At 37.9% G+C, this 1,153,433-nt stretch overlaps 5 protein-coding genes, 1 long non-coding RNA gene and 2 pseudogenes across 11 annotated transcripts; 7 read left to right on the forward strand and 1 right to left on the reverse strand.

The window, feature by feature from the left end:
- Window positions 1–1,483: 1,483 nt before the first annotated feature.
- GRM1 (glutamate metabotropic receptor 1) lies at window positions 1,484–168,130 on the forward strand. Its single transcript, XM_089921679.1, has 8 exons — window positions 1,484–1,535; window positions 4,815–5,061; window positions 9,467–9,635; window positions 20,492–20,618; window positions 31,440–32,370; window positions 67,591–68,514; window positions 68,832–69,147; window positions 167,645–168,130. Exons 1-8 carry the CDS (start codon window positions 1,484–1,486, stop codon window positions 168,128–168,130), a joined length of 3,252 nt encoding a protein of 1,083 aa, XP_089777805.1.
- On the forward strand, window positions 167,868–203,855 carry RAB32 (RAB32, member RAS oncogene family). 2 transcript variants are annotated; one of them, XM_089922104.1, is made up of 3 exons: window positions 167,868–168,397; window positions 182,796–183,073; window positions 201,928–203,855. In XM_089922104.1, exons 1-3 carry the CDS (start codon window positions 168,148–168,150, stop codon window positions 202,042–202,044), a joined length of 645 nt encoding a protein of 214 aa, XP_089778230.1. In that variant the 5' UTR covers window positions 167,868–168,147; the 3' UTR covers window positions 202,045–203,855. The 2 variants fall into 2 exon arrangements, with proteins under 2 accessions (XP_089778230.1, XP_022414366.1); XM_022558658.3 differs by lacking the exon at window positions 201,928–203,855 and adding an exon at window positions 187,210–187,722 and having other exon boundaries at window positions 167,889–168,397.
- Window positions 203,856–203,875: 20 nt separating this feature from the next.
- ADGB (androglobin) lies at window positions 203,876–397,658 on the forward strand. The gene is made up of 36 exons (XM_089922105.1): window positions 203,876–219,686; window positions 252,788–252,944; window positions 257,588–257,680; window positions 261,259–261,330; window positions 263,283–263,492; window positions 274,270–274,409; window positions 277,276–277,362; window positions 288,822–289,069; window positions 293,111–293,245; window positions 297,044–297,138; window positions 303,872–304,046; window positions 306,952–307,042; window positions 311,716–311,845; window positions 318,510–318,543; window positions 319,415–319,598; window positions 320,793–320,856; window positions 324,537–324,639; window positions 327,062–327,203; window positions 328,543–328,657; window positions 330,749–330,916; window positions 337,958–338,093; window positions 338,720–338,857; window positions 340,586–340,679; window positions 345,218–345,352; window positions 345,902–346,055; window positions 351,879–352,066; window positions 358,384–358,568; window positions 369,426–369,622; window positions 371,702–371,813; window positions 380,635–380,807; window positions 385,300–385,476; window positions 386,207–386,309; window positions 388,301–388,513; window positions 393,961–394,051; window positions 394,739–394,922; window positions 395,805–397,658. The coding sequence occupies exons 1-36, from the start codon at window positions 219,613–219,615 to the stop codon at window positions 395,988–395,990; spliced, it is 4,983 nt and encodes a 1,660-aa protein (XP_089778231.1). The 5' UTR covers window positions 203,876–219,612; the 3' UTR covers window positions 395,991–397,658.
- Window positions 237,433–252,770, forward strand: LOC149747904 (copine-4-like; annotated as a pseudogene).
- LOC115802050 (uncharacterized) lies at window positions 325,943–782,898 on the reverse strand. The gene is made up of 9 exons (XR_016395247.1): window positions 782,810–782,898; window positions 757,016–757,134; window positions 751,160–751,213; window positions 706,551–706,613; window positions 598,603–598,689; window positions 566,497–566,599; window positions 455,031–455,159; window positions 435,707–435,810; window positions 325,943–333,874 (listed from the first exon to the last, which is right to left on the reverse strand). It is a non-coding gene; the product is annotated as an uncharacterized LOC115802050 (long non-coding RNA).
- On the forward strand, window positions 380,814–385,293 carry LOC111166716 (calcium-independent phospholipase A2-gamma pseudogene; annotated as a pseudogene).
- On the forward strand, window positions 782,729–948,718 carry STXBP5 (syntaxin binding protein 5). 5 transcript variants are annotated; one of them, XR_016395246.1, is made up of 28 exons: window positions 782,729–783,001; window positions 784,211–784,308; window positions 809,572–809,653; window positions 812,811–812,911; window positions 831,476–831,610; window positions 833,379–833,442; window positions 837,456–837,539; window positions 845,158–845,281; window positions 855,081–855,159; window positions 871,103–871,257; window positions 872,467–872,539; window positions 873,871–874,018; window positions 874,222–874,289; window positions 874,553–874,593; window positions 875,435–875,655; window positions 876,145–876,323; window positions 881,331–881,456; window positions 883,812–883,963; window positions 893,664–893,729; window positions 898,407–898,466; window positions 898,569–898,616; window positions 914,991–915,041; window positions 920,375–920,614; window positions 923,526–923,895; window positions 924,203–924,368; window positions 935,252–935,363; window positions 937,859–937,954; window positions 943,322–943,387. XR_016395246.1 is itself a non-coding variant. In XM_022558713.2 (28 exons), the coding sequence occupies exons 1-28, from the start codon at window positions 782,846–782,848 to the stop codon at window positions 945,347–945,349; spliced, it is 3,462 nt and encodes a 1,153-aa protein (XP_022414421.1). In that variant the 5' UTR covers window positions 782,729–782,845; the 3' UTR covers window positions 945,350–948,718. The 5 variants fall into 5 exon arrangements, 4 of the variants coding, with proteins under 4 accessions (XP_022414421.1, XP_022414430.1, XP_089778229.1 ...); XM_022558713.2 differs by lacking the exon at window positions 937,859–937,954 and adding an exon at window positions 945,308–948,718 and having other exon boundaries at window positions 943,322–943,542; XM_022558722.2 differs by lacking the exons at window positions 898,569–898,616; window positions 937,859–937,954 and adding an exon at window positions 945,308–948,718 and having other exon boundaries at window positions 943,322–943,542.
- Window positions 948,719–1,009,513: 60,795 nt separating this feature from the next.
- On the forward strand, window positions 1,009,514–1,010,498 carry SAMD5 (sterile alpha motif domain containing 5). The gene has a single exon (XM_022558851.2). It carries the CDS (start codon window positions 1,009,582–1,009,584, stop codon window positions 1,010,263–1,010,265), a length of 684 nt encoding a protein of 227 aa, XP_022414559.2. The 5' UTR covers window positions 1,009,514–1,009,581; the 3' UTR covers window positions 1,010,266–1,010,498.
- The last annotated feature ends 142,935 nt before the right edge of the window (window positions 1,010,499–1,153,433 follow it).

Raw genomic sequence — 1,153,433 nt, forward strand, 5'->3', positions numbered from 1 at the left:
ATATAAGGGAAAGGGAAAGGAAAACATTTCTCCCCAATCATGATTTCAATTATCTGTGCTTTAATCTTCTCATTTGTAAAATGGTGATAATAGAACAAAACTCCTACAGTTTTGTAAGAATTAAAAAAAGATAGTATATGTAAAGGACTTTGCTAAGTACCAATAAGTGTGGAATTGGAGAAGCAAAGCATAGGAACTTTAGAGGGGGAAAGACATCTTCAGAAAGATAATCTGATCTACTTGTGATATCTTTTAGATTAGGAAACTGAGACTCAAGGAGATCTAGACCCTTGTCCAAGTTCCATGGCTAGTTGGATATGTATTGTTGATATATTATAGCAGAACTGCCTCTAGTGTTACTGACTGCAAGTTCATGTTCCCAATGCACAGTGAGGCCAAACAAACTGAAAAGTCAGTTTGGAGCTGAGAAAGGTTTATTGCAGGACCAAGCAAGGAGAACAGGTGGCTCATGCTCAAGAAAAACCAGAACTCCCCAATGGTTTGGTGGCGAGAAGTTTTTATAGGCAAAATTTGGGGTGAGGGCTACAGGGTGTGTGACTTTCTTCTGATTGGCTGGTGGTGAGGTTACAGGGCAGTGTTCCAGGAATCTTGTTCTCAGCCTGAAGTTACCATCCTCCACCTGGGTGAGGGTCTGCCTGCAGAAGAACTGGAAGATATTGTTATGTATTTCCCTTAAGGAGGAACCAGGACCCTGCCCCGTGGCTGCACTATTGTTTCTTTTTTTTTTTAATTAAAAAAAATTTTATTGGAGTATAGTTGCTTTACAATATTGTGTTAGTTTATACTGTACAGCAAGTGAATCAGCTATACGTATACACATATCCCCTCTTTTTTGGATTTCCTTCTCATCTAGGTCACCACAGAGCACTGAGTAGAGTTCCCTGTGTTATACAGTAGGTTCTCATTAGTTATCTATTTTATGTATAGTATCAATAGTGTATATATGTCAATCCCAATCTCCCAATTCATCCCACGCCCCCCCCCTTGCCCCTTGGTATCCATACGTTTGATCTCTACGTCTGTGTCTCTATTTCTGCTTTGTAAATTTTGTAGAGACATGGATGGACCTAGAGACTGTCAAACAGAGTGAAGTAAGTCAGAAAGAGAAAGACAAATATTGTATATTAACGCATATATGTGGAATCTGAAAAAATTGGTACAGACGATCTTATTTATTTGCACTAATGTTTCTTGACTGCTCCTCCTTTGTTTTTGCATTCCCTCCCTTCTCCGATAAGCAACTGTTTGAGTCTGCACTTTGGAACTCAGGGAAGGTCAAGGAGGCTGAATGAAGCCTATTTCTTTCAAACAAGAAACGCGGGACATGGAAAGAATTCCTAGCCAGGGGAGCCCCACAGGGTCCTGCTCCATTTCACTAGGTCCCAGGTGTTTAAGTGCCTAGTCCCGAGCTCTTTCTTTCTGCTATACCACTCTGCTGAATAGCCATCGTAAATGGCAGCAGATGGAATTGCCAGCCCTTCTCCCCACCACCGTGGATTTCCTGTTTTCAGAAGGTACACAGCCTGTTTCTACCCTCATGGAGGCTCTGTGTGCTGCCATACACAGGCAGCAACTTACAGCCCTTGTGTTGTGCAATAAGAACAAGATTACTGTTTAGAATCAAGGTAGCTATTTTCACAATCTGCTGTGAAGTAGTTAGGCAGGTATTCTTTTGAAGGTAAATAAACACAGTCAACTACAATCATTTGATTCCATTTAGTAGATTAGAAAATGTAGTAGTTTAATGATACCCTAGTGGCCTGTAATGGTTAATGCACCGCAGAAAATGAATCATAAAATCCCCTTCTTACTAATAACTCTGAGACTAGTGTTATTAAAAAGGCACTAAACCCCAGGGAATCAGAGTGTTTTCACCTTCCCACCAAGTGACAATAATATTAGCTTGGATTCTCTATTCTCTGGTCATGAAAATATAGGATCTTTGGGCAGAAGGAAAACCTGTATCATATTCTATTTGTTTGATGATAAATTCTTGCAGCATCATCTGTCACTGTTGCTATGGCAAAGAAAATGGTCCTGTAAAAGCCAGGTGATTTTCTAACTCTGTCACACCTTCCCAAATGCTAGTTCATCGTGAACTGGCGTAGTAGCTGAAGAGAGACTTCTTACTGATGGGAAGTAGCATCCCCTTCATGTGCAGACCCAGGGGACTGGCAGGGTAGGGAAGTGCATGTGTCACTTTAGATTTACACAAACACACAAGCTGTTTGTGTTTATTTGGAAAAGGGTTTGAGTTACAAATATTCCCTGAAAACATGTGCCTAGCCTCCTGGTTTTCTGTATGATAAATACTGACAGGATGAGCTTCTTTGTCTTAATTTGCAGTTAATAGATTGAGTGCTAGTACTTCTAGTCAGAGAGACAGCTGTGCACATTTGGAACAATCCCAGGGAGAAGACCTCAAAAAGCTTGAAAATGATACTGGTGCACAGAAGGATGCCCTGTCCTCAGTCGCCAGAAAAGTGTCTCCTCTGTAGACTTCTATATCTACACCCATGTTTCTGCCAACAGAAAGAACAAGTATCAAGGGGGCATTTTCATACCATTGCTCTTTCCTCACTTATAAACAGTGCGATTCATGTCCCTTTGGCAGGATTATCATGATATCATTATTTGAGTATTGTATATAATAAACACAAAAAATAATAGCCAGTATTACTATTAATGTGTATATTTCCCATTAAGACAAATGTAAAATTAGTTTAAATTAAGAAGAATATTCCACTAATTGTTTATTGTGTATATGTATCAATAAATATACATATGTATACATGAATGTATATATATTTACATGTGTTATTTTATATATTTTTCATATATATATACATATATACACACATATCTTACTCATAACATCAGTAAATAGATACAGTTGGAAGTCAGCATGGCTCAAGAAACACGTCACCATTTGACCAGTTTGCCTTAATTACACCGGTGTTTCTGGGATAATTATTACTCACGTCACTCACAAAAGTAACCCAGTTTGGACACTAAGTTATATGATAGTCCTAAATAAGGATCAAAGGAAAACATTGATCTCGAAGAAATCCAAGACCAGTTACAGTCCCAATGCTGATGAATAAGGCATCCACTAGACAAGACAGTTTAAGAAATTTGTACTGGGGACACCAAAATAATTTTTAAAATATATAATACATCTTTAGTAGCGTTTATCAAAACAAAAACAAAACAACAGACTCAGTGGTCGTAAGGTTTGTCCCTAACAGAGAAAAGAACGCACATTTTTTGACAGTTTGCTCCTAGGGTTGACTTTAATAGCTGCCACTTCAAGTAGATGGTTTTAGTAGAACCGTTTAAGTAGCTGCCAGAACCCTTTCAGTTACTGCTGCATTGAAGGTTATTTTGCCATCCAATTTTTGTCTATTTTTTTTCTTCCTTAACTCCTGGTAATTTCTCTAATTCTAACAGCTTTAACATTTAGCTCCAGCACTTGGGAGTTTCGGGCTGTATTTAAAGGCTCATTTAAAACTTATCAGACCGATGGCATTAATTTATCTCTTTTATATCCCAATATAAAAAAAAGCGAAAGCAAACTAACATTTAAGACCCAGGGGTTCTGGGTGGCAGACATAAATTACCTTATTTCAATGACTTTGCAGTTTTTTCAAGGAGGATGTTTGCTTTCTGCTTTACATGACTTCTAGACTTATTCTGTGCAGTTTGATTTTAAAATGCCCCTTCTGCCTCTCTTACTCCTATTTCGTCTTGGGAAGTGTTCTTTCTATTAGGAAAATATTACTCTAGCAAATCACACTTTTAACAAGTTCTTATTAAGCAACACTGGAAGATGAGTTAAAATGGAATTTGTCCCCCCTTCAACCTGACCTGGGTATTTTGTATCTCATTCTTAGAGTAGATGCACATGTACCTTTTTTACATTTTCAACTATACCTAAACAGATTAGCCTTAAATAGAACTCTTTGTAAATGTCTTATTCCATCTCAAGCTCAATGTCAAAGTCAAAACTCTTTACCATTTCTTCTAAGTACTTCAAGCTCTCTAAGTTCCTAAGATACTCTGTTATTCTCCAGCCCAGACACCTTGGGGTTCAGTGACCTATTCAGGCTGTCACCTGTGACATAGGTGGAAATGATCAGAGTATCTGAAATTCACACATAAAGCTAAAGGTTTAGATTAAATGTGTAGTATGACTCTTCCATCAAGAAACATTTTACCTGAGTTTCTAATAATTAGCAAATCTTATTCAAATATTTCTGTACCACCAACCATATAGAAGAAGAAATTCATACTACCTAGTTCTTCTTTTTACTCTAGGTTTTTTTGGTTCTAGAGATGATAAAATTAGTGGAATCATCAAGAGAAAATATTGGGGTTTAGATAATGCACAAATTGATTTACAATGGATTGTGGATTGTCACAAAGGATATAAAAAATGCTTTTCCAGGACTGTGATATAGGGAGACTTTTAATATAAGTCTCTGTGAACCCAGAGGAAATAAGAGCTATTTTCATTGCTCCTTAAGGATTTCCTTGCAGTATGTGAAAGTTCTTTATTTTCACCTCTGTGGCGTTTGTTTTATATGTTATAAAGCTGTTATTGAATTCAGAAAATAAAATTGAATAAACTATTTTCAGATAGAGTACAGCAGAGATAGTCACAAATACAAAGCTTGAACAGGTAGGTTTGGCTTTCCCTTCTTCTGAGAGCCCTGAAAAGCATTTGGGAATTAAACATGCAGGTTTAGACTTCATTACTGCAACCTTGGTAGTGATCTGTTTTTATGTTACAGGCAATGAAAGCTTAGAAGAAAACTATGTCCAGGACAGTAAGATGGGGTTTGTCATCAACGCCATCTATGCCATGGCACATGGGCTACAGAACATGCACCATGCCCTCTGCCCTGGCCATGTGGGCCTCTGTGATGCCATGAAGCCCATCGATGGCAGCAAACTCCTGGACTTCCTCATCAAGTCCACGTTCATCGGTGTGTCTGGAGAGGAGGTGTGGTTTGATGAGAAAGGGGATGCTCCTGGAAGGTAAAGCAGTCTTTTCCATAATGGATCTAAATAACCCTGTGATCCTCTTCAAGCCAGACAGATGGATACTCTGGCTCCCTTTGGTTCCATGGTTTCTGGGTGCCACGACGATAGACACAAACGAGGATAGACGCAAACGAGGATAGATGCAACGAGATAGCTAGAAAGAAAGGGCTAATGTTAGATGGAAATTACATTATAAAACATTGAAGAACTTCTTATTGGTAAATACCCACAATCCTGCATCCTACCAGTGCCACCCCTCTACCTCCCCACACACACATACAGCTATCATCCCTGGTCTTCCCTTAGAATGCCTGGGACCTCCCTGCAAGCCCAAGACACTAAGGAGATTACACCTGACCAGCAGGATTCTCCCTGGCACTGCCAACATCAGGTCAGCCTCCTTCTAACTGATTAGTCCCAATACTATACTGGTTGTGGAATATTTTAATATTATTCCTGCTTAAAGAACTTAATATATGACGAGAACCAAGTCTTCATATGTATCCCTTTTTTTCAAGTTAACTTATGTTCCTGCTAACATGTTTCTTAGAACAAGAAAGAAAAGAATTTTCTGTCTGGTATTGAGTCTCTATGGCTTCCAAAGAATTAATCAAGAAGCAAAGGAAAATTAAATCTAACTAACTATATATATTTTTCCCAAGTCATTTTATATACAGTCTCTTCTGCCACACTTGCTTTTATAGCACCAGTTAGCTCATATGTAACTGGTATGCAGAGAATGATATCAGTATAAACAGTAGTTGTGTTCTTTCACAGGAATCTTCTTAGGCAAGGGATGATCAGGACAGTGGGATAAAACTTAAAACCTGCAACAGGAAAGAAAAAAGGCCCTCAGTCTGGCTACTGCACAGTGTGCCCACAGTCTTTTTTTTTTTTTCCTCCTAAGCCCTGTTATCTTTCAGTACATAATTTTGCAAAGTGAGAGATTTTAGAAAAGCATATGTGGTGATAAAACAGATCATCAAATCATTTAATCCTCATCGCTATAGGCATATCATCATCTTCTTTTACAGATGATAAAACTGAGTGTCAGAGAAATGAAGAAACTCACCTAAAGTCACGCAGAGAGTAGCTGGTAGAGGCCGTGCAGTCTGAATTGACACTTGTCATATTTTTGCCGCATCGTGCTGCCTTTTAGCTAATCCTAAAATTAGGCAGAGTTGCTGGCAACCTTCTTAATGTCATTTCAAATGTACTGTAAGAGACTATTTGACCCTAAATAATTCTTCATATATCTCTTCCTTTCATGTAAGCTTAAAGTTCTACGTTTAGAGAGTGCCTTGCGGGGCCTAAGTGCATTCTCCCTGTCAAAATCCAACAGCTCCAGGAAGGATAAATGCTATAAGTAATACTCAGCAATTAAAGCGATGAATTTATCAGATTCCTTCCAAGCTGCCAGTGAGGTGGGAGCAGCTTTAGATGAAAATGAGAGTGGGAAGAATGGAATGATGCAGGGCCTGGGCGTGTGGAAAGCTTCCAGGAGCTGAGCACCTTAAGAAATGGTACCAGAGGAAAAAGTGATTCAGAGCACTGACCGCCCCCACCCCGCCCCCCTTTAAACCCGTGGTTGTAATCCTGGGTTCTACTGGAAACCAGGTTCTATCAAGGATTGGATTTGGAATGGAAACCTTCCTTCATGATTCTATAACATACACAATGTGCCTAGGACAGGGCCAGATGCATTTCTCACACAGCGTGGACGTGAGTTTCCTCCTCCTCTCTCTATTTGTAAACTATCCAAAATATAGGCCCACAATTTTAGCTTGTTTCTCCTTCATCTTTAATTACGTATTTAAATCAAGAGTTTTCCCCTGGGTCCCTTTTCAAGGATCATTTCCACAGGCTTGAAATTGGTCAGCTTCATCTGTATTCAATTTCTATTTCAACCACTTCCCTCTGTTTCTATCTCCTGTCACACCGTCATTCATGCTTTTGGTCCCTCTTGTAATTATCTTAGTTAATCATCATGCAACATAGATTGAATGCATTGAAAGGATGCTGTAAAGTTGTAATTCACAGCGTGAGGATATTCCAAATAACCACCAACGTGCTAGAAGGGACTCTGGGGTCAAGAGAAAAGAGCAGTGTTCCTTAACACACACAGCACTGGGGAAGGCCTCTTTTTTTTAAGTCAGTATTTTTCCCTTGGTATCTTCAAGCATTTTTTTTTCTCCAGCTTTTGGAACTTTTCAAAAGTATGTTTTCATACCAAAATATTGTGAATTTTTCAGTTCCTAAATGCTAATTAAGCGTGAACTGATTTCTCCTATTGAAATGAGGAAGTTGAAATAAAAGTCTTAGGAAACTGGTTTATAGGAAAAAGATATTCTAAAGCTCGCATTACACCTAAGCCTGCATTGAAAGTATGTAAGAAGATTTCACAATGTAATATGGAGTAAAACATAAAGATTAAAGGAAATGAAAAAGGGAATTACTCATACCAAACACAGCAGGCTCTGTAACCATAAGGACCTTACAATGGGAAAATATTGCAGGTGTAGATTAGTGTCCTTGATCAGCAAGATGAATGCAAGCCGCCCACAGTTAATACCCACGTGGCTATCACTCAGACAGCTACTCTGAGAACATTCTGGTTTGTCTCAGCAACCAGAGGAATGAGACCCCTCTATTAACCAAAAATCAGCAAGCAGAGAGGTGAATAACGCGCTCCAGTTGCACCATTCTCTCTTCTCACTCCACCTAAGTTTTGTTCACCTGGAAAAGTAGGGGAAAGACTTCCTTTATGCGCCGAGAGTCCCCTTTCCCTTTAGGGAGCTGCTACTTATAGAAATTGCCAGAATCTGATTGTGGAGAAGCCACTAGCCATCCTGTGGGTGACAGGATGCGTTTGCACATTAAGAACAGGCAGCAAAGCTATTAAAAGATATTAGCTGTCTAGATAAAGAACTAGGCCAGATATGGCCAATAGGTTTCAGATGCCAGCTAAGGTTGATTGCTAGTAGCTTCCTGGAGTGCTGGGCTGAGGAGGATTCTGAGTCTGTATCAGGGTTAGAGGCAAAGAATTCCGAGATGGGTTAGGTAGGGATATTAGGGAGGGGAGGAAGAGAGCTGAGGAAGAGGAATATGTGTTAGTTAATTGCCAGCTATTTCTTTGGGTCACGCACAAAGAGTAAGAGATATTGTCCCATATTCTAGTGCAGGAGAGTGAAGAATGCACAGGTACTGTAGGAAAGAACCCCACTTTGCAGAGCCACTGAGGGAGAGTCAGGCATCCATTTTTGGGCAACTGCCACTTGAGTTATAGTTTCCTTGGAGTAAATAGCAACATGGAAAGAAGATTGAAGAATACCAGAGAACTGTCAATAACCGAGAGAGAAATGACTATGACAACACAAAGATGTTCTCATTTTCTTATAGTACGGAAATAACCAGAGTGTTTTAGCACATTAATAGTGCTACTAATGTGAATGATATAGTGATATTGCCTTACATATGTATTTCTCCCAATTGCGAACAGCCTTATGTTAGTAAATTCCCACAAGAACCCCGTGAGCCTTACAGAGTTTAGTGACATTCCTAAGTAGTATAATCTACTATTAAAACATTAGGAAAGAGATTCCAGCTTATACATACTAATGTCAAATGCTGTGTTTTTTCCACCAAATTGGAAAATGCTCTCCACTGCCCACACTGGGAAATGATGTATCTGATCCCCAGAACACACTCTGGCTACAGTGAAGATTTCTAAATGTAGACTTAACCATTGTGCAGCATTGCAGCATTTGAAATAACTGAAATAAATGACACCAATTACTTGGATTCAGAAATGTTTGTCCTGATCAAGGAAGAGACCAGTTTAAATGTCAATGCTCAAGATGTTAAATCCCAAACATCCTTGCTAATTAAAGGTGCATTTCTCAGATTTCGTGCTCTATTAGCACCTAAAATAAGTTCCAGACTTGGTAAAACTCACCTCTTTTAATCCAGTGTAATTAAAATGGCAACTGAATGTGAAAAAGGGATTTTGAATAAAAATACTTAAGCTAAAAATTAGTGTTCTGAAGAATTGTTACTTGATCAAAGAATAATCTAGTGAATAATGATTTGAAGGATATGGTGATCGACTCAGCACATATAGATTTTTTTGAGAATAAGCAGAGAGAAAAGTACAAGAATAATATCTTCTTTAATGAATATGGATGATACACAAACAGAGACTGAAGAATGGAATATACATTTTGGAAAATCAGAGGATACATAACTAAATAAACTAAAATATTGACAGTAGCTGGCATTAGGACATGGGATGATTCTAACTTTTCTCTTTCTTCTCTCTATTATTACCTATTTACTAAATTCCTTTGGTTTCTACATCATGTCCATCTTCTCCAAGACACACATGTTGTTTTCTTTGTAGGTATGATATCATGAATCTGCAGTACACTGAAGCTAATCGCTATGACTATGTACATGTTGGAACTTGGCATGAAGGGGTGTTGAACATTGATGATTACAAAATCCAAATGAACAAGAGTGGAATGGTACGGTCTGTGTGCAGTGAGCCTTGCTTAAAGGGTCAAATTAAGGTAAGCCAGCCGCACATGCATTCTTGGACGGTGTCCATGAGGAGACCTCCTGCCTGGGCATAAGCAAAGAAAAACACAGACATTTTTCTTTGACCAGACTGTCCAGAAAGGGTGCACCAGGCGTACTGTTTCTGTCCTTGTGTTTAGCAAAAATGAGGAAGACAAAGAAAGATTGGGCAATGGAATAGGCAAACCACTGGGATATTTAGAATAGTCTTTATTTGAATCGTAATGATGAGCTGCAATCTTAAATACAATATAGAAAGCAAGGGGATTAATAATCAAATTAAAAATTAAGACAGAAGTAAACGCGGAAACCAAAGCCAATGATACTGCTTACTCATAGTTCTAGCTATTGTCAAAGAAAGCAGAAGCTGAACGATGCCAAATAAATGTATAACTAAAATAAAAGAAGCTGAAATGAGGTAACACAAAAGCATTGCTTACCACTTCTCTTTTCTCTACCAAGTTCTTTGAATTTTCCTGAAACTGGTATTTTCCAGCCAAGAGAGAGTCTTCACTTCTAATTATTCCCAGAAGTTTTTTTGTTTTGTTTTGTTTTGTTCCAGGTTGGGGCAAGTGAGTGATCATGATATTACTGTATATTTAAAACTAGAGTAAATAAACCTCATATACTGGACATTTGGCTGAATGGAGTAGAGAGAATTCTTGGTGAAGAAGACGTGGAAAGAGCACTCTCTGAATCCCATGCTATTTAGAAACCAGACTGGCTGAGGCACTAGGAAATGGAGCGTAGGGGAGTGATTGTGAACTGGCAGGAGTGTGGATTAAACGACCTAATAGGTCTTTCCCATCTCTAATTTTCTGTGACTCTTCTCTGGGAGCAGACAAGCCGTCAAGTAAATGTCACAAGGCACAGCTGGGGCTGGAATGTATACGGTGTGAGGCTTCTGCTCTCTCGCCACGTGGCCACGCTGCCACGCCATTCGCAGGAGCCGTGGAACCAGCCATGCGAGGGAGAGGCCCTGAGAAGTATACTTAGGGGCCTTTAGGGCAAGAGTCTAGTAGTGCTGGTACAGCAGCTGGAAAAGCTTTATCACTGCTGATCAAAGAATGTGGAGGATCTGGAACCTGCAACATCATTTAGCAGCTGAGAAGAGCTGTCTGGGTGGACTCAAGCTCTCAGTAGAATCCGTCACTTTGAGTGTGAAAAAAACTTCTGAGGCAACTCACCCTAGTTGCAAATGTCACTGCCTTCTCTGCAGATGTGATATTAAAAATATTTAATAATTGTCATGATAACCAACCAATCAGAATGAACTCCATTTTAGTGCTATGACAGGGTGCTGGAGGCCTCCTGCTATGCCTGCGGTTAATCCTTGAGTTGTTGTATCATGGGAAGATTTAGGTGAGGAATCTTACATGGATAGGGTAGTATGGGGCAATCAGGGGGCTTGGAGAGACACCATTAGTTTCCAACCAGTACAGAAGCATTTCAGTAGTGTAAAAACGACTCCAGGCAAACCATTGTGTACGGGCCATACGTCAGTGCTGCTTCTCCCCAAGAATCCATTTCTGATTCTTATCCAGATGGAATTTTTCACATGGGGCTGTCTGGTGGTATTAGGAATATATCCTCTGAAATTGAGAGGCCTAAAACTTCTCCTTGACTCTTACCACAGGATGCCAGACCAGTGGATTCTGGGTTGGTTATCTTCTCTGGATGGTAGGGAAAACCAGGGAGACCTGAAGTCATATGATTGGGACAGCCCAGAAGCCCTGGGCTTTATGCTCTCCTGTGACCCAAAGGGTGTCACATGTTAATCTCAGACCTCCTCCCCAGCATGGGTGGCAGCATTGAATCTTTAGTGCAGACAACTGCTGTGAAAAAGTTTATGAAACTACACAGTTTGGTTATTCAGAGTATAAGAAAAACAAATAAACAAACAAACAAATACAACCCTGGCAAGAGAAAACAAATCAATCTAAAGATACTCTGCACCCCAGCTCCCTTTCAGACTTCCCTCCTGTTACTCTGACTGCTGGCAGGCCATGAATGGGAGCTCACATGCCATGTGTAGTCCCATTTGTATACTCCAGAAGATAGACTTTCCCCCCACCCCCAAGTTCAGAGGAAAGGCTGTCTGCATGCATCTTTAAGCTAGACACTGAAGTATTTCTGGCATCACATTTGCATTACACCCATGCAGTGTTATCGAAGGAGATCCCAGAAATCTTTGCTGAGCCATTACAGAGCACTTGCTATAAATGCAAATCTCTTGGGGTCCAATTTTCATAGTACTGTGTACCCTGCAGGATAAAAGTTATGCCCATTCTCAATAACACCTGGAGTGGGGGTGAGGGGGGATGTTTGTTTGTTTCCCATAAGCACCACGGGAGGTATGGAAACAAATGAAATCTGAATCCCATTTACCAAATAATAGCATTTATATTCTTACATCGTCAATTTGCCATCTACCAGGTTCAGGATGCAGAGCCAGGTCTCTCAGTAGCCACTACAGAGACTGGAGGGAAGCAACTTAAAAGGTGATTGTAGGACTTGCACTTGTATTAACTGAGAAACATAGCCTTTAGGAAAGGATTATTCACTTTAAATGTCAAATGCCACTTAAAATGTTGAAATAACCATTTGACTTCTTTTGTGATAACCCATAAAACTTTCTTATGGTAATTTCCTTTGAAGTAGTTAAAAGTCCAGTTTTCTTATGTTATTGATTTTAGAAATATAAATATAATATCTTATAATATTTTATGGAGGAGAAATTGATTTCAGTCATACCACAAACAGTGGTAAATAAAATCAAACTTTTATTGTTGTGTCTTATATTAGTCAGGTTTCAGTCAGGAAAGAAAGAACCCATGCCAGGTGGTTCAACAGAGGAAATTTAAGGTAAAAAACTGGTTATAAAAGTAAAAGGGGGGCTTCCCTGGTGGCGCAGTGGTTGAGAGTCCGCCTGCCGATGCAGGGGACAAGGGTTCGTGCCCCGGTCCGGGAAGATCCCACATGCCGCGGAGCGGCTGGGCCCGTGAGCCATGGCCTCTGAGCCTGCGCGTCCGGAGCCTGTGCTCCACAATGGGAGAGGCCACAGCAGTGAGAGTCCCGCGTACCACAAAAAAAAAAAAAAAAAAAAGTAAAAAGGGGCAATGAGGCAACTCAGAGATGAGCAGCAGTAGGAATCATTCCCACCTCTGGGCTAGAGGGACACAGGGAAGGTCACAGATACTACCTGAGACACCTCCTGAGGTGGGAGGGGAGGATACCTTGATACGAGGCTTCTCCTCTCTCCGGCTCTTAGTCTCCCATTAGGTCCTTCCATTCTGCCAACTGTATGGAGAAGACGCTGGAAAGAGAGCCTGAGCAATGTAGTGCGCAGCTACTTAGCTCAGGTTACCTTGAACCCTGAAAGCTAAGCAAGGTTAAGTGCTAATGCATTACTGGGAGATACAATCCCAGGGAAGCAAGAGTGAGAGGAAAAGGGAAGGGAGGCGTAGAAGCATGGCGGAACACCTCTACCACTAAGGTGAAGCATCACTGGGCAGGATGCTGCCTCACTGAGCACAGCTCAGCCTCACGGAGGTCTCTGGACAGGCTGCTCGGACTGCCTGTTGGAGCAAGGAAGGGAGAAAAATGTATGCACTCCTGCCATTCTATTTTCTGCTTCCTGTGGTCAGTGTTTGCTCACAGGAAGTGACATCATCTGACCCCTTTAGGCAGCTGCTGGGGAAGCCAGTGTCCATGTCCTGCTATGTGGACCTTCTTTGAATTTGGAAGCAGCAGGGGGAGAAGTCTCTGTGGGTCTTACACAGTCTGGTCTGGGCTCCTGCTGTGCCAAGGAGGCAGTTCTAGAACCCAGTGCCTCCTCCGGGGGAGAGAGAGTCACCCGGAGATGCCAGAAGATGACACAGTAGTGGTAGGCTCTGAGGTAGGAGTTGCAGAAGCATCCAGAACCGTCAAGAGCCAGGGGCCAAGGGCCTAAGAGACAGGTCAGGCAAAAAGAATTTGAGGCAGCACGTAAACTATGGACAATGGATCTGCAAGCAAACAGCAAGGGCCTGGCACTAGTATTGGTCTCCCATACCAAGCCTGCTGCTATTTTCCTTGGTGTGGGGAGGGCAGGAAAGAGGTAAGAAGGGGTGGGAAGGCAAGGGGGAGAAAGTGAAAGAAAGGAGAAGGGAGGCAATAGAGATCGGGAACTAACATTCATCAGGCATATTCTCGTCCAAGTACAAGAATGGATGACATCGTTTCAATTATTCCTTAAAACAACACTTTTAAAGCAGATATTATCACCCCATTTTATGGATGAGAAGTCAGAGGCCCAGAGGGCTTGAATCACTTGCCCCAAGCTTTCTCAGCTAGTGGTTAAGAAATGCCGAGCTGAGCTTGGAGCCAGTCCAAAGCTCTTATCAACCCACAGCCACATGTTGTTCAACCATCTTTCATTATGTGAACTGGCATATTTCCTGCAAATGCAAGTTTCAGTTGCTAAAGCTGATTTTCTTAATAGTTTACAACGAAATTAAAAATAGAGATCCACTTTAAAATTGCTGAGGGAACAGAATCTAGAACTAAGCAGGCAATAAATATTAGTGAAGGTGGTCGGGAGGGTCTGACAGAGATGGGGAAACCGGCAGAGAATCCCAGGGAAAGGGTCCTGGGGATTGCTTTCATTCGCCTCCTATTCTTTCTTTTCCCCTCTCTTCTCTTCTAGTTTTCTCTTCTGTTTAGTTCGTTTTTGGATTCTTTACTCCAAGATGATGGTTTGAGTCTGGGACTTTAGGCATGGAAAGTAGAAATCACTACTTCCCCCCTTCTCACCTGGCCTATCAAGATAGAATTATGGAGACCATATTATAAATGGCTCTTCATTACACATGCCATATTGTCGTATAGTAAAATACACCCTAGATATGTGGAGAAAAGCCCAGATACACATATTTTTACAAACTATATATTTCAGAATTGAGTTAACTATTTTTTCCCTGAACCATCTGAACTGAGGTGCAGATATCATGAAACTTCATACCTCAGCTTTTGTCTTCTAAGCATAAGGGCAATTCTCACATGGCCAGAAGACCAGCTAAGAAAGTTAGCAATAACATCACCAACCACAGCTGTCCTGTTCACCTCAACTTCCCCTTTTTGTGAATCAAAACGAACTACCCATTGAACTTGTTCATAGTTAATGCAACCATTTTGGCAACCAGTGAAACAATGACATAGTTCCTTCATTATGTAATATTTTCTAAATTCCACTGCAGGATGGCAGGTTCTCAACAAAAATTGTCCACAGGAATATCAAAATTCCTTATCTGAGAAGCTTATGATTATATAATGATGATGTGATCTGCCCCAGCTACTAAAAACATACGGGCTACAATTTTGAAAAAAGTTAAAGACAAAATACTGGGCTCCTTTTTGTATTTTATTATGTATGTGAAAGCATGAAATTATTATAGTGTCTCTGGATGAGATAAAACTTTGCAAGCACTGGTCATAATGAGAAATTCTATGGAATCATCATTAATTTATTCACAGCCACTCTGAGTAATACCTACACCTTCACCTCTCATGCTTTGACCAGTGTTTAAGATGGTCTCCTGGTTACTGAACTTTTTGGTGATCACCTTAGCCTCAGATCTAGCTTGTCTGCCACTTCTGGGGACAGGTGCTGATAGGACCTGCTGCTGAATCACAATGACACCGGGCAGAGAAGGAACGCAGCAGAGCTGTTTTGTCTTGCAGGTGGCAGTGGCCAAAGCAGGGCTCATTTTCTGTTTTAAGTAAATATTTATTGAAGTATAACACACATACAGGAAAGTAGAGAAGGAAGGCAATAGCATGAGTACACATTGGACTCTTACTTCTGGGTCTTTTCTTTAGCTGATCCCAATGCCTGGAACTCTCTTCCACCAGATATATTCAGGACTTACTCCCTTTCCCTCTCTCAAGTCTTTACTCAAATGGCATATCTTTGTGAAGCCTTACCTGACCACCATATGCAAAATTGCAATCCCCAATTCCACGTGCCTCCCTATCAAGACTGGGACTGAGATGAGGCAAGTGAAGAACTTAGGGCACAGACCCTAAAGTGGCCCCCCATCAACATCCTGCAAGTGCAGGGTGGGTATGTACACAACGCTGAGGGTTTTAAGGGCCTCTTTAAGTCTGGTCCCTAGGCACTAGGCTTGCCTCACCTTGGTCCCTGCCCTGAACCCTATTCCTCTTTCTTGCTGTAGTTTTCTCAAAGCCCTTTTCTAGGATGGCGCTCCTCAAAGATGGGGATATGATCTGTTTTATTCACTGATTGTGAATGCATAATGTGAATGAATGAATGGATGAATGATTGCATGCATATGCCCTGCATAAGCATTTCATTCCTCCTTCTAGCAGTGTACGTATTACATTATGTCAGATTTTGAGCTTCTTAACCTCAGTGATCATCAGGTCTTTTCATTTATTTGTCCGCATGCATAGCACCATGTTTGGCACACTGGGCCACTAAATAAATGTTGGTTAAGTAAATATATATCTGCCAACTTCTGAGATATAATTTTGGTTCTCAGCATAACATGCCATCATTCTGACAGCTGTTTTTACACAAGGAAGAGCTTAGTTCTTGAAAATAACTGGTGATAATGTGCCTGAGGTTTGCACAAGTTACTGATCCCCTCTGCAGCTGTTTCTTCATCTGCAAAATGTAAATAATTAACTTCACACCATGGAGTCGTTGTGAGGTTTAGTGTAATTCTGTACAGAGGGCCTTGCACATGGTCTTGTTCAATGTATGCCCATTTTTGTGATCATATTCTATTCCTATATGATTTTTGTTACATTTCCCCTGTAATAAATTACTATGTAGGGATTTTCCTAAACTGATCTTTTTCTATAATTCTTTCAAGGCTCTCTTCAATTTCCTTCTATTTTTTATTCTCTTTGAATTCTTCATTTTCATTTCTTTTGCTTATGTAATATTCCATATTATTTCCCTCTTTTCTTTCACATACATTATTGAGTAATTATTGAAAAATTAATATGTACCAATAACTATGCTAGCACTGTGAAAGCAAAAGAAACTTAAACATGGCCCCTTCCTTTGAGGAACTCATGGTGTAGCTGGAAAAAATTGTATCAGCAATTAGAGTCCATTGTTGCCCAAGCTCTCATGCTGGGTGCCATGGGGACACAGGAGGGTAGGACTAGCCCTTCTCTCCCTCAGCTGATTTTCCTACAGTCCTAATTAGGTAGGACCAGTGTCTTTATTCTGTTTAGTCCTCCAGGCATTTCCCTTCTGAAGCAAATTTCTCTGTTTCCTTTGATTTATCATTACTTTTCCTTCATTATATTTTCTCGATGCTGTTTTCTTTCTTTTGTCCTTTTTCTAAACAAAGCCTAAATTTAAAAAATCCATTTCAAGTTACTTCAGAAACGTAGTTGTAAAGTTAACACTTGATTTCCTATGTCATAAATACTTTAAGACTCCTACAGTGTATATGGAATTGAATCATAACCTTGTGTGAAGCAGCAGGTCATCTAGTCTTACTAACAATAAACAGAGCACCATGTACACAGGATGTAAAAGGAATCAAAACAGTCCCTGTGTCTTGGGAAGTCTTGGTCTTTCAAGCGCAATTTCAGAGAAATATCAAATCTCTTATCATGACTCAGAGCTGTCATAAAAAGTGTTTTATGGTGACAAAAATGAGACAATACATTATTCAGTTATTGAGTGTATACTCCATGCAAAAGAAATATCAGTTAGTATAAAAATAATTTAAAATATCAATACCTGTGATATGGGGGCGATTAAAACGTAGAGACAATAATTTAAGAATTTTTTAAAAAGTATCTGAATGAAACATATCTACCATATACATGTGAAACAACTAGAGGACAAAAGCTAACTAACTTGTGGTAATAAACTACCAAGTATATTTTAATTATAGAGAATTCCAAATAAGGTAGTGTTTCAAAGGGCTCACTGCACCAGAAGTACTTCCTGGAGCATGTGTCAGGACTCGAAAGTAGTGACATAGATGGGCTGATGGAGGAAAGATGATATTCTAAATGGAAAGGAATATCCTTTCTTTTATTAAAATATATTTATTTATTTATTGTTGCATGTGAAAACCATGGATTAAGCAACACACACACACTCTCTCTTTTGTCCTTCTTAAAATCTATTCTCTAAACAGCAGCCATAATAATCCTTGTAGAAAGCAAGTCAGATGGAAAGCAAATTAGATGATGTATCTGCCCTACTTGAAACCTCTCTCCAAAACAAACAATTATGTGGACATTAATGAGGATGTAAGCAGGGGATGGCACAGAGGCTGCCTTCCTTGTTTGGTGGACTTATGTAAGAGATTATTAACAGTCAAACTTAGGTGCAGAAACAAGGACCGGGGACTAAGTGAATCACTGACCAAAGAGCTTATATTTCAAAGGTATTAGAAAAGGGAGACACTGACATTCCTTGAGTGGCCGAATTACATTTTTAAAAAAGATTCAACTCAACACTCGTTCATTGGCCAGCTACTGTGTGTTCTTGGTACATTTATTGATGACTATGATCTGAAAACAATGAAAGTATGGCATGATTCCCTTCTCTTGAGGAGCCCACAGGCCATCAAGATGATCTTGGCAGCTGTGTGCATGTAACTCTGGAGTGAGAAGTAATTAGAGGCACGTTATATGACTAGGAGACAGGGACCAGAATTCAGCTTTCTGAGTCTAGAGGGGTGGCTGAGAGATAGAAAAGACAAATCCCATATTTTAGACATTGTATGGCAAAAGTGCACATATTTGGTGGCTGAATAAGAAGTAATAAAAAAAAACTCCATTTGAGCAGTTCCTTTTTCATTATTTATTAGAGGTATAAGCCAATCACTTATTCATTCATTTATTCAGTCATTTAAAGGCTAATTTTAAATACTTTCCATGTGCCAGTTACTCATAGGATCTACCTTTCACCAGTCATTCTGCATAAATAAATTGTTTAGCATTATTATCTTTTGAAATTGTCTCATTCATAGTATTCATTTTATAGTTAGGAAAAAGATAAAGCTGACTGAAGAGATATACACTATTTTGTACTTCTTATACTCATTAAAGTAAAAAGCAGTACTCATTTATTCAATTTTTCTCATGGCACTTAGAAAAATTTATAATTTGGAATATCGATTTCTCATGCTTATTCTGAGGATAAGTGTGAATTTTTCAAAAAGACTTAATCTGAGTCTACTTTCTAAAGTTATTTGAAAGTAAAAGAAGAAAAAGGAAACCTTTTACAGTTTCTGAAAATATAATGTCATTTGATATTTTTCATGTAATTCTAAAATAGTGGTATAAATTTCGACCGGATTTGCAAGAAGATAATTTTATTTTCACAAAGGATAGAGTTTGTATGATTTTAAGGTATGGCAATATCTACAGTTTAATTTCTGACTTTACATATGAGAACATTTGATTATGTCGAATGTGTTAGGGAGGGACCTCTGTTTCTAGCCATGAGGGAGTAACAGAGTACAGACTTTGTCTTCTGCTGTAAACAACCAGAAAACTTGACACAATATATGAAATAACTGTGTTCAGACATTGGAAAACAGTGCATGACCTTGAATTCAAGGAATTGAAAGGAAACAAACAAGGTGAACCCTAAAATCACTCTGGCTTTCTGCCTGGAGGCAATTTCCTAGCTGTTGTTTAGGGAGAAAGAACACAAACAGAGCTTGGCTATCTTGATAATTTAAGAAGACAGAAATCAGAGTTTAAGAAGGCCAAGGCAGCCAGAATTTGTAGTGCAGAGGAAGGAAGAGGATGGATCTATGCAGAAAAAGGGTCCCAGAAGTTGGCATATGAGTTTTCATGAGTGTTTGACTGAATCTGTATGAGCAGGGTAGAATTCAGAATGTCCAGGTAAAGAACAATTAGTGGGAAGCTGGATTCCCAGAGGTCACACAAGGCCAAGAATTGTCCCAGTTTCTACAAGCCCTAGTGGAGATGCTTTGCTGAATACACAAAGAGTTAAGTAGAGATCCCAGCAGGGTCATAGTTTATAATGAGGCTAAACTATTCCTAGAGTAGAGACTATTCTAGACTTGCCCTAATAAATGAAAAACAAGACTCAAGCCTGAGCCACAGGTGACTTAGCTGCCTGCTAGAACAAAGGCCAATACTACTTCAAGAGAAAAATCCAGCACTCTACACCTTATGTCCAGCATCTGGTTAAAAAATTTTAGACATGTGACAAAGCGAGAAAATGTGACACATTACCTGAAGGAAAAGCAAGCAATAGAAACAGTCCCAGATAGTATATTGATGATGGAATTAGAAGTCAAATTAAAATACCTACTGTAAATACATATGAAAGGATTTAAAAGAAAACGTGCATATCGCGAGAAGACACATGGAAATATAAGAACGTAAAATAGAATTTATATAATGAAAACCAAAGTATACTAGAAATAATTTTTTAATGGATGGGATTAACAGCATATTAGACATTATGAAAGTACAAATCAAGGAACTTACAACAACATAAAAAGAAAAATGTATTTTTACTTTTCTAAGAATTATTAATACATATTAATATACATGATGATATGATTCAGCTGTTTAGTTCCTTTTATAAAAGAAATTATTATTGAAAAGCTTCCAAATCCAGCATGGAATGAACTGAAATTCACATCTGAACTCTGGTACAATAAGGTATATCCCAATCCATGTATTTAAAGTTCCTCGACATATACGATTTTTTGAAAAGTTACTTTTCTAAAAAAATCATAGTTTGAAAGCAAGTCCTCATCTGAAAAAAAAAATGTCTTTCTGGAGAAGCGATCTGTAAGGCATATGAAATATTGCTATGTTGTAGGTCATACGGAAAGGAGAAGTCAGCTGCTGCTGGATTTGCACTGCCTGCAAAGAGAATGAATATGTGCAAGATGAATTCACCTGCAAAGCTTGTGACTTGGGATGGTGGCCCAATGCAGATCTAACAGGTAGGAGCTGCCTCACTTGTAAGCCCTGTCCCTGACTGTTTACCTTTCCAATGTGCCTGTTATTTAAAATGATAGTGATTATCTCATGTCTTTTTCAATGTTTATTTACATTGTTACTGCTCATGTCAAAGTGTACACATAAACCTCTTATACAATTTCCGTAATCTATATTAAAAGTTCATTTAAATATAAAAGTGTATTCAAAGGTTATTCTTATATACCAGTTGTTCCTGTTTTTCTTTTTAAAAATTTTATCTGAAGATATTTCTAGTCACCTGAATTTATATTTGCAAATATTTCTTGAACATCTATATATGAGGCACTATTGCAGGGCGTAAAGGTACAAAAATAAGTGAAACACAGCCCCAGCTTTATTTACTTAAAATATATCAGGGAAGAAACATGTAAAAGTATAAAATAAAATAGTTATTACTACAATAGAGATATTTATAAACTACTGTAAAGTTTGTTAGGCAGATAAGGAGATGAAAGAAATTCCAGACGGAAAGCAGAACATGGGAAACATGAAAGCATGTAATACATTTGGAGAAAACCATGGAACAAGTATATGGGGTTGTTTGGTAAATGCAAGGCCTAGTAGATACGTGGTCAGAAATGAGACTGGATGAGTACCCTGGCAGCAAATGGTAAGGAGCTTCTGTAGGACCTTTTTATAAATGTTTGGATTTGGGCTTTAAGCACAGGAGAACCGCTGAAGAATTTAAAGTGGTGAATAACATCATGATATCTGTGTCTCAGAAAGATGACCCTGGAGGTAGTATGGAGGAGAGTAGTGAGCCTAGACTAAAAATAGAGAGAAGTTAGGAAGCTATTATGTTGGTCCAAGTGAGTAAATTCAAAGGGTGTGAACTAGGGCAGCTGCTACAGCAATGGAGAGGAATAAATGAATGCAAGAGATGATTGACTCATAAAATCAATGGGACTCCTGTGGATGGATTACATGAGTTTATAAGCTTCCCAAGAGCAATGTTCAGGTATGAGTTTTGATTTCCAAAGACCCTGGTATGAGTTCACAGATGAGAGGTGTTTCACAGTTACTTTTCAAAATTTTTAAAAGTGATAAAGCTATAGAAACTTTGTCTTTGAGTTCATGGAGACCTTGTCATCTGAGTAATGCAATCCCTCATTTTAGAACGACAAAGCTGAGGCCTAGAGAGGTGTACTTGTGTGCCCAAGGTCACGCAACTAGTTAGAAGCAGGTCGTAGTTCATTGACTGCTGATCCTATGCCTCCCTGTGTGCTGCTGATAATCGTTAGGGTAACATTCATGATTGCTGTTTACTTTTTGACTTGTTCTCAAATAAGAATACGAAACTAAGAAATTGTGTGGCTTATTCAACGGGCATCAAAAATGGCTGGCTGAGTAGAATCAGGTCACATAATTAAAATTATACTTTGTAAGTGAGAGACCTTGTAAAATGTTAACCCTGTTAGAAAATAGACTATCAGAAAGCTTTTAGAAATCACCTGGTACAAAGGCCATTTTTAAATGAAAAGAAATTAGATCAGAATATTTTTGAAGGTACAAACTATACCTCACCTGTTTCTTTATTCTCTAGCTGAAAACTGGTTTTCAACTTCAATGTGCCTAAAAATTACCTGGGAATTACCCATCTACAGAGATTCCCATTCACTATTTCTGAGACAAGACCCAGCAGATTCTGAAGCACTTAGTCCCTGTTCCATCCCTTGAGAAACATTACTCTCTGGCTCATAGCCTGATGCCTTGAACATAATTGCTGCCTGATAAATATTTGTTCTATTGAGAGAATTAGAAAGAAGAAGGGACTCACCCAAGTTCATCTACATCAATACAGATCCTCAGTAGGAGAAGCCACCACTAGAATCTAGGGGTTTTTGTCCCTGGGTCTAATGCCCTTTCACTATGCATTTATCTCATGGTTGCATGCAATGGACTGACTTGGAAAAGCTTTTCCAACCTCATTCTGGACACAGGCCTCCTTTCCCACTTGTACTGTGTCTCTTTTCACAACTTTACCCTCCTTTGTAGTGTGTGCTTCCTGCCGGTCCTTTTCATCTTGAGAAAGCCGTCCCCTTAGATCACCATTGTGCTTGAGAACTGGGCTTGACTTCAGAGTCAGCCCTCAGCTATTTGACTGAGACCACAACTGACCAGGAAGAGGCTCAAAGACAAAACCATCACCTTTCTAAGGTTAATCTTAAACGTCAGAAGTCCTGGCTTTGAGGTACAGGAGTTTTCCTCTTGTCTACACTTTTGGGGCTTCCTCCAACTTTTCCTACTGCTTCATCTTCCCTTTAAATGGGGGCTTATCTCATACATGATACAGAACTTCTATCCAACTTTAAAACATTAAAATACAAAAAAAAATTAAAGATCTAATATGTTATAATAATGGAACTCAAAGTCATATGTTTTATTCCCTAGAGATCTTTCACTGTGGATATATTGTCTGCCCACTGCCAAATTATCACCGTCATTGATTAAGCCTCTTTGACTTAGTAAACTATTAAAAAAATCCTCCTTGATTATAAATAGGTGAATTTTAATGCAGTTATCGTTCTAGAGAATTTAATCTACTATCATCCATCATATGTGTAAAAATCACTTTAACATTCAAATGAGTTGAGCAAAGTAACAGCTCAGACCGCCTTTATCTGATAACAACAGGCAAGTGGCTACTTTCGGATCATGTATCCAAATTATGTTGTAAGTCTTATACTTAAGGTCTTTCAGAATATGCATCTCTCGTACTCATTTATACTTTTTTTTTAACGTCTTTATTGGAGTATAATTGCTTTACACTGTTGTGTTTGTTGCTGCTATATAACAAAGTGAATCAGCTATACGTATACATATATCCCCATATCCTCTCCCTCTTGCATCTCCCTCCCACCCTCCCTATCCCACCCCTCTAGGTGGTCACAAAACACTGAGCTGATCTCCCTGTGCTATGCAGCTGCTTCTCACCAGCTATTTTACATTTGGTAGTGTATGTATGTCCGTGCCACTCTCTCACTTCATCCCAGCTTACCCTTCCCCCTCCCCGTGTCCTCAAGTCCATTCTCTACGTCTGAGTCTTTATTCCTGTCCTGCCCCTAGGTTCTTCATAACCGTGTTTTTTTTTTAGATTCCATATATATGTGTTAGCATACGGAAATGGATAAAGAAGATGTGGTACATATATACAATGGAATATTATTCAGCTATACTTAGTTTTAATGACACCTACTGTTTCTGCATCCCTTCCAGTCTTACACATGAATGGAAAATGAGATCTAATTTGCCACTTACTTGGTGCCATGTCAGGCTCAGAGCAAGGGCGCAGTACATGGCAATGTGTTTTTGATTGTTGCCATAGTAGCAATAGTTGTGAAAAGAGAAAACTCACAGAGAGAGAATACAAAAAAATCAGTAAAAATATTCAGAGGAGTATATGCATTGCCTTTAAGTAGGTATTTTATTTTCATGGGTAGATTTTTTTGACTGAATTTTAGTTAAAATGAGAAATCATTCTCTTTGGAAAATAGTGTTTTTTACTGAAGGTGAAGTTTGTTTAAAATATGCTTAAAATCATTTTATGTGATAGCTACTTTTCTTATATGCTTCAAAGACTCTGATATTAATGAATAAAAACATGTTAGTGAGTTTTTGTTTTCATTAGAATATGTTATTTTTTGGCTATGAAGAAAAATATTGTATATTTCTTAGAGGAAGTGACTTCTGAAGCTGTTTTAATAAATTTTTCATATTTTCTTCTTGGGAATATGCACATTTTAATTCAGCATTTAAATTTCACACTTTACTTTTTATGATGCATAAACAGGGATGTCTTCTGCCATGATATACAACTTGACAGTAGTTTAACAATCTATGGGCCAATTATATGTAATCCAATGCTACTTACTCCTTTTAAAAAGTCAAACAGTATAAAATAATTCCTCAGAAAGTCAGACTACACTAAATCTCATCAATAAAAAATAGAAAATACTGTTATAGAGATTAACTTTTTAGCTATTTTTCCCCATCCCACAGTTACTGCCACCTCTCATATTATCTACTCATTTATTCACTTTTATATTATACACTACCACCTACTTCATGCCAGGTATTTTTTTTTTTTTTGAGAAACTGGGACATGTGGGTGAATGAAACAAGGTTTATATCCTGGAAGAGAAGCTTCATATGAAACCAGACATGTAAACAGGTAATTATAAGCCTTGCAACAGGAGTATGTACAAAATTTTTTGTAAGTACAGAGAAAAAAAGCAATCATTTTTCCCTGGGAAGAGAAAAATCTTCACAGAGGAAGGGACATTGAGTTAAACATTAAATTATTAATTTCACCTTGTAGGTAATTTATATTAATGTAATAATGTTAAAGAAAGCATTTCAATGAAGCCTTATGCAATCATGAAGTACTATTGTAAATGTTATTAAATGCCCCAACACACTTTAGGTAGAATAATTGTGGCCTATCTTTATTTCTTGGTTCATATTAAATTTGTCTTTACCTAATTGGAAAGAAGTCAGATATTAAATTTTAGCCTCCTCCAATGCTTTTGGATCTTACTAGTGAGCCAATGTTTGTTTCAAAAATTAGGAGTGACCCATTGCCCTCAGATCAGAGTTATTACCACTTCTCTTTTTGCTCAGTAGTTTGTAGTCTGCTTGGAGGAAACAGACTTGTCCAATGGTTCTGGATTGTGTAGGGTAACTCTAACGATAGACACTGCCAGGTCCTTAAGTTCTCTGTGCTTTAGATATAGTATGCACAACTCCCATTAAAGTCTTCTCCTTTTGGGTGCTGGGGGTCAGGTAGGCTCAGGACACTCACTCTTTACCACTGGTTGAACTTAACCGCCATCCCTTCTAGTCTTGGAATACCCAAACACACTTGGGGGTGGGGCAACTCTTCTCTTTAAACCTCAAAACAGGACAAATAAGTACATTACATCACATATATGAACAATATGGATATTTTGTCTAATTCTCACAAGATAGCAAAGCTAGCACTTCTCAAATTTAGGGTGTCTTAAAAAATAAAAGGAAAGGAAAGGAAAGAATAAAAAACAACTTTTAAGAAGCTTATTCAAAATGTAAGTGATCAGTCCCAATCCCCAGGTGATTCTGTTTTGGATGGTACTGGATTGGCCTTGAAAACTTTGGTTTCCACATGGGGAAAATAATCTAGGATCTTCACACGAGATAAAGTAATCCTAGTGGTGATGTAGGTATATTGCTTTGGGGTGTTGTTATGACAAACTGCTACTGTTACAACACAAGAATATTTATACTTCTATCATAAGGATGTTTTTCTTCATTTGTCTATAGTACACTGCATAGGATAGGCTTAATTTAAAACTAGACTTGGAAGACTCTATGATTATCTGTTGAGATGGCTGAGTATCAGTCTTTGGTTTCTGGCTACATTAAGGGCACTGGGATTTATGATATACAGTTTAAAGTTTAAAACTCCACTGATGACAACCAAAGTCAGTTCATTTACTGATGGATTTCCCCTGGCATATTTTATTAGACAGGTTGTCTTGGCTCTATGACTTGAGGGTCATAAAAGACTTCACTGAGAACTTCTATCTTGAGCTGTCTCAAAACCAGTGTTCATTGTGCAGATTTTGGTAGCTCAATCCACAGATGAAGTATGTCCGTGTAGGAATAAGGGTCCTAGAGAGCTTGCACCTGGATACCTCTTGATCCCTGGCTGCTAAACTGAACTTTCTCTTACTGTACTTTACTTTTTGCCTTTAAATGAAAACATTACATAAGCATGTTCTGTGAGTCTTCTGAATTCTTTCAAATATTTGAACTTGTGAAATATTTGCATATACAAAGCTTATTGTTATAACATACTTAACAATAGCTTGATATAATTGAATTACTGAGTTAGAGTAATGAATGTCTCTAACAAAACCCAGGTTTAGGCAAGTCCTTATTACTAGTGTGGAGAACATTAAAGACAAACTCAGGTTTGTATAGCTTTTATCAATAAAGTAGAAAAGTATGAATAAGCAAGAACATTCAAAGGAGAGTGTGATATATATAAGAATCTTAAGATAATCTTGCACAGAAGACCACTGGGTAGTCATCAGCTTGCTTCAAGTTCCTTGGGTTAACAGTTAACTTTCATGAGCCTTCAGCTTCTGGAGGCTCTCTGCAAACCTCAGTTTAAACTCACTAAGGGATGTTACCTTCAGCAGTATTAAGGTTCCCTTCTACTTGTCCAGAGGTTTGGGAATGAAGACAGCCTTATATAATTTAAATTCATGAATAAATGTTCTGATGAAAAGTTCCCATATCACTAGATTGGTAAGTTGGAACATGCTTGCTAAGACTACACATCTGATCATATTTTTGCCATTATAAGTATTGTGGCTTTTCAATAGGAGAATGCTTCCACCCATTCAGAAGATAAATACACTATTTAAACTAGTATATATCTATAAACCATAGAAGGAGACAACTGTATGCAATGCATGTGGAGTTACTCAAAGGATTCTTTTGCAATTGTATCAGTCAGTGCCCCCGACCTTTACAGTTTTTCCAGATTAATTTAATTACAAATGAAGCATGAACTGGCCACATCTGCTATCCTGGGAATGTTTTCCCACTAGTGTTTAATTTTGTGGCCAATTTGTTTCTACTGAAATGAGTTCTTTCACTTTTTCCATCAGAATTTTATCTAGTGTATGTTGGATATTTCATCTGGTGCTACGAGATAGCCATCTGGTTTTGCCAGAATTATCCTTATGCATCTTACAACACAATCATTCTGGTATTTCTTTTAAGAATCTCTTTTCTGGCTAGAGTTTGTGTACCTACAATTGAATTCTTGAACTTCTCCATGGATTTGTTATTATTGATAAGTTATTTGTTGTTCTATATGAGACTCTGTAAGGACTCTTAGAGCAGTCTGTTTAGCATGATTGTCTCTAAACTATTTCCGTTATCTTTCACAGTGCTAGAACGGTATTAGCTTTTATAGTACCTGCAGGTCTCATCCTTTATGGCAGCAATTATTTTATATACCACCAACACATCAAGAAATTACTTATCCTTAGGCAAGGAGACTAAGCATTGGCTATAGAACTAAGAGGTTGGGTAAATTTGCTTTTAATGGGTAAATTTGTTATATATTGCTGTGTAACAAATTACCCCTAAACAAATTACCCCCAAACTTAGTAGCTTACAGTGACACACATTTATTATCTCACAGTTTCTGTGGGTCAGAAACGCACAGTATAGCTGAGTTCTCTGCTTCATGATCTTTCACAAAGCTAAAATCAAACTGTCAGCTAGGGATGGGGTCTAGTCTGAAGCCTTGATTGTGGAAGGGTGCACTTCCAAACTCACTTAGTTATTGGCAGGATATAATCCTCAAAAGATTGTTGAATTGAGGGCTTCAGCTTTCTTTTTATTTTTTTAGCTGATTATTGCATGGGGACTGTTCTCGGTCCCTTGCCATGTGGACCTTAGCAGCATAGGAGGTTGCTTCATCAGAGCCAGCAAGAGAGTCTGAGTTTGCTACTAAGATGGAAATTATCTTATGTAACCCAATCACAGGAGGGGCATCGCATCAACTTTGCTATATTCTATAAAAAATAAACAAGTTATAGGCCTAGTTCATACTCAAGGAGAGAGTATTATACAAGGACGTGAATCCCAGGATGTGGGGATTATTCGGAACCATTTTGGAAGATGCCTACCACAATGAACAATGGTTTTTTGACATTGCTATGCTGTTAATACATATAGATCATGGTGTAGCATTTTCACATTTATACAAAAAAGAAAGATTTGTGATGATCTAGGTATCTATGATAATCTGTATACTTATGTGCTCTGTTTCAATCCATCTTCCTATTTCTGTGGAGTCTTTCATCCATAAGAATTCTGAAACAAAAACTGTTACTTGGATAATGTCTTAAATTATACATAGTATAGGTATTTTCATGACTAAATCAGATATAATTTGATCAGGTGTAAGAATTATAGCACATCTTGTCTGGCAGTAAATCCTGTGTGTTAAAATTGTGTGTGTCACCAAGAATAATGTATTCTTATAATAATAGTCTCAAAGTCCCAGTTATATGTTGGAGCATAGGATTATCAAAGATTTTCGCTATTTGAGTGGTTTTATTAAACCAAGGTATTTGATGTTCTATTAATAGTGAGACGATTAGTAGACATAAAGGCATCTATATCAATAAGGAAGAGATATTGCTTCCCCTGGGAGTTCAGAGAACAGACAGGGAGTTCTTGGATGCCAATGTCTCCCCTGGAGTTAAGTCATTAGACAGATTTTAGGTAGTTATCCTGAGTTTTACTAATATGGGGTAATGGTTCTTTAAATTACACTTTTATTTGTGATAGCTATAGGTTTTCTTATCTATAGGTTCCCAAATCACAGAGAGTAGAGGCCCTTTTAGACGTCTTACCTAAAGATCCATGATTATATTGATTTCTTGTTTATTTACTATATAACTCTACCTGGAAATGTCTAGTCACATATTAGATATTTTCTAACTTGGTAATTTTAAATTTTAACATTTATTTTTCTGTTTGATGGCCCTAATTCAGGTCTGAGCCCGTTTGTAGAGAGGCTATAGTCCTTGTTATGTCAGTTATTGAGTCTACCCCAGAATTGTTTGAAGGTTTCCTAAAATCTATCTTCCATCCTTAATTTGAATCTTTATTGAAAAAAAAACGTCTGAAATTGCTTTATGTAATGCATTTTCTATTTTTATTTTTTAAATGTTACACCACTGGTTTATTTAAATCTTCCCTTTTGTAATGTGCTGCTTTTTAAATATTTTCCTACATGAGGCTAACAATTAATTGATTTAGTTGGTACATATCTGTAGTGCAGTACAATAAGTATCTAATAAAAATCCTGAATTCTGCAGAAAATATTTTGCCTGTGTCCCTGAAGTTTACGAAAATCATTAATTATAGCTCTCAATTTGGCTCTAGACCAGGGTTTTAATTCAAATTCAATAGATCTGACTTGTGTTCTAGAAATTTAAAATGCAGTATTCTTTTCTAATAAAAGCTCCGAAGACAGAATAGCTCATTTACAAAACCAGGTTGCATAGAAAAAGAGAAATGCAAAGAGGGTAGCTTTCAGAAGGTTACAAAGGCCTTGACAAAGACTCCATTGGAATTTGAATTTTATTTAGCAGCCTCAGTATGCCAATTAATTAAAGGAGCTGTATATTGACTCTTAAGTATTTTATCTCCAAATGGGTCTATAGCTGTTCTTAAATATTTTAATTTATTGATTGTGTTACATCAAAAGTTCCCCATAATGGTCATTGTTATTCTAACTATGTATCTATCTAATCATCTTTCTAAACTGTATCAAGGAAATGGAAAGATTTAGAATTAAAATGTGACCTTTTTTGGAAGCAGAAGTTCTTCCAGGAAGAGGCTGAGTCTCTGACACAGACAAACCCCCGACACACAAAAGAGAGAGGCCAGGGCTTCCCTGGTGGCTCAGTGGTTGAGAGTCCGCCTGCCGATGCAGGGGACACGGGTTCGTGCCCCGGTCTGGGAAGATCCCACATGCCGCGGAGCGGCTGGGCCCGTGAGCCATGGCCACTGGGCCTGCGCGTCCGGAGCCTGTGCTCCGCAACGGGAGAGGCCGCAACAGTGAGAGGCCCGTGTACTGCAAAAAAAAAAAAATAGGCCACTATGATCAGTCAGAGGCATGTGCTTCTGAGTGGTTTGCACTCATATATTAAATGTGAGTCTGATCCGAGCTGGGTGATTATCAGAAGCCAGGGCTGACACTGGTTAACATGCAAAAACTGTGTTCGCTGACGGGAGCTTGTTGAATGACTGAACAGGTTTAAAACAGGTTCTGGTGTTTCCTCGCTCTCATGGCTACAGAACAATGAGTCTCTTCCTAAATTTATGGAAATACATATTTTTATTCTCACAATTTGGGAAATATGGCCCAGACCAATCACAAAATTCTGTGAAGGGGTTGTTGCCAGGACTTGACAAATGTTTTTCTCTCTGTAAAATACAAAAGAGACTTTATTCTGGAAGGAAAAAATAAGCCAGGCATTTAGGAACACAGCACTGTCTCTCCTTTCAAGAGATGGGAGAGGGGAGATTTCATTCTTCTTTAGTATGTCTATTAGAGGTTGATAACTCAAAGGCCCTCAGATGCCACATTCATAACTAAAGAGGTGAGACTTAGAGTAATATAATATGTGCTAAATAGGAGAATGCAGATTCTTCTAAAGAATTCAAATGAAATTTATGTTTAAAAAGTTTGCTGGCTGGCCAAAAAAAAAAAGAGAAAGAAAGAAAGAATAGAAAAGAAAAGAAAGAAAATGCTTGTCTATGATCTGGACTTGCCTCTGGTCAAATAGCTGCATAAAAATAAAAATTTTGTTAGTTTATTTCTTACTAACTTATTCTATTACACTGTGACCATTTAACCTTCAATGGAAACACAGTTTAGTTTCCTTCTTTTTCTTTCATTTTCTGAAAGTGTAGAACCAAGTTCCATCCACGGAGCAGCATCCATTTATAACACTGGAAGCGAAGACTATATTTATAGGCTCAAGTATGTCACATTAGGCTTGTGATGAGATTAGGTTTGGGAACATGACTGTCCAGAGAAGGCAATGGTGTATGCCTATTTGTGTGATAGAGAGGCATTTTTTAAAAAATTAAAGTAGCTTAAATCATGGAAGATGCAAATATAGCTATGCCTCTGGTAACTAGTAAGCACTATTATCGATCAGCAAAATCTTAGACTCATTTTAAAACTATTTTTCTCATCACAGGCTGTGAACCCATTCCTGTCCGCTATCTGGAGTGGAGCAACATAGAATCCATCATAGCCATTGCCTTTTCCTGCCTGGGCATCCTTGTTACCTTGTTTGTTACCCTTATCTTCGTGCTGTACCGGGATACACCAGTGGTCAAATCCTCCAGTCGGGAGCTCTGCTACATTATCCTAGCTGGAATCTTCCTCGGTTACGTGTGCCCTTTCACCCTCATTGCCAAACCTACTACCACATCCTGCTACCTCCAGCGCCTCCTGGTCGGCCTCTCCTCTGCCATGTGCTACTCTGCTTTAGTGACCAAAACCAATCGCATTGCACGCATCCTGGCTGGCAGCAAGAAGAAGATCTGCACCCGCAAGCCCAGGTTTATGAGCGCCTGGGCCCAGGTGATCATTGCCTCAATTCTGATTGGTGTGCAGCTGACTCTGGTGGTAACCCTGATCATCATGGAGCCCCCCATGCCCATTCTGTCCTACCCAAGCATCAAAGAAGTCTACCTTATCTGCAATACCAGCAACTTGGGTGTGGTGGCCCCTTTGGGCTACAATGGACTCCTCATCATGAGCTGTACCTACTATGCCTTCAAGACCCGCAATGTGCCCGCCAACTTCAATGAGGCCAAATATATCGCCTTCACCATGTACACCACCTGCATCATTTGGCTGGCTTTTGTGCCCATTTACTTTGGGAGCAACTACAAGATCATTACTACCTGCTTTGCAGTGAGCCTCAGTGTAACGGTGGCCCTGGGGTGCATGTTCACTCCCAAGATGTACATCATCATTGCCAAGCCCGAGAGGAACGTACGCAGTGCCTTCACCACCTCGGATGTAGTCCGCATGCATGTTGGCGATGGCAAGCTGCCCTGCCGCTCCAACACTTTCCTCAACATTTTCCGAAGAAAGAAACCAGGGTCAGGGAATGCCAAGTGAGTTATCTGACCTGGGTTTGCCTCCCGCTTCTCTCTCTCTCTCTCTCTCTCTCTCTCTCTCTCTCTCTCTCTTCTATTTTCTTCTATTTGACTAAATCATGTTCTTCCATTTCCCCAGTGTTTTTCCTGTCCTTTCTTAATCTTTTCTTTTTTCCAAATCTCACATTCTGTTGCAGTAGGAATGTAGTACTAAAGGTCTTCGTTGTTTTCATTTCTTTGAAAGAGCATGGAATGTGAAGCAACAAGCAGCTGGGCATATATTTATTCTTACCTGCAATCTGCAGATTCTGTTGTGTCCCTGATGTTTTCCTTTTGCGTGGGTCCTCCTTCTGTGGGGTCTGGTCAGAGATGCAATCTCTAGTTCTAATTTCTAGTTTAGATCATGGTTGAGATAGTTTCTGATTTATTTTTATTACTTTGGAGCTATACCATTACTCGTCTGGGATGGAGAGGAAGGAAATTAGGCACCTGGGGAAGTTTGACTATTTCAAAATTTGAGTGCAGCTGAGCACCAAGTATGTCCTGAAATAAGTTCCCTTGAGCAACTGTCTTACCGTGCCCCTCTTATTTATTGAACTTTAATGTGTACTGTAAACTTCCATAATGCTACACATGAATTGACCTATCTCTACTACAAGGTTATAACCAGAATGGTTTCCTAGCCATAAAGTACCAAATGAAATAAGGAACCAGATAAAGGTGAAGAGCCCCAAACTTGGGAGTCGGCATTAACATCAAAGTCCAGATTATTTCTATTTTGGTAATTCTTCTGAGTAGTTTATGTAATACACACGTTCCTATCTTTTTCCTGACTCTATTTTGCAAAGAAGCATATGCTAAAATTTGCATGTGTCGTCTCTTTCTGAGACCCATGAAAACAGATTTCATGTCACATTTACAACTTTTAAAATAACGTGGATGCTTGAAGTTCTAGTGGTAGTTGAATTATCCAAAAATTAAACGATTTTCCCCATTAGCAGTATTAATTTCACTTTTTGAAACAACCCTTTGAAAGTGAAGAATTTTAATAGTAATAATTATAACATATACATTGTTTTAGAACTATTCTGTGCACCTGAACATATCAGCAAGGTAAGGGGAGGGGAATGGGTGTTGTTTTCCCCAATTTTGTAGGTGAGGACACCAAGCCACTGTGAATTTGTGTGACTCTTAAGTAAATTCCACTTAGTTAGCCATTCTTTGCCTAAGTCTAAACTGGCATGAAATTTCTCATTTTCACATATGTCAAAAAACCTACATGCCTTAAACTTCTGGGTTTTTTATCTTTACTGGTCAAGCAGCACCATGCACATCTTTTACAAAAATCAATAATTGGCTTAAGGATCAGATGAGGGAGTCTACGGGAAAATATATTTTTGAAGTCCATCAAGTTTTGTTATCATTTCAAATAAAGACATCCTTAAATTTTTTCAGTGTTAAGGATGAAGCCAATAATTTACACCTACTTCTTGCAGTATCAATTTCAAGTTCTTCATGAGATGCTGATTATAAAAGTTGCTTAGCCGTTTTTTTTCCCTTTGCCCTGATTTTTCATTCCTGCCTCTAAGTTCTAGTGAGCATGAAAGCAAAACAACAGTGCCATGAAATGAGGAAAAAAATTAGACCATAGCCACAGAGTCCAGATGTACAATGGCATCATGACAATTACCATTAAGAGGGAAGGAATGAGAGGAAACAAAATGAAAAGAAGGGAGAAAACACTCTTTAAACTGGAATGTTTGTAGAGACTAAGATTTCCTTTATCACTTCCCATATGGCTTTATGAGGGTTCCATTCCACCATCCACCATTACCCAGAGCCATGTTTTCTAACTGCCTTTATTATGGTTCTTCAGAAACTTTCATATGATTTTTGGTCATGAGTCATTTCTGAAAGCTGTTATTATAACCATTTAATGGAAAGAGAGAATCTATGTGATCAAGATATCTTTTGGTACTCAGGATTATGCGTTTTTGAAAGCTCTCTCCGGGATTCTATGTACAGACAGATACGGGCACCTGTCCAAGAGTGAGGTGACTAATCATTAGTACACATTGCTTGGCTGCTGGGATAAAATGAAGTCAGCTTACCACGTCTATAGTAGCCAGGCACTGTGTTTATTCTGACTACCTTCTCACACCTGGAGCTGCTTTCCTTAGAGGTTGAGAATATTCCCTTAATTATTATGAATTTAGAAATTAATTTCATTTAGAATCACGCTATTGAGAGGAAAATCGTCTTGGTCTAAACTGGATTGGTTGTCTAGGAAGCGCTGCTTTCACCAGTTAATGCGTTGCTCAACTGTTAGCTGTAGTTTATCAAGCACTATCAGATTATTACAGTAAGGAATAATACTTCTAATTAGTAATTCTAACATGCAGCTTTCTTTGTACAATTGGTAGCTTCTCCAAAGTGTATACCATACAGCTGAGCTGATCCACAGAGGGTATTTGAGGCTAAAGTTCTATGGAAAACAACCATTTATTTACTCATTTTTCTCCCTTACTCTGCCATTGCTTCTCTTGTAACTCTCTATGAGATTGTACTTTTGAAATATAAAAATAATCCCAGTGCCTCTGTCTTTACCTTTCTATTGCTGTTTTATGACTTCCTGACCTGTCTCCAAAGTTACAAAAACCACAAAAAATCTAATATTTTCTACAGCAACAAAAATCCAGCAGAGTTTTGCCAACTGAAACAAGGGGCTGAAAACTCTGGGGAACATATCACCCAATGAGTTTATTACCATTCTGGATGTGTAATCCCTACATTTATGGTGCACTGTGGGTGTTCGGCAGTCTGCATATGTAGCTATAAACACAGAACAGATGCTGTAATGAAGAGCTTCCAACTGATCTGTTTGATATTATTCTGAGGAGTTGCAAGTCCAACTATATTCTCATACCAGGCTGTTTCTGAGATATAGGAGAGGGATGATGTTGTGTGTCTGCTTTTGCAAAGTTTACTTCAATTTGTTATTTTGTTCACAGCCAGATATCTGACACAACCAAAGGCTTGGGCGCTTGCATTTATATTTTCTAAATATAATTTAGGAGGATTTTAATCAATAAATTGGGTATTTGGATTACTTGAATTACTTATAGTTAGAAATCCTATTAGGCATAATCCTGCCCTGGAAGATCAACTGAATTACAAAATTACAATACCTTTGACATTGCTAATATCTTTAGCTGTTAATGTATTTGCATGGGAAACTATTCAGACCTAAATTAATATAAAGATAGTGGTAAACTTCTCTTTCTTGGCAGTAGAAGAAACATAGAAATCCATAGACATTCATAAGTAAGCAAGTTATTTTGATCCAAGTTACTTATCACTTACTTTTAAAGCAAAATGAGTTAACATTATGTAACTAAAAACTTAAGACATTATGTAAATGACATACTTTCTTTTAAAAAAAAAACGTTATACCAATGGCTAAAAGTCAAGCTAACACTTCTAGTCATTTTTTTGATAAATAACTCAACGAGTGCCAAACAATGTGAGGGCGCATGGAGCTGAAATGTGACAGTACACGCCTGTGACTTTTTGGGTGCATAATTGCAGGCAAAACTAAAAACAATTACAATCACCAAAAAAAGGCATTAAATTGATGCAAGGAAGTAATTTTAAAATATAGGTTTCTAAGTAAATAGTGTATGAGTATGTTCTTGTTTCTTAAGCATTTGTATGTATGTTTTTTTTTCTTTTAACATCTTTATTGGAGTATAATTGCTTTACAGTGATGTGTTCGTTTCTGCTTTATATCAAAGTGAATCAGCTATACATATACATATATCCCCTTATCTCCTCCCTCTTGCGGCTCCCTCCCACCCTCCCTATCCCACCCCTCTAGGTGGTCACAAAGCACCAAGCTGATCTCCATGTGCTATGCGGCTGCTTCCCACTAGGTATCTGTTTTACATTTGGTAGTGTATTTATGTCCATTCCACTCTCTCACTTCATCCCAGCTTACCCTTCCCCCTCCCCATGTCCTCAAGTCCATTCTCTATGTCTGCATCTTTATTCCTATCCTGCCCCTAGGTCCTTCAGAACCTTTTTTTTTTTTTCGATTGCATGTATATGTGTTAGCTGGTATTTATTTTTCTGTTTCTGACTTACTTCACTCTGTATGACAGACTCTAGGTCTATCCACCTCACTACAAATAACACAATTTCGTTTCTTTTTATGGCTGAGTAATATTCCATTGTATATATGTGCCACATCCCCTTTGTCCATTCATCTGTTGATGGACATTTAGGTTGCTTCCATGTCCTGGCTATTGTAAACAGAGCTGCAATGAACATTGTGGTACATGACTCTTTTTGAATTAAGGTTTTCTCATGGTATATGCCCAGTAGTGGGGTTGCTAGATCATATGGCAGTTCTATTTTTAGGTTTTTGAGGAACCTCCATATTGTTCTCCATAGTGGCTGTATCAATTTACATTCCCACCAACAGGGCAAGAGGGTTCCCTTTTCTCCACATCCTCTCCAGCATTTATTGTTTGTAGATTTTTGATGATGGCCATTCTAACCGGTGTGAAGTGATACCTCATTGTAGTTTTGATTTGCAATTCTCTAATGATTAGTGATGTTGAGCATCCTTTCATGTGTTTGTTGGCAATCTGTATATCTTCTTTGGAGAAATGTCTATTTAGGTCTTCTGCCCATTTTTGGATTGGGTTGTTTGTTTTTTTGATATTGAGCTACATGAACTGCTTGTAAATTTTAGAGGTTAATCCTTTGTCAATTGCTTTGTTTGCAAATATTTTCTCCCATTCTGAGGGTTGTCTTTTGGTCTTGTTTATGGTTTCCTTTGCTGTGCAAAAGCTTTTGTTTCATTAAGTCCCATTTGTTTATTTTTGTTTTTATTTCCATTTCTCTAGGAGGTGGGTCAAAAATGATCTTGCTGTGATTAATGTCAAGGAGTGTTCTTCCTTTGTTTTCCTCTAAGAGTTTTATAGTGTCCAGTCTTACATTTAGTTTGAGTTTATTTTTGGCTGTGGTGTTAGGGAGTGTTCTTATTTCATTCTTTTACATGTAGCTGTCCAGTTTTCCCAGAACCACTTATTGAAGAGACTGTCTTTTCTCCATTGTAGATCCTTGCCTCCTTTGTCATATATTAGTTGACCATAGGTGTGTGGGTTTATCTCTGGGCTTTCTATACTGTTCCATTGATCTATATTTCTGTTTTTGTGCCAGTACCATATTGTCTTGATTACTGTAGCTTTGTATTATAGTATGAAGACAAGGGAGTCTGATTCCTCCAGCTCCATTTTTTTCCCTCAAGACTGCTTTGGCTATTTGGGGTCTTTTGTGCTTCCATACAAATTTTAAGATTTTTTGTTTTAGTTCTGTAACAAAAGCCTTTGATAATTTGATAGGGATTGAATTGAATCTGTAAATTGCTTTGGGTAGTAGGGTCATTTTCACAATATTGATCCTTCCAATCCAAGAACGTGGTATATCTCTCCATCTGTTGGTATCACCTTTAATTTCTTTCATCAGTGTCTTATAGTTTTCTACATACAGGTCTTTTGTCTCCCTAGGTAGGTTTATTCCTAGGTATTTTATTCTTTTTGTTTCAATGGTAAATGGGAGTGTTTCCTTAATTTCTCTTTCAGATTTTTCATCATTAGTGTATAGGAATGCAAGAGATTTCTGTGCATTAATTTTGTATCCTGCAACTTCACCAAATACATTGATTAGCTCTAGTAGTTTTCTGGTGACATCTTTAGGATTCTCTATGTATAGTATCATGTCATCTGCAAACAGTGACAGTTTTAATTCTTCTTTTCCAATTTTTATTTCTTTTTCTTCTCTGATTGCCATGGCTAGGACTTCCAAAACTATGTTGAATAATAGTGGTGAGAGTGGACATCCTTGTCTTGTTCCTGATCTTAGAGGAAATGCTTTCAGGTTTTCACCATTGAGAATGATGATTGCTGTGGGTTTGTCATATATGGCCTTTATTATGTTGAGGTAGGTTCCCTCTATGCCCACTTTCTGGAGGGTTTTTATCATAAATGGGTGTTGAATTTTGTCATAAGCTTTTTATGCATCTATTGAGAAGATCATATGGTTTTTATTCTTCAATTTGTTAGTATGGTGTATCACTTTGATTGATTTGCATATATTGAAGAATCCTTGCATCCCTGGGATAAATCCCACTTGATCATTGTGTATGATCCTTTTAATGTGTTGTTGGATTCTGTTTGCTAGTATTTTGTTGAGGATTTTTGCATCTATATTCATCAGTGATATTGGTCTATAATTTTCTTTTTTTGTAGTATCTTTGTCTGGTTTTGGTATCAGGATGATGGTGGCCTCATAGAATGAGTGTGGGAGTGTTCCTTCCTCTGCAATTTTCTGGAAGAGTTTGAGAAGGATGGCTGTTAGCTCTTCTCTAAATGTTTGATAGAATTCACCTGTGAAGCCATCTGGTCCTGGACTTTTTTTGTTGGAAGAGTTTTAATCATAGTTTCAATTTCTTTACTTGTGATTGGTGTGTTCATATTTTCTATTTCTTCCTGGTTCAGTATTGGAAGGTTATACCTTTCTAAGAATGTGTCCATTTCTTCCAGGCTGTCCATTTTATTGGCATAGAGTTGCTTGGAATAGTCTTTTAGGATGCTTTTTATTTCTGTGGTGTTGTAACTTCTTTTTCATTTCTAATTTTTTGATTTGAGTCCTCTCCCTCTTTTTATTGATGAGTCTGGCTAACGGCTTGTCAATTGTATTTATCTTCTCAAGGAACCAGCTTTTAGTTTTATTGATATTTGCTATTGTTTTCTTTGTTTCTATTTCATTTATTTCTGCTCTGATCTTTATGATTTCTTTCCTTCTACTAACTTTGGGTTTCGTCTGTTCTTCGTTCTCTAGTTCCTTTAGGTGTAATGTAGGTTGTTTGAGATTTTTCTTGTTTCTTGAGGTAGACCTGTATTGCTATAACCTTCCCACTTAGAATTGCTTCTGCTGCATCCCATAGGTTTTGGATCATCGTGTTGTCGTTGTCATTTGTCTCTAGATATTTTTTGTTTTCCTCTTTGATTTCTTCAGTGACCTCTTCGTTATTTAGTAACGTATTGTTTAGCCTCCATGTGTTTGTGTTTTTTACGTTATTTCCCTCTCATAACGTTGTGGTCAGAAAAGATGCTTGATATGATTTCAATTTTCTTAAATTTACTGAGGCTTGATTTGTGACCCAAGATATGATCTATCCTGGAGAATGTTCCATGAGCACTTGAGAAGAAAGTGTAATCTGCTGTTTTTGGGTGGAATGTCCTATAAATCTATCTGGTCTATTGTGTCATTTAAAGGTTGTGTTTCCTTCTTAATTTTCTGTTTGGATGATCTGTCCATTGGTGTAAGTGACGTGTTAAATTCCCCCACTATTATTATGTTACTGTCGATTTCCTCTTTTATAGCTGTTAACAGTTGCCTTATGCATTGAGGTGCTCCTATGTTCAGTGCATATATATTTATAATTGTTATATCTTCTTCTTGGATTGATCCCTTGATCATTATGTAGTGTCCTTCCTTGTCTCTTGTAACATTCTTTATTTTAAAGTCTGTTTTATCTGATATGAGTATTGCTACTCCAGCTTTCTTTTGATTTCCATTTGCGTGGAATATCTTTTTCCATCCCCTCACTTTCAGTCTATGTGTCCCTAGGTCTGAAGTGGGTCTCTTGTAGACTGCATATATATGGGTCTTGTTTTTGTATCCATTCAGTGAGCCTGTGTCTTTTGGTTAGAGCATTAATCCATTTATGTTTAATGTAATTATCAATATTTATGTTCCTGTTACATTTTCTTAATGGTTATGGGTTTGGTTTTGTAGGTCCTTTTCTTCTCTTGCGTTTCCCACTTAGAGAAGTTCCTTTATCATTTGTTGTAGAGTTGGTTTGGTGGTGCTGAATTCTCCTACCATTGTTTGTCTGTAAAGCTTTTGATTTCTCCATCGAATCTAAATGAGATCCTTGTCAGGTAGAGTAATCTTAGTTGTAGGCTTTTCCCTTTCATCACTTTAAATATATCATGCCACTCCCATCTGCCTTGTAGAGTTTCTGCTGAGAACTCAGCTGTTAACCTTATGGGAGTTCCCTTGTATGTTATTTGTTGTTTTTCCCTGTTGCTTTCAATTATTTTTATTTGTATTTAATTTTTGTTAAATACATTATTTTGTTAAAAGCGTTATTCTGAATGCTTTTTCTGGAAGGTTGTCTATCTCCACTTCATTTAATTGTTTTTCTGGGGTTTTATCTTCTTCCTTCATTTGGTAAATAGCACTCTGCCTTTTCATCTTGTCTCTCTTTCTGTGAATGTGGTTTTTGTTCCACAGGCTGCAGGATTGTAGGTCTTCTTGCTTCTGTATATATGTTTTTAATGAGGGCAAAAGCTAAGTGAAATACTAAATGAAATGATGCTCTGAGGATGTTTTCCTCTGGATCTGCCAGAAACTTTTTTTTTTTTTGTCTACAGAAAAGGTAAATAAGCCTACAGCACTCTTGTTTATGCCCTGGGTAAGCCTCTTCATTTGTCTTTCCTCCCTTGATTAGGAAAGGAAATATGACAGTGAGCCAACAGACATCACAATCAAATAGAGATAACATGTTCTCTTTCATACAAAGAATTCATTCATTCTTCTAGCTTGTAAATGAGAAAATCTGTCATTTTGAAATTATTTTCCTTTAATCATACAATAAAAGGCTTTAAAAGTTATTGTAATTCTTCACTTGATTTTATAGTAAATATCAGAAGATTTTATTGAATTACTTGTCGTAGAATTTCACACCTGAGAGTAACATTTATGGTGGATCTACTGTTTATTCATTCACTTCTTTAATCAATGACTGTTTCAACAGTAACATATGCTTCGTAAAAGCATGTACGTACTTGATATGGTGCTAGATAATATTTAGGATATAAAATATATAAGAGGTAGTCACAGAATGCACCAATCTTGCAAAATAGTAAGGGAGACACTCAAAAATAGAACTAAATATACTGGGTTAACTGCCATAATAGAGGAGCAATATAGCATTTTATGTGTCCAGGGAAGAAAGAGATTCAGTCCATCTAAATGGAGTGGTATCTGTTGAAGGATGGGGAAAGACTTGTTAATAAAATTATAAAAGTGGCATTTAAACTTAACCTTATGTTTTTCAACACGAGAAACTGTGCTATGGTGAGACCATTTCACATGTAGAAAATAACATAAATGAAGATTCAGAATTGTTAATGCACTTTTGGGCTGAAAAGTGGAATCTCTTATGGGTGAAGTACATGGAGAGGTGTAGTGGTGGGTAAATTTTAAATGCAGAAAGAGGATAGATTATAGATAATGATCAATGTTCTAAGAAGAAATTTGGATACTTTTCATATAAACCTCAAGATGCATTAATGACTTTTGTGAAGTTTTATGATCATGTGTAAGCTTTATGGGAAGAGATTGACTATAGAAAGACTAGTTAATAAAGTGCTATAAAAATCCAAATGACAGGTTGAAAATAAAAGGCTTAAACCTGAGCAGTGAAATAAAAGTCAAATCCCAGGCATGCATAGGAAAACATTTTCTGAGCTTGATTCATTAGAACTGGAATATTGATTTTGGGGGGAAGAAAGAAATGAACAATAGAATACAACTCTCGTGATTTGAGCCTGGGTAACTGGAAAAATACAACTACCATAAAAACTGATAGGGAATACTCCTGTATTCTCCTGTCAGAATAGGACTGGGGAAATGTTGATAAGTTGGGTTTCAGACTTATCAACTGAAAATCCAGTAAAGGCATTCAAATAGAGGCATCCATAAAGTATTGAAAAATTAAGTCAGAAGCTTAAGAGAAAGGTGTGAACCAGAGCTCTAGATTTGAGACTTAATTGTCAGAATGTTTACAGTGGCCAAAAGAGTGATTAAGACATGAGAAAAGAAGAAAGTAGGAGGAAGAACATTAGGGAACATTTACATTTAAGAGATAAGATAAATAAGGAAAACCTGAAAGCAATAAACAACACAGAATAAAAAAGGGGAGAAAGAGGGATCACAGTGTCAAGGAAACCAAGGAGACTGATTCAGTCAGCTCTGTTGCCATAGTAAAATCCCACAGACTGGGGGCTTAAAAGACAGACATTTATCTTCTCACAGTTCTGGAGGCTGGAAGTCCAAGATTAGGGTGCCAGCATGGTTGAGTCTTGGTAAGACGTCTCCCATTGGGTTGCAGACAGCTGCCTTCTAGCTGTGTGCTCACATAACCAATTTTCTGTACAAGCGTGGGGGCAGAAAGAGAGAGAGAAGGGGAGAGGAGGGAGAGTGAGCTGTGGGGTGTCTCTTCTTATAAGAGTAATAATGAGGATCCCATTCTCATGACTTCATCTAACCCTAAATACCTCCCAAAGGCCCCACCTCCTAATACCATCACGTTGGGGAGTTAAGATGTCAACATATGAATTTGAGGGGACACAACCATTCAGTCTATAACAGACTGTTTCAAGAAAAAAGAACTTGGGATCCTTGGGATCCCCAAGGATGGAGACTCTATGGTTATCCTTGAGTCATTTAAGTGGTTTGATGTGAGTAGAATTTTTATAGCTGTAAGTTGAGGAGTTTGTCATTAAAAGAATTAAGAAGTTTAGATAGTACCTAAGGAAGCCAAGGAGAGAGGGAGAAGTGGTATAATAGAGGAGAAATTTAAGCTTGTTTGTAGTATCTGAGAAAGGAGCTGACAGAGAAACAGAAATTGAAAATATAAACTAGAGATCATACGGGTTATGCTGGGCAGCCTGACCCAGAGCTGTGCCATTGCAATAGAGCCATTGGACATCGATTGACAAGTGTCATAACGAAGCACCAATTTTGAAGGATATGTTGGTTGTGGTTGATGCTGGTTCTCACTTCACTACATGTGTGTTGCTTGTCATTAAAAAAAAAAAAAAGATGGAAAAATTAAGCTAGAAACTTAGATGAATTTTAAGTAAAATCCTAAAATACAACTCTTACTACTGATTTTATCAGACTCTGGGCTTACAAACATTGATTGTAAGATTTGAAATGGGACAAATGAGGGAAAGCTGGGAAGTAAGGTATGCTGTCCTGGCATTATGGGTGGAGTTGGAGGAGTCACAGCTCCTAAGTACAGGTTGTTTGTAGAAGAAGGGTGTTGTGTATTCAGAGCCAGACTCAGTTGAGAATGAAACAGTTACCTTCATTCAGCTGTGATTAGAAGGGGCTAGAAATCCAAATCCTTGACTCTCTTCCTGACAGCCAGTCATAATGCCTGAGGCTGCCAGTGTGAGGGTATTTTGTTTGGGGTAAAGCCTTATGCCCCCTGAAAAAACAAGATGAAATGCCTTTACTCTCTGAAATATGTAACACGATGACCTAAAAGCACATTAGCCATAATTTAGAATGAAAACAGATAAGTAAATAAGTTGTGTGTTGAGGAGTTGCCGTGGTGAGAGACCACCTTCAGAAGGCATGGACTTAAGTACAGAGGGAGAGATGAATGACATGAGGATAGGGGGGTGGGGACACAAATTTGCAGTCACCATTGGTTCCTTGTTTTTTTCCCTCCTGTGAATAATATACTCATTCGACAAATAACACAGAGATAGCTACTTTAAATACTCATATTTTATGTTTTCAAGTTCTACACTGAGACCATGGGGCACAGATTTTGCTACAGCTTCAAAGAGAACATATTCCTTTTGAATATAGGCCACCTTTTATATTTCTTTCAAATTCAAATGAACTTGCATGACATACATATTCAAGTTCTCACACTTAATGTTTTATTCTCCTATATTTATAATGTGTAGCTTCTGAACTGAATTCAAAAATATTCCAGGTGAATATCCATAATGACCCAAAGTAGGTACACATAACACCATTGTGTAAATAAAGAAACTAAGGCTTGGAAAGTTCAAGGCCATTTTTATAAGAGGAAGAAATGGGACTAAAATCATTGTTTTCTGGATAAAATCATTTGTTTTTATCACTTTAATTAAAATATAATTTTCATCACCTTTATGTCTGTTACCTCAATAATGTATTCATTCATTCATGTATTCAATAAAATGAATAAGACATGGAGTCTGCCCTTAAGAAGGTCATAGTTTATTGGTATAACACATCATTACAATAAAATCCAGTGAGTGAAATAATAGAAAATGGTATAATGTGGTGATTCAGGTGGGTGGGTAAATTTAGAGTCAGAAGTTTATTGAGTCTGGGTTTGTTATTTTTGCAAGGTCCCACTCTACGTAACAGATACTCTTTTTATCCTGGTCCTACTGTATGTAACAGTCACCTGTTAGATGAAAGAAACTATCAGAGGAGACACTGGAGGCCTGCAGACTAAACATGACCATGGATGTCCTTAGATCATAAGAACAAAGCTTATACGTTCGTTAATTAAAACTCTCTGGCTTTAAGTTATAGAAGCCAACCTAAGCTAGCCTAAGCATATTTATTTTCCCTTTGTGTAAGTAAATGGGAAAATTTATAGAGTACAGTGCAGTGCCTAGCGTATAGTAAAATTTCACTAGCTGTTAGCTAGTGACATTAAAATTATGAAAATAGGGGAGGAGGTGTGAACGTTCATATACTAGCATAAAACTCTGCATTACACCTTCATGTAATGACAGTTGTAAAAACTGGGTATATGCATCGTTACTCTCAACTTGTGATATCCACGCTATGTAGAATGGTGGAGCTGTGTGTCTGCAGAAAGCCCAGGCACGCTGGCATTACTCAGTGTGAGAGGTGTGAGAAGAAGCACACCCTGTTTGACATGACTTGGCAGCCTGTCCATGCTTGGCCACAGCTAAAGAAAGATGAGATCGTTTGCATGCCATCTGTTAGCCTTAGAGTCCAGTGTAAAGTGCTACCTACTCAAAAGGGAAGCAGGCCATGTGAGCAACACGTTCATAAAGCAGGTTCAAGAGCAAAAATATTAGCAGCCTGCACAATAAAGAAACAGAAGAAAGTACCAGTGGATTTGGAAGCTTCATATCAATGAGAACGGTGCCTATAGGCTCATTAATTCGAACTCTTTCGCTGCAAGTTATAAAAGCCAGATGAAGCTAGCCTAAGCAAAAGGCGGTGGGATATTTAATAGAAAAAATATAAGGAATAATTTCAGATATAGTAACAAGATTTGGAACGTTTCTGGGCCACAAGGGGGACCAGACTTCTGAGGAAAAATGTTCCAGGCATCTACGTCATCTCCTGGCTCCCTGCACACCTCCTTCTTCTCCTCATACATCTGCTTTCTCCATTTCTTGGGCCCTCATGGTCAGTCCAAGGACAACCATTGCAGTGCTCCTGAGTTTACATGCTATCGGTCCAGTTACCAAAGAGACAGCTTCGATTCCCTCAACCCACGTGGTTCTACATAACACAGACAGACACTGATTACCTCAGCCTGACTCAGGTGTCTATCCCAGGTCAAGGAGATGACGGACAAAGATGATGTGAAGTCACGGAGTATAAAATGACCTTCCAGGGGCCCATCACTCCCATCTTCCATGGGTAAGATCAGGGAGGCAGTTCGCAGAGAAGGGGTATGACTGTGACGTGAGCAGAAGCCCTGCAAGTGTCTCCACCAGAGTGATTCCGTCTCCAACTATCACCCATCCTTTCTTCTTTGGCATCTGAATAAGTAACTTCTAAGCACCAGCATTTTGTATTTAGAAAGTTTGATGAAAAGAAACTTCAAAACCTGCAGGTGGTAACCAGCCAGCCAAGTGATCACCTGTCTATGCAAAATGTGAGTGACTGCTACAAACTCCAGCAGATATACCAATGGAGGGGCGAGAAAATGCATCATGCTGACACGGCGTTTGTTATGAAGGTGTGAGGTGTAGAGTCAAACACATTTAAAAACTGAGCCTTGTCTTTGCTACTTTATAGAGAATCCTGGCTGTAAAATACTTCTAAGTCGCCTCAAGATGAACAAAGAGGAGGGAAAAAGGTGTTTTGTTTTTGAAGAAATATGGATTGTTAGGACATTGTCTTCTGAATGAATTAAAATACATCATAAATTACAGGCCAACAATAAAATATTACTTATTTTTAACATTGGTCAATAGAATAGAAGAGGAAAATCAGCAAATATTTAATCCAGTTAACCCAAAAATGTGTCTATAATTTTATTTTATTTCGGAGGGGTAAGGGAAATCTATAACTGAAGGCCACTTAACAATACCCTCTATGCAGATTATCTTCCAGATGAATGAAGAGTCTGCTGCTAATGAAATTAGGCAAAGTCCCTGGTGATGCTGCTAAAGATATTGAAAAACAACTTCTTAGGAGAAATCAATAATGATAGAAAATACTTTCCTTTCCCTGATTTTTCAGTTATAAAAATATATACTGTTAGCTTGTTTCTAGTAAATGCTCTCAAACACTCTGGAAATTAATGTCATTTTCCACATGATTAAACTTTGCACTGCTTATGTTATTTGGCTTAGGTGGATGTAGGATGGGGAGTAGGAAAAGTGTTAACAAAGAAAAAGGAATGAAGACTTACATGATCAAAGTAGAATAAAAGAAGTTACAACAATGGGGCAGCTAGGGGAGGGGTGAGGGATTGGAAGGATGGCTGTAGATCCGGCACCAGGCAGCTCTGTGACTTTAGCCACTGATTCTGTCAGTGTCTTATTGTAAGAGATAGAATTGCAAGCAATTTTAGTAAGGTTTTGTTTAGCTCTAACTGTTTAAAATCAAAAGTTATTCTAGGGCCGATCCTAGTATAAAATCTCTTTTGCTCTGATGGTTAGAATGAGCTCAAGGCCTGATGCACCCCTTTTTACAGTGGGAAGAGAAGCACTGATGACTAATTGATTCAAGCACCTACTTGTGCTGGCCATTGAGACATGGGCAGGGAATACAGTGGTGAACAAAACAGATCCAGCCCCTGCCTTTGTGGAAAATGGGATTCTAGCCAGGAGACCAAACATTGAACATGTAATTACAAGTGTAGTGAATGTTTGTAAGGATAAGTACAAGGTGTTACAGGAGTGTTATTAAGAGGACCTAACCAGCCCCAGTGTGTGGAGGCTGGAAATGTTCCCAGGACTAAGAATTATTTAGACTGACTTCTGAAGGAGAAAAGGGGTTAGCTAGGAAAGGAAGGGAGCTAAAGGGGTAGACCAGTGAAACAATCACAGTGTAAAGGCTCTGAGCAAAAAAACCCACTGCTGGCTGAAGGACAGGAAGCAATTCCAGGATGCCTGGAAGTGAGAATAAAGGAAAGTGTGATAAGTAGACAAGAAGGGCAGGCTAAGACCAGATCACACAGGGCCTCCTTATAGACCTCAAGAGCGTGGATCTCATCCTCTGAACAATGGAAGTCACCACAGTCACAAAGCAGGGGTGCACTGTGATTAGTGAGAAACGTGTTTTAGAGCTAATACTCCACCCTCAGTGTGGAGGACACAGGAGAGCAAGATGGGAGGTGGGGCACTCTGGGAGGAGGCTGTAGCAGGGTCCAGGTGAGAGATTAGAGTGGCCTGACCTAGGGCTCTGACAACTGGGGAAGAAGATAGTGAACAGAAAGAAATGCTTAAAAGGTAAAAAGAGGGCTTCCCTGGTGGCGCAGTGGTTGAGCGTCCGCCTGCCGATGCAGGGGACACGGGTTCGTGCCCCGGTCCGGGAGGATCCCACATGCCGCGGAGCGGCTGGGCCCGTGAGCCATGGCCGCTGAGCCTGCGCGTCCGGAGCCTGTGCTCCGCAACGGGAGAGGCCACAGCAGTGAGAGGCCAGCGTACCGCAAAAAAAAAAAAAAAAAAAAAAAAAGGTAAAAAGAAAAGTAAAAGTAAGATTGCTCACAAAATTCAGAGTAAATAGAGGTGTGCAGTCACCTCAGGGTAGTTTAGCTCCAAAGCCTATAACATATGAGCTATTACCAGATTAAATGGACCATCACATCTAAAATGTGGTTGATTTATAAGAGAGGGAGACTGATCAGACACAAAAGCAGAGAAAAGCAAACAAACAAACATTGGAAACGGCCATAGACCTCTCTGATGCTGAGATGAGTGAAGGGGATGGCGAGTCACGGGCTCTGAAAATTTAGGTACAAATGACAAGGTGATCCCTAAGACTAAAAGGATGAAGTAAGCTATATTGGCTTAATGCTACCGAATGTTTAAGTATTGACGTTTGCCACACTCCACCCCTTCTTCTGATTCCCGGTGAGCAAGTAACTATTAATTATTGGCTTCCCCTATTTATATACATTTTGGTATTCTAAATCCTGTACCTTATTTCCTACTGCAAATGAAATTGAAATTCTGTTATATAACAACCTCACTATATGAGCTTGTTTAATATAAGTCTCACCCTGGATGATATATTATCCTTATTGGGCAGACAAAATAAGTTGTGCTATGATATTTACCTGGGTGGTGAGTGATGGGAAGAATGACTGCAAGTCTGAGAACCAGATCCTCATCGGTCCCTGGGAAGACGCTTCCTTAGGAATGTGCACTCTGTGTGGTCCATACGATCACACTATGTTTCTCACATTTACCTTTCTACAGACTTCCGTTGCTTTATCTCTAACAGTGGAGATGACAATACTCACGTTCTATTTACCATATTCTGCCAGTGAATAGTATAGTTGGTAGGTCTTAAGAAGTAGCTTAAAATAAGTGTTCCATAGACTCCCTACTATGTCTGTTCTCAGCTTTTCTGATCCAGAAATTCATGGACAGCTCATGTATTATCATGTACTACATATATATTACATTTATGCCATAATAAGAATCCTAGTTCCCAAGGAAACAGATGGTAGAATCAGAATATATCATAAGTATATGTTTATGTTATTCCACAGTAGCCATAGAAATGTCTAACAATGAATACTACCACTATGAAGAGTTAAAACAAATTGTTTACACATGCTCTCTTGATCTCCCCACTTTAAAATAGTTTCACTGCATATACATTATGAGCCATCCTTTCACACAGCATGAGACTCATCCTTGCTCCCGCATGTATCAATAGTTTATTCTCTTTAATTGCTGAGTAGTGTTACCTTGTATGAATATACTAAAATTTATTTAATCTATTTCGTTGATGGACATTTGGGCAATTTCCAGCTCTCAGTATTACAAATAAAGCTACAATCAACATACACGTACATCTTTATGGACATAAATTTTCATTTCTTGTGGGTATATGCCTAGCAGTGGAATTACTGGATGATAAGGCAGGTGTATGTTTAACTTATTAGAAACTGCCAAAGAGATCTCCACAGTGATTTTGTCATTTCACACTCCTACCAAGAATGTGTGAGATCCATTTTCTGTTGATGGTCTTTTACATGATAGCCATTCTAATGGGTGTGTAGTAGTACTTAATTATAGTTTTAATTTGCATTTTCCTGATGATGATGATCTTGAGGTCAGGGATTTTAAGATCCTGAATCCTCACCGTTTACTTCATTTCTTCATTCTTTAAATATCTTTAACTCCTATTTTGATTCCTCATTGCTATGAGACTACCTAAAACTGCACTGATTTTCAGCAGCTTTCTGCTTAGCTTTGTATCCTGTGCTCTGTGCAGCCTAAAGTTTGCAAAAATTTCTAAAGGAAACCCACCAAGTGGTGGTGTCACTTTTCTTGACCTCCTTCTCTTCAGGGTCTTGGCTCCTCAAGTCCTGGCTACCTCGGAAGACTTGAACTCAAATTTTTGTGTCTGTAGCCCTGTAAATATTTGTTTTTCTTGCTTCTTTACCTCTTACTTAAGGCCCTCTGCCTGGACTCTCAATCTGCTCTTCTGTATTCAAGAATCATCAAATGTCCCAATGAGAAAAATAGCTTGAAGATTATCTGCTTACCTCTCTGAAGTTCTCTTGTTTCTGACTTATTGGTCCCTTGGATTCTGGCTGCCGTGACAGCATCCCAATGCCTTTAAATGGTTTTTTAAAATATTTTGTCTGTTTTTTTCTAGTTGTTCTCAGTGGGAGAGCTGGTTTACCCCAAGGAATTACATCTTAGCTGGACACAGAAGTCCTCTTATACCAGTTTTAATATCTCCCCTTCCTCTTTCTCAATAGGTTATGATACGACCAAGATTTCTTTTACGGCTGTGGTGACTGTACTTCTAATACTGTGAAAGAAATTCTATGATAATTGCCTATCAGTTTCTCTTCAGGTTTGCTGGGTGGTGACATGGGGATATTAATGCCTCTGCTTAAACAGAAGTGGTGGCATAAAATAAATTTTAGTGAAAACATATATCTAATATTAGTGCTTTAGCCAAGAATATTAAAAGCCTCACAAAGTTCTCAAGTGATCTAAGTCCTTTTTTGTTATCATGAATTTTAAGCTTCTTACCAAAGGGATAATTTTTTTTAAAAAATTTTAATTTATATACTTTCATGATTATAGGTCAATAAGGAATCCACTTTTCAGATGTTATTTCATTATAGAATATATTTGATAAAGATACATACAAACAGAATCATCCTTAATACATATTGTTTACTGGTGCCCGGCATTTCCGCAGCAGGCTGGAGATGTAATAAAAAATGCTTCCCAATGTTCAGCTTCATCGGCCACTCTAAATCTTTTTGCAGAACATCCTGAGGTGAAGACTTTAGTTTTTGGCAAGTTGTTTTCATAATCTCTTTCTCTCCCCCTCTGTGATAAATCAGAGCAAAATAATAAAAAGACTCACTTTGGCAGTTTGGCACCTAAAGTTTATCTGGAAACATAGCAGGGTATTTTTTTTTTCCTTTTATGTAACTTAAGTTGTATTTTTTTTTCTAATTTTGAGCTTTTACTTTCTCATTAATAAAGATGCTTATATGTGAGAATGAACATTGAAAATATACATACAGTAAAACGTTTATTTACAGTATAAAGACTAAATATACTACAAAATTTTGAATTAAGACTTCAGTACATATAAAATATTAGTATAATTTCCCAAATTCTGTAATTTATATTTGATATTTCTCCTTAGTAGCTCCTCATATATTTTAATATATATTTAGAATTTTTACTTTAATTTTTTTTCAGCAAAAAAAAAATATATTCACAACTCCCATATAATACCTTAGTTTATTGGGGTAAAGCTAAAAGGAGAGGGAATTTTACCTCTGAATTATATATTATAAATTTCTTTTTGTAATAACAGTTACTGCTTATTTTTCATATTTTAAAAAATGATAAATATTAATTGTGGGGAATTTGGAAAAAATAGGGAAACACAAAACAGCTAATAAAAATTATCTACAATTCTACCAATACACAGAGAAAAACCATTAACATATTTATGTATAGTCTAGTTTTTTCACACACAAATACATATACACATTATTTTTACTATATTTTTTCATGTAAATTTTGCTGGAGATTTTATGACGGTCAATATTGAGTATGAGAATTAATTTAGGAATTAGTAACAAAAATAATAAGTGCTTTTGATATTCCTGCAATTACCAAAGTGATAAAGAAGCTCAGGGCTATTTCTGTATTATTTTCATATTAGGAATATTTCTTCATTCTGTTTTGTTTATTCAGTCACTTGTTCAACATTTACTGTAAATAGATGACCACATGTCTCTTTGTATGCCCAGGAAAGTCCCAGTTTATGGCTTTTGTCATGACATAATTTTTAAGAGCACTTCCTTCACTCTTAAAAGTAATCAGTTTGCATGAGAAATTACATGGTTTCCTTTTATTTCCAAGAACTGGGGTAGGTAAAAGGGGGATAAACTAGCAAGCAATGGTAAATCATCCATGGATCCTGCCCTCCAGAAACTATGGCTTGCCTACTGTTGAAGATAAGAATTAACTTATATAATAAGAAGTGAAAAGGATCACAGGAGAGAGGCAAAGATATAATGTACATTGCAGTGTGGTCAAGAACTTGATAAACATTTTAGAATTCCTGAAGGAAATGTGTGCAGAATGTTGTGAAGAATAAGAATACTTTAGGTTTAGAAAACAGGTATGAAAGACAAAAGCTATCTTTTTTTTAGCATCAGGGAGCTGCTGAAGTGACAGGGATTAGTGAGAACTAAAATATCAGAAATGGGAGAACTGAGAAGTGAGCAGATGATCTGCACATGCTTCTCCCTGGAGGCATTTGCCAACTCCAGGCTCTGGCAAAAGGACGAGTATCCAGACTTGGCCCAAGCAGAGTGTCAGTGGAGTGAGGAGAGAAGACAGAAGAGATCTTGTAGTCACTGGAGGCTGAAGTGATAAAATAAAAGGCATGAGAGGCTTCAATACATGTCCAGCTTCTCCCTCAAAACATCTGCCGAGGGGCTTCCCTGGTGGCGCAGTGGTTGAGAGTCCGCCTGCCGATGCAGGGGACACGGGTTCGTGCCCCGGTCTGGGAAGATCCCACATGCCGCGGAGCGGCTAGGCCCCTGAGCCATGGCAGCTGAGCCTGCGCGTCCGAAGCCCGTGCTCCGCAGCGGGAGAGGCCACAACAGTGAGAGGCCTGCGTACCTCAAAAAAAAAAAAAAAAAACCATCTGCTGATGTTTGCAGTTGGCTGGATCAGAAAGGTTAAAAGATAAGCCAAACACCTCTGACATGGAGAGTCCATTTTCATGGAGCCTTTCAATTGCTGAGGAGACAGGCTAGAAAACACTTTTAGCAATCACCTGAATCTGCACTGACAAGATTGGAGACTCAAAGTTCTCAAACACCTGATACAGGTTCCCTGTTAAGACACATGGCTAATTCTGAAGTTGTGTGTGGTGGCAGACCAAAAATCTAAACTAAAAATCTTCGAAAAGCCAGCCAGAATATCCCACAGCCTCTCAATGCTGAGGAGATAAAGACCCACCAAGTGAGGTGTACTAGTGCACAGCCAGATGCTCTGTTAAAAGTCTTGAAGCGATATACCCTTCTCCCTACAGTAGACTGACTCCTATACAAACTGCAAAACAACTTTGCTCAGCTCAGTTTCTGACTGGACTGAGTTGATCTTTCCCATTCTACTTAGCAGAAAAAGTGGCAAAGTAACTCTGGTAGAGATAACCTAGAACCTCTAGAACCTCTACAGAATCTTATTTTATATATTTATAATGTCTTATCTGATATAAAATGTGTTTAGGCATGGAAGAGTTAGAACCATATAACAACAACAACAAAAAGAAAAGGGAAACAGACAATAGAAACAGTCCCACAGGTGGTACACTGATCACTGTTGCTAGATGTTAGAAAACTGAATCATCATTCTGAGCATTGACAAAGAAAAGACTCATCCATTGGGCTTGTGTTTTCTGTTTGAACTTTATCTCAGAGGAATTAAATAGTTGACAAGAATAAGTTCTTCTTTTAAAAAGAAATCTAGTCGACAAATACAGAAGGGATGATAGAATGATAATAACATCATTTATTAGTTTTGTAATAAAATAATTGATCTATATAATGTCATCAATTACTGCTAAAACCATTAGATGAAAGATTGATGGGGAGTTTTATAATGTGTACATCAGGCTGACAACATCTAAACCCACTGATCAATCTTAATATGACTAATAGAAAACACAATTTATGTGCTTCTCTGTGTGGTATAACAGAAAGAAAACTCTGCCTCCAACAAACTATTCTTCCCATACAATTAATCATGAAGCTGATCAAGACTTCAGATCTAACTATCAAATCATAGGCAACATAAGTAACAGAGAAACATGTTAAATGACACTACAGGGACTCAATCTGTAAAATCTATAATCTGCATGTTTCTTCAACAAATAAATAGCAAGCAAAAAGGAGGAGGGAACATCTACAGATTAAGAAAGACTTATAAGACTCATCAACAAAATACAATGTGCAGCTCTTATTGGGATGATGTGAAAATCAAGAGTAAAATAAATATACATGAGACAATCAGGGAAATTCAAATATCATCTATTTAATACCAAATATTTAATATCAAATATTAAGGAATCACTATTAATGTATTTTAAGTGTGACAATATTTTTTCCTTTTATTATAAAAATGTGTACCTATATTGTAGAAAAATTCTTTATGGATGGATGGAATGACTTAATGTTTTAAAATAAATAAATGGCAGGTATAGATGAAATAAGATTCACAAATATATTGATTATTATTGAAGCTGGGTAATAGGGATATGGGGGTTCATTTTAGCATTGTTTCCATGTTTATATATTTAAAATAATTTTCATAATAGTTTTAAAGATGTCTGAAAAATGAACTGAATTGGAAAGAATAGTAGGAATTCTCACATACCAGTGTAAATTCTGCAAGCATTTTGTAGAGCAATTTGGCAATACATAAGAAAGACAAATGTGCATTCACCACAATCCATCAATTCTGCTTCTTGGTCCACCCCATAGAAAAGCTCTCTCATATGTGTGCAAAGAGATATAACCAAGCATGTTTACTGCAGTATTGCTTAAAATAGCAGTATGTAGGAAACAACCTAAATGGCCATCAGTAGGCAAATTGATTATATTATTGATAGTGTGGTATTTATTCAATTTAGTTTAAGTGAATGAACTAGAGCTATATCTATTAACATAATACTATGCAAAAGGGCAAACTGCTGAATGGAAATATAGTGTGATGCTATGGATATGAAATCTAATAACATGCTAAACACTACCACATTATTTATTAACACATATGACTACACATGTGAAAGTATTAGCATATGCCAACTGATGATATATACCAAATTTTCTCTTGAAAAGGAGAGGATTAGTATTAAGAATAATATACAGAGGGCTTCAAACATATCCCTAATGTTTTCTGAAGGAAAGGAAACTTAATAAGACAAAATGTTAATATTTGACAAATCTGTGATGGTAATTGAATTGAATTTTATTAAATTGTCTCTATAGCATCTCACTTAGAAATCCTTACAATTAAGGATTTTAAAATAGAGAAATATTTCATACTGCATTGTGTTTATATAAAGAGCCTTACTGTACTATGTTAGATGTGCATGTATTAAAAGGAAGAGTGGAACAATTACCATTTACAGCGGGCCTATATATACAGTCAGAGCTCCATTTTCCACTCTGATGAATGAATGTTGAGAAATTAATATTTAAATTCAGATAATAGAAAGAATGGATTTGGCTTTGGAAAGCAATCAGAGGCACAAATTATCCTATTTATTTATAACAACAGGAAAGATAGATATCTTCTGCTAAAACGGTCTTGAGTGGTTGCCATCAATCTTTATGATTACTTTGGACAGCTGCCACATTATTTCCATGGTGACGATCTGGAATTGTATAGACCATTTTATCTCTGCCAAAAGTCTCACCTCCAGACCTGTCATAGACATGCAACTTCAGATACAGACAGCTAACCTGACTGTACCTAGTTTTACCGGCTCCTGACATATCCACTCAATGTCTCTAATGTTGCTGGCAAAAAAAAAAAAAAATTGCAGGAGAGAAAACTATTTTCTAATTTCTTAGTTTTCTTAGAAAACTATTTTCTTAGTTTCTAGTAGAAAATATTTTTCTCCTAGAAGCTATTGAAATTCTTGAATAAGGAAGTGGTTAAAATCCATAAGTAAAATGAAGTGAAGTTGGAGATACTATGAATTAGTCTAACCTAAATACACACTGAGATTTAAAACATCAGTCTTTTGTCTGTGCCTTTGCTCCTCCAATAGAGTTGTCTTAAGCTGGGATAGCATTTTGCTATTTGGAAGCATTTTTACATGTACTATTTCATCAATCCTTCTTTATGGATGAAAAACTGAGTCTGAAAGAGGCAAATACTCAGTTGGAGAGTAGCTGGTCTCCTGAATCCTTGTCCTGTGAGCTTATTGCTACACTATAAGGAGTAAAACTCGTCTGTAACAACTTCTCAAGTTCACATAAAGAATCATTCTTAGCATAGAAACCAATGTAGGGGTGACTAGCTGTAAAGCAAATAACACACAAAAGCAAAGTCATATGGCACCAAGTACACTCAAAGACAGATAGTCTCTTATACAAAGAAAGGTTATTTGGACAATGGGAATAGATGGGAGAAGGTATGCATACACCAAGAAGGGATTTGAAAGAAAGAAAGAAAGAAAGGGAGGGAGGGAGGGAGGGAGGAAGAAAGGAAGAAAGAAAGGGAAAGAGAGAGAGAGAGAGAGGGAGGAAGGGAGGAAAGAAGGGAGGGAGGGAGGAAAAAGGAAGGAAGGAAGGGGGAAAGAGAAGAAAGAAAAGGAAAAAAAAGCTTTGCATTTTCAGAAGAAATTGAAGATGAATCTTTCTAACTAAACTTCTGGGGTTTCATTAAATCCACAGTTTCTGCCAAAAGATTCAGCACAGATTTGGGACTTATATTTGACAAGCCCACATATGCTGCATTTTCCCTCCAAGCTTTTACTCTGGCTTGCGGACTCTGGGGTTGGTTGAATATATGGTTCTACGGTTGTTAAAAATACCCCAAAGTCCAGCTCCTTCTCTCAGATTTAATGCAGTTGATAAAATGGCCACTCTGGAATCAGATTTTTCAGGTCTTGACCTGTAACCTTTAATAATCCTCTTCTTTCATAAAAGTAAGATCTGTATGCATAGGTCATTTGCATTTCACTTCAACACAAAGTCAGAGACTAAAGAAATGGAACCATGAAGGAGATGCTGTAATTTTTTCAACTATTTCAATCAATAGTTAAAGGTGGCTCTGGGATTGCTTGGAGTTACTATGTGAAATTTGGCTGTCAATATGGTTGAAACCCCCAAAGCAACCACAGAACTGTCCATAACTGCAAGAGTATTTCCAAGTCAGCTACAGAGGCCACAGAGCTTCCTGCCCCAGTGCCCAGGAGACACAAATGCTGAGCTGTCCCTCATGCCACACTGTGTGCACCTATGCTAATGTCAGCAGAACAAGTCTCTGAGCTGTCAAGACATTTCCCCATGGTTTTTATCATCCATCATCTGTACATTCCAGCAGACAGGACCAGCTGTATCAATTGCACGGCCCAGTGCAAAATGAAAACCCATAGCCCCTGGTTGAAAACATAGAGGGAAAAATGTTAAAGGCACTAAAATATAAAGCCCTTTCCTTTCTTCTACCGTCTCTCTGTAGACCTGTCATTTTGGTTTCTTATTTGCCATGGAACGCTGTACTCCCTTGCGGGGGATATTTGACGAGCAAGCACAGACCCTGCCAGGCGCGGCAGCTAGCCACTCAGTGACTCCGCACACACGCTCAGGCTGCCAGGTTCCCCTCCAGCCAGTCACTGGGTAGATGCCACGGAGAAACTGAACCAGGCATCTCCCCTTTCCAGGTGCCTCCTGCCCCAGCCCATGGTAGACCGGCAACCCTCAAGGGTATCGCAACAACAGTACAGGGACGGGCAAGGTACATGCACGGAGGATGAGCGAGAGGCTCACCCCTGCCGTGTTCCTCACCAAATGCACAGTGGACCTGCCAGTTCAAGGAGGAGTTGGCCACGGCCATCAGCTGCCTTGAGATGTTATTGGGCATGTGCACCTGATCCTGATCTGATCTTCCCACACCTGTTCCCACAGACCCCTGGCAGGGGAGGAGGGTGACAGTGATCATTGGGCAGGGGTGGGCAGTAGGAGGCTGGATGGGCTCTGGTCCCCAAGGGGGGTGGGGGTGGGGTGCAAGGAACAAGAAACTGAAAACCTGTCCAGCAAGGCAGTATCATGCTTGAGGTGAGGCTCTAAACCCCCAGTGCATGCTCCGTTTCCACATGGAACATCACTTACAAAACACAAATTAAGTGATAAAATGATTACAAGTATCAAAAGGATGACCACAGAGCACTAAACCCTGAATACAGGGCCCTTCTGATAAGGGACCCACCATGTGTCTGTATTGGTCATGGGGACAGGAAGCCAGCCCTGCCAGGGTCCTGGCTTCCCAGCACCACTGGACCAGGCCACATACAGACATTATCTAAAGGAGAATTAATTGGAGGATTCAAGGGGATGCAGGCAGTTTAGCAAGGCAAAGCCAAGTGCTTTGAGTGTATTTTCTGCCTTCTTTCATGAGAAATGAAGTTGCTTTAACATTAGTTTACAGGTGAAATGCCCTTTTCTACCAGTAACTTCATTATATATTCAAACATCATATTTTTATTCCTGGGCATCTACTACTAATGTTTTCATTGTTTTCATGATCTTTGTAATTTCAGGTGGGCATATTAAATGTCATGTTACTTTGCCTCATTCAGTAACAAACATTATCTCTTTGTCTAATTTTCTTAAGTAAATTGATTATTGTAGTGGTACTAAAATTATACCAAGGTGTTTCAAGTTCTTAACTCTGGATGAGGACTTCAGATTGTTCTGGGTAGATCATGTACTTTCAAATGGTTTACTGAATGGTCCAAACTTGATGGAAATATACATATTGATCAATTTTATTTTTTCTCCTTCACCTTCAACTGTGCTATGAAAAATCTTTTTTCTCACCTTCTGCATTCATACTAGATTCCTTGCTTTCAGGTATTAAAAAGATATTCCACTGTATTCTTGTTTCAAACCTCAAACTCACATCTCTCCTTCCCAGAACAATGTCAGGCTTCAACCTGAAAGACTTGGACTAGGAAGGGACATGGTCCGCTCCTGAAATATCTCTGCCTCTTCCCTCTTCTGAATTTCCCTTTTTCTGCTTGCTTTGATGGGAAAAAGAGATAGGAGAGTTGGCAAAGGTCTTTGACTTGCCTGGAGCTGTTGTGGTCCTCTTCTGATTAACACTGGGTAATTGTCACCAGGATCTTGGGGTAGGTGGCCCAAGGATGATTGACAGAACATTTGTGAGTTTCTAGAAAGCCCTATAGGGGCTTCATGACTGTGACCTTATCCACACCACTCACAGCACCTGCTGACGGTTCATCTTTAGCATCTTGTTCCTCAAATTCTCTTCTATGATTGGCTGCCCTCTTATGTGGAGTGTCACTAAGATGACTTTATCCCACCACCTAATAAAGTGGGAAACTCATGTGTCCTTAACTTTTGTGAAACCCACGTATCCTCACTCCAACAGATGCTGGAAAGGCCACCTGCACATGGCCACCTGCACATGGCCGCCCCATCATCCTGGTCATGTCAAGTCAGGGCTCTTCTCCCCTTACCACACACACACTCTGTGCTGTACAAGGAGACATCCAACCAGGGAATGAGATGACGTTCTCCCCTGGTGGGAGGCTTGCCCAATCTCTTGCCACTTCCCTTCTTTCCACCACAACATACATTCCGTCTTATGAGGGCCAAGAGATACATGTGACTTTATGCTAAGTGACAGCACTGCTTTTATGATAACATAATATAGAGTAAAATTAGCACTACAAGTCACAGTGTAAGACATAAACCCATGAGCATCCCTTAAGAGGGATGGTGAGTGGGAAGATTTAGGTGGAGTCCGCTGCCTCCAAGAATAAAGGAGAGTGTCAAGAGTGGAGGGAAGAGAGCCAGTTTGGGATAGACACAAACACAGCTGAGAAAGCATCTGCCGCTTGGGAAGAGACAGTCCCACAAGGTAGAAGAAAGAATGCACTCCACTGACGTGACTTTCAGAATTGGGCCTGGCAGTAAGAAACAGCTGGGCAACACAAGGAAGATCCAGGATGTGCAGGTGCAGGTTACGTGGAGAAAGGCTCAGGAGCCAAGCTAGGCCCTACCCCAGCCCTGGCACCGCCCAAGTGGTGTGATCGCCATCTCTAGTTACATGTATAACCGCTCACTCACTGGGTATCTTTTTCTTTTCCATCTTCAGGAAGAGGCAGCCAGAATTCTCGCCCACCAGACAGTGTCCGTCGGCACATGTGCAGCTTTGAAAACCCACACACTGCAGTGAATGTGTAAGAGAAGCTGCATGGAAAAAATAGTGGTTTGCCCCTTGCTTTCTCTCTCCTGGGTTTTCCTACTTTCTAACCTGGAAACAGATGTGGTGCATGCCATCAAGAACGAGGAACCATTTACGTGCCATGGTTTGCACGACTGCCTTAATTTGATCGTCCATTGTTCTTAAAAGGACACTGTCAAGCTGTTAGTCTTTTTGCTTTTTTATGTTTTGATGCAAGAGGCAACATTTTTTTCCCATTCTAGAGATTCACTTTTGTTTGTGACTCCCACTCACAAACTTGAAAGTGAATTTTCCCCCTTCACAAATTTGTTAGATTCTCCTTGGCAAACAGAGCTCTTTCTTTTGTTTTCTTTCTTTGCCTTTTTTTTTTTGCTGCTACACAAATATTTGATATGATCCTGTCTGCATTAAGGTAAAAGCCATGATTTGAACTTATGGAAGGATTCCATAATGTCAGTTTGACGAGGTGAACACCAGCCTTTGCTGGGTGCCTCCTATGCCCTGGGGAGCACAAAGCAAAAGTTCTGTGAGTCCCACAAAAAGTGAGTTTTGCAAAAACAAACAAACAAACAAACAAAAAGGAAAGTAGCTATTTCCCCAGAACTTTAGTGCTTTTATCAGATTTTCTCCATCTGATAAAACCGATGCATGTTTGGTCCAATTTTTGACCTTTAGATCTTGACAGTGTCTCTTTAAGTCAACAAAAGAACATAGACCATGTTCAATTCATTGTGCACGGAGTCTGTGGTCATTTTCAGCTGTTCCTTTACAGCCCTTCAAACTCCTGGGAGAGTCAAAGGTACACATTCCTGCAGCAGGAGGGAGCTCACTGATGAGGTGTCTGTGGCTTGAATAGCTCTTCAGATGAGAAGAGCCCAATTTGTTCCAATGTTTGCTACTGAACCTGGCTGTGGAGCCTGGTGAATGGGGCCCTAGCGTCTCTTCTCTTCACTCAGTGGAGTGCATTGGGAAGTCGTGTTCTGACATTCCCTGGAAAGGCCCCAATAGAAAGTGTGTGGTCTTGGTCAAATCGTACTGACTCTTGGAGGGAAAAGTAAGTGGTGGCTGGGAGGACTCTGCACATCTAGATCAGAGCCACTCTAGTCTGCTCGGATGCATTCTCTGTAATTCTCCCGAGTCAAAAAGCATTGTTTCTTGCACCAAGGGTTGAGTCTGACCAAGAACACAGGAAGGACATCCTGATTATGACAGCTGCTGGCTGCCTGTCAAAAGGGATTGATGGGACTAGTAGATGTGCTTGTCGTGTCATGACAGCAGGGCCAGAGAGAGAAGAGAGTCACTTAACATTTCATGACTTAAAGGTGAGTGCCTAAAAGCAAAAACAAAGGCTGAATGTGGGTCCATCATTGGTAGGTGACAAAAAAATAATGCAACAGTCAGCAAAGCTAACAGGTTGGTTGTAAAGAACTTTTGAAATAAGATCTACACAAGCTTTCTGGAGATAGTAAAGGATCAGGAGAAGATTGGTAGCTTCCAAGCTGTGCACCATAGACTGAGACTGACAATTTTTAGCCTTGGTTGTTCCTGTGGGGGGAAAAAAAAAAGATATGTTCTTTTTGTGACCTTCGGTTTCCGCAGCTTTTGTGAACAAGCAAGGCAAAGGGACTAGTGATAGAAATAAAGCGGCCTACTGGATCATTATGGTCTGCCTAGATCTCTCCTGCCTCTGAGGAGTAATCCCTGCAGGGCGATGCAACTGCCCTATACTTCCAGGGAAAATGTGAGGACTCAAGTATTGCTGAAGAGCATCCAAAGACTTGCTATTAAAATTATAGGTCTGGGGACTTCCCTGGTGGTGCAGTGGTTGAGAGTCTGCCTGCCGATGCAGGGGACATGGGTTCATGCCCAGGTCCGGGAAGATCCCACATGCCGCGGAGCGGCTGGGTCCGTGAGCCATGGCCGCTGAGCCTGCGCGTCCGGAGCCTGTGCTCCGCAACGGGAGAGGCCACAACAGTGAGAGGCCCGCATACTGCAAAAAAAAAAAAAAAAAATTATAGGTCTGGAAGCATGGAGCATAGAAAAAAATGATAATGCTTGACCTGAACTTTCTTCAAAAGGAACATAATTAGGTTCATCTATACCTCCTGGAGGAATATAATTACACCTGGTATACCTCTGCTAAAACAATGCTGCTGTACCAACATGATGTCATAAATAAACTGTGGCACCAGAAGTTCTTTCCTCAGCCAGCAATCATCATTAGGTTGCGCCGAAGGCCATTCAAAATGTACTTAGAAAGCGTTTAGTAACCATCAGGATTCTACGCTTTAGTTTGAAATAGATTTGTCAATTTTCTCAAGATAGTAGACCCTACACGCGGACACAGCCTATGGGCTCTTACATACTTTATTGATGAGGTAATTTCATTTGTGGATGTCTTTTTCTTTATTAATTCATTGGAGAAAGCACAAGGCTTAATAAAGGCAAACTGATTTTCTTTATGTTGTCTTTTATCCTGAATCATATAACTTTAGGATATTCAATGTGATTGATCTAAAGATTCTAAAGGAGGGCTGTATATTTAGCCTTTGTGATATTGTATATTTCAGCAAGCCAAATGGTTTTCTGATTAGCTTATGATGAGGTTAGAATCAAAGAGGAGAGGGATAAAATTCACAATATGCCGTTTAAGATTTAGTATCATCAGAAGCTACCATGTTCTCATGATATCGAAAAGCGTTTGTCTTCACCAACACATTCAGAGATTCTCTACCTTACAAGACGTGGTGATTCAATAAGGTGAGAAATTTTAAATATGTTCAGATAAGCTTCCAAAGATATATAGATATATATATATACTGAATATATATACACAGAATAGATACTAAATATGCATATTTTTTCTGGAAAGCTTTCAAGAAGGGAAACTGGAGTCAGTGGGAGTTCTTTGTGTTGAAGACTAACTTGGGGTTGCCTGGGAAAACAGGAGTCTGACTCAAATGGTTTCAAATCGTCCTATGCCTGATGTGCTACAAGAATCACTGTTCAAACTGCACTGCATTCTGGTACCAGCTTTGCTGAAGCAGGTGGAGGTGAGATACCTGGACAGGGCAGCTCTGGCATCTCTTCTGAAGTGTCTCAGGGCAACACCACCTCCTCCTTGAAAGGCCAGATGTCCCAGTCGTAGCTGTAGGGCCACAGCAGAACTGTCTGCAAGCCTGTGGCTGTAGCTTGTTTACTTGGTGAGCCATTCTCTCCACGCTGTGACCCAGTGGCATTTCCTATTTTCATTTTCAAAGAAAACAAATGCTACCCTCCTCAGATTCCAAGGAGCGAGACTTCCCTCCTCTTGGGAAGGTCTTGCCTTGTCTGGGCTCTCTGGATGCCATCCTTACGTCTGTTGTGCAGCTGTTAAGCCTAGTGGCAAAGACTTGCATTGGACATAATGGAGAGCGGTGTTGTGCAAGCTTCCCCCTCAGGCAGCTCGTGCAGGATGCGTCCCTCCTGATCTCAGACATCCACCCACTGTTATTCCCATTTTAGACATCTCTGGAGCAGAGAGCAGTGTACTTTGCAGATGTAACTAGGACTTACCGAAACAGATAAAACAGACAGGATCTCTCTGAATGCCAAAGGTAAACTAATCTGGAAAAAAAAAAGATACGCTAATCTGTTTACACCACCCACTTCCAACTCTTCTCTAAAGTGCTGTAAATATTGGGTTTTCTGTTTCGGGGGGATTGTGATACTTATCTAAGGAAAGAAAAACCAAAGCAAGATCCCAAGCCTGCTGGAGCTGGAGCTGGAGCCGCTGCCCTCTCCCCACTTAGCTCTACAGGACTCTCAGCGCGCATCATCCTCCATGTCTCTAGCCCCTCCTAGGCCTCACAGCGATTTCCTCCAATCACTGCAATATCAGCAGATATATTTAGCCCCTCGAGGTATTTACTCCAAACACTACTGCATTTGATCTTCAAATATAAGATTGTTCAGTCTGATGTCTGTCTTTTGAAGTCAGAGCGAGAAAGGTCGGGTGCTTTGTGACAATTCTGTGGTGTTTCTAAACCAGGTTGCTTTTCCTAAGATTAGGGAACCAAGTAAACTTAAATAATAGAATGAAGAAGCTGATGGCTGGAACACAATGTATTAAAGTTATCCAGGTTTCAATAAAAGTCTTGTTTCATAATAATATTGCATCTTTATAACACATTTATTCCTTTTTGCTGCCCCATATTTTATAAATTTTTCTCTTCTTAATATCACAGCAATGGGTTCTCCACCTTTTCAAATAGGATAATCACTTTCACACGAAAATGGTTATTAAACCTTCACCTGAATCTGTGACAGTAATTGTACCTTTATTAGTGGCCACCTGAACACAAAACATGAAAAAAGGCTTCTCAGAACTTAGTTACACTTGTATCTAGAAGTACCATTTATCGTAACAGCATTTTGCATTTAAAAATAGCAGCCCATAATCTACAAAAACATAATATTGATTCAGCCTAAAAACAATGCTCTAATATACATGTAGATTCATGGACCATTCCAGCTGTCTGTGAACCATAGGTTAAAAATAACTAATCTAGAAAGACCAAAGTTTATACCCTGGGATGCAGTTTCTATGAGATGGTGCCTTTCCTCCACTCTGGTTTTTAGGAAGCAATTTATTTTGTCCTTGAAAAAAAAAGGTTAATCTAATTTTCTTAATCTGATAAATTCCCTAGGGCATTATAACTGTTTCCTAATTAAACAGCACTTTACAGAAAATCTAGAGCAAGACTCTGAGGGGAATGAAAGCTGCTAATTTTGACAGCCAGGGTGAAAATCTTCCATCACAAGAATAAAATTGCTATTGGATTAAATAGAGCTAAATTGTGATCATATCTGTCTGCAAGATGATTAATAATGCCTTTTACATGATTGAAAAAGAGGCTCATATAGGACCCCTGGACAAGGTGGAAAACTACCCATGTGAGGGAGCCAGAGAGTGAACTAAGTCCCAGCAATACAAGGTTACCTTTTTTGCTGGCATATATGGAGACTGGGCAATGTTTCATTTGGATATCTAAGCCTACTGGTTGAATTAGGTCAAACTAGCTCTCAAGGGAATTGGTTTTTAAAACACACACACACACACACACACACACACACACACACCCCTAAATGACACAAGCAGCCTTTTAGTTTAGTGATTTTCTTAATGAGCATGGAGAGGCAAGCATCTGGAGAAGGAAAAAGTGTTTCCATCGCAATTGAAAGGGATGCAAAGCATTGCGGTTGGAAATTACACTAAAGCATATTTATGCAAGGCGAGAGGCAACTGGGCAGCCTTATACTTTCTGGAAGAGGCATATTAAATGCATAAGGAGAGAAAAAGTTTGAGTAGAGTGAGAGATGGAGGAAACTGAGAAAGGTGAAAGTGGGAGGCGAGCTTGCCTAGAATTTCAAACTCAGAAGAGGAGCTGTGGGTTCTGGTCTTGCCTTTGGCTGGTTGACGCTCTTGCCAGAACACCACCGGCTCATTCTTTAGTTTGCTCGCCTCAGGAGAGAGTCAGCTATTCTAACAAGAGAGTGTAGAGGTTGATAAGTCAGTAATTTCACATTTAGAAGCAGATATACATTCTTAGAGATTATATTAAGCATACGTTTGAGTGAAATATTAATTTTGATATAGTATTTTGGAGATGAGATTTTTCTTGGACTATTAAAAATACAGCATAGATTATCAGATATATGGAGGAACTGCCTTCTTCCCGAATAATGAGAAAATTTTACCTGTTATATCTATTTTAAAACTTTTATATCCAGAATTTTCTATAATTGATATCAGACTTTCAACACAAATCTGTATTTATTTGACTCACTTCACTTTCAGGATTATAAAATTTGAAATGTCAAAACACTACCTTCATCATAAATGTGGAACTCACATATAATTTTTGAAGTAGTCATTCTTGTATTTTCAAAATGATTAAATAAACCATTATGCTAACTATTGATCATTTCCTACATTTTTCCAAACAAAAGAATCTGATATGAAATAGTCTATTTCACATATCCACCTAAGAAACAAATACTCATTTTCCCTCTTCCTTTTAATGTCAAAAATGTGTCATTATTGTGCTACTTTCTCTGTTGTTTTCATGGACACAAAGAAAAAGCAAACTCCTGAAAAAAAATAAAAGAAGAAAAAAATGATTTCCCTATTTAAGTATTAACACTATTGTTATTGATAGTATGCTATGTTAAAGTACCACCATCTGCTAAAAATTATACAGAAAATAAACCGAGTCCGAAAGTAAGACCAGAATTATTAGAACAGACAGAATAGAATTTGTAGTATATGCACCCAGTACATCTCATTTTTTTTTTTCCTTCAGAGATATATTCTATTTGGTTGGTTTTATGGGGATCCCATGAAAATGAAAATTGGTAAGTGTGGAGGATTGCTGCTGCCCTAAGACTTTTCTTCACCAATGCTCAATGAGGAAAAGGCCCCAGAGAAGTCTGGTCTCAGTAACTTCTGCTTTGTCTGAATCTTAATTTTGTCACATTGGCATCAAACTATGCGAGAAGACTAAAGCAGGATATAGGTATTTGTATTTTTCTGGGCCTTCCAGTTCTGTCTCTTTCAAACACACCTCATTAAATCCTGCCAGTGTGAAAATCCCAAACTAGCTGCTGTGTGAATTGTGATCCACTGTCTGTGTCAGGAATAATACTTTGAAATAAAAAGAAAGCCGAAAGTTAGGAAACTCTTAAGTGAAGCATGGGTCTGGGTTTTTCTGTCATCTCCTTTTTTTCTCTTCTGTACAGATGCCATGTGCATAATCATGCCACCCCTGTTAACACAGGAAATACCTGCATATCAGAATGGGCAACTGAGAGGATGTATTTTATAACTTCACAGGACAATGAGAGTAGCCTTATCCCTGTGTTTTAATTTGTTCCAGGGACTAAGAAAGGGAGGCAATAGCTATGGTCATTATGCTCTGTTGTTCATGTGTAACTAAGATTTTACTTTTAATTTGTTTCCTCCATCAATTTTGGAATCTTTCAAAGGCTTGTACTGAGCAACAATTTTATCATTGCCTTAGAGTGTGTGTGTATGTGTGTGTGTGTAATAGCTGTGAAATCATAGACCTAAATGAAAAGAGCTGCTTCTACAACAAGCTGGCTCTTCTCCCCTACAACTTTTCTCAAGGTCAAAATGTCCTACCTTGTCTTGAGGTGGATGGAATCCCAGGTTGCTTCAGAGGCAACCTGTGGTCACTGCAGATTTTGGTGTTGGATGTATAATAAGGAGAGGGTAGGGGTGTGGAGGACAAGCATACATACCGTCGAGGGGGGAGTCAAATTGCTTTGAGCTGGGCTAACAAATGTTTTATATGTATGTCACCCTGTGTGCATGATATATCTGCAAATAAACCCATCTCTATTTTATTCATAGTTTTAATGGCAAGTCTGTGTCATGGTCTGAACCAGGTGGAAGACAGGTGCCCAAGGGACAGCACATGTGGCACCGCCTCTCTGTGCACGTGAAGACCAACGAGACGGCCTGCAACCAAACAGCCGTCATCAAACCCCTCACTAAAAGTTACCAAGGCTCCGGCAAGAGCCTGACCTTTTCCGATACCAGCACCAAGACCCTTTACAGCGTGGAGGAGGAGGGTGCCCGGCCGATCGGCTTCAGCCCGCCCAGCAGTCCTTCTATGGTGGTGCACCGACGCGTGCCGACCGCGGTGGTGAGCACCCCGCCTCTGCCGCCCCGCCTGACCGCTGAGGAGACCCCCCTCTTCCTGGCCGACCCGGCTGTCCCCAGGGGCTTGCCCCCTCCCCTCCAGCAGCCGCCGCCGCCGCCGCCGCCAGCGCAGAAATCCCTCTTGGACCAGCTGCAGGGAGTGGTCAACAATTTCAGCACCGGGATCCCGGATTTCAACTCGGTGCTCGCAGTCCCCGGGGCTCCGGGGAACGGGGTGCGGCCCCTCTTCCCGCCCCCGGCGCCGCCGCAGCACCTGCAGATGCTGCCGCTGCAGCTGAGCACCTTCGGGGAGGAGCCCGTCTCGCCGTCGGCCGAGGACGACGACGAGGACGACAGCGAGAGGTTCAGGCTCCTGCAGGAGTACTTGTACGAGCGGGAAGGGAACACGGAGGAAGACGACCTGGGGGAGGAGGGAGAGGAGCTGCGGGCGGCCAGCAAACCAACTCCGGAGGACTCGCCGGCCCTGACACCTCCGTCACCCTTCCGCGACTCGGCGGCCTCGGGCAGCTCGGCGCCCAGCTCCCCCGTGTCCGAGTCGGTGCTCTGCACCCCTCCCAACGCGACCTACGCCTCTGTCATCCTGAGGGACTATAAGCAAAGCTCTTCCACCCTGTAGGGAGGGGGTGTCCACAGGGGAAATCAGGAGGGGTCAGGGGGCACCAGCACCTCCGGAGACTTGCGGAGGCTGGAGGTGAAGTCAGGGGCAGGGAAGAGATCGCGGCTGCCGTCTTAGCAAGGCCAGCGCGAGAGATGCGGGACTCTGCCAGCAAAAAGCGATCCAGGCGAAGATTCTGATTCTTGAATTACTCAAAAGCCTTCTCTGGGAAGAAAGGGAATTCTGACAAAGCACAATCCCATATAGTATGTAACTTTAATCACAAGAATGAACAAAATCAATCAACATAATCTCTTCGGACCATTGTGCATAGATATACATGCCCACACCCTTGGCCCGTGTGGAAGGGGACAGCCCGGGAGGACCACCCAGTTGAATCATTAGCTCGTCGTCATGGTATTCCCAGCGAGCATGGTGGAGTCAGACAGAGCAGGTGGGTGAAGGAGGGGCAGGCGTGGAACCGCCCGGAGAACAGTGATGGTCAGCAGCTCATTTCTCTCAAGCCCTTCTCCCTACTGGGCCCACAGACCCCTGGTCTTCGGGACACTCGGGAACTGGCCCCAAAAGGGGCCTCTGCTCTCCGACTGCACCCCATCCAGTGCCAGCCTTGCTGTCACACTTGGAGAAAGGTGTGTGGATACCTTGCTGCTTTGTGATTTCTCTCTATTTAGAAAATAGGAATAAGAGCAAAATTATCACCAAAAAGCGTTTCATCAGGAGTGCTAAGGGAGGGCGGAATGAGAAGCAAGACAGTGCATAAGCTTGGGGCTTTGAACAAAATCAGTCAGCAAAAATCAGCTTCCCATATCTGATGCTCGCTTACTGGTGATTTCAGAAGTCCAGACAAGAGATTGTTTTGAGAGTGGCAGAAGACTTTCTGTGGATTTACTTGTGTGCCAAGGGGGCTCTCCTTTGCCCTTACGTTAAAGAGAACAAACCATGTGGCAAAATTGTTACCTTCCATTTACTGTAGCAAATAATACTTACCAGTTGAACTTCTAAGATGCAGTATGTGTATTTGGTGCCATTGTTTCTATGTGCTACAGAAACAAATCCATCTTTGAACTCAATGGTGTACTCATAGCAACTATTATTGGTTTAAATGACAAATAATTCTTTCTATTTGTCACTGAAGTCCCTGTAACTAGCAAGTGAATGTGTTCTTGTGTCCTTATATACCTGTGATAATGAAATTTGTGCAAAGTAATGTCAACCTAACTGCAACGAGAAGATTGTCTTCCGATATAGTGTAGATATATTTATGTTCCAAATAACATTTTATATACCATTGCCATCGGTATTTACAGGAGCTCTTTGAAGGTTTGACTGCTTTGGTCCAATGTTTTTCATATGCTGCTCAGATGGTCCCTCTTCTTCTAAGAGGGAACTTATTTTTCAGATATTTTATGATGTGGAAATATGTTATTAATGAAGAGGTTTGAAAATTTGTTATACTAAAAGTTCGCAGAAACTGTGGGTAACAATAAAAAGGTACATTTTATAAACTTGCACACATCATTATTAAAACATAAGATTGGAATGGCAGTATTTACATTATTTCAGGTTTCTTTAGGGTTTGTTTTTTTAATTTTCCACAGCTTCTTAAGCTTTATGTGCTTAAAGCATATACTAACTTCTAAGTCTGGTCATGATTTCCCAAATTATTTATTCATCACTTTTTGATCTCTTTTAATTTTGATTTCCACATTCTTTTATTCCTATATTTTCACTCATAACGTGTCTTTTTATTTTTGTTATTTGCGGTGTATACTATCCACATACATGTAATCCAGTTGTTTCGTTTTTGCTCCCCCTTTTTCTCCCCAATAAAAGAGATTTTTCTTGCTGTTTTGATTTCTTGTATTACTTGGGAATGAATCTTATCCCCTTAAGTATCTTTGTTTATGCTTTATGTTCAGTCGTGTTTAATATGCTTCCTTCATGTTGAAGCTGATTTCTCAGCCAAAATGTATCTTAGACTCTTTAAATACTCACTGCATCATTTGTTCAGAATTTAACATCCACTCCAATGTTTGAGGCTCATATTTCTTATGTCTTCCCATATTCTACTGCCAAGTTTAGTCAGTTTTATATCAAGAATAGACTGCCTTTCCTTTTAAAAAATTACTTTATTACACCTTTGGTAGAAAGACCTCATGACTGAAACATGGATTTCAGTTCCATATTTTCACTGTCATGAAGCAGAATGAGGAAAATGGATGGTTCCAATGCTTAATATATGGTCTACTAACTGGCAAAATAGCAAGGGAAAGTATACTATCTATTATTAGTGAAACAGGTTTTTTATCTTAATGCCACTGACATATGTTCTTAAGATCAGGACTTGTGCATTCAGATACTTTTAAAGTAAGACTAGATCAGGAAAACTGCTTCTACTATTCAAATACTATGTCAGTTTGTCCTGAGGTTTTAGTCTGAGACATTTGGTGAACACATTCAACACCAGTCACATTATTACTCTGAATGCCTACTATTATCATGATTAAAAGTTTTCCTGAATACAATAGAGTACTAGCTCTTAAATTATCATTGTTCAAAATTGGAAATATATACATACATACCCTATAAGAAAAGGACAGAAACTTTCCACCTTAATGTATGTGCTTATACAAATTGTATAGCTCTTGTAAAAGTGTTTTCCTTTGGCTTGTTACTGTCTGTTGTCAAATATCTTGATACTGCTGTATAATAAATATTTTCTATTTATTAAATGTGTATGTTCCCTCTCTCTACTTTGTAAGAGTGACAATAATAGAAACAGACTGACTGGTATAAGAAATAATTTCAATGGTTTTGTTTGCTCAGCACGTGTCTTCTAGGTGAAAGCTGGAGATGACCACACAAAGTCTACCGACCAGGTAGGTGACAAAGTAGAGGATAATTTGATCATGAGCAAGGCTGTATCTCTAACTCTAACGTTTAAAATGAAATCCAGAATTTAACTTTTCAGTGTTGTGGCAGACATTGTCATCTACCTTTTATGATAGAATACGTGAGGCTTGACAAACTCCTGCATCTCCAGCAGAGATTTAGAGACAGAGGCATCTGAAGGCTCCATCTTTGTTTCATTTGTGCCCCGCACAGACTTTCTTCCCTTGGTTCACACTCTAGGGGCACCTGGTTTCTTACCTTGTTGATATCCTCCTGCTTATCCCAAGTTCCATTCCCTTATATTTCAATGGAGACATCACTGGTCCCCAGAACAAGGGAGCGTCTTTTATTCACATCTCTAGATAAGATGCCTACAAAGTAAGGCATCTACCAAGTGTCATTCAAAGAGAAAACTTGGTGGTACCAGGGCCACATCCATGAGAGTGTGGTGCATTTAGATGGAAAGAGCAGCCTTTATCCAGGAAGGCTGATGTTGAAGAAATTACCAGAATCAGGAGCTGAGACACCAGGGGTTTCTTCATTGTGCCCAGAAAATAGAATGAGAAGTTATGAAATGGGGCCTTGGTCTCATGAAGAAAACCCATGAGAGAGAAAATGAGAAACAAAGAACAGGAGAAAAAAAGAAACAAGAAAAAAAAGGAAAATATTTCAGGTGTGCTGTCCAAAGAAACACCCATATACCGTGGTGGGTCATAAGGGCCTCCACTTGGAAAGTCCGGAAGCTGCATCACAATGGAGACATTTGGAAAAGTTGAAATTGGGATCCAGATACCACGAACATTGTATGAGGAACTGCCCCAATAATTCCTATCCTGAGAAGCAATCAAAGAGAATGGAAACAACATTTTTTAACCTACTCTGTGCCAGAAATTTTGCAGGTCTTTTGCTTTCTTTCTCCTTTAATCTTCCCAGTACTACTGCCACAAGGAATACCTTAAGAGAACTGAAATAACGTGCCCAAAGTCTCTTAGCTAGTAAGTGGCTCAACGGGGAATTGACCCCCATCCTAAGCCAGCACAGAGCCTATGAACTCGTGTTCTTCTCCAGAGCCCAGGATACTATGTAGGAGTTTGTGTCTGTTGTGACTGTTCCCCATTTTGTATTCCCATAGTATTTTGTACACATCCCAGATTACATTATAACTTACATGTCTCTTTCCCTGAATAGATTTTTAGCTCCTTTTTGCTTTCTAATACCTGATTTCTGAGGCTTCAAGGCAAATCAGACACTCAGTAAATGCCTGTTGAGAAAGTAAATGAGTATTGTAACACCATATAGTTCTCCCAGCCCAGTTCTCTGAAGATTTGCTCCAAGATCCTTACGGGGTCCAGAGCCCTGTATTTCTCCCTACCGGTCCTAAATCTGCCAACAGGAACAACACATGTTTTCATCATGAAAAACAAGCTCTACTTGTGTGGCATGAGAGAGAGCTGTCCCACTGGGCAGCAGGTCTGCTTTGCCTGCAGAAGAGGGTGGCAATACTCAGTATCCACTGAGCCCAGCCAGAGGTCTGGCAAGGCAGTGCTCGGTGTGGGAAACAGCGTCCTCTGCAGGAGAATTGCAGGTAAGACACAGACTGCTGAAGAAGGCACCAGTTAAAGTGAGGACAAATAAGTCATCCATGGGGAAAGCATGGGCTGGGGTTCCTTCCTTACAGAAGTACATCCCTTTAGACAAAGTAAAAGGCTAACCCGGTCACCAAGGCTTGGGAGAACATGGGAGAAAAGGAGAGCTTAGGTAGGGAGTTGAAGTAGTGATGCTATTAAACTGGAAACTGGCTTGATTTTCCCAGGGTAGCTGGAGAAGCAATGCTTATAGATTAATAGACAAGGAAAAAAAGCTTAAGAATGAGGATAACAAAAAGTGACAAGAAAAATAATCATAGAAGTATAGAGCTGGAAGTAAATTTAGAAAGAAGTCACTTAAGCTCTCACCTCAGTGAGGATTCTATTCCCTTGTGTCCTGCTCTTCTTCCCGTGTCAGGCAGGGACCAAGTGAGAAGCCATCGCTATCTGGGGTAGGACAGCAGGAGGGACTGGGGGTAACAAGGCCAACTGCCAGCAGTTATGCAAAGAGAGAGAGCAGGTGGCCCTGGATCCTGGAAAAGCAAGTCCGAAACTATGTTGTTAAAACCCAAAGCTGGCCGGGAAACAGACCTACGGTGCAAATCCAGAATGAAGGTCTCTAGGGAACCAGAAAAACTACGAGGTAGGACCAGCAAGGTATGCAACAGGATGGCAGTCTGATGGAATTGCAGAGACAAAATGCTATTGACCGAAATGAGCTTTTGGTGAGAATCACAGAGGCTTGTGTGACCTGTTTTATTTTAAGGGATGGAATGGCTTTAGATGACTTTTGCCCTCTGCCTAAGTATTTCCAGGGACTAGGATCTTGCATTAGTTAAGGAAACGCTCTAATTGTTAGAAAATTCTTCATTTTCCAGGGTCAAAATTTCCTTTTCTCTAACTTTTGTCCAATCAGAGTTCTGCCTTCTGGAGAAAGAGGAAACACATTTAGTCCACTGTGCACAGGACTTCCCTTCAGCCACCTGAGTACAGTGACTATGCCGTTAGTTAGTGGTTTATTCTCCGAGCCAAACTGCTTTACTTTCCTTAACTGTTAGCTTTGTCATTAGGTTCCTAAACTACTAATCAGGTTACGGTCATTTTCCAATTTTGGAATTTTTTTTTTAAATGTTGCATCCAGGGGCTTCCCTGGTGGCGCAGTGGTTTAGAGTCCGCCTTCCGATGCAGGGGACACGGGTTCGTGCCCCGGTCCGGGAGGATCCCGCGTGCCGCAGAGCGGCTGGGCCCATGAGCCATGGCCGCTGAGCCTGCGCGTCCGGAGCCTGTGCTCCGCAACGGGAGAGGCCACAACAGTGAGAGGCCCGCGTACCACAAAAAAAAAAAAAAAAAAAAAAAAATGTTGCATCCAGAACAGGACAGATACATTGACTCTTTTGAACCATTATTCTAGTATTGCTACCTAGTATAGTGTTCACTTTGTTAGCAGTCCTGCCACATTTTGAGCTCACACTTAGCTCTGAGACAGCTGTAACGCTTAAGCCATTTTCATGTGAACTGCAGGAAATAGATATGAATGAAGATATGTTTTTAGGTTGCATTTTCCCTGGAACAGACCCTGACAGGAGGATTTGAATGCAAATGTGTACTGGGGAAGTGATCCCTGGAAGAACATGTAGGAGAGTGGGGAAATGAGGCAGCCAATATGGCTGCATTGCTGGACTCAGTCCTGCTGGAGTCTCTGGGAGACAGTAGAGAACATGACTCAACTGTCTCCATTCCCCAAAGAACAAGGGAGTTGGGAGCATTGAATCACCAATTCCTGTCATGGTTAAGGACTGCTGGGGAGGGAGGTGCATGTCGATTCCAAGTGCCTCCAGTGTGTCTCACGTGCAGGCTCCTATCTCCAGAGATAGCCTTCAGGCAAAGAATCGCAGATGCTAGCCGTTGGAAACCTAAGAGTTGGCCTATGTGGGGAAGGTGAGTGTCAAGACTGGGCAGGGCACCAACAGTACCTGCTATAGATATGATATGGAGATGATGATGGATAGATAGATAGACAGGTAGATAGATAGGCAGATAGATAGATAGGAAGCAAGCAGATAACATACATGCCCACAAATACAGACACTGGTACAGATAAGAATATGAGAACAAGAACTGCAGAAGGCAAGGCAAAGGTGTACTGAAGGACTTGAAGTGAGAACAAATGCTTCTAGAATCAGCCAGAATACTGTTTTTTTTATAGCAAAGGAAAATCACAAAAGAAAGTTTAAGTGCGACTGTCCTTTAAATAAATTTGTTCCCAGCCCCTGGGTTATTTCTTTGCAATGATTTCTTAAATTGTGTCATTTTTTCTATTAAAAAATAAATTGCATGGTAGAAACTTAGAGAATTAAAGAAAGAAAATAAGCTATAGTCACATCAGCCAAATATTAACATTACAGATATTTTGATTTTACCTTCTAGTGATTCTCACGCAAGTAAATTTGTTCTTAACAGAGTTAGGATCATCTTTCATTTATATCTTTTTTTTCTCTGCTTTTTTTATTTAGCAATATGACTTAAGCAAGGATTTCCACTTGATCCGAGCTAAGGAATCACCTGCTCACGGAGTTGGGCAAAGTTCCCAATCCCCATGGACCTGAATCCAGGAAACTTCTGGGTTCCCATCTGAGGTTCACATATACAGCGAATTCCAATATACAGCAGCATAGCTGATAGGGCAGGTTACGGAGAGGCACAATAGATGACCTGAAAGAGAAAACAAAGGCATGAGGAAGGCAAATGGAACCTGGGCAAGAATCAGCCACAGGGCTGGAGCAGACAGGGGCAGTGATTATGCCCATCAGAACCTAGCGCACTTGGCAATGGAAAGGGCTCTGTGGCTCAATGGTAAGAATGGATCTCTAGGGGCTAACGAGTCTTCCAGCCCCCTCCCCCAACCCCTACATATAAGAGTTAGAAGAAGCCACAAGAAGGGGCAGGGATCTCCTTGTAAGCCAGCAGGAAAGATAAGTGATGGAGATCATGAGGGTCAGAGCCCCAGTTTTGGGACAGCCGAGCAGAGGGCTGGCCAGCCTGTGGCAGTTTAGTGAAACGGTACAAGGGACATCAGTAACAAATCAGGAGCAGGCAGTACTGAGCTTTTAGCAACAGCAAGGAAGAGAGCCTCAAAAGATGTTAGAGGTCAAAGCTGGGGCAGGGCCACTATGTGGGCAGTCCGACCCAGGAAAAGATGTGGATAAATGGCTGTGGAGAGGTGCAGGGAACAGCAACAGGGGCGAGTAAAGTAACTGCAGGCAGCAGCCAAAACAGATGACAAAGCAGCAGCTGAAACAGAGGAAGGCAGAGGTGCAGGCAGTGCACAAATTAGAGTCAATGCTCTCCCTTCAACGACCCAACAGAATTTAGAAATGCCATGGTATTTGCCATGTAGCAGGCAGGGATTTAGGATAAATCATTAAAGTGACCTACTTAGTATTCACAAGCAGCTCATAAAACATTTCTTACTGACATTGACAAAGATACTCTATAGACTTTATTATATGTGCACCTTGCAATTTATTTAACCATTCTCCTATTAGATACTTAGATTGTTTATAACTTGTTGAGCCCTGCAAATAATACAAGGAATTATTTCACACCAAAGACTTTTTCTATATATAATATTCCTTTAGGCTGGTTTCCAATAATGTATTATCAGTTATTTGATTATAATTATTATTTCTTCCCTCCCAAACAATATGCATTTTACATCACATTTAACTTTGTAACATCCTTTGAGGTAGGGTGTATTCTCATTTTGTAAATGAGAAAACTACAGCTCAAAAAAGATGAAGTAACTTGCTTAAAATTGCAAAGCTAGTGGGATATCCATAGAGATGGCAGTACATTTCCTGGGTTCCAAAGCTCACACTCTGAACCACCATACTATGCTGAAAACACTACACCGAAAACTGTTTTGAAAATTCTTGATACAAGTAAGCACACTTAGTTTGAATAGCAAAATGATGGAAAACTTATATTGCTTACTCTAAAGTTGGGAACTGGGTGTGAATTATCTCCCAAAGGGCTTCATGTTTCCTTGGAGCTGGGGAATTTTGCTCAACTCCACCAGCAGAATTACCACACATTGACTTACAATGGAAATCTACCAACAGAAAAAAGATCTAACTCAAAACTGCTGTCTAATTATAGTAACTTATAAAGGTATTAGAAAAATACTTAAAGTAAAAAAGTATAATAATTATTGTATTCTATGGTTCTGCAAGTTAATAAATGATATGCCATTCTAATTTCAAGTAAATGTACTGGGAATTTTTTAAAGGGTCACTCTGTTTTTCAGATAGGTAATTATTATTTCCAGAATGTTTACTAAGAGAATTTAGAGTAAAAAAAAAAGAGAGGGAATTTAGAGTAAAAAAAAAAAAAAAATTTCATGAGATTTGAAGATAATTAGCTAAATTTCAAATAGGTGCCACGTGACAATTATAAGACTGAGATCAACATTGTCCAGATATCACTGAAGCTTCAACGTACTAGCTACCTTCTTTAAATAAATTCAGCTTAACAGCGTTAAAGCATCTAAATGTTTCTTTCACTGAAGGGGTACATCTGGTTTAGGGGAAGATTGCAATATATTTGAAAGAACCCCAGATTGGAAATCTTTAGCTATATATACCCCAAATTAGCTGTTTCCTTGTGGTTAAATCACTTAACTCCTTTAAGCCTCAGCAGTTTTAATCTCTAAAATGATGAGTTTGGATTATATAAAATAATAATACATGTATTAAAGACTTATTATGTGTCCCTATGTCCCCAGCATTGTATCCTTGACATTGTTTAATCCATATACCTGTGTGAAGTAGGTGTGACGTCTGTATTAATCAGGATATGCTACACTATGCTACAGTATCAGGAAAGAAGGAAGGGAGGGAGGGAGGGAGGAAAGGAGGAAGTGAGGGGGAGAGGAGGGAGAAAAGAGAGAGGAAAGGAGAAGGGAAGAATGGGAGGGAGGACTGAAATCTCAGTGCCTCAATAAAACAGCATTTACTTCATGTTCACGTAAAATCACATGCAGGATGGGCCACCCTCCTTCATCCTGGTAGCAACTCTAGCTGGAACATGGTCTCTAAGTTACTGCAGTAAAGGAAATGCCGGAGCTGGAGGTTCGTCCCCCGAAATCTAACTGCAAGGGAGGCTGGAAAATGCGTTCATCCTAATGCCTGAGGCCAATGGTGAACAGGTTTCATCGTCTGTGCCACAGTCATTATCCTCAATCTACAGGTAAGCAAACTGGGGCTTAGATATACTAAGAAGCTTGCCTAGAGACACAAGGCGAATAAGTGATAATGACTAAATTCACAGGCTCGCCAGAATCCAGGGCCTCTCACTGTTGTGGCCTCTCCCGTTGCGGAGCACAGGCTCCAGACGCGCAGGCTCAGCGGCCATGGCTCACGGGCCCAGCCGCTCCGCGGCATGTGGGATCTTCCCCGACCGGGGCACGAACCCGTGTCCCCTGCATCGGCAGGTGGACTCCCAACTACTGCGCCACCAGGGTAGCCCAGTGCAGATTCTTTTGTTATCCTTTTTCAGGTTTTCACTACAATGCATGATCTGCTTTCATGTAGCCACATAGACTAACACGTGGCAGAAATTTTTAGCACAGATTTCCATGAACAATCCTTACCATTTATCAAAACCCAGTCTGATGGTGAAGAGTGCCTCCAGGACCTCAGGGAATGTTCTGCCACCTCAAGTAACTAGATGTGACTTAAAATAACCTTCATCCTTCTGTAATGGGATACTTAATTTACCATAAGCAGTGGTGAGGCAAGGGTAGCATTTTTAAGTGGTTGAGAACATCATTAAACTTCCTTTTTTATAATTTTTAACTAAATGAAAATTAACTCCTCTTCTTACTGCCTTTTGTTAAATAACTGGTTAAAACATTATGGGATGAGAAGATGTGAAATTCATACATTTACAAAATTATTGTAGAACCCTAGTGATAGAATAAAATACATTTCTAGGAGAGAGGACTTTTAATCAGTGAGCAGTTTCTGCTCACTCAGGCTGGTAATATCTGACTTGACAAAATACAATCTATTTCTCCTGTAGAAGTAGGTATCATTTATTCCTTGATTAGATATGTTTTATTTCTACTTAGCGGAGACAGTGGCTGCAGCCTCCCCAGCAAAAGACAGCCTCAGAGGCACAGTATCTGAGACTCAGAGAGATGGAAGCTATAAAGGGCCTCTGACCTTTGACCCGCATTCACAAGGCACCTAGTGAGCCCTGTGGGTTGACATGACTGTTCCCAAGATACAAAGAAGGTGTAATTTATGGCATTATTTACACTCACTTTTCTGATCAGGGTCTCTGCTGCACAGATTTTCAGAGAATTCCTTCTCATTCTAATAGGTAGCAAAATACTACTCAAATGGTGTATTGTTTCAGCCTGTTCTACCTACACAAAGACTCTAGATCCTCATTGCTTCTTGGTTGCCATGACTCTCCAGGTTTGATTCTCCTGATCTGAGTTCTGAAACCCCAGAGACGGTAGATACTATTCACCTTCCCTTTCACGTTCCACCATTCTAAATTTGCCTAAATACAAAGGCTACGCTAAAGGGAAAAAGTGCACTCATGAAAGATTTAGTTTTCCCTGATTATCATCTCTCTTGTTTACCATTTCTGTTGGAATAAGCAGATAAAATTGAATGACAAATTTCATTTTTGTCTGGTGCCTGTGTATGAAAAATAATAATACTGCAGGTCATTATGTATAATGTATAAAGCAGGTTTCACTTCAAATCAAAAGTATCTATATTCCTCTTCCTTACAACCAACGTGAACGGGTTTTAATTTTATGTCCAAAAATGTTTATCAAAAGCTTAACAAACACCATCTTCGTATACTTAAAATTTAAAAAACAAAAACGAAAACATTCTTTTCAAGCTGATTCTCTTTAAGCTACTGTCTAGAAACGGTCCAGAACCACTGCTGAATATTTTTTGAAAACTTCACCTCCACTGCCAAAGTGAAAGGAAGGAGAGGAAAATCTTTTTCACATTTTGGAAATCATAGGATCCCTCAAGACACTGGAAATTCAGCCTAAAATATCAGTGAATTTAATTCCTTATCAAATGCCATTTTCTTTATATTAAAAATAAAGTTAGAAAAGTTATTTATGAGTATACCACTGCTCGATTTGACCATATAGCTGCTCAGAGAGTTGCTGCAGTTTCTTTCAAAGATTTTAAATAAAATGTCAATACTTTGTTGTGTCACCTGGCCAAAGGCAGGATTGAGGTTCTTTTCTTTCTTGAATTCTTTATGGTATAAAGGAGTATCACAGTATTTTACACATTTAGTAGTTTGTTGCTGAGAATCAGGGGTCAGGATGAGAACCTCACAATCTAATGATGTTCAAGTGTGCTTCTTCCAATGGAAGTAAACCCACATTGCTGGAAACACAAAAAATCAGCATCGTAGGGATATTTCAAGCCTCCAGGTTTTAGGTAAATCAGTTAACAATAACAAATGTTACTCTAAGGCAGTGGTCCTGAACATGGGCTGCACTTTAGAAGCACCCAGAGAGCTTAAAAATAAATAAAACATACCTGGGCCTCATGTCCCAGTGTTTCTACTGTGCATCCAGGCTTGAGAATCATTGTCTTAAGTGTACAAGTATAGACACTGGATTAAAAAAAGAAAACAAAAAAGCAATCCTCAAGAGTTGTAGAAAAGTCTATTTAAAAAAATCCTGCTCCTGCCTATAACCCTGTCTCACATTTTGTATAACAAACCGATAGCTCAGCCCTTGTGGCTCAGCAGGCCCCCATAGAATCCTCTGCATGAAGAAAAGCTACATTAAACACTAAACAACAATTCTTAAGGAAAGGAAGAGCTTTCTTCTCTCATCTTCATTAACTCCTCATCTTCCAACTGGAACCAGCATCCTCCAATATGAAAGAGCCAGATTTAGACTGAATACCAAATGAGGAGGGTGGGAATCTGAGAGGCGATTTTGGAAGACGAACCCTATGTGCCCCCAACAACAACAAAATCACCAGCTTTATTCTTTATATTTCCCTTTATACATATATTTATATTCCCTTTATATTTCCCTGCAGACGTGGATAATCTGTGTTCCATCAGCCTCCCTAAGGTTCCTGTATTATCTGTGAAGAATCCCAATTTGTGATTCATTAAGGAGCTGGTTACAAAGAACTGAAAGCCAGGCATTGTGCTCGGTGCTAAGAATTCACAGGAAATTAAAAAGCCAGACACGTATACAAAATGTCCAGGAACACAAGAGTGGGAGTGACCAGTTCTGGGGCAGTTCGGAGTCTTCCCTCTGCTCAGCAGGCATGGCCACCTCTGCCTGGGTCTGCTCCATTGTCACCCACCAGGCTGTCCGGAGGGAAGAGAGCTGTGCGGCAAGAGGCACTGCAGTCAGGCCATAATTAAGCCATATAATCAATCAACAAATAACAAATGTTGAATTGCAAAGGGAGATTGTCATCAATAGTTTCTTCATATTCTATAACCATTAGTAATAGAAAAAATGCAGAGGAGATTATCACCTTAGGTGACATTTAATGTTTCTGACCTATGATTTGTGAAATTTTATCACTATTTTGAAAGAAGATATATAGCTAGGATCATGGCTTATGGATGTTTTGCTGTGTGTGTGTGTGTGTAATAAAAATTGTCCTAGGTACTCCTGAGGCTACAAAGATGAAAAAGAAAGAAGCCCACAGCATCGGGAACTATAATTGACACATTACATAAATGATGTCATTCAATTTATTATTACTTATTTTATTTATTATTTATTATCTCATTTGACTTAATCCTTCACAACAACCTCATGAGTTTTTATATTACTTTTTCTTGATTTGTAACCAGATATTACCCATAGGCCCATTCTCTTTTGTATACCAGGATTACCTCACCCTCAAATTTGTGTATAAAAGCAGAATATCAAGAGTATTTTATGTTCAAATAATTTTGGAAACTCCTAGTTAAATAAAGATCCCTCTTTACCGTAGAACATCTTAGCACTTTTATATCCAGCATTCCCTGGAACTCTCTAAGACAGTGAGTGATATTTACACAATGTGGGCTCAACTGGTTCAACCACAGAAACTCTTGTTAACATGACTTCTTTTGGCAACGCTATCTAGGGAGAAACCTTTTGTGTATACTGCTTTATACTGTCTGCCCTCAGAAGCTACAGTCTCCAAAGAGTGTTGAGTGAAGGCACAAATACCCATCTTTTTTTGTTTTTTTTGTTTGTTTGTTTGTTTTTTGCGGTACGCGGGCCTCTCACTGTTGTGGCCTCTCCCGTTGCGGAGCACAGGCTCCGGACGCGTAGGCTCAGCGGCCATGGCTCACGGGCTCAGCCGCTCCGCTGCATGTGGGATCTTCCCGGACCGGGGCACGAACCTGTGTCCCCTGCATCGGCAGACGGACTCTCAACCACTGCACCACCAGGGAAGCCCACAAATACCCATCTTAAAGGCAGAATGTGATCAGTGCTCTCAGAGAGGTAGAGATAGAAGCCAGGGCAGTTCAAAGTAAAAAGAAAAATACCTCCAACTGCTAGAACAGGCTGCCCAGGAAATGTGACATTTGGTCTTTATCAACAGTGGCATCAATTTCCTACCAAGATCCCACTCTCTTCTGGATACCGAAACCCAGTGATTAGCAATGTTAGCTGCAATTTGGAATCCCTGGGAGGCTTTAACAAACGCTAATCTCTGGGTTTTACTCCCAGAGAGTCTGATTTATCTGATATGGGGTGTGGTCTAGACATCAGGATTTTTAAATCTGTCCAAGTGATATAATGAGCAGTCAAGGCTGAGACCTTGGCATAGTCTATGACTTGGCTTATCCAGAATAAAAAACGGATGCTTTCTCTGCAAAAATTCTCATGCCATACCTCTCAGCTGTTCCCACAGTCAAAAACCACAATCCAGGTATAGGTTTGAACCTTATTTATATCTGGGCCAGTATCACGGATGCTTCCAGATTTGCCTCCTTCTTCTTTCAGATTTTCTCCCTTGAGGTATGCCTATCATTTAAAATGAAGCCTATGGAATCATACCAGTATCAGGATAATAGAGTTGTTAAGAGCACAGGCTCAGTGTCAGACTGCCAGAATTCAAATATATTTACTAGGTTTCTAAACTTAGGTAAGATACCTAAGACTTTTTAAGCCTCAGTTTGTAAAACAATGTTAATAATAATACCAACCCTTATAGGATTGTTCAGAGGATTTTAACGAGTTAACCCTGGAAACACCCTGTGCAGTGCCCGGCACATTTTTTTTTTTTTGCGGTATGAGGGCCTCTCACTGTTGTGGCCTCTCCCGTTGCGGAGCACAGGCTCCGGACACGCAGGCTCAGCGGCCATGGCTCACGGGACCAGCCACTCTGCAGCATGTGGGATCTTCCCAGACTGGGGCACGAGCCCGTGTACCCTGCATCGGCAGGCAGACTCTCAACCACTGCACCACCAGGGAAGCCCCCGGCACGTATTTGATATTCATTAAATGTTAGCTACCTTCCTCCTCCGCTCCTTCTCCTCCTCCTCGCTCTTCTTCTTCATCATCATCATTATCGTCTTCATCATTTTATTACATTTCGATTAACTCACACAATAGCCCAGAAGTTAGAGGAAGCTTGTTAAGACCCTGTTAGGCGCTGGAAGTTTCTTAGGGATGCAGAATCTCAGGCTCTACCCCAGATCTGCATTTTCAAGGTGAATTATATGCACATTTAAGTTGGAGAGGCACTGCTTCAGTTCAGTGATTCTCAGCTTTGCTCAGATCAGAATCACCTGGAAAGAGCTTTTAAAAAATTGATCCCAGACAATAAAATCAGAATTGTGGGGATGCGACCCAGGCATCAGGATTTTTAGAGTGTCACAGGCAATTCCAGAGTGCAGCTAAAGTCGAAAAAACTGTGATTTAGGTCTAGAGATTACCAATAACCTCCAAGCTGCTTACTCTAGGCCAGCCTCACTTTTTCTCTCCCTCTCTCTTCTTGTATCCCTCTCTCTTTCTCCCTCCCCCTCTTCTTACTGCAGCCAGATTCTATTTTCCTTTCCAAATTTATATGCTTATTCTTCCCTCAAACTTGCTTATGTTCAGATTCTGAACACTAACTTGAGCATTGATAACTCTCTCATTAGAAAGAGGCTAAACTGGTATTCCAAACTCAACCCTTCGTCGCTTCCTAGATACGCTCCCATACCTGTGATCTCCTTAATTCCACATACAGCCTGATCCACACCACCTTCATTTTATGTCCTTTACACTCACATCTGCTAAAATGAAGGGTCTTTTAATTCCTAGTAGGTGAACATTTCTGCACATAAAAAAATAAAAACTTTTTTGAAAAAATGTTTGTCTAAAACATTACCTAGAAGATGGATTGTGATTCCTTATTTTTATAGCTTTCAGACTTCTTTTACTTTCACGAGCACATGTGAATCTTACAACAGCCCTTTAAAGTATTCTAAACCCCATTTTGCCCTTATATGTAGTGCGGAGGAGTTAAATTACTTGAGGGAAGAGACCTGCAAATAATAGAAAAACAAAACGAACAAATAAGAAGTAGGGAACTGCACCACTTACCTCTTAAGAGCTTTGAATTAAATGACAAAGCACCTCTGAAAAAGCAACAAAACATTTCCACTCAAACAACAATGTTCATGGCATTTTTCATTTCATTCATTATATTATTTCTTTAGCTCCAGAATTTCTGTATACTTAAAATTTACTAAGAGGGTAGATCTTAATATCCTCACCACACAAAACAAAAACAACAACAAAGGTAATTATGGGAGGTGGCATATATGTTAATTACCATGATTGTGGGGATCATTTCACAATGCATATATGTATCAAAACATGAAGTCATACATCTTAAATATATACAATTTTTATTTATCAAAAAATTAAATGTAGAACGTGTCTATATTCATTTTCAGTAAAACTAAAATTTTATGGTCACATACCCATATATGTACATGCTATTTGCATAAAATGACAGCTGCCCTGGAACACAGAATTGGAGTTATTTATTTTGACCTTTCCTCTTTAAAGAAAAATTGACTATCAAAAATGGAGGGATAGACTAGAAGTTTCTCATCAGTCTGTCATGCTTTAAATAAAGACTATTCTTAATACTTTTAGAAATGCTCTTAACTTTGTGAATGTCATTTTGAACACAACTCAAATCCAGCTTTTTAAGACATATGCACAAAACACATAGCAGTTACTTCAAGCATTTTATTGCAGCCAAATGAGAGTTTTAATGAAAGGAAAGGCCCAGAGCCTTTAGTTAGAAATTATCTCAGTCACCCTTTATATCAATAGTATCTCATCTGTTTCTCTATTCTTGCGCAGCTTGTTCGAGAACAATATGGGTGTGTTTGTCCCAACCAACAGACTAAGATATCAGGAGAGCAGGTGATATGTCTAACACTTCTCTATATCAGAGCAAAGCCTTGTTCAGTGCCTTGTATATTACATATGCACATATTAAATGCTGAATACTTTTAACTAACTTGAAAATACATTTAAATGATTGTACAGATTTGTTGTCTCTATCCCAATGCCTAGAATAGTGCTTGGCATCAAGTGGGCATTCAATCATTATTAATGAATGAATAAACATTTGCTAAGTGAATAAATAAATGATTTTTTTTTTTAAAGTAACTGTGCTGGGCTTCCCTGGTGACGCAGTGGTTGAGAGTCCGCCTGCCGATGCAGGGGACGCGGGTTCGTGCCCCGGTCCGGGAAGACCCCACATGCCGCAGAGCGGCTGGGCCCGTGAGCCATGGCCGCTGAGCCTGCGCGTCCGGAGCCTGTGCTCCGCAACGGGAGAGGCCACAACAGTGAGAGGCCCGCGTACCGCAAAACAAAACAAAACAAAACAAAACAAAAAAAGTAACTGTGCTTACCAAAGAACCTAATTTATTTAGCAAGTTCTTGGGAATTGAAGGAATTAAGGTTTGCAAAGTGAAAGAGGAGCCATGAATAAGTGAATAAGTTTTAGTCTTGTTATCCTGGATATTTTCTTGGAGTTTCTTGCTGTATCTCAACTACCCAAGTTTGATATCTATTGGACAAGGAATTTTCAGGCCTTCAAGTCCCCCTATGACAATGATCAATAATGAATGCTTTTCAGCTGGTAGTACCCGAAATTTCCAAAGCTTTACGTTTATTCATGAGCAACTTCCTGCAGTATGAAGTATCATGGAGCATTTTGTAAATGCTAAGCATTTGAGTTTGCATCTAGCAGAGCCAGGGCCTTTAATAAATCCAAAAAATATTTTTTGTTGAAATAACATTCTTAAAATACCATTTAGTTTTTGCATAAGCAGCTAACATACCTGAATCTCATTGAGTCTTAGCCAGTTTTCAGGAATTATGTGGGGCGGGGCGGGGGGGGGAGTGGATAGAGGAACAAATTAAATGACACTATGAAGAAGCAAACAGATACATCCACACTGTGAGACAGGAAATTGACTTAGTTACTTTAACAAATTAAGGGCATGAAAACCAGAAAGACAGAAGCTATTGCTTTAGGTTAAGAGGTCTTAATGGATTTAATGTTACTTACGTCATTAAACTGAAAGAAATATGTAAACTTTTTAAAAGAGTTTTTAAAAGATAAATGAAGACATTTGAAAATGGCCTGGATAGTGCATGATTTCAAAAGTTATTGTTGACTTCTGTCCAGCTCTGCATACAAGGAACTTGGAAGTTGTCGATCCACCCTAACAACAAGTAAAACAAGTAAAAAGTTGACAGACTGAAAAATCAACAACTCTTCTGAGATCCATACGAAAGATAAGGCCACAGGTCAAGCCACAGTCCTCAAGATAGGAGAAGAAACTGGACAGGCAAATACAGAGAATAACAATTTACCAGAGCAGAGACTCATGAGTGGAAACTACTCTGGGAACCAGTGCTTGGGCAGAAAAACTTGAATGTATTTGATCAATTGCTGGAGACTCTGTGTGGACAAGTCTGATAGTTAAAAGCTCCAATGAGACCCAATCATAGTGAAGTCTGTCCCCGTCCCCTGCCAGTTTTGTAAGATTTAATTCCAGGAGCTCATGCTTCCATTAGAGGGAGGAGAAAAGCAAGAACTTTGAAATATGCCAGAGCATTCTGTTCTTAAGAAGACTCACCTCAGAAGAAACTAGTTAAACAGAGCCTAAACTGCCGGGGTATTTTCAGAACTTAACTGATGGGGAAAGTGAAATAACTAACCATCCCAGCCTAACTATCCCCTTCTACCTAAGAGGGGGGGGAGTGTGGTGGTGAAAAATATGAAAAATACTAGTGAAAATCACAGTCCAGAAGCATAGTCTCACTAAAAGACTGAGACAAAATCACAGGACTATAGAATGCTTCCCCTCCCCCAACACCTCACCACTGCATAGCTAAAGTCCTATTTACAGCAGTTTTTTTTAACCCTGTATATCATGTCCAGCTATCAAGAAAAATTTACAAGGCATATAAAAAGGCAAAAGATCACAATTTGAAGAGACAGAGCAAGCATCAGAACCAAATATCGCAGAGAAATTGGAATTATCAGAGTGGGGTTTTAATGTAACTATGATTAATATACTAGGCACTCTAATGGATAAAGTAGACAGCATGTAAGAACAATTGGACAATATAAGCAGAGAGATGTAAATCTTAAGAACCAAAACACTAGAGATGCTCGAGATCCAAAACACTGTAATAGACATGAAACATCCTTTTGATGAACTTAATAGTAGTCTGGACACAGCTGAAGAAAATGTCTCTGAGCTTGAGGATATCTCCATAGAAACCTTCAAAACTGAAAAGTGAAGAGAACAAAACAGAACAGAATATCCAAGGACTGTGAGACAACTACAAAAGATGTGAGTTGCATAATGTGAATACCAGAATGAGAAGAAAAAGAGTAACAAATAGAAGAAATATTTGAGACAATAATGGCTGACAACTGCCCCAAATTAATGTCAGACACAAAACCACAAATCTGGGATCCAGGAAGGTCACAGAAAACCAGGATACATACCAAAAAAGCAGGATACATACCAAAAAAAACCCCAAACAAACAAAAAAATTAAAAAACCAAACCAAAACAAAACAAAAACTACACACTACACCTAAGCATATCATTTTAAATTATAGAAAACCAAAGATAACTTTAACACTCCTGAAAGAAGACAGAGGGAAAAAATATCTTACCTATAGAGAAACAAAGATAAGAATTAAATACAACTTCTCTTCAGATACTCTGCAAATAATAACAGAGTGAAATATTTAAAGTGTTGGGAGTTTGTTGCTAGTAAACCTGCCTTGCAAGAACTGTTAAAAGAAGTCCTTTAGAAAAAATGAAAAGAACATAGGTCATAAACTTAGATCTACATAAGGAAAGGAAGATCATCAAAGAACGATTATGTAAAGGTAAAATAAAAACTTTTATTTTTGTTATTCTTAATTGACCTAACAGATAACAGACTGTTCAAAATAATAAAAGCAGCAATGTATTCTATCATATATATGTTATATATATGATATATGTATCATATATATAAGTATGCTTATATATAAATGAAATAAATGACAGCCACAATACAAGGGACAAGAGGGAAGAATTAGGATTATTTAGTTTTTATAAGTTACACTATGTGTGAAGTGATACAGTTTTATTTGGAAATGGACTTGGATTAGTTGTAAAAGCATATTGCAAACTCTTGGGCAACCACTAAAAAATGTTTTAAAAAAGAAGTGCTTGGGGCTTCCCTGGTGGCGCAGTGGTTGAGAGTCCGCCTGCTGATGCAGGGGACACGGGTTCGTGCCCCGGTCCGGGAGGATCCCACATGCCGCGGAGTGGCTGGGTCCATGAGCCATGGCCGCTGAGCCTGCACATCCGGAGCCTGTGCTCTGCAATGGGAGAGGCCACAACAGTGAGAGGCCCGCGTACCGCAAAAAAAAAAAAAAAAAAAAAAAAAAAAGAAGTGCATCTGATATTCTAGGAAAGGAGATAAAATGGAATCATATAAAATACTCAAAAGACAAAAGGCAGAAAAAGAGTAGAGGACAAAAATAAAAGCAAAGAACAAGAGCAACAAATAGAAAACTGTAACAAATATGGTAGATATTAATCCAACTATATTAATAACCACTTTGAATGTCAGTCGTCTAAATGCACCAATTAAAAGAGAGATTGTCAGCATGGATCAAGAAACATGACCCAACTGTAACCGAAAGTGGGGTCTGGCTGCTTACCGCTCAAAAGCCAGTAAAGAGGCAAAGTTGGTGCAAAGGAAAGTTTGCTTTGCTTTGGATGCTGGCAACCAGTAGTACTACTCCTCCCACCACCCCAACAATCAGGGGGCAAGAGCTTTTACAGACCGAGGGAGGGGGCTACATACAGAAACAGCACAGTCAGCTCTGACAGTCATCTTGAAATTGGTCATCTTGATTGTTTTAAGTACATTTAATCTTCAGTTCCAGGGTTGGTTTGTTCCCATTTATTTAAGGCCAATTCTCGGAATTGTGGCAGCTTATGTGATGGCTACAGTCTGGTCATCATATAGTTAACTTCTTCCACCTGGCGGGGGTTTCAGTATTTACAAAACAGCTCACAGGATATGGCTCAGAATATTACCTATAGCTTAATCTCCAAAATATACAAGCAGCTCATGCAGCTCAATATCAAAAAAACAAACAACCCAATCCAAAAATGGGCAGAAGACCTGAATAGACATTTCTCCAAAGAAGATATACAGATTGCAGACAAACACATGAAAGGCTGTTCAGCATCACTTATTATTAGAGAAATGCAAATCAAAACTACAATGAGGTATCACCTCACACTGGTCAGAATGGCCATCACCAAAAAGTCTACAAACAATAAATGCTGGAGAGAATGTGGAGAAAAGGGAACCCTCTTGCACTGTTGGTGGGAATGTAAATTGATAAAGCCACTATGGAGAACAGTATGGAGGTTCCTTAAAAAACTAAAAATAGAACTACCATACGACCCAGCAATCCCACTACTGGGCATATGCCCTGAGAAAACCATAACTCAAAAAGAGTCATGTACCACAATGTTCATTGCAGCTCTATTTACAATAGCCAGGACACGGAAGCAACATAAATGTCCATCGACAGATGAATGGATAAAGAAGATGTGGCACATATATACAATGGAATATTACTCAGCCATAAAAAGAAATGAAATTGAGTTATTTGTAGCCAGGTGGATGGACCTAGAGACTGTCATACAGAGTGAAGTAAGTCAGAAAAAGAAAAACAAATACCGTATGCTAACACATATATATGGAATCTAAAAAAAAAAGGTTCTGAAGTACCTAGGGGCTCAGGACAGGAATAAAGATGCAGATGTAGAGAATGGACTTGAGGACATGGGGAGGGGGAAGGGTAAGCTGGGACGAAGTGAGAGAGTGGCATGGACATATATACACTACCAAATGTAAAATAGATAGCTAGTGGGAAGCAGCTGCATAGCACAGGGAGATCAGCTCGGTGCTTTGTGACCACCTAGAGGGGTGGGATAGGGAGGGTGGGAGGGGACGCAAGAGGGAGGAGATATGGGGATATATGTATATGTATAGCTGATTCACTTTGTTATACAGCAGAAACTAACACACCATTGTAAAGCAATTATACTCCAATAAAGATGTTAAAACAAAAAGAAAAAATATTATCTATAGCCCTTGAGAAGGAGCTAAAGGTCCTTGACTATGTTTAATGACTAAACTATTAATATTTGGTCTCCTTTGAATGTTTTCCTTTGTTTCTGCATTTTCTTACTTCTCTGATTAAACTTACCGTTTGGCTAAAGTTTGTCCACAGACAAAAGGCAGGCAGAGGACATGGAAGACAAGGACCATAGGATCCTGCTCCATTTCACAACTGTACGTTATCTATAAGAAACCTACTTTAAATATAAAGACACACGTAGATTAAAAGTAGATGGATGGAGAAAAATATACCACGCTTGAACAGTAACCAAAGGAAATCAGGAGTAGCTATATTAATTTCAGACAGAGCAGACCTCAAGGGCAGGAGAGTTGTCAGGGTTAAAAAAGGGCATTATATAATTGTAAGAAGGTCAGTTATCCAAGAACACATGACAATCTTTAATGTGGATGCACCTAACAACAGATCATCACACTACATGAAGAAAAAACTGATAAAACTTTAAAGAGAAACAGATGAATCCATTATCATAGTTGGAGACTTCAATACCCATCTATCAGAAATGGACAGATCCGGTAGGCAGAAAATCATTAAGAACTTAATGAATTCAACAACACCATCAATCAACTGGATATAATTGACATCTATAGACAACCTCATCCAACAAAAGCAGAATACACATTCTTTACCAGCTCACATAGAACATTCATCAAGATGGACCAAATTCTGAGCCATAAAGCATACCTTAAATTTTTTAAAAGAATAGAAACCATACAACTCCTGCTGTCAGACCACAATGGAATTAAACTAGAAATCAACAGAAAAATAACTGGGAAAATACCAAAACATATGGAAGTTAAACAACACATTTCTAAATAACACACAGGTCAAAGGAGAAATCTCAAGAGAAATTAAAAATATTTTGAACTATATGAAAATGAAAGCAACAAATTACCAAAGTGTGTGGGATGAAGAAAAACCGTCCTTAGAGGGAAATTTATAGCACTGAATGCATATATCAGAAAAGAAGAAAGATCCAAAATCCCCCTTAGGAAGCTAAAAATACGAAGAGCAAATAAATCCCAAAGTAAGCAGAAGAAAATAAATAATAAGAATTAGAGCAGAAATCAATGAAATAAAACAGAAAATCAACAGAGAAAATCAGCAAAACCAAAAGCTTGTTCTTTAAAAAGATCAATCAAATTGATAAGCCTCTACTCAGGCCAACTAAGAAAAAAAAAAAGAGAGAGGAAACAAATTACAAATATCATAAATAAAAGAGGGGACATCATTACAGATCACACGGAAATTAAAGACTAATAACAGAATTCTATGAACAACTCTATGCCCACAAACTCGGAAATTTAGGTGAAACGGACCAATTCCTTCAAAGGCACAATCTACCAAAACTCACACAGGAAGGAATAGATAACATACTCTCAGTGAAATCAGAATAGAGGGAAACTTTCTTAACTTGATTTTTAAAAAATCTACAAAAATTCTACAGCTCATATACTTAATAGTGGGAAACTTGAAGTTTTGCCACTAAAATCAGGTACAGGGCAAGGAGATCTTTTCTCATCAATCCTTTTCAACAATGTACTGGAAATCCTTGCTAATACAATATGGCAAGAACAGGAAATGAAAGGTATACAAATTGGTAAGGAAGATACAAAACTGTCTTTGCAGGTGAAGTGATCAGTGGTTTCTGGGTCACAGAGGAAGGATGAACAGGTGGAGCACAGAGGATTTTTCAGGAGAGTGGAAGTGCTCTGTGTCATAATATAATGATGGATATATGTCATTATACATTTGTCCAAACCCAAAGAATGTAAATATAACAACAAGAGTGAACACTAAGGTAAACTACGAGTTTTAGGTCATTATATGTTGATGTAGGTTGTAACAAATGTCCCAGTCTGGTGAGGATATTGGTAACGGGGGAGGCCGTGCATGGGTGGCGGCAGGGAGTATGTGGGAAATCTCTGTACTTTCATCTCAATTTTGCTGTGAACCTAAAACTGCTCTAAAAACTCAAATCTTAAGAAAAAGTTATTGTTAATTGTGTAAGGAGAGATAATGGTATTGTGAATACGAAAGTTAAAAATATCTGTATTAGAGATGTACATTGAAATACCGATGAAATGACATGATATTTAGAACATACATTTAAAATAATTCAAAAATAAAATAGAAAAAAGAAATGATAAGATGCAAGTACAGAAAATTCTGATAACTATTGAATATGAATGATGAGTAATGGGCGATTATTATACCACTCTCTATACTTCCATGTTACATTTTATCTAATGTTACATTTTTAACAACAAGATAATGGTACACAATAAAAACAGAGCCCAGAGCTACAGATCTCCCTGAAGGTTACCAATTTCATCCAGATCTATTTATCTTTTAAGAATTATTCCACATATCAATTATACTGATATATTACTATATATTCTACGTATGAGACCATGCCATCTACCCTGTTTTGTACTCTGCTTTTTCAGCTATCTTGGGAACTTGCTTAACATTACATATAGAGCTATATCATGCTTCTTAATGTCTGCCTATGATTTTATCTCACAATTTTAAGGAATGTTGTTTTATCCATTCATATGCATAATAGAGAAAATGACTTCGGGGTTAAAAAAAAATCAGTGGAAACATTTTATTCCCACTCTCTCATGGTACATGCCTGACCGAGACAGCAGAAAAGAGGGCTTTTAGCCAGAAGGGCATCACTAATGGGAAAGCTGGCACATTTTCATCCCTTCCTGGTCTTTGCTCACCCATACAGAACATCGAATGCCACATGTATATGGGTATGCCTGGGTATCTGATAAAACATGTTTTTTCTTCTAAAAATGAATGAAATAACATTACCCAGTAAGAAGATGGGAAAAATATTTTCAGAGGAGAAAATATGTTTTTTCTGAGGTGAAAAGGATATAACTCTAAATTAAAGATTAATTTAAAAGAATTTGTATTATTCAGAAAATTGTAGATACAAAATAACTTTCAGAATGAAATGCAAATTTTTCAGAGTTTTGAAGCCAAAATAAGAAAGATAAAGCTATTATTCTAGTTTAACTTCCTCTTTCCTTCTATGTTCTTCTAAGGTAACAATAATAATTGCTTAAATATTTTTGAATACTAAATTATGAAATATGAAACATTGTAATTGTTAAGATTATTTTCTAGAAAGAAGGCTAAACATTTAACTGTAAGGGCAATTTGTATTCTATAGTTTGAATATATTTACATTCAAATAGTTTGAATATATTTACATTCAATGAGGAAAATGATTAAATGACACCCAGGAATTCAACCAGAAATAATACATTATGAAAAATTTTGTTTTACTATTTCCTAGCAGACTGTTATATGGGGTAATAAAATTGACCTCACTATAAAGCAAAGAAAAGGAAATTTTACTTTTTCTATTAAGAGCCATATATAATGTTCCTTGTGATCCCATACCCACACACATAAAAATCAGAAAAAAATTCTATATATCTCGTATTTTTCTACTATTTACACAGCAATTTAACAAGAATTATGTGAAGTAGAAAAATATAAAAATTTAATATTTGTATAACTCTTAACCATTTTCTCTTCCCAATAAATCTCACTCCCCCAAAGAATAAAAAGTGCTTTGTGATCTTTATAGTGACATAATAATCACAGCTGAATCCATAATAGAATTTAACATTAGTATTGCCTTTTTAAAAATAATTTAAATACTTCCTGACTTGCTTCTGGAAGCCCTTGCCACTCCAGGGCACAGGTCCTTAGGGCATTATTTCTGTTTTTGTTTATTGTCTCTATCTGATTTTATTACTCAAACACCTAAAATAGAATAATGAAATTGTTTAGACAGGAGGCACCTCAAGATGTCCAAAATAAACTCTTTCGTCATGGTACTACTACTAATTACCATTTATTGAACAACTATTTAGTACCAGGCACTGTGCTGAGAACTTTTCCTATATTGCATCATTTAATGTGATAGATACACTGTAATTATCTCCAATTAATGGTAAGGAGAGAGTGGTTCATAAATGTTAATTATTTTGTTTAAGCTCACTGTAGGAACTAGTTAATTCTGTCTGCTCAGTATCCATTTGCATTTCTTCTCATACCTCAGTTTTCCTTTAGGGAACCTACATGTCATCTGTCATCCCTGCTCTCAGTCAATGTAATTGAATTGAGGCTGACTCTGACCCCTGCCTCCAGGGACAGAAATCTGCCCAAGGCTAGGCAAACTAGAAAGATTTATTGATTCAAGAGTTGACTCCTGTCCTAAATTGGACCGGTTGAGTAAATCCCAGGGCCCATGATGGTGCTTTGGGAAAAGAGGTGCCCTCATTCTGGGGAGGTTGCTGAACTAGTAAGGTGTAAACCTGGAGCTCATGGTGACCCTCTTGCCACAATACAGGGAAAAGTCAAAAGTAGTAAGACAAATTCCTAATGAGATGGATCATGCCTGAAGTCTGAGCTACTCCTGGATTTGGGGTTATATAGATGAACAAATTCTACCCTCAGAATGGGAGAAAATATTTGCAAATGAAGCAACAGATAAGGGATTAATCCCCAAAATATACAAACAGCTCATGCAGCTCAATACCAAAAAAACAAACAACTCAATCAAAAAATAGGCAGAACACCTAAACAGACATTTCTCCAAAGAAGATATACAGATGGCCAACAAACACATGAAAGGATGCTCAACATCACTAATCATTAGAGAGATGCAAATCAAAACTACAATGAGGTATCACTTCACACCGGTTAGAATGGCCATTATCAAAAATCTACAAACAATAAATGCTGGAGAGGATGTGGAGAAAAGGGAACCCTCTTGCACTGTTGGTGGGAATGTAAACTGATACAGCCACTATGGAGAATAGTATGGAGGTTCCTTAAGAAACTAAAAACAGAATTACCATATGATCTAGCAAACCCACTACTGGGCATATGCCCTGAGAAAACCATAATTCAAAAAGATACATGCACCCCAATGTTCACTGCAGCACTGTTTACAATAGCCAGATCATGGAAGCAACCTAAATGTCCATAGACAGATGAATGGATGAAGAAGATGTGGTACATATATACAATGGAATATTACTCAGCCATAAAAAGGCATGAAATTGGGTCATTTGTAGAGACATGGATGGACGTAGAGACTGTCATACAGAGTGAAGTAAGTCAGAAAGAGAAAAACAAACCTCGTACATTAACGCATATATGTGGAATCTAGAAAAAATGGTACAGATGAACCAGTTTACAAGGCAGAAATAGAGACACAGATGTAGAGAACAAACATATGGACACCAAGTGGGGGCAGTGAGTAGAACTGGGAGATTGGGGCTGACATATATACACTACTATGTATAAAATAGGTAACTAATGAGAACCTACTGTATAGCACTGGGAACTCTACTCAGTGCTCTATAGTGACCTAAATGGGAAGGAAATCCAAAAATGAGGGGATATATGTATACATATAGCTGATTCACTTCACTGTACAGCAGAAACTAACACAACATTTTAGAGCAACTATACCCCAATAAAAAATAATAATAAAAAATTAATGAACACATTTTTTTTTAAGTGTGTTTGTGTGGTTCTGTCTTTTGGAATTAGTGATGAATGATTCAATCACTAAGCTGATACACGGCAGAGCCAGAAATTAAACCCAGGTTTCCCATTCTAAACCCTTTACAACACAATACTGGGATTTGATTTAATCTGTCATTACCTCTGAAGAACTGGAACAAATTGGAATGTGATTTAGCCACAGAAGGTGACCTAGAATCAGACCTGAAGTCAAAGATTTATACGGAATTAATTTAGTAAGGACATGCCACCAAGGGAAACTAATAAGGGAAGGGGACGCCAGGGCAGAAAAGGAGAAGAAGCCAAGAAAGGGTGAAGTTTCTGGCAAAGCCCCAGCCTCAATCTGATTTCTGAGAGGCTCTGAAGTGTAAATTACACTGTGTTTTGTCCTACCTTGGGCAGGGGACTGGGCTTCTGGATTAGGTTCCAGTCAGCCACTGACAAATAGGTTACCCTGGGTGGAGGGAACACACATTCCCAGGTACTTCCCCTCTCTGCACATATTGGAGACAGAGCTCCAGGAACCCAAGGGCCATTCTCTGAAGGACTACTATAGGAAGTAAATCCGAATTAGAGGACTCTTTCCTGGTTCTCTGCAATGATCAGCTTCTCTGGAGTAGGATCCTAGTTAAGTCAAAACTACAGGAAGGTCTCAGTAAGGCAGTGTGAAATTGAGGTACGACTTGTTTCCTTGTCTTCTTATAACATTCCCTAATCCATGGACAGAAACTTCTCCAAGTCTATGACTTTCTCATATTTATTTTGGTGCCAGAGACCACTTCCTCATCCACAAAGCTGCAACCCCACCAAATATCCTTAACTTTACTCAGCATGAATTTTCTCACATTTACAGTGGGGAAAACAATAGAGCCCATAACAATAAATTGCATTAAAATTACATGATGAAATGCATTGTTACAAAACCTAGTACTGAGTTATTTGCATGTTGTAGAAAATACAGGCTGAATTGAGTCCTTGCAAAATTCCTATGTAGAAGCCCTAATCCCCAGCATCTCAGAATGTGACTTTACTTGGAGATAGAACTTTTAAAGAGGTAATTTAGTTAAAATGAAGCCCTTAAGGTGAGCCTTAATCGAATCCAACTGGTGTCCTTATAAGAGAGGAAATTTGGACACAAAAAAAGACACCAGAAATGCTGGTGCACAGAAGAAAGACCATGTGAGGACACAGTACAAAGGCAGCCATCTGCAAGCCAAGAAGAGAGACCTCAGAAGAAACCAAACCTGCCAACACCCTGATCTTGGACTTCTAGCTTCCAATAAGGTGAGAAAATAAATTTCTGTTGTTTAAGCCATCCAGTCTATGCTATTTTCTTATGGAAGCCCTGGCAAACTAATATACATGCATATAAAGACTGTCCCTTCCTTAGTTTCTCATTCCAGTAATCCATCATTCCTGTGTATGCATGAGTAGAAGGCGGTATCAGGAAAAAAAAGTGTGTCCTCCTCACAGTGTTTGGGCCTACCAAGTTGAGCATTTCAAAAACAAACCCTAGAAGAGAATGGAATAGGTTTTCCAGAAAGAAATATTAAATAGACTCATATTCCATATTCTTTGACACTGTAATATCAGCATGAAGGAAATTATTCTCAAGGCTACAGCCCAGAGATCACAGTAATGTAAGCATGAGGATCAGATGGAATAAAACCAGGGCCCAACAGGGAGGTCAGCTCGGTGACCACCTAGAGGGGTGGGATAGGGAGGGTGGGAGGGAGACGCCAAGGGAGGAGATATGGGGATATATGTATATGTATAGCTGATTCACTTTGTTATAAAGCAGAAACTAACACACCATTGTAAAGCAATTATACTCCAATAAAGATGTTAAAAAAAGAAACAAAAAAACCAGGGCCCAGAGTCCAAGTGCATTTATGTTTTCAGAGCCTTAGTAAATGATGGGATGGAGTAAAGGTGAGATCTCCCTTTGGTCTCTTGGGTCTAATTTTGGTTCACCAGCTCTACAAAAGCAACTCAGGAACACTAGGTACTTAATAGAAGCTAAACAATCTCTCCACATCTTGTCTATGATTCTGAAAAATGAATCTAGAAAATCAAAGCCATAAATCTCTTTATAGCTGCCTTCCAAAGGAAACAATTTCTGAAATGATTTTGATTGGAATAGTAAGTCCAACAAATAAATCCAGAGATGCAATAAAGCCTTTCAAGATGGAAATAAAAAATGAGTTAAAATACTAGAGCAGAAGAAGCAGAAATATACGCCCCTCTTTTTGAAATCCTACTCAATGTTCCTGCAGTGAAGAGAATGCCTGGTAGTATACAAAAAGCCTCTTTATATACATGATCCCATTTGAACCTCACAGTAACACAGGATAAATTGAAAAAATAACTTAAGATCAGAGAACTCACCAAGTATTTTGCCTGAGATCAAAACAAAAAGTGAAGAGGAAAAAAATCAATTTTATAGAATTTCTTATATTTAGGAATTTGATGCAACATTTAGAAAGATAACGGTAAATTAGGTTCAGGTCAATAAAGAAGACTTGATTTAATGCACTCTTCTATCAAAAATATTGTCATTGTTCAATGGAACTTTAAGTTATATTCTTCATAATTCATGGACAATAATTAAATACAAGAAGCCAAAAGCAGGAATGGAATCAGGTTTCCTAAATATTGGTCACTGTATATAATATTCCAAGATAAAGAGCTGGAGCCAGTGTTTCAGATCCACAAGTGATCTAGTTTTGTACTCTCTTAGGAGACATAGAAAGATAAGTTCTCCCAGCAGTTCTTTCTTGCCATCGTTCAGCCAGGAAAATCCAGCTATCTACACGTAGATGAGGGTCTATGTGAGTTGGAGACTAGTGAGGAGACAGAAGCCATATCAACTGTGAGGTCTTTGGCTGTGTCAACTTGGCTGGGCTACAATCACCAGTTATTCAATCAAATACTAACCTAGGTGTGGCTGTGAATATATTTTGGAGATGTGATTAAAGTCTATAATCAGTTGACTTTGAGTAACAGAGAATAAATCTGGGTAGACCTGTTTCAATATGTTGAAAGGCTTTAAGAGCAGAGCTGAGGCTTCCTTGGCAAAGAAGAAATCCTGCCTGTGGATAGCACTTTCAGCCCATGGACAAGTGTTCCTGCCTGCCATTCCTGACAACATGCCCTGTGGATTTCAAATTTGCCCAGTCAGCATGCACCAATTCCTTGTTTTATATATATATAGTATCTCCTACTATTTCTTTTTTGGTTGAACCTTGAGTCATATACCAGTTATTTAAACAGTAAAAAGTTAAAACAGATAATTAACTAGGTTAAAAGTTATTAACTAGGAAACTGAAAGGGTAAAAAGAGAACTCTGAAATATGAACTTGCAAACGAAGGAAGCAGTTACCACCTCTAGTGCTCAGGGCACAAAGGACAGAGAGATGCTGGAATTATGACACTTTAGCAACTTAGAGGAGAGAGTTTGTGGCCTGGCTCTGAGGAGGTGAGGCTACCTGACGTGCTTGTGTCTTTGAGTAGACACGGTAAGGCGGGTCCGGAGAATGGAGGAAAACTACACTGGTACAGCTGCTCCTTTAGGACGGCACTGCTAGTGGCAGAATGAACAATCAAGGTGAGGGTGATGCTCAGGGGAAGCACCTGCAGACAAGTAGGAAGCAAGCGGGAAGGGTGCGTCTGTACTTTCTCCTGCAGCTTTCCAGGCTCATTCAAGTGCCTTCTATCGTTGGAAACTAACAAGGATTGAGTTGGCAAAGCAAATTTGTGGTTTGCAGCTAATGCAAACTTTCAGAAAGATAAAGATGAATTAGATTCAGGTTGTTTACAGTCCTATCAATCAAGAAGACCTGATTTAATACACTGCTCTGTCCCAGAGGGAGGTCTGGCACTGAGAGAAAATGGCTTAATAACTGGAACAGGGTTTTCATATTGCTCAGAATATATACATATATGAAAAGATGTATTCTCCCAAAGAAGAACTAAAAAAGCATATGGGTGGGCATACCTGTAGCATACCACTTTTTAAGTCTTCTATTCTATCAAATACAGCTAAATCGAAATTAACTTGTTGAGAAGGGGAATATTCCCCCCCTACTCTTCTTGAGTTCTTGTGACTGGAAATAAAATCAACACAAGACATTAACAGGAGAAAAAGAAACAAATTTTAATTCATACACACAGAGGCCTCATAGAAATGGGACCTAAAAAGCAGCCAAAGGAGTCAGCTTTTATACTTTTTAGACAAAGAAACAGTACATTTGTAAGAAATTGACAGGATAAAGAAACATAGGCTTTGGGTGCTTAACTAGTGAAAAAACTGAACAGAGTTTGGGCTTGGGGTAGTAAATTAAAGAAGTAGTAAGTTTTAATTCTAAATCTTCTTCACCCCAAATTCCCTATTTCTGGCAAAAAGGATGTCCTTCTACCTCTAGATGCAGGGAGTGTACCTTTCATATAGGAGATTTATTTCCTGCTTTCAGAGAGACAGAGGGGAAGGTCAAAATGTCCCTCTCACATTGGCCATTTATAAGTACCTTTAAATTCAAAACAATCCATATGCCATTGAGGCATACTTTGTGGCGGCCTGCCCTGGGCCCCAACAATCTACTGCCATATTTCATTCTTTAAAAAAACAGCCATTTAAATCATGTTCTACTTAAGACCTCACTTCATATACAAGACTTGGTAAACTGATTTTCACCCCTATCAGACCACTTAAAAGTCAACAATAATCACACTGATTGCCAGAACACTTTTAAAAATACTCAACCAAACTAATTATACTTTTTAAATTAGGTCAGAAGTGGGGACAGAGTAGGAGTAAAAACTATCTTCTTACGAATTATGCAAAATCCCTACTGTGAGTAAAAAAGTGCTAGTAGGAATTGAAAGTAACACAATAAAGTGGTGGATATTAGAAAGTAAGAAATGATAAGACTTGGAGACCAGCTCGCATAGAGAACGAGGTAAAGAGGAAAATCTGGATCACCCTGATGTTGTTTTGTTTTGTTTTGAGCAAAACTAGGCAAAAAGCAATAACAAAAAATCAACAGGTCATTGAGTCTGGTTCACAGATGATGCCTGCAGAAAAGCTCCCACATGCCTTCTGCTCTCACCTTAGAAAACAGCCTGATTTCTTGAAAATGCTTCATTGTTTCATGTTCCTGTGACTTTTCACAAGTTCTGACTTCTTTCTAGAATGCCTTTCTTTCCTTATCTTTCCATGAACAACTTATTTAAACTTCCAGTCTTATTCAAACTTCTCCTCAGTAACATCTCCTCTGTCTCAGGGCTGCAACACTGCACAGCTCCAGGGAGATAATTCACAAGTGCTTCATATAAATAATGTCCCTTGGAGTTGTGTAAATTGACAGCCTTCCTCTGACATTCCCAGGCAAAGTCTGGGTAGGACATGCTGCCTGTCTCTCTATCTATCTATCATCTAATCTATCTATCTATCTATCTATTGATATCTATCTTCTATCTATCATTATTAGTTCCCTAGGGCTGCTATAACAAAATACCACAAACTGAGTGACCTAAACAACAGAAATTTATTTTCTCACAGTCTTGGAGGTTAGAAGACAAAGATCAAGGTCCTGTCAGGGTTGGTTTCTAGTGAGACCTCTCTTCCTAGCTAGTAGATGGCCACCTTCTTCCTCTATTCTCACAAGCCCTCTTTTCTGTGCACTCATGGGGAGAGAGAGAGATCTCTGGTGTTCCCTCCTCTTCTTATAAGAACACAAGCCCTATTGGATTAGGTCTCTGCCCTTGTGACCTCATTGAACCTTAATTGTCTCCCTGAAGAAACTATCTCCAAATACAGAAACATCAGAAGTTGGGGCTTCAATATATGGATTTTGGAGGAACACCAATCATTTCATAACGCTATCTATATTGGAGCCCTTACTACTTCACATTTATATTCTCATGTCTGTATGTCTTATGTCTCATTCTCATACCCACTGAGCCTGATTTCCTTAAGGTAAAAGATCATATCCTATATATCCTTGTTGTCCATTAAAAATGGTCACAAATACTTTGACATTTCTATTGGGAGATGGGATTTATTTTCCCTCCTTTTGAATTCTGACGGGATCTGCAACTATTTGGACCAATATGTTAGAGAAGAAGTAGCACTGTTTCAGTTTCCAGATCTAGGCCTTAAGAAACTAGCAGCTTCCACTTCCTATCTTTTATAACAATTGCTTTTAGATCCAAGCCCCCATAATGCGAGGAATCCCAATAGCACCACGAAGGAAACTACATGGTGAGAAATCAAGGCTGACTATGCTCTCAGCTGACAGCCAGCACCAACTTGCCAACCATGTAAGTGCATCAACTTGGAAGTGACTCCTCCAGCTCTGCTGATACTATGTAGAAGAGGCACATATTGCCCCTAGAAAATCCTGGTCAAATTACACATTTGTTAGTAAAATATATGATCACCGTTTTAAGCCACTAAGTTTCTGGCTGGCTTGCTACCAATAGATTACCCTCTGCCCTTTGTGCTCCTATTCTCTGTGCTTAGCACAGGGTCAGAAGCATTCTGAAATTAACATTTAATATATAAAGAAATAATGGAGGGCTTCCCTGGTGGCGCAGTGGTTAAGAATCCTCCTGCCGGGCTTCCGGGAAGATGGCGGAAGAGTAAGACGTGGAGATCACCTTCCTCCCCACAGATACACCAGAAATACATCTACACGTGGAACAACTCCTACAGAACACCTACTGAACGGTGGCAGAAGACCTCAGACCTCCCAAAAGGTAAGAAATCCCCCACGTACCTGGGTAGGGCAAAAGAAAAAAGGAAAAACAGACACAAAAGAATAGGGATGGGACCTGCACCAGTGGGACGGAGCTGTGAAGGAGGAAAGGTGTCCACACACTAGGAAGGCCTTTCGCGGGTGGAGACTGTGGGAGGCGGAGGGGGAAAGCTTCGGAGCCGCGGAGGAGTGCACAGCAACAGGGGTGCGGAGGGCAAAGCGGGGAGATTCCCGCACAGAGAATCAGGGCCGACCGGCACTCACCAGCTCGAGAGGCTTGTCTGCTCACCCGCCGGGGCGGGCGGGGCGTGAACACAGCCTGAAGGGGTTAGTGCACCACGGCTAGCCGGGAGGGAGTGTGGGGAAAAGTCTGGACCTGCCGAAGAGACAAGAGACTTTTTCTTCCCTCTTTGTTTCCTGGTGCGCGAGGAGAGGGGATTAAGAGCGCTGCTTAAAGAAGCTCCAGAGACGGGCGCGAGCCGTGGCTAAAAGCGCAGACCCCAGAGACGGGCATAAGACGCTAAGGCTGCTGCTGCCGCCACCAAGAAGCCTGTGTGCGAGCACAGGTCACTATCCACACCCCCCTTCCGGGGAGCCTGTGCAGCCCGCCACTGCTAGGGTCCCGGGATCCGGGGACAACTCACCCGGGAGAACGCACGGCGTGCCTCAGGCTGGTGCAACGTCAGGCCGGCCTCTGCCGCCGCAGGCCCGCCCCGAATCCGTGCCCCTCCCTCCCCCCCGGCCTGAGTGAGCCAGAGACCCCGAAGCAGCTGCTCCTTTAACCCCGTCCTGTCTGAGTGAAGAACAGACGCCCTCCAGCGACCTACACGCAGAGGCGGGGCCAAATCCAAAGCTGAGCCCCGGGAGCTGTGAGAACAAAGAAGAAAAAGGGAAATCTCTCCAGCAGCCTCAGAAGCAGCGGATTAAAGCTCCACAGTCAACTTGATGTACCTGCATCTGTGGAATACCTGAATAGACAACCAATCATCCCAAATTGAGGAGGTGGGCTTTGAGAGCAAGATTTATGATTTTTTCCCCTTTTCCTCTTTTTGTGAGTGTGTATGTGTATGCTTCTGTGTGAGATTTTGTCTGTATAGCTTTGCTTCCACCATTTGTCCTAGGGCTCTACCCGTCCGTTTTCTTTTTTTTTTTAATTTTTTTTGCTTTTTTTCTCTTAATAATTACTTTTTTATTTTAATAACTTTATTATATTTTATCTTACTTTATCTTACTTTATCTTCTTTCCTTTTTTCCTTCCTTACTCCCTCCCTCCCTCCCTCCTTCCTTTCTTTCTTTCTTTATTTCTTTCTACTTCTAGTAATTCTTTCTTTCTACTTTTTCTCCCTTTTATTCTGAGCCATGTGGATGAAAGGCTCTTGGTGCTGCAGCCAGGAGTCAGTGCTGTGCCTCTGAGGTGGGAGAGCCAACTTCAGGACACTTGTCCACAAGAGACCTCCCAGCTCCACATAATATCAAATGGCAGAAATCTCCCAGAGATCTCCATCTCAACACCAGCACCCAGCTTCACTCAACGACCAGCAAGGTACAGTGCTGGACATCCTATGCCAAACAACTAGCAAGACAGGAACACAACCCCACCCATTAGCAGAGAGGCTGCCTAAAATCATAATAAGTCCACAGAAACCCCAAAACACACCACCAGACGTGGACCTGCCCACCAGAAAGACAAGATCCAGCCTCATCCACCAGAACACAGGCACTAGTCCCCTCCACCAGGAAGCCTACACAACCCACTGAACCAACCTTAGCCACTGGGGACAGACACCAAAAACAACGGACACTACGAACCTGTGGCCTGCAAAAAGGAGACCCCAAACACAGTAAGATAAGCAAAATGAGAAGACAGAAAAACACACAGCAGATGAAGGAGCAAGATAAAAACCCACCAGACCTAACAAATGAAGAGGAAATAGGCAGTCTACCTGAAAAAGAATTCAGAATAATGATAGTAAAGATGATCCAAAATCTTGGAAATAGAATAGACAAAATGCAAGAAACATTTAACAAGGACCTGGAAGAACTAAAGATGAAACAAACAATGATGGACAACACAATAAATGAAATTAAAAATACTCTAGATGGGATCAATAGCAGAGTAACAGACGCAGAAGAACGGATAAGTGACCTGGAAGATAAACTAGTGGAAATAACTACTGCAGAGCAGAATAAAGAAAAAAGAATGAAAAGAACTTAGGACAGTCTCAGAGACCTCTGGGACAACATTAAACACACCAACATTCGAATTATAGGGGTCCCAGAAGAAGAAGAGAAAAAGAAAGGGACTGAGAAAATATTTGAAGAGATTATAGTTGAAAACTTCCCTAATATGGGAAAGGAAATAGTTAATCAAGTCCAGGAAGCACAGAGAGTCCCATACAGGATAAATCCAAGGAGAAACACGCCAAGACACATATTAATCAAACTGTCAAAAATTAAATACAAAGAAAACATATTAAAAGCAGCAAGGGAAAAACAACAAATAACACACAAGGGAATCCCCATAAGGTTAACCGCTGATCTTTCAGCAGAAACTCTGCAAGCCAGAAGGGACTGGCAGGACATATTTAAAGTGATGCAGGAGAAAAACCTACAACCAACAACCAAGATTACACTACCCAGCAAAGATCTCATTCAGATTTGATGGAGAAATTAAAACCTTTACACACAAGCAAAAGCTGAGAGAGTTCAGCACCACCAAACCAGCTTTACAACAACTGCTAAAGGAACTTCTCTAGGCAAGAAACACAAGAGAAGGAAAAGACCTACAATAATGAACCCAAAACAATTAAGAAAATGGGAATAGGAACATACATATCGATAATTACCTTAAATGTAAATGGACTAAATGCTCCCACCAAAAGACACAGATTGGCTGAATGGGTACAAAAACAAGACACATATATTTGCTGTCTACAAGAGACCCACATCAGAACTAGAGACACATACAGACTGAAAGTAAGGGGAAGGAAACAGATATTTCATGCAAATGGAAACCAAAAGAAAGCTGGAGTAGCAATTCTCATATCAGACAAAATAGACTTTAAAATAAAGACTATTAGAAGAGACAAAGAAGGACACTACATACTGATCAAGGGATCGATCCAAGAAGAAGATATAACAATTGTAAATATTTATGCACCCAACATAGGAGCACCTCAATACATAAGGCAAATACTAACAGCCATAAAAGGGGAAATCGACAGTAACACATTCATAGTAGGGGACGTTAACACCCCACTTTCACCCATGGACAGATCATCCAAAATGAAAATAAATAAGGAAACACAAGCTTTAAATGATACATTAAACAAGATGGACTTAATTGATATTTATAGGACATTCCATCCAGAAACAACAGAATACACATTTTTCTCAAGTGCTCATGGAACATTCTCCAGGATAGATCATATCTTGGATCACAAATCAAGCCTTGGTAAATTTAAGGAAATTGAAATTGTATCAAGTATCTTTTCCGACCACAACACTATGAGACTAGATATCAATTACAAGAAAATATCTGTAAAAAATACAAACACATGGAGGCTAAACAATACACTACTTAATAACGAAGTGATCACTGAAGAAATCAAAGAGGAAATAAAAAAATACCTAGATAAATGACAATGGAGACACAATGACCCAAAATCTATGGGATGCAGCACAAGCAGTTCTAAGAGGGAAGTTTATAGCAATACAATCCTACCTTAAGAAACAGGAAACATCTCGAATAAACAACCTAACCTTGCACCTAAAGCAATTAGAAAAAGAAGAACAAAAGAACCCCAAAGTTAGCAGAAGGAAAGAAATCATAAGAATCAGATCAGAAATAAATGAAAAAGAAATGAAGGAAACGATAGCAAAGATCAATAAAACTAAAAGCTGGTTCTTTGAGAAGATAAACAAAATTGATAAACCATTAGCCAGACTCATCAAGAAAAAAAGGGAGAAGACTCAATTCAATAGGATTAGAAATGAAAAAGGAGAAGTAACAAGTGACACTGCAGAAATACAAAAGATCATGAGAGATTACTACAAGCACCTCTATGCCAATAAAATGTACAACCTGGAAGAAATGGACAAATTCTTAGAAATGCACAATCTTCTGAGACTGAATCAGGAAGAAATAGAAAATATGAACAGACCAATCACAAGCACTGAAATTTAAACTGTGATTAAAAATCTTCCAACAAACAAAAGCCCAGGACCAAATGGCTTCACAGGCGAATTCTGTCAAACATTTAGAGAAGAGCTAATACCTGTCCTTCTCAAACTCTTCCAAAATATAGCAGAGGGAGGAACACTCCCAAATTCATTCTACGAGGCCACCATCACCCGATACCAAAACCAGACAAGGATGTCACAAAGAAAGAAAACTACAGGCCAATATCACTGATGAACATAGATGCAAAAATCCTCAACAAAATACTAGCAAACAGAATCCAACAGCACATTAAATGGATCATACACCATGATCAAGTGGGGTTTATTCAGGAATGCAAGAATTCTTCAATATATGCAAATCAATCAACGTGATACACCATAGTAACAAATTGAAAGAGAAAAACCATATGATCATCTGAATACATGCAGAAAAAGCTTTCAACAAAATTCAACACCCATTTATTATAAAAACCCTCCAGAAAGTAGGCATAGAGTGAACTTTCCTCAACATAATAAAGGCCATATATGACAAACATCATCCTCAATGCTAAAAAACTGAAAGCATTTCCACTAAGATCAGGAACAAGACAAGGTTGCCCACTCTCACCACTCTTATTCAACATAGTTTTGGAAGTTTTAGCCACAGCAATCAGAGAAGAAAAGGAAATAAAAGGAATCCAAATCAGAAAAGAAGAAGTAAAGCTGTCACTGTTTGCAGATGACATGATACTATACATAGAGAATCCAAAAGATGCTACCAGAAAACTACTAGAGCTAATCAATGAATTTGGTAAAGTAGCAGGATACAAAATTAATGCACAGAAATCTCTGGGATTCCTATACACTAATGATGAAAAATCTGAAAGTGAAATCAAGAAAACACTCCCATTTACCATTGCAACAAAAAGGATAAAATATCTAGGAATAAACCTACCTAATAAGACAAAAGACCTGTATGCAGAAAATTATAAGACACTGATGAAAGAAATTAAAGATGATATAAATAGATGGAAAGATATACCATGTTCTTGGATTGGAAGAATCAACATTGTGAAAATGACTATACTACCCAAAGCAATCTACAGATTCAATACAATCCCTATCAAACTACCACTGGCATTTTTCACAGAACTAGAACAAAAAATTTCACAATTTGTATGGAAACACAGAAGACCCCGAATAGCCAAAGCAATCTTGAGAACTAAAAACGGAGCTGGAGGAATCAGGCTCCCTGACTTCAGACTATACTGCAAAGCTACAGTAATCAAGACAGTATGGTACTGGCACAAAAACAGAAAGATCAATGGAACAGGTTAGAAAGCCCAGAGATAAACGCACGCACATATGGTCACCTTATCTTTGATAAAGGACGCAGGAATGTACAGTGGAGAAAGGACAGCCTCTTCAATAAGTGGTGCTGGGAAAACTGGACAGCTACATGTAAAAGTATGAGATTAAATCACTCCCTAACACCATACACAAAAATAAGCTCAAAATGGATTAAAGACCTAAATGTAAGGCCAGACACTATCAAACTCTTAGAGGAAAACATAGGCAGAACACTCTATGACATAAATCACAGCAAGATCCTTTTAGACCCACCTCCTAGAGAAATGGAAATAAAAACAAAAATAAACAAATGGGACCTAATGAAACTTAAAAGCTTTTGCACAGCAAAGGAAACCATAAACAAGACTAAAAGACAACCCTCAGAATGGGAGAAAATATTTGCAAATGAAGCAACTGACAAAGGATTAATCTCCAAAATTTATAAGCAGCTCATGCAGCTCAATAACAAAAAAACAAACAACCCAATCCAAAAATGGGCAGAAGACCTAAATAGACATTTCTCCAAAGAAGATATACATACTGCCAACAAACACATGAAAGAATGCTCAACATCATTAATCATTAGAGAAATGCAAATCAAAACTACAATGAGATATCATCTCACACCTGTCAGAATGGCCATCATCAAAAAATCTAGAAGCGATAAATGCTGGAGAGGCTGTGGAGAAAAGGGAACCCTCTTGCACTGTTGGTGGGAATGTAAATTGATACAGCCACTGTGGAGAACAGTATGGAGGTTCCTTAAAAAACTACAAATAGAACTACCATATGACCCAGCAATCCCACTACTGGGCATATACCCTGAGAAAACCATAACTCAAAAAGAGTCATGTACCAAAATGTTCATTGCAGCTCTATTTACAATAGCCCAGAGATAGAAACAACCTAAGTGTCCATCATCGGATGAATGGATAAAGAAGATGTGGCACATATATACAATGGAATACTACTCAGCCATAAAAATAAACGAAATTGAGTTATTTGAAGTGAGGTGGATGGACCTAGAGTCTGCCATACAGAGTGAAGTAAGTCAGAAAGAGAAAGACAAATACTGTATGCTAACACATATATATGGAATCTAAGAAAAAAATATGTCATGAAGAACCTAGGGGCAAGACAGGAATAAAGACACAGACCTACTAGAGAATGGACTTGAGGATATGGGGAGGGGGAAGGGTGAGCTGTGACAAAGCGAGAGAGAGGCATGGAAATATATACACTACCAAACGTAAGGTAGATAGCTAGTGGGAAGCAGCCGCATAGCACAGGGAGATCAGCTCGGTGCTTTGTGACCACCGGGAGGGGTGGGATAGGGTGGGTGGGAGAGAGGGAGATGCAAGAGGGAAGAGACATGGGAACATATGTATATGTATAACTGATTCACTTTGTTATAAAGCAATAACTAACACACCATTTTAAAGCAATTATACTCCAATAAAGATGTAAAAAAATAGAATCCTTCTGCCAATGCAGGAGACAGGGGTTCGAACCCTGTTCCGGGAAGATCCCACATGCCATGGAGCACCTAAGCCCATGTGCCACAACTACTGAGCCTGCACTCTAGAGCCCTCAAGCCACTACTACTGAGCTGGTGTGCCACATCTATTGAAGCCTGTGCGCCTAGAGCCCGTGCTCCACAACAAGAGAAGCCACCACAGTGAGGAGCCTGTGCACTGCAACAAAGAGTAGCCACCGCTCACCGCAACTAGAGAAAGCCCACGCACAGCAACGAAGACGCAACGCAGCCAGAAGTAGAAATAAATAAAATAAATAAATTTAAAAAAAGAAAATGAAAGAATGGATATGCAGGGTCCCAGGCAAGATGAAATGAATGTTAAAGACATGCTTGATGTATAGTTTTGCAGGCCTGAACTTCTTGCCAGGTGGGAAATAAGACACATATATCATTACACATAGATAAGAACAAGTGACACAAAAATTAAACCAACAAAGTGTCACAGTGTACTAAAAAAGAAAAACAAGGTGTTTGAGAAGTGTATACTTTAGGAATCTTTATTTTGCAAGCAATAGAATACCTGACTCAAACTAGCTCAAATGATATAGAAAATTTATTGAATAATATTGATGTAAAATCATGGAAAAGGGTAGGCTTCTAGTCGGTCATGGTCTAGTGGCTCAACAATGTCACTCAAGACCTAGTTTCTCCCCAAGTTTCCCTTGACTTCTTCTGGTGTGTCTGTTTAAGCCTAAGTCTGCATTCCTTGTAGTTATAAAATGGCAGCATCAGAATGTGGAGGAATTATATGCTTTCTTTCTATTTTCCAAGAGAAAAAGAGATCTCTACCAAAGAGTAATGAAGCTACTTTCCCAGAAACCCCCATCAAGCATCTGCTAGCATCTCAGACATATACCTATTCATCAGTCAATCTCTATGGCCAAGGGGATTGAGTGTGCTAGTTGGTTTCAGTCAGTCAGGAGGCACTCCTGGCGGAGGACTATGAACTCCGTGAGGAAGGAGTGAGTATTTCAGCAAAATAAGGATACTATTGCCAGTATAAGAGAGGATGGATGCTGGATAGTCAGAATCCCCAAGTACCTATTTATGGATGTGATATTTGAGACAGACTTTGAAGAATAGGTGTGTATGCAGGAGGGGGTTTGCTGGTGAGGGGGCAACATAACCAGAGCTCAGTATCAGGAAGATACAATGAATATGAAGGAAACGTCAAATGGTCTAGATTTATAGGAAGAACAAAGGGACGTTTAACTTGGGCAGCATGACTCATAGGAGGTTTATTTGCAGCTGTTTTAGATATCCTTGAGCTCCTTACAATGATGTAAAAAATACTGGGTTTATAGATACATGGGTATCCTCCTGGGAAAAAGTTCACAGATTGTTAAAGGTGTTAGTAACAAAGAACAAAACAAAACAAAACAAAAAGCAGCAGGGACTAGATTTTACCAATTTTTATTGGTAAAAAAATTTGGGGTGCTAATGTTGAAGTTCTTAATTGCCTGGCAGGGTACAATGTTTATACTTAATTGAAAGGCTAGCACAGGTCCTTTAGAAAGCAGATTAGGAGAATACACTGATTTGGATGGAAGATAATGAATTCAACATTAGGTATATTGATTTCAAGATAATGGTAGGACAGTGTCTAAACAGGAAATTGGAATGTGGAACTGAAGCCCAGGATAACCATTGAGGTTGAAGACACACTTGTGGAGCTTTAGAAACACAAGCCAACATAACCATTGGCATGTAGCTACTATCAAAACAACAGATTCCACCACATTCTTTTATTGTAGCTCATGTTATTTTTCCAGTGTGCAATTCTTGAGCTCTCGGCTAAACTTAAGTTCTTTCATCTAATGAGGGCAGTGTGCAGAGAAATGAAATTGGCTTAGCAGAATTCATTTTGCATTAGCAGTGTTTCCTTCATAAAAATTCAAGTTTAATTCCATACTGCTTTAAAAAATGATACAGTGTCAGTGAGGCAATATTTCTCCCATGGGATTCTTAGCTCCCCAACATGCAAACTGTGTCCTGATAATACCTAGTAATTTTATGAGATGTATGGTTTAGTAAATGCCTTTTTAAACCTATTAGGAAAAAGTAGATTTTATTTTGGGAAAAACCCCCTGCAGATTTGGCATTCCGTGTTTTCTTTCTAATTTGTGGTTAAATAAGATTTAAATTCTATTCAATCATTGCTAAGTAGTTTTGTGCAGTAATAAATCCTTCAACTGGATAGGCCATGATGCAGAGAAACCACTAGCACAGGTTAGAGTTGGAGGAAAAAGGAGTAGTATCATATACTATTTGGTGATATTTAATTGCAGTCATTCAGGTGAAACTGGATATAATTGGTAGGTAATAAGCAGACTTGTTATTAGATATTTAGGATTTGTCTTTCAATAGTAATGAGCCTAAGTAAGTAATTTCAGAGTATTTCACTAATGAATACTTATGTATTATTGAGTATTTGCAGAATGACATATGACTTGGAAGGAAAAGGAGAAGTAGCAGTGTACTGAATAAATAAAATACACTAAATAGAACAAATAAAAAACAAAAATTGTAAAAGTTATCTTCATTAAGCACTATTTGAATATTATCCCAATGCCCAAATTTCATCAGCCCCATTCTTCACTTCTATATATCCTTATAATATTATATTTTATCCTTACAATAGAAAAAGGACTTAAAAAGCTGTGGTGCATATAAGATATTATAATCCTAATATGCATTGCCTTGCAGGAATGTCTGTGAAACCTCATTTACTTTTTTGCAGAGTCCAGATTAGCTCCCATTCTGTTGATTATTCTAAATTATAGTATTTAAGATTCATCTTTACCTTAACTAGCATCTACCTTCTAATGAAAATCTTTTTATAGAAGGATTCTTTAGTGGTTTTATAAAGCTATTATCTCTCAATTCTTTCTTTCTCTCATTTTGTTTTTCATTTAGACAGTCATAGAAGGGCAGCAGTGCTTTGAACCATGGCTTGCAATATGTGTCTTTTGTATAGCAATCTTACAACAAGAAGACTATAGCAAGCAAAATGACATCAAGAACATTTATCAAATTGCGGTATTATTCACTTGGACTTAGGGAGACAGCTGCCCAAATAAGTATAGTAGAATATTTAGGGTGTTGTATGAGGCTGTGGCTAGCCTCGTAAGAATTGACTGCATCTTACGCAAGAGATTCTGTGTCTCCAAGAAAGCTATTAATTTAGAGCACACTTGGCTTCAGTCAATATTGGTTTAAACACTGGTTTTTTGCATCTCTAGACACAGCCACAAATGTGGAAGCTAGCTTAAGCTGCATTTCTAGAGTTTTAGAAGACCAAGTCTACCACTATTAGCCACAGATGGCATGTGCCAAGATCAGATAATGACAAAAGAAAGAGGTTTTATACAGAATAAATAAACAGACTTTCAAAAATCCGTTTATAACTAAGCTTAAAAACTACTGGCAGGGATTTCCATCAGTAAGCTAGCTTTTGTTTTGTGATGTGTAGGTTCCTTAGAATAATGATTTCTAAATGTCTACATACAGACCCATTTTTTTTCCCACAACGTTTCCATTAGTCTGTAGTAAAATAAATCAAATACAGGCAGTGCGATATCTTTATTACATAATTAAATTTATTTCATTCAAAAGAAAGTTCTTCTCCTTCAAATGTAGGTCTTCCAAAAGTTTTTAGTATCAAAATGGTTTTGTATTATGAAATACCAATAAAGATGTAGGGGTTTTTGTTTATGTTTTTTATCATGTTTTTTAATGACAAAAATTGGCAACCAGACACTTAATCCTCTTCTATTTTATTTGAAATTGTACATTTTTTTTGAAATTATATCCTCTTCTATTTTATTATAGAATCTTAGTGTCTGGAACCTGCTTAGTGTAGAGATCCCTACTAAGGCTTTTTTTTCTTTTGGCTGCGCCATGTGGCTTGTGGGATCTTAGTTCCCCGACCAAGGATCAGAACCCGTGCCCCTGCAGTGGAAGCATGGAGTCTTAACCACAGGACCGCCAGGGAAGTCCCGCTGCCAAGCCTTTTGAGATCAGCTGGTCTCCTTGCTCCTTGCTGAAGGGCAGCCCCTTTTCAGAGTGTGTTCTCATGCAAACACCCTGTGATCTTACAGAATCTTGCAAACAATGGGAGCGACCCTCCCTCTAGGCATTACACCTGAAATTCTAGCATGGGCCATCAGAAGGGTGGCTTGACATCTAGGGTAGCAGACTAAAGTGGAAGTTAACCTTGGCCAGAAAGAGGGGTAAGAGAAGAAATCTACCTCTGTCCTCACGCAAGGACAAAATTATCTTCTTATTACTTAATCCTTACATCCCATTTACAGAAAAACATAATAATAAGATTCAGAAGGCTCCTGTGGTTTGTTTATGGTCGCATAGCTAGTGGCAGACCCGGAATTCACAAATCAAAAATCTCTGACTTTTCTGAGTTCCAAATGACTTCAGTTTTTAAGAAAAGGAACTGTTTGGGGAAGATTTGGGGTTTATCTGCCAAGGCATACAGATTGCAAAGAATTCAAGTGTATTTTATGGGGATTACAAGGACAAGGTACCTGACAATATAAATATTACTTGTGAAATATGATCCTAACATGTAATTTCATGAAACGATCCTTGGTTTACCTACGCCCTGAAATGTTTTGCATTTATTTGCAGCTTGTTATTCTGCTAGAGATAAACACAATCTAGTTTCTCTACTTAGTTCCACATGATTAACTGACTCCTCCACTTCACAGCCATTTTTTAATTAAAGGATATGCCTGCTCCCTTTTGGCTATGCTTCTCAACACTGAGAAAAGTCGTCTAAGTGAATCAAGGCCAGATTATACTGCATAACCAAGAGCTTTGCGATAGCACATTTTTCTAAGGATATTGTGTTTGGCAATTTTGTAGCCAACAAACCTGTGCTGACTTTTCTAAAAGAGAGGATGCAGACAGCTTGTAAATTTATATGAAAAAGAAAACAGTTGGGAACACAGGGATTAGGTGGAATATCTTAAAGACATCCCTTCACCCTTCAAAATAACATCAGTGCCGTGAAACAGAGTATTGTGTGAACCATACCTGTCAAGAGGCTTAAACCTGAAAACTGATTTAGAATAAGATTTTGATCTATTCATTTGATTTCCCATTGCTTTCTTCAATACCTTTGGCTTTCTTTCTCTTGCAAAACATTCCAGGCGTTATTAATTCGTGTTTTTAAGGTCTCTAGATTGTTATTACACTGTGGGCCATTACACCTCAAATCCGAATAGGCCTTTGCAGACACCATTGTTATTCTCAACAAAACTTGTCTGTCTAGATTTTATATTGGCTGCAGATATCTACAAAGATTAGCCTTAAGAATAAGCCCTTTTATTTAGATGTATACCTCTGTCTTGTGCACTTCTTTTATTTCATCTTCCCTAGGAGAACTTTTAAAGAGGAACAAGTACAATATATATGCTACTGAGCTCCGGTGAGTTCACCCACCCGGAGATTGTAGATTTGACGTTTTGTTTTGATTTTGAATCTGGAAGCTAGAAAGAGGGTAGTCATGTGGATGGTGTGGGAAACAGCGTGGGGAAGTGGCTGTTATAGGGGCCAATGCTGACCTCAGTTAGGATTAGTTCATTTATCTCAATGGAAAAACGTTGAATATTTGGAGTAATAAGAACCTTGAATACAGAGCTCTTAATACTGTCTAACTGTACAAATTATTCTTTCTGGGGATAAAAAAAAAATGACACATTCTAAGGAGAGTTGATGATTGTGATGCAAAATCCTAAATAACCAAAATGCTCTACAGTTTCATTGCTATGTCCCCAGAGGGTCCTAAGAGCACAAGGACTTCAGAAGGACCAAGCGGAAAAAGAGCTGTATATTTGAGGAAAATTGGGGATCCCAGCTGCCCTCACTTGGGAAGTAAATATTGTAATAAGATAACTATAAGCTATTTTGTGATTCAGGCTCAGCTACCCTGGTCCCTGCTTTCCACAGCTCCTTGCATCTAGACCCAGCCTCAGGCCTCCTGATTCCTGGGCCAGTCCTAGAAGAGGAAGGGCATGAGCAAGACTTCCCATGTTCCCTGTTTACTGGGATGAGAAATTGAGTCAGTCTTCAATGTTGAGCTCTGAGGTCCTGACACAATTGTTGAAGTCCCATGTCTTCCTGAGTTTCTATGGCTGCCTCTCAATCAAAAAAAGATCTGGACTCCTGGGAAGAATGCAGTGTTCCTGTCTTCGCATGTGGTCCAGGGTCTGGGTCTATTGCCTTGAGGTCTACTCTGTACACTGCCCAGCTATCCTGCCTGATGATCTAGTGTCTCTGGCATTAATAAATATTTTGTATGGAGATACTTTGGGCCATGGAAATATCTCATCCTTCAGCCCGAATTAGCATTTAGCCCACAATAGATTCCATATTTATTGAATTAATTATTACTATAATAGGTACAAGTGGTGGTTTTTCAAGTTATATCCCCTTTTTCTATATTTATTATTTGGTATTCCTTTGTAAAGAATACTTTTTCTTATCCCTATTTATGTATATATTCATTTACATTCATTCAACAGTTTATTACCCATCAATATGGTTATTTATTTTGATGCTCAAATTTTCCCAAATTTGGACAATGGGAGCTCCTTCAGGAATACATGAGACCAATCTAAGGAAGCTGGTGTTAGGTATTGTCATTTTTTTTCTTTTACAAGTGAGTTTCTACCATTGATTATTTCGGGGCAAGGTTCAGGAGTCTATACTTTTAACAAGAGTCCTAAGTGATTTTATTCAGGTCACACTTTAAGAAAAACTGATATATGTTTCCATGTCCTTGATTTCAAGTTTAAAGAGAGAATTTCATTCTCCAATGTCACTGTTAGAGTACTTTTTTGAGCGTTAGAAACACTAAATGAATTATGTGTTTTAAAAGGAGCTGAGATGCAATCTTAATTACCTATTCACCTTCCTGGGATGCAAATTAACACAGCATTATTTTTTTTGTACTCTATAATGTATGCCACTTAAATACTTTTTTACATTCTCCCAGAGAGCACTTTATTGTCTGTGCACTTCGCATCTGAATCTAAAATGAAAATTCCTGTCTCTAAGAAATATGAACATACTGATACTCTTGATTTATAAGAAGTAATAGGCAACCTTCTAGGACTGCAGGATTGTTAAAGCCTGACCACAAATCCAATGGGCTCTACAAGTATTGATACCTAGAAAACAATTATAAATAACCTATGCTCATATGCTATGTACAGGACTAGAAAAATGGCAAACATGTTCTTGCTATAATGGCACATTTTTCTCTTCCAAGTACTCAGTCATATGAATAGATTATATTCTTTTCTGCACAGCTGGATTTCTTTATATCCTCTGTAACTGAATAATCCTATGAAGAAAGTAAAGAATTCTTTCCATTTCTCCGATCATTTGTTGAATTAAAAACTGACAGAATTGTGAAGGTTACATATAAATTCCATATTCTTTTTGTCCATGAAGATATACAGTGGTTGCACCTGAAGAGAAATAATAAGAAAACAAAATGACCTGTTTATTGTCTGTGATCTCTACAAGTATGAGCACATCAGCTGAGATGATGAATCTGAGCTCCGTCCCGGGGAGGAGGGGCGGGGGGTGCCTTCACTTTGGATAGAGAGTAGGGTCTTCAGTCACGTGGTCCACCCTGGGCCTGATCAGCCAGGCACTCATATTATTGCCATGCTACTTAAGTGGCTGACGTAAGTGAGGTCAAGGGTTTAACCCACGACTTTAAAACCCAATTTCTCTCCTTCACACATAGCCAGACTCACTGAATCCATCACATTTCTTTCACATCTGATGCCAGCGGTTGTCTGCTCTACTTAACTTCTAGGCCTTTGTATCTTGTCATTATATTTAACATCCTCTAGTCTTTTCTCGAGCCTCCTCTCTCCTGCATTCTGGCATTTGCACATTGAAGTTTATAACAGAACCCCACCAGGGCTCTGAATAAATGGGCCATACTTTTAAAGTATGATGCGCATTTGGTAGGAGGAGTCTGAACCACACTTCTCCTACACTGACTTACAAAAGTGAAAGAAAGGACATTGTCACAGATGAAATCTGTGAATCAATCTCTCTCTCTCCCTCCTACTTAGAAAGAAAAAAAGGGGGGTGGGGTGAGGGAGACCAATATAGTGAGAGGAAGAATTTTTCTTAAGTATATCACAATAGAAAAAGTGGAAATGAACCATTTATACCCCAGTAACAGCTGCTCCAAAAGAGTTGGTATATCTATATCATTTCCCGAATAATAACAAAAATATTGACTACTTGCACAATATTGATAGGATCTTTTTTTTTTTTTTGTAGTACGCGGGCCTCTCACCATTGTGGCCTCTCCCTTTGCGGAGCACAGGCTCCAGACGCGTAGGCTCAGCGGCCATGGCTCACGGGCCCAGCCGCTCCGCAGCACGTGGGATCTTCGCGGACCGGGGCACGAACCCGCGTCCCCTGCATCGGCAGGCGGACTCTCAACCACTGCGCCACCAGGGAAGCCCTTGATAGGATTTTTAATGTCAAGCAACACCAGTGCAGAGTGAAATCCAGAGGTAAGCAGCTATTAGTCAACCAAGATTACCCTCTGGATGGTCCATTCTCCCAAAGACTCCTCTTCATTAGCAGATATGGTTTCAGAGTCCAATTATTCCTGAAATTCTCTGCCTGTGCAAATACATGTTTATCCTCAACCATAGGTTTATTCAGTAAAGTGTTGTATATGTTGCTGAAACTCGGCCTCTGTTCACCGGTGCTAAATAGAAATGCGGAGATAGAGTTTTGGGTAAAGTAGCGAAGAGAAGCTTTTATTGCTCAGGCAAAGGGGGCCACAGTGGGCTAATACCCTCAAGACTGTGTGACCCACGCTGGAAGGGGGAAGTGAAGAGTCTTATAGTGTTCAAGGAGCAGCGCATGATCAGCTCGTGGACATTCTTCTGATTGGTTGGTTGTGAGGTGATTGGGAGTCAGCATCACCAACCTTCTGGTTCCAACCGGTCTGGGGTCTACATGCTTGTGGGCAGCATGCAGTTAACTTCTTCCGCCTAGAGGAGGTTTCAGGATCTGCAGAACAGCTCAAAGGACATGGCTCAGAATATTATCTACAGTCCTTGAGGAAGAACTAAAAGTCCTTGACTTTGTTTAATGACTAAAGTAGTATTACTTTGTCTTGCTTGACTGTTTTCCTCTCTTTCTGCATGTTCTCACTTCTCTGATAAAATTTATTCTTTGACTACAGCTTTTCTAGAGATGAAAGGCAGGTGGAGGACATGGGTGGAGGTCTATTCTGGGAAGGCCTTATAGGGTCCTGCTCGGTCACATGTACACATGATTACTGTGTTTAATCAATGTTCACAAAAGTAGCAGAATTTGGCTCCAAGTAGCAGTATTGTTCTCAAGAGAGGAATGTGCTCTTAAGACAGTTCATTAAGAACGATGCAGTCCAAGTACTCTTTCAGACTTGAGTCCACCTATTCAACCATGACAACCAGCTAAGCTGGTAGTCAAGGAAGAAAAGAGAAAGAGTCTAGGCTATAAGAGTCTGAACTCTGCTAACTTGTTTTTCACAGCCTGGGCTATGCCACTGGCATTCCTCAGAGGAATTAGCAATGTAATTGCCACTTAATTACAGGGCTCTATCATAGATCAATTTTTACTTTAGAGAATTATGCTGGGAAATGTGCCTTTGGAGTCTTATTTCACTCTACACATCTAGGAAGTTTCTCTCTGCTACCTTAAAGTAGATACTTCATAGGAAAGATAGACTCAGGCTGTTTGACAACATCAAAAAAGCCAGAGCTGTCTAGATGCCCTTAAAATGATGTCTCTAGAAATGGAAACATTCACAGAGCAATGGGGCTGGGAGAAATTTATAGGAAGCTGCTCACCATGAAAGGGAGGAGAGGAAAGTCTTAATGCCCGAATTCTATGAACAAGGAAGGAAAGACAGGCATGTTTTCTTGGGGAAAGGGAGGAGAGGTGTCAGTTCCTTACCTCCTCCCACTTCAGATCCCAGATTGTACTATTATCCAGAATGCATCTGAATCAACTCAGGGACAATGTCTCATAGTAGATTTGGACAAGATTTCCTTAATGAAAGGAAGTGTAGTTAAAGCCAGCCTCACCACATACTTGTTCTGTAACCTTGGGCAAATTTCATAACATTCCTCATCTGTAGAATGGGAATAATACTAGTATTCAGTTACAACATAAAAGTTTGTTGTGAGAATGAAAGGAAAGAATGTGCATGAAGCTTAGAGTCTCCCTCAGGCTCTTACTTTTTTGGCTGATATTGTTTAGTAGAAATAAACATAAATTAACTTGTCTTAATGACCTGTTTTGGCTTAGTATTATAACTATCAATTATATTACTGAACTATAATTGTCATTCTTTTGCTCCTTTTCAACAGTAATTTCTGCTAGCAGTTTGACTTTTTTTTAATTAGTCCTCTTTCTGCTGATTTGTTTAGGAAATCAGAATTGTGAATTGATAAAATTTGACTTTAACTTGACAATTCACCTTACAGAGAAAAGCCAGGCTTCTGGTACATGTGTGGAAGGACAACTGAGGAAATTAACATTTATTGAATGCCCTCAACAACCACTACATGTCTACATGGTAGATGGTAAAATTTTCATTCATAGAGAAAAAATCGTAGACTCAGGGAGGAAAGATACCATTTTTAATATATTGATAATTGTCTAAACTTTTCAAAGATATAAAAATGTCACAGATCACCTCATAAAAATAGTCGTAAGTATTGTATTTGTTGACTGAGAAAATAACTGAGAATAAATGCGTAGCATATAAATTACAATTGGAACAAAATTAAAATGAAAGTAGGTTGTTTATTTTTATTCAGCTTATAAATTATCATATGTAGATTAGTCCACATCTTGGCTTCTTGCAGCAACTCTACGGACGGACCTCTAGGATTTCTTAACCAACAGTTTAAAGAACCACACACTGTATAATCCCTTTTCATTGATTATGTAATATGCTGCACAGCAGTTTTGCAGGCACAAGACCTCGGGCTTCCCAAAAGGCAAGAAACCCCCCTCGTACATGGATAAAGCAAAAGAAAAACCAGAGACAAAAGAATAGGGACGAGACCTGCACCTCTGGGAGGAATCTGGAGGAAAAGTTTCCACACACTAGGAGGACACTTCACTGGCGGAGAAACGGGGAGGGGGAGGGAAGCTTCGGAGCCGTGGAGGAGAGCACAGCAACAGGGGTGCAGAGGGCAAAGCGGAGAGACTCCCGCACAGAGGATCGGTGCCAACCAGCACTCACCAGCCCGAGAGGCTTGTCTGCTCACCCGCCGGGGCGGGCGGGGCTGGGAGCTGAGGCTCGGGCTTCGGAGGTCAGATCCCAGGGAGAGGACTGGGGTTGGCTGCGTGAGCACAACCTGAAAGGGGCTAGTGCGCCACAGCTAGCCAGGAGGGAGTCTGGAAAAAAGTCTGGACCTGCCAAAGAGGCAAGAGACCATTGTTTCGGGGTGCACGAGGAGAGGCGATTCAGAGCGCCGCCTAAACGAGCTCCACAGACAGGCGTGAGCCGTGGCTATCAGCGTGGACCCCAGAGACGGGCATGAGACGCTAAGGCCGCTGCTGCCGCCACCAAGAAGCCTGTGTGCGAGCACATGTCACTATCCACTCCTCCCCTCCCGGGAGCCTGTGCAGCCCGCCACTGCCAGGGTCCCGGGATCCAGAGACAACTTCCCCGGGAGAACGCACGGCTCGCCTCAGGCTGGTGCAACGTCATGCCGGCCTCTGCCGCCACAGGCTCGCCCCGCATCCGTACCCCTCCCTCCCCTCAGCCTGAGTGAGCCAGAGCCTCCGAAGCAGCTGCTCCTTTAACCCCGTCCTGTCTGAGCGAAGAACAGACGCCCTCCAGCGACCTACACGCAGAGGTGGGGCCAAATCCAAAGCTGAACCCTGGGACCTGTGCGAACAAAGAAGAGAAAGGGAAATCTCTCCCAGCAGCCTCAGGAGCAGCGGATTAAATCTCCACAATCAACTTGATGTACCCTGCATCTGCGGAATACATGAATAGACAATGAATCATCCCAAAATCGAGGGGGTGGACTTTGGGAGCAACTGTAGACTTGGGAGTGGATTTCTGTAACTAATTTGTTTCTGCTTTTTTGTTTATCTTAGTTTAGTATTTAGAGTTTATTATCATTGGTAGATTTGTTTATTGATTTGGTTGCTCTCTTCCTCCTTTTTTTTTATATATAGATATATTTTTTTTTCCTTTTTCTCTTTTTGTGAGTGTGTATGTGTATGCTTCTTTGTGTGATTTTGTCTGTATAGCTTTGCTTTTACCATTTGTCCTAGGGTTATGTCTGTCCGTTTTTTGTTTTCTGTTTTTTTTTAAAGTATAGTTTCTAGCGCTTGTTATCATTGGTGGATTTGTTTTTTGGTTTGGTTGCACCCTTCTTTCTTTCTTTCTCTTATTATTACTTTTTAATTTTTTATTTTAATAATTTTTTTATTTTTTATTTTAATAACTTTTATATATTTATTTTCTTTCTTTCTTTCTTTCTTTCTTTCTTTCCTTCCTTCTTTCTTTCTTTCTTTCTTTCTTTCTTTCCTCCCTTTTCTTCTGAGCTGTGTGGCTGACAGCGTCTTGGTGCTCCAGCTGACTGTGAGGCCTGTGCCTCTGAGGTGGGGGAGCCAAGTTCAGGACATGGGTCCACCAGAGACCTCCCAGCTCCACATACTATCAAATGGCAAAAGCTCTCCTAGAGACCTCCACCTCACTGCTAAAACCAAGTTCTACTCAACGACCAGCAAGCTACAGAGCTGGACACCCTATGCCAAACAACTAACAAGACAGGAACACAACCCCACCCATTAGCAGAGAGGCTACCTAAAATCATAATAAAGCCACAGACACCCCAAAACATGCCACCAGACACAGTCCTGCCCACCAGAAAGACAAGATCCAGCCTCGTCCACCAGAACACAGACACTATTCCCCTCTACCAGGAAGCTACACAACCCACTGAAGCAACCCTAGCTACTGGGGACAGACACCAAAAACAACGGGAACTATGAACCTGCAGCCAGTGAAAAAGAGACCCTCAAACACAGTAAGTTAAGCAAAATGAGAAGACACAGAAACACACAGCAGATGAAGGAGCAAGGTAAAAACCCACCAGACCAAAGAAATGAAGAAGGAATAGGCAGTCTAGCTGAAAAAGAATCAGAGTAATGGTAGTAAAGATGATCCAAAATCCTGGAAATAGAATGGACAAAATATAAGAAATGTTTAACAAAGACTTAGAAGAACTAAAGAGCAAACAAACAATGATGAACAACACAATAAATGAAATTAAAAATTCTCTACAAGGAATCAATAGCAGAATAACTGAGGCAGAAGAACAGATAAGTGACCTGGAAGATAAAATAGTGGAAATAACTACTGCAGAGCAGAATAAAGAAAAAAGAATGAAAAGAACTGAGGACAGTCTCAGAGACCTCTGGGACAACATTAACCACACCAACATTTGAGCTGTTGGGGTTCCAGAAGAAGAAGAGAAAAAGAAAGGGACTGAGAAAATATTTGAAGAGATTATAGTTGAAAACTTCCCTAATGTGGGAAAGGAAATAGTTAACCAAGTCCAGGAAGCACAGAAAGTCCCATACAGGATAAATCCAAGGAGAAACATGCCAAGACACATATTAATCAAACTGTCAAAAATTAAATGCAAAGAAAAAATATTAAAAGCAGCAAGAGAAAAACAACAAATGACATACAAGGGAATCCGCACAAGGTTAACATCTGATGTTTCAGCAGAAACTCTGCAAGCCAGAAGGGAGTGGCAGGACATATTTAAAGTGATGAAAAAGAAAAACCTACAACCAAGATTACTCTGCCCAGCAAGGACCTCATTCAGATTCAACAGAGAAATTTAAAACTTTACAGACAAGCAAAAGCTAAGAGAATTCAGGACCACCAAACCAGCTTTACAACAAATGCTAAAGGAACTTCTCTAGGCAGGAAATACAAGGGAAGGAAAATACCTACAATAACAAACCCAAAACAATTAAGACAAAGGTAATAGGAACACACATATCGATAACTACCCTAACTGTAAATGGATTAAATGCTACAACCAAAAGACACAGACTGGCTGAATGGATACAAAAACAAGACCACTATATGTGCTGTCTACAAAAGACCCACTTCAGACTTACAGACACATACAGACTGAAAGTGAGAGGATGGAAAAAGATATTCCATACAAATGGAAACCAAAAGAAAGCTGGAGTAACAATACTCATATCAGACAAAATGGACTTTAAAATAAAGACTATTACAAGAGACAAAGAAGGACACTACATAATGATCAAGGGATCAATCCAAGAAGAAGATATAACAATCGTAAATATTTATGCACCCAACATAGGAGCACCTCAATATATAAGCCAATGCGAACAGCCATAAAAGGGAAAATTGACAGTAACACAATCACAGTAGGGAACTTTAACACCCCACTTTCACCAATGGACACATCAACAAAAACGAAAATACATAGGAAACACAAGCTTTAAATGATACATTAAACAAGATGGACTTAATTAATATTTATAAGACATTCCGTCCAAAAACAACACAATACACTTTCTTCTCAAGTGTTCATGGAACATTCTCCAGGATAGATCATACCTTGGGTCACAAATCAAGCCTTGGTAAATTTAAGAAAATTGAAATCATATCAAGTATCTTTTCCACCTGCAATGCTATGAGACTAGGTATGAAATATAGGAAAAAATCTGTAAAAAATACAAACACATGGAGGGTAAACAATACACTACTTAATAACCAAGAGATCACTGAAGAAATCAAAGAGGGAATAAAAAAATACCTAGAAAGAAAGGACAATGAAAACACGATGAACCAAAACCTATGGGATTCAGCGAAAGAAGTTCTAAGAGGGAAGTTTATAGCAATACAATCCTACCTCAGGAAACAAGAAACATCTCAAATAAACAACCTAACCTTACACCTAAAGCAATTAGGGAAAGAAGAACAAAAACACCCCAAAGTTAGCAGAAGGAAAGTAATCATAAAGATCAAATCAGAAATAAATGAAAAAGAAATGAAGGATATGATAGCAAAGATCAATAAAGCTAAAAGCTGGTTCTTTGAGAAGATAACTAAAATTGATAAACCATTAGCCAGACTCATCAAGAAAAAAAAGAAGACTCAAATCAATAGAATTAGAAATGAAAAAGGAGTAGTAACAATTGACACCACAGAAATACAAAGGATCATGAGAGATTACTACAAGCAACTATATGCCAATAAAATGGGACAACCTGGAAGAAATGGACAAATTCTTAGAAAAGCACAAACTTTCGAGACTGAACCAGGAAGAAATAGAAAATATGAACAGACCAATCACAAGCACTGAAATTGATACTAATTAAAAATCTTCCAATAAACAAAAGCCCAGGACCAGAGGGCTTCACAGGCGAATTCTATCAAACATTTAGAGAAGAGCTAACACTTATCCTTTTCAAACTCTTCCAAAATATAGCAGAGGGAGGAACACTCCCAAACTCATTCTATGAGGCTACCATCACCCGGACACCAAAACCAGACAAAGATGTCACAAAGAAAGAAAACTATAGGCCAATATCACTGATGAACATAGACACAAAAATCTTCAACAAAATGCTAGCAAACAGAATCCAGCAGCACATTAAAAGGATTGTACACCATGATCAAGTGGGGTTTATCCCAGGAATGCAAGGAGTCTTCAATATATGCAAATCAATCATTGTGATACACCATATTAACAAATTGAAGGAGAAAAACCATATGATCATTTCAATAGATTCAGAGAAAGCTTCAGACAAAATTCAACACCCATTTATGATAAAAACCCTCCAGAAAGTAGGCATAGAGGGAACTTATCTCAACATAGTAAAGACCATATATGACAAACCCACAGCCAGCATCATCCTCAGTGGTGAAAAACTGAAACCATTTCCACTAAGATCAGGAATAAGACAAGGTTGCCTACTTTCACCACTATTATTCAACATAGTTTTGGAAGATTTAGCCACAGCAATCAGAGAAGAAAAGGAAATAAAAGGAATCCAAGTCGGAAAAGAAGAAGTAAAACTGTCACTGTTTGAAGATGACATGATAAAATACATAGAGAATCTTAAAGATGCTACCAGAAAACTACTAGAGCTAATCAGTGCATTTGGTAAAGTAGCAGGATACAAAATTAATGCACAGAAATCTCTGGCATTCCTATACACTAATGATGAAAAATCTGAAAGAGAAATTAAGGAAACACTCCCATTTACCATTGCAACAAAAAGAATATAATACCTAGGAATTAACCTACCTAAGGAGACAAAAGACCTGTATGCAGAAAACTATAAGACACTGATGAAAGAAATTAAAGATGATACAAACAGATGGAGAGATATACCATGTTCTTGGATTGAAAGAATCAACATTGTGAAAATGACTATACTACCCAAAGCAATCAACAGATTCAATGCAATCCCTATCAAACTACCAATGGCATTTTTCACAGAAATAGAACAAAAAATTTCACAATTTGCATGGAAACACAAAAGACTCTGAATAGCCAGAGCAATCTTGAGAAAGAAAAATGGAGCTGGAGGAATCAGGCTCCTGGACTTCAGACTATACTACAAATCTCCAGTAATCAAGGCAGTATGGTACTGGCACAAAAACAGAAATATAGATCAATGGAACAGGAGAGAAAGCCCAGAGATAAGCCCATGCACATATTACCTTTTCTTTGATAAAGGAGGCAAGAATATACAATGGAGAAAAGACAGCCCGTTCAATAAGTGGTGCTGGGAAAACTGGACAGCTACATGTAAAAGAATGAAGTTAGAGCACTCTCTAACACCATACACAAAAATAAACTCAAAATGGATTAAAGACCTAAATGTAAAGCCAGACACTATAAAACTCTTAGAGGAAAACATAGGCAGAATAGTCTATGATATAAATCGCAGCAAGATCCTTTTTGGCCTACCTCCTAGAGTACTGGAAATAAAAACAAAAATAAACAAATGGGACCTAATGAAGCTTCAAAGCTTTTGCACAGCAAAGGAAACCATAAGCAAGACGAAAAGACAACCCTCAGAATGGGAGAAAATATTTGCAAATGTAGCAACTGACAAAGGATTAATCTCCAAAATTTACAATCAGTACATGCAGCTCAATAACAAAAAAACAAACAACCCAATCCAAAAATGGGCAGAAGACCTAAACAGACATTTCTCTAAAGAAGGCATACATATTGCCAACACACACATGAAAGGATGCTCAACGTCACTAATCATTAGAGAAATGTAAGTCAAAACTGTAATGAGGTATCACCTCACACCAGTAAGAATGGTCATCATCAAAAATTCTAGAAACAATAAATGCTGGAGAGGGTGTGGAGAAAAGGGAACCCTCTTGCCCTGTTGGTGGGAATGTAAATTGATACAGCCACTATGGAGAACAGCATGGAGTTTCCTTAAAAAACTAAAAATAGAAGTAACATACGACACAGCAATCCCACTACTGGGCATATACCCTGAGAAAACCATAATTCAAAGAGTCATGTACCACAATGTTCATTGCAGTTCTATTTACAATAGCCAGGACATGGAAGCAACCTAAGTGTCCATCAACAGATGAATGGATATAGAAGATGTGGCACTTATATATAATGGAATATTACTCAGCCATAAGAAGAAATGAAATTGAGTTATCTGTAGTGAGGTGGATGGACATAGATTCTGTCATACAGAGTGAAATAAGTCAGAAAGAGAAAAACAAATACCGTATGCTAACATATATATATGGAATCTAAAAAAAAAAAAAAGGTTCTGAAAAACCTAGGGGAACGACAGGAATAAAAACGTAGATGTAGAGAATGGACTTGAGGACACAGGGAGGGGGAAGGGTAAGCTGGGATGAAGTGAGAGACTTATATACACTACCAAATGTACAGTAGATAGCTAGTGAGAAGCAGCTGCATAGCACAGGGAGATCAGCTCGGTGCTTTGTGACCATGTGGAGGATTGGGATGAGGGGAGTGGGAGGGAGATGCAAGAGGGAGGAGATATAGGGATATATGTATATGTATAGCTGATTCACTTTGTTATAAAGCAGAAACTAACACACCATTGTAAAGCAATTATACTCCAATAAAGATGTTAAAAAAAATAGACTATTTTTAGAACAGTTTTAGACTTGCTGAAAAATTGGGAAGATTGTACACAAAGTTCTCATGTACCTCATACCCAGTTTTCTCTATTTTTAACATCTTACATTTGTATGGAACATTTATTACAATTAATGAACAAATATTCACACATAATTATTAACTAAAGTCCGTACTTTATTCAGATTTCCTTATTTTTTACCTAATGTCCTTTTTCTGTTCCAGGATACTACGTTACCTTTAGTCATCCTGTCGCTACTTAATTTTTTTAATACACAGAATATATTTGTAGTAATTTATTTTAGTGTCCTTGTCTGCTAATTCTATCATATGCTTCAGCTCTTGGTAGATTTTTATTAACTTGTTAAATGCATGCATTACCCTATGAAACAGGTTACTATTATTATTCCCATAGGCATAGGGACATCAAGTAACTTGCCCAAAGGCATACCACGATAATTGATGGAGCCATGACATGAACCCAGGCAGTCTGGCTCCATAGAAGTGAATACAGACCAAAAATCTGTTAGTTCAAATCTTCTTAAATTTCTTAATGAGTCTCTGAGATTTCAGTTCTCATCATTCAGAGCTTCAGAATTCTTGGGCCTCTATAAAGAAATGGAGAAAAATGAGCCCTTGGCCATGGTATCTGACATTTAAAGCAGTCTGGGGTCTTGTATGAGCCTGACATTCTGCTGTGTGATTTCTGCCTCTGGTCTTACCTGTCAAGTGAGAGGAATGGACTAGTTTGTGAAAAATGTCACATCCAGCTATAACCTTTGGTAGCCAATGATAAGATGAAATGCATAAGATGAAATGCAATTCTCTTGTTTTGGGCACTTTCAGGCAAGATCAGCTCAGGCTACTTAGAGACTTGTGTTGGTCTTTGTCCCTAAAGAATTTTGAACAAATTGTTGAATTTATCTTAGCTCAGTTTGTTTGTTTATAACATGAGGTAACCATAGGACCTACTTTACTTGGTTGCTGTAAGAATGAAAGCAAATACAGATAAAATGGCTAACATGCTAGTTTCCTTTTGTCCATCATCTTTATACATGGAGTAGTCAAAAGACAGACCTCTTCTAATCCTCCACATCCTATGACTTCATCAAAACAAGATCCAAACTGGTAGAAATTTCTCTAAAAAAATGTGTCATAATAAAACCATAGGAAGTTCAATGCTGCAGTCTTCAGGAACCACAGGTCTACAAGTGGCTCATTAATTTATACGCCAAGGACCTTCTACAGTATCCAGAGTCAAAATAAAGTACTAACAGAAATATCCCATTTAAATACATTAGTCTCCTTGGCCTTCATTCTGTTTATTGGAAATCCCTTCAGGTGTGCTTCCTTCCAGGGCTATCCCTGAAAACTCCTTTAGGTTATAGGAGCTACCCTATAACTATGGTGCAAACGGTCCTAGGCAAGGTTAAATTTTTGATTAGTTACATATTAGTACAACCGTGTCAATATATTACTACCCACCATAGGGAAGTGGTTTTGACAGATGCAGGAAGTAGAGGAGGGAGAGAATTTAGGGCATTTGAGGACACCAGCAGAGGTCAGGCTCCTCAGTCTCTGGGGACCCCAGATGTTACATCCCCAAAGTCCTCCCCACATCTTTATTATAGGTGTGGGAGGAGTCTGCATCTTTGGAAATTTCTTCAGAATTCTTGACCATGAATTCTGAAGGTTGCTGCCTTGATACATCTGCTTCATATGAAAAACATGGATTCGGTTATAACTTAAGTTATCTGATATTCATCATTTGAAGTAAAACTATTGCTTTTGTTTTAATATCTGGCTGATAGAGGTGGGATTTTCTTCAACGGCTTGTAACAAAAGAAAAGATCTTTTTGACTTTGCCCTGATGCTGAGATGGCAGCCCTACCCCCATCTTCTCTGGAAACTGATTTGAACGCATACAGATGAGTTGGCTGAGCACTACAGAAAGTTAGGTCATACCTGATACATTTCTTTCCCTCTGGGATGTCAAAAGAAAGGAATTTCAAAAGATGAATCCGTTGTAAACAAACCTACTCCCCAAGACTTTGAGAGAAGAAAAATCTTGCTTTTTACTAGCAAAGAATGCTGATGTTACTTTAAGAACATATATGTGAACTTACTGTACAAAGGTTAGTGATTGTAATTTTGCAGTATAAATTTTTTAATTTTGTTCAATAATCAGGATTAGGAGAGGAGAAAAAGAAGAATGTGGGGACCAAGGGAAGTCCATATAATGAAACTAGGTATTCACTTCCATTCAGAATCAAAATTGTTAAAGTTACTACTGTGTCATTTCTTCACCCTACATAAAGCAGCAATAGAATAGCCCATCTTCTTGAAATAATCAGGCTCTGCATGCATTAGTACATATAGATTTCAAATAGCAATCAGATTTATTGAAGTTATAATTATGTTCCAGCAGCGATTGTATAACATTTGAAGAAGAGCTACTGGTTTAAATGACAGGCAGAATGTGGAAGGGAAAGAATCAATCTAACACTGGAATTTTGCACCTAATTCATCAGAAGTAACATTTTCATAAGAAAAGGTAATGAAAATTGTAGCAGAGAAAATGGGTAGCATGAAACATTATCATTTTAAAGCCTTTTCACGGTTGCACATAAAAAAAGAAAAAGAAAAAAATTGGGGGGCAGAGCAGATGGCTTGATGCACACTACCAATGATTTGTGTACACACAGTTTAAAATGACAGTCTTTATTGTCCCCTGAACATTGCTTCTGATGACAGAAGCAAAGTCAGCAGGCTTAAAAATATGCAGACGTGTTAATATAATTTTATAAATGGAGATTGCACTTCATCTGTTAGAAAAAACTCAAGGTCATTCCTTACCATATGTCATAAAGATACTGGCTTTACTGATAGATGAAAAATACAATCTGGAAAGAGCTATGAGACATCAGCCACCGACTTCTAAAATAGATGTATAAAAGAAGGAAGTACTGAGGGACATTTATCTTTAAAAAAAATATTCTGGCTACCATTAGAATGAATCAGCCCCAGCAAACTCCTTTCAATTTGGAATGACAAAAACAGAAAAATAAAATAAAATACAGTTTAAAAACTTAGAAAACAAAACCAAAAAAGCATATAGCACAAGATAGCTTGCAGAGTAAGTGCCTGATTTCTTTAAAGAAATAATTCAATAGAAGATTTTGAGAGTATTTAGAGGGAAATCCAGGTATAAAACTGAAGTAAGAACTTTTTTTAAATTAATAAGACTGAAACTATGCTGAAAAAAAGTTAATCCAAGTCTGCCTATAAATTGGAAGCACTCTTTTGGCAGGGGTGTTGAGTGGGGAAGAGGGGTCAAAGTGAAGGATATAAAGGTGTGAGTATGTAAAATTCCAAATAGGGAATATAAAACGTATTCAGTAAAGATATGAGTAACCCCAAATTACATTTTTCTTTCATATTGTGTTCAGTTAAAAGAAAGAACCAGAGAATTCTAGAATAAAAGGGAAAAAGAGAAAAGAAAGCTGGGGAGAGAAAGAAAAACAGGGAAGAGAAAAGACAGTAGATTTTCACATGTGGATGAATAGTGGACTGTTGGACACCGAAGAAGCTGCAGTCATATCATAGATGGTGCTGGAATATCAAAACACAGTATGTCCTTTGCCTGGTTACCAAATGGGGCAATTGGAAAATAAATGACAGAACTTTTTCACACCTTGCCTATTCTCATTCCCATCCAGTATATGTCCACAGCTAACAAGAGCACCTAGGTGTTTTAAGTGTAAGAGCTAAGAACTCCTGGGGCTGCGCTGCAACCTGCAAAGCTGGAATGGATTTAGGCTCGGGGCCCCAGAACCCAAGCGAAAAATAATGCATATGCAATCTGGATGTCTCCCTCCTTCAGATAATGCTGCAGAGATAGAGTCAGGGATGGGCTCTGGGAATCCATGAGCCTCTTAAAATTGCATGTAAATTTTTGCTTTGCATTCTTCATATGCATTTTTCTAAAAAGGGAGAGCATGCTTGCATCAGTTTTTCACAAAGCTCAATCAAAACAAAAATGTTAAGAACCACTGTGGTGTAAAACAAACTGAACTTTGTACACAGAGCAGGGGAGAAGGTAAGACAATGGCTGTGCACAGACTATAATGCTAAATTTATTAACTGCCTACCTATGTCAGGTGCTGTTACAATCCTATATTTATTCCTCAATTTGTAAATGATAAAAGTGAGGTGTGAGATAAATAAAAAGAAGGAAAAAAAAAGAAAAAAAAAAGCTATGTCAAGTGTCACACAACTGGTTGATTCTCCAGATTCTCAATTTAGCCTCCATTGTAATTGTTGATGTCCCACAGGGCTTTTCCCTAAAGCCTGTCTTATTTCCCAACTTCTTTGAGCATTCTCTTCCTCCAGTTGCTATGGGTATGTTGATACTTACCAAATCTATATGTTGAGGATACAACTTCCTCTGAAGCTCCAGGCCAGAAAATACAACTGCATATGAGACTTCTTCTCTTGTCAGAGAACCTCAAAGTCTGTCTGCTTTTCATTCATAATGAGATCATTTTCCTCTAATCTTCCCTTTCAAAGCATCTGGAATCATCATTATCAACTATCTAATGGCACAGACAGAAAAATTTTAAATAGAACTAAAAAATAGAACTATTAAAATTAGAACTACCTTTGATTCCTTATTGTATCTTAACACACAATCCATACACTTATCCTGTTTCTTTGGCTTCCTATATGTTTTTCTAGTTCTGTAAAAGTGCCATTGGAATCTTGATAGAGATTACATTGAAACTATAGATGGCTTTGGGTAGTATGGACATTTTAACAATATTAATTTTTCTGATCCATGAACAGAGTATTTCTTTTCACTTATTTGTGTCTTCTTTAACTTCTTTCATTAATTTCTTATAGTTTTCAGCATACAGTTCTTTCACCTCCTTGGTTAAATTTATTGCTAAGTATTTTATTGTTTTTGATGCTATCATAAATGGGGTCATTATTTCTTTTCCAGATAGTTCTTTGTTAGTGTATAGAAACACTACTAATTTTTGTATATTGATTTTTGTATCCTGCAACTTTACTGAACTAGTTGATTAGATCCAACAGTGTTTTGGTGGAGTCTTTTGGGGTTTCTATATATAAGATCACGTCATCTGAAAATAGAGACAGAATGCCTTTACTTTTTTTCTTACCTAATTGCTCTGACTAGAATTTCCACTACTATGTTGAGTAGGACTGGGGAGGGTATGCCCCCTTGTCTTGTTTCTGATCTGAAAGAAAATCTTTCAGCCTTTCACCACCGAGTACGATGTTAGCTGTGTGTTGTCATATATGGCCTTAATTACGTTGAAGTACGTCCCTTCTTATATCCAATTTGTTGACAATATGTATCATGAATGATGTTGAATTTCGTCAAATGCCATTTCTGCATCTATTGAGGTGATAATAAGATTTTTATCTCTCATTCTAGTAATGTGATATATCACATTTATTGATTTGCTTATGTCAAAACATCATTGAATCCCAGGGATAAATCCCACTTGATCATGATGTAAGATCCTTTTAATGTGCTGTTTAATTTGGTTTACTAGTATTTTGTTGAGAATTTTTGCATCTATATTCTTCAGGGATATTGACCTATAGCTTTCTTTCCTTGTAGTGCTTTTTTTGTGGCTTTCGTATCAGGATAATGCTGGCCTTGTAAAATGTATTTGGGGGGTGTTTCCTCTTCTTTAATATTTGGAAGAGTTTGAGAAAGAAAGGCATTAATTAATCTTTAAATGTTTGGTAAAATTCATCAGTGAAACCATTTGGTCCTGGGTTTTCCTTTGTTGGGAACTTTCGATTACTCATTAAATCTTCTTATTCATTATTAGTCTGTTCAGACGTTCTACTCCTTCATGATTCTGTCTTGGTAGGCTGTGTGTTTCTAGTTATTTACCCATTTTTTTCTAGGTTTTCCAATTTGTTGTTGTATAATTCTTCATAGTAGTCTCTTCTAATCCTTCAAATTTCTGTGGTATCAGTTATAATGTCTCTTCTTTCATTTAAAATTACATTTATTTAGGTTCTTTCCCTTTTTTTTTTCTTGGTGAGTCTAGCTAAAGGTTTGTCATTTTTGTGTTTGGGCTATGCAGCTCCCTGGGTGCTCTGGTTAGGCTACCTCATTGAGCTGGACTAGTGGCTGTGCTCAACAGTAGACAAGACTTCAAATTTGCTTCCCTGCCAAGCACAGAGCCAAAGAACAGGCTCTACAAGTCAGTACAGCTCAGAATCAGGCAGAACTACCCACTGGACTCCTTGGTCAGACAGGGCCACAAGCTTGGCTCTGCAGAGCCACTGGCTGGGACCTCTACTAGGTCACAGCTGAGAGGAGGAATGTAGCCTGCCAAGATCTGAGTGTTGGTTGCTGTAACTCACTCCCCCACTTCTCCAGCTGAATCTAATCACCAGTGGTCAAGTCCCACCAATTCCTCCTGTGATCCCTGTGAGACAAGACTCCAGTGGACCTCCCATGTAGTGTTCCTCAATACTGGGGGATCTGGATGTACACCTTGGGCTCTCATTTTCCCACTAGAGAAACCTTAGGCCCAAGGAGGCCCTCTTGGTACAGCTCTTGCTGGCCTGGAGGGAGCGGCAATCTGGTTAGAGCGTAGCCATTCCTCTTACCCTTCTAATGCAGTCCTTCTAAGTCTCTGTGATCCAGGGGGTTGCTTCAGCCACACTCCCATGTTCTGGGATTTTTACATGGTGTCTTGCTCTATGAATAGTTGCTAGTTGGTCTTCTTGTGAAAGGGAAGTGAAGTCAGACGTGCCTATGTCACCATTCTAATGACCGACTTATATCTCTTATTCAAATTTGATCACATGATCTCCTCCATATGTATCCTTGGCCTGATGAGCCTTCTGGAGATTACCATTTCCCATAGGATAGCATCCAAATTTTCTGTTTCCAAGGTCCTTCGTAATCTAGTTCTTGCTCCAGACTTATCTTATGTAACTCTCCAAATTGCAATTTAAATTCCAGTCTCAGTGAAGTATTTGCATTTTCTTGAATGATCCATGCTCAATCTCATACTTTTGCTGTTTCCTCCACCAGTAACACTTACACTGCTCTTTCCTCTGACTATCTTCTACAAATGCTTCAGATATGGGCTTTAGTCATACGTTCAAGGAAGATTTTCTGGCCCCTCTGGAATGAGTTGGATGTTTCTATTGTGTGCTCACATAATACCCTGTGCTTCCTCCATCATAGCACTTATATAATGGTCTTATTCTCCCACTAGGCAGTAACATCATTGAGCAGCAAAGCTATGTCTGTCTTGGTCATTCTTGTATTCTCAATGCTAACATAGTATCTGGCAAATATTAGGTACCCCATTGATCCTGTTGAATGAATAAATCTAAACTGACCCTGCAAATGGATCCCCTTTACACCATCCTGACTGATGCTAATCTGGTTAGGGTTGCCAGATAAAATACAGTTTACCCAGTTAACATTGAATTTCAGATAAACAATAAAAAAAACTTTAGTATAAATGTGTCCTATGCAATATTTGGGACATGCTTATACTAAAAAATATTTGGTGTTTTATTTGAAATTCAAAGTTAACTGGGTTACCAGTACTTATATTTGCTAAATATGGCTACCCCATTAACTTTGGCATCTGTCTGGTCCTTTGTTAGGGACTTTGAAGGCCTTTTTATTTCATACTAATAAGGCATTTCTTACAGGCTTCAAAGGTACCTGTGTTTGTCAATAAACTTCATCATGAACTTCCTGTACTACTGAGGTTCTTCCCCTGACTCATCTTTACCTTTATTACTGACCCAACTTCTGGGTTTCCTCTTAGCTCACAGGACCCACTTGCTTTTCCACTACTGGCCATGGCCTAATGTCTGCACCCTGATGATGTTTGGTCATTCACTTGTGTCTAGTATTAAACAGTTAGTAAGTCCATTGTCCTAGACTCTGCTTCTACTATACCCATCCTGGAGAATTATGGCTAAACATAGAGATGAGAGCTCACAGAACTCCTTGTTACATTTGTGGGTAGTTCTAATTGTTAGGGAATCAGTCTTTGTGTTGAACTGAAACTGTCTTCCTTGAAGCTTTCACCTATTTGAGTTTCAGTAGAAGTTTGCTTCTTGAGTGTAGAAAATGTCTTATTCACTTTGGTATCTCCAGCATCTATGACAGTGACTGGCACATAGAAGTTTCTCATAAATGCTGAATAGAAATGAATATTATTGCTTTTGGAGCTACACTGTGTAAAGTGAATCCCTTATCTACAGTCAGTTTTTCAAATATGTGAACAATGTTATAGAGGTCTACATCAATCTTGTCTGTTATAGACTAGGCAATCCCAGTTTCTTAAATCATTTTTCATTTGAGAAGCAGTGTACCTGGCATAGAAAAAGCACATGATTGTCTATTAAGAATTTATCCATATTTAATATACAAGGGCAAATACTGATGATATGAGAATTTAATGTTAGATATAGCTTTACATGACATAAACAATACTATTGGGTTTACATTTAAAAACTAATGGTCAAAGTGATCATTGTATCCCCTAAAAATGAATACTATGCCAACCTTTCAGTGAAAAGGAGACTTAACAGAATATATATTGCCTAGATCTTTTGAAAATGTATGTGTGTGTACATATGGCCAAGTACACACATAATTTGAGATTTTTAAATTTTGAAATACCGTACTCTTAATTTTTGTGCTGTATTTTGTAAAAACCTTTAACAATTCTCCAATCTTATTACTTGTCAATTCCTATGCTTACATAAATTGTCTAAATATAATTGGCATCAACTTTTAATATGTTATAGGATAGAGTAATCCAGAATTTTTTCAACGAAACACATTTTTCCATTTTTATTGCAATAATTAGCAAAGGGAATGATTGTTCCATCCACTGCAAAGCGATCTATAGAGAACAAAATAGAGGAGGAGAAACCAATGACTCAATCTAGAAGAAAAATCATACTAGAAAATGGTAAGGGACATATCTAGGTGCTAGTTACACCTTAATTATGTTATTAAAAGGGGGTAATTTTCAACGTTTCTTCAAAGTTGTATATCGTCCTTCAGCTCACCTACTAAACTGAAAGCTACATTTGATCATTTTAAGCAAGGAGAAAAACTAAGATTTTTTTTTATTATTAAAAAAATATTTTTAAAATCAGAACTATTGCAACTTGTGCACAAATACGTGCAACTTAACCTGCCTTTCATTTAGACCATGCACTAGTTTCTAAGATGGCATTTTGACTCTACTTTCTCTATTTACATTTGAATTAGGTTGTGTAATAGCCTGTCATCTCTATGGTCTAAGCACTATGAGTGGAGTAGGAGTTGGAAGAATCTTACTCTACATTAAAATTTGCACGTGGCCACACTTCCAAATCATGGGTAGATTAGTTGCTGCAGAAAGTTTGCACATAATTAAATGGATGGGAAATAAAGGGGATTCCTCTCAGCAAGATTCTCTAAAGGAAGTGTGTCTTAAACATTAAAACAGGGAAAAGTGATAAAGAAAGTCGGTTGCATCTTGTCCTTAATCAAGGGGTTCTCCATTAAAAACAAGAGCTTCTGAGTCTTGTTTCAGAAAGTATATATACGTGTGTGTGTGTGTGTGTGTGTGTGTGTGTGTGTGTATTTATACAGAAAGAGAGAAGGAGAGGGAGGTTTTGTAAGCCACCATGTTGGTTTCAACCCATATGATAGCTCAGAGTAACACTGAGATTCTGCAGTACATAAAATTGTTTTTGTTTTTGTCTGTCCAGGCTGCTATAACAAAGTGCCATAGACTGGGTGGCTTATAAACAACAGAAATCTATTTCTCACAGTTTAGTTCTGGAGGCTGGGAAGTCCAAGACCAAGGGGTTGGCCGATTCAGTGTCTGTTGAGATCCTTCTTCCTGGTTCTGAGATGTCCGTCTTTTCCACGTGTCCTCACACAGTAGACATGGATGAGAGAGCTCTCTGGGGTCTCTTTTATGAGGGCACTAATTCCATCTGTGGAGGTTCTGCCCTCATGACCTAATCGCTTCCCAAAGCCCTCTCCTTCCAATACATCACATTGGGGGCAAGGATTTCAATATATGAATTGTGGTGAGGGGCACAAATATTCAGCTCATAACAGTTTTATCCCCAACAAACACCACGACAGCCACTGTGTGTCAGAATGTTGGGATTCCCTGTGTTCTAACTGCAGATCACGTGTTTATCTTCCCTAAGGAAGTAAGCAGTGGTCTTCCCCTCTCCATCACCCTCACATCACCTCTTCTCCACTTGCTATCCATTTTCCTAAATAGCAGATTTGAAGGGAATCCCTGGAGTAGGTTAAAATACGTTGCCAGAGGAAATAATGCTTCTATTTTAAAAGAAAAAGCAAGAAAAGGAAGATTCTGCTGGCTCCATGATACGCCTTCCTCCAAGCTGCTGTTTAGAAGACAAATCTATTGCCACCTCCAAGCTTTTCTGGGAGACTGCTGTGGAAGAAAACCCTCTGTACTGAAGCTTTTTCTCTTCTAGAGATACATCATGTGAAGAGTGGTCACTCTCCCATAAGACAAAAAAGATGAGGGCCCACACCAGAACACTCATGAGGAGAGACATTCAGAGGCCAGTAAGAATGAAGTCCTGTGCCATTTGTCACAAATGATGGTGAGATTTAAATTGCCTTCCTTCTTACCTGCCTCTCTGCTGTCAGAAGCCAGGGAGCCTGAAATACTTGGGGTTTTCTTTATTTGAATTGTAGCATTTGTTCAAACTGTATCCCTAAACCCCTGACCGAGCTACTAAAAATAACGACTCCTGAGACAAATAATGAGTAATACTCTGAACAGAGCTATGGGAGAGGAAGGAGAACGTTTGCAGCTGAGATCTGAAGAAGAATCAGTGAGGGTTAGAGAGCACAAACGACTTCAGAGCCGATGTAAGAAACACTCTGCTGTCCAACTGTCTCCCATTTTGTCTGTTCCCACCGACAAAATGAACAAGCTTCAGAAACATTTGAAGATATTGAAGAGATTCTCTGAGAGTTGCCCTTGGATGGCTTAAAATTAAGAAAGAGTCATGTGAAATGATTCTTAAAATAGAAGAATAATATCCAGGGGAATTGTACAAGACCACATAGATTAAACCACAGTTGATCTTGTAAACAGGAAAAACATGTTAATTGCAAAAGGTTTAGTTCCCATTTGAACAGTTTGATGACGTCAGTACCTTAACAAACAAAGAAAAAAGTTTGCCCTGGGACTTCGTTTCACACCTTCTGAGAAGCAGGAGCCGTCTAAATATTCCCCAGCCTAGGTTCTTCCGAGTACAAAGCCGTGAAACAAAGCCCTCAGCTTTTCATCACATTGGGACAGTTGAAAAACTATCGCATCTCCCTTATGTTCCTTGTGGGTAATTCTAAATTAAACTCTAAACAAAGAACTCTCACCATCACTAATCAGGCATAACCCAAATCAATTAAAATAGACGGGATTATTTTGGCAGTTGGCATGATTTATTAAGAGCCTGAAGCTGGAGGTGCTTTGGTGTCAACTGGTAAAATCTAGGGGAACTAATTCAGATGATACTGTATTAAATGATTTTTGGAGTTAATGTACTTCAGATGATTTTGCAAATTAAACTCATAAAGTTAATTCTCATAAAGCTAATTTAATTTTGATAGTTCAGGAAAAAAACAGCCATTTTCATCAAAGTGAATAACATTTACTTTGAGGGCAGTTGTCTTTGGATTTTAAAACAGAAAAATACCTCCAGCCCTCACTCCATAAATCCATTGAGGTCTATCCTTAACACCTTCCAACAAAAAATCTACTCCAATGATTGTGGCAGCCATCCCAGAACATCCCGCAAGGATTTATTATTTATCTTTAAATTTTATTAAGATTTAAATTTGATAAAATTGTAGGAACTTTTCTCTGCCCTCCACTTCAAATGATACTACATGAAAAACCTGTCCAACATTGTTGTTATTACTATTTTTAGACAGGGAGAGACCCAGATTTCCCCAAACACTAAAGATTGATTTTTAAATCAATGATCTACTGGTAAGGGATGGATGGGATGCTCTTTTCTCAAAAAATCAAGTGAGGATTTCAAAGAACATCACAGAATAATAAATCACTGACAGAATTTGATAACCTCATCCAAGTCTAGTCACCTTTACAGCCTCATTTCAACAGTAGAATTAGGGTCACAAATAGGTTCAGGAAGCATTATGTAAAAAGTTAAGTTTGGGGAAATGACTATTTTCTACCCAGCCCACGTTGACCTTCTCAGGAATTCTGGTAAATAGAGAGGGGAGGGGTTAACTCTGACCCCATCTAGTACACTTGTCCAAAGCAATGATATTAAATCCTGTTTAATGGTGAATCAGTGAGAATTCCCCCCCCCCCAAAATAAGCCAGCTCTCCCTAGATTATAGCCCATGAGGTAAAAGTTGTCTTGTTTCACCCAATCTCCAGACCACATTGAGATTTAGAGTCTGGCTCCAAACAGAGTTAGATCTGTGGTGGGAGACAAGGACAAAGTTAAAAGGTCGAGTTTATCAAAATATATCCAGATATTCTGGCAAGAAAATGCGGATCTCCAGGGCAGATCTCAGGGAGTAGGAACCCTGACATGCCATTGGCTTCTTAGAGAACTGGATCTTCAGGGGCAAGAATAGGTTAGTTTTTTACAAATCACAATAAAGTCAGAACCTATGATCCATTGTGCCAAAAAAAAAAATCAGGTGGAGAGAAATGGAAATTCCAGTCTCTAATTTCAGCAGCTCTTTAGAAGTGGCTAACAAATTTATTTTACTTAACAAACATCTTTAAGCACCTGAGTTGTGTACTGTGGTAAAATCAGTTCTACAGTTAGGCAGAGAAGCAGAGGGAGAGAGGGCATGAAATAATAATTTAATTCTATCAATATGTATCAAGTGCCTTCTTAGGGAGATGCTAGGATAAATACTCTACTTGTGACCTGAGCCCCCTGGGTATGAAATGATTTCCCTTCTCATAGGAACACAGGAAGTTAACAGGTCCTGTCCTTGTGTCCTTCCTATCAGCAGTGAGGGAAGAAAAAGGAGTGTCTGCAAAGCTGTAGAAAGACTTTTTGTTGAGAAATCATGCTTGCTGGTGTTTTATACTTCTACAGATATGAGGGAAAAGCTTGTCCCTTTGTAGCTCAAATAAGGCAATCGGAAATTATAATTGGATGCTACCATGGAAGCCCAGATCCTACCGCGGGGGCTATAAATAGAAGTGACGAGAACACCCTCTCCCTGCTGGAACTACTAGTGGGCTTCCCTGTGAGGTTTGGCTACAGACTGGGAACATAGCAACAGCTTTATCCAAGGCAGCTCCACCCACCCTGAGGTGTCGAAGCACATGTGAGCTTTGAAGAATCTCCCCCGTGGCAGGGGGCTGACAGCATTGCCAGGGCCTGCTGTGGAGTATTTAGCATCGTAGTTAGTGGGAAATAAAGAGAATGTATAGGTCTTTGGTTTTTCTTTTAATGTCCTGCCATTCCTGTCTCATCGAGATCCTAAAGAACCTAAGAACGTCTCACACAGGCAGCTTACAAGATTGAAGCACCTTCTAGGATTAGAGGTTTACAAAAAATGAACGACAGTCCTTGTCCTTAAAGCACTCTCTGCTGGGACAAGAGTCATAAACGTCTAAAAATGAGGCCAGGTACACATGTAAGAGTTGAAAAGCTAGTGATAATAATAATAATACAAAGCCAAATCTGGTCATTGTTGCAAAAACAAAAAAGGAAAAAAGAAAAAGAAACCCACTATTTGGAAAAAGAGAGAAGGGAGAGATTACTTCTAAAACATTCAAGGAACAATTAATGATCACTGTTTTGAAATTAAAAGTTTCTTCAATATCCAGATATTACCAAGAGATGCACAAAAACTAGGGATGAAGTTCTAAGAGGGAAATAAAAGCAAGTAAAATAGATAGGTAATTATAGCATACCGAATAACTGAGTAAGCCATTCTACCAGTCAATGCTTTAGTTCTATCATCTATAAACCCAACATAAGATGAAAATCAATCTGGGAATAATCGCTTCCTTCCTATTTAATGGAGAATCTTATGAGGATGACTGAAGTGATCCCAATATGATGTTTTATGCTCTTCAACAGAAAAAGCAATGAAAAGGCATTATATTATTGTAAACAGGTGCTTACCAACATAAAAAATTATGGTCTACTACCTAGTCTGTGTTTCTGAGATAGGAAAAGAGGTTATTTTGATGTATCATGTTTCATATGAACAGGTTTGCATTATGTGATATTCTAGGATCTTTAGACATTTAAAACACACTTTATAGAAGACATCATATTTAAGGCTATTTTCTTAATTTCAACAAAGTTATGAGAAGATATTTCACTATCAGAGGACATTAGGTTGGGTGCTGGAGGCACAACAATAATGAAAGTATTTCTTATCCTCAAGAAGCCAACAGAGATGAGGTAAAGTCACAAGCCAGTTAATGCACTGAGTTTCTGTAATAGACACACGTACAAATGAATATGATGACAGAGGAGAAAAAGCAACTACATGGCTCATAGGATTCAGAAAAGAGTTTACCAAGAAGACTGTCTTGGAACTGGATCTTACAGACAGAGTTTGGGATAGACAGGTTATGGGGCAAGGGCAGACCAAACGTATAAAAGTACATGTAAAAGTTCAGAGCTATCAAAGAAGACACAGAAAGGTAAAACAGTCCATGTGGCTGGTGCTTAGGTGGAGGTCAGTCGGGTAGTAGTGGCTAAATAAGAGACCAGTGGTCTAAAGGTGGAACATTTGACAGGACAAATGGCCCTGGCTTTTCAATACATCAGGGTCAAGAAAAGAAAGGACTGGCCTGCATTTAAAAAAAAAATCAAGGGACAAAACACCAGATCTTGGAATGGATTTGGCTTTGAAAAAACAATTGTATAAACTCTTGAAGGACAATTGAGCAAATCTGATTATGAACTGGGTATTAGATGCAAAGAATCTACTTTTGGTTCTGTTTAAAGATATTCTTTTTTTTTTTTAAAGATTTATACTGAAATATTTGGGGGTGGAACATCATGCTATCTGTAATTCACTTGAAAATACTTAAGCATGTAAAAATAAAGTAAAAAGTAACATGTCAAAAAAAAAGAAGATACCAGTGGCCTGATTGCATGAATACTCTTTTTATTTAAATTAGTCCTTTCAGGGCACCCAGGTTATTTATTTATTTATTTATTTTCTGAGAGTATCTGCATATGGAGCCTTTTTATCCAGGATTTCTCAACTGCTCTTGCCTTTATGATAGACTGAAATGGTCCTACATATTTCACTCTCTAAGAATCAAAGTGCACACATTTATCCCCCTTGTACGTAGTTCACCTGCCTGCATAGTGTATCCACATGCCTAATTTCGAGGTGATTAATTTAAGTCAAGGGTTATAAATCACTGACTGCTAATTACCTGTACCACTTCCCAGGGACTTTGTAACTCATATTCACAACAGGCTCTTTGTTTAACCGTTTAGCTTATATGAGAAACTAGCCACAACAAAGAGATGGGATACTTCATCTTTAGATTTGAAAGTTTACACTTAATTTTGATAGAACAGAATGTTACTGAGGTCACAGGGCATCTGAGTCTCTCTGCTCCTGAGCTGTCAATGGCACACTTATCTGGTATTCGCTGGCTTGCAAATGCAGTCCCCAAAGGGACTTTATGTCAACATACTTGTAAATTAACAAATTATAGAATTCCAGGACTGAAGATAATTTGGTAAATATTTATTGAGTGCACACTATTTTCCAGGCATTGCTCTGGGAGATGCAGTTACAGCAGTGAGCCAAACAAAGTCCTAGCTTTCAAAGGCTCACATTCTAGATAGAAGAGGCTGCCAAGATGTACATACAGACAGACATAAAACCGGAGGGGGAATACCCAGTGATGAAGGTATGAGTGCTCTTTTGTATTAAAGATAAGGGAAGGCCTGCTCAGTACGATGATGCTTTAGGGACCATCTAAAGTGTGGCAATATGCCGAGCAGCAAGAACTAAGGTCATGTGCTATGGGTTGTTTAAAGGCTTGAGAGGAAGAGCAAGGAGGCTAACTTGACTGGAGCAACATCAGAGAGGGGGCGGGTGCTGGAGGGGATATCGGAGCTACAGCAGGACCCAGGTCATAGAGAGCCTTGTGGGTTTCGTTAAGGACTTTGGATTTTGCACTAAGTGAGACGAGGGGCCACTGGAGAGTCATGAGCAGAGAAAAGGCATGATCTGATTTATGTTTCCTAATGATCACCCTGGCTAGTATGGTAAGTAAAGACTATGGGGCTGCTGCACTATTTAAGGGACATTTGGGTGGCTTTGTCTAGGGTGGTTGTATTGGTGATGTGAAGGAGATGAAAGATGGCTGGATCGTGGATCTTTATTAAAGTCACCAGAACTTGAAGGCAGGGCTCTCGTCTGCTTTATTCTCTTCTGTATCTGCAGCTTCCAGAACAGTAACAGATACATGGCAGGTAAATGTTAGTAAATATTTTTAAAATACTGAGTGAAGGTAATGACTGGAGGATTATATGCGGGGAGTGAGAGAGGAACGGAGTCGAGGATGGCTCCAGGATTTGGGGCCTGAACAACAGGAAAATGGAGATGACACTTGCTGAGATGGTCAAACATTTGGGAAGAACAAATTGTGGTGGGAATTGAGAGTTTGGTTTAGGCCATGGCAGGTAGGTGGGTGGATATAAAAGAGTGAAGTTCAGAGCACATGTCAGGTGTGAACATTTGAGAGTCAACAAAATACAGACAATATATAAAACCATAAGACTGGATGATGTTACCTAGGGGATTGTGTAGGTAAAGAAGAAAACCAGGATCCCTGAGGAACACCACCATATCATGGTTATTGAGGGTGATGGAGAATCATAAAAGTCTGAGAGAATGACTGAAGAGCGAGGAGGGGAACCAGAGAGAGATGGCCCAGTAGGAAGAGATGAGAGTGTGTCAGTGAGGAAAGCTCCTTTGCTGTGCAAATGCAGAGAGAGGGCCAATGAGATGAGAACCCAGAGCTTCCCAGTAGACTAATTACGGGAAGATCACTGTTATCCTTACAACAGAGAATAAGAGAAGTACAAGTGGAAGAACTAAGGATAGACTGCTTTTGTAATTTTTTTTCTATAAATGGGGGAACAAAAGGAAAGAAAGAAGGTGGTAACTGGAGGAGGGTGTGGGGTGGAAGGAATGGTCCAGTAGTGAGGAAAAACCTGATGATCGAAGGACACGCTAGATAAAATTCAAGGTCAGCTAAGGTAATATTTCATGAGTAATACAAATTAAACATTGAAGTAATAACCTTTTGAATCTCATAATCTTTTTCTACTTACTTATATTCTTACTCAACAAAATTGACTTCAAATACATTTGAGGATTTGTTACCTCCAGCAATACCCCTAATTCGAAAGTGTGTTCTTTATTCCTGTCCTGTCCCTAGAGAATGGACTTGAGGACACGGGGAGGGGAAAGCTGGGACAAAGTGAGAGAGTGGCATGGACATATATATACTACTAAACGTAAAATAGATAGCTAGTGGGAAGCAGCAACATAGCACAGGGAGATCAGCTCAGTGCTTTGTGACCACCTAGAGGGGTGGGATAGGGAGGGTGGGAGGGAGACGTAAGAGGGAGGGGATATGGGGATATATGTATATGTGTAGCTGATTCACTTTGTTATACAGCAGCAACTAGCACACCATTGTAAAGCAATTATACTCCAATAAAGATGTGAAAAGAACAGTGTGTTCTTGCCTGTGTGACATAAAACAAACAGCATTATCATGTCCTTCTTCTCCTTCTTCTCTCTCTTTCCTCCCTCTTCCTCTTCATTCATAGGTAGGGCAGGTCAAAAGTGAGTAATCCAGCTGAGTTCATTTGATGAGCATATTGCTCACCAATCTTTTGCTCATTCCTGTTTCAGCACTTGTGCATTTCTGGATATGCTGCCCCCTTGGCTGGGGAAATGACCTCTTCTCTTGACCTCCGCCTCCCGGTCCTTTCACTCCAAGAGGCAGAGGAGGCTCTCCTTTGTTACTACTCCTTGACAGGAAGAAACCTCATAATTATCAGCCAGAATCGAAAGCTGGGGTGGTGTCTAAACTGTTACAGAGTTTTACAGAAGTTAGTATGAAGGATGAATTATTTAAAGCCAAGTAAATTGCTAGAAAAATTTTAAAATTCATGCTATTATTATTTATGAAACATGGTCAGCAGAGATACCTAAGCATATTAATTGGGATGGCTCTATAAAATAATCTTATCATGCAAAAAAGGCAATAAACCTTAGCATATTTGGGAAATTAAAATCTAATGAGAAAGCATCTTCAATTTAATTCATTTAATTGAACTTTACTTTGCACAAGACACCATGAGGGGTTGTGTGAAATATATAATTGAATAAGAAATAGTTCCCACAATTGAAAAAGAATAAAAAAAACAAAAGAAGTATATAATTATTTACAGCAACCTGCAACACACACACACACAGACACAAACGGACCACAAATTAGTTATTCTCTTAAACGTATCAAGCGTTTTCATATCTAGTATTTCTGCACAGTCATCACAACTCCCTAGTCACCCTTTCTGCAACTCTCTGTCTTTGGAACGCTACTCATCCTTCCAAACTCAGCTTCCTGGAGACCTTTGGATCTCTACATTAAGAATTAACCTTTTCTCCCCCCTTTTTGCAACTGTTTATCATTTTCCTGCTAATAAGTACATGTCTGTTCACCCCATCAGACTGTGAATACCTTGAAGACAGTCATGATGTTTTATTCTTCTGTGATTCCCCTCAGTGTCTAGCCCAGGGCCTTGCTCATAATTAGAATGCAATATATTTTGGTGAACTAAATTATTTCATTGATCATCAGCCTGAGAAAGCTTAATCAAGACAAGAAGCCTAAATAATTGCTGGAGTCCTGATAACATTGGCTAGAATTTATTAGACTTAGTCTATACCAGCAACTATGTTAAGAGCTACATATACAGTATGTCTAATCCTTACTTTAATCCTTTTAAGACCCCTTGGAGATGTATTTTATTAAGCTTCTTCTAAAGATGGGAAAAATGAGGGTAGTAAAAGTTACCTAACATGATCAAGATCTCACATATGCAAGGGGAAGATCTGAATATGGCCTAGGTCTAAATCAATCTGGACTTGAATCTAGTTTTATCTGACTCAAAGTCTGTGCTTTACCCATGATTCAAGTTGCCTGTCATTGTGAGAGACAGCAGGAGCTCATCATCTACTGATCACCTACAGTGTGTCAGGCATTGAGCAATGGCTCAATCTCTTTTACTTCATTAGATGTTCACAAAACTTCTAGAGGATAAACTCAAAGAAGTTTAAAGAGTGTAAGTAAAGTGTTCAAGATTGCTAGAAGTGGCAGAGCTGAGGTTTCTATCCTAGGCTAACTAGGGCACTTTAATAATAAACCTTTAGACATTAAGGCTGAGGCCTTTCCCACCTCCCTTCCCATAATAGCTCAAGGCTTCCCTTCTCTGGATGTGAAACAGGAGGAATGGGGGCAGGGCACAACCTTTAAAAGAATGACATAGCTATAGAACCTGACAAAAACTTGTTAGAACCAACTTGGTCCAAGATAGCAGAAGATTCGACTTCCAGTGGACCTTGAGCCTCATCTTATGCTCATTGTAATACATTAGCATATGCTAAACGACACACCCACCAGCGCCATGACAGCTCTGAGGCCAACCACAAAAGGTCAAAAAGTGGGCAGTGGCCCAGTTCCTGGAAATCCCCCCACTTCCCAAAATAGTTGGAATAATCCTCTCACTCACTGGCCTGTGAAGTTACCCAGCCCATAAAAACTAACCACCCCATATCTCAGGGCCTCTTGTCTTCTGAGATGGCCCACACTCTGTCTGTGGAATGTGTTTCTCTCTAAATAAATCCACTTCTTGCCTATCACTTTGTCTCTCACTGAACTCTGTGAGGAGATATCAAGAACCTGAGCTTCATCAAATCCTGAGACCAGGTGTGTGATCTCAATTAAAAGACCATGGGTTCAAGTCCCAATCTGCGTTGCACAGTTTCAGATGCAGGGGAAGAAAGGGTTTTGGTCAATAACAATGTGTTTTGGAGGGTTTTCCCCTCATGACGAATCAATTTTCTGACACCAGCTGGGTGCCCTATAATTTAACTCAATCCTGACACTATCCACCAGGAGATAGCATCAAATCCCACAGGTTAAGGGCTCAGTCCCACAGGACTGCCCCAAAACCCAACTTCAGATGCCAATCAAAAACCCAGATTGTCACCTGGGCTTCTGACTGATTGTCTAGTTCCAACAACTCCCTCCTCGAGTTCAATTAATTTGTGAGAGCAACTCACAGAACCCAGCGAAACATTTTACCTATTAGATTACTGGTTTATTATAAAAAGATACAACTCGGGAACAGCCAGATGGAAGAGATGCATAGGGCAAGGCATGGGGAAAAAGGCAGGTCTTCTGTGCTCTCTCTGGGCTCAACACTCTCCCCAAGTGTCCACATGTTCACCAACCCCGAAGGTCTCCCAACCCTGTGCTTTTGGGTATTTATGGAGGCTTCATTACATAGACATAATTGATTAAATCATTGGCCATTGGTGATTGAGCTCAGTCTCCAGCATCTCTCCCTCCCAAGAGGTCAGGGCTGGAACGGAAAGTTCCAACCCTCTAATCCCCTGGTTGGCTCCCCTGGCAACCAGCCTTCAACCTTAGGCTTTTTTTTTTTTTTTTTTTGCGGTACGCGGGCCTGTCACTGTTGTGGCCTCTCCCGTTGCGGAGCACAGGCTCCGGACGCGCAAGCTCAGCGGCCATGGCTCACGGACCCCGCCGCTCCATGGCATGTGGGATCCTCCCGACCGGGGCACGAACCCGCGTCCCCGGCATCGGCAGGCGGACTCTCAACCACTGCGCCAGCAGGGAAGCCCAACCTTAGGCATTTTTAAAAGCCACCTCATTAATATAACAATAGACACTTTTACTGCTCTTCTCACTTAAGAAATTCCAAACGTTTTGGGATCTCTGTGCCAGAAACTGGGGAGAAGACCAAATGTACATTTCTTATTATAAATCTCAATATCACAGGAAGCCTGTCTCCTGGGGACTTCCAGGCACTCAGTGGGGGAGCTTTTGGTGAATTCAACCTAGAGGATGTTTTCCCTCTTGAGTTACACAACTCTACTTCCTCCCTACCCCAAGTCATAAAGAAACTGAAACTTTCTCCCCTCTGTTCTTTCCTCAAAATTTCCACCTCTCTCTAAACTGCTCTCCTGCTCATAGATATTTTTGCTGGTTTTTCAAATTGTACTCTTGCAAGATTTTTCCAGTCAAGTTTCCAGATTCTGCCCTACCCATTGTATGTTTTTCTTTACAGGGGACAAGTGGGGAAGCTGGCGTGGGGAGGGGGGTGAGTCAGAGTGAGGAATCATTGCCTTCAATCGACACAGGGAATGCTGTAATTTCCAATAGTGACCCTAAGAGTAGAATGTGGGGACTGATTTTGACGCCTCAGGTCAGGAAAAGTTGCATGGAGGAGTAAAAATTTGATCAGGACAACAAAAAAGGAGTGTGATTTCAAACTGGGTGACAGGCAGAACATGCCTAAAGGGTAGAGTGAGCCTGCAGTGGTGAGATTATACAGGGAGAGGAATAGGGATGAGTCACTATTTGCTAGTTGTGAAGGCTGATGGCAGAAGGAACAGCATGATATGACTAAAGGCTAAGAGAGAAGTGAGCTGATTGATATTGAAGAGGAAAGAGCACTGAGAGCCTAAATGCTCCTGTTTGAGAAGATAATATTTGCACCCTCTCTGCTTTCCAAACAAGGAATTAAACACGTGTTTCGCTCAATAACAATCCCTAGCATCACAAGTGGGTGTTTAAAGAACATGAACACTTTATGTAGCTTATAGTCATTTACTGGGCCAAATTACGAAGTCATACATTGACAGAGAATCACACTCAGGCTAAGGAAGCTCCACATTTTAAAAATAATTCTTAAGCTGAAAAATAATTGAGATATTTAAATATTAAGACACAGTCAAATCAGAAGTTTAGAACAAGTTCATTCCAGGAGTCCACAGCTCAAACCTTGAGTAAATGAGCTGCCCAGTGACCTTCCAGCTGGCTACATTTTCAGAAATCCTATTGCTTGTCATTTATATGAAAGATGCCCTTCTTTAAACCTATTCTTTATCATTCACTTTGTTTCTGCTTCAGAAACAGTTTGCGCTTATTTCTTTTTTAATTTTTAATGATTTTCTGTAGTAGGATTTCTTCTTTGAGTTCGATAGGATTGACTTGAATCAACATTGCAGAAAACCCATAAAGTGAGGGTGTTTCTGTATCTTGCAACCATTCAGACAACACTTGTCTGCATGTTGAAGGCTTAGCAGCATTTTTCACAAGTTTTGCCTCACACAAAGAATATTATCTTTTCTTTCCTCTTGATCTGCTCTGTAGTTCTCTATATTTTAGTTCATTTTTTTTCCCGTGGTGACTCAGAAATAATATTCGGCACTCTCTGTTCCATGGCTTCCTATCATTCCTTCCTTTCTATTGCAGGATTTCTATCACTTTTCTGATAGTTCTGTGGGTGAAGTACCTCCCTCTGAAGAACTACAAGCCCTTCTATCAGAGTACTTGGTTTAATTACCTCCTATGTAATTTTATATTGAAATGTCTCTTTGATTCACTAGGCTGTGAGTCTCCTGAGAGCAGGAACTGATCTTTTATTTTTATGTCCTCTAGAACAATGGCTGTCACATAAGAGGTGTTCAATAAACACTAATTAATATTCATGAATCTGGAGTGAAAGGACTTCGATTGAGTTGTCTCCCTGACATTTACTCCCCTTGTGATATGGACGAAGCGTTTCCCTTTTTCAACTTGTTTCCTCACAGTCTCTTGTAGTTATTTTAATTGAGTTGAAGCCATGTAAAGTGCTTTACATAACTGTAAAGTATGGATGCATGCATGTCACTGTGTTAACTCTAGGTTTAGTACTGAAATAGTACAGGGAATAGTGCAAACCAGTGGTTCTCAACCCAGGGTGAATTTGCCTTCATGGGGACACTTGGCAACATCTGGAGGGATATTTGGTTCTCACATCTGGGTGAGGGAGGGGTATTGCCTACTGGCATCTAGTGATTAGGGACCAGGGTTGCTGCTAAATATCATATAATGCACTGAAAAGCCCCACAATAAAGAATTATCAGGTATAAATTGTCAATAGGGCCAAATTTGAGAAACCCTGGTTCAAACTTGAAAACATATCATAGGTAAAACACTTTTCTTAATATATCTGTCGCTAGATAATTGCCTGAGTTTTAGCTTTTGTATACATAAATAGGGCTCATCAAATTAATGTATTTATAACTATTGGTATAACTCCCTATCTTTTATAATACAAATGTGTTTGCTTACTCTCTGTTTAGTCTTCTAGAAATAGTAATCTACACATGGGAGAAACTTCTGATTTCCTCTTTTTTTAGGCACACAGTGGGCTTATACTTTCCTAACCCCCTTATATGTAGACAGGCCTTCCTGACTAGTTTTAAACAAAGCCTTGTGAATAGAAGTTACATGTGTCCCTTCAGAGCCGAAGCATTTAATAGCTGATGCAAGACTACCCTGTTCTCTTCTGCTCTGATTTGATGAAGATGGAAGCAGCCTGGATTCCAGAGCCTCACATGGTAGACAGCTGCCTAGAAACTCACCCAGATCCATACCAGATTTTATATGAGCAAAAATAAACCTTTTCTATGTTAAGCCACCATCATTTGAGGCTTGTTTGTTAAAGAAATTTAACTTAGAGTCACTTGACCACTACACTAATGAAAATGAGAACAATGTTGGTTGCATCGAGCACTTTATACTCAACTGGAACAATTACTGGTATAGAACTTGACCTCAGTAAATATTTTAATGCATAATTGTTGCAAGAAAGGAAAAGAAAATCATTGACCCAGTATCTTGCTTTTCAGAGTACCTTTGTCCAATTATGACAACTGTGCTGGTTCTGGACTCATGGTTTTGTTTTCAAAGGTCAGAGTCTAGAAATTTTGACTAAGGTATTTTGTGATATGTAATCCTTCAACCACTAACACATATTTGAATAATGTGTAGCAAATCTTGAAAGCCCCTTGATATCCTCACTGACTCAAAATGCCATAAATGCAGACACTGGACAACACGCTGCTGAGACGTCATGGTCTTTTGCTACAAGGAAACTCCTAGGTTAATTAGTTATGAGTGCCAGGACGGTTTTCTGTCACTGTTCAGCCGGACTGAATTTGCAAAGCTTGCCCTCTTGCGGCCAAGCAGTTCCAATTGTTATGGATGACAGAGGATTGTTTACTTGCCCCTTTAAGCTGCTAACTGATGAGGGCAGGAGTCTGCAGTACTGCATAGTGAGGAGTAGGGGCTCTGGAATCAGATGTCTGGGACCTACCACCCCTTACCTGTGTCGTTTAGGGCCCATACTCTCATCTGTAAAATGTGGACAGTAAAAGTACCAATATTACAGAGCTATCCAGCTCAACAGGTGTTACAGGTTTTAAAATAATATTTGCCAGAGAACAAATGTTCAAGTAAAGTGAACTTACGTTATCTACAGTGACTTTGAACTAGTATTTGCAGTTTCCTCAAAGTGCTATGTACATTAACTAGACAAGCAATTGCTACCTAGTGCAATTGCAAAGGGGCACCGTGCTTTACCAACTGAATATTTCAAAAGGTATTCGAAACAGATAAAATAGTTTACAAACATGACATAATCTGTGTTGAAATGTGCCTTTCAAGCCATATCTTTGTTATAAAATTCTCTGTCAAACCATGAAGACATTCCCATGAAGACATGAGAATGCAAGATTTGTATATTCACATCTTCTCAAATGAATTGTTCAGAGAAAAGAGGCATTTGTTAAATTTTTTTTCTCCTATCTTTTCCATTTCCTTTTAAAATTTCCAGGCAATTGAATAAACATTGGAATGACTAATTTGGACATGAAAATCATATTGCAGATTAAAAAAGCAGATAAATTGGTTCAAAAATGGCCTTTGGTGGATTCCAAGAGGATATTCAATTCAATATAAGAATCAGTCATAAAGTTGATGACTGTGCATTTCCTGGCGATCATGTCAACTAACTTTCTGAAGAAATAGTTAAAAGTGCATCCTGGCCCCAAAGAACTGTAGGGCTCTCAAAGAGTCTGGAATATAAAATACCATCTCCTACAAACTGAGAAGAGATTATAATTGCATTTGGCTCTATGATCTCATGAATATTAGATTATCCTGCACGATGTAGAAACAGAAGGCAATAAAGAGAATTGTCCAAACTGGCTAGAATTTCATTTATATTTTGCCAAGCTGTTCTACGTTAGCCATTGAAAATTATATGAAATGAACATGGAATTAAAATTATAATTATTACATAGTAATACATAACTTATGGAAAAATATTGCAAAATTTGATTGCCTGATACACCTAAAATATTTAACACATTTATAATTACTTAAAATTATATTAATAATAAGGGCACTTTGTGCTTTTGTTCTTAATCATATTATATTACTATAGACATTTAAGAAAAATGAGAGGTTGCTAATCTAAACAGAAGTGCACACAAAAAACACACTTACACATGCAAAGCAAAGAACTTGGCAAGCAGGGAACACAGTACTAGGTATTCAATAGCTTCTTAAAGTAAGATTTATTTTTAGTATACTTTGTACATTTATAAAATGTACTGCATATTTATGAATATTATCTATATATCACTTTGTGCAGAAAGCAGGACATATATTTTTAACTCCATTTAAAGCTGAGAAAATGGAGACTTAGAGGTTGTGATCTTTTGAGATCACATAAGAAATGGTGGAGCCAGGAATTCCTCTAAATCCTATGCTCTTTATTTATTAAAAGATCACAAATTTTGTCAATGGATAAAGCTAGAATGTGAGCCCAGGTCTTGGAATAGGGTCTGCTGGTCATTCAATATTCACTCATCAAATTTTTTTTATTGAAGTATAGTTGATTTACAATGTTCTGTTTCTTGTGTACAGCAAATATATCCAGTTATATAAATATATTCCTGTTCATAGTCTTTTCCATTATGGTTTGTCACAGGATATTGAATACAGTTCCCCGTGCTGTACAGTGGGACCTTGTGGTTTATCTATTTTATATATAGTAGTTTGATTCTGTTAATTCCAAACTCTTCATTTATCCCTCCTCTACCCCCTTTCCCCTTTGGAAAGCATAACTTTGTTCTCTATGTTTGTGAGTCTGTTTCTGCTTTGTAAATAAGTTCATTTGTACCATATTTTAGATTCCACATATAACTGATATCATATGGTGCTTGTCTTTCTCTTTCTGACTTAATTCACTTAGTATGATAATCTCAGGGTCCATCCATGTTGCTGCAAATGGCATTATTTCATTCTTTTTTATGGCTGAGTAGTATTCCATTGTGTATATATATATATATATATATATATTATATATATATCACATCTTGTTTATCCATTCATCTGTCAATGGACATTTAGGTTGCTTCCATGTCTTGGCTATTGTAAATTGTGCTGCTATGAACATTGGGGTGCATGTATCTTTTCAAATTAGAGTTTTCTCCAGATTTATGCGCAGGAGAGGGATTGATGAATCATATGGCAACTCTATGTTTAGTTGCTTAAGGAACTGTTTTCCATAGTGGCTGGACCAATTTACATTCCCACCAACAGTGCAGGAGGGTTCCCTTTCCTCCACACCCTCTCCAGTGTTTATTATTTGTAGGCTTTTTGATGATGGCCATTCTGACTGGTGTGAGGTGATACCTCATTGTAGTTTTGATCTGCATTTCTCTCATAATTATCGATATTGAACATCTTTTCATGTGCCTATTGGCCATCTGTATGTCTTCTTTGGAGAAATGTCCATTTAGGTATTCTGCCCATTTCTTGATTGTATTGTTTTTGTTGTTGTTATTTTATTTATTTATTTTTTTGCGGTACGCGGGCCTCTCACTGTTGTGACCTCTCCTGTTGCGGAGCACAGGCTCCGGAAGCGCAGGCTCAGCGGCCATGGCTCACGGGCCTAGCCGCTCCGTGGCATGTGGGATCTTCCCGGACCAGGGCATGAACCCGTGTCCCCTGTATCAGCAGGCGGACTCTGAACCACTGCGCCACCAGGGAAGCCCCTGTTGTTGTTATTATTGAGTTGTATGAGCTGTTTGTATATGTTGGAAATTAAGCCCTTGTGGGTCACATCATTTGCAAATATTTTCTCCCATTCCGTAGGTCGTCTTTTCGTTTTGCTTGTGGTTTCCTTTACTGTGCAAAATCTTGCAAGTTGGATTAGGTCCTATTTATTTATTTTTGCCTTTATTTCTATTGCCTTGGGAGATGGACCCAAAGAAAACATTTCTATGATTTATGTCAGAGAATGTTTGCTTACATTTTCTTCTAGGAGTTTTATCTTATGTCTTATATTTAACTCTTTAAGCCTGTTTTGAGTTTATTTTTGTGTATGATGTGAGGGAGTGTTCTAACTTCATTGATTTACATGTGGCTGTTCAGCTTTCCCAACAACACTTGCAGAAGAGACTTTTTCTCTATTGTATATTCCTGCCTCCTTTATTGAAGATTAATTGACCATAGGTGTGTGGGTTTATTTCTGGGCACTCTATTCTGTCCCATTGACCCATATCACTCATCAATTTTTTAATGAGTACCTGCTACATAGATACTGAGTGTTGATGCTCTTATAGTGAAGAAGACCAAGACCCTGCTTAGCCTTCATAATGCAGAGTGAGACACAGAGTTCTTAATGTACATGTAATGCAGACTAGCATAGTACAGGGTGCTATAGCAAGGAAAAAATGGGCATCCATCCTAAGAAGTAGAAAGAGCAGATGATAAGCTGAGAACTGAAGACTTTTAGGTGCTAGAAAAGGAATAGAGGGGAAAGGGGAAATTCAGAGCAAATGCCCCAAGATAAAAGAAAGCATGGCATCGTAGGAAACAGAATGAATTTCAGTAATGAGTGATAGTGATAGTATGAGTGGGAGTAGGGTTGTTGACAAGCAAGAAGTGCCATCTTACAAAGTTTATACTTCAAATTGAGTTTTATGTGGAGCCATTGATGGTTTTTAAACAGGGTTGAGATATGACTGACTTGATTTGAATTTTAGAAGTATCATTCTGTTCTGATTAAACATGGCAAATTAAAACACATGTGTTTCTCTCTATTTGCTCCTAAAATTCCAGTAACATGACAACAGATGAATTTTAAAAGCTTAAAAACCCAAAAGATCAAATAGATGGAGAAAGGACACAACAGGAAATGAGAAATGACTACAAAGATTTCGGAGGTGGAAAGCATACAAAGAGTGGTAACTGACATAACACAGATGAGAATACAGAAATCTAGGCACTTGCAAGGGAAGGGCCTATAAGGAACAACATAATTCATAGTGCAAACCTGGAAAAACTCAGGAACTGGAGATAAAGATTCCCTTGAGGACAATGGTAGAACTCTAAGGTAGACTCTGAACAGTTAAAGTTAGCTTAATGTCACTTAAGTTCAATTCTTTAGTACAGGATGCTATTTCTCTAATAGCTCCTTTAATGGGATGATCTCTGCAATCCTGTACAGCAGATTATTACCCATCCCCATGCCTATAGAATGCATAAGGCTTATAATCAGGAGAAATTATACTGGAAAGGATACCATGCATGATGTAATAAATGAGGGGTGTCATCCTGAAAAGAGGGAGAGTGGGTGCATATCTCCAGGCTGAACATGGAGACTTCCATTCTCTCTAACTAGCAACCAGGCTTATATTTCCCAGAAAGGAGACTGGAAAATTAACCTCTGGAAAGCTTGAGCACACAAAGAGAGAGGCTCTACAGATACTGACATGGAAAGAGGCAATAAGATAGCTGGGCCTCCCATCAAATAATCCTACAGTGAACCCCACCAGTCAATAATCCCTACCCATGTTCACAGAATTCCATTTAATGACAGTGTCTCACTCTTAAATCAATGAAGTATTATTAGACATTTAAATATTGCCTCCAATATGTAAGACAGAGACATAATAAAGAGGAAAAAGAACTCCAAAAGAAATTTAGAAAGCAGAACAAAAATTTTTAAAAGAGAGGGAGAGAAAGAGAAAGAAAAAAAGCCAGTCAACATGTATGCATACGTGTTGCTGATTCACTTTGCTATACAGTAGAAACTAACACAATACTGTAAAGCGACTATACTCCAATAAAAATTGTTTTAAAAAGCCAATCGATTTTTCAGGTAGTTATGAGAATTTTTTCTGTTTGTTTAAAAAGAAAATAGTACTTTTATAAAATGGAACAAAAAGCAAAGAAGAGTTCTTGGAAATAAAATATATGATTGCAAAAATAAGAGAAATCAAGAGAAAATCATTCAGAAAGAAGAGCCTTCCCCAAAAATGAAATATAGTGTAAGTGTGATAAATTAGATTATATTTTCAGAAAATATTTCTTCCTTTTCCCCCATAGAGTAGAGCATATTTTCCCACTCCATTGATGTTGGGCTAGGACTACAAGACCAAAAGAGTGTGTATAGAAGTGAGTGTGTTGTTTCCAAACCACAGTCTTAAGAGGCACATGAGTTTCTATTTGCTTTATTGAACATCTGTCATTTGAGAAGTCACTGGTCTAAGGAAGATAAGAAGTACATGGAGCAGATGACCCTGATCTGCCAAGTCCAGCTGACTCTGGTCAAACCTTATGGAGCCCCAGCCAACTATGGACTAATGAACAAGAAAATGAATGCTTGTTTTTGCATAACACTGAGCTCTAGAGAAGTTTGTTATGCAACATTATTGTAGTAATAGCTAATGTGAAATAAAAATCAAAAGAAACAAAAAACATTCCATCCCAGATTTTAAATGACCAGATAATAGAAGTTTCACAATGAGAGAAAAAAGAAGTTAAAGAGGGAGAATTTAGAAAAGAAATAATACAAGAAAATTTCCCAGAACTGAGTGACAAAAATTTGCATATTGAAAGGGTCCAATGATTACAAAAGGATCTACCCCAAGGCAAATCTTATGAAATTTCAGAATATCGAGAATAAAGAGGAGAATAAAACCTTCCATACAAAATAAATAGGTTACATATGAAAACATGTTGATCAGAATGGCATTGGACTTGATAAAGCAATGCCGAAATTAAGAATTCAATAAACAAATGCCTTTGAAATTAAAATTGAGAGAGTAAAAATTCTAATATAGAATCATATAACTATTCAAACATTAAATCAAATGTAAGGGTAGAGTAATAGCATTTTTAGGCATGTAAGGACTTAAATATTTATTTTCAAAGCAACTTTTCTCAGAAAGTTATTAAAGAATATGCTCCAGTTAAGATGAGGTAGACTTGGGATCCAAGATGTCAGAGCTCCAACATATAGGAGAAATGAAGAAAAAAATCCAGAATAACAGCAAAGGGAAGTTCCAGAACAGCTGTGCAGCCAGTCTAAAAACTCTCAGTCCAAATTAGAGTAAAGCTCCAGGATGAATATCTTCATGGAAAATCATGGAGCCAATAGTTGACCTGATACTATTGTATGAGAGATTTTACGGGTCTTTTTGAGAGTTTGGAGGAGATATCAAAATAAGGACATAGAACATAAAGAAAAAAAATTAAATGAGACATTATAAGTCACAGGAAGAAACCAAGATCCTTTTGAAAGGACTGGGGGGGTTTCCTTGAGTATATTTGCACACATATTTTTTACTTCATATTTGAATTATGCATAACACATGACTTAGTTTGAATTTCTTCAAAGCTAATTTAAAGATAATGTTTCAAGTGTGAGTAGTTTATTCGGAAAGTAAAGGAGACACTGGCAAGGGAAAGGGGAGGTGAGAGGAAAGGAAAGAAGCTCACAAAACAAGGGAAACCAAAAAGTAACTGCAAACTGTCTTCTGTACCCCATAAGGCTTCATACCATCAAAATAACTTTAAAACTTACTTTTTTCACTCAACATTATACTTTTGAAGAATTCTCCATATATTCATGTTTCATTTATTTTATCTCTTGTGAGTTATCCCACTATGTAAATACATGAATCATAGCTTATTTATGTATTCTTTTTGTTGTTTCTATTTTTTCCATATTACAATGATGCATTGTACATGACTTCTTGTGAACATTTATAAAAGGTTGAGTTTTGTTTTGTTTTCCGTTTTTGTTTTTAGCATAGATATTGGATTATTAGGTGTGATGGTTAATTTTATGAGTCAACTTGCCTAGGCTACAGTACCCAGATATTTGTCAAACATGTCTGGATGCTGCTTTGAAGGTATTTTTTAGATGAGATAAGCATTTAAATCAGTAGCCTTTGAGTAAAGCAGGTTACCCTCCATAATGTAGTTGGGCCTCATTTAAACCGTTAAAAGCCTTAAGAAAAAGGCTGACCTCCCCTGAGGAAGAGGGAATTCCATCAGTAGACTGCCTTCAGACTTAAGCTGCAGCGTCACCTCTTCCCTAGGTCTCCATCCTGCCAGACTTCCTTACACATTTTGGACTTGCCAACCTCTATAAACGTGAAGTAAGGCAATTTCTTAAAATTAAAAAATCCCTCTCTCTCTCTCTTTATATTTATAGTGTATATGAGCCATAATTGCTCCACATCTTTGCCAACAATTGGTATTGTAAGCACTTTTTAATTTTAGTCAATCTAGAAAGTGTGAAAAGATTTCACATTGATTTATGGTTTAAATTATCATTTCCCTGGTGACTAATGAGGCTGGTCATATTTGCATATGTTTGTTGGCTATTTGAATCCTCTTTTGTGAAATATCTTTTCAAGTCTTTTTCTCTTTTTCCTCTGTTTTGTCATATGTGTTTTCACACATATGAAATATAAATTTTTGTTTTATAAATTATGTTTATAATTATAAATATTTTATAAAGTTTTATAAATTATATGTTTCAAAATTGAGCTTTTTAAAATTTTATAGCACATATATTTCCCTATTCTGTTAACTTACCTTGTACTCTCCTATTGGCTTTTTTAAAAAATAAATTTATTTATTTATTTTTATTTCTGGCTGCATTGGGTCTTTTTTGCTGCACGCAGGCTTTTCCCTAGTTGCAGTGAGCAGGGGCTGCTCTTTGTTGCGGTGCATGGGCTTCTCATTGGGTGGCTTCTCTTGTTGCAGAGCACGGGCTCTAGGCATGCAGGCTTCAGTAGTTGTGGCACGCAGGCTCAGTAGTTGTGGGTTGCGGGCTCTAGAGCGCAGGCTTAGCAGTTGCGGCCCACGGGCTTAGTTGCTCCGCGACATGTGGGATCTTCCCAGACCAGGGCTCAAACCCTTGTCCCCTGCATTGGCAGGCGAATTCTTAACCACTGTGCCACCAGGGAAGCCCTCCTATTGGCTTTTTTAAGGACAATTTTCTAAGTTTTATGTAGTTTTAGCATATTTTCCTTTGTCATGACAGTTTTTGTGACTGCTTTAAAAATCCTAACTTATTCTAAAATCATAAAGATATTTTCCTATGTCATGTTCTATAACAGTGCTGTCTGAAATAGAACTTCCATATGATCCAGAAATCCCACTTCTGGGTATATTTCCAAAGGAAATGAAAACAGGATATCACAGAGGTACCTGCATTCCCATATTTAGCGCAGTGCTATTCAAATAGCCACAATGTGAAAACAACCTAAGTGTCCATCAGGGGATGAATGGATAAAGAAGATGTGGCATATATATACAACAGAATATTATTCAGCCATGAGAAAGAAGGAAATCCTATCATTTGTGACAACATGGATGGACCTTGAGGGCATTATGCTAAGTGAAATGAGTCAGAGACCAAGAAAGACTGCGTGGTGTTACCTATATGTGGAATCTAAAAAGGCCAAACTCATAAAAACAGAATATAATGATGCTTGCCAGGGGCTGAGGGTGGAGGAAATGGGAGATGTCAAGATGGACAAGTTCTGGGGATCTAATTGTAAGGTCGGATCTTAACAAACGGCACCGCGAAACAGAGGAAAGCTTCAAGTGAGCTTTATTAGGGAGCGCTCCCGGGCGAGGTTCACTGGTCCGAGAGAAAGGGGGCAGAGAAGTCGCACCCGGGCGAGGGTTGGGCAAGATTTTATAGGGGAAGAAGGGAAAGGGTGTGGTGAGTCTGGGAGGGCGCAGGGTATTCCTTATTTGGTGGTCTTTTCGGGTATCCTGGGGGACCGTTGGCCCCGCCCCTCGAAAGGCGGGAAGGCTGGGCCGGGTTCAAAGTCCCCAGGTCAGTTCCTGGAACTGGGTGGTCCGGAATGTCTCCAGGGCAGTTTCTGGAACTGGGTGGTCTGGAGAATTTCGGTCTGATGCAACCTGTGAATCTGATTGTGTTCCCCTGCCTCGGGCCAGTTGGCCTTACACTAATGTACAGCATGGTGACTATAATTAACAATACTGTATTATATATTTGAAAGTTGCTGAGAGTAAATCAGATGTTCTCACCACAAAAAAGAAATGGTAATTAAGGGATGTGGTGGAGGTGTTAGTTAAGGCAATGGTGGTAATCATTATGCAGTGTATATAAGGGTATCAAATCAGCTCAGTATACACCTTAAACTTACACAATGTTATATGTCAATTTTATCTCAATAAAGCTGGAAGAAAATAAAGAAATTTCTGCAATGATAGAATGTGTGTTAACCAATACAGTAGCCACTAGGCCACATGTGGCTATTAAGCACTTAAAATATAGCTGGTGAGACTAAGGAAATACTTGTAATTTTTTATTTAATTTTAATTAATTTAAATAGAAATTTACATGTGGCCAGTGGCTGCCATACTGGATAGAAATCATTCAGTTACGTTCTCAGACTATAATAGGATTAAACTAGAAATCAGTAACAGAAAAATTGTTGGGAAATCCCAAAATATTTGGAAATTAATATACTTCTAAATAATACATGGGTCAAAGAAGAAATATCAAGATACATTTTTAAATATTTTGAACTAAATAAAAGAAAACACAATTTATCAAACTGTAGGATGCAGTGAAAGCAGTGCTTAGAGGTAAATGTACAGGATTAAATTCATATGTTTGAATAGAAGGAAGATCTAAAACCTAATCTACCTTAGCAAACTAGATACAGTAAATTAAGCCTAAAGCTAGAAGAAAAATAATAAAAACTAGAGCAGAAATCAATGAAATTAAAAATAGGAAGTCAATAGAGAAAAATGAATAAAACCAAAAGCTAGTTCCTTGGGGAAAAAAATCAGCAAAATCCATACATCTATCCTCACTAACCAAGGAAAAAATAAACAAATGACTGATACAATAAGTGAAAAAGGAATCATTGCGACAGAACCCATAAAAAGAAAAATAAAGGAATACTATGAACAATTCTATGGCCACGGATTTGATAATTTAGGTGAAATGTTCCTTAACAGACCCAAACTAGCAAAACTCACATAAGGTGAATTAGATAACCTGACTATCCACGTATCTATTAGGGAAATGAATCGATAGTTAATAAAATTCCAAAAGGTAAAGCACTAGATCCATAGTTTCACTGGTAAATTCTACTAAATATTTAAGGAAGAAATAATACCAAGCCTCCACAATCTCTTACAGAAAATAGAAGCAGAGGGATAGTTTCTATCCCATTCTATAAGTCCAGAATTATCCTAATATCCATTCCTGATAAACTGATATAAATAATTGAACAGATAAATAAATGGGAGAAAAGACAAATCTACCATGCAGAAGAATTCCAAATAATTTATGTCGTGATTCTGCCCTCAGGGAGGTGGAGCACATCTCCCCACTCCTTAAGTGCTGGTTATTCACAGCAATTTCATTCCAAAGAGAACAATATGGAAAGGGAGGTGAGTGGCTGGGGGCAAGCCTTTGCAGGGAAGAAAGCTGAAAAACATGACCTCAGCCAAGTGATCAAGATTAACATCAACAGTGGTAAGTCATGATACAATGTACCCTTGATTTATGAGATTGGCACTGGACCTTTGTGGTCTTCCTATCCCCAAAACACATAACTCAAAATTTAGTCATGAAGAACACATCAGACAGTGCCAATTAAGGGACATTCTACAAAATATAGCTGACACTTAACATCAGTGGGGGGGGAGCCGCCAACCCTCCTCACAGTGGAAAGTCCAAGTATAACGTATGGTCGGCCTTCTGCATCCACCATTCCAATTAACTGCAAACCATGTAGTGCTGCAGTATTTACCACTGAAAAAAAATCTGCGTGTAAGTGGAACTTCACAGTTCAAACCCCTGTTGTTCGAAGGTCAACTGTACCTAGCCAGTTCTCCTCAAAATCGTTAAGGCCGTCAGAAACACGGAAAGTCTAAGAAGCTGTCACAGCCAAAAGGAGCCTAAGGAGACATGTTCACTAAATGTAATGTGGTATCCTGAATGAGATCCTGGAACAGAAAAAGGCATTAAGTCAAAACGAAGGGTATCTGAATAAAATATAGACTTTAGTTAATTGTATCAATATCAGTTCATTAATTGTGACAAATGTACCATAATAATGTAAGATATTAGCAACAGGGGAAAGCAGATGAGGTATACAGGAAGTCTCTGTACTGTCTTTGAACTTTTCTATAAATCTAATACTATTCTGAAATGAAAAGTTTATTAAAAAAAACTTAATGGGGGGACTTCCCTGGTGGCGCAGTGGTTAAGAATCCTCCTGCCAATGAAGGGGATAAGGGTTCCATCCCTGGTCTGGGAAGATCCCACATGCTGCAGAGCAACTAAGCATGTGCGCCACAACTACTGAGCCCATGTGCTGCAACTACTGAAGCCCAAGCACCTAGAGCCCATGCTCCACAAGAGAAGCCACTGCAATGAGAAGCCTGCGCACTGCAACGAAGACCCAACGCAGCAAACACACACACACACAAAAAACTTAATGCGGATATGTTGAGAACTTCCTCTCAAAAGCTGGGTTGCCTACTCTCTCCAATTTTATTCAAAATTTTATTGGCAGTCCTAGCCAGTGAAATAAAATACGAAAAACAAGATGTATAAGGGTTGAAAAGTAAGAAAAAAAAATATGTTTCTACACATAGAAAATGCAATTCTATAAAATTTTAGAATTATCAGGGTCATTGAATCTAAACTCATTCTACACAAATCAACTTTATTTTTATTTTTATAAACCAACTACACACAATTCAAGACCTCTTCATATGATGGAAAGGTGTTAAGACTTACATAAATGATAGATATACCATGTCAATATTTTTGAAGGCTCGATGTTTTCAATTTTCCTCAAATTAATCTACAGACTCAATGCAACTCCAACACAAGTACCAGCAGGTGTGTTTGTGAACATTGAGATGCTGATTCTAAGATGTATATGGAAATGCAAAGAAACAAGAATGGCTATAACAAACTTGAAAAAGAATTACAGAATGAGAGGTTTGATTTGCCAGAAAAGAGGGCTTATAATAAAGCTACAGTAATTAAGGCAGTTAAGAATTGGTGAAAGCACAGACACATAGACTAATGGAAGAGAAGAGAGTGTAGAAACAAACCCAATCTTATATAAGCGCTCAAATTAAGACTAAGGTGGCACTGCAGAGGAATGAGAAAGGGTGGTCTTTTCAATAAACAGTCCTGGGACCATTGGTTATCCACATGGTAAACAAATGCAACTTGGCACCTACTTTCAGTATTTCCTTTAGGGTAGGCCTGCTGATTGGTGTAGCTTTTATTCTTCATTCAATGATTACTCACTAAATGACATTTTCCTATTTTACTCATAAAATTTATAACTATCTGAAATTATTTTATTTATTTAATTGCTCTTTAATTACCTATCTTGTTTCCAGTATAGTATAAGGCCCTTGAGAGGAAGAATCTTCTCTATTCTGCTCATATCGTTGTACTTGGAGTATCTAGAACATTTCCCAGCACCATCAGAAGCTTTTTAATGAATAAATGAATGTGTAAGTCTGCCAGGGAAATTCAGTGAAAAGAGCAGGTAATCCCTTGATCCAGCACTTGAATGAAGAGGAGTTTAGTTGGGAGAGCCTGGGGCGGGGTCAAGGGTTGGAATATATTCCAGATGGAGAGTATAGCATGCACAGAATGTGAATAAATGTGAGAGGGTATCACAGGGTGACTTTCTAAATGGGCCATCCCTATAGGCAGTAAATGGACATATTTGTTTAGAACAGTTTTATTTATTCAGTCACAAGTCTCAGATTACTTGTATTATTTTCCCTTCATTTTATGTATGAAAAACAACTTGTTTCCCCACGAAAATAGCTCAGGATCCTAAGACTTATTCATTCTACCCACCCAACCCTCAACTTTTTCCAATCTAGGGCTGCACAAGCAGACGCTGTTCTGCTTACTTACATTACTTGGCATTATTTAAATCAGTAGTTCTTTAAGTCAAGTGTGTGTGCCATGCTCACCTAGGTTTTTTGTATTTTTGTTTTTGTTTTTTGTCGTTGTTGTCTAATACAGCTTTCTGGGCTCTCCTTTTGATAAAAGATTAAAAGAGAATGTCTGGGTAGGTTAGATAGCTAGCTCCCCAGGTGTCTTAGCTCTGGCTGATATAACAAAGTACCATCAGCTGAGCGGCTTAAACAACAATTTATTTCTCACTGTTCTGAAATTGGAGAAGTCCAAGATCAAGCAGCCAGCTTCAGTGTCTGGTGAGACCCACTTCCTGGTTCATAGGCCACTGTCTTCTTGCTGTGTCCTCTTTTCCAAGGGCACTAATCTCATTCATGAGAGCTCTTCCTTCATGACCTCTGAAAGGCCCACTTCTTAATCCTGTCATATTGGGGGCTGGGATTTAAACATTCAAATTTGGGGGACAGAAACATTCAGTCCATAACATCAAGTGAGTCAGATACAAAGCAAATGTGGGAACTACTGAATTCTAATCTAAACCCTTACTGATCAAAGTGTGGTCCACTCACAGCATTCACATCACCTGGGAATTTATCTGAAATTCTAAATCTCAGCCTCCAGGCCCCATACACTTAATCTGCACATTTACAAGATCCTAGATGATTCATATGAACTTTTAAGTTTGAGAAGTAAGTACTGATCCAAACCACTGTGCACCTAAAGATGCAGCATTAGCATCACCTAGGAACTTGTTTGAAATGCAAATTATCTGGCTCCACCACAGATCTACTGAATCAGAACCTCTCTGGATATGGGCCTACTGTGCAATCTGTTGTAACAGACCCTTAACACTCAAGTTTGAGAACCACCAGATCCAAGCCGTTATCCTTCCTTTAGCTGGGACAATTTCTACTTTTAAATCATTTACCACATGTGATTTTTAGCACCACAATTCTATTTTTAATGCCAGTGGAAACCTAGGAGGGTTAAAGAAAAAAAATAAAAGCCATAAAAATTTATGGTAATACGTATGTATGGGACAATATGCTGCACTTCTGGCAGTAATTGGAAGATTTCCTCTTTCCCCAAGCTGGAGATGTACTGGATGGGCTCTAGCTGAGTGAGCATAAAAGCCATAAGCTATTTGGCCATAAAACATCCTTAGAGACATATCCATGATTTTTCAGTAGCTATTCTACTGAAGGTTTTACTCCCACCTTGACTTCTAAATTTTAAAACTTCTTCACTTCTGAAAAAACATTTTTCAATGATTGTCAGAGTGAGGACAGGGTGAGCAGCCACTTTAGTTTATTTAAGGAAGCTACCAGAGGCTATCAACTCCAGGTGTTTCTAAACCTTATGCAGGGCAGCCCTCCATTTTATAAACACGGCAGGAAACGTAAGCCTTCCTATCTTTCTTCTTTTAAATAAAAGTCCTCAATACTGTATTTCAGTCCATTCCTAGGATCTGTCTCAGAGTCTCTACCACCGGAACACTTAAAAAGGCTTTTGTGGTTTGCTGAGGAAGTAAAACAAGATCGTTTTGGAGACCTTGTGTCTTCTTCCTCAGACTCACTCGTTAGTTTATACAAAAGCGTTTTCAGTCCTTTGTCGAGTTCAGAGTCATCCGTCCACTCTTTTTACTTCTAAAGTGGGCCGCTGGAGATCAAAGACAATGATCTCCAGGTGTTAAACTCCCTCATGGCCGAGCCAGGGAAGGAAGGTGATTCCCAGGCCCGCGCCTTCCAGGCTGGGGTCGGCCCCCAGGACAACCACCTAGCACCCCTCCGCGCTCTGCCCCGGGGGCGTTCACCGCTGGCCTCGGAGGCCTGACCTTGAACCGCCTGGGCTCACCGCGGCTCTGGGAACGCTAGCCGTCTGCCCCGGGTTCTCGGCTACCCTGCGGCCAGCAGGGGGCGGCCGAGCTCAGCGCCGCCCCGAGGAGGGGACGCCCGGGGAGAGGAAGTGCCCCGAGTTCTGGGCTGGCCCGCCGGGAGCGCAGGCAGCAGCGTGCAGAGGCCTCCTCACCCAGGTCTCCCTAGCCACGCCAGCCCCCAGCCCTTCCCCCGCCCCGCGCGGGCTGCGAGCGGCGGCGGGTTCCGGGTCCTGTGACCGGTCAGGCGCTGCGGCAGCGCGGCGGGGAGAGCAGCCGGCCTCGGGGAAGTTTCGACGGCCGGCGGGGGCTCCCAGGGCGTCCGGGGAGCGCGAGGCCAGGCGGGGGCCCCGGCGCGTAGCCCGAGCTTGCCGAGAGCGGCTGGCCGGCTGAGCGAGACCGGGGCGCTCATGGCGGGCGGCGGAGCCGGGGACCCGGGCCGGGGGGCGGCCGCCGCCACGGTGCCTGAGACCCGCGAGCACCTCTTCAAGGTGCTGGTAATCGGCGAACTTGGCGTGGGCAAGACCAGCATCATCAAGCGCTACGTCCACCAGCTCTTCTCCCAGCACTACCGGGCCACCATCGGGGTGGACTTCGCTCTCAAGGTCCTCAACTGGGACAGCAGGACGCTGGTGCGCCTGCAGCTGTGGGACATCGCGGGTAAGTGTGTGGCCCGAGCCGCGGATGCGCGGGGACCCCACGGCGGGCAAGAGGCGCCCTCCGGGTTTCCAGCCGTCGGGAGCCAGGGGCCGCTAGGCTGCTTTCGGTCTCCTTTCTTCTTTCTCTGTCCTCTGCCCGAACTCGCCTGCCCGTGTCAGTTTAGAAGAAAGGGACTAAACTACTTAGAAAGATGCAAAGGGATGTGGTCGCGTGGACTCCAGGGGAATCAGGACAGTGGAACAGGCAGTAGTAGTCGAATAATTTAAAAGCAGGACAAGGTAAATAAATGCATAAATGAGTAACCCTGGTTAGATGCCTCAGCTCAGTGTGTGGAGAGCTGTCTTATTTTTAAGAGATGGAGGGGAGGCCCTGTGCTCTGGCGCTCTCACCTGACCAAAGGTGAGAAAGCCATGGGGGCTTTTCCCGAAGTTTTAACTCTGAATCTTTTTCTTTTTCAAGTTTATTTATTTTATTTTTTAACATCTTTATTGGAGTATAATTGCTTTACAATGGTGTGTTAGTTGCTGCTGTATAACAAAGTGAATCAGCTATACATATACATATGTCCCCATATCTCTTCCCTCTTGCGTCTCCCTCCCACCCTCCCTATCCCACCCCTCTAGGTGGTCACAAAGCACCGAGCTGATCTCCCTGTGCTATGCGGCTGCTTCCCACTAGCTATCTATTTTACGTTTGGTAGTGTATATATGTCCACGCCACTCTATCACTTCGTCCCAGCTTACCCTTCCCCCTCCCCGTGTCCTCAAGTCCATTCTCTAGTAGGTCTGTGTCTTTATTCCCATCTTATCCCCAGGTTTAACTCTGAATGTTGACAAGGAAGAGCGAAGGGAGGGGGCTGGCTCCTCTCATTTGCTTTAACATTTCACAGGTGAGAACTGAGGTTCAGAGTGGTTGAACGACTTACCCAAAGTGATGCTCCTGGTTAGTGACACAACCAAGACTAGAAACCAGGTTCCTTTTCGGAAGGCTTTTCATCACCCACCTTGGCTCTGAGACACTTCCTTGTGAGCAAAACCCCATTCTTCATATAACGTGCTCTCATCCCTGGGGCAGGCCACCCAGGCGAAGATTTGGGAAAGTTTCTCTTGAAAGCTTATGTTCCTCTTCCCTCCCTAAACCAGCACCTAGCCCCACGCCTGCCTCCCCAACCGCAATATATTATTTCCCTGGCATTTGCTCTCAGTTGTCATTTGGGAGCGTAATATCCCTGCTTGAAGGGTACATACCCTCCTTGCTCTAATGTATGAAAACTTGAACTCTGACTGGTGTGGTGGGTGGGATGTGCACATTGAAAAAGACGTTAACTTTGGGAAAATTTAAATATGGAAGTGGTACCAAGAGTTACCCTGTTCAGTCATCATCCATGTTCAGGTCAGTCTGCATTAGAGCAGTCAGAGGGGAGCATATGTTCAGGGTTGGAGAGACCGTCCTTCATCCTCCGCTTGCATAACAGAAGCCTGTAGGTGTGGGCACCCAACTGGTAGCAGAGTCAGGGACACAGGTCTGTCTGCTGGGTAGTGCTCTTGTCATCAACAGCTTATTACATACGAGAAGGTATTGAAGAATTATAACTTACATACTCATTTATTTAAGAACAGGCTTCTCTACTTCGGATATGAGAATAAATAGATGTATGTCACCTCAGAGAAAGGGGGATAATCAGCCTTGGGCTCAGCTCTTTGTTGTTATTTTTGTTGGTTACAGAAAACCAAAAGTTCGTTTGAAAAGTCATCTTTTGAAGCCAGAGGCTTCTTTCGAAACACTTCCTGCTTTTTCATAGAGCACTTATGAATAATAGTATTGCTTCTCGGCAAAGTCACGGATTCTAAAGGTTGCCTTACCATGTGATAGTCATTCTGCAGGAATCTTCACTGTAGCCGTGAATTTCCGTGAAGATGGTTTTAAATCCCTGCCTCGGAGGATTGTTGACTTTGCCTTATTCTTCATGTAAAATAATGTGGTATTTAGCGATTAAATTATGCTTGGGTCCTACTGCAGGTAAATAAAAGATTTTTACGGCACAGCTGTGTTTTTAAGCTTCAAGGAAAAAAGCTTATATTTGGAGACTTGGGAAAGCAAAAGCATGAGTAGGAGTTTTCTTCCTGGGTATCGCCTCTTTTTTCATCCTTCTTGAAGAGATCTATTTTGCCAGTAAGGGGACATAGTCAGTCTTTACCAGACTCTGGTATATAGAGGCCTAGATGGAATATCCTTGCACGTTTGCCTAAATCCAAAGCTTGAGCTTTTCCAGGAAGGAAAGCAGACCTTTAAGATCTCCAAAAGGGATTCCATCCAGCAAGTACACACCAGCAATTATCAAGATTAGAGGTAAACTTATGAGATAATTGGAAATTATTAGGCTCATCTTTTAAATAAGGTTTTCAGTGTTAATATGTAAGGAAACTAAGAGCAAAAATATTGTGGCTTTAACTTAAGGTTTAGGGAGGTACATCATTAACTAGGTTTGGTTTGAATATTTGAGCTACTAGTGAATCCTAGCTCATACCATTTGAATTAAGTAGTAATGGTGTAATGAAGGCAAATTGAAGGTCACTCCAAAAAGTTCCCCATGGCTAAACATATTTGCCTTATGTAGTAACAAAGTTGAATCATGTTTAATTCTCAAAGGAGGGAAATAGTCCTTGATGGCAAAATAGTAGGTGGAGCTGGCCACTTGATATGACTAACTTAAGGTGTGGTGTTATTACTATGTAGCTTTTTTGCTGTTGCTTTAGAGATGGGAAAGGTGCTAAAGAAATTATGTCAAGTCTCTGTACTTGAAAGCTTTGGCAAGTGTGAGAGGCAGGAGTTATCCAAATGTTTTCTGTAAATGTGGCCAGGCAGTTTAAGCTAAACTCTTCAAATTGAGAACCGTAGTGACTCTTGGGTACAGGGCTTACAAATCCTTATTACATCAAATGAATGTAGCTTTAAAATATAGATGCAGTTTAATATAAGTTTTGTGTTAGGCAATTGCTGTCTTTTACTTCATATCTGCTTTAAGACTGCTGCTCAATACATACTGAAATATACTAAAATAGTGAAGTCTTTGATAAGATTTTAAAGAGAGGTTACCTAATGCATACTGAATTAGGATGCAGCATCTGACCTTCCTTTTAACATGTATTATAGATGAATTAGTATTTGGCCCACTACTTATTATAAGCCTGTTAGCAACTGTAGAATTTTCCAGGTAGGTTGAATGGCTGGTCTAGGCTAAATCTCTCTTTTTTCTTAAATTTGTCCATTCAGATCTAATCTAATATAATTCACTCTTCATGTATTCACTGTTTTTGTAGAGGAGGCAGAATTTTATCTCTGCCCTCCTAGAGCTTTCAGCTGGGCCTGAGAATTAATGTAAGACAGATTAATAGCAGAAATTTATTTAATATAAGCTTTACGTGACACAGGAGCCTTTATAAGGAAAGGAAGACCCCAAAAAGTTCAACCTAGTATAAATGCTTTTATACTAGGTTGAACAAAGAGAGGCAATTGTAGAAAAATAACCAAACTCTATGGGAGGCTAAAGGAAGATAAGAGTTATTTTAACAAGATCTGTTTTTATAGAATTCTCTCAGCTTGACTCCCCATCTCTGGTGATGAGAATGTTTCCTTCCTTCCTTCCGGTATAGGGAGGACATCTTTCACGTGGGAGTTTTATCTCCCCATTTAAGGAAGAAGAAGGGGAGATTAGAGCACCCTTCGTGCACTTGCTGTTTTTCAAGTGCCTTTAGTTCAAATAATTCTTATGCCAAAGTGGCATTTTGGGGGGTGGGCTCTTCTGCTACCCTTCACTTTTAAGGATCAAAATTTCTTTATAAATATCTGAGTAATACACCTTTGGGCCAATGAACAAATCAGGAACAACGTATTCTGAATTCATGTAAATATTGTTCACCAAAGCATAAAATGCATGCTTGGAAGACGTTATAAATCATATAAACCATAGTTAGATTCACTTTTGTTTTTTGATTCACATCTGAAAATAGAATGTTGATCGTGTCTTTCTTGTTCTCTCTTGCATATTGCCAATTACTATATCTAGTGATCTCTTCTTGTCTTCTTTGATAACCCTCCAACTCTTCATGAGCAAGAGTCTGGAATATTATCTCTGATGCTTTCTTGACCTTCAGAGTATCTGTCAGTCAGGGAGTATTAATATTCAAGTTTTTTTTTCTAAATATGAAGAAGTGGTGCTTTGAGGAATTAGTCTCTGTTATTTGTAGTGTCTGTCTTATTACTACAGTAACTGTCTTAGGGCTTATTGGGGGCCGATTGCTTAATAACTCATTTAAAGGAATTAAAGAAAATCCTTATTACATCTGACCCGTACAATCTTGCCATCTTCAGCCTTATTCTGGCTCAATTTCTGTGCTGAATTACAAGCAAAGCCTACTGTCCCATTTTACATCTTCAAATCTTCCTCAGTTCGTGAGTCCTGACACACCTTTGGGTGCCCCAGTGTGGACTGTGCTTTCACAATTGCCCAGGCAACAGGAGTTTCAACATAACAACATATTTGTGTTATCGCACATGAAAATTCCCCTGATAATGATATGCCTGTTGCCTTTCCTCCTTTTGAGTATGTTACCATTCTTAGTTGCCTCAATTAGTCCAAGTAAGCTAAAAGGTGCTGAGGTTAGAGGTAGAGACAGCCAAGTGCTGATAAGAAGTACTTGGTTGCCAGCCATCTGCCTAATCATTCTATTGTTTGAGCTGGATTATAGGCTTTCAGAGACCCCATGGTGTAAATACAGGGAGGTTTGGTAAATTGAACAAGAAAACACAGGTAATCCACGGCACGGCACCTTACAGAGACAGGACTCATGTCTCTGTCAAATAGCACAGTGGATTTTTGGTTCACTGGATTCAAAACAGTAGCATTAACTGTTCTCTAAATTTGCAAATGTTCTGGTCATCCCTGTTTTAGAGCATATGACTCATATTTGAATCATTACCATCTCTTTATGTCATCAATCCAGAATTTCCAGTTCTTATACTTAATTGTGAAGCATACTGCTTCCAAAGCAGACACTTTTTGATTGGCTGCATCACTTTTTTTTGTACATTTTGAAAGACTGTTTCCAAACTGTGGACTTCTCTGAAGTTAACAAAGCTCTTTTATTGGTATATGGTTGCAGAGCACACCCTGGAAAAGCAAGGTAACAATTACAGATATTTGTCAGGTCTACTCTGATCTCATGGATTGAGCCTGAATGCCATGCGTTATTCCAGGGCTGCAATGTTATTTTCAGATATATTTTAGGAGAAATTTGATCGGTCATGTATATGTTATCCTGACCTTCCAACTTTCTTAAGCTTTTGATATATAAATTTTAATGATTCTTATTCCCTTTTAAATTGTACTCAAGATTTTGTTTTTATTCAAGTGTGATGAGACCAACACATCAGGAGACAATTGCCATTGAAAGAAATAGTTTGTTACTCATAGTTCCCAAGAGGAGGGACCATGCCACACCATGCAGGACCGTGTAGGGAAGCACCAGGGTCATTCAGGAGGCAGAAGGAGCTCGGAGAAAGCAAAGCAAGGGCTGAGCCTTTACTGTGGTTTTTGCAGGAAGGAAAGGACAAGGCAGTGTAGGCAGGCTGAGCAAGCTTAGGATTGGATAGTTTGAGAGACTGAGTTTGTTCTGGGCTATAGGGGTGGTCCCTAGTTGTCTAGTACCTGGCCATGGGGTGATTCAGGGCAGGAGGATAATGTCCTGGACTGCAGGAGCCTGGAAAAAGAAAGCGGGTAGAGGATAAGGACTCAGGATTGGTTGGTTTGCATATCGAAGACATGCTCTCAGCAAGTTGTTTGCTCTCTCTAAGAACTAGCTAACCCTAAGAGGGGCAGTCCCTCCCCTGGTCCGCAAGGCCCCAAGATGTCAAAGCATCCTAAAATATAGAAAATAAAAAACCTGATTAATACATATTTCTAAGCACTTATTAAAATAGATTGAGAGATGAGAGAAAGTACTCTTCCAAAGAAGAAAACTTTGAAGGCCTTTGACTTGGAGGCCAAGAATAGCGTATCCTCAAAATAGTGAGGATTTCACATTTAATCAACACTTAAGTAATAGAGAGTGGGCTAAGTTGACAAGTTTAAGTTGTATTATGGTTGTAGAGATCTTCTCTTGGATGGTGAAAAAAGTGCTGACATATGTGGGGAGATTTCTGAAGGGTGAGACAAACGATCAAGAAAAAGTTGCTTTAGAATTCTACTCAATTATATTTTCAAAAGAGCTTTTTGCACTTTTTGCAATCGATGCCAGAAACATATGATTTCTTCACTCTTATTTTGAGAGAGACAAACCGCATAAAAATAAATGGATAGCAGGACTTTAGTTTAAGGCTCTCTGTTGGTCTTTCCAATTGACAGATGATCTTACATTCTCTTCTTCCGCATTCTTTTCACTCACTTCTACCCAGATATTTTCCTTAAGCATCTCCCGTAGTGATTTTTGATTGCTTTGAAGTTAAGCTGAATATATTGGGGTTTTTAGTGTGATTAGATGGTACCTCCTCTGTCAGACTCATCTGAGGTGCCTAAAATGCAGATGCCTTAGCGTCAGCTCTAAGCAGAATTGGCTTCGTCTGTCAGACATCCCCAAACATCATGGTTTAACAAGAGAGAAGTCTCTCACCTACTAAGTCTGTAGTTGAGCAGTCCATGGCTGGTGAACAGAACCATTCATTCTTCCTGGACCAAAGCTGACATTTCACCACTCAGCTGTTCCCTGGCCATATTCTTTGTCTTTGTGGTCCAGTCAGACACACATGCCTTGCTGCAAGGGCAGCTAGAAAACCAGGGCTTTTTCTGTTTGATTTTAAATTGGACACATTGCTTTCCCAAATAAAATTCTGTGAAGGGATATTGGAGAGGCAACTAGCAATCCTCCATGCTTACCAAATCAGAATTCCTAGAGGTAGGGCCTGGAAATGTGTAATTTGCCAAGCACCATGGGTAGTCTGATTTACACTGAAGTTGTGAACAGTTGTTCTGTCTTGGCTCTGCTGCATGCTGCCAACAGACTTGCCCTCCCACTGCGCTCCACGGAGCAAGCCTGCTGTTCCCCGGGCTCCTTCACACTCACCTTCCCTGACCCTTAAGTTCCTGTCTGTTTCATATCACCTGCTCCTCAAGAGGTGATGTAAGGAGACGAGAAATTACAGGACAGAGGTGGTACATGTCTTGCTCTCATTTAATGCTTAAGAAAGGAAAAAGCCAATACCTCAAACTTCTAAAACTATTATGACTTTGGACACAAACCAAAAAGATATTTTGATTTTTTTTCCTTCCTTTAAATTGATTAAAGTCAGGTGTTATTTTCATAGTCACCACAGAAGATGTAAATAGTTGAATAAAAACAGACCTTACACTGTGACCTAAATACCACAGAAGGCTGCTCATTTCAAATTAGCAAAAAGAAAAATCCAGACTCTGAACTGGCGTGTATTTGGGAATAGGTAATTTTGAAGACTACTTAGTGATACTGCTACCATCTCAAAAGGAGTTTGTGTTCCTTTTAGTTTAGGTATTTAAAATTTTTTTCTTTATTCAGTTTTGTTACTCTTTTGCTTGACAGAATGTGGTATGAGCAAAAATGGTGCTTTGTACATGATTTAAATGGCAGCTTTGCCTCTTCCCCTGTAAAGCTTATTTTTCCAAGTGGAAATATATTTCCAAATGTAAGGATAGAATCCCAGAGTTAGGAAATTTTGGTATTTGACCCTCTCACATAATAACAGTTAACATTTATTAAAAGCTGTTTTATAGTCACTGTCATTCGGTTTACTTTTATTCTCATTTATACTTATGATAATCTGGAGAAATGAGAATGATTCTCAGTTTACAGTTGAGTAAACTGAGACTCAGGAAGATTAAGGGATTTTCCTGAGGTCTGTACACCTGTAACTTGCGGAGTTAGGGCATGGATCCAGATATTTTTCATTCCAAAGATTTCATTGTCATGTTATATTATCTCCCTCTCATCTACACATGATAAAAAGGAAAACCAGACGAATGAATGGTATTGTGTAAAATCATGTGACTCCCTTTACCTTCTTCATGGTACAATATTAAAATATGAAATTCAGTACATATCAAATCCAAACTCATATGGTGCTAATTTGATGCATTAGCTTTTAGACTTGTTTTGTCTGTGGAGAATACAGCCACTTGTTGTATGGAAAATTGCATAAGCCAGTGGGGGGGAAATGGGCAACTAGCAATATGGTCTCTTTTTAGTTACATTGTTTTATTGGTCAGTATTATGGTAGTTCTTTAATGTAAGAAAGCGTTTTTTTCTTCTAACAATACCTATAGTTTTAGCATGTTAAATATTTAAGTGTAATGCTGGGGCACGTTTATAAGGGCTTTATAAATTAGTAGTATAATAAGTCATTAACTAGAACTAGATGCCCTAAAAAATAACAAAAACCTATGTGACTACAAATTGTAACCTCTTACATATAAAACCCAAGACCCATTATGACATGACATTATTACCTGTATCAAGCTGTAAAAATTTTTAGTGGATAGATAATTATCCTTCTAGAACCAGTGACTGGACTTAAATTAAATTTTGACTGGGTCTTGATCTATTACCCACCACCCACACAAGCTTGTTAGAAGCGCTTCACCTCTGAAATGCACACTGAATTTTAAGGATTTGTTTTTAAAGGACTTTATATGCACTGACTAGAAACTACACATTTTCTCCCAATCACCTTGAGCAAGAATATGTAGCTCAATAATTCTTAGTAGGTGGGAAAACATAAGCATTTGTACTTGAAAAGCTAAGCACTAATTGTCCTGTTGCTCAGATTTATTTTTCATTGTGTAATTTATATTTTGAGTTTCAAATAACATTAAGAGACATTTAGATTATTTATCAAATGGGGGCATGAGACAAACGTTTTGAGACAAACGTTTAAAAAAATAAAACCAGGGATTAAAATCATAAGAGAAAGCATCTCTGGCATGTGTTTCTGATAGCAGTTCAAAATGCAGTACTTTTCTTTTCAAATCAGAGAGGAAATACTTCCCTTTTGAAAATTTGCATGCGCTATAAAGAGATAAGGTACACTGTTTTGTGGGTTTTTTTTCCTTGATTGGAATATGTATTCCTGGAAATGTATTAAATTATCTCAACTCCTTTTCAAAGCCATTAGTGTTGGATACTCCAAATACTAGATAAGCATTTTAATCCTTTTGCCAGCATATATACCTTACAGGTCATCCATTTCAGTATGTACAAAGTCGTGCATTTTTAAATGTCTTCGAGCCTAGATGACTAGCACTGTGCTCTTTTTTTCCCTTTCTCATTGCCAAGATATCTAGCTATAATCAGGGTTCCTTCTTCTAGAGAAGGAAGTAACACATCCTTTTAAAGGATAACGCATTTCAGAGCCATTTGGAATATTCAGGCAATGTGTCCACAGCAGTATGGATAAAAAACCCTGTCCCTAGAATCAGCATAACTAATGCAGTCAGCAGTGGGGCACTTCCTTATCTGCTGTGGTAAAGCACTAGGGGACATAGAGCAAGGCTGTAACTTTTGTAGCAGGGCTGTGCTGTCCTTACGGAAGGTCACTCCCAGGCTCATCGTACCTTGAATCTATTTGGAAACACAGGGCCATGTGGAGCAATATATACTCCAGAAAATACTTGGGTAACAGATCAGACAGTACATTTGATAACAAGTCAACCTAAGAAATTTGAGTAATGTCATCTCCCTGGGATTTTATTTTCTCATCTATAAAATAAGAGAGGTTGGACGAGATGATCTGGAGTGTCATCTTCCAGTTACAATATTGTCCGTTACAGTGTTTTGTCGGGAAAGCGTAAAGTGGTCCCTCCCGTTCCTGTAAGAGAAGATTACAGCTCTGGTCACAGAAGGTGGTGTTGCTTAGCATTCTCCCCACCCTGTCTGAACTACTTCTGCAGACCTAGTGAGAGGGAGGTCTCCCAGGTTCTGCTGAGTTTCCATATTGCTATACGCTTTAACTCTATACACACACGCCATGAAACAAAACACGTGCAGCTGTCTTTACATTTAATAACTCTAGACTTCCCCTTCTACCCAGTCCGCTCCTGTCACAGGGCACAATCCAGGAGCATTCAGCATGGCAGAAATCTCCTGCTTTTATATATGTATTTCCGGAAAGTAGAATCCTAGAATAATAAAGATTTCTCAGGCTAAACTTAAAATGGTTGATTGGCTGCCCCCTCAGAGTATTTTTTATTTTCTTTTCTAAAATTAAAAAAAAAATCTAAGAGTTTATGGAATTCTAATGCAATTCTAGTTTGGATGTGAAAGTCTTTCCCATTAGTTTGATCCTTAGCCCTTCTTTGAACCTAGGAAGGGCTGACTTCTGATGTGCTGTGAAAGGGGGAGTAGGAGAATTCGCGTTTCTCCTGGGGATGACTCAGAGCTACTGGGAAACTGCCTCGAGCAGTTAACATGGCTTTGACTAGGCTGGCCATCCCCATGGGCGTGCAACCTGAAAGTCACAGCATGGAAATAAAGTTTATGAAGATACTGTATTTCCATGATGAGTTAGCATTTGAATGGCATTTCTTGATAATGTATCTTTCAAGAAAGACTCACTTACCTCAATGAATAACATCCCCTTGTTTGATACCATAATATGCTCTTTGTATCCCTGATTATACCCAACACATCATAGTATCATTTTGTCTGTTTCCTCAAATAGACTGTGAGATCCTGAAGGTCATATTCACTGTTTCATTATTTTCATCAGTGTCTAGCACAGTGCCTGGTATATAGGAGGAACCTAATACATATTTTTTAGTTGAGATCAGATCTAGATAGAAGAGAGAAAAATATATTTGCGAGTTGTACCAGCCAAGATAGACTAGGTTATGTTGGGGGGTCAACAACATTAAAATGATGATTTCTCGTGCTTTTTACTTGTCCACAGTGGGGAACAGAGGTGGGAGGGATGGTGAGGAACGTGAGGAGGATTTTTCATTGGAGCCACTTGAAGACCCAGGCTAACAGAGGCCCTACCATCGCAAAATTGGGGTTCAGCCTTGCTGCTGCAGGACAAGGGACACTTCTGTTCACATTTCATCGGCCAGGACTAGTCCACGGACACAACTGATCTAGTGGGGGCAGAACAGTGTGCTCCTCCGTGTGTTTAGAAGTGGAGGAGGATGGAATATTCATGAACATCAGTTTTGTTTTCCACTGGAATCCTTTGTTTTAGACAATAATAAAGGAATAGCTAAAATTACCCAAAGATACAGGATGCAACTCATACTCTAGTAGCAAAGTTTACTTTACTTTCCAGTTTAACAACTGAAAGAGCTTAGCAAGTCTGTGCATTTAAACCTTTAAAACAGCATAGTTAAATCTAGGTTTCACCTTGTTAGGTTTCTGGAGAAAAACCTTTAATTTTATGTTAAGATTATTATTTTAAATGAATTCATCTTATCTTCTCCACTCCCTACTTAATTTTTTACTTGTTTCTACCAGTTCGAGAATATCTCTGAAGCATTAATGGATTACTGTTGAATTTTAAAAAAGAGATTATGAACTCAGTAGAATAGGAAATATATTTTATTATTCTTTTGGAGAATAAGCTAAGTGCATGGACTTGGCCTTGTGGTGCTACGTCATGATCCGCATTGCTTTCTAGATTTGGTGATTGCAGAATCTTTAGAAAATCATTTTAGCATTAAATTTATAATATAGAAACCTAAAACATCAGAAGTGAGAGCTGGGTGGGACTTTGATGACCCCTAAAGATCTCTAAAGACAATTGGCTGATTTAGGCAGAGAAAGTTATTTCCTGGGGTAACTTGACTGTTGGGCGCTTGCTATTCGATTCTCCAGTACAGTTGTGCTTTCCTCAAGTTCATTTTCCTCTGCAAGCTCTTTTCACCACTACAAGGCACAACACGTAACTAGCTAACAGTTTAAGGCTTTGCCGTGTGTTATCAGCACGATTTACAAAAGGATACTCAGGCTTTCATCGTGCAGTACATTTAGTGAGCACTTAATGATAATCCTTAGCTAATAGTTATTCAGTGTTTACTATGACGTGGCTTTTTACACTCTGAACTTGAAGTATAACCTACATGCAGAGACCTTTAAGTGTAAACCTTCATGAATTTTTATATACCACTTCCAGTTCAAGGTATAACTGTTCCTAACCCCCTAGAACAGAAATCATTAAATTTTTTCTGTAAACTTCCTGATAGCAATTATTCTAGGTTTTGTGAGCCATTTACACTCTGTTGCAACTATGCAACTCTGCCATTATAGAGTGAAAACAGGCATGTAATACATGAATGGATGAGGATGGCTATTCTCTAGAATTTTATTTAGCTGGATTTGGCCATGAGCTATAGTTTGCCTAAATATATCCAGGCAGGCAGTTTACATTTAACCCTTCCTGTAACCATATGAGGTAGGTATTATTTTTTATAACTTTATTGTTGTATAGTTAACATACAATACACTGTACAATTTTATAAGTTTTGACATATGTATACCCTTTTGAAACATCACTGTAATCAAGATTGCAAATATTTTCATCACCTGAAAGCTATTTGCTCTAACAGCTCTTTTGTAATCCATCCTCCTGCCTTGCCCAAGGCAATCATTGATCTGCTTTCTCTTACTGCATCACTATAGTTTCTGATTTTTTAGAATTTGATATAAAGGGACTCATAGTATTACCTATTCTCTCCTTGGTCTGGCTTTTTTGACTCAGCATAATTATTTTGAGATTCATCCATGCTGTTACTTGTATCCATAGTTCCTTTCCTTTCTATTGTTGAGTTGTATTCCATTGTATGGATATACCATAGTCTATTCATTAGTATGTAAATAGACATTTGGGTTGCTTCCAGTTTGGGGCTATTAAAAATAAAGCTGCTGTGAGCATTCATGAACATGCCTTTTTATAGACGTGTGTTTTTTCATTTTGTTTGCAAATACCTAGGAATGGAATGGGTTTGTTGTATGGTAGGTATATGTTTACATTTTTAAGAAAGTATCAAATTGTTTCCCAACGTGGTTGTACTATTTTAACGTATTATTCTTACCAGCAGTATATGAGAGCTCCAGTTGTTCCACATCTTCATCAACACTTGGTATAGTCAGACTTTTTAATTATAGCCATTGTTGTGGGAATAAAGGATCAGCTCATTGTGGTTTAAATTTGCGTTTCCCCAATGGTTAATAATTTTGAGCATAATTTCTTATGCTTATTTATCATCATATAAATTCTTCGGTAAACTGTTCCAATCTTTTGCTTACTTTATTAAATTTTTTTAATCTTACTTTGGAGTTTTGAGAGCTCTTTATATTCTGAGTACGAATTTTTTAAATCAGATATAGGATCTGTATTTTTTTTTCTCCCAGTTTGTGCCTTTACTTTTCATTTGCTTAACAGTGTAATTGGCACTGTTTTGATTTGTCACATATGGTGATGTTAGAAAGCACACGCTCTGCTGCTGAGGGAGCTTCGAATCCTGGCTCTGAAACCTAAGGAAATGGGATATTCTAAGCCACAAGGTCCTCCTCAAAAATGCCTTGCCACATACATTTCTGGTTTTCTTATGTTTTAACAAGAAAGTTAATATGAATACAGACTTGAATATGCTTTACCATGGTTGGTAAAAAGAAATATTTGAAGGGATTTATAGGTGATTCTATGAACAAAACAAAAGCCACTAGAGCTTAATAGCTCTTTATAACTTCTGGATTTCTGTACGTTTACTAGTTTGGCACCCCACCCTCTATTCTAAATTAAAGGGGAAAACCATAAAATAGTGGGTTTGCGTGTCTGCTTTCTTAGAGGAGAGCAGTCTTGCATTTTGAATCGAAAGCGGGTTTGGCTGGAGATGTGAAGGAGAGAGGAGTTAAGAACATGAGTTCCTTTATCTCATGTTCAGTCCTAATCTTTTTGACTAGCATTTTACCCACCACACTTTATCTCCTTCCTGCAAGTCTTATTTTCTTCTATTCTTGTCTCTTCCCCCCACTCCCAACTTTCTTTTTTCCTTTAGTACCTCTCTTCTCTTAGACCAAGAAGAGTGGAGGGGGAAATGATGGACTCTGTAGCTTTACGAACTGTCATCTCGGTGTTTATGGCGAATGTGGGGTACATGCACAGAACATAAAACTGGGTAACTGTGTACTCGGACCACATGATCAGCCGCTTCTGCTTTGTGGTTCGTGGTTCTGTGTGTATGTCCTCAATCCTACCAGTTTATGGTGCTATGGAATGACAGATATGTGTTTATAGCATTATTCTTAGGGTCAAAAGGATTATAACTAAATATCGCTTCTGTCCGAAGTATAAGTTTTTAATCTCTTATTATACTTATTTCTAGGACAGGAACGGTTTGGCAACATGACCCGAGTATATTACAAAGAAGCTGTTGGTGCTTTCATTGTCTTTGATATATCGAGAGGTTCCACGTTTGAAGCCGTTTTAAAATGGAAAAATGATCTGGATAGTAAAGTCCATCTTCCAAACGGCAACCCTATTCCTGCTGTCCTCTTAGCTAACAAATGTGACCAGAAAAAAGACAGTGGCCAGAATACTCCCCAGATGGACCAGTTTTGCAAAGAACATGGCTTCACTGGATGGTTTGAAACCTCTGCAAAGGTGAGGTCTGCTGTGCATTTGTTATCTGCTCTGCTGTTAATTCGTAAATCTGACCTGTAACTTTCAAGTATTTAGATGGATTTACCTGAGTGGTTTTTGGAAACCTAGTAAAAGGTGAAGTGTAGCATGGATATGTTATAGCTTCTTTCACTCAGCAGCAGGAATGCTTTCAGAATTGGCTAGTGGAGAGGTGAATAGAAGGGCAGATTTTACATTAAAATAAAAATGACTATTATTAGAGCAAAGAACAAATGACATTTTCTATGAGTTTGAGTCCTTAAATGAAGTACTTTTCATGTACCTGGAATTTGTGGGGTATGAGGTATATTGTCAAGCACAACTATTTTTGAGTTTTATAGAAGGCTTAGTAAAACTTAGGGACATAGTTGTCCCTAGTGAAGATGTAAGTCATGTGCAGGACTAACAGACATTGAAAAGGTCAGAGAGAAGATGTATTCAGATGATGTTTGAAGAGTTTTAGATCAAATGTGTAGGAAAATTTGAACAAGAGGAAATTATCAACATTTGTGACATACTTCTTCATGAATAGTAGAGTGAGAATTTTTTCTTTCAGCCATTATGGGAAGCTGGATAAAATGTTTTTTGAAGAAAAACAAAAACACGTTGGCTGTTGAAAATCTTAACAGTCTAAATATACACGAAAGCAAAGGTGACAATACCAAGCACAAAATATTGTGCTGGAGCGGGCTTATGTGCACTGGAAGTTTCACTTTAGAGGTCCAATAACAATCAGACATGAGAAGGTGATGAATTATTAGCAAAATTCTGTGATGGCAAACTCAAAACCATGAATTTGATATAATCTTAACATAGTTCCAGCTTTTAGTATGCCTTCTGTGAATTTCTTGTATATATCAAAAAAAAGTGCATTGTTTCTCCAAATGACCTACTTACTTATTACCAGGTTACTTTTAGCTTTACCAGAAACCCATCCTAAAAGTGGAAGATTATTTGCTGCCACTGATGATCAGAATAATGAAAGCAAAGCTATGGGAGACTACACAAAAAGTGCTCTGAAAATATTGTGATGGTGGGGTCATTGGAAAAAATAGTGTCTGCTGAAGACAGAAGTGTTTACTCCTAAGCTAAAGGCTATTTGTTTAAACAAATATATTCTAGTATCTTAAAATTTAGTTTCATAAATAAAAAGTAGTAGTGGAAGAGAGATGAAGACCAGAGTTGCTGCATGAGCACTTAGCCAAACAGGAAGGAAGAGATTGCAGAAGGCAAGGCTTTTTATAGAGACACTTGTTTTGGAAGCCATGCCCTCTGTCTGCTCTCTGCACCTGTGGGGATTTGCTTTACTTCCCAGCTTTGTTAGAAAAAAATTAGTGGTATGTGTAAGTGTTTATTAGAGCGTGAGATTTGGTGAAGAAGATGAATATATTACAGATAAAATTTCCTCTTCTGGTTTTATTTGAATTAATCATTCAGGTAATCTAAATTTCTCCCCAGAGTCTAGAAGGAAGATTCGTAAACAATAGTATCATGTGGCCTGTCACCTGAGACTGTATAAGTCATCAGCTTCATGATTATCTATCAACAGGGTTACATGTAGAGGTGAAAAGAAAAACATTCATATGTTCTGTGCCTTCCTACGAATATATTAGAAACAGCTACTGCAAAATTTCCTTAGTGGTAAACCAGGAGTATTTCAAGAGAGTAACAGTAATATAAAATTTTTGTTAAAAATTTTAGTCAAGGCTTAAAGTACTGCCCAAGTGTCACTAATACCTATGCTTCTGAGCTGGCCAGCAGCTAACTTCAAATCTGATTTCTGCTAGAATACCAGTGATCTGAATTCTGATACAAACACAGCCAAAAGGCAAGTTTGAATTCATGAGCTTCATCTTTTCACCTTTATGGAAAATAATGGATTTCCAATATGAGAATGTGTGACTAATTACAATGTGGGACTTTCTGTTCCTAATCAATAACAATTAAATGCAATAAGAGAAGATTATAATTATTTGGTATAATGGGGATGGTGGGGACTGAGGGACATTTGGGCATTTAAAGATCAATACTTTAATTAAAGTTAATGCTTATCTTGGGAGTGGAGGTAAAAAAAAGTTTGTGTTGGTGCTAGAAAAGATACCTGAATAAATAGCAGAGGTCTTGCAGAGTTCTCACTGTCTGAGAAAGGTATAACAAATAAGGGAGAAGGCTAGAATGAACCTCGTGGTATCGGATTGGAATTGGAAAAGTCAATATATATGTATATATATATACACACACATATATAAATTCTGCATTAATGTGTATATGTATATACACATGTACACATACGTATATGTGTAAACAGCTAAACATAGAAGCAGATACCAATATGTGTATGGATACATACATATTTACTAGGTGTGTCTGCTGAAGAGGATTAGAAGCAATGACAGCACAGAACCAGTGAGCTTTGCAAGTCCTTAGAATTTGGTTTTTAAATACTGTTATCCAATAAAAAGAACTGAGTCTCCCTGGAGAAATGACTGATTTCAGGACTAGTAGGACAAGGACAGTAAAGATGTGCCTGAGATATTTTGTGGTGCCGGAAGCTAAGGAAACGCTCACCAAGTGATGGAGATGCGTCAAAAAGACCCAGGAGCCTGCTTATAGGAACTCCAAAACCTAAGACAATTGGAGCAACAAAATAAATAATTATTGTAATGGACTTAATACACAAAATAAAATAATAATCCATGATATGAAAAAACAAATGAATAAATGGGAGAGAAGAGAAAGCTCTTCCTAACAGTAGAATTCCAAATCATAAATGGAGAAGGAATGATGGAAATAGAAAGTCACCATTAAACACAACGGTAATAATTGTTCTAGGGAAAAATTAATTGATACCACAATGAGTAGGGAAAGGTATGGTGAAAAACAGGATATTTACATATTTGTATTGAGGACAAAGTGAAAAATAGTAGCTCTTCAGTGGAGAAACCTGGCAGACATGACTTCAAGCAAGTATGCCTCCTCATACACTGAAGAGGGCACATCATGTATGTCTTATTCCTGCCAACAATGCGTGACTTGAATTTAATGATAAGGAAACATCAGACAGATCCAAACTGAGGGAGAGTCTCTGGCCAGGACTCTCCAAGAGTGTCAAGGTCATGAAAGGCAAGGAGACTGAGGACCTGTTCCAGATTCAAGGAGACCAAGGGGACAGATTGCGAAATGCACCTGATGCTCACCTGCATCAGAACCAGGACGGTGAGACAGCTGATGAAATTCGAACAGGGTTGATAGAGTAATGCTGGCACAGTACTGTCATCTAATTTCTTGATTTTGATAGTTATACTCTGGTTACCTAAGACGTTAATGTCTGAGGAATATGGGTGAAGAATATATAGGAATTTTTACTACTTTTACAACGTTTCTGTAAATCTGAAATTATTTTAAAAGGAAAAGTTAAATACTTTTAAAAAGAAGCACAGTTTTTGCTACATGTTACATATCATATATTTAATGACAGCTTATGAATCAGTCACACAAACGTTGTGATAGCTGGTGATTCCTTAGAGCATCCTTAACGGGCATCACACCCACAACATTGTTTTTTATCTCTGTGCTTTCACTTATGTGGCTGGCAACTTGCAGCAGGATGAAGACTCATTTACCTTGGAGATAGTTCATTGGACCTCAGTGGCAAAAGTTTAAAACATTAAAAAGCAGAACATAAGGGCTTCCCTGGTGGCGCAGTGGTTGAGAGTCCGCCTGCCGATGCAGGGGACACGGGTTCGTGCCCCGGTCCGGGAGGATCCCACATACCATGGAGTGGCTGGGCCCGTGAGCCATGGCCGCTGAGCCTGCGCGTCCGGAGCCTGTGCTCCGCAACGGGAGAGGCCACAGCAGTGAGAGGCCCGCGTACCACACACACACACAAAAAACAGAACATCAGAAAGAGTGATCCTTTGTAAAAAGAAGAGTGTCTCAGTCACATTACTCAGTAACATTGAACTCTTAGCAAACACTTCAGTATTGGAGCAGGAGATGGAGCTGGCGTACTTATAATGCCCCCTCTGACCAACTTTCCTAGTTCCTGGTAATACTCTAATGCTTTCCTCTAAGAATATTGATCGTGAGAATTGATCCTGGTTGTTTCTGCACTACAGGATAACATAAACATAGATGAAGCATCCCGGTTCCTAGTGGAGAACATTCTTGCCAACCACCAAAGCTTCCCTAATGAAGAAAACGACGGCAGAATTAAACTGGATGAGGAGACCGTGAAAAAAGAGAACAAATCCCAGTGTTGCTGACTCAGCGTCCGCTTCTCTCCTGCGGATGCAGCCTGATTCGGTTGGAAGCAAATTCCTGAGACGGGATCATGGATGGTGGATATGCTGCTCTGTGAATCTTCAGGGCTGTGCCTTAAAATAACAAGGATGGCACCCCTGGGAGGCTGTGATGAAAGGGGACACTGGTGAAGGAGTCCCGCCAGTGGCTCTGCCCCTTCACTTGTGAACACTTAGGCTTCGGTTGTTGTTGCCATCATATTCAGGATAATGTTTATGTGCTTTTTAACATCCTTTAAAATGACAGTTCTTCAGGATTTGTTAAGACTTGGAAGTTGTGGCTGTCATTGTGAACACCGGGCTGGTAATAAACTTTCCCTGCCGCCTCACTGTAGTCTCATGAGTCTGTATATTTGTCTCCTGTATCCTATCCTCAAGTTCGAGGGAGGCTTTTAGACCCTTTTAGCCACAGAAAGCTGGAAGTTTCTGTTTAGCAATTTATTTTTCTAGTCAAAACTTTGGTACTTCATGTAAAATTGTTATCCTTAAATATTGTGATTTAACTAGTCCTGGCTAGTGTGACGTGGTTATTCCCCTTAAATACATTAAAATCCCCTTCCTAATGACTCAGGAAGCACTCACACCACAGTGGTACTCTGATCTGGTTGGTACCAGTTGGAAACAATATAAATGAACATCTCTTCTTTTCTCTCCCTAGTCCCTTCTCTCCTTTCTTCTTCCTGTGTGTTTGTTTATAACTAAGAGCCTGATAGATATTACTGTTGCAGTTGTAACTAGCCTTTTCAAATCTGTAATAATAATGGTTAAGGAGAGAATTTATTTCAAAACATATACAATTAAATCGAGGTTTCTATAGTAGGCATTGTGAAAGAAATTAGGTCATGTGTGGTTTTATACAAAGTTTTGAACATTTAAAGTATAGTACGTGAGAAACAAAGCAGGCTCACAATATTTGTATTGTCATTTAACCCAATTAAGGAAAAGAATAAATATTTTGACTGCAACTTTTGTTTTGAATTCATGTAGTTCTAGAAAGGTAATATGGGCATACTTTTCTGCCTTAGAAAAATCTGTGTCTGTTCACTTTTGCCTTTTATTTTTAAGCGGGTTAATGATATCATGTGAAAGGTCCAACTTATCCCTTTCAAAGGAAATTTAAAAGTATCTGTGACATACCAAAGATAATGCAAAATGAGGTCTTGTACATTAAGTATGAACTTGGATAGGAAATATCTGTACATTTATTGAGCAGGGGGAAAAAAAAGACTAGAAATCCTATTAAAAAAAGACTAGCAAATTGCATTTGCTCTCACAGGTGAACTCTGAGAATAAGTAGTAACTATCATGGGCTATAAAATGTAGCTTGCCCTTCTCATGTTAAACCTGAGCCTTGGCTAGGAATCAGATGTGTTTGTGTGTTATATATTTAAGTAAATCAACTCTTTAACCTCTTTGGACATGTATTCTCTGTAGAATCATTTTCCTGAGGCCAAGGAATAGAAAGCAGACCCTGATTTAAGTAATACTAATTTAATTAATACAACCCTCTTAAGTTTTTAAAAATCATGCATTAAATCTTGCTTTCTAGGAAACATATGTGTCATACTTTAAATTTTTTTCTAGTCTAGGTACAAAGTAGGTACAACTTTTCAACTTTTTTAAATTCCAGAGTCCAATAGTGTAAGTATTATGAAATATCTATGCCAAAACCAAAATGTTAGAAATATAAAGCTTATTCTAGGTAGTCAATGAAAGACTGAATGTTCTTTTTTCATATACTGAGTTTTATTTTTTACAGGAAATTCATCATGTTTACATTGATTTAGCAGTGGATTCAGAATCAGTAGTATTGGGCTTTCTTTACCCATCTTTACCATATTTGTTTTCTTCTCTTAGAATAATTTTAAGGATTGACAGCACCTTAAATAATTTTTTTCTATAAACAGGGTTCTGTATGTCAGTGTGAGGTAGTGTATTCTATTTATTATTTCCTACACTTTAGAAGTAAAACTGAGTAACTGTTTTGCTTTACTCCCAAATTCTCACTATAATTTATTTTTGCAACTTGAACATGAAACTTGAAGTGAGGGTGTTGGGGAAGGACAAGTTCTCCTCTACCCTTTCTGGATTCTTCTGGCTGGTCTAAGAATTGAGTTGACATGAAACAGATTAACAGGAGAAAATCAAATTTAATTGCATACATATAGGGCCCCAAAAGAAAAATGAGACCCAAGGACAGGTTGGGCAATTGAGGCTTACCTACCATCTGAGAGAAAGAGAAGGGGGTAGGGGTTTGTGACTTCAAAGGGGAGGAAAGCAATTCACTCAAAGATGGAAAATGTTTGGTAAACAAGTATTTGCTCTGCCATGCAGAGACAGTGGGACACAAAGAGGAATCTGGTCTTCAGGCTCTGCTGAGTGCCCCACCACACCTGGCCCATGTTCTCTGTAGCTATCTCGGGTGCAGAAATAAGCAGCAGGCCCTTTGTCTAAATTCTTTTAGTCAGTTAAGGGGGAGGTAAAAAAGACTTCCTGAGTCTCGAGTTTCTTAAAAATAATCAGCCTAACGTCATCCTCATGCCAAAGAGATATATTTTGGGGTGGCAAATTTTGCTCCCCTACAAGGGTAAGCTACATAAATGATTAAAGGAAAGAAGAGAATACTTTGATATTCCTTATTCACTTAATTGCTGAATAAAAACTCCTCAGCCTCACTTCAGACTTAAATAGTTTTCTGGGAATGGAGCTCAGAAATCTGCTTTAAAAAAAATCTGGTGATGTCCATTTTGAAAACTCTGTGGAGTGGGTAGCAATAGTTAAAGTGTTGTTTAGTTTGAAATCTATGTTTTTACATAAACCATGAACATGCTTAAAATATAGCATTTTCATTTCCATTTATAAATCAGTGTTGTTCAAAAGTCTGAACTCCTTAAACAGTGGACCCGCAGAATAAACTCACTTTCGTCCACTGCAGAAAATGGAGACCTAAGGGTTCTGACAGTCTGGACTAACCTACAAGTAGTGTAGCCATTTGGAAAAAGGAAGTCATAATCTCTGTGTCATATCTTTATTACACTGTTCTCCAAAATGATACAATCTGTAAATTAATAAGTGTGAAAACAAGAAATAAAACTACAAAAACTTTAGCATGTATGAAAAAATTTTGATGTTGGGCTAAGAAAATCTTTAAATCCTCAAATGCTTAAAGCCAAAGAGGAAAACATAGATACATTTGGTTATATCAGTATATCTTGTATAGCAAGATGATATAAGTAAAATTATTACAAATTACAGCAAAGAAAATATTTGTAATTCATTCAGTTGGGGGAGGATTAATAAGTCAAATAATAAAAATAAGCACTCTGTAAGACAATGAGTAGAAATGAGCAAATAATGTAAAACCAGCACTTACAGAAGAGGCAATTCATGTGTCAAATCTTAGTATCCAGGAAAATTCACCAAAAATGTATGAGTTTGATTATATCTCTGATTTGGATGAACATATAGGAAAATAGATATTCATAATCTGCTGTTAACTAGATCTGTCTTGATAGATACCTCTGAGTTTTCCCTCATGGGTTGCTGTTCACTTTACACTTTTAGTCCACATCTTGCCTAGAAGTGGAACTGCTGTTGATGGGGAAATAGAATTAAGAACACAACCTCCTCCCAACCCAGAAAACCTCCCCACAAAGTTAGACCAGAATGAAAGCACTTATTATTGAATAAGCATGAAACCAGAACGTGATCGTCACAGGCAATATGCTAAGAGATTGTAAAAACAGGAAGAAGTCTTACCCTTTCATATAGCCCAGCAGATCCGACCCGTTCCATGCGTGTTCTCAAGGTACACAATAACTAGTCCTCAGATAAGAGGGCTTATCAGCTCCATTTTTCACACATAGCGAATCTTCAATTCACTTAATAACTGGGGTTATTAGTTTGCATTAGCTAACTGAGTTTATCCAAAGGAAAAATAAACCTCTTATGTCTTTATGGCAGGAGGAAGTTTTACAAGTTGGCATGAGGCTTCCACCAAAGTTAGGCTTCCCCCTCCCACAGAAACTGGGAGACAGGACCCTATCTTCCTTGATGATCACATTTCAAAGAGATGGCTCCTAGGCCCTTGAGCAAGCTGATGAGAGACATTCAGCTTTAAAAACGATTTTCATACATTCCAAAGAGACAGAGAAAGAACTTACAAGTTTTCAAGTGTAAATACTCTCAGAAAAAAGGGAGAGCACAGGCAGAGAGAGTCTCTTCCCTTATTTTCCACTGGGAGAATCAAGCCTCTTAATACTTTTAATTTGCATTTGCCTTTACTATCAACTCTGGGTAACCATTTGCTTATGTGTACAAAGGAGAATATGGAGGAGCTTGTTCACTGCAGCATTGATTGGATAGACATGCAAAAAAGTTAATCTGAATGTTTATCTGTAGTGGAAAAATGAAATGGACGATTGAATATCCATACAAGGAGATACTGTGCAGCAGTATAGCAACAGTTATATAAAAATATGTATTAAGAATTTAAAGACTTTGTACAGCTAAATACCAAGTTCCTGATTATAATTGCCTCAGGGAGAAGCTAGACCTGTGGATATTGGTCAAGGCTGACTTGAGCTGTTTAGATAATGTTTACAGTTTTACGGTACAGTTCATTTTACATCGGTCAGTATGTTCCCTACACTACCACTGAAATGAAGAGGAACATTTCCATTTAAAACATAATACTTAAAAAAATAAAAGCTGCTTTGAATGATCTTTAATGTTTACTACATTTAATAACATCACTTATAATTTGGCTCTTCTTGGATCTTACATATATTAGTTTACTTGCTAAGTCAGTTAACTTTCCTAAGATTAATAGCTGGACTTATTCAGCTCAGAGTTTAAAATGTACATCTCCATTCGCATGGGGTGAATTTTTGCTGCTCACTCTTGCCAGTCTTCAAGAATAAACAATTGTGCAATTTAAAGAACAGGATTTATCCACATGTGAAATCATATGAACTACCCATTTCTTTTCCAAAACTGGATTTTGTTTTGAAATTTGAATATAGAAAACCACTATTCTTTTTATTTCTGATTCTCCAAGTTTTGTGTGTATGGTGGGATGAGGAGGTAGGAATGTAGATGATATAGGTTAGAGTTACATATAAAATACTTCTAGAGGGCTTCCCTGGTGGCGCAGTGGTTAAGAGTCCGCCTGCCGATGCAGGGGACACGGGTTCGTGCCCCGGTCCGGGAGGATCCCACATGCCGCGGAGCCGCTGGGCCCGTGAGCCATGGCCGCTGAGCCTGCGCATCCGGAGCCTGTTGCTCCGCAACGGGAGAGGCCACAACAGTGAGAGGCCCGCGTACCGCAAAAAAAAAAAAAAAAATACTGCTAGAACTACATACATATTAGTAAATCAATCTATTGCCTCTGAAAAGTCATCTAAATACCATCTGGCATTGTCCTACTAGTCCATTAGCATTTCCCAAATCAAACTAATTATCTTTCAATCTTCTTCCCATTGCCAAACCTGCTCTAGAGGTTGAAGTGTTTATATATTACAAATTTTATGTTCACTCTAAGTTAACATGTGATGCTATCTTTTAGTAGTATGATTATTTTGTTGATCTTTGTGAACCACGCTAAATTTATACCTGCCATTTCTCTCCCTTTAAGAAAACTTTGCTTTTGAGTTTTTAGTATAGCTTTAGTCATACTGTTAAATTGTGATTTGAGAGCCTACAGAACTTTAAAAAAATACAGTAATTGCTTTAAGTGAAGTCATAATAACATGGGTTGAACCTGGCTTCAATTTCAATTCAATGTAATGCTTTGCTGTCTGTGGTTTAGAGATGAAATTCTGAGGATTTCTTTTATTCATTAAAAACTGAGATACTCTCCAAATTTTTTTCTCATATGGAAATTTAGTACTGTAAAGTACTGTAGTACTTTCGAGCCAGTTTGCCTCAGAATGATTATAATAGCTGGGAGTAGAATCTAATTTTTGTAGTATAACACCTTTAAAAATTGAATATATACTCTAGGTATTTTTTGTTGTACTACTTGAGCATATTTCTATTCAATTCTGTTTAACAAGGTGATTAATGATAAATTCATTGCCTGTTGCAATTGATGTGTAATATGTATAATAGTTGTCTCTACAAAGAAAGGAATTATGATTAAAATAGGAACTGATGACAGGATAGATAAATGAGCCATTCCTTAAATACATATAAAGCTAAGCATATTATATTCTAAAATAATGGTCACTGTTAACCAAAAATCAACTTATATTCAAAAATTTAAAGACCCATCTCAGTATAAAATGAAGACTGATTGGTAAATCAATGTTAAGTTTAAAATATTATGTTCCTATGATTTTAATTTATATATTATAATATTTCAATGTTTTGTCACCATACCCTTTAATTTACCTATAAAGGGAACATGAAATGAACACTTCACTCTGTAGCAGACTTTTACATGACTCAATGAAGGACCCCAAAGAAGAATTTACTTCCTGTAAATTTTAAGATAGTTCTAGGATGAACCAACCTAAGCTGAATCAAGAGTATATGAAATCCACTCCTGTACCCAGCTCTTTAACTCATTGTTATTTAAGACTGTCCTGAATTGTGGGTGCCAGACAGAATCTGATGTGATAACTAAGACTTTACTCAAATCAATGGTCATGCGCAGGCATGTGCTACCATTGGAATGTCAGCACCAAAATCCTTACTTACAGTTCAAAGGAGACAACTAAAAGTTTTCTGCTCTCTAATTCCCCATGTAATATATTAAATCAACAGGTAAAGAAGGGAAGTGATATTTATTTTCTTCTTAAGGATCTGGACAAGCTTCCAAATGGCTACTTCAAGTAGTGATATTTTTGGAACTGCATATTGTGAAAGAGTTTGTCTTTTAACCTTTACTAAATGACATATGTGTAAGTACATTTTTGAAGCCTTCTTGTTCCTTTAAAACCAAGGTTAATGGTGAACTTGAAAGAGAAAATGAAATAGGTCTGTCACATGGAATTACCTACGAGCTTCTGCACCCACTCAGTCTGCTTATATAGAGAAGAAATTTAGCCAAATCCTGCTAGGTCCTTAAATGTAATTTTTCTTTCTGTTCCCAGGCCTCATGTTTTAAATAAAATATCCAATATGCCATAGTTTGTTAACTCTGTTCTAACATTAGTTTTATAAGTCACTTTAAAAAGTTGTAGTTCATTATTTCTAAAGCAGCATTAGTTTACAGGAAATTAATGTTAACTCTTTAAAGAATAAGTCTGAAATAAAGATGAGGCATTATACGTTGAATTCAAAATCATTGTCCTATTTAATAACCATGATCGCTTGCTTCTGAAAAAGCATTATGATGTGTAACAAGATAATTTGGCATTTTTAAGAAAAATCACATTGTTAACTATGTCAGAACTTTATAACCAGATCAGAATTTATACAAAGATATCAGAAAAAAAAAAAAAAGGAAGGAAACAGCAGTGAAAATTTTACCAAGGAACAGCTATATAACCAACCATATTTCCAAGATTTATTTTTTAAACCAGAGATGCATCAGAATTAGGAACTTAGGGCAGATGCACCCTGTTATTAATTGAATTAGGTCCCCCACAAAAGAAATGTTGAAGTCCTAACCCCCAGCACCTCAGAATGTGACCTTATTTGGAAATAGTATGGTTACAGATGTAATTAGTTCAGATGAGGTGCTGGCATAGGGTGGCCTCCCAATACAATATAACTGGTATCCTCATAAGAAGATGGCCACATAAAGACATAGACAGGGAGAATGCCATGTGAAGACAGGATTGGAGTTCCTTGACAGCTACAAGTAAAGGAACACCACAGATTGCCAGCAAAGCACCAGAAACTAGAAAGAATCAGGGAAGGATTCTTCTACAGGTTTTGGAGGGAGCACGGCACTGCTGAAACTTTGATTTTGGACTTCCAGCCTCCAGAACTATAGACAATAAATTTCTGTTGTTTAAAGCCACCCAACTTGGGATACTTTGTTACAGTAGCCCTAGGAAATGAATACACACTCCAATACCACATCTACTTACATTATTGGTCAGAGAAAGCTCAGAATATTTTTTGAACCCAAAAACATTGCTGTTAGTAGCAGAAGGGCTTCTCAGTTGCAGACTTCTGATCATTGTAGAGCTGTTTAATCTACTATTTAGTATTCATAACAATAAGTTATTCTTTAAGAGCTTCATTTAAGTTTTATTTGTTTGATTCCATTTAGAACAAGCTTCCTTCAAGAAAAAGTTCATTTTGAGAAATCTTCAAATCTTCTTAAGATAAAATTAAAAAAAAAAGGATGTTAATTTTGCTCCATGTAGAATTGAGATGACAAAAACTCCAAAATCATGTACAATGACATCTGTGATAGATAATCTTGAAGCCAGATATAATAAAGAATCTAAATAATAATAAGAAAAATAAGTCTTAGAGAAAAACCAAGTGTTCAAAACATATTTTTTCCATTAATCAAATTTCAAAACAAAAGACTTGGCTAGAATGTTGTAATGAGGCAATTTTCTAGTTTTGAGTGTGTAGAAACTAAGAATTTAAATAACAATGTCATTGAAAAGAGTGCTGTGGTCTTCCAACCATTTTCAATAATTGAAGAGGAGAATTTTTTAGATTTTCACAAATTATGAATTGTAGTAAAAATTCCTTTTAGAAGACATTAGTAAAAAAGCTTTTTTTTTTTCCTGAATTACATTCTGGTGTGCAAAAAACAACTTTTTTTTTAATGTTAGTGGTATTAAGTGTTCTCCTGAATCTTATTCTGAAAGTATCTTATTTCATGATATAGCGTCAATGAAATATCATCACCACCATAAGTCAAGTCTTCAAGTCCAGAAATTGTGGGGGAAATAAATGCATATTTTAGTTATTGTTTGAAAGGAAAAAAAGCAACGTCACCATCATCGGTAACCTGTACTGGAAGAGCAGACCAAAAAAGAAAAAAGAAAGTTCAGTTTGTTTAGTTGAAGTGAACATCAATTTTGTATGACGGATTACATATAGTAGAGTAGACAGGAACTATCTAGCTGCTGGTGATACTGACAAACTATTTCTCTGCATTATAATGTTAAACTTCTAAAATTTGATTACTAAAGCATTTTTAATAATAAAATTGTGGCCACTAAATTTTTGATGCAATTTTATGTTTAATTCTACATACCAACATTTCCTTCTGTTATGTTAAAGACGGGTTATTCAATATTCTGCTGAAGTAAGTATACTGTATACCTTGAAATTTTAAAAATGATATTAGCATGAGAATAGCCAGATAGATCACAGGGTTAGAAAGTCCAAAACTGAGTCTAAAAGCATTTGGAAATGTAGTGTATGAAGGGATGTTATTTCATATCAGCAAAGAAAATTTGATTATTGATAAAATGTGTTGAGATAACTGAGTGGTCATTTAGGGGAAAATGTTGGCTCCCTAGCTCTAATTTTTTATCCAAATTAATTTCAGATAGATTAATAATTTAAATGAAAAAAATTACTAAGATAAAACATGAGATTTTTAAAAAATCTTGAAATTGGGGAAGTCTTTTTAAGTATGACACAAAATCTGTTACTTTCAACCGCACAAAAATAAATAAATACATTGCCAAAACTCATCATAAATAAACTCAAAAGATGATCCTGGAAAAGTATTTTATGTCATAGTTAAACTGCTATTATCCTTGATTTTGAAAGAACTCCTCCTACAAGTCAAAAAGACCAGAAAAGGAGCAATGAATAAGCAGAAACAGCTAATTGAAGAGGAAATACAAATGACCATTAAACAGATGAAACGATGCTGAAACACACTCACAAAGATGCAAATCCAAAACTACACTAAGATACCATTTTTCGTCTATTAGATTGGCCAAAGAAATAGTTACTAAAATTACTAGGGTGTGACAGAACAGCGTCTCATTGCTGAAGAGAATGAAAGGTGGCAAAATGTATATAAAGGACGAATGGACAATACCTATCAAAATTACAAATGCCATTTTACGTTGAATTTCCCATAGCCATTTATCCTACAGATATTCTTGGAAATTTGTAAATTTAGTTCATGTTGCAAGGATATTCATTGCAGCAATGTTTATAAAAGCAAAAAACTGGAAATCGTGGATTAGAAAAAGAATGCTGTGGTGGTATTACTTTCACAATCAGATAAAAACATTGATATACAAAAGGTACGAATCCTTTATATGGGAACATAACAATTTCATAAGTTATTCAAAAGGACTTTGAAAATTAAGTGCTAAAGCAACTCCAGTCTATTCTGAATGGTAGAAATAAAACCTTTCTTAGGCACTGTACATCCTTGATTTAGCAGTGAGGGATCAGTTATTGTCGTGGTGGTTGTTATGTGCCAGCTCTTAACTCTGGCTCTTAAGGCTCTGTGGAAGCAGAAGATAAAAGCTAAGGTAGAGTTTTAAACTTCATGGTTTAGTATTGAAGGCAAACCTCTTGGCAAAGACTGGGCTATTTTGTGGCTCCAGGACTTTAAGGAAATCTCTGTCCAGTCATTAGCTAACTACTAACCTAGTGGAATAGATATTTCAGCGGTCACACATGACAAAAGATACATACTTTCCAAAATTAGTTCAGAAAAATCATTAAACAAACAACAACGGCAATAATCAGCAACATCAACAAACCTAGCTGGGGGACTGGAAGGGAGAGAAATTGATTTCCAGAGTTTCCCCATTATAAGATTCACAGTGCTCAGTTTTCAATGAAAAAATTACAATGCATGCAGAGAAACAAAAAAAGTATCTCGGAGAAAACTCAGACATTGGACTATCTAAACAAAACCTCTAAATTAGCTATTTTAAACATGTTCAAAGAGCTGAAGGAAACCATGAATAAAGAACTAAAGGAAAGGATGAGACTGATGGCTCATGAAATAGAGAATATAAATAAAGAAGTTATAAAAAGGAACCAAATAGAAATTCTGGAATTGAAAAGTAGAATAACTGATATGAAAAATTCATTAGAAGGTCTCAACAGCAGGCCAGATTTGAGCAAGCAGAAGAAAGAATCAGTGAACTTCACAATTGAAATTACCAAGTCCCAGAAAAAGAAAGAAAAAAGAATGAAGAAAAATGAACAGAACCTCAGAGACCTGTGGAACATCATAAAATGTACTGACGATCATAAGGGAAGTCCCAGAAGGAGACTAGACAGAAAAGGGCAAAAAAGAATATTTGAAGAAATAATGGTCCAAACTTCCCAAATTTGTTGACAAACATTTATCTGTAGAGCTCAATGAACTCTAAGTAGAATAAACTCAAACTCCATACCTAGACATATCATAATCAAACTGTCCAAAGCCAAAAACAAAGAGAATCTTGAAAGCAGCAAGAGAGAAATGATACATCATGTGTAAGAGATGCTCAATAAGATAAAGAGTGGTTTCTTATTAGAAGCTATGGAGACCAGAAGGCAATGGAATGACATGTTCAAACTTTCAACTAAGAAATCTATATCTGACCAAACTATCCTTTGAAAATGAAGGTGACATTAACACATTCCCAGATCAAGAAAAACTATGAGAGTTTGTCACTAGCAGACTTCTAGAACAACTGCTAAAGTTATGTTTATTGGAGTCATTCAGGCTGAAATAAAAAGACATTACACAGTAATTCAAATCCACATGAAGAAATAAAGAACACCGATAGAGATAACTAACTACCTAGGTAAATATAAAAGACAGTATAAATGTGTTTTTGTTTGTAATTCATTTTTTCTACCTGACTTAAAAGAATTGCATAAATCAATAATTATAAATCTGTGATAACAGGCACACAATGTATAAAGATGTGATTTCTGATAACAGCATGAAGGTGGAGGATGGAGATACACAGGAACAATGTTTTTATATATTATTGAAATTAAGTTGACATTGTTCTAAACTAAAGGAGAAATACAAAATCTTACTACAAGAGACTGATTTAGTAATCAAACAAATGCCAAAAAAGAAAAGTGTAGGACCAGAGGGCTTTACTGATAAATTCTACCAAGTACATAAGGAAGAATTAATGCCTACATTTCACTAACTCTTTCAAAAAACAGAAAGAGGGGACTTCCCTGGCGGTCCAGTGTTTAGACCTGTCGGTCCAGGGTTAAGACTCTGCGCTCCCAATGCAGGGGGCTCAGGTTCGATTCCTGGTCAGGGAACTAAGATCCTTCATGATGCACAGTACAGCCAAAAAAAAAAAAAGGCATACACGTCTCAGCCAATAAATAAATAAATAAAACATCATGATATTAAAAAAAAAAAAAAAGCAGAGAAAGACGGAACACTTCCTAACTCATTCTATGAGGCCAGTATTACCCCAATGCCAAAGGCAGGAAAAAGCATCACAGGAAATGAAAACTACAGACCAATATCCCTTGTGAGTATAGATGCAAAAATCTTCAAAAAATTCTAGCAAACTAATTCCAGCAGCATTAAAAATAATTATATACCATTACAAGTGGAATTTTTCTCAGGAATGCAAGATTGGTCCAACCTGCAAAAATAATCAAAGTAACATCATATTAATAGAATAAAGGAAAGAAAACACATGACCATTTCAATATATGTAGAAAAAGCATATGACAAAATCCAATACTATTTCTTGATGAAAACACACAACAAACTAGGAATAGAAGGGAACTTTCTCAACATGATAAAAGCCAACTATTGAAAACCTAAATGATTTTGATGATTAATGATGAAAAACTAAAAGCTTTCAGGAACAAGATAAGTATGTCTGCTTTTGCCACTTCATTCAACATTGTACTGGAGGTTCTAGCCAGGGAAATTAGTCAAAAAAAAAAAAAAGAATTAAAAGACATCTAGATTGGAAAGTAAGATAAAATTATCTCTATTTGGAGAAAACATATTATATACAGAAAACCCTAAAGAATTCACTAAAACGATAGTAGCTTTAGTTTTAAATAAACTAGCTCTGCAAAGTGTCAGTGTTCAAGATCAGTGTACAATATACAAAAATTAGTTATATTTCTATACCACAGCAATGAGCAATCTGAAAATGAAATTAACAAAGCAGTTCCATTCACAATACATCAAAAAGAATAAAATACTTAGGAATAAATTTAATCAAGGAAATATAAGATTTGTACACTAAAAACCACAAAATATTATTTTAAAAAATGAAAGATCTAAATAAATAGAAAGACATCCTGTGTTCATGGACTGAAAGACTTAATATTGTTAAAATGACAATAACCCCCCAAAATTATCTACGGATTAAATGCAAGCCCTGTGAAATGTCCAATTGCCTTTTTTGCAGAAAAAGATAAGCTGATCCTAAAATTCATATGGAAATGCAAGGGACATCTGATCCTAAAATTCATATGGAAATGCAAGAGACATCAAATAGCCAAAACAATCTTGAAGGAGAAAAAAGTGAGAGGGCTTACACCTTCTGATTTCAAAACTCACCCCACAGCTACAGCAATCAAGACAGTCATAGGGTCAGTACAGAGTCATAGAGTAGGTGCTGTGTCATATAATAAGTTCCTCTACACTACACACAATAACAGTTTGGTGGACTTTTTAAAATTGAATTTCCCAATAAGAGGTAAATGTTAACGAAAGGGAAGACACTAAATCTTTAATTTAGATTTATCATTTATAACTTTGTTTATTGAGTTTGCTCATACATGAGCATACCTGCTCTGACACTTGAACTGCTCATCTTTGTGAAAAAGAAAAGGAAATTATGTTTGTGCAATTTGCAGAGCTCAGTATTAAGCTGCAAGTATGACATTGTAGCTTCTCTCTGTTGCTATGGGCAAGTTACTTGAATGACTTCAACAGATTCTTAAACTGAACAGAAATTGCTTCCCACTCAGTTATAATTTTACCATGCAGAGGCTAGAAATCGGGAATAAATAATGAAGGAGGTCATCCAGGTTCACATTTAATGCTCTGTGTGGGATGTAGCTGTTGGAGAGGGGAAACATAGCCTAGTGGTAGAGAGATCTTTCTTTACGATCTGAAAGAAATTCTGGCAGCTCTGACTTTACTTTCATGAAAGTAAGTGGGAAAGGAAAACCTATATGAAGGAACAAATATGGTTGCTAAAATTGTGCTTTTAAGGTTGTACCTTACAGAAAGAAGTAAACAATCTCCAATTTTAAAAAAAGCATAGAATGTGGACTATAGGTTGATTAGGAATGTGGCATTATTTGCCATATAACATTATTGAGATAAAGATTGAAGAAATGGAAGAGGCATAAGAAATGTTCTTCCTCAAAACACCGTTTATGTAATCCATAGCTGGATTTATTGACAAGGGGTTTGGTGGATTAAAGATGGCCACCATTTCTTTGTAATGCTTTCCTTTGAGAAGTAGAGTTTATTTTCCCTCATCCTGAATCTAGTCTCATCCTGTGACTGCTTAAGTAATAGATAATGGCAGAAGTGACACTGTGCCAGTTCTAGGCTTAGCCTTTTAGAGCACTGACTGGCAACTTTTGCTTCTGTCCTCTGGGAACACTCACTCTTCAAACTCCGCCTTCTAGAGCCCAGCTGCCATCGGTGAAAAGCCCAAGCCACCTGAGGGTCCATGTGAGGTGCTGCCGTCAACATGCCCAGCTGAGCTCCCAGCCTTCAGCCAGCATCAACCAACAGCCATGTGAGTGCGTCATCTTAGATGTTCCAGCCCAATAGAGCCACCCAGTAGCTGTGGCCCCAATGGTGACAGCTCTGGCCTAGAACTACCCGGGCGATCCCAATTAACATGCAGAACGGTGAGGAGTAATCAAATGGTTGTTTTAAGCTGTGAAATTTTGGCTGGTTTGTTATGTAGCCAAACATCAAAACAATCATCTTGCATAATGATGTGTGTTAAAAGTTAGGTGTCACAGATGGCAGAATGAACAGAAAATTAGTAAATTTGACCTGTATCAACGATTATGTCTACAATCTCTCCTCAGAACTTTTCCAGGGGAGTTTTAGCAACTCAAAAGACTGCTTTCAGACCTGATCCCTTTTCTAGAACTAAATTTACATCCCACTGGGTTCTAGACAAAAAGTGTGTGAAAAATCTGTAAGTACCTTTAATTGATTGAAAGTGCTTTCTTTTCTTTAAACTTCAAGCATGGAGACAAAGCTTTTACTTAGAATGTCCTTAGTAAGAGTGTTCATTTGTTTGTTTTGAATAAGATGAAAACATAAGAATGTTCAAGAGTTTTACATTGAACTTTTATGATGTCACTGATATATTTTTAAAATTAGATTAAAACAAAACAAAAGAAAACCACCCCAAAAGACAATAAACCCAGCAGCCCTAAAAGAAAAATTTAGGTTCAGTACACTATGAATAGAAATTCCTATATGTTGAATTAATTTTTGAATTTGGTTTCTGAGTCTTTTGTAAATAATAGGTCAAAATGAATTAGTGGAATAAAATCGCATTGGCAATTTCCTTTTAGATTAATGGATTTTACCTCAGATCCCAGTGTTGAGTTAAATGTAAACATGTGTTTCTGCGGATTGACAGCACACATTTTTCAATACATATAGTCCACTGAGAAACACAGTGCTCTCAGAGTTCAACCTGTCTTCTGGGAATGGTTCTGAGGAAACACCTAATTTTGAGCAAGTTACCAACGCACTCTCCCCTCAATATCTGAATCGTAAAAAAAAAAAAAAAGAATGATAACCATCCCTGCCCAATTTATCTGGAAGGACTGTTCTTCAAAATCAAGTGATCATATATGATGAACATACTTAAGGAGAAGGCTTTTTTTTAAACTAAAATCATTTTGTTGTTGTTCTTGATAATTTTGCTTCCAGTAATTTCATATTTTTTCTTTCAATCCTGGAAACTATTTTAATACACTTTTCTGAGGTCCAACGCTGTCATGTTTTAGATTGTGGTGTCTTTGCCTGCTTTGCTTATATGGGTCTCTGAAGTTAACTGATATTTAACTGGAACATAAACTGTGGCAGAAATATTGGGGAGAGAAGAGAAAAATAATCATACGTAGAGAAAATAAAAACTAAGGTGACAAATTCAAGCATTCAAACTTCTAACAAAATCTCCTTTCTTTCTATCTCATTTCAACCCACCGAGGACCTGTACACACCTTTACTCCTCTGTCTCCGTTTCCTTGTATGTTTCTCCGGGAACTTTATATATATAGGATTCCATGGTAAATACTGTTGTATCTTCATTCGCTAAACCTAAAGTTTTTATGATTTATCTATTTATTATTATTATATAATTATTATATAATAATTATACATTTGTTTATATATTTATCTATTATCTATTTATCTATTTATTTATATATTTGTCGTTCATTCCTTTTTACTCCTGAATGGTATTACTGAATACATCACATTTCGTTTATTCTCCTCTTGATGGACATTTAGCTTATTTCCAATTTTTGCTGTCATGAGTAGAGCTGCTATGAACTTTCTTGTAAAAATCTTTGTGTGACTATGTGTTTTCATTTCTCTTAGGTAAACATCTAAGACTGGAATTTCTGGATATTACGGTAGGTGTGTGTTTAACTTCATAAGAAACTGCCAAACAGTTTTCCAGAGTCATTTCCCATCACCAGTGACTAAGAGCTGGAGTTGCTTGGCATCGTCTCAACATTTAATATTTGTACTGGTTAGTTTTTGCTTCATAACAAATCTCTACATAACTTAGCGCCATAAAATAACACCAATCTGAGCCAACTCACTGGAACTTGACGGCTTAGGACAGCCTCACTTGTGTGTTTGGTGATTACCTCATCATCAGCTGGGATGACAGGCATGACTTGGCTTTGTGTGTTTCAGAGGCTGGCCAGGACTCATCCACATGGCTTGCTGGTTAAAGTCAGCAGATTAAAGCAAGCTCCATTCCACTTCCACTTTCTAATCCTCTGCTTGGTTCATGTTTGTTAATGTCCTAGTAGCCAAAGAAAGTCATGTGGCCAAGAACACATTTAAGGCATGGGGAAATGGATTCCACCTTTAATAGAAAGAACTGAAAAATCACATTGGAAAGGAGTACTGCTGCAGGGATAGGAAGTATTTGAGGCCTTTTAGCAATCTACCGTTTAGCAGTCTTTGATCACAAAGAATTTATAGTCTTTTCCCATGAAAAAATATAATCCTGTCATTCCAGAGCCCCCAAAGTTTCATTTCAATGATGGCATCAGTCTCAGAATTGAGAATATAGTTATCTAAATCAGATCCAAATGCAGATGAGGTTCCAAGAACTATAGTCATCAAGCGTTCGTCTGGGAAACAGAGCTAGCATGAGTGTTAGTGGAATAAGGGATTCATTGTAGGAATTAGATCTTACACAAAAGTGAAAATATGGAGTAAATGGAAGGGTTGAGATCAGAAAAAGAGTCATTCATGAGTCTACCTAAAGTACTGGTGCAGGTAGACAAGTTAGAGCTTGCAGGGAAGTCTGAGAAACTAAACATCCACTGCAGTAGGACCAAGAAAAGGAAGTTCATGGCGAGCTCTATGGGAACTTGTTGTCTTTGTGTAGCTACCAATTTTGTGGGTCCAGAGCCAAGCATGGTAGACCTGGGGTTGCTGTTGATCACCCTGGAAGATGAGTTGGACAACCTTGTAAAATGAGGTCATGCCATAACTCAGTGAATACATCTGCACCAGTCTGGCACTAAATCTGACACCAGCAAACTTTTGAGAGTAATGTCTACTGCTTTATTTATATAAATTATACAAAAGTTTCTCTTTGGGCCAAATCTAAAACAGAAAAGGAAATTCTAGGAAATATAGTCTTCAGCTTAACCAGGTTGACATAGAAAAATACAGTATACTGTTATTAGTTTTATTTTTTTTATTTTAGCATTGTACTAGGTATGTGTATACTCATTATATCTCATTGGGTTTCAATTTACACAACCCTAATGACTGTGCTTATTGGCCATTAATATTCCTTATTTTGTGGTCGTCTATGTTTTGTGCGAATTTTTATTAAGTTTTTTGTCTTTTTATTATTGAATTTTAGCAAATCTTTATATAGTCTAAATACAAATCCTTTGTTGTATAAATACATTGCAATGCTTTTATCCCATCGAGGTTTGCCTTCTAATTTTCTTAGTAATGACTATTTTTGAAAAGAAGTTTTTACTTTTAAGGAAGTTCAGTTTATTAAACTTTTTATTACGTTTAATGATTTCTGTGTTCTAAGAAATCATTGAACACCTGAAGTTTGCAAAGATATTATCCAGTATTTTCTTTAAGGAGACTTTTAGATTGAATTTTTATGTTTAGATCTGTATCCCATCTTGAGTTAATTTCTGTATATGGAGTGAGGTATTGGTCAAGCTTCTTTTTTTTTTTCATGTAGACAGCCAGTTCTTCTGGTACTATATATTGAAAACCATATATAATTTCTTTGTCCACATTAAATTTCATTGGTGCCTTTATAAAAATAAAATTACCACACTTCATTGTGTATCTATTTCTGGACTTCCTGTTTTTACTAATCCATTCTTCTATTCCATATCAATAATTATTATGACTTTATAGTAATTCTTAAAATAATACAAATCTTGCACATTTTTTCTATTTAAATATTTTAAAAAATTATTCTGGGTCGCTGGCAATTCTTTATAAATAGTACCAGACTGTCAATTTATGCCAAAAAATAACCTGCTTGAATTTTGGTTGGAAATGTGTTGAATCTATAGAATTGGGGGGAAATTGACATTTTTACAATATTGAGTCTTCTAATATGTGAACATGAGGTACTTCTTTTTTTTTTTTGATTCACATTTAAAAAGAATTTTTATTGGAGTGTAATTGCTTTACAATGTTGTGTTATATATAACGAAGTGAATCAGCTCTTTGTATACATATATCCCCTCCCTCTTGGACCTCTCTCCCACATCCCCCATCCCACTCATCTAGGTCATCCCAGAGCACCTCATTTATTTAGTCTTCCTTAATTTTAGCAATAAGATTTTCCGGTAGAAGCCTTATACAGCTTTTCTTATATTTATTACCAAGAATTTTTCTTGCTGGCATGGTAAGTGACATTGTTTTTAAATTCTCACCCCCATCCCAGACTATTGTCAATAGGACAGCCAAATTATTATTATTAAAAACAAAATTAGATGTTACTCTTCATATCATAACCAACAAATGCCTTCTTCTATTAAGCATAACAGACACCACAGTCATTTTAATAGCCTAAAAGTTCAGCTTGTTTCACCTCCTACCATTATTCCCCTGTTCCCTCTCCAGCAACCACACTGTTTCTCCACATGCCGCCCTCGTCAGAGGCTTCATTGTTGCTTCCTTTGTCTGTGGCAGCCGACCCCAAATATATGCATGGCTTCTTCCTTCACTGTCTTCAGGCCTCTCCTCACATGTCACCATGTCTTCTGACTCCTGACCACTTTATGTGGAATAAACCTGACTCAGCCCCTCAGCACCACCCCATCCTACTTACCTGGGCAGCCTTACATTTTCATTTGTCCAAGCTGGATGCCCCAGCTTATGCCTGCTGACCTGACTTCCCATCTAGTTTTCAACTCCTTTTATTCTAAAAAGTGTCCCAATTTGAAAAATAAATTACTTATCACCCTATCCTTATCTTGATTCACTTTTCTTCATAGCACTTATCAATTATGTGCCATATTGTACATTTGCATGTTTGTTTTCTAGCTCCCCCAAAGGGACTGTAAATTCCATGTGACAGAGTCTTTATTTTTATTGTTGACTGTTTTATCACCAACACGTAGAATATCACCCAACTTAATTTGTTGTGTTAAGTAAATGATTAATAAGTATACTAGCTGAGTGACTTTGGGAACTGTTTGAACTTCCGGTTTTTCCTCTTTCTGTAAAATGAAGTCCTAGATTAAATGAGGCCGTTAAGGCCATTCCAGCTCTAAAATACAATAATTGCTTGTGAAACCTCATTCCTTTTTGATACAAGTTTCATTTAAGTCAACAGTGTAGAGGAAGAACACTAGAGCAATAATTTTCATAAGCTAGAGTAATCCTCCAAAGCAATAAAAGACATCATCCTAAAGTAGAATTTCACTTAAGCAGCATGGATTGATTTAAAAATATTTACCTGGGTGACAACTTGCAGGGAGACTCAAGCATAAATCCATATTAATCATTTTCTGACCTAATTGAGTTTTTCCATACATTCCTGTAATATTTAAAAATATTTTTATGGGATAGGTAAAGTTATTTATGGAATTCATCTTATGATAAAGACCCCCCCAAATTTCTATCTCCAGCCCAGACCTGTCACCTGAATTCCAGACTCATTTATCCAAATGCCTGTGAACTCTCTACTTGCATTTCTAATAGGCATCTCAAACCGAACACATTCAAACCTGAACTCCTAATTTTCTCCCTGAACTTTCTGCTCTCAAAGTCTTTCTCACTTCAGTGGATGGCAGTTCTGTTTTTACAATTGCTCAGGCTAAAATCCTTGCTGTCACCCTTGATTCCTCTTTTATCTTACACTCTATCAGAAGATCCTTTTAGCTATTCCTTCAAATGCACCAAGGATCAGACCGGTTCTCACCCTCCTATACTTTTGCCCTAGTGTAGCCAATACTGCATTTCTCTGAATTACTGCAGTAGCATTTTAACTAGTTTTCCCTAGCTTCTGCCCTACTCATCCCTCAATACCCACCCATGTGTATTTTCAATAAAGCACCCTGAAAGATCATTTTAAAGCCTAAACCAGATTATGTCACTTCTCTGCCCCAAATCCTCTAATTGCTTCCACCTGACTCAGAATAAATGCCATGTTCCTAATAGGAGCCAGTAGGATCTGCCACCCTGATGCCTCTCTGACTTCATCTTCTCTACTTTTCTTCTTGTTCTATTTGTTCTAGTCACAGAGGCAGAGAACGCACCACATAACCTCCCACCTCAAAAAATTACTTGCTATTGACCTTGCTTAGAATACGCATCCCCTCAGAGGTCTGCATGGCCTGATGTCTTATACACTTTAGGTCTCTCCTCAAATGTCACATTACCAGAGTGGTCATTCCTGTGCCCTCAATATAATATAGCAACTTCCTCCCTAGTTCACACATTTCCTATTTCTATTACCCTACTTCCTTTTTTCTGCTTAGTAGTTAGCCCCACTTGACATACTGGAACAACATGATATATTTTGTGTCTGTTTGTTTTCTCTCCCCGTCTCCTAGAATGTAAGTTCATGAGGTATACAGCATTGTTTCAGTAAAGCTAACTTACTTTAAATGAGTTAGCTTTAAATTAATGTGCATTAACCACTTCCCTGGTGGTCTGGTGGTTAAGACTCTGCACTTTCACTGCAGGGAAAGTGGGTTTGACCCCTGGTTAGGGAACTAAGATTCCATATGCCATGCAGCATATGGGATCTTATTATGGGATCATACTTAAATTAAAAAAAAATTTTTTTTTAACTTGTTTATGAAGCTGAGAATATGCACAAATGCAAACAGTGTAAAATGCCCAGTCACACTTGTAAGCATCATCCTCCAGTTGAGCAACACACGCTTGAAGTCTAGGGGGACGGCAAGGTTGATGTCAATCCTTCTTAGCTCTCAGAGGAGAGGAAAGGGGTGGCAGAATCAAAGGTGTTTTGATGCTTTCCCACTTTTTCCAGTGCACTGATCACTTTTGCTGTTTTAGCTCTGCAAACAACCCAGGAAGTGTAGACCTTACACTACCTTCTAGCTGTTTAGAGTTCTCCAGTGCAGCACCCTACTCAAGACCTTCCACACCAAAGTGTACATTAATCCTGGAAGTGCTGATGTCTATGTTAGCACAGAAGAGGATCTGGAACTTCATCTAGTTCAGCCTACAATTTTCTAAGTGAGGAAACTGGAACTCAGGGAGGTGAAATGACTTATCGGGAAGCACTCAGAGGTGGCCTCAGAGTCCAAGCCTCCAGTTCCCCATTCCTGTTCATCTATAATGCACTGTATTTTATCAGCCTGTTATTCACATTGAATAAATATAGGAAATTACCTAAAAGTTCAACAGTAGGACAATGGTTACGTATATTCATATGATGCCTTACTACACAGCTATTAAAAATCATCACGTAGAAAATCACTAAATGACATGGGAAGTACTGGCAGCTTAGCTAAGTGAACAAAAGTTAAATAACATAACCTCAATTATATAAAATAGTTGTGTAAATGATGAGAAGGCTCTACACATCAAAAAGTTATCAGTGGTTACTTCTGGAAGATGGGACTAGAGATTTTTTAAACTTGTTTTTACACTTTCATAATTCCAAAATCAAAACATTTAAATAAGAGTCCATTTTGAACTTTTCCCCTGCATTTCACTTCCAATGAACTTTAAGGTCTACATTTTTAAGCACTGGAATATATTTATATGTGCTAACTTTTTTTGTATAAATAGCATGTGTAAGATATATGTGAGGTATATATGTGTGGAAAATTCAACAAGCTTCATGGATGTGTAGAATTACTAGCAATTAAGTCAAAAGAGAGAATGGCTTGTAACTATCTTAACCAGGTTTATAAGGTAAAGGTTTTGGGGGAGAATAATATACCTTATTATAATCATGAAGCCTTACTATTTTCTTTTTAATTCTCATGTTAAAAAATTATACTTCATTATTATACAAAATTATTACCCTCCAAAATGTTTTTAAAATTATTTAAAGCCCTTATAAATCATCATAACACAAAATTCTGTTAGTCTCTTCTTCGCAACTGCAGCTTTTGCCAAGTCTTTTTAGAACTTTTATGTAGACAAATAGTGCTGCTTCTTAGGAGAAGGACCATACTTAGTTTTGTTTTGCTTTGTTTTTGTTTTTCAAAGCATATGCATCTCAACCAATCTTGACAACAATCAGTTTATAACCATTGTTCAGATAAGTAAAATGACTTCAGAGTCTAAATAGCTTGCCAAACATCATACCTCTAGCATGTGATGGAGCTAAGTCGGAGCCCAAGTCTACATGTCTATAAACTCACGTAATGCTGTTTATACAGAATATTTTATTTTTATTAAAGTATAGTTGATTTACAATATTACATTAGCTTCAGGTGTACAGCATAGTGATCAGCATAGTGATCGCTATTTTTGCAGATTATACTCCATTATAAATTATTGCAAGATAATAGCTATAATTCCCTGTGCTATACAATGTATCCTTGTTGCTTATCTATTTCATACATAGTAGTTTGTATCTGTTAATCTCATACCTCTAATTTGTCCCTTCTCCCTTCCCTCTCCCCTTTGGTAACCACAAGTTTGATTTCTATATCTGTGAGTCTGTTTCTGTTTTGCATATATATTCATTCATATTATTTTTTAGATTCCACATATAAATGATATCATACAGTATTTGTCTTTCTCTGACTTATTTCACTAAGCATAAGTGAAATAAGGTTCATCCTCATTGCTGCAAATGGCAGAATTTCATTGTTTTTCATGGATGAGTTATATATATATATATATATATATATATATATATATATATATACATATATATATATATGTCACATCTTCTTAATCCAGTTGTCTATACAGAATATTTTACATTAATGTGGTGGCATTTCTTCACACAAGTGATAAAATGGGGAAGTTTATCCTAATCTTTCACTCTTCTTAGGCCCCTCAAAGTGCCATCTCCCACTATCCAGAACTTCTTACTGTAGTTTGTCACCAGGGGCTGCTCCATGATCCAGATCTGAATTGTCATTCCACCCCCATCACCTCAGCTAGATACTTGTTTCCAATAAAACATGCTGAGGACATCCCCTTGGATAACCTTACTCAGGGCTGCCTTAGTGCTTGATTCACATGTTTTCTATAGAATTCATTGTATTGTCTTATAAATATCAGTGCTAGTTTTTGTTTGCCCCACAAGATTATGAGCTCTTCAGGGGCAGAAACCAAATCTTATTCATCTATTTAGAAATACCCAATGCAGAAAATGAGACCTCCAGGTAAACTAAACCTCCAAATAAACACAATTAGTTTCAAGTTACAAAAGAGACAAATCATTATTACCCAAAGTGTATGACCCAGCATAAGACAAGGAAAAATTCACAATGTCTTGTGCTGATAAGAAACATAGCAAATAAAAGAATAAATATATCCCATTAGGAGGAAAAACAAAATTAAATCAACTGAAATCATCCTAGATATGACATAGATGACAAATTTAATAGATAACGTCATTAAAAGTTATTATAACTATATTTAATATTCTTAAGGTGGCAATAGCCATCCAGTTTCTCAGTCTTTCTAATTACTTTTTCCTGACCCTCCCATAGGCCTGAGATACATATGTTTGTGCATTCTCTTCTGCTAATATCCTGTCCTAGTTTACCACGGGTCAGTGTTGAGCAGTTGCACTTCAGTTCTACATCAGGGCTGCCAGTGTGCTCCACCTCTCGCCAGCAATGGGCTTCTCAATACCTGTTGGTCAGCCGTGAAGTTCCCTTTCAAGATCTTCCTTTAAACCGTGATTTTAATCAATTTTGTTATGATGTCCCTGGGTGTAGATGTCTCCATGTTTTTTGCGCTTGGTTAGGGTTTATTGAATTTCTGAGATTTATAGCTTTAACAAAATTTGGAAAAATTTCAATCATTATTTTTGCATCTATTTTCTTCTGGATCTTCTCCTAACCCCCAGGCCTGTCCTCCTTGCCCATTTATTCAGGGACTCCAGCTGCATGTGTATTAGTCTATTTAAAGTTGTTCCACAGCTCCCTGATGTCCTGTTCTGTTTTGTTTTTTTCCTCTGTGTTTCACGTTGGATTGTCTCTGTTGCTGTGTCTTCAAATTAACTAATCTGTTCTTCTGCAATGCCTAATCTGCCATTCATCCCATCCAGTGTATCTTTTCGACATAGACATCATATGTGTAGTTTTAGGTGTTCTTAAGAGGAACTTAACATATTTAATCTTTCTTCCAGCTTCTTGAACATATGTCATGCTGTGATAACAGCTATTTTAACATCCTGTCTGCTAATTCTGTCATCCATGTTTTATTCTGAGTCATTTTCAATTGGTTCATTTCTTTTCTCCTTTTAATGGGACATATTTTCCTGCTTCTATTTTTTATGCTTGGTAAGTTTTATTGGATACCAGTCTTTTTGAATTGTACCTGTTGGGTACTAGTTATTTTTGTACTCCTATAAATATTCTTAAATTTGTTCAGGGAAGCTGTTAACCTACTTGGAAACAGTTTGATCACTTCAAGTCCTGCTTTTAAGTTTCGTTAGATGGGAGCAATGAGGAGTTTTGTTTAGGGTGAAATTTTCACCACTACAGACGGGGCAAAACTCCATATTCTGTCTCCTGTGAATTCTGAGGTTTTTCCAGTCATGCTGGTGAGAACAGGCCCCATGTGAGCTTATGCCCCTTCTAACCCTTTCACGTGGTGCTTTCCATGGCCTCAGGGCATTACCACCTGTGCTTGTGCAGATCAGTGCTCTGACAGACACTGAGGGCCTACCCTCTGAGTATCTCCTCTTTGTGCTTCTCTCTCCTCCACATACTCTGCTCTGAGAACTTCAGCCTCCTAGCGCCCCTGGATTCCACTTCCATTTCCCTAAACCGGGGACACCATCAGGCTTTGCCTGGGCTCACTTGCCCTGTGTCAAGCCCTCATAGTAGGCTGAGACAATGATAAAGTCCATCATTTTTTTTTGTTTGTTTAATTGAAGTATAGTTTATTTACAATATTATATAAATTACAGGTATGCAATATAATGATTCACAATTTTTAAAGTTTATACTCCATTTATAGCTATTATAAAATATTGGCTATATTCCCTGTGTTGCACAATATATCCATGTAGCTTATTTTATACATAGTAGTTTGTACCTGTTAATCCTCTACCTCTATATTGCCCCTCCCCACTTCCCTCTCCCTACTGGTAACCACTAATTTGTTCTCTGTATCTGTGAGTCTGTTTCTTTTTAGTTATATTCACTAATTTGTTGTATATTTTAGATTCCACATATGAGTGATATCAGAGTATCTTTCTTTCTCTGACTGACTTACCTCATGTAGCATAATACACTCCAAGTCCATTCATGTTGCTACAAATGGCAAAATTTCATCCTTTTTATGGCTGAATAGTATTCCAGTGTGTGTGTGTGTGTGTGTGTGTGTGTGTGTACACACACACACACACACACACTACATATTCTTTATCCATTCATCTGTTGATGGACACTTAGGTTGTTTCCATATCTTGGCAATTGTAAATAATGCTGCTATGAACATTGGAGTGCATGTATCTTTTTGAATTAATGTTTTTGTTTTTTTCAGATATATACCCAGGAGTGGAATTGCTGGGTTATATGGTAGTTCTATTTTTAGTTTTTTGAGAACATTCCATACTGTTTTCCACAGTGGCTGCACCAATTTACATTCCCACCAACAGTGTAGGAGGGTTCCCTTTTCTCCACATCGTCACCAACACTTGTTATTTCTGTTCTTTTTGATTGTAGCCATTCTGACAGGTGTGAGGTGATATCTCATTGTGATTTTGATTTGCATTTCCCTGATGACTAGCAATGTTGAGCATCTTTTCAGGTGCCTGCTGGCCATCTGCATGTCCTCTTTAGAAAATGTCTATTTTATTTTATTTTATTTTATTTATATTGCCACATCACATGGCTTGCAGGATCTTAGTTCCCCAACCAGGGATCGAAACTGCACCTTCAGCAGTGAAAGCGTGGAATCCTAACCACTGGACCACCAGGGAATTCCCTATTCATATTTAATTGGGTTGTTTGTTTTTTGATATTGAGTTTTGTGAGCTGTTTATATATTTTGGATATTAACCCCTTATTGATCATGTCATTTCCAAGTATTTTCTGCCATTCAGTAGGTTGTCTTTTCATTTTGTTGATGGTTTCCTTTGCTGTGCAAAAGCTTTTAAGTTTAATTAGGTCCCATTTGTTTATTTTTGCTTTTATTTCCTTTGCTGTAGAATAAACATCCAAAAAAATATTGCTATGATTTATGTCAAAGAGTGTTCTGCCTATGTTTTCCTCTAGAAATTTTATGGTTTCCACTCTTACATTTAGGTCTTTATACATTTTGAGTTTATTTTTGTATATGGCGTTAGAGAATGTCCTAATTTCATTCTTTTACATGTAGCTGTCCAGTTTTCCCAACACCACTTATTGAAGAGACTGTCTTTTCTCCATTGTATATTTTTGCCTCCTTTGTCCGTAAGTGCGTGAGTTTATTTCTGAAAAGCTCACCTTTGTTTGTTTTTCATCTCTGGGATCACTGATTTCATTGCCTGAAAGCCAGTGTCTTCATGTATTTTATTCATTTTATCAGCTATTGCGCGTGAGAAGGTAAATTCATTCCCTGTTATTTCATTTTGTTTGGAAGCTGAAGGCTTACCAAGTCTCATTTTAGAGTCTGCTTCCTGCAGTCAAACCTGCTATTAACTGTTCTAGGCTAGTTCCCAGGAAACAGACTCTCACACTCTGAGATTTGTGTACACGATGTTTATTAGTGAGCGTTCTCAGTAGTATCTCTAAGAGGCTAAGGCAAGAGGGACTGGGCAGCAGAGGTTAAACTGCAATGCTGTTGTGAAAGAGGTCTCTGCCAATAATGAGGGAGCTCAAAAGGCAAAAGGATCTTTCAGAGTTGTCCCAATTATATCCCTTTCCTTACACATACACCACTGAGGTGCAGGAAGCTCTCAGGGAGAAGACATAACCTTGCGCTGAGTGAGGAGCTTTCTCTGGTAGGGAAGTGAGTACCTCTGTCCAGGCTGAGTACCACCACGTCCAGTGCCGAGGTGACTGCAACCTTACACAAATGCACATCAGTTTGCATCCTGATGAAGTGTTCTATTACAGTCAGGCAAACTTGTTTCTTATTTAAACAGCTTATCGAAATGGAAAGTATTTTTCAGCTAGTATCAGGAAAATATCTTTTCCTTATTATCCCACTTTTTACGCATCTCTCTTCAGAATTTCCTTTCAAAGACAATTAAGACTGTAAGTTAAGGTCTGCCCAGCATAACGAAGCTTTCTCTGGCAGGGACAGGGAGGTTTCATATCTGCCGGATCCAAATCCTCCATAACTAGAGGGCTCTGAAGAGACTGAACATTAAGGGACAAAACTGAATCTAAGTTGCAATTTATAATACATTTTTCTAGGACCGATAGTAAACATTTTTCTGTACTCCTTCTGTTTGAAGGAGGCAATGTAGCATAGAACTCGAGAGCGTACACAGGTAGAAAGTTTCAGTGATGCAAGATGAATAAGCTCTCGAGATCTGCTGTACAACGTTGTGCTTACAATTACCAACACTATATTGTGCTCTTAAAAATGTATTAGAAGGGTAGGTCCTGTATTAAGTGTTCTTACCGCAATAAATAAAATAAAAATCATAAAATAAAATAAGTGTGCACTCTGAAGCCAGATGGCTGACACTTACATTCTGGCTCTACCCCCTCTGTGCTTTGGACTTTGGGCAAGGTGCTATGCTTTTTAAAGCTCATGTTCCTTCTCTACAAAATGGGCTAATTATAACCCCGGACAGGGTTGCCACCACTGAGGCAGTCAGAAGCAGAATAATGTGGTTATAAAGAGTGTGGATCTGCCACCAGACCACATGGGCCTGAATGCTGCCTGATACTTACTAATTTAATTTAACCTCTGTTTTCTTATTTAAAAAAGAGCGATTGTAATCATAGCACATCCCTAGGGTGTTTATGGGGATTAAGTGAGTTATTACAGAAAAAGCGTTTAGTAGTGCCAAGCAGGTAGTAAGTGCTCAATAAATGTCAGTTCTGATTACAAGATGTTGAGGAGGTTTGCAAAGGTTGATGTGAATTTGGTGAAGAAAAGTAGAACAGGTCCTGCTTTAAGTGCCCTTACAGTTTAGTAAATGAGAAGGTCCAGGGTCTAAGTAATGATAAAAATAAGGTGGAATATTATCAGAATTTTAAAAAATGAACAAATAAAGCTCTGTGGAAAATAAAGGAGAAGGATATTAATTTCTAATGAAAAGTGGCAATTGAAAGACGGAACTTGTAAAGGCAGTTAACCTGAACCATAAGCAGAGCAGGCAGAATTTACGCTTCCTCATTTATTTGGTTAAAAGTAGGCAACTTCATAATTGACCTAATTGCAAAAAGGGGGCTGGGCAGCACCATCCGTGTAATTTCCCGAGGCTGTGGGACCAAGTGTCTAAAGCTGCCCAGAGCTATGGCTTTAAGAATCCGAAACACTGCCCCTCTACTCAACTCCAGTCATCTAGGGCTCCCAAGGTCGGTAGAGAAGTGGTTACCAAAACTCACTTCCCCATGCAGTCCAAAGAGAGAGCCCCTGGCGATTCTGTTTCTGCTGGCATGAGGAAGTAAGTATTCTCACCACTTCCCTATGGAGCCGGGGTTACTGTTGTCTGAAGTCATAACTCTTCCTCAAAACGTTAAGTACAGAGTAAAGAAAGGCTCCACTCTGTGTAGCGCTAATGAAATACAAGCGCTGTTTCTCAGCCTTTGAAAGTGGTTAAACAGCAAGAGAACTTGGACATCCCTAAGCTGAGTGGCAGGGCAATCATCTGAATTTGCTGTGCTCAGGAGCATCTCTGTAAGATTACAGCCTGGATGGTTAGTCTGGAGGATTGCAGAGGCAAAGGCCGTGGAGGCAGGCTACTCTTGCTGTGCCACTGGCCCCGTGTCAGACAAGTCCCTTTACCCCGCTGCACTTCAGTTTTTTTACCTGTGAAATAAGGAAAGTATTAGCTATCGTTGTTTGAGTGCTGATAATGTTCCAAACACAACATTTCAGGTAAGCAGTAGTATTCTTTCCTTTTTGCAGATGAAGAAAATGGAATTCAGAGAGTTTAAATGACTTACCCAGGATTACTCAATAAGAGTCAGTATTTAATTTTCAGGTCTGTCTCTAAAGCCTGCTCTAAGGAGCTAGCAGCCCTCCCTAAGCCTGGCATGTCATAGGAACTCAATAAATCACAGCTATTATTAACATTTCAAAATGACATTGACCATAATTACCACCTGCACATAAGAATATGGATTTAAAAAAAGATAGATATAGGGCCTATTTTCCTTTTTGCACTGGCACATACAAATGCCATCTTATGGTTTATAGAGGAATATATTTGCCTCTTAGAATCGTGACCAGAGTTTGGCTTCAGAAAAAAAGAGAAATTCCATTTCTGCATGCTGCATGCATAATGTAATAATGGAGAAAAACACTGGATGAGGAATTAATAAGCACTTCATACTTTAAAAACAAATTTTTATTATCTCATTATATCCTGATACCAACTCCCTTAATTTATTTTTATCCTAATTTAACAGATAAGAAAACAGTCTCTGAGTGGAGCAGTAATATGTCTGGTTGAAACCTGTGCTTCTGTTTTTAATGCCTCTTGTCCAAACTCTACCACTAAGTAGCCAAGCAACTTTTGGCAAGGCGTTTCTCTTCTCTTTGTCTGTAAAATACGTGTGGGCTGTAGATCACCTGATTTCCAAGACATTTCTTCTCTAATGGCCTTGGCACCTTTCAACCATTAACTGTGGCTTCGGGGATGGCCCTTGTTCAAGAGGAAACTCACCTGTCCATGGGTTGGTTGCTTAAAATTGTGCTATTTTTACCCAATAGTCTTTGTATATGCAATGCTTATGGCATTGCATTGATGACTCTGATTAGACTTAGTATTAAATAATATTTTCTTGAAGTTTGATCCTTTACTTTCATTCAGGAGAACTCTCTGGAAATCTCAATCCTGGGATAAATGAGGCAGAGTTCTCAAGGTGTCTTCACTTTCTTCACACATACAGCTATTTGTAGGGCATTTCTTCAGTCATAACATTAACCCTGCTGATTTAGAAGTTATTTATCTTGCATATAGAATACAGAGAAGTTGCTATCTGATTGTCATCTATGTAACACCCAATAATAAGATTGGGATAGTCTGACAAAGGAAAAGCTACGCTGAGCAGAGTGGTCTAGGCATTCATTCCTCAGAGCAGTTGAAAGATTTGCTTTGCAGGAAGCTGCTTCTCCCTTGTAGAGTTGGGCCACTGAACAGTTCCAAGAACAGAGGGAATGTCTGTATTTAAAGATGATTAATTATCTCTAGGCTAATGCAAGAGACCACCTGGTGATAGGGGTTCTAAACCTCAGGCCTGTGCACAGTTAAATCTCTCTGAAGTGAGGTTGTATTGGGCCGGAGCAATATTTGGTTTTATTTTAATGCACTTAAAATTTTTCCCAGTCTAAGCGTTTCTCAGCTTCATTCATGTTATCTGCCTGCTCCTCAAAGTCATTTTGAAATAGAGGCCCCTACTTTCTGTGCTTTCATTATGTTCTAAATATTTTACATACATCTTATTTATCCTCAAGATAGAATTGTGTTAGCTATTAGCATCTCCTGTTTACAAATGAGTAAACTGAGGCTCAAAAGGAAGGACTTGCCCAAGGCAAGATAACTTATAGATACCATCAGGATTGGCTGACCATTAAGCTAGAGGCTTAATGGGTCTTGTTTTGCTTGGATTCGTGTCATCTGGCTCCAGTGCCTTCTCAAGTGAGCTTATCAAGGGCCGCTCCATTCCACGACCTGGATTTATTCTTTCATGTGAACAACCCAAACCCACAACTTATTTAAACACAGACATCATGATTAGCGAAACTTAAGCGACTGAGGGTGTCATGGTCTTGCCTTCGCTAAAGGGATCCCCCTGCACCCACCGTATTCACTACTGAACCCACGATTTTCAAGCCATTGGCAAATTACTGTGTCTATAATAGTCTCTTTAATTATTACTAAAGGAACTCGTTCAGCAGAGAGAAGACCTGGGGAAAGGGGACTTGCATAGTACACGTATTCAAATCCAAAAGAGAGTCGATATATGTCCACGGTTCCGAAGGGCAAAGCCTGGCAGAGTCAACCTGATAGAAAAACTCCAGTTTATCAGAACTGCCCATCAATCCTACGGACAAATCCATGCCAGGGGAGCCTTCCTCCCCGGACACTCAACCCCTAGGTTACCACCCCCTCTGTGGAGCGCCCGAGCTCGCATCCCCACTGCGACCTAAAGCCACCTCCCCGAGAGCCTCCCCTGCTAAAGCCCTGCCAGCACCTGCCCCACGGCTGCAGGAAGCTCACGGCCGTCTCCTGGCAACCGCAGACGCGGAGCCAGGGTCGCAGAGCCGGCTCCTAGCTCAGAGCTCAGCCGCTGCCTGGGTCCGCCTCTGCCATGACCACCAAACAAACCAGAAAGAAAGAGGTGCATCCTATCAACTCGGCGCACGGATCGGATAAATCTAAAGAGTAAGGGACCTCTGCCTGCCCATCCCACCCCTGGCCTGACCCCTTGGCCTTTCCACTCGTCCTGGCGCTGCTTCACTCTAGCAAACCATGCCAGGACACGAGTTTAGATGGCCTCTTGGCAGCTTCTTTCCCTTCTGTGGTAACCCAGACTCGGGAGATTCTTGCACTCATTCTTCCTCCATGCCTGCCTCGATCCACCTCCTCCCAGGTTTCCCTATTTCAGCTGCTCGGCAGCTGCACTCTGGCTGCCATCCATGAACCTCCCACCCCTTCCTGCCCCTCCTCTCCTTCAGAGTCCACCCAGGCACTTGGAAAGGCTGCTGCTTCCTTGCCAAAGAGGCGAGGCTCAAAGTCAGGACCACATCTGCATGGCCTCAGTATTAGCAGAAAGAGACAGAGAGAGAGAGAACTTTCACCTCAGTGATGATTGCCTAGTTTGTATCTGCCCCAGTCCAACAACTAAAGACTTTTAGTCAGATTATATCAGACATAAAATGGTTTTTAAAAGTTAAAACTATATAAATATGTAATTCATGTTACTAATGTTTACTCCAAGGAAGTGTACAGACTTTAGCTCATGGAATCTACATGATGCCTCTCTACCTGGGGTGGTATTTGTCGTGTCTGTGTATGTACCTCTTTATTACTTTTTTCCCCCTCTAAAAATACCTAGTTATTAATAACACAGGTTTTGGGCTATTATTTGAACTTATAGATTTCTAAAATGTATTCCAGCTATAAGAGAGTGCCAGCTGCTAAACCTAACTCCGTGGGGTCATTCGTGTTTTCCCACTGTGCCTGTGAGGGGTGGACAGGAAATGCTATTTAGTTGGGTTTTTCGATTTCGGTGGCCTAATTCTTCATCTCCTTCTTTACCTCAAGAATCCCACATTGAACTTCTGTTCACCGATGCCTAGTATTTAAACTCTTTCCCTCCCTGAACTCCTCTCCCGCACTTATTCCTATGCCTGTGAGTCTCTATTCCTAGTTCTGTTTTCTCTCATAAGCAAGCTTCCAGCTTCCTGGCAGATAACCCATTCATTTTTATTAGTAACTTAAATTTCAGATACTATATTACCTACGTAAGTGATTTTTAACAGAATTGCTCTCCCGCTACGTACCAGTGTAGGGCAGGTCATTTCAGTATTTTCTAGTTGCTTCCATTCTTATAGGTCCAAGTTCTACAAGACCCTACAGGATCAGGGTCTTTCCCCTTTTCCCCTATTCCTTTTCTGACTTTACCTCCCCCTTGTTCATGTACTGTCCTCCTTTTCACATCCTGGAGCACCCCAGGCTTGTTCCTACCTCAGGGCCTTTGCTTTGCTATTTCCTCTGCTAGAAAGTCATTTCCATATGGTTTTCTCCCTCATCTCCTTTAGGTATTTAGCTCAATGCCATTTTCTCACGTCAGCTTCTTTGGCCAACTGGTTTAAAATTGCTATCCCCACTTTCCTGCCAAAACCAGAAACTCCCCGTTTTTCTTTTGCTGCTTTATTTTTTGTCATTAATTGCTTTGCTCATTAACATACTATATATTTTGCTTTAAGAATTATGTTTATGCATATGTCACCTTAATAAAATGTAAGTTCCATGAAGGCAAGAATTTTTCCTTTTCTATTTTATACACTGTTGAGTCCTTAGTCATGTTTGGGTCATATGTAGTAGGCACTCAAAAATGTTTATTTAATGAATAAGTGAATGACAGTGATGAAATAAAAGACTATAACAGGGTTGCAATACACCAAAAAAAGAAAAGCAAACTTAGTAATGGTTATAATTAATGTACATCAAAGGCTCACAACTCTTAAGGAGCTTTGATTTTAAAGAGTTTATATCCTGAAAGAGATGAGATTGTTAACGCCCATTTAAAAAACAAAACAAAAAAACCTGATCAAACCAGATACCATAAAACACAGTACCTGGCCTGGATTTGTGGTGATTTTATCACGTGATAGAGATAAGATCCCTGCTGATAAGATGTTAACCCTTTCCTTATTGGGTCGTCCCATTTCTTTTTGAGATGATGTTATTTCTAACAGGTTTTTTTCCCCAGAAAATGTCTGAATTGAATTATATCAATAAAAGTACATGTATATATTTATGAAAATACAAGAGTAAGGGCAAATAGTTATACAGTATCTAGGCTTTGCTAGAAACTAGCTGTTGAGTATTAAACATCAAATCATTAGGTTCTGCTGTAGCATTATACGATAGAATGTGAAGTCCACTGTAAATCATGTTTATCCTCTAAGTTTTACTGAAGAACTAATTATAGATATCAGGCTAAGTCATAGATTTAGGTGTCACCTAGCCTGGGGCCCAGGGATCAAAGTCTAGCAAGGCTCCAGTGTAATTGTCATTTGAAATATACTGGGGACATTTAGAGTAAGTTTTTATATGTCATTATTTTACCACACCTTGTGGTTATACATCCAATAAATGCAACTAACTCTACATAGTCCTGAGTACGGAAATGAGAGAAAAAGTATTCGGAGCCTTGAAAATGGCTGTCCCATAAAACCTTATTCTCCTACAGCTGCCATCTGTAGCATATCTCTTGTATTCCCTAAACTTATGTGTCAAATTGGGTACAGGACCAGGTCTGGCTTTTGCCTAGTCTGGTGGCTGGCACATAATAGCCACTCACGATTTGTTTATTAAATGAGTTCATAGTTTAGTTACCTAGCTTGGTTTTCATTCCTTCTAAATTTAATTGAAGCCTGGTTCTCCCTCCTTTTCTGATTTGATCCACTGTTGGCAAAATTCAAAAACTGAGATGTTTCAACTGAGAAAGCAGAACCATCTATGTCCAGCTGTGACCAAATTCATGAGTAAATATGACTCTGAATTACCAAGAATAAGTATGCCAGGTAACTGAGCTGACAGTTTTTACATTAGATTAAGGTATTTCTATTTTATGTATTCTGTATTTCTCTGTATCAGCAAGAATGAAATCTCTGATATAGGGTTCACCCTTGCACCATTTTTTGTGACATTAGATATGTCATTTTTTTATTTTGACATTCAATTTTTTCTTCTTTAAATGAAGGACCATCTACTTAAAATTGTTGCCATTCCAACATTCCCTGTCCTCCCTTCTCTACTTTATTTTTTCCTCCAGCTCTAAACTATCATGATTCTTTCAGCATTTTTTTTTAACTCTACTAGATCCATAAGTGAGAGAATTTTGTTACAGTAAAGTGTTCAAAACTTAGATTTAACTTATTGTTCTAATTGGGGGTGTCATCTTTTTAAAATTTCATCTTTGAGAACAATATTTTTTATTGTTGTAACAACTGTCACAAATTATATCTTTTGTTATTAATACCTAATGATAATTAGAAATTACAAACCAATTTAAATTAATCAATTTGAAAACTAATGTGTACTGCAAAGATACCATGGAAGGATTTGTAGTGACAACAGGACAAAAATTTGATCTTCTTTGACGTACTGAATATAAGTCTTGGTGTAGATGATAGACAACTTAAAAGAGGGAAGAGAAGGCATGCAATTTAAGTATTAAGAGTTATTAGAAGTGTTAATGCTTACACTTGAAATGCTAAAATATTTGAAACTTGAATGGGAAGTTTGAGATAGGAATACAATTTGGTGTTTATAGTCACAAAGTTTTGTTCCACTTCCAATAGCACATTAAAATCAAGATCAAACAGATAATTTGAACTAATAAGAATTATGCAACCTTCTAGATTCTTAGAGATGATGAAATATCATTAGACCTCTTTTTAGAAAATGTATTTTATTGAAGTATAGTTGATTTACAATGTTGTGTTACTTTCTGCTGTACAGCATAGTGATTCAGTTATACGTATGTATATATATACATTCTATATCATATTCTTTTTCATTATGATTTATCACAGGATATTGAATATAGTTAGACCACTTTTCAAAACAGAATGAAATATATTTCATAAAGCTCAAGTTAATCTATACTTACTGAAGTGTACATTTAAATTTCATAGAATTCTCAAAAAAGATCAACATATTTGTCTATACAAAACTTTGAAAACAAGACTATTACAAGAGTGGAATCATGATTAATACTATGAAAGCAACATAAAATAGAAGAATATATATCTTACTGAGGATTAAATTAAGTGAATTCTTGGTTATACCAGGTCAAAGAGAGAGCTGCTTCAATGAAACCATGCAACAGTGGTTAATAGAAAATAGATAATCTATTCCTCTACCAACAGAAATCAAAAAGGAAAAAAATGTGTGTGTGCACGAGAGAGAGCGAGAGAGAGAGAGAAGGGAGATGCCTTTTGTAGCTCTAGGTATAGTCCTTATAGCTCCACAGAAAAAGGCAGAGAGGGAAGAGGAGAAGCAGGGCAGGATACAACCCAGGGTTCACACTGAGTTTTGTGATTTACCCAGGTCACCTCTGAGAACCTCAAAAACTAAGGTCATAAGTACTCACAATTTAAAAGGTGATCTCTGGTGACAAAAACTTCCCTAGAGGAAAGCCAATTCTTTATGTTCATTTCCCAATGATTCACTGAGTGCTTCTCATGCCCAAGTCACTGGTTGGCTTGGGAGAATAAGGAATTGCAAAACAGGGTACAAGTCCAGGGATTTGTAATCTAGGGGAGAAAAACTAAGATTCAAATAGAAATAACTAGGAAATATACAGTAATGTCAAATTTGTCAGGGAGAAACTTGTTGGAAATAATGGAAGGAACCATGTATTGGCATAGGGTTAGATTAGAGAAATCATGACATTTCTAAAATGATGGTTATGTGAGTTAGAGGATAAGAGGGTCACTTCCAACTGGAGCTGGTCTTTCATCATCTCCCTCTAACAGCCACTCTCCAACTTCGAAAGGCACAAGCTAGTGAGATGGCTAGGGCAGGTGATGGAGATGTTTGGGCACAGAAAGTCATCCAGGTTGGCTGGAGAAGAGGGATTTCATATGAATGTACTGGCACAAAGAGCATCAGAGGTGAGTATGCAGCACGTGAGAAGGACAGATTAAGGAATTTGAACTCTGTGTGATGGGGAAACATAGACTGTTTTCAATGTCAAAATGATGATTTATGAGGTACAATTTAACAATTGTCTGAATGGAATTCATGCTGAATTAAGAATCAGGGTAGCAAGTAATGAGTGATGATAATGGGAGATAATGGGGGGATGCTTGCTTCTGGGAGCTCTCCATGAGAGCGAGGAACTTTTTTAAAGAAGGGTGAGTGGGTACAGAGCAGACCTGTAATATGATTGTGGTCGAAGACCACAAAGCCAAGTTACTGACCTTCAGTGGCAGTGGTGATGGTGTCCAGGTGATGATGCCACCATGTCTGAAAAGGGAAGGGAAAAAAGTGTAAATGAAATTCAATGACAAATTTCTGAGGGCCTTCCCTTGCTTATTTTTGCCTTTTCTTCAGGGCTTGGCACGATGTGTGTTTAATAAGGGTGTGTGTACTTTGAGTTAAAAGAGAAACCTGGTGTGGCAGCTTGGCCATAAAACCCTCTGTCTCAGAACCAGAGAGAGACTATGAGACCCAGAGGGAAGAGGCCCTGTCAATCATCCCCAGGACACCAGGCAACACTCAGCACCGATTAGGGCATCATATAAATGTCTATTGCATATTTCTTAAATATAAAAATCTCAGCCAAAAAGCCCTGCTTAATGAGGCTAGGAATAACCTGTTAGTCTTAGTGGGATCTGTCACTAGTTCTTCCTTTGAAATAATCTTAATCTGAACATTTGTTTATTAATTTGTTAAAACTTGACATGGGTTAACAATTATTTCTGGCAATGAAAAAAATTTTTTTAATCAACCAATTTTTATTTTGTTCCCTTTTGGAGGAGAAATGGTTCCTCCTCAGTTTACTCTGTAGCATTATTAGAGGAGTAGAAGATGTTAGATTAAAAAGATTTAAATTTACAGACTCACGGAATTTGTACTTCAGCGTTACCTAAAAACAAAATCAAACTTATACTTTGAAACTCACAGCACTGTTGCTAGTGCTTCAAATGAGCAAAGTAATATTGCCTCAATCAAAAGTGGTTATTTAAAAATATTTTAGTTGGCTTTACTATTATTTTGACGTTTCCAGGTCACAGATTATTGAAATTAAGGGATTAAATAATCTATAAGCTGATTAGGCTACTTAATGTGAGATAAAAATGACTAAAATGACTAAATCCAAGATGTTAAAAATATACCTTTGATATGATTTGTATAATTTGATATAATTTGTATAATATGAAGTATTGGATAGAAATATTCCTAATCTTTCTTACTTTGACCCTTGACAAAGAAGACATGCATACGTTGTCAGAAGAAGTATTCAACTAGGTGCTTTGAAATTTTATTACATTCTTTCGTAGGGTAGGTTCAGGCTAATTAATTCCAGGGTCTAGGGCTATAGGCATGCTGATTTGTATGGCTGAATTAACATATGGTACATTTTAAAAGTAGACTTTATATATAAAGTATACATATATATATATACACACACACACACATATGTATAAAGTATATAAAGTATATACATAAATATATAAAGTGTATATATATATAATATATATATTTATATTTTTGCTGGTGCCAAATGAATACCATAGTCTAAAGATTTTGTGATTATTTTTATTCCATCCTCTGACATGATGGGCATCAGAATTACATATATTACTTCAGTTGAAGTCCTCAAAATGTCAATGTGCCCTTTCTGCTCCCATTTCTTCACCTTTCAGTCTTCAATTCAGGGAAGAAATATGTCTAGTTTAGTTATAGATTAATAAAAAAGGCTACTACAGGTCGTCAAACCTTGTGGATACACAGGCAAAAGGAGAGGAAGCAGGAAGAACTGTGGCCTGTTTTGCCTGCTTTCATCCCAGGTATGAGCCAGAAACACCGTAAGAGTTTAACCAGGTGAGGTCATGGTCAAAGGTGAAGCCTGTGCTGTACAATCTGCTAACAGAGCTCTTTCCACATACTATTGTAACGAATTAATTAGAAATTAGAGACAAAGCCACATGTTTGCTCCACCTTGGATCAAAGTCTAGGAGGGATTTGTGATCAGTTTGCTCCATAGACAAAGAATAAGTTTAGGAAGAAAATAGTTGGAGTTGTATAAAAAGAAGAAAAAAAAAGTTTAATTGGAGCTTGTGCATGTACTCACCCAGGGTGCTGAGGACCTGTTGTTTCTTTCATGGATTTTGGTTAAAGTCATTAAGGACATTATCTCATGTATTTGCATATCATGTTTTGTCCTTGCTCTTTAAAATATCAGCTTTGCTGCTGGACAGTGTTAGATCCCGGTAAAAGGCAGAAGCTTCAGATACTAGGGGCCTGTGTTCATTGGGATCCGAACAGCAGAAGAAGCCCCCTCCTATTCTGCTCTCTCCCTTTGTTCCTCCATCTCTCAAGAGGGCTCAGGGGAACATGTGTCACTCCAGCTAAATCTATCCTCTCTTATCCTTTCCTGGAGTTCTCCTTTCCTTCTGACCTGCCCCTGCTTTGTTTTCTTTCTTCTACCCCCCAAATTAAGTCATTCTCTGATGGTCTTGCTTCACTCCCCTCTCCTTTATCCCTTTTGATGATCTAAAACAATGATGATTAAAGATGACTGAATTAGCACCCGTGGTCCTTACCGTGTAATTGAGCTCAAGTTCAAGGGGACAAATCCACTTGGATGTACTCTCCTACTCCAAGTTAAATATGTCCAAACTGGAGGTCATCATTTTCTCTTCCAAATGTGATTTCCCGTGTTTATTTTAGAGAATCTTACTACCATTTTCCCTGCCACGTTGAGTTTCAAGCAGTTATCTTTGACCTTCACCTTCCTTTGTCTGTTATGTCCAGTTGGTTTCCATGTTCTTTTGATTTTCCCTTCAAATTGCTTCTCTACCCTGGCTCAGTGTTCATTTCATAATGATTTGACTTACATACATCATGAAATGATTACCACAATAAGTTTAGTGAACATCTGTCACCTCATGTAGATAAGACGTTAAAGAATTAGAAAAAAAAATTTCTTCCTTGTGATAAGAACTCTTAGGATTTAATCTTTCAACAACTTTCATATACCGAGTTGACCAAAAAGTTTGTTCAGATTTTTCCGTAACATCTTATAGAAAACCCTGAATGAACTTTCTGGTCAACCCAATATAATGTACAGCAGCATTAATCATATTTATTATGCTGTACCTTACATCTCTAGTACTTATTTATCTTATAACTGGAAGTTTGTAACTTTTGGCTACCTTCATCCAGTTCCACCTCTCCACCCCCACCTATGGTAATAACAAATCTGATCTCTTTTTCTATGTGTTTGGTTTGTTTGATTTTGAAGTATAATTAACCTGCAACATGCTGTTAGTTGCTCGTACACAGAGTAGTGATTCGATATTTCTATACACTTCAAAATGATCACCATGATGAAGATGTTACATAATTATTGACTATACTCCCCACACTGTACATTTCATACCTGGGACTCATTTATTTTGTAATTGAAAGTTTGTACCTCTTAATCTCCCTCACCTATTTATGTTCGTATTCACACAAGCACAGTATATTTAAAAAATAGATAAATGTTGAACTTTTAAAGTTAAATGCCTAATTAAATAATTTTCATCAAACCAAGAGAGTAAAGGTTGGCATAACAATCTGACTTTAATTATTTTTAATTTTTACATTTTTTAGAGGTTGCAATTTATTTCTTCATGTATTTAATATTTCTGAAGAATATGGCTCAGAATGCCCCTAATGCAAATTAAGTCAATTGTGTATTCTGATTCCTTCAGGGTATTAGCTGATGCTACTTAATAAGGCATGCTAATTACACACCGCATAAATAAACTACCTCCCACTGTGAATAAATCATGTCTTTACCCTGAGCAGCATGTTCAAAGAAAATAATAGCAAAATTCCAGACCCTCACTTCATTGAAATTTTAACGTCCTCGCAGTGGAAGTAATCTAATTAAAGCTTATATAGGAGTGTGTATGGCCTGTGTGTAAATAAGATTCTGCTTCTTTTAAAACTTTTTCTTAGTAGTCTCTAATGATTTTGTGCCAGCTAAAGTTTTCTTTGGTTTTCAGCTCTTATATATATTTTCTGTTGTATTATATAATCTTGTTAACTGACCTAAGAATTTTTAAAAACTCATTTTGTCATCTTTGCTAGGTATGTGATTAACAAGTGCTTTTAAATTTTAAAAAGTTATTTCATTAGTGTTTTATTAATAACCAGATTATAAAATATATATTAATGCAAATATGAACTACTTTATTACATATAAAGACAATTTTGACTTTTTCCCAAGTCCAAATTATACACGGTTTAATTTACCAGGAATAGGTATACATGAAAGACAGACAAAATACATTTTGTTGAATATGACTGGGCAGTCAAATATATCATAGAATCTAGATTTAACTATGTATTATGACTCTAGGAACAGATAATACTGCTGTCACAACGTGATGTTTGGATTTTCCTAAATTTGCCTTTTAAAATCGCCAGCTTTTCTTTTTCTTTCTTTCTTTCTTTTTTTTTTTTTTTTTTGCGATACGCGGGCCTCTCAATGCTGTCGCCTCTCCCGTTGCGGAGCACAGGCTCAGGACGCACAGGCTCAGCGGCCATGGCTCACGGGCCCAACCGCTCCGCGGTACGTGGGATCCTCCCGGACCGGGGCACGGACCCGTGTCCCCTGCATCAGCAGGCGGACTCTCAACCACTGCGCCACCAGGGAAGCCCTCTTTTTCTTTCTTTTTAAAAACCAGGTTTATTGATGTACATTTGACATACAATAAATTGCACATATTTAAAGAATGCATTCTGGTAAGTTTTGATGTACATCCACACACATGAAAGCATCAACACAATCAAGATAATGAACAGATCTACCGTTCAAAAAAGTTGCCTTGCCTTCCTTCTGTCTTTCCTTGACCCCAGTTCCCAGGCAATCACTGTTCTATTTTCTGTCACTATAGATTAGTTTACATTTACTAGAGTTTTATATAAATGGAATAATAAACTTCCTTTTGTATGGCTTCTTTCACTCATAATTATTTTGATATTCATCCATGTTGTTGCCAATAGTTAGTGTAGAATTAGTATTATTTCTTCCTTAAATATTTAGTAGACTTTACCAGTGAAGCCATTTGGGTCTGGAGTTTTCTTTGTAGGAAAATATTTAATGCTAAGTTCACTTTATTAATAGATACAGACAAGGGTATTCAATATCTCTAGTCCAATCTATCTCCTCTTTACCAAGGATTCTTAGTTTGTATTCTTCAGGGAACTGATCCATTTCATCTAAGTTATCAAATATATGACATAGAGTTATTTGTAATATTTCCTTATTATCTTTTTAATGTCTATGGGATCAGTAGTGATGTCTCTTTTTTCATTCTGATTGGTAGTTTGTATCTTCTCTCTCACATTCCTGATCAATCTGACTAGAGTTTGATCAGTCAAAGAACTGGCTTTTTGATTTATTGATTTTTCTCTATCATTTTTATGTTTTCTATTTCTATTAACCTGCTCTAATTTTTTATTAATTTACATTAGATTTAACTTGCTCTCTTCTTCCTAGTTACTTAGGGTGGAAACTGAGTACATTGTTCTGAGACTTTGATTCTTTTCTAATGTAGACATTTTGTGCTATAAACTTCCCCTATCTGTTGCTTTAGTGGCATCCTATACATTTTAATGTGTTATATTTTCATTTTTATTCAACTCAGATACGTTTATAACTTTTTTTATTTCTTCTTTGACACATTGGTTAATCAAATATTTTATCTAGATTCCAAATATCTTCAAATTCTCCAGGTGTTTTGGTTAGAGATTTGTAGTGTAATTTCCATTGTTCAGATAACATATCTTGTATGACTTGAATTCTTTCAAATTTATTGAGACTTGTTTGATGTCTCAGATTATAGTATGACTTGGCAAATAAAATGTATGTTCTTGAAAAGAATGTTCATCTGGAGCATGAGGGGCAGAGCCTCAGGTGCTCCGGCATCGTCACAAGTTGTGGCAGGGATAGGGGAGGATGGGGGAAACGACTGCTTCTTCTAGGCACTAGGGAATGCAGCTAGACCTGGATCCAAAGCAGGCTCTCCATATCGACCAGGCTCAGAAGACAACATCTGGCAAAAGAACCAAGCAGATGCAGAAGGCCAGCCACCCTGTACCTTTGGATTGGAGAATTTGTTTAACACATTTACATGTAAGCCATGTGGCTGACAGGGTCTTGGTGCTCCGGCTGGGTGTCAGGCCTTAGCCTCTGAGGTGGGAGAGCCGAGTTCAGGACACTGGACCACCAGAGACCTCCCAGCCCCATGTAATAACAATTGGGGAGAACTCTCCCATAGATCTCCGTCTCAACGCTAAGACCCAGCTCCACTTAATGACCAGCAAGCTACAGTGCTGGACACCCCATTCCTACAAAAAACTAGTAACACAGGAACACAACACCACCCATGAGCAGAGAGGCTGCCGAAAATCATAATAAGTTCACAGACAACCCCAAACACACCACCAGACGTGGTCCTGCCCACCAGAAAGACAAGATCCAGCTTCATCAACCAGAACACGGGAACCAGTGCCCTCCACCAGGAAGCCTGCACAACCCACTGAACCAACCTTACCCACAGGGGGCAGACACCAAATACAATGGGAACTAGCCTGCGAAAAGGAGACCCCAAACACAGTAAGTAAAGCAAAATGAGAAGACAGAGAAATATGCAGCAGATGAAGGAGCAAGGTAAAAACCCACCAGACCAAACAAATGAAGAGGAAATAGGCAGTGTACCTGAAAAAGAATACAGAGTAATTATAGTAAAGATGATTCAAAATCTTGGAAATAGAATGGAGAAAATACAAGAAACATTTAACAAGGACCTAGAAGAACTGAAGAGCAAACAAATAATGATGAACAAAACAATAAATGAAATTTAAAAATTCTCTAAAAGGAATCAATAGCAGAATAATAGAGGCAGAAGAATGGATACCTGACCTGGAACATAAAATAGTGAAAATAACTACAGCAGAGCAGAATAAAGAAAAAAGAATGAAAAGAATTGAGGACAGTCTCAGAGATGTCTGGGACAACATTAAACGCATCAACATTCTAATTATAGGGGTCCCAAAAGAAGAAGAGAAAAAGAAAGGGACAGAGAAAACATTTGAAGAGATTAGAATTGAAAACTTTCATAATATGGGAAAGGAAATAGTCAATCAAGTCTAGGAAGTGCAGAGAGTCCCATACAGGATAAATCCAAGGAGAAACACACCAAGACATATATAAATCAAACTATCGAAAATTAAATACAAAGAAAAAATATTAAAAGCAGCAGGGGAAAAGCAACAAATAACATACAAGGGAATCCCATAAGGTTAACATCTGATGTTTCAGCAGAAACTCTGCAAGCCACAAGGGACTGGCAGGACATATTTAAAGTGATGAAGGAGAAAAACCTACAACCAAAATTACTCTACCCAGCAAGGATCTCATTCAGATTTGATGGAGAAATTAAAACCTTTACAGACAAGCAAAAGCTGAGACAGTTCAGCACCACCAAACCAGCTTTACAACAAATGCTAAAGGAACTTCTCTAGGCAAGAAAGACAAGAGAAGGAAAAGACCTACAATAACAAACCCAAAACAATTAAGAAAATGGTACTAGGAACATACATATCAATAATTACCTTAAATGTAAATGGATTAAATGCTCCAACCAAAAGACATAGACTGGCTGAATGGATACAAAAACAAGACCAGTATATATGCTGCCTACAAGAGACCCACTTCAGACCTAGGGACACATACAGACTGAAAGTGAGGGGATGGAAAAAGATATTCCATGCAAATGGAAACCAAAAGAAAGCTGGAGTAGCAATTCTCATATCAGACAAAATAGACTTTAAAATAAAGACAATTACAAGAGACAAAGAAGGACACTACCTAATGATCAAGGGATCAATGCAAGGAGAAGATATAACCATTGTAAATATTTATGCACCCAACATAGGAGCACCTCAATACATAAGGCAAATGCTAACAGCCATAAAAGGGGAAATCGACAGCAACACAATCCCAGTAGGGGGCTTTAACACCCCACTTTCACCAATAAATAAGAAAACACAAGCTTTAAATGACACATTAAACTAGATAGACTTAATTGATATTTATAGGACATTCCATCCAAAAACAATGGAATACAGTTTCTTCTCAAGTGCTCATGGAACATTCTCCAGGATAGATCATATTTTGGGTCACAAGTCAAGTCTTGGTAAACTTAAGAAAATTGAAATCGTATCAAGTATCTTTTCTGACCACAACGCTATAAGGCTAGGTATCAATTACAGGAAAAAAAATCTGTGAAAAATACAAACACATGGACGTTAAACAATACACTACTAAATAAGCAAGAGATCACTGAAGAAATCAAAGAGGAAATCAGAAAATACCTAGAAACAAATGACAATGAAAACACGGAGACCCAAAACCTGTGGGACGCAGCAAAAGCAGTTCTAAGAGGGAAGTTTATAGCAATTCAGTCCTACCTCAAGCAACAAGAAACATCTCAAATAAACAACCTAACCTTATACCTAAAGCAATTAGAGAAAGAAGAACAAAAAAACCCCCAAAGTTAGCAGAATGAAAGAAATCATAAAGATAAGATCAGAAATAAATGAAAATGAAATGAAGGAAATGATAGCAAAGATCAATAAAACTAAAAGCTTGTTCTTTGAGAAGATAAACACAATTGATAAACCATTAGCCAGACTCATCAAGAAGAAAAGGGAGAAGACAAATCAGCAGAATTAGAAATGAAAACAGAGAAGTAATAACTGACACTGCAGAAATACAAAGAATCATGAGAGATTACTACAAGCAACTATAAGCCAATACAATGGACAACCTGGAAGAAATGGACAAATTCTTAGAAATGCACAACCTTCTGAGACTGAACCAGGAAGAAATAGAAAGTATAAACAGACCAATTACAAGCACTGAAATTGAAACTCTGATTAAAAATCTTCCAACAGACAGAAGCCCAGGACCAGATGGCTTCACAGGTGAACTCTATCACACATTTAGAGAAGAGTTAACACTTATCCTTCTCAAAGTCTTCCAAAATATAGCAGAGGGAGGACACTCCAAAATTCATTCTACAAGGCCACCATTACCCTGATACCAAAACCAGACAAAGATGTCACAAAAAAAGAAAACCACATGCCAGTATCACTGACGAACATAGATGCAAAAATCTACAACAAAATAGTAGCAAACAAAATCCAACAGGAAATTAAAAGGATCATACACCATGATCAACTGGGGTTTATCCCAGGAATGCAAGGATTCTTCAATATAAACAAATCAATGTGATACACCATATTAACAAATGGAAGGATAAAAACCATATGATAACCTCAATAGATGCAGAAAAAGCTTTCGACAAAATTCAACACCCATTTATGATAAAAACCCTCCAGAAATTAGGCATAGCGGGAACTTACCTCAACATAATAAAGGCCATATATGACAAACTCACAGCCAACATCATTCTCAATGGTGATAAACTGAAACCATTTCCACTAAGATCAGGAACAAGACAAGGTTGCCCACTCTCACCACTATTACTCAACACAGTTTTGGAAGTTTTAGCCACAGCTATCAGAGAAGAAAAAGAAATAAAAGGAATCCAAATTGGAAAAGAAGAAGTAAAGCTGTCACTGTTTGCAGATGATATGATATTATACATAGAGAATCCTAAAGATGCTACCAGAAAACTACTAGAGCTAATCAATGTATTTGGTAAAGTAGCAGGATACAAAATTAATGCACAGAAATCTCTGGCATTCCTATACACTAATGATGAAAAATCTGAAACAGAAATTAAGGATACACTCCCAGTTACCACTGCAACAAAAAGGATAAAATACCTAGGAATAAACCTACCTAAGAAGACAAAAGACCTGTATGCAGAAAACTATTAGACACTGATGAAAGTAATTAAAGCTGATACAAACAGATGGAGAGATATACCATATTCTTGGATTGGAAGAATCAATGTTGTGAAAATGACTTTACTACCCAGAGCAATCTACAGATTCAATGCAATCCCTATCAAACTACCAATGCATTTTTCACAGAACCAGAACAAAAAATTTCACAATTTTTATGGAAATACAAAAGACTGCGAATAGTCAAAGCAATCTTGAGAAAGAAAAACGGAGTTGGAGGAATCAGACTCCCTAACTTCAGACTATACTACAAAGCTACAGTAATCAAGACAGTATGGTACTGGCAGAAAAACAGAAATATAGATCAATGGAACAGGGTAGAGAGCACAGAGATAAACCCACGTGCATATGGTCACCTTTGATAAAGGAAGCAAGAATATACAATGGAGAAAGAAAGCCTCTTCAATAATTGGTGCTGGGAAGACTGGACAGCTACATGTAAAAGAATGATATTAGAACACTTCCTAACACCATACGCAAAAATTAACTCAAAATGGATTAAAGAGCTAAATGTAAAGCCAGTCACTATAAAACTCTTAGAGGAAAGCCTAGGCAGAACACTCTATCACAGCAAGATCCTTTTTGACCCACCTCCTAGCGAAATGGAAATAAAAACTAAAATAAACAAATGGGACCTAATGAAACTTAAAATCTTTTGCACAGCAAAGGAAACCATAAACAAGACAAAATACATCCCTCAGAATGGTAGAAAATATTTGTCAATGAAGCAAATGACACAGAATTAATTACAAAGTATATAAACAGCTCATGCAGCTCAATATCAAAAAAACAAACAACCCAATCCAAAAATGGGCAGAAGACCTAAATAGATATTTCTCCAAAGAAGATATACAGATTGCCAACAAACACATGAAAGGATACTCAACATCACTAATCATTAGAGAATGATTGCAAATCAAATGCAATCATTTGATGCAAATCAAAATGCAAATCAAAACTACTATGATGTATCACCTCACACCAGTAAGAATGGCCATCATCAAAAAATCTACCAGCAATAAATTCTGGAGAGGGTGTGGAGAAAAGGGAACCCTCTTGCCCTGTTGGTGGGAATGTAAATTGATACAGCCACTATGGAGAACAGTATGGAGGTTCCTTAAAAAACTAAAAATAGAACTACCATATGACCCAGCAATCCCACTACTGGGCATATACCATAATTCAAAAAGAGTCATGTACCTCAATGTTCATTGCAGCACTATTTACAATAGTCAGGACATGGAAGCAACCTAAGTGTCCATTGACAGATGAATGGATAAAGAAGATGTGGCACATATCTACAGAGGAATATTACTCAGCCATAAAGAGAAACAAAATTGAGTTATTTGTAGTGAGGTGGATGGACCTTGAATCTGTCATACAGAGTGAAGTAAGTCAGAAAGAGAAAAACAAATACTGTATGCTAATACATATGTATGGAATCTAAAAAAAAAAGTTCTGAAAAACGTAGAGAGCACAGGAATAAAGACGCAGATGTAGAGAATGGACTTGTGGACACGGGAAGTGGGATGGGTAAGCTGGGGCGAAGTGAGAGAGTGGCATTGACATATATACACTACCAAATATAAAATAGATAGCTAGTGGGAAGCAGCTGCATAGCACGAGATCAGCTTGGTGCTTTGTGACCACCTAGAAGGTTGGGATATGGAGGGTGGGAGGGAGACACAATAGGGAGGGGATATGGGGATATATGTATATGTATAGCTGATTCACTTTGTTATACAGCACAACCTAAAACAACATTGTAAAGCACTTATACTCCAATAAAGATGTTAAAAGAAAAAAAACAGAATGTTCATCTGTTGTGATGAAGTGTTCTGTAAATGTCAATTAAACCAATTTTGATGGACAGTATTCTATATTTTATATCTTCTACAGCCCTGATTGATTCTACAAGCTGACTTATTTTTGGCCAGCTTGTTCTATCAGATATTATGAATGATATTTCTATCTTCTATTATATTTATGAATTTACCTATTGATTCTTATAGGTCTATCTGTTTTTGGTTCATGTATTAACAAAAGTTTAGAATTGTTATTTCATCTCAATGGATTTTCTTTTTTATCATTATGAAATTAAAATTTTTAAGCCCTGATAATATTGTTTGTTCTAGAATCTATTTTTCAAAACATTTTTTTTGTTAATGTTAACATGATAAACATTTTTACATCTTTTTATTATTTGTTTATATGTATAAAGTATTTCTTATAGATAGCATATAGTTGGATTTGCTTTTTATCTAATCTTACAATCTGTCCCTTTTAATTTGGGTATTTAGACTACTCACATTTAATGTGATTACTAATATTGCTAAATTGAAATCTGTTATCTTGCTATTTGTTTTCTCTTTGCTCTATCCTTTGTGTCCCTTTTTTTTTCTTCCACAATATTTTGGATAATTTTAAAATTTCTATTTATCTCCTTTGTTGGCTTCTTTTGGTGGTCACTATAAACTCTTTCCTGTTTATAGTACACATTTTTAACTTATCATCCTCTACCTTCTTTTGATATTATATCAATCAAGTCACATTTAATATACAAAAAACATTTTAATAATATATGCGTTCGCCTCTAAACTTTAAGTTTTGTTTTCATACATTTCACTTTTATATATGTTATAAACCTTATACTGCATTATTTGTGTAAATAGTTAATTTCATTACAAAAGTATTTAAATAGTAGAATAACTTGTATATTTAGCCCTGTAGTCACTACTACTCATTTTCTTTTTTCTTTGTATAGATCCATATTTCTATCTAGTATCATTTTTCTTCTGCTTAAAGGCCTTCTTTTATTTTTTATTGTGGTGAATTTTTCTGCTGATGAATGCTTTTAGTTTTTTTTTGTCAGAAAAATTAGTGTTTATATCACTTTCACTTAAAAGAATATTTTCACTAGGTGTAGAATTCTAACTTGGCAGATTTTTTTTTCTTTCAGTCTTTTAAAGATGTTGCCTATTCACTTACATTGTTTTTAAATGAGAAATTTGCTGGTTTCCTTTTCTTTGTCCCTCTGCATGTAATATGTCTTTTTTTCCCCTCTGGCTCTTAAGGTTTCTTTTATTACCACTAATTTTGAGCCATTTGCTTATGTTGTACCTTGGCATGATTTTCTTTATGTTTCTTGAGTTTAAGGTTAATTGATTCTTGAATTTGTGGGTTTATAGTTCGCATCAAATTTTTAAAAATTTTAATCATAGCTTCTTCAAATATTTTTTCCTGTCTCCCATCCTTCCTTTAATAAGAACAATAATTATTAGACTGTTAAAAGTGTTCCCAGAGTTCACTGATACCTTGCTCATTTTCAATTTTTGTGCGTGTGTGTGTTTCATTTTGGATCACTTCTATTGCTGTCTCTTTAAGTTCACTAATCTTACTCAATCTCTAATTTACCACTAAAGCCCTTCTTATGTATTTTTTGTCAGACATTTTAGTTTTCATTTAAGGTATTTCAATCATTTTTTTAAATCTCTGTGCATGAGATTTATAAGACCAAAGAAAAAAGTACCCAAAAGAATTGGAAGACTTACATAGGGCCAGGACTAATCTTATTTTTATCAGCTTGAAAAGCCAAAGCTAGCAGAAAAAAAGAAATAATAAAGATTACAGCCAAGATAAACATAATGGAGAATAGAAAAATGATAGATAAAATAAAAAACTCAAAAGTTGGTTCTTTGAAAAGGTCAACAAAATTGATAAACCTTTAGCTACATGGACTAAGAAACAAGCGAGAGAAGACTTAAAATCAGAAATGAAAATGGGGACATTATGACCAATTCTACACAAATAAAAAGAATTATAAGAGGTCTATGAACAAGTGTATGCCAACAAATTAGATAATTTAGATGAAGTGGACAAATTTCTAGAAACACAAAACTTACTAGACTAAGTCACGAAGAAATAGAAAATCTGAATAGGCTATAGCTATTAAGGAAACTGAATCAGTAATCAACTATCTTTCAACAACAAAAAAATCTCTGTACCTGACGGCTGCACTGGTGAATTCTATCAAACATTTAAAGAGCTAATACCAATAGTTCTCAAACTTTTACAAAAAATTGAAGAGGAGGGAATACTTTCTAACTCACTGTATGAGGCCAGCATTACCCTGATTCTAAAGCCAGATAAAATCACTACAAGAAAAGAAAACTACAGATCAATATCTCTTAAAAACACTGATGCAAAATCATCAACAAAATCGTATCAAACAAAATTCAGCTACATAGTAAAACAATTATACACTATGGCCAAATGGGATTTATTCCTGGAAAGCAAGGATGGCTCAATCCATAAAAATCAATAAATGTAATACACCATATAAACAGAATAAAGGAAAAAAACCACATAATTATCTCAATTGATACAGAAAAAGATTTTGACAAAATTTAACATCCTTTGACGATAAAAAAATACTCAACAAACAGGGATAGAAGGAAACTACCTCAACATAATAAAGCCATATATGAAAAACCCACAGAGGGGCTTCCCTGGTGGCACAGTGGTTGAGAGTCCGCCTGCCGATGCAGGGGACACGGGTTCGTGCCCCGGTCCGGGAAAATCCCACATGCCGTGGAGCGGCTGGGCCCATGAGCCATGGCTGCTGAGCCTGCGTGTCCGGAGCCTGTGCTCCGCAACGGGAGAGGCCACAACAGTGAGAGGCCCGTGTACCGCAAAAAAAAAAAACAAAACAAAAAACCACAGAGAATATCATACTCAATGGTGAAAGACAAAGTATTTGTTCTAAGATTAGAAACAAAACAAGAATGCTCGCTTTTATTATTTCTATTCAACACAGTACTGGGAAATCTAGCCAGAGCAACTAGGGAAGAAACAGAGATAAAAGGCATACAAATTTTGAAGGAAGGAGTAAAAGTATCTGTTTGCAGATGATATGATTTTATACGTAGAAAAATCTAAGTATTGGAGCCGGCAGCGCGCGGGCGGCGGGGCGTGCGGGTTTCGACAGACGGTGGAAGCTCTCGGTGGAGCTGCGGTCCCCGGCTGCCCGGGTAGCGACCCGCTTCCTCCCTCCCGCTCCGCCCCTCTCTCCGGCGTCCCCACCTCTCTCCCCAAGTGACTGAGGGCCAAGCGGCCTGCCCTCGCCGCCCGGGTTGGGGTCCGTGTCCCCGCGCAGCATCTCTCCCCTCCGCGGTCACTGAGCTGCCCCCGGAACCCAAGAAGAGGGCAGCACGACCCCCTAGGCCGACCGCGGGCCTGCCCACCGCTGTGTCGTTCTGGTTGGACCCTGCCGGCTGAAGGCCAGTCCGCCCTCGGGTCCCTGCGCCAGAATGAAGAAGATGAGCAACATTTATGAGTCAGCTGCCAATACACTGGGAATCTTTAACAGCCACCAAAGTTGAGCTGCATTTGGCACGCAAAGGCACTTCCAACAGAGATGCCCTTTCCAAATCAGACCCCTGTATCATCCTCAAGATGCAGTCCCATGGGCAGTGGTTCGAGGTTGACAGAACAGAGGTGATTCGCACCTGCATCAACCCAGTGTATTCAAAACTTTACGGTGGACGTTTATTTTGAGGAGGTGCAGCACCTGTGTTTTGAGGTCCACGACATCAGCAGCAACCACGATGGGCCGAAGGAGGCTGACTTCCTGGGTGGCATGGAGTGCACCCTTGGCCAGATTGTTTCCCAGAGAAAGCTGTCCAAATGCTTGTTGAAGCACGGGAACATGGCAGGGAAATCCTCCATCACGGTGATTGCTGAGGAATTATCTGGTAATCATGACTACATTGAACTTGCCTTCAACTCACGGAAATTGGATGACCAGGATTTCTTCAGTAAGTCTGACCCATTTCTGGAAATTTTTCGAATGAATGATGATGCAACTCCACAGCTTGTGCACCAAACTGAGGTTGTGATGAATAACTTAAGCCCAGCCTGGAAATCATTCAAAGTATCAGTAAATTCTCCATGCAGTGGAGATCCCAACCGCCAACTGACATGCATAGTATGGGACTGGGACTCCCATGGCAGACATGACTTCATTGGAGAATTCACCTCAACATTCAAGGAGATGAGAGGAGTGATGGAAGGAAAACAGGTGCAGTAGGAGTGCATCAACCCCAAGTACAAAGCCAAGAAGAATTATAAGAACTCGGGCATTGTGATTTTGAATCAGTGCAAGATCCACAAGATGCATTCTTTCTTGGACTACATCATGGGTGGCTGCCACATCCAGTTTACAGTAGCTATAGATTCCACAGCCTCGAATGGGGACCTCAGGAACAGCTGTTCCCTGCCCTACATCCACCCCTGCCAGCCCAATGAGTACCTGAAGGCCTTGGTGGCTGTGGGAGAGATTTGCCAAGACTATGACAGCGACAAAATGTTCCCAGCCTTTGGGTTTGGTGCCAGGATACTGCCAGAGTACAGGGTGTCTCATGACTTTGCAATCAACTTTAATGAAGACAACCCAGAATGTGCAGGGATTCAAGGAGTTGTGGAAGCCTACCAGAGCTGCCTTCCCAAACTCTAGCTCTAGGGCCCCACCAACAATGCTCCCATCATGCAGAAGGTCGCCAAGTCAGCATCAGAGGAGACCAGCACCAAGGAGGATCCTGCTGATCCTGACCGACGGGGTCGTCACAGACATGGCCGACACGCGGGAGGACGTTGTCCACGCCTCCCACCTCCCCATGTCGGTCATCATCGTGGGAGTGGGCAATGCAGACTTCAGCGACATGCATGCTGGACGGAGACGACGGGATTCTGAGGTCACCCAAGGGAGAGCCCGTCCTTCGTGACATCATCCAGTTTGTGCCCTTCAGGAACTTCAAACACGCATCTCCAGCTGCCCTGGCAAAGAGCGTGTTGGCTGAAGTCCCAAACCAAGTCGTGGGCTATTACAATGGCAAAGGGATTAAGCCAAAATGTTCATCAGAAATGTATGACTCTTCCCGGACACTGGCTCCATGAACTCTACACACTTGTACAGAGTCCTCAAATACTATTCCTGCTGATATTTAATACTTCTGTTATCCTGTACTTAAAAAAAAAACACAGGTACACACTTAAAAATAGCACGTTTTGGTGATTTTTAACTAACAATTTTTTTTGCATGTGTAGCCCTGAGGCCTGGATCTGCTAAGCCCTTGTATTGTTAAAGACGTTTTACAAGGAAACACAGATAATTATAACTTACTCTTTAAATTACATCATGTCACCTTGAAATAAAGTGTTACCTGTATCTGTTTTTTATACAGGTTTGTTGAAATTTTGCTAAATTTCTTATTATCTTTACACTGTAAAGCATTTTGAAACATTTCTTGAACCTTGATAGCCAAAGCATATTTGGTTTTATCTGCTACAGGATGAGAGACTTTTTAAAATGGCAGATGCATGGACTGTATTTTACATGTTTTAAAGAAAAAGAAACTCCAAAAATCTAAATATTCTGTAAAAAACTGTTAGAACTAATAAATGAATTCATCAAAGCAGGATACAAAGTCAACACACAAAAAAATCAATTGTATTTCTATACACAAACAATGAACAATCTGAAAAGTAAATTAAAAAAACAATTCCATTTACATTAGCATCAAGAAAAATAAAATACTTATGAACTAACTTAATCAAGGAGGTGAAAGACTTGTAAAGTGAAAACTACAAAACATTGCTGAAAGAAATTAAAGACATAAATGGAAACACATCCCATGTTCATGGATTCAAGACCATTTTAATGTCATTACTACCCAACGCAGTCTACAGATTCAATGCAATCTTTATCAAAATCTCAATGAATTTTTTACAGAAATAGAAAAACACATCCTAAAACTTATAGGGAATGGGTGACCCTCTGAAGATTTCAGGAGTTCTCTATGAAGCTCTCTTTTCTAGTCCTCTGTCCTTCAAACTCTAGCTGCCTTGGTCTCCCCTAGACTTTCTTTCCTCTCCATCTCCTCTACCTAAGGAATATGCTGAGATATGCCTAGGTTAACTCTCCCTGCACTGCAGCTGGAAAACTCTCTCATGGCCATAAGCTGAAGCAATTATAGGGTTCACCTCATTTGTTTCCTATATGTTGGTAATCACTGTCCTTCATCATTTTATGACTGTGTCTTTAAAGCCAGTTTCATGTGTTTTGCTCAGGTTTTTAGTTGTCTTAGTTGGGACGATCAATCCAGTCCTTGTTACTCCAACTGAAGTGGACATGGTATGTCTCAGGTTATTAAGTTCTACATTTTATTTCTAACTATTAAGATGAAAAATTTTAAAGCAGTATTTATAGATATATAACCACAAATAATATATTGCAAGTATGGATAGAATCCTTTCCTTAAAAATAAAATTCCAAATTAGATATAATTGCCAGTATATATTATATTTTTAATTGGTTTTTGATGTCGTAGAGACTCATGATACAAAAGCTTTAATTAAAAGAATGCAACTTCCAGATCTTACGAAGATTACCTTAAATAAAATTTTCATAATCATTATATTGTGCTCACTTTTGAGTTGTATTTCAACTTCAGTATTCCTCAAACTTCCTATGTTAAACCAGTTGTCTGTTAAGAGTAAATGTTAAATAATATGTTTATTTAAAAACATAAATAACATTAGATAAATGTTATTTAGATAAAAATAATATTTTATCTAAAAATAAAATATGTGTTCTTAGTATAATGAGCAAAGTCAGCAATAACTACAAAACAAGTTTCAAACCCCTCAACAAGACCCTTAGTGGGAACTGCCTGCCTATCTTGCGTTTCTCTCCAGCCTAATTTCCGCTCGCTTTATACTACATGCTCACCCAGTACTTGAAGAGCTCATAATTCTCTGCACCCACTCTGCTGTTTCTTACCTCTGACTGTCTTGTATGCTGTTCTTTCACAGTGATGTTCTTTCTCCTTTTTCAATATGGAACATTTGTAGTTATCCTTCAAGACGGCTCAGATGCTATCTACTGCAGGAAGTTTCTCCTAATTGCCTCATATTGGGCACAATTCCCCCTCCACCACCTGTGAATACTTCCATCCCTGCACATACCGCATTATATTGAAATTTTCTGTTTATCTGTTTGCATTCCAAAACAAGCTCAAGAGTATAGATATATATTTACATATCTAACCCCATCATCTAGCACAGTGCTTGTCACAGAGCAGGTGTTCAATAAATGTGAGTTAAAAATAAGTGAACTGTGTGTTGAGTGAGATTCCTTTCTCATTCTGAAACAGTGTTTTTCTAAAATGTTTTAGTCTCCAGTCATATTGGTTGATTTGACCCTACTTCTTAAAATTCTGCATTCCCAATTTCCCTTGTACCCAAATCATAATGTGTTGTTCCTTAATGTCAGGTCTACTCTTTCTCTTCTCTCTCAGTTTGGAAGTTTTATATTTTATTTATTGGAATATCTTTGCAATGGACTGAATGTCTGCATTCCCCAAAATTCATATGTTGAAACCCTTATCCCAATGTGATGGTATTTGGAGGTGGGGCTTTGGAGAGTAATGAGTAATGTGAATTACTCACATTTGGGAAGTAATGTGAAGCCCTCATAAATGGGATTAGTGCCCTTATAAGAAGAGGCCAGAGAGCTACCTATCTCTCTTTCCTCCATGTGAGGGCACAATGGGAAGTCAGCCATCTGTAAAACACAAGAAAGCTCTCATCAGAACCTGACCATGCTGGCAACCTGATGCCAGACTTCTAGGCTCCAGAACTGTGAAAAATAAACTTCTACTGTTTATAAACCACCCATTCTATGGTATGATGTTATAGCAGCCCAAACTGACTAAGACAATCCTTAATTTTTAAAAATACACTAATCTTTAAACATTTTCCTACAAAGTCTACAGTTAATATTATTCCTAAAGAAAAAAACAGGCACGCTAGTGTCTATCAGAATTCCCTCTCTTTCCCATATCTTTTATTTTGTATACCTTCAAAAGCACAAAGTTATTGTTATTATTTGTTTACAGGAAATACTTTTTAGAATTTTACCAAAATGTTATATTGACTCATTTACTTACCATTGCAGCTTGTATTCCACACTTTCATTCTGGGTTCATTTCTATTTTCCTGAGATAAATCCTTCATTAATTTTTTTTTTTTTTTTTGGCAGGGGGCAAGAGTCTGTTATGGTAAACTCACATTTTCAAAATGTTTTTATTTAATTTAAAATAAATGTTTCTACCTCACTTTTGAATAAGAGTTTAATTGGGTCTTAATTCCAAGATTGACAGTTATTTTACCTCAGCTCTGAAGACATCACTTCACTGCTTTATAGTGTCTGCTATTTGCTGTCAATTTGATTGGTTTTTATTTTTAGGTAGCTTGTCAGTTCTTTAGATTTTAATCTTCAACATTGGTCTGTAATTTCAGTTGATCTATCTAGATGCAGAATTCTACCCCCTGACCTCCCATTTGTGTTTTGTTATTGGTTGATGTGCTTTTTCCAATCTGAAGTCATGTCTCGTCAATTCTGAACATTTTCAGCAGTTGTATCATCAAATATTTCTCCTAAACACCCCACCACCACCACCACCATTTTAACCATTTCATCCTTCTGAGACTTCTATTAGGCATACATTAGTGTTTTTCAATCTATCTACTTGCGTATTTCACATTTTCTAACTCTTTATCTATGAGAACATTTGATTTTTAAAATTCTACCTTCTAAATCATTAGTCCTCTTCAGGTTTATTCAGTCTACTCTTTCAACATTTGAAGTTTCCATTACTAAAATTTTCCAATGTCTCTTTTTTATATTGGTCTTATTTTTTTGTTTGACATCTTCCTGTTCTCATTGCAAAGAAGAAATTTTATTCCTTTATCTTTTTGGTTATTCTAAATATACTCATTTTAAACACCTTTTAAGTTTGCTACATTATTTCTCTTTCCTTGGGTGTGATTTCTTTCTTTTGCTATATTTACTGACTGTCCTTTCAGTTTTAAGTTTCTTTTTTTGCTTTGTGATGTTAGTTCTTTAGTTCATATTTTAAACTCATGCATGCTGTTTTCTGCCATGAGGTTTGGATGGCTTTTAGGATGATTCCCTCCCTACCCATTCTGACATCCTGTAGGGATGCTCTAGTGAAAAGGACAGGATAGTTGTTACATTATTGAAATACTTCCTATCAGTTGGCAAGTAGCTGCTTTTCCGAACTCCCTGAAGAATATTTCTCTCCCATTGAACTCTGACTCCTTTTTGAGAACCCCAGGACCTATCCACAATTCAGTTACTAAATGGTTAAAAACCAGCTCAGGCATCTAGCACTCTGTTCCAATACAAGAACAAAGTCCTTTCTGATTGGTGGGTACATTTTTATATCACCCCTGCTTCCACTCAAGTCTTAACATGGGGAGGTTGGAGGCTTTTCTCCCATGCAGGAAGTGCTATCCCTGATACCACATCCATGGTGGTAGAGGGCCACCCCCATCCCCATTTTTTTCCCATTTGGCCAGCCGATTTCCTCATGGAATCATAGGAAAGTGGCATATTGCCTCTGACACCATAAACTATAAGGGGAGTTATTCCAGCCTTAGTTCAGTGCTAGGAGTTCATGAATACTCTAGCCACTTGCTCACTCACAAAGCCTATTTCTGGTCTCCTGACATTTGCACGGTGAATTCAGCTTCTTTTCCAAAATAGACTTTTAAGCTTGCTCAATTCCAATTCCCAGTACTTGCTTGTGGGTTACACTATTCCAGCCCCCAATCCACCACTACAGGTTTAGTCCATTGACTTTTTTTAACTGAGATATAATTGACATATTGTTTCAGGAATATAACATTATGATTTGATATTTGTATATGTTTTGAACGATCACCACAATAAGTCTAGTTAACATCTGTCACCGTATGTAGTTGCACATTTTTTTCTTTGTGATGTGAATTTTAGCAACTTTACTCTTTTAACAACTTTCAAAGATACAAGTGTATTATTAACTACAGTCGCTATACTGTATTTTACATCCTCGTGACATTTATTTTTTAACTGGAAGTTTGTACCTTTTGACCATTGTCACCCATTTTGCCCAGCCCTCACCTCCTGCCTTTGGTAACCACCCACTTACATTTTTCAATGGCTTCCAATCATGATCAATTTGTTTTAGTAATGAAAAGTGTATATGTATAATTATTCTAACACCTGTGTATCTGTTGCTTACATTATGCATCATTTTCATGTCAGACTATTCTGTTTGACTTTGCCCGCTGTTATAAATTTGCTTCTTTTACGCTTCCTCTCTTTTCCCCTGGAGTACCTTTATATTTTATATTTCTACTCTGGAAATCAGCCCCTTGCCTGGCTTTCTGGAATTTTTCTTCCCTCTAAACATCAGTTTCCTCTGGAATATAATTTGGCATTTGGAATATACATATTTTATATTTTCAACATTCCTCACTGATTTTATTAAATTTTTTTGAAATAACTTTCCACAAATATGTTTTGTTTATAAATTGCTAGCCTCTCCTAAATGCATCAGCGACACTTATCTCAATAGCATATTTAGACCTACTATGTGGAAGAGAGCATTTAGCCATATAGCAGAGAATATACTTATCTTCAAAATCTTTTATACAACTTGTAATTTTAATGAATTAAATCATTTACTAGTACTTGGGTATATTGCTATACAAATAGAGTAACTCTGTATACTCCTGATTTTTTTCAGGGGCTGGTTTGATTTCTTTGCATGTTTGAATTTTCTAAATGTTCAGCATTTATTTCCCAATATTACCAGTTCCTAAATCTTCAAAAGTCCTGGGTTACCTTTGTGTTTAAAGATTATCTTGTTTTCAGAATTGATGAAATCAGGAATAATGTGATATGAATATTTTAAAGGATCCTGACTATGCTAGAACAGTAGGTACATTCTGGCAATGAAATTCAAAGAGATACTGTGCTGAGAGCTTCAAAAGCAGCAGTTGTACATGGTCATTTGAAGTTTACAGTATATTTGACATTGGACTGTATTTGACTCTTGCTTGTACTGTGTGTGTAGCACAATAGGGGAGCTACTGAGCTGGTGTAAGATACCTCTAATGAGATTCTTTTTAAGTGATCTTCAGTATAGATGGAAACAAATTTGACATGTTACAAGGAAAGTAGACCAATTAGTAATAAGGCTTAACAGTTTAAGGGAGGGAACCAGAATATACTTACACTTGACAGAATGAAGAGGAAAGCAAAACAGTCTCAACAGAGCCCTTATTTTTTAAGAAATTAAATCTTCCTTTTACAAAACAGCCTTTAAGATTTTTGAGCTTCCTGAATGAGGTAATTTTATCATGGTTTTGATGGATACAAAATCACTAATTTCTTTTTATCTATAAGGTTGTACCAACACTCAATAAAACAGAGGTACTATAATACACTAAGTTATGCTTTGATTTTTAAAATTAATACTATGAAAAATTGCCCTTTTTCCCTGAAAACTGTTCTAGTCTTCCTTCTCTTACATGTTACTTAGGACCACCCCTTTACGATGTATATATTATCAGACTTTCTTTTCCAGCAAGATGGTGGATCACAATTTTTAAACATAACAATAATACCTAGAAACACCTACATAAAGAAAGAAAAATGTTCAGGATCCAGAAATAAGGACGGAACTGAAAGTCAGAATGGCATGGCTCTGAGGTGAAGCTGCTGCATTGCCTTTTCAGTTCATGAAAGTGGACTCTTGTTTTATCACATATAAGGCAAGATCTTGAGCCCAAATGAGTAAAGGGATTGCTCCCACATTAGATAAAGGCATGGCTTTTCACGAGTTTAATTCTCGGTAAAAAGGTGAATGAGAAAAATCCACCCAAGCACAGAGAGATTGATAAGAAATCTAGCATTTCTCTGGCTGGTGTCTGGCTGAAAAAAGAAGATTTTTTCCCTTGAGAAATGGAAACCCTTGGACTGAGACTTACATTAGTTTGAGGTCTGATTTTAAAGTACCTGTAAGTTTCTGGATGGCTTATTCATTTGGGGTCTGTGAAAGAAGAAAACTCAATACTGCATGCAAAGAACATTCTTTCAACACAGGATTGTCTTGGAGGAAGGGGATTGGAGGGAAAGAAAACCCTTATCCTAATAAGGATAAGCTCATTATAAATGTGTCCTAAAACACAAGAATATAGAAAAGATAGGCAGAAGTTACAACAAACAAGAGAATCAGGTGTCACAAATTTGATAATAGAAAAATGATCTTTATGTAATTTACCATGTATATGTTTATAATAATTAAAGATATAAAGGAAGAAATCCAAACCTTAAGAAAAGAATTACACTCTATGTTAGTCAATGTCAGTAATCAATGCTAGCTGCAATAACAAATTAGCAAATAGGAAGTACTCAATGCTAGCTTCAGTATCAAACAATCCCCAAATCTCAGTGACCTTACACAACAAAAGATACTTCTCATTCATACCAGAGTGTGATCAGGAGTTTAGTGGTGCCTTTGCATGTGCTACATAAGGATTCTTGGCACCTTCCATCTTGTGGTATTACCATTTTCTAAAGTCTTCTCATAAGGACTGAGCCATACATCAAGCAGGAAGAGAGTAAGAAGTATCTCAGGAAATGTTTTAGGAGCATAAAGGTGGGATACAACACACTCCCCACATGCTATTTTCCAAAACACCATCACAAAATACCAGCCAACCTGCGAAGGAGTATGGGAAACATAGGAAATGGAAAACAGGACTGGTGAACATCTGGTCAATCTCTACCTAAATATAAAAATTTGAAACAATTCTAATTAGAAATTGTAGAAATATATTAAGACATATATTCTTCTATTTCATGTAAATAGGTAGATGACAGAGAAATATATAGATTGCCCATGTTGTCCAGGCACTGTTCTAGTTGGTGGAGATAGAGGGAGTGAAGAAAAACCCGGTGTTCCTGCCACTGGAGAACTTACAAACCCTATGTTTGGAAACATACAATAAGCACATAAATGATTAGTGAGAGAATTGTCAAGTGCTATTAAAGATGAAAAGATGCACAGAGGTGAGGGTTGCTATATTAGGTAGGGTGTTCAGGAAAGTCCCTCCCAAACTTGACCTTAGAAGATGAAATTTTCAGAGACCTTAACCTTCTTGTTGCTAAGTTCAATATTTATTTGTTAATAATTCATCTTGTTTGATCTGTTAGGAGCATTTGGATCTGTTGCTCATTCTCTCATTTTTTAAAAACTCGCTTTACTTGGCTTCCAGGGCGTCACCCTCTACTGTGTTTTTCCTACCTCACTGTTTCTTATTGCTGCTGTAAGAAAACACCACAAACTCAGTTATTTAAAACAGTACAAGTGTATTATTTTGCAATTCTGGAGGTCAGAAATCCAAAATGGGTCTCACTGAGCTAACAAGTGTCAGCAGGGCTGCATTCCTTTCTGGAGGTTCAAGGAGAGAATCCATTTCTTTGCCCTTTCCAACCTCTTGAAGCTGCCCACCTTCCTCAGCTTGTGGTCTCCTTCCTCTGTCTTCAAAATCAGAAGTTCTGCATTTTTCTGTCTAGTCTTCAGGAGTCACATCTCCCTCAGACATCTTCTGTCTCCTTCTTCCAGTTTTGAGGACGCTTATGATTCCTCTGAACCCACCCAGATAATCTGGGATAATCTCCCCACCTCAAGGTACTTAACTTAAAGATATCTACAAACTCTCTTTTACCATGGAAGGTAACATATCCACTGGTTCTGGGGATAAAGATATGGACATATGGACATATTTGAGGGACCATTATTCTGTCTGCCACACTCACTGACTGTTTTTCTCAGTTTTTTGGGTTTTTTCTTCTCTTTTAATATGGAGTACTAGGGCAGATATGTAGCTGTACTGATGAATAGAATATTGAAATGTTTTTATATTGATTCGTGAGTAGCCTTAACAATAACCTCACCAATAACCCTGATCCCCAGTCTTTTCTGATTCTTGCCCTGGGTCCCTGACCCACCCTGAGGACCTTACATCCCCGACCCTACTACTTAAAGTAAAGAATAAATGTCTGGTGGAGCTGGTGGCTTTGAAGACCCTGATCCAGGATCATGGACAGCATCTGTTTAGACCAGTCAATGCTCATTCCTTCCCAGTTGTTAGGCATTTTGAATAGCACCCGTGGGACTGCCTTTTTATGTATGATCATTTTCTTGGTGATTTCACCAAATCTTAAGAGTTTAGATATCATTGAAATGCTAATGGCTCTCAAATTTTCACTTTTAGTCTATTTCTTTCTTCCAAACGTCAGAATTCTATATCTAACTACGTATTTAACATCTCCATGAATGTATGATAAACATCTAAAACACAACTCATTCAAAAGTGAAATGTTGCTTTATTGCCTACCTCAGTTTTGTCCCATCCCATAATCTTCTGTCTTTCAGGCAATATCAACTCAATATCTACTTGTTCTGCCTTTAAAATATACACAATGGACTATTTCTTGCCTCCTCTACTGTTACCAACCTGGTCCAAACCACCGCCAGCTCTCACCTGTTGTTTCAATGCCTTCTAAGTTGTCGCCCTTGTCTTTTCTGACCATAGCAACAAAAGTGATTATAAAATTTCAGTTATGTCATGTTATATCCCTGCTCAAAACCCTCCTTTGGTTTCCTGTCTCACTCAGACTAAAGACCCATGTGCTTCCCTTTTTTAGATCACCTTTATTATCTTTGCCCCTCCTGTTACCTCTCTGAAATCATCTCTTTTTAACCCCCTCTTCAGCCTCACTGATCTCATTATTCTTCAAATTAGCTAGGATGCTCTTTGCATCTGGCATACTATTCCTTGTTCGTGGAACATTCTTCCCACAGGTATCCACATAGCTTGATTCTTTATTTTCTTTCACTATTTACTTAAATAGAACCCTATTATAGACACTTTCCATTAACTACTGTATTAAAAATTGTGCAACTTAACTCTTCAGGTCCCCTTTCCTCTTTTATATTTCCCTTTAGCATTTTTCACTTTATAATATACCATTTATTTTACTCAATTTATGCGGTTTATTTTGTATCTCCACTGCTAGAGTATGAACTCAATAAGGGTAGAGATTTTAGTCTGGTTTGTTCACTGCTTATCCCGGGGTCTAGAGCAGGCTTCCAGCCTCACAAGTAGCTAAAAACTTGAATAATTAAGAAGATGCCTTTTTTAGATTTCACAATTCATAAAAATGTAGAAAAAGCAAAAGAGGTTTAGAGATAGGAAAACACCAGTATACTCACAGTGAGAGTATAAAGTAAGTCCAGCTTTTCTGCAGAAAATTACTCAAAATATGTCACAGACTTTAAACCTGCATATATTTTGATTCAGTAAGTCTCCTTATTAAAATCTATCCTAAGGAAATAGTAATGTATGCAAAGATTTGGCAACAAGGATAGCCATCACAGTCTTGTTTATAATTGTGAAAAATTTTTTAAATCAAAACCCTCAAATTTCCAAATATAGAAACTTAGTTAAATGAAAGACAATATATCATACAATGGAAGATTATGCAATCATTCAATTAGTATTTAAACACTTATTAGCATGGGAACTATCAACAATGTACTGATAAGTGGAAAAAAGCAATCTGTAAAAGAGAATATGATGAATGATGTCGTTTTTGAGGAAAGATGTATATCCTTGTACAGTGATCTGAGAGGATGGATAATTTTTAACAATGTGGTTTCTAGAATGAGGTGAGAGTATGCCTTTCTTATTTACCTGACTTGTATTTTTTAATTTTCTTTTAAAATGATGATCATATAGCACTTTTATATTTGGGAACATCCAAGTTATATTTTCACTGATCTTCAAAAAGCAATCACTATTATACATGTAAAGGATTTTCGTTGGGTATGGTTTGTATATAAATATTCCCCTTCGTGGCTTCTTCTGTGTTTATGATGAATGTCCTGCCTTAATAAGTAGGGGCTAATGCTCAAAATTTGCTTACAGAATAATCTCTGGGGTATTTCTGTCCTTAGAACCTTAACACGTGGAAGGTGTCCATCCACTGTATTGAAAAATATGTTTAACATAATTGCTAATCAGATAATTAAATTTACATCATGAAATTAATCCAGTGTTTTACCTCAGAGATCTGAATGAAAACCACCTCCCCCCTCTGTCTCTAGTCAGTTCCCTTTTGGCAGTAATGTGCAACCCAGTGAACAGAAGAAGGGGAAATTTCCAATCTGGCCAGAATGGAGCGAGGCAGACATAAATGCTGAAAAGTGGGATGCAGGCAAAGGTGCAAAAGAAAAGGACAAAACAGGGAAAAGCCCTGTACTTGTAAGTAGACTTGACTATGACTAGATTTCATTTTGGTGTTTAATCGTATAATGGAATAGGATTTGTTAACGTGTGCACGTGCTCCCTCTTCTCCACAGCCTCCACTCAAAAGAGAAATTTTGTCTTTCTCTGCCATGCCTCCCCCCATCCTACCTTGTCTTTCCAAGCCTTAGTCCTGAGCTTTGGTGAATCACATTTGAGTAAATGGGAGGAGAGAAATGACCAAAGAGTCATAATGAAAAAAAGGGAAAACTGATAGAACAGGCTAGCAAGTGGATTTTGAACAGAATTGGGAACCAGACATTTAGAGATGGTGGTTTAGAAAACGAGAGCCCCCCACGAAACTGTGAGCTGTTATTTGGAGATTACAGGCAAGATGAATTTTTAAGAGATGTTACTATAAGAATTGAATCCTTCTTAATATCTTCCCCCCAAGGTATTTGGGTAAAAATCTAGGTTACTCTTCATTTACCTGTAGCTTTTAAACATGCTGTGTCCCTGAGATTGGAGCTGAGAATGGGGTTGCTACATTTTCCAGTTATATTATTTTAGGTTCTTTTGCTTACTTAAAAATGTCTTTCTTCTAAAAACTTCTTTATAGAAGGTACTGGTCTGGGTTGCATTTTAAATATGACCCATTTATTTGGTGCAGTAATTCATTCAACAAAAGTACTTTTAAAACACAATACATGCAGAGGGAGGGGATATAGGGATATATGTATACGTATAGCTGATTCACTCTGTTATACAGCAGAAACAAACACACCATTGTAAAGTAATTATACTTCAAAAAAGATATTAAAAAAGAAAACACAATACAGTTTTCAAAACACAAACAAAATTACCATAATGACTAGGTTGAACTCTAGTGTCTTTATTTGCATAAAGCACTCTGAAATGGTACTTATTAGCATTTACATTTTGTTCACAAAATGCAGTCACCAACTGCATGATTCATATCAGTAATTTGTTTACAAAAGATACTCAATAATTATAACTAATTACTGACACTGTTAGTATTTGAACAATTTCAAATAACAATATGTGAGGGAGTGCATTCTTTGTACCATGCCTAAGGTGATTATGGAACTTCTAGATGCAAAGGACTTTTGAACTCTCTGGGTTCAAATGAAAATGGTCATATTCTACATATTTTATAGAAATTCAGATCTTATGGGGATTGTCTGTGAATTTTCATCAGCAAGATAGATTGTGTAAATCCTCAGTTGAGCAGCTGAGCTCTGGAAAAGATCCAGAGATGAGTCACTCCAAATTGTGAAGGATCAACGGGGAAGGGAAAAGCAGAAGTACCTGAAAACTTTGAAATAAGAAATAGCATATAAAACAACATTTTGAGGACCTTAGAATGCAAACATATCTTTATTAGATGACTATGAAAAATTCTTACAGATCTCTGGAAGGTCAGGTATCAAATTCTTGAACTTAATGTTACTGAAACAAGGGCAAGTCTGTTGGAAGAACATTTGTTGGAGGAAAACCATTGAGACTGGAGCAGTAATAAGTGCGCTGGTCAAATGGACAGTTGATGTCCATTTCATTTGGGGTCAACATATAGGACTATTGCTGGCTGATGTATAAAACTGCATGATTTTGGAAACACTAGCCCTACTTCTGCTGTGAACAGGGGCTATTCCAATAGGGGGTGACGCTTCAGAACCTTAACTAACACCCCATTCTGCCACCGCAGCTTTCACAAGGTAGGAGAGCACAGCTCAAGTCCTGGTTATTGCGACGGTGCAGAGTGGTGCCATCTGGGATAGAAACTTGCTTTCCACCCCCAGTTCTGTTCCACAACCTCAGCATTCATAGCTCAGGAAGCAATAGTTTCCCCACTGGAGTGAGTCATGGACCCTCCAAGCACTGTGACTGCATTTCTATGATATGGTGGCACATTAGCTCTGAGCCATGATTTGCAGCATCCATATTTTACCAGGATAAATTGCCTTAAGCATGCAACCATGGCAGTTATCCTTGGAATTTTACAAAGGCCACTTCTTTAGATGTGAGGCTAGTGATCAGGAAATCAGCCTCAGATGCCCAACCCTCCCCTATAAGTCCAGCATTATGTCTCACTTCCTCAGCAAGAAAAGGATATGATGGGTGAACCAAATTAAGAAGTATACGATAAAGTACTGTAAGGTGGATGTAAGAAATATACCTAAAGCAAAATGACATGGAAGGATTAGCATTAACAATATGAGGGGCTCAAATCCTGGAGAAAAGGGAATCACAATGGGATGAGCCCCACTATTTTTTTCCTCAAAGACATTTATTAATTCAAGGCATGGCAATTAGAAAGCAAGCACAGTGTAGTGGCCTGGGGCTTATGTCAGTTTTTCTGGGCTGAAGGGAAGGAGGATATTGTCTGGGACTGCCAAAGCAGCCAGAACTTGAACCCAGATCTCACAGGTAACTACAGAGAAGTGATCTGTAAATTTTGCGTACAATTTTATTTTGAGACATTTGTCTACCTCCTAAGCTGTGAGTGTGAAGCTTTTGCTGCTGAGCAAATGAGTAAAAAGCAGCAGCCTGGAAGCTTAATAATTGAGAAAAGATTTCAAGATGATAGGTAGAGAATGGGATTCAATGTACACCAAGTGAAGGGACCTTGCTAAACACTCCAGACTTTTAGTTAGTGCCTCAACATGGCTACAGAATTCCACATTGAGTAAGAACAAACCAAAATCACACCAGTCCTGCCAAATCCTAAGACCCAGTGTTGATTAGGTCAAATTCATCTTGTGCTCTGCCTGTCAAAAGGGAATAAAATCCTCCTCTCTGGATGAAGACATCATCACTTAGAACGTGTATAAATTTTTATATCCAGCATATATCATACAGTCAAAATTTACCAGACATGAAGAGAAACGGAACCAAGTGACTAAAAATCAAGAGGAAAAATCAGATAATAGAAACAGATCCAAAGGAGACTCTTTTGGAATTGTCAGATAGGGGACTTTAAAATTACTAAACTAATATTTGCAGGGAAAAAAGCAATGTGAGAGAAACCCAGAAGTCTAGTACAGCTCCTGAAAAAACATCAGTTTGTCTTTTAAGGACTCATTCTTCTATCATTTTGACTAGATGGTAGGGTGCCTTTATCGTCATTTGAATTATTCCAGTATCTTAAATTTGACAATAAACCACATGCTCCAGATATACATAGACACTTATTATGTTTAACGCTCAGACAATGCCCTAAAATATAACATTTCTCAAGCCACACCAGCATTAGGGTAAACATATAATTATGATGAAAATCACAAAACAGTATATTTTCCCCTGTGCCTATTAACTGAGGTGAAATTTAATTACGTTTCTTTTTCCCATACAGATAGTTTGTGTTCCTTTAGCATTTTGTTTGTAATCCTAGAAATTGTCATGTTATTTCTTGTAAAGATCCCCCCATCCCCTACCATTTTATGAGCTATGAGAATTTTTACATAGCAGCTACCTGAAGTCTCTCTGACTTGCTAGACTGCTTGCATATGGATATCATTCTTTCTCCAGAACTCACTAATTGACCCATAGTTGGGGCTTAAAAATTAAAGAATTAATTGCATTCTTGAGCATTTATCCCAGAAAAATGGAAATTCACATTCACACAAAAACCAGTAACCTATACACAAATGTTCATAGCAGCTTTATTAGTAATAGCCTCAAACTGGAAACAGCCCAGATGGCCTTCGATGGGCAGGTGGTAAACAAACAAATATCCATAGCATGAAATATTACTCAGCAATAAACAACAAACTACTGATACATGCAACAACTTGAATAGATTGAATCTCCAGGGAATTAGGCAGAGAGAGAAATAAAGCCAATCCAAAGGTTTATAGACTATATGGTGGGTTCCATTCATATAACATTACTGAAATGACAAAATTATAAACATCAAGACTAGCGATTGCCAAGTGGTAGGGATTAAGCACAGACTGGGGAGTTGGAAGGTGGGTGTGGCTATAAAAGGGCATAAGAAGGATCCTTGTGCTGATGGAAATGTTCTGTATATCTTGGCTGTGTCAGTGTCAATATCCTGGTTGTGTTCTATAGTTTTGCAAGATGGTACTGCTGAAGAAATTGGGTAGAGAACATAGGAACTCTCTGTATTATTTCATGCAATGGCTTATGAATCATGATTATCTCAAAATAACAAGTTTAATTAAAACAATAAATGAAAGTCAGATCAAAGGTACAGATTTCATTTACATATCATCTTTTTTATGATTCTAACTGAAAAATAAGTAAATACTTTTCAATCTTCCCTGCTCAGATTAAAAAAAAACATTTTCAATGGAAAATGTGGCCATATCTGGCCCATCCAAAATTGTTTCCCCACCATACCTAATTCACATTCCCAAGCCACTCATGCTTGTTTGGATTGCTTCCTCTGCAATCAAACTGCTACTCAGTAATCGAGGTTTCATTAATTAAATACAGTATTGTTAACTTCAGTATTCTCCAAGTACTGCATGAACTCGCTCTGAGAACAAACACACAAATTACTCTAAAAATGCTTATTTATTGATCAGATCAATGCACGTATTTGTTTTTATTAGATAGAGTTGTTTTTGTTTTAATAAAACTATATGGAGAAAATACTTAATACATTTTTTATATAGCATTTTTTTGAAGACCCTGAAGGAAAGATTGAATTACCACCATCATTGAAAATTTATTCCTGGAAACGTCCACAGGATTTTTTAATTAATCAGGTAAGAGATATTTTTACTATTATAATACGTATTAACTATGAGATATAATATCCTAGTTATGAAAATTTGCATTTTAAAAGCTGTTTAGGGTAATTTTTTCTTGGTATTTAGTAAGAAAAAGTAATTACTTTTTGGACTTTAAATTAGAAATAAATATTTATCGATATAGTTTATACTGGTTTCCAAGAGAATAATGAAATTTTGTTCAGGATCTCAAGTTTCCTTCTCTTCATGATGTCAAATTTTAACCTAAAATGTTGCAAAAAGTTATTCCTTAATTTCTGACAGACTTTCTCCTTTCTGCTTCTTACATGGTGTAGGTCTGTTTACTCTAGTGTTAATAAGCATTTATTTTCAAGCCCAAGAGATCTGCACTTGAATCTCTCTATTCCAGGAATTCTTGAATCATTTTCCAAGCGCCACTTTCATTTCTGAACCCCATGTGAATCACACTGACATGGACATCACCCGAGAAAACTTCATTTTAAATAGCACTTACGTACATTAAACTTTAGACCTACTGGTCTATCTTCCTAATTAATAGCTATGTTAGTTTGAATACATTTGGTATTTACAAGGGTTTAATTATCACTAATGCCTTTTTTCCCTTCTTGAATCTCCCATTTTCATTTAATGCATAGAAAACCAGTAGACTAAATTAGTTATTTAATGCTAGTCAAAAGGTTATAATGAAGCTGGTTCTTCTGTAATCATGGAATTCACTGCATCTCTGTTTCTATGCCTAGTGATTTTATTCCTAAGAGTTTTAGCTTTTAGAAGCACTGTTACTAATGCAGAAAATACAATTTATCTGTCATGCTTTTCAATTATTGTTATTAGTTAAGAAAGTCAGAAACCCTAAATCCTAAATATTTATTAAAATTAGAAAATAAAAAGGTACATCTTTGTCCATCAGAGTATTTATTCAATGCCTATCTGAAAGACATTTTAAATAAAATAAATCAAATTTACAAAAACCATACCTTTAAATTACTTATAATGTTAGGTAACATTGAAATGAAGAATGCAAATTCTGTGAGGTTAATATAATGCACTTAATATTTATGTATTATTAATAACACTCAGGTTCTACTCAGTATAAGTGCAGAGTTTATATTCCATGCAAATGAAGGATATGAGTTCCATGAAGTGAGTGTTGTAAGTTTGAATAAGTAGGAAAGTTTTATACCTTCTACTCTTTTAGCATACCTTAGTTCTGGAAGATACACTTATACTAAAAATAAATTGATTCATTGTTGTTAATGACACTTGCACCTGTATTTATCAAATGCTGCCATTCGTCTCCTTACCTCTCCTCTCCCTCTGCTCTGACTCCTTCTCTTGATCCATCATGCTGAAGTGTGAACCAGAACAGCCCAAACTGAAAGTCTAGCTAAGCAGGAAAGTTTTAGAATAGTGCTTGTCAAGTTTTAGTGTATGAGACCACAGTGATAAATACATTTTACATTGAGATTCATTAAATATGGACATATATAGGGCTTCCCTGGTGGCGCAGTGGTTGAGAGTTCGCCTGCTGATGCAGGGGACGCGGGTTCGTGCCCTGGTCCGGGAGGATCCCGCATGCTGCGGAGTGGCTGGGCCCGTGGGCCATGGCCGCTGGGCCTGCGCGTCCAGAGCCTGTGCTCTGCAACAGGAGAGGCCACAGCAGTGAGAGGCCCGTGTACCGCAAAAAAAAAAAAAAAAAATATATATATATATATATATGTGGACATATATAAAGTTTAGACAAAAATATTACAAAACAATAATGACCTTTCTATATGAAATTTACTCTATTTCATTATAGTCCACATATATAAAGATATATATATATATATATATTCCTGACACATCTTATAGATATATCTATGTGTGTGTATATATATATGTATATAGTCCTGACCCATTAAATGATTTCATGAATCACTAAATAATTGCAACCCACAATTTAAAGAGCACTAGAAACATACCCCAGAACACTAAGTAAAATATGAAATCAAAGGACATGATTTAAGTCAAAGAGAAGCTAACTTACTAAAAAACTTAAAAGCCTAAATTTCAGATATCAGAGTCAACATGGACCATTCCACCCAAGGGGGTTCACAAGCCCTAAGAGCAGAGTGAATAATCAGATTGGTTTATTTCTAAGAACCAGATATTGGTGGCCCAGGTCCTTCAATATTGATTATATTAAACGGATGTAAGATGTCTAAAACTTTGTCTTGCCCCAGGTATAGGTATAGGGGATAAAGATGCTAAAATACCATTGCAGAGACCTCTGTCTTCATATTTGTTGTCTTTTAGAAACTGTCAGTTCCTCCTTTTCATTTGTCAGCAGATGACTATTGTCTAACCCGTCAAACCTTAGACATCTATATACGTATTTAATCTATAGTCAATTTTAATGCATTTGGTACATACTGAAAGGTATAGGCATTTTAGAAGTGTTGCATCACAATCAGACAAACCAGAATAATATATATATAAACATAAAGTTATATATATGTAATTTTATAAATTATGTTTATAAATTATGAACATAAGAGTCAATTCAGGCCTTCAAGGTAGTTTTAGGTAAATTTTTCTCAGACATATAAAAATATTTTATTGAGTTTTCAAGATGCTAGTAATACAGATGATTGAGAGTAATTGATGGCATTAGCTTCTATAAAAATCTAGCTTGGGGGCTTCCCTGGTGGCGCAGTGGTTGAGAGTCCGCCTGCCCATGCAGGGGACACGGGTTCGTGCCCCGGTCTGGAAGGATCCCACTTGCCGCGGAGCGGCTGGGCCCGTGAGCCATGGCCGCTGAGCCTGCGCATCCGGAGCCTGTGCTCCGCAACGGGAGAGGCCACAACAGTGAGAGGCCCACGTACTGCAAAAAAAAAAAAAAAAATCTAGTTTGCTAATCAAAGCAACTTTCATTTTATTTTGATATGTTAAATATATAAGGTTGATATTAATTGTAACTAATTTTAAAAACTGTTACAAGTCATATTTTGGTCTAAATATAAAAGGTGGTCTAAATATAAAACCAAACTTAGATATATACCAATTAATTAATGACCACCATATTAACTTTAAAAGACATAGCAATATTTAAAGTTGAGCAAGATTTTAATAAGCTGTCTCAGCTAATATTTTTTATCCAAGATGAAGACATTTTTCTAGCTACCAGATGTTAACTAAACTTCAGGTTTAACTTGAGTGGTTAATTTAAATTTCAAATCAGGTTTTAAACTTTCAGTTTGTGAGTTTATGCATGCTAAATTTATCTGCATATGTTATATCTTACAACATTTTATTATATGTTAAAATACTGTATTTTATAGGTATTACATTATTAAATTAATGTCACCTACAGCTCTAACAGTGTTATCTTATAGAATAATATGATTATTTTTTAATTTCTTCTAATTCCTCTGGTTGTGAGAAATGAAATTGAGTTTGGCCTGTTTGCAGCACATGAAACTGTTTCATTAAGCTACATTTCCTTTACTTTTCCTAAATAGTGATCTCTCTCTCTCTCTCTCTCTCTATATATATATATATATGTATGTATGTATATATATATATTTCAGGCTCCAGTGGTTGTGAAAAACGAAATCCTGTTTGACTTGTTTTCAGCAAATGAGCATTTACTCTGCAGTGAGGTAAGTAGGGAAGTATCAACCTAAGAAAAGCCTGGCTGCAGAATGCCTTTGGGACCCGCCCTTAAGCAATTCCCAGTCAGTCAGTTTCATTGCTGTCTTGCTCACCTTTAAGTTCTGGTATAACTGAATATTTCATAAGCCAGACACTCAAAGAGGAAGAGAAGGCTCTTTAATTGAGTAGAGGGAGAACAGGTGGGGAAGATGTTAATATTAGCACTGCTTATGCCCCTGTTCTCCCGCCCATGGACCAGGGTAGCCCAGTACACACCATCTAGGCATTTCTCCTCTGGATCCATGTGCCTAGCAATTGACATAAAGTTGTTGCCATTCTGGCCCTACATCATGTCCAAGAGTAAGGTGTTCGGTGTTGTTTGGCTTGCTAATGTGGAGAAATCAGGGGATACAGCTCAAATGCAACACCTCATTGAAACAAACCAGATTTTCAGTGCAGCAGTCTTACAGCACGTGGAAACACACCTCCCCACTCTCCACCCAGGGCTCTATCCATCAGAAGCAGACCTGTTCCACTCCCCTAAGGTAGTTACATCAGAAACAGGCTTTTTGATTATTTTCTCCTAAGGTCCAGTCAGAGGAGTGGGGCATAGTCATTATCCATTTAAACATTTTGTCTTTCTGATCTTTAACATCTTGACCAATATTAAAATCAAAATATTTTTTCTTCAGCCAGGTTGTACTGATTACTATAAAATTATCTCTGAATTGTTTTATGTTTTATGGTTTAGTCTAAAATACGCTTATTTTATGAATTCTAAACCTACGTAGACTTTAGCATATCATTTCTCAAGGGAAGTGTAAAATATTTATGTATTGAAATATAGTTGATTTACAATGTTGTCTTAATTTCTGCGGTACAGCAAAGTGATTCAGATATATATATATATATATATATATATATATTCTTTTTTATCTTTTCCATTATGGTTTATCACAGGATATTGAATATAGCTCCCTGTGCTCTACAGTAGGACCTTGTTATTCATCCATTCTGTATATAATAGTTTGCATCTGCTAAGCCCAAACTCCTACTTCATCCTTCCCACATCCCCCTCCCCCTTGGCAACCACAAGTCTGTTCTCCATGTCTGTAAGCCTGTTTCTGTTTCACAGATAGGTTCGTTTGGGTCATATTTTAGATTCCACAAAGGAAGTATAAAATAATTCGGTAGTAAAATCTCCAGGTATACAGGAGGATATCTGATTTGTCTTTTTCAATTTCACCAAACTTTAAGAAATTTTCTAGATAACCAAATTAAGGAAAACATAAATCTTATGATGTTAGTCTCAAGTATTTAATCTCCTTACAAACCAGGCAGTAAAACATACTCTGAAGTTCAACTCTCCACTGTTCCTTGCTGCCTGTTGAAAACCCTGCAGTTGGGAGTTTTACTTGGAGCACTTCTGCACCTGCAGATCAACACATGAATATGAGACTTAGAGTAAAGTGTGTGTGTAATTTTAATTCTTTCCTATGTCTCGTTGCTTGTCTAATTGGTTTTATAGACTTAAAGGGATCATTTCCTTCTCAAACTTCTCAACATTTACAGAAGAGTAGCTCAATCCTTTATATAATGTTAATTCCAAAATAAAATCATCATTGCTCTCAGGAACATTGTCTCCCTCTCTCCTCCCTCCTTTTCTGTCACACACATGCACACAACTAATATGGAGGTCAATGTCAAATCACTGACGTTTACTCTGGAAGACAGCTCTTAGCTAAGACTTTTTAGCTTGTATTATGACTATATTTTTTGAAGATAAAAGCAAGATCTATGACCATTCTGTAGGTCAGAAATCAAAATGTGGGATATACTACATGTAGAATCTAACATTACCACTGAAAGTAGATTTTCAACTGTTCTCCCCACCCCCTTTCAAATTACAGTGCCAACAACTGAAAAATAACTAATGAACACTACTGGTTTTTATCTCTAGCTGATGAGATGGATTATCAGCGAAATCTACGCCATGTGGAAGATATTCAATGGGGGTGCTTTGAACAATTATTTTAAAGGGACTGCAGCGGAACCTCCTCTTCTGGTCTGGAAGCCCTGGGAACACATTTACTCTCTGTGCAAGGCTGTGAAGGGTCACATTCCCTTGTTCAATAGCTATGGAAAGTATGTTGTGAAACTTTACTGGATGGTAAGTTTGTGTTCACATGCATTAAAAATTTGTGTGTCTCTCATATTGAAATATAGTTTTCTTACATGCCGATAATGAAGCTAGTAGAAGATGAGGCAGTTTACGAAGGCTATCAGCTGAGTATCTACTGGGGGGATGTCCTGCATATGTAATTTGAGATTAAAAACAACACAGTTGTATCCCCTGTGATGCCAGTCCCCTGTGCTTTTTAAACTGATGCTGCGAGGACCATGGAGGGGTGGCCCTCTGCTCCCTCACCCGTCCCAGGTAGGCGGGCTGGGTAGGCAGGTGGACGCACAGGGCTCTCCCCTCTTTGATGTGGCATCAGGGTCATGGACAGGAGAGAGAGCTTGAGCTTGAGCGTGGTCCAGTCCTCTCTTGGTATATGCTACTGACAGGCCTGATCTGATCCGTTTTTTGTTCTGAACTTGAGATGTGTTTTAGTGTTAGCAAATCTCACTCTGACACAGGAAGTATTTTACCTCTGCCTGAAAAGAAGCAAATGGGATAGTAAGAAGCACAAATAGAAAATTCAAAACCTCTTAGTTAATACGGCAAAATAGACCCACACCACATTTAGCAATGCTAGGTTACATTAAACACCTTTGGGTTCTTAATGGTGGAATGAATGCTCTTTTCTAAAGGCCCAGAGTCACAGGCAGGCCCAGCTACATGATTTGCAGAGCCTTTTGTTCAAAAATTGTTAAGGATTTCAAGACAGTGGTATCAGCACTTTAAACAAAGCATGAGGTCCTTCTGAGTGTGGGCCTCCATGTGACTGCACAGGTCACATACCCATGAAGTTGGTCCTGGTCACAGAGAAAGAATCTTTTTGAACATTTGAAGGCATGAGGAAAGGGGATCATTCCATTCTGTATTTCTAAGAACATGACTTTTTCCTTAATGAGCCGGAGCCATCTGTCCTCCTGGGATGGGGACTGTTGAAAGGCCAATGCTTAGGAATTAATAGGATCACCACAGTGGGAAGGTAAAGAAGGTAATCTTAGCTTCTGATACCCAAAATAGGAGTGTTGTTGTTTTTGATAGTCACAGAAAGACCTTGAAAGTCAAAACGTTGTTAGGAGAGAACATAACCTCCTAATTTCCGTTATCTTCTCTGTTTACCAGTCAGGAGGCAGGTTTGGCTGAGTAGACTTTAGAGTATTAAGTGTGTTCGGAGGAGTGACAGGGAGGATATGGCATTAAGAGCATGGGTACACAGAGGACAGTGTCAGGTTGTAGAAGGAAGGGAAATGCGGGAGGAGTGACGAGGTCCGATGCCTGGGTGTTTGGCTCCACTTCTGCACATTTGCCTAAACTTGAGGTGGGACGAAGTTCAAAATTATTAAGACTTTAAAACAGCATAAGCAGAACATTAAACCAACGCCGTTAGTTTCTCCCCCATCACCCTCCTCTCTCTCTGCTTCCTGACATCCTTCCTTCTTTTCCAGTTTTCTCCTGGATAGGGGTCGACGTTTATTAACACTATATTCCATTTTGCAAAGAATATGTGATTTATTTCTCTTTAACTGTACTGCTTCCTCGGAAACCCAAACCTACCTAGATTCAGAATTGTTTTTTAATGTATTTAGTCCAATTTGGAAATGTCAGTCTGCTGCCGTCATTTAACCTGTGATAGTGTAGTCCTTGAGCGAAGAGGTCCGGGAGTCAGAAAGACTGAACCTCATGTCCAGTGGCTTCTTCTGGTTCCTCTTTGGTCTCACCTGAGGAATGGCCTGTGAGGGATGCTGCTAGACTGCTGAGCACTGAGTGATTCAACTGATTCCGTATGAATTATTTTGCAGGCCACTTGCTGGCACTCATCACTGAAGTGCATGGTTGTATTCATGCTCACTGAGACTTGACAGAAAGCTTTGCTGGCCCTCAGCATTTCTAGAGCCACTTGTAGGGCCATATGGGCCTCTCAGAGTTCCTTGCACGCAAAGGCAAAGGGACCGCCTATCTCAAGAGAACAGGCATGTAATATATCATGGTACAAATACAGGTGACAATAAAATGTGGTAATTACGTAAAAGAACGTAGCAAAGGTCCTGACAAATAGTAGACTCTCAGCACTATAGTTTCCTTCCCTCTTTTCCTGTGTTCTTTCCTTCCTTCTCTCTCTCCCCACTGCTCCCTCCAGTTGTGGAAGCCAAAGAGATGGTTTGTTCTTCCTCCTGCCCCTTGGTAGAGCCAGGGGAAAAGCACATGATCGGCTTCCCAGATGCTCTCTTGCCCAACAGTGGTTCTTAAGTCAAGATGCAAAAATAGAGGGGATGCACAGTGATCATAGGCAACGCTCTGCCTGATTCTCCTGAAATATGACTTTGCTGTGGTTCCTTTGCCCAAACTTGCTTAGTTCTTCTGGCATCCCATCAAACCTGTACATCCTTTATATACTTCTTAAATTGCCTATATCTTGCCTACTTATAAAACAGGTTATTTAAAGTTTTGTTATGGAATTGTAAGTGTTCTTTTATATGTTGTAGGTAATAATATATGTGAATATAAAGAAAGCATTTTTTAAATTGGTCTTTTAGCTATGTGTCTTCCACCCAACTGAGACTTGTAATTTTTATGTAGTCAATTATGTCATTGTTTTTCTTTACAGAGTCTAGGAATTTTTATCATTTAAAGTAAGATACTGTTTCAAGAAAACAAAAAATATTTCCCCTTAGTTTTATTTTAATGTCTGGATCTTTTGTTTTATCTACTGTGAGAAATGAAGAACTGGTTTATTTTTTATTCCAAAACCTCAGCCAGTTGCCCCAGCATTACATACTGAATCTTCTACCTTTTACCCACTGATTTTAAAAACCACTTTTATCATAAACTAATTTCCAATTTGACTGTGTTTGGTTTTGGATTCTATTTTCTTTCACTATCTTCCTTATCCTATTCAGACACCATATTGCTTTAATTATTATGAATTTATAGTTTGTTTTGGTTTTTTAGAATAAAATCCACCTAATACTCTTATTTCAATGTTTTCTTGGTATATATGTTTTTTGAGTAAACATTTTTTCTAATATTTATCTTTGAACACATATTTATAATTATTTATCCCTTATTCTATATATAAAAGGTATGTTTTTTGAGTAAACATTTTTTCTAGTATTTATCTTTGAACACATATTTATAATTATCCCTTATTCTATATATAAAAGGTATGTTTTTTGAGTAAACGTTTTTTCTAGTATTTATCTTTGAATACATATTTATAATTATTTATCCCTTATTCTATATATAAAAGGTATGTTTTTTGAGTAAACATTTTTTCTAGTATTTATCTTTGAACACATATTTATAATTATTTATCCCTTATTCTCTATATAAAAGGGTTAGTCCTCATCATTGTTTGTTTGTTTTTTTTAATACAGTTTCCTCTCTCTTGAGTATTTTATTTTGATTCATCTTTCATTCAGATGGAGTATGCATTCCAAAGTTTTATTCACTTAGAATATACATGTGATTTATTTGGGGTAACTTAATATTGAGGTCTATTTTCCTTTATGTATCATTCTTATGTGAATGATAATTTGGTTACATATGGAATACATAGATAACAACCTTTCTGTATTAGAATGCCCGAGTATCTCCTGGGTTTAGTGTTTCAGACACTCATTCTGAGCCTTTACTCTCCACCCTATCTGAAACCCTGACACTCTCTCCCCTGTCTCTGCTTCATTTTTCTCTGTAGCACTGAGTATGAAGCGTCCAGCATCCCATCCACTTAGTGTATTCATTAGTATATGGAAATATATATAAGAAGCTATTACCTTATAGATGTTTTCTTTTTCCAGGTCTTTTGTCCAAATATATATTTCTTGTTTTCACAGTTGGTCCAATCTGCAGTTCTTTTTGTAAAGTAAATACACACAAGCCAAATTACAACACTGTCCTGCTGGTCCTCCTCTCCTTTGGTCCATTCTTCAAAATTGGGACTGTAGTCCTAGAAGGCTATAGAAGAGCACTGATAGCAATGATAATAAATAGATAGACAGATGCAATTGTTAAAGGGACCAAAACAAGAACTTTGCTGTTTCAGAGGCTGTGTTCATGTGATAGATATGGCTACCTGGTTTTCTGGCTGGTAGAAATCTGTTCTCTCTGGGCTAGGAGCAGACATTTCTACCTCTCTCTCCCTAATTCCCAGATGGTGGGGCTGAGTCAACACCTCTTTGCAGATGAGGTGTAATAAAGTATTAGGGTAAATTATTTCCGACAAGATAAAGTATATTGCTACTTTCTTTTCTTGTCCCTTTCCAGACACACAATTTAATTTTTGATTTTTTTCCTCTTCCAATTCTAATTCACTATTTACATGTATATCCTTTGGTTTTCACTGCAAATATTTAAGAAAGGTGTTCGTAAGAATATTCGTTGTTACCCTCTACTGCTTGATTCAGGATAATGTACTGGAGATACATCCTCTACCCTACATCTATTTTCCTTCCACTGTCCCATCTTGTACACCTTAAGGCATACACCTCACTGTTTGTTTTCTTCCATTTATTGATACCTTCTCATTTGTTTCTTATTGGACATTGATTTTTTCCTTCTCTGCCTTATTACATATATTCTCCTCCCCCTTTCCTGTTGTCTCTTGAAGCAATCACCTTAGTCATTTCTTCAAAGTAAACCAACCAATGAGAGCCTCTAGGCATGACATTTAAAGTTCAGATTTTTACACCAGCATATTGTTTCTTCTGTAAAAGTTTTTCCACTTTTTCCAGTTTGGATTGTAAGTAAATAGCCTCAAGTTTCTTTGACATCAATCAAAAATTTATTGGGTAGCATAAAAAACAGTTTTATAAAACAGAGAAGTTTTCTCTCTTCCTTCACCTGGCAGTGATAACACTGCTACTGGGCCACATGTGGGCTCCTCAGGTGCTTTTCAATGTCAGCATTCCTTGGGCTCCTTGCAAGAAGCAATTAAGTTATTGCCCTCCACTTTAGATACGTATTGCTCTTGGCAGCCTTTCTCTGAGTGCTTTCATTTATCTCTGAATAAACAGAGAAACTCACACCTTGAGACCAATACTTTTCCCCTGTTGCCATCTGTCTATCCATATAAAAAACATATTATCTTTTATTTCTGATTAACCTTTGTTAATTATTAAGTGCTTAACCCTTTAAGCACTATATTATCGTAGAATTCAGAGTTCTCAAACTGTGGGGTGCAGAACACACCAGCATCAACATCACCTGTCATGTTTCCCATACCCCCCACCCCACAGTCTCTGGGCAGAGCCTGCAGTCAGCATTTGAAACAAACTCTCTCCCACCCAGTGACATGCCATGACAAATTATTTTTCCATCATTCAATTACATTTTTCCAAAATGGAAATGTTTTTGTTCTCAGTTCATTATTATTAACATTATATATGCTTTTATTAAAAAAAATCAAACATTATTAAAATGTTTAAATTAGCCAGTGGAAGTTCCCTATGACTCTACCTACCCAGACAATCATAGTAAATGATTTCTGTTTATCCTCCTAAACTTTTTTTTACAAATATATGTAAACCTACTATATATAATCTATACCGACAGTAAGATCATACAGTACTCATCATTCTGTATTTTTTTTCCTAACCACGGACATTTTTATGCTAATATTTATTGATCTACCTTGCACTCCATTGTTTAAAGATGACAATAACTATAGTTGACCTTTGAATAACATAGGTTTGAACTGCCCAGGTCGACTTATAAGTGTATTTTTTTTCAATAAACACAGCACTATGGTTATGATCTGCCCTTGGTTGAATCCTCAGATAAGGAGGGTCAACTATGGGACCTGAGTATCCCCAGATTTTGGTATATGTGGCTGATTCTGGAACCAGTCTCCCACAGATACCAAGAGATGACTCAATACGTATTTGCTAATTTCATATTGACAGACATTTAAGTTATGACCAGTGTTTTACCAATACAAACAATGCTCTAAAATAGCGTCTTCGTGTATATATTTTTTCCCATTTGTGTGCCTTTTCTCAGCTTTCTACATGTGTAATTTTTCTGTCAACATATATGCAAATTCTTAATTTTGATAAGTATATCCAAGTTACTCGTGTATTTTGTGTGTAATTTATATTTGATACAATTGGGTCTTGTCCGCAATTTTGTCTACTCTGTTACTTCTGTTACATTTTATACATTTCCTTTTTCTGTCCTCTTATTCATTTCCTGAACATTCTGTAGGATTCCATTTTGTTTATCTCTGGTGTTTTTTTTTTTAACTATAGTTATTTACAATATTGTATTAGTTTCAGGTGTATAGCAAAGTGATTCAGTTATATATGTATATGTATATTTTTTCAGATTCTTTTCCATTATAGGTATTGAAGATGTTGAATATAGTTCCCTGTGCTACACAGTAAATCATTGTTTTTTATCTATTTTATATATAGTAGCATGTATCTGTTAATCTCATCCTCCTAATTTATCCCTCCCCCTGTTCCTCTTTGATAACCATAAATTTGTTTTCTATGTCTGTATGTTTCTGTTTTGTAAATAGATTCATTTGTATTATTTTTTAGATTCCACATATAAGTGATCTCATATAATATTGGTCTTTCTCTGTCTGACTTACTTCATGTAGTATGATAATCTCTAGGTCTATCCATGTTGCTGCAAATGGCATTATTTCATTTTTTTATGGCTGATTAATATTCCATGTATATATGTACCACATTTTCTTTATCCATTCATCTGTTGATGGACATTTAGGTTGCTTCCCTGTCTTGGCTATTGTAAATAATGCTGCTATGAACATTGGAGTGCATGTATTACATCTTTTAGAATTAGTATCCCTAGTGTTTTTGAGTATATCTCTTTGTATAAATTTTTTGTAGTGGTGGCTCTAGGGATTACAATATACATGCATAGCTTATCACAGTCCACTAATATCAACATTTTACCTCTTAAATTGGAATGTAACTGCTACCTTTTAGGCCCCTTTACACCCCTCCCTCTTTAGAATCATTGTCTTAAATGTTCCTTGAACACATATTGAGACCCTCATGAAAAATTTTGCTTTTAAATGTCAAAAATAATTTTAAAAGCTCAAGAGGAAGCTAATACTCTATCATTTAGCAATGTGCTTACTCTTTCCTTTGCTCTTTCTTTATTCCCAGTGTTCCATTTTTTTTTTTCTTTTTTTGCCTTTGAAGAATTTCCTTTTGCCACTCTTTTTGAGCCAGTCTCCTGGTGACATATTATCTTATCTTTCCTTTACCTAAAAATGTTTTTGTTTCACTTTTATTCCTAAAGAATATTTTCACTCGGTACAGAATTCAGGGTTGACAGTTTATTTCTTTCCGCATGGTGTGCTACTTTCTTCTGGCCTCTGTGGTTTCTGGGGAGCAATCTGCTGTTCTCCTATAGGTAATGTGTCTTTTCTCATTGGCTGCTTTCAGGCTTTTTTCTTTGTCTTGTTTCTTAGGATTTTGAATTTAACATGTGTAGATTTCTGGGTGTAGATTTCTTTGGAATTATTCTGTTTTGGGTATTCTGAGCTCCATAAATCTGTAAGATTATGTTTTATGATAAATTTGAGAAGTTTTCAGCCATTATTCCTTCAAACCTACTTCAGCCCTACATTCTTTGTCCCTCTTTTTTTTTGGACTCCAATGACATGAATGTTATATATATTTGCATTGTCTTACAGGCCCCTGAGGCTCATATTATTTTTTCAATCTATATCTCCCTTATTGCTTATAATTTCTATTGATATAACTTGCAGTTCACTAATTTCTGTCATTTGCATTCTGCTATTAAGGGGTTTGTTTGTTTATTGTTTAATTTTAAATTCAAAATTACTATTTTTTCCTCTTTCATATTTTCTATTTCTTTGCCGAGATTTTCTATTTTTCATTTGTTTCAAGAGTGTCCATAATTACTTGTTGGAGCATTTTTATAATAGCATATTTACAGTTCCTACCTAAAAATTACAACCTCTCTGTTATCTTGATTTTGTGATCTGTAGATTGTATTTTCTCATTGAAATTGAGATGTTCCTGGGTTTTGGTATGATGAGAAATTTTGGACAGTTTCCTGGACATTATTTGTGTTATATCTTATGACTGTGGTTTCTAATTAAAATTTCTATTTTAGCAAGTAGTCAGCCTGTTTAGTTTTGGAATGCACACCCTGGATCACTTTTGTGGGCTTTGTTTCAAATCTCAATTTAGTTTGTAACACCTGTATAGTGCTATTCTGTTACCCAGAGGATAGGACTCCATCCCACAATCTCCTTATCACCACCTGAGGAGGGGGAAGTGTGCTTCATTACTGCCTGGGTAGGGTGTGGAAATAAGAGTTCCTCCAATAGGTTCTACCAGGCCAGGCACCTCCTCTTTACTGCAGGAGGAGGATGGAAGTCAGTTCTTCCCACTGACTCTTCTGGGGAGAGAAACTGCTTTGTTAACTTCAGAGCAAGTGCAGAAGTCAGAGCTCTACCCTGAGTGGGAAGGTACCACCTATTACTGCAGTAGAAGTAGGGAAGTGAAGTCAGAATTCCATAGCATTCATATAATTATGACCATTCAGGTTTTTGCTGAAATCTCTGTCCACTGATTGCTCTTTTCTTGATCTTTTGTAATTGTGATTTGAACTATTATTTATAAAACAATTTTTTTATTTTCCTTTCAGGGTGGTCATAGGAGGAAGAGGGTATAAATATATGTAGCCATTTAGTTATTGTGACCTGGAATTGAAGTATGGAAAATATTAAAATTTGAACATGACTGTATTCTAAAGTATCTTTTATTAATCTATGTTTATCTTAACAAAAAGGTATCTTTCTTTACAAGCATTCTATAATTAAACATTGTGATGGTCTTTTAAAATTATGTGGCACTAACACAGTAAACTCAGTAAAAATGTCCAATATACATCATTTACATGCAGTGACAAAAAAATACCAAATGCAATAATAATGCAATGCCCTATGATGAGGTTTCAAAAATTATTTGTGTTTATGTATACATAACATTTCATTTACTCATAAATTTAAAGGAGACAACTACCCAATGTATTAATATCAGTGAAGATTATTATAACCTTAGTCAAATTATGTTTTAGATATGTAATGTCGAACATTCATCCTTGTGTATTTTTATGTAACAGCTTTATTGAGATACAATCCACGTACCATACAGTTCACCCATGTAAAGTATACAGTTCAACAGTGTTTGGCAGTCAAAGCATTCTGTATTGAAATATGTCATCACTGATCAGCTGGGAGCAGATGATACTTGTTAAACTGGTATAACAAAGTTCTTATGGCTACTTAAAACTTTTCCTATGTAGGAATCCAGATAGCCCCTTTGAAACTTTTTTTCTGAAAATCAAAGGGTAAGGAGGGAGCTACTATTGCTATTTTTTACTGTGGTAAATTATACATAACATTTAGCATTTTAAGCATTATAAATGTACAATTTAGAGACAGTCTGTATTTTTACAACGCTGTGCAATCATCACCACTATTTATTTCCACATTTTCATCATCCCAAATAGAAATTCTGCATCCATTAAACAATATTTTCTCATTCCCCTCTCCTCCAGGCCCTGGTGGCCTCTGTTATACTTTTTGTCTCTATAAATTAGATATTTCCTGGTACTTCATGTAAGAGGAATCATACAATATTTGTCTTTTTGTATCTGGCTTATTTCACTGTGTATTCTTTTGGGTCGTTTCACTTAAAATTAGAAGAGAGAGTAGCTAAACACCTGTGACTTTAAACCTGTCTTGCCCTACATCATCCATAAGGAAATAAAGAAAAAGTCATATAACCACTAAGTAAGGCAGTATGAGTTCAGTTACAGGTGTCATAAAAAGAAAGCATTTTTCACCCTATTGTTCCTATCTACCTGGGAAAATTATACTGTTCCTTGAATCTTCAGTTCAAATGTCACCTTCTTGTGAGGACATCCCCCAAGCAAAACTAGTCACACTTTCCTTTCTGGTCCTAGAGCATTTTAAACATATTACATTTTATATTTGCCTATATGCCTTCCCTCACTAGTCTGTAAGCAATTCAATGGTATAGATATAAGCCATGTGTTATAGATCTTTGGGTTCACAATGCTTGCGTCACTGCTGAAATATTTCTTGGGGGAAGAAATGAATTCAAACTAAAATTTCACATGTAAAACCAAAGTTTAAAAAAATATTTGAGTTCACAATCATTAATTTTATCGTTTACCTCAAGCTTTTAATAATGAAATAATATGTATACAGGTAAGTATATAATGATTTTATTAAATAAATTATTAATTAGCTTTATGTTAAAAAATAGATCTTTAAACAGGAGTAGGAGTAATATGGTAATTGGAAGTATAAGATCACTGAGGATATAAGGATAAAAAATAATTACTAAAGTTACATTTGCAGAATTTGCATTATGACTGTATTAAGTTATTTAATCATGTCCAAACTTTCCATGATTGTGTGGTATTTTGGTTTTGCTATTTGAAACGCTTCAATTTACTGCATTATGTAGGATGGGGCACCCTAGAATGTGCTAAAAGACCTCATAAATAATCATACTATTGATAGAGATATAGGCATGCTATAATTACATTAAACAAAATAATAAGGTAAAACACTCAGACAGAGTAGTATTGAATACCAGTATGTCAGTCATTAGATGTAAAATGCTAAAATAAAATTATAAAACAGTAAATAATAATGTCAGCAGTGTACAATAATGTATGAGAAAAAATAGTGTTAATCACTGATAATATATTCCTTTCTTCTCATCTTTAGGGTTGCTGGAGAAAGATAACTATTGATGACTCTCTGCCTTTTGATGAAGAAAACAATCTGTTGCTTCCAGCTACAACCTATGAATTTGAACTTTGGCCAATGCTTTTGTCTAAAGCTATCATTAAGCTGGCAAATGTGGAGTAAGTAGAATAAAAAATTATCGCTCACTTGTATAAAAACAAACAGGCAAACAACAGCAACGACAACTATACTTCTGTATTGCATAGTTTTATTTTTCAAAAACTCAATTTTAAGAAGCCTTTTCTCCAAACAATGTAAACTTCCTAATATAAAAATAAATATGCCAAAGCCACTGATTTGAAATATTGCATTAGCCCACAATAAGACAAAATTCCTCCAAGAAAAATACTAAAAACTTATTCTACATCCAGTGTTTCCTTATAACGAATGGAAAGTCAGTCATGGAAAATTAATCTTCAGCTTAATGAGAGAAAGAAGTTGTTTTGTAGGGGAAACTATTGGTTCATGTAAATACTGAATAATGTACACTGGAATCCAGTTAAAGTTTTAGGCTCTGTACATGCAACAATCATTTACTAATCTTGAAGCCCTGAACTCTTCTGAAGGATGTCAGTGTGCTCCTCATACTTTTGGTAACATTGTTCCTTTTTATACATTCAGGATGAAAACTACTCATGTTTCCTTCAATATTCTTGTGAAATCTGCTTGTGTCTTATATACCTGCATGACTTGTAAACTGCAGACATGTATGGGACATGTCTGCTATGTTTATTCTCTTAGCTTCCACTTGTAGAGACCTGTGTTCCTTCCGTTCTGGACTGAATGATGCAAAAAATCTTTGATGCCTGACTTGCAAATGCATGGCAGCTGTGTGTCTCTGCTCAGTGGGAGAATTCTCACACACAGTGCACCAGCTTGAATTTGACACCCTTCCCCCTCCTGCTGTGTGTCACCGCCGCTCCTTTAAGAGGCCACTCCAGCCATTTGCTCAAAGCTCAGCCCCCTCCCCTTCTATTATTACACATAGCACTGTCAGTCAGTAGCCTGGTCTGATTTTTTGTGGATTTTCATTTAGCTCAGCTTCCTTTTTCTCTCCCAAAGCCACACAACGAAAACAACCCCTCCTACTGCCATCCTTTTCATCTCTCTTTTCTCTTACCAACCCTCAATTTTCTATTGGAAATTTGTTTTACCCAGCTTGCAACACTTAATTTCAATCATTTTTAAAAGCTCAGCGCAGATCATTTTAGGTAGCTGAATACTACTAAGTGTACAAAATAGTGACAACTATGTTTGTTTATTTTTGAAAGAAAATAATGTTCCTAATTCTCAGACCTAACTTGAAGTTCTGAGAATTAGAGCTGCAAGGCCAGTGAAGCAGTAAATGTGTGACCTGGATAATTGGAGTAGCATTTTATCTTTCTTAAAGCTACAGTTCGGTAGAATTTTCTAGCAACTTGAGTAATAGAATTATTGTTATTTTTGAAAAATAAACAAATCCAACTTGAAAATAAAGGACCAGACTTAATGTAAGACATTTCTTAGGCTTACCAGTGGAAATCACTACATGGTCCAATTTATATTCGTCCAAAAGTTTTTCTCAGATTTTATAGTAGATAGTAAATATTTTATGGGAGTTTTAGCTTTCTACCTTAAAAAATTAATATTTAGTAGTTATTTAAATACCACTAGGAAATATGCAAAGGAAAAAGAGTTACTTTTATGGGGTTTGCACCGTCACATCCTGAATGTTAATATGATTATTCAAAGAGGAGTTTAGACTGTGAATTATCCCACTAGATATTAGTTATCTTTGAGATATGTAGACATATCACAATTTATAATCTGTAAACAAGAAGCCAGTGTAAATTTTTAAATGATGGAGCATGTGACTAAGGTAGTAAGATTTCTTTCTGAAGGAAAAGACATGTATGCCGGTCAATACCATCAGTCATCACCGTTGGCATAAGGTGGACTGAAGCTCTGATTCCTGAGCAAAACATAGATATGGCATTTGTGTGTGTTAATGAAAATAGACTAATCACTTCAGGAAAAAAAATTTTAACAAAAGGATTAAAATGAGAAGAGCAATATTTGATCAATCACGGCCTCATTTGACTTTATGCTATGGTGGCAGATCCACTCTTTTGTACAGGATAGGATGGATGTTTCTGGTTCTCTGAAATTATCTAAGGATTTGATTAAAGATGTCTGATGCCCATCTTGTCCTGCCGTGTGTGAGACTGACTTAATACACAGCCTCATAGGAATCTTAGAATAATTACCGAAACTAGAAAGATGAAGGACACTGCCCTATTTTTAAAAGACCATGATAATATATTGAATATATAGAATAGATTATATATCATCTATATATATTTCCCGATATATAATATGTATGGATATGTTTATGACGTTAATGCTTTATATATATGACAGTTTAAAATAAAGCTTGTGGGCTTCCCTGGAGGCGCAGAGGTTAAGAATCCGCCTGCCAATGCAGGGAACATGGGTTCGAGCCCTGGTCCGGGAAGATCCCACATGCCGCAGAGCAATTAAGCCCGTGCCACAGCTACTGAGCCTGCACTCCAGAACCAGCGAGCCACAACTACTGAAGCCCACGCACCTAGAGCCCGAGCTCCGCAACAAAAGAAGCCACTGCATTGAGAAGCCCGAGCACCGCAACGAAGAGTAGCCCCCACTCGCAGCAACTAGAGAAAGCCCGCACACAGCAACGAAGACCCAACGCAGACATAAATAAAATAAAATAAATACATTTATAAAATAAAGCTTGTAAGCATGTTTTCTAATAGATATGAAATTTTATCTTTGGATCTATTTAAGTGCCTTATCAAAACAAGTCATCTGACTGTTGGAAAAGTATATTCTTGTGCTCTAATGTATAACCAGTAGGACCCCTACATTTATTATTATATCACTGCTTATTAGAGATTCCTGTTTTTTATAGACCTCTCTCTGTTTTCAAATGTTATTGACCATACTATTGTGTATTTGCTTTTTTAGCATCCATGTAGCGGAGAGGAGAGAACTGGGAGAGTTCACAGTGATTCACGCACTCACAGGATGGTTACCAGAAGTCATTTCTCTCCAGTACGTTTGACCATTAAGTACTCATATATTTTTTTATCTCTTCCCCAGTAAGGTTTCTTTAACTAAAATATTCTTAGTCTTTAAGAAAATTTTAAAAATTGTCACATTTTACAAAATGTTTGGAGAATAACATGTTATAGTATTATAAAAAATTCCTTGAGAATACCAGGATAAATTCTGTTTCCTTATATATAGTAAATTTAATCCTTAAATATCTGAATTACAAATATTAAAACAATGTTAATTATTTATTATGATAAAATATTTACAGGTGTCCCTTTCTACTTATACACTTATTCAATACAGAAAAGTACAAGTGACTTTTAATTAGCTACCCATACTAGGGAATGAATAATATTAAAATGCATATTAGGCCTTAAGCACTTTAATATATTATTCTAATTAACACCCACAGTCCTGAAAAGATTATCTTATTTAATTATCCATATGACCCTATCAGCTAGGTGTTATATGTCATTAGAAATGAGAAGACTGAAGCTCAGAGCGGTTGAATTCCCTAAAGCTGTGTACATTGTACCTGGAGGTAATATTTGAATGTAAATCTTTCTGGGTCCAAAGACCACAGTCTTTCTCTCATATGATTCTAGATATATAGATATTGTTTTTCTATGTTCAAAGAGAGAGGATTTAATTTAATACTTACTTAAAATTTTACAAATATTTTTTGTTTCATGAATAAATGTTATAGCCACATAATTTGATTATATTACCATTGATACTGGAAATTAATCAGGTTAAGTACATAGAAAATAATTATATCAATAGATCTGAACATGCCATCAATCCATATGCTGAGTTTTATAAGAAGATCAAATCCACAGTACAGTTATCAATTTGGATCATCTCTGATCTTTGGTGTTAGAAAGCTACCATTCCCAGTGTCCAGGTTAAAGGAGACTGAAGACAAGTCCTAGTAACTTGGATTCTACCACCTAAAGCATCCTTTCAGCAGGATAAACTAGCCATTGTTTGGTTCAAAGAAAATATATTTGCAGGGAAAAAAATGGGAGGGTAGACAAACTCCTCTAAGGACCACTTTCCCGAAAGAGAGCTGATTTTGCTTTTTACCTTTGGGAAAGGTCCAGATGGCACCCTTTTAGATCGTCTCATGGAAAATCCTTTTCTGATATCTAAGAGAAGAGGATATTTATTGACATGATATGGTCAATGTTAGTGGAGAGAAATAAAGAGAGAATGGGGTTTATAAGTATGGACTTTTCTAAATTTTTATCTTCAGTGTTGATGGAATGCTTAAAATTTTGCCTTAATTTTCCCTGCAATAAATATACCAGAGACATGAAAACATCAGAAGTCTATCAGAGGGTGGTAAAGAAACAGGAGATCAAAATGATTTGTGACTAGAAAAGTAGTAAATTAAAAATTGGGAATTGTCTCATGCTAGAATCATACAGTGAAATCATACATGAAAACTGAAAACACTTTTCATATACTTTCATGATTATAAGACCAGTTTATTTCTTTTGTTTTAAAGACTTTTTTTTTCTTGATATAGACCATTTTTAAAGTCTTTAGTGAATTTGTTACAATATTGCTTCTGTTTTCGTTTTCTGGCCATGAGGCATGTGGGATCTTAGCTCCCCAATCCCGCACCCCCTGCATTGGAAGGTGAAGTCTTAACCACTGGACCACCAGAGAAGTCCCAAGACCAGTATAATAATTAAATTAAATGAAAATTTTGAAGGATTTTAGATGCTCAATTTGCATCAATTTATGGTTGCTTATAAAATGTCTATGGAAATGATATAAGGGGAAAAAGCTTGAGCTTTGGTGTCAGAACTATATAGCTAAACTTACATTCTTATAATTCCAATTTCAAGCTGTGTGAATTTTGCAAGTAATATAACATTTTGGGGCCCTAGTTTTTTCATATGTAAAATGCAGGTAAAAACGACCTGTCTTATAGGGTTGTTCTCAGGATTGAGTAGGTAAGAGTGTCAGAAAAAGTAACTGATGTATGGTAGAGACATAATTAGTGCAAGTTTCTTTCCCTCTAATGAGTATCACTATATTATTTAATATTATATAGATATATGTATGGTAGTTAATAATCAACCTTTGGAAACAGAGAAAAGTCTAAAAAAATGAGACTGACTCAGATGTTCAAGTTTATCATTTTACTTCTAAATGTACCCAGAAAGTAAAAGATATATACTCTCTTTGATTTATGTCATGATTTGTAGGATTTTTTGTTACGAACATTCTGCTACACTATGCATGTAATTTAAAATTACAATTACACTATAAAATCACAGCGTTAACTCATGTGTATATAAGTGTATAATTTTAAATGAAAAGAATGTCATGGAACAGTATAATAGTGATTGTCAAGAAATGTTTAATTTGAAATCACCATCTGCCAAGGATGCAGGTGGAGGTCAGGTATGGCTTCATGGAGGAAGTTCTGACTTGATCTGAGCCTTTACCATTGACTGGGTTTGATTTGAGGGGACGGAAGGAAAGGGACAGGGAAAGCAGGAGAACAACATGATCAAAGCCATGGCATGTTCAGAAGTGGGATGTCTCTCTTCCTACAAAGGATTCGGTTGTGCAGAGACAGCCCCTGAGGGGCTTCACCAGTCATGGTCATGGTTTTACAGAGGTCCAGGAGAATTAGAGTACTCAAGTTTCATACTTGTGTTCACTACTGACTTTTTCCGTATGAAAATCAATTAGGGTGAAAAGTGTTTTGTGACATCTTCAACAGACAGCCTTTCCCTTCCCTCTCCCATAGAAGTACCAAAGGGAGACATTGCTCTATTTGCAACTGTTGACCTGCCTCTTATGTTTTCCTACAGTTAGCACTGTTTTATCATTTGGAAAAAAAAAAACACCTTCTAACTCTCCGTATTATACTAGAAATACAGAGTGGCTATTAGAAGTCTGACAATTTCAAATGAAGAGATGATGCTTTTCTCCACAAATTTCTCTGATCTTGGTGTAATTCATTTGTGAATAGAGCACTCCACCACCCCATATTTAAGTCTAACTGTCCAAGATGTTGTATAGTCTCATCCTTTGGTGTATGAATATTTCTTTTCCACAGCATAACATATTTTACATTGTAGGTGGGAAAAAACACAGGGGTTTTGGATTCAGAAAGATCTGTTTTAATCCTGATTCCATCATTTGGTAGTCTATCATTTGTGACTGCATAAAATTTATAACCTCTTAAACTTCAATTAGGATTGTACTACCTATGTTGCAGAGCTGTTATGGGATTAAATGCAAAAATGAAAACTGTCTTGGCAACCACTAGCTGGCCACCCACATCTTCATTCTGTTTCTCAAATGTGCTAAACTCATTGTCCCTTAGGGTCTTTACATGAACTGTTCTTTATTTATGCCTGGAATGATCGTCCATCAGATATTTACTTGGTTGGATATGTCATAACATTTAGATATCACCAAGCTTAACTGTCAGCTCCTCAGATAGGCCTTCTCAACTATCCCATCTAAATTATTTCTTTCCCGAATGACTCCATATCCCATTGTTTATTATTTTGTTTTCATCTTGAAAGTTGTAGCTGCCTGTTATCTTCTCTCCTCTCTCTCTCTCTCTCTCTCTCTCTCTCTCTCTCTCAGTTGTATCCATACACTGGGATGGTAAGATGCATGAGAATAGGGACCCTTTTTGTCTTTCTCAATGTTGAGACTTCTGTGCTTAGAGAAATGACACTGAATGGCCATTACACTGTATGTTCTCAATAAATGTTTGTTGATAGAGCAATTTCAAAAATATTTTAAAAGGCTAAACTAGAAGTTTGTAAAAGATTCTTTGGGAATCCAGGACAGGAATATATAGCTTAATTTCCCTAGAAAGTAATGCTTAAACTGACCTCAAAGGATTAGTTGAAATTAGTGCAGCTTATTGAGGTAGGAAAGCCAACTCAGAGAAGAAAGAATAGCCTGAAACTACAAGGGAGCAGGGTGTAGTCCCAGAAAGGCACATTGTTCTGCAGAACTAGATTATGTGCTGGGTTCTGGAGGATGGATGGGTATGGGGTGGAGAGGTATGCAGGAACCAAACAGAGAAAGTTAAGAAATCTTCACAACAGAATGTCACTGAGGGATTTTAGACAGGAGGATGATCTTATCACACTTGTGATTTTGGAGGATGGCTCAGGACTGGAGCAGGGGAACTGGTTTGTGCAGTATTGCAGAAGTCTTTGCCAAGGGCTTCTACAGAGAAAGTGGTGATAGGAATGGAGAAAGGAGATTAATCCTTTGTCAGTTGCTTCATTTGCAAATATTTTCTCCCATTCTGAGGGTTATCTTTTTGTCTTGTTTATGGTTTCCTTTGCTGTGCAAATCTTTTAAGTTTCATTAGGTCCCATTTGCTTACTTTTGTTTTTATTTCCATTACTCTAGGAGGTGGGTCAAAAAGGATCTTGCTGTGAATTATGCCATAGAGTGTTCTGCCTACGTTTTCCTCTAAGAGTTTTACAGTGTCTGGCCTGATATTTAGGTCTTTAATCCATTTTGAGTTTATTTTTGTATATGGTGTTAGGAAGGGTTCTAATTTCATTCTTTTACATGTAGCTGTCCAGTTTCCCCAGCACCACTTATTGAAGAGGCTGTCTTTTCTCCACTGTATATTCTTTCCTCCTTTGTCAAAGATAAGGTGACCATATGTGCGTGGGTTTATCTCTGGGCTTTCTATACTGTTCCACTGATCTGTATTTCTGTTGTTGTGCCAGTACAACACTGTCTTGATTACTGTAGCTTTGTAGTATAGTCTGATGTCAGGGAGCCTGATTCCTCCAGCTGCAATCTTTCTCAAGATTGCTTTGGCTATTCGGGGTCTTTTCTCCAAAATATACAAGCAGTTCATGCAGCTTAATATCAAAAAAACAAACAAATCCAAAAATGTGTGGAAGACCTAAATGGACATTTCTCCAAAGTAGACATACAGATTGCCAACAAACACATGAAAAGATGCTCAATATCACTAAACATTAGAGAAATGCAAATCAAAACCACAATGAGGTATCACCTCACACCAGGCAGAATGACCATCATCAAAAAATCTACAAACAATTAATGCTGGAGAGGGTGTGGAGAAAAGGGAACCCTCTTGCACTGTTGGTGGGAATGTAAATTGATACAGCCACTATGGAAAACAGTATGGAGGTTCCTTAAAAAACTAAAAATAGAACTATCATATGACCCAGCAATCCCACTACTGGGCATATACCCTGAGAAAACCATAATTCAAAAAGATACGTGTACCACAATATTCATTGCAGCACTATTTACAATAGTCAGGATTGGAAGCAACCTAAATGTCCATCAACAGATGAATGGATAAAGATGTAGCACATACATACAATGGAATATTACTCAGCCATAAAAAGGAATGAAATTGAGTTATTTGTAATAAAGTGGATGGACCTGCAGTCTGTCATACAGAGTGAAGTAAGTCAGAAAGAGAATAACAAATACTGTATGCCAACACATATATATGGAATCTAAAAAAAAACGGTACTGATGAACCTAGTGGCAGGGCAGGACTAATGATGCAGATCTAGAGAACGGACTTGAGGACGTGGGGGGGAAGGGGAAGCTAGGGAGAAGTGAGAGTAGCATCGACATATATACACTACCAAATGTAAAATAGATAGCCAGTGGGAAGCTGCCCCATAGCACAGGGAGATAAACCCTGTGCTTTGTGACCACCTAGAGGGGTGGGTTAGGGAGGGTGGGAAGGAGGCTTAAGAGGGAGGGGATATGGGGATATATGCATATGTATAGCTGATTCACTTTGTTATACAGCAGAAACTAACAACATTGTAAAGCAATTATACTCCAATAAAGATATTTTTAAAAAATAAAAGAATGGAGAAAATGTTGTCAATTGCAGTAGGAGGAGGTAGGATCTAAGGGACATACTTTTTATTTGATGAGAGTTTCATGGAGAGAGACTTGGTCATTCTCGGTTTTCTAACTTGACTGAAAACTAGAAGATGGTGGCAGGATGTTTTAATTGATTGATTGATTTGTTTGTTTTTGATTGCTTTTCTATAAATTTATTTTATTTATTTATTTTTGGCTGCGTTGGGTCTTCGTTGCGCTGCGCGGGCCTCTCGTTGCAGTGGCTTCTCTTGTTGTGGAGCACAGGCTCTAGGCACATGGGCTTCAGTAGTTGTGGCATGGGGGCTCAGTAGTTGTGGCTCGCAGGCTCTGGAGCACAGGCTCAGGAGTTGTGGTGCATGGGCTTAGTTGCTCCGTGACATGTGGGTCTTCCTGCACCAGGGCTTGAACCCATGTCCCCTGCATTGGCAGGTGGATTCTTAACCACTGCACCACCAGAGAAGTCCGAGTTGTTTGTTTTTGGATAGATGTCTATTAGGTGGTTGTACACAACCTCTTCTCTTCTGGAGAGAGGTTTGAGCTGGAGCTAATGATTTGAGGGTTACATAAAAGTACAGGTGAACCTAAAATATGGTTGTGCTTATTAACTCACTGAGGAAAGGCTATAGACTCTCAAGAGCATATTGAGGAGAACTCTGGGGAAGCAGCCCTAATTGGTCAGCAGTGAGCAGAGGAAAGGGAGTGTTCAAAGGAGTCTGCAAGTGATTTCTATAATAATAGAAACGAGAAAAGAATGATGTTGTAGAAGCCTCAGGAAAGAGTTTAGAGAAAGTAAAAATATTGTTAAATTCCACAGAGAAGTAACATAGAGACCATTTATCTAGATGATAATATATAGGAAAGTGCCTGGCACTTAACAGATGCTCAAATACATATTCTTTCCGTGTCATGTGTGTGACATGCCTCTCTCCCCTCCCAGACTGAGTGAGCCTTGAGACTAGGGCCATATGTTTGGTCTCTTTGTTTATTTTGGTTTCTTTGCTTGTTTATTTATTTTTATTGAGATGTAATTGACATATAACAATATATTAGTTTCAGGTGTACAACATAATAATTCAATATTTGTATATATTGAGAAATGGTCAACACAAATCTAGTTAACACCCAGCACCACATGGCTATCATTTTTTTTCTTGTGATGAGAACTTTTAAGACCTACTCTCTTAGCAACTTTCAAATATACAGTACAGTATTGTTAACTACAGTCACCATGCTGTACATTACCACCCCATGACTCATTTATTGTATAACTGGAAATTTGTACCTTTTGAACACCTTCACCATTTTGCCCAAATCCTACCCCTTGCCTCTGGCAACCACTAATCTGTTCTCTATATCAGTGAGTTCATTTTTGTTTGTTTTGCTGTTTGTTTTTAGATTCTGTATGTAAGTGAGATCATACAATATTTGTCTTTCTCTCTCTGACTTATTTCACTTAGCATAATGTCCTTGAAGTCCATCCACATTGTTGCAAATGGCAAGATTTCCTTCATTTTTTATGTCTGAACAATATTTCATTGTGTATATGAATACCACACTTTCTTTATTCATTCATCCATCCGTAGATACATATGTTGATTCTATGTCTTAGCTATTGTAAATAATACTGCAGTGAACATGGGAGTGCATCTGTTTTTTTGAGTTAGTGTTTTCCTTTCCTATGGATAAATACCCAGAAGTGGAATTGCAGGATTATACAATAGTTTTATTTTTAATTTTTTGAAGAAACTTCATACTGGCTGCACCAATTTACATTCCCACCAACAGTGAATGAAAGTGCCCTTTTCTCCACATCCTTGCCAACACTTGTCATTTCTTGTCTTTTTGATGATAGCCATTACAACAGGTGTGAGGTGATAACTCATGGTGGTTTTGATTTACATTTACCTGATCATTAGTGATGTTTAGCACGTTTCATTGTACCTGTTGGCCATCTGTATATGTTCTTTGGAAATATGTCTATTCAGATCCTCTGCCCATTTATTAATTGGATAGTCATTTTATTGAGTTAAATTAGTTCTTTTTGTATTTTGATATTAACCCTTTATTAGATATACAATTTGCAAATATTTTCTTCCATTCAGTAGGATGTCTCTTCATTTTGTTGTAGGTTTGTTTTGTTTTGTTTTTTTGCAGAAGCTTTTTAGTTTGATATAGTCCACCTGTTTATTTTTACTTTTGTTGTCTTTGCTTTTGGTGTCAAGTCCAAAAAATTATCACAAAGACTGATGTCAAGGAGCTTAACATCTATGCTTTCTTCTAGGAGTTTTATGGTTTCAGGTCTCACTTTTAAGCCTTTAATCCATTTGGAGTTAATTTTTGTGTATAGTATAACAACGGTCAAGTTTTATTCTTTTGCATGTGACTGTCCAGTTTTCTCAGCACCATTTATTGAAGAGAATGTACTTTTCCCCATTATATTCTTGGCTCCTTTGTCATAAATTAATTGACCATATATGCATGGGTTTATTTCTGGCTTCTCTATTCTATTCCATTGATCTATGTGTCTGCTTTTATGCCAATATCATCCTCTTTTGACTACTATGGCTTTGTATTACAGTTTGAAATCAGGAAGTGTGATGCCTCCAGCTTTATTCTTCTTTCTCAAGATTACTTTGGCTAATCAGGATCTTTTGTGATTCCATACAAATTTTAGGATTGTTTATTCTACTTCTGTGAAAAATATCATTGGAATTTTGATAGGGATTGCATTGAATATGTAGATTGCTTTTGGTAGTATGGACATTTTAACAATATTAATTCTTCCAGTCCATAAGCCATGTATATCTTTCATTTATTTGTGTCTTCTTTAATTTCTCTCATTAATATCATAGTTTTCAGTGTACAGGTCTTTCACCTCCTTGGTTAAGTTTATTCCTAGGTCTTTTTGCTGCAGTTGTATATGAGATTGTTTTCCTAATTTCTCTTTTAGATAGTTCATTATTAGTGTATAGAATGCAAAAGATTTTTGTATATTGATTTTGTATCCTACAACTATACTGAATTTGTTTATTCTAACAGCTTTTGGGTGGAGTTTCTTAGGGTTTTCTATATATAATATTATGTCATCTGTAAATATGACTGTTTTACTTCTTCCTTTCTGATTTAAAAGCCTTTTATTACCTTTTCTTGCCTTATTGCTCTGGCTAGACTTCCAATACTGTGCTGAATAAAAGTGGTGAGAGTGGGCATCCTTATCTTGTTCCTGATCTTAGAGAAAAGCTTTCAGCTTTTCACCATTAAGTATGATGTTAGCTGTGGGCATGTCATATATGTCTTTTATTATATTGAGGTGTGTTCCCTCTAACCCCATTTTGCTGAGCATTTTTATCATAAATGGTTGTTGAATTTGTCAAATGGTTTTCTGCATCTATTGAGATGACCATATGATTTTTGTCCTTCATTTTTTTTACTGTGATGTATTACACTGATTGATTTCTGCATGTTGAATCATTCTTGCACCCCAGGAATAAATCGCACTTGATCATGGTGTATGATCCTTTTAATGTATTGTTGAATTCTGTTTGCTAACATTCTATTGTGAATTTTTTGCATCTATGTTCATCAAGGATTTTGATCTGTAGTTCTCTTTTCTTGTGATATCCTTGTCTGATTTTGATATCAGGGTAATGCCGGCCTCATTAAATGAGTTTAGACATTCTCCCCTGTCTTCTCTTTTTTGAAAGAATTTGAGAAGTATTGGTATTAATTCTTCTTTAAATGTTTGGTAGAATTCACCAGTGAAGCTCTCTGATTCTGGACTTTTCATTGTTGGGAAGTTTTTGATTACTAGTAATCAGTCCATTCAGATTTTCTATTTCTTTGTCTTGGTAAATCATATGTTTCTAGGAATTTATCCATTTCTTTTAGGTTGTCCAGTTTGTTTTGTATATTTGTTTATAGTAGTCTCTTATGATCCTTTGTATTTTGTGGTATTAATTACAATGTGTCTGTTTCATTTCTGATTTTCTTTGAGTATTCTCTCTTTTTTTGTTGGTGAGTCTAAAGGTTTGTCAATTTTATCTTTTCAAAAAACCAGTTCTTAATTTCTTTGATCTTTTCTATTGTCTTTTTAGTCTGTCTCATTTATTTCCACTCTGATGTTTGTTATTACCTTCCTTCTACTAACTTTAGGCTTCATTTGTTCTTTTTTTTTCTATTTCTTTTAGGTGTAAAGTTAGGTAGTTTATTTGAGATTGTATTTCTTAATGTAGACATGTATTGCTACGAACTCTCACAGAACTACTTCTTAGAACTATCTTTGCTTTGTTGTATTTGTTTGTTGTCGTTGTATCTGTTGTATTTTTGTTATGTTGTACTTCCATTTTTATTTATCGCAAAGCAGTTTTTAAATTTCTTCTTTGACCCATTGGTTGGTCAGTAGCATATAGTTTAATCTACACATAGATGTGAATTTCCCAGTTTTCTTCTTGTAATTAATTTCTAGTTTCATACAGTTGTGGTTGGAAAAGATGCATGGTATGATTTCAGTTTTCTAGATCTCATTGAGTTGTTTTGTGACTTAACACATGATCTATCCTGGAGAATGTTCCATGTACATTTGAGAAAAATGTGTATTCTGTTGCTATTGGGTGGAATGTTCTATATGTGTCTAAGTCCATCCTATTTAATGTGTCATTCAAGGCCAATGTTTTCTTTTTTTTTTTTTTTTTTGGCCATGCCATGTGACACGTGGGATCTTAGTTCCCTGACCAGGGATCAAACTCACTCCCCCCACAGCGGAAGCACCAAGTATTAACCACGGGGCTGCCAGGGAAGTCCCAAGGCCAGTGTTTTCTCATTGATTTTCTGTCTGGATGATCTATTCATTGGTGAAAGTGGGATATTAAAGTCTCCTACTGGGTGCTCTTCTATGGGTGAGTCCTGGGATGGGTGAGTCCGTGAGAGCTCTTTAAGAACTCTTTCTGAGTTTGCTATAGCCTTGTGGGCCTCATGGATGCAAGCCCTGCTGGCTTTCAAAACTAGATGTTTTGGGAGCTTGTCTCTGATCTGCAGGTCTTAAAAGTTGGGGTGCCATTATGTGGGGTTCAAACTCTTCACTCTTCAGGGAAAAGCTTAGGGATGTGAGCTCCCTCCAAACTGTGTGTGCCCACACTGTGTGAGGTTTATGGCAAGACTGTGTCTCAGCCTCTCCTAGCCACTTCACTATGGTTTTTTTTCTCATTTGCCAGATATGAAGGAATTCCTCACCTAGTTTTTTTTTATTATTTTCAGAGGAAATTGTTCTGTATGTAGCTGTAGATTTGTTGTGTCCATAGGTAGAGGTGAGTTCAGAATCTTCCTACATCACCATCTTTAATTGGAACTCTGTGTTTGGTCTCCTTGCATCAGCAAAGCCCACCACAGAGTAGGCACTCAATCAAAGCTTGTTGAATAAATAAGCACATAATGGTGTTTTTAACTAACATGTGAAGTAACTATTGTAATTGGTTTTTTGAAGTAGCAAGTTAATTTTTTTCTGTCAGCAATTTCTTGATGTGGAATAAAATGCTTAATTTGGAAATTAACGTTGTTTTTTACCTAAGCCCAGGATATACGGACAAAGTTTGGGAGCTCTTGAGAGAAATATTGCCCGAGTTTAAGCTGTCAGATGAGTCCAGCTCTGAAAGCAAAATAACAGACATAGATGCCAAATTAAAAGAACAAGGAAAAGACATGAAGGATGGGAAAGAAGTGAAAGATGGCAAAGAAATGAAAGATGGCAAGGAATTCAAACCTGAAGGTTCAGCAACAACACTAAAATTACCTGAGAAAAGTGACAGAGTTTTAAAGGGTAAGACATTCTATATCATGATGTTATTCAATATGGGTATTATATATAAACACTTTATAGTTTAGTCATTGCTTAATTTAATGATTATTTATTGTCATTATATTTATTAAGTGTTGTGGAAACAGTCATGTAATTAAGGTCCTTTCTTTCCAAGATATTAGAACTTGCAATGGTGTTTACCATATGTTAATTATTCTACTATATTTTGCTCTCCTTAAATATCAAAGGCAATTATATATTTTGATGATACTCAATTAATATATTATTAATATAGAAAAACACATTAAGTTTTCAATTTCCCTTAAACACATCTTTCTTATATGTTATATGTAGAGTGGAATGGACCAGAATACCAAAGGAGAAAAGTTGTCCTGTTTTCCTTTTCAGGAAGTGTGAAATGGACACAGATTAGATTATGATTTGCAGGTTATTGTAAGGTGAAAGTTAAAATCTGGAAAAAATTTTTTGAGTTATTTTACAGAGTGTAGGAGCATTTCTTCTTAAGTGGGAAATATATTTAATCATTATTTATTTTATGTTTTCTAAAATATTTTATATAGCCATACATATGAACAATAATGCTTGTATAGTAAGAGTTAAATATACTAGAAGATACTCAGCTTTTCTGTGTACTGTGATAGCATCTGTAATGATCTTTCAAATGTTTATGTTTTATAAGATATTGATATTTTGTCCTTATCTAGATCTTATCAACCAGCATTTCTAACCATATACTGCCCAGAAATAATTACTGTAAATGTTTCTCAAAAATATACAAAAAAATTGTGTGTGTGATATCCGCCTATCATCAGTGCCATTTAAAATGATCTAATGTGTATTAGTTTATAAAAGAAAGCAAAAAAAAAGCCAGATTAAATTTGTTTTACCCAGTGTATCCTAAATTAATTTGAACCTGGAATCCCTTTCTCATGTATCACAAGTTAACTTCTGTCTATCCAGCCCTCCATTTAACAATCCATTCAATATACTACTTGCTGAGAATATCGGTAAGTGTTCTAGGAATTAGTGATAACTTGATGAACAACATCAGGTGTGGAACTCACTTCCTAGAACTAAGGTCTAGTGAGTGGGACTAACATTAATTTTAAAAATCATAAATACATACTAATACATGAGTCTTGAAGGGAAATACAGGAAACTTTAGGAGTTCATATGAAAGACCTAGTCTGGGGCATCAAGGAAGAATTCCCTAAGGAATTTTGAGCTGTGTTTGCAAAGATGATAGGGATATCTGGAGGAAGATTAAGGACTGAGAAGGGAAGAGCATTCTAGGTAGAGGAGACAGCAGATATAAATATTATGAAGAAGTAGCAGGAATGACAATGATTTGGAAGACCTGGTAGAAGATATGTTTAGCTGGAGGAGAGGATGTGTGGAATAAAGTGGCTTAAGAAGAGCCTGGAGAAGTAGATAGGAGAGCGATCATTTCATATCCTCCAGGTCATGTTAAGATGATTGATCTTTACCAAGGAGCAATTGACGGCTAATGAAGAGTTTAGGGTTGAGTCATGATCTATTTCACATTTTCAAAAGGATATTCTGGTTCTCTGAGAAGAAAATAACTTGGTGTGCGCATGGGGGTGGAGAGTCAGTGACATGAGTGGACATAGAAAAAACAATTTGGAGACCTTTGCATCAGCTCAGTTCAGAGACAATAGTAGCTTGGCATAGGGTAATAGGACAGTCATAGTGGAGAGGCAGATAAAGTAAATGATTGAGAGATATTTAAAACGTAAAAAATGGCAGAATGTGGCAAAGATGATGTGTAGAATTCTGACTTCCAAAACTGGATAGATGGTAGTACCTTTTATTGAGAGGCGTAATGCCAAAAGAGGAACGGCTTTATGAGGAGAGATCACAGAATGACTCAGAACATATTGAATTTGAAGTGCCTTTAAGAAATCAAGTGTACTTTCATGTCAGGAGTTCCAGGCTGGTGATATACTTTTGGGAATCATTGACAAATGCGTGCCAAATTAAACAATGAATGATATTCCCAAGGAGATGGCGTAAAGTGAGAAGACTAAGAAGCTTAAGACTCAGCCTTAAAGAAGCTAAATATCTGAGAACTGGGTACCAAATAATGAGCTGGCAAAAGAGGTTAAAGGATGACCAGAGAAACAGGAAGAAGACCAGCAGAGCATGTTGCTACTGAAGTCAAAGGAAAAGAGTGCTTTAAGAATCAGGGAGATTGTGTCAAGTAGTGTTGAGAGTTGAAATATGAGGAGAATTCAAGTTTCTCTGCTGGATTTTGTGATATGGAGGTCACTGGGCACTGGTAAGTGATGGGAGTGGAAGACACGTTGGAGAGGTTAAGAAATAAGTGGGAAGTAAGATAATTTATAAACACCCCTGTTAGGAGTTTGTCTGTGAAGAACAGGAGAGCGACAAAGTGGAAGCTGACAGGGAATGTAGGGGACCCGTGAAAGATATTTAAATTTTTACCTGATGAAGAAGTATTTTTAAGTGATTGGGAAGATGCAGTTGAGATGACAGCCATAGTGTAAGTTTCCAGAGAGCCCAGGTGAAGGGATTGGACCAAACCAGGGAGCAAAGTCTCCTCCATCTTAACGGGTGGGCACAGGGCATGGGAGAGGACAGATGCACATGTCAGTGGATGAACGGGTTTGATAGGGAGAAGCTGAGGGTTTCTGACAAAAGGCTTCTATTCTCTATGAGCTAAGAGTGAAGTGGAGGTGGAGATGAAGGTTCTCGTTGTTATTTAAAATAGATGTGGCAGAAGCTTGCAGAACTAGAGGAAGGCCATGTCCAGTAGGACTCAGCTGCTACTTTTATTCAGAGGGGTTGGCCAGATGGGTGAAATGAGGTGACAGAGGAGCAACAGATTTACTCATGGTATTGGCAAAAACACATTTTGGTAAACATTTTTGCATACTTTCCAAATTTCTATTTGAAAAGTGTGTTTTTCTATTTATAATTTTTATTATATATATATACATTATATATTTTAAATTATGAATTCTGAATAGGCATTTAAAGGCTTTTAAAACCCCATTTTAAAATCATACATGAAGTCATATATTATTACCTATAATTAGTTTTAAGTCAAATATTTATAGAAAAGCCACAAAATAAAATTCTGATAATCTGTGTTTTGTACTTGTTTCCCAATAAAATATCTCATCCTACACTTATAGTTATCTTTGCCTTTGTATCTAACACAGATGTTAAATCTACTATAAAAGCTATGAGATACATTTACTTTAGAAGCTAAGGGGCAGTACAAATTGTTAATGTTATAGTTTTCATTTATGCAAATTTTAAAGAAAACAAACAACCTGATCAATGGTGATTACAAGTTTAGCAAATGATGAAAGAATGAATGGCAGAAATTTGAAATTTCTGTTTTAGAATTGGAAGGGATTTATTAGGAAATAAAAAAGCTTAGGGGTAAGTTGAAGGAGAACATGTTTCATAGAAATGTAAATGTGAATGGAAATTCAAATGGTGGACGGTTCTGGGTACTGGGTTTTACTACACACAACATGTGGACAATCAGATGTTGGTTTGTGGACGTTGGTTGGTAGCCAGTTTCCACCAGAAGATATTCTGGAGGCAGAAAGCTGTGTTTCTTGAAATGCAAGCCCCAAGTAAAGAAGATCTAAGAGGGCTCCACATTTAGGACTCAACTTTAAGCACTTTCTTTGCCGGTTTTTCTTTTTTAAATGAGAAAATCAGCCTGACACCATGATTTTATATGAATAAATTATATTCAACTGATCATCTACATTTAACATAAAATTTGTGTAGTCAATAATAAATAATGCTGCATGTCTTTCACAATACATGTCAATTTTCAAAGTTTCCTTTTGCTTTATTTTGATGTTACTAATTTGAGGTGAGTAGTACTTGGGGAAATTTATGGCTATTGTTTTACACTTAAATAAGTTAAATACTACTATTTAACTTTCTTTTCAACACAATGACTTAATAAGCGACATACATTGAGGTTTTGTAGTTAAAAGATTTATTACATTTTTTTTAATATGTTGGAGAAAGCTGATGCAAAAGACCTTGGAAAGAAGAGGAGTAAAGATGGAGAGAAGGAAAAAGAAAAGGAAAAATTCAAATGGTCTCTTCATGGTTCAAGGCCCTCATCAGACGTACAATATTCTCTACAGTCTCTGTCAGATTGTAAGTTCTCAGTCTCCTAGAATAATAATTATTGTACTTATTTCCTAAAATGCTGGAAAACACTGGAGCATAGAAATGTATTTCCTGTTTAGACATGTCTAAATAAGCTTTTCAAGGTTGCCCACAATTGTTAGGCCCTCAGATGGTTATGCATAACAGAGCAAGATCCTACATATGAGACAACGTTATCCAAGTTCTTATGGTACAACAGTCACAGAAGTGTTTACATGAAGGAGGATATATAATACTAATAAAAATATATGTTATATGTTAGTAGACATAATATATTTTTATTATAAAATATATAATTATATATTAATATGTATTAATATATGTCCTCCTCTGTGTAAATTTTATATATATGTTGATATATAAAATATATTTTTTAAACTTCATAGTCCTAACATTGGGTCATCTATCTTGGTGCTTCCAGAGTGTATATCATAATTCTCAGTTCATCCTTCTTTACATGAAAACATGTCCATTTACCTCCGGCACTATGCTTTATCTAGTTTTTTTTTTTCATTTTGTCTTTCTTAATACATTACTGTGTTTTTTCGTGAGAGCATTTTCATAGTTCTGGCTTTGTATTTTTACAGAAACATGTCTGGTGGTTTGGTAGAGAAAATACAAACACTAGTCATTATATTTTTAATTTTATACAAAAACTTGTTTTCTTATAGTGATGCCTTAAGCAATCTTTGTTGATACTGGATGACATAACAGTCCCAAAGTTACTGATAATTATTCATGTTTGTGAGAATGGCTAAACCTTTCTTTGAGTTTCTTTCTTTGTGAAAATGATGGTAACAATGCCTCTTTTTCTACCAAACTCATAGTTAAGTCAACCTCTAGATACAGAATGTGGTTCAAAGTTTGGGCTGTGGAGTAAAATTGCCTGGGTTCAGATCTCTGCTGCATGAAAAATATGTTAGAGAAGGAAAAAATTTCCCTCTACTCTCTCCAGGTTCTTCTAGCTGGTGTAAGAATTAAATTGACATGAGACAGATTAACAGAAGAAAAAGAATAATAATTATGTATGTATGAGGCCTCATAAGAAAAATGAAACCCAAGGACAAGTTAGGCAATTGAGGCTTATCTACCATCTGAGAGAAAGAAAAGGGGGTCGGGGGTTTGTGACTTCAAAAGGGAGGAAGGCAATTCACCTGGAGATTGAAAAGCAAATGTTTGGTAAACACATGTTGGCTCTACCATGCAGAGGCAGTGGGACACAGAGAGAACTCTTGTCTCTAGGCCCTGCCCTACCACACTTAGCCCATATTCTTTGTAGGTATCTCTGGTGGTAGTGCTTTTCCTGGACCAGGCCCTTTATCTGAATTCTTTTAGGCAGTTAAGGGGGAGGTAAAAAGGAAGAATTCCTGAGTACTCTGTTCTTAAAAAAAAAAAAAAAAAAAAAAAAAGCCCAAAATAATCCTCATGACAGAGAGACACATTTTAAGGTGACAAATTTTGCTCCCCTACATATACAAAATTTACTTTTTAAATGTAAAAACATATTTTTACAAGTTGGGCATAGTTCACATCTTAATCCATTTTAGAGTGATCCAGGCTTAACATCTAATTTATATATTGCGGTTCTAAAGATATTATTCTTCAGTAAACATATTATCTAGTGCAGTGAAATGTAAGTGCGTGAATTTTTTTTAACATCTTTATTGGAGTATAATTGCTTTACAATGGTGTGTTAGTTTCTGCTTTATAACAAAGTGAATCAGGTATACATATACATATGTTCCCATATCTCTTCCCTCTTGCGTCTCCCTCCCTCCCACCCTCCCTATCCCACCCCTCTAGGTGGTCACAAAGCACCGAGCCGACCTCCCTGTGCTATGTGGCTGCTTCCCACTAGCTATCTGTTTTACATTTGGTAGTGTATATATGTCCATGCCACTCTCTCACTTTGTCCCAGCTTACCCTTCCCCCTCCCCGTGTCCTAAAGTCCATTCTCTAGCAGGTCTGTGTCTTTATTCCTGTCTTGCCCCTAGGTTCTTCATGACCTTTATTATTTTTTTCCTTAGATTCCATATATATGTGTTAGCATACGGTATTTTTCTCTTTCTGACTTACTTCACTTTGTGTGACAGACTCTAGGTCCATCCACCTCATTACAAATAACTCAATTTTATTTCTTTTTATGGCTGAGTAATATTCCATTGTATATATGTGCCACATCTTCTTTATCCATTCATCCGATGATGGGCACTTAGGTTGCTTCCAGGTCCTGGCTATTGTAAATAGAGCTGCAATGAACATTTTGGTACATGACTCTTTTTGAATTATGGTTTTCTCAGGGTATATGCCCAGTAGTGGGATTGCTGGGTCATATGGTAGTTCTATTTGTAGTTTTTTAAGGAACCTCCATACTGTTCTCCACAGTGGCTGTATCCATTTACATTCCCACCAACAGTGCAACAGGATTCCCTTTTCTCCACACCCTCTCCAGCATTTATTGTTTCTAGATTTTTTGATGATGGCCATTCTGACCAGTGTGAGATGATATCTCATTGTAGTTTTGATTTGCATTTCTCTAATGATTAATGATGTTGAGCATTCTTTCATGTGTTTGTTGGCAATCTGTATATCTTCTTTGGAGAAATGTCTATTGAGGTCTTCTGCCCATTTTTGGATTGGGCTGTTTGTTTTTTTCATATTGAGCTGCATGTACTGATTGTAAATTTTGGAGATTAATCCTTTGTCAGTTGCTTCATTTGCAAATATTTTCTCCCATTCTGAGGGTTGTCTTTTGGCCTTGTTTATGGTTTCCTTTGCTGTGCAAAAGTTTTGAAGTTTCATTAGGTCCCATTTGTTTATTTTTGTTTTTATTTCCATTTCTCTAGGAGGTGGGTCAGAAAGGATCTTGCTGTGATTTATGTCATAGAGTGTTCTGCCTGTTTTCCTCTAAGAGTTTGATAGTGTCTGGCCTTACATTTAGGTCTTTAATCCATTTTGAGTTTATTTTTGTGTATGGTGTTAGGGAGTGTTCTAATCTCATTCTTTTACATGTACCTGTCCAGTTTTCCCAGCACCACTTATTGAAGAGGCTGTCTTTTCTCCACTGTATATTCTTGCCTCCTTTGTCAAAGATAAGGTGACCATATATGCGTGGGTTTATCTCTGGGCTTTCTATCCTGTTCCATTGATCTATATTTCTGTTTTTGTTAAGTGTGTGAATTTTAAAGGAATAAATCAAAACCTTTTAATTAAAAATAAAAACAATAGAGGAAAATAAATTCTATTATTTTGGCCAAAATCTTTAAAGAACAAAAGCATCCTGAATCAAATGGGGTAATTTCAGGGGTATTAAGGAACACATGAATAAATATTGATGTTCAGGAGCAAATCTACAGGCATTAAACATTCCAAACTAAGTTACCTTCTTAGTTTCGATTCTTCATGGGAGGATTAATTTATTTATGTTTTCTTTCTACTTGAAATGACATAGAAACTCTCAGAATTCCTTAAATTCAAAATAAAGATTCTATGAAAGCTAAGTTACATTGACAGATAGCTAGAGTGAGTTTATGTAATAAGTGTTTTACAATGAAGTAAAATGATTTCTTAATGAATTATATGGTACTATTGTGAAGGTAAAACTGACGAGACATTCTAAAATAGATGTACATTTGAGATTTAACATTTATTATATGCATGCAGAGTCATTTACCTATATTTCTTCAACAAAGATAAGTTCATTAAGGAATTTGAACAGTCTACTAAGACCTGCCAGTTCCATTTTGTCTAGAATTTCCATGACACAATATGTGTTTGGTTTTACAGGTTCTTCAGCAATACAGTCCCCTCAGATAGTTGTATATGCTACCTTTACACCTCTCTATTTGTTTGAAAAGAAGATCTTTTTATTAGAGAAGATGGTAAGTACTCAAGGCCAAGAAATTCAGTATAATTTATGGTGTGTGTGTGTGTGTGTGTGTGTGTGTGTTGTAGTAAAAGGTATATCAGAATTTAATCAAAATTTCATTCCTGAATTTCAGTCCTCTTATCTCTATAATTAGGCACTTAGGTACAAGGACCTGGAACATCCAAAATTTTCTTAGATGACTGCAATAGTTTTAACTACAAAAAAAAAAAAAAAGGATGTAGTCTCATATTTTTATCAATTCCTTTCATTGTAAACAAAAGGCATCAAATTATATATTTCAGTGAGAAGTGTGTAAGCCATTCCTAAGTAATAATAAATCATCTTTCTATAAACAGGTCATACATATTTTCTTAACCTAAGACAACTTAAATAAATGCATATTGAGGGCTAGTAAACCACTGCTATGAGCTCCTTGTATCTTAAAGTAATACACACAAAAATGTTAATTGTTTTTTTCTTATAAATCTAACAACTTATAGAAAACTTAGAAAATATGGACAAAGATAATAAACTATTCATAGTATAAACACCTAGTCATAGACACTATTAACATTTTGGCGTATACACTTTGACTGTTTTTCTTGTCTGCATATTTTCTATGTGTACATGTGTATAAACGTTTTTACTCAGGGGAATTCTATTTTACTTTCTGTTTAGAAACCAGCTTTTTCACTTGACACTGTATCATTAACATTTTCCCATGATGTGAAATATTTGACAACATAATATTTAATAAGTTACATGGGATGCATTGGTTTGCCATAATTTTTTAAGTTATCTTTGGTTCTGGGACATAAAAATTATTTTTCTCCTTCCCTTTTAAAGAGTAAAGCCAGATTACTCTTCAGTCTACTTAAAAAACAGCCTATTGTATTTGTATTGATTCCTAACACTTTGGGGAACTTTTAGACATCCAACACTTTATTGCTAGAATTTTATATGTTCTGAAATCACTACATCAAAGTATGAGAAGACACGGATATAATTATTTGTTTAGTTAGAAATAGCTGAGTATTAGAAATTGAATGGAAATTTGGTTGAAATGTTTACAGTTTCAATTCTCTGATTACTGCACTTTACTGTGTGCATTACATTTATCTTCTTGATGATCTGCCCAAGGGGCATAGTGTTATCATTCCTTCTCCTTCCCTTCCTTCCTTTCCTTCCCCCTTCCTTGCTTCCTCCCTTCCTTCCTCCCTCCCTTCCTTCCTTCCTCCCTCCCTCCCTTCCTCCCTCCCTCCTTTCCTTCCTTCCTTCCTTCCTTCCTGCCTCCCTCACTTCCTCCCTTCCTCGCTCCCTTCCTTCCCCCTTCCTCCCTTCCTTCGCTCCACCCTCCCTTCCTTCCTCTCTCCCTTCCTTCCTCCCTCCCTTTCTTCCTCCCTCCCTTTCTTCCTCCCTCCCTTTCTTCCTCCCTCCCTTTCTTCCTCCCTCCCTTGCTTCCTCCCTCCCTCCCTTCCCTGCTTCCTCCCTCCCTCATTTCCTTCCTTCCTTCCTTCCTCCCACCCTCCCTTCCCCCCTTCCTACCTCTCTTCCTTCCTCCCTCCCTCCCTTCCTCCCTCACTCCCTCCCTTCCTGCCCTCCTTCCTTCCTCCCTCCCTTCTCTTCCCTCCCTTCCTTCCCTCCTTCCCCCCTTCCTCCCTCCCTTCCTTCCGTCCTTCCTCCCTCCCTCCATTCCTCCCTTCCGCCCCTCCTTCCTCCCTCCCTCCCTTCCTCCCTCCCTCCCTTCCTCCCTCCCTTCCTTCCTCCCTTCCCTCCTTCCTCCCTCGCTCCCTTCCTTCCCTCCTCCGTCCCTTCCTCCCTCCCTTCCTTCCTCCCTCCCTCCCTTCCACCCTCCCTCCTTTCCTCCATTCCTTCCCTCATTCCTCCCTCCCTTCCTTCCTTCCTTCCTCCCTCCCATCCTTCCTCCCTCCCTTCCTCCCTCCCTCCTTTCCTTCCTTCCTCCCTCCCTTCCACCCTCCCTCCCTTCCTTCCTTCCTCCCTTCCTTCTGTCCTTCCTTCCTTCTCTCCTTCCTCCCTCCTTCCCTTCCTTCCTCCCTCCATTCCTTCCTTCCTCCCTCCATTCCTTCCCTCCTTCCTCCCTCCCTCCCTTCCTCCCTCCCTCCCTTCCCTGCTTCCTCCCTCCCTCATTTCCTTCCTTTCTTCCTTCCTCCCTCCCTCCCTTCCTCCCTTCCTGCCCTCCTTCCTCCCTCCCTTCCTTCCTTCCTTCCTCCCTCTCTTCCTGCCTCCCTCCCTCTCTCCCTTCCTCCCTCCCTCCCTTCCTTCCTCCCTCCTTTCCTCCCTCCCTTCCTTCCACCCTTCCTTCCTTCCTCCCTCCCTTCCCTCCTTCCTCCCTTCCTTCACCCCTGCCTTCCTCCCTCCCTCCCTTCCTTCCTCCCTCCCTCCCTCCTCCCTCCTCCCTCCCTCCCTCCCTTCCTCCCTCCCTCCCTTCCCTCCTCCCTCCCTCCCTCCCTTCCTTCCCTCCTTCCTCCCTCCTTGCCTTCTTTCTCTCCTTCCTCCCTCCCTTCCTTCCCTCCTCCCTCCCTTCCTTCCCTCCTCCCTCCCTCCCACCCTTCCTCCCTCCCTCCCTTCCTCCCTCCCTTCCTTTCTTCCTACCTCCATCCCTCCCTCCCTTCCTCCCTCCCTCCTTTCCTTCCTTCTCTCGCTCCCTGCCTTCCTTCCTTCCTCCTTCTTTCCTCCCTCCCTCCCTCCCTCCCTCCTCCTCTCCCTTCTTCCCTTCCCTCCTTCCTCCCTTCCTTCCCTTCTTCCTCCCTTCCTTCTTTCCTCCTTCCTCCCTCCCTTCCCCCCTCCCTTCCTTCCTTCCTCCCTCCCTCCCTTCCCTCCTCCCTCCCTCCCTTCCCTCCTCCCTCCCTCCCTCCCTCCCTTCCTCCCTCCCTTCCTTCCTCCCTCCCTTCCTCCCTCCTTTCCTCCCTCCCTTCCTTCCTCCCTCCCTTCCTTCCTCCCTCCCTCCCTCCTTCCTCTTCCTCCTTTTCCTCCTCCTCCTTTCTTTTTAGATAGGAAGCATTCCTTCCTGCGACAATCTGTAATATAACAAGGGTAATATTGTCAAGACAACAGAACATAATGTGCCATTATGAATGTAGAGAAAGGGGCAGTGTGTCTGTTTTTATTTCAAAGTTATTTACCTTTAGCCATGGTTAAATCCTAGTGTGCTTCCCAGGCTTCCGAGTCTTCCGAGTTAGGATTTCAGCTGCCTGTGTCAGCCCTGATTTTTTTTTAATCTCCTTACCCAGCCTTGGCCTAGGTGTTGTCTTAGATATTCCAGTAGTCTAACATCATAGACTACAAAAGAACATGAGCCATGCTTTATGGAGTGTCCTGGCCTCACGTATGGGAAGTACTTAAACACTTTTTAAAACTGAAAAATATAAAGATAGAATTTACATCTTCATTACACAAAGAAGGTGCAAAATAATCCACTTGAACTTTTTGCTGTTCTACTGAAAAATTAACCTGTAAACACAAAATTTTTAATTGAAAAAACAAAGAAACTCTCATGTTTATTCATTAATTCAACAGATGTTTATTAATTGTTTATTAATTGAATTACCCCACATGTCCTAAACAATGAGCTGGGATCTGAGGACACCATGATGAACATGACTAATAAGGACGCTCCCCACAAAGTTTAGAGTCAATGAGAAAGGCAGATGAGCAACAACAGTAATAAAGTTAGAAGATTCTCATGATAGAGAGTGCCTGGAACATGGTAGATGTAGCATTAAAATAAAATAAAGTTGAATGAGTGACCAAATAAATGAATTAATGAAGGAGTGGATAAATGAGTATTGGACACATAGCAGAAACACATCTTTCTCTCCAGTGGGTGACTAGGGAAGTCTTCCTAAAGGGGGAAAAAAAATGTTTAAGCAGTGGCTTTAAGATGTTAGCCTGGAAAATAGGAAAAAGTGTGCTTGAAGCAGAGGGAAGCTTATGTGGGAAAGTCTGAAGGTGAAGGAGAACCCACTGGGTTCGAGGGACTACTAGAGGTTGAACAGATTGCAAAGGGAGAAGTGTTAGAGGCAGCTTGAGATGTGGGAGGGAGCCAGGATGTGCAGAGTATTATAAATCCTCCTTTTGGGGGTTGAAATGACTTAAAGGGCCCAGAGTTTCAGAAATGAGCCCAGTGTCTATAACAGTAATGAAATGAACTTCAAGGCTGTAATGAATTGACTACAGCGTTACAGTCTCCTGCTGATTCTTTTACATTATTTATTAGGATGAACACTGGTAAAAATCAGAATGTAAAGATGATATAATATTTTCAAGCTGAATCTACAGAAAACAAGTTCTGTTCTAGTGGAATTTTGTTAAATGGAGTACATTGCAAAAAATTCTAACCCCAAAGACAATGAGACCAGGCTGTAAAAATAAAGTCAATACTTTTATTTAAAGAATTGGTAAAGAATGCAAGAATAAAAGAAAAAAAAACTTGGGAAGAAACAAAGTGTTAAGAATTACCCCACATTTTCCCCCATCCTCTTTCTCCTGGATCTTCTAAGTGGTTTTAGTTTTATTTAAATGGGTGAGCTGGGAGTTCTAAAAAAGCCTCCCCTATCTACTCAAAATCCTACTTTTAGAATGTCTGAGGTGGGATGGGGTAAGGGAGTGAAAGCGTTTTATGGACAAGGAAACTTCTAGTTTGTCTCACATAATGAATTATTCAAAAATATTTCTTGAAGGCCTATTCAGTATTTCACTAGAATGTTTCACTATTCTAAATTTCTCTCTGTCCCTAATTCTAATCTAAGGAAATTTGTGCCCCTTGAACAAAGTTTCTCGATATCAAACTATAACTATTATTAATAGCATTACTTTATGTCATTCAGAAGTATTGTGTAGTATGTTGGAAATAAAACGAAGTAAGAGAAACTGGCTTACATACCTTACATCAAGCTAGTACTTTTGTGGATTATTCAAACAATACAATAGGTGAAAATACCATACTTAATTATTTGACACAATATCTTACATTTTCTAAATGCCTTAAATAGTTTTATTTTCTGATGCTCTGCAGCTCAAAAAAGAAAGCAAACAGACTACAATTGTGATTGCAATTGTAAGAAGGAGTTGAGATGTGTAGACCAAATTTTTGAACAGTAAACTATCTGGGAATTATTCAACTTATAAATACTACTTTGGATATTATTTAAATGTAAATTTTACAGTAATGTATTTTTATTACTATACCGAGACATTAACTTATTGAATAACAGCAATGTATTCTTCCATAAATTCTTATTGGAAAGGGTTCCTTTCAGGTGTTGGGAAACTTCTAAAATTTGACAGAGTTAAAGTTTAGCCTTTATAGCATCTATACAAAAAAGGTTTAGCCTTTATAGCATCTATGAAAAAAAATTTTTAAGCCACTCTAAGGCATAATTCCAGGGATTTCTGAATTTTTCAGTGAATTGTTAACATTCACAGATGGGATAAAGGGGATGTGGCATTTTCCTCTCCTTTAAATTAGGCCTTTTTAAAAAAAAAAAACAGAAAAACATTGAAGTGCTTTCCTCTTTATTTCACATACTTATAATGCTTTTAAGTGTCTCTACTGGACTTAATAATGCACTGATTAACTCTTTCTTACAATTATTAATTATTACCATCATAATTAATCTCTGGATTCAGGAAGAACTGTTCTAGCTCAGGGATATACCCCCGCCTATTTTGTGCCTCAACTATAGATTGAGCTACAGTTTGAGCTATAGAAAAACAGCCCCAACAGCAAGGCATGTTGTAGCTGAGGCAATAATTTAGAATAGGCTAAAAGGTGGGTTTCTGATCCCAATTTAAATGACTGCTTTATAAATTTACATTTTCAAACATTGCTATTTGCATAGAAATCAATGATGCAAAATCACTAGGAAGAAAAATAGTTACTGGCAAAACTGACTTTAAGGTAGTTAATATTTTATTTTACTTTAAATGTTTCAACATTTAGACCGTGAACATGAGAATTTGACTACAGTGTACATTACTTTAACTTTCACATACTTTTTGATTACTTATGGCATATTTCAGCCATCAGTCAGTAACTGAATTTCTACTTAAATCTTATTCTGAATTGTTCCAAAGCCAAGTGGCTTCAGGAGATCTGAACCGTCAAATATGGAAAGCATCTGCCTGGGAAACGACTTGATCTGGCAGGACACAGGGCAGCCTCTACCCTCTGTCCTTCTGTGAATGCCTCCATTGTCAGGCGTGATCATGAGGATTTCGTGTGGGCGGAGCCTGAGGACACTGTAGACAAGGCAACCGCTTACCCTCATGGACCTGACGCCTAAAGGCAGTGGGTTTTTTTGAACACTACGTAGCAATTGCTGGTGCTTAAAAAACAAACTAACAAAGACTTTACATGTTAAGGACTGCATCAAAGCTTTAACCTATAAAAATAGTAGTTGATTAATTTTGGACCAAAACTGATATACTAAGACTTCTGCAATCTCATAGAATCTTAAACTCTTAGAACTGAAAAGTGGCTTCTGGTTCTAGTCTCTCATTTTGTAAATAAGGAAAGGGGGCCCCAGATAACTTAAAAGATGGAAAGAAATACAAAGAGTAATAGTGCTTATGTTAAGGGATGTAGAAATACGGGTGGTTATTTTTTTTCTTATTACCACTATGTCTCTCTAGTGGTGATAGTATTTTTATAATGACGAAAAGTATTATCTTAAGTGCATGAAGCAAATACAAGAATCCTTTTAAATCTGCCTTCCACCTTTTAGGCTGATTCTGCTGAGAAGCTTAGGGAATATGGGCTTTCCCACACCTGTAGCCATCCTGTGCTGGTGACAAGAACTAGGTCTTGCCTGCTTATAGCACCACCAAAACTACCTCCTATACCTCCGTGGAAACTCCTTCGTCAAAAAAAGGAAACTGTTATAACAGATGAAGCTCAAGGTATGAATCATATTGTCTGAAAATCTTATTAACATTTCTCTCTATGAAGTTCTAATAGTTTCATTTGTAATGAGATACATATCAAGGCAAACAACTCAACATTACAGTTAAAACCTTCATTTAATTTTATGTCCGAATTTTATGTCTTTAAAGGATTAATTCTGCACATCTCAGACGCCAAGCAGTTTGGTTTTCATGTCTAAACTGGCCAGATATATAAAGGCCATTCTTTGGGTGATGGCATTGTGATTATAACTGTGATAAAAAAGTGGTTTGTAGTAAATAACATAGAAGGTTAAGTAGCATATACGTTAGACCACTGGTGTGAATTTCTAACATGGGCATCATTCTACAGTGCCCTGTAGGACATAATCTTTGAATTGACTGATTTCTGTTTGAAACTCGTATAGGAATAGGACTTTTACCCTGGGCTGGTTCCTGTGTCAGTGTTGTCATGTAGCCACAGTGAATGGCAGTTGTGCTCAGAAATACACAGGTTCACACAGGTTGAGAATGGGGCAGGGAGACTGTTCCCACCTTGTTCTTATTCTCACCTTTTATTTCTAAATTCCTCATAATCCATGTCTAATTCTTCGCTCCTTCAATCATTTTCTCGACAAGTCTTCATTTTTACTCCTTTTTCCATGAGCACCACGTTTGAATGGAAGAGAGACCAAGATGGCGAGAGAAGAAATGAGCGAGACCATAAATGAAAAATCAGAAGGAGAGGGGATTAGAAAAGAAAAACTAATAATTAAAAAATTATTGCTTAGAGGAATAACTTAATTTGTTTATATTAATTCAGCATAAACATATGGCCTTTCCGTAGCTAATTTATACTTGCGATTTTTAATGAAGGGTGATAGAGAATTGTGGTGCTATGGTTTACATATGTATATGTGTGTATGTGTGTATATATATTTCCCATTCCGAAAAGTTTAAATTATCTTTGTTCAAAAACAGCTTTTTTTGTTATCTTTTTTGTGTTCATTTCCTTGCTTTCGCATTTTCTTCCTTTGTCTTTTCCAATACCTCAGTATCTTCTAATTGTATCCATCCAGTAACAGGTCATCACATTCTAGAAGTTATTGCATTAGGGTTCACAGGCCTGTCCTTGAATGAACAATGAAGACAAAGCCATGATGAACATACCTAGTGCCAGTTTACTAAAGGCATCCCCGAGAAGCATATAAATAAGCTTTAAGTGGTTGGGCTCATGAACCATGGCTTGTACCCTTATTGATGGTGCTTGCTGTGGCTTCTGCTACCAATTCAAGTGTTGCTGATCCTTCAGTGCAGGGGAGAGGAACCATATTTCAGTCACAGGGTAATACGTAAGTCTCATTGGTACTCAGGATCCTAAAACCGCATTAGCCACAGAGATTGGAGTATTTACCTGTTCCTTGCCTCCTACTTCCAACCATAATTTACACGTTTTTAAGATATAAATAACAACTGTTAACCATGTAATTTTCCTCACATTTGCTTTCTGCCTACATTTATACAACCAGTACAGCTGGTGGCAAAGATTTTCTAGCACAACATGTTTTTATCCTGGCCAGAAAAGAACAAAGATTAAAGAAATATCTGGTTTAGATATACAGGAGAAATGGTCAGTTCATCTTTTTTTTTTTATTAGACTTGTCTGCCTCTCTCCCTCCTGCTTGATTATTTCAGTTACTTCCTTACATTCCTTGAGTTTCTGCAATGGGCTGTTTGTGCCACCAAAGTGCCAACTGTTGCTTTGGATTCCAAGAACTTTCCAGTTTCCTCCCTCCCTCCTTCCCTTCCCTCCTTCCTTCCTATCTTCTTCTGTCTTTCCAACCAAAGATCAGCATTCACATGATGCTTGAAAGAAAATCTTTTACTACTGAATGCTATATTTTAGTTAAATGCATAGAGCCACACAACCGTTCTTCATTCAGAACATCAGGAATAGCTGAATGAAAGGAAAAATACTGAGCATTCAGCTACTTCCTGATTTTGATATTGACTGTTGTGTAATTCTGTGTAATTTGATAGCTCCATTGTAAGCTGGGAAAGAAAACCTACAGATTGATGGGATTCCATAACCACAGTGTCCTCCTTTGAGGCTCACCACATCATTGTCTTTCTTCTCTCTATTGGATTTAATATTTAAAGTGAAATTAACAGGAAACAGAGAGAGAGAGAGAGAGAGAGAGATCAGTATAGAGGTTATCACAGAACAAGCACAGAGAAGTCATGTGCACTGTGTCATAGTCTCACTTCTCTTCGTCCTGTGGTCATCCTTTCCACTGCTATAGGAGCTTATTTAAAATAATTATGCCTAATGTTTAATTTCAATGTTCACCGTGTTAGTGCATGGGTTGTGTGCTATATCCATTGAGAATTTACTTCTATGTCAGCTTCAGACGTCTTTAGGAATACCCACAACATTTTTCTTGACTACTGCTTTCTTTTCTACTTATGACCTTTACTTTGTTACATTTTCTGTTCTTCCACTACCTCCATGTATTAGTCCACATTTTTTCATGTCCTGAGCAATTGTGTTGTAGAGGTTAACTAAAAGAACACATTTTTAGTAAAAGACTTTTATAGAAAGTCTTTTGTGTATGTGAAATAGCAGCAAATGCCAAGTAATAACTCTAGGAGACACTGCTGACTTTCTCCCTTGAGACTTCATTGTTTCACGTTGTAAATCTGGAAAGCAACTGAGAAGTAGACTAAAGAAATCTCATATTGGTAGGATCTATAAAGTCCTTTTTAATACAAAACTTTATGTATCGTAGTACATTTCTATTTAACTCTATTGAAGTTTGCTGGGTAAATAGTTAATCTAATCAGTACTGCATTAAATGTCAAATTTTACATATAATCTTGGAAAATTTTTAAAAAGTACATCACATTACCTTTTTCTTTTTAGAATTAGTAGTAAAGAAGCCTGACCAGTTTCTTGAGATTTCAAGTCCATTTTTGAATTATAGAATGACTCCATTTACAATCCCAACAGAAACGTAAGTATAGAACATTCTTTCCCATGAATTCATCTTGTTAACAGATGAAGCATTTTGTGATTTGTGCAGTTAAAAATGTATCCCTTGGTGACAAATGTATTAAAGTTTGTGTCAATGCACTGATCATAGGAAAATAAAATTTTTAGGTACTATTTCACAGTAATAAACAGTTAAGATAAATTTTGAATTGTTCGAAACGAGGCCTAAATATGTCTGGCTTTATAGTTTTGGCTTCTGCTTCAGAACAACACAGTATTTTGTTATACTTTAAACATTAGCACTGGGGAATGTTTCTGGTTATTACCTGATAATTAAATCACAAGATCAAATGATTGTCATAAAAACCTGGGAGATGAAGTCTGTCACTCTTAGAGGAGAAAAAAAGAGCTAACTAAATACAACAGCAAAGACAATGAAGAAGAAAAAGGAGGAAGGGGAGGAAGAATCCAAATCTACTAATATTTGAATGTGACAATAGGGGTAGAAATAAAAATTATCATCCTGGGTCTAACGTTTTTAATGAGTTCATAGTGGTGAAAAGGAAGTCCACAGATAGCAATAATGAGAAGGAATAGTGGGTGATACGATTATTACCACTAAAAGTGTGGTGATTTGTTATGAAGCAATTGACAACTAACACATGAATATATACATAATCAAGGATTATCAAATCTATTCTTTAAACTTGTGCAGTTAAATGTACTTCAATAATCCCTCAATAAAGTTGTAAAATATAAAAATAAATACTAGTATTTAAAATGGTTTAAAAAATAGGGATTCTAGAATCAAGGAGTGTAATAACTGAAATTTTAGAATTCAGTGGATGTGTTTAATCACAGATAAGATACAGCAAAAAAAAGACAATTAGCAAAGTGGAAAATAAGTCAAAAGATAATATCCAGACTGAAGTATGGAGACCAAAAAAAAAAAAAATGAGGAAAAGTATAATAAAAGACATGTAAGAAAAGTTGAAAAAGACCAACATACTTGCAAGTGGGTCTCAGAAGTAGAGGAGAGTTTGGGGATAATCATGAAATAAAAATATAATGGCCAAAATTATCCCAAAAGTTAAAAAAAATCAAGTCAAGATTCAGCAAGTTCTGAAAAAAAGTCAAGTAATGTAAATGCGGAGAAAACTGCAGCTAGATAATCATAGTAAAACCATAGACAAACATAATACAATAATATATAGATATAAAGCAAAAGAAATACTGCAAAAAAATCAGCATGGATAAATTTCACACACAAAAATATTAGACCAAAGTAATCTGGTATAAAAAGTATACAGTTTAGTTTTAATTATTCTATTAATATAGATTTTAAAAAGAAAAGAAAAAGCAACATATGGTGTTGGAAGTCTTGATAGTGGTTACCTGTGGCGAGGAGTGCTAGCTGTGATTGGGAAGCATGTCTGGCAGGGCTTGTGGAGTGCTGGTAATATTAATATCTCTTGATCTGAATCTGAATATCTCTTGATCTGATATGGCCATATTTACTTGGTGATTTTTCAGCAAGTTTTACATTTATGATGTGTATACTTTTTTGAATTTTTTTTTAAACTTTACTAGAACGTCGTTAAAACTTTTGAACGGCTGACAGGTCACAAATATAATGACAATTAGATGTGTTTCATCCTCCTCTTGGATATATTAAAATCCACGATAAGAATATAAGCTGATGGGGCTTCCCTGGTGGCGCAGTGGTTGAGAATCTGCCTGCTAATGCAGGGGACACGGGTTCGAGCCCTGGTCTGGGAGGATCCCACATGCCGCGGAGCAACTGTGAGCCTGTGAGCCACAACTGCTGAGCCTGTGCTCCTCAGCAAGAGAGGCCACAATAGTGAGAGGCCCGCGCACCGCGATGAATAGTGGCCCCTGCTTGCCACAACTAGAGAAAACCCTCGCACAGAAACAAAGACCCAACACAGCAAAAATAAATTAATTAATTAATAAACTCCTACCCCCAACATCTTAAAAAAAAAAAAGAATATAAGCTGATGAATAAAAGCAATCAAAATTTAGATCAGAATTCTGTTCATTGTACTGTCCTACTTTTAGAGCTTCTTTACATCATAGCCTGTTAATTTAAATTTTATGGACACTAGTTAAGTTGAAAATATTAGAAACATTATTCAAATGTTTGAACTTAAGGCTCCTGCAGTTCTATGCATCAACGATTAAACACTGAAAAGTGGGTGAAGAGGGACCCCCTAGGCAGCACTAGTAGACAAACATGGCATTTAGCCATGTCAAGCTTTATAAACAAAAAAAACAATTTGCTGCTTCTTTGGTTTTAAAAATTTGTTCTGTTATGTATTTGCAAATCTAGTTTTCCTCAAACTTTTATTTTAACTTATAAAAAATCTTATTTTATACATAAATTATTAATTTCTATAAAAGTTTTAAATAAATTTAGTTAGCTGAATTTAAACATTTTAAATTGCATTTACAACAGTACTATATATTATTTTTGCTTTAAGTAATTCTTGAAAAGGCAAAAATCATCACAAAATCTTGACAATTATATAAATCATCATTAAAAGTTCAAATAATCAAAATGTTTTTTGGTAACCTTGGTTTTTCCTATGTACACTATTGGTTTTTACAAACCAAAATTTTCTTATACCTATAACTTAATTATAAACCTAAAATTAAATATAAAGCTACACATTTTATAGCCTAATTTGTTGGATTATGTAACATGCTACACTTCTTTCACCTGTTACAAATACAAAATACCACATAAAGACAATTTTCTTAAACGTAACATAAAAATACTAATGCTTTATACTTTTTCCAATTAATTTTATAGTTAGTGTTATCCACTAAGATGATGATTTTACCATATTCCAAATAATTTTTGATTATCTCTTAGCTTACTGAGATTGCATATTACTCAAATATTTTGCGGATTGTATGAACCAGAGCTGCATACCACCAGGACAAATTTTCTTAGGATTCAAACTGTCACACGCAGGCTTCTAGAATCCCTATGCCAAGAGAGACCACAAATGCGTTGGTTTCATAACCTGAACTTCCGACGTTGACTCTCTTACTTAATTTTCGTATGCTTTCTTTCAGCGTTTTTACCTAATTAAGTTGCATGAAATTCTTTAACCCAGGTCTAGGTGACTTCAACACTTGATTGGATTCAATCAAGTGATTGGATTCAGTGAACTAATCTATCCACTGCTTGAACCTGTTATGAATTCCCTAGTATATCCATTTTATCTGGCAGAGCCCAAAGCAGAAATATGTGAATGGCATTTCCTTGCACCTGACTGCTGGACAGTCAGAGTTCTCAGGTCAGCATAAGAGCAAAGCCGTTTTTTTGGCGAGCCTTGGATTATGAGTGCTACACAATTGCCTTTCCTTGGAACACTGTCACTGTAGTAACAACATGCCCCGTTTGCCCAGTCCTGGCTCCTGGCCTTGTTTTAGAGAATCAGAGCCTCACAGATATGTTTGTGCTACCCTCTAGTGGCAGTTTCAGAGACACTTAGCTTGAGGTGAACCAAGTTTTACAGAACACTAGCAAGGAAAAATCCAAAAGTATGGGAAGTTCTGTATACATGAAATTTAATTTTATCTTTGAAACACCTAATATATTTGTACTATAACAAATATCTTTTTATTGTACCCATAAACTTCTAGCTGTGGCAACACTGATTTGGGGTCATGTCAGCAATAACTTGAAAGAAAATACTGTACACTTGGGTAGCTAGTATAAATATCACAGTTGTAAGGGCTCAACATGCATCATTAAATTTTTGACTCCAAGCCCTATTTCACTGCTACATTACTCTGATACTTAATTAAATCACTTCTAAATGCCAGGTTCCTATGTGTTCTGATCATCAACATTCAAAGATGGCCACCATAGCTTTAAAATAAATAGCATTCCAGAAAAGTTTTACACCATTGCAGTGACTGATAGAGGATATTGCTCCAGCAGTATATAGAGCAATTAAATATTTTTTAACATGAAGCAAAATAAATCACTGGTTGTAAAAGAATGAGAATGATAAAATGAAAAAAACCAGAACTTCCTATTGTTGAGCAAACATCACTATGCAACGGAATATTATTCAGCCATTCAAAAAGAAGGAAATCTTGCCATTTTTGTGACAACATAGATGGACCCTGAGGACATCTCAAGTGAAATAAGTCATACAGAGAAAGACAAATACCATATGATCCCACTTATACGTGGAATCTAAAAAAGACAGACAAGCAAACATACTCATAGATACAGAGTACAGGAGAACAGACTGATGACTGCCAGAGGCAAGGCATGGGGGTGGATGAAATGGGTGATGGGGGTCAAAAAGTACAAACTTCCAGTTGTAAAATAAATAAGTCCTGGGGCATAATGTGTAGCATGGTGACTATAGTTAATAATACTGTGTTGTATATTTGAAAGTTACTAAGAGAGTGGACGTTAAACGTTCTCATCACAAGGAAAAAAACTGTAACTGTGTGTGGTGACCTACGTTAACTAGAATAGTGGTGATCATTTTGCCATATATACAAATATTGACTCATTATGTTGTATACCTGAAACTAATATAATTTTATATGTCAAATATATCTCAATAAAAGCTGCAGTTATTTATTAGTAGCTTTAAACAAGAGATTAAGATAACAGAAGTTTTTTTCTTTTTTTTCCATTAGTCATTTTGTACGAACTTTGATTAAGAAAGGGGTGCTTCCAGGATCTGGTTTATCTTCCCTTACTGAAAATGATGAAACTACAACCTTTAGCCAGACAGACTTAAGTCAATTGACAAGAAATATGTCTCAGGTAACTATGTTACTCTTATTATTAGCCTGATTCTTAACTATAAAAAATTTTTTTCTTAAATTGTGAAATATATTATACATAAATGCATTTGAGCAGAATAAAGAATACTGAAACTAAACTTCTTACGTACCCATCTTCTAGATTAGAAAGTGGAATATTCATCTCTCATAGATGTCTCCTGTGTTCTCTTTTTTTGGGGGGTGTGCACTGCATGGCATGTGGGATCTTAATTCCCCAACCAGGGATTGAACCCGTGCCCCCTGCAGTGGAAGCACAGTCTTAAACACTGGACCACCAGGGAAGTTCCACATGTGTCTCTTCTGAATTGTGTCTCCTATCTGTCATACAAGGTCTGGTATTTGTCAACTCATGCTCTTCTAATTTTGTCAGTTATGTACACGTTTATGAACAATATATAGCTTGGTTTCATTGTCATCCTCATTTTATTTTTGTGGGCTCTTGTATTAATTCTTCTGGGATTTCTTAATGTTGCTTATGAGATTTGTCTCTTTTGCCACATGTTACAGTTCATTCACTTCACTGGCCAAAGATATTTAATACATAACTAGTCTACCATTTAAAAACATCTTTCACAGTGTTAATGGCTACATTCATTGCTTTTTGTTTCCTGCTATTGCAAGCAGTGGTACCATGACTCATCTTGACTGTCCCTGTACACACATGCAAGAGTTTCTGTAGTTCCAGGGTTTGTGAACTTTTCTGTGTTATGTCTCCCTTTGTCAATTTTCTAAAACACATGATGAATACAACTTATCTCTTTCTGCATATGAGCTGAGTATTGGCAACAGGGAACAGTGGAAAGCAGAACAGCTGTCTGGGTTAGCACCGTGTGAACATACAACTTCACGATTTGGTGGTTGAAGGTATACTAAAGGATAGCTCCCAGATAGTTGGGCAGTTCAGGTTACAAGAGTGTCTGTAGACAGGAAGATGTGACCACATGGAATCTGACAATGGGCCTAATAACTGCTGTAACTTCAAGCATATGTGACATTTTGGATTTTGTGACAACTCTAATATAATGTAAAATATTGTGATATCTTTCATGGATAAAGTCACAGTTATTGCCAATAACACTGTAGCTGCTCACCTGCATTGATAAATTGAAAACTGAAGAAAACTGAATGCTGAACTTCAGCTAAAGATGAAAATAATCTTTCAAGCAACCATGTTCATGGATTCCTAAAATCTAACCATGGGCCCCAGTGCATACTAGCCTAGGAAGCTCTGTTCTAGGATATGAATCTGGGAGCATCACTGATGGGTCATAGGACATTCACCTTTTAACCTTACAATAAAATGCACTGGATGAGAATTTTCTCTGCACCACATTCTGGCCAACCCATATATTGTCTGATGTTTCAACTTCTGTCAGTGTGGTAGGTGGGAAAGGGTTTTAATGCATAATATATTTGCATGTTCAAAAATAAAATTATAAGGCACACATCAAGAATTCTTGTTTCCATGTAAGTACTTCTCCCACTTTCACTGCTTTGCCCTCTGTAGGACACTTTCAGGGTGTCTTTATGTAAATGTAAAGAAACACACAATATTCCACCTTTTTCTACTCAAAACTTAATGAAATTTTTTAAAGTTTTTACTTAGTAAATACTGGAGATAATTTCACTATGCCTAAAGAGCATCTTTATTCTTAAAGTCACATACTCTTTCATTATGTGAATGAACCATAGTCGATTTCTACCAACCTCTATAAATGGTATAAGATACATTGGAGGGCAGAGAATCACACGCAGGTAAACACATTTTTTAGAATTAGTTGAAAAGGAGAGACTAACAGATGAGAAATCTTGCAAGAAGAATGAATAGACTTAAACATTGTTAAACTTTTTTTCTTAATTTCAAAGTATTGTATGCAATAGTTTTAAAGAGTCAAAAGTTACCAAAAAGATAATCATAAAATAACCAACCTGTATTACCCCTCCTCATTCTTTAGCCTTCCTCCCCAGAGTCAGTCACTTTTATTTAAGTGTTTCTTCTGCTATGTATCTCCATATTTCTAAGTAAAAGGCTTTATGAAGGCAGAGATCTTGATCTTTGTCATATACTGTTTCTCCCTCAGCACCTGCAAAGATGCCTAGCACGTGACAGACACTGTTACGTATTTGTTGAATGGCTGAATTCCGCTCTTTCTCCATCTATCAATTAAACATTATCTCTTGACCTCTTGATACAGAAGATAAGGATTTAGCACTCCTGTATTCGCTTACCATCCCATACCTCCACTTTCCTCTGTCTTCAAGATTTTTTCATTTCACAAGTTTTTGTCCAATCAGTACTCTAGCTGTGAGGCTGGATACCAGAGCAGACCCCGTTGAGATTTCTTGAGCTGTTACGTAATGCTTCTCACCTAATAGGGATGAAACTGTTGGGAAAGCTAAGAGTTCTACAAGCCGTAACAGCTGGAGCCCCAACGGTGGAAATGAAGGGCTCTGCATTGTGGCTTGATTGGCAGGATCTCTGACTGAGATGCCCACTGCCCCCCTGGGAGTCTCAGTGCCCCTTGTATATTTCCCAGGCCTCTCACAGGTCTGGCTCCTGGCTCGTAACTGGGACTGGCTGCATAACTTGTGGAATGAAAATGCAGGGCCCCTTGTTCAACAGTTATTAAGAATGTCAAGAGAGTGACAGCAGAGCATTAAAACAAACACAGGGCCCTTCTGAGCCCAGCGCCCTGAGTGATCATACACTCCTGAAGCCGGCCCTGCTCTATAAGCTTGCCTTCGACACACAATCTGGCTGATAGACCGCAGGCATTAGTGACGTGTGCCATTTCAGACCGAAGCACTTAATGAGTCTGCACGTGGCTTTGCAGCTCTCTGCTTCTCCCACAACCATCAGGAAACTGTGTATCCCGGTGGCAAGGCTACAAGATACAAGTTTCTAGATCCCTACATCACAACTGGGAAAGGAATCCCTTGAAAAGGAGCCCCCCAAAATGGGCTGAATATGAGGGAGAAGTTAACCCTATGTGTTAAGCCATTGAAATTTCAGGATTGGTTTGTTATCTCAGACTAGCCCAGCCTAATATAGTTCATGTTTTTAAACAGCAAAATTACCCTACCTTTGCCCTTAAGACAGATACAAATATTAGGGACAATAGGCCTGTTTTCAGACTTTTCTTAGGAATTAATATTTAGTGCAAGTCAGGCATTAATTATTTACCTGTTTCCTTTTCAACCTTCATCATTACTTCAAGCTGTAATAGAAGGATGGTAATAAAGAAAAGTATTCTTCCGTTAAAAAATATTCTAGCTGTGGAAGGATTTTTATTGGAGAGACAAATTTCTTTTCTTACACAACTTTTTGTACAAACCAATTACTTCATTTTTTTTCTATGACACATTAGGAAGCCTTCCCAAACACTCTTTTTTAAGAAAAAGGAACACCATTGAACAAATACCTTTAAACCCCATTTACCACACAAACACATCAGATAACTCTACCAATGCCACCTGTTTTCCTGGAGATATCACCCTCTGGAATCCTTTGCTCTCTTGCTCTTGTTCCAACTGGTGGAAACTTGCACCTGTCATCATTGGACTTTCTTTTCTCTCTCTCCTCTGATGGGTTTTCTAATTCTTGGAAACGATGCTCTCCTGCTACTTGATACCCTCATTTAGGTGGTGCACATCTTCTAGTACTCCCTGAGAAAAACTGCGTGGAAAGTGAAAATGATGAGGGGTTCGTATGCCTGCAGATGTCTGTATTCCACCCCCTCCCCTGGTTTATATTTTGGCGTGTTGTAGGATTCCAGTGTGGATGTTCTTTCTTTCAGAATTTTAACTCTGTTCCTTAACTTTTGTCTTTTACCTTCAACCATTGCTCTTAAGAATACAGATAACATTTTGATTCTTGATCTGTTCTGTATGACTCTTTTTTTCCCCCTCTGGGAATGTTTTAAGACATTCCTTCCATTCTTGGAATAAGAAAAATTTACAGTGATTGGCCGCGTAAATGAGTCTGTTTACATGAACTGTGCTAGGTACTCCATGAGCCCGTTCAACCTGGATACTCAAGTTTTTCAGTTCTGCAAAATTTTCTTATACTTTTTCCACAAGAATTTCCTTTTCTGAGAACAGTAATACTGAGTACATTCACACTGCTGTGCCGCTAACCTCCAGAAATCATTTCATCTACAAAACTAAAACTTTACACCCATTAAATCATTCTGCATTCCTGACCCTTTTCAGCCCCTTAAAACCGCCATTCTACTTTTTGTCTCTAGGATTCTGATTACTCTAGGTACCTCATATAAGTGAAATCATACAGTATTTGTATTTTTGTGGCTGGCTTACTTCACTTAGTAAAATGTCCTCACAGTTCATCCATGTTGTACCATGTGTCATAATTTCTTTCCTTTAAGGCTGAATAATATTCCATTGTGCATATACATATACCACCTTTTGTTTATCCATACATCCATCAATGGATACTTGGTGAATAATGCTGCTATGAACATGGGTGTATAAATGTTTCTTTGAGATGCTGCCTTCAGTTCTTTTGGGTATATACTCAGATGTGGAATTGTTGGATCATACGTTAATTCTATTTTTAGCTTTTTCAGGAACCACCATACTGTTTTCCATAGCAACTGCACCATTTTATATTCCCACAGAAAGTGCAAAAAGGTTCCAATTTCTCTACATCCTCACCACATAACAGTAACAATAACACTTGTCATTTTCTGTTTTTTTTCCTTTTTTCTTTAACAGTAGTCATCCCAGTGGCCGTGAGGGTAGTATCTCATTGCAGTTTTGATCTGTATTCCCCTAAGGATGAGTGATGTGGAGGACGTTTTCCATGTGCTTGTTGGCCATTTGTATATTTTCTTTGGACAAATGTCTATTCAAGTCCTTTACCCATTTTTAAATTGGGTTTGTTTATTTTATATTGTTTTTGTAGAAGTTCTTCATATATTCTTGATGTTAACCCTTTACTAGACATATGAGTTGCAAATAATTTCTCTCATTCCATAGGTTGCATTTTCACTCTGTTGATTATGTCCTTTGAATGACAGAAGATTATTTATGTAGCCCTATTTATTTTTACTTTTGCAGTCTGTGTTTTTATTGTCATATCTAAGAAACCAATGTCAAATCCAATGTCGTGAAGATTTTTACCTATGTTTTCTTTGAAAAGTTTTTTAGTTTTCGTCTCTGAGTCTTTTGTATCAACTTTACATCCAAACTTTCTATTGAATTTATTTCACTTTCCTATTTTTAGTTTCCAAGAACTGTCTCTTGTTCTTGATTGTATTTTTATAGTTTATTTGATAAATGAATATCTTCTTAACTTTCTGATATTACTAACTTAAAAATTTCTCCCTATATTATCATTTCTGATTCCCATGACTCTCCCTACCCACACCCATTAGTTTCTTTTATATGAGACTCTTTCCTCAATTATCTAGCAATTCTTTGTTGTACACATATATTTAAGGAATTTATGAAATTAAAGAGCTGCTGATTAGAAGAAGCTTTATGGCATGGATAGAGCTTGTCAACTGGAAGCTTTAATTTGAGATAATTGGGGGTAAATGAGCTTCATTTGGGGTGGGACTAGCTCCAAATATCAGATTCCCTGAGGATTTTCCCTGGCTCTGTTCAGTGTCTCAGGTTAAGGGTCCTCTAATCTCCCTGCTGGGGTGGAATGTGGTCATAAGGATTGTTATATCCTTATCCACCAGCAGGGCTCCTGAGAGTCTCGAAGTTCAGCGTGTGGATGTTCACTTAATTCCTCTCCTCTCTGTGTAGTAAACTTTCTTGCTTCCCACGGTATCTGTGAACCCAGATCTGGAGACTTTTCATTTAATTTCTCTACTTGAAGCAACTTCCAGTGTCCTATTTAAGCAGAAGAAGGATAGATGCTAAACCAGAAGGGATTAGGGAGAAGTGGGGATTTGTCTGTTCCTTATATAGACATTCAACCCATCCCTGTATTTTCAACCTGTATCTCATTCTGTCCTTCCCAGATGCCCGCTAATTGTTTCTGGGGTCCTAAGGTGTGGATGGGCTTGCTTCTCACCAGCACTTAGTATTCAGTTTTGTCTACTCTGTTGTCTTCTCCATACACTTTACATCATCCAAAATATCACCCATCAGTCTGTATAAATTTATACCATTTTATCTTTTATACTTATTTTAATTGTGTCCCAGAGATAACAGAGTTATACATGTGAAGCTTATTTTCCGTGTTAAAAATTTGAGAAAACATTTTTATAATTTGAAATAATCCTTAGGTTCCATACACTAATTATCAATCATAATCTCATTTTACTCAATCTGTATTAATTATAGGTGCCTCATACTAACTAGTATATCTACTCGGGGATATTACTGTTTTTATTTAACTTTTATTATAAGATTCAAATGTTTAATACACTCGTATCTTCTGTATTTTAATGTCACAAACTTAAACTCTCAGCCACATTCACATCTTTTGAATTTTAAGGTTAAAAACAAATTTCGTTTTGCTGTAGGTTTTAGTAAGTATTTGTAGAAATCTATTTCTTCAGTGTTTAAAAGACTGTATTAACTCTTTTAAAAACTGTGGTGCTTTAGAGAGCTGTAATGTTCTGTCGAATTTATAAATGGTTTCTTAGTGTGTTCCTTTCATTTCACAGGGTAATGCTGCTTCACAAGCTATACTCAGAAAAGGTAAATTAATAATCTTCTCGTGACTTTTTTTCACAGACATCAAAGCACAAAGGGGTCTCTGCTTCTTGACAGCTTTTTGCTCTCCCTCCTCCTGGCTCTCAGCAGCCTCCCTCCAGTGCTTCCTCTGATGTGTTGGGTCTAATCTGCTCTGGGCTAGAAAAATCAGATGATCTCACTTGTTAAATTCAAGCTTAAAGTCAAAATAAAAGACTATCTGATTAAAGTCCCATGAGTAAAGTTCTTGTGTCTTAATGCATGCATGTTATGATCAAAGCACTGAAACCATTGCAAATTCCTCAGATCCTAAATAAAGACTTGACCAAGGCTAAAATCCAAAAAAGTGTTATGTGGCGTGTGTGTATATAACGTTTTGGTTCAAGAAAAGTGTATGAGAACTTTATGCCATTTCTTGATAAACATAAAATAAGATTACGGAATCACTGACTGCAGGGCTTACAGAAATACATCAATCACAATAGATCTTTCAAGTTTTTGCTTCTCCTTCTGTTGTCTGCGTCAGCCCCTCTTACATGAATATGTCTGTTTATAGCAGATTTTAAATACATAAACCAGCTAACTTCTGTTATAACTTTAATCTGTAAAGAATGTGTGCACAAATTTATGAAAGTGATTTCAGAATTTCTGGACACACTGCATGTAAGTTATGATTAAATTCTCCTGAGGGTATGAAAATGGGTCTTTGTATGGACCTCTACAAATTTGAGGCCTGCATGTAAATTATTATCTCAGTAAATATTTTCTCAAAAATAGATTTTGATATGTGAGCTCTTCTCTACAATTTTTCATATCTTAATAATTTAATATTTAACAATTAGGTATGTTTGACATGGTTGTCTTCTGCTGTACACAGATGAACTACCAGACTATGGATTGAATGATGCAGCCCATCCAGCTGAAGGAATCAATCTGGAAAGAGATTTGGTCAGCCAGACAACAGCAACACAGGAAAAATCAAAGGAGGAACTTGCAACAGTAAATAATGGTGTTTCTAAAGAAATATGGTTAGATTTTGAAGACTTCTGTGTATGCTTTCAGTAAGTATAAATTTTTGTGTGCATTTACTACAGTGGGTATATAAGCTATACATTTTTAGCTTTCATTTAAAAGAGTTAAGCCAATATTAGTCTGGTGTTGATATAATATCAAACAAAACTATTAGAAGGATATTTACAATAGCCAGGTCATGGAAGCAACCTAAATGCCCATCGACAGACAAATGGATAAAGAAGATGTGGTACATATATACAATGGAATATTAATCAGCCATAAAAAGGAACAAAATTGGGTCATTTGTAGAGTTGTGGATGGACCTAGAGACTGTCATACAGAGTGAAGTAAGTCAGAAAGAGAAAAACAAATATCATATATTAATGCATATATGTGGAATCTAGAAAAATGGTACAGATGAACTGGTTTGCAAGACAGAAACAGAGACACAGATGTAGAGAACAAACGTATGGACACCAAGGGGGGATAGTGGGGGGGTAGGGGGATGAATTGGGAGATTGGGATTGACATATATACACTAATATGTATAAAATAGATAACTAATAAGAAAAAAAAATATTAGAAGGAAATATGGATGAGTTGATTGTCCAAATGAAACATGAATAGCCAAACCAGTCTCAGGCCAGTTTCAGCTAATCCTCAAAGACTTATTTGTTTATTAAGATGAAGGCAGTTTATCCACTGAAGGAGATCATTTTTGTCCCTTTCAGACAACTAATTCAATACAGTTATTATTTTTTCTCAGCTTTATTGAGATGCAATTGACAAATAAAATTGTAAGTATTTAAAGTGTACATGGTGATGAATTGATACACATATATATTGTGAAAGATCCCCCCCCATCAAGTTAACTAACATATCTATCACCTCATATATTTATTTTTTTATTGTGTGTGAGAACATTTACGTTCTATTCTCTTAGCAAATTTTAATTATACAATATAGTGTTATCAATGATAGTTTCCATGTTATACATTAGATCTTCAGACCTTATTCATCTTATAACTGAAAGTTTGTGCCCTTTTTACCAATCTCTCCCTATTTTCCTCACCTCCAGCCCCTGGCAACCACTTTTTTCCTTTCTGAGTTGTTATTATTTTTTTAACTTCCATCTGTCTTTACCTGTTTTGCCTATAATTATTTGCTTCTGAGAAACTTAGCATGTAGTACTGTTTTGTTGCATATGATGACAATAACCTGTTATAAATAATGTTTTTCAGGAATATATATATTTTCCACAAGCCAAGTTCATATTGCCTTAACTTTCAAAAATCAGAATTCAAGGTAAATAGATTATGATCTCTTTTCTTTCCCTTCGTAAATTTTTAATGGAATCATGCTAGTGAAAAACACTTTCAAATTTATCAAGCATTTCTAAACTTCTAACATAATTATATTTAAAAATTTAAGGGACTTCCCTGGTGCTCCAGTGGTTAAGACTTCGCTTTCCAATGCAGGGGGTGCGGGTTTGATCCCTGGTTGGGGAGCTAAGATCCCACATACCTTGCGGCCAAAAAAACAAAACATAAAACAGAAGCAATATTGTAACAAATTCAATAAACACTTTAAAAAATGGTCCACGTCAAAAAAAAATCTTAAATAAAAAATATTTAATTCTTAGGGTCTTCTACTAATCTCTGATATAGACAATAAGCAAAATTCTTCTACCTCATATCCCCACGTGTGATCCATCTGATTGTGTTGCACTGGTTCAATGCTGAGCCACATTATTATATAAATTCACATAAAGGAAGTTTTGACTTATGAGTAAATGAAGGAAAAGCACAAGTAAATTCACTACATTTGATTTCAATTAGTGTTTACTGACTTGCGCACAATTCCTAAAATATAAGCACATTTTCACTAACATTTCTGTTATTTTTGCCCACGTTCTTCCCTCTGTCTGGAGTTCATTCTTCTTCATCCTTATTGCCTTCATCTGGCTAACACCTAGAAGTCCTTCAGAACAGCATGGATGTCCTTGACCCTGTGAGACCTCCTTCCCTGCCTGTAGAGTCTGGGTCAAGTACCCTGACTCCATGCACTCTGTATGACTGTCCCCACCCAGACACTTCCCTTCCTCCATCCTAACTGCATGGTCACTTCTCTGTGTCCCCCCACCTACCCACCCACTTTCTGTCAGCATCTTAAGGATGACTCTGTCCTTTTCTTTACTTTTGAAGTACAGGTCCTGGTATGAGGTAGGAGATTGGTTAAAAAAAAAAAAATTGTTGAATGAATTAACAAACAAATGTCACATTGAGTGGAATTTTGTGGAAAACTATGAAACATATCCTGGGAAACTCAATTGCACTGAAACTTGCATGTCGCTTGTATGGGGCCCTGCAAGCCCCCAGTGATACTCCCCCGACATCTCCATGAACTGCATGCAGAGCTGGAGGGGGAAGTAGGAGGCTTGGTGATGACTTCTCCCTTTGCACTTGTACTAGATGAAAATGCAGGCAGAGAAAACTGTTTGTGCATCCCTCAAGAGGTGCTCTGTAGCTGGTTGCCTGCTCTGAAAGTAAGAATCAGGTCTGTAGTAGTGCCTGGGGTGGGGTTTGCAGGGGTGGCAGAATGGGTGACCAGGTTCTGAAGTCTATCTATAAAATCACCCAGAGGAATGCTTTGATTTTACGAATTTTACAAAAAACAAAACAAAACAAAACAAGCCTGTTAATTGGGAATAGCGGAACCCAGAGTACGGTATGAGAATAATACACCGTTTACAGTTAACTTAGGAATGTTGTCATATTCAAAATATTGGCAATATTTAAATGATAGTCATTTATAGGTGCTGACTCTGTTCCTAGCCCTGACCTAGGTTCTTTATTACATCAACTCCTCATAGCAAACTCAATGAAAGGACAATTATTATTATCAATTTTCAGGTTAGGAAACTGAGGCAGACCAAGTTTGGGTAAAATGCCCAAGATCACCAAATTAGTAAGTGGCGCAAGCATCACGAGAACTGCGTTTATCCGACGTAAAACCTGCGCCTTTCTCACTAGCACACCTTTGGAGGAAGCAGATGAGTGGCTCTGGAGCTAGACTGCCGGGTTTTGAATCTAGATTGCATCTGAGGTGGGACTCTGAGCAAGCTATTTAAGTTCTCTTTGCCTCAGTTTTCTTATTTATACAATGGCAGTGACAGACCAACATCATAGAGTTGAGAAATAAATGAGAGAACATGTGTAAAACACTTAGAAGAATGCCTAATACTTAGTAAGTGAAAATAAATGCTGGCTGTCGTTATTACTAAGAGCAGTTAGCATATGAGTTTTTGTTATACATCACCACCCTAATATATATGTGTATGTGTGTTCGGAAAATGGCCAACTGTTCTTTGTGCTGATCCTATTTTTATGAAGTGATGGTAAAAGGAGAATTTTATTTTCCTTTTAAAGTCCCAGCTTAGCAAAATAAAATGACGGCATCCATTATGAGTCCCTTCATTCCCCTGAATTTTTTTTTTAACGTCAATGGTCTGAGAAAATGATGACTTTTTCTTAGAGGATGTTTTTGGTACCCAAACTTAATGGCCTTTAATATGGATTGTTCGTGGTCTGAGGCCAGACAGTCCTGATTTTAGTGGCCACAGGTGCTACCAGCTGAGCTGGAGACACAGAGCCTGAGGCCTATCTGCTGCACATCCCTTAGCTGTCCCCTGGGAGATGTCATGGGGGTTGGCAAGGGGCTCACAAAGGTGTCTGGTCCCTGCACCAGAGCAGAGCCCCTGAATGTGGCCTCGGGGGCCATCTCACCCTCAAATTCTCAGGCTCTTTAAAATGACAACAAATGATCTCTAGGCAGAATCCCCTCCTCAGCCACACAGGCTGCGCTGGCAAATGCAGGGCCCTTCATAGTTTTAGACAGTGTTTGAAACAACTGCCTCTATCACCAACATGTGGCAGCCAAAAGAAAACAAATGAAATAAAGTCTAATGCTAACTACTGGAAGACACTGAGCGAAGCGATCATTTTAATTAGTTACATTGTACCAAGCATTTCTAGAAATCTTGTTATATTTGATTACTAAGGATTTCTTTTTTCACAGTATTGCTAGAGATTTTTCTTTTGTATTGCAACTTGTGATTTAAATATTGTTGTTCAATAGTATAGAAAGCTTTTAAAGTATAATGACAAATTAACACATTTACAATATACCATCAGTCAAAATTATGCTGAAGCACTGGGAAACTGAAATGCAATAATAGCCCAATAACTGTGATCAGTATTGGAGTCAGGTAGATAGACAGACCTACTTTTGAATCTCAGCTTTTCTACTTGCAAGTGCTGTGACCTTCGGCAATTTACTTACCCTCTCTGTGTTTCAGTTTCTCCGTCCATAATTATGGATATTAACGGTACCCACATAAGATGGATTAAAATCATATTCATGTAATCCTTACGTGGCTGTCCACTAAAGGACATTCCAGTTGTGCTCAGTACTTTCTTGCATGCCCAAAACAAAAATCCAGTTTGGTTCATTAGCGTACAATGGGTATATTTCTGAAGATCTTGTAGAAAGGAGGAATAGAGGGTTTATATCAAAAACCACCAAGTAGCATACAGTTCCATTCTCTGCCAAAGTTACTCCATGGACTGTTTGCTTATTAAGGACCTAACTTCTGAGTACTGCTCAGCTCTGGGCTCAGTCTCTTCGTCTATTTGTCATTTCTGGAATAAGCATATCCCTCTTCTTTACTCACGGGGAAGAGCTTTGGCTCTCTCTGATATGGTGGCCAGTCTCACACAGGCCCTGCAGACCCAGCTTCCGTGGACTGCTGCCAACATTCACCGGTGTGATTTTCTTCCTATCATTAAACCTGTAAAGTACTTATCATGGTGTCTAGAACACAGTAAATTCTCTATAAATATTAGATATTGTTATTTTAATAGAAGTGGAAAATACAGCATTAATAGGCTGATATGAAATACAATGATTGGTCTGATTTCTTGCAGTTCTCAGATGAACGTGTGTCCTACTATCTATTTGTGGACAGTCTAAAGCCCATTGAACTACTGATTTGCTTTTCTGCATTGGTACGCTGGGGAGAATCTGGAGGTAAGAAGGCTATGAGAAAATTACTGTCTGAGATCCCAACTCACTTTCTGTTCAGGGAAAATGTATAATGTGTGAAGGAACTTATTCCCTCTCCAGACCTCCTAAGATCTTCCTACTCCTCTGACATCAAGGATTATACTCACTCTTGCCACCTGTCCCTCTCCGTGTTGTGGTCTTATGGTCACCTCTTGAGCACACCTGGTCCCTCTGTTTTGCTTTCTACCTATACAAGTCATCATTCTTTTTTTTTTTTTAAGATTTTTTGATATGGACCATTTTTAAAGTCTTTATTGAATTTGTTACAATATTGCTTCTGTTTTATGTTTTGAGTTTTTGGCTGCAAGGCATGTGGGATCTTAGCTCCCCGACCAGGGGTGAAACCTGTATCCCCTGCACTGGAAGGCGAAGTCTTAACCACTGGACTGCCAGGGAAGTCCCACATGTTATCATTCTTGATTCTTTCAAAATCTATTGAAAATCATGAACTCTTTCTTCTTTGATTTGACAATTCCAAAGATCTTTTCCTCCATCCCACCTTGGCCCCCTAATTTCATGGTTATATTTTAGACGTTATTATACCAATAACTGTATTATCCTAATCAAATTTCAAGTCCTCTGACCCCCACCCCTGAATCTCCAGTTCGCTCTCTCTAGAACTCCCACCCCTACAGGTCTTGGACCGAACTGGGACCTCCATCCATCAACCTTACCACTTCTTCTATGTCCACTCTCCCCACATCTTTATTTCTCTTATTCCCAACATAGTTTCCATGGTCCGTGATTGTATTTATATCCTCACATGTGCCCTCAACACAAGTGCTCTTCTTACCCTCTCATCTTACACTCCTGGCAAAATCCTAATATTGGTTGAAGGTATCTCTGTGCCTAACCTGGGGTTTCATCAGAACAGCTGAGTGTAACTGGAGAAAAAAAAAAAATCCTACTACCTAGCCCCACTTTAAATTGAGGACCACAAAACTCAAAGCAAAGCCCCTAAGCACTGCCAACATTTCCTGAGTTCATTCATTCTCCCAGCTCGCATTCTCATGAGTGACTGTTTCAAGCCTTCAAATCTCTCTCTCTCTCTCTGCCTTCAAATCTCCAACTCCCACTCTCATCCTTCCTCATTTTCAGCTGATGACCTTGCTGCTGTCTTCACTGAAGAGATAGAAGAAATTGGAAATGACCCACTCATCTTCTCATAATGAACTCTCCCAAGCTCTTGTCACCCTTCCCTCCTGTTCTAACAGATGGACTATTCCTTCTCTTCTCTAAGGCCAGCTTCTTGCAAACACATGCACATATGCACAAAACAGCATTCTTTGTTTGGCTTATTTTACTAAAGCATTTATATTTAACTCAAATTAGCAGTACCTCACACTGTACAGGTACAAATATTTGCTGAATGCTTAGTATTGAATTTTTTGCCCACTCTGAGGGCACAGACTATGATTTTCCATCAGGATGTACCCAATGTTTTGAATGGTGTCAGATGTGCAGCAAGTGGACAATAAATATTTGTTGAATAAACTTTCCAGACTTCAGTGGTGTGAGCTTAGTATGTCCACTTAATCAGTAGCTCCTAAGCCACACCACGTCCTGGAACATTGAAACTCCAAATGCGTAGAGGTATTTCAGGTCATGTGGTGGCCTTGTATCCTTAGCTTGAGTGTTATCTGGAAACAGGGTAAGAAGTCTTTTGCTCTCAGCTACTGATGAAGAGTAGTCATTATTTTCTATCAATTTCAAGATAAAAAAATTATTAATTAAAGTTTAATTAGATAAAATTTTAAATTAATTTATAAAAATTAAATAAAATTTTTAATTAATTTAATTAAAATTTTGGTAATTATTTTTCTACACAGTCAAAGCTAAGGATCAAAGCTCAAAACTTAAGTAAACAGTGGCATCTTTTGCCCTTGCTTTGCCACTATCTTAGGAAAATCTCTCATTTTCCCAGATGTGGTATTTTTCCTCCTTTAAAATTGTATCTAGTGGGATATTGTTATTACTGCCCTACATAAGAAAAGCAGTGGTATACTACAATGAAATACCCCTATCTGTCCTCTTTTTCCTAACTTTGTCATTCTTGGTTTCTTCAGCTGAGGGGATGGCTATAAGAAGAAAAGTAGGCTAGGGAGGGAAGAAGGTCTTGATTCCTCTTGAGTATTATTTCCAGTAATTATTTACTCAGGGTAGTTTCTAATGTTTTATGAACGTCTTCAGAATAGGTCTAATTCTTGGTTGTTGTTGTTAATATTATTGTTATTATCATATTATTAATGTCATTATTGGTAAAAAGCAATACCAGTGAAAGCCAACTATACTCTCACAGTCAAATTTCTGTGTATATATATATATATATATATATATATATATATATATATGTTTTGTTTTTTTTGTCTTTTAAATTTCCCTAAAGCTTTAACAAAGAACAGCCCTCCCATACAGCCTGGACTACTTACAGTTGAGAGAGTTTCTTGGAAATCTCTGAGGCCACATGATCTTGTTGTGACAATTCACACGTATGCTACCAAGGCTACAGTGGTTCGCCTGCCTGTTGGGTATGGAGTGACTTCATTTTTCCCATACTAAGAATTATTTGAAGACTTGTAAACTTTTGACTACTAAATAATGAAACAATATGGAATCTAATATGTTGTTTCCTGAAGCAATTTCATAAAGCAGAGGTCTATCATCATGATTCTTGAGAAAAATAATTCTGTGAACAAATAAAGTGAAGAAATGCTGTATCTTTTGGAAGATTCATAATTGTTAAAGAATCTGGTTGTTTCTTTAGTAAAGAATACAGTTTAAACTTGTTTAACTCAGCATTTCCTAAAATTAATTTATTAAAAGATCTTTTTTGTTTTATTGTAAAATTTATTAAATTCCTTAATAAGAACCATGATTTTATTTAAAAACAGATTGAGAAACAGCATTTTCCCCTACAAATCTGTAGTTTTACCTGTAGTTTGTTTTTAATTTTACCTGTAGTTCTATTTTGAGTTAAGATAAAATTGGTTAAGCACATCACATTTTTCATTTTAAAGAAAATATGTATAATTGAAAAGTTTTCATGATTTTGATAAATAAAATTCAAAATATTGCCTCATATTTCAGATGAAATAAATATTTTTGCTGAATTTCCCAAGATCAATCATGATAATTCTATGTGATCAACGAAAAGCTATGGCTCTTGTACAAAAGCAAAGCCCAAGCAACAAAATGAAGTGCTAGGATAATCTATGGCAAGCATCCAATATTTCTAGAAAAATAATGAATTTTAAAACTTCTATATTTTCACATCTTCCCTAAAAACTCTGGTATGGAGAGATTCTCCCAGAAATCATTATGCTGTCTGAGTGCTCATCCATCAGGACAACCAAGGATGGGGAACTGATAAAGAATCTAGTATTTTTATCTGCTTTTCCCCTGACAGAGCCTAAGCTATAGACAGGTGGGTTTTGGACACGCTCTCAGTATTCTCCCTGATGCCGCAACCTGGTAGGAGAGACACAATTAACACACATGAAATTATGCATTTGTGAGAAACTGACTATGAAATCTACAGAGCACTAGGCCAACATGAATTATTACTGTTGTTAGGGGGAAAATCCAGATGAGTGTTTCGCAACGTGTCCGCAGCTTATGGGAGATGTCTCCAACATGTGCAAGTTTGTCATTTACTGTAATCGTTTTTTGTCCAGCATAATCAGTGAGATATAGATTCCATGATCTCGGAGGGTTCTTTCAAAGTGAAACATTCATCAGTCTTTACCTCATCTGTGTTACAAAATTCAGCCCTTAATAACGTTTGACTTATTTGAGCACAAAGTATCATCAAGAAGCTAACAGAGGCAAGGACTACAACAAAGGAAACCCTCGGTCCTCTCTCTTTAGGAGACACATGCTGCTCTTCACCGCATACTCCCCCGTGGGGCACTCCATACACATCTGCGGCATGGTGACCTTTGTCGTCGGGGATGAAGATGTCGTGCTACCCAACTTTGAACTGGTAAATCTTTGAGCAACTGTGATTTTTTTTTGTGCCTTATTTTCAAAGATTTTGAACTAAATCATATTGCTATTTTGTTTTCAACTTACCGATTTTTTACTTTTTTTTTTTACATCTTTATTGGAGTATAATTGCTTTACAATGGTGTGTTAGTTTCTGCTTTATAACAAAGTGAATCAGTTATACATATGTCCCCATATCTCTTCCCTCTTGCGTCTCCCTCCCTCCCACCCTCCCTATCCTACCCCTCTAGGTGGTCACAAAGCACCGAGTTGATCTCCCTATGCTATGCCGCTGCTTCCCACTAGCTATATCACACCTTCTTTATCCATTCATCTGTTGATGGACACTTAGGTTGCTTGGCTATGGTAAATAGTGCTGCTATGAACCTTGGGGTGCATGTATCAAACTTAAATGCTTTTGCACAGCAAAGGAAACCATCAACAAAATGAAAAGACAACCTATGGAATGGGAGATAATATCTGCAAATGATGCGACTGCCAAGGGGTTAATTTCCAAAATATACAAACAGCTCATACAACTCAATGTCAAAAAAACAAACAACCCAATCAAAAAATGGGCAGAAGACCTAAATAGACATTTCTCTGAAGAAGACATACAGATGGCCAACAGGCACATAAAAAGATGCTCAACACTGCTAATTATTATTGAAATGGAAGGCAAAACCACAATGAGGTATCACCTCACACCAGTCAGAATGGCCATCATCAAAAAGCTTACAAATAATAAATGCTGGAGAGGGTGTGGAGAAAAGGGAGCCCTCCTACACTGTTGGTGGGAATGTAAGTTGGTGCAGCCACTATGGAGAACAGTACGGAGGTTCCATAAAAAACTAAAAATAGAGCTACCATATGATCCAGCAATCCCACTCCTGGATATATATCCTGCACATTTATTCAAAAAGGCACGAAAAGACACGTGCACCCCGATGTTCATAGCAACACCATTTACAATAGCCAAGACATGGAAGCAGTTTGTTTCCTTCTTTAGGTGATTTAAGTCCCTAGGTGTTTAGTTATTTTAGTCTGTGAACTCATATTTCCCTGGCGTTACCAACTCCTCCATCTTATAAAAATTACTGGGGCTTACATCCAGTTCTAATGAAGAAGCAAAAGGGGATATAGACTGGCCCAAGAACAGAGAGATTGAAGCTCCTCAGAGCCATACATGATCATTCCCAAAACTACCATTTAACCAGACAAGTTTTCTGGTCATGGTTTTATCTCAGGGAGAAACACCATTAAGAAGAGACTTTCCCTGGGCTTTGGGGAGGTTGGGAGAAGGTCAGCAAGAAGTAAATGTGTTAAGGTGGCAAGTCAGTTTCATCTGTTCTCAACAGTTTCTCACCCCATTTTCATGCCATTCCTCAAAATTTCTGCAGGGAACCGTGGAGCAATGATTGCACCATGGTGCCCCTAGGAAAGAGGCAAAAACAGACTTTACAAAGTTTTCCTCCTACTTGACCCTCATCATGCTTCCTTCAAGCACCCTCTGCTCTGAGTAAGTTCTCCACCAGCCACCAACTACCCACCACACACGAGTCAAGATAATCTGCAAACACCTCAGTGTTTTCTCCATTTAAAAAAATAAGTTCCTTCCTGACATCCCTATCTCCTTCTTGCTTTTATTGCTTCTTCAGAGTTTATAGCAGAAGGGAGCCAGCAGCCCATGCTAGTTTACCCTCTTGTATTTTTTATTTTATTGCTCTCTCCCTGAACACTTCTCTGCCCTTCAGTCGTCAAACTCCACACAGCTGTCAGACTAATTCCTAGACACTCTTCAGAACAAAGGCTGGATAGTCATACTGTGGAGAAATTTCCCCTGGCCCCCAAAGTGAGGTAGGTGTTGTTTCCATGCGTTCCAACTAGAGCAGGAATCATGTTCCTTGTTTTATATCCCTCAGACCATAGCACCTAGCAAAGTGCTTTGATCAAGTAAGTCCTCCATAAATAACTATGGAGTTAGTCATATAACAGATGTTTAATATATTAACAGAAATTAAATTGTTGTAAACCTAGTTACACCTAAATAAGCAAAAGGGAGGCTGACCGCTACGCTTTGTCTTCACAGGAGAGCTACCGATTTACAGAGCGGGCTTTAACAATTTTGAAAGCTGTTGGACATGGCATCGCTAATTTCGAAGATAAGGCTAAACTTTCTGCAGCCCTGAAGGATCTACAAACAGCTCACTACCCTATTCCCCTCCAGGATAAAAAACTAACTGCACAGCACTTCCGGGTAAGCGTGTTCAGGCTGTAATGTTCCTAGAAGAGTATGTTCTGTTTGTAATAATGTTTCACATATTCGATGACCCCCAAAATCAGCCGAGAACATGTTCTGGATGAAGACAGTTTATTTGGGAAGTGACGTCAGCAAGCAGAAACGAGAGAGTAGGAAGAATGAAATGAGAAAAAGGAGAATATTCATGAAAGGATGTGGTAATTATTGCTGTGGGCTACTGGGGCTCAATGCTCCAGGGAATCCTGATAAACTGTGTAGGACATCCCTTAGAAAGGTCCCCCTAGAGGATGAGGCGATTGTAACGTTTATCCACTGATAGATGGGTGCTCTCAGGGGTATTTATTTCCTCACACTTTCTTGGGGTTGAGTAGCATCCTGGCTTTACTGAAAGCCTTGAGGGAGTGAAGCAAAACGACTTTGTGGTACCCCCTGTACACTACCGACATTTTGAGCCAGAAGATTTTTGCTGTGGTCCTGACCTGTCAGTGGCAGCATGGCTTGCCTGCACCCTCTAAATACCAGTTGTGACAACTAAAAATGATTTCAGACATTGTCAAGTGTCCCCTGGGGAGCAGTGTTGCTAGAGTTGGAAATTAAAATACAGGACACCCCGTTAAAATTTGTTTTACTAAAGACTTAATTTTTAGAGTAGTTTCAGGTTCATTGCAAAATTGGGCAGAAGGTATGGAGATTTCCCATTTATCCCCTGACGCCACCCGTGCCTTCCCCATTATTTATCAACACCCCCCATGAGTGGTACGTTTGTTACAATCGATGAACCTACATTGATACATCAATCACTCAAAGTCCACAGTTTACACTAGAGTTTACTCTTGGTGTACATTCTGTGGGTCTGGACAAATGTGTAATAACATGTATCCGTCATTGTAGTGTCATATATAATAGTTTCACTGCCCTAAAAATCCTGTGTGTTCTGCCTAGTCATCTCTCCCCTCCCCCACGCCCTGGCACCCACTGATCTTTTTTATTGTCTCCATAGTTTTGCCTTTTCCAGAATGTCATAAAGTATGTAGTCTTTCCAAATTAGCTTCTTTGACTTAGAAATACACATTTAAGTTCCCTCCATGTCTTTTCATGACTTCATAGGTCACTTCATTTTCATGCTGAATAATATTCCATTGTCTGGATGTACCACGGTTTATTTATTCACTTACTGAAAGACATCTTAGTTGCTTCCAAGTTTTGGCAATTATGAATGAAGAGGCTATAAACATCTGTGTGCAAGTTTTTGTGAAGGCATATGTTTTCAGCTCATTTGGGTAAATACAAACGAGTGTAATTGCTGGATCATGTGATAAGAGTATGTTTAGTTTTATAAAAATTATCAAACTGTCTTCAAAAGTGGCTGTACCATTTTTCATTCCCACCAAAATGAATGAGAATTTCTGTTGCTCTATATCCTAGTCAGGATTTGATGTTGTCATTGTTCCAGATTTGGGCCTTTCTAATAGGTGTGTAGTGGTATCTCATTTTAATTTGCATTTCCCTGATGACATACGATATGGAACATCTTTTGATATGCTTATTTGCCACCTGGATATCTTCTTTGGTGAGGTGTCTGTTAAAGTCTTTGGCCCATTTTTAATCAGGTTGTTTGTTTCCTTATCATTGAGTTTTAAGTATTCCTTTGCAAATATTTTCTCCCAGTCTATGACTTGTTTTCTCATTCTTTTGACATTTTCCTTACAGAGCAGAAGTTTTTAATTTTAGTGAAGTCGGCTTATCAATTCTTTCTCTCATGGGTCCTGGCTTTAGTGTTATATCCATAAAGCCATTGCCATACCCCGGTCATCTAGATTTTCTCCTATGTTATCTTCTAGGAATTTTATACTTTTGCATTTTGCATTTCAGTCTACTGTCCGTTTTGAGTTAATGTTTGTGAAGGGTGCAAGGTCTCTGTCTAGAGTCATTTCACCCAATTAAATTTTAATTTCATATAAACAAACAGTATGTGCAATATATAGCACATACTTATGTTAAAAATTACACTAAAAATTTGTTTTCCCTGTTATTCCACTTTAACTGGGTATAAGGTGTTGTTGGGGATAGATAATTAAAAACAGAATCTCCTTCAAACCAGGAAGACCTCCACAAAGGTAGAAGAAACAGAAGATTGTTGAATAAGTGTTAAACCAGAATGTGATACCCGTCAAGGGCAATCTGCTAAAGAGATAGCAAAGAGCCAAAGAAACCTTACCCTTTTGTATAGCCCAGCAGATACTGCCCACTACCTACATGTTCTCAAGGTAAATGATAATTAGTCCCTTAAGTAAAGGGATTTGATAGCACCACTTGTTACACATAGTGAATCCTAAATTCACCTGCTATTTGGAGTGACCATTTGCATTACCTAACTGGGTTTATCCAAAAGAAACATAAACTTCTCATGCCTCTATGGCAGGAGGTATTTTTCCAAGTTGGTGGGAGCCTCCCACCAAGGTTAGGTTCCTCCCCTTCCACAGAAACTGGGGGATTGGGGTGCTATCTTCCTTGATGATTACATTTCAAAGAGATGACTTCCAGGTCCTTGAGAAAGATATTCCTGGATCTTAAAGCTGGCAAGATAGCTATTTAGCCTTTAAAAATATTTACATATATTTCAAAGAAGAGAGAGAGAGAACTTAAAATTATAAGTTTTTTAAAGTGAATGCTCTAAGAAAAGGGAGGGGAAGAGTCTCTTCCTTTATTTTCCATAAGGAGAATTGTCTTGTTTTGTTTAAAGTGGTATTTGCCCTTACAGTTTCTTGTATCTTATCTGTCAACCCTACCTGGGACACAAATCACTCCCAGTTGAAAACCACTCACCTCGGGCATGAGCAATCTCCAAAAATCTGCCATGACTTACCTCTTTAACTAGTCTGATTGGTCCTTAATTCTGTCCATCCAGTCCTCAAGGTGGTGGCTCTAGATGGCTCTTGGTGGTGGTCATAAGCTCTAAAAATAAATAAATAATCAAATTATCATATAACAAGAAAGCTGTAGTATCCACTGCTACAGCTGGCCCTAAGGCCAGAATTGGTAGTCAACATCTCTCCTCTACCACCTATTCTAGATTTCCCTTTCTTCCAGCTGCTCTAGTTGCTTGCCTGGTTGGTGCCCCAGACCTTCGATCTTGATGCGTACAGACCTTGATTGCCTTATTCTCATCAGGCTGAGATTGTTGTAATTAAACATTCACTGTGGAAGCACCAAGAAATGTCCCAGCAAATCCAGACATAATTCTTCTTGTCCCCATTATGTAGCAGAAACCTAGCCCCTCATGACAATGAGGATGAATTCCTCCCACCACTCCATTATATTAGTTTCTTTTTTCCTGCTTGTCTACCAGGAAGAGGATCTCAAAGCAACTAGGAATATATCAGAGTTTAGGTTTATTGTAAATCATACTGTGTTCCCTGGTGGAAATATTTCCTGCTATCCACCCCCAGGAATTAGGTCCTGCAGTACAGAAATTCCCTGTTGTGGGGACAGAGAACACTAATTATTGAAAGTGGACCACTGGAAATGATGGTGAGAGAGGCCACTCCTACTTCTAATTTTTGAACCTCAGGCCAGTATATTATAGCTATTACAGTCATAGTACTGTGTATTGATCTTTGGTTTTATACAAATATTCTGTATTCTGGAGGATACTGCCTCAGTTTTGCAGGATGTCATCACCAGGCTGGCTTCTTAGCTGAGCCTTTTATATGCCTTTCCAATCTGCCAGGAATTTTATCAGTCCTTTCTATGGTATATGTTAGGACCAGTGAGTCTCAAACATTCCCCAGTGATTAAATGTTCACTGTATTACTTGATCCTTGGTCCAAGGGGAATGTTAGGCTGGATCCATGTCTCTGTAACCCCTAAGATAACAATGCTGGCAGAGGCACCAAATACAGGGAAAACAAACTCATATTTGAGGTAAGTCTCAATTCTAGTAAGGATGAATCACTGCCCACCCCTCCTTGACAGAAGTCCACTGATACCAACTTGTCATGAAGTAACTGACTGTACACCCGGAGGATGATACCATATTAAATGAGTCAGTTTTTGCGACCGACAGTTGAGACAGCTAAGCCTGGGTGAAAGAGAGCCCATACTGTTGAGCCCATTCATCATCACCATCTCTGCTATGAAGATTACTTTTATATAGGCCTTTTGATGCTAGCCCAGATCTAATATGTAAGGGGTCTTTGTGCATGTATCACTTACACAAAAGGGAGCTATTTTGGTAATGAAACATCTCCATTTTATACTTGTATATTACACAGTTACGTGACATTTTTCAGAGAGCCATGCTCCATAAATCGATTCCAAATTTGTCTACTGTAAACAATTCTAGACAGACGAGGTGCATCATACTATAAAGATCCCATAGATAAGGACTCTCTCAGTAGTAAATAACATTTGTGCATTTGCTGGGAGGTGTTTCAGTGGCATGTTTACAACAGTACTGGACCAGGTGATCTTTCTTTCTTGCGATGCTCAAGTTTCCTGCAGATGCCTCTCTTGCATTGGATCCCACTCAAAGCTGATGGTCTTCAGAGTCACTCAATGAATGCATTGAAATAATACTCCCCAAAGCAGAATATTCTACTACCCAAATGCAGAGAGGACCAGCAAGTACTGGCCTCTTTCTTAGTTATGTCTTAGCCTTTACCTTAGAGAGGATGTCCCAGCATGCCTAGCCTTCTGGACCCCTAAAATCTCCACCGATGTGGTAAGTCCATGAATCTCTGTAAGATTTATTCCTCACTCTCTAGCATGCATGTGTCTTAATGAAGGATTAAGAGTACTGGCCACTTACTGCCCACGGTTCTGAGTTCACTGTTGTCACCCATATTCACGTGTAGACCAGACTCAAGCACTACCAAATGTCAGTATCACCAAAGACTCTGAACACTAATTTGTAACAGAGAGTATGAGGATTAACATTATCATGATTTTTTCAAAAAAATTTTACCTTAGATGTTGAACTATTTAGGGCATTTTATTAGGCATGTCACGAGGACACATCTAGCTTATTTAAGCCACAACAAGGAGCTGGATGTGCTGATTTGTTATAACAATACAGGGACATCTTCTGGACACATAAGAACAGGAGTGAGGAACTTTGAAGAGGGAAAAAGAAGGCCCTCAGAACTTGTCTTCTCCATTTTTTCTCTTTATAAACATGTTTTCTCTCCTCTTAAGTTCACATCATGGAAAACATGGCTCCTGAATTTTATATTGCCTTTTCATACAAGGCCAGTTTAGAATATCTTGATCCTGGTGTCAAATTACTGGCCAAAGCACAGGGAACTCAATACTCTGTAATGACTTATATGGGAAAAGAATCTAAAAAAGAGTGGCCATATGTATATGTATAACTGATTCACTTTGCTGTACACGTGAAACTAACACAACATTGTAAATCAACTATACTCCAATAAAAATTAAAAATATATATATTGGCTGAAGTGACAAAGATTTGCTCAGCTTGGGTTAGATGCTTGCTCGCAGGCTTGTCCACCATTGCTAGCTGATGGGGCAGGTACAGATACAGACTGTGGGACTAGGTCCCTGTTTCTATACATACGAAGAGAGGTGAGGAGTTGTCAGAAAATGTAGACTAAGCAGGAAATGCAATAGTCATATGCCTTTGCAGAGCACTGTATTTCACCAATTCTAAGACGAACATTGCTTTTCCCCTTTAATATCAGAATGAAATCACAGTGTCTTATCATTGGTGGTTCCTTACAATCATTGCTGGCCAGGTGACCTCCAGAATTCTCTGCACACACATGGACATGGACTTGTTCATAAGAATTCATATCGTCTCCGTTTCAAAAGAAATATGTTTAACAAAAGCCTAATCCTTAGGGGAAGAGAATTAAATGGCATGGTAGAGCCTCTCGAAGAAATGTGAAGGGAAAGGGGTTCTCCTCACACCAGAATGACTCCCCCATGGCTCAGGAAAAGAGAGAGAGGGAGAGGTATGACTGGCTGAAAGTCACCACAAATAGTGCCCCAGGAGCCCTACCTAATTCACCAAGCACTTTACTCCCTGTGAACATGTAAATAGCTACAAGTAAGCAAGCAGAAATGTGCAGTGGCTGGTTGTTATTCCCAGTGGTATGACTGGATATATGGAATCCATCAGCATTTCAGGGTAAAAGCCATGAAAAAAAAAACTTGGAAGAAGGGATATGTGTTCTGGATGCGGTCTAAAAACCTTCCAGTGGTCCTCTTTGGTGAGATCAAGAACAACTCAGCATCAGCACTTCCTGAATGAGGGTTGGTGGCTTGAGAAAAACCCCAGGCAGAAAAGGAGAACACTCTTTAGGCAATGGTGCATTTTCAAAGCCTTTGACAACACAAAGGACAAAACTGCATAGAAAAACACACGTTTAAAAAAACAAACAAACAAAACACACGTTTACTGTTTACAAAAAGTGATTTACAAGAGTAGGAGTTTGAGTATGAATAAGTTTTCAGAATACTTAACCAATTTATGTAGTTTATTTTTTCATGTACGTTTAAGTGTGATACATGATGAAAAAGTTATGCCTAAATAAATTTAAAAGAGCTTTTTCAATAGGAAGTAAATACTCGTAAGTGACAAAAAAGTGATTAAAAACTTTGAGTGGCATATTTTCTTTCTTGAAGCACAGGAACTAATAGTGTGTCTTATAATGGGTGGCATCTTGGGATAAAAGAAATCTGGTATTTAACTTGCTTAGGCATAAGAACCTTATTTTTTATCTTACACTATATCTCCTCAATCCATTTAATGTTATATTTTAATTGAATGTACATTATAAACATTGTTGTGGTGATTAAAGCTTATTAAGTTAAAATTAGTCAAATGATAAATAATTTTCATCTTTTACCAGATGAGGGAGTCTGCAAAGAGTCTTCTGCTAGATGGTGTGTATATCTGAGAAATACATAGTTTTTATTTTTAGAGTATCTCAAGTTTTTTAGAGGCTCTCTGGCCAGGTAAGGGTATTTTCTTGATTTAAAAAATATACTAGTGCATTTTATCTTTTTCAGGTTTTTCGTATTTCTTTATGGCATTTAATGAAAAAAGCTCAAATAGCAAAACCTCTTCCCAACCTCAAATTTGCATTCCGTGCTATGGTTTTGGACTTGGACTTACTTGATTCTTCTTTGGAAGAGGCTTCTTTAGGTACTGATTAATTTTAGATATTTATGTGACAAAGGAATTCCTAGTCTTATATGGGCTAAATAATTTGAGAAAAGTATACTCAAAATTTTTGTGGAGTAGGTAGAATCGGTCTATATTAACAGTTGTAGAGTTCAGGCTATGCCCTGAGAAGCTCAAAAGGTTCCAAAGATCTGACGTGTGTCCCCTGTCCCACATACATCCAGGGAAGCCCAGAATTTCCCAGTTTTATTTGTTCCTGACCTTAAAGAGCATGACAATCACTATATATACAGTAGCACTGGAGTAATTCAGGGAAGATTCTCTGATCTAAGTAACCCTCATTTCCTCCTCTTCCGATGTTCTATTCCCACCATTTTAACATTTTGTTTCAATTTTAAAGAACCTTCATGCTACTTTCACATAGGAATCAATACTAGTTCACTAAAGTGTCAATATTTAGTGTTTCCCTTCTCCAGAATGTTTATATTCTAAAAAAGAACCACCTGCGGAAGGCAATGTTAAATATAACAACAAATCTATCGTAGTGGCACTTTATACATTAGAGGGCTTTAATAGTTAAAGGCAGTGAAAATTGGGGTAGAGATTAGATATAACTTTCAGTCCAAAGTTTGTTTTTCTCTTTCCAGCGGAATGGGTAGATGTTAAATATAATGTGTCAATAAGTGACAAAGAGTATTCTCCTGAGGAAGTAGCAGCAGCAATTAAAATTCAAGCCATGTGGAGAGGGACGTACGTCAGATTACTTATGAAAGCTAGAACACCAGGTATACTTTTTCAATCATTTATAAAATGAACTTGCATAAATAAGGATGAATATTTGTTTACGTGCTAACAGAAAGCATTTTAGAGTCATTCTACTTTACGGCTCAGCTAATTCTTTTTAATTCTATCAATACTGAATTTCCTTGAGTTCAGGATGCATGTCAGTACATGCATGCTTTTTGTTCCTGGAATATAGTGCAATGCCTAGTACAGACTGAGCACACAACAAATACTGGCTGAAAGAATGAATGAATGATCAGCTGTATTTTCCCAATCTATCATGCGTTCTTTAAAAAACAGGAAACTGGCCTTTTTCTCCGTCCATCCCCTTTGCCTAGCAGAATGCTTTAGCAGTCAATTTCAGCTAAGTCATAGACAGTTTTTACATTTCTAGACCATTTTTCAAAGAAGCAAATGAATGAATGAGTGAATGAATGAATGAATTTAATGAAGAAGCTTCCATATATGCCTGTGGTGACATACATTTAGAAGGCATAAAATGCTTTTAAAGTATATTATTATATTTATTAAATCAAATATATTTATGCATATGAAGTAAACTATTTCGTGAGGTCTATTTTAACAGCTCAAAATAATACACTGCAGAGGCAAAAAAATTATATTCAATTATTTTCATTCTTCAATTTTTGTTAACGCTTTTAGAGAAAAAGCTTTGCCTCCAATAGAATTCTTTTGAGTATTTTGAAACATTTTGTTGTAAACATATCTCTGAAACATTTAATGAGAAATACCAAAATGTTCATCTAAGCAGTAAAAACTATAGATACACAAGTGTAAAAAGAAACAAACTATATTGCATAGTTTTGTGGTAGAAAAATATTGCTGTCGCTTGATTTTTATATTTTTTTCTATCAGAAAAAAATTAATTATAAATTCATCCAATTAAATATGTGGTAAAATACACATGTCCATATATGCTGTAAAAATTATATTCATACAATGATTGTTTTCTCTTTATAAAGACAAAAATGAGCAGCTTAATAATATTTCAGTAGCATTTGCATTCTTTCACTCAACACATATTTATTGAATAATAACAGTTTAGCAGAACTGTTCTAGATTCTGGCCTTATAGAGTAAAACTGACAAGGTTTCTGCTCTGATGAATCTTGTGTTGTAGTGGTCACAGGCATATAGCAGAAAGTAAATATATTAAGATACTGATTTCAGATATGAGTAAGTACTGTGAAGAAATTAGGATAATTAGAAAAAAAGTCAGTTTCTGACATGTTAAATTTGAGGCACTTATTATGGATTTGCATTTTTCTTGCCAAATCACCTCTTAAGCCATTCGTGGATTATGCTTTAGATTAAGCTTCAGTGAGATCCTATTAGCCATTGTTTTTTAGAAAAATTGGATGGATTATTTTTTCTGACACAAGAGCTTTCATAAGGATTTTTTTTGGTGTGATAAATGACCTCTCATTTTAAATGCTTTGATGAGTATCTTCAATTAGATCAAAGAGCACTTTATAATTTTTAAACTAAAGATGAAGGGAAAGAGCATAAAATTGTGAGCGCAGAGCTCTTGACTAGAGATTCATAGCTTTATGTTTTAAACATGGTTTACTGCTAGTAAAGCTTCAGACTTTGGATATTACCTTACTGGTAAGTTTCAACTCCCTCACCTGTAAAAGGAGGGCTTAGAACAAAATGATTTTTCAGGCACCTTACAGCCTTGATATTGCTATTTTTTACTGTTATTTTTAGGCACAAAGGAAAATACCAGTGTTGCAGATACTCTTCAGAAAGTTTGGGCTGTGCTGGAACAGAATATAGAACAGTATGCGATTTCTCTCTTAAGGTAAAGCAGTGTAATGATGTTTCTTATTGTAACCTTTCTTATTGTTTCCTACTGTAACCTAATGATGTACCTTTCTTAAGGTAAAGTGGTATAATGATCTTACTATAAGTTCCAGTTCAAATGCTACTATATTTGTTGAGTTTTTCCTAATCATCGCAGCTAGAAACATACCACTGCTTCTGAACTTCCACACTTCCTACTTTTTGTTTGTCTTCATTGCACTTATCTAATACCCTAAGAATAAAACCTCTGAGAAGCAAAACAGAGTTTTTTTGAAGTCTTTTGGTGCTAAAGAGATAAAAGTTAGAGTTTAGGACCTGCTAGGGGAGAAGACTCCAGTAAACAATGAAAGTTGTCAGTTGAAATCCCTGGAGGACAACATTCTAGAAACAGGGACAAGTGTGAAGTAGATTGAGCCTTAGGAAAACTGCATTTTAACCACAAGCCATGTTCAAAGCAGGATAATCTGAAAAAACTAAGAGAAAATCATATATATATATATATATATATATATATATAAAAGAAGAAGACCACTTGGTGATGTAGGAGCTAGCAGACCAAATCTCTAAAGGTAAGTATTATGGAAATGCCCAAGAAAATAAAGGTTAAAGAAAGAGAAAATAAAAGTCTAGATTAATAAAACACAGTTAAATGGAAATTACATAAATAAGATTTTTAACAACCGAAATTTAAAACTTTTTAATTAGTTAACAGCAGATCAGGAAGAATAGAGGAAGAGATTAGTGAAATGGGAGATAGGTCAATAGAAAAATAGTGGAAAATAAGGAAAGAACTAAGGGACATGGGGAACATGCTTAGAAAGTCTAATATTTGTATCATTATAGTCCCAGAATGTAAAAAGATAATAGCTGATAAATTTCCAAAACTGATAAAATACATCAACCCATATTTTCAAGAGACTCTGCATGCACACTCCATGCAGGAAGGACACGAAGAGAACCATACCCAGACTCATTGTAGTCAAATTGCTGAAAACCAAAGGCCAAAAGAAAAACCTTCAAAGTAACCAGAGAAATAAGACACACTATTTTCAAAGGACAATCACACTAAGAGCCATATGTAAGAGTAAATTCTTAACCTTAGCAATGCAAAATGCAGAAGTTGGGTAATAAGCTTTAAAGAGTTCTAAGGTTCTAGCATTATTGCAGAAGTGGTAAAAGTAATAATCTAGATGAAACACCGGTAGGGCAAGGATACATAATACATTCGCTAGCAATATGCTAATGGATCCACAAGTGAATTTAAGAAATCAGATTAATCTTATACATATTCCAGAGAACAGAAAAATAGAGGAGACATTTACCAACTCATAACCTTGATTTAAAAAACTCAACAAGGACAGTAAAAAAAAGTGAAATTGCAAACCGAATGCCCTCGTGAAATTAGATGAAAAAATGTAATAAAATATTAGCAAATCAAACTCAGAATTATATAAAAAGAATAATACCTTATAACCAAGTGGCTCTCCCAATCTAAGACGTGTAATAGTGGTTTAACATTAGGAAATTCATCAATTTGGCACATTAACAGGGAAAAGGAACAAATCACTCGGTTCTCTGGCTAGGTTCAGAAAAAAACATTTGAAAAAATTTAACAAAAATTCAAAATTTTAAAATTTTTTAGCAAACTAGGATTAGAGAAGACTTTCCTTAATATGTTATGGTATCTACTATTTTTAAGCAATTACTACAAACATGATTAGTGGTGAAATTTTGAAAGCTTTTTCTTGAGTTTGAGAATGAGACAAAGACGCCTGACCAAACACTTCTATTCAAGATAGTCCTGGAATTTTGTGAAGGGCAAAAAGGCAATAAAGCAAAATAAAAGTCACTAGAGTTTGAAGGGAAGAAATAAAACCACTGTTTACAGGCAACATGGTTATATATGTAGAAAATGCCAGAAAATCTATATGAATTTATTAGAATTAATGAGAAAATTAAAGAAAAGTTTCTGGATACAAGGTCAAAATGAAATAACGATTGGACTTATATTTATAAGCGACAAATAGAAAATTATGCATGTAAACATATAAAAATTTAAAATAACCTAAAGTTATTGAAAAATTTCATGATGAGCCAAATGTCAAAATTTTTAATTTGGAAAAAATCCAAATTTGTATTTTCCCAACCCTGAGAGCGAGTACCTCACTCACCTCACCCAAGTCCTGACCTGTGGATACTGCTATCACCTGATAATTCAGCTTGATTAAACTTTTGCTCCAGAAGCCTGTTTTCTAAAACGGGTACTCTTCTGCCTAAGACCCCAATTGTTTGGACAGACACAGAGAGCACGAAGAACCTCTTTCTCCAAACTGCTTCAACATTGTAAGGACGATTTCTGGCCCAGAAATTACATCTAATTTTCATGTAAATGGAGTGCTAAAATCATGTGTTGCCCTATTAGGGACTCAGGTCAGTTCACTATGGAGGTGTATTTGAAACACAGGCATAACTCCTTCAGGGAGCTGGCGTTCCTCTCCATGTGTTCCTTCTACCATAGCCAAGAGCATTTCCCAGAAAGAAACTCAGTGAATATCCAATGCAGATATTGGCCATGCTCTTTCAATAGTTTGAGTTGCACACCCCAATCTATTGAACGGATGAAACTCACAAGTCTCACCCATCTTTAAACTTAAATGTCAGGAGCATCCAAAGCTACCTCCTCATCCTAGAAGGCATTAATTACACGGTCAAAAGCACACCTTTTGGTATAAGACCTAATGCTAACCCCACTTCTACTAATTATCAGATGTGTGACCTGGGGTAAGTTTCTTATCCTCTCTGAACATAAAATTAAGTTTTTTTCATCTGTAATATAAGGATAATAATATCTACTTCATAGTATTATTCCTTTATAAAGCTGAAAAGATAAATTAAGGTAATCCTGGAAAATTATTTAGCACAATGCTACAGATTGAGCCATTACACAACATTAGTTATTATAAATATTGCTATTATTAGTAGTAGTACATGAGTAACTTTGAGGTCCTTGAGCCTAGCCTTGCATTCTCAGACCTGTAGGGGCACAACTTCAACAGTTGACTTTGGGCAAGGCTCAGTTTTCCAATATAACTTTCTCTCTGTCCTAGGATGCAAAGTTAAAACTAAATCTTTTGATTATGTCAGGGATATCTCTCTATGGGTCGTTTAAGATATTCCACATGGTACATCAGGATTTTGATGGTCCTATACTCATTAGAATTTCCTGAGGTATATGAAAAATAGTAGAATGTGTGATGGAAACAGTGACAGTCTGGAAAGCCTTTAAATTGCACCCTTCTCTTAGAATCGTGGTGGGACCCATTGCACTCAGTTCCCTACGTGGCCTGCTTAGTTCCTGTACTGGCTCAGCCAGCTCCTGCATTTAGACTCAGCCAGCCCCCATATGATTGACAGGGGTACTCTGCATTGACCGACCATCACGTCATACTTCCTAGTGAGGGTGATCAGGTTATTTATCAACCAAACTGGGACACTCTGACAGGGAACGGGGGAGCACTATTAATAATTATACCAGGGATATGAGCCTAAACCAGGACTGCCCCAGAAGAATTAGAATATATAATTGCCCTGGTCTTTGTTCTTGTCATTATTTTGAAAAGCTTTTTTAAATCCTTCCAAATATAAACCTGTCATTTTCCTCCCACCACCAAAGACCAGTGATCAAATGGAGCATGTGAATCCTATCCTCTGTGAGGATCTCTATGGCTCTGCTTCCCCGTGACAGTACAGTTGAGCCATCCACCTTCTGCAAGCCAAGAGCACCTCTAGCTCTGTCTAGACCTCTAACAGAGAACCATTCCTATGGCCATTATAGCTTCTGTCCCAGCTAATACCCAAGACATTGTATAAAAGACCTGAGATTCCTGGTGCTACTGAGGCTGGGTCCGGTTCCTGGCAGAGTGGGAGGTACAGGACCTGGAGGATCTCTCTCATCACTTCCATCATGTTCTGGAATATGCCACAGGCTTCCAGGGGTCAAACATGGAGAAACCTCAGTTGCACCAGAAATCATGTAGAAGGAAAACTCTGGCACTCTCCCCTTGTTTGTGGCCTCTATTTTCAGGGGGTTTTTTAGTCTTTTTTTCCAAATCCATTACTCACTTTAAACTCCATTCTAGTATTGAGTCTCCAGTCAACCCCAGACCTTCAGTGGCTTCCACCCAGTTTTATTGCTAGTTTGCCTGCTTCTAGTTTCATCACCCTTATAGGTTGAACTTTAGTGCTGATTTCCCATCTATAAATTTCAGTTACTCCTTAGATCATGAATTAGGTTCTCTCTTGACTAAGAACTTCAAATAACTTTGGGCACCTTTGATAGACATCATGGTCAATCTGGAATGGGCTCTCCTGCTTTGGTGCCGTGCACCACGAGCCCCCATTTGATGAAGGACTCAATCTAGCCAACAATGTACTACGATATTTTATGCTGTTTTTTTGCCTATTTCTTTTTTGTAAATAGAATTTATTTTAAAAGTTGTTTTACCATTGGTACTTAAATTATTTTTAAATTTTTAGACTAATGTTTAAAAGTAAGTGCAAGTCTATGGAATCTTATCCATGCTATCAAGATGAAGAAACTAAGATTGCTTTTGCTGACTACACTGTGACTTATGCAGACCAGCCACCAAATACTTGGTTTATAGTATTCAGGTGAGGCTATCATATTGGCAAGTAATATCACTCTTAAGTGGCATGAAATATTCATATATACAGAGCTTTCTTTATGATTCTTTATGATAGTAGTAAAAGTATTAATATGAACGTTTAAGTTGCTTTCAGAAGTTAGTTAAAATTTCTTCCATATCTGCTATGCATAAATGAGATATTATAGAAATTTTTATTCATGTTTCTTTAAACAAAATATGAAGACTGTGAAGTGTTAATTGTTAGAACTTTTTATGAGTATAGTAAACATAATAAAATAAATTGAGACGCTTTCCGTATATAAATAAATGTACTAATTTCGAAGCAATAGCCTATTAGGTAAGAGTCACAAATTACTTATAAATGGGATTTCTTAAAAGGTTTGCATTTGCATGACAAAATAGTGTATCAATAAGAATTTTAAAGGAAAACAGTATGCTGCTTTTAAGTTATTTGCAACTTTAAACTTATGTTTTTATTTCTTAGCATCAAACCTAATTTCAAACTTTCTTTATGATTCATGTCAAGGGAAAGTTCATGCTTTTGTAATTACAGAGAAACATTTTTGGTTCCTCAAGATATGACTTTGGTTCCCAAAGTATATACTACACTTCCAGTCTGTATGCTCCACGTTGTTAATAATGACACAATGGAAGAAGTGCCAAAGGTATTCCAAAAAGTGGTGCCTTATCTTTATACTAAGAATAAGGTAGGTGTAAAATTTATTCTCCTCATATGATAGAATAGCAGTGAGAAGTCAGCACCCTGAGAGGTTCCAACAGAAGGCAGAACAGATGTGTTTTCAATCTACATAACAGAGGAATAGGGTCCTGGTCTTTCTCCATGGAAGTCCCATGTATTTGACAGCAAAAGGTAATTAATGCGAGTGCTAGAACATTCACCTTTTAGCCCTCCTTCTTATCTTTTATCCAAAGAAAATATGACAAAAGGAAAAGTTAGAAATTCTCATTATTAAAATCATAAAATCATACAAACCCTTAAAATGAAAATGGAGGTAAAGAGCACATTTATTCCTATCCCTAAACCAAACCAAAGCAGCAGGTTTTCTCAGCTTCCCAGTGGGTTTTTTATTCTATTCCTAAACATGTCAGAAGATTGTGATCACACAGCCACTCACCATCCCAGCAGCCCCAGTCTTTTCCAGGGCTACCCAGGTTCCTTCAAGAATAGACACTCTTGGCACATTACTCCTACTGAATACAGACCCTGATGGTTGATGTCCACGCAAATCATGTTACTTCTCTATTTACCTGAACCTCATTTTTGTGTTTCCAGTCATTTCTTCTAAGAGGGAAGCACGATAAAAGCTAGTGTATATGTGCACTGTAAATCAGGAGATCTCCTGTAGCTCTGGTGTTCCATTCTTTAGTTGTATGGCTTTGAACCTCTTTATTTTTCTCTTCGAGCTGTGGTTGTGACTGACTTCTATGGTTCTATGCATTATTTTGTATAAATTTAGACATATCTACCTGATGAATACTGGTTTATAGGAATAAAAGATATAGAATATCACTCCTTAAAAGAACCTGATAGTTCTTTTGAGTTATTTTAAGAATTTTTTAAAATAAGACTTTATTTTTTAGAGTCAGCAAAATTGAGAGGAAAGTACAGAGATAGCCCTTATACTCTCTTCTCCCCCACATGCACAGCCTTCCTCATTATCAACATCCCCTACCAGAGTGGTGCATTTGTTACAGTTGCTCATTTTACCTTGACACATCATAATCACACAAAGTCCATAGTTTACATTATGGTTCGCTGTTTGTATGTGTGTTGTACCTTCTATGGGTTTAGACAAATGTAAAATGACATGCATCCATTACTATGAGATCATGCAGAGTATTTTTACTGCCCTAATAATCCTCTGTGTTCCACTTATTTATCCACCCACCCCAAGCCCTGCCAACCACTGATCCTCTTACTATCTCCATAGTTTTTTTTTTGTCTTTTCCAAAATGTCATAAAGTTGGAATCATATAGTACATAAGAAAACTTTTCAGATTGGCTTCCTTCACTTTAAAACTTGCATTTAAGCTTTCTTCATGTCTTTTCATGGCTAATAGCTCATTTATTTTTAACGCTGAATAATATTTCATGTCTGGATATACCACCATTTATTTATCCATTCACCTACTGTAGAACACCTTGGCTGCTTCCAAGTTTTGGCAATCATGAACAAAGTGTGCATGTTTTTGTATGGACATAAGTTTTTAACTCCTTTGGGTAAATAACAAGAAGCATAATTTCTGGATCATATAGTGAGAAACCGCCAAACTGTTTAGTTTTGTAAGAAACCACCAAACTGGCCTCCAAAATGTCTGTAACATTTTTCATTCCTGCAGCAATAAATGAGAGCTCCCGTTGCTCCATACCCTCCTCAGCATCTGGTGTTGTCAGTGTTCTGGGTTTTGGCCATTTTAATACCTGTGTAGTGTTATTTCATTGTTGTTTTAGTTTCTCTGATGTCATATGATGTGGAGCATCTTTTCGTATGCTTATTTGCCATCTGTATTTCTTCTTTGATGAGGTGTCTGTTAAATATTTGGCCAATTTTTAAATCAGGTTGTTAGTTTTCTTATTATTGAGTTTTAAAAGTTTTTGTACATTTTGGAAACAGTCCTTTATCATATGTGTCTTTTGCAAATATTTTTTCCCAGTCTATGGCTTGTCTTCTCATTTTCTTGACATGTTCTTTGACAGAGCAAAAGTTTTTAATTTTAATAAAGTCCAGCTTCATTAAAATTCATGGATCCAGTTTCGTGGATCATGCCTTTTTTGTTGGATCTGGAAAGTCATTGCCATACCCAAGAGATTCCTAGGCTTTCTCTTATGTTACCCTCTAAGGGTTTTATAGTTTTGTATTTTACATTTTGGTCTGTAATACGTTTGGAGTTAATTTTTGTGAAGGGTGAGGGTCTGTGTCTAGATTCTCTTTTTTGCTTTGGGTGTCCAGTTTTTCCATCACCATTTGTTGAAAAGACTGTTTTTGATCCATTGTATTGCCTTTGCTCTTTGGGCAAAGATCCGTTCACTACATTTATGTGGGTCTATTTCTGGGTCTATTCTATTCCATTGATCTGTATGTCTGTTACTTTGTCAAAATGACACTGTCTTAATGATGGCAGCTTTATAGCAAGTCTTAAAGTCGATTAGTTTCAGTTCTCCAACTTTGTTTTTCTCTTTCAGTATTGTGTTGGTTATTCTTGGTCTTCTCCATGTAAACCTTACAACCAGTTTGTTGGTATCCATAAAATAGCATGCTGAGATTTTGATTGATATTGCATTAAATCTATAGATCAAGTTGGAAATAACTGAAATATTCACAGTGTTGATTCTTCCTATCCATGAACATAGAATATCTCTTCACTTTTTAAGTTCTCCTTTGACTTTGTTCATCAGAGTTTTATAATTTTTTTCATACACATTTTGTTAGATTTATATCTAAGTATTTCAGTTTTGTGGATGCTAATGTAATTTGTTTTTAATTTCAAATTCTACTTGTTCACTGTTAAACTATTTTAGAGATTTTAGGATTTTAGGAAACTTTTTAAAAATCAGGGCAATTAAATTTTTCATGAAATCATTTAATCCATTTATATCTATACATAGAGGTGTGTGGCTGTGTATAACTATTGTTAAAACTTTATATTTTACTAACGAGTTTTTATACTATTTCATTATACTTTAAAAACTCATCTTTTATTAAAAGCTTATCATTTTTTTCTATTTTTCATGAGATACAAATTTTCTCAATAACGTAGTCTGATTTTACTAAATTTGAAGATATTATCAAATTGTAAATTGGACTTAAATCATTTTTAGTTTGTATTAAATTTTGCACATTTACTTCACATTTACATTTTATTAGAAAATCTGATAGACAATATTTTTGTGTGCAGTTATGTATATTTGGAGTTATATACTTAAATGTAATTTTTAAAAACTCAAAGTCTGTGCACCAATATGTTATTTTTCTAATTGCTTTGAAAGAGTATTTATATTTCAATTAAAAATAGAAGAATTTGCCAATAAAAGACAATTTCTGTACATCAAACAGGTACTTAAAAACTGAATTTATTTGACCCTAATATAATTTGACCCTCCATACAACTCCCTTTTGCACTATATTTATTCTCCCTTATGTCCTAGTAAATAGCAATTTATTAAAAATTATAGCTTGGGAAATTTATTGATAAACCTTGCCTATCTCCAGCAGAATATCTTGGGTTAAACCAAACACTATAAGAGATAACTAGTTCTTTGTTAACAAACTTGTCTTCACACCAGGAACAATTGATGGGTTATTTTTATAATGTCTGTTTGTCAAGTTTGGCCTAGATTTCCTTTTGAATATAAAAATTTATTTCATTTGTGATTGGAAATCAAAAGTCCCAAAGATCCATATGAAAAAGCTGATATCATTCAAAGGGAGACTCTATCAAGATCATAGATGTCATTAAATTCTAGAGATGAGCTCTTTACTTCACTAGATAAGTATACTAATCTTCACTAGTATACTTCACTTCACTAGTATTATACTACTTCACTAGATAAGTATACTAATATAATATGTATAATACTAATATTAGCCACTGATACTTAATTTTTGTAGGGATATTTAAGGATATTTAGTTGAACCACATAAGAATCTGACTCTTGTTTATACCTAGCATATTTTGGGTTTGGTTTGGGTTTTGTTTAGTAATCCCAGTGAAGACCTCCCTTTCTAGACTAAACTTGAATTTAGGGGGTAGCTTTAAATGACACATTTTGAGTCAATATGCAGAAAAACACTCTATCTCCATTTAACTATTATTTCTAAACTGTAAATTTAGGATTGCAACAAGCATAGCCATTCCCTCTGTCAAATACCTCCTTCTTCTAACCTCTCACTCTGGGTCTTTTTAGAATAAAATAGAATGAGGAGGAGAATATAGAGCTGTATGAATACAAGCATAGCTTCAGTCATCCTTCTTGTGGTATGGTTTTCCTTTCGTCACAATTCTTGATCTTTGAACATTTCTCCAAATTATCTAAGTCTCCTCTAAAATGTAGTTCCCAGAACTAAATGCAGCCTCTAAAGGGAATTCCAACCCATCTGAAGGAGGATCATTAACTCCATTGTTTTGTAGCCCATGATTGCATTCGCATTTTGGCACTTGCCAGGCATTTGACACATATGTAGCCTATTTTAGGTCAACTTTTTCTAACATATGTCCACAGAACTAGTGTCTAAGGTTAAAAAAAAATAAAAACACCTGGTTACACAGTTAATCCTTTAGAATTGTTTGACATATATTTTTTCATAATTTTTCAAAGACCATAACCTGTGATTTGAAATACTTATCTATGAGGTTTCTCAGTACTCGATTATGTTACTCTTCTATTACAGAGTCTTGAGGTCGGTTTAGAGTCACCAGGTCCTCTCAAAATCCTATCACTGGTTTAGCTTTAGACTTTCACTTACCAATATCTATCCTACCATTTTATAAACTTTTATTCCTCTCAAAATTGTTCTCTGAGTCTAGACAAAATCAGAGTCATGTAATTTTGTTTTGCTTCTTTAATAGATTACTACCACAAGCCCAAATAATAACAAAAACAGCAATAAATCTGCACTTTGCTGATAAAAACACTTTAGCATACATGATTTATCTTCCTTTTCTTCTTGCCCCAAACGTAATGTCAAAGGTCCTTATGGGTGTTGCAATTCTGATCTTATTACAGGTTTTGGAATTTTGGTTAACATTCCTAGGTGTTTTTTGCAATGTTATGAATTCATTCTGTCTTGTGTATTTCTAATTTTTGTTCCTAAAAATCTAGACACATTGGAGAGCTTCCTCTGCATCAGAGAGCAACTGGAATACAAATCTATATTCTTCTGTCTTGTTAGAAATGTATGGAATTATAAACTCAGAATTACTTTGAACTTTTGTCTGTTAGCACTTTCCCAGGTTCCTTAACTGCTTCTTTTCTCCAACCTAAAGAGCTCATCTCCAGGCTCACATCTGGGTTCCATGGAACCAGATCTGCTGCTAATTTGATAGCTTTACCTGCCAATGGTCATTCTAAGGGCACTACATTTCCATAAACTCTTCTGCCTTTTTCATCTCATATTTAGAAAGATGATACTGAGAAGACAGGGAAATCAAGTAGGAAGCTATTGGGCTAATCCAGGATGATATAATGATAAAAATCTGCCTTAGGAAGCATTAGGAGAATTAGCAGGAAATGTAGTAATCATCTACCACAGTTAAGCACTTTTTTTTATAGCTAGGGAACCATACAAACAAAAGTGTTAGAGTTTTCCATTTTCTCCAAAAACATGTAAGATAGCAATTTTTGAGAGGGATTTGAAAACATGCTAGTGATTTGTTGATTATCAACAGATTTTAGGATCTTTATGTATATTAAGATAATAAAGACTTTTAATACTGTGAAATCATCTACTGTACCTTTGACAGGCTAGTGACAATGTCACTTACTTCTGTGTAATTCTTTTTTCCTGTAGAAAGGATATACATTCGTGGCTGAAGCATATACTGGTGATGTGTATGTAACATCCTCACGATGGAAAATGCGCCTCATTGGTTCTTATCATCCACTCCCATGTCTGTCTCGAGATACTCCATGTAATACCTTTGCCATAAAGGAAATCAGAGATTACTACATACCCAATGATAAGAAAATTGTATTCAGGTATGTGACAGAAAGGAAATGCATTCCTTTGAAAATATTAATAATTTTTGTATTAAATAATTGACTTTAAATTTAAATATTTTAAATGTTAATATTATGAAAATCAATACATTTTCTGTAAAATCCTGGGTGAATTTTGAACTTCACTTTTATACTCTTTTGGAAACAACATAGAGAGTAATGTGATTATATAAATGTTATATAAGATCAAGCCTATGTTGCTTAGTTTCTTAGTCCTCATCGTATTTGACTTTCATTGAACATCCTAACACTCTTCCCTCTTTTTACTCTCTCCTCGTTCTGTTCCATCTCTAACTCTTCTCTTGTGTAGGTTTCTCCTTATCTGCCAACTCATCCTTCTTTTCATACGTATTTATATATTCTCCATGAATAGCCTCATCATGGACTCCACTCTCTTTCATTAATCAGCCCTTTTGATTCTCATTCCCTCATACCTCTCATCTCTATGCCCTCCTCTTTATTCTCAATGTCCTCCACTACTTCAGGGCCTCATTATATTTTGTCTATAGAAATGCTGTGTCCATGTCTCCATTATATTCACTCTTCATTTTTAACTATTTCTCTGTCTCTCTCACCTTATTCATTTACATATCCATCCTTTACTACCAGAGTAGTTACCTTTCTAACAAACACATTTACATATGTGATTTCCCGTCTTTAAAATTTTGGACAAATTTCCATTGGCTGTAAAGTAAAATCCAAGCCACAAACACTCCTGCCCAGCCTCCCAACACACTGTGCACTCTCTTGATGGAGCTATGGACCAACTCCTGACATATTTGTGATGTGATTTTATCTTGCCCATGCCTTTCCTCTTATCTTGTTATATTCTGTCTCCATTTTTCCACCTAGCAAAATTTATCACTTTTAAGGATCACTTTCAAGAGTCAAATCTTTTATACCCAAACCTCCAAATATAACTAGTTAGTCCTGGTCGTGTTTCTATAGTCTTTGGTTCTTTCTGAGAATGTGACATATCAAATTTTATCTGGTTAATTTCACATCCACCTCCATGAGAATTAACATTTATTGGAGGCAGGAACCATGTCTTATCAATACAGGACGTATTGATATATGCCTGACACGTAGTTGGCCTTCATTAAATGTTAAATGTTCATTAAATGAGTTGTTAGAATACTTGTCTTCTCTTTTCATATATTTCTTCTATGCAGAAAGTTTGGCAAATATGTTATTTATTAAGGAAATAAAAATCACACATAATCAAACAGCCTAGAAACTATAATTGTTAGTATTCTATTGTATTTTCTTAGAATGTTTTTTCTAGTCACAGTTTAACATTATTAAAATCATAACATAATTATAAAGTTTTATAATCTGACTTTTTACTTAACATTATAGTGTTAACATTTCCCAATGCCGTTAAGATATTTTGTGAACTCTTTTTCATGATTATCTAATAATTATTCATATGAATATACAAGTTTTTTGGTTATTGGTTATTCCCTGTTATTACAAATTTCCTTTTCTACTTTTTCTACAGTATTAATAGAGATATGATGGGCATATTTTATTGTAAATATTAAAGAAAATTTCTGATTATTGTCTAAAGATTTATTGTTTTAAGGAGATTAAATATTTTAAAGAAACCATACATATTGGTAAATTGGTTTTCAAAAGTAAAACCCAAGTCTTTCTGACAGTATAGGCACAAATAATAATTCATTGTATTCTGGCTGATTTTTCTCTATAATTAATATTTATTTGTTCCTTAAAATCTTTTTCCCTTTAACAAACATGCTCACATTTTTTGCAAAGAAAGATAATCAACAACAAAACTAAATTACAGAACAATATATACAGTATATCCCAAGTATATTTTCTTTTTTTTTCCTTTTTAATATCTTTATTGGAGTATAATTGCTTTACGATGGTGTGTTAGTTTCTGCTTTATAACATAGTGAATCAGTTATATATATATGTTCCCATATCTCTTCCCTCTTGCGTCTCCCTCCCTGCCACACTCCTTATGCCACCCCTCTAGGTGGTCACAAAGCACTGAGCCGACCTCCCTGTGCTATGCGGCTGCTTCCCACTAGCTATCTATTTTACGTTTGGTAGTGTATATATGTCCATGCCACTCTCTCACTTTGTCACAGCTTACCCTTCCCCCTCCCCATATCCTCAAGTCCATTCTCTAGTAGGTCTGTGTCTTTATTCCCGTCTTGCCCCTAGGTTCTTCATGACATTTTTTTTTTCTTAGATTCCATATATATGTGTTAGTATACGGTATTTGTTTTTTTCTTTCTGACTTACTTCACTGTGTATGACAGACTCTAGGTCCATCTACCGCACTACAAATAACTCAATTTCGTTTCTTTTTATGGCTGAGTAATATTCCATTGTATATATGTGCCACATCTTCTTTATCCACTCACCTGTTGATGGACACTTAGGTTGCTTCCATGTCATGGCTATTGTAAATAGAGCTGCAATGAACATTTTGGTACGTGACTCTTTTTGAATTATGGTTTTCTCAGGGTATACGCCCAGTAGTGGGATTGCTGGGTCATATGGTAGTTCTATTTGTAGTTTTTTAAGGAAACTCCATACTGTTCTCCATAGTGGCTGTATCAATTTACATTCCCACCAACAGTGCAAGAGTGTTCCCTTTTCTCCACACCCTCTCCAGCATTTATTGTTTCTAGATTTTTTGATGATGGCCATTCTGACCAGTGTGAGATGATATCTCATTGTAGTTTTGATTTGCATTTCTCTAATGATTAATGATGTTGAGCATTCTTTCATGTGTTTGTTGGCAATCTGTATATCTTCTTTGGAGAAGTGTCTATTGAGGTCTTCTGCCCATTTTTGGATTGGGTTGGTTTTTTTTTTTGATATTGAGCTGCATGAGCTGCTTGTAAATTTTGGAGATTAATCCTTTGTCAGTTGCTTCATTTGCAAATATTTTCTCCCATTCTGAGGGTTGTCTTTTGGTTTTGTTTATGGTTTCCTTTGCTGTGCAAAAGCTTTGAAGTTTCATTAGGTCCCATTTGTTTATTTTTGCTTTTATTTCCATTTCTCCAGGAGGTGGGTCAAAAAGGATCTTGCTGTGATTTATGTCATAGAGTGTTCTGCCTGTTTTCCTCTAAGAGTTTGATAGTGTCTGGCCTTACATTTAGGTCTTTAATCCATTTTGAGTTTATCTTTGTGTATGGTGTTCCGAGTATATTTTCTTATGTTTATAGTTGTTTATATATTTTATATACAGGTAAAATTTTAGAGAAAATACTAAACAAAAGCACATAAACTGAGGGCAATAAAAGGGTTGAAGAATTCTCTTTTTAATCTATCTGCTTCTTGTAATATATTTGCATACTGCCTATTAGAAGCAAAAAAAAAAAAAAAAAAAGGAGAGAAGGAAGGAAATGTGCCAGTAACTAAAAATAACAATTGTGATAAAGTATTTTAACTACTTTGATAGGAAACCATTGTATCACACAGCAGGGCCACTATTAGACTCAGTGATATTGAACCCAATACCTAAATTAGTCATAGCAGCTGGTCCTAAATCTGTCAGGATGAGTTGAGAGGAAGGTGAGGAGAGAACTGCTTGAGTAGCACATGTAAAAATTCAGAAATTAGAGAGAATATGACCTTTTCAGTATGATCTTTGTTTTGTTTGCAAAATGGGGTTCTAGGGTGCTATAGCAAGAAGTAAGATCCAGAGGTTGGCAGGGCCCTTTCCTGAAGGGTCTCAAGGCAAGAAGAGATTCAGATTTAACCGTAGAGGCACTGAGATGCTTTGGAGGATTTTAAGAAAAATGGCATTAATAGACTGTGTTAAAACATTATGTCTGCAACGTATGAATTGAAAAAGTACTCTAAATATAATTTCTAAGAACAGAAAAATTATTGTTATGAAATTATATGTAATCATAAAAGGTACAAAACATGAAACAAAAAGGAAAAAAAGCTCACTCGGAAGACTGCAGTGTGTTGTATGGATGAAGGGAAACATAACTGGAGACAGGGAAACCAGCCACGTAGAAGTTGCAGAATAACCCAGGTGTGTGATCATGGCAAGTGAAATAAGTCAGTGTATTTGTTTGCTAAGGCTGCCATAACAAAGGCCCACAAACTGGCAAAGTAGGTGGCTTACACAACAGAAATCCTGACTCTACAAGTCTGAGATCAAAGTACCAGCTGGACTGATTCCTACTGAGGGCTGAGAGGGAGAAGATGCACCATGCCTTCTGCTAGCTTCTAGGGGGTTCTGGTCATTGGCATTCTTTGACTCGTAGATTTATTACCCTGGTCTTTCTGTTCCTCTTCACGCACCATTCTCCTTGTGTCTCTCTGTCTCCAAACTTCCCCTTTTCATAAGGACCTCATTTTAACTTGATTATCTCTGGGAGATAATATCTCTAAGAATGGTGACATTGTGAGGGGCTGGGGGTTAGGACTCCAGCATGTTTTTGAGGGGGACACAATTTAACCCATAACAGGCAGTGACAATGAATCTAGAGGAACGAGAAAGGATTTTAAGGTACCAAGGAAGTAAAATTGAGAGCGTTGGTTGATTGGGGTTTGACTTGGGGAACTGTTGGACAGTAAGTGTCATTTACTTAGTTAGAGGTTACAGGAAGAGAACCCCATTGGCTGGTTGGGCAACAGAAAGACAATAAATTCTTTTTCTTTTTTTAAAATTTTTTTTGGCTGCACTGAGCCTTCCTTTCTGCGTGCGGGCTTTCTCTATTTGCGGTGAGCGGGGGCTACTCTTCGTTGCAGTGTGCGGGCTTCTCATTGAGGTGGCTTCTCGTTGCAGAGCACAGGCTCTAGGCACGCAGGCTTCAGTAGTTGTGGCTCACGGGCTCTAGAGCGCAGGCTCAGTAGTTGTGGTGCACGGGCTTAGCTGCTGTGTGGCATGTGGGATCTTCCCGGACCAGGGATCGAACCCGTGTCCCCTGCATTGGCAGGCGGATTCTTAACCACTGTGCCACCAAGGAAGTCCTAAGTCATTTTTAGGTGTTAAACATGGTAGACCAGTGAAATGTCCAAGGGATACTCCACAGGGGAGTCGGGCTGGAGGCACAGATTTGGAACTCATTATTCTGTTTCTGCCCATGGAAGTGCCCAGGAAAGTTTGTACAAAGAGAGTCAGATCCAGGACAGAATATTAAGATTCTCTGATATGTATGGGAATGTCAATGTGAGAGAAGTCTAAAAGTAGCACCCCTGAAATAGGAAGTACAAAAGTTATTATGCTCATGGAGAAAAGTTTTTGAAGAAAGAGAAAATGAGGGTTGATTCGACTTTGTCAGATTCTCCTAACAGTTCAGGAAGATGAGAACTGAGGTTTCTATAGGGTGGTGACAAGGTGCTTGACACCATGGCAAGAGCAAGTTTAGCACCTTGGTTGGGGGCAGAGTGGAGCGCTGTGAGCTAGTGGGAGGTGATGAGCCGAGGACAGTGGAAGTTGACAACTCTCCTTAGATTGTTAGCTGGGGAATAAAATAGAGCCGAGACTGGTCAACAGGGTTGATTGAAGTTTTTTTTTTTCGGTTTGTTTTTTTTTGTTTTGATCTGTCTTTCAGTGGGTGAGAACTGCACAGGTACAAAAGCCAATATCAAGGAGAAATAGTGGGGAAATTTAAGATAAGGAAGAGAGAAGATAGAAAAGCAAGTTTCTAGAGAAATTGAAAGTTTATAGGGTCCTGAACATTTGCAAAGATTCACCTAAAGTAGGAAAGAACCTCAACAAAACAAGAAACCTCTTAGACTGCATTAAGGAAGGAGTTGGGAAGGAATTAGACTGCACATTTCCAGTCTTTTTTGTAAGAGGTTCCCAACCGGCTTGGTTAAAGGGTGGGAGCACAAGCGACAGGTACTACTTCTGACTTCTCTGTATTTTTGTGAAAGAAAATACTGTTAACAGTATTTAACAAACACTGTTAACAGTGAGGTTTTGAAAGCTACTGCCAGTTGTGCTTTTTGTCCCACTAGAGAGGAGGGCGTAATGGAAAGGTTTGATGTGGCAGTAGTTTGCAGTCTATCAAGTTTTATAAGTGAGTGCTTATTATATCTAAATAAAAAGCTACATTTTCTGTTTGGGATATGATGATAATAAACATCCTATATTTAACTTCATTTTATCACAGCATACTGGGATCTTTTGCCAAAGTCTATAATAGCACTAATATTTCCAGGATTTTAACTGACTTTATAAAGTGGTTTTACTTGTAGATTATCATATCAGCAAATGATACAGTTTCTTTTAGCCATCTGAAGGAAAGACCAGCATACTTGTTTATAAAAGTGAATGTTTTTCTTTATAGGTATTCAGTTAAAGTTGCATTACCACATCCTGTTACAATACAGGTACGCACGTCCAAACCAGATGCATTCATCAAGCTACAGATCCTAGAAAATGAAGAAGTTATCGTGAGCTCCACTGGGAAGGGCCAAGTTATCATTCCAGCAATTAACCTCTTGGGGAATGAGAAAGCCTTGAGCACCCAGTGTAAGTGTGGCTTTTAGAATTGGTTTAGATTCATAAACAGATATTTATGTTTATGTAACTGATTTTCTAAATGTTTTAAGATAAAATAGCAAGTAAACATTTAATTGCTAAAATTTAATATCATAATGGGAAATATTTTTTAAAAACTATTGCTTTTGTGTGCCAAATTAGTCTCTGAAGATCAACAGATTTGTTATAACTGTACTTTAAAAATTATTACCTGAACCTTCTTAGACTTCTGAATAAGAAATAGATTTTTATTACTTTGAAAACTTTTTTTACTTTTATTCCCAATGCATTATTTTTAGAAAATATTCTACTTATTAAAATTAACAGAAACTTTGAAGTTATTACTTGCAATGTAATAGTCACAGGGGCTTTTTTTTTTTTAATTGGGGTATAATTGCTTTACAATGGTGTGTTCGTTTCTGCTTTATAACAAAGTGAATCAGTTATACATATACATATACATATGTTCCCATATCTCTTCCCTCTTGGGTCTCTCTCCCTCCCACCCTCCCTATCCCACCCCTCCAGGCGGTCAAAAAGCACCGAGCTGATCTCCTGTGCTATGCGGCTGCTTCCCACTAGCTATCTACCTTACGTTTGGTAGTGTATATATGTCCAGGCTTCTCTCTTGCTTTGTCACAGCTCACCCTTCCCGCCCCCCCATATCCTCAAGTCCATTCTCTAGTAGGTCTGTGTCCTTAGTCCTGTCTTACCCCTAGGTTCTTCATGAACCTTTTTTTTCTTAAATTCCATATATATGTGTTAGCATACGGTATTTGTCTTTCTCTTTCTGACTTATTTTACTCTGTATGACAGACTCTAGGTCTATCCACCTCATTACAAATAGCTCAATTTCGTTTCTTTTTATGGCTGAGTAATATGCCATTGTATATATGTGCCACATCTTCTTTATCCATTCATCCGATGATGGGCACTTAGGTTGTTTCCATCTCTGGGCTATTGTAAATAGAGCTGCAACGAACATTTTGGTACATGACTCTTTTTGAATTATGGTTTTCTCAGGGTATATGCCCAGTAGTGGGATTGCTGGGTCATATGGTAGTTCTATTTGTAGTTTTTTAAGGAAACTCCATACTGTTCTCCATAGTGGCTGTACCAATTCACATTCCCACCAGCAGTGCAAGAGTGTTCCCTTTTCTCCACACGCTCTCCAGCATTTATTGTTTCTAGATTTCTTGATGATGGCCATTCTGAGTGGTGTGAGATGATATCTCATTGTAGTTTTCATTTGCATTTCTCTAATGATTAATGATGTTGAGCATTCTTTCATGTGTTTGTTGGCAGTCTGTATATCTTCTTTGGAGAAATGTCTATTTAGGTCTTCTGCCCATTTTTGGATTGGGTCGTTTGTTTTTTTGTTATTGAGCTGCATGAGCTGCTTGTAAATTTTGGAAATGAATCCTCTGTCAGTTGCTTCATTTGCAAATATTTTCTCCCATTCTGAGGGCTGTCTTTTGGTCTTATTTATGGTTTCCTTTGCTGTGCAAAAGCTTTGAAGTTTCATTAGGTCTCATTTTTTAATTTTTGTTTTTATTTCCATTTCTCTAGGAGGTGGGTCAAAAAGGATCTTGCTGTGATTTATGTCATAGAGTGTTCTGCCTATGTTTTCCTCTAAGAGTTTGATAATTTCTGGCCTTACATTTAGGTCTTTAATCCATTTTGAGCTTATTTTTGTGTATGGTGTTAGGGAGTGATCTAATCTCATACTTTTATTTGTACCTGTCCAGTTTTCCCAGCACCACTTATTGAAGAGGCTGTCCTTTCTCCACTGTACATTCCTGCCTCCTTTATCAAAGATAAGGTGACCATATGTACATGGGTTTATCTCTGCGCTTTCTATCCTGTTCCATTGATCTATCTTTCTGTTTTTGTGCCAGTACCATACTCTCTTGATTACTGTAGCTTTGTAGTATAGTCTGAAGTCAGGGAGCCGGATTCCTCCAGCTCCATTTTTCGTTCTCAAGATTGCTTTGGCTATTCCGGGTCTTTTGTGTTTCCATACAAATTGTGAAATTTTTTATTTTAGTTCTGTGAAAAATGCCAGTGATAGTTTGATAGGGATTGCACTGAATCTGTAGATTGCTTTGGGTAGTAGAGTCATTTTCACAATGTTGAATCTTCCAATCCAAGAACATGGTATATCTCTCCACCTATTTGTATCATCTTTAATTTCTTTCATCAGTGTCTTATAATTTTCTGCATACAGGTCTTTTGTCTCCTTCGGTAGGTTTATTCCTAGATATTTTATTTTTTTTGTTGCAATGGTAAATGGGAGTGTTTTCTTGATTTCAGATTTTTCATCATTAGTGTATAGGAATGCCAGAGATTTCTGTGTATTAATTTTGTATCCTGCTACTTTACCAAATTCATTTTAGCTCTAGTAGTTTTCCTGTCACATCTTTAGGATTCTCTATGTATAGTATCATGTCATCTGCAAACAGTGACAGCTTTACTTCCTCTTTTCCAATTTGGATTCCTTTTATTTCCTTTTCTTCTCTGATTGCTGTGGCTAAAACTTCCAATACTACGTTGAATAAGAGTGGTGAGAGTGGGCAACCCTGTCTTCTTCCTGATCTTAGTGGAAATGCTTTCAGTTTTTCACCATTGAGGATGATGTTGGCTGTGGGTTTGTCATATATGGCCTTTATTATGTTGAGGAAAGTTCCCTCTATGCCTACTTTCTGCAGGGTTTTTATCATAAATGGGTGTTAAATTTTGTCAAAAGCTTTCTCTGCATCTATTGAGATGATCATATGGTTTTTCTCCTTCAATTTGTTAATATGGTTTATCACATTGATTGATTTGCATATATTGAAGAATTCTTGCATTCCTGGAATAAACCCCACTTGATCATGGTGTATGATCCTTTTAATGTGCTCTTGGATTCTGTTTGCTAGTATTTTGTTGAGGATTTTTGCATCTATGTTCATCAGTGATATTGGCCTGTAGTTTTCTTTCTTTGTGACATCCTTGTCTGGTTTTGATATCAAGGTGATGGTGGCCTCGTAGAATGAATTTGGGAGTGTTCCTCCCTCTGCTATATTTTGGAAGAGTTTGAGAAGGATAGGTGTTAGCTCTTCTCCAAATGTTTGATAGAATTCGCCTGTGAAGCCATCTGGTCCTGGGCTTTTGTTTGTTGGAAGATTTTTAATCACAGTTTCAATTTCAATGCTTGTGATTGGTCTGTTCATATTTCCTATTTCTTCCTGATTCAGTCTTGGCAGGTTGTGCATTTCTAAGAATTTGTCCATTTCTTCCAGGTTGTCCATTTTATTGGCATAGAGTTGCTTGTAGTAATCTCTCATGATCTTTTGTATTTCTGCAGTGTCAGTTGTGACTTCTCCTTTTTCATTTCTAATTCTATTGATTTGAGTCTTCTCCCTTTTTTTCTTGATGTGTCTGGCTACACAGGACCTTTAATAAACAAATTATTTCTGAAATAATGGACAACAGTGATACTCTGAGATATATTCAGTTTTTTGTTTTTTGTTTTTGCGGTACGTGGGCCTCTCACTATTGTGGCCTCTCGCGTTGCGGAGCACAGGCTCCAGACACGCAGGCTCAGTGGCCATGGCTCACGGGCCCAGCCGCTCTGCAGCATGTGGGATCTTCCCTGACCAGGGCACGAACCCGTGTCCCCTGCATCGGCAGGTGGACTCTCAAACACTGTGCCACCAGGGAAGCCCTATTCAGTTATTTTAAGAACTTGATTCTGAGTATAAAAATAACACATGTCCAATGTAGAAAAATTGAAAAATAGAAAATTTGAACAATGCAACAAGAAATCCCTTGTAATCATGCAGAAAAAATACTGTTAGTATTTTAGCTTTTATGCCTCCATTGTCTATTTTTGCATTCTCATTTTAAACAAAACTATGATTTTACCAATTTTGGTAATTGATATTTCTTCTTAAAAGTTTAACTTTTTCTTATTTGGCATTGGTTGGGAATCTCCAAACCTATGTTAAATAAGAGTGATGATGATATATTTCCTTTTCTTAAATAGAAAGGCTTATAGCATTTAAGTATTAAGTATTATGTTTGTTACTGACTTCTAATAATTGCCCTTTTGAACATCTAAGGAAGTTTTTCTATTGATAGCTAAGAATTTTAATATGGGATGGGTTTGGAACTTTATTAATTACTTTATTGTTTATAGAAATCATCAAATGTTATCCCTTTGAATTTCATAAATTAATTTTTAATTTGGAATCATTCTTGAAATAAAACCTATTTGTCTATAATATTTTAATAAATTCCTATGTTTAGAATATACTATTTTATTTAGTTTGTTAGATCATATTTTCTCTTTAACTTTTAACATTTATAATATTTTTACAATTTCCAAATAACTCTTTTGGCTAGTCTTTTGTTGTTAACATCTTAATAAATTTTTTGGAGTTAGAAAGTGTGGCTGTATATTTTCTATTTTGAGGATTGCGTAGATGTTTTTACTGTGGTGTAATTCAAATCAGTTTTGGTTAGTGTTACACTTAGGTTTATAAAGAACACATGCTCTATTCTGGAGGTAAATAATTTGATGTCTAAATACACACACACACACTCTCTGTACATTTATATATATGTACATATATATATAAAATAAAAGTTGGTAGCTGAAATATCTAAAAATTTAAATTGTCATTTACGTTTCATCTTACTGGCTTGTAAATTTATGAAAAAGTAAAATGTAAAAATTTATCTCTAATATTTTTCATTTTACCTATTTCTATATTACATTGCTAGTTGCATAAAGTTCTACATTTGCTTTACATTTACTGATATGTTGTATTTTTAAAATGAATGTAAAGCAGTCTTTTTTCAACTTTAATAGATTGTCTGACATTAACACTTGTTCTTCCATTTGTTATCATTTGCATGTTCATTTTGGTTCATACATTTAGTTTTTCAACCTTTCTCTTATAAATGGATATTTTTTTCCACTCAATCCAAGACTCTAGTCTCTGAAATAGAGTAATATAATCCATTTACATTTTTCTCTTTTTTTTTTTTTAGAAGATGTTGGGGGTAGGAGTTTTAGTAATTTATTTATTTTTGCTGTGTTGGGTCTTCATTTCTGTGCAAGGGCTTTCTCTAGTTGTGGCAAGCGGAGGCCATTCTTCATCGCAGCGCGCGGGCCTCTATCGCGGCCTCTCTTGTTGCGGAGCACAGGCTCCAGACGCGCAGGCTCTGTAGTTGTGGCTCACAGGCCTAGTTGCTCTGTGGCATATGGGATCCTCCCAGACCAGGGCTCAAACCCATGTCCCCTGCATTAGCAGGCAGATTCTCAACCACTGCGCCACCAGGGAAGCCCCTCCATTTACATTTATTTTGATAAATATGCTTTTTCTGAATTCTGTCATCATGTTTTGTTTTAAAATTGATTATATCTTCTAGCTGACCTTTACCTAACTATTTGGTGGCCAGTACTCTTCCTGATCTCTCATTTTTCCCAATAGTGTTTATGCTGATTATCTCAAGTATATAAGCAAATTACTAAAAAGAACTTTTTATCTATTTTCTGTCTAATATTGATACTTTTCCTTTTTTTCCTTTCTAAAATAAATGCAAACAAGGCAGGGCTCTTTTTCTCCTCTCTTATTGACCCTGGAAACAGTGTTTGAGTTGTCATTGCAGCCCAAGGATATTCCTTTTCAATATGAATAAGAATTTGGAGGAGCGGAGAATTGAGAAGACACCACACTGTGATGACACAATTGGGGCACAAACATGGTGATTTAGACACAGGGAGGTGGGAAATACCCTATATTATGTTAGTAAGTCTGAGCTTCGGCAAAATGGGAAATTAAGCAGTTCTTTTGTTTTTGGTTTTTTAAAAATATTTATTTATTTGTCTGCACCAGGTCTTAGTTGCAGCGTGCGGGATCTTTAGTTGCGGGATGCAGGATCATTTTAGTTGCCACATGCGGGATCTAGTTCCCTGACCAGGGATCAAACCCAGGCCCCCTGCATTGGGAGTGCAGAGTCCTACCCACCAGATCACCAGAGAAGTTGGGTCATGTCTCCTTTTTCCCCCTCGTTTTCCTTTCATCCCTGAAAATCTTCTAGATCATTTTCAGTACTAGTTCATATTACTACTTTGCGGCTTTTCATTCAATCTGCCTGCACCATTTATATATTTTTATTCAGATAATTTCAGATAATAAAAAATAATATTTATATATATTTTTCTTCAGGTATGTTAAGACCATTAGAGTACTGTTATGTTTTGCTAGTCCAAATGCAGGGATACATTTTACTTTACTTTACTTTATGCAGGGATACACTTTAGCAAGCACTAATGTGCAACTCTCCTCTTCTGTTTATGGCCTCATGTTTTTTTCTTTTAAATAAATAGTTACCTCCAGCATTACTCTCCAGATCTTTTCATTTATATTCGTAGAGGAAACGCTGTTTACAGTTGATCACATAGCTTATCCTTATTTCACTGCAAAAATTACCATTAACAAGAGAATTATACATAGCTTATCCTTATTTCACTGCAAAAATTACCATTAACAAGAGAATTATACATAAACATTTAAAACAGTGTTATGAATTTATTTCTGGCAAAGAAAGTGACAGCAAAATGGAGTAGAAAGATAATGGGAACATAATTCAGAAATTGTCCCCAAATTAGAGTCACTATCCAAGATTGTTATTCTTTTACAAGATATTTCTATTTTCATATTTGTATTTCTAGATGAACTTTAATACAATTTTTAAAAATTTCCCCTCAAACCAAAAAAAATCATTTCCTTCTGATTGCCTTGAATATATAGATTAAATTGGTTTAAGGAAAACTGACAACTTCATAGTATTGAATTTGTATGCAAGTAAATTTCTTTCCATTTATTCCTGACTTTTGTTGTGTTTCACAGAAAAGACTGAAAAATTTCTCCATAGACTTTGATAGAGTAGTAATTGTGAATTAGATATTTTCTTTATTTAGATTTCAGACAGGATATTATTTTTAAAGGGATGCTATTTATGTTTATGAATTACACAAGCAGACACTGAAATTTCTTTTTCTTTCTAAACAGTTTTCAGATGCTTTTCTTGGAAACACAAGAATTTTTTACTACATGTATTTCTGGGGTACCCCACCAAAAGTACATGCAAAAAAATGTGTGTGTGTATTATATTTGTAGTGCAACAGGACATGACAGACTACAGTATATATTCTGTAAGCAACCATTGTATGGTACTAAAGAAGAAATAAATTCCATTGCAAAGATGTTGAAGGCTTTGAAGTGAGCTAGTAACAAAATCTTAAATAAGAGCCTCTTTAGGTTTTGTACTATCTCATGGGAATTTTAAAGAATGTCTACATATCTTATATAATTTTCAGGCATAATATCTTATACCAGTACTCATTCTGTAGAATTAATACAAAATTTCTAATTTCCCACAAAATTTGTAATCTAAGCAATTGAGGGTTTGAGGAAGTACTATGGATTAAATAATAGTAAAATGTTTTATTTCATTTATTTCAATATTTTATTTTCATTTATTTCTCAAATTTGTTGATGATATAATTAATATAACCAGTCTCCTACTGATAGTGATTTGTGATCATTCTAATCATTAGTTTATATAAACAGTGCTGAATTAAAAAAAAATCTGAGTATATAATTTTCTGAACATGTATATGCATATATTAGATAAATGCTTAGAACTATTGGGTCATTGGGTACATGCAGTAGTGATTTAGGTAGATTTTGTCAAATTGCCCTCCATTGAGTTTGTGTACATTTACCTTATTTTATCCATACTCCCCTGAATGACAGTAAGGTATCATATTTCTTGGTTTTTCATATTTCTTCATTCCAATTTTAATGCTAAAAAGATTTATTTATATTTCACTTATCATTAATGAGGTTTAAGCATATTTTTATATATCTTATATATCCTCCTTTAATATTTCCTTGTTTGAAAAATTTGAGTATTTTGCTCATTTTCTATTGGAATTAGTTGTTTTTCTCCTAATTTACATGTAGATTATCGTATATTAAGAAATTTTTTTTCCTTTTTTATATTTGTTTCCAATATTTTTGATAACAAGTGGGTTATGAATGAATAACTAAATGTCTGAAGGAAGTAATGAAGGAATTCACAAGGATAGGGACTTCGTCATTCATTGTTAATTTTTTATTGGAGGGTAATTTACATATAGCAGGAAGTGCAAATCTAAGTTGATGAGTTTTGATAAGTGCAATGTACCAGTATGCCTCATACTCTTAACAAGATATAGAACATTTCTATTTCCCAGAAAAAATCCCTCAATCTATTTCCATTCAATTTCCCAATCCCCAAAGAGGCAACCACTGTTCACATTTCCATAACAATAAACTAGTTTTGTCTCTTCTAGAACTTCATGAAATTGGAAAACTGTAAATACTCTTTTGGCACTGGTATCTTTTGCTCAGCATAATGTTTTTAAGATACTTCCATGTTGTTGCTACTCCATTCCTTTTTATATTGCTGAGTATTTAGTCCATTGTATGGATAGACCACACAGTTTATTGCTTTAGGTTTTAACTGGAATTGTGTTAAACTTGGGGAACATTGGCATCTTAACAAAATGGAGTTTTCTGGTCCATGAACACAGTATATCTTTAATTTCTCTCAATGATGCTTTAAACCTTCAATGTACAGATTTTACAGATAGTTTATTAAATCTATACCTAAGTATTTTATTTCTATAGGAGCTCCATTTAGGACTAAGAATACACATAAATTTGATCATTTGATAGCTATATTCATTTACTAGGGCTGCCGTAGCAATTTACCACACACTGGGTGGCTTGAAACAACAAAAATGTATTCTCTCACAGTTCTGGAAGGCAGAAGTCCAAAATCAAGGTGTTATCAGAGCCATATCTCCATCAAAGCCTCTATGAGAGAATCCTTCCTTGCCTCTTCTAACCATTGTTGGCTCCTGGCATTTCTTGACTTGTGAGAGCATATCTGTGCCAATGTCTGCCCCTGTCTTCACATGACTTTCATTCTGTGTATCTGTGTCTTCTCCTTTTCTCTTTTAAGGATGCTCATCATAGGATTTAGGGTCCTCTTTAATCCAGGTTGATCTCATGGTGGAATCCTTACCTTAATTATAGCTGCAAACACCCTTTTGTCAAATGAGGTTACATACTGAGGTTCTAGGTGGACATGTCTTTGGGGGGGGGTCACTATTCCACCCACTACAGTATTGTACCATGGGTCACTTAGCCTCTGTTCAGTTTTTTTTTCTTTATTCTTTGTTTCCATTTAGATCATCTCTATTGCTTATTTTCAAGTTTACTAATCTTTTCTTCTAAATTTGACAATGTTTAAGTCTATCCATGAATGTCTCATTTCAGTTATAGTCAGCTCTAGAATTTCTTTTTATTTTTTATATAGTTCATTTCTCTGTTAATATTCACCATTTGTTCTTTCATTATGTCAACCTTTTCCCTTAAATCCTTAAACACATTTTTAATCACTATTTTAAAGTCCTTGTTTGCTAAGTCCAACATCTGTGTCAGCTCTAAGGGTATTTCTATTGACTTTTTTCTATTGGTTACATTGTGCACTGTCCATTGTATTTGCTACATTACCAAGACTCTAGATTATGCTGTCTTCATCAAAAGAGTGTTGAATTTTGTTCTGGCAGACAGTTTACTGACAGTTTAGCTTAATCCTATCAAAACTTTGTTCTAAGCTTTCTTAAGTCAGGTCTAGAGTTTCCATTACTCCAGGGCTAGGGTAGCTCTAAAGAACAGCCTTTCTTGAGTTTCAGCTGAATGCTCTGTGTTTTCATTAAATTTTCTTCATTTTGGCAGAACTCCAATGTCTCTCAGCTCAACACTGCAACCTTCAGAATCTCCATTAAGCTCACAATCTTCCAGTAATGTCTACCAGGCATCGTTAGGTATTTGTACAAACGAAGTTTAAAATTCAGCTAAAGACTCAAGTAGACCCCTATGCATATTTGTGCGTTCCTTTGCTGCTCAGATGCCTGCTTTCTGGTACCCTGCCTCACAAATTCTAATTGTCTCAGGAGCCTCAAATTCCAATCTTTGCTTCCTAAATCTGACAACACAGCTGTTCACTGTTTGAACTCTATTTCCCTGTGCCATGGGTGAGAAGATCTTCACGGGCAGAAATGTGGGAAAGTGGAGAGATCATCTTGAATATTGCCCTTCTCTCAAGGATCACAGTCCTGGGCTGTCTATTGTCCTCCGGCTTAAAGCAGTTGTTTTATGCATTTTGTCCAAATTTATCATTTTTGTGGTATAAAAATAAATCCAATGACCATTATTCTGTCATGGTTGGAATCCGAATTTCCCTGTGTGCTTCACTTATGTTTCCTCAATACATGTTTGATGAATTAATTAACATCCAGCACATATCTATTTGTATCCCTTCCAATGGTATTTATATTATCTGTTAATTAAGAAATAATGACTGTAAAAATTAAAAATTACAGTAACATACACACACATAGTATTAAACGCTGAAGAAGTCAAAGTGTGTGGTATTAGTTTATTGTCATTCGAGCGGCACAGAATGAATGAGAAATTGTTGAATTGTTGTATAATCTTTTATCAATCAGTGGTGGCTCAGAATATGCATTGCTCTATGCAAGTCATATACCATTGCACTAAGTTTCTTTAAGACCAGAATATTTCCAAGAAGCCAGTGATGTTGGTTTTTATCTCATTAAAACAAAACAAATTGACCTGTCCCTTTGAGTGTTCTATAAGGATATAACTAAATAACACAGTCAGTAATAACTATGCATTCCACATATCTTAACTTAATCCTAATATTTCTCATATTCAGCTAGCAAGCAAATTCTTTCAACTCATGCTTCATTCAAGAAAGAGCAAGAATTTTACGTTAAGAAGAAATCTGCCCCAGGAGGTCATAAATCCTATAAAAGACCTGGAAGTGCAATAGTAGACACTGGTCAGCCTATTTTGGATGAGGAAACTATCTCTGTACCCACTATAGAAGAAAATGCTAGCACACCACAGCAGGTAATTTACATTTAAAAGAATTATTTAATGGTACTGCTCATAAAAATTTAACATAAATTGCAACAATTATTTTCCTAAAAATTGTTCATGTATAATACTTTTTATATGTAGTGCCACTAGTGTATAACCAGAATTGAAGAATTATTGAAAATTTTCTCTGTGCCAAGATTTTAAAATATGTGATAAATTTAATTTTTAAACTAACCCTATAATGTAGATTTATTATCTTACATTATATATGAGTTAGTGGTTATGAGACTTTGAAAAAGGTCATATATTAAGAAAAACATATTTGCATGTGCCTTAAATTGAAGAAATAAAGGACAATGCATATAATTTAAGGCAGCAAAAGAAAACATGATTTATCCATTGAAAACCAAGAAAATAAATTAACTAATTAAAAGAAATAAAAACAAAATGCCAAAAATAAATCCTAATATGGCAGTAATTAAAATAAATGCAAATGGATTATTAATCAATTAGAAGGATAAATTTTTAACATTAGATAAAAAATAAGATCCAACTGTAAGTAGTCTAAAGGTGACACTTTTAAACAAAATAGCACAGAAACTTTAAACTTCAACCAAAAGAGAGCTGTGATGATATTTTAATATCTCAATACATAGGATTCACGGGGGTATTATACAAAAATAAAAGGAAAAATAAAGCAGTATGGCCATAACTGACATATAGGCATCTCACTGCCTAGACTCAATAAATAAAAAGCAAAACTATTAGAGCTGTAGAGAAAAATAAGTTAACAATTGAGTTGAATATTTTAACACATATCTTTCAGAAACAAGTAGATCAAGCTGAAAAACAATATATTTGATCATTAGGATATGAAGTATTAAGTAGAAGCTTAATCTTTTAGATATCTATATAGAACACTCCACCTAATAAAAGAGAATATACTTTTTCATAGAGCACACAGGAAGCCTCAATAAAAACCAAACTATACTGTGTAAATGTTATCTGAACATAATGCAATAGTAATTAGTAATTAACTGCTTAAAATCCCATAAATGTGAAAACACAGTGAAATATACTAAATAATTCTTTAGTTTAAAAAAATCATTAAAAAAGAAACTATTAAATACAAAGGACTCCATAAAAATAAAAAACTACAAATCAAAATTTGTAAGCCACATCTAAAGTAGCATTCAGTGGAATGTTGACTTTCAAATTAATTCGTCAGAAAGTATGAATGATTAAACAAATGAACTAAGCTATTAAAACAAAAAGTTAGAAAAAGAGTAAAAGAATAACTCAAAAATAAGAAAGAGTTTTAATAAAAATGAGAGTAGAAATTAATGAAATGGGGAATAAAATTTAGGAAAATTAATAAAACCTATGCTTTCTTAAGATTAATAAAGTAAACATGCTTCTTGTAAGACTAATCAAGTAAGAAAAAAAGAAAGAAAATATAAATAAATCAAATACAGAACAAAAAATTAGGATAGAGGTATAAATGCAAACAACAGGTTTTAAAAACATTTTAAGTATTATATACAACTCTATACTAGCAATTTAAAACTGACAAAAATTGTTTCAAATGTAAAATTCCTGGAGTTGGGGGAGGAATGGCATACCTGCTCCACTAAAAAAAAGAAAATATAAAATAATAAGAATAAATAAGAATAATAAAACTGAAATGATAATCAAAGTCTTACCTTTCCAAAAAGCTATAGGCCTAACTGCTCTACAGGATAGATCTAACAGACTTTTAAGGAGTAAATTGTTCTAGAAAACAGAAAAAAAAAATACAAACCTTCCAATCCTTTTTAAGAGATTAATGTAATTCTGATTCCAAAACTGATAAGTAGCAAAAGTAAAATAAGTAAATTTCATTTATAAACATGAATGCAAAAGTTATAAATACTAGAATATATGATGGTAAGTATTTGTGGGGTTGTGAGGATAAACTTTTATACACTGTGGTATTATAGAATTTTGGAGAACATCTGACAGTATCTAATTAAAGTATTATTATATGATCCAGAAAATATGCATTTATTATGTGCCTAAAATCCTATGTTTATTTTTATTGTTAATTGTTTATTGCATTTTATTTCCTAGGTATACAAGTATATTATACAGTGTTTGGTGTTGTATAACAGTTGGCCTCTCACTGAAAGTCAACAGATGTTTGTTCAAGCACTAAAAGACTTAGAGAAAAATGATAACAAAGGTATGTCACCCTAAATGTTATTCATGTGTTTTACATCTTCTAGAAATATTTAACAATAAATTTATCATGTAATTATTAAAACCTTATTGCTTACAATTTGTACTTTAATCCAGTGGCATTTCCTGTTCTGTTAATTGATTACATGTTTCAAAATCTTGCTGTTTGGTTTATAAAAACCAAAAATATATGATTGTTTAGGCCTAGTTTAAACAAAGTTTGTCCAGTTAGTAAAAATTACTAGATGATTATCTAACAAAGGTACAGGAAACTTTTCTAGTTATAAAATTATGTTTGTCCAAGTTTTGGGGAAAGTATAACTTTAAATATAAGTTTTTAAAAATATTTAAAAGAAGGGGAATCTCCTACTGAAAGAAGATTCAGGTTTATTTTTTAAAATGTAAACTACTCTTAATATTCCTGAGAAGGAAATGACAGTTTGATGCTTTAGACTAAAAAAAAAAATCTGAAATCGCCTCTACTCCTAAGCACTATATCACATTATGCAGTATAATAATTAAATCTGAAGGAATGAGTATTTTCAATGTATATTCTTTTCAAATTTTAAGCAAGACTGCCTAATCATAAAAATTAACATATGTACATTATTTTTAAAATAAAACTATACAATACAAAAGAGCATACTACAACACCAAAAGCTGGTGAGGATACAGAGCAACAGGAATTCTCATACATTGATAGCGGGAATACAAAATGGTACAGCCAAGTTGGAAGACAAGTTTCAAGGTTTCTTTTCTTTTAATTAATTTTTATTGGAGTATAGTTGATTTACAATGTTGTGTTAGTTTCTGCTGTACAGCAAAGTGAATGTTATACATATACATATATCCACTCTTTTTTAGATTCTATTCCCATATAGGTCATTACAGAGTTTTGAGTAGAGTTCCCTGTGCTATCCAGTAGGTAGGTCCTTGTTGATGATCTATTTTATCTATACTAGTGTGTATATGTTAATCCCCAACCCCCAATTTACCCACCCCCACCCCCTTTCCCCTTTGGTAACCATAAGTTTGTTTTCTATATCTGTGACTCTATTTCTGTTTTGCAAATAGGTTCATTTGTATCATTTTTTTAGATTCCACATGTAAGCAATATCATATGATATTTGTCTTTGTCTGACTTACTTCACTCAGTATGACAATATCTAGGTCCATCCATGTCACTGCAAATGGCATTATTTCATTCTTTTTTATGGTTGAGTAATATTCCATTGTATATATGTGCCACATCTTCTTTAACCATTCATCTGTCGATGGACATTTAAGCTGCTTCCATAGCCTGGCTATTGTAAATAGTGCTGCAGTGAACAATGAGGTGCATGGTTTCTTATGAAACTAAAAATGCATTTACTGTTGTGAAATAAAATTCACATTGTGTGGCATGACAAGAAAAATGTGAACATAAAAAATGTTCTCTGCCCTTTGGTCTCCTGTCTCCCCTCTACTGTGCATTGTGCATCTGCATTATACATCTACCAAACCTCCCCCATCAGCAGAAATACCTGCTCAACCATAAAAAGCAACATTCTCCTGGCATCAACAAGACAACTCCTAAAGGATAACATTCCTTCTTGATCTTGTAAGGGGACAAGATGACGCTTAGATCTGGATTGTGTAAACTGTCAATAATTCATCATTTAATGTACAGCCCTCTGTCTCAAAAACCTTATATAACTATGCCTTGACTTCTAATGGGTGGAACAGTTTTCAGAGCTTTCTGAAATGCTATTCCTGGGTTATAATCCTGAATTTGACTCGAAAATCTTTTCCATTTCTTTCTTAGATCGACTAATTAATTTTTCATTGACACTATGTAACCAGTAACTGTGCTCTTTAGTATTTACACAAAAGAGTTGAAAACTGAATTCTGGTTTAAGATGGTGACATAGGATGCTCCTGAGTTTACCTCCTCCCATAGAAACAGATACACAGCTGATTACCTCCTACACATCAAGCAAATGGAAAAACTCACACCAAAACGTATCGTAAAGGTTGAGATATACTCTCGCCATAAACCCCACACCCAGCATAGTGACATACAATTGGAAGGGAACTCACAACACCCAAAGCAAAGGGTTTGGACTGAACGTCTAGTGCTCCAGCTATTAAAATTTCCACGTGAGTGACTGGCACCCAAAACACCTAGCTCTAAAGGCCAATGGGGTTTTGTCCACCAAGACCCATAAGACTATAGCAAATAGTTCTTAGTAGGCTTCCAAGGATGCTCTGGCCTCCAGGGCTCAGTGCAGAGACAGCAGACAGAACTGCCCATCTCCTAGTCTTTCCCTGAAAGGTCTATTTGCATACTTTAAAAGCTACTGCCTGAAGGTCTGGCTTCTGATCCAATATATTTTTCTAATGTTTGTACTACCCACAGCCATGTGTACATTCAATGTCGTCTCTATCAAAATTACAGTGGCATTTTTCACAGAAAAAGTAAAATCCTAAAATTTGTATATAACTACAAACTAGAAGAAAACATAGGGGATAAAATCCTTGACATCAGTCTTAACAATGATTTTTTGGTATCGATACCAAAAGTATAAGCAACAAAAGCAAAAATAAACAAGTAGGACTACATCAAACTAAAAAGCTTCTGCACAGCAAAGGAAACCATCAATAAAATTAAAAGCAAGTTATGGAATGGGAGAAAATATTTGCAAACCATATATCTGATAAAAGGTTAATATATAAAGAATTCATACAATTCAATATCAAAAAAAGAAACAATCCAATTAAAAACTGGGCAGAGGACCTGAATAGACATTTTTCCAAGGAATACATACAGATGGCCAACAGACACACAAAAAGATGCTCAACATCACTAAACATTAGGGAAATGTAATTCAGAACCACAATGAGATTTTACCTCACATTTGTTAGGATGGCTATTATCAAAAAGATAAGAGGTAGCAGGTACTGGCGAGAATATGGAGAATGGGGAACACTTTGTACACTGTTAGTAGAAATGTATATTGGTGCAGCCATTATGGATGGAGGATGAAGTTTCCTCAAAAAATTAAAACTATAACTGCCGTATTATCTAGCAAATCCACTTCTGGGTATATATCCTAAGGAAATGAAAACATTATCTCCAAGAGATATCTGCACCTACATGTTCATTGCAGCATTATTTACAATAGCCAAGACATGCAAACAGCCCAAGTGTCCATTGATTGATGAATGGGTAAAGAAATTGTGGTAGGTATGCACAATGGAATATTATTCAGCCATAAAAAGAAGAAAAACCTGTCTTTCGCAACAACATGAATGAAGCTCGAGGACATTACGATAAGAGAAAATAAGTCAGACAGAGAAGACAAATGCTGTATGATCTCACTTACATGTGGGATCTGAAATAATGGAACTCATAGAAACATTGAACAGATTGGTGGCTGCCAGAGAGGTGGCTGCGGGACATAGAAAATGAGTAAAAGTGCTCAAAAGGCACAAACTTCCAGTTACACGATAAATAAGTCCTGGGAATGTAATGCACGTTTCTCAAGTTCAAACTGTCCGACACAGGTGGATTTTCAGTAACGGAACACGGTAGTATAATTTATGAACTAGAGTAATGTAAAATGTAGATCTTGATTATGGTACAAAATTAATAATATGAATTAAGTTTTTAAAAGGAAGTTAACATTAAATGGAGAAATACAGTAGAGTGGCTAACTACTGTACATTCCACTACCTGAAACTGGGTTATCACCTGCAAAATTAGAATAACCCCTATATTATATAATAACTCCTCTATTTCAAAGTTGTTTGGAAGATTCAAGATAATATATATAAAGTTCCTAGAACCTAGTAGCACTTCAAAAAATGGCTCTATCATTATTGTGTATTCCAACTAGAAAATAAGTCTTTAGGAATAATTATATGTCTTCTTTTTTGACATCACATTTGACAAGTTTATGTGTGAAATGATCAGCTGCTAAAATTAAATGACACCTTGTGTCACCTAATACATTTTTTGCTGAAAGTAGAAAAGAAATTCAGGATTGAATTGTATTTAAAATGAACCAGGAAAATTATCTATTTGAAAGAATATGTGTCAATCTTTTTGAAAGTTAAGTGGCTTTTGAATTCAGAATAATCCTTCTCTAATTTCATGTTTATAAATGTGTTTTTTTAGTTAGCCAATTTGTTTAAATTAAAACATATCAATATGCCCACTTCCACTTGTCAATTATATTTACAACTCATAACCTACAAACTTTAACCTTAAGAGTGTGATATATTTTAGAGAAATTAAGTTATTAATGTCTTAAAATTATTCACTTAGCTTGCCTTTCAATTATAAATATATCAAACAGAAATTGGTGAAGTGTTTTTTTCATTTGTACATTGATGACCCAATTTAAAATTTTATGTAGATTAAATGGAAATGTTGCCCTATTTACTGATTTAAACTCAATGTTTAATTTATATGAGAAATAAAATATATAATTTTTTTAAATATATAATTTAATTTTTTTCAAAAGTTTACATCTTTATAACTCATGATAAAATATAAGGCCTGAAATATGGCTATGTACAACCTAGGCTATTTCTATTATAAAATTTTAGGAAGTTTGGCCTCTGGTTAACATGAAGCAACAGTGCCACCTTTAGTATATTTCAATACTTAAGTTTTAGTAAAAATTGCTTACTTTCACTTAAGAAAATAGAAAATGGAGAATCTTGAGCAGGTAATACTTAGTGATATCATCTGCCTTTATACATAATTAGCGGTCTTGTTATTTTGAAGTCCTTTTGTTTATATTGCTGGCCTGCATACTTGAAGTTCTAATCTATTCGCATTAAACGTAAACTTTATCATTCTCAAAAGTGTTTGGTTTCAAGTCCCAGTGCTAACTTTATTAGCAGGATTATAACATTATTTCCTGAACTCTAATAAATATTATATTATTGCTTTTTCTTAGGCACAATAACATGCATGGTGTATCCAGTTCAGAGTATTTGAAGAAACCAAGCATTGTAGATACTATATATATTTACTATATATATTTATATATTCATATATACATGGCGTTTCTGTTTATATTTACCAAGTGTGATTGTAGTTGGTAAATGTATACTTTGTTCTAAACAAGTTTTCTAGTTGAGAAATTATATTAATGTTCAAATCCCAACCACTTTTAGTTTCTGGATATATAAATCTAAGCACCGAATTTTAATCATAAAATCAAAATTATATTTCTGTAATTCTTCTAATTACATGACTATGCAAAGCGGGGTCACATTTTTCACAATTTTCACCTACTAGGATATTTATTCTTGCATCTTACTGACATATATGCTCCCAACACATACAGATTCCCTATAAAGCTTTATATATTAAACTTAGGCAATCTGATACTGAATACATACTATGAGTTCAGCCCTATACTAGGTGAAATTAGGAATTTAAAATGAAGTATGTAATGATATCCTCACCTTTGTTGAACTTGTAATTCCTGGAAGAAAAAGTTACCATATTGTAAGCCATTAAATAATATGGAAATTATTTTATTCTATATATTAATAATATAAAGAAAGAGGATGGTATACACCTGCTGTGTGCCTCACACTCTAGTAAATGTTCATATATGTAAACTTGAATATTAGAATATGTTAATTTGAGTGGAATCAAATGTGCCTAAATGTATGACTCAAACACTAAGAATTATGGGTAGTGAGAAAAAGAAAGCACCAGAAATACCTAATGGAGCAGCTTGAGATTCCATTTCATCTGACATCTGTTAACATCTTAAAAACCTGGGGTGTATGATACTAGGTAAGATCCTATTTTAAATGTTTTTTATTGATTTTTTTTAAAGCCTGTGGCACAGTCTTAGGTTTCAAGTTTTATGAATACAGTAAACCTGCCAAAGTTAACCTACAGTGGCTGATCCAGGATTCACTTCTAAGTCATTTGATTATTTGACCAAAGGATTTTCCCTAGCACAACACTTCTCAGCAGGCTGGGATTGTTGGCAGAAAGGCAAGTTGCCCCCTTGTAAAATCACAGTGCTTACAGTCCACTTGTGGTTGTGCAGGATGCTCTGTCCCCACTTTGAAAGCAGCCAATAACTGGCACCAAGTGAAATAAGATCTGGATTCTTTGCAATTACTGTTTTACTTTGCTGATGGGGTGACTTACAAGACTCCGATTTTGAAAGGGACTGACATGTCCTTTGAACTGTTATTTGAATGCTGATTCAACTTATCATTTGGGAGAGTCTGAGTAAATTACATAAACTCTCTGAACCTACCCTGATGGGATTCTTTGAGAATTAAAAGAGAAAGAAACATCGTAGGGATTCAACAAATATCATTTGCTCTCCCAATACTTGGGTATTTGTTAGAAAAAATAATAGAACATAAAGCGAAATCCTTCATATTGGGAAAAGGTAATTATACCCTCCTAAATGTAAACCCGTGTTTCTCTAAGTGCAGTCCTTGGACCAGCAGCCTCAGAACTACCTGGGTACTTGTTAGAAAGCAAATTTGGGGGCTCTGTCTCATACCTTCCAAATCAGAAACTTTGGGGGGTGGGGTCCAGAAATCTGTTTCTTAACAAGCCCTTCAGGTGGTTCTGACACAGGCTAAAGTGTGAAAACCACTCTTGTAAAGGAACCTTCAGCTTCACTGAACTCTAACTCACTGGTATTCTTCCCTTCCGCCCATCCCCTTGCAACATTTGCTTCCAAGGAAAGGGAAAACTGTATACATTTCTTAAAGTAGTGTTTCTCTAAGTATGAATCAGAACCACCTGAGATAGTTTTTAAAGCTGTACATTCCTGGGCCCCATATCAAACTCTAAGGGGTTGGACTCCCTGGGGTTTGGGCTTCAAGACCTACATTTTCCAGACTCCCTAGTGATTCATACATTCATCAAATTTGTGAATTGCTGCTTCACAGTAAGCATAGCATAACTGGTAACAGAGTTGTCCGGCTGCACAAGATATAAAGAATGAATTCTTCTACTCCAGTTTTTATAAGGTACTATTATGTAGCACTGGCCACAGATAGATCTCTAAACTGTAGTTAACTCCTGATTTTGCTGGCATTGAGATCTCTGGGACCCGGATTTAAGTGAGGTGGTAGCTGTGGCCACTGAGACTGGTCGAAACCCAGTCACCTCATATTGGGCAAGATGAAGAGCTGGTACTGCACCATCTCTATATAGCAGAGACAGCATAAGGAGCCTCTGCAGGGAAGCGGTGCTGAAATACATGGGCTTCCATTTCTGTGCAAATGGTGTTTCTTCAACCTCAAAGTTTTTGGTTAACAAACGATATCAAAGAACCAAAGAGAAAATATGTCCTTTGCAGCCTCTCTACATTCTATCCTGGGTTTCTGATAAAAGGTGATTTTACTGTGTGGCTTCCTATAAAAATGTTTGTCTTCTTTTCTTTCTTTTTCTCTTGATTCAGTTTCTATGGCTCATCATTTCTACCCTTGTGCCTCATTCTTACTCTTAACCTTATTTTCATTCTGTGGTCTCATTATTTTCACTTTTCTGCTCACAAGTTAAATCAGTCCACTTTTTTCTTTGCCTGCTCATCACACTCAAGAGCTGAGCTGTTTAGTATGGAATCTCACATACTCCACAGAGCTTTTTGATATTTCATGCCCTCATGACAAGGTCTCCAGGCAGCTGTGAGAGACCTGGCCTATGGGAGTTCTCCATTCTCTCATGACTCTGCCCCAGACAAACAGCATGCAGAGATAACTCAGAAGCTTCAAATAAGAAGAGAAATCCAGGAGGACACCAATGGAAATAGCAGGAAAAAGGACTCCAAAAATTTACTCCTCCATAAAAACAATGAAAAAACTGGCAGAGATGATCAGAATCAACTTTTCAGAATTCTGGAAATTAACAAAGGCTTTATTCAAGAAAAACAGCCATATCTCTTTAAGAAGAGTAAGTTTTATGACATTTTTACTTGCCCCAGTCCCATCCCCTGGTCTCCAGCTCAGCAGTAACCTTGAAAACTAACAGCCTGTATTCCTGGTACAGGAAAATGGAACTGAATCTCTTTCAAAGCCTCATTCCCAGAAAAACAAAAACTGAAAAAATTTGTCACTGACAAACTTGCCCTATGAGAAATACGGAAGGAAATCGTTCAGGCTGAAATCAAAGGACACTATGCAGTAACTTGTATCCACATGAAGAAATAAAGTGCACCATAAGGGAAATTTAAAAATACTTAGAGATGAATGAAAAACAACTAACAACATACCAAAACTTATGAGATACAATGAAAACAGTACTAAGAGAGAACTTTATAGCTATAAATGCTTACATTTAAAATGAACAAAGATCTCAAATCAATAACTTAATATTCCACCTTAAAAAACTAGAAAACTGGAAAAGAAAGAAAAGAAGTAAACCCAAAGTAGGCAGAAAGAAGGGAATAATAAATATTAAAGCAGAGAATACTCAATTCAATATTGTACTGGAGATACTAGCCAAGGCAATTAGGCAAGAAAATGAACTGAGAGCATCCAGATCAGAAACAAATTCGATAGTAATGATCATTATATAACCTTATGAATAAACCAAAACCATGATTTATACATTTCAATGAGAAGTTTATAGTATGTGAATTATTTCTCAATTGTATAAAAGAGAGTCACACAGATCTTTATAAAAGGTCTGTCTGCTTGTTTGCTTACCTGCTTGTTTAAAAAAGGAAAAAAAATCCAGATGCCTTAGACTAACCATTTTTCCAACTTCTTCCCTTTTTCCTACATGACATGATTTTATTATTATATCATGACTCACTGGTTTCCTTTTTTTGTTTTTCTAGCACATGGAGAGAAACATGAGGAATTAATTACCTTTGGAAGTCCAGATTCCCACACTATTAGTGAGGGACAAAAATCTTTAGGAACTTCCAAAACAACAAGGAAAGGCAAAGAAAAGTCTTCTGAGAAAGAAAAGATAGCCAAAGAAAAACAAGTGCCTCGCTTTGAGCCTCAGGTGGGTGTGATGCTTTTTTTATTGGAGTCATTTAATAAACTTAGATTCATGGGGTCCCTATTTTCCCATATCTTTTGAGTAAAACCTGAAAAATTCCATCTCCCTGTTTCCAGCAATCATCTAGATACCTTAAAGACATTCCTTGGGCACCTTCTGTAAGCAGTCTTCCTTAGTTTAGTGTCAAAAAGCGTTAATTGAGCTTTTAATATGTAAGACACTGTTTTGGGGACTTGGGTTTCTAATATTAATATTATAAAGTCCCTACCTTCAAGGAACTCACAGTCTAATGGAGGAGACTGAAAGTAAAGAGAGAGTTGTAATGTTAGATATGGTATGCACAGGGTAGAAAGGATAGGTACCTATTTCAGCCTCTGCCTAGAGAAGTCCTGAACTGAATCAGTGAGCAAAGACATTCAGAGGCAAAAATCCAACACAATTTGGTTTTTGAGCCACTAAGGTATGGGGTATGAGGCTGGAAGGGTAAGTAAGGGTCAGGTGGAGAGTAGCCTTTTAGAAAGCCTGGTTAGAAAGCTGGGACTCTATCTACAAGCCAGGAGTCCTGATTCCAAATTTTTTCAGGACCAGATAGGTAATCCCAATGATTAAGGGTAAGGAAGAGTATGTGGGTGGCAAGTTTGAGGAGTGCAAGCAGAGTCCTAAAGATACTCAAATTCAAGTTATTTAAAAACACTGAACTCAAAACAAATTACCTGTGAGGACAAAATCTTCCTATCATTTGTGATCACAGCTTAGGCTACACAGGGCTGGGAGGTGGGACTTTGAGAAGTGTACTGACTTTAAGAAGTGTACTGACATGATCAGATTTACATTTCAGATACCTTGGTGACTTTTAAGGGTATGAAATTAAAGGGGAAAAGATAAGAGATGGGAAAACCACCAGAAAGCACTGCAATGGTCCAGACAAAAGAGTACAAGCTGTACCAGATACAGGTCAGAGGAAGGAAGAAGAGGACAAATGAGGTTCTTCTAGTTTCTACTAAACAAAGTACAGCTAACTCTCTTTCTCATCCCACTGAAGGTGTACAAACTTTAGTGTAGGTGGTTAAATTGGTGGATACATTCCCAAATTAAAGTATGATTCAGTCCAAAGAACAGGAAGAGGCAGTTAAAAACTGAGCAGACTATTAGCAAAAACAAAAACGGAGAGAAGAAAAAGCGTTTATCTCTTCAACAAGACAAGATTGCCAGGATGAGTATTGATGACAGAACCTGGGCATTTATTCAAGCATTAAGAACAACTGAGCCAAAGCTCTGCATTAATAGTGTTGAACAACTGACTTTTCATCTTCAAGAATTTCCTGAGGGAAAAGGAGTGGCTGCCAAGGAAAGAATTATTCCATATTTATTATGACTGAGACAAATTAAGGATGGCATTCTTCAGGCTGCAGTTAGAGAAATTCTGGCCTTAATTTGCCTGCATGAATCCAGTGAAAGAAAGAGGAATCCTAATTCGCACAATCGATGATGGAAGAACAAGGGGTGTGGTTGCTCTTTAGACATTGCGGAAATCAGGTGAACTCACTCAGAAGCCAGTTCACCAGCCCTCTGACTGCATTTGTGGTGGAAGTACAGGTGCCATATTAGCTTTCATGTTGGGGCTGTTTCATATGCCCTTGGATGAATGTGAGGAACTTTATCGAAAATTAGGATGAGATGTGTTTTCACAAAATGTCATTGTTGGAACAGTCAAAATGAGTTGGAGCCCTGCATTTTACGACAGTCAAACTTGGGGAAATATTCTTAAGGATAGAATGGGATACACACCAATGATAGAAACAGCAAGAAATCCCAGAAGTCCTAAGGTAGCTGCAGTAATTACCATGGTAAACAGAGGGAAAGTGCCAACAACTTTTGTTTTCTGAAACTATGGTCATTTTCCTGGAATCAACTCTTACCAGTTGGGAGGCTGTCAGTATAAGATGTGGAAGGCCACTAGAGCCATATCTGCTGCTCCAGGCTACTTTGCAAAGTGTGCATTTGGAAAATGATCTTCATCACAATGGAGATTTGCTTCCGAATAACCCCTCAGCATTAGCAATGCATGAGTGTAAATGTCTTTGGCCAGACATACCATTAGAGTGCGTAGGACATTGGACATCATGAGAGTGATGTGAGAAACACGGTGACATACACAAGCTTGAACTGTCTAAAGTTATCAACAGTGCTACAGATAGAGAAGAAACCCATATAATACTTGATGATCTATTATATTACTTCCTGACACCTATTTTTAGATTCAATCTTGTCATGCGTAAAATCTTTACCTCTAGATGAAAGTTAAAATGAAAAGCTGGATAAGCTGCAGGTAAAAGAGTTGAAGTACATAGAAAGAAATGAAGAAAAAAAATTAAAAACTTGCAAAAATATTGTCAAGAAAAAAGTTCTTCAGAAAACTAATGATTGGATGAAACTAAAAACTGACATGTGTGAAAGCCTCTGTTCTTTTCAAAATTTTGAAGAATGTATGCATATTCTCCAAAATGAAAGCCTGTTCAGAAGATCCACCAAATTTAGTAAGGAATTGTGGGATTCAGTTTGAGTTAACTTTCAAATACTCATGAATTCTAGGGAATCCTGAAAGAGACAATGTTTAGAATATCTTGTGAAGCACAAAAGGTATGTTTGGTTACAGAATTCACATGGGAATTGGGTTTTTATGACATTAAAAATGAACTAAGCTTTAGGAACCTTAATATTGTGCTAGTTGGTTTTAGTAGCTATTAGTATTATATTGTTTGATGTTTGAAAGTTTAACATATGGGCCAAACAGGAAACCAAAAACTATAATAATATACTTTGTAGTTTTGCTTTAGTCACCAGAATCATGTTGAATTTATTTGATCCTTTATTTTATTTCATATGGAAAAGCTAATTTCTTCTTAAATTTATATTACTTATGTTCTCACTCGCTACATTCTACAATCCAAATACTGCCTTTTAGTGTAATATCATCTAAACAAATGCAGACAAATGGAACGCTCTCTGTCAAATTACAATTACGTTTGATATATGAAAGAGCCAGATAAAATTTTCTATTCAAAATGTGTTTCTTTCAACATTGTTTTGCTCAAAAACATAGGTGAAGTTCCAGTCAACCACTTTTTTCCCCTTGAAACTTCAAGATAATGCTGTGTGTTAACTTTTCTAGATGTAGCTCCAGTTTATAAAATCAATTATTTGAATTTTCTGAGAAAACAGTCCTATCATTAACAACAACAAAACCATTCAAGTTTAAAGCAAATAAGCTAAATTCAATCCATAAATTCTTATAGACATGTGGCCTTCCCTTAGTCCCTCATAGTGTTCCCTTCCCTAATCAAAACTTGATCCCAGAGAAGTTTCTGAAAAACTCACTTATCAAGCAATATAAAAGGTGGTAAAAGCTTATGTACTGTGTTTTAGAAGGAAGAAATAAAAGAATATCCAATTGTGAGATTTAAATTTTCATCAGAATATTAAGGGAATATTGCAGAAAGCTAGGAGGTCTTTTGATAACCTTAAAACCAAACTACACGTGAAAACTTTATTCAGTGGCCCCCCAATCTCCACTTCCCCATCTGCGTTATGTAATATGGATTATTGACATTGTCTCAGTCTTATGTAAAATGCTAGTAACCTCATCAGACTCAAGCTCGTCTCCTTACCAGATTGCTACCAATAAGCCTCACTTATCTAGACATTTTCAAGTCCTATGTCAATCTGCTCCCAGCCTAAGGTCTGTGAAAGTGATCCTACAAGACGGCAAAATGTTAACTTTTCTAATGAATATATATCAAGTATATCCAGGCTTGGAAATGATCAACTATTCTTGCCCTCATTCTTGTAAAGAGATGGTATGAGTGAGCCTAAGTGCAATTTAAAATTATTTTTATTTACAGTTTTTAGGTGAAATTTGCATAGAGTGATATGCAACAATCTTAAGTGTGCAATTCAGTGAGTTTTGACAAGTGAATTCACCATGTAACCCACATCTCTATCAAGGTTTAGATTATAGACCATTTCCATAAGCTTAGAAATTCCCTTAAACCTCTTTGCAGTGGATTCTGTCATCCCCATACCTCTCCCCCAGCCAAGTTTTGCCTGTTCTGGAATTTCATACAAATGATTCATATAAGAAGTACTCTTTTGTGCTCAACTTCTTTATTTCTGTATAATGTCTGTCTGTGGAATTCAACCACACTGTGGTATGCATTAATAGTTTATTACTTTTTAATGTTAAGTAGTCCATGTATGAACATACTACAATTTGTTTATCCATTCATCAGTTGACAGATATTTATATTGCTTCCCCTTTTTAGGCTAATAAGAATGAGGCTATAATAAATATTCTTTTCCAATCCTTTTGTGAATATATGTTTTCCTTTCTCTTGGCTTAAATACTTAAGTGAAATTATGGGTCATAGGGTAAAATATAGATCCTTTTGAAAGGAGGAAAGCATCTGACCCCAAGGTTTTTACTTTACTTTGCCAGATATCCACTGCTCACCCTCAACAAGAAGACCCAAATAAACCCTACTGGATTTTGAGGTTGGTCACTGAATACAATGAAGCAGACTTTTTTGAAGTGAAAAAAGATACAGAACGAGCAGATGAAATCCGAGCCATGAAGCAGGCCTGGGAGATGACTGAACCAGGAAGATCGATCAAGGTTACCTGAGTTTGAAAAGTTGTCCTTTTACCTTTCATTCCTGGGCGTGGTCTGAAGCAAGAGCCATATTGGTGAAACAACATAGTCTTTCCTTTAGGAAATATCTGGAATTTTGTCAGGCATCAACTAACTAAATATTAAGACCACATTTGAACACACTGTGAAATGTTATTATCCGGATACCCAGATGACTTTCAAAAGCAAAGCACATAATGGTGCCACTTATGGCCCAAACTGTAGGTAGCCTTGTCCTTTCACATCATCTGGGATTAACACTCTCTGTCCTTAACACTCCCAACTAAGAAAGCATAAAGATGTTTAATATGTGCTTTCATGTGCTTAGAGAAAAATCCTGTGCTGTCCCTGTGGAACACACACACCTCATGATTCCTCCTCTCTACAGTTGAGATAAGGATCATTGCCATAGTGAAACATTATTATTTATATGTGCTTCATGTCCCCAACTCAGGGTTATTGAGGCAGATGAAAAAGGTTCAGGAGCACCTGGATCTAAGCTAGCATGCACAGCGTATGAGTTTTAGGACTTCTTCATTAGTTCTCACAAATCACTGTCAAGATCATGGATGGTTCAGAATTGGAGTTTTTCTTTGGTAATTCATAAGAGCCAGTCTAGTTCAGACTGCCGTATTCATTCACATTTTCCTGTGTCTTTTGAGTACTGTTGAGATGGTGTTGCCTGTAATGTGTGTTGATAATGTCTGTCCTTTAGGCTGCCCAGGCGCGTCTCCATTATCTCAGCCGGTTCATTAAGAAAACACCTGATGCTGAGTGTGTGCCTATGTCTGAAAGCCAAACCAAAGAAGGGGAAGAAGGTCAGTGAACCCTACCCCAGCTGCCCCAAGCACGGAGCTGTTACTTGCACCTCTTCAAAGCTAGTCAGCAAGTCATGCTTGGTAAAAAGAAAAATTTCAGAATCTATTTCATTATAGGATTGTAAAGTTATAGACAGTTTTGTAAGAAAATAGATTCTCAAGCATTTTCTTTTTACCAAGCAGGTGTTCACTTTGTCCCCAAGTAGATATAATCTTCCCCATTTAAGAAAACATGAAACCAGAAATAAGATGAAAAAAAGATGAAACCCTCATTAGAAGGTAGCAGTATGTGAACTTGAAGGCAGGCTCACAACTATAAATCTGACACCTTTCTAATCGCAATAGCAATAAACAATAGCAATAAGAATCAAAGTAAGAAAGCTAACTACATTCAGTGAACAATTTGCCATGGGCCTGGAGCTATAAAATACGAATTATTTCATCCAATACTCACATCAACCCACTGATATAAATATTATTTCCAACTTGCCAGCAAGGACCCAGGCCCAGAGTAATTTGCTAAATTCACAAGCTACCCAGGGACAGAGGCAGCATGCAGACAGAGCTCTCCATCACCCCAGGGCTCTTCCCACAAACACTTGGCTATACCTCCATCTATCACCATGCTGAGTTGTCCAGGGAGGCTGAAGACATTCACATCCCAAATCGTGCTTTTCCACTTTTACATCTTCAGGAGTATAACTCAATAATTGTTATAAAAGTAACATCCCTTAACATTTCATGTGAAGGGGATAAAAAATAAATATCACCCCAATCCTGTTATTCTGGGATGGGCACTGCTCAAAGTGCTTTATGTTTATTATCTCACTTTAACCTACAGCAACTATGAGGTAGACCTTACTATTTCCATTTTGTAGATTTAGAGACCAAAGCTCAGATGGTCACCTTATTCTTCCTATGCCATACATCCAAAGAGTGACCAAGTTGGGATTTGAAATATTTCTAACTCCTAAAGTACTCACTCCTCTAATTGGTAGAGTTTAATGTAATGTTAGGAATATAAAGGTGAATAGAATAGAGTTCTTGTTCTTTAGGCTCTAGATTTTATTATTAATTTTTTAAATGTTGTGCTAATTTGTATGTAAAAGGAAATTTATTGCACTGGACACGTTAAAAATGTCAAAGTAGATTTTATTTATGACTATTGCAATAGGGGAGAGATTGAACTCAACTCTGAAAACAACAGAAACAAGTGAGGATTTAAAACTAACTAGCAGGGAGTGGATGAAAAATTACTTACAGGAATTTGGTTAGGTATCAAAGGTCAGGGAAGAGAAATTTGATTAAATATCAAGTGTGGAGGAAGAGGAGTTTAATTGGATATCAAGAGTAGGGGGATTCTTGATAAACTAGTTTGGCAGGATTCCTGGCTAAAACTGGGATTCATCACAAGTCAAGGACAAGGCCTAGGGGAGAACAGAGCTCAGAGAAGGCTGACCTTATCATGTAACATACAGGCAAAAAACGCACAAATCTTAATTGCACAGCTTGATGTATTTTCATATGTGTGTATATTCAGGAGCCACCCCATTTAGATCAAGATAAAAAACCCTTAATAGGGCTTCCCTGGTGGCGCAGTGGTTGAGAGTCTGCCTGCCGATGCAGGGAACGCGGGTTCGTGCCCCGGTCCAGGAGGATCCCACATGCCGCGGAGCGGCTGGGCCCGTGAGCCATGGCCGCTGAGCCTGTGCGTCCGGAGCCTGTGCTCCGCAAAGGGAGAGGCCACAGCAGTGAGAGGCCCACACATCGCAAAAAAAAAACCAAAAAACCCTTAATACACCCCAATAGTCCTCTTCATTCTCTTTCCCAGCCTCTTCCTTCCTGAAAGTAACAATTTGATCTCTATGACCGTGAATTAATTTTTCCTGTTTTTGAACTTTACGTATTTATGTATTCTATGTCTCGCTATTTTTGTATGTGATTTCATAGAATGCAAGTTTTTTCGGTAATGCATATACCATATTTAGTAGAAACATCTTCAAGTGCCATAAAAGAGTCAGATACAAAGAGTTCCATGAGTTTAGATAACAGAGAGACTATACTAACAGGGAGTATGCTGTGGAAGAAGTGGCAGACAAACAAGGGCTTCAAGGATCTGGCAAAATCAACAAGTAGTGAAAGTGAAGGATCATCCCCCACAGGGAAGGAAGAGCATGAGCAGAGCATGCAGAAGGAAAATATCAGTAAGTATTGCCTTTATTGGTAGGATAAACACATATCTTAAAATAAAAATTCTGGAAAAGATAGTTAAGCACGTGATGACTAGGGTTAAACATAGAAAAATATGTGTACAGGTCTTCATTTTGATTATCAGAGTTGGTAATCTGCTCAAGGACCTGATTACTAAATACTTAACCTAAAGATAAAAGTGGGAAATTTATTTAAAAATTTTTAAGTAGCAGTTATATTTTCACATAGTTTTAAGTAGCAGTTATATTTTCAGTTTTCTGTGTCTACGAATACTAAAAATGCACAGATCGCATATACAATTGTCACTAAAAACAGATTCTTTTTGTTTTATCTATAGCATACTACATCTTTTATAACAAATTTTAAATATTTGGTTTCTAAAATGTTCTAAAATCTCTATTCTAACACAAAGTTTTCCATTTTATATATATATATACCACATCTTCTTTATCCATTCATCTGTTGATGGACACTTTGGTTGCTTCCATATTTTGGCTATTGTAAATAATGCTGCTGTGAACACGTGCATATTGGGGTGCATGAATCTTTTTGAAATAGTGTTTTCATTTTCTTCAGATATACATGCAGGAGTGGAATTGCTGGATCATATGGTAGCTCTATTTTTAGTTTTTCAAGGAACCTCCAGACTGTTTTCCACAGTGGCTTCACCAACTCACATTCCCACCAGCAGTGTACAAGGGTTCCCTTTTCTCCACATCCTTGCCAACATTTGTTATTTGTAGTCTTTTTGATGATAGTCATTCAACAGGTGTGAGGTGATACCTCATTGTGGTTTTGATTTGCATTGCTCTGATGATTAGCATATTGAGCATCTTTTCATGTGCCTGTTGGTCATCTGTATGTCTTCTTTGGGAAAATGTCTATTCAGGTCTTCTGTACATTTTAATCAGGTTGTTGGGTTGTTTTTTTTTTTATATTGGGTCGTATGAGCAGTTTATATATTTTAGATATTAACCCATAATTGGGGTGCATTTTGGGGTAATAAGGAGGGGTCAGGAAACAGAGAAGAAAGATAAGAGTGAGCAGGGGTGGAAGACCTAGAGGCCAAAGCAGCCTGTCCTCAAGCAAAAAATGCTTCAAAGCATTCTTAAGTATGTTTTATTACAATTTTATTTTAATATATTTTAATTTTATATTTTATTAAATATATTTTATTTTAATATAACTTAAGTATGTTTTATTACAATTTTATTTTAATATATTACAATTGTATTTTAATTTTTTGCTGTCCTCAAGCAAAAAATGCTTCAAAGCATTCTTAAGTATGTTTTATTACAATTTTATTTCAATATATGATAAGTTGAATTACACACCGTCAACAAGAAATTTACTCCCCCTCCCACCAAGAAGAGGTGTGCTATTGTATGGTTCTAGTACATCCTATAGCACTGAAACACTGCCATGTACCCCACGTACTGTTGTTGTAGAAGGAATCCTGCTTGAAAATCATGGGTCCGGCTATCTAGCTGTTCTCTGGAACTTTGTGTGTCGCTCTCACCTCTGCTGTTGGTGCACCACAGATTGGCCCTCACTCCTGAGGAAGCATCGCCCATAGGAGATTACAGTCCTTGTGAGAGATTTACATGCTCTGGCCTCTACATTTATATACATATACATATATGTATATTTATGTACTCATTTATTTGTGACTCCCAAAATGCTACCTTATTCTTGCTACTTTCTATTTTCATATATAGTAGGTAACTTAGAACAACCTCCTTCATAATGCCAGAGGACATGTAAATAATATCATTATGGATTTCACTCTTATGCATTCTTTCTCAACACCAAGCCATCATCAAGGTCAAGAGTTCAAACTTTGCTTTTTCAACCTCCCTTTAATTTCTGGAGGCCTCTGGAAAGTGCCTCTTCTGAAGGTTGGAGGTGATCTTTGTCTTTAGTCCCAATCTTTTCCCCAGGCTTCACAATCAATCAATCAGTCAAACTATTCTTCACCATTTCTTTTAAACAGCTATTTTCTTACAATCTACGATGAAAGAAGTTTTCTGCCGATTCTGTTGCAAACTGAAACTTTTATAAAATATAATAAAGTGACCCAGTGATGACCAATTGCTGTAAAAAATATCTCTAAATGCATACTCTCACTTTCAGAGCTTATCCCACAGAGTACCAGTTTGCAGATGGACGATGCGTGCACACACACACATGCATGCATGGGCACACACTTGGAGTTGCACTGTTTTAGAGGTCCAAGATCATACTACACTTACACCCTATTCTGATACAACAATTTTATAAGTGAAAATGAAGATTAACCTTCTCTTCCCCTTTTATACCCTCCCTGTTTAAATACATATTATTTGGCAGGATGCAAGAGAACACAAATATCCAATTAATCAAAAACATTTTCTTTCCAGTCAGAGTCAGCGGAGTTGGTGTCTTTCAGAAACAATTCAAGTTTGAAATGCCAAAAATATATGCAACAAAAGTAGATAGGTTCATAAGAAAAACAAATGAACTTTAGAAATCTAAGATCACAGAGCAACCATGATGAAAAAAGAAAAGTTATTAACCACTGGTTTCTAGAAGAGTCATATTGTATATAAGATGCAATATTTCAGGAATGTTTTATTTAATGTTATAAAGTGAAAAACATGACTGAATTTATGTTTCAATAATGGAGCAGAGTTAGGGTTTGTCCTACTATATTCTTTATTTCTCAAGGGCATCATGCCTATAAAAGCATGATATTTTTGAAAAAATAGTTTTGAAAAATTTGATGTTACTGTTTTTTACATTTTTAAAGTTTTACATTAGATTATATTTCTATGAATAATCCCTTTTAACAAGTTGTTATAAATTAAACACTCTACAATATTCCTGGAGACTATTCCAACCACACGTGAAAAGCAAGATTAAACAGCCAGTGGGAGGGCGGGATTTTTTGCATGGCAGAGTGAAGACTTGACATATCCTCTCCCCAAAAGCAATGATAAATGGGAGAAGATTAAGAAACGTTTCAAAATTCTGAGGGTGTACAACTAAATGAAAAATATTTATTAAAAATAAAAACAAAAAAATAAATTAACTTAGTTGGATAAATTTCTTGTTACTTTGGTAAGAAATAACCACAAATTTAGTGACTTAACACAAACTTCTTACAGTTCTAGAGGGCAGAAATTCTAAAGTTAAGCTGTTGGCAGGGCAGCATTCCTCCTGGAGGCCCTTGGAGAGGATCGGTTTCCATTTTCAGCTTCTAGGACCATTGACTCTTTGGCTTACGGCTCCTTCCTTATATTCAAGGCCAGCAGCAGAGCATCTTCAAATTCCTCTGTCTCTCTTTCCTTCCCCCTCTCTCTCTTTCCTCTATGACCATCACTTCATCTCCTTCTTGGATTCTATCTTTTCTACATTCCTCTCTTTCCCTTACAAGGGTTTAGGCCAGCTGACTAATACAGCATTATCGTCCCATCTTGAGATCCTTAATTGCATCTGCAAAGTCCTTGTATGGTAGCATATTCATAGGCTTCAGAGGTTAGAACATGGATCTCCTCGGAGGTCCATTAGTCTGTCTACCACAGTTAGCCTACCAACTATTGCATATTAACGTGGGGTTTCCTCACCAGCCCCAAGGTCTGTAGCGTGGTAGCCAGGAGAACCAGCAGTCTTGCTGCCAATGCTAAAAAAGGATTTACCTGATTTGAGGCTCCATGGAAAAGTTCTATGCCCATGGATATTGTTGCAAGGAATAGTGAACTTGGTGGCAAACAACTGGAATAGCCAACATCACAGCTGCTTGAGACTGTGACACTGGTCAGGAAAAGCAAAAAGTAAGCCAAAAATTAAATAAAGAGATCTGTGTAACAAAGCAGATATAGTGATTTCAACCTTCAGGAACATAGGATGTCCACTTTATCCATACATCCATATCAGAAAGGAAGAAATAAAACTGTGTTGTCAGACAAACTGATCCTGTATATTGAAAATCCTAAGAAATCATGGGAAAAGAACCAAGAATATCATCTAGAACTAACAAGTGAGTTTGGTGAGGTCACATGATAGAAGATTAATATACTTTTATTTCTACATTTCAATGAGCAATCAAAAAATGAAATTAAGAAGACAATTTCATTCACAATAGCATCAATAATAAATATATGGAAATAAATTTAACAAAAGTGCAAGGCCTGTATACTGGAAATTACAAAACATTTCTGAAGGAAATTTTGAAAGATCTAAATAAAGAGAGAGGCAGTCCATGCTTTGGGGCTAGAAGACTCAATATAGTAAGATATTAATTCTCCCTAAATTGATCTATAAATTCAGTGTATCTGAACTTAGATACTGAATTTAGATAGATCAAATTTATAGCGATCTATAAATTTCTATCAAAATCCTAGTAGACATTTTACAGAATTTGACAAGCTGATCCCAAAACTTATATGAAAATGCAAATACCCAGAATGACCAAAATAATTTTCATAAAGAACCAAGAGGAAGGATTTTACCTTCATGATTTCAGAATTTATTATGAAGCTAACAATAATCAAAACACTACGATTGGACAGTTTCTTAAAAAGTTAATTTTTTGATTCCTACTTGCATGAAATATCCAGGAAAGGTAAATCTACAGAGACAGAAAGCCTGGGGCTTGTGGTGGGAATGCAGAGTGACTTTAAGAGGGCACAAAAGAATTTATTTGGATAACTGAAATGTTTTGAAACAGGGTTTTGGTGCTGGTTGCATAACTCTGTAAATTTACTGAAACATATTGAATTATACTTTTAAAATTGGTAAATTTTATGGTATGTAAATTACACTTCAATAATTTTTTAAAAAGAGAGACTAAATGGGCTAGAAAGGCTGAATGGTTAATATCTTAGTCTCTAAAATTTCTTTCTTAAAACTATTCTCGTGGGTTCTTGAGTGTATGGGGTAAAAATCTCCTGATATTTGATTTTCAGCGTTCACCTGTTATATATTGCCTACTCTACTGGACTAAAACTTTCTTGAGGATAGGATACTGTGTCTTAAAACATTTTTATATCCCCCCCCCATAGTGCTTCGCACAGCTTTCACGGATATACCAAGCTCTTTAAATATTAGTTTATTTAACTTGTTTATAATGAAATTTTGTAACAAAGTATGACCTTTTTAGGTCTCTGCTTTCATTTAACTGTAATTAGAGTAATTTTGTTACTCTTCTTATAGAGCATATTTATCTTTTTCTATATTCATTTTGTCATCTCCTTCATTTAACTGTAAGTATAGTTACACCAGCTAGAGGATAAACATAAAATATAATTATGTTTCAATAAAGTCATTAAACCACATTAAAATAATATTAAACAAGGGAAGTCCAAAATATTGTCAATTTAAACAAGATATACAATCGTTTAGTTAGTCATTATTGATTCTTTCTTGAAAGCCTAGGACTTTTTTTTTTTTTTTACAACAGGGCCTCGTTCACGATCCCCAACAATTTTGGAAATGTCTCCCCAACTTATTCGAAAAAAACTAGAATGTGTAGACTTAAGTCAATATGTACGGTAAGTTTTAATAAACATGGTTAATGCAGACATCTGTGTTCACAGAATTTTGGATAGATTGTCAATAGGCAGTTGCTAAACAACAGAAAATTTGAAATTAAATGCTTAATATATTTTAAGTGTATTTGAATTTTTAGAAGTACAGAATTTATATATTAAATTTAGCAAATGTTTTATTAAGTCAGTTATAAAAGCATTTAAATGTTTTCTGTAAAGATTTAATTTGTAGCCTAGTTAAGCGGAGTTGAGCTGCAGAAAAATCCCATCATACCTGCTGCTATTATTTAATTAGATTGAATTTTCTTAAGAACAATAGAATTAATAGAGATAGTTACTCAAGCACATTTATCAATTTGAAAACATTTTCAAATCTACTTAGCTTCATAAATTAAAAAGAAAACACCTACAAAATATTCTCATAGCTTCGCACACCAATTCCACAAACGCCTCTTCAAATAGTACATCTAATTTTGCTGGTATTTTCCTAAAATAATTTCCTAAAATATTAGTGACTTAATAAATGGAGCCTAGCCCATGTAAAAATAATGATTTATTCTTTCTGTTCCTGATATTTGATTTGATTCAGACCACCACCCTACTGATATGATTTTAAATTATTTGAGTGCTAAAGTTCATGCTAGAGTTCCCAAATGACTTATGTATCTCTTCTGATGTTTTTATATCAAGAAAAACAAATACTGATCCTCTGCTGCAAACGGATGAGCTGAATCAGCAGCAGGCAATGCAAAAGGCAGAGGAGGTCCATCAGTTTCGACAGTATAGGACCAGACTCCTGAGCATTCGTGATATTGAGCAAGAAGAAAGGCTTAAAGTAAAGGAGCAAGTTCTGGAGATGTACGGGGAGATGCAGGTGAGTCTAAAAGGGCATATACTTGGATCACAATCGACAAATTCTTCTGTAATATTAAAAAGGTGTCATAGAATCATATTGTAACCAGGTAGAAAGAAGTCTTGAAAACATTTAGTTCCCAACTTCTCAGAAAATTGGCAAATTAATTATACACATCTATTTTACTCACTCCCTAAAATCCCTCTAAAATACACTATTGAAAATTTATCCACAAAATGGAAGAATGGAAGCAGAGACAATAGCAAAATATTTGTGAAGTCGGAAAGTAGCTGAAGGAAGATTGCATTAACAGACTTGAAGTAGCCAAATCCTAAGCTGGCAGTAGAAAAACTCTTTTAAGAGTCAACCCAGTTTGCTACACAGAATGCCCCAAAGGCTCAGAAATCGGTGGCACCAGCCACGTTAAGAAGTGAAGGTGAAGTAAGTGAGAGGAAGAAAAAAGATACCACCTAAAGTTCTTCAAGTACAAATCAGATCTATTTTGTCAGGGTTAGAATACGTACGGGGAACTAGTAATTTACTGAGCACAGTTACTGTGAGAGACACACCGGCTGCATATTTTATACAGATTAGGCCTGAATTCATCTAGAGCAGATAGTTGCTTTGTCAGAATCCCTGCTCATTTCTTTCTTCACCTTTCTCTTTATTTTTCTCCTACTGACTCTCCTATTTACCATTCTGTAAAATCTCATATGCCCTTTGATATCTCATGTTTTATGCACTAAGAGACATTTGAGACCATAACCTAATTTTCATCTTTCTTCAATAATTTCCTACATGAGTCTGTTGGCCTGAGGAAAGGGAGTGCAGTTTTTTATGGAACCATAATAAGGCTCTTATTTGCTTGGGTTTTCTGTTTATTTGTTTGTTTGTTTGTATTAGGACTCCTTAGATGAAGCCCGGCAGAAGATCTTCAGTATCCGGGAACAGTACAGAAACAAGTTACTGGAAGCTGAGCGCCAAAGATTGGAGTCTCAGGCTGCGGAGGAAGCCGCGATCCGGGTAGAGCCAGAAAAGAAGGTCCCGGCTCCAGACACACAAAAAAAACAGAAAGGAAAGAAAAAGTGACCAGGACATGCCCAATACTCCCTTTCCTCCAAAGAGGGAAAACCTACTTTTAATTATCTATAACTTTGCCTTTTGATGAGAATAAGGTATTAATTAGGCCAATTGAAAATAGACGTTTTCCCACCTTAGAAGTAGTTTCTGTGTTTTGATGTTAACTTATTGGTTGTTCCCAGAGAGCTATGATTTGAGTATAAAATTTCAATAAAAATAGTCTCAAAATATTTGGAATGTAATAAAATGTATGTGTCTCACTCTGAATTGCTTCATTTTTAGTTAGTGCCAGAACAGGATCATAAGTGAACCAATAGCATTGCCTTTGAAAAATTCAACAATGAGAAAAATAGCTATTGCTCTTTCATCTCTAACTTTAAAGACTTTAATATATTAAAAAATATGTTTCAAAATCATTAAACAGGGTAGAGATGATGCTCTGTATGAGTTTAGATTCAAGGATGAAAAACACACTCAAAAAAAAAACCCTCCAAAAATAAATAAAACTTAAAAAAAAATTTTAATAAAAAGTATGCTTCAGACAGCCACCCCCACCTCTGCAGGAGACCTTCCAACTCTAGCAGCAGAAACAGAAAGAGGCTGGTCTCTGATGACATTATGGAGCTGCTATACTGACCCCATGCTGCTCATTTCTGGGGTTCTCATTATATGAGATAAACAAAAGAATAAATTTATTTCAGGAAAACTGAGAAGGAAAGAATGGCAGTGGATTTGCTGCCTGCTCAGGTGGCACTGTGTGGATGAAAGGCTCTTGGTGCTCCAGCCAAGAGTCAGTGCTGTGCCTCTGAGGTGGGAGAGGCAACATCAGGACACTGGTCCACAAGAGACCTCCCAGCTCCATGTAATATCAAATGACGAAAATCTCCCAGAGATCTCCATCTCAACACCAACACCCAGCTTCACTCAAAGACCAGCAAGCTACAGTGCTGGACACCCTATGCCAAACAACTAGCAAGACAGGAACACAACACCACCCATTAGCAAAGAGGCTACCTAAAATAATAATAAGTCCACAGACACCCCAAAACACACCACCAGACGTGGACCTGCCCACCAGAAAGACAAGATCCAGCCTCATCCACCAGAACACAGGCACTAGTCCCCTTCACCAGGAAGCCTACACAACCCACTGAACCAACTTTAGCCACTGGGGACAGACACCAAAAACAACGGGAACTACGAACCGGCAGCCTGCAAAAATGAGACCCCAAACACAGTAAGATAAGCAAAATGAGAAGACACAAAAATACACAGCAGATAAAGGAGGAAGATAAAAACCCACCAGACCTAACAAATGAAGAGGAAATAGGCAGTCTACCTGAAAAAGAATTCAGAAAAATGATAGTAAAGATGATCCAAAATCTTGTAAATAGAATAGACAAAATTCAAGAAACATTTAACAAGGACCTAGAAGAACTAAAGATGAAACAAGCAATGATGAACACCACAATAAATGAAATTAAAAATACTCTAGATGGAATCAATAGCAGAATAACTGAGGCAGAAGAACGGATAAGTGCCCTAGAAGATAAAATAGTGGAAATAACTACTGCAGAGCAGAATAAAGAAAAAAGAATGCAAAGAACTGAGGACAGTCTCAGAGACCTCTGGGACAACATTAACCACACCAACATTTGAACTATTGGGGTTCCAGAAGAAGAAGAGAAAAAGAAAGGGACTGAGAAAATATTTGAAGAGATTATAGTTGAAAACTTCCCTAATATGGGAAAGGAAATAGTTAATCAAGTCCAGGAAGCACAGAAAGTCCCATACAGGATAAATCCAAGGAGAAACACGCCAAGACACATATTAATCAAACTGTCAAAAATTAAATACAAAGAAAACATATTAAAAGCAGCAAGGGAAAAACAACAAATAACACACAAGGGAATCCCCATAAGGTTAACATCTGATGTTTCAGCAGAAACTCTGCAAGCCAGAAGGGACTCTCGGGACGTATTTAAAGTGATGAAGGAGAAAAACCTACAACCAAGATTACTCTACCCAGCAAGGATCTCATTCAGATTTGATGGAGAAATTAAAACCTTTACAGACAAGCAAAAGCTGAGAGAGTTCAGCACCACCAAACCAGCTTTGCAACAAATGCTAAAGGATCTTCTCTAGGCAAGAAACACAAGAGAAGGAAAAGACCTACAATAACAAACCCAAAACAATTAAGAAAATGGGAATAAGAACATACATATCGATAATTACCTTAAATGTAAATGGATTAAATGCTCCCACCAAAAGACACAGACTGGCTGAATGGATACAAAAACAAGACCCATATATATGCTGTCTACAAGAGACCCACTTCAGACCTAGGGACACATACAGACTGAAAGTAAGGGGATGGAAAAAGATATTCCATGCAAATGGAAACCAAAAGAAAGCTGGAGTAGCAATTCTCATATCAGACAAAATAGACTTTAAAATAAGGACTATTACAAGAGACAAAGAAGGACACTACATAATGATCAAGGGATCGATCCAAGAGGAAGATATAACAATTGTAAATATTTCTGCACCCAACATAGGATCACCTCAATAAAAAAGGCAAATACTAACAGCCATAAAAGGGGAAATCGACAGTAACACACTCATAGTAGGGGACTTTAACACCCCACTTCCACCAATAGACAGATCGTCCAAAATGAAAATAGATAAGGAAACACAAGCTTTAAATGATACATTAAACAAGATAGACTTAATTGATATTTATAGGACATTCCATCAAAAAACAACAGAATACACATTTTTCTCAAGTGCTCATGGAACATTCTCCAGGATAGATCATATCTTGGGTCACAAATCAAGCCTTGGTAAATTTAAGAAAACTGAAATTGTATCAAGTATCTTTTCTGACCACAATGCTATGAGACTAGATATCAATTACAGGAAAAGATCTGTAAAAAATACAAACACATGGAGGCTGAACAATACACTACTTAATAACGAAGTGATCACTAAACAAATCAAAGAGGAAATCAAAAAATACCTAGAAACAAATGACAATGGAGACATGACAACCAAAAACCTATGGGATGCAGCAAAAGCAGTTCTAAGAGGGAAGTTTATAGCAATACAATCCTACCTTAAGAAACAGGAAACATCTCGAACAAACAACCTAACCTTGCACCTAAAGCAATTAGAGAAAGAAGAACAAAAAAAACCCAAAGTTAGCAGAAGGAAAGAAATCATAAAGACCAGATCAGAAATAAATGAAAAAGAAATGAAGGAAACAATAGCAAAGATCAATAAAACTAAAAGCAGGTTCTTTGAAAAGATAAAATTGATAAACCATTAGCCAGACTCATCAAGAAGAAAAGGGAGAAGACTCAAATCAATAGAATTAGAAATGAAAAAGGAGAAGTAACAACTGACACTGCAGAAATACAAAATATCATGAGAGATTACTACAAGCAACTCTATGCCAATAAAATGGACAACCTGGAAGAAATGGACAAATTCTTTGAAATGCACAACCTGCCAAGACTGAATCAGGAAGAAATAGGAAATATGAACAGACCAATCACAAGCATTGAAATTGAAACTGTGATTAAAAATCTTCCAACAAACAAAAGCCCAGAAACAGATGGCTTCGCAGGCGAATTCTATCAAACATTTGGAGAAGAGCTAACACCTATCCTTCTCAAACTCTTCCAAAATATAACAGAGGGAGGAACACTCCCAAACTCTTTCTACGAGGCCGCCATCACCGTGATACCAAAACCAGACAAGGATTTCACAAAGAAAGAAAACTACAGGCCAATATCACTGATGAACATAGATGCAAAAATCCTCAACAAAATTCTAGCAAACAGAATCCAAGAGCACATTAAAAGGACCATACACCATTATCAAGTGGGGTTTATTCCAGGATTGCAAGGATTCTTCAATATACGCAAATCAATCAATGTGATACACCGTATTAACAAATTGAAGGAGAAAAACCATATGGTCATCTCAATAGATGCAGAGAAAGCTTTCGACAAAATTCAACACCCATTTATGATAAAAACCCTCCAGAAAGTAGGCAAAGAGGGAACTTTCCTCAACATAATAAAGGCCATATATGACAAACCCACAGCCAACATCATCCTCAATGGTGAAAAACTGAAAACATTTCCACTAAGATCAGGAACAAGACAAGGTGGCCCACTCTCACCACTCTTATTCAACATAGTTTTGGACGTTTTAGCCACAGCAATCAGAGAAGAAAAGGAAATAAAAGGAATCCAAATCGGAAAGAAGAAGTAAAGCTGTCACTGTCTGCAAATGACATGATACTATACACAGGGAATCCTAACGATGCTACCAGAAAACTACTAGAGCTAATCAATGAATTTGGTAAAGTAGCAGGATACAAAATTAATGCACAGAAATCTCTGGCATTCCTATACACTAATGATGAAAAATATGAAAGTGAAATCAAGAAAATACTCCCATTTACCATTGCAACAAAAAGAATAAAATATCTAGGAATAAACCTACCGAAGAAGACAAAAGACCTGTATGCAGAAAATTATAAGACACTGATGAAAGAAATTAAAGATGATACAAATAGATGGAGAGATATACCATGTTCTTGGATTGGAAGAATCAACATTGTGAAAATGACTCTACTACCCAAAGCAATCTAGATATTCAACGCAATCCCTATCAAACTACCACTGGCAGTTTTCACAGAACTAGAACAAAAAATTTCACAATTTGTATGGAAACACAAAAGACCCCGAATAGCCAAAGAAATCTTGAGAACGAAAAATGGAGCTGGAGGAATCAGGCTCCCTGACTTCAGACTATAGTACAAAGCTACAGTAATCAAGACAGTATGGTACTGGCACAATAACAGAAAGATAGATCAATGGAACAGGATAGAAAGCTCAGAGATAAACCCACGCACATACGGTCACCTTATCTTTGATAAAGGAGGCAGGAATGTACAGTGGAGAAAGGACAGCCTCTTCAATAAGTGGTGCTGGGAAAACTGGACAGCTACATGTAAAAGTATGAGATTAGATCACTCCCTAACACCATACACAATAATAAACTCAAAATGGATTAAAGACTTAAATGTAAGGCCAGAAACTATCAAACTCTTAGAGGAAAATTTAGGCAGAACAGTCTATGACATAAATCACAGCAAGATCCTTTTTGACCCACCTTCTAGAGAAATGGAAATAAAAACAAAAATAAACAAAGGGGACTTAATGAAACTTCAAAGCTTTTGCACAGCAAAGGAAACCATAAACAAGACCAAAAGACAACCCTCAGAAAGGGAGAAAATATTTGCAAATGAAGCAACTGACAAAGGATTAATCTCCAAAATTTACAAGCAGCTCATGCAGCTCAATAACAAAAATACAAACAACCCAATCCAAAAATGGGCAGAAGACCTAAACAGACATTTCTCCAAAAAGATATACAGACTGCCAACATACACATGAAAGAATGCTCAACGTCATTAATCATTAGAGAAATGCAAATCAAAACTACAATGAGATATCATCTCACACCAGTCAGAATGGCCATCATCAAAAAATCTAGAAACAATAAATGCTGGAGAGGGTGTGGAGAAAAGGGAACACTCTTGCACTGCTGGTGGGAATGTGAATTGGTACAGCCACTATGGAGAACAGTATGGAAGTTCCTTAAAAAACTACAAATAGAACTACCATATAACCCAGCAATCCCTCTACTGGGCATATACCCTGAGAAAACCATAATTCAAAAAGAGTCAGGTACCAAAATGTTCACTGCAGCTCTATTTACAATAGCAAGGAGATGGAAACAACCTAAGTGTCCATCATCGGATGAATGGATAAAGAAGATGTGGCATATATATACAATGAAATATTACTCAGCCATAAAAAGAAGCAAAATTGAGCTATTTGTAATGAGGTGGATGGACCTAGAGTCTGTCATACACAGTGATGTTAGTCAGAAAGAGAAAGAGAAATACCGTATGCTAACACAGATATATGGAATTTAATTTTTAAAAATCTCATGAAGAACCTAGGGGTAAGACGGGAATAAAGACACAGACCTACTAGAGAATGGACTTGAGGATATGGGGAGGGGGAAGGGTAAGCTGTGACAAAGTGAGAGTGGCATGGACATATATACACTACCAAACTTAAAATAGATAGCTAGTGGGAAGCATCCGCATAGCACAGGGAGATCAGCTCGGTGCTTTGTGACCACCTAGAGGGGTGGGATAGGGAGGGTGGGAGTGAGGGAGACGCAAGAGGGAAGAGATATGGGAACATATGTATATGTATAACTGATTCACTTTGCTATAAAGCAGAAACTAACACACCTTTGTAAAGCAATTATACTCCAATAAAGATGTAATAAAAAATAAAAACTTTAGGTACCAAAAAAAAAGTAGTCCTGTGTTTTGAGCAGTAAGAAAAAAAAAAGTATGCTTCAGACTTGTGCTTTTCTTTTTCAAAGCAGAATGCCAACAAACCCCCTTCCTTGGGCAAGAACTTTTGTAGGTTAAGCACACACTCAAAGTGCTAAAAGTTGAAATCCTAAGAATGAGTCAGAGCAACCCTGGCATAGAGAATGTGATCACACACATCCTTTGTTATGTGTACCAGCATTAAAGTTTTTGTAACATAGAGCATGTTCTTGTATGCTAGTTTAAAAGAAAAAAATACAGTGAGTGCCTTAACTGAGACACATGGTAGGAAACTGCCCCCCAAGCACACTTCCGATTCATGACTTTCTCAGGTGAAGATTCCCATAGTATTTCTGAACCAGTCAAAGCTGTTCCACTTTGATAGATCACTTTTTTCATTTATTTAAATTCTTTATTATTAAAATTTTAATTCTTTATACATATGTATGTGTAAATCCACTTATTTAAATATGCAAACACATGCATTTTTCCTCTATTACTCTTTGCCTGCACTTCCTGCACAACCCTCTGATCTACCAGCCCCTCCCAAATAATCCATGAGAACAACCTAGTGTGGATGTTACCACACTTTTCACTTATCTCATGTCATTATACATCAATATTTATATTATACCATGGCTTGTTTCACAAATTGATATTTTATTATACATACTTCACTTTATTTTGATTTTTCACACCATACAATACAAAATCTAGTCAAAAGTAATTTATTATTTTTTAACTGCTGTGCAACATTCCATAGTATAAATATACCATAATTTAACCAGCTAATTACTTTGCTTTTAGATTTTTACTATACAAGCTATCTACATGAAAATGTGTGTGTATGTGTGTGTATCAGGATATTCAAGTACAGCTGACCCTCAAACAACACAGGTTTGAACTGTGCAGGTCCACTTACACATGAATATTTTTCAATAAATATATTGGAAAAATTTTTTGGAGACTTGCACCAATTTGAAAACCTCACAGATGAATTATATAGTCTATAAATATAAAAAAAATTAAGAAAAAGTCAGATATGTCATGAATGCATAAAATACATGTAGACACTATTCTGTGTTATCATTTACTACCATGATGTCACAAATCCATTATAAAAAGTTAAAATTTATCAAAATAAACACTTGAAGATCATACCTGGTGCCTTTGGCAGTCAAGAGAAATATAAACAAACATAAAAAGGTAGTATTAAATCATCACTGAATAAAATTATCTGTAGTATTAGTTTGGCCAAAAAGTTCCTTCCAGTTTTTCGTAACATCTTCCGGAAAAACCCGAAGGAACTTTTTGGCCAACCCAGTATTTACTGTAATAATTTTGTAGCCACTTCCAAAAAAAAGCAATTTTGTTGCTTTTGCAGTGAGCTCAAGTGTTGTATCTGCTTAAAATGCCATGTGATGCTAATCGTCTCCATGTGAGCAGTAGTCTCTCCAGTAAAATGCATATGGCAGTAAAAAATGATCTCTCATGGAATTTGAGTATTTTTCACTGCATTCAGCGCAATACTGTAGACCCTGAATAACATCAGGGGACCCGTACAAAGTGTCACTAGTGATGCGGAAAGTGCTCCCAAGAAACAGAAAAGTCCTGATGTTACAAGAAAAAGTTGAATTGCTTGATATGTACCATAGATTGGGGTCTGCAGCTGCAATTGCCCAACATTTCAAGATAAATGAATCCAGAATAAGGACGATTGTAAAAAAAAAAATGAAATTTGTGAAGCCATTACTGCAGCTATGCCAGAAGGTGGGAAAACTTTGCAGTTTTTGAGAAATACCTTTTTATTTTGTATTGACAAGGTAGCTTTTCTGTGGGTGCAGGATTGCTCTAAGAAAGGCATACCTATACACTCTAATATGATTCAAGAAAAAGCAAAATCATTATATGACAACTTAAAGCAAAAGGAAGATGAAGGATCTAAAGCTGGAAATTTAATGCCAGCAAAGGATGGTTTGATAATTTTAGAAAGAGGTTTGGCTTAACAAATGTCAAGATAACAGGAGAGCAGCTTCTCCTGACCTAGAGGGAGCAGACAAGTTCCCAAAAGCCATTAAATAAATGAACAGAAAGGATATCTGCCTGAACAGTTTTTAATGCAGACAAAACTACCTATTCTAGGGGAAAAAAATACCACAAAGGACATTTATTAGTAAGATAGAGAAGTGAGCACCAGGCTTTAAAGCAGGAAGGGATAGGATAACGCTACCGTTCTGTGCAAATGCAGTTGGGTTTATCAGCACTGCCCTTATCTATAAAGCTGCTAACCCCCAAGCCTTGAAGTGAAATGATAAACACCAGCTGCCAGTCTTGGTTGTATCACAAGAAGGCATGGACACTGGAACCCCTTCTTCTGGATTGGTCAGTCAGGAAGTACCTTGCCAGTAAGTGACTGCATTTTAAAGTTCTTTTGATATTGGACAATGACCCTGGCCACCCAGAACCCCATGAGTTCAACATCGAAGGTGTTCAAGTGGTCTACTTGCCCCCAAACACAACAGCTCTAATGCAGCCTCTAGATCAAGGGGTCATAATGTAACAGAGGAAGAACAGAACTAACACCCTGTTGAAACTGCCTCCCTCATTCTTTAACCTATATATTCTATTACTTTAGTCCTGCATGTCAAGAGTTAAACATTAGAGAAACACTGCTTGTGCCCAAATAGTTCAGTAAGTTTCCCGAAGAAAGTTCCCATCCCGCGGTCCAGCGTTAGTTATGGCTATTACTTGTTGTCGATAAGGTTTCAGCCTAGAAACCTTGCAAATAAGCAGATATAAGAATGGTAAAGTAAAAATAACTGCTAACAACTTGAAGTTTTTGCAGGAGCCTTGTGATCCGGCCTACATGAGCAAGCAGAAGCACAAAGAAATGTCATGCTTCCCTTGAAGGCCAGGTGTCTCCAAAAATTCTGCAATCTGCCTTTACCCTTTAATCGTGAGACCTTCCCTTTCCCCTTTTCCCTTAGCATAAAAGAAGCCTGAATCTACTCCAAGTTAAGGTGGTTCTTTAGGACATTATTCCACCGCCTTCTCGGTTTACTGGCTTTCTGAATAAAGTCTCTAGTCCTTGCCCCAGCACCTTGTCTCTCAACTTATTTGCCTGTCGTGATGTGAGCAGTACAAGCTTGGACTCGGTAACGATAAGGAATTTAAAGGCTTATTACACACAGGACTCTATGGAAAGGATTATTAATGCTATGGAAGAGAACTCCAATAGAGAGAACATCATGAAAGTATGTAAAAATGACACCATTGAATATGCCATCGTTGTTACAGAAGAAAGCTGTGAAAGCCAGAAGGCCCAATACAATAAATTCCTACTGGAGAAAACTGTGTCCAGATGTTGTGCGTGACTTCACAGGATTTACGACAGAGCCAATCAAGGAAATCATGAGAGAGATTGTGAATATGGCCAAAAAAAAAAATGCGGTGGGGTGGGGTGAAGCGTTTCAAGATAAGGATCTTGGAGAAATTCAAAAGCTAACAGATACCACACCAGAGGAATTCACAGAAGACAACTTGGTGGAGATGAGTGCTTCCAAACCAGTGCCAGCTGAGGAGGAAGAAGACACAGAGGAAGCAGTGCCAGAAAACAGATTGACATTAGACAATCTGGCAGAAGGGCTCCAGTTATTCAAAACTGCTTCTGACTTATTTTACAACACAGACCTTTCTATGATATGGGCACTGAAACTAAAGCAAACGGTAGAAGAAGGCTTGGAACCATACAGAAACTTTTAGAGAAATGAAAAAGCAAAAAAGTCAGACAGGAATTAGAATGTATTTCTGTAAAGTTAGACCTAATGTGCTTGCCCCGCGTCCTCCCCTTCCACCTCCTCCAGCGGTGCCGCCTTTGAGACAGAGAGACCAACCCCTCCTCTTCCTCCTCGGCCTACTCAACGTGAAGACGATAAGGATGAAGACCTTTATGATGATCCACTTCCACTTAATGGATGGTACATAATCATCATGCCTTACACTTTTTTTTTTTTTTTGCGGTACGCGAGCCTCTCACTGCTGTGGCCTCTCCCGTTGCAGAGCACAGGCTCCGGACGCGCAGGCTCAGCGGCCATGGCTCAAGGGCCCAGCCGCTCCGTGGCATGTGGGATCCTCCCGGACAGGGGCATGAACCCGCGTCCGCTGCATCGGCAGGCGGACTCTCAACCACTGCGCCACCAGGGAAGCCCTCTTGTTGTACTTTTTAACCTATTGCTTTTCTGAGCTTTTCTATTTTTCTATTTCTGATTTTTCAAAGGTCTAAAATTAAAAAAAAATTTTACTATACAACATTTTTCTTCTGATTAATACACACTTCTCTGGTATGTTCTTATTTTCTATCTGAATGTTATTTGCTTCACTTTCATCTCATTACCTTTAATAACTTATATAGAGTTAGACAGATTTTACTCACTATTCTTTTTTAAGCTTCTTATGGTGGTCTTTATTTTTCTTTTCAAACAACTTCACTGCTTTGTCTATTATAACTATACATGTCCACTTTAGAAAAGACTTAAAGCATAACAAGTATAAAAGAAGGGAGAAAAAAATCATCTGACCTGCCACTCAGATAAACTACTGACATTCTGATGATCATCTTCCTAGATATATTTGTGTGCATATATACACACACAGAGGTGTCCAGTTTTATACAAATTAAACCATACTATACATGTTTTTTAAGAGTCATGTTGAAAGTTCTTTAACATTTTATGTCAACTAGAAATTTTTAAAATACATCAAACTATTTTCCTTCCTTCCTCATGTTTAACAGCTTACTGAGGTATAACTGACATAAACTGCACATACTTAAAGAGCACAAGTTGTAATAGGTTTTGATGTAATAATAAACATATCCATCATTCACAAAACACTTCTTCCTTTTTGTTATGCTTCCCTTTTGCTCATCCCTGCAACCACTGTTCTTTCTGTTACGATAGATTAGTTTGCATTTTCTAGTTTTTTATATAAGTAGAATCATACTACATGTACTCTTTTTGTCTGGCTTCTTTCACTTAGCATAATTATTTTGAAATTTATCCACGTTGTTTTATGTACCTATTAGTTCATTTCCTTTTATTGTTCGGTAGTATCCTATTATATGCTTATAAAACGATTTGTTTATCCATTCACCTATTGATGGACATTTTAGGCTGTTTTCAGTTTTTGGCAATTACAAATGAAGCCATTGTAAACATTCGTGCTTAAATCTTTGTATGCACATATGCTTGTATTTTTCTTGGTGAATACTCGGAGTGGAATGACTGGGTCATGTCATATGCACATGATTATTTTGTTTAACTTTTTACCTGTATTCCAAAGCAGTGGGATCATTTTATATTCCCAAAAGTTTCAGTTCTCCCACATGTCCACCAACACTTGGTATGGTCAATCTTTTTCATTTTCGCTAACAGGTTTATAGTGGTATCTCTTATGGTTTTAATTTATATTTCTCTAGTGACTAATGACATTGAGCATCTTTTCATGTGCTTATTTTCCATTCACATAACTCTTTTGGTGATGTGTCTGATCAAATATCTTGCTTATTTTTCATCAACCTGTTTGTTTTCTTATTATTGACTTTTTAGAGTTCTGTATATATTCAGGATACAAGCCCTTTGTTGGATAGATGATTTGCAAATATTTTCTCCCAGTCTATGGCTTGTCCTTTCATTCTTCTGATAGAATAAAAACTTTTTAATTTTGATGAAGCCCAATTATCAACTTTTTATGGATTATGCCTCTGTGTCATACCTAAGAAATATTTGTCTCATCCAAGGTCATATTTTCTCTTACGTTTTCTTCTAGAACTTTCATACTTCAAGTTTTATATTAAGGTATATGATCCACTTTGAGTTAATCTTTACATCTGGTTAAGGTAAAACTGCATTTGGTTAAGGCCTAAGGTTAATATGTAAACATGAACTTATGTTGGATAGTAAAATTAAAGGTGGTTTTCCTTGTTTCGATTTTTTTCTTTTAGAATATTATAATGCTAACTTTTTAATGAACATACCATTATAAAAAGGAAATACTATGGGGTCAAGATGTGTTCCTAAACTGCACCCTAAACCTAATCCACTGAAATGCTGACTTGATAAATGCAGCTGATACAGTAGGGACATAAGCTGCCTCTCAGAGAGAGTGAGTTAGATAACCTGAAACGTATGTGGAAACAGTGACATGCTGTCTTATTGGTGGAAGACAGTTCTCCATGGGTTTCCCATATTTCTGAATATATTGTGAGCAGAGGAACTAAACCACCTTTGTTCTAGACTTTTTTTTTTTTTTTGATTTATAACAACAGGAATTTATTTCTCAGTTCTGAAGTCTGGGAAGTCCGAGTTTAAGGTGCTAGGAGATTTGGTTTCTGGTGAGGGCCTGCTTTCTGGTTCACAGACAGCTGTCTTCTTGCTGTGTCTGCACTTGGTGAAAGGGACCTAGATTATCTTTTTAAGGATGTTTGTACTGAGAACAGCCCTGGGAAATAGAGAATATTTCCCTTCAGAGGAGAGAAGGTTTGTTTGCTTTCCAGCAAAATAATGTTTCCCTCTGGCACAGAGGTTTGGCAGATTTGCTTGTATCTCATTATAAAATATGGGTGTTGGATTTTCTAAATTTGGGATTCCTCAGCTGTGACACAAACCCACGAAGTGCATAGCACATATCTGTGCCTTCTGCCGCCCCCATGGAACTTGGGGGCCAGGGTAACGGACATGAGCTTGAAGCTCATCAGCTTGCCATGCCATGGGTAGCAAAGTCTTTTGTGCCTGACCCAAGAGTCCTGTATATTCTTCTAGGCCACCTTGCTAATTTTCAAGTAGGGTAAAGTCTCAGGTCCTTCATAGCTCTTGACACTTACCTCTACTCTTTAGGCTTGAATACAGATCCCCTAAGAGCATATCTGAGTCAGTTTACTGTCAGTGATTCTATCCCACTATTTTTAAAAAGATTTGTTTTTATGAACTATTAGGAGAAGTTTCCTATGTATGATCGATAGTATAGAATAACTTTCCCAACTTTATGGATGGAGGACTCCCTCCCCTATTGTAATCATCAACTATGGCCTTTTATCTAGCTATAATGCTCTATCTCAGAGATAAGCTTGGCTTATGAAGGTTTTTTTGTTTTGATTTGGTTTGTTTTTTGCCACTACACCTCTGTTGCCTAACTCTCTGTAAACCTTGGTTTTCAAGGTAGAACTCTCATGTTTAGATATTTTATTTTGCTGCTACAGTACTCTGGTCCCCCACCATTGTGCATTGTTGATGGGGATGTAAACTGGGGCAGCCACTATGGAAAACATTGTGGAGGTTCTGTAAAAAATTAAAAATTGAACTACCACATGACCCAGTAATTCCACTTCTAGGTATATATCCAAAAAAAATAAAGACAAAATCACAATCTCAAAGAGATATTTGCACCCCCTTGTTCATTGCAGCATTATTCATAATATCCAAGATATGGAAACAACCTAAGTGTTCATTGACAGATGGATAGATAAAGGACAAATATATAGATAAAAGGACATTTAAAGAAAATAAATATATATACATACGTATATTTCAGCCATTAAAAAAAAGGAAATTCTACCATTTGTGAAAACATGAACCTAGAGGACATTAGGGTAATTGAAATAAGCCAGACATAGTAAGACAAATACTGTATAATCTTACTTATATGTGGAATCTAAAACAGTCAAACTCGTAGAAGCAGAAATTAAAGCTGTGGTTACCAGGGGCTGGGAGGCAAAGGAAATGGGGAGGTGTTGATCAAAAGGATATGAACTTTTAATTATAAGATGAATATGTTCTGGGGAATCTAGTGTACAGCATGGTGACTACAGTTAATAATACTGTATTGTATACTTGAAATTTACTAAGAGAGTAGACCTTAAGTGTTTTCACCACAAACCAAAAAAAAAAAGGTAACCACGTGAGGTGATGGATACATTAATTAAGTTGACTGTGGTTATCATTTCACTATACATATATGTGTACATATATATAATCATCAAAAGGACAGGGAGGGCTTCCCTGGTGGCGCAGTGGTTGAGAGTCCGCCTGCCCATGCAGGGGACACGGGTTCGTGCCCCGGTCCGGGAAGATCCCATATGCCGCGGAGAGGCTGGGCTCGTGAGCCATGGTCGCTGAGCCTGCGCGTCCGGAGCCTGTGCTCCGCAACGGGAGAGGCCACAACAGTGAGAGGCCCGCGTACCGCAAAAAAAAAAAAAAAAAAAAAGCACAGGGAGATAAAAGTACACTACTGTAATGTTCTTACATAATACACAAAGTGTTAGAATATTATTTGAATGAAGGCTCCAACAAGTTCACAAATATATTGTTAACTTTAAAACTTTAAGCAAAAAATAAAACAAAGGAAATAAGCTATTATTGAAATGAAATAATAAAAATAATTCAATTAACCCAAAAGTAGGTTAGGAAAGAGAGAAAATAACAAAGAAAAACTGGTAAGGAGAGAAAATAGATAACAAAATGGTAGATTAAACAAAGTATTTCTACTAAATAAAAAATATAGAGTGCAATCTTTAAAATAAAGGAAAGATAAAATCAAAATATCTTGTAATAAGGTACTATGAATATTGATGCATAAATGCTTGGAGTGACTACACTAGAAATACGTGGTACATGAAACACTAGTTACGGTGTTCATACCTGTAGGTGAAGTCGCTGAAAATGCAACAAGTACAACTTCAGACTGATATACAGGCGGTTTGTAACTGTCACTCAAATATTTGGAATGAGGCTGCCATTGGTGATACATTTTCCTGAACAGTGAACAACGCTTTTCAGAGATAACAGTGTTTAGTCTGCCCTTACTGTACACAATGGTTGCATTCCTGAAATATTCAGTGAACTTTTAAACCGTGCAAGAGACACTTTGGTTTTATTTATCTTACAAAGTTAGGTTCTTGGTTCACCAACTTGCTTTTAGACTACATGAATGTTGGGCCATTCAAATCATTGATAGGAGGAAAGATAATTCTTTGTTCCATGTAACTTTAAAAAATTGAGGGATGTCTAACATAGTTTGGTTTCAACCAATAAATAGCAGTAGTTCTAAATATAGTAGTTTCCTAAATATTCCCTAAAGGTGGCATTTTCCCCACTCAGATCATCCTCATGTAGAAAAATAGTAAAGATTGCTGGGACAGTGAAGATAGTAATGTCTGTGGATCATAGTTAACAAATAACTCTCTTAGAATACATAGCCATATAAATATTCTCCATAGTGTTGAGTCAACCAGGGTAGAGCTATAAAGCATATCATCGTTCCTACGATCCTTAGGCTGTTGTCTTTGACAAAGTATATGGCTTACCATTCAGTTTCTTTCTCCTTTGTTTCTTACCATCTACCTATTTACAACACCCCCAAGTACTTCAAGGTCAACCCCTCCTTTCTCAGAACCGCTTGTGAAAGCAGAGAAAACAGTTTTCCTCTTCTGCAGTCACAGGCCTGCCTCTGAGTCAATAGTAATAATCCCCAGGGTGCAATTCCGGTGATAATGAAACATCATTATCAGAGCAATGTAATTCCTCAGTGTCTCCAACACCTCCTCTGAAGAATAGCATTGTGGCTTTTCCATTTGCAAAATCAAAGCATCCATTAAAGTACTTTTTGAAATGTAACCAGGGACAGTCTTCATTTAAGGGGATCAGAAAATTGCTAACAACTTCAATAGACTTTTAACTGGCTTCTAGAAATCAAGTTTCCAAAAACATAAAACATTGACTTCTAGTCTCGAGCCCCCTGTTAATATAAACTATTGGCACATATTGGATATATTCTGCATGTGAAATGTTGCATATATTCTGATATGTTAACTGATATTTACCTTGTGTCTCTGTCTCATTAAAAAAAAGCCCTTGCGTCCACTGACTCCTGAAAATGGGAAAATAGAGGGAGAAGTGGCAAGAAGAGCCACACAGTAATGGACTGCACCCCAGAGAAGAAACACAGTGCTGCCACCCTCGACCCCTGGCTTGGGTCATATCCCAGGTGGGATTATTTATACCATATTAATTAAAATTTTCAATGACCTTCACAGAACAGTTCTGAAATTAACATTATGAAAGAACTTTGTTTCAAGCTGTTGTTACATTTTTTGTCTAATCAATTATAAAACAGATTTTATTCATCCTAATTTAGATTAAATAGTTTCCAACCACAGGTGTGTTTTCATGTAAGAGCTTCATTACACTGAAGGCTTTGCAAGTGCTTGGAACTTTAGGCTAAACATCCCTGTTTTGGGTATGAGCACAGATGGTGGTATCACCACACAGTACGATTTGTTTTTGAAATGAACCTATATAATAAATCACTCTACTATATATATATATATATATAGAGAGAGAGAGAGAGAGAGAGAGAGAGAGAGAGAGAATGGTATATATATATATATACATGTGTGTGTATATATATATATATTCAACCTATAACTTTAGACAATTCTAACTTTATTCAAATAAGCCCAACACTTCTAATACATTTTGTAATTATAAAAATTCACTAACCTGTAAATCACTTCCCCGTCTGCTATATAATATAATGACAGTTTTTAATTTCAATGTTTATCAAACTGTTGATTCAGAATCACCAATTCAGATAGCATATGGATGTCTCTTTCATTCCACTGTAGGTGGTTGATATATTTTGACAGATACAAAGAAAACATAAAAAATGATGTTTGCTTTAGTGGAAACTATTCCAAATTAATATGTTACATAGTAAAGACTTATCAGTTAATATATAAATGGTTAAATAATATAAACCATGATTATAGCTCATGGGTGAAATTGGGCTAAGTTGGTTATCATCTTTAGAACATTTTATGAATTTGAGAAAAAATTTACATGCCATTTTCACCAAGAATATTAAACTTGTACAAATGGCCAAAATTATATTAGATACAACCTCATCATTGACTATTCCACTGATTAATAATATAATACGAAATTGTTCTTATGTGTTTTTTTTCTCACGGACCTTTGAGGTTTTCATGTATTTCTCCACAAACTCAGCCAATTTTTAATTCAGTTGCTTCTGAAGTAGCATGCGCCCAAAGTCTGCATATTCTACAATAAGATGTGTGGAAAACAACCTTTGGCAAATAATATAAAAGGCTGTATAAGGACCTTCCTTTCCACAGCAAATCATTTGAAGTCATTAAACTTTTAAAGTTACACTCTATGAAAACAGTTTTTAGAATAGTCAATTTGAATTCAAAAGATGCTTCTTTCCAATTTACAATTCATACAGACTCCTTATAGTTACTCTTCCTTTTTCATTTATCAACATTTTAGTCATCTCTGTATCCATAAAGACAAAGAAGAAGAAAGCAGGAGAAAATCCAAAGAGTTTTACGTGTGGTTTACTGATATGATTTAAAAATTTCCTGAAGGGAAGTGAAAGTTCCTTATGAGAAGTTCATGTATCATCCTCACATTTTAATAACCCTGGACCTTCAGTACCAAGGATACTTCAAACTTGGCTGATAAGCTTTATTTCTTCAGCTGTGTCATTATTGTTTAACTAGCTTGTCACATTAGGATCATTTATAATACTTTATATAAAGACTTTTTCTCCGTTATCTAATGGTTTATAGTCTCCTGGAGTGCCAGAACTACATCATAATTGTCATATATTAAGCATCTTAATTATCCACAGATTATAGCACAAAACTGTACAGAGTAGGCTCTCAGTAGATTATAGCTGAATAAATGTGCATTATTTGAGCTATTAGGCTGATGTTAAAATGGGCCTATATCAATGCTTATGATCATTTTCAAAAATGTATCAGATTGGCCTTCAAGTGAAAATATTGAAAAATACAGTTTACAGAGCTTAAAAAAAGATTTACACCCTTAAGAGACTGTGATAAAGCCAGATGGCAGGTTGTCAACAATGGAATTTTGCAACGTTCACAGAAGACATGTATTATAGGCTAGTTGAGACAGCTTCGTTCTCCAAATAGGATCTTAAATTATACACCACTAAAGCAACCAGGGAGCTCATATTCATGCAATTAAAATGAGAATGTTTTGGGCTTCCCTGGTGGCGCAGTGGTTGGGAGTCTGCCTGCCGATGCGGGGGACACGGGTTTGTGCCCCGGTCCGGGAAGATCCCACATGCCGCGGAGCGGCTGGGCCCGTGGGCCATGGCCGCTGAGCCTGCGCGTCCGGAGCCTGTGCTCCACAACGGGAGAGGCCACAGCAGTGAGAGGCCCGCGTACCGCAAAAGAAAAAAAAAGAGAATGTTCCAAACTTACAACAGCATATATCTTTTACTGATGTCTTTGTCTAGAAGAGCATCCCTTTATTTGATTTTTGCCCCTTTCCCCCACGCAACTCCAATATACAACTATATGCAAGTGTGGATCAGAGAATAAACAATGAATGAAAATGGAAGAACAGGAGACACACCCATCACTGCTTCATAGCAATTCTGAAATCCCTCAGGGTAGACATTGTGAAGGCCCCACCAAGCAGTGGGAAAGATCCTTGATCAGGTCTGATTTTGCACCCCAGGAAGACTTTGCTATTCAGTTGATCTCCATGATACCTGGTTCAACAGAATTTCTTCTTGTCTATTATACTCTTTGGCTATAACTGAAGTGACTGTTTGAAAGTATGTCCTTCTTGGAAGCTGACCAGTGTTTGTATCCTGGTTCCTCAAAATTCCTATGGATATTTTGTATATAGATATAAATTAATAAGAATAGAATAATTGTGGCCATAATAAAAATAGCAAAGGCAGTTAAAATAAGGGATAGCAATAGTTTCCATTCCTATCTTCCTAAGAGTCTGTGGATCCTACAATGTACATTTCTTGTTTCTGCCTGCCCTGAATCCCCTCTACTGGTGTTTGTGTGTGTGTGTGTGTGTGTGTGTGTGTGTGTGTGTGTTTTAGCAGCAACAAAAGAGCTAAAGCTGGGTCATGAGCATCTCAAAGGGACTGTCCATTATATTAGTATCTGCTACCTCACTTTCTGTCTTTTCTGGTCTGGGTTTTTCTTCAAATCTGTGAGTTATTCAAATATCTCTCCAATGACATTTTTTCTTAAGATAACCAGAGTTTGTTTCTGTTATATATAACCAAAAGAACCATAACTCATACACTCAAAGCTCACTTTTGCTTCTACTCCCTGAAATAGTTGGATTCTGAAATTTAGAAGAGACCCTTTTAGAAGTTTTTAAAAAACAATGACCTCATTCCAGAGCAAGCATTCTTAACCTGGGGGGTTTTAGGTGATCCCTGAGCCTCCTGCAATTATATATGTTGTCTTTTGATGAAATCTATAGCTTTCATCATATTATTAAAGAAGTCTATAACCCATAAAATTCTAACAACTACTGCTCTAAAAACTTATTTCAGTTTTCATTTAGCATAAGGGATAGTAAAATACTTAAATATTTTCTTTTAGTGCAAATTATTTTTTTCTTTGAAGAACAGCTTAATACCTAGTCAACTTGGAGACACTTATTTCAAAATAGAGCTATTCAACATTAGAATGTATCTGCAATAGTTATCATGAAATTTACTTCTCTGGAGGTTCTTAAATCTAGTGTAAGTTGTTTAGTTTAAATTTGTCCTCCTTAAAAAGATTGAGTTGGACATCTTGTGAATTTTTAACCCTTTCTAACCCTATATTTTTTAAGATTCTGTATTTTGAAAAAAAGGAATGGCATCTAAATACAAAATACTGTATGGTGTCAGAGCTCTGGGCCAGCTGTTATTAAAGAAGGAAGTAAGGGCAAAGAGATTTAACTGTAAGATGTTCAGTTGAGAAGTAGAAGTGGAGACTCTTTCTGCAGTAGAACTATCACATGGGAGGGTAAAGAACTGGGGTGTGTACAGATTCATTGGCAGGAGCTAATACATTCATCCAAATGTTGCACTTGAAAATGTCAACATGATTTTTTTTTTTCAGCAAACAGATCTCTTTATTTTCATAAAAGCATTAAACACATTCAAAAACAATGAGAAGAAAAATAAGAGGGTTTCAATTAGAGAGAAAAACAGAGTGCTGATTCAAATACACAGCTTGGTGGGCTTTGGCGTTATTGCAAATCTGGTGGGATAATTAATTGGAGAGTGTTTCATCTCTAGGCAGCTCTCAGTAGAACTCGGCATCCATCTCAGTGTGCACAGCCGTCTTGTTCCACTAGCTAAGGACAGCACATGAAGAAAACTGCATGTGATTTACACTGCCAAGGGAATTTGGAAGATCAGTATACTTATTCAAATTGGAATTTAGCCCAGACTCTATTTTTGTCAAAGGAAAAAAAGAAAAGAAAACAAGTTTAAGCATTTTAATAAAGGACAAGAACATTGGTTCATTGGGGATATGGCTCAAGTTCTCCAGGCTCTGAAATTTACATTTCATTCTGCATAAAGGTTCAAGTGGTGCTCTTTTTTTTTTTTTTTTCCTTTTTTGCGGTACGCGGGCCTCTCACGTTGTGGAGCACAGGCTCCGGACACGCAGGCTCAACGGCCATGGCTCACGGGCCCAGCCGCTCCGCGGCATGTGGGATCCTCCCAGACCGGGGCATGAACCTGTGTCCCCTGCATCGGCAGGCAGACTCCCAACCACTGCGCCACCAGGGAAGCCCCAAGTGGTGCTCTTGATATACCAGTACCTTTTTATTTAAATAAGCAGTTGCTTATCTGGTTGGGTTTTTAAAAAAATATCTGTTTGATAGAACCTGGCTTACAGTCTTGCCCTTGCTCTTCCCCACTAAGCAGACCTCTAAAATCTGGAAAGGATGCCAGAGACAACCAAGGAGATAACTGGAGTGTCGTAAGAGGGTGAACTGGTTTTGGATGCCAAGGGGTGGAGGGAGAGCACAGAAGCAAGGCTATCTTCCTTCTCCTCACACAACAAGGAAGATTACCCAGACCCATTGTTCTCTGATCACCAAACTAGCAAAAGAAGTCAATCAAGGTAGGTTCATTTTCTCCCAGTTAGAATGGGAATCCTTCTGACAACATCAGGTAAGCTGACACCACAGGCAAGAATGATCAAATGGGAGCCCCACCACAAACAAGCAGCTAGAGAAAGCATTATACTCCTTGCCAGGCCTGTAACTCCCCTTTTTCACTAAGATACTGAGGCAGACCAAGGGATCTGACAGGAGGAACCCAGCTAGCTGGTACCTGGTTGAGGAAGCATCTTTGCTCTCAGGGGCCCAAGATTCTCTAGGGCATAATCCCTAGGGTAGCTGAAACTATATTGACAAAGGAGGAATTACTCTACCCAATAGTAAGGTTAACTATCTAGCTATTATAATCAAAACAATGTAATATTGGTAGCATGATAGACAGTAGGTCAATGGAATGGAATAGAGAACCCAGAAATAGACCCACACAAGTATGCTTAACTAATTTTTTTCTTTTTTTCTTTTTGTGGTACGCGGGCCTCTCACTGCTGTGGCGTCTCCCGTTGCGGAGCACAGGCTCCGGACGCGCAGGCTCAGTGGCCATGGCTCACGGGCCCAGCTGCTCTGCGGCATGTGGGATCTTCCCGGACCGGGGCACGCACCCACGAACCCGCGTCCCCTGCATCGGCAGGCGAACTCTCAACCACTGCGCCAGCAGGGAAGCCCTGCTTAACTAATTTTTGACCAAGATGCAAAACGCTTTCAATGGAAGAAAGATAGCAGAGCAACTGCACATCCATAGGCAACAAGAAGGAGGAGGAGGAGAAGAGGAGGAGAAAGACAAGAAGAAAAAAAGAAAGAAAAAGATAAAAGAACCTCAGCCTAAAACTCTCGCCTCAAACAAATTTTAACTCAAAATGGATAACAGATTTAAATTGGAAACATAAAACTATAAAACTTTTAGAAAAAACATGAAATAAAATCCTTGGGAGCTTTGGCAAAGAATTCTTGTATCTGACATCAAAATCACAATGCATAAAATGGAAAAACTGGTAAATTGGGCCTAATCAAAATTAAAGACTTTCTCCTCCAAGCATCATATGAAGAGATGAAAAGTCAAACTATACACTGGGAGAAAATATCTGCAAACCACATATCTGACAAAGAACTAGTATTTAAAGTATGTAAATAAGTCTCAAAACTCAACAGGAGAAATTAGAAAATGGGCAAATGACATGAAGAGACATCACCGAAGAGGACAAAGAGATGGCAAATAAACACAACAAAAGTTGTTCAACATCATTAACGATCAGGGAAATGCAAATTAAAACCACAATAAGATATCCTTCATAGTTTCAGAATGGTTAAAATAAAAAATATTGACGACACCAAATGCCGGTGAGGATAAGAAGAAACTAGATCACTCACGTATTGCTGGTGGTAATATAAAATGGTACAGCCACTTTGGCAAACAATTTGGCCGTTCCTCAAAAAAACTAAGCATACAACTGTCATATGATCCAGCAACTGAACTCTTGGGCACTTATCCCAGGAAATGAAAACTTATATTCACCCAAAAACTTACATGAATGTTCACAGTAGCTTTATTCACAATAGCCAAAAATTGGAGTCTGACCAAATGCACTTCAACAGGTGAATGATTAAACAAATAAATGCTGCTAGACATACACCTTGGTTATACTATTCAGGAATAAAAAGGAACAAATAACACACAACAACTTGGATAAATTTCCAAGGAATGATATTGAGTGAAAAAAGACAATCCCCAAAAGTTACATACTGTATGATTCCATTTATATAACATTGTAGGAATGACAACATTTTAGAAATGGAGGACAAATTCATGGTTGCCAGGATTTGGACAGGGGAGCTTGGTTTCATTTTAAAATGGCAACACCAGGTACCCTTATGGTGTTGAAAGTGCCTAGCATCCTGGCTGTGGTAGTGGAAACACAGATCTACACAGAAGATAAAACTGTATAGAACTAAATACACACACGGAGAGTTGAGTACAAGTAAAACTATAGAAATCTGAATAAGGTCGGTGGATTGTATGAGGGTCAATATCCTAAATGGGACATTACATTACAGCAGAAGACTATGTCCTTGAGGGCTTTGGGGTGTGGGGCTTGTTTAGAGCGGTCCTGACTAGCTCTGATCTTCTTGCTTTATTTCTGTGCATGAACAGGGTTGACGGGCACCAGGCTGACACCAGTAGTGTGTGTCGCTCTCACAAGCAGTGAGCAGTGCGATGCCCAAGCAGGAGCTTGATACCTGGGGTGGTGATGATGATACAAGATGATCATGATAAGGAACCAGCTGAAATGGGGAGATTTGCTTACAGGCTATTTTCAGTCCACATACCTATGTTCCAAACTCCAAGGATTTGAAATGAATCCTCAGTTATTTGAATTCAGTATATTAATCCTAGCTTTCCAAGAGGAAGTGAAATTGCTTCACTAGTGTTCCTTTCCAAGTGACTTTTCCCATCTGTTGTACTTTAATTTGGCTGGAATTTCATGTGTTAAAACACACAGTGGAGACAAGTCAATTATGAGATAACTTGATGCCACGTTTAAAGCTCTGTTGAAGTGTGAAATGATTCCCAAGCCTCAGATACAAGGCTGAATAATACAGCACCCAGAATAACTGCTAATCTGTGATGACCTAAAACTAAGGAAGGCTAAGGGGAAGAAAGTTTGATGTTGCAAACTGATTTACTTCAATTCCCCACAAAATTAAACTTCCTTATGTAAATTTTCTAATGAATGAAACAGGGGGAAAAAGCTACATCTTTATAAATCTGCAGTGATTCAAAGTCCTTCCCTCAGCTCTCTCAATAGTCTTCCCCTTTTAATTTTCACCTTCCATCCATTCTCCTCCTCACAATTGCTCGGGGACAATATTTGATTATATTTTAAGGGAAAGAAGACTTCTTTGCTCTTCGAGTACTTCATACATAGACCACACTCTACCAAAGGATGTTGTCACTGGGTAGATACTCGAAGTCTAGTATTATCTTGCTTTCCCTTAACCCTCAAAGTTTGCTAACACATTTCCAGGAGCTTCCCAGCTTCCCCCAGCACGAATCTTCAGTGTCCCCAAAGGCAGGTAGGTGGAAACCATGGACTCAGGGTTTCTACATTAAAGTGTTCTCATTACCAAGTCTCTTCTCCCTCAAAAATGAAAACAGAAAGCAACAAGACAGAAGCAAGAATTGATAAATAGTGAGTATTTATACCTTATGTGAAAACAATATCTATTCCATTTGTTATTTAAAATTATAGTGCTCCAAATGTATAGGTGAAATAGGTAAAGATGAAAAAAATATTTTTTTAATTATCGTACTCAAAATGAAAAAACATGCTTTACTCAGGAGTCCAAAACTGGAGAAGCATCTCTATCAGGCAGTAGCAGCAGGGTGGAAATGCAACCAGTACTAGACCCAGGAATCCATAGTTGGTTCCTATAAGCATTCAAATTTATTCAAATTTATATATTTATTCAAAATTTTCAGGAAAGAACAGTCACATGTGGTATAGGAAAATCAATTCCAAAAGTTTAGCACACCTTATAGATTTATTTTAATTTTTTTAAAAAAAAGTTAATACATGTTCATTTTTAAATAAATTTGAACAATATAGATATATGTATATCTGTAGACATATATACAGCTGCAATGTGTAGTCTATCTACTATGTCTGACAATTAATTTCTTTATTTAATTATAACCTCCCTGTGAAGTAGAATAATTATCATCCTGGATATTCAGGTTTAAAAAAAACAGTAAGGCTAAGGAGGAGGAGATTATGTTACCGAAAGTTTTACAGTAAATTATAAAGCAGGGATGTGATCTTTTGCATCGTGTCTCAGGATCTTAAAACTAGTAACTAGTATGCGACATGAGCCCAGACATAATCATGATTCATAGTGTCATTCCTGATCATTTTTGCCAAAAGGAGGTCATAACTTATAAAGTATTCAGCAACTTTTTTTCACTCACCAATCATAGAAAACCTTGCACATCATTATGCATTAACGTCTTTAATACATTCATTCCTTGTTAACAACTTTTATCCATAACCGAAACTGTGCCACTAAGTGTAAAGTCATTAAATTGCAAAGAAAAATAGAGTTGCCATATGATCTAGCAATCCCATTCCTGGGCTAATACCCAGACAAAACTCTAATTCGAAAAGATACATGCACTCCTATGTTCATAGCAGCACTATTCACAATAGCCAAGACATGGAAACAACCATGTCCAGTGACAGATGAATGGATAAAGAGATGTGGTACATATATATATAATGGAACATTACTCAGACATTTAATGAAATGACACCACTTGCAGCAAGATGGATGGAACTAGAGATTATCATACTAAGTGAAGTAAGTCAGAAAGAGAAAGACAAATACCATATGATATCACTTACATGTGGAATCTACGACACAAATGAACATATCTACGAAAACAAAAACAGACTTACAGATATAGGGAACAGACTTGTGGTTGCCAAGGGGGAAGGGGGTGGGGAGGAAAGGAATGGGAGGCTGGGATTAGCAGATGCAAACTATTATATATATTATGGATAAACAACAAGGTCCTACTGTATAGCACAGGGAACTACATTCAATATCCTGTGATAAACCATAATGGAAAAGAATATAATATATATGTGTATAACTGTTGCTTTGCTGTACAGCAGAAATTAAACACAATACCGTAAATCAACTATATTTCAATAAAAGTTTTTTTAAAAATTCAAAAGAAATATGTATACTAATTTTAATGAGAAAAATTATGATTCCTTTCAACCTAACCTAAGATACCAAAACTATTTTCACAGAGAAAAACAGATTAATTGACAATAAAACCAAGTGTATATTAGCAATAAAAAACAGTTTGAGAGGACACAAAATCAGCTTTTCATAAATGAAGAAAACGTAATAATGTCATGAAAGTTTAGTGTGAGAAGGAACAGAGAGTGAACGGTGAGGCAGAAGAGAGGTGCAAGGAAGGCAGTCTAAGGAAGACACAGAAAGGTTACCTAATCAACTTTCAGCCAGGCATTCCATATCGTATGTTAAGTAAACTACCTTAAAGGACTGCAGAATCTTTATTTCCCTCTTCCTCTTCTGTCCTCTTTTATCACACCTATCCTTTGCTCCATGATTAAAGTTTTCTCACTTTTCTTTCTATAACATTTACTTTGTCAATTTTTGAGCCATGTGGGCACTCGTGGTTAACTTTTAATTCAAAGTAGACTTGAAAGTAAAGGCTAAACACAAGAGTAGGTCAAAACATTTGGAAATAGGAATGCATGTGCATAAAAGCCAAAGTCATAGAAGTTGCTATTCTTTTATCCCTCTTGCTCTGTGTGCCTACAGAAAGGAAGATGTCCTGGGATCAGACAAATCTGACAACAATTCAAATGTGTCCTGCGTATGTATCTCCTCTGCACAGAAATTATTGTGTTGACTAAATTTTGAGCGTGTCCTTGTCTAAAATGATAAAGTCAAAATATTCTTTAGATTATGTTTCTTTTGTAGGTTTTTAGGTGAAAGCATTGTTATAAAAAAATAGTCACCCAAAAAGTGGTAATAATTTTCAAAAAGCATTATGGTGAAAAGTCAGAAATTGAACAATCATTTTGTGAAAGTAAATCTATAGTTTTGGCAGCTTACAGAATTGTATATGACTAAATTCTGAATTGTTTAACTAGTCCCCTATTAATGAATATTTCAGTTAGCACTTATTTCATACTATTACAGACAGCGTTGAAATGAGCATTCTTAAACTTAGTTCTTTCAGGGTCTGTATAAGTATTCTTCTAATGTCGATTCCCTGACATGGAATTGCTGAATCATAAGACAGACATATATAAAATTTTAACACGTCACATCAAATTACTTTCCACAAGGTTTAAGGTAATTTACATTCCCGCCAACAGTATGTGAACCTAATATCTATCTCTCTATAACTTTACTGGTACTGGAAATTATCAATTTTAACAAATTCTGTGGTTCTGATGGGTAAAATTTTTCACTAATTCCTAGTCAGTATAAGCATCATTATCAATTTGATTACCACTTCTACAAATATTCTGCAAGTATCTTTTCTCCATTTTATTGTTTTGTTTTTGTTGTTGTTATCCATTTATTGGAGCTTACTTATACATGAGGGACATTAACATTTTGTTACTTACATTTCAGTTTGTTTAGATTTGACTTTGTCTATTGTATTCCTTAATACACAATAATTTCAACATATTTTGTAGTTAAATTTGTCATTTTTTTTTCCTTTATGGCAGCTGAATTCCTTATCTTGCTTAAATAGGTTTCATACATCATTAGCTCATCACAAACAGTAGCCAAAATTTTTCTACCATGGTTACAATATGTAATTTATGTTAGCTCTATCTAAAAATTGTTTTATTAAGGTATGTGTGATAGACTTCATTAGTGCCCAACAATATCTGATTCTCCTCTCTTGTCTAGGCATCCAGAAGACGGTACTTCCCAGCCTTCAGGCCGGTAAGAAGCGCTTTATGACTCACTGTGACAAATGGATGTGAGTCGATGTGATGTATGTCACTTCCATGCTGGAATAGAAAACTGGCACTCTGTGATTTCACATCCTTTGCTTCCCTTGTGGTAGCAAGTGTGGAAGCCATGTATTGAAATATCAGAGCCATAAGACCCAAGCAGCTTGGGTCTATGAGTCGTGTGTGGAAGAACATAGTTACAGAGATTCACCTGACCTGCAGTGCATTTTGCATGAGCAAGAAATAAACACTTTGTGTTAATCACTGAGACTTTATGGGTGTGTTTTACTACTGTTATGTTACTAACATAAGCTCAACGTATCATGACTAACAGAATATGATACAATCGACTCCAAAATGAACAGATGATAGAAGATTCACAGATAGGTAGGTAGATAGATAGATAGATAGATAGATGATAGAATTTTCCTCCAAATTAAGAGGTAGTTAAACCCAAATCAATATATCACAAATGTAATGTTGAACAAAAGAATGAAGATATAACAGAATGAATATTAAGTGATTTCATTAATATAAAGTTTGAAAACAAAACTAAACTACAGTGTTAGAATAGTGGTTACCTTTAGGAAAGGGAGAGTTTGTCAGGGGACAAGAGAAGAGATTGTGAGATGATAGTATTAATATATTTTTGACATAAGTGATGGTTACATGAGTGTTATCCTATGTTCAGCATGGTTTTAAAACTGAATTTATATGGCATCTTTATTAAATATTCCACAAAATGATTTTTTCACTCAGATGGATGCTGTATGTATGCCAATACACGTACATTTAGATCTAGTTCATCCAAAATTTTGTTCTCAAAAATTTTTTAATATTTTATGGTTTTTTGCAGACTTAAGTATTATAGACCAAGTAAAATGCACTTTCCAAGTTTCTTTCTTCACTATGGTCTTTCATATTATGGGAAAAAAATGGCACAACTATAGGACAAAATTGCTCTCTTTTCCTTAAAACAGAAGCACAAACACACTTGTATTTCTCTGTCACTATGGTTCCTAATATAGTCTCACTCACCCATATTAATTATCATTTTAATCAACTGACTTCCTTTTCCTAAAGAAACCTGGGGGATATATAATTGAAGATTATCTGTCACACATCAACATTTTAACAAACTAAAAAAACTCATGAATACACACAGCTCAACTTTTCCTGACATACTTAAACAGTTTTTCTATACTTGCTGCATTGTCTGGAATTCTACTTATTTCCTCTGGGCTGACTTTTTCTTGTAGTAATAAATATTATATAGCCTTCAATAACTATTTCAGTAAGAGACCACAGTTGCAAACTTTCTTAGTCCATTTATCACCTCTGGAAGAGTCTGACCACAAAGGGAACTCTGAATAAACAGTTAAATTCCTGTATCATTTTAAAGATCACTGACTTTTGGCATCCATTTTTGCTCATAGGTGGCTTGGCTCAGGTACTGGTTGTGTTACTATATTTTTCTTCCCATCATGCATCTTGGACAAGTCACAGCCCTTGACAGTGAACTGGCTCATTTCTCAGTCTCCTTCCATTGGAGGGAGAATACTACCCTAGCTCCCAACTGTACACCCTGACCCTGGCTCCGATTCTTTCCTGTCTGTGGAGTGTGTTTGGTCTCCATCACTCTACAGAAGTCAAATGCCTATTTCTGTTCCTAGAAGCTGATACATGCGTAGACTCAGCTCTAGTTTCTACTGTGTGTTTCTGTTCTTTTATTCTCCCAAAAAGAATTTAAAATTTGAGTGGGCCACATCCTTCTTATTAAAAAAAAAACAAAAAAAACCCCTTTATCTGTCATTTTCTAATTATTTTTTCCTGGGAGGGATAGTGGGGGGTGTCTGGGGGGTGCAGTGGAACTTAGCTTAATGCAGCTAAAAAGTAAATGTTAAACACCATCTTGACTAGAAAATACCCAGAAGCTTATGACTAAGAACTTCCCACTGTGCCAGAAATAAATTCACGCTAAGCGAATAGATGCTTCATTTTGTGAAGCTAAAATTCCAACATCATCCCAGAACCTACAACAGAGCTCTCCTGACAGCGTTAGATTCAAACTCGCTTTCCTGCCATGTTGTTTTCCCCTTTCAGACTTTTGTAGGGTTTGATTACCTGAGATGGACAGTTAACAACGGTAGCTTACTAAAGATTGTTGAGTTTTCTTTTTATAAACAAAAAACTGCTAACTGGTATAATGTTCTACAGCTAATTTTGCAGGTTATTTGGAAAATGTTCATAAATTACACATTTCACCCCGTATATATTGCAAGTAGTTGAAGTTTTAGGGCACAAATAAAAAACATTCTTCTTTGCCCTTCTTGAATACTGAAGTAATTTGGGAAAAGAGACAAGAATCATGAGAGCAGTTTATTAAAGAGAGGACTGAATTGGAAATCATAGATTGATCTATATCTGCAATCAAATTACCTAAAACATCTAATCCCCACTGAGCTTGCCAAACCCAAGTCTCAGATACCCCCCTGCCATGGCAGAGTGTATCCTGGTAATCATAGAATTGGCTGCAGAGTCTGTGGGCATCTTGAAGACAGGACACACATTGACCTTGACACACTTACCTCTGATGAGAAAGCCCAGCCTTGACTGAGATACCCACACTCCACTCCTTCTCTCAAACTCACCAACCAGCTCAGTCCATCTTCCCCAAGGGAAGAGAGTACAGCGGGTGGGGAGAAAGGGGGTGGAAGGAAATAAATCTAGGTTGAGTGTCCTCAGAAGCAGATCCTGAGGCAGAATTTGAGTACAAACAATTAATGCTTCCCGGAAAATGAGGGAAGGAAACACTGGCAGTGGAGTGAGAAAGTGAGACCTAACAGGGAAGGAAGCCAATGTAGGGCATCAGTGGGCAGGTTACTCCTGTGCATGTGGGGGCTCCATCCCGCTGGGGACCCTGAGATACTGAGTAGAGCACGTCTTCAAGTTGTCCCACCCACGAGCACAAGCAGCTGAGGTCGTCCCATCAACCCTTTCTGTCATTAGAGGAGAGCTCTGCTGGAGGCGATAACTCCTCAGTCGTTCTTGGGTACCCCATTCAGGTAAGCAGGCTCCTGGGACCAGAGGAAGTCCTCAGGTGCAGAAAAAAAGCAGTAGTATTGACACTGACGGGAACAGGAGGTCTTATGGGGATGTGGGTGGGGTACTGACGGTTTTGTCCATGCACAAGCAGCTCCCCCTGGTAATTCTCAAAAGGTGAACTTCCTACTTAAGGGGCCGTGATAGTGCAACAAGATCATAAATACGACTCACAATTTCTGTGGGTCAGAAATTTGGGAGCAATTTAGCTGGGTGATTCCGGCTCAGGCTGTCTCACGAGGTTGCAGTCAAGATGTTGGTTTGGGCTGCAGCACGTGAAGGCTTGACTCGGGACGGAGGAGCCGTGTTCAGGGCGGCTCGCTCAGGTGGCTGCTGTCAGGTAGCTTAGATCCTTGCCATGTGGACCTCTCTGGAGGGTTGTGTGAGTGTCCTCACAATATAGAAGCGGGTTTCCCCGAGCAAGTGATCCAAGAAAGAAAAAGAGGGCAAGCAGAAAGCCACAATGCCTACTTATGGCCTTATCTTGGAATTCTCACATCATCACTTCTTTTTATTCTATTTTCTAGAAACAAGTCAATAAGTCCAGCCCACTCCCAAGGGTAAGGGAATTAGGTTCCACTTCTCAAAGGGAGGAGTATACAAGACTTTATAGATATATTTTTAAACTGCAAGAGGCCCCAAGCATCCCTATACTCTAAAGTGAGGTGCTAGACCTCACTTGCAACTTTTATAAGAGATTACAATGGAAAGGTCCAGAGAAAATATTTGGAGCTTGTTGTTATGTTCCCTAAGTCCTCCCAACATGGGAAAAGGGATGAATGCCCCTGTGTTTTAAGCCCAAGTGAAAAGAGTTTTATGGAGACTTTTAGGAGAGTTTGACACGTGTGTCCTGGAATATAAAATCTAAATTCTGAGATACAAGAGGGACCTCGGACTTTCACAAGCGTTATAACAAAACTAAGGCACTATAATTTTGCAGATATATGACATTCTATAGTTGCGAAAGTCTGGTGTCTACTTTAGAACAGAAAACTTTCTCATGCTCACAGATGATGTCTAGGTGTTACGATACTTAGTCTCTATTCCAATTGCTTTCTTATACTTCAGGTGTGACTTTGGCTAACCTTCCCCTATTGTACCAGCCACCCAGGATTATAGTTACTGTAATAAAAACTGAAAAAAAAATCTATTAAAGCTACTTGAATGTACTATTAAAAATAAGAGTTTGTTCTTAAAAAAAAAAAAATGTGAGCTATGCTTGAAAAGACTAAAGCCAGAGGCAGTGTGCATAAGCCCCAGGGAGCAGAATGAGGGGCTCAAGCCTCACTCAGAGCTAGCTTCCCCTCCCTGAAGCAGGGCAAAGTACTCAACTGCGACTCCAGGGACAGAGCCGGGAGTCACAGCTGACTGCCAGATGACAGGTGACAGGAATTTCCCATTTCTAGGGAGTTCCGGTCAAGGTCTCCAGAGGGAGAACCTCCCAAGACTCCCAAACAAACATCCCCCAAGAGAGCTTCAAACATCTAGTGGTGGCCAGAGGTCACCAGACTAGATGACAACTGTACCAGCTTCTAACCCTTCACCCCTAACCCCATTGATCTATCTCCAATCTCAGCGGACTTTAAATGACAGCAACTAGCAAGTGAGAGGGCTCCCAGGCTCTCACCCGCCCCTCTGGTCTCCCAGGCCTGGGTGAGGCCCAAACTGGTGGAAGGAAGATGCTTTAAGTTGTCCAAATGTTCAGAGTTTGTATTATACCGTGGACTAGAACTATGTCATGATTAGACTGGACAAGGCTCTTGAATGCCAAACCAGGGAATGTTTGTTAGTGTCCAAGACCTCACCAAAGCACCCCCCTCCACACCCTAGGATGGAAGAACTTTTCCCTTCCACTTTTACCTAAAAGTTTCCACATTCACCTAAGAACTCCGTTGCATTAAATAAATCAGTTGTATTTGGAATGTTAGCTGGGAGAGAACCGATTCCTTAGAGTTATGAAGCAGATCATTCTGAACTGACTCATAAAGACACATTGCTTTGCCCCAACCATTAAGAGAAACGCTATGTTATTAATTCTAGTTTGACTATGGAGAAGCTGAAAATGAGAAAGGAAATAGTCTTGGTTGTGTAGGAAAATTGGTCAGCTGCCAGCCTGGAGATACAGTTCCGGAGGGCCAAGCTCATCCTACCAGAGACCGATTTTCCTTCTTAAAAAATTGGCTCTTCTCAGCCATGCAACTGCCCCACCCTTCACTGCCTGAATTTCAGCCATTTACAATCCCACTGAATTTTAATTCCATCCTTCACTCTTCTGTCGGTTCCCCGATTGCTTGCACTCACTTGAGAAGCCAAGTCCACTCCTACATATATGGGAAATTAGAAACTTTCCAGAACAGGTCTGAGAAAGATACTGCTCCTGGTCTCAAGAAGGCCACTGTCTAGTTCAGGTGGGAGACTGGACTTGCCTAGCCTCCTCGAATGTGTATTCTTGCCCCTGCAAGAATCCCATCTCTTGGATGGGTTTGTGTACTGCCCCCTAAACACCCCTTGGTCCTGTGTTTCCAGCACCCCGAGCACCCCAAGTCCCATGTGCTCTGTGGGCTCAGCAAGGGCTTCTGGCCGACTGACTTCCTGAGATGCAGGCAGCAGCATCCTCATCTTCTGTCAATCAGTTATGAGACCTCAAATTCTTCCCCTGTCCCCCACTGCATCCTGGTCCTGTCCTACTGCCCTTACCCTCCTAGGGGAAAGGGAGGATTTTACCAGACCAGGACCAACAGTAAACACTTTGGGGCCTTTTCCCTTCAGCGTTAGCTACCTGACCCATCTCTTTAAGCCCGTCTTTGGAGCCTTCCACACCTGGTTTTGGGACTGCCTTTATTGTACGGTCTACTATCAATATAATTCATTAATCACAGCATTTTAGCATATTGGTCATAAAGTCGGCCCTTCTCAGACGTCATTCATTCATCCATTCACTCATTCATTCATCAAACGCTTCTGAGTTCCTATTTTGTATAAGGTCATGTCCTACAAGCTGGGAAGTTAAGGCTGGGGCGGTGGCTCCAAGCCTTAGCTGGTCCTTGTAGTCAGCTGAGGATCTTAAAACAAAACTACAGATGCCCTGGCTCCACTCCCCAGAGATTCTGTTTCAAGTATTCCAGGGTCTGAGCATCAGTGATTTTTAAAAGCTCCCTGGGTGATTCTAAAATACAGCCAGGACTGAGAACCGTGAGAAAACAAGAGCGTAAATAACGTGGACCAAAATTAAATGGCAAGGATTCCCTAAAAGATCCAGATGGTACTCTGGGGACCCACGTCCTTCCCTGAAGGAACACTGTCCGTCCCGCGATCTCTGCTCAACCCAGCCGCACTTTAGCCACAGCTCGAGCGAGAGATGTGTCACGTCCATCACAAGCTGAGCAAAGGGAAGATGACAGTATCATTAACTTTTTCTCAGCTGAACAATAGCGATGCCACCTTCCTCTAGTGAAAGTGCACAGTGGTATGGGAAATTTTGTACTGCTAGGCCCACCCAAGTTCTGGGGTCATAAAACTAAAACACGATTTAGAGGCAAGACTGAATACCTCTGATATTCTTATGGCCTGGTGAGGGCAACAGCTTACACTTCTAGGGAGATCACTGCGATCGACAGAAGTGACAAGCAGTTTGTCGCGATTGGAGAAAAGGGAAAGAAAGATATGAAGCGGAGTTAAAGGCAAGAGAAGAAATGGGACCTAATGAAACTTAAAAGCTTTTGCACAGCAAAGGAAACCATAAACAAGACCAAAAGACAACCCTCAGAATGGGAGAAAATATGTGCAAATGAAGCAACTGACAAAGGATTAATCTCCAAAACATACAAGCAACTCATGCACCTCAATATCAAAAAAACAAACAACCCAATCCAAAAATGGGCAGAAGACCTCAATAGACATTTCTCCAAAGAAGATATACAGACTGCCAACAAACACCTGAAAGAATGCTCAACATCATTAATCATTAGAGAAATGCAAATCAAAACTACAATGAGATATCATCTCACACTGGTCAGAATGGCCATCATCAAAAAATCTAGAAACAATAAATGCTGGAGAGGATGTGGAAAAAAGGGAACACTCTTGCACTGTTGGTGGGAATGTAAATTGATACAGCCACTATGGAGAACAGTATGGAGGTGCCTTAAAAAACTAAAAATAGAACTACCATATGACCCAGCAATTCCACTACTGGGCATATACCCTGAGAAAACCATAATTCAAAAAGAGTCATGTACCAAAATGTTCATTGCTGCTCTATTTACAATAGCCAGGACATGGAAGCAACCTAAGTGTCCATCAACAGATGAATGGATAAAGAAGATGTGGCACATATATACAATGGAATATTACTCAGCCATAAAAAGAAATGAAATTGAGTTATTTGTAGTGAGGTGGATGGACCTAGAGTCTGTCATACGGAGTGAAGTAAGTCAGAAAGAGAAAAACAAATACCATATGCTAACACATATATATGGAATCTAAGAAAAAAAAAAAAGGTCATGAAGAACCTAGGAGCAAGACGGGAATAAAGATACAGACCTACTAGAGAATGGACTTGAGGATATGGGGAGGGGGAAGGGTAAGCTGGGACAAAGTGAGAGAGTGGCATCAACATATATACACTACCAAACATAAAATAGATAGCTAGTGGGACGCAGCCACATAGCACAGGGAGATCAGCTCGGTGCTTTGTGACCACCTAGAGAGGTGGGATAGGGAAGGAGGGAGGGGGACGCAAGAGGGAAGAGATATGGGAACATATGTATATGTATAACTGATTAATTTTTTTATAGGGCAGAAACTAACACATCATCGTAAAGCAATTATACTCCAATAAAGATGTTACAAAAAAAATAATAAAAAGAGTCACGTACCACAATGTTCACTGCAGCTGTATTTACAATAGCCAGGACATGGAAGCAACCTAAGTGTCCATCAACAGATGAATGGATAAAGAAGATGTGGCACATATATACAATGGAATATTACTCAGCCATAAAAAGGAATGAAACTGAGTTATTTGTAGTGAGGTGGATGGACCTAGAGTCTGTCATACGGAGGGAAGTAAGTCAGAAAGAGAAAAACAAATACCATATGCTGACACATATACATGGAATCTAAGAAAAAAAATGGTTCTGAAGAACCTAGGGGCAGGACAGGAATAAAGACGCAGACATAGAGGACTTGAGGACACGGGGAGGGGAAGTGTAAGCTGGGACGAAGTGAGAGAGTGGCATGGACATATATACGCTACCAAACGTAAAATAGATAGCGAGTGGGAAGCAGCCGCATAGCACAGGGAGATCAGCTTGGTGCTTTGTGACCACCTAGAGGGGTGAAATAGGGAGGGTGGGAGGGAGGGAGACGCAAGAGGGAAGAGATATGGGAACATGTGTATATGTATAGCTGATTCACTTTGTTATAAAGCAGAAACTAACACACCATTGTAAAGCAATTATACTCTAATAAAGATGTTAAAAAAAAAAAAAGGCAAGAGAAGGCTGTAATCTGGCCCCCTCAGGTTCCCCCAGACACTAAGAAATCCTGCCTGACCCATTCTCTGCTCTGTCAGAGGGAGGCCTGGCCCCTCCATCCCTCAGTGTACAGGCTTAAGGCAAGAACCCGAGCCACATGGGGAAACTACTGAGAATGACCCCTTCCTCCCACGGAAGCTGTCTACTGACAAATGCTCCAGTGGATGCTTTGTGCTGCGGGGTGAAGGTTCATTGCTTCTCTTTCTCTGCAGAAAATTCCCTTCTCATGCACAGTGAGAAAATACTAAAGGTGGTGAAAGCCTGGGGCAAGGAGATGTCAGCGAGAGAGCCGTTTTCCTGTTTGTCCATCAGGTGGAGCCTCCGACAAAGCGCGGGCAGGAGGCAGCCCCGGGATGATTACGCAACGCCAAGAGCGCACGGTCAGGCCGGGTGACCACCCCGCCTGCCGGTGCTGACAGTCCGGAGAGAGAGGCGCATCTGGGGACCAAGCCTCCCATTTCCCCAGCAGGGAGATAGGACTCTTCCTCCTTCCCGTGAAACCCTGGAAACGGCTCAGTAGTTCTTGTTGACTGGCTGCTGCGTACAGATGTCAGCTGCCTGTGAACCGGCGACGCTAGCTCAGTGCTCCTGTTTGTTTTCCAAAGAGGGCTGTCCTGATTTTTCTTTTCTTTTCTTTTTTTTTTTTAAGACCAAACGATAATAGTTATAATAGGCACCTTTCCCTGAGCAGCTCCTATGTGCCCTCACCGTGCACTGTGCAGCAATTTCCTGCTCTGCGTTTTCTATCCCCTCATCCTGCAGCCAGGGGTCCGACCAGCGCCTTACTTCATGCCTTGCTGCTGCGTTAAATACAGCTTGTTTTTAAAAGGGTGAGAGGGAGGAAGGAAATATATCCCTTCCCAAATGTACTGGACTCATCACGGAGCTTGAGTTTCGAGAAGGAATAGGAAACTGAATAGCGTTTGATTTCCCTCTTTCAAAATCAGCTGCATCTTGCTGCTATCTTACCGTTTAAGGTGTGTGTGTGTTTGTGTGTGTGTTTGTATGCGTGTATTTTGTTTTTAACTTCCCTCCAATGTGTCCACTATCTTTTCTGATACCGTATTCTAAAGAAAGGTACTGGTTAAAAGGGAGAGAAAGGTATTGTGTAGTTCCTTCTGGTCGGGAACTAGAACTTTTTGACCTCTTTCCTTTCTTAATTATGTCATAAAGGAAAACCATGAAATTATTTTTAAAAGAAAAATACGTTAAGAGGTCAAAACTAAGCTTACTTCGTAGAAAACATGTTAATTGTAGAAAATTTGGAAAATATAGATCTAGAAATAAAGGGAATAAAATTCACCCATGATCACTTAACCTAGAGATAAATGCTGTCATTTAATTTAGTGTGTGAACTAATGACCTTTTTTTTCCTAACGTTGTATATGCTATCCTACAAAGCATTATGATATTAAACATAACTGTTAAAAATCTATTGTTTTCCTCATTTAATATATTGTGATCATTTTTAATATGTGCATAATATTCTTTATCATATATAAATATAGCATAATATATTCAGTTAATCCCATAGGGATGGACATTAAAGCTATTTCCATTTTTTATAATAGTACGTATCACTGGGATAATAATCTTTATATACATTTGTATTTCCTTAGGAAAAATCCTAGAAGAGAAATTGAAGGTCAGTGGATATTTTAAGATACTCAGTTAGTGTGTTTGCAAATGTCCTTCTGGAAACGTGGTGCCAATTTGTATTTTCACCATTATGAGCCAACACGGGTGTAGTTCCTTTTTGTATGCTTTGCCAGTTTTACAGGTTACAGGTAGTATATCATTGTTTTTCTAATTTGTATTCCTCTGCCACTTTCTTTTGAACGTCTCAGATTTCCTTTAAGGACCTTTCCAACAGGCTTAGATTCTGATGGAAGCAATAAAAGATAAGAATGTGTAGCAGCCAAAGGAACATGCAGTGGGAGACACTGGCATTTAAGACATTTGAGACTTGAGGGAACAATGACCTTGAATGCTTTTATAGAGCCTCAGGACACTTAGTGGGAAAGATTCACAGCCAAGAAAATCAGAGAGGGACTGTGCCTGGGGATACAGGTTGGGATAATTCTTAAATTTGATTATTCAACTTTAATAACTAAAAACCCACTGTGGTCAGAAAGACTAAACACAAGAATTCTGGTGATTTTTGCTTCTAACCTGCCTCACAATAAGGCAAGATTGTAGCAGTGGGGAAAGCGATGACCTTTGAGAAGTCTTTCTGCACCTTGAGACTCAGACTTTATAACTGGTTTGTACACCCAGGTATACTCGTGTCATCTTGTGGTGTGCATAGCTGGGTGTGCATGTCTTCACAGATCTCATCCCTCCTTATTTTAACTGAGTGTGAAAGAGACAGGAGCCCGTGCTAGGAAAGACAGGGACAATTAAGAAATAGCTCTGCTTTGGGGAAGCAAGTTAATTTACTGAACCACTGATTTACACTGAAAAACAATTTGCCCAAAACAATTTGCCAAATGCCCAATTTGCAAAATTTGGGGGAATGTTTAAAAAGTTTTAGTTTCATCATCGTCCTGTGCTTTCCCTTGCCCCGTCTCAGAGGTTTGCCCAGGCTCCTTTGTTAGAGAGGCAGGGTCAAGTTCAGAGGCAGGAGCGAGGAGAGGCAGAGGTAGCAGCAGGAACTATACTAAAACTTATAAACAAAACCCTCATGAGTCAGGAAATTGGTCATTCATAAAGTTAGTTTTAGTAAACTGGCTTTCAACAAATTGGCCCAGAGCCCTGCTTTAGCACCTTCTTCTGGAAGTAACTCCTTTTCCTTCTCCAGTCCAAAGCTGTACTTCACCTAGACCTTCAGATTGTGCCATTCCTAAGTAAAACACCAACACTCACCACTTGCTATGGGACTTAAAGATTTAACTGTTAGCTGCCTAAATGTTAACGTGGAATCCTAGAGGATCTTTAATAATATTTAATAATACATTCAAAGTCCACAAGATGACGGTGATTTGGAAATAACTTCTCTCACCTATTCCAACCTGCCCTCTAGCTCCGTCCATGGTCATAGGGCATTCGTGAGCCCCATTTTTGGATAGAGAACACCCCCAATCTTCGACCTGCATGCCCTTTCCCGCAGCCGCTTTACAGCCTTTCAAAAACAAATGAGTAAATAGCAATCATGGCTGTCTCCACTTACCTCTGCCCCTGGGTGAGTTACTAGGTGTTTGATCCACTGCTGGACAGAGGCCTTTGAAAGCTGGGAGATTGGCAAAGAGGGCGGGTCCCTCGAAGTGATCTGGCCTATAGAGCAGAGACAAAGGAATAAGCAGATATTTTGCACTAAGATGAGCTTCCTGCCAGTTTTCTCATGAATTTTTCCTAAAATAGGAGTGCATCTACTTTTCAGCCTGATTACATTTTAAAAGCCCTCTTCTACCATCATAGCCTTGATAGATGCTAGACTCTACGGAAGATTAAAGATGACAGGGATGGTGAGAAGGGTGAATCTCAGATAAAAGCTGTCCCCACACACGTTGGGGCATAGCAAATATTGGTTACGCCCACATTTTTGCAGTGCAACATTATGGTCTCCGTATGGGAAATGTAAAGTTGGTTAAAGTTACAGTGTTCAGAGGCATAAAAATATATGTGTAAAAACTTCAATAAAAAGTGTTATGTGTAGGGCGCCAAAATGGTCATGAACTTGACTGGGATGCCAAGGATGCTGGCAGACGTGGCAGAAGAAGCGAGTTGCGTGCCAAAATGATTAAGGAAGATGGAAGAGTGAACTGAAAAAGTGTCAAGGGTGCATTAATGTATGGACTGAAGTGTAAAAGAGGAGACATAATTGACTAATGGATGCAGGACACTTTCATCTGTCATGTTGGAAATCTAGCAGGTGCCTATTTAAAGTCAACCCTATAGCATTCTAGAGCTTGGGATAATTTATCTGCAGGTTCAAACCAGATTTGCTCTGGACCAAGCATGAAAACATAGTAAATATGTAGCCTTTTATAGAATCTTATCGCTCTAGATACAGGTATAGGTAGATATTTGTGAATTGAGGCAGATCATAACATAATAAATAGTGAACTATTTGTGTTCTTTTTTCTTTTTTGATCCTCATTCTGCCCAACAGAAGGACCAATTTCACACTTTACAAAAGGCAGTGTCACCTCAGATCTATGAACCATTTTATTTCAAACACAACTTACTATGACAATTCTGTCTACTGCTTGGTTGGGAAAAGGCCTTTCCATATCTCACTCACTGCAGAACAATCTGATTTTCTTGTAATATCCATCTGGTCTTTATATCTATCTCTTGAAATCTTAGGGCTGTTAGAATTAGATCAGAAATAATCCATGTAGAATGGAGCTGAGATTCATGTCACTGACAACTAGAAAGAGAGAGAGAGAGAGAAGCTAATAGCATCACAGGGACAGAATGGACTCCCTTACAGATCTCTGGAAGTCTAGCACCTTATGTTTCCTGAACCATTCATTGCAAGGCTAACTCTGAGGTCCTGGATGGCAGTCACCTTCAGCCTGAGCAGCAGGGCTCCTGACCGTCTCTGATATAGGCCACGTGGCTAGTCTCTCTGTGGAATCACCAGAATAGCTGGATTGGTTACACTCTGTCATTTCAGAACACCCACCTCAACCCTCACCCTGTTTATTTGTTGACACTAGGGATATTTTTAATTATTATTATTTAAATTTTTTATTCAATTTACTTAAACTGAAAAAAAAAATTCACCCATTTGTCTCACTTCCCACCCTTCACTTTTGGCAACCACCAGTCTGTTCTCTGTACCTATTATGACCTTTGGTGTCTTTGCGTTTTTTTGTTTCTTTACTGTTTTAGATTCGACACATAAGAGAGATCATACAGTATTTGCCTTCGTCTGGCTTATTTCACTTAGCATAATATAATACACTCTAGGTCCATCCATGTTGCCGCAAATGGCAAGATTTATTTTTTAATGGTTGAATAATATTCCATTGTGTATATATATTTATATATATATATCCCATATCTTCTTTATCCACTCACTTATCAATGAACACTCAGGTAGCTTCCATGTCTTGGAAGCAATGAACATGGGGGTATATATATCTTTTTGAGTTAGTGTTTTCATTTTCTTTAGGTAAATACCGAAAAGTGGAATTCGTGGATCTTATTGGAGTTCTATATATTTTTAATTTTTTGAGGATTCTCACTAATGTTTTCCATAGTGGTTGCACTAGTATGCGTTCCCACCAATAGTGCACAAGGGTTTCTTCTTCTCTACACCCTCTCCAACACTTGTCATTTCTTGTCTTTTTGCTAACAGCCATTCTAACAGGTGTGAGGTGATATCCCATGGTGGTTTTGATTTGTATTTCTCTGATGATTAGTTATGTTGAGAATCCTTTTATGTACCTATTGGCTATCTGTATGTCTTCTTTGGACAAATGTCTACTCAGATCTTCTGCCCATTTTTTAAATCAGATTGTTTGGCGTTTTTTTGCTATTGAACTGTGTAAGGTTTTTTTGTTTTGTTTTGTTTTTTAATATATTTGGGATATTAGTCCTAAATAGATATATGATTCACAATAATTTTCTCCCATTCATTAGTTGCCTTTTCATTTTGTTAATGGTTTCCCTTACTGTGCAGAAGCTCTTTAGTTTGACATACTTCCACTTGTTTATTTTTGCTTTTGTTGTTTTTGCTTTTGGTGTTAGATTCAAAAAATCATCACCAAGACCTGTGTCTAAGAGTTTACAACCTATGTTTTCTTCTAGAAGTTTTATGGTTTCAGGTCTTACGTTCAAGTCTTTAATCCATTTTGAGTAAATTTTTCTGTATGGTATAAAATACTGGTTCAGTTTCATTCTATTGCATGTGACTGTCCATTCTTCCCAACACCATTTATTGAAGAGACTGTCCTTTCCCCACTGTATATTCTTGTAATTTGTCATAAAATAATTGACCATATATGCATGGATTTATTTCTGGTCTCTCTATTCTGTTCCACTGATCTATGTGTCTGTTTTTATGCCAATACAATACTGTTTATAGTTACTATAGCTTTATAATATAGTTTGAAATCAGGGAGTGTGATGCCACCCGTTTTGTTCATCTTTCTCAAGACTGCCTTGGCTATTCAGGATCTTCTGTGGTTCCATAAAATTTTTAGGATTGTTTGTTCTAATTCTGTGAAAAACACCATTGGAATTTTGATAGGAATTGCATTGAATCTCTATATTTCCTTGGTTAGTATGGACATTTCAACAATATTAATTCTTCTAATCCATGAGCATGGAATCCTTCCATTTACTTGTGTCTTCTTCAATTTCTTTCATAAATGTTTTGTACTTTTCAATATACAGGTCTTTTACCTCTTTGGTTAAAGTTATTCTTAGGCGTTTTATCTTTTTAATGCAATTGTAAATGGGATTGCTTTCTTAACTTTTCTGATAGTTTGTAATTGGTGTATAGAAACACAACAGATTTTTGTCTATTGATTTTGTATCCTATAACTTTACTGAATTTGCTTATTAATTCTAATAGTTTATTGATGGAGTCTTTAGAGTTTTCTATATATAATATCATGTCATCTGCAAATAGTGACAGTTTAACTTCTTCCTTTCCAATTTAGATGATTTTTCTTTTTCTTGCCTAATTGCTCTGGCTAGGGTTTCCAATACTATGTTGAATAAAAGTGGTGGGAGTAGGCATCCTTGTCTTGTTCCTGATCTTAGAGGAAAAGCTTTCAGATTTTCACCATTGAGTATAATGTTAGCTATGGGCTTGTCATATATGGCTTTTATTATGTTGAGGTATGCTCTCTCTATACTCATTTTGTTGAAAGTTTTTATCATAAATAGATATTGAATTTTGTCAAAAGCTTTTTATGCATCTTTTGAGATGATCATATATTTTTATCCTTCATTTTGTTAATGTGGTGTGTCACACTGACTGATTTGTGGATGTTGAACTATCCTTGCATCCCCAGAATAAATCTCACTTGGTCATGTTGTATGATCCTTTTACTGTATTGTTGAATTCTCTTTGTTAACATTTTGTTGAGGAATTTTACATCTATGTTCATCAGGAATATTGAACCGTAATTTTCTTTTTATGTGATATCTTTGTCTGGTTGGTATCAGGGTAATGCTGGCCTCGTAAAATGAGTTTGGAAGTTCTCCTTCCTATTTTATTTTTTGGAAGAGTTTGAGAAGAATTGTTATTAATTCTTCTTTGAATGTTTGGTAGAACTCACCAGTGAAGCCATTCTGTCCTGGACTTTTGTTTGTTAGGAGGTTTGTTTGTTTTTTTAATTTTTAATTTTAATTTTATTTTTGGCTGCGTTGGGTGTTCATTGCTGTGTGTGGGCTTTCTCTAGTTGCGGCAAGCAGGGGCTACTCTTCGTTGCAGTGTGTGGGCTTCTCATTGAGGTGGCTTCTCTTGTTGCAGGGCATGGGCTCTAGGCACATGGGCTCAGTAGTTGTGGCATGCAGACCCTAGAGCATGCAGGCTTCAGCAGTTGTGGTGCATGGGCTCAGTAGCTGTGGTTTGCAGGCTGTAGAGCACAGGCTCAGTAGCTGTGGCACAAGGGCTTAGTTGCTCCGGGGCATGTGGGATCTTCATGGACCAGGGATCAAACCTGTGTCTCTTGCATTGGCAAGTAGATTCTTAACCACTGTGCCACCAGGGAAGTCCCTGTTGGGAGGTTTTTAATTACTGATTCAATCTCCTTACTAGTCATCATTCTGTTCAGATTTTCTATTTCATCATTATTCAGTCTTGGTAGCTTATAGATTTCTAGGAAATTATCCATTTCTTCTAGGTTGTTTAATTTGTTGGAGTATAATTGTTCATAGCAGTCTCTTATGATCCTCTGTATTTTTCTGTGGTATCAGTTGTAATATCTTAATATCTCCTCTTTCATTTCTGATTTCTCAGGAATTATTTTTTTTAATAAATCTTTTTATTCTGGTTAGAAATAAAGCTTAAAAATGGCTGGGAATGGTGACATGTTGCTTTAAGCTCACACTTAGCTCTAGAGGTGGGTAACAGAACTTTGTCTAGGAGCAGACTTCCATACAGGAAAAACAGCTCATTTGAGGGAGGAGGAGAAGCTAGAGGTATCAAACACATTCAGCACTTGGACCAGGGCCTTTATAGTCTATGGCCAAACACCTTACACTTTCTAGGAATTCAATATAAGTATTAAACCCAAAACTACTAAAACTGGAATTATTTAACATTAATAATTTGACTCTTTAAATTTTTGGTGTGTGAAGGATTGCATCAGTCTGTATCTGCAAACCAAGTGTTTTTCTTTCAAATCAGGTGCCAATGCTTCCCATGGCACATGCCAGCCCTCCAGCAAGTTATGAGTTATGTGTCGAAACAAGAAGGATCATCTCATTATAGAATTATGGCATCATTGAGTAGGAAGGGAGCTTCAAGTTCCGCTAGTGCAGCCTCCAAGCTGATACAGGAATTCTCTTTACAACATCTCTATCAAGTGGCCATCAAGTCTCAACCTGTGTATTCATCCAGACCTCGGCTGTCCAAAACCCCGAGAAAAGCTATTATGCTCTCAATAGCCTCAATTGGAGGAAAAGTTTTTGTTATTTTGAATCAAAATATACCTTTGTATAACTTTGATTGCTTCCCCTCTAGCGACTCAGAAAACAGTGTGTTCCCTTCGACATCATTGCCAAGTCAATCATAAAATAAAAAGAACACTGGAGTAAGTTTCCAGAGTCCCAGATTTGCTCCTTAGCTCTGCTGAAAATCAAATGTGAAACCTGTGTTTAAATTCAATTACCCTTTTACTCTTGATTTATTTTTTTTCCTTCTTGGTAAGTTTCTTTTTAAAAGATCTGCATCTGTACATTTCAAGTGGAAAAATTTTTTAGCAAATTAAAATATTTTATTTAAAATTGAGAGATAGGTTTAAATTTTACTTTCGTATTATGAAAATTTTCAAACATGTACACGAGTTGATTTGTAATAGAATAATGAATGCCCTTGTAATCAATACCCAGCTGTAAATATACCAAGTTGTGATCAATCTTATTTCATCTTTATCCTCACACAGCTTCCCTCTTTCCTGGATTTGTAACGAAGCAAATCCCAGGTATCATATAAAACTATCCATAATGATTCACAGTTTCTCTAAAATATAAGGACTGTGACTTTGTAACAACAAATAATTCCTAAATATCTTAAACTATACAGGCATTGCTCACATTTCTCCAACATGTGCATCCTCTCTCTGTCTCTCTGTCTCTCTGTCTCTCTCTCTCTCTTTCTGCTTGTTTGAATCAGGATGCAAATGAGAGCCTATCATTGCAACTGGTTAAGTCTCTTTTAATCTACAGATTCCCCTGTCCATCTAACTTTTATTTTTTCCTTAGAATTTTATTTCTTAAATAAAATAGGTTATATGTAATTAGTGTACAAATGATAGCTTTGTGAATTTGTGCTCTTATATTTGTTTCTTTTTTTTCACCAGTGTATCTTTTTAGTAATGTAGAAGTGGAGTTTCTGGGTCAAAGGGTAAATGCATATGTAACTTATCAGAATATTGTCAAATATTGCAGTATTGCAAAATAGTGTCTCCATAGGTCTCATACCACTTTGCATTCCCACCATTCCTGAAAGGCATTAGTGATTTTGGAGGCTGCTAAAGCTCTAAAATTATAGAATAAGTATTTGATGAGACCTCCCATGTTTCCATGAGTCTTCTCCTTTCCAGGCTAAATTTATTCTAGTTCTTGCACATTTGATAAATAGACCTGATGTGTCCACAGCCATTAATAAAATTCTAAAACAGAAGTGGCTTAAGACACCTTGACAAGTACCAAGACACCTCCTTCCAGGATGACATTGGCTGAGCAACTTGAACTCATCAAAATGCCCATCTATCATTTCTCCACTCTGCTTTTATGAGATTGTATCCAATGCACAAAAAATTAAAATTCACTTGTTATCTGTGTCTTTCCCCTCAAAGCGTAGTATATGAACTAAGATAGCGACCTCAGACTCCTTGAGCTTGTATCTTGTCTCCATCAACTGTGTTCCACTGGATCAGTTATTTAAACTTCTCTGCCTCTGTTTTATTGTTTGCTATATGGGGTTTTTTAAAGTACCTGTTGTGATGATTACAAAAGATAATACACATAAGGGATTTAAAACAGCATCCAGCAAGTAGTAAGTCTTCCCAAAATGTTGGTTCTTAAAGAAAAGCTACTAATCTGATAACAAGGTCCAAAAAAATTAACATAATTTAGCAAGAATTATTGTTATTGAATGTGCCCTGGAGGATTTTTCCTGGAATTTACACATGCTTATCTCTAGTCTCTGAAAACCATCTCTAGTCTCTGGAAATTTTATCAGTTAGGGTTAAGTTCAGCTGCATAAGAGATACTCCAAAATAACATAATCAAATAGAAGTGTGTTTTTTTTCCTGAAATAGAAGAAATCTAGAGGTAAACAGCTCAGAGTTAGGTATGATGGCTCCATGGAGCCATCAAGAATCCAGGTTTCAGCCTTTCTTCTTCACTATTCTGAGCATATAAGTTAGACTCTAAAAGGGCTTCATTACAGGATGGCAGTAGTCAGAACAGCAAAGAGACAAAAGGACCACTCTTCTCAGCTAAGTGATCTCATTCAACCCGGAAGTCACATTAATACCAGATCTTATATTTCACACTAGCACATTAATAACTGGCTGTTATAATTCATTGGTCAGAATATAGTCACATGGCCCTAGCAAGCTGTAAGACAGGCTGAGGCGTGTATGCTTTTTTTTTTTTTTTTTTTTTTTGGCCGTGCCATGCATTATGAGGGATCTTAGTTCCCCAACCAAGGATCAAACCCATGCCCCCTGCAGTGGAAGTGTTGAGTCTTAACCACTGGACCACCAGGGAAGTCCTTGTGTATGCCTTTCATGGGATGTATTACCCCCAGATGAAATCAGAGTTCCATTACCAAGGAAGAAAAGGAGACTAGCTGTTGGGGTGATCAGCTAGGTGTCTCTGTCACAATATTTTTGCATCTTTTGATACCTCTCTTATTCTCCATGTTTCATTATGATTATCCACAGTGATGCTGGGATCACATCAGCACCTTATTATAAGAACCTGGGATAAACCTTCTCCAAACTGCAGAACCAATGAAAGAAATGTGGTGACCCTAGCATTACAATAGGTGCTAAAGTTATGAAGATGAATAAAGTAGGGACACACTTCAGTCTTTTTGGAAAACACTTCCCCTTATAGGTATGTAAAAATTGGTCTTCTTTATGCCCTGGTCCTTCCTTTTTCTAATCAAAATCCTTCTAAAAGTAGACAGTAAGCCTTCTCCTGCTGCACTAGTTTCTTTTGAGCGGTCTTTACTTTTTAAAGCCTCCAGTCATGGAACTGTACCTATTTTTCTCTGATAATTAAAAATCTGTATACTATATCATTCTCTATATTTTCCTCTTAGTTTATTTTGAACACTAAGATGACAGGGTTACTTTTTCCCACATTCTTCACCATTTCACTTTATCTTGCGTTTCTTCCCAGTCACTCAAACTTAAGCCCATGATGGTAATTTTCTTTTTCTTTTTTCTGCCTGCTGAAAGTTGAGCCTTGTGACAAAGTCAGTTAACAATTCCTCAGAAGACCTGCGTTCATCAGAAAGAATCTTTCTCCCAATATTAAGATGATCACATTTTAAAATTCAGCCTTGAACGTGGTTCTGTCACACCATCTACACTTACAAACAACGGGAAAAACCACCACCGTGTGCATGGGGTAAAGAAATCAGACCAGGTGATCATTATGTGATAACGTATTAATAATAGATGGTATAATGAACCAAAAATGAGCTTGGCAAAACTCCCAGTTACTTTTCATCAAATAATTTCTATGATCTGCTTTGCCTGTGAAAAGTAGAACGAACACATTATCCCACATTTACCTGGGGGTGGAGTTGCTGGCACAAATCCAAAGACTGGGACAGTAACTCTGTACTTGGCTTTACACCTTTCCAAGGTCCTTGCCCTCTAGAATGTATGTGTCTGTGGGAAGGAGCCTGAAAGCCTGATTATGCTTCATAGACTGGACCCCCATGTCCCTGAGTTTCCCAGCAAACATGCCTGGGAGCCCCTCTGAGAGCTGTAGAAGTTCAGCTCCTGGGAAGAGCAGATGAGTTCCTGGTTTCCAGTTAGATGGTGTGGAATGAGTACACAGACAAACTGCATGAAAAGAGGTGGTGTATTTCCTGGCTACATTACCCTGTGCCATCCTGAGGCGGACCAGGGGAAGGAGCTGACCTTCAGAGGTCCAAGCTTGGCATGAGGCACAATCAATATATGGGAGAGAAATCACACAGTTACAAAAGGGAAACCTGGGGCTTGTTCCTCACTCCACATCCTGCCCTCTACTGCACAGTGGGGCATGGCACCTGCTCAGGTTGGACCAGTCATCAGGCACTCTAAAGAGTTACAGCATGTGTCCCTAAATCTTCTGAAAATGAATCTATGTGTGAAACGAAATAACACAGCACTGGTCATGGCGAGCACAGAAGAACCATGACTGGAGTTTCATGAGTATTCTGGCCTGGATATCAGAAACACGAAATTGCCTACAACACCCCTAGAAGGAAGGATCATTTTTTTCTCTGCCTCACTCTGGAGCTGGGACATCTCAGCTCATCTTCTCTAGCCCCTGCACTAGGATTTGTACCATCAGCTGCCGTGGCTCTCAGACCTTCAGACTCAGACCAAATTACACCACTGGTATAAGCCTAGGTATTGGCTTACAGATAGATAGAAGATCATGGGACTTCTTAACCTCTGTAATCATGTGAGCCAGTTCCTCATAAGAAATTAATTAATTAATATATATTAAAGAGAACTAGCCCTCCCCCACTTACTGTCCATATGACCTCAGCAATTCACCTGATCTCTCTGAGCCTTAGTTTCCTCACTGATAAAATAAAGAAGTTAGATATCTCAAAGCTTTTCCCACCTTTCAAACCTATGAGTTCTGAATGCTAAGGTCCTTGGACTCTCCCAAGTTCTTTAGAGCCACCCCTATAACTCCTTGCAAACAAATATTAGCACAATTATAACCATTAGCGTTTCTATAATTTACATGCAATTCAAGTAAGCCAAGCACACTGGGCTCGGTGCCACTTACTGTAACCTATTGTCACCTATTACAGTTATCTCTGTCCATAAAGTTTCTGCCTTTCTCTCTAAAATCGACAACACCATGTATTTCAGAGCCACAGGGTAACAACCTGGATTTGAGAATGGAAGTGTACTGGAAGTCAGCCAAGCAAGACTTGGATACTAGTTCAGCTCTGAAATTGTCTAAGGGCCTTTGGTTTCATCACTTAGGTCTTGTGTGCTTCATTCTTACCAGCTGAAAGTGGACATAACAAAACCTTCACTACCTACCTCATAGGCTTGCTGTGAAGTGCTGAATCCTAGAAGCTGACCCACCAGACCAGACCTACACTCAATCACCTTCCACCAGGCACCACTGCCATAAGTTCACCCCAGACCAGAAAACCCCTTCATTCTTGTTAGGGAGGGCTGACATTACTGAAGGGTTAGAAATCCTATTCTTATCCCAGCTTACCTTTGCAGCTTAATCTCTTGCTGACTCTTAAGACACACTCTCTAGCCTATATATCTAGGAGATATATATATATATATATATATATATATATATATATATATAGCCTAACCTAGCACATAGTAGAAATTGCAAATTAGTAGTTTTATTATAACAGTGATCATGTTTAGCATTTTCACACCTTTGTTTATGTCATTTCTCCTCCTGAGTATCTTTTTCTTCAAAGCATAATTATACAGCAAAATCCAAACTTCTGTAGAAAAAAGTGAACATTCTGACCTCTCGTGTTTACATATCTCTGATAAGCAGTTTCCACACCTATGTTTATTGTGGTAAGTTTTGCATGTGATATTTTTTTTTACTATGCATATGCTCCTGGAGGTCACCAGACTGTGTCTGATATATTTTTAAATAGAGTCCCAATGCCAGCTAGCCTACAACACTTCGCATAGAGAAGTCAATAAATACTGAATACATAATTAATAAAGAGTTAATGAAAACAGACCCGTGAGCCCAGAAATCATTTCTTGGCTACGTAGCTTGCTTGATTTTGCCTTGCCATTTGGCTTAAGAAGGGCAGAAAGGGTATTTTCAGACTTGCCTAAAGTGGGAGTCGCTATGTACCTGATGTCATTAAACCCGTGGCCCTGTCTGCCCCAGAGTCAGTTCCATTTCTGAGCATGTCTGTTGGGCTGAAAGCAAAAATCTTTATAATAGGACTAGACATTTTAATAGCCCCTGGGGAAATAAAAGCACTTCTTGAAGGTTATTTTTTTCTGAATAAAAGTAGTCTATGCATAGAACAGCTAGAAAATATGTAGTCATTACAAAAAAATATATTATTCTTTGCCCCTGAAATGATAATACTGCTAAGTGATATTTACTGGATTTTCATCACATGCTGCGTCATCAGAGGCACTGTCTCACTTAAGCTTCACGATAACTGTATTGTAGAAATCATTACTATTTGCATTTTACAGATAAGGAACTCGTGATAGAGAGATGGCAAGTCAGTTGTTCAAGGTTACACAACTAGGAAGTGATGGAATACATAACTACTTGGTCACGACCAGAGCTCTCTACCCAGACATAAACATTTGAAGAATTTCAAAACAAGATGACTTCCCTATTCTGAGACTCTTAACCTTTGGTCTCCAAGGTATCAGAATATGAAAATGGATAGGAGCTTTCATGGTCATGGTGCAGCCTCCATTCAATTAGCCTTGAACTTAGAGGCTTCTCTTTCTCTCTTCCTCTCTCTGTCTCTCTCTCTCTTTGATTTTCTTTGGAAAAAAAAAACTGAAAGTAAACTTGGTTTCCAATGGTTTTCATCAGTGGTCGCTACAGGGCTTTCCCAATGCTCAGGAAAAACAGGTCCTTGTGACCTTTTGCCAGGGATTCTCTGTGCATGACTCAGGCATCAGCAGCAGTCAAAGCACAAGCACAAGGATGCCTATTGGCAGGTTGCACTGCCCCAGGGTGGAGCGGGGGCTCCTGGCTTGCCTGTACCTCTCTGCCAAATGCTTGAGGTGCAAGGTCCTTCATAGCACTTTCCTCCTCCAATATAGGCACCAAGAAGCCCGTCAGTAGAGCCTCCCACCCAACAAAGGAAGTTGAGAGGCAGCAGCTAATCAAGCCAGGTGCCGGAGAGCAGAGAGGGAGAGAGGACTGAGGTGGGAGAGGGAGCACGTAGGGTGCGATACTACAGGGAGCCGGCCCCTTCTCCCCATTCGTAGTGCACTCTGTTATGAACAGGACGTACAGATGGGAATTCCTGTCAATGAAAAGGCCACACACATGGCACAGCAAACCTAACTAGACGCTGAATCTTCCACAAAAGGACCTCAGTGTGACTGAGTGACCTTTAAACCATCACACCATGACAAACTGCTCCAATCTGGTTCAATCACCTAGCTTTCCCTAACGAGTGGAAAGTTGAATGCACTGTGTCTATTCTCCAAACAGCCCTGCAGGATCACTTATATTACAACTGTTTCTTTTCTACTTTTACCTGACAGCTTCATCTGTTACTTAGCCATAAGTGATGCAGACTTTTGTGCATTTCATGCATTTTATAGATATTGGCATCGTTGGGCATTGTTTTGTTTGTGTATGCCTCTCTCCAGCATTTTTTTTCACTCCCTTTCTTAGGCAGATATTTCTTTCTTCTAATAACACAGGTGAGACACACAATATTGATCTGACTGCAACATAGAACCCTCCTGAAATACTGAGAGCCAATGACCTCGTACTGCACCATACAGTAAAAGTTAGGATAGCCTTAGCAAAAGGAGTCAGTCAAGTGTTTTATAAGACAGGGAACTATAAAAAGAGTGTTCTTCAGATTCTTCTCTCACTATAATCCATTCAGGTCATATTTTATTGGGGCTTATTACCAAGTTAGAGAGTGATAAGTGTGGAAACCGTGGAAACGTCTTATGGCCAAATTGATGTTGCTTCGAAGCCCTAGTGACTCACGCTGCAGAACACTACACATTATCCATTAAGGTGCCTTTCTCGGACTTTTGTCAGCAGGGCCTTTTACAAGCTCATTCTAGGTTCAAGTTCAACCACAAGCTCACTGGGAGAGTGGGTGTGATCTCTGCTGTAAAAGGTACTGCAAGTCACTAGATTTTTTTCAGAATTAAGGAAAAGACACCACAAACTGCACATTATCCTTCATCGACTTTATTCAATTAAATACCTTGAGTTATAAGATATATTTAAATGTTCCTAAATGTTTAAGACATTTACAGTACTCTCTTTCTCTCTCTCTTTTAAACCCAATGATTCGCCTCCACTTTTTTAAACTTCAAATAAGAATATGCCTTGTCAATGTCATTATACCCATGAACATGTTAGATTTCATTATTCTACATCTGAAAAAGAATAAATAAATCCCAGTGGGTCATTAAATTTTGTAAGTTCCCCAAACCTATAACAGATAAAAGTCATACCCTACTTCAAAGAGTGTCAACAAAGCAAGTTAAAACAAGGATTCTCCGTTTATGTATAGTCCTGAAGGTTAAATCTATATCTTATCTAATTTATGAAATCAAAATAGAGCATTAAATAAACAAACTTTCAGGTTGTTGACATATAAATGATAGTCTTATAATTCTGATTATTATTTTTTGTCAGAATCAATGATGGAGGATTTTTGCAAGATAAGTGAATAAGAGTAGGGATTTTCAAAATAAAGCATTAAATATTTATTGGCTATGTACAAAGTACTTCTTAGTCAGGTGATGCCATCTTGCAGAGAGCTGAATATTTTCCAGGTTTGCTGGCAATATGTTTTAGAGAAGGGGAGAGAAATCAGCAGATCTCTGACTTTTCTTGGGACTAGACTCAACAGATTTTTAAACCAGGTACATTCAGCTACTTAGGTACATGGAAACTGCTCTCAAGCTTTACTGAATTGCTGGTTCATACACAGGAACTAAATTAGGTCTATAATTTCAGATGCCCTTTTTTAATGACTCATTTTTCTGTCAATAAAATTGACAACAGAGACCAGTACAGTTCCTTTGCCCACCTCTGAGCTGCCCTGTTGAGTCATGTGACACAGTCAAATGTTGCCAGATATAGGCTGTCACTTTCTACTGGCGTTTTCATGGAAATAAGATTAGAAAAATGGAGCCTGCACATGCCCAGGGAGGTTTTCAGCGGACATGAGGGATGGCATCAATCATTCACCAGAAGGTCTGACATTTTCATTGATAGTGCAGACCTTATATGTGTAACTAAAGATGAAGTATGTTCTTTTTCTGGTAAAAGTCATCTCCTTTGGTGGGGGCTTCTTTACTGACCTCAGAACCCCCTAAAAGATTCAAATAGCTTATCTTCCTTCCCTTCCTGAGACTAGAGAAGAATTTCTAAGATGAAATAGGGAAGTTAGGTTTAACTATGAGTTGAAGTCACATAAAGAATTTGCAAAATGTGCTCATCACAGGGGAAAAACTCTAATGATCCTTTTTTTTTTTTTTTGGCGGTACGCGGGCCTCTCACTGTTGTGGCCTCTCCGGTTGCGGAGCACAGGCTCCAGACACACAGGCTCAGCGGCCATGGCTCACGGGCCTAGCCACTCCACGGCATGTGGGATCTTCCCAGACCGGGGCACGAACCCGTGTCCCCTGCATCGGCAGGCGGACTCTCAACCACTGCGCCATCAGGGAAGCCCTAATGATCCTTTTATAATCATTTTCAAAGGAAAAAATGGATAACCCTCAGCTTTATTCTGACATTTTCCCCCATTGATGCCAATCATTTATTGGCTAATGTAACCAGATAGACTGTACTCATGAATATTTTGACACTTAAAGACAGATAACAAAGGAACAAATGTATAAGCTTGCCAAAGAACATAGGGACATGCTGAATAAAAGCCACCTTGGTGTTAATACACTCCTCCACTTTAAGAAAAGTGAAGAGGCCCAGAGAAAACTATGAGAGTTGAAGTGTAAATGTGACAATTTATATAAGATGTAAATTATTAATACATTTTAAGCTTTGTTAAAATTTTTAATTAATGTAATTAAAAATTAAAATATAGAAGTTAAGAATACTTTTAAAAATGATGCTGGTTGTTCAAGAAAAGAAATAAAATAAGAAAAATAAAATACTGAGATAACATTTTGCCTGAGTAAATTGGCAATGATTTTTTTTTTTTTTACTTTAAATATCATGCTCATTAACCAAAGCATGGGAAAACTGGCAATTCTCATTCTTTGTTGTTATGTATGTAAATTGCTAGAAATCCTATAAAGAACAATTTAGCTATATCCATCAAAATTACAGATGCACCCTACTGTTTTACCCAGAAAGTTCCAATTTTAGGAATTAATTCTACTGATATACTCCCACGCATGCAAAATGTCTTTGAGCAAAGATATTAATTGAAGCCCTGCTGGAAATAAAAATAACAAAAATTGGAAGCAACTGAAATGTGCATCAGTAGAGGGTAATTAAATATATATCTTTAACTTATAAATATGGACAATGAAATGTTATATGGCATCTAAGACAGATAAGGCAGACAATTATGTAAAAGTTCATAAGGTACAAATGTAATTACATAACCAAAATGCAGAATAATGTGCAATATATAATTCTATTTGTGCATATATGCTTATCAGTGCATAGATTAACTCTAGAGGTATACATAAGAAACCAACAAAAGTGGCTATATGGGAATAAAAATGGGGAAACTTTTAAATTTATATCATGCACAAGTGTTACCAAGAGGGAGGATAAAAAAGAACAGAAAAGGAAAGAAAAAAGATAATAAAATAATTCAAGAGAGAAAGAAATAACAAAATTAATTCTCTGTGTACAATTTAACATGGTTAATAAAGTGCTTACTACGTGAAAAGCAATAGGTCTAATTTGGTAATTATTCTCTCCATTTTTATAGGATTTTAGAGTTTGAAAGCATTTTCCCAGAGTTGATGCCAAGAGATCTATATTGCAAAACTTGGACCCATGCTGACTCATTGCCTAATAGTAAGGAGTCATTTTTATGTTTTTATATTTTTATATCTGACTCTTTGTACAATGATTATAAGACTTTTACCTTCTTTTCAAATCAAATGTAATGCCAAAAAATAAATCACAGAACTGAAAATTTTTTTAGCAAACATGCACCACAGTTCTAAAAATTGTTTCCTTAGGACCCTTAGAGAAGGAGTAGAATATTTTCATGTTAATCCTTTCATTTCAAAGAATTATTTTCCTAAACCATTTCTTTGTCTTGTGTTTTCTCTGATTTTCATTCACAAATTTTAGCTACTTCTGTTCTCACTTGAGTTTTTGTTGACAGACTTCAAAAATAGCATTTATTGGGCTTCCCTGGTGGCGCAGTGGTTGAGAGTCCACCTGCCGATGCAGGGGACACGGGTTTGTGCCCCGGTCCGGGAAGATCCCACATGCCGCGAAGCGGCTGGGCCCGTGGGCCATGGCCGCTGAGCCTGCGTGTCCGGAGCCTGTGCTCCGCAATGGGAGAGGCCACAACAGTGAGAGGCCCGCATACCGCAAAAAAATATATATAGCATTTATTTAGCTCCTTTTGCCAGTGCAGTGAGTTACTTAACTTTTTAACCATGCACAGTCTAATCCATGTAACTACAGTGTGCCTGCCTAGCCACTCCTTGGGTTCCCTGGAGATACTCTGTCTCCTTATAATCTCACCCTATTTTCCTTTCAGATTCCCACCAAGCCAGGTTCTCATTCAGACTGTTAGTTCTGCTAAGGCTAGGAGCGTTGTCAGCTCTAATTAGATTCTATTCCTCACTACAAGCCTATTGTGGAATGTGCTTCCATAATAAAATTTAGTCTGAAATAGACTGTGTGCTAAAGGTCAAGCTAAGATAGCCTTTGGCTTCCCCCTAGATTCTAAATTGATTTTCTAGTTCATGAATCTCCTCTTTTATATTTGTTTGCTGGATGGCACGACCTTAGTGGAAGAGAGTTCTGATAATCCACCCATTTAGCGCCATTGTTTCTGGTGGCTTTACTTGGGATGGGCTGGATTCTGGGAGTCTAAAATCCTTGCTGCCCTAAAATCAGGTAATCAAGGTCATTGTGTCTCCTTGTCAGAGCCTCCTCTGATACCTTTTCCCTTAATCATCTATGCAGACCCTTTCCCTTTGGTTAACATAGAGTTCTACTCTTGGGTTTGTCATTGACACACGTCTGTAACACTGGCATCACAGGGGAATGGGGCAGCTCTTCAGAATATTGATTTGCAAGAGAAAACTAGGATCCCAGTGAGTTCTCGGAGATTATAGTAGAAGTGACTCTCAATTAACAGGCTTTTAAGTACCTATTATGTAGACTCAAATAGCATATAATGTAGTTGGGGAGATGAGTCATGGACTCATGATTAGGCTAGGGAAAGCAGTAAATGCCATGTGCCAAATAAATGGTACATAAATTAAAGTATCATGGGAGCGCATAATCAGATAGCAACCACCTCCAGCTGGGATAAGCTTGGAAGACTTTTTGGACAATTTCGATTGAGTTTTCAAAGATAGGAAGGATTTAGGCCATTGAAGTGAAGAGATACTACTGAAGGAGGAAAAGGCATAAATCAAAAACAAAGTATAAAATAGGTTTGGGATGCATTGAGCACACACATTGGCTGGAATGGAGGTGTCTCGCGCATGGAGGTCAGAAGGCTTGTCATACTCAGAGACCCCTTCTTTAGGAAACTGCCCAGCCCACAGCCTTCTGCTCAGGGAAGAAGCCCCAGCACCATGCCCCGCCCCCCCACCCCCGCCTTTATGTTTTAATTGCATGGATGGGCAATCACTGGTGAAACTGGACTTGGGCAAGTGACTCAGAAGCAGCCAAATCAATTAGCACAGTGATGTCCTGAAATGATAGCCTCTGTCCAGAAGAGATGAGAGTGCTTAGCTGAGTTATTTATACCAGCTGCCTTTGGATTTTTTTTTTTTTTTTTCGGTATGCGGGCCTCTCACTGCTGTGGCCTCTCCCGTCGCGGAGCACAGGCTCCGGATGCGCAGGCTCAGCGGCCATGGCTCACGGGCCCAGCCACTCTGCGGCATGTGGGACCCTCCCGGACCGGGGCACGAACCCGTGTCCCCTGCATCGGCAGGCGGACTCCCAACCACTGTGCCACCAGGGAAGCCCTGCCTTTGGAATTTGAAGACTGATCATATGATAGCAAAGGGAAACAAAGATGACATGACAGAGGGACCATACAGGATGATGACCCTTCATCCACTCTTCTTATATCTTTTTTTTTTTACATGTTTTAAATTGAGATATAGTTGATGTACACTCTCCTTATATCTTGAGTTTCTCTTTGCATCTACAAGGAGTATCCCAGGGCATCCATATTTGAGATGGGGAGGTTAAGGATTATGGGGCAAGGCCCTGGCCTTAACCATGGCCTTGGAATTTGCAGAAAGATCCATAATGCCTCAATTCCCCCACCCCTATGGCTGAAGAAAATGTGAAAGCGGGCTAACATGAGGGGAAGACGGAGGTAGGATGGAAGCCTTGCTGTCTTTCAACATACGAAGCTTCTTTCCAAGTTTACAAATTGCAGGATTTAATCTGTTCATAAATAGCATTACCTGGAGGTAGACATATCTCCATTTTCATTCAGAGAGAGAGTACAACCCCCAAATCTGGAACCTGAGTGCTTGGAATTGAACCCCACCTTCCCCAGTATCAGCTATATAACCTAGGGCAAGTTATTTTATTTCTCTGTACCTCAGTTTCCACATCTGAAAACAATAAGGAGGAGGATAATAATCATATCTGCCTTATAAGGTTGTTATAAGAATTAAATAAAGTACATGGCACACAGTAGGAGCTATATAAACACTGTTATATAAACTTAGCATATTTTTATTTCCAAAGATTCTATGTAAGTTCAGTGGGTACTGTATGTCCCCCAGTGTAGGCCCCTATGGACTTAGGTAAAACACTTAGGATCATTTTCATAATGAATAAATGATATGATGGTATAAAGAGTCCTGTTTGAGTACCATGCTAGCATAATATAACAAAAAGATAAATTAAAAAACAGGGTTCTAGAATTTCTTTCTTCCCACAATACTGAGCAGCAGGGAGAGAAAACTATGGGACTTTGTGTGGAGAATAGGAGGCCCATATGGGGACACAGTTCCAGGTCATCACAGCACCCACTGCATCTTCTCTGTGTGCCCATACCTAAGGTTGTGCCATGCAGCATGTTTGAATTGAAGGAGAACATTGCAGGGGACTCCATGCTTTCTTTGCAAGGAGAATACAAGGGCCAGCAATACAGAGATTACATCAATGAGGCATTTTTAAAATCACTTGCTATTTGAAATTCTCTGAAACAAAACAAGAAGAAAAAACAACAGCAATACCTAAAATGCACGCCTCAGCAAACTGACAATCACTGCCCTGGCACTGACTGTCCGGGTAATGGGAGACGGCAACGGGACGCTTGGAGCCCTGCAGCTCTGAGGTGGAGAGAAGGTTCTTTCACAGCAACTCTGGAGAGAAAGAGAATGAGAGAGCAGAAGACAGTGATCAGCAGATTTCCGATGATGGCTGCGAGAGACAAGATCTCAAATGCACCGGATTTTAATGCCAATCTGCTTTCCAGTCTCATCTAACACACTTGAGTCTCACATAGGTCTGTCTTTCTTTTCAGGCTCCCAGGGGGAATCGTTTCTGCCTTTAGATCCCTTTTAGCCTTCTTTTGTTCCCACACACCTAAGGTCTAGCAAAAGCCTTACTTCTTGAGCATTTGTCCCAGGTGTGCTCTCAAAACATCCATTGTCTCGATCTTAACATCGCAGATCAAAGCAAGATCTTTATTTCCTTGAATCTGCTCTATTTTAAAAACCTCCTTCCTCTTCTGGTTTCAATTGTCCACAGTCTATTCAAAACATTTGAAAAGACTTCATCTTCCCAAGCATCATTTTATCACAATATTGCCTTTTCTTAGAATCCTATAGTTGCTCTTTATTGCTTCCTGAATCCCATTAATATCTAAGATTAGGGGCTTCATTGCCTTCCAACTGCTGGACCTCCCATCCTCTCACATTTTATTCCAACCCTGACTGCCATGTTTCCTATTACTTTCCCATTCTGCTGCCAGCAGAGAGTTTTTTATCCTCCCTCTCATTCCTCATCACACATGTGACATCTTCCCTTTGAACACAACTGTCCTACTCTTTGCCCAACCATGTCTTGAAAAATCTTCAGTATGATGGCTTTCACTCAAAACTTATAGCTTTCCCAAACAGTAAATAATTTTTCTTCTTTCTTCCTCAATTCCTGAGAATTCCACCATTGTAAACACAGAGGAGGATGAAGACGATGATGGTAACTTTGATGAAAAAAATAATAACAGCTTGTGTATGGCTAGAATTTTGCAGTTTGCATAGCAATTTCACACAATCTTATATTGTTGCTGTTCCTGTTATTATTATTTAGTTAGCAGAAACTATGTCCAAAACTCTTTTCCTCCTCACATCTCTCTATATTTCACACAGTGCTTCATATACATGGAGTAAAAGAAAGCTAGAAGGATAGACTGAGTTTTCATTGCATAGTTTCAGAAAATAATTTCCCCATGATTCCTTCTGTTTTCTCGCTTTGCAAGCTGGGATGATAAATAATTTGCCACTCTCTTCCCTCTACCAGGGGAGCTTTGAGGATTAAGGGCAGAATTATGAAAATGACTCATTTTACAAAGTGACCAGAAGAAGTGAAGTCAAGAGAATCATGGCCCAAAGGGTCACGATTTGGGAATCATGCCCCACCCGGCATATTCCTTCTGCCTCTTTCCTATATCCATTCCAGCTTTAAGAGTATGAAGTAGGCACAGCAAAGAAAAGCTATCCCAGAACTCTTGAGCTTTTATCCTAAAAATCAAGACACACATTGGCCACGAGTTAAGCTGGCCAGTAGATTTAGCAGAAATATATATTTCTGCCATAGTATCTAATTTTGGCATAGTATATAATTAACTGTGCACATAATTCAGACCCCTGAGGCAACTTCCAAATAAATGTTCGTCATTTCCACAGGCATTAACACCTATTACTTTGCGGAGAAAAGCTCCAAGAAAAGATAATCTTGGTTTTGCATCGCTAAATCAGCACTCTGAAATAAAATATTTGCTCTATTTCGGTATTTATTGAGAAATGTTTATATTCTGGGTATCTTTTTTTTCTAAACTACTGATTTCTTCCTCTTAATTTTGCAAAGTATTTAACATGCAACACCATGGGATGCCCCTTTTGGAGAACAGAACAACCTTGCAGAGCGGTCAATTAGTGCCACTCGGGGCATTTTTACAGCACTCTACCTTTTTTGTGCTTTATGCTTTTTCAGAAGCTACTTTTTATTTTAGGGCAATGAAACTAGACCCAAGGTATATTTAGACAACCATAATGAGGGTTTATCACAACTGGGGGAAAGTGAAGAAATGTAGCAGAGGAAAAAGGAGGGAAAAGGTAACGAACACAAAACGAGCACAGACACGGCACCTGATGTGATGCTAGGTATTTTACTTTAGTTATTTACACGGTTAACATTTTATTTTGAAATTTTTGAAAGAACAGTCCAATAAACACATATAATCTTCACTTATATTCATTGATTGCTAACATTTTGCCTGATTTGCATGCCATATCTGCACTATATATATATATATATATATATATAAATAGAGAGAGAGAGAAAGATATATATGTATATATATAGGACATATATATGTTTTATATAATATATATGTAGAGAGACATATATTTATGAGAGAAAGAGAGAGAAACACATGTACACATATACATATTACCTGTGTGCATATATATGGCACATTTTAAAGTAAGTTGTACATAACACTTCACCTCTAAATACTTCAGCATGCATCTCTCAAAAAACAAGGATGCTCTTCCACAAAATCTCTGTATCATTATCACACTCTTTGGCCATATTAAGTTTGATCTCTTGGATATGTGTCAATTGTAAGATCACTTGTAATTTCTCAATTGTAAAGATACATTTCTCCTTACAATTCAAATGTAATATGGGGGGGAGGGCAGTGCTACTTTGAGAATATCACTTTCTTCAACAATGTTTCATCTGTTTTAAGCATCAATTGATGACCCTAAATTATAAAAATATGATTCCAATTTTACCAATGAAGAAACCAGGTTTTACCTTCTTTATATTAACTAGCTAACATGTAGCTGAGCCAGCCTTCAGACCTACCCAGGGCTATAGATTCATATCAGCTGCCCTCTGGGGTCATGCTGCCTCGTTAAGATCTTGGTAAAACTGGCCCCAATTCCTGTAACACAATTCAGAGAAAACGCATTGCCTTTTTTAAGATTCCTGTAACTTCTTCCGGGACTTACACTGTCAGGGATACTCCAGCCTCCTGGCCCTGATGAATCGGAGCTTCCTGTTCCATGCTAACCCAAAGGCTGAGCCCAGTTTTAGTTTCTTTCCTTGATTTCTATATTAAAAGAGCTTCTGAGTGGGTAGTAGACTTTCGTGAAGAGATGTTAAAGGAAAAGATTTACTTTGCCTCTTCACCAAAAATCTAGAACTGAATATTAGACATTTCTATTCTAAAAGTCATTTGTCTCGTCTCCATGTCCCTAGCCTCACCCACCCCAGCTTCTCAGTATTCTTCTTGATGTGAACACAAAGATTAACTTCCTCTCATATTTTTATGGAGAATAATTCAGCACTCCCCAAGCCTTATAGTAAACTCCGCTGTTCCTGCTTCCCTATGCGTATCCAGACTCAAAGATTTAAATTACACCTGATCAAAATGTGATCAAGCATTGAGCTTCCAATTCTCTCTCAGTCATTCTGAGGGGGACTGGAAGAGGTAGAAGGAGTGGAATTCTTGTTACACGATATCTTAGGAAAATCAACCAATTAGCCTAAGGCCTTAAAATAAAGTCAGAGCCTAGTTTATATGCCTTTGAGTTTCCATGGAGATAAAACATTAACTGGAATGGGCCACTGTGAGGATGGTAAGAGGTTGACAGTCTCAGTAAAAATGATACAAGTGTTGGGTTTCAGATTTACAGTAACTGGTTTGGGGCTATACATGGAGTTACTCTTTCCCACAGAAGAAAGTGGCCCTTACATGCATAAAAAGAATAAGAGAAAGGGGAATTTTCATAGAGATATAAAAGAGTAAATATAGATACTTGGGAAGCAATACCAAGCTAAATGAGTTATCTTCTGCCTTTCAAAGAATCAAGACAGGATCTTGTAAGAAGAGAGAAGCACCAAATGTCCCCAAGTCAGACGGAAACCTCCACCATGTCCTGTTAACATATGAGAAAAGAAAGATATTCAAGATGGTAGGAGAATTAGCAATAGTCGTCTTAATTTTGTAAATATTTTTAGAATGCTTTATGAGATTAATCATTTTTTAAGCAGGTTTTTTGTTTGTTTGCTTGTTTAACCACAAAGACTATAATACAGGAAAAAATACCAGAACTTTAGGCAACTTCTATGCATGTTTTAAACTTTGTACACACATCTATGGAGACTTTTGTGGGTGTTAAATATGAATACGTTTTATTCAAATGATATTGCCAAAGTGTTCCCCCAAACAGGACCTGTTCCCAAAACAACCAACTTTCCCAAAGCGCCATTTACTCCAGCCTTTTCTTTTATACTGTCCAACCTTGGGTCATCAGCCTGTGAAGCATCCAGTTCATTTCACATACAACCTTTTACTGCTTTGAACTTGAGAGCACAATGTCAATGTCTATATTCTGTTTTGGAGTGGAAGAGACTACAAAAGATTTTGCAATAGGTTACCCCATCAGCTTGTCACAGGAGAACAAACACAACTTGCGGCAAGGGACAAGGTCCCTGGTTCTGTCTGCACAGCTCTGAGAGATGCCACTTTGCGATGACTTCACTTTGCTTCTCTGCAGCCTGTCCATACCCACTACCCACCTCCTCTCCCCTCCCAGTTCTCATATCTCTTTTTTGTCAACCATTGGCTGCTTCCTAGCTTTTTTTTTTTTTTTTTTTTTTGTGGTACGCGGGCCTCTCACTGTTGTGGCCTCTCCCGTTGCGGAGGACAGGCTCCGGACGCACAGGCTCAGCGGCCATGGCTCACGGGCCCAGCCGCTCCGCGGCACGTGGGATCTTCCCGGACCGGGGCACAAACCCGTGTCCCCTGCATCGGCAGGCAGACTCTCAACCATTGAGCCACCAGGGAAGCCCTGCTTCCTAGCTTTGAAAGAGTTTTCTGCTCTGCGGTCAGGCCTGTGCCAGAGTTAATAAAAGTTTCACCACTGCTGTGCCCCTCTGTTCACACCATCTCAGGAGAAATAACTCAGACAACAACTGTTCTGAAGAGGAAAAGAAGAAAAGCCAAAGAGAATTAAACTAAACGTAAGGCACTTGTCTTTTGAAGATCTCCTCTCCTTTGCCAGGATCAGGATGAACTATTTCTTCCCACAGCACCCCTCCTCTTCTAATCATTGTTATCATCTCCTGTGGACAGACCTGCTTCGTTGTTTTCTATGTCTAGCTTCCAGAAACCATGTGGACTACAAAGAAATGGCAGAAAGAGCGTAGTGACAAAGTCCAGTCTCATCCAGAGGGATGACTTTGAAAGACTGAGGAGAAGATGTAAGAAAGTGTCAGGAGTTTTTCTGAAGAGGAACTTCAGAAAAGGAAGTAAGAATAGGCAAAGGTGGCATAAAGCTGGGGAGATGCTGTTTGCTGCTGTTAACAAATTGAAATGGTTCCAGGAGTCACACGCAAGCCATTTTTTGGTTCTTAAGGAAGGTTCTATTTTTTTTCTAGGAGTAGAAAATAAAAAAAATTATAAAAATTTTTCAAAAAAGTTCAAAGGAATCCATTAGCCTGATAAAAAGATCCAACCTCTTTTATACATTTAATTATCAAATTATAATTGCCCTGAAATAATAAACAGTAGTTCACAATTTTTTAATGCTTGGTATGAGCTAGGCATTATTTAAGTGACTTGTTTGGATTACTCCCATTTTATAGACGAGGAAACTAAAACTTAAACAAAACAATTTGCTCAAGTTTCCAAACTTGCATAATTAGTAAGTGGTGAACCTGTACAAACTACCGCAACTACTCAGGACTCCATACTTTGAAGCGGGATTAGCCAATACAGGAAAATGCCAAAAGGAAGATTCAGGACCATGGAGGATCAAGAGTTACACAGTCTTAATATTACCTATGGCTCTACCAGATCCTCCAAAATCAACTTCCGGTAAATTTCATCATAACTACTTTTAGGCAAATCAAATAAAAATGTCCAAAAAAAAAGACATCGAGGGCTTCCCTGGTGGCGCAGTGGTTCAGAGTCCGCCTGCTGATGCAGGGAACGCGGGTTCATGCCCCGGTCCTGGAAGATCCCACATACCACGGAGCGGCTGGGCCAGTGAGTCATGGCCGCTGAGCCTGTGCTTCCGGAGCCTGTGCTCCGCAACGGGAGAGGCCACAACAGTGAGAGGCCCGCGTACCGCAAAAACAAAACAAAACAAAACAAAAAAACATCGAGAAAGGGAAGGAGAGTTTTACCAGTCCTAGGAAGCCAGAAGGCTAGCCAGCTATTCTCCCATAGCTGTGAATGCACTTGACCAAAAGAGATTCATCTGCGAGGTGGAAGAGGGGTGGACAGAGGGGCCAGGGGTAGCAGGAATAACTAAAGGTTGTTTGCTAGAGAGAGAGCACTGCAGACTTGCCAGATGGTGAAAATGCTTACTTTGAGGAGGTCCCATTTGAATGAGGTAAAAAGAGAAGTAGGAGCTCTAAGGACAGCAAAGCAAAGCTGCCTCTGTCTCCCTAGAGGAAAGGACATAGGGAACCCCTTGGTGCTGCCCATAGGTAGCAAAGAGCCTGCCATTATAACTGGAGCATTTCAGTAGAAATGCATATGGGCTCTTAAGTGTTTCCAGATCTCTGCTTCATTTAAGCCTTCTAGGGTAAGTAAACACCAGCAACACTTTCCAGTCAAACTGGCAAACATTCTACTTTTCTGTTTGTTGACAGTCAACAGTTTGTCTTTGATATTTCTGATGGATCAGTGTTGAGAAATGGGACCTTGGAGAATCAAGGCCTTTCGCCTTGCATTAATTCCTCTGCCTGATCAATAAGAGAAATAACAGTGCACTGCTCAGAACCCTGCTGCAGATAAATTAGATAATGTCTATAGAGGATAATGAAGATTAAAATGGTGCATGTACCATTGTCATGAATAATGAACACATTAGCTATACATTGTTATCCCAAACATACATTTTAAAGCTTATCGACTACGAAACCGGTGACATTTTAGTAGATGTTGGTTCAACTTAAAAGGAGGCCGTTTTGAAAAATGATCGACTAGATTCAAATAAGACTTCTAAATAATTTTCATATTTCTATTAACTGTTCATTTAGGATCACATTGTACATGGTCACTCATTATCACTAGGCCATTCTAAGCTTTTCACAAAAGGATTTCAAATAGGACCAGGGTTTTTTTTTTCAACCCAGACAGTAATGACCCTTTCTTTTTTTTTTTTTTAACATCTTTATTGGAGTATAATTGCTTTACAATGGTGTGTTAGTTCCTGCTTTATAACAAAGTGAATCAGTTATACATATATATATTTTCCCATATCTCGTCCCTCTTGCATGTCCCTCCCTCCCACCCTCCCTATCCCACCCCTCCAGGCGGTCACAAAGCACCAATCTGATCTCCCTGTGCTATGCGGCTGCTTCCCACTAGCTAGCTATTTTACGTTTGGTAGTGTATATATGTCCATGCCACTCTCTCGCTTTGTCACAGCTTACCCTTCCCCCTCCCCATATCCTCAAGTCCATTCTCTAGTAGGTCTGTGTCTTTATTCCTGTCTTACCCCTACGTTCTTCATGACTTTTTTTTTTTCCTTAGATTCCATATATATGTGTTAGCATATGGTATTTGTTTTTCTCTTTCTGACTTACTTCACTCTGTATGACAGACTCTAGGTCCAACCACCTCACTACAAATAACTCAATTTCATTTCTTTTTATGGCTGAGTAATATTCCATTGTATATATGTGCCACTTCTTCTTTATCCATTCATCTGTTGATGGACACTTAGGTTGCTTCCATGTCCTGGCTATTGTAAATAGAGCTGCAATGAACATTTTGGTACATGACTCTTTTTGAATTATGGTTTTCTCAGGATATATGCCCAGTAGTGGGATTGCTGGGTCGTATGGTAGTTCTATTTGTAGTTTTTTAAGGAACCTCCATACTGTTCTCCACAGTGGCTGTATCAATTCACATTCCCACCAACAGTGCAAGAGTGTTCCCTTTTTTCCACACCCCCTCCAGCATTTATTGTTTGTAGATTTTTTGATGATGGCCATTCTGACCAGTGTGAGGTGATATCTCATTGTAGTTTTGATTTGCATTTCTCTAAAGATTAATGATGTTGAGCATTCTTTCAGGTGTTTGTTGGCAATCTGTATATCTTCTTTGGAGAAATATCTATTTAGGTCTTCTGCCCATTTTTGGATTGGGTTGTTTGTTTTTTTCTTATTGAGCTGCATGAGCTGCTTGTATGTTTTGGAGATTAATCCTTTGTCAGTTGCTTCATTTGCAAATATTTTCTCCCATTCTGAGGGTTGTCTTTTGGTCTTGTTTATGGTTTCCTTTGTTGTGCAAAAGCTTTTAAGTTTCATTAGGTCCCATTTGTTTATTTTTGTTTTTATTTCCATTTCTCTAGGAGGTATGACCCTTTCTTCTTAAAAATTTTTTCAGAAAATTGGAAAGCATATTAAGAAAAAGATAAATAAACCCTATCTATGAAGTTCTACCCACTCTTTGGACCTTGTAAGTCCTCCTACCACTGCCATTTACCCAGCCACTGGCATGACTCACCTGATGTGCTTCTCCCAGGTAAGCCTCACCAGCTGCTTGCCCCTCCATTTAACTGCCTAACCCACCCCAATTTAAATGCCTGGATCCATGATGAATCTCTTAAATTTTGCTTTGTGGTTATGTGATCAATCAGTCAATCTATGCTAGTGAATTCTAGAGTAACTAATACATAAGTAACAGCTTGCAATTTTTACCTGGGACCTCATCACATGATGGTTGTTCCTAAATCTCTGTGTACATAACAGAGGTTGCTGGAGATGTAACTGCCTCGGTATGTACTGACTCTGTGACCCGCTCAGTCCTCACTACTCCAGAGCGTCCTCCGCGCTCACCTCCCTTCAGGCTTCTTCAGCTCTTTATTTATTGTGCGAACTGTAAATCTGTTGTGGCATATCCCTTGGCACTTTCACTGGACGAGCTTCTTGACTAGAACAAATTTTAAACTAATGTCCTCTCTCTGGCCGCTAGTTGGGAATTTTATCATTCTGAGAGACAGAGCCACAGAGAGAGAGCCAGAAACAGACGCTCCAGTGACTCATTTCTGAACAAAATCCTAAAATAAGCAAGCTTTCCAAATGTGCATAAAATTTCAACTGCATCTGTACGTCCTGCTTATCTCTGGTACAAGGAAGCTTATTTAAATTGCCTCCAGAACTTGCCCCTACCCTCCAATAATATGGACAGTGCCAGTGCAGGGTGGCAGGGCAGGGGTCCTTGCAGAGAGGGAGAGAGAATGTTTCGGAGGGCAAACTGGAGAATCCACCCCTTAGGCCCTGCTGCTGACCATTTGCAAATGCAGGGCTGAGTCTGGGGCATCAGAGGGGAAGGTGGGGGAATTAGGTGGCAATTATTTACATGGGATTCATGGTGGAGCAAAAATCTTTTCCTAAAGAAAATCTTTAGATGAAAAGGATAATTTTGGGAAGGAAGTTTTTTCATCCACGGTGTTAAATGAGCTTATTTAAGCAGAAATTCTTAACCTGGGCTCTATGGAACCCCTAAAAGTTCCTGAGGGTATTCTGCAATTCGATGCAGAATGATGTGGTATGTGTATTGCATGAGAATAATTCAAGACTACAACTCTTAAATATTTTCAGCCTCAAAGAATAGTTCATGACCTCAAAACATTTATAAAATTGAATTATAAACTGTAAACTTAAAAGACCCAAAGAGAGACATTCTGAATTACTGTATGGAAATATTGTACCTAGGCAGTGATTTATTCAGGTATGGTAAATGATGACCAAAGTAAGTGAAAGATACTATTTACTTATCATTATTATTATTTTTTATATCACCTTTCTGTATGCACAAACCCAGTGAAAGTGGGATGCTTCATGGAGGACAGAGAGAAAACAATAGGATTAACAGTGCTCTGAGATCCAGGGATTCATGTAAACCTTCTAAGCTTCTTATTTCAACTCTAAGATAAGAATTCGATCTGATGACATTTCAAGTGAACTTTCCACTCTAAACTTCTATAGCAAAGCCTTTATCCATGCTATAATTTAAATATTTGTTCTCAAAGGTACAGTCAATACAAAACAAAATTTTAAAACAAAAACAAATACACAAGGAAAAATACGTAAATTCTGTGTTCTTTTAAAACCTCTCCCAAAATTAAGACACTTCCTTGTCAGAAACCACACTGGAATATCTACAGAATTTGTCCAAAAGCACAACTTTCTTATGATTTGGTGACAGTCATTGAAAAAAGAATTGTAGTTTGCGGGACTGCCTAATTTGTTGATAACTAAACACTAGCAGTTATTCTTAAACTTCAGCCTGCATCAGATTCACCTCAAGGGCTGATTGAAATAGATTTCTGGGTACCACCCCCAAAATTTCTGGTTCACTGTGTGGGTGTGGAGCCTGAGAACTCGCCTTTCTAACATGTTCCTGGATGATGCTGAAACTCTTGCACCAAGAACGACAGTCTACCCTGCACTACCTGCCACCCTGCACAACCCTCCACCCTGCACAACCCTCCACCCTGAACTACCCTCCACCCTGCACAACCCTCCATGCTGCACTACCTCTGCAACAGAAGGTTGTCTGAGCCAAGGAACATCCCATTTGATTGTCATAGAGGAAACAGACATGTCTTGTTTTTTATCTCTGAGAGCAGATATATGACGTTTAGAAATTCCTAACTCTCTCATGAAACCTTGCTCCCGACGTCCACATATAGACTCATTCTCTGGTAACTCAGTAAGTTTCATTGACTTATTCTGACTTCTGGGTGGCAACAGCTCTAATCTCTCAGATTTCCCCAAAGAGAAAAAAAGAGCCATGTGCACATTTAAAAGAAAGGAAGGAAGGAAGGAAGGAAGGAAGGAAGGAAGGAAGGAAGGAAGGAAGGAAGGGGAGAGAGAGAAAGAAAGAAAGAGAGAGAGAGAGAGAGAAAGAAAGAAAGAAGAGAGAGAGAGAAAGGGAGAGAGAGAGAAAGGGAGGGAGGGAGGAAGGGAGGGAGGGAGGGAGGGAGGGAGGAAGGAAGGAAAGACAGGGTTAATACCACTCACTGAGCCTTAGGTCTTGACCAGGTAATTGGATGCCTTGTCTTAGGAGGCATGAAATGAGTAGAGTCCATGCCTCCAGGGAATACTGAGAAGTAGACAACACATGCTTGGGTCATATCTGTGCCACTTATTCATTACAACTCATTTAAAATAAACTGGGATTTTTTTTGGTTTTTGTCCTGAGCTTGAACTTAATATTTTCTTAATGTCTGTTATCTACTTCTGCCAAAAGTGCTACTTCTTCCAGGGAGGAACCGGAAGTACAGCAGATGAGCAAGGGAGACTAAAGACCGGACAGAGCCCGGGTCCTGCTACATTTTTGCTATGTGGCCTTTCTGAGCTCCCATTTCCTGGTGGGTAAAGTGGGAACTACTTATATTGCCACGAGTCTTGGGAGAAAAATGTGCATTTTCTTTTCCTTTCAGTTCCCTATAGGTAGATCTTCATTCACCATGTGCTTTATCACCCACTTTCAAAGGTCCCAATACACATCAGAACTATTTGGATGACACTAACACATAATATGTCAACTTTCAGAGATCATATAAACTCCACTATCTTACATATCTGTAAGTGACAACCATGATAATTTATATTCTTAGACACAATGCTAAAAGTCTTAATAAAACACCTGCTAAATTTTCAATCCGTAAGTATGGCAATATCACCCACCCAATTATCCTGTTGAGCCTACGATGTGTAAGGCATTAGGCTAGGCCCTATGGTGCAGGGGTCCCCTGACCAAGACCATCAGCATCACCTGGGAACTTATTAAAAAGGTGGATTCTTGGGTCGCACGCTACAACTACTGAATCAAAAACTCTGGAATGGGGCCCAGCAATCTGTGTTTTAACAAGCCCTCCAAGTAATTCTGATGCTTGCTAAAGTTTGAGAATCACTGCCATAGGAGATTCAAGAAAGTAGCAAACAATCTGATTGTAATGCATGGGAGGTTAGACAAGAGTTCAAATAGCAACCGCACAGAGCAGTACGTAGCAGCTGTGTGAGTGTGACAGAGCTTGGGAGTTCCATGGAGGGACAGGGCACTTCACATTGGAGCATTAACAGAGGCTTCACGGAGAGGGTGTAGTAGAGTGAGGACTAAAGAATTTTAAAATGCAGAGCGATGCGGAAGGCAAGACAAACTGCAGAAGCAGCCTGAAAAAAGCTTTGGAGGGAGGTTAATGATTAATTCAGAGAAGCTCTTGTGATGAACCAGGCGAAGCAAAAAGTTGCTACATTATGGAGAATTTGGAACACTGTGCTAGAAATGTACTCCCAAAGCAGTGGGAAACCATTGCAGGTTTTTGAGGAGGAAAGTTACTCAAGCTGACCTGTGTTTCAGAAAAAAAGCTCTGGGAGTGAGGTGAGGGATTTGGCATAGAAGAGTTTAGAGGCAGAGAATGATGTGTTATAGCCCTTTCGTGAGGGACTCTGAATTCTAATTTAAGATCCCCAATGTTGTTTAAAAACCACTGCATTAGAATAAAGACTGTTTTGTTTAAATGAGAAATGCTGTCATCTGATCACATTTTGATCCATACCATGCATTGTTTCATAGCTCTAACTCATTCGATTAATTTAATAAATGCTCATTTGAATGCTTTTTCTGTACTACAAAACAAATGAAATTCAGTAGTATGGTGTTTCTTTTCCCAAACCTTCTTGTTAAGCAAAAGGATGCTTTCAAGTCAGGGATCTTGTGCTTGTGCATCATCCTAGCTTCCTCTTTTCTGGGAAGATGACACAGCCTTCCTTGTTTATCAGCACATCCAGCATGTCTGTCGGTCCCTTCCACTTTTCACAAGATGGGTCCTGTTCAGAACTTCCCTACTGGGTACAGCAATCGTGTCTCTCAGGAAGTTCAGTCCATACATCACTGGCAGGTCAACAATGACCTCGCCTCTTCTTTGCTAAAACTGACCCGCTCCAACTCCCAGAAGTCATCCTTCAGCAGGGAAATATCTATGTGACCTGGTAGAACCAATCAACTCAGTGGAACTTGATGGATGGGTAGGACTTGGTGGGCATAGGGGAGGGAACACAAGTGTTTGAAACACGCTGGAAATTGCATTTTTTGTTTGTTTGTTTTTTAACCTGACTTCTTGTAAGCCGTAATGTTCAGTGTTTAGGTACTGATGACCCTGTTTTTAAATCTCAGCCAAACTACTTATTGTGAGATCTCCTGGGTTTCTTGTTTTCTCTCAGTTTATTCATATTCAAAATGGAGAAAACCCTTGGAGTTGTAGTGAGATATGATGGTTAGCACAGGAACTATTATTATCATTTTTTAATTGTTGCAAGCAAATTGAAGTTTGAGAAAAAGTATCACTTGATCATTAAATTAGTTAATAATAGAGAAGACACACATCAGCTGTTATAATTCAGTGATGCATATTTTATTCTAGATATTTAAAAGGAGAATAGGGTGTATTTCGTTCAGGTAATACAAAGGAGAAAGGTTTTAAGTTTCTAGTCAAGGAGCTGAGGCACAGAATTCTTCTTAAACGGCAATACACACTAACTTTAGTTTTTATTGCTTATGTTTCCAGTATAGGGAATATAACACACCAAATTATGCAGAAAGTAGATTTTAGTTTACTCCTGTAAAATGAATGAGAAGCATAATTTGGCTCTAAAAATAAAGTTTTTAAATTGCTTTCAAATTAAATTTTACTCTGGAATCAGAGTACTTTAACCAACACTGGTTAAAGTTGTCACCGGGCTGCGGTGACAACTATTCCATTTCACATTGAAAGAGTTAGAGCATCAAAAGAGAAGGAAGTAGCCTAAATTCGCATATCAAATGAGTGAAATCTCACAGAAGAACTAAAACTGATTCTTGAGGTAGAGGGAGAGATGATAGGCAGAGCACAGAGGATTCCGAGGGCAGTGAAAATAGTCTATATGATATTATAATGATGGATACATGTCATTCTACATTTGTCCAAACCCACAGAAGGTACAGCACCAAGAGTGAACCCTAAGGGTAAACTATGGACTTTAGATAATTATGATGTGTCAATATATTTTTATCCTTGTTAAAAAATTGTACTATTCTGGTGAATGCTTTTGATAATGGAGGAGGCTATGCATGTGTGAGGGGCGAGGGTATCTGGAAAATCTCTGTACCTTCTTCTCAATTTTATTGCAAACCTAAAACTGCTCTCAAAAAATAAAATTTGAAAAGAAACTGACTCTCTCTTTCCTTAGGATGGAGCTCGGGCTGACTGGGCCATAGGGATCCCTGAGGGTGGAGCAGAGACTTCCAGGAAATTCAATCACAGAAGGGAAAAGAGCAGAGAATTCTACAGGAAGTCAAAGCCTGTTGAAATAACCAAGATGAGGTTTTAGAATTATTCACTGAAGTGTAAGAATATGAATGTTCATACTAATAAGTTCCAACACAGTATATTTCCAGCACATGGTGGGGTAGGAAAGGATGAGAACCACAGAGAAGTACTCACTGTGAACTCAAAAGTGAGAAATATATTATCACCCTCTAGTGTATAAAACCACAAATCTATGGTATAAAACCCCCCTCTACTGTATAAAACATAATGGATCAGAGCAGAATATCAAAGACATTTAAAAGATCTAGAGTGATTCCAGGCCCTTGAGACTAGACAACAACCCGATATGAACTCATATTAGACTAAAAAATGTCTCATTAGAAGCAGGGGTGACCTATCATGGAATCAGAGAAAAGGGAGTCAATATTTAAAGCAAATACTGAAAAGTCAAGAGTGGGATTGGAGACCATAATACTTGAGGAGCATGAATACATATGGCTGTGTAACATTCACGACAATCATCAGTGGTGAGGTAAAAACTGAGAAGACCTACAGCTAGATTGATCAAAGGTTGAGATTCAGCTGGGCAGGTAAAATGGGAGGACAGGCAAGCAAGGACATTAAAAGAAAGTGACTGAAGTGATTTACAATGGGGGTCTAAGTTGGATGAGAGAGCAGTGAAAGTAGGAGGAGTTGATGGACAAAACGCCAGGAATCGTGGAGGGACTCAAGAGTGATGATGCTGGAAAAACAGAACCCTATGGTTTTTTTGTTTTTTTTTTTTTGCGGTACACGGGCCACTCACTGCCGTGGCCTCTCCCATCGCGGAGCACAGGCTCCGGACGCGCAGGCTCAGCGGCCATGGCTCACGGGCCCAGCCGCTCTGCAGCATGCGGGATCCTCCCGGACCGGGGCACAAACCCGTGTCCCCTGCACCGGCAGGCAGACTCCCAACCACTGTGCCACCAGGGAAGCCCAGAACCCTATGGTTTGAGAAGCATAGGGCCCTGTGATCGGAGAAGGGTCTTGCTGAGTATGGGATCATAAGAATGAGGCACTGAACTGAGGAAAGTTGAAAGTTATTGGATCTGGAAAGATGAAAAATTCAAGAGGCCAGGGTGTTGCATGAGGAATCCAAGTGAACAGGAAAAGTAACCCACGATGGAGAATAAGGCTGTAAGCTAGGTGCTTCCAAGAGTGAGAGGGAGACCGAGGAATTTGGTAAAGGAGATAAGGAGAGATGGGGATTTAGTTGGATGTTCCAAGTCGCCAAAGAGCAAGGATTTTTACATGATAGAGAAGGACTCATGCCTGAAAGTAGCCTTGAGAATGAGGAGTACGCTACCCAAGTTACTGAGCTGGGGAATTGGGCCACCTCCATTTGGGGGAAACAAGGTCCTTAGGGAGAGTCAAACACCAGCTAAGGCAAGGTTGTGCAGGGAATGTTCAGTGAAGGGGCTGAGGGCAAGGGGAATTGTGGATATAGGATAAGAGTGGACACAGAAGAAAAGTGGGAGAGGGAGGGGAGAAGAGAAAAGTTGGGTACGTAATAGGAAGAAAAGCACAGAAGTGTTTGGGGATGAAAAGATGGGAGAAGACAGAGGAAAAGGAGCTTACACTTTGGACAGTCACAGAAGTAGCAGGGGCAGGAGGCAATTTTTACATCCAATCCCCAGTGAACGGGAGGAGATACTGTCAAGGAGGGATGGGGAAAGCCTCCACGGAAGGAGTAAATCATGACCTGTGTTGATAGGACTTTTAGGGAATTGGAGAGGTTCGGCTAGCTTTGTCCCAGGAGAGACATAAAAGGTGGGGTGGAATGGGGAGAGTTAAAGTGGGGCAAGATACTTTTGCTACTGTCTGCCCTTAAATAACCCTGAGCGCAAAGACAAGGTAGCTGAATGCCTCCATCAAAGAAAGCTTAACCCCCTCTGCGTTTCCTCCTGGGTTTCACTACGCTCAGAACATTTCCTCATAGGAGTACACTACGAGCCACTTGGGTATAAAACAATACAGATCACAGAGCAGTGCAAGCAGCAAAGAAGGAGGGAGTCTTACAACATGTCCACAATGGTGTAAATGTTTTAAAGTTGAGCTACCAGGGGGTCAGTGTATTGAATCCAGGGGAAAAAAAATATAGTATGTTGTTGTAGCTCCCCATAAACCTACAAAGCAGCACCTCTTTGTGTAGTCTGCATTCTCTGGAAAAGATAGTGGTTCTCTTCATATGTGCTTCTGTTCCTCTCCTTAAAGCAATATCTTACAAACTGCAGACTTTCTGAGAAGAGATAAGAGGATTTGGGATTGTCCCAAATGCAGTCTGTGCAGACTCTTATCTGCTCTTATCTGCTCAGATTATCTGGCCTTCATTAACTATTAAATGCTAACCTTTCCTATTCAACAAGAGGAGACTAATTTTCACAGCCTGATGAGAGAGATGTGGAGGTCCCTCAAGACCACATCTTTCACATTTCCGCCTTCTGGAAGATACGCCCCCAAAAAGTTTATTAAACACTACTAACCATTCTCATGACTGTATCTGCCATTCTCTTAACCTGGAGCTAGTTAGCTGAATTTGATGTTCTCTGCATCTGGAGCAATTGTGTCTACAGTGCTCAGGGAAGAGGGTGGAAACGGTCCTTGTAGCTACTCTGGCCCTTTGGCCGGCCCGGTTTGGCAAAGCCCTTCTGGATAACTCTCACTTTGCCCTGGGGGTGGCCGGGTGTCCTGAGCTGTGACTCAGTCCATTTTCTTTGGCATTTCACTTTTTTTCAGTTGTGTGTTTTCCTCTCCTAAGTCTTTGAACATGTAACATTTACAATTCCTGAAGCAAAATTAGATGACATCATCCGGAGAGTCAGATCTTTAGAAAAGTGTCAGTAAAGTGTTCCTTTACTTTCTAGTAATCTGCTTATAATTTTAATTTTTGCAGATTAAATTCTGAGACCCAGGGCTGACTTAATAATTTGTTGTCCCTTCAGACCGATGTTTTAAAAATATTTGTTCAATATGTACTAAGGAGTTATACGTGCTGTGGGGTGAGGCTGATTAGCAGGGGTGCTCCAGCTGTGCTGAGCTGATCTGAGTAATTCAGTCCTCATCCCAGATGAGCTTAACACTCCACAAATGTCTCCTTGCCCTTACCTGACCCACCATCCTCAGAATCAGGTTAGAGACTTTTTTATTGTAACCTGAGCATGAGTCTTGGAAGTCTTTATTTTCATCCCCAGAGTCTTATCAAAGTAATTCTTGCAACTCCTTTCCCCTAGAGGAATTCTGGTAAATATGATTCCTTCTTATTCCCATTGATGTCTCTGCACCCAGTGACCTTTACCTCTCTTCATATATGGATGAGCTGTCTCATCCTTGGACTCAGCCTAGCTAATAACTAAGGTCCCAAAATATACATAAATGTACAACTTTGATGCTATGGCAGTGATAGAATAACAAGGGAATACTGTTATATGTGACAAAGTTATGGCCAAGATTGGAAACCAAACTAACAGAGATTTTAATAATTTTTTAAACTTTCTTTGTCATTTAATTTTTTAATGCTTAATTCCAATTTTGGAGGAATTCTGAAAATTTGCCAGACAATTAACTGAGAGGGATGTTTTTGACAAAGTGTATTTTGATTTCAGCAAAACATTGGGCAAAGTTTTTGCTGTATTGTTAGATGAGATGGTTAAGGCTAGGTATAAACAAAAATATAATATATGGGTAATTTTTTTAATTTTTATTTTGGAAAATTTCATGCATATGCAAAAAATACAAGATGGTAGAAAAAGCCACTAAGTACCTGTCACTTAACTTAAACCATTTTCATCCCATAACTAATTTTGTTTCATCAGTTCTAGAACCTTCCCCACTATCACCAAGATGAAAAAACACCTCAAAAAGCTGAGAAAATAGATTAACCAAACAAGTCAGATAGAGAAAGACAAATATATATCAATTACTTGTGGAATCTAAAGAAGTGATACAAATGAACTTATTTACAAAACAGAAACAGACTCACAGACATAGAAAACAATCTTACGGTTACCAAAGGGGAAGAGGGAGAAGGATAAATTAGGAGCATTGGATTAACAGATACACACTACTATATATAAAATAGATAAACAACAAGGACCTACTGTACAGCACAGGGAACTATATTCAATATCTTGTAATAACCTATAATGGAAAAGAATCTGAAAAAGAGTTTATATATATATATATATATATATCTAGATCACTTTGCTGTACACCTGAAACTAACACAGCGTTGTAAATCAACTATATTTCAATTAAAAAATTTTTTTAAAGCTGAGAAAATATATTTGATATTAACAAGATAAAATACTATCAGTGTAAACAGAAATTTCTCCTTTGAGAATTTTTAAATGTGTGCCATTTAATTTAATTGATTTTAATTATAAGGATAAAGAAAAAGTTTTAAAGAAATTTGGGAGAAAAAGCTCTGAGTGGGATAGCTCAATATAAACCAATTCCTTGAGAAAACTGCTAAACAAGTGGACACCATCTAAGCTGAGACAAAAAGTGGTTTCCAGATCAACTAGATGATCATGAACTCTTGTCTTATGGGCCCCCACTGAGATACTGTCTTTAACTCTGAACACCACATGTTAAGAAAGATAATGTACAAGTAAACCACATCCTGGGAGAGCTACAGAAAAGGTATCCAAAAGTCACAGGGGGAGCAGGTAAAGAAACTAGGCATGTGTCATTTGAATTAAAAATAATTAAGAAGTTAAAAGACAAGAAAATTGCCTTCAGTCACTGAATCAGTGTCTGTGGAAAAAGGACTAGTTTTGCCCATTTAAAGATATGCTGAGTATCTTGTGACACTTTGCAGGCTTCTGTTGGTTTCATTTGGTGACAAATTTTAGACTCTTTCATGTCCTTTACTTCAGTATAAGCTTAATACCAGGCATACTAAATACCATCTTTCAGATGCTTACCGTTCTCCAAATGACGAACAGATCAAATCTAAATGTGAAAAGTTCAGTCAGTATTGGGCACGGGAATGAAAAATTTAAACATCCCTAGTAACTGATATCATAGGATTCTGCTAAGGTGGGATGAGAATCATTTTTAATAAGAATAAAAAAGAATAGATCCTGGAGACATTGCTCCACAAGTCAAACTTTCCAGAAAAGGATAGGCTATTAAGGAAGGGAGAAGGGAAGTGTGGTTCTTAACAACCACATTATCATGTCCAGAGCCTCGCACAGAGCTTGACAGATGTGTTCCATAAATGCTGGTTGAACTGACATGCACAGGGCAATACGCTGCATAAGGGAAAGATGCTGAGAAGACCCCGTAAAAGAAGACCCCCTGCTATTTTACTCCCATCCTCTCCAACGTCTGCAAGTGTCTGGGAGTTCAACTTTGGAACTCATCCCTTCACCTTCTGAATATGATCACAATCAAAATGCAAGTGCTTCTGGAACAAGTCATCACCCAGGCACAAAGTGGTCGCACAGTGTGTAAGAAGGATGGGCTCAGAGTCTGCCCAGTTTGGGTTTAATTCCCACCTCTGCCCCTTAGCAGTTGTGTGGCACTGGACAAATCTCTTAATTTCTTTGCACTTCTTCTTTTATATGCAAAAAGCTGGATTTTTAAAAGGATTAACAATAGGCAGTGCTTAACTGTCACACATGCTCCAGTAAAGGCAGCTGATATTAGTACTATCTCTTATCTGAAAATTTTGAGAGAGAAAGAAAAGAAAGACCCTGAGGAAAGCAGGACCCAGGGAGGGGGCAGGAAGGCAGGACAACCAGAAGAGGAGGGAAAAGAAGCCCCTTCAGTTTGGGGCTGGGGCCAACAATAGCCTTTGTGGAGGTCCCACCCCTGAGGCAGGTCACTCCACTTCCCTCCCGTGTTACCCGAGTCATTTCGTTATATGGCCACCCCTGCCCCCCCAAATTGCTTCCCTTCTCCATACACACCACTTGGTATAACCACACTTATGGCAGAATCTCCCATGCTAAAATTGTGTATATACCTTTAAATCAGTACTGATTCTTTAAATAATGAGGGTTTCTTCCTATGAGATATAAGGGAGTCAATGAGATAAGAGAACCAAAAAAAAAAAAAAAAAAAGTCAAAGAAAGAAGCCAAGACAGAACAGGACATATTTAACATCTATCACTTTTTAGAACAGAAAGTATAAAATGTGATTTCTAGATCTTACTGTGAGGTGAAACCAGATTCTTCAGGACAACTGAATGGTTTTCAAGCAGTCAGTGAATTAACTTCAGAAATTGTAACTATTCTTTTGAAAACAGAAGGAAAAAAAAACTTTAAAGGACAGCAAGAGGGGTATAAAATGTTCCAAACACTTTTCTATTATTGCTGTTAAATATCGAAATGGGGAATCAAAAAGGTTATCAAATCTCAGAAAGACTTCAGACTAGAATTGACTCTCACCTGTGTGGATGTGGGCTGGAACTTGGTCGGCAGAGGAGTTCCCAGGTCCCCTTGAGGACCAGCCTGGTGACACTCTGAGGGTAGTGAAACCAGTGATCTTCAAGCGCTTTCCAAAGAGTAATGAGACTCATAATGAGAAAAAAATGACCTCATCTATGTTTAAGCAGCTCCGATTTGCTTCGTCCCACTCACTGTGGGCAAGCTGATCTGGGGTCCTCCTGGGGCGGGAAAACAAGAGCTGTGTAATGGGCCGTCCACAGGGGGCTGCACCAACACCAGGCGAGCAGCCTACTTCAACACTACCCTGGTTGGATTGCTCCAGCCGTGGGCGAAAGAAACCCCTCCTAGGAGGCAGGGCAGGCTGTAGGCAGTGCCGGTGTGGTGGCTGTGCTGCCTGTTCCCGATGCCAAATGGCTGGTGGTGTGAGCGCTGCGTCTCCTACCCTGCGGGCAAGGGGAGTACTCAGCCCACGTGATAACGCTGTAGCATCTCTGCTCTGAGCATGCGCTGTTGGGCTGGGATGCGTTTCCTCTATACATTGACCATCAATCTAATGCTCAAACCATCTGATATGGCTGGACAAAGGTCAATTCCTCTGTACTCTGGCAGGCACACAGTTACTTTATTTTCCTCATTCCTCCCGTTCAAGAACTCTGCAAGAACCCAGGTGGAGCATCACCGGATTGGTAACTGAAGTTACCATATGCTGTTATAATATTCGATTTTATTTATAAGGTCTAATTTAAATACGAAAATGTGGACTATCAGATGAGGTCACATATTAATATTTTATTCCTTGGATTTATGACAAGAATATAGTCTGTAGGGAAAAGTACCAATTATTTTTTACAAAAAAAAAAATCCTGAGGTATTTCTAGGCTCTGTCCCTAATAACACTCTTTCTTTCTGAGCCTGCCACAGTTCCTCCTCCCTAACCTCCAAAAGAGACCCATCTGATCAGCTACTGAGTTTAGCGGGTAAAAATATCTAGCACAGGGCTAGGCTGGGTTCCCACCTAAATCCACCAATTACTGGCTCTGGCACATTGGGCAATCTCCTGGTGTGCTGGATTTTTCACTGTCAAACAGGATTTCTATCAGTGTTGTGGAAAAAGAACCTAACCTAGCACTTGGAAATCTATTTCTTGGCCTGCCAGGCATAGGTCTGTCTCTGGCTCTTTGCTTTTTGCTGCACACATTTGCAAACCTTGCTCTCTTTTCTCCAAGTTTCAACAGAAGTGTCATGTTCTCATGAGGCCTTCCCTGGCAACCTTCTGTAAATTGTAACACTCCCCCCCTCAGCGTTCTCTCTCCTCTTCTCTGCTTTATTTATCTCCTTAGTTCTTATCGTCCTCTAACAAACAGAATGTTTCACTTACTTATTGTCTATAATCCTGACTAGAATGGAAGCCCTTTGAAGGTAGGGAGCTTTGTCAGTTCTTGCCTGGTTTGATCGCTTGCATTATCCATAGTGCAGACAACACACATAGCACTTTATAGTATTTGCTGAATGAGTAAATGAAAGGGTACCTGTAAGCTAGTCTTACTATTAGTGCCCTTTTTTCACTCATTGCCAAAAGCTCTGATGCGGCTACCTTTCTGCATTCCCTGCTTGTGTAATAGCTACAAAACACTTTCTTCTCCTGCTGAGTGATGAGAGGGTATTAGTTAACCATGCTCATGTAATGTTTGGCAGAAACTCCATTTTACCATGGACTCTCACACTCCCGGGAATGAGAACCTATGTCCTTGGTCATGTCTGCAGCAGGAAGAAGTCAGTTCACCTTCTTGTGCATATCGAGATACAACAAGTAGGAGCAGGCATTGTGTATATGTATGCATCTCAGGCAACTGATCCAGTAGAGCATTAATACTGCTTATAGAAGTATGCATGTAGCTAGGCTACGAGGCTGTGATGCCAGTTAACTGAGAGAAAGTAAAAGGCTTATCAACTGAGCTTTGAATGTGGGCAGACTGCGAACAATGTGATTGGATTACATTGTGCAAAATCGTGGCTGCAGCAACAACTGGTCACAGGACAGTGTCATGTATAAAACACTGTGAGTCCTGGAGTCCATTATCAGCTTTGTCACTGATTGTCATAACTTTTGAGACGTTTGCCTGAGCTGGGGTCAGTAGTGAATGCATCTCTACTGATTCACCACAGCGCCCATCTCCATGAACACGGTGCCTTCCCTAAGGTGTATCCTGGCACACTGGACCATGACACTGTGTATGTAGTGGACACATTATGATTTGGATGAACAACTTGGAAAGGTAGGAAGAAAATCTTTACTCTAAGCAATATTGGCTTGGCATTTAAAAAATGTTTGTTGTAGAGATAATTTGGGAAATGTAGTGGTAGGGCTTTCCACGAGATGGCACTCATCGTCTTCCTTACCTTTTACAGTTTTGGACATATTCTTACAGAACAGGTATGTATACATGTGTGTGTGTACATATGCACATATATGCATGAATATGTGTATATATACATACATGCACACATTTATTCACATATGCATATATGTGTGTATTTAACGTTTTGTAATTTACCTAGATCATTCACATTCTTGACAAAAGTGTCATTTACTTTGGCCCCTTGGGGCCACTGGGACAGGGCACTTGTTGGCGGACATAGAGAGGAAATCACTGCCTTTGTCCTCTTTATTTCCACTCCATGCTCTGCTTATGCCAAAGGATGAAAATGCAAAGCTGGCTTTGAGCCTAGGAATCTATGAACAGCAGGCAAGGATGAAGCACAAAACCATCTAGACAGAGAATAAACAAGAATGTAATGAGATAAGCTATTTATAGAGAGGCTACTATTAGGTTGTTAGCGGACTGAGCAGGCTGGTAATTTGAAAAGCTGGACACTTTTTAGAAAAAACATTGAGGTTCCCTTCCCCACAGGAAGAACCTTGCTCCTGTTAGCATCTGAGGCCCAAGAGGAACTGTCTTTTCCTTTGTTGGTAAGTTCCAATATGAATTAAAATAAGACTCTTTTTACTTGAAGTTCTCCTACTAACCATTGCAGTCCTGTGCTCTAGTTAGAATGCTCCACCAGCAACAGACTGCACTGTGGATTTTGAGGTCAGAGACTCACAATTATAGTCAGCGGGAGAATTAACTAGGGCTTTGGATTGTTATGAAATAATCCTGTTTTCATTACATTAGCACTACGAGGGGGAAAAGATCAGGAATTCAGAATCTACAGAAAAGCGTATCAAATCATCTCTGGGGGAAATACAAGTTTCTCAGCAACAGTGACATCAACACACATCAGCACACTGGAAATTCAACTCAAATTGACCTTGTGAGCACTCAAACCAAGTGGCCACTTGGGAGACAGAGGTGGAAAAGGCACTTATACCACTGTCTCATGCCACCTGCCTTAAATAATGCAGCCAGTCCCTTCTGCCTTTTCAGGAGCCTCTTCCCCACTAGGAGGAAGTTCTGCCCTTTCTAGTTACATGCATTAGTTTTCCTCTGTGTAAATCCCTAACATCATGGCTTATATTTGTAAAACGCTTTGTTAATTTCAAAATACTTTGAAATCTAAGAATCTTCTTCATGCTTTTCAACCACAATGGTATGGAGATCAATACGTTCATCCTAATTTTACAGATAAGAATCCTGAATAGGGGAGGTGACTTGTCTAAGGTCACAAACTAGACAGAATCAAGGTCTAAAATGGAAAGAGCTTGGTCCCCAGACCCACAGCCCACTCTGCCCTTTTGCCTGATCATGTAAAAAGCCTGAAATTGACACATCATAGGAACTAAAGGCTCCATTTTCTTCCCTTGCACATGCAGGAGTAGTGTAAATTAAAGCTGTCTTCCCAGTGCATATTTTACATGTGATGCTTTCCAGCCTTAAATATTATCTGCTATAATCCCCTCGAGGACAGAGCCATGACCTCAGAGAAAAGACACAGTATATTAAGTTTCTCCTAGTCCTAAAACTGGATTTTCATTAAGGCCACTGCCTGATTCTTTTTTAGTACTGCCTCAGGCATACTGGAGTGAGCTTATTTTCCTGGTTAGCAAGGACATCATTCAAAAGACAATTTGAATGTGGTCATTTAGGAGGTTTTTTTCCCCAAAGCTACTGTTTGGATAACCTGCAGGGAAATCTTTAAAATACCCTGAAAATAAATGCCATTCCTAATCTGGTAGACACACAACACATATATATAGAACAGCAGATAATTCTGAGTGCATGTGTGTGTCTTTGTGCGTGTGTCTGTGTATGTTTGGAGGAAGAGGTGAAGGGTCCTTTGGGAAATAGCCTAGAAACTCTTATTAATTCATAAGCCAATAATTCAATTACCTATTTTCCATCCCTTCTGCAGTAGATTTAAGGAGTCTGAGGATATAGAGACAGACCAAGAAAAAAATCTAGAAGTCTGAGGTATAAATACTATTCAAAGAAACCTTTGAATTTGCCTTCTTCAGGTATTTGGTTCTGAGACACCCAGAAATGCTTGAGACATGTCAGACCATCAAGACATGGCTAACTCGACTCCATCAAGTTGCTTTCCACTTGCTGTGTGGGCAACCAAAATGTCACTGTGCACACACACGTGTGCGTAGATATACAAAAACATCTCTCCCATTCTCATTCTTTGCACGTTTTCTCTGTCACATGTCTGTTTAAGAGTATTTTTCTATTTGCATTTTTGTTGCTTCTTCTTTTTGAAAGGCCAATGGAAAAGGATTTAAAGGCAGCAGATTGCATAAAAAATCAATTTCACCAAATTGGCTTCAGTTTCCGTGTACGTGTACTTACGTGCATGCACACACAAACACACATGCATATTTACACACGTGAACTTCTTCCATCCCCCCTGTAGTAATCTAAATAATTAATAGCTGCTTTCTCTTAGGTCCTTTGAAAGAAGCTTTCTTAGGCATTAGAATCGCCACCATTCTTCTGCCAAAATGCAACGAATTCCTCTTCAAAGCTGTGACCTTGTTGATTTTGCTCACCACCAAATTTCACATCATGAAGAAAAATAGCTTGATATTAGAGTGATTAAATTTCAGGGAGAGCTGACAGAATGGTGTTCTTCAAAACTAAACTCTGCCAGTTTTGATGTCTCTAATTTATCCCAACAACCGTTTAGGTCTAAATGCCTCAATTTTTTTTTTTTTTTTTTTTTTTGCGGTACGCGGGCCTCTCACTGTTGTGGCCTCTCCCGTTGTGGAGCACAGGCTCCGGACGCGCAGGCTCAGCGGCCATGGCTCACGGGCCCAGCCACTCCGCGGCATGTGGGATCTTCCCGGACCGGGGCACGAACCCGCGTCCCCTGCATCGGCAGGCGGACTCCCAACCACTGCGCCACCAGGGAAGCCCTCTAAATGCCTCAATTTTAATCACATTAACGGTATATTACAAAGAGACTGAACACCCAAAGAACTCCAGTTGCAAAATGAACTTGGCTCTTCCACATCCTCTCTGTTTGTAATGGTCAAACAGCTGCTAGCAAAGGTCATTTGCTGGAGCCAACCCTTTGGTAACTTCTCTCTGACTCCCTCTGCTTAGCCAGAGGCCTGGACCTGGGCATTTGTCCAGATACCAGAGGGGAAGTAAACACACCTACCACCCACCCAAGCAACAGCAAATGTACTGAGCTCCTAGTGTCGGCACTTAGCTCATCTCGAGTACTCACATTTTTCTTGCATTTGACTGGTGCTACAGAGAATTAGCTGTATGAACTTAACCGACATCAATTCATACCAAGCCAGGGCCCAGGTCTGAATGGCATCATGCTCTAACCAGAGAGGCAACAGCAGTGCCCCCAAGAAACTGTGTGCTCCTGCTGCCCCTCCTGGGTCCGGCGAGATGTTAATGCATTAGGCTGTCAATGGGGTCAATGTGGAGATTTGTTCATACCGAGCCTGAGCCCTTGCCAATGTGCCAATTCCTTTGGTACTGTACTCGCATAAAGCTTCAGGAAAGCTGAATATTGAATGCAGATATTTTATTTGAAACCAAGTGCTTCCATTCTCCAGGGTCTACTTTCTGTCACCAGCCTACATCCTAGGAAACAGAATAAACATTTTTTGGCCCTGCACAAGGTATTTTAGAAATAAAGCAATGTCTGTCTGTAGGGGGAGGTGAATGCTGAAACTAAATAGCTACAGTGGTCTGCGGAGCAAACATAAATAAATGTACAGACTCTTAAGACCTTAGCACAGAGAATACAATCATGAGCTGTTCTGACAAGTCCAAAAAACGTCTCTGTCTCTCCTCTTTCCTATGATTTGGCACCTCCTTTACCCCATATTGATTTCGTCCTCATTTCCCTTGCAACAAAATTTACCTTCTTATAAACATATCATATGATATTCTTTCCACAATGACTATTTCTAGCACATCTTCCTTCTTCCTAAATGATTTACAACTTTTTCTTTCCTACACTTTATTATTCCTCCTGAAAAACCAAAATCAAAAACAAAAATTCGACCAGCACAGAATAGAATATTGAATTTTCCCAGTTATCCAGGGAATGAAGACGAAGATGGTCATGGAGTTCTGTGCGGACGGCCACCTCTACAAGATGAATACTCCCAGAGCTCCTTTCAGCTTGAAGTCCTCGTCTCTAAGTCTGTCTCATAACTGGATTGTTAATAACTGTTCCTCCCACATTTCCAGGTCCCTGTGGGTTGACGGGCTCCTTCCTACTGCTTCCAGTCTCTGAGTTTTCCCACATGCTCAGCTACAGCTGAAAGCCAGGCGACTTCGAAGGGGAGATGCTGAATTCAGGCAACAGAATTGGGAGGAAGAAGGCCCATATCATTCTTGACACTTAAATCACACTTTATTTTTTAACATTTAAATTCTATCCAACGTTTCCTGGCTAGGCATTCCGTTCCATTTCAAGTGCTAAGCTCTTTCTCAAAGATAAATTCTAGATCACCTTATTCTCATCATCTTCACAAGGGTAAATGTTTCTGGTTGTAAAAGGGGCCATTTGAATAAAACATGTGTCTCCTTAGGTAAAACATATGTCCTCCCTATAGACTGCATAGCAGGGTGCTATGTCCTTCTTCTGCTTTTTTCTCTCCTCTGGAGGAGTCATATTCTTTTGTTGGAAACCATGCTTTTTTGAGAAATTAAAGCTGATTGAACTGTTTTCTCCTGATTAAGTGATCAGTACCTCAGATTTTCTGATTTTTTTTTCATTCACCACTACATAAATGAAATAACTTTCCTATAGTTTCACAGATACGTATGTGAAGATCATGCACACTCACTGACTGTGTTTAAATCAACCTTCATGCTGAGAAATCTCTCATTCCATCTCTGATAGAAGTGCCACGGTAGTTCCATCAGAGCAGAGCAGTCCATGAACACCATGATGAACTCTGTCCTCTAGTTAGAAAAGACTGCTGACGTTTGCACAGCATTCTACCTTTATCAAGGGCTTTCACACCCATGCTGGCATTTACAAGTTTGATATTATTAATATTTATACTTTATGGATGAGGACACCAAACATTCCCAAGTAGACACCTACCGATTGCTCAAGTCACATGACTTTACATTCAAGTAGACCTCGCTCTAGCTTGGGATCCATACAGACCCCATTCGAAACTGGTAGATATGTCCATACTTTCTTAGTTGGAGTGCCCTGAGAGAGGAGTCCTAATGGATGAGAAGCAGCAACAGCACAATCTGACTTCGCAACTGGCCAAGCATACACGTGTGCTTAGAAGTAAGTTTTGATTAAATGGCGCTATAATGATTGGCCCCCAGGTCTCTAACATTTATGATGATGGATCCTACACTGTGGTACACTAGTCTTTAAATTTTAAATTGAATTTGGGTAAAAGCAGTTACCATTCTTATTAAATTATTTTTGACAAAGACATTTTATAAACAAACAAGCATCTAAATAAATACTTGTTTTAACTTCTAATTTATGAATCATTTAAGAAATGCACACAATTCATGGCAATTTTTCCCCCTCTAGGTGACTTTTATCTATACTTTTACATCTTCAAGAAAATTTTCAATAATTTATAACCACATTTTATAAAGTTGCTTTGCTGCTAGAGCCAACATAAATGTGTACGTGATTTATCGTCACAATATTTTATTTCTTTCTTTACCCATATGAGGTCTGGTTTCCCAAGAGGACTGTTCTACCATAAGTGGATAGTCTGATAATTCTATTGAAGTATACAAAAATATTAATATTTTTTCTAAAATAAAAAATAAATGTATTGAAGGCAGTTTTCAATGTACAGTTTGTTAGAGGTACACACAAGTGGTTTGTGCTCATCCTGAGAGGAGACCCAAAATATGGCCACCTGACTTGGAAAATAAATAAAAACTCCCACTGCTCTAAGGGGCCCCAATGCAGAAAGAAGTTTATTCTCAATGCATTCAGCTAATCAACAGCATATCATTAATAGAAACATTCTTTGTATAGAGCCATCAAAATAACCCCACCGGCACAGAGTTGTGGGCATTAGAGTATCACCTGGGTGAGCCACAAAAAGATGACACCCCACACAGACCAGGGAGAGAAGGATGGCTGGGGCAGAACTGCAAAGAAAGTTGGGTGCGGCCTAAGCATTGCTTACTTCCCTCCCCTGCCACCCCTCCCATGAATACTCAGGGGTCCTGCATCCACATGCCCGCCCATGCCCACCTCCTAAACATCATCCCGTTTCTGCTCTGATTCTCATCTCGCCTTTAGATGGTAGTCCTGGAGGCAACTGCTCTCAATTTGCTGACTCCTTAGAAAACAGTCTGTGCGATGAAGCCCTCCAAGGGGTTCACGATTGACCATGGGGTCAACTGATCCTTTTCCCCTGATCACAGACTCCCCATGAAATGCAGCGCTTTAGCCCAAAGTGCTGACAGGGGTAGAGAGAGTTTTTGACTGATAACCTTGGTAGCTGTGGTGTAGCAAGAAAGCTCTAAAAAAATCTGGAGGTCTGGGTTCAAGACCTAGCTTACCATCAAGCAACTTTCCTCACTTTAGATCTAAAAGTCACTTGACCTGCCTGTGCCTTCATGTTTCCAGCTAAGAAATGAAGATTTAAAGGTTGTTTTGTGAGACAAAAAAGCAGACTGTCCATTATCTATATTATCGCCAGCATTACAGGAGTTTAAAATCATTTTTGCAGCTCTCGTACATTTATTGTGCATGCCATAAATCAGCCACACCAGTATTGCTTTCATATATCAATGATATCAAATGTCCAAAGCAAATCAGAATAAATTAATTTTCACCTTTTTTTCTATTTCTTTCAAAAACAAAGATTCATATATAACTACTACTGTCAAATGTATGTTTTGCCCTTACAGTTGGTCCTTGTTAAAGGACTAGGAAAATGCAGATGCATGCGAAGAGGAGCTTCTGTGTCCTGTGTCTCCCCACCCGCGTTGGTAGCCAGGGGCGGATGCAATGCACGGTGGATGCGGCAAAGCTCGCGCGCCAGGCAGCGGAGATTCCCATGCGAGCTCTGCTGGCTCCCAGGCCTGTTTCTTCCCCAGCTGTGCAGTTCAAAACTGCTGACTCATGTTCTTGCTCCAAGCCTAATGACCATGAACACACTCTGATTTTCTTCTTCAGGCACATTTTCTTGGTAACCAGGCGGATGATGTGCTAATGCAAATTGGCAGACTTGAACTGAAACTACAAAAACTGGATCTGCCACGTGGAAGAACAAAGGACAAAAGAGACTTCAAGGCTGCCCTTTTGCATTGGGTTTCCATTTCTGTTGCAATGGCACACAGTAAGTGCTCAACAAAGATGGGGTATTAAGGGGAGGCCTGTGGTGACCACTGGGATTTTAAAACATGATGAGCAGCCATTCTTTTTATTTAAAATAAATTTCCTTTGAGTCCTTTTAGTAACCTTGCTTTCAGAGACTCTCTGCTAATTTTTCTTTTTGTGTGGAGTAGCTCTGGGTCAGTAGCCTCTACTGAATTCAGTGAGGTAGAAAATTCAAAATTCACCTTTTCTCAAAATCCATCTTGGCCACAACCTGGCCGCATCTTGCGTCTGAGCCATCCAGCAAAGGTTCATTGGAGGTCACCCTAGTTCCGTGGACTGATTTGGAGCTTTAATGTATAGCTGTTGAAATAAGGTTTAATCTCTTCTTGTCAGCTGGCTGTATGATACAGTAATATTGCCCTGTGTTGCTGCACAAGTGATTAAAGCACAAGAGCACAGCAAGTCCTGCTTTACTACAGCCGTCTCACAGGAAAGCACAGAAGATTCTGCAGAAAGAACGAGCCTCCTGCAACATACAGATATTCCCAGAAAGACAATTCCGAATCCAGTTTATTAGTGCCTGAGTTTTCATTGCACTGCTGAGTAGAATGCCAGGGCTGTGGGCTCCTGCTTTATTAAGGCTCTCTTCTATCTGACTGAGACTCACCTATTTTCTGACCATGGACTTGGAATTTACTGTAAAGTGAGTGAACTGATGTGAACCAATCGAAATTCTGCAAGCAAATTCAGCTCAGATTTGCAGTTGTTGTTTCTATTCTGAAACGAGCTTTTTCTTTATTATCCAGGAACTTGTCAGTTTGGTGGGTCGGGGTGAGTCTATTTTAACATGTTAAAATTAGTAATAAATAGTAAATAAATCACCTTAGGTAATTTTATTTAGTAAATAAATCACCTTAGGTAATTTCATGACGAAAGCCAAACCTCCCGTTGATGAAAAGATGCTTGGTTTCAACTGGAAAGGTCACGGTCTCCTTTACTCTGCTAAGCTGATTTTAAAAGTGATGGCGATAAGCATAGAAAAGGGTGGAGAAATTCCTTACAAAGCAAAATGAAGATGAGGACTTTTTCATCACAAAGGAGTAAGATTCAAAGCAAAGTCCTACAAAAGAGGTCATCTTAAGATACAGAGAACTAAAGGCTGGCTAAATGGGTTTAAGTTTTTTATTAACAGCTTATAAATGGTTGTTTTCTTAATCAGTTAAGCACCTAGAACAATCTTGAGGTGGTTATTACTACTCTATAATGAAAATACTAGAAATGAGAATTTTATTTTCTCTTCTGTACTGTAGAATGCCAAATCTTAATGTCATCCAAACAACTAAATGCCAACTTTATCTTTTGAAGTGATTCAGAGCCAACCGTCTAGCCATAAACCTATACTGTTTATAAGGATGTTCGTCAGATTAGTCCCAGAGCTCTCACTGGATAAAGATCCAGGAGGAAGCAGCCACAATCGCTCCCAGTCCCCAGGGCTGTCACTCAGTGGCACTGCGGGCAGTATCTGAAGGCCAATCACCATGAACCTGGAGTGTTCCGAGCACCATCCACAAGGAGTGTCCAGAGTGAAAGCGTCCAGACTGGAAGTTGAAAGGAGGAAGTTGTATTAGAGTTACCATCTCCACTATACAGATGAAAAAAGTGAGCAAATCGGTAACTCCTCCACATTCCAACAACCAGCTGAACTAGAATCCATCTTTTCTGCCCTTGTGCCTTAAGTTGGACATCCATCAGACCATGCCACTTCTTTTGGGGAAGGGAAAAGAAGAGATAGAAAACTGGATAAACAAGCACAAAAGCTGAATTTTGAGGTTAAAGAGAAAGCCAAGTTGACACAATAGGAGTAATTTTCCAATGATCTGTTGTTTGAAGATTGAGGAGTTCTTCCAGGGAAGAACCAAGAAATGAATTCCATTTAAAAAGTAATGCTTGACTCAGAGCAAGGATATTGAACAGAATTCTGAAAAGTTGATCCCGGCATGTATTTCCTTCTTCTGGGTTAGGAAAGGAATTAAATTCCTTATTCTTCGCCACTAAATGAAAGGCTAATTCAGTCCTTCCCAAGTGTGTTCTCATATCCCACGTGGTTGGACGGCAACAGCTGATTAACATGGAAATGGTCAAACACCATGTGTTTCATAAAACAAAAAAATGACTAATAGAAGAAAAATGTCTTGGATTGAGATTTTGCTTGCTTTCAGACAGAATATGTGAGAAAAGATGGCAACAAGAGAGGACAGGGCAGACCTAGCCTTGGCCTAGGAGCACTGACCTCTCTGATCTTGCCCTTGACAATGGTCACCCTGAGATTCTCTGTGCCCAAGTCCAGTGAATATATTGTTCCCTGAAAGCTCTTGTTCCCATTAGAGTATTGGAGCTGTGGCCCAGCTCCATTCAGGAACCCCCAACCCAAGCCCAAGTTTTAAAAAAATGTAGAAATGTAACAACTGAAACTGCCCACTAGGTAAGGGTTACTAAAATTAACTCTGGGCAGCTGACCAAGATGTGGGAAAGAGCAAGTACTTATTGAGCATTTTATTGAGCAAGTACTATATGTCAGTTATCATACCAGAAACTCTACCTGTTTTCTCACTGAATGTTAAGAAGCATGTAAGATCTGGAACTATCCCCATTTTACTAGAAACTGAGAATCAGGGAGGTTCAGTTTCTTCCTCAAGATCATACAGTTATAAGTGAAATGACTGGGATTCATTTCCAGGTGGGTTTTAATTTCCAACGAATAAAGACACAAGTAGAATTTCAGCACATATAGTACTGTATGCAAATATTTCAAAATGCATGATGATTAACTAACATCTTTGTTATGAAATTGTAATGGATTATCACAGGACAGAACTTAATAAGGCAAAATTTTCCATTAATATATCTGTAATTTTAAGTACAGTGAAATATCGACAAGTAATGAATAAGTAATTATTCATGAGCGGAGTCAGGGAAGAGGAACACATCAGAATCACTTGAACAACCTGTTCAAGCATGTCTCCCGTGCCTCTCCCCTCCCCAGCTCACTTCACTTCTCTTGGTCAATGTTATTGGGATAATGTGTTCTTATTTCTTAGAAATGCTGGGACAAGAAAGATGTGACACCACTTTGTAAATGTCCACACAAGCAAATGTTTCTATGCTTCTTCATTATCCTTTATACTTCAAGTAAAGAAATTTCTAGATGAACACATTCTCAAGTTTTTTAGGTCATTATATGTTTTGGTAGTTAATTTATATCACATACAATTTTACATGTAACCAATATTCTCACAAAATATGAATATTTACATCTCTCATTTGCTTCACTGACATAGTCTGCATGTACACATATACTAACAGCATCACTGATGTCCTGATTAGATCAAAAATAGAGAAAATTAGTTCAACAGAAAATATCAAAATTCCTAAAGATAGTACAGGAAGTGATTTCAATGGATCTGGCTACTATCATCATCTATTCACTAATTTATTCATCTATTTACTACCAAGTACCTGCAACATGCCAAGTGGTTGGCTTTTACCAGCTAAAGTAGAATTTACCCCCTTATTGAGATAATAATCATTTACTTATGTTGGAGAAACCTCTTTCAGAACAAGGATGCACTAAATGATACTGAAGATGTTCTGAAATATTAGAGTAATTGTTGTTTTACTCTTGAGTGACTCTGTTTATTGGAGATAAAGCATTCATGCTTTTCAGGTGACACTTTCCAGATGTCAGCAATTAGTAATAATTAGTAATAATTATTTAAGTCACTATCACTTATCTTGCTATGTAGGCTGAAATTTGAATGATATTGGGTTGTTTAAACTCTAATGAAAACATGGACCAAGCATAAATGGTCCTTATGTTTGGAGTCTAAATGGGCCCTTTAGACTCCAAACACCTTAGTGGTGCTTTTTTGGGGAATTCATAGTAAAACTCATCTGTAGGTGAATCTATACCAGTAGCCTGCACTATACTACCCAGGACACCAGAAGAATGAGAAGGCACCTGGGAATGGGAATCTTAAGGCCTGCATCCAAATCTCAGTTTGCAACTTTTGGAACCATAAAGAAGTCACTCATCTCTCTAAGTTACAGCTACTTCATCTGTAGAGAAAACAATGGCTTTGCCCATATCATTGGGATATTATAAAGATCAAATAATCTAGGGTTTGTGAAAATGTTGCAGAAACAGTAAAATGATATATTAATATAAAATATTAATTTTGTGAAAATGCTTTAGGAACATTAAAATGAAATATTAATATAAAGTATTAGTTTTGCTATTAGACCTTAAAATTTTATTTTTGATTTTATAATCATATTTAGGTTTATTTAATATAATCTACTTGCTCATTATAAACAATCTACAAGATTCAGAGAGGAAGTAATCTTGTATAAAGGCAAGAACTCAAGGCTGGAATTGGCTGAAATTGAATCTCAGTTAGAGAATTTATTGGCCAAGATCCCTTGGCCATGTTGCTTCTCTGAACCTGTTACTTCATCCATAAAGCATACATAACAATACCTACTTATGTTAAAGGATAGAATGCAAAGCATGTGGTTCAGTTGCTTACAACATAGATTCAATTAATGAGAATTACTTGTAATACTACAAAGTTATAGTAGTCTTTGTTCTCTTCACTAACCATAGTTATGAATGCCCATATGACTCAAGGATTGTATCATATTCTTCTAGTTTTGTGGTCTCTTTATTTTGCTTTTCTCATCCCCTTCCAGAAGCAGAGGATTTGCAACTACCATAACTGTTAGGTGATTAACAAGTTAGTGTTACAGTTATTTTTTGTGCTAGAGTTTATACGCCACTGAGATATCTGAACAGTGAGTCTGGTTTGAAAGATAAAGCAAGGAGAGGGTCACGCACGGTAGGAGACATGTTCTTGTCAAGGTGACTCTTATCAAGGTTACAGCCTTACTTTTTTGTATTTTCTTTTTCTTGAAATGAGTATTTTGAAAATATTATCCCACCTGGAAGAATCTGGTAATTGGTAAAAGGAAGGCCTGTCTGAGAAACAAAACACTGCTGCAAAGAATCTGACTTAGTATCATGACTTTTAATCATTTTTAATATAGAATTTTATAGCTCATCAAGGGGTAAGCCAGTCTATCATAAGAAGTTGTCTTTTTGTTCATTTTAGAAATGTCCCTGCTGTTATTGTGTGTATGCTTTTGAAAACTCAACACAGTTTAAATGAAAGAGGGCTGATGCTCTGTTCTCTTTCTCCTCCTCCTGTCCAAGTTCATTGTCTTTTCCCTAAAAGTCCCTCTCACAGTTTTACCAATTCCTTCCTGCAACCCATATTAATGAGTGTCATAGATTAGAACAATCATATTTTCATATTAAATTTATAGTTCAGCTAATGTGATGGGATGACCTGCATGCCAGAATCTCTTAGTTTCTTTTCCTTTCCTTTACACAACTGCAGACTGGAGCCAAATGCTCAGTCAAATATCTTTCTTATGTAACTAACTGGAGGTGAGTGTTTTCTGGTTGCTCTTTTCTCTTTCACCATTATTCTCTGTCTCCCTCTGTATTTACAGAACCAGCTTTAATTATAATTTACCAGGGTGCTGAGGGCACATCAGTGATTCTCCAGATGGCTCAAACCAACCCGTGAGAGTACATTTCATTTCACATTTGATCTTAGAATAGCCAAAATGTTCCTAGCAAGCACTGACTAAGCAGTTGACCTGTCTATTTGCAGTTAGTTTCCATTTACCTGCCTTCTGATCACAAATACTAATATTCCTTGATATTATGGGCCCCCTACACATCTCTCTATATTTTCCCCTTTTAGATTTTCCTTTATGCTTAAGCTGTGGATCAACAGGAGGGAAGCCTTCAGTTTAATATATATATATATATATATATATATATATATATATATATATATATATATTTCATTATTTAAACAAGCTTTTCTTTCCAACATATGTTACAGCTTCTGTAATGAAGGTCTTAAACTTAATGTCAAAGAGTGCTGGGTATTTATTCTAAAAGCATTTCTGAGAAAGTGAAAAGCATATCTATAAATAAATGAAGAGAAAAGAAAGATGGGGAAGAGAAAGGTATTATGTTTTACATGTTCTTCCATTTCCTCTGAACAAATTCCCTGCTGAAGTGTTTAAAATAGTTATATAATACCAATTAGACTACTGTAACCAAGAACTCATCCCATCAGTACAGATTCTGCATTTCTTTAATTCCAAAATAATAGCAAGTAAGTGCTCCAGAATGATCCTAAGAAAATAAGGCAGTGATGGTAAATTGTTTATTAGAAATGGTAATTTGTGTATATATACATATATGTGTACATATATATTATATATATATTATATGTATACATTGTAGGGAGCAGTATAGGATAAAAGATTCTCATCCCATTGCCTTTTCTGGTCTAAAACCAACTAAATAAAACAGAATAATATATTATTATAGGTGAAAATATTCTTTCTAAGTTTATTTGAACTCTCAAAATTTTTTTATTAGGCCAAATTAGAACTATGGAAATGGAAATACTATGACAATTCTAACAGAATTTAAGAATGTTAGGATGTTTATGTTCATTTGTAAGTAAACATAAAAGTTTTAGTTTTCAATACTATTCTGAGTATTCATGGTAATTCTACTCTACCATTTACTCACTTAGTTTTTCACCTGACTGCCTCCTGTGTCCAGCACTATGAATGTGTCTTGGGGGTAGGAGTAGGTAAGAGGAAAATTAAAGGAATGTTGAGAAAATTTCAGAGAGAGAGTATCAAATGAATGGGGAGATGAAGCAACCTGCTTCATATGGTGATTATCTTAGTTACTTCCTGGCATAAGAAGAGGGTCACAGTTGATGTAGATGGGGAAACAGAATGTAGATGGCTTTCTATGCCATACTCCGGAACTTGGATTTTTGTCCCTTTTCGGTAGGTAAATGGGAAAAATGATATAATTTGAGTGGGTGAGTATCACATATTATTGAATTTCCTTAGATATTCACAATAGCTGCAGTGTGAAGGGTGTCATGAGAGGGTGTGAAACTACAGACAAATACATATTAGGAGACCATAGCCATAGTCAAAGATGAGAAGGGCCTGAATTAAGACTAGAAATGTAGTAATTTAAAAAGGTATAATTCACAAGACTTAGAGATGATTAAATACCAGAATTGAAAGAAAGATACAAGTCTAGGGTGACTCGGCTTTTTGGCCTGAACAGCTTGGTGAATTTCCAAAATGAGGACTGCAGGAGGAAAAGTAGGTTTGTGCAAGATGATGAGGTCAGTTTGAGACATGTTGTGAAACACGTCTCAGAGGCAGATAGTTGAGACTCGTAAGTCTTAAGCTCAGGAAGGAGAAGCCTAAGACGGATAAAAAGATTTGTTTGTCAGATCTGAGAGTCATCAGCATAGGGGACTATTGAAACCCAGAGAGTTAGAGCTTGCCCAGAGAGCCTCACTGGATGAAAAGGTCCCAACAGCAGAGCCCTGGAGAACACAAATACTTAAACCATTATTAGAAGAAGAGAAATTTAAAAAGAAAGATTTTTTAAATAGGAAAGGGGACGACGAGAAGAGAGTCATGATTCAGAAGGGAAGGGAAAAAACAATTTCAAAATTAAATAAGATGAGGACTGAAAGATAACACTGTCTTTGCCCATAATTATGTCATTGGTAACTTTGCCAGAGCTAATTAGTATAGTAGATTGCAGAGGCTATGACCAGTAAAATTTAATATGCACCAATTTTATCAATAGATCAAGTCATCACTTCTAAAAATTATACAGAAATAAGTTATTCAAAAGAATAGTTCATTTAAAAATGAAAAAGTGTTTGCATATGCAACATTAAAAATTGATTTAGAAATTACATTTTCTAGAAGAAAATTCCTTCACTTTAAAAAAAATTCTGATTAATTATATATTTGGGGAATATGAAGCCCCACCTTTGGCCATCATGGATCAACTGATGCAGGACTAGTTCTCCTGCTGTACACAACTAGAAAGCTAAACAAAATATATAAAATAATGTTTTCAGACATTGGACAGTAGGCAACATAAGGCAGTGTCTCTAAGGGAAGGAAAACAAGAAAAAGGTAAGTCCTGTGAGGACCTAGGCTTTCTGGCAACGGCAGAGGCAGAGGCAGCAAGATGAATCCTAATCAGAGAAGATTTGTAGAAGTTGAGGTGTTTGGAGTGGCAGGACAGAATAATGGAGAGAAGGGAGTACACATAGCACGAGCTCGAGAAAACTGCACAGGGCTATCCTTGAGACTTTGGTGTACTACAAAATTGTCCATGCCTAGGGACACTTTGCAAGGTTACAAGATAACTACCAGGGAACTATAAAGTCAACAACTATTGGAGCTTGCACAGAACTGGACTACATTTAAGTTCCAACCAATCAGAGTGAAGAGACTTCAATGCATACTCTGAATATTCAGTAGAGATCAAAGAAAGGCCATGACATAGGATAAGGCCTAACCTCACTGGACAGTAAAAGATGCTCTAGACCAGCCCAAACTAAGCTTAAAAACAAACATTGAAAAGATCTAGCCAATTCCCAAGTAAGTAGATTTCTGACCAAAACAAACTCAATACTCTTTAAAGGAAGACAATAAAATCCAGAGTGTCAACAATTAAACATTCAAAATGTCCAGCATCTGATTAAAAAATTACTAGATATGCAAAGAAGCAGGGAAACATGACCCATAACTATAAGAAAAATCAATTAATAGAAATAGGCCCAGAAATTACTGAGGTAATGGGATCAGTAGACAAGGTCTTCAACGGTTTTATAAATACATTCAAGGATTTAAAGGATGAACAAAATGAGAAAAGAAATTGAAACTATTAAAACAATCAAATGGAATTTCTTGCATTGAAAAACGCAATAACTGAAATTAAAAATTCACTGGATAAACTTAAAATCAGATTAGATACTGCAGAAGATCACTGAACTTAAAAGCAGAACAATAGTTAGACTTTAAATAGAAACACATTGAGATTTATACCAATAACTTTGATACTTCAGACGAAATGAAATTCCTTGAGAAACCTAAACTGCCAAAGCTGACATAAGAAAATCCAAATTGTTCTGTCAAATAAAAAAATTAAAGAAATTGAAACCTCAATTTAAAACCTTCTCACAAAAACAAACAAAAAATGTAGGTATGGATGGCTTCACAAAATTTTACCCAATCGTACATATGTTCTTTAAGAAAACAGAATAGGCAACACTTCTCAACAATTACAAGACAGTAAGAATCATTTCAACACAGACTTACACCAGTTCTTAAGAAGAGGAGATCTTGGGAATTCCCTGGTGGTCCAGTGGTTAGGACTCTGTGCTTCCACTGTAGGGGCCACGGGTTGATCCCTGGTCAGGAACTAAGATCCTGCATGCTCCGTGGTGTGGCAGGGGTGGGGTGCAGGGGTGGAGGAAGAAGATATCTTTTCTGGATATTATGATGAGGAATAGCGCTATAGAGAACCTGAGAGTTAAACCTATATTTAAAGGATTTCAATAGGTGGGGAAAGAGTCATTCTAACTTGGGGGAATGACATAATATGATATGAAGCAAGGAAGCATATGTGCGTGGAACAGTTAGTACAATATGACGATATCATTTGGGTTCATTTCAGAGACTTTTAGGGCTGGGCTTAAAACACAGATGATGTCATAACCATGGACCAACTTCAGTTCCAAGTGAGAGAGTTTGGATTTTATTCCATAAGTATTTGCTAAGTCAATGAAAGTTTCTGAGCATGAGAGTGGCACAGTCAAATAGAAAGTCTGAAATCTTGATCTCATAAAAGCTATTTGGACTGGAGGGAAGAAAGTTCAGTGACAGAGAAAATAGAAAAAATCCTGCAATGGCTTGGTATGGTTCTTTGGGAGTGGAAAGAAAGAAACAGTGCCCAGAGGAACCTCAGGGTAGATTCAATGGACAGTAGCCACAAAACTAATCACATTTTCTAAATATTAAGATTAAAAATATATAAGCTACTACAGACTATACTTTCTAAGCTCAGACAGAACCTCAAATGGGGTGGAATTTTACTAGTAAAACCTTACCTATATGAGAAGATAAATATTATTTCCATTTATGTTATGTTCTTGGTCTTGGAAATATAAGTTCCATTTATGCCAAGCTTCATGAAAATTGTATTTTAGGGAAGAGTCACGAAGCTCTCTCCCACAATTTTTAAACATGAAGCTAGTTTCAAGTAAATTTATAATGGGAAGCAACTGACTTATATACACTGTACGTTCACCAGATTTTAATTGATTCTAGGGAGTCTGATGATTTGAAAATGATCAAGGCTGATTAAGTCAGATATATTTGATGTCATCCCTAGTTTTATTTTTTTTGCTCTCAACATGGAATTTGACTAATGCATTTTTCTCTCCTCAATTAACCAAAGTTCATGTACACAAATCTCTGAGGTAGCTTCTAATCCCCTGTGTTTCTCTAGTGAATGTTGTCTAGGACAAAGGCGGACAAGAATTTGATATGTTGTGATTTAGCAGCAGTAAATAAATCACAGTAGAGAAAGCAGCAATTAACATTGTGAATCTGTTAATACCACAATTGATATAAAAGAATTTTTATGACAACCAGTCTGGAGAAAAACTCGCTATTTCCATGTTAGTTTTCTTCAAACAAAAATCAAAACAAACAAAAAGTGCTTAATAAATTGTTAAGACATGCAGGACTTTTTGAATATTTTAAGAGTTTGTTCGTTTGGCTGAATATAGGGAACATTCACTTGCCCATTTGTCCATTTATTCACCAAGCATATGTTGAACATTGCTCTCTCTTGGACACTGCAGTGGTTTGAAGTGAGTGAGATCCAGAGTCCGCCACAAAGGGAAGAACAACATGTACTCATATGACTCCAAAAAATTACTATAGGCAATACTACAAGCAAAAGCTTCCCTTAAAACATTTCTCTTTGCTTGCAAACAATGATTCTCAAACATCGTGGAAACGAAAGACTGCAGAAAATCCTAAAGTTTCTGTTTTACTATTCACATCAAGCCTTATAAATTTTAAATATTTTCCCTGCCTGGTGCAAACGTCCTCTCCTTAAGAATTAATATTGCACAAAGCTAGTGAGCATTTACTGTCTGACAGATAAGATTGTGGTAAGACCTGCCCCTTCCCTGGAAAAACTCACAGTTAATGGCTGGACACCTCCTATTTGCATTGGAGCCCTTGGAAGCCAAGTGGGGAGGGTTATGAAAGCACCAGATGCTTAGCCTGAGGCAGGAGAGGGAATGGCCAATGGACATCCCACAAGGAGTTCTCAGTGCGGAGAGGGAGGTAGACATGTCACACAGGATTATACTGTCGCACGGCACGTGTTCTAAGAGAGATGTGTGCGTGAGTCAAAGAAGGTTCACAGGAACGCTGAATGACTTTACCAGGGTGGGGAGTGAGGTCAGAGAAAAGACATGTCTGAGGAGACAGCGCCTAAAGAACAGGTGGATCACCAGGCAGCAAAGGGGTTATAGTTGATTTCCAAAGTGTTCAAAAGGGTAAAATGCTCCAAGCATTTTAAATAAGGAATAAAACATTTTATTTTACTATTAAAGATAAAATATTTCAAGAAATTATCCAAATAACAGACTCTTTTCTGCCATGAGTTTGAATTGATAACAGACCACCCACAAGGCACCAAGAGTAATGAGAAATGGGGGGAGAGGACCTCTCTGCAGGAGAGAGCAATTAATGAGCTCCTGTCAGGCAGTACTGTTTTTTGCTTACATCTTTTCATTGAGTTTTCAAAACAACGCTGTCTGGTATTTTGCCCATTTACAGATGAGAAAACAGAGAGAATATCTGTCATCAGTAAGAGGTAAATCTAAAATCTGAATCCAGAGAAGTTTGTTTCCAAAGTTCATGCTCTTTATTAGAGGGCACTGTTTGCTTCATTCACCCTGACCTTTTCACTCGAACCTCTTCAGGAAATACAGATATGAAAGTTCCATCAAGGACCTAAAAGAGCTTCCTGTACCAATGCCCAGCAAACCCTTGCTCAGTGTTGGACAGTGGAACATTGGGAGAAAAGAGTCATGAGATTACCAAGTCTCTCTTCCCCCTGCATTCTCTTGGTCTTGGTAAGAGTTGGAGCAAGGTGTTCCTTTTGCTGCTGTATGTCTTCAGCTCTGGAGATCTGGATAAGGGTCAGAGGACCAGGGAGGACAAAGGAAAAGGGGCTACTTAGGACTCGGGTATGCATAAGGCTTTAAGAGAAAGGGGAAAAGATCCTGGGGTTTCTATATTGCCCAACTGAGTTCTGTAGGACAGAAGGTAAAGAAAGTCTCAAAGCAAAAGCCCCAGGTAGGAGAAAGTCTGAATTTACTGGTATTAGCACCTAAGCACAATTGTAGTTGGCTGGATAAAGCACACGTCTCATAGAGCTGAGGGTTCCATGGTGTACATCATCAGAGGTAGGGACTGTTGCAGCAGCAGAGACACATGCAGCCAGTCTTCCCAATCCTTCCTAGCATCCTAAAGAGAACTAGAATAATGGAAAGTTCAGGTCTTTGGAAAGGAGACCTACCCAGCTGGAACATCAGAAGGGAGAAGGAAAAGTGTGCATCGGAACCAGTACTGAGCAGAGATCCAAAGAAGCGGTAAATGTCAAGGAAATTCATGAGAGTGATGCCCATCTGCCCATCCCTAGGTTAAGGGTAGATTGTTTTCATTCCCTCTGATCTGGGCTCTTACTCTCCTTTCTCCAGCATTCTCCTCCCTCTCCTCTTAACCAGGACCAGGATTCTGCTCTGAAGTCTTCAACAGCTTCTTTTTGCTTACAGAATGAGCCAGGCTCTACAATGTGGCACATACAGTATGCTCTACAGTGTGGCACAACTTCTTTTTCCTAACTGGTCTTCTACTCTTACTACAGGAACTCTCCACCACATTTAATTTGTATGTGTCCCATTCCTAAACAATTTTTCTCCTATCCCACCTTCATGTTTTTTCTCTCTGTATTACCTCTATGCAAATGCCTCTCTTCTATTTCCCACTCTCTTTTTCTCTCTGAACCTTATTCACAGTATGGAGCACACAAAAGTTGTCCCATGGAACCTGCAGTGGGGTTACACATTACGTCTTATCTCCTGTATATTTTGTAAACTCTCGAAGGCCAATAAAATATCCATATAACCCATTATTCCAGGGCATAATTCCTTGTACATAGTAGGCAGTTAATATGTAACTCATAAACGAAAATATTAGAAAGAAATAATGACTAGATTAACTAAGTGAGCTGAAAGGGTCATTTGCCAGCATCTAGTCCAATGCCTTCCTTTTAGCGATGAGAAACTGAATCCCAAGGAAGTTAATGATCTCGATCTGCACAATAACTAGTTGAGCCACAGCCAGGACCAAGAGTATTAGCTCACCTCATGTGATTACCTACCATGTATCAGGCTCAGCTATAAGACTTTACCTGTTTTAACTTTTTCAAACTTTTAACAATAATATGAGGTACTTAATAGCTCATTTGATAGGAAAATAGAGTCACACAAAGATTGAGTAACTCATGCCAATCAAATAGCTTTGTAAATAGCAGAATAAAGATTTGACCACACAGACTTATTCCATAGTACTGGTATTTAACCATGACTCCACTCAATTGAACCTCTGTTAATCTAGCCCCCATTCTTCTATGCCATTCCATCTCCATTTGTTAGCTCAGTAGGGCATAAAGATATTGCCTGACCCAGGTTCTTGCTATAAAATGAAAGGCTTGGAAAAATCACACCCATATAGGCATTCACTGGTATCACTGATAAAGCTAATTAAAACATGAGGTTGGACGAGGAGTAAGAGTAAGATGCGGAGATCATCTTCCTCCCCACAGATACACCAGAAATACATCTACACGTGGAACAACTCCTACAGAACACCTACTGAACGCTGGCAGAAGACCTCAGACCTCCCCAAAGGCAAGATACTCCCCACGTACCTGGGTAGGGCTAAAGAAAAAAGAATAAACAGAGACAAAAGGATAGGGATGGGACCTGCACCAGTGGGAGGGAACTGTGAAAGAGGAAAGGTTTCCACACACTAGGAAGCCCCGTTGCGGGCAGGGACTGCGGGTGGCAGAGGGGGAAAGCTTCGGAGCCCCGGAGAAGAGCACAGCAACAGGGGTGCGGAGGGCAAAGCGGAGAGATTCCTGCACAGAGGATCAGGGCCGACCGGCACTCACCAGCCCGAGAGGCTTGTCTGCTCCCCCGCCGGGGCGGGCAGGGCTGGGAGCTGAGGCTCGGGCTTCGGGCTTCGGTAGGATCCCAGGGGGAGGACTGGGGTTGGAGGCATGAACACAGCCTGAAGGGGTTAATGCACCACGGCTAGCCGAGACGGAATCCGGGAAAAGGTCTGGACCTGCCGAAGAGGCAAGTGACTTTCTCTTCCCTCTTTGTTTCCTGGTGCGCGAGGAGAGGGGTTTAAGAGCACTGCATAAAGGAGCTCCAGAGACAGGCGCGAGCAGCGGCTAAAAGCGCGGACCCCAGAGACGGGCATGAGACGCTAAGGCTGCTGCTGCCGCCACCAACGGGCCTGTGTGCGAGCACAGGTCACTATCCACACCCCTCTTCCGGGCAGCCTGTGCAGCCCGCCACTGCCAGGTTCCCGGGATCCAGGGACAACTTGCCCAGGAGAGCGCACGGCGGGCCTCAGGCTGGTGCAACGTCACGCCGGCCTCTGCCACCACAGGCCCGCCCCACACTCCGTACCCCTCCCTCCCCCCGGCCTGAGTGAGCCAGAGCCCCCGAATCACCTGTTCCTTTAACCCCATCCTGTCTGAGCGAAGAACAGATGCCCTCCGCCGACCTACCCACAGAGGCGGGGCCAAATCCAAAGCTGAGCCCCGGGAGCTGTGCGCACAAAGAAGACAAAGGGAAATCTCTCCCAACAGCCTCAGGAGCAGTGGATTAAAGCTCCACAATCAACTTGATGTACCCTGCATCTGTGGAATACATGAATAGACAACGAATCATCCCAAATTGAGGAGGTGGACTTTGAGAGCAAGATTTATGATTTTATCACCTTTTCCTCTTTTTGTGAGTGTACGTGTATGCTTCTGTGTCAGAGTTTGTCTGTATAGCTTTGTTTCCACCATTTGTCCTAGGGTTCTATCTGTCCATTTTTTTGTTTTTGTTTTTCTTTTCTTTAAAAAAATTTTTTTCTTAATAATTATTTTTTTATTTTAATAACTTTATTTTATCTTCTTTCTTTCTTTCCTTCCCTCCTTCCTTCCTTCGTTTCTTCCTCCCTCCCTCCCTCCTATCTTTTCTTTCTTTCCTTCCTTCCTTCCTTCTTTTTCTTTCATTTTCTCACATTTATTCTGAGCCGTGTGGATGAAAGGCTCTTGGTGCTACAGCCAGGAGTCAGTGCTGTGCCTCTGAGGTGAGAGAGCCAACTTCAGTACACTGGTCCACAAGAGACCTCCCAGCTCCACATAATATCAAACGGTGAAAATCTCCCAGAGATCTCTATCTCAACACCAGCACCCAGCTTCACTCAACGACCAGCAAGCTACAGTGCTGGACACCCTATGCCAAACAACTAGCAAGACAGGAGAACAACCCGACCCATTAGCAGAGAGGCTACCTAAAATAATAATAAGTCCACAGACACCCCAAAACACACCACCAGACGTGGACATGCCCACCAGAAAGACAAGATCCAGCCTCATCCACCAGAACACAGGCACTAGTCCCCTCCACCAGGAAGCCTACACAACCCACTGAACCAACTTTAGCCACTGGGGACAGACACCAAAAACAATGGGAACTACGAACCTGCAACCTGCAAAAACGAGACCCCAAACACAGTAAGATAAGCAAAATGAGAAGACAGAAAAACACACAGCAGATGAAGGAGCAAGATAAAAACCCACCAGACCTAACAAATGAAGAGGAAATAGGCAATCTACCTGAAAAACAATTCAGAATAATGATAGTAAAGATGATCCAAAATCTTGGAAATAGAATACACAAAATGCAAGAAACATTTAACAAGGACCTAGAAGAACTAAAGATGAAACAAGCAACGATGAACAACACAATAAATGAAATTAAAAATACTCTAGATGGGATAAATAGCAGAATAACTGAGGCAGAAGAACAGATAAGTGACCTGAAAGATAAAATAGTGGAAATAACTACTGCAGAGCAGAATAAAGAAAAAAGAATGAAAAGAACTGAGGACAGTCTCAGAGACCTCTGGGACAACATTAAATGCACCAACATTCGAATTATAGGGGTTCCAGAAGAAGAAGAGAAAAAGAAAGGGACTGAGAAAATATTTGAAGAGATTATAGCTGAAGACTTCCCTAATATGGGAAAGGAAAGAGTTAATCAAGTCCAGGAAGCACAGAAAGTCCCATACAGGATAAATCCAAGGAGAAATACACCAAGACAAATATTAATCAACCTGTCAAAAACTAAATACAAACAAAACGTATTAAAAGCAGCAAGGGAAAAACAACAAATAACACACAAGGGAATCCCCATAAGGTTAACAGCTGAAATTTCAGCAGAAACTCTGCAAGCCAGAAGGGACTTTCAGGACATAGTTAAAGTGATGAAGGAGAAAAACCTGAAACCAAGATTACTCTACCAAGCAAGGATCTCATTCAGATTTGATGGAGAAATTAAAATCTTCACAGAAAGCAAAAGCTGAGAGAGCTCAGCACCACCAAACCAGCTTTACAACAAATGCTAAAGGAACTCCTCTAGGCAAGAAACACAAGAGAAGGAAAAGACCTACAATAACGAACCCAAAACAATTAAGAAAATGGGAATGGGAACATACATATCGATAATTACCTTAAATGTAAATGGACTAAATGCTCCCACCAAAAGACACAGACTGGCTGAATGGATACAAAAACAAGACCCATATATATTCTGTCTACAAGAGACCCACTTCAGACCTAGAGACACATACAGACTGAAAGTAAGGGGATGGAAAAAGATATTCCATGCAAATGGAAACCAAAAGAAAGCTGGAGTAGCAATTCTTATATCAGACAAAATAGACTTTAAAATAAAGACTATTATAAGAGACAAAGAAGGACACTACATATGATCAAGGGATCGATCCAAGAAGAAGATATAACAATTGTAAATATTTATCCACCCAACACAGGAGCACCTCAATACATAAGGCAAATACTAACAGCCATAAAAGGGGAAATTGACAGTAACACATTCATAGCAGGGGACTTTAACATCCCACTTTCACCAATGAACAGATCATCCAAAATGAAAATAAATAAGGAAACACAAGCTTTAAATGATACATTAGACAAGATGGACTTAATTGATATTTATAGGACATTCCATCCAAAAACAAAAGAATACACATTTTTCTCATGTGCTCATGGAACATTCTCCAGGACAGATCATATCTTGGATCACAAATCAAGCCTTGGTAAATTTAAGAAAACTGAAATTGTATCAAGTATCTTTTCCGACCACAACGCTGTGAGACTAGATATCAATAACAGGAAAAGATCTGTAAAAAATACAAACACATGGAGGCTAAACAATACACTACTTAATGACGAAGTGATCACTGAAGAAATCAAAAAATACCTAGAAACAAATGACAATGGAGACACGAAGAACAAAAACCTATGGGATGCAGCAAAAGCAGTTCTAAGAGGGAAGTTTATAGCAATACAATCCTATCTTAAGAAACAGGAAACATCTCTAATGAACAACCTAACCTTGCACTTAAGGCAATTAGAGAAAGAAGAACAAAAAGAACCCCAAAGTTAGCAGAAGGAAAGAAATCATAAAGATCAGATCAGAAATAAATGAAAAAGAAGTGAAGGAAACAATAGCAAAGATCAATAAAACTAAAAGCTGGCTCTTTGAGAAAATAAACAAAATTGATAAACCATTAGCCAGACTCATCAAGAAGAAAAGGGAGAAGACTCAAATCAATAGAATTAGAAATGAAAAAGGAGAAGTCACAACTGACACTGCAGAAATAAAAAATATCATGAGAGATTACTACAAGCAACTCTATGCCAAAAAAATGGACAACCTGGAAGAAATGGACAAATTCTTAGAAATGCACAACTTGCCAAGACTGAATCAGGAAGAAACAGAAAATATGAACAGACCAATCAAAAGCACTGACATTGAAACTGTGATTAAAAATCTTCCAACAAACAAAAGCCCAGGACCAGATGGCTTCACAGACGAACTCTATCAAACATTTAGAGAAGAGCTAAAACCTATCCTTCTCAAACTCTTCCAAAATATAACAGAGGTAGGAACACTCCCAAACTCATTCTACGAGGCCACAATCACTGTGATACCAAAATCAGACAAGGATTTCACAAAGAAAGAAAACTACAGGCCAATATCACTGATGAACATAGATGCAAAAATCCTCAACAAAATACTAGCAAACAGAATCCAACAGCACAATAAAAGGATCACACACCATGATCAAGTGGGGTTTATTCCAGGAATGTAAGGATTCTTCAGTATACTCAAATCAATCAACGTGATACACATTAACAAATTGAAGGAGAAAAACCATATGATCATCTCAATAGATGCAGAGAAAGCTTTCGACAAAATTCAACACCCATTTATGATAAAAACCCTGCAGAAAGTAGGCATAGAGGGAACTTTCCTCAACATAATAAAGGCCATATATGACAAACCCACAGCCAACATCGTCCTCAATGGTGAAAAACTGAAAGCATTTCCACTAAGATCAGGAACAAGACAAGGTTGCCCACTCTCACCACTCTTATTCAACATAGTTTTGGAAGTTTTAGCCATAGCAATCAGAGAACAAAAGGAAATAAAAGGAATCCAAACCGGAAAAGAAGAAGTAAAGCTGTCACTGTTTGCAGATGACATGATACTATACATAGAGAATCCTAAAGATGCTACCAGAAAACTACTAGAGCTAATCAATGAATTTGGTAAAGTAGCAGGATACAAAATTAATGCACAGAAATCTCTGGCGTTCCTATACACTAATGATGAAAAATCTGAAAGTGAAATCAAGAAAATACTCCCACTTACGACTGTAACAAAAAGAATAAAATATCTAGGAATAAACCTACCGAAGGAGACAAAAGACCTGTATGCAGAAAATTATAAGACACTGATGAAAGAAATTAAAGATGATACAAACAGAAGGAGAGATATACCATGTTCTTGCATTGGAAGAATCAACATTGTGAAAATGGCTCTGCTACCCAAAGCAACCTATACATTTGATGCAATCCCTATCAAACTACCACTGGCATTTTTCACAGAACTAGAAGAAAAGCTTTCACAATTTGTATGGAAACACAAAAGACCCCGAATACCCAAAGCAATCTTAAGAACGAAAAACGGAGCTGGAGGAATCCGGCTCCCTCACTTCAGACTATACTACAAAGCTACAGTAATCAAGACAGTATGATACTGGCACAAAAACAGAAAAAAAGATCAATGGAACAGGACAGAAAGCCCAGAGATAAACCCACGCACATATGGTCACCTTATCTTTGATAAAGGAGGCAGGAATGTACAGTGGAGAAAGGACAGCCTCTTCAATAAGTGGTGCTGGGAAAACTGGACAGGTACATGTAAAAATATGAGATTAGATCACTCCCTAACACCATACACAAAAATAAGCTCAAAATGGATTAAAGACCAGAAACGATCAAACTATCAAACTCTTAGAGGAAAACACAGGCAGAACACTCTATGACATAAATCACAGCAAGATCCTTTTTGACCCACCTCCTAGAGAAATGGAAATAAAAACAAAAATAAACAAATGGGACCTAATGAAGCTTCAAAGCTTTTGCACAGCAAAGGAAACCATAAACAAGACCAAAAGACAACCCTCAGAATGGGAGAAAATATTTTCAAATGAAGCAACTGACAAAGGATTAATCTCCAAAATTTATTAGCAGCTCATGCAGCTTAATAACAAAAAAACAAACAATCCAATCCAAAAATGGGCCGAAGGTCTAAATAGACATTTCTCCAAAGAAGATATACAGGCTGCCAACAAACACATGAACGAATGCTCAACATCATTAATCATTAGAGAAATGCAAATCAAAACTACAATGAGATATCATCTCACACCAGTCAAAATGGCCATCATCAGAAAATCTACAAACAATAAATGCTGGAGAGGGTGTGCAGAAAGGGAACACTCTTGCACTGCTGGTGGGTATGTGAATTGGTATAGCCACTATAGAGAACAGTATGGAGGTTCCTTAAAAACTACAAATAGAACTACCATATGACCCAGCAATCCCACTACTGGGCATATACCCTGAGAAAACCATAATTTAAAAAGAGTCATGTACCAAAATGTTCATTGCAGCTCTATTTACAATAGCCTGGAGATGGAAACAACCTAAGTGCCCATCATCGGATGAATGGATAAAGAAGATGTGGCACATATATACAATTGAATATTACTCAGCCATAAAAAGAAACGAAATTGAGCTATTTGTAATGAGGTGGATGGACCTACAGTCTGTCATACAGAGTGAAGTAAGTCAGAAAGAGAAAGACAAATACTGTATGCTAACACATATATATGGAATTTAAGAAAAAAAAATGTCATGAAGAACCTAGGGGTAAGACAGGAATAAAGACACAGACCTACTAGAGCATGGACTTGAGGATATGGGGAGGGGGAAGGGTAAGCTGTTACAAAGCGAGAGAGTGGCATGGACATATATACACTACCAAACGTAAAATAGATAGCTAGTGGGAAGCAGCCACATAGCACAGGGAGATCAGCTCAGTGCTTTGTGACTGCCTGGAGGGGTGGGATAAGGAGGGTGGGAGGGAGGGAGACGCAAGAAGGAAGAGATATGGGAACATATGTATATGTATAACTGATTCACTTTGTTATAAAGCAGAAACTAACATACCATTGTAAAGCAGTTATACTCAAATAAAGATGTAAAAACAAACAAAGAAAAAAACATGAGGTTAGTTCAATCTAACAAGTAATGTGATTCCAGGTGAGAAATGAAGAATAGACCTTACTTAACAGATTCAGTCTTTTAGTCTCTGCTATTTAGTCTTCCTCACAGTAGGTAATACACAGATGCATCCTTTGCCAGGACATGACCTGCGCTATTTTATTGTTATCTACATGAAAGGGAAAACAAATTATACTATATTGGTAGTGCCTGTGTAGGTGTTGGGGGTTATGTTTTTGTTGTTGATGATAATGGTGGTGGTAACAATATCTCAATTCCAAATTTTTTTCTGTGTATGAGTATGGTTATTTTCTAGAGCTTCAGAAACTAAAGCCTGTCTCAAGCAAGACAATTTTGAATTGTTTTATGCTTAGGCTTCCCTGCTAATTAGATTGCAGTTTATAATTTATTATAGTGTTCCTTTTTCTCATTTACTGTATTTTTGTGTGAGCTATTTCCATATTAGAATTTTGAAACTTTCTCAAGGAAATATAAACCTTGCCTTTCTGTTAATTATAAGAGCAACTGTGACCACAGGATAATTCTGGAAAGGCAATTAAGCAGTGTCTCAATTTTCTCCAGATTTGTACACTTGTAGTTAAAATCCACAAGTCTTGGAGGTTATCCTATCCAGACCCCAACTCATTGGGAAAATCCTCTTCACAGCATCTTCTTTAGATGGCAGCCTCTGCTATCCCAGTGCAGCTCAAGAGATTCTCTAAAAATACAAACTTGCTCCTGTTTCTCCACTTACAGCCCTTCTGTGTTTTCCCATCCACCATCCTTAACCTGGCTTACCTCTTCATGCTTGGACCCTTTCTACCCTCCAGCTGCATCTTGCACCACCTCAGGTCTTAGCAATCAACACACCACCATGCTGTAATTTTTGCAATTGAAAATCTAGGGAAAAAAATTCAATACTTCTTCCTCATGACCATCCCTCAAATATTTAACTGCAGCTATTGGGTATTACCAAGTTTTCTATTTGCCAGGTTAATTTCTCTGAGTCTGGCCATTCTTCAATAATTATGACCTAATTTGTCCATGTCATATGATTGCAGAGTCATTATATAAATTATCCTCAAAAACTGACAGAAAGTACAGGAGGTTCCTCAGACTTTCTCTTTCTTTTTCTTTTTTAAGTTTTCTAACAGGGAAAATGTCTGTTCTGGGGTCATATATGTGATTTCAAGGCTTAATACACTTTCAAAAAGGATTATACGAATATTTTTGGATGAAAAAGAGCTAACATGGATTCACCAAGAATATGTAAATCTGATTAAACTGAATCCAATATTTTGATATGGTCTGTTCTGTTCAGAGAACAATGAACTTTTATTTTTCTTATTCTGGGCACTAAGTTTTATTTATTCAAAACTAAATTTCATAAGCCTTTTCATCATCCACATCCACTCAATTTGCACTGGCCAATTAAAATCTTACATTAATTTTCATTACTTTAAAGTTCCCCAAATTCGTACTTTGCATTTATTGTTTTAAACATAGATGTGGTAATATATATTCATTTCTGTTGCATCACATCTCATTAATTTTAACTCATTATTTTACCCTATTGAGGTGTTCATCTTTTGAAATCCCATGTTTATATCATTCAAAATTTGAATGAGTTGGCTGTCTTTGTCATCATTCAAGTTATGGATAAAAAAGGTAAAAAACATATACTTAGCAGGTACCTGGAAACCTTGGGCCCAGGAGCCAATTCTTGCTAGGGACACAGGCCCGGGCAGCCACGGGAAGCTAAGGATACAGCATTACATTTAGTCTTCATGCCTCCATAGGCTCCTCTTGGCTGTGACAATTTTGCATACTTTCCTCACTTTTGATGACCTGGACGATGTTGAGGAGTACTGCCCTGTTCTACAGCCTCATAGTCTTCGGCTTCAGTTGGCAGAAAGGAAAAGAGACAGTGGAGCAGCCACTTCAGATTCATAAAAACCACAGCTTAGAGCTGTGTGGGTGACAGGGTCTTGGTGCTCTGGCCGGCTGTCAGACCAGAGCCTGTGAGGTGGGAGACCCAAGTTCAGGACATTGGTCCACCAGAGACCTCCCAGCCCTACATAATATCAATCTGCGAGAGCTCTCCCAGAGACCTCCATATCAACCCTAACACCCAGCTCCACACAACGACCAGCAAGCTCCAGTGCTGGACACCCTATGCCAAACAATTAGCAAGACAGGAACACAACACCACCCATTAGCAGAGAGGATGCCTAAAATCATAATAAGTCCACAGACACCCCAAAACACACCACTGGACGTGGTCCTGCCCACCAGAAAGACAAGATCCATCCTCATCCACCAGAACACAAGCACCAGTTCCCTCTGCCAGAAAGCCTGCACAACCTACTGAACCAACCTCACCTACTGGGGGCAGACACCAAAAAAAACGGGAGCTACAAACCTGCAGCCTGTGAAAAGGAGACCCCAAACACAGTAAGTTAAGCAAAATAAGAAGACAGAGAAACATGCAGCAGATGAAGGAGCAAAGTAAAAACCCATAAGAACAAACAAATGAAGAGGATTTATGCAGTCTACCTGAAAAAGAACTCAGAGTAATGAGAGTAAAGATGATCTAAAATCTTGGAAATAGAATACAGAAAATGCAAGAAACATTTAACAAGGAACTAGAAGAACTAAAGAGCAAACAAACAAGGTTGAACAACACAATAAATGAAATTTAAATTTCACTAAAAGGAATCAATAGCAGAATAACTGAGGCTGAAGAACGGATAAGTGACCTGGCAGATAAAATAGTGGAAATAACTACCACAGAGCAAAATAAAGAAAAAAGAATAAAAAGAATCAAGAAGAGTCTCAGAGACCTCTGGGACATTAAACACATGAATATTTGAATTATAGGGGTCCCAGAAGAAGAGGAGAAAAAGAAATGGACTAAGAAAATATTTGAAGAGATTATAGTTGAAAACGTCCCTAATATGGGAAAGGAAACAGTCAATCAAGTCCAGGAAGTGCAGAGAGTCCCATACAGGATAAATCCAAGGAGGAACACTCCAAGAAATATATTAATCAAAGTATAAAAATTAAATACAAAGAAAAAATATTAAAAGCAGCAAGGGAGAGCAACAAATAACATACAAGGGAATCCCCATAAGGTTAATAGCTGATCTTTCTGCAGAAATTCTGCAAGCCAGAAGGGAGCAGCAGGACATATTTAAAGTGATGAAAGGGAAAAAACTGAAACCAAGATTACTCTACCCACCAAGGACCTCATTCAGATGCAATGCAGAAATTAAAACATTTACAGACAAGCAAAAGCTACGAGAATTCAGCACCACCAAACCAGCTTTACAACAAATGCTAAAGGAACTTCTCTAGGCAGGAAACACAAGAGAAGGAAAAACCTACAATAACAAACAAAAAACAATTAAGAAAATGGGAATAGGAACATACATATCGATAATCACCTTAAATGTAAACGGATTAAAAGCTCCAACCAAAAGCATAGACTGGCTGAACGGATACAAAAACAAGACCTGTATATATACTGTCTATAAGAGACCCACTTCAGACATAGGGACACATACAGATTGAAAATGAGGGGATGGAAAAAGATATTCCATGCAAATGGAAATCAAAAGAAAGCTGGAGTGGCAATTCTCATAACAGACAAAATAGACTTTAAAATAAAGACTCTTACAAGAGACAAGGACACTACATAATGATCAACGGATCAATCCAAGAAGAAGATATAACAATTGTAAATATTTATGCACCCAACATAGGAGCACCTCAATACATAAGGCAAATGCTAAAAAGAGGAAATCAACAGTAACACAATTAGAGTAGGGAACTTTAACACCCCACTTTCACCAATGGACAGATCATCCAAAATGAAAATAAATAAGGAAACACAAGCTTTACACGACACATTAAACAATATAAACTTAACTGATATTTATAGGACATTCCATCCAAAAACAAAAGAATACACTTTCTTCTCAAGTGCTCATGGAACATTCTCCAGGATAGATCATATCTTGGGTCACAAATCAAGTCTTGGTAAATTTAAGAAAACTGAAACTGTATCAAGTATCTTTTCCGACCACAACACTATGAGACTAGATATCAATTACAGGAAAAAATCTGTAAAAACTACAAACACATGTAGGGTAAACAATACACTACTTAATAACCAACAGATCACAGAAGAAATCAAAGAGGAAATCAAAAAATACCTGGAAACAAATGACAATGAAAACATGACGACCCAAAACCTATGGGATGCAGCAAAAGCAGTTCTAAGAGGGAAGCTTATAGCAATGCAATCCTACCTCAAGAAACAAGAAACATCTCAAATAAACAACCTAATTTTACACCTAAAGCTATTAGAGAAAGAAGAACAAAAACCCCCAAAAGTTAGCAGAAGGAAAGAAATCATAGAGATCAGATCAGAAATAAATGAAAAAGAAATGAAGGAAACAATAGCAAAGATCAATAAAACTAAAAGCTGGTTCTTTGCGAAGATAAACAAAATTGATAAACCATTAGCCAGACTCATCAAGAAGACAAGGGAGAAGACTCAGATCAACAGAATTAGAAACGAAAACAGAGAAGTAACAACTGACACTGCAGAAATACAAAGGATCATGAGAGATTACTACAAGCAACTACATGTCAATACAATGGACAACCTGGGAGAAATGGAAAACTTCTTACAAAGCACAACCGTCTGAGACTGAACCAAGAAGAAGTAGAAAATATAAACAGACCAATCACAAGCACTGACATTGAAACTGTGATTAAAAATCTTCCAATAAACAAAAGCCCAGGACCACATGGATTCACAGGCGAATTCTATCAAACATTTAGAGAAGAGCTAACACCTATCCTTCTCAAACTCTTCCAAAATATAACAGAGGGAGGAACACTCCTAAACTCATTCTACGAGGCCACCATCACCCTGATACCAAAGCCAGACAAAGATGTCACAAAAAAAGAAAACTACAGACAAATATCACTGATGAACACAGATGCAAATATCCTCAACAAAATACTAGCAAACAGAATCCAACAGCACATTAAAAGGATCATACACCATGATCAAGTGGGGTTTGTCCCAGGAATGCAAGGATTCTTCAGTATACTCAAATCAATCAACGTGATACACCATATTAACAAACTGAAGGAGAATAACCATATGATCATCTCAATAGATGCAGAGAAAGCTTTCGACAAAATTCAACACCCATTTATGATAAACACCCTGCAGAAAGTAGGCATAGAGGGAACTTTCCTCAACATAATAAAGGCCATATATGACAAACCCACAGCCAACATCGTCCTCAATGGTGAAAAACTGAAAGCATTTCCACTAAGATCAGGAACAAGACAAGGTTGCCCACTCTCACCACTCTTATTCAACATAGTTTTGGAAGTTTTCGCCATAGTAATCAGAGAACAAAAGGAAATAAAAGGAATCCAAACCGGAAAAGAAGAAGTAAAGCTGTCACTATTTGCAGATGACATGATACTATAGAGAATCCTAAAGATGCTACCAAAAAACTACTAGAGCTAATCAATGAATTTGGTAAAGTAGCAGGATACAAAATTAATGTACAGAAATCTCTTGCATTCCTATACGCTAGTGATGAAAAATCTGAAAGAGAATTTAAGGACACACCCCCATTTACCATTGCAACAAAAAGAATAAAACACCTAAGAATAAACCTACCTAAGGAGACAAAAGACCTGTATGCAAAAAACTATGAGACACTGACGAAAGAAATTAAAGATGATACAAACAGATAGAGAGATATACCATGTTCTTGGATTGGAAGAATCAACATTGCGTAAATGACCATACTACCCAAAGCAATCTACAGGTTCAGTGCAATCCCTATCACACTACCAATAGCATTTTTCACAGAACTAGAACAAAAAAAATTCACAATTTGTATGGAAACACAAAAAACTCCGAATAGCCAAAGCAATCTTGAGAAAGAAAAATGAAGTTGGAGGAATCAGGCTCTCTGACTTCAGACTATACTACAAAGCTACAGTAATCAAGACAGTATGGTACTGGCACAAAAACAGAACTATAGATGAATGGAACAGGATAGAAAGCCCAGAGATATACCCATGCACATATGATCACCTTATCTTTGATAAAGGAAGCAAGAATATACAGTGGAGAAAAGACAGCCTCTTCAAAAAATGGTGCTGGGATAACTGGACAGCTACATGTAAAAGAATGAAATTAGAACACTCCCTAACACCATACACAAAAATAAACTCAAAATGGATTAAATACCTAAATGTAATGCCATACCCTATAAAACTCTTAGAGGAAAACATAGGCAGAACAATCTATGACGTAAATTACAGCAAGATCCTTTTTGACCCACCTCCTAGCGAAATGGAAATAAAAACAAAAATAAGCAAATGGGGCCTAATGAAACTTAAAAGGTTTTGTACAGCAAAGGAAACCATAAACCAGGTGAAAAGACAACCCTCAGAATGGGAGAAAATATTTGCAAATGAAGCAACTGACAAAGGATTAATCTCCAAAATATACAAGTAGCTCATGCAGCTCAATATCAAAAAAACAAACAACCCAATCCAAAAATGGGCAGAAGACCTAAATAGACATTTCTCCAAAGAAGATATACAGATTGCCAACAAACACATGAAAGGATGTTCAACGTCACTCATCATTAGAGAAATGCAAATCAAATTACAATGAGGTATCACCTCACATGGGTCAGAATGGCCATCATCAAAAAATCTACAAATAATAAATGGTGGAGAGGGTGTGGAGAAAAGGGAACACTCCTACACTGTTGGTGGAAATGTACATTGATACAGCCACTATGGAGAACAGTATGGAGGTTCCTTAAAAAACTAAAAATAGAACTACCATATGACCCAGCAATTCCACTACTGCGCATATACCCTGAGAAAACCATAATTCAAAAAGAGTCATGTACCAAAATGTTCACTGCAGCTCTATTTACAACAGCCAGGACATGGAAGCAACCTAAGTGTCCGTCAACAGATGAATGGATAAAGAAGATGTGGCACATATATACAACTGAATATTACTCAGCCATAAAATGAAGCAAAATTGAGTTATTTGTCATGAGGTGGATGTACCCAGAGTCTGTCATGCAGAGTGAAGTAAGTCAGAAAGAGAAAAACAAATACCACATGCTAACACATATATATATGAAATCTAAAACAAAACGAAATGGTTCTGAAGAACCTAGGGGCAGGACAGGAATAAAGCAGCAGGCGTAGAGAATGGACTTAAGAATACGGGGAGGGGGAAGGGTAAGCTGGGACGAAGTGAGACAGTGGCATTAACATATATACACTACCAAATGTATAACAGCTAGTGGGAAGCTGCACATAGCACAGGGAGATCAGCTCAGTGCTTTGTGACCACCTAGAGGGGTGGGATAGGGAGGGTGGGAGGGAGGCGCGAGAGGGAGGGGATACGGCGTTATAAATATACGTATAGCTGATTAGCTTTGTTATACAGCAGAAACTAACATAATAATGTAAAGCAATTATACTCCAATAAAGATGTTAAGAAAAAAACAACACATAGTTTGAGGGCAGCTGATATATATTTAAAGTCATATTTCATTATCTCATTCATGAAGAAATTTAGAGGCTGTACCAAATGTTCTGTAGTCAAGAGTATCAAATCACTTTACATATTCTTGGTGAATCCATGTTAGCTCTTTGTGATCCAAAAATATCCTTATAATCCTTTTTGAAAGTGTAATAAGCATTGAAATCACATATATAACCCCAGAACAGACATTTTCCCTGTTAGAAAAGTTAAAAAAGAGAAAGGAAGAAAAAGTCTGAGGAACCTCCTCTACTTTCTATCAGTTTTTGAAGATAATTTATATAATGACTCTGCAATCATATCAGCAACTTCTTCATTATGAGAGAAATATGATGTAATCATCTCCTTACCCAGATTGTTACTTGATATTTTTCTTAAACACAGTGACTCTGGTCTTCCTAATGTGAAAATTATTCCTCTTAATAGAGAAGATGGAAGTAAAACAGGAATTAGATATCTAAAGTCTAAATTGGTTCTAATGTAAGTTTACCCATATTTTCTCAAATCACACTAAATGAGAGCTGAAGAATGCTCAAAATTATTGTTCAAAAAAAAACATTATTTTTCTAAGTCAGTCCCCTCCAGCAGAATTTCAGCAAGCCATACCCTGTCTTCCATCAGCTCCAAATTCCCCCAAACTCATTAAAGAAGGCCCTATGAGTTTTCCATGAGCTTCTGAATGTGTGGATGGATGAATTCCTTGATTTTGAGTGGGCAAGGGTGATCCTTTGCCAGGGCCATTCCTGCTTTCATGTCGTTCCTTCTCCTCTGTTGCCCCTATTCATGATGCCCCAGTCCCTGCGTGCCACCCCAAAGCCTTCTGCTCCCCTGCCATGGGCTGCGCGTTCACAGCCCAGGTCACCATGCTTTCTCCTGCTCCTGATACGGGCTACTCTAATGTCACTTGCTGCTTCCTTGCCTTGTCTCCTTGACACAAACAAGTCACTTTGCTCAAGTGGAGGAACGCCTTTCACTCACAACAAGCTGTGCGTGAGTGTGCTGTGACTTCCTCCTCTTTCTGAGGTTCTAACATAAATCTCTGCAAGTGAAGGTGATGACAATCTGAGTAGTATACACCCAGGCATATTCCAAACTCTCCCTCCCTTTTGACAAAGACTCATTTTTTTTTTTTTTTTTTTTTTGGCAGCACTCTCCTGGATCTAAACTCTCTACTGCATTGGGCCCAGGATGATCCAAGATAATCTCCCTACCTAAAGGTCACCTGGTTACCAAACTTAATTCTAACTGCAACTTTAATTCCCTTGCCCCGTAACTTACGAGGCCACTCCACCTGCTATCCAGTGGACCACATCTATCCATAGGAAATACCCATGCCTTGCTTGCTCTGACAGAGTGCTGGCTGATACCTGTGCAGACACATTAATGCACTATCACAGGCCATTTCAGCTTTCTTGGACATGACCAGGAAGTAAGCTCTATTAACATTCAACTTGAAGGAATACATTTCTGAGTGGTCCTCTCCACAGCACCCAACTTGGAGTGCTATTATATCTCTCCTTCTTCCTCTTGGAAATAATGGCCTTGTAGATGGTCTCTCCAATCTCTGACCCTTTCTTATGATCCTTGGCCATGGCTGGTGAGTCCAAGTCACAAAACCATTTCTGTAACATTTTCTGTGTAAATCCTGCATAAGGAGATCTACCTTAAGGCTGTTTCAGTACTTAAAATTTATTTTATTAGCACCTTGGTGGAAATTTTATTTTTAATACCCTGTTACATGGTCTCTTCAACTGTTTAGTATTATAAATGATTCTGCAGTGGATGTTCTTGTACTTACATAATTTCATAAATATTCAAGATGTTAGATAAGTCTAAGAAGTGGAATTAATGGCTAAAGGGTCCTCATTTTGACTTTTAATGGATATTGCTAAATTGATGTTTATATTGCTTTACATTCCTACATATAGGTATATACTAATTTACACTTCTAGAAGCAGACAATTGAGGGAGACTGTTTTTCCACACTACTACCAACAGGACATGATGTATACCTTTCATGCTTTGTCTATTGCATTGATGATAAATTTTTTTTATTGCATTTCTCTTCTGATTAGAAATGGATATGCTATGATTGTGAGCTATTTGCAATCATAGGTGTTTCCTATGTGTTTTTATGTTTTAGAATGTAGAATGTTCTGAATCCAAGTAGCATGAAGCCAAAGTGTGGGTGCAACTAATATTGAGAATCTTCCCGAGGGAAAGAATTAGGGATGTGAGGCAACAAGATTCAGTAACCAGAGCCGTGAAGCCCCAGACTCTGTTGACACTTCCTGATCCTTAGAGATTTTACTTTGACCATTTACAGCTTGAAGAGTGATAATCATGAAGCTCTTATGACTTTAGTGCTGTCTCTTTCTCTCTTAGTGGAGGATACAGAAGCAGAGGCTCCATTCAAGAAATGTAGAAGTCTCTCTTTGATTGGGGCTCAATTTGATAAAGGGAGAGTTAATATTACACAATCCTGAATTAAGAAGGAATATTCTTAAGAATGCTGACATATAAGCAATGCTTAAAATGTGCAGAAACTCCTAATTACAAGTTTGTTATATTTAAGTGTCCAAAATGGATGAGAAAGATATACTAAAATAATAGTTTAGCCTGTTTTCAATCTAAAAACATTAAGGAGTCTATAAATATCAAACTAATATTGACGCCTTCATACAAAACCTTAAACTTTGTGTTCTTTCTCGAGTTGGATAAAATGACTATATAATGCTCTCTGTTATTTCAGATGAACATTGACATTCAGTGCCCTTTCGTGTGGGATCTTACACAATTCAAGTTCTATATTGAGCATATAATTTATGTCCAATGACATGCTCTCTTGAATTGGTGAAGGAAAAAGAAAAGACATCTTCAATTCCTCCCCTGTGAAAAATATAGGGCTAGGAAATGAGAATGCAGACTTCCGGTATTTTGATCTATTTAGAGAATCCTCAGTTCTGAATAATCCAAATAAATGAAGTTTTGTGACAGTATTTAATGGTGATTAAATGTTGGATCAAGAAATAGCCCAAGGATAGAATAATTTACCATGTTTGAATAAAACTTTTATTTTAAAGGCTCTTCCCCAACCAGCATAACCACTTTGCTCAGATGATCTTTCCCACCCTCTTATTGGATTAGCACTGCCTTCAAAATAGTACAGGTCACAGGTCGTCCTCACTTTGACTGGTAGCGCAGGGCCATAGAAATGACCATGCAAGCTGAGACTACACAAAGTGATCCTAATAATCGGTGGGAAAAATTACAATTGTTCCATGACTTTTAAAAATGTTTGTCAAAACTGTAAAAACTCTCTTACCATAGTTCATAAATGTATAGGGAAATGTAAAAGAGAATAAAAGTAATATTTACTTAGTACATTGTAATTTAAAATATCAGAAACCTTGACGTTGTTAAGATCACCTTCACTAAGTTTTCACTTAAGTTCCTCTGGCTGCCCATCCTTAGTTGCTCAAATGGGCCAGTGTAAACATTCCCCACATCCAGCTATTTCTTCTATAGCTCCATTTATGTTCATTCAATATGCTATCCCTTGTCTCTTTGTAGCATTTTCATCTTTCTGTTCATTATCCATTTGTGTAAAATGTCATGTGGGTCTATCACTGGGAAATAAGGAAGCAGCACAACTACAGGCTTTGCTGTCTGTTATGTGAACTGAATAACAGATGTGCAGTGATCAATCTGACAAATTTTGAAAGAAGTGATATGATTGGTTACTGATCATGACAGGCATCTGTTATTGACATAGTGATTGTGGACTGAAGAGCAAGCAGGAAGTTTGCACTGATGTACTTGCTCAGTTAACATGCCATGGTAACTGAACTTCATGTACACGGGAACTGTGCAAAGCAAGGACTGACTTGAAATGTTGTATTTATTTCTTTATTCCTAAGGTCTGTCTTTTGTTAGCAATCAAAAAGCTCCTTTTTCTAAGTGTACTTTAAGAAAATGGCAGGAAAAAAGTGAACAAAATACTAAGATCTGATGAAAGGTCATTCCTATGTACATCTCTACATTTTACTTTATTTATCAGATGACTTACATAATATTGACTATGCCAGGCATTTTCTAAAAGCTTTACAAACATCATCCCTTTCAGCCATCTGAACAATAATGAGGTAGTTACTATTATTTTCCTTCTATTAAAAATGAGGAAAAAAGAAGATAAGTGATATGCCTAAGACTACACAGCTTGTCAATGGCAGAGCAAGATTCAAACCTAAGCAGTCTGGCTTTGGAGGCTGTGTTTTCAACCACTGAACAATGCCGCCTCGTGTCATCAGCCTGTGTTGCTAATTCTGCAAAGTAACACATTATCAGGTCATTGCTCTTCCCAGTAGAGTTAGGCCTTTCTCATTTATTGTTGTAGTTTATGACTATAAATACAAAATTCAGTACATAAAGCTGACATTATTTACAACAGAGATTACTAAGGCTCCACAGAGCTTAGGGGAGACATTGTGACATTTTTTTTTTAGAGGAGCCATGAGTGCAAAGGGAATGATTTGGAAGAAAGGGGATGTAGCTGGTGACATCTCAGAAATCAACTAGATCAGAAGGTCAGAAGGTTGAAGTTCTGATCATGAATTTCTACATGATGGTAGGAAGAAACACCAGGGATCATGGAATGAATAAACTACTTAATCCATTTCTACCCAGATTACAAGGGTCTCCTTAGGGAAATATTCAAGCCAACTTTACTGAAATTTAAATGGCATAGATTTTACTTTGCTTGGCAAACAACCATCCACCTCTCCAACCACTAAGCCTGAAAATTATAAAAGTAAATTTTAATGAACCTGACAAACATTGAGAAGAAAAATAACTCTATAAAGTAAGCACAACTGATACAGCACTGCAAGTTCAAAAATATTATCCCACTTCTCTTGTTTAATGTCTGTTTGGAGAATACTAGTAATCAGATAACTTAATCTGCTTCATTGGCATTGTGGTTAAAGATTAAAATGGCTGTTTATTTTTAAATCTTTTTGTGTTTCATTGCCACTTCCTGAATGTCTGCTTGGTGCCTAGCAACTGCCAACCATCCAATTTTCAGTGCTATCCTTTTCTCTCTTTGGCAAATAAAAAGAAAAAACCAAAAGCTTATGCAGGTTGTTACTAAAAATAACTTATTTCATAAAACAATATAAATGACCTAGAATAAGCCATTCATGAATACAAGGTCACGGTAAAAAGCACAAGTACAGTAGAGGGTCTATGTCTCATGGACTTTTTCTTTCCAGTTTCCAAGTCCAGTTCCACTAGTTGTGAGAATATTTTTATTATCTATACAATAGATCTTCAGGTCCTGAGTGATTTCACCTAAAAGGAGGAAGAAAGGAGAGGATCCATATTGAAGAAAAATTAGCAAACTTGTGTGCAGGTATGGGGGAGCACAGTGAAAAGCATATGAACTGGAGAGAAGAGACAGGCTTATGTCCCAGGCAAGGGAACTAATCACTGAAGACAGCAGTTTCCCTTAAGAAGAGAGAATCGAGCTATATGATCTCTAAATTCACTTTAGGCTCAAAATTTGAGTACTACTACAAGAGTACTTTAATTATTTCAAGGTCATCCAATAAATTGTAACATTCATTAGTTCACGCCACTCAGTGCTGAAACGCCTCCATTGGCTTCCCACCTCTCTTAGAATAAAATCCAAATTCTTTACCATGGCCTAAAGCCCTGAGTGATCTCTCTCGCCCCAACCTCTTCTCCATTCACACCACCATCTGTTCACATGCCTGGTTCAGTTTCTCACACTTGCTAAGCTTATGTCTGTCACAAGACTTTTGCCCTTCCTTTTCCTTAAACATCCTATGATCCACATCCAAGCTTATCAAGACTGCCACCTCCTTGTCCTTCAGATCTAAGCCCAAATGTTACCTTCTCCTTTTCATAGTGGCTTTCCTTGTCCAGCTGACCTAAAGGAGATTTCTTCCCCAGTTAATCTCTATCATCTACCTTGTTTTAACTTTCTCTATAGTACTTAACACAACTTTCAATGATTTTATTCATTCGCTTGCTCTTTATCTACTTTCTCTGTACAAGAGCATAAACTATGGGAGGACAGGGATCTTACCCATCTTATTGTCCCATGTATCCTCTGGAACAGTGCCTGGCAAAGAGCAGGCACGAAGTAAGTATTTTGAGAATAAATTAATTATCATATATAATTTACTGATGCACCACCAATGCCAAAGCACAATGCTAAATATGCTCTTTTTTTAAAAAAAAAAAAAAGTGAAAGCAGGTTTATTTAGAGAAGTACACATTCCATAGATAGAATCAGTCCATCTCAGAAGGCAAGAGTGGCCTCCAGGTGCAGGGGTGGTTAGTATTTATGGTCTGGGTAATTTCATAGGCTAATAAGTGGGAGGATTATTCCAACTATTTGGGGGAAGGGGCGGGGATTTCCAGCAATTGGGCCACTGCCACTTTTTGGCCTTTTATGGTCGGCCTTGGAACTGCCATGGAGCCTGTGAGTGTGTCATTTAGCATGTGCTAATGTAGTACAATGAGTGTATAATGAGGCTCAATATGTTCTTAATGTAAAAGAGTGACCTTGATCACCTTCTTATAAAGGTGTCAGCATGAATTATTTATTATGTGTTCTGTATTTATACAGAATGAATTTATTAATCATTAATTAATATTATTTATTAATAATGAACTATTTGTTAATAAATATTTATTATTTATAATTATTAATAAAATATTTATTAATAAATAAATGTGATATTTATTAATTATTTAATTAATAAACTCCCATAGTTTATGCTCTTGTACAGAAGAAAGTAGATAAAGAGCAAGTGAATGAATGAGATCATTGCAAGTTGTGTTAAGTACTATATAGTTAAAAAAAGGTAGATTTATTAATTATTTATTATGTGTTCTGTATTTATTTAAAGTAGCACTAAACTATAGTGCTAGTTTCCTAGCACTGCTATAACAAACTACCATAAATGTGTTGGGTTAAAACACCACAGTTATTACGTTATAGGTCTGGGGGTCAGAAGTCTAACATGAGTCTCACGGGGCTGAAATCAAGGTATTGGCAGGGCTGCATCCATTCTGAAGATTCTAAAGAATAATCTATTACCTTGCCCTTTCCAGCTTGCAGAGGCTGCCTGCATTCCTTGACTCATGGCCCCTTCCAGCTTCAAAGCCATCAATGGCCAGTTGAGTCTTTACCATGCTAATTCACTCTGACACTGATTCTCCTGCCTCCTTTTCTCACTTACAGGGAACGCTGAGATTCTATCAGGCCTACTTGGATAATTCCAGAATAATTCACCTAAAAATCCTTAAGTTAATCACACCTGCAAAGTCCCTTTTGCCACGTAACATGATATATTTACAGGTTCCTGGAATTAGGACATTGACATCTTCGGGGGGCTATTATTCTGCCTGCCACCTTGTCATTTGGCCTGAATCTGGAAACAAATCACCCTTGTCTTTGGTAATCCTGTGGAAACCTCTTATCTTTCAAACATGTGCTACATGGTTGCATTCTGGAGAGGAATTCCCCATAAATAATTGTATCTCTCATTTTCCCACCTCTGGGTGTGTGGCCTGAGGGAGTAACACTAACTTTGCACAAATTGAGCAAAGGGTTTAGACTGCCACCTCCTATGCATATAAACAGCCTAAAAATTAGCTGACTTAGCAGGTGATGACATCTCTGGGCAGGCTAACAATCCATTTCTGTTGCTGGCAGAAGGTAATTACAAGAAGAGAAAACACATTCCATTCTTATCACCAAAATAAGAAAGACAACACCGCTGTATATTGTAAGAAGACAAAATTCAGTGAGAGTCAAGCAAATTGCATCATTATTAGAAGGATCTACCCTAAGCCTGGGAGATGGGGAGAGAGGAGCAGGACGATGGACTCCAGAATCGGCGCTGACGAAGGCGATTCTCCTCATTTGCCTAGGGTAAGTCAGCCTGTACAATTAAGCAAACCCAGGGGCCTAACACATTACCTTGCCATTGATATATCCTCTCTGCCTTGGCACAGCTAGTGCTTCTGGCATTATTTATGAAGGCAGTCTTGCTATATTGCACAGCATGTGGCACTGTTCATAGCAGGCTGCTGATTATTGTCAATGAATAATGCCCCAGACGCTCCTAACCCTTTGTGCTTATGCCTAATAACTAAACCAGCAATAGCTGCTTCTCTGTGTTCTGATTAAAATTACAGCACAGCCGGGCTTCCCTGGTGGCGCAGTGGTTGAGAGTCCGCCTGCCGATGCAGGGGACATGGGTTCGTGCCCCGGTCCGGGAGGAGCCCACGGGCCGTGGAGCGGCTGGGCCCGTGAGCCACGGTCGCTGAGCCTGCGCGTCCAGAGCCTGTGCTCCGCAACGGGACAGGCCACAGCAGTGAGAGGCCTGCGTACTGGAAAAAAAAAAAAATTACAGCACAGCCACAAATAAACTACCAGCAGCAGGATCCTTTTGGCATCAGTGACCACCACTGCCAAGTTACAAGTTCATATTTTTCCCTGTTATACTATAAACAGTGGTCATTGAATTAACCCAGGCCAAAATATGTATCAGGCCTTGCTTGGGAATTTACCCATGAGGGATGTGGAGAATAACCGCAGAGAGGTGGGAATTCCTACACAGTCATTCTTCTAAATTATTAAAAACTGCATGGAAATTTATCTTCTAACATTCAGAGACTTCTTCTGCCAGCCCACCTTGTCAGAGAGCTTCAGAAGAGGCCTGTGGACCCCAAAATTTGCCCTTCATGGCTCAGTCTGATAAAGAGAAAAATCCCTCAGAGATTTCCCCTTTACCTCTTCCCAAAGGCCACGTAGAAACACTTTACCAAATTTATAGGAAAACTGGTTCTCCTTTGGCTAAAATACCATGAGGGTAATCTCTATGCCTGATGCCTCGTTTAAGTGTCTCTAACGAATATATTCCAAATTCGTGCAAGAAGCAAGCATTCAGAAAGACATATTAACCTCTTTTTATGAGATCACTAAAGGCACTGCTTAATTTATGACTCATGACTTACGAAGACAGTACAAAGTGCCACAGACACTAGAGAGAGAGGTAGAGCCAGGGCCCTGGACAGAGTGGTCCTGTTTGTCAACTGTAGTGATGAGGGACGTCGCCACTAAAGGGCTCAGGACTGCCCACGCCTCCCCTGGACTTTCTCTGGCCTCCTCATATGACCAGGGCATGTTAGTTTCCTGAGATGCCAAAACAGATGACCACAGCCTGGGTGACTTTAAACACCAGACATTTATCCTCTCACAGTTCTAGAGGCCAGAAGTCCAAATTCAAGGTGTCAGAGGGCCGTGCTCCCTCTGAAAGCTCTAGAAGCAGTTCCTTCCTTGTCTCCCTTAGTTTCTGGTGGCTCCAGGCATTCCTTGGCTTATGGCTGGATAACGTCAGTCTCTGTCTCCATCTTAACATGGCCTGCTTCCTTGTGTGCCTCTGTATCCAAATCTCCCTCTCCTTTCAGTTGTGAAGTCACCAGTCTGATGATTGCATCATTGAGACCCTTACCTAATTACATCTGTGAAAACCCTATTTCCAAATAAGGCCGCATTGTGAGGTTCCAGGTGGACAATCTTCCAGAGTCTGGTTCCTCTGCCTGGGTTAGGCTACTGTGAGAAGAATTTGCATTCTCCTGGCTCCCAAATATTCCTTATCCTGCAGCCGCCCTGGTCCTCTGGTCCTCGCAGGAGGTGTGCCTCTCCTGCTCTGAGGCCCTGCTCTGTCCCAGGCTTTCTCCCAAAGGAATTCCCCAACTGAGCTGGCTCCATTCCATCCCCCACCTTCTCTGGGGAGACAAGATGGGCCTCTGTCTCCGAGGTTCTCTTCTTCCCCCTGGAAGACTTTGCAATCTGCCACTCAGCACTCAGGCAACCTGAAGGAACTCAACTTTATTTAAAATACACTTTTCCTTTTCTCTATAAAGGTGATGCAGCCTTGTTATGAGATTATTTTTTTAAAAAATAATCAGAATATTAAAAAGAGAAAAATCGTCACTGATATCACCCATAGAGACAACCACTTACTGTTTAGATGAATCCCCAACAATCTTTCTCTATGAGATATGTTACACTTTTTAAAAGAGTTAGGACAAGACTGCATGTTTTGTTTCCCACCCCTTTGAATCTCAGATGCCCAGAACTGAATGAACTCATAAATTTAATTTTATGATATAATAAACACCCATGAAAACAACACTCAGGTATTAGAATTTCTTTTCAGCTTGCTCTTTTCACATTACCTGTCCTAATTATTTCCTCATGTCATTAATAATCTCTAAAACACAATTTTAATGGCTGCTTATTATTTCATGTTGTATGTGCACTGCAATTAATTTAAATCACCCTACATTATGGACATAGAGACCAAGTCCAATTTTAATAAAATAATAATAAAGCAATGTATAACTTTATTTATAAATCTTGAATATCTCTGATGTTACATCAAAATACATTTCTTAATCAAAAGATAATGATGTTTTGAAGTTTTTGATACATAAAACTAAACCTCTAGCTTATAACAATTTATAATTTCACCATCTGGTTCATTACTCTCTTCAAACACTATTAACTGTGTCAACTTTGACTAACTCAAAAGACAATGTTATAGCATTCTCATTCGCATTTCTTTGATTACTAGGGAAGTTAGAGATTCTTAGCATATATTTATGAATCATTATACTTCTTTTGTAATGGCCTCTTCAAATTCTTTACCTATTTTTTCTATTGGGATATTTATCTTTTCAATAACTCACTTGTTCATTCAACAAATTTTTATTGTGTGTCAACTACGTGCCAGACAGTTGGCTGGATCGAGGGAAGAGAATGTTGGGGGCGAGCGTGGGGATGAATGTGTGTGTTGGTTTCTGCCTTCATGGAAAATTATGTTCATTTTCTCATAAATTTATAAAATCTCTTTATGTATTAAGGCCATTAACACTTTGTCATGTGTCACTAACATTTTTACTAATTCATCATTTTCACATATGGTAAGTATTATATTATGGAAGTTCGTGAGAGATTATTTGTAACTGGGGAGGGGGAGGAAGGAAGGAGTTTATTTTTTGAAAGAACGTTCTCACCAAAAATGTCTAGCTATTATTCTTCTCATTCTCTTGTGTTTTCACTCTTCATGTAATTTTTCCATTTGGACTTTATTTTGATATATGACATGAGGTTTTAGAACCTCATTCTTTTCCAAATGGTAATTAATTATCCCAGTATCATGTTTTAATGATCTGCCATTTTCTCATTGTTTAGAAGTTCATGTTTATCATACATAATATTTTATAAACATCCAATCTGTTTCTAAGTTTTCTGTTCCATTCCATTGTTCTGTCTATTCTTAGGCCAAGGTCACAGTGTGCATTATTCAAGCTTTATAACATGTTTAGTATAGGACAGTGCAAATTATAGCATTTTTTACAAAATTTAAAACTCTCTTCTTTTTCCTCATCCAGGATAGCTTTATTACAAACACCAAATATATGAACAAAAACCTCCCATGGAGACTTTGGAATTGTCATAATTTCCCTTTAGACTGTAAACTATATAAAGTTTCATTCACCTTTACTCTCAGTTGCTAAGTAATTCTTCCTAATTATCTTTTACTCCACAGTCCCTTAATATACCTGACCCTAATGCCCCATCTCACAGGACCACACTAAACAGAACTGTCAACACAGGTCATCTACTTAAAACTCGGTCTCATAGACCAGGAGAGTTGTAGGACCAAAGGAAAGTTGCTTAGACATTAAAAGGAAAAAAGACAGTTTCAAATGCAAATTGAATTAGCAATGTAAGTTAATAAATCAAGAAAAATAAAAATTCACTTAACCTTTCCTTTGATTTATATAGTACAAGCATTTTGAAAATGAAAGTATTTTAGATAGTTTATGATTATTAAAAGATTTGTTGGCTAGCCTGGACCAATAGAGCATTGCTCTAGAGAACAGACCAAAATAGAAATTCCCTAACATTCTTATTTATAATAAACTCTAAGAGCTGCACTGGGTTCAGATAGCCATCTGCCAGAGCTTTTCCCTAAGAACACCTATGCAAGCTTTAGTTCTTTCTGAACCTTCTACTTGTCCCACATTGTTCTTGTCCCTGGCTGTTTGACCTGCAACATTTGTGCGTATACAAGGAAGATGATATACATGCTTACAAAAGTACAAGTTTTAGTACAGCATCACAAGCAAATGTATGTAACGTTTCCATGAGTTTTGGAAAAAGAAATTAAACAATGAACTCGCTTACATTTTCCAGAGAAAGTTCTGGAAAATCAGCAGATACCAAACTATTTATTTTCTATAAAACTTGATAAAACTGAATAATTAGGGTGCTACATTTATTCAGGTATAAGCGATAACAGCTTGCTTAAAACTTTTTCAGTCCATTCCAAATAACACAACTCATTCACCCTTTTCTCTCTAGGCACCTAAAAATAGGTCAAATTTCTTATTCAAAAGTCCAAAGAAACTTACCTATATATGTTGTTATGCTCTATTCAAGAACTGGGTTGAAGCAAACCAGGTACCTCTTGGATAAAGCATTCAAACTAATTCCAATGGAAAGTAAAGGGCCACATAAATCTGCTGTGAGATATAGGATGAAGGACCAGCCATGAAAAGAGGCAAACACTCACTCACAAGCCCTCCTATGTGATGTGTATGGTTTCATATGTATTGATCTCAACCTTACTCCTTTTTTTTTTCCTTTGGACATCTTTATTGGAGTATAATTACTTCACAATGTTGTGTTAGTTTCTGCTGTATCACAAAGTGAATCAGCTATACGTATACGTATATCCCCAAATCCCCTCCCTCTTGCGTCTCCCTCCCTCCCACCCTATCCCACCCCTCTAGGTGGTCACAAAGCACAGAGCTGATCTCCCTGTGTGATGCAGCTGCTTCCCACTAGCTAGCTATTTTACATTTTCAACCTTACTCCCTCTTAAGTGGTTAGTTTCTCAATCCCAGCACCTCCGCCCCTCTGGTGTTGAGCATGAAACTCAGACTTTGAAAGGTGCACTGCAAGTGTTGAAGGACTACCCCCAGTTTCTTTATATATTTCCTTGGCAGCTCTTATGTAGCACCAGGAAACAGTCCCATCTCAGAAAAATCATCACTAGGGATTCTTCCAGGGGTCTCAGGACTTGAACATGCCCCTCATGTGTTGTTGAGGGGTGCTTTGCAAACAGTGTTGCTGAAAATATCTGTGTAAGAACTGAAGTTCTTACTCACCCACAGAATCACAGCGTTCAAGACCAAAAAAGCTGCCTCAACCATGCAGGCATCAGACTGAGGCTATAAACATGCAATGGTCACTGGACCCTTAATTCCAAGTAGGTCCTCTTCACAATTCTCTCTTCCACAACTTTTGAAATGTCTTATTTTTCCCAATTTCAAGTGACAATCACTCTATAACTGGCTATAATTTAATTTATATGTAAATTAATATTTTCATTTTCATTTATGTTTCAATTGAGGCTGAAAAAAGTCACTATGTCTGGTTTATTGAAAGCTAAAAGACTGAGTCTTCTTATGTAAACTAAAGATAGAATTCTAAATTATATTTATAGTTTACAATTTAGTAAGCTGATTATATTAAATTGGACTTGTGACATTTTCTAAAATGTCTGGAGTTTTCTTACTCAGCACATTTTTAGTTCACATTTCTTATTAAGAGCTCGTGAACTTATTGTATCACATTTTCTTTTTTCTGATCCCACACTGAAGTCATAGTCATCACATATTTCTTGGCAATTCCAGGAGTTATCTGCTCCTTTCAAGACAGCCTTGTTGAATGCAAACTTTACTTGGACTTCATGGAATCACTTATTTCTTGTGATATTTCTGTAATATCACACGAGAGGAATGAGAATGTTCTATGACAAAGATCTAGGGAAATAAAATGTTCTATGACAAAGATCTAGTAAAAGTTCTTACTTTCCCAAGATCTTTGTCACAGAACATTCTCATTCTTCTGGTGTGATATTACAGTAGAAGTTGACAAAACTTCAGTGACATAGAGACTCCAACGTACAGGGTCATGCAATTAAAATTATGTATAACACTGACTAATTAAACAAATGCTCAGGAACACATAATTTAGTATCCTTTTTATGCACTGACAATTCAAAATAGATGACTTGAGTTTAATGTTACTTATAAGCAGTTAAGGTTTTTAAAACTTTTAAAATAAATAAAAATATACCCAGAAATTTAGATAGGTCTTATAAACAATAATAACTAGCATTTATACAGTTTTTGATGTGCCGAACACTTTATCAGTCCATTTAATCTTTACAACAGCTCGAAGTTAGATACACTCGGCCCTCAGTATTTGCAGAATCAGTGGAGATGGAGGACTGACAGTGCTGCCATTTTATAAGGGATTTGAGTATTCGCTGATTTGGGTATCCGTGGAGAATCCTGGAACTAATCCCCTGCAGATACCAAAAGACAACTTTACTATTATCATCACTTTCACAGGTGAAGCAGCTAAGGTGCAGGAAGGTGAAGTACCTTGCCCAAAGTCACATAACTCCAGAGGCAGAGTCCAGATCCTGACTCCAAACTCATGTTTTTAACCGGAATGCAATACTACCCTTAAAACTTATTCCCAGGCAGTTTCCATTCAAGTATTACCCAAGAGCCTGACCTTGCTAAAAGTCTATTATCAGATGAGTTATGACTAATTCACATAGCTATGCAGGATGGAATCCACAGTCTTGCAATAACATCCAAAGCTCCATCTTGGCCCGAAAATAACTGCCATGCAGAGGTCCTAAGTTACAAATGCAGGATTTAGCATATAAAAATATAAGAGGCCCAAGTAAATTTGAATTTTAGGTAAACACAACATTTTTAACATAGGTATGTTCAGGCCTCTGATATGGTTTTCTGTTCCTATATCCCCCTCTTCCCCAGCCAACCAGCTGCCCTGTGATAGCAACTCCTCCAGCCCAGTGCCTAAGCCATGTGACTTAATGGACTGAATTACAGGACAGCCCCCTGTCCAAAAGGTTTAATCCATCTCTTTATATTTCAACTGAAGCCTGAGTCGCAGAAGGTAGGGTATTTGGATGCCAAAGCATCAGCAAAAATTGTCACAAATTCTGAAATGTCATTCTCACTCTCACCATTCTCCTGGTCCCCAGTTCTCAGTGCAGTGAAACATTCAGCACTTCACATTGAGAAGAATGTGTTTCTGATTCTATCACTTTCTGGATATTCAGTTTCAGTCATAAAACGTAACGAGCAGATGGACATGGTCTTTGAACATCTGAGGACAGAATTTGGTCCTGGATGCTATGTATCTGATAGTCTTAAAGCCTACACTGGGGATCAGGCCAAAATGCATGATTTCATGTAAAATTAATTACCAGGTGAGCTTCTCATTACTGAGTTCACAGTGGCCTTGAAAAATATTGTCCCTCGAGGTATGCCAAGTCAAAATCATGCAAAGTGCTATTTAATTGATGCATTAAACTTAAAAGCAGCCAACTCCATCATATTAGCCCTGTGTTGGTCACATCAGCAACTGCTCAACAAATAACTTGTTGACTGATTGACTGAAGGGATATTGGAAAGGTACTGGGTGAGTCTTTCTGCTGTATGACAAGATGTCCTTTGCAAGGATGAACCCAGCAGGGCAACAGAAAGCAATTGTGGAAGCTGCTGAAAATTATTCATGAGAGCCAAAAAAGAAGAGAAACACATTATCTGCATTCTACGCTGGTTGTATAAGCACTGGAAATGGAGTTATCACAGCAGCAAGGACAGAGAAAATTGCACAGGACTGAGAGGAGGCTTGGATTTTGGTCCTCTGCCAATAACCCTATTGGAGGCCACGGACAAGTTCATTTACATTCTCTCTGAAGTTCAGTTGAACATCTTCTAAGGTCACTTCTATTCTTTAATTTTATAATTTTTCTTCTGACTCAGGTTTGTATGTATTTAAGCATCAAGAAATTTCAGCTTTCTGTCTCTTCTCAAGTATTGATTTGCTGCTTTCATTCCTCAACTTTCTAAGCAGATCCCATACTTGAAAAATGTCAATTTCTTATGAATATCCCTACTTCTAATTGAGTTCAGCTAGCTAGATTAATCAGTATAGACCTAGAGCTGTCATACAATCAATCCTTCTTATAGGCATTCATTCTTTTAGTTCAGTGAATGCTGAAATTCTAGTCAATAAATATTTAATATTTATTAAGAACCGCCTACATGTTATGCACTGAACCAGGTACTGGTGAGAAGGTCTATTCTCTCAAAGAGCTTATAGTCTTGGTAGAGAAATAGAAACGTAAACAGAATTTCATCAAATTGTGGTACATTCTATAACAGAAGTGTTTACAAAGAGCCGTGGTAGGCTAGAGGGAAGGTGACCATCTCCTATCTGAATCAATCAGAGAACTTGTTCACAGAGCAGGGACAAGTTGAGCTGAACCTTGAAAGATGAGGTTGTCAGACAGAGCTAAAAGAGGCATTCCAGGCAGAAAACACAAGATTATTCTGCAATGATTCACACAACTGATAAAGGCTTGAGGGGAAAGGGAGTTGGACAAGCCAAAGAGGCCACGTTGATAGCTAAAAAGTCTCAGAATGAAGAGAGAAATGAAGAATCAAAGTAAAAAAAAATCATTAAAATATATTAAAATAAGTATGTATGTTTGTAGGGCAAAGCTTGAGGGGAGATTAAGAATATGAACCCCTGCCTTAAAGAAAATCTCACTAACCAGCACAGAGAACAACAGGATCTTTTACAAGCCAGTCTTTAGAGCAAGACATTTGGTTGTAGCATCAACCAATGATTCTGTATTGAGTTTCTCATTTTGCATAACGTTGGGTCTTCACAAGGCTTACTTCTTGACCCCCAAACTAAAGCTACCCTTCCTTCCCCAGCAATACTCTCCATCATGTGACCCCATCAATTACACCTTGTAAGTGCATCGTCTATTACCTGTTTATTTGTTTTGGACATGAAAAAATATGGTTCCTTCCACAGATGCTATCATTTGAGCTTGTGTTTCTCTTCTCAAATAAAGAATTAATCACTTGTATGCTCCAAACCTGGCAGTGCCTAGAGCAGTGTTTGGCATATCAAAGCCAAAAATCCCATATTAACATCTTGGAGCAGGAACCACATTTTCTCCTTATATGCACTAACCATCACAACATCTCAATTACCCAGGGGCCTTGTGACCCTTTGATAAATAGCGGCAAAATTTATTTCTTATTTGTACTACTCTTTGTATTTTAAAAATCCCTGAAGGATATGGCTCCTAAATCCTAATGAAACCTGTTTCCCCTCTCTACTAGAATGAGTTAAGGTGCTGGAATAGAAACAGATGAGGAAAAAAAGATATAATTAGGAATCAGCAGAACAGTGGCTTTCCTACTTGCATTGCATGGTTCCTTTCATTGAGTATAATGTATGAGCTTCAGTATAATATGTAATATGGTCATCAATTTTAATTTTGCCAGTCTTTCATTTGACTATTGCTGCCATTCCCATCTGAATCTTCAAAGGGCACTGTCAGGATGATTATCACAGCCACCAGATCTTTCTCCTATAATATCACTGAATCTGATCAACTTATTTGCAACTTGGGATCAAAGGTAGAAAGCTATTGCACTCACTCTGATAATCATCTTTCTCTAAAAGCACAAATTTTAAAAGCAGTGATTACAGACTGCATATTCTGTATATAACACATTTAATATAATAATTAATAATATGAATACAACCCATTTTAGACAGATTCTATTCCACATTGAAATGGCTATAGCACATGGGATTGAATACCCCTGCCTCTACTCAGTTAAAGCAGAGTTTACATCTCAATTGAGGACATAAGAAAAGAAAGCATTCTCAAACTTGGCCATTTCACCAAAAAGATCTCTCTGATATTTAAATGTTTCACCTTAAAATAACTGTCCCAAGTGCATATGAAAGCCAAGAGTCTCCTTCTTTCCTCTAGTGTTGTGTTTTGCACATTTTTACTGTACACAAGCCAAGTTTACGGAGAAATCAGTAGTTAGTGCTAGAATTCATGAAAAAAATGTTATTCCAGTAGGTGTTTTAGTTCAAGGGAGATGCTTTTAACGCAAGTTTATATGGGCAGATTTGCTGAATTACCAACTTCAGCGGATGTTTGTAGTCTCAGAGTTCACCTGAAATTCCCCAAGAAGTAAAAGGCAAGGCATTTTTTTATTAGGTTGGTAGTTATTTCCTTTTCTCTAAAATCTGAAGAAATTCACTTAGTGTCTGATTATTACTTTATCATCTGATGGATGTGCTTGCCCTGGGATAATAAAATATACAAGCGTCTTCCCCAGTTATACGAATGAAGTTATGAAGGAAAACTACGCAAACTGTGAGTTCTTGGTTTCCTACAGTAAAGTCAAAGCTTAACAGACAAAATTTCTATTTTGGCATCCTTGGTGGCTTAAATCCATGTCACTCATTATTTTCAAAGTATTGTTTGAATTATTGTTGAATTATTGCTTTCTCACGTAATTAATAAAGGCTCCCATAAAATAAACATACATATTTGCATTATCTGTGCCTCTGAGATGAATTTATTATTGGAATTTACTGCATTTAATGGCAGTACAAAATCATCACCTAAATTCATAGTTTTGTGAATATAACTGACAATATATGCTATACAGTTCAATTCTTTTTAAACACTTTCAGACTCACACACATGCATACACCATGAGATTATAAATAATGGCATTTTGCATGGTAGGCAATTACTTTCTGAATAATCTGTGTCCATTAATATCCTCATAAGTTATTGTGTTTACAAATAAATGAACACTAGCATAACTGCAATACTCACAACAATGAGTTAACAGCATGAGTCCCCAACTGACAGGTAAGACAGTAAGAAAGAATACTTATTCTTATTCACCACTGTACCCAATGCCTAGAACAGTGCCTGAATTTAAAAAACATTTGTTTTAAAAAATGAATAAATAAATCCTCTATAAATATTAAGTGGAAAATAATTTTCTCCTTTTGAAACTCTTTTGTAGTAAAGCGATGTAGGGGAGGATATATTTTGGTTTAAAAGAAAACAAATTTGACTTACATATATTTGACACAGAACAGTAGCCAGGTGGGCAGGATTTTAAGGTGCATATTTCCCCTTTACAGGAGAATCTATAATTACCTAAATGTTGAAAAATCACAGCGATTTACAGTTGCTGGAAAACCTTACATGCAGCAAGTTGTGGTAACCAAGGAGACCAGTGTGGATGGGCTGTCACAAAGGGCAGAGTGAATTCAGGTAAGCATACTGAACTCAAACTGTCTTTGGAACATGTGTCTGAGGGTGACACACTTACCTGCTCATATCTAAGGACCGCAGTCATCTCTCTGGTTGAAGACACTTGGTCTAACATATCAGCTTGTGGAGAAAAGCATGCAATGTGCCTGGTTCATGGGAAAACATAGTTTTCCATGAAGTGTTAATTCTTGGCCAGCTCTGCACCAGATGCATTGTATGGGAACACCCCCATTTTCTCTCTTATGCTGAAAATGTCTGAGTTCTACAACTTTCCTTTTGTGTGTGATGAGTATGAAAACAGGGTGATGGAAACATGTGACACATTCATTCTAACAAAACAACTTCCTAGCTAAGTAACTCTTGACATAAAACAAGGAATTTGATTTTTCTATTTATCCTGCTCACCCTGGCCTAAGTCCAAAAGTCTAAGTAAGGTTGACTCTTTTGGTCCAGGGTAACTCTCTAATCCCCAGCCCCTACCCTTTTCTCAGACCTGCTCCAAGGCTGTTACTGGAGGTTTTATTGTGCTAATAAGAAGTTCTGGATGGATAGGGTCCACCTTTCAGATTTTTTAATGAAATCAGAAGATGTCTGCTCGTGGACTCAAAAACTTTTGTTTCATAACTGCTACAGAATCCTACTACATCTTGGAACCTAAAGATAGGTGTATGGGGAAAAAAGGAAGATAATGAGAAAAAGGAATATTAAAGTGGGAAAAAAAGTCAGAGAGTTCACACTTCAGGGGTTTTTCCATCCTCCCAGCTATTTTTACTTGCTAACTCTGCCACCTCTTTACAGATGTTGTCTGGCTCTCTGCCAGGGCGATTTACACCATGCTGGTCACACTGTCAACTCTGGCTCCACTTTCCCTTCCCAGTACTGCCGGAAAGGTGTCACTGGAAAAAGCTGAAAGACTGTACGTGAAAGTCAAAAATGAAAGAACTAAGTGGGACATCTAGCCTAGGGGACGGAAGGCTAAAGAGAAGGCGTGTAATGGTATTCAGACAGGTACAAGGTGCCTGCTGTCTCTGTGGAACTATGTCTTCAATTAAGAATGAACTAAACAGAAACCTGAAGATGTCACCAATTGGAGAGACTTTAGAATTTATCCAGCCCAACATCCTCACTTTAAAGTAAAGACATTTATGGTTGAGATATAACCCTTAGAGGCTAAAAAACTGAACTTGACAATCCACATCTATCCTGCAAAGGAGACTGATGTAGTGAGGGCATGGTCAGACTAATACTTTATAAGTGTGTTTTCTATTATGCAGGATGATTTCAGGTGGTACAAAGGCAGAAGTATATTTTAATAGTTATGTATTTACTTCTCCCATAAATACTTTAAAAAATAGAATCAGCACGGCAATTCAGTAATATATAAATTTCCTGTAAGTGAAAATAAACAAATCCTCTGATGTGACAAAGAGAAATTGTTCTCTGGGAAATGTGGCCTAGTATTTGTCCTTGATCTTCACTCCACCGTCCCTGCCACCTCCTTAGCATTGGAATGGGGCTGAGGTGGAGGAAACTGGAGCTTCTTTGAGAGACCAACAATGAGGAAGATTTTCCTAACAACAGAGGTCTTTATTTTTAAGGGAAATTGGGTTGCTCACTGAGGTTATGGGAATTCCTCTAGATGTATCCCTGGAAATGATTAAATCCAGCCGTCCTTGAAACTATGAGACATTTGATGAAGTCTTCACATGTTTCGATCCATAAGTGTCTGTTATTATTGAGAAAATGTGAAAAGTGATAATACGGCCAAAAAGTAACAATACATTTAATATCTAACATGTATCATGTGGCAGACAAATGAGGTGTAAGTTAAAACCTCATATTAGATAATCCTAATTTCCTATCACAATTTTGGGGGCTGGTAGCAGTAAAATACGAAAGAAATAAACAGACTGAGAAAAAAATCTAGGTTTGGGAAAGAGATTTTCATCATTATTATTTCTATAAACTATATGGACTAACATTCCCCCTAAATCAATACAAGTGTTAAATGACAGTATTTCAACATTGAGCTTCAGCCTCTTTGTAGTTAAAATGGGTGAAGAATAGGTGCACCAGAGTTAGGTCTTGTTTCTTTTACCAAAGCTAAGCTTGATCTAGATACAGCCTGTTGTGGCACTTATGAAGACGTGGTCCTATAAGAAAGTCAGCTCAACTGACTGCTTCCTACTGCTGAGCTTGGAAAGGAACCTGGTAGTAGCTTTGGACCACTCCATTTTAGGGTAGCTGAATGTCTGTACCACATTCTCCAACTGATCTTCGGTGCAATGGTGTCATTGTACCTAAGATTCCTGCTCATGAATTCTCTACTCACTCAAGTTAAAGGAATCAATATTGAAAGAAAAATAGCATTTGGTTGTTGATTTTCATAAATGACTCCAGGACTTTGAGTTTTGCAGGCCTGAGAGACTTGTGACAAACTCAGGAGATCTCCAGCTACTCTCAGAATATGATCAGAATCCAAAAGTTTCTGCTTAGTCACTTCTCAAGAACAGCAGTTGCCTTCTAAGATTTATTCCAAGTCTCCTGGCAGAGGATACACTGCTATGCTTTTTTTAAATTAGTTTTAGGCCACTAAATATACTTTATACCAACGCTCTCAGGCGAATTACTCCTGGAAAACTTCCCCATTACCAAGACAATGTGTCAACTGACTTCTAGAGTAATAACACAATTGACCTGTCAAAACACACCTTGAATCTATAGAAAATATGTTATGCTATTAATGATTTATATTTAACTGACTTTCCCATTACTAGCTACCCCCCTCTTTATTAATGTGAGACATAGGACAACTCAGGATCCTATGAAGTTAATAAAGGGCTTTATTTACATCTTTTGAGAAGGGATGCCAGGGGCTTCTTCTAAGATCAAAACTTTCAGTAGAGTTAGCATAACAGATTCTTGGATATGCAGTGGAAAAAATTATAAGTGAAAATAAGGATTCCGGAGTTAACCTGTAGCAACAAATTACACACACACACACAAACACACACACAAACACATATGTTTATTATTAGGCAAAAGTCATCAATAAAATTTTGTGATCATGCAAATTATAAAGACAAAACCAGAGACATGGTTAAGTACATACTTTTCTCATTTTTCTTTGTACAATAGTCTCTAATTTGCAACAATAGTAATAAGTCAGGCTAATCGGTTTTCTTACCAAAATAATAAACATTGATTGAACTGAAGAATTTTCTGTTTATGACTTGCTGTGCCTGCTTTTAAGCATTTTGAAAAGCAACATGCTTTTTGCAAAGTCATCATTTGATCCAGACGTTAAACGGATTCTCTAGGTTAGATCATCTAGCCATGTAATTGAAACTTGTTTTACTTTACGATTCAGCTCATCATATTTCTCTTCTACTATCTTTGATTTCTTTGACTTGATGCCAGTTGACATAATTATCAACATTGACTTCAACTGTGTATATGGATTTTTTCTGTTGGGATCTCACCTCCACACAAATCCTAAATACTGGAACGCCCCAGTATTTAATCCTTTGATTCTGTGGCTTTAAATACCTACTCTGCACTGTTGACTGGCAGATTTTTATGTCCAGCCCAGCCCTCTCCCTTGAAACACAGACCTATGTGCAATTGCCCACTTCACATCTTTGCCTAGGCATGCATTAGGCATCACAAACTTAATATGACTAAAACAAATGGCCAATCTTCATCGTCCTGCTCTGCCCAATGTCTTCTCCATCTCAGTTCATAGCAACTCCACCCTTCCAAAGTCTTTGCCCCAAATCAGTGGCTTCATCTTTGAATTCTCTCTATCTCTCACACCCCACGTTCAAACCATAAGCAAATCCTATTCATTCTACCTTCAAAATAGTTTCAGAACCTGGGAACTTTTCACCACAAATACTGCTACCAAGCTAGTTCAAGCCTCCATTACCTCTTGCTTGGATTTTTGGGATAGTCTCCTGTATGGTTCTTCCTTTAATCCTTATGTCTTGTAGTTTATTCTCACTATACAATAGCCAGACTGATCCTTTTGTAAGTCATACCATGCTCTTCTCTGCCTCAAATGCTCTAATGGTTTTCCATGTCATTCGAAGTAATAGCCAAAATCCCGATGGAACCCACAGGGTTATCCCTGTCCTCCTGCCCCCAACAGTTCTGACCTATTTCCTCCTACTCTCACTCTTGCTGGAATCCAGGTATCTGGGTTGTGAAGAAAGAGAGGACAGAGGAATGAACCATAATGATAGACAAAGAGTTTAGATTCCATGGAGGGTTTTTGTTCCCCAGCAAGGCTTCTGCATGGCTCATTTATGATGACAGGGAGAAGTCTGGTTATAAAGAAAGCAGCACAGCTCCTGGCCATAGCAACTGTGCACTCGTCGCGTCCTCCCAGGACAAAGGTTGGGTCTCTTTCATCTTTTGCATTGTGAATGCTAATGCAGTACCTAATATATAGCAAGAAGATTAAAAATATTTGATATGTGATAAATTGCTAGAGAACACATAGCTCTTTCAATAATTTTGGCAAATAGTCTTTTGGAAAATATCATGAAGGGTATCTTTAACAGTTAACGGTATGCCATACCCAATATCGATTACTTTCATGCTAGTTAGGGACGGGTTCACCAACATGACAACACCCCTAACACTGTTAGCCTACCAGTTCCTAGGTTCCCCTGTTAATGATCAAGACACAAAATGCCAAGTTGTGTGAGTAGTTGAGAGGCCCCACTTCTAGGCTTCATTTTAAGGGCTTCTGGATGAGGAACTTTTTCATCAAGGCCCTCATTCGTGCAGAACCTATTCTCTACGTCTTTGAATTTATAAGGAGTTTCTTGGTCAAACTTTCTAAGCCTGAATATCTATATCTTATCAGTAAAATTTCCCAGAATTTGTTTCCTGTATCCTACTGACCCAAAAGAGAACTCCTTTTCTACATATTAAAAACATCATTTGCATGAATAACTGTTCCTTTAATTTCTGGGACATGAAGTTCTGCAGGCTTACTAACTAGAAACTTCTCCTGAGGCATTTCAAATGTTGAATTGAGAAGCACATTAGGGAGCTTCAGCATGAAATTTCATATCCAATATGATCCAGCATCAAGTCGCCTAAGAACTAATAGTAATGGAATAGTATTTGGAAAGGTGATGCAGTCCTGAAGTAGCATAAGCATCTATACTTTTATCAGAGTATAAAAATCTCTATAAATGTCAACCTTCAACCATGACTGAATGGTAATGGTCAATGGGACATCTACAATATTTCAACAGTTTCAGAAAATGTCTCAGTCCTAGTTCAAGTGTGGACTGGATGTAAAGGTTTTATGATGACACATATTTAGGCCCTAAAGACTGAAGGAACATATGTTTTGTTTTCCTTATTTTTCACATGCTACTTATTTATTTTCCTCCAGGTCAAATAAATGAACAACCGAAATCAAAATGACTAATCAAACTTTTCAAAAAGCCTTCAAAGTAGCCAGTTTTATCACAGTGTTTATCCATAGCATTATCCCCTCTGTTTCTAATACTTTTCCACCTTGTTCAGAGAATTCCTACTTATTCTTCAAGGATTACTTCATGTGTCAATCACCCTCCTACCTCCTCTGAGGAACCCGTCCCTTCCCCACTCACCACCACAACCTTCACTAGGGAATCGTTTTCTCTTTCCCCTCTCATCTTACAGCAACTCTCGTATTTATTCTGTCCATATCTTTCCAACTAGACTGTGATCATCTGGATGCCAGAGACCATTTTTTCTAACCTTCAAATTCTCAATGCAAAGCAAATAAAGTGTTAAACAACATTTGGGATTTTAAGGAATGAAAGCAACCAACATCGTAATGTCTTTAGATCAGTTAAACAAAGCTTCCCTTTTATAGACTCTATGCTCTGCAGTCTTGAATCTCAAATATCACTGCGACCTGAGCAACAGTCAGAATGTCTCTGCCAGTGAGCATGTCATGCTCAGTGTGCATTTTCTGGCATCTGGGCTGATCTTCTTGGCCAGAATTCACTTCATGTGGATTGAGGACAGCATTTATAGGAGAAGCTGCCCTATCAACTTCAGTAACAAAGAACATTGATCTTTCCTAAAAGTGGGATCACACCACCTATTCTCACACAGATTCCCTCTAGCAGAATCCCATCCTCCTTGAGATGTGTTGGACTGTAGAGAACAGAAAGGGTCATTCGTAGCTCTTTCCCACCCACTTTTCTGTAACAAAATTACCTTAAACCAACTTATCCCGTAGTCCCTGCTGTCCTCAAACCAAAGCAACTCTCAAGGTGACAGAAGACTTGATCCACCACCATGCTCCCAGCACACAGAAACTCTAGACTATTTCTTTACATAAGCATTGACCACAAAAGGACAAACTAAGTAAAAGGATGGCACTGACTTGAAAAGGAGAGAAAATTAGTTTAACTGGTACAGACACTAACTTCACTACTCTCAAGAGCATTATTTCATTTCAACGAATAAATATGTGCAGCAATATGCTTTCTTGACTTGTTATTCCTGCTCCATCTGAAGCACTTGGAAAAGGCAGGCAAATATTCTGGCACTGGGAGGGAGTGGCAGCAGTGGCTTTAAAAGTCCTAGAGCAAGTAGGTGAGCAGGAGACAAAGAGGGTGTCTTTGGGCCACGTTTCAAAGTACAGTTTCATTTTGTTGATGTGGCTGTTGTTTTATGTTGTAATTCTATTAGAAATGCTGGGAAGGGGAATACTGGATTTTTCTGGGGTCCTCACATGCTAATAATCATTCACCACTGACACTTGAACAATTTAATGCATTGGAAAATAAATCTGTGTTTCAAATCCTCTACACTGTGGAACTTTGTGTTCCCAGCTTGTTCTATTTTTGCCGTTGGACCATTTCGTTTTGAAGACACACTTGGGGAAGATGACAGCATTAATTTAGCTAACAATATTCACTTTGTTTTCATTAGTTGTTTTGTAGTTTTATATTTTGATGATTGATCTGATAAATGTATAATACCCAGAGGGTGCCTCTGTTTGTATTAATAACAGCATCTCATTCACACTTCATCAATGATAGAACAGCTCAGCTTCACTGTCAAAGGAGTATGAATCAGAAATGTTCATGAGAGGCGGAATACTTTTAATGCAGATGGAAATTACAGGGAGGGTGGGATGAAGTGGGTAGGGAGGAAAAGTATAATCTGAAGTACAAGACACTGTGTAGGGGCAGCAGACATGGGTTCTCTCAACAGCTGACTTGGGCAAGTCAATTAAACCATCTAAACCTCAGTATTTTCCTCTTCAAAATGGGTATGGGCAAGTTACACTAGAAAAAATTCATGATTCTATAATTGTATACTTATATACGTTGAGTTTATAATTGTATCAAAACTATTAATTGAGCGACGATGACCCTTGTGATCCTCTAACAGAAAACTTTAGAAAGAAGAAATGATGGTGTAAATAATTTTTGGAAGTCAATAAATTATAATAACCATTTATTGGATGCTTATGTGACAGGCATTATGCTTTCTTATGCATGTTATATTATTTTATCACCACTACCATATTGTTCTATGGGTACTTCATCCTTATCTTAAAAATTTTTAAATCTAGCCTCAAAGGGTTTATGTCACACAGCTAGAACCAAAATTCATATCCAGAACTCTCAGACTTCTAAGCCTGAGCATTTAACTATATCACCTCTGAGTTAAATTCTATAGCAGCCATATTTATGAAGTTTCATCTTCCAAGTGTACACTGCAATTACAAGTGTCCATATCTGTGTCACAGAAATGCACACCATTTCGTTGAGTCCATAATATAGAGATATGTTCTACTACACCACATTACACAATTGGTAGAGCAGGGGGAGATAAAGGTAGCCTTAGAAATAAATCCTTTGGAAAACATTCTAAGAAAGAAACAATAAGTACTTGAATTTATTTTATTATTTGTTTATGTATGTTGTCTCAGAATGTCTACATCCAGGAAAATGCATGTGTACTTCCATTATTATCCTCAACACATTAGATGAAACATCTTTACATGCGTATTTCCCTCACTAGACTTAACATTTCTGAAAATAAGAGCCCAAGCCTTATTTATCTTTAAATTCCCAGCATGTAACCCAATGTTATACAAATATAGAACAGTAAACATCAGCTATACATAATTTAATGAATAAGCATTTCCCCAAAACCAATTTATCCTGAAAATTTCCCGTGCTACCCCTTCCTTTGTGTATCTCTGAAAGAAGAAAAAAAGTAAAAAAGAAATGTCTAATTCTACTAGAGTAGAAAAGAGAAAGCAGAAAAAAGAAACTGAACATTTAAAACATGGTTAAGCATCCATGGGAAGGAGAAAATAGTGCTATCAGAATGAGGCTAAATCTTACCAAAAGGAAGGTAGTCTGAAAACTTTTTTTAAATGTGTATGTTCCTTATCTGATAATTTATAGGAAAAAATTTAATAGTGTTTTCTACAAGATGGTTTATAATGACTTCAAGTACTTATCAACTCTACCAAAAGGGAGTTTGAAAAGTGGGCCATTAAGACCCAGATGACCGATGGGGAACTGAACCCATTAGCAGCTGAGGGAGCATGGCCTTAGAAGACACCAGCAAAGCAATCTGGTCTTAAAATATGATGTGAAAACTTAAAGGTGTGAAAAGAGACCAGAAGTAAGAGCTCTGCTGTCATAGTAGGATCTCTGTCCTTGGTCATCTTGGGGGCAGGTAGCCTATCTTGCTCTCATTCACCCCATCCTCCTTATTTATCAGTATCCTAGAGTAAATAATATCCCAGCATAATTAAGTATATGGAAAATGAATCTATAGTCACCCCAGGTTAGATTTCTCATATATTTAGAGAACATGTCTACATCAGTGGCCATGAGTCATATCAAACAAATGACCATTTCTCCTTAACCATGCTCCTAAAATTATGTACAAAAATAGCTACTTAAATCTCCGCTGAGTCCTTCTATTGTCTTTGAATGCTGATTCAGAAGGACTATTTGGTGTTTAAAAACTTCAATGCCTTCTTTTCTAGTCTTTTTCTTATTGTTTTGCATGGGAGAATAGAGAAATCTAAGTCATACTGCCAGGGACTCACATTAGCATAAATATTTCTTTTTTCTATGCAATTTAAAGGTGAACTTTATGATGAAGAAAAAAGAATGCAATCAGTCGTCTTTTGCACAATGGGAATAATCCTGTGTAATCAATAATAATTTTGCATAAAAGTGTTTAATTTTAAGTGATCCTGATAACATTAAGTGGTACCATCTTTGTATTTCTCCTGCTTTCATTAAATTGCTCCTGTAGCTGTGTCACTACAAAGACAGGAGTACATTGATAGGTACCTGAGCTTGTAGAAATCAATGAAAAAAACTCATTGTGGTTCTTTCTAGTTTCTCCCTGCCCTAGATCCTCTCTCTCCCCTTTGCTGCCTTTCTCTGTGCCCCAGGAGACTGATCCCTACCTATTGCATCAGCCAGGATCCCTTCCAGCTGTTCCCCGCAGGGGCAGCCAACGGGAGGCACTCCTCACAAGAGATTGAAGGAGAAGAGGGAGTAAGAAGGTTGGGAAAATGTTTCCGTCTCCCTCTCTGCTCTGAGTGGTGCCCCCCCCTCATAACCCCAGCTCCTGCCTGGTAGCCCCTCCTCATTTCTCAAGCTCTCTCTGATTCCAGAAACACCACTGTCTCCCCATTTCCCTTTAGACCAGGGTGTGGTATTGGCTTCCTGCTGTTGCTTGTCTCGGTGTCTAATACCCTTTCTGTTCTCTGACCCAGTAAGCCAGTCCTGCATTAAACTCTCTTTATTGGAGTGGATTCTGTTTCCAACTAGGCCTTGACTGATCAAACTGTGAACTTAAAAGTAGATCAACTTAAACTTTTCCCATTCCAATCCCTTAACTCTGTTGAAATATCTATGAAAATAATGCCCCTTCTCTTTGTGTAATTGAGACTGGGATGAACCAGTTCAACAGTAACGTAGCCAGAAGGGATCTTTAATCCTGGTAATCGGGGAGCATACTGATGTTCGCAAATTTTTACACTGGACAACCGCTTCTCCTTGCCCCCGCTCTGGAGTCACCATTCTTGCCAACAGCAATGGGACATCATATGCCCTTTTACTGCAATGAGAACAGAGAAGGACAGAGCAATACTCGGAGGTCAGAGAGCAGTGCTGGAGTGATAACACCTTGCAATCTGAGACAAAACAAAAACTCAATAATTTGCTGCACATTAGTTTGTGCCAAAGGTTCCAAGAACTTTTCGGATGTTGCAGCAAATTCTTACTGAGCTGAGGTAAGGCAATTCATAGTCTTTATTTACCCCACAGATAAAGCAATTAATTATGGGGTGCTGCCTCAGATCCCACTGGGGGTGACACAAACTAAATATATGTTATATGTACCATTTAGCCTGTCTGAAATCTAAAAGTTCTGAATTCAAAAACTTAGATAAGCCTAAGGGTTTTGGATAATGACTGTGAACCTGTAATGGCTCTTTGTGGGGATTCAATGAGATGCTGCATGAGAGGACCATCACAGAGTGGGCCACCTGGTGACACTCACTGGAAAACAGGCTTTCCCAGAATACTAGAAACTCAGAAGCAGAGATTCCATTCCAGGCCCAGACACTGCTTGCTCCCTGGTGGAAGATGAGACCTTGCAGACACTGAGTTGGATTACAGAGGCAAAGAGGTTATATAAGTCCTTCCAGAAAATGATGTAAACCCTGAATATTAAAGGGCAGTGTCACGGCAAGAATGAAGATGTATCCTCTTTGTGTGGACAGTGCCTCAGGCAGCTATAGGCTCCTGTTAGTTTTGGGGGGAAGCCAAGGAAGCTATGCTGACATATGCTGTGTCTGCTCCTACCCTGTGTGGCTACCTCCCTTCTGATTAGGTTTGCATCCCTGGCTAATTAAATTAGGAACTTAATCTAACCGTGCAGTAGTGCAGTATGTGCGTTGGGAGTGGGTCTCTTCCTATCAGTTGCAACCTGGCTGAAGCGCTGCAGTGCTCAATAAATATTGCTTATTAATGTCATCTTAATCATGATTGTTTCCTAACTGGCAGCAGGCATTTTTCAAAATTGAAGCTTTCTTAGAAATCAGTTGATTTACAGCATAATCTTTGAGCAATTGCAGATGCAGAGACAAAAATTTCACTGTAATTTTGACTAAAAGCTTGATTGAAGAAAGTGAAAACGTCATCCCAGCCTGGGGTGGGATGGGAACTATATCAGCAGAACATAAATGATGAAGAGACATCTAGACTGGACCATAACGGAGACAATTCCTTTAATGGTACATGACTAAGGATTTTACCAATTTCCAATAAGAATCAGAAGTTAATTTCAAAGCCTGAATTATATTCTTCAGAGTTACTTATTTTTAATTATGCTTAAATTAACTTGCAAGAACAGTACAGAGTTTTTATTTCACAGGATAGGTTTAGTCATTCTCATTTTTTTTTTTTTTTTGCCTACACATTGTCTTCAGAGTTTTAGATGATTAATCTTATTGGGGACCCCATCTGTAACTTCAATCAGAATTCTGGTGCTCAGAATGGGCAAAGCAGATTAGAGCCACTCTCAATGGTAGCCTTGTATCTGGGGGAATCACCTGTGAAGATGACCCAATAAATGGATACAAACACCCCTCAGACTTGCTGATGTTAAGGAGGAGTTTGTGTACTTGCCAGGATCATCTGACAAGATGGGCAATGGGGTAAAACACTTGACTCACTCTGCCTCAGTTTCATTTATAAAATTAGGGAGTTGCACTAGAATATTTTTTCAAATTTTTTCTTTAAGCAGAACTCTTTCCTTATATTATTTTTTTAAGTAGGAAGCCCAAAATATGACATAAAAATAGAGGCATACTGTTTGAAGCAGGAGTTGAGGTGCCAAGTCAAAACTTAAATACTAACGATTTTCATATGTATTTGCCTGGGATTTTTACATTTGGTCTTCTGTATAATTCTTTAGGATGGTGGTTCAGATGTCATTATGTCATTCCTCTTCTGTGCAAGCAGGAAGCACATCAAGAGTTAAGTAACTTGTTCATAACCACACAAGTGACACCATGACTTGAACTCAGGTCTCCTGATTTAGAATAAATATGCAGAGGTCATTTGCAATAACTTTCCTTAGCCATCAGAAAGTCTCAATTCTAGTCATTGTCATTTCTCTGTTACTAGTTCCTAGTTCTAACTAAATACCTGGTGGATGCTCTAGAGGTCTGACTGTAACCTTCCTTAAAGCAGTTCACCTGGCATTTCCAGGTAGTGTGGTCAATGTTGTTACCTGTAGAAATGCAGCCTAGTTTATTCTGGAGCATCAATCTACAGTTAGAGAACTTCTAGTTCTGGTATGTTTGACAGTCCGTAAGGGGAAGCTTTGAGCACCTAATCCTATTAAGCATATTGTGTTTTATAGATGTGGGGGAGTTGGAGGGGAGGGAAAGAAATAGAAAAAAAAACACAATTAGGTAGTGCATCTTATTTGTAATTTGCTATTTTCTTTACTCTCAGTTCATCTCTTGGAGCTGAACCAACAATCTGTCTCCTTCCAAACAAGTTTATTTAGTCAGCATAACCAGTGCCTTGTATAATAACCAGACATTGTGCCTTGTATAATAAATTCTCTGCTCAAAATGATCCTAATAATGCAGTCTTTTCAGCTTTGAGGGAGGAAAATTAGCCTTAGTTAGAAAAGGCATTTCTATAATTCACTTTCAATCATTTCAGTGTCAGTAACCACATATACGTACATAAATCAATTTTGGATCAGACCTTAAGTTGGATCATTGGGAAAGAATATCAGGACAATGAAATAACAGAATAAACAGAACCACAGCCCATATGGTATAACTCTTTCACTTCTCTCTTCTTTACTTTTTGAACCCAGCGTTTTTCCCTATCAATGAATACTAAAATAGCATTATTAAAAGAGATTATTGACCTAACCATCCAAACCAATGGCCCTTTCTCCAGTTCTTGCTTGCTGTCTTTGAATTCCACATAGCATCTGACTCTAGTAATCATCTTCTCCTTAAAATGCTCTCCTTCTTTGAGTTTGTGGATATGAAGCTATTACATTTTTCACCTTTCTGAAAGTCCTGAGTTTTTCTTCACTTGCTCCCAATGTTAAGTTTTTTCTTCTTTTTCTCTTTATTTACCTTCTACTTCAGATGTCACATCTAGTTTCCAGCTTCAAATATCATTATAGGGAAGACCTCCAAATACTAATAATTGTTAATTTCCTAGTGGAAAGAAATGAAACAATGGGAAGAAGAGACACAGGCAGTGACTAATCTACATACTGCTAGTCACTCACTGGAAAGAGAATCCATGTGTTTCCTGGAAAAGGGATAGACTAGATTTACAATTTATGAGCTGTTCAAATTTTTACCCTTGTTTATAAAGCTAATAGTGATCCCCTTCTGCTTTTGGAGTTTGGGCAAGTTTCCTCTTTACATAAACTTTGCCTCTTTGTTTCTCCTTACTAATACATAGTTATGGGATTTTGAATATTGACTCATTTCTTTCATGTCATGCTACATCGAAACAGACCATGCACAAAGCAAACTTAAGCAAGAGAACTTACAAAAACTAAATATGAACCCATATGAAAAATGTTAAAATGAAATTGTTTTGGTAGTTTTATGGATATCCTTCCCAAATCTTTACTTGCATAACGATTTTTCTTTTTATATAAATTGAAACATCCATGGTAATTTTAAGGGAGAGAGTACTGAAAGGAACATAGGTCCTTGAGTCAAGTCACAGGTTCATATAGAGGTTTCACAACTTTCTAGTTCAACTTCAATTTCTTTATTTCTGAAACAGAATTATTACAAATGCCTGTTATGATTCTTGGGAGGATTAAAGGTAATGATGTAAAATGCCTATAACATAGTAGATTCTTATAAATAGTAGTTACTCTTATAGTATACCACCTCCATAGTGGAGAAGGAGGACCAGGAGGCTAAAATAAATCTAAATGAAATGAAGGAAATCAGACTGTGATTCAACTAAAATCAAGAAGTCAAGTTGAAAACAGATCAAGATATCCTGAACTATACTTTTATTCAGTATTCATAACAAGTATAATTACAACTATTATTTAAGTTTTCTTATTTGTGTAATAAGGGAAAGAGCTAAACAATATGGTAACATCCAATACAGTTAAAAGCTCTGGTATATGTGACAGGAAAAGTTAAGAATTTAAGGGCTGCCTGGGTGGTTTGTTGCTCTGTGCAAGGTTGTCAAATAGGTTTTTGTATACTTGCATTATCGGGTTATTTGATTTCAGACTTGTGGTGTATGCTATTAGCCTATGAAATATTGAAAAGAATTTAAAGGCTGGATGAGCACAGGACGGTCAACAGAACCTGACCAATGAACCTATCTTATCAAGTTTAGATGCAGGAAGGGAGGCGTCAGGTGCTCTGTATCTGCCATCCCTGGTAGTCTGTGGGTATTAGATTGCATTTGCATAGCTGTATAGGTAGGTTATTTTTTTTTCAAATGTCTCTGAAACAAACTTTGATATAAATGCTTTGTGCCCCAACAAGCCTTAGTAGGCTCAGATCTTCATGCAGTGAAAAGATGTTTCCCCTGCTTCAGAAATCAATCACTGCAAACAGCAGAGGGAACTTAAACTGCCTCAGATTGGTGTCAAGCTTAAAGAAAAGAGAAAAAAATACCTTGCTCCATGAGGATGAACAGCAAAATCCTAGCAACTGACCTTTGACTGAGTGGTTATAGGAAAATGCTCTATTTGCTCCCCTGAGCCAATTGAATCACAATGCTCATTGTACCCTGGAAAAATATCAACTTCAGCTAGAAAAATATGGAATAACTGAACAGAATGTTTGATCAATTAATGGCTTCCTTTTAACCACATCTTTAGCAAGATAGGCCTAAAAGAGTAGGCCTATGACAAGAGCTACAGAACAGCTAACCTATCTTAGATTGTTCCTAGAAGGTCTTGGGTACATCTCCTAGAAAGTGAACAAAGAAATCATGACACTATTTAATCAGTTTTCAATTACCCAGAAGTTGGTAATCTTATTTGTGGATGGTTCATATCTCTATTCTCCTTCTGCTCTCTCTGGCTGAATGCCTTTTGGCTATTACAGTGTCCATGTGCACTTCCATGACAGAGGGGCAGGGAGAGATGTCAGCAAGCGTACAAACTGAGAGACCCATAAAAGTGAGAGAATAGCAAGCACTGTGGCTAAATGAGGCTTATGTATTAACTGCAGATCTAAAAATTCCATGCTTTTCCTAAAATCATACTATGATGTCCTACCAGCTCAGGGCTTTATATTACCAGCATTCAATAAATATTAGTATAAAGAAAGTACAGAACAGTGATAAGAGTCCAGGGCATAGAGTTGGGTTACCTGTGTTCACATCCCATCTCTAAACTTAAAGTTGAATGACTTACTTACTTGACGTCTCTGTGCCTTAGTTTCCTTATGTGAAAAATAGCAACGTGATAGATTGCATTGTTATCAAAATATGGGTTGAAGGGGCAAAGTCTGGAGATGAGAACGTACCAAGGGAGAGAAATTAATTAAATTTCTGCCATTTTCACAGCTCCCAACGAACAGCAACAAGGGCAGCTATCTGTGGTGGAAAAAACATATACACTTTCCCAAACAGAAAGTCCACAGACCATGTGACATTCTTCCCAAGCACCCTTTCACTGATGTGATTAGTTCACCATGAAGAAGGTGAATCCATAATTGATGTATATGCTCCTTGGGAGGAAATAAACAACAAGTCGGTCAACAGAAGCATCAAAGAAGAAATTTAAAAATACCTTGAGACAAATGAAAATGAAAAAATAACTTTCCAAAACCTATGGAAAGCAACAAAAGCAGTTCTAAGAGGAAAGCTCATAGCAATATAGGCCTACCTCAAGAAAAAAGAAAAATCTTAATAAACAATCTAACTTTACACCTAAATAACTAGAAAAAGAAGGATAAGCAAAGCCCAAAGTTAGTAGAAGGAAGAAAATAATAAGGATCCAAGATGAAACAGAGAGTAAAACAAACAAACAAACAAAAAACAATAAAAATGATCGATGAACGTAAGAGCTGGTTCACTGAACAGATAAAGAAAATTGATAAACCTTTAGCAAGACTCATCAGGGAAGAGTTTTGGCCAAATAAATAAAATCAGAAATGAATAAGGAGAAATATAACTGATATCACAGAAATATGAAGAATCATTTTTGTTCACTACTGTGAACAAATATATAGCAATAAATTGGACAACCTAAAAGAAATAGATAAATTCCTAGAAACCTATAATCTTCCAAGACCAATTACTAGTAAGGAGATTGAATCAGTAACCAAAAAAGTCTCAACAAACAAAAGTCCAGGACTAAATGGCTTTACTGGTGAATTCTACCAAACATTCAAAGAAGAATTAATAACAATCTTCTCAAACTTTTCCAAAATAGAAAAGGAAGGAGCACTTCCAAACTCATTTTACGATGTCAGCATTATCCTGACACCAATCAGACAAAGACATCACAAAGAAAGAAAATGATAGGCCAATATTCCTGATGAACATAGATGCAAAAATCCTCAACAAAATACTAGCAAACTGACTCCAACAATACATTAAAAGATCATACACTATGACCAAGTGGGGTTTATTCTGGGGATGCTAGGATGGTACAACATCTACAAATCAGTCAATGTGATAACACCATATTAACAAAATGAAGGATAAAAATTACATAATCATCTCAAAAGATGCAGAAAAAACATTAGACAAAATTCAATATCTTCTTATGATAAAAACTCTCAACAAAATGGGCATAGAGAGTACGTACCTCAACATATTAAAGGTCACATAAGACAAGCCCACAGCTAACATCATACTTAATAGTGAAAAGCTGAAAAGCTTTTCCTCTAATATCGAGAACAAGACAAGTATGCCCACTCCCACCACTTTTATTCAACACAGTATTGGGAGTGTTAGACACAGCAATCTTACAAGAAAAATAAATAAAAGTAATCCAAATTGGAAAGGAAGAATAAAACTGTCACTGTTTTCAGAATACCTGATTCTATACAGAGAAAACTAAAGATGGCACCAAAAAATGTTAGGACTAATAAATTAATTCAGTAAATTTGCAGGATACAAAATTAATATACAGAAATCTGTAGTATTTCTATATACTAAAAATGAACTACCAAAAAGAGAAATTAAGAAAATAATCTGATTTACAATTTCATCAAAAAGTATAAAATATCTAGGAATAAATTTAACCAAGAGGTGAAAGATCTATATTCTGAAAACTATAATACACTGATGAAAGAAACTGAAGGCAACACAAACAACTGAAATGATATATTGTGCTCATGGATTGGAAGAATTAATATTGTTAAAGTACCCATATTACTCAAAGCAATCTACAGATTAAATGTAATCCCTATCAAAATACCCATGGCATTTTTCACAGAACTAGAATAAAGAATCCTAAAATTTATATGGACCACAAAAGACCACAGATAGCCAAAGAAGCCTTGAGAAAGAAGAACAAAGCTAGAGGTATCATGCACCCTGATTTCAAACTATACTACAAAAGCTATAGTAATTAAACAGTATGGTACTGGTACATAAACAGACATGTAGATCAATGGAACAGAATGAGCCGAGAAGTATACCTAAGCTTATATGGTCAATTAACCTATGACAAAGGAGAAAAGAACATACAACAGAGAAAAGACAGTCTCTTCAATAAACGATGTTGGGAAAACTGGACAGCTACAATCAAAAGAATGAAACTAGACCATTTTCTTACACTGTATATAAGAATAAATTCAAAATTGACTAAAGACTTAAATGTAGGATGTAAAACCATAAAACTCCTAGAAGAAAAGATGGGCAGTACGCTCTTTGACATTGGTCTTTGCAATATTTTTTGGATCTGTCTCCTCAGACAAGGGAAACAGAAGCAAAAATGAACAAAGAACTACATCGAAATAAAAAGGTTTTGCACACTGAAAGAAACCATCAACAAAATGAAAAGATAGCCTACTGAATGGGGGAATATTTACAAATGATATGTTTGATAAGGGATTAATATCCAAAATTTATAAAAACTCATACAACTCGACATCAAAAAAAACCAAACAGTCCAATTTAAAAATGGGCAGAGGACCTGAATAGACATTTTTCCAAAGAAGACACACAGATGGCCAACAGGCACGTGAAAAGATGCTCAACATCACTAATCATGAAGGAAATGCAAATCAAAACCACAAAGAGATATCATCTCACACCTATTAAGGTGGCTACTATTAAAAAGACAAGAAATAACAAGTGTTCGCAAGTATGTGGAGAAAAATGAACCTTAGTGCACTGTTGGTGGGAATGTAAATTGATACAGTCACTCTAGAACCGGTATGAAGTTTCCTCAAGAAATTAAAAATAGAACTACTAAATGATCCAGCAATTCTACTTTTGGGTATTTATTCAAAGAAATGAAAGCACTAATTCAAAAATATATATACTCTCCAATGTTCATAGCAGCATTATGTAAAATAGCCAAGATATGGAAACAACTTGTGTCCACTGGTAGATGAATAAATAAAGAAGATATGGTATATTCATACACTGGAATATTACTCATAAAAAGAATGAAGTCTTGCCATTTGCAACAACATGGGTGGACCCAGAGAGTATTATGCTGAGTCAAATAAATCAGACAGAGAAAGACAAATGATCTATGTTACCACTTATACGTAGAAGCCTAAAACAAACGAACAAACAAACAAAAAACTAATGATCAAATGTAACAAAACAGAAGCTGACTTAATAGATATAGAGAACAAGCTGGTGGTTGCCAGAGGGCAAGAGGATGCGGAAGATGGGAGAAATAAGTGAATGGGGATTATGAGGTACAAACTTCCAGTTATAAAATAAATAAGTCACAGCCATGTAATGTACAGCATAGGAAATACAGTCAATAATATTGTAATAACAATAATATTTTAATAACTTTGTATGGCAACAGATGGTAAGTAGACTCACTGTGGTGATCATTTTGTAATGTATAAAATTATTGAATCAATATGTTGTCATACATCTGAAACTAACATAATATTGTAAGTCCATTACATGTCAATTTAAAAAACACACATAAAGAAAGCAGGAAGAAATTAATAAAAATAAAGAATAAGATGGTGAATTACAAATAGAAAAACCATACATTTAACTAGTAAACAAAAGGATGAAGAATGTGAGAATGATAACGTGACTCACCATATTCTGAGGTTCTCTTGAAAAAGGTCTGAATATTCTTCCTCCTCAAATCTCCAAGATTTTCCTCTATCCCATTTTTATAAAACATCAAATTTTGCTTAGAAATAATATAACATGCTCCTAAAATGTATTCTTATTTCTAAAATGGATAAAGCACTATCTCTTAGAATTCAGCTCAGCCAAATTAATGTCACCAGACTCATACTAGATAAAGAGGACTGGCATTCAAACTGGAGGAGGTCACTGTTCTCCTGTAGCTCATCTAGTAGGGAAGACAGACCTATACAGAGAAATGCAGTTTTAGGGTAGTCAGCATGTGGTAATGGAGTTAAATAAACAATAATAATAATTCATTGCTTTTTTTTTTCCCTATTGCAGAAGGACAATTTACTCTGCTCAAGACAATTTATTGTACAACAAGCTTTAGCAGGGAAAAACAAAAATTGAAGTGATGTGATTTGAGTGACAGTTGTGTATTAATATTCTAAAACCTATGACAAATCGTTTAATCTCCTTGTGCCTCAGCTCCCTCATCTAAGAAACCAGGAGAATGGCTGTACTCACAGTACTGAGCTCACAGCGTGCAAGGTTCAAATGAGATAATGTTCCTGAAAACACTTTTAAATGTGCTATGTGCAAAAGTTATTTTCATTGACGCCATTAGCATCAAAGTGTAAATGATTGTGAATTTCACACTTTTCTTCCACTTGCTCTTGAAAACCATCTTCAGTCACCACTTTTTGAAGTCAAGACTTTCTTAAATGAATAGTGTACAAAGGATCCTGATTCACAAATTTAATGGTTGCACTCCTTCATCTTAAAGCCATAGTCATACCCCAAATTAGCTAAGATCAGTGTGTGGTCCAGAGTGTAGAGTTCTTTGCAGCCTAAATATTGAGACTCTTTAGGATATGTTGTGTTTACTCTTTTAGACTCTGTTCATTATTTAGACATTCTTATTAATCATGTAATTACAATGTAATTATAATTACAAAACAATAGAAGTTCTCCAAACTGACCTCAGGTTAACAGATTCTGCTTACCCACACAGGATGAACGCTCACACGAATACACCTTTTGAATGTTGACATTCTGTTCCTATCTTTGAGTGATATGCTTACTATGAGTTGATGTCTATTCCCAAAACCTTTAGGTGGATTTTACTGGTAACTATAAGTATGTAATTAAATTTACTATTAAATAAACTAAAAATGTTAAGTGGGAGAAATTGAATTGTTTCCATCAATTTGAGGTTGAATGGTTTAGAAAGATTCAGAAATAGGCAAAAATTCACTATCAAATGAGTTGCGGACAAGACATTTATATAAGGTTAAGGGGAAAGAAGATAAAAAATCTAAAGGGATTCTGACATTGGTATTGTGTCAGAAGTATCTAACTTCTTATTCTACTTTCAAGAATATGGAAATTTAGGGTCATACCTTATGATTAATGTAATAAAATAAATCAGAACTTTTATCAATGGACACAAAGAATAGAGTCTAAATGGTCAAAGAATAGGCCTGAGCACTATCTCAAAAGATTGTTGAATGAATGTACACTTCATGTCTTAAAATTTAACGTTTTCAATGTATATAGGAGTCATTTTTATGATGCTTTGTTTTGACTTTTTAAAATAAACTGACCAAGTATGCATTATTAAAATATTAATATTACTTTGGGGACTTCCCTGGTGGCGCAGTCGTTGGGAGTCCGCCTGCCAGTGCAGGGGACATGGGTTTGAGCCCTGGTCCAGGAAGATCCCACATGCCGCGGAGCAACTAAGTCCGTGCGCCACAACTACTGAGCCTGCATGCCACAACTACTGAAGCCTGCATGCCTAGAGCCCATGCTCCGCAACAGGAGAAGCCACTGCAATGAGAAGCCTGTGCACTGCAACGAAGAGTAGCCCCCGCTCACCGAAACTAGAGAAAGCCTGTGCACAGCAATGAAGACCCAATGCAGACAAAAGTACATTAATTAATTTTAAAAATTAAAAAAATAAAATATTAGTTTGTAAACAAATTATTTCAAAATGAGAATATATAAGAACATACATGATTATTTTAAAATTCCATTAAATGAATAAATATGAACTAATTCCCAATTCAGTCTCAGGTAAAATAATAGACTCTGTAAGGAACAGAAAGACAAATAAAGCTAAGCACCCACTTTCAAGGCTCTGAAAACTCACAGACTTCTTACATGTGGGAAAGTTCTCAGATACCTATGTACCCACTGTAGAACTGAAAACAGAGAAGAACAAAGAGCATTTTTGTCTACTACTCAATTCTGTAAGGGTTAAAATTGCAACCTGCTGCAGTCCTGACCAGCAGTGCACTCTGAGAGGAAATTAAGGTAACAGTATGAGGCACTCTGTGCTTTGGACAAGCAGCCCCCTTAGATAGATGTATATCTCTGGAAGGATTTTTTTTTTTTTTAAATTTATTTTGTTGTATGCGAGCCTCTCACTGTTGTGGCCTCTCCCGTTGCGGAGCACAGGCTCCGGACACGCAGGCTCAGCGGCCATGGCTCACGGGCCCAGCCGCTCCGCGGCATGTGGGATCCTCCCGGACCGGGGCACGAACCCATGTCCCCTGCATCGGCAGGCGGACTCTCAACCACTGCACCACCAGGGGAGCCCTCTGGAAGGATTTTAATGAACCCAGATTCTTGCATCTTCTCCTACATAGAAAAGCACTAGGATCATTAACCTGAGATATCTCTTCTTGACTAGCAGTAATCTTTCACCAAGATATATACTTGAGAGCACAGGTTCTCCAGCCAAAAAATCACATATAAACTGGCTTCTCCCCCTACCTCTTCAGAACAACTTCCTCAGAGCTACTGAGTGACTGTCTCCCAGGCTCTAGTCCTCAGTAAGGCCCTGAATAAAACTTAACTCACAACTCTTGCATTTTTCCTTCAGTCAATACCCTTCAAGTTGTGCAGATCACAACTGGCATAACCATTTAGAGTGGTTATAATGTGGTCAAAATGAAATGCACCCTTGGTTTTGGTGAACCAATCAGACCCAAGCACTGAAATAGTTGATGTTTTACAGTCCGTTTTCTATGTCAGCCACATTAACTACTTTTATTGATAGGAACTGTCACTACATTCCTACCACCATCTAGGTAGGGACTAGTAGAAAATACAATGATTAACAAGATCTCTGAATTATTTGCAAAGTGCAATGGAAGGTCTTTGAAGGATTTTAAGGTTAATGACGTGATCCAATTTACATTTTAAACCCTCTCAGATTAGAAGAAAGGGTTAGAATGGAGAGAAAAAAGAAAACCAGAAATGATGTTAATATGTTCTGTTATCTCCAGGTTTCTGAAATTGTTTTATCATGTTTAAGGTGTGGTGAGCACATCTCAACTTCCTTATCTCAGATTCTAAGCTCCTTGATATCAGTAATCACAAATCTCACTGCTTGAAAACACAGGTCTAGAATTTTTTCGAATTATCTTTATTTATAAGTTTGTCCTAGGGGCTTCCCCGGTGGCCCAGTGGTTGAGAGTCTGCCTGCCGATGCAGGGGACACAGGTTCATGCCCCGGTCCGGGAAGATCCCACATGCCGCGGAGCGGCTGGGCCCGTGAGCCACGGCCGCTGAGCCTGCGCGTCCGGAGCCTGTGCTCTGCAATGGGAGAGGCCACAACAGTGAGAGGCCCGTGTATCGCAAAAAAAAAAAAAAAGTTTGTTCTGAAATTCCTATACACAGTAAAGAATGTGGCAGAAATTCTAATAAGTTGGCTTCCAAATGGCATCGCGCCACCTCTTGCACCCAGAAGCAACGTAAGTCCTTCCTCACTTTGGCTCAGAATATATGGCCACTGCACTCAGGGAACCTAACACACAATAAGTTTAGCTCATCACATATCCTGAAAACTACTTTCTCAGCTAACTTTTGAAAATGTGAGAAGATGAAAAAAACGATGTCAGTTCTTTATCATTTTCAGCTACTTCCCTAAAACTAGATACATTTGCTCTTTTTTTTTTTTTTTTTTTGGGCTCATCAGCCAATTTTCAAGGCAATTTGAGTTCACTTTTTGTGAAAGAGTCTTCAGGAAAATATTCTATCAAGGGCTTTGGGACAATCAAGATAAACGACACTCCTACATTTTGCTCATACTAATCACCCCTTTATGAATCTGCCCAAAAGCATGAATTCCTCTCTCCCAGGCTGCTCTTTATACAATCCTAATGCTGCTGCCTTCTGAGTCCTCTCTGCTTCATGCATTATCACTTCATTCTCTGTCTTGTTCCGCTACTGAGCTGCATCTCCCCCTAAGATTCTATTCTCAGAGTGGTTCTGCTTGGGATTTTGGCTACTAGAGATTAAAATTTTGAAAGAATGAAATAACTGATCTTTTAGGTAACCCTCCTCACTGTCATCTCCCAGAGGTTGATATTTTTCTATTTCTTCACTTAAAATTTAGATAATCTGTAAAAAACCATATACAATGGATTTGGGGAAATTTGAGTCTACCCATCGGAATACCTTCTGTTTGTTGTCAATATTTGTTTTTCCTTTTCTTTTTAATTTTTTTTATTGGAGTATAATTGCTTTACAATGTTGTGTTAGTTTCTGCTGTACAATTAAGTCAGTCAGCTATATGTATACATATATCTCCTCCCTCTTTGGTCCTCCCTCCCAACCCCTCTTCCCAGCCATCTAGGTCATCACAGAGCACAGAGCTGAGCTTCCTGTGTTTTACAGCATGTTCCTACTAGCTATCTATTTTATTCCCTGTAGTGTATATATGTCATTCCTAATCTCCCAATTTGTCCCACCCTCTCTCCTTCCCACCCTGTGTCCACATGTCCGTTCTCTATGTCTGTGTCTCTACTCCTGCCCTGCAAATAGGTTCATCTGTACCATTTTATTAGATTCCACGTATATGCATTAATATACAATATTTGTTTTTCTTTTTCTGGCTTACTTCACTCTGTATGACAAACTCTAGGTCCATCCACATCTCCACAAATGACCCAATTTTGTTCCTTTTTATGGCTGAGTAATATTCCATTGTATATATACACCACATCTTCTTTATTCATTCATCTGTCGTTGGACATTTAGGTTGTTTCCATGTCCTGTCTATTGTAAATAGTGCTGCAATGAACGTTGGGGTACATGTGTCCTTTTGAATTATGGTTTTCTCAGGGTATATGCCCAATAGTGGGATTTCTAGGTCATATGGTAGTTCTATTTTTAGTTTTTTGAGGAACCTCCACACTGTTCTCCACAGTGACTGTATCAATTTATATTCTAACCAACAGTGCAAGAGGGTTCCCTTTTCTCCACACCCTCTCCAGCATTTATAGTTTGTACATTTTTTGATGATGGCCATTCTGACCAGTGTGAGGTGATACTTCATTGTAGTTTTGATTTGCATTTCTCTAATAATTAGTGAAGTTGAGCATCCTTTCATGTGCCCCTTGGCCATTTGTATGTTCTCCTTGGAGAGATGTCTATTTAGGTCTTCCACCATTTTTGGATTGGGTTGTTTGTTTCTTTGATATTGAGCTCCATGAGCTGTTTGTATATTTTGGAGATTAATCCTTTGGCTGTTGCTTCATTTGCAAATATTTTCTCCCATCCTGAGGGTTGTCTTTTTGTCTTGTTTATGGTTTCCTTTGCTGTTCAAAAGCTGTTAAGTTTAATTAGGTCCTGTTTGTTTATTTTGTCTTTATTTTCATTAATCTAGGAGGTGGGTCAGAAAAGATCTTGCTGTGGTTTATGTCAAAGAGTGTTTTTCCTATGTTTTCCTCTAAGAGTTTTATAGTGTCCAGTCTTAATTTAGGTCTTTAATCCATTTTGAATATATTTCTGTGTATGGTGTTAAGGAGTGTTCTAATTTCATTCTTGTACATGTAGCTGTCCAGTTTTCCCAGCACCACATATTGAAGAGGCTGTCTTTTCTCCACTGAATGTTCTTGCCTCCTTTGTGTATTCTTGCCTCCTTTGTCATAAATTAGGTGACCATATGTGCATGGGTTTATCTCTGGGCTTTCTATCCTGTGCCATTGATCAATATTTTTGAAAACTCACACAGAGTTTTGAAAGAAAGGAAGTACTAGACTGCAATTATTGCATGGTGAAACTATCAAAGAATAGGTTTTTAAACTTTCTCTAAACTAGGCTGGAATAGGAAGAAATCACAAATGAGATTAAACATTTTGATTGATAACTCAATGTGAGTGATGTGTGGGAAAAATACTAGGTTGGGAGCCGAGCTTTGGTTTTTCCACCTTTTTGTAGCTGTTAGAACTTAAGATAATGAGGGTTTGTTGTAAAAATATATATGGGAAAAAGAACTAAGGGAATCTTTGCTAACCCAGTAACAGATATATTCTGGATCTCAAAGGCGAAGAATAGAGTTTGAGAATTAGAAGATGGTTTAGGATCCAAAGTCATTTTACTACCAACATTAACTTGTTCTTTAGTTAGACAATCTCTTGCCAATATTGTAACTCAGCTCCTCTCTCTAGTGCTACTGCTAGATATCTTTTAGTTTCTGCTTACTCATGATACCTGTACTTTGAACTTGAATGTATTCACAATCTCTGCATACTCAGTTTCTCTTGACCCCTGCCAGCTTACCATCTCTGATACCTGACTTCTGTATCTTTTCCAGTATCAGCCTTCATCACCAACTGGAACACTCTTTGTATTTCACACTCAAATTCTCCAAGGAAGAGAATCTGACTGAGTGTTCTTTAGTCATCATTTGGTTTGGATAGAGTTCTCATGCCAGATTTCTCATGGGCTGCTACTAGCCGACAGATAGATCCATAATACAGGTGTCTGTTTCCCAGCCCTGACCTAATCAGCTGTTGCTGGTGGGACACAATCATGTGGTAATTTTCTGTACTGTGTTATTCGTGAAGACATCTATCAGTACCTAGTGCTATACACGGGGGACTAGACTTCCTCTCCAGTGAACTTGGTTTCATCCAGGTTCCATTTCCATACCTATAACAGGAAAAGTTGGATGACATGTCCATTAAAGTCCTTTCAAATTCTAAGGTACTATGAGTGCACCTTTTGTATTTGTCCTCATTCTTTCTTTCTTGAGAGAAACAATTTTTTTTAGTTACTACTGTGACGTTAGGTATTATTCTAGATGTTGAAGAAACAGCAGTGACTGAGGTAGACCAAGTGTATAACAACATTCTGGCAGTAAGAAAACTTTACCCCAGATGGTACCAATTAAGTGGTTTTAATGAAGGAGCTGCTTAGATATGTTAAGAAATGTTTCAGAACTAGATAAGGAGAGTTGAGGCACCCCAAGGCCAGCAAGAGTGAGAAGCTACCACCACATCTAAAATTGGATGGGCAAGCAGGACATAATGGTAAACCAATGAGACTTTGAGACATGGAGGAAGAGATGCCTGGAAGAAACTATAATACAAGGGATACAGGTGCTGCCCAAAGACAAGGAAATTGCAGGAAAAGGCTCCTCAATCTCTCTCTCTTCTCACCCTCTAGTTTACCAGGGCTTTCCATTGGCCAAATCCAACTGAAAGTATGAGAGCAAACGATTTAAGGTGATATAGTCTTCAGTCTCTGAAAGCACACTGCAGCTCCAAGAAAATGGGAAATGGATAGGAGGGGATCAAATGGAAAATAATTGGGGCATAAACCTTACAATCAAGTGGAGTAAACAGATTAAAAACTTAAACTAAAATAAATACAGGGGCTTCCCTGGTGGCGCAGTGGTTGAGAGTCCGCTTGCCAATGCAGGGGACACGGGTTCGTGCCCCGGTTCAGGAGGATTCCACATGCCGCGGAGCGGCTGGGCCCGTGAGCCATGGCGGCTGAGCCTGCGCGTCTGGAGCCTGTGCTCCGCAACGGGAGGGGCCACAACAGTGAGAGGCCCATGTACCGCAAAAAAAAATAAAATAAAATAAATAAAGTAAAATAAATACAAAATAAAACAATAAAATTTGATTTTAAGAAAGGAACAAAGGAGGTAAAAGAAGATAGTGATTTTCAAGGAGGAAGGGATTATTTTAGAATAATGGAAAAAATAGTACATGTTGACAATTTTTGTCATTTTAATAAGTGTACTTGCCTTGGACTTTTTTATTTTGGAATATCTGATATGTGAAAGGAATGTATGTGACATATACAAGTTATGAACATAAAAGAAAAGCAAAAACCCATGAACAACCACCAATTAAAAAAGAAAATATCCAAACCATTGACACTTCTTTGTTTTCCATCATCCTTTTCTCCTTTCTCATTCTTCATCAATAAAACTCAGTAACCTGAGTTTGTGAGTTTATTACTAAATCCCATTCCATTATGGTTTACTACAGGATACTGAATACAGTTTCCTATGCTATAGAGTAGGACCTCGTTGTTTATCCATTCTATATATAACAGTTTGCATCTGCTAACCCCAAACTCCCAATCCAACCCTCCCCTTCCTCTCCTCTCCCTTGGCAACCACAAGTCTGTTCTCTATGTCTGTGGGCCTGTTTCTTTCATAGATAAGTTCATTTGTGTCATATTTTAGATTCCACATATAGGTGATATCCTATGGTATTTGCCTTTCTCTTTCTGACTTATTTGGAGTAGTATGATAATCTCTAGGTCCATCCGGGTAGCTGCAAATGGCATTATTTCATTTTTATGGCTGAGTAATATTCCATTGTATGTATGTATGTGTATGTGTGTGTATATATATATATATATATATATATATATACACCACATCTTCTTTACCCATTCATCTGCCGATGGACATTTAGGTTGTTTCCATGTCTTGGCTGTTGTAAATAGTGCTGCTATGAACATAGGGATGTATATATCCATTCGAATTACAGTTTTGTCTGGATATATGCCGAGGAATGGGATTGCTGCATCATATGGCAACTCTATTTTTAGTTTTTTGAGGAATCTCCATACTATTCTCTGTAGTGGCTGCACCAATTTATATTCCCACTAACAGTGTAGGAGGGTTTCCTTTTCTCCACAACCTCTCCAGTTTAATCACACTTTTTTTTTTTTTTTTTTTTTTTGCAGTACACGGGCCACTCACTGTTGTGGCCTCTCCTGTTGCGAAGCACAGGCTCCGGACGCACAGGCTCAGCGGCCATAGCTCATGGGCCCAGCTGCTCTGCGGCATGTAGGATCTTCTCGGACCGGGGCATGAACCCATGTGCCCTGCATTGGCAGGCAGACTCTCAACCATTGCGCCCTAATCACACTTTTTTTTTTTTTTTTTGCGGTACGTGGGCCTCTCACCGCTGTGGCCTCTCCCATCACGGAGCACAGGCTCCGGACGCGCAGGCCCAGCGGCCATGGCCCACGGGCCCAGCCGCTCCGCGGCATGCGGGATCCTCCCGGACAGGGGCACGAACCCGCGTCCCCTGCATCGGCAGGCGGACTCCCAACCACTGCACCACCAGGGAAGCCCCTAATCACACTTTTTAATACATGTTAGTTTTGCTTATTTTTTGAAATTTATAAAATTGAAATCTTAAATTCATTCTTTTCAGTCTTGTTTTTACCCCTTAATAATACTTTTTAATTCACCCTTGGTGATACACATTGTTGTAGTTCAACTTCACTGTTGAAAAGATATTTCATTACACAAATACTGTATAATTTGTTCATCCATTTTCCTAAGGACATTTTGTTATTGCCAATTTGTTGCTGTTATGATACTGGTGCAAATATTCTTCTATCTCTTTTTTGGATACATAAACAACTATTTCTTTGTGGTATATAATGCATACAGGAATAGAACTGGTGTATTATGGACAATGTACATGTTAAGCTTTATAAAATAGTACCAACTTGTTTTTCCTACTGGTTGTATCTTTGTACACTCTCACCAGCAACGTTCAAGAGTTTCCCTTGATTCATGTACTCTCTGTCATTATGCTATGGGTTAAATGTTTGTATCTCCCCAAAAATTCATATGTTGAAATCCTAGTCCCCAAAGTGATGCTTACAAGCAGCCCTGAGTTATGATTCTAGACAACATCACCATGATAAGCATATGAGATGGAACACTTGGCCTAACAGTTACTAAGACTTACTAGAAGGTCATTATAATACAAACAGTATAATATTAATACAAAAATAGACAAATTGACCTACAGACCAGGATGGCTGTAAGACAGACTCGTATCTCAGAATTTACTGCATAATAAAGGTGGTACCACAAGTCAGACTGTTTAGTGAACGATGATAGGAAAGCTGCTCATTATGGAAAAAAATCCATACCTATTATCACCTACAAGAATGGAATCCACGTATATTAAAGAAATAAGCCAAAAGAAACCAAGGCAGAAGATAATGTGCCCTAGGGTTAGGGAAGAACTTAAAATTCCAAAAGCATCATTAATAGTTTTAATCACATCAAATTAAGAATTTCTGTGAATCAAGTTAACATAAAGCTGTTGCAGAGAGATGATATTTGCCAGGAATAAAACCACAAGGAAATTATTATCTAAATATACAAGAAACTCATGCATATGAAAAAAGCATAAGAATCTCAAATTTTAAAAATGAGTAAAGGATATCTGAGCCAATTCAGAGCCAAAGAAACCCAATATATAATAGGGGCCGAAAATCATTGGTAATCAGAGGAACACACTTTAAAACAAAAAAGAGATAACTGTTTAGACCCATCATACTCTAAATACAGAGGGCTGAGTGAAAAACATAAGGAACCCAATACTATCTATGCAAATTACAACTCATGAAATAATTCATGGCTTACACTAATACTTTAGAAAAGAAGAATATAAACCAAATATACCTTGGGGAATTGGGAGTGAGGAGTGGACCAGAGGCCTTGCAAAGAGCAATGATCACCAGATGCCCAGAACTGCAGAGGATTACTAAGGAACCCTTGGCTCATTAACCAAAGCAAAACCATAGCGCACAGGTGAAATCATACTACGTCATCTTAAACTCCCAATTCCATCATGGGAGTCCTACCCACAGGACAGCCAGCTCAGGAGTGCACCATCAGCTAAGCTCTTTGCTTCCCTGGGAATATCTTGTTCCCCAACAGCCCTAATCATCCTTCTATAGGCTGAGGATAAAATGACTCTTGATCTAGTTTTCCAAATATTTATATTTCTATGGTAATATAGCACTAGAATAAAAAAGTGATTTTTTTTTTTTTTTCCTGGTACATGGGCCTCTCACTGTTGCGGCCTCTCCCATTGTGGAGCATAGGCTCCGGACGCGCAGGCTCAGAGGCCATGGCTCACGGACCCAGCCGCTCCGCGGCATGTGGGATCTTCCCGGACCGGGGCACGAACCCATGTCCCCTGCATCAGCAGGTGGACTCCCAACCACTGCGCCAGCAGGGAAGCCCTGTTTTTTTTTTAATAATTGAAATTTTAACCAAAACTTTTTTCTCTCATTTTCTTGTATCTTTGTATTCCCACCCATTCATTCAGTAGAAGTCATTGCCTCAGGGAAGGGATAATATGGCAGAGAAAATCTTTTTGGTGTTAAAAGCATCACTATGAAGTATGTAACCCCCAAGCCATAAAACATTATCTCTGGAAAACCAGATAAAGAGCCAGGCCAGCTTGTCCTCAGACTACATCAAAGTGGTCATGACTGCGGGGAACAAGAGCAGCCACGGCAGAATCCAAGTTAAATGATGGTGAGTTCCTAAGCTCTGTTTCCTACAGAACAGTCTCTGCAGACAGAACTGGGAATCCCAGATCAGACAGAACTGGGCCCCTAGTCCCAGGGGAGTGCCTGGAACCAGCAAGATTCCTGTGTCCTGTCCCTCAGCCTAGCCCCCCAGCATGGCACCAGGACAGGCCTGAGGCCACGTAACAGAGTATCTTGCAATAATGCAGGAAGGGCTTTGCGCCTGAGAGCAGAGCAGAGACAGCCGCTCTGAAAGTCATTTGTAAGATCGTAGTAGATGCACCAGGGGCCCAAAGTCAAAATGGGAATAGAGACCCCTCCTTTGAGTCTATGTAGATGAAGAATGATTTCAAGGAAAGGTCTTCTCCATCCCTCAAGTCTCTGCCTTCGCTCTTAGACATCACCCCACAGAAAGGAAGAGGCACTCCACTAAACACATGGGCTCTCAATGTGGGACTATCTCGCTCCCCAGCAGACATTTGGCAATACCTGGAGACATGTTTTGTTGTCACAAGTGGGGGGTGCTGCTGGAATCTGATAGGCAGAGGTCAGAGGTGCTGCTGAACATTCTACGGTGCACAAAATGGCACCCCCCAAACAAAGAAGCACCCAGCCCCAAATGTCAGCAAGGTCAAGGTTGAGAAACACTTCCCTAAACTGAGATTAGGTTTTGACGACTTGGCATAGTAAGAGATTTATAATTTTAACATAAATGCTCATTTGTTTTAAATAAAGAAAATTACACCTAGTTCGTGGGTTGAAATTTGGAACCACTTGCTTACGCTCAGGAATATATCCTTTCTCTAATATAAAATAATCAACAATTATCAGTTTTGCATTTAATGAAAAGGTTTTGCAGGGGGAAGAAAAGTTGAAGTAGCTTTAAAGTAAGACAAAGCGCCTCACTCACAAGGAGGAAAAAGAATTGGTGACATGAGGACAGATGCTGGAAGCTTACGACAATATCTGAAGCAAATGAGAGAAGCAAAGGGGGGGGTAGCGGGTGGGGAGTGGGGTGGGGGGTTAGGGTTAGGGGAGAAGAAAAGTACGTGCAGGGAAGTCATCCCTGGCTGGAGGAACATTCAGAGGGGAACAAGTGTCTCCTAACTTAGGACGATGGGGACCATGAGCATTTTTCAGAGAGGTGAGGTGGGTTTTCTTCCAGACTCTCCAGCGAAAGTTTACTAAGAAGGTAGCCTGAGAACCTCAGATCACTAACATCCCAGGAAGAATATCAGCAAAGGGAAAAATTGAAATGGCTTTCAAAAATAGCATAGGTGAGGGCTTCCCTGGTGGCGCAGTGGCTGAGAGTCCGCCTGCTGATGCAGGGGACACGGGTTCGTGCCCCGGTCCGGGAAGATCCCACATGCCGCGGAGTGGCTGGGCCCGTGAGCCATGGCCGCTGAGCCTGCGCGTCCAGAGCCTGTGCTCCGCAATGGGAGAGGCCACAGCAGTGAGAGGCCCACGTACCGCATAAAAAAATAAAAAAATTAAAAAAAAAGCGTAGGTGAAAGCAAAAGCCAGAAACAATGAAGAGAGGAAAAGGGGGAAAAGAGAAGAAAAGGAGGAAGGGAGAGGAGAGAGGTACGGGGGGGGGAAGGGAGGGAGAGAGAGAGATCTAGAAACAATTGCAATCAGTAATAAAGTAAACCAGTCTTATGTTAATGACATGCCAAAGTGTTCCATTTTTATGCAAAAGCAAATAACTGTGAAGTATCCCCAACATAAACACTGATTAAAAGAGATTAAATGGCTCGGGATGAAATGTCATAATATTACACAGTGTCAGTTTGTGGTGTTCTCAAAATGTTAATGACCTCCAGCTTCAGCTGCTTCCATTACCAGCTATCTCAAGGGAGAACAGCCTCAGCTGCAGGGTTGCCAGGAGGAGCTCAGAGCCTCGTCCCATCTCCTCCCCATTAACAGATAAAATTTCACTGAAAATGATTCAGTGACATTTGGCCATAATTCAGAAGGGACCACATTTTTTAAAAAGAATTTTTCTTTTATCAGAAAGTACTTGAGTTTATCTTACCATTTCAATAATGCTCCAGACCTCATTCAGTCAGTCTTCAGTACTCTTTGGAATAACAGTTTTCTATTCTCTAACAGTGACATTTCCCCAGCAATGGTAGCATCTGCAGAAAATTTAGGAAGTGAGAGTTCATCATTTTACAAACTAATTCTGGAAAAAAGCGTGGGTCAGGATGAATTTATCACTATTTCACCAGGACTGATCCCAGAATTCTTCATAAAGTGTTAGTGTACTGAGTGGCCACGCCCCCTCATTTACTTTAATAAAAATCATTAGTACTTCCGGTCTCCACAATTATTCTTGCCTCCAAGCCAAATAAAATAGGCTAACACCCTGTGGTCACTGTATGAATTAGTCATTCTCTCCCACCTATTCTACTGACCCAGTTTCTCTCACACAGCCAGGACACGTGCCATCTAACTGGCTACACTTTTGAACGCATGAACCTCAATGGGTATGTATCTGTTGCCTAGTAATATCTACGCTTTCTGCAGTACATAAGTGCATTCAGACATTTATGGTTGGTGCAACTCTGCATTTATTCAACAAATGCTCATTGAGTTTTTATTAAGCACAAGCTCTCTAATTAGTCCCTTCTCTCAATAAATTTCTTAACATCTGGAGTGGGGTCAGGGGTGACAGAAAGAACAAAATGGGGCAGGATAGATATGTGCCACTTCTAGGGTCCAGTTACAGTGCTCAGTAACTAACACAAGGAAGTCTTTTAGCTGCAAACTTCAGCAGAAACCTCAGCGCAGGTGGGTTATACAAAATGGACCTCGTAAATTTTGACAGAATGTTGACTGAGATGAACTGAATAAAACATTCTATCTGCCCTGTCTGAATACAGTAGCCTATAGCCACATATGGCTATTTAAATTAAAGTTAAGTAAACTGAAATAAAATTTAAATTTCAGTCACACTAGCTTCAAGTGCTCAATAACCACATGTGGCTAGTGGTGACCATAGTGGACAGTGTAGAAGAGTATTTCCATCACTGCAAAAAAATTCATTGGACAGCTCTGTTCTAAGTCGAAGAAACGGGATAATTACGAGAAACCACAAGTGTTTTATGGATGTCTGGAGACCAGCAAACACCCCCCATTTGCTGGTGAATATCCTTGTGAACGTGCTCCTTCCTATGCTCCATCACAACCATCACTCCATTGCAAGGCAGAAAGTCATCCACACAAGAAAACTACAAAATTCATAAATACAAGCAAACTACAAGCTCCCTTTTGAATCTGTTTAAAGGATTGACCAGGATTGGGGATCACAGACAGTTCTTGATCTCTTTCCACCTTGAAAGCACAACCAATGTCCTACTCAGTTATTTTGGCCAGTCATTCCCAGGTATGAATTAATGGGAGCTTACTGTGTTCTGTGTTGATGATTCATCACCATAGGCCAGTGAAGCAGAGTAAGTATCAGAAGCAGTGAACATTACTGGTTGGAACAGTAAAGTGGATGGGGCTTAGATCTACTCACAGGAAGGGAAAATAAGGCTTTTGATGAGAAAAGACAATACCCGGTAGTATAGGCATTCTTTCCACCCCTGTAATCTTTCCACTGCTGATGTTTCCTGTCATTTTTACATGAGGACCCAACCTTTACCTTACACTATCTCGGGCATTTTATGTAACTTAACTCAGGCAATTTTCAGATGTCACTCTCTACAGGATGTGCTGTGTATTTTAAAGAAATTTTACAATATATTTCCATTCACAGCATTTTAAGATGTAGGCTTCTATGACATGTGATAAAGAGAAATCTCTTCCCTGGTGGGAGGTGATCAAGATACCCTCTTCAGGTTCTAAGAGTGAACGACCATATTTAAAAGGTGTGCACGTTCTGTGAACGTTAAAAAAAAAAAAAAAAAAAAAAGACTGAAAGCTGAGATCCTAAAGGTCAAAAGTAGAGAACGGAGAGAACGTAAAAATTTTATTCTATTTTTTCCATAATCAGAAAATAAAGTTTTATGTAAGTCCCTTTGATTTGCTAAATAAACATATTTGTGGATAGGAAATTCAAGAGACCTTTGGCATTTGAAGAAATCAACTGTCTCAGTATTCAACTGTATCAATCACACAATGACACTTGGTTTTCACCAAGCCACAAGGGGTCCAGCTCACCTGGCAAAGATGAAGTGAAAATGTACACTGTGAACAATAACAGGCTACTTGATCATGAGGAACCCATGCATTATCCCAGAGCAGACTAGCTTTGTCGAAGCCACAAGGATTTCAATACTCTCTTGGTGAGAAGACCTTTCCATTCTATAAATTCATTCTTTTAAAAAAAGTGATCTTACCCTAAACCTGTGGACTTTAAACCTTCTTTTTAAAGTAGACAGATGTCCAATATGGAAATCAGACAGAAGATCCTATAGGTGGTAGGGGGAAACAGGGCCCTTTGAGTTTTCTCTTTCTATTCCCTACATAATTCCAGAGATGCCAGTGAGCAAGGTTTGAAAACCACTGTATCAAATTATTTCCATCACTGGCTGCCAAGTATGACACCCCCTGGAGTTGTACAGCATAGCAGGCCTGCCCAAAAGGCCAGAAACAGCAATTAATTATAAGAACTAGGATGTTTTTGTATCTTCCAGAGTCTCCAATAAAAATGCAAATGTTCCTGGGGAGAAAGATCTTAAGCAATCATGGGGAATTATTTTATCAATTCAATTTGCAGCTTGGAAACTTCAGTGACAGCAAAGCCCTGTAGGATTGGGCACAGATAAAGGAACTGAAACAGATGTAACCAAGGAAAAATGTCTTTATTTCCTGAGGTTGTACAGGACCCACCTAACAGGCTATCGATCATTTTTAAATAAAGAAAATTATAAAATGGCCAACATTTGAATGTATCTTCATTGCCAGATACTTTTCCAAGTCTCAATCTATGTTTTAGCTCATTTTATGTATTCCTTTATACATTAACTCATATATGTATGCCTTACAACAACATGATGAAAGTATGATTTTATACCCATATTACAGATGAGGCAACTGAGGCACAGAAGGGTTAAGGCCACACAGCTAATAAGAGGCAGAGCCAAAATTCAAATCTGCACAGTCTGACTCTAGGGCCTGTGATAACCTCACACAATGGTTCATCTTCCAGAGGTGCACAATTATTTCAGTTCACCCCAGCACTTCTAAAGGGTGGCCCCCTCTGAACTTTAACTCTCTGACCTCTGTGATTCTCTTGATTTTGGCTAATTACCCCAGAGAAAACAAGAAGGATGAATTTCCAGCAAGCTATGAGCTTATTGAGATGGGAATTATCTTCTAGTTTTGTACCCAATCTAACCAGCTGAATAAGGATTTCACTCAATTGAGGCCTGGTGTTTTCAGGTCTGCCATGCACTGCAGCAAGTGTTGTGATGCTCAGCTCAGGAAAATGACACATATAGAGTTTGACTGAATATCATCTTCTAGAGCTGAACTGTGAAAACTGGTGACCCTAGGAGTTTGGCCTTTGCCCGTATCATTAAAGCATCCATATTTTCTTCTAGGAGTTTCATGGTTTCAAGTCTTATGTTCAAGCATTTAATCCATGTTGAGTTGATTTTTGTGAGTGATGTAAGATAAAAGTTCAATGACACTCTTTTGAACATGGCTATCCAGTTTTCCCAGCACTGTTTATTAAAGAGAGTATCCTTTCCCCATGTTCTTGGCTCCTTTGCTGAAAATTAACTGACCATATAGGCATCAGTTTATTTCTGGGCTCTTTATTCTACCCCACTGATCTATGTCTGTGTCTTTATGCCAATACCATACTGTTTTGAGTACTACAGCTTTGTAATACAGTTTGGAATCAGGAAGTGTGATGCCTCCAGCTTTATCCTTTTTCAAGATTGCACTGGTTATTTGGGATCTTTTGTGGTTCCATACACATTTTAGGATTTTCTTTTCTAATTCTGTGATAAATGCCATTGGAATTTTGACAGGGATAGCATTGTATCTGTAGATCATTTTGGGTAGTCTGGATATTTTAACAATATTAATTCTTCCAATCCATGAACACAGAATATCTCCACTTATCTGTGTCCTCTTCAATTTCTTTCATCCATGTCTTATTGTTTTCAGTATACCTCCTTGGTTAAATTTATTACTAAGTATTTTATTCTTTTTGATGCTATTTTAAATGAGATTGTTTTCTTAATTTTTATTTCTGAAACTCTTTTGCTGGTGTACTATATAGCACAGGGAACTATATTCAATATCCTGTGATAAGCCATAACAGAAAAGAATATGAAAAAGAGTGTATATATAGGTATAACTGAATCACTTTGCTGTACAGCAGAAATTAACACAACGTTGGGAATCAACTATACTTCAATAAAATAAAATTTTTTAAAATGCAACTAATTTTTGTATACTGATTTTGTATCCTTCAGCTTTACTAAAATCATTTCTTAGTTTTAACATTATTTTTGGTGGAGAGAAGACTCAATATTTTAAAGATAATTTTCCCCCAACTAACATAGATTCAGTGTAATCCAATCAAATGTTCATCAGGCTTTTTTTTTTTTTTTTAAATTGACAATCTGATTATAAAATTTATGTAGACTAGACAAAACAATTTGGGAAAAGATAACAAAGTTGGAGGACATACTCCATTGATTTCAAGATTTACTTTACTACCTTAGCAACCAAAACAGCATGATACAGTGTACAAATAGACATTCAGGTCGATGGAAGCAAATAGAGAATTTAGATATAAACTCACACTTATATGGTCAATTGATTTCAACAATGGCACCAAGGTAATTCAGTTGGGAAACAATACTCTTTTCAACAAATGGTACTTGAACAATTGAACATCCAAGGTCAAAACAAAATAAATGTACTCCACCTTTACTTCACCCCATATATAAAATATAACTAAAAGTACATTATACACCAACAAATTTAGAGCTAATACGACAAAACTTCTAGGAGGAAATATAGAAGAAAATCTTTGTGACCTTGAATAAGGCCAAATTTCTTAAATAGGACACGAAAAACACCCCCAAAACTGATAAATTAAACTTCATTTTAAAAATTTGCTTTTCAAAGACATTTTTAAGAAAATTAAAAAGCAATCCAAAGACTAGAAGAAAATATTTGTAAAACATAGATCTATTAAAAGACTTGTGTCCGTAATATATAAAGAACTCTTACAACTTAATAAAGAAAACGCTTTTTAAAATGAGTAAGAGATTTGAATAGAAAGCTCAACCAAGAAGATATACAGATGATAAATAAGCACAAGAAAAGACGTGCAACGTGATTAACCATTAGCAAATGCAACTTAAAAACACAGTGAGATACTACACACCCTCTAGAACTGCCAAAATTACCAAGTGTCTGAAAGAATGTGAGGCAACTCAAACTCTCATACATTATACATGGGAACACACTTTAGAAAACAGTTATACTCTTATATACTTTTATACTCTTATAAAGATAAATATACACTACTCTATGACCCAGCAATTTCTCTTTTATATATTTACCCAAAGAAAAGAAAGCATATGTCCACACAAAGATGTGACTCAAATGCTCATAGCAACTTCCTTTATAATAGCTCAAAATGTAAATAATCTAAATATCCATCAATTGATGCAAGGATAAACAAAATGTGATTATTATCCTAAAGGAGAACACAATAAAAAAGGAACAAGGTATAGATGTATGCAACAATATGGAATATTCTCAAAAGTATGACATTAAGAAATACAAAGAGGGGCTTCCCTGGTGGCACAGTGGTTGAGAGTCCGCCTGCCGATGCAGGGGACACGGGTTCGTGCCCCAGTCCGGGAAGATCCCACATGCCGTGGAGCGGTTGGGCCCGTGAGCCATGGCCACTGAGCCTGAGCGTCCGGAGCCTGTGCTCCACAACGGGAGAGGCCACAACAGTGAGAAGCCCGCGTACCGCAAAAAAAAAGAAAAAAAGAAATACAAAGACTGTACACTCTATGAATTCATTTTTTAGTAAATTCTAGAAAAAGCAAAATTGTAATGATACTAAGAAAATCAGTGGTTGCCTGGGACCAGAAGGTTAGGAAAGGGACAGCTTCCTGCAAAAGGACAGCTGGAAATTTTGGTGTGATAAAAATATTCTGTATAATGATTTGGTGGGTTGTGAAACTGTATAAAATTGTCAAAATTCATCAAATTGGAAATGAGCTTCGTGAATTTTATTGTATGTAAGTCAATGAAGCTGGCCGAAAAATGAAAGGAAGAAGATCTATCAAGGAGTTATATACTTTCCAGAAATAGAAAATAAGAAATGGAGAAAAATTAAATGTCTTTAATGAAAAAGAGAGATGCTTTCAAAGATATTTTGTTTTGTATAATGGTGTGTGTATTAGTCAGGGTTCCAGAGAAACAGAATGAACAGTGGGTATAGAGTGAGAAAGATAAATAGATTTATTTTAAGGAACTGGGTCACGGAATTGTGGAGACGGGCAAGTCCAAAATCTGCAGGGTGGGCCAGAAGAATGGAACCCAGAGAAGAGCTGCAGTTCAAATTTGAAGGCAGTCTGCTGGCAGAATTCCCTCTTCTAGTAAAGTTAGTTTTTTTCTATTAAGGCCTTCAATTGATTGGATGAGGCCCACCCTCATTATGAAGGGTAATACACTTTACTCAATACCTACTCGTTTAAATCTTATCTCCGTTAAAAAATACCTTCACAGAAACATTTACTTATTTATTTATTTATTTTAACATCTTTATTGGAGTATAATTGCTTTACAATGGTGTGTTAGTTTCTGCTTTATAACAAAGTGAATCAGCTATATATATATATATATATATATATATCTCCCAATATCTCCTCCCTCTTGTGTCTCCTTCCCACCCTCCCTATCCCACCCTTCTAGGTGGTCACAAAGCACCGAGCTGATCTCCCTGTGCTATGTGGCTGCTTCCCACTAGCTATCTATTTTACATTTGGCAGTGTATATATGTCAATGCTACTCTCTCACTTCATCCCAGCTTACCCTTCCCATTCCCGGTGTCCTCAAGTCCACTCTCTACGTCTGTATCTTTATTCCTGTCCTGCCCCTAGGTTCTTCAGAACCTTTTTTTTTTTTTTTAGATTCCATATATATGTGTTAGCATACGGTATTTGTTTCTATCTTTCTGACTTATTTCACTCTGTATGACAGACTCTAGGTCCATCCACCTCACTACAAATAACTCAATTTTGTTTCTTTTTATGGCTAAGTAATATTCCATTGTATATATGTGCCACATCTTCTTTATCCACTCATCTGTCAATGGACACTTAGGTTGCTTCCATGTCCTGGCTATTGTAAACAGAGCTGCAATGAAAATTGTGGTACGTGACTCTTTTTGAATTATGGTTTTCTCAGGGTATAATCCCAGTAGTGGGATTGCTGGGTCATATGGAAGTCCTATTTTTAGTTTTTTAAGGAACCTCCATACTGTTCTCCATAGTGGCTGTATCAATTTACATTCCCACCAACAGTGCAAGAGGGTTCCCTTTTCTCCCTACCCTCTCCAGCATTTGTTTCTAGATTTTTTGGAGCTACATAGAAAGAGTCATTTAGTTAGGTACCATTAGCATTTGCCCTTATGGAGAAAGATGGAAGAAATTGCTTAGGTATTACCTTTGCCCTCCCACTAGCTGACCTTGGAGACAGCAAGCTCAGCATCATGGGTCTCCATCTATAAAATTAGTATAATATCTACTTCACACAAGTGTTAGGGGAACCATCTATAAAATTAGTATAATATCTACTTCACACAAGTGTTAGGGGAACCATCTATAAAATTAGTATAATATCTACTTCACACAAGTGTTAGGGGAAAGATACATTAATAAGCATCTAAGCAATTGGAGATTTGCATCAAATATATTGCTACCCATACCTTTGTGCTATGCACTCCAAAGCCCATCAGCAAGGCCTACTTATGATATAGCCCCATTGCCCTTCATCCCAGGCCCAACTCCAGTCTCCAACTTCCTTTTTCGCCTGCCAAGGAGGACTTTGTACTCCCACTTCAAAAAGTGCTTCCAGACAGACAAGAGGCAAAAGGAACCAGGTGCCTTCCACTCCTTCAACACCATCTCTTAAAGGTGAATGATGTCTAAGAAATCTCAGAAAGCCTTAGCACAATGGTTCATATGTAGACAAAGATTTCTCTTTCCTGATGGATTTACACAAGAATCTGTTCCAAAGCAGAATATTGACAGCCAACTGGAAATGAGCGTGGAGCCAAATGTTAACAATATCTGGCCCACCCTGCAGATTTTGGACTTGCCCGTCTCCACAATTCCGTGACCCAGTTCCTTAAAATAAATCTATTTATCTTTCTCACTCTATACCCACTGTTCATTCTGTTTCTCTGGAACCCTGACTAATACACACACCATTATACAAAACAAAATATCTTTGAAAGCATCTCTTTTTTTCATTGAAGACATTTAATTTTTCTCCATTTCTTATTGTTATTATGTTAACAATATCAGCGATAATCTATTACCTGTTTTAGTGAGTGCTTGTTCAAGGCCATAAACATTGCCATTTAATCCTTACACCAACTCAGCAAGGTAGATAATTTTTAGTCCTACTTTACAGATAAAAAATTAGAGTTACCATATGATCCAGCAATCCCACCCCTGGGCATATATCCGGGAAAGATGAAAACTCTAATTTGGAAAGATACAAGCACCCCAATATTCATTGCAGCACTATTTACAATAGCCAAGATATGGAAGCAACCTAAGTGTTCATCGACAGATGAATGGATAAAGAAGATGTGGCACATTTATACAATGGAATACTACTCAGCCATAAAAAGAATGAAATAAGGCCAATTTGCAGCAACATGGATGGACCTAGAGATTATCATACTAAGTGAAGTAAGTCAGACTACTGAGAAAGACAAATATCATATGATATCCCTTACATGTGGCATCTAAAAAAATGATACAAATGAACTTAATTACAAAACAGAAATAGACTCAAAACAAAGAGAAACAAATTTCTGGTTACCATAGGGGAAAGCAGGGGAGGGAGGAATAAATTAGGCATTTGAGATTAACAGATATACACTCCTATGTATAAAATAAACAACAAAGACCTACTGTATAGCACAGGAAACTATATTCAATATCTTGTAATAACCTATAATGGAAAAGAATCTGAAAAAGAATATATATGTATGTGTGTGCGTGTGCGTGTGTGTGTGTGTGTGTATGTAAAACTGAATCACTGCTGTACACCTGAAACTAACACAACATTGTAAATCAACTATACTTCAATTAAAAAAAGAAATTAATTAGAACTCAAAGAAGTTAAATAATTTGGTTACAGCTGTTAGAATCAGGATTTGAACCAATGTGAAGGAAAAGGACCCTAAAAATTTATTCATCCTTTAGGACATTGCACACAGAATAAAAGGGTTAATACAAACGTCTCAAAATTGCCACTGGGAACCAGCTGTACAAGAGGAAGAAGAGAGAAGCTGTAAATTCTTCATCCTGAGGCCACAAGCCCATGTCAAGGCCCTTAGTGGAGAGGACTGAAGGGAAGGCAGAAAGGGTGCATGCACTGAGATACAGGGGTACCTGCTCTTCCCTCCTGGCACCCCAACTCCCAGAAGACTTATACTTGACAAACTGCTTTCATTTCCTGCCCCACCCTTCCAACTTAATACCATTATTAATAGGCACATCTTTCATGCAAAGCTTTCTTTTGGAAATGGATGGGAAGTAGGTAGGTGGGTGAGGCAGCAAGGAGAAAACACACTAAGAAGAAAAGGTGGTAGGTGGGTGGATGAAGGTCACTGGAGAAAAAAAGAAACCAGAAATATATTCATCCTTGCTTGGAAAATATGACTAAGTAAAATAAGTGTGATCATTTGAGGTAGTCAGTCAGTCTGACCTTTATAAAAAGAGCTCGATGATTTTACTTTTCTCCCACTCCAAGTCATTTTAAAGCAATCCATAAGGTTTCACTCCTATCAGAGGGTAGTGATTTGCTGTTGTAGAGCTGTTACCTACAAAAAAGAGTTTCAGATGGGTCAGCTCATACTTTCCCACTTTCTTTAAAGTATAGGGGTGATGGACTCCAAAGAAAAACCAAGTGCTTATTCTTGTGTGACTCTTCTTGGATATAGCATAAACGGACAAGCCAGGGGAAAACATCTTAAGGCAAAACTTGATAGGAACAGAATAACCTGCTTCATCTTTTTTGACCGTCTCAGCGTTTTATTTCCTGATGAACTCCAGGGCTAAAGGGTAGAGAGATGCCACAGTGGGCTAGATGGGGCAGTAGGCCAAAGTAACTCCTCAGCAGTGACCCAGACTGAGTGAAGAAAGGGTGGGTAATCTCATTTCCTCATGGAATGAGAAGATTCTTTCAAGCAGCATAAGAAAAAATGACCAGTTATGAGGGAAAAAAGAAAAAAATGGAAGTGGATAGCTGTTCATCTTAAAAGGTTTTCAAGTCTGATGACGGGATATTTTGATCTTCACCAGGTGCAAAGTTTTAGGAGATTCCAGCTCATTAATGCAGAACCTTAAGGCTCATCCTGAAGGAACCCATATTAGTTTCCTAGGGCTGCTAAAACAAAGTAACACAAACTGGGTGGCTTAAAACGTCAGAAACGTATTGCCTCACAGTCTGGAGGCCAGAAGTCTGAATCAAGCTGGCATCAGAACCGTGCTCCCTCTGAAGCCGGTGGGGGAAAATCCTTCCTTGTTTCTTCCTAGATTCTGGAAGAAGCCATCAATCCTTAGCATCCCTCACCTGCAGCTGCCTCAGTCCAGTCTCTACCTCTGTCATCACATGGTGTTCTCCCTGTGTGTTTCTGACATCACATGGCATTTTCCTATTTTTATAAAGACAGCAATCATGTTGGATTGGGGCTCACCCTAATGACCTCATCTTAACTCAGTTACATCAACAAAGAACTCATTTCCAAACCAAGTCACACTCCCTGGGGGTTAAGCTTCAGCATACCTTTCTGGGGAACTCCAGCAGCTCATGTCCACATCTAACATGCATTCATTCACTCTCAGTACAAAACACCTGTGCTATGCCTGCTGGCCCCTCCAGAAGCAGCTCCACAGAAGCAGGGTAGGTGTGGAGTGGGGGGTAGATAGGGGTGTTCAGGACAGAGAGGCTGGATAAAATTCCAGCAGGGGTGGCAAGAGTCAGGTAAGTGACAGAATGAAACCGAGAAACGTTCGCAATTTTGTGTAACACCTTACTAGAGTACAAAAAAGAGAGTAAGTTCAAGTGTCACGTTCCCAGTGGGGCCAATGAGATGAGGTCTGTAAAACACAGCAGAACGATCACTTTCTCTCACATTTAGTGCCAAAGTATATAGTTTTAAGGCAAGTTTACAACATACTCTATCAGGATTACAATTTTTCTATTAAAATTAAGTTGTGCATATATACTCATGAAATCTTTTCCAAAATTTTTAAACATTGTATTTCAGAATAACTGGGCCAGGAAAGTAAGTTACCTAAATAAAGGCACTAAACTATTTGAAAATAGATCTTTTTGGTTTTTTTCAAAGATATATATTCATTAAAATTAGCTTAATACATATTGTCTCTTAGGAATATGACTGGCTCAAGTGATGCAGATTCTACTTCCACTTCAAATATATGTAGAAATGCTTGGTAAATATAACATTTTTTAAATAAAAAACTAATCTTAAAGGAAATGCTAAGTTCATAAATTAAAGAGTAAATGTAAGTGTTGGTACCTCTGCCCCTGGGAGGAAAAGAGTCCACCAGATCCCAATATGGATCTTGACAGCAAAAGGTTAGGTTTTCAACACCTAGTTTTATTCAGGGATATGAGAGCTGGAAATAAAGCACTTAAATAAAGCCAGGACCCTGATAGAGCCATCTTTTCCACGAAAAAAGTGTCTACAAGTAACAAGGAAGCCTGTAGTCTGTTCAAAACACTGGATAGGGAAAAGTTGTTTTCCAAGAGAAATTAAAATTGCATACCTAATGAGGTGTGAGATCTAAATGTGCACTACCCAATTGGCACAAACACTCAAGCTGGGAAAAGAGCTTTAAAAAGAAAAGCACATGGAAACTAGTGTTTCTCACAGAAGTAAATGGACAAACAACAAAAGGATACAGGTACTTTATAAAGAATCCAGATCGCATACAACTTCCACAGATAAATAAGTGTGAACATGAGCTAAACCTAAGAAATTTTAAATCATTAAAGAAAATAAATCACTATGAGAAAGTCAGCAAATAAGAGAATAATCAGCATGCTATTTAAAACTTTCAAATAGTATAAGAAGACTCCAAAATAAGTGTAAGTAGTAAAAAAAAAAATAAGACTATGAAATAAAGCACTAAGAAAATTAATGACACTATTTTAAAAGGCAGATTAGTAAAAGAATCAATCATCTTTCTAGAAATTAAAAAGACATTGTTACTAAAATCTAAAATGCAGAGAATGAGTAAAACAGTACATGAAAAATAGTTTGGAAAAAATTACCCAGAGCTGTGAAAAAAAAAAAAATTGTGAATACAAGGTTAAAACATAAAGAAAATAAATTGAGGAAGTCCAACATACTTCCAATAGGAGTTTCAGAAAGAATAAAAGAGAAAATGGTGGCAACAGAGAAGTTTAAGAATAATAGTGGAGGATTTTCCAGAACAGAAAATCAGTCCACAATTTAAGCAAATAAAGTTAATTCTGAGCAGGAATAAAAAATAAATTTGCACCGAGTCACATCAGGATGAAATTTCAGAGTACAACATCAAAGAGAAAAATCTTAAGAGCAACTTGGAGAAACAGAGATTACCTATAAAAGAATAACAATGAAAAGGATTGTAGATTCCCGTCAGCAAAAATAGAGGCCAGAAGACAATGAAAAAACGTCAGTCTATAATTTTATACAAGCTAAGTAATTATTCAAATATAAGTTTTCAAACAAAAATAGAGAAGCAAAAGACAAAACAAAAACAAAACATGATAAATGGAAGAGATAAACTAAGATCATCAAAATGAATCCAAATCAGTAATTACAAGAAATATAAAATATTAATCTCAAATGTAAGAAAGAAGAAATTCTAGGATAGGATTAAAAATAAAAATTATTTGCTATTTACACAAAACATACTTAATACTCAAATATATAGAAGTATTACATTTAATAAATAGGAAAAGATAAACCAAGACAATACCAAAGGAATAAAACCGGTGGTGGCAATATTAATATCAGGCAACAGAAATTTTAGGCAAGATTCATGTTAGAGATCAAGAAAATCATTACAGGCTTCCCTGGTGGCGCAGTGGTTGAGAGTCCACCTGCCGATGCAGGGGACTCGGGTTCGTGCCCTGGTCCGGGAAGATCCCACATGCCGCGGAGCGGCTGGGTCCGTGAGCCATGGCCGCTGAGCCTGCGCGTCCGGAGCCTGTGCTCTGCGGCGGGAGAGACCACAACGGTGAGAGGCCCGCGTACCGCAAAAAAAAAAAAAAAAAAAAAAATCATTACTTTTAATGACATAGGGACAGTTCCTCAGGAAGATGATCCAGAATGTACCTCATAATATTGCTTTAAAATACAGGACAAAAATGGACAGAAATTCACAAAGAAATATCCCTGATAATGGTGAATAAAATACTCTCAAATACAATTCATATAAGAATAAAACTTTTATAGATGTGAAACCTAGTTAAGGTCTAAGACAAATTATCTCCAGTCTTCTTAGTTACACGACACATAAGCCTATGAAACCACAGTTTAAAAAATCTTGCTCTGTCACAGATGATAAATTTTTAAATAATGAAGTTTAAATATAGTTAAGCTTATGTTAAACAACTTTTTAAAAAGCAATAATCCTTTTTGACATAGTGCCTTTGTGTGTATAAAAAAACTTTCATAAACATTGATGCTCAGAAAAAGTAGGTCACAAAGTCACACAGAATATTAATAACTAAGAATAAGCCTAGGGCTCTTAACTGTAAAAAACAGTGTTCTTTACATGTTGCCAAACTGCCTCTCAAGCATCTTAAAGGATTCGATGGAAAATATAACCATTGATCCATTTATTTCATCCAGTATTTATTGGTGTGTATACTGTCTAAAAAGTGCTTATGATGATAAATCAGATACACACAGACCATGCACAGTACCTTAAACATTGATTTCCCAGTCTTTCCATTTGTGGGTTTCCTCCATCTTTCTCACTGCTCCCTCTTGGTCCCCATTGTAGGCTACTCTTTCCCTGCCCAACCTTTACCTCATCTCCAGGATTCCACTCTGCCGTGTCACATTCTAGGTTTTCTGTACCCTCTGACTGGGCCATCTCATCATTACATTTCCCTCAAATATCAAGCACTGGTTAAGCTAATGACTCTCAAACACATAACTCCAGTCTAGATCTCTGTTTTAAACCCAAGGACAGGTATCCATTTCATACTGGATACCCCTATCTACATACACTCACTAGTTACTCAACTTCCTCATCAGCTGAGGGGTTTACTAAAGTAGATTTTGTGGCTCTGCTTCTTGGATCTCTGCAAATTTATTCTCATTTCCTATTCTTTCCCCAATATTGCCTTGTCTAAACTTCATCAACACCACTAAAGGCACTGCCCTTAAAAATGGACTTGTCACCGTCAGAGCAAAAGGATGACCTTAGCTACTAGTTCACTAGAACATACAAGTTACTACATATAAACTTCTTTGCCTTACCTACTGTCCTCTCCCAGTCCCTCACTATTACACCCATTGGCTTTCGTTCCCTCCTGACTCCTGTTGCAGAAGAAGAGCTTCTTTTGCTTACAGAGAGTCTAGTAAGGCCGATGGGGGTGTCAGCAAGATACTCCTCACAACTTCAAGTTTGCATGCTGAGAACGAAACTGGGAGAAGTGTAATGAATGAGATTAGCCATATGTACAAGAAATGTCCCTTAGTAATGAGTGGCTAAAGTGTTTCAGGAACATCCAGGCTCAGTGCCCTCAGCGTCCTCAGAAAATCATTAGCTTATCTAGGCTTGCAGTTAATCAACCGAATCATAAAGACATGAGATTTGGAGACAGGCAGGTAGTTTAAATTCCAGGTAAACTACTTCTACTGTAATTTTGTTCAACCTATTTAACTTTTCTATGCCTCAGTTTTCTCATATATAAAATAAGGTTAGTGGTACTTCACATAATTATGAAGATTAGCTGAGTGAATTTATACATAGCCTGTACACAGTATGCACCAATAAGGAGTTATGGAGATTGGAATTATAGCTGTAGAAATAGTATTAATTGTGGTAGAAATTCTTTGCCATTTTTTGTTTTCATGTGTAAGTAAGAATTAGCATGAAGCATAAAAAAGATGTCAAAGGGCAGTTATGACCTGTACTGTAAAGCTGTCCCCAACAGGTCTAGGTCTAAATGAGCTAGTTCTCTTTCTCTCCTTTCTTCTTTTTAAATTACATGTCAATGACTCATTTATTTTATAACTGGAAGTTTGTACCTTTGACCTTCTTAGCTCATTCTGCCCACCCCCCACCTCTGGCAACCAACCACCAATCTGTTCTTTGTATCTATGAGTTTGTTTTTTGTTTGTTTTGTTTATTTGTCTTTTATATTCCACATATGAGTGAGATCATATGGTGTTTGTTTTTCTCTGTCTGACTTATTTCACTTAGTATAATGCCCTCAAGTTCCATCTATGTTGTCACAAATGGCAAGAGTCCATTCTTTTCTATGTTGAATAGTATTCCATTGTATAGATATACCACAACTTCTTTATCTGCTCATCCATCAATGGACACTTAGGTTGTTTCCATTAGCCTGTTCTCCTGATACATACATTCTTACATTTTTCTTTCAGCTACCATAACTCAATAGCCATTAAAATCATCGAATTAACTATTTTTATTCTGATTCTGTGCTCATCAACTAACCTGCTGTTTGTAACTTGACTTCCTAGGTAACCTTCTTATCTAGAGAAAATACACTGAATATCCCACAGAAATAGTCCAGTCCTTGTGACATGTATATGTTCTATTATAAAACATTGGCATTCTGGATTTCCCTCTATTTCTTGTGAGTTGATGTGGTAGAGTTTATCCCTGAGAGACTGGTTATCTGTGAGCAAACTGACATCGTGACATAAGAAATCCCTGGAGACAGGTATCCCTTGGAGATATTGCAGGTTTTGTTCCAGACCACCACAAAAAAGCAAATATCACAATAAAGCAAGTCACATGAATTTTTTGGTTTCCCAATGCATAGAAAAGTTATGTTTACACTATACTGCAGCTTAAGTGTGCAACAGCACTATGTCTTAAAAAAATACATATAATTAAAAAAATATTTCATTGCTAAAAGATTTAACCATCATCTGAGAACATATAATAATGCCAAAGTTTGAAATACTGCAGAATTACCAAAATGTGACACCAACACACGAAATGAGCAAGTGCTGTTGGAAAAATGGCACCGATACACTTGCTTGATGTAGGGTTGCCACAAACCTTCAATTTTTAAAAAAAAAACACAGTACCTGTGAAGTGCAGTCAAGCAAAGTGCAATAAAACAAGGTACACCTGTATTTGGTCTTTGCCCTCCCCTCTCTGTTTCCTCGCACACAGCTCCGAAAACCCTATGCATCTCTGAAATGATGTGTCTTTTTGTATGTTAATGAGATGACTAGTGGCTGGAGGCCTCTGGAGCGACCCTAGGGATGGAGAGATGGTTGCCAGGGGCATCAACCAAGTGATTAGAAGGTTGAAATTTTCAACCCCACCTGCTGACCTCCTGGGAGAGAGAGAGAGGCTGGAAATTGAGTTCAATCGCCAAGGCCAATGATTTAATCAAACATGCCTATGTATTAAAGTCTCTGTAAAAATCCTAACCAATGGGTTCGGAGAACTTTTCCATTGGTGAACACACAGAGATGCTGGGAGGATGGTGCTCTCAGAGAGGGCATGGAAGCTCTGTACCCCTTCCCCCATTCCTGGCCCTATGCATCTTTTCTTGTATCTGGTTGTTCCTAAATTGTATCCTTTTATAATAAACTGGTAATCTGGTAAATAAACTGTTTTCCTGAGTTCTGTGAGTCATTCTAGCAAATTATGGAACCCAAGGAGTTCCATGTGGGAACCTTCATATATACCCAGTCTGTTAAGAGTCCAGGTGACAAGCTGGACTTGTGATTGGCATCTGAAGTGGTAGAGGAGGCCGAGGCAGTCTTGTGGGACTGAGCCCATAACTTGCAGGATCTGACACTAACTCCAGGTAGATATTCTCAGAACTGAATTGAATTTTAAGTCACCTAGCTGGTGTCAGGAGTATTAGTCAGTGTGGAAAAAATACAAAACAAAAAACCAAAACAAACACAAATAACCCTATACAGACCTAATCAAAGTTCTCCCTCTAAATGGATGATAATCTGACCATAACTTAACCTTCCTGAAGTGATGCCCAAAGTGTCTGACCAGCATTACTCATGCCAAATCCATGTCCTCATCTTTCACTTTCAGTGAAATTCCCCCTCAGTCTTGGGATACCATCCCCATTTAGTTTCTTCCAAGATTTTCTCCCTTTTCTTTTGTGAAATTGTTCTTTCTGTTTCCTCCATCTTCCCAAAAACATATCTAAGTTTCCTCTATTCTAGACATTCTCTCATTTACTAGTTTTCTCAAACTGTTATTTTTTTAATTTACATTTTTAGCAAATCTTCTTTAAAAAGTAATTTAAGATAAATATGGCTGATTAAACACACAATGACACAACACCCTCTCTCCTCAAAATATATAAAATTATAAAAATATTTTTTAAAGTAAAAGTAGCTACTTGAGCTCCATAGCCAAAAACAGAAAACTTCAGGTGCCATAAACAAAGGAATATTCCACAGAGGTAAGAAAAAGATAAAACAAAAAATCTCATGAAAGCTGGGACCACACATGGGCTATGAGGTTTGGGGCACTGACTGAAACAGAAGGCCCGGGAACTAGGTCTTGCACTGCACAAATGGTAGGAGGCTGAAACCTACATGAAGATCAAACCCCAGGGAGGAAAATGGGGCAACAATTAGAAAATATAAGAAGCACTCCAATGCTTTAAATGACAATTGATAGACATATAAGTAAGAAAGTCTCTCTCTGAAAAAACAAATATGAAAGGAATTAAAAAAAAATGTTAAAACTTTTCAAAGACAGATTATCACTTATGAAATAAAATAGACAATAAAATTATTTCTATACTAATAATAGACAATAAAATTATTTCTATACTAATAACCAAATAAATAAAATGTAGTAACCAAACTTTTCCCTTCCTCTGAGCACCCCATAGTCTACATAGTCCCCATCAAGAATTCTGGTTCAGAAAAACATAATGGACAAGCCTTCAAGAGACAGAGAATCCCAATCTTATATTAGCTGTTCCAGAGATATAAAAAATAATAAAAATCATTAAACTTGTTTTACTAGGCCAATGAGTCCAGATATTAAAACTCTCAGATCATGAGAGTTGGCCAAATTTTACTTATGAAATATACATTAATAGCCAAAAACAAAAAAACATTTGCAGTTCAAACCCAATAGGTTATAATAAAAATATGCTCACAAAAATGTGCTTTTTATCCTTCCTTGGAAAACAAGAGTGACTAAGCAGCAAGAAAAATTGATCAACAAAATTTACCCTATCAACAGATTAAGGGAGAAAAGTCAGCTTACCACGTAAATATATTTTTAGAGCTCAATATCACTGATGAACATAGATGCAAAATTCCTCAACAAAATACTAGCAAACAGAATCCAACAGCACATTAAAAGGATTATACACCATGATCAAGTGGGGTTCATCCCAGGAATGCAAGGATTCTTCAATATACGCAAATCAATGTGATACACCATATTAACAAATTGAAGGAGAAAAACCATATGATCATCTCAATTCATGAAGAAAAAGCTTTCAACAAAATTCAACACCCATTTATGATAAAAACCCTCCAGAAAGCAGGCATAGAGGGAACTTATCTCAACATAATAAAGGCCATATATGACAAACCCATAGCCAACATCATTCTCAACGGTGAGAAACTGAAAACATTTCCACTAAGATCAGGAACAAGACAAGGTGGCCCACTCTCACCACTATTATTCAACATAGTTTTGGAAATTTTAGCCACAGCAATCAGAGAAGAAAAAGAAATAAAAGGAATCCAAATCAGAAAAGAAGAAGTAAAGCTGTCACTGTTTGCAGATGACATGATACTATACATAGAGAATCCTAAAGACCATAAAGCTACCAGAAAACTACTAGAGCTAATCAATGAATTTGGTAAAGTATCAGGATACAAAATTAATGCACAGAAATCTCTAGCATTCCTATACACTAATGATGAAAAATCTGAAAGAGAAATTAAGGAAACACTCCCATTTACCACTGCAACAAAAAGAATAAAATACCTAGGAATAAATCTACCTAAGGAGACAAAAGGCCTATATGCAGAAAACTATAAGACACGGATGAAAGAAATTAAAGAGGATACAAACAGATGGAGAGATATACTATGTTCTTGGATTGGAAGAATCAACATTGTGAAAATGACTCTACTACCCAAAGCAATCTACAGATTCAATACAATCCCTATCAAACTACCACTGGCATTTTTCACAGAACTAGAACAAAAAATTTCACAATTTGTGGGCTTCCCCGGTGGCGCAGTGGTTGAGAGTCCGCCTGCCGATGCAGGGGAGAATCCCACATGCCATGGAGCAGCTGGGCCCGTTAGCCATGGCCGCTGAGCCTGCGCGTCCGGAGCCTGTGCTCCACAGCGGGAGAGGCCACAACAGTGAGAGGCCCGCGTACCGCAAAAAAAAAAAAATTCACAACTTGTATGGAAACACAAAAGACCCCGAATAGCCAAACCAATCTTGAGAAAGAAAAACAGAGCTGAAGCAATCAGGCTCCTAGACTTCAGACTAACTACAAAGCTACAGTAATCAAGACAGTATGGTACTGGCACAAAAACAGAAATATAGATCAATGGAACAGGATAGAAAGCCCAGAGATAAACCCACGCACATAGGGTCACCTTATCTTTGATAAAGGAGGCAAGAAGGGAGAAAAGACAGCCTCTTCAATAAGTGGTGCTGGGAAAACTGGACAGCTACATGTAAAAGAATGCAATTAGAACACCCCCTAACACCATACACAAAAATAAACTCAAAATGGATGAAAGGCCTAAATTTAAGGCCAGACACTGTCAAACTCTTAGAGGAAAACATAGGCAGAACACTCTATGACATAAATCACAACAAGATCCTTTTTGACCCACCTCCTACAGAAATGGAAATAAAAACAAAAATAAACAAATGGGACCTAATGAAACTTAAAAGTTTTTGCACAGCAAAGGAAACCATAAACAAGACCAAAAGACAACCCTCAGAATGGGAGAAAATATTTGCTAATGAAGCAACTGACAAAGAATTGATCTCCAAAATTTACAAGCAGCTCATGCAGCTCAATATCAAAAGAAACAAACAACCCAATCCAAAAATGGGTAGAAGATCTAAATAGACTTTTCTCCAAGGAAGATATACAGATTGACAACAAACACATGAAAGAATGCTCAACATCACTAATCATTAGAGAAATGCAAATCAAAACTACACTGAGATATCATCTCACACCAGTCAGAATGGCAGTCATCAAAAAATCTACAAACAATAAATGCTGGAGAGGGTGTGGTGAAAAGGGAAACCTCTTGCACTGTGGGTGGGAATGTGAATTGATACAGCCACTATGGAGACCAGTATGGAGTTTCCTTAAAAAACTAAAAATAGAACTACCATCCGACCCAGCAATCCCACTACTGGGCATATACCCTGAGAAAACCATAACTCAAAAAGAGTCATGTACCACAATTTTCATTGCAGCTCTATTTACAACAGCCAGGACGTGGAAGCAACCTACGTGTCCATCGACAGATGAGTGGATAAAAAAGATGTGGCACATATATGCAATGGAATATTACTTAGCCATAAAAAGAAACAAAATTGAGTTATTTGTAGTGAGGTGGATGGACCTAGAGTCTGTCATACAGAGTGAAGTCAGAAAGAGAAAAACAAATACCGTATGCTAACACATATATATGGAATGTAACGGAAAAAAATGGTTCTGAAGAACCTAGGGGCAGGACAGGAATAAAGACACAGACATAAAGAATGGAATTGAGGATACGGGGAAGGGGAAGGGTAAGCTGGGACGAAGTGAGAGAGTGGCATGGACTTATATACACTTCCAAATGTAAAATAGATAGCTAGTGGGAAACAGCTGCATAGCACAGGGAGATCAGCTGGGTGCTCTGTGACCACCTAGAGGGGTGGGATAGGGAGGGTGGGAGGGAGATGCAAGAGAGAGGAGATATGGGGACATATGTATATGTTTAGCTGATTCACTTTGTTATAAAGCGGAAACTAACACCATTGTAAAACAATTATACTCCAGTAAAGATGTTAAAAAAAAAAAAGCCCAAAAGCATATGCTAAAACTCAATATTCATTTCTGGTTTTAAAAAAGCTGTTAAATTATAATTAGAAGAAAACTGTCTTAACTTGAGAAAATATATTTACAAATATCTTTATAGCAAACATTATGCTTAAAGAAGTTGTGAAAACATTCCCTTTAAAGTCAACCATAACAAAAAAAAAAGACTGCATTATCACTTCTGCTATGCAGTATTGTACTGGATGTTCAAGTCAATTCAATAATACAGTAAAAAAGAAATAAATAGAAAGACTGAAGTGTCAGAAATAAATCCCCCCCATTTCTTTCAGGTTGCATGATCACCTACATAGAAATTCAACCTAAGTACATTAGACGATCAGATTTTACAAAATGTGTAAGAGCATTCAACAAGCTTGCTGAATATATAAAAGATATACAAATGCTAGAATGCTGCTTGCGTCATGATCACAAATGGATGAGGTCACTGTGTGAGGGAAAAGAGCATCACCAATGGACACCCATTCGTCTGCTTCCTTTTTCCTCCATATGCTGAGATTGATCATCTAGCTGTCCCAAAATTTAGATCTGTGCAGAGGAAACAGGAGAGATTATCACTGGCCTTCACTGTAAGCTGCATGTTCCAAAAGAGTCTCATCAGAACTGAACACAAGAAGCACTGGCCGTAACCCAACTAATAAATGACATCCTGCTTCCTGTTTATTCCTTTGGGAATGACCAAACCAAAATTTGGTTGGGGGGTGGTGGAGGTTGTTTTTTGTTTGAGGGTTTTTCGTTTGTTCATTTTTGCTTCATTAATATAGTTCTAGAGCATCAAACTATCACCTTGAATGCTTATGCACACTAACTTGCTTTTGTGCATTCTCAAAATGCATTTTTGTTCATGCTGTTTCCTCAATTAGGAATGATTTCTCCTTTCCCCAATCAAAAGTTTATTCTTCATAAAAAATCTGCTCAAATGCATTCTCTTATGAAGCTTCCAGATACTTCCCAGTTAGCGTCACCCCTATGTTTATACGTGTCTGTTTCTATGTCTGTTTATGCATCACTGTGGGGCATCAAGCATTGCATAGGGAAGTAGCCTAACAATATCTGTGGACTACTTTAAAGTTGATCCTAGTGTTGTCCAATAGCATTTTCTCCAATAAATGGAAATGTTATATATCAGCATTCTCCAGAACTGAAGCCACCGTCTGGATATGGCTAATAAGCACTTGAAATGTGGCTGGTATGACTGAAGAAATGAGTTTAAAATTTTATTTTATTTTAATAAATTCAAATGTAAATAGTGGAACTTGAAAAGCTTTCTGTGACAGATAATGAAAATTATGTAGACTAATATGACATACTATTTGCCTTAGCTGACAAATAACTGAAATCAAACTCCTTTCCAACTTCAGTTATCATCTTACTTGCTGCTCTTTATAGATGGTCTCTGCAGTTGGAATGGACTTCATTAAGAAGAGAAAATTTAGTGCTGGTTTTAAAGGAATAGTAACCCTTCAACAGTCAGTGTTAGAAATATTCCAGGCATGAGAAATGGGGATCACAGAAGTATGGAGGTGAAACTGTCTTTTACTGGAAAAAATTAGTTTACTTGAGGACAGATTGTGGAAGGTACAGGCTAAGACTTGTACTTTCTCTTGAAGATTATATCCCATCTACCTACCTCTAATATCCTACTCAAGGATATAGTTCCAGTATTTTGTCTGTTTCTCTCCAGTATCATCAATTATTCCCTCTATGTTTATTTATGGATTCCCAGTACAACATAATGAAGCTGTTATTTCTCCCATCAAAAAAGGGGGGAAAATAGCACTTCTTTTGGCTCCTTTTCCCCAGCAGCGTTCATCTTGTTTCACCTCATTTATCTCTTCCATTTCTCTATGGTCCAGCATTTGACTGATGCTCATCAACCGATTGGCAGTATTTGACACAAGTTGTTTAGAGTGGATACTAGTATCTTTAGTCAGGATTCAGGATTCAACAACACTCAAGGAGACACAGGCTACAGGGCTTCTGGGACACCATCCTATCTTGCTTTTCCTCCAATCTATCTGGCAGCTCCTTCTCAGTCTCCATTATAAATAACAGTCAACTCATCCAGAGAGGTTAATAACTTATCAAAAGACCACAATTAACAATTGAAAGACCTGGACACCAAACTCCATTGTATCTGACTCCTAAGCCAGTCCTGATTACAGTAATGTTAAATACTTTTATAGGCTGTGGGACAGAGAAGGTCCCAGAAAGAGTTATTTCCCACTTGACTGTGCCCCAGGGAAGGGAAAACACAGAGATTAGAGAAAGATTGCTTCTTAGACATAGTTGCTTCATCTAAAAACTCTCATTTGATGTACTCACGCACTGTGTGAGATTTCCTAGATCACCAAATTAATAATAGCATGTGGTCCATCCTGGAACACAAAAACTTTACAATTATGGTCACTAGCAACTGATGTAGTCCACAGCTTCAGAAAGAAAAAGCCAGGGAGGGGGTGGATTAATTTAATTCATAAAATTAATTTAATCAGGTAAATGCATACTTGTACTATGGAATCATTATGTTCTCGTGGTTGTTTCTTCCTGGGCATAAACAGACTCACAATTACCATATGAATTACTGCACGAGAATCTAATCCTAATAACTTGTATTTGTTTAGTGTTGTTTGCTTTGCAAAATCTTTATATTTATTACCTCACTTAATGTAAGTGGAAATGGACTAAATTGATAAGAAGTACAATATTTGCAGCTTGCTTGAAAATCAGAAAAATTTTAATTAATGTAGTGTATTGGCTCCACACCTGCGCCCTACAACCTGCCAAATGATTGCCCTCCAGGTGCACTTCAAGGTGTTGATCATTAATCTGTGTAGTCTAAGAATCTCAGAGTCTTCTAGAATTGAATATAGTGAATTATAAAACAGTGTTTCTTCTGTAAAGGTAGTAGAACTCTGAAATCTTTCTCTTCTGGTCCAAACCACACAAATAAGCTAGCAGTCTAGGGCATTAGGCAAAGTCCATCTGTTTAGTCAGGCATTTATCCAAAAGGAGAAAAAGGTTTTATTTTCTCTTGCATGGATTTTTTTTTAATTTAAATATACCTAGTAAAGGAAACTGAAACTGAGCCATGACGGCTATACTTGAATGTGCTGAGAATAATGTCTCTTCTCAGTGTTTTATTCCTAAATCTTCTCATACTCCACCTAACCACCTTCATGTAACCAAGTATTTGTATTTGCCACTAGATATTGAAATTAATATGTTCACATTATTTCTCTCTTAAGATTTTACAGTGAAGGGGCAAGTTTTCTGTTAGATCCTTTAGCTCTGCGCTCATAGTTACCTGTTCAACAAATGCCTTCCCCACTGTACTGTAAGCTCCAAGAGTGCCAGGGCTGATCTGCTCCCCACTGTACACTGGCATCCAGGATGGTACCTTGACAAATAACAGTTTCTTTTCGCACAAGAAGTTTGCTCATTACTCAATATTGAATGTACAGTTAAGTCAATCCTTCTGTCAAAAACATTCTAAATGTGTAGATAAATACGAAATGCCACAACTTAGATTCTTCAGATTTCCAATTCTGATTTCCTGACTGATATGAAGATGGAGTGCAAAGCAGCATATCACAATACCAAGTCTCACTCATGACTTGAAAAGTCTGAATGCATGATGTGTTGTGTGATCCGACCGTGATGGAAAATGAGGATGGATTCACCTTAAATGGAGAGCAGTATTTACCTACAATAACAAGCAGGGCATGGGCAGTATTTTTTCGGAAGTAGAGTTGTTATAAATTTGAAACAACAACAATGTAAGTCATCACTAGATGCCAACCAAAAAATCAGAGGGCACAAAACCTCTAATATAGCAACATGGTGTGTACAACTGAAGCAGATTAAACTCTACTTGTACTGAAAGCTCACCCCCATCTCTGCACAGGGAAACTGACAATACAGGAAGGAATGGAGGGAAAGCAAAAGGAAGGGAGAAAGAGAGAAAAGGAGGGAGGGAAGGAGGAAGATAGTGAGGGAGGGAGGCCACTTAAAACAAATTTACCTTAGATTCTTCTTGCATTGACTAGAACATAATGACTAATGCATTTCACAAAAGAATGCACTTTTTGCCAACACAAATGCTTAGCTGACAATAACATGTAGAATTAGCTCAGACCTATCTTGTAAATGCAGTAAGATTCAGTTATATCCAAAGGGCAAATATGAAGGATTCGGGAACTGTTGTCCAGCAGTTCATTAGCACGAGAGACCTAAATGGCTCCTGGGAAGGAACCTACCCTCAGGCTAAAGAAGAGCAGCAATTTCATATACAGCATCTAACTAATATTCAGATGTGCCCTCAGCCCCAGAGCCCATGAACCTGCCCCAAGTCTACTATAAATGGCTGTGACTAAACTAAAGTCACTTTAGAACAGCTTTTGACTTCCTTCCAGCTGCAGCTTTGGAATCCACAAATAATGGAAGCTACAGTTTTGGCAACAGCAAGAGGCACATTTGCAGAAGTTTTCCAGAACCATCTCCACCATCATGGTACCAACACTCGAGCAAGAGACTGCTCTTGAATATTCTGACACCACCTACAGGATTCTCTGGAGGGGAACTGAAGGTTCTACAAGAGTAGGGAAAGGTGAAATCAGAGAAACACTGACTCTACAATTGTACACCTCTTAACTCTTAACCTGTGTGATCTGGTGAAAAACAAAATGTACACACTCTTGAAACAAATAAACAATTTTAAAGCTTCCAAAAGGCCAATGCAAAAATATTCTTATTTATATGTTAAATGTTTCTGGTTTTCATCTTCTGAGTCAGTGCCAAGAGAAAATCATGCACATATCACATAGGACTATAAAATGAACCACAAATAAGACTTGTCAGACAGCAAGTGGTTCAGCTATGGACTAGCTTCACACATTACCTCTCTAACATACACAGCAGCTGCACTGCAAAGAGCATGTTCTGACTGAAATCTTAAATAAGTGGAAAATGATAAAATCACAACTAGGATTAACTCAATATAACAGTCTCAGTCTTCAGTATATTAAAAAAAAAACACACTAGTAAACTCTTTATATCATGAATGCCCAAGACTTTCATATAAATTTTTTGAATGGACTTATTATTCCAGACTAGAAAAGTCAAGACTAAGATAAGCTCCAGAATATTATACATTTGGTTTACATAAATAGAAGTATCTCAAAACTCAAGCCTAATACCTGATAAAAGGATAATGGAGTTGAAGAGCTGATCTTCCTATACTGGATCTCTGAATTGCTCAAATTCACTCTCCAAGTTTGTGTAGACCATACATTAGTAACTTCAGAAAACTCAGAATTCAACTAATCTCATGCAGACACAGCATACTAGAAGGCCCCAACAAATGTTTTAAAAGTCTAATTGTTTCTTTTAAGCCTTTTTCCATTGATTTCAGTAAGTTAAGTAACATTACCAGAATCTGGCTTTGAAATTAGACAGATTTGAGCTTGGTTTCCAGTTCTACCAATTACTAACTGTAGTCCTTAGAAAAGTTATCAGCCTCTTTGAGCAAGGTGACTGACCTTGTAATGATGACTACTAATGCCCCACAGAGTTTTATAAAGATAAAGGAAATAATGTGTGTATCACATCTAGCACAGTACCTGGTACACAATACACACATAACTGGTAGACATTACTGTTACTTCGATTTATGCTATTACATCGAGTACTTTTACTGTTGCTATTACTTAATACCACTACTACTATTATGACTATTACTACTACTACTAAGGGACAAAGGATGAGCACTGGAAACTCTGGATGTGAGAGCAATAAGTAGAGTTCATTTGCTTTCAACTCTGGAAATCCAAGAATAAAAGTGATGACTGTAAAATTTCTGGATATTAAATCATCCCTAATAAATTTTTCTCTATAGAGAGGATTATGGAATTAACATTAGCTTGGCATGCTTGCAGAATAATTAATTAAAACACAGAGGGAATCCCCTCTCTTTAGCCATCTTATACTTTGGAAAGCCCACCCAAAATATGCTGGAATACAAGAACAGCTTCAAATAACACTGGATATCTTTTTAGGATTTTAAGTATCTAGTGATTGGCCATCAGAAATGACAAAATAGAAAAACATACCAACGGTACCTTTTAAGCAGAGGGCCTACTGAGGAAGCCCACAGAGTGCTGCAGATACTTAGGCCTGTACTAAGGAGACCGCTAGTGACATGCAAGACAAGGTCTCTAGTGTCAAGGAACTTACAACATATTATTACAGATAAAGCAAGGGTAACCACCCAAATCATCACAGCTTGTAAAGGCTACAGGTTAGCTAAAGATGCGATCGGTGAAGAGTGAAACAGTCACATAACATTTCATGAAAGTGGTCAGAGATGCTTGAACTGAGCCCTGAGACAGGTAGCAGAGAGCAAAAGTAAGAGTTTTCAGGCAAGAGCTTTATCATAAACCAAGTCATGGAAAAAAGACTGAGGTTTATATATTTGCAGGAACACTAGGATCACTGGTTTGCAAAGCATTTTGCCAAGTGGTGAGACCTAGAATTGTATATAAATCAGCGAGCTGGTAACTTGAGAAAATCTGTTTAGGGCAAATTAGTCTATATCAAAATGCCACATGATTTGTGGATGGTAAAGACTGCAGACAAGAAAAATTTGTAAGAGGCCGTAATAATCCATAAAGACTGTAATAACGAGGACAGAGGGTTTGGGCAGGGTGATTACAGAGGAATAAAAGGGAAGAAGCAATATGAGAAAGAGTCTAAGGGAAGATGGGCAGGACTATTAACTGACTGGATATGGGGATATGTGTCTAATGAGGAAAAAAAGTGAGTCCAAGGTTAAGCCTGGATGCTTGAAAAGAACCATGAGACCCAACAGAAACGGAGTCCAGATAAAAATTATACCAGACGGGTTGAGATAAGACTGTGCCTGTGAGGCGGAGCTGTAGATTTGGGCACCACCAGCCTTGAGGCGTGTGGGACCCATCAGAGCAGAAGGCATCCAGAGAGTTGGAGGACAAGGACTTGATCTTGGAGATGCTCATAACCAGAAGACAATAAGTGACAGGAGCCAATGGTGAGGGGACTTTAGGAAGTAGGGGAAGTGTCTTTAAGAATTTCTCAGAAACCATCGCTATGAAACAAGCTCTACATGTCTTCTGAATTACATATATGATGATAATGGTAAGCTGGGATTTAAGCAAAAATTTTTTATAATGTGTCCCTATGTTCCAGACACAGTCTAGGCAATGGGGACAGAGATAAAGCCAATGAATTGGAAATGAGGACCTCAGTCTCTGCCTCCTACCCATTCAGAGCCACTGATGCTCAATGACCACCTAGCCTCACTCAGTTCCAGAGAGAATCCAGACCAATGCAATTAGGATCAGGAAGGCAAGACCCAGAATCAACCTTGCTACAGGAAAGCTGAAACCTGATATTTCAAAGCTGGTACCTAGATATATCCACAGTCAGTACTTTCCCCCCGTCTCCAAAGTTTATCCCCATTTTATACTTTGATCGTAACCAAAACTGTTCCCCCTGAGGACAATGCAACTTGGATTACTCCTGAACTTCTCTGAACTCAACCTCGCAAGAAAGGAGTCATCACCACTAAATTAGGCCCATCCTTTTCTAGATTCCTTAACTTCCCTACATATAGCCACTCAGAGGAATTTTTAACGGATACTATTTTAAGAGGGATCTGAGAGTGGTAAAATTATGCTAAAATGTCTCCAATTTCACATATATCTCAAGAAAAATATTCACTAACAATCTCAAAATAATCTTCACCCTTTCAATGAAAAGGGTAGCCTCAGCTTTAACTTTCTAATTGAAAACTGAGCAAGGCAGAAGGACTCTCCACCTCTAGGGAGGTCCCCAGACATCGGAGTCAGTGAACTCCCGGCAAGACAGCCCTACTAGAATTACATTTGTCCTCCAGCGGTGGTTTGTTTCTGTTTATCAGGGCTTACACTCTTCTGCCCATTAGTAGTAATTGCTCTTTTTTGGTTCCGTGCACTTTTACAAAACTGAAATTGGAAAAGAAACGTATAAGAAGACATCCAAAAAGACAAAAGAAAAAAGAAAACTTAAATAGTCCCAGAGCATCAAAAACAAAACAAGAAAAATTCTTTGCCTAGATGTAGTCAGGATTTAGCCTTGCATTAAGAGCCAAGATATTCCCTCAAGCTGCAAATCAGAATGCAAAATTCAAATTCCATTTACTTAATCAGCAGCTTATAATATTACAACAGCAATGAATCTAGTTTCCAAAGACTAAGGAAGTAAGATATAAGGGCAATGACTTATAGTTACAGTTTTGTCTACAAATCATTGATTTATTCACTAAGTGGGTTTCTTTCTTCTGATTTTTAGACCTAGTCTGGATTCAAAAGAGATTCAGTTCAATAAATATTTGTGCAGTACTAGATACGTGAAGATGAAAAAGGCTCCATAGCCCTAACCTCCAGGAGTTCTAATTATGAAGTAGTTCAAAATCTTATCTAATCAGGGACCAAGGTTGGCAGGAATTGAGACTGAAACAGCAGAGAGGAATGTCGGGGTCAAGGATGTGAACTCTATTCTGTGTGCTTGGAGGAAGGGGTAGACATCGAACTAAAATTAAGCTGGAGCTTAATGCGAACCAATCTGCATTTTAGACAGATCGCTATGGTGATGATGGGCTGGAGGGAGGCCAGTTGGGAGCAGGGAGAATGAGAGGGCCCAGAACTGCAGCCACAGCAGTGGCAAAACAAAAACAGGGCTGCTCGGAGAGACAGACGATGAGTAGAATCTGATTGGATCTGGGTTGAAAGGAGAGAGAGGAATCTATCTCCTCTGAGAGTTCTGTCATGCTGCCCACCACATTCCCAACATTGAGAGTCCTGTAGGAGGGAGGCAAACATCTTGCTGCTTCCTTATCTGGCCAGCTATATATTCTAAGTCCTAATGGCCGCAAGTGTTCTTCAAGGTGAACTGGGATGATCCAGTCTGATCTTCACGTTTGTTATTGTTGAATTTACTCTCACTTTTTCTTCACCATGCCTGATGCAATGGAAATGACACAAAGCTAGGGAAGTCTGGTGGTCTTGGGATTTTAATACTGTTTTTTTTGATAATGAGCAATGTGACCTTGGGCAAATCACTTACCTTCTCTAAATCCCATATTGTCTATAGTTGGGGATTACCTCAGCTATAAATAAAATCCCTTCTAGACACATCTCTTATTCATGCCAAGTAATTCTGTTCTAGTCTATCCACCAGTTACTAGTATACAAAGAAAATACTGATTAACCCCCAAAGCAGTTCAGATAAGTTATATACTAAGAGACTTCTTGGAAAGAAAAGTCCCTGAAGCACAACAAAAAAGAAACCATAGACTTCTCTGAATTAAAACAAAGACATCAAGAAAGCAAGGCAAGTCAATGGGATTTGATTGCTGGAAAAGTGCTGATCGTGAATTAGATATCTAAGTTCTTTAAGAAAATCACCCAATGAGTTTAACTGTCTGGGACTGAAAACTAAGAAGAGGTGTGTGCCACTCCTGAACCAGTAAATCTCTATTCCCTAGTTGCTCAGTTAACTTCTAATTCTCACTGGCCATCTTGCAAATGGATTATTTTTTAGTGAAATAAAAAATTGCTCTTTATTTTTTCAGTTGTTTTTGCTGTTGTTGTTTTTGTCTAGTAGCCTTCTCTCCCTGTGAGAACAGCATCTCCCCATTCTTTCGGGGACCTGCCTCATCAGCCACTCTAGGTTCATGGTCTGGGAGCCTCTGTCTTACTCTGTAATCTTGACTCCCTTGTTACGGCAATTTGACCGTTCTTTGGGTTTCTGACCTAACCTGACCACTGCTCTTCTTTAAGATTTTTTCCTGTGGAACCGAGAGGTAGAATCCTTTCCTTCCTGATGCTAAAACTGGAAAGATACAGCCTTCAAGCTGTCAGTCGGAGAAGATGTTCTGCTGAGAAAAAAAAAAAGGGATGAGAGATGGAAAGAAAAAGGGTTGAAACATCAGTACTTAAGACCCCTGGAATTGCTCCTTGCCTTGTCAAAATTTCTTCTTTTGATTCTTAAGCCTAGATTTCCTGCCAAAACTAGTTCAAGTTGGATTTCTGTATCTTGCAACCAAAGAGGTTCTGACTGATGTAGTAATTTTCACCGTAAGGAAGAAATATGGAAAGGAATGGTTTAGATCACGTAATGATCATGACTGGAAAAATAATTTAAGTGTTCAAATACTAGTGGCATATTAGTGATATCATCTTTAAGTATGTTGAACAATTATATATATATATATATATCCTCTTTATAGTACTTGCTGAGCCAAACAAACACAAAAGTGGTCCTTGCCAATAAACAATTATAATTTATAAGGTTTTGGTTTTGTTGTTATTGTTGTCACCAAAATGCAAAAAGGTTTGAGTCATTTGCAAGAACTTTGTGAATTTCCTTTTTAGATGCTGTTGATCTTCAGTAAAATAGGTAGGAAAGAAAAATCCATGAGATGTGTAAAGCTGGATGCCTACATAGATTATAGCCTCACAGGACATTGTTAGGGACAATGTGGCACAGGACATGTACCTACCCATCATTGAAGGCCATCTGGACCATGCCAAGGGAAAGCAATAGAGCTACACTGAAATGGCTGGTCTGTCCATCATTCAAGTTGATTCTGGGAACAAAAGAAATTAAAATCATTTTCCACCTAAGGAAAAAATAGGCTCAAACAGCTGGGAAAAAAAGATAAGGGGAATAAAAATGAAAATAACTATAAATCACTTTTCATGAGAGTCACTTGCTAAACTTGAACAGCTGGGCCTTAAAAGGCTTGGGACATAGTCAACAAACGAGTGTTAAATTCATTACGTTCTCACTTCTGCTCTGTGGTAAGCCAGTTTGACAAAGATCATCTTCACAAATTGTTTTATTATCAGATCAAGTATGTAAATTGAGGGAAAGTGAGTTCCCAAGAAGATAGGAAAGATAAAAGAAAAATTGTCTTAAGAAAAGTGGAAAAACAGATTCACGGACAAAGAACTTTAAAGCAAGATTCTTAATCTTTTTGTTCCATAGATCCCTTTGGCAATTTTGTGAATCCTATGGGCCCCTTCTCTGTCTCAATAAAGAGTATCACCATTTCCCCAATTTTCTAAGTCAAATATTCAGAATCCCTTATTTCCCTTAACCATAAACTCAAACATAAGCTGTCAACAAATTCTGTTAGCTCTACCTGCCCCCCTCCAATGCCTTCACCCTAGTCAAACTTACCTGATCTAAGTTACTACAAAGTCCTACTAACTATACTGCATCTACCCAACCCCTGTCCCATACTGCAATCTATATATGGCAGAAAAAAACTATTCTTTAAAACTTCTGATTATGTTAGCTCATTCCCTGCATAAAACACCCCAGTGACTTCACAGTTTAATTTGAATAAAACCAAAATATCTTACTATGGTCTACAAGACCCTACATGATCTGAACTCTGAACCAATGATATAATAATGAAGGCTAACATTTGTTGAGGACTTATATATCCCAGGCCCTGGTCTAATTGTTTTTTATTGTTTTACATCTTTCAGTAATTCCATGAGTTGTGTATTCTTATTTACACCTACGTTAAAGACCTACTTTAAGAACTCAAGGCACAGATAAGTTAGGTAATTTGTGCAAAGCCAAATAAATAATAAATGCCAGGTCTGTTATTTAAACCGAGGCACTAGAGGCTAGGTTCAAAAAAAGAGTCCTGAGTCTGGATTCTTCAACACTATAATACCATTTTACTTCTCACCTCATCCCCTTCCCCTGCCTCTCCTAACACTGTGCTCCAACCCTGCGTCTTTCTGTTCTTTGAATATACTGAGCTAGTTCCCACACTCAAGGATTTGCATATGCTGTTCCCTTCTCTGGAATATTCCTCCCTCAGATCTCCATGTGGTTGACTCTTCATTACTCAGACTCAGCTTATTACAGGTACTGAGAGTGGCTTATCCAAATCTAGCCCCTCTTTTGTCCCTAATTAATTAGTTGTTTAACCTTCTTTGGTCATTCTTATACTTAAGAAAAATGACCCAAACTCAAGTTCCAGGGGCTGAATCTTAATAAAAAAAAAAAAAAAAAAAAAAGCTAAGTCTTAGGCTCTAGGCCAGTCATAGGACTTGCATTTCCTATGCAGGTGACACAATTTTGGCCAATAAGATGTAATGTGTAGTCTGCTGGGAACAGAGAGCTTCTTGCTGATAAAAAATAGACTTAAGGGAAGAAACTGTCCCTTTTTACTTAAAGACTTTGCCTAAGGTGCGTGAGGATGGAATGCCTAGAAGTGATGCAACCATCTCGCAAGCAAGACAGTAGGTATAGTCCACATACTGAGATAGATAGGCATGTAAGAACTGATGTTCTCTTACACCCACTGGCCTCTGACTAACTAATCCTAGAGCCCTGCTACCTGAAGACATCTTTTTTATGTAAGATAACAATGTCTTCTATTCTTTAAACTATTTCATGTTCAGTTTTATGTCACTCATAGCTGAAAGCATTCTGGCTGATCCACAGTTAGTCACCTCTCCAGAGAGGACTTCCCAGACCATCTTACAAAAGTTATTCTCCCCCAGTCACTCTCTATCACATTCCCATGTTTATTTTTCTTCATAATACCTAACATCTGAAAGTATCTTCTTTATTTACCATTTGCCTTCTTCCCTCAACTGTAAATTCCCCAAGAAAAAGAACTACCTCCACTTTTGTCCATTGCTAAATCTCTATTTCACAGAATACTGTCACACTCTTTCTCTTAAAATCTATGTGACTCCAGAAAAATGTGTTAATATCTCTGTGTCTTAGTTGGACTATAAAGATCAAATTCATTAATTCATGGAAAGTGCTTTAAAAAGGGCCTGACACACAGTTAATGCTCAATAGCTTAGTTACTATTATTGCTATTCTTATACAGGCACTAAATAAATATTAGTTGAATGACTGAGAATATAAAAAACTGAGTCACAAAGATGTGATGTATTCACCCTCTCACTTGGAACATGATGATAGGAGGACTTGTCTTTCTCAAAAGAAACAGATTTTTAAGAGGAGAAGTGGAGTAGGGCTAAAGGTCAAGAACATTAACCTCTGCATAGAAATCTTCATTTCCTGAAGAGAGAACACTGAGTAGCAATAAAAATAATGGTGGCCATTTTTGGAGCACCCATCATGGTGCAGGAATTAGACGTGAACAAGACAGGTGAGGTTCCTGTCTTTATCAGCAGTGAAAGAGACTTCAACCATCCATGAATAGACCACACATTTTATTTGGCTAAAAGCCAACTATGTAACAGGCGCTTGAATATCATTAATGAAATTTAATCTCTAAAACAACAAGGAAACAATGGGAGGAAATGACCACTTCGGACCTAGTTCTGACAACAAGAGTTGACTGGTAAAGTCAAAGTAAAGTGAACTTTAAAAGAAAGTGACCATGTTATCCTGAATTTTATTTTTTCCAAGGACAGCATCAATTGTACACTCCATGTGAATGTCTTCAAAATGTTTAGAGAAAAGATATGCATTATTCATGGCATGATACTCCTAAAGAGATTATGACTCAAAAGTGTTATGATGTTCTCAAAAATGCAATTTTGAGTGCAATTGAAAATGATAAAATAAGGAGAAAAGTAGAAAGAAAAATGTAGCTACAGATATTTTTAAAAGAAAAAAGTACAGTTGAAAAGTATCCGTATCTATCTTACTCTCCATCTTGATAAATGCAGTGCCAATGTAGCAAATAGTCAAAAAGTATTGTCAAATGAATGAACAAATGAACATTGAATATGAGAGTGGTAGGGCCAGATAGACTCATATCAGAAAGATTAAGGTCTCAAATGAGCTGAGATTTGAGAAAAAATTAAAATACCAAAGTAACTTATGGTTTTATTTGGAACAAGAGAAGGCCATAAGTTTGAGCTAATGATATAATAATGATACATTTTTCAACCTCCAAAACTCAGACTAAACACTATTAGGGAGAAACTGAACCCCAAAAAGACTTTCTTGGTCAACACCTAAATGAATGTATATCTCCTGATAATGATGAATTTCAAACCACATTATGAAAAAAATTTGCAATTGAGATCTCTGGGTACTAAGAGCAGTATTAGAAGATTAGGACTAGATGAAAGAGCCCAAATAGTGAATTCCAAAATTTGAAGAGAGGTGAGCTGTGGTTGATTCCTGGTGCATTCTGAGTGACTCATCAAAAAAGCAAATACTACCACATTTCCTCCTTGGATACCACTATTAACCTTATAGACCACTCTTAACCCTGGTAGATCATCTGGGCTTACACAAGAGGGTTTATATTGCTCATGATTTGATCAGAATGTTTTTCAGACAGTCTGGAATAATAAGGTTCAGATACTAGTTTAATTTGGTGAATTAGTCACTGGCTACGGTGATGTACCCTTATATCCTAGCAGTCAGTTGACTCCCCTGGTCACCTCAGCCAGTGACTATAACACCATTCCCCCCCACCTACATCTTATATCTCTGTCCTGGTTTATTTTTCTCTCCCAAACACTTATCACTCTTTAAGGTACTTTATATTATTTATCTCATATATTTTCTGTCTTCTCCACTTAAATTTAAGTTCCCTGAGGATAAGTATTTTAATCCATTGTATTCACTGCTTTATGCTCAGTATCGAGCAGGAGGCCCTGACTGAGTGTTCAGTGAATATTTTCTTAACTGAATGAATAAATGAATGACCCTTGAAATATTGTATCTTAAGTATGAAAATGAAGAAGGATATAGGCCCACTGAGTATTTTTGAGGGGGGCGTCAACTGAAGAACTTCCAAGCATGTCGCACAAAGAATGGGAAAATAAAATGAATATTTTTAGCCTAGGGGAGAGGAGACAGGAAGAAGTGGGAAGAGAAGGATGGAAGTTGGTTTGACTGGTAGAAAGCTTCAAGTATCTCAAGACTCTATTATGAAAAGGGATTATCCTATTCTGTTTTTATTTCTAAATGCTCAACTGGTATAAATAAATGATTGTTACAGGCAGATTTCAACTCTATTTTACATAGTCCAAGCTTTCCAGTAATGTCCCAGGCCACTGAGGGGGCACATTTCTCATTCTTGAAGGTTTGAAATGAATGAAAAATTCATGGGGATGATGGTCAGACTAGAGAATCTTAAGATTGTGACAGACTATGATACGTTTATTCTGTGAATGAAATCATACAGCTTCCTTGTACTGAATGTATCATTTGGACAAATGGACACAGAGAATATAGTTACAAATAAGCATAGGAATTAAACTCAATAGTTTGCAAAGATAAACCTGATTTAGTAATCTTCCCAGCTTTCTGAATCAGTTGAAAAAGTTTTAAGACCTATAAGTGCTCCACTATATGAAAAAAATTCCCAATTTCTCTCTTAATTTTTTGATAATCTTCCGTGCCCCCCCTTCCTCTCCTTTGTTCTCACCATACACACACACTCTCAAATTTTAATCACTATAAAGATTACTGACTCATATTTCTAGAATTCCCTCAATCTTTTCCCAGATTTAACTTAAAAACAGAGGCTAAATGGTGCTGCTGGAACATCTCCTCTTGATATACAAAAAAAATTTTGCAGATTTGAAAAAGAGTAGTACCCTAACTTCCTTTCAAAAGCTGAAATTCCATGCTACCACCCTTTCTGTCAATATAAAAAGACCCGCATGTGTCCTGAAGTAAACTCTTGTGTCTCAAGGGAGGAGACCACAAGGATTCTTTACATCTTCCCACAGGACCAAGTATAATGCCTCAATTAAGTAACTTGTACTCAAAATAAATGTCGACTGTCAAATACATAGTTTTCTGAAAACCTGGCAGAAGGTGCTTTAAAAGAATTTGTCTCTATCCTAGCTTCCTCACTTTTGAAGGTTCCAAAGGACTTTTATAAAGGGACATAAAAGATAATTTAAATAAACCAATATATTAATAATCATGCTTCGAATGGATCTCATAGGATTAGAACTGTCCTACTTCATTTAGGTTGCTTTTAATAGATGTGACTTTTCTAATTTTCTTGATTACAGTTTCATAGGTAACACATTCATCAGCTGTAGTCATCTTTTTCTGTGCAGATCTAGATAAAATTGGACTAATTCCCACCCCACGTCCTATTGAAAGTTTAACGCAAGCCTTAAGAAGAAGGTAAGGTGGGGAATGTGTGTTTGGGATGAGGAGGGTAGGTTCTCATGCTACCTCCAAACTCATCTGCCTCCAAACTCTTACTTCTGCTAGATTAGCTCAGTGTATGGTTCATCTCACAGTCTCCACAAACTGCCAAGTTCTACACAATACCTTCCATGTGAGTAATTCAGCCCCTTTATCTCCACCAAAAAGCAAGAAGGAACAAACAAAAAGAGGTGTTGAGATATCCTTTTATGTAAAGCAGACTTCACAGAAGTTTTTAGAACAGAGGGAGTTTATATCATGAGAACACACACACACACATACCTCAAAACTGAATATTAGACACCTCTCTTCTTCAAATGTCCCTTTCCACTAAGTGGGTCCCAGCTCCTAAAAAGTTCTATACGTCTCCCCTCCTTGTTTTCCATCACCTACAAATTCCTTCTTATTTCTTAAACAGAGCAGTATGGCAATGTTAACATCTTTTAGAAATTCAGCAAAAAAATATTAATCATCTTTGATATTTCCTTTTCTTGCATCCCCTATAACTAAACTGTCCCCAAATCTATTTTTGTTCTTCAGAAGTCATTCCAAATGAACTTCTTTTCTTTCCTGCTATCTGTTCTCTAGTCCAAATCCACAAAGCCACCACAGCTTTCTATCTGCCCTCCTACATTTTACTACCTGACCAAACACATGAAAATATATTTGCCCATATTCCATTCTTACTTTAAAACATGCTGGCAATTCCTAACTTCCCACCCAAGGTGTAAAAGGCCTCTTATACCTAGACCAGCTCTGTATTTTTCCAAGTTAATTTCCTAACACAGACCTCACAACTCACACAAAGTATCACCACTGCCCATACTATCTTGCCTTCATTCTTGACGTATTCACATTCTATGGCACTTCCCTATCTCTCCTTTGTTTACTCAAATCCTACCCATGTCTGAAGATCCCCCTCCCAATCCCATTCCCATTTTACAGATTTCAAGCCTAAACTTCCTTCTCACTTTATCATACAATTGTTCAGATAGCAACACACAGTTAAGAAACCAACTTTTCAAGTATTTTTGTTTATTTTCTTGTATGTTTGTTTCCTAAATTTGACTTGAATTCATAGGAATAGGGAAGACTCTATTTTATGTGTTATTGTGTCCTATCACAGAGTCAAGGCTAAGTCTGGACATACAAAAATGATTTTGGTTTATTGAACCAGATAACAGCTAAGAACTTAGGCTGGGAATGGCCACCACTTACTCATTGTGAGCTATCAAGGCAAATTTTAAAATTACTCTAGGGTTATGTTTGTAAATGTGAGTGATGGGGTCACCATGAAGATTAAGTGATATAAGGCATATAAAGCATTGAGCATAATGTCTTTGGCATTTTAGCCTGACCGTTTTTAAGGATCAAGTGGAAAGAGCATTTGAAGTCATCTACTCCAACACCTCCATTTCACAAATAAGAATATTAAATTCCAGAGAGACTAATTAAACTGAAAGACTAGATCTTTCTAGGAGAAACAGCTGGTGACTTTCCCGAGGTACTATTGGCTTGGGGCTGACAAATGACCCAAACTCCTGACTCTTAGCCCATTGCTCTTTCTGCAACATTCCAGTGCCACCAGAAGTAATTTGGAAGTTGAGAAACCTTCAAGTGATTGACAAAAATTCTACAGCAGAGGTTGTACTTGGTGTATTATGAAAGATTCTAGAGAATGGCTTTTAAGATGGCTTTAGATCATTCTGAAAACAAATTAATTTAAAAATCAATAAAGAATTAAAAGATGTTATCTGTAATTCTAAACAGTAAGAGGACAAGATTGAATCGCTTTTCTCCCTTAGAATAAAACAAAATGGATTTTAATATTTATCCTCTCAATGTTCTTATACCTCCAAAATACCATCATAAGTTTTAAAAGTATGTGTGTATGTGTGTTCATGCTCTAACAAACCAACACAAGTGTGTGCACATGTGCTTGTTGAGTGGGGAAGAGAAATCTACATCACCTGTTGGATTGGTTTCTACACTGACATCCTGACTCTTGATAACCCCAGAACTGAAGAGGCTCCACAAAGAAACTGGGTAAATCCAGGCAGAATGTCAATTAGAGGACATTCTGCCTGGAGCTCCCTGCAGCTCACCTCTTATCTAGAAGAATTTCAGAGACAGTGGGTGACTTCAAGAGGCTATCAGCATGCCACTTCTCCTATGGCACAATCTGTAATGGTTAAGTCCCACCAGTCAGTGCATGGTGGGGGTTTGCTGTCTACATCCAGCTGTATCACCCATGTCATCTTGGACCAGTCCTCTTTTTCCCCACGTACACACATGCCTCCTCACACACACATATACATGCACATACCTAGAAACCTTAGGAATATCCACTTCGCCTGTAGAAACCGCACACGAGTTGCTAGAGAAGAGTCTCACTGGGAGACTGACTCACTTCTTGGGAATTCCAGAGGATGAGAAACAAAACAAAGCCTGTATCTTCTATGCTCAGACCTCAAAGGAAATTTTAGAAACCAACCAGCATTTACCAAATATTTTCTATGTTCCATCTACTCTTCTAGGGAATCTAGCATGAACAATAATGTTTACTTCTGTCATATTAACAACTCTATGTCCATCTGCTACCATGGGACCCAGCAGATGCTCAAAAAATACTTGGCAAGTGAATTCCAAATGAACTTGTCCAAAGTCCCACAGTGAATGGCAAAACCAGAAATCAAACTAAGACAGGGCTGTCTCCAAAGAACATAGTCTTAAGCCACTAAATTATACCACATAAATCCTACACTATACGTCCCATGGGAGTCTATAACCTTCTTGTTATGGACTGAATATTTGTGTCCCCTGCTCAAAGAAATATATTGTACCATAACCTCCCAGTTGGCTATATTTGGAGATGGGGCCCCCAAGCATTTAATTAAGGTTAAATGAGCTCAGAAGGATGGGGCCCTGATGCAATGGGATTAGTGTCCTTAAAGAAAAGATCTCAGAGAGCTCTCTCTCTCTCCCTGCATGCATGCACTGAGGAAAGGCCACATGAGGACATAGCAAGAAAGCAGCCATCTGAAAGTCAGAATCTTCACCAGAAACCAGATCAGCTGAAACCTTGATCTTGGACTTCTAGTCTCTAGAACTGTGAGAAAATAAATTTGTTGTTTAACCATCCAGTCTGGAGCATTTTATTTTAGCAACCTCAGTAGACTAATACACTTCTGATATCTAAAATTCTCCAGCTCTAAGCTTTATGTGACTCTTATGTCCTGATTTATTCTTGTGCACAACAGAGTGTATGCCACAAGGAAAACAAATGTATGTCATATGAAAAATATAGGAAACAAAAGACCATCCCCCATATTAGTACATAACTGTGTGCAGAACCCCAGCATATTCAAAGAAAAGAAAGCTATGTTTTTTTTCTGTCAAGCTCTACTCATACCGCCTCTCACCCCCCACCCCAGCTGAAACTTTAAATGGGAAGGAGAGGCGGGTAGATCGTGACAAAATATTCCGTGTTATTATACATTCAAAATAGTTATTAAAAATATATTGATGGAGGAACGATTCATAATTTGGGTAAGAGTAAGCTAAATATCAAAGTAGCAAAATCTTTTTACCCCAAGCATTCTTCTTGATTTCTACTTTTTTACATAGCAGACAGCAGAATCTACAAAGAAATATTTATAACCACAGAGGAGAGTGTGGAGTTGAACCAGAGCCCAGAGCCCTGTGACAATCCTGCAGGCTCCCTCTCTGGAACTTAGGAACCTTGGACAGCTCCAGAATCCATCCAGGACTCCTGAGCAGTACCCACAGCTGCTCTAATGGCCAGAGTAGGAAAACATGATGAGGTCAGATTCCTCTGAGAGCCTTTCAGAATGGCCTCCACTTCAGTAAAAAATATTTGAAGGTCATATATAATAATTCGGCACTCTTGTGGAAAGATTGCTTGTGGTCTGCTGGTGTGAGCCACTGCACAGCCTGTTCCATGGATATTAGACTCCAAATTATTCACCACAATGTCCCCAAGGCCTTATTTACAGTAGAAACTCAGTAAATTATACTTTCCTGCATCAATAACACAATACTAATTAGACAAACATAGACAAGAAATCTGTACTTGCCTAGAAAACTGTTCTTAGTATTGAAGAACATGACGGTCTGAAATTAGGATCTAACTGAAATGTTTCATCAGGCAGACCTAGTTTTGCTGTAAAAAAAAAAAAGGCTACCTCCCACATATATCTGAAACTTATTTATTCCTCCCCCAAATTGCTGGCTGGCCATAATAGAGTCATCACTGTAATAGAGAATGGATCTTGCTCAAAGACATCCTCCTGAAGCATATTCACTAAATGGTCACAAGACTGTGGAATGTTACAGATGCAGACTGATAGATAATCATTCAGTTCAACTCTTTCATTTCAGAGCTGAGAAAACTGAAGTCCAGAGAGTTCAAATAATTTACCAAAAGTCACCCAGGTAAGTGCATCCTGTTTTTCCAATAATTTCCTATTTTCATACAACTCTATCTCTGCCTGCCTCCTCTCTCTTCTCTGGCCTTAGCCCCAGTTGTAGACTACAAAGGAGGTGACATACCCAGCCAGCTATCTTCCTGTGGGCAGATACTCACCGGAAAACGGGCACTTGGTGCCTTGGCAGAGAAATGCTAAAGCAGGAGCAGAGAAGTGGCCACCATCTGGACAGTGTGATGCTTGGTGCCAAATGGGCCCCAGCCATAGGGAAGGAGGAGAAAGGAAGGGTGTCACCCGACTGCACACATTTATTTTCACTTAGAGGGGATTTGTTAGTAACCATGCTGTTTCAGAGGAAGCTGTTGTAGGTGGTTCTGAGGGCTGACAAATGTGTAGGCAAGGATGAAACAAGGTGAGGGGTAGCCAAACAATTTGCAAATGATTTGTGAGCCACAAATCATCGGTGGTATCTGATTCTCTGTATGAATGAAAGGATGCATTTTTGAAGGGTAAAACAATGTGTATGCATTTCCCTACTGATTCCCCTCTCCCTTTTTAGAAAGGTGGTAAGCACAAGAATTTCTCTGACAGTACCTAGAAAAAAACAATCTTTTATGTAACATAACCCATCGACTTTTCTCTCTTCTTCCTAAATTTTAATCATTTTAACATTTTCCTATGCTACAGCCCTGTGTCCCACCTGTGAAAACCACCTTGACATACATAATGGTTTTCAGTGGTCAATTAGTAGCATCAAAGTTACTGCAGAGATGAGCATAAAAAAGAATGAAAAGAATTGAGTACAGTCGCAGACAACTCTGGGACAACATTAAAGGCACCAACATTCAAATTATAGGTGTCCCAGAAGAAGAAGAGAAAAAGAAAGGGATTGAGAAAATATTTGAAGAGATTATAGTTGAAAACTTCCCTAATATGGGAAAGGAAATAGTTAATCAAGTCCAGGAAGCACAGAGAGTTCCATATCAGGAGAAACATGACAAGACACATATCAATCAAACTATCAAAAATTAAATACAAAGAAAAAATATTAAAAGCAGTAAGGGAAAAACAACAAATAACACACAAGGGAATCCCCATAAGGTTAACAGTTGATCTTTCAGCAGAAACTCTGCAAGCCAGAAGGGAGTGGCAGGACATATTTAAAGTGATGAAGGAGAAAAACCTACAACCAAGATTACTCTACCCAGCAAGGATCTCATTCAGATTTGATGGAGAAATTAAAACCTTTACAAACAAGCAAAAGCTGACAGAATTCAGCAACACCAAACCAGCTTTACAACAAATGCTAAAGGATCTTCTCTAGGCAAGAAACACAAGAGAAGGAAAAGATCTACAATAACAAACCCAAAACAATTAAGAAAATGGTAATAGGAACATACATATCGATAATTACCTTAAATGCAAATGGATTAAATGCTCCAACCAAAAGACATAGACTGGCTGAATGGATACAAAAACAAGACCTGTATATACGCTGTCTACAAAAGACCCACTTCAGACCGAGGGACACATACAGATTGAAAGTGATGGGATGGAAAAAGATATTCCATGCAAATGGCAATCTAAAGAATGCTGGAGTAGCAATTCTCACATCAGACAAAATGGACATTAAAATAAAGACTATTACAAGAGATAAAGAAGGACACTACATAATGATCAACGGATCGATCCAAGAAGAAGATATAACAATTGTAAATATTTATGCACCCAACACAGGAGCACCTCAATACATAAGGAACATACTAACAGCCATAAAAGGGGAAATCAACAGTAACACAATCATAGTAGGGGGCTTTAACACCCCACTTTCACCAAAGGACAGGTCAAAATGAAAATAAATAAGGAAACACAAGCTTTAAATGATACATTAAACAAGATGGACTTAATTGATATTTATAGGACATTCCATACAAAAACAACAGAATACACATTCTTCTCAAGTGCTCATGGAACATTCTCCAGGATAGATCATATCTTGGGTCACAAATCAACCCTTGGTAAATTTAAGAAAACTGAAATTGTATCAAGTATCTTTTCCGACCACAACGCTATGAGACTAGATATCAATTACAGGAAAAAAATCTGTAAAAACTACAAACACATGTAGGGTAAACAATACACTACTTAATAACCAACAGATCACTGAAGAAATCAAAGAGGAAATCAAAAAATACCTGGAAACAAATGACAATGAAAACATGACGACCCAGAACCTATGGGATGCAGCAAAAGCAGTTCTAAGAGGGAAGCTTATAGCAATGCAATCCTACCTCAAGAAACAAGAAACATCTCAGATAAACAACCTAATTTTACACCTAAAGCAATTAGAGAAAGAAGAACACAAAACTCCCAAAAGTTAGCAGAAGGAAAGAAATCATAAAGATCAGATCAGAAATAAATGAAAAAGAAATGAAGGAAATGATAGCAAAGATCAATAAGACTAAAAGCTGGTTCTTTGAGAAGATAAACAAAATTGATAAACCATTAGGAGGCTCATCAAGAAAAAAAGGGAGAAGACTCAAATCAACAGAATTAGAAATGAAAAAGGAGAAGTCACAACTGACACTGCAGAAATACAAAAGATCATGAGAGATTACAACAAGCAACTCTATGCCAATAAAATGGACGACATGGAAGAAAGGGACACATTCTTAGAAATGGAAAACCTTCCGACACTGAACCAGGAAGAAACAGAAAATATGAACAGACCAATCACAAGCACTGAAATTGAAACTGTGATTAAAAATCTTCCAATAAACAAAAGCCCAAGACCAGAAGGCTTCACAGGCAAATTCTAACAAACATTTACAGAAGAGCTAACACTTATCCTTCTCAAACTCTTCCAAACTATAGCAGAGGGAGGATCACTCCCAAACTCATTCTATGAGGCCACCATCACCCTGATACCAAAACCAGACAAAGAAGTCACAACGAAAGAAAACTACAGGCCAATATCAGTGATGAACATAGATGCAAAAATCCTCAACAAAATACTAGCAAACAGAATACCACAGCACATTAAAAGGATCATACACCATGATCAAGTGGTGTTTATCCCTGGAAAGCAAGGATTCTTCAGTATACACAAATCAATCAATGTGATACACCATATTAACAAACTGAAGGAGAAAAGCCTTATGATCATCTCAATAGATGCAGAGAAAGCTTTTGACAAAATTCAACACTCATTTATGATAAAAACCCTCCAGAAAGTAGGCATAGAAGGAACTTTCCTCAACATAATAAAGGCCATATATGACAAACCCATAGCCAACATCGTCCTCAATGGTGAAAAACTGAAACCATTTCCACTGAGATCAGGAACAAGACAAGGTTGCCCACTCTCACTACCATTATTCAACATAGTTTTGGAAGTTTTAGCCACAGCAATCAGAGAAGAAAAAGAGATAAAAGGAATCCAAATCGGAAAAGAAGAAGTAAAGCTGTCACTGTTTGCAGATGACATGATACTATACATAGAGAATCCTAAAGACCATAAAGCTACCAGAAAACTACTAGAGCTAATCAATGAATTTGGTAAAGTATCAGGATACAAAATTCAAGCACAGAAATCTCTGGCATTCCTATACACTAATGATGAAAAATCTGAAAGTGAAATTAAGAAAACACTCCCATTTACCACTGCAACAAAAAGAATAAAATATCTAGGAATAAACCTACCTAAGGAGACAAAAGACCTGTATGCAGAAAATAATAGGACACTGATGAGAGAAATTAAAGATGATACAAACAGATGGAGAGATACACCATGTTCTTGGATTGGAAGAATCAACATTGTGAAAATGACTCTACTACCCAAAGCAATCTACAGATTCAATGCAATCCCTATCAAACTACCACTGGCATTTTTCACAGAGCTAGAACAAAAAATTTCACAATTTGCATGGAAACACAAAAGACCCCGAACAGCCATAACAACCTTGAGAAAGAAAAATGGAGCTGGAGGAATCAGGCTCCCTGACATCAGACTATACTACAAAGCTACAGTAATCAAGACAATTTGGTACAGGCACAAAAACAGAAATACAGATCAGTGGAACAGGACAGAAAGCCCAGAGATAAACCCACACACATATGATCACCTTATCTTTGATAAAGGACGCAAGGATATACAGTGGAGAAAAGACAGCCTCCTCAATAAGTGGTGCTGGGAAAACTGGACAGGTACATGTAAATGTATGAAATTAGAACACTCTCTAACACCATACACAAAAATAAACTCAAAATGGATTAAAGACCTAAATGTAATGCCAGATAGTACCAAACTCTTAGAGGAAAACACAGGCAGAACACTCTATGACATAAATCACAGCAAGATCCTTTTTGACCCACCTGCTAGAGAAATTGAAATAAAAACAAAAATAAACAAATGGGACCTAATGAAACTTAAAAGCTTTTGCACAGCAAAGGAAACCATAAACAAGACCAAAAGACAACCCTCAGAATGGGAGAAAATATTTGCAAATGTAGCAACTGACAAAGGATTAATCTCCAAAATGTACAAGCAGCTCATGAAGCTCAACATCAAAAGAATAAACAACCCATTCCAAAAATGGGCAGAAGACCTAAATAGACATTTCTCCAAAGAAGATATACAGATCGCCAACAAATACATGAAAGAATGCTCAACATCATTAATCATTAGAGAAATGCAAATCAAAACTACAGTGAGATAGCATCTCACTCTGCTCAGAATGCCCATCAACAAAAAATCTACAAACAATAAATGCTGGAGAGGGTGTGGAGAAAAGGGAACCCTCTTGCACTGTGGGTGGGAATGTAAATTGATACAGCCACTATGGAGATCAGTATGGAGGTTCCTTAAAAAATTAAAAATAGAACTACCATACGACCGAGCAATCCCACTACTGGGCATATACCCTGAGAAAATCATAATTCAAAAAGATTCATGTACCAAAATGTTCATTGCTGCTCTATTTACAATAGCCAGGACATGGAAGCAACTTAAGTGTCCAATAACAGATGAATGGATAAAGAAGATGTGGCACATTATACAATGGAATATTACTCAGCCATAAAAAGGAACGAAACTGAGCTATTTGTAATGAGGTAGATGGACCTAGAGTCTGTCATACAGAGTGAAGTAAGTCAGAAAGAGAAAGACAAATACTGTATGCTAACACATATATATATGGAATTTAAGGAAAAAAATGTCATGAAGAACCTAGGGGTAAGACAGGAATAAAGAAAAAAAAAAAAAAAGACAGGAATAAAGACACAGACCTACTAGAGAATGGACTTGAGGATATGGGGAGGGGGAAGGGTAAGCTGTGACAAAGTGAGAGAGTGGCATGGACATATATACACTACCAAACGTAAAATAGATAGCTAGTGGGAAGCAGCCACATAGCACAGGGAGATCAACTCAGTGCTTTGTGACCACCTAGAGGGGTGGGATAGGGAGGGTGGGAGGGAGGGAGACGCAAGAGGGAAGAGATATGGGAACATATGTATATGTATAACTGAGTCACTTTGTTATAAAGCAGAAGCTAACCCACCATTGTAAAGCAATTATACTCCAATAAAGATGTAAAAAAAAGAAATGAAATTGAGTTATTTGTAGTGAGGTGGATGGACCTAGAGTCTGTCATGCAGAGTGAAGTAAGTCAGAAAGAGAAAAACAGATACCGTATGCTAACACATATATATGGAATCTAAGAAAAAAATTTTAAAAAAGGTCATCAAGAACCTAGGGGCAAGACGGGAATAAAGACACAGACCTACTAGAAAATGGACTTGAGGATATGGGGAGGGGGAAGGGTAAGCTGTGACAAAGTGAGAGAGTGGCATGGACATATATACACTACCAGATGTAAAATAGATGGCTAGTGGGAAGCAGCCGCATAGCACAGGGAGATCAGCTCAGTGCTTTGTGACCACCTAGAGGGGTGGGATAGGGAGGGTGGGAGGGAGGGAGACGCAAGAGGGAAGAGATATGGGAACATATGTATATGTATAACTGATTCACTTTGTTATAAAGCAGAAACTAACACACCACTGTAAAGCAATTATACTCCAATAAAGATGTTAAAAAAAAAAAAGTTACTGCAGAGGTTTTCCTTTAGCAATCTTGGTTTCCTATGTACACACCGCTTTTGGCAATAGTTTTCAAGTAATGTGTATCTTAATTATTGTAGTCCGTGTTAATTATGAAGATAGTTGGAGTGAATTACACCACATTGAGAGCATGGGTGCATTCAAGTGTTTTCCCCACATTAAGAATCATATTGAATTTTCAATCATATATCCACAAAACATCATCTCCATTTTTTGGCATTCTAGAGTTTGCAGAGCACATTCGCATACATGGTACCATGTTAATTTCGACGGTAATAATCTGATGTTGGTAATTATCCCTGCTTTATAGAAATACCAAAAAGCTTGACAGACAGAACTCAGCCCCTGAGAAGCATTGTGGCGTGAGGATCCAGAACTCACACTGGAATCACATGTACCCATATTTGGATCTCAAAATCTCCTGTGGCCCAGGACAATTTAGTGACTATCTCCAAGTTTCAATGGTAGCAAATCCTGCCTCTAAGACTCATGTGCATTCAAATAAGGTAATAATAGGAAGATCCTTGGTGTTGGAGGCACCTGTCTATTTCTTTTCCCTTCTCAACTAACTCCAGGTCTCATGCTTTTCTATTATACAATGATACCTTCCCTTTCCTCTTTTTTTTTGATGTCTTTATGATCAGTGAGACACTTTCTGAGGTATTTGTATATGATTAGGAGAACAAAACCTTTAACCATGGAACACAGCCAGGAGGAATAACAAAGATACGAGAAAAAAATATTATGCTTCAAACTTGAACTAACCAGCCCAATCAACACTATTATTAATGGAATAAAATTGGGATTAGACATAAATTTTTAATGTACATCTATCTCCCAAACTTAATATGGTCATTTTCCTTTTATTTTTTTAAAGGTCTTTAATCCATCACCATAAATAACCAGAAGTTAATGTTTCTTTTTTCTGTTTTACAGTGATTTAAATTCATATTTAGTAAAAAGTAGGCCATTCATAACCAAAATGCTGAAGTGTAATAAACTTCTTCTGCAATGATTTTTATTTTATTTGTTGCTGCAGTAATATGCAATCTAATGACGAAGCCAAAAAAGAAAAACAAATGCATTTGGTGCAGCTGATCCATTCAAAGTCTGTTCAAGCTAGAATGATGGCCTCAAGGCAAAATCCTCAGTACTTGGAGTATCCTTTTGCTTCATCAGGATTCAACCTTTGTGAACTAAAGTCTGATGATTTTAATAGTTAATTTTTCAGTCAAGGAGAAGGCACTGCATCCCTGCTAATAGGAATCCATTTGTTATAGTGTGTCTCTCTTTGAATACAACTAAGGGTGGATGAGCACCTAATTTCATTACTCTGCAGCAGACCATAAATTCTACTCACAAACTGTAGGCAGAAAGATTTCCTCCTCATTAGGAAAGGGATGCTTCTGCCCGCTCTTCATGTTTCCGTCCATACAGAGGGTGCTACGTTAATGCAACTCTCCTAGGCTCTCTTCTCCACTTCACTCCTCCCTTTCAAGGAAGTAGGAATAATTCAGTCCTATTAATCTTGAAGGGCAAATTTGGAAGCATAGTCCAGTCCTACTCCTCCCATTTTTTCTTCAAGAAATGACAGTCTCGGGGCTTCCCTGGTGGCGCAGTGGTTGAGAGTCCGCCTGCTGATGCAGGGGACACGGGTTCGTGCCCCGGTCCAGGAGGATCCCACGTGCCGCAGAATGGCTGGGCCCGTGAGCCATGGCTGCTGAGCCTGTGCTCCGCAACGGGAGAGGCCACAGCAGTGAGAGGCCCGCGTACCGCAAAAAAAAAAAAAAAAAAAAAAGAAAAAGAAATGACAGTCTCCAGTAGCCTGTAATCTGGTAACCCAAGGCACCAGGTACACAGGATACTGTTTCACAGCTCTGAAAAGCATGTGATGCATCTTGATAGAATTACCAAAAGCTGGCAATCAACCATGAGATTGTAACTTTTTAACCAAAGTTTACATTGATCTTTATGGCTATAATAGAGTTAATATCTAACTTTTGAAGGGATAGAAATACTCAAAATTTAATATGTCTTCTTATATATTTCATTCATTGAATAAAGCCTACTACTCCAACTCCAAAATGATAGAAAAGAAACCACTAATTAAACCATATTTAATTTTTAAAGCATATTCACAATCTAATCTAGTTGCCCATGTCAAATATAATTTTATATATTTTACAATTTATATTTATTTTTTATATAAATACATATTTATGTAATTTATATTATATAATTAGATTTGATATGATATATAGAGAAATATACATATATGTAAAGAGAAAGAGATAAAAATTTGGTCTATTAAAGTTGAATTTCCAAACTCATGAATAGGGATACTTTTTTCCTATTCTAACTGCCCAGGTAATGTTTAGTATAGGATGAGAGAATTTAAAAATCAACTATAAGAAATGTGGTTTATCAGTCATCATTTAGAAATTTTTGAAAATATGTATTAGGATAAACTTCCAAATAAATATTTACAAATCAAAGGAATTGAGCCACTTGAGAAACCATTTCACCCTCCTCGTGCCTAATGATACCCCAAATATCCCAGGCATGTGGGTATTAAGAAGTACATTAAGTCCAGGAAATGAGGTTATGAAAGAATAGGCCAGAAATGTTCTCTTGTGTTCTTCACGGGTGGCAGGTGGTTATTTCCCTTCCTAGCCCTGGAATGTCGTACTAAAACCAGGTTGTCTGGGAAGCCGCTGCAAAACTGCCTCAGCCTTAGGCCGCTAGGCTCTGTCCAGCCTGCTCTTTTCCAGATCAAGTAAGCTCTGCACACTTGTTTAACTTTTCTTCACAAGCTCACTTTCCCTAACCTTTCAGGATCTTTTAGGACATGTGTGATACTTCATTTACCTTTCCTCAATGTCCCTTCAGAATTCCAATTCAAAGCTCCATTTAATTTGACAGCCTTTCCCCCATTTATGCCAAAAATGTGCAACTTCACATCAGCCAGAAAGAAGGAAAATCAAGGTCTCTCCCTTACTTTGGGAATATGTACAGTTATGAGGTATATCGTGTTAATAAAGAACACAATAAAGGGGTGATTAGCATATATCTGAACACATTGCAAAGAAATTAAGGAAAATGCCATTAATTCAGACCTTATTTTGTCAGAACCTTTGGTTGGTTTATATCCTAACATAAATTTACCTTTATGCTATTTACATATACACTTTAAAGCCTATTGACAGGTTCAGTAGGAATGTTTACATCAAAGTAATTGAGGAAATCAGGTGCTTTAGGTATCATTAAGAGACTACAAAGATTTGTCTACTTTTACTTGGTGCATGTTTTAAGTGACTGTAGTCCATGTGTTGTATAATGCCTGCTATATGCCCTTCCTAAATATATTTGTATAGTTAGGTTATATTTTCCATGAATATTATTTCAGAATAAAAAGGTAGTCATCAAAATATTTGCTACAAAATAGGGCCTGAGGATTGATCTAGTTGAGACCCACTGCCCTACAGGGCTAGACCCCAAGATCTCTCAGCCTTCATTTCCCACCAGTCTTCTGGCTCAGCCCAGACCTTCTGCTTTCCTTGCTGCTTCTCAGACACATCATGTCTGTTTCTGCCTCAGGACACTGGCAATTGTTATGCCATTGCCTAGAACACTTTTCCCAAGTTATCCACCTGGTTCACCCCCTTCATTTGGGTCTCTGCACAAAGGTTACCTTATCGGAAAGGCTATCAATGACCTTCTTATAAAACAGTTCTATCAACTCACACACATTGACAATCCGCAAACCATATCCCCTTACTCTTCCTGTTATGAACGGAATGTTTGAGTCCCCTCAAATTTACACATTGAAGCACTAACCCCCAGTGTGGCTGTATTTGGAGATGGGGCCTCTAAGGAAGGAAGTATGATAAAATGAGGTCACAGGTGTGGGGACTGGATCTGACAGGAGTAGTGTCCCTATAAGAAGAGATACCAGAGAGCCCCCTCTCTTTCCGTGCAGGCACAGAAGAAAGGCCATGTAAACACACAGCGATACGGTGACCGCCTACAAGCCAAAAGAGGAATGAAACCACCCTTGCTAGCACTTTGATCTTGGACATCTCTGCCTTCAGAACTGTGAGAAATAAATCTGTTCTTTAAGCCACCAGTCTGTGGCATTTTATTATGGCAGCCTGAACAGACAAATACACCATCCTACATTCATGAAGGTAAATGAAGGCAATGAAGAAAAATGTGTCTTCAAATATGCTAATAAAATATACCTTCATTACACTTATCATGACCTATCATTGCATTTCTGCCTTTGGTGTGTCTCCCATCTAGAAAGGAAAGAACGTTAAGAACAAGGCCTTTGTCTTGTTCATCACTGAATCCACAATAGTGTAGGTATTTGCTGGACAAACGAATGTTAAGGAATGAATTTTAAAGTAATATTAATTCTATTGTCTGTGATTTTATTATCTCTTCCTCTAGTTTGTCTGAAATGGCAAGATCTTTCCAAAACAAAAGTCAGAAAAAAATGCATTCTATGCCTTTTCTGGCTTGTAGTGATGAGACACAGCAAGAATATGAAACCTACTTCTCTGGTGTCCAAAATAGAGCATGCCATCACCACCTGTGATATTAAAGTGAGGAAGAAACAAGGCAAAAAAAGAGCAAAAGGAAAGCATGGACATTTCATAAGCAAACAGGGAAGCCATTGCAATCTAAATTTATATTGATAATGATATACTATGCTAGATAGCATGAGAAATAAGAAGACAAAAATATACCGTTTCTTGTTATTTTGGAGGGACGAGCAGTTACATTTGCTCTTACAGTTGTCAAATGTGTTCTTCTCGTATTATGTGGCTCCATAATGACCACTAGAAACTGGGGGCTGACAGTTCTATTGATAGACTTGAGCAACACACTGCAGGCTGTCATGTTTCTCATTTACATTTTGGACTCTAATCTGTTTTTCTTTCCTTCATGAAATCAATTCTGTAGCAATTAAATAACCAGCACACAAGGCCTTTTAATATCCCAAGTCTTTATCTCTATATAGCTCAGGAAAGGAAAGGTAATTAGAATTGACGTACTATAGCTGGTGAACGGAGACAAGTTAGACAAATCAGTACTTCATCATTACTCTAAGAAGGTATCACTATATCTGCTTCATTCTTGATTCAATCCTCCTCGGTAACATACTGTTGAGCCTTTTGTTTGATCCCTGGAGGACACAGACTCTAAAATGGGTATCATTATCTGGGATTTTGCTTCATTTTCTGTGAATTTAAGGCATCACCGAAATAGAGTTTGTTTTTAGCTGTGGGATGATGCCATCACATGCACACAGCCCTGGATGAAGTAGGCTTTGAAAGATGTGAAAAGGCTCAAGGAAAATGGCTTTTCCAAATTCTCATCCATTTGAGTGTTTTGAGCTGAGCCCTGCAGGTTGAGAATTTCTTGCCTAAGCGATTTAAGGAAAAAATGATAAGAAAATGGCACAAGATCCAGGCAAATTTTATTGGTCTTTCCCTTTGAAAATTTTGTTTACTACTTCATACCCATAGCTTGCATATATGAGGCAATTATGCCAGGGTCTAAAAAACATGGAATTTAGCTTCAAAAGATCCAATTCCTGCTTTGCCTCTTACTAGCTACTACTAGTCATTAAAATCCCTGACCCTCGATTTCCCCATTTGTATAATGGGAATAAAAAGAGCAGTCTTTGACTATAAGATGCACATTTTTTCCATGTAAGTAACTGAAACTGAGCTGCATCTTACAATGTATGGTTGGTTTCAATAATCCATGTTAGTGTTTTGGACCAACCTATTGCTTAGAGCCACTCTGGATTCCAGAAATAATAGGGCTGAGCCACTGCTAAGCTGAGGACATGGTCGTGATCCTGTCACCACCTCCTCAGCTCATCTCTCTGGCTGTATTCACACTGTCCCTTTGTTCCAACCCCTCTCTCTGCTGAACCCAAGTTTGGAAGCCTCTAGACTGAAAACTCAGGGATTTAATGTGGGGCAAGCATAGCACAGAGCCAGGTAGATTTCCTTGATTTTTTCCTAGTTCTATTACCTGTTATGATAATGCCCCTATTACAGACACTTCAAGTCAAAAGTCATGGAGAAAATACTCGGTGAACTCGTCTGGGGCTCAGGGAAAGGCTCAAAGTACATTTACAATAAGCCTAAAATAAAATTTCTAGGTGATTAAAAAACACTTTGTCATGGTCAAGTAGCACAATTTTTTGCTTTCACAGTGGTACATATTAAAAAGGACTGTTATAATCTATGGTATGTTAGATTCAATGAAACAGCACCAACAGCAGGGTTAGATGAGAAAATATAGGTAAAAGTGCTTTGTAAATGGCAAAAAACATTTTACAAATGAAAAAATATGATAATAAGATTTGGTCAGGAATCAGCTGAAGATAAGGAAGACCACTCTAGGTATTTTAAGCAGAAAGGAATTTGTCAAGGTTCCTACAAAATCATTGGGAGGGCAGAAGAGGAGGCTCTAGACTGTGCCTTTGAGAACGACTCTCAGAACAATACTCTTAATACTGGACAATCAAGACATTTGCTGCCTCTGCAACAGTCAGAACGCTGGGAAATCAGGAAGTCACCTCTGCAACTGGTAGCTCCAAAAATATTGTCTTAAATACAATCCAGAGATTAGGAGACTACCCTGGAATTGTTCACTCCAGAGCCAGCCACATACCAAATAAACAGATGCCTCGTATCCCATGACCTGTTTCTCCACAAATACAAAACTAATGACAAGTAACAGGGACCTGTGTTAACACACTCGCAGAAACACCCACTGATTCTGTGACCATGCTTGACAGCAAGAAACAGGAGAAGCAACAGAAAGACAACCTCAGATTCGCTTCTTCCCCCTTGTATTTCCTGGTAGTAAGTCTAACTAGTGAAACCTAAATCACACCTAGAACCTTGGCTGAAAATAAGTTTAAAATGTAGTTTTTAGTTCTCCAGCATCTGGATAGAAGGTGTGTGAGGGTGAGGAAGGAATAAATGTAAAGGGACAATTCAGAGGATGTAGGGAGTAGTAGAAGACTATGTCTCCCTCCCACCCTTAAGATGAGAAGAGTTACCAATAATAGCATTAAAATCCATCCAATAACTGAGATGTAAAAAATCAAAATGACTTAAATTCCAAAAAGTGACAACCCTTCTCAGGAGAAAAGTGATCATTGGTTGTTTTAATTCTGGCAGAGCAGTGAGAGGAGGAATCCACATCGATGGGATAAGGAGAAATCTGCCAAATTCGAACAAACTGTTAACAGCCACATGTGAGCTAACACAACGGACTAGAATCTTGGGGAACTCCAGTCACAGAGCAAATCTACACTCACTTTCCAAAACTTACCCAGGAGCTTCACTGATGTATAGGGTGGCATATCAAAGCCTGGGGATAGGAAAAGAGGGTTGGAAGAAATCCCTCTGTTGCACTCCAGTCCTGCTGACTCCTAGTTCAACCAGAAGCCCACTACAGGCTATTAGTCAGGAGCACTGAGTAATCTCTCCAAGGCACTCCAGAGCTTTACCAAGTGCATTCCAGAGGCCCTTCAAAGTCTGGAGGCAGAGCATCAGAGTGGAGAGATTTCCAAAGGAACATAAAGCTAGGTGTGGAACTACAGAGGAAAAAAGATTCCCCACTGACTTATAAGTCCTAAGAGAATACATGGAAAATTTAGAGAAATGCTCAGTCTAGAGTTTAAAGTTTATCTGTCTAGGGTAGTACATAAATGACAGTGGCAAGGTATGTTTTAAAATTTTATATACAACATATATATAATAGAAACATTCATCATGGTAACCATCAATTGGTAGAGGTCTACATTGCATATGGATTCAGAAAACATTATTCCTAGATGGATATTGGGTACAGGGGCTTTACAAGAGGCTTTAAACTCACTCTAGAACCAACATGGAGAAAAATAGACTCATACAGCCCAGCAACAACTTGCTAAGGCATTCTGAACACCAAGCTCCACCACCAGCATCCACTCCAGTATCTGAATGTGATATTTACTCAAAAATCATCTACTGAGACACTACTAGGTGCAAAGCAGAGTGTGAGATACTTCCAAAACATCATGCAAAAAGGAACAGAGTATTTGTTGTTCTGGCTCAAGGAAATTACTCTGCCTCTTAATATACTATGATTGAGAATTCCACACTCTAGGAAAAAACAATGAAGTGAATAATAGTGTGTTCACCCAACACTATCTAGAAAAGATTCCTCAATGATCTCTTCTCAGAGCCAAGAGGAAAATATCTCAATATGGTGCCTTCTACTGGATGTCTCCTTGGGTGTTTCAAGTGGGTAAAAATAAGTCAACCATTAGTAATATGCCATGATCATTAGCACCTCTGTGCCTCTTCAAATACCATTTCTACTGCCTTTCTGGGTGAGGGCCCTCCTCTTGGTTTGCAGACAGCTGCCTTCTCACTGTTATCTTATATGGTGGAAAGAGAAATGGTATTTCTCTTCACTGCCTTCACTGCCTTATAAGGGCACTAATCCCATCCTGGGAGCACCATGCTCATGACCTCACCTTAACCTAATGACCTCCCAAAGGCCCCACCCCCAAGTACCATCACACTGGGGTTTAAGGGCTTTTACATCCTAATTTGGGGGGATATGAACATTCAGTCCATAGCATATATGAAACATATTTATTAGTTGTGGGGACCAAGAAGGAGTCTAGGAAGCCAAAGAAGCTTGGGAATGTAGTAAGATCATGACTGATGCTGTTCACAGCCACAGAAAAGCAGTTCTGGGAAGAAAATGAAAGGTTCAACCTTCTAGCTGTTGCATTTTTTCATTTCTATGTGAAACATCCATGTGCTAATATCTTGCAGGCGGCTAGAAATAATGTTCTGAAATTCAGGTGACAGGACTATATTGGAGATACAGTTTTGAATGACTGAGCTGGCGACACGAGCGTAGGTGAGAACTTTGTGCTCAAGGTTGGAACCTAAGGAACGTTTATGGGGCAAGGCAAGTAAAGTTGCCAATGAAAGGGACTGAGGAGTGATTGGAATAAGAAATAACCAGAACAAAATGGTGCCACAGAAACCACGAGAAAAAGGTGCCAAGTGCTGCAGAATAATCAAGACCAATAAAGACTGAGAAGTGTTTAGTGCATTGGCTACTAGATGATATCAAAAGAATGTCACCACCCTCCTCCCAGGGTCTAGGAAGTAGGGAAGTACAGAGAGAAAGAAGAGGCTTGTCAGAGAATTATTCTATAATTGTTAAAAAGACTGATGGTTCTAATGGTTCTGGCTTTAAATCCCGGCTCAGTCATTTGTTTTCGACGTGACCAAATTAATTTTTCTAGATAGCAGTTTGCCATCTGTAAAATGGAAATTACACTAATTACATATGTCTATTATGAAGCATTCATAAAATGATAGATAGTAAAGTGCTTAATACATAGCAAATATTTAATAATCAATATAAATTATTGATTATTTGCGGCTTTATAAGAAGACAGGATTATACCTACTGGTGGGCACAAGATGAAGAGAAAAACATTGTTTATTGTTTGTTTGTTTTTTGGCTGCGTTAGGTCTTCGTTGCTGTGCACAGGCTTTCTCTAGTTGCAGTAAGCGGGCGCTACTCTTCGTTGTGGCCCGCGGGTTTCTCATTGTGGTGGCTTCTCTTGTAACGAAGCACAGGCTCTAGGGCGCTCAGGCTTCAGTAGTTGTGGCGTGCAGGCTCAGTAGTTGTGGCACACAGGCTCAGTTGCTCTGCGGCATGTGGGATTTTCCCAGACCAAGGATTGAACCTGTGTCCCCTGCATTAGCAGGCGGTTTCTTAACCACTGTGCCACCAGGGAAGTCCCAAAACATTGGCTTTAATTTTGGAAATTGAGCATGTTTATAGACTACAGACGATGTTTGTAGAAATAGAGCTTGTAATTGATCAAATACAGTCCTGGAGGATGTAAAAGAATGAAATACAAGATATAGATGACAAATTAGAATTGCCTTTTAAAGAATTAAGTCTACAAGTGTGTACATATGAGAGGGATATGGGGTGGCAGTAGAATCAAAAAGAGAAAAAGGATAATGGAAGATGAGGAAGTTCTCATCTAGTTAGAAAAATTATGGGGAAAGTCAGGTTAACACTTCCCAAGGGACCAATCTATAGGAGGTATTAAAATGTCACTGGAGAAAATTATTTTTACCTTAACTTCTCTCAAAGGGAGTCTGCAGTATTCTATATGACAGGGAGGCAAATTTGACTGCTCCTTGAGGTAGGAAAAGTTAGACAACCTTCCTACAGCCAGCAAGGCTCATGCATAAGTGATCACAACAGAAGATGACTAAACTACTTTCTAAGAAGGGAGGCTCTGATGACCTGCAGAGCAGCTGCTCTGCCGAGTGGGGTGTGCAAGTCTGAGTCCATAGGGAATTGCGTGGAAAAACAGAGGGAAGCTGAGCTAGACACTAGCCCCTCCTTCTTCTTTAACCACTGTCTAAACAACACTGGTTTGAAAGCCTCCAAGTCATCAGCCTGCATGGGGTGCTCAAATCTTGACCTCTGTTAGGAATGGAAATTATCTAGTGAGGATCCAGGTGATAGGGAGGAGGTTAGGGTATTTGAAGAGAGTGGTGGAAGTGATGACAGATTCTGTGACAAATGTGAAGCCAATAGGTAGGGAAGATAGAAACTGTGCAAGAGGCTGACAGAATGAGAGAAAGAGGAAAGATCAAGTGACTAGAATTCTCTAGGAAGTCATCTATACTTCCCTACCTTTTCTTTTATGTCTTCCATTTTGCCAATTCTTTCTGCTGACTTTCTTTGAAACTCTGCCTTTCTTCCTTCCCTCTCTCTCCCCTCCCCACTCTGCCTCACCTTTGGCCTTTATCTTAGCTCAATAGGCCCCTGGTAGCACTGCTTCACTGAGCTCTGTAGGTGAACGCTGGCTTACTTGATCTTATTGGCAGGATCGTATGCTTCTCGTTAAGGTGGGGAAAAAGGGGATGGTACATAAATCCCAATTTCTATGACTAAAAAATGGAGTCTAAGGTATTCAGCTATGCTTCCCTTTCCACACATACACAAATTTTCTCTTATATTTTGCTTCAGAGAACTACAGTCAGTCCCTCTTGTAAACTTTATCACAGCCCCTTCAATCCATCCAGTACAAAAGGATTCAAACAGATTGCTTTAAATACGCATATTCAAGCCAGAGTATTAACTTCAAAATAAGACATTTCCCAGGAATAATGACTGTTTTAGTTAATGACCTGTAGACAGTTTGGTCCATCAACTCCTCCCAGCTGGTTAATACTCCCTGAGGAACTGCCTGGTGTCTCTATCATTATTAACTAATCAGTCCAGCTTTCCTGGATGCTTCTGTGTTTCTGTGACATCACACCTCCAAAAGCTGTGTTTGGTTATCCACTAACCAAATACTGTTTAATTTCTGCTCCCTCTAGACCAGTACTGAGTGATGTTCTAGTTTACTTTCACATATTAACTCCAGGAAAAAAATGGAATAAAACTACATCTTAAAATGCAACTTCCTACACAATGCAGGCTTTCTAAGGTAACTATCTACTAGCTCTGGGATATTAAATAAGTTAATTAATCTCTTTTGAGCTTCATCGCCTCATATCTAAACTGAGGATAATAATAGCAGCTGCTATCATAGGAATCTCCTAGGAATTAAAAGACAAAGCAGAGAAAGCATATTGGACAGTGTATGATAAATAGTAAGTATTCAGTAAGTGGTAACTGTTGTTTATTATTTTCTTTGCTACAAAAGCAGAGGGCACATGGCATGGATATAGAAAATTCTGCACCATTTACACCTCAGTCCCAATATTTTGGGCTCTTTTTTAAAAAAAAATCTGAAAGAGATTTATACAGCACTCATGGCTTCTTAGTTCTGAGTGGGAATACAGAAGGAAAGGAAGGAAAATCAGGGCAGATTTCTTTTCTCACACAGTAATTCACTGAATGTATTGAATAAAAGTGCTTAGCCAGCTGTGAGTTTTATGGCCTCTATTACAATAATGATACTAAAAGTGATGGCATTCCATTTGATTATGACCTTTAAAAACTTGCTTTTATGTATTATCCCATGTTGTTATCCAAACCACATTTGGACATAAGTAGGTAAGATATTATTACCCCATTTAACAGGAAAAGGAAAGAGAAACCAAGACTTGACTTAACATAAGCTCGGACTTCAGTGATTAATGCTCGTTCAGCACTCTCTCATGACCTTGTGCTCATTTCCCTTCTATAAGTGGTCCACAAGCCACCCAGAGCTTCCCAGAAAAGCAAGCCAGTGGGAACTCTCTGAACTCCCAGCCCCATCTGCATACTAAAATGCACTGAAAGTGAAGGACAAAAGAAAACAGAGTGAGGATGTACAAAACTTTATACCAAACAATTGCTCTTTTCTTCTTCATCAAAAGCCATCAAATGTGGCCACTGGAAGTGGTAAGTGACCCACAAGAGAAATCGTGTGGTCAGGTCAGGGTTCTGATGTTCCTTCAGACACCAATGTGTGCACTCAGACCAAAGAATTAAAACTGCCTGGGGTTGAGTTTGAGGCTGCAAGCCCAGTGGGAAGGGTGGCAGCAAGGAAGCTGGCTGGCTGGGTGCCTCTGTGCCAGCTCAAGGCAGAGCTTCCACCGATGGGTCCCACTGAGGCAACCATGGCCCCAGGGTTGGAATGCAGCCTTGGGAATAACAGTGCCCTTTGGAGTTGGAGAGTTGTCATCTCTGCAGATCCTCCCCATATCCCTCTTCTGTCTGTCTTTTATGCCATCTCACTTTGCCTCCCTAAAATCAGGTAGAAGAAATAACAGCCTAGAAACTGAAAAGTAAGATCAAACATGCCTCATTGAAAGTGATCTGTTATGTGAGCCATTATAAGTCAATGGTCTGAACATTTTTTTTTAATTTTCAAAATCTTATTATGCCCTTTAATAGGGTTCTTTTGTGGATAAAAATGATTCAGTGCTTTTATTTTTTTATTTTTATTTTTTCAGTGCTTTTAAGTACAAGATCCTTGCTGCTTATAAATGCTAGCTGGAATCACAGAAAGGTAGGAAATTATGAATGTGAAAATGTGAAAGTAATAGACTTCTGATGGAACCACAGAGCTGTATATTTTTTTAAATCCTAGGAACAAAAATATACAGCTCCCTGTTATAAATAAAATCACAATTATTCTCCTTTAGATTATCATTTCAACATTTTTAAAGCAATATATTGAAGGAAAACATATTATAAAATTTTTCTATGTGTTAATAACTTAAAATAGTGGCATTATTAGTTTCACTGAAATGTTTGAATATAGCCTTTTATTTAGAATTTACTCCATATCTAAATATCAGGTAGGGTCACAAAAGAATTATTTAATAGCAACAGACTTGATTCCCATTTCAGTTTCTACATGAAACTCCTGACAACTTGAAATTACCAGTATAATTGAAATGGGAAAATGAGGTTCGGTCCCAATAATGGCAGGATAATCGTGCCGCATGAAATTTCAAAAAGTAAAAAACATATAATATATTACTGTAAATCTCTAGAAAATTGGGATCTAACTAACTTGCTTTAGAAAGAAAGGAAACCTCAGGAAGATGTGCTGCCATGAGGACTTCTGTATTGCTTATCAAATTGACTTCATAGTTAGCCTTGCCGTGCTAAATTTGCCCTTCACTGAGAAACACCTGCCCAGGAACAAGCCCATTTCCGACAAAGCTGATGCAGCTGTTTGATGTACAGAGGCACTCATAAGGATTCCAGAAGCAGGAGTACTGTTTATGCAGTATACTGGCAGAAAGGAACATTTCATTTAGATGCTCAGATCACATAATGAGATTTACCAAAAAGCAATGGTGGCACCAGAAACTGTCAAGATCAAAACAAAGCAGGGCTTCCCTGGTGGCGCAGTGGTTGAGAGTCCGCCTGCTGATGCAGGGGACACGGGTTTGTGCCCCGGCCCAGGAAGATCCCACATGCCGTGGAGCGGCTGTGCCCGTGAGCCATGGCCGCTGAGCCTGCGCTTCCGGAGCCTGTGCTCCGCAACGGGAGAGGCCACAGCAGTGAGAGGCCCGCGTACCGCAGAAAACAAAAAAACAAAAAAAACAAAAACAAAAACAAAGCAATGTGGAGTTCATTTTACATCAAGGCAAGCCATCACCGCACAGCAAGAGGCCCATAAAAACAGACCAGTTATACATAGGAACATACGAATTTCCATGATGGGTCAGTCTTATGGCGCATCAAACTCAGCCTTTTCCGTCTAATAATATGTCGACTGCTAATCCATGTGAGAAAACAGTTTGCTTCTCTATAATTAAGAGAAAAAGACTGTGTATTCACTACTCTAACAGTGGCTTTATTCAACTTGCACGGGACCTGTATTTTTTGTTTTGTTTTTTTTAATCAGAGCATAGCCAGAGAAATGATATTAGAGGAATGTGTGGTCTGGTCCACACAACTGAAAATAAGCCACAGCTGTTCCGAATTTTGGCCCTATTCAACTGAATTGACCATCTTCCTTTGGAGCACAGCACCAACTATCTCTCTGGGGCATGAAATTTAGTACCTTTAGCCTACTTCTTTTTTTGAATTACTGAATTTTATTTTATTTATTTTTTATACAGCAGGTTCTTATTAGCTATCTATTTTATACATATTAGTGTATATATGACAATCCCAATCTCCCAGTTCATCCCACCACCACCCCCCTCCCCGCCACTTTCCCCCCTTAGTGTCCATACGTTTGTTCTCTACATCTGTGTCTCTATTTCTGCCTTGCAAGCTGATTCAATACCATTAACCTGCTTTTTAAAAAAAAAAAAAATCATTAAACTCCAAGTTCCCTATATAACACTATGGATTGCACAGAATTTATATTCCAGGCTTAGATGAAGAAACAGGCATTTCTTCTTGTTGAAGATGAAAGGAGTGCATCTTTTCTCTCTATGGCAATATAGCAGTCACAAGAGTTGCTTTTCCTGGCAACTGTGAGAAGATGCAGAACTGTAAGAAGATGCCAACTTGTGGGCCAACCTTTGTGAAGTTAGTCCTGCTTATTCCTAATCCATGCCAGGAAGCCCCTGAAACAAAGAGATGGAAGCTTTCTAAATGGAGACTGTGTCCTGACTAGCAGAAAGCATGCTGGCAGAGTCAAAGGGCAGGTGCTGCATCTTATCTGCTCTCTGCTCTCTAAAGGAGTGACTTATCATTTATGTGAGACACCGATTAACTCCCTACCCAGAAACGTAAGTGAACCAGAACTGCAAAAACATAGAGACACATTGTTTAGTGGACATTTGAAGACATTAACCTTTACAAAAAGGAAAAAAAAAACAAAGAAGAAAGGAAGAAAAGCTTTCTTCACTGTTAAAGGCCTGGAAAATTGTCAGAGGAATTTACTCTTGGCAAGTTAGTCACTTTGAAAAGAGAGTCCTTTCTCAAATTAGGCTAAATACCACCTCTCTGGGGCCATTTATACTTCGTCTTCACCATGACTTTGATTCTGGCTGTGAAAATTTTGCTTAAAATCTAATGCAGAAGATACGAATGGGCACAACAGTATGGGATTTATACTAAAGTTTAATGCCTTGAACAAAAACTCTGGGCCCACGCAGGGAGAGAAAGTCCCACTTGGCCAATTATTTGTAATAAGAAGGAAGTAATAAGAAGAAAGGCCAGAAGGATGGGAAGAATGGGAGAGAGAGCAAGTCAAAAGAGCAATATCCCCAAATCTAGAATAAATATTAGAAGAAATAAGAACAAAATCAAAAGTAAAGATAATTTTAATTCAAAAACTTTATACCAAAGAGTCACATTCAACGATTGCCTTTATTCATCTTAGTCAGCCCCAGGCCTTTCTCACCTGAAGCTCCTTGAAGATTTAAGCCTTTGTACCTTAAGGCATCCTAGGGTATGTAATGAGAGGATTAATTTTTCTCCCAGCATTTGGAATACTAGTTACATATCACCCACGGGAGAACCAAGAAAATAGTGACTCAAGTAATTCTCTCTCTCTCTCCTCTCTCCCTCACCTTTATTACAATCAACCTAAACCTAAATAAGCCACACTTTCTCTCAATGCCATGACTTGGAATCCCCTCTATCCCTATCCCTCCTCCCCTTTAAGGTTTCATCTCCTGGAACCTTTCCTTACCCCTCCCAGGCTGTTTTAGGTGCGTTCTTGCACCTACCATAGTGCCCTCTCCTTACTTCTATTTTTAGCACTCATCATTACATTGTCATGAACTGTGTAGTGTCTCTTTCTCCCCTTCCTTGAGTTCAGGAAAAGCAGCTTAGTTTTGCAATTCCCAATGACTGATTCGGTTCTCAAATAAGAGGTGTCTATTAAGTGTCTACTGTCTGAGTTAAAGCAATTTTATCTATACCATCAGTCTAAACACATGTTAATGGAAGCAAAAACTATAATCTTGTTTAATATTCCAAATATTTAATTATCTTTATAATCTGTCAAAATGGCTGTCAAATTCTATTCTGCAGAATCTCGGGATTCCTTGGAAGGATTTGTGGTCTTCTACACGTATTTGATAAGTAAATATTGAATAAATGAATGACTGAACAAATGAATTAAATATATAGAAGGATATGTGAAAATTAGTAGATTGGATCCTAGGTATTTCAAATCCTTTTTTATTTTATTTTTTTATTTTTATTTTTTTGCGGTACACGGGCCTCTCACTGTTGTAGCCTATCCCATTTCGGAGCACAGGCTCCGGACACGCAGCCTCAACGGCCATGGCTCACGGGCCCAGCTACTCTGCGGCATGTGGGATCTTCCCAGACCAGGGCATGAACCCGTGTCCCCTGCATCGGCAGGCGGACTCTCAACCAGTGCGCCACCAAGGAAGCCCTCAAATCCTTTTTTAAAAAAATGTGAGAGAATAAACAAATAAAACATCTTTGCTTCATATTTTTGGCAGTTTAATTGCTTTGTATTTTTTAATTACAAATTTATAATTTTTATAAACATTTTTATCTCATAAGACTTTAAGGTTCTTTTATCTTGGACCACGTCATGGATTATTTGATATCCCCAGAATTCTAAGCACAAGGATCCTCAGAGAACAAGTGCTTGATAAATTCATTAATAGCAGCAGTAAATGGAAATTAATATAAATTATTTTTTATAAATGATATTTTGAATTGCTTTACATGTTAAGAGTATTTTGCATCTAATCTATTCTCAAATAATACTTGCTATTTTGATCATCACAACTCACACCACATCTAGAAAATACAGTAAGTTAATTATGATACGGAATTTTTAAATTATGTTTCCAATGCATTGTACTTTCTAAAATTCTCCAGTTATTTTTTTTAAATAAAGGGGATAAAAATGACATAAAAAGTAATGAGAAAATAATAAGCAAGGCAAAATGGCCTACAGTGGGCAACACTTCAAATGTCAGGTTAAGGAAATTTTTCTTAATTTGATAGGAAGTGAGGGAGCTTTTTAAAAAAGCTTTTAAACAAAGTTTTGCATAAAATATATGCTTACATTCAAGAGAACCAGGAAAGTTCATAAAAGAACTACATTTCATCTAAAATCCTTAAGAGTATCAGTTGGCTCTACAGAAATCATGTCACAGCTTCATCGTTGGGAACACAGATCTGGAACCAGGCCATCTGAGTTCAGGTCCCAGCAAACCGTCTTACTAGCTAGGTAACCGTGGGAAGTCACATAAACTTGGTGCCACTGTAGTTTCCGCATCTCTAAGATGGAGGTAGAAATAAAACCTGCCTCATAGGATTATTGTGAAAATTAACTGAGGTAATACATGTAAAACACCTACCAGTGACTAGCACAGAATAAATGCATGTAAATGTTAGTAATTAATGTAGCTGTAGGGACTGATATCTGAAAACTATTTTTATATCAAATAGAGGATTAAATTCAGAGGAAATGAAGATTTCATCGTAGGAGTTTCACTGTTACTTTTCCCCAAATGTTCATTTCTCACTTCCTGTCCCCTGAAAGGCTGTCTCTTCTATGCGCCAGGAAAACTTGAGAGAATGAAAATTGGAATGGAAAGTTTTATTTAACGAATTCCAACCAAAAATTATTTACAAGCATTCAGAAGGAGAAGAAATATGGGAAATCAAAAACAAAAGAACAAAAATCAAAATAGAAGAGCTGCCCACAGGACTGGAAGGTTCTGCATAAAAAGAGAAATCTATCAAAGTCCACCTCCCTTCTGTTGAACCCTCCCCGTGTGTGCTCTTGGGCCAGCATCCATATACAGAGCATCCGTCTGGAAGTGTGCACTTCACAACCCAGCACCGAGACCAGATGGCACAGCATGGAGACTTTATTCCTGAGTGCAAATGATTTTGTAAATCAGAAGACAAAACCTTCCGAGTGAACACGGTTTCCTAACAGGATTACACAAACCCGGGGATCTGACCCACAGGTTAAAAAAGTCTCCAAAAAGCTGCTGCCTCAGTGCGCCCACTATATGGATGGTCTTACTCGCAGAAACCACCAGAGAATCATTAGAGATGATAGTTCTAGATTAAGGAAGAGAATGTAGGGCTTCCCTGGTGGCGCAGTGGCTGAGAGTCTGCCTGCCGATGCAGGGGACATGGGTTCGTGCCCCAGTCCGGGAAGATCCCACATGACGCGGAGCGGCTGGGCCCGTGAGCCATGGCCGCTGAGCCTGCACGTCCAGAGCCTGTGCTCCGCAGCGGGAGAGGCCACAACAGTGAGAGGCCCGCGTACCGCAAAAAAAAAAAAAAAAGAAAGAAAGAAAGAATGTAGCCAGGAAATGGAGAGCACATATAGAAATGGTGATGGCATAGCATCTGACCCCATGCTGCAAAGCCCTGGATGAAGGAATTCTTTAAGAAAATATTTACTGAGAGTTTATCATATGGCACACAGTTCATCTAGGTAGCAAGCAGAGGTAAACAGACAACCTCTGCATTCATTGCACCTACATTCTAGATGAGGGAAGATACAATCCCAAGGCAAATAAGTAAATTATCATATATCACATGAGGAAAAATCTGAAGATTAAGGGGAAATGAAAAACATAGTACCGCCACGTTGGAAGATAGTCTGGTGGTTTCTTACAAAACTAAACGTACCCTTATCATACGATCCAGAAGTCATGCTCCTTGGTACTTACCCAAAGGAGTTGCAAACTTATACCCACACAAAACCCAGCACATGGATGTTCATAGCACCTTTATTCATAATTGAGAAAACTGGTAAGCAACCAAGATGTCGTTTAGTAAATAGATAAGTAAACCGTAGTTCATCCAGACAATGGAATATTATCCAGCACTAAAAAAAAATAAGCTCTCAAGCCATGAAAAAACAGGGAGAAAATTTAATGCATATTGCTAAGTGAAAGATGATAATTTGAAAAAGCTACATACTGTATGATTCCAACTACATGACATTCTAGAAAAGGCAAAACTATGGAGACAGTAAAAAATATCAGTAGTTGCCAGGGATTGGAGGAGAAGGAATTAATACGTGGAGTGAATGAACGTGAACTATAGATTTGGGGTAATTATGATGTACCAGTGTAGGTTCAACAATTGTAACAAATGTACCAGTCTGGTGGAGGATGTTGATAATGGGGGAGGTGAGGTATGAGTGGGGGTTAGGGGTTTATGGGAAATCTCTGTACCTTCTTCTTCATTTTGCTGTGAGCATAAAACTGCTTTTAAAAATTGTCTTTAAGAAAGATTAAGGGGCTTCCCTGGGGTGCAGTGGTTGAGAATCTGCCTGCCAATGCAGGGGACACAGGTTCAAGCCCTGGTCCGGGAAGATCCCACGTGCCACAGAGCAACTAAGCCCATGTGCCACAACTACTGAGCCCGTGCTCTAGGGCCCATGTGCCACGACTACTGAGCCCGCACGCCTAGAGCCCGTGCTCTAAAACAAGAGAAGCCACCGCAATGAGAAGCCCACGCACCACAACGAAGAGTAGCCCCCGCTCGCCACAACTAGAGAAAGCCCACACGCAGCAGCAAAGACCCAATGCAGCCAAGTATAAAAATAAATTAATTTATTTTAAAAAAGAAAAATCTTATTTTAAAAAAAAAAGATTAAGGGGGGCTGTAAATGTAGAAATCACCAATGCATCCTCAGTCATCAGTGTATAGAGCTGAGACCACCTGGTGGGTTCATAAAGCTACAGCAAAGAGAAGGTTCCAGTAAGGAGGAAGGGATATCAGGAGAGTGTGCATCTCAAAGCTGAGCAAAAAGTTTTTTGAGGAGGGATCATGTGTTATTCACATCTGCGCCAGAGTGGCTGGCCAGGTACACAGTATTCCATGTTTACTGGATGACTCGATTTATTAATTTCACAAACCCAATCCAAATCATAAGCTTCTTCAAAATCCCCTTGCCCACCAAACACTAAAGGGCTTGGAATACAGTTTTAATTAATGGTAGTTGGAACACCTTTTGGGCATCCCAAATCTATAGCCCAAAAAAAGGGCAAAAGTTTAGACTTCTAAGAGTTTAAACATCCAAATCAGGACACCTATCAATACTATCTACTTTAGTGATCTGTTCGCTACATTCTGTCCTGACTTTTCTTGAATAGCTATAATAATCAAGCTAATTGAGTATTTACTACATACCATGCACTCTGATATGCACTTTATAAGGATTTTTTCATTTAACCTCACTCCCCCAAACATGAGTTTGAAATTACTCTTATCCACATTTTACAGATAATATTGAAATAAAGAGGACATAATTTAGATGAGGTCAAAAAGCTACTAACAAATGGAACCGCAGTTCTAACCCAGGGAGTCAGGTTCCAGGAATACTACTAAAAGCACTACTTGAAAACAACCTTAGTCAAGAAGGCATAGGAAAGAAAGTATCTGAGGGAGCCTAGTGCTCAAAAAGAAATAAAATATAGCCCCAATCAATCAATCAACTCCTCAAAAAGCTTTGCACTTAAACATAATGGATCGTGTCAGTAAGTGGAATATAGGTGACTGTATTAGCTGTAAAATCCTCTCTACACCTTAAACGAAATGATACTGTGTAGACATTAGAAACTTGTTGAGCTAAGAAGGCCAATGTCTTAATTGATAAAATGTTAAGAAATATTGCAGTTAATGGGGAATCTCCTTACCAGTTTTTGTAGCAGCTGAATCAATTTACATTCCCACCAACAATGTATGAGGGTTCCCTTTTCTCCATGTCCTCTCCAACACTTGTCATTTCTTGCTTTTTTTGATAACAGCCATTCTAAGGGGCATGATGTAGTATCTCATTGTGCTTTTGATTTGCATTTCCCCTAATAATTAGTGATGCTGAACATCTTTTCACGTGCCTGTTGGCCACCTGTATGTCTTCTGTGGAAAAACTGTCTATTTGGATCCTCTGCTCATTTTTTTAATCAGGTTGTTTGTTTTTGTGTTGTTGTGGAGTTGTATGAGTTCTTTAAAGGGGACAGCAGCAGGTTCAAAGACAGCATTCTTACTTGGGATGTTGCTGGCAGACAGGTAGACACTGGCACAGAAGCCAAGTCAAAGCAGGTCAGGTGCTTATATGGGCTGGCCTGGAGCCTCCATTGTTGGAACCATCACTATGCCCAACACACACCTGGTAACGGAACACTGTGTCACAGGCAGGGAGAAATCCAAGAAGAGAGAAATAGGGCACACATGCTGCACGAACTTCAGTTGCCCAAAACTTTGAAAGACAATGCTTGTAAACGGGAAGTGAACAAGTGTACTCAGGAAACCAGATCAATGAGAGATAAACTACTGTAAAGTCTTTCTGTATTTTGACCATCTGTGACAGGAGAAACCGGTGTAGGCAATGTTTTCTTAACAGGAGAACCAGCTTGCCTCAGGGAGACATCCAGAGAAATGTTCCATTTGAACCAGTATGTTCTGTCCTAATTAAAAGATGTTTCCAGCAAATCTCTTTACCTTACTTCTCATGTAAATAATAAAACCCAGGAGAACTGCCTGTTTTCTTCCTCTTTTCAAGCAAAGACTACTTGTAACTGCTAAGCCTGTCTCCTTTCAACTGTCAAATAGAATTAAGTTTTATTTAGCACCTTATAGCATACAAACCACTTTCACAGACATTGGGATGTTTCCTCCCAATAACGTCAGAAGTTATTTCTAGTTCCACTTTCTAGGTTAAAAAACTGGTGTCCTAGTTCATCTACCTTGGACCAGGACTCAGAGCAAACTTCACTTTGTCGAAGATAACCCTCTACCTCTTGGATAACTCTGGTCAAGTAAAAATCATCATAATTTAAAATTTTGAGCCAGTTTTTTTGTCAATATAGGAAAATCAGCTGATTAAATAGTTCTCTCCACAGGTTAAGCACGGCTATATAGGAACCTCCATGAAGCAAATCATGAAGCAGACAGAAAAGAAAGATTGGAGATAAAACCTGACAAACCTACAAAGAACCAGGGCAGAAAAAAAACAAATTGGGAGCTAAGAAACACAGGAACAAACCTTCTCAACATGAATTTGATTTGGCAGGGGGCCTCTGACCCTTTCAGATCCAATCTCTAAAGCTTTGCTTTGTATTTTTCCACTTTACTGCCTGCTCACTACTGGCCCATCTGAGTGATTCCCCGGTGCTTGATTTTAGTGATTTACCTAAAACTGGCAATAAAAGGTGTTTACGTGCTATGTCGTTTACAATATAAGGAACAGTCGATTATTAGAATTACTAGAGAAGAGAGTTCTGATTGCTGGAGCAGAAAGGTGAGGAATCCCTGTAGAGAGCTGCCATTTGCAACCACCCAGGCCAATGGAGCACAATTTGAGGTGAGAAAAGGGGTGGGGGAGTGTTACCATGAACCTCTTGAGAAAAGTAGCACTTAATTTGAGTTGTCAGTGAAAACTCATGAGTGATTTTTACCACAATAAAACAACTCAAAATTGGAATAAACCTGCACAAATTCCAAGTTACATCCATGAAACAGAATCAGACCATAACTTTTCCAGAGAGAAACTAAAGAATACACAACTGGACTTTCAAGTCTTAAAATTCCATCAGTACTTTGAAAATGTAGCAGAACCTACTGAACCTCAGAGAGACAGCTGGGGCAGGGCGGAGCCAGGGAGCTGCCATGATTAATTCTTTAGTAAGTAGAGAATTCTACCTGAGGTCATGCTGAATGTTAAACAATGAATTCATGTTCACAGAAAAATGTGGCAAAAGTTAGCAATGGTAGATGAATTAGGGACTTTTTTAAAAGTTGGATATATGTGTCTCAATATAATCACTGATTAGAAGGTAAATGGTGATATCAATAAGATTTCAAAATCACAATGCAATACTTCAGTCAAGAGCTGACAGGTCTATGAGTTGTTCAAAAAAAACCATTATCTAATTTGAAAACAAGCTATGGCAACGGAAATAAAAATACTAATAGAAACATCATACTTTTGTTCTTAAAATGCAATTTTCCTAATAATTTTGAAAATTTTTCATCAGAAAATAACTAACTACTACAGAAGTGAAGCAGTCAGAAGTCCACAGGCCCAGCTTTTTTATACTTGGCAGGAATCCCACCTATGTTCCCTCCAAGACTCCTATAACCCTCATCTTGGCAGCTATCTAATTGTTTGAATTATTTCTTTTTTTTTTTAAAGATATATATGCCCTGCTTTGCTTAGAACACTCTCAGTATCTAAGGGCAGGAGTCATATTTTCCAAAGGATCTAGCAAAGTAATATAAATGCGGGTCTTTGTTTGAAAAATGGGTTGACTAGTAGATCTAATTGCCTTTTTGGTTTTTATAAACCACGAGAAAATGAAATTCAGATTATAAAGGAAGCAGAAGCTTTTGGATTTAGGTTGAAACATTCCTAAATCAAGATGATTTTTTTTATCCCAAATCTGCGTGTCAGAATGACATTCTGATCTATGACCTATAATTAGAGATACTTGGAGAAACCAAAGTATGCTATGACCGCTTTTGCCATTCTTACTCATTTTCCCTAAAATATATTAGTTTTCTAATTTATCATGATGGTTAGTGAGATCAACGTGATTTGTAACAGTTTCAAAGGTTCAAGTGTGTCAGGATCACAGTTCATTTACTCTTCAGGCATTTACTGAGCCCCTGTTCCCTGTGTGGAAGCCTTGAGAGAACGACTATGTGCATAGCAGTTCAGAGTTTGCAAAACCCTTCTCCACACATTTTCTCTTTTGACCCTCAGGGCAACCCTGAAAGGTAGGTAGGGCAGGTATCATCGGTGACCTTCTACAGGGTAGAGAAATAAAAAGAACCTATAAACAACGGAATGCGTATCCAAATCTAAGTCATCAGAACTTTTCCCATTTCATCTCTGGAAGTTTCATTTTTAAATAAATCCTTAGGATTCCAGGTGACTGAGTTCTAAGAATTCTAGGAATTTAAGATTTTAGTGTTATTACATCACAAATGTTTTGATTTGATATTCAACAGCAACGTTACCACTTAATGACAGCTCACTTAGTACTTCTCAGGCCTTTTGTGCAGCTGTTTGACAACACCGCTTCATCACTTTCCCTGAGCTGTCAAACATCCTGCAAACCTGTCTCTTGCCATGTACATGCATGAATGGTTGAATAGAGTCTGTGTACAAAAGCAGCTAAATAATGAAACGTGGCATACACAGAAGGCCAAAGATAACCAAACCAAATTAGACTGCATTGTTTCCAGACTGGTGACTCTGTTAATTTTAGTAGTTTTCCAACATAAATGTACAATGTAAAGGTCACTATGAACGGGAATCACACTCAGCAATCCCAGGTCACTCGACAAACTGGTCTGTTTGCATTCCTCAAAAATGACAGCTACATGAATGTTCTGAGTCTAGGGTGGAGTCAGTGTCTGAAAGATGGACAAGAAGGAGATTGACATGACAGAACATGTGAAGCTGGAGTGGATATTAACCCCCCAAATTCTAGTTTTCTTTTAGTGTCCTAGAACTAAAGGATAATGGTTGTTGGTTCACTCCTAGATATACAACATGCAAGTTCTTCCTTGCATGGTCCTCTCAAAGGCTCAAGAAATGCGGGATTCCTTCAGTGGGCTTTGGATTTCAATTCCAGCACGAAATTGTGACAGGTTTAGAACTATTATTTTTAATATTATATGACTCCTATTAAAAATGATGATTAATCATCCCATCTTCCTTGCTAGGGATTACTTTTCAGTGTTAACAGTTTCTACATACATTTTTATTTTAAGGTATCTAGCAAGTATTTGACACTTCTGATTTTCCCTTGCCATCCTCCAAATAGCACAGTTTGACTATATCAGATATGTAATATATTCAAAAGCATCTGTTTTACTTGCAGCAGCTTACCACAATACTACAATATTTTTCTCTATGTTTTTTATCTTTTGACTTACATTTAGGGTAGGCTCATTTATTGCTGAAGCAGCAAGTCAGCTCCTAGCTCCACTGAAAATAAAATTAACATGGCACTTTACTAAGACAGTGAATCATTAAAATGTGCTGCCATGAAGACAAACTCAATAGTGCTTATATTAAGTAAATAGCCAAATTACATAAAACACCTGTAATACCAAAAACATGTTAAGCTCAGTTTTCTCCACCAAGGCTCAGGAGGTGAGGGCTGATATACTTTGGACACTCAGGGAGCTGAACACTTTAGCAGATCAATGACCAGAAGAGGAGTTGCCCCATAACTACACAAGCACAGGCTTGATGGCATGACGCCAGTGAGCAAACTGGGAGGTCTGGCTGGACCTGAGTGTTCTTGAGGTCATCCTCCCTCTGAACTCTCATAATTATTCACCTTCACTCTCTTAAGGCACACTGGCTTTCCACCTCCCACTGGAGTGATTGGTAAACACATTTTGGTCTCTTACTAGATATTAGGAGCCTTCAAAGCAGGACCCATGAATGATTCATGTCTGCATCCCCACACCAAGCCCAATGTTTTGCCCCAGTATGCGATCAGTAGATACTTCTTAGCCAATTGAAGCCTCACATAAAGGTCTTGGATCTCCTCCTCCAGGGCCTCTCCTGGGTGCTCATTTTGTCTATGGGAAGTGGGAAGAATGGAGTGTCTCTGGAGTGATACGCCATTTGCAAGAACCCTTTTTAATTGAAGACGCACTACCGTTAGATAAAGGTAAGCTGGGTCTACCTTTGTCCATTCTCGACTTCCCCTTTCTCTTATGAGGAGAGAGTGAGGATAACAAGTTCTCTTCTCCTGAGATCTGGGTTACTCTCTAACATCAAGAAAGCCAAGGCCGAGGCGTCCCGGGACTTCCGGGAACTCCACCTGCGGCGCGGGAGGGCTAAGAAGGGTCGGACGACTTGCCTACCGCCCTCTATAGGGTCCTCACGGCTCAGAAGACCAACTGAGAAACCCCATCATAGATCTAGGGGAAGACGACGGAAGAGTAGGACGCGGAGATCACCATCCTCCCCACAGATACATCAGAAATACATCTACACGTGGAACAACTCCTACAGAACACCTATTGAACGTTGGCAGAAGACCTCAGACCTCCCAGAAGTCTGAGCCGTGTGGATGAAAGGCTCTTGGTGCTGCAGCCAGGAGTCAGTGCTGTGGCTCTGAGGTAGGAGAGCCAACTTCAGGATACTGGTCCACAAGAGACCTCCCAGCTCCATGTATTATCAAACGGCAAAAATCTCCCAGAGATCTCCATCTCAACACCAACACCCAGCTTCACTCAACGACCAGCAAGCTACAGTGCTGGACATCCTATGCCAAACAACTAGCAAGACAGGAACACAACCCCAACCATTAGCAGAGAGGCTGCCCAAAATAATAATAAGTCCACAGACACCCCAAAACACACCACCAGACGTGGACATGCCCACCAGAAAGACAAGATCCAGCCTCATCCACCAAAACACAGGCACTAGTCCCCTCCACCAGGAAGCCTACACAACCCACTGAACCAACTTTAACCACTGGGGACAGACACCAAAAACAATGGGAACTACGAATCTGCAGCCTGCAAAAAGGAGACCCCAAACACAGTAAAATAAGCAAAATGAGAAGACAGAAAAACACACAGCAGATGAAGAAGCAAGATAAAAACCCACCAGACCTAACAAATGAAGAGGAAATAGGCAGTCTACCTGAAAAAGAATTCAGAATAATGACAGTAAGATGACCCAAAATCTTGGAAATAGAATAGACAAAATGCAACAAACATTTAACAAGGACCTAGAAGAACTACAGAGGAAACAAGCAACGATGAATAACACAATAAATGAAATTAAAAATACTCTAGAAGGGAACAATAGCAGAATAACTGAGGCAGAAGAACAGATAAGTGAACTGGAAGATAAAATAGTGGAAATAACTACTGCAGAGCAGAATAAAGAAAAAAGAAAGAAAAGAACTGAGGACAATCTCAGAGACCTCTGGGACAACATTAAATGCACAAACATTCAAATTATAGGGGTTCCAGAAGAAGAGAAAAAGAAAGGGACTGAGAAAATATTTGAAGAGATTATAGTTGAAAACTTCCCTAATATGGGAAAGGAAATAGTTAATCAAGTCCAGGAAGCACAGAGAGTCACATACAGGATAAATCCAGGAGAAAAATGCCAAGACACATATTAATCAAACTGTCAAAAGTTAAATAAAAAGAAAACATATTAAGAGCAGCAACGGAAAAACAACAAATAACACACAAGGGAATCCCTATAAGGTTAAGAGCTAATCTTTCAGCAGAAACTCTGTAAGCCAGAAGGGACTGGCAGGACGTATTGAAAGTGATGAAGGAGAAAAACCTACAACCAAGATTACTCTACCCAGCAAGGATCTCATTCAGATTTGATGGAGAAATTAAAACCTTTACAAACAAGCAAAAGCTGAGAGAGTTCAGCACCACAAAACCAGCTTTACAACAAATGCTAAAGGATCTTCTCTAGGCAAGAAACACAAGAGAAGGAAAAGACCTACAATAAAGAACCCAAAACAATTAAGAAAATGGGAATAGGAACATACATATCAATAATTACCTTAAGTGTAAATGCTCCCACCACAAGACACAGACTGGCTGAATGGATACAAAAACAAGACCCATATATATGCTGTCTACAAGAGACCCACTTCAGACCTAGTGAAACGTACAGACTGAAAGTGAGGGGATGGAAAAAGATATTCAATGCAGGGCTTCCCTGGTGGTGCAGTGGTTGAGAGTCCGCCTGCCAATGCAGGGAACACGGGTTCGTGCCTCGGTCCGGAAAGATACTACATGCTTCGGAGCAGCTGGGCCTGTGAGCTATGGCCACTAAGCCTGCGCGTCCGGAGCCTGTGCTCCACAATGGGAGAAGCCACAACAGTGAGAGGCTCGCATACGGCAAAAAAAAAAAAAAAAAAAGATATTCCATGCAAATGGAATCCAAAAGTAAGCTGGAGAAGCAATTCTCATATCAGAAAACATAGACTTTAAAATAAAGACTATTACGAGAGACAAAGAAGGACACTACATAATGATCAAGGGAACGATCCAAGAAGAAGATATAACAATTGTAAATATTTATGCACCCAACATAGGAGCACCTCAATACATAAGGCAAATACTAACAGCCATAAAAGGGGAAATCGACAGTAACACATTCATAGTAGGGGACTTTAACACCCCACTTTCACAAATGGACAGATCATCCAAAATGAAAATAAATAAGGAAACACAAGCTTTAAATGATACATTAGACAAGATGGACTTAATTGATATTTATAGGACATTCCATCCAAAAACAACAGAATACACATTTTTCTCAAGTGCTCATGGAATATTCTCCAGGATAGATCATATCTTGGGTCACAAATCAAGCCTTGGTAAATTTAAGAAAATTGAAATTGTATCAAGTATCTTTTCCAACCACAATGCTATGAGACTAGATATCAATTACAGGAAAAGATCTGTAAAAAATACAAACACATGGAGGCTAAACAATACACTACTTAATAACAAAGTGATCACTGAAGAAATCAAAGAGAAAATTAAAAAATACCTAGAAACAAATGACAATGGAGACACGATAACCCAAAACCTATGGGATGCAGCTAAAGCAGTTCTAAGAGGGAAGTTTATAGCAATACAATCCTATCTTAAGAAACAGGAAACATCTCGAATAAACAACCTAACATTGCACCTAAAGCAATTAGAGAAAGAAGAACAAAAAAACCCCAAAGTTAGCAGAAGGAAAGAAATCATAACAATCAGATCAGAAATAAATGAAAAAGAAATGAAGGAAACAATAGCAAAGACCAATAAAACTAAAAGCTGGTTCTTTGAGAAGATAAACAAAATTGATAAACCATTAGCCAGACTCATCAAGAAAAAAAGGGAGAAGACTCAAATCAATAGAATTAGAAATGAAAAAGGAGAAGTAACAACTGACACTGCAGAAATACAAAAGGTCATGAGAGATTACTACAAGCAACTCTATGCCAATAAAATGGACAATCTGGAAGAAATGGACAAATTCTTAGAAATGCACAACCTGCCAAGACTGAATCAGGAAGAAATAGAAAATATGAACAGACCAATCACAAGCACTGAAATTGAAACTGTGATTAAAACTCTTTCAACAAGCAAAAGCTCAGGACCAGATGGCTTCACAGGCGAATTCTACCAAACATTTAGAGAAGAGCTAACACCTATCCTTCTCAAACTCTTCCAAAATATAGCAGAGGAAGGAACACTCCCAAACTCATTCCATGAGGCCACCATCACACTGATACCAAAGCCAGACAAGGGTGTCACAAAGAGAGAAAACTACAGACCAATATCACTGATGAACATAGATGCAAGAATCCTCAACAAAATACTAGCAAACAGAATCCAACAGCACATTAAAAGGATCATACACCATGACCAAGTGGGGTTTATTCCAGGAAAGCAAGGATTCTTCAATATACACACATCAGTCAATGTGATACACCATATTAACAAAGTGAAGGAGAAAAACCATATGATCATCTCAATAGACGCAGAGAAAGCTTTCGACAAAATTCAACACCCATTTATGATAAAAACCCTGCAGAAAGTAGGCATAGAGGGAACTTTCCTCAACATAATAAAGACCATATATAACAAACCCACAGCCAACATCATCCTCAATGGTGAAAAACTGAAAGCATTACCACTAAGATCAGGAACAAGACAAGGTTGCTCTTATTCAACACAGTTTTGGAAGTTTTAGCCACAGCAATCAGAGAAGAAAAGGAAATAAAAGGAATCCAAATCAGAAAAGATGAAGTAAAGCTGTCACTGTTTGCAGATGACATGATACTATACATAGAGAATCCTAATGATGCTACCAGAAAACTACTAAAGCTAATCAATGAACTTGGTAAAGTATCAGGATACAAAATTCAAGCACAGAAATCTCTGGCATTCTTATACACTAATGATGAAAAATCTGAAAGTGAAATTAAGAAAACACTCCCATTTACCATTGCAACAAAAAGAATATATAGGAATAAACCTACCTAAGGAGACAAAAGACCTGTATGCAGAAAATTATAAGACACTGATAAAAGAAATTAATGATGATACAAATAGATGGAGAGATATACCATGTTCTTGGATTGGAAGAATCAACATTGTGAAAATGATTCTACTACCCAAAGCAATCTACAGATTCAATGCAATCCCTATGAAACTACCACAGGCATTTTTCACAGAACTAGAAGAAAAATTTCACAATTTGTATGGGAACACAAAAGACCCCGAATAGCCAAAGCAATCTTGAGAAAGAAAAATGGAGCTGGAGGAATCAGGCTGACTTCAGACTATACTACAAAGCTACAGTAATCAAGATAGAACAGGACAGAAAACCCAGAGATAAACCCACGCACATATGGTCACCTTATCTTTGATAAAGGAGGCAGGAATGTACAGTGGAGAAAGGACAGCTTCTTCAATAAGTGGTGCTGGGAAAATTGGACAGGTACATGTAAAAGTATGAGACTGGATCACTCCCTAACACCATACACAAAAATAAGCTCAAAATGGATTAAAGACCTAAATGTAAGTCCAGAAACTATCAAACTCTTAGAGGAAAACATAGGCAGAACACTCTATGACATAAATCACAACAAGATCCTTTTTGACCCACCTCCTAGAGAAATGGAAATAAAAACAAAAATAAACAAATGGGACCTAATGAAACTTAAAGGCTTTTGCACAGCAAAGGAAACCATAAACAAGACCAAAAGACAACCCTCAGAATGGGCAAATGAAGCAACTGACAAAGGATTAATCTCCAAAATGTACAAGCAGCTCATGAAGCTCAACATCAAAAGAATAAACAACCCAATCCAAAAATGGGCAGAAGACCTAAATAGACATTTCTCCAAAGATATACAGACTGCCAACAAACACATGAAAGAATGCTCAACATCATTAATCATTAGAGAAATGCAAATCAAAACTACAATGAGATATCATCTCACACCAGTCAGAATGGCAATCATCAAAAAATCTACAAACAATAAATGCTGGAGAGGGTATGGAGAAAAGGGAACACTCTTGCACTGCTGGTGGGAATGTGAATTGGTACAGCCACTATGGAGAACAGTATGGAGGTTCCTGAAAAAACTACAAATAGAACTACCATATGACCCAGCAATCCCACTACTGGGCATATACCCTGAGAAAACCATAATTCAAAAAGAGTCATGTACCAAAATATTCATTGCAGCTCTATTTACAATAGTCCGGAGATGGAAACAACCTATGTGTCCATCATTGGATGAATGGGTGAAGAAGATGTGGCACATATATACAATGGAATATTACTCAGCCATAAAAAGAAACGAAACTGAGCTATTTGTAATGAGGTGGATGGAGCTACAGTCTGTCATACAGAGTGAAGTAACTCAGAAAGAGAAAGACAAATACTGTATGCTAAAACATATATATGGAATTTAAGAAAAAAAATGTCATGAAGAACCTAGGGGTAAGACAGGAATAAAGACACAGACCTACTAGAGAATGGACTTGAGGATATGAGGACGGGGAAGGGTAAGCTGTGACAAAGTGAGAGAGTGGCATGGACATATATACACTACCAAACGTAAAACAGGTAGCTAGTAGGAAGCAGCCGCATAGCACAGGGAGATCAACTCTGTGCTTTGTGACCACCTATAGGGGTGGGATAGGGAGGGTGGGAGGGAGGGAGACGCAAGAGGGAAGAGATATGGGAACATATGTATATGTATAACTGATTCACTTTGTTATAAAGCAGAAACTAACACACCATTGTAAAGCAATTATACTCCAATAAAGATGTAAAAAAGAACGAAAGCCAGGAACACTGAGTGAACAAATAAAGATGCTTACATGTTTCCCAGAAGAGTTAAATTATTAGTAGTGACTTAGACAATATTAAGTGCAGAGCTCATTTCATTTCTATTATGAATCTACTGAAAAGAGAGTTTCATATTTTATCCATGTTGTTTCCCCATAATCATAGACACAGAGGGCCAAATTCTGGGCTTTAATGCACACTCACAGTTGCTATTAAATTAATCAGGAGCTGTGTTCATGCATTTAACAAATGCATTTGCTACCATGGAATATTTGTTGACCTGATTCTACATTTCTACATGTCTTAAATCTTATTCAAGGAGTATAAATGGTTCCAATATTTTTTTTAAAAAATACAAAGAAAGGGAAACTAAAAACCTAAGCCCATGGTCAAGTATTTTAAAAACAAATTTATAGCTCAGTCACAGGCTAAACTGGATATCTCTTTTGTTTTGTATTCTCCTTAGATCCTAGGTAATGTTCCTTAAATAATCCCGTTAAGAACATAGGACTTGCTGAGTCTTCTAGAGAAACTCACTCTAGTTAGTAATAGCAAGCACTTCTTCCGCCACACATCTATTTGACAGATATTGTTCATCAGCCTTTTCGGCTGAACGGTTCACTTAGAATCTTTCTCATCACTTTACTCCAAGAAACCACTATTTAAAAGTTTATCTTGGATTTAAGACAAAACCCATTTTCCACCTTTGATCAAGACCAGTTCACAGACTTTTTTTGAATCAGAAACACTGGTGGAAATTCAAGAAAATTATGAACCCTCTACCCAGAAAAATGTACATAGGCAAAAAACTATTTTCCTACTATTTCAGGTAGTTTTTGGTACTCCCAAAGTTTATCTATTAATCTTCTTGACTAATCTATCCATTGACTCATGGGAATAACTTCTACTCTAGATCAGCATTTTCAGAGAAAATTCAGGAAATATTAGAAAGTCTGCATCATGACAACAGTACTTGATTTCTCACTTTTGTCCTCAAATTCCTCTTCCGCTTCCCTCTTCCTCCTCACCCCCAAATAAATATATTTGCCTCAACATCTAAGATTACAGCAGTTTCTTTCTCTCTAAGTGGTGAGTAGCCAAAGAATGAGTCAAATTTTTCAGAAGTAGGTAGGCGTATCTTAGGCTTGATATTCTCTGAGGCACCTCCCTCAGAGTGTCATCAGGCATGGAGAAAACTATGTGGGTGGACAACACAGCACGTTTGTGACCTTAGGCTAACAATTGTAAATGACCAGGTAAATACCTCTCATGGATATCAAAGATCTTATTTTTCATTGTTGTTGTTTAAAATGCTATTTAACTTTGTTTCTTTCAAAATGCAAAGTGACTGTTATCCTAGATTCAGATTTATCATTTAAAAGTATCACAAGTGCACTAAGAAAATTCAACTGTTTCCATCTTGAGACTTTCGTAAGACCTCGGACCTTGTCCTTGATACAGAGGTGCTAATTAATACATTGGTAATTTACAGGCTAAAAAGCAAGCTGAGAGTCTATAGACAAGCAGTTTGTATTAGTGTTATACTATTAGAATGTAAACTCTGCCCAAGTGGTTCAATCAAGTATTAGTGCTAATTTCTAGACCATATTGTTTCATCTCTATTAACTTTCACATGGCATGCAATACTAAGTTTTTAGGTTCATATTTAAAAATCTCAACACTGTTGTTCATGAGGTGTCCTAGAAAATATTCAGCCATCAATTATATATTCTAGTTTCCTTTTTTTGTTGTTGTTATTTTTCTTTCTCCTTCCTCATTCCCATTCTTTTTTTTGAAAATTCTCTGTTCTTAGAAGATTATCTCTCTTTTCATATGGCTTTTCACCAAAGCAATACAAATGATACTGTGACAGGATGAAATTCACAATAATTACTGAGATTTCTCTCTGATCCCCAATAAGTTTCTTGTGGCCTCTTCTACCCCTTGAAAATGCTCTTCCACCCTAGTCTCTCACAGGGCATCCCTTTGCCACAAAGAAAGAAGGACACAAAAGAATCCAGAGTTTCTGAAATCCAGAGATGTTTTAAAATAAATTAGTTTCTAGATAGGTTTTTAAACAATCCCAATGGAGAACACAGTCTTGAAAGCCAAAGTATACGTGATCTGAAAGAGATTTTTTTCATATTTCCTTTCTTCTTTTTTTTTTTTTTGAGAGTGAGAAAGGAGGGTTTATTGAATTATAAATATTTGGCTTTGAAAATCCAGGAACAAAAACTAAATTACCAGGCTAAAGGCTATACAATAGAGTTGAAAACAAAGTAGAAAAGTTTAAGAGCCATTTCCCAGTCCAAAATGAGATAAAATTGGGAGGACATAGCATAAGGATAGACATACAGACTAATGGAATAGAATGAAGGGTCCAGAAATAAACCCATACAATCGATGGCCAATTGATATTTGACAAGGGTGCCAATTCCATTAAAAAAAACAAAAAACTGTCTCTTCAAGAAATGATGCAAGGACAAATAAATTTTCACTTGCAAAAGAATAAAGTTGGACCTCTACTTCATACCATATACAAGTTGAATTGGATCAATGACTAAATACAAAAGCTAAAATAACACAACTTGTAAAAGAAAACACAGGTGTAAATCTTACGACCTTGGATTTGGCAAAATATTCTTAGATATGATACCAGAAGTACAAGCAACAACAACAAAAATAGATAAACTGAACTCCATCAAAATTAGAAGAACATTTGTGCATCAAAGGACATTATCAAGAAAGTGAAAAAACAACCAACAGAATGGGAGAATATATTTTAAATCATATATCTGATAAGGATTTGATATCCAGAATATATTTTTTAAACTACTAAAACTCAACCAGAAAGAAGATAAACAACTCAGTTAAAAAATGGGCAAAGGACTAAAGTCAACATTTCTCCAAAGAAGGTATACAAATGACCAATAAGCACATGAAAAGATTTTCAACATCTTTAGTCATTAAGGAAATGAAATCAAAGCTACAAAGGGTTATCACTTTATATCTACTAGGATGGCTATAATGAAAAATAAAACGGGGAGTTCCCTGGTGGTCTAGTAGTTAGGATTCGGTGCTTTCACTGCTGCGGCCCGGGTTCAGTCCATGGTCAGGGAACTGAGATCCCGCAAGCCTCACAGCATGGCCAAAATAAAAAATAATTTAAAAATTAAAAAACATAAAACAAGTGTCAGCGAGGATGTACAGATATCAAAACCATCATACACTGGTGAAGCTTCTGTGAAAAACAGTTTGGCAGTTCCTCAAAAAGCTAAACATAGAGTTATAGTTACCGTAAAACCCACCAATTCCACCCATAGGTATATGAATTGAAAATAGAGACTCAAAGAGATACTTGTTTGCCCATATTCATTGCAGCATTATTCACAGTAGCCAAAAGGTGGAAACAATGCAAATGTGCGTCAATAGAAGAATGGATAAATGAAATGTGGTATATATGGACAATGAAATATTATTCAGGAATAAAAATGGATGAAGTTCTGTTACATGCTACAACATGGATGAATCTTGAAAACATTATGCTTAGTGAAATAAGCCAGACACAAAGGGATAAATATTGTTTGATTCCACTTATACAAAATATCAAGAATAGGCAAATTCATAGGGACAGAAAGTAGACCAGGAAAGTTGCCAGGAACTGGGGGAAGGGAGCCAGGGCTTAACTGGGACTCATTTCCAACTTGACCCTTGACAACTGGGACTCAGACCCGGTACCCTGACTCTGCAGAGAGGAAGGCACTGGGTGGGAGGACCAGGGGAAACATGGGCTACCTTTCTAAAAAGGCTGCTGTTCCTCTCTTCTTTCCCCAATTCAGAGAAGTTCTCCCTACCTTCATGTCTGAGCCATCCAGGAAAAATATCACATCAAAGGAAACCCTTCAGGAAAATAGTGCTTCTAGCTGAAGAAGGTAAGAACTTCACTCAATAGCCAGGTTCCTCATATGATACTAAAGCCGGGGGCAGAAGATAATTACACAACTATGCACTGCCTCATGGGTGAGTACACATGTGGAGAAAACAGATTCTGGACAGGTAGCCCAATGCCATTTTCTTGATAAAATAATGATTAGAATGGGTTAAAGGTGAGTGCTCTTTGCAGGGTGAAAAACAATTCGCATGGAGTTAAATGTGGAGAAATAAAATTCTGTGAAAATCAAACATTTTCTTTTCATCATTTTGCTGATTGCCCTACAACCTCTTACCCATTGAATCTCTTGGCAACTTGTTCCCTCAGTGGACAGACAGAGCTGAGAACATGAGTCAACTGGGTTTATAAATAGATTTTGGAACTCTAGCAAAAACAACAGTTTTGAAAGCCAAGGTGTTCTTGACTTGCAAGGATCAAGCTTTTATTCTTAAAAAAAAAAAAAAGAATAAGTTTCTTAAGTGCCAAAAGCTTGGCTTCAAACATAAAGAGCCCAAATCCTGAAGGACCCATAAACAGAGATCGAAAGGAGAGCTGCCTCTTCAGTTTTTCCAACCTCCCAGAGGGAAAAGATTTCTGGGCTAGTGGAGGAGAATATTCAGAAATGGAGAGGAAAGAAATTGTCAGCTAACTCTTGCACAGTTCTCTGAGAAAGAGGGCCACGCCCTCCCAGCCCCCCATACAAGAGCTGAGCCTAGGATGTGAAAACCACAGAAAAGCCTGTTAAATTTGTTGGCATCCCAGGACAGAGAAGAAGATACATGCCTCCCTGCCCAAAGTATAGCCTGGAGAGGCTTCAGACTTCATGAAGGAGAATGGCACCACAACAGTCAAATGGCCTCTGCTGACTAAGCCATCTAGACAAATGAGCCTACAAGCAAGCTGGCAAAGTCATGGGCACCTAGAATGTTTAAGGAAAACAGGTCCAGAGCCCTTAGAGAGGAAGTAGGTAAGGTTGAGAGTGGGTCTTGCAGTTTGAGAGAGGCAACTTCAGAGCACTTGAACCTGGAATTCAGGAACTGTAAATATCAGGAGCAGATGCCAAAAACCAACAAGGACCATATGACATGGGCCAAGGTAGACAGAGCATGCTTGTGGAGCAGACACCCCCTCTTCTCCAGTGCTATAGTCCTACTGTAAACCTCCTGGAACTTAAACACAATCCAGTAAGGAGAAGCAAGAAAAACCCTCACTCGACTGAGTATATGATCAGAATAGTCACATTACTTTCACCAAGTTTGCCTGATGGGAACAAATCTCATTTTTTGCTACCTAATGGAAATGGCAGTTCATGAAAAGAACTCAAATTTTATGAAAAAGTTAAGTAACAAATTTGAACTTGTATTTAACAAATTCGGGTTTTTTGCCTGTGAAATTTCCACCAACTACATGTGATTTCAAATCCCAATTATATTTCGGTCCTGGGCTTACTCTCAGATTATTTTGTTCAGCATTTTGTATATTCCCATACTTGTAATTATACTCGTCATCTCTTGGCTTTACTTCCCCAAATATTCCTCTAAACATAACCATCTTGTGGTGATTTCACTCATTAAACTTTATGATATTGCTCCAAACTAAGAGTCCTCCAATGCTTTGCAATTGGGGGTTAGAATTTTTTTGAGTAAAGATGCTGCAAGATATCTGAACAAATATGCTTTGTGGATAAGCAAAATAGAGGGCAAGGGAACAGCTGGACTACTCTTCCCCAGGCAAACTTAAGGAGAAGATTAACCATGTTTCTTTTTTTGTTATTTTTTAAACCTTGCTGTAGTGCTTAGCACAATAAAATTGCACATTATAGATGCTCAATTAATAGCTATGTGTGGAACTGGATTGAAAGAAATAGAATTTAAATAAATTGATCCAAATATGGCCTTTCACTGTTTTCTGTACTTTGTCATACAGATAGTACTTGCAGATAATTTACCTTCCCCAAGCTCATCAAATGAGTAAATGGCTAAGTCCAGAAATGTGGGGAGATAAGCTTGAATAAATGTTGATCATAACCGTGTGTTGCAGGGGGGGCCTTGCTTGACTCATAATAATCTGTAAATGTCTTCTATATTCTAACTGTAGGATAAGTTCTTTGCTCAGGCCTTGATCCCCTCAATTCTTGCTGAGTCTCCTGAGATGTTGTTAACCCTCAGGCATGGTCGTTGTAGAAGGTAAAAAGAACACAGCCTTTGGAACCCCTGTGTTCAAGTCCTGCTTCACTACTAGGATGACCTCCAGAAAGTTACTCAAACTCTTCGAGCTTTGGGTTCATTATTTATAAAGCAGGAATAATATTACCACCTCATTAGGTTGCTGTAGATATCAAACTAGATTAAAAAATTTTAATGCTTAGCGCTTTCATCTGTAAAGTGCACAGCAGGGAAGACATTCAGGAGCTGGGAGCTGTTGAAGACATTATTATGGAAGAATACAAGGATTAGGTGCTGTTCTTTGAAAGTCTCAGGGATGAAGGTTTTCCTAGTCTACCCTTTCCTGAATATTTGTTGTGAAACAAAGGCAATTTTTTCCTCCATATATATTGTATTATATTATATATATATATCTATACATACTATATACTATAGCTAAAAGTGATGGATTCATATTCCAAATAATTATCTAGGTATCGCCAATGTTATTCAGAAATCATTATTCATCATATCATCACCAGGCAAAGTCATTCATCCGGCACACCTCGGTCTGGCTCTGTGTGCCGTGCAAACAGATGGATCCCTGTCCTCCAGTGGCTTCAAATGAAAACTGCTCAACACCATACTATTGCACACACAAACAGCTGAATAAACAGCGAATGAAGAAAACAATTTAAAACCTAAATAAGTAGAAAGCACATTTAGCCACGTGTTAGCAACATTCAGCAAAGGGAGATAATCTTCTAAAAAGGTCACCTTATAGGACACAAAACATCTTAATGTCCCCTTAGCTGGTTAAGAAAATATACAAGGAACAAAACGTGTGGTTTGACTCTACTGAATTCCCTTTAATCCTTATATTTCAGTTCCGAATACATTATGGGCATTCAAGAAACACAAAGAAATATTAAAGAGTCAGGCATACTGCTATATCGCTAATCATTTGGGAAAGAATATTGGTTTTTGAATCTTTTTTCTGCGAAAATGTTGAAAACTATGTAAAGCATTATACCAATATAAGACATTATTATTTTTATTATTTCATGAAATTCCACAATCTATATGCACATGCCAGGGGCTAAGAATCTTTTTACAATCCAGAAACAACCATAGATGCTATTCTATTATTGCCTGCTTCTTTGCATACAGATCTCGGAGGTTGGCCTCATTTCTTAAATGTGGCAGCTACATAACGGCAAAGAATCTGTATAAAAAGTGAAACTTATTCAGTCTTCCAGATGTTCTTGTTACATGACACCAAACAATGGAGTGATTGATTAACTGAACCTCCCGTTTGTATTTGAATTTTGGGCATTGTATATCACAGATTTAAATTTAACCTAATAGTTGTAACATCAGCATTGCCATGAATTTGAACTTGTCCATATACACTGAAATAGTAGTATGTGTCGACGTCACCATCTGGTTAGATGCTTGTTGAGAGCACAAAGATCACGATCTACTGAAAAGCTGCGTTTTTCTTATTTTCTGAATAAATTGGTATGTCTCTTTTGGTTCATATCTTCACCATTTATCAGGCAATCCAAACAGAAGCTGATTCATCTTAGTCACCTTTCTCCCACATGCCCTGTAGTAGTTTGGGGTTCCATTTTACGATTCTGTACACACTGTCCTATTTTTAAGATCTCATGATCAGACCTTGCTTTGGGTTTGTAGCATTTAAAAGTACAGACTCTGCAGTCAGACCAACGGGTTCAAACCTGATTCCACCACCTATTTTCTATGGAGCCTGTATAATTTTTTCATCTATAAAATGTGGTTAATAATAGGACCTACCTCTTAGCACTGTCTTAAGTAGTTAATATGTGTCAAACCCTTAGAATGTACCCTGCACAAAGTAAATACCACGCAAGTATTAGCCTTCAAATTCTCCTCTTTTGTTTTCATCCTCCTCCCAAATTCAGTTATCTTTCCAAAATAAATCCGATCATGCTTCCCAGCTTGGAAACCTGTGAAGGCTCCTTCTGTCTATAAATAACGCCATTCAAGCCTTTCACCTCTTTGCCTGACAGTAACATTCCAGCCTCTTCCAGCACACTCCCTGTGCTGCAGCCACAGCAGACTTTGCCATACTTTACATACCCATGTATTTCTGGTCTCCTAGCTTTGCTCACGTTATTTCCTTTAATTAAAATATGCTATCTTATTCTTTACTTAGTTCTAGTCTATGCTTCCTTCAAGACCCAGATCAAATGGCAATTTCTTCATGAAATCTTCCCTGAAACAACCTAAGCAGAAAGAATCATTCACATGTGAGCTCTTCCATGGGATTTTCCTCATACACTAGCGTAGGACTCAACACATTATAAGTTATTATCATTACTTGCTTATGAAAATGTTTTCACCCTTAGGTTTTTGTTCCTTGAAGACAAAGACGATGTCTTAATGGTCTTTATATCTGGATAGTCTAACATAGTTCCTGACAAATTCTAGGAGCGGAATAAGTGAGTGGGCATTTGTTGAGTGAAAAATAATCTCTCATCAGAAACTTCACTTCTCTCTTTCACAAGATTCAAGTTGAATTCTAATTCCTCAGAAAAACCCTTCCCATCTGCCTCAGCTCAAATGACTTCCCCCACTTTGAACTTCTCCACTATTTATTCTGTCATTCATCTGACATGTATAATATATTGCAGTGAGATTTCAATTTCTTTTTTTCATGTATCTGTAACTCAGATGTCAGCTAGAGCCTCTCTACGCATTAAGATCTATCTAAGTGTGTTTCAAACCCCATTCCCGCCAGTCTTTGACACACCACAAGATTCTAGTGAATTTCTGGGGGGCTTTGATGTCCTTAGTCATCTCTGGCTCTGAACCCGTTCTTGGGTGCCCTTAGTTCAGCGTGTGGATCATCTTTCTCTCCTGTACTTGCTATTCCTATTCTACCCTTGGTCAATCCAGAAGTAGAAGTCAGCCCCTTTCCCTGATGTCTGTAAGATGAAACCACCCAATGATAAGCAGATAAACCCTACTCACATAAGATTTTGTGTAGATGACAGATTTAAGCAAAAGTTTGAAATTTATATCACAATTAGAGAAATATCTAGTTGGTTGCTGTTTGACACCATACTCATTCAGAAATGTATGTGTGTGTGTGTATAAATATTCAACAGTCATTACTGAATCACTGGGGAGACCGAGCAGGGGTCTACATCACAACAATCCAACAAAGGCCAAACAATTAATATTAAAACCTGGGGATTCATATTGCAGGTTTCCCTGGCCATTTGACTCCAGGTAGCACTTCACTTCATTGGTTTCTCTCTTTCTCCTTTCATCTACCCACTTCTGTCACCCTCAATTCCTCCCCCATCCTTCTGGCACATCTTCAAGAAACTCTCATTTTTTTCATTCTGTTTGATAGAACAATTCAATTCCCTTTAGTCCTCACTCTCAAAGTCTGCATCAGGCTACATCTGCATATGCAAATCCATCAAGATGCTCCACCAAAAAAATGGTTCATCATATTGATGGAATTTATTCTCCTTAGAAAACTTGTGTTTTAACCCAAGATTTGTTTTTCCTCCTTATATATGTATGCTTTATTCTGCTAGTCCTTGAGGACTGAGTTAACCTATACTACACTTTGATCCCTCAAAATATAATATCTTTAAAATCGTTCCTTCATCCATTCAATAAATATTTATTGAGCAGTTGCTATGTACAAGGTATTATAAAGTAAGCAATCACCACTCTTACCCTCAAGATGCTCCTAAGAGGAGGGAGTGCACACATGAACAAAGGATAACAACACACTGTGGAAAGTGGTGTGAGACTGACACGCAGACTCGCTTCTGTAGGTGTCAGAAAGCTAAGCCTCTTCGCAGTTCTCAACTTTGCCTCCACGCCAACATTTCTGAAGCCTTTCTAGTCTCCAAACAAGATCAATAACTCTCTACAGCAGAGATTCTTACTCTCCGTGGGAGAACTCCCATTTCCCCTTGAAGAATGGAGCAGAATAGAAGTGGGGTGGAACGTGGGGTTTTCAAAAAGACCTGTAAACATCAGTGATTCTGATAAACCTGCTCAGGGAGTGTGCCCTTTGAGAATCACTGGTGTAAAATTTTAAAGATACAATTAAATTAGAACTCAATTTTTCAAAAAGGCATTCATTCCATAAAATGAAGTACACTGGACATATCTAAGTGCCAGCAACTAGTTAATGTAACTGCATAACAATCCCTGTGCCATTTGCTTAACTCACTAGCAGAAAGGCATAACTAACTAACTGCAGGTCTGTTTGTAATGGCAGTATAATGAGGTCTCCGGGGCCCTGAGCTGAAAATGACTTGAGATTTCTCTTTGAGAATATCCTTTAGTGGCTGTGAATTGGGTTTGCTTTATGCAATGCTCAGAAGGAGAAGAAAAATGATCATTTATAGCTATTTTTTTTTCCAAGTGGGAGTACAGTCTCAGCTATTTTTAGATCATTGTTCTAAATCCCAAACACTGTCTTATTATGCTTTTTTCAAATAGAACAAGGCGTATGTTGAAATTTATTTGTTAAATCTTTTCTCAAAAATCACCAGCAATAAGCATATATTCTCCAGAGAACAATTTGCTTTCAGATTGAAATCACCTGATAAAACCATCCAGCTCAGTGAAGCAGAAGTTTGTTTCCTTTTAGATCATGCAGATCAATGCAGAGATGAGAGAGGTAATCACAATTCAAACCCAGACTACCTTCTGACCGTTAAAAGAGGAAACAAGATACAAATAGAAAAGAGGAGGAAATTTTTCTTTGAAAGAATCCGGCAGATCTTACGCAACTCAAGGATGCTTATCTGATGACCACTCAGGCCCTCTGCTTGGGTTTCTAACCAGTTACCTACATGTGCTGAAGAAGAACAAGCACCAAGTTAAATTTCTTAGAACATATATTTATTGACAGTTACTAATTTACGCATGCTCATTATCATACAGCCAAAAGGAATACTTACATTTTATTACAAATATTAATAATTGCTTTAAAGTATGCAGCCCCCTGGGCTACATTATACACGGATACTGAAGTGAAGAATTGAAACAATTTTCTGAGCAGCCCAGACCACTAAAGGACTTTTATCTGCTATACCCAGCAGAAAGGAGAAGGACAAAACTGGGCGGGGGGGGATTGTTATCTTGCTGTTCCCTCTGCCTGGAAAGTTCTTCCTTCCAGAAATATGCATGAGTCGCTTCCTCAAATCTTTTCCCACATGTCACCTTCTCAGTGAGGCCTTCCCCAGTAAGGGAAATGGTAATCCTCCCCTGCCTCCACTCTAGGAGCCTTCCATGGTTTGTTTCTCTCCATAGCTCTTACAACTTCTAAGAAGCTGAAAAATGTACTTATTTATTTTGTTTGTTGTCTGTTTCTGTCCAATAGAGTGTAAGCTCCAGAAAGGCAGAGATTTCAGTTTCTTTCATTTTTCTGCTCTATCTGCAGGACCCCAGTTCATCAAAAATTATGTGAAGAATAAGTAAGTGTGCACCAAATGTAAAATTGAAAGCTAGTGGGAAGCAGCCACATAGCACAGGGAGAACAGCTCAGTGCTTTGTGACCACCTAGAAGGATAGGATAGGGAGGGTGGGAAGGAGATGCAAGAGGGAGGAGATATGGGGATATATGTATATGTGTAGCTGATTCACTTTGTGATACAGCAGAAACTAACACACCCTTGTAAAGCAATTATACTCCAATAAAGATGTTAAAAAAAAAAAAAAGTAAGTGTACAAACTGAATGATGGGTGCCCCTTAATAGACAGAGGTCTGTCACTGTGAGGCCTGACAGGGCTCAATTCTATGGACTTTTTCTGACTCCCTTCTGCACCCAAAAGTTTAACTACCCTATGTCTAATTACCCTTATCCATTAATTCCTATGAACTGCCCTATAGAGCACCTACCTTGACACTATACATGCTAACGCAGTAGATGAGGTTTTCAGAGAAAGTTGGCAGAGTGAAACTATCACAGATTCTCCCTCACTACCGCTAAAAAATTTATAAACTTTAAGTAAAACAGGATGTAAAAAAGTAAACCAGTAGCCATCAAACATAAGAAGAGACACAGATTTCTGCTTACTTTGTGAAAAGGCTAAGCTGAAAAGAAAAGGAGAGAGGGAGAAAGAGATTATTCCAGGAACTAGTATGGTGACTAATAGTGAATGAAAAACAGAGAGAAGGCAAAATCATATGCATATAAAGAATACTCACAATGCAGGAAGAAGACAATAGGTGTAGAAAGTCCAAAGAAATGTAAAAATCTACAAGTGTCTCCTCAGAATCAGAAAGAAATCTCCAGAGCTCACTATTTTGTGTCTTGTTTTTTTCAGGCTGAGAACAAAGCTGCAGAGAGAAGCCAGGCTATTCAGTGACCTAGGGCTAATTATATCCAACAAAATATATGTATCTAGCAAAACAGAAGACCAAAAACAAAGAAAATATGAACAGAGAGACATAAAGAAGCTCCTCTGAAGGTGCAAGAAGCCCAGGGTGAAGAAGCCGCAAAGAACCCCAGGTAGTGCCACCTTTTCCCAGCAGAACAGGAGGTTGGAGGTCCAGCCTCAAGTCTCGCCGTATTTCTGGTAGGAGGAATATTTGGGAAGAAGGAGGTAAAGGAGAAGGTGCAGCTTGTCGCTATGCAAAGATCAGTGTCCACGATCCACCCTAAGTTGGGTACCCCCCCGGCCTTGGACATGTCATCACAAGGTTGTAGTAAACTCTGGGCAGAGCTTTAAATCAAACTGGGGAGTGAAAGCAGAGACCAGGTTTACAAAACATACCTTTCCACGACCCAAATGTGCTGTCCTCCTTTCCCCTGTCTCTCCCAAAACAGAAAATGAACAAAACACATTACACAGGCCCCATGACACCCTCTAAAGCATATAAACAGGTTTCAGATATGATGGGAAATAAGATATCTCAGAAGCGGAAGGTCTTGTAATACTAATGACAGCTAACATTTATTGCTTACTGTGAGGCAGGCACTAGGCACTTTATATGTATTAACCCATTGAATCCAACAACAGCCCAATAAGATAGGTGCTATTATTGGTACACAATTCATATTCAAAAATTCCGGAGCCAAATATGTCTTGAAATTTGTCTTTTTGTCAATAAGGGAATAAGGTATAAGTGCCCTATAAGACATAAAATTCACAGATCTTAGAGAAGCACATTGTATTCAAACATGTAAATATTTTGCAGTGAAATATATGAATAGTCACACTAAGTTGGAAAAATAAATTGTGCAAATAGCTCATATCAATTCAAATCAGGCCAAGTTTTGCCACCCAAATGAGTTTGAGTCAAACCTATGAAAACATAGGGTTTTCAGAGCATTTTGGATTTTGGATTCGTGGGCTTGCAGTCGTAGCCTCTGCACAGATGAGGAAGCTAAAACAGAGCAAGGTTCAGATCTTCAGTTCTCACAGGTCAAACAGGTAGAAAGTAATGGAATCTAGATACCAAAGCAGATTCCAGAGTCTAAAAGTTCACCTCCCAATTGACAGAGTTACCAGTGTGCATTCATTCACTCAGCAAATATTTATTAAGCAACTAAAACTATAAATTACAGGAACGAGAGACATACCAATGAACAAGATAGACACAGTCCCCCCTCATGGTGCTCACCGTTTAGTGAGGACAATAAACAAATATGTAGTGTGCCCAGTGGTGGTAAGTGCTAAGGGTTCCCCAGTGATTACATTTCAGACCTAATCCTTCTTTGCCCCTGATATAATTATCAGTAACCCACTTTGCCTTTGGTAATAGGGATGAGACATCATGGCCTGTCACTTCAGCGCCTTGGAGAACCTAAAATGGCCAGGGGGCATTCTCTCTAATTTAGTAAAACCTAGTAGAAGGACCCCTCCCTTAGCCAACCGGACTCCCAACTTACCAAGACCAAGGCTGCAAAAACGAGAACCAGAAATTCTAGATTATTAGATATAATAAAAAGAAGGGTCACTCACTGCTCCACTTCTTGGTCCCCAGATTGTATATTCTGGCTATGGGGTAATGGTACAAACATTATGAATATGAAGTATATGCTACTTTCTGTAGGACAGCACTGAAACATCACAGAGCATTGTCCTCAGGCTGAACTCATAACTCAGCATTTAGTAGGCCCTTCCACTGTTCAGTCAAGCTGTTTTTAAATCATGAGGAAGTGGGAAGACCCCATGATTGAATTCCATGGGCCTGAGCTCATTGCCATACTTCTTTCACTATGAAATGAGTTTCTTGGTTGAAGACGATGTGGTAAGGAACACAATGGTATTTTGTGGGTCCCTCAATGGTAGATGGTCGTGCCGACATAAGAAACGTGGGGAGGGAAGGCAAATCTGTAACCAGAACGTGAATCCTGTAAGGATAGTTTCCCCCACCAAAATGGTAGGAAACCAACATATTCAACTTCCCATTGAATGGTTAACTGGTCCCCCCTAGGAATCGAGCCATATTGGGGACCAAGTGTCAGTCTGTGCTGTATATAGGATGGACACTCAGCAAAGCAGTAGTCAGATTAGCGTTGGTAAGGGAGAGCCTGTGTTTTTTAGCCTATGCATAACTTCCATCCCTGATGCCATACCCACTTTGTCAATGAGCCTTTTGAGCAAGCATCATGGTGGCTGGTAAAAAAGGGTGACATCTATAGTACAGGTCATCTTGCCACCTTATTACTAAGAGAATAAGCATTTATCTTCCCTAGACTTTCTTGTCATCACCCTTCCAATCCTTTCTTTCTAAGACCTTGATCGGTCATCTATCTTGTTAGCAAGCCCATGACCCAATGCAGATCCATACTTCAGGCCACCTTTCTTTCTGAGGAGAGCAGACCACCATATGTACTGTTGAAAGTTCTATCCATTAGGAAGCTCCCCTTCAGCTCTGACCATAGACACTTTTAAGTAGGTCTGTAAAAATATTTTAGCTCTCCTCTACCAGCTGGTGCCTGTTTACACCAACATGTAAACCAGACTTTCAATTTTTCCTCTTCTGCTAATTGGTCATAGGCAACACCCCATGAGGCCGCATATGTGAGCTGAAGGAAAGGTGGAGGAAGATGGTGATACCATGTGAATCTGAGCAACCTTTTAATCAGATTTACTTATGCCCTCTGGAACTGCTCAAACCCAGATCCATTTTTAAGTAATGATGGATTGCTGCCATGCAATTCATGATATGGTAGGTCAGAAAACACCCAGACCATGATAAGTTTCTCAGGTCTTATTGCTACTTGGTATCTCATGGTCAGTATTCCATCTTTTTGAGGATCCTACATCAAAACAGGAACTGGTTCTCACAGAGAGAATTTCAACAGCGTAAAAGGTGATAACCTTAAAATCCTATGGTGTGAGAGCCAATCCACAGTGATCCTCCTATTGATGCTTACTGAAGGCCATATACACATCAACAATCACTAGGTCCAAATGGTAAGGCAGCTTCCACCACAGCTTGAACTTTCTATAGAGCTCTCCTTAGGTCTCCACTCAAAAACAGCAGTCTTATGAGCAAGCCAGTAAATGAATCAGAGTAACATACTGAAAGGTAGCACATAGTGCCTCTAAATCCAAAGAGTCCCACCAAAAATTATTTTGTTGTCTGCAGTTCAAGGTCTAATAATTTGCCTTTCACTTTAGAAGGAGTATCCGGTTAGACTTCAAACCACTGGAATTCTAGCAACATTCAGATCCTTGAATTTTCACAGGGTTTATCTTCCACCCACAGACATGCGAAGGTGCTTATGTCATTTGCTATTTTTTGCTCACCAGATCTGATTATCAGAATGTCATCAATGTAATTGGTTCATGTAATGTTCTATGGGACATCAAGATGATCAAAGTGCCTCTAGTACATTACAATAGAAAGTAAATGAGTTAACACAGTCCATTAGAAGTATACTCTAGGCCTTCCCATAGAAATTAAAATTGCTTCTGCTTTTACTATTGGATATAGGAATTTTTTCTGATAGGTCTGTAGCTGCAAACCAAGGGCAGGAACTGTGCTGATTTGCTCCAGGAAATAGACCACATCTGAATAGCAACTACAAAGGCATCACTACTGAAGCTTATGACAACCCACTGTCGTTCTTCAAGATCCATCTAGCTTTCGGACCAACCACACAAGTAAGTGGAAATGTGGCCCTAGTCTCCACAATTACTCCAAAGGAGATGGCACTGCTCTTGGTACGCTATTTTGGCCTGGTGAGGGTAGTTGGAGTGGGGAGGAAAACTAAGTTAAATAATATGATGAAAACGCAATCAGCCAAATTTGAAATAAGAAAAATTCTACAAGACTAATGACCCAGTTTCTTCACCAAATATCATGAAAAGTAGGGAGAAGAAACTGTTACAGATAAAAGAGGCATGAGATATATCAACTAAGTACAAGTATAGAATTCATTTAGGTACGGATTCAAACAAATCACCAAAGAAGCCAGTTTTTTTATACAATTAAGGAAATTCAAACATGGACTGTGTAACAGATCATTTTAAAGAATTATTGTTAATTGTTTATATGTGATAAAGACATGATGCTACATTAAAAAGAAGAAGTATTTACCTATTGGAGGTATATAGTCAAGATGATGTGATGCCTGGGATCTTTTAGAAATTTCCAAGGGATGGGGGGAAAGTGTTAATGTGGTTAGGCAAAATAATAGAAGCAAAGTATTGATATTTGTTGAACCTAGAGGATGAGTGCATGGGGTTCATTATCACCATTCTATTCCTGTAAGTGTCTGAAATTTTTTCAAGATAGTAATTTGTTAAAAAATGACTCCATCTATCTATCCTCCATAAGTCCCTACACTGACTGGTAGGTCACAATGGCATACTGGGTACTTAGTGACCAGCCTCAACCCAGGGTCAGTATTTTATAACATATGAATGGTCTGAAAAATCTCCTTTTCCCAATGTACAGTCACCCTATAAATGGCCTGTGGGAAATGCTTAGAGAAAGATTTTACAGTATACACTGGTGACTATGTTACTTCCCATAAGATACTTCTTACAGGAACCCAGCTTCCCTTCAGTCATCCCACCACCTGGCCTCTGCCTAACCAGGATCTCATTATTCCCATTAAAATTGGGATCCCAATTCAATGGTGGTGATTCCAACCAACATTTCCAGGTTATGGAGCAGAAATCAGCAAACTTTTTCTGTAAAGGGACAGAGAGTGAATAGTTACAGCTGTGAGAGCCAGTCTGCCATGACTACCCATCTGGTAGCACAAAAGTCCATTAACAAAAAGGCATGGCGGTGTTCCAATAAAGCTTTATTTACGGACACTGATATTTGAATTTTACATAATTTTTATGTAACATAAAATATTATTTTTTTCAACCATTTAGAAATATAAAAGTCATTCTCAGTTTGCATACCATACAAAAACAGGTAGTGGGCCTCAAGCCAAAAGTTGCCAATCCCTAGTCTAAACCCTTAGAATTCATTCTCTTACGTACTCCTTAGAGTCCAGCACATCTAGAATAAGTGAAAAGCACTTGCAGTTCCTTTGATCTATTTACTGTCTCCCCCTGGAAGTGAATTTACAGTTCTCCCCTGTGCCATGCCGTGATTTAACTCTACTTTTGAGCATAGAGGCCTTCTGGGTGCTAGAAGGATAGGCATTCCCCAGCAAGGCAACTGCCTCAGGGAGTATCATTGAAAGGTCTCAGTGAAAGAAAAGGGTGATTTCATGCAAGAGGAGAGGAGGTACTATCTGCAGTAGCAAAGGAGGCTCAGGGTGATTTGGAGGTTCAACTTGTGCCTGCACAAATATCCTTTTCTGAAGTCTCAGAAGATCCTTCCTTCCCAATCAATGTTCTAACCTTAGCACAAGAGACTTTCAAAGGTTGCATACTTGGGCTTCCCTGGTGGCACAGTAGTTGAGAGTCCGCCTGCCGATGCAGGGGACACAGGTTCGTGCCCCAGTCCGGGAAGATCCCACATGCCGCGGAGCAGCTGGGCCCGTGAGCCATGGCCGCTGAGCCTGCGCTCCGCAACGGGAGAGGCCACAGCAGTGAGAGGCCCGCGAACCGCAAAAAAAAAAAAAAAAAAAAAGGTTGCATACTTAACTAGAGTTGTAATTCTGCAGCTGAGCAATTTGATTTTAGGTCTGATCCTTATTCATGACTCCTCTGCAGCTACAGGCAATTAGGGATTCCCTTAAGGCCTCTAAAGGTCCTTTATGGACATTTCTGGTTCTCCACTTTTGCCTTGAATTGAAGGTAAAGCAATATACTTGTTTTTACACAAGCTCTCCAGCACAGACAGAAGCAGGTTATGCTCCCTGCAATGTCTGTCATCATCATTGTCATAATATCAGGGAGTACAACAGGCTGATGATCTTCCAAACCCTTGCCCTCGATGGTTCTCCATCTTATATCACTGTGAGAATAACTGGAGTGATCATTAATGTCACAGCATGTCACCTATTGCTTGTGTCCTGTGTACCCAGGCATGGAGGTCATCCATGAATTTGCTTACTATATTAGCAACCCAGTCTAAGAATTCTATCACTGGGGCCATTCCTGGTCCTACAGACTATATCAGTCAGGATCCTGGCAGGCAACATGGTTCACCCCAGATATTTCAAATGAAGAGACTGGAATAAAGGAACTACTTAGAAAGGTAGTCAGGGTTAAGGGAACAACAAGATCTGGTGAAAAACCTGGAGAAAAGAGCAGTGGCTTACCATTACTGCCCTCAGGACTGGAAAGGAGAGGAGAGTGTCTGGTGAGAGTTGGAGCTGGGGAGGAGTGGCCACCTTCAGAGACTGTCCTCACAAGTGGTGCAGAGGGAGAAAGCAAGAAAAAAATACCCACTTCTCCCACTCCCACCACCATCTGATTTCCTGCAAGCCTAAATTTCCATTGGCCTAATGCAGCTGGAAACCAGCCAGCCAGGGGGCCCAAATGATGCAGAGACCAGAGGTCAGCATCCTGGGGTACAGAAAGAGGCAGAGCAGACCCAGAGTGGATCTGGGGCAGGTATGCAGAGATGCCAAGAAATGGAATAAACAGTACATATAGGTGGCCTTCTTTTAAGGATAAGGAAACGTGAGCACAGTTACTTGCTCAAGGTCACATACGGAGTGGCAAAGCTAGAATTCAAACTTAGGAAGACCTTCATAGGGATCTTCATACAGAACTTAAACTCTCAGCAACTGCACTATACAACCTCAGACAGATACTACCAAACACTGGGGAATTTAAAAATGAGAACTCACCATCTTCTTGAAAAAAAGGAAATGCTTTTTTCAGAAAAGAAAAATATGAGATGACTAGAGAATCCATGACAAAGGGATTAGTAGTGAGCAATAAACAAATGTATGGGAAATGGTTACAGAGGAAAATGCTATGAATATTATCAATTTAACAAAGTAATACAAAAAAAACGTGGAGTTAGTGGCAGAAGGTTATTTAAGGATCCTAATATCGTCATCTTTTCTTTGTGGGCAATCAACAGTGACAAAGTTGATGAGTAAAAACAAAATTATTTTGTTTTTGAGTATAAATACAATCATATTTTTCAAGCCTTGTATATCTCTTTTTATTTTTGTCCCCCTAATTTATCAAGGGTCAAAAAAGGTGACTTAATGTTACCATCACTATATTTCTGTCCATTTGTGAACACTTCTGTCCATTTCTGTCCAAATGTGTTTCTGTTACACTTCCTGTTTTTCATGCTCAATATATCCTGATGTTGGAGTAAAGGAAAATTCAAAGAAAATGTGAGCACTAAGAAAAGTATTTTTATCTGCAATGTTTATAAGGAAGTTCAGCATTCCAGAGAACTAGGGTTCTTAAATAAAGGATGTAGCCAATATTTAAAGGATTAAACATAAAGCTATAGTTTATCCATTCATTATCCCCATTGGTGGTAAAAGGCCATTTTCCCTCACATGACTTTCCTGAAAGAATTGCTGCACAGAAGACCTAAACAGACACTTCTCCAAAGAAGATATACAGATTGCCAACAAACACATGAAAGAATGCTCAACATCACTAATAACTAGAGAAATGCAAATCAGAACTACAGTGAGGTATCACCTCACACCAGTCAGAATGGCCATCATCAAAAAAATCTACAAACAATAAATGCTGGAGAGGGTGTGGAGAAAAGGGAACACTCCTGCACTGCTGGTGGGAATGTGAATTGGTACAGCCACTATGGAGAACAGTATGGAGGTTCCTGAAGAAACTACAAATAGAACTACCATATGACCCAGCAATCCCACTACTGGGCATATACCCTGAGAAAACCATAATTCAAAAAGAGTCATGTACCAAAATGTTCATTGCAGCTCTATTTACAATAGCCCAGAGATGGAAACAACCTAAGTGCCCATCATCGAATGAATGGATAAAGAAGATGTGGCACATATATACAATGGAATATTACTCAGCCATAAAAAGAAATGAAATTGAGCTATTTGTAATGAGGTGGATAGACCTAGAGTCTGTCATACAGAGTGAAGTAAGTCAGAAAGAGAAAGACAAATACCGTATGCTAACGCATATATATGGAATTTAAGGGAAAAAAATATCATGAAGAACCTAGGGGTAAGACAGGAATAAAGACACAGACCTACTGGAGAATGGACTTGAGCATATGGGGAGGGGGAAGGGTGAGCTGTGACAAAGCGAGAGAGAGGCATGGACATATATACACTACCAAACGTAAGGTAGATAGCTAGTGGGAAGCAGCCGCATAGCACAGGGATATCAGCTCGGTGCTTTGTGACCGCCTGGAGGGGTGGGATAGGGAGGGTGGGAGGGAGGGAGACGCAAGAGGGAAGAGATATGGGAACATATGTATAACTGATTGACTCTGTTATAAACCAGAAACTAACACACCATTGTAAAGCAATTATACCCCAATAAAGATGTTAAAAACAAACAAACAAACAAAAAAACCAAAAAGAGTCATGTACCACAATGTTCATTGCAGCACTATATACAATAGCCAGGACATGGAAGCAACCTAAGTGTCCACTGACAGATGAATGGATAAAGAAGATGTGGCACATATATATAATGGAATATTACTCAGCCATAAAAAGAAACAAAACTGAGTTATTTGTAGTGAGGTGGATGGACCTGGAGTCTGTCATACAGAGTGAAGTCAGAAAGAGAAAAACAAATACCATATGCTAACACACATATATATAATCTAAGAAAAAAAAAATGGTTCTGAAGAACCTGGGGGCAGGACAGGAATAAAGATGCAGACATAGAGAATGGACTTGAGGACACGGGAAGGGGAAGGGGAAGCTGGGAAGAAGTGAGAGAGTGGCATGGACATATATACACTACCAAATGTAAAATAGATAGCTAGTGGGAAGCAGCCACATAGCACGGGGAGATCAGCTCAGTGCTCTGTGACCACCTAGAGGGGTGGGATAGAGAGGGTGGGAGGGAGACACAAGAGGGAGGAGATATGGGGATATATGTATGTGTATAGCTGATTTACTTTGTTATAAAGCAGAAACTAACACACCATTGTAAAGCAATTATACTCCAATAAAGATGTTAAATAAATAAAAATTTTAAAAGAACTTTCATTAAAAAAAAAAAGAAGAACTGCAGCATATCTTCAGATGTCAGAGATAACACTGCTCTCCCCTAGAGTCAGCAACTTTTACAGGAAACAGTCTCGAAGCTTTATTTCTGGAGGAGACTCAAGAATTCTGGTTTGGTTTTGTTTTGCTTTTTGGTTTTGTGAGGATGTGTGCATGTGGCTTATCTCTGATGGAAGGTTTTTTTCCTCGGATGGTGCTGGCCATCCGAGGAAAACCATCTCACTGTGGTGGCCTGGTCAAGCATCACTTTTGGTTTTTCATTTTGGTATTTATTGCATAGAGTTTAAAATAGTCACACCCACTTGTGGATTTTTACTCTTCATATTATTCTTAAAGTACACTTCCTTGTCTCTTTTAACACTTTTATCTTCATGGGCTGATGTTCATGTCAAAACTTCATCTTTTTTTGATTAGCATTTACTTCCTATTTCTTTGTGTGCTTTTTTAACCTTTGTGAACTACTTTCTTTTGAATGTGTCCTTTCTTTAGATCACTTAGTTTGATTTTTCATCCAACCTGAAAACCAATTTGTGACTGCTGACTTTATACTATTTACATGTATTGATGTAATAGATAAATTTGGTCTTAATTTTATCATGCTATTTTCTACTTTCTAATTATGTTTCCTTTGCTTTCTTTGGTTCTTGTCTGTGGTACATGCTTAATGGTGAAAAAGTAGAAGCATTATCACTAAAATCAGGAGCAAGAGAAGTATCCCAACACCACCGCTACTATTTAATTTTATGTAACATTATTTCCTGGAGATAACTAGTCAGTGTAGTGAGGGAAGAGCAAGAAATAAAAGCTAAATATATAAGACAGAGGAGGAAATTTTTTCAATATTTTCAGATAGCATTATAAAAAATCCTGGAAAATACAAGAGAACCAACTGAAATAGATTAGAAACAATTAGAGAACTTAATAATGTGCCTAGTTACAAAATCAATGTACAATAGATCCATTGTTTGTCTAAAGGCAAAGAAAAAAGGAGAATATATAATAAGAGAAAGGATGCTAGTAATAACAGCAATCAAAAAGAGAAAATAACTAGGAATCAATTAACAAGAACTACAGAAGACCTATATAAGAAAAACAATAAAATGCTACTGAGGAACATAAAAAAGACTTAAATTCATCAAAATACAGCTCTTGTTCTTGGATGGAAGGTGCATTATTGTAAAAATATCAATTATCCCTAAATTGATCTAAAAATTCCATGCAAATTTAAATTCAATTAAAAGTTTTTGAAACTTCATAAAATAATATTAAAATTAATTATAAAATAATATTAAAGTTAAAATTAAATGTAAACATTCCAGAAAATTCTTACAAACTAGCTCATTAAAACGCATCATAGAGCTTTAATGCTAAGTTAATTAGGTACTGTTTTACAAATAGAGCATAACACAGAGTTCAGTAAAAGACCCAAGTACATGGCGAATAGTACATATAAAAAGGTTACATTTCTAATCAATAAATGGTATTGGTACAATTTGAAAATTTGTCTTTTGGAAAATAATTAAAAGCTGGACCCCAACATTTATGCTGTATTACTTCCAAATAGTTCAAAACTTTAAAAAATTTAACAGCAAAAAAAAAATGAAGCTGCATTTTTGCCATATAGGAAATTTGTATTATAATTTCCTTTTCTAATCTTTGGGTAGGTTAAAAGTAAATTTTTAAAGTTTCCAGATAAATTTTTAAAGCTATCTTTCCTATTTCTAATCTGATTACAATATGTTTAGATATTCTAGTCTCTGTGATATCAATTTTTTAAACTTTGTAGAGATTCCTTTATACTATGTCTTGATTCATAGTCAGTTTTTGTGAATGTTCAATGTACATTCAATGAAAGGACTGTATGTTCTTTAAAATTGGGTGCAAAATTTTATGTATGTATGCCTACACTAATGTATATGAATCAACCTTGTCAACTGTGTTGTTCAGATTTTTTAATCTTCATTAATTTTTGTCATGCTTTGTTTCCAAGTGAGGTTATGTATAAATAATCTCGTATAATTGTACATTTGTCAATATTCCCTTTTATTAATTTATTTTTTGTATGAAATGTTTACAGCAGCTTCATTTATAATAGCCCAAATCTGGAAACAACTCAAATGTTCATCAACAGACAAATATACTGTGGTACAGCCATCAATGATATACCAATCAGCAGTAAACAATAACAAACTATTGATATTAAAAAAAAAAGTCGAATGACTCTCAAAAACATGTTGAGCAAAAATATATATATATATATATAAACAAGAGAATAAGTACTGTATAATCCCATTTATATAAAATTCAAGATTAGGAAAACAATCTATGGCGATAGAAATCAAAATACTAGTTGCCTACAGGGTGAGGAGAGTAGGAATTGACTGGAAGGGAGCACACAGGGACTCTGGGGACTAATGGACATGTTCTGTATCTTGATTGGGATGTTGGTTATAAGAGTCTCTACATTGGTCCAAACTCAGCATCTCCTTTTCAATCAATTTGTACTTTACGTTGCCCAAGGCTATGTTGTTAGATATATACAGGTTTGTAATTCTACCTTCTTGGTGGAATGTTCATTTTTTTATCATTTTGAGTCATTCTCTTTAACTATTAATTGATTTGCCTTAAATTCTGTGGTTTTTTTTCCTGGTATTATTGCAATACCAGCTTTCTTTAGGTTGGCAGTTTCATGATTTATCTCTTTTTATATAGTTCTGTTTCAGGTATATCTCATAAACAGCAAATAGCTGACCTCTAAAAAATTCATTCTAGTAAACTCCATATTTTAACAGAAGACTATGGTCTATCTGAATGTATTATAAATACCAATGTATTTGAACTTACATGTATCATTTTATTTTGTGTTTTCTATGTATCACCCTTTTTTCCTTGTTTTTTATCTTCTTTCCTGCCTTCCATTGCATGTGTAATATTTTTAGTTCCTTATTTTTCTTGTTACTATAGAAGCTATGAACCATCTTTATCTTAATTGCTAACCATTAAATTTTATTGTGCATATTATACATTTTTTAAACAAAATCAACAATTATTTAGTGTTTCCATTTTTCTTCTTGACTATTCCTTGGTTACCCAAAGCATTTGGAAAACCAAAGCATTCAGCAGCATCTTTTTAAGTTTTAGTTTTATTCTTTTTAAAAATAGTTATTTTTATATTAAATAGTTAAGTCAATGAACATATTTTCATCACTTTCCATGCTCATTGTTTTCTATTGCCCGTGCATAACTTCTGGGTTCACTTTTCTTTAACATACAAACTTTTGCTAATTTTTTGTTGGGTCATTGGCAGAATAAACGCTCTTAGTCTTTGCATGTCTGAAATGTTTGTATTTGCTCCTCCCTCACCCACCAGAGGAGAGAGCCTAGTTGTGTTTCTCCACATTGAACTGAAAGCATTTGGCTGCCTATAGGCCATAGGAGATTAATCCCCACTGGGAACAGGAGAGCAGTCGGCCTGTGCTTCCACCCTGTCCCCACTTTAGTTTGTGCCAATTCTGCTGGATGGCGATATCCATCTTGTTTATAAACCCAGCTATGTGTCTTTGCTTTCCCCTCTTATGTATTATCTTTCACTGCAGTGCATTTGGTGAAGAGGGGGTGTTTGAAATGGATTCACTCTTTCCCCCATTTCAAACTCTTGTTTTTCCTAAAAAGTTATTTATTCTGAAGTTTTTATCTGTTTGTTAGACTGTAAATTCTGAATAGGCTGAGAAAATCAAACATTTCTCTTCTGACATTGACACCAATTTTTTCCCCAGTAAACTCTCATTATGGTAATCAATAATTAGTCTATTAATATCATTATGTTAATTAATAAATAATGTATTGTGTAAATCAAGCTTGTTATCCTTTTTTTATTATTAAACGTAAGTTCAGTCAAGGTTTATGGAAGTTTAGACAGTGAGCTATTTAATTCTGACTAGGATTAGAGAAGGTTTTACAGATTAAGGGACGTTTGATCTGTGTCCTAATAGATGAACAGGAGTTTGTCATACTAACGAATGATGTGAAGGCTCAAAGCAAAAACCAGGGGTCACAAGCTGGCCCACAGAGACAATTTGTCTCGCAAAATGGTTTCAAAACGTGAGCCAATAATTTTTTTTGTTTTGTTTTGTTAACATACCAAAAGAATTTCTGTATTGCAGGGCATCTTAATGTCTTAATATGTCAATATGCTTGTCAATCTCCCAGGGAGAGGGAAGGGTAGAGTACGTAGCCCTTCCCAAAGTCTTTTGATCATCAAATCCTTGTTTTGTGACACATCTGGTAGGACTAGTGTTCCATGGAATCTACTTTGGGAAACACTTATCTAGGCACAGGCCCTTGAAAACCTTCATGAACAAGAGACTTCAGTAAAAATTAGGATTTCTAGTATCTGATGGGGAAAAAAAGTAAAAGTTTTGGCAAAAGGGGCCCAGCCCTCCAGTCCTCCCATAGGGCTGGAGCTGAGTAGTTCTGCCTCTTTTTAATAGGGGTCATCATCATCTTCCACCTGGCTGTCTTCTCTTCTTGGTATCACCTGCTTGTGATACAAGGCTTGTGTGAGGCCCCTGCCAAAAGTCTTGGGGACTTCAAAGGTGCACAATACATTTAGAAAAGATTTGAAAAGGGGAGAGTGATATGATACGATCTTTGTTTTCATAAAGCAACTCTGGAGATGAAGGGCCCTGGGTGGGCAGGGAGCAGAGGGGATGATTTGAAAGCAGAGAAAACAATTAGGAGGCTACTGCAATAGTTGAGGAGAAAGATGACAAAGTGCAAACCTAATCAGTAACAGCAGGACTGCAGAGGAGGGCACAGAATCAGAGAATTTTTACAAGCAGAATCAAAAAGACTTGGAAATGGATGGAATGCCACTTGTGAGGGAAAATGTGTCAAAGACAATTCAAATATTTCTAGCTTTGGGGACACTGTGTTGCTATCAACTAAGACATGGAACTCGAAAGTAAAAGTTTTGGTGAAAAAATAATTGTGGGTTTCTTGGTGACCTCTTTGGATCAGAGGCTGGATCTTAGTTACCTTTGTGTCCCCATCTTCTAACACATCCCCTGAAAGGGATTCAATAAATAAATGCTGAATTGAACTCAGTTAAGCTTATTGATTCTTAGTTGTTTGTGGGAAGGTCATCCAGGTGGAAATGCCCAGAAGTCAATGTGTCATTTTAGAGCTCAAGAGAAAGGTTAAAGCTGAAAATAAATCTGAGTGTTGTCAGCATCTTTACTTTCTTGACTGATTTCCGAGTCGTATTTCATTAAGGCATATACTTATTGACAGTCTATCTTGGTTAAAAATTTATGACTTTGTTTATGATGCCACATGTGCTTAATATATTGTAATAATGAGATATTGATACTTTTCACCATCTCTTCTCCTGTGCCTTTAGCAGTATATATAGACCATGAGGAAACTTTTTTCACCAAAAGATATTTCTGATAGACTCTAAAATGACAACAAATCTAACTTCTTATAGAGTCATCAGACAATGTGAAAGGAATTTAAGTGGTTCAAGTACATATAAATCAACTCTAACTTGACTAAAGTTTCAAGTTGAAAATAATTTCAGGAAAAAAAAAAAAAACAATCAGAATGATGTAAGCATTCATGCTCGGGTTTCGGCACCACCACCACCACCAAAAGAATGATATAAGCAATGTTCTAAACAAACATTGATAGTTCACTCAAAGGTAGTGTCTACATAATATACATTTTTAAAATCAAATAGTCATTGTTTAAATTGTTGAGTTAGTTTTTAGCTTACATTTACTATGTTCATGTAAAAAAGAAATATGGTATCCACTGTTACGTATGCCATGCACATCCTCTTCTGGGTTTATCCTTTGTTTTATCCTTGAAAGCACGTAAGTAGGTTTTAAAAAAATAGAAAAGGGTACACAGTTTTTTCACAGTTTCCTGTGGTCTTCATCTTCTTTCACAGTTTCCTGTGGTACTTGGTGATTCAGCACTTAAAAGACCTCCTGGGATGCAGATCTCATAACTCTACCATGTTCCCTGCCTGGAGACACAATAGTGTTGTCACCTTGGTGACCACTCCAGAGGAGGTGAACGCTACCCAGAGTAGAGCACAAAAACACTTAGGATGACATAGAAGAGAAGCTGGAATTCAAAAAGGAGTGTTCTCTTCTATTTCCTATCTTTTTCCCTCCTTTTACGTTTCATTGACAAAACTAAAGAACACCAAAAAAAAAAAGTGGAATATGATTTCCCCATGCACCTGTCACCCAGCTACAAAACCCTTCAACTCAAGGCTCTGCTTCTTTCATCTATTCACCATCTGCTTCTTCCCTTCCCCACAACAATGGGAATATTTCAAGGCAACTATTTGCTATGATATTATTTCATTCATAAATATTTCAGTACACATCTAAAAATGATGAGCTCTTTTTTAAACATAATCAAAACGTCGTTATTTTCTTGCCCCCCAAAGAAAGTAGTATTCTCTAATGTCATCAAATATCCAGACTGTGTTTGAATTTCTCTTATCATGTGTTTGTTTTTACCACTGGGTTCATTTGGAAATGGATCCAAACAGGATGCACAGGTCTTGCATTTGTTTGATAGGTTCTTTATCTCTTTTAATTGATGAATTCCTCCTCCCTCATTTTTCTACTGGCAATTCATTTGTTAAAGAAACCAGATCATTTATTCCTAAGATTTGCTGACTGCCTTTCTATCACGTCATTTGACATGTTCCTGTAGACTGTAGTTAGATGTAGAAGCATGATTTAATTCAGTTTCAAATTTTTGGTAGAGTGTCTGTAGACGTACATCATACTCAGTTGTCCCTCTTTTAGTGACATCAGTGGCCATCAATAATCAAATCAATGCCTAGATCCACTGTTTCATGAGAGGTTTAGAATATGATGATATTTTATCATTCCTCTGTCGTCTGTTAGCTGACAAACTTCTATGGACAGAAATCTTTCTTCATTGACTCTACAGTTATCCTGAAGACAGCTCATACAGGAAATACAAGTAAATGCTTCATTCTTTCCTCTTACTTACAAGTTTTCAGAATAATCTGGTTCCCTAGTATCCAACAAAGTTTAAAAGTGTTGAGTTTTTCAATATCATTTTGTACTCATGGATTTTAATGTTTATTTCAATAATTGCCCATTAATTTTTAAATTGTCCAATCTTTGACTAGGAGGAGACAAGTTTTTTTGGGTTTTTTTGTTTTGACACAACTCCACTAGTCTTTTGATTTCCTTACTCTTTGGTATAACAAGATAGATACCCAGTATACTTCCTGCTCTAAACCAAAAGCCAGGCATTTCTCCAAGGTACCCTGTCTTTTTTTTTATCAGTATATTACATTTAGAGAACAGAGTTTGGGCATACTCTGATTTTTAGTGCTATAAAGTGTAAGAAATATCAGCTACAGGTGCTGTATTTTGGGTCCTTGAGCCTTCCTCACACCATAGGTCACTTTCACCTGCCATTCCCTGTGTCTGGAACACTCTTCTCTCCCCTCTTCACCTACGTACCCCCCCAATCATCTTTCATATTTCAACTCAAACCTCACTATCCAGGCTTTTCCAACTTCTTGACATAATCAATTTCCCCTTCTATATGCTCTCAAAGAGCATTTGTCCTTCAATATACTGAGCATTCTTGATAGCACTATTTGACGTGTACCTAATTTCCAGGCTAGAGTGTAAGAGACATGAGGGCAGGAACCATATTAATTTTTGTTCATGTGTCTTCTTGAGTGCCAAGCCAATGTCTGATGTAAACTAACACTCTGTAGTGTGTTGATTAGGGTCCCCCCCCCAAATTCATGTCTGCATGGAGTCTCAGATTGACCTTATTTGGAAATAAGGTCTTCACAGTTGTACCTAGTTAAGATGAAGTCACAGGGGTGAGGGTCAGTGCTAAATCCAATGATTCATGTCCCCATACAAAGAGGAGAGGATGCACAGACACAGGAAATAAGGCCATGGAAGATGTGAAGACAGGGACAGAGATTGCAGTGGTGCAGCTACAGGCCAAATAAGGCTGAGGATGGCTGGGAACCACCAGAAGCTGTAAGAGGCAAGGAAGGATTCTTCTCTAGAGACTTCAGAGAGAGAATGGCCCTGCTGACAGCTTGATTTCAGACTACTAGCCTCCAGTACTGTGAAAAAATAAATGTCTGTTGTTTCAAGCCACCCAATTTCTCATACTTTGTTACAGCATCCCTACGAAACGAATACAATTGATATTATAGTTTAAAACTGCATTAGGAAGTGTGATTGCCTTAAAAATAAGTATGTCATAGGGTGTAATTAATCTGATTAATACCATCACCACAAATCTGGTATCCCAGGTACAAAGGTAATGCCTCCTGTCCTCCTTTCCCATAAAGAGACCCGCTCATCCCATGAGCTTCACCTGCTCGTCATGTCTGAGAGCTCTTAAGGCTTGGTGATGACTGATGGATAAGATCATCACTAGAGTATATACTGTTGTATAGCAATTTCCGCTTGGGAAAGATGGGGTGAATGGGAGGGCTGTTTCTGAAGCTACTAGGGAAGCAGAAGAGTTACAAACAAAAGAGCCAAATGCAAAGAAAACATGAAACTTTAAAACAAAATTATGCAAAACCTTGGTCACGTGGAATTACTATCAGTCTTCCAGTTTGAGAATGAGTGTCATTTTAATGAGACCAAGATATCTTTAGTCACCAATCTCTGTTTCGATATACGTCAACACTCTCTACAGCTATACTCACCTAGTTTCTTAGTCAAGAAAATATTCCCTTCCTTGAATTCTTTCTCTCTTTCATTGCACCACAACTTCTTACTCACTAAGTCATTACACAAAAACATTCCTGCAGGCTTCCCTGGTGGCGCAGTGGTTATGAGTCCGCCTGCCGATGCAGGGGACACGGGTTTGTGCCCCGGTCCGGGAAGATCCCACATGCCGCGGAGCGGCTGGGCCCGTGAGCCATGGCCGCTGAGCCTGCGTGTCTGAAGCCTGTGCTCCACAGCGGGAGAGGCCACAACAGTGAGAGGCCCGCGTACCGCAAAAAAAAAAAAAAAAAAATTCCTGCTCCTCAGCCATTATTCAAAATACCCTAAACAGTAAATCACTTTAATCAATGAAGGATTTAGTTTCTGAGTTCTATCAAGCAAATAAAACCAAAACAACCTCTCCTAAAGTGCTACAAAATATAGGCAAGATACCATTTAACCTAGAAACTATGTATGACAACTATAAAGTTTCATTATGATTTGAAATTAATACCTCACTTAGTAAGTGCAAAAGAGTGAATTATATACATACTTCTCTTTATTTTAAAGAGATTTCAGACTAAGCGTTTTCTAAGTGAATGGTCACCAAAGATCCCACACCTCTAGAATTCTCCCTACTTGATATCATACTTGGCTTGATTGAGAGATTAGGTGCATGTGTTAGAAACACTATTTAATTTGAAATCTTAAGACCTCAATTTGAGCCCTGGCTCTGCTACTTCCAAGCTGTGCAAAATTGGACATGTCACTTAAACATGATTAAAGGAGAGGGGAAAGTTATATAAGAAAGTATTCAGTTGGCACTTAATAAGAACAGACATAGCATATCATTAGATCTAGAGTTTTTAACGATTAGGGGCAAAGGGCTGTGGCATGAAGGAGAACCAGGCTCCAATTCTGATCATGCCACTCACCAGCTCTGGCTGAACCCATTTGCGGGGTTCTGATTAAAAAATTCCGAAGGCTTTAGGCTTTTTGTTTCTTTCAAATTCTGTCAGTGTTCCAGACACTTGTGATATTTGCATAAAAGAAACAAATAAAACAAATGATAGAAAACTGTCTTATCAAAAATATTTTTATAATATCCATTGTGGAGTTATAATTTTACTAAGGATGACACATGAAATGAAAAACTTTTAAAAATCACCTATTTTTAGTTTTTCCTTACACATAAAATAATATAAAAATATGCATTAGACTGGCAGGTCTGTCTTTTGGCAGCCAAAGTCACAGCACCAGAAAAGTATAACTATAAAAATCACTCAAAAACTATTTTGCCATGTAGTGTGGCAGGTAACTAATGGCTGCTTTAATGTGAGAATTATTTTAGTACCCAGTTATGCGAATGTAGACATTTGTTCAAGAGAAGGTTAAGCCTCTAAGAGGTAATGGCTAATAGCCCCTGAGAATATTCTTTATTCTCAACAAAGGAGGTATAAGCTTTTTTCTTGAGTACTCTAGAACTATGTACTGCTTTATTTTAAAAAGTATTAATAAAATTCAGAAAGAAATATGTACTTAATTTTTTAATTCCAATACACAAAAGTATAAATTAAAATATGAATATCCCACATTATCTACTCTCTTTTGACTTTGTCCTTCATGTTTCCTTCACGTGTGTGTGTGTATGGGTACATGTTTATGTATAGGGAAACAGATATGGAGGGAAAGAAACCTTCTTCAAACTTTATTGCCAATGCTATCAAATCCTAAAATAGAGATTTTATAACCGCTAAAGATGGATCTTTATAGATGTGGGAATCTTCTGAATTAGGATTTTTTCACCCTCATCTCACATAGGGTCTAACCGAACCAACTGTCTTATGATGAAATCTTTAAGTTGTTCAAATTGGAATCATGGATATTTATAGCCCAGTGTTGTTGAATTGGATACTTCACAGTGCTAGAAGCTAAAACCAAAAAAGGGCATCAATAGACAAACCTTGAAATTTTTTCAGAGTTCAGTTTAAATATTTACCTCAAATAGATAAGGTAAGCTTCCAAAGGTTGCCAGTTTTTAAGAATCTTCTCATCTAATAAATGGCAAGAAGCCTGATGGGTGTGTTGACCTCCTCAGGGAGATGAAGGGATGCCTCCTCTCGGTAGAGAGGAATGCTCTCTGAGAAGAGATGCTCATGCATTTTGGTACATTGTTTTCAGTCCTAATTGAAACTAGAAAATGCAGGCAAGTGTGATAATGAAAATAACAAGATCAGGGGAGCGTAGAAATCAGCTAACTTTTTCCCTACACATAATCCATAAAAACAAACTAGCTTGAGTTTGGGGTGTGATTTCTGGGTTACATGTGGGAAGTGATGTCTTATAGCAGAAACCATGAAACCAACAAGGGAATATCCTTCCCCTCCCTGGCATCCAAGACATGAGGCAAGAATGCTGCTTGAGACTAAGCCCAACAAAACTGACCCAATAGCAAAAACGCAGGAGTGGGGTTGAGAGTGATGATCCTTTCAAATTAAACCTAGTCGTGAGTATTCCGTGAGTCTATATCTGAGAACCTAGCATGATGCCTACTTTATAGAAGCATTCAATAAATGGTCATTGGTGCAGTTGCTGTTGTTAATGCTTTGCTTTTAACTCTAAATAAAGGGCATCATTGTGCCACTTCCATCATGGAGAGCAGTGCTTCTTTGTTAATGGCTGCAAAGATCATTGGCAGTTGAGCAAATCTTTTCCTTGCCATCGGAAATGTTAAAAGTGACCTCTAAAGATAGGAGCATATAGATTTGTATCTCTGTGCACTAGATTGTAGATCCCTTAAGGAATTTTTATGTCTCTAGTCTCAGTGACTAACACAATGCAAAACATATAATATGACCTCAATAATGTTGCCATATAGGGTAGTGGTTAAAGAGCACAAACTCTGGAACCAGGCAGTTTCGGTAAGTATTCTGGTTCTCCCACTTATTAGCTGTGTAATCTTGGGCAAATTACTTAACCTCTCTGTGCTTTCAGTATCCTCACCTGTAAAGTGAGGATGATAATAGTTCCCAGGAACACCATGAGAATTTTAAATAAATTACATGTATAAATTTCTCAGAATAGTGCCTATCACCTTGGGATGCTATATATTTGCTGTTGTTATGGTTATGATGATGGTAATAATTATGATGCATCCCCCCCCAGGACTAACCTTAGAAATACCTTACAGCATAAGATCATACTCTCTGCCACATCTCTTGGTGCCTACTGTTCCTCTAAGAAACTTAGACGGTTTCCCTTTTTATATCCAATAATAGATTGTGATGACACCTACTAAGTAGAATACCTTACCTGATTGCAGTTTAAAAAAAAAAAAAACTGATGCCAAAGAAGCTGCCAAGTGCCTCTGCTGCAGTTTCAACACACAAAATCAAGTCTTTTCTTGCTGTTTTGTAAGCATCATTTGAAAATGGTCAGAACGGTGGCACGTGCGCTATATTTAAGAAAATAACATTTTCTAAATCATTGGGTAAATTATATTTACTAGTGGCACTAATAGGGTTTTTTGGTATCAAATTAGAGTATTCAGGAGTAAATAAGGCACAATAAACCTATTCTCTCTAAACATCAATAAATAATGCTTTTAATTCACTTGATGACTGGATTTGGCAGGAGAATAATTATGTCATGAAACTGACACTCCAAAAAAAAAATCATTATGCCAATAAAAACAAGTAAGAATAAGCCAATAACTGAGCTGCAGAAAGAAGAAAATATGCCAGGAAGTAGTTTCTGCCGTGAGATGAGAAGCCAAGTTCCTGCCAATGGCCTCAGTGTGAACAGGAGCAATCCTCTCTTGCAAATTGCCATCATTGCAGCTGAATGATATTATCTCCACCTGTGCAACAATTCTTTCCACCAATGGTTTCCATAAGCAGTGTAAAAACTGCATCTAACATCTCCTTAGTAAACAGTGCTAGCGGATGAGATCACACATCAAACGGAGTGTGTGCTAAATTCATTTACCATGAGACCAGGATCATCGACTCACGTTTGGATTCTAACCTGGCCTGATGTTGTCATTCTAAAATGCTGAAGGAACAGCAGCTCTCTCCTCTGAAAGGTGACAATTGTTGCTAATTTCAGTTAACAAATTTCAGATAAAGCATCCCTTTTTTTTCTTTTGTTTCCTGTAATCTATAATGAGAGCATCGCAGGTCATAGGAGAAGAGTAGGAAGAGGCCCCGCCCTGGCAGAACAGAAGGAGGCTGGGCGGTGGAGACAGGGACCTGTTCAGATAGTGAGCTTCGCCTTCCACACACTGACTTACAGGAGAAAACTCACCTCCCTCTCCCAGCCTCAATTTCCTCAACAGCAAAAAGTGAATAATAAAATCTCTCAGGGTTGTTCGCACAATTTAACAAAATATATAAGCATCTAGCACACAGTATAAACACAATGAATAATAGGTACTATTATTAAAATTATCTTGCAAAATGACTCTTGGCCTGTGACATGTAACAGAGACCTCCTTTGTATAAAAGGATTGAAGTCAAGCTGGAGTAGCTCTTGGAAGATGAAATCGTCTGGAGTCTAGAGATGAGCAGGACACCATGGCCTTTACAGGGAGGAGGGATACCTCGACTGCAGTCTCTCTCTCACCCGTTACTCAAAATATTGCAAGAGGAAATGATTACAACAACGTTGTGGATGTGGAGTCTTCCGGGGAGGCTTACCAACGGGCTCTTCTTACTGCAAACTTCCTGACAGCTCTCCAGCCACCACCATAGTGCTTGCAAGCTCTGTGTATGACTCCTTTAAACACAGAGAATGTTATGAGCCTAGAGCAATCGTGTGCCTCCAATGTGAGCACCTAGGCTTATTCATAGACTTGGATGCAAGGAGAAGAAGGACGTTTCTCATTTCCTGTCCAGATTGTTATTGTTACAGTAGCTGTGCCCACCCTCTGACACTGAGGCATAGAATTAATAATTCACAAACAATTTGAGAGAAAGAAACTTTTATCTTACATGCCTCTCAAGTTCAAAAACTAAAAGAGAAATGTAGGGGTATGCAGTTAGAAGCAAAGAACTCTAACTGAAACATGAGCCACACTCACAACACATTCTTCAGATGAAGAAGCGCAATATGGGCTCAGTTCTCTGCCCCTCCCTTCCACCCCAATACTACCCAGGAGGACAGAGTTTAGCACTGCCTCGGGCAGAGAGGAAAAGGCAAGAGAAAGGACTGTTTTTCTCTCTTTTACTATCTCTCTTGGTTAATCTCCAAGGGAAAGTTAGCTTCCAGTGGCAGACAGTGAATGAGGCTGCAGAGAGGTTTTATTTCACCTGTTTAAATTAGGCTGAATAAAACTCCTACCAGAAAACCTCCTGGCAATGGATCTACAGCTAAGAGATTGGCAGATCTATCTCCATTCACAGCCAAGCACCTACCCTCCTTCCCCATCCCTCCCCTCTCCTAATGAATGCCCAGGAAATACCTGGGGAAAGGGCAGGGAGATGCCACACAGCTGACTCAACTTTATTTGTTTCAATCAACTCTATGCAAAAACAAACTCATCAAGAAACATGCACTAAACACATCTATAACGTGCTAGGTCTCACCGCTTTATTCACGCATTCCCTGACAACACAGATCCTCATCACCAAGAGATACAGTTGGTATCAAATAATTTAGCATGTTGCAATCTTGGCTATGTGCTTCAGTGGAGTAGTTGAGAGCATAGGGTCTGAGCACAGGCAACAAAAGGAAAATTTTGGACTTCACCAAAATTAAAAATGTTTGTGCATCAAAGGACATTACCAACACAGTGAAAGGTACCCTTCAGAATGAGGAAAAGTATTTGCAAACTACATATCTGATAAAGGATTAATATCCAGGATCTATAAAGAACTCTTACAACTCAATAACAACAAAACAACCCTCTTTAAAAATGGGCAAAAGACTTGAATAGTCACTTCTCCAAAGAAGATTTACAAATGGCCAATAAGCATATGAAAATATCCTCAACATCACTAATCATTAGAGAAATGCAAATCAAAGCCATAATAAGATACCAATAGGATGGCTATTAGGAAAAAAACGTTGGCAAGAAATTGGATAAACTGGAGCCCTTGTGCGCTGCTGGCAGAAATGTAAAATAGAGTAGCCACTATGGAAAACAGTATGGAGGTTCAAAAAATTACACATAGAATTACCATTGATTCCACTTCTAGTATATACCCCAAAGAATTGAAAGCAGGAACTCAAAACAAATATTTCAACACTCATGTTCACAGCAGCATTATTCACAATAGCCAAAAGATGGAAGCAACACAAGGATCCATTAATGGTTGAATGGATTTTAAAAATGTGGCATATACATACAATGGAATATTATTCAACCTTAAAAAGGAAGGATATTCTGACACATGCTACCACAGGGATGAAACTTGAAGATATTTTGCTCAATGAAATAATCTAGACACAAAAGAATGTGTATGATTCCACCCATATGAGGTACCTAGAATAGCCACACTCATGGAGACAGGAAAAAAGAACAGTGATGACCAGAGTCTGGGAGAGGGAAGAATGGAGAGTTATGATTTAATGGGCATGAAGTTTCAGTTTAGGAACATGAATAAGTTTTGAGGACGAATGGTGGTGATGGCTGTACAAAATGTGGACACACTAAAAGCCATTGAACTGTACACTTTTAAATGGTTAAAAAGTAAATTTTACAACATGCATATTTTACAATAAAAATAGAAAAATTAAGAAAAAAACAGCATAAGGACTGGAGTCAAAGTGCCATGACTGACACCCTAGCTACCCCACACTAGCTGTGGGGCAAATAATTCAGCCTGTCTGGGGGCTTCCAGGAAGATGGCGGAAGAGTAAGACGCGGAGATCACCTTCCTCCCCACAGATACACCACGAATACATCTACACGTGGAACAACTCCTACAGAACACCTACTGAACGCCGGCAGAAGACCTCAGACCTCCCAAAAGGCAAGAAACCCCCCACGTACCTGGTGCGCGAGGAGAGGGGATTAAGAGCGCTGCTTAAAGGAGCTCCAGAGACGGGCGCGAGCCACGGCTAAAAGCACGGACTCCGGAAACGGGCAAGAGACGCTAAAGCTGCTGCTGCCGCCACCAAGAAGCCTGTGTGCGAGCACAGGTCACTATCGACACCCCGCTTCCGGGGAGCCTATGCAGGCTGCCACTGCCAGGGTCGCGAGATCCAGGGACAACTCAGCCGGGAGAACGCACGGCGCGCCTCACGCTGGTGCAACGTCACGCCAGCACAACGTCACGCCGGCGCAACGCCACGCCGGCACAACATCACGCCGGCCTCTGCCGCCGCAGGCCCGCCCCGCACTCCGTGCCCCTCCCTCCCACCGGCCTGAGTGAGCCAGAGCCCCCGAATCAGCTGCTCCTTTAACCGCATCCTGTCTGAGCGAAAAACAGACGCCCCCCGCGACCTACACGCAGAGGCGGGGTCAAATCCAAAGCTGAGCCCCGGGAGCTGTGAGAACAGAGAAGAGAAAGGGAAATCTCTCCCAGCAGCCTCAGAAGCAGCGGATTAAAGCTCCACAATCAACTTGATGTACCTGCATCTGTGGAATACCTGAGTAGACAACCAATCATCCCAAATTGAGGAGGTGGACTTTGAGAGCAAGATTTATGATTTTTTCCCCTTTTCCTTTTTTTGTGAGTGTGTATGTGTATACTTCTATGTGAGATTTTGTCTGTATAGCTTTACTTCCACCATTTGCCCTAGAGCTTTATCCGTTTTTTTTTCCTTTTTTTTTTCTCTTAATAATTATTTTTTATTTTAATAACTTTATTATATTTTATCTTACTATATTTTACTTTATCTTTTTTCTTCCTTTCCTCCTTCCTTCCTCCCTCCTCCCTCCCTCCTTTCTTTCTTTCTTTCTTTCTTTCTTTCTTTCTTTCTTTCTTTCTTTCTTTCTTTCTTTCTTCGTTCCTTCCTTCTACTAATTCTTTCTTTCTACTTTTTCTCCCTTCTGAGCCGAGTGGATGAAAGGCTCTTGGTGCTGCAGCCAGGAGTCAGTGCTGTGCCTCTGAGGTGGGAGAGCCAACTTCAGGACACTTGTCCACAAGAGACCTCCCAGCTCCACATAATATCAAATGGCGAAAATCTCCCAGAGATCTCCATCTCAACACCAGCACCCAGCTTCACTCAACGACCAGCAAGCTACAGTGCTGAACATCCTATGCCAAACAACTAGCAAGACAGGAGAACAACCCCACCCATTAGCAGAGAGGCTACCTAAAATAATAATAAGTCCACAGACACCCCAAAACACACCACCAGACGTGGACCTGCCCACCAGAAAGACAAGAAACAGCCTCATCCACCAGAACACAGGAACTAGTCCCCTGCACCAGGAAGCCTACACAACCCACTGAAACAACCTTAGCCACTGGGGACAGACACCAAAAACAACGGGAACTACGAATCTGCAGCCTGCAAAAACGAGACCCCAAACACAGTAAGATAAGCAAAATGAGAAGACAGAAAAATACACAGCAGATGAAGGAGCAAGATAAAAACCCACCAGACCTAACAAATGAAGAGGAAATAGACAATCTACCTGAAAAAGAATTCAGAATAATGATAGTAAAGATGATCCAAAATCTTGGAAATAGAATAGACAAAATACAAGAAACGTTTACCAAGGACCTAGAAGAACTAAAGATGAAACAAACAATGATGAACAACACAATAAATGACATGAAAAATACTCTAGATGGGATCAATAGCAGAATAACTGAGGCAGAAGAACGGATGAGTGACCTGGAAGATAAATAGTGGAAATAACTACTGCAAAGCAGAATAAAGAAAAAAGAATGAAAAGAACTGAGGACAATCTCAGAGACCTCTGGGACAACATTAAACGCACCAACATTCGAATTATAGGGGTCCCAGAAGAAGAAGAGAAAAAGAAAGGGACTATGAAAATATTTGAAGAGATTATAGTTGAAAACTTCCCTAATATGGGAAAGGAAATAGTTAATCAAGTCCAGGAAGCACAGAGAGTCCCATACAGGATAAATCCAAGAGAAATACGCCAAGACACATATTAATCAAACTGTCAAAAATTAAATACAAAGAAAACGTATTAAAAGCAGCAAGGGAAAAACAACAAATAACACACAAGGGAATCCCCATAAGGTTAACCGCTGCTCTTTCAGCAGAAACTCTGCAAGCCAGAAGGGACTGGCAGGACATATTGAAAGTGATGAAGAAGAAAAATCTGCAACCAAGATTACTCTACCCAGCAAGGATCTCATTCAGATTTGATGGAGAAATTAAAACCTTTACAGTCAAGCAAAAGCTGAGAGAGTTCAGCACCACCAAACCAGCTCTACAACAACTGCTAAAGGAACTTCTCGAGGCAAGAAACACAAGAGAAGGAAAAGACCTACAATAACGAACCCAAAACAATTAAGAAAATGGGAATAGGAACATACATATCGATAATTACCTTAAATGTAAATGGACTAAATGCTCCCACCAAAAGACACAGATTGGCTGAATGGATACAAAAACAAGACCCATATATTTCCTGTCTACAAGAGACCCACTTCAGACCTAGAGACACATACAGACTGAAAGTAAGGGGATGGAAAAAGGTATTTCATGCAAATGGAAACCAAAAGAAAGCTGGAGTAGCAATTCTCATATCAGACAAAATAGACTTTAAAATAAAGACTATTAGAAGAGACAAAGAAGAACACTACATACTGATCAAGGGAACGATCCAAGAAGAAGGTATAACAATTGTAAATATTTATGCACCCAACATAGGAGCACCTCAGTACATAAGGCAAATACTAACAGCCATAAAAGGGGAAATCGACAGTAACACATTCATAGTAGGGGACTTTAACACCCCACTTTCACCAAAGGACAGATCATCCAAAATGAAAATAAATAAGGAAACACAAGCTTTAAATGATACATTAAAGAAGATGGACTTAATTGACATTTATAGGACATTCCATCCAAAAACAACAGAATACACATTTTTCTCAAGTGCTCATGGAATACTCTCCAGGATAGATCATATCTTGGGTCACAAATCAAGCCTTGGTAAATTTAAGAAAATTGTATCAAGTATCTTTTCTGACCACAACGCTATGAGACTAGATATCAATTACAGGAAAATATCTTTAAAAAATACAAACACATGGAGGCTAAACAATACACTACTTAATATCGAAGTGATCACTGAAGAAATCAAAGAGGAAATCAAAAAATACCTAGAAACAAATGACAATGGAGTCACGAGGACCCAAAATCTATGGGATGCAGCAAAAGCAGTTCTAGGAGGGAAGTTTATAGCAATACAATCCTACATTAAGAAACAGGAAACATCTCCAATAAACTACCTAACATTGCACCTAAAGCAACTGGAAGAAAGAAGAACAAAAATACCCCAAAGTTAGCAGAAGGAAAGAAATCATAACAATCAGATCAGAAATAAATGAAAAAGAAATGAAGGAAACGATAGCAAAGATCAATAAAACTAAAAGCTGGTTCTTTAAGAAGATAAACAAAATTGATAAACCATTAGCCAGACTCATCAAGAAAAAAAGGGAGAAGATTCACATCAATAGAATTAGAAATGAAAAAGGAGAAATAACAACTGACACTGCAGAAATACAAAAGATCATGAGAGATTACTACAAGCAACTCTATGCCAATGAAATGGACAACCTGGGAGAAATGGACAAATTCTTAAAAATGCACAACCTGCCAAGACGGAATCAGGAAGAAATAGAAAATATGAACAGACCAATCACAAGCACTGAAATTGAAACTGTGATTAAAACTCTTTCAACAAGCAAAAGCTCAGGACCAGATGGCTTCACAGGCGAATTCTATCAAACATTCAGAGAAGAGCTATCACCTATCCTTCTCAAACTCTTCCAAAATATAGCAGAGGGAGGAACACTCCCCAACTCATTCTACGAGGCCACCATCACCCTGATACCAAAACCAGACAAGGATGTCACAAAGAAAGAAAACTACAGGCCAATATCACTGATGAACATAGATGCAAGAATCCTCAACAAAATACTAGCAAACAGAATCCAACTGCACATTAAAAGGATCATACACCATGATCAAGTGGGGTTTATTCCAGGAATGTAAGGATTCTTCAATATACGCAAATCATTCAACGTGGCACACCATATTAACAAATTGAAGGAGAAAAACCATATGATCATCTCAATAGACGCAGAGAAAGCTTTCGACAAAATTCAACACCCATTTATGATAAAAACCCTGCAGAAAGTAGGCATAGAGGGAACTTTCCTCAACATAATAAAGGCCATATATGACAAACCCACAGCCAACATCGTCCTCAATAGTGAAAAACTGAAAGCATTTCCACTAAGATCAGGAACAAGAAAAGGTTGCCCACTCTCACCCCTTTTATTCAACATAGCTTTGGAAGTTTTAGCCACAGCAATCAGAGAATAAAATGAAATAAAAGGAATCCAAATCAGAAAAGATGAAGTAAAGCTGTCACTGTTTGCAGATGACATGATACTATACATAGAGAATCCTAATGATGCTACCAGAAAACTACTAGAGCTAATCAATGAATTTGGTAAAGTAGCAGGATGCAAAATTAAGGCACAGAAATCTCTGGCATTCCTATACACTAATGATGAAAAATCTGAAAGTGAAATCAAGAAAACACTCTCATTGACCATTGCAACAAAAAGAATAAAATATCTAGGAATAAACCTACCTAAGGAGACAAAAGACCTGTATGCAGAAAATTATAAGACACTGATGAAAGAAATTAATGATGATACAAATAGATGGAGAGATATACCATGTTTTGGATTGGAAGAATCAACATTGTGAAAATAACTCTACTACCCAAAGCAGTCTGCAGATTCAATGCAATCCCTATCAAACTACCACTGGCATTTTTCACAGAACTAGAATAAAAGATTTCACAATTTGTATGGAAACACAAAAGACCCCAAATAGCCAAAGCAATTTTGAGAACTAAAAACGGAGCTGGAGGAATCAGGCTCCCTGACCTCAGACTATACTACAAAGCTACAGTAATTAAGACAGTATGGTACTGGCACAAGAACAGAAAGATAGATCAATGGAACAGGACAGAAAGCCCAGAGATAAACCCACACACATATGGTCACCTTATCTTTGATAAAGGAGGCAGGAATGTACAGTGGAGAAAGGACAGCCTCTTCAATAAGTGGTTCTGGGAAAACTGGACAGGTGCATGTAAAAGTATGAGATTAGATCATTCCCTAACACCATACACAAAAATAAGCTCAAAATGGATTAAAGACCTAAATGTAAGGCCAGAAACTATCAAACTCTTAGAGGAAAACATAGGCAGAACACTCTGTGACATAAATCACAGCAAGATCCTTTTTCACCCACCTCCTAGAGAAATGGAAATAAAAACAAAAATAAACAAATGGGACCTAATGAAACTTCAAAGCTTTTGCACAGCAAAGGAAACCATAAACAAGACCAAAAGACAACCCTCAGAGTGGGAGAAAATATTTGCAAATGAAACAACTGACAAAGGGTTAATCTCCAATATTTATAAGCAGCTCATGCAGCTTAATAACAAAAAAACAAACAACCCAATCCAAAAATGGGCAGAAGACCTAAACAGACATTTCTCCAAAGAAGATATACAGACTGCAACAAACACATGAAAGAATGCTCAACATCACTAATCATTAGAGAAATGCAAATCAAAACTACAGTGAGATATCATCTCACACCAGTCAGAATGGCCATCATCAAAAAATCTAGAAACAATAAATGCTGGAGAGGGTGTGGAGAAAAGGGAATCCTCTTGCACTGTTGGTGGGAATGTAAGTTGATACAGCCACTGTGGAGAACAGTATGGAGGTTCCTGAAAAAACTACAAATGAACTACCATATGACCCAGCAATCCCACTACTGGGCATATACCCTGAGAAAACCATAATTCAAAAAGAGTCATGTACCAAAATGTTCATTGCAGCTCTATTTACAATAGCCCGGGATGGAAACAACCTAAATGTCCATCATCGGATGAATGGATAAAGAAGATATAGCACATATATACGATGGAATATTACTCAGCCATAAAAAGAAACGCAATTGAGCTATTTGTAATGAGGTGGATAGACCTAGAGTCTGTCATACAGAGTGAAGTAAGTCAGAAAGAGAGAGACAAATACCGTATGCTAATACATATATATGGAATTGAAGAAAAAAACATGTCATGAAGAACCTAGGGGTAAGACAGGAATAAAGACACAGACCTGCTAGAGAATGGACTTGAGGATATCGGGAGGGGGAAGGGTAAGCTGTGACAAAGTGAGAGAGTGGCATGAACATATATACACTACCAAACGTAAAATAGATAGCTAGTGGGAAGCAGCCACATAGCACAGGGAGATCAGCTCGGTGGTTTGTGACCGCCTGGAGGGGTGGGATAGGGAGGGTGGGAGGGAGGGAGACGCAAGAGGGAAGAGATATGGGAACATATGTATATATATAACTGATTCATTTTGTTGTAAAGCAGAAACTAACATACCATTGCAAAGCAATTATATTCCAATAAAGATGTTAAAAGAAAATTAGCTTGTCTGTGACTCTATTTTCTCTTCTGTAAAATGGGATAATCAGAGTGCCTAAGTCATAAGGTTATTGTGAAGTCTGTGGGAGATGAGAAAAAAGAAAATCCTGGCACATAATGAGTGCACAAAACATGTTAGCTATTGTTATTGTTTCTTTGGTATATGTGCTAAAAACTCCTTGATGCCATGGACAAATATTTCTTCCTTCTCTGCATCCCCCATAGAGCATGTTATATATACTATTAAATACTTATTGACTGATTTATGTATTTATAGACAAAGATGAACCTATTGACTCACTATCAGTGGTTGTTTTTCCAACAGAATATAAATTAATATTGATCCATTCATATTCTTGAATAAGCCTCTTTGAATCAAAGATATTTATTTACAGACAGCTGGCTAAAGCTGGGGTATTATCTTGAAAAGGACATAATGCACATGTTCCAAGGCCAAGGGAATCATGAGGTCTTCCCCCTCGCTATTATGTTATTCTAACCAACCTATAGAACCAGCCACAGAGTACAAAACCACGTAATTGTTTGGGACACCAGCATCTAAAGAAAGATTCAAAGTAGGTTAAATAGATGGTAAAAACCCTGAGCCCCAGAAGCTGGTACCTTCTTAAATCTTTCCACATCACTGACAAGAGATTGAGGTGTGAAGGACATTCAGACCACTATTAGTAAACTCTGGCCCAGGTGAGGTTTAAGACCCCTATTAAATGTTTTTTCTCATTATAACAGTTTAATTAATTAGATTGATTTCTCTTTTTTTTGTAATAACATTGATATACAGTATTATGTATGTCATAGGAATACAGAACCATTTTCAGGGATAACTGAGGACCCCTATTAAATTGAAAGGTAAGTGTATCTGAGGATGCTGTTGGTCTCAAGTTGATGGCAGGAACAGGGCATTTGCTAATTCTCTCCACTTCAAACAAAACTATTCTAAAATAAAAGCTTCTTCTCCCCCACCCCAAAATGCTATAATAAAATATTAACATCCATTCTCATAAATAACAAGTGATTTCTGAAATGTACACCATTTTCACAAGCACTTCCTAAGGTGGGTTTTTCAAAACCATGGCTGATGCTGGTTTCTAAAATGATCTTCTATCGGATTGACAAATTCATTTAACGGTTTATTTCTCCAGCAGCTTGAGTGACTATTTCCCCTAGATATCTTTTGCAGAGCCCATACCCTAAAGCTTCATAATTCCATTAAATCAGTGCACAGCTGGGTAATTCTTTCTTTGCTCACATTATAGTGATTCCTGGGGAATTTATGTAAATCTGCGGAAATACATTTTCAAGTCTATACTCTGAAAAGGAGGATGCATCCTCATAAGCAAGCTAAAAGCAACATGTTGGAGAGCTAAACTAAACGTTCCATCAGGAAAACAAAACCATTTGCTTTCATGTATAGGCTTTACCTAAATGCCACCAAAATTATAAGACAAAAGATTTTTATGGGGCTTCCCTGGTGGCGCAGGGGTTGAGAGTCTGCCTGCCGATGCAGGGGACACGGGTTCGTGCCCCAATCTGGGAAGATCCCATATGCCACGGAGAGGCTGGGCCCATGAGTCATGGCCGCTGAGCCTGCGCGTCCAGAACCTGTGCTCCGCAACGGGAGAGGCCGCAACAACAGTGAGAGGCCCGCGTACCGCAAAAAAAAAAAAAAAAAAAAGATATTTATGTAGTCCAAATAGATACCAAGGAAAGTGTAGCTGAGCAACTATTGCAGGGCACAGCCTCCTTTCTGGTACCACCACTTAATTTCACTTTGGGCGATGCTATGGGAATGGGTTCAGCCTTAGAATTCATGGGCCTTCAGGAAAGACTTCTCATACAAGGGTAAAAAGACATGAACTCCCCTAGTCCTTCAAAGGGCACCAAAGTCAACCGCAAGAAACCCTGATAAGACCAGAGAGTCTGAAAATTAAAGGACAGATATTGTGGGCTGGAAAGAGGACAGGCCTTATTTACAGTTAGACTTACCTGCATTCCAATCCTTTATTAGCTGAGTAAATCACCTAGACTTCAGGGTCTCAGTTTCTTCCTCTGTACATTAGGGATAATAATTCTTTACAGTTATAAATTTTTAATGAGTTAAACTATGTAAAGCGCTTAACCCAATACCTAGAACATGACTGATGCCCAAATGCCCTCACCTGGACCAAAAGATAAGGTCTGAAAAGATCTAGGCTACAGAAATGAGGAATTCCTCCACTTAAATGTTTTGGGTCCTCAAATAGCTATGGTGCCTTCCCATCTTAGTAGATCTGCCCACCTTTCCTACTGCTGGGAAAGTAAGGCTAAGGGACCCATGGGAACATTGACTCAATATTACCACATCCCTCTCTTCTTAAGCCATTCCAACATTTACTCTTTTGAGCATAGACCTTCTCATATCTGAAAACTCCAGACTCTGTTATCTCCATCACTGGCCAATTTCTCACATCCCTAACTAACAATATCCCTCATTGCTTTCTTACATATCAACCACAGTCTCCCAGCCTCATGTGTCTTTTTGTCTTTTGTCTCAACTGCTGCTGCATTAACCATTAACCAGCTCTGCATGAGTTTGGAATGATTTGATTCAGGCAGAACCTGGCAATGCCTTACTTGAAGGCCATGCCACATGCCTCTCATCAACTCAGGACTTTCTTGTTGACACTGAGGTGTGAGTGGTCTTGCTTAGTATCCACAGATGCATTCTGGAGTTTCAGGGAAGTCCCATCCCAGTAGAGCAAACCTTTAACCAACGGCTGACAAGAAAAATAGATAAATACTTCCCCTTTCTCCTCAACTATCTATAGTCCTGAGATGTCCTTTCACAGGACAGTCCAATGACAGGAAGCAGGCTAAATTAGTGCTACTAATTCAGCAACACACCTTCCAATTAGCTTTCCCTCCTTCCCTACCTTGGTTCCTTTATACTCATTCTTGCCTCCCTTCAGAAAAACAGTAGCATAAATTCTTGTATCAGGCTCTGCTTTCTGGGATACTCAGGCTAAAACACCTGCCCCTGCTGAGGGGACATGACCTGTACCTGTACCAGGTAACTCTCCCCATTTTGCAGGGGAAGATTGAACAGGGATGAACATCTAACACAAAGGCTGCCAATCTACTGCCTAAGCCAGTAAGCAAGACTCTAGACCTTGTCTGAAAAGATGAGCTACACAAACTGAATTCCTCTCTAGGGAACGGGAAATACAAAGTAATAGGTGAAGCTAATTAGCAGACTGTGTCATAAAGAGAGAAGGTAGCAGGGCAGCCATGAGGGTCTAATCGATCCATTCAGCAGGGGAGGGAGGAGGAATTGTATTCATTTATTTGTCATTGTAACCCAGTACCTGGTACAGGGCCTACCACATAGTAGGAGCTTAATATACTTTTTTCTAAATGACAAATAAAACTTTACTCCCACTTTTCTCCTTGAGTTTAACTCCTCTGCACCCAATCCTTCCCTGCAGTCGAGACAAGAATCATCTAGCATTTTCTCAACCGCATGGACACTAGTATCTTCCACTCCCTGTAGCGAACAATAAACCACACCTTAAACCTTGCCATATCTCTTAACTGCTTCCTCTTCAGAAGCCTCTTGAAATGCCTCTCCCTGACCATCACATGTTCTATTCTGTCATCTCACTTCTGGCATGCTCTTTTCCCTCATTGTTCTTCCTTCATCACCGTCCTTCATTCCTTTTCTGGCCTTCCTTATTTCATGCCTCTCTACCCAGTCAGCAGCCCGTGGTTAATTATTATAATAAATACTTCTATTCCTGCATTTAACTAATCCTTTTATAGTACACATAAAGGCATAAATGTGCCAGTTCCAACATTAACAGACCACACTGTCTGTTTTCCCCATTCTGTTCCTGATCTAACAAGCACAGCTAGAAAATACCACATCTAACTTCAGCTGGACCTTCCACACAAATGAAATTATAACTTTTTTTCTTGCATCCCATGATCTTGTTCATACCACTTTAATAATTTCTCCTTCTGTAGCCCATACCTGGTAAGTGGCAAGACCTCAAGTCTTTTTCATGATTCTCTATGCGTTCATAAATGGAGAGCTGTTTCAAGTTCCTTCCCAATGGACTCAGGGACACCCTGCAAATCAGAGGATGTAGCTAGATGCTAGGCATCCACCTAACTCCATCCAGTAGTATATTCAAGCCTCAGCTAAGACCCAGCCAAGACTCCTGGTTGAGTAATTCAGTGACCTTCCCCACTCACTCTGTTACAAACTTTTTACACATGTTTAACCTTAAAAATAACTCCACAAGGCTCTCATTATCTCAGTTTCCATATGAAGAAACTAAGGTCCAAAGAAGGTTGAATAAATTTCCATAGGTCACAAAGTTAAAAAGTGGCAGAGTTAGTATGAAACCCAAGCTTTCTTATCCCAAACGATGCTCTACTACTTTATAGTAGTCTTTCAAGACTACTATAAAGATACTTAGCAACTTGTTTTTATTCTCAATGACGTCAAAATAATACTAAGCCTTCAGGATTATATCCTTGGATAACCGACAGTATCACTGTTATTGTTACTAACATGTTGCTTCCTTCTTTCTCCATCAACCCCTTCTTAGATGCTACCAATACTTATGAAATCTCTCAGAGAATAGCTTTCCTTTCCAGCTCCTAGTCATTATTTTAATTCAGCCCTTTGCCATTATCTTTGATCAATTGAAAAAAAAAGGGGGCTTCTAATCTGTATTCTCTCATCTCGGTATCTTCTTAACTCAATTCGTATTATTCATAATTGCTATCTTTCTCCAACAGTTTTCATCACATCATTTTCTCTTCTACCAGAAAAGTTAATAACTTTTCCTTTTTTGATAAATGTAACATTAAGTGACTCCCCTCCTTCATCAATCCGTCAACATTAAACTCAGTTTCATCTTTTATGCTATTTTTCACTAGAATTTCACCCTCAAGCCTTATCCTTAAAACACAATGTATGGACTTCCAATTCGAAGAACACTACTTTGTGTTATTTGTTCAACAAGTCTATACTCCTAAAACTATCGAAATGACCAAAGAAAAAAGTTTTAAGGGTAAAATATGTATCAGTGTTCGAAAATATTGAGTTTTCCCTTAAAAGTTGGAAAATTTGACAATTTTTATAAACTATGGTCCATGCCAGACCAGATAAAGGGAAACAATGACCACAATTCAAATCAACTGACAGAAGGTTGGAAAAAGTAGTATGTCCAGATAATTTGGATAAGACACAAAGGCTAAAATATATCTGGTTATTGGATAGACTATAGCCCACAATCTTGAAAATATTCTTCTGGATCCAGAAGAAAGTAAGGAAAACCCTCAGGGATATACTACCAGAGAGAGAGAGAACACCATGAGTTGAAGCTGGAGAGGAGAGGAGCAAGAAAAAATAAAATCTGGGGTTACTATGAGGGAAATGCTGGTACTGAGATACTAAGCCTGACTCAGGGTTGGGTGAACAGAATCTAAAAGTCCAACATTAGAATGAAACCCTTGATGTTGAACAAAATGGATGGACCTAGGTCAGTAGCAACCAGGGAATCCAGGCAAACCAAACTCAATCGTCCTTAGAGAAAAGTATTTCGATTATAACCCCAAAGATTTCCATGGATTATGAAGTCATCATAAAAACTGAGGAAACCCACAAGGAGAATGTTTACTACAGCAATGAATAAGCAGAAAAAATACACAACATATTTAAAACCACCCCCATAACTTCAAATTGTAGAATTACCATCTATAAATGGGACGAAGTGAGAGAGTAGCATTGACATATATACCCTACCAAATGTAAAATGGATGGCTAGTGGGAAGCTGCGGGGAGATCAGCTCAGTGCTTTGTGACCACCTAGAGGGGTGGGATAGGGAGGGTGGGAGGGAGATGCAAGAGGGAGGGCATTTGGGGATATATGTATACATATAGCTGATTCACTTTGTTGTACAGCAGAAACTAACACAACATTGTGAAGAAATTATACTCCAATAAAGATATTAAAAAAATAATAAAATATGAAATAATTCTAAATAAAATATTGAAAGAAATAATAAATTCAAAAAAGGAAACAGCCAAGATGAAATTATTTTTAAAAGATCAAGCTACTGTTAAAAATACAGTTTTTAGAATGAAAATATAATCATTGAAATTATAAAGTTTCTCTATAAGTAAACTAACAACTTAGATAAAGCTGAAGGCAGAATCAGGAAATTAAAAGATTACCCTAAAGGAAGTACACAGAATGAAGCAGACAGAGAAAAGGGAATGCAATATATGAAATTAAAAGATAAATAGACTTGAAGAACTGAATGAGAAGGTCTCATAAAGTAGTAATAGAAAGAATGGAGGAGGGGAAATATTCAAAGACATAATGCTTGAGAATTTTTCAGAACTGATGGAAGATTCTGAAAGATATATGAAAGATATCCATACCTACACATATTGTAGTAAAAGTTCAGAACACCACAGCTTAAGAGATCTAAAAAATAGTCATTTCTTCTGCAAAGAAATGATAACTATCTAAAGGCAGGCTTTCAACAGCCACAATAAAAGCCAGTAGCCATAGAATTATGTCTTCAAGAAATTATTTCAAGAAAATAACTCTCAACCTACTATTTTGTATCCATCAAAATTTCTTCAGGGTTGAGTGAATTAAACATATTTCAAGCATTTTTAGATCAACAAAATCTGAGAGAAAAACAGTACACTTTCACAAGAAATTTCTGAAAGATATACTTCTGAAAAAAAAAAAAAAATCCCAGAAAGAAGATCTAAGAAGAAAGATGAGCAGAAATTGGTAAGCATATAGATAAATCTATATAAACTGTCTTATAAAATAATAAATAAAATTCTAATTGGGGAAGTTAAATGATAGAACTTAAAGAGTAATAATAGCATGGAAGTCAGAAAAGATGATTGGAATAATTGTTCCAGAACCCTTGTATTGTTCATAAAGAGGAGGGTATAAACGGTTGATTAAATTTAGTCATTGTTAAATTAGTGGACACCCCCTTAAAATGTCAAAATTATAAAAGAAAATAAGTTAGAATATATCATTTCTAATCAGTAAAGTAAGATAACTGGATAATAAAACAAGCAAATTTGAAAGAAAGAGAGAAAGAAAAAAGGAAAGAGAAAGAAAAAAAAAGAAAGAGGGAGAGGGAGGGAGGGAGGAAGGAAGAGGCATAGAAAAAAAACAAACAGAAAGTATAAATGAAGATCACAGAAATAAGTAAATATATATCACTAATCACAATATTTATGTATTGATAAATACATACACCAAACTTGTATGTATTGATAAATGTATTAATGTATTGATAAATACACCAAACTTGCCAGTTAAAGACAGAAATTTTAAGGCTAAACATAAAAATTCTACATTAGACACACCTAAAATATAAAGAGAAAATTGTTGAAAGATATGTCCAACAAATAATAGCCCAGAGAAAGCTGGGGAGAGCTATATTAATAATATAAAAAGAGTCTTTAGGATAAAAAAAATTATTAGGAAGAACAAGTGATACTACCTAAAGTTTCAAATTACAGTAAGATTTAACAACTAGGTATGTAATATGGTCCTACCTCAAATTACACAATGCAAAACATTCAAGAACTCCAGAGAAAAATTGATAATCATCATGATAATATAAGAATGAAACACACCTTTTTCAATTATTGATAGTTCAAGCAGAAAAAAGTCTATAAAAATATGAATATTTTGGACTACCAAACTTGATTTAATGAAGATAGACAGATTTCTTCTCAAGCACACGATACATTTATCAAAATTGAATACATTAATCCATAAAGCAAGACTCATCTTACATACAATGTATATGTGTGTGAATATATATATGTTCTACATTATACAGAGAGAATATAAATAGTCTGTGTGGCGTGTGTTTTTGTGTACTTGTATATATATTGCATTCTCTAGCCACAAAGCAGTTAAATCAGAAATCATTTAAAGAGATGAATTTTTAACATCTTCTCATGAAAAATTTCTAACACATGCAAGAGTAAGTGAAGTAGTATATGTTGAGTGCTCATGTATCCTTCATCTAGCTTCAATGATTATTCAACTCGTAGTCAATCTTTTATCATCTATACATCCACTCCCATCTGAATTTTTCTGAAGCAAATTCATCCATAAATATTTGTAACTCTATAAAGGAAGGACTTTTTTCTTTAACAGAATGATAATACCATTATATATATATTAAAATATATATAATTCCTCAAATATCCAGTCAGTGTTCATATTTCCTTGATTATCTTATGTTTTCTTAGTTTGTTCAAGTCAGGATCCAAATAAGGATCATGCATTGCATTCGATAGATAAATCTGTTAAGTCTCAAGTGGGTATATTATTAAGACCCCATATGATTGAAATTCTAAAACCACACTTCCAAATAACTCATAGACCACAGAAGAAATGATAATGGAACATTGAAAATACTTGTAACTGAACAAAGAGCAAAATACCAACGTAGTGTTACTTTGAAAAGCAATGAAAGCAGTAATTTGAGGAAAACTTTACACTTCTTATTAGAACACATTGTGGAAAATAATGATTTAAACATCCAACTTAAGGAGCTGGGTAGGGTGTAGAATGATAGACTATAAACAGAAAACAGAAGGAAGAAATTTAAAGCAAGAATGGACTATTGAAATAGGAAACTAAAATATAACACGGGATCAATGTGATGGAATACATAGCCCCAATTCTTTGACACTCATCCCGTTGATAGGAGGGGTCTATTTCCCCTCCCCTTAAATCTTTGCTGTGCAACAACTCTGACCAAGAGTATGGCAGAAGGGATGCTTTGCCAGCTCTACGTCTAGCCTTTAAGAGGACATGCAATTTCCACTTCCCATAGAACGTTCTTAGCATTCCAAGCTGCAATGTAAGAAGTATAAATACTCCATTGGAGAGGCCATGTGGAGCAGCCCTGTGATACATGGATACAGGGAGAAACCTGGCTGACCTCGGCCCTCTAGTTCTCCTTGCCAAGGCATCAGGCATGTGAGTGAAGCGATCTTGGACTCTCCAGACCAGACCAAGAACCAATAATACCACCAGGTAAACCCAGTCAATACCATGTGACGCAAGAGAATGAGCCAGGAAAGCTATCCCTGAATTCCTGACCCACAAAATCATGAGATAATAAAATGGTGGTTGTTATAAGCCAATAAATTTTCAAGGTTGTTACACAGCAAAAGATAATGAGAGTAATAATGCCAAAAGTTGGTTCTTTGAAAAGACTAATAAAATTTGTCTCTAATCAAGACTAATAAAATTTGTCTCTACTCTCTAGTGATATTTGCCAAGGGAAAAAAAGACATAAAACATTTTTTTTTAATTAAGGAAAAAAAGGGCTTGGATGCTAACTAGACTTATTGTGGTGATCATTTTGCAATATATACAAATATTAAATAATTATGTTGTACACAAGAAAGTAATATAATGTTATATGTCAATTATACCTCAACTGAAAAAAAAAAGGACTACGTATCAGACTATATATCGAAGAGGAAACTCTGGATTAAAGCCATCAGGCAGGATGGGGACAATCTGATGCAGTAGAACAAGCAGTTGTTTGAGGTTTGGATTCTTCCACTAATTAACTTTGGGAAAGTTATTTAAATCTATCAGACCTCAGTTTGATAAAAATGAACTAACTAAAGCTCTTTCTATAGTTATAATTCTTTGACATTGTGATTTTTCATATGTTTAGTCTCTGCTATTTATAGGGGCTGTACTTAAGAAATAGTGAATTCAGGGCAAGGAACAAAGTAGAGTTCAGAAGGTAACCAATACTACTTGTTCTCTTTGCTTAAACTGGGGAAAATAATTTGGAGACTAACCTGCCTTTCTTTTTTTTTTTTTTTTTTACAAAATTTCACTATGTCTATTCAAGATCTTTTTGGGTCAATAAAGTCAATAAATATCTGTTGAATTAAATTCACAACAACACACAAAAAGGTTATTTCCCAGAATAAAAGAAATATCACATTAGCTAGTTTGATAGACATAGCCTACGATGAAAGAATTAGTTTTTATCCTTATATATTCTATACAAACACTGTATACTAAATTCTGGTTTTATAAAGATTTTTCAAGACTTTGAGAGTCCTACAAATGGCTCATGATACAAATATGATGTGAAGCTCAATTGCATTTAAGTGCTTACTGAAAACATGGCCACCATTTCTACTTTGCTCTACATTTTCAGCAGTAACTTAAAAGTTCTGTAAGACTTAACAATTTATTTGTGTCTTTCTGTTGCTTTTTAACATGGAATTTAGTTAATGATGTTTTGTAGCATGTTAAACTTCTGCTGATATTTTGGAATGATTTTGAACCTTATGGATGGAGGGGGTGGAAAGGCCATAGTTCCATCAAAATGTTCTAGCTTGTTACCTTAGAGGAAATAAAAAGCTCTATCATGTTTCCACCTTAGTTTCTGGTGAGGAAATTTAATAGTTTAAATGCCTTTTTAAATTTCAAAATACTTGTATCTCAATTCTAAAATTTAGTGTACAAAAAAAAAAGCTAGACCAATTGACATAATGAACAGGTTATAGGCTGCAATGGAAAGATTAGGCCATCCTAAAAAAGATATCACCAGGATTTTTGAAATTTCATTTTAAATTAGCAAAGCCATTTCCCATATTCAGTTGTTTTCTGATGAGCATAAATATTTGCATGGTAAAATTAAGAAACAGTTATGATTTAATGTATGCAGTATAAACATAAGAAGCATCATACTCACAAATAGATACAGATTACTCTTACTCTGAACATATAAAGACATCTTTAAATAGATATAGCTATATAATATTGACATATTTATGTAAGAGTTCTTTACATTCTTACTACAATTAAGATTAGGACATCAACCTTGACCTTTACCCATTACAATTTCAAAAAATAAAATGAAAAAACCCTAGCCACATGCTTTTTTATTTCCAAGTGTCTTCTTTATCTTTCTGAGCTAGCTAGTTTATCTACTACAAGGCATTAATAATTTATTTCTTTCCAAGTTATTTTTAGGGTGCTTTAGCTTTATTAAGCTGTCTACCAAATGCTAAAACATTAAATAATGAGTTTTCTCTTCTATGCCTACCCCACAGATAGGAGATTTCTTGCTTCAAACCTCAGTGCACACATGTAAACACAATTACTCAAAACAAAGCAACAAGTGAGAAGGAGGATTAAAATAAGAACTCAGGCATTCTAACTCACAATCCAGCATTCAACCCCCTAGAACTTGCTGTTTTCCTTTGTCCTCTTTGCTGTGAACCAAGATACTTGTTCTTTAGCAGGGTGTTTCTGCTGCAAATCCAGTTGCTACTGCATTATGCAATGAAGTCAGAAGCCTGAGCTTGTGACATCAATATAGGTTGCTATGGTAACTCTTTCCATAAGTATTACAGGTTCATTGTAGGCTCAAAAAAGAGGACTTCAGCAGAGTAGCAAAATAGCTGGCATTATTCAGCCTAAATTACAACAGTAATTGTTGCAAAAAATGTCTTATACTAGCTATAGTAAATGCAGATTTTTATATTTATGTCGTTATTGAAAGTCATTTTCTATTTTTTTGAAAGAAATGAAAATTCTTCAATAGAAGTAGCATTGCCACTGACCTTCTGATATAACAGATCTACATGATCCAAGCAGAAGAGAGTCACACTGTAATATAGTTAATTATTCCCCATATTGTGTCATTCCAGAAGTCAAGTAATGTTATACATTATCTGTTATGAGTACATTCATAATAGCATGATTCCAATCCAGTTTTCTCATTACAGGCATTATAAAAAGGTCCCACAGAGCTGTTTGTATGAAAGCAATTTTAGATGACAAGTTTTCCCAATGAGCGTGCCTATTTTTACCCGAACAATAGAAAAGATCACCTTTTTATTGCATATGTTCATCCTTATTTCCCTGAATATTTTTGCTTATGCCTCAGTTTTAATGGTTAAGTCCATCTCCCTGTGTAGGAGACATTTGGAAATATTCTTTATCCATTACATTCTTTTAACCTGAATTTGAAGCTTGTGGCTGACAATTACAAAGCCTGGATTCCTTTCTTCCATAGCTCCTTTTTTTTTTTTTAATCATCTACCATCATCAACATGAGGATGTTAGTTCAATTCTGCAACCATGCTCAGGCTAGCCACTAGGGTTACAATGTGTCGGGCATTAGGTATAAGAAGCGTAAGACATACATGTCACGCATGTAATAGCAGCAACAACACTAACAATATTTACTGAGTACCTGCCATGTGCCAGACACTATGGTAAGCACTTTACATTCATTATCTCATTTAATCCTCACAACAATACAGGGAGAGAGGGAAGTACTTTTATCCCCATTTTCTGCATTGGAGAACTGAAGCTCAGAGGGGTAAAGTCACTTGCCTGAAGTTGCAGAGGTAGCTAGGGAACACAGCTGGCATTTGAACTTAGATCTGACTCCAAATATTTATCTTTTGACAGAAATTAAGGAAAATTTCTTGTTACTGTGTTAAAATTTTAAATTGCATCACAATCCTATTGATAAAGAATTCCTTCACATACACTTCACTGAAGCATAAAGGCAATGATAGTCTTCAGGTTGACTTCATAAACACTTTTGATGACTGACTTTCCTGTTTTTGTAACACTCAGCAGTTCAGAAAGTGTTTGCATGAAGATATTTTTATTCCCTTAGGTTATAAATGAAAATATCTCTCAAAAATATTGATCTATAACTTTTCTTAGACAGTTGCATTGATATTCTCATACACTCCAAGCTACTGGACTATCTTCAGCTCAGATAAATATATTAATAATGTGTATAGTGTAGCGCAGTTTACAAATCATACTAAACATTCACCCGTTCAGCACATTTTCACTGAGCCACTATTATGAGTCAGGCACTGTGCAAACTGTTAGATATGAAATGACAATAAAAAACTGAAATGGTCTCCAAATTAAGGAAGCATATAGTCTAAAATGGGAGTCATTGATCAAATAACAACATAATAAATGTAAAACTGGAACTGTGTCCAGACAGTAGAAAATAAGAAAGGCTGAAAATAAACAATCTAAGCAATTCAACCCTGAATGATACAAAGAGAACAGAAGAAACACAAAGAAGCAGAAGGAAGAAAATAATAAAAAGAAAAGGAAAACCTGAGGAAATGTAATGCAACATATGATGGGAACATCAACACAGCCAACTTCATTCTTTGAAAAGACAAATAAAATTGACAAACCTCTGGCAAGGGTGATCAAGAAAACAGAGGCAAGGCAAAAGTAAGCACCTTTTGAAATGACAAAGGGAACACAATTAGAGATACAACAGAGATTAAAAAGGGGATAAGATGCAATGAACTTTATGTTAATACATTTGAAAGCATAGATAAAAGGAACAAACAAAATTGATCAAGAAGAAACAGAAACTTAAATAGGCCTAGACACACCAAAGAAATTGAATTAGAAATATAAAAACTTCCCAGATCAAAAGCGTGGATGGTGTCACAGGTAATTCTACCAAAATTTAAGAATGGATAATTCCAGTCTTACAAACTCTTCTAAATAATTTTTAAAAGCAGGAACTATCCAAATAAATTATTTTATGAGTCTAGTATAATTTGATTAAAACAAAAAGCTAAACAAGAACAGTATGAGAAAAGAAAAATAAAGAACAATATCTCCCATGAACATAAATACAAAAATCCTAAATAAAGTATAAAATCCAGCAAATGTAATAAAATGCTGTATCCCTCTTTTCTTCCAAACGCAACCATTAATCAGCATTTTTGAATCTATTATTCTCCACTTCTTATTTTACATCTTAGTAATAATACTGAACTGTGGCATTTCCATGGACATACCTTACATCTCTCACCTCTGTGCCTTTCTTGATAATAAGTCCTCTACCTTGACCGCCATTCCTCGTTTAGCTAGATAACTCTTACTTAATCTTGAAAAAATCACCTCATCCCTCTCTCCTTCTGGCCAGAACCTTTTCTTATGATTTACCATATAGTACAAAGTATTTTAATGGGTGTCTTTCCCACAAAGAACCATATGGTTACAGATTATGTCTTTTTCATCTTCTAACCCTTGGCTATTAATATGTGCCTGGAATGGCACTAAATCTTCTAAATCAACTTCATGTAGTTTGCATTTCGACCACATAGTCAGTCTGATGAACTAATACAATGACCTTCATTTAGATCTTCAATATCACTTATATTTACCTCCAGTACTCAGAATGTAACCTTATTTGGAAGTAGGGTCTTTACAGAGGTAATCAAGTTAAAACAAGGTCATTAGGATGGGCCCTAATTCAATATAACTGTTGGCCTTTTACCAAAAGGAAATAAGGACAGAGAGACATCTGCAGAGGGAAGACTATATGAAGGAAGAATGCTATGTAAAGATAAAGGCAGAGATTAAGGTGATACGTCTACAAGGCAAGGAATGTCAAAAATTGTCACAAATCACCAAAACCTAGGAGAGAAGCCTGAAACAGTCTACTCGACAGCCCTCAGAAGGAACCAACCCTATTGACCCCTTGATCGTAAATGTTTACCCTCCAGAGCTGTGAGACAATAAATTCCTCTTGTTTAAGCTAAGCCACGCAGTTTGTGGTACTTTGTTACAGCCCTAGGAAAATAATAAGTATCTTCAAGAAATCTTAGAATAAATCTAAGCTTCTTGCTAATGAATAAGGCAATTCCCAACACTTTCTTTCATTGGGTACCATATTGATAGAGCCAGTTCATGATAAAAATAGCTAGATCGAAATTTCACCTGTGTTTTTATAGCCTCACAGGGAAAATTTGCAAATAAATTTGTACAACCTAACACGTTGCCACCATTTGCTAAAAGAAGGTTAATATTTTTTCTGGAGAGAATGCTTTCCTTTCTTCCAGAAAACAGACATCTGATTCCTAAATGATCATTAAAATTTTTTTATTTTAGGCTTCTAAGACACATCTAAATACTCAGAATGGATTGTTTACCCATCAGTACATAGTTAAATTCACATTAAAACAGTCTCAAATATCAAAAAAGTGTTTTATTTTAACAACAATTAATAATTCATCTAATATCTAACTTTAAGGGGTCTGATGGGAAGCATGGTGGAAGATTCTTATTGAGGTTTTGGAAGAAGGCAAAAACATGACATGAATCATAGTTAGGAATCTATATTAATAGCCACATTACCAAAGAACATACAGAGCTAAAACATTAAACATTTGCTATGTTCCTGTCGAACACTGCAGTCCCCTTTAGGGAAAAAGGCATAAATAAATGTGTCCCTCTGAACTTACTTTTTCCAGATGGGTGGAACTTGAGGGATGCTCTGAGCCAGCAGAATGGTCACTCCCATGCACCTTCAGGGGGAAACGTATGGCTTTTAGTAGAATCTAACAGAGTCACTGATCCTGTTCCTGGACTTGATATGATTTCCTTCCTTTCTCCCCCCCTTTCTTCTACTGTCCTTCCTTCCTTTTTAGTATAAACGTGCTTTTCTATTAAAGCAATGCATGTTTGAAGTTTTAAAGAAGCCCCATTGTTTTGTGCACAGAATTGTCAAAATGAAGGAGCATTTTGAAGCAGGCATCCTGTTTCTTATTTTCTCAGTTCTGAGTATGAATTTTGCAGCATAACATATTGGTTGGGTACATGTTTCAGAGTCAAACAGCCCTTGTCAAACTGACAAGATCTCTTATTAGCTGTATAGAACTTTAGGAGTAGTATTTAGCCATCCTGTGCTTCCACACCAGTAATTCAGGATGAAAATTGTACTGCCATCACATGGTCTGAGAACCAAGAAAAGATGGTACCTGAAGAGCACATAACATAGGGACAACCACCTGGTGCATACTTAATAAAGGTAAGCTAATGATTATGCTTATAAAGAAAGAAAACACCAATTATATGACATTCTGGAAAAGTCAAAACTATAGCAATGGTAAAAAAGATCAATGGTTTCCAGGGGTTTGAGGCAGGGAGGGCGTTAGGTGAGGTTTGAACACATTAAGCACCTTTTTAAGATGGTATAGCTATCTGTAGGGTACTATAATGGCAGGTGTATGATAGCACACATTTGTCAAAATGAATAGAACTTTATAACATAATGAGTGAACCTTACTGTATGCAAATTTTTTTAAAAAACCTATTTGGAGGTCAGGGTATTCCTGGATGGAATGCAGAATGTGATAAAACTAATTATATCATGAATGTATGAAATAAATATAACTATTACAAATGTATGAAGCAAACTCACTGCAGGGGCTGGGGGGAAAAGAAGACCTAAGTAAGTCTGGAAATGAATGAAGTCTAAAAGATTCTAGGCAAAATAAACTGTTATATAAGCACTGTGTGTTGGTAAAGTTGATTCTCATGAGGATATCAGTAATTTTGGTACTGCTGTACATATATACTGGAATTGAACAATTAAGTAATTAGATGCTGGATGTCGGAAGCCAGGTTTCTCACTGTAGCTGTGGGAGATTACAGATAAGAAAGAGGAGGCGGCCAGAATGAGCCATGTGGTAATAGATGAGTGCTGGAGACATCAGTATGGACGCATGTTTAGCTTGGCATAGATACAGATGATTACGTATAGAAATAATTATAGAAATATGTACATACATGGGTTAGTATATACACATATAACCCCTTGCTCTGTCAGTAGGGAGGGCCTAGAAATAATGACACCCCAGCAGCAACAAGCACACCTATCATTCAGATCTTGTTTTCTAATACCATATTCCAATTTTAAAACATCAGGGCTTCTTGGAGAAAGGCTGATTCTAGGACTGAGACAAAAAATATATACGATGATCCTAGAGCATCTTGTAGTGCCAGAAAGTAAAAAAATGCTTTTTAATAAATAATGGAGTATGCAAAGGGACATAGCAGACAACTGAAAAAGTCCCCAATTGTCAGGCTGGAAAATTTTATCAACAAAATAAGTGGCATTGGCTTATAAACCAAAACAAAAAATAAATCTATGAGTCCATACTGATATAAATAAATAATTGAAAAAAAAATAAATATCAATAAATAAGGGAGAATAGACAAATCTCCCACACAGAAAAATTCCAAATAATTAGTGTCAATACTCTGCCCTCGAGGAGGTGAAGCATAAATTCCCACACGTTGGATGTGAGCTGTTCATAGTGACTTCCTTCCAAAAAGTACAGTATAGAAAAGGGGGAGAAAGAGCAACTTTATAGAAAAGAAACCTGGCACACTAACTCAGCCAAGTGACCAAGGTAAACATGGACAGTAATAAGTCATGTTGATAGTACGTACCATTGACATGATGTGATGAAAATGGCACTTTACCTTTTTAGTCTTCTTCCCAAAAACCCACAACCCCAGTCTTATCATAGAGAGAACACATCAGGCAACTCCCAATTGAGGAGCATTTTACAAAATACTTGACCAGTACTTTTCAAAACTGTCAAAAGTCACCAAAAACAGGGTAAGTTTGATAAACTATCACAACCAAGAGGAGCCTAAGGACACATGAGGACTAAATATAATGTGATATCCTGGAGGGGATCCCCAAAGAAGAAAAGGACATTAGGTGAAAACTAAGGAAATTAGAAAAAATTATAGACTACAGTTAAAATAACATATCAATATTGATTCAAAATTGCAAAAAATAGGGCTTCCCTCGTGGCGCAGTGTTTGAGAGTCCGCCTGCTGATGCAGGGGACGTGGGTTCGTGCCCCGGTCCGGGAGGATATATGGGAACTTTGTAGTGACTTAATCTGTTTTAAAATTTAGAATTTGTTTTAAAAAAGAAAAAAATTAAAGACAATTATATTGAACCTAAAAACAAAAACATTAACCAGTATTACTAAGTATTATTTTTTTTAATTCGGTAGACAATTAGTACAGGAGATACCTAGCAACTAGTAGGATTTATAAACTTGAATGTTTAAATCATTACTCCAACTAATCCTGATCTAATTATTATACTTGATTCAATTCACGTTGAATCTCTTCTCAAAGTGAGACCCTCCTCAAAGTTCACCTGTTATGTTCAGAACCTTTACCACCCACTTTAATTTGCCTACAAGGAAATCTTACAGATGTCAGTGGCTTTTATACTCAACCTGCAGTTCCTAACACTCTACTCCATTTTTCAGCACTCCTTGATTTATAGATCAAAGGACAATTTGCCCTTTTTAATCCAGTGAAAAACTATTTAAAAAGCAAGAGGTCAGTCATAAATTACATTAACTTACTAGTAACACAAATCCACACATGATGATTTTTCCCAATGTAAATTAGGTTTCACATCACTTATGTCTCCTGTGTTTAGTTCTTGGCCTTCTGAAGTCAGAGTTTACATATTTAGTTTTTTTCTCAAGTAATTCCTCATCTAACAAACTTTACCACCCACAGTAGATTTTATGTGGTACTATTTTCTTTTAAAAATGTGAAAGTGCAAAAAAAACAGTAACTTAATAGTTTTCTATATGCTCCCAGGAAGTTGTTCCTTCCCTCCCTACTGTAACACAGAAATGTACCTCTCTGAATTGAAGTATTTTGTGATGCCTATGCTTTGGGGGGGCTTGAAAGTGACTATGAACAGAGAGATGAAAAGAAACAGTAGAGACAGGAAGTTGAGCTCCGCCATCATACAGTTTTTGAAGGAGCTGTTTGCATATGGTTATTCATCCCATTTCTCTCTCCTCTGTACACTCTAGATTATACTCCATAATCTCCCTATCAGTGTTCTCAGGTCTTGCACATGTAGAACCTGATATGAGTATAAGATAAGCATAACTTAGAATTTTATGATTCTTCACAAGGTCCTAAAACACCTAGAGACAATGGCCCTTGACTTAGATGGGGCAGGTAGAAATGTAGATGAAAAGAGAGAGACTGAGAAATTTCACCACTTCTCAAGTGCTCAAAACCAGCTCATCTATTCCCAAGCCCAGTGGACCTTCCCCCCAACACGCTGTGTACATACCACGCGGAGCCAACTTGAACCTACATTTGGAGGATATTTTACTCAGTGTGAGTATCCCCTTTCTTCCTTCTTGGTAAAGTATAAAGTGATGTGGTAAGTTGGTGATGAGCTCAGTGCTCCTACCTTGTCTACTGGAAAGAAAAAAATTTCCTCTGGTGACTGGTAAAGGGAACCAGCCTTGTGTCCAAATTGAAACTCTAACTTGAAAATTCCTCCCAACCATAGAGAATATTTGCAAACGAAGCAACTGACAAAGGATTAATTTCCAAAATTTACAAGCAGCTCGTGCAGCTCAATATCAAAAACACAAACAACTCAATCCAAAAATGGGCAGAAGGTCTAAATATACTTTTCTCAAAGGAAGATATACAGATTACCAACACACACGAAAGGATGCTCAACATCACTAATCATTAGAGAAATGCAAATCAATACTACAATGAGGTATCACCTCACATGGGTCAGAATGGCCATCATCAAAAAATCTACAAACAATAAATGCTGGAGAGGGTGTGGAGAAAAGGGAACCCTCTTGCACTGTTGGTGGGAACGTAAATTGATACAGCCGCTATGGAGAACAGTATGGAGGCTCCTTAAAAAACTAAAAATAGAACTACCATACGACCCAGCAATCCCACTACTGGGCATATACCCTGAGAAAACCATAATTCAAAAAGAGTCATGTACCAATATGTTCACTGCAGCTGTATTTACAAGAGCCAGGACATGGAAGCAACCTAAGTGTCCATCATCGGATGAATGGATAAAGAAGATGTGGCACATATATACAATGGAATATTACTCAGCCATAAAAAGAAATGAAATTGAGTTATTTGTAATGAGGTGGATAGACCTAGAGTCTGTCATACAGAGTAAAGTAAGTCAGAAAGAGAAAAACAAATACCGTATGCTAACACATATATATGGAATCCAGAAAAAAAAAAAGGTTCTAAAGAACCTAGGGGCAGGACAGGAATAAAGACACAGATGTAGAGAATGGACTTGAGGACACGGGGAGGGGGAAGGGTAAGCTGGGAGGAAGTGAGAGAGTGGCATGGACATATATACACTACCAAACGTGAAATAGCTAGCTAGTGGGAAGCAGGGGCATAGCACAGGGAGATCAGCTTGGTGCTTTGTGACCACCTAGAGGGGTGGGATAGGGAGAGTGGGAGGGAGATGCAAGAGGGAGGGGATATGGGGATATATGTATACATAGAGCTGATTCACTTCATTACGTAGCAGAAACTAACACAGTATTGCAAAACCATTATACTTCAGTAAAGATGTTAAAAAAAAAAAAAAAAGAAAATTCCTCCCAACCAAAATTCCAGCCTGCCCAAATACAGTGTGGCTTCTGAGTGAAATGGAAAAAGCAAGTGGAGCCAATTTATATACCCTATACTTCTTTAACATATTTGGTAATTCACAAGCCTTAGAAAGCCTTATGCAGCTGAAAGCTTGGTGTCTATGGTTGAGTTTGTGTGTGAGTGTTGGGTTGATTTGCCTTTTTATGCACCTGAAAGTCAGTTACAAAAGGAAGATAAGCTATTTTGTGAAACTCAAACTCTTTCAACCATAGTACTTGTGACAACTGCTACTGCATGTTTTATCAAATGACATGTGGATTTAAATTGAGATAACACATTTTTAAGCTACTGGGACTCTTTGAAATTAAATGTACAGGCAAGGTTATACACATTGGAGATGCTAGATCCCCACAGAACCATGAGATAACATGGTATAGAAGACAACATAGCTATTTGCACCTTGCCTCACCTCCAATTCTGGAAGCTGGCTTAATTCCATAACCAATCCTGACTGCATCTGGTCAAAGGTATCTTGTTCTGTTCCACAGAAGCCCTGTGAATCTGACTTGTCCCTGGCCATCTTCATTCTGTAGTACCCAAGGGAGGCCAGATTATCTTACATTCAAACCTCAGAAGTGTGCCTGCCCCACAGCAAAGCAGGCAATCCATTTAACACCTTAACTTTCCCGACCAGACCAGACCTAACCTAAAATTAACCCTTCCATACAAAGTGACCCAAATCTGGTGTCTGAATACTGGCCTTTTAAAAGACTTGTCCAAGGGAAGGCGTAAGACTAACTACCCCGGTGTGCTCACGATCCTTCTTTCTTCTGCTACCACCCCCCTGCCCAGATCCCACTTCTCTGATGATTCTGGATTAGCCTACTGAGTGCAGGATTCAAAAATAGAGGCTCAGGTTCTCATAAAAATGTTCTGCAACTTTAGGTCAAAATCACATTACTAATTGTGGTATTTTGCTCAGTTCCCAGCCAGGGTAATTTTATTCAGTTCACCAAAGTATGCCTTTGCAGTTTCAACTGAACTCCTTTTTTCCTCATTATTAAATAGAATAGCCAAAAAACTATAGGTCTGCTAGTTTTCACCCTACAAATAGATATATTTTTTGGTAGGTGAAGTGATGCCCTACTTATTCCCTTTCCCTGCCACAGATGTGAGTCTTGTACTAACTGCTTTGACTCTCCAGGACCTGCAAAATTGTCAGTGCCTTTCAGTCTAATCCCTTTAAACTTTAAAAATTATTATTCTTCTGACATATTGTTTTTTATGTCATGCTATTTTTCAGAGAAGTGGTATTAGGAATGAACAAGTGATTATAGAAATGAGCAAGCCTCTCTAAAAAGAGGAAACATAAAAAATAAAGGTGACATTGAGAAGTAGAATCTCTTTTTTTTTTTAAGCTCCAAGCTAAAGCACACTGCTCATCCCACTGTGAAGGAATGCTAAGTAAAACTCAGTTTCCTTTGTTTTTTTTTTTTAAGATTATATCATGTGTACTAAGTTTATAGAAAAACAGCCTCTGCTTTTATAGAGCCTGAGAGTCCTTGCTTTATCACAGGAAGAAATCTGCAGACTGTCATGTTCTAAACAGCTGTGGGTTCATTCATTGGTCAGAAGGCAGCATGATGACAATGCGCCAGGGGTGTCAGGCTCTGAGGAGTAGTATGAGTAAACAACACTTCCTAACATCTAGTAATGAATAAGTCTTTCCCCCAAAATAACCCCTTGTCACTTTTCCCATTCACCTAATATTCCCCTATATAAATCCTAGTTATTGTAATATTACTTGTTATAAATATGCTCAGGAGAAGACCTGGTTTTAGAGAATCAATCATCTCTCTACTCATTGGTGTCTTTATAAAATTTTAGACTAGTAGAAATCCAGTAAACTAATAAATGACAGAGTCAGATCTACTACAAATGGCTGTTGCTGAACAGAAGCAAGGGCATTACCTTGACATTTAGTGATAGAACTTTAGCAAATGGCAGTTCTTAGAAAAGAGTTTAAGTGGGAGTGAATTTTGAAGGCCTCTATAAGAAGAGGAAATTTTGCAAACATCATATGTATAATTGTTCTTGCATTACCCAAAAATTTAAGGTATGTAGACTTGAGCTCACACAAAAAAGTAAATAATAGATGTTCTCTTAGTCAACAGTTAACAAATGTTTATTGAGTACCTACTACATGCCAGGAAATTTCTAGGCACTGAGGATGCAATGGAAACAAGGTAATGTCCCTATTCTCAATATAAGCTCTTATATTCAGAAGAAGAAAGAAAAAGGGTAAACATGTAAATAGACAAGATCATTTCAGGAGATAGTAAGGACTATGGAGGAGATAAAGTATAACTGGGAGTTACTGATGAGATGGAATTTGAATTGAGACGTGTTGAAGTCATGCATATCTGACCATGTCTTTATAAACGTGGTTCTGAGGTTGGCTTTCCCAATTTGAAATGGGTGTTTCTGAATAAAGGCCTTACCTCCATATCTCTCTCCATGTACCTTTTTTTTTTTCCCCTATCTTTTTTCCTGTGTCTCCCAATCTAACCTTCCTCTCTTTCTACCTTTATGCCTACAGGTCACTCTCCTTTTTCTTCTCTCTCCCCTTCCCCTTTTCCCTTATATCTTCCATTTTGCTTTCTTCCTACCTCTTCCCCTCAAGCTCATTGCTTCCTCTCTGCAATGTTTTCCTTAGCTTCTTAAAAAACGTGCCTGCCTGGCCCACTGCGGCCACCTGAATTTCTGTTCTAACACTTTCCTTCTTACTTTCCTTACCGTAGAGCAAAACTCTTTGTATTTCTTGAGGAATTTAACAAATATAGTCTTACATTTGCTTCTCTAAAGTAGTTATGTCCTTCTTAACTTAATTTAGCCTTTGAGTTCTCTCTCTGTGCCCCTTACTAGGAAAAAAAAATTGAGATATGCAGTGTTATCCCAGGTCAATAATACATAAATATTTGAAAATTTTTGAGTGTTTTGATTCTCCTGAATACACGTAAATTTTAAAACACAGTGCTATATTTTATATTTGGAGGAAGTACGTGCTCCAATGTTATGCTTTTAACTGCAATCTCATCGATGTGTTTCAATGATTTTCTCTACAATTAAAGTATGCAATTATCTATACTTATTATGAAAGTCATCTTAATAGGACTTTTATTAAAACGGGGAAGACTTAATGTACCATAATAAGACACACTGAAAATATTTATTTTCAGCTACAGCCTCATAAAAAATGTACGTTTCCTTAGAAAGGAACTCTGTACAGAATTATTTTGTGTTAATTCTACTAAAATGGAAGTAACTTTTACAAATTAATACATACATAAAGTAACACATTCTGGTAGGTAATTTCTAATTTTTATTGTAATTTTCTTGAATGAAACTATAAGTTTGAAACTATTTACAAAGTCAATAAATGACTTAAATAAGACTGGGTAAAAATAAGAAAGAATAAGGACATAAACATTTAAACAATGTCAAACAGGACTCACTGTAAAGATATTTCACCCCAGTACATTCTCATTTCAGAAATATGGTAAATACTGGGACTTCCCTGGTGGTCCAGTGGTTAGGGCTTGGCCCTTTCACTGCCAGGGCCCAGGTTATATCCTTGGTCGGGGAACTAAGATCCTGCAAGCGGTGCGGCATGGCCAAAAACTAAAATAAAATAGAAAATTTTAAAAATTAAAAGAAATGTGGTAAATACTGCATGTTTATCTGGTAAAATATACAGTAATAAGACGCATCCTCAAACTGATGAAACTCCTGTATGTTTAGAAGATTCTACCACCGCAGACAGTATTCCCCGGCCAATAACCCTCCCTCGACATGCTCACACAGTGTCCCATCTAGCTGCCAGCTTTGGCCTAAGGAGGTTATAGTTTGGCCTCACAGCTTAAACAACACAGACCTACTAGAGAATGGACTTGAGGACATGGGGAGGGGGAAGGGTAAGCTGGGACAAAGTGAGAGAGTGGCATGGACATATATACACTACCAAATGTAAAATAGATAGCTAGTGGGAAGCAGACGCATAGCACAGGGAGAATAGATCGGTGCTTTGTGACCACCTAGAGGGGTGGGATAGGGAGGGTGGGAGGGAGATGCAAGAGGGAAGAGATATGGGGATATATGTGTATGTATAGCTGATTCACTTTGTTATAAGGCAGAAACTAACACACCATTGTAAAGCAATTATACTCCAATAAAGATATTTTTAAAAATTTACAATTACTTTAATATATAAATTGGCCAGGTTTCTGGAAATTGCAAGAGAATTTTTAAAATAATAAATAAATAAATAAGTTTTAAAAGTTCATTAAAGAATATCAATAAACTCCAGTATATTAAGAAAGCATAGAAATTAATTAAGAGAAACAAACAAATAAAGAAAAGGAGTGAAAACAAAATCTACAAAACTTGTAACAATAGAAGAAATCAGTCTAATATATAATATGTGTACGTGTATATCAGTCCTAAAAGAGGAAGTGACTTTGGTAAAGATCTAGTTGAACTTTACCTCAAATTAGAGAATCAAAGCAAAACTGTGGAAGGTCATCAGTAAACATCTGACACTGATGTAAATGCAATTGTAAATTCAGTTAAAATGTTCAATATTGAAGGTAACATTATTTGATTTTTGTTGATAATATAATAAATACAAATTTTGGAAGAAAAAAAGAAACAGTAGACTTTTATATTATATAAAATATTGATATTATATTACTATGCTAAAATACATTATTATATTAATGCATATAGGTTTATAATTTAATATATTAAATATACTATAATGATAACATTTATAATACAATAATATATTATTTGTATGTATAAAGCCTATTGGTTCTGTTTCTTTGTTGAACACTAATACAAGCATCTTTCACTCCTCTGCTTGCATCACATTTCTCTCTCGCTCTCTCTCTCTATAAATATATACATATATATAGAGAGAGAGAGAGAGGGAAAGAGAGATTTATTTATTCTAAGGAATTGGCTCAGGTGATTATGGAGGCTGAGACATTTCATGATCTGCCACATGAAAACTAGATACCCAGAAGTGCTGGTGGTGCAAGTTCTAGTCCAAGTACAGAAGACTGATGTCCTAGCTTGAAACCAGTCAGGCAAAGAGAGCAAATTCCCTCTTACTCACCCACCTTTTTTTCTAGTCAGGCCTCCAAGCAATTGGATGAGGCCCATCCACACTGGGGAGGGTAATCTTCTTTATTCAAACTAACAATTCAAAGGTCAGTCTCATCTCAAACACCCTCACAGACATACCCAGAATAATGTTTAACCAAATATCTGGGCACCCGTGGCCCCATCAAGTGGACACATAAAGCTAGCCATCAGTGTTCATCAGCAGGCTTCCCCTCTTTTGCTGCTGGACTCTTCCTCCATCATGTAAACAAGTTCAGGTGAGCCAGCCGGAGGCTGTGGGACCACACTACAGAGAGAGACTGCAAGTCCACCTGTCTCAGCTGAGGTCCCAAATGCATGATTGAATTCCACTCCCACCAGCCAGACCACACAGGCCCACAGAAATGGGAGAAACAATAATTGAGGTTTAAACCATTAGGTTTTGAAACCGTTTTTTATATAACAAAAGCAAACCGATTTGCTAACTGAACACAATTTTAAAAGCTGATGTCACAGTTAAAACCAAGACCATATTCTAATCTGTGCTTAATAAATTTCAGTCTAAGACAGAAAATTCTACTCTGTACCTGTTGCTTGGATACAGAGCATGGGAAATATGAAAAACTATTTTGTTTTTTTGTTATTAGCATCAAAGGATTTATACAAATTTTTAAAATAACAGATCAAACTTTAAAAAATCATAGTTGAGTAGACACAAATGTAAAATGAATCCCAAGGTCAACTTACAAAAAATGGCAAGAAGCAAATTAAATTTTATGTGAGTATAAAAAAATACTGGAGATACCACTTCATTTCTAAAATAATGACATAAACTTCAATATCAAATAGTAAAAGTTTTTGTAATATAATTCACATTCTATAAAATTCACTAAGGTGTACAATTCAGTAGATTCTAAAATACTTAGAGTTGTGCACAAATACCAGAATATTTCATCACCCCAAAAAGAAACCCTGTACCTGTTAGTAGTCACTGCCCTCTTCTCCCCCTGCTAGTCCCTGGCAACCACTAATCTACTTTCTGCTTCTATAGATTTGCATATTTTGGACATTTTACATAAATGGAATCATACCATATGTGGCCTTTTATACTGGCTGCTTTCACTTAGTCTTGTGTTAAAGTTCATCCATGCTGTAGCATTTATCAGTACTTCATTTCTTTTTATTGCCAAATAATATTCTACCGGATGGATATACCATATTTTGCTTATCCATTCATCAGTTTATGGGCATTCAACTTGTTTCAGTTTCTTACTACTATGAATAATACTGCTATAAATATTTGTGTACAACTTTTTGCATGAACATATGTTTTCAATTCTCTTAGATATACACCTAGGAGTGAAAATGCTGGGTCACATGTTAACAGTATGATCAATATTTTGAAGAACTTCCAAACTGTTTTCCACAGTGGCTGCACTATTTTTCATTCCAGTCAGGAATGTATAAGGGTTCCTATTTCTCCCGATCCTTAACATTTGTTATTTTCCTTTTTATTTTTATTTTTTTATTATAACCATCCTAGTTGATGTGAAATGATTTTGGTTTTGATTTCTATTCTCCTGTAACTAATGATGTTGAACATCATTTACATGCTAATTTTCCAACTACAAATCTTCATTAGAGAAATATCTGTTCAAATCATTTGCCCATATTTTAGGGTATTTTTCTTCTTTTTGAGTTGCAAGAATTCCTTATATATACTAGATACAATGTTCTTATCAGGTATATGATGTGTGAATGTTTTATTGCATACTGTGGGTCATTTTTTCATTTTCTTGATGTTCTTTGAAGCACAAAAATTTTTAATGTTGATAAAGTCCAATTTGTCTATTTTTCTTGTGTTGCTCACGCTTCTTGTGTTATATTTTTAAAACTATTGCTTAAACTAAGATCATGAATATTTACTCCTATGTTTTCTTCTAAGAGTTCTATCACTTCAGCTCTTACTTATAGGTTTTATCTATTTTGAGTTAATATTCGTATTGATAGATAGGGTGAGGAAGGGTCCAACCTTATTCTTTTGTATATGAATATGCAGATGTCCCAGCATCATATGTTGAAAACACTATTCTTTCCCCCATTGAATTGTCTTGGCAGGGGTGTCAAAAGTCAATTGACCATAGATGTGTGGGTTTACCTCTAGACTCTCAGGTTAAAATGTTATGTGATCTATGTGTCTATCCTTATGCAAGTACCACACTGCCTTGATTACTGTAGCTTTGTAGTAAATTTTGAAATCAGGAAGTGTGAGTCTTCCAACACTGTTTTATTTTGTCAAGATTGTTTTGCCTTTTCTGGGTCCCTCACATTTCCTTGTGAATTTTAGGATTAGCTTGTGCCTTACTGCAGGAAGGGGAGTTGGAATTTTGATAGGGATTGCATTGTCTATAGATCACTCTGGGGAGTACTGTGACCTTAACAACAGTAAGTCTTCCCACGATGAGCAAGGTATGTCTTTTTATTTATTAAGTCTTCTTTAATTTCTTTCAACAACGTTTTGTGATTTTCAGTGTACAAGTCCTATGCTTCTTCGGATAAACTTATTCATAAGTATTTTATTCTTCCTGATGGAATAGTAAATAGAATTGTTTTCTTAATTTCATTTTGGGATTTTTTAATTGCTAGTGTACAAAAATACAATTAAATTTTGTACAGTCATCTTGTATTGTGCAACTTCACTAAACTCTTTTTTTGCTCTAATACTCTGTGTGTTCGTGTGTGTGTACACTTAGTGTTTTATGTGATACATATTATCATATATATATGATATTGTCATCTGCAAACAGAGATACTTTTACTTCTTTCTTTCCAATTAGGATGCCTTTTGTTTCTTTTTCCTGCTTAGCTGCCCTGGCTCATACCTCCAGTACAATGCTGAATAGAAGGGATGAGAGTGTACATCCTTGTCTTGTTCTTTATCTTACAGGGAAAGCATTCAGTCTTTCACCTTAACTATGATATTAGCTGTAGGGTTTTGTAGATGCCCTTAATTAGGTTGAGGAAGTTCCCTCCAATTCCTAGTTTGTTGAACGTTTGATGCTGAAATAGTGTAGGATTCTGTCAGATGTTTGTTTTGTCAAATGTTTGTCTTGAATTTTTGTCTATTGAGATAATAATTTTTTCTTTATTCTCTTAATATGGCATATTACAATGATTTTCATATGTTGAAACAACCTTGCATTCTTGGGATAAATCTCACATGGCCATGGTGTTCACTTTTTATACGTTTTGGATTAATTTGCAGGTATTTTGTTGAAGATGATGGTATATTTATTCCTAAAGGATATTGGTCTGTAGTTTCCTTTTGTGTGATGTTTTATCTGGTTTTGGTATCAGTGTAATACTGGCCTCATAGAATGAGTTGGGAAGTGTTCTCTCCTCTTCTTTTTTTTTTTGGAGTGTGGGAGCTATGTGAATAATTGGTATAAATAATTTTTTAAATGTTCAGTAGAATTCACCAGTTTGCTTAGTGATATTCCTGAGCTAATTCTGTAAAGTCTCTGTTCTTTGTCATGTGTGGCCACTGAAATCTTCAGTTAGCTTAAGAATCAGCTAATGATAAGTAATTTTTTTTAAATTCCTGAAACCAATAAATCTCCCATTCTTTATTGAGGAGCTTTGTACGCATGTTAAAGTAATCTCTAACACTCAGTTTACAACTCTGTCTTAGCTTCCACTTCCTGCTCGGCTGCTTCAAGGTCAGCCACAGGTGAGAGCTAAGGGCCTTCTCAGGTTCTTTCTGAGAATGCACACAGCACTACACATGTGCATGAACTTTTAGATTCCCAGGAACACGTCCAAACTTTCCAAAGCCCCTATGGACACCTCATTGCTCGGCCTTTTCTTTTCAAGCTGTTTTGGTTAATCTGTTGCCTGTGCCAACTGTTAACTATCACTTTAGGCATTATGATTTTGAAACATTTGCCTGTAAATGTTTTTCAAAAATGCCCCTTGGGGAGAGGCTTTTAGTACTGGGCAACCTTGAGTCAGATCAAATAAAGACAAGCTTTTCCAGTTGGAAAACCATCTAACAGACCAAATAATATCAATTCTTTGCGAATGCAGCTTTGAAAGAGCCCCAGCTCTGTTCTGCTTCCTCAGGTATTGGGAATGCAGGCTCTTCTTTTTCAAGGCCACTGCTGAGTTGGGGAGTGGGAGTTTGGAGTTGCTATCCTTACCAATATTTGGTAGTTTTTCTTGAATAAATAATTCCTGGCTTGCTTCCTTTGGTTAATTTCCAGAGTTCCGGAAAAAAAAATCATCCTATTTTGCCAGTCTGTTGATGTTGCTGTTGTTGCTTTTACGGAAGGATACATTTTTGGATGCCAGTTTCACTACGCATCTCCATTAATAGTAAATTAACCTCATCAAAATTGAACTAATATGATACAGTCAGTTCACCAGTATTGACCAGTAATCTTATGACAACTCAATCTTGCATACTAACAGAGGGGAAAATATACTATAATTAATTAATTAACTAAAATAAATAAAAATATGCTAGTGCAAATCAGGTATTTCAACCATGAAACATGGCTGCAGGTAGTGACACAGGAATATCTTCTGCAAATATGAAGAACAATTAAGTATAAGCATACTTGTGTAAGAGAAACACTATTCAATGGCAGCTCCAGGATCTAAAAGAATAACTCAGAATTTTTTAAATTAGGACTAGAAATTATAAGATGCAGCTAAGAAATTAAGTGTAAATTCTACTTGTAGAGTTAACTCATCAAAATGAAAGCAAAGGCTCTTTATTAAAAACAGCCTGCATAAGAATATTAAACTCACTTTGTACTTAAACTCTCATCAAGGATGATTGATGACAGAAGAAAAAACTAAGAAGGAACATATTTTTGTGACCATACTTTTATTTGCTGACACTACAGAAAACCAAATCTCTACTACACAAAGAATGAGTTCATAATGGAAAAACACCGAAGCATCTAAACTTGACTGTATACTGTACTAAGGCAAAAACAAACTCAGAAAATGCTCTACGTGAAAACAAAGTTGATTTGCTGTTGATCGTATTGGTAATTTTGCATTTTCTTTCAGCTAGAGGTTTATTTTAAAATTCAATCTCCCCTGACTGAAATGAGGTTTTTAAAAATCATGTATTTCATATTTGTCCTCACAGCAGTCAATGAGGTAGATGAGATAAACAGAACTATTCTGGGAGACAAAGAATTCTAAATTAAATGATAAAGTGTCCCTTAAAGTGACATGCAGTGCTTTGTGACCACCTAGAGGGGTGGGATAGGGAGGGTAGGAGGGAGACGCAAGAGGGAGGAGTTATGGGGATATATGTATATGTAGAGCTGATTCACTTTGTTATAAAGCAGAAACTAACACACCATTGTAAAGTAATTACACTCCAATAAACATGTTTAAAAAAAAAATGAAATGGACTAAGTGCTCTTTCAGTTGGATCATTCAGTATTTAAAAGGCCACTTTAATCTGATACCTTTTGGGGCACAGACAACAACAACAGTTAGTTAATGATTGTGCATCATTATAAGGGGCAATTTAGAAGTGTATACAGAGCCAAACCCTACCTACAAAGTCATCACAAACCCCTAGGTTAACTAAGGGGACTGCCATTGTCCTTCAAATTACACCACATGGCTTTAAAAAGCTAACATCCTTCTAAGAGTTTGCCTGTCTCTCAGGATAGTGGATTAATCCCTAATCTCACTTATCTGACTTCCCATTGCAATTACAGTCACTTCTACAATGTGAACAATTTATCATCCACTATTAGTTTTATGTGTTTTAACACTGTCTTTTTATGTAGATAATATGCTCCAGGAGTTCTTAAATTTCTCTATCACCCTCTCCTCTCCTATCCTCTCTTCTTTTATTCACGGGGTCTCCTTATTCTATTCCATCCCATTCTTTCCTGGGCAACAAGTGCCTCAGTGCTTCCCTCTACTAGAGCAATTCATTCAAACAGTTTTGAAACCCTAAAATCTTGCCTAATTAATTGAAAGAAACATTTCAACTTTACAGTGGTTCTGTCCTATCTAAATATAATTTTGAAACTTTCTCCTATTTCATTCCTTATTTTCAAAAACTCACTGTCCAGTCTTATGTCTGTAGAAGGTTGCCTATTTTACTGTCCCCATTCCTCATTATCTAGTCACTGAAATATGGATTCTACCTCAACTATGCCACTGAAACAATTCAGAAAAATTGTACAGATGAACTTATTTGCAAAGTGGAAATAGAGACACAGATGTAGAGAACAAACATATGGATACTAAGGGGGGAAGGGGGTGGGCGGGATGAATTGGGAGATGGGATTGACATGTATACACTACTATGTATAAAATAGATAACTAATGAGAACCTACTGTATGCACAGAGAACTCTACTCAATGCTCTGTGGTGATCTAAATGGGAAGGAAATCCAAAAAAGAGGGGATATATGCGTATGTAGAGTTGATTCACTTTGCTGTACAGCAGAAACTAACACAACATTGTAAAGCAATTAGACTCCAATAAAAATTAATTTTTAAAAATTCCACCTCTAGAGATTTTGATTAAGTAGGTCTATAGTGGGACTCAAGAATTTGCATCTCTAACAAGTTCCCAGGTGATGCTAGTACTGCTTGTCCAAGGAAAGTACTTTAAGAACCACTGGTTTAAATCACTGACCCAAGTTTCCTACTACGTGCAGCCAAACGCATTTTAATGGATAAAGCTACGCACTCCATTGTCAAAACCAGAATCTTGTGTCTCACTCCAAACTCTCTTCTTTTCTCCACATGTATAATCTATCCTGAAATGTTATTCATTCTACCTTCTACATATTTGCATGCTTTTTCCATAGGGAACATCATTTCTTAGTTTAAGGCACCATCATCTCTCCCTTGGATTACTGCAACACTCCAACTAGCCTTCTACTCCCACTCTCTCCCCTTTTAGCAAGCAGTTCACTGCCATCAGGGGAAGATTTCAGAAATGCAAATTTTGTCATTTCTCCTTTGCTTACAACTTCACAGAGGCTCCCCAGGCCTTCTAGTACCTTGAACAGCACTCCTCGGTCCCACATACTGCAGATCCATTCCTGGTCCCTCTGCATCTTACACTTGCCTACAACAGCTTTAGGTTTCCGGAATGTCTCTACTTCAGAATGTCTTGAGTTCACTGTGCTCCTGGCTCCTCTGTGCCTTTCATATACTCTTCTGTTCTCTTCCACCCTAGCCCTTCTCCTTTACTTGCCTGGACCTTATTTATCTCAAACTAAAGGTTCTGTTTAGATATTTCTTCCTCAAAGGATTCTTCCCTGATCTCCCAAGTGTGGGTCTGAGACACCTCCCTCGAGCTCTCACAACACTCTTTGCTTCCCTTCCAACGGCATGTCTTTTATTGCCTCGTAATGACCTCTCTCCTCATCCGTACACTTGGGGGGATCAGGGACCATGTCTACGTCATCCGCCTTATGAATCCCTCACATAATGCTTAGGACCACATTGCCATTATCCTCTCGTCATCTTCATCATCATCTTCATCATCTCACCTTCCTCCTCCTCATCTAACAGACACTAAACTAAAGGTCTTACGTATTTAATGTTCTAACTACCGTATCTTGCCCATAAGGAAAATTAGGTCCAAAGAGATGAGGTAATTCACCCCAGGGGGCAGTTAGCAATGAAAGGGCAGGATTTGAACCCAAAGCAAGTCTAACCCTAGAGCTCACTCTCCATTCCTTCTTCTTCTGCTAACAGTACAAGGACCCCTGATTTTCCTCCAAGAAACCACCCCCTCTCCACCGGTTCCCCACCTTCCCTTGCCTGAGATTCCACTTCTTCTATTACCAGCCATCCCTCCCACCCCCGGCAGCACACCTGTGCCACACATCCAGTGGCCTGCGGGAAGAGGCTTAATTGCAGTTTGCCAGAGGGGTGCAAAGCCTGTCACTGGTCCTACTCCCAGTTCACCCAGGTATCTCTTTACCACTCTCTGGGGAATGACTGCCCAGTGACCCTTTTCACTACACAGGTAAGACTGGGCGTATACTGGAAACAAAGTGCTATCCTTTCAAGAATTTATGTAGTATGCCCCAATCCAAATTCTGAAAACACTAGGTTCTAAGAGGAAAAATAAGTGTCAATGGACTCTTTAGGTTTGATAAATTAATAAAGCTAATAGAACAAAAAGAAAAATTACTCTGAAATACAAAAATGAAAACTCCAACTGTTTATAAAGCCCATCTCCAGCCTCTCCTGACACTTGCACACTCCTCTGTTGTATCCTGTCTGTCTCTGTGGCATATGACAAATTCTGTCAACTCCTGAGCACAAGGACTGTTTTTCATCCCTGGATGCCCATCACCGACAACAGTTCCTGACATAATACTGGTGGTCAAAAAAAATGCGAAAGCAGTTGTGCATATAACCCAATGCTTCATCAAAGTCTCCTCCCTCTCAGCAAGATAGCTGAAAAAGAAATGTGGTTGAATAATTTTGAATTTGAGCTTTAAATTTGTCTGGCCAGAGGCGAGTGTTAGTATCTGAGAATTAAAATGGAAAGTTAAGTTGTCCTCTCTTCTGTCATCTCCCAGCCTCTGAGGCAGAGAGATTTACATAACTGTCACCCTGCCCATATTCCATCCAAATTTCACTTTGCTGCCACGCATGGCCCCTCTGACCCTGAAGTAGCACTCTTACGCCTTAATCAACTTCCTTCACTCTGGGGCAGCCTATATACAGCCTCTCATTTTCTACACAGGCAGGCATCTTGACACCATTCAGTATTCTCTAGTGACAAGGCCACGCAAGATAGAGCAGAGGGAAGGGCAAGGTCAAGGACAGACCCCAGGGCCTTCCTGCCATCACTCCTCTCTTTCCTCAGCCAGGCAGTGGCTGCCCTGGAGAAACAGTGCACAGATGTCTGGCAGCCTACTGGAGCAATCTATTCTTGACACTGAAGAATTTTTTTTCTAGTCAGCACTGCGATAATGTAATGAGTAGACTCAGAGCCTCAAAATTAAAGTTTCCTGAGAAAAGAACATCCTGAAGATTGTTTGACCTGGATCACTGAAATTCGTTTTGATGCGTGGTGACTCAATCCTCTTTGTTCATTGCAAACATAAACAGGGCTGATTTTTAAGGGTGTGCCTGGTTAAACATATGGTAGACACCCTCTTTATTAAGACTAACACCTGCAGTTTATTTTGTGGAGAGTGTTTAGTTTTCACACAGAATAGAAATTGAGAAAGAGGTAGTTAAATAAGACTGACAGATGTCAGATCATGAGTGTCCTTCTATATCCTTCATTTTTACTAAAAAGGACATTATTAGGACACTTGGCAAAACTTTGAATGGGGTCTGAAGATTAGAGGGAGGTGATGTATCACTGTTAATGTCTGATTTTGATGGTTGTATTGCCGTCATCTTGGGCACCTACCATATGCAAAGAATTGTGAGGTACAGAAAAAAAGGACAAGAATTGTCCCAGGTTAATTACAGTGTAACAGGAAAGATATCAGGTGCATGTAAAAGATGGGACCTCAGACACTCCTGAGAGAAACTTTTGTATAGCTTTTTGAACCAGGGTTTCTCTGTGGTCCATTAGAATCTTTCTTCAGCTATTTTTACATCTTGATTCTGATATTTTGTCCTATTTTAAGGGACTTATAGAGTTTGGTTTGTTAGGTTGGGAAAGAAAATCTTATGTACTATTGTGTTTTAGTGGTACATTCCACAAAGCTTAACAGTTCTTCCTTTATTTACCTTGTTTTCCTAGGAGAAATGTATGGAATTAAAACAGACTAAAGGACCAGGCTGTATAACACTATTTCAGGAACCTCAAACTTAACTCCAAGGTACATGAGCTCCAACCCTCACTCTATTCATAAACTGCTTGCTGTGCAAATTTTGGAAAATATTGACCTGTCTCCCTCAGGAGGTTGTCCTGAGGAGCATATTAGATGATTTGTAAAAGTAAGTTGACAACCACTGTAAAGCAATTATACTCCAATAAAGATGCTAAAAAAAAAAAAGTAGGTTGACAAAATATAATATGCAGTATAAAAATAGGGTGTCGTATTTAAAGAAATTACTAAAATAAGAAGATAAACACAAAGCCTGTGTGAAAAAGAACACGTGAGACTACTTTTTGCTAGAATTACCTATTTTCTCTGCATACTTTCAAAGACCTTTGGAGTAGGGAAGACTTTCTGAATCTTAAGTGCTTGTCTGAGAAGTCTAAAGAGGTAGAAGTCCTCTTCTACTATGTGATATTTAGATTACATCTATAAGTAAATTTAACCCAATAGGTGCTAGACTGTATTTTTGGTTATTTGGCGTAAAGGTCCAAATCAAAAATTGAAGTTCAAACTCTTCTCTCTGGATAATTTGATCAATTATTCCTTAGAACTATTTAGAAATAAGGCATGACATAACCAAAAGACCAACTGACTATGACTAATATCATCAGTGTGGGGAGCCTAATTGCATAATTTGGGCTCAAAGTGGATATAAGGAAGTGGACTCCATTTTCTCCTCTGCACAGAGCTTAGTTCATACCCCAGGCTTTCACAGCACTGAAGCCACTCACAAGAGAATAAGATTCTTACCCAAGTGTCTAGGACTTTGTTCCTGCAGCATAGCATAACCACCTAAGCCTTACATCTAATCATTATTTCCTTTTATCTCAAACAGTAACCCTTACATTTATTAGCAGAAAACCACCGTATAACACCCTTTATTCTACATTGCTATTTTACTTACTGTGATGCTTATATTCTCAGTATTACTTATGTACCATATTTTCACAAAATTAAAAAGGGTTAAAAACTTTTTTTTTTTTTTTTGGTCTAAATATCGAAGATCAGTTCATTCAGGTAGTACAGAGCGGATGAGTTTTCTAAAAGAAGATTTCTTTTCTTTCATATGTTCTTTGCAGGCTGGCCAAGAAAATGTATAAATACTCCACCAAATCACATCTTGTTACGAGTAATTTGATTACTGGTAGCTGGCATGCAGAGCAATGAAAATGCAGTTTTAAAAACTTAAATGCTGAGCTGGTCGCACTCAGACACCAGGCAAATATAAATACGAATCCTGTGATTTTATCATAAGGAGGCTACTTGTCTTATTTATTTCCAGCTTCCAGCACAGTGTCTGATCATAGTAACCACTCAGTAAATATTTGTTTTACATGATTTGGTAAAATAGAAACAGCCAGAGAAAATAGCTAGATCTGAATATGGACTGTGGTAAGTTTTCTTCTTTGTTCTGCTTTTCCTTTCTTTTCTAGAAGCCAAAAGTGTTTTCTATACAGGTAATTCACACCAGCAATTCCCTTACAGCAAATTTCCAAGTAACTGTAAGTCTCCTTAAAAGGTTACATAGAGAAAGTCACTGTTCACAGTGGTTAGAAAGCATTCTAATGAGACAGACTGCATCTTTTTGAAAAGGATATGAAGTAACCTGAGCCCTGCACAATAGGCTCTTACCCCAGACCACCCTGTATAGAACTGCTCTTACAACACGATTTGCAGGGGGAACAATCACCAAGGAAGAATAAATTAAACATGCAACCATTTTTCAAAGTGAGTTATTTTATATTCTAATAGTTTTTATATGAGACACTTTCTAATTAATCTCAAACTCTTCAACATAAGCAATGAAAAATAAATCCTTAAATTTCTTTTCTCGAGGCAAAATGTAAAATTGAGGCTAAGAATCTATACTGATTGTGGGTCTGGTTCATCCAATGACACTGCAAATTCTTTAACTTTCTTCCCATCTCCCTACAAAGTATTATAAACCAAGAAGAATTTTCAACTTAAACATCATTATAAATTTAGGGGATGTGGTAGACACAAACGACAAATCTGTATTAAAATGAAAATACAGACACAAGGTCTAGAAACATTGTTTGTCTGTTTTTAATTTATTTAAGTGGATGTGCTCTATGTCGTGAGGCCAGGAAGGAAACAAGGTTATCATGTTATAGTCAGAACCTGGAGAAGTTAGAAGCCTTTGTCCAGACAGGTATGGACACAAACCACCCAGAGGAAGACTTTTCCAAGCTTTGAATATGCCGGTGCAAGAAGAAAAGAGTACAAAAAACAACTAAGATAAAAAGATCAAAGATGGTGGGTCTGAGAGACAGTAATACAAGGTGGGCGTGAGAGAGAATGAGGAAGTAGAGGAGGAAAATCAAAGATAAATATGTCTATTCCAACGTACTTGAAGACTTTTAAGAATGTTTATATACACAATGGGATATTACTCAGCCATAAAAAAGAATGAAATAATGCCATTTGCAGCAACATGGATGGACCTAGAGATTGTCATACTGAGTGAAGTCAGACAGAGAAAGAGAAATATCGTATAATACCACTTATATGCGGAATCTAAAAAGAAATGATACAAATGAATGTATTTACAAAACAGAAACAGACTCACAGACTTAGAGAATGAATTTATGGTTATGGGGGCGGAAGGGTGGAGGGAAAGGATAGTTAGGACGTTTGGGATGGACATGTACACACTGCTATATTTTAAAAGGATAACCAACAAGGACCTACCGTATAGCACAGGGAATTCTGTTCAATGTTATGTGGCAGCCTGGATGGAAGGGGAGTCTGGGGGGAGAATGGATACATATATATGTATAGTTGAGTCGCTTTGCTGTGCACCTGAAACTATCACAACGTTGTTAATTGGTTATACTCCAATATAAAATAAAAAGTTTAAAAAAAAGTGTTTCAAGCTAGGACGAAGTGAGAGAGTGGCATGGACATATATACACTACCAAATGTAAAATAGATAGCTAGTGGGAAGCAGTCACATAGCACAGGGAGATCAGCTCAGTGCTTTGTGACCACCTAGAGGGGTGGGACAGGGAGGGTGGGAGGGAGACGCAAGAGGGAAGAGATATGGGGATGTATGTATATGTATAGCTGATTCACTTTGTTATAAAGCAGAAACTAACACAGCATTGTAAAGCAATTATACTCCAATAAAGATGTTTAAAAAAAATAAAATAAATGTGATGGTAAGAACTCCAAAAAAAAAGAATGTTTAGATACCTTGACATGATAATTTTACTTCTAGGAGTATATAATAGAGGAATAGTGTGAACTTTGAATAATGCATAAGAGTAATTTATGTTGGAAAAATACTGGAAACAATCTTGTGCAAAAATAGGAAAATATTAAGTAAATTATGAAGCACTAATAAGATGTTTAATCTTGGATAGAGTATTTCAATGACATGAGAAATTATTATGGCAGAATGTTAAAAAGAAAGAATAAAATTGTAACTAGAGTATAATGTCAACTTTGAAAATAAAAAAGAAATAAAGCTTGAAGTAAATATTTTTAAATGGTAAAAAAAAAAAAAAAATTATAAACATGTCCATTCCAAAGAGAAATTCCTGGGACCAAAGACAATGATCCCACCTACTACACGGCCAGCAGTGGCTTAAAACCCTTCTTAGCATATTTGAATTCGTAAGACTTTATCTTCTCATGACTCTTTGTCCCTAGCCCCTGCACCTACTCATGCTGTTTATTTCACCCCATGTCAACCTAATCTGGAAACCTCAGTATCAAGCAATTTTTTTTTTTTTTTTTGCAGTACGCGGGCCTCTCACTGCTGTGGCCTCTCCCATTGCGGAGCTCAGGCTCCGGACGCGCAGGCTCAGTGGCCATGGCTCACGGGCCCAGCCGCTCCATGGCATATGGGATCCTCCCGGACCGGGGCATGAACCCATGTCCCCTGCATCGGCAGGAGTACTCTCAACCACTGTGCCACAAGGGAAGCCCCTTCATCACTTTAAATATGTCCTGCCAGTCCCTTCTGGCTTGCAGAGTTTCTGCTGAAAGATCAGCTGTTCACCTTATGGGGATTCCCTTGTTTGTTATCTGTTGTTTTTCTCTTGCTGCTTTTAATATTTTCTCTTTGTATTTAATTTTTGATAGTGTGATTAATATGTGTCTTGGCGTGTTTCTCCTTTGATTTATCCTGTATGGGGCTCTCTGTGCTTCCTGGACTTGGTTGACTATTTCCTTTCCCATATCAGGGAAGTTTTCAACTATAATCTCTTCAAATATTTTCACAGTCCCTTTCTTTTTCTCTTCTTCTTCTGGGACCCCTATAATTCGAATGTTGGTGCGTTTAATGTTGTCCCAGAGGTCTCTGAGACTGTCCTCAGTTCTTTTCATTCTTTTTTCTTTATTCTGCTCTGCAGTAGTTATTTCCACTATTTTATCTTCCAGGTCACTTATCCATTCTTCTGCCTCAGTTATTCTGCTATTGATCCCTTCTAGAGTGTTTTTCATTTCATTTATTGTGTTGTTCATCACTGTTTGTTTGCTCTTTAGTTCTTCTAGGTCCTTGTTAAATGTTTCTTGTATTTTCTCTATTCTATTTCCAATATTTTGGATCATCTTTACTTTCATTATTTTGAATTCTTTTTCAGGTAGACTGCCTATTTCCTCTTCATTTGTTAGGTCTGGTGGGTTTTTACCTTGCTCCTTCATCTGCTGTGTGGTTTTCTGTCTTCTCATTTTGCTTAACTTACTGTGTTTGGGGTCTCCTTTTCACAGCCTGCAGGTTCATAGTTCCCGTTGTTTTTGGTGTCTGTCCCCAGTGGCTAATGTTGGTTCAGTGGGTTGTGTAGGCTTCCTGGTGGAGGGGACTGGTGCCTGTGTTCTGGTGGATGAGGCTGGATCTTGTCTTTCTGGTGGGCATGTCCACGTCTGGTGGTGTGTTTTGGGGTGTCTGTGGACTTATTATGATTATAGGCAGGCTCTCTGCTAATGGATGGGGTTGTGTTCCTGTCTTCCTAGTTGTTTGGCATAGGGTGTCCAGCACTGTAGCTTGCTGGTCATTGAGTGAAGCCGGATCTTGGTGTTGATATGGGGATCTATGGGAGATTCTCGCCATTTGATATTACGTGGAGCTGGGAGGTCTCTTGTGGACCAGTGTCCTGAACTTGGCTCTCCCACCTCTGAGGTACAGCCCGGATGCCTGGCTGGAGCACCAAGAGCCTTACATCCACACAGTTCAGAATAAAAGGGAGAAAAGGAAGGAAGGAAGGAAGGGAGGGAGGGAGGAAAGAAAGAAAGAAAAAGAAAAAGGAGGGAGGGAGGGAGGAAGGAAAGAAGATAAAATAAAGTAAAATAATATAACGTTATTAAAATAAAAAATAATTAATAAAAAAATTCTTAAAGTAGAAAAAAAAAACGTACAGAGAGAACCCTAGGACAAATGGTAAAAGCAAAGCTATACAGACAAAATCACACACAGCAGCATACACATACACACTCACACAAAGAGAAAAAGGGAAATATAGATAGATAGATAGATATCTTTCCTCCCGAAGTCCACCTCCTCAATTTGGGATGATTCGTTGTCTATTCAGGTATTCCACAGATGCAGGTACATCAAGTTGATTGTGGAGATTTAATCCGCTGTTCCTGAGGCTGCTGGGAGAGATTTCTGTTTCTCTTCTTTGTTTGCACAGCTCCTGGGGTTTAGTTTTGGATTTGGACCCGCCTCTGTCTGTAGGTCGCCTGAGGGCGTCTGTTCTTCGCTCAGACAGGATGGGGTTAAAGGAGCCGCTGATTCGGGGGCTCTGGCTCACTCCGGCCCACTCCGGCCGGGGGGAGGGAGGGGCACGGAGTGCGGGGCGGGCCTGCGGCGGCAGAGGCCAGCGTGACATTGCACCAGACTGAGGCGCGCCGTATGTTCTCCTGGGGGAGTTGTCCCTGGATCCTGGGACCCTGGCAGTGGCGGGCTGCACAGGCTCCCCGGAAAGGGGGTGTGGATAGTGACCTGTGCTCGCACACAGGCCCGTTGGTGGCGGCAGCAGCAGCCTTAGCGTCTCATGCCCGCCTCTGGGGTCCGCGCTTTTAGCCGCGGCTCACGCCGGTCTCTGGAGCTCCTTTAAGCAGCGCTCTTAATCCCCTCTCCGCACGCACCAGGACACAAAGAGTTAAGAAAAAGTCTCTTGCCTCTTCGGCAGCTCGGGACTTTTTCCCGGACTCCCTCCCGGCTAGCCGTGGCGCACTAACCCCCTGCAGGCTGTGTTCACGCCGCCAGGCCTCTCCCTGCGCTCCGACCTCCGAAGCCCGGGCCTCAGCTCGCAGCCCCGCCCGCCCCGGCGGGTGAGCAGACAAGCCTCTCGGACTGGTGAGTGCCGGTCAGCACCGATTCTCTGTGCAGGAATCTCGCCACTTTGCCCTCCGCACCCCTGTGGCTGTGCTGCCCTCCGCGGCTCCGAAGCTTCCCCCCCTCCGCCACCCGCAGCCTCCCCGCCCGCGAAGGGGCTTCCTAGTGTTTGGAAGCCTTTCCTCCTTCCCAGCTCCCTCCCACTGGTGCAGGTCCCGTCCCTATTCTTTTGTTTCTGTTTTTTCTTTTGCCCTACCTGGGTACGTGGGGAGTTTCTTGCCTTTTGGGAAGCCTGAGGTCTTCTGCCAGCGTTCAGTAGGTGTTCTGTAGGAGTTGTTCCACATGTAATTGTATTTCTGATGTATTTGTGGAGAGGAAGGTGATCTCCGCGTTTTACTCTTCCGCCATCTTGAAGCTTCTTCCGGGTTTTATAATTTACACGTCTTCATATGATTATTAGATATTTTAAGTACAAATTCTACATACATCTAGGTATATCTTTGTACCAGAGAAGAGCCTCTAATTGTAAACCCAGTGACCATGAAAATTATAAGAATGAAACAGCACTTCTATTTTCTCCTTAAGCGTTGAATAAATCAAATTCTCTTCCCATTTGCTGTGATTCAGAGTATTTGTAGTTTCTAGGTTAAATGTATGGAGTTAGTGAAATGCCACTAGAAATTTTAAGACTCATAATACATAAAAAAGACATTTTTAGCAAGACAAATATTAGAATAATACTGTATCTTTTTATTAAATGTATTCATCAATTTTTATAGAAAGAACACTCAAAATTTTAAACTCAGGTTTGGTTTTTTAAAAAAATGCTGTAGGGCTTATTTGTATTTTTCTCAATACAGTTTATAGTGTTTATTTATAATATATACCACATTATAAAATATTCCATATAACTTTTATAAGGATCAGTTTTACAGTAAAATGTCTGTAATATATTAAATGTGCTTTTCAAATAATTTTGACTATAATAAAACATTTGAGCAAAACTCTGCTAAGCGTATCTTACCAGAATCCACTTTCTATGTCTGACCTTAAATTACTTTGAAATAAAGAGTAATAACATGATACATAGCCATACCTCTAATGTATAAAAGATACATTTATAAGGAAAAATATATGCACACTTTTTGTCTGATGGAATCATTGCCTTTAATATAGATCACAATAAATAAAATGGTCTTTGTTTTTCCAACACATCCACTCATCTTTCTCTCTTTAGAAATCCAAAACTTCTAAAATTCTCATTTCTGTGATTTGTTTATTGAAAATTTGATGAAAATTTTACATTGATTTGTATAAACTTTGAACAGAATAATTTTTTTTCATTGAATAAATTTTTACTGAGCGTCTACTATGTTCCAGACACTATGTTAGGCCCTCCAGATATGCTGATGAACAAAATTATTATGATCCTTGCCTTCACAGAACTTAGAAATTGAAGGAAAATTAGACATTTCATAATAATCTCACAAACAAAAACACAGCTACACACCTGAGGAGTCCAATGAAAGAGAAGCACAGGTTTTACAAAAAAGCTTAAGAGGTTGAGGGAAAGGGTTAACTTAGGTTAGGGAAGTTAAGGAAAATCTATCTGAGGGAGTAACTAGTTCTGCCTGGAAGAAGAGAAGGTTTTAGCAGGTGAAGCACTGGAGGAGGAATGTTCTAGGCAGAGAAAGGAGTGTATGCAAAAGGCTTCCAATACAAAAGAGCTCCATGCCCCTGAGGTACTGAAAATGGCTGGGTAGCAGCAGCCTGTGGGGATGATGGGAGATTGAGGCCAGCAAGATTGACAGTGGTCAGAGCTCACCTGGTCTTATATGTTCTTTATTAAGATAATTGGCACAGCCTGAATGGGGCTTCAACATAAGAGCGTAGTGATGTTAACTTCCTGGTTTTGATGGTTACATTTTGGTTACATAACACAATGCCCTTATTTGTAGGAAATATACACTAAAGTACTCAGGATTAATAAAGCATCATTTGGGCAATTCACGCTCAAATATTTCAGGGAAGAAAAAAGTTCTTTGTGTGGTACTTGCAACTTTTTAGTAAGCTTGAAATTGTTTCTAATAACGAAAAATGAAACAAAATTGGAGAGTGAAATTTCCTTTCTCCTACCGTTTAAGAGATTTCCATTCCATTTTTGTGGTTTGCTTTTTTTAACAACAACAAACGTGAATGGAATAATTTTGCAGTATTCAAGGAAATATAACTTGTGGGGCAATTTGTCTTCCTTATTAGATACAGATTCATGTAATATGTTTCCTGTATATTCAGAAATGAGATATTAGGAAGCAGGTTTTTTTTTTTAACACCTTTACTGGAGTATAATTGCTTTACAATGGTGTGTTAGTTTCTGCTTTATAACAAATTGAATCAGCTACACATATACATATATGCCCATATCTCCTCCCTCTTGCATCTCCCTCCCACCCTCCCTATCCCACCCCTCTAGGTGGTCACAAAGCACCGAGCTGATCTCCCTGTGCTATGTGGCTGGGAAGCAGTTATTTTTAATCTAACTGGGCTTTCTATAGACAGATACACTACTCTGTGTAGACAGGTGGTTTGGAACAGAGAGAGGGAAAAACAGGTTCCACCTGGGTGATCTACTTGTAGAGCACCTTTCTTTGACCCTTCAAAGTTCAGTCTTCGGGCTTCCCTGGTAGCGCAGTGGTTGAGAGTCCGCCTGCCAATGCAGGCGATACGGGTTCCTGCCCCGATCCGGGAAGATCCCACGTGCCGCACAGCGGCCAGGCCCGTGAGCCATGGCCGCTGAGCCTGCGCGTTCAGAGCCTGTGCTCCGCCACGGGAGAGGCCACAACAGTGAGAAGCCCACGTACCGCCAAAAAAAAAAAAAAAAAAAAACAGTTCAGTCTTCCCCCAGGCTCTAGGACAGGAAAGACACTATCAGGCCTGCTCCGACCATTTGAGGAACGAATGGAGGCCTACATACCAAAGGTTGGAATATTTTTAAATTATAAACCAAGCTAATAAACTATCAAATAAAATACATTTTATCTTTCTTGACAGTATACCTTCATAGACATCTAGAAGGTGCATTTAGAATTTATAAATAAAAATTTGAATTCCATCTTAGAATTCCTCCCTAGAATACATAGTTCAAGGAAGAATGACCCATACCCATTCTCTTCCCACATCAGGGTCCCGCCCACATGCAAAGGCTGTTCCTCACACGTGTGTGGACATCTCCACAGAGAGCTACTCCCTCTACCCCTCTACCACCACCCCTTGGGTCTAGGAATAAACTGTAGGAATTCCTCCAGTATCTCAGTGATTCTCTTGGGATTTCCATTACATGATTTTTTTATAACATTCCAGGACTTTTGATAAATATATACATTCACGTCTAATATTAGCTAAACATTATATGTTTACTAAACATCTATAGTTTTGTTTACATAGGTTCTTCTTCTTTTCTTTTCATGTAATATAAATAATGACTTGTATAGCTCTTCAGCATGTTTTGTTGCTCAAGAATAAGTCTTGGAGATCTATCCAACTTTACCTCTGATTTTGCCCTAAAAAATCATAGATATCATTATGTACATCAGATTGAATGTACAATGGCCAGACCATGTAAATGGAACTCCGTCACACAAACTATAGCAACCAGCTCAGGAAATCAAACTATTAGCTACAGTAACCAGCCCAGAAAGCCAGCCTGCTAACTGTAAGTCAGACTTGTAGGAACTAGCAACTGACCCAGGAAGTTAAACAATAATCCCTGAAACAGCCCACATGGCCAGGACTTGATTAATAACTGACAGCTTCCCTAACTTTTGTCCTGGCTTCCAACTTAGGGCCAATTAGGGGGCATATACGCACCCCTAACCAATCACACAGGATTTCCCACTTCTTAGCCCACCTACAGCTTTCCTACACCAACAGCCTTCAGTCACAGCACACCTGAAGCCTTTCCTTTTATTTTGTATAAAGCTTTCTGGCTCCTCTGCCTGTCTTTGCGTCTCTGCCAAACGCAAGTAATAGTGGCTGACTCTTTTCCTACAACAAGCTCAGAATAAATAACCTTTGCTTGTTCTCATTTGGTTACTCTTTGTTTATTTCCACATGTAGCAGGCAGTGATAGATTTCATGCTTAATATCATTTATTGTAATGAAGCAGTTGGCAAATTTAACTCTAACACATGTTTGGTTAATATTTATTTTTAATTTACTGAATTAAGTAAATAATTTAACAAATAACTATTTATTATTTTATCATTAAAATCTCAGTTGGACTTGTGTCCTTTATAGAACTAGCTGTGGCTCTAGTAAAAAATGGAATTTAGACTGCTTAAAAAATATATTCACAAGGCTTCATTCATTTCCACAGTTAGAAATAAAAGCAAACTTTTCAACAGTAATTTATGCAGTGAATGATAGATTCCTTGAGTTCTGCACATAAGGATGAGTCATCACCAGGGTGTTTTATATAGTGAAAAACAATGCTCATACCTATAAAGACTTTTTACATAATTCACTTAACAAAAAGATGTTAAATCTTAATATATAATTGATTTCATTATTGCAAAAGCATTTGATAAATGGAAGAAAACAGCATGACACTTAGAGCAGTAGAAATCTAACTCATCATAGGTTGAAAATTGACATGAGTTCCCAGATATCTTCTTAGTCCCTATAGTAAACTGTTTATGAGGTCTGTGACATGAAGTTATTTTAAAATTCAAACCATGAATCAGAAGAAATAATTCTAAAGACAGATAAAGTAACTGGTAAATTCTAATTCCAGTATTTTCTGTTCTCCACAAATAGTAGCAAAGCCATTTCCAAATTGCAGCCATCTCTTCCTCTCCCCTTCACTGGGTACAAATCTTCCTCCAGTCTTCCAACTCACTCCCAAAGTCATTTCTTCAACTTTTTCTTCTTCCATTTTCCCAGGAATTTCTCAAGCTGTAGATGTGAGGTTCTCCCTCAGAATCATCAGAAGGCACCTGTAAAAATGCAGTTTCCTGGGCCCCGCCCCAGACCTTCTGAGTCAGAACCTCAGGGCATGGGGCCAGAGGAATGTGCATTTTCACAAGCTCTCCAGGTGATTCTATTGCACATCTGGAGTTGAGAATTACTGTTTAAAACAATTGTCTACCTCAGAAATCTCGTAAAATCTCTTGGATTCACAGATGGTTTAATATGATAATGACAGCATAATATATATTTTTAACCTTAGTTTCTTTTTTGAAATTGAACTGGTTTCTCTAACTTCTGATACGATATATTTACTAGATAACTTACTGTCAATCCACAACTCAGGAAAAATAAAACCAAATTTGTCATATTTCCTGCAAAAGAATCTCCTGCCCTTCCTTCTATCAGTCTCTTAGTTACCAACTATTTAAACATTTAAAAATAAGAGTCACTAATCATGTAGCTTCTTCTTTCATTAAGTGTCTGACTATAGGCAAATTTGATCTTTAAGTCAATTACTATTATCTGAGCACCTACTATGTGCTAGGAAGCAGTGATATAAAGATGAATCAGGGGTTTCCCTGGTGGCACAGTGGTTGAGAGTCCACCTGCCGATGCAGGGGACATGGGTTCGTGCCCCGGTCCGGGAAGATCCCACATGCTGTGAAGCAGCTGGGCCCTTGAGCCATGGCCGCTGAGCCTGCGCGTCCGGAGCCTGTGCTCCACAATGGGAGAGGCCACAGCGGTGAGAGGCCTGCGTACCGCAAAAAAGAATCAGACCTGATCCTTGCCTTGAGATACTTACAGTCTAAGTAGCATGACAGTCCAATAAATAAATAATCCTCTGTGCTAAGTGCTATGGTATGAACATGTCAAAAGTGCTAAGAATACATAGATAGTGAACCAGTTAATGATTCCTATGGGGACTGTGAAAGGTACAAAGAGGAAGCAACATTTAAGCTGGCGTTATTTGAACGATAAGTAGCTCACCAGTCAGAGAGCAAGGAAAGGACATTCAAAAGAAAAAAACAGGACCAAGAACATGGGGATATAAAAGCAGGTTGGATAGAATAGTTCTTTTCCTGGTACATGCTGTGGAGTGACTGTGGTATAGCCATAAAGGTGGGCTATGCCCAAGTTATAGAGTATCTTGTGTGACATGCCCAATAGTTTGGGTTCATTCTATAGGCATTGAGAGTCACCAAAGGGCTCTGTTTTCTTTTTTTCTTTTTAATTAAATTATTATATTTAAGAAAAATGTAGATGTAGGAATTTAAAAGTCAAATTTTAATGGTTCTGATGAAACTAGGGGCAGGACAAAAATAAAGACACAGATGTAGAGAATGGACTTGAAGACACAGGGAGAAGGAAGGGTAAGCTGGGACAAAGTGAGAGAGTGGCATGGACATATATACACTATCAAATGTAAAATAGATAGCTAGTGGGAAGCAGCCGCAGTGCTTTGTGACAACCTGGACGGGTGGGATAGGGAGGGTGGGAGGGAGACCCAAGAGGGAGGGGATATGGGGATATGTGTATACGTAGAGCTGATTCACTTTGTTATACAGCAGAAACTAACAACATTGTAAAGCAATTATACTCCAATAAAAAAAGTCAAATTTTATTACAAGGCTTAAAATAAAATCAGTATGTTTTCTATTTCATCCCTTTCCATCCCCAAGTCCTGCTCTCCTCAGGCAGCCACTTTCCTTACTTAGAGTTACTCCTAGTATTTGCCTCCATATTTCAAAATAATATGGACCATTGAAGAAATTTCATTGTGAAATCAACAAATATCTGTATCATTGAGTCTTTTCTTTTGGCTGATCTCTTCTACAAAGAGGAATTCTCTGGTCTCCTGCCCAAGAGAGGCAGTGGGATCAGGCTTCGCTATTAGTTACACAGATTCTGACTCATCCATCATATGTTCTACTTACTTGACTTTTCCCTAGACGGCAGTTTCTGATGTTTAACATGTCCAGTAGACTTCCTTTGATCTGAAATTACGTCAGTTATTTACTATCAAAGGAATTATTACATTAATTTCAGCTTTATACTTTGAAGATTATAAGTCACCTAAATTGTATATAGCAACTGGACCTAGTTTCTATGAGACAGATGAGGAAAGTGAATACAGCTATAGTAAGGGTAAAGGTTGGGAAATGCTGAAGTCTTCTAATGTAGAAGTCAGTAATCTATGGTGCATGGGCCAAATCTGCTTCACCACCCATTTTTCTACAGCCCACGAGCTAAGAATGCTTTATATTTTGTAAGTAGATTAAAAAGCTCCAAAGATGGGGGAGACCTTCAAGATGGCAGAGCAGTAAGAATTAGAGATCACCTTCCTCCCCACAAATACATCAGAAATACATCTACACGTGGAACAACTTCTACAGAACACCTACTGAACGCTGGCAGAAGACCTCAGACCTCCCCAAAGGCAAGAAACTCCCCACGTACCTGGGTAGGGGAAAAGAATAAACAGAGACAAAAGGATAGGGACGGGACCTGCACCAGTGGGAGGGAGCTGTGAAGGAGGAAAGGTTTACACACACTAGGAAGCCCCTTCGCGGGCGGAGACGAGGGTGGCAGAGGGGGGAGGTTCGAAGCCACGGAGGAGAACGCAGCCACAGGGGTGCGGAGGGCAAAGCAGAGAGATTCCCACGCTGAGTATCGGTGCCGACCGGCACTCACCAGCCCGAGAGGCTTGTCTGCTCACCCGCCGGGGAGGGCAAGGGTTGGGAGCTGAGGCTCGGGCTTCGGTCGGATCGCAGGGAGGGGACTGGGGTTGGCTGCGTGAGCACAGCCTGAAGAAGTTAGTGCACCACGGCTGGCCGGGAGGGAGTCCGGAAAAAGTCTGGACCTGCCGAAGAGTCAAGAGACCATTGTTTTGGGGTGCGCAAGGAGAGGGGATTCAGAGCACCGCCTAAATGAGCTCCAGAGATGGGCGTGAGCCGTGGCTATCAGCGTGGACCCCAGAGATGGGCATGAGACGCTAAGGCTGCTGCTGCAGCCACCAAGAAGCCTGTGTGCAAGCACAGGTCACTATCCACACTGCCCCACCTGGGAGCCTGTGCAGCCTGCCCGCGATCCAGGGACAACTTCCCCAGGAGAATGCACGGCGCGCCTCAGGCTGGTGCAACGTCATGCCGGCCTCTGCAGCCACAGGCTCACCCTGCATCCGTGCCCCTCCCTCCCCTGGCCTGAGTGAGACAGAGCGCGCGAATCAGCTGCTCCTTTAATCCCATCCTGTCTAGTTGAAGAACAGAAGCCCTCAGGCGACCTACACGCAGAGGCGGGGCCAAATCCAAAGCTTAACCCCAGGAGATGTGCGAACAAAGAAAAGAAGGGAATCTCTCCCAGAAGCCTCAGGAGCAGTGGATTAAATCTCCACAATCAACTTGATGTACACTGCACCTGTGGAATACCTGAATAGATAACGAATCATCCCAGAGTCGAGGCGGTGGACTTTCGGAGCTACTGTAATGTTTTTCTGGTTTTATGTTTATCTTAGTTTAGTATTTAGAGTCTATTATCATTGGTAGATTTGTCTATTGATTTGGTTGCTCTCTTCCTTTTTTTCTCTTTATATATAGATATATATATATATTTTCTTTTTACATATAGATATTTTTTTCCTTTTTCACTTTCTGTGATTGTGTATGTGTATGCTTCTCTGTGTGTTCGTCTGTATAGCTTTGCTTTTACCATCTGTCCTAGGATTCTCTGTGTCCGCTTTTTTCTTGTTTTTTTTTTTTAGCATAGTTTTTAGCACTTGATATCATTGGCGGATTTGTTTTTTGGTTTGGCTGCTCTCTTCTTTCTTTCTTTCCTATTTTTATTACTTTTTAATATTTTTTATTTTTAATACTTTTTTAAATTTAATAATTTTATTTATTTATCTATTTTTTTTTCTTTCTTTTTCCTCCCTTTTCTTCTGAGCCATGTGGCCGACAGGTTCTTCGTGCTCCGGCCGGGTGTGAGGTCTGTGCCTCTGAGGTAGGAGAGCCGAGTTAAGGACATTGGTCCACCAGAGATCTCCTGGCTCCATGTAATATAAAACGGCGAAAGCTCTCACAGAGATCTCCATCTCAACTCTAAGATCCAGCTCCACTCAACAACCAGCAAGCTACAGTGCTGGACACCCTATTCCAAACAAGTAGAAAGACAGAAACACAACCCCACCCATTAGCAGAGACGCTGCCTAATATCATAATAATGTCACAGATCCCAAAACACACGAACGGATGTGGTCCTGCCCACCAGAAAGAAAAGATCCAGCCTCAACCACCAGAACACAAGCACCACTACCCTGTACAAGGAAACCTACACACCCCATTGAACCAACATTAGCCACTGGGGGCAGGCTCCGAAAACAACGGGAAATACGAACCTGCAGCCTGAGAAAAGGAGACCCCAAACACAGTAAGTGAAACAAAATAATAAGACAGAGAAACACACAGCAGATGAAGGAGCAAGGTAAAAACACACCAGACCAAACAAATGAAGAGGAAATAGGCAGTCTACCAGAAAAAGAATTCAGAATAATGATAGTAAAGACTATCCAAAATCATGGAAAAAGAATGGAGAAATACAAGAAACTTTTAACAAGGACCTAGAAGAACAAAAGAGCAAACAAACGATGAACAACATAATAAATTAACAATTCTCTAGAAGGAATCAATAGCAGAATAAATGAGGCAGAAGAACACATAAGTGATCTAGAAGATAAAATAGTGGAAATAACTACCACAGAGCAGGTTAAAGAAAAAACAATGAAAAGAATTGAGGACAGTCTCAGAGAGCACTGGGACAACACCAACACCAACATTCAAATTATAGGGGTCCCAGAAGAAGAAGAGAAAAAGAAAGGGACTGAAAAATATTTGAAGAGATTATACTTTAAAACTTCCCTAATATGGGAAAAGGAAATCATCAATTAACTACAGGAGAGTCCCATACAGGATAAATCAAAGGAGAAACATGGCAAGAAATATTAATCAAACTATCAAAAACTAAATACAAAGAAAAAATATTAAAAGCAGCAGGGAAAAACAACAAATAACATACAAGGGAATCCCCATAAGGTTAACAGCCAATCTTTCAGTAGAAACTCTGCAAGCCAGAAGGGAGTGGCAGGACATATTTAAAGTGATGAAAGAGAAGAACCTACAACCAAAATTACTCTACCCAGCAAGGATCTCATTCAGATTTGATGGAGAAATTAAAACCTTTACAGACAAGCAAAAGCTGAGACAGTTCAGCACCACCAAACCAGCTTTACAACAAATGCTAAAGGAACTTCTCTAGGCAAGAAAGACAAGAGAAGGAAAAGACCTACAATAACAAACCCAAAACAATTAAGAAAATGGTAATAGGAACATACATATCGATAATTACCTTAAATGTAAATGGATTAAATGCTCCAACCAAAGACATAGACTGGCTGAATGGATACAAAAACAAGACCCATATATATGCTGTCTACAAGAGACCCACTTCAGACCTAGGGACACATACAGACTGAAAGTGATGGGATGGAAAAAGATATTCCATGCAAATGGAAGTCAGAAGAAAGCTGGAGTAGCAATTCTCATATCAGAAAAAATAGACTTTAAAATAAAGGCTATTACAAGAGACAAAGAAGGACACTACATAATGATCAAGGGGTTGATCCAAGAAGAAGATATAACAATTGTAAATATTTATGCACCCAACATAGGAGCACCTCAATACGCAGGGCAAAAGTTAACAGCCATAAAAGGGGAAATCGAGAGTAACACAATCATAGTAGGGGACTTTAACACCCCACTTTCACCAATGGACAGATCATCCATAATGAAAATAAATAAGGAAACACAAGCTTTAAATGATACATTAAACAAGATGGACTTAATTGATATTTACAGGACATTCCATCCAAAAACAATGGAATACACTTTCTTCTCAAGTGCTCATGGAACATTCTTCAGGATAGATCATATCTTGGGTCACAAATGAAGCCCTGGTAAATTTATGAAAACTGAAATCGTATCAAGTATCTTTTCCGACCACAATGCTATGAGACTAGATATCAATTACAGGTAAAAAAATCTGTAAAAAATACAAACACATGGAGGCTAAACAATACACTACTAAATAACCAAGAGACCACTGAAGAACTCAAAAAGGAAATCAAAAATACCTAGAAACAAGTGACGATGAAAACACGATGATCTAAAACCTATGGGATGCAGGAAAAGCAGTTCTAAGAGGGAAGTTTATAGCAATACAACCCTACCTCAAGAAACAAAAAGCATCTCAAATAAACAACCTAACCTTACACCTAAAGCAATTAGAGAAAGAAGAACAAAAATACCCCAAAGTTAGCAGAAGGAAAGAAATCATAAAGATCAGGTCAGAAATTATGAAAAAGAAATGTAGGAAACAATAGCAAAGATCAATAAAACTAACAGCTGGTCCTTTGAAAAGATAAACAAAATTGATAAACCATTATCCAGACTCATCAAGAAAAAAAAGAAGACTCAAATCAATACAATTAGAAATGAAAAGGGAGTAGTAACAACTGACACTGCAGAAATACAAAGGATCATGAGAGATTACTACAAGCAACTATATGCCAATAAAATGGACAACCTGGAAGAAATGGGCAAACTCTTAGAAAAGCACAACCTTCCGAGACTGAAACAGGAAGAAATAGAAAATATAAACAGACCAATCACAAGCACTGAAATTGAGACTGTGATTAAAAATCTTCCAAAAACCAAAAGCCCAGGACCAGATGGCTTCACAGGCAAATTCTATCATTTACAGAAGAGCTAACACCTATCCTTCTCAAACACTTCCAAAATATAACAGAGGGAGGAACACTCCTAAACTCATTCTATGAGGCCACCATCACCCTGATACCAAAGCCAGACAAAGATGTCACAAAAAAAGAAAACTACAGACCAATATCACTGATGAACACAGATGCAAATATCCTCAACAAAATACTAGCAAACAGAATCCAACAGCACATTAAAAGGATCGTACACCATGATCAACTGGGGTTTATCCCAAGAATGCAAGGATTCTTCAATATATGCAAATCAATCAATGTGATACACCATATTAACAAATTGAAGGATAAAAACCATATGATCATCTCAGTAGATGCAGAAAAAGCTTTCGACAGAATTCAACACCCATTTATGATAAAAACCCTCCAGGAAGTAGGCACAGAGGGAACTTACCTCCACATAATAAAGGCCATATATGACAAACCCACAACCAACATCATTCTCAATGATAAAAAACTGAGACCATTTCCTCTAAGATCAGGAACAAGAAAAGGTTGCCCACTCTCACCACTCTTATTCAACATAGTTTTGGAAGTTTTAGCCACAGCAATCAGAGAAGAAAAGGAAATAAAAGGAATCCAAATCGGAAAAGAAGAAGTAAAGCTGTCACTGTTTGCAGATGACATGATACTATACATAGAGAATCCTAAAGATGCTACCAAAAAACTACTAGAGCTAATCAATGAATTCGGTAAAGTAGCAGGATACAAAATTAATGCACAGAAATCTCTTGCATTCCTATACACTAATGATGAAAAATCTGAAAGAGAAATTAAGAAAACACTCCCATTTACCATTGCAACAAAAAGAATAAAATACCTAAGAATAAACCTACCTAAGGAGACAAAAGACCTGTATGCAGAAAACTATAAGACACTGATGAAAGAAATTAAAGATGATACAAACAGACAGAGAGATACACCATGTTCTTGGAAACAAAGAATCAACATTGTGAAAATGACTCTACTACCCAAAGCAATCTACAGGTTCAGTGCAATCCCTGTCACACTACCAATAGCATTTTTCACAGAACTAGAACAAAAAAAATTCGCAGTTTGTATGGAAACACAAAAGACCCCGAATAGCCATAACAACCTTGAGAAAGAAAAACAGAGCTGGAGGAATCAGGCTCCCTGACTTCAGACTATACTACAAAGTTACAGTAATCAAGACAGTATGGTGCTGGCACAAAAACAGAAATATAGATCAATGGAACAGGATAGAAAGCCCAGAGATAAACCCATGCACATATGGTCACCTTATCTTTGATAAAGGAGGCAAGAATATACAATGGAGAAAAGACAGCCTCTTCAATAAGTGGTGCTGGGAAAACTGGACAGCTAAATGTAAAAGAATGAAATTAGAACACTCCCTAACACCAAACACAAAAAAAAACTCAAAGTGGATTAAAGACCTGAATAAGGCCAGACACTGTAAAACTCTTAGAGGAGACCATAGGCAGAACACTCTGTGACATAAATCACAGCAAGATCCTTTTTGACCCACCTCCTAGAGAAATGGAAATAAAAACAAAAATAAACAAATGGGACCTAATGAAACTTAAAGGCTTTTGTACAGGAAAGGAAACCATAAAAAAGATGAGAAGACAACCCTCAGAATGGGAGAAAATATTTGCAAACGAAGCAACTGACAAAGGCTTAATCTCCAAAATTTACAAGCATCTCATGCAGTTCAATATCAAAACAACAAACAACCCGATACAAAAATGGGCAGAAGACCTAAATAAACATTTCTCCAAAGAAGCTATACAGATCGCCAACAAAGACATGAAAGGAGGCTCAACATCACTAATCATTAGAGAAATGCAAATGAAAACTACAGTGAGGTATCACCTCATACCAGTTAACATGGCCATCATCAAAATATCTACAAACAATGAATGCTGGAGAGGGTGTGGAGAAAAGGGAACCCTCTTACACTGTTGGTGGAAATGTAAATTGATACAGCCGCTATGGAGAACAGTATGCAGGTGCCTTAAAAAACAAAAAATATAACTACCTAGCAATCCCACTACTGGGCATATACCCTGAGAAAGCCATAATTCAAAAGAGTCATGTACTGCAATGTTCACTGCAGCTGTATTTACAAGAGCCAGGACATGGAAGCAATCTAAGTGTCCATCAACAGATGAATGGATAAAGAAGATGTAGCACATATATACAATGGAATATTACTCAGCCATAAAAAGAAACGAAATTGAGTTATTTGGAGTGAGGTGAATGGACTTAGAGTCTCTCATACAGAGTGAAGTAAGTCAGAAAGAGAAAAACAAATACCATATGCTAACACGTATGTATGGAATCTAAAAGAAAAAGAATGGTTCTGAAGAACCTAGGGGCAGGACAGGAATAAAGACGCAGACATAGAGAATGGAGTTGCGGACACAAGGAGGGGGAAGTGTAAGCTGGGATGAAGTGAGAGAGTGGCATGGACATATATGTACTACCGAATGTAAAATCAATAGCTAGTGGGAAGCAGCTGTATAGCACAGGGAGATCAGCTCGGTGCTTTGTGACCACCTAGAGTGGTGGGAGAAGCAGGGTGGGAGAAGGAGGGTGGGAGGGAGACGCAATAGGGAGGAGGTATGGGGATATATGTGTATGTATGGCTGATTCACTTTGTTATAAAGCAGAAACTAACACACCATTGTAGAACAATTATACTCCAATAAAGATGTTAAAAAAATAAAAAAATTTTAAAGATTTCAAAGTAAAAAAAAAAAAATCCAAAGATGAATACTATTTCATGATGCACAAAAATTATATGAACTTCTAATTTTAGTGTTCATAAAGTTTTATTAGAATATTACAGTATTCAATTATTACATATTGTCTATGGCTGCTTTCATGTTACAACTCTGTAACTGAGTAGTTGTGACAAAAACTGCAGGGCTTACAAAGCCTAAAATATTTACTATCTGACACTCTTTACAGAGAAAAGTTTACTGACCCTTGTTCTAGAAGAATTAGTTGTGGCAATGCAAAGAGCACTAGGTATGAGGACTAAATGCAGGTAGTCTGGGTAAAGAAAATAGATCAGTAGTAGACAAACTGGGAGGAAAGGTTTCTGCCTCAAGTTTTTTCTACAGTTCTTTCTAATAGTCATCATTCTCCTGGTTAATATTAGGTCATGGAGCATTATCCCTGAGCAAATTTCAATCATTAATATTTCTCCATGGAACTTTCCATTTCAGTTTCCCCTCTCACTCTATCCTACATCATTATTGTCTATACTACTTACCAATATATCTTTAATTATCTGCATACTTACACGCACATGACCTGTTCCTCAAATTAACTGTAAGCTCCTAGCGTTTGTTTTTTTTTAAAAAAAGGGAGACTACTTTACCCTCTTTAGTTTTCTTATATTTCTAAGACCTAGAATGAGATGCTTATCCATGATGCTCATGAATGTTGAAGGTGATAATAATCTCCTGGGCATTTTTTGCACTTTTTTCTCAGGGAAAAGAAAATAAATCCTACAAAAAATATATTTCCAATTCTAAGAATTCCAACAAGATAGACTTTGATGGAGCTGAACCTTTTAGATGAATAGCACAGTCTGGCAGTTTGGAAAGTACCCAATAGAACGTGTTCTTTGGTTGAACAGTTGATGAAAAGAGACCTTTAGATCTCTCTTGATTTCCTTTCTTTGGGACTCCACCCGGTCGTCCAACACACACACACACACACACACACACACACCCTTCAATCATTCCATCCTGCTGTATTCAAAATCAGAAAGAAAACTTCTTGACAGTGAAATAAAAGTAGAAGAGCTTTGAAATAAGCATGTGCTAAGAGGTAGAGCAAAAAGAAAACAAAATCCAAAAATACTTCAGGCCGATGTAGCTTGTGTCTCTGAATTTCACCCAGGATTCGGAGGAAAGAGCGAACTGCAGTTTTCATTTAATTCAATAAGACTCCCATTTGGCAGGGTTAACCTTTTCCCTCTTGTGTCTTCATTGTGACTTAGTTGATACAAATTGCTTTCATTAGGGCATTAATGGGCTTCTGGCTGTGGTCTCAAATGGAACCTGTTGCAGTGGTTCAGTACACAAGTAGTCAGGATGCTGTTAACTGTGGTTTAACATTAGGAAGGAAAGGAAGCAGGCTTATAAATGATTGTTGAAAGGTTCTATCTGAATGGAAATTTTGGAACCTTAAGAGATCTAAACAGAATCACAGATTACACACCTTTCTGGACTAAGATGAAATCACTGACGACATTCTCAAACCTTATTCAGTGACATCATCTGTATATTTTATGAAGCAAGCCTTGGTATATTTGACGCTAATACATTTCTCTAATGTGACCAAGTAAGAGTCAAGTTGGAAGAAAGGGAAACAAAGTGTGCTACATGGGCTGAAGGATTTGCCAAACAGAATGCAACGGAATGCCAAAGGCTCTGAGACAGACCTTAAAGAATGATAGGATGGGAAAAACAAACTGGCAATTTTTCAGAAAGAATAATAAAGATTAAACCGTCGGACTTCCCTGGTGGTGCAGTGGTTAAGAATCCGCCTGCCAATGCAGGGGACACGGGTTCGAGCCCTGGTCCGAGAAGATTCCACATGCTGCCGAGCGGCTGGGCCCGTGCACCACAACTATTGAGCCTGTGCTCTAGAGCCTGCGATCCACAACTACTGAGCCCGTGTGCCTAGAGCCTGTGCTCCGCAACAAGAAAAGCCACTGCATTGAGAAGCCCGCGCACCGCAACAAAGAGTAGACCCTGCTCACCGCAACTAGAGAAAGCCCGTGCACAGCAATGAAGACCCAATGCTGCCAAAAATAAATAAATACATTTATAAAAAAAAAAAAATTAAACTGTCATTATCTCTATCCCCACAATGCCAGCCAGCTGATGATGCAGAGATACCAGGCTGCTTTGGAGACAGTTTTCCCAGCTTGACTCAGAAACACAGAGGACAACATATATCCAAGATGTTTGGTACTTTGCTACTAAGTTTGGAACTCAAATGTGAGGAAATATTTCTTCAGTAATTTCAGTAATCCCATTCAAACCACAAAATAGAACAATGGACCCATTGAGCATCCTCCATCTCCATAATAACTGAATATCCCTCATTGTTTGAACCATGTCTAGGCTGTAAATTGCAATAATGAAGCTGAGAACATGGAATGTAGTAGGCGCTTGGTAAATATCTTTCGAACGAATGTATGGGTGAACTACTAGCTAAATAACAGGAGGTCTGGGTGTATGGCTGCACAAATCCCGCCAGTGCAGATAAAACAAAGCATAAAGGAGTTTGTATGTATCATATAAAGGCAAACATTTTAAAGACTAGGTCCAAAGCAGATTTGCTTATAGAATGCTATGTGGGAGAGTTCTTGGTGAACACATTTCTAATTGTGATAAAAATAGCAGCAGCACATTAAACACATTTGTTTATTTATTATCCAGCAGACATTACCAAATTAGTGTCTGTTCTTGTCGTTACTGTTTGATAGATCCTGTTTATTAAAGAATCAATGATTTCATCCTTGGAGAGAGAGGGATGTGTGATATTGCCATGGAATCTTTCTGCTATTCATTCGGGTAACATATTGATCTTCTCTGGAATAGTACACATTGATCATGGCATGAAAATATTTTTTTGTCATCTTGTGTGAATAGTACCTAGAATTTGGAAAATATGCTATTCCACATGAAAGTTGAGGAACTTGCTTGAGGGCACATAGAAAATTAGGGACGGGACAGAATTATGTGTCCCAAGATTTAATCTGACCCTAAATTCTTTTGCTCAGAATAATGCTCTGTATTAATCCTTTAATTCCTAGGAACACATGCCCTTCTAACCGAAAAGCCGCCTTTTGAAATTTCCTTTTGTAAGCTCCAATAACTATTTTGTTTCCACTACTCCTTGAAAACAATGTTTTTGTTTCAAGTGTCACAAAATCAAATGTTTACAGGGGCCAGGCAGGTAAAATACACAAATGAAGTCATGAGACAAGTGGTAAGTGACACTGAGCCCCAGTTTCTGGGGGATGTAGATGATGGGACTGCGAGAAACTGGAGATAAAAGCCCAATGTTGAGGATCCAATTTTCTGAGAGAGGGCAGAAATTCACATTCGTGTATAAGGCTTTTAAATTTCATTGTGTTTATTTTGATAACTAATTAAAATGTAAAACACTGTCCAGGCCAAAACCACAGGCCAAACTAAGCATGTCTATGGGCTGCATCTAGTGAGAGGGACAGCTCACTTTCTTTTTATACTGCCAGATTGAGCTGCTGGGGGTATTTCGCTGTTTAGATTGGCTTTTAATTTATCATCAATCAATCACATTGAAGAAAGTACAGGAATGTCTTCAGTAATGCCAACATAGATGGAATTGTACAGCCTCCCAGGATGGCTACTCAGCAGGACAACACATCTGAAGTTGAGAGGTAGTGTTGTCTGCTAGTTAAGTACATAAACTCTGTTGCCAGGTTGCCTGGGATCTTTCACTTACCAGCCACGTAACCTTGGGCAACAGATGTAATTTCTTCCTGGCTCAGTTTCTCATCTGTAAGATGAAGATAATGACAGTTATCATGACAGTTACATGAATACACACACATACACACATGATACTTAAAATCTAAGTTAGTGCTATCTAATTATTTGCTATTACTTATTAATCACAAATCACAGTATTGTTGAAGAGTAACAAACGTTTACATGTTTATGTCACATTAGACAGCCACTGACTCCACAAGTGGCCTCAGAAAACTTTCTTCCTCAGACAGAACAGGTGCAAGAATCAGGCTGCTATGGTATAAATTCCCACTATTTTGTCTTTAACACCAAACGCCATCACTTCTTGGAAATGTCATAACTGCATATTTCAATGAGAGGAATATATAAACAAATTTTCAAAACACTAAAAATACTAGCAGTTAATAATATGTTAAGCTATCTTTTCATTTTTCCCTTCTTTGGAGATGATCTATTTTAAAGTCAGGGATATTCTGTTCCAGAGTTGAAAGGTAGAAAAATTAAAGGCATTTTATTTTCCTCTTTTATAGGTTTTTGAAGCATGAAACTTATTGACAGATGCTTGAGGTAGATATAAGTTACCATGCTATTTCATCCAAGATTGTTTTCACATTCTGGAGGTTTTAATTTTTTTAAAGGGTACCCCCAATTTTTTTGAATGTCTAGAAATAGAGGAAACAGAAGGTCACATGTCATCTTATCTATGTTACTGAAATAATCATATGTTTGTGATAGTAAATGATGACACAAAATTCATTTTCTGTGGCACAAGCATATTTACCCACCAATAAAAATTCAAGATATACTGTCCTTTAAAGATTTCATAACTTTGTTTTTTATTTCCTGTACTCCTATAAATAAATTTAAATTGTCAGGCACACGTTCTTTCATTCTACCAAATCCTTTCTTCCCAAGGCAGGAAAAGAGAATGGTGAACTCTCAAAAATAATGCTGGTTGAATTTATTAAGGTTGAGAACATCTCCTTCCACTCTGATCTCATCAAGTGCTGTTAGACAGTGGCCTTATGCTCATGTGAAACCCAACCCAGGAGCCAAGAAAAGCAGAAGTGCAGAAGCACTGACTCACATAAGATGGGAAGGCACATTAGAAATAACAGACTCCACACACCACCTCACCCTCCATTTAACAACGAAGTACCAATGCCCAAAGCGGGATGTGATTTACAAATGTACAACTGGATATCCAGGGGCCAGAAGCCAAACCTAATATTGCCAATTGCTTAAAATATCTTTTCTATCCTGAACTGTGTCTACAAGCTTCTAGAAATGTATTAAAATTGGAGATGCATAACTTACAACATTAACTGGTTTTCCTCTCATAACTATTTCAAAATGCTCAGTTCTTCTCAAATATGATGGGTGATTCACCAGCATACAAATCACCTGAGGTCTATGGAAACTACAGATTCCCAAGCTCACTCCAGACCTACTGGATGGGGAGGAGATTTAGAATTTGGCTACATGCAGTTTCAGTATACAACTCAGGGGATTGTTATAAAAAATAAAGTTTGAGAACCACTGACGTCTAGGATCTGTGATGTACATTAATACAGGTGGAATTATTGGAATAGGGAAAAACATTCCTACTTAATTTACTCACAAATTGACAAACTTTAAAATCTAAAACTTGAGTGGTTAAACTGCTTTAAGGAATAGTTGCTTTATAAATTCTAAATGTGCTCTTGTGTATGTGTACTTAGTGATTTTTCATAGTCACTTTCTCATCTGGTTTTGAATCTTGGGGAATGACCCCAAATGACTCTTACTCAACAGTCAATGAAAGCATTTAGCATATATAAGGTTAAGGAGTTGTACTTTGCTGCACTTAAAACAGATGTGCAGCTAGAATTTCATCTTGTGTTTCTGAAAGGAGACTGTACATGCAGGGTCAGGGCATCTCAAACCCAAACAATGGCATAGGAAATATCATCTGAAAATGATGCTTTTGTGGCACACTATTTTCTTGATTTATTCCTTAATGTAAAAGAACTACCATAATTAAAATGAAATATTAATATAGGTTAGAGTTTAAATTGTATATCAAATTTAGAAACATGACAACTTTTAAAACGCATTATACCAGGAAATGGCATTTCAAATATAGAAGATCCACAGACAAATGTTTAGAATTTGAACTTAAATTTGGCTCTCTTCCTTGCCCTGCAGCCACTATTTCCTATCAGCATCATTCAGAATAAACCTGGCACTCTATGTACCATGTGGGTGAATTGAGGCTTTTTTTGAGATTCTATTTTAAGACCAAAAAAATTTTTGTTTTAATTTATTGGTAAATCCCCATGGATGCATGCTTAATATTTCATGACAAAGGAGCTATTTCTCCTTGTTTTCTGAAAATGAATATAATATTGCATCATTTTTGTATTCTTATTGTGGTAAAATATCTCTGCTTATTACATTTCCAGTATGCATAATTCATTTTTATTATTGCCACATTAAACTGGAGCTGTTTTCTCGATGACAGCTATTCCTTTTAGACAACTAGATACCCAGCACTCTTCTACCCATGATTTTACATCTTACAGGAAATGAATGTATTTAGAACAATAGTCAAAATTAATTTAACAATAGTCTAGAAAGATGAAGAAAGTTAAAATTATCCTTCTGAACTACTGTCACAAATCCACTGAAGATAATGAACATCTATAAAGTAGGGTGCATTATGCACCATTTTCATTACATTTTCCATGCATTTGTTTTACATTGTCATATAAAGCTAGAGCCATCTGTAATATTGTCACACATTTTATTCACAATTATACTAGGACATAGGTTGAGTTTCAATGATTGCTTTCTGCAAATATTTGTGCAAAGATCTTAAATAAACTAGGTAGGGCTGGATAAATGTTTCCCAAGTTTGTACTAGATTGGTTCTATAATGACTCAGAAAAATATTAGTATGCTTATATCTAAAATTTTATTGGGAAATGAGGGGCAGAGAAATTCCATCTGATTGGCTGACATTTAGAAGAATTAAGACCAATAATCAACCACTTCCCAGGAGACAAATGCAAGGATCCAGATCCTTCCATATCTGGAGTGTTATATGAATGCAAATCTATGACTTGCTGTGAAACTCTACACCTGGGACCACATTTCTGCACCTGGTCAGCCTCACACTTCTTTTTTTTTTTTTTTTTTTTTTTATTTATTATTTTTTTGGTTGTGTTGGGTCTTCGTTGCTGCATGCGGGCTTTCTCTAGTTGCAGCAAGGGGGGGCTACTCTTCATTGCCGTGCACAGATTCCTCATTACCATGGCTTCTCTTGTTGCGGAGCATGGGCTCTAGGTGCATGGGGCTCAGTAGTTGTGCCTCACGGGATCTAGAGCACAGGCTCAGTAGTTGTGGCGCACAGGCTTAGTTGCTCCGTGGCATGTGGGATCTTCCCGGACCAGGGCTCAAATCTATGCCCCCTGCATTGGCAGGCAGATTCTTAACCACTGCGCCACCAGGGAAGCCCTCAGCCTCACACTTCTAATCAGTAATCTCTCCAAAGTTCATTCCGGGTCAGTTGTGCTAAATTCTTTACAATCCCATTAGCCTGTATAATTATGAAATCTCATTTTGCAGTTGAGAAAACTAAGAGTCTGTGCCCTTAATAACTGTAGCATATAATTGGAAACATCTTTTTTTCTTTTCCTTTTTTGTAAATATTTTTGTTTCTTATCCTTTTATATTTGGTTGCAATTCCTTTTCTTTTACTAAAAATATTACCTAGGTGAATATACATAATACATGCTACCATATTGCACATAAATAGTGTAATATGTCTCTCCTAGGTTCCAAATGTAGATATTTGTACCTTTCTGAAAATGGGAAGCATCCTTTTTTACGTAAACGAAACTAGTGACTAGTAGTGTAATATCTTTGGACTGAGAAGTCATTCCAGTCAATCCTAGCCAGTATTCTTCTATTGCAGAATATTAATAAGGTCTGTTGTCTATAAACACTTAACATTTTCAAAGCAGACAATTGATTATTACAACTCCAAGGTAAGCAGGAAAGAAATTATGGTCTTTACTTTAGAGATGACGTAACTGAAAGGAGGGGAACTCCAGTCAACCGACCTACCCAAGATTATATAGTTAAATAATGGCAGAGTTTTGTCTAGAACCTTGGCCTTCTGATGACTCATTCAATGTTTTTCTAGTAGAATGTCTCTCAAATAACACTTAACTTTCTGATTATTCAGTCTTTATAGCTCACAACTTTTATGAATTCGATAATTTTTTCAGAAATAAATAACTATATATGGAATAAAAAATTGAGCTGAAAACAAAAAGATATGGAGATATAAAGCAAAGATGTAATAAATTCCAAGCATATCATAAACAACCATAAAAAATATTTTCTGGAACATTGGATTTGAATTCTCAAAAAATTTATTCTCCTCTCTGAATACCTACTTTCTCTGCTTATCCATTATCCCTGTTTTTCTACGTTCTGTCTGTAGTTTTGTGTCTATTTCCTTTTTCCTTTCTAAGGTCCTAAATTTTCATATTTTACAAGTCTAGCAGCCATATTAACCAGCCATAGTTTTGTCTCAATTCAAATTTTCAGCAGATATAACAAATATACTCAGCCCTGTCTTTGGGTATGTTTCAATCAAATATGATAAATAGGGTGAAGACTCATATATAAATAAAACCACTGAAGCCCACCAAGTCAGGATAGAGGGCCAGGCAAACACCCAAAGCATGTCCACCATTAATAAACACTTGTAGAACATTATCCTAATTGCCACAATAAAGGAAACACATGGTGTTATGGATGAACATGGAACACATGCTTAAACTAGACCAGAAAGCATCAACGAAAGTTCCTAGAGGAGGTGATATATGAGGTGAGATTTGAAGGATGAATGGCTAATAAGAGTTCAGGAAAGACAATGAAGTAGTGTGTTTAAAGCAACGGAATCAACATGTACAAAAATAAGAGGTACCAAAGAGTTTGACATGTTAAGGGAACTGTAGGTATTGCAATATGAATAAAGCAGAAGGTTAGAAGGGGAGAATAACAAGAGATAAATCTGGAGAGTTCAATAGGGACCAGATTACAGAATGTTAACCAGGCTCACTAAGGGCTGCGATTTTACCCTAGAAACAATAATACTCCTTTAAGGAATTATAGGATTACCTTTTAAAGGAATAATAACCCTTTAAGGAATTTTAAGAATAGTTATGATATGGAAATTCTAATAATAATGTTAACAATAGCTAACTTGTTTTGAGTCCTGCTGTATCTCAGGAACCATGCTAAATGCTTGGCATCTAGCCAACATTAGTTCTCATAAAAACTCCAAAAGGTAGATACCGTGAGTATCCGTACTTTTCAGATGAGATTATTGAGCTAGTCAGTAATAAAACCATAGCCAAGAATAAATTTGAGGGGAGCAAGATTAGAGACAGAAAAAACAGTTATTGGGTTGTTGCATCAATCCCAGCCTGAGATGACTGGGACTTTGTCTAAAGCAACAGACAAGAGCATGGAGAGGAAGGGTTGGAGAGGCAAGCGATAAAGGCGTCAGAACCAAGATGTTCAGATTCGATATGGGCGAAGGGGAAAGGAAGTAGCCAGGAGTAACTCCACGTGCAATGGAGAGGTCATCTGGGATGATAATAATGCCAGAAATGAGAAGTAAATTTGAAGAGAAATATGTTAGACTCGAGACATCTCTGAGATACAAAAGTAGAAATATCTAGCGAGCAGTTGAATATACAAGTAGGGGACTCAGGAGAAGCACCAAAAAAAAGGTAATTGCTCAAACAGTTGTAAGGTATTTCTCACTCACATGAAATTCTAGAGCAGGTATGTCAGGCTGGTGGGTGGCTCTCCCTCATGCAATTATTCAGGGGCCCAGGCTGATAGTAGCTGTTCCAGGTTCAACATGTGGTTTCTCTAGTCTCTGTGCTTGGAGAAAAGAGTGGAAGTTTGAGGCCAGAGAAGTCCTCTTAAGCAAGTGAGGAGGAAGTTGCATATGTAACTTTTAATCATATTCCCCATGCTAGAACCACTATATGTCCACACCTATCGCAATAGGGCTAGGAAATGTGATCCCTAGCTTAGTTGACACAAAGCAGTCAAAATTCTACAATTATGGAAGAAGCAACAGCTATAGAAGAGTAGCTGGAGAGTTTAGAGCCTTGGAAGTGAATTAGATTACCTAGGAAGAATGTTTAAATTGAGAGGAAAAGAAGGCCAAGAATGGGATGGACATATTAATAGTCTTTTTCAGTCTATGTGAGGGCCATCAGGGAGATTTCCTTGTCTTTTTGTAAATCTTGAGTCACATTTCTTACCTTGCTCCCCTGCTTTTTTAGCATTTGATAACCTAACTCTTGATTATCTATTTCATAACATAAAATACTATGGTAAGAAATGACCCCATTTCCAGTTACAATGCCAGGTTTATCACCCTCACCACCAAAAGTATACTGTAGTCTCAACCTTCTGCTTTATCTTCAGAGAAGGTCAGCTAAAGCCATAGAAAGCATTTTATAAAAATTTTGTATAACAGGTAATTTGTAGGACAATTAATACATTAGCTAAACGAGGTTTAAAGGGGTTTGAAGGGGATGAATGATGGTCAAACGCTAATAAGATAAAATTTCACAGGAATACATACAATACAGTTTCAAAAAACTAAGTTCATAAGAAAAGAGGTATCAGACCTTGCTTGACAACAGTTAACATAAAGACCTCAAGTTTTATTTGATCACAAGATCAATATGCAGGAACGCTGTGATACAGCTGCTAAAAATGTAAAGCAATTTAAGGCTTTATTAGTAGGTTTGGCACACACAACAAAAAATGTTGGTACGCAAAACATTTTACACTGAACAGTTGGGAGCGCCATGCTAGCATTTACAATGTATAGTCACCTTGAATTCTTCCTCTCCCTTTTGCTTACACTCAATTAATATCAGTCCCATCTATTCTAGTTTTTAGATATTTTGTGACCCTTATAATATTGAATTGGAATTGGAGATGTGAGTATGAACTCATTTATATATATACACATACATTCATATCCATAATATGTATACTATATAATTTTACAGAAAGAGGTATAAACACATGTATCAGTGTGTGTGTACATTTCTTAGATCTGTCAAATGGATGGGCCTAGAAGTAAAGACACCACAAGAGTAATGATCACATCTAACACCCAGATCTTTGTCTCTAAATACCATTTTCCACTAAAAGGAACTAGGGATCCTGAGAGAAATGAGCCCAGGGTGGGGCAGGGAAACCATAAAATGAGTCTGGAACTTTCTGTTGTACCAGAAAGTAAGAAAGTGCTAAGATAGGGACATGTCAAAAAAGACAGGGGATCCAGCTTAATGAATACTAAAGAGAGTGGATGAAAGTTTGATGAGCAAGAAGATATTTACACAGTTTCAGCATAATCACCACAGGTTATTTACTAATTACAAAGAGAAAAAATAATAACTTTATAGTAAGTTAACCTAACAAATACAAATTTATTAAAGTTATCAAGGCTAATGTTACTCATAACAAGACAAAACGATATGATATGCTTCCTGATATGATACCCTGAGAAGGACACAACATCACTTCTATGCTGTTACACTCAAAAATACAAAACCTGAAGCTAATTGTAAGGAAACATCAAAGAAACCCAAACTGAAGGATATTCTGCAAAGTTATTGGCTTTACTTTTCATAATCATTAAGATCATGAAAGAAAAAGAAAGGCTGAGGAACTGTTTTGGATGAAAGGAAATGAAAGAAACATGACAATTAACACAACGTGTGATCCTGGATTGTAACCTGGACAAGAAAAAAAAAACTATATATTATTCAAACAAGTTGTGAACTTTGAACAAAAACTATGAATTAGATATAACATTGTACAAATGTTACACTTCCTGACTTTGATAGAGGTACTTTGGTTATGTAAGAGACAGTCCTTAGGAAACACATATTAAAGTATTTGTGCATAAAAAGAAGATATAGAGAGAGGGAAAGAACAAATGCTAAAGTAAATAGGGCAAAATGTTCAGAATTGTTGAATCTGGGTAGAGGATATAATAGAGTTCTTTGTAATAGATTTTGTAACTTTTATGTAAGTAAGGAATTATCTCAAAATTAGAAGCTAAAAAGATAAACTTCTGAATCTGACCCAAATAATTAGCAATAGGTCATTTCCCGAATCTGGTAAATACTTCCAATGCAATCTAGGAGGTTCAATCTGCTATATACAAAGAAAAAAATGGAAAAGTGTATAAAGTCTTTGGTTTACATTACCCCTGTTTTTCAATATGTCTTATTAAAACATAACCTGTACCCGGGAAATCATATCGTCGTCCAGCAATCATCAGGTAGTCAGCTTTCAACAACGGAATTTCAAAAACTAAGAAAAATATAAAACTAGATCTAAAAGACTATGTTTTAGGATACTAAGTGTGACCTCAAATAATCTAAAAATATGCCACAGGTGTCACATTTGGGCATTTTCATCCTTAGGATATATCTGCCAGAGCTAACATTGAATGCTAAAAAGAGAATTCTTAGCAGAGTGCTCTAGCCTCAGAGTTATAATTCAACTTCACTAGTCACTAGATGAATTTTAAAAGATACCACTTATATATTTAGTATATTTGTATTCCTAACAAGAACCCTATAAATAAAATACTATTACCCCAGTTTTACAAATAAACTAAAGCAAAGAGATGTTGAGTAATTTTCCGAAGTTCACACAGCCTGTAAGAACATGAGCTGAGACTCGAGCCCCATAGCGCCACCAAAGAGAGTGCCTTTTCTCCTTTCTCGTCTCTACTGCTATGTGACTGACATAAAGACTCTAACACACATATTCCAAGAGAGGCTTTGCTCAGGTGTGGTAAGTAGAAGAAATTCTATATAGAGTCAGTGTAGCTATCCTCTCACCGAGGAGTGTCCAAAAATGTTATTCATACTGGCAAAAATACATATGAAACAACCTAAATGTCCAATAATAGAAATTGGTCAAATGAATCGCGGTACATAACATTTTCAGAGAACGCTAATGATCATAAGAAAACAAATGCCATAAAATGATCATTAAAAAAGAGAATACAAAATTATTTAGACAGTATGATTCACGTATATATACCTATAGAATAGATTTAGTATATATATGTGTGTATATACACATATATAGGAAAAAGGCTAGAAGGAAAGAAATGTTTATCACTGAGTATTGCAGGTTACTTAGGTTTACATTTGTATACCTTATCTTTATTTTCAAAGCTTTCAAATAGTAGTCTCCATTATTTCTATAATTTAAAAAAGCCAATAAACAGCACTAAAAAGATTCAATGTAGCTTTTGAAAAGATAAGAAGAAAAATAATACACAAGTAAATCTAAGAAAGCTGGGAAACTGGGTCTACATTCATCAAATAGGCCAGGAAGTGAAACAAGAGAGTCCCAACCAGTTGTAGGCTCTGTAAGGAAGAGATCTGATGAGTCACTGACCAAAAGGGCTAGTAAACAGTATGGGAGAATTGTCAGTCTCACAAATACCCTCACATAGGTTTCCAGTGACGACGCTGGTGCCATCTTCTAAGTAAGGGATAGCAAAAAAAAGTCAAGAAAAGTGTAGTGTATCTAGTGTTTATAAAAACATTCAGAGAAAAAAATCAAAAGTAATAAGTCTTTGAATTCAGAAATTAAAAGGAAATGAAAATAGAGCACTGAAACTATTCTGCACAATACTGTAATGATGGATATGTGGCATTTTGCATTTGTCAAAACCCATGGAATGTACAACATCAAGAGTTAACCTTTAATGTAAATTATGGACTCCGGGGCATAATGATGTGTCAGTATAAGTTCATCAATTGTGACAAATGTACCACTCTCATGTTGGTAATGGAAGAAGCTGTGCATGTGTGGAGGCAGAGAATACATGGGAACGCTCTGTACTTTCCACTTAATTGTACTGTGAACCTAAAGCTAGTCTAAAAGATAAAGTTTCTTAAGTAAAAACTAAAATGAAAAAGAAATAAAAATGGAATTTTCTTATAAAATCTAACACAGTTCTCTAATCATTCCAAATTTAAGCTGTGAAATCACTGAAGGAGATTTAATTGGATTGATTTAACTTGGATTGATTTAATCCAGTTGGATTTAGTCGAATTTAAATTTTAATATGTGCCTCTATATTTTATGCCTACATTCCCTACGAAGTAGAATTATTTTTTAGGTGAGTGTGCATATGTGTGGACATGTATGTGGACTCATAGATGATAGAACTAGCTACTAGAGATAAAAACAATTAAAGGCAAATTCTTGCCCTTTAAGATAGTGGATAGTCTAGCAGAGAGGCAGACATGCAGTCAGGGCCACCTCTGCTGACATACATGCTGTGTACTGCATGTACTCCAGGGGGTCATCCACATAGCTGACTAGGAAATGACTGTAACTTGGAATTGCTTGGTGGTCCTATAAAAAGTTACAGAACAAAAAGAAGCGTGGGCCATGGGAGCCTACATGACTAGGCACCCAGTTTCTTGGGGGCAGTGATGGAGGCTTCATAGACCAGGTGATGTAGAACTTGAGACTAACAGGATGAAAAGATGGACTGCACGTTCCAAGCATGAGCAAAAGCAGAACTGGGGAAGAGAAGATAGTGTTCCATGCGCCTGTAAAGTAAAATGCAAGGTGAGTAGTGACAAAAGATATACTGATGAATTAGGCAGGGACCAGAGGGTTAGGATATAGAAAGTGAAAATTTTATACTAAAGGCAGGGAGTGAAGAGACATGAGGAGATTTGAAAAAGGACATGACAAGATTAGATTTGCATTCTAGAAAAATAATCTTTGGGCAGCAAGGAGGTGTTCCATACTAAAGACAGGAAGCCAGTGAACTCAATACTGCAATAATCTAAGGGAAAATAATGAGGATCCAAACTGGGGTGAGTGGTGCAATGGGGAGGAGAGGAGGAAACAGACCAAGAGCTACTGAGAAGGTAGAATCCTGGGAGCTGGCATCTAACTGAACATGGTGGTGAAAGAGAAGACAAACTCGCAAATGACTGCCCAGGCCACCTGGCTTGGTCACTGGATGGATAATGATAGTCTTTTCTGAGGGCGAGAACATAAGAAAGGGATCATGTTCCAGGGGAGAAATGAGCATGCTGAATTAGGAGTGCCTGTGTGGCATCCACATAGAAACGTGCTGATGACAACTGGATATTTGGATCATTTTCCTTTCACTGAAATAGAAGAATCAGTGCCTTCAGGATCTATAGCTCCTCTCTGTTTGCTATGTGGACACACATGAGAGGACCACACACCATGTCGGCTCAGAGACGACCTTCACCCTGGGAGCAGGGAAACAATGATGCTAGACTTGAACCAAGGTAAACAGTTTCCTCTCTTCTAAGGCATCATTCTTCTGCTGCCCGGGCTGCTGTTCTAGAGAATGCTGGCAGGATACAGCGTGTGTTTTCTCTCTGATCAGGAGGGTGCTTAGCTAGTGTCTTCATACATGCAAATGACACAAATGAAACTGAGTATACACGCAGTGAGTATTTAAAAACATCCAGTTCAGAAAAAACAAATAAACCACTAGCTATCTTGCTATATTAGCACCAAAAAAACACATTTATTATTAATAATTCACTGAATGAAGCCCTCTGGTAGGCATTCCATAAAAATCATTAAACACTGTCCATCATCCAAGAGATTCTAGAGAACAAAACTTCAAATATAAAAATGGCACGCAGAAACTCAGCTTTAAAGTGACTGAACATGAACAAATACATAAATATCAAAGTGTGTAGTTTGAGGAATGGGGAGCTCAGAGATCTGTACTTGGAGGCAAAATAAAATACAGAGAAACAGACGCCTCCCTTTCAAACTACTAGGACATTGAGGACACAAAACTTTAGCTGTGTGTAGAATGATGAGTTTGGACTTCTGGGAATAGGAAAACTTTCCACATAAAAGAAACAGCCTAGAATAGTTTGTAGGAAGGGGTGGGATAATCTGATAAAAGGAGAACTGTGTCACTTTTCTTGGGGAGAGCTAATCTCTGAGGTAGAGAGTAGGGAATCATAGTTGCAACTTTCAATGGGGAGTCGTTTTGATTAATGTTACTGATATAATGCCTGCACTTATTACTTAATAATAGTAATTGCTAAATTGAACTATGTAAGTTATGAGTACATATAAAATTCACCCCATATTGTGGCTTATTCGATAGAAGTAAACTTTGAATTACATCATAGTTTTCTTAAGCATTCTTTCCAGGGTTAATTTGAGTGTTGTTACTTCTATTGTTATAGGTTTCCAGTTTTCAAGTATAATGACAATGTGCTTAAAAGTGCATATTTTAGCAATTAAAAATACATTTCTATTTTAGGTGAGAGAAATAAGCTGCATGACAAGAGGAACTCTTGAACAACAAATTATTGTCATCCAAACATCCTTAGTGATTAAAAAATAAAAAGAAACTGAAAAGAATTCAGAACATGTTCAGTACTACAATATTTCTGCCACAAAATATTGGTAGATGAGCATGTTTATAATTGCAACCAAACAACCTTCACCACTGGTAACTATAGGGGTAGAACAGCTTTTGCAAACTATAGCTTGTAAACAGAAATTTACCAGGCTAGAATTCTTTTATTCCGTATAAACATTAATGATAATATTTATTTTAAAAAAACACCCAAATAAAGGCAGTGATTTATCTTTTTAAATTTACAAGTCAGAAAGAGAACACATGGGGCTTCCCTGGTGGTACAGTGGTTAAGAATCCACCTGCCAATGCAGGGGACACGGGTTCGAGCCCTGGTCTGGGAAGATCCACATGCCATGGAGCAACTAAGCCTGTGCGCCACAACTACCGAGCCCGCGTGCTGCAACTACTGAAGCCCGCGCGCCTAGAGCCCGTGGTCCGCAACAAGAGAAGCCACTGCAATGAGAAGCCTGTGCACCGCAACGAAGAGTAGCCCCCGCTCACTGCAACTAGAGAAAGACTGCGTGTAGTAACAAAGACCCAATGCAGCAAAAAATAAAATAATAAGTAAATTGATTAAAAAAAAAAAAGGACAACACGCAATTGTCATTTAGAATTGAATACATTTTTTTTTTTTTTTTTTTTTTTTTGCAGTACGCGGGCCTCTCACTGTTGTGGCCTCTCCCGTTGCGGAGCACAGGCTCCAGACGCGCAGGCTCAGCGGCCATGCATCGGCAGGCGGACTCTCAACCACTGCACCACCAGGGAAGCCCAGAATTGAATACATTTTTAAATCTTCATCAATCTGATCTGAGAGCGATTCACTTCTCACTCCAGTGTATGCCAAAAAATGATAACAATAATGGCAATAACAAAACAATTTCTACTGAGCATGTACTATGTGTAAGGCATTATTCTAAATGTGTTCCATGTGCTGAGTAATCTAAACCCCAAAATCCCTGTGAGGAAGTACCCTACATGATGGGAAAAGTTAGCACTATCTACAGTTTTAGGCCCTGAAACGTTCTCATAAAGATTAGTTAATGTGTTCTGAGTATTAACAGGGAACAGGACACAGTATAAAAATTTCAACTCCTGAATTAAGATACTCACAAAGAAATTTAAGGATGTACTATAGGAAAGTCATAGTAATTGGACTTTAAAGAAGATTTTTAATGAGGAGAAGAAAATTTGGCGGATGAAGAATGTGGAAATTTTAGAGCTGAGTCAGATTTGGCCTAGAAGAAGAATTCACACGAAAATGGATATTGAAAGGAATGGAGAAAATCTGGTAGAGGATAGGGACTCATCTTTACAATAAAGTCAAAGCATAATCCTGGTTCTGTTCTTGTGTTTTTTGTTTTGGGGGGTTATTTGTCATTCTATAACTTGAGCTAGTCACAAAGGCAGTGTGGGTAGGAAAAAGGGTTCTAGACAGAGGGTCCAAAAAACTTGAGTTTTCACCTTTACTCTGTCATTTATGACATTTATGGCTGTGTGACATTTTACAAGTAATTCTTCTTCTCTGAGCTCTATTTCCTCACTCGTAAAATAGGGGCAATGAGAGGTAAGTATTGTTGTGAATATTAAATAGATAATATCCTTTTAAAAGTGTAAAATGCTATACAGATGAAAGATATCATTTGCATTAGTTTCAGGTTCAGTCACTGAACATTATTCTTCCTTTTCTTGATGTTTTTTCTTGCTGGCATAACAAAGTATCTTGGCATCAGCTTAGAATTCAACTATGCTAAGCTTTTGAAATTCTTAAGTAGAAAGGCAGTTAGATGACAGAAAGGGAAAGTGTGTCTGAGCCTGGAGCAGGACTGAATTCCTGAGCCCACACTTCAACAACCCCTATACTCAGGTTAACAAGCCTCAAGTTAGTAGAATTGTTCAGCCAACCCAGTCCATTGCTCATCAGGGAATCTATCCTTTGTGGACAGCTCCGGGCAAGGGATAAGCCTGATCTTGGAATCAGACACAACGGAACAACAGATAATACAAATGACCAGCTGAACAAGTCTATACTGTGGTAAGAGAGAGTCTGTTTTCTGATCACAGTATATATATCTTGGAGAAGTTTAGGTTAACGGAACGTTACTGTATATATCGTAGGTCTAACCCTCTTCCTCACCACCCTGTCCTGATGAACTCAGCTGTAACACTGTCCGGAGGTTTGGTATTACACAACAGTGAGTAGGGGAAGGAGAGGCGGCCAGTCTGTGCCTCAGAGTTAGAGTGGTGGTGGCTGGAATCAGTGGAAAAATATCATACTTTGTGCCCAAGGGAGTGCCATTACCCCAGAGCCAGAGGTAATGGCAGAAAATCATGTAATGTATCCACTGGGGCAGAACAAAAGCCTGAGCTAAGATCTGGAGTAAAACAGGACAGAAGAACTGAGCCAATGAGGCAGGAAACCAGCCGAACAGAATTATGATTTGCTGTGCTGACATTTAGTGTAGATTCACTAAAGGAAGGTACAAGTAAAGAGTGTATAACTAGAGTGAGTATAATACATACCTGTATAATTATTATTGTTGTTTTCATTTGGTTTTTGGTTTTTTTTCTAACATTTTGAATAAACACCTCCATACATAAAACATTTCAAGACATAATTAATTATGGATTATTGATTATGGGGACACCAGCATCAGGCACCATCACAGCTACATCACTCTGACCACCAGCTGTGATGCTGAACCTCAGGATTGTTACAATCTTTTGAGTTTTCTAGTTGTTTGGATTGTGAGCAATCAAGAGTCTATGCAACATTTTCCAAGTTACCGATTTAGAAAATTCATGAATCACAAAAAGTAAATAAAAAGTCAGTGCCAACAAAGGAAAATCACAAAGGCACAGATAGTAAAATACTAGGAGGAATGACATTTATTCCAGTAGCTGGGTAGAAAATCAACTAACAACTTGGACAAGTGAATTGAAGTGAAATAAAATGAAAACCTGGTAAAAAGATAAGTGACTCCTGGAGAATGGTTAATTAAACCTGGGAGGAAAGACAAAGTCAAGGTGAATTAACAGAATATTTGCTATAGATGCGGCTTAAAACTTTGATTTCGAATCTTGAAGTTTTCACTGATGAGGTGTAATATACCCCTAAATTCTAATCATGTCCACAGGTTATAAATGGATATAAAAACTTGACGAAATGTTTTAAAACAACATATAACGTGATAGTTTTTAAAAATGGAATGGGAGACAGAAATTGAAACATGGAGAAAAAAAATAATGCTCATTTGTCATAAATTCTGAAATTTATACCTACTATTCCTTTCCTTAGGTAAAGGTCAAGGGGGATAGTAAACCCTAGAGAGGTGGATGGCTTAAATTCTTCAGGGAAGCATAGGTTCAGACGTGTTATGTGGAGGAGCTGGGGTCTCATATAAAAACTACTGCACTGTGCAATGTCATCTAACATTGATAACGTATGTCAGAGTGTCTTGGTCTCTTAACAAAAAGGATTGTGGGATGTTATGTGATTTTATGTTGCTGACAGCAGCCCTTGCCTTACCTTGAATCCATGACTTTAGATAATCTGGATGTCAACATGTTTCCCTAAAGGGAGAAAAAAAAAACTGTGACACTTTTCAAAGTATGTAGGAGAAAACCAAGGTGAATGTGGATAACTAACTCTTGGGATTGTTATGATAAAATTTAAAATAAAATTGATGACTTCTTTCTAGAGTTTATAAAAACTTACACCAAAATAATAATAATAATAACACAAGGATGTTGAATATAATGAAATATGGTAGGATAAGACAAATGAGGTATTTAGGACTTCTGCCCATTTTTGGATTGGGTTGTTTGTTTTTTTTTTATTGAGCTGCATGAGCTGCTTGTAAATTTTGGAGATTAATCCTTTGTCAGTTGCTTCATTTGCAAATATTTACTCCCATTCTGAGGATTATCTTTTGGTCTTGTTTATGTTCCTTTGCTGTGCAAAAGCTTTTAAGTTTCATTAGGTCCCATTTGTTTATTTTTGTTTTTATTTCCATTTCTCTAGGAGGTGGGTCAAAAAGGATCTTGCTGTGATTTATGTCATAGAGTGTTCTGCCTGTTTTCCTCTAAGAGTTTGATAGTGTCTGGCCTTACATTTAGGTCTTTAATCCATTTTGAGTTTATTTTTGTGCATGGTGTTAGGGAGTGTTCTAATTTCATACTTTTACAGGTACCTGTCCAGTTTTCCCAGCACCACTTATTGAAGAGGCTGTCTTTTCTCCATTGTATATTCTTGCCTCCTTTATCAAAGATAAGGTGACCATATGTGCGTGGGTTTATCTCTGGGCTTTCTATCCTGTTCCATTGACCTATATTTCTGTTTTTGTGCCAGTACCATACTGTCTTGATTACTGTAGCTTTGTAGTACAGTCTGAAGTCATGGAGCCTGATTCCTCCAGCTCCATTTTTCTTTCTCAAGATTGCTTTGGCTATTTGGGGTCTTTTGTGTTTCCATACAAATTGTGAAATTTTTGGTTCTAGTTCTGTGAAAAATGCCAGTGGTAGTTTGATAGGGATTGCATTGAATCTGTAGATTGCTTTGGGTAGTAGAGTCATTTTCACAATGTTGATTCTTCCAGTCCAAGAATATGGTACATCTCTCCATCTATTTATATCATCTTTAATTTCTTTCATCAGTGTCTTATAATTTTCTGCATACAGGTCTTTTGTCTCCTTAGGTAGGTTTATTTCTAGATGTTTTATTCTTTTTGTTGCAATGGTAAATGGGAGTGTTTTCTTAATTTCACTTTCAGATTTTTCATCATTAGTGTATAGGAATGCCAGAGATTTCTGTGCATTAATTTTGCATCCTGCTACTTTACCAAATTCATTGATTAGCTCTAGCAGTTTTCTGGTAGCATCTTTAGGATTCTCTATGTATAGTATCATGTCATCTACAAACAGTTCTCCAAAGAAGATATACAGATTGCCAACAAACACATGAAAGAATGCTCAACATCATTAATCATTAGAGAAATGCAAATCAAAACTACAATGAGGTATCATCTCACACCGGTCAGAATGGCCATCATCAAAAAATCTAGAAACAATAAATGCTGGAGAGGTTGTGGAGAAAAGGGAACCCTCCTGCACTGTTGGTGGGAATGTAAATTGATACAGCCACTATGGAGAACAGTATGGAGGTGCCTTAAAAAACTAAAAATAGAATTACCATATGATCCAGCAATCCCACTACTGGGCATATACCCTGAGAAAACCATAATTCAAAAAGAGTCATGTACCAAAATGTTCACTGCAGCTGTGTTTACAATAGCCAGGACATGGAAGCAACCTAAGTGTCCATCATCGGATGAATGGATAAAGAAGATGTGGCACATATATACAATGGAATATTACTCAGCCATAAAAAGAAATGAAATTGAGTTATTTGTAGTGAGGTGGATGGACCTAGAGTCTGTCATACAGAGTGAAGTAAGTCAGAAAGAGAAAGACAAATACCATATGCTAACACATATATATGGAATCTAAGAAAAAAAAAAAGGTTATGAAGAACCTAGAGGTAAGACGGGAATAAAGACACAGACCTACTACAGAATGGACTTGTGGGTATGGGGAGGGGGAAGGGTAAGCTGGGACGAAGTGAGAGAGTGGCATGGACATATATACACTACCAAACGTAAGGTAGATAGCTAGTGGGAAGCAGCCACATAGCACAGGGATATCAGCTCGGTGCTTTGTGACCGCCTGGAGGGGTGGCATGGGGAGGGTGGGAGGGAGGGAGACGCAAGAGGTAATAGGTATGGGAACATATGTATATGTATAACTGATTCAATTTGTTATAAAGCAGAAACTAACACACCATTGTAAAGCAATCATGCTCCAATAAAGATGTTAAAAGAAAAAATAAGGTATATGGATGAGCAAGTGGGTATGTTAATGAGCTTGATGACAGTAAAAAAAAAAAAAGGAAAATGAGGTATTAATCAACATGATTTTTCTCTCACTCATTGTCTGCCCCTCTAACCACCCTCCTGCTTTTAGGCTCAGATGTGGATTCCTGTTTGGTCCATTGGGAGATTGTGAAAAATTTGCTGGCTATCAAACAAGACATCTTAATTTTTAAACTTAAATTTTAAAAAGCAAGATTTAAGAGGCAGACAAAAGTGATGAAGGGAAGAAAAAGGAATTCTGTCTGTTTTTTCTGCCCTCCCCATACAGACATGAGAAGGGTAGGAAGGAAGGGTTGAAGAGTTAGGTGTAAGCCTGGGGAGCCCTACTCCTCCCACATCCTCAGATGGAGTGCAGAGTTGGGCAAGGGCACCACACAAACATAACCATCTTTTCAAGTATCTTCTTTCTCCTTTCACTCCCTTTAAGTTTGATGATCCACAAGTGGAGAACGTGTGCCTTCTTGAATCTGAGCAGAACCCTGCAGGGCCCCTCCAAGTACAAAGGTCCCTCCGTGTCCCCTACCTCTTGTTTGTAGAAAAGCTGAGGTATCCCAGGCTTCCCCTGAGTCACGAAAGAGCAGGCTCAAGCAGTTAATGATTAGGACAATACAGTCACAGAATCTTAAATTCCTGTCTGATGCACATTCCTGAGTTGTTTTACAGATACTATAACTGCCACTAGAGGGAAAAAGCTAACTGCATGATGACCAGGCTAAAGCTATGACATAAGCTGCTCCCTCTTGAGCAGCACTGAATCTATGGCTAGCACAATTCCGAGAACTGGCTTCAAGAGAATGGGATTAACACTATTGCTCATAATAATCTGCATCTTTGTGGGCATCAAAATAACCGTGGCTTGTTCTGCCCATATATGTAAGCGGGCAACTAAAACTGTCAGCAGAGAGATGCTGCAGACCCATGTCGACATCTTCCACTCTAAGAATATGGTGCCCTATGTCAGCATGAAGAAGTTACAGAAGATGAACCTTCACCCCTAATCCCATAGAAATGGAATCATGTCTAACAGTGGGGATTTATAAAAAGCTCTTTGCAGGAAGCAGCTCTTTGCAGGAGACCCTTTGCCTTGTCACTTTAGTAAAGCTATATCTTAGCTAATTTTTAAAAATATTAATTAATTTATTTATTTATTTATATTTTGACTGTGATGGGTCTTCGTTGCTGTGTGTAGGCTTTGTCTGGTTGTGGCAAGCGGGGGCTACTCTTCATTGTGGCTTCTCAGTGCGGTGGCTTCTCTTGTTGCAGAGCATGGTCTCTAGGCGTGCGGGCTTCAGTAGTTGTGGCTCATGGGCTCTAGAGCACAGGCTCAGTAGTTGTGGCACACGGGCTTAGGTGCTCCATGGCATGTGGGATCTTCCTGGACCAGGGATCAAACCCATGTCCCCTGCATTGGCAGGCAGGTTCTTAACCACTGCGCCACCAGGGAAGTCCCTATCTTAACTATCTTTTACATGAGAGGCCCCCATGCTTAACCAACCTTTCAAATATTTTGCTCACACAATGCCTCACATAACCTGTTGATCCTTTTCTTAGATTAAAGAAGTAGAAATGAAGAAAAAGTGATTAACAGATATTTTCCCCAGCTTCCCCTTCAGTAATCTGGAGAGCAGACTGTGTGAACAAGATAGAATCTAAAAAAAGATCACAAGAAGTCAATAAGCACACAATGGGAGATGGTGAGAATCTGACCCCCTAACTTAATGATTTACTAAGATTATTTCCCTTTTCCCTTTAAAAACTTTCATGGCTGAGCAGAATCTTCAGAGTTGGTTCTGGGACATGAGTCTGCCTTCTCCCCAGGTTGCTGGCCTCCTGAATAAAGCAATCTTTTCCTTTTCCAACCAACACTTGCTTCTCGAGTATTGGCTTTCGAACGGCGAGCAGCTGAACCTGAGTTCAGTAACATTCTGTTCTAGGTGAGGTCCAGGGAAACTGTAAGCTCCCCAGAAAAGAAAGCACCCACCCCCATCTGGTTGGTGAATCCAGTAAAGTAAAAAGATAGCAGGATAAAAATAAATTAAAAAAAGAAATATTCTCAGCTATTATGAAAAAAAATAAACAAAAAAAAAAGATAGCAGGACAGTAGGCATGAGAAGGCTGAAGAAAGGTCCCCTGGTTTGAGTCTCACAACTGGACAAAGGGAGTTCATATTAGATGGATATGGCATGGGCACTCCCCCCTGGAAATCTGTTGAGTCCATGGCTACATCTCAGCAGACTGTCATCTGCAGGGAGTAGAGTTGGCCTCCTAGGACCATCTCTTTGCCCTTTGAAGGACTGTGATTTATTTCCTGTGCTGAAGACCTGGCAAGTCAAACCAAGGCTGAGAAGTTGACACTTCTCTTTCTCCACCAGGGCAGCGTTGAGAGAGGGGAACAAAAAAGCAAACACCTTGGAATGACTGAGTTTACAAGCTTACGGTTGAAAAAGCCCTTAGTTTACCTGATGTGACAAGACTAATTTTCTACATCAGGTTCAAAAAAATGGAGGGTGGGCTTCAAGTCAGGAAATAATTTTAGCATTTGAAGATGAAGGAAGTTTCACTTTCTTGTACACCGTGAACTTTGTGCCTGCTGCTATAATAATCATGTTTTAAATAAGCTCTTTTGGGGATCTCTGTCCGTTTCCCAAATATCCTCCTGGATAATTATTTGGCTGCCATCAAAGCAGCAATATGAGTTGTATGGCAGCCAAGAAAATCTCAGATCCTACGAGTGCTAATTGGACATAACAATTCATGCTCAGGGGCATCGGGCAAAATGGACTTTACTCTGCCAGAATTGTTTTGGCTTCCATTTTTTGGTTAGCCTCAATCTCTCATTCAAAGTTTTCTGACCCCTGAAGCTACTTTCCTGGCAAATAGCACCCAATTCTCCACCCAGGTATAAGAAATGCTCATTCCACTGGATCTGGAGAGGCCAAGGCTTTCTATGGGAGAACATGAGGGTTTGCAGCTGGGTAGAGTTTTGTGCTTCTCTGAAACTTGATCACTTTAGAATTAGTAAGAGCCAGTATGAGAATTAATTCACAAGGAACTAGAAGTCATAAACATTAGACAATAATATTCTGGCATATGATCTTTCTATTTAAAAAATCCTATAAATATAAATCACAGCTTGTAAATCAAATTACTGAGAAACAAATGGGTCAGTGATACAACTCTAGATTTAACTGATTAAAATTTGAAAACTTTTAGTTCTTAAATCACAAAATGGAGGCCCAAATAATCACCTCTGCCTGATCTCTGTAGTAGATGTTTCGGTAATGAAGGAATGTTTGGGAAAAAAGGAAATTAGTTAGATTGAATCTTCAAACAACTCTTGAAGATTTCAACTTTTTTCCTCTATATACAAAGTTTGAAACAGAGAAAATGACCTAAAGAGGACACTACTTTGGTCATTTAGAACTCTGAATAAGTCAAAGTTCTTTGATTTGAAACATACTTACATTTTTCCTAAAAGAGATTAGTGTGCAATGTACTAACAAACAAAACTTACATTTCTATTACCTTTTTTTTTTTTTTTTTTGGTTTTGGCTTGTTGGCATTTACTATTTAATTTGATCTCTATAGCATGTCTTATCTTTTCCCCATTTCACAAAGGGACATTCATAACCTGAGGGGTTAAGTGATATGCTAAAGGGTTATTTGGCTTTTATACTAGAAACTGGAAGGAACTCCTGCCTTCCGGCCCAGAGCCCATTGATTCATTCTATCTCAGTCAACTGTTCTATGCCCCAGGGGCACAGCAGAGATGAAAACGAAGTCCCTTACAAATAAATGGATAGTGTGTCAGGTAATGGGCTTTGCTCTGCCAGGACTGTTTGGGCTTCTATTTTGGGGTGAGCCCCACTCCCTCATTCCAAATTCTATGACCCCTAAAGCTCCTTTTCAGGTGAATAGCACCCCAATTCTCCACTCAGGTGTAAGAAACACTCATTCCATTATATCTGGAGATGCCAAGGCTTTCTGTGGGAGACGATGAGGGTTTACAGCTAGATAGAGTTTTGTGCTACTCTAAAACTTGATCACTTTAGAATTAATAAGAGAAAATATTAAAGTTAATTCACAAGGAACTAGAAGTCCCTTACAAAAAGGTGGAAAAATAAGACAGGGTAAGGGGTCTGGAGTGCAGATGGGAAGTACCGGGGTGGTGCGTGTGTGTGTGTGTGTGTGTGTGTGTGTGTGTGTGTGTTTGGGAGGGAGGGAGGGGGTAAAATGTGGAAATGGATCACACAAATATCTGGGGAAAGAGAAATATTGGCCAGAGGTCAGAGGTTGGCTAAATTCAGCCCACTACCTGTCTATGTAAATAAAGTTTTATTGGAACACAGCCACGCTCTGAGGTTAATTGTCTATGGCGGCTTTTGTGCTATATTGGCAGGGTTGAGTCATTGTGACTGAAGCTGTCTGTGATCCATAGAACTGAAAATATTTACTCTCTGGCCCATTAAAGAAAACATTTGCTCACTCCTGGTTTATGCAGAAGAAATAACAAAGGCAAAGCCCTAAGGCACAAGTGCGCCTGTTGTGTTCAAGGAATAGCAAGAAAGCAAGTGTGGCTAAGGTGAGTGAACCAGTGGAGCAGGAGAGGAGATAAGGATGAAGAGAGTGGGATAGGACCCTGCAGGGCCTTTACAGGCCACTGTATAGAACTTTGACCTTTACTCAGAGTGAGACAGGAAACCACTGGAGGAGGCTGAGTACAGAACTGACATAATCAGACTTACATTTTAAATTGATCACTCTTTTTAGAATAGATGAGAGGGGTTAGTTTGGTATATACTGTAATAATCCAGATGAAAAATTATTCAGGCCTGGACTAAAACATGAAGGTGGAAGTTGTGAGAATTTGTCAAATTCTTAATATATGAATATCTTGAAAAGATAGTGCTGATGATTTCCTGGTAAACTTGAAATAGAGATATGTGGTGTGTGTGTGTGTGTGTGTGTGTGGCGGGGGAGGCTTGGGAAGTAGGTGGTCCCAGTTTACTTTTATGGGCCTGCACATCTGGGAGGACAGTGACCATGAACAGATGAAAGGAAGATTGTTGGGGGTGTAAGGTATAGCTTGTGGTTGGAAGTGAAGAATTCAGCTTGGACAGTAAAATTGTAGATGCCTTTTGGATATCCAAGTGGAGATGTCAAAGAGGCATATATGAATCACATCCGGAGTTCAGGGGAAAGGTTTGAAACAGGCATACAAATTTGGGAGTCATCAACGTTTAGATAACATTGAAGTCACAAGAACAGAATAAGATAACCTAGAGAGTTAGCTACAGATGTCACAGAGAATGACTTTAATAGCTACCATTTAATTTCAATGTACGTGACAGGTTTTGAGCTAGGAACTTTATACTTTTTGTCTCTCATCTTACAACCCTCTACTTGGGTTGTATTTTACACATGAGGAAATGAACACTTAAGTGACTAGTCTGACACTACCTAGTCAGTGACAGAATCCAGGTATGCCTGCCTAAGTGGTCGAGCCCTCTCTTCTCTGCCAGGACATAAGGAATAGAAATACAAGAGTGAGCATCAGCTCTGCGTATCTGAATAGTTAAAAGAAGCAGCAGAGCTTCCCAAGTAGGTTACCCATTAACACAACATTATCACCAGATGGGTACCTCTGCTCTAAGCTTCAACTGTAGTGAGACGCTTCTTTAAGGAAACCACTAGGCTGGTGAACTGTGATAATGCTATCGTGGAACTTCCTTCTCAATTCCCTGAATTTAACAAACTCTCTCATCATGAATAAGCAGAACATTTCTCATTTAAGAGCAGATTAAGAGGTGGACACTGCAGAGGAATTTATGCATCGATGTCATGCACTGCATTGTAGGCAAACTACAGGTTACTAAGGTTAGATGCTGTTACAGGATGCTGGACAAATCCTTGATTAAGTCAGAGGAAAACCTCGTGACTGAAAACTGCATATGAATCATTTGAAACAGCACAGAGACAGAGAATATTACTAGCAATAGATGTGACCCAAGATGTTACTAAAATCCTTATAGTGTTGCTTTCATCCTCACAAAGTAAAAGTTTCTTGTTTCACTGATAGTCTCAGACTTGATCTTTGTTTCCACTGGCCTCTCAAAAGTGCAGTCATTCAAACTGCTAAAAAAATGTGGAGCAAAGAAAAGCCTGTTATCCTCCTTCCCTGTCTTCCTACAGGCCTGGGCTGAAAGGAGTCATCACTTATTTTATGCCTACAAAAATCAAAAGAGGCTCATCTCTCCACGTTGAAGGGTAAATAGGAACTAACCTGTGTGCATAAGTGAGAACTTCCACTTACCCCAGTAGGGGAGCCACGCCTTGGGGTTACATCCTAGTTATAGTTATGAGGAAACAAAGGAAGGGAAGTTGCGTTTGGGGCCGGCTGAACAAGATTAAGTCTTGGTGGAAATATTTAGGTCATGCTGGTCTGGACGAAACGTAGTGGGAGTAGTTGGAGGTTTTGGATGAATAATAGAGAAGGGAGTGATTCCAGTGTCTTTCCTCCTCCACCTTCATGCTTCCCAACCCCAGGTGCTGCTTCCATGGTAGCCCGTCCTCTGGAGCCAGGCACCATGATGATGAATACATACCCAAAGGGAGAGCGCTATCAGTATGGAGACTTTGAAATGATACAAGGTAATAATCCTCAGGAGAATCAAAAGATGCATTTGACATTGATGCTTGTCGCTCCTTTTAGGGATTTTGCTTCTTTATCACTGTATTGCCATCTTATTGAGTGCCACAAGCAGGTTGGGTTGTGTTTGTATTTCCCACAACACCCAGCAAAGTAGCTGTCACCCAGTGGGCACAGAGCAAATGTTTGCGGAATGGGATACTAATCATCACCCTGCTGGCAGATACACACAAGCGGCAGGATGCAGATTCCTGATCCTGTTTCTGAAACTGTACTAGGACAGCACACTTCTGTTTCACTCTTTACAGACTTTAGACATTTTGTGTCCCCAACATCATGATTATTATCTCTCTGGATGTATTCATGAGCCAGGAACAAATAGAACTAAACCACTCAAGTGTACCTAGTCACATTTCTTGTCCTTTCCTTGTGAAGAGTATTCTTTGTGCTTCTGGGCTCTTCACTCTTTTTTTTTTTTTTTCCTGATTAACTGAGAATATGAGCTGAGTGTCAGAGAGAGGGGATTGAGGCTGCTACACAAGAAAGTATATAGAGAAGAAAATGTCAAGAGGTTTGAGGAGGGGGAATTCAGAGATAGTAAGTTATCCAGCAAAGGCTGGGCTTTCTAAGGAGAGAGGGATCTGGGGTATTGGAAAAACTGCCATGAGGTGGGGAAGAGTTGGGGGGGGTTATAAATAGGTGAAGAGAATTCTGGGGCAGTCGTCCTAAGTATTTCATCATCCTTCAAAGGTTATCTTAAGAAATCACTCAAGAAAGATCTAAATGGTTCCCCAAGGCTTTGGGAGCTAGGGGTGTGTGTGTGTGTGTGTGTGTGTGTGTGTGTGTGTGTGTGTGTTATTGTGCTGAAAATTAAAAGGCTCAGTTTTATTTGGGGTACAGTTAATATCTTGTATACTGACTTTAGTAGCATTTTGGTTTACTAACATGTTAGTAGGTTATTTAACAGAGATTTTTCATTAAAAATTGCATGCCTGAAGGAACTTAGTTTGTGTCATTGGTCATAGAACCAGGAACAGGACAGTGGCCACTGGAGGTAGAATTGTGACCACAGGTGTATGAAAATAGAATAACAGGGTAATATAAAAAGAGCAGATGACCAGGAGGCCAGAGGTTACCTAAAGGTTAAACTTGTTTGACCCAGAGTTGAGGGGAGCAGATACTACAACTACAGATTTGTAGGCACATGGGTGTTGGACTAAGTGTGTGGTGTTTATTAAAAACACAGGCAAGGAGTCCATTCTGAGTCTAAAGCTAGATACCTGGTCCTATTTTGAGGAGCTCCATCTCTTGTATTGAGACTATGCTTACCCATCTTCTATATACATCCTCCCACACTTAGTAAGTATCCCTTGCATATTTTCATTGTTGGTATTATTCTCTTGACTCTTGATGGGTCCTTGGAGAGAGGGTTGCTCCCACTCTCCTTATGTTAAGGTTTCTGCTTTGATTCCTTTTGATTTCTCAGGTCTTTAGGATTAACCAGAGAGAAAGGAGAGTTGGCATCTAAGAGTTCTACAGCCAGATGGCTGAGACATGTGACACAGCTGTGTCTAGCCTCAGCGCCAGAGACGGAAGGCCCTGTCCTATCAGCCAACCGCAACTGACACCATCTCACTGGGCTGCCCTGTCAAGTGATTCTCTCTGAGGGAAAGAGGGTTCAGTTCTCTGTTAGCATGCTTGCACTTGACTATCGACCTGTGTGCTGAGTAGCGTTTAATTTTTTATTTAAAGTGTGGCCTGACAATTCCCTCAGAATCACACTTGGTGTGCTTGACCTCCCCTAAGGAATACTTTTCAGAAGTATTATCATATACAATTTATTCTCTTTTGTGTGTGTATGTTGGGCGGGGCATATTTGGAGACAGGGGACAGCTGGGGTGGAGAAGAAGGGAGCACTGGTGTTGGGGGTGGAACAAAATATCAACTTTAACAGCTTTTCAAAGTTTATTCAGTTTCCACAGTATACTAAATGTATATTATACAGTGTATATTCAATATTATACACAGTATAATTAAATTTGTACTTCATTAATTGCATAAAGTACAAACTTTGTCATTAGCTCTTCAGTCCACAAATCAAATATAAGAAGTCATTTACAACAAGATTTAAATCCTAAAATAAGATACTGAAATTAAAAATTCTGGGAGCGTTATTCCTCACCTCAAATATGGTCCCCATTGTAGGAATATTGTTCCCATTGTAGAAAGAGAATTTGAAATATTTGAGAATTTACTGAGGAAATCCTGATTGCCCAGTTTCAAAGTTTTAAGAATCTGACAGTATTTTTCGCTTATATTACTGAATGCCTCATATCTTATGCTTAAATGCTCATTTGGTTCAATTTGTTTTGTTTTGCACTTCTGGAATTTTCTCTTCCCTTTAATTTACTGACTTTTGCTAGGCATTTTTGTATTTAGTTTAATGATACTCTTACAAATAATATTAAATAGTGATAGAGGTAATCTATGGAATAATGAAGGCTCATTAATATCTGCCTGATCCATTTTTCTAAAAGGCTAGAGCTTGACAACGAAGGTCACAACGTAGTGAATCCTGTTTTTCCCCAGACAAGGCTTGTTTATTTAGCTGATGATATTTGTCGAGTCCACTCAGGTACGAATGGTAACTGGAGATTATCCAGGAGTCATAAATGTGGAAATTACATTGTAACGTCACTCTTCTAAATGCTCAGACCAAAAATGGGGGCATCATCCTTGCCTCTTCTCTTTCTCTGATACCCACCATCCTGTCAGCAAATCCTCTTGGCTCTACCATTAAAGTATAATCCAGAGTCTGACCCTTTCTCACCACATACCATTCCACTCTAAGCCACCATTTCCATGCTGGATTACTGCAGTAGCCTCTTAACTGTAGGGAAAATTGTGAGTATAAGATAAAAATGACAGTGAAAGAAGGCTACAATATCAAGTAAGAAAGCAGGTAAGAAAGAATTCCATTTGGGAGAATGTCACTTACCCAAAGGCAGAAATCTATTAAATTGTTTTGAATCAGCACACTGATTCACTCATGAAAACAAAACAAAAATAAATAAATAAAATTTTGTTGAGAGATTACTATGGGTAAATACTATGGGTATGCTATGTGCTAAATTTTAAAAGGAATAATACAAATTATTGAATTTTTAGTCATTTTATTTTAGAGTTTAAATTCCTAATTAATTTTAATTCTAAATTAAAATCCTAATTTAAAAATCAATTGATCAATTTAAACTGACAAGAAAAATCATGAGTTTGAGGATCCATTATTTTATCTTTGCCATCATAAAGGTAGATATTTGGGAGCATTGTTTTTCTTTTTTTACCTAACAGAATTCTGGATATGTCTCTGAGCTAGGAGAAGATAGACAGCAAGCTCACAAAGCTAACCTACAGTAGCAGATACGCTCCATATTCATCTTAAATTCTACGTTTCCTCTATGAACCAAAGTTTTGGGAATGCCACAATGAGTTCATAATCTGATGAGAGGGATGAGGTATGAAAATCAAAACAAAACTCCACAAGTCAAAAAGGCGGGACTGGCTTATATTGGTGATCTGTTGAAGTTCCTTTCACCCCAAGGACACTGATAGTAGTTTTTCCATTCTACTATGTGTAACTAATGTAATGCAAACTTTACATTTTTCCCTAGTTTATCCTCCAAAACCCTAGGAAGCAGGTAGTATTAACCTTATTTTTCACATGAGGAATCTGACCCTTAGGAACAGTAAGGAATTTGCCCAAGGTTGCCCACATTACCACCGTCTGGATTGAAATCCATATCTGGCAGACAACAAAGCCTAGGATTTTTCCACTCTACCACAAGGCCTTTCAGCAAGAAATTGTCCCTTCTCCAAAGGGTTTCATAATCCAATGATGACAAATCATCCAACAGATTTATTTTCAAACTAGATGAAAAGGTGGATCATAATCTTCTGCGGGGAAGTGATCTCTCTGTTTTGCAATTTACCCCTATGGAGGCATTTGTATTTTTAAAAAGCTCCCCAGGTAATTATGATCACCTCCCAGCTGCTTTCCAATGCTCTTCTCCCTCCTCTTCACCTGGTCGACTCCTCCTCACCTGGACTGAACTATGGTGAATTCACCATCGCCGGGCCTTTTCCGGCCAATTAATTTACCCTCTGCATTCCTCTTGCGTGATGCCCTCAATGAGCTCATCACATCTATCCACAATTACTGATTTACATGAGGTTTGCCACCTTTTGACTAGGGAGCTTGTTGAAAGTAAGAGTTGCATTTTGCGTCTTCAGTACGTAGCACAATGTCTCACACTCAATAAAATGTGTTTCAGAGGACTAAACTGGTAAACAAAAATCCCAGAGCCACTTGGAAATAGCCTGAGAAAAATCTTCAAATCTGGTTTATCGCTCGTTACACCTAGTGAATTAACTTTGTAATTCAGTAAAAATTAAAACACAAAACAATTTTCTAAGTTCCACGCGTAAGCCATCGCCCTTTGATGCGGAAGCTCCACAGAGAACTACGTTTGCCGAAATCCCTGAGGCCCAGTCGTGGTTGGTTTGCTGACGGTTCTTGAAAGCCTGTCACATCAACCAATACTGTGACGAAAATTTCCCTGCGCAGGGCAGTAGGCGGCCAATCACAAAGTAGAGGGCGGGCACTTCTGATTAGGCTTCAGAAAGCCCTCAGTAGCTCAGAGCCGTCAGGGACAGGGAGTTAGTAGCCTAGGAGAGTATCCTTCCTCTCCAGCCCCTCCCCACGAATTAGAGTTAGTCTTTATGCGCTTGCATACTGCTTTACGTTTTCCTTAGTTTCTACATCCTTCCTAATCAAGTACCTCTGCTTCCCATCCACCTTTCCTTGTTGAACTCACTCTCGGGAAAGGGTACCCGCATAATTAATCTCTTCTCCTTTTCAAACTCGAGACAGATATTTGTCTCTAAGCATCCAAGTGGGATTGTGACAGTGAAGCAGTGGAAAGGTTTGAGCGAAAACTTCATTCTTCCCTCCTTTCCCCTTGCAAGAGTGGAGAAGCTACTGGGGATTACTTAGTGGATAATCAGCATTACCGGGCGGATTGAAGGTCTGAGTGTCCGCGCTGTGTTTACTTCCACCCTCGCTCCCGCTCGCATCTCCACCCACGCTAGCGTGCGGACTGAATCCAGGGCTGGCGTGTCACTGGTCGGGGCAAACACCCAGCCCTGGAGCCGTTTCCCTTTGGCATCCTCTTCCCATTCTAGCAGCTACCTGCCATTGGCCATGCTTTCATCCTACCAACAGTAACAGCTACAGGAAAGAATTCATTTTTCCCTTTCTAGGTTCATCTTTCCTGGTACCCTTTCTAAGTCTGTCATCCCCTTGCCACAGACATAACCGTTGTCTAGACGCTGTTTTTCAAAATCCAAATCCAAATCAATCCAAAACAAAGCCCATCAATAAAGCAACAACAATAATATTGTAGCCAGCAGCCGGGAGTGTGTGCCTCATTAAAGGGTGAGAATATAAACCCCCGCTTCAATGACCGATTTTGAAATAAAGGATTCCTGCTGCTTGTTAGTCATCAACATTTTTACTCTCCCAGCTGCAGGAAAAGCAGCTGCATCCTCTGGCAAGGCGATTGAGATGGGAGAAATTTAGCCACGGTCTGGGATTTTCGCAGAGGATAATTTAAACCCCAGCTCCACTCCGGTGGCTGAGGAGGGGGTGGGTACGAGCGGTGCGCATGCTCAGCAGCCCGGCTCCGCCGAGGCCCAGCTGCCGCCACCGCCGCGGCCGGTGCTGTAACCGAGGCTGCCGCTGCTGCTCCGAGCGGGCGTTGGTGCCGTGTGCCGAGGCGCCCTATCAGGCGAGAGGGAGCGGCCGGGCGGGAGCGCGGGCGGCGGCGGAGCCTGAGGTGGGCAGCCGGGGCTCTGAAGGAGCGAGGGCGGGCTGAGCCAGCCTCGGAGGAGCGAAGCGGAGAGCTCTGGGACCCACCCCGGGCGCCCTGCGTGCCATGGCCGGCGGGCAGCGGCGCTGAACGGCCGGGAGGCCGAGCGGCGGCGGCGGCGGACGGAGAACCGGCGAACCCCGGGAGGAGGAGAAGCAGGAGCGGGAGGAAGCGCCGAGGGACTGCGGGGCCCGGGTGGGCGGCGGGGCCGCGGGCCATGGACTCGGCGGCGGCGGGGGCGAGCCGGGGCGGCGGCGCGGCGCAGAGTCAGCCCGCCGCCAGGTGAGGCTAGGCGGAGCGGGCTCGGGGCGCCGCTGCCACTGCTGTGCCGCCGGGCCGCGGAGCGAGTCGGCGGCGGCGGCGGCGGCTCAAGCGGCGCCGCAGCAGCCGCGGCGAGCAGCGGCGGCCTCGGAGGAAGAGGGGTCGGCGCTCGGGGTTCTGGCGGCCGCGGTTCTCCCGTCGCAGTATATCCTGCTCGGAGTATCTTTTGCTTCTCCCCAGCTGCCTCCTTCCCCTCACACTGACACTCTGTCCCACACCTCCGCGTCCTCGGTCGAAGCTGCCTTCGGCCCGGGCTGGTTCCCCCCCGCCTGGGGACGCCTCTTACCTCTCCTCCCGGGCTGCGGGGGACCCCGCCGAGACCATGAGGAAATTCAACATCAGGAAGGTGCTGGACGGCCTGACCGCCGGCTCGTCTTCGGCCTCGCAACAGCAGCAGCTGCAGCAGCAGCACCCGCCTGGGAACCGGGAGCCCGAGATCCAGGAAACGCTCCAGTCCGAGCACTTTCAGCTGTGCAAGGTGAACGGAGCGCGCAGACCCGCGAAAATCGGGGTCGTTTTAGGGGCAACTCAGGCTTTACACACGAGTCGAGGGATAGAACGCCAATAATAATCATACCTCGAATAAAGGTCTCGCTCCTCTAGCACACTTTGCTTGGTGGGCTATTTTGGAGATTGACATCATCTTACTCCTTTTCGTTGAATTTCACGTGCGGCAGTCATTTCAAGGTTGCTTCTAACGTATTATACTGACCTTAATCTTATGGCTTTTATATTCAAGCATTTTAATACATAATTCACTGACTTCCAAGTTTCCTTTGGGAACAGTGTCTAATGAATGTTGTTTATCAAAAAGCCAAACGTGTTCAACTAGATATTTGCTCATCACTTTTCCCTTAAAATGTGGTAGGAGGCTTAAAATATGAAATCATAGGGTCTTTCTATCATTTTGTTTGGTGAAAAAGTTAGAGCTGTGATTTTTGCCTATTAATGGCACGACAGTTGCCATAGCGGTCTGTAATTCAGAAAGAATGATGCAGCGAATTAATTCACCAGCTGCTCAATGAGAAATACAAACTTGTGTTGGTATTAATACCAGGCATTCATAAGTCAGAGTTTCTTAAAAGTGTGTACATACTTTTTTGCCCCAGTGTCCTAAAATTATTAAGGATTTAATAGCAAAATGCAAAAATATATGCTGTGTTTATTTTCATTCTGTTAGAGTTGCAAAATGATGAGATAGATGTTTGCTAATTGCTTTACTGAATCCTTAATTAGAGTAATTATGACAGCATTTCCTTAGAAGTACTTGTATTTAGCATCCAAATAAAGTAATGATGAAGTTAGCACACTTGAAAAAAAGCATGAATTGCATTTTTAAATGAATATACAGAATTTTTGACCACTGCAAACTTCAGTAATTTGTTCTCAGACATAATAGTATAGAATATTAAATTTTCTTCTAAAGCCTACCACTATGATGGAAAAGCAGAAATTAAGGTGTAACACTGGGATAGTTTTTTTGGTTTTGTTTTTTTGGTTTCAGATTCTATGTGCATAGGTTTTTGTCTGATGTAGACTTCATAGTTTTTTTTTTTAATAGCAGTGCATGTATATGTGTTTTGCATCAATTATAATTGCTTCTCGGTTCTAATACCTCTATTGACTTTTCTGTTTTAAAACTTTGCTTTCTGCCTTGGTTGCTGTGATGTCACTTGCCCATCCCTAGACTGTTCGCCATGGATTTCCCTATCAACCCTCAGCCCTGGCCTTTGATCCTGTACAGAAGATCCTGGCAGTGGGAACTCAGACTGGTGCTTTAAGGCTGTATCCTTTCATTTAATTTAATTTTATTTTTTAACTTTTACTGTATTCTCCCCAGTCCTTCTGTATTGCTGATTAGTTGCTTTTCCTGTTTAATGCCAAAGAAATGGTATGATCAGGTATTATGTGAAATCATGTGGTTGTATCTCTCCCCATGATTATACTTGCATGCAGGTTGTATGTTGCTGTGATGTTTCTTAGGTCAATTTATAGTAGCTAAACACGTATCCACATAGAGTTCTAAAGTTTTGCTCTAATAATTACTGTCTTTGCAAGGAAGTAGAAGTTTCTAAGGGGAAATATATCTACTTATACTAGTGGTCTATTGAACGGACTATGTAGAGGATGAGGTTTAAAGACAATAGCACAAGGCACATTTTATTTGCTTTTTTAAAAATATTGTGCATGGTAGATGTTGAAATTATGACTATTTATTCTAATGAATTAGAGGTTGAATTTGAATTTGTTTCTGACTTGTCCATCTAGAAAAATCATTAGAAAACAAATATAAGTTTTATATAAATAGTTATGAAGTATTGCTATTTCTAAAAGTTTTAGAGCATTTTGTTAGTATAATGCAAATGGAGAAGTGTACTGTCTTGATATGTTTTCCCTTTGATGGTCTACGTTTGTTATGTATATGTAAATACTGTTAGGTTAGCTGTACGTATTAGTATAGAGGATTATTTTTCTTGGTTATGCATGAACTGTAATTGTTTTGTCATAGCATTTTTTTCCAAATACCTACTCATTCTTCAAGATAATTTTTTCAGTCTGAACAATGGAGAATACTTCACAATTCCTCTCAAACTATTTAACTTGAAATAAAATTGTGTTTACTTTTACTATGATATTTACCCATATTAACCTAAATGCCCTTAATTTTAAACTTAAATATAAAATTTTAAAAAGAAAATGCTTTGTTCATCCATCAGTAGGATATCTGCTTCCTACATATTATTGAAGTAACATGTTGGTAATAAATAGACGAAAACACTAGATGATAAGAAACACGGAGGAGCAGGAAACTTTACTCCCCACGTGTTAGATTTATCTGGCTCCTGAGAAGGAGGAGGGGAGCCTGCATTTGAGTTAAACATGTGTCTTACCTTTTTTTATAATCTTTTAAAATCTTCATTTCAAAGTAGTGCTATACGTGGTATCAGGATATTTTATTTGTGATTAGTGTGCTATGTTCAAAATGCTTATAAAAGTTTTCACTGAATTGTGTTACTAAGTGAAGTCTATCATTCATAGTAAATACCAGTAGTGCACTCATACCTGTAAAAATGGTAAAATCTGACCAAGCTAGATCTGAACCTGTGAATTTCTAAGACAGTATTTCTAAATAGTTCTTACCCAGATATCTAGATAGTTGACACTAAAATATTTTTTACTTCAATTGTATAGATATTTTTATTCCGGTATCCAGTGATCAATACCTTCTAGTTTAGGGCTCCTATTTTAGTCTTGTGAAGATGGGAATAAAATTAATTTTGGTAGTGTGGGTGCTAAGTGTTCAGCAAAACCCCGTGTAGTGACAAAGTAGTGTGGTATTGGATCCAGATGGACTGTTTAGAATGAAAAGCCAATTTTTTTTTGTTCACAGCAAAAGAGTATCACCTCTGGACTAAAAGGGGGAAAAAAAAAGTTGAATTAAATCAACTATTTTTAGATTATTTTGGTTTTCTTTTAAGTGGGTTCAATTTTTACTATTTTCCCAGTTGAGACCCAGTGTGGTCTCAATTTTCTTACGGTACATAACTTTTTTCCTTTAACAGCCAGTCTGCTCCTTTTATAACTTAATATAATCATGAGTACCGCAAGCAAGGCTGATTTTATAAAATCAAATGTTTTTCGTAGACAAGACTTTTTACCCCTACTGCATTTGAGGAATTAGCAAATTACACAAAGGGAGAAGTTAAAATTGAAATGTTAGGCCTAATGCTAACTGTCAAATGAAAAGGATCAAGTGTATGAAATCATCACTTATATGTCTTTTGCTTTTATACATTTTTTTATAGTTAAATACTGTATGAAAAGTGAATCTGTAATTTACAGTTACACTCTAAATTTTTTTTAGAACCTCTCACTGTATTTACAGTGAAGTTAGGAAAGCAGTTTACCAAATACATTTTTATTTTACCTTTTTACGAGATTTATATGAACATTCCATAGTGATAAATTGGTTTGCCTACCAGTAATACCACTAGTCATTCCTTCTGTTAGGTTTAAGTAGGAGATAAGCTTATGAGCTTTATTATGGCTTTGATTTGTAGAAAATCTAAAGTAAAATAGAAATCTTTTTTTATTTTAAAGTAAAATAAAAATCTTTATCTAAAATAAGACTAAGATCTTTTTAGTTTTACATAATTTCCACATACGTGGCTTAAAATTTGTTAATTTCTCTGTTCTTTGTTTTGAAAGCTAGACAACTATAGTTTATTTCCAAGCTCCATATTGGTTTAATGTGCAGACTTAATAATAAGTCTCTTCTCTTGCCCTAGTTCTTTTATATTTTTCACTGTTGCATTTGGCTTCTTACAATCCTTCTCTTTATTTTCTTCTCATATTAGACTCTTGTAGTCTGTCATACATTTGTTCTAAAAGATGTCTTCAGAGCAGAAATATACTTGTAAATAAAGTCTTCTTTCATCTAACTGTCGAGCAGAGTAGGAGGTTTTCAAAAGTGGGACTGGGTTATTAGAATTTGAATTGCATGTCTAATTTAACTAATAGAATGTCTTCCTAAATGTTGGAGGACTATACTAAGTTATCTATTTTGAGGTTAGAAAAAAAATGATGAAGAATTTACATCTGATATCTAATGTTTGTAGACAAGAATTGTGAAAATCTGAATCCTTAAACAGTATCTAACAAATGAAGCAAGATAAATTTAATGTATTTGCTGCATTAACGTATAGCAAATGGCTGATGTCATTATAAACATGCCTTATGTTCAACCTTTTTGGCTTCTAGAGTGAATATGAGGTTGGAATGAACTTACTGATAGGAAGCAGGGAAGCATAATTTTATATGCCAAGTTATACAGTAGTGATTTAATTATCTTAATTCTCCTCCTTTTGCCATGTAGAAATAGGTACAGTTTGGTTCTTCTGAGTAATCTAAGCATCAGAACTATTGAGATAAAGTAATCATCTATCCCCATATGGAATAAGTAAAGGGGAGAAAAAAGGTTCTAAGTGAAGAATGAAGGCATTTCTAGTAATTCTGCTGTTGTCCTTATCTGGACTCCTAGTTTACTAGTATAATTTTGAATTGCTTCATAGTCTGTTGTAACTATGGGCTACCCTGATCTTATTTTAAGGTATTTTCGTCTAAACACAACAAGGTTGTTTTATGTATGAGTATCTCAAGGACTGTGCCAAAAAATGGACTTTCAAATTTACTTAATCTTTGTAAAAAATTGAGTTTTTAAGTATCACAATTATCAAAGGATCTCATTTATTGTCTTCCTGACTTGTGGAAAATATAGTAGGCAGTCTCTGCTTTGATAAGGCATGGGCTTGTCTTTCAAATTGCAGTGTAATTTTGCTGAATGCAGGCTTACAAAATGATTTCTGTACATTGGAGTTCATTTAACAAGCACTTGTTAAGCGTTAACATTCGATTATGAATTGTGGCCTTATTTCTTGTTCGTGTCTTGCCACTAAAGAATTATGTGTCCTTGAGTTAGTTTTTTCTTACTTTTAAAATGAAGGTGCTGTATTAGATGATTTCTTCGAGAAACAACTTTGTGATTCTAAGTAGCTATATATTGTTCTAGGTGAGTATGCAAAAGAAATGAAAATATGATTCTTATGTTCAAGGACTAGAACTAGATAAACATAATTGAAATAAGAGTTATTTAGGGTCTACTCACATAACACAAGGTCAGACTACAGGGAAGTTTATTGCGTTTAATGACACGTCTGCACATTAGTAGATGAGGCTTGAGAATGGCAGGGAAGGAGGAGTCGGAAAAGTATTCTAGGCTAACAGTGTGGGCAAAAGTAGAGAAAAGGGATCATGGTAGTTTAGAGGAATACTAGAGACTGCTTGGAATTGTGATCCTAATTGAGTTGGAGGGAGAAATAAGGAACCAGTAGGTGGAAAACCTTGAGTGCTAGCCTGAGTTATCTGGGTGTTATTCAGTAAGGAATCATTGTAGGAATCATTATATAAGGAGATATGCTCTCAGGAAGACCTTGTGATTTTTAGGATGATTAATAATGCAGTGGTTGAAAAGAATAGAACCAAGGGAACCTTAATATGTAACTAAATCCATATGGGTAGTAAAGTGGATCCAAAGCAGGAATAGTAGAATGGGAACTGGAGAAGGACTTGATGACTTCTTTGTATCAGATCTTAGAGGGAGCAACTAAAGGTGGTGATAAAGTTTTCAAATACAGCACCGAGGCAATTACAAGACAGAAATGGAAAACTTGGTAAAGAGTGTGGCAGAGTGATGTGGAGTTTGGAATTATGTAATCTTTTACTTTTATCCTATTGCCATTTCGAGAAGGTAGCCTAGACTGATTCTAGCTTGAGAATTTGATGCGCTTTTACATTTGATTTCCTTTGGGTTGGTCCTCGGTGATTTCCTGGGTTTTGTTATTGAATCAAAATAACTTAAGGTCACTGTTAGCTGTTTGGCTTTGTCCATTTATCCTTGGTCAGTGTCTCTCAGTAGTGCTAGTATTTGGGGCTGGATAATTCTGTGGGTTTGCCCAGCACATTGCAGGCTATTTAATATCCCTGGCTCCCACTTACTAAATGCCAGGGTTACCTCTGCTGTTAGTGTGGTAACCCACGTGCCCTCACACACTTCCAGGGGCTCCTGGTTGAGAACAACTACACTTTGTCCTAGTTCTTCACCAGTTAAGTAGGAATAATAACCCAATTAGCTCATGAAGGGAGCGTCAGGATTAAATGCAATAATGTGTATGTTTTTAGGACCATGCAAGGACTGTTTTGGTGACTATTCAATATGATATTATTATAAATATGAGAGTTTTTCTATGGTTTTAATGTTCAGTTCTTTCATTCATTTATTTCAGCAAATACTTGCTGAGAAGCAACTAGCTGCCAGGCTCTGTGTAGGAAGGCCTTAATTTCATTATTTTTGTAGCTGATGTAGTCAGTCTTCGAAGGAAAAGGTCTTAAAGTACTGTTTTTGTCCTCTTTAAAATGGTTGTGTTCTTTTCAACCACAAGTTTTAAGGATTGCTATTTAGATGTGATAAGATAATACGTGAAAGTTTGTTTCACATAGTAGGTGATAAATGATTGTGAAAGTTTGTTTCACATAGTAGGTGATAAATGATTGTTTAATGGCTTTGTACTATAAGATAGCTAGCATTGCAATGTTTGACTTGCTGCTTATTAATTTTATTTTATTGTAATTAACAAAACTGGAAAAAAGATTTGGAAATAGATTTTTGTTCAAAGTAGTTAAAAATGAAACAGCTCAGCTAAAATTTAGCCAAATTTTTGTTACTCTTCTACCCCGCCATCCTTTTTGTTCATAGAAGAGCTCTAGTCATTTTAAATTCTAGCTGTAGAGGAGAAACAAGGACTTCGAAATACTTTTACTTCTCAACTCTTAGCTCCTCACTGAAGAGGACTTTGTATAAAAGGAAGAATGAGTACTGTGTCAGCTATAGGTTGTGATTCTCAGCGTGGAGTACTGCAGCAAGGAGAATAGGCACATTTACTTTAGAAACTACCAGAAAAGGTGTCTGCCTGGAAGCAGTTATTTTGCAATGAATTTCCTGTGGAGGGAAACAAGGTATGATAGAATCTAAATGGGATTGAAAAGGGATATGTTAATTACTGGGGAATCAAGTCTGTGCTTGGTAAGCCTTTTTACTTTAAGTAAAATGGGTTTTTATTTCTGCTAGGTATTCTCTTCGTTTTCCATTTGTTTTTTAGTATAATTTGCTTTTAAAAATATAACTTGACTTTGCCATCCTGACAGAAAAAGGTAAAGGAATGTTGGAAGAATTCCCTTATTACAAGCTTGTGTTCTAGTCTTCAGACTAATTTTGGATAAGCCAACTAAAATCTCTAGGCTTTAGTTTCCTTTTCTGTAAAATGAGGAAATTGGGATCTGTGATTTCTAAGAGTCCTTCCGGCTCTAGGATCTTGAATTTTTTTCTGTGGAGGATTTGGGAATGCTCTGGACCATCTCTGTCTAGAGTTGTCTTCTGATTGGTTGTTCTGAGTATCTGTTAAAGAGGGTGAAGTGTTAGACTCAATCCCATTGTGGGTCCCTTTACTTTGTACCCGTTGCCTGCATTCATAATAAGTCAGCAGATGCACAGTTGTAAACTTTTATTTACAAAAGGGAGCAGGAAAAAGCATGTGAGATACACTTCTTTCGTTGATGAAACAGCAGCTCACATTGCATACTAGGATGGTGGGTTGTTGCTTTTCCTTTGTTTAATCGGTAGGGCCTCATTAATGACATAGGAAACTTGGGCCATTTTTAAATATTATTTACAAAGTTTACTTTCCTTTATTGGGTGTTAATGGTCAGGATGTAAATTAAAATGAGATTGCTTAAAAATAATACTGGGTTCCTAATCATATGATTTTATTAATTTTTACGTAAGAAATTTAATAGAGACTAATTTCATTGACTTGCTAGCATGTAATTTGAGTAATTGTATAGTAGGTTGGAAAAGTAATAACTAGCAATGTGCATGTAAATAAGTGGACTATAGGGATGATTATCACTAAATAAAAGATAAGACTTTAACTTCATGCATTGGAAGTGACACCTTGTTTACAAGAAGGAAATTAATAATCAGAGTGTCAGCACTGTGATTGATAATGCTTAAATGAGAATATCCTGTCCTGATTTGGTGCATTATCATCATCGGAAGGTATATTCGGTATCTTGGGATTGCAGATTAATGAAATGTCTTTGGTTTGAACTAAACAGATGTCTGTTTAAGAATATAGCAGAATGACAAAGGGAAAAGGATGTTTTACTATATACTATCTTTTATATTTGAATGCCTTTTATTAAACATAATATAGTACTATAAAACTTCCTAGGAAGCAAAACAAAGTGACTGTTGACTTGATTTTTGTAAAATAAACTAAGAGTTCATAAACTATAATCATAAAAGACTACCAAAAGGTATTTGATACATCTCCCTTCCCTTAGTCATATGTGATGTAAATCATTCTAAGGAGGAAATATCAATAGTACCTTTGGATTTAATTACTCAAACTTCTTCCTGTGAAGATGTTCAGGCTTCTATATAATAGGTCTTGTACTTTAACTTAAACCTATTTCTAATATTTGTTTGCAACACCAAAGAAGAAAGACAAGTTAGTTGTCTTCCATATATTGTTATTATAATTTTTAACATTTTTGAAAATTTTAAGTAACAGTCATCTACTTGCAGATTTAGCAGTCCCAATTGCTTTAATCTCTCATTCTTTTGTATTTCATTTTAAAGAAATTTTGGATACTAGCTCTGTTTTATGTGTAACTTTTGTTTTTATTTTTGGGCTTGGGTGGAAGGAGGGGAAGGGGAAAGAATCGTTGACAGTTTATTCCTTACTACTCAGTGTTCCACAATGGGCCATGTGTTTAGTGATTCCTTAAGTCTAGAACAGCGTTCCCCAACTTTTTTGGCACCAGGAACCGGTTTGATGGAAGACAGTTTTTCCACGGATGGGGGAGGGGGGATGGTTCAGGCGGTAATGCGAGCAATGGGGAGCAGTGGGGAGTGGCAGGTGAAACTTCGCTGGCTCACCTGCCGCTCACCTCCTGTCGTGCGGCCTTGTTCCTAACAGGAACCCTAATGTGTTGGGGACCCCTGGTCTAGAATACATTTTTCCCTGTTAAAGTAATCCTTTAAAGCCCAGTGCCTTTCTCTTTGTGATGTATTTTTGGTTTTAATTCCATCCCTTTTTTCCACCCATGTAGCAATCTTTTTCTTAATTCAGCGTTTAAAATCTAAATTTCTAAATTACCATCCTTTATACGTAATATCACATAGTCATTAAATGGCTAAAACTAGTCCTTTTGGAAATTATAGCTATAATATTGAGGTATTTTTATTTTAAAATAAACTGTCAGAAATGTTACAGCATATGAGAAGATGCAGTAGAGTCCAAAGCAGTGCAAATCAGAATCAAGCAGTATCCTCTGCCTTATAAAGAGGCCAGAAATTGGACAGTGGTCAATATACAATTATAAAATCAAAACAGAAAGAACATACAGATTCTTAAATGATTAGCTTAATACTTCTCTACTAAAGATCATATAAAAGATGAGTGTGTGTGTGCATACAAATGAAGTAATGAAGGTCTAAATCTGTAATTCAGGAGTCTGCAAACTCTTTCTGTAAAGTGCTAGATAGTAAATATTTTGGCTTTATTGTCTCTGACCCAGCTACTCAACACTGCCAGTGTAGCGCAAAAGCAGCCATAGACAATGTGTGAAGGAAGGAGTGTAGATATTTCAGTATAACTTTATTTATAAAATCAGGCAGTGGACTAGATTCAGCCCACAAGCTGAAGTTTGCCATCCCTGCTTTAGTTTATTAGGCTTCCTTGCTTTTAAATTGGAGAGGAATACTCAGGAAGGAATTACTACTGACATTTTTATAGTTAAGTTTCATAAATTACACTCGCATATCAGTTGAATCTTTTAGTCATAAATAGAAAACTATTTTAAAGGATCAGTGATATATGGTACTGCTATATACCAAGTTAAATTATTTTCATAAGTATTTTTTGATCCTATGAAAGATGCATTATTTTTCTGGTGAATTATAATTAGTATGATAAGATGACTTATCAGGCATTGTTTGGGGACAATTCAGTGATCAGTTCTATTATTGAAGTATTGTTTGAGCCCTTTACTTCCTAATTTTAATTTAAAATATATTGGCATTTGTAGCTTTTTCCTAATATTTTCATTAATATTATATAGAGCTATGTAGAAACATTTAGATACTTTTAAAAATAACAGTGAATGTAAATATTTTATTAAAATATTGTGATTTCTTATATGTCTGCAAATTTTGATTAAAAATAAATCATTTACACTGTGGGAGAAAATAACCTGAAAAAATGTATTAACAACAATAACAAAAAAAACTCATAAAGCTCTTAGAAGCAAATTTAGGTGCATGGTTACCTTCTTTAAGAGTCAGATATGTTGCATGTCCCTTCTTGGAATGAACATACATGGGACAAATTGAAAACATTATATCCGCCATGAAAAATTTTTATAGTTGCTCACTGTTTACATCATTTTTCATTAGCAGTAAATATAAATTTTATTCAGTAAATAAGGCTAATTTCTACTTAGTTTCATTTCTCCAACTGGTGTTAATCCTTTTGGAAGTTGTTATATAAGACAAATGAAATGATGACATACTGAGCATATTTCTTTATATTTACTGGTGCTATGATTTAAAAATGAGCCTTGATTTAGAGTAACATTCCTTTAAACTGGGAGTGAATACAAAGGTTTTTAACTAAAAACAATAGCTAATACTTTTGGTTTTAGTACAGTCTTCGTTTGGAAATTAGGGTTTGCTAAACACAGGATGTTAATTGGAAAAGTAATATAGACTTAGAAATTATATGGTAATTATTGTTAAATAATGTTTTGTTTTATGGTTTTTGGTTGTGTTTCCCTTTCAGTAAGGGCTCTCTGGAACTTCTGGAGCTTTTCCTGGTGAGGTTGTCTGTTGAAGAGTGATTAATCCTACCCTTTCTTGAAAGTACATAATCTTTTCTTGTAATAGCAGCACCTCTGCTTTTTCACAGCAGTACTCTGCCAAAAGTGACTATAAATCTAGTGGCATCAACTATTGCAGTACTCTCTGCCAAATTGCTTTCCTTTTGTGTATTTTTTCCTTTTTGTCTTTTGAAAGGGAGGAAAAGTATTGAAACAGATTTTCCATCTATGCAGTCTTTGTACTGTATTTTTCATAATGTGTTTTATTTTTCTTTTAAAATTCACTTGGCCATACTTAAGAACTTAACCATTAAGCATCTGAGAATGGATGCTGGGATAAAAGATTGTTATATGATATGTGAGAATGTATGTTCCTTTTTGTTTCTTTAACCCAGGCCATGATTATGACTATATTTCATAGACGACTGAGCAAATGGTTCATTTGAAAGTATATTTATGTACCAAACGCCATTCTGAAGAATTGCCTGTGATAGTAAATATAATTCATTTTGACCCCTTTAGAGACAGTCCTAACTCCAAAGCAGTAAATAATAAGGATGAATATTTTTGAACCACTCTATTCAAAAATAATAAAAAATTCTTATTCAGAATAATAGTGGAAGATGTAACTAGAGGCCTATTTCAACCCAGTTAATGCTATAATTATATTTTAGTGTAGATGCTGCAATTACTTTGTTTTGATGTTTCACTCACATGAAAAGAAAGCAGTTGACAATTTTTCAAATACCATTTGACATTTACTGTAAAATATTACAATTGTGTTGGATTAAGGAAGTTTTAAATGTTGACCTATGCATCTTTCATGGTTAATTTTAGCATTTCGTTAAATTTTTACTGTAGAAATAGTGCACATTATAGTTTTGCTTAAATAGCAGACTAGCAGGATGTTAGAATTGTGAGTGAGCAGTAAAAATTATGTCCACCCTTATAATCATGAGAATGTGGCTAGCTTCATTTCTTAACATATTAATTTTTTGGCAGACTTTACTTTTTAGAGCAGTTTTGGCCTCACAGCAAAATTGAGCAGTAAGTACAGAGATTTCCCATATACCCCGTTCCCACTCGGCACAGACTCCCCCATTATTAGCATCCCCCACTAGAGTGATACATTTGTTACAATTGATGAACCTACATTAACACATCATCACCCAAAGTCCATAGTTTATGTTAGGGTTCATTCTTGGTGTAGTACATACTGTGGGTTTTGACAGATGTATAATGACATGTATCCACCATTGTATTATCGTATAGAACAGTTTCACTGCCCTAAAAATTTTCTGTGCTCTACCTTTTCATCCCTCCCTTTCCCCTACCTCTTGGTAACCAGTGATCCTTTTACTGTCTCCATAATTTTGCCTTTTTCAGAATGTTACATATTTGGAATCATACAGTAAGTAGCTTTTTCAGATTGTCTTCCACTTAGTAATATGCATTTAAGTTTCCTATGTTTTTTCATAGTTGATAGCTCATTTGTTTTTAGTGCTATATAATATTCCATTGTCTGATGTACCACAGTTTGTTTATCCATTCACCTACTGAAGGACATCTTTAGTTGCTTCCAAGTTTGGGCAATTTTGAAAAAGTGGCTCTACATATCCATGCACAGGTTTATGTGTGGATATACATTTTCATTTCCTTTGGGTAGATACCAAGGCGTGTGACTACTGTATTGTATGAGTATGTTTAGCTTTGTAAGAAACTGCCAAACTGTCTTCCAAAGATAGCTGTACCATTTTGTATTCCCACCAACAATGAACAAGAGCTCTTTTGCTGCACGTCATTTGGTGTTGTCAGTTCTGGATTTTGGCTCTTCTAATAGGTTTGTAGTGGTATCTCCTTATTCTAATATGCATTTCCCCAATGACATATGTGGGGCATCTTTTCATATACTTATTTGCCATCTGTGTATCTTCTTTGGTGAGGTGTCTGTTAAGGTCTTTGGCTCATGTTTAATTGGGTTGTTTGTTTTGTTGAATTTTAAGAGTTCTCTGTGTATTTTGGATAATGGTAGTTTATCAGATGTGTCTTTTGCAAATATTTTCTTCAGGTCTGTGGTTTATCTTGTCATTCTCTTGATACTGCATTTCACAGAGCAGAAGATTTTGATCAAGTCCAGTTTACCATTTTTTTCTTTCATGGATGATGCCTTTGGTGTTGTATCTAAAAAGTCATTGCCATACACAAGGTCATCTAGGTTTTCTCCTACGTTATAGGAATTCTGTTGTTTGGAGTTTTACATTTAGGTCTACCATCCATTTTGAGTTAATTTTTGTGAAGGATGTAAGGTCTGTGTCTGGATTCATTTTTGGTGGTATGGGGAGGGGAAGTGTTGTTTGGTCGTAGTCTTTGAGCAAGCCTGTGCTTCTGGACTGTGAACTACTCAGGTGCTCCTCAGTTCCCCTCTCCTCCCACTTCCCTCAGAGGAGTTAGGATGGCTAGAGTGGGTTGAAGTTGTATATTTCCCTTCCTTCAGGTCAGTTAGGCTCTGATAAGCCCCCCAGCAGTTTAGGCTCTCTTAGTTTCTCCAGAGGGCAGACCTTGTTATGAACAGAATGCTCCAGTGTATTTAAAAATGGTTGCTTTTCCCTTTCCCCCTCCTGGAAGTGGGAGGGGATTTTTCTCAGATAGTTACTGTGAGAACCTGGTAGAGCCCATGGAGGTAAAACTCACTAATGTATGGGGATCCCTCCCATGACTGGGTCCTCCTGGAGTTTCTAACAGACTTGTCTACTTTAGGCCTTCAGCAGTTCATCAAGTACAGTTTAGGTTTTCCTACCCCAGCACTGATTCCTGCAGGGATGTCTGCTGGTTGGTTTGTTTCAGTAAGTTGTGATTTTCTGTATTGGCCTATCTGCGTCTGCAATTTTAGGGGCAGCCATTTGCCCTGTGACCTCACTTGTCTTATGAATCTAAGAAGAGTTGTTGATTTTTAGTGTGAACAGCTTTTTATTTATTGTTAGGACAGAATGAAAACTTCCAAATTTCTTATGTGCTGAATGACAAATAGGAAGTCTGTATTAATTTTTATAGGTGAAAAACACATGATCTTCAAAAAGAGGTTTTTAAATTGATGTTTGTTAAGCAGATGAAACTATAGAGTTAGGGGTACTGTACTATGAAAGTGAAAATAATTGCTGTTTGACAAAGGCTTTGTATTGCAAATACATTCATAGATCATAAAATACAAAATGAGATGTTCTTCACTATCTTAAACTTTGGTAAAGACTTAAGTTCTTGTTTTGAGCATATTCCTATCAAGTTGATTAGAACTAGTTCAGATGGAAGTAGCAAATTTTTAGAAGTTTGGAAAGTAAGACCTGTGATGAGATATTAAGGGGATTCATAATAATTTTTCAGACTTTCTTTCTTCAAACAGAAAAATTTAATTATTCATATATATATACACAATATGTGTGTATGTATATCAGTATATGAATTTTGTGGAAGATAATGTGTTATACTTTAGCCCACAAGGTTTTGCAGTTGTTCTGAACCATGGCTATATATGTTAGAATGATTTGTGGAGCTGAAAAAAAAAAAAAAAACAATGCCCAAACATGTGTTTGGATTTCTTCTCTAGATATTCTGATTCAGTGAGTCTGGCATGGGGTTTGACATCTGTAATTTTTTTTTACCTTAAATGTCCATGGATGCTTATAATGTAGAGCCAGAATTGGGAAGTACTGGTTAAATGTTTGGTAGACAGGGTAGTAGTATTCTTAGTGAGGCAAATGGTAGATGAGAATCATGTTCAGTACAGTGTGTGTAGAAAGGATGTCATTTTAAAGCAATCATAACATCTTGAGATTTGTGGTATAACCATCCATAAGGAAATAAGCTGACACTTTGCTCTATCATTGCCTTTGGAGACAGGGCTGTGAAGCTGTACAAAATATTTATGAAGATGGAAAGGAACTGGAGTTCCGGGTTTGAATTATTCCTCTTCCTAGCAGTGTATCACTGGATATGAGAACCAGCAATAAAAAAAAAGAAAGACCATGGAGTCTAATTATGAGGTTGAAAAGTCTAGTCTCAAACTTGCAGGTGATCCTCACACTGATGAGACGAAGGAGGCAGGCGAAGCAGTTCACAGAAGAGAACTCTGCAGCACACATAGGTTGTCTTAGTTATCACAGATCAGGATATGTATTTCCATTTTTTATCTGGCTATCTGCTACTTTTAGAAATTTTATTTTTTTGAATAGGTTGTATTATCTTGACCAGGATAAATGTATGATGTACTGCCCCTTTTATTTGTTGCCCCCCATTTATTCCTCATAACAGTATAGAATAACAAAGAAATGAAAGCTTTCACGTGCTAATTGATTTGTTGTTTATGTTCAGGGTAAATGGTAGAGTTGGTCTGATGCTAAAGTTCACCCTCTTTTTGTTTTAAGGATGCTTTCATCAATATTCTTTGACCACACCACGGTGGTATTTAGATTTTAACTTCGTTATTGAAAAATAATCACATTATGGTTCAAGACTTAGGCCATTAAAAATAAAAATCATCCACTGATCTTTTATTCACAGAAAAGTAAGCCAATTCAGAGTAGACACCTTGAAGGCTTACTAGACTACTTAAAGAGTTGAATTACCCTGTTTGCTAAAAGTCTAAGAATGTACTAAAAGAAGTGGTAACAGAAGTTAGTGGAAATCTTCAGGGTTTCTGATGGATTAAAATTATGCTCTTGGGTTTAGTATTTTTACTGTGGCAGGAAGGAACAATTTACCCTTAAAAGTCTTTCTTGGTTTGTTAGCAGAATATCTGCTCAAAGAAAGTTATTTCACAGAATAGTACATAATTAAACATGGGATAATTTATTAGTCACTTACGAGTTCATGAAAAATACAGCTTTCCATATTCTTATTTTTAAACTTTGTAGGATATAAGTGTATCTTCAGAAACTGCACAGGATATCAAAGTTCTCCAGTTCTTTTCCATTTTATAGGTACTCCAATCTTCTCTTTCTAGGTTGGAAAATTGAAGATGTCACTTCTGTAGATGTTGGAATAATGCCAGTACTTTCTTTGCCTTTTTCCTTGGTGACAGGAATTAATGAACAGATTCTCTGAGAAGGTACATAATCTTAAAAACCTTAACAGTTTCCTAAGTATATACCACTCTTGATATTACCACATTCTTCATAAAAGTAGAGGTTGTCAAATATGTGTGTAATCAGTGGTAGTGGCAGCAGTGAAACTTGCCTAGGAGTTGTACTTTCAGAACTTATCACTGGCTGGGGTCCCATTGCCTGATTCTTTTACTATATTTTATTCTACTAGTCACAGGTGATGCCTGTTGAAGGAAACAAGGAAGTACCAACAGAATTCAATATAATTATATAAAAAGGAAGGAGGAAAACAAAAGAACAGCATGGACATAGAATACTGTAAGACAGGCTAAAGCCCAAATGAACTGACGATCGTGAAAGTAATTGGAAAGTGTTTTTTCTTTTCAAGCTAAATTCTTGTCTACAAAAATGAACACCATTTGGGAGTATCTGTGCACCTATCTGCTCTCTTGCTTTTATATTTCCATTACTAGAGTTTAAGACTTTTGAGGATAGGGACTATGATTTATATCCCCAATGCATATTAAAGTTCTCAATTAAGAGAAATGAGTGAGTTAAGCAGACATGGTTAAGGAATATTCTGTTGCTTGCTCTCTTTACCTTTTAAGAGCTACAAGATGGGAAATGTGGAGACAAAGTAGAGTCTTTAGTATAAGAAGCTCTGCTTTGTTTCTTCTTTTATTTGTGTTATTATTGCCATCCAAATGGTAATTTTTTTCCTGGTAGGCTATAGGGTCTTAAGCATTTGTGCGATAAGATTTTACAGTGGTATATTTAGGTATGGGTCTTATTTCATTTATCATTCTGGGTACTTCCATCTGAAGACACATTATTATTATTATTTTTTAGAAGCTAAGTAAAATACATTTTTGACGTGTTACTTCTTTGATAACATTTTTTTTCTCTTATTCGATGTTACCTTTCCTAAAAGTCTTTTATAGTGCATTTTTTTCTTATATTTTCCAAGTTTTTTTAATCTCTTGGCTTTACTTTTTTTTAGCATGTTCTTAAAACAAAGTTATAGCAGACATATATGTTCAGCTTACTATCTTGAACCAAAGCATCTTTTCCCTACTTTTTTTTTTTTTGGCGGTACGCGGGCCTCTCACTGTTGCGGCCTCTCCCATCGCGGGGCACAGGTTCCGGACGCACAGGCTCAGCGGCCATGGCTCACGGGCCCAGCCGCTCCACGGCATGTGGGATCTTCCCGGACCGGGGCACGAACCCTTGTCCCCTGCATCGGCAGGCGGACTCTCAACCACTGTGCCACCAGGGAAGTCCAATAAATTGTTTTTTATATTGGAATTACCTGAAAATGTTTTATATGTATATTTTAAGGATTAATGTGTATTTTACACTATTAGATGGAACGTAAATGATCATGATTTATAAAGGAAAAGACATATTTTTCTTGGGATTTTACTTACGTGTTTCTAAAACCATACTATTTCTTTATATGATTGAGGTCTTCATTTGTTTAAGAGAACACTGCGTTTTCGTTGTTTCTTATCTGTTGAATACTTCCTGTGTTCAAATCTTGAATGAAATTAAAATGTTTAAAAATTGGGTGCAGGACAGAAAGAAAAAAGCTTAATTGCAAAAATGTTTAGTCTTATTTTGCCCTCTTACTATGCTGCATTTCATTTAGATTGCTAAATAGTTATATTCATTTGTTGCTTATAAAAGATATTTTTAAATCTCAGATAAAAGGGATTTTTAAATTATATTTAAGAATATAATGTTTTAACTTGTTTCATTAGTAACTACAATCATTTTTGCTTTAAATTCAGTCTTTTATTTTTGGCTATTTGTTTTCATTCATTCAAGCTGATTCTTTTTTAAGATACGTTTTATTGAAATATTTGAATATACCATAAAATTCACCCTTTTACAGTGTACAGTTCAGTGGTTTTCATTATATTCAGAGTTATGCAATCATCAGCACTTTTAAATTTCAGAGCGTTTTCATTACCACAGTAAGAAACCTTATACCTATTAGCAATCCGTCCCCATCACCCTCTCTACCCAATCCTTCACAGCCACATATCTACTTTCTTTTTCTATAGATTTTATTTAGGACATTTCATATAAATGTAGTCATGTAATGTGTAGTCTTTTATGATTGGCTTCTTTTACTTAGCGTGATATTTTCAAGGTTTATCCATATTGTAGTGTGTATTATTTCTTTTTATGGCTGAATATTCCATTGTATAAGTCTACTACATATTATTTATCCAGTGATCAGTTGATGGACATTTGGATTTTCCTCTTTTTTGGCTATTATGAATAATGCTGCTGTGAACATTTGTGTAGAAGTTTTGTGTATGTATGTTTTCATTTCTCTTATTTTTATACATAGCAGTGGAATTGCTGAGTCATATGTTAACTCTGAGTATATAATAGAGGAATTACCGCTCTATTTTCCAAAGTGGCTGCACCATTTTACATTCCTCCCAGCAATAATTGAGGGTTCTAATTTCTCCACATCCTCACCAAACCTTGTTGTTGTCTTTATTACAGCCATACAAGAGGGTATGAAGTGATATTTCATTATGGTTTTGATTTGCATTTCCCTAATGACTAATGATGTTGAGCATCTTTTCGTATATACTTTGGCTATTTGCATATCTTTTGAGAAATGTCTATTCATTTTTCTTTCCCCATTTTTAAATTGGGTGGTCTTTTTGTTCAGTTGTTAAAGCTCTTTATATATTCTGGATATTAAATCCTTATAAAATATGATTCACAGATATTTTCTCCCATTCCGTGGATTGTCTTTTCACTTTCTTGATGGTGTCCTTTGAGGCACAAATGCTTTTACTTTTGGTGAAGTCCAATTTATCTTTTTTTTTTTTCTTTGTGGCTTGTGCTTTTGGTCTTATATCTAAGAAACCATGACTTTATCTGAGGTCACAATGATTAACTCGTATGTTTCCTCTAAGTGTCTTATAGTTTTAGCTCTTACATTTAGATCTCTGTTCCATTTTGAGATAGCATTTGTATATAGTGTGAGATAGGGATCCAAATTCATTCTTTTTCATGTGGATATCCATTTGTCCCAGTACCATTTGTTGAAAAGATTATTCTTTCTCCATTAAAGTGTCTTGACATCCTTGTCAGAGTCAATTGATCATAAATATTTGTTTCTGGACTCTTAGATCATTCCATTGATCTATATATCTACCCTTATGCTAATACCACACTGTCTTGATTACTATAACATTGTAGTAAGTTTTGAAATTGGGGAATTGTGAGTCTTCCAACTTTTTTCTTTGTCAAGATTATTTTGCTGTTATGGGTTCCTTGCATTTCCATGTGAATTTTAGGATCAGCTTGTCAGTTTCTGCAAACAGCTGGGATTCTGATATTGTGTTAATTTTGTAGGTCAGTTTGAATATTGCCATCTTCACAATTATTATGTCTTCTGTTTCATGAGTATGGGATGTCTTTCCATTTACTTAGATCTTGTTTCAACAACGTTTTGTAGTTTTCAGTGCACAAGTCTTGCACTTCTTTGGATAAATTTATTCCAAAGTATTTTATTCTTTGTGACATTCTTATAAATGGAATTATTTTCTTAATTCCACTTCAGATTGTTTATTCCCAGTGTGTAGAAGTACAGTTGATTTTTGTATATTGATCTTATGTTGTGCAACCTTGCTGACCTCATTTATTCATTCTAATAGTTTTTTATTGAAATTTTTAGTTTATTGTAAATTTTCAGATTTTGAATTTTCCATCTACAAGATCGTGTAGTGATAGTTTTACTTTATTTCTTCCTTTGCAACATGGACACTTTGTATTTCTTTTTCTTGCCTGTTTTCCCTGGCTAGAACGTCCTGTATAATAATGTTGAGTAGAAATGGTAGAAGTGGACATCCTGTCTTTTTCCTGAGCTTAGCACAAAAGCATCCAGTCTTTCAGCATTAGTATAATAATGTTAACTGTGGGTTTTTCATATATGGCCTTTGTCAAGTTGAGGAAGTTCCTTTCTCCTTGAGTGCTTTAACATGGAAGGGCATTGGATTTTGTCAAAGGCTTTTTCTATTGGGATGATCATGTGGTTTTCTTCCTTTATTTTACTAATACAGTGTTTTGATTCTGTTTTTTGAAGACAGGGTTGTTTACTCATTTTAGTATCTTATTTAACTTTACTAAGAACTGTTTCTCTCACATGGCTATAGTCTCTAAAATGTTTGTTGGCTCATCATTTTACACATGATGATATTTGTAAGGAGACTATTCTAATTCTAGTTGAAATTTTGAGATGCAGAACTCCAGATTTTGAGAAAGAAAACTCCAGCTTTTTGCTTATTCTGCTTGTCCATAGTGCTTCATTATTAAAATAGGTGTTTATTACCATGAACAAACATGAAAAATGAACCTAGAAAAAATTTTTGATTGGTTTATTGTTTATGCCTAATTGGTTTTATGGTGTTTACTTTCTACTAAAAGTTACATTTGGTCTAGTTTTATTGCTTTAGACAAGTCTGACTTTAGTGATACTGATTTTAAGTATTTCCTCATTGTTAATTCTCCAGTTTTAAAATGACTTAAAATAAGTCAGGAAGTGACATTTACATGTGAACATTGGCTGTTTGGGCAGTGAGGTTTGATTTGTGTGTGTCTCTGCCTATCTGTGTATGTTCTGGTGTTAGACTGTTTGGGTTCAAACCCCAGCATCCTTACTAACTAGCTGTATGGCTTTGGCTAATTTATTTAACCTTGTTGTACATAGTTTCCTAATTTGTCAAAACTGAGCTTATAATAGAGGGTACTCCTTCTGAGGTAATACATGTATAGTGCATGACACATTAAGTGTTCAACAGGTCTTAACTACTACGATGATGATGATGTACTTAAAAGCCTCCAAATTCCTCTTTTCTCTCTCCCTTTCCAACCAAATATATATGTATATATAATAACCATTTAGACAGTTGGATGAATGCTTATTTTGATTTTTAATTTGTGGTACAGTATTATAAAATAAAAGATTTTACTGGATCTAGTCTTTGTTTCTGCTTATCTGTCATTACATATGTCTTCCTGATTATTCTTCATTAACTGGTAGGTTTATTATGTTATTTTTTTCCTTAAATATTTCTTTTTCCCCTATTGCTTGGCATTACTAAGTATTAACAGTTTTATTAAAAAATGCAGGACATTTGGTCCTGTCTAAAACACTCATAAGACATTTGGTCCATGCCAAAAGTTTCTTTAAATTTAGTCCTATCCAAAATGCCCATGAGCATATTTGGTCTACGCAAAATGGTTTTGGACAGGACCCAATATCAAGAACCTTTTGGTGTGGACCAAATGTCTTATGGTTGTTTTAGACAGGACTGAATGTCTGCTCACCCTGAGGATCGTGTCTGAACTCAAAGATCATGTCTGTATTCAACGACTCTGCTCCCAACCAAACAGCCTTGCCTTCTGCAGCTCCTCTTCAGGAGTTCTAATGGTGCTTATCTGGACAAAAACCATGAGTGTAGCAGTGCAGGAAGTGTCTGGCCTGTGTTATGGGTCAGATAAACTGCTGGTTTACTCCAGAAACAAAGAGGACTGGTTGGTTAGGTAGACATCAAAGCTCTTGATAGGTGAGCAGTAGAAAAATTGAGACTAAAGGTATCTAAGATAGGAAGATTGCAACATTTTTAAAAGGATACATTGGAGTTCAGAATTAGAAAGTAAGATAAATTGACACCAAGAAATATTCAGTGTAGCCTATAATTTGGATTTGCGCCTTACAGTGGATTAAAAGGGCAGATGTCAGATCAATAAGTGAATATTTCTACATATAAAAAATATCTTTGCAGATTGTTTATATGTAATCTTTCCTTTTGGTTTTTCTTCATTTTCATTTCAGATGCTTTGTTTTCTCATGTAGTTTGGAACATAGCCACAATAAATGTGAATTTTCCAAGAAGACCTTTGTTGTAGTGAGTGACCATTTTTTAATAAAACCGTTAATACTTAGTAATGCCAAATATTAGGAGAACCATATATGCAATAATCATTATAGGTAGGAAAGGATATGAATATTTGCATCCATGACATGGTTTTTTGTGATCTAATACATTGAGTTGACATTCTTACATTACGATTTGTCCACTGTAAGATAACTTTAATTCTTGTTAAGGTAGTGAATGCATTGTGTTAAATAACGATGATAGCCACCATCTGGTTAGTCTGCAGTTTTAATTCTCACCACCATTCTGCAAGCTAGACTAGATAGCATTTTATAGAGAAATTTGAGTGGTGTAATAATTCTCCACAGATCCCAGCAACTAATTACGGAGCTGGCATTGTCTTGAAAGTAGGTGTCTTAATTCTCGCTGTGCCTCAGATGTTCCTGTGGCACCTAAACAATAACAGTGGACACAACAACCACAACAGAATACCCACTCAAGCTTCTTCTCCAGCAATTTGGGTTTAGTAAATCTGCAGTAGAGCCAGAATTCTGATACCACCAGGATTGAGAACTACTTGCTCTGAAACCTGTGTTCTTTCCACACTAATATCTCTTGATTATATATAAGCAATATCCATTACTTAAAATTTAATTTTAAACTTTGTTATTATGAAGTAGTGATTTGTTATAACATTTTTCCCCATAGGGCTTTTTTAGTGTTAGGACCCTTCAGGGTTGGCTGCAGCACAGTACTACCCTTTCCAAAGGAAAAGGGAAATAAATCAGTAGTAACCTTGGGGGAAAAAAAAAAAACACTTCTCTAAGCCTCAGAATTATCATCTGTGAAATATGGATAACAAACTTCTATTTATTTATTTATTTATGTCCGTGCCATGCGGCTTGTGAGATCTCAGTTCCCCGACCAGGGATTGAATCCAGGCCCCAGCAGAGAAAGCCCAGAATCCTAACCACTAGGCCACCAGGGAACTCCTGGGATAACAAACTTTTAAAGTTACTGTGAGGATTTAAGAAACGGTGGCTAAAACTTAGTAGATACTCAGTAAGTGGTTCTTATTTTTAAGAAAATATATTTATCATCTTAGCTAGAAGTAAAATGACTATATTAATACTAATGTCATAAAAAGTATAATTTTGTCTAGAATAGTGTCACACACAGAGTAAGAGTAAAACCTTTCTTGATCTCCATATAACTGACTTCCTGGATTTACAAACACTTTTTTTTTAATCTATTTGGTTTTTCATATTTTATTTACTTATTTGGTTGCACCGGGTCTTAGTTGTGGCAGGCGTGCTCCTTAGTTGCGGCATGCATATGGGATCTAATTCCCTGACCAGGGATTGAACCCGGGCTCCCTGCATTGGGAGCTCAGAGTCTGAACCACTGTGTCACCAGGGAGGTCGCTACAGACACTTTTCATTCTCTGTGAATAAATATTGATAGATACCCACAGCATACTGAAGTTTCAAGACCAGTAGGCTGTTTTCCAGGAGGCCCAAATTAGTAAAGGTGTTTGCATATTCTTTACTTACCATGAATCTGTTTTGTGTATTCACAAATCTGTTTGTGCCTTTTATGTTTGATATTATAATCAAGAAATTCACTTTAATAATATATAATAATAATGATGAAATGTGAATGCTAATAGTGTTTTTAAAAATACAAAAATCCAAAATAGATACTTTGGAAAGACTTCATGAAGGTTAATCAGTTAAAATTTCCTGTCTGATGCTATATGGATGAGAAAGCAGTAGATGACTGGAAAAGAAATAATAAGACTCTGTGCGAATGTTGCAGTTAGTTTGCATTTCCCGTATCTTTAGAATGCCATTTTAAAAAGTAAACTGCAAATCTTATACCCGGGTAGTTCCAGCTATGTTTTATTTAAGAAAAACAATTCTGAACCCTAAGTAATAGATCCACACTTAAAGAAAATAATATTTGGTGAATATCACAAGATTAGCAGAATTGTGTATGTTTTATGAAAAAATAGGTAAGTAGAATATTTAATCCTCTACAGAAAGAAAATAATCTTTGGCGAATATCACAAGATTAGAAGAATTGTGTATGTTTTATGAAAAAATAGGTAAGTAGAATTTCTAATCCTCTACAGTAGCTTTTTTTTTTTTTTTTTTTTTTTTTGCGGTACGCGGGCCTCTCACTGTTGTGGCCTCTCCCGTTGCGGAGCACAGGCTCCAGACGCGCAGGCCTAGTGGCCATGGCTCACGGGCCCAGCCGCTCCGCGGCATGTGGGATCTTCCCGGACCAGGACACGAACCGGTGTCTCCCGCTTCAGCAGGCGGACTCTCAACCACTGCGCCACCAGGGAAACCCAGTAGCTTACATTTTTAATTAACTTAGTTAATCCTGATCTGGTCAGATAAGAGAAATTTTACTCCATTTATATAAGGTGAGAATATAGAATATGCTAATTGGCGCCAGAAAGAATTTTAACTGGAAAGATTAGAATTACTTAGAAATTAGTAATTTCTTAGACTTACTTAGAAATTAGAAATACTGGCTAAAAGGTGAAGGTCTTTGCTGTCATCTGACAAAAGAAATGGATGAACAGAAATGTAGACCTATCTTTGACCTATCAGGGTGTGACGTAGCACTACCAAGTGCCAATAGTAGCAATTTCAAATTTAGCTTCATGTAGTTGCATTTGGGCAATTGATGTAGCAAAAATACTACTACTGATATTAATAATAGTAATAAAAACTTTGAAGTATTTAAAGAGTAGGGTACTATAGGCTAAACATGTTCAGTTAGTCTACTAGTTTATAAAATAATAGAAGAGTTAATTGCTAGTAATAAAATAAAAGCCATTGAAAATAAATATCACCTAGAAAGACTTCTAGAAATCAAAGGAAAAAATATATATATAGAAAATAGGAATTTAACCTTTTGGTACAATTATATTTAATTAAGAAGAACCATAGACCTGTTACTTGCTGGGTAAAAATATGAATGAGCACAATAATGAAATTCTTTTACACTTATTATTTTGCTGTCTGCTTTGTACCAGTTGTCATTGAAATACCTGTCTATATATATTGTGGCTACCTATACATTCACATTTATTGCATTTTGTTGTTTGTTATGCATTTTTACTGATACATCTTCTCTGTCTGTATGTATTGGCTAGGAATTCATTTAAAATCACCTTCTATCGTGTTTTTTGGTTAATAGTATTCACTAAAATAGAGTGGGCAAAATTCACTTTCATAATATTGCATGTATGGTACAGAATGTCATTTGTTAGTAAATTCATTATGCTTTGATACTTGCCACATACCCCAGTTTTCATTAATATCTATGTATTTCTTTTTCATTATGCAATATGTTTTTCATGATTTTTCTTTGTCTTTCTAGAACTTATTGTATCTTCCTCCATATAAATCATACACAATATAAAAAAAAAAAGAAGAACCATAGGGCATGTACTAATAGAATATAGAAATAGTCTGTTCACTTGAATGTGACTTTGTATAAAGAGGGCTGTAATTTTATTAAATCCCATCAAATTTTATTTTTAGATTTAACTTTTTATTTTCAGTTAATATTAACTAGTGAAAATATTAGTGTAGCAGTGTGTTAAAATGGCTAACTTATCTCAAGTTTATGAAGGTAAAAAGCGTATAACAATACCTGACATGTAGTAAGTTCTATAAGTGTTTGGAGTTTTTTGTTTTTGTTTTTTTACTCAGCATAACTTACCAATTAAGAGTATAGACTCTGGAGCTAGAATGCTTATTCAAATTCAATTTCTGCTATACTTTCTAGTTGTATGACTTGGGACAAGTTAATTTCTCTGTGCTTCAGTTTTCTTATCTGTTTACATGGGGGAAATTACATATTCTTCATGGTTGTGAGGATGAAATGAATTAATATATATGACAAGTTTACTATAATGCTTAACATATAGAAAATGCTGTACGTTTCCTGTTATATGCAAATTAATGGATATTTACATATTAATCTGTGTTCAAGCGTATTGTAAAACATTGATACATTCATTGGTGATATAACCTGCCACAATTATATTTTTAGCTTACACTGTTTAAAAATGACACTACAGGAATGAAAGATGCCAGTAAGAAGATTGTACCTAAAAGCAATATTCTAAAATGACATTTGTCTACTTTTCAGATTTGTTTCTTCAGCAAAATTGGAAGCACTACAGATCAACTCCCTTTTCTCTTCTTTTTACTCTAAGGGAAAGAAAAAGACTTGGGCCAGAGTAAAGTATATTAAATACATGTAGCTTGGTTCTGTATATTGCTATTTTTAATTGTTTTTTTCTAGAAGGGACAGTTGTGTTATTTCTGTTAGACCTGAAATCTCTGAAAATTCTGATTATCAACAGGAACTAGCTGATTAGATTGCTGTGTAATCACCTAACTCTAAATCTCAACCTTAGTAAATAGCCTGTATCAGGTCATATTTGAGTCTATTATATAACTTATCAATTGCTATAAAAAAGCTCACACATACCATAAACTCCTTAATGAAATTAATGACAGCTTTGGTCGTCCAGGAGTAGAATGTTATTGCCAGCATGACAGTGGAGCTGCAGTAATCCAGCTCCAGTTCCTGATTAATGAGGTTAGTGAATTGCTTTCATCTCACCAGCTTATGTATGAAATAGGGCCACATCCCATCTTTCAGAATTCTTGCATGCAATTATATTTAAATATTTGAACAAAAATGAATTTCTTGTAGGTCAGAGCTAATAGTAATTCACTTTAAGGCATCATCACAGACAGTTACATAAATAATGTAAGATGTTTCTCGAAACAGTATTGAAAATAGAATGGCATAAGGTAGATCTTTTTGGTACAGTGTGCTGCATTTAAATTTTATTTCAAGAGTATTGAAAGTTATGTAACATATAAAAATCTACATTAAAGTTTTTTCAAAGATTGACCTTATTATAAATAACAAATTGTATTTCTCCAGTGGGTTGTTTTGAAATACATCCAGGAAACCGAAGCCCGTTAGAAACTGGTTATTGTCCAAAGTTCTTGTTGTGTCACTTATTGGTTGAAGTAATTGATGCCTTTCTTTCTGATAGAGTGTAAAGTTTGGAAGGAGCTAGAGATACATTTTATTAGCAGAGTAAACAATGTGTTTGCATGTCTTAAAAAAGTATGAGCAGCTCTGACAGTAGATGTTTACTGCAAGTAGTGACAGGCAGGAGAAGCTAGAAGGAAAAAAGCTAGAAGGAAAAGCTAGAAGCTAGAAAAGCTAGAAGAAAAATTACTCTAGAAAAGATTCTGCTATACTTAGATGTGAGGATAGTCTGTGGGCATTCTTTTTGCCCCTAAGTCCCTGGGTTTCATGGAATAAATTTCTAGATGTATATGAGAGAGAAAAAAATACTCGATACTTTCGGCTTTTGATAAATCTTTTCTTCATATCAGAGGATTTAAGAGAGGCAGTATTGATGTAAAGAGTTAAAGAGGGTAATTTAAAAATTTTAGTAAAACTGTGATCCAAATGATATGCAATCGTGTAGGTTTTTCAGGATCAGAGGAAGTGTTTAAAAACTTCAGTATTCTGTGTAGGGCTGAATAATAGGCATCGTAAAATGTTAAAATACACATAAAAATATCACAGTGTAGAAAGTTGTTGAATCCATATGTGAGATTATTTTTCCTTTTTCAAAAACAAATTTTATTATGAAATAATTAGACTGGCAGTTAGTTTCAGAATAGAGAGGTCCTATGTACCCTTCCCCCATTTCCCCCAATAGTAACATTTTATGTAACAATAGTAAAATATTAAACCAAGAGAAAGACATCAATACAATACTCTTAACTAGACTACAGACCTTATTTACATTTCACCACCAGTTTCTACATGCACTCATTTTGTGTATGTGTGCAGAGTTTCATGCAGTTTTATTCCCTGCATACATTTCATGTAATGACCAGCAGGAACAAGATTACAGATCGGTCCCATCACCCTGAAGTCATGCCCTCAGGCTACCCCTTTATAATTAATTGCACCCCCTCCTGCTCTCAGTCCCTAATCCCTGGCAACCACTAACCTATTCTCCATCTTTATACTTGTGTTGAGATTATTTTTTTTTAAGCAGTATGAGCCAATGTAAATAACGCATTGCAAATAGATTACTTATATGCCTAAATTTTAGAAATCTTAACTAGTTGATGCTCTCATTATTCATAACACAAGCTGCTTTTCTATAGAATTTATCATAAAGTTCTTTGCTATGACTGTTATTTTACATGCTTAAATGTTACATTTTTAAGTACTTAAAAATGACAGTTTTAAAAAAATGCTTAGCAGAATATGAATATTTACATGGTGATGGCTATGGGAATCTGACAACTGGGAGTAGCTGTTTGCTTTCAATTTTGGAAAAGCACATGTAGGTAAGTGAGCCACCGCAGGCGGTCAGCTGTGATTGCCATTTTGGCCCCACATCTTCTCTTCTTCCTTGAAATACAAAGATGGGGCAAACACCTTGAGAAAGAAGATGACCTGGTCTGAAACTGCTGGAAGTAAGAATGAAGAGTACAAAGCTTTGATACTCTGAATCCTTTTAGTTTCTCTGCTTCAAAGTGATAGAGATAAGAGGATGCTTTCTAGTGAAAGGAAGAGTATGTGGGCTTCCTGTATTTCTGTTTTCCAATAGTCATGTTGTAGCAATAGGAGTTACACAGTAGAGGAGCCCTCATAGAATTTCAAATTGGAAAGCACTTGGAGAGATCGTTTAATGTAAATCTTGTCTTCAGAGCTATTTTAGTTCTCTCAGATAAATGAGAAACTCTCCTATTTTAAAACAGGGAAATTTTAAGATTTCTCATAATAACCTAAAGGACTGGAATTGCAAATCTTTTTTTGAAATTAAAGTTCTTCGTGTTGAGTCTTTTGTCTTATTCTCTCAGTGTAGATAAGGAGTATCTTCCTCTTTTGAGGAAAAACATTCATATGTCTTAATAAATCAGCCTTAGCCTATAGATTCTTAATCCTATTCACACATCAGAATCACCTCTGGAGATTTCTTAAAAATACACCTGCAATGGTCCTTGCTCTGAAATTTCTGGTTTGTCAGGTCTGGGGTGAGACTGAGCCCCCTGCATGATTCTCACATACTGCCAAAGGTTTTCTTCTCCAGACTTAATAGTATTTAATAGTATCAGCTGTTTTAACTTTCTAAATTAGTCAGATTTTTCAGCCCTTTGGACATTGAAATTATACAGTGCTGAATGCTATTTTTGTTTTCCATATCATTCTAGTAGTAGAATTATGATCCAAACAGAGTACATTCATAAGGATTCATAAGGATTTGTCTTAAGGCAAATAAAATGGGAAGGTTACTTCATATCATATATTCATAAGGATTTGTCTTAAGCCAAATAAAATGGGAAGGTTACTTCATATCATATAGTCAAGGAAGAATGAACTATAGGGACCAAGTAACTTATAGTCTGACTCCTAATTTTACATAGCTAGTTATCAACTATATATCCAACTAGATCCTAGTACACTTTTAGTTAATAAGGTTAAATTATACTTTAAATTGTTGAAGTTGAAACAATTTTTATACATACGTATACACATAATACACTCTTTTACATCTGCTGTTTAGAATTTGGGTGAGGCAAATGTTTCTCAGAACTAAATCTATTGGCAGAGAGTTTTGAAATTTGGGAAGATTTTTTCGGTAGCTCTTTAGTAGCATTAATGTTTGTAAATGTATTCTATATAAAATATATTACACTTTATTTTTAAGGGAGCTCTTGTGAGTGCCTTGGCTGATGACACCTTACACTTATGGAATTTACGTCAAAAGAGACCTGCCATACTACATTCACTTAAATTTTGCAGAGAAAGGTAAGAATTTTCTCAGTTATTTTATATATATATATGTTATTTGCTATTCTTTTTTGAAATTTTCCTTTGAATTTTATTCTTTAATTTCATTTTTCCGTGATGGATTTTATGCACAATCTAAAAACTAATTCAAAAACTTCAAAGCATATACGATAAAAATCAAGTTTCCTTCCTTTCCAGACCCATCTTCCTCTCCAGAGGCACCCACATACATTTCTTTTGTGTCCTTCTAGAAATACTTACAGTCTGTATACATAAGCAAAAATCTCTCCATATAGCTATTTTATTTGCATAAAAAGGAAGGCATTACATATTCTTTCTGTAACTTGTGTTCACTTAGCAATATGTCTGATAGGTCGTTTCATATTGGTATATTTAAATCTTCTTTAGTCATTTTCATAACTGCATGATATTTCATTGTATCGAAATGCCATATTTTATTCAGTCAGACTTCATCAATTGACTGGACATTTGATATATCCAGGACTGGATTTGATATAAGTGGACACATATCATTTTCAGCCTGCTGTTCATTATGCTCTGTGATGTTACATATATTTCTTTGTCCCTTACGCAAGTATATCTGTAAGATAAATTTGTAGACGTGGAACGACTTGATCAAAGAAATCTCTCACATGACCTGAGTTTTGCGCTTTGATTGGAAAGACCATTTTCACTCCAATTTTATTAAACGTTCTCCCATATTTTTTTATAGTGCTCTTAATAGCTGCATTTTTATGCTTAAACTTTGATTCATATGGAACTTACTTTGGCATGAACTATGAGTAAGGAATATAGTCCCCCCTCCCCCATTGCTTATGAGATATGTTTTTGATGTGTGTTTGTGTGTTAAGGTTAAGAAGTCTAGCTAGTATCTAAATGCAGTGGAGTTAGTGTCAGGCCATGCCTGGGGGCAGGCAGGCATTAGACTGCCCAATCCATGTCCAAGATCAGGCCATGTCCCCGTTTTGATAAATATCAATCCATTCAGGTTGTATAAACTGATCAGTCTGTTTGTGAGCCTGGGCTTCTGCCCACAGTGGCTTTCTAAAGTAGGCAAGCTAAAGAGGCTGTTGGGAATATAGCAATCCAGACTTTTCTGGCCAACGTCAGGGCATGTCTACATTGTATGCCAGGCCAGAGCTGGCAGGGGGTCAGTAGCAAAGTTTGCTATTGGGCTACATCTTGTCTGGGAAGATAAATCATCTAAGTGGCTTGGAATCATGGTTCTACTTCTAGGAGAAGTAGAAGGAGGGGTTAATGGAAGGAGGGAGGGATGAGATAGGGGAGGAAAAGCAAGCAAAAAGTCAAGGTTCATTCTTTTCTGCCTGATGGGAGTAAGGCTATCTCAACTTGCTGGGCAGAGTTTCTTTGTCTGTTTGCCAGTGGGATCTCAAGGGGAGCCCTCCATCAGCCTCAAATGCCATAGGGCTGGTGGAAATAGTGGTGGGCATCTTAGTCCCAGTACATATCTTCTTGCCGTTAGTCTCATACTGGAAATGGAAGTGTAGATCTAGCAGAGTTGTTGTCAACCTGGTGCATTTTTACCCACCAGAAGGCATTTGACAATGTCTGGAGACATTTTTTTATACAGTTGGGAGTTGGGGGTGGGCGAGCAGTGCTAATGGCATCTAGTAGATAAAACCAGGGCTACTGTCAAATATGTTACAAATCTCAAGACAGCCCCCCATTCCATAACAAAGAATTGTCTGGTCCAAAATATCAAGTGTCAAAGTTAAGAAAACCTGTGCTCTAGCACATCAGAGTGGTGTCATTTGATTGGTGTAGTGCTGTAGAAGTTCTCTTAAACCACCATCCACTGAAGGGTTTCTTCCAGGATGTGGAATTCTAGTAGAAGAATATTCTCCAGTGGCATGCCCATATTCCTCATTGAGACACAGGAATGTGGCAATATGTGGTCCAAGTTCACAAACATACACTGCAGGTTATCATGGTAATCTTCAGGAAGGATCATACCTCAAGGAGTTCCAGAGTGGTCAGTCCCATGATTGTCTGGTACATAGTAAGTCTCCTCTATAGTACCCCTAAGGATGGTCTCCAAGAAATTCTGATAAATGTGGATAAGGAACAGTAAGCTAGTCTCTAAGGTACCTGTTGGCACATATCTTGACAAACAGAAGGCACCTTTGTGTGAAATACAAAAAAGTAGCCCTTCTTGGTGGATGCAGCTTCAGAGCCCACCACTCCCCTCCTTGGTTGGGTGCTGTTATTCAGGCCACAGCCTGTACAATTGTATGAGGTGATCCTAAAAGTTACAAATGAAATGAACTCATGGAGTTCCCAGTTTTGAGTTCTGTAATACACTTTACCCACCTCACCAGCAGAAACTAGTTGATTCTGTTCAAAGTTGAGCTTCTCCTCGGCCTTTATTAGGACAACAAGAAACAAGAAACTGTAGTATGAGTAACTTGGTCCTTGAATATCTTCTTTGGATGAAATCCCCTAGGATGGCTACAAACTTGTATGGCAGCTTTTGTACTTGCATGCTAAGAAATGGGCCTGATGCTTCATGGAGGAACCTTGTTATATTCTCTCAAGACTAAAGTTCAGATTTCCTCAAATGGCAAGAAGGAGAGAGGTGGCATTTGGGAGGAGCCTACTTTTCCTCAGCACCTGGTTACAGGTTGGGAGGGGAAGGCATAGTAGAGGCTTTCCCCCAGCTCTAGCAACCTGCCTATGGTGGCAAGGCTTATTCTGCCCCTCACCCTGAGCTCTCTGTCATTCATGACTTTTCCTAATACCCTGTAATCAATACTCTGATGGAAGCCTTCTGTTGGAGCAGCTGCCCCAGGCAGGGGAGGGATAGAAGCCTGTCACTTCCTGCCCATCCTTCCATCTCTCTCATTTGTAGAAATCCATTCTTTTCTTTACACAGCTGCCTTGCATGCAGTTTTTATATCTGTATCAGGATAGTCTGGTGTTATGCTGTGGTAACAGAATACTCAAAATCTGAAAGACTTAAAAGAGCAACAGTTTATTTTTACTTATGCTGTATGTTCTTTGTGGATTTGCTGGAACTCTCTTCCTTTTCATTATCAGTTTTATTCCAGAATCCTGGCTGAGGAACAGCCAGTCTTTACAATATTACCAGTCACTGAAGCAGACAGAAAAAGAATATGGTGAAGCATGTTTTGGCTCTTAAAGCTTCTGCCTGGAAGTGATACTATCTCTTCCACTCTCATTTCTTGGCCCAGAGCAAGTCCCATGGCCATGCCTAGTTTTACTCATCTAACCAAGAAGGAAAAGAGCTAGAATCTTTATGAATACTTGCAATAGCTACCACACAGCTTATTTTTATTGTTGACATTGAAGTACAATAAGCAGTAGCCTAGTTAGTTTTCCCCTCATTCCACAGTGGATTTGGGCTAACTTAATAGTTAAGTTACTCTATTTCATTTTTATGCTATTTGCATTTTTATTTCCGAAACTAGGAAAGGGAGGAGAAATATGAAAATTTTATAAACCAGTTTTATTACATTCTGAACAAGTGTTAAATAATTCAGAGATTTTATTGTAATATTGTCTTATTTTAATAACTAGTTAAATTCTCTTATTTTAGTAGAAATTCACATAAATAGAAATTGTAATGATTTAAACTGTATTTTTTCATAATGTAGATATTTTTCTGGTTTTAAAAAAATTGTGCTATAATATACATAACATAAAGTTTACTCTCTTAACCATTTTTAAGTGCACAGTTCAGTAGTGTTCACACTGTTATGAACCATGTGATATGGATATTTTGACAGAATTTCACTTTTATGGTTTTTAAGAAAAAAATATAGAAATTGGAGTCTCAAGTCTTGGTTTAACTACATGAATTTAGACGTTACTTCACTGCTTTGTGTGTCGGTTTTGGTAAAAGCTGTGAACTTGACACGTAAAATTCTATCTGGCAGTTGCCTTATCAGAATATGTTCCACTTAGCTTCTATGTTTTTTTTTTCCTTTAAAGGAAGTTTAATTGGAGGAAGTTGTGGGTTTAAAAGCAACTGCAACTGTCAGCTAGTCTTTCTTCATCACCTTGAATTAGCATGACCAATATTCTTATCCATGTTAAATTTTTGCATAACAGTTTTTAAATAAGAATAAACTATATATCTGGGCTTTCCTATTTAGGACTTACTATTCCCTAAGTGAAATTTCAGAAGATAGAATCTTTTCTCCATAAATATATTAGACCCCTGAATTGCTGAGTCTGTATATTGAAACCAATACATTTCTTTTAAAGGTATGTTTTATTTTATTCTAACACTCTGAGTTAGTTTATTTACTCTGACTTAAGCTTTTTCATTTGATGATAGATACATCTATTGGTTTAGGGAATAAAATCATGCATGCATTCTAAACTAATGGTTAGGAAAATACAGTATTATATGGATTAATAATCCATTAATAATCCAAATTTCATCTTAATAATTATCAATGGAGCATCAATGTCCAAAGTCCTCTAAAGGGGAAAAAGAAAAACTGATAAAAGGAGTAATCCATTCAGATAACAACACAGCAGTTGGGAGAGTTGGTGCTTATAAGGTACTTCAGGAACTGACTGCTGCCGTAGCATCAGATTTTCTTAGTAGCTTAGATAAAATAATGTAGAAACAAAAACTTAATTTGTCCCATTATATTCTTATTATGATACTACCTAAATACTGTGTTTTGCATATTTGTGAGGCTTACAGTTTGCTTAGTCTGCACAAGAACAGGGCATAGCTGTAAAAGAGAATTTAGCTAGATATCGGGCCTCAAAAAGTCTACACAGGTCTTCCAAAGCTTTTGAATTAATTCATTCACGTATTTAACAAGAAAAAAATCATAATCTTGGAACAGATTCTACACCTAGAATTACAGTTTTTGTGGTAATGGCAAAATATTTTTCTTTGAAAGCAGGTTAATGAAAAGTATACAAGCATTAGAAATGAGAACGATTTGGTGAGAGGAAATTCAGGACTGGAACAAAGGAATGGAATGATATCCAGGCTTGTTAGGAAGGCAGGCAGAGGGGTCTACTACTCCAGACTAATTCTCATCCACAAAAAAGAGTTGCTTGTTGATATGGAAATGATGAGTCACCTTGGGAATTTTAAGTGTAGAGAACCACATACTGAGACAAAATTTAAAAAGGAAACAAACATTCTCAGGGTTCAGAGAAAAAACTGTTTTGATTTGATGGCCTTGAGACTGTGAAAGTCAGGAAATGTTGGATAACTTCCTAGAGTAAATTAATAACTAAGAAATCCTGACAAGGGAACTAGAGACAGTCAAAGAGATTGGCCTAGTTGCACAAGGGCTTTATAATGTACTCAGGTATAAAAAGATATGGAAGGAGGAGATACCTGTAACAAATAGCTACAGATGTAGAAATCACTTTGGAATTGGGCAGTGAGCAGAGGAAACATGATAGAGAGGCCTAAATTGTTTTGACAGGCTGTTTGCAGGACTCTGGACTTGGAGACTGCTGCCAGAGAGAGCTCAGAAGGAAGAGAGGAACATGATTTTGGAAATTGGAGGAAGTTCCTTGTTATATAGTGGCAGGAAGCTTAAAAGAAGTGTCTCTTGCACAATGTATAAGTGTTAACTTGTATATTTAGCTGAGGAGATTTCCAAGGAAAGGCTTGGAGGTGTGATCTGACTTTTTCTTGCTGCTTTATAGTAAAATGCAAGAGGAGAGAAATAAATTGATGGAAGAATCATTAAATGAACCAGGACTTGATGATTTGGGAAATTCTTACCCTGATCTATATGGCAAAAGGGAGATTGCTTCTGAAAGTGTGGCATAGGGAAAAACAAGAGGGTGTGGCTGAACAACTTTTCACTAAAAATCTTCTATAGACCAAAAGGTCAAAGTATTTAATCACATAAAGGGCTCTTTTAAGATATTGAGAATCTTACAGATCTTCTCCAGAAGATCTACAGATCTTCTCAACCAGATAGCCTGTAGGAAGTTTGAGTATCATCCCTCAGGCCTCTCAGCAGCAGCCTAGATAGAGAAGGTGTTATCTCCAAAAACTTTGTGGGTGTGACTTTTGCTAATGCAGAAGACCCAGTGAAATGTGTTCAAGACCCACAAGTTTCTTGAGAAAGTTGTACAGCAGAAACATTGCCAGCTGGGACTTAAAGAAACAGAGTACAATGTGAAAGGAGGCTGCATCCGGAATCAGGCCCATAAAGGCACTCAGCTGTAAACAGTTGCTGTCTTTCATGAAGGATGATTAGGGCAGAACTGAGAGCCACAGAGGCTTATTCCCAGGCCTTGAAGCTAATTGAGACAGATCCAACATTTGCCCACCTGGATTTCAAAACTGTTATGGAGTCCTTTTTACCTTCCACTTTTTTTCATCTTGAACAGGAATTTCTACAATTGTTATCCTATGCCTGTCCAACCATTGAATGCTTGGAGTGTTGGGGGCAGATAATCTGTCCCTTCAGTTTCATAGGTCCACGGATGGAGTGGAATTTTGCCCAAGATCTATCTATACTGAATGGTAACACGCAGGACCCTCATCTGCAACAAATTTAGATGATGAGATTTGGAATTTTTGAGCTGAGATTTTGGACTTGAATTAATGTTGTGATTGGTTGAGACTTTGGGAATATTGAGATGGGTGAATGGAGGGATTGAATCTTTGGAGGGTAAAGGGAAGACTATTAGAGGCAGAATTCTAAGATGATCCCCAAGAGTCCTACCCCCCTGGTAAACACACATCTTCTCCTAAGTATTCAATTCTAATCAAGGTACTGCTGTGGAGGGATTTTGCAGATGTAATTGAGATCTCAAATCAGTTGACCTTCATAGAGGGAATGTATCTAATTGGCTTTAGACTTGGATTATCTGACTTAAAATGGCAGCAAGTACATGGAATTGCCCTGCCTGGTTTGGCTTCTCTCTGGAATTCAGTATGGTTTAAGTGTCTCCCAAAGTATGAATATACAGGTAACTTGGGTAAGATACAGGCACTCTAATGAACATCTAACTAATATTAGGGGAAGTGGACTGAAGAGTGCATGGTAGGTAGATAAACAACCAATGTCCACTGTACTTTTCACTGCCTTCAAAATGAAGTTGAAACTTAAATATTTAGCATTCCCTAAAAGATCTTGCAAGATCTGTGACTCTTCTTTTTAGTCACCATAATTTTATTTCACTATATTTCTCCCTCTCTTTATGATTATAGTCCAGCCACCCTGGCTTTTCAGTTTTTTAATGAACTATCCTCTCTCCTGCTTATTTGTATGAGCTGATCTCCCTGCTCAGAAGACACTTAGGATTCTCTTTCCATGGCTGGCTAATGCCTGTTCATCTTTGAAGTCTTGTCATTTCCTTTACAGGTTTTTCTGTAAGTTCCCAAGACTAGGTTTTGTATTACCCCATAGTATGGTGTTCTTTCCCTAAAACAGCACATACCATTCTTACTCTTATTGCCTTGGTTTCTTGATTATCTTCTCGATTAGAAAATAAATGGTAAGTATTTTCCTTATTTTATTCTCAGCAGCAGTCTCAATGCCTGACATCTAGTAAATGCTCAATAAAAAATGTTTGATTGGTACCACATTGCCGTTGCAGAAACAGAGGGGAATCTCTTTTTTCTAGAAGGCATGATCCTCCACAGACGGTGTTAATTACCTGGGAGATAGGTTCTAAGAAGGAGAGTCTTCAAACAGAAAAAACAACAAGAGTATTTGCTCCAACTAACTTTATATATAATCTTTATTCCTCTCACTAATCCAAAACTGGCTAGGTTGTTTGATTACCCTTGGAGTGCTGTTTGGTCTTTGGCTCATAGCAGAGCTTTTAAATTTTTTCTTTTTTTGTAAAAAGAGTGAGGTGGGAGAATAGAGCTTTGAGCAGTGTATTTCTTTTTCCTAAACCAGCATGCCCGTGAGGTACAGCAGACTTCCGTCTGTAATAATTTGGCAGGGATTTTCAAAATGAAAGTGAAAATCTTATTTTTCATTTTCCTGCCTTACCGTATTAGCAAGAATTTCCAGAACAGTGTTCAATGATATTGTTGATAGCAAGTATCTTTTTCTTTGTAATAATTTTAATAATACTGCTTCTAGGGTTTTACTGTTAAGCATAATATAGGATGTAGATTTAAGATAGAATTTTTCCCCCTATGAGTTGGTGGTCAATTATGGAAGTTAAATTTTAATTGAATGCCTTTATAACATCTTTTTAGATTATCATGTGATTTTTCACTTCCCTTTTCCATATTGATGTAATCTATGACATTAATAGATTTCCTAACACTAAGCATTCTTGTATGCCTGTGAAATTTTTTGAATAAAGTTGAAAATTATTTTATATTGTTAAATATGATTGTTAATATATTCTTCAGGGTTTTTACTTCTGTTCGTGAGATTGACAATAACAGGAAAACGTTATATTCCAATTTTGGTATCAGGGCATCCTTCCCTCATATTAAAGAGTTGAGTAACCTTTCTGCCTTCCTTCCTGTTCTAGGTCAGAGAAATTAATAGAGGAATTATCTATTTTCTGAATATTTTCAGAGTATACTTAAACTTTTTAGGGCTAGAAATTTTTTTGTACATACTTTAAATATATTCAGTTTCATTTATGGTTATTGATCCTTTTTGTTTTCCTCTTGAATAAATTTCATGATTCAGAGTATGATGAATTTCATTAAGATGAGAGGCTTGTATCCCACTGTATTCTTGTGTACTTAAATTTACTTTTGTATTTTCTATATTCCCTTTCTCACTTTGTATTAACATAGTTCTAATATGATTTATCAGAAGTTGTTCTGTTTCACTGTCTTCCAAATGAAGTAGTTTGTGGATTTATTAATTTTATTCTTACCTCTTATTGATACCTAATTTGTTGATTTTTATCTATCCTTCTCTTTAGTCTAACTTAAAGTTAAAATTTATTTATTGTAATTTGCTTAAAAATAAAAATACTTTAGAGCAGTGGGGTGAATATGATAGAGACAGTGATAAGATAAAGGCAGAAGATGGAGATTTCAGCCCAAGAATTGCAGGGATCTTTTGGGTGGAGAAGACAGGAGAAAACAGAACAATGGGGAAAGAAGTAGTGATCAGAGGCATAAGTGAAGAAAGTTTTGTGGAGCTAAAATATCTTTAGGTTGAAAGGTCTAACTTCTGACATAACCAATAAAATTAGAAATACCTTTTTGAGCTATATTCTAACATTGTCAGCTATGAAAGAACTCAAAAACTGTAACATTTATCTGACACTAAGCCCCCCGCAATACTCATTCTTTCAGACTTTGTTAGGAAGCTGTAAAGTTAGATGTGTCTTAGAAGTGTAAGAGTAACTGCTAAGATAGAAAATATATAATATTAAAACCATTAGAGAAGGAAATGAAGAAAATAAATAAGGGTCAGGAAAAGAGATAAAATGATAGAAAGAAAAAGGATGTTTAAATAAGGTTAAAAACTTAGTTCAACTATATCAGTAATGAAAATCATTGTAAATATACTAAAATCATCTACTGAGATTTTGAGATTGGATTAAAAAACAACAAAATACATCTATTAAACTGTTTATAAAAGATATACATAAAGCATAATTACACAAAGTTTGAAAGTAAATGGAAGGAAAAGGGAAAAAAAGCACAGATCGTGCAACAAAGGTTACAGTGTTCCTAGAAATAACACTAGCAAAAATATATACGATCTGTGTGGAGAAAGTACTAAAACTTTATTGAAGGAATAAAAGAAGATTTAAACAAATGGAGAGCTTCAGAGGAAGGAATACTCAAGTTTTAAAATGTCACTCCTCTCCAAATCTATAAATTCCATAGTATTTCAATCTAAAATTTAACACCATTGTTCATTGGACTTAATAAGCTGATCTAAAATTCATTTGGAAATACGCTGATCTAAAATTCATTTGGAAAAAAGAAAGGCTCAGAGCAACCAGGACAGTTTTGAAAAAGAAAGACGATGGGGCTTATTTTATTAAATATCAAAAATTATTTTAAAGGTATAGAAATTAAAATGGTACAGTGATTACAAGAGAAAGAGAAATGAATGAAAACACAGTAAATGGACTCCAGAAACACGTATATGAATAGAGCGAGATCACCCACACTTGATATATGACAGAGGTGGCATTACAAACAAAAAGGATTCAATAAACAAAAGATGCTGTGACAACTCTTATCTAAATAAGGAAAAGTGGTCCCTACCTCATAAGTAAAGTAAATTGCAAGCCAGTTAAAGACTTAAATGCGAAATGAACACAGAAAAATTAAAACTTGTAAGAAAGTGACACAGGGAATATCTGTAAGACCTGAGCCAGGTGTGCTTAAATAGCATACAAAAAAACTCACAAGCTAAAAAGGAAAGGATTAAAAGTTCTGTACAACAAGCACACTTACCATAAAGTTAAAAGACAAACCCCATCCACCAGGTGCTGATGCATAAGGACACAAGATTCAGAATAATTTGTACAGTACTCTTTTTAAAAACAATGACTCCCTCCCCACCCCAAATTTATGTTGTCTTATGTGTATTTAATGAACACGGAGAAAAAATATGGAAGAATATGTTGTTCCAGGCTGTTAATATGACTTATGGAAAGAGTAAATTTTAAAGGAGACAAACATAATAAAAACTAATAAAAAATGACTGAGATAGTAAGTTTGCATAAATGTACAGATAGGGTAATATTTATGTGTGTGTGTATATATATACACAGAGAGAGAGAAACTTCTTTAATAATCAAGCCATAGACTGGAAGATATATAGAGTATACCTATCCAAACAGTAAAGAGCAATCTAATAGAAATGGAAAAAAAGTATAGCTAACAGTTGCTGGTGAGTACCAGATTGCTTTTGTTTATCATAGCATTTGTTATATAAAAACACTCTCATCTTCATTCCTCAAGATAATATCACTGAAAACAGAACTTAAAGAAACCCCCCATACAACACGGAACAGTTTGTTTGGGTTTTTTTTCAGATGTTATTTATTATTTCTGTAGTTGACATATACTGTTTTCCTATTTGATATTTACTGTTTTACTTACTGATACTCAAGTTTTTTTGATAGCCATTGATGATGTTACAGTAAGGTCTCATTTCACAAGGAAGGTTAATACCATGATTTATTTGGCATATTTCCAAAAGTTCTTAAATGTTTTGTAAAAATTGAGATGTAATTGATAAAGCATATAGTAAATCAATACAAATGGAAAATGACCTTCGAAAATCTCTGAAGCTTATTTTTTGAAATATTTATTACATTGTACTGCTGTGTTATAGATGTGATGAAGATTTTTCTAAAGTAGCTGTGACAGTTTATCAGAAGAGATATGTGGGACTACAAATAAAAAGGAAATCCTTTGAACAGATTTATAAATTGCTTTCAGCTGACTGCTGTTTTAATATATTTCCATGTTCATTGATGCAAACTTAAATTTTCATCTAATAACAGTGTAAGGTACAATTAATTTAAGAAAAGTATCTAATATTTGCTTTTTTATTTTCTTTTGCATTAGTTCACTTGATAAACATTGATTAGGATTCTGGTTCATGCAAATACTGTCATCAATTCCAGAAAGATATGGAAGTTATAATTGTCTAAGGTAGATGAAATGACGAATTACAATGCAGTGGAAAACGTGATATAATATAAATGTAGTGAAATTTCCTTATGAAATTTTGAAGATTAACCAGAAAAAGGACATATCACCATGTTTGGGGAATTTTAGATAAAGCATTACAAAGGAGCCCATATGAACAGATTTATAGAGTTAGTAGTAATTTCCTACACTGACGAATAGGAAAGGGAATTTCCATTATGTTCAGATGTGCTAAGTCATAAAACAGCCTCACGTGTTTTGGGAACTGTATCTTTTTAGACATTGTTAGGTGTCTAACAATGATAGGATAATTTTGGAAACAAGGACAAGGTCTACTTCTTGAAAAGCGTTTTATGCGATTATAAGAAAGTTATTCTTAACCTTTTTCCAACTTTAAATCATTAAATGAATAATGTTGTCTGAACAAGATACATTATAAGTGGGTATTTTTTTGGTTCCTATAAACTGTCATAGATAAGTAGCAGATATGGTATATCTCTTTGCTGTATTAGTCAGGGTTCAACACGGGAACAGAAAGCACTGTAGATATTTTTAGCATAAAGGAATTTAATTCAAGGATATAGCTGTTTATAAAATGTTTGGAAGTGTGCTAGAACTATTGAGTTTTAGAACTTAATATTCCTGCCATACAACTGCGTCTCACCATGTGCATCTAAGGAGTAGATCTGGGAATGCTGTATCTGGTCCCCACTGCTATGTCTTAGTGCCTCTTACCTCTCAGGTTTTCATGAACATTCTTGTCAGGGGAAACAGCAGGAAGATGGTCTCTGCCTCACTTCTGCTTATAAGTCTTAAGCACATTCAGTTAGTAGAAACTTAATTTCATCTAGAATTCCAGTTGTAGGAATGTCTGGTAAATGTAGGTTTTAGCTTTCTAGCATCTGCAGTACAAGAAGGCATGTAGGAGGATATGGGAGAGGCTGCTGAATATCAGTTGACCAAATCCAGCACACTTTACATCTATAACCCCCTCACTCAGACATTTGTACCACAATGTGTCACTAAATATTGCTTCAGAAGCATTATGGTAGAAGGTAGGAAGCCATTAGAGTTTCAAGTAAGATAATGGTGTGTGTGACCTCTCTTGGCTTTGAAAGATAACTCTGGATAGGGATGGTGGGATGGAGATGCAAGCTGGGATGGGTTATGGAGATATATGTATACATATAGCTGATTCACTTTTTTGTACAGCAGAAACTAACACAACATTGTAAAGCAATTATACTCCAATAAAGATGTTTTTTAAAAAAGCAATATCTGATTGTTAATTAATGTAATAAATCCTCACAAATTTTTATAGTTCATTTGTCCATTTAACAAATATTTATTGAGTACTTATTAGGTGCAAGATAGTGTGATTTTGCTGAGACTATAAAAATGATGACATATTTCCTGTCATGTCGGGCTGATCAAATGGTGGTATAGGCACGTAGAAGAGCTTATTGGTTCATATTTCTTTCTGTGGATTAAACTGTAAAGTTGTAATCATCTGTGTATTATGCCCTTGCTTATGGATGATTAATTTCAACATAGGAGGCTGTGCATGTTCTTTTGCTAAAGAAAATTGGTAATAGTAAATCTTCCTAATGTGGAGCTTGTTGACTGCATAGTGTTTGAACAACTGCTGCTAAGGATAGTGAATGGGATACGTATCACTCCCTAAAACTTAGCATGTTATACATTTTTTTAAAGTCCTTCAAGCAAGTATAAAAATTACTGTGTCCCCAGTAACGCTTTGAGTAGGATAAGTATATCTGTGTCTAAGTCCAGTATAGGGATTCAGAATGCAGCTCCATTTAGTGACACACTGAGGGAATGCAACTTTATCATCTGTGTATTTCTGTTATTATTGGTTTCAGTCACCCCCTCTTTTTGGCTTGTCCATTTTAAAGTACCTTATCAGTCTCAATTTAATATGCCATTCTTATAATATATAACCTTATTAGTGTCCACGGAGTTTTAATGTTTTCCATGTGATCTCAACTATATGTATTATAAATTATTTTTGGTATAACCTTTTGCCTTAATAATGTCAGCACATAAGCTTAAATTAACTTGGTCTCCTGGTATCAGTAAAAACTGAAGTCACTGTCATTATGATCTTTATCACATTAAAATAAAAATTAATCTTTATAATAAAAGTGCGTGAAAAACAATAGTCATGAATTTGGGGGTTTTTTGTTTTTGTTTTTTAATTTATTTATTTATGTATTTATTTTTGGCTGCGTTGGGTCTTCGTTGCTGCACGCGGGCTTTCTCTAGTTGTAGTGAGCGGGGGCTACTCTTCATTGCGGTGCGCAGGCTTCTCATTGCAGCGGCTTCTCTTGTTGCGGGGCACGGGCTCTAGGCACGCGGGCTTCAGTAGTTGTGGCTCACGGGCTTAGTCGCTCCGCGGCATGTGGGGTCTCCCCGGACCGTGGATCGAACCCGTGTCCCCTGCATTGGCAGGCGGATTCTTAACCACTGCGCCACCAGGGAAGTCCATGAATTTGTTTTTAATCTAAGGTAATGTTTTAGATTCATGATACATGCACTTGCATTCCTAAAAAGTTTTCCTGCGGTCTTCCCCCTTCCCGCCCCGCCCCGCCGGTTCGCGGGCCTCTCACTGTTGTGGCCTCTCCCGTTGCGGAGCACAGCCTACGGATGCGCAGGCTCAGCGGCCATGGCTCACAGGCCCAGCCGCTCCGCGGCATGTGGGATCTTCCCGGACCGGGGCACGAACCCGTGTCCCCTGCATCGGCTGGCAGACTCTCAACCACTGCGCCACCAGGGAAGCCCTGTTTCATGACTACTTTTACTGAAAAATACTAGATTTCTATCATGCATCACTTTCTTAGATTCATTAAATAACAACAAATCTCTCTATATGCATATGTGTACGTATCAGACATGTACATAATATATGTATATAGTTTTTAATATGTGTATATAGTTTTAAGTCTGCTAATATACGTTATTCCTTTAAATAATCAATTAATATAATAGTTTCATCAATTTAATTATTACATAAAAGCTTACTTAGTTATATATTCTCAATTTTCAACAGAGGAGGCTAAGATTTTGTAAACAAGGAAATAAGGTCATGTTTATATAACAGATTGAAAAGACACTCTTAATTATAATAAGTAAAGTCTAGTTTGTGTTAACCACCAGTTTTATGTTTTGGTAACTGACTGATTAAATTGCCCCAAATTTAGAATCTTGCAGTTCTTGGTAGGGCATGTTGATTGACTTGCTTTTTTTAGTAATATGTTTTGGGGGACCACATTTTCTTATTGGCCTTTCCCTAAATCACTGGCATGGTATTATTTTATTTGATTGCAGCATGGAATTTTATTTTTCTCACTATTCCTAATCCAACCTGTTCATTACCCATTAAAATTTGCTAGTTAAGGGCTTCCCTGGTGTAATTTTTAAATTTGGTGGTGCATTGTACAAATACACTCCTATGATTCGTATTTTTTTTTTAAAGTGTACAAGACTCATTCTAGGGACAGTATTAAAGTCTTCGTGTCAGATCAGTAAGTAAACAGTTTAAGTTCCTGCTTAATATGTTAAATATCAAATAGGATAAAGATTAAAACATAAAGTTGCTTAAAATTTCCCAGCAATGTAAGTTGGTTTTATAGTTGACTGGGGAAAAAAATCTTACTATGGCAGCTTATATTGAAAAAGTGAGCCTAGGGAAAAGTTCTAGAAAATTTTCTGAACGGTAAAAAATTTATTCTTCATTTCTTTAAATATTTGAGAAGCAGCTGCAGTATGGTATTGCTGTGCTAGGAACAGAAAATATTGTATGATATATCCAAAATGTCTGCCCTTAAGGAGATAAGTTCAAACTTTGTAAACACATTATTTAAATAATTTTGTTAGTATTAAAATCAAAGATGGATCATGTAATTGTATTAAGCCAGTAACTACTGTTTTTTGAAGAATAATGGGAAATTGCAAAATAGCAGAACAGATCAGGAAGTTGGATATTTCTGATTTTTTAAAATCAAACTGTCATTATTTTGACTTATTTATTTTGAAATTATTTTTGAATTTTCAGAATATTTGAGCTCTATTCATGTTTTAGTTTAAGGCACATTTCAAATGAAATATTTGGGTTTTGTTTGTTTTAATATTTATTTATTTATTTGGTTGCTCTGGGTTTTAGTTGTGGCAGGCAGGCTCGTTAGTTGCGGCTCGCCAGCTCCTTAGTTGTGGCATTCGAACTCTTAGTTGCAGCACGCGTGTGGGAGCTAGTTCCCTGAGCAGGGAAGTACCAGAAATAGTTGTTTGTATGATATTTATTGCATTGTTCATTTTGTATCTGGCATGCTATTATTGTACCTTATTTTCTTCATGTCATTAAAATTTGCCCTATAACTTCTAATTGGTAGAGTATCACTTAGTTTCTTATAATAATTAGCTAACATTTATTGAGCACTTACCTGTGTCAGGCCCCATTTTAAGCATCTACCATGCTTTGTCTTATTTGATCCTCAGGTGAACACTAAGGTAGATGTGCTTTACCACTTGGAAACTGAGGCTCTGAGAGACTGAATGGTTTACTGAAGGCCACATGCTAGTGAGTGACAGAGCTGAAATTAAATCCAGGCAGTTTAACTCCAGAGCTTGTGCCTATGTATTAATCAGAGTCACAACCTTATTTTTCATAATTCCTAAAGCCACAAATCTCTGAAAACAAAACATTTTAAAATAGCTTAATTTAGGTATAATTGACGTATAATAAACTGTACATATTTAAAGTAATAAGCCATGTGATAAGTTTTGACACATACACTCATGAAACTGTCACCAAACTGTCAATCAAGATAATGAACCTACCCATCACCCCAAAATGTTTCCTTGTGGTAATCTCTCCCCTCTTCTGTTACTGGCCTCTGCCCTCACAATCCAGGCAACCATTGATTTGCTTTCTGTTACAATAGCTTAGTTTGCATTTTCTACTGCATATAAATTGTATGTGGAATGATAAAATATGTCTTTTTTGTCTGGCTCTTGCTCATCTTAAGGATTTTGAGATTCACTGGTGTTGCATGTATGCATGTTGTATGTTGTATGCATGTCCTTATTTACTGCTGAATAATATTCTAAGTATATAACACAAGTTTTTCATCCATTTACCTGGTGAAGGACATTTGGGTTATTTCCAGTTTGGGTCTGTTGCAAAGCTGCTATGAACATTTGTGTACAGGTCTTGTGTAGACATATGCTTTCCTTCTTTTGGGTAAATACCTAGGAATGGGATGGGTGGATCATATGGTAGGTGTAACTTTTTAAGAAACCTCCAGTGACTATAGGTAATAACACTGTGTTATGTATTTGAACTTTGCTAAGAGAGTAGATCTTAAATGTCCTCGTCACAGGAAGAAGAAAATTCTTACTATACCTGTGGCTATGGATGTTAACTTGACTTACTGTGGTGATCATTACGTAATACATACATATATTGAATTATGTTGTACGACTGAAACTAAAGTTATAGGACAATTATATCTCAAGTAAAAGAAACTGTCAAAAATTATACCTCAGAAATAATCAGTGTGTTTACAAGGTGCTACCACCATATTAGGTAATATATAAATACTTATTATGTACCTTGGTAAAATGTGGAAAATTCTGAATTCTGAAACCTATATGGCCCTAAAGTTTTCATAAAGGTACTGTGGACTTACTGCCTTGTGAAGTAATAAGGTACTATAAGATGTTTTTTTGATTCAGTAGTCATTTCTTTGCTTTGTTAAATTTACATAAACCCTTTGGAAAGATGACATGCTATCATATAAAACACTCGACAAAAAATATAGATGATGAACCTTAAGTAATTATCTAAATGAACATTAACTCTAGGAATTAGTGAGACCATGAGTTGCATGTGTTTATTTGAAGTGTTTTCATCTTGAAGATTCTCTGTAATGAAATTATGTTAATGGGAATAGCAAATGCTCTGTATACTGTATCTTGCCTAATGACTGCTGTCAGTTTGAGGGTTCAGCAGTGATTATCATCATTGTGTATTATTGAAAGGGCTATTCCATTAAAATTTTAAATAGTATATTTTGAGAGACACAATAGGTAGTCTGAAAAAAATGAGCATTATATGGTTTCATAACATACTATCTTTATTTGTTTTTCCTAAAAATAAGTTCTACAAAAAGGACAAGGTATTTTCCATTCTTAACCTTGTTATCAACTGAGCTTATATAGAAAATGTTAGATATTGTTGGAATGATTATAAAGTTTAATACATGCATGTAAATTATTATAATGTGTCAATGAAGGACTTTTATATCATCAGGACTTAGAAGGAGATAGTTTTGAGTATATTCCAATATCAGTGTCTAAGCCTAAGTACAGAGGATCTTAGCCCTTCCAAAGGCTTACAAGTTAGTGAGGAAGGTAGACTCTCTTACAAGGCAAGCCTGATAGAGATACAAAAGTGTTGAGGTATCAATTTGAGTGAAGGTGGCATTTTAACTAAATCTTGAACAGGAGAAGAACATGAGGAGGAGGAGCATTTTGCGTAGAGGGAGTAGTCAGCACAGGTACCGAGATGGATTCGTGTGGTTAATAACTTCTGAGAAATAAGGTAGTACCTAGGGGTGATGTGTTAGACTCACTTTGTGGCTTTAAAAGTTACATTTGTCATACGTCTGAAGTAACACAGTGGATGACATAGCCAGATTTGAAACACATACTAATGTCAAAACTCATCTCCTTTCTATCAGGTTATGCTGTCTATTTACTGTAAGGACTTATATTTGACATTAAAGTTGAATTAGCATAATTGAATATTAACTACAGTGAGTTGATTAATCTGATGGTTGTATCTTGTTTTGCTTTTCCTAAATTGTATATGTCATTATTAACCCTCTCATACAGTTAATAAAGTTTACCAGATATTTTTCTGATTTCCTTTTTGGATATATTTTCTCTTGCAGGGTTACGTTTTGCCATCTGCCTTTCCAGAGTAAGTGGCTCTATGTGGGCACTGAACGAGGTAATATACATATTGTCAATGTGGAGTCCTTCACACTCTCAGGCTACGTCATTATGTGGAATAAAGCCATTGAACTGTGAGTTTGAGCAAATATTCCATATCTGAAACTATCAGTACCATATATGATAATATTATGTAATAGGTAATTAGTAAATATAGAATTAAATTTTTAATATTAAATACAGATTTATCAGCCTTTTGCAAGTATTGCCCCATTGGCAGTTTGAAAATTTAAATGCTTTACATATATCTGTATAGATACATATATGTATTATATATAAATATGTTCACATATATATAAGCTATAGCACAAGTTTAATAAAACCATTATTCTTATTAGGTGAAAAACATTCCAGATTTTTTTCTGTTCATTTATCATCTAATTATTTTTCTTTCAAATGCTTGGTCATGCCCCACTAAATTGATTTCATGACCCACTAACAAGTTGCCACCAATGTTTAGAAAACACTGATCTAAACCACTACTTGCTATGTTTTAGTAATTACCAAATATAATGTAAATGTTTATAGTGTAACATTGCAGAATTAATTTGACAGTTAATTTTCCTTAGTTTTGATATGGTAATGATTGGTTTTATTTAACAGTAATGACAACAAAAACTGTGTTGTGCTATAGGGCCCTAAGGATCTTTAGTGCTAACTTTTCACTGTCTTAGAATCTTATCTCTTTCTCTAATTTTTTTCTTATATTATTTAGATATAAAAATCAGAATTTAAGGATATCGGCAAGGTTTATTTTCACCATTTCTTCTTGTTTTTAAACAAATAGTTCCATATTGTTGCATTCCACAGAATTTGACATAAGGATAAATTTGTGGCATATCTCCTAAGTAATGTGTTGTTGCAGCTGTAATGGTGTATTAAGTTTGGTTTTCCTTCCTTTATCAGGAACATTGTTATTTCTCAGTCCCTTGGAACAAGGTTTTCTAGGTCTGTTCTTTGAGTTGATCACAACATATAGCGGGGAGGCCTGGTGCAGGTGTCTGTGTGGTTTCACAAGTGGCTCTCAATGAAGTGGACTGGTCTCTCAACTCTTAGAGTTTATGAATGGGTTATTTCTGCTTATTTCTACTCTATAGACATCAGTTCAGCTACATTCTTATCTGTATGACTTCTTTTTTCTCTGAGCAAATATTGGTGGCATTATTTTGTTGATTTTTTAAAAGCCATAATGGAATTTTTCTTATTTTTGGTATGAAGTGTGTAACTAGATGATATGCCCCAACTGGAGGCTAGAATTGAGTAAAATAAAGATAGCAATATTTTAGATGCTGCTTTATTTTAGAATATTAACTTTGAGAATTCTACCATGAGAATAAATTTTCTGTGCTAAAATACAAAATTGAAGATTCTTTCCTATACAGAAAGTGTACATAATTTTTTTTTTTTTTTTTTTGCGGTACACGGGCCTCTCACTGTTGTGGCCTCTCTCGTTGCGGAGCACAGGCTCCGGACGCGCAGGCTCAGCGGCCATGGCTCACGGGCCCAGCTGCTCCACAGCATGTGGGATCTTCCCGAACCAGGGCACGAACCCATGTCCCCTGCATCGGCAGGCGGACTCTCAACCGCTGCGCCACCAGGGAAGCCCAAGTGAACATAATTTAAAATTTTTGTGACTTATATCAATGTGAGAGTCACTATTTTTCCTGATTCCTATTTTGATCCATATTGAGAACTATATATCTGTTACTGATCACTTGCTGAAATGTTTTCAACCTTTGTAAATATATCTTTATTTTCCATTCATTATTCTTATTGTAATGAATATGTAATAGTATTGCAATTTTTACTTGAGAAAAAACATCTTAACTTTTTTTCTTTTAGGTCATCTAAATCTCACCCAGGACCTGTTGTCCATATAAGTGATAATCCAATGGATGAAGGAAAGGTAGATTTTTTTAAATATATATATTTATTACTTAAATGCATGAATTTTGTATTTTTTAAATATGCAAACTATTCCAGAACTACACTTACTCTGCAAAGTTGAGATTGATAACAAAGGTTGTATATCATATATACTTAATTGCTTATGTATGCATTATGAAGAACAAGTGAAAATTAAAATATTTACATTTTAAAGAAGAAATCTCTAAAACAAGTAAAATTTAATAAATACAGTTAAAGGTTGTATATCATATATACTTAATTGCTTATGTATGCATTATGAAGAACAAGTGAAAATTAAAATATTTACATTTTAAAGAAGAAATCTCTAAAACAAGTAAAATTTAATAAATACAGTTAAAGGTTGTTAACTTGTTTTTGGCTTATTTAGAATAATTCCCCTTATTTTCTGATAATCCTGACAAAAACCATTTTCTTTTGGTCTTGAATTCTTTTTTATACTAGTTAAACAATTTTTATAGCACTTATCCCATAACATCTTATGTTAGAGTTGCCTCTGTATCTCCCTCCCCTAAATTTTTCTCCATAAATAGCTCAGATCAATAGAGACTTTTTAAAAGTAATACTTAATTTTTTTATACTTGAAACCAGTTTCATGCGATCATTACTTAGCTATTGTTAATTTAGGTTCATTAGTACTCTGAATAATAATAAAATTTTCTTTTCCATGAATCTCTACTTCCTAATTCAAACCAATCTCTCAGTAGTTCTATTTAATGATATTTTTTCTACTTATAAAATATCATGAAAATTAGTCTGCATCAGTACCAGAAAGTTAATCACTATCAGAAATCAGTGATATGAAAGTTCTGGATTTTGTGAAGTTTATTCAGGTTTTTCCTTTTCTCAGTTAGTGAGAGTGGTAGAGCCTATATGTTGTGTTAACACTGTTCTGTTAACACTGGGAAAACAAAAGGATAGCGGTACTGTTTAGAGCTAGCCTGTATCATACAATTGTATGGTTTGAGAGAAACTACATGAAGCAAGCTACAGTAACCTATATCTTCACTTTACTTACTTATTTTTGGTATAAGATAATTGTCTAAAAGCCAATCTTTGGGTGGGAGACCTGGTGGAAGAATTGAAAACTTCCCTTTCTTCTACGTTGAATCAGTCAGTAAGTCATTTCAGTCCTTCCATTGCAGTGTCTTTTCTATTCAATCTCCTTATGACCACTGCAGTTCAAGGCATTCCAACCCATTCTTGAGTCATTTCCAGATCAGTCTTCCTAGAGTGCCATTTTAATCTTATTGCTTTCCTGTTCAAAAGCTTTCAGTGGTTCTGCAGTATCTAACAAGCAAAACAATCCTTCCTTAAAACATAGCCCTAGGTTTCATTATCTTTGAGAACATCTTTACCTGAATGCTATGCTGAAGCAAGTAGTTATTGTTGCCCAAATGTGAGCTGCTCTTTACTACCTCCATCCCTTATTTATATAAGTCCCTCTGTTTGGAATTCTTTCCCACTGTTCTTTCTCTGCTGAATTCCTACTCACATCTTGAGGCTCAGATTAAATACATATCTTTCATGATACCTTTCCTGATAATCCTAACATAAAATGCTTTCTCTCACTTCCAAATTTATTAGCATCTTAGTTGTGCAATTTTCTATTTATAAGTACCACATCCTTCAGTTCTTCTATTTTTTAATATTTAGGAGATTGTAGGGATTAAAGTTTAACTTATTGGCACAGATTTCTAACATTCTTAGGAAGATACAGCTGGCTAGAGAGGTTAAAGTTTACTTTAACCCTCTTATGTTACTAAGATCTGGATGGGTAAAATTTTTTTTTTTAAGTTACATAGCTACTAAGTGGCAGATCTAAGGCTAGAGCTTAAGTTACCTGTGTCCTAAGCAATCCAGTATTGTTTATACTGTATATCAATTCTTAAATTTTATATTTTTCCATCTCTTTCCTTATTCCTGAAGTTCCTCTCTTACTTCCCCCATCAGAAAATGCCATATACATGTCCAAGATATTTAGAAGGACTAGAAAAAGGTAAAGGAAACAAATACCAGTTTTGTTTTTTTTTCCAGAAAGAGTATGTATTTCAGATTGCCGAAGAAAGAAGAGTTTATGTTAGGAAAATTAAGTGTACTTCCTACCAAGGTGGGAAAATCTATTTTGTTAGTTTCAATGACTCGTTCTTCCAAATGTCCCCGTAGTCTGAAATCCACTAAGTTGCGATTTAGTTAAAGTTACTGGATCTGCCCCCAAATTTGTTCATATCTCCAGGTCACATGAACAGTTATTGGCTAGCTACCAATCATTCATGTATTTATTAAACAAATATTTATTGAATAGCTACTGTGCATTAGGCAGTATATTAGATACTAAAGACATATAGATGAAAATGCGTTTACTTGTGTAAGAGAAGAAGCATCTCCGTCTGTCCAGAGGAATTGAGTAGGCTTACCCAAGGAAGCAACACTAAATGCTTAAAAGTGAATAAAAAGTGAATAAAAGTGAATTAAAAAGGGAGAAGGTTTCAAGCAGGGGGAATACTGAGATTTGGAAAATGCCAGTGCAGGAGGTGGTAAACAGTAGAGAGTTTGTGAGGCAAGAACATGCATTTCATTCCGGAACTTATTCATTCACAAAAAAAGTACCTACAACATATCAGGCTCTCTGTCTTATGTTAGAGGTATAGTAGTAAACAAGGTAAAACCAGTTCTTGCTTAAATAGACCAGTGTTTCAGTTTGCAAGAGAATTCAGATAAGGAAAAAGACATTATTTTATTGTCTAGTGACCCTTCAGGTTAAAAAATGTACAGGTTGCTGTTGGAGCACATAGGAAGGACATTGGCTGACATTTGGTAGATCAAGGAAGACTTTCAGGAAGAAGTGATAGCTAAAATGACATGAAGGATTAGTAGGATTAGTCAAGCAAAAAGGATGACATTTGAATGGAGTGGCCCAGTTAGGGTGGCCGCATGGACAAAGGTGTAAAGGTAAGAGAGAGCATGACCTGAAAGATATAATGGAATGTATTGGGTAAGAGGGATGTGGAAAAGGATGAAGCTGGGGAGGTGAGCAGAGGCCAGACCATGATGTATCTTGTAGGTCAGATTATTCAGTTTGGACTTGATCTAAAAATAATGGTAAGGCATTAAAAAGTTTTAAACAAAAAGCTACATTACATGATCAGATTTGCATTTTAGAACTATCACCCTAGCTACAATATGGAATGGGTTAAAAAAAAAAGGGCCAAGACTGGAGAGTCAGAGAGACCAGAGACTAGAGAAGAGATTTGTGTATCTTGAACCAAGAGAGAGATATTGGAGGTGGAGGAAAGTAAATTAGAGAGATATTAGTGTGTACTTTTTAAATTTACCTGGTAGGGGAGAGACTAGAGTTAATGATGACTCCAGGGTTTTTGCCTGAGCGACTTAATGAATATTAAAAAGAAAAGAATGCTGAGAGAGACACTGCAATAGGGAATACCAGAAAAGGAGGGTAGGGAAGAAAATAATGAATTCACTTTGGACACATTTATTTTGAGGTTCTTGTGGAATAAATATGTGAACATGTGGCCACTGGAATTATAAGTCTGAATCTCATGAGAGAGGTCTAGGCTAGATATAATTTGGAACTAATCAATATATAGATGAGTAAATGAGATTGCCTGACAATGTGTTGAATTAGAAAAGTCTGTAAACTTTAAAGCACATGAAAATGTTAATTTTTATTGGTGACTTATATTAATTAATGAAAATATACCCTCTGGACTTCAAAATGGTACCGTTTTCATTTTCAGTAATCAGTTGTATAATATATGTTGAATCCCTAATGATCGAAGGCATATAAATATGCAGTGCAGTTTTCCCATATGTCATCCATGAGATTAGTAATTAGCAATGCAGATGTTTAATGATATTATAATTTCATACCTGAAACATATGAATGGTAATAATTATCTTTATCATCAGCAAATAAGTGTTTCATATGATTCATGTCATTCCTAGGTAATGTGGCATTTTCTTTTATTACAGCTTTTAATTGGCTTTGAATCTGGAACAGTAGTGTTATGGGACCTCAAATCAAAGAAAGCAGACTACAGATACACCTACGATGAGGTAATAACATTATTTTTGCTAATCAAAAGCTGTTGTCATTGCTCTAGCTCAGAACGGCTTCTCTAAGAACTTAATGAGTGATTTTTTTAGGCAACCTTTTTAATTGCAGTAACGCACAGTTTTTGCATATATATGAAATAATATATTAAAATAGGTCAAAAGATAGAAAAAAAAATCTCTGCAACTCCTATCATTTGGCCATCCGGTTCCCTTACCTCATGTCGCAATGTTAGTTTCTCATGTATTCTTCCAGAGATATTTTCTGCATTTACAAACAAATTAATAAATGTATGCTATTTTAAATTTTTATACAAGTGATAGTATGCTGTAAATATTTATAGTTTGCTTGCTTTAGGATCCAAATAAAGACTGTGATTGATTGATTTTGTCTTTTTTTGCCCTCAGACTTCCTATAAATTGGATGGTTTACTGAGGCATGATCGTATTTAGTTTCATTTTTAGCAGGACTATTTCATAGATGATGCTGATGTTCTTCTACCAGGTTGAATATTAGTGTCTGTTTGTGATATTAGCAGCCAGTGATGATGTTCAAGACCTAGATCTGTTAGTGTATAGTGTTGCAAAATAGGGAAGTTCTAATTTTATAATTCCTTCTCTATTATGTGGGACACTTCAGTAAAGAGAAACTTCTTGTTTACTCTTTTGGTTATATAGTAGGACAGTTCAGATAGGAAAGGCAGGATAAATGCTTGATGCTTTCTTTTTATTTCAGTATTTACTCTAAAGAGGTTGTTCTCTAGTAATCTTAATGATGGGTAATTTGTTCTTGTTTTCTGTTTCACTATGTACTCAAAGATTTGAACGTATTTCATATGCTTCAGTACACTGAAGTTATTATCCTTGTTGATTTTCAAATTGTCCCATCTTTGGTCAGTGAATCTCTTCCAGTTGTTTCCCGAGTCCTCTGGTGATAATACTCTTAGATAGCTTCCTTGCCATCTGTTATAACAAAGTATACCTATTAATCTTGTATATTTCTGTCCCAAATTTAGAATATCTTTTTCCATGAAACTGGCTTCTTTCAGTGTGAAATGGTATCTAGTGACCCTAATTTGGGTACCAGGAGTGTTCACAATTTCCAATTCAGTGAATAGATCTAGGAAATGTGTAAGTGGTTTTGTTTGTTTGTTTTTGAGAAATATGTCATGTGTTCATATCGATGCTTTCAGTTACTCAAGCAGACTACCTTGAGCAACTGTAGCAATACTTGGAATACTTTGTAAATGTCTGCGTATTATCTTTTAAGCTTGAATAAAAGAATTTCCTTTGCTTTCATAGCTGTATGCTTTTTTGTATTTAAAGCTTTTTAGTTAGTAAGTATTCTGTGGTTCACCAATCAAGATCTTGAAATTATTTTAAAAGAATATTTTTAATAAAGAGTTCTTGTCATTTCTCTGGAAGCTTTGGCCTGTAGAGCCGTTTCCTATGTCAAAATGAAAGCACATTTGAAAAACTGACTTTTTTTTGTTTTGCTTTTGTCATTTAAATAGTTATCTTGGCTTTAGCCACTATGGAGTCACAGGGAATTTACCATCTCACCTTAAATACACTGGAAAAATACATGAAAGAACAGTTTTTAGAAATTAGCAGGTAGTGTAGAACAGGGATTCCTTAGAGAGGGGAAACAAGGTGAGCCCTTCAATTGCCTTAGCTTATGACCTGGAGAGATCTTCCAGGTCTCAGCCCATGAAGGGGGAAGGGGGGAACCTAATTTAATAAGCCCAACAGTCTCCCTAAGTTGAGGAGGCAGAGTTGGGAAATTGGGGAAGATATCCATAGCTTATAAGACAAGGTAACAGAGAGTAGAGAACTGCCTAGAGATAGTTTTAAAAGTTCGCAAGGAGCCCTTCACCCTGCGTCTTCAGCTGAATACTGATTACTGCATGGGTGTGAGGCTTGGAAAAGATCCACTGGAAAGGAGTAGGTGGAACGATTCTCGTAGCACACAGAGGACTGAGAGTAGTTCACATTCCCAGCAGAATGGAGAAAGCCTGTAGTAGACAGGGCATCAGGAAGAGTGCTCAGAAAGGTACTGCCTCAGTAGTGGGGCCAAACTAGCCCTGCATTACAGGCTGGCTCAGCTAGCCTAACAGAGCTTAAAAGCAAGCCTTAAAAAGTCTAAGCTGTTTCCAAGCAGTATTTTTAACTGCATCCCAGAAAAAAGGCTCAAAAATCTTTAAAAGAGTATAACAACCCATCATAAATTTCACAATGATTAGCATCCAGATAAAAATCTATGATGCATGCAAAGAAGCAGGAAATATAATGCAAAAGGAGAACAAAATGCAGTCAATAGAAGCAGACTCAGAAATGATACTGATGGTATAATTAGTAGACAAGGATACTAAAACAAATATTAAACAGACTCCATATGCTCTAAAAGGTAAATGAAAGCATGAAAATGTTGAGGAAAGACATGCAAAACTTCAAAAACACAAGTGTAATTTCTAGAGATGAAAAATGTCTAAGATGAAAAATTTTCTCTGGATGGGTTTACCAGAAGATTTGATATTGCAGAAGAAAAGCTTGATTAACGAAGACACATAGCAGTAGAAATTACTCAATATGAAAGATGAGCAAAGAATGAGCAGAACATCAGTGAACTGTGGTACAACTTCAAGAAGACTAATATATGTGTAGCAGGAGTCTCAGAAGGGAGCATGTGAACAGAAAACATATTTGAAGAACTAATGACCCAAAGTTTCCCAAATTTGATGAAGACTTTAAACCCTATAAACTTCTAGAATATACAGATATCTTAGAAGTTCAATGAACTCAAAGCAGAAGAAACATGAAGAAAACTACACAAAAGCATGTCATATTTCAGTTGCTTAAAAGTAGAACCTGGGCTTCCCTGGTAGCGCAGTGGTTGAGAGTCCGCCTGCCGATGCAGGGGACATGGGTTCGTGCCCCGGTCCGGGAGGATCCCACATGCCGCGGAGCAGCTGGGCCCGTGAGTCATGGCCGCTGAGCCTGTGCATCTGGAGTCTGTGCTCCGCAACGGGAGAGGCCACAACAGTGAGAGGCCTGCGTACCGCAAAAAAAAAAAAAAAAAAAGAAAGTCTGCATATAAGTGGACCTGCATGATTCAAACCCGTGTTGTTCAAGAGTCAACTACACAGTATACATATACTTACACTATACTTACATAGTATATACATTACTGTAGCATAAAGTTTACTATACTATATATACATTATTGATATTTATGTTTACATATATATATATATATATATACACACTTGGGTAGCACATATGTAGTATTACAAGTAATGGTATTAGACTATTAGGAAAAAAAATCTTTTATCAAGTTGTATTTGTACTTTAAACATTGCAGAAATAATGGAAAAAGTTGTGCATGTTTGTTGTATTTAAAAGTTCACATTTGGCTATTTCTTTTTGTAGGGTATTTTCTGTTACTTGTTTCTCTCTGTTATCCAAAATATTATGAGCTATTGGTCCCTGTAATTAGCTAGTATTTATTTTTGGAATGCTTAATAATTTAATATCTTAAAAATAAAAGGTACTCTTAAAGATGTATATTGTTTTCTTTAGCTAAGTAGAAATATTAGTTCTCTTTATATAATATATATACTTATGTATATGTTACACATTTTTATATATAAGATTAGAATGTTTTTATTTATAAGTTCCAGATAACACTGTAAACCTCTCTTGTATTTCTTTTATCACTTTTAAAAAAATATATTTAAATAACTTTGTGTATAGCTTCTTAACGTTACTTATATTTTACAGAAATAATTTCATCTATTAAGGCGACTAAGAAGTTGCTTATTTTAACTTTTTTTAAACAAATAAATATATTTATTTATTTATTCATTGCTGTGTGCGGGCTTTATTCACACATTGCTGTGTGCGGGCTTTATTCACACATTGCTGTGTGCGGGCTTTCTCTAGTTGCAATGAGCAGGGGCTATTCTTTGTTGTGGTGTGCGGGCTTCTCATTGCAGTGGCTTCTCTTGTTGCGGAGCACAGGCTCTAGGTGTGCAGGCTTCAGTAGTTGTAGCATGCAGGCTCAGTAATTGTGGCTCACAGGCTCTAGAGTGCAGGCTCAGTAGTTGTGGTGCATGGGCTTAGTTGCTTCGCAGCGTGTGGGATCTTCCTGGATCAGGGATTGAACTCATGTCCCCTGCATTGGCAGGTGGATTCTTAACCACTGCACCATGGACTTCTGGGAAGTCCAAGAAATTGCTTATTCTAAGATTGAGTTTATGGAATGTCATGTGTATACTTTGGAATAAGTTTATTACTATTTTAAGATTTTATTTAGAATTTTGTTAGAGATACTTCGACCCTAAAACATTATATTAAATATTGGCATTTAAAAATACAACTGAGGGACTTCCCTGGTGGCACGGTGGTTAAGAATCCACCTGCCAATGCAGGGGACACGGGTTAGAGCCCTGGTCTGGGAAGATCCCACATGCTGCGGAGCAACTAAGCCCGTGCACCACAACTACTGAGCCTGAGCTCTAGAGCCTGTGAGCCACAATTATTAAGCCCCACATGCCACAGCTACTGAAGCCCGTGTGCCTATAGTCCATGCTCCACAACAAAGAGAAGCCATTGCAATGAGAAGCCCATGCACCTCAACAAAGAGTAGCCCCCTGTTGCCGCAACTAGAGAGAAAGCCCATGTGCAGCAAGAAAGACCCAACGCAGCCAAAAATAAAAATAAATAAATAAATTTATAAAATAAATAAATAAATAAAAATACAGCTGATTGTCTTTGTCTATCATCATTTAAATTTTAAAATGTGATCCATAAACATTAAATTATTTTATTTAACTTAAATGTATAAGCATATGAGGAACCCAAATAAATGGACATTGAGTGATGATACTAAATGATGACTTTGTATGTAAGTGAAACTCTTAACTTCCAGTTACATGGTTTTTGTGCTGCACTTGGCAGTTCAAGACATTCTAGTAGGATAGCTGATAGCTTTTAGAGTCTGTTGACCATTAAGAACAAGAAGTGTATCAACTTGAATAAAAAAGAAGTAATTTAAAGAGAACGTAGGAGAGTGATTTTTTAAATTTTTTACAGACAAAATTTAAATAATATCAGAACAAAAAATTGAAGGGTAACAAACTTTGGTCATATAAAAATATTTTTCATGAACATTGGGGAGCATGTATCTTTTCGAATTAATGTTTTTGTTTTTTTTGGATATATACCCAGGAGTGGAATTGCTGGATCATATGGTAACTCTATTTTTAGGTTTTTGAGAAACCTCCATACTGTTTTTCACAGTGGCTGCACGAATTTACATTCCCAACGACAGTGTATGAAGGTTCCCTTTTCTCCACATCCTCGCCAACATTTGTTATTTGTGTTCTTTTGATGATAGCCATTCTGACAGGTGTGAGGTGATATCTCATTGTAGTTTTGATTTGCGTTTCCTTGATAATTAACCATGTTGAGCATCTTTTCATGTGCCTGTTGGCCATCTCCATTTCCTCTATGGAAGAATGTCTGTTGAGTTCTTCTGCCCATTTTGTAATCAGGTTGTTTGTTTCTTTGATGTTGAGTTGTATGAGCTGTTTAAATATGTGGGATATTAATCCCTTACCAGTCATATCATTTGCAGATATTTTTCTCACGTTCAGTAGGTTGTCTTTTTATTTTGTCGATGGTTTCCTTTGCTGTAGAAAAACCTTAAGTTGAATTAGGTCCCATTTGTTTATTTTTACTATTATTTCCTTTACTTGAGGAGACAGATCCAAACAAAATATTGCTGCAGTTTATGTTGAAGAGTATTATGACTATGTTTTCCTCAAGGAGTTTTATAGTATCCAGTCTTTCATTTAGATCTTTAATCCATTTTGAATTTATTTTTGTATATGGTGTTGGAGAATGTTCTAATTTCATTCTTTTATTGGGTTGGCCAAACCATACGTGTAGCTGTCCAGTTTTCCCAGCATCACTTACTGAAGAGACTGTCTTTTCTCCATTGTACATTCTTGCCTCCTTTTTCATAGATTAATCGACCATAAGTGCATGGATTTATTTCTAGGCTCTCTATCCAGTTTCATTGAGCTATGTGTCTGTTTTGTGCCAGTACCATACTGTTTTGATGACTGTAGCTTTGTAGTATAGTCTGAAGCCAGGGAATATGATTCCTCCAGCTCTGTTCTTCTTAAGATCATTTTGGCTATTCAAGGTCTTCTGTGTTTCCATATAAATTTTAAAATTATTTGTTCTAGTTCTATGAAAAATGCCATTGGTATTTTGATAAGGATTGTACTGAATCTGTAGATTGCCTTGTGTAGTATGATCATTTTAACAATATTGATTCCTCCAATTCAAGAACACAGTATATCTTTTTATTTGTGTCATCTTCAATTTCTTTCATCAGCATCTTATAGTTTTCATAATACAGATGTTTTGCCTCCTTAGGTAGGTTTATTCCTGGGTATTTTATTCTTTTTGATATAATGGTAAATGGGATTGTTTCCTTAGAAGTTATATGCACCTCAGTGTTCATAGCAATTGCCAAGATAGGGAAGCAACCAAAGTGCCCATCAAGAGATGAATGGATAAAGAAAATATGGTGTATATATACAATGGAATACCACTCAGCCATAAAAAAGAATGGAATTTTGTCATTTGCAGCAACATGGATAGACTTTGAGGGCATTATGCTAAGTCAAATGAGCCAGACAGAGAAAGACAAATACTGTATTATATCACTTATATGTGGAATCTAAAAGATACAGCAAACTAGTGAATATAACAAATAAGAAGCAGACTCACAGATAATAGAGAACAAACTACTGGTTACCAGTGGGGAGGTGGGGGATGGACAATCTAGGGGTCAGGGAGTGGGAGGCATAAACTGTTGGGTGTAAGATAGGCTGAAGGATGTATTGTATAACATTGTACAACACAGGGAATATAGCCAATATCTTGTAATAACTGAATGGAAAGTAACCTTTAAAAATTTTAATTTTTTTAAAAAGATAAATAAATTTTAAATAAATAAATTTAAAAGTTTAAAACTTAAAAAATATTCTTCAGATAGTTTTTAAGTGGCTCAGACATATAAAATAAATTTCAGATTTTAAAAGTCACCTTAATAATTACTGTGAGAAATGGGTAACCTGTCTTAAAGCTCAGTCTGAGGTATTTTTAATTGACCTTAATTCCAAATGTACATTTTTGTCTAAAAATTCTAAAATTTTAGTTAATTTCTAAAATTTGTTCTCATCTGTCAATGCAACTAGTTTTTCCAATGGAATATTGATTATAATTGCTTGGTAATTTATGTTTAGTTATTGTTTATTGTAAGAATACATTTTGTTTTCCTGAACTTGTCAATAATACATATACCACTATCATATTATCCTTACGCTCACTTAAGGAGTAAATAAAGTAAAAATCATTAAAATAGTGTCAGAACCAAATTAAATCTCATAATGACAGGAGGACTGAGTTATGGGAATTTAAGATTAACATTATTGATGTTAGCTTGTGAAATAAAAAGTTTAAAATGAAAAATTAATTATGAATAACTTGGTGTTTAAATAAAATTTTGTTTTTAAAAATGGAATTCTTTACCCCTCTTCTATAGGCTATCCACTCTGTTGCTTGGCATCATGAAGGAAAACAATTTATTTGCAGTCATTCAGATGGCACTTTGACTATATGGAATGTGAGATCCCCTGCTAAGCCTGTACAGACGATAACTCCACATGGTAAGAATGTATCCCTTTTAAATACCACCTAAATTGTGATGGACAGTAAACTGTTTTGAGTTTGCATTTGGATTTGTTTGTTTGTTTGTTTTTGATGATAAGGATGGGTTTTCTTTCATTCTGAATTTTAAATATTTATACATATAGAAATAATGTGTAACAACCAGGTAAATAAAATCTCAAATAACTATATTTGCGGTTGAAATTGCAAATATGAGCTTTGAGAAAATGAAGTTACATAATCTTCTGAGTATTCTTTTCTCCAGTAGTCCAAAAAGTAGATAATTTTGTGAGTGATATAGGACTTACTTTAAACTGTTGTCATCTTAAAGTTATCAATTGCAAGTTGCTAATGTATATATAATATGTACTGAAACACTTGGAACTCTAAGAAGGTAATTTTATACATTAAAGTATTGTTTTCAGAGTCTCCAAAATGACCCCAAGTTTGATTCACTAGGAAGACTCATAGGACTCAGCAAAAGGATGCAAAGCAAAATCAGTACAGGGAAAAGGCACATGGGGTGAAGTTTGGAGGAAGCCAGGTTGAAGCTTCCAACAGTCTTCTCCCAGTGGAGTCACACAGGACATGCTTAATTCCTCTAGCAATGAGTTATTACCACATGTGTGAAACGTTATCTACCAGCGAAGCTCCCCTGAGCCCAGAAGTCCATAGTTTGTATTGATGTCAGTCCACAGGTACCCTCTGCTTTAGCACGTACCAAAATTTTAGATGCTCAGAAGGAAAGCAGAGATTGGTCATAAACCATATTGTTTGTATAGATAATATAGCATAGTGTGCCACCCTTATCAGTCTTGGCATGGTGGAAGCTGTCTTGAAAGCCAAGTTACCAGTTACCAACCAAGAGAGCTAATCTTACAAGCTGACCTTTCTAGGGATAGCGGTCTCAAGCCTGCTTTGTTAACTTTTTTCTGTACAAGTAATATATACAGAACCTCCATGAAGGTTTTATTAGGGTGCTTATGAACACATTATGAAGACCTTGTTTGAATTTTGGATGAGGCCTAGGAATTTGTATTTCTTTATTAATCTGCATTCTCGCAATTCTACCCTAAGAGGTTCTTAACCAGCAAATTTAGGGAAATAAAAAGGAACTGTTTTTTAAATTGGTAGCATACTGAAAGAGTACTTTTGTAGTTATTGCTAATGTTTCATTGTTTGCTTTAAAATATGAATGCCCACTTTTAAAAAAAAAATTGGTACATTCTGCATTATTACAATGTAGAAAATAAACAGTCAAATTAAAAACATCTTTCTGTAGCAATATGCATTTTTAGACTTGTTTGTTTTCTGGTAAAAATAATAATTCTTTTAGCCACATATTGTAATTTATTTTACCACTGCTTTTTGGTAGCAGTCATCTTCTGGAAAAGCACTTATTTTAAATTTGCTACAGGTCTATTTATGTGTGCCTCCAGAAGATAGCCCTTTTGATAGCAGGTTCCAGTTTTCCCTAATATGTTTTTGTTCTTCCTTCTGTTAGTGCCTAAGTCCCTAATCTTTGTGGTACTCCTGAGTATTCCCATACATTTTAGCATCTCCCAACCCCACTGGAACCTAGGAATTCAGAAAACCAAAACAGTAGATGAGTAGTTTCAAGACCTTTAATTTCAAATCCAGAAGGAAATAAAAATAATATTGAAGATGGTAGCAATATGTAATATTGGTTTTAAAGTTTTATCTAAATTTTTATCTTTTTTTGTAAGTCTAGTACAAAGAGGTTTTTTTCTTTCAGACCATGTGAGAGTAAGTTTTCAACATATTGCCCAGTCATCCCAAAATATTTCAGTATTTGTTTCTTACAAAGACATTCTCCTATATCACCAAGTTTTGCCGTTTATCAAAAGGGTCTGTATGCAGGATAGATTTAGTTGTCATGTTTCTTTAGTCTCGTTCAAACTGGAACTGTTCTTGAGCCTTTTCTTGACTTTCCTAACTGATAAATTTTGAACATTACAGGTCAGTTATTTTATAGGATGTGCCTCCATTTGGTTTTGTCTGATGTTTTTTCATGTTTAGATTCATGTTGTACATTTTCAGCAGGAATATCCCAAAAGGACTGATGTGTTCTTTTTGCAGCCTCAGGTGGAGCTTATGTTTGATTTGTCCTAGTGATGTCTCATACTCTGATCCCTTGATTAAGCTTCTGTCTACTAGGTCTCTCCATTATAACGTTATTTTTTCCTTTTGAAATTAATAAATGTTTTTTATTTTTTCTTGTAATCAATAAGTGTTTTGATTTGGGGGAAATATTTGAGACTCTGTAAACATACCGTTCCTCATCAAATTTTTACCCTCTGTTTTTAGCATCTGTTGTTGTTTCTTGGATGGATTACTTATTGGTTGCCGAATGGTGATTTTCTATTTAATCTTGATACTTCTTTTATACTAAAATCTTAAGACCTTGAGAGCAGACTTTTAGAAGTAGCATAAATAGATTTCCACAGGGTTTGTAATATCTTAGCAAAAAAGGGTAACTAGTTAAAATTACTTTTTTCAAACAAGACAAAGAATATTTGATATAATATTTTTTTTCAAAATTAGAATCCAAACAAAATGTAAAAGTACATTTTTTTCTGTGGCAGATGTTAGGAAGTTGGATGGCGTTTGTTGGCACAGTATAGCAGCCTAAAAATGTAGATCATCAGAAGTACTGTTTCTTTATAAAATATGAATTATTTTCAGCAACAGTAATGTGGTAGATACCTGCCAAAGTTAAATTTATGCTGATAGTTGAATTCAGTGGCAAAGCTAAGTGCATTTTTATACATTAAAACACAAAAATGTGTTTTTCATACAGTAACAAGATATCACATATTCCATATATACATATACCATATTTGTGGTATATGCAATTTTTGGTATACTAAATATCTGCTTTGATGGATTGAAATTTAGGGCTTTTTTTCATTACTATCTTGCGTTGTGATCTCTTGCTCTTACTTTCTAACAGTTACAATAAATCTTGGGCTTTTTTCGTATCTAAACCACGTAAGGTAGTGGTTAAGTATATCTTATTCTTAAAAAAAAATTAATAAGCGTTACCTTGATAATTGATTAGAACTGATTGTACTTTTATTTATTCATTCAACAAATATTGGTTCTACTATGTGATAGGCACCATTCTACACCTTAGAACAAATAAGCAAAATGTAAGTGAAAGTACCTGGAAACTGACATGCTATATACATATGCGATTATAGTAAATATAAATTTGGATATCTTATTTACTTGGTAGGATAGGACCAAAAGATTTTTAGATTAGTTTTCCCCAAAATGTATTTCACGATACTAATTTTTCCTATGTTAATGAGTTATTTGGTGAAAAAGTATGTTATGATCAAAGAAGTTTTAGAAATGCTGAATTAAAGTTGAACATTTTTTTCACTACAAGACTTCTTAATCTTTAACGTACACTATGAATTTCTAAGAGGGAAGGTACGTAAACACATGTATACATACATATATACGATTGACCCTTGAAAAGCGCAGGGTGTTGAGATGCTCACTACTGCCTAGTAGAAAATCTGCATATGACCTAAAGTCAACCCTGGTGTCTGTGGTTCTACATCTGTAGTAGTCTAGTATTTACTACTGAAAAAAATTTGCACATAAGTGGGCCCATGCACCTCAAACCCATGTTGTTCAAGGATCAACTGTATATTTATTATTTATGTTGGTTTATATATTAATTTATTTTATGTAGCTTTTCCCAAACTTATTTGACTTTAGCGTCTTTTGTTCACAGAGCATCTTGTGGTTGTCTAGGGTTCCGTGGAATACACTTTGAGAAATGACGGCCTGGTGCTTGAATTATAATTTAATTATAAGACAGTTCCCCAGATTTGCTAGCTATGTTCAGTTTACCCTCCGATGGCATCATTCATCGCTAAAGCTGTTTGTTAGTGGACTCTTATTCTGAGGGGCATAGCAGTTATCTAGATAATGATGATAAAATGGCCAAGAAAGGAGAATAATTTGAATTCATTTAAGGTAATTTTCTGATATAAAGTTGTATAATTTTATGCATATCAAGATGGTTGATAGTCTTATTTTTTCAGAAAGTCTCTATTTGGGTGTCTGAAATTACTCGACAGATGATTTTTGACCAAAACAAACAAAATGTGATATCTCCCTTTAATCTAGTCTTTATGACTATCAAAGAACATTTCCCTGGCAGTCAGACAATCTGGAATGTAATTCTAGCTCTGCTGTCTGTGAAATACTTTGTAGAGATAATTACTGTTTTCTGGGACTTCGTTTCAGCGTATGTAGAATGAAAGGATTGAGCAAGGTGATTTTTAAGGTGTAAAGTTTTATGATTGTGTGGAAATGAAGCAGGATTTGCACCATCTATTGACTCTGCAAAGTCATTTCATCTTGGTGGGCTGTAAGTTCTGTATGTCTGTATGGTAAGCCTAGTGGGTAAGCCCTACTTCCCTCTCTCTCTCTTTTGGCTTGTTTCTCTCCTATGGCAGATAGGCTTTCATTTTTTAAGAGGGAAGAACTTTGGTAGTCCTGGCATGGCTCAGGTACTTACCCTGAAGCAGTCATCATGGTTAAGTGATTTGCTGACCCAGGGCCCCAGAGGATCTCCCATGTAACCCTGGGTATGTGCGTGTGATGTGTTGCAGAGTGAGATTTTTCTGCTATTGTCATGTTCACCAAAGTCAGATTATTCTCAGAGGAAATGGAGATGGTAGATAGTCAAAATCAATAGGTATCCATTATAGGAAATGACATTTTAAGATTTAGTTCGTGGAGCTTATTCATCAGTACAATCAATCCATTTATCAAAGAATAACCCAGGATTAGAGAACTTTTATTCTGTTAAACGTTGCTGAAGGAAAGATAAATTCAAACTTCACATAAGTAAAGCTAACTTAATGTAATATTTTAAGGATGTGAGATATTAAAAATTTCTATTAATCTACTTTTAAGATTTACCTGAAGCATAATACATTCAATAAATAACAAATCCATACAGCAGTTCTTTAATGTAGTCCATTACAGAGTTTTCCCTAGTTTTTATATTTGAGTGTTATAAGATAGCAAAGAGCAGAGCAAGGTTATTTTAGCCAGAAGGTGCAAAGACATAATCAAAAGCAGAGTATTCTTGGAAAACTGTTAATAGTTTAATATGACCAATGTTTAAAATTCCTTTGGGCGAGTAGCAGGAAACTAAGACAGAACTGCATACAGAGGCAAAAATATACCTTGTAGTATGCTAAAGAGTTTGGACTTCATGATGGAGACCTAGGAAATGATTTTATAATGAGAAACATAAAATTTATATTTGGAAATACTGCTTTGATGGTATTGCATCAGATGAGCTGGGAGCAGAAGAGGGAGGTCAATTAGGAAGCTGTTGTTAACAGTAAATAATGAAGATGTCAATTGTGACTGCTAATGAGAAGAAATGGACATACATAATGAAATTCTGGAATTAGAATCAATAGGACTTTGTTGATTGTGGCTGGGTAATTTTGGGGGATGGGAAGCAGGGCATAATAAGAGACCAGAAGGAATCACATGTGACATGGAGGTTTATGTGATTTATTAAGTCGAGTTTTATATTTAACCAGATCTTTTCAATGATTTATCAAAGTAGTTCACAGGTAGTTGAAAGAGTAAGCACACATTTTTCTACGGAGGTGGCATAGCAGTTAAGAAGTGAAATGACACTTAATGGTGAAATCCAGTGATGCTCTAAATGTCGTTTAGCTATTTGTGCTTTATAAAATCTTAGCTAGTGCCTTATTACTTGATTTGATTTAGAAAATGGTTAGTCTAGGATTACAGATGAATAAACCTTTCAGGAATATAAGCAATAATCAGTGGCATAATTTTAAAAACCTGAGTTGAAAAAAGATCAGAGTATGCAAATCAAAAGGACTCACTAATTTCCAAGCAAGATTAATGAAAAATCACTATAAAAACTGTAACATTTTTAATTTATAGAGATAATGAAACTACTCTCTTAGCATCCTTGTATGCATCCTTGTATCCATGCATTTTGTCCAAACTTTTATAAAAAAAGTTTATTTATAAAGAAGTAAAAATCAGACCAGGTTTAAACTTTAAGTTTAAATGCTGGACACAGTAGAGCAATACCAAGAGACTATTGAGCAAGACAAACCTTAAGAATTTTGTACCTGGTCAGGTTTTATGCATCTGGTCTTCTTCAGAGCAAACATTTAAATTCCTGACTGAAAGGTCGTATATCTCTGAACAGATTGAAATAGAGGTTGAAATTCTTACTTTGTTCCTTGTACAGCATGAGGGACTAGCTTTCAGATTTCAGCCTCCTTTTTTCCATACCTTTCTGATTACCCCAATTCTCTCTCCCACCTCAAGAAACCAGTCTTCTCCCCTTGCAGTCCTTTCCTGTCCCTTGATCTGGTGTTCTACTTAACTCTATCACTAGTCACTTGTTGGTTCTTGTAAGTTAGGATGCCAGAGGTTCAAGAGTCCATTGCATCATCATTTTCTGCATGAAGAGGTGAAGAGATGTTTCCCTAGGATCTTAAGGCAGGATTAGATGTTCTAATAGCAGTTGAATGGTGTGTATTTATAAAAATTTAATGTCATAAAAGTGCCATTTCATATCAGTGGGGAAAGCTCTGATGGTTCAGTAATAAGGCTGGCAGGTGCATACCTGTATCACAACTCGTCACATTGTACACTTTAAATACTTGCACTGTATTGTCTGGCAATTATAGCTCAATAGAACTACACAAATAGTGCCGAAATTATTAAAGAAAAAATACCTCCCCTATATCAAAATATACTTCAGAAAATAAATGTAGTAAATGAAACTATAAAGCAGTTACAAGAAAAAGCAAAAAAAAAAAATTGTAATGATATTTGTGTGGGGAAGAACTTCCTAACCATGAAACCAAAGAGGCGGTGACAAAAAAGAATGATAGTTTTTTTTCATACACATACACATGATGATACGGGATCGTGGCGTACCAGCCTCTTCTCCCTAAACGTTCCTCGACATTAGCAGCCCAGTCCCCTTTCTTGCCCCACCAGGTAAGCTATGTCAAAAATCTTACAGGTGTTCTTCCAAAATATATGCATTTCTAAAATCGTATGTATTTACACACACATATACAAACATATGAGATTTTTTGGTCATTGTTTTACAAAAATAGAACTATATTAGTCTTTTTTGCATCTCACTTTTCTTAATCCACTGTACTTGAGGAAAATCTCTCCATGTCACCTGGCACAGCCCTAATTCCTTCATTTCAATGGTAGTGTATCAGCCAATTGCTTGTCTCACAATTTTTCACACTTTATTCAGCCGTGCCAAATTGATGGGTGTTAACTTTATTTTCAGTTTCTGATCACTACAGATTGTGCTGCCTTTACCTTTCTGTACGTATTCGATAGGAATTTGTCCTTTTGTTTCTGTGGAATAAATGCTTATGAGTAGAATTGCTGCTCCTTGAAATTTACTAGTTTTACATATTTCTATTTTTCATAAATGTTCTCAAACTGCTTTTCAAAAAGACTGTATCCTTCGCATTTTTACCGGCCATGTATAAGTACCTCTCTTCCATTGTTCCTGCCAGCAGTGGTACTATAGCTCATTTTACTATCTTTTTTTGTTAACTTCCTGTTGGCCCAGAGTCTTAGAGTTGGCCAGAGATGAATGACTGGGGCCTTTTCCTTTCCTAGGTCTTTCCTGGGCATGCACACTGCCTTGCACATGTATACAGCCTTTTAGATCCCTAGAGTATGTCCAGTTCTTCAGGATTTTTAAAAAATTCCTGCCCAGGATCTTATTTGCCTCAACTAAAACCACAGCCTTAGGCAGCTGTGATATTGCCAGCAGATTGCTATTATTTCTGTGATGCCCTGGAGGTAGGGCTTTTTGTCTCCCTGAGCTGATGTCTGTTCTGTCAAATGAAATTGGCCACAATGCCTTGGGAGTAGAGTTTTTCAGGGAGCTGCAGATTGGGACAAAGTACTGATTGCCCTCTAGGGAATCTGGTTTTAATGGAACTGCAGATAAACTTCAGTCCTCTCTGCTGGCTGATGATGCTGTTGCCTTTTCATGGTACTGGGCCACTGAGCTGGGGAACAAGGGGAATAGGAACAGCCCTTGTCAAAGCATCCCAGTCCCCCTTGTCTTACCAAGGTTTGCTCATTTCCATTGAGTAGATAATGTTAAGGCTCATTTTGTGGCTTCAGTTAATTTGCAGAGTTTATAGTAAGTGAGCGAGTTCAAGGAGGTCACACTTTGTCATTCTGGAAGTCAGTCTCCTTTTTTAGTTTTGTTAGCTCTTCATAGGAATTGAGTCTACCATGTGAACTTTAAGGTCATTTTGTCCAAATTTAAGAAAAGCTGTTGGAATTCTAATTACATTAAATTTGTAAGTTAATTTTGGAAGAATTGCCATTTTAGGATTTTAAGTTTTCTTAAATAGAAACATGATTAAGACTGATAGACTTATTTAATCAATCACAAGTGACACTAGGGATAGTATTTGCAACATATGGATACAATGTTAATGACCTTTGAATATTAAGTTTATTTTTAAATATAAAGAAGATAACATACAAGCACGGGTAAAAGATATAAGTTATTTTTAAAAGAAGAAATACAGATGATCATAAAGCCTAAGAATTTTCCGTTAGGAATTAAATCAATACAAATTAAAATGAGATACCCTTTCCACTTACCAAATCAGAAAAAAAAAGAGCACTGTTCAGGAAGCGTGTGGCAAAATACTCTCCTACATTTTCTTCTTCCTTTCTGGAATACAGTTCTACCTAAGTATCTCTTTTCTAGAAATTAATCCTAAAGAAAAATTATTAATTTATTCACTGATTAAATAGTTACTGAGTGTCTACTCTGTGCCAAACAATGTTTGTCACCATGGGTGTATCAACAGAAAACACACACTTAAAAACCTTTGCTTTCATGGAATTTACGTTCTTCTTGGTGAGGCAAATAACAAACAAAAGAAAATACAAACTTCATTAGAATGAGCTAGTTACTATGGGGGATAAAGCTGGGAAAGAGGATAAGAAGTGTTGGGATAGCAGTGTGTGTTTGGGATCTTCACAAATAGTATGATAATGGTGAGACTGATTAATCCCTAAGAAATGGGAATAATATGTTTTATTTTCTTTAATTTTTCTGAGTTGTTAATACGAACATGTAAAACTAGGTAATAGAAATCAACCTTTTTAAAAATAATCAAAATTCTTTGACAGTATGAGTTTCTGACACATTTTATAGAGGTTGGTTTATTTTAGCAATCTTCTGGACATTGCAATGGATGGCTTTTACTTTAAGAGAGTAAATGTAAATGAGTAAGAGAGTAAATGTAAATGTAAATTTATGCTAATGAGTTTATTAGCATAGGGATTTAATTTTGCAGCCTGTCACTTTGGGTGAAAATATGACTTAGATTTATTTTTCTCAAATAAGCTATTTTAAAACTTGAATTCATTGGGCAAATTGAGACCCTATTTTGCTTATCTTCAATTAAGAACATTGGAAAGACTGAATTTCTCTTACTAGAATTTTATCACATAAATGTTGTTGACAAGTTATTTTATTTACTTTTTAGCACTGAATTTCAAAGAGTAAACTGATCATTTAAAATATCTTATTTTGTATTAAATACTTCTTTCAAGACCACTTTAAAATGTTTCATGGTGGATTTCATTATATTTCATTTTATAAACTATCAATGTGTAAGAATTTAGAGTAACTTAGAATTTTAGAATTTAATGCAGGAAAATATATTTTAGGAAAACAGTTAAAGGATGGGAAGAAGCCAGAACCATGCAAGCCTATCCTCAAGGTGGAATTCAAAACGACTAGACCTGGGTAAGATTTTACTTCACTGACAGTATTCATTGTATATAATTACTGAAGTAGCACTGACAGCTCTCTTATCATTTATTTTTGAAAGCCTACTTTAGAATGGTCTAACCCAGTCATAAATTTTATGCTTTCTTTATTTAGCAAGATAACTAAAATGGATAATTTTAAGATAAAATATTTCATTGTGTTCTCTCTGTCTTTAGTAATTTCACAATATATCTTGGAAAGTTGGAATTATTTTTCTTGTCCAACTTTATATGTTCTATTAGCTTAGTCTTCAGTAGCAGTAGTGTTTATTCACTAGTGAAAATTGTGGAATAAGCAATGAAGAAAAAAGATTTAAAATTTAACCTGTTTATACAATATATGTTCATTATGAAAGTTATAAGTATTCTTCAAAAATTAAATCTTATTTTAAGAATATTTGGCGATTCCAATAATAAATACAGCCTAATATCAAAAGAAGATCATCAGTAGTATTTGAAAAGACTGATTTACACTGTGAATTAGGTATAAGATTTATATGGTTTTTACAATTTACATATCTTACATGTTTTTTGTATATACCAAATGTTATATTTAAAAATATAATAAAGGAAAATTTTTTTTAAGGTTTCTTTGAAAATTCCACATCTCTTTAACCTCTAAAGGAGCCCCTTTATTTATGTTCTAGTTTCCTAGGAAAGGTGTATGGTTTTATTTACTAGAGCTATGTTGTAAGAGAGTGAATTTATGTAGTGTATATAGTGCAGTGGTTCTCAGATTATGGTCCCTGGGCCAGCAGCCTTAGATGAGAACTTGTTAGAAATGCAAGTTCTCAGAACTCACCCCAGACCCACTGAATCAGAAACTCTGTCTGTGGGTGAAGCCCAGCAATCTGTTTTTACTAGACCTGCAGGAGATTCTGATGCACACTAAAGTTTAGAACCACTGGCACATTTTTTTATATACCAGCTTATAACCACTGGTTATTATAACTGGCTTATTTCCCTTTTCAATCTGTTCTTTTCTCAATCTAATTCAACTCAGCCTTTTTCTCATTCGAAAAAAAGATAGTAGGCTGAAGAATCTTAAGATTGCTGTTATTTTTCCTTGATCCCCTTTAGCATTCCTCTGGGACCCAGAAGATATATTGTGTTCAGACAAAAGATTGACTGAACTCCAAGAGGAATAGCATCTGTTTAATTGACCGTGGCATCCCTCACTGTGTGACCTTTGGCACAGAGTTATTTGACTTCTTTGTGCTTTAGTTTCCTCATTAATGACATAGATGTGATAATAGGTCAAAAGGTTGTTGTAATGAATTAAGTGAGATAATCATGTATTCAAAACATTTCACACAGTGCCTGGTACATAATGAACTTTCTATAAACGGTTGCCCTTATTTTTATTGGGAAACCTCCAACCACCAATTGCCTTTTATTTGCTGTAGTTGTTCTATGGCAAATGTATGTGAATAGGAAAGCATAACAGCGAAACGGCGTGGGGTGGGGAACCAGAAGAAAAAACCCTATGTTTATAATACAACATAAACTGTCTAAACATTTAAACTGACAGTGCTAACTGTCTTCTGAATTATCTAATCATTTTAACAACTGTTGGTTGGCAACAAAGGCAGAAGTACAGGGAAGATTTTTTTTTTTTCCTCTCTGTGTTCTACCTATTCCCGTTTTCACTCCTATATAGTGGTAATATTTATAAGTTCCTGGTTCCTTCAGGATGACAGTGATGTTTTTCCTTTCCTAGGATCAGAAATGAAAGAAGTCTGGCTTTTTTGTATGCATTTGTAGGCACTGTTAAATAGATCCATAGGATAACCCTCTGGTAACAGTCTTCTCCAGCTTCCTAATTTCTTTTTTCACCTGGGATAAGATTTTCAGTAAATTAAATGAGCTCTTTTTTTCCTCGCTCCATGACTCGTTTCCTTGAGATATCACCCCAGAATTCTAGCACATAGCCAACATTGGGAGCTACTGGAACACCCCTCCCATTGAGAGCAGAATCACCCTCCATTAAGCAAGCTAGGCAGCTCTCAACCTTTCCTGTTCCTAGCAAGTGTCTCGGGCAGGTGCCGGCAGAATGTGTTCTATCAGTTCATGTTGGCAAATTACCAGATTTTATTAGAAGGGCCATCCTTCCCTGCTCAGAATCTTCCACATTTTCTTCTCTTTACCTAGAAATAATTCAAGGCCGAAGGATTCCCTCTCATCCATTATAGTTCAGCGTAGATGTCACTACTTTTAAGGATGTCTTGGCCATGTGGACTAGATCGTGTCCCCTAGTAATATACTCTCAAAGCATGCCGTATTTTTCCTTTCTAAAACTTATACTTGTCATTAATAATGAAATTACTTGTTTAATGCATGCCTTTCCCATTAAATATTCAGACTGATGAAAGCGTGAGACATACCTCTCTCACTTCTAATTGTCCTAGCACAGTGTTATTGAATGTAAGGAAGAAGAAGATAGGCTGGTGTATAGAAAAGCACAGCCATGAAGACTTAGCTGTTTTCTGTTAATGATAAACTAGCTGTTACTGTTAATGTTAAAGGTAAACTGACAAAAAATGGAATCAAGATGTTGTGTAACTTTTATTTTCTAATAAAGTATATATTACACCAGGGGAGACAAGATTTTTCCCTTACATAGGGAACAGTGACAATTTAGTTAATATTACATTTTAATAGCACTTTTATTAAAGATATGCAGGTATTCTTTACATGGCCAGTTCTTAATAAAGAGTCAAAAATTAAATGGTAAGTCAATTCTGTTGAAGCTGTTTTTTGTAAAATCTAACGTGACTCAGGTGTGAAGTCCTACAGCCGTTGACGCTGGAGCAAAGTGATTGGAGCCTGAGCTCTTGAGCCGCACCACCTGGGTCTGAAATCGGCCTCAGCTGTCCACTCAGGTGCTACCTTTGGCAAATCAACTAAGCTTTCTGTGCTTGCTCCTTCTCTGTAAGGTGGGAATGAGAGTAGTATCTACCTCAGAGTTGTTATGAAGATTCAACGATTTATATAAAGCACCAGGTTGAAGGGAAGCCTCTCTGTTAGGGAACCTAAAAGTGAATATGATCACGGCTAAATATGGCAGTTTAGTTACATTTGGAGAAGCACAGCTAAGAGGTTAATTTACTCCCTTTCTTCATAACACATGCTATGACAAGCCTTTTGTGTACAGGACCAGAGAGTAAATATTTTAGGCTTTACAAGCCATATGGGTCTCTTGCAGTTATTCAGCTCTGCTACTATAGCCCCAAAGCAGCTGTAGACAGCTCTTAAATGAATGAATGCAGCTGTGTTACAATAAAACTTTATTTACGGACTTGGAAATTTGAATTTCATATAATTTTCAGGTATCATTATTTTGGGTGATTTTTTTAACTATTTAAAAACGTAAAATCCATTCTTACTTTGCAGGCCATACAAGAACAGGCAGTGGACCATAGTTTGATGACCCTTGATAGGCACACACGTACATATGCATGATGTAGTTAAGTTAATCTTTAAGGAAAAGTTGGGCTTTTGTGTTTGTTTTCCACTGACATTACCCCACTCCCACCCCTGGTGCCAGAATTTCTTTTCAAGTAGTTGAATAGATATGGTGATTTCTTTAATTTTATATGTGGGCTAAAAGCTCTAGGTAGATTACCTATGTAATATAAAAAAACAGATTACAGTAAAAACTCGGGGTACATTCATGATATTCATGAAAATATCTAAAGATCTATTTCAATAATCCTCACAAACCTGCTACCCTTGAGTTTCCCCCACTGCTACCAGTGTCGTGTTTCTGATGAGAGAATCCTAACTCTCAGAAGCCCCAAACTCCCCTGTGCACAGTTATTTCTCCAGAACACGGGCTCACTTTCTCTGATTTTTATCTTTCTCGACTGTAGATTGTTCTTAAATAACTATATCTGTTAACACTTGTGCTGCGCCTGCTATGTGTGTGCTGCCAAAGTGCTTTACGCATATTTATTTAATCTTAGCAACAACCACATGAGACAGGTATTATCTCACAGATGAGGAAACTGAAGAAGAAAGGTTGAGTAACTTGCCCAAAGTCATACAGCTCATAAGCAGAAGAGCCCAGATTTAATCAAGTCTGTACTCTTACCTGTACTCTACTACTTGCCTGCTCTCTGTTCACATTAACCACCAATCCCCAAGATTACACTCATACCTGCAGATCTCCCAGCAACAATTGCTCTGCTAAACTACTTGCTGAAACTGCAGATGAAGAAACTCACCTTCAATTCATTTACAGATACGTTGCTCAATGAGAACAATGTTTTGGGATCACAGGTTTGGTAATAGCCTTTACATCAATAAGTATGTTTGTATTTTCTCATTCATGGAGCCTCTGCTTTTCTCTGAACTCTTGCCACCAAAGTATTGTTCAGCAGATGTTCCATCTGCTAATCCATCTCTCTCATCCATCTCAATTCTTGCTAAGCCATAGCAGCAAGAAGAGAAACCACATTCAGAATCACAAGTTGTTTCCTTTTGTCTTAGCAATTCTTATATTCTTAGTTGAGACAAAAATAGCATCTTATATCTTGAACTCAAGACCCTTACTTAGATGGCTTGGCTTTCAAGCACCAAGAAGAAAAGAATTAGTAGATAAAGTGAACATCCATTATTGGCCAGGTACTCTGCTCTGCAATTGGAATGCATTATCTTTCATAATTCTCATAACAGCACTATGACTTGGGTGCTTTTATTGTCTCCTTTTAGGATTATAGATAATGAGTCATGGAGAGCTTAAATAACTTGCCTCATGAAGTAACAGAGCTGGAATTTGAGCCCAGGTTGACTCCAGAGCTGGAGCTCTTCTTAATCAGTATACTAGGAAGTATCACAAATAGCCTGGGTTAGGATGAGATTATCCTAATGATTCACGAGTCACCCAGTTCACCAAGAACTGTATTCTCTTTTATATTTGCTAGTTTATCAGGTCATCTTTTTAAAGTTAATATTAAATCATACTCAATACACGTAATCACACTAATGTGAGATGAGAGATCTGTCTGTGCCTCTAACAGGCTGGATAACTTAATGCAAGTAACCCTAGCTACGCAGGACTAGAGAGTTTCACAGATTGCTTCCAGGCTGCATATTTAATTCTAATTTGATGATTCCCACGTTTGATTTTATGGTATGTGGTCATGGCACTTGGTCTTATACTCACTGTTTAGGAAAAATCCACAGGCAGATTTACATTTAATTGTACCTAATGAGAAAAGACCTCTTTGAGTCCATGGACTCTTAAAATTTCACATGCATCATCAGATAAGCTTCCCTGTTTTCATGTTACTTTTACCATGTTGGTCAGCACGTTTCAACCTCAAATTGGCTAATTCTCATTGTATCACTATCTTCAGAGACATTCTTATGACCCACCCCAGATTTACCTGTATTATATTCATTCTCTCAAAAGTTGAACATTTTCTCCCAATCTTACTCTTCAAACCTTGTACCTAGCTGGGATAAATTATTGTTCACTTTCTTGATTTTAAGATAACATTTGACGTGCGGTGCCTTAACGAACACTATTATGGTATAATCCTGTGTAGCTAGAAAAGTGAGACTACTAGACTGATAGCTCTGTCTTCTGACATCAGAATACTTCATTTAGTAGCTATATAAGTATATGCTCAAGATTGGGTTTTTTGTCCGTGGCTTCTATCAATTTAAAGTACTAAGATTCCTCTATTTTTAAGCTTCTCTCTATATTAGGTGTGTTTTTTTGAATTTTATTTTTATTTTTTTATACATCAGGTTCTTATTAGTTATCAATTTTATACATATTGGTGTATATATATTGATAATTCATTACTGCTAAAATATAATTGATATCACATATTTAATTAAGTCTACTGATATACAAATCCATTTTTGTATCATTAGCAAGTTTTACTTGTTAACTTTGTTTGAAAGTAAACGTGTATCAAGCCATTGAAATATATTTAACCAGTAGTGGTTACTAGAATGGAGGTGATGTTTCCTGAGTGTAAGACAAAGAAGCACATATAGGATGGTTCCCTGACAGCTCAGAACCCTTTAGCACCAAGGCTCCCAGCACTGGTATTTTATCCTGAAAGACACTAAAATAAAGATGTAGAAAGGAAGACTAGTAGACTCTGAACAGGGCGAGAAAAAAGGAAACCCAAGATATCAGGTTCTTGAAGTGTTTGTAGGAGAGAGTAAGTAAGCATTTGTATACTTCTGTAGAGAGATGGATTTGAATGATAACAGAAGAAAAATTAGAAGATATATATTGTAGGAAGGATTAATTTGTAAGGGTACTTTACTAGCATCGTTTCAAACATGAGCCAGGATATAGGGACATTAAATTTAAGAAAGAAAAAGAAGTGGGTGGATTCACAATAGAAAATACTCATTTAGAACATGTATTTAGTGAATTCACCAGTATATGTAAGTAGCAGTTATATGTCATCAAGAAGAGGAAGAGTAAGATGCAGATTTTAATTTTTACCTTAAATTAGGGAAGACCTCCATATGAGTAATGGCAGAAAAGAAAGAGCCTTTGGAATAGGAGACACTGAAAATGAAACAGTTTTTTAATTTTTTTTACATTATTTTTTTAACATCTTTATTGGAGTATAATTGCTTTACAGTGGTGTGTTAGTTTCTGCTTTATAACAAAGTGAATCAGCTATACATATACATGTATCCCCATATCTCCTCCCTCTTGCATCTCCCTCCCACCCTCCCTATCCCACCCCTCTAGGTGGACCCAAAGCACCGAGCTGATCTCCCTGTGCGATGCAGCTGCTTCCCACTAGCCATGTATTTTACATTTGGTAGTGTATATATGTTCATGCCACTCTCTCGTTTTGTCCTAGCTTCCCCTTCCCCTTCCCCGTGTCCTCAAGTCCATTCTCTATGTCTGCGTCTTTATTCCTGTCCTGCCCCTAGGTTCTTCAGAACCATTTTTCTTTTTTTCTTAGATTCCATATATATGTGTTAGCATACGGTATTTGTTTTTCTCTTTCTGACTTACTTCACTCTGTATGACAGACTCTAGGTCCATCCACCTCACCACAAATAATTCAATTTCGTTTCTTTTTATGGCCAAGTAATATTCCATTGTATATATGTGCCACATCTTCTTTATCCATTCGTCTGTCGATGGACACTTAGGTTGCTTCCATGTCCTGGCTATTGTACATAGAGCTGCAGTGAACCTTGTGGTACATGACTGAAAATGAAATAATTTTAGAAGAAAGTTTTAGAGTGGATTTCTCATGTTGAACCCAAAGTGTACTGATAGAGAAGATAACTTTCTTAAATATTGAAAGCATTGTCATATGATTATATGATCCATTCTTCTGGAAAAATTTTTTTGGCCACAGAACCAATAATCTTAGGATTAAGGTTAGGTTTTAGGTCCTGAAATGGAACATTGAAGTAGATGACAAGAATAAAAAGTGTGGTAGAGGGGAGTGTGCTGGCTAAAGGATGCAGTGAAGCCGGGGAAATTAAATGATGGAAAACAAGAATTCTTGGCCCATGCTGCAGTGACCAGCACGTATTAAGTGCTCAGTAAGATGCTTGTCAAATGGATGAATCATAATAATATCATGACTTGATTTATATAGTTTTTCTTGAGTGGCCTAGGAAGCAGAAAAATTTTCAGCATAAGCTACATTTTAACAGTACTTTAATACAAAGTGTAATGACCAATACGGAAATGACATTAAAAATTGGCAAACTATTTTCATGGTATTTCATATGAAAAATGCACCTTTTAAAAAGTTTGATTAGTTGTAAATACTGTTGTAATTCCACTATTCTAAAATAATTTTTTTCATTTGTTCATTTTCCCTAAGTCTTTTTTCAAATACATACACATTTTCACTTAATTATATTCTTAGAGCATATTCAGTTTGGTATTTTTTTTTCTACTTAGTATGTCTAAAGTATTATAGTTTTTATTAATTTTTTAAATTAGTTTCAAGGGCTGTGTAGTTCACTCAGTCATACCTCCCTTTTTCTGAACATTTAGCTTTAATATTATAATCAGGTTTATAATATAATTAATACAGTAGTGAGCATATTTCTCTTGATATTACAGAGAATTCAGCAGAAGATTTTTACTATTTTACGATTACAGTAAATTTCCAGTGGTGAAATTTTTTTTTTTTTTTTTGCGGTATGCGGGCCTCTCACTGCTGTGGCCTCTCCCACTGCGGAGCACAGGCTCCGGACGCGCAGGCCCAGCGGCCATGGCTCACGGGCCCAGCCGCTCCGCGGCATGCGGGATCCTCCTGGACCGGGGCACGAACCCGTGTCCCCTGCATCGGCAGGCGGACTCTCAACCACTGTGCCACCAGGGAAGCCTCCAGTGGTGAAATTTTGAAGATAAAATATTTTTATAAGTCTTGACAAATTACCACATTGCTTTTTGAAAGTATACTTTAAAGAACTGAGTATAAAATCTAATAGTTTCATCCATCTCATCAGTGTGGGATGACTTTTTTGTTTTATTAATTCACTACCTTAAAAATCAGCATTTATGCTTTAGATTTATCTTAAATTCTCTAACCATAATTTGAACTCCTAAATGACTGCTGTTAATGAATGGAAAGGCAGCCTGCTGTCATAATTGGGGTTGAAGTTAAATTTGTTTGTATCTGCAGGCAAAGCAGCAATGATTCATAGAAACTTTTTAATTTAATTTTTTGTAAGCAATTGTCGAGCTAAGCTTTTATGTTTTGACAGGGACCAGAAATTATTCATATGCTTTTCTATAATTTTGAATATGTATTATTTGTTAAAATGTACAGCTTTATTTCAAACCTAATTGTTTTCAAAATTGTTGCTTATTTGTTATGGCTATTCAGATATCCCCTTCTTATACTGCCTCTAGTTGATTCATTCTACTTTACCTACTACTGAAGCTCATTCTGAGCTTTCCTTCAGTTTCTTCTTTTAGAGCCATGCCTCCTCCATCTCTAACTTGGTTCTCTGGTGCATCCTTAAAGCTTTATGGATTGTTCAAGCTAATGTAAGGGTATATTTTGCATCATTATACATCCTAATCTACATTTTGTCCCATCCCTAAAATGCTTACACTTGAGATCTATACATAGACTAAGTATCTTAGTGATAGTTCACTGATTATTCTAGTACTTTTACTTAGATGTTTATAATATATATTGATATCAGCTTATATAATTTAGATTATATTTTTCTAGAGGACGAGAATCAAATCCATGTAAGGCTTTTTCTGCAATAAATGACTTTTTAAATGTTCTTTTATAAACAAGCTTTGAAATCATGCTTGTAACACTGTGAACCCTCATATATGGTCCATTTAATCAAAAATTAATTCCATATGGCAAAGATTACATTAAAAAGTTTAGATTTCTTTTTGAGAAAAAAGAAAGCCTAGTTGTTACATAGTTAAATTCTCCTGTGTATTGATTCTAGAAAGAACCAGAGTAATACACTAATATGAATTGCTGCTATATCCTTATAAATCTTATGCATCCTAACCAATCCATATATAAAAACTGTAACAGATTGAAACATCGAAGCATAAGTTTTGTGGAATTTGTATGGTTACGATAAGTCTTCTAAACTCTGTATCTTTATCTCATTAATTTACCATGTTGATGCTTACTGTTTGTTTTGCTTTCTAGTTTAACTTCACACTACACTTGATGCTCTGTCCTGCAAAGCACAGGTAGAGAAAAGTTATGTTGCCATAGACATGGCAACTTCATCATACTAGCTTTTGTTATGATCATCAGCTGTTTGGACTACAAGAGAGTACTATAATTCTTCTAAAGTTATTAAGGTTCATGAAATATTCAGTTCATAGGAGCTCTTAAGCAAATTTCTGCATCCAAGGTAGGGAAGGTGTTCTGAGATCTTTTTTCCCTTTCATAATTAATTATTACGGTCCATTTAATCACAAATTAATTCCATATGGCAAAGACTGCCTTAAAAGGTTTAGATTCATGAATTCTTCTTCTGCCCTTTTCTCCAAATCTGTGGCTTGTAAGCCAGTCTTTTAAGTGAGGATTTCACATGTTAGAGGACCGATGCTAAATAACTCTTAAAAATTCTTAAATAATTAAGGAAGACATTAAAATTTGTCTAGTATGAAGAGAAATCATAGGGCTTTGATAAATATCACTATACTAATTGTCAAAAGTTGATAACTTGGAAAAGAATGCTACTTTATTTCTTTGCGTTGTACAAATAGAATCCCCTTTAACAAACTCAAGCCCACTATTAATACCTTTATTAATTATAATGCCTTTATTAATTATAATACCCTTTTATATAATTATATAATCTCTTAATAATTACAATAACCAATTAATTGTTATAACCTTTATTAAAATGAAAACCTGTCATAGCATATTTTCTTTTGTGTGGGCTTAATTTTTAGGTGTATACAAACAGCCCACAAACTAAAGACCCTTTACACTTTTAATTATGGAAAATCCCAAAGAACTTTTATTTATGTGGGTTTTATCTATTGATATTTACCGTATTAGAAATAAAGATTAGGATTTTTAAAATATGTGTTACTTCACATGAAAATAATAAAAACCCTTTGCATGTTAACATAAAAATATATTTTAAAATAACTTTAAAATTCCAAAAAGAATGAGTGGAATTGTTTTATTTTGGAAAATACTGATTCAGTGAATCATTCATATCTTCTAGTGTTGACACATTTTATTATGTAATATATTTTTTAATTGTTAATATTACCAATGATCTCATCAGGAAAGTCTTTAAGTACTGGGAAGCTGTGAAGCTCAGCATGACAGATAAAAGTTTTCTAGACTCTTGATATTTTTACCTGAAAGCCTAGATTTTATCATTGTAACCAAATAATCTCAATTGTTTTTCTTAAAATAACAGACTCATTTGATTCATTTTTGAGAAAACAACTGTTACCCAAACCTAACTAATGATAGTTCGTCAGTCATCCTTTAAGCAAAAATAATAGCAATTCAGTTCATAACTCAAACAGTAGTACAAGTGCTTTTCTAGAAATAACTGTCCAGTTCAGTATACAGAAGCAGTGCTTTATGTATACCTCCCATTTTCTCAGCACAGTATTAAAAAGACATTTCTTTACATGCTACTAATAGAACCCCTTTTAATAAACTTAAGCCCAAGGGTCAAGATGAAAAATTTAAAATTAGTCATTTTACTGCTTCATCAAGGACATTTTAAAGTGAGAGAAAAACACCTCTTTAACGTGTGGCAATAAAAAATACAAATAACTAGTGCTGTTTGGTGCCACTGCTTTGATTCATGCTGAGATGCCAGGAGTTTTATTCACCTACTGTTACTTTTGTGCCATCAGTGCAAATATCAACATAGTAAAAAGGTGAGTGATGTCTTAATATCACAATGAAAAAGGTTTTGTTTTACCCTTAGTGATTTTTTGGAAAAGGTCCTGGGAACCCCTAGCAGTCACAGACCACACTCTGAGCATCACTGTTGTGTGTTATATGGGTATTTAGAGGAGTTATCCAAAAGGAAATATTTTGAGGTTGCATATTTTTGATACCTTAAAGGATATGTATTAAGCCCAATTACTCTTAACAATTTAACATAACAAAAATAATAAAACATTTAACATAAGATTATATTAAAATCTTATATTTTATGTAAATACTGTAATATTACAAATCCACTTTACCAAAGCTGTATTATCATTGTTAAATTGGTCAGTAAATGAACAGGAACTTGTTTAAATATGTTATGTTTCTTTATTTTTACCCCAAACTCATATCTTTTTATCTGAATTAGCAAAAGGGTCTTAGGGTTAGTCACTAGTGAAACATGGTCTGGAGGTGGCTCCCCTAGTTCCAGAGGGTCCTCTTAAAATTGGCAAAGGTACAGATCTGAACTAGAAAGATACTGGAGTATCATCATCATCATACTAGTAAAATACTCACTTCATTATCATAGTGATTTATTCTTATGGTACCCAGGTGTTTCTCTGTTCACTCAAATAGTACTGTGATGAAAACTTCTCATAACTAAGCAGTAAACTTGTTCTTGGGATCAGTCTGTCTACCCAGCCAGGCCCAGCCAAAGAGTTCTGTGCTTACTGACTGAAGTCCATAGAGTGTGAGGGGTGTGGGGCCTTGTAGTGAGATCCTTAATGACACTAAGTCAAGGCTAAGTCAAGTAGTACTGATCACTAGGAGGCTCAACTTTCCGTGCTCCGCTACTCAAGGTGTGATGCATGAATGGTTCCAGTCTGCTAACTGGTCTGAGTGCAGAGGTAAAATACCATACTGTGTCCTGAAGGAGCTCACAATACAAATGGAAAGTAGATAAACACTGACAATTCAGTGTGGAAATGTTGAGAAGAGGGTGCTTAGGAACACAGGAAGGGTACCCAACTCAGGGCGGGAGGATGAGTCAGGAAAGGTTTTTTGTAGAAGATAATGAATGATTGGACTGAGTTTTAAAGGAGGAACCAAAAAAATGAGGGGGAAGTACATCTCAGGCAATGAACAACTAAATGCGATTGTAATTATATAAGCTGCAGGTCATTAGGGTGAGAACTAAAGAAATGGGGAAGATGAAATAGAGGAGACACGTTCTTGAGATCCTAACGGTGTAACAGGATATGTTTGCAAGATTTGGGGGTCATGTTATCCATTACCACGTATTGCTTTACTCACTGTGTTGCAACCATGCTGACCTTTTAGTTCCTCAGATATTCCAGGCTCATTCTTGACTTGAGGGCTTTGCAGTGGTTATTCCTGCAGCCTGGAATGTATATCCTTCTCCCCCAACCCCAAGATCTTTGAATGGCTGGCTCCTCTTCATTCTGGTTCCAGTTCATCTGTCATTACTTTAGGGGCCTTTCCTGACTGCTCTATTTTACAGTAACCCCTCTAGCCCCTCCCTTACATTCAGGACATCACTCAACCTTGTTTTATTTTCTTCACAGTACTTGTCACAATGTGTTTACTCTCTGTCTAGGCATGAGAGCACCATTTTATTCTCAGGCGTACAGGTGCTCAAAAACTATTTGAGTGAAAGGTTTTTGAGTGAATAAATGGGTAGCATTATGGAACTGAGTTGAGCAAGTTCGTTATACAAATGGCTTTTTGGGTAGAAAAGATAAAGAACGTTTCACGTGGAAACACAGCTTCAGCCAAAGCTGTTATCAAGGCCAGCCAATGAGGTTGATCAGAATCAGGAAGCATATATGCTTTCCTAAAGTGTCTAGTCTCTTAAAAACTACAATCAAAACTATAAAAAGTTCAAACTAACACCTTCCTAACCTAGATGCCTTCAAAAGTTAAAGTCTTGTATAACACCCAACAACATCATTAAAGAAATTCTTCTTAAATTCCTCTTAAAGTAATGGAATAAAGCTTAATTCACATATTACCTAGAAATAATCTAGATCCCTAGAACTTTTAATATAATTCCGAATGCCAACAAAACCTTTGAATGTTTACAGTTTTCACCATCTAGGATTAAAATATTTAAATTTATTTTATCATTGTATTTAAGACGGGTTTTTTTCTTGTAAACTATTTCATTAATATTTACGCCTCAAGATCTGGGGCATTACAATGAAAAAAATACATAGCCTGTGGGATTTGTGAATCAGGTGATTCCTGCCTGGCAAACTGCACATAAAATAAGATTTTTTTAAAACATCACATAAAATAAGAAAATATATATATATGCATTTATTGCTGAATTATGGAAACCTTTATTATTATGAAAAAGAATATTACCGTGGTATTCCTTTCAAACTATTTATCCATTTATTTTTATCCATGTTTTTTCACTATATTGTTTTTCTCCTAAATTTAGAAAAGAAGTACAGGCCATTTACAAGGCCACTGAACAAACACATAGTTGCCTTTTGAGGACAAACCTACCTAAATGCCATGGTGTTATTTAATACGTTAACAGTTTGTCCAATAAGCTGATCACCTACCTGGCAATACATACTTGGTATCTCCATGGAAATTTTATTCTGTAGTGTAACTCAGCATCTTCTTGTTCATGGTTCTTACATTAATAATACTTGTGTTTTATTTTTAAGTTGGCTATATGTAAAAACAAACTTGTCAGACTATTCTTGAAATACTACATATAAAATACCTGGCCCAGGCCTCTCACTCTATAAGAGTATAAGTTGTTAGACTCTTCAACCTTCTTCTTAGTATTTTATATTCAGTTGTATGTTATATTTCAAAATACAGATGAGAAGAGATATATTCTGTTTATTCATTATATGTGATGAAAAGTAGAAGAAAATTAAATATACTTTCCTGACCACAGTCAATAAACACAGTAAGCCAGGAGATTAGAGCAATGAATATGGGTATACAGTTCTATTCAGGACAAAGTTTTAAGCTCTGGTTACTGTCACTTAGCTAAAAAACTAAGATTACCCAAAACAGTTTAGCGCTGAAAAATCTAAACGTTAGTAAGCTAGACAGTGGTTAACGTAGCATACATTTCTGTTCATTCATTCATTTACCAACGAGGCACTGTTTTGGATACAGCAATGAACAAAGTGGACAAAAACCCTTGCCCTCATGGAGGTTACATTTTCATGAGGAAAACAATAAGCAAAATAAATTAGCTCAATGGGTGATAATGATTATTTGATGATAATGACGATAGTACTAGGTAATTCTTACTAAGGGTGGTCTGTGTGCCAGGCACTGGCCCCAGTGTTTTGCAAATATTAATTCAATAATTGTCTGAAAATAGATATCACTCTATCTCCCATGTTATAGATGCAGAAGCTAGGCATAGAGATTAAGCACCTTATCCAAGGTCATACAGAAAGTAAAGCCAGAACTGAGATTTAAACAGTTTAGTTCCAGAACTAGCACTTTTAACCATTACATATTATTACATACTGCTTGTACTAAGTGTGAGAGGAGGGAGATAGCTACACTGGACTTAGAGTAAGCATTATGAAACTACCTAAAAAAATTGTAAATGAAGAGATTTAAGAAACTCATACATGGAACATTTTAAGTCATCTATATAATGCACCATAAACAACTTCCCCACCAACAAATGGGAAGGTACCTATGGCAGATCAAGAGCTAATTTCCTTAGAATGCAAAGAACTCTTACAAACCAATTAGAAAAGAGTTACTAATCCAATAAACATGGACAAAAAACATGAACAGGCAGGTGAAAGATTAAGAAATACACACAGACCAAAACATAGGAAAGGATATTTAGGGTTTTTTCTTTTTTGCATATTTAAATATATTTAAAAGTAGATCTAGATAAATCATTAAATTTAATAATGACTAATAGGGAGACAAGAGTTATAGGGCTAATTAGAAGTGGCAAAAAGGCAGCTCATAGATGTGCATGGAAGTTGTAGTTTGAGAGCATACCAGCCAAGGTTCTAGGAGACAATTAAGCCCTACAGAAAATGGTTTGAGCGACCATTTTTCTCAAGGGTGATTTGTAGCTAGTACATTGTTGATGCATCAATGAGAAGTTAATTCATTACATACAATGGATGCCTTAGGGTATTAACATTCTCTCTTAGAATTTCTGTTGAGAAGGTCTGGTTATTAGGATTGGAAATAATGACAGTACCTTTAAGAGACTTATCAGGAGAAACCCAGAGAGAATATTTTGAAAATTGTATGAAAAGGGTAAAGGGCAAAAAATTAGGGACCAAAGGGGAGGTATGAGAGTCAAATGTGGTCAGTGTTCATTCTTACTGTAGGTTAATTTTCAGGAACTCACCTGGGTCTTACCTAACGCAATTTAAAAAGCTACATGTGAGTATTCAATTAAATGATGCGTAAAAATGTTAAAATTTAAGATTTTATTATTTCACTAAAAAACAGTTTATGATACAGCAAGAAAATAGACTCCACTATGCTATTTGTAATCCTGACTATGTATTTTATTTCTAGGGAACCTTTTATTATTTTATCAGGAGGTTTGTCATACGATACTGTAGGAAGAAGACCTTGCTTAACAGTTATGCATGGGAAAAGTACTGCAGTGCTAGAAATGGACTATTCAATTGTTGATTTCCTGACGCTGTGTGAAACCCCATACCCAAATGGTAAGCTTTGTGTCTTTAAAGTTCATTCTCTATAGGTATGTTATTCAGAACAAAGACCTATTTGTTATCTAAGTAGTTTCCTTATCCTGTTGTGCCAGTTCTTCCGTGGGAGAGATGCTGCCTTCATAACTTTGTAAATTTTATTTGAGAAGTAAATTTTGTTTTTAAACTGTATCTGTTTAATATTACCTATTAGTAGTAAGTGCCTTTGAAGAATAAACAAAACTGTCCACATTAAGAAGCATTTAAAAATCCTCTAAATTACTAATGTATTAGTTACAGTTCTCAAAAAAAACAGAACCAATAGGAGATTTTAGAGAGAAAAAGAGAGCAAGAATATGAATTTATTTTAAAGGAATTGTGAAAACTTACTGCAGACTGAAAATTCAGGAAAGAGTTTGATTTGCAGTCTTGAGTCTGAATTCTGAAGGCTGGAAACTCCAGCACGTTTCTGAGTTGCCATCTTGAGGCAAATTGCATTCCCCCCCCCCCCCCCCCGAACACCTCCTGTCTTTGCTCTTCAGGCCTTCAACTGATTGGATGAGACCCACCCACATTATCTAGGATAATCTGCTTTACTCAGAATCTACTAATTTAAATGTTAGTCACATCTAAAAAATACCTTCACAGCAACATCTAGACTGGTGTTTGACCAGACAGCTGGGCACCACAGTAAAGACAAGTTAACACATGAAATTAACCATTACAACTGGCATGTTATTATTTCAAGAGGAATTTATCTGGATCTTTTTTTACTTTATTTGAAGCTAATTGAGATATAAATATGTAATGCATTTTATAATTAACATGCACATAGAAAATACCCAAGAAAGAGATTATAATATTATAGTAGTACTGTAGCAGGTTCCTGTGAGATCCAGTATGAGTTGTTCTTATGGGTATTAAGATTAAAATTTAGGGTTTGTTGTTCATGTCCTGCCTTGGACTTTGCAATACCATGGAAGGTACTGTGAGCTTCTTGTCTAATTCATGTTTACAGAATAAATAATTTTTTATGGGGTGTTATATAGATTTATCTCATTTAAAACATACTGGCCTTGCATTGTATGAAGTATAATATCAGAATGTTAAATACTTGAGAGAATGGAACAAAATAAAATAAAAACTAAGCAAGAAATGTTTGTTATCTCATTTGCTGTCCTCTCGCATATTTAAAACTATTGTTCATGCATTGTTTTCCTATTCCAGATTTTCAAGAACCATATGCTGTGGTTGTTCTACTAGAAAAGGATTTAGTACTTATAGACCTTGCACAAAATGGGTAAGAAATAAAATTTGGTGAGCAATTACTTTAGTGTGTGGTGAAAAAAAGAGTCTTTTTAGCATAGGATTGGCTGTTTCATTTCTTTGAAAATGCTACATTTATATCCATAACCTGGACCTCTGTTTAGAACTACAGATAAACATTTCTCATTACCTGCCAAATTTCTCTGTTATGTTACTCATAGAAATTTCCTGTTTAAGTCAAAATTTGTTGAATTTCTGAAATTTCGTATGATTCAACTTAATACTTGGATACTCTGGGGGCACACAAAATCAGATATGTCCAAAATTCATCCCCATCACAGCTTTCCTCCAGATAAACTCTTGTAGTCTCTCCACCCATATTCACTTTCTGTTGCCGTGTATCATGAACACTGTCAGGTAATTTTACATGCAACCCCAATCTTGTTACTCTTTTCTTTAAACCACTATAGTCCTCTATTGGTTTTTTGTGTAATAACAGTTTCTCGGCCTGCTACTCTACACTGAAGGAATTAAGGGTACGTTTCCAACCTGGTGCCTGTTTGCTAGAAAAACTGAATGGTGTATTAAACAAACACCACACTTCCATGTCTTTTCTTATGTAGCTCCCAACAGCTGAAGCATTCCACTTGCTTCACTGCCATCAAAAATCCACATAACTTTCAAAGGCAGCCTCTTCAAGCTTTTCTTATTCTCTCTTAACCAGATATATCATATCTGATCTATAAATTCTCACCATCGCTCCTTTGCAACTTTTTGTGGTATTTCCCATATTCTTCTTGTTCGTAGATGATAGTATGTTTACTTATAAATTTTTTGAATGGAAGAACATTGTATTACTTATTTGTATTTCTTGAGAGATAATCATTAAATATAGTTTTAAATGAGTTTACCCATTCAATATTTCAGTGTTTCTCAACTGGGGGCAATTTTGCCCCCCAAGAGATATTTGGCAATGTCTGTGTAGACATCTTCTGTTGTGGGGAGGGGTGCTACTGGCATCTAGTGGCAGAGGACAGGGATCCTGCTAAACATCCACAATGCACTGGACAGTCCCCATAATAAATTATCTGATCCAAAATGGGAATAGTACTGAGATAGGGAAACCCTAAAGTGTAAGTGAACAGTATTATTTACCTTACTTTAAGGCATTCCTAAATTCACATCAACTTAGTGTATGCTACCTGTAATAATGAATTTTTTTTCTTCTTGAAAATTACAAGACCATGTGGAACAAAGGATAACTCATTATTAAATAAGTTTAAATATTTTTTTAAGTTTTCATTGTTGTATTAATCATAGGTAGTAATTCATTAAGTTAATATTTTTCTTTTCCTGTTGTTAAAGGTATCCTATATTTGAAAATCCCTACCCTTTGAGTATACATGAATCCCCTGTTACATGTTGCGAATATTTTGCTGATTGTCCTGTGGACCTTATTCCTGCACTTTATTCTGTTGGAGCTAGACAGAAACGTCAAGGTTACAGCAAAAAGGTACTGAACATGAGTTTTAGTAACTACTGTTACATTTCAGTATTTTATATTTATCACTTTGGAGTGGTTGATAGTGATACCTTTTCTAGAGAAATTAAAATCCTTTTTGAATATGAAATATGTTGTGTACTCTTGTCATAGATGTATTCTGAAGATATATAGTATCCTTGGAAATGGCTTTATACAATAATCTTTTCTTATAGGAATGGCCCATTAATGGAGGCAATTGGGGCTTGGGTGCTCAAAGCTACTCAGAAATAATTATTACAGGGTGAGTAAAAGTCCATTTTCACCTAATGAATCGATAATAACTAAATATGCTTAAGACTACATGAAAATTAATTGGCAGGTAGTGCTTGCAGTAACATAATAAGAAATAAGTTATTGTCTAGAACCTGCCAGTTTACCCTAAATTTTACCTTTTTCCTCATTTTGGTGACTGTCTTTTTAAGTAACAATGTATTTAACTTCAAAGAGAGAAATAATGTAATTTTTTTTTCTTCAACACATTCTTAACTCATTTGCTTTTCACAGGCACGCTGACGGGTCAGTTAAGTTCTGGGATGCTTCTGCGAGTAAGTATTCTGAATCGTGTTTGTTACATGCTCTACAATCATTGCTTTTATATAGCCTGTTTTGTAATGATTACATAACCAACATTTAATTTGAAATTTAGAGACTATAAATTTAATACCTGACTTATCAAGTATATGAGTTTAGAATTTATAATAAAGACATTTTAAGGATGTTAATTAGTAAGTCAAGAATAATTTTCAGCAGAAATACCCAAGTCCTTTCTTCAAACCTTCTCTTCCTAACTCAGAGATAGGAAAAGTGGGCATATGTTTCAAATCAACAGAAATCTGCTGAATAATTTTAATACCTGATTCCAAACTTATCTTTGCAAAATATATATGGTCGCTACATTAGCAAAAAAGGAAAGAATGCTTTGAGTGAATAATGTTTGCAATTAGAATCCAGTTCACTGAGGGTATATTATGTTTCACCATGTAGAAGTGTTAGATAATATTGGTACCTTTCAGAGAGAAAATATATAGAAAATAAATCTGCAAAGCAAAATATGTGCCTTATTGTTTTTATTATATTTATGCAATTGTTTTTTACAAAATCTTTTTGTTATTTTTTTCAGATAATTTAAATCCATCATAATGGTGATTTTTTTTTTTCTTTTTAATGAATACAATGAGTACACGTTTTTTGGTCAGTGAGTACAGTGAATGCATTATGTAAAAGAATAGTAGAGAAATGTGGACCTAGGGATAAACTGTGGTTCAAAAAATATAGTTTATTTTCCCTATGTGGTATGACTGATTAAATATTACCTAATATTTGTTCTTTTTATATTAAGATATCATCTTTTTATATTAAGATATCATATTTTATCTTCTTTTTTAGTAAATCTACAAGTATTATATAAATTAAAGACGTCTAAAGTATTTGAAAAGTCAAGAAATAAAGATGACAAGCCAAACACAGACATTGTAGATGAAGATCCGTATGCCATTCAGATCATCTCCTGGTGTCCAGAAAGTCGAATGTTGTGCATAGCAGGAGTTTCAGCTCATGTCATTATTTATAGATTCAGCAAACAAGAAGTGATTACAGAAGTCATTCCGGTAGTAGTCTCTTAATTAGTTTCAATGTCAGATATCTGACATCTTAAAGTTTTAGAGTTATTTAGGAGGTTCTTTGCAGGCACTTTTAAAACACCTCAGTATTTACATTGCCATCTATCTTCTGTGACAGAAAGTCATATTTCTTTGTATATCTTCTTACTGAACATTTAAATCTTTAAATATATTCTGTTTCATTTAAGGGAAGCTAATATAAGTATGAACATACTCTAATTTAGTATTAACAGGAGAGCCGTAAATTCTAAAATCATAATGCATGTGTGCGTATACTTGCACACATGCACACGATCATTTTTAAAAAGCTGAGTCAGGAACCTTTTTTCCTTTGCTAAATCCTTACCTTTAGAAATCTCACTAAATTTTTCCTTTAAAAGTGTTCTTTCCTCTGTAGTGTACGTGTGTGTATGTATAAACTGTAATAAAATGAACAGTAATTATTAGGAGAGGGTAAACTTTTTACTTTTACAACAGATGCTTGAAGTTCGATTGTTATATGAGATAAGTGATGTGGAATCTCCAGAGGGTGAACAGGCACCACCTTTGCCAACACCAGTTGGGAGTGCCAATCCTCAGCCCGTTCCTCCTCAGTCTCATCCTTCTACCAGTAGCAGTTCATCTGATGGGCTTCGTGATAATGTCCCTTGTTTGAAGTAAGTTATCTAAAAGTACAGGTGTTTTGGAAGTTATCTTTTAATTTAGATAAATTGTAAGCATTCGTAAAGTGAAGTAACATCTTCCTGTGATGGAGTACAATGACATAACCACATCTCTTTTTGTGTTTCGCCGTGGTTAATTCAACTCTTTTTTTCTGTGGCACCAAGAGAAATATGATTGCATTCCATGATTTTATCCTGGAAGTACTAAGATTTGATCTCTAAACATACTGGTAGATGAGCATGGATCTTTCCTCTATATAGAGCTTCGTCTTCTAAATCCGTCATTGTTTTTTAGTCTGGATTTATATGTGGATCAAATGTATATTTAGGCTGCTTTCTTCCACTCTGAAAATTCTGTTTTTTCAGTCTTTAGAGATTCAGTTGTTGGGTAATCATTTTCTTGTCTTTTTCTGAATCTTCTGTAGCATCACAGTATCATTATTTAAATGCCTTTATTGTGGAAATCCAGATTTGAATACATTTTGCTTTTTTACAGGAATAAATTGGACAAAGTTTAGTTTTCCTTTTTTTCTGTCCAATTTATATTATTGAGTGGTTAAATTTTGTTAAGCATACGTGCCTTAAATATGGCACAGAAAGAAAAGAGGAAAGAGTTAAAATCATTGAAGGAGCTCATGAAGACTTATTAAAAGTATTACATTTACAGAGAAGTCGGTTAGGGCAGTGACTGAAAACTGGTCGTGGAAAATGTCAGAGATTCAATACAAGAGTGGGGGACAGAAACCAGGCTGTAGTAGGTTCAAGCTGGGGCCGGTGGCGAGAAAGACAGTTTGCATTTGTTAAAAGAACCGGGCTTTATACTGTTTTGGCTTTAGATCTGCTAGAATCTTTTATTGGTGAATGGTTCAGCAGTTCCTGTGGAGAATATCTGTGTAATCAAAACTGCATTCACCCCAGAGATAAGGCAGATTGGTTTATGTGACAATCACTTGTGATATAAATCTATAGAAAAGTAGAGTTTGGTTTTTTTTAAATCTGCTTTATATGTTTACATGAATTTGAGGTTGTGTGTTCTGTGCCAGTGGTTCTCAAACGGGGATGACTTTGCTCCTCAGAGTGTGCTTGGCAATGTCTGCAGATATTATTTGTCACAACGGGAAGAAGGGGTGCTACTGGCATCTAGTGTGTAGAGGCCAGGGATGATGCAAAACACGCTACGGTGTGCAAGACAGTGCCCCACGACAAAGAATGACCCGGCTCAGAATGTCAGTAACGCCAAGGATGAGAGACTGATCTGACCTAACGAATATAAGCATTGAGGTTAAGCACCTATCAGTACATTCTCAGAAAGGTCTCAAGTTTCTCCTCCCTCCCCCTCCCCCTCCCCCTCCCCCTTCCTTTCTCTCTCAGGTATATATACACACACCTCCTTTCTGCTACAGTCTGGCATATGTTTAGATAGAATGAGACTTGGTAATAAAAGAATTCTACATCTTTCCCTTTTGTTACTTATTCTGTACTACTTTACTTTAAACTTAAATTTGTAAAAGTTTTGTTAATGTCATTTCTTCTGATTTTAATGTGTATTTCTCCTGCTTTTTGTCAATTTAATTTTTATAAGCATATAAAGTACAATTTGTCTTTGAGGTTTATTTTGGTAACGTATTTCTGGTAACAAGTTTGAGATTTTTGTCTAAAATCCACACATTCACTCGTGACTTTTTAAAATCATAGGCAATTTGAGTTATATTTCTTTTTTTTAACCATTTTAATAGTTTTCAGGTTAATGCAGTTATTTATTAACTTCATATTGTTTTAGTCCACAATCTCAAAAGCCAGTTTTTAAAAGTCATAAATATAGCTAAATTGATGTGAAAATAACTAATACTTAGATGTTTTTTGTTTGTTTTTATACAAAATGTTTTTGTACATAATTGGGTTGGGGAGTTGTTTTTCTTTTTTCCTATTGAAGTCTAGTTGATTTACAGTGTTGTGTTAATTTCTGCTGTATGGCAAAATGATTCAGTTATACATACATATATATATATATTCTTTTTTTAATATGTTTTTCCATTATGGTTTATCATAGGATATTGAATATAGTTCCCTGTACTATACAGTAGGACCCTGTTGTTTATCCACTCTATATAGAAGAGCTTACATCTGCTAACCCCAGCCTCCCACTCCATCCCTCCCTGTACAGTAATTGTTTTTCTGAAGAAACATTTTAAAAGCAGCTATTCAATTTACTTCTTTTACCAATAAAATTTTGGTTTTATTTAAGTATTTTAGTTGTGCTTTTGCAGGGTGTTAGTCCAAAGCTACAAATTATTTTGAAACTACAAAGCCTCCAGACATTATTTTGACATTTAAAATACATTTGTGCAAATTACAGAGCTTTTTATAAAAGTTCAACCCTTTATCTTTAAAAAGTAAACAAATTAATTTGTATATATTAAAAATATTAAAAGGGTAACTTGCATATAGCCATTGTAGACATTAAACGTAACGCCCACCCAACCCCCATTTTGTATTTTTAAAATCTAACATATTTCATCAATTTCTTGATTCGGTTTCTAATTTTTTACCAATTGGGGATTTTTCAGCAAGTTTGACTTATCTTTGCTTTAGAACTCTTTTGTTCCTTGAAACTAAGTAAAATAAGAATCCCATGACTTCTGTGTGTCTTCATCACTTACATCTTAAATGTGCCCGTATAGGCACTTCTAAAATTATCCCTGAATGCCTGTTTCTGCTCTTGAGAATCTAATCTAATGTGCACATTAAATATGCCAGAGGGAGGGTAGACACTTCCTTGAACCTTATCTAATTCATACAGGGAGAAAATAGCACACTCAGACCTACAGGCTGTGCTTACATCAACAGAGGCTGTCTCTGGTGGAGGTGAAATGCCACTCAGTCTTTATTTTTGTCTTTCAAGAGGGATGGCTGTAGCCAAGCAGTGGGTGTTTCCCTGAGGGAAATCAAAGCTTCTGCATCAGCCAGTGTACTGTTCTGAGTGTATTAACTTGAAGACTTTGCACAGGCAGATGTGACCGCAACTCAGTTTGTTTTAGGGGTACCCTCGGTGATTCACGTTTACTCTGAAATTTGGGCAACATCCTGACTGTTTTCTTACCTAGAGTGAGTCTAGCAAGTAGGACAGCAAAAAGTCTGGTGTCATGGTGTTCTTCACTAGAAGCACCAAGTAAATGATCCAAAGGGTTCTCTGAGTTTAGTGTCAGGAGACTGAACATCGAATAGACTTCCTGCTGTCCTTCCTTTATACACTCACTCCAGAGCAGAAGCCCCAAGAATTGTTGGAGTAACCAGGCTTTATATATGTTTTGCAAGAACAATTACTGGAGAGAGTCTATGCAATCAAAAATGTTCTCACTTTAAAGTAAAAGTAGATTTCTTTTTAATAGTAAAAGTAGTCACAAATAAATTGCTCACATTTTAAAAAAATTTTATCTTCCAAAATCACTTGAAGTTTGCAAGTATGACAAGGTATTATATCTAAGTAACTTTATTCCTTAGAAAGTCTCACATTTATAAACCACCCCCCCTTCACTCCCTCTAACATGCTTATAACAAATTTAACCAGTATAAGTTTTGTATGAACTCACTCAGTACAAGTGAGTATAACTGTTTGCTGAATAGTTCACTTGAAGATCCTACCTCAAAGTTAACCACATCTTCCTCTAAAACTGGCTCTTCATCTTGACATCTTTTATCTTTCTTTTTTTCTTTTTTGGAACTTAGAATCACTGTCTTCTTTTTCTCCCCTCCTCTATCTCTAATCAGCCTCCAGCTCATTCATTCATTCAGTAAATATTGAGTACTGCCTCTGCCGGAATATTAAAAGTAACTGCAAGGTGTCTACTTTAGTGGAATTTACGAGCCCTTTTGAGAACTTACCTCATGTGTTTGAAATCTACCTTATTATTTCGCATCACAACGATCACAGGAACTTCCGCATGGGTCTCATTGTACTTTGTCTTGCATGCCTCTACGGTTAATCTTTCCAAAATATTTCTTATAAATCTTCACTGGCTTTTAATACTTTAATAATGAAAATGTATTACTTTTGTATAATCTGACCATTGACAAAACTCTTTCATAGGCACTCACAGTGCTGTCATACTGTGATTAGGTAATATTATTCCCACTTCTAGACAGGAAGACAACTAGTAAGTGGCAGAACCAGGACTCAAACTCAACCAAGACTCAAACCAACATCAAACCTTTGCAGCTAGACCTCAAAGACCCTGGAAAGTCTGGCCCTGGCCTGTCTCGCTATAGTGATTTTTTTTTACTGTTACTACACACACCTTCCACTGTGACCAAACTTAGACACTGGTTAATTTTTGACTATGGGTTTTCCTACTTCTTTATCTTGTTGGCATATTTTTTGCAAAAGCAATTTTTTTAACACTATGCAGCAGTTATTAGGGGAAGAGTCTGCAATCAAAACTACTACCAACTCAAAGTCAAAAAAGATTTTTTTTCATAGTAAAAGTGGTTATACAAACAAAAATAAATTGCGCACATTTTTTATACTTTTTCCTTAACTCCTTATGTTTTGGTCCAGTTTTCATTTAGTTATACCATACCTTTTTCAAGTTTTAAGCCTACTTTTCTAACTTGGATTTTTTTCTCTAACTTGATTTTTTTCCTCTTAATACCGAAGTGGCTGCTTCTCTGCATTCTTCTCCCCATCCTTCCCTATTCTTCTTTCATCCCTCTCTACCCACTCCTCCCCTTCTCCCCCTTCCCTTCTCCCCTCCCTCCCCAGTTTATATGTGGAGCTTACATATAATTTCTTATTTTTGTGATTTATCTAGGTGTCTCATCTCCAACTAGACTAAATGATTATAGAAGACAGGATTCTGATTGTGACATTTTTTATATTTTACAATTTTATATATAAAGTTATTTTTTATATAGTTATGTATGGGTGACTTTATAATTACATAGGCTAATAAGATAATTGAAGAGGTAACATGTTAACAGGTAACATGCTTTCCTTTCTTACAGAGTTAAAAATTCTCCACTTAAGCAGTCTCCAGGTTATCAGACAGAATTAGTTATTCAGTTGGTGTGGGTGAGTGGAGAACCACCGCAACAAATAACCAGTCTGGCAGTTAATTCTTCCTATGGATTGTGAGTATAATTTCTGTGTTTCTCGGTCTCTTCATCGTATTCCATGCATTTTTATATTTTTAAAAACAGAATGATCTTTATTATAGTATCACTTAAAAAGATGTTGTATAACTTTAATTTCAGACCAAACTCAGTGTTTATTTGGAACATAGTTCTGTTTTGAATAATTTACTCTGGATATGCTTATACTGCTTCCTGATTTAAAGTTAAATACCTTATGGACCAGTGAATCTATCCTCTCCTGGAAGTACTCTGAGAAATAATTTCCTTGTTAATGTTTGGTGTAATGAAGGTCTAACAACATCAACCCAGAAGACTATGTTCTAAATTGATTCTATAAATGTTGAACCATAGCTGTATAATTTGTTCTTTCTCCTTCCATAGTTAACTTGTGTAAATTGTAAAGGCATAGTAATAGTTAAGTAAAGTATTCATCTATACTACAGGTGTATTTTTATTTATCAATTCATGCCTTCAAGTATATAGTGTTAGTAGTACATACTTTTTATTATAATAGGATAGATTGATTTCTTTTTTAATATATTTATTTATTTTTGGCTGTGTTGGGTCTTTTTTTTTTTAACATCTTTATTGGAGTATAACTGCTTTACAGTGGTGTGTAATTTCTGCTGTATAACAAAGTGAATCAGCTAAACATATACATATATCCCCATTTCTCTTCCCTCTCACGTCCCCCTCCCACCCTCCCTATCCCACCCCTCTAGGTGGTCACAAAGCACCGAGCTGATCTCCCTGTGCTATGCGGCTGCTTCCCACTAGCTATCTCTTTTACATTTGGTAGTGTATGTATATCTGTGTCACCTCTCACTTCGTCCCAGCCTACCCTTCCCCCTCCCCGTGTCCTCAAGTCCATTCTCTACGTCTGCGTCTTTATTCCTGTCCTGCCCCTAGGTTCTTCAGAACCATTCTTTTTCTTTTTTTTTTTAGATTCCATATATACGTGTTAGCATACAGTATTTGTTTTTCTCTTGTTGACTTACTTCACTCTGTATGACAGTCTCTAGGTCCATCCACCTCACACCAAATAACTCAATTTCGTTTCTTTTTATGGCTGAGTAATATTCCATTGTATATATGTGCCACATCTTCTTTATCCATTCATCTGTCAGTGGACACTTAGGTTGCTTCCATGTCCTGGCTGTTGTAAATAGTAAAAATCAACGTTGTGGTATAAGAGAAACAACATGCTAACTGTTCAGTCTAGAGCTATTTATTATGTGTAGGTCACTGTCTCCTTCCTTGATTCTAGCCCTAGGGACTCATTCATCTTTCTTCTTCCTCCTTATAGCTACTACCACCTACTCTATCTCTTGCAGTTGTGCACCCAGCTAAGACTGGCTGTGGTCTGAGATAGTATTCTCTAATGTCTTTTATTTGGGCCCCACCATGTAAGAACACAAACGTTCCCCTTTTTAATATTTTACTGCCCACAGCCATAAGAGAAACAGGGAATAAGAAAAGGAACCAATAGGAAGTTTCAAAGGAAATTGCAAATCAGTTGATCACAGTCCCCATTGGGCTCACAGATATATTTTGTTTAGCCTTTTTTGTGTATTTTTAAAATTTGAACTAGTTGCCAAGACTATTTAATGTGAAAATCCATATTTAGAGCTTTAATTGAAAACTTTGATTATCTGGCCCATGTCTCCATTTCTGTTCGGCAGTAGTCAGGAGGAACTGGGTTGAAGCTTCCCCTCTTTAGGTGGGCTGTCCACTCTCCAGTTCACCACAGTCCTTAGTTGGCCTGTTTTACTTACTTATATAGCCCCTCTATATACTTTAGCTTTCGATTCCTGGCTTAAGGGATCTTAAAAGAATAAAATTCCTTTATTCATAGTTGCTTTATTCATAGTTGGTTTGTACTTCCCGACTCATAATTGAGAAGGTATTTGGAATAGTCCAAAGGGAGGCCTCCAAGATTTATGCTTTCTACTTTTTATTCTTGACTATAGGGATTACCAAAACTTTTCCAAAGGTATAATCCCCTACTTCCCTAGTGGAAGGGAATGCCTTCCCCTGAGGCATTCAAAATACCCCTAAGTCTGAAAAATAGATGTCATATTGCCTAGTGTGGAGATTTATGTCCCTGGTTGAGTTTCAACTCCTATGCCTAATTTTTTCTATATTAATTTGTAATCATTAATATCTACAGAAAATCTGCACAGTTCCATCAGAAGGCGTATGTAACCTGTATTTGCATGGCCGTAATAGTGTTTTGTTTCAAAAGGAATTTTCTTAAAGACCCATCGTGATTTTTTTAGCCCTGTAGACTGCAATATGTTTTCTTGTAGCTGTTTATCTGTGCTAAAATATTTGCTCTTTCCCTATTCCTAGGGTAGTTTTTGGCAATTGTAGTGGCATTGCAATGGTTGACTACCTCCAGAAAGCAGTACTCCTCAACCTGGGCACTATTGAATTATGCGGCTCCAGTGATCCTTATCGGAGAGAACCCCGATCTCCTCGTAAATCTCGACAGCCTTCAGGAGGTAAGAAGAAAAAAGTCCTGAGCTTTAGGATTTTCATAAATGCTGAGTTACTTCTGTGAATATAAGTACTTCCATTGGGTACATAGCTTGTCTGATTTCATCTGTTTGTATAAACTGTATCAGCCTGTCTTTTTGTTTTGTGTTGTTATTAGCTTATGCTTTTGTTTTTAATATTCTAGGATTTTATTTAATATTGGGAAAGAACCACAGTTTCAGACTTCTTTAGCTAAATTATAATGACAGGAAAATTCATCCCATTATTACATAACAAAAGTTAATTTCACAGTTCTGTCCCTTTTATTGTTTAGTGTTGTGAGACCAACAGTTTATTGTTCTGACTATTTAATTCAAAGGAATCATTTCCCATGTGAAAAAAAAATGTAGATGCAAAAGTGAATTTGAACTCTATGAAATACAGTGTTCTCTGATAGCTTTGATTCAGTGCAAGCCCAGATCCATTAAGAATTCTCTCCGTAGCATTCTTTTGTGTTTGCTAGGTAATTAGTCTTATTTTAAATGTTTTAATACGAATTCCTCATGGGACACATGTATAGTTAGCTGTTTATAATAGTACTCCTCACCTTTTTTTTTCCAAACCTCATGGCACACACAGAAAATGGCATTGGATTTCTGGCATATAGGGATATATTAATGAGGCCTCTAGCAGTAACTGGCCTCTGGGCTCCAGACTCCCCAGGACCTGCCCAGCTGGACCAGGGATTGAGGGGAACTCCATCTGGGGCAGACTTAACCTAACCCATTTGCAGAATGCCATCGGGAAGCTCTGATCTATACTTCCTAGCTCAACCTCTCTGAATTAAAATTCTTTCTGAGATTCATTTCCCAGTTGCTTTCAGGACATTATTAGCTGATACTAAATACTTCTCATAATTCATGAGAGAAGAAAAGAAAAAGGTGATGGGATGTAGACCTTACTATCATTTTGGTGATAGTTGAATATTTTTTTCTGTTTTTGTTTGTGTGATCATTTTGTCATGTGTTATCTTCAGCAGAAATTGTTGTCCCAACCATACCATTCTAGTATCTTTGTCTCCTTTTTTTTTTCCTTCTGCTTTTCATTGCTTCACTAAGGTATGCTGATTGTGACTTCTTGCATGTGCGGCGTTTCTAGCTTATATTCTGAATCTGTGAAAAAACTCCGTTCTTCTTTTTTAAGTAAGTTATTTATTCCATGTCGGTAAAGTCATGACAGTGTATTTTGTCTGTAAAATTATTTTTTCTCATTTATTTTTAGAAGAGCCTATTAAAGCATCCTATATCGAAAATAATATACTCACTATTTAAATTCATCTCATAATATGTATATAAAAACAGCTATTGAAATGTTTGTGTCACAATCCAGTTTCTTTATAAAGCGAAGGAACTAACATTTAGTGTCAGAAAGTTAAACATTGTCTTGATAGAGGAGTAGTAAAAGTTTTATTACTCCTGAAATTAATTAATTTCTTTTCTTGTTGGTACCTCATCATAGTTTACATAAAATTACTGGAAATTAAATACCTAAATTCATCCAAGGATAGAGACCAGTTCTACCGTGTGATTTAAAATTTTTTTTCTTGAATTCCATTGCATTCTACTTTATTCTGTAGTAAACCTTACAATATTATTCATTTTATTATTTGCTTCATTTTGTATTGAAGAGTTACATGTTTAGGCACAAGAGAACTTACTTGAGTTTTCATCATCGGTTTAAGATATTTACTGATGGTTGTTATGCTCACTTGAACAATATTTAGGATTATGTTTTAAATAAAAATTAAAAGAACATTATTTTAAAACATTTTAACATTTTAAGAATATTTGTGCCTTCTAAAATATTTATATTTCAAATAAAATCAAATGTAGAATAATTGGTACTAAAATTCTTTAATTGCATTGATATGAAAATGATATTTTTGCTAAAGTGTATATTTTATAATACGTTCTTGAAGTGTAGCCCAAGTATCATGAAATTGTCCTTCTATCTTTTGTAATACGTCAGTATGAATGGAGAGATTTGGTGTTTTTTTCCTACGGATAGGTGCTAATATATTTTTGTAAAGAATAAGATGGCACTCAAATTATTTTATAAGATAAAATGTTACTGTTTAAGTTTAAATATTTTATAGCTGTATAAAATATCTACAGTATTTTCATAATAAAAATTATGAAACTGTCAGAGGGACAGGTAGTGATAAAGTATTTCAACTACCTATATATATATATCTGCTGATAGTCTTAATTCTGTTAAAAGTGAAACGTGATAATATACGTCTTGGTTTGTTGGCCACTTTTTCACTCAGTGAAGGACACAAAAAGAAATTTCTATTCTGAATATAATATCTAATGATGTGAAAGTAATAGACACATGAGAAAAAGTACTTACTTAGGCTTGGAAATAGATAAATATAGAATTTAATAAAGAAGGAAATTAGATGCACAAAGCTGTATCTAGAATTTAGGAAAGATATTTTCAAAAGTTATAGAGAGGAGGCTCTAAAAATGAAGTTTTGGGCTCTACAATTGCAGTTACTGTCAAGTCGTCAATATTTTCGATAAGACAGTAAAAGAGAAATAGCCCAGTAGTACTAGTTGAAATTTCTGTCTTTGTGTTTCTGATAAGAAATGAAAGAGACTATATAAGAAATAAGGGATACAGTCAAGGATGGATAAAAATGTTGCATAGATCAGTAAGTACTGTGTTGAATTAAGGCTGAATTCTCCAAAATGAGAAATATAGCAAAATGTTTGGTTACAGTGAAAATATAGTTAAGGAAGGATTAGGACACCACTTTAAGGATGATTTGCAATGATAGTTGAAAAATAGAGTACAGAACTAAATCACTTTGTTTCTCAGCTCTCCATTAAGAATGATTTTTCTCTCTGGAAATTATGAAAAATAATAAAGAGAAATTAAAGTTTAAGCCACATTATGCAAATAAGGCAAACCAAGCAATAATGAAAAGATATCAAGAGAATTTGTAAAGAAAATTTGTAAATGGTACCCCCAATTGATGAAGGTCAAATATTTTACAAATCAGTAAATTTGATTTACAAGTCAGTCAGAATTCTAGAATGATTTGCTAAGTAGTTGATGCCTTACATGCATATTGAAAATAGAGATAATAATAGAAGTCAGCAGGAATTCACTAAAAGTAAGTTGTTCCAAAATCAGCATTACTTTTTTAATCTGGTAGCTACATTGATAGTTCATGGCAGCCTGTTGACATAATATTTCCTGAAGTTAATTGGGTATTTGATAAAGAATTCCATGATACTTTTGTGAACCAGACAGGTGGAAGTGACCTAAATACCTAGTTCAATTTGATGGTTGCAAGATTAAGTCAGGAGTCAGCAAACTACAGCCTGCGGGCCAAATCTGGCTCATGGCCCACTGCCTGTTTTTGAAGTACAGTTTTATTAGAGCAGCACCATGCTAATTCGCTTAGGTGTTGTCTGTGGCTGCTTTTGTGTTTCAATATTAGAGCTGAGTAGTTGCGACAAATTGGCCCCAAAACCCAATCTGGACCTTCACAGAAAACATTTGCCAACTCCTGGATTAAAGCATGGTACCTAGTGGGTTGGTTTGTGGCCTGATACTAATTTGATGTAGTGTGCCTCAGTTAGTGGGTATGTAATACTGAATAACATGTGATTATGCTTTGTTGAACATTTTAAATAGTTAATTAAACTTCCTGTTTAAACAATTGAAAGAGAAGGTGTGCTTATTTTTGCTGTTTAAAGGATAACTAATACATTTGATGGCAAAATAAAAACCCCAAAGGTAATTATAGGTAGAAATCATAAGCTTAAACCAGGGAAATGAAGTTTATCAGCAATAAATGTTAAGTCCTGTGTTTAGATCATAAAGATAATTACATGTATACAAAACAAAAAACTGGCTCAGGCAGTTCATGTGAACATGCTTAGAGGTTTTGTTGTTAGTTTAGGCAGATTTGTGTTAAATCTCAGCCCTCTTTTTATGTGTGTTATATTAGAGAAGATGCTACTCTGAGGCTCAGAGTCCTCAAAATGGGAGTGATCACCTCATAAAATTAGTGTAGTTATTAAGTGAAAGGGCATATGTAATGTGCCTCATCTTGTGACTGGAATATTGTTGGCGTTCAGGTGGTTGTTCTGTTACCACAGCTTAAGGTATGCCAATAATATGACATAACTGCTGAATATACTAGTGTGAGAGATACAGAAGATTTTAAGTTATCCATTTATATTGTATTTCTTCCTCTTTTTAAGGCAGGCTATAGAGAAAACAATTTGGGGCCCAAATGTACTCAAGAACTTCTGGCCAGTAAAATATCTATTACAATGACAATGAAATTGACTGTCTCTAGATGTAATTAGGTGTTTGTCACTGAATAAGATACCTGAAGCACTCAGTGCCTCGGTTTCTTCTTCTGTAAAATGAGGATAATACTGTCTACCTCATTCGCTTCAGTGAGAGCTAAATGTGTCAAGAACTTTGTAATTGTTGTTTATTACCAGCTAGCTAATTGGGTTGGGATACATTTGGGCAAAACCTAGATAACTGTATTGCTAGGAATATTGCTTGAAGGGATTCTGGCAGCAACAGAGAAAATGGGTTAGATTATATGCTATGAAATCCTTTCATATATATTCATTCAATTATTCAACAAATATTTATTGAGCACCTACCATGTGCTATGCACTGTTACAGTAATAAAACAGACAAAAACCTCTGTCCTCATAGAACTCACATTATACTGGAAAAGACAGAAGTTTTAAAAGATAGGTAATGTACAGTAAGTTGCATAATAGTGCCAAAGGGAAAAATAATTAAATGAGGGGCATTTGAAATATCAGTGACAAGGGTGTTACATTCTAAATAAAATATCTTGAGCAAAGATTTAAAGGAGACAGCTGTTTTCCATGACGATGTCTGTAGAGAGAACATTTCAAGCAGAGAAGAGCAAGTACAGTGGGGTCAGAAGCAGTGTAACTGGTGAGTTCAAGGTTACAGTGAACGGTAAGTGTGGCTGAAGTAGGGAGAGTAAGGGAGATGGGGAAGTACGTGGAAGGAGAGGAAATAAAGTCAGAGAGGATACACCATAGCCACATAATATGTACCACAGTCATATACCATAGGATCATATACATCAACCAGTCATGTGGAGCTGGACTTCGGCTTTTACCCTGAGTCAGATGGCAGACACGGAAGGGGTTTTTAGCTCACTCAATAATTTAATATCTAAATTAAATTATCACTATCACATTCTTTAATTTAGCTTCTTAAATGTTTCTTCCTAGGCTATTTTAAGAATGGGAATTATATCTCATACTACATTTTTATAGAGTTTAATAGCAGTTGACAAAATACCAAAGGCTTTAAATTTCAAAATTTACTTAGTACCAGGCTCATTGTAATACTGGACTATATAATCACTACTATTTATTTATTTACTTAATTGAGGTATGATTGACATGTAATGTTATATTAGTCTCAGGCGTACAATATGATGATTTGATATTTGTATACAGTGCAGAATGATTGCCACAGTAAGTCTAGTTAACAACCATCACCTTACGTAGTTTAAAAAAATTTTTTTCTTGTGATAAGAACTTTTAAGATCTACTCTCTTAGCAACTTTGAAATATGCAATACAGTGTTACTAACTGTGGTCATCATGGTATTCATTACATCTGCATAGCTTATTTATTTTATAACTGGATGTTTCTACCTTTTGACCCCCTTCACCCATTTCTCCTCCCATCCCCTGCCACCTCTGGCAACCATCCATCTTTTTAGATTCCACATACAAGTGAAATTATATGGTATTTGTCTTTCTCTGCCTGACTTACTTCATTTAGCATAATGCCCTCAATGTCCATCCACATTGTCACAAATGGCAAAATTTCATTCATTTTTATGGCTGAATAATATTCCATTGTATATGTATAACTCATTTTTTCATCTGTGCATCCACCAGTGGACACTTAGATTGTTTCTATATATCACTACTGTTTAAACACCTGCTATCTTAGTGTTTTATCAAGAAAATTTTATTTATATATACAGATATTTTGTCAGAGATTAATAAATGCATACCTGTAATTACATCTGTCATCTTAGAACTGTAAAGACTAGTTTTGTTATTTTTTTCCAAAATCTTTAGTGTGATGAAAGTTAAAAAGAAAAAAAAAGAAAAAACTACTTGTTGTCATTCAAAAGCTTCCTATCCAATGAAGACAAATAATATATAGTTCAAAATAAAAAACACTCCTCATAAACCCAATTCAGTACTCAGTGTTCTCTAAATGTTACTGTAAGAGCTTTCGTAGGGACTGTAGAGGTTGTGACGTCATGAATTTTACCAGAGGAATAGAAAAGCAGATACTGGTCATATGTGCACATATGTCGATATCAGACCCGACAACTTCTGAGGCCTAGTCATGCAGCCTCTTGTCTGTTGCCCAGCTATCCCAAGCTCCTGGTGTGTGTTTGTTTGTAATTTTTAAATACTTTGGAAGAATTCTTTTCATTTCTATCTCCAAGCAAATTAATTTCCATATTGTTTACTTTGCATTTTGCCATGTCTTACAGTTTTTGTCTATAGCGTAAAATACCTTGCTAGGATTTCTCCTAAGAATTGAGGCCATCCTATAAGATAGATTAGTTTTATATGATTCATATATATCTGAGAAAAGAAAGTATTTCTTTAGAGCTCTTTTTAAAATGTGATAGTATAGTTTTTAAGAGTTATAGCCCTAGAAGAAAAGTAATGTGCCGTACAGGCATACATCTGAGATATTGCAGGTTCAGTTCCAGACCACCACATTAAAGCAAATATGGCAATAGAGCGAGTCACATGTATTTTTTGGTTTTCCAGTGCGTATAAAAGTTATGTTTACACTATACAGTAGTCTGTTAAGTGTGCAGTAGCATTATGTCTAAAAAAACACAATGTACAGACCTTGATTTTAAAATACTTCATTGCTAAAAAATCTAACAAACCATTATCTGAGCTCTTAGCAGGTCATAACCTTTCTGCTGGTGTAGGGTCTTGCCTCAGTGTCGAAGGCTGATGACTGGTCGGGGCGGTAGCTGCCGAAGGCTGGGGTGGGTATGGTAACTTCTTAAAATAAGACAACAGTGACGTGTGCTGCATCGATTGGCTCTTCCTTTCACGATTTTACTCACAATCGAACCCTCTCAAACCCTGCTGCTACTTTATCAACGAAGTTTATGTAATATTCTAAATCCTTTGTTCTCATTTCAACAATCTTCCCGGCATCTTCACCAGGGGTAGATTTCATCTCAAGAAACCAGTTTCTTTGTTCATCCATAAGAAGCAACTCCTCGTCTGTTAAAGTTTTATCATGAGATTGTAGCAATTTGGTCCCATCTTTGGACTCCCTTTCTAATTCTAGTTCTCGTGCTGTTTCCACCACATCTGCAGTTACCTCCACTAAAGTCTTGAACTTCTCAAAGTCAAACATGAGGGTTGGAATCAACTTCTTCCAACTTCCTGTTAATGTTGGTATTTCAACCTCTTCCCATGAAATCACAAATGTTCTTAATGGTATCTAGAATGGTGAATCCTTTCCATATGGTTTTCAATTGACTTTGCTCAGATCCATCAGAGGAATCGCTATCTATGGCAGCTATAGCCTTACAACATGACAGAAATATATGTAAAATGTATATATATATATAATATATATCTTTTAAATATATAATATTATTTAAGAAATATAATAAGATGTGAAAGTTGAATACTCCTTGATCCATGAGCTGCAGAACGGATGTTGTGTTGGCAGCCATGAAAGCAACATTAATCTCATAGTACATTTCCATCAGAGCTTTTGGGTAACCAGGTACATTGTCAATAAGCAGTAATATTTTGAAAGGAATCTTTTTTTCTGAACAGTAGATCTCAACAGTGGGCTTAAAAGATTTAATAAGCCATGTTATAAACAGAAGTATTGTCATTCAGGCTTTGTTGTTCCATGTATAGAGCATAGGCAGAGTAGATTTAACATAATTCTTAAGGTTCCTAGGATTCTTCAGAATGGTAAATGAGCATTGGCTTCAATTTCAAGTCACCAGCTGCATAACCCCTAACAAGAGAGTCATCCTGTCCTTTGAAGCTTTGAAGCCAGGCATTAACTTCTCCTCTCTAGCTATGCACGTCCTAGATGGCATCTTCCAACAGAAGGCTGTTTCAGTTACATTGAAAATCTATTGTCTGGCATAGCCACCCTCATTAATTATCTTACTAGATCTTCTGGATAACTTGCTGCAGCTTCTACATCAGCCCTTGCTGCTTCACTCTGCCCTTTTATGTTATGGAGAGGGCTTCTTTCCTTAAACGTCATGAACCAACTTCTGCCAGCTTCAAACTTTTCTGCAGCTTCCCCACCTCTCTCAGTCTTCATAGAAATGAAGAGAGTTAGAGTCTTCCTCTGGATTAGGTTTTGGATTAAGGGAATGTGGTGGCTGATCTGATCTTCTATCCAAACCACTGAAACTTTCTCCATATCAACACATTAAGGCTGTTTCACTTTATCATGCATGTGTTCACTGGCGTAGCACGTCTAACTTCCTTCAAGAACTTTTCCTTTGCAGTCACAACTTGGCTAACTGTTTGGCTCAAGAGGCCTAGCTTTGAGCCTGTCTGGGCTTTTGACATGCCTTCCTCACCAAGCTTAATTATTTCTCATTTTGGATTTCAAGAGAAAGGGGAGCGACTGACTGACTCTTCCTTTCACTTGAACACTTAGAGGTCACTGTAGGGTTATCAGCTGATCTGCTTTCAATATTGTGTCTCAGGGAATAGGGAGGCCTTAGGAGAGGGAGAGGAATGGGGGAAGGGCGGGTCAGTGGAGCAGTCAGAACACACACATTTATCAACTGAGTTTGCTATCTTACATGAGCGTGGTTCATGGTGCCCCAAAACAATTAAAATAGTAACATCAAAGATCACTGATCACAGATCACCGTAACAAATGTAATATTTCAGACTTTATTATTATTATTATGAGAATTACTGAGATGTGACATAGAGACACGAAGTGAGCAAATGCTGTTGAAAACAATGGTGCTTGTACGCTTTCTCAGTGCCGGGTTGCCACAGCCTTCAATTTGTAAAAAAATGCAATACAAGCAAAGTGAAAAGTGCAGTAAAACAAGGTATGCTTGTATTTTAAATATTGCAAACTTGGAAGCACACAATATTTTCTTAATTATTATTCAGTGATACTTAAGGGAGGTACTTGAGATATACTTAGGGGAAACCACTTTGAGGTTTGAGTTGAGAGTCCTTATGATGTAAAAGTCACCAAATTTATTACCAAGTATTTATTCTCCTTCAAGTGAAATCCAATAAGAAGTATGTACGTCATATGCCCTCAAATTGCCGGCTTTAAACAAAATCCTGTGTTATATCTAATGTCCCTGAAAAACAGCAAATTATCTCTTTCGGAAATTGTTTCTTATTTGTTTAACTGATGACTGCTGTGTTAGTTTGAGGTGTTTTAATATCAGAATACTCCTATATTCTGATCTCAAAACTAATGAGCATAGTATCAATGCCAGCGTAGTCTGCTAACCTGCTGGGGTTTTTTTTTTAATGGACTATCATTAAATACATACTGTAAATAGGAGGTAAAACTGCACTTACATAAACTTGTGGTGTGATTTGGTTTTGGTTTTGTTTTTTAGCAGGTCTGTGCGATATTAGTGAAGGGACTGTAGCCCCAGAAGATCGCTGCAAATCTCCAACTTCTGGTAATTTGCTTTTTATTTTATTAATAATTATAATTCTACAAAAAATACACCTTGTCAAATTTGTACAGATAAGAGTTTAAAACACACCTACAGGGAACTTCTGTGTCACTGTTTATTCTTAAAATCATAACTATTCTTTGCATTCTCATTAAGTGAAAAGAAATGCATTAGATAAAAATCTACAGCTATTACCTGTTAAGAGTCGTGTAACTGTTTACTTAGCCTCTAATATTTACACTTTTTTGGGAAAATGTATTTTACTTCTTACCATTGGATCGAAGGTTTCGTCATCTACAGTTTTTGTCTTTGCTGTCAGCATGCCTGGAGTCATCTGGTAGAATAGTGCTCTGATCCATGAATAATGTTCACCTAAATGTTATGAAAGATTTTTAACACTTATCTAATGGTGACTGTGGACAGTTAGAATAATTGTAGACTAGTTACATTTGATTTTGATCAAAGTAATATGAGATATAATTTTATAGCTGTATTAAAGTATTTGTCCTTTCTTATCCATATATTAGTCTTATGTAACCTATGTATGTATTAATATTTCAGAGTAACATTACTTTTTGAGTCCCCGTACAATTAAGAGGATCCTGAATTCACTATTCTTTTTAGTGGATTGAAACTTTGCTAAAATTTAGTAAGGTTAACTTCATAATTTTAACTGACGTATTTATTAAATCATTCTGGCTGGGAATTTTCATCAGCTTTCTACTGGAAAGATTGTTCTCAACAGAAAGTAACACTGTTCTTAGACAGATTTTGATCCTTGCATAGGTAGTTCTACATCAGAAATAATTTTAAGAATGGGAAAAATTGAGAGGTGCATTTTACTTTACTCCCTCATATTTCAGTTTACCATTCTGTTAGATCTAGGACCAATAGAACTTTTGTGAGGTTTTCTTTTTAAAATTGCATTTTCCTGATATTGCTCAAGTTAATCATTTCTTTTCTTAAAATATATGTGCCTTCTGGTTTTCTTAGTATTCAAATTTCATATTTAAGTACACTCATTACACCAATAAAACATATGGAATACAGGAATCACTCATATCATTAGCACCTAATATTAAGGCTGAACGTTGTTAGAATAACATTGAACAAGTAATATGGAGCAATACGTACTTCCCATCTCACAGGACTAGAGTTATTTCTGAATATGATTTAGAATTATAATATCTCTTAATTATTACTGTTCTTCCTCCAACCATATACAGTACTGTTCTGATGTTCTCACCTTCCCTAAAGGCCATATGAATGCACTTGTCAATATGTTAAGACTATAGGCCACATTTGATAACTTGGACATGTGATATATTGTCTTTCAATATATTAAATGACTATCAAATATGTTTTAACAAGATTCAGCCCAAATAAATTAATACTCCTTTTCACCCTAAGTCAGACTTTCAATAGGTGTATATTTCTAGCAATTTGGGATAACCCAACGAGAGGTAATTGTAGATAAATATGTAAGTACACTTCAGTATAATTATTCAATAGATAAATATAAAAAATGTATACTGGTAAAAACCCTCCAGGTTATCTGTTGTACCAGAGAAACTCAGACATCATTCAACATTTTCAAATATACTGTGCTCTTTGGTTCACATGAAAAGAAAATATAGTTTTAACGTGCAGAAATATGTATGACACCAGGCATCCTTTTAGGTGAGTTTGAAATGCAAAGTAAAAATTGTGACCTCAGAAATCATTGATAAATCACAAATTCTCATCTTTAGATATAACCTCTTAGTTTATTTAGTTTAGTCTTTGATTATGCTCTGAAAGAGCGAAGAGTTATCTGAAGAGTTATATTCATTCATGCATATCAGAAAAGACTGCTTTTACAAAAAACAGACCACACTTTGGTAGACAATAGTTGTACCTAAAACATGTTTCATATACCAGGAAATGGATGTCAGTCATGCATAAATACTAAGAACTACCATAGAAACTAAAATAAAGCTCTGGAAATAGTTGCTAGAAAACAACATTTGTGTTTATGAGAGAAGAAACGTATAAAAAGTGGGTTGGGAGTTCAACTGAATTCCTAATAAATACTAAGAAGAGGACCTCTATTATAGAAATGAAAAGTAGCCATATGCCCTTTATCAAAACCAATACGTTCATTTGAAATAATACGTATAATTGAAGAGAAACTCTTCTGAAAAGCTTTTAAAGCCCGTAATCAAGATTTGTGATCTGAACAGTTTAGCCAACTAATATCAAAGCTCTATTCAAAAATCATCCTGAGAGGGCTTCCCTGGTGGCGCAGTGGTTGAGAGTCCGCCTGCCGATGCAGGGGACACGGGTTCGTGCCCCGGTCCGGGAAGATCCCACATGCCGCGGAACGGCTGGGCCCCTGAGCCATGGCCGCTGAGCCTGCGCATCCGGAGCCTGTGCTCTGCAACGGGATAGGCCACAGCAGTGAGAGGCCCGCATACTGGAAAAAAAAAAAAAAAATCATCCTGAGAAAATCCAAGTTATGAATATAGTTTTCCCTTTCCATTTATCTTTAAATAAACCAACAATCTCTCTGAAATAGAAAATTAATTCTGCCATCCTGAATTAACATAGAAAATTATTTCTGCCATCTTCATTTGATCTTTATTTCAAAGAACTCAGAGTGCTTCACTGAGCACTTCTCTAATGTTGGGATATATTTTAGTGCTGCATCCAAAATTTATGTGTGTGTGTATGTATGTATGTATGTATGTATGTATATGGATATATACATTTCAAATTGAAGAAAACCCAAGGCCACATACCATGAGATGGTGCCCTCAGGAGTTTCTGTGTACCCTAGAAAAAAACAAAAGCTGTATGTATTTTCTGTGTTTATTTAATCTAAATTTTAAAATGTATTCAAGTAGGAAATGCTAAAATCATTTTTGGAACTTTTTCATGAACTGTCACAGAAGTTATGACAACTGGTAGTAGACATTTTCAGTTCGGGGAAAAATACATCTGCTTCTTTTATTCACATTACGGCTTATGTTGCCTATTTTTATGTTAGAAATACCGGGCATTTTTATAATTTTATATTCGTGTTCAGATATGCTATCTTGCTATTAGTCTGATATGAAATATATCAAATAAAACAAGTGTTAATAAATATTTGTACATCCATGTGGTTATATAGTATCAGAGATGAATAATATTTTAAAGTATATGTAACATCTTCTCATAACCATTATCTTTTTAAAATCTGAATTATGTGAAAAAGGAGTGTACCCTATTTCTATTCCTGAAAATGTTGCTGAGCTCAGTGTTACTTATATGATATTTTTTGATATAGGATTTATGAGGATCTATAAATGCTATTTAGCAAAAATAACATAGTTTTAAAAGAGTAATTTTTATAAGACTGTTTTAGAAGTAATTGGATCCTGCCAATGTTGACAGGCTTTACTTGGTCTGAGAAGAGACTTCAAGGATGTTTTCCACCTGGCCACAGAAAGAAAGTACGATTTTGTGGGGGAAGGTCAAATTTTGACCTTATTTATGAAGGCTCAGTAGTTTCACTGGGTTAAAAAAGAAATCAGCATAGAAAAACCATTTTATTTACTTCGAGTTATGTTCTAGATAGTCACTTCTAGCAGAAAAGCTTTATTCGTTCAGCGAATGTTTACTTAGAGATTCCTACATGAAGAGCACTCCACTGAGTCCAAAAGAGATGCAAATATCAATCACATAGGGTCCCAGCTTCTCAATTCAGTTCAGTGGGAAAGGTCAGGTGTATGTAAACTTAAAATATAAGGCGTTAAGTGATTAACATCATAAGAGAAGTAACAAGGTGACCTTTTACAGGAATTCAAAGAAGGGGAGGTGATTTATAGCTGGAGAGATGGTGAAAATTTTAATGGGTGAGATATCATTTGAAATGTGTTATAAAGATAGGTAGTTTGACTCTAATAATAAAGTCAACTAGAATACTACTTAGGATTCCCTTTATAATAAAAAGTTTGTGTTAGAAATTAAAGAAATACAATGAAAATTAGGAACATCTTTTTAAGGAAAAAGGACTAAAATCTTAATTATAAAAATATTACATAAATGTATTGAAAGTCACAGTTGAAATAAAATATTTCTTACCTCATTAAATTTAAGTAAATATTTGAACATATCTAAAATTATAAGTATCATCCTCAGTATTTTAAAGACCTCTATGGTACTAGTAGAATTTATATATGATTTTAAAGTTTGTATCTAGAAAGCTAACTCTAAAATAAACTTTACCAGTATAGTACTTATACAGGACTCTGCTACTAGATAAACCTTATTTGGTTAACTAATATCAAGAATTTTTATGTTTTCTTTCAGAAACATTTAACTCCTTATATGTTTCTTTATCTGTTCTCTAACTTATAATATATACCAAAATTTTGCCAAATGGTTGTAACTTACGGAAAAATTATTATACATTAGGGTTAATATTTATACATACTAGAGATTGGTCGACGAAAGATAATGCACTACTGATTGCTGTTCTTACTGTAATATTATAAGAATTATTATTAACTATATACATGATATTTTCTTCTGGCCAGTAGTATGGGAACTTGTTTTAAGGGTTACCAGATTACTTTGTTTGTACTTTTCCCTGTGACAACTCAGCGTTTGTGACTGACTATGTGCCTGTTCCTTCCATTGTCTTCATTTGTGTAGGTTCTTCATCACCACACAATTCAGATGATCAACAAAAAGTGAATAATTTTATAGAAAAGGGTATAGTATCTTTATTTTACAGTATTTTCATTTAATTACATTTAATTCATGTAGTTTACTTTGAATAGATTTTGACATTTTGTATCAAAATATTATTTTCAGTGAAGATCAAAAGCAGAAAGTTTTCCAAGACGGTAGCCAGTGATATAGGTAGGAAATAGACATTTCTATTTTGTTTCTAATCCTTGCTATTTGCAATGCTAACTCAATACCAGAAAATTATCTAATGCATTGCATTTTGTATATATTAATTTGTTATTCCTATGCTAAACAATCATCTCCTGGGCTGTGTTTCTTCTAAACTCATTGGGGCAATAATTATTAAAAATCACTTAAACTGGGGTTGCAGTTCTTCCTCTGACTTAACAGTGTGAATTGTTCTATTAATTTTTATTTTTGCTTTATTTTAAAATAAAGCAGGGTTCAATTTATGCCATACGTAGTACAGTTTTATACTCCAAAGTTTTGAAATTTTTTCTTTATAGTTTTACTCGTATTTTTTCCTACCTGTCTTCTATCCTCACATTATCCAGACTCCAGATTTCAAGGAAGTGGTTCTTTAAAATATTGACTTGTAGTCTGTAATCTGTACTACCCTTGGGTTAAATGGGAATTTTCTACCACTCCTTCCCCCCAAGTAAAAATGAGTGATACTTTGAAATTAATTACTCAGTCCAAGATTTTCAAAGTTTCAAACTGGGGGATAAAATATATAATTAAACTTTAGGGACATAAACTAGGGTTTTTTAGTCATAAAAATTTGAATTTTGTCTGAGGATTTTTTTTTTTTTTTCTTGTGGTACGCGGGCCTCTCACTGTTGTGGCCTCTCCCGTTGTGGAGCACAGGTTCCGGACGCACAGGCTCAGCGGCCATGGCTCATGGCCCTAGCCGCTCCACGGCATGTGTGATCCTCCCAGACCGGGGCACGAACCTGTGTCCCCTGCATCGGCAGGCGGACTCCCAACCACTGCGCCACCAGGGAAGCCCTGTCTGAAGATTTTCACAAGCCTGAGAAACACCATTTTACTAAAAGAGAATACATTTAATCTTTGATGTAAATCCAAAAATTTATTACACTGTTAACATATTACTTATTTCCCCCGAAACTCCCACAATTCATTGAATTGTCTTAAATTAGATGAATTTCTAGGCAGCTGGAATAGATTTACACCTTTTCAACTGATAAAGTTTAATATGTGGTAAATTTCTAAAATTCTTAGAAGTAGCATCCATATTGTTTGCATGTTGTAAATTGAACCCTGTTTAGTCATATTAACATTGGCAGACTTTTAGCACCTCTGGTCATTTTTTGAATAACGCGGTTTATTCTTGGGCAAAGGACTCTTCATTTATGGAGTATCAATTATTTATCTGTTTGTATTTGTGGTACTTTAGTGAATCATTTGGTAACATTTAAATCACTTTCATTATCTACGAGCACTACTGCATACTTCTTTTTCAACCAATTTCCTTTTTAGTATATACTCTCTTAATAGTACTTTAGAGGTTCTTTTACTGTCATGTAATGTAAAAAGTTAGAAGGGACTTTTCTACGTATAATTTATCAAAGAACTTGTAAAATTTAATTACCTAGGAATTTTACCTTGCATGAAAGTTACTTTGTACATAATTAAATTTTTCAAATAATTTATCTATTTGATTTTCGATCCTGGGGTTATGTTTGCTTTGTTAAATGTTTTGACTCACTTTCCTTTTTTTTCTGGGTTATGAATAGAATATGAAACATGGAATATCTGAGTGTGATTATTTGAAAGACTTTAATAAATTTCTTAGGATTGAGAACATTATTGGAAGGATAGTTCTTCGGTAACATAAAAAAGAAAGCAAGAATGTTACCAGCAAGTTTTTTTGTCATGCCACTTTCTGTAGTTATATTTTTTGGGAAACATTAACTTTATTCAACTTTTCAAACTTATGTTAGCTATACAGTTATAAATAATTATTTTTCATCTCCAGAAACTACTTTTATATCTCCTATTTTATATATAATTTTAATTGTTTTCAGTTGGAATCTTGCAGTATTTTTTTGAAGTATAATTGACTTACAATATTATAATAGGTTCAGGTGTACAACATAGTGATTCAGTATTTTTATACATTACGTACCATACCAAGTTATAGTATTTGTGACTGTATTCCCTGTGCTATACATTACATCCCTGTGACTGACTTACTTTATAACTGGTAGTTTTTTAATTCCAACGTATATCCCAAGGTATATAGAAGGCAAGCTTACTTCTCAATTTTTTCTTCATTCAGATAGAGACTATGCCATTTTAGATTGTAAAGTTTTTTCAGTTTAAAAAAAAAACAAAACAAAAAAACAGTTTATCTCCCTACATTAGTGTCTAGTTTTGTAATAAGACTTAGCATAAAATATGCTACTGAAAAACACATAAAATGTCAATGAAACATTGGGAAAAAATTCATAAAATCTCCTAAAGACCTCTCTTTTTTTCTATCAATACTTAAAGCTTAATAGTATCAAATGTGCTAGGACTCCTTGAGCGTTCTGACCTCACTATGTTCCCTATCATCCAATCCCATACTTGCTCTAAAGGATCCTGAACCTCATAAAATTATCACCTTGTTCTTCCTCAATCTACAGACATTTATTGCTTTAGCTTAGGCAGTTATGTTGTGGCCTAATAAGGGAAGGCATAAGAATTAAGCCTCGCACCTCCAAGATCATCACTGGTGAAAGAACGACCTTATGTGGAAGGCTGACAGAATGTATTGGCTCTGAAGTTTTGTCCCTAAGTTTCACTTACACTTTGAAAGTAACTGCTGCTTGTGTCATATCAGAGAGGATGGGGCCAGAGGGTGTACAGGATGTCATTCTCACTTTAACAATCTGACCCAACCGTGGAAAATCAACTGTTTTTTGCTGCCTGACAGTACAGCTGAAATAGCTGAGATGGTAACAATTTTTTTAAAAATATACTTAACAATTACAATTTTCCTAGCACATTGTAACAACCATTTATAAATATTTTTTTCTTATTTAATCCACTCAGTAACCTCAGTTAGCTACTTACTGTTATTTCCCTGTTTCACAGGTGAGGACACTAAGAGTTAAAGAGCATGTAGAGTATCTATTGGTTACACAGCTAGCAAATGTCGGAGCCATGATTTATACTGAGCTTGTCCAACTCCACTGTTTGTCCTCTTCAACAGTATCCTGTATCACCTCTTAAGAAGATTTACTGAAGGCTGTAAGGATTCAAAAACAAATCTGTTGTGTGATTTGAAACTAGATAATCTGGCTCTGACCCTGTTCTATCTACATGGTAACCTGGAAAAAAGGTGGCTCATGTTAAATTCTGTCCAAGCACTAGGTCATGGGGGCCATCATGGTACCCATCACACAAATATAATATACAGTGCCTGGAAGTCTACCTTTCTCAAAGAGCAGACTCAAGTGAGAGTAAATAGAGTGGACAGTAGGGTTCCTGAACCCATCTACCCAAAGCCTGGCTTCATTGTTTGTTTCCTGACCAACAGCTAACTCAGGTAAACGATACTGACAATGACTTCATTGTTCGTGCATAAGAATAGCAGCCTAAAAAGACATAACTTTAGTCTTGTGAATTTAACAGTAAAAATATAACATAGTATATAATGCAACTGCAGCATCCCTATGCATGTAATACACATATAGTGATTTGTTTTGCCTGTTCATACCTTATGAATAATTTTTGTTAGTAAAATCTTAATGGCCAACATTTCCAAAATCAATAACTTTCCTGTAGTTAGTTAGCAATTTCTGTAAATCATTTAGAAAATAAGATTGCTTATCAATTTTTTGTTCGTTATTTATATTTTATAAAATTTCAGAAATATATAAAGCTTTTTATTCTAAGTTTATATAACAATAGTCCTAAAATATGTATCTTTGTTAAAGTATTAAACAAATTTTTCATGATATACTTATGAATAAAATATGGTCCAGATGTTAGCATTGTTTGGTAGATCTTGAAATTACACGATTGAACTTCTCTAAAGATCATTCTATTTCATTATGAGTCTACTTCAGTCTGAAAGTAGATTTCTAGCTGGATTCCATAGTCTACAACCCTGCCCATGCCCCATTTTATTACTAATTTTCATATAGAAGGAATGATTACATGAAACTGTGAGGGGGAAATAATACTGGAGATGAAAGAATAAAGATTCAAAAGTATGGTGACTCAATTAGTGCTGTGCCGAAACAAACAGAATGATAGCTCTATTTTTTCTTAATTGGGGTGTAGTTGCTTTACAGTGCTGTGCTAGCTTCTGCTGCACAGCGAACTGAATCAGCCATACATATATATGTATCCCCTCTTTTCTGGATTTCCTTCCCATTTAGGTCATCAGAGAGCATTAAGTAGAGTTCCCTGTGCTATATAGCAGTTCTCATTAGTTATCTGTTTTATACATAGTAGTGTATATATGTCAATCCCAATCTCCCAATTCATCCCACCCCAGTAGCTCTATTTAATGGACACCTCCTAAGTTCTAGATATTATACTAGACATTTGTCATATGATATTTATTAATATAGGAAAGATAATACCTCCAGGGCCCTTTTTATGTCTCAGATTTTTGAATTAGCAGTTACTTGGGGAATAATTAATTTGCTTTCTTAGCAAAAACTGAAGTAATTTTTGAAGTCTACTTAAATGAAGATAATGTCCAAGTGCTGTTTTCATGAGTTCTCCTATATATGAGTCCCAATGATCCCTTTTTTATATTAAAGTGTTCTAACAGACTTAAATCTGTTCTGAACCATTATATTCTAAATCACTAACTTATTAAATCCTACAGTTTTAAAGCAGCTCAAGCCCCTTTATTTTTCAAGAAAAAAATTTGAGCCTATCCAAAGAAATATCCCATGATCATGACTTAGTCAAGATCAGAATCCCGGTCTGTTCACTATACACTGTAGCATGTCACTGTTCTCATAGTGTATGGTCTCTTCTTGTGCTGTCTTCCCAATTCTTTTATATTTACAATTCAAAAAATAAGTTCTCAGAGGTTTATTTGGAGTTTGCCATATGAATTTGAAAAGGTCTGTATGAAATTAAATAGAATTTTAAGTTTTAAAATTATTCTAATTCATTATAAAACAAGTTAGTACTGATATTTCTAGTTTATATTCCCCAATATTCAACCCAAAATGTGGCTGCTACATCTATAGAAGTTCATCTTTACATTTAATCCACAATGTGGCTACTGAAAGAACAGAAGCTCATCTTGAAAGAGAAGATGAGTCAAGTGTGCAGTAATACCGTTTTTACAGGTAACTTTAATATTTTCCACTTTGAAAAAAGCGTATTACTTACTTTTTTTTACATGTTAATTGGAGTATAATTGCTTTACAATGGTGTGTTAGTTTCTGCTTCATAACAAAGTGAATAAGTTATACATATACATATGTTCCCATATCTCTTCCGTCTTCCGTCTCCCTCCCTCCCACCCTCCCTATCCCACCCCTCCAGGCAGTCACAAAGCACCTAGCTGATCTCCCTGTGCTATGTGGCTGCTTCCCACTAGCTAGCTACCTTACGTTTGGTAGTGTATATATATCCATGCCTCTCTCTCGCCTTGTCACAGCTTACCCTTCCCCCTCCCCATATCCTCAAGTCCATTCTCTACTACGTCTGTGTCTTTATTCCTGTCTTACCCCTAGGTTCTTCATGACATTTTTTCTTAAATTCCATATATATGTGTTAGCATACGGTATTTGTCTTTCTCTTTCTGACTTACTTCACTCTGTATGACAGAATCTAGATCTATCCACCTCATTACAAATAGCTCAATTTCGTTTCTTTTTATGACTGAGTAATATTCCATTGTATATATGTGCCACATCTTCTTTATCCATTCATCTGATGATGGACACTTAGGTTGTTTCCGTCTCTGGGCTATTGTAAATAGAGCTGCAATAAACATTTGGGTACATGACTCTTTTTGAATTATGGTTTTCTCAGGGTATATGCCCAATAGTGAGATTGCTGGGTCATATGGTAGTTCTATTTGTAGTTTTTTAAGGAACCTCCATACTGTTCTCCACAGTGGCTGTATCAATTTACATTCCCACCAACAGTGCAAGAGGATTCCCTTTTCTCCACACCCTCTCCAGCATTTATTGTTTCTAGATTTTTTGATGATGGCCATTCTGAGTGGTGTGAGATGATATCTCATTGTAGTTTTGATTTGCATTTCTCTAATGATTAGTGATGTTGAGCATTCTTTCATGTGTTTGTTGGCAGTCTGTATATCTTCTTTGGAGAAATGTCTGTTTAGGTCTTCTGCCCATTTTTGGATTGGGTTGTTTGTTTTTTTGTTATTAAGCTGCATGAGCTGCTTATAAATTTTGGAGATTAATCCTTTGTCAGTTGCTTCATTTACAAATATTTTCTCCCATTCTCAGGGTCATCTTTTGGTCTTGTTTATGGTTTCCTTTGCTGTGCAAAAGCTTTGAAGTTTCATTAGGTCCCATTTGTTTATTTTTGTTTTTATTTCCCTTACTCTAGGAGGTGGGTCTAAAAGGATCTTGCTGTGATTTATGTCATAGAGTGTTCTGCCTGTGTTTTCCTCTAAGAGTTTGATAGTTTCTGGCCTTACATTTAGGTCTTTAATCCATTTTGAGTTTATTTTTGTGTATGGTGTTAGGGAGTGATCTAATCTCATACTTTTACATGTACCTGTCCAGTTTTCCCAGCACCACTTTTTTTTTTTTCCACATCTTTATTGGGGTATAATTGCTTTACAATGGTGTGTCAGTTTCTGCTTCATAACAAAGTGAATAAGTTATACATATACATATGTTCTCATATCTCTTCCCTCTTGCGTCTCCCTCCCTCCCACCCTCCCTATCACACCCCTCCAGGCGGTCACAAAGCACCGAGCTGATCTCCCTGCCCAGCACCACTTATTGAAGAGGCTGTCCTTTCTCCACTGTACATTCCTGCCTCCTTTATCAAAGATAAGGTGACCATATGTGCGTGGGTTTATCTCTGGGCTTTCTATCCTGTTCCATTTATCTATATTTCTGTTTTTGTGCCAGTACCATACTGTGTTGATTACTGTAGCTTTGTAGTATAGTCTGAAGTCAGGGAGCCTGATTCCTCCAGCTCCGTTTTTTGTTCTCAAGATTGCTTTGGCTATTTGGGGTCTTTTGTTTTTCCATACAAATTGTGAAATTTTTTGTTCTAGTTCTGTGAAAAATGCCAGTGGTAGTTTGATAGGGATTGCATTGAATCTGTAGATTGCTTTGGGTAGTAGAGTCATTTTCACAATGTTGATTCTTCCAATCCAAGAACATGGTATATCTCTCCATCTATTTATATCATCTTTAATTTCTTTCATCAGTGTCTTATAATTTTCTGCATACAGGTCTTTTGTCTCCTTAGGTAGGTTTATTCCTAGATATTTTATTCATTTTGTTACAGTGGTAAATGGGAGTGTTTTCTTGATTTCACTTTCAGATTTTTCATCATTAGTGTATAGGAATGCCAGGGATTTCTGTGCATTAATTTTGTATCCTGCTACTTTACGAAATTCATTGATTAGCTCTAGTAGTTTTCTGGTAGCATCTTTAGGATTCTCTATGTATAGTATCACGTCATCTGCAAACAGTGACAGCTTTACTTCTTCTTTTCCAATTTGGATTCCTTTTATTTCCTTTTGTTCTCTGATTGCTGTGGCTAAAACTTCCAGAACTGTGTTGAATAAGAGTGGTGAGAGTGGGCAACCTTGTCTTGTTCCTGATCTTAGTGGAAATGCTTTCAGTTTTTCACCATTGAGGACGATGTTAGCTGTGGGTTTGTCATATATGGCCTTTATTATGTTGAGGAAAGTTCCCTCTATGCCTACTTTCTGCAGGGTTTTTATCATAAATGGGTGTTAAATTTTGTCAAAAGCTTTCTCTGCATCTATTGAGATGATCATATGGTTTTTCTCCTTCAATTTGTTAATATGGTTTATCACATTGATTGATTTGTATATATTAAAGAATCCTTGCATTACTGGAATAAACCCCACTTGATCATGGTGTATGATCCTTTTAATGTGCTGTTGGATTCTGTTTGCTAGTATTTTGTTGAGGATTTTTGCATCTATGTTCATCAGTGATATTGGCCTGTAGTTTTCTTTCTTTGTGACATTCTTGTCTGGTTTTGGTATCAAGGTGATGGTGGCCTCGTAGAATGAGTTTGGGAGTGTTCCTCCCTCTGCTATATTTTGGAAGAGTTTGAGAAGGATAGGTGTTAGCTCTTCTGTAAATTTTTGATAGAATTCGCATGTGAAGCCATCTGGTCCTGGGCTTTTATCTGTTGGAAGATTTTTAATCGCAGTTTCAATTTCAGTACTTGTTATTGGTCTGTTCATATTTTCTATTTCTTCCTGATTCAGTCTTGGCAGGTTGTGCATTTCTAAGAATTTGTCCATTTCTTCTAAGTTGTCCATTTTATTGGCATAGAGTTGCTTGTAGTAATCTCTCATGATCTTTTGTATTTCTGCAGTGTCAGTTGTTACTTCTCCTTTTTCATTTCTAATTCTATTGATTTGAGTCTTCTCCCTTTTTTTCTTGATGAGTCTGGCTAATGGTTTATCAATTTTGTTTATCTTCTCAAAGAACCAGCTTTTAGTTTTATTGATCTTTGCTATCGTTTCCTTCATTTCTTTTTCATTTATTTCTGATCTGATCTTTATGATTTCTTTCCTTCTGCTAACTTTGGGGGTTTTTTTGTTCTTCTTTCTCTAATTGCTTTAAGTGCAAGGTTAGGTTGTTTATTCGAGATGTTTCCTGTTTCTTAAGATAGGATTGTATTGCTATAAACTTCCCTCTTAGAACTGCTTTTGCTGCATCCCATGGGTTTTGGGTCATCATGTCTCCACTGTCATTTGTTTCTAGGTATTTTTTGATTTCCTCTTTGATTTCTTCAGTGATCACTTCGTTATTAAGTAGTGTGTTGTTTAGCCTCCATGTGTTTGTATTTGTTACAGATCTTTTCCTGTAATTGATATCTAGTCTCATAGCGTTGTGGTCGGAAAAGATACTTGATACAATTTCAATTTTCTTAAATTTACCAAGCCTTGATTTGTGACCCAAGTTATGATCTATCCTGGAGAATGTTCCATGAGCACTTGAGAAAAATGTGTATTCTGTTGTTTTTGGGTGCAATGTCCTATGAATATCAATTAAGTCCATCTTGTTTAATGTATCATTTAAAGCTTGTGTTTCCTTATTTATTTTCATTATGGATGATCTGTCCATTGGTGAAAGTGGGGTGTTAAAGTCCCCTACTATGAATATGTTACTGTCGATTTCCCCTTTTATGGCTGTTAGTATTTGCCTTATGTATTGAGGTGCTCCTATGTTGGGTGCATAAATATTTGCAATTGTTATATCTTCTTCTTGGATCGATCCCTTGATCATCATGTAGTGTCCTTCTTTGTCTCTTCTAATAGTCTTTATTTTAAAGTCTGTTTTGTCTCATATGAGAAGTGCTACTCCAGCTTTCTTTTGGTTTCCATTTGCATGAAATATCTTTTTCCATCCCCTTACTTTCAGTCTGTATGTGTCTCTAGGTCTGAAGTGGGTCTCTTGTAGACAGCAAATATATGGGTCTTGTTTTTGTATCTATTCAGCCAATCTGTGTCTTTTGGTGGGAGCATTTAGTCCATTTACATTTAAGGTAATTATCGATATGTATGTTCCTATTCCCATTTTCTTAATTGTTTTGGGTTCGTTATTGTAGGTCTTTTCTTTCTCTTGTGTTTCTTGCCTAGAGAAGATCCTTTAGCAGTTGTTGTAAAACTGGTTTGGCGGTGCTGAACTCTCTCAGCTTTTGCTTGTCTGTAAAGGTTTTAATTTCTCCATCAAATCTTAATGAGATCCTTGCTGGGTAGAGGAATCTTGGTTGCAGGTTTTTCTCCTTCATCACTTTCAATATGTCCTGCCAGTCCCTTTTGGCTTGTAATGTTTCTGCTGAAAGATCAGCGGTTAACCTTATGGGGATTCCCTTGTGTGTTATTTGTTGTTTTTCCCTTGCTGCTTTTAATATGTTTTCTTTGTATTTAATTTTTGACAGTTTGATTAATATGTGTCTTGGTGTATTTCTCCTTGGATTTATCCTGTATGGGACTTTCTGTGCTTCCTGGACTTGATTAACTATTTCCTTTCCCATATTAGGGAAGTTTTCAACTATAATCTCTTCAAATATTTTCTCAGTCCCTTTCTTTTTCTCTTCTTCTTCTGAAACCCTTATAATTCAAATGTTAGTGCATTTAATGTTGTCCCAGAGGTCTCTGAGACTGTCCTCAGTTCTTTTCATTCTTTTGAAAAAAGCGTATTACTTACTCTTAATTGTCAAGAATGAAATTTCAGACAGGTATTTTAAAACCATTATACAAGTAGGGATTCCTCTAAATGAATTCTTTTTTCTTTTTCAGGATGACTAAAATCCGAAGAGTATGGCATATTATGTACTCAAACTCTAATTCTATTTCTTAGTGTATTTTCTGTCAAATTTCATAATAAAATCTGCTCAGCAAAGTCTGTTCGTTTTATTACCAGACCAGTACTTACTGTGTATGCGTCTCTCTATAGAATCATCTTTTTCTTACATTAGAAGGATATGCAGTGATCTTTCTAGAAATAACTTGCTGTTTGCTTCCTAACATAAAGAAAATTAGTCCAAATTAAAGTTACGTTACTGAAATAGTTTTTCGCCAGCTATCGTTTGAACAGAACTATTGATGTGGCAATCTATTTTCTGTCATTACTTATTGTATTTATTTGCTAGAGTTGCCATATGAAAATGCTGCAAACTGGGTCGCTTAAATAATAGAAATTTACTTTCTCTAGAATAGTTCTAGAGGCTAGAAGTCCAAGATCAAGGCATTGACAGGTTTTTTTTTTTCTTCCTGAGGCCTCTCTCCTTGGTTTACGGATGGTTGCCTTCTTTCTGTGTCCTCACATAGTCTGTTCTTCTAGGCACGTGCACCCCTAGTGTGTCTGTGTATCCAGATTTCTTCTTCTTACATGTACCAATCAGATTGGATGAGCACCCACACTTAGTGACCTCATTTCAACTTAATCGCCTCTTTAAAGGTCCTATCTCCAAATAGGTCGTATTCTGAGTTAGTAAGGGTTAAGGCTTCAACGTGTGAATTCGGGGGGAATAATTCAGCACGCAGCACTTATTATGTTAAGTTTATGTAATACCTTCTATAGGAAATGCTTTGAGATGTTTTTGATTATGGTGATATCCTAGATGTTAAGTTTTATGAGTTTGTGGAAAGTACGTAGAGACAGGAAAAATAATGAAGACAAAAGCTGTAGGAGTTCAAGAATTAAGAGAACTTGTAATAGTCAAATCTTTACCAGACAGGTATTAGTATCTTTTTAAAGTTTCTCCTTCATCTTAGGTAATGGATAAGTGTTTTGTATTTCCAAAAGTTGTCCTTTTGATTAATAAGCCTATATTTAATTTGTCCCCTTTTTCTCTCTTTTTCACTTCGTGAAGAAATTCAGCTTCTTTCCAAAAATTCCAATAACAGTTTTTGCTTATTTTCATTCATTGCCATGTTTATTGAACATACACATTAAGTGCTAGACACATGCATAGATGCAGTAATTTGCAAAATAAAGTCTGTTCCCAAATTCATAGAATTTATATTCTAGGATGGGAGGTAGAAGCTGACATTATTAGTTCAAATGACTATTAAAATAGTGTGTGATAGGAGAGTTTCTACTTCTTGGTCCCACTTTCCCCCCTTGGATTGCTTGCTCTATCCTACAAGCTGATTTTTAGTCTTTTTTTTAGAATTATTCTGATTGCTTTTATTTAATATGCATACATTTCGACATTATCCATGAAAAGAGTTGCATTGGATCTCTGCAGGTGAGAAAAGTGATATTGTCACTTTATTCTAATTATTGAACTGCTCTCGATGTAAACAAAGATCCATTTGCTTTTTTGGCATCTTCTTCATACTGTCATAATAAGAAGTCATTTTACCTTTTATTGTTGGTACATTGTTTAATATAAAAGTCATAGTTCTGTTTTCCTTTAAAAAACCTTCCTTAGAAGAATAAGATGTGGAACACAGTGGGTAGAAAAGCTAAAGGAAAATTTCAAAGCATCTGTTTAATTTCAGAGAAGTGGTAAGAATCTCTATAATTGAGAAACTTTTCTTTGCAAAGAACTAAAAAGCATCAACCATGAGGAAACTGTCATCTATGGTATAATGGCCCATGCAGTCCCCTTGCCTTAAGATTTACTTCTCTTGAACATCATCTTTCCTTGGTGTTGAAACTACCATTGCAGACATGATTGTTGTGATTAAGTGTAACTTCATTATTCTTTACAATCAAACGCAGCTCTTTACTGCTTATTCAGCGAGCCAGCTTGATATTCTCATTCTGGTTTATAAGAAGAGAGAGCAAACACACTCAGGTTAACAGCCTGCTGAGATCCATCTCTGACTCCAGTTTTCTTCCGACTGAAGAAACTTCTTTACTCATTCCCATTGTTTCTGCTGTGGACAAAGGCATAGAAAAAGAGAGCTATTTTATAGTTTCTAGTGACAGAGGATTTCAAAGCAAGCAAGATACTGGGTACCAGGGCAAGAGTTGAAGAATACACAGATAAAGAAGAGAAAAACAGGCAATTTGCCTTCCAAGAACTCATTCAGATCATATGTTTTCAGTTTGAAAACCTCAGTGGAAGCTGAGTAACTTCAAAGCATGAGCAGAAGTTTCTTTTTCAGTGTGATGAAATCAGGTGACAAGGTAATTATGTTGGCAAGCACTTCTGAGACTCCTGAGAAGTAAAAATATGAGCTTCAGAAAATGCTGGATAAAGTCTGCAACTGCCTCCTCACAAAATTACAACCAGAGTACAGTTTATAAGCCAGGAGGACTAACTAGAGGTTCTCCAGAAGTGGATCTGCCTCTCCTGGACCTGCCACCAAGGAGGTTGATTAAACAGACCTTAAAACAAGGATATTCCTCTGAAGTAGTCGCAAAAACTGAAAGATAGAAACATTTAGCCTAAATTTCAACTTTAGACCTTGGGTTTGGAACTCAGCCTCTCACAGAAGACAACAGTAAAACTAGTCAAAATACATGAGGCTCTTATTGCCAGGCATTGAACAGTCCAGGACTGTCATCCTCAAGAGAAAGAAAAGCATGAGGTGAAACACAGTTCTCTGCCAGAGAATAATTTTCCTGTTGCAGTGCAGAGTGATTAGAACCCAAGTGGAGTTGCAGTCTCATTAAGCTAAGGAGGAAGAAATTGGAGTTCTGGGCTTCTAAAGTGACTGGAATTTGTGAGGGAGGGCACTAGAGAAGAAGGAACTGCTTCAAGGGGGATTCCTAGAAGTCCCTGTGGAGATTCAATGCAGGTCCTTGCCTTAGGGCTGGGCCACATACGAGCTGGTCAAGACTTCAGTAGGCCTACTTAACAACCACCTGCTGTGAGGCTGAGAGCTGACCAGTGATATCAGAGGTCATGCGATGCTGGGAGTAGACGTAGTGAGACCTTGCTGAGCACCTCATTCATTCTGTTTATATCCCAACAAGGCCACTCTTGAAGAGTAAGGATCAGTTCTTAGCATAAGAGCCATACCCTAGAACAAAGTTCTAACTGAAATAGACCCACCCTAACAAAGAATAAAACCAAGCTTGTTATCCACCAGTAATTTAACTGCATGGCAGAACAAAACTCAACACCAGTTAAGGTTGATGGTGTAATCCAGGCTCCCTTCAACATATTATCTACTATTCAGTCAAAACATATGTCCACATTCAATCAAAAGTTCCTAGACAAGTGAAATAAAAGTTCAGAATCATGAGAAAATATGACCCATAATTAAGAATTTAAAAAATCAGTAGAAACAGACTATAAGATGACCTAGATGTTGAAATTAGCAGCCAAGAGTTTTAAAGCAGCTGCTATAATATTATATGTTCAGGTACTGAAATGGGAACATGGTCATAGTGAGTGAACAGATGGAGAATATCAGCAGAGAAAATTAAAACTTTATAACAAAGTGAAACACTAGTACTGAAGAGTTCAGTATCTGAAACTATATGATCAGTTCATCAGATGGGTTTAGTATCACTAGATGGAGACTACAGAAGAAAGGGCTATGGAACCTGAAGGCATAAATATAAATTACACAGGAAATGCCAAGGAATTAAATCTTTTCCCCCCTCCACCGCTTCCCCATAAAAATATCTTATAAATTACTCAGGTTTATTTCACTTCTTATGTTTAGATATAGAACTTAGTTTTTGAAATGAACTTAAAAAGAGGTTGAGCTTATAGTTGTGCACGCCATTCTATATTTATATCCTAAAAGTTTTTTTCCATTTTCTTGTTTTAGTTAATTGGAATATTACCATAGAATTAGAATAAAGAAATATTGGATTGTTTACAAGTATATTAATAGCTCATCTGTGTAACATTTTACAGTTTATGAAAAAGTCATTTGTTTATTATTCATAAATAATAAGGTTTATCAAATCCACACTGTGTGTAAGGTATTATGCCTAATGTTTTGCTTATGTCATCTTATATAATCTTCACAACTATGAAATTGTCATTAATATCTATTCCCATTTTACAGATGAGGAAATTTAAGGTTTAGAGAGGCAAAGTGATTGGCCTAAGGTCACACACCTAGTAGTTGGTTGAATTAGATATAAACTCGTATTTGGTCTGATTCCAAATCCAGTCCTAACCACCGTACTTTACACTTCCACATTTTACAAACTAGATGTTGAAGCTTCTTCAAGAAATGTTTGCTGTGGACTTACTGTATCTACATACTGGGTTTGTTGAATTAGTCTTGTTCCCTATCCTGAAGTTGCTTTTAGTCTAGGGACGTTGATGCTCTCTGTGGTCCACATAACAGCAGCATCAGCATCTCCTGGGAGCCTGTTAGAAGTGCAAGAATCTGATTTCACAAGATACCCAGGTGACTAGTGTGCACATTCAAGATTTATAAGCACTTGATTACGTTTCAGAATAACTTAATCAAATCAGAGTAGCGGGGTCTAGAGAGGCATCCACATTATCTGATTCTGAAAGAGTATCTTTAGACTGTATCTGACTGATTTTTCTCCTTCGAATATTGTATAGATATTATTTATCAGTCTGCGTACATTGTACCTTTGATATTTGGTGAAAACCTCTGAATTCTTTCAAAAGTTTAATATTGCATTTTAAAAAACATTTTGAGAGGGGTATAGTATCTTCTAGGTTTAAGAGAATTGGATGTTAAATACAAGAGCAGCCATTTATATGATATCAACCAACCATAGATTTGGCTATTTTAGTTTTCTATTACTTTTTATCTTTTAACTGAGATTGATTAAGTCTGTGTGAAAATGGGATAAGACTGATTCATATATTTGACCCATTGTTGTTATTTTTTAAAGGATGCTAATTAGATTAATGAAGCTTAGAAATAAATACTTGATTTCCCCCTATCCCTTCCCAGTTTGCCTAATGCCTCTTTCCTAACACTGGATTTGTCATTTTTTTAGATGTGGAAGTTATGTACTATGACTGGATTTCTCTTTGTTTACATGGCGCCCTTATGGACTAGCAGGGTCTGTTCTTTAAATATCTCCTAACAGTCCAAAATTTAACCCAATATACACATTCATGTATTAACAAACAAATGCTTTTTCAAAATTTCACATAGGAAGCACTATTCTGTTACGCATGCACTGCCACTAACATAATAGATATAGTTAAACACCTCCTAACTTTAAATCACTTCCTAGATTTAGGCAATAACTGATTTTCAGGATGGAAAGTGAATTTCAGTAGTTTTTTACCTAGGCTTTTGTATTATTCTAATCCAAAATAGAAGTATCTGTAGTTTATATTTTTGTAAATACTTTAATTTTAGACTGAGCATGACTTTGTTTTTTTGTTTTTTACTAAAATGTAAATTGAGTTGACATATATGAAGAAATGGATGAGCCAAATATTTTTGTGAAGTAATCAAATACTTCAATTTGATTGTAGATATAGGATGTCCTATATTCAAGAGATTAAGTTAAAAAAGAATGAGCCTAATAGCTGTGAAGACGAGGAGCTGGAAAGATTTTATTGTATCACATACCCAAATTCAGTCTTATGCCTCTATTGTCCTTATCTGCAACACCTTCTTTCTGAGAAATGATTTTGCTTCCTTAGAAAAGCCTAACCCTTTCCTGTGAGCCTAAGAAATAATTAACAGTTAGAATTTAAAAGGCTTTCTTGAAGTGAGAGCTTCAAGCACTCAAAGGTGTTACAATCAAGTAAGTACAAACTTTTTAAAAAGTTGAAAATAAGATTTACTTTCCACCCATAACATTATTAATCATATCTTAATTATCTTAGCATCTAAGTAAGAAAAATATTCACTCCTATCTTGAAGGGCAGTTGGTATGAATAAGCATGAATTAGATATTCTTCAGAACTTTAAAAATGCATTTTATTTTTCAGCAAAAATGTCAAGGAAGTTAAGCTTGCCTACTGACCTAAAGCCTGACTTAGGTAAGTAAAATAAACAAATGAAAATACATAGTAGTTAAACTCTCTTTAATGGGAAGACAAGGAAATCAGGAGATTTAAAATGACCATAGACTAGATTTTCATTGAAAATCAAGTTTAAAATGACTGTTTAAGAATTAATAGCCTTCAGGATGCTTTCTGTAGATTGTAAAGGATAATTATAATATAACTTTAAGCAAATCAAAATAATATATTTCCTCAGCCCTCTCATACTTTATCTAAACAAAATTTAGTGTAAGATTAAAATATGTGTGATTTTGGATTAATTTCAATTAACCATCTGAAAACTTATTTTGAACTTTATTATTTATATACTTATTTTATGAGAATTTAATATTTTCAAAATAAATGACTAGTTTCCTGTATTACAGTGAATCTCATATCAAGAATCATTATTACTTTTTCACGATAATAAGGTGGAAAATATATCTTTTTCTGTAGCACTCTCTATGCAACCTATCCATTAGGAAAGCAGAGTGAATATATTCACACATTCCTTCTGCTTTATATCCAGCTCCAAAACAGCTCCCTGATATCCCAGGATAGGGACAAATGACATTTCGATAAAGACAAAAATAAGATCCCATGTAGTAAATATAAAGCAGGATTTCCATTTTAATTTTAGAATTTCTATTGCCTTTAAGTGGATAAGAAGTGTGACTGCATACGGATGATTTCACGCATGTTTGTCTTAGAAACAACTAGATTTTCTCCTTTTTATTTGCTCACCCACCTCATCTTCTCACTGTTAATTCTCTAGATTCCTTGACTATCTTCTTATGCATAATACAGACTTAGGTATTGGTCCATTTCACCTTACTGATTTTAGCATTTCCAAATCATAGTCTTATCTCAGTTATACTGATAGCATGTTATTATGAGTGAGTAGGCATAATATCTTCCACTGTCATCAGTGAAAGGTTCCATTCCTGAACATAGGAAGAACAGTTTAGTAGAACCCTGTAATACCCCTGCTGTTAAGGGAACCAGAAATAAATTCTAGAATGTTGGATAACGTATGTTTTGAGAGGAGCATAGTTCCCTTCACTATAAAAATGAAAGATGCCATTTGAACCCACGTGTATCTGAGGCTACCGTTAAGCATTTTTTTCCCCAGCAAGAGGATCCAGAGTTTTCATCAGACTCTCAAAGATGCCCATGATTTTAGTAACACTGAATACTACTACTTAAAATGGTTTTGTGTCTTTTAGTACCTAAAAATCTGTTGAGAAAACACATGTAGAAGTACTTTTTAAATTAGTAAAAATAGATGTCAATTACTTTTTAAAAGAATATTCACACTTATGAATTATTTAAGTAACTTAATCAAAGTGTGTGCTCTGTGCTTTTATAGATCATCTTTATTCAGTTTATCTTTTACTTGTGTGCCCGTGTATCTCAATGCCCTAAGCTAATTATAACTTTGATTAATATATATGTTGAAACAATACCCATGTTGCCTCAATAATTTTCCCTTAAGTCATTGTGCTACTGAACTATTTTTTGATAGAGATTCTTAGCTGGTAATTCTTTTACATTGGCCAGAGAGTCAACGGGGAAAAACAACTATTATCCATAGGCTCAAACTGCCAAATGTTGCTAAAGTAGCTGAGCTGTTGGACTTTTCCTGCAGCTATGGAAGCTTCTGTGAATAGAATTCACTTTTGTTTATAGGGGAATTATGCAACATTGTACTTTCACCATAGCTTCACCCTAGATTCCATGGCCCACAACTCAGGAATCATGGGCGATATTGTTAGACTGCTGATGTCACTTTTCAAGTGTCAAGAACAGGAGGCAAAATATCAAACTGTTATGTATCTTTATGTAAGTAAATATTTTGTCCTAATTTTTACCCTGACCAAATTTACCTCTTGGCATTATGTTTTGATTGGGGGATATAAAATTTTGTTGCATAAGGCTCTATGTGATAGGAGAGTGTGATATACACAGGTGGAATGTTCTAGGCATCCAGAGAATAACAGGAAAGCAATAATTTTATGACATGGTTGTATCACTAGAGCTGGATGGAGGCATTAATGACAATTTTTTTCTGAGTTTAGATTGGCCAGAAAGACCACATGTTCCAGTTTTGTTTTTTTTTAATCTAAACACTGAACTTTAATGCTCAATAATAATTAAAACACTCCACTCGTATGATATTGGTGATATGACTAATCCCATGTTTATCTGGAGTTGCCTAACAGATGTTTTAGACTTGAACATGGGCACAAATCCAAACTCTTCCATTAACTAGCTTTCTCAGTCATTTAACCTGTCTGAGCCTCTACTTCATTATTTGTTAAATTATGGTGATAATACTTTTCAGGGTTATTATATAGATTCAATAAAATGATAAATGTAAAGTTTATGATAGTATGAAGCACATGGTAGCCCTACTTAGTGGTAGCTATTTCATTTCTGCTCTTATTAGTAGAATGAAAATGAAAATTTCTATTCCATTTGTTAAGCTTGCCCAATTTCTAATATTTAAGCCACAAAGACCCACAACATCTAACTTAAGAGCAGTCAGTGGTAGTTACAATTCATGAACTGCTGAAGATTCTAACTTGTTTTCAAACAGTTCTACACAGATAAAATAAGCAACCTAATTCTCTAAGTTCAGAGTTGATTCTGATTCAGTTCATTTTCCCATATTGATCTAGCCATAGGAGTTTCTCTGGCAATCTTATAGAGAAGTCATATAATAAAAACACAGTTGTAGTTTATGAATTTTATATAGTTAAATTAGTCTATTAAATTAAAATAATGTTTACTTGGCCTGTGAATTAACATTTGAAGTATAGATTGTTGTGAATCACCTATTGTAATTCTAATAGATAACAGTATAGGTTTTCATACAGCTTAATTTATATTGAAATTTATAATATTAAATTTTCTTGTGTCACTGATTTTCATTTTTATCACTAGGTCACAACTGATAATATAGGTGAATATGTCTGTTCATCTTGTTATGTGTATGTCTCATCAAAGTAACAAATATTTTTATCATTGGAAAATAAATTTTAAATTTCTGTTTTTTTTACTAAAATAACTTTGGGAACAAAAAGAGTTAACATTTGGAATCAATATCATATTACAAACTCATCCAGTAATGAGCTATTGCTTATAGAAAGCTGTTTTATTTACATTAAGTAGTTCTTTTCTACTGTGTCATAATCTGTAACAGGAAGCACAATCTCAGGCAAAAGAAAAGCATTTTTAGAAACTATAGTTAGAAATAACCCATGCTGTTGTCATAACTAGTGGCTTTATTGTTTTCAGAGGCTAGCTGTAATCAAAATTATGTTGTATATAATTATTGTTTGGGAGAATTTTTTTTAACCTATGAATCTAAATTTGATTACAAGAAGCTTTTGGGGGGTATAGGTAGGATTCAGTTATGCCTTTTTTATTCAGTAAAATACAACTTAGAAGACTTGAACGTGTTTTTCATTTTTCACAACATTATGAAGTCATTTCTTTCACAGTAGCATTGGAAACATGTGATTTGAGGAGTGACTTATTAGATGTGAACAGCAGAAGCTACTGGAAATTTTAATATATCCCAGTGGTGTAGCAGAAACACATTGCTTTAGATACTTGGAACTGTAGGTCTGTCTTCAGCAAGTATATGTTGAATACCTTCATATGCAAGGCACTATGCCAAATTCTGCAGGGCATCAAAAGGAGAGAGCCCTTGTTCTCAAGAAATTTACAGTCACATTAGAACAAGGCTTAAGACAAGTCAGAAATAACTACAGAACAAATGTACTATTCATGCCGGGGGGGGGATAAAAAGCTATCAAGATTCAAAAGAGAAAAACTGTGTATGGTTTTAGGAATCAGGATAAACTTCATGAGGATGACAGTACTTGAGATGGAGAATAAACACCATCTAGATAGGTAGAGAAAAGGCAAGGGCACGAATCAGAAAGAAAATCACAAGCAAAAAAGTAGGTAAGCTCCAGGTATGTTTGGAGAACATTGAATGGCTCGGTTTATTTCCCACAGTGAACTGAAGCAGGGCAGCACTCTGGCAGATAGGGCCAGGAGGGTAGGTTGAGATATTTTGTGGAGTCTTAAAAACCTGAGTAAGAGTATAAGAGGAACTGTTGCGGACTTTTAAGATAGAGGTGATAGAATTAAAACTGTACCTTGTAAAATTTAGTTGAGTTGTGATAGAACAGTGACAGAGTGAAGGTGGGGAGATCTCTTGGGAATTGTAGTCTAGATGAATGGTGATAAAGGCCTGAACATAGGGTGATGGAAGTTGATTAATAGTGGAAAGAAGGAAACAGAAACATTAGAATAGCGTAGGACTTTGCATCCCATCAGAGACATGTAAGTAAAGTGAAAGGGAAGAACCAAACTTGGGACTCATTTCAAGTATTGTTTCCCTAGGAGAACAGGGGTGTCATTAATATAAATAGTGCCATTAGAAGAATTTAGAGCCTTGGGGAAATGATGTATTTTGACTTTCCCTAGTGAGACATAATAGGAAAAAATTTTTATAAGCCTTTGGAAATGCATTCCAAGAGAAAAGAGGCCAGGGCTTGAAACAGACTTGAGATTGGCCACAGAGAAGGTAGCTGAAGACATGAGAGGGTTTATTAGTATAATTTACAAGTATCCCTGTCATTACAGACAGAGCCGGGTAAAGGGAATATACCTGGCATCAAGTTAAGTATGAGCCAGATACCAGTTGTACAGTTTAATGAAAAACGCCTTAGATGAACGTTGGTTACAGTTAAAATCGCATTTAAAAGAAAATAAAGCTAAATTTTTATGGATTAAGGCTTTCATATGGACAGATGTGAAGGAAAAAAGTCCATCATACAATAAATTTGAAGGTAGCATCAGAGTACTTATAAAAGCATTTTTTTTAACGTAGAAAATTGAAAATACCCACTTTCCTGATTCTATCTACTCATGAATTATATTACCAAAGGAAGAAACAGCACCATGAGAAAGGGTAGTAAGGGCTAAGATTGGAAAAGCAGCCAGGATACTAACAGAGAGCTGCACCAAAACCACAGAGATCATCCATCCAAAAACTCACTGAACTCGCTGGGTTGACCTCAGCTCAGTTCTGAGAAGTGTGGATTTGTCCCTCTGTGTTTCAAATACAAGCAAAGGAAAAAATTGTTAGCATAAAAGTAAATTGTTTTTCTTTTCAATTAAAAGAAACTTAAAATTAAATATGCTGTAGATTTTATCTTTTTGCAGATTAACTATTTGGCAAAACTTATACCAAACAAAAAGCATGATATTTTATAACTTGAGCAATCTCACAACATTTTAAATCGTTTCAGATATAAAAGATAATTCCTTCAGCCGATCACGGAGTTCAAGTGTAACCAGCGTTGATAAAGAATCCCGAGAAGCAATCTCTGCTCTTCATTTCTGTGAAACTTTTACTCGAAAGGCAGATTCAGCCCCCTCCCCATGTTTGTGGGTTGGTACTACATTGGGAACAGTGCTTGTCATTGCACTGAACCTTCCCCCAGGAGGAGAGCAAAGACTTCTTCAGCCAGTAATTGTGTCTCCAAGTGGTATGTATGCTCTGGTGCTATACTTCTATTGAAGGTTTGCTTTAGTATAATTTAATAGAAGCCTTTGCTTTTCATTTTTGAATCAATCTAAGTCTGAATGGGGATAGTTATAGTCTTATGTTTTTAATTGAAGGAATACATGGAATAAGATTCCAGAATATCATTTACTTATACAGCCATTCAGGTTTTATATTTTTTTAATTCTAGAATCATGTCTAAAATGATTACTACAAAAGAAAATGAGAAAAACAAACAAAAACACTGTTGTTCTACTGCATTCTAGGATACCTCAGAATAGTATGTTCTATAAGCAAAAGGATGGTACCTATTTAGAGAACAAACAGAAAAGTATATTTTTAAACATTATACACTTGACTATTTTTAATCTCTAAGTGTAAAGTCTTAAAATACATTAATTTTCTTCTTTGAAGAATTAGGTGATTTAATAAAAAAAAGTTAAGAGGAAAAAATTTACAGTCTTCCTATATTGAAAATGAGATTGAATTTTATCACATGTATGTGGAATCTGATAGGTCTTGAAATAATTGAGAATTCTGGTTTCCGTTACTAATCTATGCTGATCTAGATAGAAAAAAATAAAAACAAAAACGTGGTTTTGCTTATTAGTGTATTTCTTGTTTATATAGTACATTTTAACAATACTTAGAATTTAGAATTAAAATGTAATTATGATTTCTAGTTCTACCATTTCTGAACTACCTTTACATTAAAGGAACAGTTTGATTTATTCATTCAGCTCAATAATTTACTATATATTGCATACCTAGTTGTTAGAAGAAGTTACATAATGATGAATTTCTTAACCAATCTCATTTCTTATTAGTAAACAAGTATATGTATTGGAAAAAAAAACTAGAAAGATGAAAATCAAAATGTTGATAGAAATTATCACTGAATAGTGGGATTGTGGGTAATTTTTATTCTTTTTACTGATTTGTAGTTTCTAAATTTTCTACAACAGACAGTTTGTGATAAGAAAATGTTTCCAATAAATAAAAGAGAGGGATTAAATATAAATAATCTACTATTAACTATATTAAAAAATGTTTAAGATTTTTCCAACTGGCAATAAAGTCAAATTAGCTGTAAATCTACTTTGATATGAAATAATTTTCATGTGTAAGAAAGAACCTTTGGGTTTCTTTTCAATGTTGGAATCTTTGAGGTTTGTTTTTAATAGGATGCCTATTTTAAAATATAACAATGACATTTATATCATATTATCTGTATTGGAACTATGAGGAGAAGAGAGGTGTTTTCCAAGCAGGTGAGTTTCCATGCCTAAGAGCCTGAAATGGTCTATTTTGTCCCCAACTGTTTTTTGTTGTGGTTTTTTTTTTTTTTTTTTTTTTTTTTGCCTTCAAGAGGAGAACTCAACAATTACCACTACCCCGCTGGAAAACATACTATAATCCTGCCAACTATAGGACAAGCATATATTTAAATATTGGTACATTTTTAGAAAAGCCACCTACTGGGATTACTATATCTCATATATGTTCATATGGACTATAAACCATTCCCAAATTAGCAAACCGTTTAAAATAATTAAATTGTCTACTTTCCAAACCTGGACAATAGACTAACGCCAGATGTAGCAAATGAATTGCAGGATGCCCAGTTAAATTTGGACTTTAGATAACATATTTTTTAATTTAAATATGTCCCATCTTTCTCTTTGGAAAACTAATGCAGAATTTGGGATACACTTATACTAAAAAAAGTATTGATTGTATATCTGAAATTCAGATTTAACTGGGCATCCTTTATTTTATCTGGCCACCCTGCAATAGACAAAATATATAAATGTGAAGAGGAAAGGAAAATTTTGTCTTCTAAGAAAAATTTTGACAGAACACTGGGATCTCTTCCTCTTAGAAACAAAAGAATATAATATATGGATAATTTTTTGCAAACTATAAAATATAAGTATAAAGTAATAAAATATGAAAAAAATCTTCTAAAATAAAAACTGAATTGCTAAATCGGTTCTATACCCTCCCTTCTATTGCTTTCCAAATCCTTAATAATATCATTTAGCTTACTTAGAAATGAGCATAAATCATATTTACCTATTCAAGGATATGGAGGAAAGGGAGTCCCGTTAATTAAAGTAAATCAAGAACTATAACTACTAATTTAAGACTGTAAGTTGACCAAAGCAATGTCTTGAGTGTATTTGACTTTTACTGGTAAATAGTTTTTTTGAAGTAATGTTTAGAAATATGTGGAAACTTTTTTTTCTCATTGACCCTGTAGATCAGTTCTGTCCATTAAAAATGCAGTGTGAGCCACATATAGTATTCTAAATTTTCTAGTAGCTGTTTTTAAAAAAGTAAAAAAAAAAAAAAAAGTGAAATTAATTTTAGTAACATATTTCATTTAGCCCAGTCTATCCAAAATACTATCATTTTAGCATGTAATCAGTATTTTTATATTATTGTGGTATTTTCTTGTAATTTTTTCTTTGTACTAAGCCTTCAAATCCAGCATGTATTTCACTCTTACAACATGCCACAATTTGGACCAGCCACACTTCAAGTGGCTAGTGGCTGCCATATTGGACCGTGCAGCTCTAGATGCCATCTGCTTACTCTCATACTCAATGGTAGTACACTTGCCAGGTATGAGACCTAGTTCCACTCATCCTAGCGTTTATCTGTTTGGTAGCAATTATAGTAGCGCTTATTTATTTGGTAGCACTTACTGGTATCTTTTTCCAGATTCAAATATCATGCTTGAAGTTTGAATCCTATCAGTGAGCCAGTGTACAATTTCGGTTCAGTATACATTCTACATATTTTTGAGTGTCTAGTATGTGTCAGAGTTGGAATAAACATATTTACTGTGGGATTAAAATATTTTTTATTTACTAAAATTACAATTTTAGGTACTATATTGAGGTTAAAAGGGGCAGTCCTGAGAATGGCATTCCTGGATTCCACAGGCTGCTTAATGCCACCCGCATATGAATCCTGGAAAGAGCACAATGTTCCTGAAGAGAAGGATGAAAAGGAGAAATTGAAAAAACGAAGACCTGTCTCTGTATCTCCCTCCTCTTCTCAGGAAATTAGTGAAAACCAGTATGCAGTGATATGTTCTGAAAAGCAAGCAAAAGTAATCTCACTGCCAACTCAGAACTGTGCTTATAAGCAAAACATTACAGAGACCTCATTTGTTCTTCGTGGAGATGTTGTATCATTGAGTAACAGTATCTGCCTTGCCTGCTTCTGTGCCAATGGACACATTATGACTTTTAGGTAAGAGTTAGATATTTTCTTTTTTTAAACACAGATATAACATTTCCTCCCTCAACACATAATGTTGCAGAATTATATTCAGTTTGAAAGAAAGGCTTTTATTTGTTTACAGTCTTATACACTGAGAATTTATTTTCATTCAGTTCATAGTGAACAAATATGTGAGGAAAACAAATCAGTTTTATCTCCCACTCAGGTACACTAAATCAGAAGGTTTATGAGTTCCCTGCTATTTTTACCTCCTCTTGTATTTGTTCAAGACTAAAACCTACCTGTTTATTAACAAGTTTTTAATTTTTTTCTCAAGTTTGCCAAGTTTAAGACCTCTATTGGATGTGTATTACTTGCCCCTTACCAATATGCGGATAGCCAGAACGTTCTGCTTCACCAACAATGGACAAGCATTATATCTTGTTTCACCTACAGAAATCCAGAGACTCACTTACAGTCAAGAGACCTGTGAAAATCTTCAGGTAAATAACAAAAATATTACTGTAATTTCTTCAGAGGTGAAATATTTTCTAAGGTCCCTTATATTGTCCATCCCTTATACTCACAGCAGTGAACAAATGAGCCTACATGAGAAAACTCAAAGCCTTTCTTGAGAGTTTGAGAGCACATGTTTTGAGATTGGTGATAAAGTGTCTTCATCAAACTCTTGTTATAAGAGGGACTCCATCTCCTTGATCCATATTTTTTCTCTCCAGTGATGTCAAAGAAATACAAAATACTACATACATTTTATACCCACTTTCCACATAGAATAAATATCTATTATACAGAAACAAAAAAATCCTTTTTAAAGACCTATGTTAATGTGAAGATAATTGTATCTCTTTTAGAGCAAATGTGTCATTCCTTCTCATACTCTGTAGTCATGAGGATGTATATGCATTATAAGAAAAAATAAGATTTGATAGGTTTCCTCTGAATATTTTTGTTCATCTATTTGTGAGAGATTACAAATTCTTTAAATACAAAACTATATCTTTTTTAAATATCGAGTGCTTTATTTGCTTGCATATATATTAGAAATGATCGGTTTAGCGTCAACTTTTAAAATAAAAGTGCTCTTAAAATGTTGGCGCTAAAATGTTAATCGATATTTGATATTTAGAGGAAACCGTTATTTAAGGGAACTTCATAGTGAAAGTTTTTGCAATTTATCAGCCGTATTTTCCTGGTTTATAAATTTGAATTTGTGGCTTATTTTTAGAACATGAGCTTTAGAGTCAAGAAGACTGAATTTAAGTCCTAGCCATGGTAGTTACACAATTATGTGACGTTAGACAGGTTTCTGTGTCTGAGCTTCATTATCTTTAAAATGAGGATAGAAATAACATCTAATGGCATAGGGTCTGATGTAAATTAAAGGAGATAATACACGTAAAGTGCTTCTTATTAGCACAGTGCTTAGTACTGAATATATGTTCAGTGTCAGATGTTTGTGTTATTTCAGCAAGGTAGACTATACTAGAAACATACTCTTAAATGATATCATTATAAATCTTGAGAGTGAAACAAAATTACATATCCGATATATTAAATTCCCATTTACATTTGGGTGGATGTGTTTTTTTAAAGATTCCTAAATTTCTGAATTAAAATTCTGCTTTTTATGGGAAAGGTAAAATTTTCCTGTAGTGTTTTCTTTCATTAGTAAAATGTTACTCTATTAAGAAATAATATGGACAATTGAATATATTCTTAATTCATTTCAGTCTGAAATGTGGTCTTAATTCAACTACTCAAAATTCTACACTTCATCACTTTTCTGGAATCAATTTATTCTATCCTTGGATCAGTGTTTTATTATTTTAGTAAAAATCAGTAGCAGCTACAGCAACTTTACCTATTTATGTTTAAATGAACTGGTCACTTAATAGTACACTCAGTTTATCTTGATAACTGTCTGCTATATACCTTCACGATATGGTAAGTGAGAAATGAACTCTGTTCAAGGACCTTGTGATAGAATGTTTTCTTTGGGCAATATTGGCGTTTTATATACCTCTGTATTTTCAGTGCCTAAAAATAATGCCTTGTTAAAAACCTGTTGACTAATGAACTCTGTGGTTTCCAGAGAACCCTATTACATTGTGCATTTATTTAACTTTAACCAAAAAAAAATTAGGAAGATGTTTATAAACATTAATGGAATTTTTAGCCAAGATGGAATAATAGGAACCAGACTGACCCTCCTGCCTGAAACAACAAAGCATACACAAACATGAAATAATAGTTTTCAAGATCCTAGACATCAGGCAGTGAAACGAAAGTAATCCCTGAGAGACAGGAAACAAAAGAGGTGCCCCAGCATTCATGCCTTGATAGAGTTTCCAGAACATTGCAGAGAGAGAACACTAGAGATCTACAAAGGGTGCAAGAGTACTCCGTAGAGTTCTGTTCAGCATATACGTGTGGATAAACTCTCTGGCCAGAGAAAGAACCATCTGAAAGGAATAGAGGATTAGAGGGAAACATGCCTTTTCCCAACAGCCAGATGGGAAAAACTTATAATTCATTTATGAGTGTTTTAGTTTCCTAAGGCTGCTGTAACAAATCACCACAAACTTGGTGTCCAAAAACAACATAAATTTATTCTCTTACACTTCTGAAAATTAGAGGTCTGAAATAAGTTTCACTAAGCCAAAATCTAGAGAAGAATCTGTTCTTTGCCTCTTCCATCTTCTTGTAGCTGCCAGCATCCCTTGGCTAGGGGCCGCATTACTCCACTCTCTGCCTCCCAGGTCACATTGCCACCTCCTCTTGCGTGTGTCCAATCTCCCTCTGCCTCTCTTTTTAAAAAGACACTTGTAATTGGATTTAGGACTCATCCAGATGATTCAAGATAATTTGCTCGTGGCAAAATACTTCATTACATCTACACAGACCCTTTTTTCCTTACAAGGTAACATTTATAGTTTCCAGGGATTGGGACCTGATGCCTTTAGATGACCATTTTTCAGCAGACTTCAATGGGAAATTGGGTAAAGTACTCAGGAAGGTCTTGGCTCATTAGGGAGGAATACTTAGCCTTAAACTGAGCACTGCTCCAGAGTTGCCTAATAAATCATGAAAGCAAGACCCAAAAGGGTCAGAATGTTTCCTAGATCCCAGAATGAAGCTGAAGATGACTCACAGTAAATTAAAAATATTCAACACCCAACAAAATAAAAATCATAATGTCTGGCATCCCGTCAAATGACCAAGCATGCAAAAAGATAGGGCAGCATGACCCATAATGAGAAGACTAATCAATCAATAGAAACCAAGACATAACTGACACAGACACTAAAATTAGCGCAGAAAGACATTAAAGCAATTATAACTGTATTTCATGTGTTTAAAAAGTTAAGTAGGAATATAGAAGATATAGAGGCCAAAGTTGAACTTCTACAGATGAAAATCCACAGTGTTAGAGTTGAAAAATATACTGGATGAAATTAACAACAGATTAGACATTACAGAAGAAAAGGTTAGGTAACTTGAAAGCACAGCAATAGAAAAAAGCAATTGAGCATTTATACTTGGAAAATTTATAGCACTGAAACACCTATATTATAAAACAGTATATTAGAAAAGTTCTCATCAAACCAGTGACTTCAGCTTCTACCTTAAGAAAGAGAAAAAGAAGAGCAAGTTAAACCCAAAGTAAACAGAAGAAAGAAAATAATAAATATCCAAGTGGAAATCAATGAAATAGAAAACAGGGAAGCAATAGGAAAACATCAATGAAACCAAAAGCTTGAGCTCTAAAACCAGTAAAATTGGTCTCAAGCCAGACTGATTATGAAGAGAGAAGTGACTTACCAATATCAAGAATGAGAGAAGTGACTACTGTAGATTCTACAAATGTTAAAATGGATAATAAGGAAATATTATGAACAACTTTAGGCCAATAAATTAAAAAACCTGGATGAAATGGGCAAATTCCTTGTGAGACACATATTACCAAAGCTCACTCAAGAAAAAATAAATAACCCAAAGAGTACTATAGGGAAATTGAAGTTAGAAACCTTGGACAAAGAAAATTCCGGGCCCATGTGGCTTCACTGGTGAGTTCTACCAACATTTCAGGAAGAAATAGTACCAGTTCTATACAAAACTCTTCCAAAAATTAAAGTGGGGAAATGCTTCCCAACTTGTTAATGGTAGGTTCATGGAATATGGTACCAAAACCAGACAAAGATTTTAAAGTAAAGAAAATTGCTTATAGACCAATATACTTCACAAATATAGATGTTAAAATTCTAAAGGAAATTTTAGCAAATTGAATCCAGAGGTATATCAGAAGGATAATTCTGGTCATGATAATTCATCATGACCAAGTAGGATTTATCCTGGGAACATGGAGTTGACTTCACATTTGTAAATCGGTCCATGGAATTCACCACATTAGTAAACTAAAAAAATAGGAAGCAGTTGACAAAATCTAACATCCATTCCTGATTTAAAAATAGTCAAACAAGGAATAAGTGGGAACTTAAAGGGCATCTAGGGAAAATCTACACCTAACGTAATACTCACTGTTGAGATACTGAATTCTTTTTTCCTTAAAATCAGAAGCTGGAAAGGGATGTTCACTCTCAATACTTCTATTCAGTGTTGTATTTAAGGTTCTAGCCAGTGCATTCAGGCAAGAAAAAGAAAGAAAAGTCATCTCGATCGGAAGGGAAAAAATAAGCCTGTTATTCACAGGTGACACGATCACCTATATAGGAAATCCAATGAAATCTACTTCTAAACACTACTAGAATTTGACAAGGATGCAGGGTATGAGATCAATATGGGGAAGAAGTTTATTTCTTTACTAGCAATGGGCATTTGGAAATGAAAATTTTTAAAATACCACTTATAATAGGAACGAAAAATATGAAATACTTTGGGATAAATCTGACAAAACATATGAACGACTTCTACATTGAAATTCACAAAATATTGAAAGAAACTGTTAATAACCTGAATAAATTGAAATATGTTCTTGGGTCACAAAACTCAATATTAGGATATTGATTCTCCCAAAATTGACCTATAGATTCAAGGCAATCCAAAACAAAGTCCAAGTGGGATTTTTTTTTTTTGTAGGAATTGACAGGTTTACTCAAAAATTCATGGAAATGTATGGGAGTAGGCAGAATAGCAGAAAAACTCAAAAAAGAATAAAGTTGAAGGGCTAAGACTACCTGATTTTAAGAACTATTATAAAGCTACAGTGATCAAAAGAGCATGATATTGGCATCAAATTAGATAAATAAATCAATGGAACAGAGTAGAGAGTCTAGAAGTGAACCCACACATACCTGGACAACTGATAATTTTTGTTTCTTGAAGTATAGTTGATGTATAATATTATGTAAGTTATAAGTGTACAATATAGTGATTCACAATTTTTAAAGGTTATATTCCACTTATAGTTATTATAAAATATTAGCTATATTCTGTGTGTTGTACAGTATATCCTTTTAGCTTATTTTATACGTTATAGCTTGTACCTCTTAATCCCCTATCCCTATGTTGCCCCTGTCCCCTTCCATCTCCCCACTGGTAACCACTGGTTTGCTCTCTATATCTGTGAGTCTGCTTTTTTGTTATATTTGCTAGTATGTTGTATTTTTTAGATTCCACATATAAATGATATCATACAGTATTTGTCTTTGCCTGACTTATTTCACTTAGCATAATGCCCTCCAGGTCCATCCATGTTGCTGCAAATGGCAAAATTCCATTCTTTTTTATGGCTGATTAGTATTCCTGTGTGTGTGTGTGCGTGTGTGTGTGTGTTGCATCTTCTTTATCCATTCATCTGTTGATGGACACTGAGGTTGCTTCCATATCTTGGCAGTTGTAAATAATGCTGCTGTGCATGTATCTTTTCAAATCAGTGTTTTTTGTTTTTCTCAGATATGTAACCAGGAGTGGAATTACTGGGTCATATGATAGGTCTATTTTTAGTTTTTTGAGAAACCTCCATACTGCTTTCCACCATGGCTGTACCAATTTACATTCCCACCAGCATTCCTAGTGTACAGGAGCTCCTTTTTCTCCACATGGGCAACTGATTTTGACAAAGACAATGCAATGGAGAAAGAACTGCCTTTTCAACGAATTATGCCAGAAAATTGGATGTTAAAATGCAAAAAAAAAAAAAAAAAAAAAGAGCTTTGATCCATGCCTCTCACTATATACAAAAATTGATGGATCAAAATGGATCATAGACCTACATGTAAACCCTAATACTGTAACACTTCTAGAGGGAACCTAAGAGAAGATCTTTGTTAACTTGAGTTGGGCAAAGATTTCTTAGCTATGACACCATAAAAGAACAAATTGATAATTTCAACATCAACAAAATTTAAAACTTCTGCTCTTCAAAAGACACTTAAGAAGTAAAAAGATAATCCATAGACTGGAAGAAAATCTTGGCAATGTGTCTGATAAAGGATCTGTATCTAGAATATGTAAAGAACTCTTAAAGCTCAATAGAAAGAAGACAGACAACTCAGTAAAAACATGGGCAAAATATTTGGACAAATGCTTCACCATGAAGAGATGCTTGACATCATTAGTCATTAGAGAACTGCAAAGTAAAACCACAATGAGATATTGTTAAACACTTACTAGAAAGGCTAAAATTAAAAAGAATACCATGCTAAGTTTTGACAAGGATGTAGAGAATCTAGAACTCTAATACACTTCTGATAGGAATGAAAAAACAAAAACAATACAACCACTTTGGAAAACAGCTTAGCAGTTTTGTAAAAAGTCAAACATCAATGAACGAAAGACATAGTCATTCTACTCCTAGTTTTTTAACCCAAGAGAGAAGTAAATTTATATTCATAGCTGTTTTATTTGTACTAGTCAGAAACTGGAAGTTACCCAAGTGTCCATCAACAGATGAATGCATGATCAAATTATAGTATATCCATACAGTAGAATACAACTCAGCAATAAAAAAGTGAAATGTTGGTAACGTTCACTGTCACGGATGAATCTCAAAACAGTTATGCTGAGTGAAATAAGCCAAGCAAAGAAGTGTACACATTGTATGATTCTATTTACATAAAACTAAAGAAAATACAAATTAATCTGTGGTGAGAGAAAGCAGATTGGCAGTTACTTAGAGATAGGAGGTCGAGAAGGGGGTTGAGAGAAGGTTTTACAGAGAGGCACAAGGAAATGCAAGTGATGGATATTCACTTTCTTGATGGTGGTCATGATTTTACCGGCACATGTGTATGTCAAAACTTGGCAATTTTTACACTTTAAGTATATGCAGTTTATTTCAATTACCTCAATAAAACTATTTTTAAAAATTAATGGATTTCAGGACTTTTTATTAGCATTAAAGTGCAGTTAGTCAAAAGTATATGCTTATGGATCGAAATACTTAAATTTCTTTCTACAGCATTATTCTAACCATATCTTGAGTGAAAACACAAGGAAAATTTACAAGTTGTCTTTCAAATTGATGACTTGATTTATCTGTGAAACTTAAATAAAACTTACCATAATCATAAAGAGGTGGAACATACCGATTAATTCAGTTTAAACAATTAAGTTAATAACTGTTCTAAGCACCTCAAGATTGTAACTTATCAACAAAACCCCCAGGTGTTCACTGTAAAAAATCGATGACAGTTGAACTGTTTAGGTTCCCTTGAATATATTATGCAGCAGTACTGAAATTTATTACTGTGCTTATCTTGGAAGATATTTATGTAGTCTCAATATTCTTATAACAGAGAGTTTTCTTAATGAAAGTTATTAAAATCAGTGATTATTTGATGTAATAAAAAGAGTTTAGTTATTATAAATAATACTGCTGTGAATATTGGTGTTTTCATTTTCTTCAGATATATACTGAAGAAAGTGGAATTTTGGATCATAAGGTAGTTCTGTTTTTAGTTTTTTGAAGAACTTCCATACTGTTTTCCATAGTGGCTGCACCAATTCACATACCCACCAAGAGTGCACTATGGTTTCCTCTCCTCCACACCCTTACCATCATTTTTTATTTGTAGGCTTTTTGATGATAGCCATTCTGACAGCAGCCAAGATATGGAAGCAACCTAAGTGTCCCATCAGCAGGTGAACGGATAAAGAAGATGTGATAGATAGATAGATACATGCATACATACATACACACATACATACACACACACACATACAATGGAGTACTACTTAAACATAAAAAAGAATGAAATTTTTCCAGTTGCAACAACACATATGGACCTGGAGGGTATTGTGCTAAGTGAAATAAGTCAGACAGAGAAAAACATACTGTACATTATCACTTATGTGTGGAATCTAAAAAATAAAACGAATGAATATAACAAAACAGAAACAGACTCACAGATAGAGAAAACAAACTAGTGGTTACCGGTGGGGAGAGGGAAGAAGGGAGGGACAATACAGGGATAAGGGATTAAGAGGTACAAACAACTATGTATAAAATAAATAAGCTCTAAGGATATATTGTACAGTACAGAGAATATAGCCAATATTTTGTAATAACTTTAAATGGAGTATAATCTATACAAATATTTAATCACTCTGTTGTACATCTGAAACTAATATTATAAATCAACTGTACTTCAATTTAAGAAAAAAGAGTAGTGACAAACAAAGCACTTACATTGACTCATTCATGAAATTAGTCTTATATTTTACCACTTAAGCTTGTAAACACAAATGACAAATGAAATCCAACTGTCTAACATCAAACAAGTATACTTGTTTCTATATATTCATATTTTAGAGTAGTTTAAAAGTTCCAGACATCGTTTCAGACATACAGTTTCCCATTACTAGATGTAGAGAAATATCACAGATAGTATAAATCTATTTCGATTTCACCAACATGTATTAGTCATTAAAGTTAAGTGTTCTAAAGCATAAATTTATCGTAATTAAAATCCTTATTTAGATACAAGTGAAAAAATACCTATAGATACTATTTTATATTCTTGAAATATGTACGTTTTTAACATCAATACTTCTCCCCAAATCCTAATACTAACTGCAGACAGTGCAGACTCATTAAGAAATACCTAATTTTTTTTTTTACATCTTTATTGGAGTATAATTGCTTTACAATGGTGTGTTAGTTTCTGCTTTATAACAAAGTGAATCAGTTATACATACACATATGTTCCCATATCTCTTCCCTCTTGGATCTCCCTCCCTCCCACCCTCCCTATCACACCCCTCCAGGCGGTCACAAAGCGCCTAGCTGATCTCCCTGTGCTATGCGGCACTTCCTTCAAAGATATCTATTCACAATGTTAATCTAATGATAAATGACTTGCATATTTTCTAATTTGTTTCATCCCTATGTGAAAGGAGATTTTTCTATTTAGTGTATACATCATTGAGTGTCTGATCTTGGAATTGTATGTTATCTTCAGTTTATTAAAGATAATCTTCATTATCTTTAATCCTGGTAACATTCCCGAGAGGTAAGTATTTTTATCACTTCTTTATAAAGTTGAGGAAGCCAGTTCCCTGGGAGACTGATTTGCCTAAGCTTCCTCTGCAAGTAAAAGTCAGAGGTGAGAGTCAAACCCAGGTCCACGTGGTTCCAAAGTTTATACTCATTCCAGTACACTGTAGTGATTCTTGATTTATAACTGTAATCTTTGGATTTTTAAATTTCTTAACTTTACATTTGTAAGATTGCAAGCTCATTAAACACCAAATAAGTTGAGAGCTGTAAACCATAATTCTAAAGAGAGGTAAATTTCAAAAAACATTTTTATGCTGTGACTGTATATATATATATATATATATATATATATATATATATATATATGTCATATTACTCTTGATTTAGCATAAAAGACACTCAAATGGTAGCTGTTTGCCATTTGTTTTATCAATTTAATAGATACAGTTTAAATTAGAATCTGTGAAGTACAGTACAAAAAAGATTGGAAATATGCCTAAAATCATCTTCTTTATATAGGCTAATATAAATTTGAATTAAATAATAGGTATTAGTATATTCTATGGTGGGTTTTAGCAAGTTTGATTTATTGACTTCAGGAAGTTTTTCGTTCTACTTTTACTCCACTTTATAGAAATCCAGAGGAAGAGAATGAAAATGTAAAGCCTTCAGTCCACTTCAACATTATAAATGAAACTCTGTGTTGTATAGTGTTAATATATATCTCCTTTCATTTATAATCTGGTTGGAGAGACAGCATTAATATGGATAATACTGGGAATTCCCTCATGGTTCAACGGTTAAGACTCCGTTCTCTCACTGCCGTGGGCCCGGGTTCAATCCCTGGTTGGGGAACTAAGATCCCACAAGCTGCGCGGTGCGGCCAAAAATATATATATGTGTACAGATATACCTAAATGTAAAATCTTTGGACATCCTTTATTAACTTTCTTAGCCCAGCCCTAAGGAAGAAACTCTAAAAAATACATACTTTAGCTCCAACTGTAATAATGTAATATCAGAATACCACAGAACTACCTGGAACCAGTGGTGTACTTGTCCTTTGTATCATAGCTGCTTCTCTTTAATGGGCAGAAATGCAATCCCAAAGCCTCACTATACTTTTATTTTGCTTCTAAAGCTTCCCAAAACTGCCTTGCAAATAATATTGCTACCATCCTTTTTTTTTTTATAGAAACTCCTCTTCCCTCTTTATGTGTTATCTACAAAGTCAGTAAGATGTCAGCAATTTTTCTTGTCTCCTGACTTACTTTTACCATTTCTGTGCTCTGAAAAATATTGACAAAAATTTCAGAAAACTCTGACAATATAAAAAGAAGTCTTTCCATCTCCCTGCCAGATTTCTGAAATTCCAGGTTTATGTTGGCATAATTCTTTTCCCAGCATTTGTTTATGAAAAAAGAAGTATGTGTGTCTTTCTAAACTACTAATTTTCTGACTCAGCTATTTTGGATAATTCCAAGACTGTGTATCATCATTACACTGGACTTTCCAACTTGCTAATAGATTTTCTTCTTTCTAATTTAAGAAGACCTAGTTATTAATCCAGTTACCAATTCCTGATAAGAGTTATATGAACACTTCGTCATTAAGATTGGAATCTCCTTACAATTTAAGCAGGAATATCATCTTTGCTTAAAATGTGAAAAAAGTAATCTAGCCAAAGTAGCAAGCAGCAAGTTATTCTTAGTCAAGTTAGTCTTAATAACTTACTGTTTGACCAAGTCAGAATGTTCTAGATCTGATCATTTGAAGGGTACTCATTGTTTGTGAACCTCAACAGGTAATGTAAGTTTGAGTTAAAGAGTTTACAGTGATGGTTTTGTGAATTATAGTTTAGTGTCCCTGAAGCTTTAACAATTACAATTTGTTTTGATTTTAAAGGAAATGTTGGGTGAACTCTTCACTCCTGTAGAAACACCTGAAGCACCAAACAGGGGATTCTTTAAAGGCTTGTTTGGAGGTGGTGCACAATCTCTTGATAGAGAAGAACTATGTAAGTTGATTTATTTAATTTGGATAATATGTCTATAAAACAGAAACATCCAAGCCATATAAATTTTTCTTACATGTATAAATTATGTTCACCTTTTTCCTCTCTGTCACAACAATTGATAGACCGAAGTTTTTGCAAAATACATAAAATTATATTCTGCCATATTCTAACTCAAGTCAGGGGAACAGTTTACTCTGGAAACCAAAATCGGAATGGCTTCAGGTGACTAAAAAGGAATATTCACAGCTTTAAATGAATAATTTTAAAAATTTTTTTGACTTTCATTAAATATGATCTACATTATTTTAATTCTGTAATTGACTTTAGTTGATGACCTTAACTTTGAAAACGTTTTTACTTAAACATTTATTTTATCTTACAAAACTTCCAGAACTAGTCTCATTGCACTTAGAAGGTTATTTAAAATATAAAATCTGGTTCATCTACTACCTTCCATAGAATTGGCACAAATCACAAATTGGTCCTTGAATGAACTAATGAATCAATGAATGTCTGACCTTTCTTTCAAATAGGAGCTCTTAGCTATCCTTGAATTTTTATTTTCTTTTATTCTTTATTTTTTGCTAGAATATTTTAGAATTTCCCTTTTCTGTTTGGTTGACTAGAAAGACTGTAAGATTAAATACCAGCAAGTAAGTGTGTAGTGCAAGTTCATTTTAAAAACTTACCCAAATGATTGTTCAGTCATCTGGGTAATGAGGATTGGTCAGTTTTAATTCATTTAAAAAATGAAGACTGTTCTTCAAGTCACGGGGGGGACGGATATTTTAGAATAACATTCTTACTGAGGTTAATAGACAAAGTTATACAAAATTCAAACATATATACATTTTTTACTTCTCGAAAACATCGAAGAGCTAATATATAGTGGAGACAGTATAGTGGAGACAGTATCCGTGGGGAAAGGTGGTGAGCGTGGCAACCTGAGGCCACTTTTACCCTGGAGTACTTTGCTAATCTAAAGCAGCAAGCTGAGATTCTAAACTGTATTAGGACTAGCAAGGTAGGCTCCCAGAATTGGCTAAGATGGGAACCCTGATAAATAACTCTTTCTCTTTGCAAAGACCCCAAAGGGCCACAGCTTAAGAGTAAAGGTGAACTGGAAGTAAATCAGCACATACAGACACACAGACTTTCAGCTCAGCCTGAGATGATCTGAGTGGCCCAGAAAACTTTCAACTTCAATTAAGATTTTTTCAAACTGCTAAAGTCCCCAGCAACTGGCAGATTCCAATGAAAATGTTCTCTAAAGAAAGATAACATATTCAGAGTCCTCATATCATTTTTAGAAATAGTTTTTCAAATATGTAGTCAGGTAATCTGGAATACTAGGAATCAACACCATGATCAACAAAACAGAAAAAGCCAAAGCAGAATCACAGGTACTTCAAATATTGGAGTCATCAGACACAGACTATAAAATAATTATTCATATTATGTTCAAGAGGATAAGTATCAATACCATGCCTGAACATTTTATCAGGTAACTGAAAACTATAAAATCAATACAACAAATGTGTAAAAGACTAAAATGAAATTCTAGAAATGAAAGGTTCAGAAACCAAGATTAAAAGCTTAGTGGATGAATTTAACCACAAATTAGACACAACTGAAGAAAGAATTACATAACTTAAACGTAGGTCAAAATAAAACGTCCAGAATGTAGCACAGAGAAACAAAAAGATGTAAGATACATAGGAGAAGATAAAGGAAATAGAAGTTGCAGTGAGAGGGGCTAACATATGTTAGACCTTCTCAAGAAGGAGATAGGAAAGAATGTGAAGAAGAATCAATATGTAAAGAGATACGGCTGGGAATTTTTCAGAATTGATAGAATACAGCAATTCACACATAAGAAGCCAATTAATTCCAAGAAAGATATTTTTTAAAAATCCACAGCTAGATAGGTCACATGAAAATAATGTGCATCAAAAACAAAGAAAAACTTTCAAGTGGCTAGAGAAAAATGATAGGTACCTTTTAACAAGTTATGGACTGAGTTCTCAACAGCCAAGGTAATAGGATGATCTTCTATCGTCCTATTATCAGAAGATAGTACTTAATCTAGAACTATATACTGAAAAGAAAATATTCTTCAAGAACGAGAGAATTTTAGACAAGTGAACAAATAAGCCTCACTATCACACTAAAGGGAATGCTAAAGGATGTACTTCAAATAGAGGGAAAATAATCCTGATGGAATGTCAGAAATATAGGAGACAATGCTTTGGAAAGAAAGTAATAAATACATGCATAATTATAATTACTGAAATCTTTATAAACTGTAAAGCAAAGTCTTGTGGTATGTGTATACACATATAAATAAACAATGTGATCCAAAATATTGCATAAAATCAAGGAAATTAGAAAGGGTAAATGGATTTGAGGTGATCTGAGATCCCTGCATTTTTTGAGAGACTTGTAAAAAGATCTATTAGCATTAATAAGTTAAGGATTCTTGTTGTCATTTCTAGGGTGACCTCTGTAACCTAGAAAAGTAGTACATAACTTGATGAATAGCAGGAAGATCACAGTCCTTCCAAAAGGAGGGAAGAAAGAACACAAAACAGGTGAGATAACTAGAAAGCACATGAAGGATGGTAGATTTACTTAAATATAAATAACCGTAGTAAATGTAGGTAGAATAAATATTCTAGTTAAAAGATAGAGACTATCAGACTAAATTTTAAAAGAAGGATAAGTATATTGCTCACAGAACACTCATTTAAAATATAAGAGATAAATACTACCAAATGTAAAATAGCTAGTGGGAAGCAGCTGCATAGCACAGGGAGATCAGCTCCTTGCTTTGTGACCACCTAGAGGGGTGGGATAGGGAGGGTGCGACGGATACGCAAGAGGGAGGAGATATGAGGATATATGTATATGTATAGCTGATACACTTTGTTATAAAGCAGAAACTAACACACCGTTGTAAAGCAATTATATTCCAATAAAGATGTTAAAAAAAATTTTTTTAATAAAAAATAAAATATAAGAGCACAGAAAGATTGAAATTTTAAAAGGTAGAAAAGCACAAACGCAAATGAATCATCTGCCTGGTACGACTATGTTAATATCAGAAAGAGTAAACATTAAGGCATTATTAAGTATACCTAATATTTTGACTTCAGTATATATAAAAAACAAATATGGACATAACTGCTAGAAGAGACAATTTCTCAATCATAGTGGGGACTTCTAAAATATATCCATTGATTGAGATATAACAGCAGATAAAAAATAGGTTGCAAGGGTACAGAAGATATTAACAACACAATGAAGGCACTTAAACCTGAAGAACATTGCAGAATATACATTTTCAAACACATACAGAATGTTCATAAAATGTATTCTGTTGATATTTGTAGGGAAATTATAGATGAATACTGAAGTATTTTGGAGTAAAATATCAATTTCTATAATAAATTTTTAAGTATTCCATTCAAAAATTGTATATATACAGACACAGTCAAATGGCAAAAAAAAAAAATGTTATCTATTACCAAAGTTAGGTCATGGATATATGGATGTTTATTATACAATTCTTTTTACCTTCCTGTATGTTTGAAACTTACATTATAAAAAGTTAGGGTTTTTTTTTAAGTTTACATTATGTTAGATGATTTTTTAAAAAAATCAACAGATTCCAATGGATTAGAATTAAGAATGTGTGATCTAATCACAATGCAGATATGTCAAGACCAAGTTTGCATTGTTCCAGGAATTCAAAGCTGATTTATTATTTTTTAAAAAGTTAATTGGTAGTTCACCACATTAACAGATTAAAGAGAAAAATCATACCACCACCACAATAAATGCAAAAGAGACGTGTTAAAATTCAGTATCCATTCATGATAAAAATTCCTAGAAAGTAATTTGATAAATTATAGCTACAAATGATACAACATTTAGCTATCAAAACTCTATAGCAAATATCACACTTAGTACAGGAACATTAAAAAATATTTTAAATTTTTCCTTTGACATAAGGTATGAGATATAATTCTGTTACCACAGATATCCAACAATGTATTAAAGTCCCTAGAGACTTTAAAAGGGAACTAAAAAGAAATAAAGGTACAATAATAGGATAGGGAGAACAAAATAATCACTTGTGAATGTTTGATATGATGACATATTTAGAAAGCCTAAAAAATCTGTAGCTAAATCATTAGGAATAATAGTTTAGCAGACTGACTAGATATAATCAGCATATAAAAATAAAATTTATTCATATCATATTAACAGTAAAAAATGAAATTTTAAAAATTGCTCTTTGTATTAGTTTTCCATTGCTGCTATAACAAATTACCACAAACTTAGTGACTTGAAACAACAGAAATTCTATTATCTTACAGTTTTATAAGTTAGAAATCAACATGGGTCTCACTAGTGTGTTACCAGGACTGTGTTCCTTGTTGGAGGCTTTAGGAGAGAATGGTTTCCTTGCCTTTTTCAGCTTCTAGAGGCCATCCACATTCCATCCATACCTGGTGATGCCTTCCTTAATCTTCAAAGCTAGCAACTTTTTTGCATCTCTCTGTTTTTCTGAAGCCACATTTCTCTGCCCACAGCTGGGGAAAGCTCTTTGCTTTTACGAACACATGTGATTATACATTGGGTTTACCTGTATAATTAGTCTACCTTTAGGTCTTTAACTTAATCACATCTGCAGAGTCCCTTTTCCCACGAAGGTAACATATTCACAGGTTCCAGGAATTAGAGTGTCGTCATCTTTGGGGGGTTGGGGGGGGCATTATTCTACCTACCACAAGAGTATCAAAAAAAATCAAATACCTAGAAATAAATCTTAACAGAAGATGTTCAGGGACCTCCATGGGGAAGGTAGAAAATTATCGAACTTCGTTGAGAGAAGTTAATGACCCAAATAAATGAAGAGATATACCATGTTCGTGTGGTAGAAGATGCAATAAGAACATCCCTTCTCTCAAAACTGATATATGCATGTACACAAATAAACATTTAATGAAGTCCTTATCAACACCCCCCCAAATTTTGTAACTGATTCTAAATTTTATATAGGAATTCAAAGGGTCTCACTACTTCTATTAACATTATACTAGAGGCTTTAACCAGGACAATTAGGCAAGAAAAGTAAATACAGGCATGCAGGTTTGGAATGGAAGAAGTAAAATTACCTCTCTTCACAGATGACATAACCCTGCATATAGCAGATCTTAAGGAAACCACACACACACACAAAAAAAAATTCTAGGGAGTTTCCTGGTGGTCCAGTGGTTAGGGCTTGGCACTTTCACTGCTGTAGCTAGCCCCAGATTCAATACCTGGTCAGGGAACTAAGACCCCACAAACTGCACTGCGTGGCCAAAAAATTTTTTAAATTAAAAAAATTTTTAAAACACATTCTAGCCAATAAACAAGTTCAGCAAGATTTTATACAAGATCCATATAAAGAATCGATTGCATTTCTGTACACTAGCAATGAACCAAAAATTAAATTAAGCAAACAATTTCATTTATAATAGCATCAAAAAGAAAAAATACTAAAACATATACTAAACATATGGAAAACATATACTAAAACATATACTAAAAACTTCAAACATCATTTAAAGAAATTAAGACATAAATAAATGGATTAATATCTTACATTCATGGATTGGAATATTTAATATTGCTAAGATGGCAGTACTCCCCAGGTTGATCTATACATTCAACACAGTCCTCGTCAAAGTCCAAGCTGGTTTTTTGAAGAAAGAAACAAGCTTTTCCTAAGATTCATATGGAAATGGAAAGGATCCAAAATAGCCACACACACAATTTTTTCTGAAAAGAAGAAAGAAGATACAGGACTCACACATTTTGATTTCCAAAGCTGCTACAAAGCTGTAATCATCAAGAGAGTGTGGTACTGGCATTAGGGTAGATACATAGACTAATGGAATAGAACTGAGAGTCCAGAAGTAAGCCCATACGTGTATGGTCAATTGATTTTCTACAAGGATACCAAGAAACTTCAATGGTGAAAGAGTGGTCTTTTTGACAGATGGTGTTGGGACAATGGATATCCACATGCAAAAGAATGGATTGGACCCCGACCTCACACCATACACAAAAATTAACTCAGAGTGGATCAAAGACCTCAGTGTAAGAGCTAAAACTATAAAACTCTTAGAAGAAAACCTAAGTATAAATCTTTGTGACCTTAGATTAGGCAATGGTTTCTCAGATATGACACCTAAATCATAAGCAACCAAAGAAAAAAATAGGTAAATTGGATTTCATCAGAATTAAAAGTCAAAAAAGATAGTCTGATATCTCATAAGAGTCTAATATCGAGTATTAAAAAATTCTTACAACTCAACAATAAAAAAACAAATAGCCCAATTTTTAAATGGGCAAAAGGTTTGTATAGACTTTTCTCCAAAGAAAAGATACAAATGGCCAATAAACACACGAAAAGATGCTCAATATAATTTGTCATTAGAGAAATGCAAATCAAAACCGCAATGAAATACCACTTCACATTGACTAGGACGGTTGTAATCAAAAAGATGTACAGTAACAAATCTTCTCAAGGATATGGAGAAATCAAAACCCTCACAAGTTGCTGGTGGAAATGTAAAGTAATGTAACCTCTTTGGAAAACTCTGGCAGTTCCTCAAGAAGTTAAACATAAAGTTATATGACCCAGCAATTCCACTACTAAGTATATACCCAAGAGAATTGAAAACACATGTTCACACAAAAACTTGTACAAGTGTTCATAGGAGCATTATTCATAGTAGCCAAAAAGTGAAAACAACTCAAATGTCCATCAGCTGATGAACAGATAAACAAAATGTCATATATCCATATCCATACAATGGAATATTATTCAGTTATTAAAAAGGATGAAGTACTGATACATGCTACAATATGGTTGAATCTTGACAGTAAGTGAAAGAAGCCAGACACAAACCCACGCAGTGTGTGAATCATTTGTATGAAATGTTCAGAACAGGAAAATTTATGGAGACAGAGAGTGGATTATTGATTGCCAAGGACTGAGAAGTGGAGGAAATGGAAAGTGACAGCTAATAATCATGGGTTTGTTTGGGTGTTTTGTTTTGTGTTTGAGTAATTAAAATGCTTGAGAATTAGTGATGGTAGTTGTACAACCTTCTGAATAAACTAAAATTTACTGAATTGTTCAAGGCCAAATTTTATGGTATGAGTTACATTTCTAAAGAAAGAAATGTATGCTGAAGAAAGAGGAAATCTGACATCAGTCTTTAACGTATTTTAAGACTTTTGCAGTTATCTAGGTTTAGGTGATGAGGGTCTAGGTTATAAATGGAAAGGAAGCAATGAATTCCTGAGATCTTTTGAAAGAAGAAGTTGATCTATTTGGTAAGTGACAAGATAAATGGATAGAAAGAAAGGGATGTGGTTATCTACAACTTTTGGAGACTGAAAAGAAATACTGAATAAATTCTACATTTTCCTTCTAAGCCTAAGCATAGTATTTCAAGTAAGAGAAAGTGTGGTATAAATAAACTAAAATAAATATGTATATTTAAACCTATGTCTTTGAATTTAAATATTTTTAAGTTAATTTATCTTTAATTTTTTGGACACTTAAGAGTGATTTTTTTACTGTTATTAAAGTGGTATCAGTATACCCATTATTCATTTCAACAAATAATTAGCAGTCACTTTTTTGCTCAAGTTCTATTATATGAACTAGTATAGAGTAGAATATTTATTAATGTACGTTGTGTTTTTGTATGTTTGAAAAGTATCTACAAATTATTAAAACAATCATAATTAAAAAGTAATAATTATATAGTAAAATAAATACTTCAATTATATTGTCAATCAAGTGTGTTTTAATGCTATCAGGTAGTAGGATTTTATTATTAAAAAATTTTCATTTTCTGGGTTACTCTTTCATTTATCAAATCGTTCAGTTGGAGAATCATCCTCGGGAAAGGCTTCAAGAAGTCTTGCTCAGCATATCCCTGGCCCTGGTGGCATCGAAGGCGTGAAAGGAGCAGCATCTGGAGTTGTTGGTGAATTAGCACGAGCCAGGTTGGCACTAGATGAAAGAGGGCAGAAACTTAGTGACCTGGAAGAAAGAACTGCAGCTATGTTATCCAGTGCAGATTCATTTTCTAAACATGCTCACGAGGTACGTCTGTCAAATATTTAAGCCAAAAAGCCTAGGTAAAGCAAGTATGAAAATTACTGTATTTTTATAGCTGTTGTATTTCTACACATGAATTTTCATGTATCCTCAGTATGGTTGCAAATTCCTAATTTTTGCCGCCAGCGGGAACCATTACAAGAATATGTCGCAATAGCCTTTGGTCTCTTACTGTAGTTTATAAATTTTGAAGGTACCTGCTCACCTTCAGCCTTTTTGTAAACAAAGCCAGTGGCTTTGCAAACAGTTTCTTAGGGGTTACAATAACAACAACAAAGCTAATTTTCCTAAATGCCTCAGATTCTACTACTAACTTCTAGAGAAGGAAATAATTTGCCTCTTGATCTTTAGGTAGAGTTAAATAACTGAAATTGGCCAATGTTTTTATTCAATTGAAACAATACTAAATCTGTCTGTAGACCAGTTCACACAGAGGAGTAATGTGCATTTTTGCAACGAATTCATCTTGATGAACTAGGAAGTTGTGGTGGAGCTTAAAAACAGATGCTCTAAAGTAGGGGATCCCTAACCTTCTTACAAATACACTTTGTTAGCCAGAATAGTACGCTTGAAAAACTGAATTTAAAAGCCGTCAGGTGGAATACACGTTCTTCATTTCGACATACAGTTCTGCCACTCCTTGATGCTTTATACTGGGCTACTTCACACATTTAGTTCCTAGCCTAGCCCTCAAAGGCATTTTGAGTGTATTATCTGAAGAAGCCATATTAAGGTTATTTTTATATTTGAGTACCCACTCTGTCAGTAATAGCTCTTCTTTAAACTTTTCAGTCAAAAGTCATCTCCTCCTTGCTCAATAATGTTGACAACTGGAATGTATGAGAGGTAACTTGACTTGGGAGAGAATTGTCCAGGCTTTCAGAGAGATTCAGAGATCTTTCGTGAGTCTTTGTACTAGGCCAACACACCTCAGATACAGGCAAGTGCCTTAAATCTAGGTCAGGCCTTTTGTTGGCATAACCGTGACCCTGACTGTGATCTCTAAGGCATATAACAGTTCAGTTAACCTCAGATATATCTACAGTCAAAATATTTAGCAAAGAGCTCAATCCCTAGCTGTTCGCTCTTCCCTTCTACCAGACGTTCCTGAGCCATATGTGAGAGTCTAAGGAAGACAGTACGTTGAGGTGGTTAAGATCATGGGTTTTTGAATTAGACTCCATGGGTTCAAATCCCAGTTTCACCATTGTGTTACTGCGGTTAACCCCTATAAGCCTCAGTTTCTTCACTGGTAAAATAGGGAGACTTTAATAATGCCTAACAGATAGAGTTATTGTGAGGACCAAGTGAAATCATGTAGAGAAAGTATGTTATACAGTGCCTGGCCCAGAGTTAAGTGCTCAGTAAACTGTAGATGGCAGCAGTAGTCATTTCAGCCTTTCATTCTCCAGGTTCTTTAAGTATTATTTTTAATTCACTTTAGAGAACTGAAAGTTACCTTATTTTTTAAGTTATTAGCTTAGGTCACCAAAGAATGCACTGAGCCAAAATTTACTTATGTCTTGTCTTTAGGAAATGTGAGGACCTTCTAGGCTAGTTCTTCATAGTTACATTCCTTTTTCCTTGAAACGGAACAGTTCCTGCTTCCTGCTTTCCATATAAATACTAAATATAAAAATGAGAGGATGTTTCAGAATGATATCATGTTTTAGAAAAGTATAGCAACCAGTTGTAAGTGTTGTTATTCTGGCATTTTTAAAATGTGTTTTTTGTGTTTTCTCCACTTTAGATGATGTTGAAATACAAAGATAAGAAGTGGTACCAGTTCTGACAACCAGAAATCCAACTAAGTCCAACTTTAGCCAGAAGGAAAAAGAATTTTCCTATTTTACTTTATTGATTTCACTTTAGGAAAGTTAACATTAAAGAGATGTTCATCACTGGATACTGCTCTTTCCTAGCACAATCATGCAATGTTTGACCTCAGTCATGCGGCTTTAACTGAGGAGTGTTCACACACACTCAACGTGGAGTATATGCTGTGGGCCAGCTACGAGTTGACGGTTTGGGAACTAGGATGGTCACATGTTACAAATGAAGAAACAGAGGGATGTTGAGGGGACATAGCAGGGACTTTTCCTGGGTCAGTCCTGTATAAAACTTTCACGTGCCGAAAGATTCTGTGCTGTCGTTATCTGCCATCGTTGTTTGACCTCTTTGAGGGAGAGGCAATAAGTCAGAAGTCCTGAAGCTGAAACAGTTATATTTGTGTCACTGACTGACTTATAAACGGCTGTCTTGGACTTTCCCTCCCTTCAACTGACTGGTCACCAGTATCATTAGTGAAAAAGAAACAAACTGTTTATTACCATATCTTTAGACAGATAAGCTGAATGGTGGGCTTTAAATAATAAAAACATACACATAGTTGACTTGTGTATGGGCTACTCTTGGATTCTTGTTATTGTATACTTGTGTTTAGTCCATATTTTGTCAAAAGCAAAACAAGGCGATACATCACTTTTCATTGAAAAGAAAAGTGTAGAGCATGACTGAACTGCTCATCATTCTGGGAGTTTCCATGTGATGGCTATGCAGTGTGGAAAGTGAGAAAAACCTCCATTGTGGTGAGGAGAATACTTCAATGTCCCTTGTCCTTGTTCTCATTAATTCAGCTAAATGTGGATTTGACCAAAATAGTTACTGGTTAAATTTGTAGAAATGTTGAAATTGGCTAAGTTTTTAATTTTGCTTGAATTTTTATAAAATGTTTAACCTAATGTACCTTTGCATTACTTAATTAAAATTGCTTAAAAAAATGTTTCATTATTTCAGTAAAATGTTCAGCTCCCTTTTTAATATGCCCTTTACTTGCTAACAGTTCCAGTACACTCAGGTGATGAGCCAGTTAAATCTTAGTGCACATGCTGTCGCATGGAAAAAATCACAAGCATCCTTTGTCAATAATTATCTATGTAAGAGTCTAGTCTGATGACGTACAAAGTATTTTCTGTAGAAATATACTGTAAAACTGTTCATGTCCTTTCAAGGTTTTAAAAAGCCAAAAGGAAAGGAAAATATGTGCATTTTGGTAACTAAATTATTCCTGTATTGGAGTATAAAGCAGATGAGGCCATCAGTGGACAATAAATGATTGGTCCCTAGAATAGCACACAGACAGAAAAGAGATGACGGGGTAGATCTGAAGTAGGTAAGCTCATTCTGCAGGCTCATCTGAGATTATTACTGATTGTTCTTAAAGCAACAAAGGACGAATAATATAGAAGATTATACTTAGTATTAATGAAATTTAAATATTTTCTTCTATAAAAAATAGTTTAAAACAGTTTTCTTTTGTCATTAAGAGATAATCAGAGCACAAATTGATAGCAAACATGATGGTTGTTTTTCTATTCCATATGATCATTAAAGGTATATTGTAGAACACCTTAATTTCACAGTCTGTTATGCATTTTTCCTTTCCCCTTTTCATTAATAAAGCTCTTATGTTTACATTTTATAACGTGCACTATGGGATATGAAAGTTTACATTAAAATTTAGTTTAAATATCATTAGGGAGGGATTAAATATATGTGATGGAGATAACTGATCAAGCCAAAAGAAATATTTTTAAAATAGTCATTCTCAAAAGTTTTTGACTTTGTAGAAAGTATCTATGAGTAACATTTCTGTTAGTTAATGTCAGCTATATGATGAACATGTAGCAGTTTACAAATTGTTTAATTTGTATCATATATTATCTAATAAACCCATTGTTCCATGATATGTCACAGGAAGTATTAAGCCGTTTTTTAAAGGTACAGTTTTGTGAATGTCATCAATAAAATCAGTAGTTAATGGATTTGAAGTTGAGAAGCACTAAGTAAAGTAATATACTGGTTGATTCCCCATTCATGTGTAAGGGCATATTAGCTCCAATTATTTAATTTGCTGTGTTATTTCGTGTTAATTGTATATCAACTTAATTTTTATATCAACTGTCATTTTTCCTGTTGTATATAAAATGAACCAATCTTGTAATTATTTTCAAATAGAGAAGTTAGATACATTTACCTGAGATGGGTTTTATAAGAAAATCTTAAATCAGTATTTCAAGTTATTTTATTTCATTTTTAAATTAATCTACAAATTATGCACAGCAAACTAGAAACTCACTTAGGATTAGAAAGCTTGAAGTATTTTTGAAAATAGGAAATAAGCTTCTCAGAGTTATACTTGATTCAGTCTGTAGATAAGAGACAGTCTGCAGTAATAAACTAACCCAGGGAATTTATTGTAATTTGAGAGGTAACATCTCTTATTTTTTTTCTAATGCAAAAAGTTGCAGTCACCAGCAAGCCAAGATTTCAGGAAAACAAACCAAAAATTTTAAAAAAATAGTCAAAATAGAAAATATTAGAAAAGTGAAAGATTTTTGTGTGCTTCCTCCATATCTTCAAACATTATTCTTTGTTGCCTGTGTCCTTGACTCTCAAATCATTGACGTATTCACTGATTAGCAGTTTGTCAGTAGGAAGTGGTTTCCCTATATGTACCACATATCTGGTTCATTTCACTCTTCAAACTGAAATCCATATGTATTTGCTTAGAACGTTATTTGAAACCTTATATTCTGACCACTTCTGTATATTACACCATTTGAAGTTTTCAATTATCTTAATTCCCTTGGTTTGCATTTCAGTTGTACAAGGTGTTTCCAAAAATGGTTATGGATATAACTGAGCTATTGCTAACTTCTTAATTTGATTTTTTTATGGATGGGAAAAAGTGCTGCTAATTGTCTATGTTATTATGTGTACTGTATTACAATTTAAGTACAGTACTTTAAAGAAAGAAGCATTTTCTTTTGCTTAGAACTTTTTAATTGTAGGCTTCTCTGAAGTTATTTCATGTAGATATGTGTTTTAAACAAGTCTGAAAGTGTTAAATACTTTTAGGTTACAGGGGGTGGTGAGAAAACAGCTGAGGAAAGGAAAAATATGTGAAAGATACCATGGACTTCAAAGTTTTACCCTGAGTTCTGTATTCCATATATGTTTTACTTAAGGCATTTTTTCATGTGACATTAGAAAAGCTATATCCAAAGGTAAATTTTTTGTGGCAAAGATTTATTTTACATTTTAACTTTTGGGATTTTGTTTATTTGTTTTTCCAAAATAAAGAGCACTGAACTTCAAACTTGAATTTTTTCTGCACTTTTTTAGGTAATGAAAACTTTTTATTATCATTTAATTCACATTTCTCCGTTCAAATCAAGTGATACATATGTATAAAACATACCAAAATTGTGAATATGCTGCTAGCTGCACCTTAAATGATCATAGTTTTAAAACCTTCAATAAGGTTTTATATAGTTTTGAAGGATAAAAAAATAGTAAAATCATTTGCTGTTTGTTTCAGCGTTCTAGGTCTTAAATTATTGCAACACTTTCAGATTTGTTTTAAGATCATACAGTAACGTGTTATATTTATACATACTGCTAGAGAATATACTTTTAGTTTTAAAATGGAATTTTTATAAATGTACTCTTTAATTTTAAAAATGGTGAACTTGTTAAGTTTAAGTCAAAGTACTTAAAAAGTATGTATATTATCCATACAAAAAGTTATGTTTTACGCTTATAATAAGAAATATTGGTATCTCATATCGAGATACAATTAATTTTAAAGAATCATACATCGTTCAAAAGTCTTCACACATGACAGGAAAGATATCATTACTATGGTTTAAAAGAAACCCTCTATTGAGCATTTTCAAATATTAATTTTATTTTGGGGAAAATGCCCACAACAATAATCACAAGATCTTTCTCAATAGCGGCAGCTTGCTGTTGGATGCCTACCTTAATTATTGTTTTAAAATATATATATATTTAAAATAGTTTTCCAGATATTTTCTTCTACCTTTTTTAAAAATAAATTTCCAAAAATGAAAACAGAGTTTATGTATTTTTGTCAATGACGGTTTTTATTTTGTAGTTTATAGAGTTTGTTCCTTATCAGTTTGATACTTGATCAAATATTCCTAGACTTTTTAATCTGTATTTACTTTGAAAAAGAGCACTTCTCTATCTTAAGTGTCCTCCTTTTTTTCTTTTCCCTTTTAGGGTGTTTGTTCTCTTGAATTGAAATTTATGCCCCCCAATTTTTTTTTTTATTTGAAAATGAATGTGAAGATACTGTTTACAGCTTTTGTTAATTATACTTTTCATCACTCTGATCAATTTCTTGTAAAGTGCTATGGGGATGATTTTTCCTGTGACTCTTAATGATCTTACTGTTACCACAGAAGTTTTAAAGCTTCTGTGGACAGAAAATAGTTGTAACAACCCCGACAAAAATCAGAGGGGAAACTTTCGCTTACCTTTCTCAGCTGAATTAAATGGTTTTAATAACTTCCCAATTATCAGGGTTATAACATTGCTTTCTTCAGTTCCTCACACAGTCTTAAATTATTAGGCACAATTCCTTTACAAATTGAGTACAGTAGTCCAGGGCTACGTGTAATTAAATTGCTCTTTTCATCGCACTCTTTGCATCAGAAAAATCGTGACTCTGTTCTGCCAACATTTCACAATAAGGCTTATAGTTTAAAATTTTATACTGTATGAGTTGTAAATAAATCAGTATTAATTTATTGTAGGTTGTTTGGCTCAGGCATTTAAAATGGATATAGGCTAATGACAATGGAATCCTATTTATTTGGGAGTTTGGGGGGGGTTTATACTTTTGCAATGTGTTTTGTGTTGTTTAAATTTTCTTCAACTGAGGACAACGTAAGGAGGTGGAAACAGATTTAACGTATCAATAGAGAGCAATGCAAAGAGGGTAAATCATGTTTTAAATTTAAAAAAAATTTTTGTGTAAATAAATGGTACTGTGATACTTTAGGTGTGACCTCTGCTTAACGTGGTAGTTAGAACCAGAAAAACATTTTGCTTTCCAGTTATACTATTGGTTCATTGTAAATGCAACACCAAAACCAATATTAAAAAGAGCAAGATCAAGCTTTTCTAACATTGTCCACTTCAGGGGCAAAGCATGGTTGGTATAGAGCTCAAGCTTGTGTACACCTCAAACTGTACATGCAGGTAGTTTTCAGTTGCTGCACTTTTTTTTTTTTAATCTTGCTCAGTCCAGTAACTATCTCAAAGGTGATTGCTGGAATATGCATTTTAAATATGATTTAAAAACCCATCTCTGTGTACTGTTTCATTTAAAACAAAAAGGCACTATTGCAAACACTAAAAACGTGTTAAAACTTTGTAGTTATTTTGCATTCCTGTACTTTACAACTGTCATCACAGCAAAAGGTTTAAATTAGGTAATGAAATATTTTTGTAAATAAATACCGTTAAGCTGGTATTTTAAAATAATGTATTATAAATTAATGTTTCTGGAAAATGTTCATATATATGTATATGAATGTCTCTTTATGCTGAAGGGCTCTGATTGGGCAAAATAAAATATTCTAATCTCTCCTGAAATTAATAAGCCCTTTTTTCTGGAAAATTTGTTTTAATGTTTTTCTCTGAATTGTGGAATTAATCCAGTAGTTTAACCTCAGCAAATAATAGAGAAAATAGATTTCTACATCTGCAAAGGGAAAGTCAAGCTAATCAGGTAATTCACGTAAAACAAACTGTACTTTTCTTAACGATCTGGACTTTTTGGTAAAAGTTACCTGCCCCTACATTGAGTGGGAAGTACAGTAAAGGGTGAGGGTCCAGACAGTAGGCACCAGCTGTAGATGAAGACATCTTGGCCTTGGGTGTGTACGGAAATCCACAGCATCTTGTTAAAATGCTGATTTGGATTCCAGGTGTCTCAGGTGGGGCCTGATTTTGCGTCTCCAATAGGCTCCCAAGTAATTACAGATGCCACTAGCCTATGGAACATACTTGGAGTAGCAAGGTTGTAGATAATTTCCATAAATGGCCTTTTGCTAGTTGATATTATCAGTATCGGTGTCCAACTACTTGTGCCAAAAATGAACACCACATTAATGGATATAGAATAATGTAGCTCAAAGAGTACCACACGTCCTTATTTATCATCGTTTCCATTGCATTTCAGAATATGGTAATTCTCATTAAATTGAAGGTTTATTTGATTTTGAAATCTGTATCATCTTAACTGCCCACATGGTGGCAGTCATGTGTCACCTTATTGTCAGCCTTTAACAAGAGGCGTTTACAGTATGGTGTAACAAGGGAAAACTGCAGACTTTGCAAAGGGTAATTTTTATGATTGGTACTTTTCATCCAGAAAATCATTAAAGTCTTAGATACGGAACTGACAAAATATCTAAGTTATTTGTTGTAAAGTGATGTAGATCTTTTGGTAGTGATCTGCTATATTATCAAAAATAGTATTTTTCCAGAAAATATAGGCATAAAGTGATAAAGTTTTAAAAAGTAGAGAGACTGTCTTCATGTATCTCTGTTCATGGCTTTTTAAAGAACCTTAATTTAGGGTGTGTCCCGTTTAAATGGTACAGTGCTGTCCACTGTTTTAGACAGAAATATATTTGTCATTGTAACTCTTCATAGGTGTTTATAAGACAATTCTGATTTTCTTCCGTTACTTTAAAAGATAATGTGATTGCTCTGTCATAAAACTTTTTTTAGTTTTTGTACAAATGTGATCTTTTAAAGGAGAAAAGATTTATCAAAGTCATTTTACTTTTTCAAATTTTAATTTACATCAATACTCTAGAATGTATTCACTCAAAACTTATGGAAATATTCTGACGTTTAGTTTTGGTCACATTATCCAATATCCACTATTTTAAAAAATAAAACCCCATAGTTTTTCATAACTGCTTCTAAAAACAACATTAAGCTACACATTTAATTAATAAAAACAGTTTCAGGTAATACAGAATATGTTGTTACTAGCAAAGTCTAGAAGTCTGAGGGCTTCATTTAAATATCAAACTCAAGCCCTTAATTTACTTATCTGTTGCAAATTTCTGTCATCCATGGAAGACCTAAGGTACAGCTCTCAACAGGCACCCTGACGCAAGGTTAACCAACAGTGTTACTATTTCACAGTGAGTGTGTGTGTGTGTGCGTGTGTGTCTGCTCCCAAGCAGAAGACCCCTTTGTGCATCTCTCCCTAATTGAGTTTATCTCCGAATGTTTCTCTCACCCTCCCTCCCTCTCTGTTTCTCTTTCTGTCTTTCTTCCCTCTCCCTATCCCCAATGCCTCTCACTCCAAATCTCTTTACTCTTTAGTAATGTTTATTTTAACCCAGCACAGTTCTTTGCCAATTTGGGGCAGAAATACTATAATTTCTTAATGTTTCTCAGGGTCTCCCCCTAAATATTGGGTGAATTTGTAAATAATTTTTAAAAGCAATAATGTCATCCCAACTCATTGTGACCTCCAGACCTGCAAAATCTCAGCAGATAAAGTAAAAACAGTTTAGCACACAGAAGACCTGTGCTGAGGCAGAGATTTTTAAAATGTAAGCGCTGGAGGGGTGTGAGGTGACAGAAAGTGCAGGCAGCCCTCAGTGCTGGCCCACCCGCTTCCCTAGGGTGGTTAACCAGATGATGACTTTGCTTTCGAGATCAAAGATTCCAAGAAACCATTAGCATCACATGGGTGTAAAAGCCAGAAAACTACATTTCAGAAAATGTAACCTCCATGTCCCTTTAACAATAATGTGACTACAGGCACCATTAGTCTAAGCAGTGGTTCTCAAACTTGAGAATCAGTCTCCTGGAAACCTTGGTAAAATGCAGATTGCTGGGCCACACCCCTAGAGTTTCATATTCAGTAAGTCTGGAGTAATAAGAATTTGTATTTTCAACAAGTTCCCGGGTGATGCTGATCCTACTGATCAACAGACCACACTTTGAGAACCCTGATCTAGAGCAGTGCCCTAGAGCCAGTTTCCCATTTATATCACAGATATTTTGGATGTTTCCTTTACTATCCTTTAATGAAATTCATAGATAATATATTTTCCTATATATGTAATTTTAAAAAATTGACCTAAAAACCTAATACACTAGACATATGAAATGTGATTTATAATTTTAAAACTGTTTTTTAGTATGTAAATCTTAAGGTTATACACTAGAAGAACTACAAAAAAAAAAGGCCCCACGAATTTCCAAAACACTCCCCAGTAGGGTGGTCCCTTTTTCTGGCCTCCCTCCCCTTCTAGAACTCACTCCCACCCTCTACCATGGGAACCACTGGCCCAGAGAATTCCTGAGTGGCTGTCAAAAATATGTTCATAAAAGCTCTGCCATGGTGTAGATAAGAGAGTATAGAAGTCTAGGCTACCTAAATGCTAGTTTGGATTTTTAGTGTATTTGCACTAATTCCTCTTATAAGTTCACTTTCTCTTTTACATTAATCCATGCTTTTGAACTAGTTGGAGTGGATGAGTGAGCCCAGACTTACCTTTGTAAATTTGTGCCCGAAGCTCACAAATCTTAATATTTGGTGTGGTGCTCCTAACAAAAACTCCTCATGATAAGACAGAGCAGTGAATCCATTTATAAGATTTCATTACATAACTTTTCTAATGGTTAGTCTGTTGGAAACTTTATTTACTCCTCCTGATATCACCAAAACTCAATGAGTGGTTATTGGTTAAATGTTAGGCAAGTGGATTTGCCTCTCATTTCATTCCGTGTTTAGCAAAAGTGGGCATTATATGTAGCTCTTTCAAATGCCTAGCATGTTGGCCTGCATATGAAGGCCAGTTTTCCGTCCCTAAGTTTGGTACTAGTTATGCCAGTGAACTTTCCAAGTTACTCAGCCTCTATTTGCCTGTTTCCTCATGTATAAAACTAGGCTCTAAATATTGGCCTTACCTACCTCACAGAGTACTTGTTGGGATATAATAAAATAACCTCTGAAAATGGTTAGAAAACAAAATTACTACACAAACACAAGGCTTTATGACCATAAAAATAGTAGTCCCTTAGAAGCTCTGTGAATCAGAAATATATTTGAACAGGAAAGAACAAGTAGCAAATCTAGTACCAGGATCAGCAAATCAGGTAATATTAAAACTGCTATAATCAGGATAAAAACAAATTGATACATGGTCTTTAAAAAAGTAATTAATGGAGAATCAATGAATTAAAACATGTTTGAATTTAATAAGCACCTTTAGTTCAACTGAGTTTCACCTTTGTGGTGTGGGACCCCAGGGAGCCAATCCAGGATGCACTTATCACCAACTATCATCAAGATATAAGAGCTGAGGAAAATTAATATGTAGTTGCCTTTCACAGTAGAACAACCAGACTCCCAGTGCCTGGCAATTTTTTTGTAATAATTATGTTCAAATTTATAAACGTAATTTTTTTTCTCCCTGGTGTAGAGAATAAATACATTGGGGGGTTTAGTCATAGCAGAGTTAACATATATTTTCACAGAGCATTTATAAAATACCTCTATAAATAAAAATAAAAATTGTCTGAAATTAGGATGTTGCTTTCCTGTCCTTTTACAGAGCAGATTACCTTTCAAAGACTTAGTTTCCATTTAGCTGGTAAGAGAGAGACTGGATCAGGCCAAGGTCCAAGTCCTTGTTTGCTGTTTACCAACAATGTGACCACAACTTACTTAACCTCTTTTAAACACTCACCTCCCTCAGATATTAAATAAGAATGAAAGCAGTACCATTTATAATATAATGTAACAGCAGAGGGACCTCGCTGTTAGGGCACCCTCTGCTCTGCAGCCTTAGAGACATAGTGTACAGATGAACATGGGCTCTGGAGGGAGAAACTGAAGGTGTCCAAAAGAAAGATGCTACATAAATCTGAAGAAAAAATTAAAGAAAATGTCTACATTGCTGTAAAACATGTGCTATACTAACGCTCAGTGCATTTCCAAAAGAGCTGAGTTTAAACTGAGTCCTCCCTCTGGATTGGATATTTCATACATATTGTGCAGCTTACATTCATTAAAGTAAGTGAGTATGTATTTACGCACGTTTTCGTTCAACAAATACTTGAGCATATAATATATACCAAGCAACACATTCAACCATCGACATATGAAGATGGTTAATTAGACAGAGCTCCTGATCTCAAAGATAAAGACTTGGAAGTAGCTGGTAAAATGCTCCAGCAAATATCATGAACACTCTCTGAATGAGGAGAAAGTTTGAAAAAATTCAACAAAAAATATGAGATATAAAGAACAAAAACTGACAAAGGACTATAAAGTATAATACAAAAAAACCCTCATTGAATGGAATGAACTGAAGAATTGTAATAACAAAGGAAAGAATCAGGGAAGTTGAACATAGGTCAAGAGAAATAATCCACTGAGAACAATAGAGAGAAAAGAGATTGAAAGGAAAGATCAGAGCCTTGGTGACCAGAGATCACAGTCAGCATAATCAGTGCTTTGATAACAGTGAAGTCAAACTCTGAGGAGAGGTACTGACTTGGTCTTAGAAGGGAAGGTAGTGCTTCCCCAAAGGGAGAGGGGAATGAAGAGAATCCAAAGGATGAACAGAACTGGGCTAAGCAAAAACTGAAGTGTCATAACGTCATTCCAAACATTTAGGGTCAATTTGGGAAATGCAAACAGTTCTGAATGACCAGGATATATGGAAGGAGGGAAATGCCAAAAGTTGAGCCTGTGGAGGACAGATGGTGAATTTGGACTTAGCCTGAGAGGAATGTGAAGACACTGGGGAGTTTTAAGCTGGAAAGTAAAGAGATTAGATAAGTGGGTTAGAAAGATGGCCACAGCCCCAGGCACGGACACAGTCATTCACTGGATTCAATACGGGAGGAAATAAACTCCATGCTGGCTTCAGTATGAAAGTTCAGCCTGTTTAGGAACAAAAATGCTCTGTGGCTTTCACTGAGTGGGTAGAAAAGTAGAAAGAGAGTGCCTCCCCCTCTAACAACTAGAAGAAGCCAGGTAAGCTACTGGCCAAAATCATAACTTGTCTTCAACCCATCAGAGACCTAAATCACAAGGTCGCCACATGACAACAGAGCAAGGCTCCATCATCACCAGGATTCCCTTCCCCCCCGGCCCCAGCCCCGGCCCACTTTGGCAGTCCCTTCCCCTGCATCCCCAAAACTCACAATCCTTAGCAGAGGTCCCTGCTCTCCAAAGGGTTCATGTCCTCCACATTGTTGCCCTCACTGTGCCCTCATGACTCTTCTCACTGTCACCCTCTAAGTAGAAGCTACATTTCCCCCCTCGTATTCCAAGTCCCTAAGGGCCTAGAAGTGGGGCAGGGATCGGGCTTGCTCTCCTTACTTCCTTGAAAATAAGAAACAATTAGACGAGAACTCCCTCCTTGTCCTACCACAAGATGTACCAGCCTTCTTGCATCTCACTCATACCGAGTCCCTTCTGTCCCAATAGGAGCATGCAGGCTCTAATGGGACCGCCCTCCCCACTTGTACACAGGATTCTCTCTCTTCCACCTGCTCAAGGATTTGCCTCCAATTTTCCCCTCTCTCTTCTGCATCAATTTCTCTCTCTCTTCTGAATCATTATCAACAGCACATAAACATACTCCAGTATCTCCCATATTTAAAGCAGACACTCCCTTGACCCCCAAGTCACACCTCTCCAGTTACATCACCATTTCACAGCAAAGTGATCGAAGTTATCTGAAATCACCGCTTTCAAAGTTCATTTCCTTTTAACTCTCCCCAGTCAAGCTTCTCTCACTTTCATTCTCCTAAACCTGCTCTTGTCAGGTTCAGCTGTGACTTCCATGTCATCAAACCTCACGGGGATTCTGCTCTAAGCAGCATTTGATGTACTTTCTTCTCTTGGATTCTAAAGCACTGGCCTCTCCTCGTTGTCTTTCTTCTACAGGGAATGCTTTCCCACCTTTTCCTTTGTAAGTTTCTTCTTCTCTACTAAACGGTAGGATGCCTTCTCTGTTCCGTTTGGTCTCCTGGCTTTGAATATCATGACTCTGAAATTTATATCTTCAGCCAAGATCTTTCCATGAACATTGCAAAATTAACATATTCAGAACAGAACTTTTATGTTTTGGAACTAGACAGAAGTGGTTGCACAGCCTTGTGGATGTACTAAATGTCACTAAATTGTTGACTTTAAAATAGTTAATTTTATGTTATGTAAATTCGACCTCAAAAAACAACAACAACAACAACAACTAAAAACCCAGAACTTTTGATTTTCTTCTGCACCAAAATTTAGTCCTCCCCTAGTATTCCCCATCTCAATAAACAACACAGTTACCTTCCTCAATTTCCCACTTTCCCTTACATCCAAATCACGAGCAAGTGCCGTCACACCTACCTCCAAAGTTTCTCTCCAGCCTGTCTATGTCTGTCCATCTCCACTGCGGCCACCTTCGCCCAAGCCTCTACCATCCATCCCTACAACTCTGATTGGCCTCCCTGCCTCTCTACAGTTCGTGCTCCACACAGCAGTCAACGTGATATTTTTTTTAATGTAAATCAAACTATATTACTCCCTGATTCAAGCGTCTAATGGATTCCCATAATACTTAAAATAAAAGCCAAACTCCTTACTAAGGCTTACAAGACTCTCCGTGGTCTGACCCCCTCCTACTGCTTCTCTGCTCTAAACTCTAACCACTTTGTTCTTCACTTACTATGCTTGAGTCACATTGGTCTTCTTTCTTTTCCTTGAAAATGCCAAGTTTATTTCTACTTCATTTGTTAATTTGTTCATCTTTGCTTCATTTGTTAACTTGTTTGTCTTTTTTTCTCCTCTTAGAAGGTAAATTAAGTGTCTTAGTCCGTTCATGCTGTTATAACAAAATATCACAGACAGTGTGTCTTATCAACAACAGAAATTTATTCCTCACCATTCTGGAGGCTGGGAAGTCCAAGATCAAGCTGCCGGCATGGTCACATTCTCATAAAGACCCTCTTCTGGGTTGCAGATTGCCTACTTCTCACTGTGTCCTCACATGGCAGATGCAGCTAGGGAGCATTGTGGGGTCTCTTTCATAAAAACACTAATCCCATCATGGGGCTCCACCCTCACGAGTAATCACCTCCCAAAGGCCCCACCTCCAAACATCATCACCTTGAGCATTAGGATTTCGGCATATGAATTTGGGGGAACACAGACATTCAAACCATAGCAGTAAACTCTAGAAGCAGGGAACTTATTGGTCTTGTTTAGTCCCATATTGCAAGTAACTAAAAAGTCCCACATAGTAGGTGCTAAATAAATGTGTTAAATAAATGAAAAAAGGTTTTCTCCTCTAGCTTTGTTTTTCACAATATCTTTACAGTCTCACAGCACTATAAGATAACAAAGCTATGCGCCCTATTTCAGACTAAAAACATAATTTCCAAAGCGATTTGAATTAAATACAAAATAATAAACAGAGAAACGGAAATAAGTATATTGAAAGAAAATTTTAAACATGTGAACAGTTGCGGGGTGATTGATATTTTCCAAAGCAACAAAGGAAATCAAGGCCATTAAAGAATAGACAGGGCTTCCCTGGTGGTGCAGTGGTTGAGAATCTGCCTGTTAATGCAGGGGACACGGGTTCAAGCCCTGGCCTGGGAGGATCCCACATGCCGCGGAGCAACTAGGCCCATGAGCCACAACTACTAAGCCTGCGCGTCTGGAGCCTGTGCTCCGCAACAAGAGAGGCCACGATAGTGAGAGGCCCACGCACCGCGATGAAGAGTGGCCCCCGCTTGCCACAACTAGAGAAAGCCCTACACACAGAAATGAAGATCCAACACAGCAAAAATAAATTAATTAATTAATAAACTCCTGCCCCCCCAAAAAAGAATAGACAGACGTATTTATCTCTACACACACACAAAATTATTATACAGCAAAAGACGAAACAAAGTCAAATTTTTTTAAATGTATAGAGAGAATAATTTTCAATACATATGACAAGATTAAAAGTGATGTTTCCCTTATACAAGAGGCTCCTATTAATTAAGAAAATGATGAACAACCCCAAACAAGCAAATATATGAATAGGCATCTCATAGAAGAGGTGAATCAGGTGGCCAATAACCATATAAGAAGATGTTCATCTTCACCTATACTCATGAAAACATAAAAGAAGCAATGAGTTACCAGTTTTTACCTGTCAAATTGACACAACTTTTTTTTTTTTTTTTTTGTGGTACGCAAGCCTCTCACTGCTGTGGCCTCTCCCTTTGCGGAGCACAGGATCCGGACGCGCAGGCTCAGCGGACATGGCTCACGGGCCCAGCCGCTCCGCGGCATGTGGGATCTTCCCAGACCGGGGCACGAACCCGTGTCCCCTGCATCGGCAGGCAGACTCTCAACCACTGCGCCACCAGGGAAGCCCTGACACAACTTTTAAAGAACAGCTAGATCCAGGCCAGGAAAGATTCAGGAACAAGTACTCAGTTCATTGCCTGTGAGATTTGTGGCTGATTTGTACCTTCTCTCCTTGTGTCTGGGCTGGCCTTCAGTGACTTGCTTAACAAATAGAATACAGAAGAAGTGACTGAAAGGAATTGCAAATGCTGGGTTATAAAAAGACCTGCAGTTTCCACTTGAACCCTGAGGCTGCCATGTTGGCAAGACCTCTATTTTGGAGATGACATGAAGAGGCCCTGAGAATACGTGGAGAGAGAGAGGTGTCTGGCCAGCCCCCAGCTGTGTAGCCCCAGCTATGCAAGTCATCCCAGCTGTGGGTCCAGACACATGAGGAGCAAAAACCAAATCAACCCCTCTGGATGACACTCAGTTTGCAGACTTATAAGTAAAGTAATTGATTGGTGGTGTTCTATTTTTTTTTTTTTTTTTTTTTGGTACGCAGGCCCCTCACTGTTGTGGCCTCTCCCGTTGCGGAGCACAGGCTCAGCGGCCATGGCTCACAGGCCCAGTGGCTCCGCGGCATGTGGGATCTTCCCGGACCGGGGCACAAACCCGTGGCCCCTGCATCGGCAGGCGGACTCTCAACCACTGTGCCACCAGGGAAGCCCCGATTGGTGGTGTCCTTAGCCACTAGGATTTAAAGTGGTTTGTGACACAGCAATGCACAACCAAAACAGGAATGAACTGCTACTACCGTTCAGTAAAGTAACCTAGTAACACAACTAAAATAAAAATATAATCCCGTTCAAGCCAGAAATGCCACTCCTTGTTCATATATTGTGTGTACTTGCTAGATTCCAAGCATCTTATGAAAGATGCAGTAGAAAGAGAAAAGGAGTGAGAATCAGAAACAAAATGGTTTTTTTCTCAATCACCGTAGCCGGGCACTTAAGGCCATCCCAGATCACCACTCGTGGACTTAATTTTTTCAGCTGTCCAATAAGCTGATGACAAGGTCTGATGACCTTTTCTAGTGTTTCATTTCTAACATTTAAAGAAAAAAATCCAATAGTCAAATTTATAAATTTAGAAAATTTTTATAAATTTGTATTTCTTTTGGGGATGAGAAGAATTCTTAAATTCTTTACCCAGCCTCCTAAAGCTAAATATTATCTTAACTGAATGTACTTCAGGTACATTTAGGCACCAAAACCATTTCTTTAGTACTCAATGATAATGAAAAGGATTTCACAAGGTCCAGATAACGAATGAAGACAAATGTTTCTATAATCCACTTTCCATAAAAGTACACAACCTTGGGCTTCCCTGGTGGCGCAGTAGTTGAGTCCGCCTGCCGATGCAGGGGACACGGGTTCGTGCCCCGGTCCGGGAAGAGGCCACAACAGTGAGAGGCCCGCGTACCGCAAAGAAAAAAAAATACACAATCTTCATTTATCTTCAGGGATGACATCTGTTCCTTTAAAAATATTTCCTTTATTAGTTGCACTTCAGTGTCTGTGCCTCTTCCCGATTCTTACATCTATTATAGACTGTCGAGCCCTCAGATCTCTCAGCTGAGACTCAGATCTGCTGACTCCCTGAATGCCTTCTGCTGACTGATGGGCTTCTTTCTCATGGAGCTGCCAAAAGAGCAAAATGCACAAATTGTACTTTGCCCCTATTATGACTCTGGTCCAATAGAATTCTTGTCATCTACCGTATTTCACTTCTGCTTCTACTCACTGAAATGCATGATTTATTTTATAATTAATAGGGTGTTTCTAAATGAATATAAAGTATAATTGATTCAAGCTAACTTTTGAGTTTTTTTGTCTTGTTTTTAACTCATGCAACATCTTTCTTGACACAGTTTTCTAGGTATCATTCATCTGCCAAAAAGAGCCAATGTCTCAGACTAGATACCTCTGAGATGGTTAGTTTTATGTGTTAACTTGACTGGGCCGTAGGATGCCCAGATATTTGGTCAAACATTATGCTGGATGTATCAGTGAGGGGGATTCTACATGAGATTAACACTTCAGTTGGCAGACTGAATAAAGCAGATTGCCTGTCCCTAAGTGTGTGGGACTTTCCAGCCCACTGACGGCCAGAATAAAACCAAAAGACTGAGGCTAAGCGGGAATTTCAGACCCTGACTCTTTGAGCCGGGCGTGTTTGCAGCTGAGGGGGAGTGCAGCTTAGGCTCACGCTGGGACTAAAACCACACATTTAGTATTGAATAGGGACTACTTTTAAGGAAAGGAAAATTCCTTGAAGTCCAGGATTATCCCTTAGAGTGTAAGCTTTTTGCTTACTTACATTTGGCCCCAGTGCCTAGAATTGTGTTAAAATACACAGTCATCTCCTAACACATCCCTAAGCCATCCCCCTCCCCCCTTAACCTCCCCAGCACCTTCCTTGACTGTCCCTCCTGCTCGCCACGCACTTCGCACTTTTCCCCTTCCAAGGCCACAGCTCAAATGCTTTTCCTGTATGAAGCCGTCTTCCCGGCCCATCCACCCACAGTAAAATTCCCTCCACTTCTGGGTAGTAAGTTTTTCTTTTTTACATCAGCAATTGCCAGAGGGGAGTTTAGGGGCCGCTTCTGGCACCTGGAGCCCACCCACCCCAAATCCCCCCTACCCAACCCCGCTCCCACCCCGTTCTGCGAAGGCGCTTCTGCGGGAGCAGGCGGCGCCTGCGCAGTGGCCGCTCTGCCCCTGCCTCAGCGCCCCGCGGAAGCTGCTCCCGGCCGGTCACGGGCTGCGGGGGCATCCCTGCCCATCCCCAGCCCGTCCCCGGGCTGATCCTCTAGCCAGGGAGTCTCTCATCTCTCACTTCACCATTGCCTTGGGAAACCTCTCGGGCTCCCCGTGACACGTCGCCAGTCCCCGAAGGCAGAGAGCCTTCACTCTGGATTAGACAGATGTTTTGCCATCCACGTGCCCTTCAGAGCCTTCTCTGGTCCCACGACTACTGAGACTTTAATTTCTCTTCCATCGGGATTTCCAAAACCCCAAACCAAGGGTCAGACCGAAGTTTGGTCCCTCGGTCTGTGTCTCTCGCCACTGACTTCAAAAGCACTTCTATAACTTTAATTTTTATTTGGTAATTAAAGGTATTTAAAATAACCAACACGGGTCAATCCAGTGTGTGTGTATACATACGGCGTAAACGTAGACGGAAATGTAAATGTATACCAGTAGCCAAGAGTTTAGTGTGTTGATTATTCCTATTAACAGTAGACAGAATATGGTCCTTTTTTTTTTTTTTTGAGTTGAATTGGATTTGCTTAACTTCTGAACTTACTTCCCATCATCCTTCTTGACACAACTATTACCCATTTTGTTCCTGGGCTAGACATTGTATTCAGCCATTAGACTGAAGTTGTGTGTTCTTCTGTTTTCTTTTCTGCTTTATTATCAAGCTTTGGTGTCTTCAGATTTTAGATCTCTCTTTGTTTTGTAATTATCTCCAAATCAGTTTCATTATTTGCAGAATGTCTCAAAACCTAAAAAGCCCTCTGTGTTCAGCACTCTGAACTTGTTCCCTAAAACTTACCAAAGAAGGTGTACAACAGAAACATCCAGGAAGTTCTTTGTTTTTCTTTACCCTCATTCCACTTGACTGTGTCAGAGATAGGATGAAGAAGGACAGCAGATCTCATTCATAAAAACGAGGTGAAAATTCAGAGACTGCGAATTCTGGCTCTGGCTTTGACATTCACATATTTACAACCACAGGGAAATTATTTAAGCTTTTTCTCTGGTGTATGACACACTTGTCAAATCATGTAGGATTTATGATAAATGTCACGTGTGATGTATGATAGATGCTGAAAACTAAACATGGGCTTATCTGTTGGGCAGGATAGAACAATTAGCAAATTCATTTATTACAACAGTAGTTTCCAAATTCTAAAGATGAACAGAATCCCCTTGTTGACCTCTAAAAAATGCAGGTATTTGAGGTCCATCCCAAACTGGCTGCATCTATTTTTTAAGGAGGTCTCCTGATGTAGAGGCAGGCAGGAAGACTCCCTACAGTTGCAGGACAGGCTTGAGAACTGCTCCTGCAGTGAACACTTACCATCCATCTTTCAGAGAAATTAGTTCAAGCTTTTGTCATCCTGCCTAATTTATCAGTAACTAATGAAAGATGACCATGTTTGAATAATTGCAGACATGCCGAATTCGGAACCCATGCTGCTCACAGCAAGATCCAGGCTGTCAGTATGCTCATGTACACTTCTCTGGAACTAGACATGGAAATTTTACTTTAACCAATTAATGATTAGTCTTTATTTAAAATGAAATAAATAAGTGGAAAGAGGAGGACGGGGTCAGTGCTTTCCATTGTATAAGTTTCTATTGTATATTTCAAAGCCTCAAAAAAATTGGATGAAGTGAAATCTAGGCAAATTATTACACCACCTAAAAGGAGAACCTTTAAAGAAGAATCTCAGATGAGGAAGTGTGCCTTTGGATACTAGGACACAAAGAAGACTGTTCAGCAAATTCACCACTTCTTAAATAACTTTGTGCCAGAAAAAAAAAAAAAAAATCACCACCACCACCACCCACCCCCGCAAGCAAACATTTTCCCTCCAGAGAAGTATTCTTAAATTTTTTTCTCCAAAAAAGTAGCCCCGGGGGCTTCCCTGGTGGCGCAGTGGTTGAGAGGCGCATCCCCGCCTGCCGATGCAGGGGACACGGGTTCGTGCCCCGGTCCGGGAAGATACCACATGCCACGGAGCGGCTGGGCCCGTGAGCCATGGCCGCTGAGCCTGCACGTCTGGAGCCTGTGCTCCGCAACTGGAGAGGCCACAGCAGTGAGAGGCCCGCGTACCGCAAAAAACAAACAAAACAAAACAAAGCAAAAATTAGCCCTCCCCCCAATCCTGCTTTTTTGTATACTCTTTTTTTCTGCCATTTCAAAATAATACTGAGTTAGTGGCTTAAAGGGCATCAGGATTTTAATCTCTTCTGATACAACAGAATCTTGGACTGTAAAGCATATTTATAATAGGCAATGTTAGCTGGGTCAAATTTCTCAATCCTTCTAATCCCCCTTCCCAAATCAGCAGTTTATCTTGCAGAAACTGTGTGCCTCTAATAATTATGTCAGTTAAAACTGGGACTTCAATCTATCTCTTGGTTTATGGACAAAACAGTTTCATACAGTCAAAGGAATCTTAATGCAGTGTTTCTTTGGGTTCTGTTTTACAGGTTACTTCCTAAACATCCCTAGAAGTCACCCCTTCATCTCCTTTCCCAAAGTACCTTCTTTGCTTCAGAGACCCCACCTGGTATATGACAACAGCTTTCTAATTTCTCACTTGTATCTCTAGGCCATCCTGTATATAATAGTTAAAGTGATCTACTATCTTCTATGCAAATCTAGCTGGGCTAATCCCTCCTTAAAAACAAACTCCCCAATCTCCACAGCAAAGATTTTCAATAGGTTTTATGTCCCAACACACCTAAGGAAAATCACGTTTCCTTGCTATTACACTGGCACATTTTCACAATGATAATAACCAGAATGCTGTGCCCCAAGTCCCCGCCTACACCAAGACAGAGCAAGTAGGATTTGAAAAGCTCCACCTCACCTCAAGAACTCTGAACAGGATCCCTGTAATTCCATCTAGTACTAATTATCCTCTACTCTTCCTTGTAGCCCTTGAACAAGTGTAAATGCACTTTTGGCATTGACAAGAAATTCCCTGGTAAAAGGCAGGTCCTTCCGCATATCTGTGCCTCAGTTCTTGAAGGGCATTCTGTTCCATGGAACACCCCGTGGGGCTCCGTAGTCAACAGCGTCGAGCACAGTCTGCGTGCCATCCCTGGACCAGTGCTCAATCCACAGCTCTCCTTTCCTGTCTCCCGTGGGACTGATTTAGCCCCAGAGTTCTAACAGATTTCAGACTCCAGGGACAGAGACGGGGCTTGCTGCTATCTGGGGCTTTGTAGGAACAGTGACTTGGCTTTGAAGCTGGGAACCTCGCCCATAGCGCTTCTTCAAGGTCGACAGAATAATTCAGGATGGGGTCAGAAGATTTATTTTGGGATCCAGAAAGGGTGCTGGTGGAGCTAGCTGAGGGGGGACCTGGAAGAAGAACTTAGAGACTTTATTTGGAAATTCTTCCATTTGCACCAACTTGCCATTAAGATAATGGATTTAAAAATAACATAAAATACTAAAATGAAAAATGATAGTAAGACAAATACAGCAAAGAATAAAGAAGATAACATGGTGTATACATAACATAAACTAGTTTACATATGTCTATATGTAAGAGATAATATCAACCAATATCCTTAAGCTGATTTAAGCAGGTTAAAGTTACCAATAACTGCTCTGAGGAATAGAGGCTACCAAGTTGGGAGGACATTTTCAGGGGAGAGTTTGTTTAGTCTGGAAAGTGTGTCCTTCTTGTTTTTTTGTTTTTCTGTTGTTGGTTTCTTATTTAGGGTCCCTACTAAGTATCTCATTTTTCTTGGCAGAGTGACAATGAATACTATCTAAAATGGAAATATGTAGTTTAGAAAGGGAATAACTGTATTTTATTGATATTTTCATAATCTTGTTTCTTACCTTTTTAGAAAGAAATATTTTTTTTACTGTTAAGTTTTTTCCTGTCAGTTTTGTTGGGATGTAATTGATAAGTTTAAGGTGTACAGCATAATGATGTGACTCGCACGCATCATAAACTGAGTATCACAGTAAGCTTAGTGAACATTCATCCTCTCACACAGATACAGAGTTAAAGAAATAGAAAAATTTTTCCTTATGTTGAGAACTCCTAGGATTTATGCTCTTAACAACTCTCATATGTAACAAACAACAGTGTCAATTGTATTTATCATGTTATACATCACATCCCTAGTGCTCATCTATCTTATACCTGGAGTTTGGATCTATTGACTTCCTTCATCCAATTCCCCCTCCCCTCACACACACACCGCACCCCCCACCCGCCTCTGGTAACCACAAATCTGATCTCTTTTTCTATGATTTTGATGGCTTGTTTGTTTTTGAAGTATAATTGACCTACAACACTATGTTAGTTCCTGTTACACAACATAGTGATTTGGTATTTCTATACATTTCAAAATGATCACCACAATAAGTCCATGTCATTTCCTTACTGATAACTATTAGGAAAACAGCAAGTCAAAGTACGTATGGAGAGACCACCGCTGAGTCTGTTTGTTTGTTGTTTGTTTTTTGAGAGACTGATCCAGAAGACTCGTCTTCCAGAACCATGCAGCTCATGATAATATACAAACCTGGTTCTGTAAACAGAGCAAAGAGCAGAGCCAGGGCCACACTGCAGTCATCAGTTTTACTGGTTTCTGAGAAGATATAAGCTTCCAACGGAAGATTTTCCCAGTTTAGAAGCCATGGGAATCATGCCTTCTTCCTTGGACTTCGGAATAGCCTCTTTCCAAGCTCATCTCTGTAGAGGCTACATAAAGACGTCCACAAGAGAAATGGCAGCTGCGGCAGGTTCTACGGGAGCGTGCAGCCAGGAAATAAGGTCAGTTTTAGGAGGAGTCTCTTAATAGAACTAGCATTAAACCAGTAAACTATTCATTTCATTTAAGGTTGTGGGTTCAAAGGTGAGAAAACAAGAAAAGACCACTAGCGATCAGAGAACATTTGTCCCATCCACCTGTGGAATCTGTGGACCTGGAGAAAGCCAGATGGACGATGAGAAATCTGCACACACACCTCCCCTTTTCAACAAGTGACTCGTATATCCCTTCCAGGTGCTGATACATATCCATATCCACACCTGGACTGATGTCATAAAGCATCTGAGACAATAGTCTCCAAAATGGGGCATCTACTCCCCGGGAAATGTGCATGACAGAAGAAGGAGGGGCAAGAAGAGAATATTAGATAAGTCATTTGTATTTGCTTTTATCATTTCCATTTTTGTGATATTTGTAAATTTAAAAATAAAACTATATTTTCACATAGTGTTGGGTGCTCAAAAGCTCTTTGCTTGATAAAGATGAGTGGTAACAAAGATTAGAGCTATGGACTCTAAGGACAATCAAGTTAATAACATGCATTTGCAGTTTCAGAAACCTGACCACATTCAACTCATTTATGGAATTGGACTCCCCCATTCTGGGGGTCCCTGGGCTGTCCGTGCCCTCCACATGAACCCCTAGGAGCCCCTTCTCCCACTGAGATGCTTCCAGTGCACAGCAGATGAGGCCCCAAAGATCAGAAACTGCTCTGAAGCTTTGACACAGATTCATGGTTTCAGGATCATTAAGAGATCATTAGAAAGGAGGGATTGCGGGTTTAAATTAGAATGACACTGACAGACTTATAATTAATAGAAATGAAAATTGGTAATTAAAATTATATCTTATTTCTCCCTGGTGTGATCTCTATTTGCTACTTGGTTTAGTAAAAATAAAACCTTTTGATAGAATTTGTCAACCCCAAACAAATGTTAAGAAAGTAGAAAAACATTTTAAAAGCTTCACTTTCTAAGGATGACAAACTACCTCACTCAGAGCTCATGTTTAAATTAGATTGTGTCTTGATTTAAAAAAATATGTTTTTTAACTTTTTTGTTGTCAATTGTTATGGGCCGAATTGTGTCCACTCAAAATCCATATGTTGACGTCCTAATACCTCAGAATGTGACTTTTTTTGGAGATGGCTCTTTAAAGAGGTAACTGAGGTTAAATACTGTCATTGGGGTGAACCCTGATCCAGTCTGAGTGGCGTCCTTACAAGAAGAGGAGGTTAGGGCATAGATAAGTACAGAGAGAAGATCATGGGAAAACACAGAGGAAGATGACCACCTACAAGCCAAGGAGAGAGGTCTGGCATAGATCCTTCCTTCATGGCCCTCAGAGGAAACCAACCCTGTTGACACCTTGATCTCAGACTTCTAGCCTTCAAAAATGTGAGAAAATAAATTTCTGTTGTGTAAGCCACCTAGTCAATTTAGGAATACCCGGTAAATTTTAGGGACACTAATTTCACCTCTTACTGAATTAACTTTCAGAACTATCAGAATTCAATGGTCCATAGATTAATTCTGTCTGTAAAATTTCGTCTCTACTATCAGCAGTTAACATACGACTTTAGACTATTGAACATGTTAATAAATATGGAACATGTTGTTTGTTGAAAATTTTTATTCATCAAATTATCATCTGTGGTTCCAATAGTGTACATCTTATCATAAATTTCATCTTCCTCTTAAAAATGATTCAGAATAATCTCTTTTCGCTCCAGTGAAAAACATTCAAATATGAAAGGAAACTGCACACTATATATGCTGTATACTCCAAAGTAAAGCATTCTTCAAGAGGTCTGAGGGCTTTCACATATACATTCAGCACTTTAGATGTAAATTCACTGACGAAATGAACTTTAAATAGTTCCTCATGACTACAAATATAACTTTTGAAATATGAAGTTATTAATTGCCCTCCACCACCTCTTGGAATCATAGAAGCTTTCCAAAAGTAGGTACAGATCGCAATGAATTGTTGATGATGTCCACCATGAATGGACTGAGGACGGTATCTTCATAAGGGGGAAACACACAGTACATGTGTTTGAACCACACACGTTGTCTCCTGTTATGTGCTGCATACTGATGGCTGAGCTTACATAGATGTTTCACTGTGACTCATGCTGTCACAACCAACAGAAAAACAAGCACAAGAGCACTTGTTACAGACATCAGGAATGACAAGTCCATTGTGCATAAGTCATATTCTAAAACCATCAAAGGTCAACTTGATGCCTTGATGAAGACTGAAATTAATTGGGTCAAATAATTAGACATCCAGGCCTGGTATATACCACAGAGGTTGAATTAACCCAGTGGTTCCAGCTCCAAGATGCCATGATTTCCTTGGCTTTCTTCAGCCCCATGTATTGACTTCATTCCGGAGCTGGGAGCCAGATGACAGCAGCATCTCCCGGGCTCACATCTATTCACAAGCACACCCTGGGGCTTCAATAGGCTCTCTCCAGAAGAGTGAGGAAGAACTTTCCTAGCCCTAGAAAACACTTCATCACATCTCATTGGGTCATGCCCATCCCTGACCTAAACACAATGATGGGGAATGGACCATTCTTAGACTAATTAGTTCCATCCCAAAGGATGGAGTCAGTCTTCCCTGAGGAAACTAAATGTATGAGATGTAGTGAAAAGTCCAAGACAATTGAGGCCCTGTTAAGAAGGAAGAAATAGGGAATTCCCTGTGGTCCTGTGGTTAAGACTCGGAGCTTTCACTGCTGGGGCCTGGGTTCAATCCCTGGTCAGGGAATTAAGATCCCGCAAGCTGTGTAGTGCAGCCAAAAAGAAAAAAGAAAAAAAAAAAGAAATAGAGGAGTGTTGTAGGATTGGCAAATACTCTACACTACATGAGATCCCTTCTTTATAGAGGCAGCCCAGATTGGTAGTTAAGAGCTCCACCTTTGGAGCTATACTGACTGGGTTATATCTCAACTCCTCTACTTACTAGCTCCATGACCTTTGGCAAGTCACTTAAACTGTGTATAGCTCAGTTTCCCATTTGTAAAACGAAAAGTAACAATAATGATGCTTCTTATAGGATTATTGGAGGACTACATTAGTTAATATGCATGAAGTACTTAGAATAGAACTCAGCACATAATAAGCAATTGGTTTCCAAGATACAAAGTTCAAAATAAAGTTCAAATGTAATGACGTTCTTTTAAAAAACCAAACACATGAAAACACTTATGTCATCCAGGGATCACCAAAAGAGTTACTATTCAACTAATATTCTTGAAGAAATACTTAACTCCAAGTAAACTCATTTTCCCATCCAGTCATCTTATGAGTTGTGATTAGAAAAGGACAATCACACGAACAGAGCTGTAAAGACACCATTATAAAAATGATACAATTACCAGGAACCCTATAATGACAGTCTCCCAAACAGAAGTATTGGGACAAAGACCATAGTGTTACTCAGTTATGCCTTCTTGGGGACTGCCCCTGATTGCCTCTAGCTGCAATTCCTGCCAGACTAGGTAGTAAGAAGGGTAGGAGTTGTCAGAAAGATACCAACTGTCTCCACTGTCTCTAACAACAGCATCCTTAAATTGGGCAGTGGCAATTTTTTTAAAAGGAAGGGAACACTTTGTTTCTAATATAAGACCCTACATAAAATGCCCAACGCATGAAATAAATATGAATGAGTTTTTTCTGGTAAAATGAGGAGTGGGGGATTGCAGAGTACTTCTAACCATGTAACCCTGCACAGGGCCAGAGAAGTGGATCTAAAACATTTAGATAAACACAAACAAACAAAAAAACCCCACAGCATCTTAATCCAGATGAACAAATTATTATTATTATTATTTTGCACAGGCTCCAGACACGCAGGCTCAGCGGCCATGGCTCACGGGCCCAGCCACTCCGCGGCATATAGGATCTTCCCGGACCAGGGCACGAACCCGTGTCCCCCGCATCGGCAGGCGGACTCTCAACCAGTGCGCCACCAGGGAAGCCCCGAACAAGTTATTTTCATTAAGGTTTAGAGTTGTGTCTTGTGTGTGGTATGCTGGTATAATTTTGCTACGTTAGCCTACTGCTTTCCTGCTGTGTGCTTGAAATGTGAATGCTACTAAAAGTTGGGTGAGGGCTCTTATGAAGGCCTAAACTGTTTTCAAGTTGCTTTGGGGGGTGGTGAAGTCTGATGTCACAGGAGCTAGAGACTTCCTTGAAAGAGTCATAAAGGGTCAGGGACCAGGAGTGAAAGGACCACAGTTGGGATAGGGAAAATTCAGTGATTGCATTTACCACACCAGGCAGAGTAAACTCACAATTCCAATCTAACTTATCATTAAAGTGACCCATAATTTATTGCAAAATTGAGCACGCTTCTGAGACTGAAAGGAGTTCAATTGCTAATCGCTCCAGGAAACAGGTGCAACTTGTGGATACCCTATCCATCACCATGCCTTGCCCCAAGCACACCCTCATATGTACCCACATCTCTTCATGACTCTCTTGATCTTTTCACTTGATCTGAACACCTTTGCATCCTCTTATGTCAATACTGAAATTGGACTCTGTACCACTAGAATGCTTTCTTTTCTGTAGTTAATACTATGGTCAATTATCAAGAGTTGTCTGAATGAATCATGGACCAAAAGTCTTTCTCTCAATAATAAAAAAGCTGGTCAAGCAATATATTCAATGATAGCTGTAAAAAGCTTCATAAAATGAAGACATTCTGAGGTCAAATAGAATTTGTGTTCTCCAGAATAAGCACTTGGAAATCTCTGCACTCAGATTCAGGCTTTCAGAGAAGGGAGACTAAGACGTTGGACCATCTATTAAACTCATTAAATTATACCCAAGCCTCTTTGGCTCAGCGGACCCTGAATGCATGGCTTTGCTTGATTGCTTTACAGAAACTCTTGGCACTTATTTAGTTATATAATAAGTGTGATTTGGGGTGGGGGGATGCCTTTGATATTGCTTCCATGAGAAATTTTCAATTCTCTTCTCCAAACAACAACAAAAGTCCATTTCTTGAGAATTTTAATTTTATTTACTCTATTGTTCACTGCCTAAAATCTCAGGTTTACATGGTGGAGCAAAATCCCCATAGTTTCCAGAACTTTGGGTTTCAAGTTGCAGTGTTCTTTTTGCCATACTTATGAGGAAATATAATCTAATTATTTTAGCTGGGGTAAATTGCAAATTACTTCATAAAATTAAGGATTCCCTAACTTTGATAAGACTTAAATTTTACAATGGATTTTTGCATGTGTTATTTCAATTTTTACAACAAGCCCATAATACGGGTCACTTTTATGTCATTTTAGGGCTGAGAAAAATGAAGCTCTAATGGACTGAGCGGCTTGCCCCAGATTACATGGTCTGCAAATGTCAGAGCTAGACTTGCACCCAATGGATTTGTATCCACTTCACTCTCACAACACCACCATGGCCTCCTAACACTCAAGATAAATGACAACACCTGAATTCTGAATGAGCGGATGCACTTAGACTCAATAAATGGAAGTCCCCCCTAATCTCTGGATTAGGCTCAAACTACAAACGATTATCCTCTCCCTAATTCTTCTGTCTCTTCTTTCCTTTGAATTCTATCATTTTCTCTGGCATTTTCTTGACTACTTACTCCACAGCAGTATAAAGGAGTCCCATCTGGATGTCATCAGTTTGGGAACTTTCAGCCTACAATGCATATCTTCTAGCTTGGGGAAGCCCTCATAGACAATTAAACAAGTTAAAAAAAAATCTATTTAGAGAGAAAGCTCCTTTCACTATATAACCCTTTCCTCTGCAACACTTTTTCTAAAGGAACTTAGCACATTCAAAGTTCCTTGCATAAAAGTTCCTTTTGATTGTCTATTTTTCTCCAAAACAAAGGACACAGTGCAATAATACAGTGGCTCTTAAGCAATACATTAATTCAGTCAGTCTGTGGTATTATTAATCTTGATAGTTTAGTGTATTTCAAACAGATCATCTGCACCAGAATAACCTGGAAATTTGCTTAAAGTGCAATTCTTGGGCTCAATTCAAGATTAACAAATCAAAATATCTGGCAGAGGAGCTGTGGAATCTGCATTTTAAACATAGACCCAGGGAGTGGCCTGGTGTATAGTGGTTAGGATTCTGGGCTTTCCCTGCCATGGCCCAGGTTCAGTCTCTGGTTGGGGAAGTGAGATCCCGCAAGCCGTGCTGCATGGCCAAAAAAACCCCAAAAAATAGACCTGAGTGATTCTCGGGTCAAAGTCTGAGAACAGCTAAGGAGCCAAGGCCATGCAGGTACAAGGTGCAGCCACCACAGACTTCTCCTAGAGCTTGGAAATCATGGCACCGAGACTCGGACCTTCTGAGGAAAGTGACTGGGATGTTGGACCATGCATTAAACTCATTACAGCTGGTGAGCCTCAATGGGATTATAGTTCAAATCCAATGGGCAGATGAGGAAACTGAAGTCCACAGAGGATAAGTAATTAAGGAAAAGTTTTTTCCAATATTATTCACAGTGCCAAACAAAACAACGATTCAAGTGTCTGCTGTTTGTTTTTTTGTTTCTTTGTTTTGCGGTACGCGGGCCTCTCACTGTTGTGGCCTCTCCTGTTGCGGAGCACAGGCTCCGGACGCGCAGGCTCAGCGGCCCCAGCCGCTCCGCAGCATGTGGGATCTTCCCGGACAGGGGCACGAACCCGTGTCCCCTGCATCGGCAGGCGGATTCTCAAGCACTGCGCCACCAGGGAAGCCCATGTGGCTGCTGTTTTTAAATATCTGTGGGTGCTCGGCACTCCTCCCAGGCAGTCTCCCGCCACATCTCATATTATATAGACTTGTATCTTCTTATTATATAGACTTGTATCTTATTATATAGACTTGTATCTTATTATATAGACTTTTGTATCTTATTATATAGACTTGTATCTTATTATATAGACTTTTGTATCTTATTATATAGACTTGTATCTTATTATATAGACTTGTATCTTATTATATAGACTTTTGTATCTTATTATATAGACTTGTATCTTATTATATAGACTTGTATCTTATTATATAGACTTTTGTATCTTATTATATAGACTTGTATCTTATTATATAGACTTGTATCTTATTATATAGACTTTTGTATCTTATTATATAGACTTTTGTATCTTATTATGTAGACTTGTATCTTCTTATATAGACTTTTGTATCTTATTATATAGACTTTTGTATCTTATTATATAGACTTGTATCTTATTATATAGACTTTTGTATCTTATTATATAGACTTGTATCTTATTATATAGACTTTTGTATCTTACAAGTGTTCAGTTTAGATGCAGATGATTCATTGACATAATTTTGTATTCTATAGATATTTAGTCAAACGTTTGTTAAAATTTATTAATTTGATTCAGCAGTTTTCCTTCAAGATATGAAATCTCTCTTTTTAAAATCACAAACGTTTCATGGTACCATGAAAAGGTTATAGGCCCCAGGCACTGTGCTTATGGTGTCCAATGGATTAAAGAGCCCTGGCATCCTGTATGACCTTGCAGACCAGCCGTTTACTACAGTGTAACTGACTGGCAGGCTGCGTCTTACAGACCAGTTCTCAAATTTTCAGTTTCAGAAATGGCTTAATCAGTTCACGTAAAAGTGATCAGGCAAATGATACTGACAAGAGATGGAGCGGTAAACCAGAAACATGATGGGATAATTGACAATGAAAAACACAATAATCAACCATTTCCAATGTTCATGTCATCATTGTGCCATATAATCATCTCTGGAGGGAAAATGACTTAAGTAACTTAGGTATGGGAGTCAGACTATGAGTCATTCCTATACATCTGAGACTGAAGCAGGTTTGTCTCTTTGGTTACCTCCCTCTACTAAGGAGTATCTGGCTGTATTGGTCATCTAGGATAACACTTGCCAACATTTTACTTGGTAATCCTGGGCTGTATAATGAGTGTACGGTTAGTTGTATACAAACCTAAAAAACTCTTTTCCAAAGTGGGTGCACAACTTTGCATTTCTCTCAGTATTGTATGACAGTTCCAGTTATTCCAAATCCTTGTCTGCCCTTGCTATTGTCAGTCTTTTAAATAATTATAGCCATTCTAGTAGGTGTATGACAGAATCTCATTTTTATTTTAATTTGCATGTCACTAATGAGATTATCTTTTCATGTGCTTATCTGCCATTTGTATCTCTCCTATTGTGAACTCAAATCTTTTGGTCATATTTGCCCAGTATTTTGTGGTATTCAACAAGCACATTCTGTAGTTTTGCTATATCTATTCCTAAATTTTTCTTTTTTGATTTTTGGAGCTATTGTAAATGGTACTTTAAAAAAAGTTTTCAGTACATTTCTACTATGTAGAAAGATGATTCAGTTATGTGTGTTGACCTGGTATCTTATCCTGTGACTTCCCATATGAGTACTAGAAATGTTTTTGTACATTCCTTGAGATTTTTATTGTAGACAATCATGCCTTGTGCAAATAGGGACAGTTTTATTTCTTATTTTTCAATCGGTATGCTACCTTCCTATATCTGTCTGTCTGTCTAACTATCTATCTATCTATATCTAATCTGTCTTGCCTTATTGTACTGGCTAAGACTTCCAGTACTATGGTCAATAGGAATGGTAAGAGTGGCCATGCCTGCCTTGCTTTTGATTACTTTATTTTTTCAGTTTTAAAATTTCACCTTGGTCCTTCTTTATATCTTCTATTTCCTTGCTGAGGTTATTTTTCCATTTCTTTCCAGAATGTTCACAATAGCTGGTTGGGATATTTGTTTAGTAGCTGCTTTCAAGTCTTCCTCAGATCCTTCCAACATCTGTGTCACGTTAGCATTGACATCTGTTGATTTTCCTTCCCTGTGAAAGTTGAAATTGTCTTGCTTCTTCACATATTGAACAATTTTAGGTTGTGTCCTGGATATTTTTAATATTATGTTCCAAGATTCTATGTCTCATTTAAATCCTGTGGAGAATGTTGACATTTTTGTGTCAGTAGGCAGTTGACCTGGTTACTTTCAGGCCTCAGGGTCCAACCTGCTTTCTGTGGATGGGTTCTAATGTCAGCTCTATTGTCAAAGTCTTTACAGTTCTATTCACATTATCCCATTTGTATGCCGCCTGATTGTTAATTGGAGACATGAGCATGATTGAATGAAGTGAAGAAAAAGAAACGGGTATTTCTGTACTCTTTCTGCTCCTTGAGGCAGAAGTAGAAGTTTTCTTCTGAAGATGTGCCATCTGGTCCTCAGTTCCTAATTCTGGATTTCATGCTGCATTGCCTTCAGGCTGGAAGATACCAAAGGGCAAACGGTGAATTAACTGCTTTTTTGGTGGTACCTAGAATTCTGGTCTTCTTCTCCAATTTGCCTAGTACTATTTACTTTTCAGAGTCCTCAAATAGATTTTCCATGCCTTTTCCCAGTTTTTATAGTTGCATTTAGCAGAGGAGAGAGAGTGGCATGTACTTATTCCATTTTGCCTGGAACTGGAATCCTCTTTGCCTTTCTACATCCATTGATTTTTTTAACAGCTTTATTGATATATAAGTTGCATACCATAAAATTCACCAATTTAAAGTGTAAAATTCAATGATTTTTTGTATATTTGCAGAGTTGTGTAACCACCACCACAATCAATTTTAGAAAAGTTTCATCATCCCCCAAAGAAATCCCATATCCATTAGCAGTAATTTATCCCATGTCCTCAATCTTTCCAGGCCTAGTCCCAGGCAATCTACATTCTGCTTCTATAAATTTTCCTATTCTGAATATTTCATATAAATGTAATCATTCAATATAGTCTTTTGTTATTGGCTTCTTTCATTATCATAATATTTTCAAGAGTCATCCATGTTGTAGCATATATTGGTACATCATTTTTTTATTGCTGGGTAATTTTCTATTGTAGGGATATAAGCCCTTTTATTTATGTTTTCATCACTTCATGGATATTTAGGTTGTTTCTACTTATTCGTTATTGCAAATAATGCTGCTATGAGCATTCCTGTACAACTTTTCAGGTAAACATATATTTTAATTTCTTTTGGGTATATACCTATGAGTGGAACTGCTGGATCATATGGTACCCCTATGTTAATATTTTGAAAAACTCCCAAACTCATTTCCAAAGCAAGTGCATTATTTTACAATCTCATCAGCATTATGTAAGTGTGCCAGTTTCTGCACGTCCTCACCAACACTTGTTAGCATCTACCTTTTAAAAAAATTGTAGCCATAGATTTGGGTATAAAGTTGTATATTGTAAAGTTGTATATCAATAACAAAGTTGTTGTTTTTATTCTCATTTCCCTGATGGCCAGTGGTTTCTTTTGTTGAGGATATTTTCATGTCATCATACACCTTAAGAAATTTCTGTTCAAATCTTTTGCTCATGGTCACTTGTCTTTTTATTATTGTGAGCATTCTTTATATATTCTAGATACAAATCCTTTATCAGATAAGTGATTAGCAATTTTTTCTCCATTCTATAGGTTGTATTTTCATTTTTGTGGTGTCCTCTGAAGCACAAAAAAATTTAGTTTTGATGAACTTACCTATTTTTTCTTCAGTTGCTTGTACTTTTAATGTCATATCTAAGAAAACATTACCTAACCCAAGGTCATGATGCACTTACATCTATGTTTCATTCTAAGACTATAAAGTTTTAGCTCAGGCTTCCCTGGTGGCGCAGTGGTTGAGAATCTGCCTGCTAATGCAGGGGACACGGGTGCGAGCCCTGGTCTGGGAGGATCCCACATGCCGCGGAGCAACTAGTCCCGTGAGCCACAACTACTGAGCCTGCGCGTCTGGAGCCTGTGCTCCGCAACAAGAGAGGCCACGAAAGTGAGAGGCCCGCGCACCGCGATGAAGAGTGGCCTCTGCTTGCCACAACTAGAGAAAGCCCTCGCACAGAAACGAAGACCCAACACAGCAAAAATAAATTAATTAATTAATAAACTCCTACCCCCAACATCTTAAAAAAAAAAAGTTTTAGCTCTTACATTGAGGTCTTTGAACCATTTTGAGTTAATTTTTGTATATGTTATAAAGTAGGAGTCCAATTTTATTGATTTGCATATGATATCCAGTTGTTGCAACGCTATTTGTTGAAAAGATTATTTTCCCCCCCATTGAATGGTATTGGCATCCTTGCCAAAGATCAGTTGACTGTAAATGTGAGGATTTATTTCTGTACTCTCAATTCTATTCCATTGATCTATTCTATCCTTCTGTGTCCATCCTTATGCTAGTACCACCCTGTCTTTATTACTGTAACTTTGTAATAAGTTTTGAAATCAGGAAATGAGAGTTCTCCAATGTTGTTCTTTTTCATACTTTTTGGTCTATTTTAGGTCCCTTGAATTTACACACAAATTTTAGGATCATCTTGTTAATTTTTGCAAAAAAAGCCAGCCATAATTTTGTTTGCATTGAATCCATAGATCGATCTAGGGAATATTACCACTTTAACAGCATTAAGTCTTCTGAACAAAGAACTTGGGATGTCTTTCCGCTTATTTAGGTCTTCTTTAATTTCTTTAAGTAATGTTTTATAGTTTTTCAGAGTTTTATAGTTTTTCATTTCTTTTGTTAAATTTATTCCTAAGTATTTTTTTATGCTTTTGTAAACGGGACTTTTCTTCTTACTTTCATTTTTGCATGGTTCCATTGAATTTTAACTTCAAGCACTATATTTTTAATTCTTGAAAATCCTGTTTATATATATTTTTTTCATATTGATCTAATCATTCATGCTTTAATATCTTTTTTTTAACATAATAAAAGATCAGATCTGGAACCATCAGATACAGAACTTATTCTGTATCTGATTATTTCAATATCTGAAGTCACTTCAAGTATGTTTTTCTCACTTGTTTTCTTCTATGTCTCTCTTGTGGAGATTTCTTTCCTCCTTTGATTAGTTCCTCGGAACTTTAATTGCAGGAATGATGTAAGGCTTGGTTTGAAAGTGTTCAGAGAGCATGTGGTTTGCTTCTGCTATATCCTTGGGAACACTGCCCACCCTTGATCACTTGGAAATAAATTTTACCACACAGGAAGTATGTATCCTTACACCACACCTACCTGAATATTAGGAATTTTCTGGGGAAACCTGTGTTTCCTCTGACACTCAGAGTCAAATCTGAGATAAGTTTGCTAGCTCTCTCCCTTCAAATGGTGACGGTCTTCTATTTTATCCTATTACTGAGGTTAACATCCTTTATAAGTTCTAGCTTTATGTGACCAAAAAGTATTGGAAAAGACTTGTCTAAATCCCCACTCTGCTCAAAGCTCCAGATTTTGTATGTGGCTCTTTAAATCCCAAATTCTCAGCCCCCAGGGATTGGCAAATACCATGGACAAACACCCGATTCCAGCACTTACATGCCACTCTAAATTCACACTTTCTTATCATTTTTGCCCTTCTTAATATTTGTACTTTTCTGCCAGCTCAACCATGCATTATAAAATACTTAAAACTATACAGCAATTTTCCTTTCTTCTGAACACTTAGTCTGCAATATTGCGTGCAATGGAATTTAATTAATGTCTTTTTAATTCCACTCCAGTGAGGGTAGGGAATTTGATTCTGGTTCTAGCCGCATGACCTTTGGTTAGTCTTTCATTCTCTCTGTGCCTCCATCTATGAAAAATGAAGAGGTTGGGCTAAATTATCTTTATGGGACCCTTTCAGCTGTAAATGTCCATGACTCTTAGATGCAATAATTCCTAACTGTACAGGAACTTCAATAGTTATTAATCACATTCAAGGAGTTATTTTACATCAGCAGGGATGAGATTGTTCTACTCCAAAGTATAGTTTTTCTCTGACCTGAGTGGCTCATTCCTTTTCTCTCCGATAGTGGGAGTTCTTCTTATACTGGGGCCTGCACACCTGATTGATTACTATTGTAATTCCACTTTAAAATATTAGAAGAGTAAAACAAAATACACCAAAGTAAAAAATTGGTTTTTTTCTTCCCTTGGATTTTAATAGTACCCATAAGAGGTGAAATAACAATGTTTTATCCTTGAAAGTAAGACATTCCATAACTACTGTTCACGCCGTTAAAATTTTTTTAAGATATGGTTTGGATTTCTTTAAAAGTGTTGGCCCTAGAAATTCCCCTAAAATTTCAGGTAACGTTCAGAGATAACTATATATTTAGCAGCTTCATCACTTTCAAAGCCCTTCAGAAAAAAAAAAACAACCCATAAATCGGCAACAGGCATGGAAAAGGAAAAATCTTCTTGAAGCAAACTGTTTACTACTAAAAACCCATGAATCATAGAGAACAAGATAAACCAAAAGTGAGTTTTCCTTCTGACATTTGAAGTTGCAGGAGCACCTCTGTGGCCTTGAGGAGATGAAATGCACTGAGACGGTATAAAATACATTATTCCGTTGCTTGCTACATAATGTGATTTAAATAGTTTTTCCTTCCATTATCCTCGGCTCGTGGGCACTTAAGTTGAGGCAGATTTATGAGTATTTCATAATTAACAAGTGTTCTTCCCTGGCAAAGAAAGCAGCCTAATTTGGGGGGAGGGGGGAGTCTTTCTGTCCCCACTGAGCTTCTCCATCAACACCTTTGCTTCCCTCCAGTCTGTGACTCCATTAACTTTAAAAGCAAATTAGAATCTAGTCTCTTTAACTGTACTTGCTTCATTCAAATCAAAAGGCATTTAATTAGTTTGCTTCTAGGATATATTAGTGCAATAACAGCATCTAGTATAAACAGTATAACAGGATGGTCTAAGACTTCGTGGGTTCAGAAACAGACTTTGAACCTGAATTATGGTCAATGCCTAAAGGACATTCCAGACAAAGTCTATGAGTCTAAGCTACATTCGTAAGACTGTCACCCATTTATAAAGCCTTAAAAGACCCATTTGGCCATGTTTGGCGAGGCAATGGGTCAGTCCCGTGACAAAAGTAAAAGTTTGAAAGTTCTCTTCTCCAAGGTGGTTTTGGCAGAGTCTGTTTATTTTCAGCTAATATGAGGAGCTCCTGAAGGAAGTGATTTATCTACTTTTCCTACCCTGCTTCCAATTTGCCCACGCCTGGTACTCCAGGCCCCAAGGTCCCCTTGTTGTGCTGGCAGGGACACACCTGCAAAGTGTGAGAATGAGATGGAGAGGGCTTCTGACTGTCGTGATCTTGCTGTGCTCTGTTCCCACACCTCGTGGTCACTTGGGAGGAAGCCCATGGGCATTTCTTAAATTCCATTTCTCTTTGCCCAGCTTTAGAAAGCATGATATACACCCTGCTGTGTGTTTCACGGGATGGTTTAGTGATACAGAAACCAAGAAAAGAAAGCATTTCCAGAGAAAGGAGTGGGTAACTACACTGAATGCTGTTGAGAGAACAGAGAAGAGCCCTTTGGATTTGACAGCATGGATGAAGTCATTGGTGACCTTTGAAGAGAGTAGAGGGGAAAAACATTTGACTGGTATGAGCTAAGGAGAGATGGAAAGTGGAGACCATGTGTAGAGATAACTCTGGTAATTCTTCTGTAAAGAATAACAGGAACTAGTGATGTACCCAGAGAGGATTGCGGGGGTCAAGGAAGTGCTCCTAAGAAGGGAAATATCAGAGACGTTTGTGTGCAGGTGAGGATAATCCAGTGGATATTAACAATGTATTTCCTTTGCTAGGAACTTAACCTAAGAATGTAATCAGAAATGTGAACAAAGAGGAATGTACAAAAATGTTCATTTTATGTCTATTTAAATTAGTGAAAAAAATTGTATAAGTACATATAAAAGTGGGAAAGAAATGTGACAAAATGTCAACAGCAGTTATCCATGGTTGATGAAATTATGAATAAGTACTATTTTCTCCTTCATCGCCTATTTTCTAAATTTTCAACGTGAGAACATATTTCTCTTAAAATAAGTTTAAGTAAAACATTTTCTTCTTAAACATGTGAATGTGTCAAAAGCCCCATTAGATATGTGCAGATATTATTCCTCATGATAACATCTCCTAAACACAGTCTGATTAACGAAAAGGAAATTCTTATTTGTGGATGAAAGCACAGAATACCTAGAAAAGACATATGTTTATAAGAATTTCAAATGTTTTTATATTCTCCATTTTAAGACGAGAATATTTATTTCCAAACCTAACATATAATTTTAAAGATGGAAAAATAAAACTTGCAGGTAATATTTATTTTTACAAAAAGGGAACTGCTTACCGTCTACTAGACCTGCAAGCATTCCATATGAATACACAATTCAATCAAATGGATTTATATGCATTTACAAAAATTGCATTAAGTGTATAAATTGTGGTCAAATAAAATGCCTCTTGGTAAGTTAAGTGTGTAAACCAAATGTTTAAGAAATACTTCTGTTGGGGCTTCCCTGGTGGCGCAGTGGTTGAGAGTCCACCTGCCGATGCAGGGGTCACGGGTTCGAGCCCCGGTCCGGGAAGATCCCACATGCCGCGGAGCGGCTGGGCCCGTGAGCCATGGCCGCTGAGCCTGCGCGTCCTGAGCCTGTGCTCTGCAACGGAAGAGGCCACAACAGTGAGAGGCCCGCGTACCGCAAAAAAAAAAAAAAAAAAAAAAAAAAAGAAATACTTCTGTTAATATCTTAAGTGTAATAATTCTACCATGTGCAGGTTGTCCAGCTTAAAACTCATAATTAGAATCTAGTCAAGCAGATGACGAAACAGATGCCTAGAATACCAATGTGTAGTTTATCCTGGTATATAATTAATTTATGATACACTCTGCTTTGAAAATTTTGAAATAAGCCCATATATATTTCAAAAAGTCATTTCTATTGTAAGTGGTTTCACAAACAACACAATTTTATACTTAATTTAATTTTCATTATTATCTTCTGGAACAACTGTTTTTTTCCCTGAAATATTAAAGAAGAAAGACGTTATATTAGGTATATAATTTACAACAACAGCAGGATCTGCTACTTTATTTTTTATAAAGTATTATTTATTTTCTTGTATTTTAAAAAATTCACAAGACATTGAATTCATTAGTGAAATATTTTTCCCGTCTTCAAAGCACTGACTTTATTTTTGAAATTCTGGTTATGTCCAAATTTATAACATGTATCCTTTATTTTTATGAGCATCAATTTCAAGTATGATAGCTAAAAACCAAACAAATATCTTTATAATGTAAAAACAAAATCTGAAACATTTCAAAAGACTGCTATAAAGAAATAACACAATAGACTGTGACCTTATTAATACTGCTTGACTACCAAGCACCCGGAAGGTCTCACTGGACTTTAAGCTCCTTCTTATATCTTTAATAATAATCACAATCATTTTTTGAATGTTAGGAGGTTCACTGTGGCTCCACAGAAATGCTGATGGTACATGGAGAGGCCATTTATCTCCATCGTTACTACATTTCTTTCTTTCTGTGAGGTCTCTAGTTTTTACTTTATTTTGACATTTCTTTTGATTTTGACACTGTCCATTGGTTTCCTCTGTGCATCTCAACCTCTTTCTTCAATTATGGAAGACCTACCCTTGGCAAGGTTTTATGCCATTGTTTTTACACAGATGCCTTTGGAAAGTTTTAAAAATCAGATTATTTCAGGTGCTTTGATAATTTTTGATCAAGGATCGATTATATGTTAATGAAATGCAGTGAAAAGAACATATAATTTTGAACTGTGAGACGTGGGGTTGATAATCCTTTGTCTGTCGCTTAATAGTTATGTGACTAGAAATAACCCACAGCCTTTCTGAGCTCTGGTTTCCACATCTTAAAGCGATAAAAATAGTTATTTCAAGGCTTATAGTGAATGAGGTACACAAAAGATAAAGTGCTTTGTACAGTGAGATACTAACGCTATTGTTATTTTAAGACTGTAATCGTTCTGACTTTGTCTCTCTTTACTCCTAGTTGTCTCCGAGGCTTTCCACATCTATAATTGAATCTGCTATTTTCTCTTTGTTAAAATTAAAGTTTATGCTAAAACCTAAATGCAACCATGCTCTGGAGCCCACAAATTAGCACATTATTCTTTCCCAGTTTATCTATAGGGCACAGGCACGGTTCTAGGCAGAGGAGCATGCAATGCGGCATGCTTAACTTTAAACAATGGAATGACAGGGGTAAATTAGAAAACTGTTAAGAAGAGCTAGTAAGAACGAGACCAATTTTCATTTTATTTCAAAGTTCTTTGAGGCTGCTCTAATCATTCTGCTACAAATCTGTAAACACAACAGACAATGAATGTTTCCAGATAAAATAATCCAAAGGAACAGGCCAAGAGAGCCAGATAACTTAGAGGCTTTAGAAGTCCTAACAGCTAAGTGTCTTTGAATTCTACTATTGTACACGTTTCCAAATGATTGGAGTAATATACATTACTCCATTATGGGCATATAATGAAAGTATTCTCTTTACCAAGAAATTGCAGAAATTATGCAAGCTCTTTAACATAAGCTTGCTAGGTCTAGAAGTGCCGTATGGATTTTGAGCACACAAAACAGCCACTACCCTACCCCTAATCTCTGCTGTCATTGAACCTACAGTAAATATTATGTTAGATAATAATAAGTTCCAGGGAGAAAAATAAAATCAGGGTGGAGAGTAAACTGTGCATAAGAGGGAGATTTTTTATTTATTTATTTGCTTGTTTGTTTGGTACTTTAATTAGGGTGGCCAGAAAAAGTACACTTGAGAAAAGATGAAGGAGGTGGTGAGGGAGCAGACGGGGCAGATCAAGCGGGGAAGCGTCTTCCAGATGGAGGGAGCAGCAAGTGTTAAAGTTCTGAGGTCAAGTGTGTTTGCCTGGCACATTTGAGCATCGGCAAGGAGATGAGTGTCCTGGAGTGGAGTAAGTAAGTGGGAAGGTTGCTGGAGCTGTACATGTATCCTGTAGGGCTTTACAGAACGTCGTAAGGTCACTGGTTTCTCTTCTGAGAGAAAAGATGAACAAACATGGAGGGTACCAAGCAGAGGAGTGACATGGCCTGACTTAATCTGAACAGGATCACTCTGGCTGCTGTGTGGGAATAGACGGGAGGAGAGCAGGGGCCAAAGCAAGGGGAACAGTTAGAAGGCTATTGCAAGAAGTGATGAAAAGCCTGGACCAGGCTAGCGATTCTGAGATTACCTGAAAGTGTCATCACAATCATCCAAGATGGTGGACAGAGAGGACAGTAGACATTCAATTCGGAAATGCCTATATTTATAATATAGGAAGAAGAGGAATTCGCAGAGAAAACCAGACATACTCTCAGCGTTCCACGAGGTCTGAGTCTCTGCTAGACTTCTAAAGCAGGAAGAAGGACCAAGAAGTTATTATATGCTCATGAGGCAGCAAGGCAAGAATACCTGCTCTCATCACTTATGTTCAGTATTGTACTAGATGCTCTACCCAGAGTAATAACACTAGAAAAAGAAACAAAAGACATGCCATTTGGAAAAGAAAAATAAAACTTTTTTTATTCTCAGATAACATGACCATTTATGTAAAAAATCCAAGGGAACCTACCACACACACACACACACACACACACACACACACAATACACACAGATTACTAGAACTAATATGTGAGTTTAGCAAGGTTACAGGATACAAGATCAATATAAAAAATAGTCATATTTCTTTATAATATTAATGAATGATTAGAAACTGAAATTTTAAAAAATCTACAATAACAATGCAAATATGAAATATTTAGATAAAATTTTACAAAAATTTGCAAAAGGCCTGTACATTGAGAACTACAAAGACAGTGATAATGAAGAGTTTTTAAAAATAGAAATAAATGGAGAGATACACCCTGCTCATAAATTTAGACTCAATATTTGTAAAATGTCAAAATTTCCCAAGTTAATCTACACATTCAAGGAAATACAGCTGGCTTTAGGAGGAGGAGGAATAGAAACTGATAAACTCATTCTAGCATTTCAATGGAACTACAAGGACCTAGAATAACCATAACAACTTTGAAAAAGAAGAACGAAATTGGGGGATTTATACTACCTGAATTCAAGACTTGCTGTAAAGCAACAGTAAAGGCAGTTTGGTACTGGCATAGATATAGACATATAAGTCAATGGAATAGAATAGATAGTTCAGAAATAGATTCACACGTAATTGACCAATTAGTTTTCTTTTTTGGTTTTTTTTTTGCGGTACGCGGGCCTCTCACTGCTGTGGCCTCTCCCGTTGCGGAGCACAGGCTCTGGACGTGCAGGCTCAGCGGCCATGGCTCATGGGCCTAGCCGCTCCGCGGCATGTGGGATCTTCCCGGACCGGGACACGAACCCACGTCCCCTGCATCGGCAGGCGGACTCTCAACCACTGCGCCACCAGGGAAGCCCCAATTGGTTTTCTTTTTCTTTCTAATATAAACATATCTTTATTTGCCCTCAATATTATTTTTATTGAGTTATAACTGACACACAGCATTACATCAGTTTCAGATGCACAACATGATGATTCAATATTTGTACATATTATGAAATGATCACTACAATAAATCTAGTTAACATCCACAGCATACAGAGTTGCAGAACATTTTCTTTTGTTGAGAACATTTAAGACGTACCCTCTTCGCAACTTGTAAATATGCAATACAGTATTATCAACTATAGTTGTCATGCTATACATTACATCCCCAAGATTTATTTACTTATTTTATAACTGGAAGTTTGTACCTTTTGACCCCCTTTGCCCACTCCCCTGCCTCTCATCTCTGACAACCACTAATCTGTTCTCTGTATGAATGAGCTTGCTGGTTTTCGTATTTGTTCTTAGTTTTCACATATAAGTAAGATCGTATGGTATTTGTCTTTCTCTCTCTGACTTACTTTGCATAATGCCCTTTAGGTGCCCAACTGATTTTCAACAAAGATGTCATGGAGAAAGGATAATCTTTTCAATAAATGGTATTGGCAAAGCTGATTATTTATACGTAAAAATGATGAACTTTGACCTTTACCTCAGACCACATACAAAAATTAACTTGAAATGGATCATAGATCCAAGTGTAAAAGTGACAACTACAAAACTTCTAGAAGAAAACGGAGGAGAAAACCTTAATGACCTTACATTTTGCGAAAATTTCTTAAAGAAAACACAGAAAGTATGAACCCTGAAAGAACAAGTTGATAAACTGGACATAATTTAAGGATTTTGTCCTTCAAAAGACAATGTAAAGAAAATGAAAAGGCAAGCCACATACTGAGAGAATTATTTGCAAAGCATATATTTGATTAAAAAAAAAATCTGTGCAGATTCATAAAGAACCCTTGCTACTCAATATTAAAACAACTTTGATAACATAAAACAGGCAAAAAGTTGACACTTCACCAAAGATAAAATTACCAGATATAAGTACAAGAAAAGATGGTCAATGTCATTAGTTATTAGAGAAATGCAAATTAAAGCCGCAGTGAGATACCACTGCATATAAAATTGTATCGCTAAAATGAAAGGAACTGACAATGACAAACGTTGTAGAACATGAGTAGCAAATCAGGCTCTCCTCCATCACCAGTGGGATATAAAGGTATATGGTCACTTTAGAAGGCAGTTCCTTATGGTCACTATATGACCCAGCAATCCCCTTCCAGGTATTTATCCAAAAAGAAATGAAAGCATAGCATCAATCCACACAGAGATTTGTGCTCAAATGTTCACCACAGCAATATTCATGAAAACCAGGAACTGGAAAGAACCCAAAACGTCCATCAATCGTTAAATGGACAAATGGCGGTACATTCTTAATGATAAATTACTACTCAATAATAAAAAGGCACTAATTACAGGTTCACACCACATGGTTGAATCTCAACACATTTTGCTAAGTGAAAGAAGTCACACACAGAAGACCGCATAGCTTGAATTCCATTCATAAGAAATTTTACAAAAGGCAAAATCCATGATCCAAAGCATATCAGTGGTTGCCTGGAGCTGGGACAGGAGTAGGGATTGACTGCAAAGGGGAAAGAAGAACTTCTGGGGGTGAGAGAAATGTTCTGTATCTTAATTGTTGTGCTGGTTCAGGGTGGTATGTGTATGACAAAATTCATAGAACCATACAATTCGAATGAGTGAATGTCACTGGATGTAAATTGTACCTAATTAAAGCTAATTTAAAAATTTAAACAGAAAGGAAATCCCACAAATGTATAAAAGAAGGTGGCAAAAGTTGGACTAAACGATATTACTTATCACAATAAATCATTCTGTCTTTCCCCCCTACTACGGCAATACTAAAAGCAGAATCTTAGCTTGGGTAATTAATGTTTCCTCTATTCATTAAACAATTATTTGTCACAAGGTTTATTGAAAATTAATTGCTGACCAAGAAGGCAAGCCAGGACTTTGAGTTTGGGGCTCTCTTGATCAAAGAGGGGATATGGCAAAGGGAACGGTGGGAAGAGGTAGGATGGGAAACATATTTGTTTGGTGGCAGATTCTCGCAGTGGTAAAGACTCGCCACCCTCTGGAATGCCAGGAAGTGGTGGTGAACCCCATTGGGAGATTTTGTATTTAGCTGGGGCCTGAGCACACCCCGGGCTGAGCTTGGCATTACAGATGTCACCTTCAGATGGCTCCCAGGACCCTGGAGGAGGACACACAGCCAGGGTGGACTGAAGGCTGTAGCTTTTCTCCAGTTTCTTGGCGTGCAGAAGCCTCAGTGTTCTTGCACCTGGACTTGGGAGATGAGAGCATCACGAAAAATGTTTTATCCTGCCTGCTACCTCTGGCTCATGGGAGTGGCCAGATTTGATTTGATTTTGAGAAACCAAGGAATGGATATTTCACTTTCTTGGAAATTGTGGAGCAATTTCTACCTGTTGTACATTTACAGATACCTACTGCATCCCTGGGATGCTGGATAAAGACTAAAAATGGATAATAATAAATAGCCCCCCACCTCCATCCTCAAGAAGCTCAAAGCTCATGGGGAATACAGCTGCATAAATAGATAATGTACAGCACAGTGATAGAGATTACTGTGGGGTACTGTGGGAACACAAAATAACAGGGGTTCCCTTCTGTGGCTACATTTATTTTAATTTTATTTATTTTTTTATACAGCAGTTTCTTATTAGTTATCTATTTTATACATATTAGTGTATATATGTCAATCCCAATCTCCCAATTCATCCCCCCGACTTTCCCCCCTTGGGGTCCATACGTTTGTTCTCTACATCTGTGTCTCTATTTCTGCCCTGCAAACTGGTTCATCTGTACCATTTTTCTAGGTTCCACATATATGCGTTAATATACGATATTTGTTTTTCTCTTTCTGACTTACTTCACTCTGTACGACAGTCTCTAGATCCATCCACATCTCTACAAATGACCCAATTTCGTTCCTTTATATGGCTGAGTAATAGTCCATTGTATATATGTGCCACATCTTCTTTATCCATTCATCTGTTGATGGGCATTTAGGTTGCTTCCATGACCTGGCTATTGTAAATAGAACATTGGGGTGCATGTGTCTTTTTGAATTATCGTCTTCTCTGGGTATATGCCCAGTAGTGGGTGTGGCTACACTTAAAAAAATTATGTATTGCTTTTTAAATTTTTATTTATTATTATTTTATCATTTTTGGCCCTGCAGCATGTGGGATCTCAGTTCCCCTACCAGAGATTGAACCCGTGCCCCCTGCAATGGGAGCTTGGCGTCTTAACACTGGACCTCCAGGGACGTCCCTGTGGCTAGCCTTTAAAAGCAGGAGGGACCCCGGCCTAAATTTTAGTTCAGATGTCAAGACTGATAATGCCACACACACCTTGAGAGGGTATGAAAAAGTTTATTACTTACATAATTGAGCTCTCTGGAGAGGGGAGGCTCCTCTAGCAGATCGGAAATGGCTTGAGAGAGGAAGGAAAGGAAACTAACTCCGGGTTTTTATTGTGGCTGAGGGTTGGAGCCTCGGGCAGAATTCCTGTGAGCAGACGGGGTTTGTGTGGTCTGAATCTTTCACTGGATCCAAAGGAAGGCACAGCGGCTCTTTCTTATCAACTTGCCCGGATGTGGCACACAAAGGGGAGCAGGGTGAGGCTTAAAAGCTGTCGCAGTCAAACATCAAAACTGGAGTCTGACTCTTTATTGTAGTCCGTCACCCAGTTTTAAAGGAATAGGGTCCTCTAAAGGTTAGGAAGCTTTCCTGGAGAAGGTAATGCCAGAGATAATATGAATATTGGGAAAGGAGTATTTACGGACTCACTATTTATCTTTTGTGTCTGCTTGTAAATATATTAAAATTGCAAACAAATGGAAAAATACAGTAAAGTATAAAACAGAAATAAAAACTCACTCATAAACTCATCATCCTAAAATAACCACAGTGACCATTTTTGTGCATTTCCTTCCCGTATGGATTAGTTTGATTATTAGAAAAATATTATAAAAAAATAATAACATATTTTTTCTGGTGTGTTTTCAGTGCATTTACCTTTTTCCTCAGTGAAGTCGTGGTATAATTGTTACTCTCAAACTTCTTTATAGGAAAGTTAACACTTCTATTCAATTTTGCTTATGATCTCTGGTGGTGCTTTTAGCCTATTCTGTTTTTTTAAACATGGCAGAAACTGAACCTACTGTATTTTTTAAAAAGTTGTCAAATCTATGTTTCTTTGTTAGAGAAGTGTTATCTTTACCACATGTATTTCCATTTTGCTGTCGAGAAACTGCTGGAATTCCAACTTGACCTTTCCTCTTCTATGCCTGTAGGATAGCTAAGAATCACCACAGGACCAAACGGTTCTATACCGTTCCACAAAAAATACATGTGTATTTGGAAATCCACAGTCTCTTAACACTTTTGTCTTTCAGGTGCTTAAGGAACTTGTCAAATTCAAAGGCAGAACAACATGTTTAAAAGATTTCAAGGAGGGGCTTCCCTGGTGGCACAGCGGTTGAGAATCTGCCTGCCAATGCAGGGGACACGGGTTCGAGCCCTGGTCTGGGAAGATCGCACATACCGCGGAGCAACTAGGCCCGTGAGCCACAACTACTGAGCCTGCGCGTCTGGAGCCTGTGCTCCGCAACAAGACAGCCCGTGATAGAGAGAGGCCCGCGCACCGCAATGAAGAGTGGCCCCTGCTCACCACAACTAGAGAAAGCCCTCGCACGGAAACGAAGACCCAACACAGCCAAAAATAAATAAATAAATAAATTAAAAAAAAAAAAAGATTTCAAGGAGGTTTGATGATAACGCTTCCGAAGACAGGTAGGTAGGCTCTACTAACCCCGGCAACTCTCGCCTTTTCAAATTCCTTACTGTTCTACCTCAAAGTATTTTTCATTGCCACAACTTAGGAACAAATAAGAAAAAGAATTCTCTGTCATGTCTTGCTTGTTGCCTGTTCTTTCTTGGTCACATTTATTTTGCTGTGTTCTCTTTAGTGAATATCAACCCACATAGTCAGTTCCATTATAAAATGAGTGAAGTTAGCTCTATCACAAGGCAAAGGCGGTCATGGCCTTGGGCTCTGCAAAAAAACCCTCAAATGTGCAAGGACCTTCAACAACCTTGGTCCTCAAGGTGGTCCCCAGCAAATCCCCTTATGGCTTGTCAAAAGAAGGCTGACTTTGAATCATGGAAATACGTGAACATTTTTCCACTTCATTTACATCAGAGACATTTGTGTGAAGTATACAATATACATGTACACAGGTGACAAGTTTTTTTAAAGGGGGCAATGCAGTTTGGACTCTTTGTGGAGTCATCGAGCAGAATGTTTTCTGATATTTATGCAGAACACAACGACTGAAACATTTACTATTGGGCCTTTACAGCAAAAGTTTGTTGATACTTGCCCCAGTCCTACATGTTCACACGGAAAGAACTGTTTATTTATGCCAAAATTTGTTAAAAATTAGTAGTTAGTGTGGCATTGTAAGTAAATAGATTAAAAAGTAAGTTATTGGTAGTCACTGACTCATAAAATAATGAGATTATACCCATTGCAAAATTGTCTAGAAACGGAGAATATTATTTCTGGGCAGGACATGGGAATCAGACGGTACAAAAAACAAAGAAAGTGACTTTGGAAGAAAGCATGTGGCCTTATTCTTCAGGCCTCATTAGTTCCTGCACTTGAACTATATTGTGAGAAAAATAAGCATAAGACCTACTTCAACTTCATCAACAGATATTAAGTGAACTTGGCCTGGTGCGAAATATACAAAGCTATAAAAGTCAAATTTTTCTCTCAAGAAGTTAATATTAACACTATTATTATTAATAATAATTATACTAACAACAGCAGTGATAATAATATTCACCAACATTTGTGGCACTCTTACTATGTGCCAAAAACCATTCTAAGCACTTTATCTGACTTATCTAAATTAGTCCTCCCAGCAGCCCTATGAAGTAGGTACTGCAAGATCATCTCATTTTAAAGAGGAAATCCCATGTCTTCAAGAGATTCGATAACTTGTCCAAGGCCACGCAGCTACAAAGATTCAGGGTCAGGACACTAAACCAGGCAGTGTAGCTAAAAGCTCAGATACTTTTCCATCCTGTACCCCACTTCCCCAAAGATTCCAGTCCTGCATAGTAGGTGCTCTGGTGAAGGGTCCATAATAAAACCCTGTGGGACACAGGGAACTCTACTTAATGTACTGTGGTGTCCTAAATGGGAGGAAAATCCAAAAGGGAGGGGATATATGTATATGTATGGCTGATTCATTTTGCTGTGCAGTAGAAGCTAACACAACATTGTAAAGCAACTAGACTCCAATAAAAATTAATAAAAACAAACAAACAAACCAAAACCAAAACCCTGTGGGAGACTGGGATTACTGGAGAGGCCTCCCCAGAGAGCTGACTCCAGAATGATAATGAGATTTTGTGGTAGTGTGGGAAGATACATTGCAACCTTCCCAAGTAAGTTTTAACTGCAGATACTAAAGCTCTTTGGGCCACAGGCTTATCTCTACTTAGTCTCTGAACAAGCCCTGTTCAATTTGGAGGGTAAATAGGAGGATAGCAGCCTCCCTCTTTCCACCCCTTCTGTCCTAAGCCCAGGTTAGAAACACCGAGCTGAAGTTTCCTCTCCTTCCCTTCAATTCCCCTGTGTTTCCAGAAGTATTCTGAAAAAACAGAGCTGCATCCTTAGATCCTTGTTTCGTCTCTCCATTATGTGCTCTGCACCCACCATGTTTTTAACCTTTCCACCCTCCCAGTGATGAATAACAGTTTGCCTCCAAGGCCCTGGCATCACAAATAACATTGCAATGAACATCCTTATAGACCTTTGCGAGAACTGGGGTGGAATACGTATGCTGAGGTGCAATTGCTAAATCTTTGGGCCAGTCTGTACCCTGCCTCCCAGGAATGCGTGATATCTTCTGTATACCAATATATAAACCTAATACTGATATACAGTATAGATATTACACCTGGCATTTTCCAGCTTATGCTTCACTTTGTCATCAACATATCCAGTCTAAAACTACAAGTCAGATAGCTCATCACTACCTGTACCTGCCGGCTCAGCTGCTCAGCGTGGAGCCGGCTGGGCACCTGGAGCTCTTCATTCTTACAACCAGCTGAGGACTTATTTCTGTGTTTAGGCCTCCGTGCTTCCCATTGTGCGCAGGGGCTCCGGGCAGTGAGTGAGTGTCTTTTACGTCCAGAGGGCCTTTCACAGCCCCTGGCACAGCGGTACTGAGTACAGTGTTGTTGACTCAAACAAATGGAGAACAGAGCATGAAGAGCCAGTTTGGGAGGAAAGATGGTTCTACTGGGGGCAGATGGAACTACATGATCAATCTGATTGGTAGTGAGACATTCATGTACACTTGTCCTTCAGGAAATCTAGAACTTTGGATTTAAAACACAACAGAGAGTGTGGGAGCCAAGCTGCAGCTGTAGCTGTTGAGTCATGACCAGTGCTTCAGGGAACTGCGCGTAGAGAAGTATATTGAGAGGACATGGAATACCGGTTTATTTAGCAATCGGTGAAAGATGGTCGTCTGCAAAACTGGGGCCAGAGGACGAGGCTCAGTAAGACAAGTTTAGCAGCCGGAAGAAATCGGTGCAGTGTTAGCAAGGTCACGGGAATGACAGGAAGGACCAGTGTCCCATACTGCAAGGCACTAGGGTTAAAATGAGACTAAGCAGGGGCTGCTGGATCTGAAAATTCGTGTTTTACTGGGGTCTTTAAAGCCCATTATTTTGTACTGTTATGAAGAAGCATAAGACATTTTTTCTTCTAATCTACAGAGCATATTTTGAACTTCCTCTTGTCTTAACTTGATTACAGGATACTTGAAAAATCTATATGAAAGGGAAATTTAGAATGGGATATTATTACAGAAAAAGTGGAATTTTACTAAAAGAAGTCATGTTAAAATATTTTGCTTATAGATTACTCTGTACTGTACGGGATGCTTTTTAAAAAACCACTAGCTGATTCCTGTGGCTCATAATACCAGGTAAGAATTCCCTTGAAAGTGTTGGAGCTCTGTGTATTTCAGTACGCGGGCCTCTCACTGTTGTGGCCTCTCCCGTTGCGGAGCACAGGCTCCGGACGCACAGGCTCAGCGGCCATGGCTCACGGGCCCAGCCGCTCCGCGGCATGTGGGATCTTCCCGGACCGGGACACGAACCCGCGTCCCCTGAATCGGCAGGCGGACTCTCTACTACTGCGCCACCAGGGAAGCACCGCTCTGTGTATTTTTTAAAAAGGCACAACCCTGCGTCTTTCTACCACACACTAACATTGACACCATTTGCTTCAAAGAAATCTGCCCTTACCTAGAAATTCCATAAGGAACTAGGAGATACATAGACATAAGTCCCTGTAAAGATACATAATTTATCATTTTGTTCTTACTTATCATCTAGTATTTTCTTCATGGAATTTCCATTTTAATGGACACCCTAAGTATTTTGTCAAAAAAATTTAAACACTTTTTTTCCATTAATCTCACAGAACTTCTTGGAGAACATAATTCTAAAGATCTTCTATTTCGATGTCTTCAGAAAAAGTCTACTTTTGCTTTTATATTTTATAAATCTTTCATGGTGACTTTTGTAAATTATTCCCACTTTCCTTCTACCAATCCAAAGCATAATCTTTCAGAATTTTCTGGAAAAAAATATTTGCCTTAAGTCATTTTCCATTATTTCTAGGTATAGAATTAAATTAATGCAATAAAATTTAAAGAAGAAACTCTTCCATTCATGTACCTCTTATACTCATTTCTTTTATTTCCTTTGTACCTGAAATTTATGTCCTTTTGTGCTCACAGTGACTTGTAAATCGTCTTTTCCCATCTACACCACTGAACTCAGGCCCTGGAAAAAGGTTTTTGAGTCCTGATTTCCTTTCCTGCAGCATTTTCAGGGCGGTAGGTTATGCTAAGGTAATTTCAATTAGAATGTAAATTGGGTAATCTGGAATTCTATCAAGTATAGTCATTCTTTCCTCTTCTCTCTAATATCAAGTTTAGTACCTCTTTCACTAGCACAATAACTGATGCTCATCATTATAATCCCAAGGTACCACGCTGTCCTCTGAATCAAGAAGGTTTCCAGTATAGTTTTATTAGGTGTACTCATCCTTTAAAAATGTATAATCTTATGTAATAAAGTTTTTTGTTAGTCATATTATTTGATTAACTAACTCAATTCTTTCTTTGCTTTATGCAGGATAACAGAAAGACTGTCAAACTTCTAAGTTTGTTTGTTGGATTGTTTCAGGTTTCCATTTCCTATGCGTAAATCCTCTCTTGCATTGTATTCTGGGTTTTTTTTTCTAAGTCAAGGTTTGGTTAAAGTGAATCCTCTGCCAGCTCTGCACATGCACTGGAGCAGCTCCATGCTGCTGAAGGATAGCATACAATCCTGCTGACTGGCCTCATTCAGTTTATGACCATAAGCTGCAAATACGACCCCAGGGTTACCGGCATCCCTGCTCTAGTCGATTCAGTCTCCCACTCCCTAGGATGGCTGTTTCTACACCACCTCATACTTGCATGGCTTCCTCCTCTTTCTCATCAGATGACCTTGCCTTCGGTCATCAATCAGAACAGAACTTCCACATCCTGCCGTCCCCACATCTACTCATCTACCTGTGTCTGTCCCCACAGACTTGCTCTCCCACCTGTTAGAAACGAAACGAACCAGCTGGGCTCCTACCCAAGGCCAGAGCCTCCATGCATGCCCCCATTCCATCCCCTCCCAGCCGCCCAGGGGCTCTGTTCCTGCATCACCTGTTCCCACCTCTTCCTGGATCCTTCCCTTCTGCAGCCCCACATACAGAAATTTCTCTTGTTACTAAAAAAAGACCCTTCCTTTACCACGTACCATTCTCTAGCCCTCACCCCATTTTTCTGATCCCTTATGGCTACACTCCCTGTACTGTCACCTCCACTTTCTCCCCTCAGTCTCTCTTGAGCCCACCCCTGGGCTGAGACTGTTCTGGGCAAGGCCAGAAACTGACCTCCCTGCTCTCGATCCAAAGTCAGTCTGGATCCCTCGGCAGCAATGGACACAGTTGCTCGTTGCCTTCTTGGAGTGGCTTTATTCACAGGTCCCGTCCCCACCTCACGGCTTGATCCTTCTGCTTCTCTCCTGTGCTTCTTCAGAGTGCCTTCCAGATGCTCCATGTCGCGGTGCCCTAAATTTTCATTGCTTGCCTGCTTTAATCTAATCTCACTTCATCCTGTGACTTTAAATACCAACTACATGCTGAAATGGCCAAGCTTATACTTCTGCCCTACTGTTCTCCCCTAGCTGCAGACGCCCCTTGACGACTCCACTTAGATAACTTTTAGGCGTCTGAAACTTGATATGTCTGAATGGGGACTCTTGCTTCCTTTCTATCCCCACTCCCCAAATCACTCCTGTCTCTCCATTATAATAGAATATGGCGACCCCGTCCCTCAGTTGCTCATGCCAAACATTTAGGAGTCAACCTTGGTTTCTCTCTTTTTCACAGTCCACACCCAGCAAGCTCTACTAGTGTAATGGCATTCTTTGGGGATATGGCAGGGTTAAGTTCCAGACCACCACAATAAAGCGAATATCAAAATAAAGGGAGTCACACGAATTTTGGGGTTTCCCAGTGTATATAACAGTTTTGTTTACACTACACTGTAGTCTGTTAAGTGAGCAATAGCATTGTGTCTTTAAAAACAATGTACATATCTTAATTAAAAGATAATGCTGTTGGAGAAATGGTACTGATAGACTTATTCAGAGCAGGGTTGCCACAGACCTTCAATTTGTAAAAAACGCAGTATCTGTGAAACTCAGTAAATAAGACGAAGCACAGTAAAGCGAGGTATGCCTGTATCAGACATTCTGAATGCTTCTCACCACGTTTGCCACTATAGGTGCCAAGTCCAAGGCCTTGCTAGACCTACTAAAGTAGCTTTCTAAGTGGTCTCACTGCTTCTACGCTTGGTCCCTGTGGTCTCTCCTCCATGAAGCAGCCAGAATAGTCCTGTTAAATTACGAATTAGCTCACGTTCCCCTGCCAGGAATCTGAAGAGGTGGTTTTCTATCACACTTGGAACAAGCTCCAACGCCCTCAAGGTGATTCGGTCCTGCCCCCCTCTCTGATTCCAATTGTTCCAACTCTCCCTCACTCTTACTTTTCTCCAAAACACAGGCCTTCTTACTTCTCCCCAAATGCACCACGCTTGGTGCTGCCTCAGTACCTTTGCATTTGCTGTTCCCTCTACCCAGAACATTCCTTCCCCCAGGTATTTCATGACATTTATTCTTCCTTTTAGACTTTATTTTTCTTAATATTTTTTATCTTCATCTGAAATGATACAGTTATTTATTTAAGCCCTATGAGGAAAGAAACTGTCTCTCTTGGGCACTGCTGTATCTCCACTCTTAGAACAGTACTTGAAATATGACAGGCACTCAATAAATATTAAATGACAAAGAACTAATCAGTGACATACGCTATTTTCCAATTTTTTGGTTCTGTTTCCACCCTACTAACGCAATAGCCATTGATCATATTCTTTATATAGATATTTTTTTCACAGTTCTAGTTCTAGCCATCTGCAACTCTGGCCTCTACATAATCTCTCTGATCTCTGTCATTGGCAATCTCACCTCCTGTTCTAATTACGGTAGGCCACCTTGTGCCCATCTACAGGGTTGCAAGCCATCCCACAGAACAATGTGGAGTTCGCATCGCCTATATATTTGTTTAACTTGTTATTACGAAAATTTGAAAACAGGTACAATAGTAAAGAAAATAATATAATGAACCCTATTTAATATAACCCAGCTTCAATAATTAACTCAAGGTTAGGCTTGTTTCGTGTATTACTACCTCTTACTTCTCCAAATTACTCTGGAGCAAATCCCAGGCATTATATATTTCACCTGCAAAAATTGCATCTCTATGGAATTGCTACATTAAAAAAAAAAAGAAAGAAAACACACATAACTACAATATTGGTATCACCCCCCCCAGATGATCAATTTCTTAATATCAACAAATATTTAGTCAGTATTTACATTTTTCTCATTTTCTTATAACAGTATTTAACAATGTCTGTTCAAATCAGGTTCCAGGAAAAGTCCATATTTTAAAATTGTTTGATCTGCCTTTTGTTTCTCTTGTCAAAGTCTCTGTCTCCCAATTCCTCTCCGCACCCACACCCTGACTTTGCCATTTTTGTTCAAGAAAAATGGTGCTTTTCTTGTAATCTCATTTAGTCTGGATTTTGCTGATTGCATCTCCCACATGTTCATCTGTTGTATTCCCTATAAATTGGCAGTTTCTCATAGAACTTTGTTCAGTCAGGTTCAATATAACTTTTAGCAAGACTTCTTCATAGGTAGTGTCTACTTCCAATGGAAGTAATAATAATGTCTGGATGTCTCTCTTTTAGTGATGCTGTCAGCCATTGACATACTACTAAGATCAGCGGTTATCAAACTTTTTGCCTTATGAGTACATTACACTCAAAAATTATTGAGGATTCCGCAGAGCTTTTGCTTTTGTGGATTTTATCTACTGGTATGTACTATATTAAAAATTAAAACTGAGAAAACTTTAAAATATTTATTTGTTTAAAATAACAATAATAAAACATTATATGTTAACATAAATAGCATATTTTATGGGAGAAACTATATTTTCCAAAATAAAAAATTCACAAGAAGAAGAGAATTGTTTTACATTTTTACAAGTCTCTTTACCGTCTGGTTTAATGGAATAGAAGAGCACTGGATTTTTCTTTCTGCTTCTGTATTCAATCTGTTGCAATATGTTGCTTTAATTGAAGTGCATAAAAAATCCATCTTCACAAAGATGTGTTGTTAGAAGTGGAAGAATTATTTTAATACCCTTTTCAGATAACTGTAGATATTCTCCTTGGACACTATACAGAACCTTGATGAATGGTAGTTTTCTAAAGGTTAGTTGTAGTGTGAAATCTAAAATCATGTCAGTGGACTTTTCCTATTCAATTAAGAATAGGCTTATCTTCCTCTTTGAATGGATCTCTCACCAGGCATGATTTTGTGACAATATTTGGAAAATATACTGATATGTGTAGAACTTCCAAATGTGGACATATTTCATTATTCAATATCAAAAAACCACATTTATTAATAACCATTGGTTATTTTTTAAAAATCTGTAGGTGTTGGGAAGCTGTCAAGCTCATGGTGGCAAACTCAAGTTTTCCCAAATTCAGATTTTTATCGGAAAATTGGAATTTTACCACTGGCAACAGATATTGTCAGTTGTTTACTTGACGTGTCAGTGTCACTTCATTCCTTTTCAGGAAAATACCTGCCAAATGCCCAACTCTGAATAACCATAATTTTTCTGTCAATCATTCCTTGAAGTGAAAATTATGTTCCGTGGAAAAAGCAGTTAGTTCAGGGGCAACTCAATCACACAAGTGATTTTTAAGGAGATGACCACCAGAGGTCAGTAGTCAGCATAAGGGCTTTATGTGTATTTCTACCTTCTTTTAACATGGAAAAAAATTTTTTTTTTTTGTAATCGGTCAAGATTTAATACAATTAATTACTTTTACTGCTTCATTAGGAAATTCTGAGGTGAAGTTGGCTTGTTTTTGTCTTGCAGTGTGTGTTGGTAGAAATACAACGGCTGCTAGTAAGACAGTTTGTGCCACCGCCTTGACAGGTATTGAGGCCCCAGCAGTTTTGCCCACCATTACTTTTGTACCATTATTGTAAAAGTTAACACAGGGGAAAAGGCCAATAATGTCTTCATAGTGCCATGAATATAATATTGAACTTGTGGTCTCCGTAAAAGCTTCTTAGGGATTCCTATTTTGAAGTCTACTGGTAGATATATTACCTTAATAGGAGTCGCATTAGTGACATTTTAATTTTCATAGCTGGGATGCTTCTATGAAGAAATTTCTCCTCATCAATGATTTTGTTTCCTGAGTTAAAAATCATATAGGAAAAGCAGGAAAAGTGCTTGATTCATTCTCTTTAGTTACCAGTCTTTAAAATAATGAAGTGGTTCTCTAATATCCTCTAAAGGTTACCAAGTAGGGTCTTATTAAAATATCATAGGAACTTATGAGTTTAGACATATTTGATCAGTTTTCATTCATTACACTTATGATCCTAATTGATAATGCTCAAATTATTCCATCTTTGTCTGGTGGGAACTTGTTCAGGTTGGTGCCTGAGCCCTTTGGCATGCCTAGCAGTCTTTGATAGATACCTTGTCTTCTGCTATGACAACATTTCCCAGACTAATCTTGTTCATTTCCTTCTCCAAACCTGGAACCGGGCATTTTTTTAAGGAAGTAGTTCCCTTTAGTGGGAAATAGTATTTGAGATCAGAATTTGGGTTCTAGAGGTCTCATTACTATTGGGTCAATCATTTTTTCTGAACCTTTTTGTAGACAAAGCTAAGAAAAGGTGTTTTTTTAAGATAAAATATATTATGAGTTCATATTATTTCAAATTAAAATTTAGGACTACGGAGTTTTATTTTTAACTCATTGATCTTACAACTCTAGCTCCTTTTCAATCGTGCTTTCAAAAATCTTGGATCTCAACACCACCAACAATTATTATTTGATTTATACCACATTATACATGTAACAATGTCTTCGTAATCATCCAAATACTATTAACAACAGTCTCATTAGTAAACAAATAGTTTACTATTTGTTGTTGCTGTTCTTTTTTCCTTAGGGTGATCCCATTGGGTTTGTATGGTCAAATTGCCCTTTTAAGTCCCTTAGATAGCTCTTCTCTGTGAGGTTATGCCACTACAGGGCAAATAGGTTTCTTTGTTTTGTTTTATTTCTAATTTGGGGAGGTTGATTTTAAAATTTAATTTAATTTTATGATTATTTAAAACTTTTTCATTGTTCCACAGCCAAATCGACAAAAAATGTTTAAAAAAAAAAAAAGTCTAGGTCCTAGCCCCATCTCTTCCACCCTATGCCATCTATCTCTTTTTGAATAATCATTTCTCAGATTGTAGGACATATATTCACACCTCCTCCTCCTTAAATTAAGTATAGAATACTAAATGTAAGTATTGAATACTTTCCTCCATCTTGCTTTTTTTTTCAAATAGTGGTATAGCCTGGAGCTCACTCCATGCTCATGTACAGAGGGAGTCCCCATTCCTTTTAACAGTTGCCAAGTACTTCACTGTGTCGTTTAACCAGAGCTTACTCCATCAGTCCCTTACTGATGGACATTTGGGCTGGTGCTAATATTTAGCTATTACAAAAAGAACTGTGATTAACAGTCTTATGCATACTTAAACAGTTTAAAAAAATTTTTGCTAGTATATCTTTGCAATAGATTCACAGAAGTGGGAATGCGAAATTGAAGGATAAATGAACATGAAACTTGCTGGCTATCACCAAATCCCCCTCCATAGGTGTTATGCTGATTATTTGTTCATTTTTTCTCATCTCTCTACCCACCATTTCATCCTCCACTTTGAGATGCAGGTGCTGGGACTCAGCACTCCACCTTTCTGCTTTACCAGCTGGCTTTCTGCCAAGTTCTGGCAAAAGTGTGCTAGACGTAGGCTGCAAAGCAGGAAAAAGAATGAGGGACTTGCTGCTTTCTGCTTTGTTCCCTCTTCCTGTCAGAGTCACCCCTACAGTGGTGTTTCATCCAGTAGGGACAGGTTACGGTTTCCAGTTTTCTACACTCTTAGAACGCTCCCTAAGATTTCAGCCCCAGCTAGTAAGCAGCCTTCCTTAGAAACCTCAGCTCTGCAGGGGGACCTCCTTGGAACTCCTGAGGTACCTCTACCAGCCAGATGGTGTTCCTTCCTCAGAAGTCTGACCCCAGCTCCATGGGGTCCTTCCTCCTAACCAATCAGGCAGCACACCTTTCTCAGAATTCTGGGTCCCCGCTCAGCAGGGCTTCTTCTTGAAGTTTTTATATTCTAATAATTCCAACCTCTTTCCTTTGTTCCCTCAATTTTTAAGGATAAATAGCTACTTCCTTAAGTTACTACATCTGGTATACTGCAGGGTTTACTTTTTGTCTTTTAGATTCAATACTTGGTTAAATTCTCTTTCAATTAAATAGATACTGTGAGTTTTATTTTTCTGAGTCTGAGCAACACAGAGGTTGTACCATTTTGCCTTTTTATTCTCAATTTTGAGAATGTTTGTTTCTCTGCAGTCTTGCCAACTGAGTTTGTTGCTAAACTTCTGTTTTTTGCTAATCTGATAGGTAAGTTGTCGTCTCTAAGTATATTTTGAAAGTGCATTTCTTTTACCTTGAGGAAGGTAGAGAATGGTTTCAGATGAATATCCATTTGCATTTTTACTGGGAACTCTGGCCAATTTTCGTTTAGGTCTATTGCCTTTTTCCTTTTCTATTTTGAGATGCTTTTTTTGGTATTAGCTTTTCCAATCCTTGATTGCCACGTAAGTTCTAAATGTTTTCCCAGAGGGTGTCATTTGCCTTTTTACTTTGCTAATGGCAGTTTCAATTTTAATTTTATTTGTTTGCCATGCAAAGGCTTTTTATATTTATGTAATCAAAGGCATCAATCTTTTTTCCCATTGCTTCTAGAAGTGGATTCAAAATGAAGAAAGTCTTCCCTACTCCCAAGTTACAGAGGAATATACCCATATTTTCTTTTAGTATGTATATTGTTTCACCTTTATCTTTAAATTGTTGATCCATATGGAATTTATCCTGATGTACAGTATAAGGAATGTATCATTTATACTTTTTCTGAGCAGGTCCCTGAAGACCCCACTCTCCTTGCTCATGAAACCAGCAAGTCCTCGGAAGTCAGGACACATTGGCAGAGAGCATGCTGCCAAGACCATGGCCATGGTCCAAGCTGTGAGGGTCTGGGCTCACTCGGACAAGACAGATGAACAACCCCAAGAGTCTGAAATTTGGCTTTGGTGAAACTGATAGGCTGAAAAGTTTTAAAGATATATTCAAAACATCTACTATTCCCAGGTTTGTCCAATACACTTCTAGGAACAGGGCTTTGCTGGTTTAAGAATCTGGTGCTGCACTCAGATAGGATGTTAACACACCCATAAATGAGGTCTGAGTTTGCATATGTACATCCAAAGTGACCTCAAAGGTCACAGACAGCCCACCTGCCTCTCTCTAGAGCTGGAAAAGGAACAAGGCCTCAGGTTTCCACAGGAACCCCAATTACTGCGGGTTTCCTATAAGTTAGGGGTTCAAGAGTTTTAGAGTGTATATTCCAATAGCAAATTTGAACCAAATAAGGAGGAAGAAAGATTTGAAAACAAACACATAAAATTACTTTGTCTCAAAAGAGACCACGTACAACCTCTCACTCATGGGAGCCAAACAGATCTCAGGAAGTAGCCTCACCAAATCATTTGTCCTAACACCTGAATGGAAATGAACTGTTAGATGGGAACAGCTAGTATGTGTTCAGTTTTGACACCTGGTCATAAATGGAATGATTTCATTTTTGTGATTAGGTAGATAACTTGCACTTGTCTGAAATAGTTTTTATCAATATCATTTCACTTGTATGAGATTATGTAACCTAACTTTCAGGTGGTAAGTTAACTTTGCTGATTTAGATTAAAAAAAAAAAAAGGTACTCCTAAGAGCTGCCTATCATTTAACAAAATACTTCACCTACCATCTTTACTTTAGGAAACACTGAACTAATCAATCCTTTCCTCCTCTTCTTGAGTGAATTTTAAAATACAGCATGTTTCGGGCTTACCAGAGATAAGAGCATAGAAGTATTATTTTTTTTTAATGGATCTCATTTTATTTTCTGTCACTATTAGTCTCTTGCTTGGCTTTTTCTGTTAGTGATCTCCAGGTCTCTGACTTTTTTGAACTTTTTTTTTTTTTTTACCCTTTGTTCCTTCCTTAAAGAAAGAAAGGCCTGTTATAATAGAAATGAATAATCTAATGGAATCCTGCTGTTACTCCCTACTGCTTCGTGTCTCTCCTTCTTTCATATACGTGTTGTCACACACAAGTATAATGTATACAGCTCAGACATATTAACAGATGCCCCCGCCCAGCCTGCCCCCAATTAAGTTGCCAACCCAACGTCTGACTCCCAGCCACCAGAGAACACATTGCCTATTACATCACTCAAGTCCATTATTCTCCTTTCTCCCTATGGCATCCGCTCCTCCTAGATGCTTTTTAGCTCATAGTTTAAACAGAGGCAAGACATATTCTGCATTTTAAGATTAATATTATATATCCTTGACTTCTACAAGCCTAGACACAATGGGGACTGATGTTTAATAGATGTTAATGGAAATTAATTTTTACACACCCTACATGCAAACAATTTATTCCGAAAAAAAATGGTATGAAACCTTAAGTGGCACCGAGAAAATTTCAAAACAAATTGTTTTTCACTCTATATCCTTAGATCAGGTTACAGAGTCTGAGCAAAGTAGAAAAGCTGTCTTTTGAGATTTAGAATTTAAAACTTGAATATAATTATCATTAATTTATTACACTGAGTATCAACAGGCATTTTGCCATAGTTATTACCGTTACAGAACAGTTCTCAAAGAATGCCTACAAAGAAACGTTGTCTACAACCTATTTTCCCATTAATTTTCATCAGGCAAGGAGTCCTCTCTGCAGAAAAACATCTGGCTCCAAACATATTAAATAATAATCAGCATCATAAATGTTTTGAACATTTTTATAAAAAGAAAAAGATTCTAATAAAGCAATACCACTTGAAAATACTTGTAAAATTATAGGTACTCGACAATGTGTGTTGAGTAAATTAATTTGGTGTTCCAAGGCTGTGCCTAGAAGCATAATAGCCACTTGTTTTTTTTAAATACATTTCTGTCTGGATGTAAAATAGTTTAATTACACATTTTGGCTAGTGTAAATATTCATGGAATTTGAATAATTAATTAAAGATAGAAGAAAATATCACCTTTGTAATCTTCTTAATTCATGAACTCACATACAAAAAACTATGGGTTTATTCTCTACATATTTAGAATGCTGAAATCTCTCCAGTTCCAATTAATGAAGGAAATCTCATCTCTTTTTGCTTCAGTGCCTGGCACTGAAATGCCTACTTAATAAACGTTTGATGAGTAAATGAATGTTTTTGACAGTAGCCAGGCGCTTACAGCAAAAAATGAGGTAATGCAGTGCATTGTGAAGAACATAGGAAGAAACAGATCTGGGTTCCTGTCCTAGATCTGTCACAAACTAGTGGTGTGACCTTAGGTAAGTAATTTGACCTTCCTGAGCTTCAACTTCCTTCATGTAAATATGGATGTTTGAGATGACCTTGAATGGCCTTCTAGCTCCAAAACACTACCGTTCTAAATCTTAAAACTGCCTGTTGTACTTTGGACTTTAGCCTTGTGTCTCTCCCTCCTGTTTAGCCTATAAAACTTTTGTATTTGCGATTATATGTAGTTGCCTCTGGAACTAAATCTATTAAGAGGTTCAGTATGCTAAGGCAAAGCAGAAGAAAGATAGTAGCCTTGAGGGCTCACAAATAAAAGACTTGAGCAAGTGTAGGAAATAAGAGAAGTAGAAGGGAAAAAGTGTCTCAGTAGTTCAGACTAGTGAAGTCTCCACATAGCAGGCTTTCTCTACAGGTAACAGTAAGTTTTATTTATGACTGATTAACAGCGATTGATTTATAAAAGCCTTCCCTTTCAAAGAGAGCACCAGGACGCTTTATTTCCTAATTGGATAGTGGCTTTGCACATAAATAAAGGGAGAATCCCAGCCACCGGTTGGGAAGACACTTTGACATGGCAGGTTTCTTCTTGTCTCTGCCCTGATTTACTGTATGACCTCGGACAAGTAGTTTATCTTCCCCCAAACAAGTTTCCCTAATTATAAAACGGAAATACAAATACTTGCTGCCGTCACTGAGGATTAATGAGCAAGGTGAGTGTCTTCAAGCTCCCAGAGGGGAAAAAGCTGTATATAACTAAGCAAAGAACCCCTCGGTAACACTGTTGGACTTTTCACACAACCGGGGAAAGAAAAAAGCCACAGCACTAAAAAACCCTGCAGCTTTCAGTTTCACAGTCTAAACACAAAAAGCGCTCCCCTCTTACAACCAGACCAATTTTTCCTGCACGTTACCCAGCACACTCTGGAGACGAGGAAGTTTCCTGGCTGGAAGACAGGCGCTGAATTTATTCCTCCAGGGTTCTGGCCCTTGCTCTATCGTGAACAGTGACATCTTTGGGGTGGGGTGGGTGGGCAAATTGGTGTTTCGGTGCCTCCATTTCTTCTTCTGTAAGATGCTGGATAATAATACGGCTTGCCATATATAAGGAGATATGTGTAAGTGCCTGGCGCATGGTAAATTACAAATAAATAACCTGCTGTAACTTCTGTTCTTAGCAGCATAGTTCAAACTGCTGGAGTATTTTCCTCCTAAAAGTCAAAGGTCTTTATGAAACAGTGTCGGGGTACAAAGGTGAACCTGCTGTAAACATTTGTATTTTAAAAGGGGGCCGGGGAACTAATATAAAGCCTTGAAGCTCACTTTGGCTGAGTAAGTTTGGGGGTAGGGGTGCTTGAACAACTCGTTAAAATTCGGCCGCGCGATCGATAGGGGGCACTGTGAGCCTGCTTTGGCGAGAGAGAGACGGCGAGCTGCGCCGGGCGGAAAGGGCTTGGTGCTTTCAGCACCCAAACGCGCGGGAGAAACGCAACCTAGCATTGCCGGCGACCCTAGGGCGAGCTCCGTCAGGCGTGACCCGGGCGACCCAGCGGGGTTGGGGGACGGGCTACATGCAGCCCCACAGCTCTTCGCTCTCGACTCCCCACGCCCACCAGGCTCCTTCCTGGCAGATCCTTCCTGGCAACTGTTCTTAATGTGGTATCCGCGAGTCCGGAGGCTTGGGAACCCGGCCCACCCTCTGCCCCTGCCCCCAGCTATAGGCAATATTTTGGGTGCACCTAGGTGGGTTGTTTTGCCCGCCCAAAGGGCCAAAACTGTCATTTGATTCTTTAAGGGCTCTACGTCCCCAAAGGGGTTCAGCTCTTTTGATTTAGGAAAGAGGACCCCCTCCCTGCCCTGAAGGCTAAATGAGCAGGTCTGGAAACGACACTGAAATCATCGTCGGGTCGGGGCTAGCGGCTGGCACGCCCCACGGCGACTCCAGGAAAAGTGTCCAGTTCAGGTCCTGAAATGGCTCAGGTGCGAAGTTGAAACGCCCTTCCGCGAAAAGAGTGGAGGCAGTGAACCTGCCCCACTGAGTACCTAGACCAAAATTCCCTTAGCCCCAAGAAGAGGTCAAGACACTTAAGGAAACTCGGGCGAGGCACTAGGCGGTTCCACCTGCTCCTCGGGTCCCCGCCCCAGGCGCCTGTTCAGGCATTGGGCACGAAAGGGAAAATTGGTAGATTGTGTTCTTCCCTAGAGAGAAAGTGTGGCGGGCGGAGGTTGGTGCGTCTCCTCTAACGCGAGCTGGGTGCTGGTGTATGGATGTCCACGCGATCCCGGGGCGGGAGGCGTAAGCTCTGCTCCCCAGGCTCCTGGACTGAACGCCTCGAAGTGTCATCCCTGGGGGGCAGAGCACCCGAAGAGGCAGGGCAGAATGCTGGGTGTGTGTGTGGGGGGGGACCGGAAAGAAAGCACAGTGGAGACGAGAGTGAGAGGACCCGACAGAAAGTCGCCGGGGTGGGGGGTGCGGGGCGGCAGGGAATGCGCCAGCCGAGGGGAAATTTCGTACAACCCGTTCCAAACTTTCGCAGACCCGGGGGCCTAGGAAGGGAGAGCCAGGCAGAAGCACCAGCCTCTCCCGCCGCCCAGAGTGCCCAGCTGCAGCGAGGAGGGGCCGCACGCAGCGCCGGCTGAAACGGGCGGTCCCCGCGTCGCGCCCAGCCGCCGAGCCAAAGCGCCGCGGCCGGGCGCCGAGCGGCCGTCCCTGGGAGAAGCCAGAACGCCGGGCTCCGGCCTTGCGCGCGGGCTCCGAGCAAGGGGAATCCAACGCGGATCGGGAAAGGAGAAGGGAAACTTGACCTCCCAGCCTCTCCCAGTCTGGGGAAGTGCCCGTGGGCGACCGGCGAGCGCGCAGGCTGCAGCCAGAGAGGTTCGGTAAGAAGTGAGCGCAGAGATTTCCACGAGCTAGAGAAAGCGGATTAAAAACAAATGTGAAAAGCAATCCAAGGCATCCGCGGGGGCCCGGCAGTTTAGGAGAGACACCCCCTCTCCGCTAGGAGGACGACAGTGACTCGCACTCGCGAAGACGAGGCGCTCCTGGGCGGCCGCGGATCTGCGCCGAGGAGCTGCCTCCGCAGCGTGGGGCGCGCGTTCAGACGCCAACGGCGGCGGCCAGAAACTGAGATGCGGCGCGCAGCCCCAGGACGGTCCGGGCTGCGGAAAGTCCTGGGCGGCGCGACGCGCCGCTGACCCCGCGCGGGTCCGAGGGGTGTGCCCGGGCCCCGCCCGCCTCCGCCCCCTCGCGCGCCCCTCCCCTAGGCGCCGGCGGCGGCGGCGGAGAATCTAGGGGCGGCGCGGAGCGGCTCCCCCAGCCGCCAGTGCGTGCGAGCTCCAGGCTGCTTGGGGAATTCACTTTGCAGCTTTTCCGCTTCTCCCTCTTCAGGCTTCTGATGGCTTTCTATCTCCGGCCCTATCCTTTTCTTTAAAAGGAAAACTTCACTGAGATTTTTTCTTTCCCTTTGGAGGAGAGGATTAAAAGTTCTCAGAACTGGTGCCGCCCGTGCCGCTCGGGCGCTGGGACGCTGTTTGCCGGCGGGGGTTCCAGTCCCACCATGTGCACCAACATAGTTTACGAGTGGCTGAAAGCGCTGCAGCTCCCGCAGTACGCGGAGTCCTTCGTGGATAACGGCTACGATGACCTGGAGGTGTGCAAGCAGATCGGGGACCCGGACCTGGACGCCATCGGGGTGCTGGCGCCCGCGCACCGGCGTCGCATCCTGGAGGCCGTGCGCCGGCTGCGGGAGCAGGACGCCGCCGCCGCCGGCCTCTACTTCACGCTGGAGCCGCAGCCGCCGCCCGCGCCACCCGGGCCGCCAGCGGTCGCCGTCCCCACTCGCCGCCGGGGGGAGCCTTGCGGCGGCCAGGCCCAGGGCCCTCGCGGGGACCCCCGCAGCCTGACGACCGCCCCTCGCGGCAGGGAGCTGGAGAGCTACCCGAAACTGAAGCTGAAGATCATGATCAGGGATAAGCTCGTCCGCGACGGCATCCACCTGAGCAAGCCCCCGTACTCCCGCAAGGTAAGGAGGCGGCGTGGGCGCGCGGCGGGAGGGACGCGGCCCGGCCGCTCCTGCCCAGGCTTGGCAGCCCGCTTTTGCCAGGAAACGACGGGAGACGAGGAGGCTCTGGGTATTTGGGATTCTCTTCTGGGTTCTTTCTGTGTTCGCTTTTTATTCCTTGCTTCCCGGTGCCACCAACGGTTGATAAGACAGGATCCCTCACCCAGGTGTTACTTCTAAACTAGGACCAAGTGTCCGCGTAGTCTCGGTCAGGAACTGGGTGCGCGGTGCTTCTCCAGGAGCACAGGACAGTCATGATACCCTCCGTGGGAGTGTTTGGGTCTGAAGGTACCAGAAGACTGGTTAAAACCCACATTGTTCTCGACCTTTCTTTTTCTCACCTTTTTGAGAAGCTCCCAAGGGAAATTGGCCGACCCTTTCCTTCAAAGAGTGAGAAATGATGCCCTGTTGCTCTCAATTCCATAAAGTCAAATCCCAGCTGCAGATTTGAAAAGTGAACGATTGACATGAGCAGTCTAGGGGAAAAGTTAACAAAACACAAGTCAGTCCGCTTGGGATAAGTTCCTTCAGCTTAAGTATAGGGAGGTAATGGGTGCTAAGGACATTGGTGGTAATGGGGTCACTGAGGGCGTGCTGCTGACTTCTGTGCTGGGTCACCGGTTTGGTTGATTATTAATCCAGATTAGATGAAGCAGGTACAGCTGTGACTTCTAGAAAGCCTGAGTGGATTCTCATGTAGGAAAGGAGAGCACAGCACAAGGAAGTGAGATTTTCCGTCACCAGTGAGGACTTCCCTGGGGAGAAGCTGGGAAAGTATGGCAGCTGATCTGTGAGGAAGGCTGAACTGTGGATTTGGGCCTTTAATAATTAACTACAGAAAGTCTTAATTTCTTACAAGAGCTCGGCCACCAGCTGAGTCTGTTCAGTTCAGGCTTCTGCAGCCATCCAGGTAGAGGGTCCTGACTTGAAAGGGAGAAGTAAACAGTATATGTAATCCTCAAGCTTGCCTGGAGTTGCCCAGGAAAAGGAGCACCTCAGCGGGAAAGTCAAGACATAGAGAGAAACCCAGCGGAGAATGGTGGCAAGGATGCTGTAGCTGGAGGGGAGTAGACACAGCACCGCAGCAGAGACATGCGGGTAATCCAAATGTTGTGTGCGGATAATCCAAATGTTGTGTGCTTGTCTAGGGCACTTGCGTTGCTATATAGTCCTAAGTTACGGTCATAACGTCTGGATTTAAGGAAGTTCAAGAGAAAACTTTGTAAAAAGTAGATAAAAATATCTAGGGTAGATGAGAATAGAAGGTTTAATATTATCCATAGGTTATCTTGTAAGACAGGCAACTGAGATAACCTGCTTAAGAGTATAAATTTGTTTTGTATGAGCTATATAAAGAGGGCAAGTCCGGAGGACAGTTTGCCTCAAGTTAAACACATGTTCCAGTTACCCACTCTGACTGTGTTTCTGCTATGTGCCCCAAACAGGGCGATGAAGGGGAGAACAGTTTTCCCAGGCAGGTAGAGGTGGAGATACGTGTAGTGTGTATACAGTGACTCTGACATCAGTGTAAAATAAAGGCTCGTTCCTGGAGATGGCAGGTCAAAGGAGTTCAAGGCCAGTCAGACTTTTGTGATTACATCCTGGGAAGTGAGGCGGGCTTAGGCTGAGAGGGTGTGAGCTCCTGGGCACCTGGTGAGGGCAGAGGTCAAGTCCTGGCCAGAAAGGGATGCCGGGTACAAGTTCATATCACTAGGGCTTGCTGCTTCTTCAGAAGAGCTGGGTACGGGGCTGGGTGGGTAGAGGAGAGTGTGGGCAGCAGGTGGGGATGATGTAACACATTTTGATTCTGATGCTTAAAAAGGCCTCGATATCAAAGTCAGAAGCTGAAAAGGATAAGTGGAAGAGGGTTCTAAGGACATGAATGTCTGGGCATTGGCTTTGGACTGCGCATTCCTGCCTAGATCAGTGTGTGAGATGGTAGTAGTGCATTTGAGTAAGTGCAATTTATCGAAGAAAATTTCGACTTACATTGTAGTACTATTTACTTTTGTAAATAATACTTTCTGTCAACTTCTATATAAATCCCATAACAATAATGTTTGATAGTAAAAATATACCCTCATTCACTTTCTACACATATGTAATTTCTCAAAGTGATGAAGAATAAAATGGGGCCAGAAGTGTTTGTGTACCTCCTTCATCGATGTTCCAAGTGGGGACCAAAAAAATGGAGCTGACGAATTTAAGTGTAAAAAAAATTCTGTCACTTCATGCATTTGTTACAAGAAAAACACACACTGAAATAGAAACTAAAATACAATTAATGTACCCCAAACTGAGCATGCACATGTATAGTGCCAGATCATGTTGGTTTTTCTGAATTTGTTGCCTACGTATGCATTGCTTCTTAAATTTTGGATTTTAAATGCTCTAAGAAGTTGTTTTCTGCAACGGTGTTAGGACTCTTTTTTTTAAATTAATTAATTAATTTATTTATTTTTGGCTGCATTGGGTCTTTGTTGCTGCACACGGGCTTTCTCTAGCTGCAGCGAGCAGGGGCTACTCTTCGTTGTGGTGCGCGGGCTTCTTATTGCGGTGGCTTCTCTTGTTGCGGAGCCCGGGCTCTAGGCACGCGGGCTTCAGTAGTTGTGCCTCACGGGCTCTAGAGCACAGGCTCAGTAGTTGTGGTGCACAAGTAGTTGTGGGCTTAGTTGCTCTGCGGCATGTGGGATCTTCCCGGACCACAGCTTGAACCCGTGTCCCCTGCATTGGCAGGCGGATTCTTAACCACTGCGCCACCAGGGAAGCCCAGGACTCTTCTTTAAAGTGTGATCCACTTTTTAATTTCTCCAGATTCCTTGGCTCTGTCATGATCAGAACACAGTGTTCATTCTGTGCATTTGGAATTCTGCTTGTTAGAGAGGCCTCACGTCTCCTTTATAGCCTTTGCATGGCTGATCCTTGTAATTTTTTTGTACTTTGGTGAGAATATTAGATGGTTTGAAAGCGGATTTTACGTAGGGTGATCAAGGCAGGAATAGTGAATCTTTACAGAGGAAAGTAAGTTGAGGAATTTTCCCAGGAATTACTTGAAAGGACTGCAGGATTGTGGTATTTGCCCCAATAACAGTTAATGTTACCAGGAATTGTGCTGCAGTGCTGTGTTCATTGTCTTATCAACAGTTGCCACTTTCCTCTTTTAGGTGAGTTAAAATGTAAGAAAAGTAAGTTTCCCTTTGTACCAAGGCAATCCAGCTTTGGAGAACCAGGAGCTTGGAAGGAGCACTGCTTGAAATCTAAAAACATTGGATGAATCCCTCTTCTGCTCTGTCCTTAGCTTCTCCGACTGCTGTGATTTCTACCTTAATGAAGTGGGGGTATGTTTTCACAGAGTAAGGATTAGGAAAAGCTTTGTGTACATGTTCTCGATACTTTATCAAGCTTCTCTATGCTGAGGCTCTGCCAGGCTCCAGGTTACTGTGATTGGCAGGATGCAGAAGTCCTGCCTTCAAGGAACTTGGGATGTAGCGGGGAAGACATAAAATGGGATGAACAACAATGATAAAGTATAGTGATTGCTTCCAACCTAGTTTGCGGGGAGGGGGGATCATGGCAGACTTTCTAGAACTGGCCTTTGGTCTGAGAACTGAAGGATGGAGGGTTTAGCCTGAAGGAGAGGAGGGTCCTAAGGGAACAAGTGTTCTAGGTATAGAGAACAGTGTGTGCAAAGGGCCAGAAAGGGAAGAAGTGCAGCAGGGCACCGGGAATTTAAAGGAATTCAGTCTGGCTGGAGCACGGAATGCTTGGAAGAAGTGGCAAGAGATGGCGAGACAGGCAGGGGCTGGTCCTGGATGGCCTTGGAGTAATATGTAGGCGCTGGAGTGTATCTTGAGAGGGGAGCTATTGATGGATCCTGACCAGAGATAGAGGAAATGATTAGGACGAGGTTGCAGTGTCAGGAGAGATTTGCCGGCAGCCTGGACTGCGTGGCGACAGGCTGGGAGGCGCCATGGAGGTAACTGAGGGGTAGAATTGCCGGAACTGGATGATTGTTTGGATGACAGGGATGAGGGGAGAGAGGTTAGGATGACGTGTAGATTTCTGATTTAGGATTGCAATGCCCTTTCCTGAGCAGGAGACCCAGGAGAAGAGCAAGTTTGGAAACAGAGATGTTGCCTTCAGGTTTAAATATACTGATGCCGGAGGCATATTTGAACATATTTGTCTAGTTGGCAGTTGGAAATACAGTTGTGGAGCAGAGGAGAGATGCTGGGACAAAAGATACAGATTTGGGAGTAGTCTGCACATTGAAGCCACAAATACGAGTGATCTGTAGAGGGAGAAGGGAGAAGGGACCAGGACAGAACCTTGGGGAACACCAGGATTTGGGAGATGGGCAGAGGACGAAGAACCTTCGAGGGAGGCAGAAAGGGTGAGTCAGTGGAAGCAGTGATGCTTCAAGGAGGAGGGACTGGTCAGGAGGTCAGAGACCGGTCAAGCAGGACAAGAACTGAATGTATCCATGCCATGGGAAGTAGCAGCCATGCCAGTGGGGACCTCTGAAATAGCAGGTTCAAGTGATGGACCAATGAGAGGACGTGGAAACAGGGAGCATAGACAACTTTTTTTTAAGATTTATTTTTTTTAAAGAGCAGTTTCAGGTTCATAGAAAAATTGAGAGGATGGTCCAGAGAGTTCCTGTATACCCCTGTCCCACACATGCACAGTGTTCCTCGCTCCCACCAGAAGTGGGACATTTGTTACAATTGGTGAACCTACCTTGATACATTATAATCACCTAAAGTTCATAGCTTACATTAGGGGGTCACTCTTGGTGGTGTGCATTCTTGACTTTGAACAAATGTATAATGAATGACATGTAGCCATCGTTATGGTATCGTGCAGAGTATATTCATTGCCCTAAAAATCCTCTGTGCTCTCCCCATTCATTCTTCTTTTCCCCCAACTCCTGGCAAGCAATGATTTTTTGCTCTCTCCACAGTATTGCCTTTTCTAGAACGTCACATATTTGGAAAGGCTACATAGTATATAACCTTTTCAGATTGGTTTCTTTCACTTGGTGATAGGCATCTGTGATTCCCTTGTGTCTTTTCATGGCTTGATAGCTCAGGTTTGTTTTTAGTGCTGAGTAATAGCCCATTGTCTGGATGTACTATAGGCAACTTTTTAATGAAGTCAGACTGAGAAGATAGAATTAAAGCTATAGCTGGAGGAAGAAGGGAGAATTTGAGTCAAGGGAAGAGTTTTGTGAATTTGTATTTTTTTTTTAAGGATGAGAGAAGCTACAGCATGTCTAAGTGTTGGTGGGAGGGAGCCAGAGAGAGGGAGCGGGTGAAGATGTGGGAGAAGGGAGACCACCCAAGAGATCAAGGAGGTGGGAGGGAATTGTGTCCAGAGCACTGGAAAAAAAAGGGGGACACACTTCCAGTGTGCGGGGGGATGCCTTCTCCATGACAGAGGGGCGGAGAGGAAGGGTGGATGAGGAGACTGGGAACTTTGTGGGGATGGCGTTGAAGAGCCCTCATTTCTCTGTCTGCTCACATGATACCAGTGAGGGGGGAGATGGAGAGATTAGAGGTTTACGGAGCATGTTGCGTTAATATACAAATACTAGGTATTATGCATCTGGTGTTTATAGCTATGCCTAAATGTAAACGTTATACAATAATGCTTGTAGGATATATATAGCTATACGTGAATAGAAAGTACTCTCACCATTCCTATGTTTGCGCTGCAGGTTACAAGCTATGTGTGATGTTGTATTGCGTCCTGTAAGTTTGGCAGTGCTTGTGCATGGGGGTTGTGGTAGATGTGGATTGTATGGGACTGTAAAAATATCCTGTTTTCTAGCAGACTTGGAAAAGCGGAAGGCAGGCTCTAGGGTAGATGGTGGATGGGGAAGGTGTATAGACTTCTTCACTGAAAAATATCTCCTTGCCACCCACTACCAAGTAGAGCTGAGTTAATATAATGTTATTTTAAAAATGCTGTAGGAGTGTTAAGCTTCATTCACGCCTCAGTGTGAATTTAATTACCGTAAGTAATAAGACTCTCATGGTAACAGGGTTATTCATGGATTTTGGGGAGAGATGGCTTGGGATGGAGGTGTTTGGAGAGACAGGTGGCATGAGGGCTTCTGTTTTTTGGGGCTGAAGGATATAGAAAGAATATTTAGAAAGGAAAGAGAGGTTGGCAGAGAACATGCTTACGTCCTTTGGAGCTGTGCCTTGGGTCCTGGCAGAAGCTGAAATGACAGTAAATATTCCTTCTCCCAAGAATGCCTCTGGCTTCATGGTGCTAATATCATTGTTTATTTTCAGTCTGTTGTTTAACTGATTCATGTAGTACCATGGGAGACATGACAACTTCTACAAACTTATTTTAGAAAATGACTCTTATAACCAAGTTTGTGGATATTAGCAGGCATTGAGCAAACAACATTTGCCAGAGAGGTAGCCTGGCTCCTGCCACCCTGTACCTGTCCTTGCCTGGACATTTCAGCCGCCATCATAGTGGTCATGTCTTGGCTGTGTACAGAAAAGCCTGTTGGCCCAGGTTTTACTCCTGAGAATAGGGGGATTTGGTAATTAATCAGCAGTAAATTTTTAGTACCAGTGATACGCAGTCATTTCTGCAGGCCTGAGGATACAATAGTGAAAATTATTTGTAAAAACTTCAAAAATTAGATTTTCAAAGTTCGGTTGGAATGTTCAGAACTGTCACCTGGTAGTGAGAGATTGACATATATACTATTGATATTGTGTATAAAATAGATAACTAATGAGAACCTACTGTATAGCACAGGGACCTCTACTCAGTGCTCTGTGGTGATCTAAATGGGAAGGAAATCCAAAAAAGAGGGGATATATATGTATATATATATATACACATATATAAAAATATATATATATATTTATATATATATACACGTATAGCTGACCCACTTTGCTGTACAGTAGAAACTAACACAACATTGTAAAGCAAATATACTGCAATGAAAATTTTTTTTAAAAAGGAAGATAAAGGGCTTCCCTGGTGGCGCAGTGGTTGAGAGTCCGCCTGCCGATGCAGGGGATGCGGGTTCGTGCTCCGGTCCGGGAAGATCCCACATGCCGCGGAAAGGCTGGGCCCGTGAGCCGTGGCCGCTGAGCCTGCGCGTCTGGAGCCTGTGCTCCACGACAGGAGAGGCCACAGCAGTGAGAGGCCCGCGTACCGCAAAAAAAAAAAAAGGAAGATAAAAAAGGAGCAAAAAAAAGAGAGAGGTTAAGCAACCTGCCCAAGGTCATACAACTTGCCCAAGGTCACACTCTTAACTACTGCCTCTGTGGATGGGAAGAAAAATACAGCTATTCCTTCTTGGTACGTATTATTGTTTTCATATTTTTATTAAAATCAAAAAGGTCAAAAAAAAAGCAAGCTCTTTTCTCTGCAGTGGCATCTCCAGTCTTAAAGAGGCCTCAGTTGTGCTGCTTCTTCCTTCCTCACTGTTCAATGAGGAAAAGATGCTCAGGGCAGGGTTAGCAGTGCTAAGGGTGGCCTCATGCACCTTGGCTGCTCTTAGGTAGTTGTCTAACGCATGCCATGAAAAATAAGAAAGAAATTTTGATAAAACACATTTTTTCAGATTATGTAAGTAATTAGATTCCAGTTCACCAGAAATATGTTCTGAAATGAATTTTCTTGAAGTAAGGTAAGTCAGATGACACGGACTCAACCAACGCTGGTGCTTGAAATTAACAAGGGATATCCTAAGGTATTTGGAAGAACATTGCCCATGGTGAGGGAAAGTACACCCAGGACCGTGATCAGTATAACTTTTCAAGGTTATAGTCTGTGTAGAGCTAGAAACAGCATCGGGTCCTTAGCTATAGCTAAGGCTTATTACACTATTGCTAACACTTGAGTTAAAAAGTTTTTAACAGTTATTTTCTAAGTTTTATGAAAAATGCTATTTCAGATCAACAGCTGATTTGGACTTGAGGATGCCTAGGAGAAGTAGGAAGGGAATCCTTGTTTTCGGTCAATATAAAAAGTATTAAGGGCAAATAATTGTGGATCATGCCAAAAGGCATTAAGCATACAATCCATCTTACATAGAGACTAAGTGACATCTAATAGTTTAAAGAGATTTCATTACTGCTTCTAATTGAAATAAATGGTCTGATGAGCTCTTAAAACCTTACTGTTATGTTTCCATAAAGTTATAAATACAAACAAAATAAGACCTACTTCATTTGGAACATGTCCGAAAGATGAGGAAAACAATCAGCATGTATTCTTTACCAAAATCCGAATTTTAAGATATTTTCCCTAGAGCATACCATAATTTTATAATAAGACTAGAAGTGTACCTGTTGTATTTGACACCCATATTTTTTTAACACCCTACCTCTATTTGACAAAGCTATTTTAAGTAAAAGTCATGGAATAATACACAGCAGTTATTTTCTTGATTTCTTCTGTAGTTTTAAACAGTTAACAGTTAAAATAAGGAATATATTTCAGTTTTAAAGAATTCAAATTTAATAAAAACATTTCATCTATAAAATAGAATTTGCACTTAACCAAACTAACATATTGCACCATGCAGTTTGTACTCTGTTTCACTGTATTGAGTTTTCAACACATATAAAAACTCTAAGTGGTCATAAGAATAATGGAAATGAACTAACTCAAGTTTCACGTTTTTCTGTTTTGTTTTTACAAATCACGAAGCTATCATTGTTTATTTTCAATCTACAGTTTAACTTATTCATGTAGTACCATGGGAGAGACATGACAACTTTTACAAACTTATTTTATTTATTTATTTTTAAGTTTTTTTTAAAAATTAATTAATTTACTTTTGGCTGTGTTAGGTCTTCGTTGCTGCACCCGGGCTTTCTTTAGTTGCAGCGAGCGGTGGCTACTGCTCGTTGTGGTGTACCGGCTTCTCCTTGCGGTGGCTTCTCTTGTTGCGGAGCGTGGGCTCTAGGCGCATGGGCTTCAGTAGTTGTGGCGCACAGGCTTAGTTGCTCCACGGCATGTGGGATCTTCCTGGACCAGGGATTGAACCCGTGTCCCTTGCATTGGCAGGCGGATTCTTAACCACTGCACCACCAGGGAAGTCCTACAAACTTATTTTAGAAAGGACTCTTATAACAAAATTCGTGGGTTGGTGCCAACCATATAACCAGGAGTTCTGTGAATTAACTCCCAGGTAGGACACAATGCCTATAAAAGAACAGGTAATAAAAGATGCTAATTTGGGCTTCCCTGGTGGCGCAGTGGTTGAGAGTCCACTTGCCGATGGAGGGGACACGGGTTCGTGCCCTGGTCCGGGAGGATCCCACATGTCGCGAAGCGGCTGGGCCCGTGAACCGTGGCCGCTGAGCCTGCGCGTCCGGAGCCTGTGCTCCGCAACAGGAGAGGCCACAACAGTGAGAGGCCCGCTAATTTGAAGATGCTAATTTGAAGCGAATGTAAATGCCATTGAAACTCGACAGTAACTGTGACAGCTAGAAGTTAGGCCAACAAAAGGTTTTTTTCAGGGAGAAGTGTTTTATCACTGACATTGTTTAGAGTTTCTATAGGTCTTGTTCATAATTTAAAATTTCATTTTGTTTTAAGGGCCCCTTCTTTGCCTGCCCTTTCTCTCTGCCCTGTCCTTGGAAGACATAAGGAAATGTGATCTTTTTAGTTTAAGAAACGTTATTTCTTCTGTAAAATAATGCCAGTATTTATCTCAAAAGGTTGTAGTGTGAATTAAATGGGATAATATTTATGAGGTTGTTTTGTAAATTCTAAAAGAACTTCACAAATTTGAAGGGTTCTTACTGATAGTGAATAAATCATTGTTTCTAATACAATTTTGAAAATATTTCTGATTGAAAAGTAAATAGACTGAATTGAGAAAATTTGGAGAACACTGAAGCAGACTGAGAAGAAATTTAAAATGGTCTGTTTTACAGTTTCTAACACTACAGTGTATTTCTTTAAAAATCACCTATGAATTAGAATTTCTGTCTTGTACACATGCATAAATCTGGCATTGGATAAGAGTAAGGATAAGGCTAGTCCTATGTGGGCAGATATCATTTGAAAAGTGATTTTAATGCTAAGACATATTCCATCTTAGTTTAGCACCATAATTAATTTAACCATTTTCTTATTGGGTTGAAACCTCACCCATGTTATTATTGATTATTTACATTTCTTCATAATTTGAAAATGTCATGTTTGAGAAATAATATTTCATCATTCTTTGAATGACATTTCTTAGATTATTGATTTACATAATTTCATGTTTGTGGCTTTTATAATTATGTATTGCTTATTCACTGTACTTGCCTGTTTTTTCTGTTGGTCTTAGACCACTTCCAGTTGCTTGGCAAGAGCTCTTTATATATTAAGGAAAATAATCATTGTTGCATAGAGGTTGCAGAGATTTTTCAGAGTGTGGTTTACCTTAGATTTTAATGATTTATTTTTGGATGTCCAAAATTTTAAAACTCCTATGTATTCCACCTTATCAATAATTTTAGTTGTTTCTTCCAGACTGGAGGAATATAGAGGGTACAGACTTGGATAGAATTGAAGTTACATTCTTTTTTACCATTTACTTGGACAAATTATTTAATCTTACTAAAACTCAGTTGTCTCATCTATAAATGGGTATAATATTACCTACTTCTTAAGGGTGTTGAATCAGAGAGACAGTATATGAAAAGTGCCTCAAAGAATAACTGACAGTAATCAAAACATCTGGCTAATCTTTGTTGTATAATACAAAATCTTGTGATTATAAAGTTATTTTCAATATGAAGACCTATATTAAATTATTAGTTCATGTCCTTATGATTCTGTTGAGGCTAAATGTTCTTTCCATAATTTCAGAAAGCTGTTTAAATAACAATAACGTACATAATTTGTCTGTTATAATAATTGAAAATATTTTACTCAATTTACCATTTGCCTTTTAGGTTTTCCTTTCTCTTTTTTTAAATTAATTTTTAATTGGAGAATGGTTGCTTTGTACTGTTGTGTTAGCCTCCACTGCACAACAAAATGAATCAGCCATACACATACAGATATCCCCTCCCTTTTGGACTTCCCTCACATTTAGGTTACCACAGTGCATTAGGTAGAGTTCCCTGTGCTATACAGTATGTTCCCATCAGCTCTCTATTTTATACATAGTACCAATAATGTATATGTTTCTATCCTAGTCTCCCAATTCCTCCCACCGCATCCCTTTCCCCCTTGGTATCCATACATTTGTTCTCTATGTCTGTGTCTCTATTTCTGCTTGCAAATAAGATCATCTATACCATTTTTCTAGATTCCACATATATGCTTTATTATATGATATTTGCTTTTCTCCTTCTGATTTACATCACTGTGTATGACACTCTCTAGGTCCACCCACGTCTCTACAAATGACCCAATTTCATTCCCTTTTATGGCTGAGTAATACTCCACTGTATATATGTACCACATCTTTATGCATTCATCTGTTGATGGACACTTAGGTTGTTTCCATGTCCTGGCTATTGTAAATAGTGCTGCAATGAACATTGTGGTACATGACTCTTTCTGAATTGTGGTTTTCTCTGGGTATATGCCCAGTAGTGGGATTGCTGGGTCATATGGTAGTTCTATTTTTAGTTTTTTAAGGAACCTCTACTCTGTTCTCCATAGTGGCTGTATCAATTTACATTCCTCCCACAGTGCAAGAGGGTTCCCTTTTCTCCACACGCTCTCCAGCATTTATTGTTTGTAGATTTTTTTGAGGATGGCCATTCTGACTGGTATGAGGTGATGACCCATTGTAGTTTTGATTTGAATTTCTGTAATAATTAGTGATGTCGAGCATCTTTTCATGTGTTTGTTGGCCATCTGTATGTCTTCTTTGGAGAAATGTCTAAGTCTTCTGCCCATGTTTTGATTGGATTGTTTGTTTTTTATGTATTGCACTGTATGAGCTGCTTGTATATTTTGGAGTTAATCCTTTGTCAGTTGCTTTGTCTGCAGATATTTTCTCCCATTCTGAAGGTTGTCTTTTCATTTTGTTTATGGTTTCCTTTGCTGTGCAAAAGCTTTTAAGTTTCATTAGGTCCCATTTGTTTATTTTTATTTTTATATCCATTTCTCTAGGAGGTGGTCAAAAAGGATCTTGCTGTGATTAATGTCAAAGAGTGTTCTGCCTATGTTTTCCTCTAAGAGTTTTATAGTGTCTGGCCTTAACATTTAGGTCTTTAATCCATTTTGAGTTTATTTTTGTGTCTGGTGTTAGGGAGTGCTCTAATTTCATTCTTTTACATGTAGCTGCCCAGTTTTCCCAGCACCACTTATTGAAGAGACTGTCTTTTCTCCCTTGTATATTTTTGCCTCCTGTGTCATTGTTTAGGTGACCACAGGTGCGTGGTATCTCTGGGCTTTCTATCCTGTACCATTGACCTATATTTCTGGTTTTGTGCCAGTACTATACTGTCTTGATTACTGTTGCTTTGTAGTATAGTATGAAGTCAGGGAGCCTGGTTCCTCCAGCTCCGTTTTTCTTTCTCAAGATTGCTTTGGGGACTTCCCTGGTGGCACAGTGGTTAAGAATCCACCTGTTAATGCAGGGGACACAGGTTCGATCCCTGGTCCGAGAAGGTCCCACATGCCGTGGAACAACTAAGCATGTGCGCCACAACTACTGAGCTTGTGCTCTAGAGCCTGCGAGCCACAACTACTGAGCCCGCGTGCCACAACTACTGAAGCCTGCACACCTAGAGCCTGTGCTGGGCAACAAGGGAAGGTACCACGATAAGAAGCCCACGCACTGTGACGAAGAGTAGCCCCCACTTGCCACAGCTGGAGAAAGCCGGTGCTCAGTAATGAAGACCCAACGCAGCCATAAACAAATAATTTAATTAAAAAATTTAAACAACCTAAACTTACACCTAAAGCAACTAGAGAAAGAAGAACAAACAAAACCCAAAGTTAGTAAAAGGAAAGAAATAATAAAGATCAGAGCAGAAATAAATGAAATAGAAACAAAGAAAATAATAGCAAAGATCAATAAAACTAAAAGCTCATTCTTTGAGAAGATAAACAAAATTGGTAAACCTTTAGCCAGACTCATCAAGAAAAAGGGAGAGGACTCAAATCAATCTAAAAAAAAAAAAAAGATTGCTTTGGCTATTCGGGGTCTTTTGTGTTTCCATACAAATTGTAAAATTTTTTGTTCTAGTTCTGTGAAAAATGCCATTGGTAATTTGATAGGGATTGTATTGAACCTTTTTTTTTTAATGGAGAAGTGTAATCAATCTATTTTTGTGATTACTTTTACTCTTATAATAAATCCCTTCTTTAGTCCAGGATCAGTTAATATCTACCTACATCTCTAATTAATTTATTTGGTTTTAGGTTTACATTTAACTCTAATTCATCTGAAATTTATTTTGGGACATGATATAAGATGGAGTTCTGGGCTTCCCTGGTGGCGCAGTGGTTGAGAGTTCACCTGCTGATGCAGGGGACACGGGTTCGTGCCCCAGTCAGGGAAGATCCCACATGCCGCTGAGCGGCTGGGCCCGTGAGCCATGGCCGCTGAGCCTGCGTGTCTGGAGCCTGTGCTCCGCAACGGGAGAGGCCACAACAGTGAGAGGCCCGCGTACCGCAAAAAAAAGAAAAAAAAAAAAAGATGGAGTTCTAATGTTATATGTAATCATACACAGGTGATAATTTTATCACCTACTTTACAGGAATTACAGCTTTTATTTCTGTGTTCTGGTCCTACTGCATTGGCTAGAATTTATGTAGCATTGTTAAATAATAGTGATAATTAGATGTTCTTGTCTTATTCCAAATTTTAATGGACATGCTACAAGTATTTTGTTATTATTCTGCCATCGGCTCTTAGCTTAAGATACTCTTCATGAGGGAGACGCAAGAGGGAAGAGATATGGGAACATATGTATATGTATAACTGATTCACTTTGTTATAAAGCAGAAACTAACACACCATTGTAAAGCAATTATACCCCAATAAAGATGTTAAAAAAACACCCCCCCCCCAAAAAAAAGATACTCTTCATGATGTTGAAAAGCATCTTTGTTTTCCTAATTTTGTAGGCATTTTTATTGGGAATGGATATTTGATTCTATTAAATATCTTTGTAGCAACTTAAAAATAATTGAAAGTCTTTTTCTTCCTGGGCCTAATGCTGTGATGTATTGCATGAACAAATTTCCTAATATGAAACCACCCTTAAGTGTTCTCTTTTGAAGCCACCTGAGTGTGAGAGGAGGAATTTTGTGATCTTACTCCCAGATTATTGTGACATCCTTTTACATTACATAGCTTTTCTTTCATGAATGATGTTTGACATTTACCTTCAGTTTGGTAACTACTATGGCAGTTGTTGTCATGATATTATTACAGTTGACTTCCTGCCAGTAGCTTTTTGGAAGTTGCCGTCTCTGTCTAGACAAGCAAGAGAGGCAGCGACAGCAGTGAGATGTGGGGACCAGCCCCGCACCCTTCTTGCTCAAAAGACAACAGCCACATAGTCGTGGGTAACGATTGAATTTTCTGGTTTTGCAGACATTTTGTTTTTGAACCAGAGGGCAGAGACTCTGAGGGGGGTGAGGGGTTAACTTGAATCTTTATTGATTTTACTGTTTTCACAGCCAAAATGGGCTTTTTTCCCCCCCCTAAGTATAGTTCGGGAAATTGCTCCCAGATTCTAGAATTATATTCTTTTCCTTCATCCTCCCACTCTCCCACTCCCCCCACCCCCTTGTACTCCCTCATCAACTAGTCTGCTCCCTTCCTGCCTTCACCCTACCCAAGGCCTGTTGGTGGACAATACAGATGGGGGCTGCTTGCCAGATGCCATGTTTTTTTTTTTTTTTTTTTTCAGATGCCATGTTAAACTGAAAACCCTTACAAAAGAAATTGAAGTGGCGTTCATTTTAATTTGAATGTTTGGCTTTGCGTAGAAACAATAGCCCAATTGTAACAAAGATGAAGTTGGAAAACTCTGTAAGAAATATTGTTATAACAAATCCTTGATTTACATTTAAACATGTGTTGACAGGTCAAAAAGAATTACTTTTTTAAAAGGTCGTTGAAGCAAGGATTAAAGATGGGATACAGAATGGTATGTTTCTGGAAGAAATACCTACCTCAGGTGCTGAATTCAGCTCAGTGTGTAGAAATGGATGCACCCAACGCTTCCCAAGCTGGCCGTCAATCACGCAATAAATATATAGGCACTTTAAAGTAACCATATATCAATGCAGAATGGAACACTGCTGGATTAGGAGGTTCTCCTCTGGGAAACTCTTGATTGACAAAAGTAGTACTGCCTTAAGTAGCAGCAATATTTTCATGGCCAGAAAGTAATAAAGCAGTAGATAATCTTTATGAAGAGGAAAATATTTTACATAAAAAACCATTGAGCAATTCTTAGAACTTGCTAACTACAGGATCCAGTTAAGGTGAAAAATAGCTCTACCTAAATGTGAAAGAAAAAAACGATAATTCAGTGAATTGTTAATTGCATCCAAGTTCAGTGCTCTAGTCCCTGTCATTGATAAGGCATCTAAAGAAAAGAGGGAAATCGTTGCTATCTGGGATTGCACGAACCCCCTGTATCTCTGGTTTGCACAGTAGGAGAAAAATTCAGGATATGCATATTGCATCCATTATAGATTAGAGTGGAGCCAGAGGGTATGCAAAATAGTTTGCTCTTTTGAGACCTACTTCATTACGGAGAGGTGATGGAGAGTTGGAGTTAGGTTGGTGACATTAACTTTGAGTTTTATTGTTGTGTCATTTTATTTATTTATTTATTTTGCGGTACGCGGGCCTCTCACTGTTGTGGCCTCTCCCGCTGCGGAGCACAGGCTCCGGACGCGCAGGCTCAGCGGCCATGGCTCACGGGCCCAGCCGCTCCGTGGCATGTGGGATCTTCCCAGACTGGGGCACGAACCCGTGTCCCCTGCATCGGCAGGCGGACTCTCAACCACTGCGCCACCAGGAAAGACCTTTATTTATTTTTAAATAAATTTATTTATTTTATCTATGTTTATTTTTGGCTGCACTGGGTCTTCATTGCGGTGCGTGGGCTTCTCATTGCGGTGGCTGGCTTTTCTTGTTGCGGAGCGTGGGCTCTAGGAGTGTGGGCTTCAGTTGTTGTGGCTCTCAGGCTCTAGAGCGCAGGCTCAGTAGTTGTGGCTCATGGGCTTAGTTGCTCCGCGGCATGTGGGATCTTCCCAGACCAGGGCTCGAACCCGTGCCCCCTGCAGTGGCAGGCAGACTCTTAACCACTGCGCCACCAGGGAAGCCCCTTGCTGCATCATTTTAAATCAGAGTTTTCACCGGCACTTCTTGGCACAGCAGTTTGGGCCATATGTTTATCTCTGTTAATATGGTTCCTTGTATTGATATACTTACCTTGAAAATGGGGGTGAATTGAATCTTCTGATGGTTTATTTAAACATTGTGACAGTGACATGCTTGACCTGCTGAGGCATATTAGTCCTGCTCCCTGACAGGAAGCATGATCTTTGTTATCCCCAAGATTGCTGTTTGGGGATGCACATGCTAAATTATATTAAGAGTGATTTGTAGGGCAATGGGGAGAGGGATGGTGTTCTTTTGAAAGCAGGCAAATTGAAAAAGCAAGAGCTTCCTAGAGTAGGGAACTCACCCTGTAGTCTGAACACCTTTCACTGTGCTTTGATTTCATTCACTGTGAAATTTAGACTTATTCTTGATTCAACCTTATATGAATTATTTATGGATATGTCTGATTTTCCTCTTCGCATCAGGGGAGGACTTCTTCCTCGAACCACCTCCCTTGTGCAGGATAATAATAGTGATAACAGTCTATATTATTTGCTAAGAGTGCTTTATCACATTATTTCATTCAATCCTCATCACAGGTCTCTGAGGAAGATGCTATTTTTGCTATCCTTGTTTTATAGGTGGGAAAAATGAGGCATAGTTGTGGGGTAGGGAGTGGATATGTCCTAGAGATTTTTACTTTATTTTAAAAATTTAATCGCATACTAATAAGTGTAAATTTCACAGACTTACAGTAGAATGAATCCATATTTCGTGTTTGATTTAAGATAAGGAGAATTCCTTCATTCTTTCCACATGCATTACAAATACTGATTGGCAAAAGGAGACTGGAAAGAAAGTCATATATAAATTAAATCACACCAGTTTGGTGACAAAAGTCCCTGTTAATCTTGAGCATCCACTGATGAAGTGAGTAGCCATCATTAACTATGTATGATTGTTACTGTGGTACATACACTGCAAAGCAAATATTGGTTTTCTTTGGTTCTGCTTTTCAGGAGTTTTTACTGAATTAATGTCTTTGCTAATAAACACATAACTTGTGATTTTAGTTTAAGATAAGTTCTTAAGATCGGGGCTTTTCTTCTTTTAGACAAAGTGGAGAATAGTATTGGAAGCAGGCATTTAATCAAATGATTCTTTTCTTTCTTGGAACACTTCTTGAAGTTAATTTGAGTTGCTTTCTTAGCCTCCAGCAGAGTTTTTGAATATCCATAATAGCATATTTGGTGTTTGAGGTGGGATTTGGAAACAGTTGAAAGTCATTTTGGTAAACAAGTTAGTTAGTGGGGTAGTCCTATTTTAGTCCCAAATACCAAACAATCAAATAAAAAGTAAGACAAAACAGAAATGTGACTATCACGAGACAAGTCTGATTTTCTTAGAACTGTGCATTTTTCAGGAGAAACGATTTATTAATATCTTCATCATGTACATAGCTCTACTGTTTTAGTAAGCATTGTCTCCCAACAAAAATTATTTTAAAAACATTTCTTACTTTAAAATTTTTTTAAAAATTTAATTTTATTGGGTTATAGTTGATTTACAATGTTGTGTTAGTTTCAGGTGTACAGCAAAGTGTTTCAGTTATACATATAGGTATATATTCATTCTTTTTTAGATTTTTTTCTCATATAGGTTATCACAGAATATTGAGTAGAGGTCCCTGTGCTATACAGTAGCTCTTTGTTGTTTTTTCTTTTTTTTTTTTTTTGCGGTACGCGGGCCTCTCACTGTTGTGGCCTCTCCCGTTGCGGAGCACAGGCTCCGGACACGCAGGCTCAGCGGCCATGGCTCACGGGCCCAGCCGCTCCGCGCCATGTGGGATCTTCCCGGACCGGGGCACGAACCCGTGTCCCCTGCATCGGCAGGCGGACTCTCAACCACTGCGCCACCAGGGAAGCCCTACAGTAGCTCTTTGTTGGTTATTTATCTTATATATAGTAGTGTGTGTGTGTTGATCTCAAGCTCCTGATTTATCCCTGCCCCCACGTTTCCCCTTTGGTAACTCTAAGTTTGTTTTTGATATCTGTAAGTCTGCTTCTGTTTTGTAAATAAGTTCATTTGTATCTTTTTTCTTTTTAATTAGATTCCACATATGAGTGATATCATATACTATTTGTCTTTCTCTGTTTGACTTCATTTAGTATGATAATCTCTAGGTCCATCCATGTTGCTACAAATGGCATTATTTCATTCCTTTTTATGGCTGATATTCCACTGTATATATGTGCCACATCTTTATTCATTCCTCTGTTGATGGACATTTAGGTTGCTTCCATGTCTTGGCTATTGTAAATAGTCCAAAAGGATACATGCACCCCAATGTTCATTGCAGCACTATTTACAAAAATTACTTTTAAAGATACCTTTTTGGGTCATATGTAAGTCTTGATTTGTTTGCTTAAAAAATCTATTTAATCATTTGTAATAAGTATCCCCTTTGCTTAGGTTCATGTGTTTTAATGGTCTTATTTTGCAATTGAAATTAAGAATAGATATTTGAAATTGAGTAGCAATTATAAACTTGGAGAAGCAGGCTGTCTTCTAGGCCTTAATTATAAAAGAGGGAATTAGCCTCTTCTGAAGAATTAGCTGACATATTATTCAATTCCTGTAAGACTCAGCCCATGTTACATCTGTGAACACTGTGTCTTAATGGGAATATTCCTAGGATACCTTCATATCATTTGAGTCTGAAAAAAGACTCACATACTGAATATGAGGCTTAATTTTGTTGGAAAGAAGGAAAGGAAAGTTTCAAAATAATGAGAAAGCCTTTGGTTATATTGTAAAGTCCTATAGGATCATTAACTTGTTTTAAATAATATTTAGCTCTAGAGTTCTGCTTTCATTTACGGTGTAGAAAGCCACAGGAACACACTGGTCCCACATTAACCATGAGAAAAAGGTGGATAATGTACAGTGTTGTGCCTATTTTTGGTCCCATCAGAGACCTGAGTTCTAAAGGTAGTCAGATGATCTAAATTCCAAGGAGAGAAGGGACACATCATTGTTTTGTCTTTAGCAGGGCCCGAGAAGGAGGGTTAGCAGCCATCAAAGCAGATGTGAAGACAACAAGTAAAATTTTTGTGAATTTTTAAAAGCTAGTATGGGCTAACATGACAATTTTAAATTGTCAGGGATGCCAGATACAAAGAGGATCTGTATCTATCAGTACTTACCACTTTTTACCATAGGCCTTCAACTCAATACTCATGAGAAAGAATGAGTGGGGCAGGAAACCAGAGGAAGCTTGTCAGTGGTGCAGGCATGTAGGTGATGACGAACTCTACCCCTCGGAGACAGGCGCAAAATCCACCAGTGTCCCAGAACTTGTCATAGGACACAAAAGCTGTCATAGGCAGGGGATGGGCAAGAAGCCTGCCCAAACCTGAATCCAGGCAAAGTTTGGCACATTGTTGGAACAGTGATAGAAAATATACTGTCTCAGCCCTGCACCGATGCTGGATAAAGCCCATCAGCTGGGGAGGAGCAGGCTTGGATTCATGATCCACTGATCCACCAATGGTGCAAGGTAGAGACTGGCTGTCATTCATAGGGAGAAGAGGAAGGGATGCTGAGAAAGCCTCACTTCTGAAGCTCAGGTGCACAAGGTCTGTCAAAGACAGAGGCTGCAGCAGGAGAATAAAGAAAACTCCTTTGACCCCACCGTGTATTGGTGTGGAACAGGAACTCTAAGAAAAACCCTCTGTTACCCCAGATCTCACATTAAACATAAGGTGGCTGGAATCCACTGCTAGAAGAATTCATAGTTTTCGCTGTACCAAAAGTTACTATAGCATCAACAAAACACACACCCACCTCAGTACTCTTAAATTAGCTCAAGCACTCACAGTAGTAGCCTGACAACAGAAGAGATATGCCCATTCCAGAAGTAAATTTATTTACCTCAGTCTCAGCTGCTTTTCTGTATACAGTGTTTTGTGTTTAATCAAAATCTGTAAGATACGCAGAATAAAAAGGGAAAAGAAAATTAACCTACCAAAATAAAAAGCAGTCAATAGAACCAGACCCAGGAATGACCAGGACGTTGCAACTATCAGATAGAAACTTAAAAAATGGCTATTAATTATAAAAAATGTACCATAGTAATGTAAGGTGTTAAAAACGGGGAAGCGGGTATGGGGTTATATGGGAACTCTTTGTACTATCTTCTCCATTTTTCTGTAAATCTGAAACTTCTAAAAATAAAGTTTATTAAAAACTATATTGTTAAGGAATACATTTAAAATATATTATTAAGGAAATAAAAGTTCAAGCCAGAGACTGAGAGAAAGAATTTGCAAAGTGCCTGTCTGCTTAAAGAAAGAACTCTAACAACTCAGTAGTAAGAAAATCATTTCAACAGGAAAATGGACAAACATTTTGACCTTCACCAAACAAGATTTATGGATTGCAATTATGCACATGAAAAGATGCTCACCATCATTAGTCATTAGAGAAATGCAGATTAAAACCACAGTGAGATGCCATTAGAATGGCTAGAATTAAAAAGCCTGTCAAAACCAAGCGCTGTTTAGAATATAAAGCAAGTAGAACTCGCATACGTTTCTGTTGAGCATGCAGGATGGTCCAGCCTCTTTGGAAAACAGTTCGGCAGTTTCTTATGAAGGTGCGTGTAAGCTTACCCTACGGCCAAGCAGCCCCACTCGTAGCTCTCTACCCAAGAGACATTAAACGTATGTCCATACAAAGACCTATGCATGAATATACATGGAAGCTTTACTTAAAATAGCCCCAAACTGGAAACAGCCCAAATCTTCATCTACTTGTGAATGGATAAACAGATTGTCATATATCCATACTGTGAGATACTACCAAGCAAGAAAAAGGAACAAATTACTGATACTTGGCAATAACATAGATGAACCTCAGAAGACTTATGCAAGATGAAAGAAGCCAGACACAGAAGACTACATAGTGTACGATTCCATTTGTGTGATATTCTAGAAAAGACAAAACTATAGTGACAGAAAAAAGATCAGTGATTGCCGTGGGCTGGGCATGACTGCAAAAGGGCACGTGGAAAATTTTTGAGATGATGAAAATGTTATATATTTTATTGTGGTTGTGATTTCATGACTGTATACATCTGTCAAAACTCATTGAGCTGGGCTTCCCTGGTGGCGCAGTGGTTGAGAGTCCGCCTGCCGATTCAGGGGACACGGGTTCGTGCCCCGGTCCGGGAAGATCCCACATGCCAGGGAGCAGCTGGGCCCATGAGCCATGGCCGCTGAGCCTGCGCGTCCGGAGCGGGAGACGCCATGGCAGTGAGAGGCCTGCGTACCTCAAAAAAAAAAAAACCTCATTGAGCCAAATAGACAAAAAGGGTAAATTATTGTATGCAAATTATATTTCAACAAACTTGTCCAAAGACACTATTAAACCATAGACGAACATATAGTAAGTTCTCAGAAAATAATTTAAAATGTAATTTTAAGAACTTTTGGTACTTTCTGTCTACAAAAATGCTGTGCTATGTGAGGGGTCTTGAACAAGTTACTTTACTTCTTGGGTCCTTATTTTCCTTATCTATGAAATGGGATAGCAATCCTACATACCTTATATGAATTTTTTGTGAGCATTTAAATAATACTCATAAAGGACTTAGAAAAATTCCCAGAACATAGTAAATACTCAAATAATGTTATTTCTGTGCTGCTTTAGCTTCTGTGTATAATAGGGGACTGAAAACTTAGATGTCCATGTGTTGTTGGTAACCTGAAGTAAGGATTTAGAGAAACATTACTATCGTTAACTGAAAAAATTGCGCAACCTAAAAGTTGAGGGTTATGTTTTATTTGATGGACTTACTGAGGACTTAAACCCCGGATATAGCCTCTCAAATAGCTCTGAGGGACTGTTCTAAAGAGGTAAGAGCAGACCCAGGATATATAGGAGTTTTTGCCAAAAAAAAAAAAAACCCCAAAACCCCCGTAGTCAGAACATCAAAAGATTACTGTTAACTAAAGAAAAAAGAGACATCTCAAGTTAATGAGTTTAATGCTTTTCTATGTATGGGAAGATGCAAGAGTCTGAGCTTACTGAAATTATTCCTTTGATGTGCACCTTAACTATGTAGGGCCAGTATCCTGTTTTTCTCCATCCTGAGTTCCCCTCAGGTGCACCATCGGGTGGCTGCAGTGGCTGACGACTTGATGGCTGCAACATCCTTTGTTTACTTAAGTGGCAGGTGACATTCTTTGTCCACACAATTTTACTTCAAAATTGACGTTTGCTTGTGCTATTGCATAGACCCATTTCTGCATTCATTTGAAATTTTTTAACTGGGCACTCTCTCTCTGTTAGACATTGTTTGTCTTGAAGAATAAGACTCAGTCTGTGTCCTCAAGAACGTATTGTGAAAACAGACCACTCAGTAGGGGATTACAATGCTTTGACTGGGATAAGTACTATGAGTAGGCATGGGAGCCTGTTATGGGACTCTATGGAGTGGGTATCTGATCTGGAAAGCGGGAAGATTTTATGGAGGAGGTGATGATGTGGCTGACCCCTGATGCAACCTGGTCATCAGTTGGCCTGTTTGGGAGTGGAAATACATTTTTAAAGGTCCATGGAACACTGATACAGAAAGAAAAGAAACTTAAAAAACAGAACTGGATCTGTATAAATAGTATGACCTTTTAGTAAAATCAGTTGATATCCAAAGTTTAGGTAGCTAGAGGTTACAAGGGATCAGATTCTAACTTTTCCCATTTGTGACATGGCATTGTTGTTAGTCACAACGGAAATGTCACATTAAACCACAACCATCAGATTCCTGAAGAGAGCAGTCAAGGTTTTTAAACTGAGGCGTGAACCGTGGTGGTAGGTTCCTGCATGGGCAAGATCATCTGAAGCCTGTGTCTCAAAACCTGATGGCGAGAGAAACATCTGTCAGCCTGTGTTAGAGAAGCACTGTTGATGGTTAATGTCCCTGAATATGCTTCAGAAGGATCAGTCTGTTGATATGCTTTACCTACAGGTAGAAAAACACAACTAAGAAAGCCAGTATGCCATCTGCAAAGCTAGACGGTTTATGATATGATAAGCATCAATTTCTAAACCGATCTTAGGTTCCAGCAAGCAGGTACAGGTCCAACCTTTGTGCCATTATCCTTGGATATACCACAGAGACCATACCTGGCTGGCTTTTGTCATTTTGTTAGCGTCACCTACACACCACACTCTAGATGGCCTGCTAGAGATGAATTCCTGGGGCAGAGTCCAGGCATCATGAAGTGGGCTGTGGCAGTTCAGCTCATAAAAAGTAAAAATATTTACAGAGGGAATGGGCAACAGTGTTTTGCAGAGAAAACATTGTAAACCTAGAAATTTGGGGGCCTAGATTTGGTGAGTTTCATATTTTTGTTTAGTTCTGTACCTTAGCATATTATTATTTTTCATTAATATTTAAAAATTAATTGACATTCAGCAGATATTTTTTGAACACCAAGAATGTGCAAAGTACTGTTAGGTGTTATGTGGGGAATTCAAAGGTAACTAAAGTATAAATTATGCTCTAATGGAATTTATAATCTAGAGGACAATCTATATGGATATATCTGTTTCTGTATTGATATCTATGTACACACACAAATACATCCACAAATCCATACATAGTAAATATGTGTATATGTAAGTATATGTAATATTTCAGTATGATATGAATGCCAAAATGAAATATAAACAGAATTTTGGGGGGTACCAAAGAGAAAGCTGTCCATTTTGATTGGAGGTTGGGAGGATCTTTGGAAAGTAAATGGTAGCTTTCACTAGGCAGAGCTACAGTGGGGACTAGGGACTGGAAACTGAGGGAAATAGACCGTCCATTTTATAACTTGTCCATTTTATAAACTTTTGAATATTCAGCACCTTGCTACACAACATTTGTTGAATGAATGCATGCATGAAACATCATCACCCAAATTTCAGAGTAAAGAGGGGAATAATGTAAATTGGTGAGTGGTCCGCCATGGGTGGTGCTCAGCTACGGGCCAGTGTTTATATGGTATAGGGTGCAGCTTATTGAGCGTTGGGCTGGGTTTTTTTGTTTATTTGTTTGTTTGTTTTGCGGTACGCGGGCCTCTCACTGTTGTGACCTCTCCCGTTGCAGAGCACAGGCTCCAGACGCGCAGGCCCAGCGGCCATGGCGCACGGGCCCAGCCGCTCCGCGGCACGTGGGATCTTCCCGGACCGGGGCACGAACCCACGTCCCCTGCATCGGCAGGTGGACTCTCAACCACTGCGCCACCAGGGAAGCCCTGGGCTGGGTTTTTGAGGGACTTTGCTATAGTGCTAAGGAGTTCAGAATTTATTCCGCTGCCTGGGACCTGTCAGATATGTTTGACCTGGAGAGTTACCTAAACTTATTTATTTTACAGAGCTCCTTCATGCTTTCACCATTCTTTGTTTTCTTTCCTGTTATCTCCTTAGGAGTTCTGAATCTCTTTATCCACAAGCATCCAGCTTATTGGGCTCCACCCTACCCCCATCTTTGGGGCTTTGTTTTAAAAAAACTATCTCCTACATTGCTCTAATGGTAATCAGTTAATTTTCCTATTTTATTGGTGAAAAGCATGTAATTCAGGAACAAGGTATTCCTGCAGAGGTTGAACATGGATTTAATTGCTGACTGTATTAGTTACCTGGGACCGCCATAACCAAATGCCACAGGCTGGGTAGTTTAAGCAACAGAACTTTATTTTCTCACAGTTCTGGAGGCTGGAAGTCCAAGATCAAGGTGTGGACAGGGCTGGTTTCATTCTGAGGACTCTCTCCTTGGCTTGCAGATGGCCATCTTCTCACTGGGTCCTCACATGGTCTCCTCTCTGTTTGTTGTCTGTGTCCTAATCTTCTAATCTCCTCTTCTTATAAGGACACCAGTCAGTCATATTGGATGAGGGCCCACCCATATGACCTTATTATACCGTAATTACCTCTTAAAGGCCCTATCTCCAAAACAGTCACATTCTGGAATACCGGGGGTTAGGACTACAACACGTGAATTTTGGACGGGACACAGTTCAACCCGTAACACTGACCTGAGAAGTTACATCCGTGCTCTACCACCTGACAGGAAATCATACTGTTGGGGTTCAAGGCAATTTGTGTCACATGTGGTTGGGATCTAAGCTTGAATCTAAGTAAGTGGCTAGTTGCTCAGAAGCTGATGGAACTCAGTTGTTGCCTAGTGAAAGCAATCCCTTCCGAAGTGCTCCGTCTCTACCAAATCCATTGGCAGTCCATATTATAATAGTTTTAAGTTAGGTTTGGACAGGATGAACATAACTCCAGAGCACAGTTGTATGACATTTACTAGAGCATCACCAACTAAGCAAGTGCTAAACAGTATACTTGATGAGTCAAGTCAGGTGTACTGGACTCCATCATTTTTGATCTGTGTGACCTCAGGCAGATGGCTGAATCTTTCTCTGCCACTCTTTCCTTATCTATAAATCAAAGATAATGCTTCCTACCTCACAGGATTGTTCTGAAAGGTTAAAGGAGAAAATGTAGGTCAAGCATTTAGCACAGTGCTTGGTACATAGCACTCAGAAAGTTAACTAATCTAATATGTATTCAGTGTTAGCTGCTATTAAAGATGAAAATGGTGGATCTATTCATAGGCATGTTAGCAATAGAACTATAGCAAAATATTAGTCTTTGTAGCCATATTTATATAAATAGCAGAAATAATTTTTAATGTTTTATATATTTTAAAAATATCATAAATATTCTGATACCCTTATTAAATAAACGTACTTCTTATTCTTGTGTACACTATAGTATTATTGAAAAATAACTTTCCTTGGCCTTAATCCAACAATTTGAGGAATACCAATTTCAATGTAACTTAGGTCGATTTATCTTCTAGAATTGAACATTGGATTCTGTTAATATTATAAACTTTAATTGTCTTTGGGGTATAGATACAAATAAGTTATTTCTTTGGGTTGTTAAGGTACACAAAACAATTGGACACCATTATCATTTCATTACAGATAATGTCATAGGAAGCCTTCCAGGAGGTTTGCATAAAGGAAGGGTGGCACTCGTAGAAAATGCTGAATAAACTCATCAGTAATGATTTTCTTGGACCTTTTGTACTTTCTGCCTACTTCTTCCCACCTTGAGTAAAGCAGTTTATTATTAATGCTTTTCATACCACTTATTTTGCTAGTCCTATACTTGTTTTAGAACATTTTGAAATATCCAATAAAAATGAGTCAGGCACTTATAAGTACTTTGTAATATATGGCTGTTTTGAATATTATCATAAAATAATTCTTTCAGAGGTTGCCCGGTTTATACAATACAAATGATAACTGAGATACTTAAGATTTGTATTGCGTGTTTAAAAGAATAAAGTTAGTGGGAAAGGTTTGTTAGTTTTAGAGATGGGTTGAAAGGACATTTAAAAATATTGTCAACAGTTGGGATGCTTCAGCATCTTTTCTTTTGGTGACCTTTCCATATGGTGACAGTACTTTTCTAATATTTAGGTTCTGCTTTAAAAAAAAAAACAAAAAACTACAAGCAGAACTATCCAGCAAACATATTAAGAGGTTCTGCCACAGGAACGGAAATATTTGTTATTTGTGTTTGGGATTTCTCTTTAGTAATAATTAACCTTCCCTTTTATACTATAAACAGATGCGACCTGGACAGGAAATACTTCAGTATTAGTGGAGGAATGTTTTCTGGCGATACGGTTAGTTACTACCATTTTGTAGCCACGTGTGTGCACACACGTGCACATTTTTCTTGTTGGCATTTACCTTGGAGCAGGGCCTGTGGGCAGTGTGCAGGAGGCAGGTGCAGACGGCTTTTTATGAGTGATAGGGCATGTCAGTTCTCATTTCCTTCTGCAGAGAAGTGTAAAGTGAAGCAGCCCATGGTGCCCTCTGGGGCCAGCCCACTGGTTCCTTCAGCTGGCATCCTGGAGACACGCCATCCAGTCCCTACCGCCGCCTTCTCAACCACAGCTGGCTTGTAGTTTTTGTTTTTGCTTTGTTTTGTTTTTTAAATCTTTGTGGTGATTGTTGAAGATTGTGAAATTAATTTAATAAGCAGAACAAACTTTACAGAGGATTGGCTGTAAACGCTAGGAGTCAGCAACTGAAAGGCAGAGAGCTGAGGTGCAGAGTGGCTTGGGGTGGAGTTAAGGAACTAGTGAGATGCATGGCCAGGCCACTATTTCCCAAACACTGGGAGAAAAGTCCTGGGTTCTGAGCCCTGGGCATTTTGCATCATCAGCCTTCTTTGCAATTTCTGTCATCGGGTGTCTTCATCTGTTATTCTTAGAACTACCAAATTGTGTTACAGAGATCCAGGTTAATCTAAGTTACCCTCTGAACTTGACCTACTTTCACTTAGAATTAGCCTTATTTAAAATTGTAAACTACTGTCATGACTATGGCACATTAAACAGTGTTCTGTTTATAAAACATATGCCTTTTTTCCTACTGTAGATCCCTTCTGGCTCGAGAAATCTCTATAACAAAACCAGAATATGTATTTCAATTACCCCAGGACATTTAAACTTTCAAGGATTTAAAAATAATCGTTTTTTTTTTCCTTTTCAATTTTGGAGATCAAAGAGGTTCCTTAGGCTCTAAAACTCTCAATTAATTTTTGTTCTAATGTTTTAGAGAAAACACTTTAATCTTGTTTATGTGAATAAAGTCCAGTCCACATGAAATCTACACTCAAGTCATAATAGTCAGTTATGATTATGTAAATTGTAGAAGTGAATTTGGCTCAGCATTTAAACTATTCTGCCTGAAATTACAGTATTTAATTGTAATCTTAGATGATTAGCAGGATAATTGCTGTTTTAAGTCTTTTTCGTTCTGTAAGATGTGAAGGCAGGCCCATGACTTATTTACTTCTTCAGCCCCAAGGCTGGACACCATGCCTAGTGCTTGGCAGGCACCCACTCCATGGAATGTGCACCAAGAGGACACTTGCTGCCATTTTCATCTTGCTCATTAATTTAAACAAACATAGCAACCAACATTCATGTCAGAACTCTACTCTTCTAATACGGATTGGCTTCCAATGCAAGAGTTCAGCCAAAATCAACAGAAGCATTCTATGAGAATCAATTGGGTATTATGGAATTACAATAAGGGGTATTACAGAGTTTATCTTTTTGTAAATTGTGTGCTACACATCATTTATATCAGTAAAATGTATAATATATTTATGAATGTGTATGTATGTATACATTTTTTCCCCCGGGGAGCCGGTTATTAGATATTAACAGCACAACACTGAGGAGGCCTTATTATTAGAGTTACTTCTAAGATTTTGGATAGTCAAGGTTAACTTAAGTTCTTCTGAGCTGAGATTTTACACACCTGCCATGCAGTCTAGTCCCAGGAATGGTCAGGCCTTGGGCAGGGTAAGAGTCCCGCAGCTCTGCCAGAGGCGAGGCAGGCAAGTTCAGAGCTCAGACTCCAACATAGGGACCCAGGCCCACACATCCGTGGAACCCAGGGGTGGAGCCAGGTCTTTTGGAGATGAGGTTTATCAAATTGAGAGGACCCTTTTTAAGAAACAAAATACACAATTAGGTAAAAGGCCTGGGAAAAGCCCAGGTAAGAAGCCTCGAGGCTTCTACTTCATGGTATACCTGCCTTTGATCAAGCAAAGGGAACATTTTAGAGATGAGGCAAAGCTTTCAGGCTGAGATCAGGAAGATAGACAACAGGATTGCAAGACAGGATACACAGGAAGCTCAGTGGTGGCAGAAGACAGTGAGAGACTTACTGCAAATCCAGCAGGGTGAGTATCCTGTATTAGAGGATCAGAATCAATAGGGTGTGTGCATGTGGTGTGTGTGTGTGTGTGTAGGTGTAGGTGTAGAGAGAGAGAAGGAGGGAGTGAGAATGATTTATTTTAAGATATTGGCTCATGTGATTGTGGGCGCTGGTGTGTCTAAATCTGCAGGGCAGGCTGGAGACTCAGGGAAGAATTGATGTTATGGTCTTGAGTCCAAAGTCAGTCTGAAGGCAGAATTTCTTCATTCTTGGGGGACTTCAGGCTTTTCTCTTAAGGCTTTCACCTGATTGGATGAGACCCACCGACATTGTACAAGAAAAGCTGCTTTACTCTATTATCTATTGTTAAACACATCTAAGAAATATCTTCACAGCAACATCTAGACTGTTTTGGGGCACCATTGCCAAGCCACACTGACACAGAAAATTAACCATCACAAGCCCCAGTGCAAGTTTTCAACCTGGACCACAACAAGGGGTGGGGGAGGGCAGGTCACCTCCTGCCACAGTGTGGAGATGGCCTGCTACACCTAGAATGCAGCAGAATGACTACAAGTGGAATATGGGGGTCCAATCCCTGCTCTGCCATTGGCTACTTTAGTTTGGGGTCCTGAGGGAGGTGAGCCCTTTAGCCTTTCCAGCCTGCATTTTCTTCCATATTAAATGAAAGCATTTGTAGAGGCATGCCACGTCAGAGGTGAAAGGACTGGGGTTTTCAATTTTTTTTTTCTTATAGTACTTAAAAAAATTTTTTAATTTATTTATTTTTGGCTGCGTTGGGTCTTCGTTGCTGCGCGCGGGCTTTCTCTAGTTGCGGCGAGCGGAGGCTGCTCTTCGTTGCAGTGTGTGGGCTTCTCACTGCAGTGGTTTCTCTTGCTGCAGAGCACGGGCTCTAGGCATGCAGGCTCCATTGTTGTAGCTCGTGGGCTCCAGTAGTTGTGAAGCATGACCTTAGTTGCTCCACGGCATGTGGGATCTTCCCAGACCAGGGCTTGAACCCGTGTCCTCTGCATTGGCAGGTGGATTCTTAACCACTGTGCCACCAGGGAAGCCCTATGATGCCTTTTTTGAAGCAAAAATCTCATAAGGAATTCCCAAACAGAGTTAAAAGGAGCTTGTCTGAATGAACAGTTAGGGCAAGGACTAAGAGTCAGATAACAAACACACAGCAGGCTGGGTAATTCAGTGGTTTGAGAATCACTGATCCATGTCATTCTAACCCTAATTTCCCATCCCTGTTTTCTAAACCACTGAATCCACATCCCAAGCTTGTGGAATGACAAAATCAAGATTTGAAGTCACATTCCTTCTGGCTGCAAAATTATTTTCTCTGTTTGAAAGCTGTGTCATTTGGCCTGACTTGCATTGATTTGCTTAAACACATGTATACATTCTGACATCTAGAAACATTTTTATGGTTTCAAATGCGAACATCCTCTGTTCACTCCTCTGGAGAAAGTTCGAGTGAGAGCAAGGTCAGAATTATAGAACTTAGTTGAATTTATCTAGAAGTGAGAAAATTTTAATTAAAAAAAAAATTTTGCCATTTGTTTTGCCATTTGTGTGTTTGATTTGCTTGGAGCCAAATCGGATATAGTGACCAGAATATACAATATTTAGATCTAAATAACTTGAGAAAGAACATCTAGTCCTAAAATTATAGAACTCTTGAGTGTTGAGAATTATGGACAATTTTCAAAAATACTTCAGTACTAAGGCATAGTTTCTGTTGATGAACTTATAGTTCATAAGAAAAGACAGAAATTTGTGAAATGTTAAATGCATAGCTTAAGGCAGCAAAGATGGGAAAGCAGGATGGCTGCTAAATGAACTAAGAGTTTAGAACAAGGAGAATGAATTCTTCAGGATGGGGTGATCTGGGGATTTATAACATAAAGGATGGCGTTTGAGTCAAGTTTAGATATGAGTCGGGAGGAGGAGAGGAGGCATTCCAGGAGAACGTAATAAAATATAAACTACAAATAGAACTACCATACGACCCAGCAATCCCACTACTGGGCATATACCCTGAGAAAACCATAATTCAAAAAGAGTCATGTACCACAATGTTCACTGCAGCTCTATTTACAATAGCCAGGACATGGAAGCAACCTAAGTGCACATCATCGGATGAATGGATAAAGAAGATGTGGCACATATATACAATGGAATATTACTCAGCCATAAAAAGAAATGAAATTGAGTTATTTGTAGTGAGGTGGATGGACCTAGAGTCTGTCATACAGAGTGAAGTAAGCCAGAAAGAGAGAGACAAATACCGTCTGCTAACACACATATATGGAATCTAAGAGAAAAAATGTAATGAAGAACCTAGGGGTAAGATGGGAATAAAGACACAGACCTACTAGAGAATGGACTTGAGGATATGGGGAGGGGGAAGGGTAAGCTGGAACAAAGTGAGAGAGTGGCGTGGACATATATACACTACCAGATGTAAAATAGATAGCTAGTGGGAAGTAGCCGCATAGCACAGGGAGATCAGCTCGGTGCTTTGTGACCGCCTGGAGGGGTGGGATAGGGAGGGTGGGAGGGAGGGAGACGCAAGAGGAAAGAGATATGGGAACATATGTATATGTATAACTGAGTCACTTTGTTATAAAGCAGAAACTAAAAAAAAAAAAAAAAAACTGGATTAATAAAGGGTAATAAATATGAAAAAATATATATATAAGCGAACACATATAAGCAGTGGGCAAGGACTGTTCAAGGGAGAGCAAGATCCTCTCTTTTGAAAGGTAGTAGAAAAGTATATTCAAAAATAAGATACTCAGAGGAGATTAAGGTCCTTCAGATGCCAGTACACTGTGAATAGAAAATTATAGCGCATATAATTTATAAAAAGGCTTTCTGTGGTGGCACAACCTCATTGAAAGAAAATTGTTGGTCTTTCAGGGCTGTAACGTCCATTGTGGACATCAGGCAAATTAGTAGGAGTTAGTATATAGGAAATTTAATTTTAATAGAATGATTACAACGCATACTCAGCCATGTGATGTAAATAGTAAATACTGTATCTACATAGATACATACATTCATGTGAACTCCAGCATTTACGGAATATATTTAAGAGGGAGTTATTAGATCATTAGCTATTAAACTTACACTTAAAGTTATATTTAGAGTATCACCATCCCTCTCAGTGGCTTGGTGGCAGATCCTGTGTTCCTTGCTCATATGCACACAAATAACAATGTTGTTGTTATTACCTTTTTGTAAATGTCCTGACACCCCCTGGTCATTTGTAGTAAGGGGATTGATGCTGATGTTGCCGGGTCTCTTGTAGCCCCCATCACATCCCATTGGGCGAGGGGGGCTATGGAAGTGATTTGGGAAGGGATGCACCATTTAATATCCTTTCGTGGATGGTAGATTCTATTTGATTTTTCTATTCTGTTTTTCTTTTTGCATGTTATGGTTTGCTTTAGAAATGTAAAATCCTGAGTGCTTAAGAAACCATCCACATAGTTTTGCTCCGAAATCAACTCCCCCAGTTCGGCAGTGTAAAATGCTCTTACTTATTGCTCTAGACAAAGCAAACGCTTTCAAAGTTATTTCTGAATAGCTGAAATTCTTTGGCAACAAAATAATTCTGAATACTAGCAGAAAATTTATGGATTTCAATTCGAGTTTGTAGCATATCATAATTCCAGTTTTATATTCCATGCAGTTCAGTGTTCTGGATTTTTAATGGGGCCAGTGCAGTAGTAATAAAAGTGATTCAAAATGCACCCAGTAATTACAGAGATTTGCTGTTGCCTTTGCATTAAAAATGATGATGATTTATGCTCAGTGAAATTGCGGTCTGTGGTTCTATTAGGGTATTCTTGCTATTAAGCTGCTTATTAGTTATGGTCAGTGATTTAAAGCTTAAGAGCTGTATTAGAGGGCTGTAAAATTATTTACTCTTTAATAGATAACAGTAAATTTGAAACAGACTTTGGGTTCATTATAATCTTGTACATTAGAGGAATACGTGTTAGCCCTTTGTCTCTTCTTAGGTCTTTTGAAATTCATTTCAAGTAAATGGCAAAATGGGTGATTGGGTTAGAAGGCCTGGTATATTCACTTCTGCCTCCTGGTTTATAAGTGGTTAACACCTTTTCTGAATGTTCAGGAAAAATAATTTGACTTCTCATTGTGAGTCCTTCTGCCTGCTAAACAAATGCTAGTTTTCACTTTAAACTTGTCTTTGTTCCGGGTTGACATTGATTGCTTACATTAGGCTGAAAAGATCAGAGCGCTGGGCCCATCTTCTGGGGGGGGGGGAGTAGTAGGGGATGGAGATGTGGTTAAGGTTAAGTGTACTTTTTTTTTTTGTTGTTACACTAGTTTTATTTTAAAAGTCTTGTTATTGCATAAATAAGTCTCCGCGAGGTTAAGTATACTTTAAACTGGCATTGCAGGAAGGAGTTTGTCATTATTCCTATTATTAATAATTACATGCATATGTGTACATTTGCATGTATATGTGTGCTCCTCATTGTAGTTTTACGTTAAGACAGAAATTATCCAGTGTAAATATCAGATGTGTCGGAATGTGAGTGTCTTTTAACAGTAATTAAATTTGATATTCAAATTCCTGTGTTAATGTCCTTGTGTAATGCTTGGGTGTTACACTAAATCAAGAAAAAGTCTAAGATAAAGAGATTCTGTCTAAACCTGTTAATAAATTAAATCCAAGGAGAAAATATATTTGTATTATTTAGGATAAGTGAATATTATTAAGCTGTGCTATAATAAGAATATTACCCTCCCCCCACCACCAAATCTGAAAACCTTAACAGATACTTATTTCTGGCTCCAACAAAGTCCAGTGTACCTTGGTGGAGGCTCTCTTCCATGCAGTGACTCAGAGATCCAGGCTTCCTCAACACGTGGCCTCTTCAGGGACAAGAGAACTTCAGATTGGTTCACGATATTTTTGAAGAGGGTGGCCTGGAAATGACTTCTGTTATTTCTACTTACATCCCATTTGCCAGAACTCCATCGTATTCCCAACATATTTGTAGGGGAGCCTGAAACGGTAGCCTTCCTTTGTGCCAAGGAAAAGGAAAGGGCATCAGGTGAACACACAGTGTTTCCTCTGCTGCAATATGTAAATACTTCTGAACTCTGCACATAATCATGTGAATTTATAATTGGAAAAATGCCAGAAAGGCATGACATCATTTAAGCAATTTCATCATCTCCCCTCTCTCCCCCACCTCATGTACTAAGAATTGACAAGAAAAACAGTTGGTTGTACCCAGTTTCCTGTCACTTTGTGCCATGGCACATTTTAGTTTATCCTAGCTGTTCTGCCTCTTTCCTTCCTTTAGAGTACTGTAGTTGGTGGCCCAGCACATGTTACACTGCAACCGGACAGGGTAAGTGATACAGTGTTTGCCATTAGTCTGTCCCACATTGGGTCCTACTTCTCCATCACTGACCCTCCTCCCCCTTTTCTCCCAGACAATTCCCCTCGTTTCATTAGAATTAATGGTGCATATTCTGAAGGTGGGAAAGAGTCGTTATTTAGCTGTTTAACAATAGAACACTCAGTTGATAAATCTGGTTACATGTTGTGTTAGTTTTCTCTTGCTGCATGACAAATTCCTACCAACCTAATGGCTAAAAATAATACCCTTTGGTTACCTCACAGTTCTGTAAGTCAACACTCTGGGCAAGTTGGCTGGGTTCTCTGCTCAGGGTCTTATAAGGCCAAAGTCAAGGTATCAGCCAGCTTGGGCTCTTATCTGGAGGATTTGGGGGAGAATCTGCTCCTAAGGTGGTAGGTTGTTGGGAGAATACAATTCCTTGCAGGAAATTCCCTGGCCGTCCAGTGGTCAGGACTCCACTCAGAGCTGTAGATTCGAGGTTCCCAAATCTTTGCTGGCTGTTAGCGGTGGGCGTCTGGATACTGACTGCATTCCTTCTCTTATTTTTTTTATTTTTTTTTTTTGCGGTATGCGGGCCTCTCACTGTTGTGGCCTCTCCCGTTGCGGAGCACAGGCTCCGGACACGCAGGCTCAGTGGCCATGGCTCACGGGCCCAGCTGCTCCGCGGCATGTGGGATCTTCCCGGACTGGGGCACGAACCCGTGTCCCCTGCATCGGCAGGCGGACTCTTAACCACTGCGCCACCAGGGAAGCCCTCCTTCTCCTGTTTTAAACCAGCAGTGGTGAGCCAAGTCCTTCTCATGCTTCCAATTTCTCTGTCTTCCTGTCTTCTAGCCAGAGAAGCACTATGCTTTTAAATGACTGGGATTAGATTAAGCCAACCTGAAGAATCTGCCTTTTGTCATACAGTGTAACCTAATCATGGGAGTGACATCTTGTATTCATGGGTTTCACCCTTGCTCAAAGGGCAGGGACTTGGATAAAGGCAAGAGTCACTGGGGCCATTCTTAGAATTCTGCCTCTGGTATGTGTTTCTGCCCGGGACAGGTAAGAAAGGAATTTTTTGTTTAGCAGAACCTGTATTTTTGCCCAAATCCAGACTTGAAAGGTACGAAATCTTTCTACGGCCAGAATTAAATGCAGGTAGGAGAAGAGGGGGTAACTGAGGGTGGTGAGGAGGGAGGATGAATTTTCTTTCAAAGGCTTCATGATGTATAGAAAATACTTAAAAAGCAACTTAATTTGGGTAATGGGGATATAAAATAGCTTACTTCATTTTTAAATTGTCTGTAATCATAAAAGTGCATTTAATAAATAAAACAAGAAAAATATAGTAATGGGCAATTAAAAGAGAGATTTAGTGGGGAATGGGAAGTGGAGGGAAAGTACAGGGGGTAAAATCCATTCAAAGATGTTACTAGAGTAACAATAGCCCTTAAAGGATAATGTTGCTGATTGTTACTAACAACCGGCTTGTGATTTTACATAAATAGCGTCATAATTTTCTTACATGATGCCTGCTCAGAGACCACCACTTAACAGATTGACATCCCACCTCTCACCATCAAACCACTGTCTTACTGCCCTTAAAGACCTACCCTAATTTGAAGTTATCTTGGTTATTTACATGTCTAATGGTTTATTCTCTGCACCCCCCACCCCCTCCCCAAAGCGTACACTCCATGAGGGGGGGACATTGCTGCCTTGCCCTTCACTGGCAGCCCAGTGCCTAGAACTGTGCTGTGCACAGCATGGGCGCTCAGTAAAAACGGATTGAATGAATAAACGGATGGAATAGTTTGCCACGCTTTCATCCTTGGCCTCTAAGGCAGATCAAATTAGGTGAAGGCTTGGAGGTTACAGTTTCCTCTCCCAAATAGGGACTCCCTTTATTTAAATGAGGCTCATCTAACCTCTTCCCTCTTCCCTCTTGGTTGTTTCATCTGACAAAATTCTGATGGTTCTTAAGTTTGTACAAAGAATGCGATATCTCTGGTCAGCAGGCTGGTAAATCAAATGCTCTAACTGTAACATGCTTCCTTTAATTTATTAACAAATTAAATTGAATTTTGTCTTGTCAGTGTAGTGCTCACCTCGCTGTTTTAAATTGTTTCATTGTTACATTAGGTTGTTAACTTTATAAAAGAAACAGATATTTTCTGTAAATGTATGTACTTTTCAGGTAATTTGAACAGAAAATGATGACTAATGTTTTCTATCAACTCTGTCGTGGAATGGGAATACAGAGAATTGAAGCCTAGTCCCAGGTCTGTCATTAACTTCCTCAGGAGTCACTTCATTTGGGATTTGAACATCTATAAAATGAAGGAATTCACAAAACAGGAAGTAGACGGTTTCTTACCCTTCCCCATGAGGTATCCCCCATGCTTTTTTTTTCTCATTGGAAAAATATTTGCTTTCTTTGATTGAGACTTAATATTCCTAAATTTTTTTTTTTTTTTTTGCTGTACTAGGACCTCTCACTGTTATGGCCTCTCCCGTTGCAGAGCACAGGCTCTAGACGCGCAGGCTCAGCGGCCATGGCTCACGGGCCCAGCCGCTCCGTGGCATGTGGGATCTTCCCGGACTGGGGCACGAACCCGTGTCCCCTGCATCGGCAGGCAAACTCTCAACCACTGCGCCACCAGGGAAGCCCGGCAGGTGGATTCTCAACCACTGCGCCACCAGGGAAGCCCTGGCTATTTTTTTTGATGGAGACTGATTTGTCAACTTTGGTCCTGGAGTGAAGAAAATGGCCCAAAGCCATAGCAGACCCACCTTGGATTTGTAGCATGAGTAAAAAATAAACCTTTGTTGTTGTAAGCCATTGAATCGTGGGGTCATTTGTTACTGTGGCATAACTGGCCCATCCTGACTCATACACACGCCTGATGCTTGTGTGCACCAGTTCAAATCATCTTAGCCTTGTTTCTTATTCCACCCACTGCTGAGTGAACACTTCTGCACAGGCTTAAACAGGTAGCACATAAGTATAGCCTAACGGCTCATTGGCTCAAGCCTGCGCTTCTTGCTTTATAGCCAGGAGCTTCTTTGATTTTGTCATTCAGTCCTATGGGAGCTGACTAGGCTCTCACCGTGTGTAAATACAAAGTGCAGAAAAATTGCCACCCACCAGGAAAACCTTGACAAGTGGGTAATAGAACATGAGGTCTAAATGTTCCTCCTTTCTTCTTTCACATACCTGGTTCCCTAAGGTTCCCCTGAAGGTCTTACAGAATTGAACATCACTGAGTGGCCAACTCCAGATGCATCCTTGTGTTGGCTTTCCCTTCTTTATTTCACTCTCCCTGGCCCCTACTTCAGCTCTCTGGGATCACATTCCCAAATAAACGACCTGCACCTAAGCTTTTGTCTCAGGCTCTGTTTGGCGGGGGAACCAGTCAGACCTTCATTTAATTGAACCAATCAGAACATTATCCACCACCAGAGTGAATTATTTAAGTAATTCAGCAGTGTAAAGGATTATACTACGCATTTATAGAAACTTGCAAAGCATAAACACTTTGTTACTCAACCTGAAAATTATTGTTAGATTTGCTGATCCAAAAATAAGACTTTCCCCTTCCCCCCTACAGAGGTTAATTTCCTGTTATTAGTTCTCAGTCCATTCTGATGCCTTGACACAGACCCTAGTTGGGAGGAATCCATGTGTTTTGTTTTTTTGAGGTTCAGTGATTTATTGAATGGCATATTGTTAGGCAGATGTTTATTTGTTTCATTTTTATTTACTTATTTTAAAAGCCAATACTCAGTTGAATATTTTGTTTTTTAACAGGTGTCATAGAGATCCTTGCATTAACCATAGAATGGATTAAATAAAGCGTGTAGGCAGATGTTTAAATGTTAATGTGCAGTTGAGGTTTTGGTGGAACTGTTGTTCTGTGGTAGCTTCGAGTTGCCAGTCCACTGACAGTGCCCAGTGGGATGTGTGTCTGCATCATGGGAATTACTGCCTTGTTTAGGAACTGGATTGGCCGAGTTCCCATAGCATCTTGGCTCTGTTTCGCCTTTGCCTCCGCATCAGACTATTCCCTAGAAATCTTAAAATCACAGCATGGTAGAACCAGAGGGTATCTTAAGATCATCTAATGACACTCGTTATTTCCTAGGTCAGAAAACAAGCCCATAAAGGTTAAGAAGAATGACCCACTTTGGTGATGGGGGAGGAGAGAAATTGATGGGGATGCACTTCTGGTTGTTACAAAGATACCGTTCTTTTTTTGACATAATTAAATTCTTGATTGTGATGCTCTTAAATGAACCATGAAATTATAAGTGCTTCCAATGCAAGTGTGATTTTTAACTAAGGCTTTTCTTCCCCCCAATCTGAATGTTAAGGTGGCAGATGCATAACTAATCTTAGCTGAATCTATATTAAGAAATCAGCAAGGTGTCTTTATTTAGCTTGCATGACCTGTGAATATAAGGTAATGTCAAATAACATGATTTTGCACGTTAGGTCCTAAAATAAAAACAACTCTGCCTTTAAAGTGATAGCAAAATGCAATTATGTGAGAGGTTGTTTTACATTTGCTCTCAAAGGGAATGAGAAGCACAGAAGAAAATAACTTGTTCCTAAACGTAATTTCAGCAGACGTTTATACCTATTTCAAATACTATTTTGTCTGAGGGACAAAAAGTCAGCTCTTGGGATTGCGTTCCATGTCATACAGAGCAAAGTCCTATCAACAGTAGGGAGCTTCTAAAATCTCTTGTTATCCTAGTTTTGAATTGTCTGAAAAATGTCCAGTCCACTGAGCTTCTCTGTTTTTGCCTGGGGATGTTTCCATGGATCTGTATTAGTTCCAGGAAATTTGTGTCCTTTCTATTATCTCTGGAACCAGGCATGTTTCCTGTAGAAACTACATGGTATTATCTGTTTCTCTGTTTAACATCTTTGCCGCAGAGGGTCAGATTCCTGAAGGAGTAAACAGTGAAAAATTGTGAGGCTCAACTGTGGAAGATTGTGTGGAGAGGAAAGCAAGCTATTCTGATTTAAGTCATAAAAAATGTTGGCCTTTAGCTTCTTGGAGTACTGCTGTATTCAGATGTACTGAAATACTTCTTGCCTGCCATATGCTAACCAATGCAAGCCTGGGGTGACCACTCCGTGTTAGATTAAAGTCGGGATCCTGGGGTTTGACTTTCACTTGGTTAATCAACTTTTATTTTAATATATTTGAATTTCTTCAAGAACACGATCTTAGCTTCTGATGATTCTATTCCTCTGTGAAAGCGACTTCTGATCTGAGAAACCCAGACCCTTGAGGAATTAATACAGGAGTCTTGGAACCAAGTTCCCTGGTGGCCTACTGGTTAGGATTCTGGGCTTTCATAGCTGTGGAATCCCTGGTTCAATCCCTGGTTGGGGAACTGAGATCCCACAAGCTGCACGGTGTAGCCAAAAAAAAAACAGTTGGAACCTACTTGGGTACTAACTACCCTCAGTGGATCTGTACATAAATAATATGTTTCATATACATTTATTTGAAGGTATTCTTACATTCTTGATCACTTTTAAAGCAACAATTTTTCTCAAAGAGTGGTAGGAAAGTAAGAAGAATTTAATAGTGAAGTTACTCTCTTTTGTGCGTGTGTGTGTGTGTGTGTGTGGATGCGTGCACTCACACACACGCCCTCTGGCGGGGGGTGTGTGACTTACGTTTTAAAACAATTAAAGGGGTCTTTATGCTTGAACAAGCTGAGAACGACTGCTATGGCAGTTATGTTCTATAGGGCATGCTTCACAAAGCTAAATGAAATTTTTCAAACTTAATGGCTAGACAGTGCTTAAAGCATACACACTATTCATGACTTATTCTAATAACATTTGTGGATGACTAACTTAATAATGTTGCCGCACATCCATTATGTTTTTGTTCTGAAAATGTGCCTAAGTATCTATGCCTCCTTAGGGGTGGGTTTATATCACTCAGTGATTGAATGAAGAAATAGAATCCCATGCCTTTTATGGAGTACGTGTTAGAAGAAACATCCACTTATATAGGCTTACACTGTGCCAGATACTGTTCTAAACAGTCTTGCAAATGTTAACTCGTTTAATCCTCAGAACAGCTCTCTGAAATGGTACCACTGTTGTTCTCATTTCAGATGGGAAACTGAAGCACGGAGCAGTTAGGTTAAGTAATGTGCCCAAGGCCACCCATCCAGAAAGCAGTAAACCTGGGGTTTCCTTCCAGAGTCTGAGCATGGGTCTCTAGCCCTGCACTGCTTCCCGCCAGGGGCTTTCCCTTCTGTCCTGGCAGGAAGGGATGCACTGACTGCTGAAGATACCTGGAGGATAGGCTGGTTTGGTTTGAGGAGGTAGACCCAGGTGTCCTCCATTCTCCACCCCCAACCCTCAATGTCTCTCTGTCTCTCTGTCTCTCTGTCTCTCTCTCTCTCACACACACACACACACACACACAAAGAGTCACTCTGGGCTCACTCTGGACACAGTGACATTAGGCTACCTTGAACTGTAACCGTGTGAAGGGCTGCGATTTGGGTTTTGCTCCCAAACCTTCTAGAAGTGTCACTTCATAACAGCAAGTGTGTGTGTGGTGAAGACCTTCAGTGTATGATGAAACTCAGTCCTATTTACATATTTTGCTGCTTCAGGTAACCCATTTACACGTCCTCAGAGTTTATTTGGACAAGGCCAGCATCTTGAGGATTATTCAGATGACTTCATAAGTACTGTTTCTTTCTTTCTTTTCTTTTCTTTTTTTTTGTTTTTAGCTGCATTGGGTCTTCGTTGCTGTGTGCAGGCTTTCTCCAGTTGTGGCGAGCGGGGGCTACTCTTCCTTGCGGTACGCGGGCTTCTCATTGCGGTGGCTTCTCTTGTTGCAGAGCATGGGCTCTAGGCGTGTGGGCTTCAGTAGTTGTGGCACATGGACTCAGTAGTTGTGGCTCCTGGGCTCTAGAGCGCAGGCTCAGTAGTTGTGGCACACTGGCTTAGTTTCTCGGTGGCATGTGGGACCTTCCCGGGTCAGGGATCGAACCCGTGTCCCCTGCATTGGCAGGTGGATTCTTAACCACTGCACCACCAGGGAAGCCCAGTGCTGTTTCTTTAAAGCAATTAGCTGATGGTCCTTAAGACCCAGAATGATGGCATCAGAGCTTGTGGCTTTCTTGAGACATTTAAAAATGTCCCTCTTTTCCCCTGCCAAAACCTGAGAAGAGGTAGAGTAATGGAAAACAGCACAGATCCCCTGGGTAGTGCTTCACTCTGGCTGCTACTATACATGCAAATGTGCTTTCCAAGGAATTGCTAAAAAGGATTATGACAGTTGTCTTGCTTCCCTGCCCATTCCAATTTGGCAGGTGAGGTTAAGGCCCAGTGGAGGCCACGCTTCAGTGTTCAGGGGTCTGGGACTGGATGCCAAGAGACCACGGGTTATTTTTGATCAGAATTGCCTAAGTCACATGAAAAGCCCTTGCTTTCGTCAAATCTGGCAAGCACTGTCCCTCCGAGAAGCATTTCCCCCCCTAGCCAGCCCAGCTACCTTTGCAAACCCTCTCCTGACAGGAGGAGAGTCAACTCACCTTCATGGCAGGAAGGCTACAGACTTTCTGGTTTCATGGGACTGAGGCAGGTGGGGAGCCAGGAGGGTAAATACAGAGCGATTGTTAGGAAGGAGTTATTTCAAAGGGAAGAATTATATTCCAGACTGATGAGTTGGTCTGAGATCTCCTGGTGCTGATTTTGTGGCCTGTACCATCTAGAAGTGGTTTAGACAGTGGTTCTCAAAGTGTGGTCCACAGATCCTTGGGGGTCCCAGGGGTCTTTGAGGTAATAATTATTTCATAACAATACTGTAACATTATTTGCCTTTTTCGCCTTGTGGACATTTGCGTTCGTAGCACAAAAGCCACAGTGGGTAAAAATGCTGGCACATTAGTGCCAATCAAGGCAGTGGCATCAAACTGCATTAGTGCTTATGGCATTCATCACCTGCATACATGCCAAAAAATAGCTGTTTTCCTTAAAATATCCTTGATGAGGCAGTAGAAATTCGTAAGTTTATTAAATTCTCAACCTTTGAGTACATTTTTTTTTTTGATATTCTGTGTGACAAAATGAGAACTACTCACAAAGACTTCTGTTGCAAATGGAAGTGCATGTGAACCTTGTCTCCTCACTAACCACTTCTGCTGTTAAGTTACTAGCTGAACTAGCTGCTTTAGTCATGGAACAGCATTTTGCCTTAGAAGAACAACTGAGGAACAATTTGTGGTTACTTATTGGGTATTTGGCAGCTAAATTTCTTTCTTTTTTAATATTTATTTTATTTTATTTTTGCCCACACTGCGTGGTATGTGGGATCTTAGTTCCCCAACCAGAGATTGAACCCGCACCCACTGCATTGGAAGCCCAGAGTTTTAACCACTGGACTGCCAGGGAAGTCCCAGCAGCTAAATTTCTTGAAAGTGAGTAAAGTGAACCTAATATTTCAAGAAAAGTAATGGATAATATTTGTTAATGGTAAAATTTGAATATTCAAGTAAAAATTACATTAAAAAAAAAACTTGTGTCTGCCACAGTGAGCTTGACAGTTTCCCAAGACTTGAAGGCTTTTTTGATGAGCTGGGTGGTGATAGTAACAAATGTTACTTTTTTGATATTAAATGACGATATGTGTTAACATTTAGAAGATCTGTATAGCTCAGGAACCTAATATTTTCCAAATGATTAATGCATGATGTTGCCAAATCACGTATAACAAGAGATCTGTTAATAGTAGGAGACAGACCAAAGATTTTCATGTAGTTGATGGAGTAAAAAAAGTTCATTGATATGGTTTCAGATTTCACATGGTAACTGACTTAAGAATCTATATGTTGTCAAATTTTGGCATGGTAGCAAAAGAATATCTACAATTATCTATCTTAAAAAGCTATTAAAATATTTTCCTTTTTCTAATGGCACAGATTTTCTTTATGTATTTCAACTAAGACAACATATTGTCACAGTTCAAGTGTGGAAGATATGAGAACTCAGTAGCCTATAAAACTAGCCATTAAAGAGATATGCAAAAATGCAAAACAATGTCATGCTTATTATTAATTTTGGGGGAAATAGATTTATTTTTAATAAAAATGTTATGTTAACATGGTACATGTACTATTTTAATTTTTAAATGAATTAAATAAGTATTTTAAACATTTCTCAGTTGCAGTTTCAAATAGGTAAATGTCGATAATTATAACCCATATAAACAAAAGCTCTTTGGAATCTACAGTGTTTTTTAAAAATGCAGTTTGCTCCTGGAAACAAATGTTTGAGAACTGCTAATATAGAAACTGCCATGTTATCTAGCTGGAGGTTTCTGAGCTGTCAAAAGAGTCAAGAAAGTTTTCCAGGTTGGGAATAGTAACTGTTTCATTATATATCTTTAAGTATATCAATGAAAATTATTTAAATATTTTCCTCTGTAAAATGAGAGCTTCATTAGAGTTCAGATATGCTTACATTGCACATTAAACTCACATTCTTCAAAAACTGATATCAAAACAGAAAAATACTGGTGTTTACATTCAATTTTAACTTATTGGAAATAAAAATGTCATGTATATAGCGTGTTATTTGTAGAGAAATGCTTACAGTCACTGTAACCTTCCCTCTGGTCTTGCAACTTAAAGCAAATCATAAATATTCAAGTAAATAAACTAGTGGACATCAAGCAAAATGAAAACAGTCATCCCAACTGTTGATTATTTTCTTTCTTTTTTTAAACATCATAAGCCAATCTTTTTATTTATTTATTTTTTGGCTGAGTTGGGTCTTTGTTGCTGCGTGTGGGCTTTCTCTAATTGCGGCGAGGGGGGCTACTCTTCGTTGCGGAGCACGGGTTCTAGGCACGCGGGCTTCAGTAGTTGTGGCTCGCAGGCTCTAGAGCGCAGGGAGGCTCAGTAGTTGTGGCGCACGGGCTTAGTTGCTCCGCGGCATGTGGGATCCTCCCGTACCAGGGCTCGAACCCATGTCCCCTACATTGGCAGGCGGATTCCCAACCACTGTGCCACCAGGGAAGCCCTGATTATTTTCTATTTTTGATGCTGTAGGAAATAGTTAAATCTCAGTCTGCATCTTAATATACATGGAGGATGCATAAACACAGCATATAGTTTTTAATGTATTTTTTACAAATCATGTAACAGTTTGCATCATTTATTTAATAGGACAAAATTAAAATGTTCTTATATATTATGAATGACATTAAATATAATATCTAAGTAAGCATTATGCACAACATTTTGTATCCTGAATAAAAATAAAATACCTTTTGCCTAAAATCACATTTGCATGTATTGCTAAAAATGATGGAGTGATTAAAAATACTCCCAAGAGCATTTGAGAAATTAAGTACTTCTGTGAAAGGATTCCATATTAGTTTATGAGAGCTGCTGTACAAAGTACCACAAACTGAGTGGCTTCAAACAACAGACGTTTACTCTCTCACAGTTCTGGAGTCTGGAAATATGAAATCACAGTTTGGGTGGGGCCATGCTCCCTCTAAGAGCCGGAAGGGAGAATTCTCCCTTGCCCCTCCCAGTTTCTGATGGTTCCTGGCATTACTGGGCTTGTAGCTGCATTACTCCGCTCTTGGCCTCTGTCTTCACGTGGCCTTCTTCTCGGTGTGTGTCTGTGTCTTCTCCTCTTCTTAAAAGAACACCAGTGGCTGCATCTAGGGCCCACCCTAAATCTAGGATGATTTCATCTCCAGAGTTTAAACCATCTGTAAAGGCTGTATTTGCAAATTCACATTCTGAGGTTTCAGGTGGATGTGAATTTTGGAGGATGCTATTTAACTACTATACATTCACAGTCAAAAATGATGGGGGGAATTCCCTGGCAGTCCAGTGGTTAGGACTCTGCGTTTCCACTGAAGGACGCACAAAGTTCCATCCCTGGTCAAGGAAGTCCCGCATGCTGCACGGACCAAAATAAATAAATAAATAAATAAAAACAAAAATGATGGGGAGTGCAGACATACTTTTACAAGGTTGGGCATTGCTGTGGGACAGGACTGCTCTGCCACTGATTAGCTCTTTGACCCTCTCAGGGTATCTACACTTTAAAGCCTCAGATTCACCATGCGTAAAACTGAGTCCATAATAGCCATCATGCTGGCTTGTGGTAAGCAGTAAAGGAGATTATGTTTAAATATACTGTGTCCTTAGCACAGTGCCTGGCACAGAGGAAGGTCGCTCAGTTACTGTTCGTAGCTGTTTACTGTTGGTGGGGTAGGCACGTAGTAATAATTATAATATGTACTATAAACCTACAGTTGATGGTAATTACATTAATGATAATTGTAATCAGAGTTAGCAGGTTAGTGTTAATGGTGGTTTCAAGCACCATTAGTACATAATAAAGGATGATTTTACTGTGAGTATGTAGATGAGAGAGAAGGAGACAGGGAGGGACAGAGAGGTGAGAAACCCTTAAATGGGTAGCCAGGGAGCCTGGTTAGAGACAGATGATGCTATAGACTGAATGTCTATGTCTCAAAATTCATATGTTGAAACCTAATCCCCAATGTGATGGTATTTGGGGGTGGGGCCTTTGGGAGGTGATTAGATTATGAGAGTAAAGCCCTCAGGAAGGGATTGATGCCCTAATAAAAGAGACCTAAGAGCTCTCTTGCCCCTTCTTCCTTGTGAGAACCCAGTGAGAAGGTGGTGTCTGTGAACCAGGAAGATGGGCTCACCAGACACTGACCCTGTGGGCACCTTGACCTTGGACTTCCCAGCCTCCAGAAGTGTGAGAAATAATTCTGTTGTTTATAATCCAGCCCGTCTGTGGTATTCTGTTTTAGCAGCCCAAACAGACCAAGCTAGTCATCAACGGCACTGTTTCATTCAAAGGCATATCAAATATGCCTTAAAGAGCTTTACTGGAAGACAGAACACTCATATACAACATACTGTAGCACTTGTCATTATTTCTATTCTGGACTTGTATTGCGCATTTCCAGGCCCGTGTCTTGATCCCTATTTTGGGTAGTATTTGGAGACTTTGAAGCATAATACAGAAAAACTCTAAAAGCTCATTTCACTGTGAATCTATGCAGGCCAGCCCAGCTGAATCTGCCCTCCTGCAGCTGTCAAACTGATTTCATGTCCCAGTTCAGGCCTCCCTTACCGCCTCTGGGCACCTTAAAACTGTACCGTTGCTCCTCTCTCACCTCCCCTTCTGCAGATGACCTTGGCTAGGTCGTTCCTGAGAACTGCAAGTCCGTTGCACATGAGCTACCTCCCTCGCTCTCTCCTTCATCTCAAAGTATGTTGACGTCCTTGCCCATCTGTTCTTCTTTCCCTCTGTTTCTGATGAGGAATTGCCTCTCTCCCCTCTAAGACTAATCCCTCCTCTGGGTATCTACCCTTGGCCCTAGTCATAATTATGGTCCATAATTATGCCTTTATTTTCTTGCATTTGGTCTCTCTCCATGGAATCCTTCCACTCCATCTGTAAACATGCTCAGAATCCCTCTTTGTTCTTAAAAGCACTGTCCCCTCCAGCTACTATTTTGCCTCCGTAACAGTACTATTAAACTTCTTGAAAGTGTGGTGACCTAGCCCCAGTTTCATGTTGTGACCAGCTGTTAATTATTATAAAATTGTTGAAAGAAGAATTCAGAATTCCCAACAGTTAAACTCCTGATCATTTCTTCCTGGTAGAGATAAGACATGACCCAACTCTGGGTAGCGAGGAGGTCCCGGGCCTCTGAAGCCTGGTCTCCTGGAGTTTGCTGCCACTTGCTGACCACAGCCCTGTGGGCTGCCCTCCGTGTGGGGGGAATTTAGCATATTCAGAATATGTCAACGATGACTATAACAAAGTGGTTTTAAGAAATCGGGAATTTACATAGCTATTCAGTTGGAAAAATTATAAAATCGGTGAATGCCCTGAGGAGAGCATAAATAAAGACGCTTTTGTCTTTTAACCTCTGAATTTGTTCCTGAGAGTTTTCTGAATAATAAGGGGTAGGAAAATTTCCATCCTCTCCAGTATACTTTCCATTTGCTTAAAACCTGCAGATTCAGTCCTGAGTGAAGCTTAGAACTCTTGTGGGTCCAGAGAAGGTGGCGAGAAGCTGTTCAGTTTATTATAACCTGTTTAATTTGTTCCAGGAATTAGATAGTACACACCATAGATGGAGGCAGGATAGTTGTACAGAATGGTTTATAATGCATCTGGGTATTTGTGTTTAAAGTCAGAAAAAGAAAATATACGTGGATCATTCTGGAGCAGGCCAAACATTTTTCTATAGAATCCCTGGAAACCTACCCTGTAAAACCCCTGTAGAAAAAAAGGACATATATGCCAGCTCATTGTGTAACGTAACATTGCATCCTCCAGCCTACTGGGGGCTGGGAGGCAGCCTCAGCCTTCCCAGCAGCTGAGAGGTGCCCCCCGGCCCCCAGAGGCCTTTCGAGGAACTGAAAGATGACTGTGAAGATGCAGATGGGTTTAGTGAACATATTGCTATTTTATTCTCTGTTGTGTAGGCAAAGGAAACTATACTCCTATCTGACTTGCTAGACTAACATTTCTCAATAGCAACTTCGTTTACTGAGAAATTGTATGTAAAAATTATACTGTGGACAGTTGAATCAATCAGCAGTAGAACTGTGTGACATGCTATATATAATATTCCCGAGGCAGATAGAAAGAAGTGTAAAATGTGGTTTCTGCCTTTGGAGAAATTTACAGCTAAAATGAGGCTGCATTTACACCCGCCCACCTCCCCGGTCTCTTATCAAATTACCAACCTTCCTTGGTTCCATAACAATAAGTAGTGTGACATGGCTGAATGTTGAGAAAGTTATGTGTTAAAAAATCTTGTCTTATCACCAACCACCCAAAGGTTCAGATTTGTGTGCCTTGTGCCATCCAGGAGGAGAGAAGGCAGCATTTGCACCACTGTTCTTTATTAATTCTTTCATGTGAGAGAGTCGTCCCCCTCCCTCCCCGCGCCCCCCAAGGGAATTGCATGGCCTGTTATTGTACAGTCACCAGTTTTATTTTTTTTATCTCAGCCACCACATGTGGAGAATTTATTGGTTCTACATCTGCAATGGAGCTACATCCTTTAACCTAATATCACAATAGAGAAATAACTTCTAAATGGTTTAGCCTGCATATAACTCTGATTGCCTTTTAATTAGGGGGAAAATCACAAGCTGAAAAGAGCAACAGACTGGAAGCCAGTTAAAAATCAGAATAATCAACTGAGAAAAAAGAAAACATAATCTCGTAACATTTAATTTTTAACCACAGGATAATAGTTTCTTTATTCCTTAAATAACTTTTTCTGCACCCCTGCCCACCCCTTCTGTTTCTCAGATTGGAACTCTAACATAGATTAGAATTGCCAAGTATCTGTGAAATGAAAGACTGTCCCTGTACCCCTCCCATCCCCAATAAGAGCTTAGAGCAAATAAAAGTCACAGTTCAGCCCAAGAATTAGGTTTGTATGGCCCTGATGTAGGACTATCTGAGAGTGGGCTCAAAGGCAGATTGGGGAAGAATTAGGCCAAACCAGAGTATAAACCTTATAGTAATGTTTCCATAGACATAGATAATAATTTGGCATATTACAAACTGCTGGCATTCAATTTTTACAAACTTTAAAAACAGGAAAACTTCAGGAGCATTAGTAGAACCAAAAATATAACTTGCTATTTATTGGTCCAGAGGTTGACTTTTATGAATTTTGAGAAAGGACCAGGTTTGAGGCAATTCCTTTCATGATTCGTTAAGTCAGCCTAGTCATATCCAAAGAAGGCTGTAAACACATATAAACAGATTGTTATTTTTCTTGGTGGAGTGAAGAAAGGGCTTTTTTCTTTGTAGGAGTATGCCAGATTATTTAGGGGGGAAAATGAAAGGAAAAAATGTGAGGTGGTAGGAGCTGCTCTGTGAAATGACGCTTGTTTGCCCATAAGACGTATTTCTAGCAGTTATCTCCTTAAAGCTGGTCAGAGTTGTGAACATCTGTTCATTTCTATTCGGCTTGAGGACTGTGGTCTGTAAGGAAAAGGATCTGGGATGTCACAATGCATGCCAGGCGCCAGAGCTCCAAGGAGGCTTCCTAGCATGGAAATTACTCACGTTTCCTATGATCACGAAGCACCATGTGCTCAGCTAATTACTGCTCTCTGTGACTGCTGTCACATCTTGAAACTCTCCATGACCCAACTGTGGAAATCCTGTTTGCCTCCCACCCCCTCCCCCGAAGAATGAAAAGTAGCAAATTGCACGGCTGGGCTTGTTTAATGAATGCGATTTATTTTTGTTGAACCAAAGACACAAGAGGTTTCCGAGGCTGTTAGGTTGATGCTAGATTTGTGAATGACTTCGTGGTCCACACCTTTAGATAAGTTTAAGGTGGAGGGTGTCTGCCCGTTTACTAGATGATAGTCTGTACAAAGGCGTTTTCTTTATTTCCACAGGTTCCTGGAATAAAATGACCTTTAACAGTAGGCAAGGTCATCTTGCTGACTTCAGACAGAGCCTGTCAGGTGCCGTGCAGACATCTGAGAATCATTTTAATAAGAATGTCCTCAAGATGCTGCCTCCTTCCTTTGTGACCCCTTCAGAATTCAGCTGTAGTCTTCCTGAGGTCTTAGTAACCCTAATGCTGTAACCTGAGGCTCTTTCTGGTTTTTCAGATAGAAATAGCAAGTTAACTTGCACTCTATAGCAAATACAATTTTTGTTGCAATGCTTTTTCATTCATTCATTCATTAGAGCATTAAAAATGAAACAGTTTTGCCTTCTTCATGTTAAGGTAACTTTGATCACTCCCCCCTCAAAAAAAAAAACAAACTTAGTTTGTCAAGACAGATTGAACATTACTTTTACATAGTTTATAACAGGAGTTTGGTTTTCATGGAGGCATTGATTGGCTTGGGTATGGGTTTATCTGAGTGACTATGTGAATATATTAGTGAGTAGTAAGATATTATTACTTGGTCTTACAGGGGCGAAAAAGGCCTGAAAACAGCTTGATTTTCTGGAGAAAGAAACTTCCTGAGCATGGCTAGTAATACTTCCTATCCATTTAGATGCAACTGCCGAATGATATTACCCAAAGTAATTAATGGTGACATATTAGTTAACATATTGCCATCGGCAAGTTTGAGCAAGGGTGAAGATGGCATATGCTAAAACAAATTATTATGCCCTAGAGAAATATGCAGAATTGTTTCTTAAAAGTCTTAATAATGCCTGCAATATGATTTTTTTTGCAAGAGATAAAACTGGGGGTACCACTGGAGAGATATAGACTAGAAAAACAAAACAAAACAAAAACAAAAGAGAGCAAAATTGATTCAACCATTTCCAGAAGCTTTTCCAGTTAAAAAACAGCAACAAGAAAATCGTTGAATCCAAGCAGCACAGCCTGCCTGTCATATCAAAAATCATAGGAGAGATCCAGGCATCCTCATTCTTCCTTTGCACTCTTCTTTTTTCCTTCTTCTCCTTTGTCCATTCTCGATCTGTCAAGGGATTCTAGGCCCAGGGCATAACTATGACAGATGGGCAGGAAACTGTAATCTGTTGCTGTCTTTCAATTTTGGAGGAATCATGGTGACCACGAAGGGGTTAAAACTGTCAACACGGATCAGAGCTTGGAGATAATTAGTGTAATATCAATCCCAGAACACTGGTGCAGATGCCCACACAATAGCAGATGAATTCAACTAGGTTACTGTTTTTAAGAAATCCTTCTTCATCTCTTTCCAGTTCATGCACAACTATGCTTTTTAAATGCCTATGTGTTAAAGTTACGTGCATACAAATCATGATTAAAGATGATTGTGAATCTTTTTTTATTTTGGAAGGTACATTTTGAATTAGCACTTGCACAGACAAGCTGGATAGATATGTACCCTCTGAGCACGAGCTAGGTAGCCTTTGAAATGTTTAGCAGTATGTTGACTGTTACCTATGACTAAGGCTGCCAGAACGTAGAATTCAGTGATGTGATTTAAGGAAGGCAAACTATTACAAGATATACTTTTATTTATTTATTGCTCTTTAACTTTCCTTTTCTTATAAGAAACATGAAAGGAAAGAGAAGTAGACCTTTTTTTTTTTTTAAACAAAACATAGGCTTGAGAAGAATAAAATACATTTTTCTCTTATTAGCTTCAAAGAGAAAATTGACAGATAAAAAGCAGAGACTGAAAGCTAGTTTTCAGAAGTCCATGTGGTAACCAGAAAGGGACAAGTATGACTTAAAAATTGGAGCAGGAATCCATGATGGACTAGGGGAAGAATGGGTAAAGGAGAACTTAAATAACCCCGATATGTTCAAATCCACAGGTCCCAATGGCTGCCATCCTAGAGTTCTTAATGAATGGGCCGAAGTCATCACAGAACCGCTAGATATCATTTTTGAGAACTCGTGGAGGACTGATGAGATGCCTGAAGACTGGAAAAGGGCATATTTAGAGCCTTCTTTCAAAAAGGGAAATGGATGATGACCCTGGAAATACTCATCACCCTAACTTTTTGCTTGGAAAAATTCTGGAATAATCAACTTAGTACACTGGGTAACGGACTCATAACAGCTAGACAAAAGGCAGTGAAATATCACACAGAAAGAAGTACTGAGTTCATTTTTTAAAGACACACCATTGTGAGATACAGTCTTCTACATATTTTGGGATTCTGCCCTCGGTACTGTGAATTCTTGCTGCAAATAAGTGAGGTTGGCTAAGGCATTTGGGTACTGACTAATTTTAAGTGGTAATACAAGACAAAAAGATTTCTGGCAATAGCTAGAAATTACATCATTTCCAAATTAGCCTTTAACTTGAGAATAGTCTTTTTTTTTTTTTGTGGTACGCGGGCCTCTCACTGCTGTGGCCTCTCCCGTTGCGGAGCACAGGCTCCGGACATGCAGGCCCAGTGGCCATGGCTCACGGGCTCAGCCGCTCCGCAGCACATGGGATCCTCCCGGACCGGGGCACGAATCCGCATCCGCTGCATCGGCAGGCGGACCCCCAGCCACTGCGCCACCAGGGAAGCCCGAGAATAGTCATTTTAATTTTGTATTTTAACATATTTTTTCGCTTTATATAGGACTGTTTTCATAGGTGAAGTATTTTATATAATTCTCTATAGAATAGTTTGGTGAAGGAATTCTTATTTTAAGGTGCTTTATATAGTTATTTCATATGTAGGTACAATGATAAAGGTGACAAATTCAGGAACATCTGCAAAGGAAGAAACTTTTTTCTAACTTCTCTTTTTAAGTTTCATCTGGCTGAATTTGAGTGTTAGGACCTGTAAGAGTGTCTTACTCTGATGTACATGGAGCAAGGGCCAGCTGTGTGACTGGATGGCCAGTTTACCTCAGCCCTGGACACTGCCATGGCCCAGATTCCCTCCCCAGATTCTGATTTCAGGCCTTTGGTGGGGGGGAGGGGGCAGAGAGGTGGGCCGTGGCAGTGGACATTAAGAGCCCTGTATAACCACAGCCAAAAAGGAGAGTAGAAGGAGGTGGGAGGAAGAAATTAAGATGAATCTGGAGTTCTTCTAATTCCTATTGTTTTTGCCTTTGGATGTTGGCAGTTTTCTTTTCTGCTTAGAAAATGCAGTCATGTTGACCAGACCCAAAACTTAGTTAAAAGGAGATCATCAAAAGAGATCTAGACATGCAGCAAGCTCCACGGTCAGACAGATTCTGAGAGCAGCTAGGCAGTACTGTATTCCAGAATCTTCCCTGCACTACTTAGAAGTACAAAAGAGGTTGAAGCTTACATCACATTGTAATGCTCAAGAGTAGGAACCCTCGGAGAAAAAGAGGTAGATGTACATTCATTTCTTCCTGGTGCATATGGCAATGGGTAGGCAGTTAAGGTCTCCAAGGGCTATTTTAATCACAATACTGCTTTAAAAATCTAAGGTTGACATAGTTTAGCTACTTCTAGAGATTAATTTAGATACCGGGTAAAGTCAGTCTCATTCTTAAGTACAAATGCAAGGAAATTAAGCTCTAAAAGCATGTATACGTTGTCTTTTAAACTACATGTTTAAAAAAATACTGCTTGCAGTTTTGTAAGAATTATACGCCGATCAACCTTTCATCATTTTTTTTTTCCCAAGTGAGTCTTTATAATTTCCAAGTTAGGTTTTTTTTTTGGTTTTTGTTTTTTTTAAGGAGTGGGGGTCTAAATTATAGATATAATTTATTGTGATAATAAATGGCTTCCTGTTCGAGACCTCATTTCCAGGTGCAGGATCTGTGGCAGATTTATTTCACAGATGTACATTTACATGCATTTGTTGAATTGTTGCTAGAGAGGACCCGATTTCTGAAAAATCTAGTATTTTCACTGTGGGCATTATGATGCAATCTACTGCAACCAAAAAGGGGGCTCTTTGGTCATTGCAAGTTTTATTTTCTATTTATATAATGTCTAGCTTCAATTATTTTGCCAAATTTAAATCTTCTCTTTGTGTTTGCTATTGGAATTTGAAAATAACAATCCTCTATCACAATCTAGAACGATGAAATAGCCCATGGATTTTAAAGACTTCTTACCTAAAGCTAGAGGAAGAAAGCTTTAAAATCAGCAGAGAAATATTAAAGGAAGCCCATTAATTCTTTTGCATTAAATGAAGATGAGTTAAGAGTTAGAATATAAGACATAAGAGAAAGGAAGTAATCTTACCATGAATTATATCTGGAGATAATTAAGCTTAAGAAGAGTAATTTTTTCATAGTGTTTTTTTCTTTTATCTAATATTCATGATATCGTTAATTTTTTAAGGTAAAGGAAATAGCGGAGGGACAAATAAATATATTATGAAAACTAGAGGATTATCTTGATTTGTATTTCCTAGAACATCAAGAGAGGTTAATTACAGACTTTTACTTCATAATATTGAGGAAATGGGAGGATTATAGCAACACTTTCTTCATTTCATCTTAAAACAAAATTTTTAAGGTGAGGAAAGAAAGATTTTACGCACATATTCTTGGCATAGGGAATGCATGATTCTAAAGGCTCTTTCCTCACAAAGGAATTTACAGCAACATAGAATGGCTGTACTCAAGCAGTTTTTCAATCCAGAGAAATTTACAGCATCTTGGTGTTGTGAAATTAATAACAGAAACAATAAGCACTGAGTTTTTATTTTGGAGTTCCTCAGATCTGAGTTCAAATTCTAGAATCACGTTGATAGCTTTTTCCTGTCATGAATCTGTTAAGAACATAAGCTAAGAATGTAGCATGAGAAATGATCTTGAACAATTATTAAACTCATCAAAGCTTTTTATCCTTGTCCATAAAATGGGAAGAATACATACCCTCCCTTAGTTCTTAAGAGGCTTAAGAATTCTGCAACATACACCCACACAGTTCTTGGCTCGGTGTTGACACATAGTAGGTGCGCAGTGCCTTGCTCCCTTCCCTTCTTTCTTTCCTCTTATATTAAAGAGATTACCTTAAAACTGACTAGAACACTCAAGAATAAATTGACTCAAGCACAAATTGGCCTTATTGATGCCTTAAACCCACTGAATAAGGCCCTTTGCTTTCTTTTAGAAAGGATAAAGGAGAGCTACAGTGCCTGCCCATAGTGGGAGTCGAGTAAATGTTTATTGATCGAATGAAAAGAATGTGATTTTTAAAAACAATGAGCGAATAGCTAAGGCCAACATTTTTCAAGTCTGGGGAAATTGTCACATAGACACATATAAAGGTATTCTTTAAGTTGCCCCTTTTTAAAACAGCTTTAGATTTATAAATTTAGTGTGCAAATTAGGGACGGGCAGATATGCATTTCCTCTGATTTTATGACTGTGATTTACAAATTAAGAGTGCAAATGGGTATTCCCCCATAGCCTTTTCTGGGATAAATCCAGCCAAGACATGAAGCAGGTGATGGTGGATGGCAAACTCTTTTCTATGCAAAGAGAAACCAGATGCGCAAGTGACTGGGATGCACCTGCCAGCAAACTGAGATAAGCGCCTGCCTGGAATGTCCTCTATGAAGAATCTGGGTGTTGTAAACAGGTCCTTTGCATGGGCATTGAACAGTAATAAAAAGGAAGGTTGAAGAAAATTAAATTCTTCGACAAAATGGTTAATTTTTACATGTAATATTTAATTACGTGTCAAAATATCATGTTCAGACAGGTGGAGGATTTCTGCATTTCAAAGTGAATAAGGAATAAAGAGTAGAAAATTATATCCAGAGACATATGCAAGAAATGAGCAACAGCTACACCTCTAAAGTGGCCAGTTCACCATTCAGACCAAGGGCAGGGTGACAGAGTTCTTAGAAGAGACCAGCTGGCATCTTATGCTTAGAATAAAATCATCAGAGATGCTGTCTTAAATTAAACCAGATAAGTTGTGCAGAGCAAAGTGAATCAGCTAGGCTTTCTCTTCTAGAATTTTCGAATTTTATTCTTATTAGCAGTCTCAGTGGTCATCAATTAAGTATTCCTACATCAGATGTTTTATACTATCAGATTCTTTGATTAGAAAATCCTCTTCAGTTTTCTATTATTAATCTCTAAGGAGAAAAAAATCTAATAACTTTCTACTCCATGATCACTACTTTAGATATTTCCATAAAAGGCAAAAAAAAGAGATAGAATGGTAGTTCAGAAAATGGAACAACATAACTTTTTTTACTTATAAAAATAGTTATTTTGTTTTAAATTGTTTAAATTCCTGGAAATTAAGTTTTTAAAAAAATTTTTGTTGTTAAAATATAACTTTTAGAGGAAAATTGGAGGTTAAAGTCTACCTCAAGAACCTGGTGGTATTTTTTTTGACAATTTGACCAAACTTTCTTCCACTGGAACAAAAGGAAAGAAGTCGACTATTAAACATTGTTTGAGATGAGAAATACCTTTTATAGGTGTATTCCGTATCATGTCCTTTGTCAGATGAATTTTCCCTTGTTATTCCAAAAATGAAGTACTGTGTTGAATTTCTTGAGGGCAAAGTAGGATATTGATTGGGGCAAATGTTAGAAATTCTGTTGTTCACTGAAGCTGTTGCCCTGCTTGCTAAACTCGACACTATCCTGAAATACTCTATGGGTTACAAAAGCATTATTCTTTGAAAAGTTCTGACCGTACAAAAACGTGTGCATGGACTTGCAGAATCACCTTGTGTCCATCTAAGTAGTAGAGCAGAGATTCATTCTAAATGAAAGTTGCCATGTGGTTTTGTACATGTAACTGCAATTGACACCTTTTTCCTTTCAGTTACTGTTTTAAAAAGGGACTGTGTGAGAAGGCCCTTTGGAGAGCCGAATTGGAACAGCATTATGAACCCTGGACTGTGTGCTCGTGCAGCGCTGTAATTTGCAAACATATGTCCTCTGTTCAATAAACGTTACAGCTTTCACTGCGGTTTCCGCCTTGACTCTTTTGTGATCGTTTACATTTCGATGAATGGGACAGAGTATGTGCGTTACTTAAATGGACAATATATAAATGTTTATGGTACTGGAGCATTATGGTTAGCATGGGAAATCAGAGTGCGAACCCAGAAGAAAGGAGAAAGCCGGGCTCCCCACACTGCCTGCAAAATTCAAATAAATCCTTAATGATGTTTTCTTGGACGCTTTTGTGTGATGGTTATTATACATGTATGTTGTGGCTTTCTCCCTTCTCCCCCCCACCCCGCTTCTGACTAAAAAAATACTTCTGAGGGTGATAGCATGCGATTCCGTGCCAGTAATTGTGGCCCTCCGCAGTGGGAGGTGACGTCGTGGTGTATATTAGGTGGTAGGCGGGGTCATATGTGGAGTTTCTCCATATGGGATCCTGCTGTGGCTGCCAGAGTCCCTGAATCTCCACCCAGAGGTGGTTGTGATTCAATTATAGGTAAGCAGCATCTCAGGGGTCATGAGACCTAAAGATTTGAATCCCAGCCTTACTACTTTCTTCCTTCAGGACCTTGAGCAAATGGAATCATTCTTGTAAATGCTTAACACGATAATTAGCACATGATAAGCAGCCCCGGACATTAATTCAAAGAAGTTTTGTAATAGTGTTTTGGGTTCTGTATAAATGGCATCACGTGATATGCTTTGATGATGATGAATAGCTGTTTTTATTCACGCTGAATACAAAAGGAAAGGAAAGGAAATTTAAAGCAAGGAAGATGTGGAGTAAATATTAGGAAGAAATAGCTACATTTTTGATTTTTAGAAGTGAAAAGGGACCTGAGGATGTCCTAGATGGATTGAGAAATTGTGTAGTTAAGACACTAAGGAGCCTAGAGTGTGTGGCACACCCGCCGTGACATTGGGCTGGTGATAGACAGTCGAGGTTATTCCCAGGTCCTCTAATCCCAGCTTTTTGTCTGATGTCAGATCCTAGAAAGTATACCTAAGATATGTGGCATCTTCAAAAAAAAGACCCATCTTTCTGTACTGTCCTAAATTTCAACTTAGATTCATGGTCTTCAAGACATAGCCTTAGAATACTTTCGTTCATAAACTAAAGCTCCAACCAGCCCCAGGGTTCGGCAGGGGCCAGCATTATGGTATGAAAATCTAATCTGTCAGCTCTAAAATCGTATGCTTCAAGACTTCGTTGATTTGTCAGCGAAAAAGTCAATAATAGAAGAGTCAGTAATATTGGTGAACAGCACTAAAATGTATTTTTTAAAAAGGGAAGGGCTTCCCTGGTGGCGCAGTGGTTGAGAGTCCGCCTGCCGATGCGGGGGGCGCGGGTTCGTGCCCCGGTCTGGGAGGATCCCACGTGCCGCGGAGCAGCTGGGCCCGTGAACCATGGCCGCTGAGCCTGCGCGTCCGGAGCCTGTGCTCCGCAATGGGAGAGGCCACAACAGTGAGAGGCCCGCAAAAAATAAATAAATAAATAAATTAAATTAAATTAAATAAAAAAGGGAAAATGCGAGCATGCAGTAGAAATCCCGAGTAAGGAGCGGTTGATAAAGAGTAGGATGGTTTATATCATAAATAAAATCACTTGACCTAGGGCAGCCTTTAAAGTCTGTCAACTGAATCTGGAAAATGAATACCTTTTAGTCTCATTCCAGGTCATACGCTGTCCTACTGAGGACTTTTTAATTTAAAAGAGGAATCTTGAACAATTTTAAGTGAAAAACTTACTTCCCTCCCTCCCCTACCCTAGAATTACTCCGAGGACAGAGTGCCTTCGTGTAATTATGGACACTTTTTTGGCCCACCTTCTCTACTTTATTATATCCATGTACCGTTAACAGGATGTCTGTGGAATCTCATCTGTCTCTTGGTTGAAAAATGAGCACCAGTCATGAACTGTATATATTCCGTGTGCATTCTTTTATATCCGCTGAGCTCCATCAATTTAACTTCAACTTCATTCTGGAAATTAATCAATCTACAAAATAGCATTTGCAAAAATAGCCATTTTGAGTGAAGAGTGTACACTTAATTTCTTTCTAAATCCTGACTGATAAATCAGAAGCCCTGAATCCAATCCAGTCTTGGTTTTCTTGGTGAGTAGCTGTCTAACCACTTCTTTTTACCCCTTTGCAGCTCTCACGTCTGTAAAAGTGTCCAGTGAACAGTGTTACCTAAACACACCCTGTGAAAGTTCTGGGAAACAGATGGTATCTGTGAATACCATCATGCCCTTTAGAAGAAAGTCACAGAGAGACATGGTCTGTTTTTTTACTATGACCTCCCCGAGGCTGTGAGCATGTCTCTTTCGCCCCCAATCCCGTTTTAGTACTTCCGTAGTTCTGGTATATTTTCTGACACATTGTGCGTGTTCAATAATATTGTTGAACGGATGAAGAACTAAGTGAACTTTCTCCCGTGCCTAAGGAAACTGAACACTGAAGTTGTATCAGTTGGTTCTACCAGGGCATTTCCTGGTCTCAGGGAATTTGCAGGAACTCCATGCCCTTTGTGTTTGAAGGAGGGCATGCCTTTCACTCCAAGAAGCGGGAAACCAAATTTCTTTTTATCAGAAGTTCACCTTGGGGTGTAGTTTTGTTGTTATTCAAGTTCTCTGGCTTTCCTGTTTCCTTTTATATAAAACTATAAATGCAAATATTTTATAAAATAAAAATTTACATGCTGATTTAGGGTTTTTTTTGCTGAAATGTATTAAATATTATAATTTGTGAAGGCATCTGGAAGTATTAAAATGGCACACTATTTGAATTATGATTTTCTTTTGGCTGTATTTTCCTAATCTGAATTGTGAGAGGGATATCACCTATTCCTGCAATTAAAGCTTACAAAATATCTATCTATTCTTGCGATTAAAGCTGATCAAACTATGATGAATATACTTATCATATGCATGCTAGTGTATGGTGTGCCACTAGGCAACATACAAAGATATTTTGATAACCTGTCCTACAAATAGTAACTCCCCTCTTTGTTGCATTTTGGACACACCGCCTTTTAGATATATTTAATATAAATATATGACCTATGGTTTTGTCCTTGGAAATAATTATTTCTTCCCTAAAGATTATGTTTACCTTCTACCATTAGAAAGGCAAAAAAAGAGTGGAGTATTTAAGAATAGTCATTCCACGAGTGATATAAACAGGTTGGGGGAAGGGATAGATTGGAAGTCTGGGATTGACATGTACACACTGCTGTATTTAAAATAGATCACCAATAAGGACCTATTGTATAACACAGGACACTCTACTCAGTATTCTGTAATAACCTAAATGGGAAGAGAATTTGAAAAAGAATAGATATATGTATATGCGTAACTAAATCACTTTGTTGTACACCTGAAACTAATGCAACATTGTTAATCAACTATGCTCCAATTTAAAATAAAAATTAAAAAAACCCAGTCATTCCAGGGTTGTTCCGACTGGATTTGAATCCCAGAGAGCACTGAGAATTACAGTCACTTGATCTAGAAGGAAACTTGTGACTCTACAGTGGTCACATGTCTTGTCTTTCTTCTGTTGTGCTGATATGTGTGGGTCACGTGGAAGGAAGGGAAGAACATTAAGGCTTTGGAATCACAAAGACCTGGATGCAAATCCCGGTTCCCCACGCTGGGCTCAGTGACTGTAGGCAGGTTACTGAACTCTTTCAGGTCTGTTTTGCCATCTGAAAGTGAGGTTAATAAAACCCTCTCAAAGAGGTCTTGTGGAAATTGAACAACCTAACCTGTAGCCGATAGAAGGTCTTGTGTTGAAGGAACACGAGTCCTTACCACAGATCCGGTGGGCAATATTGGCAGGTAGGAAGTAGAGACGCAGAACACTGAAGAACAATTTGTGACTCATGAACTAAAATTGTATTCCAGGTCTGTTAGAAAAAAGCTTACCGCCTCGACTTGATTACAGACAACAACATTAAAACGTATAGTTATCAACACTTTAAAGATATTTAATATGGTACCCAGGGCAGTTCAAAGCACTTTGCATGTATGTTCTCTTTTAATCTTCCCGACAACCCCATGAGGTAGATGTTATCATTATTTGCCCTCTACAGCTCAGGAAACTGAAGTAAAGACGGGTTTTTGATAATTTCCCTGAGGCCACACAGCCAGCAAGCAGGGAAAACCGGAATTTGAATCTCAGCCGTTTAACTCTAAGTCTCTCCCCTTAACCTTTATTTACAGTTTATGGGGCCAAATTATTATGAGACCAAACATAAGGGCCATAAATTAAGAAGTAGGAGAGGGTAGGAGGATGAGAGTAGGGTTTATCTTAAAAGAGGGAGTGCTTGAGGGGTCAGGAGACAAGGTGAAGAAGGTGTGAAATATATTGCAAGTCTTAGGTGCCATAAAGGGTAAGACCACTAGTAAGTGCCACTGAGAAAGAAGAAATGTTCAGCTGGTACACAATCCTGCTTTTCCATTAAGGTTTTTATTTTCAAATTATTGACAGAGCTGTCTTAGACTTAACTTATACATAGATGTTTATGACTTATCACTAAGACATACATAACTATAAAAGTAAAGTTAAGCAAGTATGAGGTAATCCTTCAGCATTTTTCTAGGCAGACTCTTCTGAGTCACTTTTGCACTCGGGTCCATCCACACAGTGTCATGGTCGGCAGGAAGATGGCTAGCGCAGCCTGTCCGAGAGCGCCTCTGTCATCTCTGGATTTCATCCAAACCCTTCTACGAGTTTAGATGCTGGTACTATCTTGATCTTACTTGACTGCAGAAGGTTTCCAGACAGCGTCTCATTCTTTTTTTCAAATGGTCATTAAGTGGTTTGTAAGCTGAAATGTGGGCTTTCGGCTCTGCAGTTGTGCCACCAGGAATGGCATCCGCGTTTGCATACATGCACCTAGGGGCAACTGCGTCGCTCGCTGGTCAACATCAGCTGTAGCTCCCCCTCCATTGTTCTCAGCCCTGGTGTTGTTGAAATGTGACAAAGTGTGCATTCAAATCCACAAAATATACTTGTGTGTTAAGTTATGAGGAAAATTAGACCACCTATCTCATTTTACTTTATGTTCCTCTACTTTGTTGATAATTATATATTAGTAATTTTGTCTGTAGCTATCTTAGACTCAATAAGAATTTCTTTTGACTTTTTTGTAGTTGAGCCTGTGCTAGTATTATTCTCCAGTGGCTCTCTGACGTGATTTACCCCATAGTCACATAATGCATATTGGTAAATTTGGCTTACTGTATTCTGTATTTCATGGGGATCTCTGGCTCATGGAGAGTCTGTAAACAATGATTTAAATATTATTTTATAGAATTTAGCACCTTCCCCCATGGAATGATAATTTTTAGTTTAGTCCTTTAATAATGATGCCCCATTATAGAGTTAACCATCATAGCACCAATGTACCTGCCCACTGTTGGAAGCAGGAGTTTGTTCTCACTAATGCTTCAGGGTAAGAAATACTCTATACTGTAGTTAGAATTCCAAGTGGCAGCTCATAATTTACTTTTTTTTTTTTTTTTTTTGCGGTACGCGGGCCTCTCACTGTTGTGGCCTCTCCCGTTGCAGAGAACAGGCTCCGGACGCGCAGGCTCAGCGGCCATGGCTCACGGGCCCAGCCGCTCCGTGGCATGTGGGATCTTCCCAGACCGGGGCACGAACCCGTGTCCCCTGCATCGGCAGGCGGACTCTCAACCACTGCGCCACCAGGGGAGCCCCATAATTTACTATATGACCTTTAAAATTTAGGACCTGTTAAAATATTTGAAGTTTCTAAATGTCTTCAGGAGCTCTTAGGCTTCCGTTCCTTGTGCTCAGAGTATTATGGGTGGTGTGGCAGAAAGAGGGTGGGGCCTTGGGACCAGGAAGAAAGGAATACCAAACTCCCTACTGAGTGGCCTTGGTGAAAAAACACCAAGTGCTTTCACTGGTCAGAGCAAGGTATATACAAATTCCATTTAATTCTTATAATAACCCAATAAAGTAATTGCTGCTACTGCTCCATTTTACAGATGAGGATACTAAGACTCAGAGAGTTTTTAAGTCCCTTAGGAAATTTATTTCACCTCTTTCATTCTCGGTGTCCTTAGATTTATAAAAGTGATTATTTGTGAGTACTTAGCCATATCCTGAAAACACACTGCATATATCAGGTGCTTGAAATGGAAACTAATTTTATTACACTGGTTTTTAATTGCTTCTTTCCTCCTCCATGCATGCCCTAAGGTGTAATAATTTGCCATTTGAAATCACCTTATACATTCTGAGAGGAAAAATAAACATTTTGGAATTTTTTTTTTTTTTTTTTTTTCTGTACGCGGGCCTCTCACTGTTGTGGCCTCTCCCATTGCGGAGCACAGGCTCCGGACGCGCAGGCTCAGCGGCCATGGCTCACGGGCCCAGCCGCTCCGCGGCACGTGGGATCTTCCCGGACCGGGGCACGAACCCATGTCCCCTGCATTGGCAGGCGGACTCTCAACCACTGCGCCACCAGGGAAGCCCCATTTTGGAATTTTTGATCCCCCCAAATTGTTTTCTGTTACACATAGTGATTTTTCATGTTTTGTCTTAAGTGATTGATAACCTTTAATTTTTTTAAACTTTTTATTTTATGTTGGAGTATAGTTGATTAGTAATGTTGTGTTTGTTTCAGGTATACAACAAAGTGATTCAGTTATACATATACATGTATCTATTCTTTTTCAAATTCTTTTCCCATTTAGATTATTCCAGAGTATTGAGCAGAGTTCCCTGTGCTATACAGTAGATCCTTGCTGGTTATACATTTTAAATATAGCAGTGTGTACATGTCAATCCTTTTTTTTACTCAGAAAACCCAGTAGGCAGCTTCATACCAAGGTCCAAGCATTTCTAAATGTTTGTGAATATTCTCCATGATTCCTAAACTGAAGGAATTTGGTGACCAAATATTTTTTAATTGGACCTTTGGGTGACAAAACCTAATATCTTCTGTACTTTTAATGAACCAATGATCATCCAGTTAGATACATAACAAACTATAACTTCCAATAGTTCCTATCTTGATAAAATCCCAGTGTTAGCATTAGAAATATTCCCTTTAGAAAATTACTTCAATGCCCCAACAAAATACAAAACCGGGTAGTATTTATATACATATTAAGACAAAGAAGTCCTTCAAGAATTTGATAGATGTAATTGATTAAGGCATAGTTTTAGGAAACATTAAAATCATTGCCTTAAGTTTTTGAGCCTGTCTTCTTTCCTTCCTTTTTTTTCTCTCTTTCTTTCTTGGAAGTGACAACGAAATGAACCAAATATATCTCTTTCAGCCCACAAGTCCTATTCATCTGCTTTTATTTTTCTAGGCTTTAATCTCCTTCCAAGTACATTCAAAGAATAAGTAAATATATTTTCTGAAAATCTTGGCACATTTCCTAGGTTTTGGAGGGAGGAAAGTGTTGGTAAAAAAAGTGATTTTTGAATGAAAAATTAAATCTCTTTTTAGATTTAAAATCTCCAGAGACATCATTGATGTAAACCAAAATAGCTATTTGTAGTAAGGAAAATAGCTAGGTTGTATGTGATTTTGATGAATGAGTTTTTAAAAAAGCATGTAGCAACTAAATATATATATATATATCTCTAGTGTTTAGTGTTTTTATAACACAAACCATAGTGTCATCTCAACCAATAATTGGAAAAGAATAAACCAATGAGGCCTGTATTCTAACATTGAGTATACTATTTAAAAAGTCCAGGGCTTCCCTGGTGGCGCAGTGGTTGAGAGTCCGCCTGGTGATGTGGGGGACGCGGGTTCGTGCCCTGGTCCGGGAAGATCCCACGTGCTGCGGAGCGGCTGGGCCGGTGAGCCATGGCCGCTGAGCCTGTGTGTCCGGAGCCTGTGCTCCGCAACGGGAGAGGCCACAACAGTGAGAGGCCCGCGTACTGGAAAATAAATAAATAAAAATAAAATAAAAAGTCCAATCTATCAACATAATAGGTCTGTTAAATGCAATGTTAGGAATAAGGCAAAGCATCTGTGTCATACAGTGAGGAGAAGTTGGAAGACATTTACAAAGCGTACTTCATGGAGTTACATACAAGTGACAGAATAAGGAAGGACAAGAAAGTGCTGTGAATTAAGTTTACTGCCCATCGGAAGAAGTTTACTGCCCTTCTGCTTTATAAGGTTTTTGAATCTTGCCTTTGGATTTTTTGACTCTAATTAATAGTTGCTTAAGGTTTAATCATTTTGATACTCTGCTGCTTAGTTGTGGTGTTAATAGAATATTTAGGGTCTACTTATGTATAATTTACCTGGCTTCATAAACAGCAAATAATGTTCAGTAGCTAAAATGCTATGCCCATTTTCATTCCCACCTCCCAAAAGAAGAGTGGCCTTAAGTTAGGAGGGTAATCTGCACTGGGTAATGCACCTCTCTGCTCACCTTGGAGATACTGAGGGAGCTTTTAACTCACATCAGTTATTAAAAAACTGCATGAGAGGGACTTCTCTGGTGGTCCAGTGGTTAAGACTCCACATGTCCACTGCAGGGGGCATGGGTTTGATCCCTGGTCGGGGAACTAAGATCCTGTGTACTGCATGATGCAGCAAAAAACAAACAAATAAACAAAAACTGAATGAGTAAATATTTCTTCACAATAAAGGATGAGTTTATTTTTTGCGTGATTCAAAAATAATTCTGAGGCATTATCTAGTCACAGAAAAAAATTAAGCATGATTTTCCCCTTGATAGTAAAGGTTACAGTAGACATAGAGAGTGATAGATATTAATAGGTTGTAGCCCACATCCTGTAGTTAAAAATGCTTTCAAACATTTTGGAGTTAATGTCCGTAGGAAAAACGTATGGCAGAGGTTGAAAGTCATTTGTGGGTAATAATCGTTCATATTTTATAGATAGCATCAAGAGTAATATCTTCAAAGTGAAAAAATCAAACCTATCCACACTTATTACAGATGATAAAACACAGTGCAAAGAAAAGAAAACACAAAAATCAGTGGAAAGAAAAGAGATGTGGGTTTGAATTCCTTTCTGCCACCTAAATCGATGTGGCCTTGGGCAAGTTACCTTACCTATGTCAGGATTATATGAACTGTTTGTGTAGTTCAATTCATATAATAAGTGCCCAATAAATGTTAGTTAGCAGTTGTCATCAGAATTCATTTTCATATTTGACAACTATACCGTTAAGATTGTGCGATGAACCAAAGCCCATTTCCTAAACGATGCTGTTTGAGGAGGAATTATTGAGCAGTATGCCCACAGGTACCACATTGGGCTCTGAGGGGACCACAAGGAGTAATGAACAAAGGATTTACTGTGTATAGGAGGAGGTGCGTGTGCAGAGGATTCAAACTCTATCAAAACAAAATGGCACTAGTGCCAAGTAAATTCCTAGGACATGATGAGAAGTAAAGGGATGTGTATGATTTAGATGAACAGTCTTAACAGGTGGGTAGGATTTTGATTATTGGGGGCTTGGAAGAGGAGTGAAGTGGGGAGGGATTCCCAGATTGGGGAGCTGCATGAACAGAGGACTAAGGGGGTGAAAGTGTGTGGTGTCTGTGGAGGAAAGGATGTTGGCCAGTGGCTCTGGAGCCTAGGAACCTAGGGCAGATAGGTGAATAAGAGGAAGATATGTCTGTCATAGCTTGGAAGCAGGTCTCAGATCCTTAAATATTATACTAAGAGGACATGTTTTATTTTGTAGGCTGGGTCTTTTCAAGCTTTTCTTTCTCGAGGTGTACGGCTGGATGGCATTCACACGCACAATGTATTTTCATGCGACAAATATGTACTGATTCCTTACTCATGCCAGGCACTGTTCTAAGTGCTAGGGAAAACTAGACATAATCCTGCCATCATGGAGAGTGTGCTTCTAGAGAAATATAGGTGTGGGTCATTTAGTGCCTATTCCTTTCGTCTTTAACTCAAGAAGGCATATTAGAATGCAAATCCATGATAATGTGGTTATGATAGGAAGAGCCTAGTGCATAAAATTGCTAATTATGCACGAACTGCCGCTTTATATATACTTGTCAGCAGATTACTGGTACACTCAAAATCCACGCCAGCCCTTCTGAGCGTCTGACAACTGCCGCTCAGGAGGGAAGGGATGTGATCTGAGAAGAAACCAGAGGATGCTAATATTAAGGCTAGTCTTGACTTCCCTGGCAGTCCAGTGGTTAAGACTCTGCGCTTCCACTGCAGGGGGCACGGGTTCAATTCCTGGTCAGGGAACTAAGATCCTGCATGCTGCCTGGTGTGAAAAAACAAACAAACAAAAGGCTAGTCTTGTGAGCACCGTCATTCCATGAATTCACGGGCAGCCCTTCCCTGGGCTTCCCCTGAGACTTGCTCTTACTTGTTTGTCGGCACCACCTTTATGCCACAGGCTAAAGGCGCATTTGCTGACGGTACAGATCCACCACCGGCCTTTTCCTCTCATTCAGTCTTACCTCTCTTCGTTTTATGTACCATGCTCATTGCTGTCATTACATTTTGCTGGATCAGCAGTGTCGGGTAGCACTCTGCAATGATGGCAGTGTTTTATTCGGCACCGTTCAATACGGTAGCCACTAGCCATACGTGACTGCTGAGTGTTTGGACTATGGCTCGTGCTACTGAGGAATGCAACTTTATTTTATTTTATCTTATTTATTTATTTATGTATTTAATTGTGGCTGCGTTGGGTCTTCGTTGCTGCTCACGGGCTTTCTCTAGTTGCGGTGAGCAGGGGCTACTCTTCGTTGTAGTGCGCGGACCTCTCATTGCCATGGTTTCTCTTGCTGCGGAGCACAGGCTCTAGGCACGTGGGCTCAGTAGTTGTGGCGCACGGGCTCTAGAGCGCAGGCTCGGTAGTTGTGGCGCAGGGGCTTAAGTTGCTCCGCGGCACGTGGGATCTTCCAGGACCAGGGCTAGAACCCATGTCCCTGCATTGGCAGGCGGATTCTTAACCACTGCGCCGCCAGGGAAGCCCCAGGAATGCAACTTTAAATTAAATTAAATTTAATTAACTTACATTTAAATAGCCTTAGGTGGCTAGCAGTAACATATTAAACGGTGTAGATCTAGATGTTCATAAAAAATGTCCAATGCCGTGTTCTACTTCCTTGACAATCATATATCTGGCAAATTTTTCTAGTTTTCAAGTACCTGGAATTCTTTTTTGCAGCCAATCTATGATTTTTTTTTTTTAATTTAAAATTCTCAACTGGATTGAGGAGCAGGAGAGTGACATTGCTGTTTGCTCTTTGTCTATATGTGGTCCTCAGGCCATAGTAGCAGGCAGGAAAGAGATGCCTGCTCGGGGGTACAGCTCTACTGTGGCTTTTTATTTTAATCTACCTCTTGCCAGTCTCTAGCCAAGGAAAAGAACGGGTTTTTTTCTTCTTCTCTTTTCTAAACAAGCTACCTCAGGGTAAGAATTGCAAGAGAGAAGCGGTAGGTCTGTTTAGACAAAAAGGTACCCTGCAAAGTGATATGGTTCCTCTTCACTGGCTCCTGGTTTTTAAGGGATGTGGGGTGAAGGAGAGGGAGGGCTGACGTATGACCTGACAGGCAACTCCATGTGTGGTGCCATTCATTCATGTAGGGTGCACAAGAGAAGAAATCCATTAGCAGGGCCAGGGAGGTGATGCGCTCCAGTTTGGACACGTTGAGTTCGAGGTCTTTGTGGTGAGATGTGCAGTTGGATGGGGGATGTATATCTGCACCTCTGGAGAATGATCTGTTCTGGAGATAAATGTCTGGGGGTCATTGGCATATGCTAATTAAAGCCACAGGAAAGATAAGATGGCCCAGACACAGTGTGTAGAATGAGAAAAGGAAAGGATGAGAGACAGCACATAGCCACAGCATCAGTATTTACGTGATGGATGAAGAATAGGAGCTTTGAACGAGGTAGGAGGAAACAACCAAGAGAAGACAGTCACCAAAGACAAAAGGAGAGACAGTTTTGAGAAAAAGAACATTTGACAGTGTCTTGTGCTGTGGAAAGGTCCAGTTAAGGAGGGACTGAAAAGTAGCCATTAGATGAAGCCACATGACATGGAAAGTAGAGACACCAGTGAGAACAGGTGACACAGCTTTGAGGGATGGGTAGGAGGTGAGAAAACAAGGACAGCAAGTATGTTCCACTACTCAGAAAAAGTTTGGTTGTAATGGGGAGAGAGCTGGAATGGCTGTAGCTGAGGGAAAGTGAGATGGGTGGAGAGGTGTTTGGATTTGGTTTTGTTTAGTTCTAAAGGTAGGTTAGAGTTGGCTCAAGCTGAGGGGTCCATAGAGAGGGGTTGAAGGTGTGATACGAGAAAGGGAGTGAGCAGGTCATCCAGGGAGGGGGCTCATGAGAAGGGCGGATGGTTGGGGTCCAGGAACAGGTGGAGGGGAGACATCAACCTTAGGCAGAGAAAGGGGTGACTTTCAGTCTAAGATGGAAAGGACCGGTGTGGCCACGGGTGAGTTAAGAGGCTCAGTAGATGGTGAGAAAGTCCTGTCTGAGCGCTGGCTTTGCCAAAACTAGTTTTATGTCTAAGATTCTCTGTATCCCTAAAGTGACCTTTATATTTACCCTAATAGAAATATACTCATAAAGAGTCCCCGTCCAAATCAGCTGTGCTTCTGAAGTTGGTCTAGGGTTTATGAGAGAGACGGGTTCGCTGTCATCTGCAGGACTCAGCAGCAAGCAGTCCTGAGGCTCTAAAATCAAGAGGAGCTCGGACTTCCCTGGTGGCGAAGTGGTTAAGAATCTGCCTGCCAGTGCAGGAGACACGGGTTCAAGCCCTGGTCCGGAAAGGTCCCACATGCCGCAGAGCAACTAAGCCCTTGTGCCATAACTACTGAGCCTGTGCTCTGGAGCCCGCGAGCCACAACTACTGAGCCTGCGAGCCACAACTACTGAAGCCCGTGTGCCTAGAGCCCGTGCTCCACAACAAAGAGAGAAGCCCGCGCACCGCAACAAAGAGTAGCCCCCGCTCGCTGCAACTAGAGAAAGCCCACACGCAGCAACCAAGACCCAACGCAACCAAAAATAAATATCAAATAATAAATAAATTTAAAAAATAAAATAAAATCAAGAGGAGCTCTGGGTATCCCCCTTGAGAAAGTTAAAAGCTGGAAGCGAGCACAGTAATTGTTTTGGGTTTTCCTCTCTGCAGTTTGTATTGCAAATGTGTGGTTTTAATTTTAAAAACTCTACGAAAACGCATCCTTGAGTTTCTAAGGTGCAGAGCCCTAAAAGCTGTGAGCTATGCTTCGGATTGGATGAGCGCTGCAGCCAGAGGCCCAGTGTTAGAAGCACCTGTTTGTGTGAGGCAGGGGTCCGTAGTGCCTGCCTGCCTGGCTGCTTTGCTGCACAGCTGAAGCCATCATTGCCTGCACAGGTGCTAGAAAACACAGTTGCTTCAGGCGGATGGGGTGGGCTGGGATCTGGGTGGCATCAGCTTCTGAGAGTCTTATTATGCAAAATGAAAATATGACTAAACATTAAAATACTTAATGATTTCTTAAAATAACGTACCCTTTTCATTACATAAAAACTGTATGTAAAATATCCATATCTAGTTTTAAACATAAACATTTCATTACGTGAATATTTCTCCAGTGTGAAACAGAGCAGCTGTTTCTCCAGATGCCACACCAGGGCTCTGGAGGGAATAGTTACTCAGTCCAACGCCACAGTTAGTTAGATATTGAAAGAAATACTACAAGATATGCCTGGTCTGCTCAGTAAGCCTCAGTGAACCAAAATTTAAACACACAGCATGGAATTAATGCGAGAATTTGGGTTACATTCTGAACAAGGGAAATGTAGTGGCTATGCTTCTGTGCTTATCACGTTGTAATGTTTATCATTTAAAACCTATTAAGGATCCATCACAAGGAACCCTCTTTGTTTTTCCTACAATCAGTTGTCGCTGTGGCAACCAATTGTTTTGAGAAAGTATAACATTATTATTTATGAGAAAGAGCTGACACATACAATCCATATATTTAGCTGACTCTAATATTCCTGGGCCAGCATATTAAATCATATGCACAGCTACTTGAAAGGTAGATCCAGAAGGTTATAGGTAATTTTTATGCAGGAACCATCAGCCCTATACTGAAGTGAAAAACTACTCATAAAGTAGTCTGTAACCTATTGCCATTCTGCGAGGAGTGGTAAAATGAAGAGCAAGAGAAATTTATGGAAGGATTCCATTGCTCTAGAATGAGTTACCTGATAATTATGTAAAACACTGGATTTTAAAAAACCCTGCAAAAATTGGCAAGTTACCTGGAAGAAGTTTATTAGAAAAAAGCTAGTTGATTTTTTTTTTTTTTTTTACAAATGAAAACTATGTCTCTGGACTATTCTTCTCTTTCTAAACTGTATAAAGATAAAATGTTCAATTGTACTGCCAAGTTTAAAAAAAGTCCTTAAAGTACTCTAACATACTCTGAAGCATATAGGATTTCAGTAAAAATTTATATAGTCTATCCATGTAGGAAGAATACTGGAAGGTCAAATGGCAGTATGTAATATTTTTTATCTCTGATTGGTATGATGATAGGCATTGTTATGATTTTTCCTTTATTAAGGAATATTAGCTCTGAGCATGTATTACTTCCATGATTACTAAAACACAACCCACCAAAAATAACCCCTAAGTGTTTCACACACTTTTATAGAGAGTTCATGAACACCATTCAGATGTTCTTGACTAAGGACTTCCTTTTGTTTCTCAAAGAACTGTCATTTGTCTTTACATTATATTGGATTTATAACGGAATTCTTTAATCTCTGTAATTTGATACACTGCTCCTTTAACTCTTTGCCACTCATGTTCCTTATCCTAAGATATCAAAGACCACAGCACTGGTTTCAAGCAGGGCTCACTTAACCTGAAGCTGCCCAGAGCCCAAGTCTTCCACCTGCTTTTCCAGCCCAGCCAGAGCTGATCTGGCCTCACAGCTCCTGCTCTGGCCAGTTCCTGGCCCACACCCCTCTCCTTGTTACTGGATAAGAAGCCCAGGGACCATGCCAGGTGGTGTGGGAACATAGCTTTGGATGACATTTGTTCCCCTGATTCTACACAGTGTCTTATCACTGATGAATTATTATATAAATTACAATTATATACATATTTTGTTAGTGTAACATACCTTCTTAGAGTAAGTAAATGAGGACACATATTTATTGTTAAGTGTTTCAAGCAACTAATTAGATTAGCTCTGTGAGTGCCTGGCAAAATGTGTGTTATCTTTGGCAGCATCAGTTATAAAACCCTTATTAGAAAATGTGACAGAAAGGAGAAAAAGAGCATGAGAGAAAATCGTTGACTTCACAAAAGTAGCTTGCTGATAGAAATAAATGCAACAATAGTTCTTTATATCATCAAGGATGTATAAATGTATGGTTATATTAAAAGTATTTGTGAGGGGACTTCCCTGGTGGCGCAGTACTTAAGAATCCGCCTGCCAATGCAGGGGACATGGGTTCAATCCCTGGTCCGGGAAGATCCCACGTGCTGCGGAGCAAGTAAGCCCGTGTTCCGCAGCTGCTGAGCCTGTGCTCTAGAGCCCACGAGCCACAACTGTTGAGCCAGCACACCCTGGAGCCTGTGCTCCACAACAAGAGAAGCCACCGCAGTGAGAAGCCTGCGCACTGCTACGAAGAGTAGGCCCCGCTCGCCACGACTAGAGAAAGCCTGCGCACAGCAGCGAAGACCCAACGCCGCCAAAAAAAAAAAAAAAAAGTATTTGGGGGGTGTTCTAAAAATTGCACCCATCCACATTGACTCTATATGCTTTGCCACCAACCTCTGATGCCCCAGCCACTTGAGTGAGCCTTTCTTATTTATGGGAGTTGTGTTGGTACAGACAAAAGGTTGAGAACCATTGATAGTGATATAAGAATCTGTAGAATATCATGGCAACTAGAGGAGGACCTGTTAATGGAGAGGATGGAGGCCAGTGGAGGATTTTTAAACATTGACAGTTTCAAATGAAAAGTTACAGAGATAACTCCAAATGCAGCTGTAAATACTATGAGACGGAATGGAGGAAGGAAAGGATGAGGCTGATGGAGTTATAGCATGAACCCTTCTTCCAGTGATTGTTAAGTCAGAAAACATGCCCCCAAAGTCAATAATCAATCTCACCAAAGAGAATAAGATTTTGCTCTTAAGAGCTATGATGGGCTAACTGCTGCCTCTTATGAACTTTATGTACTAGGCAAGAACTATCAATGGGAAGGCAGCAAAGTGCTCCTGTTAGTAGGTGCATTAAGTCTCTCAGGCCACTAGGAATTCATTTAATAAATTACTACTCCAGCATAAGCGATCTCTCCTTAATAGCCTGAAAAAGTGTTCCAAAGGAGTAGCGATTTACTTCCTTCTTTTCAGGAGGAACAAACCCCATATACAGTATGAAGAACCTGCCGTTTCTTTGTCATTTCAAGGATTCTTATTTTGGGTCTTTAATTATGAATTTCGAAAGAACTTTGATTTTCTTAAGTCATAATGCCATCTCAGTTTGAGAGAGAAAGTATATGCATAGCTTCACACCGCGAATGCAGAAAAGAGCTAGCGAAAAGTGAAAATTCAGTGCTGACATAAATTCTGCAGAAAGGACCACAAAAAAGATGAGTTGTAATTTAAATGAAATTTTCTTGGTGCCTCAGTTCTGAACAATGTGGTCATGACAAAAAGAAATGGGTCACATCGAAGAATGGGGTGGGAAATGAATATTAGCTCGGAGCTGAGATAGCAGTCATCCTTAAGGATGGCCATCACAAGGTGCCATGATTAATTAAGGTATCTGCCAGTCATATGGGCTTGAATCATTGCTTCGAAAAGGGCAGAAAGCCTGGGTATTTACATAGGGATCATATACTCATATTCAGAGCGCTGTCACCGCTTCTCTTGGCAGCCTGTGACTTGTTGGCAAAATGTCTTCAATTATGGGCAAGCTGCCTTGTCTCATATCATCACAAACCAATTTGTTAGGATGTGTGTATTTGGAAATCTTTGGAAACAGAAATATTTAACTTATTTTAAAACGGGGGGGGATCCTTGTGTACGTATATTCAGAAACACCCAATCTTATGAAATTTAACTCATATATTTAATAAAAATGTTTATGCCTTTCACAAGGGGAACAAACTAGAGAAGAAATATCTGTGTTAATGATGATAATAGCTCTTTGGGTGTTTACAGAGAGATTGCTGAGTGGAGAGACTAGAATATTTCTGCCTGACCTCCACATTTAAACTAATCAACAATACCATGGTCTTTCTTAAATAAGTCCACATTGCCTAGACTTTTTTTTTTTTTAATCATTATTTCCGGGGCTTTCCTGGTGGCGCAGTGGTTGGGAGTCCGCCTGCCGATGCAGGGGACACGGGTTCGTGCCCCGGTCCGGGAAGATCCCACATGCCGCGGCGCGGCTGGGCCCGTGAGCCATGGCCGATGAGCCTGAGCGTCCGGAGCCTGTGCTCCGCAACGAGAGAGGCCACAGCAGTGAGAGGCCCGCGTACCGCAAAAAAAAAAAAAAAAACACATCATTTCCTCCATACTCTGTGAGAATAATGGGGGTTAAAGTATTAGCTATTATAATTTATATTGCAATAATATAAAGATATAAATGATATAAAGATAAAGATACAGAGTATGGAAAAGCGCCTATGGCAGCAAAAATAAAATACAGGCCAATTAGTAAAAGAAAAGCCGAAATGAAGAAATACATTAGCATTCTTCCATTTTTCTTGCTTCTCATCTTTCTCTTTCCAATAGGCTGAAAGAAAAAAGGTTATGGGAACTAACAAACAATTATTAGTACATAAATTATGTATTCCGTTGCTCCTTGTCTATGGTTTTACGTTACTTTAGGCTTTGAAGAAAATAGCTGCTTTTCTACAATGTTGATTGTAACGTGAATGCCAGCAAAACGAATGTTATTTTCCCATTAGATTTAGTTATGGAGTTTGAGTCTTTATTTATTTGTGTGTCCACTTGTTTACTTCTTGTCTTCCCCGCTAGACTGTAAGCTTCTAAAGGGTAAGGCTTATGTCTTTTTCATCACTGTATTCCCACTACCTGCAACAACTATTATAATTCTTGCTAAAAATATTTTTTTCAATGACTCTTGAAGACATGCTGCTCTGGAAAAGTATCATCCAGTATAATAAATCTAAAATCTTGTAAAATAAATAAATATAGACGGTTAAGAGATAGTCTACATTCATGTCGTAATGAATATACTAGCACAGCAACAGGGATGCACCTGCCGGCCACAGAATTTACCATGTGATTACTTTTTCTATTGCAGCTTTTTCAAGACTTGGTGGGACTTCTCCTCTTCTGAGTTTTCCCTTCTACAGTCTGACATAGTTTGCCCCTCCCAGCCTGCCAGAGTAAGAACTTATTTTGTTCCTTAAGCTCCTAGAAGGTAGCCCCTCTTCTCTGTTTCACCTTTGAGTTTCCAGGAACAGAGTTGAACTGTGAGGACTCATTTCCCTGAAGGATATTCTACAACCTGGTAACTTTGCATGTTTGAAGCTTTGCATTTTGCAAAACGAATGAGGATCTGTTTCCACTTTTAAAGTTTAAACTTCTCTCTAGAGACTCTTACAATGGTAGGTACTTGCCATTACAGGATTTATAAAACGGAAGCAAAGAAATTAAGGTGAAACAAGCCATCATATGAGGCAATAGAAGGATGAGCAGCAAAGACCAGGGTGAAGTTGCTTTAAATTTCCCTCATTTATTCTTGAGAGAAATTATTATATGCTAATTAACAAATCTTTGTAGGAGTCTGAAACATCTAATTTGTTTTCAAGTATTTTAGATAAATATATGATGTGAATAATATTAACTGGTTTCAGACAATCATTTCAGTTCCCTGAATACAATTTGTTTTCTTACTCTGTGATGTGATTTTGAAATAGATTTTAGAGGACTACTAAAAAACCATCGTTTGCTTATCAAGATGATTTATACTTTTGTTACTTGTAAGGATCCCGTAACCTAGAAAAAGTGGTATGTGGGTTATTTTCCCCCATGCATCTTTATTTTTATTTTTATTTTTTTTTGCGGTACGCGGGCCTCTCACTGTTGTGGCCTCTCCCATTGCGGAGCACAGGCTCCGGATGCGCAGGCTCAGCGGCCATGGCTCACAGGCCCAGGCACTCCGCGGCATGTGGGATCTTCCCGGACCGGGGCACGAACCCATGTCCCCTGCATCGGCAGGCGGACTCTCAACCACTGCGCCACCAGGGAAGCCCCCCCATGCATCTTTTTCCGCACTTCAACTAATAAGGTGATTCATGGAGATATGGGCATGATTTTATCAGAGTTCTGGTGGTGACCATACCTCTTGGTTTATGCCTGTTGTCCTGGCATTAATATTAACAGTGCCCATTTCACTTTCAAAACTTTAGACAGTAACTTATGTGGTTAGTCAATCTATAAGGGCTTTCAGAACAACCTCTTCATACTTTAAACATTTCCCACTTTTCTCCACCTCTGCTTCTCAAACAACAAGCTTTCCTTTCTCACATATGCTACAGAGATAAATCTAGCATGGCCATTATACCATGAGGACATAAAGGATTGAGAGCTGGAGACAGATGACCTAGTTTGAGAGCCCAGCTTGACCATTTGCAGGCTGTGTGACCTTGGGCCAGCTAGCCAGCCCCCCAAGCCCCAGTGTCCTCATTTGCACATGGGGTTTCAGTAGCACTTCATTGGGAGGCAGTTACAGGCCTAGACTCTGGTGCCCAGCTGCCTGAGTGTGAATCCCAGCTCTGCCACAACTTAAGGTTATGAGAGCGTGAACAAGCTGACGTATATACAAGTTCTTAAAATAAAGCCTGGCAAATGGAAAGTGCTCGGTAAATGTTAGCAATCGTTATTAGTGCTCTGAGAATTAAACATGGCATAAATGCAAGTGCCTAACACATAGTCAGCACTCATTAAATGAGATCTAGTGGTATTACTGGATACTGACCTGGCATGTCTCTGGGTTTTTTCCCTCCTAAATATGTGCATTCATATGTGTGTATATATATATGGACCCAGAATTAGGAACTCTGAGCAGATACTGCTTTGTATCCCCAAGCAGGCAGTTCAGTGCTGCCAAACTACAGTTAAAAAATCGAGTGAAATGCCAGCACGTTTGGAATAAGATGCAAATGTGAAATTCTCTTTGCTCTTAGAGGGTGTATAAAGGCTTTGCTAAATTAGAAATGCAGAGAAAGGAGGGTTTATTTGTCCTGTTTATTTGAAGTCAGAGCCAGAATTGTGATGCTTTAATAATGGTCCTAAATATTTCTTTGGGTTTTTCCAGGAGAGAGAGATTGCATTTATCTCTTAAATGGCCCATAGCTATTTCCACATAAGAACTGGGAGAAATTTTATTTCTTTAGCATTCTTCAAAGAAGGTGTAACTCCAGGGGAATGCAAACTTCTTCAGTGAATGAAGTATCTCGTATCCCTCACGTACCTGGCATGAGACCCTGTACCGGTCAGAAACTAGTGAGCGTTTGCTGAAGTGAAGGGGGTTGCACCCCACAGGAGGGTGTCAGCCGCTGCTTGATTTCACGGTCTTTTTTTCGTTCCACTTCTTGTTTACCAGGAACAAAGTTCAGTAATAAGAAGTCTACTTGACCTCGCTGAGTGACATTTGAATGCAAAGTTTTGAACGTTTCTTTGTGACCAGCTTACATTTTATAGCTTGCAACATGAGGATCAGCGTTCTAGCAAAATTTAATTCAGTCATATATCTGGGTAATGTGTTGCTCCATTGAAATGGGGATATTTATTTGGTAGAAATAGGAGATTTTCACTAATTTGACTTACTGTGCTTAGAATAAGGATATAAGGATCACTGTGACATTTTTGGAAAATGACAAGCTGTGACAAGCATAGAGCACCCACATTTATAGGTTCCGGAGCGTGAAGCTCAGAATCCCTGAGCCACTGCTAAGAAGGGCTCTGGGGATATAGCCCCTGAGCAAGCAGCTCTTCTGCCTCCAAAGGTCTCCCCAGTTTCTCCCAGCCTCGGGGGAGGGCAACCATAGGGGAAAGCAGGTCAGATCAGTACTGGAAAACAGGAGAGTGTTGCTCTCTCTTCAGGCCCTGGAGTGCCTCACCTTCTGTATTCAAGGAGACGCCCAGCTATTTCTTAAACAAAGCCCTCCCTTGGCTGGTATGAATTGTTCCACTCCCCCAGTGGCTTCGCTTAGCTCTTGTTTAAAAGGAGAATGTTTTCCTCTCACCACACAAATGAAGAGGCAGCTATAGTAAGGTATAGTCAGTGCTAGGAAAGGGGTGAGCACAGGTTGCCATGCAAACACAGGCGAGGCACTTATCAGGTGTTCAGGTAAGGCTCCTAGATGAAGAGATGTGCAAGTTAAACTACCAGCACATCCAAAACCAGGACGTTGGTTCCTGATGATTTAAAGAATGAAGTCCAGATATTTAAAGTTCTACTCAATCCATTTTTCATCCACATTTCTTGACTTCTTTCTTACTCTGCCGCTTCTCAACCTTACACACCCATCAACACTCTCCCTGGTCCCCAAACACTTTTGGGTCCCATTGATATCTGCCTTCTGCTCTTCTCTGACTCATAAAGTCCTTGCCTCACTCAGGTCCAAGACCACTCATCTACGTTCTTCTTACAATGAGTAGAGAAAACACAAGTTTTCTCTTTTGTTCTTTTCTCCAACAGACTCCAAGCTCCTAGGAGACTGGGTCTGTGTGCTGATAATACCCAGCATGGTGGGTACTCAGTGATTTTGATGACTAAGAACTTCAGTTCATAGTCATGAACTAAAGCAGTGGGTAAGAGGTTTAACATTTCTGCACCTCAACCTGCTTATCTGCAAAACAGAGGTAAGAATGTCCATATTGCAGGGTTGCTTGAGGAGTGAGTGAGAGAACACATGTAAAATGCCCAGCCTGGTACCTGGCATCGAGCAGGACTTCATAGCTGGCTTTAACAGCTATTCCCACTACTTGTTTTCTCATGCTGTATTCAGGATCTGAAACATCTATCCAACATTGAGATCTTGAACCTCCTTCAAGCAGAGGTAGAATCATAGGCTCTTGCAGTCAGATGAGACCTTTAATATCATGTGGTCTGGAGAGACGATTCTTTAAAAATTATGAAGTCCCATCCTGGGATACTACAGAGGTAACTAAGGCTGTGTAGAGGGAAAAGAACTTGTGGTAGAGGGGAGTGACTTCACTAGATCACATCAGAACTTAGTGGCCAGGACTGAATTCCAGCACCCATGCATTTGCCCATTCATTCATTCTTTCACTCATTTTATTGAATATTGAGAGCCTATTCTGTATCATGCTGAAAATATCTGAATTTGTAATGGCAAACGAAACAGACCTGGTTCCCTGTCTTAAGAGTGCTTACAGTCTAGTGGAGAGGCAGACTATGTACAAATAAATATTCAAATAAATACATGATCAGTGCATTGAAGCAAAAGGACAGGAGACTAAGGAGGAGGAGTGGGGGACCTACTTTATTTTTTTATTATTATTACGTTTTTACATATATATTTTTTATTTTTCAGATTATTTCCCATTACAGTTTATTACAAGATATTGAATATAGTTCCACATGCTATACAGTAGGTCCTTGTTGTTTATCTGTTTTATTTTATTTTTTAGTCCTAATCTTATTTTATTTTTTTATTATTTTTAAATTTTTATTTGTTTTTTTATACAGCAGGCTCTTATTAGTCATCCATTTAATCCACATCAGTGTATACATGTCAATCCCAATCGCCCAATTCACCCCCCCCACCCCCTGCCACTTTCCCCCCTTGGTGTCAATATGTTTGTTCTCTACATCTGTGTCTCTATTTCTGCCCTGCAAACCGGTTCATCTGTACCATATCTCTAGGTTCCACATATATGTGTTAATATATGATATTCGTTTTTCTCTTTCTGACTTACTTCACTCTGTATGACACTCTCTAGATCCATCCACGTCTCAACAAATGACGAAATTTCGTTCCTTTTTATGGCTAATAGTTCACTGTATATATATACCACATCTTCTTTATCCATTAGTCTGTCGATGGGCATTTAGGTTGCTTCCATGACCTGGCTATTGTAAACAGTGCTGCAATGAACATTGGGGTGCATGTGTCGTTTTGATTTATGGTTTTCTCTGGGTACATGCCCAGTAGTGGGATTGCTGGATCATACCATAATTCTATTTTTAGTTTTTTAAGGAACCTCCCTGCTGTTCTCCATAGTGACTGTATCAATTTACATTCCCACCAACAGTGCAAGAGGGTTCCCTTTTCTCCATACCCTCTCTAGCATTTGTTGTTTGTAGATTTTCTGATGATGCCCATTCTAACTGGTGTGAGGTGATACCTTATTGTAATTTTGATTTGCATTTTTCTAATAATTAGTGATAATTATAGAGCTTTTCATGTGCTTCTTGGCCATCTGTATGTCTTCTTTGGAGAAATGTCTATTTAGGTCTTCTGCCCATTTTTGGATTGGGTTGTTTGTTTCCTTAATACTGAGCTGCATGAGCTGTTTATATATTTTGGAAATTAATCCTTTGTCTGTTGATTCGTTTGCAAATATTTTCTCCCATTCTGAGGGTTGTCTTTTCGTCTTGTTTATAGTTTCCTTTGCTGTGCAAAAGCTTTTAAGTTTCATTAGGTCCCATTTGTTTATTTGTGTTTTTATTTCCATTACTCTAGGAGGTGGATCAAAAGAGATCTTGCTGTGATTCATGTCAAAGAATGTTCTTCCTATGTTTTCCTCTAAGAGTTTTATAGTGTCCAGGCTTACGTTTAGGTCTCTAATCCATTTTGAGTTTATTTTTGTGTATGGTGTTAGGGAGTGTTCTAATTTCATTCTTTTACATGTAGCTGTCCAGTTTTCCCAGCACCACTTATTGAAGAGGCTGTCTTTTCTCCATTGTATATCCTTGCCTCCTTTGTCATAGATTAGTTGACCATAGGTGTGTGGGTTTATCTCTGGGCTTTCTATCCTGTTCCATTGATCTATATTTCTGTTTTTGTGCCAGTACCATATTGTCTTGATTACTGTAGCTTTGTAGTATAGTCTGAAGTCAGGGAGTCTGATTCCTCCAGCTCCGATTTTTTCCCTCAAGACTGCTTTGGCTATTCGCAGTCTTTTGTGTTTCCATACAATTGTGAAATTTTTGGTTCTAGTTCTGTGAAAAATGCCATTGGTAGTTTGATAGGGATTGCATTGAATCTGTAGATTGCTTTGGGTAGTATAGCCATTTTCACAATATTAATTCTTCCAATCCAATACTATGGTATATCTCTCCATCTGTTTGTATCATCTTTAATTTCTTTCATCAGTGTCTTACAGTTTTCTGCCTACAGGTCTTTTGTCTCCCTAGGTAGGTTTATTCCTAGGTATTTTATTCTTTGTGTTGCAGTGGTAAATGGGAGTATTTCCTTAATTTCTCTTTCAGATTTTTCATCATTAGTATATAGGAATACAAGAGATTTCTGTGTGTTAATTTTGTATTCTGCAACTTTACCAAATTCATTGATTAGCTGTAGCAGTTTTCTGGTGGCATCTTTAAGATTCTCTATGTACAGTATCATGTCATCTGCAAACAGTGACAGTTTTACTTCTTCTTTTCCAATTTGGATTCCTTTTATTTCTTTTTCTTCTCTGATGGCCGTGGCTAGGACTTCCAAAACTATGCTGAATAATAGTGGTGAGAGTGGACATCCTTGTCTTGTTCCTGATCTTAGAGGGAATGCTTTCAGGTTTCTACCATTGAGAATGATGTTTGCTGTGGGTTTGACATGTATGGCCTTTATTATGTTGAGGTAGGTTCCCTCTATGCCCACTTTCTGGAGAGTTTTTATCATAAATGGGTGTTGAATTTTGTCAAAAGCTTTTTCTGCCTCTATTGAGATGATCATATGGTTTTTATTCTTCAATTTGTTAATATGGTATATCACATGGATTGATTTGCGTATATTGGAAGAATCCTTACATCCCTGGGATAAATCCCACTTGATCATGGTGTATGACCTTTTTATGTGTTGTTGGATTCTGTTTGCTAGTATTTTGTTGAGGATTTTTGCATCTATATTCATCAGTGATATTGGTCTGTAATTTTCTTTTCTTGTAGTATCTTTGTCTGGTTTTGGTATCAGGGTGATGGTGGCCTCATAGGATGGGTTTGGGAGTGTCCCTTCCTCTGCAATTTTTGGAAGAATTTGAGAAGGATGGGTGTTAGCTCTTCTCTAAATATTTGATAGAATTCACCTGTGAAGCCATCTGGTTCTGGACTTCTGTTTGTTGGAAGATTTTTAATCACAGTTTTAATTTCATTACTCGTGATTGGTCTGTTCATATTTTCTATTTATTCCTGGTTCAGTCTTGGAAGGTTATACCTTTCTAAGAATTTGTCCATTTCTTCCAGGTTGTCCACTTTATTGGCATAGAGTTGCTTGTAGTAGTCTCTTAGGATGCTTTGTATTTCTGCGGTGTCTGTTGTAACTTCTCCTTTTCGATTTCTAATTTTATTGATTTGAGTCCTCTCCCTCTTTTTCTTGATGAGTCTGACTAATGGTTTATCAATTTTGTTTATCTTCTCAAAGAACCAGCTTTTAGTTTTATTCATCTTTGCTATTGTTTTCTTTGTTTCTATTTCATTTTTTTCTGCTCTGATCTTTATGGTTTCTTTCCTTCTGCTAACTTTGGGTTTTGTTTGTTCTTCTTTCTCTAGTTCCTTTAGGTGTAAGATTTGATTGTTTATTTGAGATGTTTCTTGTTTCTTGAGGTAGGCTTGTGTAGCTATACACTTCCCTCTTAGAACTGCTTTTGCTGCATCCCATAGGTTTTGGATCGTCATGTTCATCATCATTTGTCTCTAGGTATTTTCTGATTTCCTCTTTGATTTCTTCAGTGATCTCTTGGTTATTTAGTAACGTATTGTTTGGCCTCCATGTGTTTGTGTTTTTTACATTTTTTTCCCTGTAATTCATTTCTAATCTCATAGTGTTATGGTCAGAAAAGATGCTTGATATGATTTCAATTTTCTCAGATTTACTGAGGCTTGATTTGTGACCCAAGATGTGATCTATCCTGGAGAATATTCCATGCACACTTGAGAGGAAAGTGTAATCTGCTCTTTTTGGATAGAATGTCCTATAAATATCAATTAAATCTATCTGGTCTATTGTGTCATTTAAATCTTCTGTTTCCTTATTTATTTTCATTTTGGATGATCTGTCTATTGGTGTAAGTGAGGTGTTAAAGTCCCCCACTGTTCCTGTGTTATGGTTGATTTCCTCTTTTATAGGTGTTAGCAGTTGCCTTATGTATTGAGGTGCTCCTATGTTGGGTGCATATATATTTACAATTGTTATATCTTCTTCTTGGATTGATCCCTTGATCATTTTGTAGTGTCGTTCCTTGTCTCTTGTAACATTCTTTAAAGTCTATTTTATCTGATATGAGTATTGCTACTCTAGCTTTCTTTTGATTTCCATTTGCACGGAATAACTTTTTCCATCTCCTCACTTTCACTCTCTGTGTGTCCCTAGGTCTGATGTGGGTTTCTTGTAGACAGCATATATATGGGTCTTGTTTTTGTATCCATTCAGCAAGCCTGTGCCTTTTGGTTGGAGCATTTAATCCATTCACATTTAAGATAATTAGTGATATGTATGTTCTTATGACCATTTTCTTAATTGTTTTGGGTTTGTTTCTGTAGGTCTTTTTCTTCTCTTGTGTTTCCCACTTAGAGAAGTTCCTTTAGCATTTGTTGTAGAGCTGGTTTGGTGGTGCTGAATTCTCTTAGCTTTTGCTTGTCTGTAAAGCTTTTGATTTCTCTGTCAAATCTGAATGAGATCCTTGCCGGGTAGAGTAATCTTGGTTGTAGCTTCTTTGCTTTCATCACTTAAAGTATATCATGCCACTCCCTTCTGGCTTGTAGAGCTTATGCTGAGAAATCAGCTGTTAATCTTATGGGAGTTCTCTTGTATATTATTTTTTGTTTTCTCCTGGTTGCTTTTAATAATTTTTCTTTGTCCTTAATTTTTGTCAGTTTGATTACTATGTGTCTCGACATGTTTCTCCTTGGGTTTATCCTGCCTGGGACTGTCTGCGCTTCCTAGACTTGGGTGGTATTTCCTTTCCCATGTTAGGGAAGTTTTCCTGTATAATCTTTTCAGATATTTTCTCTGGTCCTTTCTCTCTCTCATCTCCTCTGGGACCCCTATAATGCGGATGTTGTTGCGTTTAATGTTGTCCCAGAGGTCCGTTAGGCTGTCTTCATTTCTTTTCATTCTTTTTCTCTATTCTGTTCTACAGCATTGAATTCCACCATTCTGTCTTCCAGGTCACTTATCCGTTCTTCTGCCTCAGTTATTCTGCTATTGATTCCTTCTAGTGTATTTTTCCTTTCAGTTATTGTATTGCTCATCTCTGTTTTTTTGTTCTTTAATTCTTCTTCTAGGTCTTTGTTAAACATTTCTTGCATCTTCTCCATCTTTGCCTCCATTGTTTTTCTGAAGTCCTGGGTCATCTTCACCATCATTATTCTGAATTCTATTTCTGGAAGGTTGCCTATCTCCACTTCATTTAGTTGTTTTTCTGAGGTTTTATCTTGTTGCTTCATCTGGTACATAGCCCTCTGCCTTTTCATCTTGTCTATCTTTCTGTGAATGTGGTTTTAGCTCCACAGGCTGCAGGACTGTAGTTCTTCTTGCTTCTGCTGTGTGCCCTCTGGTGGATGAGGCTATCTAAGAAACTTGTGCAAGTTTCCTGATGGGAGGGACTAGTGGTGGGTAGAGCTGGCTGTTGCTCTGGTGGGCAGAGCTCAGTAAAACTTCAATCTGTTTGACTGCTAATGGGTGGGGCTGGGTTCCCTTCCTGTTGGTTGTTTGGCCTGAGGCAACCCAACACTGGAGCCTGCCTGGGCTCTTTGGTGGGGCTAATCACAGAGTCCGGGAGGGCTCATGCCAAGCAGCACTTCCCAGAACGTCTGCTGCCAGTGTCCTTGTCCTCACCATGAGCCAGAACCACCCCTCACCTCTGCAGGAGACCCTCCAACACTAGCAGTTAGTTCTGGTTCAGTCTTCCCTGGGGTCACAGCTCCTTCCTGTGGGTCCTGATGCACACACTACTTTGTGTGTGCCCTCCAAGAGTGGAGTCTCTGTTTCCCCCAGTCCTGTCAAAGTCCTGCAATCAAATCCCACTAGCCTTCAAAGTCTGATTCTCTAGGTATTCCTCCTCCCATTGCCGGACCCCCAGGTTCAGAAGCCTGACGTGGGACTCAGAACCTTTGCTCCAGTGAGTGGACTTCTGTGGTATAAGTGTTCTCCAGTCTGTGAGTCACCCACCCAGCAGTTATGTCATTTGATTTTACTGTGATTGCACCCCTCCAACCGTCTCATTGTGGCTTCTCCTTTGTCTTTGGATGTGGGGTATCTTTTTTGGTGAGTTCCAGTGTCTTCCAGTCAATGACTGTTCAGCAGTTAGTTGTGATTCTGGTGTTCTTGCAAGAGGGAGTGAGAGCAACTAAGCCCGTGCACCGCGACTACTGAGCCTGCTCTCTGGAGCCCGCGAGCCACAACTACTGAGCCTGCACTCTAGAGCCCATGAGCCTCAGCTACTGAAGCCCGTGCACCTAGAGCCCATGCTCCGCAAGGAGAGAAGCCACTGCAATGAGAAGCCCATGCACCACAACAAAGAGTAGTCCCGGCTCGCCGCAACTAGAGAAAGCCTGCACGCAGCAACAAAGACCCAACTCAGCCAAAAATAAATAAATAAATTTATTTTAAAAAAAAAATTCATCAACGTCGGACTCCATTGTGCCTTTTCCCCCAAATCATTTGTTGTATGTAGTTTCCTGCTGCATGTCCTGAGGCTTAGAGAGCATATCCATTGTAGGAGGTCTACTTAGTCTTTGTGTAAACTCATCCCCATGAAAGTAAAATAAAAATCACCAGGAGCCAAAGAGGAAAGTGCAACCAAGAGCACTTCCATTTCCCAGCCTTAATTAATCCATTTGGTATTATCTGAGCACTTTGATCTTTTTTGTTCCCCTCTCTTGCTCATCTTTCTGTCATTTCTTTGCTTGTTAAGACTCGATCAGAGGTTATGTAAGAGCAGAAATAGGAGAATGCAGTAGTCTCTTTTCTTTTGATTAACAGCTCTTGTAAAAGGTTTTGGTGGCTGGGAAGATTGAAGGTAAAATAAAATTATAAGATTATAATGATGTTTACAGATAATGCCATCAACTTTAATTATTCCAAGTTCTGAGCATCGGAGATAATTGAGACTGAGTGTATTTTACAAGTTTTCATCTAATCCATTATGTTACAAGGGCAGGTATTGGTAAATAGCTGTTTACACTTTAAGGTATGTAATTAAACAGATTTCAGAGAGTTATTATGGCTGATTCTTTCCAATAGTGAAAGGAGAAAGATACTAGGCAGGAGTATGGAGCAGGGGGGAGTTCTGAGCTCATCCAAACTAGAGCCATATCATCAGAAAGAAAACTCTAAACACTCCTCACTAACAGTTAATCAGAAGTTGTCACCAACTGGCATGTCTCCGAATTCTGGCCATGTGAGGAAAATTGAGGTTCAACCTGGTGGTTTTCTGGTACTTCAAGAGCTCAAAGCATCTTCTGAAGACTTATAAAAAACTGAAGTACCTTTGGTGTTATTTTAAAATATTTGTGTATGCTTTCCTTAGAAGTTGGTGATGTGTGCACCTTGAAATGTGACTGTTCTATTACCAGAATATTTATTCAATTGAACATCCCTCCACCAGTCCCAACTGGAGAACAGAATTTAGTCTACTTGCCTGAAGCTACAGAAGAAAACCTTGGTAAAGCTATTAATTTAATTTTATATGGTAGAATAATTTTCATAAACTGCCTTAGAACTTGCTCTACCTGTTAACACCACTGCATAATATGTCATTCTGAGAACTGATCTAGCTCTGAGACTCACTGCTTCTTGAGCAGCCCCTTAAAAAGTCCCCACTATGTTTGAAATGCTTACACAGACTGTGAACTTTTTTTTTCATAGTAATGACAATAAGCATTATCGTTTTAACACAGTGCAAAAAGCTTTATATGAAATAAATAACTTAATGCTCACATCAGCCTTATGAGGTAGAGCTATTATTTTTCCCATTTAATAGTTTGCAACTTAGAATAACATTCCCAGGAGTTAGTCAGTGGAGTCCAGATTCTAACTCACGTCTTAAGCACAGCCCTTATCCCCTTGCTCTTCGGCCTCCCTGAGAGTCAGTGTGCTGTGGGCTACATGCCCCTCACTTCCTACCCCATCTCATACTGGTTGCACTATTGTATTTAAAAAAAAATTTTATTGCCATATAGTTGATTTACAAGGTTGTGTTAGTTTCAGGTGTACGGCAAAGTGATTCATATATATATATATATATATATATATATACGTATGTATATACACTTTTTTAGATTCTTTTACATTATAGGTTATTATAAGGTATTGAGTGTAGTTCACTGTGCTGTACAGTAGGTCCTTGTTGGTTATCTATGTTATATATAGTAGTGTGTATATTTTAATCCCAAACTCCTAATTAATCCCTCTCCTACCTTTTCCCTTTGGTAACCATGGGTTTGTTTTCTATGTCTGTGAGTCTATTTCTGTTTTGTAATAAGTTCATTTGTATCCTTTTTTAAGATTCCACATATAAATGATATCATATGATATTTGTCTTTCTCTCTCTTACTTCACTTAGTATAATAATCTCTAAGTCCATCCATGTTTCTGCAGATGGCATTATTTCATTCTTTTTTATGGCTGAGTAGTATTCCATCATATATATGTACCACACCTTCTTTATCCATTCATCTTTTGGTGGACGTTTAATTGCTTCCATGTCTTGGCTATTGTAAATCGCTGGATCATATGGTAACTCTATTTTTAGTTTTTTAAGGAACCTCCATACTGTTCTCCAGAGTGGCTGCACCAGTTTACGTTCCCACCAACAGTGTAGGAGGGTTCCTTTTTCTCCACACCCTCTTCAGCATTTACCTAAATTTTAATTTGTAGGCAAATCATCCATACTCTTCATGCTTCTGTTTTCTTATCTGGAAAATAATGATAACAACTGTCCTTTATACAGCTCAGTGTTACTATTTTATTATTATGACACAAATGAATGTGATATAGACTTATGCAGCTAGATTTCTCTGGCCAGGGGTATCAAAGGAAAATATACTTGGGATACATCCTGTTTACATGATGTGTTTAGCTGTAACGCCTTCTGTGTTTGCCAGGTTCCCAGTTAAGTAAGATACTCAAGGCCATGTGAAAGTAACTAAAATTTTTCTAGAAAACCGGATTATTTTAGTGTTTCTTTTATCTTCATTACGTTTTTCCTCCTAGCCAGGATTATGTATTTGTTTTTTTTTTTCCTCTGTAGGTTTATTTTTTCTTAATGACTCCTCCTCTACTTTTGTCAAACAATGTCATAATGTAGATGGACTTTTTGGTTCATGACTGTGTCTTTATCTCAGTATATTCATTACTATAAACTTTCTTTTAAAATATTCTCAAGTTGTTAAACTTAATATGATTTGAAAGAAATTGATTACAAAGTGTATTTCTGGTTGCCTATTTATTAAACTTACTAATGTTTAATTATGGCCATAATTGCTACTCTGGCAAAATTTTGGTTTGTGTGTATATGCAGGTGATACTTGGAGACTAATATCCATTCTCTAAAGACACATTTTCCAGAGAAACGGCATTATCTTTTGCTCTAAGAATGTCACTTGAAAAAATTCTATTTGAATAGTGAGTTATCAAACACTCTAGTGTATCTCTGTCCCCAATTATTAATAAGCTGCTACCCCAAAATTTGTTTTTTCCTCCTTACTTGACAAACATGACCATTTATTAATATTTGTACATTCCTGCTTTATCTGTTAGATAGGTGCTATGGAAGAAGGGTCTGCCTGCTTTTATTTCATCTTGAAAAATGTCATGTGAACGAATTATGCCAGCTGGTGGTGATCTTTCTTTAAATTTATTCAGAGCCTTATTTCTAGGAAATGGCATACTTTTTTGGTGCCACATGCTTCAAGTTTCAAACAGACACCATCTAAGGACTGTTCCCGTCCTGCCATAAGGGCTTATGGGGTTATGAGGGTGGGAGAAAGGGGGGAAGAGTGTTGACCCAGCTGAAAAATCACCCAGATTCTTGATGGCACTGAGCATCCTGGGATGCTGTTGTCCAGTTAGCCGTGAGCGTTTGAGAAGGATATTTATCATACAGATAGGTCTTTAGACAATCAGCAATTTCTCAACTGTAAGGTTGTTGATTTTTAGGATTAATTAATAGGGTTATTAATCTAAACAATTAAATTCTCTCCTAAGAGTACAGCTGTCTGATTAATTAATCTGTTAATTAATCAGTGGTTTCTCCAGATGTCTGTTGAGATACTGTCCCTTGAGCACTGCTGGGATGTGCTTTCAGACCATGGATTAATCCCTTTCACTTACTCAACTTTACAGTAAAAGGAGACTATTTATAACAGAGTTTGTTGTGGGTTTGCTATGAGCAAAAATCTATTTGTAATTATTTCAGGATATCACTCTCATATGTGACATACTTCTGTGTCATGAATTGATAACATTTGATAAAATCTTAATAGCTTTTCAGATGTATTTCCCCTTACTTTACTGGAAAGTGTATTTACAAAATTAAACATTCCTACTGAAAAGAGAAGAGTCATCACATTCTAAAACATGATTTATTTATTTCAGTAAAGCAAGGAAATTATACTGATATTTCTAGTCATCTAAATTTCATGACTTCTGCGAGAGCTACTGTTTGCTAAGGTTAAAATTTTTGTGGCAAACTGTACTTTCCTGAGTCTTGCTTTAAGCTCATGAGGGACTCCAGGTCCCAGGAATAGCCCTTCTGGGACAATACCTGAGAATCCCCAGGGAGTCATTGTCTAGTAGGTAAAGGAATGGCTTCCTCCTTCCTGCCTTTCTCCTCCAGGCTTGGCTGAACTTCTCTGTCCCTTTGTCATGCATCTACTGCAGAGATAGAACCACCCTTGTCCGCTGAAGGCCACCCAGCACCTCAGCTCTGCTTGGCCAGTCCTGCTGTGTAGCTGTCTCCTTCCTGGAGTTACATTACTTTGGCTCAATTATGCCAGGCTGTCCAGCGCAGCCTCACTGACCCACTGATGCAGTGGAGTCCATGAGGTGACAAAGCTGCAGGGTATTCTTTTTAAAAGTGGGAAAGAATGGTTCTCCCCTCTGTTTTTGTGGGACAGTATAATATAGCAAAAAACAACATCAGTTTTAGAATCAGAAAGACCTGGATTTGAACATATATTAAACAGAGGGTAATGATGATGATACTGACTTTACAGGGTAGCTCTGAGCTATTGAAAGGCTGAATGTAATCCAGGCTCCTCTTTGGAAACCCAGCCCTCGGAAGAACGTTCTGTACATCAGATGCATTCATTCATTCATTCCTCAGTCAGTACCTATGGTACTAAGTGTGCATCCATTATGTGTCCAACATTGTGTTGATTTGTGTCTTGAAGGTGTGTCCTAGGTGCATAAGGGTAGAGAAGAGGAGCAGAGGAAAGAAAAAGCCCTGGGCAGTAGTTGAGGCTGTGGACCCATCTGAAGTCACCAGCATGAATGTATGCAAATTAAAAAAAAAACAAAGGCTGAGGATGGACCTCTGGAGAACAGAGACATTTACAGGGAGAGCAGAAGAGGGTCAGTAATGAACAGTAAGGAGGTGTGATGGCTGGAGTGGGAGGAGAACAAGGGGGGGTGAGAGCCACAGTGGGTGATGTCACAGAAGACAAAGGAAGAGTTCCAAGGCTCAAGTGGGCATCTGGACAAATTCTAAGTGTCTCTTGGATTGGGCAAGGCCAAGATATTGGTGACCTTATGCAGTCCTGACAAAGAATGCCAAACTGTCATAGTTTTAGAAGTGAATAGGAAGGTAGAAATACAGATTTCTCAAAAGAAGCATGGCTGGGCTTCCCTGGTGGCGCAGTGGTTGAGAGTCCGCCTGCCGATGCAGGCAGGGGACACGGGTTCGTGCCCCGGTCCGGGAAGATCCCACATGCCGCGGAGCGGCTGGGCCCGTGAGCCATGGCCGCTGAGCCTGCGCGTCCGGAGCCTGTGCTCCGCAACGGGAGAGGCCACAACAGTGAGAGGCCCGCGTACCGCAAAAGAAAAAAAAAACCAGCATGGCTTTGTAGGAAAGAAGGCAATAAAAGAGGCAAGAAGAGTTAAGACGGGTTTGTTTTTCAAGATGAAGGAGACTGAGCATGTTGTGATGTGTTCCAGACAGTTTTGCTTGCCAAAAAAATGTAAAATTTGCAATGAAATAAGGTTTCTACAATGATAAAAATGGAACTTGATATATCACCTCCATTTTAATGATTAAAGTAAGATATAAATTCTAATCTAATATAGCTATAGCATTTGTCAGAGTTGGAGGGGAAATGCATTATTTTAAATTTTTTATTCTCTTTTTGGAGATTAAACCCGATATTTTGACTAGTGAAATACTTTGGGGGGAAAGGAACCAATCCAAACAGTTTTTCGTGAACATCTTTGATGCCTCAGCATTCAACTCAGATGTTCCCTTCCTGAGTTAGAATTAGAAGCAATGAGAACCAGACCCATTGTCAGGTCATATTTCAGTCAGTTCCTTGTCATAAGAGATTTGTGAAATAGAGCATGTCTTTGACTGACTACTTGGTAAAACTAAAGATCCCGCTACATCAAACTGATCCTGGGCTCTTTCTTTCAGTCATTACATGTATTTTATTGGATGGGCCTGACCTGTGAGGCAGCAACAGCTGCTAAACTCAAAGTTTTGCTGGGGGGCTTCCCTGGTGGCGTTGAGAGTCCGCCTGCCGATGCAGGGGACACGGGTTCGTGCCCCGGTCCGGGAAGATCCCACGTGCCGCGGAGCGGCTGGGCCCATGAGCCATGGCCGCTGAGCCTGCGCGTCCGGAGCCTGTGCTCCGCAACGGGAGAGGCCACAACAGTGAGAGGCCCGCGTACCGCAAAAAAAAAAAAAAAAAAAAAAAAAAGTTTTGCTGGGGCTCAGGGAGAGCCTTAGAGCAGGAGCTCAGGGTTCTCCCCTTCCTTCTCCCCTGCCTGTCTTCCCCTGGAGTCTTTTATGTTGAGGAGGGAGAGTCATTCCTAGTAGCAGAGAGGGGAAGGAAAGTGACAAGCAGCCATGGACACTCTTGGCAGTGTGGTCAGAGCTGCTACATATTCAGCCTCTGGGTCCTTGAGAAACTCCATTAGAGAGGGAAGAGCTTGGGCGAAGGGCCCCTCCTGGATGCTGCGTGTAGCAGGGAATGGCAGTGATTTTTGCAGTGGTTCTCCCTGGTCCCTGCTCTTCCAGACAACTCTGCTTCAGGGAGTTTATGGAGGAGTCATCCTGTTTCTGCAGAAGAACTAACCGAGTGTCTGCAGATTGAGACACTTCTTTCCTTACCTTTCTTCTTTTCTTTTCCTTCGTTTTCTTTTCTTTTCCCTCCCTCCCTCCCTTCCTTCCTTCCTTGGATTCAGACAAATTCTCTATCCCTTGATAGGTAAAAGAGGTAACTAAACAGGACTGAGAAATGACTAGCTCCCCTCCATCTTTTCCCTTTTGGGGAGTTTCATTTGCAATTTTTCCTCCTCACTTCTCCTCCCGCCCCCCCCATCCCAGTCTAGCTCAAAGTGCCCCCTACCCTCTCGGGTTTATCTTTCTTTCTCTTTAATTTCAAATTTAGGTGAATAAATGCATCTATTCTTGGAGTACATTCCTTTCCCTCACTTTCTCTCTCCTCATTTAGAATCCTATGTTTTGACAGAATTTATCATGGGTTGTCACCCTTGATGATTAAAAAAGGCACTAATGAGATGAAGCTTGTCAAGACTTGATCACAGGGTCTCTATGTCCTGTCAGATGGTAATAGGACACCTTCAAGAGACTTGGAGAAAGTGGGAAGTGTGAGAAAAAATTATGGATTCTTGCGGTTGAGGGCAGAGGTGACGCGAGGCAACACCAAATCCGAATTCCTTAAGGGAATGAAACAGCACGAGAGCAGTTCCGTTCTTGACTGTGTGACTAGTTCATTGAGCAATGGGGATTGAATGCTAAAACTTAGAACGAGCTATCCACAAGAGTAGACTTTTCAAAAATAGATGTGGGTTTTTCTTGCCGTGATTGGGATTTTGGACTCTGATGACTGTGCAACAAACATAACGTGAAAGGCCAGCAGATAGATTAGCTTGTCGTAGGTTTTACATGGAACTCACAAGATGACCCCAAGACAGACCAGACCTAGTTTATGTGCTTCTGCAATGGGATTTCTTGTGTGAGATCCGTCTTTTACTCTGGATCAGTGCAGCATAGCTAGCAAGTTGGCAGTGATTCATTAGGAAAGGAGTATCCAAAAATAAACAAATCATGAAATCCATCAGGTCTCTGCCACATGAATTTATAGATTACAAGTTAATAAATTGCATACACACTGAACACCAACAATTAGAATTTTCTGCTGATCTGCATGCAACTATTTCACTCAGATATTTGGAGAATCAGGTTACTTTTATATCCAGAACAACTTCTCTAACTCATGTAAGAGTTTATTTTAGTTTAAGATTTGTATTTAACTGTAACTTGTGATTTAGTATTTTTTAGAAATACCATCGTGTGTGTGTGTGTCTGCTTAAAATTGTTTCAGAGACTTGAAACTTCAGAACATCTTGAGAGCACCCTCTTTTCAGACCTTCACAGATGAACACATATCCGCATTGCACGAATACAAGTGTACCTTGGATTACAATCCTCAGTCCTAGTCATGGATCGGAAAACTTGTTAAGAAGATATAAAGTAAGAAAAAAATTAAATAATTACATCAAAGCATGATTTTTCACGTTATATTACTGTTATTCTCATCCCATATGGCACAAAAGAATTAATCATGGTATGTTGGCCAACCCACAGACTTGACACAGCTAACTTCACTGTGTATGTGATGATGCATTTCAGAATTTTCATGAAGAAGCAGATGTCAGAAGGGACGTGTGCTGGGAGTGTTCATATTTTATGAAAACTATCTTGGTCCATTGCCCCCTTCCCTTGAATTAGCACTCAGTTATCCTTAAGGAAGGGGCTGAAGACTCAGCAGAGCTGGAGAGATAACCTCTAGCCCCGATAGCACAGTAGCAGCTGCCTGAATGTGCTCACACCAAATTGCAGCAACTTGTTTCATTTCATGTGTGCTGTCTTACTCTGTAAAAGACACAAATGTATTTTACATTTTTGAAATTTCTTAGCACAGATTGAGAGCGCCATAACAGCCTGAAAACTGGTAAAATCTCTCACTTATGAAATATCTTTCATTCCCATTTGAGATTGGATAGGCTGAAGACTTCATGCTCTTTTTTTTGGCTATGAAAGTGCATCATTTTCAACATAACATTTTGAATTCAGAACAGAACTTCTGGATTGGAAAGGATGGCAGTGCTGAGTCAGTGTCATTAATTCTGCAGTTTTTTTTATTATACTAACCTATTTTTTTTTTCTTTTCATGGTACGTGGGCCTCTCCCTGTTGTGGCCTCTCCCGTTGTGGAGCACAGGCTCCGGACGCGCAGGCTCAGCGGCCATGGCTCACGGGCCCCGCCGCTCCGCGGCATGTGGGATCCTCCCGGACTGGGGCACAAACCCGTGTCCCCTGCATCGGCAGGCGGACTCTCAACCGCTGCGCCACCAGGGAAGCCCCTATACTAACCTATTTTTAAAATTACATATGGAAATAGTATATTAGGTCATATTTCAGAAGTGTGCCTTTACTCTGTTTGAAGGGATCATTGTGGAAACATAGTCACAAAAATTTCTCACCACTATGGTGTAAGTATAGTTCCAGAATAAGGAAAATTGTTAGGCAATTAAAAATAGAATAGGGAAATATTTGGTCAGGAATACTGAAACAAAGGGTGTGGGATGGGAAAGATGGGGGACTCCGAAAGCGTACAATTCACTGGACTAGTGTAAAAACAGCTACATTATTTCAAGTTGATAAGCATCAACTAGAATGGATGTAATGGAAGTACATTTTCTAAGTATGAAGCAAGTAACCATGCTGTAATTTTAAAGCCATGTAAAAGTAAAGATGAAATTGAAAAGATAAGACTTTAAGTTCAAGATTCGAATTCTTTAAAAAGCAAACTGATCTTATGTTTCTTCCTAAGGAATTGCATCAGATATGTTAACTGAAGTTATTTCTTGGTGATTACAACAGAAATTAAATTGAGTATTAGGGAGGAAGAGATCTCAGGTTATTAATAAAACAGAGTCTATTGTCAGCATATTTTAGACCCACTGATATAATATTACCCAAGCAAGTATAATATTTTTAGTGCTTTATACAATAATTTTTTTGTGTGTGGAGGTCTATATAGATGTTAATATGGGTTTATATTGACAAAATGAGAGATATAGTTTATCAGATTTCCAGTTTTATTCTGTCTTTTTTATTAGAGTCAGGTATTCCCTGAGGCAGCCCTTACTTTCAAACTACAAGAATCAAAATCAAGAACTCCAGGCAGTATTTGCGCTCCCATGTTCATTGCAGCGTTATTCATAATAGCCAGGATGTGGAAACAACTTAAATGTCCATCGACAGTTGAATGGATAAACAAAATATGGTATGTGTTTTTGATGGAATATTATTCAACCTTAAAGAAGAAGGAACACCTACAATATGTGATGACTTGGATGAACCTGGAGGACATTATGCTAAGTGAGAGAAGCCAGCCACAGCAGGACAAACACTGCATGATTGCACTTACATGAGGTGACTTAAACAGTCAAACTCATAGAAGCAGAGAGTAGAATGGTGGTTCTGGAACTGGAGGAAGGGGAAATGGGAGTTGCTATTCAAAAGATAGAAAGTTTCAGTTATGCAAGATGAATACGTTTTAGAGAGCTGCTGTACAACAGTGTAACTATAGTTAACAATACTGCCTTGTGCTCTTTAAAAAATTGTTGGGGCTTCCCTGGTGGCGCAGTGGTTGAGAGTCCGCCTGCCGATGCTGGGGACACGGGTTCGTGCCCCGGTCCGGGAAGATCCCACATGCCGCAGAGCGGCTGGGCCCGTGAGCCATGGCCGCTGAGCCTGCGCGTCAGGAGCCTGTGCTCCGCAACGGGAGAGGCCACAGCAGTGAGAGGCCCCCGTACCGCAAAAAAAAAAAAAAAATTGTTAAAAAGGTAGGACTCGGGTCTTCCCTGGTGGCGCAGTGGTTGAGAGTCTGCCTGCCAATGCAGGGGACACGGGTTCGAGTCCTGGTCTGGGAAGATCCCACATGCCGTGGAGCAACTAAGCCCGTGAGCCACAACTACTGAGCCTGTGCTCCACAACAGAGGCCACGATAGTGAGAGGCCTGCACACCGCGATGAAGAGTGGCCCCCACTTGCTGCAGCTAGAGAAAGCCCTTGCACAGAAACGAAGACCCAACATGGCCAAAAATAAATAAATAAAATTTTAAAAAAAAAAAAAAAAAAAAAAAGGTAGGTCTCATGTTAAATGTTCCGACTGCAAGGAAAAAAAGAAAAAACTACTGGAAACAGTGTTTCAAGTGTGCTCCTGTTAGAAACTGACAATAGTAAGTAGATTGAGTTGGGGGAAGTTATGAGCAAGCGGCACCCTCTCTCAGAACCCCAGGGCCTGTGTCTTCCCTGCTGTCTGCTCTAGCTTTTTCAGTGTCCAGTGAGGGCAGGTGACTTGCTGTGTCACAGAACTAGTTCTCTGAAAAGCCAGGTTTCCCAATTTCCTGACTGATATCCACAAAGTTGGTGCACAAAGATTTCAGGTAAATTGACATTTTAGCATATCTTTGAATGGAGCAAACTCATTTGATACAAAAAACCACCTTTGCTGGGAGACACAGGTTTTTTTAGATTTTCCCGTATTTGTGCAGGAATTGAAAGCTGGGCAGGATGGACTTAGTTCCTGTGTGCGTCTAGCTTTCGTAGATACTATTCTCTAATAATTTTTCTAAAAGGCATTCTGTGTTAGTTTATGGGGCCACATGTATATTTTTAGGCCTTATTTTTCTGTAGTGGCTGGATTAAAAATACATAGTTTTAAATTTAATAACTCTGGCTTTTAATCTGGGATATAGGCTTAATATTATTAGAAAATAATGTTTTGTTTCTAACATGAAGACTGACAATTGGAGAAATTTTAGATTTAATGAAAGCACCAAAAGTGAGTTATGCCAGACTGACAAGATTGCTTTTTATGTAATATGTACTAACTGTTGTTTTTTTAAAACTATATGATGCATGAATATTAGCATCTCAAACTTAAGGCTTGAGTTAGTGCTTAGATCAGTGAAAAACATCTCGTTTTTAATACTACTCTTAATTTTTCCTGCTGTAAAGACGGGGCAGTTCTTCATGAATATAGTTTAAAAAGACAGCAAAAGTGTTCTGCATTTGGTATGAGACTGTGAGGAAATTATGCCCTTTTCCCTGCGACCATTTAAATCTGAGCCAGGAGATAGTTTCCTTGTTAGGTTAAGTGCTATGTAATTACAAAGTCATTTTCAGGAGGGGGGGAAACAGTTGGCAGATTTGGGGAGTTTTGAAACACACAAGACTGTGCCCGCAGTGTTAGATGGGAATCCAATTTCAATTCTGGTTTTTGAGAAGGGAACTAGTGTTGGCTTATCTTTCCTTGAAGTACCACAGATCCTTTGCTCAGCTTGGTTGGAAGAATTCTTTTGATCCTCTGCCCCACTGGCTTAATTAAGCTTCAGCATCATGGAATTTGTGAACCAAGGCTGGCAAATTTACCAAATGAATTCACCTAGTTCGTAATTGCCTTACTGACAGCACCCCGTGTACGTCACCTAGAAACCATCTTTCCACGAGTGCTGTTAGGAGAACTCCAGGCTGTACCTTGTTGGATAACTGGAGGATGGAGAGTAGGAAAGTTATTTTAAAAAAAGACAGTGGTGAACAAAAATATTTGCCATAAGAACTTCTGAAGCTGTAAGCTATGGCCGCTGATTTATATCTTGTGTGGGACAATCAGAGACTTGACCACTAAAATATGGTCTGGTTGTGTTTCCACATCTAAGATTTCTCTGACACTATCTGGTGTGTCACTTTTAGCTCTAGGTTAACGTTGTGCTCATGTTGCTGTTTTTAGCAGCATTTTTAATTTTATAAAATGTATTGGTAGGAATGGATGGTGAAGAATCTGTAAGTAATCTTTGTGGCTTTAGTCTTATTCTGGAAACCAAAGAATCATGTAAGATGCTTGAAATAAATTTAAATATTTTTCAAGTTTTTTTTATTTTTTTAATTAATTTATTTATTCGTTTATTATTTTTGGCTGCATTGGGTCTTCGTTGCTGCGTGCAGGCTTTCTCTAGTTGCGGTGAGCGGGGGCTACTCTTCGTTGCGGTGCACGGGCTTCTCTCGGAGCACGGGCTGTAGGCGCACAGGCTTCAATAGTTGTGGCATGCTGGCTCATTAGTTGTAGCTTGCAGGCTCTAGAGCGCAGGCTCAGTAGTTGTGGCACACAGGCTTAGTTGCTCTGCAGCATGTGGGATCTTCCCGGACCAGGGCTTGAATCCGTGTCCCCTGCATTGGCAGGCAGATTCTTAACCACTGTGCCACCAGGGAAGTCCCAAGTTTTTTTAAATAAACAAAACAACTTACAGAAAATGTGGAGGATAGGAGGGATGTTTTAAAAAATATTAACCCATTAAAAAAATCTATTGAAATTCCATAAAAAGCAACCATTTACCTCTTTATGTTTTCTTCAATTCAACGGAATTTACACTAATTAGTTTTCAACATTTTGCAAATTTATCATGAAGTAATTCAAGATGGAGTGACCAGTTGAACCCAAAAGATAAACAAATTAACCATTAGGACTGTATCTGGTTCTGGGCAATATACTTTAAAAGGAGAAAAATTCCTCTTTTGAGCAGAAAACCCAGAATGGTAAAGGGAATAGAACTGTTTCCAATGAGGGACGTTTGAGGCACAAAGGTGTTTACCACGGAGAAGATTCTAGTTGGTGTCGGACTCTGTCGCCACATAGTACGCACACAGCAAATATTTGCTGAATGCATGAGTACCAGGTTTCAAATGCTTGGGGACTGTCATGTGAAAGGAATTAGATAGGTTCTGTTTGGTCCCATAGATAGAATTAGGATCCATTCTACTCAATAAAAGGGAGAACTTTCTACCTCCCAGCTGTGTAAAGGGGAACTGTCATCCTCTGGGTGAGTTTGCCGCTCAGTGCAGACTGGATGTCCCTTTAGTGTGGTTGCTATGGAGAGATTTCACGAAGTGCATGGAAGATGGGGTCAGGGGACTTTGCTGGCTTTTTTTGACTCTGACATGCTGTAAAGTGATCTTTTTTGTTTGTTTGTTTTTCTTGGATTCCTACTCAGTTTCTTCATTCTGTTTTGGCAAACGTTGAGGTTTTACTAGTGCCCTCGGATTTATTGAAACAGAACAAAACAAAATAAAAAAGCCATGAGGGGGCTACCCTGGTGGCGCAGTGGTTGAGAGTCCGCCTGCCGATGCAGGGGACACGGGTTTGTGCCCCGGTCCGGGAAGATCCCACATGCTGCGGAGCGGCTGGGCCCGTGAGCCATGGCCGCTGAGCCTGTGCGTCTGGAGCCTGTGCTCCGCAACGGGAGGGGCCACAATAGTGAGAGGCCCGCGTACCACAAAAAAAAAAAAAAAAAAGTCATGAGTGAGATAAGGCAGGCCTGGGTGGCCCACACTGGGTCCTCTATACCCTGTATGTGTGGCAGGAACAGCTGATGTTTCCACTTCATTTTAGTTTTTAGAATTGTTTTTATAAACTCAGGTGGAATTTTGAAATTCTTTTCGAAAGCAGAAAGTAATTATGTTTTAAAGGATGCTTGTTTTCTTGTATCAGGTAAACAAGAGCTACCTTTAAAAGTTATTATTTTTAAACTCCCTGATAAGGGTTTGACTGTGTCCTCCCTAAAATTCATTTGCTGAAGTCCTAACTCCTAGTACCTCTAAATGTGACCTTATTTGAAGATGGGGTCTTTATAGAGGTAATCAAGTTAAAATGAGCTCATTAGGGTGGGTCCTAATCCAATATGACTGGTATCTTTATAAAAAGGGGAAATCTGGGCTTCCCTGGTGGTGCAGTGGTTGAGAGTCCGCCTGCCGATGCAGGGGACACGGGTTCGTGCCCCGGCCCGGGAGGATCCCGCGTGCCGCGGAGCGGCTGGGCCCGTGGGCCATGGCCGCTGGGCCTGCACGTCCGGAGCCTGTGCTCCGCGGCGGGAGAGGCCACAGCAGTGAGAGGCCCGCGTACCGCAAAAAAAAAAAAAAGGGGGGGGGGAATCTGGAGATAGACACACAGGAGGACACCATGTGAACATGAAGACAGACATCTACAAGCCAAGGAGAAAAGGCTAGAATGGATCCTTTCCTCACTGGCTGCAAAAGGAACCAATCCTGTGAACACCTTGATCTTGGACTTCTAGCCTCCAGAACTGTGAGACAGTAAATCTGTTGTTTAAGCCATTCAGTTTGTGCTACTTTGTTATGGCAGCCCCAGCAAAACTAATGCACTCCCTTAAAGACATTATTTCACAACTCTACTGGATTGCCAACAGGAGAATATATTTGGTAGATCAGAGAAAACAGTTGCCTCATATAAAATATTTATTTTCCTCAAATACGCCTGGATTTAATTTTTCTAACAGCCCAGTTTACGTTAACGCAACTCGTTGTGACTTCTGTTGCTTTCATTAAACAGTTGGGAAAATAGCCACCAACAAAGCGTGAAGATCCCACATTATACTCTATGCTGTGCTCTGTAGACGATGCACATAATTTTCTCACTTATGAGATACTTTCCATGCTGGGCACACATGTCTTGCTACACATCTTACATTATACGTGTTCAGGTTTCCGTTTACATTATATGTGAAACGTATTTGGGCTGGCTGATAAACACACAATGGAGGGAAGGAAGTAATTTACCTGAAGCATTTAGTCCATTGCAACTTTTATTATTCCTAGCTGATCCACCCCACTGGAGTAAAAAATAGGAGAAAAAAGTCCCGTTTCAACAGAGACTTTATTCAAGACATGACTGAGTCTGGTGCAGTGACTACGCTCCTGGGGGCAGTTGTGAAGCCAGGCGATGTTGCGTGTAAGCAGAGCCCCGGGGACATGATTCTCCCGCAGTCTCTCCCCACCACCATCTGTTGTGCAATATATCTCCTATTAAATCATTTTCAGGACTTCCCTGGTAGCACAGTGGTTAAGAATCCACCTGCCAATGCAGGGGACACAGGTTTGATCCCTGGTCTGGGAAGATCCCACATGCCGTGGAGCAACTAAGCCCGTGTGCCACAACTACTGAGCCTGCGCTCTAGAGCCCGCGAGCCACAACTACTGAGCCCGTGCACCACAACTACTGAGCCTGCAAGCCACAACTACTGAGTCCGCGTGCCACAGCTACTGAAGCCCGCCCGTCTAGAGCCCATGCTCCGCAGCAAGAGAAGCCACCGCAATGAGAAGCCCGTGCAGGGCAACAAAGAGTAGCCCCCACTCGCTGCAACTAGAAAAAGCCGGCGCGTGGCAACAAACACCCAATGCAGCCAAAAATAAAATAAATAAATAAATTTATAAAAAAACAAAACCAAAGCCCCCCCCCATAATTTTAAAACGTATTCAAGCATGGAATTGAAATTTGTCTTATTACTAGTAGTTTCCTATGAGTGAGACACTTGCTGGACATGTCAAAGTAACAGCAGAATATCTTTGAAATTCAGATCACCTATTATTCCTTTAAATCTGACCTTCACACACTGTCCTGGAGCCGCAGTCTTATGAGATGGACCTACGTCCCCGAGCCAGTTTTTCTCGGGAGGGTCTGGCCTCCATTTCCCTCATTGTTGCAACAGGTTTGAACAGGATTTGGGATTGGGCCCAGAGGGATGGTCTGGTATGGGTGTTCTATGGGGGAGAGACAGAGGCAGAAAGAACCAGTGGGGTCCATAAAAGCCAGAGGTCTTTGTAGGAAGTTAAACCTGGCTCTGGAGCGACCAGATGCACACTCTCAGATGGAGAGTGCAAGAGAGGAAGCTGAGAGAAGAGACTGAGAATTGATTAAATTGGAAGCTGCTCCAAGGTACCCAGAGAGAATGAGGGGCAACTGCCCTGACCTCAGTGGGGTTTTCCACGATGGGAAAGGGAAGGGTGCGTCGGACTCCTCTGAAGACTGGAATTGAGTCAGACAGTCCTCAACTTTTCTGCCGCCTAAATTCTTTATTTAGGAGGAAGAGAGACTCCCTGAAGTCACCTGGAGCGATGTAGTCTGGCTATACGGATCTATGGCAGGAATCTCCCTCAGGTCGCCTAGACCCCTGGGAACAGTCGTACACATGTCATTTGGGAAAAGGATAGTTATCATCAGGGCTCTAAGACAGCTGGGACCTATGATTATCTTCCGGCCGCCCCAGCACACCAGGCTTTCAATAAATGTCTATTCCCCGTCTTGTTCAAATTCTTATTTAACAAATAAGCTTCCTTATTTAATAAATTCTAAAATTAAAAATAAATTGCGGGGGCCATTGATGTAGTTCGCTTCTCTCTCTGATTCTGTTTTCCTTTATCTGCCTCAGCTTCTACCGCCACCACCCATTGCTGATCTATTAAGTCTCAAGTTCACACTTGCACAAAGCAAGGGTGCTATTGGTTTAGTTGGCTGGACTATGGCCTAGTTGCTTTCCAGCAGGCAGGGGGACTGATCTTGGGTCAAGGGCCCACCTCTGGCCATCACATGGTATGAGTGTGGTGACTTGTGGCAGAGGCTGTGGGTTTGTACCACCCTGCAGCCTGGCCACCCAAACACAAGCAGCCCAATAAGCCACAGTGTGCATCATTGATAGACTAATTCAGTCCCCGTAAACATTGATTTTACTTCCATATCCTCTGATTGAAAAGTCCTTAATTTCATTACAAATTTACACTTTCTTACTTGGCATGCAAATCCTTAGTAATTTGACCTTAAACTGCCTTCCTAACCTCCTTTTCCAGCAGTATTCTGTTCTAACCTTCCCCACTACCTTGAATTGCTCTCTGAATTTCTTTCCCTATCACGTTTTGCTCCTGAACCTCTTTTTTTGAGAAATGTGACAGGCACAATGCTAGACTTGGACTCAAAAAACTGCTAGAGAACAGAGGAAACTGCTGTGTGATATTGGATGGGTTATTGTCCTCTCTGGGCCATTGTGCCAGTTACAGAATATACTAAGGTACCTCATGTTATGTAAGTTCCTTTCTTCCTCTTACACCCCCTGGAGGGTATAAAAATAAATCATTGCATTTAAAGTCTCAGGTTTTGTTTGAAAGTTGATTATGATTATATTTTACAGAGTCACTTGTTCTGTAGTCTGCGCCCCCTCTTCCTGCACCCCCTGGAGTGACTGTGCAGTGCAGAGGGAGAGTGTACAGACAGTGGGTCTCTGCCCTGTGAATCTGTAGCTTTGCTTCCCTGTTGAGCACCCTGAGCCTCTTAAATGCCTTCTTAGAGCCCCATGTGCTAAGAGACCAGTCTAACCCATGGTCACAGTCTAATACCTTTCTGGCCAGTTAGACATTTGGGCACTTACCTGTTCACTCATACAGGGATTATTCTGTACACCTAACAGCTCTTCTTTTGCACTGGCACACCTGAGTCATTCATTTTCTCCTCCTGATACCCTGATATCACCAGACACAGTGCAGCGACCACCAGACACATCACGTGTTGCCTGGGCTCAGGGTTAATGAAACTTCTGGGAACTCAGTAGCGTGATATTTCATTAAATGTTTTTCAAATGAATCAACTAACACAAGAGAAGAAAAAAATGAATGCAAAGAAAATTAGATTAAGTGAAAGAGGGGGAGATGGAAGGGATAAGGAAGACGAGGAGGGAGAGAAGTAAAGAAGGGGGAGAGATGGAGAGAGCAGAGGCACAGAAGGTGGTAGAAGAGGAAGGAGAGAGGGAAAATGGCGAGAACTGGTCTTTGTCTAAATTGTACATTTTTCTCAACCAGTGCTCCACAGCTGCACCTCCCGTTCACATTCATCCACTAAGTGACTATTCGTCTGGCTTCTCTTCCTATCTTTGGCGATTGCTCTGCAGAATGGGGGCGTCACACCCCAGGAAGCAGATTGAAATATGTTTTTTAAAAAAGGCATGATCAGAAAAGGAGCTGCTAATGTTGTCTTGGGGAGATTGAGAAGTGCTTGATGGAGGAGATGGTGTTGGGTGAGCCCAGCAAGATCAACAGAATTTGTTAGGCAAAGAAGGTGGCGTCTGAGGTTGGGAGACCAGCCTGCAAAAAGATGAGCTGATAAAAACAAGGGCTGATGGCCATTCTGACTGGTGTGAGATGATATCTCATTGTAGTTTTGATTTGCATTTCTCTAATGATTAATGATGTTGAGCATTCTTTCATGTGTTTGTTGGCATTCTGTATATCTTCTTTGGAGAAATGTCTATTTAGGTCTTCTGCCCATTTTTGGATTGGGTTGTTTGTTTTTTTGTTATTGAGCTGCATGAGCTGCTTGTAAATTTTGGAGATTAATCCTTTGTCAGTTGCTTCCCATCATCAAAAAATCTAGAAACAATAAATGCTGGAGAGGGTGTGGAGAAAAGGGAACACTCTTGCACTGCTGGTGGGAATGTGAATTGGTTCAGCCACTATGGAGAACAGTATGGAGGTTCCTTAAAAAACTACAAATAGAATTACCATATGACCCAGCAATCCCACTACTGGGCATATACCCTGAGAAAACCAAAATTCAAAAAGAGTCATGTACCAAAATGTTCATTGCAGCTCTATTTACAATAGCCTGGAGATGGAAACAACCTAAGTGTCCATCATCGGATGAATGGATAAAGAAGATGTGGCACATATATACAATGGAATATTACTCAGCCTTAAAAAGAAACGAAATTGAGCTATTTGTAATGAGATTGATAGACCTAGAGTCTGTCATACAGAGTGAATGAAGTAAGTCAGAAAGAAAAAGACAAATACCGTATGCTAACACATATATATGGAATTTAAGAAAAAAAAATGTCATGAAGAACCTAGGGGTAAGACAAGAATAAAGACGCAGACCTACTGGAGAACGGACTTGAGGATATGGGGAGGGGGAAGGGTGAGCTGTGACAGGGCGAGAGAGAGTCATGGATATATACACACTAACAAACGTAGTAAAGTAGATAGCTAGTGGGCAGCAGCCGCATGGCACAGGGATATTGGCTCGGTGCTTTGTGGCAGCCTGGAGGGGTGGGATAGGGAGGGTGGGAGGGAGGGATACGCAAGAGGGAAGACATATGGGAACATATGTATATGTATAACTGATTCATTTTGTTATGGGGCAGAAACTATCACACCATTGTAAAGCAATTATACCCCAATAAAGATGTTAAAAAAAAAAACAAAAAAAAACAAGGGCTGACACAGGCAATACCACGGTCTCAGAATCTCAGAAACACTATGTTGAGTCAAAGAAGCCAGACACAAAGAGACATCCTTATGACCCCATTCTACAAAGATGAAGAACACGCAAAACTAATCTATGATTTTAGAAGCTGTAAAGTAATTACCTGGAATTGGAGGGTAATACCTGGGAAAAGGGGTACAAAAGAACTTTCTGTGATGTTGTAAAGTTGCTATGTGTTGATTTAAGTAGCGAGGAAACAGGAGCATACATATGTAAAAATTCATCAAGGTGCACACTTAAGGTTTTTGCATTTCCCTATATATGAAATATACTGCAATAAAAAAGAAAGGCTAAGTAGAAGAAAGTTTACAGGTAGAATAGTACATTTAAAATACCAATACAAAGAAAGTCTATTAAACAACTAGCCCGGATTTTACAATTTATATTTCCAATTTTTACAAGCTTGTTGAAATTTAAAATTAGGCTGCCTTAACACCGTGCAAATACATCATAGTTCTGACCTGAAGATTAGATTTAATAAATGGGTACCTTTAAATATTTATCAACTTAAAAATAGATCACTGATAATGTTTGTCTCATGCCTTTGGGGCATCTATTTTCTATGACTTCGGGAAAAGTACTCATTTTTATTTATATCAACAATTAATAAAATTGAAGAAAGTTGAGATTATTTATTTGAGATGCAAAGTATCCATTATTTCATTCATGACTGTGAACTTGTTTATAAAAGCCCTCCAGAAATAGCTGAGGAATTTCCCGTGCCTACTATACTAGTGAAATTCAAATATTAATAAATGTTTAGTTCTTTGAAATGTGCCTGGGGTGTGTGTCAGTATAAACATACTTCCCTTAACAGAGTGATATGAAAATATTGGCTGCAAAGATTCATATTTTTTGTGAACTAAAAGTGTATGCATGAGTATTTTTTTAATAAATAAATTATATTAGGCACAGTTTGAAATATACCAAAGACATAAACAGGTTCTTCACTGTAACTCTGCTACTCTGGACCAGAGGTCATGACTTTAATCTTGGCTTTTATGTTGGTAAGAGAAAATGCTGCAGAAGACCCAGGAGACTAAATAACCCAAAGCATTTCCCCTTTTACCTTGGCTATTAGGAAGTTCAGTTATAAAGCAGTGTTCACTTAAGTGCTTACGTCCTTTCAAGTACATGGTGACTTTTAATTTTTTTTTTCATTTCCAATTTTATATACTTCTTTTAAATGAGAATGGGGAAGATGTTATTTTTGAATGGTTTGAAAAGATATCTCCCATTTTACTATGTCTTTGCAAAGAGTTCCAATTTCCTAGTTAGAGATATTCTCCTTAAGGATGAAGTAACTTAAAAAACATTGGTGAGCCCTGGGGGTGTACCAAAAAGACACAAGGATTCATGCTTGGAAGGAATGAATCCTATTGGTAGACGCGTGTTTCTTAAATGACTTGCTGAGAAATGGAATCCCAGCTACTAATACCTGCCGCCACGTGTAGCCTCATGAAAAGTGAATGCATGAAAGCACAGGGTCTGGCATATAATAGATGCTCGATAAATTCTTCCCTCCAACCCTCTCTCCCTCCTTTCCTGGGGATACCGTGGCCACTGCCATCCCTCTATTAGCTACTCATACAGTAGCGTTTAGCTTTAATAGTTCTGTTCACTTACCGTATGGTAATTTCAGAAGATAAATTAGTTAAGAAGAGAGTGAGTGATAATTTGGTTCAGACAGATTTTCTTCCTTGTTTTCAGTGTTAATAAATACATTCATGTTGGACACAGCAGGTTGAAGTTATGGGATAAACGTTTCTCATCTGTGAATTCCAATAATTGGGATCACGTGGATCTCTCTCGCTCTTCATCATAGGAGGGATATTGTGAACAGTCTTTTTCTGGGTGACTCTTACCTGGTGTGAGAAGATGCTGTTCTCTGAATGGGAGATTTGTACAGGGCTATGGTAACCCAAAAAGATATTAAGAAAAATTAATAGTATTTCTTGAAAAGCAAGGGAGAAACATGCAGGAAGCCCAGTAAAAGCAAGATCTCTTGTGTAGGCTGTGTGCTCAGCTCTGGCCGCCATGCCACTGGGCCCCAAAAGACTGAAAAAGATACCTGGGAAAAGCAACTTTTCAGATTCGTTGTCCTTTGGAATTGGTTTGTGACTTATAAACTCGACTTAGAACATAATTATTTCATTTCCATCTTTGCAAATGCGACATACTCTCAAATCTAAGCTGCAGGGGTTGCTTTATGAAATGAAATTGCTTCATAGTGCTTTCAGTGGAAATTGCTGCGTCAGCTGCACAGTAGTGCCTATTCTGGAAGCTAATTGAAATTACTCTGGCAGGCGCTGGAAACAAATGCTGGGTTACATTAGCTGATGGGGGTCACTTTCTCCAGCGGCACATGTAAAACTTGTCATACTGGCCTGGATTCTAGGAAAGTGCACAGACCTAGGAGAAAGGGAATTTGGCCACTGTCTCCCACACAGTATATACTTCTGGTGGCATTCCAGCCCTGTCTGTGACAGGCACGTGCCTTGTACAATAATAATATCTACATCCCATGACTACCGCACAGGTTTGCTGACATAGATTGTTTAAAAGGCAAAATTTACTGGGCAAGTGAGTCATTTAATTTTTAATACTGATTTTGTCATTATATCCATATTTAGTCTTTTATTCACATTTATCGAATGCCAAATAATTTGGTTATTTATTGAGTACTTAATAATAATGGTTAAATTTTACTGAATGCTTAGAATATGCCAGAACACTCTACTTTTTACGTTTTAGCTCACTTCATCCTCACAATAGCCCTATAATCTCTGTTTTATGAGTGAGGAAACTGTGATACAACTGAGGCAAAGAGGTTAAATATTTGATCACCATTTGCTGAGTGCCTTAAATGTGCTTGCACTGTGCTGGGTGTTAGGAACACACAGATCAATCAGATACAGCCTGAAGCACAAGGACATTAAAGCCTAGTTGGAGGGAGAACAAGAATAGAAAAACTGACCGACCTGAAGATGAGAACCCGCTAAAGATGCAGCCCCATGGAGGGACACCTGGAAGCACTTTAGACAAAATGATGGGGAAGGTGGGTGTGGTTCTAAGAGAAAGGTGGGTCTAAAGGGAGCCTGGAGCATACACTGAGCAGCTGGACTTTGAAGCCAGTGGTTAAAATATCAGAGGTCAAAGTAAAGTGAGCTATCAGGAACTGAACAGACAGAGCAAGGTGAGGCCAGAAACTCAGGGAGACTGTCCACCCCTGAAACCATATGTGAGGAGACAGAGAGCACCTCTAATAGGCAGACTTCAGTGGGTAACCCATTATCTAGCAAGCCTGGAGAGCTTTGTTTCTGCTGAAGCTTTTGGCCAATGTGGGATGCATCCCTCGGGGTACCTGGCCACTTCATGAGTGCAGAAAAGACATTTAAAGAAACCATCCAAGCTTGTTCTCCTGAGCATCCCATTTCTTCGTAAGTCATTTGAGCAACACACGTCTGTCTCTTCCAAGTATTGTATTCATGTGGTACATTCCCACGGCACATCAATGCTTTTTAAGTTACTTTCTCTTTAAAACGGAGAATGTGTCTCTAACTAGGAAGTTAGAACTCTTTGCAAAAACATAGTAAAATGGGAGCTATGCTTTCACACTGTTCAAAAATAACATCTTCCCCATTCTTATTTAAAAGAAATATATGAGGGCTTCCCTGGTGGCGCAGTGGTTGAGAGTCCGCCTGCCGATGCAGGGGACACGGGTTCGTGCCCCGGTCTGGGAAGATCCCACATGACACGGAGCGGCTACGCCCGTGAGCCATGGCCGCTGAGCCTGCGCGTCTGGAGCCTGTGCTCCGCCACGGGAGAGGCCACAACAGTGAGAGGCCCGCGTACCGCAAAAAAAAAAAAAAAAAAAAAAAAGAAAAAGTCACTGTGTACTTGAAATGAATTAAATACGTAAGTGAACATTGCCTTTATATCTGAACTTCCTAGTAGCCAAGGTAAAAAGGGAAATGCACTGGATTATCTAGTTCCTATAACCTGACAGAAAAGAAGCACAATACCTTGATCTGGAGAGAAACTTTCCTGAGTTCTAGATAAGCATTTCTCGATAAGTGTGGCAGATATGCTATTCCTAAGGAGATTTTTAAGTAAAGATGCTCCTTGAGACTTCTAAAGTCACAAATTATATTGCAGTTGGCTGAAAAGTTCATTCGGAGTTTTCCATAGAGGGAATTTTTGGCCTACCCAATACAAGAAGGGATGCTTGCTTTTTGGCTCTAAATAAGTGAATTGGAGCGGAAATTGTACCGTTTCTGCTTCAGTGTGATTTGTAAGAGTGAGGGAGAATTGCCCCCTTCAGAAATTTTTGAAGAACAGAGCAGAAAGGAGAAAACTGTTCTCGGTATCAGGGGCCAGAGATAACTATTTACTTTATCTAAGTAAGCCTGCCCTTTCTCTTCTCAGTGCCCCACGCTGTTCTCTTCCTCACAGATTCTCATCCCTTTTCACTCCTGGTTGCAGGAGTGTTTGGACCATAGTCATTGTTGTGCTATATCTAGAGAGGCCATTCGCATCTCAGCTAGGCAGCCTAGCAAGGGAGGGCGCCCTGTCGTGGTGATTACCCCAAAGACTGACACCCAGGCATTAGGGTACCAGGAGCCCCTGCAGGCTAGTGCCTGGTAGATTCCCTAGGGAAGGTCTGGTGGGGTTCTAGTAGACTGCGGAAGCTTCTGCTGCCGATCTTTTCTGGTCAGTGGCCTCGGGCTACATGATCACCCTTTCAGCTGTTTTGGATTCTGTATGAAGTACAATGTATTTCATCAAAACCGATTGGCTGTTGATGCTTCCTCCTTGGAACCACGTGTTACCCTTGCTGGAAAGAGCCAGGGCACTGTGCTCTTCCTCGGTCCCGGGCCACCCTGTGGGTCTCATCCCTTTTCACTAGCTGTCCTGCGTCCGTCCTACCTGCTGTCTGCTCCACTTCAGCAAACTCGGAGCGCAACCCGCATGGCTAGCCTGCCCCTTTTCTTTCTCAGTGCCCCTTACTGCTCTCTTCCTCACAGGTTCTAGCCTCAGCCTTACTGCTGTAGGACCCCTTGGCCACTGACTTCGCCCACTTCCTACACAGCTCTGCTCTCAGAACCAAGGCCACAGTGCACAGTATTTGACGTGCGCTTTCATTCCTGTAACCTGAATACGAATCAGGGACAAAGCCTGGGTAGGAGTTCACGGTGGGGGCGTGGGGGGGGGCGGGGCGAGGGGAGGTAAGACACAGGCATAACTAATTCTGCCTCAAGGCCACAAGAGTACGTAAATCACATGCTGCAGGAGAGTGTAAATTACCGGGGGAGAAAACACTTCCGGAAGGACCCGGAGAGGCTTCCTGAAGGAGGCTGTGTTCCCTAAAGCAGCGAGCGCTTCTTCCCTCGGGTGCTGAGAATAGGATACAGGTGAGCCCAACAGCCATGGAAGGCTTGGCCGGCTTGGAGGTTACCAGCCAGATCAGTTTACCTCGGTGGACTGCACAGAAGTGGTCATTTCCCGTGTGTATCCTGATGTAAAGACGGTAAGAACACTTTCTTACAGAGGGGCTAGATTTGGACGTCGGGATTGTTGGTATGAGGGGCAGTTGCAAGGGAGACAAGGTTAGACGGAGGAAGTAGAAATAGTTCTGTGTTTTTCTGTGTTTGTGCATGTGACTGGGTTCTTGCGTGCGTAGCAACAGCCGATAAGGCTGAAAAGATGGATCAGCGACGTCATCACACAGGGCATTCTTCCACGCCTGGCTGCTGAGCTGGAGTTTTACTTTGAAGTTTGGGTTGTCGGTGAAGTTTATGCCTAGTGGAGGGTTATAATTGGAGCGAAGCTTCTTTGGTACTTATATACTTCTTGGGCTAGAAAGGGGAGAGAGGCTGGAGAAGTCCTAGGGGGAGTTTTTGAAGTTTCATCTGTAAGAAATAAGGGAGGGATGGAATCCTTCCTTGTCAAAGGCACCAGGAACTTTTTCCTGTCTCTCTTCTCCGGAGACCATCCCCAAAGGAATATAGTTACTTGGCCCCAATCTCACATTCTTGGGCAGACAGTCTGGCCTGGTGTGATTAGCTGCTCGGGACAGTGAGATTACAGTGCACAAGCAGGGTAGCTGTGTGTGTGGGTGTGAAGGGCAGGGGGCAAGCCAGGGGGTTCCCTGTGAGCTGCCCAGGCTCCCCAAAACATGTCTGCTGTTCTTATATTCTTATTGCTTACTTGGCTACTATCTTCCAATAACCCCTCACGCACAAATAGGATTCTGTGGTTATTTTTGGCCATGCCGGGAGGCTTGTGGGATCTTAGTTCTCTGACCAGGGATCGAACCCGGACCCTCGGCAGTGCAAGCATGGAGTCTTAACCACTGGACCACCAGGGAATTCCCACAATAGGATTCTTAATGGAGAATTAGCCACCTATGGCAAACTATTTTAATGTCAAAATCATTCTTCTAATACCAAAGGACTTTGACACAAAAATCGTATGTCTATATATTAGGTCGTATGCTATGCTTTTGAGCTGCATTGAGCCAACACTACACTAGCATTGTAAGAGGTGTTTGGCCTCCTCCCGTACTGAAACATATACAGGAAGGAATAGGGTAGATGGTGTAATCTGATATTATCTTTGCTATTTCCATGATTTATTTTCCTGTTAGAACATTTTCATTGAAGAAGACAATATAACTCAGCAGATCCTTGTAACAGTTCTTCCTAAAAACAGTGTATATTGTGGAAAAATAAGCATTTGCTCATCATATCTCTGACCTCATTTTGCCTAGTGTATCTGAAAACCTGTGACCTCAAAGGGCCATTGAGTTTAAGTAAGATTGCACACATTAGAGAAAGGAAGAATGGGTAAATGGTAGATCCCAATTTCAATTAGACTGAAATTTAACAGAGGGCATATACATTTGTTTTTTTATTGTGTTTATTTCCTGGGTAAATTTCTTTTACTTTGCAAATTTTTGTAATTCTGAAATCAAAGGAGAGAAAAGAATCTAAAAACCCCCAGTTAGGCTAACAAGGAACCTGAAAGTGGGTCCTGGCTGGGGCGTGCATATCCCCGCCCCTTCCCCAGGAATGTGGAGGTCCTCCAGTAACTAGGGCCTCGGGAACCATGGCTCATCTGCCTGGGGCACTGGTTTTACTTAACGTGAAGTAAAGAAAAACATTATTTTTATGTTAAAGCAAACAGAGGTAGATTATAGAGAGAATGCACAAAGAACTTGATTTTTTTTTAAATTAAACTTTAAAAAAATTAAAAACTGCCTGTTTAGGGCAGCCCTCCTTCAGCTTGGCATTTAGGCTGGGAGTTGTAGGGGAGGGGGGAGTTGGAGTGAAACTCAAATAGGGAGACGGAGAGAAATAGTTCTTTTATTTCAGACCAGGTATTCCATCGGGGTGGGTTTTACTGGGCTGGGGGGTGCACATGGAGAGTCCATGGGAGTATCAGCGTACATCCATGTGAATATCCCGTGTCTGGGAAGGGCTCAGGGTCTCCCAGGGGGTTATAGAATCAATCCGATAATATCTTCTGGTTAATATGGATGGATGTTCCCACTGTTTGGGCTTTTAGTCATCATGATAGATGCTGCTGCTTTCATCTTTTATGCTTTCCTAAGGTTAGAATCTCTCGGTATTGGAGCTAGAAGGGACTTGTGGCTTGTCTGGCCTAACTCACTCTACAGAATGTGGTCTGGCTGAGAGAGCTAAAATTATTAGATGAGTTACTGAAATAATTTCATTATTAAATCACTCAGTTATTTATTAGTTAATTTATTAGGGTAGGAATTTGGTTTTCCTAACTTCCAGTCTTATTTCTTTTGAGAAAATGCAAGTTTAGATATAGGGATATGTTAAGGCTTCTAACCAGCCTTAACTGATTTGAATTTCTTCAGTGCTACATTTCATACCTGGAGCCTTGTCCCAAACCTCAGGCAAACTACAACCCACTCACAGTCGATTTTTAGGTAGCTTAGGATTTTTTCAGGGTTGTTAAAACAAAAACGAACAGGAATATATGGCAAAGATCCTATGTGGCCCTCAAAGTCTAAAATGTTTATTTACTCTCAGCTTCTTTACAGGAATAATTTTCAGACTCCCTAAGGCACATGTCCGACCATGGTAACTCCAAATCCAGTCCCAGCCTTGCTGACAGAGCCCCCACTTCAATCCCCGGCAGCGGGGTGCTTAGCTCCAGAGAGTTGGGCACAAATGATCCAACCAGTCATGATGATTCTCTTCATATTTCTCAGCCTGTTTTGTTGTTAAAAGTAGCCATGTAACTTAGTTCTGACTTGTGAGACCTAAGTGGAAATCTTTTGACTGGGGGACTGGGAGTGGTTTGGGGAAAGCTGTTGCTTTTCTGATTTGACGGCCCCTGTTTTACTTCTTTGAATGTGATATGATGGCTGGTGTTACCAGGAGGAAATGGCCAAGAAGACTGCAGGGTCGTTGGCCTTTACATTATTAAACCAAGAGCAGCAAACACCTATCTCAAGATGTGTGTAAGAAAATTAAATCCATGTTTACGTAAGCCACTGCAATGGTTTTGTCTGTTACTCGCTGTGAAATATCTTCCTACTGATAGGGGCATCATCCACTCTCAAAAATTCCAATTGTTTCCAGTTTTGTTTTGTTTTGTTTTCCTAGCAAATAGTTTCTGGTCAATCAAGAGTTACTGGACATTTTTTGTTCTTTATTTTCATCCATAATTGCCCCACCTCTTTAGTACTTACCCTGATATAGATTTAGCCTTTGTAATTTGTGTTAATTTATGCATTTTAAATAAACTCTGTAACCTTGGAAAATTACTTACCCTTTCAGTTTCCAGATTTCTAAAATGGGAATAATAATAGTACCTAACATCATTAGGTCCTTTGGGGGCTTAAAAATTAATGCATGTAAAGGATTTAGCATAGTGTCTGGCACATAATTACGGCTCAAAAATGTGTATTGTTGCTGCTGTTGTTTTATTGTTGATTCCCCTGTTCCTTTTCCTCCTCCTCTTTCTTTCTCTGGGTCTTAAACTTAAAAGGATAAACATTTTAAGTTATATATGGAACTGCACCCCTTTACTAATAGTACAAAGGCCATGGCCTTAGAACTACTCAGGAAATACTTAACCAAAGGAGGAGAAACTTAAACTTTTAAATTCAGGGTTGGAAATAGCCTGATGGTTTCTCATTGAATTTTAATTTTAATTTTTTTTTTTTTTTTTGCGGTATGCGGGCCTCTCACTGTTGTGGCCTCTCCCATTGCGGAGCACAGGCTCTGGACGTGCAGGCTCAGCGGCCATGGCTCACGGGCCCAGCCACTCCACGGCATGTGGGATCCTCCCGGACCGGGGCACGAACCCGCGTCCCCCGCATCGGCGGGCGGACTCTCAACCACTGCGCCACCAGGGAAGCCCTTAATTTGAATTTTTGATATTGGACAGATTTGGAGTACAAAGACAGCAGAGGAAGCATTTCTTTTTCTTTCAGGTTTCAAATGTTACCTGGGCAAACTGGAAAAAGATATTTACAAAAGCACCTTATTACCAGCTGAAGGCCTCTGCTTAGTTTAGCACAGTTTGATTTTTAAAGGATCCAAGTGGTGTGTCACCTGAGTGATATACATTTTGTGTAGGATTTTTTTATCATACCAATTTATATTTCTCATAAAGTACCCTTGGGGTTTTGACAGGGAAGAGAATCTATTTAGTAAAATTAGGAACAGGGGAAAAAATGTGCCTCTTTTTAAAGTGATGCTTCAAAAGGAGGAATATTTCTATTGCAATAAATTATTTTTTGATTTGCCTCTATATACCTCTTCCTGCTCCAAATCCCCATTCTGAATGGCATCATTAAACAGTGCCCGATGTGAATATTAATGTGAGTCAGGAGAAGTCTGCCAGCCACACACAATGCATTCACACGTTGGCTTTACATAATTATGCTTCCCTTTTCCTGTGTTCTTTACGAGGCCCAGTCTAGATTTTGCTGTGCTGTCTAGTAAATCTGCCGTGAAAATTTCTTTGTATTTGGATGATAGCCTAAAGTATTGCCAGCCTTATACCTCCATGAAATTTGGCTCAAAAGGAACCAAGCTACTGGCAAAAACGAAATTTTACCAGAGTTTTAAAGACACTATTCACATTCCACTGATGTTTTATTTCTTTTTTGTACAGCTATTCCCTGCCACTAGATTATTGTTCTACACCTTTTTTTTTTTTTTTTTTTGCGGTACGCTGGCGCCTCCCTGTTGTGGCCTCTCCCGTTGCGGAGCACAGTCTCCGGACGCGCAGGCTCAGCGACCATGGCTCACGGGCCCAGCCGCTCTGCTCTGCGGCATGTGGGATCTTCCCGGACCGGGGCACGAACCCGTGTCCCCTGCATCGGCAGGCGGACTCTCAGCCACTGCACCACCAGGGAAGCCCTGTTCTATGCCTTTGATATGTGCAGAAAGGTTAATAATATCGGCCTCCATAGCTCAGTGCCTAGGATTTGTTCGGAATAGTTACTGACTATTGAAGGAAAGCCTAGTAAATATTTTCAGTCTGTGAAAAGGTATAGTTCCTTGTGAATGAAATTATTATTGTGGACCAATAGATATTGCTGATAGATGTGCTTGTTGTTTGATTCCCCTAATGTTGGTGAAGTTTCTTTAATCTCATTACAAGCTTTTTGTAGGGGAAATAAGGCCCCAAATACAAGGAGATTATAAGAAAGCTTCTGGCTCCTTTAAATGACTTTATAACCTCTTGCTATGAATGATTTACAATCTAACATACTGAAATAACTTGAAAATTGTATTTATAAACCATTACTAATCATTTTGAAGGCTTTGTGGGATAAACGATAATTTCTGAAATTCTATGGTTTGGCAAGTATGGCCTTAATGCCCATTGCAGTCTAGTATAAGAGGCTTTCTTAAGCAAACGTATTTTGAGAATTAAAAAAAAAAAAGAGTGGATCACCAGGACCCAATGTGGATTTGCTAAGATGATTTGCTCTGATGGTAGGATTGCGGGAGTGCTAGTGAGGAGAGGTCAGGACAGTCTATCTGAATTTCAAAAGACATCTGTCAAAGGGTCTCCTGATGTACTCATAGAAAATAGAGAAATTTGGTCTAAATCAATGGTTTTCAAAGATTCGTTTGAACACAAAGGATTTTTTTTTCAAACAAAAGATCACGAGGAAATATGGTATGCAAAAAAATAAAAAGGAAAGAAAAAAGAAAAGAAAAAGAGTCGGCTGAGGGAGAGGAGAGAGTACCCACCCTTTGCTCCTTTATTTCCTGCAGCCCCTGGACCTCATAATACTCTATGGAGAACAGATGGGAAGCCACTGGCGTATAGAATAACATCTTCGGTTGGTTTCGTAATTGGTTGAAGGACCATACCCAAATAGTACTCATTATTAACTTGATGACATTCTGCAATACTCCTGCAATGGAATGTCACAGAGATTCATTCATCCTCTATTTCTCATGCTTCCCATTTTCTAAATTTCTTGTGTAGCTCAAGACATTGGTGATGATCAAATTCCTGAATATGAAGCTAGAGGAAATATTAACATATCGGATGGCAAAATCAGACTCTAAAAAGCTCTCAAGGGGTAGATTGATAGGAAATCCAATAGGATGAAATGCAATGGCATAGATGAAAAGCCCTGCATTTAGGTTATTAAAACCAGTCATATGCATACAAGACAGAGGATATAATTTAGCAGCAAGTATGAGAAAGGTTTGGGGGTTTCAGTCAATTTTAAAATAATTGGTAGTCAAAAGTAGTAAAAAGTTAATATCCGGGCCAGGGCAACGCAGGACCTCACATTCACTGACTGTCAGAACCAATCTGAACTGTGGGGTTCAGTATGGTAATAATGATTGTTAAGTACTTGCTCTGTGTCAGACTTACTTTTACTTTACATGAACTGTGATCCCCAGATTCCTGACCATATAGCTTCTTCGTGTGTGTGTTTGTGTGTGTAGGGGGGTGCACCAAGAACCTCCTGTCTGTGCCACCTCTCCTCACAGCCCAGAGGCAATGGAGGCGGCATCCTGACTGCCATTCTAGCCACCGGCAGTGATTGCTCTGAAAGATCCAAGTCCGACTCCCATCCATTGAAGAGTTTTTAATGAGTCATGATCCTTGGATTTTCTTAAGACAAAACTGACCTAGTTTTTCACTCATTCTTTACAAAGATGAATCAAAGAATCAGGGATGTTTCAGGCCATAGACTTGATATGTGTCCTGTGACAACAGACTGATTTTGACTATTTGTTCACTTCTAATCTAGTCCTGAGTCATGAAATTTGCAAGTGTGTGTAAATGGCTAATGCTGTTTAAAAAATAACAATAAGCCTTAAAAATAATATTCTTTCCAAACTCATGCTGTGGAGAACATTAGATCAGTTCCACTATTTGTGCCTCATAACGAATTTTAACAGGCTATTTAATTATAATTAAAATCTTATAATTAGTATAAATTCTCCCTTCCTCTCTCTTTTTTCACATTTTTCCCTTCTCACTGTCTTAACCTCTTTTCTCCTTTGTTCCTCCAACACATTAAGCATTTTCTATGCCACAGGTCCTGGAGAACAAAAAGAATAAAGTGAGGTCGGTTAGTCAGTGTTCAGGTGTAACCCTTGGACTAAGAAGTAAGTTGAATGAAATGACAGATACATGGGCAGTTTTAGTTTTTGGTTACTCTCTTAAAAGAGACCATCTTACTCAATGCCTAAGGCTCAATGCAGTTTCTTCCAAAATGCACCAAATAGAGCATTTTTGAGGCCAAGTACCTAGTTCTTTATTTTAAAACCGTAGTAATTATTGCAGATAAGCTCTCGCCAGGGGTTATACTCTACTTGCTTTGAGAAGATGAAAAATTCCAGCTGGCACCCCTTGCTCTCACTTCTCTTTGTAAGGTTTCCTGGCCTTCAGGCTGCAGCTTCTCGTTCCCTCTGTCACCGGGGGGTGGGGGGGGGGGGGGGGTGGGGGGGGGGGAGGTGGGAATGGCCAATGACAGCGATCGCTTTGCTGGTTGCTGAGTGGATCAGGAGTGACTGGGGACATCTGCTCACACTAGCGCCGTCTAGCATTTTGTGGAGATAGCTGTAGGAGGAAGCTTATACCCACATGAGCCGACAACTGCTGTTTTTCCAAGTAAAGTACTGATATTGGTATGGAAATAATTTCCTCTGGAGGCCGATGCACAGCAGCTTCTATGCAAAGCATTTAACTTGATCTGGTAATTTGTATATAATTTTAACATTCCAGTTCATTTTTTTACAGCATTCCAGAAAGTTATGCTACTGCTGCTTTTTCTTATTCCTCCTCTTTTCCCTTTCCCTTTCCTTTCCTTCCTTTTGAGAATTTAAAAAGTTTTGGTGCAAACTTTGTTTTCCCCTTTATTTCAAAAGGGTATTATTGAGATATCATCCACATACCATACAATTCGCCCATTTAAAGTATACAGTTCAGTGATTTTTAGTATATTCCAGAGTTGTGTAACCAGCACCACAGTCAATTTTAGGACACTTTTATTACCTCAAAAAATAAGCCCTGTATGTGTTGGCAGTCACTCCCCACTTATCCCCAACTCCTACCCAATGCCAGCCCTCAGCTGCTGCTAATCTGCTGTCTGTCGCTATAGATTTGCCTGTTCTAGAAATTTAATACAAATGGAATCATATATCTGGTCTTTTAGATGGTCTAATATATGGTCTTTTATGATGGGCTCCTTTTATTTAGCATAATGTTTTCAAGGTCCATCCACACTGAAGCGTGAATCAGTATTTCATTCTTTTTTATGGGTGAATAATATTCCATTGTATAGATATACCATATTTCCATTCTCTCATCTTCTTGAGGCCTCAGTTTTTAGCTCATCTATTGGATTATAAGTATTTTAAGGGCAGGGATTTTTTTTCCCCTACAAGCCTTGTTTTCTGCAACATATAATACAACACCTGCAATATAGTGCAAATTCAATAGTGTTGAATTGATGTTATAGAAGTATATGTGGAAAAAATGAGTTTGTTCTCTTAGCTTTGGCAGAGTGAAGGCTCTGAAGGAAAGATATGAAAGGGACAGTGAGAGAAATGATTTGACATAATAGATTGAATGAGTATGAAATTTGAAAAGGAGTAAAATAAAGAAGAGGGGCAAAGCACCTTAGTGGGACACAGAGGACCTTGGAAAGAAGGTTCAGAGAGCAGGAATAGCCGATCAGAGACACACATAGACACACAGAAGCAGTCTGAGTTAAGAGCCAAAATTTTAGTGTATTTATCACAGATTATGTTGAAAATTTTGGCAGAGACAACTGCCAAAATTTTGCTCTGTTTTGTTTGTTTAGTTTTGTAGATATCATGAAGTTGTTGAAGTTAGAATGGGAAACTAGTTCATTCATGAATAATTGACATTTTTGTGGCTTGTCACCATCTTCATCATCGCCATCACCATCATGTCACTGCTATTGTCACACCAGCAGAAGCATCGTGAACGTTTATTGACTGCATATTGAAATGTTTTGAAAATGGCCGTTTCTTGGTGTTCAGGACTCTAGCCTAAAACATTTTACATGTGTTATTTTGTTAGTCTTCCTAACAATTCTATGAGGTAGGACCTATTAATATCCCCAGTTTTACATATGAGAAAAATGAGGTTGGAATTTGAATTAGATTTGACTACTGACTCTGATAGCCATACATACATTTTTCTAAAGTAATTTGTAGTTGCAACTCCTAAACTTTTTTTTTAAGTCTTTTTTTTTTAATTAATTAATTTTATTTTTGGCTGCATTGGGTCTTCGTTGCTGCGCGTGGGCTTTCTCTAGTTCCGGCGAGTGGGGGCTACTCTTCGTTGCGGTGCGCAGGCTTCTCATTGCGGTGGCTTCTCTTGTCGCAGAGCACGGGCTCTAGGCACGCGGGCTTCAGTAGTTGTGGCATATGGGCTCAGTAGTTGTTGCTTGCGGGCTCTAGAGTGCAGGCTCAGTACTTGTGACGCATGGGCTTAGTTCCTCCGCGGCACGTGGGATCTTCCTGGATCAGTGCTCGAACCCGTGTCCCCTGCGTTGGCAGGCAGTTTCTCAACCACTGTGCCACCAGGGAAGCCCCGTAGCTCCTAAGCTTTTAATCCAATTTCCGCTTCAGTCCCTTTTGACTTGGTGATGATTTCATAGTTATGGTGGTTTGGATGACTGTTAGTAAATATTCACACCCCTCCTGTTCTCCCTGTGGATGGCATGTGCTTCCCACCCAACTAATCTGGGCTTCTGTGACTGGCTTTCACCACTGGAACATTACGGGACATGATATAAGCAGAGGCCTTAAATGTGCTTGCACTCTTTGGCTGGCTTTTCATGCTCTATTGATCCATCACAAAAAGAGGATGCCCAAATAGCCACTGCCCCTTCAGTCTAGGGCCTAAAATGAATATGTGTGGAGCAGACCTGAGCCAAGCTGCCTGGCACCGAGCCCAGCTGACCCTTAAGCTGAAACCCACTCGGATCAGCTTAACTACACAAATCTAAGAGCGTGAGACTAAATGCTTGACACTGCAAGCAACCGGGTTGGGGTGGAAGGTTACACTGACCTACGGCAGCAGTTTTGACTATTATAATAGTATCTATTTGTTCTTTCATTTATTTAGTAATTAATTTCACCAAGGCCGATTTGATTGTCTACCATGTGTCAGTCACTGTAGCAGGTGTTGGGCTTATAAAGATGCATCCAGTAAAGTTTTTTTTTTTTTTTGCGGTACGCGGGCCTCTAGCTGCTGTGGCCTCTCCCGTTGCGGAGCACAGGCTCCAGACGCGCAGGCTCAGCGGCCATGGCTCACAGGCCCAGCCACTCCGCGGCATGTGGGATCCTCCCGGACGGGGGCACAAACCCGCGTCCCCTGCATCGGCAGGCGTACTCTCAACCACTGCGCCACCAGGGAAGCCCCAGTAAAGTTTTTATTGTCTTGCATTTGGTGTTTATTTAGTCAGGAAAGATGATGTGTCCATACATTATTAGAAGACAGTATAAAAGCTGGTGAGAGCCCTAGCAGGTGGCTAAATGCAAGGTAATATATGTAACAAGTAATAGGATTAAACTCTGCTGAACACCAAGAAATGTACATTTTCATGAGGTTGGCAATCATGTTTCTAGCAAACAGAGATAACACCCTCATCAAAAATTGAGAAATTAGATGTCGATCATCAAAAATTGAAAAATTAGAATATCCCCCAAGAATTCATTTGTATGGGCACGTGATCAAGATACTTGCATGAAACTGTAGAAATGAAATACAAAATCCCCTCATTTCGTTCTTTTTATGTCACCTGGCCTGGATCATAAAAAATAAGATACCTGTCATTGGATTCCTATATTTGTCACTTCTCATCAATTTTTTATTTTTTCTGTGGCCATTGCCTGGCATGTTGCTGCCCAGTGGTTATGCATTTAGGCTCTGGGGTCAGATAGACCTGGGTGAAGATCCAGCCGCTCTACACCAAGTAACCTTTATAAAGCGTCAGTCATGTGGCAGACCATTACCAAATGTTAACTACTATTATTCACAGTATGATCCAAACCCTTGATGAACGGCTCCTGAGACACAGGGGTCCCCTGCTGCTACCTAATGCTCAACAGACAAATTTTAAGTATACCTTTAATTTAGATGAAAGAAGGATTTAGAGAAATTAAAAAAAGAAAGACATCGTGTTGGGTGAATAGGGGAATGTGTGTTAGAATCACTCATCACAGAAAGTAATACTCCAGCCATGTGAGGAGAGAGGAGAGAGAAGTGACAGCAGCCAGAAGGAGGCTGAGATCTGGGTGCTGGAAAACCCACGGAGGACTGCTCACCTGGCACAGAGCTGCCCAAACGCCGGCCAGCCACCATTCTCTGGGACCCGCCGAGACACTCGAGGCAGCGCGGCTCCATCTGCCAAGCCCCCATCCTGTTAAGCAGAGAGGAGATCCCTCCACAACAGGGGGAGTCCAGGTTCGGTGAAGAGTGCTCCCCATATTCAGCTCAGCGCCTAAGGTTCTCCATCAAACTTAACATTGAAGGAATAAACTCGTTTTAGCTCCAGATCCCTGGTGAACTTGCCTCATCACGAGCAAGTATGGCTTTATGTCTCTGAACCACAGCTTTTCCTCTCTGTAGAGCAGAGGATAATACCTACCTGTTGCCCTTGGGGTTGTTTCATGGTTGGAATGAAATATTGCATATAAATGGACAAACCCTCATGTCCCTTTTGGATGTAAGGGATGAAGGACTAGAAAGCTGTTGCCACCTTGGTACTTCCCAGAGATGCCCAGGTATGAACATCTCAGCAAAGCTTTTTTTTTTTTTTAATCGACAGTCTTCTCTTAAAGAAAACATGCAGTTTAGCCGGCAAGGCTTAGCTGACGCTTGTATGCCTTTTCATTTTGAAAAAAGAAAAAGAAACCGTCTCATCAAAATTTTTAGCTTTTCTAAATACCCCCCTGTGCGACCAAAGGCTGTTCACCATGATGGGGACATGAGGACTAATGGGTTCATTCTTACTCTTTGGCACAGCAGCTGTTTCAGGAAAATGAATGGGGGACTGTCATCAGAGCACTTTCCTGTGTATGATGTACACGTCTTCTTTTTCATGGGCAAAGTCTGCTTTTTTTTTTTTTCACTTCAACAAGCTTAATACTTTTGTTCAGTAACAGCCATTATTAATTTCTCTCATGCACATATTTTAAATTCCTCACATGACAGTTTAGAGAAACTAATGAAAATTAGAGTGTGTTAGCATATCACATCCCAACAGAGACCTCCTGATACATTCAATTACACTTAGTGATGGTAACAGGACTACAGAGAAAAGCATTACCATTTATACCTGCTTGCTCCTGTGCTGTCTCTCAATCTCTCTCTTTCCACCAAATATTTGGAAAAAATATAGCATTAAGCAAAGGAAAAGTCAATTTTGATGCTATTTTAAAATAAGGTTATTTTGAAAATGCTTGTGCTCTTGGTAAGAAACAGGATGGTTATAGCACATGTAACTTATTTGTCAGTTAGGAACATTAGTCCATCTATCTACACTACTGCAAATTTTTCCTTTGTTCACCAAAGGCTTCAAAGGAATTAAATAAAGATATTTTTTTTCTGCCTAGATATATACTTTGGCAATTTGATTTTGTTTTAAAGTAGCATAATTACATTTTCTCTGTCCATTCTGTGAATCACAGCTACCTTGAGAATGCCTTTGAAAAGCTTGATTAGGAATGTAAGACATGGGAGACTGGTGTCTGAGGGTATTGATGCTCGCCCCGTCTCCTGAGCCTGGTTTGAAATTCAGCTCTGCCCAGCAGGGCCTGCCCTGAGCTGTGTGGTATTATTTTTAGAACTGTGGGCCTGAGTAACCGTGCATGTGCCATGGCCAGCAGATTGGCCAAGTCATCTTCGGGTAAATAGTGTGGGGCTCTCAATCCTTGATGCCAGACACTTTTATAGCCTATTATGGGGTAAATTAAAGGCACAATTTATTCTTCATGAGTCTGTCAACTTCAGGATTTTCTGTTTTAGATGGTGACCTTCTCTAATTCAGGGACAGTGCTGTTAAGTTTATTTTGTGTTACCTGTATGTGCATTTTGATTCAAATTTAATAATATACTCATTTACTAGCTAATGATTTGGTAGACTAGTGTTTTCAAACATGCTTATTAATTTGTTTGTTTCAAACCAAATACTTGCTGATTGTTCCCAGTAAGAAAGAACAGTTAGGGCACATATGTAGACATCAGTTGACCTGGATACGTTCTGTGCAGGCATTGTGCTATGTATTCTGGTTCTAAAGATAGACAAGATAAAGTCAATTATTTAGGCTGTAAACTGCAAATACTTGGCAAATGAAAGTTATTCAGTTTCTAACCTTTTGTAAATTTTTATAGTCTTGGAATCCATGCCAGGAAGCCAGAGTTTCTAACTTTGACGTGGTTACAATTCTGATCTAAGTATAATACTGTAGTTAATATGAATTAGTAACAAAATACAAAAGCACAAGTAGGGCTTCCCTGGTGGCGCAGTGGTTGAGAGTCCGCCTGCCGATGCAGGGGACACGGGTTCGTGCCCCAGTCTGGGAAGATCCCACATGCCGCGGAGCGGCGGGGCCCGTGAGCCATGGCCTCTGAGCCTGCGCGTCCGGAGCCTGTGCTCCGTAACGGGAGAGGCCACAGCAGTGAGAGGCCCGTGTACTGCAAAAAAAAAGCACAAGTAATGAAATTTGTAATTTTAAAAATGCTGAACCTTTTCCAGTACTTGATCTGTGAAAATATATGTATGTTCAAGGTGAGGATATCAAAGTTTTATTCTGTATAGCCAATGTATATATTTACTAGCGTGAATGGTATTTTCAATATGAGATGTCCCCAAGCTTCATGCGTAGCTCAAACCTGTGCTCACACTGGTCAGGAAGGATGGAGCTGCTGCTCTGGGGCCCCCTGAGGAGTGACAGCTCATCCTCAGCTCAGCGGGCTCCGTTACCAAAGTGTGGGTGCTGCATCCTCCCCACACCAAAGTTCTCTTTTGTTACCCAGAAGACCTGGAAGGAAAGCAGGAACAGAGAAGAGAATAGGCTTGCATTCCCTCAGAGCAGCTAGCTGCCTTTCTGACTCAGAAAGATTGAAAAACATGCTTATAAATGTTTCCTCTGCTTCTTTCTCTGGAAGGATTTTCATATGTTCCCTCTTAGAAAACCGTAATAGTTATTCAGATTCATCAGTTTGAACATCCACTCTGTTTTGATTGGCTGCCCATTCCCTAAAAACTTCAGTGTAGGTTTTTTTAATAACCATGTAGAAACAAGGACAACTTCCAATTGAGACAGTTATTTATTGATTTATTTTTATTAGGAAAGGTTGCTTCTGATTATAAAGGGCAAGAATATTGCAGGGTTTTTTTGTGAGGGTAAAGTTGGGGGAAAAGAGTAAGTTACTATTTGAATTATTCAGCTGAGGCTGTACACATTGCAGTTAAAAGGCTTAGAGGTAAGGGATTATGAGTGTAAAATTAAGCAGAGCTCTTCAAAACCTCACCAAGTTCTAAGGAGGAATCGTAAAGTATGGTTAAAATGCTAAAATGTGCTCACAAATTGAAGAAAGATACATTTTTGAACTTCACATCTACCCAGTAAACCAGGATTACTTTGTTCACTACTTTGTGAAGTTTCCTTATTAAAAAAAGTAAAATTTTATGATGCTTTTGCCTTAATACCAAAATGAAAAAGCACCTAGAAAAGTTGCCAAGTCAATCGGCCACTGGCTTTGTCAGATTTTGCTTCAAAGCCATGACCTACAAAGTTAGACCTGGGGACTTTGTCTTCAAGAATATCACTCAGATGCTTATCTTGTTGCTAAGCAGTTAAGTATTTTTTAATTTCATGTTAGCTTCCCTTGTTCTGCCCCCCTCAACTCCTCAAATATCCCTTTGAAGATTCACTGAACCCTTGTAGAAACTTTAAAATTGCATAATAGTAACTTCAGTTTCTTTAATCCTGTGTAAACCTGCTTTAACATCCAGGAGACATTAATAATAGTTGGACAATGATGGATGGGCATTGCTTTGTAGAGTGGGGCGGGGATACAAGATCTGAGAAGTCCAGATTTTTAACCTGATCCCTGAATTCTTCTGCCTGTAACAGCTCGTTCAGTGCTCAGCTCTTGCAGCTGAAATATTTGATTCAAAGTTGGAGGTCCAAGATTGGAAGGTTTCCCCCAAGAATTTCTTTTCCCAAGTCCTTCCATTAAAAGGGGCTTCAACAACGCGTGATGCAGTCAGTCCTCTGCCCACTTGCTGGGGGGCTCTCTTTAGATGCTAGCTGATTCATTGGCCTCAGTGAAGTCAAAGAGCCCTCTTCACAGTGGGTGTGATGGAGCAAGTCACCCCCATTGGGAAGATGGACCTGTTGGACATGGTAAAATGCAGTGTTCAGGAGAGAGGCACAAGGAAGGGCACCTTTCAGAACTTCTGCATGTCAGGTTGCTCTCTCCAACTTGGTTATTGTCTTATGTGACTCTGACTCTCTTCCTCTCTCTGTCTTTTTAAGTTATTTGCTCAAAAATTTAGTGGTTGGATGACTAGACTCTCATCATAAAATTTCAAAATGTCTATAAAGAGTGTGTGTTTTTAAATGATTCAGATCCTAAATTTTAAAGAGTTTTGTACGTGATTAGCATCCAGCTGTCTCAAACCCTGCTGTGAGCTTTCTTTGGTATTCTGCCCCACATGCCATTGCAAGACTTGTGTGGTTACATTTATAGTGTATGATGGGAGGCAAGCAATACAGGATCTATTCATTTTACCTATAAACGTGGAATAACTTAACTTTTATTAGAGTTGTGCAGTAAAATTCTTGTTTGCTTCATTGGAGTTTGATTTCATGATGTACTTACTAAAATTAATTTCCTCTTAATGCAGTTATAAAATGCTTAGAGGAAAAATAATATTCTTGGAATACTTGATTTTTTTTTTTTTTTTTTTGGCTGTGTTGCTGCGCGCGGGCTTTCTCTAGTTGCAGCAAGTGGGGGCTACTCTTTGTTGCTGCGTGCGGGCTTCTCATTGTCGTGCCTTCTCTTGTTGCGGAGCACGGGCTCTAGGTGCGCAGGCTTCAGTAGTTGTGGCGTGTGGCTCAGTAGTTATGGCTCGCAGCCTCAGTAGTTGTGGCACACAGGCTTAGTTGCTCTGCAGTATGTGGGATCTTCCTGGGCCAGGGATCGAACCTGTGTCCCCTGCACTGGCAGGCAGATTCTTAACCACTGTGCCATCGGGGAAGCCCTGGAATACTTGATTTTTTTGTTACAGCGATGACAGTCTGACATGAAGATGTTTGATTTGTTTTCCTATTTTATTCTTCTGTTTTAATTCCTTCAGTCTGGAAATAATGAATTACACCTTTTGTTAAAACTTTCCCTTTTGTTTCCTGTAAAGTGAACAATGAGATTATTACACACACATCACACAATGTTTTTTCTTTATCTTTGTAGGAAAATAATGAGCTAGATTATAGCTTACTGCAAAATGTATGTGGCACTTGTAATTATTTCTTAGTTAAAAAAATATCCATTTTCTTTTCAACTTTCTTGCTTTAAAGATTTGATAAAAATTTTTAGCTTCCAGCTTTTCTCATTCTTATTCATTGTTGTTCTTGGTGCATTTAATTTCATATATCACAGGCTGTGAAAAAGGCCCTGAATAATATCCTTGGTAGAAATGTCAGTTCTCTGGGCCTCAGATTCCTTATCAATAAAATGTACCCTAGATGATCCCAGAAATCTTCTGAAGCTCCAATTTATTTATTTATTTGTTGGTTTATTTTATTTTTTAATTAAAAGATAGCTGATGTGCAAATATTATGTTAGTTTCATGTATGCTATGTAATGATTTGACATTTTCGTACATTAGGAAATGATCACCATGATAACGTTTGATAGAATTCACCCATGAAACCGTCTGGTCCTAGACTTTTGTTTGTTGAGAGTTTTGTTAATTACTGATTCGGTTTCATTATTGGTAATTGGTCTGTTCATGTTCTCTATTCTTGTTTCAGTCTTGAAAGATCGTATGTTTCTAGGAGTTTATCCATTTCTTCTAGGTTGTCCATTTTATTGGCATGTAATTGTTCGTGGTAATCTTATTATCCTTTGTATTTCGGTGGTGTCAGTTGTAACTTCTGCTCTTTCATTTCTGATTTTATTGATTTGGGCCCTCTCTCTTTTTTTCCTGATGAGTTTGGCTAAAAGTTTATTAATTTTGTTTTTCTTTTCAATGAACCAACTCTTAGTTTCATTGATCTTTTCTATTGTTTTTTAGTCTCTATTTCATTTATTTCTGCTCTGATCTTTATGATATCTTTCCTTCTACTAACTTTGGGTTTTGTTTGTTCTTCTTTTTCTGGTTCCTTTAGGTGTAAGGTTAGGTTGTTTATTTGAGATTTTTGCTTTTTCCTGAGGTAGGCTTGTATCACTATAAACTTTCATCTTAGAACTGCTTTTGCTGGGTCACATAAACTTTGAATACTTATGTTTCCATTTTCATTTGTCTCCAGGGATTTTTTAATTTCCTTTTTGATTTCCTCAGTGACCCATTGGTTGTTTAGTAGCGTATTGTTTAACCTCCGTGTGTTTTTTGCAGTTTTTTTTTCTTGTTGTTGATTTCTAGTCTCATATTATTATTTTTGGAAAAGATTCTTTTTTTTTTTTGCCGTACGTGAGCCTCTCACCGTTGTGGCCTCTCCCGTTGCGAAGCACAGGCTCCGGACGCGCAGGCTCAGTGGCCATGGCTCACGGGCCCAGCCGCTCCGCGGCATGTGGGATCTTCCCGGACCGGGGCACGAACCCGTGTCCCCTGCATCGGCAGGTGGACTCTCAACCACTGTGCAACCAAGGAAGCCCTTGGGAAAGATTCTTGATATGATTTAAGTCTTCTTAAATTTACTAAGACTTCTTTTATTGCCTAGCATGCACTCTATCCTGGAGAATGTTCCATGTGCACTTGAAAAGAATGTGTGTTCTGCTGCTGAACCTTCAGTTCAGATGACAGTATAATCATGGCAGCAATCAAGGTTAATAGGTCATTACAGTGACTGAATTATCCTGCTCATGCACTGCATTTTTGACACGTGACCTTTACATTCAAGCTGCAAGGTCCTCTTTTACATGTTCCCTGAAAGACATTCATTCTTAGAGACATCTACCAGCATTTAGTGCTAGTGGTCATGTATCCCAACCTTTTCATTTTACAGATAAGGAAAACAAAACAGTGTTTTATTAAAACAACAATGTGAGAGCAAATAAACTGACTTTTTTTGCTTTCTAATAGCTGTGGGACCCCAGTCTTACTATAAATAATCCCAAACCAAGGCTGCAAAACTTCAAAGCTAATTCTCTAAAATATTCGTACGGTCAAAGTCTTCCCACTGCCTCTGAGGCTGCCTTCTTGCTTATCTAGGTGGAGGGGCTCAGTGCGAATGTGAATGGGGTTGGTCCCAGTGGTTAGTTGGTTGCCATCTGCATCATTGTCACCCCAGAATAAAGTCACTGAAAAGAAACAGAAAATACATACCACTTAGGTGTGTCTCACTTTATGGAGATAATTATTACTTACCCAGATACAAGAAATTTAGCCAATAAACTTATCATGATGTAATAATTTTATTCTTTATTCTGGTGAGAAACACTTAGTTGTTTCATATCTGTTCCATGCTCTCTACTCTGATACTCTATTTGATCCTGCAAATCCTCACGTCTACAGACATGTGAATAGTTACTTTATTTACCGTTCATCTTAAAAGATTGAGATGTTTAGTGCTTGCATTTTGCACATGCCAGAGATTTATATTTTAAATTTAATGCTCTGTGCCTAGTCCTCTGATAAACTTAAGAATGTATTAGAAGGAAAGAATTGCTTGGCCTAGAGAAATGAAGATGTGATGGGAGAAAGTCTGGCAGGAGATGAGAATGGAGGTGTGGGATCAAATTTCTGTTGTTCATCTTTTTTTCAAGAACTTCAAATTATACAAAATTAGTACAACTCTGAAAATTCATAAAGCTGGTTGTGGAAACAGTTTTCCATCTTTAGCAATATTTTTGCCTGTGGAGCTGACTTTCCTTCCAGGACTAGATCATTAGGTAGGACCTAGATCATTAGGTTGGGCAAGATATGGTGACCTTACCTCCTGTGTCCACAACTCAGACCTGCTGGAAATTTTGGTTGGATTCCAGAGATATCCCTAGTCTGATTGATCCTTCCAGCTGGGATGAAAAAACCTTCATCAAATCTTTCACCATCGTAACGTTCCATTTTCCTACAATGTCAAATGTATCATTCTATTTTATTTGGTGAGGTTTACCCAAGGCCTTTCCATCTGAGGCATCTGAAGCAACATCTCCACCAAACATTCAACAACCTAAATTGCTTAAATAGTCATTTGTAATGGGACTAGTGTGGGATTTCAGGATGACATCAGGCGATACAACGGCTATTGTAACAAGGCTCTCCCTAAATTGAAAGCCAAATTTGGTTATGCATGCCGGGAGAAGGGTCTGCATGGGCTCATAGCTTTGAGAAAGGTATCCATAGTTTTCACAGATTCTCAAACAGCTGTTGTTGTTGTTTAAATGCCTTGAAAGGAAAAATACTGTAGCTAGACTAAAGAAAAGACCTCAGTTTTCATGAAGGGACAAATAAAAGTATATTGTTGCCTCTGTATAATTAACGATACCAGATACGTGGTAAACTGAGAAGTAGCCTGATGGTTCCTGGACCAAGAGCTCTGCCACAACCAGTGCCACAGTGACTCACAGCCAATCTGTAAGTTTTGTTATATGGAAGCAGGAGAAATGGCAAATTCTGCCCATTGGCCAAAGTATAAGAATGCGGAAAGAGAAGAATGTGATGACTTGTGCAATGTTCATGGGTGAACCCTGTGTATTCAATAAAAATATCCATATGCTTCTATAATAGAAGATTATAGTTTTCTGTTTGGTAGTGATCAGCACATAAAAAGGTAAACCTCAGTGATTTAAACTGGGGCAACAGGGGCTGGAGGGAGGGTTCATAACCAAGTGACCATAAAACACCTATATAAAAAGTATGAAATAGAGGCATTTTAAGTCACAGGTTCTCAGTGAAAGGTATTCAGTAGAATGACTGAACCAACAGGTGACATAATTATACTAGAAGAGTGTATGCAATGAGGCCTGAATAATAGCTTAATATTGTAATACATTGAGAGCTCCTGAAAATTATTTGTAAGTTGAGGAGACCATGTTTCATTCATTCGATAATGCTTCTTTTAAAAATTAAGAATTTATTTTTATTTATTGTTAACTCAAATATATTCCACATATTTGATTTTTATATATGTTCTCTATTCTATATACACTATATATTTTTCTCTATACTTGATATATTTTTCTAAATGTATTTTTCTATGGGCTTTAACATTCCATTCATTTTTTAAAGGAATTAAATATTTGCTTAACAATTAGATGTCCCTTCTACAGTCCTTTAAATCTTGTGGGTAGACTTTTTTCTTAATTATCTATGGCCATGGGGATGAGAGCAACTAAAACACACAGTAAAGAAGCTAATTTTATCCAACTGTGTACTAGTAGTTCTTTTCCTTCATTTGACTTTGATATAGTTTAAAGAAAAAAAGTGGACCATTTGTCTGATTTGAATTTTATTTCTTTTACCCTGTGGTAACAATTAGAGGGAAGAGGATAAAATCTCCAACTGGAAAATCATCCCAAATTCATTAGACTTGTCACTTATTTACCAGTAAGAAGCAATTTTAAGTTGTGCTTTTCTGCTTGGGTAAAGTGTATAGTCTGAAGCATTTTGTTACACAGAATGTGGTATATGTTTATGGAAGACTTTACTAGACACAAAGGAAGAAAGAAATGAGCTCCTGACAGGTTAGCAAGGGTTTGTTTGGGATCTTAACTTGCCTGGGGTTAACTAGTGTTGTAGGTCCAAAGTAACTGGGTTTAAATGTCACATATAATGACAAGTAGGAAAATCAGGACGATATTTGCATGTGAATGGGGGTAAAGGTGACTGGTCGTTGATTCACTGGCATGATGAATGTTTGCCCTTGGTGAAATGTTTTACCTTCCGTGAAATTATAAATAGTATTTCTTACTGACTGTAAAATGTAGACGCCAAGCCTGGAAGTGTATGCTTCTGAAATGCTGCTCCAATTAGAAAACTGTTTTTTTTAAACCCAATCAGAGGAGGCAAGGAGACTTGGAGTTTTGCCCTTTTGAGGTTTAGATTTCCCTTAATGTCTATCTTTCTGTTTAGGAGAAGTGAGAGAGGAACTGGGCAGTATATTCCAGGAATATATAGAATACGTCTGTTTAGAGGTCAGAGGACCAAGACATTTTACACACATTCCTTAGGAAATATTTTTAAAGTCTCTAGAAGAAATTAGATGTATTCTTATATTGTTTTATGTTATTAAAATTCCTCTCTCTATTGATCTAATGTGCTTTTTTATTTATAAAGTTAATATCTCTGTGGAAATAAACACAACTCTCAACTGTGAGACTGTAGGAACAAAGTCTCTTCAAGGCTTTAATAATTAGAGAGTCTCAGAACTTGGTCAAAAAATAGATATTTCTTTTTGTTTTGTAGAAACATTATCAAATACTTTCATTGATTGAAAAGATTGATTTTTTTTCAAGACCACTTTGCTTCATAGTGCTTTCATTTCATTATATTAAAGTGGAACATGATTTTATAGGGTTATGTTTGTAAATCATTTTATGTGCCTGTATATGTATGTGTGTATGTGTATCAACTGTTTTAAGCCAATAATTCTCCAAATCATCACAGAGAAATAAGATTCATAGAAGCCTTTGATTAACCTCTCGGTCAAACAATAAATTAGGATCAGGGTTAGAATTAGAGCTCACCAATGGCGCTGAATTTTGAGCCCTTTACTGAAACATGCTGGTCGTAGTTTGATCTGCATAGAATCGTAGGTCAAGATACTCACAGACGGGTTTCTGTGTTCTGTGAAAAGACGCAACAAAACCGAACATCAGAGACCGCCTGGGAAGCCCTCTTTGTGATGTGAAACACCACCAGCATCCAGGGACTTTAGGAAGGAGATGCCCCAGTCAGAGGCTTTGTAGGACTGCTGGGCTAGAGCACCCCTCCTCCCACCCGCACAACGGGACGCCTCGCTGATTTGAAGAAATGCCACCAACAGCTGATGGCAAGTGCAAAGAGGGAAGACAATCCCCACTTGGGGGTCACTGAGCCTGACATCTTTCTTTCAAGAAATTGAGAAAAGGCCAGCTCCCCTGGGCTATGTGAGGTCAACATTCCAGACAGCACCACCTGTGGAAGCGGGTTTGGAAATTGTCTTTGAAAAAGCACTCTCCAACTTCATTTCTCTAAGCTCATGCAATCTGTTTTTAAAACAAAAGGAACATTGTCCCTTCCTGTGCTTGTGGTGATAATGCTGACCCGTGGGTTAGAATCATAGAATTTTTCTATAGCTGAATATGTTTATACATTTACGGCAGCTTAAACATGTATAGGCCATCTGGAGAAAGGGAAAGAGCCTGTTACATTGAAGTCCATTGTACTAGGTATAATCTTGCACATGTATGCTAACACTTTTCATCTCAAAGGATTTTCCATAATTTTGTACAGGGAGGGTCTTAAGCACAGATGGTCTTCAGCTGAGAAGCAGGTCAGGGATGAGAGCATAAGGATTAGTGGGGTCTGAGGAAAACTAAGGCCTATGTGTCATCCAAGAAGAGTTGGTTTTACTTGGCTCTAGCTGATGGTTGCATAAAAGATAGCGATCCAGGGCTGTCAGATCTTAAGACTCTTAAGACTTGTTTTCATAAGAAAGTAAAGCTCACGTTTTTATTTGAGAATTTTCAGTCTTAATATCTTGAGCCCAGTGAAATGCATCTGTAGGCCAGAACTGGCGCTCGGTTCCTCAGTGCACTGGGGTCATTGCCAATGGCTCACTCCATGGCAAGCCCTGTGCCAAGTGTTTTATATCTGTGAGCTCCTTTATCTTTGCAACAATTTTGTGAAATAGGTATTATTATCCTGTTTTCCGGATAAGGATACTGAAGTTTGGTGTGGTTAGGTAACTCACGTAGAATTTAGTAGCTAGTATGTCAGAAGAAAAGGAGACCAACCTCAAGCTCAGAGTTTGAGTTCGCAAATATTTATTGATATGTAGTATGTTTCAGAGACTTGCTAAGCTCTAGGGATCCAATAAGAAATGAGACAAATGCAGAAGACTTATAGTTTATTTAAATTAAAATATAGCAGATGAAGGCAAGGGTAAGATACTTAAGGAGCACACAAGAGGAGAAGGATTCCAGGAGGTGATGCTCATCTGGGCCTTGAGGGGTGGGTAGGAGTTGACTAAGTGAAGAACATAGTGATGGGATTTATGGTGTTCTAAGCACAAGTAGGTAGGATTCCCAGAGGTGAGAAGACGGGGGACCGCCTATGAAGTGATAGATGTTTGATAGAACTGGAGATAGCATTCAAGATAGGGATGAAAGATGGCAAGGAAAGATAAAGCTGGAGAGATAAAGCAGAGGGGGCAAAACAAAGAGTTTTATTTTTTCTAGCTTCATTAAGTTATGATTGACAAAGATGGTGTATACTTAGGTTGTACAATGTGATTTTTTTGAAGGTATACAACGTGCTGATTGAATATATGTATACATTGTGAAATGATTACCACAGTCTAGTTAATTAACACGTCTGTGGGTGGTGAGAACACGTAAGATCCATCTACTCTCAGAAAATTTCAAGTATACTATACAGTATTATTCACTTTAATTACCATGCTGTACATTAGATCCCTAGAACTTATTCATCTTATAACTGAAAGTCTGTACCCTTTGGCCAATAGCTCCCCATTCCTCCCACACATTCTCTACCACCAGCTCCTGGCAACCAGTGTTCTACTCTCTGGTTCTATGAGTTTGACATTTTAGATTCTACATGTAAGTGAGATCCTACAATGTTTGTCTTTCTGAGTCTGACTTATTTCACTTAACATAATGTTTTCCAGGTTTATTTGTGTTGTTGCAAATAGCAGGATTTCCTTTTTTATGGCTGAATAATATTCTATTGTGTGTATGTATGGTGTGTGTACAGCGTATCTTCTTTACCCATTCATCTGTTGATGGACATTTAGGTTGTTTCCATATCTTGGCTATTGTGAATAATGCTTCAGTGAACAAGGGAGTGCAGATGCCTCTTCAAGATACTGATTCATTTCCTTTGGATATATATCCAGAAATGGGATTGCTGGATGTTATGGTAGTTCTATTTTTAATTTTTTGAGGAACCTCCATAATGTTTTCCACAGTAGCTGTACCAATTTACATTCCCACCAGCAGAACACAAACGTTCGCTTTTCTCCACATCCTTGCCAACCTTTGTTAGCTCTTATCTTTTCGGTAATAGTCATTCTAACAGGTGTGAGGTGATATCTGATGTGGCTTTGATTTGCATTTCCTTAATGATAAGTGATTTTTTTTGTTTTTCTTTTGCGGTATGCGGGCCTCTCACTTTTGTGGCCTCTCCCGTTGCGGAGCACAGGCTCCGGACACGCAGGCTCAGTGGCCATGGCTCACGGGCCCAGCCGCCCCACGGCATGTGGGATCTTCCCGGACCAGGGCACGAACCTGTGTCCCCTGCATCGGCAGGCAGACTCTCAACCACTGCGCCACCAGGGAAGCCCGATAAGTGATTTTTGAGCATCTTTTCACGTACTTGTTGACCATTTGTATGTCTTCTTTGGAAAAATGTATATTCAGGTCCTTTGCCCATTTAAAAAATCAGGTTATTTGGATTTTTGCTTTTGAGTTGTATGAGTTCCTTTTATATTTTGAATATTAACCTTGCCAGATATATGGTTTGCAAATATTTTCTCCCATTCCACAGGTTGCCTTTTCATTTTGTTGATGGTTTCCTTTGCTGTGCAGAAGTTTTTTAGTTTGATGTAGTCCCAGTTGCTTATGTTTGCTTTTGTTGCCTGTGCTTTTGAGATTGTATACAAAAAAATCATTGCCAAGACCAAAGCTAAGGAGCTTTTCCCCTATTTTTTTTCTAAGAGTTTTATAGTTTTATACATTTAAGTCTTTAATCCATTTCATGTTGATTTTACACAAAGAGTTTTAAACTAGGGGATGACTTGATAATTTGAGTTTTCACATGATTACTGTGGCTACAATGTGGAGAGAAGAGATTGAGGACGTCAGTGAATATGGAGATGATCACAGAGATGGGGAGATCTTTCGGAAGGTAATTGGAGTAATCCAGGAGAGGGGATAGTGCCTTGAAGCAGAGTAGTGACGTGGAAATGCCATTAAAGTTTGCAAGAAACATTTAAGAGGTAGCATAAGTCAGAAATGGTGACTGAGTAGATAGATACAGGGGGTGAGAGAGAGAGAGGATAATCAAAGATGAAGTTAAGGGCTTCCCTGGTGGCGCAGTGGTTGAGAATCTGCCTGCTAATGCAGGGGACACGGGTGCGAGCCCTGGTCTGGGAGGATCCCACATGCCGTGGAGCAACTGGGCCCGTGAGCCGCAACTACTGAGCCTGCAGTCTGGAGCCTGTGCTCCGCAACAAGAGAGGCCGCGACAGTGAGAGGCCCACGCACCACGATGAAGAGTGGCCCCCGCTTGCCACAACTAGAGAAAGCCCTCGTACAGTAATGAAGACCCAACACAGCAAAAATAAATCAATTAATTAATTAGAAAAAGATGAAGTTAAGATTTCTGGTTTTGCGAATTGTGCAGATGGTAACGCCATTTACAAAGATTCAGGGTTTGAAGGAAGTGGCTTTGAGTGGGTGGAAGACAAGGCGGTCAGATTTGCGGAGGTTGAGTCTAGTGTGAAGTGCTAGTGGGACACTTACGTGGAAGTTTCTAGAAGTCACTCAGTGATATTGATCTCATGCTCTGGGGAGCAACCTTGGCTAGACGAATAGATTGTAAGTGTGTAGATGGCGACAGAAAGTATGGAAGAGGATGAGTTGGCCAAAGTAGGAAGTAGCATAATTTCTCTCAGAGGATTAGTTCCAGACACTGTGGGTTGCTGAAGGCACCCTCATCGGGGCTTCTGGATGAGGACATCCATCGCGATGCCACACTGAGCAGGGGAAACATCACTGCCATCATGCCGGATTCATCTCCCAAGAGAAAACTTAGGCGACTAGAGAATCATTGCTCCCCACATCCTCTTCCAAAAATGTATCCTTTGAGCTTTTTTTTTCTTTTTAAAAGAGCTGCATTTTTATTAAAATAAATCATTTGACTTATGATTATTAATTTTCATCATATAAAAGAGACATCGTTACAGAATGATATTGTAGCAAATTTTTTAAAAGTACCACTTTTTTTTTCCTTTCATATATAATTTACAAAAAGAGAGGCGTAGATCTTAAGTGTAACATTTGGTGAGTTCTCACAATAGTATATACACTAATGTAATCCCCACAGATCAAGATGTAGACCATTTTAACACCCCATAAAAATCCTCGTTAATAATAAATTCCCCATCCTCCCGTGAAGGCAGCCACAAATATCTTATTCATGTTTTGATTGGACTAGCCTTTATTTTTATTGAATTGCAGGAGCTTTTGGACTAGTCACTAGTCATTTTTTGTCACTTTTTTAAAAATTAATTTTTACTGGAGTATAGTTGCTTTACAACGTTGTGTTCGTTTCTACTGTACAGCAAAGTCCCCTCTTTTTTGGATTTCCTTCCTATTTAGGTCACCACAGAGCACTGAGTACAGTTCCCTGAGCTATACAGTAGGTTCTCATTAGTTTGTATCCTTTGAACTTATCTCAAACGTAATACCTCTACAATTTAAGTGACAGTGTTCACGTTCACTCAAACCCAGTATTCTGTAGGGACTCTTCAAGAGAGTAAGTAAATTGATCAAGGTTATGTTTCAGAATTTGAACCTAGGTCTCTGGGAGTTGATGTCACCACATGTCAGCTGGTTAGCAGGATCCTGGTTAGCGGGGAACTTCCCTCTCTGATGCTACCTGTCGGTTTTAGAGAAGTAGATGGTAGGTGCATCAGTGCACATCCCAGTCCACTGCCAAAAATGGAAGTTAAAGCGCCTGGTTGACCAAGATGCACCCCCTCACCATTGTCCTCCTTTCAGTTGATGTCCAAGACCTCCTAATTATTCCTCTGCCAGAAATATTCAACTCCGGGAGAGATGCAAGCAGTAGTCTCAACTTTGGCTCTGCAAAGTTGGAGATGATTTGTCTTAAGTATCTCTGTTCAGGGAGAACAAATGTACATGTACTGTTCTCTTTTAGATGCATCTGCAAGTCAGTGAGAAAATAGAGAAAGTAACTAAAAGTAATTGGTCCGGAACTTTATTTGGAATTGTTAACTCGATCAAAAATTTGCTATTAACTTGTATATTTAAATACTGGTTAAAAGTTCCTGACCAATGATGCTTCACTCTATACATTTAATCACTATAAAAAACCTGATAGGAAACATGATTTCTTACTTTTTCCTCCATACTAACATTCCATGAAGCTTTAGCTGTTGGAACTGATAAAAGCCATTGCCCTGCGAAGTAGAATTGATTGTGGAAGCACATTCACACAAGAGGATGTTTTTTAGGTTACCTCTGTTGGATTCTGATTAGCAATGTTTATGTTCCGTTTAACGTTTTCCATATGCTGTTACTGTTTGAAAGTTTGGTCCCTGTGTTTATTCTCCTCGTCAGCTGTGGAAGTCTAGACCCTCTGCAGCAGCTTCAAACCAACTGTCTGAATATTCTGGCATCCTGACTGTCAGAACTGTTTATTTTAGTTGAGTTGAGTTTCATTTTTCATGCAAGGAGGGGTTAGGTGACATTTGTGAATATAATCACGAGCTCCTGACGTCCTTTATCTTTATGCTGGGGCCATTTTGCCATATGCTTAGTTGACCTACAATATGAAAAATCTTGGCATTTTCCATAGCCCTAAAGATAAAACTGAATATTCTGGAAAATTCGCACGAGGTGAATTATGCTGTGACACTTTCAAAGTAGCTTTATTAGTTTTGTAAAAGCGATGTGTGCTGAGTGAATGAAAGCAACGTCAATTTTGATCAAAGTACAACCAGGAGAAAAAAGTCACGTGAAATGTTACCACCTGGGCAAGAACGTAGTTCCGTGATAATCTTTCCCAGATCTCTCTCTGTGAATGTATTGCCATGTCTTTTAAATGATATTGATTGTTAAGAAGGCTAGAAGTGCATCTGGTATGTTGACTCATAGACAGTGGTGATGTGATTTATTGTCCGCACCTGGACACTTGGGAATGAAAGGGGGGATCTATTCATAATCAGGCTGGGATGACCTGGGCTGGACCTGGGTGTACCTGGACTGTCCCAGGCACCTTGAGCTAGGGTTACTCTCCTCAGAGACCCTTTACTATGTGCATGTTTGTTCATTTATTACACATTTATTGAACATTTATTATATGCCATGCACTAAGCAGTAAAGTAAATAAAACGCAGATTCTACCTTTATGGACTCACCATCCAATAGCAGTTAAAATGCCACGTGGTGGGGACTGTAGTGGAAGGACACCTATCACGTTATGAGAACACACACGGACAGTCAGTGAAAGCTGAGGCTGAGCAGCAGAAGGGCTGAGGTGAGTTTCAAAGGATTAGTGGAGTTGGCCTGACAAAGAAAGGAGCAAGGAACAGTCCCATTAAGGAAAGGCGATTTTTGCAAAGATCAGAGGAAAACAAGTATATGAGACATTGGGAAAATGTAAAAGGCTTAGGATATTGACAACTTTTGGTGAAAAGAGGAAGTGGCTTAAGATGAGGTTGGCCATGAGGCAGAGACCTGATTATGAAGCATCTTGTATGTCATGCTAGAGTGATTAGATTTTACCTTAAGGGCACTGGCATATTTTTCAGCAGGAAAGTCATCAGACTTGCACTTTAGAATGAAGGATTAAGATTTCATTCATGGGAAAGATTGAGATGTATCTGATGAAATTAAAGGGGGTTGAATCAACAGTGTTTGGGGCAAAGGAGAGGAGGGTGTCTTGGAGCCAAACTCAGGCACCAGGCTGGGTGGTAGAAACATTCACAGAAATGCAGAACACTGAAGGAGGAGCTGGTATGGGGGAAGGGGAAGAGGGTGTTCAGTCTGAGGCTCCGATAGGACATCTGTCCGTGTGATTTTGTCTGGTGATGTCTGTCTGTGTGATTTTGGCTGGAACTCAGTAGAGAGATCTAGGCTGGAGAGAGAGACTGAGGAATTGATGGCTTATAGGCACTGTTTGAAGCCATGGGAATTTGGGGCCAGTTTGATTTTTATTACTTATCATGAATTTCTATTAACTCTGGTTCAAGATTATTGAATTTGTAGTAGAGTAAAATAAATGGTAGCTAAAATGATGACATTTTGAAATTCATTCATCCCCACCCATTTTCATGAAAGAAACATTTGTCTGGGAGATATAAAATACCACCATTCAGAATTTATTGTCCAAAGGCATTGGCAAAGAGATTTTTGGGCAAAAATCAAGTTTAGAAAAGTCACTGTTCTTTCCATTTCATAACAAGGAGAGGTAATTAAAGCTCTCTAATTAAAAATAGCAAGTGATTGCCGTCCAGACTGCATTGTGGGGACAGGGAGCCCCATGTGGGTCATGGAAATTTACAAACAAGCCTGACGCACTCTAGCCACCGCGACTTTCTCCATTGCTAATCTTTAACATATGATTTCCCCTCTGAGAGTTGCCATATGCTTGCTGGTATTCAACTTTTACATAAAGAACAAAATCAAACGAGGGAGAATGATCAGAGAATAAGGGAGCTATGAGTGACATTAGAGATTCTTTATTCAACTGCATCATATTTTAGAAGAGGATACAGAAGACCAGAGTGTTTCAGTGCCTTCCCCCACGTCACGCCTGTGCCCACGGTCAGAGCGCTACATACGGCTCAGCCACTCCTGCAGCCTCCGTCCAGCCTAGGATTCTGCAGAAATGAACGATCAATGCATTTATTATTCAGTAATAAAAACTTTTATTTATTTCTTTTTTGCCGTTTCAAAACCATTGCTGTCTCAAAAACTGATAAATAAAAGCATGTAGTAACTACATCTGAACTGGCCAAAATGTGGGAACAGAAAATGAAAGGAGACAAAGGAGCATTTCTTATGCAGTTGCTTTGTAGTTTTCTCCTTAAATGCAAATATGCAAAGTGCGTTATCTCTGTGGTTACAAGTCCTTTATTTAATTGCACTAAAAGCTGTTTGGTTTCATCCTAAGGTCCAAATATTGCCTTCCGTTTGATGAGTAAGTGTTTTATTTTTTTGTCAGTGGTTTTGAAACCATATCATACACATTTTATGATAATTGCCATTTTTCTCTCAACCTAGCAAAACATAGAGATATAAGAGGAAACTAACTTAGAGATTATGATGTTCTCTGTTATTTTCTCCCATTAATTTTCTGCAACGCTATTGAACGAAAGCTCACCGAATGAGAGGGGTCTAGATGTTGGAGACACCATGGCCCAGTAGAAATAGTGGAGAAGCCAGGGACTGTTTGGCATGTGGCCTTCCATGGCCTTCCGTGGCCTCTCATCTCTCTGATCCTGATTCACTCCCTCCTTTCTATGTGTGTCGTTATGGCTCCTTGCAATTCTAACAGTGTTTTATCCTACAGTCAAGACCTAGGTTTTCGTTTCCCCACAATTTTTGATTCCTCACCCCTTTTCTTCTTCTGTCTAATGTGTCACTGAGTCCTGTCACTTTATCTGGTCAACATTAGTTCACTATTGATTATTTGCTTGCTGGGTGCCCGCCACTGTCTTAGATGCCTTTTTTGCTTGTCATCTCTTACATTCATTACACCCACCTCCCCTGAGAACTGAGGACACGCAATGTCAGTGACTTCCGTTTGCTTTCCTCCTGGAAATGAAGCGTTACCTTCTTAGTTCACAAATGAAATGCCCATGCTTAAAGTATACACCTACCTTCCGAGTAGCCCAAGATGTTGATGTTTTATTGTCTCGATTTCGTATGGGAAAATGAGAAACAAGTTGAACAAATTAGGACACGTTTATAATCCACCTATTTCCTAAAATGTACCAGATTTTGATCTAAATAAGAAGTAAAACAGTGTTAGAAATAAATACCTTCAGATGTAATTAATTCGACTTCCCCTATGCTCAAAAGTTCCAGTAAGAAAATTATCTAAAGCTTGGTTCCATTATTCCTGTTTTTGATTCCATTTTCATTTGATTGTTTCATTTACAAAATGGCAGCCAAAGACATTTGGGACAGTGGAAGTGTATGTCTTTGCTACACATATCACGAATATAAAGTGTATACGTGTGGAGACTTCACACATCCATATGCATGTTATCTATTGCGCCATCAAGCAGTCCTCTTAATTACGCTTTATACATACTTTGTGCAACCAGGCATTGATCTTCCAAGTACCGTTGTCTGGTTCAAAGATTTGTAATTAGGCAGAAAGATCTGGTAAAACGAATTCTATGGAATTATTCAAATGCCCTGTGTGTATGAAATTGTTCATCTAGAATTATTTACCTGGAAAAAGGCACCTTTAAAGATGCGCTGAGCCTACTTTACAATTTCTATTCCTCTCCATTATTTACTGATATTTCATGCATTTCTTGGACATTTGCAAATTGCAGGGCTTCTTTTCTCTTTTGATATGAAACTGCTTTGTGCTTTCCTGTGGGCCTGTTAATTGGTGAGCGCTTTATCCATGAGATCAAGAATCAGGGCTTCTTTATTAACCCATTGTGAGCTCTAAGATATTCCCAGGGGTGCAGAAAAGAGGAGGTGCCTTTGAGGCTTCATGCTCTTCCTATTCTGTTACAACACCAGTCACAGCCTGAAGATGCAATCAAGAAAGGCAAGAAGAATTTAATAAACAGTTGAGAATAGAATCCCCTGATACTGTGGATTCTGTAATGAGCCTTTTTGTCTTTTTTTCCCCTTTTTGGTTAGCATTTGCAATTCCCTTTACTTACGGGACCTTTCTCCTGCAGGATGAAACAATCCTGTTAGGGATTTTAAAATAAATAATTGAATTTTTGCATCGCAGTTTTGGAAACCATGAAAAGAATGATGTTTATTTTTCTGGAAGGCATTGTCCTGGTCTGTAGGTGGTAGTCTGAAATGTCTTTGAATTTTCTCCCTTGAAAATGGAGAGACCAGTAGATTCCTTGTTCCTCTTTCACACATAAATACAC

This window comes from Delphinapterus leucas, chromosome 12 (assembly GCF_059928025.1).
Source record: "Delphinapterus leucas isolate spDelLeu-1000000601 "Yukka" chromosome 12, BTC_Dleu_Yukka2, whole genome shotgun sequence".
Lineage (NCBI taxonomy): Eukaryota > Metazoa > Chordata > Mammalia > Artiodactyla > Monodontidae > Delphinapterus > Delphinapterus leucas.

Coding starts and splice junctions, on each gene's coding strand:
- GRM1 (XM_089921679.1), top strand. CDS start 1,484: ATGGAATTGCCAGCCCTTCTCCCCACCACCGTGGATTTCCTGTTTTCA. Junction 5,062..9,466: donor AAAGGGGATGCTCCTGGAAG/GTAAAGCAGTCT, acceptor TTTTCTTTGTAG/GTATGATATCATGAATCTGC. Junction 69,148..167,644: donor GCTGTCACACTTGGAGAAAG/GTGTGTGGATAC, acceptor ACAACCACCTAG/CACCCCTCCGCGCTCTGCCC.
- RAB32 (XM_022558658.3), top strand. CDS start 168,148: ATGGCGGGCGGCGGAGCCGGGGACCCGGGCCGGGGGGCGGCCGCCGCC. Junction 168,398..182,795: donor GCAGCTGTGGGACATCGCGG/GTAAGTGTGTGG, acceptor ACTTATTTCTAG/GACAGGAACGGTTTGGCAAC. Junction 183,074..187,209: donor GGTTTGAAACCTCTGCAAAG/GTGAGGTCTGCT, acceptor TCTGCACTACAG/GATAACATAAACATAGATGA.
- ADGB (XM_089922105.1), top strand. CDS start 219,613: ATGACCACCAAACAAACCAGAAAGAAAGAGGTGCATCCTATCAACTCG. Junction 369,623..371,701: donor ATGCTAGCACACCACAGCAG/GTAATTTACATT, acceptor TTTATTTCCTAG/GTATACAAGTATATTATACA. Junction 386,310..388,300: donor AACCAAAGAAGGGGAAGAAG/GTCAGTGAACCC, acceptor CATATTTAGTAG/AAACATCTTCAAGTGCCATA.
- STXBP5 (XM_022558713.2), top strand. CDS start 782,846: ATGAGGAAATTCAACATCAGGAAGGTGCTGGACGGCCTGACCGCCGGC. Junction 875,656..876,144: donor TGATTACAGAAGTCATTCCG/GTAGTAGTCTCT, acceptor CTTTTACAACAG/ATGCTTGAAGTTCGATTGTT. Junction 893,730..898,406: donor CTGCAAATCTCCAACTTCTG/GTAATTTGCTTT, acceptor TCATTTGTGTAG/GTTCTTCATCACCACACAAT.
- SAMD5 (XM_022558851.2), top strand. CDS start 1,009,582: ATGTGCACCAACATAGTTTACGAGTGGCTGAAAGCGCTGCAGCTCCCG.